At 40.5% G+C, this 1078533-nt stretch overlaps 6 protein-coding genes, 1 long non-coding RNA gene, 1 other non-coding gene and 1 pseudogene across 14 annotated transcripts; 4 read left to right on the top strand and 5 right to left on the bottom strand.

The window, feature by feature from the left end:
• Nucleotides 1–43884: 43884 nt before the first annotated feature.
• Nucleotides 43885–48747, bottom strand: LOC138754607 (uncharacterized protein DDB_G0290685-like). Its single transcript, XM_069919152.1, has 2 exons — nucleotides 48612–48747; nucleotides 43885–45233 (listed from the first exon to the last, which is right to left on the bottom strand). Exons 1-2 carry the CDS (start codon nucleotides 48745–48747, stop codon nucleotides 43885–43887), a joined length of 1485 nt encoding a protein of 494 aa, XP_069775253.1.
• Nucleotides 48748–54339: 5592 nt separating this feature from the next.
• LOC138754556 (sodium/potassium/calcium exchanger 1-like) lies at nucleotides 54340–55692 on the bottom strand. The gene has a single exon (XM_069919023.1). The coding sequence runs from the start codon at nucleotides 55690–55692 to the stop codon at nucleotides 54340–54342; it is 1353 nt and encodes a 450-aa protein (XP_069775124.1).
• A 13590-nt stretch (nucleotides 55693–69282) lies between these two features.
• reep5 (receptor accessory protein 5) lies at nucleotides 69283–120338 on the top strand. Its single transcript, XM_069892905.1, has 5 exons — nucleotides 69283–69492; nucleotides 69937–70030; nucleotides 99160–99298; nucleotides 118175–118343; nucleotides 119983–120338. Exons 1-5 carry the CDS (start codon nucleotides 69375–69377, stop codon nucleotides 120027–120029), a joined length of 567 nt encoding a protein of 188 aa, XP_069749006.1. The 5' UTR covers nucleotides 69283–69374; the 3' UTR covers nucleotides 120030–120338.
• A 1358-nt stretch (nucleotides 120339–121696) lies between these two features.
• On the bottom strand, nucleotides 121697–130090 carry srp19 (signal recognition particle 19). The gene is made up of 5 exons (XM_069892919.1): nucleotides 129988–130090; nucleotides 123829–123904; nucleotides 123286–123357; nucleotides 123084–123192; nucleotides 121697–122182 (listed from the first exon to the last, which is right to left on the bottom strand). Exons 1-5 carry the CDS (start codon nucleotides 130023–130025, stop codon nucleotides 122049–122051), a joined length of 429 nt encoding a protein of 142 aa, XP_069749020.1. The 5' UTR covers nucleotides 130026–130090; the 3' UTR covers nucleotides 121697–122048.
• A 53593-nt stretch (nucleotides 130091–183683) lies between these two features.
• Nucleotides 183684–375236, bottom strand: apc (APC regulator of WNT signaling pathway). Of its 6 annotated transcripts, none has more exons than XM_069892850.1 (16): nucleotides 375072–375236; nucleotides 303619–303777; nucleotides 267755–267845; nucleotides 248184–248385; nucleotides 245032–245140; nucleotides 240680–240793; nucleotides 237293–237376; nucleotides 227031–227135; nucleotides 215484–215606; nucleotides 206761–207139; nucleotides 201164–201259; nucleotides 198700–198839; nucleotides 197247–197324; nucleotides 193438–193554; nucleotides 191868–192082; nucleotides 183684–191203 (listed from the first exon to the last, which is right to left on the bottom strand). In XM_069892850.1, exons 2-16 carry the CDS (start codon nucleotides 303757–303759, stop codon nucleotides 184594–184596), a joined length of 8604 nt encoding a protein of 2867 aa, XP_069748951.1. In that variant the 5' UTR covers nucleotides 303760–303777; nucleotides 375072–375236; the 3' UTR covers nucleotides 183684–184593. The 6 variants fall into 6 exon arrangements, with proteins under 6 accessions (XP_069748951.1, XP_069748961.1, XP_069748979.1 ...); XM_069892860.1 differs by having other exon boundaries at nucleotides 215508–215606; XM_069892878.1 differs by lacking the exon at nucleotides 303619–303777.
• A 79479-nt stretch (nucleotides 375237–454715) lies between these two features.
• Nucleotides 454716–971982, top strand: epb41l4a (erythrocyte membrane protein band 4.1 like 4A). Of its 2 annotated transcripts, XM_069892845.1 has the most exons (24): nucleotides 454716–454903; nucleotides 455214–455573; nucleotides 527076–527180; nucleotides 532708–532759; nucleotides 561161–561239; nucleotides 566502–566599; nucleotides 567467–567587; nucleotides 596306–596393; nucleotides 597916–598004; nucleotides 598090–598153; nucleotides 631594–631685; nucleotides 634749–634832; nucleotides 639696–639817; nucleotides 645846–645924; nucleotides 661529–661609; nucleotides 671169–671282; nucleotides 691943–691993; nucleotides 699197–699274; nucleotides 699942–700061; nucleotides 703349–703396; nucleotides 714821–714889; nucleotides 717927–718037; nucleotides 961376–961463; nucleotides 971361–971982. In XM_069892845.1, the coding sequence occupies exons 2-24, from the start codon at nucleotides 455475–455477 to the stop codon at nucleotides 971487–971489; spliced, it is 2061 nt and encodes a 686-aa protein (XP_069748946.1). In that variant the 5' UTR covers nucleotides 454716–454903; nucleotides 455214–455474; the 3' UTR covers nucleotides 971490–971982. The 2 variants fall into 2 exon arrangements, with proteins under 2 accessions (XP_069748946.1, XP_069748950.1); XM_069892849.1 differs by lacking the exon at nucleotides 671169–671282.
• LOC138754078 (sodium/calcium exchanger 1-like) lies at nucleotides 537754–550983 on the top strand (annotated as a pseudogene).
• On the bottom strand, nucleotides 569449–569555 carry LOC138752087 (U6 spliceosomal RNA). Its single transcript, XR_011350359.1, has one exon. It is a non-coding gene; the product is annotated as a U6 spliceosomal RNA (small nuclear RNA).
• A 58468-nt stretch (nucleotides 971983–1030450) lies between the features above and the next one.
• Nucleotides 1030451–1051104, top strand: LOC138740330 (uncharacterized). The gene is made up of 4 exons (XR_011342831.1): nucleotides 1030451–1030587; nucleotides 1030885–1030937; nucleotides 1041357–1041430; nucleotides 1049025–1051104. It is a non-coding gene; the product is annotated as an uncharacterized lncRNA (long non-coding RNA).
• The last annotated feature ends 27429 nt before the right edge of the window (nucleotides 1051105–1078533 follow it).

The following is a 1078533-nucleotide window of genomic DNA, read 5'->3' as shown; positions in this document are numbered from 1 at the left end:
GGGATCAGATTTAAATATTTGGAAAGTGAATATAGTGACACAGGTGGATAGGGTTGTAAAGAGAGCTCTTAGCATACTGGATTCCTAAATCAAAGTATTGAGTACAGGAGTTGCAATAATATGGTAAAGTTGTACAAGACATTGGTGAGGCCAAATCTGGAATAATGTGTGCACTTTTGGTCACCGAACTACAGGAAAAATATCAATAAGATTGAAAGAGTGCAGAGAAGATTTGCTAGGATGTTGGCCAGACTTCAGGAACTGAGTTACAGGGAAAGATTAAACAGGTTCGGACGGTGTTCTGTGATTAGTAAGGGATTGCTTAAGGTGGGATGTGAGTGGGAAGGGAAGGTTGAGAACCACTGCTCTAGACCTAATTGTTACTGAAAAAGTTGGCTTGAGAAAAATTGTCATTGGCCCATTTCCCTTGGAGTTCTGAAACGGTGCATATAACGAGTCAATGAGGTACGATTAAAACAATGGTTCCCAAACCTTTTTCTTTCTACTCACACACCACCTTAAGCAATCCCTTACTAATCACAGACCATTTAAGGCATATTTATTTTTAATGAAACCATGTGTGTTAATGGCAATGTTCATGAAATGGCAATACTTTATTTGAGAATCTGATACTGAGAATTGATAAGAAATTTCCAAGGATCTCTAAACAGAGTGACAACTCTAGATCATGACAGGATTATCTGTTGATGAAGGGAGCTGTTCCACATTCCCATCAGCATGGCTTTACATTAATTCACTCCAAACAAAATGTACTTCCATCTCGCAGGAACTTGACTGAATTTAGGGATTTTGATCCAATCTGCCCAAAATTCCATTTTCAGTGAATTGATTACTCTCTGCATTTAACTAATTCCTAACCTTGCTTGTGTTAACACAATGATGACACAAGGACAGGTGGCAAAAGGAGGCCTGTGGGGTTTTTTTTGCTGAAAGGTAAAAGAATACTTGCTCTTTATTTGAATGTAGAGCGGATTTTGTTTAGACATACACAGAAGCAGAACAATTACAGGAGATGGGGCGGTGGTCACTTTTGAACCTATTTTGTTGATCTTTTATCTTATCTCCAAATTCTCACCAATGTTTAAAAATGCACACAAATCCCTTGTTTGATTAAAAGACTGAGAAACCACTCTACTGTGGAATTCAGAATTCTAAAATGAATGTTCATTCTCATCTCTGCCCAAAGTGAATGATTTACAAAAAAAAAATACACATCCTGTGATCCTAGCCCCTAGTTTGGAGGTGGATATTCATCCAGATTTGTTCACATGGTTGGTTTCCAAGGATTAAAGAAGCACTTACTGTTAATTTATCAATGGTTTAATTAAAATAAACAACTTTTCAGCTTTCTTGCAGTCCTCCAATTCCTGCAGCCCAATAGGAACAAAGAATGGCAACTTTAAGCATGTGATTGGAACCCCCTGCAAAATATGTGTCTGAAGTCTGAAATTAAATCCCCAGAAGATGAGCAGAAAGTAAAATGGGAATTAAAAAAAATGGCATTTGCAAAGAAATGTGCATGGATAACTTTAGGCTTCTTACTTCTCTGTAGGCAGAGGACACCTGCTTCATCAGAGGGAACAAATAAATTAATCTCTCCTGAGGATCAGCTATTTTCTGCTGAAGTACTCACTCTGATTAACAATTATTATCTTCAGAAATTGCTGGCAATTTCTGAAACCCAGCATTATTAGTAACATTGCCAACAAATCATGATAAGTGCTCAGTGGTCATTCCAACCGTGGGAATAAGATCTTAGTACAAGCTTCATGGGCAATCAACGAGGTGCTGGTGAATTGTGTACTGTCAGCCCTGTTCCCATTTAACAGCACCGCACCGTCAAATTTCTTTCTTGATAGTGTTGTGTTATTATTACCAAGTGACAAGTGCTGTTGCTGGTTTTTGAGATTCTGTACCTGCAAATAGATTGACTATAGTTGAGGCTACACTTTGTACTTCAATGCTTCATGAATTATTTATATGCCACCTTCATCTAATGATAAAACAGTATCGGCACACATTGTACAATGTATCTCTTGCCATAACAATATTACCACAATTAGGAGAATTGCCTACATGCTTCCCATTGTTCTCTCATCAGACAGTTCAGGATAAATACATACCACTTACTCACTGGACATTCACTGGTTGCAACCATTTCAATTATAAATTTCAATGAGCATATTGACAATGGAATGTGTTCTGCAAATACGTCAATCCAATCTGTTGTTCTGCCTGCAACGATACTGTATTTCCCTTGTTTTTACATCACCTACCTCTTTTCCTGACTCTGCAGAGAAATCTTTATGTTTTTAGCAACTGATCCACAAAATGTCATACATTTATTATTTAACTTTATATCCAAGTATTATTTTAAGCACACAAAAGTAAAATTGCTTTTTTTTTCTGGAAAGGAGACATTTTAAAAAATAGAGAAGAAGGAGTGATTTACATTACAATACAGTATTGAGGAATTAGTAATAAAACAGTCACAAGATCACAAGGCATTGGACCAGAAGTAGGCCCAATGGCCCATTGAATCTCTTCCACCATTCTAATCATGACTGGATCCATCCTTCCACTCACCCCTACTCCCTGGCTTTCTGTCTGTAATCCTTAATGCCCTGATTAATCAAATACCTGTTAATCTCTGCCTTAAAAACACCCAACAACCTCACTTCCACAGCCGCCTGTGGCAACAAGTTCTGCAGACTCATAACCCTCAAACTAAATAAATTTTTCTGTGTCTCTGTTTTAAATTGATGCCTTTTTATCCTGACGTTATGCCCTCCTGTCTTTGCCACATTTACTCTGTCCAGGCCTTTCAGCAATTAAAATACCTCTATGAGGTTCCTCCTCATCCTTCTGTACTTCAATGAGCACAGTCCAAGAGCCAACAATTATTTCTCATATGCTAGCCCTTTCATTCCTGGTATCATTCTAGTAAATCTTCTCTGAACCCTCTCCAAAGCCAGCACATCCTTGCTCAAAAGTGGCACCCAAAACTGTACACAGTATTCCAAGTGAGGTCTTACCAGTGCTTTATAGAGTCTCAACATTACATCCCTGATCTTGTATCCTATTCCTCTACATATGGATGCCAACATTGCATTCGCCTTCTTCACCATCAACTCAACCTGGAGGTTAACCTTTTACAGTCGTTCTCAACCTTTTTCTTTCCACTCACATCCCACTTTAAGGAATCCCTATGCCATCAGTGCTCTGTGATTACTAGTAAGGGATTCCTTAAGGTGGGATGTGAGTGGGAAAGGAAGGTTTAGAATTACTGCTCTAGACTCAATTGTTTCTAAAATATTTTGCTTGAGAAAAATTGTCATTGACCCATTTCCTTAGGCATTATGGAACCGTGCACAAAACGAGACAATTAAGTACGATTAAAAGAGTGGTTTTCAATTTTTTTCTTTCCATCCACATTCCACCTTAAGCAATCTCTTACTAATCATAGAACACTTATGGCATAGGGAATATTTAAAATGGTATATGAGTGGAAAGAAAAAGGTTCAGAACCACTGCTTTAGGGCATTCTGCTCAAGGAATCCCAAGTCCCTTTGCACCTCACTATTTTGAATTTTCACCCTATCTAAATAATAGTCTATGCATCTATTTCTTCTACTAAGGTGTTTGACCAATTACTTTCCAACATTGGAAGGGTGAGGAGGTCCTGCAAGGAGAGTTCAGGGAGTTAGGGACTAGGTTGAAGGAGGACCTCCTGGATCGTGATCTCAGGATTGCTACCTGTGCAACGTGCTGGTGAGGTTAGGAATAGGAGGATAATGCAAGACAACACATGGCTGAAGACATGGTAGAGGAGGGAGGGCTTTAGGTTTATGGATCACTGAGCTCTCTTCCAGGAAAAGTGAAACATGTTCCCAAGGTATGGTTTGCATCTGAACTGGAAGGAGACTAAAATCCTTGCGGGCAGGTTTGCTAATGTTGCTCCGGTTGGTTTAAACTAGATTTGCAGGGGGAGGGGAACCAGAGTGCCAGAGCAGATAGAGGAGTGGAGGAGGGAAAATATTATGTTAAAATTGGATGCACCATTAGGTCAACAGGTTGAACATGGTGGAAATGTTCTCTGGTGCATTTATTTTAATGCAGAAGTATTGTGGGAAAGGCAGACAATCTTAGTGTGGGATTGGCAATGTGGAATTATAGCATTGTTGCCATCAGTGAAACTTGGTTGCAGGAGGGGCACGGCTGGCAGCTCAATATTCCTGGCTTCAATTGCCTGAGACATGATAGAATGGGGGGGATGAAAGAGGGAGGAGTGGTATTGTTCATCATGGAAGATATCATAGCTGTACTCAGGCAGGACAGACCAGAGGGCTCATCTATTGAGACTATATGGGTGGAGCTGAAGAATGGGAAAGGTATTGACAGTGAGAATTGGAGGAGCAAATCTGTAGAGAGATAGCGGACAGTTGCAGGAAACAGAGTTGTGATAGTAGGAGATTTTAATTTTCCACATATTGACTGGGATTCCCATACTGTAAAAAGGCTGGATGGATTGGAGTTTGTCAAATGACTCCAGAAAAGTTTTCTAAATCAATATATCAAGGTACCAACTAGAGAGAGTGCAATACTGGATCTTATATTAGGGAGCAAGGCAGGACAGGTGACAGAAGTATGTGTAGGTGAACATTTTGGGGCCAGTAATCATAATGCCATTAGTATCAAGTTAATTAGTCTGGCCTCAGCTTGAGACTCTAAAATGAAGAAAAGTCAATTTTGAGGAAATGACGAAGGATCTAAACTGCATGGATTGGGATAAGTTGTTTTCCGGCAAGGACGTGCAAGGTAAGTGGAGGACCTTCAAAGGAGAAATTTTGAGAGTACAAAGTTTGTATGTTCCTGTCAGGATTAAAGGCAAGATTAGCAGGCATGGGGAACCCTGATTTTTGAGGGATATTGGCAATCTGGTTCAGAAGAAGAGGGAGAAGTGTATAGGCAACATGGAGCAAATGAAATACTTGAGGGTATAAAATTGCAAGGAAAAGCAAGAAATCAGGAAGGCTAAAAGAAGATACAAGGTTGCTTTTTTAAACAATGGAATGACCCAAAGGGTTTCTACAAGTATATTAAGAGTAAACGAATAGTAAGGGATAAAATTGGTCCCCTAGAGCAGTGGTTCTCAACCTTTTTCCTTTCCACTCACATGCCACTTTAAGTAATCCCTATGCCATCAGTGCTCTGTGATTAGTAAGGAATTGATTAAGGTGGTGTGTGGGTTAATTATGTGAGGAGCCTCTAGTCATGGGGGAGATCTTAAATAGTTTTTTTTTCCATCAGTATTTACTCAGGAAACTGGCATAATGTACAACAGGGGTGGCCAAACCGCAGCTCGTGAGCCACATGCAGCTCACAGGGAGGGTAGGTGTCGGTAGCGGGGAGGGTAGATGTCGCCAGTGGGGAGGGTAGGTGTCGGTAGCGGGGAGGGTAGATGTCGCCAGTGGGGAGGGTAGATGTCGCCAGTGGGGAGGGTGGCTGTCAGCGGGGTGCCAGCTGCCTGTCAATAGCCTGCTGCTTTCAGGTGCCTAGGTGGAACATTTGGTGTGTAGACTTGATTAGAAATAAATCTTTTGCCAAATTGCACCCTTTGAAACAGTGCTTCTTCACTAATCTGCAGTGTATCAGCATTTTGCAAATGGATGATTTGTAAGACAAGGATTGGAAAATACTTTCCCCAACAAAACTGTACCAGGGATGGGCAATCTCCCACGCCGGCCACCCCAGCCCCATAGTCCCACGCTGGGGGGGAGGGGTGGGGGGGCTATCAGGCAGTGGGGAGTTGGGTCACCAGGCAGTGGGGAAGGGGGCTATCAGGCGCGGGGAGTTGGGTCGCTGGCTGATTGTCATCAGCCTGCCCCCTGTTAGGCACCTGAAAGCTGCTAGCCACTTTCAGGCTGCTGCTTTCAGGTACCTAGCAGGAGCGCTCAGAAGCAGAGAGTAAGTGCTCCTCGGGGATGGGTTTTCCGCTTTCAGGTGGCCTCTCAACAGCTACATTCGTGTATTTTAGGCGGCTTTACCTTTGGGTATTATGGCCACCTGAAAGGGGCTAACGATAGTGTTATGGGTGTGGCTTGCGATTGCAAGATTGCTACGGTTCTCAAACATCTGAAGTTTATGGTATGCGGCTCTTATGTTAAAGCAAGTTTGGCCACCCCTGGTGTATAAGGAAGGAAGGGAAACATACAGGAGAGTCATGGAACAGATGGAGATTAAGAAGGAAGAGATGCTTGATGCATTACAGCAAATAAAGTTAGATAAATCACCTGGGCCAGATATGATATTCCATCTGACATTGAGGGAGACTAGAGTAGAAATTTCAGGGGCCCTAGCTGATATATTCAAAATGTCCTTAGCCATGGGTGAGGTGCCAGAGGATTGGAAGGTAGCTCATGTTCCATGTTGTTAAAAAGGGCTCCAAAAGGAAACCTGGTAGTTATTGGCTGGTGAGCCTGACATCAGTAGTGGGTAAGTTATTGGAAGGAGTTCCAAGAACAGGATATAATTGGACAGTCAATGGCTGATTAGGGATAGTCAACATGGCTTTGTGCGTGGTAGGTTGTGGTTAACGAATCTTATAGAGTTTTTCGAGGAGGTTACCAAGAAGGGGATGAAGGAAAGGCTGTGAATGTTGTCTACCTCGACTTTAGTAAAGCCTTTGATAAGGTCCCACATGGAAGGTTAGTTCAGAAGGTTTAGACACTAGGTATTCAAGGAGAGGTTATAAACTGGATTTGAAATTGGCTGTGTGGGAGAAAACAAAGAGTAGTAGTGGATGGTTCCTTCTCACATTGGAGGCCTGTGACTAGTGGTGTGCCTCAGGGATCTGTATTGGGACCATTGTTGTTTGTTGTATATATCAATGATTTGGATGATAATGTGGAGAATTGGATCAGCAATTTTGCGGATGACACAGATAGGAGGTGTGTGCACAACAGGGAAGATTTTCAAAGTTTGCAGAGGGATCTGGTCCAACTGGGAGAATGGGCCAGTTAATGGCAGATGGAGTTTAATGCAGACAAATGTGAGGTGATGCATTTTGGAAGGACAAACCAAGGTAGGACATGCACAGTAAATGGTAGGGCACTGAGGAATGCGGAGGAGCAAAGAGATCTGGGAATACAGATACATAATTCCCTGAAAAGGCATCACATGTAGACAGGGTTGTAAAGAAAGCTTTTAGTATTTTGGCCTTCACAAATCAAAGTATTGAGTACAGGAGTTGAAATGTTATGATCAGGTTCTACAAGACATTGGTGAGGCCAAGATTGGTGTTAGTTTTGGTCACCTAACTATAGGAAGGATATCAATAAGACTGAAAGAGGGCAGAGAAGATTTATTAGGATGTTCCAAGTCTTCAGGAGTTGAGTTACAGGGAAAGATTAAACAGATTAGGACTTTATTCCTTGGAGTGTAGAAGAATAAGGGAAGATTTGATAGAGGTTTACAAAATTATGAGGGGCATGGACAGAGCAAATGTGAGTAGGCTCTTTCCACTGAGATTAAGAGTGATAAATACGAGAGGACATGGCTTTAGGGTAAACGGGGAAATGTTTAGGGGAAACTTTAGGGGGAAACCTCTTCACTCAGAGAGTGGTGGGAATGTGGAACAAGCTGCCATCTAATGTGGTAAATGCAGACTCACTCTTAAGTTCTAAGAATAAATTTGATAGATGCATGGACGGAGAGGCCTGTAAGGTTATGAAATGCGTACCGGTTGATGGGACTAGCGGAATAATGTTTCATCACAGAATAGAAGGGCCAAATGGCCTGTTTTCTGTGCTGTAGTGTTCTATGGTTCTATTGCATTTCATCTACCACCTCTTCGCCCATTCTCTTAATCTATCCAAGTCTCTCTGCAGCCTTTCAGTATTCTCAGCACCACCTTCCCTAACACCTATTTTGGTATCATCTGCAAATTTAGCCATAAAACCACCTATTATTCTATAATCGAAATCATTTATATGCAAAGTAAAAAGAAGTGACCCCAACACTGACGCCTGCAGAATACCTAGCCATTTCAAACTTACCAAAATGGAGGACATGCAGGATCAGCATCAGAAACTCTTTTGGGTGGGGGGGGGCACGCTGGCATCACACTTCCACCTCCACACGCATGAGTGCGAGCAGAAACATAGCTGTGCACGCCACATTTAATGAGCAAGTGCCTTTTCTGTCATTTAACTTGTCCATTTGGTGGTGTCGGGCGTAAACCCCCAAATGGAGGACAAATTAACATTCATCTTGACATCAAGCCAGACGGAGGATAGAGGTCTCAAAAGCCAAGCTGTCTGGCCTAAAGCTGGATGACTGGCCACCCAAGGAACACCACTGGTAACTGATAGCCAACCCGAATAGGATCCCTTTATTCCTACTCTCTGTTTCCTGCTGATCACCCAACGTATCCTTCCTGTAATTCCATGGGTCTCATCTTGTTTAGCCGCCTTATGTGTGGCACTTTGCTGAAGGCCTTTTGAAAGCCCAAATACACCGTATCCACTGCATCTCCCCTACTTGTGATCTCTTCAAAAAATTGCAATAGATTTGTCAGACATGATTTTCCTTTAAGGAAACCATGGTGACTTGGGCCGATCTTTTCATGCACTTACAGGTATTCTGTAACCTCATCCTTGATAATGGACACCAACAGCTTCCCAACCACTGATGTCCTTTCTGCTGCCTCACTCCCTTGTTAAACAGTGGAGTGATATTTGTGAACCTCCAGTCTACTGGAACTATGCCAGGATCCATTAGTTAGATCTGACTAAGCAGAATCAATGTAGCTTCAAGAAGAGGAAATCTCAGCTTTAGACAATTGAACCAAGAGGTCAGCAAGAGAGAAGTGCAGCAAGTTCAGGTGCTTCATCAATGTGTTTCCTTCCAATGTAAAATCAGAAGCTGGGATATTCACAGTTGATGCATAATATTCACTTCCATTCACTACTCCTCAATAAATGAAGCCCACGTTGAAATACCACAAGGCACAGACAAGATTCAGATGTGAGATAACAAATGGCAAATAACATCCAAGTCACTGATGTGCCTGGTGATGGCTATCTCCAATTAAAATAGACGAACCAATTACCCTTTACACTCAACGCCATTCCCATTGCCACTCCTCCTCTTTCATCAATATCCTTGGCCTCTCCATTAACCTGAAACTCAACTAAATAAATATTGCCAGTCAGAAACTGGGTACCTCATAAGGACTCCTTCTTTCTTTTTAAAATATCTTGATTTATTTACAAACAAAAAGGTACAATTCAATAAGATGATATGGACAGTTACACAAACTAAGTAAGACATTCTGTATAACACTAACATACATAAATTGTAAATCATATCCATTAATCATATTCTGAATAGTATATACCTTTTTAGGAAAAAACTAATACAAAAAAATGAAAGGAAAAAGAAAATAGTAAAGGAGAAAAACTCAAACCCCTTATCTAACCAAGTTGCCAGATGTTATATATGACTGGTGTTAAAAGAAAAACAAAGGTTAAAAAAATTAATATAAAGAACTTGTAAAAAACACAATCAGATAATTTAATTATGTTGGAGTAAAATTATAAAGTAAGAAAGTGAGTCATAAATGACTCCCATAGCATCTGGAAACTTGTATCTGAATTATTAATTGAATAACTAATCTTTTCCATGTTCAAATAGGTCATTACTGATCATGAGTAGATGGGGCAGCATCCTTCCATTTAAATAAAATCACTCACCTCGCCAAAAGGGGCAAAAGAAATAGTGCGTCTCTGAACCAGAGATAAAGAAGAACCATTCCCTCGAGAGGGCCACAAAGGATTAAATCTATATTGAAAATTTTTGATAGAGCATGGAAAACCTCTCTCCAGTATTTTTCTAGAGTAGGACAAGTCCAGAACATATGAATTAATTACACTTCTCTGCTCTTCTCAGCTGTCACACCAGGGAGTCATATCGGAATAAAAGTGAGACAATTTAGCCTTAGACAAATGTGCTCTATCTACCACTTTGAACTGTAATAGACAATGTTGAGCACATAATGAAGAGCTATTAACCAACTTAAGAATTGGATCCCAAACCACATCTGACATAGTCAAATTTAAATCCTGTTCCCAAGCATTTTTGATTTTAATTAAGGAAGTTTGATTTAAACATAGCAATTTCTCATAAATAATAGATATTAAGCCTTTACAAGAGGGTGTTGAACTAAAAAAAACTCATCTACAAAATTTAATTCAGACTCTCTTGGAAAATTAAAAATTTGTGATTCAAGAAAATGCCGAACCTTGCAAATATGTAAAGAATTGAGATTTGGGCAAATTAAATTTAAATAAAGACTCTTTCGATCTTTTTAAATGTAAGAAAATCCAGTGATGACTAAAACATTATGGGATCAGTAGCATCTTTGCCTTTCTTGTGCAAATAATTATTTAGTGAGCCATAAAAAGCTAGCTCAGGTCGATCCTACTTTGGCACATCCAACAGCAAATGCTTCACATGATATGTCTACAATCTATATTCCAATCGGAAAAAAAAGACGGCATATTCCACCCGTTTTCGAAAATGTCATGGTTTACAAATGCACCCAGAAATTGTTATGAATAATCTGATGGAAATGAACAGTAAAAGACGAGAACAAAACGCGCGAAGTTTCTGAATCTGACAGATTAAGTACTGCGGCTGATCGTCTATTGAAAACCGCCTTTCCATATTAAAGACAGAATATGCTTAATTTTAAATGAAACATACAAGACTTATTTTACCCCGCGTTCCCACTTTGTTGTGGCCAAGAGAATAAAACGGAAAAGGGATGCTCTTCATCGTTCTTTTTAAGCGTTACCTTTGATTTTGATATCAATGTGTAATCCCTCTTTGAGTAATAAATAATAATGGGTAATTTTCAAAATATTCTGCACATCCAAGTCAGGTCGATACAAAGAATAGGAAAGGAAAAGGCATTGCCTTCACTCCATTGTGTGTCGCGGTGGAAACTACCGTCGGCCTCCTTATTGGAACAAGAAGGTCAGTGAAATGAAGGAACAATTAAGATGAGAAATGTCTGCAGTTTTAAACATATCAATTGTGAGTCTATTAAAAAAAAACGATTGATTCGTTCAGGACTTCAGAGCCAGTACATCCAATGCCCACTGTGCCATGTGAAAACTAATTAAAAAATAAAGTTAACTCCGAAATTATAAATTATTGTACAGAACCTCTGAAACCAATTGGGCAGGTTAATGCGCAGAAACTCAAGCTTTTTCTTACAGTGTATGTCCAGGATACCAACATCGTACAAACCTAGTACAGATTCTAAGTAAGAACTTATCACTCACTTTGATTTTAATAATATTGCGAACGATTGCCAATGGCATCTGATCGATTTCCCCAAATCACTGGGACTGGATAAGTGAACAATCTCTTTTGAAACAACTGTCCATCCTTTATATTTTCTAATAGTTTTCAGGATTTGACTGTTTTTCCCCCACCGATGTTCTGCTGAGTGTTTCCTGCGTTAATTTTCTCTCATTTGATTTGGCGATCGTTAACTCTGTCAACTGTTAGGATTTGTATAAGTACGTTACCATTACCAACTCTTCCTATAAATTTTACTGGCAGAGAAAACAGATAGTAACAGATAGGGTCCCGGGGAATGGGACAATCAGCACTTTGTCCCCATACTTGGAGCATGGATGGAAATAGAAGTTTGGAAGTTAAACATGAAGACGCAAATATACACGGTCTGCATCTGAACCAGAGTCGAAACCACCTGGTACATTCGGCGACGCTTCGAGATCCAGTGGAAGCGCATCGCCTCCAACGATGGCACGTTTCTGCATCACACAAGTGCTCGATCCAGACGGCGAAGGATTGGATGGAAGGACATAACGACTGGATCTCCAACTCCTGTTGACGCTGTTTTGATTTGGAATGTAACTTTTCTTTCACACGAATTGCAAAGGGAAATACTTCGCGTGACTTGCAGGTTATATTTAGGCGAGATTCTCCGCTCTGTTCAAGATGTGCACAGAGCAAATAAATATTGATGCAAAAGTCTACGGGATTTCAGGCATGGTTTATTTCGCTCGAGATTTGTTTATTCGATCGGCAAATTGGAAAGCTAGTTGAAATATTAGTGCGTTTAAAGCTAGAAATTAAGTTGTACACAACTTTACTTCCAAGGCTCAGTGAAGAATGTGACAAACTGTCCAACCTGTTGCATCCGCTTTGCTTCGCCAATTGATCCTTCCGCAGACCCTATCGATTTCGCTCAAGCTACATTATTTGGATTCGATACCAACTCCATGGCCGAGGGACTTTTACTCTCAGGCTTGGTTTCACAAAGGTCAATAAAACTTAATTCTAAAAAAAACCTGGAAGGTTCCGAAAGAAATGTTCATTGTTAATTTGTAATTGCAAATCAGGAATATGAAAGTACACCCAGCTGCTCTGCGTTCAATTCAATGCAGGTGCTAACGTATTAAAATATAAAAAATTTAAAATATTCAAATAATTCCGCTCTGTACTTCGGAAGCTCAAATCTGCGATTCCCTGAGAAAAATACCAGTCATCCCTACCCCGTTAACTTATATATTGTAAACACTTCCTACATATTCAATTTATAGTAAATCTACTGTTAACTTCTATTTTGAGAACATTAACCTCAAGTAGAATGAAATCGTGTAAAAATAATCCACGCTAAGAATGAAACAAAACAAAAAAAAAATCCCTTACCACTGCAGGCAACCTTTGCATTTCTAGATCTGTTGATTTCAACTTCTGCGGCTGGCATTTGATGCTCTTTCTGCGTGTCTTAAAAGTCAGAGCATGAACACAGATCCTATATATACACGTTTATTTACTTAAAATCCAATGCACATACGATATTGCTCATGGAAGGGGATGCTGGGAGCAAACAATGAATCTCCATTGAATTGGAACCAATGCTCCTTATTCTCTATAAGAAAATACTAGTAGATAGCTATTGAGATCACCCGCAGCTATCGCACGTACCATTTATTCTTCTGACCATGTAATATGCATTGTCATTTTGACATGCCTACCGTTTCATTTCTGGTAGCACCTCCACATCACTTCAATTCACTCATTTTTACCCTGCGGTAATTACGAGACTGAAGGTCTGTAGTAAAAATCAGTATTTGACTCCACGGTGAGAGTTGTAAAGATGTAGTCTTTGATAAGGAGGCCCCACTGGCTCTCTGTCTCCCCTAAATCAATGCCATTTAGCTATATTTAGGACCTGCTATTTTTAATTGTCAACTGTCTTTCTCTCAACAGTCATGGAAAAATCGCTATTCAGTTTAGTTAGTCCCTTTGTCATGAATTACATAACTACCTTTGGCATGACAGGGATTTATTGTGGTTAATTGAGTTGGTGTACACATATAAGCGAATATTTTAAAATATATTGCATGCTAAAATATTTAAGGCAAAATACAGTTAAAGACCAATATAAAGCCTTTGGTAAAACATAAATAGAAATTGAAGAGAAGAAAAACTTCTTTCAAGTATTCCTAATAATTTTTAAATAAGTCAGTGTTTAGATAGTCACTCAAGAAAAGCATGTAAATCAAAAAAACACAGGTGCACATTAACCCATAAATTTCGGCAGACATTATTCAAAAGAAAACTGCATTATTTAATGCATCAACCCTAAAAATAACAACATAATTGCTTTGATATCCATTGTAGAATTAAGGTCAGAATCAGAATTAATTGTCGAGAACATGCCATGGAATCCATTGCTTTGTGGCAGAATTACAGATGAAAATATTGCTATAAATTACATTTCAAATAAATAAATTAGTGCAAAAGAATATAAAGTGAGGTGTGGTTCATTGTCCATTCAGAAATCTGATGGCAGAGGGGAAGAAGCTATCCTTATGGTGCTGGGTGTTCGTCTTCAGGCTCCTGTACCTCCTTCTTGATGGTAGATATGTGAAGAGGGCATGGCCTTGATAGTGAGGGTCCTTGAGGTTAGAGGCTGCTTTCTTAAGCCACCGCCTCTTGTAGATATCCTCAATGGAGTGACTGATACCCTCACTGAGTTCACAACCCTCTGTAGTTATTTTTTCCCTGTCATGTGGATTGGCGCCACCATACTAGACAGTGATGCAACCCATCAGAATGCTCTCCACAGTACACCTGTAGAAATTTGCAAGAGCCTTTGGTGACATACCAAATCTCTTTAAACTCCTCACAAAGTATAGCCACTGATAAGCCTACTTTGTTATTGCATCGACTTGGAGAATCCAGGAGAGGACTTCATAGATGTTCACACCCAGGAATTTGAAGTTTATAACCCTTTCCACTTAAAGAACAATTATGGGATCAAAGTGATCTCTTTAAACATAGCTTGTCTAAAATATTCTTTCCTGTCAGCTAATATTGATGTTCTGGAGAGTTATTAACTTTTCTTTGCATTTTTAAAACTTGGCTATGGACTTGGTCAATGTCCAGTTTGAATTTCTATTTTTTTTTCTAAGGAAAGGCAAATAATTCATTTGAATCAATGTCAACTGTTTGCTTTTTAACAGTTCTAATTTAAATTATGTGCGGCTTTATATGGTTTTACAGGGTGATACTGTAATCTGCAGTTAAAAGAGTAAGGCTGTGGGTGAAACCAATAGGTGTGACTCAAGGTTCCCAGTAAACTCAGACCAGCAGCCTAGTGCCTTCATCAGGAGTCTAACAAAGGTAGTTTTGATGGTCTAATAAAAGTCGAAAAGAGAAGTACATTCCTTGACAATTTTATGTGTACATCCACTCCAATTCCCCAAATTAACCCTCTCAATTAGATGCAGGGCTTCTTACACCAGACCATTTTGTATCTTTGACAATTTTGATGTCCCAATTTTATTTCTGCCACTTTCTTCTTACCTATTGTTAGTGGCTGGATGGAAAGTGAATCTTTGACACATGGTAGATGACAAGAAATTAATTAATGTTGGGCAATCAAGGCTGTGAATGGAGGATTGGTTATTTGCAGGAATACTTTGGTCAAAGGCTCAGGAAAATAACTTTTTCACGTGGATGTCAGACAGATGCAAATGAACCTTGCAATAATAATGACAACCTGGACATCCTCAGTAGCAATGTTCTCTGCCTCTAGTGCATTTTCCCTATAACAAACACATACATCTTCCACATTATCTGGAGAGATTCTGAGCACTGTTGTTTGTTTCTCTCACTGGTCCAAATGTTGCTGAAGAACATACCAAACCTTGACAATCCTGGATATTATGCCTGTGGTTAAATAGATGTGGGCATTTTATCATGTCCTAATTTTTAAGTTCACATATGGATGTGAATTGATCAGGAAGGGTGCACTGCAAAATAATTAAACTTATGGCTGATGTTCTAAGTCCACATATGTGTTAATAAACAATTGAAAAACACCTATACATTATGGCATTATTGTTTCACTACCAACATATAAATGCCTTTAAAATGACCTCTGATTCATTTTCAGTATGGTGAAAGATTTTGCTCATGCATAGCTTCTGGGATGATATGTGACTCATACATCCCCAGCCATTCTGCCTGCAGTTTTGTGGGCAATAAATATTAATGTGGTGTGTATGGATTTTAGTAAGACATTAACAAGGTCCCCATGCTAGGCTCATTCAAAAAGTCATGAGGCATGGGAGCTATGGAACCTTGGCTGCTTGGATTTGGAATTGGCTTGTCTTCAGAGAACAAAGGGTGGTAGTAGATGTAAAGTATTCTACTGGGGTGTGGGGGTGTGGGAAATCAGTGACTAGTAGTGTTCAACAGGAATCTGTTTTAGGGTCCTTAGGTCACAGAGTTAAAATGCATTTTAATAATTTCTATTCTCAATTCTGTATTTGTGAATTTTGTCTCAATGAGTTACTTGTATTTACTGTCATTTTAATAATGTTTCTGGTGGGAATGGGTTTGATGGTGCACACCTCTTGTGCACTTCCTAAGCCCCTCCCTTCCTGTTCCTCACACTGCTTGTTACCTTGCTAAGGGTAAGTGGGAAAGAATATTGCTACTGGGCTATTTAAATGTTTTCCTTGAAACATTAATTGTTTATGTTATTAGTCTTAATGTATATTGTTCATTGCTAATGTTATTATGTTTTACAGTTGGTTTTGTGTTGTTTTAACCATTAATGTAAGTTTTAAGGATTTTTAAAATCTAATTTGTGTTTAGGCACCATTACTATGTGTTGATCATGTGACTTGTGTAGCATTGCTAAAATTCCAGTGTTAATTCTGTTATTTTGTATGTTTAGGAGCAAAGGGACAGAAAAGGAAAAAAAAACCCAGAAGGTAATCATTGTATTATGGTGTCTTCTAAATGTACAGATATTTCTTGTTACTTTTTCTATGCAGGGCCACTGTTTTCATTTTGTATATATAGATTTTTTTTTAATGTCGTTTGAAAGGATTTTAAAATGTGAAATGTTTTCCTGGACAAATCTTAAAACCTCTCAGTGAATACCATGTACACTGAGTTGAATACATATTGAAATGTTAAAATAAAGTATCTGATTGTAGTTTAGGAAAAGAATGAATGGGAGACACTGCTTGTTACCTTGCTAAAGGACCAAAGGGGCAGTAAAGGAAGAAAACCCAGAAGGCAATGGTTGTATCATTTTGTCTTATAAAGAGAATGAATATTTGGTGGAAACAACTCCACGAGTTGTCTCTTTTTCTACATCCTATGCAAACCTGATAGAGTAGTGCTGTAACTCTTTGGATCTTCAGATCAGCTTGATGCTCATCGTCATAGAGGCTGTGCTGCCTTCCCTAACTGCATTTCAAGATTAATCTGTGGTCAGATTTAAATAAGACTGTGGATTTGGGCATAGTGCTTTAAAATTATTGTCCCCAGTGAGTTAGAAACCTCTAAGTACTGTTGTATACATCATTTTTGTTCTTTACAATAACTTGTCTTTCTAGACCATTTTCTTTCTGTTTAAATATGCACAATACAGGTACTTTTAATAGTTGAACCCATTACACGTATTCTTTGTGATTTTATAAATGACTTGGATGAAAAAGTGGAGGGGTGGGTCAATAAGTTTGCAGATGACACAAAGGTTGGGTATGTTGTGGGTAATGTAGGTTAATACAGGATATGGAGAGAATATAGTTAGGTGAAGAAGTGGCAGGTGAAGTTCAATCCTGATAAGTGTGAAGTAATGCATTTTAGAAGGCAACACCTGAAAGTAATGTGGTTAATGACTGGATTCTTAACAGTGTGGAATAACGGAAAGATAATTGGATTCAAGTTGATAGAATGGTTAAGAAGCCATATGTTGTGCTGGCCTTCATTACTTGGGGAAATGTGTTCAAAAGCTGTGAGATAATATTGCAGGTCAATAAAACTCTGGTTAGACCACACTTGGAGTATTTCATTCAGTTCTGGTCACCACATTACAGAAAGGATGTAGAAGCTTTCGAGAGATTACAGAGGAAATTCACCAGTATGTTGTTTGGATCGGAGAATATCTTGTAAAGCAAAGTTAACTGAACAAGGGCTCTTCTCTTTAGAGTAGTGAAGGATGAGAGGTGATGTAATAAAGGTATTTTAAGATTATGGGGAATTGATAGGGTGGACAGCCAGAAACATTTTCCTGCAGCGACAATAGCAAATACCAAAGGACATCTGTTTAAGGCAAGTGGAGGAAAGTTTAGTGGAGATGACAGTAAGAATTTATTTTAAAAAAAACAGTGGTGGGAACCTCGAATAAATGCCAAGCGTGGTGCTGGAGGCTGGTATAATAAGGATATTTAACAGACTCTTAGAAAGGCACACGAATCTAATAAAAATAGAGAGTTATGGGTGTGAGGTTATAAAGGATTAGATTGTTGTGGAATTGGTTCATTTAGGTCAGCACAACATGGTGGGCTGAAGGGCATGTACTGTGCTGTAATGTTCAATGTTCTAATAGCCAAAGCGTGTTACATGAAGATCTTAATAAATGACAAACAATTATTAGGAAATGGCATCCAGAGCACCCAGTGTATGGCTGGCAAAGCACAACATCAGGGAGAAGCACCAGCTTCTGATGGTGAACTAGACCTTTTGGTCAATCATCAGTGATACCTTTGAGGATTGTCTCATCATAAGGCATGACAGGTTACCCCTAAAACACCCCTTACTTACTCTACTTTCCTTGTGAAAATAATCCATCTGACAAGCATGGACATGCTCTCATTTTTACCATGTCTTTTAAGTCAAAACATAAAACATTATTATGTTGTGACAGAGTATATAGAGTATATACATTTTTGGGAGATAAATTGGGAAAGGTTTGTTAGAGTAGGTAACATACAGACACTTTAAAACAGATCTTATTTGAAATACTGGAGCTCTGCTAATGCTAGACATAATCAGCTCCAGAGCTTTTGCAAGAGCTTTGAAGAGTGCTCAAGAGACTTCACTGGTGTTGTTTACAAAAGGCAACCGATGAAAGATTTTGTTGGAGCCACAGATTATCTGGAAGATAACTTGTTGTTCGAAGAGGGTCATGTGGTTTTGCAAGTAGACTTTTTGCGAACAGGCTTTCTCCCAGAGAGAGACAGAGATCACTTGTACAGTGTTACAGCCAGCAGACAGCAGCTGGGACTGGTACAGGACAAGCTGGCAAGCCTATGGAAAGCCCATTTGGAAGATGGCCTGGTTAAAGCCCTTGTGGCTCATGCAAGAGGAGAGGATTGGCTGTCTAATGTTTCACTTGGAATAAGAAACAAAAAGGAACTCTGTGGTGACTTGAAAGAGAGAGGTTATCTGGAGAACCCTGGAGGGGCAAGTTTCATCAGCATGACACTGGAGTGGCTGATTAAAAAGGAACAACAAATGCCTCTCTGAAAACCGACAAGAACCTTGCTGAGCAGTAACCATTTACCTTTCAAGCACTAAAGCCTGGTGAACTTTATAAATGTTAAATTCTGTGCACAGTATAATAATTGCCTGCAACCAGTGAAATTGGAGGAATGAGAAGTGAGATTGGACTGTGAACAAAATAACCTTTCTGAACTTACATACACGTTACATACATGTGCGCTTAGAATTAGAAGGGGGTTAAGTTAGGTTAAATGTCAATAGTGACAAGTTAAAGTGTGATTCTATTTTAATGTTTAAAGATAATTAAAAGCAATTTTTGTTTAAGTAACCATTTGTCTTGGTAAATATCTATTGCTGCTGGGCTTTGGGGGTCCTCTGGGCTCATAACAATGCCTGACAGCTAATCTCCTGTAAAGACTCACATTTATAACCTATTAAAGATTGTTCTACCAACTCTAGTGTGGAACTCTTCTGATTATTTCCAAACTATTATCAAACACAACCCATAGTTATGTCTCCCAGGTTCTGATCACCCATTATTGAACCTTCTCTTAAGAACTTGTCACAGTCGCGTACTTACCTACGTTGGAAACGGTGCCGGTCAATGCTGATGATGTAGCATACATGCACAGGTTTAATTATATAGGGTGCACATGTGGGATGGATCTCGGACACAGGAGGAGGAGAGTGAGAGTGCCAAGATCACCCATGTGTTGTGGTGAAGCCAATGAAAAGATCAGACTGGGTTGTGTTTGGGGAGATAAAGAATGCTGTGTTGTGTCTGAAGTGAATAAAGAAAATCGACTCAATTTTGTGCTGAAAGAAATGAGTGAGTGTATTCTTGTCTGTAAACTCGGTAAATCAGTGCTGCTACAAGTGCTACAAGTCATGATCCCATGAGTTCACTGCATCTTCTAGTTTAAAATAGTTAGTGATGGCGCATTGAGGGAGGTCAAGCTGGAGATTTCCCCCTTCTTTATGAATACTGCACCAGCATGGTTCATGATCCATGAAGCACATTTCTCCACCCTCAGTGTGACAAGTCAAAGACAAAATTCATTTTTCTTGTGGCCCGTCTTCCAGAGCAGATTGCCTGTGAAGTGGAGGATGTTTTAGTTGATCCTGATGATAATCTTCCATACAACATCCTTAAGCCTGCTTTTCTGTGCATGTGTGTTTCAGTTTATTTGTCATAAAATAACTACTACATTGAGAAGGGTCATTCTGTGAAAAGATTAACATTCATCCAGCCATGAAAAGAGGACAATTTACAAAGTTTAATAGTTAGCGCAATGTTATTACAGTGCTAGGAGCCCAGGTTCAAATCGGCTGCTGTCTGGAAGAAGTTTGTATGTTCTCCCATGCTCGCGTGGGTTTCCTTGGGGTGCTCCAGCATCCTCTCACCCTCCAAAACATGGGTTAGTTAGTAAATTGAGCACTTGGGTCCATTTGGGTGAATTGATCGTGGGCTTCAGGAAGGAGAGGATAAGAAATTTCAGATTCTTGGGTGTCAACATCTCTGAAGACTTATCCTGGGACCATCATGTCAAGGCAACTATGAAGAAGGCACACCAGCAGCTATATTTCATTAGGAGTTTGAGGAGATTTGCTATGTTAGCAAAGACTCTTGCAAATTCCATCAGGTGTACTGTGGAGTGTATTCTGACTGGTTGCATCACTGTCAGGTGTGTAGGTGCCAATGCACAGGACAGAAACACAGAGGATTGTAAAACTCAGCCGGCGCCACCATGGGCATTATCTATTAATGGTATCTTTAAGAGGCAGAGTCTTTAGAAAGCAAGATCTATCGTAAAGGAGCCTCGCCCCCCTTTTCTCATTGCTGTCATCAGGGAGGAGGTATGGGAGGCTGAAGACACACAATCACCATTACAAAAACAGCTTCTTCCTCTCTGCCATCTGATTTCTGAATAGACAACAAACCTTTTCTATTTTTTACACTACAGATTCTTTTTTTTAAGCCTTGCATTATTAATTTTCTAGTAATTCTGTACCACACTGCTACTGCAAAACCACACAATTCATGACGTATGTTCAGAATGTTTATCCTGATTTTGAGAGTTTATACAATTGCAAGGTCTGAAAATTAACATTCTGTACAAATGCTAAGTTTCACGATAAGTCAATATTATGGAGCTGCTTCGTTAGAAACAGCTTTATCAATCGTCCTAGAGTCTGAACATAAAGGGCTTTGGGTAATTGCATCATACAATGCCAACCTGCATTCCTCTTCTCCTGAGAGAGTGTGACGGCACTCATTTTCTTCACCGTTTTTGAGAGGATATTGCTCTTGGTGATGTGGATGATGTTCTTCTTCACTTTGATGAGAGACATTAACACAGTTCTCACTCAGATCTTATCCTGCCCCCTCATCTCAGAGAAACATTGTTGCTTTTCATCTCCTCAAAGAGACAGTACAACTGATCCTTTCTTACAAAACACAAAAGGTTTTGTCTTGCTACGTCTCTCACATACCACGTACATTAAAGACTTGTTCGTGCTCTCACATAGGGAACCGAATGCTATTACCTTTCCCACAGTCTGTCCTCTTACAGAAGACACTGAGTTTCAAATATTGTTTATTGGAGGTCAACATTTGTACATTCATGTTTAAAGTACAAGATGTAACAAAGGGAGTAAAGAAAGTCACATTTTCATTAAAAAATAATGCAGAAAACATCTGAATTGAAGTGATCATTATTCGGTGGGCCAGATTTGGCTGGAATTAATAAACACATCTCAATGATACTATGTCAAAATGCAGATCTGTCAACAATGTGCAGCAAGAAAAAGATACCCTATGGTTTTGAAATTGCCACATTATTGTCAATTTCTCCACCTTTACAAAATCTGTCCAGTTAATTTTCATGAAGATGCTGTATTTGCATGTTGATCACCCTTTAAATGAGCTGTAGAATGCAGAGCCCACCTCACTGACAAAGACAAAGGAGGAAAAACCCAACACCCAACCCACCAATTTTCCCTTGCAACCGCTGCAACTGTGCCTGCCTGTCCTGCATTGGACTTGTCAGTCACCATTGAGCCTGCAGCAGACGTGGACATACCCCTCCATAAATCTTCATCCGCGAAGCCAAGCCAAAGAAGAATGTAGTCTAGTGTAGCGGGTGCATAATGCATTATTGTGAATCACAGACTTACCTGACACATCGTGGGTGCAATGCGTGTCGAAAGAACCAAAGACTTGTTGATCCAAACCGAGACTTTTATTAACTAAAAGACTGGAGCATATCACAAGTAGGTCGACCAGTCCAGAATGGAAGGCTAGGAGCAATCTTTTAAGACCTGCCAGTAGGTGTGGCTACACTCTCAGCCAATCACAGTCATCCTACACTACATGTGCATACACTTTGGTGATAGAATCTGTACTATCACATTCACCCCTTCTTTGAGAACCGACCACAGGGTGAATGGAGGTTAGGGGCTGTACCGGTCAGGGGCTGTACCGGTCAGGGAGGTCTGACCATCTGGTGTGACCGCCGTGGCGCCTGGATTGGGGTCGCCAGAGTCATGTCGCCAGAAGGCCTGTAGGGAGTGGCCATTGCTTCGCTCAATTCCCCAACACTGTTGTCAACAGTCTGGCCTGAGCTGATGGGGCATTGCTGGTCCCTCTGTTCAAGCACATGATCTGGGGGAGAAGGAATAGGGGGAGGTTGGGTTAAAGGCACTGCTGCGTCTGATCCGGCTTGGGTTAAGTCCCTTACCGAGACTGTATCCTCCCATCCGTCTGGGTACTCAATGTAGGCATAATGCGGGTTCGCATGAAGCAGAGTCACTCGGTCAACCAAGGGGTCGTTCTTAGAGTACCGGATGCAGCTTTGTAAAAGGACTGGACCGGGAACCGTGAGCCATGCCAGTATAGTCGTACCCGACTCAGATTTCCTCGGGAAAGAGAACATCCTTTCATGGGGGGTGGCATTGGTCATGGTACATAGGAGGGAGTGGATGGAGTGTACGGCACTAGTGAGCACATCCTGCCAGCGAGAGGTGGGGAGACCTTTGGACCAGAGGGCAAGCGTAACCGCTTTCCAGACAGTGGCATTCTCTCTTTTGACTTGCCCATTACTGCGTGAGTTATAGCTGGTGGTCCTGCTTGAAGCAATACCACACTCCAGAAGGTACTGCCGCAGCTCCGCGCTCATAAATGAGGAACCCCTGTCACTGGGATACCCGAAGATGCTGTGAAGGGCCTCTATAACTGAGGAGGCAGTCATGTCCGAGCAGGGCACAGCGAAGGGGAAGTGGGAGTACTCGTCGATGGCCGTAAGGATGTAGGTGTTACGGTTGGTCGACGGTAGGGGCACCTTGAAGTCTACGCTGAGACGCTCAAAGGGGTGGGTGGCTTTGTTGATGTGGGTGTTCTCCGGACAGAAGAAGTGGGGCTTGCACTCAGCACACACTGGGCAGGCCCAGGTCATGGAGCGAATCTCCTCAACTGTGTAGGGCAGGTTGCGAGATTTGACAAAGTGCGCGAACCTAGTGACCCCTGGATGTCAGAGCTCCTCATGGAGTTTCTGTAGCCTGTCCAGTTGCATGTTGGTGGAAGTCCCCCTGGATAATGCATCTGGTGGGTCATTGAGTTTACCTGGCCGATACAGTATGTCATACTTAAAGGTGGAGAGCTCGATTCTCCACCTGGTGATTTTGTCATTCTTGATCTTACCTCGCTGGGTATTGCTAAACATGAAGGAGACCATGCATTGGTCGGTCAGCAGTATAAAGCGCCTGCCAGTGAGGTAGTGTCTCCAACAACATACTGCCTTGACTATGGCCTGGGCCTCCTTCTCGACAGAGGAGTGTCAGCTCTCAGGACCCTGGAGGGTTCTGAAGAAGAAGGATACCGGCCGGCCGGCCTGGTTCAAAGTGGCAGCCAGTGCAAAATCAGACGCCTCGCTTTCGACTTGGAATGGAATGAACTCGTCGATGGCGTGCAGCGTTGCAGCAGCGATGTCCGATTTGATGCGATCGAAGGCTGCTTTGGCTTCGGTTGACAGGGGGAAGGAGGTAGTCTTGATGAGTGGCTGTGCCTTGTCGACATAGTGTGGAACCCATTGGGCATAGTCAGAGAAAAAACCCAGGCAGCATTTGAGTGCCTTCTGGGTGTGGGGGGCGGGGCAAGTCCATGAGGCGATGCATGCAGTGGTTTGGATCAACAAGTCTTTGGTTCTTTCGACGCACATTACAATATTAACCAAAAGACTGGAGCAAATCACAAGTCAGTCGACCAGTCCAGAATGACCTGGTCTGGCTAGGAGCAATCCTTTAAGACCTGCCAGTAGGTGTGGCTACACTCTTAGCCAATCACAGTCATCCTACACGACCATATGTACATATATACATTGGTGATAGAATCTTTACTATCACAGTGGGTTAGCAGTGCTTGGTGCCAAAGTACAGTGAGTGGATCAGATGAAGCCCCTGCCAAAAGGCGTGGGGTGCTAATGGCTCATAGTTTAACCTGCTGGTCATGTGGACCAGCAGCTGTTCACTAACAAGCTCATTAAAAGGTCTGTGTATGTCTGCAATAAACCAATCTTGAGTTGACTAGCTTTGTGTGTGTTTGCCTTTATTTAGTAGCAACAGACTCGCCAAGGCAAATAGCGCCTTTGGAAGACTACACAAAAGAGTCTGGAAAAACAACCAACTGAAAAACCTCACAAAGATAAGCGTATACAGAGCCGTTGTCATACCCACACTCCTGTTCGGCTCCGAATCATGGGTCCTTTACCGACACCACCTACGGCTCCTAGAACGCTTCCACCAGCGTTGTCTCCGCTCCATCCTCAACATCCATTGGAGCGCTCACACCCCTAACGTCGAGGTACTCGAGATGGCAGAGGTCGACAGCATCGAGTCCACGCTGCTGAAGATCCAGCTGCGCTGGATGGGTCACGTCTCCAGAATGGAGGACCATCGCCTTCCCAAGATCGTATTATATGGCGAGCTCTCCACTGGCCACCGTGACAGAGGTGCACCAAAGAAAAGGTACAAGGACTGCCTAAAGAAATCTCTTGGTGCCTGCCACATTGACCACCGCCAGTGGGCTGATAACGCCTCAAACCGTGCATCTTGGCGCCTCACAGTTTGGCGGGCAGCAGCCTCCTTTGAAGAAGACCGCAGAGCCCACCTCACTGACAAAAGGCAAAGGAGGAAAAACCCAACACCCAACCCCAACCAACCAATTTTCCCTTGCAACCGCTGCAATCGTGTCTGCCTGTCCCGCATCGGACTGGTCAGCCACAAACGAGCCTGCAGCTGACGTGGACTTTTTACCCCCTCCATAAATCTTCGTCCGCGAAGCCAAGCCAAAGAAAGAGAGTAGCATCTACTGTAGTAGCCACTACACTAGCAAACATTGTTTAACCACCTGGTTAATATTTTTCTTACCTTTCCTGTCTTAAAAAAAATCCCTGCCATAATTATTTCCTGTTTCTGCTTTCCAGCTCCCTTGCCATACAAGATTTGAGTTTGAATTTGTCTACTCCAATGCACCCACATTCTTAGCCTAAGAACATAACAGCAACATTTTCCTAAATAATAACATTAAAACACTGAGCAGTTTTGAGATTAATAGACAGAATTGTGCTTATCAGAGTCTGGGTCTTATTGTTGCTCTCTCGTGTTAACCAATGGAAATCCTAACATTTTACAGTTCCATTAATCTTGCCAGTGTTACTTTCTCAGTTGCTCTGTAAGGTGGACTGAGCCATGAACTTGAATCACAGAGTAGCCTTGGCAATAGATCAGCAGGGAAATTTTGAAACATTAAACAAACATTTAAAAATATTAATTTCCTGATATTTCTATAATGTATCTACTTCATCTGTATGATGTTTTATTCAGTCTCTAGTGTAAAAAAATTCTAGAGATTTGTCACCCTTTACAAGAAGTTCCTAAGCCCTTCCATTTTAACTGATCTTGCAACCATATTCCCCTCTTCAAAGTTCTCTCAAAATTCACTCGACCGTGCCCTTTAAGGATCTTATGTTTCAATAAAATCTCCTCCCAATTTGTTCAATTCTAAAGAACATGGATCTTTAAGCCTCTTAAGGTAGAACTCCCAAATCCAGAAATTTATCTGGTGAATTTTTTTGTACTGCCTCTATCACTGGTCTCTCCTTTATTAAAAGACCAAATCTGTGCAGATTACTCAAGATATGGAACCCTATTCAGTTGTAACAATATTTCTCCTTCTTCTGAAGTGTCTTTGCAATAAAAGCCAAAATATCATTTGTCTTCTTAGCTACTTGCTGCATCTGCCTGCTAACTTTTTTTAAATGATTTATGCACAAAATACACCTATGTTTTCCTACACACTTATTTGCAATAGTTCTCCATTTAGATGATACTCTGCCCTGACATTACACTTACTTAAGTGTGTGATCCCACTCTTTCCTGCATTAAGTGCCGTTTGGCAAGTTTTTGCCCGTGTACCCACTTTTACTTTTTAAATTATTTTTATTCATTTTAAATATTACAAATTTTAAAATACAATGAAAATCCATTATGAAGTGTTATATATGGCTATTCAACAAAAGGACAAGTGTATAAATTGAAAAAACATCCATAAATCATAATCTGGGTAGTGTATTATATTCAAGCAAAAGAAGGAAAAAAGAAAAACAAACCTTTTCCCTTACCACTGTTGTATGTTGTTATATATGTGTTGTACATTGAAATAAAAGCAAAGGGAGAGCAAAAAGGAATTGAGGAATTAAAAAGATATAGGTCAGACAGTCAAATTATGCAGAAAATTACGGTGGAAAAATTAGTCATGAATGATCCCTATAACATCTCATTCACTCACTTTAATCATATCCAGCTGCAGTGTCCTAATACTGATATTGCATCATGTCCTCCCTCCTATTTTCATGTCATTAGTAAATTTGGATACCTTGCACTTTTCCATTATGTGTGATAACTAAGTTTTAATCCATGGTCACACTCTCCCTCTTACCATGTGCATTTATCTTGTGCATCAGCCTTTTAGTTGACAAATGCCCAATGAAAATGCAGATATACTATGCCTACAGAGTCTGAGAAATAAAATGAAGTGAAAAACTTACTTAAGCCTGTTTTTTTTAATGAAGGGCATTCAGATGCATGAAGGACACAAGGTGCATCTCACCTCGAGTCTCAGCAACCAACAGAATGCTAGTCAACTCACTTGTGGATCCGTAGAGGGCAGAAGTCATATGCACGTGGCAGCACCCTATCGTCGGCAGTGCATTGCAGCACAGTGTTTCATTAGCATTGACCAATCGGGAGAAAATGTGCGGTGGAGATTGGTGATGGGGATTTTAGATACCTTGCTCCTTAAAAATAATCAGAGTCCTCGAGCCAACATTTTACTTCCCAGTCAATATCTCTTGAAATAATTAGATAGCGTCTTGAATGTAACAACAATTCCAGTTTGTAAAATAAGTTTCAGTATGTAAAATAGCCAACTCTATACTAAATCTATACAATTGATTATTTTTGTTGTATTTTGCCTGTTCTGAATGAAATGGCAAATTGCAGAATTGGTCCTCTGATTAAGGTATAAAAAAAATACGGTTTGAGAAAAGTTTAATACCCAAAAGTGCTGGAGAAACTTGGCAGTTCACGCAGTGTACATAGGAAGCAAGGATATATAAGCTAATGCTTCGGGCTAAGCCCTTTATCAAATGTTGGTTATGTATCTTTGCTTCCAATGAACACTGTGACTTGTTGAGTTTCTTCAGCACTTTTATGTATTAAAGTGTAATCACAGCATCTTCAGACTTGTTAACTGGACTGAGAAAAGTTATTTTATTTAAATTTCAGAATGATGAAAATTCTTTTGCATTCTCTGTTGTAGCACAGAGTTAATAATTAAAATACTGGTGTTCAAGTTCCATGATTATATGTTTTGAAATAGGACTTGCAATCTTACCAGATTCCATAGGCTTTAATTCATTATGATCTTGAGGGATGTTTCCTATAAAGAGAACGTCATCAACCTGATACCTTTTCAAATAATATCTATTTGAGTATTTCATGGTAGATTATTATTATTTTAATCAGAATGTGATTACCTTGTCAAAGTTGGACTTAAATGTTGTTCTTACAACAGGGCCTACAGCTTTTAATTTCTGAAGAAATTTGGAATGTAATTTTAAAATTGGATAATACCTATTCTGTATGTGTCTGCCATTCTCTCCTACAATTTAAAGTAGTCCATTGAGCTCACATGTCCAAACTCAAATGATATCCTCATTGTGGACATCAATGCAATATAATCTCTTTGATTAAAGGGTGGGGTATCTTGGCAGAAATTATATGATTTAAGTGTAATGTATCTTTTTGAATTTTAACATATGTGTACTCTGTATTTTTGGATGTCAATGTTAATAAAAATATTGAAAAAGAAAAGAAATAGTTCCAGTGTATATATATATATATATATATATATATATCAAAGGACCAAAACCATTTGTCATATCCTGCCTTCTATTGACACTCTCTGCAAAAGCTTTGCTAAAATCCATCAAACATGCACATCAATTTTATTCACTCAGTTTTTAAATCATGCCAGAAAGATCATGTCTACTAAATCATAGAAAATATATAATACAAGACATGGCCATTTTGTCCATCACCTTGGTGCCAGCTGAAGAAGAATTGCCCTGCTTAATATTCTCACACCAGGTCAGCACTTTTGCAGGTCACAGCTCTTCAGGTACTTATCAAATTAAAAGGTTTCAGACTCAATCATCTTTTTAGCCGGTGAATTTCAGATCCCTGCCATTACTTGGAGGAAAAATAATTTTTGCTCATGTCCTATTTTCTTAATCAACTATTTCCTTTCCCCTCCCTCTCTGCCAGTTTTGATCTATTCCTGAGGGAAATATGTCCTCCTAGTTATTGTATTCAGCTCCTTCATAATTTTTATATAGCTCAAATATCTCCTCTCAGCCTCAAAATAAAATGTCCCCAACTTATCAAATTTTTTTCCTCAGAGCAAATGTTTTCCAGTCCTGGCATTATCTTTGTAAATATCCTTTGCATCTTCTCCAGTGCAACCACATTTATCCTGAAATGCAGTGACCAGATCCGGAAGCAGTTTTCAAACTGACCTATTGGTGTTGAGGCAGCTATTTTGCCCTTGCACAATATAATCTGGCAAAAAAAAGGAAAGCATCCTGTGTTTTTAAATCATCTTCTTGATCTATCCTTCTACCATTAAGATTTTTGGTCGTCCACATCAAAATCTCCTTGTTGCTCCACACCACTCCACCACCTTTGATTTATTGAAGATTTCCTGATCTGTTCCATTTCCCCAATGCTTATACTTCTCCAGATTTCCATTTACCACTTTATTGCCCAACTAACCAAACAATCACCATCCTTAATGGTCTTAGGGTTTCCTCTGCACGATCAGCTATGTAGTCAACCTTTGTTTCATCTGCAAATGCCTTTATTATGGCCCCTACATTTAAATCTAAATCATTAATATAATAAAAAAAACAGGCCATGGACTGAGCAATGTGGAAACTTGTTGGTAAAATCCTTCCAGTCCTAAAATCACACATCAACCATTAGACTTTGTTTCCTGCCACTGAGTCAACCTTGGGTCTAATATGCATCTGTCCTTGCATACAATGTGTTTCCAGTTTTTTGACTAACCTTCATTACAAGTCTTACTAAAATCCACATATACTTCATCAAACACACAACTTACATTAACTTACCTTACGATTTCCTCAAAAGATGCAATTATTAGGCTGAAATGACCTTCCCTTAACAAAATCATCCTGATAATCCCTGATAAGTGGGTGGCTTTACAAATAAATAAATAAATGTTCAAATAAATGTTCATTCAATCTTTTAGCATGGATTCCAATAACTTTCCTTCTCTCAAATGGTCAATTGATGGGTTCAATTCTATATTAATGGGAGCAAAATAAACTGTAGACAATTTGTGATAAAAGCTTAATGATTCCTTTTTCAATCAAATCCCAACAAACGTTGGGTGCTATGCATTAATGTCAAAATTTTGGAAGTAAAAGAAGGGTTATGCAATTTGAAAACTGAAACACTAGAGAGTTTGAAATCAAAACTATTGGCGCTGATGTAGGAGAGGAAGATGTGGACTCAGTAGGTGTTTTCAAGCCGGGCCTCCACTTTAAGGCCGGTTGCAGAGTGTCTGAATTGAAATTTGCTGATGCTGTTCAACAATCTAACTTGCTCTAATCTAATCACACATTGTGCTTTGTTCTTGTTCCAAAATGCATATTTAAAGATCTGCATTGCAGTTGGTAGCAAGTTGTCTCTTTTCTTGATTATGATTTGAATCACAATATATTTATAACATATTGTGAATTTTCTGAATTTTTAACATTTCAAAGCTTTGTTTTTGAAATAAAATGTTTGCCCTTGCAAACATACATTACCAGTAAAGAATAGCAATGATAGCCTCTTGTACTCTCCCTTTGAAATCCATTCTTTTAACATTTACACATGGTTTTACCAAGTAGAAATCAATGTAAGTTGGTTATCTCTGGGCCATTAGCCAATAGAACTTGGCTTGAGCGAGGATACAGGCAAACGTTTTTGATTAACTCAAGAGGGTAGAGGTGGAGTTACAGAAGGCCAATCAATCAATCACTGGAATAATCAAAATTAGAAGTGAAAATGTCACAGAAAGGGACATCGCTAGTGAATGAACTGAAATGGGATGGGTTAGATAACATTATTGAGGAGAGTGGGATGTAGTTAGTGGTATTGTGGATGTTTGGTTGGAAGCATGAATTGAGATCAAGTGCCGGACTAAAATTAACAGTCAAATGCACCCAAAGTCAGACATCCTGAACTGCTGGAAGACCAACAACTTGGTGAACATTGCACTTTGGTCTCCCTGAAACCTGTTGGTGTGGGAATGCTGCTGACTGGCACTTTCCAGACTGCCAGAGTAAATACTGAGGGACACACAGGCTTGGCGCAGCCAACATGAGGGCGCTGTGGGGAAGGACCACAGTCTAGAGTCCTCCCATTACCAGGCATTAAGGGGCTGAGACCGAGGTGGTCCGAAACAATAGTGGGGGGGGGGGGGGGGGGGAGTAACAACAAGGTGCCACAGTGGTGCCAATAGTGTAAATAGAAATGAATGTAACAAATGTAACAATGTACAGCAATGGAAATGTATGGATACAAAACTATGTGTGGGAAGAGACTCTGAATGGTTTTCCCTTTGCAAATAACTTATTGTGAATAAAGTTTGGGAAAAACAATCAAATTGAGCTTCCAACAAAAGTGAGATGGATCTGAGTCTGAATGACAGAGTTGTGGATTCATAAATAATTCAGCTCACCATGTCTAGATCAATCCCATTTCCCAATGCTTTAGCCTTCATTGTCCCGATGATTCGTCTTTCAATGAAGTGAGACTCTGTGCATGCACACCTACTGTGGTGGTCCACATGTCAAATCTGAGCTTACCCAATAACAGCTACTTCCAAAACAATATTCCTCAATCACTTAAGTCGACGTGTGGTTTTAAATATTTGGGTGTTGCACACAAAAAAAACTGACCCTCGTAATTTTGAATACGTTGATCAAGTCCTTCTACAGCCTCCTCTGTTGTGAGGTAGACAGACCCAATCGATCCGGTCTTTTCTGATGACTAAAAATGCACCAAACCAGGCAACCTTCCAAACTGCAATTCAACAGGGTTTTTATAAAATTGTATTGTATAAAAGCTCACTTTTAGGGATCCTTGGATTGTACAAGGTTCTGCTGTTTGTCAGTACACCTTAAGACCCTGCCATTTATTATGTAGACCCAAGCCTCATTCAACCTTGCAAATTGCATAATTTTAACTTTTCTAGAATACATTCCAGAATCAGAATTGATGATTGTTGTGAACATGTCAAGAAATTCATTGGTTTGTGGCAGTGATACAGTGCAAATATTGCCACAAATTACATTTTAAAATAAATTAGTGCAAAAATAAGAACATATGAGGTAGTGTCTATGGTTCATTGTCCATCCATTTGATATTGCTTTATCATTTTAGCAATTCATCACATTATTCTGTAGCTTCAGGCATTTGCTCAAACAATATTGCTATTTTCAACTAATCGTCTAAATTGTTAATGTATATAATTATAAAGGTAAATGTTCTGTTATTGTCACGTATGTAACATACATGAAATTCTTTAACTTTTGTCTTCCGTAAGGCCACTTTGCCCAGTGCCCCTCACAGACCTAGACGGTCTCCTCTCCAAGTACTGTTCAGGTCTAAGCCTGCTTAGCTACTGAGATCAGACAATCTCAGGCGTATTCATACTATTAGGCTTCTGTTAAATCCCAGTTCCAGTCCCTGTGGTACACCAATAGACACAAACTACCAATCATGAAAAAACCCACCCCTATCATCCTCTGCTTCCTAATACCAGGCTGGTTTTCAATCTAATTGACCTACTTGACTTGGATCCAATGGTCTCCAGCCTTTTGGACCAGTCTCTGATGTGATTCTTAGTCAAAGGTCTTACTGAAGTCCACAAAGATTACATTTGGAGGGTGGAAATTGAGTTTGCAATGAAGGGGAAAAGCAACTGCTTTTGGTTTACCCAAAATGATATTGGAGAAAATGTCTGCTTATTTGGACATGCAATCTGACATGTCAGAGACATAGCAATAGCAAACCAACGAGAAAGCTGGTCGAGTTTATGAAGATGATTAGTCAGAGCAAAGAAGCTAATCAAGTTGAACTTTCCACCTTTAAGCACATCGGCACAAGTAGGGAAGTTTCTAAAGTTTTAAGTTTTTTTGAAAGTCTAATTATAACTAAATATCTTATTAATGTTTACCAATGAAAATAACAAGTGATTCAATGCAATTTGCTTTCTCAATTTCAATTATGCCAAGCATATCAGGAGTTCAAATTTTCAAATTAACAGTTTCTTTTGTGTAAGAAATCGATTTTCATTTGTTTTTGGAAATTTGCATCAGTTTACAAGTCTTCATTACCTAAATCAATATCTTTTCATGGAGAGTAGTAATTTATCAAGTTTTATAGTACTGATTGGTAGCAGTGGTTTCATGAAGCCTTTTCTTTAATGAAAACCTAATCTAAAATTTTTCTTCAGCATACTTCCAAGAACAATCTGCATTAAATGGAAAAAAATATATTTTGTTGCTATTACTTTGCAAATCCCACTCACCCCAAATTTTTCAAATGCACTAAAATTACAATCAAAATTGTGTTGGAGTATGACTTATTGGCAATGCTCTTCATTTCTAAACTCTTTCGCTCAGTCAGACTCATTCCAACACTTAAAAATAAATAAAAATGTTATGGTCTGAATTTTTATTCATTCAGAATGACTAGGATGAAAGTAACAATGGAATTGGCGATATAGTCAGTGGGAACAATAGAAATCTAGAAATATTAAGATTAAAGTTGCAGAAGAAGTACATTCTGTACTATTAGTCCAGTATGAAGTTGATGATTTCAATTTCCAGAAATGGCTGCAATATCTGTTCACAAGATGGGTAACAGAGAAAATAAATTGTAGCCTGTAGGCTAGCCTTTTACAGTGTCATTAAATCATTTGGAATGGAATACAACCTAATGAAATGTGAGGTGAAGAAGAGAACAATTGTACCATTCTGTTAATTTATCTAGCGCTATCCTCGGTTTTCCCCCTTTCCATAAGAATTTCCTTATTATTTTCTTTAGTTTATTGAGGAATTTCTCTGTTAAGGGAATTTGTAATGATTGAAATAGGTATTGTATCCTTGGGAAGATATTCATTTTAATGCAATTTACCCTTCCTATTAGTGTTAGTGGTAAATCTTTCCAATGTTCTAAGTCATCTTGTAATTTCTTCATTAATGGCTGATAATTTAATTTGTATAGATGGCCTAGATTATTATCTAGTTCAATACCTAGGTATCGGATTGCTTGTGATTGCCATTTAAATGGTGATTCTTTCTTAAACTTTGAAATCTGCATTATTCATTGGCATCGCTTCACTTTTATTTGTGTTGATCTTGTACCCCGATATTTCTCAATATTCCTTCAATTTCTTATGTAATTCTTTTATTGATAATTCTGGTTCTGTTGAGAATACTATGATGTCATCTGCAAATAGACTGATTTTATATTCCTTCTCTTTTATTCTTATCCCTTTTATTTTATTTTCTATTCTTATCAGTTCTGCCAAGGGTTCTATAGCTAAAGTGAACAGTGAGGGAGATAGTGGACATCCCTGCCTAGTTGACCTGCTTAATTTAAATTGGTTCGATATATATCCATTTACTGTCACCTTTGCCAATGGTCCCTTATATAATGCTTTAATCCAACTAATATATTTCTCTGGTAGGTTGAACCTCTGTAGTACTTTGAATAAATAATTCCATTCTACCCTGTCAAAAGCTTTCTCTGCATCTAAAGCAACCACCACTGTTGGCGTCTTATTTCCTTGTACTGCATGGATTGAGTTAATGAACTTACAGATATTGTCCATTATTCATCTTTTCTTAATAAATCCAGTTTGATCTAGTTTTACTATTTTTGGTACACAGTCGGCCAATCTGTTTGCTAATAGTTTTGCTATTATCTTATAATCTGTGTTAAGTAGAGATATTGGTCTATATGATGCTGGTGTTAGTGGATCTTTTCCCCGTCTTTGGTATTACTGTAATTATTGCTGTTTTGCATGAATCTGGTATGTTTTGTGTTTTTTCAATCTGGTTCATTACTTCCAGGAGATGAGGAATTAATAAGTCTTTAAATGTATTATAGAATTCTATTGGGAGTCCGTCCTCTCCAGGTGTTTTATTGTTCGGTAGCTTTTTTAATATATCCTGTATTTCCTCTATTTCAAATGGTTTTATCAATTTGCTTTGCTCCTCTTCTTGCAATTTCGGTAGTTCAATTTTAGCTAGAAACTCATCTATTTTTCCTTCTTTCTCTTCGTTCTCACTTCGGTATAATTGCTCATAGAATTCCTTGAAGTTTTCATTGATCTCTGTTGGGTTATATGTAATTTGTTTGTCCTTTTTCCTTGATCCCAATTAAGAGTTATTATAGAGCAGCACAATTATGATATCTATCAGATTTTTATCAAATAAGGGAAAAGCCAGATTGGACCAGATTAGAGCTAGATAAAATAGGAGAGAAGGTACCAGAACTTTATAAGTGGGATGAAAAGCTGGTGCAACATAGAAGTTCACCAGTACTGCACCATCTGCTCAACATTTAGAAGAAGATTCACGTAGAAAGGAAAAAAACAAATTACCAACTACCAAAATTATTATTGATGCAAAATCAACTAATCCCTTTCTCAATAGATAACCTTTCCTTTAGAGAATGGGAGAGAAAAGGGATCAAAAGAATAGAAAATTGTTTTTTGGGAAATAATTTATTTTTTTAACAAATGAAATACAAATATGGTATAACTCATGGTACAATGTTTGCATACCACCAACTGAAAACCTACTTGAAGGACAAATTGGGAAGCAGGCTGAGGTTACCAGAAGGAAGCAACTTTGAATATGTGATTACAGACACAATGATAATTAAAAGATTTGTAACAAACATGTACATCAAACTGAAAAAGAAAGAGAATGAGGAAATAACCTGTAAACCCAAACAAAAGTGGGAACAAGATCTAAACATAAAGATAAAGAATGAAACATGGGAAAAGCTATGCTCTGGAACTATGAGAAATACAATAAACACGAGGTTACACATGATACAATATAATTGGTTACACAGGCTATACACCATGCCCCAAAAGTTAAATAAATGGGACCCAACAGTATCAGATAGATGTTTTTGCTTTAAGAAGGAAACGGCAATTTGGGCATGTGAGAAAGTGGAAAAGTTTTGGGAAGATCTAAATCAGGTATTAAATAAAATCACAAAAAGCAACATACCAAAAAATCCAGAGATCTTTCTTCTAAGTAATATAAGAAATAGAGAATTAGGCCTCAATTTGGATGTTGCACAAAAAAGATTTATTATGATAGCCTTAACTGTAGCAAAAAAATGTATAATGTCAACCTGGAAATCAGAAGAGAGCCTGAGAGTACAGCAATGGTACATAGAAATTAATAAATGTATTCCATTGGAAAAAATAACATATAACTTAAGGAATAACGTCACAGTATTCAAACAAATTTGGGAACCGTACATGGAACACAAGAGAGAGGGCTTACCACGGACCTCCACCCCCTAAAATGACAGAAGGAGAAGAAGACGAAATGAACTGACCCAGTGTGTAACAGTAGATGACACAATTTTCTTGTTTATTTTCATTGTGTGATGACATTGTTTAATGGGTTTATTGCATTGTATATGTTGAACGTTTAGTGGGTAGGGAGGGGTGGGAAGGAGGGAGGGAAGGGAGGGGGAAAAGGGGGAGAAAATGACACTATGTATATTCAAGAGGGAAATGTTTATGTGTATTTTGGTTAATATGGTTCATAGTGTGAAAAATAAAAAAATTTTAAAAAGAGAACAATTATTGTTAATGCCATCTTATCATGCAATTGGCATCATCTTCCAGCTGTAGGATGAAACCAAAACTTCACTTCCTTCCACACGAAAAGCAGCATTTTGGTGTCAAAGGAAAATGACTTGCATGGAATAGTATAATGGGAAAGTTCAGTGGTTCATTTTGAGATTATTTTTAAGGAAGTTGGAGGAAGAAGCTGATTGGAGCAAGAGAGGTCAAGTGACCTGAGGAGCGGCAGCAATTTGAATTTAAAAAGGGGCAAGGCAGCAGCTAAAAGCTGATAGGAGGAAGCTGAGTATCACTATGAAACTGAGGGATTGTGCAGCGGAGTGGTAATTGTTGGATTGGGCTAAGTCAGAGTGGAAAGGATTTGGCTCAATAGGCTTCAGCAAGAGGCAAGGGACAATAGGCACTGAAGTAAGAAAGGTTCATGGCATACAAGAAAAAAAAGATTCAGTAGTAGACACAGGTAAGGGCAGGTTTTAGATATCATGTATTTTGTTCATCTAGTCATAAACAGAGGGAAAGGCAGCCAAGGTAGGGGAATGCTCCTCTTGCAAAATGTGCGTTATCAGGGAAGTCATTAGTATCCCTGATGACTTCATCTATGATAACTGCATCCATCCTAACAAGCCAAGTTATGGAATTGGAGCTGGAGTTGGATGAACTCCGGATCATTCAGGAGGCAGAGGGGGTGATATGCAGGAGTTATAGAGACACTATTACACCTAGGAGGCAGGAGGAGGGTAGATGGGTGACAGTCAGGAAAGGGAAAGTGAATAGGCAGGCAGTGCAGGGAACCCCTGTGGCTGTCCCATCAATAACAAGTATGCCATTTTGGATACTGTTGGGAGAGGATGACCTACCAGGGACAAGCCACAGTGATCAGGTCTCTGGCATGGAGTCTTATCTGTGGCTGAGAAGGAAAGGGAGGAGAAGAGGTGAGCTGTAATGATAAGGGATTCCATAGTTAGGGGGAACAGATAAGAGGTTCTGTGGAGGAGATCGAGTGTCTCGGATGGTATGTTGTCTCCCTGGTTCCAGGATCTGAGATATCTGATTGAGTTCACAGCATTCTCAGGAGGGAGAGTGAGCAGCCACATGTCATGGTCCATGTAGGGACCAATGATGTGGGTAGGAAGGGTGAGGAGGTCCTGCAAGGAGAGTTCAGGAAGTTCGGCAATAGGTTAAAGGACAGACCCTCCAAGGTTGTGATCTCAAGATTGCTACCCATAACTTGTGCTGGTGAGGTTAGAAATAGGAGGATAATGCAGTTTAACATGTGGCTAAAGACATAGTGCAGAAGGGAGGGCTTCAGGTTTCTGGGTCATTGGGCTCTCTTCCAGGGAAGGTGGAGATTTGTTCTTACATGACAGCTTGCATTTGAACTGGAGGGGAACTAATATCCTTGCGGGAAGGTTTAAACTAGATTTGCAGGGGGATGGGAACCAGAGTTCCAGAGCAGATAGAGGAGTGGAGAAGGGAAAAGATAATGTGAAAATTGCAGGCACCATTAGAAGTCAAAGGGTTGTACATGGTGGAAATGTTCTCAGGTGCATCTATTTCAATGCAAGGAGTACTGTAAGAAAGGATTGGCACGTGGAATTATGACAAGGCCATTAGTGAAATTTGGTTGCAGGAGGTGTAGGACTGACAGCTCAATGTTCTGGGCTTCTGTTAGGAGGCGTCACCTTGCTCGTCAGGGAAAATATCACAGCTGTGCTCAAAAGGACAGACCAGAGGGCTCATCAACTGAAGCTATATGGGGTAGTTGAGGAATGGGAAAGGTACGACCACACTCATGGGATTGTATTATAGACTGCCCAATAGTTAATGCAAATTGAAGGAGCAAATCTGTAGAGAGATAGTAGACAGCTGCAGGAAACACAAGGTTGTGATAGTAGGGGATTTTAATTTTTCACATATTAACGGGACTCCCATACTGTAAAAGGGCTGGATGGCTTGGAGTTTGTCAAATGTGTTCAGGAAAGTTTTCTAAATCAGTATATAGATGTACAATCTAAAGTGAATGCAATACTGTATCACCTTTTAGGCAGTGAAGATCAGACAGGTGACAGGAGTATTTGTAGGGGAACATTTTGGGTCCAGTGGTCATTATACCATTAGTTTCAAGTTAATTATGGAGAAGGATGGGTCTGGGCCTCAAGTTGAGATTCAACATTGGAAAAAGGCAAATTTTGAGGAAATAAGAAAGGATCAGGCAGGGTTGTGAGAGGTAAATGCAGGGCCTTCAAAGGTGAAATTTTGAGAGTACAGAATTTGTATGTTCCTGTCAGGATGAAAGACAAGGTTTGCAAGCATAGAAAACCTTGGTTTTTGAGGTATATTGTGGACCTGGTTTGAAAGAAGACAGAGTGTATAACAGGTACAGGCAACATGGAGCAAATTAGGTACTTGGGGAGTATATTAAAAAATGCAAGAGGAAAGGTGAGAATTGAGTTTGTTTTTGAGAAAGGGGGAGGGAACTAAAGGAAAAGAGACAGGGATATGAAGATGTGGAGGGGTTTAATGGAAACTAGTGAAATCAATGTTAATGTGATCCAGTTGGAGGGTGCCCAGACAGAAGATTAGGTGTTATTCCTCCAAGTTGTGGGTGGTCTCAGTCTGGATGTTCATGAGACCATGGACAGACATGTCAGCAAGGGAATGGGATGGAGAATTGAAATGGGTGGCCACTGGGAGATCCAAACTATTGCGGCGGACAGAGCTGAGGTGCTCAACAAAGCAATCTCCCAGTCTGCGCCCAATCTGTACGATGTAGAGGAGACTTCTCCAGTTTCCATTAAATTGTCTCTTTTTCTCCTTTCACAGAGCCAAAATCAATTCTCACCTTTCCTCTTATCCAATTAACACTTTGTTGTTTGTTGTTCTGGACTCTTCCCACTACCATTCTTCTACTGCCTGCTTTTCACTTATACCATGAAGAAGGGCCAAGACCCAAACCATCAGTAATGTATCTTTACCTCCTATTTCACAAATTTCAGATTACATGTTTAGTCAATAAATCTGATTCTGATGTATGGGTTGATTAGATGGATTGCCTGTAAAATGAATTCTCTTGTTACATCAAGTTACATGTGACATTAAGCTTGAATTTGATTCACTGCATCAGGTAAGTTATCCAGACACTAATTTTTCATCTCATTCCCATCAATTCCCCCACCCTAGATTCTATCAGTCATCAATAAACAAGATGTTTACTGTTATAATTAAGGCAGGAGGTGGAGTCTGGAGCATGATTGACAATCCAGGAGCAATCGTGGTGAGGTATGATTTCAATTAGGTAAATTTATGAGGATATAGCTGGCCGGCAATGGTATGGACATGATGTCCAAAACTCCACAAGTTTATGAGCTGTCTGGTTCCGATTCAGACAGTTAGTCAGGAGAGTGATGGAGTTGGTGAGGGGAGGCTGAAGACCATTGCTGAGGTTTAGTTGGGGCTGCATAGATAGAGCAGTGGTGAGTGCAACAGATCCAGCTACCAGGGTTCGAATCCAGTCCTGTCTGTAAGAAGTTTATACGTTCTGCCTGTGTGTGCAAAGGTTTCCTCCGGGTTTTCCAGTTTCCTCCTGCTGTTCAAAGACTTGGAGGAAATGTAGGTCAATTGGGTGGCATGGGCTTGTGGCCCAAAAGGGCCTGTTACTGTGCTGTGTGTCTACATTTAAATTTGAAACATTTGCTCAACAAACTGTCAGGCAATCTTACAATTAGTAACATAACAAGAGTAACATAATATAATCTCTCAACAGTCGAACAATTACACTGGTCAAAACTGTCAAAATAAATGCATATTATACTGAAAATTACATAAAGTTTATCCAGAAGTATGATTTGAAGGTTCATACGTTCTTATTCACAGCAATAGACTAAGACTAATTAATTCATAAGGGAAATTGATTTCCTTCCTAAACAAACATAACAGGCCTTCTTATGTGTCATCTAGTTCTATGATACTGGGATTTCATTAACTCATGGATAAATTATTTAAAGCTTTATATAATTTTGCTTTTATACAATTATTAAATATATTTGACAATGAAAACAACAAAGACATGTTAATTCATATAACCATGCACATTTGATAAGGTGTTCTACAATATGGACATTTTTAATGAAATCTTTCACATAAAGAAGGGGAATAAAACCCTAAGTCATTCCACCTGAGTTATTTCATGCAACTGAGGCATTGAGTCTAACATCATTTCTGACATTTATCAAACAATCTTTGCTGCCAACTGGTTTTGAAAAGAAGTGAAGCAATCTGATGTCGCAGGTCAAAGGAGGTGTTATGTCCTGACAGGGAAATGTGTTTTGTGATTGAATTTTAATAAATCTGACATTGCTTTGAGAGAGAAAAAAACTGAGAAATCTGTTGTCCTGATCAGACTCAGCATGCAATGTATTAATTAAAGTCTCAAAATCAAGCCCACCCACTTAAATACAAAATAATTATCAGAGAACAAATATTCTTTCTCAATGCTTTGTTAATTTCATTTGCCTCTGTTTAAATTTTTTCTGTTCAATTTTCTCTTCATCTCTTTCTGAGTCGAGATAACTCTGAATGTTGCTTTTGGTATTCTTTTGCTAGTTTATTGCTTTAATTTTGATTTCTGGTCAGAATTACTGCTCATGTTGCTGGACGCAGATGAGACAGACAGAGTGAGAGCTCTGATTTGGGAGTGAACTGTCACAGACAGTTAGACTCAAATGCTGACGATGGCAAAGATCATGCAATGATAATCAAATTCATACTCCAACACAACCTGCCTGCTGCCTTTGAACCATCATTGCTCTTTGTCTAATATCTAGATTATTTCTCTGCACAAACGTGAAAGCAGATTTATCATTTATTTATTGTTTTCTCAATTCAATGGTATTACTTATTAAGCCTTAATTTTTACTGCGAAGTGGATTGATCAGGATTAAAAAGAAAATGACAATGAAAAGAATCTTATCCTATTTGTTATCTTTCAAATGCAGATGTATGAACTATTAATTTGTTATTTCTTAAAGCAGTTTCTGAGCAGCAAGTTTTAAAAAATGTCTTTTATTTATTAATCTAACCATAGATGGAACAATTGAGGTTTTATTTCTTTTGATCCAAATTTACGTTGATTTACTTCCTAATTAAAAATAACATTTTTAAAAACATTTGCTTAATTCACTGATCATACAGAAATGTGGCTAATGCACGATTCAATGAGTAGAACATTCCCAGCTGCAGGTAGTTTAAAATCAAGGATGTAATCAAGAAAATGCTAGGAAAATAATGCACTTCTCATTTCACCCTGTTTATTGATCAAAAAAGGCCGATTCATTGCCATGAATCTATTTTGACAATGGTGCAATACTAGTTTCCATCTGACATATTGAACGAGATCAGTAACTAAACTTCCCTTTCACACTGAATTGTATTGATAATCATATCTTTCAATTGCAATGAAAAAAATCATCCTATCTTTTTTCTATTATAAAAATATGAGCAAAGGTATACTAATGGGTTTTGGAAATGGGCTTGGAAGGGATTCTGAATGGGTCAGTGATGACTGATTCACAAGGACAAGAGTATTTGAAGACTTTTATGATTTGATGTACTGCTGAGAGTTAACCTTTCAGATCAAAGTTCTTCAACAGAATCTAAAAAATGACCATACAAGGTAGCTTTAAGCTGCTGAGAGGTAAAGGATGGATAGGGCAAATATCTCTGAAACACTTCATGACTTGTGAGATCCATTTGAAAGCATTCTACTATTTCCTAAGAATGCAAAAAATGTAAAAAGTGTACAGATTAGATGAAATTCCACTGATGAATTTATTTAACTTTTATATTAAGAAATGGCGGCACTGCCAGTGCTCTAACGGCAGCACTGTTGCTAGTGTCGACCCAGGAGAGGAGACGGCACTCCCCTGCAGGGTCCTTCCGCTCAGTCCTACTATCAATGGCTTTGTGCAGGTTTAAATAGCCATTTAAATGAGCTGATGGTGTTTTATTTGAAAATCCTGCAACTGCAGGGTTTGGGCCCAAAATGGCAGTGCTTATGCTGGCAGAGGCCTTAAAGGGTTGCAAATTCCAGGAAGCAAAGGACTGGTGCAGGGCACCAGACAAATGGGGAGAAGGAGAAGCAGAGGTGAAGACCCTATAGGATGGTGATCATGGCGGTGGACCAGTGAGGGGAACTGCTCTCAATAACTTGAGGCGAGGACTCCATGCAGAGTGCAGGCTGCTGGTGACCTGCAATCAAAGGACTCGCACCAGGCTGTGGACTGCTTGTGACTGGCTGAAGTGATATTGGAACTGGGATGTAAGAGGTTGCTGAGGGTGGAGGGTCTCCCAAATGATCTTGAGTACAGATGGCTTCCTGTTCATATTGAAGGATTGGATCTAAAATTCAGTTGCTGATGGTTTGGATTGAAGTCTGTGGCCTGCAGAGGCTACAAGTGCTGGTGGCGAATCCACAGGCACTAAGTGACTATAAAGGGACTCTCTTCTGGAAGGGGTGTTGGGCAAATTCTGCTGATGGTGAATCTTTGTCTGCCTTATGGTAGACTAAATGCAGCTTTGTGTAATATTACATTGGTTTTATTACATGACAATTAAAAAAATCTTGAATCTTGAAAATAACCAGTTTGTAACTAATTGGGTTTGAACTAGAGGAATCATTCATTTGTGTTCCTTTGATATGTACCAGTACTGTCTTTTCAACCTCATCTTCCACTGTTAGTTTCTAGACATTATTTTGCCAAGGCTTAAAAAGAAGCTCTGGCCATTTAATTTTAAGCAGCATTTCAAAGTAATTTACATGGCACATATTTTAGCTCATCATATAGTGTCTGTGTCTCTGCACCACCGTCACCTCCATCCCCTCCACTCCATGTCCAACATCATGGTCTCTGTCATCTCCATCCTGCCCACGTCCATCCTGTTCTTCTCCAGCATATCTCTAACAATATCCCCACCACCGTCACCTCCATCCCCTCTACTCCCGCCTCCTCCTCATGTCCATCATCATGGTCTCTGTCATCTCCATCCTGTCCATCTCCACCGTGCCTATCTGCTTATGGTCCTTCTCTATCATCATCCTCCCCCGGCATCATGTCCGTCATCTCCTTTGTCGTCTCCATATCCATCATGATGCCTTCCATCTCCTCCATGCCCTTCATCCTCTCTGATTCTGTCATCATCTCCACCTATATGGTGTCTTTGTCCATCTCCATTGTGTCCATCTCCCTCTCCATCAAATCCATGGTCTGAGGACGTCCATCTGCATTTCAAACACGTCCATCTGCATTAACTCCATCTCCATGATCAACTCCATCATCTCCATAATCTCCATTACTATCACGTTGTGTCTGTCATCACCATAATTTCCATGGTCTCATTTGCCATTGTGTCCATCATCTCACTCATGTCCCTGTCCAGCATCTGAAACTCCACGATCTCTAGCATCTCTGTCTCCATCATTTCTTTATCTCAGTCCTCATCGTACCTGTCATCTCCATCACCTCAATGACCATCACAACTACTCTGTCACCTCCATCTCCACTTCTATATCCATAATTTCCATCAGCTCCATCATCTCCATCGCCCTGATCCCCATCGCCCTGATCCCCATCATCTCCATCGCCCTGATCCCCATCATCTCCATCGCCCTGATCCCCATCATCTCCATCGCCCTGATCCCCATCATCTCCATCGCCCTGATCCCCATCATCTCCATCGCCCTGATCCCCATCATCTCCATCGCCCTGATCCCCATCATCTCCATCGCCCTGATCCCCATCATCTCCATCGCCCTGATCCCCATCATCTCCATCGCCCTGATCCCCATCATCTCCATCGCCCTGATCCCCATCATCTCCATCGCCCTGATCCCCATCATCTCCATCGCCCTGATCCCCATCATCTCCATCGCCCTGATCCCCATCATCTCCATCGCCCTGATCCCCATCATCTCCATCGCCCTGATCCCCATCATCTCCATCGCCCTGATCCCCATCATCTCCATCGCCCTGATCCCCATCATCTCCATCGCCCTGATCCCCATCATCTCCATCGCCCTGATCCCCATCATCTCCATCGCCCTGATCCCCATCATCTCCATCGCCCTGATCCCCATCATCTCCATCGCCCTGATCCCCATCATCTCCATCGCCCTGATCCCCATCATCTCCATCGCCCTGATCCCCATCATCTCCATCGCCCTGATCCCCATCATCTCCATCGCCCTGATCCCCATCATCTCCATCGCCCTGATCCCCATCATCTCCATCGCCCTGATCCCCATCATCTCCATCGCCCTGATCCCCATCATCTCCATCGCCCTGATCCCCATCATCTCCATCGCCCTGATCCCCATCATCTCCATCGCCCTGATCCCCATCATCTCCATCGCCCTGATCCCCATCATCTCCATCGCCCTGATCCCCATCATCTCCATCGCCCTGATCCCCATCATCTCCATCGCCCTGATCCCCATCATCTCCATCGCCCTGATCCCCATCATCTCCATCGCCCTGATCCCCATCATCTCCATCGCCCTGATCCCCATCATCTCCATCGCCCTGATCCCCATCATCTCCATCGCCCTGATCCCCATCATCTCCATCGCCCTGATCCCCATCATCTCCATCGCCCTGATCTCCATCATCTCCATCGCCTTGATCTCCATCATCTCCATCGCCCTGATCTCCATCATCTCCATCGCCCTGATCTCCATCATCTCCATCGCCCTGATCTCCATCATCTCCATCGCCCTGATCTCCATCATCTCCATCGCCCTGATCTCCATGTCCATTATCTCCATTATCTTAGCCATCATCATCTCCATAGAATTATAGAACACTTTTCTTTGGCTTGGCTTCGCGGACGAAGATTTATGGAGGGGGTAAAAAGTCCACGTCAGCTGCAGGCTCGTTTGTGGCTGACAAGTCCGATGCGGATCAGGCAGACACGGTTGCAGGGGAAAATTGGTTGGTTGGGGTTGGGTGTTGGGTTTTTCCTCCTTTGCGTTTTGTCAGTGAGGTGGGCTCTGCCAGTCTTCTTCAAAGGAGGTTGCTGCCCACCAAACTGTGAGGCGCCAAGATGCACGGTTTGAGGCGTTATCAGCCCACTGGCGGTGGTCAATGTGGCAGGCACCAAGAGATTTCTTTAGGCAGTCCTTGTACCTTTTCTTTGGTGCACCTCTGTCACAGTGGCCAGTGGAGAGCTCGCCATATAACACGATCTTGGGAAGGCGATGGTCCTCCATTCTGGAGACGTGACCCATCCAGCGCAGCTGGATCTTCAGCAGCGTGGACTCGATGCTGTCGACCTCTGCCATCTCGAGTACTTCGACGTTAGGGATGAAAGCGCTCCAATGGATGTTGAGGATGGAGCGGAGACAACGCTGGTGGAAGCTTTCTAGGAGCCGTAGGTGGTGCCGGTAGAGGACCCATGATTCGGAGCCGAACAGGAGTGTGGGTATGACAACGGCTCTGTATACGCTTATCTTTGTGAGGTTTTTCAGTTGGTTGTTTTTCCAGACTTTTTTGTGTAGTCTTCCAAAGGCGCTATTTGCCTTGGCGAGTCTGTTGTCTATCTCATTGTCGATCCTTGCATCTGATGAAATGGTGCAGCCGAGATAGGTAAACTGGTTGACCGTTTTGAGTTTTGTGTGCCCGATGGAGATGTGGGGGGGCTGGTAGTCATGGTGGGGAGCTGGCTGATGGAGGACCTCAGTTTTCTTCAGGCTGACTTCCAGGCCAAACATTTTGGCAGTTTCCGTAAAGCAGGACGTCAAGCGCCGAAGAGCTGGCTCTGAATGGGCAACTAAAGCGGCATCGTCTGCAAAGAGTAGTTCACGGACAAGTTTCTCTTGTGTCTTGGTGTGAGCTTGCAGGCGCCTCAGATTGAAGAGACTGCCATCCGTGCGGTACCGGATGTAAACAGCGTCTTCATTGTTGGGGTCTTTCATGGCTTGGTTCAGCATCATGCTGAAGAAGATTGAAAAGAGGGTTGGTGCGAGAACACAGCCTTGCTTCACGCCATTGTTAATGGAGAAGGGTTCAGAGAGCTCATTGCTGTATCTGACCCGACCTTGTTGGTTTTCGTGCAGTTGGATAATCATGTTGAGGAACTTTGGGGGACATCCGATGCGCTCTAGTATTTGCCAAAGCCCTTTCCTGCTCACAGTGTCGAAGGCTTTGGTGAGGTCAACAAAGGTGATGTAGAGTCCTTTGTTTTGTTCTCTGCACTTTTCTTGGAGCTGTCTGAGGGCAAAGACCATGTCAGTAGTTCCTCTGTTTGCACGAAAGCCGCACTGTGATTCTGGGAGAATATTCTCGGCGACACTAGGTATTATTCTATTTAGTAGAATCCTAGCGAAGATTTTGCCTGCAATGGAGAGCAACGTGATTCCCCTGTAGTTTGAGCAGTCTGATTTCTCGCCTTTGTTTTTGTACAGGGTGATGATGGTGGCATCACGAAGATCCTGAGGCAGTTTTCCTTGGTCCCAACAAATCTTGAAAAACTCATGCAGTTTGGCATGCAGAGTTTTGCCGCCAGCCTTCCAGACCTCTGGGGGGATTCCATCCATACCTGCTGCTTTGCCACTTTTCAGTTGTTCGATTGCCTTATATGTCTCATCCAGGGTGAGAATCTCATCCAGCTCTAGCCTTAGGGGCTGTTGAGGGAGCTGGAGCAGGACGGAATCTTGGACTGAGCGGTTGGCACTGAAAAGAGATTGGAAGTGTTCTGACCATCGGTTGAGGATGGAGATCTTGTCGCTGAGGAGGACTTTGCCGTCTGAGCTGCGCAGCGGGTTTTGGACTTGGGGTGAGGGGCCGTACACAGCCTTTAGAGCCTCGTAGAAACCCCTGAAGTCGCCAATGTCCGCGCTGAGCTAGGTTCGTTTGGCGAGGCTAGTCCACCACTCATTTTGGATCTCCCGGAGTTTGCGCTGAAGATGGCTGCATGCGCGACGGAAGGCTTGTTTCTTCTCTGGACAGGACGGCTTTGTAAGGTGTCTACACTACAGCACAGAAAACAGCCCATTCATCCCTTCGAGTCTGTGCTGGAACATCATATCACTAGTACCACTGACCTGCACCCATTTTATAACCCTCTATACCTCACCCATCCATGTATCTATTCATTTTTTTTTAATTCAAGAGTGAGCCCACATTTATCACATCAGATGGCAGCTTGTTCCAAACTCCCACCATTCTCTGAGTAAAAAAAACTTTATCCATCGCCAATGATACTTTTTTGTACCATTAGCGATGGATATTTGATTAATGTTTTATTCATTTTTTTCCTGTAATGATGCAAACAATTAATTTTTTTTTAAATTTTCCCCTAATGTTCCCCCTAAATCTTTCCCCTTTCACCCTAAAGCCATGTGCTCTTCTGTTTACCTCTCCTAATCCAAGTGGAAAGAGCTTACTTGCATTTACTCTGTCTATACCTTTTCATAATTTTGTGAACCTCTATCAAATCTTCTCTCATTCTTCTATGCTCCCAGGAATAAAGTCCTAACCTGTTTAATCTTTTCCTGTAACTCAACTCCTGAAGACCCAGCAACATTCTACTAAATCTTCTCTACACTTTTCAAACTTACTGATATTTTTCCTGTAGTTTGATGACCAGAACTGCACACAATCCTCCAAATTTGGCCTCACCGATGTCTTATACAACCTCACCATAATGTCCCAACTCCTGTACTCAATACTTTGATTTATGAAGGCCAAGATGCCAAAAGCTTTATTTGAACCCTGTCTACCTGTGATGCCATTTTCCGGGAATTATGTATCTGAATTCCCAGATCCTTTTGTTCCTCCACATTCCTCAATGTCCTACCTTGTTTCGTCCTTCCAAAATGCAGCACCTCACATTTGTCTGCATTAAATTCCATCTGCCATTAACTGGCCCATTTTTCCAGTTGGTCTAGATCCCTCTGCAAGCTTTGAAAGCTGTCCTTGCTGTCCACAATGCCTCAAATCTTAAAGTCATCACCAAAGTTTCTGATCCAATTTATTACAATATCATCCAGATCATTGATATAGACAATAAACAACAATGGTCCCAGGATCCCTGAGACACATCACTACTCACAAGCCTCCAGTGTGAGAAGCAATCATCCACTACCACTCTCTATCATCTCCCATTTAGCAATTTGGAATCCAGTTTACATTCTCTCTATGGATACCTAGCATCTGAACATTCTGAACTAACCTCCCATGTGGGACCTTGTCAAAGGCTTTACTGAAGACCATGTAAACAACATCCACAGCCTTTTCATCTACTTTCTTGGTAACCTCCTCGAAAAACTCTACAAGATTCATTAAACGGGACCTACCAGGTACAAAGCCGTGCTGACTATCCTTAATCAGCCTCTGGATATCCAAGTACTTATATACCCGATTTCTCAGAACTCCATCCAATAATTCACAGGCTAGTAATTTACTGGTTTACTTTTGGAGCCTTTTTAAAACAACGAAACAACATGAGGTACCCGCCAAATGTCCTGCACCTCATCCGTGGCTAAGGATCTTTAAATATATCTGCTAGGGCCTCAACACTAGTCTCCCTCAATGTATGAGTAAATATCATGTCAGGCCTAGGAGATTTACCTACTTTTATTCACTGTAAGGCAGCAAGCACCTGCTCCTCTTTAATCTCTATGTTCCATGCCACTACTGCTTGTTTCCCTTCCTTCCTTATACACTATGCCAGTTTCCTGGGTAAATACTGATTTACATCGGCATCATATTCATCTCCATCTTGAACATATTTATCTTCAACATCTCCATTATGTCTTTTACATATTCATCATATTCATATCCATCTTCATATTCATCTCCAAAACATCCATCTCCAACATATTCATCTCCATTATATCCATCTTTTCCATCATATCAATTTTCTCCATCATCATCATAATATTCATCTCCATCTTCACCACCTTCATTATATTAATCTCCATCATATTCATCTTCATCTCTATAGTCTTCACCTTCATCTCCTTCACCTCCCCACTTGCTCCACCTCCACTTCCATCACATCACTTTCATCGCATCACTTCCAGCTCATCCATTTCCAACTTCATCTCTACCATCTCCTCCACCACCTCTACCTCTGCCATCACCTCCATTTCCATCACTTCCATCATCTCCAACATTTCCATCACCTGCATCTCCATTAACATGCACAATAACAACAAAATCAACTGATTGCTTTTGGTGATCAACCACTACTTTTTCCCTCCCAACACAAGAACTTTCATTCAGAGACCAGATCCAAAACTGGAGATGGCAAGCAATAGATAAAGAGTATGAAGTTGGGGTTACTGGATGTAGACAATGAGTTCAGGGCATTCAGGTAAAGGATTCCTGCTAAACTGAGTTGGCCAATGCACTATGGGTGCAAAATTCCATGAGATGTGTGTCCTGCAGATCTGGGAAGAGGAGGAGACTGTTTAGAATCTGTTTGACTATTTAATAAAATCAGGCTTGGCTGATCCTCTGCCATCTCTGACTACCTACCTCCAGCTTTGCAACATCAGCTGAGCCTACTCCTGCCTGAGATCACCCATTACTAAACCCTTTGTTGCCTGTGCTTTTGATTCTTTTCATTCCTTTAGCCTCAACCCACTCCTCCCCCAGCTCTGATTCTGACCTTCCCCTCCCCCCCCCACCCCCCCAAACTCTGCCAAAGCTTTGGGTCACTTGTCCTGAATGAACATGAGGCAGCTCAGTGACAAAATCTTGAGGTGCCTCGAAGTGTGTTAAGGAAAATCAGGTCATTAATCTACCTACTTGTGTTGCTTTATTCATCACATGACTTGGAGCAATGAGAACCTGGCAAGGCTAGAATATCTGCACCACAATGAGCAAAAAGAGCAGGTGAAGACGGGACTCTCCTGTGCATCCCTTCAATAGAAAACATGGAATAGCACAATTGTTTACTCAAGAAGTAGAGGTAGAGCTACACCTTGTGGAGACATCAAGGGACTTCAGCAGCATAAAGTACTCTCTTGTCCTCTATGGATCAGATTGCTTACGTCTGGCCTGGCAACACAGAAAACAGCTGGTAGGTCCTCCGACTCAAATTATATCTTGAGCTCAGGAACGAATGTACCTCCTATCTGGACCCTCAGCTTCATCCTAACTTGTAAAATGACCAAATTCATGTGAATTAGCTCATCAGTCTGAGTGAAAAGATCAGTGGTTTTGTTATTTTTTAAATTTCACATAAAATTTCATGCTTCAATCAATTTCTGATACTTTAAAGGTGTCTAATATTATTTATTTGTAAATACTGAATACTACTTGAATTGTTAAATGTTTCTGATCCTTAGAAACATTTAAAAGTAGTTCAAAGGCCAAGGTAAACAGCAAGAAGACATGAGGGCATTCTGGGGCAGAGCCTTCGGATCTGCCAACTGAAGCCTAGTCACTGCTCAAAGTATGCCTAATCCACCAGGACTCTCAATTAGGGAGGGCTGTCATTCCATATCTATGACAGATTAATCCTATCAAAATATCCCAGGAAGAGTGGCTACCTATATCTTCTTCTTTCTTTGGCTTGGCTTCGCGGAAGAAGATTTATGGAGGGGTAATGTCCATGTCAGCTGCAGGCTCGTTTGTGGCTGACAAGTCCAATGTGGGACAGGCAGACACAGTTGCAGCGGTTGCAAGGGAAAATTGGTTGGTTGTTGGGTTTTTCCTCCTTTGTCTCTGCTGTCTTCTTCAAAGGAGGTTGCTGCCCGCCGAACTGTGAGGCGCCAGGATGCACGATTTGAGGCGATATCAGCCCACTGGTGGTGGTCAATATGGCAGGCACCAAGAGATTTCTTTAGGCAGTCCTTGTACCTCTTCTTTGGTGCACCTCTGTCTCGGTGGCCAGTGGAGAGCTCCCCACAGAACACGATCTTGGGAAGGCGATGGTGCTCCATTCTAGAGACGTGACCTACACAGCGCAGTTGGATCTTCAGCAGCGTGGATTCGATGCTGTCGGCCTCTGCCATCACGAGTACTTCGATGTTGGTGATGAAGTCGCTCCAATGAATGTTGAGGATGGAGTGGAGACAACGCTGGTGGAAGCATTCTAGGAGCTGTAGGTGATGCCGGTAGAGGACCCATGATTCGGAGCCGAACAGGAGTGTGGGTATGACAACGGCTCTGTATACGCTAATCTTTGTGAGGTTTTTCAGTTGGTTGTTTTTCCAGACTCTTTTGTGTTGTCTTCCAAAGGTGCTATTTGCCTTGGCGAGTCTGTTGTCTATCTCGTTGTCGATCCTTGCATCCGATGAAATGATGCAGCCGAGATAGGTAAACTGGTTGACCATTTTGAGTTTTGGGTGCCCGTTGGAGATGTGGGGGGGGGGGGGGGGGCTAGTAGTCATGGTGGGGAGCTGGCTGATGGAGGACCTCAGTTTTCTTCAGGCTGACTTCCAGGCCAAACATTTTGGCAGTTTCCGCAAAACAGGACGTCAAGCGAAGCTGGCTCTGAATGGGCAACTAAAGCGGCATCGTCTGCAAAGAGTAGTTCACGGACAAGTTGCTCTTGTGTCTTGGTGTGAGCTTGCAGGCGCCTCAGATTGAAGAGACTGCCATCCATGTGGTACCGGATGTAAACAGCATCTTCATTGTTGAGGTCTTTCATGGCTTGTTTCAGCATCATGCTGAAGAAGATTGAAAAGAGGGTTGGTGCGAGAACGCAGCCTTGCTTCACACCATTGTTAATGGAGAAGGGTTCAGAGAGCTCATTGCTGTATCTGACCCGACCTTGTTGGTTTTCGTGCAGTTGGATAATCATGTTCAGGAACTTTGGGGGGCATCCAAGGCACTCTAGTATTTGCCAAAGCCCTTTCCTACTCACGGTGTCGAAGGCATTGGTGAGGTCAACAAAGGTGATGTAGAGTCCTTTGTTTTGTTCTCTGCACTTTTCTTGGAGCTGTCTGAGGGCAAAGACCATGTCAGTAGTTCCTCTGTTTGCGCGAAAGCCGCACTGTGATTCTGGGAGAACATTTTTGGCGACGCTAGGTATTATTCTATTTAGGAGAATCCTAGCGAAGATTTTGCCTGCAATGGAGAGCAGCGTGATTCCCCTGTAGTTTGAGCAGTCTGATTTCTCGCCTTTGTTTTTGTACAGGGTGATGATGATGGCATCACGAAGGTCCTGAGGCAGCTTTCCTTGGTCCCAGCAGAGCTTGAAAAACTCATGCAGTTTGGCATGCAGAGTTTTGCTGCCAGCCTTCCAGACCTCTGGGGAGGGATTCCATCATACCTGCTGCTTTTCCACTTTTCAGTTGTTCAATTGCCTTATATGTCTCTTCCCAGGTGAGGACCTCATCCAGCTCTAGCCTTAAGGGCTGTTGTCTATGGGCTGTTGAAAGGACATGCATGCAAAAATTGACCAGATATTTAATAAACCAAAATGTCTTGAGAACTAAGGCTCTGGAAATGTAAATCTGGAAAAAAGTGAGTGAGATGTAGATTTGCTAAAGCTTTCCATGGTAATGTTTCCCCTGACCCCTTGTGATTAATCACGATCTGAAATTATAAATAGACTCTGTGACAGATTGTTATATTTTATATTGTATATATATATGCTTTAAAGGAGATAAATTGTGGCAGGTTTTTTTAGTTGGGTCACACTCAGATACAAACACTTCAAAACAGAGCTCATTTAAAATGCAAGAGCTTGGCTCAAGCCAGACAGTCCAGGCACCGAGTGCCTTTGCAAAAACTTTGAAGATTGCCTATAAGGACTTCATAAGTTGGTGTTAATTGGACATGCTGTGGAGTAACGGATTATTGTTTAGGAAAGTAACAGATGAACAAATTTAGAACATTGGGTCCAGTGCTGCAGTCTGAGTGCAGTTTGCTGTTCTAAGCAGATTATGTGGTTTTCTCTGAGTGTGTGTGTGAGAGAGAGAGAGATGCTTCCTCTGCATCATTTCCATCTTCTCCAATCTCATCTCCACCTTCTCCAATCTCATCTCCACCTTCTCCAATCTCATCTCCACCTTCTCCAATCTCATCTCCATCTTCTCCAATCTCATCTCCACCTTCTCCAATCTCATCTCCACCTTCTCCAATCTCATCTCCATCTTCTCCAATCTCATCTCCATCTTCTCCAATCTCATCTTCATCTTCTCCAATCTCATCTCCATCTTCTCCAATCTCATATCCATCTTCTCCAATCTCATCTCCATCTTCTCCAATCTCATCTCCATGTCTCCATTATCTCTTTCATCTCCAGCTCCTCCAAATCCATCTCTATTATCTCCATTATCTCCAGCACCTCAATCTCCAATTCTATTGTTTTCATCATCTCCATGTCAATTTCCTTATATCCATCACCATAATCTCCACATTCATCATGTCCATCATCATCTCAACCTTCATTTTCATACTCTCCATATTCTTAATCTGCATCTGCTTCCTCTGCATCATCTACATCTCCATCTCTGTCATCTCCATCAATGCCATAATCTCCATCATCTAAATCATCTCCAGTCTCATGTCCAACTCCATCATGTCCAGCTCAAACTCCATGTCCAATTTCATCTAAATCATCACCATCATCCCATCTCCATCATCATAACCATGTCCATCTCCATTGTACCCATTATCTCCATCTCCTCCATCCCCATCATCTCCATCTGCATCTCAATGTCACCATCAACACCATCTCCATCATCCCTATCTATCCCCAACTCCATCATCCCTATCTATCCCCAGCTCCATCATCCCTATCTATCCCCAGCTCCATCATCCCTATCTATCCCCAGCTCCATCATCCCTATCTATCCCCAGCTCCATCATCCCTATCTATCCCCAGCTCCATCATCCCTATCTATCCCCAGCTCCATCATCCCTATCTATCCCCAGCTCCATCATCCCTATCTATCCCCAGCTCCATCATCCCTATCTATCCCCAGCTCCGTCGTCCCCGTCTCCGTCGTCCCCGTCTCCGTCGTCCCCGTCTCCGTCGTCCCCGTCTCCGTCGTCCCCGTCTCCGTCGTCCCCGTCTCCGTCGTCCCCGTCTCCGTCGTCCCCGTCTCCGTCGTCCCCGTCTCCGTCGTCCCCGTCTCCGTCGTCCCCGTCTCCGTCGTCCCCGTCTCCGTCGTCCCCGTCTCCGTCGTCCCCGTCTCCGTCGTCCCCGTCTCCGTCGTCCCCGTCTCCGTCGTCCCCGTCTCCGTCGTCCCCGTCTCCGTCGTCCCCGTCGTCCCCGTCTCCGTCGTCCCCGTCGTCCCCGTCGTCCCCGTCTCCGTCGTCCCCGTCTCCGTCGTCCCCGTCTCCGTCGTCCCCGTCTCCGTCGTCCCCGTCTCCGTCGTCCCCGTCTCCGTCGTCCCCGTCTCCGTCGTCCCCGTCTCCGTCGTCCCCGTCTCCGTCGTCCCCGTCTCCGTCGTCCCCGTCTCCGTCGTCCCCGTCTCCGTCGTCCCCGTCTCCGTCGTCCCCGTCTCCGTCGTCCCCGTCTCCGTCGTCCCCGTCTCCGTCGTCCCCGTCTCCGTCGTCCCCGTCTCCGTCGTCCCCGTCTCCGTCGTCCCCGTCTCCGTCGTCCCCGTCTCCGTCGTCCCCGTCTCCGTCGTCCCCGTCTCCGTCGTCCCCGTCTCCGTCGTCCCCGTCTCCGTCGTCCCCGTCTCCGTCGTCCCCGTCTCCGTCGTCCCCGTCTCCGTCGTCCCCGTCTCCGTCGTCCCCGTCTCCGTCGTCCCCGTCTCCGTCGTCCCCGTCTCCGTCGTCTCCGTCGTCCCCGTCTCCGTCGTCCCCGTCTCCGTCGTCCCCGTCTCCGTCGTCCCCGTCTCCGTCGTCCCCGTCTCCGTCGTCCCCGTCTCCGTCGTCCCCGTCTCCGTCGTCCCCGTCTCCGTCGTCCCCGTCTCCGTCGTCCCCGTCTCCGTCGTCCCCGTCTCCGTCGTCCCCGTCTCCGTCGTCCCCGTCTCCGTCGTCCCCGTCTCCGTCGTCCCCGTCTCCGTCGTCCCCGTCTCCGTCGTCCCCGTCTCCGTCGTCCCCGTCTCCGTCGTCCCCGTCTCCGTCGTCCCCGTCTCCGTCGTCCCCGTCTCCGTCGTCCCCATCTCCAACTCCATCATCCCCATCTCCAACTCCATCATCCCCATCTCCAACTCCATCATCCCCATCTCCAACTCCATCATCCCCATCTCCAACTCCATCATCTCTGTCATGTCCATCTACATCTCCATCAAATCTATAATCTCCGTCCATCATCACTGTCATCTCCAACTCCACTTCCATCACCTCCATCACCTCCAACTCTATCTCCATCTATCATCTCCATCTCAGTCTCCTTCATCTCCATTATCTTTATCATCTCCACCATCTTTTTCTCTTATTAAATATTTTTTACTGATTTTCACATATAACCATGTACACACAAGACATTTATGGAATGCATATTATTAATGAAAAATGACAAATTACATAATTCAGAAAACTATAAAGCACATATAACACAATCATAATTCAAAATTACATCAAGAAGAAAAAAAATTTTCCACATACAGCATGATTCTAATCCCTATCCCCCTAACCCAAGGTGAGTGACTAAAGAAAATATGTACTTTGCTCATGAAATGAAGTGGCAAATATTAAAATTTGAAAATAATATATCTAGAGGTTATGAAAGAAATTCAACAATGGTCCCCACAACATTTGAAATCTTTACTTGAATTATTAATTGAATAATATATCTTTAAATTTAAACAGGACATAATGTCCCTCAGTCATTGAGCATGAGTGAGCAGGGCACCATCCTTTCATCTAAACAATATTGCACATCTGGCCAGGAGAGATGCAAAAGAGATGCAAATGTATGACATTTAATTGGAGTTAAAAGAATATCATCCTCTCCAATTGTATCAAAAAGAGCAACCAGAGGATGAGGCTCAAAATTAATGTTTAAAATTAAAGATAGTGTATTTTAAATTTAATAGATAATTGTTCAAAAGAAGCAATAAAAAAATAAGCAATACCCAAACATCATTTTTTTCATTATTTACAGATTGAGATCTTTTTAACTTCTTTAAAGTTGAAGATCCCCCAGGACTAAGATGTGAATCTTATTTGGGAATTATATAATTTTAAACCTAATAATAAAGGAATGCTTTCTGCTCTTCATTACTTCTTAGATGTAGGGATAGTTCCCTGGGCAATATTAATAAAGTATGGGAACAAGAATTTCAACAACCATTTGCCAAAACTACATAAAATTCTATTTTGAAATGTGTTCACTCATCTTCATTTGTGCTAGGCATTCATTAATACAATTTAAAATAGTCCATTGGGCACTCATTTCCAAGGTTCAGTTAGCTAAATTTTATCCCAATATTTCTTCTAAATGTGATTAATGCATAACTGAGGAAGGTACCTTGATTCATATATTTTGGTTATGCCCTTCTCTCTTTTAATTTTTGGCAAGGGGTATTTTGAAATTTATCGTTAGTTCGTAATATTAATTTGATTCCTAGTCCTTTCAGTGCTATTTTTGATGTAAGTTAGGCAATGGATTTAATCTTGACTGTTTTGCAATCCTTGTAGTGGATTTTGCTTCTCTCAATGCTAGAAGGACCATTTTGCTGAGATGGAAAGATGCTTCCACTCATACTCAACGGTTGTCAGATGTGATGGCATGTCTTTCTCTAGAAAAAAAATTAGGTGTTCTACTACTGCAATGGTCCTTAACTTTCTTTCTATTTGGGGTCCTTTCTTAATTATTTTCAAAACTTGTAGATCAATTATTTTTGGTCTCTTTTTTTTTCTTATTACTGTCACTTAATCTGGAGCATGTATTATCCATATCATCGACAGGTTCAGTTAAGTTGCTCAATTCCTGTTCAACAGTTGTCAAACGTTCATCATGTTAACCATATATAACCACTTACAGCACAGAACAGGCCAGTTCGGCCATACTAGTCCATGCCGTAACAAATCCCCACCCTCCTAGTCCCACTGACCAGCACCCGGTCCATACCCCTCCAGTCTTCTCCTCTCCATGTAACTATCCAGTCTTTCCTTAAATGTAACCAATGATCCCGCCTCAACCACGTCTGCCGGAAGCTCATTCCACATCCCTAACACCCTTTGCGTAAAGAAATTTCCCCTCATGTTCCCCTTATAATTTTCCCCCTTCAATCTTAAACCATGCCCTCTAGTTTGAATCTCCCCCACTCTTAATTGAAAAAGCCTATCCACATTTACTCTGTCTGTCCCTTTTAAAATCTTAAACACCTCTATCAAGTCCCCCCTCAATCTTCTACACTCCAGAGAAAAAAGTCCCAGTCTGCACAACCTTTCCCTGTAACTCAAACCTTGAAATCCTGTCAACATTCTTGTGAACCTTCTCTGCACTCTCTCTATTTTGTTTATATCTTTCCTATAATTTGGTGACCAAAACTGTATACAGTACTCCAAATTTGGCCTCACCAATGCCTTGTACAATTTCATCATAACCTCCCTACTCTTGAATTCAATACTCCGATTTAAGAAGGCCAACATTTCAAATGCCTTCTTCACCACACCATCTACCTGAGTATCAGCCTTGAGGGTACTATTTACCATAACTCCTAAATCCCTTTGTTGCTCTGCACATCTCAATAGCCTACCATTTAATGCATATGACCTATTTAGATTTGCCTTTCCAAAATGTAACACCTCACACTTATCTGTATTAAATTCCATCAGCCATTTCTCAGCCCACACCTCCAGCCTTCCTAAATCACCTTTTAATCTACGGTAATCTTCCTCACAATCCACAACACCACCAATCTTTGTATCATTCGCAAACTTGCTTATCCAATTCTCCACCCCTACTTCCAGATCGTTAATATATATAACAAACAATAGTGGACCCAGAACCGATCCCTGAGGAACTCCACTAGTCACCGGCCTCCAATTGGACAAACAATTTTCTACCACTACTCTCTGACACCTCCCATCCAACCATTGCTGAATCCATTTCACTACCTCCTTATTTATACCTAATGTCTCCACCTATTTTCCTAACCTCCTGTGGGGAACTTTGTCAAAAGCTTTACTAAAGTCTAAATAGACAACATCCACAGCTTTCCCTTCATCAACCATTTTTGTAACCCCCTCGAAAAACTCAATCAAGTTTGTAAAGCATGATCTACCCCTGACAAAACCATGCTGATTACTCCCTATCAATCCCTGTACCTCCAAATATTTGTAAATACCATCCCTCAGAACACTTTCCATCAACTTGCCCACCACAGATGTCAGACTCACGGGCCTATAATTCCCAGGTTTACATTTGGACCCTTTCTTAAACATCGGAACCACATGCACCACCCTCCAATCCTTTGGCACTACTCCCATGGCCAGTGACATCCTAAATATCTCTGTTAATGGCCCCACTATCTGTCCACAAGCCTCCCTGAGTGTCCTTGGGAATATTTTGTCTGGTCCCGGAGATTAATCCACCTTTATCTTTTTCAACACAGCCATCACTACCTCCTCAGTTATCCTTGTATGCTTCATGACCTCCCCATTATTTTTCTTTACTTCAACTGGTTCAATATTTTTTTCCCTAGTGAATACCGAGGCAAAGAAATCATTCAAAAGTTCCCCCATTTCCTCTGACTTCTCACTCAGCCTACCCTCGCTATCTAAAAGGGGTCCAATTTTATCCCTCACTTATCTTTTACTTTTAATGTACCTATAGAAACCCTTTGGATTTATTTTTACTCTGTCTGCCAAAGCCTCTTTGTGCCTTTTTTTTGGCCTTTCTAATTTATTTCTTAAAATTCCTTCTACACTCCTTGTAGTCCTCCTTCAAATTCTCAGCTCCCTGCTCTTTATACCTCCCTTTTTCTCCTAACCAAATTTCCAATATTCCTCAAAAACAAAGCCTCCCTATGACTTCCAGCCTTTCCTTTGATCCTCACTGGGACATATCTACTCTGTACCCTCAAAATTTCTTTTTTGAATATCCTCCATTTTTCATTTACATCCTTACTTGAAAATATCCCACTCAATACTCCCCAAATCCCTTCTTAATTCCTTCGAAATTTGCTCTTCTCCAATCCAGAACCTCAACTTTAGGCCCCTCCTTGCTCTTCCCTAAAACTACCTTAAAACTAACAGAATTATGATCACTGGACCCAATTGGATCTCCAACATTAATGTCTGATACTTGACCTAGCTCATTCCCTAACAGGAGATCCAGTATTACACCGTCCCGAGTCGGTTCTTCTACTAATTTATTTAGAATCGGTTAGTTTTTGGACTTGGTCATGTTTAGTGTTAATATGACCCAAAACTTCTTTAAGATCATCGGTTATCATCTGTCTGTGTTGATTCAGTATCTCAATGATAGTTTCCATAGTCAGATTCGTTGGTACTTTTTTCCCAAATTTACTTCGCAGCCATTTCAGTGTGAGTCTAGGTAGAAGGAAGAAAGGCAAATAATAAAGAACTAGGTAGATGGAAGAGCTGTAACGTAAGCAGGAGAATTATATTGCTGTTGTTACCCCACGAGCAGCCAACTGAAAGATATCTCCATCTCGGTCATCATCACGATCTTCTCCATGCCCATCATCTCCATCAGTTCTATCTTCATTTCCATTGTCTTCATCTCCATCTCCAGCAACTCCATCATTTTCATAATATCCATCATTTCCTTCTCCATCTGCATCACCTGCATCTCCATCTGCACCATCTCAATCATTGTCGTCCCCTTCATCGAGCATCTCCAGCTCCATCGCCACTTCCACCATCTCTATCATCTCCATCAACTCCATCATCTACAGCATCTCCCTTAACTCCATCAGCTCCATCGCTTTATTTTAAAAGTTATACATTTGGCAAATTTTCCACTCTTAAATTGAAAAGTGTGCCAAACATATAGCAATACACAACTCAATCCTGGAGCAGTCAGGCGTCTGGAGTTAGATTGCGGAGGGGGGTGATGGATGGGGCTAGGTAGGGATCAGTGACAGCAAGGCTGAGGCAGTCGGGCATTGCGAGCTAGATGATGGGCATGGGGCAGTTGCTTTGCAGTTTAACTCCAGGCATGGATTTTTTGATAGTCTGCAATCTGTTCTAATAGCCTTTTAAGAACAGACACATATTCAACCGTGGCTCTTTTCAAACTAAATTAATATTTTATTTTATATAATAGACAATATTGATGACAATTATATTTACAAATATGTACAAATAAATGTGCTTCACAAGCAAGTGAGGAGCTGCACAATCACTGAGGAGCCCTGCCACACAAGTCTTTGTTTTATCTAGTGCTTGTTGATCTGTTCATGGCTAGAATTAGCTTTACAATGAGATTACAAGCTTCCAGGGTCTTTTAAATGTCCATTTACAAATTGTGGTGATACACCACCAGCTTACTGCAGGAGGCGATCTCTGTACCTGCAGGAAGATCACCGGAGGACAGACCTCACCTGGCTAGCTGTCAAATAGCCGACCTGAATAGACCTAACTCCACCCACCCGGGACATAATCCTGAGCCGGCCCCTCCCGAGGCAGTCACTCGGGAGCCACCAGTACAGCTACCACTGTAGCAGAGAATTTTAACTGAATAAAGCCTGTTGTGCAGTCTTTCTCAAGTTTTGTGTCTCTTTACTGCTGCAGCAGTGCATCACAATTTATTCAGCTAAAAATTTAGACCTGCTGTGGAAAAGCTCCAAACCATCGGGAGCCTAGAGATCGACCCTTGCCACCCGGAAATACAAGCACACTTCGAAATCTGGAGACACGCAGTCGAGGCAGTTATCCAGGCACACTCCGACATGGTAAACATGGATCAGAAGCTTGTGGTGCTCCGCAAGAAGTTGGGTCCCCGTGCCTTTCAGGCCCTCAAAGACTGTACACAGTACCTGGAAGTGATGGCTACCCTGGAGTCCATGTACAAGCCCCCAACGAACATGGTCTACGCCAGATACCTCCTGAGTATTTGCGCCCAGCAGCCAGGGAGCCCTGCGTGAGCTAGCTCATCCATGTCTGGCAGAGCCCGGGGAGAACGAAAAGGAAGTCGAGAGATTGGTCAGGGACACCTGTGTTTGAGGTCTGCGCTCGAGAGCCACCCGCCAGAAGTTACTAGAAGACAATATCTACTCCAGAGATAGTCCGCTCCTTGGAGGCTGCAGTCCTCCATGCCGAAGCCTTCAACTCACGACTTCCCCAAGCCTCCACGTGGACAGCCCAGACAGCAGCCATGACTCAGGGACCACTGGTAGACGAACGCATCACTGCTGCAGGCGCCCCACGCCCGTGTAAGTACTGTGGATCCCGGTGTGGGTCAGATCGACGATTGCACTAAAACTGTCCAGCGAGAAACCAGTTCTGTTCGCATGTGGCAAGAAAGGCCACTATGAAAAAATATGCCTTTCGAAGCCCAACGGCAGCTCAGCGGCCCTCTACAATCATCTCGCTACCCCACCGGACGTTGCCTCGTGAGGGCTGGGTGCTGCCATTACTCACCCAGCAACTTCCATCCTCCTTGCCAGCCCCACTTCTGGGCCCAACGCGTACTACTGCCGCATGCTCACCATGAGCGCCACCCTACCCAAAGCCTCGCCAGCCAAGGCCTGCGAAGACGTCACTTCTGCCGCCACAGACAATGTCACTTTCTCCAACACCGAGCGCAATGACATCACCGCCCCCAAGCAGGCAGCATGACTGACGGGCCAGAGCCAGCCATGCTGCCACCACGCGCGCCCACAGGGTGCCGCCATCTTGTGTCAGCCAAGCACCACCACCATCTTGGACCTATCAGGCCAATCCAGCGCACAACTCTACCTCCCACCCAGAACAGGGCGGCGACGACGTGGTCAACATGGGTGCCAACCAGACCACCCTCCTGACGCACCCCAAGCCTGCAGACACCACCGACAACCACTCACCTCCATCAATGCACCCCACACCTGCGAATGATGCCACCACACGCCACTTGCCTCAACTGTTGGGGAGCAGCAACTCGGACACGGAGATGGTCCTAGTGGCTACTACACTAAAAAGAGACATCCCACATGGCCTTGGGTGTTCCATGATAGACATTACTATTAACAGTCAGGTAACAAAATGCCTATTGGACAAAAGCAGCACCAAGAACTTCATACACCCGAACGTGGCTCGAACTTTGAGACTTAAAATCTACCCGACGAGCTTTGCTATCACTTTCACCGCCCAGGACTGGTCCATAAAAACCCTCGGGCGCTGCTTTGTTGATCTGACTGTATGGGAGACATACAACAGGTTCAGGCTCCTGGTCATGCCCAAACTCTCTGCCCCGGTCCTCCTAGGCTTAGATTTCCAGTGCCACCTACAGAGCATCACCCTCACTTTCGGTGGGCCCCTACTCCTGCTCCAATGCGTGCAGTCCAACCAGCCCAGCCCACCTGTGGCCTCTCCACACTGCACATCACCCCTCCCGTCCTCTTCTCCTACCTCACACCAGACTGCAAATCGAAAGCAGCCAGAAGCAGGCACTATTGCGCAGCCAATAGAGAATTAATTAAAGCGGCTCCTGGTGGAGGGCGTCATAGAATCATAGAATCCAGCACCAGCCTATGGAGAGCCCAAATCCTTGTGATCAAATGGGACAGCAAACAGAAAATGGTCATAAACTACAGTCAGACCATTAACCGGTACACCCAGCTGGATGCCTACACCCCTTACCCAGGATAGCCAACATGGTCAATGAGATAGCCCGCTACAGGGTCTTCTCCACAAATGACCTGAAGTCAGCCTATCATCAGCTCCTGATCCATGTGCGGGACAAGCCCTACAATGCCTTCGAGGCAGCCAGGCGTCTCTACCAGTTCCGCCGAGTTCCATTCTGGGTCACTAATGGGGGTCTTTATCTTCCAGCACAAAATGGACCACATGGTAGACTGGCACAAGCTGAGAGCAACCTTCCCATATCTGGACAATGTCACCATCTGCGGCCACGGCCAGCAGGACCATGATGCCAACCTGGAGAGATTTCTTCGGATGGCCGAGGAGCTGAACCTCACTTACAACAAAGAGAAGTGTGTATTCAACACCACCCACCTCGCCATCCTGGGGTATATCGTAGCACATGGTGTATCAACCCTGATCCAGAGTGCATGCGCCCATTAATGGAGTTACCCCTCCCACACACCTCAAGGCGCTCTGCAGGTGCCTCAGCCTCTTTTCTTACTACTCCCAGTGCGTTCCCCACTTCTCAGACAAGGTCCGCCCACTGGCCCAGGCCACCACCTTTCCCCTCCTATCCAAGACTCAGGCAGCCTTTACCTGCATCAGGCAGGACATCGCAGTGGATGAGGACTCCCCATTCCAAGTGGAGTGTGATGCCTCCGATGTAGCCATCGCTGCCACCCTCAACCAGGAGGGGAGACCGTCACCTTCTCAAGAACCCTCCATGGTTCCGAGCTCGGGCACTCCGCCATTGAAAAGGAGGCCCAAGTGATCATGGAAGAGGTCCGCCATTGGCATCACTACCTGGCAGGCAGGAGGTTCAACCTCCTCACCGACCAGCATGCAGTGGCGTTCATGTTCAGCACCACCCACAAAGGCAAGATCAAAAACAACAAGATCTTGCGCTGGAGAGTCAAGCTAGCAACATTCAGCTATGACATCCAATACCAACTGGGGAAATTCAACGACTCCCCCGACGCCCTTTACCGGACCTGTGTGTCAGCCTAGGCCAACCAGCTGCAGGCACTCCACGAATGTCTCTGCCATCTGGGCGTTACAAGCCTCTATCATTTCATTAATTCTTGGAACCTCCCAAACACCATCCAGGAAGTCCGGACGATGACTGAAGCATGCCAAGTCTGCATGGAATGCAAGCCTCGTTTCTTCTGCCTACCCCAGGCCCACATTGTGAAGGCCACCTGGCCCTTCAAACGCCTCAGTATTGACCTCAAGGGCCCCCTGACTTCCACGAACCGGAACGTCTATTTCCTCACAGTGATAGATAAGTACTCCTGTTTTCCCTTTGCCATACCATGCACCATCATCAGGGCATTGACACAGATCTTCACTCTGTTCGGCTACCCCATTTTCATCCACAGGGGGTCCAGCTTCATGAGTGTGGAGCTGCGCCAGTACCTGACAGCAAGGGGCATCGCACGACTAGCTACAACCCGAGGGGCAATGGGCAAGTGGAGCGCAAAAACAGGGTGATCTGGAAGGCAATCCTCCTGGCCCTTAAGTCAAAAGGCTGGTCTGTGGACTACTGGCAGGACATCCTCCCTGAAGGTGCTCCACGCCATCAGGTCACCCCTGTGCATGGCTACCAACGAGACCCCCCCCCCCCAACAAAAGCCTGTTTTCATTCCCCAGGAGATCAGCAACTGGAATCTCCCTCACAGCATAGCTCGCGTCTCCAGGACCGGTGCTCTTGTGTAAACACACACGAGCCCACAAGGCCAACCCCCTGGTTGAGCAGGTGTTCCTCCTTACACGCCAACCACGCCTATGTCAGGTACCCCAATGGCCGGGAGGACACCATCTCAACCAGGGATCTGGCCTCAGCAGGACCACCCACCTTGACACAGCAGCCTCCTCTGCCCCAGGATCATGTTGGCCTGATGCTTCTTCCCCATCTCGAACACTCTTTGCACACTCACACCGCGGGGGACGACCTTCCTCCCTCGCCCTTCCAACACCTCACACACGCCGATCCAGGCTGCCCCGGCCACCCCACCACGCTGCGCCATGCCAACCACTACGCGCCCACCCTAGCTGCCCCATCTAGCCCTCAGACACCCAGCACGCCCTCTCTGACCTTTGACCAGGAGCCAACCCTGCAATGCTCACAGACACTCCGCCAGCCGTCGGACCATTTAAACCTGTAAATACACATACACTACCTAAGAATGTCGCTAAACAGCCACCCCCCCCCCCTCCCCCGGGACAATTTTAAAGAAGGGGGTGAATGTGGTGAAACACCACTAGCCTACTGCAGGGGGCGATCTCTGTACCTGCAGGAAGATCACCAGAGGACAGATCACACCTGGTCGGCTGTCAATTAGCCGACCTGAATAGACCTAACTCCACCCAGCTACCTGTCAATCAACCTTTCGGGATATAATCCTGAGCCGCTCCCTCCCGAGGCAGTCACTCGGGAGCCACCAGTACAGCTACCACTATAGCAGAGTTGCTTTGCCTTGCTGCTTTCGGTGCCTATGGGGAGCACTCTGAGCCAGAGAATACACCTCCCCGAGGAGGGTTAGGTAAGTGCTCCTCGGGGCCGGGTTCTCCACTTTCAGGTGGCTTTCTGAAAGACTTTGAACTGAATAAAGCCTGTTGTACAGTCTTTCTCGAGTTTTGTGTCTGCTTCCTGCTGCAGCAGTGTATCACACAAATCAATTCAACTTGTCTGACACAGACACTGGCTTGTTTCCATCAAAAAGCAAAATGTGACAGTGACATTAAAGAACTCCAGACTGTCACCCATTTGTCAAAGTTCTTTTGTCATATAATTCTTTCTGGGCTGAGGACTTGGGAGTTTGATATTGGGTAGGCAAGGTGGACAGTAGCACCAAAAGCATGTGCCTTGGATACCATACCCTAGATATGCCTATGGGAAAGAGAGAGGGAGAGTGAGAGACAAAAAAGAAAGAGAGGATATAGAAAGGGAGAGAGTGATAGAGAGAAAGATAGATAAAGAAAGAGGGAAAACAAAGCACTCAGAGAAATAGTGAAATAAAGAAAAAGAAAGAACAAGAGAGGAGAAAGAAAAAAGAGAAAAATAGAGGAAGAGAATAGAGAGGGAAATAAAGAGAGAAAGAAAAAAGGGAGGGACAGCGAAAGAGAAAAAGAGACAGAAAGGTAAGAAAGAGGAAGAAAGAAAGGGAGAAAGAGCAAAAGAAAGAACAAGAGAGAAAGATATAAAGAGAGTGAGAAGAGAGAGTGAGGGTGAAAGAGCGAGAGAAAAAGATAGAGAATGAGAGAAAAATAGAGAGAAGCGAGAAGAAAACCAAGAGAGAAGGGGAAAGAGGAAAAAAAAGGAGAAAGAGCAAGAGAAAAAAGAGAGTGAGAGATAGGGAGAGGTAGAGGAAGAGAGAGAGAGAGACGGAGAGGAAGATTAAGTGAGAGAGATAGAAAGAGGGAGGTAAAGTGAGAAAGAAAAGCAAAAGAGAGTGAAAGAGTGAAATAAAGAGAAGGAAAGCAAAAGAAGTTAAGAGATTGAGAAGGAAAGTGAGATAAAGAGCGAGAGAAAAAAGAAAGAGAGAGAGGTAGAAAGGAAGAGAGAGAGGAACAGAAAGAGACAAAAGCCGCTTTCAGGTGCTCGGATGCAGATAATGCACCGGCAGACGCGGCTGGGGGAGTGAAGCTGGGATGTTCAGGTGGCTGCGGAGAAGTCATCTTTCTATCACCTGAACGTGCCGGCTGAAGGAGAACCGCATCCAAACGAATGCCGGATCCTGTGGCTGTATTCACGGCTTGTTTATGGAGCATCTTGTAGCAGCACTACATGAAAATAATGGAAAAGAAATAAACTTTGTTGTCCAGAAAACAACTGTTGTTTTGTTTTCACAAGGACAGTATCTCTGTGCATTGCTCCCTATTGATGTATCCTTTCCTCTTGATCAATGATAATTTATGACAGAATTTCTGCGGATTTTGGTTTATCAGGTTTAAGGACGCAAAGGTTGAGAGATGCTTGTGTAGAACTCTCTCCAGAATGCAAAAATCAATATGAAAGTTAACTGCAACTAACAAACCTCCCTCATTCTCTATAAACTGACACCAAATTGTGGCCAGCGCGGGACTACAGGGCTGGAGCGGCCGGCGTGGGACATCAGGGGCCCGAAGTCCTGTGCCAGCTGCTCCAGCCCTGTAGTCCCGCGCCAGTGGACTGTCAGGAAGCAGGGATGGTAGGTGTCACCAGCTGGGGGGGGGGGGGGGGGGGTAGGTTTCAGCACCGGGGACTCTTGTTCCACACTGTCCCCATTCCACAGCAGGGAGGGTAGGTGTCGCCAGCGGAGAGGGTGACTAACAGCGGCTCACCAGCTGACTGTCAACAGTCCGCCCACTGCTAGGTACCTGAAAGCTGCTAACCACTTTGCCTTGCTGTTTTCGGTACCTATGGGGAGCGCTCTGAGCTGGAGAATATACCTCCCCGAGGAGGGTTAGGTAAGTGCTCCTCAGGGCCAGTTTCTCCACTTTCAGGTGGCCTCCTGACAGCCACATTCGGGTATTTTAGGCAGCTTTACATTCGAGTATTCTGGCCACCTCAAAGCACATAAATAGAAAATGATAGGTGGAGGGGGGGGGGAGGGGAAGTTAGGGGAAAGGTGGAGAATGGGAAGGCAATGTGAAAGAAGGGAGAGAAATAATTGAGAAAGAGATAGAAGGGAGAGTGAGAGAATGAAGAGAGTGATAAAGAGAGAAAGGGAGAAAGTGTGAAAGAATGAGAAAAACAAAGAATGAGGGAGAAAGAGACAGAAATAAGAGAGATAGTAAAAAGAGAAAGAATGAGAGAAAGAAAGAGGGAGGAGGCAAGAAGGTGAAGGGGCGATAGGGGAAGGCAGAGGGAGTGAGTGTTATGTACATGACAACAGTGATAAAGTTTAGCTTAGATGGTGTTATATTTAAAATAACATTTTAAATTATATTTAAAATAACATTAATCAACAATTGTATAACATATTTAACTAACTTATCTTAACTAAATGTATATACAATTACCTAACTTAAACTCTAACAATACGCGAATATATTGGTGTGTGTGGAATACCCCAAACCACCACAGCTCAAGACTCAATTCTTGAAAGGCAGCTCCAAGCTCAAGGTTCAGAAATTCGGTGATGACATGTGGGTTTGAGAATGATGCAACACGCAGGCTTTCGATGGTTGAGGCATGCAGACCTTAAATGGTTGAGACGCGCACTGAGATGGAAGGAGCAGTTCATGAAGTGGGTGAATGAGGCCGGGATGACAGAAGGTTGATTAACTCACGAAAACCCTTGTTCCAGGTGCTTCAAAGAAATGTCCTGTTTAGATGAGGGCCTTCTTCTGCAATTCAAACCCTTTTCATGGGTCAGTAGAATTGAGTGCAGTATTTCTTCTGCAACTTTTAAAAAAAAACCCTTTTGTAGGTCAGCAGAAGTGGTCTCTTATTCCTCTGTAAGCAAAAATTGGAAATCTGACATTCTGTCTATTACTACCACACAATGAGGCTTCTCATTCCCACAAAAGAGTTTGAAGAGATGTTTGCCTTGTGCTGCCTTCTCAAAATGGGCCCTAGAGCAAAACTGTGCATTCGGTCTTAATCGGTTGGTTGCGCCTGGGAGAGAATACTACCCTTGTCCTTGGGAAGCCGATGGCCAGAGGGTGACATCTACCTTTTCGCATCAGTTGTTGAATGCATAACTACATCACTACTTCCATCAACGTGGTACCCGAGGGAATGAGATGTTGGAACGTCCTCCCACAAATCTATCCGTAGGGCGGAGAAGGATTTTAGGGTTGTTCAAATGGAAATCATGCATTTTTTAAATTTTGTTTGACTTTAACACCTTCAGTAGCATCCAGTTGACATGGTAGCAGAGTTTGAAACCTACCTAACAAAACATAGCAATGACAAACTTCTTCTTGCTCTTCTACGACCCTCGCTCAAATGGTTGCCACAACATACTTTCAAGGCGGACCCTTAAACTGGCCCGGCAAAGGAAGCAAGTTGTTCCAAGCCATTCCCCCACCCCAGATAGTCAATAAGCAGAAATAAAGCTCCAGAAGTGACCAAATGGCGGAGGATGCGTCTCCGAATCATCGGGGGGGGGGGGGGGCACCACACCTCGACGAAGGTGGACGCCGAACTCATGGAGCATGCGCTCACTGAGAGTGCGTCGCGCGCTCCCTCATCCCGCCCTCCCATTGTGACGTCCACGGCCGCCGCGCCCCGCCTTGGTTGCTGCGGATCTTCCGGCCCGCTCGCTCTTCTTGGAACCCTGAGCGAGTGTCCCCGGTGGGAAGTCATGGCAGCGTCCATTCTGCAGCGGCTGGACAGTTTCCTCAAGGAGAAGAACCTACTGTCCGACGTGCTGGGCAAAATCGAGAGCAAGACGGGGGTGAAGAGAACTTACCTCGCGTTGGGTGGGTGAGCGAGCGCAGGGCCGGGCCGGGCAGGGCCGGGCAGGGCAGGGCAGGGCAGGGCAATCCGGGCACGGTGTCTAATAATGCCCCTCCCCCCACCTAACCTAGCGGGAGCCAGCGTTTAAAGTAAAACCTTGTGGAAATGTGGATGTATGTGGGCCGCCGGCGTGGGGAGAGCACTGAGTTCTTACAGAGGTGTCCTGTATATTTTGGGTGCAAGTCCGAGCCGGTGAGGGTCCTTGCTTTATACCCCGTAGGTGCCAGCGTTACCTTTTACTTGCTAGGTCAGAGTGGAAAGATACGTTGTGTAAAAATTACTCTCGGAGCTGCTAACATCAGCTGGGAAAACAGGCTCTTTATTCCAGATTCTGCCTCCGCCCTTTGGCTGTTGGGAAAGGGCCGTCCTTGTGCCTTTGTGTTATAATGGACCTGTTTGTCTTGCAGCCTCCATCGCATTAATTTCCATTTACCTCGTGCTCGGCCATGGAGCATCCTTACTTTGCAACTTGATCGGATTCGTTTACCCTGCTTATATCTCGTGAGTGACATCCGCTTTATTCTCATCTTTGAAGTTTTTTTTTAAACATCTCTTTTAAAACCACAAGTTGATCTTTTCGCGTCTAATCGAGGAGATGCTTTGTTCCTGTATGAATTCAAGATCTGAGGTGGAAATGGCCCACACATCATCAAGGAAATGTGTCTCTTACTGGAATAATTTGGCAGGATGTTGAACTCGGGTGTATTGAGTCGTTATCATTCTGGGAGTAAATGCGGATTGAAACGGATCCTGTACTCTTTAATAATGAAATAGTTTTGCAGAGAGTGTCTTCTGTAATGATTTCACCTTTTAAGAGTAAATACGGATTGAAACGGATCCTGTACTCTTTAATAATGAAATAGTTTTGCAGAGTGTCTTCTGTAATGATTTCACCTTTTAAGAGTAAATACGGATTGAAACGGATCCTGTACTCTTTAATAATGAAATAGTTTTGCAGAGAGTGTCTTCTGTAATGATTTCACCTTTTAAGAGTAAATACGGATTGAAACGGATCCTGTACTCTTTAATAATGAAATAGTTTTGCAGAGAGTGTCTTCTGTAATGATTTCACCTTTTAAGAGTAAATACGGATTGAAACGGATCCTGTACTCTTTAATAATGAAATAGTTTTGCAGAGTGTCTTCTGTAATGATTTCACCTTTTAAGAGTAAATACGGATTGAAACGGATCCTGTACTCTTTAATAATGAAATAGTTTTGCAGAGAGTGTCTTCTGTAATGATTTCACCTTTTAAGAGTAAATACGGATTGAAACGGATTCTGTACTCTTTAATAATGAAATAGTTTTGCAGAGAGTGTCTTCTATAATGATTTCACCTTTTAAGAGTAAATGCGGATTGAAACAGGTCCTGTACTCTTTAATAATGAAATAGTTTTGCAGAGAGTGTCTTCTATAATGATTTCACCTTTTAAGAGGTGGTGGTGTGCCAGTTGCTCTCCATCTTTTTCCTGTATCATATATAGGCGGCCATCTTTTGACTGTGCAGGTTATGGAAACTCACTCTTGGAATTTAACAGATAACCCCCTCAAAAAAATGCAATACATAATGAAATCGTGAATTTGGATTGTGCAGGGTGGAAAAAAGCCCATTGGTCCTGCGTTACCATGCTGGTCAAAAAGACCCACTCACACTTGTCCCACCTGCCTGTTTTTGGCCTTTATCTCTCGAAACCCATTCCATCCATGAATCTGTCCCATTTTAAAAAAAAAAAAATTGCCATAGTACTTGCTTGAACCATTTCCTCCAACAGTCTATTCTAGACACCATCCTCTGTATATATTTTCTTTTAAAGTTGTGCGGAGAAAAAAGTAGGTAAATCAACTTTTTTCAAATTGGTTTTTTTTTTTGACATGTGCAAGATATTACATTTTGTGTTATGAAAAACCTTGAGTGCCCCCTCCCTATAGTGCAGATTTGCCTAATGCAAACCTCACTCATGATGCAGTAGTTGTGGTCATTGTAACCTAAACCTGTTCTCTTGATTGATCGTAACAGCCTGCAGAAGTGACCTGTCTTTCCCACTTGGAATTACTGAGCTTAATCATGGCTCCACTGTCCACTATATCCAATTCACCAGAGACTAGTAGGAATTGAATTTTCTCATTTTATTGTTTCTGATTTAATGTAATGTGAGGAATTGCATTTAGTACTGAACTATTTAGAGAGTTTGATGCATTTTTTTTTAAAAAAGCATCCAAAATTCTAGATTATGGTTCCAAATGAAAGTGACCTGTAGATGTTGAAAGTCTTTTTTCCCTTCTAGTGTTTTTTTGGAGTAGATGGGGGGGATATTATGTATTTTGTCTAAACAAATGCTGAAAACTCTCAACCAGACAGGTAGAAAGGAGGAAAGGAAATAGTATTGAGGTTTCACATCAAAAACCTTTTTCTCAGAACTGGGAAAGAGGTTTTGTAATTTCTGCATCAGTCTGGTAGGACATGCACTGTAGTTGATGGTTGTTATGGAGTAGATGAGGTGCAGAACTGGGAGGAATGTGCTATGTTTGTGGCTGCTTTGGAATGAAATGATTTTAGCAATGTGAAAGGATTTGTGGCCTCCAAACTGATGTGGAAATTACAAAGTTGAGAGGTGAGAAGGCCAATGCCATTTTTGAGATGCAGATGATGCTGTAATGCATTTTCAAAATGTATCAGGCAATGTCATCTCATCCATTTGATTCTAAAAGATGGAATATTCAATTGGAATGAATGGGCTGAAATGGTAACTAATGGTAGTCAGGTCTCTGATTAATGTCACATTATTTTTAAATTTTTTGCAACTTGGGTCTTCGGCAAACGTTTGCCATGCAGATTTATGAAATCTTTTAACCTCTGAACTTTATTTTAGAAATTAGAGAAAACAAACTGTAATTTGTGGCCATGTGGACAGGAGTCTAAATAATCATAACCTAATGGACATTGGTGCATTTTTATAGTATGTACGAAGTGTCTGTTGGAAGCATAATTTATACATCTACAAGTGTAGGTGAAATTAATGTAATTTAGTGAAATAATTTGGAAAGGTAAATTGTATTTACCAGAAAGTGCAAGCTTGCAAATATATTTTTAGGTATATAAATGGTCTATCTCATTGTTAAAATAACTGAAGCTGAATGGTATTTTTGATCTTTCATCGATTCAGTAGCTGAAATTTTGAGATGATTTAATCTGGTCATTTTTTAAAAATCAAAAATAACATTGTTTGATCAAAGAAAGTAATGTTTTTTGCTACCCATATTTTTGCCCTTTGCTATAGAATTTTTTTTTTTGTTTGCTCCTTCATTAACCATACACCTACTTGTGGCCTTCACAGTGGATTGTGATGGCTTGGCTCCCACATGATTTTGATCAAGGTCACTTCCTGGTTCTGCAGGAAGTAAAGAGGTTTGCTTATCTACATCTTTTTAGCTGCTTGCCTACTAAAATGATCTGACGAAAACGATATCTACCATGGACAAATCCGAGACTAATTAGGAGCTCTGAATTTGCTGTTTTATCTGTAGATTCTAGTCATCCATGTTAAGGTCTAGGCTTTGTGTTAGGGCAGTGGTTCTCAACCTCCAGCCTATTCAACATGTTTATTTTAGCAGAAAATATTATTTTGTGTCATATATCTAACAGTTTGTATGTAGAAATTGTGTATTATTGCAGTTATTGCATTACTGTCAGATAAACAATATTTTAAAAATTGATGGGAAGTAACTTGCTTGGGTGTGTCCCAAATAGTACAATGAGATCTGCAACCACAGTTTAGTAATCCAGTTAGGGAATTGGTATAATTGCAGTATTTTTCTGTGATGCCATTTTTTAGTTTTCTTGTTTTTTGGCAAACAATTACTCATAGAGTATGTGCAAACCAATTTGCTGTGTACCTGATATCTACCTTTTTTCATGAGAGGTTGCTCTAGAACTCTGTCCATTTTATTCCCTCTATAACCAGGATGCTTGGTTTGATCTTAGCACAAACTGTTGTCTTGGCTAACTCAGCACAATCCAAGATAAAATGGCTTCTTGCTGGTCTAATTGTGACCCTGTCATTTAACTGAGTATATTCTATTCACTAAGCTATATAGTATATGTCAACATATACTTGCATTATTTTATTCCAAATTTAATATTCAGCAGTGAACGTATAATCTTTTTGCCTCTGGATATTTGGTGAAAATGGGGGATGTGTTTTTACAGCTTGTCATACATTTGGTGAAATTTTCACTCCAGAAGTTTGATATTTTACTTAAAATATTGTGCTCTGTCATGACAACAAACAGTATAATCTTACAGGTATGAATGAAAGGCTTATTTGAAATAATATCCTTAGTTCTAAACAATAGCTTTAGAAATAAAGCAAATTTATTTGTTCATCTGATAAAACATTATAAATAAAGCTAGTGACAAAGTTGTACTGTGTGTAGAATCATAAATATTGTTCTCATACAAAAGATGTTGCATGATGTATTGAATCTATTATGTCTTATGGGAAGGGAATCAGAACCAAATCAAATTCTCCATTGTACTACTACTTACTTTTCCTTGAGTGCCTATCCAGTTCCCTTTGAGAAGCCCTAATTCAGTGGTTCTCAACCTTTTTCTTTCCACTCACATACTACTTTAAGTATTCCCTATGCCATCGGTGCTCCATGATAAGTAAGGGATTGCTTAAAGTGTTATGTGAGTGGGAAGGGAAGGTGGAGAATCACTGCTCTAGACCCAATTGTTACTGAAATATTTTGCTTGAGGAAAAATTGTGATTGGCCCATTTCCTTTGGAGTTATGAAACCGTGCATATAACAAGTCAATTAGATACAATTAAAACAGGGGTTTTCAATCTTTTTCTTTCCACCCACATCCCACCTTAAACAATCCCTTACCAATCACAGAGCACCCATGGGATAGGGAATATTTAAAGTGGAATGTGAGTGGAAAGAAAAAGGTTGAGAACCACTGCCCTATTTGATTCTGTTTCCATCAACCTTGCAGGACCAACATTTAGATCATGACTATTGTCTTAAAATAAAAAGAAATAAAATGTGTTATTTGCTTCCCCTTTGCACCTTTTAGCAAAAACTTTAAATCTGTGCCAATTGGGCCTTGAACCATGGATTCATAAGAACTGTTTCCTGCCATCTCCCCTGTCTAAAACAGCCCTGACTTTCTGCAGCTCTGTCAACCTTGTTTTGCATGGAGAACAGGCATCTGCACCTTGACCTTGTATCGGGAATTCCTCATGGCTGGTAAATCTTTTCTGTGTGGAAAAACGATAGGCTGCAGAAGCTGTGATTGTAGTAAAAACACCGAAACGCTGGAGGAACTCAGCTGCACCTTTCAGCATCTGTAGGAGACAAAGATGTATTGCTGACGTTTCGGGCCTGAGCCCTTCAAGGAAAAATCAGAAAAGGCAGACAGGATAAATCCAGACCAACAAAAGGTATTAGTTAATTGTATGTGATAAAGGACTAAATCTTTTCTGTGCCCACTCCTACTGTTCACATCTTTCTAAAAGTTAAATGACCAGGATTGGATACAGTATGCTAAGAGTGAAAGTGTAATTTTTAAAAAAAAATTTAGACATACAGGCTATTTCGGCCCACAAGTCCATGCAGCCCAATTTACACTCCATTAACCTATATCTCTCTATGTTTTTGAATGGTGGGAGGAATCTGGAGCCCCCAGAGAAAACCTACACATTTACAACAAAAACAGACAGCGTAGAATTTGAACCCCGACTGCTCCCAATCACTGGCACTGTAAAGGGATTGTGCTAACCGCTATGCCAACTGTGCTGCCCTATTGAACGTGAATTAGTTGTAGCAATTCTTACTTTATTCTTGCAGTTTGTGGTATTATCCAAAATCCCTGAGGTGTAGGATATATATTTGCATTTCTGCTATTACCTCATTTGGCTGCAGAAGCGAATCTAAGGAAACTCAGTGTCTCGGGCGGGTGAGGAGGGGGTGGGGAGAGGAGAGAATCTCTCTGACTGTAAGTGTGACTGTGGTGCTTAGGCAATTCCTTCTGGTGGTGAATTTGTCTGCCTCGCAGCAGGCCAAAGGAAATGTCATTTAATATGACACTTTTATTTCCATGACAATAATTTAAATCTTGAAAATAGAGTTGTAATATAAACACAGTTGCCAAGGCAACTTAATGCAAATATTGGTAAAGAGCAACTTTTAAGATTTTTAAAGCCTCTGCTTTTTTCTATGAATAAGGAAATCTATGGTTCAACCCTTGAGCACCATGATACAATAATGTACAGTATGTTGAAATATCTGGCAAGGAAAAGGGAGCTTTATTTACTGTCTTTACATCTGCTCTAAAACTAGTTTCCTTGTTGAATTTCACATTTTTTAAGTTTGATTAATCTTTGGTATTTCTCAAAGTTTAATATTTGTGCAACCAAATATGGGACTCTGGGATTAATTAAGTGGCATTGTTTCCATGTATTCCATTGCTGAGTATCAAGTTCAAGTTTATCATCCGATTATCCAAGGACAACACAATGAAATGGTGTTCTCCCAGCCTCAGTGCAAAAAGATGCAAACACATAACCAGACATAACAGATACATAAATTTTAATTTGTGAAAAATTTTATAAATATTTTAATAAAAATGTAGAAAAACCTTGTAGCTGTGCACAGAAAACAAAACTCCACCACCATTTGGTGAGGGCATTGTGGGGAAAGTGTCTTGGCAATATGCACCCGAGACCAACTTGCTCCTGAGGCCTCTTCATCTGATCATTAGATGTGTAGTTTCTGCGAGGTAGGATCCCCACATCCAGAGCAGACAGGTGGGAACTGTGGCCAATAGAGTTGGGGTGTGCAAAACAAAATGAAACTGAAGATCATGAAAGAAGGACTTTTGAACTGAGTGTTTCATAAATATGCTCTGGCAATCTGGGCTGAATCTGTGAAGATGATTTAAATTTGGGGTAGGGCAAGTTTAAACATCACCAGGGGATCACATTGTTATCAGTTTGAAGAACATGAACAGAGAAAGCGTGGCTGGACATTAGAGTGGTTGGTATAAGAATGAGGAAATTGTAGCGGGAAGATTGTTGAAACGGTGGGATGAAACTTGATCATGAAAATGGCAGTTGGAAGTCTGGATATTGAGTGACTTGGGTTTAACTACTGTAACCAGGTGTTCTCAAGATCTATTGACCCTACAGCATTCCATATTTTTTATACACCTCCATTAATTAGGGGAAAAAACATTTGAGCCCAGATCTGTCTAATTGGCAGCCTTCATATAATGAAATAGATTTCATGGTTTTACTGGAGAAGGAGCAACGAACAAGTTCAAGTTTATTATCATGTGATTGTACAAGTAAAACCCAATGAAACACCTTTCTCTGGTCCTCTGCACAAAAATCTGCAAATGTAGACATAACAGGCATACAGATAAATGATATCAGAATCAGGTTCATTGCCATAGACATGAAATTTATTGTTTTGTATAATACAGGTGCAAAAATTGCCATAAAATATTTTTGCATACTTTATTTAAAAATAAATAAATTGGTGCCAAAGAAGAAGAAGAAGCATAGTGAGGTCGTGTCTGTGGTTCATTGTCCATTCAGAAATCTGATGGTGGAGGGGAAGAAGCTGTTTTTGTCACACTGGGTATTTGTCTTCAGGCTCCTGTACCTACTTCTTGATGGTAGTATTGAAAAGAGGGTGGTGAGGGTCCTTGATGATAGAGGCTGCTTTCTTTAGACACTGCCTCTTATAGATATCCTAATCGAGTTAAGACTGAGTTCACAACTCTGTAGTCTTTTGTTGTCCTGTGCAATGGTATCTTCAAACAAGACAGTGATGCAACCAGTCAGAATGCTCTCCACAGTGCACCTGTAAACATTTTCAAGACTTTGGTAATGTATTGATATCTCTTCAAGCTCCTAACAAGATATAGCCGGTGGTGACCCCCTTCTTCATGATTACATTGACATGATGACCCCAGGATAGATCTTCAGAGATGTTGACACCCTCCACTGCTGACCTCTTGATGAGAATGTTTATATTCTCCTGGATTCCCCTTCCTGAAGTCCACAATCATTTCCTTAGTTTTGCTAATGTTGAGTGCAAGGTTGTTGTTGTGACACCACTCAACCAGCTGAGCTACCACACTCCTGTCCGCTTCCTCATTGCTGTCTGTGATTCTGCCGACAACCGTGGCATCATCAACAAATTTGTAGATGGCTTTTGAATTGTGCCTAGCCACACAATTATGGGTGTAGAGGGAGTAGACCTTGAAGTGATTGATTGTCAGTGAGGAGGAGATGTTACTGATCTGCACTGAATGTGGAAGTCTAGGATCCTGTTGCAGAGAAGGTGCAGTCCATGTACACGTATATAAAAATAGGTATGCAGTAAATGTATGCATATATAAAAATAAATATTGTTAAATAAATAGCAGTTTCTGAGGGTTTGTATTAGCAGTTCGTTTGTTGTTCAGCAGACTCACTGCCTGTGGGAATAAGCCATTTCTCAGCCTGGGGGTGATTATATGGTGGTTAACAAAACAAGGTGTGGCTGTTTTGGTACTTGTTGAAGGAGTGTTTATGGCAGATTTAGGAAGCTATTGGATAGTAAATTGGTATAGACAAGAGTCAGTAGAACTCAGCCAACACCATCATGGGCATTAGTCTTCAAGGACAACTATAAGAGACAGTATCTCAAGAAAGCAGCCTCTATCATCAAGGACCCTCATCACCTAGACCATGCCCCCTTCTCACTGCTACCATCAGAAAGGAGGGACAAGAGCCTGAAGACAAATGCCCAGTGGTACAAAAACGGCTTCTTCCCCTCTGCCATCGGATTTCTGAATTGATAATAAACCACAGACTTTTCTCTTATTTTTGCACTAATCTTTTTATATTTTATCTCCACAGATGCCTCCTGATCTGCTGAGTAATTCCATCATTCATTTATTGCATATTTCCCCTGTGAAGTGCTTTTCACACTTCAACATATTCTCCCTGTCTTTTGCTCATCATCCTTGTTCATTTCTTAGATACAGTTGCCAAAGGCAGTTCTGGTCTCTACCCGACTTTGGATATTCCCCTTGTTCTCTCCATCCCTCTTTATCCTGTGAGATTGCAGCATTTTCAAACAGTTGTTTTCTATATTTTCTAGTTCAAATGAAGGGGCATTAGCCTGTTGACTGTTTTGCTCCACAGTTTATGCCTGACCTGTTAAGTGCACACATCATCTTTTATTCTTTGTACTTATTATAGATGGTCAAGCATTAAATGGCCCCCCCGATGCCTGTTCTGGCCCCAGTGCCTCACCCCTCCCCTATGCCAACTCTGCCACCAGTACCTCGTCCCCCAATGCTTGCTCTGCCCCCAGTACCTCGCCCTCTGACACCCCAGTCCCATTAGCATCTGGACTCTTCTCGATCCGTGTCACAAGCCCCGCGATCTGTGTCATAAGCCTAGCTGTCGCTCCATATTTCTTTATCTTGTGTCTAGAAGTCCATTCATCTTCCTCAATGTATTCAAAACCTGGTCTCAACACAGGACATCTGAATCCTGATTCTACCCCACCTCCCCAGTACAGTTCTATTTATCGTATCTCAGGAAGGATGTGACAGCATTGGAAAGTATGTGAGAGATTTACAAGGATGTTTCTACGGCTGGAGAAATGAAGCTTGACTAAACATTGACAAGATTGATGCGGGATATTATGGATGAAAGATTCAGAGGATATTTGAAGAGTAAAAAATTCATGAGATGGATAAAGTGGATAGTAAGGTAATTTTTCTATTAGTAGGTAGGCAAATAATTTGGGGATCATGTTTTTTAGTATTTATTAGAAAGTTATATTAAGAAGAGAGGGAGATAAATTGCACCCTGCAGTATTTGGAAATCAGAAATTCACATCTAAGAGTGTGGTAGAGTATGTAAACCTCACCACATTTAAAAATTACCAGTTGAAGGTTTGCTGTTCTACAACCTACAGTGATACAGGGCAACAATTGGGAAGTGGTATTCGGCTGGTTAGTGCTTCCTTTGGCTAGCATTGCCTTGTGTGCTATTAACTGCTGTATCCATTACCTTTCCTGGCAAGAAAAATTACATATCTGGATGATGAAAATTTCAATTATCTCAGTAGATACTGTTGTGTTGTTTTATTTTTATCCTTGTTCTTTTGGACCATTAATTTTACCTTAAATCTTTTTCCTTTTGTCTCTTTCAATAAGAATATAGGTTGTTGTCCAATTTAGCTGAAGGATTTGAATGGGCTTGATTTTGATCACCAGTATTACCTGGGTGGAGTTTACATGTTCTTCCTAATTATATGTGTTTCCTCTAAGTGCTCTAGTTTCCTTTCATATGCCAAGTATGTGGCAATTGGTGTGACTAAATTGAAAGCTCTTGGTGCCTGCCACATTGACCACTGCCAGTGGGCTGATATCGCCTCAAACTGTGCATCTTGGCGCCTCACAGTTCGGCGGGCAGCAACCGCCTTTGAAGAAGACCGCAGAGCCCACTTCACTGTCAAAAGACAAAGGAGGAAAAACCCAACACCCAACCCCAACCCACCAATTTTCCCTTGCAACCGCTGCAACCGTGTCTGCCTCTCCCGCATCGGACTTGTCAGCCACAAACGAGCCTGCAGCTGATGTGGACATTACCCCTCCATAAATCTTCGTCCGCGAAGCCAAGCCAAAGAAGAAGAAAGAAATTGATCCTATTGTAGTTATAGATTGTTGGAAGGAGAATCAGAGTGATGTTAAAGGCAAGACTGAAAGAATATCTCACGGGGAATGGATAGCTCTGAGAGTTACCATAGGCCATTAGGTATTGAGTCAATGTTATAATGATGAGTTTATTGTCATTTATGTTGTACAGTGTATATATATATAGCAAAATTCTTACTGTAGCCAAATAGGTATTAAAAAAATCATTAGTATATATAATTGAATTAAAATGAATCAGTAAATACAAAAGAAATTTATGATAAATAGTCACAGTTATCCTAGTATTTAAAATAAAAAGAATGACTTTGCAATAGTGCAGTCAATTTGTGGTATTGGAATAGTCTATGAATAGTGTAACAAGGGGAGATTGAAGAGGCTTATAGCTGGGGAAAAAATACTGTTCTTTAACATAGAAGTGTAAGGAAACAGGAAAAAGTAACATTTTGCTTTGAGCCATAAGAGTCCTCAATGCTTCTGTAAAACAATGTAAAAGCTCCATTTTCAACAAAATATTTTTAACATCCAGTGTCATAAGGATTAGGAATAATTTTAAAAATCACTTTGAATTGACATTTTGAGTTGAGGATGGCGTGATTCCAGTTCTGTGGATTCTGAGGTGGCTAAAGGTGAAATTACTCTTGTGCAGGTGGTGCTTGATGGGGTGAGTGGGCAAGTAGTTTGAGAGATTGTTGTTTATATGTAGTCTCCACATGATTCTACTATCACAGTTTCATCACATTGGTTTCTCAGGTGCACACTTTTCAGCGTTCAAGGATTCATGCTAGTCTATAGGATGTTACTCCCCACCCCCCCCCCCCCCCCAACCAGAGACTTTATGAATGTCCTTGGAGTATTTTTCATTATCCTGGGAATTCCTTCATCTGATAGAGCTTAAAGTGTACGTTTCAGAGGTATGGATGATGTGGTTCACCCACCAAAGTTGAGTGAATTTGATTGAAACTTTGATGCTGGCCAAAGAAATTCATGATTTACCTACTTGTATTTGAAATAAAAAACATTCTAGATAACTTCTGAGAAGTTGGGATTATGACTATTTTCAAGAAAGAGCACAAAGCGCATTGCAGGAAGTGATGCTGAGGCCACATTTGGAAAACTGTGTGTAGTTCTGGTCACTGAATTATAGGAAGGATATCAACAAAAGTGGAGAGAGTGCAGAGAAGATTTATGAAAATGTTTCCTAGGTTTCAGAATCCAGATTACAAAGAAAGATTGAGCAGATTAGGTCTTTATTCTCGGAGTGTAGAAGGTTGAGGGGGGGTGGATTTTATTGAGGTATTTAAGATTATGAAGGGGATAGATGGGGTTGTTGTGGATAGGCTTTTTCCCTTGATGGTTGGAGAGATTGAAACAAGAGGCTATGAATTAAGAGTTAAGGGGCAAATGTTTAGAAGTAACATGAGGGGGGAACTTCTTCACAGAGAGTGGTGGCTGTATGGAATGAGCTTCTGGGAGAACTAGTGGCAACGGTTCATTTTGTCATTTACGGAAAAATTGGATAGGTATATGGATGGGTGGGGAATGGAGGGTTATGGGCAAGGTGCAGGTAGGTGGGACTAGAGGAGACTACTTGGTTCGGTGTGGTCTAGAAGGGTTGAGATGGCCTGTTTCTGTGCTGTAATTGTTATATGGTTATATTTAAATATGTAATTTATAGCTATTTTTGCACCTGTAATGCTGCAAAACAATGAATTTCGTGACATATGTTCATGACAAATTCTGATTCTGGTGACAAATCAAATTATTTACCAGATAGTCAGTCGACAGGAAGATTTTCATGTGCATTTGATTGGAAATCAACAATTTTTATTTGCTTACAGTATGACCTGGTTTTATCACCCATGTTTACCATGTAATTGTACTATTTCAAGAGTCAATTCTCAAGTTCTTCTTTCTTCTGAGTCAGATCTGTATCTTGTATAATCTTGCTTCTACCTTGTGTTTCTAGACTGCTTTTGCCAAGATTTTCATCTCAGTTACTCTCAACATCCTTGTCTCAGGATTGTTACAGGCAGTTCTCCTGATCTCTGCCACATCTCTTTGGCTGCTCACTGCGTATTTTTAGGAAGGTATTGCATGAAGATCGTGCCTTCTGTGTCCATTGTTCTTTTCCAGGTCCATGGATCTCTCTTATCTGCTTCCCATCATTGCAGTATCCATTCATTCAGTGCTAATACTTCTCCAAGCTGGAAAATTGTCACTTGAATTGTGGTATGCCCCACTACCAAGCTGACTACAAAGATCGCTGAGATCTTGAGAATTTGCAACATATCATTGGGAAATATCTTGCTGAATCTGTTGCAATGTTGTTGCACGATGAAATTCAGCAACACTGAACCTGGCAAGTGAAGTTCTCACATTTATGTACCTGATAATTTCATAAACAACTTTGTTTGATGCCCCAAAAATGGGGTGGAGCATGGCAATATCTGCATTTATTTCATGAGTAACAGGCTCGTCCTTCAATTACTTTGCCAATTGATGTAGTCCATGCATTTCTGCAAACAACCCATAATCATCTAATTAAATGCTTGAGTCTCATTGTTTCTGCATTGTATCATTTACATTGCCTCGAGGAACAAAGGTAATTAAAAAAAATATGGAATTTTCAAACTTCACATGATCTGAGATTTTTTTTGAACAATGTTTGAGTAAAATTCTAAAGAAAACACACCTGCTACTAACTTTGATACCCAATGATGGATCTGACTGACTTAATTGCTGTCGATTTTAAAGGCTGCAGATAGTGACAACTGAGCCAGTGAAGATGATTGACTGAATTCCCCTATCAACCAAGCTTGGCGTTTCACCGCAAAGAGACAAAGATTGATTTAATGCACATAGATTACATACAACTTTCTTCCACTTAATACTTGTTTTTGAGAAATTACCATGCTTTAAGAGTAATTACTGTCCATTCTGTTCCTATTAAAGAGGCTCTATTTTCATCATAAATTGACTTTGTTGAATCATAATTAGTTAATTTTCACTACCCCACCTTCAACTCGTTTGTTGGCACTGAGAAATGAGAGTTGTTTAAAATAATGATATGCAATGGGCGTGAAAGGCTTTTGGAAAGCAAAAGTAGAAGTTTGAGAATGCACTTTTCACCACAATAAGCTGTATTTTTTATATCTTTTGTATCCTTTCTCAATATTTGTTAAACCTGGGACATTTCAGGTTTTGACTGCATAATATAACCATATAACCATTTACGGAGCGGAAACAGGCCATGTTGGCCTTTCGAGTCCGCACCGGTTCATTGATTTTGTGCGCCCTCTTCAGGCATTGGTCCCGGTAGATCTTCGCATCCAAAATCTGAATAAACAAAGTAAGTCGACTTTGACTCACTTCTCCACTCTTAAAGCCTTCATTTTGTTTTTCTGCCAGTTGTTCTACATTGCCACATTTCTTCATATTTGTATATGTACAGAATAGAAATGGGTCCTTCGGCCCAGCTCGTTCATGCTGATCAAGTTGCATACTTAAGATGATTCCATTTCCCACTAAGCCATTCTAATCTATGTACCTGTCCCACTGTCTTTTTTAAAGTTGTAATTATACTTGCCTCAACCACTTCTCTTGGCCAGATGTTCTACTTACTCACCAGCTTGCTTGTGAAATAGTTACCTCTTGGACCCCCTTTAGGTGTTTGCACTTTATGTCCTCTAGTTTTAGCTTCCCCCTACACTTGGTGGATTGCCTAAAGAAATCTCTTGGTGCCTGCCACATTGACCACCGCCAGTGGGCTGATCTCACCTCAAACCGTGCATCTTGGCGCCTCACAGTTCGGCGGGCAGCAACCTCCTTTGAAGAAGACCGCAGAGCCCACCTCACTGACAAAAGGCAAAGGAGGAAAAACCCAACACCCAACCCACCAATTTTCCGCTGCAACCATGTCTGCCTGTCCTGCATCGGACTTGTCAGCCACAAACGAGCCTGCAGCTGACGTGGACATTTACCCCCTCCATAAATCTTCGTCCGCGAAGCCAAGCCAAAGAAGAAGACTGTTATAGCGCTAGCAACCTCTAGTAACAAGTTTTTACATTCTCCCTGTGACCACTCGGGTATCCTCTCAATGCTCCAATTAAATCTCATGTTCCAAAGTAGCACGAGGTTAGTCAGTAAATTGGTCACATTGGGATAATTGGACAGTGCAGGCTCTTGGGGCAGAAGAGCCTGTTACTGTGCTGTATCTCTGAATTAAAATATTTAAATTGTCTTTTCCCCTTATGATTTTGGTGCATCTCAACCCTCTGATGGTCGCAGGGATGGGAAGCTCAAGCCTGTCCTGAGACGAATTTTCAAAAATCAGAACCTTTATGTGAGCGTTCCTGAAAGATCTTTTCATAATTTTAATTTATTCACATTGTTACAACATAGAGAGTTGTAAAGAAGGTTTGAAGAGAAATATACATTGTTGCCCTTGCTGCAAATGAAGTTGAGAAGAAGTGGTTGTTACTGTCTGGAATTCACTACCTAATAGTTAAATTCATATGAAATATAGAATTTTGGATTGGAATGGGAAAACACATGGAAGTTATACAGATGATGACTTTGCATATATTTTTGGTACTGTAATTACAAGTAACATTTTTTGCACACACATTTATGTTAGACCCAACACTACTGAAGGTACAACACTGGTGAAGGTGTGCACAAATAATACCATTTTCAACTTTTGGACTTGATAGCAAACTCAACTATTTCAGTCATCACTTTTTAAAATTTGCATCTGAACTGACAATGCATTTTATTTTCTAAATATCACATCAAATTTTGTGCACCGTGGAGTTGGCGGAGCAGGGTTTACTATTTTTCCTGGAAGCTCAGTAATTTTGGAGAATCTTCATTCAGAAATATTAAGTGTCCAAATAAAACCTGATATCAAATCTGCGGCCTGTCATTTTTGGTATCCTGTGCCAGGTGTACATTTTGCTGTCGTGCCTGCTTTTCAGTGGCCAGCTCTATTTGTTGCTTTGAAATGTTTAATAAATGACAGGTGCAGGAAGTCTGCAGTTAGTTGGCAGGATAAATTCTGATTCTGCTCAAAATTTCAAGTCAAAGACCCTATATCTTCACTGTTTCAATTCATTATGTTTGGTGTTTTCAATTAGGATACCACAAGTTACTCCTATTTGATGTCAAGTATGACCCAATAGTGAGGGAAATATGTTAGGATGTACATAGCATTGGAATAACAATATATTGTTCTTGGGGGGGGGGGGGGGGTGGGGGGAAATAGATTTTATTCCACTTTTACATGGCTGTTACTTAGTCTCACTATCTTGAATCAATGGGAAAGCTTAAGATCTACTTTCCAAGCCAGCTTAGTTGACTGTGGTGATCCTTGAGAAGAATTCTACTTGTATTCTTCAGATTAGAACACAATAGTACTGAAACTGGCCCTTCGACCTGTCAACTCCATGCCAAACTTTTCTGCCATCCCATCGACCCACACCTCCAAGACCATATCACTCGAAACTCCTCCTGTCTGTATAACTGTCTAAATTTCTCTTAAATGTTGAAATGGAACATGCATCCACCACTTCTGCTGCCAGCACTCTCACTAACCCAATTTCCCCTTAAACATTTCACTTTCACCCTTTACTGATGTCCTCTAGTTCTTGCCTCACCCAGCCTTGGTGGGAAAGGCCTGTTTGCATTTACCCTATCAATACCACTCATTTTGTATACCTTTATCAAATCTCCTCTCATTCTCAGGCTCTCCAGGGTTTAAAGACTTGACCTTTTCAACCTTTCCCCAGAATATGGCACCCCAAGTCCCAGCAACATCCTTGTAAATTTTCTCTGCACACTTTCAATCTTTTAGCTATTCTTCCTGTGAGTAGGTGAACAAAACTGCACACAATATTCCAAATTTGGCTTCACTAACATCTTGTACAACTTAAACATAATACCCCAACTCCTGTACTTAATACTTCGATTTATGAAGGCCAATGTTTCAAAAGCTCTCTTTACATCCTTATCTACTTGTGATCCCATTGAATCATGATGGTACATTGCAGGTGGCAGTTATTTGGCCATAGTATTTGGTACATTTCTATGAGATCCCCCTCAATGCGAGTTAGTACATTTCAAAGCCATCAAACAATCCTGATACTCACATCCCTGGGGTCATTGAAAACCTCATCTGGATCCTTTCCAATGCCAGCGCATCCATTCTTGGATATGGAACCTAAAACTGCCTACAATATTCCAAACATGGCCCTCTCTCCCTTCTCCACCTATTACCTCCTGCCTTTGGGACCATTGCCCATCTTTTTGGATGTCTGCTGATACTTTTCCATACCTTGATGAAGCTCAAGTTTGAAATGTTGGTTCTTTATCTTTGCTATATAAAATACACTGATTGACCTGCTGAGTTTTTACATTATGTTTTTACTTCAACTATGCTGTCTGCAGACTTGCTTCTCCTTTTTTAAGATACCGTCTCTTGTAAATGTCTTTAATTAGTGAAGACTGATGCCCTTGATTGCACTGACTGAGATCACAATTCTGTCATTTTTTTTCCTGTGCATTGGCACCTCCATACCAGACAGTGATGCATCCAGTCAATGCTCTCCACATTAGACCTTTAGAAGTTTTCAACACCTTGGTGGCATGCCTAATCTTCTTATACACTGACGAAGTATAGCTATTGGCGAACCTTATTCATGATTATTCTTATGGTCTTTTGGACAGATCTTCAGAGATGTTGACACCCAAACATTTGAAACACTGCTGATCCCTCAATGAGGATTGGTATGTATTCTTCCTTCCTGATGTCCACAATCAATTCCTTAGTTTTGCCACTGTTGTGTATACGGTGGTTGTTGCGACATCACTTACCAACTGATCTCATTTCTGTACACTTGCTCATTGCCGTCTGTGATTCTGCTAATGACCGTGACGTCGTCATCAAACATGTTGGTAGCTTTTGGATTGTGCCTAGCTGCAGTCATGGGTACAGAGTAGAGTAGTGGGCTAAGCACGCATCCTTGAGGAGCGCCTGTGCTGATTTAGTGTGGAGGAGACGTTGTTACTGATCCATACTGCCTGTGGTCTTCCGATGAGGAAGTCTGTGGTCTTCCGATGAGGAAATCAAGGATCCAGGTGCAGAGGCCCAGGTTTTGAGCTTGCAGGCCAGTACTGAGGGGTTGATGGTGTTGACAGCTGAGCTGTATTCAATGAAAAGCAGCCTGATGTACCAGTTGGTGTTGTCTTGGTGATTCATGACTGATTGAAGGGTCAGTGAGATGGCATCTACTGTGAAGTGATTGTGAAGGTAGGTGAATTTACAATGGGTCCAGGTCCATACATGTGTACAAATTCATTCTGGCCATGACCAATCTCTCAAAGTATTTTTATCACAGTCGATGTGAGAGCTACTGGGTGATAGTCATTGAGGCAGCTCACCCTGTGCTCTTCTTCGGCACAGGGATGATTGATACCCCTTTTGAAGCACTTCCTCTGACTGTAGCAGCAGTGAGAGATTGAAAATGTTGTGAACACTCCAGTTAGTAGATTGGCACAGACTTTGAGTTCCCTGCCAGGTACTCCATCAGAGCCTGATGACTTGCAAGGGTTCACCCTTTTGAAAGATGGCCGCAGAGACGGATATCACAGGGTTTCCAGCTTGTGCAGGGATTCTCATTACTACAGTTGAATCCTCCTTTGCAAAGTGAGTACAAAAGATGTTCAGCTCATTGGGATCCTGGTCAAAGCTGATGAGTATATGATTCTGTTTCTAGCTTCACTTGGAATTACCTCTTTGCTGTTAAGATAGCCTTCCATTGATCGTACTTGAGCTTTCTGTGGAGGTCAGAATCACTGGTCTTAAACACCATTGTCCTAGCCTCAACAAGTTGTGAATCCTTTGAATAATTGGTAAATACTTTACATTTTTCTTCCTTATTACTTACAAGTTAACAGAGGTTTCCCAAGTACTTTGAATCTCCACTTTCTGAATTCTCTGCCCATTTAGAAAATGGTCTTCTGCCAAAGTGCATGATTTTATACTTTCCTATGGTTCATACCATCAGCCACTTCTTTGCCAATCCTCCAGACCTGTCCAAATCCCTCTACAGACACCCTGCCTTTCCTGTCCTGTGAATTGGCACCTGCTCTTCCACCTATCTTGGTATCATTTGCAAACTACCACAAAGGCATCAATTCAGTCATCTAAATCAGCCATTCTTTTTTTTTTGGCTATGCCCCCCTTAGGACTTGGCTCAAAGTTTATGGACTCCCTTTCCTGTGAAGCTGTCTAGTTTAGTTGGTTTCTTCCATGCTTTTCTACTACCAACTATATATATATATTTATATATATATTTATATTATATATATATATACATACATACATATATATATTATATACATACATACATACATACACACATATATATATGTAAATAAATAAAAAAAAATATATATATAAATAAAATATATTTATTTATATATATAAATTACCATATCAGTCTGTGGCTCACCCTTAAATGTGCTGTGGGTTGACAATGGCTAATCAAAATCATTTGTAGGTAATATGAAAATTAGTGGACCTAATACCAAACCCATTAGAACCACACTAATCAATGGCAGCTAGCCTGAAAAGGCCCACACTTTGCTTTCTGCCAGTTAGCCAATCTTCTAACTATACTGGTACATGTCTGTAATATTATGGGCTCTTATCTTGTTTTGCAGCCTTCTGTTCAGCACCTTGTCAAATGCTTTCTGAAAATGCAAATAAGCGACATCCTCTGAGGACCTACCCTGCTTGTTACTTCCTCAAAGAATTCCAACAGATTTATCAGACAGGATTTCCCCTGAAGGAAACCATGATTACTAGCCTATTTTATCATGTACTTTCATGTACTATGAAAACTCAACCACCGAGGTCAGGCTAACTGGCCTAGAATTTCCTGCCTTTTTGCCTCTCTCCCTTGAAGAGTTGAGTGATATTTGCAATTTTCCAGTCCTTTTGGAACCATTGGTGACATAAGTTGCATAGAACTTTAGTACTAAACAGTTGCATAAAGAATTTACATTTCTACTTCCTCAAAATGTAGCATTTTGGTTTCCTTTCAGAATGTAGTTATATAAATAGTCTGGAGAGGCTGGTGCTCTTGTAAGAACAGAGTTCCTGATTGGCAAAAAATGAGGGAAAAAACTCTGGTGTCTTTTGTGAGAAGGATCTGCAGGAGAAGAAAGTGGGGTAGTGGTAGTGGGAGAGGAAAATTCAGTTGTGGTATTTAAATGGGCTATGGGGATAGGGTCTCGTTTCATTCATTTACCTCCCGGGGAAAATCGTGTGGCACGTCTGATCCATGGCAGAATACAGCAGCGCAATCCCACCATCTTGTTTTCTTAATAAATACACAAAATTGCTGGAGAAACTCTGCATGTCCTGCAGTGTCCATAGGAGGCAAAGATGTTTTGTGCCCAAGCCCTTAATCTAGGTATGAGCAACAAGCAGACAGGCACCTGAATGGGAAGATAGTGGGAGAAGGGAAGAAGGGGCAGGTGGAAGGGTACTAGGTCAATGGTGGATATGGATTGGAGGACAGGAGAGAAAAGCTGAGAATCAGGGGTGGGGGGTGGCTCTTTGAATACAGAGCTGGAGGAAATACAAAGCTCACCAGAGTACATACATGAAATTGCATACAACCCTGAGATTCTTTTTCCTGTGGGACAGGCAGGATGTGTATTCGTTGCAAATGCAAAAAAAATGTACTCAAGAAAATATATACAAAAGGGAAAAATGTAAACAAAGTGCAAACAAACCTGCAATACAGAAAATAAATATTCAATAATAATTAATGTGTAGCATAAGAGTCTCTGACATCAAAGTCAATGAGTTTGTTGTTGAGGAATCTGATGGTGGAGGGGTAGCAGCTGTTCCTGAACCTCGTGGTGCGAGTCCTGTGGCACTTGTACCTCTTTCTGATGGCAGCAGCAAGAACAGAGCATGTGCTGGGAGGTATGGATCCTTGATGATTGTTGTTCTCGGAAAGCAGTGTTCCCTGTAGATTTTTCTCGATGGTGAGGAGTCTTTTGCCTGTGATGTACTGGGCTGTATCCATTATCTTTTACAGAGTTTTCTTTACAGAGGAATTGGTGCCCCTATACCAGGCCGTGATGCAGTCGGTCATCACACTTTCCACAATACATTTGTAGAGGTTTGCCAAAGTTTTCGATGCCATACTAAACTTCCGGAAACTCCTGAGAAAGTAGAGGCGCTGACGTGCTTTATTCACTATTTCATTCATGCGTTAGGTCTATCAAAGGTCTTCCAAGATGATGACTCCCAGGAATTTAAATTTCCTCTGCCTTTCCACCTCTGATCCCCTAATTATCGTACACCTCTAGTTTTCCTTTCCTAAAGTCCACATTTTGCTCCTTAGTTTTGGTGACATTGAGTGCAAGGATGTGGTTAATACACCATTCAGCCAAGTTTTCACTGTCCCTCCTGTAAGCTGACTCATTGCCCCCTTTTAGATCATCCACTATCATTATATAAACCTGTGGATGGTGTTACTGTCCTACTGAGCTGCCACACAGTCAGAGGAGTAAAGTGAATAGAGCATGTGCTAAGAACATAGCCAGCTATGGAGATTGTGGAGGAGACGTTCTTACCAATCCTTACTGATTGTGGTCTGGAGGTGAGGAAATCCATGATCTAATTACATAATGAGGTATTGAGGCTCAGAGTTTGCTGAGCAGTTTTGATGTGATGATGGTGTTGAATGCCAAACTGTAATTAATAAAGAGCATCCTGATGTATGTGTTTTTGATGTCCAGGGATTTGTGTAGAGCCAGTGAGATGGCATCTGCTGTAGACCTGTCGCTGCAGTAGGCAATTTGGAACAGATCCATGTTGCCACTCAAACAGGAGCTTATATGCTTCAACACCAACCTCTCAAAACACGATGATGTGAGTGTCACTAGTCGGTAGTTATTTAGGCAGGTTACTATACTCTTGGGCACAGGTACGATTGAGACCTGTTTGAAACAGGTGAGTACCATGCTCTGCCAGAGAGAGATGTTGAAGATATCTGTGGATATGTTGGCAAGTTGATCTGCATAGATTTTCAGTAGTTGGCTGGGTATTCCTTGGATTCCCTCTCCTGAAGGCAGCCTGCGTGTCATCCTCTGATACTGACAGAAGAGGATCATCAAGGGACGTGGGGGTGCATAGTGGTTCTTTATTGTTTTCTGATGGTCAATGTAACTTGGGTAGGACTCATAATACAAAATATTGCATTGGGGTGGTGAGGTTGGAAAGATTAGCTTAAAGAGCTCCAAATTCCATGAAGCTGAATTATCTGACTTTCTTGTTATCAATTTGAGCTCATTTTCATTGCCCTTGCTGACCTAGGTAAATTGTTGGTGGAGCTCCTTGGTCAACTTGAGCAGTGGTCACGATGCAGTCTTTATTATCATGCGCTGAAGGCCACATGACTAGCTTTTGTGCTGGTTGAAGTGTGTGTATTGGTGCGCGCACAGGGAATTGTTTGGTGACATCACTTTGCCGTGAATATGTACTAGGCATGATTGGCCGTGTTTGAAATGGCAGCCACTGCTGCCATTCCTATTTTCAGATCATTTAATGTTTTGGTTCTCCAGAATCATTTTTAAGTATTATTTCTCATTTGGCAGCTTCATTCGTTAATGCCCACATCTGTGCATGGAAATATTTCTAAGGAATAAATCTAATTTTCTTGCCCAATAATTTTTTGCCTGCACATTTTCATGATGTGCAAATAAAATATTATTTGACCAACTGGATGTTTCCTTTTTTCTCTTATCATTTCCTCCAAGTTGATTATTGATCATTCTGCCTATGCACTGTTTGGTAATTGGAGAAGATAATAAGGTTTTTTTTCAAGTACCAGATTAAACAAATCTGAATCAATGCAGTCAACTCTGTCTACAGCTGACAGGAGGTGGAGAAGGTCCTCTGAGTATTTCTCCTTTTGATTGAGGAGAAGGGCACAGGAACTTGGGGCAATCACTGGTAGAGTCTTAAGAATAGTATTATGGTTGAGGTACCTAACATGCTGATGTGTATGAAGGTAGACCGATCTCCTGAGCCTGATCTGATATATCTGAGGACACTGTGGGAAGCTAGTGGAAGTTGCAAGTACTTGGCTGAGAACCTCGCATGGGTAGGCCTTGCGCAGTGAATGGAAGGGATCTGGGGAGTGTTATAGAGCAGAGGGATCAGGAGTACAGATATCTAGTTCTTTGAAAGTGATGTCACAGGTAGATGGGGTGATCAAAAAGGCTTTCTTCCTATTGGCCTTTAGTCAGACTACGGAGTATCGATGTTGCGATGTCATGTTGCAGTTGTGCAAGCTGTTGGTGAGGCCCCTTTTGGAGTTTTATGTTCAGGTTTAGTCACCATGCTGCAGGGATGATGATGTCAAGCTGGAAAGGGCACTGAGAAGATTTACGAGGATGTTACCAGGGTGCAGGGGCTTGTGCTATAGGGAGAGATTGAGCAGGCGCGGACTTTATTTCTTGGAGGAGGGCGAGGGGTGATATCCTAGAGGTGTACAGAATTGTAAGAAGAATGAAGTGGGTGAACACTGAGAGTCTTTAGTCCAAAGTAGGAGAATCAGCAACCAGAGGACAGAGGTTTGATAGGAACCCAAGGGGTATTTTTTTTTTGCAGAGGGTGGTGATGGAATGTGCTGCTAGAGATGGTAGTTGAGGCAGATACTGATGCAATGTTTAAAAATTGGATGGATATATAGATGGTAGAGGTTTAGAGGGATAGGGGCTAAACATAGGTGGTGGGGAGGTGTGGGTGGGATTCACACTGCCCTTGGAAGCTGGTATTTAATCACTTTTTTAACGTTTCACTTAACTGTGTGAACAAAACCAACACAGTATGGGGGGGGGGGCATTTTCATCACAGTACTTACCCGCCAAGGCAGGTAATATCAGAGCAGAAGCATTTCGCATCAGTTCCAGTGTAAATGTTGCATTGAACCAGCTTTTCTTGGTTCAGTGTGAACACTCCAATCTGACCTAATCTGGCTTTAAACACTGGTTGATGATGTGCCAATTTACTGGGATCTCCGTGTGAAAGCAGTGTTATGAGCTGGCTTGAGCAAGTTAGACTGAAGAGTCTGTTTCTGCACAAAAGGACTGTCTAATGATTGCAGAGGATTCACAGATAAAGAATGCAGCTCTGGGGGGTGGAGGGAAGGTGATGTTTAAAGAACCTCAGGATACAGTAGCAATCTACTCTTATTCCATTTGGCACCAAACTGGAGCATACAAATGATTTGGGACCTGGACCAAGCCACTATGCATTGTGCTTCATAGTTTTTTAAATCTGCAAATGTCTCTGGCCAGTTAAATGTGAGTAAAGAAGCTGTGGCAATGAAATTGTTGTAGTTAAACTTTAGAAGCCTGGAGGTGAGCACTTCTATTCTGTTTCAAGAGAAAAGAATTGTAAACCTGAGGCTTTGTTTGCGCTAATTAACTCTGTCACTTGATAAGATTTGGTTGACCTGATTGTAACTTCCAAGTCCTCATTTCTGAATGCATGTGGTAACTTTCAGCTACTTGTCTATCTGCTGTAAAAATAAATAAATGAATAATTGAAAGCTCTTCTTGTGATACAAGGAATAATTCCAAAGACTTAGAAGAGAAATGAAATTCTCATCCATCTTTCTAAAATATTTTTATTGATTTTAATTAAAAACTTGTACAAACAAAAATGATGCAATTCAATAAAATGGACAGTTACACAAACTTAATGACATTCTGTTTAACACTAACATAAATTGTAAATCATTTTCATATTCTAAATGATATTTTTAGAAAAAATCTAATAATACAAAAAAGAAAAGAAAATAAGAGGAAAACTGAAACCCCTTACCGAACCGCATTGCCAGGTGCTATATCTTCTTTCTTTGGCTTGGCTTCGCGGATGAAGATTTATGGAGTTTTTTTTTTGCTGTGTAGAAATTAAGCATAAGAAATAGGAATAGGAATAAACCCAGTCGCCCATCAATGTCCACATCAGCTACAGGCTCATTTGTGGCTGACAAGTCCGATGCGGGACAGGCAGACAGGTGCTATATATGATTGGTATTAAAAGAAAATCAAAAGGTTTTTTTAAACAAAAATGTAAGAAACATGGAAAAGATACAAGTCAGACAATTTAATTACACTGGAGTAAAATTATAAAGTAAGAAAGTGATTCATAAATGACCCCAATAATATCTGGAAACTTGTAGCTGAATTATTCATTGAATAACGAATCTTTTCCATCTTCAAACAGGACATGATGTCACACCGCCACTGATCATCCTTCCATTTAAGTAAAATGGCTCGCCTCGCCAAAAGAGGCAAAATAAATAGCGTGACTCTGAACCAAAGATACGGAAGAACCATTCCCTCCCATTGTACCAAAGAGGGCCACCAAATGGTTCGGTGTTAAATCTATGTTGAAAATTTTTGATAGAGTATGGAAAACCTCTCTCCAGTACTTTTCTAGACTAAGACAAGCCCAGAACATATGAATTAATAACACTTCTCCACTCTTACACCTGTCACACCAGGAATTCATATTGGAATAAAAGTGAGACAATTTAGCCTTAAACAAATGTGCACTATGTATAAATTTGAATTGTAATAGACAATGTCGACCACCTAATGAAAAGCTATTAACCAACTTGAGAACTGTGTCCCCCCCCCCCCCCCCAATCCACATCCGATTATAGTCAAATTTAAATCCTCATCCATCTTAATTGAGTCATTTTTTTTAAACAATGACTCCTGGATTAGAATTTCTCAAAAGACTGGACATCTTCTCGACATCCACTTTATCGAGCTCCCTTCAACCTGTTTAACCTTTCCTCCAAAAACAATCTGTTCATTCCAGATATTAATCTAATAAACCTTCCCTGAATTGTTTCCAGTGCATTAAAATCCACCCTTGCATAAAGAAAGTAATACTGTGCTAAGTGTAGTTTAGCTGAATCATGATGTTTAAATCCCATCACAATAATCCAGAATACATCGTCTTTTCCAATGACTTAGTTCACCTGGACACTCGCCTTTAGTGAATCAGCCAAGCCCCTCTGCATTTTTGAGCGTTAAATTTCTCACCTTTGAGATAGTATACTACTGTTTATTTTTCTTGCTAGAATGCACATATCTAACATTATTCCTTTTTTTTAAAAAAATCCATGAAATGGCAATGATGTGCTTCTTCTCCCTCTGCTAGATCTTTGTCGCTTCTTTGTTTTTCCTTCAGAAATTACCTTGTAATCTACCTTCCATCTGAAAATTTAGCAACCAGGAGAGGCGAACACATGGCAAATTTCACAGAATAGTTGAGGGAATGACAGTTTCGTCTGGCTGTGGTATCTCAAATCAGTTGTCACTGTCTCAAAATGGAGGCCAAGCCATTCAGCGCAGAGATAAAAATTCCTTCATATGAATCTCTACCTGAAGAGACTGTGAGTACATTCAATACAGATATTTAAAGAAACAGGAAGATGTAGGGCTGTTGTGGAAAATCAGTACTCTGCCAAAAGGTCAGCTGTGGTCCGATTGATTGGCAAAGCAGATGTGAGGAGCTAAATAGCCTTCTGCATGTGTGTTCCATATGCTCAACAAATGGGATCTTCCACAGTCTGAAAGTTAGCCTCTTTCACCAAAAAATTGGTAGTAAAATTACAAACAAAACTAATGCAATTTTATAAACTGGTAGTTAAGTAAAATTCGACTGAACACATCTGCCCTTAGTTTTTTTGCTGTGTAGAAATTAAGCATAAGAAATAGGAATAGGAATAAACCCAGTCGCCCATCAATCCTTCTCCACCATTCAATAAGATTATGGCTGGCCTGGTTGTGGTCTCCGTACCATCTACCTGCCTTACACCCCCCCCCCAATAACTCTTGATTCCCCTACTATGCAAAAACCTAAATGTGTTTAACTATACCAAATGAAGCAGCCTCTTTTATTGCCTTGGGGAAATAATTCCACGCATTTACTACTGTCGGAGAAAAGCAAATCTTCATCTCTGTCCGAAATCTACACCCCTGAGCCAATGTCCTCTAGTTCTGGTCTCATCTACCTGAGGAAACAAATTTCCTGCCTCTTTCTTGTCTATCCCTCTAAACCAGTTTAAAATGTTGCTGATGGTTTTATTTGCAGCACCAGTAGAACCCAATTCTGGCCATTTCATGTGTGCTGTCCAGTTACGCCCAAATTAACATACAGCCACGTACATTTTGGAGGGTGGGAGGAAACCAGAGCACCCAGGGAAAACCCACGGGGAGAATGTACAAACTCCTTACAGACAGTGCCATCTGGTTCGCTGGCATTAACATCATGGTTAGCACGATATCCCTTTATTTTCACTGTGGACTGTTCTCTATACTGTATTACAAATCTGTAGTTAACATAAGCATGTTTGCTATCTGTGAACCATCTTGGGTTTCTGTCCATTGTGTTGGCTAGAACAAAAATAAATCAAATGGTACACCTTGTTCTCCTGATAAAGCACAGCCAAATCCTGATGGTGCCACTTAATCCAGTGAATTGGACTAGATTATGACCATGATAAGATTATGAAGACCAACCATTCTTTTTCTCCCACTTATGTTGCTTGAAATGCTGAGTTCCTCCAGCAAAATGGTTTTTTTTTGGGATAAATTGTGTTCATTGCTTGGCGTTTGCAAATTTTGAGTGCACCATGACGTAGTTTCCCAAAGCTAAGGAACAGAGGAATAAAATGCACCCCTTACTTGGGGCAGTGCAGTAGTAATACAGAGCATGTACTGTTGCTGCAGCATACTTGAGGTGCTAGCTGTGAGGAATTTCACATTTTCCATGTGACTGAGGGTTTCCTGAAGGTGACCGAGTTTCATTTGTTATCCCTACGCATTCCAGAGTGTCAATTTGCAATTGTAAAATGGTGGATAGTTTAAGAATAAGGGTGGAATTTCTGGGCATGTGTGAGAGGATGGGTTATGGAGAAATGTGTGGAAATATGAATTGCTCTGAATGTTGACATGGGGAACAGCTTCTTCCCATGAGCAGTGAGAATGCTGAATAACCAAAGGAACTGCTCTCACTAAACATCCGAGACTCAAAGCAACATTTATTTATTTTTATAGTGTAACAAATTTATGTTTAGTATTTCTTTTATAAAAATGTCTTAGAAAAGCAAATTATAGAGTTAACCTATTGTATCTGTATTCTCAGTAAGTTGGCTGTGGGTTGGTACAAGGTCACATGCAGATCATAGCACATTTACAGAGAACCATCGTTTTCTGAAAAGTGTTCATTCTCAGAGTCAACTGTCTTGGACACAGAGCTAATGGATTTCAAGTGGGTCTTAATTATTCAAGAACTGCTGAGGAAGCCATCTGTCTTTTAACTTAAGTCTTTTGAATAGAGATGAGCTCAGAGATGGATATGGATATGGAATGGCTTTGAAAAAGGAAAATAATTTTGGTTTGGTAGAAATAAAACTGATGGTCATGTGGTTTCCAAGAATTGAGGATGACCTCATCCATCATGTAACTACACATGACTTGGAGAAATATATTATCAAATTCAGACATTTTAAGTTCAGTTTTAGAACAGTTCAACTTGGAGTTTACAAAAGTCAAACCTCTGACTTTCAAGGGTTGAAACCTTATGAAAGATAGGATTGAGTTACAGTAACCAGAATTGATGCAGTTTGTTGTGTTACACCTCGAAGAAGGGGAACACAGAGTCGTGGCTTTTGAATTAATGAAGACCACTCTGCTGTGGAAAAGAGGGCAGAATTCTACTGCCTATTTTTGTGCTTAAGCCACTTCGTTTAACTCTCATCTGGTTTGTGACTTCAAATGTGGAAGAGGATTAACCACATTTGTTTAACCCTTGTCTGGGTTTGTGAATTCATTGTGGAAGAAAATAACCACATTGTGAGTAAAAAAAAAAAGGCCTGAAGATATAATGTTTGAAAGCACTTTATAATTATTTCTGAACTGAGAATTTAAGACTTTCAAGCAAGACTAAAATGATGCTGAAGTTTTAAAATCGACTTTTCAGAGTGGGACTTTAATTATACACAAACACATATTTACATTTGGGCATAGTGAAGTTAAGTAAATAGTGATAAGTTAGAGATTGATATTATATCTGAAGAAAATTAAAAGCAACTTTTATTTAATTAACCATTGTCTTTGTGACTTTCTGTTGCTGTTGGTTTTTGGAGTCCTGTGGGCTTGTAACAATAGATATAATACTTGTCCTGCATATGTATTGTTTGTCTGGTTGTGTGCATGTTTTTGCACCAAGGACTGGAGTACACTGTTTCAATCAGATGACAATAAACTTGACATAGACTCCATGAGCCCAATGGAACCTTCTTTTGTCATAAGCGAGCATGCGAATACAATAAGGGTTATTCATCATCAACTCGGATTCATTCTATATTGAAAGTGCACTGTGGAGACATAAAGCACTGCCTTTGTAGTAGTAAGGTAATAGAAGATTACCTGCAGATCCAGCAAGATGATCTGGAACCTTTGGCTAATTACACTTCTTATTCACCTTAAAATTCTTTTCGTCTTCCTTATTGTATTTTTTTAAGGATTTTATTTTAGCAGCATTTTAGGTTAAGTAACCTTGTTCAAAATTTTTTTTAAATTTTGTTTTGTTTTACCTTCCTTGGGCAATCCTGGCATATATTAAAAAACCCAATTTATACACTGAAAAGTACTGTCCATATCTACACCTGGTCTCCATGTTGGTTCACCTATTCACAATGCATTAATTTAAAAACTGATTCTCTTTGTTCTTGAAATATTTGGAAGCAGTAATTAAACTTCATTTATTTGTGTGTTTTTTTAACTGCAGAATCAAAGCCATTGAAAGTCCTGATAAAGATGATGACACAATATGGCTGATGTATTGGGTGGTTTATGGTCTCTTCAGTGTAGCTGAATTCTTTTCTGACACTCTTTTTTCCTGGTTTCCCTTCTATTATATATTGAAGGTGAGTAAAAACGGTTTCAAAAATATTGCAAAATGTATTAAAGATTGAGAGAGCATCCATAATTTAAGAAAAACTTATGGTATAGCTACAAACATAGTTCTTGGCAAAAAATGAAACTAGGTGCAGTTATTCAGATGAATACATGTAAACAATTTGGGAGTAAAATAACAAATATTGGAGTTGTATTGCCAGGATGTTGTTTAAAATATATGGTAGATTATTGGAAGAAAATTTGCAATTTGTAATTGCATATGTACTTTCCAAGGAAGAAATCTTTCATTTCCAGCTGTGACATTACATAAACTTCAAACCTCATCTTATCTTCATCATATTTCTGCAGACTGTAAACAAATAAATATCCTGTATTATTTTGGAAAACTGGGCCATCTATCATAAATTATTGATCAACCTTACTGTCCAATGGTCACTTGAGCAAGGTTGGTCAGCTGATGGATCTCATCATCAACACAACATAATTGATGCTTAATGTCCTCTGATGTGACTTAGCCACTCTTGGTTTGCAGGCTCAAAAAAAAATTAAGAGGCCAACAACTACCTTTGAAAATCAATGTGGACTACATTTATGTTCTCGTCTACTGAGGCTATATGGGTGGAGCTGAGGAGCAGGAAAGGTATGACCACATTAATGGGGTTGTATTATAGACGACTGAATAGTCAGCGAAAATTGGAGGATCAAAACTGTAGCTATAGCAGACAGCTCCAGGAAACCAAGTTGTGATCAAAGGTAATTTTAACTTTCCACATATAGACTAGGACTCCTGTACTGTAAAAGGGCTGGATGGAAAGCAAAGTGATTTTGTGTTCAGGTCAGGATTAAAGGCAAAGTTAACAAGTGTAAGGAATCTTGGTTTTCGAGGGATATTGGGGATCTAGTTAAGAAAATGTGGTGTATAGCAGGTCTAGGCAATAAAGAGCAAATTAGGTATTTGAGGAGTATAAAAATGCAGGTAAAAAAAATAGGGACAATCAGGAAGGCTAAAAGAAGACATGAGGTTACTTGGGCTGATAACGTGAATGGGAAGGGACAAAATTGGTCATCTTGAATATCAGAGTGGTTGGCTATGTATGAAGCCAGAAGAGATGGGGGAAATCTTAAGTAGGATTTTTTTGTATCTATTTATCAGGAAAGTGGCATAGAGTTTTGGGAAATGGGGCAAACACAGTAAGGTCATGGAGCCTATACAGATTAAAAAGGAGGAGGTACTTGCTGTCTTAAAGTGTATAAAGAACAAAGTTGAGATCAAACGTAATTTTAACTTTCCACATATAGACTAGGTCTCCCATACTGTAAAAGGGCTGGATGACTTGGAGTTTGTCAAATGTGTGAAGGAAAGTTTTCTAAATCAATATATTGAGATACCCATTGGAGAGGGTGCAATACTAGTTCTCTGATTAGAGAAGAAGACAGGATAGATATGTATAAGGGAGGACTTTGGCTCCAATGATCGGTATACCAATTCTCTAGGGCCCAATAAGATAGGGTCCCCTTTTTTAAAATTTTCTTTAATAATTTTTTATTTTTCACACTGTGAACCTTATCAACCAAAATATGTACAAACGTTTCTCATTAAATTTACACAGTGGCATTTTCTCCCTTTTTTTCCCCCTTTCCCTTCCTCCCCTCTTCCCACCCCCTCCAAAACCCATAAATATTCAACATATACAATACAATAAAACCATAGAACAATATCTTCACACAAAGGAAAATAAACAAGGAAAATGCGTCATCTATTTGTTATACACTGAATCTAGTCGTTTTGTCTTCTTATCATTTTCATTTTAGATGATGGAGGTCCTAGGCAAGCTCTCTCTGTTTTGTTCCAATATGGTTCCCAAATTTGTTCAAACAATGTGACTTTATTTTTTAAATTGTATGTTATTTTTTCCAATGGAATACATTTATTCATTTCCATGTACCATTGCTGTATTCTTATGTTCTCTTCCATTTTCCAAGTTGACATTATACATTTTTTTGCTACTGTTGAGGCTATCATAATGAATTTTTTTTGCGCTTTATCCAATTTGAGGCCTAATTCTTTATTTCTTGTGTTACTTAAAAGAAAGATCTCTGGATTTTTTGGTATGTTATTTTTTGTAATTTTATTTAATATCTGATTTAGTTCTTCCCAAAACGTATTCACTTTTGTACATGCCCAAATTGCATATACTGTTGTTCCCATTTCCTTCTTACAGCGAAAACATCTATCCAATAATGTTGAATCCCATTCTTTTAATTTTTGAGGAGTGATCAATTATACTGTATCATGCATAACCTTGTGTTTATTGTATTTTTTTTAAATTTTATTTTTCACACTATGCACCATACTGACCAAAATACACACAAACATTTCCCTCTTAAATATACAGTGTCATTTTATCCCCTTTTTCCCCCCTCCCTTCCCTCTCTCCTTCAACCCCCCCCCCCCCACTCACTCAACGTTCAACATATATGATACATTAAACCCATTAAACAATGTCGTCATACAATTAAAATAAACAAGACATTTGTGTCTTCTACTTTTACATACTGGGTCAGTTCATTTCGTCGTTTTCTCCTTCTGTCATTTTAGGCGGTGGAGGTCCGCGGTAGGACTTCTCTATTGTGTTCCATGTACGGTTCCCAAATTTGTTCGAATACTGTGATGTTATTTCTTAAATTATATGTTATTTTTTCCAATGGAATACATTTATTCATTTCTATGTACCATTGCTGTATTCTCAGGCTATCTTCTAATTTCCAGGTTGACATAATACATTTTTTTGCTACAGCTAAGGCTATCATAATAAATCTTTTTTTGTGCTCCATCCAAATCAAGTCCAAGTTCTTCTTATATTACTTAGAAGAAAGATCTCCTGGAATTTTTTTATATGTTGCTTTTTGTGATTTTATTTAATACCTGGTTTAGATCTTTGCAAAACTTTTCCACTTTCTCACATGCCCAAATTGCATGTACTGTTGTTCCTGTTTCCTTCTTACAGCGAAAATATTCTTCATAGTTCCAGAACATAACTTTTCCCATACTTCATTTTTTATCTTTGTTTAAATCCTTTTCCCATTTCTGTTTAGGTTTATAGTTTATATGATAATTTTCCTTATCTTGCAGCTTAATATACATGTTCGTTACAATTTTTAAAATTATCATTGTATCTGTAATCACATATTCAAAGCTGCTTCCTTCAGGTAATCTCAATCTGTTTCCCAATTTATCCTTTAAATAAGCTTTCAATTGATGATATGCAAACATTGTACCATGAGTTATTCCATATTTGTACTTCAACTGTTCAAATTATTTTCCAAAAAACAATTTTCTATTCTTTTCATTCCTTTTCTCTCCCATTCTCTAAAGGAAAGGTTATCTATTGTAAAAGGGATTAGTGGATTTTGCGTCATTAATAATTTTGATATTTGGTAATAGGGTTTTTTCCTTTCTGAGTGGATCTTCCATGTATTAAGTAAATGGTGAGCTTTTGTATTGCACCAACTTTTCATCCCACTTATAAAGTATATGTTCCAGTACCTTCTCCCCTATTTTATCTAGTTCTATCTTAGTCCAGTCTGGTTTTTCCCTTGTCTGGTAAAAATCTGATAAATACCTTAATTGTGCGGCTCTATAATAATTTCTAAAGTTTGGTAACTTCAAACCACCTTGGTTATACCTCTCTGTTAATTTATCTAACGCTACCCTTGGTTTCCTCCCTTTCCACAAGAATTTCCTTATTATTCCCTTTAGTTCATTAAAAAAAAATTCTGTTAAGGGAATTTGTGACTTTTGAAATAAGTATTGTGTCCTTGGGAACATGTTCATTTTAATGCAGTTTACCTTCCCTATCAACGTCAGCGGTAATTCTTTCCAATGTTCTAAGTCTCCCTGCAATTTCTTTATTAGTGGCTGATAATTTAGTTTGTACAGGTGGTTTAAGTTATTATCTATCCTGATACCTAGGTATCGGATTGCTTGTGCTTGCCATTTAAATGGTGATTCTTTTTAAAATTCTTTATAATCTGCATTACACATTGGCATCACTTCACTTTTATTTGTGTGGATCTTGTACCCCGATATTTCTCCATATTCCTTCAATTTCTTATATAATTCTTTTATTGATATCTCTGGTTCTGTTAGGTATACTATGATGTCATCTGCAAATAAGCTGATTTTATACTCCTTCTCCTTTATTTTTATCCCTTTTATTTTATTTTCTATTCTTATCAGTTCTGCCAATGGTTCTATTGCTAAGGCGACTAATGGACATCCCTGTCTAGTTGACCTACTTAATTTAAATTGATTTGATACATATCCATTTATTATAACGGTCCATTATGCAATGCTTTAATCCAATTTATATATTTTTCTGGTAGATTGAACTTCTGTAATACTTTAAATAAGTAGTTCCACTCTACTCTGTCAAAGGCTTTTTCTGCGACTAAAGCAACAGCCACTGTTGGTTTCTTATTTCCTTGAACTGCATGAATTAGATTAATAAGTTTACAGACATTATCCGCTGTTTGTCTTTTTTTATAAATCCAGTTTGATCTTGTTTTACTATTTTTGATACACAATCGGCCAATCTGTTTGCTAATAATTTTGCTATTATTTTATAATCTGAGTTAAGTAGAGATATTGGTCTATATGATGCAGGTATTAATGGATCCTTCCCCATCTTTGGTATTACTGTAATTATTGCTGTTTTACATGAATCTGGCATGTTTTGTGTTTCTTCTATCTGGTTCATTTACTTCCAGGAGAGGAGAAATTAATATCTCTTTAAATGTTTTATAAAATTCTATTGGAAATCCATCCTCTCCTGGTGTTTTATTGTTCGGCAGCTTTTTTAATATATCATGTACTTCCTCTGTTTCAAATGGTTTTATTCGTTTGTTTTGTTCCTCCTTGCAATTTCGGCAGTTCAATTTTAGCTAAAAATTCCTCTATTTTATCATCTTTCCCCTCGTTTTCAGTTTGGTATAATTGTTCATAAAATTCCTTAAAGTTTTCATTAATCTCTGTTGGGTTATATGTAATTTGTTTGTCCTTTTTTCCTTGATGCCAATGCAGTTCTTTTAGCTTGTTCTGTTTTAAGTTGCCAAGCTAATATTTTATGTTTTTTTTCTCCCAGTTCGTAATATTTTTGCTTTGTTTTCATTATGTTCTTCTCCACCTTATACGTTTGTAATGTTTCGTATTTTATTTTTTTGACTGCCAATTCTCTCCTTTTCATGATATCATCCCATTTTACTAATTCCTTTTCTGAACTTACTATCTCCCTTTCCAACTGCTCTATTTCCCGATTGTAATCTTTTTTCATCTTAGTTACATAACTTATTATCTGTCCTCTAATGAAGGCTTTCATTGCATCCCATAATATAAATTTGTCTTTCACTGTTTCTTTGTTTATTTCAAAATGTGTTTTAATTTGGCCTTCAATAAACTCTCTAAATTCCTGCCTTTTAAGTAGAGTTTAATCTCCATCTATATGTTCTTGGTGGGATGTCTTCCAGTTCTATTGCTAATAACAGAGGTGAATGATCTGATAGTAGTCTAGCTTTAAAGGTAGGGTCCCTTTGAGGAAGGCTAGTGCAAAAATTACAGGGACCCTGGCAGATGTATTTAAAATGCTCTTAGCCATGGGTAAGGTATCTGAAGATTGAAGGGTTGTTCATGTTATTGTATTGTATAAAAAGGCTCCAAAAATAACCCAGGAAATGATCAGCTGGTGAGTCTGATGTCAACAAGTTATTAGAAAGTGTTCTAAGAGATCGGATGTACAAGTATTTGAATAGTCAAGGTCTGATTCAGTATGGTCAATGTGGCATTGTGCGTGGTAGGTTGTGTTTAACCAATCTTGCAGAATTTTTCTGAGGAGGTTATCAGGAAAGTTGATGAAAGAAAGGCTGTGGGTATTGTCTATATGGATTTAGTAAGGCCTTTGACAAGGTCCTATGTGGGAGGTAATCGGGAATGTTCATGGTAAGCTCAGTATTCATGGTAAGCTAGTAAACTAGATTCGTCATTGATTTTACGGGAGAAGCTAGATCATGGGAGTAGATGTTTGTCTCTCAGACTGGAGGCCTGTGACCAGTGGTGTGCCTTGGAGATCAGTTAAGGCCATTGTGGGTAGTCATGTATATCAATGATCTTGATGATAATAATGTAAATTGAATCAGCAAGTTTGCAAATGACACAAAGATTGGAGGTGTGCTGGTCAGTGAGGAAGGCTTTCAAAGTTTGCAGAGGGATCTGGACCAGTTGGAAAACAGGGCTGCAAAATGGAACATGGAATTTAATGGAAACAAATGTTGTATTTTGGATGGAAACACCAAAGTAGGACAGTACTGTAAATGGTAGGGCCCTGAGGAGTGCACAGAAAGATCTGTTCAAGCAGATACATAATTCCCTGAAAGTGGCATCACTCTTTTAGTCGATAAGATTTTCGGATACTGAATAATGAATCTGTTCAGACAAGAGACCTCTTTGTAGGAGAGGATTTTAGTGTTGATGACCACCACCTGGTGACCTTTATGTATGAACAAGGATAGGAGTAGACAAAATGGGAAAGTGTTTAATTGGGGAAGGACTAATTGCAATGGGAGCAGGTAGAAACTTTTGAGAATAAACTGGGAACAGATGTTCTCAGGAAAACGTGAAGAATGTTTAGGGACCACTTGTGCAGTGTCCTGGATCAGTTTGTCCTACTAGGCCTTTTCACACTGCAGTGTAAAATGAAGATTCTTGGGGAAATTTTCCCAGGAACCCTCTCGTGAACCTGTGGTGTGAAATGGTTGGCCTGAGAATTTTAAAAGGGTCCACAGCCCTGGGAAATTTTCCTGGACCACCCTCTCCATGCAATGTGAAGAGCCAAATGGCCAAGCAGGGGAAGCCTTGTGACATCAGTGCTTGCATGCTGGATCACATAGGCAATTAAAATTAAAAGATACTTACCTCCTGAAACAGCGGGCCGCTTCAGCATGTTGGAATGGCCGTCCTCATTAACCATAATCCCTTGCACAGCTGGATTTCCCAGAGCAAGTCCAGCTGCATGAGGGATTATGGGCCATTCATCCAAAGTGGTGCTGCCGTCGTGGCGTGCCAAAATGTTGGGGAGTAGTTGGCAAGCAACCGTCGGACAGGAGTGAACTTAAACTTACTCCTGTGAGTGAGTAAGGCGTTATTGGTTGGGGACAGGACCCTCACTAAATTGCCATGGAGGCCAAATTCCTGGGAATTTGGACGATGGTGTGAAAGGCCTGGGAGGTCCTGAATTCCCAAGAATTTCACCGGGACAAAGTAGGGTAACTGCTCACCTGTGGCTACTGACATGAGTAAAAAGAAGTAGGGTGAAGGAGCCATGTTTAACAAAAAAAGTGGCACAGCTGGTCATGAGAAAGAAGGAAGCACACATCAGGTTTGGAAGCAGAAGTAAGGAAGGGTTCCTGAGAATTACACAGTAGCCAGGAAGGAATTTAAAGGACAAGAAAGCTAGAGATCTTGGCAAGTAGGATTAAGGAAATCCCTAAAGTGTTACACATCTGAAGAACAGAAGGTTGGCTAGAGTGAGGGTAGGGCCGATTTGGGATAAAATGGGGAACATATTAAGGCAGAGGAAGTCCTAAATGAATGCTTTACTTCACCATTCACCAGGGAGGTGTACTTTGGTGAATGTGAGGTCAGTGTAGAACAGGTTAATGTGCTGGAATGTGTCAAGGTTAAGAAAAATGAGTGTGGGATCTTCTTAAAATATTCAGATAGATAAGTCTTCAGAACCAGATATGATTATAGCCCAGGTGACTACAGGAATTGAAGGAAGAGATTGTTGGGGGCATTGGCAATGATCTTTGCATCCTCCCGAGTTGCAGGAGAGATACTACAGGATTGGAAAATGTCAAATGTAAGCCCTTTGTTTAAGAAAGGCAAGAGAGAGAATCCTGGGAATTGTACATCATTGAGTCTTGTCAGTGGTAGGCAAACTATTGGATAGGATTTACGAGCATTTGCGCTCAAGGATAGTCAGTGTGGATTTTCTTTGAGAGGCAGATGGTGTCTCACAAACCTAAATGAGTTTTTTTGAGAGGGTGATGAAATAAACTGTTGGTTAATTTTAAGATGGTGGATATGATATGGATTTTAGTAAGATGTTTGACAAGATCCTCCATGGTCTGCTCATTCAGAATGTTGTAAGCGTAGGATCCAAGGAACCCTGGCTGCTTGGATTCAGAGTTGGCTTGCCCTGCAGAAGGTATTAGTAGATGTAATATATTCAGACTGGAGGTCAGGGATCTGTTCTGGGACCCCTGTTCTTTTTGATTTTTAGAAATATCTTGGACAAACAAGTGGAGAGGTATGTCAGTAAGCTTGCAGATAATACAAAGGTTAGAGGTGTTGTGGTTATAGTATAGAAGGTTGTCAAAGGATAATGACAAGATGCAGAGTTAGGTGGAGAAGTGACAGATGGAGCTTAATCTGGATAAGTGTGAAATGATGCGCTTTGGAAGGTTCAACAAAGGCTGTGTGGATAATGGCAGGATTCTTCAGTGTGGAGGAACAGAAGAATCTTGGAATCAAGGTGCATCAATCCCTGAAGTTTGTTAAGTAGATTGATAGGCCAGTTAAGGTGTATGGTGTTGCCGGCCTTCATTAGTCGGGGGATTGAACTCGAGCTATGAGGTAATGTTGCAGCACTATAAAACTCTGGTTAGACCCCACTTAGGAATATTGCTTTTGGGTCTGGTTGCCTCATTGAAAGAAGGATTGAGAAGCTTTCAAATGGCTATAGAGGGGATTTACCAGGATGTTACCTCAATTGGAGAACCTGCCTTGTGAAGCAAGGTTGACAGAGCTAGGGCTTCTCTCATCATTAATTCCTCCAAAGAGAAGTGACTTAGTTGAGGTATATAAGATTGAGAGGAATAACCAGCACCATTTTCCTGGGGTAATAATAGTCAATACCAGAGGACAACTGTTTAAGGTGCATGGAGGAAAGTTTAGGGAAGATGTCTGAAGTGTTCCTTTTACACAGAAAGGAAGATGCCTGGAATGCATTGCTAGGAGTGAAGGTGGAGGCTTGTACAAAGGGACACTCAAAAGACTGAAATAGCTACATGAATCTAAGAAAAATAGAGGATTATGGGTATGGGGTAGGGAAGGATTAGGTGAAATAAGTTTATATGGGCCAGGACAACATCATGAGCCAAAGAGGCTGTACTGTGTTGCACAGTATTATTTTGTTACTTGTACTCTGGCTTCATTCCAACTGTTGTTATCATTTGAATTTGGTACAGATCCAGAATATTTTGAAGTGGATTAATGTAAGGTGGATAGATTTCTGGATAATTTAATTACTGTATAATTCGTTTTATTCAGTTAAAAGCCACCCATGCTTTTGCCAAAAAGGGAAATGACTTCTGAGAATCTATCATAAATATTCAATCAATTTCTGCAGGTTCTTTCTTTATTTCAAAAACAAACTATGGAGTTAAATGTTATCAAGAATAAAGTGGTATGGGGAGATATTGAGTATAGAGGAGGGAGGGGAAGAGCCAAGAGTTGAAGTGAAAGTGGGATAGGTGGAGAGCCCATTGATTGGGTGGGGGTTGGGAAGGAGAGGAGGTTAGAGAGAAAACTGAGAATGGGAGTAGGTAAGAAGGGATAGAAAAGATGGAACTGGATACAGGATGGGATTATCTAAAATTGGAAAATTGTGTTCGTTCCATTTGGTTTAAGGTTGTCCAGGAAGAGGATGATGTGTTGTTCCTCAAGTTTATGTTTAGTTTTACCCTGGCAATTGATGAGGCAGAGGACCAGGCATGTCTGCATGGGAGTGGTGAGGGGAATTAAAATGGCTGGCAACCAGGAGTTTTAGCTTTGACCTATGAACAGAGTGCAGATGTTCAGAAAAGTGGTTGCCTGTTGTGTTTTGCCTCATTGATGTAGAGGTCTCACTGAGTGCAACTAATGCAAGGTGCACATTAAAGCTCTACTTCACCTGAAGGTCTGTTTGTGGCCCTTGATGGAGGTAAGCAGGGAGGATGTTGAGACAGGTTTTGCACCTTCTGCAGTTACAGTAGGAAGTGCCTTAGGGGATGGAAAGAGCAGACCAGGGAGTGAGAAAGAGAATGATCCCTGTGGAAAAAGTGCATAGGGGTGAGAAGGGGAAAAGATGTGTCCAGATGTTAAAATTGGCAGAGGTGTCAGAGAATGATGTGTCATATGCAGACTGGTGGGGTGGAAAGTGAGAACCATGGGAATTCCATTCATGTGGGGAGGTGATGTTGGAATGGAAGTGCGTAAAATGAGGAGACCGGTCATGGCAAAGGGAGAAGGCCATCTTTCTTGCAATTCTGATCATCCCATTAAGGAAGGCTGTGGAAGCTTTGGAAAGCACTCAGAAGAGGTTTACCAGGATGTTGCTTGCTTTTAGGGTAGAGATTGGACAAAATTGGATGTTTTCTCTTGAGCAGAGAAGATTGATGGGAGACCTGATAAAGGTAAATAAAATTATGATAAGCATTAATAGGGTGGACAATCAGAACCTTTTCCCCAGGGTAACAGCATCACACACCAGAGGATACTTTTAAGGTTGGGGAGGGGCAAATATTTTACACAGAGAACATTGGGTGTTTGGAGCAGGCTGCCATAGGGCTGAGAGCAGATATAACGGTAGTATTGAATCAAACCCAATGATGTTGTTACGGGGCCAGAGGACCCCAAAACCCAGCAGCAATAGAAATTCACCAAGATAAGTGGTTACTTAAAGAAAAGTTACTTTTAATTATCTTTAAACATGAAAACAGGATCACACTTTAACTTATCTCTATTAACTTATTTAACCCCCTTCTAATTCTAAGTGCACATGTATGTAATGTGTGTGTAAGTTCAGAAAAGTTCTTTGATTCACAGTCCAATCTCACTTCTCACTCCTCCAAGTTCACTGGTATCAGACAATTCTTATACTGTGCACAGAATTTAACGCTGATGAATCTTCACCAGGCTTTGGTGCTTTAAAGGTAAATGGTTACCGCTCAGGAAGGTTCTTGTCGGTTTTCGGAGAGAGATTTGTTGGTCGCTGGACAGAAACTGACTCCTAATCAGCCACGACAGTGTCTTACCAAAGAAACTTGCTCCATCGGGCAAAGATGATAACTTCTTTCTTTCAGGTCACCACAGAGTTCCTTTTTGTTTCTCTTATTTCAAGTAAAACATTACACAGCCAGTCCTCTCCTCTTGCATAAACCACAAGGGCTTTGACCAGGTTGAACTAAGAACTCACAACCCGTCTCCAAATGGGGTTTTTTCACCAGCTTGTCAGCTGCTGCTGAACTGAATTCTCTCCCAGAGAAAAAAGCCTGTTAGACTCTGGTTGCAAAACCACATGAACCTTTTAGAACAGCAAGCTGCACTCAGACAGCCTGGGACTCCGGATCTAATCCTCCGAGTTGTTCCATCTGTTGCTTTTCAAAACAACATTCCATTAGTGAAGTCCTTTGGGCACTCTTCAAAGCTTTTGCAAAGGTACTCTGAGCCAGTCTGCCTAGCTTGAACAGAGCTCCAATATTTTAAATGTGATCTGTTCTGAAATGTTTGTACGTGACCTACACTAAAACCCTGCCCCAACTTATCCTATATATAATATAAAACACAATATAATCTGTCATAATGTGCTAATATACTTGTCTATATGTGTGGGATATCCAAAACATTACAGCTTGGGCACAATTCTGGAAAGTCAGTCCAAAGTTCTGTCTTAGAAATCCTTTGTCGAAACGCAGACTCTTAAACTGATGCCCAGAAGTAATCACGAAGGAGGTGGGAGAGACTGATTGACCAGAGTGCTGAAATCTCACTCATCCTTGTCGAGTTTCTTGCTGAGAAATACCTTTTCGGTCAAATGGTTGTCACAACTCCCCTTTGCCTTGCATAGGGGAAACAAAACGTGTGATTTCCACGATACAAACTAGGTATGGGTCAGTTGAGTGACCTTTCCTTTGGTCTCAGTATGGTTCAATAATTCCCCTTACAGGAAGAATCCTCTTAATTCTCCATTTCACAGTGTTCCACAAGATGGCTGGTGGTCAATACTGAATGCTGTTTCCTCTAGTGTCCCACTCACATGACTCTCTTGCCACCTCCCTCTCTGGATAAAGCAACAACTGAGCTCTGATAACTAGACAAAGTTAAAGACTTTCTTGTTTGTTACATTCTAAATGTAGTGTTATGTGATGTAGCCTTTAACTTAAATGTTCTTGCTCTTCCACACCTATGAATGGTTGCAACCTGTGTGTGTGTGTGTGTGTGTGTGTGTGTGTGTATTCTCTATAGATCACACTAGATCAAATAAGATAAAGGAGCAAAAGTAGGCAATTTGGCCTATCAAGTCTACTCTCCAAATCCACTCAGAGCTAAAGTGTTCTCACATCTAGTTCCAAATTCCTACCTTTTCCACAGACTCCCTTAATACTTTGACTAGTTAGATATCTGTCACTCTCCTCCTTAAACTCCCCCGATAATCTGGCCTCCACAGCTGTATGCGGCAATGAGTTCCACAAATCCACAACCCTCTGGCTAAAGAAATTTCTCCTTATCTCAGTTTTAAATGGGTACCTTCTATTCTAACACCATGCCCTCTTGTCCTGGATTCACCTACCAAGGAAAGCATCTTAATCACTTCTACTCTATCCAATCCTTTCAGCATTCGATAGATTTCTATGAGGTCTCCTCTCATTCTTCTATATTCCAATGAATACAGTCCAAGAGCCTCTAAACGTTCCTCGTATGTTAGCCCTATATAATCATCCTGGCAAATCTTCTCTGTACTCTCTCCAACATTATTACACCCTTTCTAAGGGGCCCAAAACTGCACACAGTTCTCCAAATGAAGTCTCACCAGTGCCCCATAGAGCCTCATTAACACCTCTTCATCCTTGTACACTATTCCTCTTGAAATTAATACTAACATAGCATCACTTTTTTTTAATGCCAATCCAACCTGGTGGTTAACCTTTAATTATCCTGCACAAGGAATCCCAAGTCCCTTTGCACTTTCGAATTTTAGATTTTCTCCCCATCCAAATAATGATCTGCCTTTTTATTTCCTCTTCCAAAATGTACAACCATATATTTCTCAACATTGTATCTCATCTGCCATTTCTTTGCTCACTCTTCTAAACTGTCCAAGTCTCTCTGCAACCTTTCGGTTTCTTCAACACTTCCTGCTCCACCACCTATCTTGGTGTCATCTGCAAACTTAGCCACAAAACCATTCGGTCCATAATCTAGATCGTTAATATACATTGTAAAAAGGAGCGGTCCTAACACTGACCCCTACAGAATTACACTAGTAACCGGCAATCAACCAGAACACTTATCCTTTTATTCCTACCCTTTTCTTCCTGCCTTTCAGCCAATGTTCCACCCAATCTAATAGCTTTCTTGTAATTCCATGGGGTCTCATCTTATTAAGCAGCCTCTTATGCAGCACCTTATCAAAGGCCTTTTGAAAATCCAAATAAACAACATTCACAGCATCTCCCTTATCTATGCTGGCTTGGACCTATCATGCCATGCACCACCTCTAGGTATTTCATAACCACATCTTTGAGGATCAACTCCAATAACATTCCAACAACCAACATTAGACTAATAGGCCTACAATTTCCTTTTTTTCTCTCTGCCTCCATCTTTTCTTAAGCAGTGGAACTACATTTGCAACTCTCCAATCCTCTCAAACCATGCCAGAGTCTATTGATTTCTGGAAAATCAATTCTAATGCCTCCACAATCTCCAAAGCCACCTCCTTCAGAACCTGTGAGTGCACCTCATCTGGTCTGGGAGACTTAACTATTTTTGTCCATTGATCTTACTAAGCACCATCTGTGGTGATACAACTACCAGCTAGGCGATATCTCTACCTGCAGGAAGACCACCTAAGGGTCTGACTCCACCTGGCCACTGTCAATCAGCTGACCTTAATATAAACCTGAGCCGGCCCCTCCAGAGCCAATCACATGGGGAGCAACCAAGTCATGAACTGGTGTTCAGACTTTTACTGGGATAAAGCCTGTTGTCCAGTCTTTTGAGTTTCTGCTTGCTTGCTGCTACCTCAGCACACCACATTTTATTCCAGTAAAAATTTTAAAGAGACCATGGCTCACCATCTCTCTCGTAATCCTGACTGTGTTTTCTTCTATTCCCTGAAACCTCTTTTGGGTATATTGCTTTTGTCTTCCTCAATGATGACTGATGCAAAATACTCATTTAGTTCCTCTTCCATTTCTTTGTTACCCATTATAATTTCTCCAGCATCATTTTCAATCAGTCCCATATCTGTGTTTCTCTTTTACACTTTATATATTTACAAAAACTATTAATATCATTTTGTATGTTATTTGCCAACTTCCTTTCATTTCCTAATAATTTTTTAAGTTTCCTACTCCACTGATTTTTGCTTCCTTGTATGCTCTTTTTGCTTTTATTTTAATCTTAACCTCTTATTAGCCTCATTGTGCCATTTTACCATTTGTAATTTTCTTTTTTTCTTGGAATATATCTAATCTGCACTGTATTTCTTGTAGAAATATCGTCCAATTCTGCTCTGCTGTCCCTCCAACTTGCTTACTCAATCAACTTGGGCCAGTTCCTCTCTCATGCCACTATAATTTCCTTTTGTTCCACTGAAATATTGACACGCCTGATATCAGCTTCTCCTTTTCAAATTTGAAACTGAACTCGATCATGTTTTGATCACTACTTCCCAATGGTTCCATGACCTCCCTTAAAGTGATATTCACACTAAATGAAAGATGAGCTTGTAATATTTCACTCTTGAGAATGAGATTTAAAGGGAGAGAGGTGTCAAACAGTCCCAAGTAAATTTACAAGGGTGGGGTGGAAGTTGGCAATGAAATGATTGAAATTGTCAAATTCTGCACTGGTTCAAGAGACAACACCAATGCAGTCACTAATGTAGTGAAGAAAGAGTTGGCCAGTTGCACTTGGATAGGATTGGTATATTTCATATACCTGATGCTATTAATATTATATTTTCATGCTTCATGGAAAAGCCTCCATTTCCCTTTGGTTGAATTTATGGTCAGAGTTTGACAGCACAGAAAAAGGCCCTTCAGTCAAATTTATCCATGACCAGCATTTAGAACGTGCTTTGAAAGAAGACCAGGTAAAACAAAGAACTGAAAGACAAATGAGGACATGGTGGAATGCACAAATGTGCCAGAGAAACTTGGCAGGTCATGAGGTATCTATAGGAAATCAAGGATAGCGAAGGTTTCAGTTCTGAACCATTCATTCAAGTATGAGGACATGGTTTAGCTTTATAGCAATCTAAAAGGAATTAAGAAAAAGGGTAGTCTAGATTACCTTTTATTGTCCTAAAATCAAGGAAAAATGTTCAAGGTTGCCTTGACTTTTTTTAAAATTGATCTTGTAGAATAAGCCAGCATTTGCTCTTTTTAAAATCATAATTGGTAACATTATGCAGAACTTGGATAGAAGAAGCATGATTAAGATTTATTGTCAGAGAGCATGCAGCAGATACAACCCTGAGATTCTTTTTCCTGCTGGTGAGGCAGAATTACCACTAATTAGTAAGGAAACAGATGGCGAATGTAAACAAACTGTGCAATACAGTGTTCCCCTTAGATGTTCATGATGGCAGGTAGGGTTTTCCTTGTGATGTCCTGGGCTGTGGCCACTACCTTTTGGAGGGCTTTAAGCTTAAGGGTCTGGTCCCCATACCAGACTGTGATGCAGCCAGTCAGCAGACTTTCCATCACATTGTAGAAATTTGCCAGGGTTTCTGGTGTCATACCAAACCTCCACAAACTCCTGAGGAAGTAGAGACACTGATGTGCCTTCTTCGCTATGCTATTAGTGTGTTGGGTACAGGAAAGATCCTCCAAGATGGTGAATCCCAAGAACATTCTCTCCACCTCTGATTCTCCCAGTAATCATTGAATTGTATACTTCTGGCTTTCCTTTCCTGAAGTCAACAATTAGCTCCTTAGTTTTGGTGACATTGAGTGCAATATTGTTGTTGGTAACCATTCAGCCATCCTGGAGGTTCCAAGTTGAGGTAGTCACAAATTTATAACTGCGAGCTTAGAATAGTCAGTCAGTCTTTCCACCATTCCTCATTCCAGTGAGAATCTTAATAATTGCTAAATGTTGGAACTTTCTATTTTCAAAATGTATTGAATATTCAGTTATTGAATAAATACAAGTATTGTTTCCAATGCCAGTTACATTTACAGAGAAGTATTAGCGACCCTGTATTAAGGAAGGGCTGTATTCCTATAAAATTGTCTGTATTGATTTTTTTTCCCCATTGTGCAAAATCCTGTTTTTCATTTGTCGTTTTCTTGGTGTCAGTGGTGATAATAGTATATCCACAGCTGCTGGTTCACAGCAGAGGGCCACTTAAGAGATTCCTTTGTCAATTGACAAATCTCTTAAGTGGCCAGCAACTGTTTCCAAACACAAATGTCTATACTTGTTGTAGCAAGCCATGGGTTTAGCTATCGCGTAATGTTTTCCTCCTGCTTTGTAAAACGCATTTACTGGTGAAATTCCTTTGCATGGTCATTTAGGATTCTTTGGCTTGGCTTCGCGGAAGAAGATTTATGGAGGGGGTAATGTCCACGTCAGCTGCAGGCTCGTTTGTAGCTGACAAGTCCGATGCGGGACAGGCAGACACAGTTGCAGCAGTTGCAGGGGAAAATTGGTTGGTTGGGGTTGGGTGTTGGGTTTTTCCTCTTTTGTCAGTGAGATGGGCTCTGCGGTCTTCTTCAAAGGAGGTTGCTGCCCACCGAACTGTGAGGCGCCAAGATGCACGGTTGGAGGCGATATCAGCCCACTGGCGGTGGTCAATGTGGCAGGCACCAAGAGATTTCTTTAGGCAGTCCTTGTGCCTCTTCTTTGGTGCACCTCTATCACGGTGGCCAGTGGAGAGCTCGCCATATAACACGATCTTGGGAAGGCGAGGGACCTCCATTTTGGAGACGTGACCTGCCCAGCGCAGTTGGATCTTCAGCGGTGTGGATTCAATGCTGTCGGCCTCTGCCATCTCGAGTACTTCGATGTTGGGGATGAAGTCGCTCCAATGAATGTTGAGGATGGAGCGGAGACAACGCTGGTGAAAGCGCTCTAGGAGCCATAGGTGATGCCGGTAGAGGACCCATGATTCGGAGCCGAACAGGAATGTGGTTATGACAACAGCTCTGTATACACTAATCTTTGTGAGGTTTTTCTGTTGGTTGTTTTTCCAGACTCTTGTGTAGTCTTCCAAAGGCGCTATTTGCCTTGGCGAGTCTGTTGTCTATCTCGTTGTCGATCCTTGCATCCAATGAAATGGTGCAGCCAAGATAGGTAAACTGGTTGACCGTTTTGAGTTTTGTGTGCCCGATGGTGATGTGGGGGGGCTGGTAGTCATGGTGGGGAGCTGGCTGATGGAGGACCTCAGTTTTCTTCAGGCTGACTTCCAGGCCAAACATTTTGGCAGTTTCCGCAAAACAGGACGTCAAGCGGTGAAGAGCTGGCTCTGAGTGGGCAACTAAAGCGGCATCGTCTGCAAAGAGTAGCACACGGACAAGTTGCTCTTGTGTCTTGGTGTTACAACTTGCACGTAAACTTGCTGGCTCTGTTTCAGATATCTTCATGGTAAATAAAAAAGAAAATGCTTACGAAAAATAACTGCTGAGCAGTATAAAAGCACACAGTATCTGCGTTTACTTTTTAAAAAAAAATAAATTAAAGACATTTTAACTTTGCACCTTTTTATCATTTCTCAAACTTCATAAATGTTATTCAATATTTTATTTTTTCGGTTGTAAGGATAAATTTCTGCAATGTCAATGACTGTATCGTAGGGAACGATATAAGGTTGTCTTAAGGCATGTCTTAAGATGCTCTGGATCACCACACAGCCTTTGCAGCGCTACCTCCCTTATAAATTTCAGCACTGAGTTGGTGAATGTCTGTGCCTATCAGTCATTAGGTATTATTCCAAAAAGCAGTAAATTCTGAGGACACTTCATGTAGGCTCAGAAATCATCTGTTGATGCAAGTGCCCATTGACAGAACCAGAATTATATCTTAATCATAAAAGGTAAAATATTAGCTTCCTAATAATGCTGAGCTTCCTCAGCAGCGACTTTCCCATTGTTAGGCATGGGCTTTAGAGTGGTGCATTGTTCTGAGTTCATCTTTGTGCCCAACAGGCTGGATATTCAAAAAATATTTTGATTCACAAATGAAAACTAGTGTACTTTAGAGGCAAATACATCCCGAAGTAGCTGTTCGATACTCTTGCGATGCTGCCATTGCACAGCATCGTGAGAATGGAGCATACCGCAAGCGTGGGAACAGATCAGAGCAATTCGAAATTGGAAGTATGGATTCCAACCATTGTAAGTACGGGGAGCACCTGTATAGTAATTTCTCTCCAAGGACACAAAACTATCTTTCCTGATCTTGCACGTCCAAGAATGAACAAGGTGAAGCTTTGCCAGAAGTTTCAGCTACCACACTTACTCCTAGTTCTGTCCTCTCCTTTTCCTCTCTCAACCCCCTCTTTGCTTACTTGTTGCCCCAGCCATGCACTTTAATTTACAATGAAATAATAGGTATCTTCCTGCTTTGTTGTATACTGTTTATGTTAGAGGTAGAGTCTGATTATTTTTCTAATTTTTAAACCAAATATTACATCTGAAGTGATTGCTAATTGTAGGTTTTGTAACAAATAATCCAAACAGAACTGACAGCAATCAAATGTACTGTAAAATATCTTAAAGAATGGTTGATAAAGGTTTATGCAATACCAATAAAGTATCTCCTCTCTTCTGATATTTAGTGCGCTTTCCTGGTTTGGTGCATGTCTCCCACCTCCAGCAATGGCTCTCAGTTAATCTACAAGCGTTTCATCCGCACTTTCTTTTTGAAGCATGAGGCTCAACTGGACAAAGTTGTGAAAAATCTGGGTGATCGGGCCTCAGAAGCTGCAGATAGCATAAGAGAAAATGGTAAGATGCAAAAGATTATTTTACTCTGGTAGATTTGTGAGCATATCTTCTAACCTTTTTAAAAACTAAATGTTTTTCCAGACCCTGAAATGCCTTTCTCAAAGCAAATCTATTCCAAAGGAGGAGGCTTGATGGGACATGCCTTCTGTAATGCTTTGGCATTTCAATGGGGTGGATTCAGAGTAGTATTAGATGTGATCTGGGTCAAGCATTTAGGATGATTCATGGAAGATTATTGATTTGGGTGCTGATCTGAGATTGCTATGCTGCTCAGCTTCTGATAATTGGGGACTCCGTGGTGGAGGCAAGTTACATTTAATAACTATCCAGACCAGCTCTTGAAAGCTACAGACTAAATGCTGGTAAATAGATAATCTATATTATTAGAAGGTCAGCATAGTCTGAAAGGCTTGTTTATGTGCTGTCAAACTATGAAACTGCATCAAAATTTAGGATTGTACAAAACGGCTGACGTGATCTTGATTGAATATTGGGGCAGCCTTAATGGGCTGAAAATCCCATTTCTGCTCCTACATCTTGTGATCTATCCATACAGAATGGAACCATCAACAGTCCTATTTCAACTCCTCATATTGTACCATTTGTGTATACACTAATTAGCCTCTGCATTTCCTGCTCATCTGCCCTAGCCCCCTCTGCTCCCAGACACAACAAACATAGAATTCCCCCTTATCCTTAACTACTACCCCACCAGCCTCTGCATCCAACACATTATCGGCCAGAATTTATGGCACTTACAACAGGATCCCACCACTAGACACATTTTTCCTTCGCCTCCCCTCTCGGCCTTCTGCAGACCACTCCCTCCGCGATTCCCTCTTGCACTCATCCTTTTATGCACCTTCCCGTGCTCTCAGGAGGTGCAACACTTGTGCCCACACCTCCTCCCTCACCACGATCAGGGGTCACAAACAGGCCTTTCAAGTGAAACCACACTACACTTGTACATCCAGATAAATTGTTCACTGCATCAGGTGCACCCTTTGTGGCATTCTGTACACCGGAAAGACCGGTGGCAGATTGGGAGATCACTTCGCTCAGCACCTTCTCTCAGTTGGTAAACACAGAAACCTCCCAGTGGCCAACCATTTTAACTCTGAATCATACTCCTGTGCTCACATCTGTCTCACCCAGTTCAGCTGCACACTGGAGGAAGAACACCATTTTTCCATCTAGGCACTCTCAAGTCAGACAGCATTAACATTGACTTTACTGGTTTCCATTAAACCTGCTTGCCTTTTCTTTCCCCTCCCCTTTTCCTATCTTTCCATTTCTTCCATCCATCCAGCCATCCTTCCTCCCCCTCAAAACTGCTGTCCCTTTCTCCACCTATCATCTCTTGCCTTAGCCAGCATTTTTTTCATACTTTGAAGGGCTTAAGCCCAAAACATTGGTTGTGCATCTTTACCTTTGTTAAATAAAAGACACTGTTTGGCCTGAGTTCCTCCAGCATTTTGTGTTTTTATGTCTACTAATATTTATTCTTTAGACTTGATTAGAAAATAATTGATGGCTTGAACATGTGAGTGGAGAACTCTTTCAAAACAATGCAGGTAGTTGGTGTTGCTGATCATGGACACAATATTTTCAAGTAACTTTTGTATATTTGTCTCTTCAGCCAAGAAAGCAGCAACAAACCTAATCTTAAAAGAGAAGAACACTTAAGCGAACTCCTTTAGAAACCTTGCCTTTATTCTTTGCTCCCTGGGATTCAGAGTGTTCAGATTTTGCCTTTGGAAAGTTTTTTTTTAAACACTCTTTAAATGTATATCTTATCTATATATGCAATTTTACCAAAAGCAAGTGGGGAAAAATATATAATCAAGTTTAATGTAATACTACATTGTGTTTAATTGCTTGCCGCAAGAAATTCATAAGCTATTGGCAATGATATAGGTTCAATTCTGGATGAGTTTTCTGGTATGCCTTGTCCTTTTATTGTATGATGAATGTCCAATAAACTTCTGAAGTTGATTTTTTTGAACAATTTATTCAATCTAATTAGTAAATTTATAAAGTTGAAAGTATGGTTTCTGCAAAATTTTTCCAAGGACATTTGTGTTATGAGTTGATACTGTGACATGAATAAGAATGTCCCTGATGCTGATTGGGCTTGGCACGGGATATTTGTTCATGCATCGTGAAGTTATAAATTTCTAGAAACACCCTATTATCAAATGACCTTTTTTAAAAAAAAATCAGAATAAGTTATGTTTATACAATTTATTCAACATTGTGTTATTTCGACCTGCAGTGTGTCATCTTTATTTTTCACAGCAGATGATTTGAGAATTTCCATTCAATTGTATAGCTTTAACAAAGAAAGTAAATTTCCTTTAAAGGTAAATCTGTCAAGCCTTGTGCATAATATACATCTGTATGCCTAATCTCTGAACAGGTATGCAAAAAAAACCAAAAATTTAAGAGAGCGAGGAATTGAGGTTTATAAGTCTAGGATCAATTGAAACTTGCTGTCACAGCTGATAAGGCTGATGGGAAGAAAATATAGTGGATGCAACATAGAATGGACAAATTAAATCCACAGTCTTCTGGAGCAATGAATGCCATAGATTCACCAAAGAAATTCCACATCTGTGCTAAAGGGACAATTTTGCATTCTGAAGTTTTGGTTCCAGACTCCCTCACCATAATAAAAAAAATCCACTCTTTCAGTTTCAATGAGATCACCCCATCAGTTTACTGAACTCCAGTGCCTTCAGTTCCAGAGCCATCAATGCTCATGTGATCATCTTTTCATTCCAGGGATCATTCTTGTGGACCCTCTAATGTTAACATGACCTTCCTTAGACCAGGAGCCCAAAACTGCTCACAATGTTCCATGACAAAAATTTTGATAAGTCCATCTGATTAAAATAGCTCACAGACATCTCTCTCTCTTCCACCCCCCCCCCCCCCCCCCCCCCCGATTGGTGTGGAAGCAATGCATTTAATCCAAAAGGACAGGCAGAGGAGAACCCAGAACATGATCAAATAAAAATGGTAAAGAGAAATATCAATCAAAACCATATATTCTTGTACACCATCAGCATAGAAAAGCTTGCTCAGGGGCAAAAGTAAAGTTTACAATTTCAAAATGTTGAAAGCAGATATTAAGATTGTTGAGAGAAAAATAGTTTTTGAGAGCTATGAAATTTAAATTCCAAATATCCAGCTTTCACTTCAATTAATGGTCTGTTCTGTTGGACATTGTGAAAATAATTTCAATGTTCAATAAAACCCTGGTGCCTGGCACCTATGGGGATTGGTGAATACACTGATCACTTGAGATTGTGTGTTGTGTGATTGGCGAACTGATCACTCAGGAGCACCAGTTTTAAACTTCGGTATTTATTTTCTGCAGTTGCTTGAATTCCAGATAATGGGGATTTTACTGTTTTCTGAAAAATTGGTTAGAATTTCAAAACCTACAGAATGTGCTGTTTATATTGCCAATCACCATCAACGCCAGACCATACCTACAATGCAGTAAAATGGGCAGTACACAAATACAGTATCAAGAAAGTGTTCCTAATAATATCAAGTAATGGTGTTTTGAATTGCATATCACTATGCAAATGTAAAGAAATTGTTCTGCCAGACTTTGTTACAGAACTAAACCATATACTCAGTGAACTTATAAAGGAACTGTTAGAAAATAAATTACGAGAGCCAGTATCAACAATTTCACTTCTTCTTCTTCTTCTTGCTTTTCTTGCCTCCTTCACCTGGTTGTGCATTCTGATCACCTCCTCCTGCCTTCTGTGTCCTGGTTTTCAGTTTTGGAATCATTTCTGCTACATAAAACATTATTGATTTACCTAGTGAGAGAAAGGGAGGAAAAAAAAGTTAGAAAATATTTTTTTAAATGCCAATCAAATTGGGCAGCTCTGCCTTTCCAGTTTAGAATGTCAGTAAAATTAGATATTAAATAAAAATAAAATGGCACCCTAATCCTCCACCAGCATTTGATGCATTTTTTAAAAAATGTATCCAATCTTGTCTAGTCCTGCATCCTCCCCATTACAATCTAATCTTGTGGTGATCAGAACTTACCACAATACTCAAGCCTAGGGCTAATTAACAATTTCCCTGCTGACAATTTTTTAAAAAGCAGCTTAAGTATCCTATTAAACATCTTATTGACCTGTCCTGCTACCTTTAAGGATCTGTGAAAATACATTCAAATATCTTTGTTTCTCTATTGAATATCTGCTTGAACCATTGCATTCTATCCTCACACTTCAAAGGATTAAATCCCTTTTGCAGTCTAAAGTTCTCTTCACTGTTAACCATGTTACAGGCAACCTTATTTCATCATGCCCCCCCATTTTAGATCAAAATTATTAACATATAACAAAAAGGACTGAGAACTGAGGCCTAGAATCCCAAAGAGATCATCATTTTGGTTACATGACAGATCAACTATTAACCTTTACTTGCTGCAACCACCCAAATTTTCCTTCTCCCTCCGATCCCTTGGCCTTGTACTTTTTCGACCAAGCTGTCCTGTGGGATCTTGTCAAAAGCATTGCTAACATCCATCTACATCAAATATGCAAACCTTTTCAACTCTGAATAGCCTCAAAAAATTCAGTCTAGTCAGGTATTTCATATGGAATTAGCAGTGCACAAGATAAAGACATTGAAGAAAGCAAAATATAGCTAGTACCTGTGATTATACACATATTTATACATTCTTAAGTGAATTAAAATACTTGCGTGTGGGAAACTGCTCTAAACACAAGGACCCATCTTCATTTTTCAACTGAACACGTATTCTACCTCGGAACTGTACGTCTCTGTTCCATTCACGTGGATAAAGTTTATTCTGAAAACAGTGCAAAGAACATATCAATGAGTACACAGAGCAAATTTAGGAACTTAAAATGTTTAGTATTCAGTAAAATGAATAACATTATACCTCCACAACCACGCTTAATCCTGCTGCTACGCAAACATCTCGAATTTCTCCATAGGTTGGGCTTTCAACAGCCTTTGAAAACATAAATATTTAATACTGATCCAGTAATGACCATTAATCCAGCAACTTTTCAGAAAAGCAGTTCTCTAGGTACATCACAGAGTAAATCCATTGAAAGTGAACGCAGAGTCAGGATGATTGAGGAGACTTAACTAGTGGGACTGAGGAAGACAAAAGTAAACCAAAAGAAAATCATGATTTATAATACAGAACACAGATTCTGATATTTCCACTGACGATGGCTCTTCCTGCCAAAATGTGCAATTTTGTTAAAATAAATTAACCAGGATAATCTATTATTTGGCCAAGAGAGAAACTCAAATGAGAGACATTGTAGATAAAAAGCAAATCGAGGTTTGAGACTGCTAATCTAAATTCTGATCACAAGGCAAGAGAAATGGAAAAAACCATGATGGACAAAGAAAGAAATAGTGCAAGGAGTAATAAAGGGCTCCACAATCCATCTCTGAAATTAGATCTTACCTTTTCTATTGGTATTCTTCTGCCTTCTGCTATAGTCTTTTTGCTGTTTATATATGCAGGATAAATGCAAATAAACCTTCAAAACAAAGAATTTTAATTCTGAATCCTTATCATTAATAGCTTTTCAACTTTTATCACAAAAATGTAATTGAATGAGGAATTTTCTATGATTTTATGAATTTAGATTCCTCATCTACATACATCAACGGACCCCCAAATTTAACTAGCGAACCAATATGAAAACTGGCTGTCAATTTCCACCATGAATTATGGTGAGAGGAGGCATGGAGAAAAGGCCTGCTTCCACATGGCAGAAGATGACTGCAGCCCCGTAGCAGCCAGAAAATCTATCTCCATCCATCCAGTCTCCCAAAAACTAGAGGAAATACCTCCAGTTACCCCACAGAAGCTAAGAAATTCATCTCCACATAGACCTGCTAAAACCTGGTCAGATTCACTCGTGAAGCTCAGCTGTGATGTTTAGCAGGATTTTTTTTTTTTAAATACCCCACTGGCTCCCGTAACAGGCCATTGAAAGCCTATAAGGAGCTGTTGGCATTGCGGCTGGGCAGACAGACCCTGTGGAGCAGAGATGTGTCTCTGATCCCTGCTCTCCTGGACTGCTGTTGCAGCAGTACAAAAATTTTCAGTTTTAATATTTTAATTTTATTAAAGGTATTGAAAGGCTTGCAAAGATCAGTTACAAGGTTGACACTTTTCACTTTAAGAATAATGTTCCCAGGATCATTTATTTTCACAGACAGAGTCATACAGCATGGAAACAGCCCCTTTAACCCAACTTGACCATGGCCAAAAACATCCCACCCAACTAGTCCACCTGTCTTTAGTACCATTCTGAGGGAAACCAGATTCTACTGCACAATACCAGAAATGCAAGCATCCATGTTTTCCAAGAGGAGGTCCAGTGTTGTACCCTTTCTAGTTAGGCTATCTACAATATTGTTTGAGATTACTCTCTTGGAAACATTTAATAAATCCATCCCATTGATTAAATTGGGAAATGCAAGTTAGAAAGTCTCAAGGTCCATTTTAAAGTATTTTAAAATATAAAGGATCTTGATGGAAATAGCTGTTGCATAGCCCCAAAAACAAGCTCAATCAACAACGACGCTTCAGAAGGATATTAAACAGTAAGATGAGGGTTATTTCATTATTCAACAAGATCACAGTGTTTTGTGATGGTCTAAGTGTGGTCTGTGGTGGAGGGCAAGTAATGTTGGTAATGGATTGGTATTTTCTTTATTTGTAGAAGGGAGTGGGCATTAAGGATTTGGAAGTTAAAGGAATTTGTCTTCTTGTGTATATGTGGGAGATCAAACGCCAGTATCCCTGGTGGCCATTTCTACAGGATGTGCATCGAGCTGCCGCTCCTGTATGACCGCATGGAGCACAGTTTCAATCTCTCTCCCCCCCCCCCGCCCACCCAAGTCACGCTGCCGTCTCTTGCGCAGAAGGGTGGGAATAAAAGTGGCAGAGCTATAGCTATAGAGTAGAAATATGAGAATAGTACAGATCAACACGTGCTGAGTGCTGGTGCTGAGAGAAGGGCTTTGGGTACCTGAATCATTGGGATTGCTTCTGGAAAAAGTGGGACATGTACAAGGTCTGGTTGCACTTAATTTGGATGGGGACCTCAATATCCTTGTCAGAAAGTACACTGCCACTATTTGGCAATGGGTGGAAAGTACTGTAGCAGACAGTAGTCAGACTCAAAATGCAAATTCAGTGGGTAGAACAGACAGAGGCAGGTTAAGGAGCATTGAAGAGGGTAGGTATTTTAATGCAAGGAACCTCACAGGCAAGTCAGATGAGCTTAGTGCATGGATCATCACTTTGAATTATGATATTTCTGCAATTATGAAATACCCATTAGTCACAATAGTTGAGGATTTCAACTTCCCTCGTGTTGATAGGGACACTCACAGTCCAAAGGCCTTGAATGGGATGGATTTATTAAATGTTTCTAAGAAAGTAGTCTCAAACAAAATGTAGATAGCCCAACTGGAAAAGGTGCAACACTGGACCTCCTGTTGGGAAGTGGCAGGAAAATGACTAAAGTGTCAGTAGGAGAACGCTTTGGGACCAATGTCCACAACTCTATTTGTTTCAAAATAAAATAGTTATGAAAAAAAGATAGGACAGACCCACAAATTAAAGTTCTGAATTGGAGCAAGGTCAATTTTGATAACATAAGCCAGGAACTTGCAAATATTGATTGGGAGAGGCAGTTGGTAGGTAAAGTCGGGGGGGGGGGGGGGTCTGACAATTGAAAGAGAGATAGGGAAAGGTCTGCAACAGCATGTTCCTGCTAAAATAAAGGGCAAGGCTGGCAAAAATTACAGAATCCTGGGATGACCAGAAGTATGTTGGTTGTGGACAGCTGAAATCAAGTGAATCCTTTGATCAGTGCAAGAGTTTACTTACAAAGAAGTTTGAATTTAACTCAAAACAAGTGTAATGCATTTTGGTAGGTGAAATCAGGGCACAAATTACACAGTAAATAAGAAATAGAACATGAGAAATAGGAGCAGGAGTAGCACCTGGCCAATGGCCCAGGAGAATGTTGAAGAACAGAGAGGGTTGGGGGTACAGTTGCATAGTTCCATGAAAGTGGAAATGCTGCTAGACAGGGTGGTGAAGACGACACTTTACACACTCGTTTTCATCAGTCAGGGCCATGAGTACAAGAGCAGGGATATAACACAGGTCATGGTGAGACAGCACTTGGGAGTGAAAATGAAAATGGTGGCGCTGCCCCATGTGGAGATACAGCACTCCCACATCCGCCCAGTCCAACTGATGTCAGTTCTGCACAGGCTTTAAACAGCCTTTCAGTGGCTTTATTTAAAATTCTGCAACTACGGAGTCTGCGCCCAAAATGGTGGCACCTACGATCAGCAGCAGGCTACGTAGGATTGCAGACTTTGAGGAGGGCATCGGAAACTGGAGAAAACACCCCGCGTTTGAGAAGGAGAGGCAGAGGAAATGACCCACGGAATGGTGACCATGGCAGCGGCCAGTGAGGGGTTCTGCGGCTGAAGAACACAGGTGGTGGGATGTTGACGACCCATACAGGCTGCAGGCGAACACAATTGAAGGATTCACACTAGGTGGCAGACAGCAGGAGACTGGCTCAAAAGCATACCAGGCAAGAGAGTGCTGAAGGTATCCTGATCGTGTCAGAGGTTCTAAACTGGAGCTCAGACTACTGATGGTTTGGACTGGACTCTAGATGCCTGTGGGAGCACTGGAGGCGAATCCAGGAACACCTGGGGACTCTGGGGGGAGCTCCATTTTTACTTCTCTTTCTCTGACTGCAAGAGGTACTCAGGCAATTTCTGCTGATGGCGAATCTGTCTGTCTTACAGCAGACGAAAGCAAATTACATGTAATTTTGCAGTGTCTTTAGTACATGACAATAAAGCAACCTTTAATCTTGCATATTGTGAAGAGTTCTGACTGCCACACAATAGGCAGGATATGATTATGCTAAAGTGAATGCAAAGGAGATTCACCAAAATGTTACCTGAATTGGAGGAATTTATGGAGAGGGACTGGATAGGATAGCCCAGTTTATCCTAGCACAAAGGAGGCTAAAGGGTTACCTTTTTAGAGGTATACAAAATTATAAGGAGCATAAAGACTCAGAATCTACGTCCCATGGTAGGAGTATCGAAAACAAGAGGGCACAGGTGAGAGGAAAAGGTTTCACCGGGGGTTTGAGCCATTTTTTTCTGCAATAAGTGCTTGATATTGGAATTCATGACCAGAGGAGATGGTGAAAGTTAGATACAATCACTACATTTAAGAGCTATTTAGGCAAGGCATAAAGGAAAGTGATATATAGGTAAAATGCATTGGTGTAGATGAGCAAAAAGATTAGCAAGGACATGCTGGTCACGAATAAATATACAGTAATCTCTCGGCTTTTCCAATATCCAGAAATCTATTGTTTCTGTTCTAGATGCAGCCAATGAGCACCTATGAGGTAAAGAAATCCAAAGATTCATCACCCTCTGAGCACAGACATTTCTCCTCATTTTAGTCCCAAGTGACCTGCCAATTATTTTTAGACTGTGGCCATTAACTCTCTAAATGAAGTATCTTCTAAGAATTCTGGACATTTTAACAACATTGAAGAGACTTAGACTCATCACTGACTCCTCATACGATATAACCATCTGGTTAATCTTTGTTGAATCCATCTAAAGAAAGTCAACCCTTTCTTTCGTCAAGGAGACCAAAATTGTACACAATACCCCAGTTAGGATCCAAAGCTATAATACTATAGTAAGATATTGTCACTTGACATTCAAATGCACTTGTAATAAACACATTATTTGCATTCACAATTGCCCACTGCACATCCACCTTAGCTTCAGCAACTTGTAGATAAGAACCTCAATTACAGTGAGAGACTCAAACTGCTGGAGGAACTCAGCAAGGACAGAGTCTCAACTCCAAATGTCAACAATTCCTTTTTCCTCCCCAGATACTGCTTAATTCATCAAGTTTCACTATTTTAGGTGCACTACATGGCTTGCACGCCCAACATCAGAGTCCTGCAAGAGGCATTATATTCCAAGCTTTGCCACAGGAAGAGTAAAAGACTCCAAGAAGATACTCAAATTCTTCCTGAATAAATGCAACATGCCCAATGACTTCTGGGAAGTGAAAGAGCATTCAGAACAACGCAAGATTAAGGATATACATCTGGAATACAGACACCCTGTGCAACACCAGAAGTCTACAGTTGCCATATTCGACTCATCAATTAAGAAATAATAATGCCACATAAAAGATTATGAAAGGGATAGACAGAGTGGATGTGAATAGACTATTTCCGTTAAGAGGAGGAAAGATTAAAACAAGAGGACATGAGTTAAGAATTAAGGGGCAGAGGTTTAGAGGTAACGTGAGGGGGAACTTCTTTACTCAGAGAGTGGTAGCCGTGTGGAATGAGCTTCCAGGAGAAATAGTGGCGGCGGAGTCAATTGTATTATTTAAGAAAAGGTTGGACAGGTATATGGATGAGAAGAAGATGGAGGGTTATGGGCATTGTGCAGGGAGGTGGGACTAGAGAGGGGTGTTTGGTTCGGTGCAGACTAGAAGGGCCTAATGGCCTGTTTCCGTGCTGTAATTGTTATATATTATTTATTAACATTGCTAACCCTAATACCAGGGGATTTTCAAAGGATTCAAATTTTAATTGCTCACCATTTAAACAATATTCAGTATTTTTTTTCCCCCAAAATAACTTTTTTTTCCATTTTGTATCATGTCTGTGATGTTGCTGATCACCTACTTGGTTTGTCTATATTGAAATCTCTTTGCATCTTTATTATAAACAACCCAACTCAGCTTTAGGTGTCTTCATTTTTGATTCCAGAATTTTCCTAACAAGTGGTGACAGGTTAACAGTCCTGATAGCTTCCTTTTCCTCTTTTTTAAGTAGTGGGATTACATTTTTTGAACAGCAATTTACGGGAACCATTCCAAATGGGATAGAATTATGGGTGATGATTGCCCGCACCTCCATTATTTCTGCAGCCATCTGTTCCAAGATTTTGAAAGTACATCATAAGGTCCCCAAGGCTGATCAGATTCATGATCATTAAATTCTCCGGTCACGTTTCTCAATAAATACTAATTTTGATTACATCTCACCATTAATCTTTCACTATCTCCAAAGAGGTTTTTGGTGACCAAAGGGTTTAGCCACAGGACCAGGATGATTTCTAGCAGCTGGCCACAGCTTCTCTCCATCAATCCCCCCATTTGGGAGAATGCCTGAGCTGGCCAGCAGGATGGACGAGAGAAACGCATGGACTGTGGATGCTGGAACCTTGAGCAGCCCAATAAGTGGGGGACAGGAGGGAACATATGTAGAATTTCGTTAACAATTTAGCTTTTGTGGGTCAGCTCCCCGAGAAAGTAGAACGCTGAGCCGCAACACCTTTGCGCATCTCGTACCGCATTGCAGGGCCGTTTGAGACCGAGAAGAGTGCGCATGCGCCGATTCCGACAGTGACGTTGCGGAGAGCGCGCACACAAAAAAAAACGACCGAAAACGGCGCAAGTGGGAAACCGATCCCCGCCCTGTCGTTCGTCCGGAGCGGCCAGAACGCTGTCGGTTACCTCTCTTTATCCGCATAACTTTTGTCCATGTACACCATGCTCTGTCACTCTGTGCCTCCCGCTTGCCGCAGTGCATTGATGGCCACACCGGAAGTCCGACTCGCCCTCCTGCGGTTATTGGACCACCCCGACTGTCAATCAACAAAGAGCTGCCACTTCCGCTCGTGAGCCAGCTGCGACCTGGCTGCTGTGGAGGATGGAGAGCGACCCCCCCACCCCCTTCAATGGACGGGAAAAGGCCGCTAATTAAAACGCTTGTTAAAATAAAAGTACCTGAAAGCAGAAAATGTCCGCGGAAAAATAAAGACTTTATGAAGAACCTTTAGTGAGGGAGGCGACCTGCAGAAATGGATATGATTTATGTAGTGAAAGACAAGACCATATAAATAAATGGTCCATATAAAGGCTGAAGACCGTGCATTCGGGGCTGAGCATTGTAAAAATCTATTTAACTGTAAATATACAACGCCCTCCATCATGTTTAGAGCAAAGGCACCTTTTTCCTTTTATTTGCCCCAGTGCTCCAGAGTTTTCAATTTGTATTCAAGCCATTCACATATAATTAAAGTTCGTATTCCAGATTTTATTCAAGGTTATCTGTATACATTATGTAGAAATTACAGTGCTTTTGATACCTTGATCCCCATTTCAGGGCTTCATAATGTTTGGGACATTTGACCTCACAGGTGTTTGTGAGTACTCTGGCATGTTTAATTGCTTCATTTGGTGCAGGTGTAAGAGAGCCAGGCTGCCTTCTAAGCTTTTGATCACCTTTGGAGTCTTTAGACATCATTGGTCAACATCAAGGCCTGAGTTGTTGTGGTGCACTGTTACCCAGAATCAGACACACACAAAGATAAAGAGGCTTTTTCCTTTTATATCCCCAAAGATACAACAGGCTTTAATCCACAAAGGCTTCCACAGAGCCAGGCTGGCTGTGGCTGCAGCAACTCTGAGTGAGGCCTCGGGAGGCTGGTGCAGGCTTATATCCCGGAGGGTGATTGACACCTGACCGGGTGGGGCTTGATCCATTCAGGCCGACTGATTGACAGCCGGCCAGGTGTCGTCCTGTCCCCTTACACTCCTGCAGGTACAGAGGTTGCCCCCCTGCAGTAACCCGGTGGTATACCACCACAGTTATGCCATTGAAAGTCAAAGAAAAATAAGAATAAAATAGAAGAAGCATCACCCAAACCTTGGAATTACCAAAATCAACTATTTGAAACATCGTTGAGAACTTGGATCTCCAAAGTGGTCACTATTGACCCCTAGGGGTTGATGGGACTATCGAAGGGGTTGAGAAATGCCAGTGGCTCAAAAGGGGAGTCGATAGCATGGGGGGAGGGGGGGAAATCGATTGAACTTTTACAATAGAAAGCAGGGGCAGATCAACAGAAAACAGTGCTATGGCAGTGGTGGCCAACCTCTCATGAAAGTGGGCCTTGGTGGCTGCCACGTTGTATTTGGCTTCGGCCTTTGAATAAGTTGAGAATGAACAGGAGGATGGACTGAGCATAGAAGAAAGATGTAGTGCTCTTTGAACCTTCAGTAGTGTGTTAGCACCTCCCCCCTATCCAGAGCCACCACCCCCCTCCCCTTCAGCGTCAGGATTGTTGGGAGTCAATGGGGGATCAAGTATTCCATGAAGGGATCATTGGTCTAAAAGGTTTGGAGACCCCTGATTAAGAAGAAAGAATGTAAGCTCAGTAAGCACAAAGGAACTGGTAGGCCAATGACGTCCTCCACTACAAATGACTTAAGAATTCTCATTATAATGAAGAAAAATCCCCAAACTCCTGTCCAAAAGATCAGAATCACTCTTCAGGAGGCAGGTATGAATGTATCAATGACTACTGTCTGCAGAAGAATTCATGAGCAGAAATAGAGAGGCTAGACTGGAAGATGCAAACCACAGAATTGGAATGGCCAGATTACAATTTGGCAATAAATATTTACAAGTGCCTGCATAATTCTGGAAAAAAAGGTCTTTTGGACAGATGAGACCAAGATTAACCTGTATTAGAATGATGGTAAAGCAAAGTGTGGAGGTGTAAAGAAACTGCCCAAGATCCAAAATATATCACCTTATCTGTGAAACATTTGTTGGGGGTATTATGACCTGGACATGCATGGCTGCCACAGGTACTGATGCACTTATCATCATTGATGATGCAACTGCTGATGGCAGTAACAAAATTAATTCTGAGGTGTATAGAAACATCTGCTCAAGTTCAAGCAAATACCTCCAAACTCATTGGACGGCACTTCATCCTACAGCAAGGCAGTGATCCCAAACATACTGCTAAAGTAACAAAGAGGTTTTTCAAAGCTAAAAACTGGAAAATAATAGAATGGCCAAGTCAGTCACTTGATCTAAATTCAATTGAGTATGCCTTCCATGTGCTGAAGATAAAACATAAGGGGACAAGCCCCCAAAGCAAGCAGGAGCTAAAAATGGCTGCAGTAGAGGCCTGGCAGAGCACCATCAGAGAAGATGCTCAGCACCAGGTGATACCTGTGAAACACAGACTTCAAGCAAGGGATATACAGCTAAATGACTAATATACATATCATTGGTATGACCCAAATATTACGGTGCCCTGAAATGGGGTAACTGTGTATAAAAAGTGCTGAAAATTCTACATGGTCAAACCAAAATGTATACAAATAACCTTGGATGTGCAAATAATCTTTAATCGCATGTGAATTGTTTGATTACAAATTTAAAACTGTGGAGCCCAGGGGCAAATAAAGGAAAAAAAGTGTCTTTGTCCCAAACATGTATTTAATGAGGGAGCCACTACTGCTTCTTTGGGCAGAGAATTCCACAGATACACTTGCCTCCTCATTTCTCTCCTAAATCTGCTTCCCTGAAACTTGAGGCTATGTCCCTTGATTCTAGTCTCACTTACCAGTTGAAACAATTGTCTCTATATTATGTATCCCTTTCATAATTTTATATGTTTCTATAAGATTCTCTCTCATTCTTCTGAATTCCAGTGTGTATATTCCCAGGCGAAGTAATCTCTCCTCATAGGCTAACCCTCCCCATCTGGAATCAATATGACAAACCTCTTCTGCACCAACTCCATCACTGGCATATCAAAAGGCCAATGTGCTATAAATATTCTACATTCTATTGTTTGTTAAGGGGACTAAAACTATTTGCAGTACACCAGGTGTGGCCTCACAAGTACTCTGCATAGTTGCTCCAGATATCCCTGCTCTTAAGTTCATTCCCTCTGGCAATGAAGACTGTTTGCCTTCTATTTACCTGTTGCACTTGCATGCCAACTTTTGAAATTCATGCACAAGAATTCTGAGGTCCCTCTGCACAACATCATGCTGTAATCTTTCAGCATTTAAATTATAATCTGATCTGTTTTCCTTCCAAAGTGGATGACCTCATATTTACCAACGTTGTGCTCCAGATTCTTGCCCACGATGTACTGACCCATATATACCTAACAAAAAGAAAACTAAACTCTCCCTATCTCATAACCCTTTATTTTCCCTTCATCCATATTCTAAGAGATTCTTAAATGCCCTTATTATCCCAGCCTCTTGTCTTCCTTTACCCCAAAGAGAAAATCCCTAACACTGCTTACCTTGCCTCATAAGACATATTTTCTAATGCAGGCAGCATTCTGGTGAATCTCCTCAACATTCTTTCCATGGCTTCCACATCTTTCCTTTAATGAGGTGACTAGAACTCAACACAATATTCTAAGAGTGGTCTCACCAGAGATTTATAGAACTGCAACATGACCTTTGACTCCTGAATTCAATCCCCTAATTAAGCCCAGCATACCATAGACTTTCTTAACTACCCCATCAACCTGCTCAGCAACCTTAAAAGATCTATGGATGTGAACCCCAAGGTCCCTCTGTTCTTTCACACTGTAAAGTATTGTTCTATTAACTCTGCCTTTAAGTATGACCTACCAAAATCCATCACCTAACACATACCCAATTTGAGCTTCATCTGACACTTTTCCACCCAAATCTGTATCCTGTCCATTTCCTGTTGTAAACATTATCCACAACACCTCCAACCGTAGTATCATCTGCAAATTTACAGATCATTTATAAAAATCACAGAGAAGGGGTTCCAGAACATATTCCAATAGAACTCCATTAGTCACTGACCTCTAGGCAGAATACTCTCCATCCACTACTACTCTCTGCTTTCCACAGGCAACCCCATTCTGAATTCACACAGCCAATGTTCCATGGATCCCTTGCCTCAAGACTTTCTGAATGAGTCTCTCGAGGGAGACCTTATCAAATACCTTACTAAAATCCATATAGACCACATCTACTGCCCTACCTTCAACAATTTTGTTACTTCTTCAAAAAACTCAATTTGGCTCATGAAGCATGACCTTCCCTTCACAAAACCATGCTGACTATCCCTGTGAAGACTTATTTTCTAAATTACTGTAAATATAATGGAAGCTGTGGAAAGAGATTTGAGGGGGGATTCACCAGGATGTTGCCTGAATTGGAAAATATGTGTTATCAGGCAAGGTAAGCAGATAGAACTTTTCACTTTGGGTTAAAGAAGGGTGAGATTACCACCCTTGAGATCCTGCTTCTCTGCTTCCTTCCTTACTCCCTATATTCCCTCATCAAGACCTCATCCCTACTCCTACCTGTCATTGACAGGGCATGTCACGTGATATGGTAGAGCCAGGATGTGGAATTCTGACTCTCCCAGGAATTAGTAAAAAAGAGTGCAAATTAAGTATAATTAACCAAAACTATTAAAAACTACTTTACAACCTCTATACAATATTCTAACTATGTCACCTAAAAGAGGAAAATCCGTCGCTGGCCTGTCACGAACATAGATGGAACAACGACGAGTTAAAGAAAAAAGGCCTACCATCTCCAAGGACCTAGGAACTGAGGTGAGGGCTCATCCCAAGGCCCTCTGGGGGCCGTTCGACACTCCACAGCGCCACCACAACTATCTCTATAGAGTGATAGTGTTGAGGAAGAAGACGTTAAACTGCACATGCGCAGACAGACGCGCAAGCACAGACCGGAAGAACCCTGCAATGTCGTTAGCTCTGATACATGCCAAACACTGTATTTTGAACAGGAGGAGATCTCTCTGTCAGATTAGCAAACCAGCAACAAAGAAGAAGAAGCAGAGGAAGATCAAGAAGGAGAAGAGTTTACAAGGCAGATTAAAGTTCTTAAAGACAAAGGTAAGAAAATGAAAGTATTACAAGAGGAAGAATGCACTAATTCTCAGCTACTGAAAGAATTAAGAGAAATGGAAGCAAATATGAAAAACTCAGATAAATATTTTGCCATTCTTCAGATATTGCAAAATAAACTGGATACTGTTGATGAAAGAGTTAAGACTCTGGAAGTTGGTATGTAAGATATAAAGGATAGAATGGTGAGAGTGGAGAATGATGCTATTGAAATGAAGCAACTTTTGGAAAAAGTTGATCTGGAGAATTTTAGTAGAAAGAATATTAAAATTGTTGGCCTTAAAGAAGGTGAAGATGAGATGTTTTTTTCAGTGCTGGGACCTGATAAGTTTGAAAATGTAATTGAAATTGAAAGGCACCTAGAGCCCTGAGACCGTGGCTTCCTCTAGATCAGAAGCCAAGATCTGTACTTATAAAATGCCTTCGGCATCAAGACAGAGAGAAAATATTGTCTCTGGCAGCGCAAGGAGCTAAAACCAAAAACGACTAGGTCTGTTGGAATTTCATGGAGTGAATATATTCTTCTATTCTGATAGAAGTTTGGATTTGTTGAAGTGTGGGAAAGCATTTAGCACTGTGAAACATGCCGTACGGCAAAAGGGATATCGGATCATCCTGTGCCATCCAGCTACTCTGAAGATTTTCATACAAGGAGGACAGAACAGATTTTTATAGATCACATTTGTGCAGAAGAATTTGTTGAAACTCTACCAGTTAAGGTTCAACAGGATATTTGAAAATGTTCTGATTAATACAAAGCTTTTTTTAAAAGTTTTTCTTTTTGGATAGATGAGATTGATAATGGTAAACATCCATGGGGTTTGGAAGTTTTATGGGCTGACTGCTATCGACTTGTGTATCTGTGGCAGTAGCTGCAATCTGTAAAATGGAGGGGGAGGGGGGGTAATGTTGTATATTATTTAAACAACATTTTTAAAAAAATGTTTTTTTCTTATTTTTTGAATATTTTATTGGTTGTAATATTAATCTGTTTATGTATAAATTTCTTTCTCCTTTTCTGCTTGGATTGCCAAAGAGAAAGACTCCTAACACAGAAAACATGAAAATTGGGATAATCAGGGAGGTACGCAGAGAGAGAAGAAGGGGCAAGGTCATTGGCCTTGGATTAAAATTAGTAATTTAATTAATTTTCTTAGTTTTAATGTTAACAGGCTGAATGGACCTGTGAAGAAGAAGAGAATATTGACACATATTTTAAAAAAAATAGAGATAGCCTTCTTTCAAGAGACTCATTTATCTTAAGCAGAACATCAGAAATTAAAAAGAGACTGGGTGGGACATGTCACAGTCTTTTCATTTAATTCAAAAGCAAGGGGAATAGCAATTTTGATAAAGAAGACACTTCCAGCCACGATACAAAATGACTATGCAGGTAGGTACATTATCAAATTTTTCAGAATTTTGGACTTTTTTGAAATAACTGTAGATGATGAAAAATTTATACCAGAAACATTTCTTAATTTAGCAGGAGCACATCAGAATATTTTAATAGCTGGGGATTTCAGTTTTTGTCTAAATCCAGAATAAGATTGATAATCTCGAACGGAAGTAAGAGCAAAGGCAGTGAGGACTACTTTAGCATTAATTTTAAAAAAATGTTATTTATCATTTATATCAATACAAAAAGGAATAGTTCAATAATATAGTAATTGTCATAAGTCATACAAAATGATGCAAAAATTTTTAATTTTTCTCCCCATCCCGCCTCCCTCCCAAAAGAAGAAAAGAAAAAAAACACCTACTACTAAATATATATTTATTAGCTTATTTATTATTCATTGATTATTTTTATAGCTTCTAATTGAGAGGGGTGGGTGAAGTAGAGAAGGTGGATGGAATTTTATTCATAAAATCCATATATGGTTTCCAAATTTTATTAAAAATTTCAACTTGGTTTCTTAAACTATATGTAATTTTTTGTAAGGTCTATAGTTTTGCATTTCACTATGCCATCTGTCTAATAATACCACATTTTCACTTTTCCATGTTATTGCTATCTATACATTTCTTTGCAGTCGCTATTGCAATACTTAAAAATTTCTCTTGATATTTAACCAATTTCAATTTTATATCTTTTTCATATATATTCCCAAGTAAAAATATTCTTGGATCTTTTTGTATCTTTATCTTCATAATTGGTCCTAGTAATACTCTCAAATCATTCCAAAACTTTTTCACAGGACCAGACCGAATGTAAAAAAGCCCCCGTTTCCTTAGTACATCGCAAACACTTATTCGAATAATTTGAATTAAGTCCATTTAATTTATTTGGAGTATAGTATAATTGATGAAGAAAATTATATTGAACCATTTTATATCTAGCATTAACTGTATTTGTAAAACTCTCAACACAATTTTGACCATATTTCCTTTTGAATTTGTATTTTTAAATCTCTCTCCCATTGTAATTTTGATTTGTATAAATCTTTTTTCCTTGTAGTTTCTTGTAATTTTATATACATATTAGAAATAAATTTCTTAATCACAAGTACATCTGTTTTTATACTTTAAAATTAACATTGTTCTGGGAGTCTCAAATCTGTTCCTAATTTCTTAAGTGCAATTTTAATTGGTGATATGCAAAAATTGTATTATTTTGTAGATTATATTTATCTTTTAATTGCTCAAAAGTCCAAAAGAAAGATCTTAAAAAAAACATTCCTTTATCCCCTGTAAACCTTTACCTCTGTCAAATAAAGAATTAATGAAAGTTAAAGGAATAAGTTTATTTTGTTTTAATAACATTTTTGGTAATTAATAATTTTTAATTCCTCTCTCCATATGAATCCATTCCATATTTTCAATATATGTTTTAAAATTGGTACCTCCATATTTCCTTTAAGCAGTTCACTATTCCATTTCTACAAAATTTGTTCTGGGATAGTTTCTCCAATTTTATTGCAATCTGAACCCAAGCTGTTTTTTCACCCACTTGATAACAGCAGGACAAAAATCTCAATTGAGCTGCTTTATAATAATTTTTAAAATTCGGTAATCTTAGTCCATGTTAATTTTTCAAAACCAACTCTTGACATCTTACCTTTCCAAATTAATTCTCGTATAATTGTATTCAAACCCCGAAAAAATCATTCTGGTATATGATTGGGTAACAATTGAAATAAATATTGTATTCTCAGAAAAATATTCAACTTAATATAGTTCACCTTTCCTATTAATGTTATTGGTAAATCTTTTCATCTTCTCAAATCGTCTATCCTTTTCAATAGTGGTAAATAATTTAACTTAAACAAATTATTTATATTTCTATTAATTTTTATTCCTAAATATTTAATTGTATCATTTTTCCACTTAAATTTGTCAATCTTTTACATTGTGAATAATCCATATCCATCATAGACATCACCTCACTTTTAACAACATTAACTTTATGACCTGATACTAATCCATTTTCTTTTAATCTCATATTCAACATTTAACAATATTTCTGGTCTCGTTAAATATACTATAACATCGTCTGCAAACAAACTAATTTTATGTTCTTTATTACCTATCTCAAATACTTTGATTTCTTTATCAATTCTAATTATTTCTGCTAATGGCTCTATTGCTAATGCAAATAAAAAAAGGTGACAATGGGAAATGGGAAACCTTGTCTAAAAGACCTTTCTAACAAAAAAGGTTTTGATATTTGTCTATCTGTAATCACTTTTGCTTTTGGCTGATCATACAATGCTTTTATCCAATTTATAAAAGTATTTGGAATCTGTGAAAAATGGCTGAAAATGATTAAACTAGCACCATTCTGTGAAAGGTGATGGAATGCGAAATATGGAGATTAGAGCACTAGCTAGTAGGCCCCTTTCTTATCAGAAACCTCAAGGATGCAGGAATCTGGTTCGGACTGGCATGGTCACTACTCTGCTTGCTTAAAAAAGACATGAATATTAACTTAGACGCCCCTAAGGAGGGGATGGACTAATTAACATAACATGCAATGTATGATGAGGGAAGGACTGTGTGGTATCTGCAGTGATGGAAGGGAAAAGGGGAAGGTTGTAAGGTATTGAAATTCTGATGGGAAGAGACTAAATGAAGGTGTGGTGATGTTGAGTGCAGGACTGTACAAGAGTGATGATTGTGGACCTCCGGTGTGTCTCAGGACTGAGAGACACCCAGCTCTGCAGACCCAAAATAAAGTTGAACCTGTTTTCCAAGACTTTGTCTCCAGAGTAGTGATTGTGAACACTTTATATTTCATAGAATCCCAAAAACATTAAGTGTTTTAAACAAAAAAATCCCATTCCAATCTATCAAATGCATTATCTGCATCTAACACAACCACTACTTTCTATTTTGCATTATATTTATCAAACTTAAAAATTTTCTGCTACTCTTCTATTTTTAATAAACCAGTTTGATCTATAAGCTAATAAATATGATGCAATTTTTAATCTGTATTCAATAATGATATAGATTTACATTACTTTAGCACTAATGAAGGATTTGAACTTAATAGACATATGGAGAAGAATTCATCCATGGGGTAGAGATTATTTCTTTTTATTCAAATCGACACAATTCCCATTCAAGGGTAGACATTTTTAATGTCAGCACATCTTCAAGGTAGAATTAATCAAGTTGATTATAAAGCAAGGCTTCTATCTGATCACTCACCATTATTGATGACTTTTACAATGGTGGATAAAGAACAATCTATTTATAGATGGAGACTTAATTCAATGTTATTAAAATGATCAGATTTCTGTGCTTTTGTTAGAAGGCACGTACAGATTTTCTTTCAGATTAATTCTAATTCAATTAATGATATGTTTATTTTATGGGAGGTGATGAAGGGGACAAATTTTAAATTACACTTCTAAAATTAAGAAGGAATATATGAAAGAATTGGACCAATTGGAGAAAGAGATAACATGTCAAGAAAAGGATTTACAAATCGTGTTTCAGAGGAAAAATGACAGACATATAGAATGGAGAAAACCATAATGATAACTAAGCAGAGATATTATGTTAGGTGAAAGGACTCATAATGCCCTTGCTTGGCAATTGAAGACGGAACAAGTTTCAAGAACTATTAGATGCAGTTAAAACAAAGTTGAATGTGAATACTTTTTAAGTCTCATGAAATTAATGAGGCTTTCAAAAATTTTTATTCTCAGTTGTAGAAATCTGAATCTCAGAGAGATGACAATAAAATAGAGGATTTTTTAAAATCACAGACAAGCTACAGTGTCAACTTTACAAGAGCAAAGGGAGTTGAATGCCCCTTCAAAGGAATTGGGGGAAGCCTTGAGCTCATTACAACGTAATAAATCTTTGGGAGAGGATGGTTTTCCACCTGAATTTTATAAACCCTCTGGGATCAGCTGAAGACTGCCATACTGCAATCCACTGAAGAGGTACTGGGCTTCTCCTCCATGAAAAACAAGGACTGGTTCGACAAAAACAACCAGGAAATCCAGGAGCTGCTGGCAAAGAAGCAAGTTGCCCACCAGGCTCGCCTTCTTGGCCAGAGAAGAAACGAGCCTTTCGTCGCACATGCAGCCATCTTCAGCGCAAAGTCCGGGAGATCCAAAATGAGTGGTGGACTAGCCTCGCCAAACGAACCCAGCTCAGCGCGGACATTGGCGACTTCAGGGGTTTTTACGAGTCTCTCAAGGCTGTGTACGGCCCCTCACCCCAAGTCCAAAGCCCACTGCGCAGTTCAGACGGCAAAGTCCTCCTCAGCAACAAGATCTCCATCCTCAACCGATGGTCAGAACACTTCCAATCTCTTTTCAGTGCCAACCGCTCAGTCCAAGAATCCGCTCTGCTCCAGCTCCCTCAACAGCCCTCAAGGCTAGAGCTGGATGAGGTCCTCACCCGGGAAGAGACATATAAGGCAATTGAACAACTGAAAAGTGGCAAAGCAGCAGGTATGGATGGAATCCCTCCAAAGGTCTGGAAGGCTGGCGGCAAAACTCTGCATGCCAAACTTCAATAGTTCCAAAATATGTAAAGAAGTCTAAATCATCATTTCAACAGAAACCAAAGGGAAGTACCTTTGTTACTGCTGTGTCAGATACAAGCACAAGAAAGAACAAGGAAGCAATGGAAAAAGAAGATCAGACTGTTCAGGAAATATAAATATGCTTTCGAAAAATGTTCATGATTGGATTAAAAAAACCATATGACGAAAAATTAACCTTTTTAAAGAACAATAGAATATGTTTTGGTTGTTTGTGTAAAGGATACATCAGCAAAACTTTTAACAAGCCACTCAGTTGGGGGGCGTGGCAAGATGGCGTAGGGAACAGACGTGCCTTCCAGACCTCTCCTGACTCTGATTTATTGTTTTTTGTCTTTAAGTGCCCGTTAAAGTTCTTTTAAAAGTTTATAAATAATAAGAGGTGTTGGATTAGTGCCTAATGGTTTATATGCAAAAAAAAAGGTAAAAGAAAACATCAACAGACTGTTAAAAAACTACATTTTCCGAAATTGTCTGAGCCTACTTGTTTACAAGAAGCCAGGACTCAGCGTAGAATGGATCCTGAGGAAGATGTACAGAGTTCGGCATTGAAATTCCGTTTTAAGCCGGTGAGGCTCTTTGAAGGTCGCATTCAACAGCTTTCAGACCAAAGAGCTGGACAGGTGCTAGTATTTCACACAATGGCCACTGTGAGTGCTGTTACTCAGACTTTGACAGTTGAATCAGCTGGGGCACCACCAGCTGGAGAGTTAAAGAGCTGTCATTCGACTGCTATAGTGGTGGCGCTGCAAAATGCATCTTCAATTACAACGGTTTTTCCAGACATCGATTCAGTGAAGATGACTAAAGAGATTTGGCTTAAAGATAACTCTGATCTTCAGTCTCCTGGCATTGCTGGCGGGACTTTGAGAGGGATTTTTATACAAAGTCAAACTGCTAGAAAAGATACTAAATTAAGGGAAGGGGCAGAAGATCCCGTGGTCTCTAAGGAACAGCAAGACCCCATTATGCCTGAATCTACTTCTGTTAAAATGTCTGTTAAGGATCTTGAAGATAAGATATATTCTGTATCAAGTCAGTTAGCTAATTTTGTGAACCTGTTTATTTCTAAGATTAATGCGATGGCGGAAGTCATTAATGGAGCTTTTAAGCTTGAAACCATTGAAAGATTTGAAATGTGTGATCAAGGTTTAGTCGATGCACAGGATCAATTGCAAGATGAAAATAGAATAATTGAAACATTGCAGATCCAAAATAAAAACTTAGCAAAAAAGGTTGATTATTTGGAGAATCAATCTAGACGGAACAACATGAAAATTGTTGGTTTGCCAGAAGGCATAGAAGGACCAGATCCAAGAAAATTTTTTACTGAATGGATTCCACGAGTGTTAGGACAGGATAAATTCCCTGAAGGTTTAATACTGGAACCTGCTTATAGAGTTTTAAGAAGAAAATCTTTTTCAGGACAGAATCCAAGATCTGTTTTGATCCGTTGTTTAAACTATTGTGACAGAGAGACAATTTTACGTACGGCTATTAGAAATGCCCAGCAAAATAGATCTCCTTTGATGGTTCAGAATAATCCTGTTTTCTTCTATCAAGATTTGAGTCAAGAAATTATGTTTCAACGACACAAATTTAATTCTGTGAAAGAACGGTTGTGGAAAAAAAGACATAAGGCAACATTGAGGTATTCTGCGGTACTGAAGATTTTTTAGGATGGAAATTAGCCAAAGTTCTTTGACAATCCTAAAGAGGTTATGGACTTTCCTCAGTCTCTACCAATCATGCAGTTTCAGGAACGATGTAGTCCTTCAAGGTCTCCAAAGAGAGTAGAGATGTAAGGTGGGATCCAGATTTTTAAAAGAAATGGAAGCAATGGTTACCGAAGTGGTAACGTTGATTTAAAAAAATAAATCTTTTATTTTTTTTTGAGAAGAGTTTAAGTGGTTTAAATAATGATGATAGTTTAATGAAATGGGAGTTGGGAGAGGGAACTGGGTGGGTACTAGTTTCCAGAAGTCATCAGCTACCTGTGAGTTATCTCACACCCAATATTTTGGGGGAGTTACCGCTTTGGGCGGTTTAAACAGGAGGAGGTAGTTGTGACCTCCGACCTGTTTCTTTTTTCTTTTTAATTTTTGGGTTAAGAAGTGAAGGTTTTTTTTAATTATTTTTTTAAAAATAAATATTTTTTTTAACTCTTTTTGTTTTCTGATTGTAATTGAGAGGGAATTAGGAGGTTTTTTTCTCTCTTTTTTTTCTCTTTTTTTGGGGGGGGTTTCTCTTTTTTCTTTCTTTTTTAAGAGGATGATGTCACAGAAGATAATAAGTCAAAAATTGAGGATGTTGAATTAGATGAAGAGGAAGATGAGGGAAAAGGTGATAAGAAAAAGAAGAAAATTAAGTACAAATACATTGAGGGAGAAGAGTTTAATAAAATTAAGTTAATTTCGATAGAGAATTTTGAAGATGTTATAAATGAAGAATATGGAGAATTTTATAAGAGTTTGAACTTTTTTTTCTTTTTTTATATAAGTGGAGGGAAAGGGAATAAAAAGTTTATCTGATTGTTTTTCTAAGGGATGTTTTTGTTCTCTCGATGAATTATAAAAGAAACTTGGTATTAATGGAAATTCTGTATTAATTATGATTTAATTATGAATATGAATTATGATTTTTTGTATAACAGATATGTGGTTGATATATGATTTTAATATTTGAACTTAGTTTTAAAATGGATTTCATTTGTTAAATACATGTATTATGTTTGATTTAAATATATGTTTAAGGGTATTATTTTAGTATTGATATTTTTTTGTTGTTAGTAATTTTTTTTGTTGTTAAGTTTTATTCTCTTTTTTGTAAGTGGGATTTTTTCTATTTTATTTACAACATTGCTAATTAATTCTTCACTCTTTATTTTGGGGGGGGAGGGTTGAACTAATTTTAAATTAGATGATTAATGTTGTGTTATAATTATTGGGGAGGTTAATCTGTGTAGTTTAATGATGTAGTATTCTAATTTTTATTATCTTATTTTTTATTATTTCTTTAAATGTAATTTTTATTTTATTCATGTCATAAAATTTTTAATAAAGTTTAAAAAAAAAACAAGCCAGTCAGTTGTGATATATGCAGTTCAAAACATCCCAAGTTACAGCATACTCAATGAAGTAAAGTTGAGAAGGATGACAAACAATCTGAATCCAAGACTAAAGACACAGTCAAGGAGAATGCTTCAGCTCGGCCTGATGACAAAGCTGTCTCAATAGTTCCTGTGCAGGTTAAAGCTAAAACAGGAAGCTTTATATTGAAGACTTTGTAGCAGTAGCTATGATGAAAAAGACTCACAACCACCACGTTGGAGGCTCTGAACAACCGTTTATTTCAAAACACGCGGTCTCCCTTTTAAGGGTAGTGTGGGCAGTGATGTCATCACGTCTCCCTGAGGTGCGTGCTGGGTTCAAGCCACGAGGCAAGGAAGTCCCCCGACAGTGCCATCTTCTTGCTGCTGCCCCACCACGTGCAGTACAAACGGGGCCAGTTCACCACGAGTATGTGTGCCGCCACACAACCCTCACCAGAACCAGCTTACGCATCCTGCCGCATGGGCGGCCAGCCTCAGCATTTGGGCTGGGCCATCTGAATGCATTGACTGAGGTCCAGGTGCACCACCTTGAGGCGGTCAACCATGAACAGTTCACTTTTACCCCCAATGTCCAACATGGAAGTCTTGCCGGATCGCTGCAGGACTCTGTAGGAGTCTTCATAAGGGCGCTGTAGGGTGTGTGATCCACGCTGAATGAAAACGTAGTTGGCCGCATCCAGCTCCTTGGGCAGATGGGATGGTCGGCTACTGTGGTGGGTAGGGGGAGGGGGAGCTGGCGAGGCAAGCTTGCTGCAGATGTCTGCCAACAAGGTTGGGTTGTCGGTTTCTGAGTATGTCTAGACAGAAAAACTCCCCAGGTAGTGACAGTGGCACGCCGTAAACCAACTCCGCGGATGATACCCGCAGATCCTCTTTCGGGGCTGTCCTAATGCTGATCAGGGCCCAGGGCAACTTGTCTGCTCAGCCAGGACTGGTGAGGCGGGCCATGAGGGCCAACTTAAGGTGCCAGTGGAATTGCCAGGCCGTTTGCTTGAGGATGGTATGCCATGGTGTGGTGGAGCTTGACCCCCAGAAGGCTCGCCACTTGTGCCCAGAGGGCGGATGTGAATTGGGCACCTCTGTCGCTGGTAATGTGCACCTGGACTCCAAACCTGGCGATCCAGTGAGCGAGCAAGTTCTTGGCGCACGTTTTAGTGGAAGTGTCCTTGAGTAGGATGGCTTCTGGCCACCTCGTAGCTCAGTCGACCACTATCAGCAAGTAGCACACCTCCCTGGACACTGGCAGGGGGCCCACAATGTCTACATGTATATGCTGGAACCTCTTGGCCACAGAGTCAAACTGTTGTATCGGGGCCATTGTGTGACGGTGGACTTTGGAGGCCTGGCACTGCATGCGGCTCCTCGCCATCTGGCCTACCTGCTTCTTGAGCCCGTGCCACACAAACCGGTCTGCCACCATCCACACCAATGTCTTGAGCAAAGGGTGGGCTAGGTCATGGACCATGCTGATGGTCCATGATTCCACTGAGGCAGGACTACTGGGCATGGCGAGCCAGTGGAAACATAGCAGAGCAGCGTGTCTGGGCTGCCCAGCAAATGGATGCTCTGGAGTTGGAGCCCTGTAATGTCGGTGTGGAGTGCCTGTGTTTCCGCGTCCTCCCTCTGGGCCTGCGCCAGCTGGACATAGTTTCATGTGGGTCATGAAAGCGCGTCAGCCACAACATTGTCTTTACCTGCCCGGTGCTGGATGTCGGTGGTGAACTCCAACACGTAGGATAGGTGCTGCTGCTGTCGAGCCGACCAGGGATCTTTAGCCATTGTGAGGGCTTGCGTGAAGGGTTTGTGATCAGTGAACGTGGTGAACAGCCTGCCCTCCAGGAAGTACTGGAAATGTTTGATAGCCAGGTACAGGGCCAGGAGCTCCCTGTTGAAGTTCTGGGGGCCAGAGATGCTGCTGAAGAAGGCTAGTGGGTGCCACTGGCCATCAACCTATTGCTCCAGCACGCCCCCAACAGATGTGGCTAAGTCATCCACCAAGAGCGTGGTGTGGGCCTCTGGGCATGGGTTGGCCAATAGTGTGGCGCTCACCAGCATTTCTTTTGTTACAGTGAAAGCGTCCTCCGCCTCATCCGACCATACCAGAACCTTGTCTTTCACGGTGAACAGCGAGAATACGGCCGCATGATGCAGGTCGCCCCAGGGATGAACCGGTGGTAGAAGCATGCCGACGAACTCCTGCAGGCCTTTGAGGGTGGTGGGTTTGGGGAAATGGCGCATGGCTGTGACCTTCTCCCGTGCCAGGATGGCTCCAGCTGCCGAGATGGTGTGTCCCACGAATTGCAGGGTCTGCCTGCCGAACTGGCACTTGGCCATGTTGACCATGAGGCCAAACTCTGCCAAGCGGGTGAACAGGGTACAGAGATGGACCTTGTGCTCATCAAGGACTCAGCTGGCAATGAGGATGTCATTGAGGTAGATGAACACAAAGTTCAGGTCCCTGCCCACTGCGTCCATCAGGCACTGGGAAGTTTGGGCTGCGTTCTTTAATCCGAAGGGCATCCGCAAGAATTCGAACAGTCCAAACGGGGTGACGATTACGTTTTTGCCGATGTCTTCAGGGTAGACCGGGATTTGATGGTAGCCCCGTACCAGGTCGACTTTTGAGAAGACCTGGGCCCTGTGCAAGTTCACCGAGAAGTCCTGGATATGTGGATATCAGTCCGGCGCAGTCGCATCGTTAAGGCGACGATAATTCCCACAGGACCACCAGCCCCTGGAAGACTTGGGGACCATGTGAAGGGGGAGGCCCAGGGACTATCAGACAATTCCCAGCTCCTTCAGGTGGGAGAATTCTTCCTTGGCCAGTTGTAGCTTTTCCGAGGGCAATCGCCTGGCCATGGCATGCAGCAGGGGCCCTGAGTGGAGATGTGATGGTAGACTCCATGTTGGGGCATGGCAGTGGTGAAGTGTGGCTGCAGGATGGAGGGGAATTCATTGAGTATGCTGGAATACGTATCCCTGGAAAAGCTGATGTCAGCTATCTCCAGTTTGCAGGCTTCTGTTGCATCAAGGCGGATGCACTGAAAGGTGCAGGCATTGACTAACTGTTTGCCCTTGACGCCCAACAGCACCATGCCCACTGAGGCCAGCATGAACCTCCACTAGAACTTGTCCTTCCCGATCTGGATCTGCGCCCTGCGCATGCCGAAGCTTTTGATAGCAGATCTGTTGGCTGTCCATAGGGTGGGGCCCCATGATTGGGTGCGGGTCTCAAGGGCAATTGGGGGTAAAATGCTCAGCTCCGCTCTGGTGTCCACTAGGAAATGTCGGCCGGTGGACTTGTCGGTCATGTGCAGGAGGCTGTTCGCAAGGCCAGCCGCTGCAACCATCAACGGCGGCTGGCCGAGTCATTTCCCTGAAAGCCACAGGGCTGCCTGCACTTACGGGCTTGAGCCCTCCAGCGTTGGTGATAGAAGCACCAGGTGGGGTGGTGTTCCTCCGGCTAGTGCTTGGGGAGCACATGCGGCCGACTAGGCCCTGGGTAGGTGATCTGGCTGAGGGTGGCCTCGTTCTCCCACTTGGTCCACCAGAGGGTGTCTGCGCGGGCCGCAACTCTCTGTGGGTCAGAGAAGTCCTTGTCTGCCAGCAGGAGCTGTATGTCTTCGGGCATTTGCTTGAGGAAGATCTGTCTGAGCAAGAACCACAGCTTGTGATCCTCCGCCAGCGCCAGCATCTCATCCATCAGGACCAATGGGTTTCTGTCTCCTAACCCGTCCAGGTGCAGGAGTCTGGAGACGCATTGTTGCAGGGAGAGACCGAAGGTGCTGAGGAGGTTCTCAAGGGTGGGGTATTTACTGACCTCCTGTGGGTTGTGGATGAGGTCATCCACCCTGGCCGCAGTCTCCTCATTGAGTAGGCTCACAACGTGGTGTCTGAAGAAATGTTTCGGAGGTGATGTGTCCAGAAGGGGGGCAGTTTCACTGCAACTACATTGATCTCTGCAGGATCCATACTGAGAGGCCAGAAAAACATCTGGACTCATCGGGGTCACCAATATAGCGGTAGCTATGATGAAAAAACTCACAACCACCACGTTGGAGGCTCTCAATGACAGTTTATTTCAAAACTCGCGTGCACCCCTTTAAGGGCAGTGTGAGCACCACCCCTGCATGGGCGGTGATGTCATGGTGCCTTCCTGAGGTGTGCGCTGGGTTCAAGCCACGAGGTAAGGAGCTCCCCTGATGGCGCCACCTTCTCACGGTTGCCCCACCACATGGCGGTACACGTGTGGCCGGTTTGCCATGAGTATGTGCGCTGCCACAACTTGATTCAGAAAGTACCACATCATTTTGTACTGTTGAACTGATGAATAAGCTTAATCTTCATGATAAAAGATCATAGATCTTGTTGAGGACAATGAATGATGAAAGAAACATTGATTGAAAGTAATATATTTTCAGGTTTACTGATTGCTGAATTGAATAGGAATGAATTTTGTGATCTTTCAAGTATATATACTCAGAAGACTATGCCTGTGAATAAAGAGAATATTCGTTATCAGGATGATATCAAGCAGTAGGATCATCTAAAAGATGTATGTTTACCCAAGATTGATGTTAATTGGATAAAATGTACAAAAAGCTCTCGAACCTCTAGAAGTAATAAGGTGTCAAAATGACGGACTTTATACCGAGAGAATGTTGCTTGGATGGACAACTAACAGATCATTAGGAGAAAAAATGAATAATGATCAAAAGTTGTCAAATGTAAATGTCAACAGAATTTCAGTTGTCAAACTTGATGATCTGTGGGAACAACAGTTTAAAATTAATTTTCATGAATTTCTCAAAGATAGTCAAGAACCTTCAAAGAAGAACAGGCAGTTTCTGGATTTAGTTTCAAATTCTGTGAAACATGTTGATGGTCATTACTGTTTAGCATTACCATTGAAGAAAAGAGAAACTTGTATGCCAGGTAATAAAATAATTGCAGACAGCGTAGGCTGAATTTGAAAAGAAAATTCAAGAGAAATTCTTCCTTTCAATTGGAATATACCAATGTCATGTCAGATGTGATAACCAAGGGTTACGTAGAAAAGGTTTCAGAAGATATCTTGGAATGTAAAGATGGTAGAAAATGGAGCAGAAGGATAAACTCAGTGTAGTATTTGATTGTGGAGCATCATTTTAAGGAGTTTCATTGAATTCTCAACTTTTACAAGGTCTAACTAATACTTTAATAGGCATTCTGATAAGATTTTGTGAAGAACCTATTGTAATTGCTACAAATATTGAAGCGATGTTTCATCAAGTCAAAGTACCAACAGAAGATTGTGATTTTCTATGATTGTTATGGTGGTCTAATGGTGATTACAGTAAAGATATGATTGAATACAGAATGACAGTTCATTTATTTGGAGCAACTTTGTCACCAAGTTGTGCAAAATTTGCTCTCAAGAAATGTGCTGAAGATAATGAAGAGCATTTCATTCTCCAGCTATAAACATCATTAGAAATCATTTCTATGTTGACAATCATCTTACTTCTGTGATTTTGGAAAAAGAAGCAATAAGTCTTTATTAAGATTTAAGAGATCAGTAATAAAAGAGGTTTCTTCCTTACGAAATAGATTAGCAACAGTTGAGATGTGTTGTCTGATATTCCTGAGGCAGAAAGAGCAAAAGAGATAAATCATCTTGACTTGGATTATGATGTTCCACCTGTCGAAAGAACTCTGGGAGTGCAATGGTGTGTTCAATCTGATGTTTTTAAATTCAAAATTGTTTTGAAAGAATGACATTTAACAAGAAGAGATATTCTTCCAACTGTCAGATCAATATATGATCCTTTGGGAATATTGGCTCCAGTAGTATTAATAGCCAAGAAAATTCTGCAATAATTGTGCAGAAGAACATTCAGATGGGATGAAATAATACCAGATTCCATCACACAAGACTAGATTAATTGGATCAAGAGTCTTAAAACATTAGAAAGTTTTGAAGTCAACAGTTGTTTTAAACTAACAGACTTTAAAATTGTCACATTTGCTCAGTTGCACCATTTTGCTGACACAAGTGAAGGTGGTTATGGTACTGTCAGTTATTTTGTACTGCAAAATAATCAAGAGCGAGTACATTGTGGATTTGTCATGGGAAAAGCCAGAGTGCCTCCATTAAAGCCAGTCACCAGACCTCGAATGGAATTGACTGCCACTACTATGGTGAGCAAAATGGATGCTGTGTTAAGAAGAGAATTACAGATGGAGTTAGCAGATTTTATGTTTTGGTCTGATAGTACATCAGTGGTTAAGTACATTAATAACAAAACCATGAGGTTTTATACCTTTGTGACTAACAGAATTAATGAAATTGATAAGGTTTTGCATGCTAATCAATGGAGATATGTTAAAATAGTGGATAATCCATCTGATGTGGCTTCACGAGGATCAAAAGTTCAATTGTTTCTGAAAAGAGCCAACACCTGGATGTTCGGTCCTCAACTTCTTTCACAATCTCAAGAAGAATGGCTTCAAGATCCAGAAGATTTAAAGGACATTTCAATGGAGGATCCAAACATCCAAAACACTAATTTAAATACAATTCAAATATTTGACAAGGAAGATCTGATTGTTAAATTAATTTGCTATAATTCCTCAAGGTTTTGTTTGAAAAGGGCAGTAGCATGGTTTTTTAGATTAAAAATGATGATTTTACATCATATCAAAAAAGAAAACCAGAATTTGCCCATCGTTATTGAATGAAGATCTACCGGGACCAATGCCTGAAGAGGGCACACAAAATCAGTGAACCGGTGCGGACTCGAAAGGCCAACATGGCCTGTTTCTGCTCCGTAAATGGTTATATGGTTATATGGTTAAGTCTCGAAAGAGCTGTTACCTAACAGTTGATGAATTGGCGAATGCTGAATTGGAGATAATTCATTTTTGTCAGAGCAAGGTGTTTGATAATGAAATATCAAAATTGAAGAAAAATCTGAATGTTACAAAGGCAAGTCATGTTTACAAGTTGAATCCTATTCTTGTAAACGATGTATTAAGAGTAGGCGGAAAATTGGAAAAAGCAATAATTCCAGAAGTGAAACATCCAATTATATTAGCTGAAGAATATCTCTCATTATTACAAGAGAGACAAAAATGATCTAAAGCTAAATGCAATTTTGTATGTGGAGACATTGATTATCATGGACAATTCTGTACCAAGAAATTCTTGGTTGTTGGGGAAAATTCTGGAAACAGTTCCGGACAAGAAAGGTTTTGATTGGCAAATGCGGATTCAATCCGCATTGGTTACTTAAATTGACCTATTGTTAAAATTTGTATTTTACAAGAAGCAATAAGTTTTGATTTCTAATTTTATACTTACCATATTTACTTTTGTATCTGTAATAGTAATTATTATGTATTAGTCATTAATGTCTATAATAATAATTAGGGATCGGAATGTAAAGGTTAAAACCTTGTGTTTTGCTTTTTGTTAATTTTGTGACTATCTCTTTAAGAATAACTTGTTTTTGTCGTGTTACCATAGTTACTATTACGTCATATGTTGTAATATCCAGGCGAATGGGGAGCTTGCATTCAGTCTTCGAAGAATCATGAAGGAGGTGTTAGCATCAAAATACTTTTATTTAAATTCATCTTAATTCATTCTAATCATCTTAATAATTATTTTAATTTATTAGAATTTATTAGAATTTATTAGAAATAGAATATTTTTATTATTTTTCAGTATGCAAATATTATACATTTTAATCAACTAATTAAATCTACATAAAGCTGCAATGAAGAAGTTTGGTTTATTGGAGTGATAAGATTGTAATTCTGAATATTCAAGTTTACTTTTCTTAGAAGATGACATATTTTGAAATTGGGAAATAGGAAAGATATGGAAAGCATTATCTATAATATGTAATGAATTCAATGCCTCCTCTATTTTCAATTGAGTAGAGGGTGCATTCAAGTCCATCTGTTTAGTCAAATCCAAATTAGGAAAAGCCAATTGTGACAAATAGACATTTTTAAAAAAACTTTTCCTTCCAATTCCAATTTAGATAATTCAGACTAAAATTATTTAAAGGCCTCATCGATTTCCTGTGGTTTATAAGAGATCCTATTGGTTTCTGTTTCAATTGCATTAATTGTACAAGAAGCCTGTTCTGTTTTCAGTTGCCAAGATGGTAATGCTCTATCCCCCAGCTTGTAATATCTTTGCCTTGTTCTCATTATTGCTTTTTCTATCTTGTAAGTTTGTAATGTATTATATTTGAGCTTTTTGGTAATAAGTACCCTTTTCTTTTGTTTTGAGTTTCTTGACTGTAGGTCCTTCTCCAAATAATATATTTTTTTTCTAATTTGTCCACCTCCCTTGTATATATATATATTTTTTTAACTTTTGAAGTGTAACTAATTATTTAACCCATTAAATATGCTTTGAAGGTATCCCATATAATAAATTTGTTGGCAATAGAATGACAGTTAGTTTCACAGAAGATTCTAATATGTCTCCAAATAAAATCACAAAATTCATATCTTCTCCACAACATTGGATTGAATCGCCACCTATATACTATATCCTGCTTACCAGGCATAGCAATTGATAGCATTAGAGGTGAATAGTCTGACAGGATCCTCACCTTATAGTCAATTTCTATGATTCTGTCCAATAAATGTGCAGACATTATAAATAAGTCTATCCTGGAGCATGAATCATGTCTATTCGAGTAAAAGGAGTAGTCTCTTTGTCTTGGTTCTAATTTCCTCCAGGCATCACTACATTCAGTTCTCTCATTGAAATTAGAGTGGCTTTAGCCATCTTTGTCCTGACCACAGCTCTTGTTGGCTTATCCAAAACTGGATCCAAACAAGAATTAAAGTCCCCTAATGTGTGACTATAATGTTTTGATATGCATCTGCCAATTGAAAAAGTTTCTGTTATAAACCTTTCATCATCTACATTTGGAACATACAAATTTAACAGAATCAATATATATAATAGTGTACCTTTACATATATACCTGCTGCATCAATTGTGACATTCAGAATTATAACCGGAAGATTCTTCTTTATTAAGATCTCCACTCACCTTGTTTTAGAATTGAAGGATGATACTATGACCTGGCCCACCCAGTCTATTTTCAATTTTCAATGCTAATTATCAGTTAAATGTGTTTCCTGAAGGAAGACCAGGTCTAGCCCCATTAAAAAAAATAAGCAAGTACTGTCTTCCTTTTAACAGGGTTGTTTAAACTATTTTTGTTAATACGAACAGACTTAACCACATTTACCATTACTATATAACCATATAACCACTTACAGCACAGAACAGGCCAGTTCGGCCCTACTCGTCCATGCTGTAGCAAATCCCCACCCTCCTAGTCCCACTGACCAGCACCCGGTCCATACCCCTCTAGTCCCCTCCTATCCATGTAATGATCCAGTCTTTCCTTAAATGTAACCAATGATCCCGCCTCGACCACATCTGCCGGAAGCTCATTCCACATCCCCACCACCCTCTGTGTAAAGAAATTTCCCCTCATGTTCCCCTTATAATTTTCCCCCTTCAATCTTAAACCATGTCCTCTAGTTTGAATCTCCCCCTTTCTTAATTGAAAAAGCCTATCCACATTTACTCTGTCTGTCCCTTTTAAAATCTTAAACACCTCTATCAAGTCCCCTCTCAATCTTCTACGCTCCAGTGAAAAAAACCCCAGTCTGCACAACCTTTCCCTGTAACTCAGACCCTGAAATCCTGTCAACATTCTCGCGAACCTTCTCTGCACTCTCTCTATTTTGTTTATATCTTTCCTATAATTTGGTGACCAAAACTGTACACAGTACTCCAAATTTGGCCTCACCAATGCCTTGTAACCTCCCTACTCTTGAATTCAATACTCCGATTTATGAAGGCCAACATTTCAAATGCCTTCTTCACCACACCATCTACCTGAGGATCAGCCTTGAGGATACTACTTACCATAACTCCTAAATCCCTTTGTTGCTCTGCACTCCTCAATTGTCTACCATTCAATGTATATGACCTATTTAAATTTGCCTTTCCAAAATGCAGCACCTCACATTTATCTGTATTAAATTCCATCAGCCATTTCTCTGCCCACACCTCCAGCCTTCCTAAATCACCTTTTAATCTACGGTAATCTTCCTCACTGTCCACAACACCACCAATCTTTGTGTCATCCGCAAACTTGCTTATCCAATTCTCTACCCCTACTTCCAGATCATTAATATATATAACAAATAATAGTGGACCCAGGATCGTACCCTGAGGAACTCCACTAGTCACCGGCCTCCAATTGGACAAACAATTTTCTACCACTACTCTCTGACACCTTCCATCCAACCACTGCTGAATCCATTTCACTACCTCCTTATTTATACCTAATGCCTCCACCTTTTTTCCTAACCTCCTGTGGGGAACTTTATCAAAAGCTTTACTAAAGTCCAAATAGACAACATCCACAGCTTTCCCTTCATCAACCTTTTTTGTAACCCCCTCGAAGAACTCAATCAGGTTTGTCAAGCATGATCTACCCTGACAAAACCATGCTGATTACTCCCTATCAATCCTTGTACCTCCAAAAATTTGTAAATAGCATCCCTCAGAACACTTTCCATCCACTTGCCCACCACAGACGTCAGACTTACAGGCCTATAATTCCCAGGTTTGCATTTGGACCCTTTCTTAAACAGAGGAACCACATGCGCCACCCTCCAATCCTTTGGTACCACCCCCGTGGCCAGTGACATCCTAAATATCTCTGTTAATGGCCCCACTAACTATCCACTAGCCTCCCTTAGTGTCCTAGGGAATATTTTGTCCTGTCCCTGAGATTTATCCACCTTTATCTTTTTTAACACAGTCATCACTACTTCCTCGGTTATCCTTATATGCTTCATGACCTCCCCACTATTTTTCTTTACTTCAACTGGTTCAACATTTTTTTTCCCTAGTGAATACCGAGGCAAAGAAATCATTCAAAAGTTCCCCCATTTCCTCTGACTTCTCACTCAGCCTACCCTTGCTATCTACAAGGGGTCCAATTTTATCTCTCACTAATCTTTTACTTTTAATATACTTATAGAAACCCTTTGGATTTATTTCTACTCTGTCATCCAAAGCCTCTTCATGCCTTTTTTTGCCCTTTCTAATTTCTTTCTTAAGATTCCTTCTACACTCCTTGAGGTCCTCCTTCAACTTCTCAGCTCCCTGCTCTTTATACCTCTTGTACACCTCCCTTTTTCTCCTAACCAAATTTCCAATATTCCTTGAAAACCAAGCCTCCCTATGACTTTCAGCCTTTCCTTTGATCCAGACTGGGACATAACTACTCTGTACCCTCAAAATTTCTTTTTTGAATATCCTCCATTTTTCAATAACATCCTTACCTTACAAGAGGAATAAATCTGATACAGTACAGCAGTTACATATTTATACAATTATATTACCATCTACTAAATTCTATCAACCTTTAAGTCAGGCAATGATTTACAAAGTCAATAACACATTTAGTGTCTGTGAAAAATGTGTTTTCACCATTTGGAACCATAATCTTCAAAGTCGCAGGATAGTGTAAAACAAAGTCATAGCCCCTTTTTTCCCCCACAGAGGGTTATTTATGGGATAAAATTCCTCTCTATGCTTCAAAAGTGATGCACTGATGTCAAGGTAAAATAAAATCTTTTCCCCTTTATATTGAAGTACTGCTCCCCTTTCCTTCACTCCTTTAGCTGCTGCTCTAAGAATCTTCTCACAATCTTTAAATCTTAGGTATTCAATCAATATTGGACTGCAGGGGAAGGGGGAATAGATGATCTATGCGCTCTCTCTATTTAACTGTTATTTCCCACTTTATCCTGTCCCAATACTCTCGGGGTCTGGTCTTGAAAATAAGTTACAGCATCAACAACCTTCAATTCCTTCCTTAACTCTCCAATCTTGACATTGTTTCTCCTACTATGGTTCTCTAAGGCATTAATTTTGACCCAAAGGCTATTTTTTTCTTGATCCAGGCATTGAAATCTTTATCAAGATTAGTAACTGTCCATAATTTTATCATATTTTTCTTCAACAAATTTGACTGCTTCATTTAAAGATTTCATCTTTGTTATATGTACTTTTTTCTTTCTTGTCCAAAGCTCTTAATACATCATCAATATTATGTTTTGACTTAGTTTTCCTTGCTTTCTTCTACTTTTCCATTGCACCGGCAGCTTCTTCTCCTTTTTCTGTTGAAGTTGAATCTGATGAACTTGCATCTGAGTCACCATATTGTGAAGCCTCCTCTTCCTGATTGAGTCCAGGCTGTGGTAATCGATCCACAGAATTGTGCATGTCCACAATTTTGCGCTTGCACAGTGGATTGGAAGGGCCTCCAGCAGCTTGCTCCATCGATAGGGCCTCAGATGTTGCAGCACTGGGGCCAGGAGGAGATGATTCCAAATAGGAGGGGAGTAGAACTTAATCTCTAGGCTTTTTAGATTGTAGAGGCCCTTATTCACAAGTACCTTTTCCTCTGTCAGTGCATTTCAGAAGCTGCCTGCCAGTTGCATCTTGTTCTTCTTAGAACCCATCACTAGGTAGGTTCAGATATCGACTTATTCCATTTTAAATGGATATTCAGTTTTTAAATACTTGGTTTCAGAAAGGAATTAAGTATATAGAAGTTTGTTATATAGATAGAAGTTTAATGACATTTGATCAATTAAAAATAAATAATACATTTTTTTTGTTATTATCAATTATGGGCTTATTTGAGAGATAAACTGGGTCCAATAATGTCTTGACCAAAATGTGGTGATGTAGTAGATACATTAATAAATTTATTTTGGCTATGTATACATTATTGCTTTAAACAAATCCACACAATGTTGGGAGACAAATTCAAATGTTAATATTGTTGAAGTAAATTGGTCAGAGTTGTGTTGGGAAGTATGACAAATACTATAAATGTTAGATAGAGGCTAGTTCAATACAAAATTTTACATCAGTTATATCTCACTCTGCAAAAGCTAAATAAACTGAAATCATTTATCTGATCAGTGTTTTAGATGTGGTCAGGAGGTAGGTACTTTTTTTTTACATTCCACTTGGTCTTGCTACAAAGTGAGACCCTTTTGGAATGGATTATGGGAATTAAATTTCTACAAACTCCAATGTTATTTTTATTTAGGGGAATAGTCAGAAACTGAAACTATTTAGATATCAAAAGCAATTTTTTAAAGATTGCTTTAGTAGTAGAAAGAAAATGTACAGCAGTGACATGGAAACCAGATACCCATTTGTGTATGGAGCATTGGAATGCAGAAATGCATGGTTGTATTCATTTGGAAAAAATCACTTATAATTTGAGAAATGAACATGATGTATTTTTGAAAATTTGGGGCCCGTGCTTAAGAATTGAGGGAATTAATATATAGACCTTTTCCTTGAGTCTTTGTCCTGGGTAAACTTGCACCTCTCACTTTGTTCATTTTAGATTGATCACAGTGTTTGAGCTACCGAAAGAAAATAGACACACACACCGAGAGCAGTTTAGTTTATACAAATGTTTATTACAAATTCAAATGCAGATTTCAAACTACAATATGCAAGCCCTTCCCAATTATACTTATCAACGCCTGGACTGGTCCCAACTGCTGAAGCGAGGCAACGACCTCACACTTGTAGTAGGTTGTCGGGGCGTCGGTAGCAGCTTCTCCACTTCCCCCGACCGGGACGTTGGCTGGACTCCAGAAGTTCTTCTTCTTGCTGAGAGATGTTGCCACCTCTCGGAGAGTCTCAAACTTCAGCAGCGGGACCATGGCAAATATTACCCAAAAACTGCTTACCCAAGCACCTATTCCCAGCACAGCAAGAAAGATAAGCAAGTAAGCTAGCATGCTAGGCTATTAACGAATAACATAATTTTCAGCTTATCACTTTGAATACAATGGTTTATTTTGCATCAAGGCTAGGCCTCTGACAGTCTGTGACCAAAACAAGCAGGAAGATTAAATGTTCTTGGTACACAGATGCCCTTTTGTCAGATAACTGCATCTCTGGCCCCTCGGTGGAATTTAGCTTATGTCTGCTGATTCTAAAAAACAAGCAGGTTCTCAGCCTTGTAGAAGCAAAGGCTGCAAAAGTAAAAAATGGTTTAAATCTTCCATTACAGTCTTGAACTTTGTAAATTCCTTGAAATATTAAAAGTTATAAATGATTACTTCCGTATGGTAAGGGGGAACTTGCGGCAACCAGGGAGGCAATATACCTTCCAGGAGTCTTGATCTTGATCACAGATCTTCCTATCTATTCGCCTATCTAATCCCCAGTCAACATAGCTCTCCTCTTCTCCCCCCTTCCCTTCTTAGCTGAAGGACCAGACTCTGTGCCAGACTCTTGACCACTATGACTTAACCCTGGTAGATTGTCTTCCCCACAACAGTATCTAAAATGGTATACCTATTGCTGAGGGGAAAGGCCACAGGGTTCTCTGCACTGATTGCCTATTCCCCTTCCCTCTCCTAACAGTCACCTAATTTCTTGCTTCCTGCCTTTTGAGTGTGACTGTTTCCCTATAGCTCCTGTCTTTCACCCTCTATACCTCCCAAATGATCATCCAGCTCCAGTTTTCTAAATTGGTCACCCAGGAGCTGCAGCTGGATGCACCTCTTGTTGTTGTGTTCCCCTGGATTTACCACATCCTGCAATTGCAGCATTCCACTACCTACTCTATTATTCAAAATCTTACTTGTTGTACATTCTCAGCCTCTGCTTGCTGAATCTTTCAAGCCAAAGCCTCACACCACCACTTCTACACTGAGCCACTCACACACTAGCCACTCTACACTGGCTGCTCCGCTTGAGCTTGCCTTTTTATTGGCTGCATCTAATTGGCCAACGAAGGGATTGAAAAGAGCACCTCACTCTCGTGCTGCTTTTAAAGCCTTCTCCCTCCTGTACAGCCCACACTCGCAGTCCATGAGAGAATGAAAAGAGCACCTTCTTCTCCTGCTGCATTCTTGTGCACCCACTCTCACAGTCCCTGCAGATATCTCCCTTCAGGCTCTCCACAATGATCCAGTTCTGACAATTACCAACTTATTTTTGCAATTTCTTTTCATACTCTACACTCAGAGTTGTGGAGAATTTCACCTTACATGATTAGTGGGAGCAAGTCCTAGTGGTTTTCTCTCAGCAGCTACAAAGCCACAGGCCAAGTACACTTACTTTTATCATCAGCTGTGGATTTCCATAAGTAATGTTATGTTTACTGGTTCTGGATTTTGAGAATCTCACTGGATGCATCTCCTTTCCCCTTAGGTTCCATTGGGTCTCTCTTTACACCACCATGGTGACTTGTCTTGTTTAATTCCAATATTGGCAACCTTCATCTTCTAATCACCTGCTCCACCCTGTATGCTCCTTTTCAATTTAGTGATAGAGCATTGTAACAGGCCCTTCCAACCCATGAGCCCTGTAACAGATTATAGATATATTTTTGGGAGATAATTGGGGCAGGTTTTTTTTTTACTGTACATACAAACATTTCAAAACAGATCTCATTTAAAGTGCCAATGCTCTGCTCAAGCCAGAAAATTCAGCCCCAAGAGCCTTTGCAAAAGCTTTGGGGAGTGCCCAAGAGACTTGTTGTTTTGAAAAGCAGCAGATGAAAAAAACATGTTCGAAGACACAAGCTGTCTGGGAGTGCTGTTTAGTGTTCTAAGAGGGTCATGTGGTTTTGCAAGCAGAGAGAGTCAAACAGGCTTTTCTGTGTGTGTGTGTGTGTGTGTGTGTGTGTGTGTGTGTGTGTGTGTGTGTGTGTGTGTGTGTGAGAGAGAGAGAGAGAGAGGATTCAGTTTAGCACCAGCTGCTGGGACTGGAACAGGACAAGCTGGAAAGCTTGTAGAAAAAACCCATTTTGAAAACAGATTGTGAGGGCTTAATTCAGCCTGGTCAGCAAGCTTGTGGAAAAACCCCATTTTGAAAACAGGTTGTGAGGACTTAGTTCAGCCTGGTCAAAGCTCTTGTGGTTCATGTAAGAGGAGAGGACTGGTTGTCTAATGTTTCACTTGAAATAAGGAAAACAAAAAGGAACTCTGTGGTGACTTGAAAGAAAGAGGTTATCATCTGGAAAACCTTGATGGGGCAAGTTTCTTCGGCAAGACACTGAAGTGGCTGATTAGAAGGGATGTTTGTGTCCAGGAACAACATCTCTCTCTGAAAACTGACAAGAACCTTACTGACCGGTAACCATTTACCTTTCAAGCACCATCATCATGATGGCCCATCCCTTCACAAACAAAGATGAACACACTGCCTTGTACCTCTTCTGTCCTCACAGAACTTTTGTTCTGTTTTCCACGGAGCTTTAGGGCACTATGTGTCGAGGCAAGGACTTGGAGACAAGTGCTTGCCCAGGACAAATACCTCCCTCTGGGTCCCACTCCACAGGGCCTGGCGGAGTGCCCAAAGCCTGGTGAAATTCATAAATGTTAAATTCTGTGCACAGTATAATAATTGCCTGCAACCAGAAAATTTGGAGGAGTGAGAAGTGAGATTGGACTGTGAATTAAAGAACTTTTCTGAACTTACATACACGTGTGCTTAGAATTAGAAGGGTTAAATTAGGTTGGGTTAATAGTAATGTTAGAGTTTGATCCTGTTTTCATGTTTAAAGATAATTAAAAGCAACTTTTGTTTAACTAACCATTTGTCTTGGTGAATTTCTATTGCTGATGGGTTTTGGAGTCCATAACATAAATACACCCATGTCTCTGCCTCTTGATGACCTCGATGGAGTGAAGATTGATGCCTGTGATGGTGCTGTATGAGTTCACAACTCTGTAAATTCTTCCTGTCCTGTGCATTGGCACTTCCATACCAGAGAGTGATGCAATCAGTACACCTGCAGAAATTTGCAAGTCTTTGATGACATACCAAATCTCCTCAAACTCCTCATGAAGTATAGCCACTAGCTAGCCTTCTTCATGATTGCATGGACATTGAGACCCCAGAATAGGCGTTCAGAGATTTTGATACCCATGAATTTCAAGTTCTTAACCCTTAACAATGTTGACCCCTCGATGAGGACTGGTTCGTATTCTCCTGATTTCCCCATCTTGAAGTCCACAATCATTTCCTTAATTTTGCTAACATTGAGTGCACATTTGTTGTTGTGACACCACTGAACGAGCTGATCCAACTTCCTCCTGTGAGTTTCTTCATTGCTGTCTGTGATTCTGACCATGGAGTCATCGACAAATTTGTAAACAGCATTTGAATTGTGCTTAGCCACTCAGTTATGGATGTAAAGTGAGTAGAGCAGTGGGTTAAGCACACATATGTCAACGAGGAGAATTGCTGGCCGATTAGGCTGATTCCTACTGACTGTGGTCTTCCAATGAGGAAGTTAAGGATCCAGTTGCAGAGGGAAGGTGCAAAGGCCTAGGTTTTGGAGCTTGTTGACCAGCTCTGAGAATATTGAAAGCTCTGAGGGTATTGAAAGCTGGGCTATTGTCAATGAATAGTAGCCAGATGTAGGTGTTGCTATTGTCCAGATGATCCACAGCAGAGCAGAGACAGATATTGCATTTGCTGTGGAGAGATTGTGACAGGAGGCAAAAATACTGGACAGAGTATTACAAAAATTAGGTTTTAAGAACAATACCAAACATAGATGATTTTAGATATTGCATGAATTGGTCAAATCAAATTGGCAACAGTGGCCTTAAAGGTAAGTTCATGGAATGTACTTGGGATCATTTTTGCAGTATTTTATGTTGATATCAAATAATGATTTCACAGTACAGCTGTAGTTCTCAACCTTTTTCTTTCCACTCACATACCTCTTTAAGTAGTCCCTATGCCACCGGGGCTCTGTGATTAGTAGGGGATTGCTTAAGGTGGGATGTGAGTGGGAAGGGAAGGTGGAGAATCACTGCTCCAGACCCAATTGTTACTGAAATACTTTGCTTGAGAAATAGTGTCATTGGCCCATTTTTTTTTGGAGATCATCTTTGCACATAACGAGTCAATTACGTTCAATGAAAAGAATGGATTTCAAACATTTTCTTTCCACCCACATAACACCTTAAGCAATCCCTTACTAAGCACAGAGCACCGATGGCACAGGGAATACTTAAAATAGTATGTGAGCAGGAAGAAAAAGGTTTAGGACCACTGCACAGGGTCCCCAAGAACAGTGCGATCACTGTAAGTTAAATGAACATTTAATTTCAGCTTTGGTGTGAAACTAATATCTAAACAGGGAAATAAATTAAAAGTTATGGTGATAAATCAGCAGTACAGCTTTGCAAAACTCAGTAATCCACTATCAGATGGTTGAGCATATGATTCAGCAGGTTGAGCATTCCCTCTCTTTTTTAATACACTAGGATCCTGGTTCCTCAGTGCCCTTTAACACAACCGGATCCTAGTACCCACATTTCTATCCACACCAGGGGCCTATGCCATACTCCCATAAAGGTTAAAGGTTCCATTATTGTCATGCAATACCACATTTAAAATGTAACATACGGTACATGAAATTCTTTAACTTTTGTCCACTGTAAGGCAGACAGAGAGTCGTCACTTTGTCCAGCACCCCTCACAGTACCCTACAGCACTTGGTGTTCCTAGGTCTCCCCTCCAAGTACTGACCAGGCTTGAGCCTGCTTAGCTTCCGAGATCAGACAATCTCAGGCGTATTCAGGCTCTTAGACACCAGGCTCCCATTAACATCAAATAATGAGATGCTGAGAAAGGAGTAGGTAAAGAGATGGCAATATTGGTAATTAAACCAATTAGAAAAATACGATGTGTTGCTCCTCAAGTTTGTTTAGCCTCATCCTGGTGATGGATGAGACCAAGGACAGACATGTTTGTGTGGGAATGGTGAAGAAATTGAAATATTGGCAATTCAAGCTTAGACCCACAGCCAAGAGCATTGATATTCAGTGGTTATCCAGTCTGCATTTGATCTTGTCGATGTAGATGTCACACCATGCACACCAAATGCAAAAGATTAGGTTGAATGATGTGCTTACCTGGAAGTTTTGTTTGTGGCCCTGCATGGAGGTTGGGGGAGTGGGGGCGGTGTAGAGACAAGTTTTATGCTTTCTGAGGTAAAATTGTGAAGTGCTTAAATGGAAGGGTGGTCAAGGAGGGAAGAGCAGAGCAAGGAGACTCAGAGACTGACCCATGCATCAAGTGGTTTGAGTTGGAGAGGGAAGGATGTGGCTGATGATGTAATCATGCTGAAGTTGGCAGAACACAGTACAGGCCCGTTGGCCCATGATGTTGTACTGACCCATATAAACCAACACAAATTAAACCTTCCCTACCTCACACCCATAACTCCCTAGTTTACTTGCATCCATGTTCCTGAGTCTTTCCAATGTCCCAATTGTACCAGCCACCACCACCATCCCTGGCAATGCATTCTAGGCCTCCACTACGCTATGTAAAAAAAAATTACCCCTGATGTCTCTCTTAAACTCTCCTCCCCTCATCTTGTACAAATATCCACAGTGTTTGTTACTCTTGCCTTGGCTGTCCATCCTATCTCTGCCTCATAATTTTTAGACCTCTATTAAGTCATCTCTCAGCCTTCTTCGCTCAAAAGAGAAAAGCTCTAGCTTTGTTAACTTGCTTTATAAGACACGTTCTCCAATTTAGGGAACATCCTGGTATAAAAATATACAGAGATGCTGAAGGAACTCGACCATAGGAGGCAAAATATATTACCAATATTTCAAGCCTGAGCCCTTCTTCAAGATCTAAGCAAAAATCAGGCAGGTGTAGCGGGCTCCACAGGACCAGCAGCTGTTCACTAACGTGCTCATTAACAGGCAGGGAATAAAAGGTCGGTGTATGTCTGCAATAAACCAGTCTTGAGTTGATTACCTTTGCGTGTGTTTGCCTTTATTTAATAGCATCTACCTTTGCAGCCGCTATAAACTGGTGACCCCGAAGTTAAGATTTAACGAATTTAAATCATTATGGAAAAGGAGGATTTTCAACAGCAGTAACAACTGCCGCCGCCACGGCCGTTAATGCAGTTGGGTTTCATTTGCCTCCTTTCGTCTTCAGGGTATAATGGCGGAAGACACAAAATTTTGGCATGTCGTGAGTACACTGGACGCGGCCACTGCAACGCGAGTAAGCGAATATATTGCTCATCCTCCAGCAGAAGACCAGTACTCCAAATTCCACCAGTTTCCTCTTGACACATTGGAACTTAATAGGCATGAGTGTGGCATGTGTCTTTTGAACATAGAAGGCCTAGCTGACAAGAATCCATCAGACGTGATGAATGAGAGTCTGGCATTGTCAGATGGTCATTCCCATTGTCTGCTTTTTGAAATCTTATTCCTGTCAAAACTTTCAGCTCACGTTGCCATACCCATTTGTAACATGGATTTCTGCCGTCCCCATGATGTGGCTCGAGAGGCTGACAGGCTTTATCATACTCCTACACAAGAGTCTGCCCCAATACATCCTGTTTTTGCAGAAGCATTTCCCGCATCCTACCAGCCTCCTGTATCTGCAGTCCAATCAAAGAGGAACGTGCTGATGTACATCGAGAGTGGTGTTTTTACCACCGCCGCTGGGAAAAAAATGCCCATAAGTGCATCCAGCCATGTACCTACTACAAAAAGAAGCTGGGAAACGAGAGAGTGGCTGCCAGTAGTGGCCTCAGCAGCTGGCGTACTTACAGGCTTATTGCATCTTCAGGACGATGCGGGTAAGCGCAAAATCCTTGTGGACACAGGTGCTGAACTTAGTTTGCTCCCGCCGATCTATTTTGAAAGGACGCATAAAACACGCCAGTTGACCCTGCGAGCGGCGAATGGAACTGCCATTCCAAGTTTCAGCACTAGACGAGTCGCAATCGGAATAGGTGGAACCATGATCCATTGGAATTCTATTGCTCAACCCATTTTGGGTGCGGAATTTTTACATTCCCATGACTTATTGGTAGACGTAAAACAGAAAATTAGTTCATGCCATCACCTTTCAGACATATCCACTGGCATGCATCAAGGGGAGAGTTTCACAAGGACACCTATACTGCTCTACTCAACGAATTTCCCCATATTCTCACCCCTAACTTCATTACATAGACACATCAAGCCCACCGGTCCATGCCAGGGCTCGTCATCTGGCGCCTGATAAATTGCGGCAAGCAAAGGCAGAATTTAAAGTAATGGAAGAATTGGGTATCATCCGACGCTCAAACAGCCCTTGGCCCTCACCATTGCATATGGTACCCAAGAAGACAGACAGATGGAGACCCTGTGGTGACTACCACAGGTGTAGTGATGTCACTACACCTGACAGATACCCAATTACACACATATAGGATTTCACCACCCATGTGCATCATTGCCGTATATTTTCAAAGATTGATTTGGTTAAGGGATAACATCAGATATTCATGAGAATGATATTCCCAAGATGGCAATTATTACGCCATTTGGTGTTTTTGAATTCCTCAGAATGCCATTTGGCTTAAAGAATGCTGCGCCAACTTTTCAGCGGTTATGGACGCTCCAGGCAGAGATTTAGACTTTGTGTATATTTACTTGGACAACATCCTTGTAAGCAAGTCAAAATGAGCAAGATCACCACCTGCATTTGCGCCGCCTTTTCCAACGGCTCCAAGACTTTTGACTGACAATTAACCTGGACAAGTGCTAATTTGGCAAGTCAACCATAGGTTTCTTAGGGCATAAAATTACAGCAGACGGCATATCTCCATTATCAGGCAAGGTAGACGACATCCATACATTCTCCAGACCTGTCACTGTCAAAGGGTTACAGAAGTTTTTGGGAATTTATCGCAGATTCCCGAGATTGCTGACATCCTGCGACCCGTTTGACATAATCTCTGCTCCAAACAAAAACATTACCTGGACGGCAGAGGTCGCATTCATGTCCACCAAAGAGGCATTAGCCAAAGTAGCAACGCTTGCGCATCCAAATCTTGAAGCTGCTTTGACACTTAGCACAGATGCCTCGGGAACAGCTGTAGGTGTAGTTCTGGAACAATACATCAATGGCCATTATCAGCCCCTTGCCTTGTTTAGTCGTCATCTAAGACCAGCGGAAATGAAGTACAGCGCCTTTGCAAGAACTATTAGCACTTTATCTGGCTCTAAGGCACTTTTGTTATATCTTGGAAGGTCGACATTTCACCATATTCACAGACCATAAACCACTCATTTTTGCCTTTAGCAAAGTCACAGATCCTTGGTCGGCAAGACAACAATGACATTTGTCCTACATTTCAGAGTTTACCAAGGACATATGTCATATTTCGGGAAAGGACAATCTAGTCACAGATGTGCTCTCTAGATCAAGTGTGTGGCATATTCAAGGTGGAGTCAACATTGCTAAACTGGATGTGGCACAATCAGCGGATCCAAATATACAGGCATACAGTACAGCTATTATTGGACTCAACATTCAACGGATGGCACCACAACAAGGTCGTCCAGAGCTCCTTTGTGATGTATCATTGGGCTATCGTCGACCATTGGTCCCCTTATCCTGGAGACGGGGTCTTTTTGATGACATTCACAATCTATCACACCCATACATCAGGACTTTCAGTCAAAATAATGTCAAACAAGTACTTGTGGGAGTCACGTGATGGAGTAGTGGCCGGACGGTGAACTCCAGCCCTCTCCAGAAAAGTCGGAAAAAACAAAGGAAAACACAAAGGCACAGAAATAAAAGTTAAAGAAAAGTGAGTATAAAGGTGGAAAGAAGATGGCGACAAAAAAAGAAAAATCGAAATCAACGGTAAGAAGAGAGGAAGAGAAGACAACGGAGGAAGAAGGAGAAGGCCTTACCTGTTCGAAGAGGCCCGCGGTGGAGAGAGAAACCCGCTCCCTCAGGTCGGTAGAAATAGGACTACAAAAATGGCTCGCTGAGCCGAGTAAAATTGCGCAACCGCGCATGAAAAAAAACACACCGACGGGAGGGGTGACCAGCTGGGGAGTCGATCTCCACAGCCGGCAACGACAGCTGCAGAACACCTGCAGCAAGAAGAGAACACAGAAGACAATGGAAACAAGAAAGAAGAGAAAAGGGCAACAAAGAAACAACAGATAGCCAACCCAGAGGAAGAAGAAGAGGAAGAGGAAGAATACAGTGAAATAGAAGAAGGGAAAGGCAAGATAAAGGATATACTTTCTCTTATTAAAGAATACATGGAGTCATTTAAAGAATGGCAAACACAGGAATTTAATGATTTAAGAAGAATAAACAACACAGAAGAGAAAATGAATAAAATAGATATGACCTTAACAGAAATGGGAAAGAAAATGGACAAGATGGAAGAGCGGGCAGTAGCAGTAGAAATGGAGGTAGAGGACTTAAAAAAAGAAATTGGAGGAATCTAATAAAAAAGTTATAGAAACACAAGAACTGTTAGCTCAGAAAATAGATATAATGGAAAACTATAACAGAAGAAATAACATAAAGATAGTGGGCCTTAAGGAAGATGAAGAAGGCAAGAATATGAGAGTTTATAAAAGATTGGATCCCTAGGATCCTAGGATGTCCAGAACTATAGCAAGAAATGGAAATAGAAAGGGCACATAGAGCATTGGCCTTTAAACCACAACCACAACAAAAACCAAGATCTAGTTTAGTAAAATTCCTAAGATATACTACAAGAGAAAAGGTACTGGAGAAGACAATGGAAAAAGTAAGAGAGGGCAACAAGCCACTGGAGTACAAAGGGCAAAAAATCTTCATTTATCCAGATATAAGTTTTGAACTCCTAAAGAAGAGAAAGGAGTTCAATACAGCAAAGGCGATTTTATGGAAGAAAGGGTATAAATTTATACTAAAGCATCCAGCGGTATTGAAAATATTTATTCCAGGACAACAAAACAGACTATTCTCGGATCCAGAAGAAGCACGAAAATTTGCAGAACAATTACAAAATAGACTGAGGGATGAAGACGTGTAATGAGAGTAAAAATGATCACGATTGATATGTATGTGGGTAAAGAGGTATAAGAGTGTATATGTATAATGTGCATACGTGAATGTATCTGTATTTAGAGGAAAATATAGATAGTATAGACAAGAATTAATAAGGGAAGGAAATGGAATAGAGGGAATAAGGAGGGAATTAAAAGAGTGACCTTTGTTACATATGAAAAGTGAAATCTTTTCTGGGGGGGGCTGGGTGGGGAGGAGTTGCGGTCACTGCAAAATCAGTTGACGCTTGCGAGTGAATTCGCAAACCCAAATGGAGAGGGGAGATGTGGTTGTCCGACAAGGGATAAAGGACAACTCAGGAGGGGAAGGGGAGATTGGGGCTAAAGAAGTTATAAATAGGAGAATAAGGAAAATGTTTGATGTTTTAGGAGTGTGATCTTATAAAGGGTTTAAAATAAGAAAACAGAAATGGAAAAGGAGGAAAGGTAATGAGGGAAAAACGGAAAGGGAAGATAAACAAAGTATAAAATGGCTACGTTGAACTATATGACATTAAATATTAATGGAATACATAACCAAATTAAAAGGAAGAAACTGCTAAATTTACTGAAAAAAGAAAAAATTGATATAGCATTTGTCCAAGAAACACACTTAACTGAATTGGAGCACAAGAAATTAAAGAGAGATTGGGTAGGACATGTAACAGCAGCATCGTATAATTCAAAAGCAAGAGGAGTGGCTATATTAATTAATAAAAATGTGCCATTTAAAATAGAAGAGGAAATAATAGATCCAGCAGGGAGATATGTAATGATAAAATGTCAGATATATTCGGAGTTTTGGAATCTACTCAATGTATATTCACCTAACGAAGAAGATCAAAAGTTTATGCAAGATATCTTTTTGAAGGTAGCTAATACGCAAGGGAGGGGATTTCAACCTGAATTTGGATTCAAATATGGATAAAACTGGGAAAAAAATTAACAGAAAGAACAAAGTAACCAAATTTATAATTAAATCAATGGAAGAAATGCAACTTTTGGATATATGGAGGAAACAACACCCAAAAGAAAAGGAATATTCATATTACTCGGCTAGACATAAAACATACTCAAGAATAGACCTATTTTTGTTATCAGCTAGTATGCAAGATAGAGTAAGAAAAACAGAATATAAAGCTAGAATACTATCGGACCATTCACCCTTAATATTGACAGTAAAGCTAGAGGACATCCCTCCAAGAATGTATAGATGGAGATTAAAAAACCATGTTACTTAAAAGGCAGGATTTTAGAGAATTTATTGAAAAACAAATAAAAATGTATTTTGAAATAAATACGGAATCAGTGGAAGATAAGTTTATACTATGGGATGCAATGAAAGCATTCATTAGAGGGCAAATAATAAGTTATGTAACCAAGATGAAGAAGGACTATAATCAGGAAACAGAGCAGTTGGAAAGGGAAATAGTAAATATAGAAAAAAAATTAGCAATGAAGGAAGATACAACTAAAAGAAGAGAATTGGCGGATAAAAAAATAAAATATGAAACACTACAAACATATAAGGTAGAGAAGAATATAATGAAGACAAAACAGAAATATTATGAACTGGGTGAAAAAACGCACAAAATCCTAGCATGGCAGCTTAAGACAGAACAAGCTAAGAAAATGGTATTGGCATCAAGGAAAAAAGACAAACAAATTACATATAATCCAAAAGAAATTAAGGAAAACTTTAGAGAATTCTATGAACAATTATACCGAACTGAAAACGAAGGGAAAGAAGGGAAAATAGATGAATTTCTGACTAAAATTGAACTACCAAAACTACAAATAGAGGAACAAAATAAATTAACAGAACCATTTGGAATAGTAGAAATACAAGAGATAATAAAAAAATTACCAAATAATAAGACACCAGGAGAGGATGGATTCCCAATAGAATTGTACAAAACATTTAAAGACTTATTAATTCCGCCCCTCCTGGATGTAATCAACCAGATTGATGAAACACAAAGCTTACCAGATTCATGTAAAACAGCAATAATTACAGTAATACTAAAACAAGGAAAAGATCCACTCTCACCAGCGTCATATAGACCAATATCTTTACTAAACACAGATTATAAGATAATAGCTAAACTATTAGCAAACAGATTAGCAGAGCATGTACCGAAAATGGTAAATTTAGACCAAACTGGATTTATCAAAAAAAGACGCACAACAGACAATATTTGTAAATTTATTAACTTAATTCATGCAGTAGAAGGAAATAAAGCACCTGCAGTAGCAGTTGCTTTAGATGCAGAGAAGGCCTTTGACAGAGTAGAATGGAATTATTTGTTCAAAGTATTGCAAAAATTCAGTTTACCGGAGAAGTATGTTAATTGGATTAAAGCATTATATAAGGGACCGTTAGCGAAAGTGACAGTAAATGGACATGTATCAAAGCAATTTAACTTAAGCAGGTCAACGCGGCAGGGATGCCCACTATCACCTTTATTGTTTGCGTTAGCTATAGAACCACTAGCAGAATTGATAAGAATAGATAATAATATAAAAGGAATAAAAATAAAAGACAAGGAATATAAAATCAGTCTATTTGCGGATGATGTTATAGTGTACTTAACAGAACCAGAACTATCAATAAAAGAATTATGTAAGAAATTGAAGGAATATGGAGAAGCGTCGGGTTACAAGATAAATGTAAATAAAAGTGAAGCAATGCCTATGAATAATGCAGATTTCTCAAAATTTAAGAAGGAATCTCCATTTAGATGGCAAATGCAGGCAATAAGATACCTAGGTGTACAAATAAACAAAAATCTCGGCCAACTATATAAACTCAATTATTATCCACTAATGAAAAAATTACAGGACGATTTAGAGCATTGGAAAGATTTACCACTAACACTAATAGGAAGGATAAACTGTATTAAAATGAACATTTTTCCAAGGATATTATACTTATTTCAGGCATTTCCAATACAACTGACAGAAAAATTCTTCAAAGAGTTAAAGAAAATAATAAGGAAATTTTTATGGAGAGGGGGGAAACCGAGGATAGCACTAGATAAATTAACAGAATGGTATAAACAAGGAGGCTTACAATTGCCAAACTTTAAAAATTATTATAGAGCCGCACAATTAAGATACCTATCAGATTTTTATCAAACAAGGGAAAAAACAGACTGGACGAGATTAGAATTAGATAAAATAGGGGAAAAGATACCTGAACACATATTATATAAATGGGATGAAAAATTGGTACAACATAGAACTTCTCCAGTATTACATCATCTCCTCAATATTTGGAAGAAGATTCATGTAGAAAGAAATAAAACAAATTACCAATTACCAAAACTAATATTGACGCAAAATAAGTTACTCCCTTTTACAATAGATAACCTTTCCTTTAGAGAATGGGAAAAAAAAGGGATTAAAAGAATAGAAAATTGTTTTTCAGGAAGTAGATTCTTATCCTTTGAACAAATGAGAGATAAGTACAATATAACTGGAGATACATTGCTGGCATATTACCAATTGAGATCCTACTTGAAGGATAAATTAGGAAGCAGTTTGAGTTTGCCAGAGGGAAGTAACCTTGAATATGTGATTACAGATACAATGTTAATCAAAAGATTTATAACAAATATGTATATTAAACTGCAAGAAAAGGAGAATGAGGAAACAAATGGTAAAACTAAACAAAAATGGGAACAAGATTTAAATATAAAGATAAAAAAGGAAACATGGGAGAAATTATGTTCTGGAACGATGAGAAATACAATAAATACGAGGCTACGTATGATACAATATAACTGGTTACACAGACTATACATTACACCTCAAAAGTTAAATAAATGGGACCCAACAGTATCTGATAGATGTTTTCGATGTAAAAAAGAAATGGTAACAACAATTCATGCAATCTGGACATGTGAGAAAGTAGAAAAATTTTGGGAAGATCTCAATCAGATATTAAATAAAATAACAGAAAACAATATACCAAAGAATCCAGAAATCTTTCTCCTAAGTAGCATAAAAAACAAAGAATTTGGAATTGATTTGGAGGATGCACAAAAAAGATTTGTTAAGATAGCTCTAGCCGTAGCAAAAAAATGTATTATGTCAACCTGGAAATTGGAAGATAATCTGAAAATACAACAATGGTATATAGAAATGAATAAATGTATTCCATTAGAAAAAATTACATATAGTTTAAGAAATAATATTGAAATATTCGAACAAATATGGGAGCCTTTCATTAAATACAATAGCGAAAACCTACCGGGTCAATCATTACCTAAGTTGATGGAAGGAGAAGGAAAGAAAAGAATGGACTCAGTAGAATTTCTGGTGTATTTTTGTTGAATGACAACATTGTCTGACTGGTTTAATGTAACCTAGATTGTATACCTTAAATGGATGGGGGGGGGGGTGGGTTGGGAGGAGGGAGGGGGGGGGAGAAAATGTCACTGTATATGTGTGAAAAGGAAAAAGTGTGTATCATGGCTAATGTGATTTATGGTGTGAAAAATAAAAAATTTAAAAAAAACAAAAAACAAGTACTTGTGGCATGGGCTGAAAAATGACGTTGCACAATGGGCACGAATGTGTATATCCTGCCAATCTGCGAAAATTCAACACCACACCAAGGCACCCCTGCAGCCTTTCCTGACAATACACAGAAGATTTGAGCATGTGCACATGGATCTGGTTGGACCATTACCAGTATCACAGGACATGAGTGTGGTGAATGTCTGCCAAGTTGCCTGTCTCCCCTCTGGCGAGCCTTGCTGTACTAACATTGGCTGTGCATTATCTCTACTGTTAAGGACACTCCCCTTTGATATAACTGTATATGCATCTATTGTCTTTCATTATTGTACCATGAGTTTCTGCTAATAAAAGCCATGATTATTGTTTGACCACATTGTCTTTGTCTACTTCATCAACTGGCACTTCAATTTTATTAGCAGAAATGGATGCAGCCCTCAAGCCAGAGCGGATGACAATTGACCAGTCTGCCCTGAGGGCCAGAGAAATTTTCAACCACAGGATTGCTTGTTTCGATTACTACATGGCTCGAAACAACGTGGTCAATGAGGCGATACAGTGGGGCCACCTGAACTCTCTGCTGGGTGAGGTCCCTTTCGCTGTAACACAAGGAGCTACCACTCTGGTTATAGCCCGGGAACGTCTAACTGCTTACTATGCAGTGCCACGGAATGTGGTGCTTGCTCGACATCAGTTGCTGACTAGATGCCAGAAACCTGGGGAAAGTGATGCTACTTATGTACTGGCCCTCAACTCGCTGGCAAATGAATGTGATGTCAGGGCAGTCAATGTGCAACAACACCGCAATGCCTTGAAGCTGGATGCTTTAGTCAATGGGATCGACTCCAGTTACATCCGACAAAGGCTGATGGAGACGGAGCCCTTAACCTACGACCGGGCAGTCACTCTAGCCAAAACTATGAGAACTGTTTTTCATCAGGGTTCATGACAACAGACACCAATCCCATCATGTCGTACAATGCTGCTTTTCCGCATGTGGCGACTGCGTTTAATCTGATGGACTCTGCATTCAAGGCCTTATCATTATTGTCGCCGTACCTGCTGTTGAACCTTCGCCTTCACTCAGTAAACCACCAGATCGTCCAAAGTTAAGGACCTTCCTTCCCGCAGTGATCGGGGCTCATGTAACAAGAGGAAGAAACTGCCGCCTCCTGTGTCCTCCCCATTTCCATCAACATTAGAGCTCACCTTCAACGTCATTCTTTTCAGGATCACACAAAAGGAACTGCATACTGAACCCTGTCACTGCATTGAACTCATTTCCAGCCACATCTTCCTACAGCACAACATGAACAATGGAACCAATGCACTCAGTGCCAAAATACACCCCTCAGGACGGACTACTTTGCCTGCCAGCTCGACGGACTCTATCATGAGTCTACTGGTGGTAAGCAGTATTGACCCCACTCTCTGTTACCTCCTTGGTGCACCACCCAGGGGACCATGCACTTGTAACGCATAATGCTATGTCTTCGCTGCCCCTTCCTTTCGACGTCAGAAGGCAAAAAGCGTAAAAACTCTAGTTCCAGTAGTAAATCCAGTAAAATAACCAAAATGCCTGGAATGAACAGTATTCACAAGCGAAGTGCTGCCTATGTCACATCTTCAGTTTCAGAAGCTTTAAACAATTCTGTCTCCCGCCAGATTGGGAGAAACAGCAGTATACCTTTATCACAATTCAGTGCTTCAATCACAACCAACCCCGCACATGGTAACAGATGGGCAGGTTGAAAGGGCTAATGCTACAGTCTGGAAGACTGTTAATCTTGCTTTAAAAACACATGGTTACCCTGTAACCTGGTGGCAGGAAGTGCTATTCTATTCAGTCTTTATTGTGTACTGCAACAAATCAAACATCTCATGAATGTATATTTGCCTTTCCTAGGAAATCAGGAACTGTGATGGACTGGCCAGTCTGTTTATCTGAGCCTGAAACCGTGCTGCTGAAGCGCCACGCTCGGGCACGTAAAACAGACCCCCTAGTTCAACCAGTTCATCTACTACATACTAACCCCAACTACACTCATGTTAAATTCCCAGAGGGGAGTACTGACACTGTACCCCTAAGAGATCTGGCCTTGCCTGGTTCCCCCCTTCCTCGCATCCCTACTCAGAGTGAGCCTGAGAGGTTGGATTCACTCCCCCAACTGTGACCCCTAGTAAGCTTTCAGATGGCCATGCTAAGGCTCCACTGCCTCACACTGGCGATTCTGGAACGGGTCCAGAAGCCAGTCCTTCCCACACTACAGACCCAGGACCTGTACCAGTTCCCAAGGTTGCAAAGGAGCCACCTGTTTTGAGACAAAGCACCAGAATTCGTAAACAACCTGACAGGCTGACATATTCATAAAACATCTAATTATATTTCGATTGGTTGCTAGATACTGGCGTATTTTGGCTGTTAGAGTATCTCAAGGCTAAACATAGTATCCATGTATCGCTTGCTTCAGTCTTTCCTAGCAGCTGTCCTTTTGATTTTAACCCTTCTTCTGCCGAGGGGAGACTGTGGTGAATGTCTGCCAAGCTGCCTGTCTCCTCTCTGGCGAGCCTTGCTGTACTAACATTGGCTGTGCATTATCTCTACTGTTAAGGACACTCCCCTTGGATATAAATATATATGCATCTATTGTCTTTCATTATTGTACCAAGAGTTTCTGCTAATAAAAGCCATGATTATTGTTTGACCACATTGTCTTTGTCTACTTCATCAACTGGCACTTAAATGAGATATATTATCACAGTAGTAGACCGCTTAACATGCTGGCCAGTATCACCAGTCAGTGATACTGAGGCATGTGTGAGAGCGTTCATCTTAAATTGGATTGCTAGATTTGGAGTGCCAACACACATAACTTCAGACTGTGGACCACAGTTCACTTCGGCGTTATGGGCTTCCTTGGCTCATTTTTGTGGTACACAGTTGCACCACACTACTGCGTACCATCCGCAGTCCAACGGCCTGGTGGAACGTTTCCATTGACAACTTAAATCTTCACTGAAGGCCTGACTCACTGGCTCCAACTGGGTCAATGAACTACCTTGGGTTCTGCTAGGAGAACGAACAGCTCCATAAGAAGATCTGTCTGCATCGTCTGCAGAATTGATGTATGGTAACTAACAGCAAACCATCTTCTACCAACTGTCATAGCAAACCTAGGCAACAAGTTCCCCAATCACTATTAAACACTGAATTTGTATTCGTACGAAGACAGGTTCCAGAGACACCGTTACTAAAACCATATGAAGGACCATTTCGTGTGATTAAGAGAGATGGAGTGGTATATACATTAGACATCGGAGGGCATCCACAGCTATTCAGCGTGGACAGACTTAAACCCGCCCATACAAACCCTACTTCACCAGTTCAGTGCCCTTAACCCAGGCGACATGGACATCCGCCTAAGCCAAGTGTATCTGGCATCTTAAGTTATGGTGACGATTCTGGGGGGGGGGGGGGGGGGGGGTGTGATGTAGTGGGTATTGCAAACTGCAGCCGTCAGTTTACAGATTTACCTGACACATCGCGGGTTAGCAGTGCTTGGCGCCAAAGTACAGCAAGTGGATCAGATGAAGCCCCTGCCGAAAGGCGCGGGGTGCTAATGGCTCATAGCTTAATCCTGCTGGTCCTTTGGACCAGCAGCTGTTCACTAATGAGCTCATTAACAGGCAGGGAATAAAAGTTCTGTGTATGCCTGCAATAAACCAGTCTTGAGTTGACTACCTTTGTCTGTGTTTGCCTTTATTTAGTAGCATCTACCGTAGTGGCCGCTACACAGACATCTTAATTAAAGATGAGAGATTAAGGGAGAAGAATGGGAGGGGGAGGAGTCCAGATCAATAGCCAAAAGGTGTAATTTGGATATTATGAGGAATGGTGAGAATTGATTTTGGCCCTGTTTTTTTTAAAAAAAAGAGCGGAAAGAGGAGACAGAGCAAGAGGAAAAGGATGAAGATTGGTGGGGATGGGGGTTTAACATAAACTGGAAAAGTCAATGTTAATGCCATCTGGTTGGAGGGTGCCTAGATGGAAAATGTGGTGGTGTTCCTCCAATTTCTGGTTGGCATCAGTCTGGCAGTGCATGAGACAGCCATGCCGGCAAAGGAATGGGATGGGGAATTGAAATGGGTGGTCACTGGAAGATCCATGCTATTGCAGAGGACAGAACTGAGGTGCTCAGCAAAGCAATCTCAGAGTCTACGTCCTCTAATGTAAAGGAGGCAACAATGGGAGAACCGGATGTAGTAGGTGACCCCTGCAGATTCACAGTGAAATGTTGCTTCACTTGGAAGGACTGTTTGGGGCCCTGAATGGTGGTGAGGGAGATGCGGGCGCAAGTTTAGCATCTGCTGCAGTCACAGGGGTAGGTGCCAACGGGATGAATAGCGGGGAGGGAAGAGTGGTCAAGGAAGTCACAGAGGGAGTGATCATTGTGGAAAGCTGAGAAGGGATTCTGATGGATATCTTCTGCATCTGGTGCTCCTGTTGTGGTCTCCTGGGCATCATAGAGATTGGGTGCAGGTTAGGAGATCTCTTCATTGAGAGCCTCGGCTCTGTCTGCCGCAATATTGTGGATTTTCCAGTGACCACCCATTCAATTCTCCGTCCCATTCCCTTGCTGACATTTTAGTCCATTGTATCATGGTTTGCCAGACCAAGATCAACAACAAATCGGAGGAACTGCACGTATCTTCCATTTGGAAACCCTCCAAGTGGATGGCATTAATATCGACTTCTCTGGTTTCCGTTACCCCCGCTCCACACATCTTCGCCTTGTCTCCTTTCCTTTATCTCAAAGCCCCTTTCACACTGCCATCCGTCCTAGGAAGTGGGTAAACTTACTGGGGATGCAGTACCTGGTAAGCCATTCACACTGGACTATAATTTATCTGATTCATCTGGATCTCTTGGATCTAAAGGGGACCCAACCTCCAGCAGTGATGTTACGATTGACGTGTTACGTACTTGCAAGGTAGAGAAATTGTAGAAAAGCGCATACGTGCTCAATGTATAAAAGACTGTGTTAAAAAATGCACACAATTTAATAAGACATATGTGCTCAATGTAATAAAAGACCATGGGAAAATCTACCACAGTGGGCTTCAGACTGTTCAAACTTAGGACAAACCCACAGTCAAACTTGTCATTATTCCCTTAACAATAGAGTATAACAACTATTCACAAAGCATTTACATTGTATTAGGTATTATAAGTGATGCTGAAATTATTTAAAGCACAGGTACGTGCTGACAGCCCTGTGAAATATTACTGTGCAGTTATATTTCACAAGGCGGCTGGTGGAGAAGTCAGTATGTAACCTGTGCTTTAAATTATCTCAAGATTACATAAATGTTACCAGACTGACACACACGCAGGCATTAACATCTAATGGTACCTGGTAGAGCTGGTTGCGCATTCACACCACCAGAGTGATTAACGAATTAATGCGGCCGGCCTCTGATACTCCCCCCCCCCACCAAGAGCCTGAGCCCGATTGATTTTTACTTGCCCTGCCCGGTTGGGACTTTTCACACTGCCAGATTATCTGTAACAGACCCACTAAATTGGCTGGTGCAACCCACTTTATTTGAAGGTGTGAAAGGGGCTTCTGTCTGTCTGTCTGTTTCTCTTCCCTTTCCTTGTCTCCTTTCAGAGCCAAAATCAGTTCTCACCTTTCCTCTCATCATATCCAATTAACACCTTTTGGCTGTAGGTCTGGACTCCTCCCCTTCCCATTCTTCTCCCTTAATCTCTAGTCTTTAATTGAGATCCCTGCCTGATTTCGTTTACACCTTGAAGAAGGGCTCAGGTCTGAAACGTTGATAATATATCTTGACCTCATATGGATATGGCACATCTGGCTGAGTTCCTTCAGCATTTCTGTTTTTGCTACAATCTCAGCATCTGCAGATTTTTGTGTTTCACAACATTCTGGTAAACCTCCTCTGCACCCTCTCCATAGCTTCCAGGTTTTTCCTGTAATGAGACAAACAGAACTGAAGACAATAAACAACTCTCAAGTCTCAGCACCTAATAGCCTGAATAAACCTGGGATTGTCTGATCTCAGAAGCTAAGCAGGAACAGGCTAGTCAATACTTGGAGGGGAGATTGCTGGGAACACCAGGTGCTGTAGGTTTCTGTAAGGGGCACTGGACAAAGTGGCAATATATAATTATATTCATTATGTACTTTAATAATTTAGATGTTATTTTTTAGTGTGGGTAGTAGGGGTTGGGGGGAGGGTTTAAATATTTTTTGTAGTTTTTTTCTTTCTATAAATCAACATGTATTTAATTGAGTTTTATAATAATGTGATTTATGGTCTTTGTTATATATGTGTTGATTTTAAATAAAATATTCAAAAAAAAAGACAAAGTGCCTTACAATAGACAAAAGTTAAAGAATTTCATGTATGTTACATTCTTAATGTAGCATTACATGACAATAATGGAACCTTTACCTTTACTCATTCTTCCCACATTACCTCACAAAATTTGACAATCACTGACTCATGCGAGTCCACTGCAGAAAATTGATCCAAGGAGTTATCATAGAACAATGGAAAGATGGCTAGGAAGCAACAAGTACCTGAGAAATAGACAAGTTTAAAGTAGTTTCAATATTCTAAGTGACACAAAAGCTGTAGGTAATATAAAATTACAACATTAAAATTTTTTGAAATTTAAACAAAAATATCAATGTATTAATAAGAAAAAATTGGTCACAAACTGTAAATAAAATTAATAATTCTAGACATATCAGATGTGAATAACCCCAAATATTCATATTTAGTAATATAAGTTGGGCCATCATAAAAGTCACAAAAAGAAAAAGATTTTTTAAATGTGAGTTAGAAAACAAAACAGCATGAAAGATTAGCATTTATAAAACACCTTTTAAGATCAAATGTTGAAATCTGCAAAAGTACTCGACAAATAAAAGGATGACAAAATGGTGTATACCAGAAAGCACGAATCTCAAGTAACAGAAATATCTCAGTCCAAATTTCACACAAAGCTCATTTAATAGATTTAGAAATTGCTGATGCCTCAGATGCACGGCTGGTGTGGTGGAAAGTGAGGACCAAAAAGGGACTCAGTCCTCATTCTGCCTGGGGTGAGGGCAGAAGGACAAGAGATGGAAGAAATTCTGCTATGTTATTCAATGACAGTAGGGGTGAATCCATGTTTATTAAAGAAAGAGGACATCTCAGGTGTCCTAGACTGCGAGACCTCAACAAATGGTGGAAGAATTCGGAGAAAGGGATGTGTGTCCATACACCGACATGGCGGTACCATAAACATCCTGGGATCCTGGTACCTACGTTCTCTTTAATGTACCAGTCTCAGATTCAATGCCGTCTTTAATATAGCAGAGAGGCTACCCTGTGATGGTATTGGATGTTATGAGGAAACTGTTTGATTGGATGCATCATTAATTTTTTTGAATATTTTATTTTCCAAGACTGGCACAAATCCAAAACAACAATATAATCTTTCTCAACAATGATATATTATATTCAGAGTCCATTTTGTCCTGCCCACCCCTCTCCCTTTCCTCCAATACCCTAATACACACAAGGAAAAAAAATTATGTAAATTAAACAAACATAAAGAACTAAAAATCTATAGTCACAGACCCTTAAAGGAACAAATATAAACCCAGAGCAATATAAAGTAAAATGAAAAAAGATACGAAACAAGAGCCCATCATCTGCGCCCCGACCCACTTCATTTATCTCAATCATTCCACTATTAGCACCGATTTTTACATTTCTTCTATGTAGAAGGGATGTACACAAACGAGCCTGCAGCTGACGTGGACATTACCCCTCCATAAATCTTCGTCCGCAAAGCCAAGCCAAAGAAAGAAAAAAAAACTATATTGGTACATCATTAATTGAGCTGAATGGAATTTATGTGTGGTTTGCTTGGCCTATTTAAAGTTAAAATTTATTGAAAGAGTACATATATGACATCACATATAACCTTGAGATTCTTTTTCCTGCTGGCCAGGTAGAATTACTACTTACTGGTGGGGCAAACAACTGTACTTCAGAAAAGATCTATTTCCAAAAGAGAAAAATGTAAACAAACTGACTGTGATACAGAAAAAATATTCAGTCATAATTCATGTGCAAAGTATTATTATTGCATGAAGTAGCATCATTGATACCATGCAAAACAGCAGTGATGTCTGACATCAAAAATCCAGACAAGAGTTCAACAGGTTTCCTCATTTCCTACTGAAACTGGTAGAACTAAGGAGTTGTTGCCATCTACTGGTGAGGTTCTAGCCAAGGTGAGCAGTGCCATTTGCAACAATGAAGGACACCACCATATAAATTTGGAAATGGTAGATATATAATGTTGTTGTAATATTGACAATATTTTATATTTGCAAGTTTATGTCCAGAGTAAGGGAAACATATGTGATATCCTGAAAGACATTTGAAGGGATTGTTATTTTAATGTTCACCCTCCTCTAGTGGTTGGATGCCAACAATAAACTGCCCACAGAAATCTCATGTTAAACTGATAAACTGCAAATTATTCTCTCTCTCCACATTTACACAAAACAAAGTGGTAATGTTATAAAGTGGACAAAATCTTGAACCAAATTTAGAAAAAGATATTTTAAGTGTTCGTGATGCTTAAGTAGGAACTAATACAAGTACGAGAGTGACAAAGACATGGATGTGGTTGTCTTACAGTGGTACCACATGGAACCAAGCCATTCAGCCTATCCCATCCAGTGGACATCCATTTGCAATAGGGGACATGATTGAATATATAAAATTATAAGGGGTATAGATAAGGGAGACTGCAAGAAACTTTTCTCTGTATTGGGGTGAATAACCTGGAGGACAAAGATTTAGAGAAGGGGCAAGAGATTTAAAGGGATTTGCAAAGGACTTTTTTTCACCTAGAGTGGCGAGTACCTGCAATGCACTGCTGGAGAGAGTAGAGGAGCAGAGTCTCCAACAGAATTTAAGAAGTGTCGAGACAAGCAGTTAAAACACCTGGCCACAGGCGGCTATAGGCCAACTGTTGGAAGATGGGCTTAATGTAAGATGGGTGCTTAGTTAACACAATTAAGGAGAGTGAAGCTCGTCTGAACTAAGGAAGTGAGCAGGTCTTGTTCAGTTTCACACATTTGCCAAGGAGAAGGATGGAGATTTTTTTAAAAATCAGAAAACTCCACTTGATGGAAAATAAGAAAAAAAAAAGTGCTGGAAATATTCATCAAATCAGACAACTTCTATAAAAATAAAAGTTACTGGTTTAGGATGAAGACACTTCAGTAGAACCAGGAAATTGAGAACACAAGTTAGTATTAGTGAAAGGATGGGGAAGGGAATGGATTGGACAAAGAGAATATCTATGAAAAGGAAAGTCCTTGCTTATTTAAATTATGATCCCAATGTTCATGGAGCAGTCTCGTTAATAGACTGAGGGGGGAGTGGAAGAGAAAGCCAAAAGAAGTGAAAAAAGCCAAAAGGGCGAAGCCAAAAGAAGAATGCTGGGTATCTCCAACAGATCAGTGTTTGGACAGAGAAAAATTAAGTTAATTTTACAAATAGATAATCTTATTCTAATACAGTGAACCACCTAAATGTGCTGAGTTTGATCAAAACCTGCATTTGCCTAAATGGGGGATGAGATACGTTCATCCACCGTAAAAAAAAAAATTGCTGTAATAGCACTGCCTCTATCTAGTGTGGTCCTAGGAGAGTGGGAAGCAAAGACACAGTACTGCTCTTCAGCATCCCCCTGTTTGGTCCTGATGCCACCAGCTTTACATGGCCTGCTAAAGATAAATCCTACAATCGCAGAGGTCTGTGCCCAAGATGGCGGCACCTGTTCTGGGCAGTGTACCATAAGGGCTTGCAGACTTTGGGGGAGCAGTAGACCACCGCAGCACATCAGAAACAGGGAGAACAACCCCCAGCATCCCACCACTGAGAAGGAGAAGCATAGATGATCCAAGACGGTGACCAGGGCATCAGACCAGTCAAGAAGTGGGTGAAATAAACCCGACTGATATGAATGTACATATGGAAATTGAAATAAGAGTTTTCCTGGAAGATGTCAAAGGGGAATTGGCAACTCCTAGAGGCCATCGAGCTCGATGGGAACAGTAACTCCTAGAGGCCATCTAGCTCAATGGGAACAGTAACTCCTAGAGGCCATCGAGCTCAATGGGAACAGTAACTCCTAGAGGCCATCGAGCTCGATGGGAACAGTAACTCCTAGAGGCCATCGAGCTCGATGGGAACAGTAACTCCTAGAGGCCATCGAGCTCGATGGGAACAGTAACTCCTAGAGGCCATCTAGCTCAATGGGAACAGTAACTCCTAGAGGCCATCGAGCTCGATGGGAACAGTAACTCCTAGAGGCCATCGAGCTCGATGGGAACAGTAACTCCTAGAGGCCATCGAGCTCGATGGGAACAGTAACTCCTAGAGGCCATCGAGCTCGATGGGAACAGTAACTCCTAGAGGCCATCTAGCTCAATGGGAACAGTAACTCTTAGAGGCCATCGAGCTCGATGGGAACAGTGTGGGAAGAAGACTTTCTCTTTCTCCGGCTGTAACTAAATAAATATGAATGAACCCAATCAGTGAAAGATAGCAGTCTTTGGTTTTATCATTTTTGCTGCTTGTTGATGTGACTTACTGGTACATATTGAAAAATCACTTGCTCAGGCACATCTATACCTCTCCAGCCCTTCCATTTATTGATAAAGTGAAAATTGCAGGTGAGAAACTTCTTTGTACAATGGTTTGTTGGTGCACAGTTTATCCTCAAGAATAAATAACACAAAAATTCATACATACAGTAATAATTTATTTTGAAATGTTCATTTAGTTCTTCTGAAACAATTTGTCTCGTTCATAAAAGAGTAGCCATCTGACCTCAAATAACAATATACAACAAGTTACAGCATAGCAATGGCTCTATCTACTTATCTGGTAAAATCTAGGTCAGGAAAAAAATACTCCAGTCCAAAGCTGCATGGTTACAATCTCTTTTTGCAGCACACACACACAGAGAGCAGTGTACATTAATACACCGTAGCTAGCTATGCACATCATGTGATCACAAAATCGAGTCATTGCTTCAGACAACATACCATCTGATCTGATCATGCACAAGAGCAGTTTGGGAAAGGTAGTTGAACCAGAAATCAGACGACTGTGAATTTCACAGCTTCTTGATTACCAAGAGGATTAGGATACTTCACAATTACTCACATGAAATATTAATACTCATTTCATTCACTTTTTTTGCATGTATTTAATACCTAATCTTTAAATCTCCCTGACTTTTTTTGTTGTTAAAATGCTGAACATGATTGATATATTTTAATGGATTTATCTAGACTATCTCCAAGTAGTTTTAAGTTACATAAGCCAAGCAATACATAAAGGGATCATGGCAGGAACTCTTAATACATAATACAAGTAAAACTGACTGTACAATGTTGTCTTTACCAGCTGCAGAAATAATGCCAGACTTCCCAACCCAATGCACCTGTCAAATTTCCACCAGCAATAATATAATTTCCTAACAAATATGGCTTCCTTAACAAAGTCCCTCTGCAAAGAAAAAAAGTAGATATTTACAAGAGTATCTTAGTTGATTAATAATTCTTGTAAAACAGTCAACTTCAAATATCAGATAGTTGTGCCGAAAATCATACATAATAAACCAATTTTATACAACCACAGTTATATCAAACAGAAGTTACTAAATAGGATCCAGAATGACGTTTAGGACTTTGATTTCCACTTGAGTCAGTAGCTTCAGGTTTCGAGCTTTCCTTTCTCTTATTGTTTACCGGCGTTGGGATTTGTGATGGCCGTGTAGAGGTGTTATCAGTGCTACTTTTTCGAGGGCTGGGAATATAGTTGAAAGGAGTTACTCTTGCAGCCACAGTACCACTTGGTGAGTTGTGCTTGCTTGAGCTGTTTGAACTAAAGGGTGTACGTTCAGTGACTATTGTAGTCTCAGTTTCTGGTGAGGTGGCAGAACTGTTCATAGCAGATTTTGTTTCTGCTGTTTTTTTCTCTGCACAATCTAATTGAGTAAATGAATTTAAATACTTTTCCATTCTTAAACCATGAGGAGGAGTTCTGTGTCCTGAAGCTGGTTTGTTTTGGGCATCACCTGAACCTTCATTTGGAAATATCTTTTCAGGCAAGTCATCAATAATTGGTGGTATATTCCCTGTTGGAGATCTTCCAGGGCGAGGGTTGTTTATTGGGCAGTCCTCAATCCTCACCCACACATCCTCAGTTTTTGATACAGGAGGTGCCATCTGGTAAACTAAATTTTTGCTTTCAATGCAATGTGCAGTTGAAGGATTTTGAACATGGCTATTTATTTGTGGAATTTCATTATCTTTAATTTTCCTCCAAGTTCCCCTCAAAGGAACTGGGTTTTCCTTGCCTTGCTTGTGACCAGGTGTAAAACTCCCCTGATGTGGTTTTTCATCTTCACTTTTGGCCTTTTCACTCGATTCTGAAGAAGCTGACAGAATTGATGAAGAACTCCCTGTTCTACGCCATGTGCTAACTCGAGGAAGAGATGAGGAATGTTTACTATGTTCTCGTTTCCAGGTACCTGATCTATTCACTGGAAGCCTTGAAGGACTTTCAGAATGAGATCGAGCTATGTCATGTTTCCGCAAAGGCCGCCCTTCTAGTTGTTCTGCAGAGAGATTCTGGTTTGGAGGCACTTTTCTCCAACTACTGGTTTGATTTGGCAAATGACTAGGCATCACATCCAAATGTTGGGATGGACTTAAAACCAGAGTCTGGGTTTGTGATCTGGTTGGTGATGTAGGCCTAGAAGGTGGAGACAAAGATTCAAAAGAAGTAGATTCTTCTAATTTTCTTCTCAATGTTGGGCTAGGGGCTTCCTTTATAAATGTCGATTGACGCATTAACGTCGGCCTTTCAGACCTGTCAGATTCACTGCCGCTTGATTTTGTTGAAGACATTCTTGACAATTCTACTCTTTTACCTGGTACAGTGCCACTGGCACTCTGGCTTAGACCCTTAGAATTAGATTCACTTCTTGTTATAGAAGGTGTGCCCTTTCCTAGGCCTGCGTGCCTTGATGTGGCCTGCTGATTTAATGGCCTGCCTGGAGACGTGTAAGACATTTTACCTGATCCCGAAGCTTTAGCTGAAGCAGTACTCGGAGAGGATGTTCTCGGAAGTTGTGATATCTTGTTAGAAGAGTTCATCCCATTTCTCCCTGGAGATATAGAATTTCTACCTGGAGACTGCATAGGTCTAGATAAGGACTGCTGGGTAGGTCTAGAAGGAGTGGAATCTCTGGATCCTGACCTAGAAGACCCTTTGCTGCTTGATGGTCCCTGAGCACCTGTTTGCTTGCCTATTGGACTTGAATCTAATTTTATGGGAGTTTTAATACCTCTTGTTGAATGATTCGAATTCTCTGCAGCGTTTGGACTCTTAGAAGTTATATTTTTAGGTGGCATTTTTGGAATAGGGCTTGTGCTAGGTGAACTGTTCCTTACGCCAGGAATGTGAATCATGGTCCTTCCACGTGAGATCAGTGGCACATTTGCCTGTTGGGAATGTTTTGGCTGATTGGTAGGAGTCTCAACACTAGGACGGGCTTTCCCAGTTATTAAGCTTTTATAGACTCTTTTTCCTCCTCGAATTGCCTTAGGATTTTCCCCCTCATTCTTTTTCTTGTCACTGGCAGGTTTCACCATTTTGGGGCCCTTGGTAGAAGTGAGTGGCTTTTCCTCCTGGTCAGGGGTAAGGTGAAAGGGCGATCCTAGGGAAATTCCAGATTGAAGTGAGAGAATAGAGTCAGAGTCTGAAGACCCCTGCCTTGACAGGCAGCCAGCAGCCTGCTGCAAGCTGCTGACAATAGAATTAGCACCCTCTTGAATAGCTTTCCAGTCAAAGCTTTCAGAATCCGGAGAGAAAGCTGGTTCTAAAACAGGCCTTTGCACTCGGTCTCTTAAATTCACAGACTCATTCACCTCCTCTACTGATGCTGCAGAAGTGTCACTTCCTGTATTTTCCCAGCCACTCTTGCCTTTTGCAAGGAGCTTCTTTCTTGGCATAGCTGAACTGATGCATTCTTGAAGAAGATCATCTTCAGAATCAATGCTAAGAGAGCTAAGGGAGCTATTTCTAGAGAAGCACACTGGTGTGTCTTCAACGTGAAATGACTTAGGAGCATAGCCAGATGCTGGAGGTCTATTCACTGCAACTTGGCTATTTGTGTCTTCTCCCTGTTCACTATGCTGTGCTGCGCTCTTCTTCCTATTATTGTTCTCTTGGTCAATATCACTGAGAGAACTTAATGAGGAATTATGAGAAAAGCAGACAGGAGTATCTTCAATGGCAAAATTTTGCATTTTCTCATCAGTAACCATTTCGCGACCATTGTTGTCTTGAGGTGTTTGGGAGAAAACGGCCTGCTTCTGTGAAGCTGATTTTGACTGCCCTCTCCCTGGCACAGACTTCTGACCTGGTTGAACCTTATCAGGAAGTTGCTGACTAATGGGAATTTGTTTGCTGTGACAATGTTTTCCATCGTAGTCCTTCTGGCCCTTTTCTTTTTTTAATTCTGCTTTTTCTTTTGTGAGGTCAGTGTCATCATCATCAAAGTCAAGTGAACTGAGAGAATCGTTACGAGAAAAACAATATGGAGTTCCTTCAATTGGAGTGTAATGATGCGGAGAGTCAAATGCAAAACCTCCGCGAACACGGTTATCGTTACTTGATGGCTTTTCTTGAAAATCCCCAGAACTGTTTTTAGTGGCTTGCTTTTTGCCTCCTTTCTCCATGTCATTCCTGTGCTCTGCACATTTACCTTCAGCACTGAAGCTACTCTGAGGATCAGACATGGCTGAACGTTGCGATAAATGCACCTTGTCGTCACTGCTTTGAGATGATGGCTTCATTGGAGATGCTGGATTTTGTTTTTCGACTTCTTGTTGATTTGCATTGTTCAAAGTTGCTACATGTTGGATTTGGTTCCTCATTTTTTTAATTCTGTAGGGTTTATGGTTCTTTCCTTTTGGCATAGCAGAGTTTATACATTCAGCTAAAATATCACCTTCCTCCATTTTGTCATCTTGCCCTGGCTGAGCAGTAGTGAGACCTTTTGATGTCTCTGCATCATCCATACTCCTGCCTTCAGTAGGTATGGTGTCCCTCTTTTCCATCCCTGCAGATTCTGGAGTAGGCTGAATAGCTTCTGGATTTACCAATTCATTTGGAGGTGACTCAATGGTGAGGTCACTGAGAGAAGTCGCTGTTGAAAAGTTGATTGGAGTTCCTTCAACGCAGTAGACTCGTGGCATATCTTCTCTAAATATATCATGGTTAAAACTGACATGTTTTTGAGAATGAACTCTATCTTGATTAGAAAGCAATTTGTACACAGGTAATTGACTTGGTTTCCTTGCTACAGGAGGAGGTATCCGTGATGTAGTACCAGAAGCAGCTTTCTTTGCTTTACTTGAAGATTTAGTCGGCATGGCTGAATTTATGCATTCTTCTAAGATATCGATGTCGTCTTCGTCATCGTCATCGAGCACACCTTTCTCAGGTTCTGCACCTCGCTCTGTCTTACATTCACTTCTCTTCGCTCCATCTTCTTCTGTAACAGGATCTTCATCTTCATAAACAGGAGGCATTACTGTGAGCTCAAGATCCTTCTGAATAAATGGCTCATCAAGACTAAGGGCGCTTAAGCTTGATGCACATGAAAATCCATCGGGTGTGTTTTCTGTGGCAAAATGCATCAGACAATCACCACTCTGAGGAATTTGAACTCTTTGAACAGCTTCATTCATAGCCTCTTGCCGTTGGCCAATCTCTCTGCTTTTGACATGAGTTTGATCCTTGATTTTATGGGTTTCTCTCTTGAGTTGAGCTGGTTGAGGTGGAGGAGTCTTACTTCTGCTAGGAGGCATTGTCTGTCCGGGACTGTCTGGAAGATCACTTGGGCTTATAACTCCACTAACCATTTCACTGCAAGGTTCACTCTGAATGGAACTGGCAATTGACTGACTTTCAAAGCTTCCCAATGAACTGACGGAACTGCATCTACTAAATACCAAAGGAGTTTCCTGTACATCATGCTCTGGTGGACTTTTTGGAGTCTGAGCTCCACTTTTGGATGGTGATTTAACACCTGAAGAGAATTCAACAGCTTTTTGACGACCAGAATCAGGCTGAGAGACGTTACTGTTCTGCAACCTATTTTGTTTCATTCGGGTTTGATGTGAACTGGAGGAAGCCTCACCTATTGTTGTTTCAACAGATAATTGTCCACGATTTTCCTTGAGGTCAATTATTTGTAAAGTGGTGCCATCATCTGCTACATGCTTGGCTTGGCCTCGACCTTCCATTTCATCTTCAGATGACAAAGACGAAAGTGAACTACACCTTGAAAAACAAATGGGAGTGTCTTCCACACAGTAAGTCTGCATGGTTTCCTGGTTAATTGAAGGTGTCTTACAAGAGGTTGGTTTTTGGACGGCAGGAGCAGCAGTTGATCTTGTTTGTGCAGGGCTGGGGTGAAGTCGCCTTTGTTGACCAGTGGTGTTGATTTTAGAGCTTGATGTCTTTACACAACTTGAGGAAGCATGGTCTTTTGAAGTAGTTTGAACGGAAGGTCCTTTTGAATATATAAAAGGTTGACTCTGTGAGGAGGGAGGTACTTCTGTAGCGTATTTCAAACTATAATCAATTGGCTGTTCAACATGGTGTTCCTCCTCTGTAAACTTCATGCTATAATTTGTGGGCCTGTCCTCTTCTTCCTCAGGCTGTTCTTCTTCAGAGTAACGCTCACTGTAGTTGGTTAGTTTGTCATCTTCATAATCATCTACCTGGCAAAGAGATGGGTTCATTTTCTGGTTCATGCTGTGTTCAGAATCTACTCTAATTTGATCGGAATTGTTATGTGGTCTGGTATTATAAGAGCAATCTGACTGACCAAATCGAGGTTGAAATTGAATATGAGATTCCTCTCCACTGCAGGTATTTTCACAAAAGATTGAATATCCAGATGGTTGAGTTCTAGACTGTTTATGTTCATTTCTTTTAATCTCTTCTTCCAAAATATGCTTATGGCGTGCCCACTGTTCATTTTGTGATGGGCTTTGTCGACCAGAATTTAACTGCTCATCTGAGTATTTGAGGCTGTAGTTAATTGGCGTGTCCAATTCTGCATCATTATCTTCTAAATGATTGGCATTGTGAATTTTATTGGCAAGATCAGCTGGATACTTTTCATAGTTGCAGAATTTGCTTTCCTCATCTTCTGAGTAGGATTCTATCGATTGTTTCATCTGCCCCCTTTTACCATACCCATCACTACTGCTAACACTATTCAGGCTATCATTCGATGACCTCCTGTACTCTGTCTTCCCATAAGGCACGGAGGTGGTTCTGTTGGTGTTTTCAGGTTTACTATAGTTAAAAATATTAGAATGGGGATGAGATGATGATCCCCGTCTCATTCCAGTCCTGTCCTCTGGCACACAGTGCAAGTCAGAAGCAGATGGTGAGTTCCTGCTCTCCGGTGATAAATGCATACTTGCCACCTCTTCCATGACCTTAGCTATTTGAGCTGTGGTGGCAGGAACCTGCCTCCCTATTCTCTTGGGAGGATCTGGTGCATTTTCAGACGGAGGAAAGGTAGCAGTATCTAGTCCTCTTCGTTCTCTTTCTGTGTTTCTGTCCTTTTCTGGTCTGGAGCTATCAATCGTACCCCTGTTGTCTCGTGAGGAATTAGGTAGCATTGAAGAAGTCACATATGGTGACAGCACAGTCATGTTTCCAGTGGTGAAACTCTCTGACCTGCAAACCCCATCATCATTATGTCTTCCTGAGTCCAAAACATATTCACTGTATCTGCTCTGTTTGTGCCTTTGTCTGTTGCGATGAGATGTTTTGGGACTCAAGTTATCAATGTTATCAAAGGTTTCTGATAATTGTTGTGCATCTAGCTCTGCTTCCAAAGCCTTTTGTTTTCGAACATGCAGAGATGGTAGACTTGATCCTGGTGACATAATGTTGGCGTCTTTATATTTGGCAGGTCTGTTGGCCATCAGGTTCCTCAAGGCTGCAGCACTTCCCATTGCGATCATTTTGTGTTTAGAATGAATTAGATTTTTGAGCATGCTAACTGCTCCCATGTCCCACAAAGTTTCCTGATCTTTGACATTTCGCGCAGATAGATTCCAAAGAGTTCCACATGCATTGCTAACTATTGTCAGACTGTGTGATTTTAAATGTTGCAGCAATGTCTGTAAGCAATTGTTTTCTCTGAGAATTTGCCTGGGAAGAAAATAATATTATTTAGGAAAACATCTCCAAACCAAAAGAAACCAGACCAAAATTAATTTTAAGAAACAATAAAATAGATAACGATCCAGCCATCACACACTGTTAATTTGATAGAGGGTACAGTGGTAGGGAGATGTAACTACAGATATAGTTAGGGATAAGCACGGGAGAAAATGAAAGGAGCAACAAGGCCAGCAGGAAGTGAAATGAGGAAAGTTGATGTCAGTGATTTGAGGAGAGATTCAGAAACTGTTATTCAATACAAAGGCCAGGATGAGAAGATGAGTGGGGAATTAAGAGGTACACACGAAAATCTGCAGATGCTAGGGTCGAGTGCAGTACACAAAAGTGTTGGAGAAAACTCAGTAGACCAAGCATCAACCATAGGAAGTGGAAAGCAGGTGACATTTCAGGTCTGAGCCTTTCTTCAGGAGGAAGAGCTCTGGGCCGAAACAACGACCACCCTTTACTTCCTATGGTTGCTGCATGACTTGCTGAGCTTCTCCAGAACTTTTGTGTTCTGCTTGGGGAATTAAGAACTGGGACTCAATCAATTCACAGAGGACTTGAAGGGAAGGAAGCTAGTGAAACATGAGAATTGTAATTGGCATTGGTGGACTGAATTCCATTTTCACAAATCAAGGACTACATGCACCTGTGATCTTCATTTGTAGCAATCAAACTGGAAACATTCCGTAGGATGCCACCTCCACTTTCAATAATGGCAAGTGTATTGGTTTGGCTTCTGTAAGTCAAAGTACTGACTAAAAAGGCAAGTGCTCCACCCACAGAACAGATGTCAGCTTTATTCTCAGTGCAGTGTGCAGATAAATTCCAAAGGGCACTAAGAACACTCTTCAGAGTTGATTCCTTTAAAACAAGATAAAAATGATCATGCAACTTCAATTTTGTTTGAATTCATACTTAAAGGACATTTTTAAACTTTTGCTGAGTATGTAAATAAGATTTTTACAAACTGCATCTTTCTGCGACATAGTAAATTTGAATGCTACAATATTTCAATTTATAAAACATTGGTAGGAACAGTTTAAAGGGATATGGGCTGAATGCAGACAAATGGGATTCACTGGATCCTTACTGTTTCTGCCAGAATATAACAAGAAAGATTATCAAGTACTTGTTGGGTACATTTGGAGACTCTCATAAGTGTTTATCAGACTATTATTTAGAGACAGCAAGCAAGAAAGGCAATATTAGTGTTCATGGAGGGCCTCAATATTAAAGTAGACTGGTAAAATCAGGTTGCCATTGGATCTAAGAGAAATAATTTGGAGAATACCTGCAAGATGACATTTTAGAACAGCTCATGGCCAAGCCCAGTAAGGAAAGGCAATTCCGGACTGGGTACTGTGCAATGAATAAGATTTGATTAGGGAGCTAAAGGTAAATGAACCCTGAGGAAGCAGTGATCCTAACAAGATAGAATTCACCCTGCAGTTTGAGAGGAAAAAGCTGAAATCGGATATATTGGCAGTACAGTTGACTATTTTCTCACTGGGAAGAGTAAAGAAAAATTGTACAGAGGTTCAAAGGGACTTGGGAGCCTTCATGCAGGATTCCCTTAACATTTAAGATGCAAAATCAAGGATAAATATAATGTTAGAATTCCTATAGAGAGGTCTGAAATATAAAAGAGAGAGGATCCAGGAGGTTTCTGAGAATAATTCTGGAATTGAGGGGGTTAATGTCTGATGAGCGCTTGACGGCTCTGGGCCTGTATCCGCTGGAATTCAGAAGGATTGGGGGTGGGTGAGGAATCTCCATGAAACCTATGAAATATTGAAAGGGCTAGATAGAGTGGATATAGAGAAGTTGTTTCCAGTGGTGGGAAACCTCTGCTTTAAATATACCCAATGACTTATCCACCACAGCCACCTGTAGCAACAAATTCTGCAGATTCATCACCCTCTGGCAAAGGATATTGCTCCTTATCTCTGTTTTAAAGAGACAACCATTTTTTCTGACACTATACCCCCGCCCTCCAAAAAAGAAATAGCAGATTGATACCATAAACAATTATTCTTTATGAAGGGCAAGCAGTTGTGGCATCATGGCCAAACCAAGTTTGACATTTAATCAGTAAAGGTAAAACACTCCCAAGCATTTGAGAGTCACTTTTCTAGGAATGTTCTGAAAAGAAATGTATCTCAAATTTTAACTTTGTTTAAATTTAAATTAACTTTAAATTTTAATTTGTTTCCTACCTTTTTCACGTCTAGTGCACATTCCATTAAAGCACTCACACTACCAACTTCACGCAAGATCTTTTTACTGTTTACATCTGCTCGCCATGATAAATTTCGCAAAACACTTGCAATGACCTGAAATGGAAATACATTTGATGATTAGAGTAATGATAATAGATTTACGCTGATTTAGCCTATGTTTTATGCCTTGTTTTATTCCCCATTCATTCTCAATTTAAGACAGAAATGATCCATATGATTAGACTCTGCCCGAAGTCTTGATCACTCATAGAAATAGTTCTTTAAAAAGATAACATACACAAATTTGATTAAAATGTGAAAAATTGCATATTCAATTGAAATAGTGTCAAGAGTTTTACAGCACAGAAACAGGCTCTTCTGCCCAACATTCAGGTTGATCAAGCTGTCTACTCCAGTGAATCCCATTTGTCTGCATTCAGCCCATATCCCTTTAAACTGTTCCTACCAATGTACCTTTCAAAATGTCTGTTAAGCATTGCACTTGTATCTGCCTCTACCACTTCCTCTGGTAGCCCCCAGGACTAAACAGAAATCCGGTTGAATTTTATAAATATTTTTCTAAATCACTTCTACCTTATGTAAGCTCTGTGTTGGATGATTCATTTAGGGATGGAAAACTTCTTTTAATGAAGCAAGTGTATCTCTTATTTTGAAGGAAGGGAAGGAACCCACTGAATGTGCTTCTTATAGACCCATATCATTACTTCATGTCGATATGAAGATTTTATCTAAAATTCTTGCCCATAGATTTGAGAAGATTTTATAATTAATCATTAACACTGACCAGATAAGTTTTATTAAAAATCAGTATTCATATTACAATATACATTGGTTTCTGAATACTTTATATTTGCCTTCCATTCCAATGACTGAGTGTGTGTTTATCACTGGATGCTGTAAAAGCACTTGTTTGCAATTTAAAAGAAATTTAATTTTGGTCCAATTATTATAAAGTGGATTAAATGAATATATTTATCCCCAAATGCTTCAATATATTCAAATGCACAACAATCAACATTTTTTAAGCTTTATAGGGGAACTTGGCAAGGTTGCCCTCTGCTTTTCAATCTTTGGAACCTTTAGCGGTTTCTTAGTAGGACAGTAGACAATTTAGTGGTAAAAAGGGAAATAAAGATAAAGTTTCCTTATATGCAGATATTCGTTTATTGTTCATTTACAGCCCTGAGATTTCTTTACCAACCATATTATCATTGCTTGCTCAACTTCATCAGCTTTCGGCATATGAAATAAATTTTCAATAGAGTGAATTACTATCTATTAAAGGATCTTTAACAGTTTATGCTGCAAAATAGTTAAAGACCAATTCAAATATTTGGGAATTACAATCACAAAGAGCTGTAGGAATTTAATTAAAATAACATTTTTTGGGTGTTAATCGAGCAGACTAAAGCATTATCACCAGGATGGACATCCTTATGTATGACAATGAGTGGACATATTAATGCAATTAGAATGAATATTTTACCTACATTTTTGTATATGTTCCAATCTTTACCAATTTTTAATCCTAAAACTTATTTTGACTCATTAGATTTGATTATTTCCTTCTATTATATGGAAAGGCAAACAGTCTTGTATAAATAAAGCTTATCCTCAAAGAACCAAAATGATTTGGGGTTTGTCTCTCCCAAATTTTAGATATTATTACTGGGCAGTTAATATACAAAATCTGTTACTGTTATTACACTTTGATACTTTAGGTCAGTGGTTCGTAACCTTTTTCTTTCCACTCACATACCACTTTAAATGATTCCAATGCCATAGGGGCTCTGTGATTAGTAAGGGATTGCTTAAGGTGGAATGTGGGTGGGAAGAAAAAGTCTGAAAACCACTGTTTTAATTGTACCTTAATTGACTTGTTAGGTGCACAGTTTCCTAACTCCAAAGGAAATGGGCCAATGGCAATGTTTCAGTAACAATTCTGTCTGGAGCAGTGATTCTCAACCTTCCCTTCCCACTCACATCGCACCTTAAGCAATCCCTTATTAATCACAGAGCACCTATAGCATATACTTTACTTTGGCTTGGCTTCGCGGACGAAGATTTATAGAGGGGTAATGTCCACGTCTGCTGCAGGCTCGTTTGTGGCTGACAAGTCCGACGTGGGACAGACAGACACGGTTGCAGGGGTAAATTGGTTGGTTGGGGTTGGGTGTTGGGTTTTTCCTCCTTTGTCTTTTGTCAGTGAGGTGGGCTCTGCGGTCTTCTTCAAAGGAGGTTGCTGCCCGCCGAACTGTGAGGCGCCAAGATGCACGGTTTGAGGCGATATCAGCCCACTGGCGGTGGTCAATGTGGCAGGCACCAAGAGATTTCTTTAAGCAGTCGTTGTACCTCTTCTTTGGTGCACCTGTCTCGGTGGCCAGTGGAGTGCTCGCCATAGAACACGATCTTGGGAAGGTGATGGTCCTCCATTCTGGAGACGTGACCCACCCAGCGCAGTTGGGTCTTCAGCAGCGTGGATTCGATGCTTGCGGATTCTGCCAGCTCGAGTACTTCAATGTTGGTGATGAAGTCATTCCAATGAATGTTGAGGATGGAGCGGAGACAGCGCTGATGGAAGCGTTCTAGGAGCCATAGGTGATGCCGGTAGAGGACCCATGATTTAGAGCCAAACAGGAGCGTGGGTATGACAACGGCTCTGTACACGCTGATCTTTGTGTGTTTCTTCAGGTGATTGTTTTTCCAGACTCTTTTGTGTAGTCTTCCAAAGGCACTATTTGCCTTGGTGAGTCTGTTGTCTATCTCTTAGTCGATCCTTGCATCTGATGCAATGGTGCAGCCGAGGTAGGTAAACTGGTTGACTGTTTTGAGTTCTGTGTGCCCGATGGAGATGTGGGGGGGTCTGGTAGTCATGGTGGGGAGCTGGCTGATGGAGGACCTCAGTTTTCTTCAGGCTGACTTCCGGGCCAAACATTTTGGCAATTTCCGCAAAACAGGACCTATAGCATAGGGATTACTTAAAATGGTATGTGGGTGGAAAGATAAAGGTTGAAAACCACTACTTTAGATGATCATCCTGCTTGGGTAGAAATGGAATTGAGTTTTTCCAAAAACCTACCTATGTTGGGAGTTTTAGGTTCTTCTTTATCTTTTCATTTTCAAAACTGACAGACAATCCAATAATGAGGCATAGATTAAGGATATTTTACTGTTTACGTCCTGCCTTGGTTTAACCTACTAAAACACAACACCTTGTTCTTCTATTTAAATTCCAACTACCATTTCTTGGCTCACTTTCCCATTCATCCTTATGTAAACTCATATCCTTTTCCACTATCCACTTTCACACCAATATTGGTGTTATCCACAAACATACAAACCATGAAAACTACATTGTCATCTAAATCATTAATATAGATAACAGTTGTGCACTCAGCACTAATCCCTGCAGCACACCACTGGTCACAGGCCACAGGCCTTCAATCTGAATAACAACCCTCTCACTACTCTCTCTCCTACCGTCAAGCCAATTCTGTAAAGTAAAAACTTTAAGGAATGTTAGTAGGATATGAAAGTTTGTATATCAACTCTTTGTAAATTAAAGATAACATTTCAATGAAATCTACTCAACCTTTAATCATATAATTTTTTTTGCTATGTTCTCATTGTGGCAAGACAGTCAGCTCAATTTTTTAAGTGCTCAATATATTAAGAAAAATTTTATACTTAAGAAACTTGCTGACACAGTGATCCTCAGATATTATACATTGCATGTATATATAACTGATTTTTCATTGAAACTCAGATTTAAAACCCATTCCTACCTGTTGTAGATCTTCACTTTCTGATTTTAGTTGAGCCACCATTGCTCTCATACAACCTTTCATAGAACAGAGTGTGGCCTGTGAAAAGAATGAAGTTATTGCAAAAACAATGATCTAATGTGAAAAAATAAAGGTGATTATTCCTTCCCCTCCCCCACCTTTATTCAGGCATCTGCTGGTTTGTTCCTTATTCCTGCTGAAGGGCCCAGGCCCGAAACATTGGTTACCCTTTACCCTTTATGGATGATGCATGACCCGCTGAGTTTCTCCAACACATCTGTGTACTTATTGCACTTGATCTCAGCATCTGCAGATTTTCTTGTTTAACTCCATAGTTAATTGTTAAGACTACTTAAAATAAACAAATTTGCATAAAGTTAAGACTGAGTGCATGGGCATTATTTTGTAGTGCAAGACTAATATACAAATGTGATATAAACCAATTTTACCTCAATCTCAAAGTAACTACTCATTTAAGTAGATTAGTTCAGATTGAGACATTCAATTATTTCATACATACATTTAAAATTAGAAAATATTTGGGAGGTGCTGAAATTCTGAACCAGCCACTCACAAAAAAAACATTGGAATCCAAAATAGTGGTGCTGCCAGAACTGCTCTATCAGCAGCGCTGCCGCTGGTGCAGACCTGGGAGAGCGGAGACTCAGCATTGGTCCGAAGGGTTTGATCTCCTAGTCCTAATACCAGTGGGTCAGTACAAGCTTTAAACAGCCTGTTAAAGGAGTCAATGGTGTTTGTAAGTAAAATTCTGTAACCATGGAGGTCTGTGCTCAAGATAGTGGAACTTGTGCTTGGCAGCAGCCATGAGAGGTTGCAGCAGAGCTGGGCACTAGAAACGGGGCAAACACCCCCCCCCCCCCTGTTGAGGAGCAGAAGCAGAGGAGATGACCCTACAGTGGTGGACCAGCAAGGGGCTTAGTGGCTAAAGGACCCCACAGGGAAGGTGACCACGGCAGTGGACCAGCGAGGGGCTCAGTGGTTGAGGGACCCACAAAGGCTGTGGGCTGCTGGAGATTGGCTCATGGGAACCAGGTATCGGAGCCAGGATTCGAGAGGATGCTGAGGGCAAGGAGGGCTCCCAAAGTGCCTTGGGTGTTGAAGGCTTCTGATCTGTGTCAGTTTGGATCTGGAGCTCAGTTTGCTGATGAGTTAAACAGGGGTCTGTGTAGTTGCAGAGGCTGTGGGAGTGGTAGAGGCAAATCCACAGACACTTGGTGATTTTGAAGGGACTCTCTTTTGTTTCTCTTTCTCTTTTAAGCATTGCCGGCATCAATAATACTGACTCTTTATCGGCCTTACGGCAGGCAGAAGTTAATTTCATGCAATATTCCTCATTCTGTGCTATTACATCTTGTATCACATCTGTCTCTCATCACAAGTCTTGGTCATGCAAAGTAGAGCAAAAAATACATTTTATCTGCAAATTGCCCACCTTATTTGCAACATCCCCAAAAGTTAAATTTGTAAGTGCCATCCCAGCATATCGTCGCAATGTAACACTGTAATGGTCATCAGTGAGCCCATACATTTCACAATCCACTTGCAACAGTTCAGCTATTGCCTGTAAACCACCTGCATGAGATAACAAAGATCAACTTTAAATGTTTTTGGAAGCTCAAGCAAAAATCATTGAAAAATTAATTGAAATAATATCTTAAATATTAATTTCCAAATTTAAATTCTCAATTCTGCACTGACGGTTATTATTTTATAATATATAATTAAACAATGAGTACAATGCAATGGTTTCAAGATGAAAGGAGCTGATTTGGGCTGTGAAGACTGTACTGACTCTGGTAGCACAATGATGGTCCCCCTCCACCTTACCCTGAAAATTCTTTCCTTTTGGATACTGATTCACCAGCATTTTGAAATTGCCATTTCAATTACTTTCATTACAACCTGTGACAATTCATTGCAAACCCTAAATGCGTGTAAAAAAAAAAGTTTTCATTATTTTCTACAAACCCACCAACGCCCACAGTTACGTCGACTACACTTCTTCAAGCCCAGTCTATGTGACCTTCATCTTTGGCACCCTTTCCAAAACTCTCTCCTTGGTCCCATATCCATAACAGGACATAATTCTCCAGTTGCAAAACAGACCAATGTTTTCTAAAGATTCATCATAATTTCCATGTTATCTTAAGGAATACCTCGATTTATAATGCCCTGGATTCCATGTGTTCAATCATTTCTTCAACTGACTCTGCCAGTTGCAACAAACTATTTCCATGTAGTCAGATCTCTCTGTACTTGCATTCCTTCTAGAATTGTGCTCCCCTGTTTACATTCTTTTTCTTCATTCTTCTTATGAAATGTATCACTTCAGATTTCTTGCCATTAAATGTTACCTTTCTGCTGACTCCTCTACTTATTTTTAGTTTTCAATGCCAAGATATCATTTACAAATCTGGGAAGTGTGTTCTGTAATTGCAAGTCTCAAATTGCCTGCTGAAGAGGCTCCAATTTTTACCATGCTTGAGGCGCATGGTCCAAGGGAGGATAACAACATGGAGAGAGCTGCCAGATTGTAATGTTGGTAGAACATTCAACATTGGAATGTTGGTAGAAATCGGGGATGGAGTGGAGGTGTGAAGAAGGGTGATCTGGTGGGCTTGGACAAGCGATTGGGGGGAAGGTACTGGACATGAATGAGTGGTCGGAGGCATCAGCAGTAAGTTATTGAAAGTGTGGATTGGGCAAAGGTTCATTAATGGGTAACTTTGCATAATCAATGGAATTTTGCATTAAGCGAATTTTGAATGAAGGCTGATTTCAGTACATGTATCCAGTGGCTTCTGCCAGCAACTATTTTGACCTAGGTCTCCTGCTCCAAACTAAAAATAGCACTCCTTCCCCCACCCCTGCGAGCAAAAATGCATATGCATCTCTGGTACAAAAATATTAGATGTGACTAGATAACCTGTTTAAAATAAATGCACTCATGTACAGACTTTTGTTGAATATTTCTGCATTCAACTACTTTATTTGGATTGAATACCTTATGAGAATTCTTGTATCAAATAAGAAACTCATGGATATCCGATATCCTCAAGAATTATAGAGCTATTTATTTTTGTTGTACAAATATCCATAGAAAATAAGTGGGTCCACTGGCCTTATCTAACCATTTTTATGGATATGTATTGGAATATGAATTTCACTTTCCTACTGGATAGTTTTATTGTGTGTATGAATATCATTATGAACAGGAGTCATACTTGGATGCAGAATGTGCAGAGGGACTAGGAATCAAAATACCAACATCGTCAGTTATCATATTTGAACAGTCACTGGGTCTGTGTGCACCAAGGTCAAACTGTTCTCATATTACACGTTAAAAGCTTATCAATTATTACTTCTCTGAACTTTTGGCAAAGAAAATCAGTAATTTAAAAGGTTTCTGCAGTCTTTAGTAAAAAGGCCAATTCCCCAAGCAAGTACAATAACAACATCATAGATTTTGAAAGGAAATCAGATCATTGACATAAAAATGTACATCAGTTTTGAAAAGATACAATATCCAACAAAATAAGATGAAATTCTCCAAGATTAACAGCCAATATCAATAGCATATTTGAGTTTTGCATCCCAATATTTTTCCCAATGAAAATTTCTTCTTGAACTTAGCTTGGATTTGCAGAGATCACCATCATTCCTGTTTTTTCCCCCACAATAGGACTCAAAATTGTTAGTTTTGTTCTCCTGACGTCTCATGCAAAAATACTCCAAAAGAAAATTAGAAATCAAATCTTTGGTTCACTAATTCTGGAGTCCAAAAGTAGGGCACATTTAAGAATAGAGTTTTGATCAAAGAACCATGTTGGAATACATCAGCACTGTATGGTAAATATGCATTCATATATCTAGAAAACAAGGCTGATAGAATTTACCAAGTTCATTCATTGCATGCCTGTGTTCCTCATCAAAGGAAAGCTTCATCAGTACACACACTGCAGGACAGATCTGGTGTTCCACTGGAGATGGCACTATGAAAACATAAATCCTTTGAATTGAGGTATATGTTTGCAGTCCAAATTTCTTAATGTTTTATTTCATTATTTCAGTATTATAGTACATTATAATCAGTTAACATTGGAAACAAATTCTAGAAACCACTGTTCAATTAAAATCAACTTAAACATTAATATAATGCACCTTGTAGAACAAAAGACATTTTGAGATGAGCAGGTCAGGCAGCACCCATGGATAGAAGAGGTCCGTCAACATTTCAGGTCTGAACCCTGAAATCGAGTCACAATAATGGGTCCCAACCTGAAACGTTGAGGTTCTACGCATGGATGCCACTTGAATCACTGTGTTTCCTTCAGCAGCTCAACAAGAATCTGTGCTTTGTGCTTCTCTTATATTTCCTATTATTGAACAAGAATAACACAGTTTAAAGCAAGCCCTTTGATTGACATTTGAGGTAATACTTTCCGATTCTGCATTGAACTATCCAACTTCTTTCATCAGTTGGTAAGGCTTGCTTTTCTAACCTTTTTACTGCCAACGAAAGTAAATGTTTAACCAGGAAGTTAATAATTTAACTATTTATGAAAATGGAATGGTAATAAAACACAATACACTAATATAGTCACTTTAAATACATAACAGTATACCATTCTACAAGGATTAAATAAACATTTGGAAAACACTTATCTAAAAGATAACAAGGCAGTGCAGAAACAATAGCTTTAATGAAGCAACACAAACATTTAGCAGTTCAGTACTCGAGATGGCAGAGGTCGACAGCATCGAGTCCACGCTGCTGAAGATCCAGCTGCGCTGGGTGGGTCACGTCTCCAGAATGGAGGACCATCGCCTTCCCAAGATTACTCTGGATTACTCCCTGTGCCACGTGACAGTGTGAATAGAAATAGAATGAGGTGGAGGATTAACACGTGGCTGAAGGGGTGGAGTAAGGGGCAGGGTTTTAAGTTTCTGGATAATTGGGACCTTTTTTGGGGGAGATGTGACCTGTACAGTAAGGACGGGTTACACTTAAATCCCAGGGGGACCAGAATCCTGGCAGAGGTATTTGCTAGGGCTACTCAGGATCCTTTAAACTAGAATGGTTGGGGGGAGGGAACAAAATAGTACAGAGCAGTAAGGAGAAGGTTAGAATGCAAATAATGAAAGTTTGTTGTAAGTATTTGAATAGGGATGGGCAGGTGATAGAGAAGGGAAATGCTCTGGAAGAAGATGAAGGGCAATTGGCAGGAAAAGTAAATAATGCTGTTCTTAAAGATGAGGGAAAACAGGGATTAAAAAATGGGAAATCCCTGAAATTCATATATTTTAATGCCAGGAGTATTGTAAAAAAGGTGGATGAGCTGAAGGTGTGGATTGATACTTGGAAGTATGATGTGGTAGCGATTAGTGAGACATGGTTGCAGGAGGGATGTGATTGGCAACTGAATATCCCTGGGTTTCGTTGTTTTAGGTGTGATAGAGTCGGAGGGGCAAGAGGAGGTGGGGTTGCATTGCTTGTCAGGGAAAATATTACAGCGGTGCCTAGGAAGGATAGATTAGAGGGCACATCCACGGAGGCTATTTGGGTGGAACTGAGGAGTAGGAAAGGAGAGGTTACACTTGTAGGGGTGTATTATAGACCACCCGGTGGGGACCGAGACCTAGAGGAGCAAATCTGTAGGGAGATAGTAGATATTTGTGATAAGCACAGGGTTGTAATTATGGGAGATTTTAATTTTCCACATATAGATTGGGAAACACATTCTGTGAAAGGAATGGATGGGTTAGAGTTTGTGAAATGTGTGCAAGATAGTTTTTTACAACAATATGTAGAGGTGCCGACCAGAGAAGGAGCAGTGTTAGATCTACTGTTGGCAAATGGGATGGGTCAAGTGACGGAGGTTAGTGTTGGCGAGCACTTCGGGTCCAGTGATCATAATGCCATCAGCTTCAATGTCATTATGGAAAGAGAGAAATCAGGGCCAAGGATTGAGGTTTTTGATTGGGGAAAAGCTAGATTTGAGGAGATGCGAAAGGACTTGCAGGGTGTGCATTGGAACAATTTGTTTTATGGGCAGGATGTAGTAGAGAGATGGAAGTCTTTTAAAGATCAGATTTTGAGAGTGCAAAAGCTTTATGTTCCTGTTAGGTTAAAAGGAGGGGCAAAAGGTTTGAGAGAGCCGTGGTTTTCAAGGAATATTGGAAACTTGGTTCGAAGAAAAAGGGAGGCGTACATTAGATATAAGAAGCATGGAGTTAAGGAGATGTTTGAAAGATACATTGAATGTAAGAGGAATCTTAAGAGAGGAATTAGGAAAGCTAAAAGAAGGTACGAGAAAACTATGGCAAGCAGGGTGAAAACTAATCCAAAAGAGTTCTACAAATATGTTAATGGTAAGAGGAAAGCTAGAGACAAAATTGGTCCCTTAGAAAATCAGAGTGGAAAACTGTGTGTGGAACCTAGAGAAATGGGGGAGATATTGAACAGTTTCTTTTCTTCGGTATTCACTAAGGAGAAGGATATTGGGAGATGTGGGATAAAAAAAGCAAATTGGATAAATATGGGGAATATAGAGATTACAAAAGGTGTAGTTTTAAGGCTTTTGAAGAATATAAAGGTGGATAAGTCTCCGGGACCAGACGGGATCTTCCCCAGGACATTGAGAGAAGTGAAGGAGGAAATAGCAGAGGCTCTGGCGGTAATTTTTCAAATGTCATTAGATATGGGGATAGTGCCGGAGGATTGGCGCATTGCGCATGTGGTTCCGTTATTTAAAAAGGGTTCAAGGAGGAAGCCTGGCAACTATCGGCCTGTAAGTTTGACGTCTGTGGTAGGTAAATTAATGGAGAAAATTCTTAGAGATAGTACTTATAAACATCTGGATAGACAGGGTCTGATCAGGAGCACTCAACATGGATTTGTGGGAGGAAGGTCATGTTTGACCAATCTGATTGAATTTTTTGAAGAGGTGACTAGGAATGTGGATGAGGGTAGCGCAGTGGATGTTGTCTATATGGACTTCAGTAAGGCCTTCGATAAGGTACAACATGGAAGGTTAGTTAGGAAGGTGCAGTCTTTAGGTATAAATTTTGAGATAGTCAAATGGATTGAACATTGGCTGAAAGGGAGAGGCCAGAGAGTGGTAGTGGATAATTGTCTGTCAGGTTGGAGGCCGGTGACCAGTGGTGTGCCTCAAGGATCTGTATTGGGCCCATTGTTGTTCGTTATATACATTAATGATCTAGACGATGGGGTGGTGAATTGGATTAGTAAATATGCAGACGATACTAAGATAGGTGGAATAGTGGATAATGAAGAAGGTTTTCAAGGATTGCAGAGGGATTTGGGCTGCTTAGAAAAGTGGGCTGAAAAATGGCAGATGGAATTTAATGCTGATAAGTGTGAGGTGCTTCATTTTGGTAAGAAGAATCAGAATAGGACATATGTGGTAAATGGGAGAGCATTGAGGAATACAGAAGAGCAGAAAGATTTAGGAGTGACGGTACATCGTTCCCTGAAGGTAGAAACTCACGTGAATAGGGTGGTGAAGAAGGCTTTTAGTATGCTGGCCTTTATCAATCATTGCATGGAATATAGGAGTTGGGAGGTGATGTTGAGATTGTATAAGACGTTGGTGCGGCCTAATTTGGAGTTCTGTGTGCAGTTCTAGTCGCCTAATTATAGGAAGGATATAAACAGAGTGGAGAGAGTGCAGAGAAGGTTTACCAGAATGTTGCCTGGGTTTAAGCATCTGGAGTATGGGGAGAGATTGGACAGATTGGGTCTTTATTCTTTGGAGCGTAGAAGGTTGAGAGGGGATTTGATAGAAGTATTTAAGATTATGAAAGGGATAGACAGAATGGATGTGGATAGACTATTTCCGTTAAGAGGAGGAAAGTTTAAAACAAGAGGACATGAGTTAAGAATTAAGGGGCAGTGGTTTAGAGGTAACATGAGGGTGAACTTCTTTACTCAGAGAGTGGTAGCTGTGTGGAATGATCTTCCGGGAGAAATAGTGGCGGCGGAGTCAATTGTATTATTTAAGAAAAGGTTGGACAGGTATATGGATGAGAAGAAGATGGAGGGTTATGGGCATTGTGCAGGGAGGTGGGATTAGAAAGGGGTGTTTGGTTCGGTGCGGACTAGAAGGGCCTAATGGCCTGTTTCCGTGCTGTAATTGTTATGTTATGTTATGTTAAGATCGTGTTATATGGCGAGCTCTCCACTGCCCACCGTGACAGAGGTGCACCAAAGAAAAGGTACAAGGACTGCCTAAAGAAATCTCTTGGTGCCTGCCACATTGACCACCACCAGTGGGCTGATATCGCCTCAAACTGTGCATCTTGGCGCCTCACAGTTTGGCGGGCAGCAACCTCCTTTGAAGATTTGAAGAAGACCGCAGAGCCCACCTCACTGACAAAAGGCAAAGGAGGAAAAACCCAACACCCAACCCCAACCAACCAATTTTCCCCTGCAGCCACTGCAACCGTGTCTGCCTGTCCCGCATCGGACTTGTCAGCCACAAACGAGCCTGCAGCTGACGTGGACTTTTACCCCCTCCATAAATCTTCGTCCGCGAAGCCAAGCCAAAGAAAAAGACAATTAAACTCATCCATTAATAAAACAGTCAGGATGCAATGGACATTCAAGAGAAAGGAGGATGGATTACAAAAAAAATCTAGAAAAGACTACAATCTGTGATGCTGGATAAACCCGACCCTAAACCCAACCTAAACAAAATCACATCTCATTTTGAAAACAAGTTTCTCATATACTTCTCCCCATCCCCCCCCCCCCCGCCATATAAAAGTGCCCTTTGTTAAGATTGTTCCTTTTTAAATTAATTTAATTTTTTTTTAAGATAGAATACAACAGGAGTTGATTCAAGCCACTGAAACCCGTGTAGCTCAATTAAACCTAATTAACTTACCAACCTCAAACATTTTTGGAGGGTGGAATGAAATAGAACCCTCCCGACTGGGACCCTCCAACCGGATGACATTAATATCGACTTCTCTGGCTTTTGTGCAACCCACTTCCCCCGTCATCTCTCCAGTCCCTGTCTCCTTTTGCACAGACATGATAAATTCTACCAAATCTCTTATCACATCCAATTAGCACCTTAAGTTATTCTGGCTTCCTCCCCCATTGTTTGAATTTTGAGACTTTCTAATATATCCTGCATCTGCCTTTTGTGGCTTTTCCTTGAAGGGCTCAGGCCTGAAACATCGGCAATATATTTTTGTCTCCTTCAGATGCTGAAAAAAACGGCTCAGTTCCTTCAGCATTTTGGCATGTTTACTATGAAACCAGAGCACCCGGGCACCCGGAGAACCCCTCCCCGCAACTCTACCCCCCCCCACCTCCACTCACATTGGTCATGGAGAGAATATACAGATTCCTACAGACAGTGCCGATTTTGAACCTTGGTTGCTCCACTAATGTGTTGCTCTTTTTAGTAAAATATAAAAAGTAAGCTTATTCACAAATACTACTACACAAAAGATGCCATACTTGGATTTTTATCCTGATCAACGCCTTGCTCATGTGCCTCCTGCCATTCCCAACATATTTCACAGTATGCACGGATCTGTTCCAGCAGGTGAAGAACACGGGTCTCCCGTCTTCCTCTCTTGTCATCAGGCTGAGAATGGATGATATTGTGTAGCGCAGCACTAGCCCGTGCACGGGCCTCCTTACTGCCGCGTGAATTGCCAAGCAGCACTGAGTCTTTATCATTGCCGTGCAAAAGCTGTATGAGCAGTGGAAGACAACCAGACTGACGCATAGCTATACAGCTGTCCTGAGAACTGGACATTGCTAGCAAAGTTCGAGACATGTCATCCTTGTCGTGTGTGCCAAGCATGGATAGCAGCGAGTATACCATTTCCACCTACAGCCCAAGTGAATCAGAAAAGTTAATTCTATTCACATCACAGGATCAATTATGAATATAAAAGCAAACTACAAAATTAACAATAAGGAAACAATATGCAATAATACAATATTTCCATTTTGAGATCTCTAATCATTTCTCTCATTACCACCAGGTAGGTAAATAGACAAGAGGTGATACACAAATTCAACTGTTTCAATATCTACCTTTTATATTTGCACCTTATCCTTCAATCTTTTTTTTCAAATACTAATATCAAAAATGTCCAAATCTGCAAACTGGAATCAAATAAATGAATTTTTGCCTCATGCTACACTTGATTCCGTGAAGATTATAGATATGATTTTGGGAGATAAATTGGAGGAGGTTTTTTTTGTGTAGGTCACATACAAACACCAAAACTGATCTCATTTAAAATACTGGAGCTCTGCTCAAGCCAAACAGGGCGGCTCCTGGGGGCCTTTGCAAAAGCTTTGGGGAGTGCCGAAAAGACTTCAGTAATGGATTGTTGTTTTGAAAAGGAACAGATGAACGAGATCGGAGGAGTTGTTCGGAACTGCAGGCTGTCTGGGAGTGCAGCTTGCTGTTCTAAGAGGCTCATGTGGTTTTGCAAGCAGAGAGAGTCAAAGAGGCTTTTTCTCTGGGGGGGGCAAGAGAGAGAGAGAGAGAGACAGATCAGTTCTACAGTGCTAAAGTCGGCAGCAGCAGCTGGGACTGGAACAGGACAAACTGGAAAGCTTGTGGAAAACCTCATTTGGAAGACAGATTGTGAGTGCTTAGTTCAGCCTGGTCAAAGCCCTTGTGATCCAAACAAGAGGAGGACTGGCTGCCTAATGTTTCACTTGAAATAGGAGAAACAAGAAGGAACTCTGTGATGTCCTGAAAGAAAGAGGTTATCATCTGGAAAACCCTGATGGGGCAAGTTTCTTTGGCAAGATACTGACGCGGCTGATTAAAAGGGATAATTTTGTGTCCAGGAACAACAAATCTCTCTCTGAAAACCAACAAGAACCCTCCTGAGCAGTAACCATTTACATTTCAAGCACCAAAGCCTGGTGAACTTCATAAATATTAAATTCTGTGCGAAGTATAAGAATTGCCTACAACCAGTAAACTTGGAGGAATGAGAAGTGAGATTGGATTGTGAATCAAAGAACTTCTCTGAACTTACACATACATGTGCTTAGAATTAGAAGAGGGTCGTTTGATTAGTTAATAATGATAAATTAAAGTGTGATTCTGTTCACGTTTACAGATAATAAAAAGCAACTTTTGTTTAAGTTGCTTTTGGGTTTTGGGTCCTTTGGGCTCGTAACTATTCATTTAATAAATGACATAAATTACAAAAGCTTTGTTAACTTGGTTTTGATTCCAGGTAGTTAAAATCACAGATATTATGTTCAGATATCAATGATCATACGATCCAATGAGGTTGGAATTTTATTTACTTGTAAAGAAGAAATGGGCTCTTTGATCCAACTGATCCACATTCACATAGATATAAAAGACAAATTTCCTTCTAATCTATTTAACCAATATAGCATATCCTTTTTTCCTTCTCTCATATGCTTCACTAATTTGCTCGTATGCAGCTGAGCCTCAGGGTCTTATAGAACAGAAACAGATCTTTTGTCCCACCATGTCCATGGCTAGAGGGCACCCATTCATAGTAATTCCATTTTATGATCCTGGACTTCAGGAGGACCAGGAACGACTACCCTCCAATACACATTGATAAATCGGTAGTGTAGAGATAACCAAATTTCTCAGAGTCCAGTTAACAAGTGACCTATTGTGAATACACATCTCCTCACTTTCAGGAAGGTGCAACAATGACTGCACTTCCCGAGAAGATGGAAGTGGGCACAAGACTACCAGCCACCATCATGTCAACCTTCTACAGGACCTCGATTGAGAGCCTGGCTGCTGCAGCACCATGTGGTGTGGTTGCTGCAGAGAAATGGATTGGAAGTCCATTATGGGACCATAAGAGTGGCAGAAAGGATCAACTGGGCTCTTCCTCCCCTCCCCCTTCATCGATGTGATCTGTGATGATCATTGTCTGAAGAGGGCGTGCAAAATTGTTGTGGACACTTACCATCCCGCGTACAGCATTTTTCAGCTACTCCCGTCAGGAAAGAGATACAGGAGTATTGGAGCCAGGACTACTAAGCTGAGGAACAGCTTCTTCCCTTGGGCAGCGAGAATGCTGAACGACCAAAGGAGCTACTCACACTAAACGTCCAAGACTCTTGTATTCATTAAACAATATATTTTATATATATATGTGCATATGTATTGCTTTTCTATATGTGTGTTATATCTGGTTACGTGTTTGCATGTTTTTCACTGAGGACTGGAGAATGCTATTTTATTGGATTGAACTTGTGCAATCAGATGATAAATAAACTTGAACTCAAATAAAATCCATGCTGACTATGTCCAATCAGTCATTGACTATGTAAATGCTGATAGATCCTGTCTCTCAGAATCCTCGCCAGCAATATCTAACCACTGAAGTGAAGCTCACTGGCCTGTAGTCATCTGCCTCTTCTTTGCTTCTTTAAAAAAAAATAATAACACAATAGCCACCCTCCGGTCTCCTCACACTTCATCCCAGTCCAAAGATGATACAAGGGCCTCTGTGATTTTTTTTTTCCTAGCTTCCCACAAAGATACTCTTAATCAGGCCCTGAGGATTTGACTATTTCAATATGTTTCATGGTGTCAGGAACTTCTGGTAGTTCGAGTATGGTTCTGCACCTTTCCACTCATTTCCTTGACCTCCATAATCTCCTCCAAAGTAAAGACTGATGTGAAATATTCATTTAAATCCTCAACAAGGATGATCTTGAATAGACCAATTCCATCCAAGCCACCCTTTTACTCTTATTATATCTGTAAAATCTCTTGAGATTCACCTTTATCCTACCTGCCAATTCCATTTCATGTCCTGATTTCCCTCTTAGGCGTACCCTTACACTTCCTGTACTCATTAAGGGATTCATTTAAATCAGATTTCTTAAATTTGATGCAAATGCATCCTTTTTCTTAACCACAGCCTCATTGTCTGTCATCAACCAGGCTTATTGAAACTTACCAGCCTTGCCCTTCACCCTAAAAGGAACATTCAGTGCCTGAGTTCTTGCTAGTTCACCTTTAAAAAGATTCCACCTTTCAGCCACCCCTTTTCTTGCAAACATCCTGCCGAATTGCTCCAAAATCAGTCTTGTTCTAATTTAGTTTAATTTTAAGGACCAATCCCATCTTTCTCCATAAACATTTTGAAACTAATGAAGTTATGGTCAAAGCACTCCCCTGCTGTCATTTCAATCACTTGCCTTATCTTTCTCCCTAAGAGGTCCTTTGTTTCTCCTTCTCTAATGGGTCCAATATATTAACTGAGGAAGCTCTCAATTACCAGATTTTTGCAGCTGCCCTTCTTGAAAATGGAGATCTAATTTTCCACCCTTTAGTCATCTGGTTTCTCACCTGAGGATTTTTAAAAATCTTAATCAATCTCTTCCCTTGCCTCCCTCAAATACATCGGGTGCTGGGCGGAGACTTGCACTAGATTTTAACCCTCCCCTTTGCTGACTCATCCATCTACAAAGTGTGTTTCCTTTGTAAATATCAATAAAAGTATTATTTCAGGCCATCTCATGCATCTTCTGGATCCATCTCTCCACAAACCAATTGACCCTGTTCACTCCAATAGGCCCCACCCTTTCTCTGGTTACTCTTTTGACCTTAAGACACCTATTAAAATGCTTTTAACTTTATCCTATCTGCCAGTGACATTTCTTGGCCCCTCTGCTTTCTTAATTTCAATTTTAACCCTTTTCACACTTTTGGTTTTTCTGGACTCCTAACAGGCCCCTCCTGACTTCAGTCCTGCTAAGTGCTTCCCCTCCCCCATTTATGTATCCCTTGATATCCAGGGCTCCCTGTACTTGTTCCTGCAAGGATGAAAGCCAAGGGTAACATGTTGAGCCTGTATTCTTGTTATTTCTCCTTTGAACGATTCCCACTGTGCAGATGAAGACTTAACTGCAAGCACATGCTCCCAATCTACCTTTGTCAGATCCTATCGTAATGAAATACATCTTCCCCAATTTAAGACCTTTATTCCTGCCCCACCTGCATCTTTTTACCAAATCCCATGAAATATATGCAGTTGTGGTCACTCACTCAGTGGCACTCCCTCCACTTGACTGGCTATAATCTTCCCTTGTTGGCCCATGTCAAAATGCTCTCCGAGGTTCTGCCATCTCTGAGCCTTTAACGCTGCAGCAAACCAATTTATTTGCAGCAAATTTAAATCTCCAAGTATTGCAAGAAAAATAGGGTTGTCACTCTTTACTATTTGCATACTTATCTGTTTCTCCATCTCCTGATACATATGTATTAACACACCCAAAAGTTAAATGATAACATCGCTTTTGTTCCTAATCTCTATCTCAGTCATCTTGCTTGAGGAGCTTTCTAGGACACCTCCATTAACACTGACATTATGCATTTTTTGATTAACAATGCATCTCCTCCTTTGCATTCCCATTCCTGTCCCACTGGAAAATTCTGTTCTCCGGGACATCATGTTGCCAGAGCTGCACTTGTTTCAACTATGCCTCAGTGAAGGCAACAATAATGTAGTCCCTTGTTTTAATTTAAGCTTTGAGCTCATCTACCTTATGAGTGAGATTCTTTGCATTAAATAGATGCAATTTAGTTTTGTATTCCTCTCTTGTGCATAGGGGCACTAGAGGGTGCCACACTCGTGCCCCTATCTTTAACAATGAAGCTGCAGTGGAATGTGTATCAAGCTTCAAATTCTTTGGTGTCCACATTTCCGATGATCTCACCTGGCCCCTGAACTCTTCCATCCTGATGAAAAAAGTGCAACTGTGCCTTTATTTCCTATGAAGCATCAAGAAATCTCAACTCTGTCCCAGGATACTGATGGATTTTTACCGCTGTGCCACTGAGAGCGTTCTCACCTACGGCATCTCAGTGTGGTATGGCAACTGTCCCATAATGGACCACAAAGCATTCCAGCAGGTGGTGAAAACTACCCAGTGAATTATTGGCACCCCAATTGCCCACCATTGAGAACATTTATCAGAAACGCTGCCTTGGCAGGGAGAAAAGCATTATCAAAGATACATCTCACTCTAACTATGGACTTTTTATTCTCCTTCCATCTGGTAGGCGCTATAGGAGCCTCCGCTCCCAAACCAGCAGGCACAATGAGAATGAAGTTGAATCTAATCTAATTTACCAGCCTGCTCTGCTATTAGACTTGGTAACCTTTTTCTTATATGAATGTACCTCTCCATTTTAAGATATAATCTAAGTCCCATACACCTGCATATCAGTTTAAACCTTCCCCAAAAGCACAAACAAACCCCCACCGCCCACAATTTCTCTGCCATCTCTTTGTCTCGCATTATTATTTCTCCGGTGTCATTTTCTAGTGGTCCTCTAACTACTTTCACCTCTCTTTTACTCTTTAAACCCTTTAAGAAGCATTTTGTATCTAACCTCGTTGATATTATTTGCTAGCCTACCTTCATACTTCATCTTTTTCCCCCTTATGAGTTTTTTAGTTACCTTTTATAAGTTTTTAAAAAAAAACTTTCCAGTCCTTTATCTTACCACCAATTTTTGCTCTTGCTTTCACTTTGGCTTTGACTTCCCTTGTTGTGAGATTTTTCATTTGACTATTTTCTCTTTTTTGGTATGTATTTATCTTGTATCTTCCATATTCCTTGCAGAAAGTCCATCCGTTACTGTATCTGCCCTACCAGTGCCTCCTTCCAATCTACTTTGGCCAGTTCCTCTCTCATGCCACCGTAATTCCCTTTACTCCACTGAAAAACTGCACATCTGATTTTATTTTCTCCTTGTTAAATCTCAAATTGAACTCAATCATATTGTGACCACTACCCCCAATGGTTCCTTACTCTACGCCAAAGGTGGCCAAACGCGCCCCCCCCACCCCCCAGGCTAACTGTGGCCTGTTATCCTTTAGCCCCTTATTTGTTACATTTGACTCTGTGTCTCAGTTGCATTGCAACACATCCCTATGGCTGCCATTTTGCCCGACCTGCCTGACCTTTCACACAAACTCGCTACCAGCTGTCCCTACTTGTACACCAACCACCTCTTCCCCAGCTTCTTCATTTTGGAGCCCACCTGCCTGCGAAACAATTTTAAACCCCTTCCAAACAGCATTAGCAAACCTCCCTGGCATGATATTGGTTCCCCTCGAGTATACGAGCAACCTTGTACAGGTCACCTCTTCCCCAGGGAAGGTTCCAATGATCCAAAAACTTGAAAACCCTGCACCATTTCCTCAGCCACATGTTTGGCTGCACTAGGTATCTTTATCTTTGCTATATAAAGTACACTGTTTAACCTGCTGAGTTTCTCCAGCATTATGTTTTTACTTCAACCATGGTATCTGAAGACTTTCGTGTTTTACTTTTGTCTGCCCTATCTTCCTGTCCAGACCTTCCCTAGCTCATGGCACCAGGAGTAATCCAGAGAGGAGCCCCTTGGAAAACCTGCTCTTCAACCTCTTTCCTAACTCATTAAATTTACTTTTCAGTATTGCTACCCCACTCCTGCCTTTGTCATTCCTCACCCTCCCCCTTAAGAATATTCTGTACTTGTTCAGAGACATCCTGGAAGCAAGCACCCAGGAGGCAACACTCTATCCTGGAGTCTTTTTTGTGGCTGCAGAAGCTCCAATCTGTTCCCCTGACTATCAAATCCCCTGTGACTGACGCTCTACCTAATTTCACCCCTTGCTTTTGAGGCTCAGAGGTGACTATGGTGCTAATGGTGTGATTGCTGCTGCCTGGCCCAAGTATACCCTCTCAGTTGCATTAACCAATACTTGCTGTTGATGGAAATGGCCACAGGGATACCCTGCACAGCCTGGCTGTCCCCTTTCCTTCTCCTGACTGTTACCCAGCCCCCTTTCTCCTGCCTCCAAGGTGTGACTGCATCCTTGTAACTCCTGTCCATCACCCCCTCTGCCTTCTGAATGATCTGGAGTTCATCCAACTCCAATTCCCTAACAAGGTTTGTCAAGAGCTGTAGCTGGGTGCACTTCTCGCAGATGAAATCATAGGGCAAGTTGTTGAATTCCCTGTCTATCCACATTCTGCAAGAGATCATATCCCTGTCCTGGCTGCCATTCTCAAGGTATATTTAAAAAGGAAAAAGTTAGAAAAATCTGTCCTTACCTTGTCTCAACTCCTCCACCTTCTCCCCTGCTCACCGAAGCCTCGTGAGCTGAAGCCTCAAAGTCCCACACCTACACAGGTCACTCACACACTGGCTGTTCCACTTGAGCTTCCCTCTTTTTAATGACTACTGATAATTTAAACAAATACCTACTTATCTTGCTGCTTTTCAACCGCTTACCCACCTCTCACACTAAGTCCTACTCACATAGTCCCTGACGAGATTTAAATGTGCACCTACCTCTCCCACTGCTTTTCAATCAAATCTTCCTTAAACTAGCTTTGAGAGCTTGATATACAGATTTCATCCAGAATAGGTGACAGTTCTATTTGAGAAGAATTTATTAGGCCTACTTCTACCTTGAGTTCCATCAAATACAGAGATACCAAGCAATCAAGAACCTGAAAACTTTATACAGTACTGGAACACTCTGCCAAATAGAAATCATATATAACAGAAATATTTTCAAAATATCCTTCCTGTGAAATCACTTTAAGGTCTTATTTCAGTGACTGTTATCACTGTACATTTGGCCAAAGCTATCACTGAATAGTTTGTAAATGTTTCTTAGTACTTAGAAAATTCAAAATTTTAAGGAAAAAAACATCAATTGCAAGCAAACTAATGACAGCAAAGCAAGCAATGCTACTTCTGGAATAGGTGCAACATGACTTAAAAACTTTGATTAATATCAGTCAGATTAATGTCAGAATATTAGCTTTTAGAAATCATGATTCTGTTGCTCCCTTTGTATTGTGTTTGTACAAGTAATTTCAATATCAAAATATATTGAATTCATGATTTGATTCCTGGATACAATAATTTTAATTGTTTATTTGTGCTAGAATTCTGACACTAATTGATTCAAATACAATCCTATGAACTTTTACTTTTCACTCCATATGTGGACTATTGCTACAATATTAGATGTCAATGATTATTCATTAAAAATATATAAATATATTTAAAAATTCACAGCAAGGAGAATCACATGCATTTGTTAATGAAAATAGCAAAAACATAACACAGTCAAGCAGCCAAAGCGTTGTTAAAATTGACAGATTAGAAAAAAATGCAATGCAGCAACCTGTAGCCTGGAATCTTCGGTTACCTTGGTACCCAGGTGATTTGTCAGTCTTCGTGGAACTGAGTAGGAGTTACTGCAACTCATTACACTATTAGTATCTTGTTCAACCCGTGATCCTGAACCCTAAGAGAGATACAAGAATTAAGTTTGTTAAATAAATGAATCTTTCCGAAACGCTCTGAAAGTTTCTACATTTGGGAGTAATTTTACAACTATAATATGCATGAACTGAAAAGTGCCTCTGTGCACAAATAACTAAATTGTCCCACTGGCATTAGTTACTTCAAAATAGGGATACATTTATGAATCTTGTTAAAGACAGAACTCAGAATCAGGTTAATAGGTGACCTGGAGCTTAAAAAAAAGAACAGAAGAAACCATTGAGTGGAACCACGGTCATGTGTTAAATAGCTAAATAGAAGCATACGTTGATAGTTTCAGTGTCAACAGGGGCCAAAATACACGGGGGTGGGGGGGGGGGGGGTGTGGAGGGCACAGACTCAAATCCTTATTGAGGATGGAATGGAAAATGAATGAATTAAATATTTTGAGGGGTGTAATGGATGAATAATTTGGGAGAATTTGATAAGATTTAGATTAGGTTACATACATACACACATTTTAAAACAGATCTTATTTCAAAGACTGAAGAATTCATATTCACTAACATTACAGAAAGAATGGAGAATGTTAGCACATTTCACAGATAGGTGTTAATTGAACTGACATAAAATGAATGGACTGGAGACATGCTGGCTGTTGGAAGCTCTCTTCAAGGGTTTTGACAGAGTGCACAGAAAGGTCAGTCCTAGGTTTTATTTATCTAAGACAACATCTTGACCAAGGAGAAGAATTCCTGTTGTTTGCAGAGAAAGGTGGGGATTTTGCAACTGAGGGAGTCACATGAGCTTGCTGGAAGTTTCAGTTGGAGAGAGAGAGTCCTGTGTGTGTCTGTGTGGCACTGAAAAGCAGTTGAACAGTACAAGCCAGGAAGAGCTGGTTGAAACTCACGAAAAGTTCCAAAAGCAATGGATGGCTGGAAGTGCTATCTGTCTGATGTTTCTCTTGGAATAAGAGGAACAGAAGAAGCTCTGTCGTAACCTGAAAGAGGTTACCATCTGGAAAACCCTGATGGGGCAAGTTTCATCAGCGTGACAGTGAGGTGACTTATGGTGGTACCTCAATTGTGGAAATCCTGGAACAACAAATCTCTCTCTGCAAAGCCTAAAGAACCTTCCTGAGTGGAAAACATTTACCTTTCGAGCACCAAAGCCTGGTGAACTTTATACATGTTGAATTCTGTGCACAGTATAAGAATTGTCTGCATCCAGAGAACTTGGAAGAAGGAGAATTGAGATTGAACTGTGAACCAAAGAAATTTTCTTAAATTTACATACGCATTACATTCACATGCACTTAGAATTAGAAGGGGGTTAATTTGGGTTAGTTAAGTATAGAGTTAAGTTAAAGTTTGATTCTATTTTCATGTTTAAAGTTGATTAAAAGTAACTTTTGTTTTAAAAACCACTTGTCTTGGTGAATGTCTATTGCTGCTGGGTTTTGGGGTCCTTTGGACTCGAAACAGGGGAAAGAAAGAACTTTGCTGTATAGTTGCCAAACATTGCAAGAATTTTTTCAAGGTTAGAGACATTTAGAGGCAGCCTATAATGACCCAGATAAATGCAGAAAATCAACAATGTTTTCAGAGCATTCCTTGCTTCACAAGGTTGTGTCTGACGAACAAGGAACCAGCTTTGGCTATGAATTGCATTCCATGTAGTTTTCCTCTTTGTTCTATTGCCTTCAATTCTAGGAAATTAGTATGCGGGCCAAAAAGTTTTGCTCCATATTTCTCACGCCCGCAACTGCATTCATTTTACTTCAAATTTTCATGACAAGTAGTGAACGTATGTCTCCTTCTGCTAGATTTTATTGAAGGTACATATTGTTCATTATTTTCCATAAAAGTTAAACCCTTGTAAGAAGTGCTTTTGTTTTGTAATTAATAATTTTTGTATAACTTTCAGAAATATTTTACCCATGAGTTCTTTGGGGAAAAAAGGAAGTGTCTTCAATATATGAAGAAGTTAATTACATAAACGAGAACAGTATTCTGTTTGAGAATACTGTTGCCTATGATACAGTGTGTTCATCACATGCCTGAAAAATGTTATACCTTCAATCATTACCTTCAGTAAAATCTCCATTATCTGGAACTCAATCAACTAGAAACTCTAAACAACTGGCAAAAAAAAAGAGGAAATATGGAGTATCAGAGCTAGCATCACTTGGCTGAGAAACAGCTTTTTACCACAGGTCGTGAGAATGCCGAACGACCAAAGCAACTGCTCGTACTAACCATCCGAGATTCTCATATTCATGAAACAATATTTATTTATTTATATATTTGAAATACTCATCCTGCATATTTTATCTGTATGTGAGTTATGTCTAGTTGCATGTCTTGCACCAATTCTTCATCAGGCTTTACTTGTACAATTAGATGACAATAAACTTGACTGTTCATTGCCTCATTCATACAAAGCACTTAGTGGCTAAAATCTTATGAGTATGTTTAAAAGCTTCACTTTAATTGTCATAAAGATTGTAAACTTTATAAAACCATATCCCCGTCAAGACCATATACTCTGGCAGTTATGTGAAGAAAATGGTGAACATTTCCAGATGCTGCTGCTGTATACCAAGGAAAGGTGGCTGTCCAAAGGAAATGGTCTTCGTCGTTTTGTTGCACTCTGGGACAAGATTGTTTTCTTTTTCCTATCCAGCATGGAGAAAAACTCGCTGATGCAATGATGAATATATTTAATCTGGCAGATATTATTGATCAACTCAGTTTATTGAAAAAGGCCTTATAAGATTATAAAACCCAATAACCTTATTGATAGTAAGGAAGCCCTTGTTTCTTTTCCTAAAAAGTTCCAAGTCTATTGGAGCAATATCAGACATTAGAAATTTTTACCATTTCCAAATCTGAACAAGAATGCAGAGGCAATGAAAGACAATCTTACTGTATGAGTGAAACACCTAAAGCAAAAACAGACAGATCCCCAGGAAATATTTAATGACCATTAAACCTCAATATCTTGTAGTAGACGTTACATCTATTTGAGGAACAACCCACCGATGTTGACACAGAAATTCAAGAGAGGTTGATCTTCAGAGTGATATAGTGTAGAATTCCCATGATCCAGAATTCAATCAACTGGAAACTCAAACCACCAGCAAAAAAAGAGAAAATGAATAACTTTCAAATAAATAAGACTGAGTGGATGGACCCTCAATGCTCGTGCATTCTTTTCACTGTCTCCCCTTGCATGGTGAGCCTGGTTGCCGCACGGAGGTGCGGCAAGGACCTGACTGGAACACTTGCATGGACGTTAGCCAGGTTGGCAGCGCAAGGAATGTGCACCGAGGGACTGACTTGGACACTTGCTTGGAGGTGAGTTGGGTTGTCAGCGTGAGGGAGGAGCTCACATAAAGGTAAATGTTCTCCAAAGCAACACGCAACGCCTTGAGAGCAAACATTCAGCCCACAGCAGCTGTTTGATTAAAGTTTCAATTAATTTGCATTTGAATACAATGGCAGTGCCACGATGAAGAGCCAGGCGATGCCACTCGCTGCTGGGGTCACTTTCCCAAAGTCTCTCCCTATCCCTGCCTGATGAGAATTTACCTTAATTAGTACATTATTGTATATTAATAAGGTTTTATCTGTGAACTTGAGGGAGAGGGGATTAATTATGACAGTGGCATGGTTAGCATAGCTGCTAGTGCAACACTCTTACAGTGCCAGTGACTGGGGTTAGAATTTAAAGGGACGTGAGCCGAGTGCTGCATCGACAGTCTGACCAGGACATTGGTGTGGAGGTGAGTTGGGTTGAGCCGAGAGCCTGTCCAGACCACTGGCATGGAAATTAGTTGGGTTTCACCGACTATGACCAGGAAACTGGCATGGAGGTGAGTTGGGTTTCATTGAGAGTCTGACAAGGACACTGGCATAGAGGTGAAATGGGTTGTGCCAAAGGCCTGACCAGGACACTGGAGTGGAGGTAAGTCAGGTTGCGCTGAAGGTATGACCAGGACACTGGCGTGGAAATTAGATAGGTTTCACCAAGAGTCTGACCAGGGCACTGATGTGGAAATGAGCAGGGTTTCACCGAGAGTCTGACGAGGACACTGGCATGGAGGTGAGTTGGTTTGTGCCGGGGGCTTGACCAGGACACTAGCGTAGAAATGAGTTGGATTGCACCAAGGGCCTGACCAGGACATTGGCATGGAGGTGAGACAGGCTGCGCTGATGGTCCTATCAGGACACTGGCGTGGAAGTCAGTTGGGACCCACCAAAAACTAGACCAGGACACTGGTGTGGAGGTGAGTCTGGTGGCGCCGAGTCTGACCAGGACACCAAGATGAAGAGCCAGTTGATGCCACTGGGTTAACTTTACAAAAGTATCTCCTTATCCTTGTCTAATAAGAGTCTATATCTTTATTACTATTAGGTATATTAGTATGGCTTTATCTGTAAACTAGGGGGAGGGGGTTAATTATGACAGGGGCATGGTTAGCATAGCAGCTACTGCAACATTGTTATAGTGCCAGCAACTGGGGTTTGAATTTAAATTTTGTTAGTTACATGAATTACTTGATTAAAGTGAACTTAATTGTATAAAGTGAACTTAATTGTATAAAGATGAATATATTTTTAAGAATTCAGTACATTTTTCAAACCTTACTTATATTAATGCCACAAAAGTTTTTCAAGAATTAAAAATGTAAGGAAGTTTCTTTGGAAATTTAAAATGTCAAGAGTTTCTATAGAAAGATTATGTGGAAATATGAATTGACACTGTTACTGAGTCCAGAGGACCCCCAAAACCAGCAGTAATAGATATGCACCACAACACAGGGTCACTTAAACAAAAGGAGTTTTTAATTATATTTGAACAAGAAAACAGAATTAAACAAACTTATTACTTAATCTACGTAACCTACTTAATCCCCCCTCTAATACTAAGCGCAGGTGTGTGTAATGTATATTTAAGATTAGAAAAGTTGTTTGGATCACAGTCCAATCTCACTGGTCACAGGCCATTCTTGTACTGTGCACAGAAGTTAGCATTAACAAAGTTCACCAGGCTTTGGTGCTTAACAGGCAAATGATTACCACTCAGGAGGGTTCTTGCTGATTTTCAGAGAGAGATTCCTCTTCCAAGGCATCCGGAACTGATTCCTTCTCAATCTTACTGACGAAATTTGCCCCCTTCAAGGTTCTCCAGATGATCCTCCTTCTTTCAGCTCATCTTTCAGACAGCCAGCCTTCTCCTTTGACCAGACTTCCAAAAGTTTGCCAGCATTGTCCTTCTCGAACAGATTTCTATTTTCTCTCTCTGTTTTCACACCCTCCCTCCCTGAGATCCAAATTCTTCTCCCTGCCTGCAAAAATCACCTGCTCTCCCAGGCAAGCTGGATGTTGACACTTTGTTGCTCCTCTGCATTCTGCAAAAGTCCTGCAAAAATTCTGTGTTTTAAAATGTGTGTGTGCAAGCTGCTCTAATAATCCTTCCCAAAACACCTCTAAATACTCTGTCACAGAAGGCTTACAATTTCCTAACTTTAAGAATGATTACTAAGCGGCTCAAATGAGATTCCTTACCTCTCTCTTTGAAGGAGTAGAAAAGCTGGCATGGGTCAAAATATAGTTAGATAAAATAGGAGAGAGATTAGCCGAGGAATTCATATAGAAATGGGATTCAAAATTATTCATTGGGGTTAAAGAGACATCATTGTTGAAACATGATTACGGTTTGGAATAAAAGACAAATTGGAATAAAAGGAAATATATCGCCTTGATTCAAAATCAACTTGTATGTTTTTCAAAGGATAACTGACTTTTTAATTATCTGGTTTAGTAAGGTTATTAAAAATATTGAAGATTGTTATGAACAAAGTCAATTGATGCCATTTGAACAACTGAGGAATAAATATGGAATACCAAGGAAGACTGTTCTGTATTTTCAATTGAGAACATATTTAAAGGAACATATTTAAGGGAAAAGTTAGGTTTAAAAATGAAATTACCAATTTGTAGTGAGGTGGAAACTCTTATTAGGAGAGGAATACTAAAAAATTTACTTCTGCAATATATCTTCTTTTGCAAAAAGGAACGACTAAACAAATCTAGACAGATATGGGAGTTGGATCTGAACACTGATGAGCAAAGATGGTTAGATCTCTGTCAAGATTGCATGACAAATACTATTAATGTAAGATATAGATTAGGTCAGTATAACTTTTTTACATCAGTTATATTTATCACCACAAAAATTGAATAGAATGAAATCAGATTTATCAGATCAATGTTTTAGGTGTGGTGAAGAGCATTTAACTTGGTCATGTTCTAATGTAAAAACATTTTGGGGTGGATCTTGTTACAGTTACATTCTTTCCATTAAACCCAGATTTATTCCTATTGGGAAATACAAAAGGAACAAGACTCAAAGTGAAATTGTCAATATAACAAACAAATTTTTTTTTTTTGAAAATAGCATTGGCAGTACCAAGGAAATGTATTGCAGTGATTTGGAAATTGGACTCGTATTTAGATATGGAAAGATGGAATGCAGAAATTCAAAGTTGCATTCCTTGAGAGAAAATTGCATATAATTTGAGAAATAAATATCCTTTAATTTTGCAAATTTGGAGCTTGTATATACAAATCTTAGGTATAAATATGTAGAAATGTTCTTCCAGCCTCTTAAGACCTGTGTTACCTGTTGAATTCCAGTGCGTTGGGGGGGGGGGTTCTATACTCTGGACAATACATTATACTATTTCTTTTTAATTCTATATATAATTGTTTTCACACACATATGTTCTTTAAGAGGGGAGGGGGTGAGGGTTTGGGAGGGAGGGGAGGGGTTATAATCATCATGTAACAAATGAAAATTTCTTCAATTTAAATACTTATTTTATTGTATAATTATTTATTAATTGAATGTATGGAAAAAACATTAAAATAAAATATTTAAAAAATATTAGGGGTGTGGTGGACAGTAACGAAGGCTCTCAAAGCTTTTAGCAGATTTTGACCAGCTGGAAAAAATAGTTATAAAATGGCAGATGGAATTTAACCCTTTGGACTCCATGCCCTGGTTTTCTGGGATGACCAACAAGCGCATATACTTCGTGTCCCGATTTTACGGGACTGGTATTATACCTAACCACCAGATGGTTTGTACTGGTGTCCGTACCATAAAATGCATTTTTGCAAAGATTGGGGTTAAAAAAAAGATGTTTTGCCAAATTCTACAACAAAAAAAAAGTTCTGTAAGTAAAGTTAAGAACATTCAAAATTATTGCTTGACTATCTAGGACAATGTAGGGACAGTGAATAGCCAGATACAATATGGTTCCATTGACTGGCCAGATATAATGTGGTATCGGTGACTGAACAGATGAACCATCTCTGGTATACTCATGGACCCAGTCCAGAAATTATATTATGAAAGGTTAAAAATGGTCAAAGGGTTAACGTGGACAAATGTGAGGTTTTGCACTTTGGGAGGATGAATCAGTGTAGAAATTGTTGGGACACTACGGAGTGGAGTAGAACAGAAGGATCTGGAAATAAAGATACATAATTCCTTGGAACAACACAATGCTGGAGAAGCACAGCAGATGAAACAGTGTACTGTATATAACAAAGATAAAGATAGGTAACCAACATTCCAGGCTTGAACCATTCATCAAGGTATGAGCAAAATGTAGGCATGCCCCCAAACAAAATGGTGGAGGGGGGATGGGGCAAGGGGAGAAGCACAGTCCAACAAGCAGAAGGTAATAGGGGTGGATAAGGGAGGCAGGACACACCAGCAAACAGAGGGAAGGGGATGGCTCTGTGAATGGAGAAGGAAGGGGATGGAAAGCTGGAGGAAAGAAGACAGAGGGATGGGGAAGAGAGGGGAAATGGAGTTGGCTAGAAGAAATCAGAGAAATCAATGTTAACGCCATCCAGTTGAAATATTAAGTGTTGTTCCTCGAATTTACGGGTAGCCTTAGTTTGACAGTACATGAGGTCATGACAGACATGTCAGTGCCAAATGGTCAAATGTCATTGTCAAATGTCAGTGTCAAATGGTTCTCCTCCCAGAGACAGAACATTCTTTCCTTGGGAGAGGCCTCACCTTCGTCCCCCTTCACCCATGAGTTACATGCATGCCATGATGCCAAACTCTCCATCATCTCTGTCTCCATGCCCACTTCTACAACCAAGATCCTCTACCACCTCAATGAAGATTTATTCTCCCGCTTTAGGCCTCTTCCTCCTCTTGGACACCTCATCTTGGCCAATTGCCCGCTCTGGATTTTTTAAAAATTTCCAATTGCTGCTGAGATATCAACCATCTCACTTCACCACTTCCCTCTCTTATTTACCCCCTCGGAATGCTTTGCCCTCCACTCTCTTTGGAATAACCCATACTCACCATCCAACCGGTAGATAAGGGTGGCGTTGATGCGGTCCGATGTAATGACCTCTACCTTGCCGAGGCCAGTCAGCAGTTCTGAGGCACCTCCTCTTATTTATCCCTTCTACAGGACCCCACCAAAGAACATCAAGCCATTGTCTCAAGTACTGTCTCTAACCTCCTCACCTCTGGTTATCCCCCCCCCCCCCCCCCCACGGACTCCTTCCCCACTAAGCTAGTATAATCTTAGCCCAACTATTTTTTCTCTGCTGATCCAGACCCTCCCACCTACATCTGCGATACTTTGCATGCCCTCCATCTCTTCAATAACTTAACCTTTTTAATTCTGTACTCCACTCTCATGCTGACATGCCTGTTCATGGCCTCATATACCGTCAAACCAAGGCCACACGTAAATTGGAGCAATAAAACCTAATATTCAACTGGATGGCATTAACATGGACTTCTCTGGTATCCCCTTCTGTTCCCCATCCCTCTGTCTTCTTTCCTCTAGCTCTCCACCCCTTTCCTTTTACAGAGCCATCACCTGTGTTCCTCCCCTGTCCTTGCCCCATCCATTTATTTTGTTTGGGTGCTAGCCGACATTTTGCTCAAACCTTGATGAAGGACTCAACCCCAAAACATTGGTTATGCATCTTTATCTTTGCTAATGTAAAATACCCTAACAGAGAACCAGTAGCAGTGCTTATTTGGATTTTCAAATGACATTTGATGAAATGTCACATAAAAGTTTATTACATATTAAGTGATCATATCTTTGGACTCCACATGATGAGTATTGTAGCCTGAATCATTTACTAATAACTTATATTAATAGATCAAGTATAATGTTGTCAAACATCTAATGGGGAAAAAAAGTTCTCAGAAGCATTCAAATAATATGGAATGGGATGTGGAATCATTAAGTGGAAAAATGAGCAAATTGATATCAAGTGGGAAAATAAGAAGCTACCTGATGTTCAGGAAAAAGAGAAAATGGAATGTTGTTTAAATGGAGATTGACAACAGAATATGCTCCACACAGGGACTTGGCTGATCTATGGGAAAAATAAGTTTTGCATGCAAGTAAAGCAAACTATCAAGAATGCAAACTGAATGTTAGACTTTTATGCAAACACAAGCACAAATGTAACTCACGCCATGCTACATTTGTACACTGCTCTGCTGAGACTGCATTTGGAGATCTGTTTTAGTGTCCTTCATTTAGAAAGGATATATTTGACAGGGAGGCAGATCAAGGGGCCCATCAGGTCAATTGTGGAATGAAGGGATTAATTTATGAGAAACAATTGAGTAGATTGGCCTTATAATTGGACTTGAGAAGAATAGTTGATGAATTGATTCAAAGGATGTATGACAGGAGAGCTGACAAGGTTTTTTTCTTTCATGGTAGAATTCGCAAATAGATCTTTCTGCCATCCAAACTCATTCCCTAAAGCAGCCATGTCCCTGCACCCACATTACCCTGATATGCACTACCAACTGAGCTGACTGTGCTTACCAAGAAAATTCCCTTGCAGAGCTAGTAAGGTCACAGCTAGCATACCTTAAGGTCCCACCCCAAAATAAAGAGATAGGATTTTAGCACCTTGTTGCTACAGGAGACCTTTTAACTGATTTTACATTTGTCTGGTAACCAACAAATTCAAAGAATAGTTCAGATAAAGTATCTGTTCATTCAGGATCAGGCTGCATTTGGCAGCAAAGAACAGTGAAAAGTTGAGGAGCCCAAATTTCATGTGATCAGATGGCATCTTAAGTCAGTTCCATAACTTTGTGAAATCATGATCCCTCTGGCTTTTGCAAAATAACATGCAGGCATGAAGTCAGCAATGAACTAAACATGCAATCCTGTGGAAACCACGGGAAGTGATGAGTACAATCTGGCCTGAACAACTTCTCGCCAGTCTGTGCCATCTTGGTGGTAAGGAAAATGGTAGAAATGATAATCAGGGACAAAATTAGATTTAAAAAAAGAAAAACCAAAACTTTGTTAAAAGGAAATTGTGCCCATGGACTTCCAATAGGCCCTGGATCAAGTACGACTTCACAAGTTTATCACCCAAATTAAAAGCTATGGAATAAAAGAGACAGTGGCAACAAGGAAACAAAATTGGCTTAAGGCCAAAAAATGGCTACAGTGATAAGTTGTCTTGAAACCAAGATATACAGCAGAGTTTCCCACGGGTATAATGTTCTCAAACATGGAGGCCGAGGTGACACGCTGCACAGAAAATCATGTTTCAAACCAACAATGGAAACGTCTTTTAAAGTTACTTTGATGGTACTTATGTAACATTATTATGTAAAGATAATGAAAGACCATAATTTCAGTGAGATGCTGCAGAATGAAATGTCGACATTGTTCATGGAGGAAATAAATAGTCTTCTCAATCACAGATCATTTGAGATCAGGAAGCATTTCACTTAGAACTTGAAGCATGAATTTTGTCAGCTGATGACAAAGTTACACGGCATCCAGTTAACAAAGCACAAGTTTTGATATTCATCTATCAGAATACAAAGCTGAATGTGAAACAAGGTTTATTATGTTATACAATGTTTTATTCGATTCAGAAACCAAATTGGGTTTTTATGTTGAATTTTACTTTTATAAAATGTTAAGAATTTAAAAAATGATAAACTTCTGTAATTCACAATTAGAAAATATTAACGAAAGATTTTAAAAGTGGTTGTGCAGTTAAAAGAAACAGAAGAAAAAAAACCCAGCATTCACTTCAATTTTATGCTGCATATCACCTTCATGCATAGCAGTATTTTTGTGGAGTAATCAATCATATTTGTTGGAACTGTATCAACATTAAGAGTTCAAATAGTGAATATTCTAAATTTTATACAAAAATAAAATTTTCCCTAAAACTCCATTTAGTGATATTGCGCAAAATGTATTTGATCAACTAATTCAATGAAGAGGATTATACCAAATCATCTATACCAGTTAAATGGAATACATGGACATTTTCTGATTTGCTGGAAAAACAATTTCTCTTATTTGGTGCAAGATTTAAAATGTCCTCACCTGCCCACTCCCTGTCGTGCTCACGCTGGCTTCTGTTGTTTCCAGACAATCACTCGGTCCATCCGCATCATGTGACACTGCTTGTTCTTTAATTTGTGATGATTTCTGTTGAAAGTACATTGGAATTTAGGACATCAAGAGGGATGAATTTTTGTCTGCTCTGCTTCCATGCTGCATCTCTGAAATGGGACTATTGTTGTACTCCTTATCCTTTAGTTTTAATGAACAACAGCATGCACCATCCCCCTCAATAGCATGGCATGATCATAGAACACCACGTCCACTGGGACCTTGCAATGTATCACAATACAGACACAAAGGATGTACTCAGAAATCCAGACCATTTTTGACTGTGCTGTTATAATGACAAGGGAAAACATCCTGTGGGAGTGGATGAACCAGCTCTGTGGGAGCATTTGAACACATAAGACATTTGAAAATCTTATGACCAATAAGATTTCACTCATTAAATAGCTGACATAAAAATGTTTTTAAAAGTATTTGGCAGATATTAGTATTTTTACTATCTAATATCCCCATTTCAGACAAGACTTACATTGAAATAGCTTTTTTTGGGGGGAAAGAGTATCAGAACCATTAATGTCTCAGTTTTTTTAAATGCTACAAGCCAAAATGAAATGAATCCATCTCAGAATTAAACACTAATTATTCAGAATGCCAGAGCCCAAATCATAGAGTGATGGCTTCAAATCCTACTGCATAGATAACAGCACCTAATCCAGGGCGGATATTCAGTGCTAAGAACTCCAGTGTCAGTGAGGTCATTTATTGGATTTGACATTATGCCAAGGCCGCAAGAGTCGCTTAATTTCAATAATCAATACGTTACTGAAAATAAGAACTTTAGCAGCTCTTAGTAAATCCTGCATTTCTGAAACACGCAATTTAAATAAAATTGTACAATAGATAGTAGCCAAGTCCATAAAAATGCTGTCATAATTGATAAAGATCCAAGATGTTTCTCATTATTTTACAGCTGGCACAAAAGTCATCAGAAATGATACAAACCTTTTCTGCTACATTTCTATCAACAAATCATACATGAACGAAAACTGGAAAATAGACAAAAGGGAATAACTACAACAGGATGGAGGAGAGAATGAATAATTTTTTTGGAGGACCTAGTTAATACAAGGTGGTTAAAAAAAAATTAGACAAAGCGCTGTGTGAATAGTCTGAAGTTAAACTCAGAAGAGAAGCATATAGCTACAATGAAGCTGGTGAAATATCAATAAATAATAAAACTTTTTCAGAAATCTTCAACATAATGCTGCCATGGTCTGAAGTCCCCACCTACTTCAAAAGGCGTCCAAGAAGAGCAAGGTGACCTGCTTAATGATGAACAGTGGCACTTGCATCTACTGTGATGAACCACTTTAATTTGAGCCACAATTAGCGTTGTACATAACAACGTTATTGCAGCATCACTGACCCAGGTTTGAATCCAGCACTGTCTGCATGGAGTTTATACATTCTCCCTGTGTCCACTTGGGTTTCCACTGGGTGCTCCCATTTCCTTCCAATTCCAAAGACGTATGGGGTTAGTAGTTTAATGGGTCATGTTCGCGTATTTGGGCGGCAAGGGAGGGAAGGGCCTGTTACGATGCTGAATCTCGAAATTAAAATTAAATCAAAAAACTAAATTACATTTAAAAATTACATTAAAAAATTCACCTACCCTCACAAGAGGTCAACAGTGGATGCCATATTACTGGACCTCCGTCCGGTCTGTGTTAGATGACTGGACCACAAGAAGACTTACATTAGGCTGTTCAGACTCCAGCTTGGCATTTAACACCATCTTACCAGCAAAACTAAAAATCAAACTCAGGGATCTTGGACTCTGATTTGTTCCTCTGCAACTGGATCCTCAAATTTCTCATCAGCAGACCCCAATCAGTTCAGACTGGCAACATTACCACCCCCTCACTGACCATCAATACAGGCATTACAAGGCCATGTTCTCAGTCCTCTGCTCTATTCCCTGCACAATCAGAAACACATAGGAAAGTTCAGATTCTAAGGCAGTCTATGAGTTCACTGATGACACCACTGCGGCTGACTGAATGACGGATAATGATATCAGAATTTAATTTTTAAGTTAATTTTAATTTAGTCATAGAGCACAGTAACAGGCCATTTTGGCACACAAGTCAGTGCTACCCAATTTACACCCAATTAACCTGCACTTCCAGTACGTTTCAAACAGCAGGAGGAAACCAGAGCCCCTGGGGAAAATGCACAAAGAGACAGGGAGAACGTAAAAACTTCCTACAGACAGTGCGGGATTCGAATCCCGTTCATGATCGCTGGTGCTGCGCCAACCATGAAGTCAACCGTGTCATGTAGAATGGAGAAGAAGAATCTGGTTTCATGATGCCAAACAACAAATAATCTTGCTCTCAACATCAGCATGAGCTTATTGTCAACTTCAGGAAGGATAGGCCGAGGGACCACACACTGGCCTTCATTGACAGGAGGGTGGTGGAGAGGATTAGCACCTTCAAGTCCTTAAGAGTCCAGTCTCAGAGGAGCTCTCCTGGAGTCAGCACATCAAGGTATCTGTGAAGAAGGTATACCAGCACCTCTACTGAGAAGTCTGAGGAGATATGGCATATCTATCAAAATTTTACAGGTGCACTACAGAAAGTATTTTGATTGTTTGCATCAGGACCTGGTTTAGAAACTCGAGTTCACAGGAAGATAGAAGGCTGCAAACCTTCCAAAGTCCATTCTGGGCACTGACCACTCGTCCATTTAAAAAAAAATCTATCGAGATTTTGCATCAAGAAGACAGCCAACATCATAAAGGATTCCCATCATCATGGTCACAATTCCCTCTTGCTGATACCTACCTTCAGGCAGAAAGTAGAGACCTGAAATCCAGTACTGCTAGGCTCAAGACTCTTATTCTACCCTAATCATAAACTACCCCAGGTCAACCAAAATTCTGTATGTACTATTGAAACATCACTTTTTTCTTGTTATGAATATTTATCTATTCTCTTATATTTATTATCACTTTTTCTGTCTTGGCATAATGTGGTCATCTAATTTATACTATTGTGGTCAGTGCATATTGCGTACCTGTGTGGCTGCAGCAGGGAAGAATTTCAGTAATCTGGACAAACACCTCAGCTAGGAACATTTAAATTCTTCAGCTATTATTGTAGCATGGACACAGAAAAAAAACTGGCCATTCCAAATTGAACATTTGTCAGCTACTGAAAACTCTCATTCAGTTAATAATCCATTTTTGGAAGAAAATTAGTCTATTTTGTGACGACCAGAAAACTGTAGGACTTGTAAATATCCACATAGTTCATTAACATTCTTTGAAATAGAAATCTGGCACCCTCTCCTGGTCTGGCCTATATCAGCTCCATTCGAAAAGCAGCTGACTACTTAAATATTTTTTGAAATATCCTTACAAGCCACTGGGTTGCACTATTACCATTGTCTTGTAAAAGAAGAATGGAATCCAATAAAACACTTAGTATCAATATACAGTAAAACCCCAGGTAAGTGGCACCTACAGGAATTGTGGGTGCCAGTTATGCAAATTTTTTAGTTGCCTGAGACTTACCCTTACAATGCCTAATACACCTATTTTAAGCATAAACAATTTAAATGATAAAAGACTGCAAAATGTAAGATAATTTTTTATTGAATTTTATGTGCATGAGTGTATAATACACACATACATAACAAAAAGTTTAAAAACAAGAAAAATATGCTGCGTATGTACAGAGTAATTACAATGTATCCTAGAATAAAAATTAACAAACATACGGAATTCAATATTAGATCTCTTGTTCCTGCAGAAAAAAATAAAATTAAAAAACCCGTAACTGACTAATCCTAAATCTATACCCACTAATTTAAAAAAAAGAGAAAAAGCCCCTGGGACACCTTAAACCATCAAAAGGGCAATGGTAATAATACATAGGTGAATTACCTCCAGGAAAAACAAGGACTGGTTCGACGAAAACAACCAGGAAATACAGGAGCTGCTGGCAAAGAAGCAAGCTGCCCAGCAGGCTCACCTTGCAAAGCCGTCCTGGCCAGAGAAGAAACAAGCCTTCCGTCGCGCATGCAGCCATCTTCAGCGCAAACTCCGGGAGATCCAAAATGAGTGGTGGACTAGCCTCGCCAAACAAACCCAGCTCAGCGCGGACATTGGCGACTTCAGGGGTTTTTACGAGGCTCTAAAGGCTGTGTACGGCCCCTCACCCCAAGTCCAAAGCCTGCTGCGCAGCTCAGACGGCAAAGTCCTCCTCAGCAACAAGATGGTCAGAACACTTCCAATCTCTTTTCAGTGCCAACCGCTCAGTCCAAGAATCCGCCCTGCTCCAGCTCCCTCAACAGCCCTTAAGGCTAGAGCTCGATGAGGTCCTCACCCAGGAAGAGACATATAAGGCAATTGAACAACTGATAAGTGGCAAAGCAGCAGGTATGGATGGAATCCCCCCCAGAGGTCTGGAAGACTGGCGGCAAAACTCTGCATGCCAAACTGCATGAGTTTTTCAAGCTCTGCTGGGACCAAGGAAAGCTGCCTCAGGACCTTCGTGATGCCATCATCATCACCCTGTATGTACAAAAACAAAGGCGAGAAATCAGACTGCTCAAACTACAGGGGAATCACGCTGCTCTCCATTGCAGGCAAAATCTTCGCTAGGATTCTCCTATACCTAGTGTCGCCGAAAATGTTCTCCCAGAATCACAGTGCGGCTTTCGCGCAGACAGAGGAACTACTGACATGGTCTTTGCCCTCAGACAGCTCCAAGAAAAGTGCAGAGAACAAAACAAAGGACTCTACATCACCTTTGTTGACCTCACCAAAGCCTTCGACACTATGAGTAGGAAAGGGCTTTGGCAAATACTAGAGCACCTCAGATGCCCCCCAAAGTTCCTCAACATGGTTATCCAACTGCACGAAAACCAACAAGGTCGGGTCAGATACAGCAATGAGCTCTCTGAACCCTTCTCCATTAATAATGGCGTGAAGCAAGGCTGCATTCTCGCACCAACCCTCTTTTCAATCTTCTTCAGCATGATGCTGAAACAAGCCATGAAAGACCTCAACAATGAAGACGCTGTTTACATCCGGTACCGCACGGATGGCAGTCTCTTCAATCTGAGGCGCCTGCAAGAGAAACTTGTCCGTGAACTACTCTTTGCAGACGATGCCACTTTAGTTGCCCATTCAGAGCCAGCTCTTCAGCGCCTGACGTCCTGTTTTGCGGGAACTGCCAAAATGTTTGGCCTGGAAGTCAGCCTGAAGAAAACTGAGGTCCTCCATCAGCCCCCCCACATCTCCATCGGGCACACAAAACTCAAAACGGTCAACCAGTTTACCTATCTCAGCTGCACCATTTCATCGGATGCAAGGATCGACAACGAGATAGACAACAGACTCGCCAAGGCAAATAGAGCCTTTGGAAGACTACACAAAAGAGTCTGGAAAAACAACCAACTGAAAAACCTCACAAAGATTAGCGTATACAGAGACGTTGTCATACCCACACTCCTGTTCGGCTCCGAATCATGGGTCCTCCACCTGCATCACCTACGGCTCCTAGAACGCTTCCACCAGCGTTGTCTCCACTCCATCCTCAACATTCATTGGAGCGACTTCATCTCCAACATCGAAGTACTCGAGATGGCAGAGGCCGACAGCATCGAATCCACGCTGCTGAAGATCAAACTGCGCTGGGTAGGTCACGTCTCCAGAATGGAGGACCATCGCCTTCCCAAGATCGTGTTATATGACGAGCTCTCCACTGGGCACAGAGACAGAGGTGCACCAAAGAAGAGGTACAAGGACTGCCTAAAGAAATCTCTTGGTGCCTGCCACATCGACCACCGCCAGTGGGCTGATCTCGCCTCAAACCGTGCATCTTGGCGCCTCACAGTTCGGCGGGCAGCAACCTCCTTTGAAGAAGACCGCAGAGCCCACCTCACTGACAAAAGACAAAGGAGGAAAAACCCAACACCCAACCCCAACCAACCAATTTTCCCTTGCAACCTGCAACCGTGTCTGCCTGTCCCACATCGGACTTGTCAGCCACAAACGAGCCTGCAGACGACATGGACATTACCCCTCCATAAATCTTCGTCTGCGAAGCCAAGCCAAAGAAAAAATAAGTATGTTCAGGAAGAGACTACAAATGCTTCAGATGTTACATACAAAATATTAAACCACTATTATTCATTGAACTTTAAAATATTACATAAAAGTGTGCCACATTTTATTAAACTTAGTTTTTAAAACATTACATCTGATCTTCGAGGTTCATGCACGATAAGGTTTGGGTCATCCATTGAGCAGAACTGGGAGGATTACAGTCCTTCCATCTTAGCAAAAAACAACTTCTACCCATTGAAGAGGAAAAAGCTATCACATGGCAATCCAACACTGATAATAGACCGTTCTCCATCACCACAGCAAATAAAGCTCGAATGGGATGAGGTTGAATAGTAACTGAGAAAATACGGGAAAATGAATGAAATATTTCCTTCCAATAGTGATCAAACAGGGCCAAAACAAAACCAATAGTGATCAAACAGGGCCAAAACATATTAAATAAGGAAGCAACCCATTACGACATCTGTCACATATAGGGTTGATAGTAGGAAAAATCGTAGCTAATTTACCTTAGGATAAATGTGCTCTATGTACCACCTCGCACTGAGTAAGTGAGTGATGTGCACAAATGGAAGAGGAATGGACCAATTTTAAACACGATTCATAAAACTTTCCATCTATTCTCCCTATTGCGACTCATCGTCATTGCTAATGAGGCCAATTACTGACATGTCATCTGCAAACTTGATAACACTGTTGGGGCTGGATCTGGCATTGCAGCCTTGGGTTAGTAGCATGAACAAGAGAAGACTGAGCACATGGCCTTAAGGTGCACCAGTGCTCAGTGTGACAGTGCTTGATATTCTGCTGCCGACATAGACAAATTGTGTATTTTTAAACAGTAGAGTGATCTTTGCAATTTTCCAGTCCTCCGGAACCATGCCAGAATTTATTGATTCTTGGAAGATCATTTCTAACACCTCCACGATCTATATAGCTACTTCTTTTAGAATTCAAAGGTGCACTCTAACTGGTGCAGGAAGTTACATCCTGCACAAAGAAAGATAACTGTGACTGTTGGAGGTCAATTATCCCAATCTTAGTAGATCACTGCAGAAGTTCCTAGGCCCAACCATCTTCAGCTGTTTCATCAATAAGCATCATTTGGACAGAAGAGAATAGCAAGGATGATTACACGATATTTAATTCCATTCACAAATTTTCAGCAATTGAAACAATCTACGTGTGGCAAACACAGTCAACACTCAGATTAAGGTTGTTATGTAGTAAGTAATATTAATACATCGGATGTCCCCCAAAGTTCCTCAACATGATTATCCAACTGCACGAAAACCAACAAGGTCGGGTCAGATACAGCAATGAGCTCTCTGAACCCTTCTCCATTAACAATGGCGTGAAGCAAGGCTGTGTTCTCGCACCAACCCTCTTTTCAATCTTCTTCAGCATGATGCTGAACCAAGCCATGAAAGACCCCAACAATGAAGACGCTGTTTACATCCGGTACCGCACGGATGGCAGTCTCTTCAATCTGAGGCGCCTGCAAGCTCACACCAAGACACAAGAGAAACTTGTCCGTGAACTACTCTTTGCAGATGATGCCGCTTTAGTTGCCCATTCAGAGCCAGCTCTTCAGCGCTTGACGTCCTGCTTTGCGGAAACTGCCAAAATGTTTGGCCTGGAAGTCAGCCTGAAGAAAACTGAGGTCCTCCATCAGCCAGCTCCCCACCATGACTACCAGCCCCCCCACATCTCCATCGGGCACACAAAACTCAAAACGGTCAACCAGTTTACCTATCTCGGCTGCACCATTTCATCAGATGCAAGGATCGACAATGAGATAGACAACAGACTCGCCAAGGCAAATAGCGCCTTTGGAAGACTACACAAAAGAGTCTGGAAAAACAACCAACTGAAAAACCTCACAAAGATAAGCGTATACAGAGCCGTTGTCATACCCACACTCCTGTTCGGCTCCGAATCATGGGTCCTCTACCGGCACCACCTACGGCTCCTAGAACGCTTCCACCAGCGTTGTCTCCGCTCCATCCTCAACATCCATTGGAGCGCTCACACCCCTAACGTCGAGGTACTCGAGATGGCAGAGGTCGACAGCATCGAGTCCACGCTGCTGAAGATCCAGCTGCGCTGGATGGGTCACGTCTCCAGAATGGAGGACCATCGCCTTCCCAAGATCGTATTATATGGCGAGCTCTCCACTGGCCACCGTGACAGAGGTGCACCAAAGAAAAGGTACAAGGACTGCCTAAAGAAATCTCTTGGTGCCTGCCACATTGACCACCGCCAGTGGGCTGATAACGCCTCAAACCGTGCATCTTGGCGCCTCACAGTTTGGCGGGCAGCAGCCTCCTTTGAAGAAGACCGCAGAGCCCACCTCACTGACAAAAGGCAAAGGAGGAAAAACCCAACACCCAACCCCAACCAACCAATTTTCCCTTGCAACCGCTGCAATCGTGTCTGCCTGTCCCGCATCGGACTGGTCAGCCACAAACGAGCCTGCAGCTGACGTGGACTTTTTACCCCCTCCATAAATCTTCGTCCGCGAAGCCAAGCCAAAGAAATATTAATACAGGTACACAATCCTTATGCGGACATCTAAAATCCGGAAAGCTCCAAAAACCAGCATGTGGGGAGAAAGACGGCGGCGCGAGTTGGGCGGACGAGAGACCAGCAGCACGAGTCGGGCAGGCGAAGGAAGGGAAGAGACCAGCAGTGCGAATCGGCCAGGTGGGGGGGGGGGGGGTGGGGGAGATGGGCAGCATGATTGGAAGGGGGTGGGGGGTGGATACAGCAGCACAATTCATGTGGGTTTAAATATGGCTTTTCGAAATCCGGAAAAATCCGAAATTTGGGTTCCGGATAAAGGATTGTGTACCTGTATCACAAGAGTGCCAAGGAATGGCCAGCTTCAACAAGAGTATAACTATAATATTTTAGGTTAACCATTGATTAGAAACTCAACTACACTAGCTATAATTACTCAGGTTAATCCAGGTGAGAGCTGTGTATCCACCACATAAAGGCCAGTCAGAATTCTAACGAGATAACTTTTTACACATCTAAACAAGTGTAGTTCCAACAACTCAAGAATCACGATGTCATCCAAAAACACTACATGCTTACCTGATTCTTTATCGACTAAAAATTTATTCCCTCCACATCCAGCTACAGTGGCTGCAGGGTGCACTACCTACATAAATGCTTATCTAAGTTCCTCCAATAGCTCAACTCAAACTTCACCTTCAAGCACAGGGAACACCTCCACTTACAAGTCACACATTTCCCTGGCTTGGCATTGTCCCACTCAAAAGGTGCAAGGGAAGCTTCACCAGAGGACAAAACTGGCTTTAAATAGAGGTTCATCCACCACCTTCACAAAAGGAATTAGGGGTGGGCAAAAAAATGCAGGCCTTGCCCATGGTGCTCAGTTCCCTAAAATAAGGCAAATCTAAGGAAACTGTTACGAGTGCAACTGCCACACTGTACTTTCCATATTTCTCCCAACAATAAGTGATTTGGTTACCTCTGAAGAAAACAACTCATGTTAGGGGGCCAGATTTATGAGCGCCAGAGATAGGGTGGCTGGAGAAATCTTTCTCCTTAGCTGAGTCATCTATAAGCAGAGGATCCAAGTTTAAGATGAGGAAAAAGGTTGGGAGGATAGGAGGATTTTTTGTCCTGCCCAGAGAGTGGTTATAATCTTTAACGCACTACTGGAGAAGGTTATTGTGGTAGATATCACAATAATTCAGACATATCTCGAATAGCACTTTGATTACCAAAACATCGAAGTGTACAGACCAAATTCTTGTAAATAGGATCAGTATCAATGGGTACTGAATGATCAGCATGGATACTTTGGGACAAAAATTCAATTCTGCACTGTATGACTCCAGATTCGATAACTTTATTTCTCTTAATCATTGATAGTTCGGGGAAAATAAATGGGGTACTACAAGACAATTTATGGTTCCATATGACATCTTGGATGAAAATTAGTGACTATACAAGTTCCCTGATTAGGTTATTCATTGAAAGAAATGTGCAGAAAATTAAAAGCAATCAGCAACTAGATAAATTCACAATTTTGAAATCAAACAGAGACATAACCCACCTCAGTTTCTGCTCCATGGGGGTGCAAATGCTGACGTAAACGAAGCATTTCCTTCTCTATTTGCTGAATCCTTACAACTCTCATCTGCATTAGGATGAACAAAAGTTAGAAAAGGGAACTCTCTTTTGTGGTTATGACAACATTTCTGGATATTTATCTTGGATGGGAAATGCTACCATTTTAATAGATTTGATCTTTCACGATTTACAAAAAGATACAACAAAATCCATCTTTGAAATCTTAGATTGTAAAATCACAGTTCAGATTACACATGACATTAAATACAACCCTGGGACTCTTTCCTGTGGGCCAGGCAGAATTTCTACTTATCGGCAGTGCAATACAAAAAAAAAATGAATGATAAATAAAGTGCAAAGTAAGAGTCCTTAAATGAGTTTGTTGTTGAGGAGTCTGATGGTGGAGGGGGAGCAACTGTTCCTGAAGCTGGTGGTGCAGGTCTTGAGGCACTGATATCTCCTTCCTAATGGCAGCAACTAGAACAGAGCATGTCCTGGGTGGTGTGGGTCTTTGATGACTGCTGCTGCTCACCAACCACAGTGTTCAGATTTTCGAGGGTGGGGAGAGTTTTGCCTGTGGTGCACTGGGCTCTGTCCACTAACTATTGCAGGGCTTCCCGCTCAAAGATATTGGTGCCCCAATACCAGACCACAATGCAGTTGGTCAGGATACTTTCCACAACATTTTTCTAAAAGTCTGCAAGCTTTTCGATGTCATTCAAAACCTCTGCAAACTCCTGTAAACATGGAGACGCTGACATGCTTTCTTCACGATGTTAGGTCCAGGAAAGGTCCTCCGAGATATTAACTCTCAGTAATTTAAATCTGCTCACCCTCTCCACTTCTGATTCCCCAATGATCACTGGATCATGCATCTCTAGTTTCCCCCTGCTGAAGTCCACAATCAGCTCCTTGGTTTTGGTGACATTGCAAGGTTGTTGTTACTACACCATTCAGCCAAGTTTTCAATCTTCCTCCTGTATGCTGACACATCACTCCCTTTTATACAACCCATTACTTTCGTACCTTCAGCAAATTTGCAGATGGTCTTATTGTTGTACCGAGCCACACACTCATAATTGTAAAGTGAGCAGGTCAGGGATTAAGAATGTAACCCTATGGTGCTCCAGTACCAATGGAGATTGTGGAGGAAATGTTCTTACCAATCCTCACTGATTGTGATCTGTAGTTGAGGAAATCAAGGATCAAATGTCACAGTGGGGGGTTGAGTCCCAGGTCTTGAAGATTGCTAATCAATTTTGAGGGGACGATGGTGTTGAATGCCAAACTGTAGTTGATAAAGAGCTTTCTGATACATGCATCTTTGCTGTCCAAGTGTTCCAAGGCTTTGTGTAGAGCCAGTGAGATGGCATCTGCCTTACACTTGTTGCTGTTGTAGGTAAATTGGAACAGAATCCATTTTGCAACTCAGATAGGAGCTGATCTGCTTCAGCCTCTCAAAACACTTCAGCATTGTGGATATGAGTACCATTAGTCACTGCCAGAGTGAGATGTTGAAGATCTCCATGAATACAATTGCAAGTTGGTAACACAGGTTTTCAGTACTCAGTCGGGTGCTCTGTCCAGACCAAAGGCTTTCCTTTGATTCACTCTTCTGAAGGCAGCCTGCACATCATCCTCAGATACTGACAGTAGAGGATCATCTGGGGATATGGGGGGGGTGTGCAGTGGCTCTTCCTTGTTCTGAATGACTGGAGAATTAACAAGGTCCTGCCTCATTGGCTAGTGCAGAAAGTTGAATTATAAGGGATGAGAAATATATTGGCAAACTGGATCCAAAACAAAACATTTTGGTGGATGGATGTTTTTTCACTGACATCTGTAACAAACTGCACTTTGTAAAGATCAGTGCTGAGATCCTTGTTGTTTGCAATATGTATGAATAATTTGAAAGAGAATGTAGGTGATCTGATTGGAAAGTTTGCAGACAATATGAAAAATGGTGGAGTTATCGACAGTTAAGGTTATCTAAGTGCAATATGGATCAAGTGGAAAGTTTGGCAGAGCAGCAGCTGATAGAATTTAATCCAGACAAGTATGAAATAAGATACCTTAACAAATCAAGTTCTGGAAGGACAAATAGAATATAAGGCAAAGATATGAGGAGTGTTGATCTACAGAGAGACCCAGGGTGAATGTCCATAGCTCAATAAAATGGCACAGAGTAAAGTTGGGATGTCGTGTCGTAGCTGCACACTACAGGAACATTATTGTAGCATCGTAGCTGCACACTACAGGAACATTATTGTAGCATCGTAGCTGCACACTACAGGAACATTATTGTAGCATCGTAGCTGCACACTACAGGAAGGTTATTGTAGTAACAGACTGAAAAAGAAAGCATAAAAGACTCATCAGAATATTGCCTGGTATGGAGAGCTGTAGTTATGAGGAGAGATTGGGTAGGCTGGGTTTATTCTCATTGGAATGCAGGAGACTAAGGGGTGACCTTTTCAAGGTTTATAAAATTAGAAGTGGGGTAGATGGATTAGTCAGAATCTTTTTCCCAGAGCAGTGGAGTCTAGAAGTACAGGACACAGGTTTAAGGTGAGAGCGAAGAAAGCAAAAGATCTGAGAAGTACATTTTTCCCCCCACACAGAAGCAGATGGTTGTCTGGAACAGCCTGCCACAATCCATTGTTTAAAAAGGCCACAGTTGTCAGGTATTTGGATGAAAAAGACAAAGGGCACAGACCTAATTCCCAAAAATAGGATTAGCACTGACAGGCATCACAGTTGGTATGGATGAGGTGAGTTGAAAGGGCTGTCAGTGTGCTATGAATCTAACTGGCAAGAAACTGGAGACGTTGCTGAGGACAGATCAGTCTTGATCTTAATGAATGACAGAGGAAGCTGATTCCTGCTCCTTTTTTCTTAATCTAAAGAACTTCAGATTCTAGTGCAATAAAAATTTCCAATGGCTAAATGATACAGAAAATAAGTTAAAAAAGATATTCAACTTCCTCTGAATGAAAATTGTACAGATTTTTAAGCATAATTCTTCTTAACATTTTATTTAGGTTATGGTAGAACTGAATATAAACACATAATTTGCTGGAAAAAAGGAAGAGCATTAGGAAATCACAGGTTAAGCAGTGCGTAAGGAAGAACATTTTTAGAGTTCATATGCTAATGAATTGGAGTTGTGTTTATGAGTGGTGGAAGCAGATTATCAATTATTTCAAAAGATGAGTGAATAGGCACTTTTGCAAACTAAACATGATGGATCATGGAGATGTTGTAGGGAAATGAAACTAACCAGATTATTTTGCTCATTAGGTCCAATAACTCATTAAATCCACAGATATAAACATCCAAATAAATTTTAATTCCACAATTTTGATACTACCTGAGCTCGCTTCTCCATATCCTGACACGTCCCCAGTTGTTCTTCCATTGCTGATCGAATTTGTCGTGCTTCATACTCTAACTGCCTTCTTGTCATGTCTGTCTGCAGAGAAAACTGCCCAAAGTTGTCCATTTCAGTAGAGTTTCCATTATACATGGAGCTAATGACACCAAAACACTTAACTTAAAAAACTATAATGCATTCACAGCAAGAAAGTTTGATTGTAGTTTTGGGAAGACAAAAGGATATATCAATTATTTATATTTTTTGTTTACAGTTGGTTGACTTAAAAGGAACATTATTCAAACAGTAGTGAATTTCACATTTAAAGAATGAGAATCAAATACAATTTAATAATTTGAAAATCAGAAAATTAGATCAACCCGATTAATGTTCCTGAAAAGGTTTCAGGTGTCAGAAAGTGTCACTATCAATAGAATACCTAACCTTGGAATCACGATATTTATGTGCTGGCTCAGGTGGTAAACCCCATGATGACTACCTAATCAGCGGTAAACCCCATGATGATGACCTAATCAGCGGTAAACCCCACGATGACGACCAAATCAGTGGTAAATCCCACGATGACGACCGAATCAGCGGTAAACCCCTCGATGACGACCGAATCAGCGGTAAACCCTACAATGACGACCCAATCAGCGGTAAACCCCACGATGACGACCAAATCAGCTGTAAACCCCACAATGACGACCTAATCAGCGGTAAACCCCACAATGACTACCTAATCAGCGGTAAACCCCACAATGACTATTGCTGGGATGCAGTCTAGTTTCTTTCTTTTTGCTGCACCCCATGCTCTCACCTGTTTATTAACATCCCACAGAGTGCAACAAGTTGGTTGGAGGCAAGCTTTTGCAATAGTAGGGATTTCAGAAAGTGCACTTATTTTGCACTTCCAGCTGATTTGGGCTATGAATGAACATCTTGGATCAACCAAGTTGAGGTGAGAATGCTCTTGGAACTTCATCATTCCGTTAGCTACATAAGGATCATTCATAAACAGATGTAAAAGTGCACATCTCTGAACTTATGATTAGTTGCATGATCATATAACTCTGGGCATTGTATCTCGGAGCAAAAAAATTGGACATCCTGCAAATCTGAAATAAAAACAGAAAATGCGGGAAATACTTAGATCAGTTAGCATCTGTGGAGAGAGAAACAGTAAATATTTCAGACAAATGATCTTTGTCACAACATATCTGGAGCAGGTTTAAGTGGAAGGAGACCTGCAGAGAGAGAAAAACAAAAAAAAACATTTCGGATACTGTAAATAGATCACAGATATTGGTGTAAATCTGAAATAAAGAAAATTGCTGGGAAAGTCCAGCAGGATCAAACAGCATCTGTTGAGAAAATCATGGATTACAACAGAATGGTTAATATTTGAAAAGCAAAAAATACAACAGATACTAGAAATTTGAAACAAAATCAAAAAAATGCCAGATAAACTCAGAAACTAGGCAGAATTCATGAAGACAAACTCAGAGCCATTACCCAGTCAACAATTCACCCTTCCCTGCCCTCCTCAAAATATGTTCCAAACTATAAAAGCTGCCCTTACCCCAGGGATGCCACCAAACCTACAGAACCCTTCCAATAGTGGTCATTTCTGGCATGAAGGGCACAAATACTGAGGGTACTCAAGTGAGTCAGGCAGCATATGTGGGATTGGGTCAGAGTTTGTGTATCAGATTCAAGACATAGTGTGGTGGTGGGGGGGGGGGGGGGAAGGCCCTCAGGCAAAAGAGAACTAGATGTTAACGAGCCATAGGTTTTTTTTTCAAGATTTATCCCTCGCATTGCACCTACAAAAGGGTCAGAATTTTAAGGTCTCGTTAAAAAATGAATGTAGACAACACAGCACTTCCACTAAATGGCTAATCTGGCAGCGCCAACACTTCCTAAGGAGGTTGAGGAGGGCAAAGCTACAGACCCTCATCCTGACAACATTTTACACAAGAACAATAGCTTTGGAGAGTGCTCAATATTCTTATCTGGCTGCATCATTGCATAGTATGATAGCTGCAAAAGATCAGACCAGAAGGATAATCAAAATGACTGAGAATACCACTGGGGTTCTCCTGTTCTTTCTGTGGATGACATTTACTGGGAGTGTTGCTTAAATGGGGTTCAAAAAATTAAGGACTCTTGATCAGCCCACAGTACCTTTGACTCACTACTCTGACAGAGTATATAGATATGTTTTTGGGAGATAAATTGGGAAAGGTTTGTTAGAGTAGGTTACATACAAACACTTTAAAACAGATCTTATTTGAAATACTGGAGCTCTGCTAATGCTAGACATATCGGCTCCACAGCTTCTGCAAGAGCTTTGGAGAGTGCTCAAGATACTTCACTAATGGATTGCTGTTTACAAAAGGCATCAGATGAAAGATCTTGTGGGAGCTGCAGATTGTCTGGAGATGTTCTAAGAGGGTCATGTGATTTTGCAAGCAGAGTGAGTCAAACAGGCTTTCTCTGAGTGAGAGAGAGAGAGCGCGAGAGAGAGAGAGCGCAAGAGAGAGAGAGCGAGAAAGAGCGAGAGAGAGAGCGAGAGAGAGAGTGCGAGAGAGAGAGCAAGAGAGAGAATGAGAGAGAGAGCGCGAGAGAGAATGAGAGAGAGAGAGCGCACGAGAGAGAATGAGAGAGAGACACACATACACAGAGATCATTTCTACAGTGTTACAGTCAGCAACAGCAGCTGGGACTGGAACAGGACAAGCTGGCAAGCTTGTGGAAAACCCCATTTGGAAGACAGGTTCTTATTTCAGCCTGGTCAAAGCCCTTGTGGTTCATGAAAGAGGAGAGGGCTGGCTGTCTAATGTTTCACTTGGAATAAGAGAAAAAAAAGGCACTCTGTAGTGACCTGAAAGAAAAAAGAACATTTGGAAAACCCTGAAGGGGGAAAGTTTTGTCAGCAAGATACGGAAGTGGCTGGGTGTCCATCGTACAACAAATCTCTCTCTGAAAACTGACAGAACCTTCCTGAGCAGTAACCATTTACCTTTCAAACACCAAATCCTGGTAAACTTTATATATGTTAAATTCTGTGCACAGTATAAGAATTACCTGCAACCAGTGAACTTGGAGGAATGAGAAGTGAGATTGGACTGTGAATCAAAGAACTTCTCTGAACTTACACACACATTACATACATGTGCGCTTAGAATTAGAAGGGGGTTAAGTTAGGTTAAGTAAATCAATAGTGATAAGTTAAAGTTTGATTTTAATTTCATGTTTAAAGATAATTAAAAGCAACATTTGCTTAAGTAACCATCTGTCTTGGTGATTATCTATTGCTGCTGGGTTTTGGGGTCCTCTGGCTTGTAACAGAACCATCAAGAAGAGTTACAGGAGCATCAAAATCAGTATTGCCAGGCTGGGAAATAGCATCGACCTGCAGGCTGTGACACTGTTAAACAGTATCATGTAACCGAGAAAGTCATCCCAAAATATTTATATAATTTATTGAAAAAAAAATAGGCACACACATACATACACCCACACACCATAGTAGCTGTGCACTACACGAAAGAATGACACTCACAAGTGTGGTCAGGCTAAGCTCTCATTTATTTGTCCCGATTACTGACGTCACATTCTGCATGACAAAGGCGGTTTTTCCTGTGTGTGGCTACACCCTTGCATGACAATACCTCCTTCACTGCGTGCTACCCCAGTCTGTTTGATGTACAGTGGGACCAGCGCTTTTTTAGGGTTGCTGGCCCTTTAGGCTGCTTCAGCCATTTGTCCACCAGTTCGCTTTCTTGGGGCCAGTGCCGCTGTACGGTCTGCTGGCTTTACGTTGCATTCGCCGCCTGGAGAGCCGGCTTGCTTGCTGTGGGCCGCCATTTATAAACATTATTATGTGCTGTGTATACGTGTGTACTGTGGTCTGGAGAAACACTGTTTCATTTGGTTATTCATGTATGTAGTAAAACAAAAGTTTTACAGATGTTGTGATTGTAGTAAAAACACAGAGATACTGGAGGAACTCTGCCTGATGTTTCGAGCCTGAGCCCTTCATCAAGGTGTGAGGAGGGATGTGTATAGTACTTGATTTGAGATTAAAAATACCCTTTCTAAAGCTCTCTCTGTCTTAATTCATCATCCCATCAAACTCAAAATCTAATCTTAATGACACAGTGTTATTTTTAATCACTCATCATTGCTAGTAACTGATATTTATTTAATCCTGAAAATTCTCAAAGGTGTGAAGGATGTACATTTTTCTGACTGTCATGGTCTTATTTTCAATTTAAAACAACTTGCACAAAATTACGTTCTTATCTATTTCATAGAATATTTGGAATTGGATTTGAACTTACATTTTCTGTAAGGGGGAGATTATCAATCCTCTTTGTAAGATTTTGAAGTTGTGCATAATACCAATCCTTTTCCTTCTCCTCCTTTTCAATCTCAGCAAGTAACAAAGATCTATAAAATAAAGAGAAAATCTCCTGTTACAACACATGGATGTTTAAAACAAACATCAAGAATATCAACACAAGGAAGAGGATATTGCCTTTATTTTCTCCAGCAAATTGCCATGGAGTAATTCTAACATGAATATAATTGTCAAGCTGCTCTCTTTTGCAGTAGCTTTATGTCAGATACTATCCAATGTGGATGTGTTAACATATTCAGTTCTGATCAAAGTGAACCTACATACACCCTTCAAGGATGCAGTCTAACTAATTAATTAAACAACTTCAGGTCAAAATTTAACAGATGAAACTCCACAGTTAATCTATTTACCTCCACTGCCACCAATTTTGTCCTACCAAGTTCCTGAAATACAAACAGTAATGAGTTACTTCAGCAGCTCAAATGAATGGCAGGTCTGCCAACAAAACTGCATAGCAGGGATACAAAGCTCAGTAAACAAATTTAAATAAGTTCCTAAAGTCCAATTATGATAATGACCGATGGTGTGGACTGGTTCCTCATATATGTTAAGGATATTCCATCCCAACACTTGTTTATACACTTTAGCATAATGTCCCTAACTCTCTTAAAAAAAAGTGGAGCAGCAATTGGACTCTTTGGACTATTCTACAGGCTGCTAACTGCTGTGGAAAATATTGCAGAGCAAATTCACAGGAAATGTAGATGAGCAAAATATGGAACAATGTTAATTTGGGACTGGATACCCAAGCGTAGACTAGAATACAAATAGCAAAGGCAAAAAGTGCAGGAGTTTTGAAATGGGCTCAGAAGAATTTTTTTTGGAAAATCAGTGTAGAGCCCAACAATTTGGTTCACAACGTCATGCTATATAGTTACTGTAAGTAATTAGCAAAGACAAAAAAGTGTTTATTACTGGGCTAATTTAATACAAAAGTACACAGCTTATGCTTCTGATGTACTGTGTAAAGCACTGACAAGGTCATATTTGGTGTATCATGGATAGTATTTGTCTCCTTACGTATAGGAGAAAGGATGCAGTTAGCACTTTTAGTCGTGTTGTGACTAAACAGCATTCTCCAGTCCTTGGTGCAAAACGCAGACATGCAACCAGACATAACTCACATACAGGCAAACAATACACATGGAGGACAAGTATTTAATCTATACAATAAAAATATATTTTCATGAATAGGATAGTCTTGGATGGTTAGTGTGAGTAGTTCCTTTGGTCATTCAGCACTCTCACTGCCCGTGGAAAGAAGCTGTTCCTCAGACTCATGGTGCTGGTTCTGATCCTCCTGTATCTCTTTCCCAATGGGAGCAGCTGAAAGATGCCATGTGCAGGGCAGAAGGGATCCTCAATGATTTTTCCCACCCTCTTCAGACCACGATCCCATTAGATCACACCAAGGTGGGTGGGGGAGGGGAGCGTAGGGACGGAGACTCCAGTGATCCTTTCTGCTACTTTTATGGTCCTGTGTATAGACCTCCAATCCACTTCTCTGCAGCAACCATACCACAATGATGCAGCCGACTAGGAAAACTCTCAATAGAGGTTGACATAATATCGACCAATAGCCTTGCCCGCTTCAGTCTTCTCAGGAAGCACAGTTGCTGAATGACAAATGAGGAGATGTGTGCGCAGGACAGGTCACTAGTTAAGAGAACTTCAAGGAGCTTAGTGCTCTCCACTCTTCTCTACTACAAAATTGTTGATGTGTAATGGGGGGTGGTCATTCCCAGTTCTCCTGAAGTCCACCATCATCTCCTTCATCTTGTCAACAATGAGTCACACCATTTCACAAGATTTTCCACCTCTTCTCTGTAGTGTGATTTATCGTTGGTGCTGATGGAGCAAACTGCTGTTCTATCATCTGCAAACTTGGCGGAGCTGGATCTGGTGATGCAGTCATGGATCAGTAGCATGAATAGGAGCACACAGCCCTGAGGTGCGCCAGTGCTCAGTGTGACGGTGTTTGACATTCTGCTACTGCCCCGGACAGACTGTGATCTTTTCATCCAGGGTCCAGTTACAGAGAGGGGTGTTGAGTCCCAGCAAGGACAGCTTCTCCACCAGCCTCTGGGAATGATTGCATTAAATGCCAAGCTGAAGTCAATGAACAGCAGCCTGGCATATGAGGCGTTGTTCAGGATGGATTGAAACGTCTGTGGATGTAATGTTGTGCAGGTAAACACTGCACAAACAAGAATTTAGAGCAATTAATTATAGACAGCAATCCCCTATGGCTGTTCTACTACCACCAACTTCCTCTTTCAAACAGGTCACTGCGCAACACCTACAAAAGCTAATTAAAAATGTGCTGTGGTACCAATTAGAATAAAAGCCAATAGTTCAGAAAATCTTCTTGCCTAGCACCAAGATTCAAAGTCAACTCAGCAAAGGAGCTGCATTGCATTTGTAACAGAAATTGTTGAAACTTATGAACATTGCTCAAAAAAAAGTTCAGAAAATGAAAGTATTAATTCATAAGAAATTATCATTATTTATCAAAACTGATCATGAAAATAGCTGTAAGTAACCATGTGAAATACAGTGCTCGTACAGGAAATGAGGCATATTATTCCATTAAAATTCTTCCTTCAAAAGGTAAAACTTTCAAAGCAAAAGTCTTAATAGCCCCTCTATTACAAGGGATTTTTAAAAATGCCTTAACTCTATTGCAGTAAATCACTCTCTTAGAGACATCAATGAACACCAAAAGCATCCATGGATCAATTTCTAAATAATATTTTTCAAGATTCTGCTTATAATCATATTTCTTGGAAAGGATCTACAAATGTCTTGATAATTTCAGCCTTTAAAATAATTGAAAAAATGTTCTTCACTAGTTGTACAAAACTTTGGCAAAAAAGTCCATGCGGCTGGTGAGTCATGTCAAACATAGCAAACAATAAAAATCTCCACATTTTTGAACCCATATGTCACATTAACTGCAGAAAATGTGATGCTGAATCAAAGAATTATTTCAGGAATTGCAACGATTTGATGGACTAAAAAATAAATGAATTACACTGTGAAATACCATGAATAACATTAATCAATGAGTACCTCTCTTTTTCTAACTCTTCCAAGTAGCCAGTGCTTTCTCGGCTTCCATTGATTAATCCTCTTCTTGGAATTGAACCCAGTGGAACTGGGCTACTCTCTCCTGACCGACCAGACACTGATCCTTCTCGACTTCCATATGAATGCAGTGACATCTTTGGTCTTAGTTTTAATGCAGGTGAATTTGCACACTCCAAGTTCAGTTCTGAAAAATACAAGTGTATGGATAATGAGCTGGCCATTTAAAAAAATATATAATGAATAAAGAAAAAATTCTAAAAATTAAACAGTTACAAGACAGTCTTAAAATTATGAAATGAATCCAAAATCTCATACAAAAAAGTTACTAAGGAAATCTAGAAATGACAATGGATATGATCATCCATTGTATCATCAGACAACATTTGTTCAGCAAAAACTATTCAAATACATAAATGATGAGCCTGGGCTTCTAAAAGGACAATCAGCATTAAACCATTCTCCTTGGCCCAGATGTGGACATAAAACCACAAATTCAGTTATAGAAGAGAACATTCCAGCACAGAACAGGCCCTTCAGCCCATGATGTTGTGCCAAACTCTGTTAACCTCCTCCACAACAATATCTAACCCATCTCTACCTCACATCCATAACCTTCTAATTTTCTTAAATCCATCTAAGAGTCTTTGGAAAGTCCTAATGCACCAGCCTCCACTAACATCGCCAGCAATGCATTCCAGGTACCCAGCAATCTGTGATTAAAAAAACTTACCTCTAACATAGGGGTGGCCAAAGTTGCTTAACACAATAGCCACATATGATTAACTTCACATGTTTGAGAGCCACAAGACATGAAAAAATATTACATACACATTTTTACTCCTACCTGCACATTTTGTTACAAAAAATGTATACAATATTAACATGTTGCTCCATTTAAGTGCTTCCTTTCAGCAAACATGAGCAATATTATTTTGTGTCACAGGCAAACCTAGAATGAGCAATGATTTATTTTGTTCTTTTGCTATCGATCTTATTTCAAATCCTACTTGCATGTTAATTTGAAACAAAATGCTGTATTTTACATTTATTTTTGGATTGGTCCCACTACTGTCAAATCGGTTTATTTTGATATCGTTGCATATTACTGTAAACCGCCTTTTCCAAAAGGTAAATTGGATTAAATAAACAATATTTTAGGAAGCAATCTATTGCAATATTTGATCTGCTATCGGATCAGTTATGTTCAATTGAAAGCATTTTGCATTATTTGATTCTGCAGAAAGCGCATCTGTTTTACCCCAGAATATAATGTTGACTACATTGAGGAGATGCTACATCAATACCAAAAATCAGATTGGATCGATGAAGTACAAATTGTAGAAAGAAGCTGGGAACAGTGAAAAAAAAACAGAAGTATGCATTTTAATGGTGAGTATCACAACAATTGTGTGTAGTAAATTCTCAATATTTCATTTCAAGGCAAAGTCTCCCATCTGGACTGCGAAGTGATCCCCTCCCCTTCTCTTAGGCTCCAGTGCCCTGACATCAATTAAGCCGTGGACCAACCCTGCTTGCGCCATGGGTAAGGTTTAGAAATGAAGCCTCATAAATGTTTTGTTTTACTGGCCCTGCACTGGAAACCATTGGCGGATAATCCCTGTATCTTTTATTTAAGGTCACATTTAGACGACGAGCGATTCAACGCTTGCCACCGCCCTCATTTGATTTCTATTTGTTTTTGGGTCTGCTCGTCTGTTTCAGATGTTGTTCCCTCTGTGCTGGTTACTTAGGAAACATGGATGAAATATGAATGTTTATGCAATTAATAATGCAGTTTATAACCAAGATCATTTATTAAACTGTATGAATACATTTTGTGTTCAAGGTGCATTTCTATTGGTTATTTCACCCATGTCCCGAACATGCGCATCATTGTCAAAGCAATGTATATTTTTTTTGGAGGGATGTAATAGCATTTGCAACAACACCTTCTGTGAGCCAAAATTTGACCACCCTTGCTCTAACATTTCCTTAATCTTTACTCCATTCAGCTTAAACAAATACCCTCTGGTATTTGCTATAGTCAGGAGGTGAGAATCCATTTTCCTCAATGGCAATGGAAACTCCGATTTGGAATTCACTATCCAGAGGAGCAGTAGCAGCAAATTCAAAAAGTTCTTTACAGAAACAGAACTTAAAGGAAAACAATCTATAGATTAAACTACCACAGGCTTGATGGCCCATTTGCTTCATGAATGCTACCATCACACCAGTACCAAAGAAAAGCAGGACCAATGGCCCTAAATGATAACCAACCATCGTTTTGACATCTACCATCATGAAGTATTTTGAGAATGGTCTTGGCTCACGTCAACTCTTGCTACCACCCAAAATTGACCCGCTTCAAGTTGCCTACCATCCAAACATGGTGTACAAAAGATACACGGCAGACACCATGTCTCTTGCTCTCCACTCGGCCCTGGAACATTTGGATGCCAAAGGCACCTGTGTAAGACTATTGTTCTTAAAGGTTACAAGGAACTAGTCCAATAGACAAGAGTGGGGGAGAAACCCAGCAAGTCACCCAGCATCCATGGAAAACAAGAGGGAGCCCTTTTTAAATTCTTCAGCATTTTTGTGTATTGTCATAGGACCCCAGCCCAATTACATGCTCACCCAACAAGCAGCCAATCCTGTCTTCTTCACCACTCCCTTAAACTAATGGCAACTCTCCCTACTTACTGATCTAACACTCAAGGGCTTGTCACACTTAACAATTGAAACCCTGAGCCCTGGTTCTTACCACCCACACTACTCCGCACTATCTGATCCACTGACCTGCATTGAGGAGATGCTACATCAATACCAAAAATCAGATTGGATCGATGAAGTACAAATTGTAGAAAGAAGCTGGGAACAGTGAAAAAAACGGAAGTATGCATTTTAATGGTGGGTACACAAAGAATGATTTTATATTTTTATCAAATGATATCTTAAAGCATATCTTTATTGAAATGTGCATAATATACAAAAATGTGTTCACTTTTGTTTGCCCACTCGTCTGGCACCCCAACTAAAGGTAAGAAATAAAAGAATGTCCTTCAGAGACAGTGTCCGTGGATCCATTGCTGCTGTCTCCTGCACTCCCACTGTCAAAGTTCCACAAATGAATTCTACATGTACACTTCAAAATATCTATTAAAACATGTAAAAAATGTTCGTGAGAAATTTAATATGCTAATTATTAACAGTGACATAATGTGGTAGCTCATAACTTCCAGCCCCATACCACTTGCATTATTATATAAACCTGCCACCATCAGTCAGACCTTGTATTTTGTACAGGTATTATGAAGATACAGATGTCAATGGTGCTAAAACCTCCATCAACTGAAAACCAGCTTCAAAGAGAAATTACTTCTGCAGAAAGCTGTAAAGAGAAAGCAATAACATCTGGTCAACATTGTAATTCTTTCAAAAACATTTACAATTTCTGTGGGCCTGAAACTGAATGAGCAGGATAACTTTTCTTCTTCAGCAGTTCCTTACAATCAAGTTGTTTCAACTCCATCTCTGAATTAGGAATTGGGTAATGAAGCCAATGTGGGGTCTATAAATTCCAGAATAGGTGAGGCAAGAGTCACTTGACTGATAAACAAGTAGAATGGTAGCAATTCAGCTCATTCTGTCCTTGCAGTTGGACTTCTTAATTCTCCTAACAAAAAGGTACTCAGTATCATCCTGGATGTTCCTTCTCCAATTTGAACAATCTTGTATCAATGGAATCCATGAGTCAGTGAGAACGTTGGTTTTATTTTAAAAGAAGTTTTTTGGAAGATAGTATTTCCACTGTCCTCCAGGTAGATTTTTCTGTGATGGAAGTCACTGTGGAATGTTTATTTCAGATATCTGCTATTTAGCATGTTCATTAGAGTCAGTCAATGCACTAATTAGCCTCACTGGTTTCCGAATGCAGTGGAGGTAATATGCAGGAGAAATGAGAAACAACTTGTCACCTGCAGCCTAGAACCAAGGAACTCCAATCTCAGTCAACAAGCGACAGCATGTAGACAATGCTTGCGCATATTCAAATATTGAGCTTTAAGTTATCTTTAACACATTCAATAAAATGTATGAAGGAATGGAACACATATTAAACATCTGCTAAACAAAGTTCCAAAACTAATGTGCCCTGCTGCACAGCAAAGGTCAGCAGAGTAGAGAATCTGTCTACACAGTTCCAGCAATTTGAGTTCAAGTTTAACCTCCAATACTGACTGAGAGGAGTCATGGTATACCTCCTCCTATATCTCAAAGGTTGGGTGTTAACTGGCCACTGTAAGATGCCCTAAATTCAGTGTGGGTGGTAAAATAGTGTGTGGTGGAATATCAGCGTCTTTCTGAGTGGCGACGTGGATCCATTTCAATTTGCCTTTTGCAGAAACAGGTCCATTTCATTGGCTCTACATAAAACCATGAAACACCGAGACAACACAGACTCATACATTAGAATGCTCTTTATAGATTACAGTTTAACACTAGGAAAAGCACCCAACATACTGAAGGGCCCATTGCACACCTGACACACTTCCCTCTCTTAAAGGCTATGTTGCAGACCAGGAGCAATAGAAATTCACCAAGACAGTCTTATTTTAAAAACAATATATATTTATTATATTATTAATAATATAACATCTTAGTTAAATCTACCCCAACTATCCATGAGAGTGAGTGTGAGTGTGTGTGCGTGCATTACTATGTATGTGTGGGGAATACTCAAACTATTACAGCTTAGGCATAATTCTGGAAAGTCATTCCCAAAGTTCAGTCTTAGAAATCTCATGTTGAAACTCAAACTTTTAAACTGATGCTCAGAAGTAATTATGAAGAAGATGAGAGGATGAGTGATCAGACTGCCAAAAACTCATGAATCATTGTGAGTTGCTTCCAGAGAAATGTCCTTTCATATGAATGGTTGTCAGAACTCCCTCTTCCTTGCACAGGGGAAATGAAATGTGTTACTTCCACGATGCTTCCAAAACCCAGGTCAGTCGAAATGACTATCACAATGGTCACAATCCAATGCAGGAATTCACCTGCTTCCTTTACCCAGATATGGGTCAATCAAAATTACCATTACAATGGCTATGGTGGTTAAATAATTCCTCGGACAATGAGAATCAGCAGAAATGTCCATTTCCACACAGAATCATTCGATCTCTGCTTGATCAAAACTGTATTCTGTTTCTTTAAGTGTCCCAATTACCTGACTCATAATCACATGACCCTCTCTCATCATCTGTTTTCCTGAATAAGCAACGATTGTTCTTGGTCTTAGTTGAGACCATCAACCTTGCTTATAGTTTGGACCTGATGGTGATATGTAGTCTGAAAATTGTGAATGGCTGTAGCCTGCACAAACCTCCAAAGTGACACTCACTAAATAAAACAGGAGCTTGTAAAACCTCTCCTTAACAAAGAAAAATTTGAGCTGTAAGAGGAAAGTTTTAACTGCAACCAACAATATTTGAAATACTACATCCATTATTATTAAATGATATAATAAAAGACAAATATAACATTTTTCAGCCACAATGCAAACTTAACATCTTGAAAGACAATCAGCAATTACGTTATCCTTGCCTTTAATTTGAGTTATCATTAAATCATATTCCTTCAGAATTAGACTCCAGTTTAACAGTCGTCTATTTTTAGTTTTTCATTTTACTCAAGAACACTAAGGTCAGTATACACAAGTGATCCCTGAGCTGTGCAGATGAATGCATTAAAATGCTGCAAAGCCAGTACAAGAGACAATATTTTTTTTCTCTATAGTGGAATAATTATTTTGATGTTCATTGAATTTCTTGGATAAGTAAACCACTGGATGGTCAACTTCATCACAACCATTCTTTTATAATACACAGCTCCTGCAGCTTCATCACTGGCATCTACTGCTAAAGAAAATGGCTTCTCAAAGTCAGGAGACTTAAGCACAGGCTGGTGACATAAAATGGCTTTCAGTTCATCAAATGACTCCAGACAAAGTTCTATCCAAACAAACCTTTCACCCTTCCACAGAGGATTAGTCAAAGGAAGAGCGATAGCAGCAATTTTTTTATAATACCCTACTATTCCCAAAAACATCCTAATAGCTTTTTTATCCATGGAAATGGGAAACTCAGAAATTGTCTGAACTTTCACCTGGACAGGTGCCAACTTGCCCTGACCAACAAAATAACTAAGCCACAATAGCATGGCCACATCATTTTTAGCTAAATTATCAGAAAGGTTTGCTTTTGAAAATTTTGTCAAATAATTTCTATAACTTAAAGATATGTGCTTCCCAGGTATCAATCATATGCTCTAAACTTTGAACCATAGAATTAATCATTTTTTGGAATGTCCCTGGAGCATTTTTCATTCCAAATGGTAAAACATTATATTCATGTAACCCTGATGAAATTACAAGTGCAGAAATTTCCCTACCTCTGTCTGTTAAAGTAACACACCAGTAATCTTTTAATAAGTCCATGCTTGTAAGAAACTTAGCCTTTCCAACCTTATTCACACAATCATCCACCCTAGGGTTAGGATAAACATCTGTCTTTGTCACCACATTAACTTTTCTATAATCAGTGCATAACTGTATCATCCGATTTAGGCACCGTGAACTCCAATCTGAGGTAGAACATCTACTAATATCATTCTTTAACATATATTCGATCTCTTGATCTACCAGTTTATACCTTTCAACATTCATTCAATATGGATGTTGTTTGATAGGTTTGGCATCTCCAACATTAACATTATGACAAGTTATTGGGGTTCACTTCGGCATGTCTGGAAACATCCTTAAATTTTAAAAGTTGTTGTTTCATTTGTTCCTTTTCCTGGGGCTGAAGATGACCCAACTTATCCAACTTCTGCAAAACACTCGAATTAGACACACAAACTGGGGCAATGTTTTGTTTGAAGTGACCTCACAAGAGTCAGCTTGCACTGTCTCATGGTCCATGGACTCCATTATTCTATCAAAAACCAATACGTCTGGTGTAGGTTGTTGTTCCTTGTTAAAGGCCAAGTTCTCAAAATAAAGTTTTAACATGTGGACATGGCAACTCTGTGTTTTATGTCTCTGATCAGGTATTTGAACCAAGTAGTCGACTTCATTCACCTTTGAATCTATTTCATATGGGTCTGAAAATTTAGTCCTAAAGGGATTAAAATTTGTTGGGAACAGGATTAACACTTTATCCCCAGTTTATAAGTTCTCACCCTAGCCTTTTTATCATACCAGATCTTCATTTTGCTTTGAGCCATTTTTAAATTCTCGAGTTAATTTACAGACCTTCTGCAAACGATCTTTAAAGTTTGAAACATAATCTAACAAATTCAACTGCATATCCTCATTAATCCATTGTTCCTTCAACAACTTTAAAGGTCCTCTAACTTGATGTCCAAACGCCAGCTCAAATGGGGTAAAGCCTAATGATTCTTGAGCAGATTCTCTCACTATAAACAAAAGCAAATGGACACCATCATCCCAGTCCTTCTCATTCTCAAAACAATAGGCCCTCATCATGGTTTTGAGGGTTGAATAGAACCTCTCCAAAGCCCCTTGAGATTCTGGATGATATGCAGATACTGTGATGTGGTTAGAAAAAGCCCCAACATGAAATTGCTTCTCAAATAACAATAGCACAGTAGCACAGGCAATTAACCGAGAGATAACTGAGGCATTTAAGAACGGAATGGCAGTTGTTGTGGGGTACTTCAACTTCCACGTAGATTGGAAGTTGGTTGAGGGTGCCTGGAGGATGACTTCATAGAATGCATCTGTGATAGCTTTCTTGAGCAGCATGTTAAGGAAGAATGCTATTTTAGATCTAGTAAAATTAATGATCAAGTTAGGGACCCTCCTGGAAAAAGCGATCACAGTAGTAGACTGAATTTCTCATACAGATGGAGGGTGCAATAGTTAGATCTAAAACTAGTGTATTATGCTTGAACAGGGGAGACTACAACAGGATGAGGGAGGAATTGGTCAGCGTGGACTGGGAGCACAGGCTAGTTGGCAGAACAGTGGAGGAACAGTGGAAGACTTTCAAAGCAATTTTTCACACTGCTCACAAAAATACGATCCCGTTAAAAAAAAAGGGTAGTAAGAGAGGGAAGAGTCAGCCTTAGTTAACTAAGGAAATAAAGGGAAGTATAAAATTAAAAGCTCGTGTACAAAGTAGCCAAACTGAAAGATTGGGAAAAATTTAAAAGGCAATAAAAGACAACTAAGCAGGAAATAAGGAAAGGGAAGGAGGATTATGAAGGCAAATTAGCACAAAATATAAAAACAGATAGCAAATTTTTTTATAAATATATAAAACGGAAGAGGCAAGAGTCAACATAGGTCCCTTTGGAAGATGAGATGGGACAAGGTACTGAGGGAAACGGCGGGAGTTATAGTCGATACGTTTGTAGTCATTTACCAAAATTCTCTGGATCCTGGGCAGGTCTCGGCAGATTAGAAAACAGCAAATTCATGCCACTTTTTAAAAAGGGGTGTAAGACATAACTATTGGGCAGTTAGCTGTACATCTGTAGTTGGGAAAATGCTTGAAGCTGACATTAAGGATGAAATAGCAAGATATTTAGAATGAAGGGGGTTCTATCAGGCAGATGCAGCATGGATTCAGAAAGGGCAGGTCTTGTTTGACAAACTTGCTGGAGTTCTTTGAGGATATAATGGGTGGTGTAGATAGTGGGGAACAGGTTGATGCTGTATATTTGGATTTCCAGAAGGCGTGTGATAAGGTGCCGCACAAAAGACTTCTAAATAAGATACAGATGAATGGAGTCAGGGGAAGTATATTGGCATGGTTTGAGGATTGAATAACTGACAGAAGGCAGAGAGTCAGGATAAATGGGTGTTTTTCTGATTGGCAGACAAGTGGTAAGTGGGGTGCCACAGGGGTTGGTGCTGGGCCCACAGCTGTTCACCATTTACAGTGATGATTTGGAAGAGGGAACAGAGTGTAGTGTAGCCAAGTTTGTGGATGATACTAAATTGAGTGGAAAAGCACATTGTACAGAGGATGTGGAGATGCTGCAGAAGGATATAGTTAAGTTAGCTGAGCTGGCAAAGATCTGGCAGATGGAGTTCAACGATAGTAAATGCGAAGTCAACATTTTTTGAGAAAAAATAGAAGAGCAGATTATTATTTAAATGGTGAAAAACTGCAGCATGCTGTAGTGCAGAAGGACTTGGGAGTGCTTGGGCATAAAGTTGGGTTGCAGGAACAACAGATTATTAAGAAGGCAAATGAAATTTTGGTCTTGATTGCTAAAGGAATTGAATTCAAGAGCAGGGAGGTCATGCTGCAACTGTACAAGGTACTGGTGAGGCTGCACCTGGAGAACTGTGTGGAGTTCTGGTCTCCAAACTTGAGGAAGGATATATTGGCCTTGGAAGCAGTCCAGAGGAGGTTCACCAGGTTGATCCCGGAGATGAGGGGGGTGACATGAGGAGAGACCATATTGCCTGGGATTATCCTCACTTGAATTCAGAAGAATGAGAGGAGATCTTATAGAAACATATAAAATTATGAAAGGGATAGATAAGATAGAGGTAGGAAAATTGTTTTCACTGGTAGGTGAGACCAGAACTGAGGGATACAGCCTCAAGAATCTGGGAGTAGATTTAAGATGGAGATGAGGAAAAATAGTTTTTCCCAGAGAGTAGTGAATCTGTAGAATTCTCTGCCAGGGAAGCAGTGGAGGCTACTTCATTAAACATATTTAAGGTTCATTTAGATAGAATTTTGCATTAAAAAAGGGATATGGGGAAAGGGCAGGTAGGTGGATTTGAGTCAATGATCAGATCAGCCATGATCTTATTGAATAGAGGAGCAGGCTCAATGGGCCGGAAGGACTGCTCCTGCTCTTATTCTCTTTATGTAAATTGACTAAAGTGAAAAATTTTATAAAAAGGTTAATCAAACACAGGAATGGGTTGTAAAGGAACCAATGAGGGACCCTGATTGGGTTTACCCACAACCTGACAAAAGTGACATGTCCGGCAAAATGTCACAATAGAATTGTTTTATAATTTTATACATAGTTTTCCTGACACCAAGGTGACCACCCGAGGGCATGCTATGAACCAAGGTTAAAATTTCATCCCAATAGGCTTTAGGAACTATAACCTGGTGAACAACTGCCCATTCTTCACTGGCAGGGATATCAGATGGTCTCCACTTCCTCATCAACATGTCTTCATTGAAATAATATCCAACTGGCACTTGCTTAAATTTCATCATCTCATTTCAGTAAGATCAGGATCTCTGTCCTGCTTCGCTATAAACTCTTTTTGGGATAACAACAAATCCTTACTCTCAGGCTCAACACCAGAATTCTTATCCAATAAGAAGGATGTAAAGTCCTTGGCAGGTCATTTCAACCAGATTGCTGTTTTGCACTATCACAGATTCCGGTCCCTTTTAAATCTGTCTGCAGAGCACCATCTGCATGGCAAGCTATTTTGAAGTCAATACAAATTCTTCCAGGGCAATAGAAAGGACAAGTACACTGTTCATTCTCTACATAAAATTTGAGGGCATATGTCCATCACCTTCAAGCAAACTGCTCTATTCCTGTTCACTTCAAGGAAATTGAATTATTTTTAAATTATATCCATTTACCATCTCCTGGAAAGAGCAAGTTTCATCCATTCTGTGCTCACCTTTTTTTTAATTCACGTTAATAACTTGCTAAACAAAGCTAATCATTATCACATGCTCTGCCTGCCAATTGTAATACACTAGGGAATACTTGACAGCCAACTAAAGCATGCCTCTTGAATGAACTGGCTGACAAAACTACCAAATAGCTTAGACATTGGTAAATATCTTCAATACTCAAAACATTATTTAAAAATTAAACATATTTTTTTTAAAGTATCAAATCAAAAATAACAAATAAAATCACTGGGGAACACTGCAAATTATTAAATAATAGTTGCCAGTTAATGAGTTGATTTCAAAAAAATGTGAAATATCTGAACAATATACCCTCTCATTTATATTTTTCTTCCATCATTATAATTACAGTGTATGAACCTATACCATCCAACTTGGCTGGGAAACTACAGAAATTTGGCTCTCCACCTTGATAAGAGCACCAAAGTTCCACAACAGCTGGAATGATAGCAACAAGTCCAGTAAAATCCCTGTTACCTGGAATTCAAGTATTCGGCAAAATAAAGCAGAGGAAATAAATTATATATATATGTGTGTAAGTTAAAGTTTGAATAAAGTTGTGTTTGAATAAAACAGCATCACCCAGGGTGAAGATCTGGTTGATGTCCCTCACTGTTGTAAGAGGCTCAGTCCCTGCTTAATAAGAGTCCTTATATTTATTAGTAAATTATTAAGTTTATTAGTAAGGCATTATCTGTAAACTTGGAGGAGGGGAGGTTAATTATCTATAATGTTACTGTTCGTTTTTTGGGCAGCTCCATGGAGATGTACCAACGGCTAAATGTTTTCAAGGAATGTGACTGAAAATAAAGTAAAATTCTTTAAATTTTATATTTTCATGCAAGTGAAGTTTGTTCAATGTAAGTACAGTCTCGTATTTTTGTCTTTTAAACTGTTTATTCATAATGCAGGTGTATGTGGCATCTACCATCCCGGTAGATGCTGGATACCAGGGGTTTTACTTAACTATGATGATGAGTTTATTGCCATACACATTTGTGTAATGCATGAAAGTGCCAAAATTGTTACTTGGTGAAGCCAAAAAATACTAGATGCATAAACTCATTGAATTAAGTGAGACCATGAATGCACAAGATAGACAAATATTCACAATGACCTGAGTGCAAAAAAGTGACTTGCGAAAATACAAAAAGTCCTTTTGTGTTGTCAGTGCGGTCAATAATTAATGTACCAAAGGAAGTTCAAGAGTCTGATTATTATTGGAAGAAACTGTTCCTGAAGCCCGTTTTCAGGCTTCTGCCCGAAGGTAGCAGTGAGAAGAGGTGGTGACCAGGGTGGTGGGCGTCCTTTATGAAGTTGACTAACTTCTTGAGAAGAACCTCATATAGATGTCTGCAATGGATGGGAGGTCAGATGGACCTGGCAATGTTTACTTTCTTCTGCAGCCTTCTGTATTTCTGGGGACTTGAATTGGCAAAACAGGCTGTGATGCAAGAGGCAAATATACTTTCCACAATGCATCTGAAGAAATTTTATACATCATTGGATGACATGTCAAATCTTCACAGACTCCTTGGAAAGAAGGGGCATTGATGTGTCTTCTTTACGCTTGCCTCCATGTGCAGGCTCTAGGAAATGTATTCTAAAATATGGACTTCCAGGAACTTGAAGGTTTACTCTCTCCAATTTCTTCTCATCAATGCAGACTGGTATAAAGACCCTCAGCCTCTCCTTCTTTAAAACAACCATCAGCTTCTTGATCTTGGTGATAATGACAGCAAGATTGTTGTTCTGGCACCATCCAACCAGGTTCTCAATCTCCATCCTGTATTCTGATTCATCAATTCCAGTTATTCAGCTGACACTGGTGGCATCTTCAATGAATTCAATAGATTGGGCTATGTGGTCACGGGTGTACAAGGAATAGATTAGAGGATCAAGCATGCAGCCTTGGCCTGCACGCGTTTCTGGTCAGTGAGGACAAGGTGATGCTTTCAATCCTCACTGATTGCCAGTGGGGAGGTCAAGTTCCCAGTTGCAGAGGGGTATTGAGTCCAAGGTTCTTCAGATCGGTATTGAGTTTTGCTGGTATAATGGTGTTGAACCCCGAGCTTCAATCAATGAACAGCAGCCTGATATAGATCATCTACTACAAGAATGGAGGGCATCAGCCCTATAATAGGTGAAATGAAGTGGATCCAGGACCTTCCTAAGATAGGAGCTGATTTGCTCCATAATCATCCTTTATGGTTGACGTCACTGGAGCGGTTGATAGCCATTGAGGCACATCACCTTGCTCTTCTTGGACACCAGAATAATCGATGCCCTTTTGAAGCGGGTGGGGAGTCTCTGACCACTGTAGCAAGAGGTTGAAATTATTGCAAAAACTCCACCCAATTGATTCGCACAAGTTTTAAAGACCTTTACTATCACTGAAATACTCTGCAACACTGCAGAAGAATTTTCACAACAGAATATGTAATGGTTTTTAAATGTTAATGCTATTAAGTGAGTTTTTCTGCATCATTGCCGTTCATTTTCTGTGCTCTTTCGTTTGCTAACCATCTACATTTATAGATTTACAGTGATCATAATGTAATTAAGGATTGCTTTGCACAATTTCATGAATAAATAATAAAAATTAACTAAGAAATAAATCCTGATTGTCAAACAAATGAGATATTCATAAAAAGCAAGATATTTTGCGGTGAAGATTCAATTTGACAAATCAGCACATACTCTTCCTTAATGTATTAATTATTCTTATTTTTTCCGATATACACATATTTAGTGAATGCTTTGTGTTTTTGATCATTTTGGATCAGCAGGCATTCAATTTATGATGCCAGAAGACAGGCTGAATAGGACATAGTTAGCCCAATCGTCCACTAACAACTTAGCAGAGAAACATTTAAATTTTAGTTGTATAAATTTACTTTTAAATGTTAAATTTTGAAATAGAGCACGATAACAAGCCATTTCAGCTTACGAGCCCATGCCGCCCAATTTACACCCAATGAACCTACAACTCCCAGAATGTTTTGGAAGGGTGGGAGGAAACTGGAGCCCCTGGGGAAAACCCACACAGGCATGGGGAGAACGTACAAACTCCTTACAGACAGCAAGGGATTTGAACCCCAGTCCCGATCGCTGGTGCTACAACAGGTTTGCGCTACCAACTACACCCTTTGAAAAGTCGTAGATGTATAACTGTAATTGACAACATGTATCAACTTTGTCCTTCAAGACAATGTAGCACCAGAACTCACACTTGAATCAAACATAACTTTATATTTCTTCTGCTCAAAAGCACACCAGTAGCAATAAATGGAAATGAATCTAAGAATTAATTACATTTGAACTACCTTTTTTAGTGTATACGCATACTGTACATATACACATACAAGTATACATATACAGACACACACATATATCACACACACACACAAACATATACAGTACAATTTAGATGATCTGAAATCGGATTCTCTGAAATCTCCATTTATCCGAATTTTTAAAAAAATTTGGATAAATGAGGATATCCAAAACAAATCAGAAATCCTTATTTATCCAAAATTTTTTAGGAGCCGAACTGACCTCACAGGTTGAAAAAAAACATTCACCTAACTTGAAATTAGAATGTTAACTGTCCTCATTTCAGGTAACTCCCTCCCCTCTCTATTTCCTTTTCTTCTTTACCTTCCCCATTGAATTTTCTCCCCAACTCTCCCTCTCAAACTGGGTGCCACTGTCTCCCAGCTGCAAGCAGTCGCAAGAATCCCTCGTCCCAGCGATATCAAGGAGAGTGGCCTCCTGGGCAGGAACGGAACCTTGGGCTCAGTGGAGATCCCTCCCCTCCCATCTCCTTCCTTCCCTCCCTCCCTCCCTCCCTCCTCAGCACATTGGACACCAATGCCAACTCTGAATCATCCCCTTGGTTGACTACCACACACCCACACTGAACTCCCCTAGGCTTAGGGGAGAATTCAAAGTCGGAACTCGAGCATCAGGAGCTCCAGTGACCAGGGAGACAGGAGCCCGCCAACTCGCCAAAAGCCCGGGAAGCCTTCTGGGGATCAGCGGCAGCAGAGGGTTCGTGTCGATGATTTGCAGTGGCCACTTTTATTTTGGTAAAAATTAAACATTATTTTAATGCTTAAAAAGCTTTCCCTTGTTGTTTGTTGTTATTTAAACATCGATACAAGTGATTTGCTGTTGCTACTGGGCTAGGTTTTTTTTAAATGACCAGTTCTCTGAAAAAACCATTTCTCTGATATAGGCCCAGTCCTGATCATCTTGGACAATTGGAGAAACTCAGCTGGTCAAACAGTCTCCTTTATGTAGCAAATGTACAAATACATAACCGACGTTTCAGGCTTGAGTCCTTCAGCAAAGAATGGAAAAAGTTTTGGTCAGTAGTTGGGTTTAAGTTCCACATTGGAAAGTTAACATAAAAATCAAGGTGAAATGTTTCAGCAGAACTACAGAGAAAGTATCCACTGCCAAAAATGTTCTTTTTCAGATGAATGTTGAACTGAGGTTTGGTTCCCCTTTCAGGTGGATGAACAATAAATAGACCTCAATATGTTTCTGAACAACCTGCCTCAATGAGTGATCTGCCTCTGTGAGCAGCAAGCCAAATATCTGCCATTTTCTGCTTGCATTTAACTGCAAGATCCTGAAACTGACTGCTAATAAGTGGGTAAGCAACATAGGGCTTTCCAAAATGGAAGAGTATGCCCTGCCCTGAGAAACATTCTGTAGACTGATTAAAATGCCCATAAACATACCAATTGCCAAAATCATCGCATAACTGGGATATTAATGAAAGTCTGACATTTACAAATGTTCCAAAATATTTGTTTAAAATAAGATTAAATTTAATTCAATTTTATGATTTTAAATCCAAACATTTAAATCCACTTATATCAATTTTATTAAGGTCATAATTAATTCAAAGGAATGTAAATGATCTTAATTTATTCTCTCACATGCATGTTTTCACCTATTGTAGGTTCAGCATTTAGTTTACTGGTTGACAGGTAGAAAAGATGCAACAAGTTGGTATTCTGCCACTGTCAGACTGACAGTGTGGAAGGTCTGTCAGCAAGTCAGATGTTTCGATGTTTGGTTTGGAGTCTCTCAAATGACTCGATTACTACAGATTGTATTTCTTTAATCCAGCGACTTTGGGATCTGCCCTTTGCCAGACCACAGAAAATGCTGGAAAACAAAAATTAACCCCAAAGGTAATCCCTTATGTAAGCATATCAAAGGAAGAACAAAGCTTAAAACAGGAAATAATACTGTGGGGCCGTACGGTTAGCGCAATGCCTTTACAGTGTCAACGATCGGGACTGGGAGTTCTACGCTGTCTGTAAGTAGTTTGTACTAATGGCAGCAGATTCAAACACGCCGGACCACAGAGCGCCAGATAAGAGAGGTACAACCTGTACCAGGTGTTCCACACAAAAAGACATGTACAACTTGTGCAAAACTCCCATGACAATATTTCAAATAGTAACAGAGTTCTTTCTTTGGCTTGGCTTCGCGGACGAAGATTTATGGAGGGGATAAAAGTCCACGTCAGCTGCAGGCTCGTTTGTGGCTGACAAGTCCGATGCGGGACAGGCAGACACGGTTGCAGCGGCTACAGGGGAAAATTGGTTGGTTGGGGTTGGGTGTTGGGTTTTTCCTCCTTTGCCTTTTGTCAGTGAGGTGGGCTCTGCGGTCTTCTTCAAAGGAGGTTGCTGCCCGCCAAACTGTGAGGCGCCAAGATGCACGGTTTGAGGCGATATCAGCTCACTGGCGGTGGTCAATGTGGCAGGCACCAAGAGATTTCTTTAGGCAGTCCTTGTACCTTTTCTTTGGTGCACCTCTGTCACGGTGGCCAGTGGAGAGCTCGCCATATAACACGATCTTGGGAAGGCGATGGTCCTCCATTCTGGAGACGTGACCCACCCAGCGCAGCTGGATCTTCAGCAGCGTGGACTCGATGCTGTCGACCTCTGCCATCTCGAGTACTTCGACGTTAGGGATGAAAGCGCTCCAATGGATGTTGAGGATGGAGCGGAGACAACGCTGGTGGAAGCGTTCTAGGAGCCGTAGGTGATGCCGGTAGAGGACCCATGATTCGGAGCCGAACAGGAGTGTGGGTATGACAACGGCTCTGTATACGCTTATCTTTGTGATTAACAGAGTTAACCAATGCTTAACCCACAATTAACATCAATAATAAAATTAGATGATCTAGTTATTATCACTGACAATTGTGGGAACCTATCAATGCAGATTAACCACCTCATTGCTAATATTATAATAGAAATAATATTTTCTTCCTTTCCTACCTCTAAAACAACAATTTCTGCTTCCCCCCTTCAATGGCATCGACATGGATTTGTTCAAATATCCATTTCATTTTTACTCTTACCCTGTTACAATGCTTGGCCTCTTGTTGAGGAAATGAAAGGTTAACTTTTCTATTACAACCAAGCATGGTTTGCTGGAGTGACCGGACTCTGACCCTTAACTTTTAGAACTGTTTTTTTGTTTGGGTTCTGGTCAAAATTGACAATTTATTTTTAAAGGCTTCTCCAGCAAAAGATTAATTAGTTTTGTCTTGATGTAATCCAATTGAGTATTTTAAATGCCTCCTTCACCCCCCCACCCCACATTTTTTCCACAAATTTCCTAATTAAGCAAATATTTATCTAGTGTTTTTACTGAATAGAAATATATCTTAATATAATTGAATGTGTGCTGCATGCTTCCATTTCAAGAAATTCCCTCTTATTTCTGTCACATCTCAAGCACACAGGCTTTTCTCCATTCCACTCTACCATCTGTTCATACCATTTTAAAGCACTTTGCAGAGGAATGAAGAGAAAAGAGATAGTAAAATTGAAATCTTCCATTAGATGGATCATAAATAATAAAAAGGTAAATGGCTATGGTCATCACAAATTTGTCAGTACACACTTTGTATAGTTGTGTAGTATATTTGATATTGTCAATTAAGTATTCCTCATTCAAGCAATCATTTTCAGGTGTTTCATTAACGTCCATCTCTGCTGTAAAGAATAAACACGCTTGGCAAAAATTCACTATTCTCCAACAATGAGGCTGCAACATCCAAGCTGTGTGTTGACATGTAAAACAACATTGGAGTTCCACGAATCTCAGGCAATGACAATCTCTGATATGATTAAAGCTCTTCACAATTATCCCTCTTTTCAATGTCGACAGCATCCCACTTTCAAAATCACATTAGGACTGAATGAGATCAGTTACACAGTATTAACAATCTGGCTAATTGTACAACGGAGCAGCAAAATGCTTTGTGATCGATGGCTTAACCTCTCAAAGGATTTCTACTGTCATTAAGATACAAAGATGAGGCTGCAGAAATACACAAATAAGCATAAAGAAAATCAGAACTTTACACAGCAGTGGGGTTAGGGCAAAAGATGGCAGCAAATGGGGACATGGGAAGAGAGAGGATGCTAGGCTATAATTTGATAAATACTGTTCTCACTTGAACTACTAAAATTTTCACTCTGTTTCAGAGTATTTAGAGGTATTTTGGGAAGGATTATTAGAGCAAGTTGCACACAAACATTTTAAAACACAGAATATTTGCAGGACTTTTACAGAGTGCTTTTTGCAAAAAAGCATACAGCTTGCCTGGTAGAGCATGTGATTTTTGCAGGGAAAGAGTTTTGCTCTCAGAGAGGGAGGGTGTGAAACAGAGAGGAGAGACACAGAAATCAGTTTTAGAATGACAAAGCTGGCAAACTGTTAGAAGACTGCCTGGTCAAAGGAGAAGACTGGCGGTGTGGAAGGTGACCTGAAAGAAAGAGGATCATCTGGAGAACCCTGAAGGGGGCAAGTTTCGTCAGTAAGACTGATTGGAAAGGTATCAGGTGCAAATGTCCTGGAACAAAAGGAATCTCTCTCAGAAAACCAAACAGAACCCTCCTGAGTGGTAACCATTTGCCTGTTAAGCACCAAAGACTGGTGAACTTTGTTAATGCTAACTTCTGTGCACAGTACAAGATTTGTTTGCAACCAGTGAGATTGGACTGTGATCTAAAGAACTTTTCTAATTTTAAATACACATTACACACAACTGCGCTTAGTATTGGAGGGGGGATTAAGTAGGTTAAGTAATAAGTTAAAGTTTAATTCTGTTTTTTTGTTTAAGTATAATTAAAAACTACTTTTGTTGAAGTGACCCTGTGTTGTGGTGCATATTTATTGCTGCTGGTTTTTGGGGTCCTCTGGACTCCGTAACAACTTTCCAAGATGAAAAAAATAAATTAATGCACCAAAAAACAGGTCTACTTGATTAATAGACACATTTTACAGAGGTACAATTCAGCAGCCGTTGAAAGTCTGTTTTATTTCAAGATTGGTGCTGAAAACTTCCTCATTTGGTGAATTGTGGTATTGCAAGGTATGGTGCATAGTCAAGCAACAAAAATCAATTTGTTCATATCGCTGAAAAATGCAAAATCTTAAGTGTATTCCTGCTATTTAAAATTCAAATTCTTCCTTTTCCCCACTAATACAAAATAAACAAATGAATCAAAATCACGCTTAAATTATTTCTATACACGTATTAAAACTGCAACGTGATAATTTGACACGAGGCTCTAAAAAATTGTGGATATCCAAGCATAATTGGAGATTCCAGACAAAAACAAGATGATAAACCGATAAATTATTTTTGATGAATTGCTCAGATTATTTCAAAAATAATCTGGGAAAAAAAACTTCCATGGCTTCCTTTATAATACTGAAACCATAACTTTCAATGACTATAAACAAATACTGCATCAAAAACATTGGTGCATGTGTATGTGCTATGAGACTTACCTTTCAGTCGTTCTAGTAGATCAATCTGTCCAGCAGAAGCCAGAGCCAGAGCATCTTCTTCAATGCTACCCTGCAGTTGTTTCAGGACCTCCTGTAGCACGAAGTGAAGCACAATCAGAATGGCTATAAACATAGCAAAACCAAATGCACAAGACAGGCTACATACTGCTCAGTAGCCATATAATGGAGCCTCCAGGTGCACAGAACCATCACCACCATCAGCTGCAATAAAACACACTTCTGGTCTGGTCTTGTCTCTAATTCCAGAAGAAACTGAAGTTAAATCTTGAACTAACAGTTCATATATCTACTATAACTCAGCACTTGAAGCCAACCTTCTCTGCTTTGGCAACTGTTACTTTGTCTATAAAATGAAATGGCTTTACTAATCTTGTACCAACATTTCCAATTTCTTAGTAAGAAGCGGTATTATGTTCTGGAAAAAAATATTTCCTAAAGATGTTTGTGATGTATAGGAAAAATATTCACTACAGATTTTTCACAAAGCACTCAATACAGAAATACAAAATTGATTTGCAGTTGAAATAATCGAGGAGGGTGTTGGATTACTGAGTTTCGTATCTTGAATATGAGAATACAAATCGGTGCAAATCCTTATGCAGACCACATCAGGATATTGCAAACAGATTGGGAATATCTGAAAAAAAACCTACTGGTCTGGAATGAGCAGAGAATGATCCTACTGGATTTGCAGCTCAAGTCCAAAGTGAAATGAGATTTATATAAATGAGTGTTATTTTCCTGTCATCTAGAAGTTCAGTGTGATGAGATGAAGGTTTTCAGGTTTTTAAAGAAAAATGATAATAGGGAGAAATTATTTCCAGTGTTAAGTAAGTTCATAACCTGCTATAGTAAAAAAAAATTAGAGCCAGACAAAGGCTCTACTTGCAAGAGTGGTCGGTTTTTTTTTCATACAAGGATAATGCAGTGGTGCAAGATCATCCATGATCATATTTGGTGATACAGTAGATGCAAGTGTCTGCATGGACTACATTTGTTTCTATTTCTTATATTCTTATGCCAAATAAAAAAATCTCTTCATAACACCAGATAACTCCATTAAATTAATATTTTAATTACTTGTATTACTCAAGACATTACAGTTTTTTTCCTCTCCTTCTAAACCAAAGCAGATGCTCTTTTCCAACAGCAATTTTTAGCTACACTTTGATGGCGTTGTTGAGTGCCTTCTTGAACCACTACAGTCCTTGAAGTACTGGTTTACCCACAATGCCATTTGAGATTTTGACCCAGTGATGAAGGAATACCTTTCCACATGTATTAATGTATTCAGGCAAATAGTCACATTGCCTCATAGCTCCATCTATCTTGGGACAATCCTGACCTCCGCTGGTGTTTGCACCTTCTTTTGATTGCATGGGTGTCCCCTGGGAGCTCCAATTTCTTCCCATATCCCAAAGACACAGTTTGATAGATTAATTGATGGCCATTATAAATTGCCCCCCTCCCCCCAGTATGCGGGTGAGTAGTAGAATCATGGAAGGGGTTGTTGATAGGACTTTGGAAAGAACAGAAAACTAGGAATAGTGATAACAGATGCCTGACAGTTGGCATGGTTGGCGGAAAAAAATATCACTTTCTGTGCTGAATGACTCATGATAAATAGCAACGATACAGTCCTTCAAAATCAGATGGAATGCAGATTTATCTCCTCAACACTCCTGTTGAATCCAATATTTGCCAGATATTTAAAGGATGAACTCTGACAATAATTCTGAATTTGAACTAAGCATGGGTCATCCTTTTGAAGGAGAAAATATAGAAATGCAACTCAATCATCAACATTCATACAACTCTGAGTATGGCCTACGTATACCAATAATTCAGTTTTGTTAGGACTCGAGAAAGATAATGAGGGACAAAAAGAAAAATTAAAGGAGGCATAAAAATATTTTAAAATCTATTTCATTCCAAAAATATTTTATGTACACTGCATTATCTTACCTGCTTTGTTTTGAAATTGTATGTTTGATGTAAATTTATTATATAGCCGATGGATATTTGCAGTGGTTTTTCCAACTTCAATAGAAAAGTAAAGCAATTGCTGAAACCATAGAGACACAATACTCTGACATCACTTATAAAACTAAACAAATGAAACTATAGTCATAGAATGTATTGATATTATCCCCCTAAAATTAAATGCTCTTTTTTTAAATTGAAGAAACTAGAGGTTAAGTGCCAAGAGCCTAAATTAGCTGATAAAAAGGATGAGCTTAAAAGGTGATATTAAGGTGAGATGCATGCAAAATTTTAGTTGTTATCTTGCCAATAATTATTTGATAGCGTACCTCAAGTTTTTATTTAAATATGAGCAATGATAAATTAATCACACTGTTAAAAGAGCAAAGAACTCATCTGCAAATTGCATCACATTTTAAATCTAGGAAATAGCATAGTAGAATTTTATGGCTCAGTGTGGGAAAAAAAACTTCTGTTACATTTGAATATAAACTAAACCATCTTGTGGAAATTCAATTCTATTCACAAATAGAGAAAGTACTGGATCTTCTTAAAAATATCAAGATTGATAAGTCCCTGGGGCCAGACTCGATATACTCCAGGTTGCTGTGGGAGTAGCTATGATCTTTGAATCCTCTTTGGCTACAGGGGAGGTGGTGGAGGATTGGAGAATGGCAAATGTACTGTGACAGAGTATATAGAGGTGTTTGGGAGATAAATTGGGAAAGGTTTGTTAGAACAGGTCACACACAAACATTTTAAAACACAGAATTTTTGCAGGAGCTTTTGCAAGAGTGTTCAGACTCATGATGGACTGTTATTTGCAAAAGGCAACAATTGTAACAACAGGCAGTAGCAGCTTTGTCTGGTAAAGAGAATTTACTGTCTGGAAGGTCATGAGATCTTTACAGGCAGAAAGTAGGAAAAATAGGCTTTGCTCTGAGTTGGAGGGCATGAGAGAGAGAGAGAGAAAGAGAGAGAGAGAGAGACAGACAGACAGACATCGGTTCCAGAGGGCCAAGCTGGCAAGCTTTGGAAGACGGCCTGGTCAAAGGAGAGGACTGGCTGTCTGGTGTTTCCCTTGGAATAGGTGAAACAGAAAGGAACTCTGTGGTGACCTGAAAGAAAGAGGTTATCATCTGGAGAACCCTGAAGGGGACAGGTTTCGTCAGCAAGACACTGGAGTGTCTGAATAAAAAGGAATCAGTTGTGGATGTCCTGGAACAACAAAAACTCTCTCTCTGAAAAACAACAAGAACCCTTCTGAGTGGTAACCATTTACCCATTAAGCACCAAAGCCTGGTTAACTTTATTAATGTTAACTTCTGTGCACAGTACAAGAATTGCCTGCAACCAGTGAGATTGGACTGTGAACCAAAGAACTTTGCTGAACTTACACACACATTACACACATGTGTGCTTAGAGTTAGAAGGGGGTTAAGTGACTCAATAGAGATAAGTTAAAGTTTGATTCTATTTTCATGTTCAAAAATAATTAAAAGCAACTTTTGTTTAAGTAACCCTTTGTCATTGTGCATATCTATTGCTGCTGGGTTTTGGGTCCTGTGGACTCGTAACAATACCAGTAATCCCCTTGTTTAAAAAAAAAAGGTAATAGAGAGAATCCTGGGAATTATAGACCAGTGAGCTTTACATCAGTGGTGTGCGAACTATTAGAGAGTATTCTTAAGGATAGGATCTATGAGCATTTGTAGAAATAGTCTACTCAAGGATATTCAACATGGCCTTGTGAAGAAAATGTTGTGCCTCATGATCCTAATTAAGTTTTTTTCAGGAGGTAACAAAAGAAATTGATGAGGATAGTGCAGTAAATGTGGTCTACGTGGATTTGAGCAAAGCATTTGACAAGGTCCCCCACGAGACTCATCCAGAGAGTCATGAGGCATGGGATCAGTGAAACCATGGCTATGTGGATAAAAATTGGCTTGCAGGAAGAAACCAGAGAATAGTAATAGAAGGAAAGTATCCTGCCTGGAGGTCAATGATTCGTGGAGTGGCACAAGGATCTGTTCTGGGTCACTTGCTCTTTGTGATTTTTATAAATGACCTAGGTGATGAAGTGGAAGAATGGGCAAGTTTTCAGAGGTTGGAGGAGCTGTAGGTTACAAGAGGATATAGACAGGATGCAGAGTTGGACAGAAAAGTGGCAGATGGAGTTCAATCTGGAAAAGTGTGAGTTGATGTATTTTGAAAGGACAAACCAGAAGGGCGAGTACAAGGTTAATGGTTGGTTACTTAAGAATGTGGATGAACAGAGAGACCTTGGGGTTCAAATCCATATATCCCTCAAGATCACTGCATAGGTTGATAGGATAGTTAAAAAGGCCTATGGGATGCTGGGTTTCATTAATGGGGGATTGTGTTCAGGAGTAGAGAGGTCATGTTGAAACTCTACAAATCTCTGGTGAGATCAGACTTAGAGCATTGTGTTCAGTGTTTACCTTATTATAGGAAGAATGTGGAAGCTATGGAGAGGGTGCAGAGGAGATTTACCAGGATGTTACCTGGATGGAAACAAGTTTTATGAGGCAAGGTTAGTAGAGCTGGGACTTATCTCTTTGGAGCATAGAAGGAAGAGAGGAAACTTGATAGAGATCTACAAGATTATGAGAGCCAGCACCTGTTTCCCATGCCAGGAAGAGCAAACACCAGAGGACAAATGTACAAAGTTAAGGCAGGGAAGTTTAGGGGAGACATCAGGGGTGGTTTTTTTTTAAATACACAGAGAGTTGCAGATGCCTGGAATGCCTTTTCAGGAATGGTGATCCTATGGTGGTTGCATTAGACGTTTATAGGTTTGAGTAGGATTTTTTATTTAAGGTGTTAGAAAAGTTTAAATTCGGCCTTTTTTTTATTGGTTGGGTGAAAGCTTTATATACAAACCCGATTGCTAGGGTGGTGACAAATGGTCAGATTTCTTTACATTTAGGTTGACTCGTTCAACTCAGCAGGGCTGCCCATTGTCACCTGCCTTATTTGCGTTGGCTATTGAACCATGAGCTCACACTATTAGGCAAAATGATGAAATTAGAGGGATGAAGGCTATGAATGAAGAATATAAGATTAACTTATTTGCAGATGATGTATTGATATATTTGACAGAACCAGAACGGTCATTGAAGCAGTTACAAGAGTGTTTGTCGAAATTTGGAGAATTGTCAGGATATAAAGTTAATTGGGATAAAAGTGACATTTTACAAGTTGGAATAGGAGATTATTCAGAATTTAAAATTATTACAAAATTAAGGTGGACAAATAAAATTAAATATTTAGGTGTACTTGTAGACATTAATTATCAGTCATTGTATCAGTTAAATTATGTGCCTATATTAAAACGGATTAAAGCAGATTTGATTAAGTGGAAAGATCTTCCATTAACTTTGATTGGTAGGGTCAATTGTATTAAAATGAATATTTTCCCCCGAATTCAATATTTATTTCAGTTGTTTACTTTCAAAAGTTTTTTTCAGGATTTAAATAAGGTAGTGCAGGAGTTTTCATGGAAAGGTAAATTAGCTTGAGTGGCATTGTATAAACTTACATGGAAATATGCATTAGGTAGACTTCAGTTACCACATTTTCAAAATTATTATGAAGCATCCCAGTTGAAGTTTATTAGCAGGCTGATGGATCTAGATTATCCTCCTAGCTGGGCTAAGGTGGAAATGGCATGTATTTCAGAGGTACATGAATTTATATTTCGTTGTAATTTGAATTTGCTACAGGAATATAAATGAAACATTTGTTAAAGATCTGGATTTTAAAAAATAGGGTTTTGGGATCAAAAAATAAATTATCAATTTTAACTTCATTGTATAACAATCAGCTTATTATTCCTTTTTCAATGTTTAATAATTATTTAAGGAGTTGGGATTTTAAGGGTATAAAGACAATACAGGATTGTTTTGAAGAGGGACAATTTCTTTCTTTTAATCAATTGAGAGAAAGATTTGATATATCTGTAAATTCTTTGTTTGTGTATTACCAACTTAGAGCCTTGGTAAAGGATAATTATGGTAGAGAGATGAATTTACCCACTTTGTTGAGATTTGAGTCTTTGATTTCCTCTGTACCAAAGAAGGGTTATATTTCGGTTATGTACAATTTGTTACAAGATGATATGGATAAACCGGATTGGGAAAAATTGAAACTTAAATGGGAGAGTGATTTAGTGTTTATTTTTCCTGAATAAGATTGGGTGGATAGGTGTCAGGACAATGTAATCAAATTGACAAATGTAAGATATGGAATGGCTAATTATAATTTTTTACATCAATTATATTGGACTCCGGAGAAACTGAAAAAATATGGGTTTAGTAATTCAGATTTATGTTTTGGATGTGATTCATGTATTGGAACTTTTTTACATGCTGTTTGGACTTGTGTTAAAGTTCAACCATTTTGGCAAGGAATTAAAGTAGTTTTGGAAAAATTGTATAACTTTACATTACCATTACTGAGGCGCCTGCAAGCTCACACCAAAACACAAGAGAAACTTGTCCGTGAACTACTCTTTGCAGACGATGCCGCTTTAATTGCCCATTCAGAGCCAGCTCTTCAGCGCTTGACGTCCTGCTTTGCGGAAACTGCCAAAATGTTTGGCCTGGAAGTCAGCCTGAAGAAATCTGAGGTCCTCCATCAGCCAGGTCCCCACCATGACTACCAGCCCCCCCACATCTCCATTGGGCACACAAAACTCAAAACGGTCAACCAGTTTACCTATCTCGGCTGCACCATTTCATCAGATGCAAGGATCGACAATGAGATAGACAACAGACTCGCCAAGGCAAATAGCGCCTTTGGAAGACTACACAAAAGAGTCGGAAAAACAACCAACTGAAAAACTGCACAAAGATAAGCGTATACAGAGCCGTTGTCATACCCACACTCCTGTTCGGCACCGAATCTTCTACCGGCATCAACTACGGCTCCTAGAACGCTTCCACCAGCGTTGTCTCCGCTCCATCCTCAACGTCCATTGGAGCGCTTTCATCCCTAACGTCGAAGTACTCGAGATGGCAGAGGTCGACAGCATCGAGTCCACGCTGCTGAAGATCCAGCTGCGCTGGGTGGGTCACGTCTCCAGAATGGAGGACCATCGCCTTCCCAAGATCGTGTTATATGGCGAGCTCTCCACTGGCCACCGTGACAGAGGTGCACCAAAGAAAAGGTACAAGGACTGCCTAAAGAAATCTCTTGGTGCCTGCCACATTGACCACTGCCAGTGGGCTGATATCGCCTCAAACCGTGCATCTTGGCGCCTCACAGTTTGGCGGGCAGCAACCTCCTTTGAAGAAGACCGCAGAGCCCACCTCACTGACAAAAGGCAAAGGAGGAAAAACCCAACACCCAACCCCAACCAACCAATTTTCCCCTGCAGCCGCTGCAACCTTGTCTGCCTGTCCCGCATCGGACTCGTCAGCCACAAACGAGCCTGCAGCTGACGTGGACTTTTTACCCCCTCCATAAATCTTTGTCCGCGAAGCCAAGCCAAAGAAGAAGAAGATCCAATGATTTTTTGTTGGGTAATTTGATTTCGTTGAGGGGATTAGGTTTGGATAAAATTCAAATTGCTTTTGTACATTTGGTGTTATCAGTAGCGCGTAAATGTGTTGCGAGTACTTGGAAAGACAATAGAGAGATTAATATACTACGTTGGCATAATGAATTGAAAGCTTGTATTGTTATGGAAAAATTGCTTATAATTTACATGATAATTATTCCCTTTTTGTTACAAATGGTCTCTGTATTTGAAATATATGCATTTAGATATACTTTGAATTGTTTTCAACATTTATAAAAAAAAATTATATATAATTTATATTTTGGCTCCCCTTAAGGGAGTGAGAGGGTGGGTTTGGGGTTTATCTTTGTAAAATCAATTTTTGATGATTATTGGACTGTATGTTATTTTTTTTTAAATCTTTAAATCAAGTTTGGAAAAAAAAGGGGATGGAGGTGGAGGCTGAAACATTGGAGGCATTTAAGAGACTCTTAGACAGGCACATAGATGAAAGAAATATTTTCTCCCCAAATAAAAATGAATGTCTACATCCATTTTTTTTTAAAATGGGATTTTGCCCCATCCCCTAGTTTTGAAGGACGTGAAAACACAGGGACAATGTTCATTTGAGATCGAGGAGCAGTGAACAGTTTTCTCTCAGAAGGCCATGGTTGCAGCCATGTTCTTCAGCAGCCCAGATATTAAGTTAGGGGCTCCAAGGAAGCAGGGGATCAGCACAGGACACCAGTGCAAGAGGAATATACTACCACACCCCTGGGAGATGACCCTATCAGATAGGAAATCATAGCAGTAGACCAGGCTCCAGCACGGAGCCTGGCAGCCAAAGGCCTCACACTAGTCTGTAGGCTGCTGAAGACAGGTATCAGGACTGCTTCCTAATTGCCTCAGAGGTTCAGAACCAGAGATCAAGGAGGGTGATGTGGACGCTTTGTGTTCAGGCTCAGCACAGGAGTCCGTGCAGCTCTGGAGGCACAAGAGGTAACAGACTGGAGGATGCAGTGGGATTCATGGATGGTCAATGCCTCTGAAGGGACTTCCTTTTGGTTCTCTTTCTTGGCTTAATAGTGGCATTGGTCTGGTAGCACATCTTTCTGAGTAATTTTTTGTGCATTTTGTTAAATGGAATCTTGATTTTTTGGACCATTACTTTACCACCCAATAGAAAGACTTGAGAAAGATCACTGCAGGTACTGAAATGTTAGTTTATTATCATCTGACTATACATAAACAACCACAAAACAGCATTTCTCTGGACGACAGTGCACACATAATAATCAAATATACATACAGATAAAATTTAAAATCAATATAAATATTTTGGAATGCTGAGTAGAAGTTACAATCAGATCAGCCATGATTGTATCATGAAGGCATGAAGAGCAGAGACCTTCTCTTGCTCATAAGTTGCATGTTTGTCTACCTTTCTTCTTTTGAACTTAAAAGGATAGAATTTCATCTGTGCTCTTTAATTACATGTGAATTGTTTGATTACAAATTTAAAACTGCGGAGCACAGGGAAAAAAGTATCTTTGTCCCAAACATTATGGAGGGCACTCTATGTTAGCATCAACAAAGGTTTTGCTTCCTTCAAGATTTTTCAGAGATCTCTCAAAAATAGAGTTTTTGCATAACACTGCCAGAGACTAAATTGGCATCTGGAACTTGACAACAGTGTGGGGGAAGCCAGCAGAGTTGGCTCTGCGTATGTGAAGTGTTAAGATGGTGGGAATGCAAGCACTCCATGAAAGCACAATCCAGCCCATTACATTAATCTATAAAGTCTAAATTTTTAGTGCTAGCATAAAGTAGATTTGATTTCAACAGAGAAAACATTCAATTTGCTTCCAGCTACAATCTAGTTATAACATCTTCAGAGCAATTCACAGCCATTGAAGTACAAATATCCTTCCAATTTGTTTATGACACAAATAACACTGACATAAATACAGATATGCTTGATTTTCCACAATGGAGACAAGAATTCACCAGGATACAAAGAACTTTGCAGCTTATTTTTGGAAAGGTGCCATGTGCATCGACCCGAGGGAATTAAGGCTTTAAATCCGGATTACGTTCATACTCCTGCAGTTGTATTCAACTCTGATTTGGGACTCGGGAGGCAAGGGTCAATGAAGTATTAAGAATCACAGCACAAATATAGGTAAAATAATGTTAAATGAGCATTACAATTTATACATAAATACACCAGCATAGAACCTTTAACAAATGAAAATGTCCTAAGCAGGCTCTCAGAAGTGGATTGTAGCACAAATATATATTTGAAGTACGTACGCAGCAAAATTAAGGAGAACCGTTAACCTGAAGAAAATTCACTGATTAAATGAAATGAAGCTTTCGCTTCTCTACAAGATTAAAAAAATAAATTCTCGTCAACATAATTGTTAATTATATTTTAAATAATGCTTATTGCACAATGTCCTGCAATGGATAATGCATAACAATATTTTGCATGCCACACCTTACATAGAAAGTGTCTGGGAATAGATTTGAAAATGGCTATCCAATTACAAATGATACATTACAGTAAATTCTCTTTCATACTGTTAACTTTAAGCAACTTTTTGTGAAAGTTTCAGAAATATTCAGTACACAAATTCAATTGTGGTTACCTGATTAAATACAGACCCTTATTTTTTGAAAGGTGCCATGCACATCGACCCGTGAGGGAACACAGGCCTCAGTTAAGTCAGGATTTACGTGTTCAAGCTCTTGATATTCAACTCATTGATTTGGGACACAGGAGGCCCTCAGAGTTCTCACCTAAATTTATATCCCTCCCGATGCCGATTACAAGCAGGAACTTGTGGAGCTGCATGAGAAGGCCTACCCCAAACACACAAAAATCTCAGTTGGTGACTTTAAGCAGGCCTATCTCAAGAAAACTTCCCAACTACCACCAGCATGTAGCCTGCTGTATCAAAGGTCCCAGTACACTCAAACACTGCTACACCAAGATAAGGACAAACTACCGTTCTTTCCCGAGACCGCATTTTGGCAAGTCAGATCATCTAGCTGTGCTCCTTTTGCCTTTACACAGACAGAGCCTAAAAAGAGAGGCTCTGGAGACCAGGACAAGAGGACACCCAGGCATAGATGCAACAAAACACCAGGTGAAGGACAGCTTTCGGGCCAGGAATGTCCGACCAGATAGATGGGAAAGTGCAGTCGTGTGTGGGTTGCAACCATACTAGGCCACACCAGCAAAAGGAGCCACTGCAACTGCACCCAGTGCACAGTGGCAACGAATATTTTCGAGTGGCATGGACAGCACTACCTGGTATTGACCGACTCATACTCTGGCTGGTTTGAAATAGACTTATTGCAAACTACCACTTCAGAAGCAGTGATCAAGAACTGAGTCACCATTTCTCAGTACATGGAGCCTGTCCACGTACTCCTGTCCAGAAATGGTGGCCAGTTCACTAGTCAGACATTTCGTGATTTTGCCTCCTTATGAGATTTCAAGCACATTACTAGCAGCCCAGAATATCCTCAGTCCAATGGGCTTGCTGTAAGAAGTGTCAAGCAACTCATGGATCGCTGTTACAGAGACAAATCAGATTCCTTCCTCAGTTTGCTGAACCTGAAAAATGTCCCTTGGGATAACCCGGCACAGCGTTTGATATCCTGCCAGACCAGGACAACTCTTCCGGTAGCTAAGAAGCTTTTGGAGCCTCACATCAAGGACCTTCAGGACATTAATGCTCAGCTACTATGCAAACACCTTACAGAGAAAAAATATTATGACAGGTCAACCAGGGCACTGACACCCCTTGCTGAAGGGCAGTTGGTTCGGCTCCAGACTCCAGAAGGGTACGACCGCCAAGGCATTGCAACAAGCCGAGGTCATACCTCATCAAGTCAGGGAGAAAAACATACCAGAGGAATAGAAGCACATGCTCCCAGTCAAAGAACCAATATTTTTGAATGAATATTGAGACCCAGAAATAGTGGGGAGCCCCATCTCTGTTCCAGAGGAAGTCATGAGCGACACAGACAGCATCCCAACAACCGCAAACGAGGGTGATTTTCCAGTGGAGCTGCGGCAAGTCTCAACTTCCAAAGAAGATTCTATAAGGTGTGGGTGGGGCATGTTTGCAGGTCTAACCCACAATATCAGGAGGACTGGGCCAGACATGTATATATTTTGCTTAGTTGCTGTTGGTTTGATATATGTAGATGTGGAATACAATATGTGTGGGGGCCAGCTCAAGAAAGGGGATGTAGGCAGCTGTTGTTATGGCTATTCTACTCCTGCTCCAATGCACTGCAGCCTCCGTATTTAGTGGTGTAATGCGCATGTGCAAGGTACCCGGTTGGTTAGTGGGGAGTATATGTAAGGCTGTGGATGCAAGCTCTCTCCCCTTCCCAGTGATGTAAATACGTTGATCTTGTCCAGTAAAACATTTGTTGCATCTACCGACTCTACTCATTATGTGAAGCACAATAATGAACAGCAAGAGGCTGAAGAACGGTTGCAGGACTTTTTAGAGTCAGCAGGTTGGGCGGTGTTCAAAGACTAAGCTGAGGATCTGAATAATTACACCAGGGCTGTCACAGACTATCAAATCAGCTGTTGGCGAGTCTGTCCCCACCAAATCCTTCAGGATTTTCCCCAACCAGAAACCCTGGATGAACAATGAAATCCAGAACCTGCTGAGAGCCAGATCACAGGGATTTAAGTCCAGAGTCCCAGATGAATACAGAAGGAGCAGGTATGACCTATAGAAAGCCATCTCCTGGGTGGAGTTTCCAAACGTAAGTGGAAACAATGAAGGATACCTGACAGGATTGTCGCGGCCTAAATGACATAACCTGCTACAAAACCAAATCCGGTGCAATAGGAAACGGCAAAGCTTCATTGCCAGATAAACTCGATGTCACCTGATTCGGCCACAAGAACAAGAAAGAACCACCACTACGTAACCCATGTCCCCTGACAATCCTCTCCTCTGTATCAGAGGATGATATGCAGACTGCCTTAAGGAGAGTGAATTCAAGGAAAGCATCCGGTCCAGACAGGGTACTGAAAATTTCTGCTGACCAACTTGCCAATGTACGCATGGACATCTTCAACATTTCATTCTGGCAGTGCATGGCAACTACCTGTTTCAAACAGGCATCAATTGTACCTGTCCCCAAGGAAAGTGAGGTAATCTGCCTAAATGACTATTGACCAGTGGCACTCACATCAACAGTGATGAAATGTTTTGAAAGGCTGGTGTTGAAGCATATCAGCTTCTGTCTGAGCAACAACATGGACCTGTTCTAATTTGCCTATCATAGCAACTGGTCTACAGCAGATGCTATCTCACTGGTTCTACATAAAGCCCTGGAGCATCTGGACAGCAAAGATGCAGACACCAGAATGCTCTTTATCGACTACAGTCAAGCATTTAACACCATCATGCCCTCAAAATTAATCAGCAAACTCCAAGACCTGGGACTCAACACCCCACTGTGTAATTGGATCCTTGATTTCCTCACCTAAAGACCACAATCAGTGAGGATTGGTAGAAGCATTTCTTCCACAACTCCATCAGCATCAAAGCACCACAGGACTATGTTCTTAGCCCCCTGCTCTACACCATCGACAAATTTGCTGTTAATACCACATTATTAGCTCACACCAAGACACAAGAGAAACTTGTCCATGAACTACTCTTTGCAGACAATGCCGCTTTAGTTGCCCATTCAGAGCCAGCTCTTCAGCGCTTGACGTCCTGCTTTGCGGAAACTGCCAAAATGTTTGGCCTGGAAGTCAGCCTGAAGAAAACTGAGGTCCTCCATCAGCCAGCTCCCCACCATGACTACCAGCCCCCCCACATCTCCATTGGGCACACAAAACTCAAAACGGTCAACCAGTTTACCTATCTCGGCTGCACCATTTCATCAGATGCAAGGATCGACAATGAGATAGACAACAGACTCGCCAAGGCAAATAACGCCTTTGGAAGACTACACAAAAGAGTCTGGAAAAACAACCAACTGAAAAACCTCACAAAGATAAGCGTATACAGAGCCGTTGTCATACCCACACTCCTGTTCGGCTCCGAATCATGGGTCCTCTACCGGCATCACCTACGGCTCCTAGAACGCTTCCACCAGCGTTGTCTCCGCTCCATCCTCAACATCCATTGGAGCGCTTTCATCCCTAACGTCGAAGTACTCGAGATGGCAGAGGTCGACAGCATCGAGTCCACGCTGCTGAAGATCCAGCTGCGCTGGGTGGGTCACGTCTCCAGAATGGAGGACCATCGCCTTCCCAAGATTGTGTTATATGGCGAGCTCTCCACTGGCCACCGTGACAGAGGTGCACCAAAGAAAAGATACAAGGACTGCCTAAAGAAATCTCTTGGTGCCTGCCACATTGACCACCGCCAGTGGGCTGATATCGCCTCAAACCGTGCATCTTGGCGCCTCACAGTTTGGCGGGCAGCAACCTCCTTTGAAGAAGACCGCAGAGCCCACCTCACTGACAAAAGGCAAAGGAGGAAAAACCCAACACCCAACCCCAACCAACTTTCCCCTGCAGCCGCTGCAACCGTGTCTGCCTGTCCCGCATCGGACTTGTCAGCCACAAACGAGCCTGCAGCTGACGTGGACTTTTTACCCCCTCCATAAATCTTCGTCCACGAAGCCAAGCCAAAGGAAGGAAAGTATTGTATAAAAAATGGGGAAAGAGTTAGCAAACATGAGGGTGATTAATTAACTTGGCTGACTGATGCACCAAGAACAATCAAACTTTAACTTATTACTATTAACTTAACCCCCTTCTAATTCTAAAAACTGCATTCATTTTTTAAAAAACTTTATCTTTAACTGCAGTTTGATCATATTTTATCCAAAAGAAACATTGATCTTTATTCCTGAGCAGTGAACATTTATCTTTCGGGCACCAAAGCCTGGTGAACTTTTTACAAATCAGTGAACCGGTGCGGACTCGAAAGGCCAACATGGCCTGTTTCCGCTCCATAAATGGTTATATGTATGTAATGTGCATATGTTCAGGAAAGTCCTTTGATTCACAGCCCAATCTCAACTCTCACTCATCCAAGTTACCCTGTATCAGTCAATTCTTATACTGTACACAGAATTTAACATATATGAATTTTCGCTAGGCTCTGGTGCTTAAAGGTAAATGGTTACCACTCAGGAAGGTTCTCATTAGTTTCAGAGAAAGACTGGTTGCTCGTTGGACACACACACAAACTGATTTCCTCTGATCTGCCACTTCAGTGTCTTACCAAAGAAACTTGACCCATCAAGGGTTTTCCAAATGATAAAATGAGGAAACAAATGGTAAAACTAAACAAAAATGGGAACAAGATTTAAATATAAAGATAAAAAAGGAAACATGGGAGAAGTTATGCTCTGGAACGATGAGAAATACAATAAATACGAGGCTGCGTATGATACAATATAATTGGTTACACAGACTATACATTACACCGCAAAAGTTAAATAAATGGGACCCAACAGTATCTGATAGATGTTTTCGATGTAAAAAAGAAAGGGGAACAACAATTCATGCAATCTGGACATGTGAGAGAGTAGAAAAATTTTGGGATGATCTCAATCAGATATTAAATAAAATAACAGAAAACAATATACCAAAGAATCCAGAGATCTTTCTCCTAAGTAACATAAAAAATAAAGAATTTGGAATTGACTTGGAGGATGCACAAAAAAGATTTGTTAAGATAGCCCTAGCCGTAGCAAAAAAATGTATTATGTCAACCTGGAAATTGGAAGATAATTTGAAAATACAACAATGGTATATAGAAATGAATAAATGTATTCCATTAGAAAAAATAACATATAGTTTAAGAAATAATATTGAAATATTCGAACAAGTATGGGAGCCTTACATTAAATACAATAGCGAAAACCTACCGGGAACAAACATTACCTAAGTTGATGGAAGGAGAAGAAAAGAAAAGAATGGACTCAGTAGAATTTCTGGTGTATTTTTGTTGAATGACAACATTGTCTAACTGAATTAATGCAACCTAGATTGTATAACTAAAATGGATGAGAGGGGGGGGGATGGGGGGGTGGCTTGGGAGGAGGGAGGGGGGAGGGAGAAAAAGTCACTGTAAATGTGTGGAAAAGAAAAAGTGTATATCATGGCTATTGTGATTTATGGTGTGAAAAATAAAAAATTAAAAATAAAAAAAAAAAATAAAAAAAGGGTTTTCCAAATGATAAGCTCTTCTTCCAGGTCACCACAGAATTCCTCTTCTTTCCCTTATTTCAAGAGAAACACTCTAACCAGCCATTTCCTCTTGTAAGGACTACAAGAGTTTTGAACAGGCTGAACTCAGAATTCACAACTCATCTTCAAAATGGGGTTTTCAACAAGGTTGCCAGCTTGTCATGTTGCAGCCTCAAAAGACACTGTAGAGGTGCCTCTCTTTCTAAAAGAGAAATCCCATTTGTTTTTTTTTCTCTCTCTGCTTGCAAAACCACATGACACTTCTTAAAACAGCAAACTGCAACAAGATAGATTGCTGGCACCACAATCTGTTTCCTGAGCCTGGCCATCTGTTGCTTTAAAGACAATAGTCCATTTATTCCCCATCAGTCCAATTAACATCTACTTGTGAAGTCTCCATAGGTATTCTTCAAAGTTTCTGTAAAGTCACTGTGGACATAAAGTCTCTCTTTCAGCAAGGCTCTTGCATTTTAAATGAGATATCTTTTGTGAAATGATAATGTCTGTTTATAAAGACCTACATTAAACTCCCATAATCTCTTTTAAAGACATATTAAGATTAATATAATAAACCTCATAACAGTACGATCCAATTATCATAGGCAGATCATAGGTAGAGAGGGTGAGTAAATTTAAGTTCTTGGGAGTCTATCTTGGGAGAATCTTTCCTGTACCTAACACATTAATGTCATCATGAAGAAATTCTGTGAGCATCGCTACTTCCTCAGGAGTTTATGAAGGTTTGGTATGGCATTGGAAACCCTGGCATATTTCTACTTATGTGTGGTGGCAAGTGTGCTGACCACCTGCATCGCGGTCTGGTACGGCCACACCAATATCCCTGAGTATAAAGCCCTACATAAGGTAGTGGACACAGACCAGGACATCACAGGGAAAACTCTTCCCACCATTGAGAATATCTACAGGGAATGCTATCATCGAGGATCCACACCACCTAGCACACGCTCTGTTCTTGCTGCTACCATTAGGAAAGAGGTATAGGTGCCACAAGACTCACACCACCAGGTTCAAAAATAGCTGCTACCCCTCCACTATCAGATTCAACACAAACTCAATTAGGGACTCATTTAACAAGTCTTAGTTTTGCACTTTTTTTTCTCTCTTTTTTATTACATAGTTTGCTTACATTTCTTTATTTGTTTACATGTGCACGTTGAGCAGATTTTTTTTCCGCACTACCAGTAAGTGGTAATTCTGCCTCGACTGCAGGACAAAGAATCTCAGGGTTGTATGTGATGGCATGTATGTACTCTGACAATAAATCTGAAGTGAGATTTTCGCAAATCTCGCATCATACGGCAAACACAAGAATTGTTAAGACGTGAATTGAAAGATGACAATAATACTAGTTTATTACTCCTGCTTGGTAAATTATAGGTAGCAAATTAGCATGTATACACAGAATCTAGATTAAAAGATAAAATCTATTAAAGTTAGTTATCCACGAAAAGCTGACTAAAAATTGCAAAATGAAACAATTTCCAGAATAAGACATACACGAATCTAGAAAGAGAGAATAAGAAAGAAATCCATTTGTATACATCATGTTCTTCTTATGTTGTGTTACTGCTGCAGAATTATCAAAGATTCCTTCTGCTTCACTGCTTTAACTGAGAACAGTTACCATCATGTAACATGGGATCACAGAATATAACTAGTCAACCTACGATGCATTGTCTTTGTATAATATTCAGTAACTCAACTTAATCTAAGATTTTTCTTTTTTTCTTTCTTTGGCTTGGCTTCGCGGACGAAGATTTATGGAGGGGGTAAAAGTCCACGTCAGCTGCAGGCTCGTTTGTGGCTGACAAGTCCGATGCGGGACAGGCAGACACGGTTGCAGTGGTTGCAGGGGAAAATTGGTGGGTTGGGGTTGGGTGTTGGGTTTTTCCTCCTTTGCCTTTTGTCAGTGAGGTGGGCTCTGCGGTCTTCTTCAAAGGAGGTTGCTGCCCGCCAAACTGTGAGGCGCCAAGATGCACGGTTTGAGGCGTTATCAGCCCACTGGCGGTGGTCAATGTGGCAGGCACCAAGAGATTTCTTTAGGCAGTCCTAGTACCTTTTCTTTGGTGCACCTCTGTCACAGTGGCCAGTGGAGAGCTCGCCATATAACACGATCTTGGGAAGGCGATGGTCCTCCATTCTGAATCTAAGATACAGCTTAACCAAATCCATAACATCTCAACCAAGTCATATTGTTTAAGCAACTTTACATTTTTTGCCAATATACTTAAGTAAAGTCAAAGCAAAAAATGTTATGTGCTTTTCCCAGTTTTTATTGTTTTTGTTCTTGACTGAATGAAATATCTAAAAAGTATTGACTATTGAAATAAAAACGAAGTGCCTTTGAGTCATGAAAGCTATAACTTTCCAGTCAGAAAAAGTCTTCTCTACCTTGATGACACTTGAAAATATGTTCACCTATTTGCATGTGTCATAATGTCTTTTAATGCATTGCTTTCCACATTGCAGTTAATGATAATGCTATTCATGATACCAAAACTGTTCTGATTCTAGTCAATAGCAAACCAATTTTCACTTTGCCTACATTGCCCACCCCACAAAGATACTTACTGTGGAAAGCTCAGCAACAGGGGTGCTTTAGAAAACAAACATTGATGACAGGGCTTTTATTTTATTTTGGATTATTGATTACCTTTTTCCATTTCAAAGTTTTGAAGCAATCCAGTTTCTGTTGTCGGCTGACATGGTCTATTTCATTATCAAAGTAATTACAAGTATTACAAGAAATAAGATGCATCTTTCTGACCAGGCAAGTCAGTCCTCACAGCTTGAGATAATTCTTTTACAGATTGCATCAGAATTAGCTAGTTCCAAAGGTTATAACCATATAACCATATAACCACTTACAGCACAGAACAGGCCAGTTCGGCCCTACTAGTCCATGCCGTAACAAATCCCCACCCTCCTAGTCCCACTGACCAGCACCTGGTCCATACCCCTCTAGTCCCCTCCTATCCATGTAACGATCCAGTCTTTCCTTAAATGTAACCAATGATCCCGCCTCGACCACGTCTGCTGGAAGCTCATTCCACATCCCCACCAGCCTCTGCGTAAAGAAATTTCCCCTCATGTTCCACTGATAATTTTCCCCCTTCAATCTTAAACCATGTCCTCTAGTTTGAATCTCCCCCTTTCTTAATTGAAAAAGCCTATCCACATTTACTCTGTCTGTCCCTTTTAAAATCTTAAACACCTCTATCAAGTCCCCTCTCAATCTTCTACGCTCCAGAGAAAAAAGCCCCAGTCTGCACAACCTTTCCCTGTAACTCAGACCCTGAAATCCTGTCAACATTCTCGTGAACCTTCTCTGCACTCTCTCTATTTTGTTTACATCTTTCCTATAATTTGGTGACCAAAACTGTACACAGTACTCCAAATTTGGCCTCACCAATGCCTTGTACAATTTCATCATAACCTCCCTACTCTTAAATTCAATACTCCGATTTATGAAGGCCAACATTCCAAATGCCTTCTTCACCACACCATCTACCTGAGTATCAGCCTTGAGGGTACTATTTACCATAACTCCTAAATCCCTTTGTTGCTCTGAACTCCTCAATTGTCTACCATTCAATATATATGACCTATTTAAATTTGCCTTTCCAAAATGCAGCACCTCACATTTATCTGTATTAAATTCTATCAGCCATTTCTCAGCCCACACCTCCAGCCTTCCTAAATCACCTTTTAATCTACGGTAATCTACCTCACTGTCCACAACACCACCAATCTTTGTGTCATCCGCAAACTTGCTTATCCAATTTTATACCCCTACATCCAGATCGTTAATATATATAACAAACAATAGTGGACCCAGGACCGATCCCTGAGGAACTCCACTAGTCACCGGCCTCCAATTGGACAAACAATTTTCTACCACTACTCTCTGACATCTTCCATCCAAACACTGCTGAATCCAGCCTGTAATGTTATCTAATTTTCTCTCCATAATGTAGCCTTACCTGTTGAGTATTTCTAACATTTTATTTCAGATTTCAATGTTTGAGGTTTTGTTCATCATGGTTCCAGCATTGTTTACATTTTTCAGTTTTAGTTTTCAGTAAACTGTCCATTTATGCTCCTTCCAAACAATTAATTGCATTTGGCAAACCTTCATCAATGAGATTTTCCATTTCAAAACACCACTGCTCCTTGAGCACAACTTAAGTACTTCTCAGTACTGCTGAGGTCAATTCTATTTCTCTTATCCATTTCCAACATTATTTCCTCAGACTTAAATAACTCACCCACAAATTTGTTCGGTGTAGAAAAATTTTCAGTCAAAATAGATATTTCCAATTCTTATTTGTGACTTTGAGAATGGCGGTTTCAAAGCTGTGGTGTACTATCATCCTTTGCATTAGGTAGAGCTCTAACCTTCGACTCCTTCACATTCTGATTTACTTGAATTTTATGACAACTCTTCTTATTGAGTTGAATATTATTCTAGCTATCAAAGACAGCCATTTGATGTGACATTTGGTCTTCTGGTGTACAGCAAAAGTTTGGAATTAATCACGAGAAGGCCTGAAGTCCAGTAGAGTGGCATCAAAGTCAGGAGATTCAGCCCTCTGCAAGAAATCCAAATACAATCTCTGCAAGGCCATGAGAAGCCAAGAGACAATAATGCACCAAGCACAAGTCCCAAGGGAACATCAGGGACATGCAGCAACCATGGCAGGGCATGCTATCATGGAGTACAAAGTGACACGAAACAGCACATGTAATAGTCTAACACTCCCTAGTGAGTTCAATATGTTCTATGCTTGCTTTATATTGGTAGCCAGCAGGGAAGTGACATCAACATCAACTACTACAAGAGATGTCGAATCCATGGTCACTGGGTGCTGAAATCAAGGTGACCCTTCTTGCAAGTGAGCGTGGAGAAAGCAAGTATACATGCAGATCAAACTGAAGAATGTAGTTAGTCACAAAGATCTTTAATCTCTCCCAACAATAAATCAGTTCCCATTTGCTTTAAGGAGACCATCATTTCCAGTATTAAATAAAAGCATAACAGGCTGTTGTGTTCAACAATAGGTTTAACAGGTTCAAAGAAAATCAAGGCTGGACACGTTATGAACAGTGGTCTTTAATTACACACAGGTAATTCACAAAAAGGGCACACATGACAGACTAACGTACACAGAACACAGGCACAGTAGACATAAAAATGAGGGTTTAACTTATTCAGCACCCACAACCCACAGGCACAGTATTCTACGTAACTACACAAGTACATGCACAGGAACTTGATCTCCAGTGTTGCTGCTGCTCAGGATCCGGGACCTGCCCATTTCAGTTGGCCCTCCAGAGCTCCCCGTAGCTCGCAACCTGGAGTTCAGCAATGGTCACAACAAACGAACATATACCAGCAATGATACACATCGGGTGTGAATACATCGCTACTAAACATTCTCAACTCCCGAATGGGAATGCAAGGGTTAAACACAGTACTCAATAACCCTTTTTAACAAGAATATCAAATGAACCTGGTCTCCAGCATTGCCCATGGCTTGGGATCTGGGACAGACCCATTGCATTCAGCCCTCCAGAGCTGCCCGTAACCTGCAGCCTGTTTAGTGATGTTCTCCATGTACAGCAAGAACAAAGAGCGAAAGAGCCAGAGACTGCATGTGCTCAGCTTTTTCGATGCAAGACCCATCCACGTGACCTGCGATGACCAATCGTGCATCAGTCTTAAGTGTGGATAGATCTAACCATTGATTTTCACCTGGAGAACCATGTCAGCTGCCAGGGACAATCCACGCATCAGTCTCACAAGTAGGCAGATCTAACCCTTGTTTGGCAGATGAGACTTCATACTAAGCTCCAGCCAGAGAGGTCACATGAGCCTCTGCAATCCACATTTCCACCAGAGTTCAGAGAGGCCATATGTTCCTGCAAAATCCACACGACATAGGATTAAATGACAACTGACCAGTGGCTTTGACATCCTCCATCATGAAGTAATTTGAGAGGCTGGTCATGGCTCACATCTAGTTCAGCCTTGACCCACTTCAAGTTTCCTATTGGCTAAACGGATACACAGCAGCCACCATCTCCCGAGTTCCCCACTCTGTCCTGGAACACCTGAATGCCAAGCTCACCCATGTCAGACTACTGTTCATACACCACAGCTCTGCCTTTGATACCATACACTCCAGCAAACTCATACCAAATTTTGGGATCTACACCTTAGCACACATCTCCTCAATGATCACACTCAACACAAATCACTCAAGGACATGACTGTATAACTAAATACCATTTCACACCATTTTCAAATTTCCCAATGATAGTACAATAGTAGGTCAGGTATCAAAATGACAAGATTCAGCACAGGACAGAGATTTATCACAGCCCAGATAACCCAGTTTCTTTTCTCACCTTCCATTCAGGATACGGCTTAAAAGTGTGAAACTACGCACTAACAAATTGAAGGGCAGTTTCCACTCCACCACCATCAGGCTCCTGAATGAACCCATAAGTGCTATCATACAGCACTTACTTGGTGCCAATTGATCATTCTTTTCAATTCAATCCAAAACTATGCTCTTTACACAGTTGTATGAATGCTAGAAACAACGTGTTGGTCTACTCCAGTGGCTTCAAACTTTTTTCTTTCCACTCACATACCATCTTAAGCAATCCCTATGTCTTAGGTGCTCAGTCATTAGTAAGGGATTACTTAAGGTGGTATGTGAGTGGAAAGAATAAGTTTGAAAACCACTATTTAATTATACCTTATTGACTCGTTATGTGCATGGTTTCATGATTCCAAAGGAAATGGGCCAATGACAATTTTCCTAAAGCAAAATATTTCAGTCACAATTGGGTCTAGAGCAGTGATGTCATGCTTTTATGTCATGCAAATTCAGAGCACACAGATAAATCCTAAATATTTTTAGTATATATGCCTCCACCACTCCCTCAGCCAGTGCACTGCAGATTACAACCATCTTCTGAACAAACAGTTCTTCCTGATACCCCTTTTTAACGGGCATCTATGAAAGCAAGATCCTTGGGTATACTTAAGCAGAGATCAACAGCTATTTAATTAGTCAAGGCATCAAGGGTTACAGGGAGAAAGCTGTGGATTGGGCCTGAATGGGTGGATGGATCAACGTGATTAAAATGGCAGAGCAGACTCGTAGTGCCTACTTCTGTTTCTACATTTTAGCCCTTGAAACAAAATTATACCTGAGACTTTCTGTATATTTGCTGTGGGGAACAGTTATTTGACCATCATTCGAGCCAATCTGATTCCACCTATCATCCATTAGCCTCCGTGCCAACCCCTCCCTAACCTGGTTCCATCCACACATTTCTCCACCCCATCTGGTTCCACTTATCAAGTCCAATCCTCTGTCCCACTCCCTTCACACAGATATTTGCTAGTAATCTTTCATGTTCCATTAGACTCAAAATGTCGACTTAAGATTTCTACCTCCAGAGTGTTTCCAGCAGTGTGTTGTATCAAGTCACTTCTCTGCTTTGCAATCTTATCCTAAGTCATTTTTTTCTGTCACCACAAAGCTTTAAATAATATTAATTTTTGAAAAGCAATGAACAAAACATGAGAAAATATAATGTTAACTTGTACAGATACACAATCCTTTATCCGGAACCCTTGGGGGACAGTGTGTTCCGAATTTTGGATTTTTCCGGATTTCAGAACAAAAGCCAGCTGCCCCAGATTTAAGCCCACCTGAATTGTGCTGCCATATTCACCCTTCTTCCAGTCGCACTGGCGTCTCTCTCCCTTTCGCCCATCCAAATCGTGTTGCAGTCTCTCTCCAACCCTCGCCCGAGTCACGCTGTCGTCTCTCTCCACCCCGCCCACCCGAGTTGTGCTGCCGTCTCTCTCTTCTCCCCCGTCCACCTGGTTTGCACTGCCGTCTCTCTGCCCCCCCGCCTGAGTCGCGCTACTGTGTCTCCCCCCCGCCCAAGTCGCGCTGCTGTCTCTCTCCCCCTCGCCCAAATCGTACTGCCATCTCTCTCTCTCTCTCTCTCTCCCCCCACCTCCCTCTGCTGTACCAGCACCAGGAAAAAATGCCAGGTTTTGGAGCTTTCCAGATTTTAGACGTCCGGATAAAGGATTGTGTACCTGTAGAGTCACTTCAGAATTTGATTAAATAACAATGTATATGAAATATACATTAAACTTTTAATAAGAATTAAAACAGAAAGTGCCTCAGATATACAGCAAGTCAAACAGCATCCTTGGAAAAGAAACAAAGTTAATATTAAAATTTTGGAAAATCAATTTTGTTTCCCACTCAATTGATGCTTCTGGTGGGAAAATATTTCTAGTATTTTCTGTTTTCATTTCAGATTTATAACATCTGCACATTTTTTTGCCTTTTGTTTTCCGAATGAATTTTATTTTTCAAATTCAATCAAGTTAAAAAAAATTCACAATTTCAATTGATGCTTCTTGAAAAATAGGCATCTTATACAATTTACAATTACTCAATTTTATATATAACAGTCTTAACCACAGAATTCACAATGCCGACTGCATTAAGCAAATCATCTTAACCCATACATAGGACTAAACCAAAGTGGTACAGTATAGCCAGAACTGAATGTTACTCTCAACATGAAACAACAAAGTTGGGTGCCTTGGGATTTTAGCCAGGCAGCAAAGTCCCAAGGCAGCCTTAATAACCATAGAGTAACAATAACACTTAAAAGTTATTGAACTATTGTCTATCATAATTCAGTAAAACCTCATTAGGTAGTTGGGGTCCAAGATCTCCTACCGCATTACAGCCAAATCACGGAACAGATGCATACATGTCATGATTCAGAAAGCAGGAAAACAGAATACTGTGACTCAAACCCTGTAATAAGACCTTTAAACTCCACATATCAACAGACACGTCTTGTAAATGAGTCATAAGAGTCCATTCTTGAGTTTGTGGCTGTTAGCCTGGCATCTTAAAGTCAACGTTTGGGATCCACCGACATTCACACTATAAGCATTTCCGCGGATTAACAAATTGCTTTCTAATGAGGTTTCACTGTACCATGACATCTAGTTTCATGAGACTTGAAGCAAGAGTAGGAACTCTTAGAAGCAAGGGTAAAGCTAAGTGCTTGTATAAGTGTCTAATTAACTGTAGCCAATAAAAGCAAGGGAAGCTCAAGTGGAGCAATCACTGAAGAGCAGCCAGTGTTCAAGTCAGACTTATAGGTTTTGGCTAGAGAGGGTTCTGCAAGGAGAATCTGGAAAAACTGGTGCAGGGGACAACAGTAAGAAGATACAGGTAAAAGTAAGCAAGATATTTTAGTATTGTACAGACTGAGCAGTTAGAATGGCAGTGATAGACTCCTCTTGTAAGATGTGGTAAATCTAGGACACAAGTGTCCTTGATCACTAAACCTGCAGGAAGCATCCGGCACCTGACGGACCATTTTAAGGAAATGGAGCTGGATGAACTCCAGATCATTTGGACACTGAAAGACAAGAGTAGGGAGGAGGTCATACTTATAAGGGATGAGGAAGGTGGCTGTCAGGAGAGGAAAAGAGAATAGGGTAGTCATGACTTTCCCCTCAAAAACAAGTATACAGTTTTGAATACTGAGGGGAAAGCTGTAACAGCCAGGTCTCTGGCACAGAGTTGAGCTCTGTGGCTCAAGAGGGAATGGTAAAGAGGCAAAGTTTGAAAATTACAAAATGCAAAAGGATCTGGGAGTCCTCATGCAGGAGAACCAGAGATAAACTTGCTGGTTTAGTTCGTGGTGAAGAAGGAAAATGCAATACTGACATTCATTTCAAAAGGAATAGCATACAAAAAGCAGGGATGTGATGTTGAGGCTTTATGAGGTACTAGTGAGACTCCACTTGGAGAACTGTGAGCAATTTTGGATTCCTCATTTAAGAAAGGGCCTGTTGACGTTAGAGAGGGTTCAGAGGAAGTTCACAAGGCTGATTCTGGGAATTAAAAGATTATCATCCAAGTTTGATGGCTCTGTCTGTATTTGATAGAATTTAGGAGAATGAGAGGGCTGTCTTTGAATGTTGAAAGGCATGGACACAGTCGATGTAGAAAGGTGGTTTCCCATAGTGGGAGAGTCTCGGATGACAGGGAACAACTTAATGGTTGAAGGGCGTTCACTTCAAAGATACCTGTATCGCAGCTGCAGAAAGGGAGGATGTTGTGGAGGGATCATCTACTGAGTCAGTGTGGATAAAAGTCAGAAACAAAGGGAGTCATCACTCTATTGGGAGTATTCCAATAGACCCAAGACCCCCCCAAATAGTCACTGGGACATTGAGCAGCAGAGAGGTAGGCAGAATTTGGAAAGGTGCAAAAATAACAAAGTTGTTGTTATGGGACACTTTAACTTCCCTAAAGTTGACTGGCATCTCTTTAGTGCAGTAGATTCAGATGGGGCTAAATTTGTCAGGTGTGTCCAAAAAGGATTCCTGTATGGGGTTAAGCCAACTAGAGGAGAGACTATACTGGATCTTTTCTCCCACTCACATACCACCTTTAAGTAATCACTTACTAACCACAGAACACCTATAGCATAGGATGATGTCACTAGGACCAGACACTATAAAGCCCAGAAAGTGAGGGAAAAGATTTCTAGAGCGTTGGTAGTGATCTTTGCATCCACCCTGGCTGCAGGAGAGGTACCAAAGGACTGGAGAATAGAAAAAGTAGTCCCTTTGTTTAATGTTTCATGTCTTTCTGAGGGGGGATGGTCATCTTGTCTTTTTGAGGGGGGTGGTCATCATGTCTTTTTGAGGGGGGATGGTCTTCATATCTTTTTGAGGGGGGATGGTCTTCATGTCTTTTTGAGGGGGATGGTCTTCATGTCTTTTTGAGGGGGGATGGTCTTCATGTCTTTTTGAGGGGGGATGGTCTTCATGTCTTTTTGAGGAGGGATGGTCATCATGTCTTTTTGAGGGGGGTGGTCATCATGTCTTTTTGAGGGGGGATGGGCATCATGTCTTTTTGAGGGGGGATGGTCATCATGTCTTTTTTTTTTAATTTTTTTATTTTTCACACAATAAACCATACTGACCAAAATAGACATTTTTCTCTTGAATATATACAGTGTCATTTTCTCCCCTTTTCCCTCCTCCCTTCCCTCCCTCCCTCTCCCCCCTTCCCATTTTTTCAAAGTTCAATCTATAAGATACATTAAATTCGTAAAACAATGTCGTCACTTAATAAAATAAACAAGAAATTTTTATCTTTTACTTTTATATACTGAGTCAGTTCATTTCGTTGTCTTCTCCTTCTGTCACTTTAGGTGGTGGAGGTTCATGGTAGGATTTCTCTATTGTATTTCATGTTTGGTTCCCATATTTGTTCGAATATTGTGATGTTATTTCTTAAATTATATGTTATTTTTTCTCATGGAATACATTTATTTATTTCTATGTACCATTGTTGTATTCTCAAGTTGTCTTCTAATGTCCAGGTTGACATAATACATTTTTTTGCTACAGCTAGGGCTATCATAATAAATCTTTTTTGTGCTCCATCCAAATCAAGTCCAAATTCTTTATTTCTTATATCGCTTAGGAGGAAGATCTCTGGGTTTTTTGGTATATTGCTTTTTGTGATTTTATTTAATATCTGGTTTAGATCTTCCCAAAATTTTTTCCACTTTCTCACATGTCCAAATTGCATGTATTGTTGTTCCCGTTTCCTTTCTACAGCGAAAACATCTGTCTGATACTGTTGGGTCCCATTTATTTAACTTTTGGGGTGTGATGTATAGCCTATGTAACCAATTATATTGTATCATGCGTAACCTCGTGTTTATTGTATTTCTCATAGTTCCAGAGCATAGCTTTTCCCATGTTTCATTCTTTATCTTTAGATCTTGTTCCCATTTTTGTTTTGGTTTACAGTTTGTTTCCTCATTCTCCTTTTCTTGCAGTTATATTATATTTGACCTTCATTTGTTCAAAAGATAATAATTTATTTCCCGAAAAACAATTTTCTATTCTTTTGATCCCTTTTCTCTCCCATTCTCCGAAGGAAAGGTTATTTATTGTGAAAAGGATTAGTTGATTTTGTGTCAATATTAATTTTGGTAGTTGATAATTTATCTTATTCCTTTCTACGTGAATCTTCTTCCAAATGTTGAGCAGATGGTGCAAAACTGGTGAATTCCTACGTTGCACCAATTTTTCATCCCACTTATCATCATATCTTTTTGAGGGCGGGTGGTCATCACGTCTTTTTGAGGGGGGAATGGTGATCATGTCTTTTTGAGGAGGGATGGTCATCTTGTCCTTTTGAGGGGGGATGGTCATCTTGTCTTTGAGGGGGGATGGTCATCTTGTCTTTGAGGGGGGATGGTCATCTTGTCTTTGAGGGGGGATGGTCATCTTGTCTTTGAGGGGGGATGGTCATCTTGTCTTTTTGAGGGGGGATGGTCATCTTTTTGAGGGGCTGGTCATTTTGTCTTTCTGAGGGGGGATGGTCATGTTGTCTTTCTGAGGGGGGATGGTCATCTTGTCTTTTTGAGGGGTATGGTCATCTTGTCTTTTTGAGGGGGGTATGGTCATCTTGTCTTTTTGAGGGGGGTAGTCATGTCTTTTTGAGGGGGTGGTCATCATGTCTTTTTGAGGGGGGTGGTCATCATGTCTTTTTGAGGGTGGTGGTCATCATGTCTTTTTGAGGGGGGTGGTCATCATGTCTTTTTGAGGGGGGTGGTCATCATGTCTTTTTGAGGGGGGTGGTCATCATGTCTTTTTGAGGGGATGATTATGCCTTATGAGTTTAATGAAGTTTTTTTTAAGGAGATAACAAAATAAATCTATGATGGCAAAACTGTGGGGATGTGGTGTACACTGATTTTAGTAAAGCATTTGACAAGGTGCCCCATGGTAGGCTCATTCAAAAAATCATGAGGCATGGGATCCAGGGAACTTTGGCTGCATGAATTTGTAATTGACTTGCGTGTAGAAGGTTGTAGTAGATGAACATATTCTATCTGGAGGTCTGTGACTAGTGGCTTCTGCAGGGATCTTTTCTAGGACTTCTGCTCGGATTTTTATAATTGGGTTGGACAAAGAAGTGGAGGGGTGGGTCAGTAAGTTTACAAGATACAAAAGTTGAAGTCTTGTGGATAGCAAAGAAGATTGTTGTAGGTTGCAATGGGATATAGACACCAGGCAGAGTTGGCAGATGGTGATCAATCCTGTTAAGTGTGAAGTGATGCACAATGACAAGAATTTGAACACTATGGAGGAACATGGGAATCTTGGGGTTTAGGCCCACATTAGTCGAGGGATTGAACTCAAGAGCTGTGAGGTAATGTTACAGCTCTACAAACTTTTGGTAAGGCCACACTTGGGACTATTGCATTCAATTCAGGTCACCTCATTATAGGAAGGATGTAGAATCTTTGAAGAGGGCGCAGAGGAGATTTACCAGAATGTTGCCTAGATTGTAAAACATGTCGTCTTTTTTTTACATGTCTTCTGAAGCAAGGTTGACTAAGCTCAGAATTTTCTGTTTTGAGCGACAAAGAATAAGAGACAACTTAATCGAAGTATACAAGATTATAAGGGGCATTGATAGAGTACACAGCCTAAGCAACAGTAGGAAATACCCACATGAAATGCATTGGTGGGGATGATGTTGGCTGGTACTATAGGGAAATTCAAAAGACTCTTAGATAGGCTCATGGATGAAAAAAAAACTAGACTTTTATGGATGAGAGGAAGGGAAGGATTGTATTGTTGTAGAGTAGGTTTCCATAGGTCAGCACAACATGATGGGCTGAAGGGCTTACTGTGCTGTAATGTTCTATGCTCTCATGAGGTTTCAATAAAACAAACTCAGAATATAATACACAATAGTTAAAGACATTTTCGTAATCTCATAGCTAAGAAATTTGAGTTTTGCCCCAACACAATGCTGGCTTACTATTTGGATCTCACAATGAGCAATAAGCATCACTATCTAAGCAGTCCATAAAACTGTTCAAAAATGCATCTTTCATTGAAAAAAAATGATGCAAATATTAACGTACTTGTATCAGAGTAACTGAATTACAAAGTAATAAAACAGCCCCTTCACCCTGTCACATCAGCGTCACATGTACCTACCTGCACTATTCCCATTTGCCAAGGCTTGGTCCATAGCCTTCCATTTCAGAGCAAATTGTCATCGAAATAATTCTTAAATGTTGTGAGAAGACCTGTCTCCACCATCTTCTCAAAGCATGTTCTAGATTTCATCAACCCTTGGCAGTGGGAGTGAAGGCATAGAATGATGTTTGCATTATTGATGGATTCCAATCTTCATCAACATTGAGAGAAAGCACAGAGAATCAATTTTCCAACATTGGGCACAAGTTTTCTACATTGGTGTGGCACTTGTTTCTGAACTTCTAGTCGAGGTCCTAATAAACAATTTAGTTGGGGTTTTCACCCATTTCATGGTGATGGACTTCCAGTTCACCCTCATTTCTCCATTGTTAAAGCACCACAGTTGGTGCAGCGCTTAGCGCAAGGCCTTTACAGCACCAGCGAATGGAACTGGGATCAAATCCTGTGCTGTCTGTAAGGAGTTTGTATGTTCTCCGTGTCTGCGTGGGTTTTCCATGAGGCCCCTGGTTTCCTCTCATCATGGGAAACGTCTCAGGGGTATAGTTAATGGGGTGGAAAATGGGCAGCACAGGCTCATGGACCGAAATGGGCTGTTACTGGGCTGTATGTCTAAACCTTTTTAAAATTATATTTAAAAAGCCAAGGTCATGGAAGACAGAAAATCTGCAGTTTTAACTTCTGTTTAATATAAGAATACCATTACTTGCTTGACTGTTATTTGCATTAAAATGCTTTTAATTTTAAACATTGAATATGTTCTGCAATAACACATCACGAGGATCTTTGAGAAGCACAATTTTACATTGTCTGCTGTTATATGTGGATAGTAGAAAAACATGTTGCCTCCCTGCCTGTCTGGAATATTATGTATTGTGGGTGATCATATGACATCCCTGTCTGAAATTTATTTGGAAGTCGCATCACCTGTCAATCAAGGTTGGATTCCAGCCATCCATTAGTGTACACCTTGCCATTGGCTCATTTAAATTATCTAGGGTCATTATTGGCTATGTGCCCAGATCAGAACTGTATAAAAGATCGATGCATCGCACATTATTTATCTCTGCTACTGTGGGCATCGCTGGTAGTGTCTTGGGTAAGATGTGCACTACACTGAAGGGAGCTATAGTAACGCGATAAATCAGTACTTGCAGAGAGCTGCACCCGTTGGTACAGGGAACCGGGTGTATGTGTGAAGGTCCGTGTCTGCAAAGAGCGTACTCAAGTGTGTGAGCTTGTAGAGTATAAGTGGTCACTGGTATCAGAGTCCAACCTAGGTCCAATGTGAATGTCTATATCGTCGTTAAAGTAATATAGAAATCCAGTACCATTTGATGCTCTCCCGTTTGTCTCCTGTGTTAATTAAAAGTTACATGTGATTGTTACCAGACTCAGCTCTCTGTGAACCCAATGAACCTGATACTATTCCCAAAACGACAAATTGGCGGTGTGAGCAGGGTTCAAAGAGTTTCAGCTGGACACAAATGGAGTACTAATTACATGTGAGATTGTACTAACAGTGGCACGCTGATGGTGTAGGGACACAGATTGTTAGGGAGTGGGAGATTGTGGGTATTGCAAACACCACTTCCCAGGGAGCATGAAGGTGACTAGTTACCATCACATGCCCTGACTTTAGGGGGTGATCTTGCCCCTCCTGGAGCTAGCAACTGGGAAAAACATCCGTGAAGCCATCACCGTCCTGGAGGGATCAGAGTACACAGCACCCACTCATGTTTATACATCCAAAGCACGGGTGGAGCTTCCTGTGCACTGCCCACTGCAGCCTGGATCAGCCTCCCCACTGGTCTTTCCCCACCGTAGGTGGTCCCTAACTAATCTATCTTGTGTGCTATCTTCTCACCCACCCCCCCCCCCCCCCCCACTACCACACCGTAGAAGACTATCTTCTAGATATTTCTCTTAATGCTCAATGTGAGGGTCTACAAAATGCTCATCAACAGACAACTGCAATTTCCCCACACTGGTCTTCACAGCTTTATTGACCACACCATTTTGTTTAATCAGCAAGGAGTTGATGTCACTTATTACGCACAGAACTTCAAATAGACATACATCAGCTGTTGCCATGAAAAACAAGGCATGAGAGTCAGTGACCAGACATTTTTCTTTCTCTTCCCTCCCCTCTGACACTGGGCAGCAGCTCCCACAGCACCCTCCTCCACTGGGAACACAACGACCCTGTTTGGTTGGGAGGGAGCTGGTGAGGTGTGGTCGTTGAGTTTGATTATGTGCCTTGTATGTAGAGTTTACTATCTAGAATCCAGTTATTGTTGCCTGTCACGATTATTGTACAGCGATGCAACTTCCAAGGGTTGGATTGTGGAGAAACATGTGGCCTCCTTACCTGTCTGAAATATTTTGGTAGCGGGTCCTCCCTTTCTGAAACTTATTTGGAAGTCGTATCACTTTTCAATCAAGGTTGGACTCCAGCCACCTATTAGTGTACACCTTGTCATTGGCTCATTTAAATTACCTAGGTTCATTGTTGGCTAGGCACTTAGATCAGAACTATATAAAATATCAATGCATCGCACATTATTTCTCTCTGCCTCGTTGTCCAAGCCCCCAACATCGCTCCATGCCAGGTCGCTATTGTGGGCATCACTGGAAGTGTCATAGGTAAGGTGTGCACTACACTGAACCTGAGCTGTAGTAGTGTAATTTATCAGTACTTACAGAGAGCCACACCCCATTGGTACAGGGAACTGGACATGTGTGTGAAAAATCCCTCTCTGTAGAGTGTGTACTCAAATGTGTGAGCATATAGAGTATTGGCAACCATTAGTATTGGAGTTCAACCAAAGTCCGATGTGAATATTTATATTGTTTTTTAAGTAATATAGTAATTTGGTACTGTTTGATATTCTCCATTTGTCTCCTGTGTTAAAGTTACGTGTGATTGTAACACTCGTGTTCAGACTCGTCTTTCTGTGAACTCACTGAACCCGATACTCTTCCGAACACAACATCTACAGCAGTCAATATATTTTAATTCAAATGCATGTTTGCTTATCCTCACCAAAAAGGAAAGACTATATTAATATTGAAAATGATTAATAAAAGAACCATTAAACAGCTGATTCGGATAAAACAGATGAAATGTGTAACAAAGAAAGTATCAACCGTTTTGTTTCTTGAGGGAGAATTTATAATTGTGAAAGGAGATTCTCCAATCATGTTAATATTGACCAGAGGTCAATTTCATGAACTTGCGGCCTCATGAGAAATTTATACTTTGTCATCTCCTGTTATTTCACAAACTCAATGGAATCAACTTTATATTACCAGAGTCAATATCAAAAATTGTAATTGTGTGAAATCAAATACTGTAGTGAGATCATTTATTTTAAACCACTGCCATTGAACAAATTTCATCATGTTCACTTTTCCAAAATTATTTTTAAATTAATGTTAGCAAAAGCACATTCAGTTGGTAAACACTTGGCCACTAACGTTTCAATTAGGAATAAAAGCTAATGTGCAGAGCTACACCCTCAAAGCAAATGTCAGGAGCAAACCATAGGAGGGACTATAGCAAAAGTTTGAAGTGGGCTGAATTACTATAAATTTAAAGTGCAAAATGTAAAACAAAATGATTTTGATTTATGGCAATAATTAACCAAGAAATACAAGCCAACAAAAAAATCTGATTATCGGAGGAAGGATCCAAGATAAAATTTAAGATCCTTCCCTCTCCAACCATCTCTAATTTAAAAACTAACTTTTTTCCTTTTATCCAGTTCTGAAAAAAGGCCTTCAACCCGAAACATTCACTTTTTTTGATGATGCTGTCTGAGGACAATATCAATATCTTCCCTAACCATTAGAATACAATGCACAAAAATTAAAAATGCAATATAAAATCCATCAATTTGCAGATTCGTTCCATCCACCTTCGGGCCCATTTTGTCAATTTTTTAAACGTTGTTTGTTCACAATTTGGATGACAAGGTGGTTAACTTGGTTAGTAAGTTTGTGGATGACATGATAATTGGAGGTATAGAAGATTACGAAGGTATTATTACAATAGGAGTTAGATGAATTGGGTCAAGGAATGAAAAATGGAATTAAACTTGAACAAGTGTGAAGTGTTCCACTTTGGTACGTTAAACCAGAACGGGTGTTTCCCAGTAAATGGGAGGGCTCTGGAGAGTGTTGTTGCACAGGGAGACTAATGATACATGATACAGGTACATAGTTTCATAACAGCATCTCCACAAGTACACTGGGTGGAGAAAATAAAAGTTTGGCACATTTGCCATCACCACTTGAGGGAGCATTGACGTGATCCATTGGCTGTGAGATTGCTCAGCTCTGCTTTTTAAAGGATGTGGTCCTGAGGGATAGGATCATATTGGCAACTCACTTTCAGGTATGCCCAGGCTTGCATCAGAATTGACACTGTTACGGAGTCCAGAGGACCCCAAAAACCAGCAGTAATAGATATGCACCACTACTCAGGGTCACTTAAACAAAAGGAGTTTTTAATTATAATTGAACAAGAAAACAGAATTAAACTTTAACTTATTACTTAACTACTTAATTCACCCCCCCCCCCCCAATACTAAGCGCAGGTGTGTGTAATGTATATTTAAGATTAGAGAAGTTCTTTGGATCACAGTCCGAACTCACCGGTTGCAGGCAATTCTTGTACTGTGCAGAGGTTAGCATTAATAAAGTTCACCAGGCTTTGGTGCTTAACAGACAAATGGTTACCACTCAGGAGGGTTCTTGCTGGTCTTCAGAGAGAGATTCCTTTTCCAGTACATCTGCAACCGATTTCTTCTCAACCAGTCTTGCTGACGAAACTTGGCCCCCCTCAACATTCTCCAGATGATCCTCTTTCTTTCAGGTCACCTTTCACACTGCCAGTCTTCTCCTTTGACCAGGCAGCCTTCCAAAGTTTGCCAGCTTTGTCCTTTTGGAAATAATTTCTGTGACTCCTCTCTCTGTTTCACACCCTCCCTCTCTGAGAGCAAAACTGTTCTCCCTGCCTGCAAAGATCCCGGGCATACCTGAAAGTGGGTTGAAAAGCTGCTGTCGATAATTTGTTCCCTCCTGCAAAAATCATTTTGCAAAAGTCCTGCAAATATTCTGAGTTTTAAAATGTGTGTGCAACCTGCTCTAACAATTCCTCCCAAACCATCTCTAAATACTCTGTCACAACATATTATTCTAAACTCCCCACTGAGATTTAGTCCTTTGTGTTGGCCATCTCAACCTCCACCACAAAAGTAATATTGACAGCTATTTCCTCCTCGTCTGTTTGACATTTTGCCACTATCCATTCTAATGGATATTGTAGATCTGAAGCCACAATAAATATTCTGCCCTCATTACTCTCAGTGACTACAGCATAGTGCTCAACATGAAAGAATACTGATGCATCAGATGAAGGAGAGTGGTAGGTGGTATCAGTCTGTAGGACAAGAATTCTTTAAAGAAGAGTTTGCTGGTTTAACTGGGTTGGATGCACATTTGATTTTTTCAAATCCTATTATAAGAAAAATGCTTCATGTTCCAACTGGTTTTATTCTTACCATTTGTTGTCTTATAGTCTGTATTTTTATTCATTGTGGTTTTATAAAATTTGGTGGCTCAATAGGCCACTGCAAAAAGAAAGTCTGGAGTTGCAAATAATGTAGCAAAATCAATTTTTAAAAAAAAAATTCACGGTAACCCTGCACTATGCTAGCATTACAAATTTTGGCTGTTAGGAAATAAACCGAATTTATCAGGTTTAAATTTGCTGAAATTAAGGCATCTTTCAACACCCTGCATACAAGAGAAACTGAGCACATTAAATGGCACAATGTTTTGGCCAACAATTTTTAAATTCCATAAGCCAAATACTAAGAATGCATCTAACCAAGTTGTAAAATTATATTCAATCTTGTATAAAACTTGAAATGTACCTTCATGTTGGATGCCTCTGTCTCTAGTTGTGTCAAATGGTTTGAGTTGTCTTCTAATTCCTGTCGCAGATTTGAATTCTCCATTTTAAGTGCCTCTACTTGCTTCAGGAGCTGATCATATGAAGCTGATGATGCAGCCATCCTGCATGAGGTGGTGTCCTATTTAAAAATAAAATAGTAAATTCTAGCTATGGAAATGGCCTTTTAAAATGGCAATTAATCAGCATGGTGCCTCTTTAAAAACTACAAACTTCAACTTTAAATTGCAGTTTACACTTCTGAATTTTGACAAAGACACAGTGAACCTGCAAACGGAATGGTCAATATTTTGTCTGGAACCTTTCATCAAGGTCCCATAATGGCACTTTGACAAGATTAACGTGGAAGTTTATTTACTATAACAGTACTGCATAATACTTTTAATATTAATTCAGTCTCTTCATGTGTATCCTCTATGCTGCAGAAAACCAAAGAATAAGTAAGGATAATTTTGCAAATTCAACATTGAAAAATGATCAAGTGGAGGAGAAAGTTTAAAAAGCAAGGCTTCAAAGATAGGAATATCTGGAGCATTTTTAATGCTACAGTGCAGATGAGTATGAAAAATTGGTTGGAGAAATGCTGTTGGAAATTATGTTTCCGATTCTTGGGGGATTTGGATCAGTTCTTGCTTATGCAAGATGAATGAGTTACATCTTAACAGAATTGGAACCAATATCCTGAAGGGAAGTAAATTAGTGTTCTGCAAAATATTTTGCCTAATTTAGCAAGAGGATAGATACAAAGATGAAATATTTGCCACAAATAAGTCAGGATGTACCAATGATGGTCTGAAACCTAGAGCATTATTGTTCAGAAATCCAGAAATCCAAAAGAAGGTGAAAACGAGTTTTGATTGTGTACATAATGTGATAACTAATTGCTGCAGGAATAAATCCCCACATGGGAATCTGATATTACAAAAACCAAGTTCAAAGAAGGGAGTGTTGGAATAAATATTGTTCATAGTTGAAAAGTGTTAACGCAGTTCAAATAAAAAATATTGTGATATGCAAAGAGCAAGATGCTGAATTAATATCATAGATGAATGATACACAGCAGGCACAATCAGTTCTTTTTTTTTAAATTTTTTATTTTTCACACTATAAACCACATTGATCAAGTTACATACATTTTCCTTTTCAAATATATAGTGTCATTTTCTCCCCCCCCTCCTCCCTCCTCCCCTCCCACCCTCCCTACCTCCCCTCCAATTCATTTAAAGTTCAGAATCTAAGATACATTAAACCCGTCAAACAATGTTGTCACTCAATAAAAATAAACAAGAAATTCCACTGAGTCAATTCTTTTCATTCTCTTCTTCTTCTGTCATTTTAGGTGGTAGATGTCCCCGGTAGGTTTTCTCTATTATGTTTCATGTATGGCTCCCATATTTGTTCAAATATTGTAATATTATTTCTTAAATTATGTGTTATTTTTTCTAATGGAATACATTTATTCATTTCTATATACCATTGTTGTATTCTCAAGTTATCTTCTAATTTCCAAGCTGACATAATACATTTTTTTGCTACAGCTAGGGCTATCCTAACAAATCTTTTTTGTGCACCATCCAAATCAAGTCCAAATTCTTTGTTTTTTATGTTACTTAGGAGGAAGATCTCTGGGTTTTTTGGTATATTGCTTTTTGTGATTTTATTTAATATCTGGTTTAGATCTTCCCAGAATTTTTTCACTTTCTCACATGTCCAAATTGCATGAATTGTTGTTCCCATTTCCTTTTTACAGCGAAAACATCTGCAGATACTGTTGGGTCCCATTTATTTAACTTTTGAGGTGTAATATATAGCCTGTGTATCGAGTTATATTGTATCATGCGTAACCTCGTATTTATTGTATTTCTCATAGTTCCTGAGCATAACTTCTCCCATGTTTCCTTCTTTATCTTTGTTAAGATCTTGTTCCCATTTTTGTTTAGTTTTACCATTTGTTTCCTCATTCTCCTTTTCTTGTACTTTAATATACATGTTTGTTATAAATTTTTTGATTATCATTGTGTCTGTAATCACATATTCAAAATTACTTCCCTCTGGTAACCTCAGACTGCTTCCCAATTTGTCCTTCAAGTAGGATTTCAGTTGATAGTATGCCAACATTGTATCAAGAGTTATATTATATTTATCCTTCATTTGTTCAAAGGATAATAATTTATTTCCCAAAAAGCAACTTTCTAATCTTTTGATCCCTTTTTTCTCCCATTCTCTAAAGGAAAGGTTATCTATTGTAAAAGGGATTAGCTGATTTTGCATCAGTATTAGTTTTGGTAGTTGGTAATTTGTTTTATTCCTTTCTACATGAATCTTCTTCCAAATATTGAGCAGATGATGTAATACTGGAGAATTCCTACGTTGTACCAATTTTTCATCCCATTTATATAATATATGTTTGGGTATCTTCTCCCCTATTTTATCTAGTTCTAATCTAGTCCAATCTGGCTTTTCCCTTGTTTGATAAAAATCTGATAGGTATCTTAATTGTGCAGCTCTATAATAATTTTTAAAGTTTGGCAGTTGTAAGCCTCCTTGTTTATACCATTCTGTTAATTTATCTAGTGCTATCCTCGGTTTCCCCCCTTTCCATAAGAATTTCCTTATTATTTTCTTTAGCTCCTTGAAGAATTTCTCTGTCAAGTGTATTGGCAATGCCTGAAATAGGTATTGTATCCTACCAATGCTCTAAGTCGTCCTGTAATTTTTTCATTAGTGGATAATAATTGAGTTTATATAGATGGCCGAGGTTTTTATTTATTTGTATACCTAGGTATCGTATTGCTTGCATTTGCCATCTGAATGGTGATTCTTTCTTAAATTTTGAGAAATCCGCATTATTCATTGGCATTGCTTCACTTTTATTTGCGTTAATCTTGTATCCCGACACTTCTCCATATTCCTTCAATTTCTTATGTAATTCTTTTATTGATATTTCTGGTTCTGTTAAGTATACTATAACATCATCTGCAAATAAACTGATTGTATATTCCTTGTATTTTATTTTAATCCCTTTTATTTTATTTTCTGTTCTTATCAGTTCTGCTAGTGGTTCTATGGCTAACGCGAACAATAAGGGCGATAGTGGGCATCCCTGCCTTGTTGATCTGCTTAAGTTAAATTGTTTTGATATATATCCATTTACTGTCACTTTCACCAATGGCCCCTTATACAATGCTTTAATCCAATTAATATATTTCTCTGGTAAGCTGAATTTTTGTAGTACTTTGAATAAATAATTCCATTCTACTCTGTCAAAGGCCTTCTCTGCGTCTAAAGCAACCGCTACTGTTGGAGCTTTATTTCCTTCTACTGCATGAATTAAGTTAATAAATATACAAATATTGTCTGTTGTTCATCTTTTTTTAACAAACCCAGTTTGGTCTAGATTTACTATTTTTGGTACATAGTCGGCTAATCTGTTTGCTAATAGTTTAGCTATTATTATAATCTGTGTTAAGTAAAGATATTGGTCTATATGACGCTGGTGCGAGTGGATCTTTCCCTGTCTTTGGTATTACTGTAATTATTGCTGTTTTGCATGAATTTGGTAAGCTTTGTGTTTTATCAATCTGGTTGATTACTTCCAGGAGGGGAGGAATTAATAAATCTTTAAATGTTTTATAGAATTTTATTGGGAATCCATCCTCTTCTGGTGTTTTATTATTCGGTAGTTTTTTTATTATCTCTTGTATTTCTACTATTTCAAATGGTTCTGTTAATTTATTTTGTTCCTCTATTTGTAATTTTGGTAGTTCAATTTTAGTTAAAAATTCATCTATTTTGTCTTCTTTCCCTTCGTTTTCAGTTTGGTATAATTGTTCGTAGAATTCTCTGAAGTTTTCATTAATCTCCGTTGGATTATATGTGATTTGTTTGTCTTTTTTCCTTGATGCCAATACCATTCTCTTAGTTTGTTCTGTCTTAAGCTGCCATGCTAGAATTTTGTGCGTTTTTTCTCCTAGTTCATAATATTTCTGTTTTGTCTTCATTATGTTCTTCTCCACCTTATATGTTTGTAGTGTTTCATATTTTATTTTTTTATCTGCCAATTCTCTTCTTTTAGTTGTGTCTTCCTTCATTGCTAATTCTTTTTCTATATTTGCTATTTCCCTTTCCAACTGCTCTGTTTCCTGATTGTAGTCCTTCTTCATCTTGGTTACATAACTTATTATTTGCCCTCTGATGAACGCTTTCATTGCGTCCCATAGTATAAACTTATCTTTCACTGATTCCGTATTTATTTCAAAGTACATTTTAATTTGTCTTTCAATGAATTCTCTAAAATCCTGCCTTTTAAGTAGCATGGAGTTTAATCTCCATCTATATATTCTTGGAGGGATGTCCTCTCACTCTATTGTCAATATCAGGGGTGGGTGGTCCAATAATATTCTAGCTTTATATTCTGTTTTTCTAACTGTCTTGCATGCGAGCTGATAACAGGAATAGGTCTATTCTTGAGTATGTTTTATGTCTACCCGAATAATATGAATATTCCTTTTCTTTTGGGTGTTGTTTCCTCCATATATCCAAAAGTTGCATTTCTTGCATCGATTTAATTATAAATTTGGTTACTTTGTTCTTTCTGTTAATTTTTTTCCCCAGTTTTATCCATGTTTGAATCCAAATTAAGGTTGAAATCCCCTCCTATTAGAATGTTCCCTTGCGTGCCTGCTATCTTCAAAAAAATATCTTGCATAAATGTTTGATCTTCTTCGTTAGGTGAATATACATTGAGTAAATTACAAAACTCCGAATATATCTGACATTTTATCATTACATATCTCCCTACTGGATCTATTTCCTCTTCTATTTTAATTGGTACATTTTTACTGATTAATATAGCTACTCTTCTAGCTTTTGAATTATATGACGCTGCTGTTACATGTCCTATCCAATCTCTCTTTAATTTCTTGTGCTCCACTTCAGTTAAGTGTGTTTCTTGCACGAATGCTATCAATTTTTTTCTTTTTTCAGTAAATTTAGAAGTTTCTTCCTTTTGATTTGGTTATGTATTCCGTTAATATTTAAAGTCATATAGTTCAACATAGCCATTTCATACTTTGTTTATCTTTCCTTTCCATTTCCTCATCATCACCTTTCCTTCTTATTCATTTCTGCTTTCTTGTTTTGAACACTTTATAAGACAACATTTCTAAAACATCAAACATTTCCCTTATTCTCCTTCTTTAACCCCACTAAAATTTCTTTAACCCCACTATCCCCTCCCCTTCCTGAGTTGCCCTTTATCCCTTGTCGGGCAACCACATCTCCCCTCTCCATTTGGATTTGCGAATTCACTCGCAAGCGTCAACTGATTTCGCAGTGACCGTAACTCCTCCCCACCCAGCCCCCCCCCCCAGAAAATATTTTAATTTTCATATACAATTCCCTCCTTACTTCCTCTCTTCCCTTATTAATTCTTATCTATCCTCTATATATTTTCTTTTAAATACGCATACACTCACGTACACACATATATACATACACAGACACACAATATACCCATATACACACATACATATAGTTCGTGGTCATTTTTGCTCTCGTTACATGTCTTCATCTCTCTGTCTGTTTTGCAGTTATCCTCCGGATCCGAGAATAGTCTGTTTTGATGCCCTGGAATAACTATTTTAAGTACCGCTCGGTACTTTAGCATAAATTTATATCCTTTTTTCCATAGGATCGCTTTTGCTGTATTAAACTCCTTCCTCTTCTTCAGGAGTTCAAAACTTATATCTGGATAGAAAAAAATTTTTTGACCTTTGTATTCCAGTGGCTTTTTGTCTTCTCTTATTTTCTTCATTGCTTTCTCCAATATATTTTCTCTTGTTGTATATCTTAGGAATGTTACTAAAATGGATCTTGGTTTTTGTTGTGGTTGTGGTTTAGGGGCTAATGTTCTATGTGCCCTTTCTATTTCCATTTCTTCCTGTAATTCTGGTCTTCCTAGGACCCTGGGGATCCAATCTTTTATAAATTCTCTCATATTCTTGCCTTCTTCATCTTCCTTAAGGCCCACTATCTTTATATTATTTCTTCTATTATAATTTTCCATTATATCTATCTTCTGAGCTAACAGCTTTTGTGTCTCTAACTTTTTTATTAGATTCTTCTAATTTCTTTTTTAAGTCCTCTACTTCCATTTCTACGGCTGTTTCTCATTCTTCCACCTTGTCCACTCTTTTTCCTATATCTGACATGACCATCTCTAATCTATTCATTTTTTCTTCTATACTTTTTATTCTTCTTTTTATTTCACTAAATTCTTGTGATTGCCATTTTTTTTACTGATTCCATATATTCTTTTAAAAAATATATATCCATTGTCTTGCCCTTCCCTTCTTCTTCCTTTTCTCTGTGTTCTTCCTCTTATTCTTCCTCTGGGTTGGTCATCTGTTGTTTCTTTGATTTCTTTTTACTCTCTTCTTTCTTGGTCTCGTTGTTTTCTATGTTCTCCTCTTGTTGTTGTGTTGTGGCTGTCATCCTCAGCTGTGGAGATAGACTCCTCAGCTGGTCCCCCATCCCGTCAGTGTTTTTTTTTGTCTTGCGCATCGCGCATGCGCGATTGCGGACTTTTGCTTGGCTCCGCGAGCCATTTTTGTAGTCCCGAGCTCGGGACTTCGACTGACCTGAGGGAGCGGGCTTCTCTCTCCACAGCGGGCCTCCTTGGACAGGTAAGGCCTTCACCTTCTTCCGATGTCATTTCTTCTTCTCCTCTTCCCGTTGCTTTCGACTTTTCTTTCTTTGTTGCCATTTTCTTCCCACCTTTACTTTCACTTTATTTTAATTTTCATGTTTGTGCCTTTGTGTTTTCTCTGTTTTTTTAAACTTTTCCGGAGAGGGCTGGAGTTCCCCGACCGGCCACTACTCCATCATGTGACTCCTCGGCACAGTCAGTTCTGATAGAGAAGTCTGCAATGACTTCAATTGAATGAGATACTATCTCTCAAACATGCAGGGGCCACAGATAGGTTGGAGTAGAAGTGGTATAGAGAATTAAAATGCTGACAATGGCAACCTTGAGATTCCTACTGTTTGCAACAGCTGCCTTCACTGTTACCACAAGGCACAACTCAAGGTTGAAAAAAAGCATTTTAAATTTAAATTGTGCACCAATGTGATCTGAAACTACATCATTAGTGGTGCATTGGAACTCACTTCCCAACAACACAACAGGAGCACCTACAGCAGGAGTGCAGCAACTCTACATCTTCAAAGGAAGAAAAAAAAAATCAGGAAATGGGCATGAAATGCTCTGGCCTTGCTCACCACACCCAAATCCCAAAAATGTGCATGCAAGATTAAGGTAGATTTTTCTGCTCATTTCACCAGTACTTTTGGCACAATTCAATTCCACCAAATAAGCAAAACACCTGCAAAATACATTGAACACTCTGAATTTCTGCACCTTGTTAAAGTGAGGTAAAAATGTTTGAAAAGTTGACTCACCAATAAATAACCACCACTATGAAATATTCACCATTAATATTTTCCTTTAATTACAAGTATTTGCTGGCCTGAGGGATCATTGCATGGGCTTGAAGCCTGAACATGGCACATTCAGGCAAGATGGATTGTCATCAGACCTGCGCCACCACTCATCATCTCTGCTTCCTGCCAAGTCAATCCAGTGGATCACATCAAGAGAACTATGGGGGAAGTTGAAAGAGACTTTCCAAGGGACCATCGTGGTTGAAGTGAGAATGCAAGGAGTGACTTTGGGATTAAATTCTAATGATGGAGAGAGGGAACCTGACCGGAGCCAAGATAGTTACAGAACTATGACTGGAGCAACTGTGATGCCAGATTCTCATCAGGAAGCTGCTGTTATTTTACATTTCAATCTTAAATTAACATTTTCCTGTTATATTAATGTTGATATTAAATTTGTTAGGATTAATCTTGCTATTGTTTTTGTTGATGCAAAAGTGAAGGCATCCTGAGTAAGGGCATCAATGAATCAAAGGATTTTAAGTAAAACTGGAAACAGAATACAAGATATCAGAAATAATAAACAATTCTTTGAGCATGAAGGAAGTAAGAAAACAGCATAATTTACTGAGAAAGGGCTTGATGAGAAGAAGATAGAAAAGTTTAGGCTGCTGCTTAAAGGTTTCAACAACAGTGGACATCGGAGAAGGCCAAAAACATCGAGGAGGATAGTTATGGCAACCTCCATGAGAAAAATATCTTGAAGGTGAAGACATTAACACAATGGTTAGGAGTTCAGACCAAATAAGTATCTTTTTAGAGAAAAAAAAAAGCTCAACCCCTTAGGACTAGAATTAGTAAGGAAACTTTGTCTTCATAAGATGATGCATGTGAAAATACTGACAAGTTAATTGAGGAAACCCATGATATTTTAGAATGTGAAAGAAAAAGATAATAAAACAATAAGGCCCATAAAGCCAATTATAATGTGAAATGGGAGAAGGTATATGTACAGCTTGAACTGAGAAAGCAACAGATCAAACTATTAATGCTATCAAAAAGAATTTTTAAAAATTACTTATAAACTACAGGATATAAACAATTATTTTAAAGAGTATTATGCTAAGTTATATTCATCTCAATCATTGAATAATGAAGGAGAAATTAATGATTTTTACAGAGCTTCAACTTCCATCTTTGAATTACCAAGCTCAAAAGGATTTAGATTCTCCATTGATGTGAAATAAGTTATTAAGGCTTTAAATTCTTTAAATGGTAAATGGTAAACCTCCTGGTGAAGATGGGTTTATATCTGAATTTTTTTTAATTTAGACTTATTGATGCCTTTATTAATGGAAGTATTAAAACAAGCGACTGCAACTTGTTCATTACCAGAATCTTTTTCAAATGTTGTAATAACAGTAATAACCAAGATAAAGATTTATTAAAATCAGAGTCTTATAGGTCTATATCATTATTAAATATTGATTATAAGATTGTTGCTAAAGTTTTGGCTAATAGATTGAATGAATATTTACCTCAGTTGGTTCATTTAGATCAATCAGGATTTATTAAAAAAAGATATTCTGCTGATAATACAGCTAAATTAATTAATCTAATTCATAGCTCTCAGAAGAAATTGGATTTACCATTAGTTTTATCGTTAGATGCTCAAAAGGCTTTTGATACATTGGAATGGAATTATTTATTTAAGGTTTTGCAAAAAAATTCAATTTGGGCCAATAATTATAAATTGGATTAAAGCTTTATAGAGAAACCCTTTGGCTAAAGTAGTTACTAATGGACAAGTCTCTTCTTTTTCATTAACTAAATCGGCTAGACAAGGATGTCTTTTATTTCCTGCATTATTTGTTTTAGCAATTGAACCATTGACATAATCATTAAAGCAAGATTTTAGTATTAAAGTTAATCAGAAGGAGTATAAGATTAGTTTGTTTGCAGATGATGTATTGATTTATGTAACAGATCCTGAAAATTCTTTAATTTCTTTATATAAAAAGTTACAAGATTATGGGAGAAAATCTGGTTATAAAATTAACTGGGATAAAAGTGAAGTTATGCCATTAGTAGAAGGAGATTATGATCTATGTAAATGAGTAGCTTAATTTAAGTGGACACAAAATCCGATTAAATATTTAAATATTAGAAATGATAGAAATTCAGATAATCTGTTATAATTTGTTAATTTAATAAGTTAAATTATGTTCCGCTATTTAATAAAATTAAAGATGATTTAAATAGATGAAATAACTTACCTATTACCTTAATAGACAGAGTGAGCTGTATTAAAATGAATATTTTTCCAAGGATTCATTATCTTTTTCAATCTATTCCCTGTTTAATACCTCAAAAGCATTTTTAAAGATCTTAATTCAATTGTAAGGAACTTTTTATGGAAAGGTGAAATGAATAGGGTACCTTTGGAGAAATTAACTTGGAAATTTGATTTAGGTGGTTTACAGCTTCCACATTTTCAGAATTACTATAAAGTTGCACAATTGAAATGTATTAATGCAATGTTTGATTTAAATAAACCTTCAATTTGGGCAAGTATAGAGTTAGATAAAATTGATGAGAAATCTATGTCAGAATTTATTTATAAATGGAATTCAAAATTGTTAATTGGTAGGGATCCATCAATATTGAAACATTTAATTGAAATATGAAATAAAATTGATTATGAGATAGGTAGAAAAGGAAAGATTTCAGCAAAAATGCCTTTACAATCAAAATAAACTTTTTCCTTTTACTGTCAATAATAAGTTTTTAAAGATATGGAATCAATTTGGGATTTTAAAAGTTGAAGATTGTTTTGAAGCAGGGAAGTTTGTATCTTTTAATCAGATGAAATAAAAATTTCAAGTTCCTGGTAATACTTTTTTTGCCATTATCAGGTAAAAATCTTTTTATTGGAAAAATTAGATCATAGTTTAAATTACCTAGACAATCTGCTTTGGAATTATTACTTGCTAAGGAAGAAGCAAGTAAGTTTATTTCTGAAATGTCTAAGTTATTACAAAATAAAATGTCCAGGTTAAATGTTCATATATCAAGATTAAAATGGGAATCTGACAAATAGGAAGATAGAGATGAAAATATTTCGAGAAATTTATCTAATCAAATTGTGATAGTATGACTAAGGTTACAAATGTAAGATATAGATTAGTACAATATAATTTTCTACATCAATTATATTCAACCCCTCAAAGATGAACAAAATTTAATTTAATTTCTTTGGATTTGTGTTTTAGATGTGGAGAAGAAATAGGTACTTTTTTTTTACATTTGACATACAACCGTTCTAAGGTTAAGACTTTTTAGATACAAGTTAAATTATTTTGGAGAAAGTATTAAAAGTGAGTCATCCGTTTGATCCAATGTTGTTTTTATTAAGTCGATTGATTTAGGATTAAGACTGATTATATATAAAATTAAATTTCTACGTTTAGCTTTGGTTGTTTCTTAAAAAAATGTTTGGCCCTCACCTGGAAATCTGATTTAGTTTTAGGGATGCAAAGATGGCATATTGAAATGAAATCCTGTATTCCTTTATAAAAGATAATGTATAATTTGAGGGATATATATCATTTTTTTGTAAAACTATGGAGCCCATATCTAAGAATGTTTGGTTTGAAGATTTAATTTCTCAATCTCCTCTGGTGGATGTCTCAGTTTCCACAGCTAAATAGTAGAATATTGTTCTTATTAAGTGATGATATCCTTTCTTCTTTCTTAGTAAGTGGAAGGGGGAGGTGGGTGGGTGTTAGTGGGGTGGATGAGGGAGGTTGGGGGGGGGGGTTTATTCAATTATATACTTTCTGTATGAATATGTTATAATTGATGTTATACGATTTAAAAATTATACAGAAAACATTAAAAAGCAACAGATCATCCTCAAAAGTGGAAAAATGAAAGAAAACAAAATGGAATAATTGATATGGGTTCCATGAAGTTCTGCAGGATTTTTGTGATAGAGGATTTGAGCTTAAATACATGCAAATGAAGAAATCATTTGTGATAATACAGAAGAAAATTGTAGGTGCAGTACACAAAAGTGCTGGAGAAACTCAGTAAGTCATGCAACATACATAAAAAGCATAACGGCAGCTGACATTGCAGGTATGAACCCTTTTTCAGGAGTGGCAAAAATCAGGCAGACACCTGAATAGAAAGAAACAGTTTTCCTGATGTCTGAAATTGCACATCATTCCGACAAAGTATTAGCTTATCTGCACTAGCGGCTACACCGCTGTTACAATAGCTCCAACTGTGCTGCCATTCTTTTTTAAATGTTCACCCCCCAGGATGCCCAATGATTTAAGAACATGATGCACCACCATCTTCTCCAGGAACGCAAGACTCAGTTCATCTCTCTGTAATTGAATCCTCAGATGGGGTATTACTTCATCTGCAGACTCCAATCAGTGCAGATTGTCAATATCACCACCTCTTCATTGACGATCAACACAGGGACTCCTCAAGACTGATGCTCAGTTCCCTGCTTTATTTGCTCTATACTCACAACTGCTTGGCCATGATCAGCTTCAACAAAATTTACAAATTTGTTGATTACACCACCATTTTCAGCCAAAGCAATGAATCGGAATACAAGTTGGAGATTGAAAATACAAGTTGGTTGTATGGAGCCAGGAAAACAACCTTGCTCTCAATGTCTAGCAATATTAGCCTTTTGAATTTGAGTCAAGCAAGATGGAGAGGAAAGAATCACAAACAGCCCAGCTGATTTAGCACAATCAGGCCCTACAATCAGGGCCCTATTTACTAATATGGAATAATAAATTACAGAAGCACTTCACCGAAATCCCTTGTAATTGGCCTTTCCTAAAGATATCTGATGGAAATGCAACATTAAGTTTATGGAATGTAAATAACAGGAATCAGAGTTCTGACATTTGCAATCCACATATTTTAATGTGGCACATGCAGCCCTCTGAGTAGGAGGTTATCTGGAATTGCTCTGGGATTGCCAAGTGCACTATATGAGAAGTGACCATCCCATGCAATAGTGAACCACCTCTGTAATGAAACTTGGGTGTAACCCATAATGAAATTAACAGTCTTTCATTACTGATTACTTGTTTCTGCAAAAATCTGAATAGATTGTACTGGATCTTTGTCATTAAAGGGGTGAAATTTTCAACATCTATCCTAGAATTTAATCCCCATGAAATTCTTTTTACTACCTCACATCCATAAAGTTCAAGTCCACTTTCTCTATTCAGAGAGTGCATTTACAGTAAAAGTCCTAAAATCTGGACTGCTCGGGGATTGGATCAGTCTGGGTTTTCGGATATTACGGATTCTCGGGCAGTACTTTTAAAATTCAAATTTAAGGAGAATGAACGGATACATTTTGATTGTGTTTTATATGAAAAATGTTTTGTTAATAAACTAAATACAGAAAAACAAAAATATTTTTTCTCACATTTCCACACTTTCGACGTGGTCACTTGTTTGCCACTGTGCATCTATGGCACTTATGCATGCACTCACACAGAAGCCAAGAGTTTTAGAGAAGTCTGGATTTCTGGCATTTAAACTTTTGTACTTTTACCCATCGGAACTCCCAATGCCTTGAATGTGCACTTAACACCAGTTGCCCCCTCACCACCCCCAATCAGAACACCCAACGCTTCAATCAACACAGGTACTTACCATGGTCAAAAGTAGTATCTATGTAATAGTCAACCTCATAAATTTGACGTTAAAAATGGTCTTTAAAGTCGACTTTTATACAAGTATACACGGTACTTGTTTTGCAAGGACAATGTTGGGAGTAGTTTTCCCTCCAAATTTTTTGATTTAATAAAGTAGAATAATGATAACTCTGACATGCTGCAAAGGTAATTTGTATTAAAAAAAAACAATTCTGGCCAGTAAAACCTGTACCACCCATTTACATCCAAATTAACATAACAACCCCATACGTTTTTGGAGGATAGGAGGAAACCGGAGAACCCAGAGAAAACCCAGGCAGACACAGGGAGGATGTACAAACTCCTGACAGACAGCGCCGGATACTAAACCTGGTCACTGGAGCAATAATAGCATCACACTAAATGCTACACTAACCGTGTCACCCTTTTGATGTTCCTGTATCATCTTCTTGATGGAAGTGGGTTAAAGACACTGTGTACTAGTTGGAAAGGATCTTTTATAATATTTTGAGCCTTATTTAAGCAACACCCCCAGTAAACGTCAATAATAGAAGACAAGAATCTGAATCTTTTCATTTGACTAGATCCAGTAGGCAAGAACATCCATTGTCTCCAGCTTTATTTATTTTAGCAATAGAACCATTAGCAGAACTGATTAGGTCTGATTCTGATATTAAAGTTTTAAAAATTGGTAGAAAGGGATACAAGATGAATTTATTTGAAAACGATGTAAACATTTATTTGATGGAATTGTAAAGTTCATTACGTAAATTATACTCAATATTGAAAGAATATGAAATAGTATCTGGTTATAGAGTAAATTGGGATAAAAGTGAGATTATGCCTTTTACTAGGGGTGATTATACACAGTGTAAAAGAGATACCCAACTTAAATATATGGAATGTTTAGGATATGAGTAGATAATAACTTAAACAATGTATTTAAATTGAACTATACACCTTTACTTAAGAAAATTGATGAAGACCTAAAAAATATGGATGGACTTACCAATAACTTTATTGGGAAGAGTTAATTGTATAAAAATATTTTTCCAAGAGTACAATATCTTTTTTCAAACATTGTCTATATCTATTCCGCAGAAAGGTTCCTTTGGAAGGGCAAGATGTCGAGGGTTTCGTTAGAAAAATTAACGTGGAAATATGAACTGGGAGGTCTACAACTTGCAAATTTTAAAAATTATTATAAAGCAGCGCAAATAAAATTTCTCTTTTTTTAATGAAGCAGAAAAACCAGTATGGATTAAGCTAGATATGGACAAGATAGGAAAAAAAAATCTGAAGATTTTATATACAAATAGGATAGGAGATTAATAATCAAAAATGGGAATACTCTATTCTTGAAACATTTGATTAATATATGGAACATGATAAATGTTGAAATGGGGAAAAAGGAACTCTGTGTTTTCTAAAATGCCATTAACCCAAAATAGACTTATCCCATTTACAATGAATAATTGACTTTTTAAATATTTAATTTTCTAAAGACATTAGAAAAATAGTAGATTGCTATGAAAGGGGAAACTTAATGTCATTTGATCAATTAAAAAACATATGGAATACAAAACTTTGTTATTTTCAAATAAAAGCATATTTATGAGATAAATTGGTCCAACAGCATTATTGCCTGAAAGGAGTGAAATAGAAACTTTGATTTGTAATAATCTATTAAGTTTATTTCAGCTATGTATACATTATTGCAAAAGGGAACACAAAATTAGGAAATTCATAGATCTTAACAGAGATGGTAAACAGATATAAATGTTAGTAGTGGGGAGAAAAATTGTTTGGAATTATGTCATGATAGTTTGACAAATACAATAAATGTTAGATATAGATTGGTTCAATATAACTTTTTACATCAATTAAATCTTACCCTACAAAAATTAAATAGACAAATCAGATTTATCAGATAAATGTTTTAGGTGTAATCAGGAGATAGGTACCTTTTTATATTCCACATTGTCATGTCCAAAATTGAGTCCATTTTGGACAGAATTAGGAGCATTTTTAGAACGGGTTACAGGGGTCAATTTTTCTCAAGATCCAATGCTCTTTTTATTAGGCAAAATATCAGGGATAAGACCAAAATTGAAATTGAATTTGTATCTAAAAGAATTTGTGAAAATTGCATTGGCAGTCGCAAGAAAAAAGCATAGCAGTGACATGGAAATCAGATTCACATTTGGGAATGGATAGATGACATGCTGAAATTCAGTTATATTAGTCTTGAGAAGATTACATACAATTTAAGGAATATGATACTTTTTAAAAAATTTGGTGCCCATATTTACATATTGTAGGTATTAATTTATAAAAGGTACCCTCCTGAACCTCATGGAACCTTATCAACTCCTTAGGATATGTATATGATTAATATTGTAAAGGCAAAAGTTGATTGAATGGACTGATATTTTAGTAACCAAGTATGTTTTCTTTCTTTCTTTTATTTTCTTTTCTTTCTGATCTTGGGGCTATTATTTGGTGGGGGGGAGGGAAGGTGTAGGTGGGATTTAGGGGGTCAATAATAGTTTGCATCATTGATTTGAGATGGATGATTAATATTTTCTGTATTCGTACATTAAAACATGCTTGGAAATTTAAATAAAATATTCAAAATAAAAAAGTGATCTCTCCCGGAAGAGATGTATTGCAGATAATGATTCTGCCTCGCTTTGCCCTTGGAGGGTGTAATGGCCTACAAGCCCTGCCACAGCTGCTGAGCATGTGTTCTCAGACTCCAGCTTGGTCTAGAATTGTCTCTGCGTTGGAGTTGGCCTTCCAGAGTTTATATTTGGTCTTTCTCTATATTTCTGGTCTTCAACAGAAAGGTCAGACTCGGGGTCGGAGGAGACAGTGAGTCAGTGCCAAGAGACAGCATCAGAGGGTGAGTATAATAAATAGCTGGACTTACCGGGGCTTGGGCTCAGAAAGGTCAGACTTGGGGTCGGAGGAGACAGTGAGTCACTGCCTGGTGTCGGGTGAGAGGAGGAGGAGCCAAGTGACAGCATCAGAGGGTGAGTATAATAAATAGCTGGACTTACCAGGGCTTGGGCTCAGAAAGGTCAGACTTGGGGTCGGAGGAGACAGTGAGTCAGTGCCTGGTGTCGGGTGAGAGGAGGAGGAGCTGGGAGTTAATTGGGGTAAATTGGTAAGGGCTAATAAAAGGAGTAGAAAGGGAGGGAGCGGCCAGCGAGGAGTGGCGCAGTGACTTCGGCGAGAAGGAGCTACTTGTGTGGGAAGGGTATTTATATTAAGAAAGGAGGAAATGGAGTCAGTTGGGGTAGTTAAGTGCTCCAATTGTGGGATGTGGGAAATCAGAGACAGCACAGCTGTTCCTGATGACTACACCTGCAAAAGGTGCATCCAATTGCATATAATGAGTGACCGTGTTAAGAAGCTTGAGCTGCAGTTGGATAAACTGAGGATCATAAGGGAAACAGAGGCAGTGATAGAGAGGAGTTACAGGGAGACAGTCACCCCTAGCAGGCAGGAAGGAGTCAGGGAATTGGGTGACTGTGAGGAAAGGAGGGAGAGCACCAGTGCAGAGTACCCCTGTGGAAGTGCCACTCAGCAATATGTATTCTGCATTGGATACTGCTGGGGGGGAACAGCCTATCAGGGATGAGTCGTTGGGGTCAGGTCTCTGGCACGGGGGCTGCCCCTGAGGTTCAGAAGGAAGGAAGGAAAAGAGCAGGATACTTGTAGTTGGGGACTCGTTAGTCAGAGGTACAGATAGAAGGTTTGTGGGACGAGATCGGGGATCCAGGTTGGTATGTTGCCTCCCTGGTGCCAGGGTCAGGGATATCTCTGATCGAGTACATAGCATTTTGCAAGGGGAAGGAGAACAGCCGGAAGTCGTGGTCCATGTGGGGACCAATGACTTAGCTAGAAGTGGGGATGAGGTCCTGAAACAGGACTATGTGGAATTAGGTAGGAAGTTAAAAAACAGGACCTCCAAGGTAGTAATCTCTGGATTGCTGCCGGTGCCACGCGCTAGTGAGGGTAAAAATAGGAGGATGTGGAGGATGAATGCGTGGCTAAAGAGATGGTGCAGGGGCCAAGGGATAAGATTTCTGGATCATTGGGATCTCTTCTTGGGAAGGTCGGACCTGTACAAAAGGGACGGACTCCACTTGAACTGGAGGGGGGCCAATGTGCTGGCAAGCAGATTTGCTAGAGCTGTGGGGGAAGGTTTAAACTAGTTTGGCAGGGGGGTGGGGAACAGAGTGTGAGAGCAGTGTCAAGGGAGCATAGCCACCTAGATAAGAATAAAAACGATAACAAAGGTCAGATGGAGATTAGGGTAGAAGGTAGAAAAGAGAATGTATGTGAGGGTCATTCTCTGAAATGCATATATTTTAATGCAAGAAGCATAGTGAACAAGGTAGATGAGCTTAGAGCATGGACAGATACTTGTGGTCATGATATTGTGGCAATTAGTGAGACCTGGGTACAAGAGGGGCAGGACTGGCAACTTAACGTTCCAGGATACATTTGTTTTAGATGTGATAGATCAGGGGGTAAAAAAAGGGGGGAGGAGTTGCTCTGCTTGTTAAGGAGGACATTACTGCCGTGAGGTGGCAAGATGGTCTGGAGGGATCGTCCAGTGAGGCTGTTTGGGTGAAATTGAAGGGTGAAGGAGACATGAGGGTGCTAATATGGGTGTATTACAGACCACCAAATGGGTCAAGAAAACTAGAGGAACAAATGTATAGAGAGATAACGTATATGTGTGAAAATCATAAGGTAGTGATCATGGGAGATTTTAACTTCCCTCACATTGATTGGGATACCCATACAGTTAGAGGGTTGGATGGGCTAGAGTTCGTTAAATGTGTTCAAGATTGTTTTCTGAATCAATTAGTAGAAGAACCGACTCAGGACAGTGTAATACTGGATCTCCTGTTAGGGAACGAGCTAGGTCAGGTATCAGACATTAATGTTGGAGATCCAATTGGGTCTAGTGATCATAATTCTGTTAGTTTTAAGGTAGTTTTAGGGAAGAGCAAGGAGGGGCCTAAAGTTGAAGTTCTGGATTGGAGAAGAGCAAATTTCGAAGGAATAAGAAGGGATTTGGGGAGTATTAAGTGGGACAGGATATTTTCAGGTGAGGGTGTAAATGAAAAATGGAGGATATTCAAAAAATAAATTTTGAGGGTACAGAGTAGTTATGTCCCAGTGACGATCAAAGGAAAGGCTGGAAGTCATAGGGAGGCTTGGTTTTCGAGGAATATTGGAAATTTGGTTAGGAGAAAAAGGGAGGTGTACAAGAGGTATAAAGAACAGGGAGCTGAGAATTTGAAGGAGGACTACAAGGAGTGTAGAAGGAATCTTAAGAAAGAAATTAGAAAGGCCAAAAAAAGGCACGAAGAGGCTTTGGCAGACAGAGTAAAAATAAATCCAAAGGGTTTCTATAAGTACATTAAAAGTAAAAGATTAGTGAGGGATAAAATTGGACTCCTTGTAGATAGTGAGGGTAGGCTGAGTGAGAAGTCAGAGGAAATGGGGGAAATTTTGAATTATTTCTTTGCCTCGGTATTCACTATGGAAAAAAATATTGAACCAGTTGAAGTAAAGAAAAATAGTGGGGAGGTCATGAAGCATATAAGGATAACCGAGGAGGTAGTGATGGCTGTGTTGAAAAAGATAAAGGTGGATTAATCTCCGGGACCGGACAAAATATTCCCAAGGACACTCAGGGAGGCTTGTGGACAGATAGTGGGGCCATTAACAGAGATATTTAGGATGTCACTGGCCACGGGGGTAGTGCCAAAGGATTGGAGGGTGGCGCATGTGGTTCCGCTGTTTAAGAAAGGGCCTAAATGTAAACCTGGGAATTATATGCCCGTGAGTCTGACGTCTGTGGTGGGCAAGTTGATGGAAAGTGTTCTGAGGGATGGTATTTACAAATATTTGGAGGTACAGGGATTGATAGGGAGTAATCAGCATGGTTTTGTCAGGGGTAGATCATGCTTGACAAACCTGATTGAGTTTTTCGAGGGGGTTACAAAAAAGGTTGATGACGAGAAAGCTGTGGATGTTGTCTATTTAGACTTTAGTAAAGCTTTTGACAAAATTTCCCACATGAGGTTAGGAAAAAAGGTGGAGACATTAGGTATAAATGAGGAGGTAGTGAAATGGATTCAGCAATGGTTGGATGGGAGGTGTCAGAGAGTAGTGGTAGAAAATTGTTTGTCCAATTGGAGGCCGGTGACTAGTGGAGTTCCTCAAGGATCGGTCCTGGGTCCACTATTGTTTGTTATATATATTAACGATCTGGAAGTAGGGGTGGAGAATTGCATAAGCAAGTTTGCGGATAATACAAAGATTGGTGGTGGTGTGGACAGTGAGGAAGATTACCGTAGATTAAAAGGTGATTTAGGAAGGCTGGAGGTGTGGGCTGAGAAATGGCTGATGGAATTTAATACAGATAAGTGTGAGGTGTTACATTTTGGAAAGGCAAATCTAAATAGGTCATATGCATTAAATGGTAGGCTATTGAGATGTGCAGAGCAACAAAGGGATTTAGGAGTTGTGGTAAATAGTACCCTCAAGGCTGATACTCAGGTAGATGGTGTGGTGAAGAAGGCATTTGAAATGCCTTCATAAATCGGAGTATTGAATTCAAGAGTAGGGAGGTTATGATGAAATTGTACAAGGCATTGGTGAGGCCAAATTCGGAGTACTGTATACAGTTTTGGTCACCAAATTATAGGAAAGATATAAACAAGAGAGAGTGCAGAGAAGGTTCACGAGAATGTTCACAGGATTTCAAGGTTTGAGTTACAGGGAAAGGTTGTGCAGACTGGGGCTTTTTTTTCTGGAGCGTAGAAGATTGAGAGGGGACTTGATAGAGGTGTTTAAGATTTTAAAAGGGACAGACAGAGTAAACGTGGATAGGCTTTTTCAATTAAGAGTGGGGGAGATTCAAACTAGAGGGCATGGTTTAAGATTGAAGGGGAACATTATAAGGGGAACATTATAAGGGGAACATTATAAGGGGAACATTATAAGGGGAACATGAGGGGAAATTTTTTTGCGCAAAGGGTGGTAGGGATGTGGAATGAGCTTCCAACAGACTTGGTCGAGGCGGGATCATTGGTTACATTTAAGGAAAGACTGGATAGTTACATGGATAGGAGAGGACTGGAGGGGTATGGACCGGGGTGCTGGCCAGTGGGACTAGGAGGGTGGGGATTTGTTACGGCATGGACTAGTATGGCCAAACTGGCCTGTTCTGAGCTGTAAGTGGTTATATGGTTATAACAGTTCATTTTGAATGAGTGTCAATGAGCATTTATATTGATGGTCAATGTGAACTCAGTGAGCTCAAGGACCAGTTTCCAGGCAGTATCGTTCTATGACCCAGATTCTCCTACAGGTAGGTCAGGTCTTAAGATCCCAGCATTACTGCCTCACCATGTTTCCCATGTCTACTGACTTCTCTACAAAACAAAAATCCATCTTGGCCTTTATTTAATGTCTGATTCTAATCTTCTGAGACAGAATTCCAAAGATTCACAAACTGCATGAGATCCCTGTTCTGAAGCTATTCCCCCAGTTCTAGATTTGTCCCTTGCAGCATCTATCTTTCAAATTCCCTGAATTTACACCATTCACATTCTTGTAAACTCCTAGTTCTCAGGAATTAACCTTGAACTTTTTCTGAATTGCCTGCAATGAGACAAAAATAGTTGCAGTACCCTACATATGGTCTCAGTTATAGCAATACCTCCCTATTTCTCTTCCATTACTTTTGCAAAAAAGGCTAATAACACATTTATATTCCTTATTAGTTGTAGCATCAACATGTTAACTTTATCCCTTTATTCCTCAATCCTAATGCAAACAACAGTTTGCACTTTTGCTCTTCTTCCGAAAGTGGACAATTTCATATTTCTCCTGTCAATTGGCCTAATTCTTGCCAACGAGCTTAATATTTCTGTATTCCTTTGCAAATATTTTGTTTTCTTCACAATTTGCTTTCCCATCTAGCAGCACGTTGGGCTTCAAAAAAATTCAGTTTGTTTCATTTGTCATCTTCTTCTTTGGCTTGGCTTCGCGGACGAAGATTTATGGAGGGGGTAAAAAGTCCACGTCAGCTGCAGGCTCGTTTGTGGCTGACAAGTCCGATGCGGGACAGGCAGACACGATTGCAGCGGTTGCAAGGGAAAATTGGTTGGTTGGGGTTGGGTGTTGGGTTTTTCCTCCTTTGCCTTTTGTCAGTGAGGTGGGCTCTGCGGTCTTCTTCAAAGGAGGTTGCTGCCCGCCAAACTGTGAGGCGCCAAGATGCACGGTTTGAGGCGTTATCAGCCCACTGGCGGTGATCAATGTGGCAGGCACCAAGAGATTTCTTTAGGCAGTCCTTGTACCTTTTCTTTGGTGCACCTCTGTCACGGTGGCCAGTGGAGAGCTCGCCATATAACACGATCTTGGGAAGGCGATGGTCCTCCATTCTGGAGACGTGACCCATCCAGCGCAGCTGGATCTTCAGCAGCGTGGACTCGATGCTGTCGACCTCTGCCATCTGTCATACATACTGATTATAAACAGTTCAGGGACTAATACTGTAGCAAACCATTACAACTTGCCAACCTGAAAAAGTTTACTGTTTTCTATTTGTATTAGTTACCAAATTCATGATGCTTGTAATAATATTCGCAAAGCTGTGATTTTTTTTAAAATTAGTGGCATGAAATATTTGAGTTGCATGGAGTAAATTATATTAAATCGGGTTGGTAGCAGATCATCATTATGCTGACCATTGGCACACCTCAAGGCTGTGTGGTCAGCCAGCTCTGTTCATACTACTAACCCACAAATGCATCTCTAGATCCAGCTCCAAGGGTCAAGTTTGCAGGTGACAAGAAAGTAGTTGACTTCATCAGCAACAATGATGAGTCAAAATAGGGAGAAGGTGGAAAGTCTTGTAAAATGGTGCAAGAATACAAATCAGAGTCTCAACGTTGTGGACAAGACAAAGTTGGTGATGTGGACTTCAGGAAGATGAAGGTCAACCACCCTCCACTACACATCAGTAGAGGAGAGAGTAAGGAGCCTCAAGTTCCTTGGAGTCCACTTAAGAAGCAATCTATCTTGGACACACATCTCCTCACTTGTCAGGAAAATGCAACAGCAATTGCACTTCCTGAGAAGACTGACGAGGGCAAGGCTATCCTGTTAATTTTCTACAGGACCTTGATCGAGACCAACTGCATCACAGTGTGGTACGGTTGATGTACAGCAGCCATTTTCAACTTTTTTTCAGCTCTGTCCCCCCTTGGACTCCGCTCAAAGTTAATGGGTCCCTTTCACTGTGAAGCAGTCACATTTTGGTTTCTTCTGTACTTCGGTCATACTGACTACATAAAACAAAAATGTTACATGAGGTGAAAAGAAATCAAGGCTTTTATTTGAAGGTGCTGTGGCCCTCAGGAGTACCATGGGTCGCCTGTTGAGAAAGGCTGCTGCAGAGCATCAAATTGGAATTAAAATGCTGGAGGAACTCACCCAGTCTCTGGTCAATCCACAGGACCATAAGAGCAGCAGAAATAATCTCCCTCCCTCCCATTCAACATGATTTACCAGGATCAGTATCAAAAGAGGGCTCACAAGAGGGACCCCTACCAACCAGCATCTTCCAGCTACTCCCATTGGGAAAGAGATACAGATGTATTAGAGTCAAAAACTCCAGGCTGAGCAGTTGCTTCTTACCATGGGGAGTAATTCTGCTAAACTGATCATACAATCATATTTATTATAATATGTCTATATGTACTGTGCAAATGTATCATTTGTCTGCATATGTTATATCTGTACGTATGTTTGCAGTGTTTTATACTGAGGACCAAAAAATGCTGTTTCATCCAGTTTACTTGTGCAATCAGAGGATATACAAATATAAACTTGAATAAACATATGTTGCACCCAGTTTGTGATGATGTTTATATTCCACTAATATTTCCTTCCTGAGCTAACATTTTTCATTACTCTCTTAATTCCTTTCACTCAGCTTTCCTGACTTCCCCTTAAAAGGTATCATATTATTCAATCATTTCCCGTGACAGCAAACTCTACATTCATATCACTATCTGATAAATTTTGTTCGATTATCCATCCAACTCGTAATTGCTAAAAGGAAGAAGTCATGAGATATATTAACTAAACAAGGATCTTGAACTAAGTTCAACTGTTCCATATATTCTGCAGAACATGTTGAAACCTGAATGCTTATACAATTCAAATTTAAATTTATAAATGGCAAATTAAGCTGAACAACTTGGTCAATATGACATGTTAACATTGAAGAAACAATGTCAATGGCCAGTCAGCAAGGAGAGTAGCCTAGTTAGCCAAGCAGGGACTGATCATGCATCAAAGTAAAATGGAAATGAATTGAAAGTAATTTTGACAAATGGTGTGGGAAGAGTCAACCCAGTCAGTCAGAAGGAAGCAATGCTCATGGACGAACATCAAAATTGGGCATGCTGGGATATGCAAGTCAAGTTGAGATATATAATAGTTTTAAATGAACATCTAATTTACAAAAATAAATTTGTTCACAGGATTCTAGCTGTCCACCTTAGAAATTGCAAATATGTATAAAAAACATAAGTATAAAACTATGCCCAATATTATTCCTCTTCCCCACATTGCTGGCTTTTGATTTTCTCCACATGGGAAAACTCACTCATAATTTTAAGTCTTCAACTGGATCACCCTTCAACCTTCTCATTTCAAAAGTAAAGACTCCCAAGCATATTCATCCTTTCCAGAAAGATCAAAGAGCTTTAATATTGGCAAAAGTCATAAGCCCAAAGATGATTAAATTTTCAGAATTAAGCAAAGGAGAGACAAGATGTTAATATGAAAAGGGAAAATAGAAAACAAGCAAGAAACAAAAACAGATTGTAGGAGCTTCTACAGATGTGAAAGGAAAGTGAATATGATCTCTTACAGATGCATGACAAATTAAACTGGGGATTAAGGAATGTTAAAGAAATTCAACTGCTATTTTTTTGGTCTTCTTAGAAGACTGAGAAGATATCCCAGAAGTAGTGGAGCACTGCTAGTCTTGAGTTGATGAGGAGCTCAAAGAAAGCAGCATTAATTTAAAAAGGGAAATGAAAACCAACACTCAAGACCTGATGACCTGCGCCCGAGGATTTTGAGGAACACAGCTTTTGAGATAAATGGGATGGACTGTTAACTTCCAAAATTCCAGAATCTAGAAGTGTTGCAAACAATGGAAGGTAGCAAATGTAAACCTCACCAACTAGAAATAGATGGGATGGGGAGGAGACAACAGAAATAGATCACAACGAACTATACACTAGATAGCCTTGCATTTGAATTAAGTGATAATATACACTTAAATAATATCACTACTTTGTAGAATTGGAATGGACTTATGCAAGGGAAAACAATGTTTTAGGCACCTCGGAAGGTTGTAACAAGCAAAACAAACAATGAAGAATTAGTTAGTGTGATATATTTGAGCTTTCATAAGATCATCAAAAGAGATGCTACAAGAGATACTACAAGAGATAATTAAATAAACTAGTGTGGATGTGGATTGTTTAATAAGATAGCAAATTAAGAATGGAAATTAATATTAGATCTGTAAGATACCACAAAAAAATGGTGCTGGAACCTTGTTGACAATGATTTTGATCAGTGAATCAAATACAATATACGCAAGTTTGCAGACGATACAAATCTAGGCGGCAGCATGGACTATGAGAAGATTAAGGGAATAGAGATCAATGGGCAAGGATATGGTAGGTAGAATGACAACTATTCCCATAGAAAACTACAGTGCCCATCTAGTCTTTCTCAAACCATTATTCTGCCTAGTCCAAATGACCTGCATCCAGACCATACTACTCTCATCCATCTACTTACCCAAATTTTTCTGAATTGTAAAGGTAAAAGTCAAAATGGAGTTTGCATTTACCACTTCAGATGGCAGCTCGTTCAACACTCTCACCACTCTCTGCGTGAAGCTCCCCTAATGTTCCCTTTAAATATTTTCCCTTTCACTCTTAACCCAGTTAAGAAAGAGTTCTACAAATATGTTAATGGCAAAAGGAAAGCTAGAGACAAAATTGGTCCCTTAGAGAATCAGAGCGGAAAACTGTGTGTGGAGCCTAGAGAAATGGGGGAGATATTGAACAGTTTCATTTCTTCGGTATTCACTAAGGAGAAGGATATTGAGAGATGTGAGATAAAAAAAAGCAAATTGGGTAAATATGGGGAATATAGAGATTACAAAAGATGTAGTTTTAGGGCTTTTGAAGAATATAAAGGTGGATAAGTCTCCGGGACCAGACGGGATCTTCCCCAGGACATTGAGAGAAGTGAAAGAGGAAATAGCAGAGGCTCTGGCGGTAATTTTCCAAATGTCATTAGATATGGGGATAGTGCTGGAGGATTGGCGCATTGCGCATGTGGTTCCGTTATTTAAAAAGGGTTCAAGGAGGAAGCCTGGCGACTATCAGCCTGTAAGTCTGACGTCTGTGGTAGGTAAATTAATGGAGAAAATTCTTAGAGATAGTACTTATAAACATCTGGATAGACAGGGTCTGATCAGGAGCACTCAACAGGGATTTGTGGGAGGAAGGTCATGTTTGACCAATCTGATTGAATTTTTTGAAGAGGTGACTAGGAATGTGGATGAGGGTAGCGCAGTGGATGTTGTCTATATGGACTTCAGTAAGGCCTTCGATAAGGTACCACATGGAAGGTTAGTTAAGAAGGTGCAGTCTTTAGGTATAAATTTTGAGATAGTCAAATGGATTGAACATTGGCTGAAAGGGAGAGGCCAGAGAGTGGTAGTGGATAATTGTCTGTCAGGTTGGAGGCCGGTGACCAGTGGTGTGCCTCAAGGATCTGTATTGGGCCCATTGTTGTTCGTTATATACATTAATGATCTAGATGATGGGGTGGTAAATTGGATTAGTAAATATGCAGACGATACTAAGAAAGGTGGAATAGTGGATAATGAAGAAGGTTTTCAAGGATTGCAGAGGGATTTGGGCTGCTTAGAAAAGTGGGCTGAAAAATGGCAGATGGAATTTAATGCTGATAAGTGTGAGGTGCTTCATTTTGGTAAGAAGAATCAGAACAGGACATACGTGGTAAATGGGAGAGCATTGATGAATACAGAAGAGCAGAAAGATTTAGGAGTAACGGTACATTGTTCCCTGAAGGTAGAAACTCACGTGAATAGGGTGGTGAAGAAGGCTTTTAGTATGCTGGCCTTTATCAATCATTGCATGGAATATAGGAGTTGGGAGGTGATGTTGAGACTGTATAAGACGTTGGTGCGGCCTAATTTGGAGTTCTGTGTGCAGTTCTGGTTGCCTAATTATAGGAAGGCTATAAACAGAGTGGAGAGAATGTTACCTGGGTTTAAGCATCTAGAGTATAGGGAGAGATTGGACAGATTAGGTCTTTATTCTTTGGAGCGTAGAAGGTTGAGAGGGGATTTGATAGAAGTATTTAAGATTATGAAAGGGATAGACAGAGTCGATGTGGATAGACTATTTCCGTTAAGAGGAGGAAAGATTAAAACAAGAGGACATGAGTTAAGAATTAAGGGGCAGAGGTTTAGAGGTAACATGAGGGGGAACTTCTTTACTCAGAGAGTGGTAGACGTGTGGAATGAGCTTCCGGGAGAAATAGTGGCGGCGGAGTCAATTGTATTATTTAAGAAAAGGTTGGACAGGTATATGGATGAGAAGAAGATGGAGGGTTATGGGCATTGTGCAGGGAGGTGGGACTAGAGTGGGGTGTTTGGTTCGGTACGGACTAGAAGGGCCTAATGGCCTGTTTCCATGCTGTAAATTGTTATGTTATGTCCTCGAGTTCTTGTAAAGTAATCAAACTTGGTAGAGTATTTTCTTTAAAATGGTATGAGACTGATTAGTCTTCAGAGGGACCAAGATGCATTTGTATGTGAAGAACTGAAAGTTAATATGTAGGCTTAACAGGGCATTTGACTTAACTTTGAGTACAAGAGTATAAACACTTTGATACAATCATATGTAGACCAAATGAGACCACATCAGGAAGGTATTCAGGTGACAGAGGGAGCACACCAAAGGTTCACCAACCAGGCTTGATCAATGAGGAATTAAGCAAACTAAATTTATACTTTTGAAAGTTAATAGAATAAGAGGTGATCTCACTGATACCTATCGAATTCTTATGGCCTTTGACAGCATACATACATTGTTGATGTTCCCTCCTGGCCAGTGTGTCTATATCCCTGTTGCAAGAGATTTAAATCAGGTTCGGTTGGTTCACAGAGAAGCAAGTCCAGACAAAGGATGATCTTTATTGTACACATGGAGAATCATAATGGGAAAGACACAAAACAACACTTGATACTAAAACTATATAGGCATTCACATCATATGCCAGTGGCTGTCTACACTCTCTCTCTTTTTAATACACACGTGCATTCATATTCGGTAACTAGTACACTCTTATAAGACAGAAACTTCAACACACACTCCCGATTCCCAAGACCAATGAGGTGCAGCTCAATGCTGAGTATTCCCACACAATAGAGGGTACTAAGGACCTGCTGTAAGTGTAGGGCACACTTAACCATTGACTCCTCCAGTGATATCAACATTTCGCGACCTGGCAGAGAGCAGCGTTCGTAGACTGGACCAAGGAGCAAAGAGGATGCGACTTCTGACTAGGCTGCAGACAGAGAGGTCACATTCCAACCTGGTTTCACAGAGAGGCCACATGACTCTCCACAATTCCATATTCTGGACAGAGAGGCAGACAGGAGGGAGGCATACACACAAACACACACAGGTGGAGGGAAGGAGAAAGATGGGGAGGAGGGGGCTAACGGACACCCAAGATGTCAATGTTAATGTCATTCAGTTAGAGGGTGCTCAGACAGAATATGAGGTGCTGTTCCTCTATTTTACAGGAGGTCTCAGTTTGGCAGTGCATGAGACCTTGGACAATATATCAGCATGGGGCAGAGAACTGAAATGGGTTGTCACAGGGAAATGCCCATTATGAAGCGATCTCCCATAGTCTCTCTGATGTAGAGACCACAAATGGAGATTCACGTAAAGTGTGGCTTCACTTTGGTTTGTTTAGGGCCCTAAATGGTGGTAAGTGAGAATGTGTGGTCACGTGTAGCGCTTCCTGAAGTTACACGGGTAGGTGCCAAAAGGTCAATTAGTGGGAAGGGAGGAGTGGATGAGGGAGTCTGCAGAAAGTAGAGGGGAAGACAAGTCTGGTGGTGGGGTCACAGTATGAAGGAGGACATTCAGATGATCTGGCATGGAAGATCCTGGATCTTGTCCTACAAGCAGATAGGACAGAGAAAGACAGATTATGAGAAAAAAAATGCAATCTTCACAGGGGACAGGGTGTGAAGAGGTGTGGTTGAGGTAGCTGTCGAAGTTGGTGGGTTAATAGAAAACGTCTGTCAAGAGTTTGTCTTCCAAGATGGAGACAAAGAGATTGAGTAAGGGATGAGAGTTGCGAGACCAAATGAATTTGAAATTTGGGTGCAAGTTGGCAGCAAAGTGGATAAAATTGACAGGCTCATCCTGAGTGCACGAGGCAGCACCAAAGTAGTCATCAATGAAGCAAAGGAAAAGTTGAGGAGCCTTGTCTGTGCAGGGCTCCATATAAGCCAACAAAAAGTCAGGAATAACTAGGAATCATGTGGGTACCCATGGTTTCCCTTTGATTTGGAGATTCATCTGAGATGTCCTTCTTTAAAGTACGAGGCTTCCTTCTTATCTACTATCAACTCATCCCTCACCCACATGTCCTTCATCATCCCCACAACTGTCCTGACCCCTTCCGCCCTGATGTGCAACAAGAACAGGATACCCCTTGTCCTCACCTGCTGCCTTACTAGCCTCAGCATCCATTACATCATCCTCTGCCATTTCTGCCACCTACATCATGATCCCACCACCAGACATATTCATCCCTTCCCTGCCTTCCTCAGGGACTGCTCACTCCACGATTCCCTCATGCACTCTTCCCTTCCCTCCAATTGCCCCCTTGGCACCTAGCCCTGAGACCACATGACATGCTACACTTGCTCCCACCACCATTTGGGCCCCCAAACAGTCCTTCCAAGTGAAGCAACACTTCACTTGTGAATCTCCAGGGGTCATCTACTGCATCTGGAGTTTTCGTTGTGATCTCCGCTACATTGGAGAGACTGAATGCAATCTAGGAGATTACTTCACTGAGCACCTTGGCTCGGTCTGCCGTAATAGCAGGGATTTCCCAGTGACAACCCATTTCAATTCCCCACCCCATTCCAGTGCTGACATGACTGTTCATGGTATCATGCTTTGTTAGACTGAGACCACCCACAAATTGGAGGAACCACCCCTCGTATTGTCTGGGCATCTTCCAACCGAATGGCATTAACATCAACTTCTTTGGATTCTGTTCAACACCCCCCCCCCCCATTATATCCCTATTTCTCCTTTCCTCTAGCTCCATCTCTCTTTCTTTTTCCCTCTGCCTCCTTTCCTCCAGCTATCCCCTCCCCTGATTAATTCTCAACTTTTCTCTCCCGTCCTCTTATCCCTGTCCAATTATCAATCTTTGTCTGTGCTCCACCCCCTGCTCTTTCTTACTTCTTCCCCTTCTTTTAATTCAGGTGCCAGTCTACTTTTTATACACAGCTTGAAGGGCTCAGGCCCAAAATGTTGATTATTCATCTTTACCTCCTATGGACGCTGCGACACTTGCTGAGTTCGTCCAGTATTTCTGTGTTTGTACTACAATCACAATGTCTGCAGATTTTCATGTTTCATTTCACTCATTACCACTCACAACATAAAACCTGGTTTACAACAGAAACCATCAAATGTTATTTATGGGCATGTTTTTTATGAGTATAAATTTAATTCACGTAATTTGACTTACCATATTCACTGACCCACTCTTCCAGTGCATTCCCCCAGAAACATTTCTAATTTACCACTTTTAATTAAAAGTTACAGTGCTCCTCCACAAATGTGGTTGGTTACCTTATCACTGAGGCTCATTTTTGTTTGGAATTCATTCTGTAAAGAGGCCATTTGACATTTGCTAGTTATAGGAATTTTATAGTAAGGTAAGACCCCTGGTATCTGGAATTCAAGCAACTGACAGCCTCAAACAACCAGCCAAAAAAAAGGGAAATAAATAAATAAAAATAATAAATGAGAATAAAATATGCAAGGTAAAAATTGTAAATGTTCTCTGAAGTAACACAAACCTCTGGTGAAATTGGGAGCAATTGAGTGTCTTAGTTGTGCTTTTCTCATAGCAGCTATTTGAAAAAAAGTTTGAATAAAATGGTGTCACCCAAGATGCAGCTTGCCGTTGAGGTGACTTCTTAAAGTGTCACCTTATCTCTGTTTAGTAAGAGTCGCCCTGGTCAGAGGCTTTACCTGTAAATTTGGAGGGTGGGGGTTTAATTATTGATAATTTTATTGTTTGTCTTTTCGGGCGGCTCCGTTGGAGGGGGGGGGGGGGAAGAATATTCTGATGGAGTGACGGCAAAATGTTTTCAAAGAATGTGACTGAAAATAAAGTAAAATGCTTTAAGGTTTATATATTCATGCAAGTGAAGTGTGTTCAGTATAAGTATAACTTTTTATTCTTAATGAAGGTGTATTAGTTAGGTATTGTAAGAGCAAGTCTCAAGCAACTGGAAAATACACTTCTCTGGTATCTACCAATAGCCATAGGTGCTGGATACTGGTGTTTTACCGCATACTGCAATCCCACCATTTACACCAAAATTAAGAAATTTACAAGTTTCTATAGTTTTTAAATATATAGTTGTTTCATGTGCACTACTTCAAATTAGACAAGTAATTCAAAATTCAGAAAACACATTTTCAAACAGACAATCAAGCAATTATATTTGCTAAAAATAGAAAGTTACTGATTACTAGAACTCTGATTTTATTCTATTTTTAATGTCATTAAAGTTCAATTTTGCCCACATTTGTCACATTTTAGATTTCTTTTGGAATTCTGAAATGAAGCCTCCTTTTAAGAGTCTTTTATCACTCTTAAAAAGGCTCCTGTGTTTTAGCAAATGACTCCACCATGAATCATATACATGACATGAGGCCTCAAAATGAATCATTCGAACCAGTGTATTGAAATTTCCAATCAACTTGGACAAACTTCTGTTGTTGAAAATACCTTAGTAATCAACCCAGGATCCATAAAGTTATTTCTGAAATTCTATTTAGTATGCTACCGATCCAAATCTTGCTTCAAACTACAGTATTCACACAATATTAGGAAACATTTTTCATATGTTGTATACATTCACCATATTAAAAAATGCAAAACTCAGTTGGAAACAGGTCCAATAAAATTAGAATATGTTCTCAATGTTGCACAGTACAATGAAATTGCACACTCCATCCATAATTCAAGATCATGAGGTGGGATGTGAGGAAGAGCAGGATATGATTTTAATAATGTTTAAAGTTATTTAATTGTTCAAAGTACGAAGTCTCTAAGCAAAAATAAGTCACCTACATCTCAATGCAACTTTCTTAGATCTTTTTAAGAAGTCTAAATTAAGGAGTCTAAGATTTGGCAGGTATGGTTATATGCAAAAAAAACTAAACTACAAAAAAAGCACTTTGGATACCTAATGCCATTACACTGATTACAAGACAGGACATTGTGTTCAAGTATTTAAAATTGTGCCTGATGAGACCCATAATAGATTACCACCTAGAAGAGAAATTTAATCATATAGTCTGGCATGCTTAACAGACAAAAACATACACTCAAGAAACTTATATAGTCAACATATGTAATTTATACAATTTGGACTTCCTTCATCAACACCTCAAGATAAAAAATTAATCTGAATAACATTTTTTTTTTAAAGACATACAACACAGCAGCAGGCCCTTCCGGCCCATGAGCCCATGCCTTCCAAATACACCAAATTAACCTTCAAACACCCTATATGTTTTGAAGGATGGAAGGAAACTGGAATGCGCAGACATGGGGAGAGCATACAAACCCCGGACAGACAACACCAGATTTGAACCCAGGTCATTGGCAGTACAATCGCTTTGTGCTGGCGGTGCAATCGCTTTGCACTGGCTATGCTTCTGGAGGAAATACCGAAGTAACTGGAAACTACCTTCCAATATTGTTTAAAACTTTAGGGCCTGATAGATTTTTCTATGAAGAATTACCCATGGTTGATAATAAATAAAAAAATCAGCCTATCCTAACTCATGGATCACATAACTTAGTTCTTCTAATCATCAAAATTATTCAACATCAAAACATATATAATATACACAATGGCCTAAATAACAATATTGTGGCCAATGACACTGAAATTACACTGGAAATGGAAATGAACTGGAATTAAATTGAACTGGAAAGTGTGAAACCTCACATGTTTGCAAGGAATTTACATTATGAAAAAATTCTCAATCAAAAAAGTTTGAATCATTTTTTAAAAAATTCCTAATGTATCCTTCTCCATTAGGGGGAATTTTAACCAGGTTGAAGGACAACATCTTCCAGGATAAACCTTAAATGAGGGCCATCTCTGCTCCTTTAGGTGGAACAGTTAGGTGAACATGCAGAGGAGTTCTCTCTCCTCTGTGCCCTGGAAAATTCTTTTCTCTTGCAAAATCATTAAATAATATCTAACAACTATTAATTATTTGGTTCCTTGTAGTACCTTGCTATGGGGCATGTTTCACAAAATTATATATCCAAGAATCCTTTAAGAGACCAAGAAACACTACTCCAAGATTATGAAGGAAACAGATCTCCAAATAGTTTGGGGGCTTAGTTAGTAACATTTTCATTGATTTAATACATTCATACATTAAGACATAATCTATACTGCTTTCATGTCTGATGTAGACATTTTCTAAAAAATAAAATACTGGTCATTATTTTTATTTCCATATGACAAATCCAATCAAAGTAAATTGGGACACTCATGCAGAGTAAATGTATAAAATCACTGAGGATTCATTAGGGCTGAACTCTTAAACACAAAATGAATGAATTAATACAATTTGAAATGGGTTTGAAATATGCAATATTCAACTTTGATTTAAAAAGGCATAAGCAAAGAAACTGTAGTAATTTTTAAAAAAATCATAATTACATTCCTTTGTAGGTGCACATAAACATTCTCCATTTTAAACTATAATTGCAATCCTAAAATGTCTGTGGGGACAAGGTTTATGGCATTCATGCATGTGTGCACACGGCAACCAGATTATAGTGTTCTGCATGTTGCTGCTGACATGGAGTGAGGAAAATCCCATTTGTTTTAAATGACAGTTCATAAATAATTTAACAAGATTTCTCTGAGCATGCAATTGAAATCACAGATTTCAGCTGAGCTAATTGTGCTTCCAATACAAAAGAAATGACATTTGTTCTACACATCCTTAAAATCATGATTCAATTTACTTTGACGAGCAAGCCTCGTTTCATTTTAAACAACATGGCACAATTTTTCCCCCATTATATCATACTGAATATTTTTAAGCCAGCAATGCAGTAATTGTGGTCTTACGTAGCTTTCAGGAGGCAATTTTTTTTAAAAAAAAGCACGACTCAGCAGCTATAAAGAAATATTAAAACAAAAAATATACAAAATAGATAAAAATTTATAAATGTAAAGGAAAAGACACACAATTTAATCAATCTCAATATCAAGATCCAAAGTGAAAAATCATATCCTATTCCCATAAGCTTGATCTAAAATTAAGCAATCTGTTTGTCTCTTTATTCCTAAAAAATAAACCAGGATTTCATTTATTTTCTGTATTGACAATTTTTTGGATTCTATTTGAATTTCCCCAGTCACTGTCTTCTGCTTAGGCACCATCAATACCATTAGACTACAAAGCCTCCTTCATTTCCAACCCTCCCTTTCAGAGAAGGAAAAGCTGATGCACACAAAATAAAGCTTTTTTCCTGATCTAGTGTCACAACAAATCCATTCAACAGTAAATACCAGGACACTATACCATTATAAAACAGACTGACAATGAAACACAATAATTCTATTTATTTTAATGGATTTTCACCTACCTCATTTCGGAAGCAGCATATACCTCCATTTTTCCACCCTTCCTTGTGTTAAATCACAAAACAGCCATTCTAGTCACATGTTCACTTAGTCATCCAATCATTTTGCAGATAACCTCTTTTTAGTTCTGGAGGATATTTGATGGCCTTCATCCAGAAGATTACACAGCTGCTTCCCATAGTCAATTAAATTCCTGTCTGTGAGAGTGGCAGAGGTCGCATGCTGTCGCAGATGACTGGCACAAGGCCAATAGGTCCAGTCAACTAGAAGGTCACACCAGCTGTCACCGATGCTCGGAAATGGAAGCAATTTACAAAACAAAAATCACAGCAAACTTGGTCTAAACTAGCCTCCTCTCATCACTACAAAAAAAAACCCAAATCCAATAGTATTCCATATAGTTCAGTGCTAAATACAGCAAAATAAAAGTTTGCTTTTACAGATGCATCTTAGCTTAAAAAGCAACGCATCAGGGCATCCAGAATTTCACAGCAGGAAGCAGATTAGAAATCATCCATGCTGAAAAATCAAGTTGAAAGCAATCAATACTTGTATAACATTACTTTTCATGTAATTTTTCTAACTTGCAAAGCAAATAAATTTAGAAAAGTGCAAAAGCTTAAATCTGATGGAATAAAATCCAATTTATAGAAATTGGCAAGCCCTGAAGGTGGGAACTTCAGTTCAAACACCATTTACAACAACTAGCTCTTTCAAGTGATTTCCCCAATTTTAATCTTAAAACATAGATCCGAACACTAAAGCACAGTACAGGCCCTTTACTCCTCGACCCATGTATTCCGACTAAAAAAAAGTACTAAATCCTTCCTACCTCGTAACCCTCTGTTTTTCTTTCATCATGTGCCTTTCTTCTTTTCTTTGGCTTGGCTTCACGGACAAAGATTTATGGAGGGGTAATGTCCACGTCAGCTGCAGGTTCGTTGATGGCTGACAAGTCCGATGCGGGATAGGCAGACACGGTTGCAGCGGTTGCAGGGGAAAATTGGTTGGTTGGGGTTGGGTGTTGGGTTTTTCCTCCTTTGTCTTTTGTCAGTGAGGTGGGCTCTGCAGTCTTCTTCAAGGGAGGTTGCTGCCCGCCGAACTGTAAGGTGCCAAGATGCACGGTTTGAGGCGATATCAGCCCACTGGCGGGGGTCAATGTGGCAGGCACCAAGAGATTTCTTTAGGTAGTCCTTGTACCTCTTCTTTGGTGCACCTCTGTCACGGTGGCCAGTGGAGAGCTCGCCATATAATACGATCTTGGGAAGGCAATGGTCCTCCATTCTGGAGACGTGACCTACCAAGCGCAGTTGGATCTTCAGCAGCGTGGATTCGATGCTGTCGGCCTCTGCCATCTCGAGTACTTCGACGTTGGAGATGAAGTCGCTCCAATGAATGTTGAGGATGGAGCGGAGACAACGCTGCTGGAAGCGTTCTAGGAGCCGTAGGTGTTGCCAGTAGAGGACCCATGATTCGGAGCCAAACAGGAGTGTGGGTAAGACAACGGCTCTGTGTACGCTAATCTTTTTGAGGTTTTTCAGTTGGTTGTTTTTCCAGACTCTTTTGTGTAGTCTTCCAAAGGCGTTATTTGCCTTGGCGAGTCTGTTGTCTATCTCATTGTCCATCCTTGCATCCGATGAAATGGTGCAGCCGAGATAGGTAAACTACACGTCTCTTAAACGCCCCAACACCATCCCTAGCAAGGCATTCCAGGCACCCACAACTCTATATAAAAAAAAAAGTTTACCCCTGATGTCTCCCCTAAACTTTCCTCTCTTCACTTTGTACATATGTCCACTGATGTTTGCTATTCCCACCCTGGGAAACAAGCACTGGCTAACCACCTTATCTATGTCTCTCAGAATCTTGTAGGCTTCTATTAATTTTCCTCTCATCCTTCTACGCTCCAAAAAAGTTCCAGCTCTGCTATCCTTGTCTAATAAGACATTTTCCAGTCCAGGCAATATCTTGATAAATCTCCTCTGCACCTTTTCCATAGCTACCACATCCATCCTATATGAGGTGACTAGAACTGAACACAATACTCTAGATTTGTGGAATTGCAACATCTCTTGACTCTTGAACTCAGTCCCATTATTAATAAAGCCCAACATCCCATAGGACTTAGCTATCCTATCTTGACAAAAGGTTACATACCAACCCATAAGCAACCCAAGAAATATACAACTACAATAATTTATAGAGTTAATGTTATATTAGGCTACATTGAATTGCTTTATAATTCACCCACAAATTTTACATTTATCACTAGCCTATTGCACCAGTTTTTAAATTATCAAAAAACATTGGAAAGTATTGGTGTATTTAACAAACCCAGCTCTGTCACTTTTGCACTTGAAGTGTTTAATACAATATGGATGTCTTTCTGGATATAAAGTTAATTGGGGAAAAAAGTGAAAAAATATTACCAGTAAGTGAAGGAGATTATTCAGTTTGTAAGAATATTATTAATTTGAAATGGACTGATTGAATTAAATATTTGGGTATAATTTTGAATGTTAATTTTCAATCTTTATATAAATTGTGTTCCAAGAAAAGTGCAGAGAACAAAACAAAGGACTCTACATCACCTTTGTTGACCTCACCAAAGCTTTCGACACCGTGAGCAGGAAAGGGCTTTGGCAAATACTAGAGCGCCTCAGATGCCCCCCAAAGTTCCTCAACGTGGTTATCCAACTGCACGAAAACCAACAAGGTCGGGTCAGATACAGCAATGAGCTCTCTGAACCCTTCTCCATAAACAATGGCGTGAAGCAAGGCTGCGTTCTCGCACCAACCCTCTTTTCAATCTTCTTCAGCATGATGCTGAACCAAGCCATGAAAGACCTCAACAATGAAGACGCTGTTTACATCCGGTACCGCACGGATGGCAGTCTCTTCAATCTGAGGCGCTTGAAAGCTCACACCAAGACACAAGAGCAACTTGTCCGTGAACTACTCTCTGCAGACGATGCCGCTTTAGTTGCCCATTCAGAGCCAGCTCTTCAACGCTTGACGTCCTGTTTTGCGGAAACTGCCAAAATGTTTGGCCTGGAAGTCAGCCTGAAGAAAACTGAGGTCCTCCATCAGCCAGCTCCCCACCATGACTACCAGACCCCCCACATCTCCATTGGGCACACAAAACTCAAAACGGTCAACCAGTTTACCTATCTCGGCTGCACCATTTCATCAGATGCAAGGATCGACAATGAGATAGACAACAGACTCGCCAAGGCAAATAGCACCTTTGGAAGACAACACAAAAGAGTCTGGAAAAACAACCAACTGAGAAACCTCACAAAGATAAGCGTATACAGAGCCGTTGTCATACCCACATTCCTGTTTGGCTCCGAATCATGGGTCCTCTACCGGCATCACCTACGGCTCCTAGAATGCTTCCACCAGCGTTGTCTCTGCTCCATCCTCAACATTCATTGGAGCGACTTCATCCCTAACATCGAAGTACTCGAGATGGCAGAGGCCGACAGCATCGAATCCACGCTGTTGAAGATCCAACTGCGCTGGGTAGGTCACGTCTCCAGAATGGAGGACCATCGCCTTCCCAAGATCGTGTTATATGGCAAGCTCTCCATTGGCCATCGTGTCAAAGGTGCACCAAAGAAGAGGTACAAGGACTGCCTAAAGATAGCTCTTGGTGCCTGCTACATTGACCCCCGCCAGTGGGCTGATATCGCCTCAAACCATGCATCTTGGCGCCTCACAGTTCGGTGGGCAGCAACCTCCTTTGAAGAAGACCGCAGAGCCCACCTCACTGACAAAAGACAAAGGAGGAAAAACCCAACACCCAACCCCAACCAACCAATTTTCCCCTGCAACAGCTGCAACCGTGTCTGCCTGTCCCGCATCGGACTTGTCAGCCACAAACGAGCCTGCAGCTGACGTGGACATTTACCCCTCCATAAACCTTCATCTGTGAAGCCAAGCCAAAGAAGAATACAAATTGTGTTCCATTAATGAAAAAAATTAAAACTGATTTGATCAAATGGAAAGATTTACATATTAATTTAATGGGTAGGATAAATACAATTAAGATGAATATCTTTCCATGTATAGAATATTTGTTTCAATCTATTCCGTATTTACTTGATAATATTTTTTTTCGAGACTTGAATAAAATGGTTAGGGAATTTTTATGGAGAGGTAAATTTTCGAGAGTAGCTTTGAATAAATTAACTTGGAAATATGAGTTAGGGGAATTACGTTTACCACAATTTCAAAATTATTATGAAGCAGCCCAACTTAAATTTATTAGTTCATTGATGGATTTGGAACGGCCCCCTAGTTGGGCCAAAATTGAGATGGCAAATATTTATGAATTTGAAATACATCAATTTTTGTTTAGATGGAATATAAATTTGTTACAATATAATGTGCCTATACTAAAACATTTAATAAAGTTATGGATAAAGAAAAATAAAATGACAGGCTCTAGGGCTTTGACTCCGTAGTATAATAATCAACTTATTTCTTTTTCAATACATAATCAAAGTTTATTGCATTGGAGATTTAAAGGTGTGAAAAATTTGGAAGATTTTATGTTTTAAAGAGGGTAAATTTTTATCTTTTAATCAGATGAGGGAAGGTTTTGGTATTGATAAGAATTCTTTGTTTCTTTATTATCAAATTCGATCTTTGGTAAAATGTATGTTTGGTAGAGATATGATTTTACCTGAAATGATTAAATTTGAGACTTTTCTTATGAAGGTACCAGAGAAGGGTTATATTTCATCTATGTATGAAATATTACAGGATGGTATGGATAAAAAGTGTTGGGATAGATCTAAAAGTAAATGGGAAGCGGATACTGGTTTTATTTTTTCCGAAGATGATTGGTTAGATATCTGTTATGATAGTGTAACTAGATTGATAAATGCACGTTATGCAATGATTAACTACAATTTTTTGCATCAATTATACTTAACACCTGAAAAATTAAAAAGGCATGGTTTTCATGAATCAGATTTGTGTTTTTTCATGCCGTTTGGTCATGTATACATATACAATCTTTTTGGAAGAAAATTCAATCATTTTTAGAATATCTGTATAAGATTAAAATAGTTTTAGATCCAACAGTATTTTTATTGGGCAGTTTGCAACCTCTGAAAGGCTTGGGATTAGATAAGTTTCAGCTTGCTTTTGTATATTTAGCTTTATCCGTAGCAAAAAATGTATTGCTAGTTCGTGGAAAGATACAAATATGATTGATATTAATAGATGGCATAATGAGATGAAATAGTTTAATAATGGAAAAAAATTACATCTGTTTCACGTGATAATTATGATTTTTTTATTAATAAGTGGTTATTATATTCAGAATATATATTAATTTCAATTTACATTGATTAGATCTTAATATGTATATTTAATTTTTCTTTAATATTTTTCTTTTTTCTTTCTTTATGGCTCTACTTAGGAGAGTTGGCTCAAGGGGGGGGTTCTTTTTTTTTCTATATATAAAAAACAGTAATGTTAATGGTTAATTGTTGTATGTGTCATGTATTATTTGTTTTTTGAACGAATAAATAAAGTTTAAAAAAAAACATTGGAAAGTTCAGTGGGTCGAGACCATATGTGGAGACAAAGGGATAGTTGATGCTTTGGGTGGAGGTCCTGATGCAAGTTTGATGCTCTGTAACATTTCCCATGCATTTGTTTATATTTAAATGTAGAAGGCATGCCCCTTTGGTCTGTTCTACCTTTCCATGAGATTGTGTGCCTGCAGTTATTTTCTGTGTGCTTTGATTTTTCTTAGTATCCAAAATTGTATCAATTTCAGTCAAGCTATTTGCCAATCTATTTAACTGGCCAACATATTCCTAATCCTCAAATCATGAGTACTGGTCAGAAACTGACAATAAACAATATAAAAAAAATTGTACAAAGTACTCTGACAACATCGCTAAATGGATGAACCACACGCCAAGAGATACAGGACTCATAAGAAATTGGTACGAAATACCTGACCATCACACCTATCCCATTTCACAATGCTTTGCTTACTGTTTCTCCACTGTCCAAATATCCTCCACTGTCCTTTTAGTAGTTTCCATAACAATGGTAAAAGGACTGAGATAACGTATAAGAGACTCTTAGAAATCCTTAGAATATTAGAACCCTTAGAAACTTTTTAGTGTCTATGTTCAGTGTCTAAGAAGAGGTGAAAGGTTAGAAGCAGTATGGTGTTTTGGGGCCTCACACTGACTAATTGAAACAACTTTGTGGTGCCTAAGGAGGGAGTCAAAGCTGAAAGTGCAGGAATGTGTGAAGAGATATGGGAAGATAAAGGGTCCTGATGTTTTATCTAACTCTGAACACTTTGTTCTAAATAGCATGTTTCTCAACCTTTAATTTTTTTTATTTAATGGCACAATAATTAAAAACTATATGCTTAACATATATTATATGTATGTATGTAGTGACATTTTCTATTTTCTCCCCATCCCTCCTCCCCATAAAATCAAGCCTAAATTTAAAAAAGGGCATCATCTGGTTATTATCCAATTTTTAATCGACAAAATGAATAATATTGTATATATTATATTCGGTAACATACATTACTCTTTGCAACGTACGTTGGTTCACCAACGTGAGATCCCATCCGTGCATGGGCAGCATTACATCTGTTGACTTGCGAGGAGCAGCACGCGTTTTTAGTGCGGGAGCAAAAAAAATCACTGAATCAGTGGGGAATCATTGTAGAGCGACCCCAAAAAAGTGCTAAAATAGTAAGGCCTGCAGAAGCAGAGCCTTAAGGGAGATTGCAGGAGAGCGATCAAGCAACTTGTCCGTGAACTACTCTTTGCAGACGATGCCGCTTTAGTTGCCCATTCAGAGCCAGCTCTTCAGCGCTTGACGTCCTGTTTTCCGGAAACTGCCAAAATATTTGGCCTGGAAGTCAGCCTGAAGAAAACTGAGGTCCTCCATCAGCCAGCTCTACACCATGACTACCAGGCCCCCCCAAATGTCCATCGGGCACACAAAACTCAAAACGGTCAACCAGTTTACCTATCTCGGCTGCACCATTTCATCGGATGCAAGGATCGACAACGAGATAGACAACAGACTCGCCAAGGCAAATAGCGCTTTTGGAAGACTACACAAAAGAGTCTGGATAAACAACCAACTGAAAAACCTCACAAAGATAAGCGTATATAGAGCCGTTGTCATACCCACACTCCTGTTCGGCTCCGAATCATGGGTCCTCTACCGGCATCACCTACGGCTCCTAGAACGCTTCCACCAGCGTTGTCTCCGCTCCACCCTCAACATTCATTGGAGTGACTTCATCCCTAACATCGAAGTACTCGAGATGGCAGAGGCCGACAGCATCGAATCCATACTGCTGAAGATCCAACTGCGCTGGGTAGGTCACGTCTTCAGAATGGAGGACCATCGCCTTCCCAAGATCGTGTTATATGGCGAGCTCTCCACTGGCCACCGTGACAGAGGTGCACCAAAGAAGAGGTACAAGGACTGCCTAAAGAAATCTCTTGGTGCCTGCCACATTGACCACTGCCAGTGGGCTGATATCACCTCAAACCGTGCATCTTGGCACCTCACAGTTTGGCGGGCAGCAACCTCCTTTGAAGAAGACCGCAGAGCCCACCTCACTGACAAAAGGCAAAGGAGGAAAAACCCAACACCCAACCCCAACCAACCAATTTTCCCTTGCAACCGCTGCAATCGTGTCTGGCTGTCCCGCATCGGACTTGTCACCCACAAACGAGCCTGCAGCTGACGTGGACTTTTTACCCCCTCCATAAATCTTCGTCCGCGAAGCCAAGCCAAAGATTAGTAATCTAACTTAAAATTAGTCCAGACCTCCCCCCAAAATAAAGAGTGAAGAGTTAATAAAATTAACAATATTATATATGAAAAAATACCCACTTACAAAAAAAAGAGATAAAACTTAACCTAAAAAAAATTCTAACAAAAAAATTTTTTTATCAATACTAAAATATCACGCTTAAACATATATTTAAATCAAACTTAAATGCATATAATTAGCAAACTGAGTCCACTTTAACTTATAAAAATACATCTTATCGTGAATTGAAAAAGATATCCTTTCCATGGTCAAACAAAATTTCATCTCCAAATACCACTTATCTAAAGTTAATATATTTTTATCTTTCCAAGTAAGTGCTATACATTTCTTAGCCACGACTAAAGCTAAATAGATAAAGGAAATCTGATAATCCTCTAAACCTAAATCAATTAATGATTGCATGTTCCCTAATAAAAATATATCGGGATCTAATACAAGATGGATATTATATAAACTGTTAAAAATAGATTGAATACCTTTCCAAGACTGTTGCAATCGATCACAAAGCCAAACAGTATGCAAAAAAGTATTGGCCGTCTGATCACATCGAAAACAAGAATCCAACTTACTAAGACCAAATTTTTTTAATTTCTCCAGCGTTAAATATAGCTGATGAATAAAATTATTATTAATCATCGCTAGTCTAGCGTTAATTAATTTCCGAATACTATTCTGACAAATTTCCATCCAAGGTTCTTCAGCTATTTTATGTCCTAAATCTTTTACCCATTTCAACTTATCTTTATCCCAGTCTTTTTTACTATCAATTTCTTGTAAAATACAATACAAATCTTCAAAACTAGATTCAGGCAATAAAATCATATGTCGACCACATAACTGTTTTACAAAAGATCTTAATTGATAATATACAAATATAGAATTTTCACTAATACCATATTTCCTTTGTAATTCGTCAAAGGAACAAAAACAACCCTCAGAAAAACAATCAGATAAATTTTTTATTCCCTTCTTTTCCCATTGTTTCAAAGTGGCATTGGAGACCGTAAAAGGAACAAGTTGATTATTATATAATGGCAATCTTCCAGAATATATATTTTTAAGTCCCAATTTTTTAAGTTTACTTGTCCATAAATTCAATAAATGTTTCAATATTGGCACATCGTAAGTTCGTAGTAAATTTTTATTCCATCGAAACAAAAATTCATGAGGAAATTTTTCTAAAATAACCGCCATTTCTATCTTTACCCAACTAGGTGGGTCGTCCATATTCATTAACGCACTAAGAAATTTAAATTGAGCTGCTTTGTAATAATGCTGAAAATTCGGTAATCTTAAACCTCCAAATTGAAAATCCCACATCAATTTTCTCATTGTTATTCTCGGAAATTTTCCCTTCCATAAGAATTCTCTAATCGCTTTATACAAGTCCTTAAAAAAACTTTTTTTTTTAAAAAATAAGGAATTGATTGAAACAGATATTGTATTCTAGGAAAAATATTCATTTTTATGGTATTAATCCTCCCTAGTAAACACAAAGGTAGATCCCTCCACCTAATCAAATCTAACTTGATCCTTTTTATTAAAGGAAAATAATTAATTGAGTATAATTCTTGAAATTTTGTATTAACATTAATTCCTAAATATTTAATTTGTGTAGTCCACTTCAAATTTGTAATATTTTTATACACTGAATAATCATCGTTACAAATTGGCAAAATTTCACTTTTAGCCCAATTTACTTTGTAACCAGATAATTGGCCATAAATTTCTAAACATTCTTGAATTGCAGGTAAAGAAATATCCGGATCCACCAAATATAATAAAACATCATCAGCAAATAAATTAATCTTGTATTCCTCATTCAGAACTCTCATACCTTTAACATTTTCATTTTGACATATTAATTGTGCTAAAGGTTCAATAACTATAGCAAATAAAGCAGGTGACAACGGACATCCTTGTCTAGTAGATAGATTTGCAAGATGCATACTATTCGGTCACTATCTGCCCATAGTAGAGGAAATTCTTGAAACTTACCTAGAAGGGAGAGCTATGGCAGTATAAGGCTTTGCTGAATGGGCTGAGATCAGCAGCAAAACTCAGGAAAGAGGGGCACATGGTAATGGGTTACCTAGATGATACCCTTATCGTGGGCAGATCATTCAAGTAAACAAAAAGGTCAGTAGCACCCACCTTAAGATTATTAAGCCATGTGGGGTTTCTTATACATCTTGAGAAATCAGTGCTGGTGACTACTAAGGAGGTTAAAATTCCTCGGCTTCATTCTTCATACAGAAGACATGAAAATTACCCAGCCAGAGGATAAAGTGGCAGAGATTAGGGCAGCTCATGACAGAATCTCATCCATCCATTAAAGGGTGGCCAGGTTGACTCGGAGATTAGTGGCGGCTTTCCCGGCGGTACAACATGGTCTGGTAAATTATAGGTTCCTGGAAAGAGACAAAATATCAGCTCTTAAGGCAGCTAGGGGACTTTCTGACAGACCCATGAGGCTAACAAGTGAGGCCAGATCCAACCTGGCACGGTGGATTGACTTTATCTCGCTGGCTTATGCGAGGATAGAGCCCAGAAAGGTGAATCTGGAGATCAGGTCAGACGCCAGTGGTGAAGGTTGGGGAGCCACGAATCTAAGGGTCTCTGCTGGAGGCAGATGGACAGACAAAGAGCTCAGGGAGGCCTTTAAATCAGGTATCAATTATTTGGAAATGCTAGCAGGATTTCTAGCACTAAAGTCTTTCTGTGCGAGGGAAGCTGACATTCATGTACTGCTGAGGTTGGATAATACTTCAGCAGGGCCTCCCTCAATAATATGGGAGGTCTCAAATCTCCTTTCTGTAACAAGTTAGCGATTGAGACTTGGCACTGGTGCATCCAAAGAAACATTTGGGTTACTGCTGCCTACATGCTGGATCGGATAAACACACAGGAGGACCTGATGTCCAGAAAATTCAATAGCACTGAGTTGACTCTGGGTAAGAAATATTTTAAATTACTAGCAGACACCTTTGGCATGCTGGAGAAAGATTTGTTTGCATCCAGGCTTAATGCCCAGGTTCCGAGGTTCGTGTCCTGACTGTCGGATCTCCAAGCGGAGGCCATTGACACCTTTACCCTAGGCTGATCAAAATACAACTTTTATGCATTCCCACCATTCGCCTTGGTGGTAAAGTTCCTGAATAAGATACAGGAAGACAGTGCCACAGTATTGTTGATAGTGGCAAATTGGCCTTCCCAATGTTGGTTCCCCATACTTCTTAGCCTTATGGTGGGGAGCCCGTTGATATTCACTTAAGTCTGTTAGGTTGCAGGATCAGAGAGCGAGGACTGACATAAGCAGCGCTCTGCTGCCTAGAACTCTGGACATCCTGTGGGCATCTTGGAGAAAGTCTACACAAAGACAGTGTGCTTCCTATGTGGGGAAATTGAAAAAGTACTGTGCCCAAATCAGACTGAATGAACAGTCAGCCTCTATCGGAGGTGTACTGAGCTTTCTAACCGATATGTTTTACTTGCGGGAGCCAGCTACAGCATGGTGAATACAGCAAAGAGTGCACTGGGTTTCTTGATGCTCCAAGACTCTGAGCATGAGATGATGAACCATCCCCTGATCAAAAGATTTATGAAAGGAATGCTCCACTTGTGTCCTCCAGTATGCAGATATAAGAAAATTTGGGACATAAAGATCGTTTTGGACCATTTAAGGCTACTGTCACCAACTTCTAGTTTGGACTTATGTAGCTTGTCCCATTAGCCGATAATGCTAGTGGCTTTGACATCGGCCAAGAGGGTACAAGCTTTGTCTTGCATTCATATGGACTATATCTGTTGGGAGGATGGCTATGCAAGCATTCAAGTTATAGACATTTTGAAACAATAGGCAAGGGAGAATTTGGACAAAGTTTTCATTGTATGCATATGGAGAAGATGAAAGAATATGTGTGTTGGATTGTTTAAAAAGATACGCTCTATGCAGAAAAACATATTAGACTAAATGAGAAATACCTCTTTATATGTTATAAAAAAAGCACATCAGTGGGTTACCTCCCAGATGTTGGCCAGATGGCTGCTGGAGGTCATGAGAGTGGCTGGAGTGGATATTGTCCCATTCAACTAGAGTGGCAGCAACCTCAGCAGCCAATACAGCCGAGGACCCAAATGGGATATCCACTGCCAGGTGGGATGGAGTATGAGAGAACCTTTAATAGGTTCGAAAACAAACCTTTAAATTCAGAGGGGCAGAGTTTCATAGTTTTCATCCTATACACGGCAGATTGAATAAGACTGCAGAAGGGGGACCAAATGAACTGATTATGGTCTGTCGGACCACCCGAAAGGGATAAACCACTGAGCTACAAACTCTCACGTTGGCGAAGAATAATGGAACATTAAACGAGCACTTTCGTGTGTGAATTTTGTTGATTATTATTCGAGCAATGGGAGATGGGAATGTGCCCACCTCCCCCCACTTCCCTTTTTCTTTGTTTATGGATAAAGATATTTGGTTTGTAATAAATAATGTTCAGTCACAGGTTTGTGTTATGGTTGGTTCGTCTAGTTTAGCTCATTTAAGTTCAATGGTTTCTCCCCTCAGGAATGTACAGGAATGGCTGCGCCTGCGCAAACGGGACTCACATTGACTCACCAACTCCCATTGCTCGTATAATAATCATCAAATTTTGCACAGGCAAGTAGTCATTTAATGTTCCATTATACTATCCCTTTAAGAGTGGATTTTTTTTAATTGTCCAAAATTCTCTCAAATTATAGGTGATTTTTTTCTAATGGAATACATCTATTTTATATACCAGCGCTGTATTTTCAAAGAGGTTTCCATTTTCCAAGTTGTTGCTATGCATTATTTTGCTGCTGCTAAAGCAATCATAAATTGTTTTTGAGATCTATCCAGTTTTAACTGCAAGTCCTTATCATTTATATTACTTAATAGAAAAATGTTTGGATCTTTAGGGTTTTTTTGTTATTTATTATTAGATTCAATTCATCCCAGAAAAATTTTACTTTCTCACATCCAAGTTGAATGTAGTGTTGTACCAATTTCTTGTTTACAACGGAAGCATTTATCTGATAATGTGGGATTCCATTCTTTTAATTTTTGAGATGTAATATATAATCTATGTAACAAATTATATTGTATCATACCAAGTATTTATTGTATTTATCATATTACCATTCCATTGTTCAGACCACGTTTCATTTTTTATCTGTATATTTAAATCCTCTTCCCAACGTTGTTTTGATTTGTACATTTATCATTTTTATTATTTTGTAATTTAATATACATATATGTAATTAATTTTTTAACTATCAATGTGTCTGTAATTATATATTCAAAACAGCTTGACTCAGGTAGCCTTAAACTTGTTCCCATTTTCTCCATTAAATGTTTTTAATTGATAATAAGAAAATAGTGTAATTCAACATTTCATATTTATCTTTCAATTGCTCAAATGTCATTAAAATATTACCCAAAAAACAATCTTTTATTCTTTTAATATCTTTTCTTGCCCATTCATTAAAAAAAATTGTTCATTGTAAAAGGAATTAATTGATTTTGCTTTAGCAACCTGTTTGTTAGTTGATAGTTTATCATCCCTCTTTCTAAATGTATATTACTCAATATTTTTAATATATGATGTAATATTGGTGTATTTTTATTTCCTACTAATATTGCATTTCATTTATAAATTAAATATTCAGAAACATTCTCTTCTAATTTATATAATTTATCTTGAGCCAAGCTGGCTTTTCCCCTTGTTGATAGAAATTTGACAAAAATTTTAATTGAGCTGCCTTATACAAGTACACGATCCTTTATCCGGAACCCTTGGAGGACATGTGTTCCGAATTTCAGATTTTCCGGATTTCAGAAAGCCTACTCGAATTGTGCTGGCGTATCAACCCCCACCCCCTTCCAGTCGCCTGGCCATCTCCCCCAAGCCCCGGCCGCCTCTCTCCCCACTTAGCAGATTTTGGAACTTTACAGACTTTAGATGTCTGGATAAAGGATCGTGTACCTGTAATAGTTTTTAAAATTTGGTAGCTGCAAACCCCCTTGTTTTTATGACTATGTTAACTTGTCCAAAGCCAATCTTGATTTCTTAACCTTGATCCATCCCTTTGTTGGGCAAAGACCCTACGAAACTGGTTCAAATGTGACAGCAGTAGAGTGCTCTTCCAAGTGGCTAATAAAGAGTTAACCCATAGACCTCTATGTGCTGTGCCTGCTTGCATTGACAATGACAAAAACCAGAACCACACAATACTCTAGATCTCTTATGATCTAAACTACCCTACCACGTGGGACCTTTCCAAAGGCCTCACTAAAATCCATGTAGACAACATCCACACTTTGCCCTCATCAATCCTCTTCATGAACTCTAAAAATAAACTCAAATGTGAAACATGATTTCTCATGCACAAACTCGCACTAACTATCCCCAATCAATTCATGCCTATCCAAATACTGTTAAATAAGGTCCTTCAGAATCCTCTCCAGTAACGTTCTCACCACTGATGTTATACAGTACTCACCAGCCTGGTAGTTCCCTGGTTTGTTGTTACATCCTTTCTAAAATAAAGGCATAACATTTTGCACCCTCTTTTTATCAGTTCTAAAGATAAATGCAAATATCTCTCCCAGAGCCCAGTAATTTCTTCCCACCATATCCCTTGGTCAGGCTCCAATGATTTTTCCAGCTCTAAGTGCATGAAGACTGCCAGGAACTCCTCCTCTAAAATGTAGATATGCTCCAAGATAACATTATTCATTTGCCTCAATTTATTAGATTCCATAATCTGCATCACGGTAAATTCAAATGAAAAATATTCATTTAAGACCTCACTATCTCCCACGTCTCCACACATAGATGGTAACATTGACCCTTAAGATGACTGACCTATTCTCTCCCCGGTAATCTTCCCTTAATACAATTGTAGAATATTTAAAGATTCTGCTCAATTTTAAATATGCTTTCTACTCCACAGTCACAAGTTGCTACTCATTAATACAACCCTCAAATGCATGCCTTGGACAGGATCAGGCACGGGGTCTTCACATTTCTATGTGGAAAGCTTTAGGAAACAATAATAAAGGAAAATGGGATGTGGCTACATTGAAGAATTACTTTAAAATTTTAAGTAGAAGTAAGATAGCTCCAGAATAGGTTTTATTTGGCTTAGGAAATTCCCTTCTGTAAATAAAATTTCAAGCAAGTTTAATGGCACTTTTCAAAAACGTGCAATAAAACCATAATAAACACAACTTTCTAATAAATTATTTAATAAAGATTGTAAAAACATTTAAATTGGAGAAAAATTGGTGACACCTGTAAATAATTTTTTTCAAATAATATTTCCATTCCAAGGAAGGGAGCTGCATTTCATTTAGTTGTGAAATAAGTATCAGGCAGTACAGTAGAAAATTAAAAATGACCACAATATAAAATTTGTTTAGTGCAATTATAGAAAGAGATTAAAAGTTGTGATTTGAGTTAATTGCATAACTTAAAAAGGACCTGCTACAAAAATACAATTGGTGGATAAAGTAGTGACTCAAAGATGATTTAAAAAAGGGTACTTACAACATTTGATGAGGTAGATGCATACACCACAGAAGATATTCATATGCACTCAGGAAAACAATTAATAAGAAACTTCAAATACTGTAATCTTCAGCAAACAACAAGCTGGAGGGACTCAGAAGGCCAGGCATGGAGAGGATTGGACAGTAAACATTTATGGTTGACACCCTTTCTCAAGACTAAAGTAAGGAGAAGGGGGGGGGGGGGGGAAAGAGAGGAGAATACAGGACAATGTCACAAGACTCGCACACCCAGGTTCAGGAATAGCTACTACCCCTCCACCATCAGACTCCTCAGCAACAAACTCAATCAAGGATTCATATCAGGACACTTTCTTTTGCTCTTTATTGTTTTTTTCCTTCTCTCCATATTGCACATTTTATTTACTTTATTTTACAAGTGTACATTGAGTACAGATTTTTTTGCACTAAGAGCAAGTGGTAATTCTGCCTCGCCCACATGAAAAAGAATCAGGGTTGTATGTGATGTAATTAGACAATAAATATGAAATCAAATAAAGGTGGGAAAGTTGACTCAGGCAGAAAAGTAGATGTGGAAAGTAAAACAAGCATGGGCTAGTACTTCGCTGTCAATTCTGTGCTGAAGCAGGGTCTCGACCTGAAACTTCCCTTCTTACTCTGTTCTGCTGCAGGGTCTCGACCTGAAACTTCCCTTCTTACTCTGTTCTGCTGCAGGGTCTCGATCTGAAACTTCCCTTCTTACTCTGTGTTGAAGCAGGGTCTCGACCCAAAACTTCCCTTCTTACTCTGTGCTGATGCAGGGTCTCGACCTGAAATTTCCCTTCTTACTCTGTGCTGAAGCAGGGTCTCGACCTGAAACTTCCTTTCTTACCCTGTGCTGAAGCAGGGTCTCGACCTGAAATTTCCCTTCTTACTCTGTTCTGAAGCAGGGTCTCGACCTGAAACTTCCCTTCTTACTCTGTGCTGATGCAGGGTCTCGACCTGAAACTTCCCTGACTACTCTGTCCTTATGCAGTTTTGATCTGAAACGTTGAGTTCTTTTTCTACCACACATGATGCTTCTCAACTTGACGACCCACTGTCTAAATTCTATCATCTGCAGTCTGATGCCTCGGTCCTAAATATATCCCCAGTTATAAGCCTGAGGACTGAATATATGTTGCAGAATTATTACCTTCCATCCAACACAGCAAAAATCTCGCATCACATTAGGTGCCCAGATAGCCTGACTGGTTAAAGAAGAGTCATGGTTAACCCCACTTTCTTTATGATCATAATCCCATAACTACCAAATCCCCAAGAACTGCCTCAAAACTCCAAAATTATTACTAAAGATCCCATTTGAATGAAATTACGATCAGTTCTTCATATCATAATAATATCATTATAAGCTTGTAACTCCCCTGGATTGCATCATGTTCTGTAGTGCTAGTCCCATATAATGGAAGGTCTTCAAACATAGAACACTGAAGCACAGTTCAGGCCCTTCGTTCCACGATGTCATGTTGACCAAACTTAATCTACTCCATAATAATCTAATCCTTCCCTACCTCACACCCATATGCATATTTAAGTCTTTTAAATGTTGTCACTGTACCATCCTACACCACCAGCCCTAGCAATGCAGGCATGAACCAGTCACTATGCAAAAAAACCCATCTCCCCTAAATTTTCCTCCACTCACCTTAAACAGATGTCCTCTGGTATTTGCTACTGTAGCCCTGAGAAAATGATGCTGGCTGTACACCCTATCTATGCCTCATAATCTTGTGTACCTCGATTAAGTGTCCTCTAATCCTTCATCGCTCCAAAGAGAAAAGCCCGAGTTCTTAAGGAGAAATTTTCCATTTGGCATTTTTTTGGCATGAGAATTGGAAATCTTTCTATTGATCTCAACTCTTGGTCTGTACAACTTGCAATAATCTAGGTTTAGCTTGCATGTTGTGACAAGTACTGTTAAACTTTGTTTTGTATGCTATCCAGGAAAGGACTGGCTTATGTGAACCAGGCATCGGAACCATGATATGAGAAGGCAGAAAGGGCTCCCAAAAGGTCCTACTTGCTAAAGGCTTCTTCACTCTGTTGGTAGTTTGGATCTGGAATCAGACTGCTGATGGTTTGAATTGAACTGGAGTCATGTGCAGCTGCAGAGGCTGTGGGATTGCTGAAGGCTAATCCATGGACACTCAGTGACTGAGGGGACTCTCTTTTGCTTCTCTTTCTCTGTGCAATGTACTGGCAATGCAGCCATAGCACACTAAAGTAAATGCCTCATTTTCTTTTCACCTCATGTAACAAAAATATATATTTTTTAATGCAGTCAATAGAAAAGAAGTACAGAAGAAACCAAAACTTGACTGCTTCGGAGGGAAGGGGGCCCATTAATTTTGTGCAGAATCCTGGAGGTACCTCAGCCTAAAATAGGTTGAGAATAGCTGGTCTAGCTGATAGGGCAAATGGAGTTGGAAGCTTAGTTCAGGGTTAAGTATGACTGAGGTAACAAAAGGTCATCTTCAACATTAGAAATTGGGAGGGCAGCAAAGTAAAGCAGCTAGAAATTCTCCATCCAATGCAAATAATCTAAGGTAATGATAAAATCAGATGGATAAGATGCTATTTATTGTCATGTCATAAAACAAAAATGTCATATTACACAAATTTGCCATTAGTCCGCCACAAGGCAGACAAAGGTTTACCATTAGCATTGCCCAGCGCCCCTTACAATCAGAGAGAGAAGCAAGAGTCCCCTAAGAGAGCCATGGTGCCCGAGGATTGGCCTCCAGTGCTCCCGTTGCCTCTTGGATTGTGTCAAAGGCCATACTAAAGTTCAAACAAGCAACATCCACTACTCTCTTAATCCTCTTCAAAAGACTATCAGATTCATGAGAATTTTTCATGCACAATTAGTTTTGACCTATACAAATGCCAATTGATATTGTCTCTCAAAATTCCCTCAAGCAACCTTCTTACTATAGATATCTGACTGACTCACAGCCCTTGCTTGCCTTTTTCATTAACATCAGAATATAAACCACCCTCCAGCCTTCCAGAACTTCACATGTGATTCGATGATCTAAATATATTTGCAAGACTTCACAATTTATTCCCTAATTTTCCACAAGAACTGAGAATCCATCTTATCAAACCCAGGGGGTTTATCCACCTTAATGTACTTTAGGCCTCCAACACTTCCTCTCCAGTATGTGATCCAAAATGTCACAATTCATTTGCATCAATTCCTTAGCTTCCATGATCTTTTCTATAGTAAAGACTGAAAGGAAATATTAATTTAAAATTTCATCTGTTACCTGTGGCTGCACACAAAGATAGCCATGGTAATCTTTAAGGGGACCAATTCTTTCCCATGACATTCTTTTATTCTAATATCCCTGAAGAAACACTTGGGATTTTCCCTTACCTTGCCTGGCAGACCAATCTCGTGTCCTCTTTTTGCCCTCCTGATTTTCTTCGCGCACACTACACATTTTTTTCACAACTTTATTTATTCGTTCAACAAGGTTATTACATACAGTAAAAAAAGTACATATTGTGAACAATAAAAAAAATTATATATAAAAAAGAGAGAAAACAAAAGAACACCCCCCCCCCCAGCTCTCTTTAGGAGAGCCAAAAATTTAAAAAAACTAAAATATATTTACTAAAATCTAATCAAAGTAAATTTAAATGTAAATATTCTGAATATAAAGACCACTTATTAAGATAACAAGAATAATTATCATTTAAAACATACGTGATTTTTTCCATTACCAAACAAGTTTTCATCTCATTATGCCATCTATTAGCATCAATCACATTAGCATTTTTCCATGTACTTGCTATACATTTTTTTGCTACAGATAAAGCTAAATGTATAAAAGCAATCTGAAATTTATCTAATCCCAAATCTTTCAAAGGCTTCAACTTACCCAACAAAAATATTGTCGGGTCTAGAAGTATTTTAATCTTATACAAATGTTCCAAAAACAATTGAACTACTTTCCAAAAAGATTGTATATATACACATAACCAAACAGCATGAAAAAAAGTTCCAACCGAATTACCACATCTAAAGTAAGAGTCTGATTCACTAAAACCATATTTTTAAAAATTTTCAGGGGTTAAGTACAATTGATGTCAAAAATTGTAATTAAACATTGCATAACGAACATTTATCAATCTAGTAACACTATCATGACAGATATCCAACCAGTCATCCTCGGAAAAAACAAAATTAATATCCTTTTCCCATTTAATCTTAGATCTATCCCATCCCTTTTTTTCCTATTCTCCTGTAATATTTGGTACATCAATGAAATATATCCCTTCTTTGGTACAATCACAAGAAAAGATTCAAATTTAGTCAATTTAGGTAAAATCATATCTCTACCAAATATTTGTTTTACTAAAGATCAAAGTTGATAATAAGCGAATAAAGAATTCTCATTAATACCAAAATCTTCCCTCATTTGATTAAAAGATAAAAATCTACCTTCTTTAAAACAATCCCTCAAATTTTTTATACCTTTAGATTTCCAATGTAATAAACATTGATTATACATTGAAAAAGGAATAAGTTGGTTATGATATAACAGTGTTAAAGTCAATAATTTACCCTTAGAACCTATTGTTCTATTTTTCCTCATTCATAACTTCATTAAGTGCTTTAGTATAGGCACATTATATTATTGTTGTAATAAAATTTAAATTCCACCAAAACAAAAATTAATGTATTTCAAATTCAAAAATATTCACCATTTCAATTTTAGCCCAACTAGGAGGCCGTTCCAAATCCATTAAAGAACTAATAAATTTAAATTGAGCTGTCTCATAATAATTTTGAAAATGAGGTAAATGTAATCCTCCTAATGCATATTTCCAAGTTAATTTATTCAAAGCGACTCTCGTAAATTTACCCTTACATAAAAATTCCCTAACCATTTTATTTAAATCTCGGGAAAATTTCTTATTAAGTAAACACGGAATTGACTGAAAAAAATATTGTATACGTGGAAAGATATTCATTTTAATTGTATTTATTCTTCCAATTAAATTTATACGAAAATCCTTCCACCTAATTAAATCAGCTTTGATCTTTTTCATTAACGGTATATAATGTAATTTATATAAAGATTGATAATCAACATCCACATTTATACCCAAATATTTGATTCGATCAGTCCACTTCAAATTAATAATATTCTTATAAACTGAATAATCTCCTTCAACTATTAGTAAAACTTCACTTTTTTCCCCAATTAACTTTATATCCAGATAAAGATCCATATTGTGTTAAACACTCCTTCAAGTGTAAAAGTGACTGAGCTGGTTTTGTTAAATACACCAAAACATCGTCAGAAAATAAATTAATTTTATACTCCTCATCTAAAACTCTCATACCTTGTATCTGTGTATTTTGTCATAACAGCTGTGCTAAAGGTTCAATTACTAACACAAACAAAGCTGGAGACAAAGGACAACCTTGTCGAGTTGAACGGGTTAATTTAAAAGATTCCAAAATCTGACCATTTGTCAATACCCTGGCTCTTGGTTTATTATATAAAGCTTTATCCAACCAATAAAAAGGACCAAACTTAAATTTCTCTAAAACTTTAAATAAAAAATTCCACTCAACTCTATCAAAGGCCTTTTCTGCATCAAGAGATATCATCATATGATGGTCAGGGCACTGTCGATATTTATTAATCAAACTAATCACTCGAAGAATATTATCTGAAGCATATCTATTCTTTATGAAACCTGTTTGATCAAAATGTATCAACTTAGGTAAAAATTTAGCCAATCGATTTGCTAATACTTTAGCTATTATTTTATAGTCTGCTGTGTTCTCGCACCAACCCTCTTTTCAATCTTCTTCAGCATTATGCTGAACCAAGCCATGAAAGACCCCAACAATGAAGACGCTGTTTACATCCGGTACCGCACAGATGGCAGTCTCTTCAATCTGAGGCGCCTGCAAGCTCACACCAAGACACAAGAGAAACTTGTCCGTGAACTAGTCTTTGCAGACGATGCCGCTTTAGTTGCCCATTCAGAGCCAGCTCTTCAGCGCTTGACGTCCTGCTTTGCGGAAACTGCCAAAATGTTTGGCCTGGAAGTCAGCCTGAAGAAAACTGAGGTCCTCCATCAGCCAGCTCCCCACCATGACTACCAGCCCCCCCACATCTCCATCGGGCACACAAAACTCAAAACGGTCAACCAGTTTACCTATCTCGGCTGCACCATTTCATCAGATGCAAGGATCGACAATGAGATAGACAACAGACTCGCCAAGGCAAATAGTGCCTTTGGAAGACTACACAAAAGAGTCTGGAAAAACAACCAACTGAAAAACCTCACAAAGATAAGCGTATACAGAGCCGTTGTCATACCCACACTCCGGTTCGGCTCCGAATCATGGGTCCTCTACCAGCATCACCTACGGCTCCTAGAACGCTTCCACCAGCGTTGTCTCCGCTCCATCCTCAACATCCATTGGAGCGCTTTCATCCCTAACGTCGAAGTACTCGAGATGGCAGAGGTCGACAGCATCGAGTCCACGCTGCTGAAGATCCAGCTGCGCTGGATGGGTCACGTCTCCAGAATGGAGGACCATCGCATTCCCAAGATCGTGTTATATGGCGAGCTCTCCACTGGCCACCGTGACAGAGGTGCACCAAAGAAAAGGTACAAGGACTGCCTAAAGAAATCTCTTGGTGCCTGCCACATTGACCACCGCCAGTGGGCTGATATCGCCTCAAACCGTGCATCTTGGCGCCTCACAGTTTGGCGGGCAGCAACTTCCTTTGAAGAAGACCGCAGAGCCCACCTCACTGACAAAAGGCAAAGGAGGAAAAACCCAACACCCAACCCCAACCAACCAATTCTCCCCTGCAGCCGCTGCAACCGTGTCTGCCTGTCCCACATCGGACTTGTCAGCCACAAACGAGCCTGCAGCTGACGTGGACTTTTACCCCCTCCATAAATCTTCGTCCGCGAAGCCAAGCCAAAGAAATATTTAACAAAGAAATTGGTCTATATGAAGACACCTTCAACGGATCTCTATCCTTCTTAGGAATTACAGTAATTAGCACTAGAGCATGATTCAGGTAAATCATTAATCTGTCATAACACATCTCCAAACACTGTAAATAAATCATCATAAAATACCATAAAATTCAACCGAAAGCCCATCATCACCAGGTGATTTTCCATTCGGCATTTCCAACATAGCCAATTTAATTTCTAAATCAGTAAAAGGAGCCTCCAGCTCCAATATGTCTTCTTCTAATACCGGTATTTCAACATCGATAAAAAGGAATCAATCGATCCACTCTCCTGTTTTTCCTCAGAAGTATATAGTTTCTTATAAAATGAGTAAAACTCATCATTAATCTCACAAGGTTTATAAATAACAGTCGAATTTCATCTCACTGAATTAATAACCCTTGATACCTGTTCTTTCTTTAACTGCCATGCTTTCTCACCCCATTCATAATACCGTTGTTTAGATCTATTAATCAAGCATTCAATTTGATAAGATTGCAACGTATTGTATCTCAGTTTCAATCTAGACAACTCTATTTTCTGATTTTCTGTCACATCTCTCTGAAATTCCTTTTCTAATTCATCAATCTGTTTCTCTAATTCAAGGCTCTCGGTCAAATAATTCTTTTTAACCTTAGAGGTATAACTAATTATTTGACCTCTCAAGTAAGCTTTCATAGCATTCCACAATATAAATTTACTCTGAACAGAATTAACATTCTCTTCCAAGAAAAAATTGATTTGTTTTTTTTAAAAATTCAATAAATTCTGTTTTTTTAACATCGTATTAAATTTCCAACGATAAGCTGCACAAATTTTTTCAGAACTCTCATAAGTAAAATACAACAAAGAATGATCTGAAATTACCCAATTTTTATATTCTGCTTGCAATATTTTCCCCTGTAAATGTGCCGATACTAAAAAAAATAAATTCTAGAAAAGGATTCATGTCTAAATGAATAAAAAGAGAAATCCTTATCTGTTGAGTTGAGACGTTGCCAAATATCCACTAAATTAAGATCTTTCATCAAAGCTAGAATTTGATTGCCATTTTGGATTTTTTAGCATTTTTTGGAAATTTATCTAAAATTGATATCTCCTCCAACCAAAACATTTTCATTACCTTGTCCCAGAAGCAAAAATGCATCCAAAATAAATGCTTCATCATCCACATTCGGTGCATAAATGTTAAGTCCAAGATTCATTAAAAATCTTACAATTCAAGAATACGTCCTGTATTCATTTCCATTGATTGTAATTCAAAAGATAAATTTTTATGTATTAAAATTGCTACTCCCTTAGCTTTAGAGTTAAATGAAGAAAAAAAACATGTCCAACCCAATCCCTCTTCAATTTCATACTTCCTTTTTCATTCAAATGTGTCTCTTGTAAAAAAGCAATTTCAATTTTCATCTTTTTGATATATGCCAAAACTCTCTTACGCTTGATCGGGTTATTTAATCTCTGAATGTTAAAAGTAGCAAACTTCAAACTTTACGCCATAAAACTTCTTTAACTGGATTAAATTCACGTCGATGACTGATAACATCTTGTCTCAAATCAGGGCAGAAGAAAACTCTACTATTCTGAACCATCATTGGAGCTTGCTTTTGTCTTGCATTTTGAACTGCAAGTCAAAGAATTGTCTCTCTATCCAAACAGTTCAAAGAGCAAACTATTACAGCTCTTGGAGGTTGACCAGGTAAAGGTGTTCTTCTTAAAGTTCTATGTGCTCTTTCCAATACCAATCCATCAGGAAAAGACTCTTCCCCCTAACATCAGGGGAATCTAATTTTTAAAAAATTTGACAGGATCTTGACCTTCTATACCTTCCGGTAACCCACAATTTTCACATTATTTCTTCTGCTTTGATTTTCCAAATAGTCTATTTTTGTTTTGTTAATTATCTTTCCTGGGCTCCTAAATCTTTAACTGATTTTTCCACCTTTACTATTGTTTCTGTATTGGATTGTATCTGTTGTCTACATTCAGAAAAGGAAGCTTCAAATTTTTTAGTTTTTCCAATTTTCTTTAGCTTCTGCCTTAACCACAATTAAGTCTGATCTCATATCAGTATTCATTTGAACCAGCTGATTCAATTGACCAATAATGATATCCAAATAAGAAGCAATACCTTCAAACATCATGTAAACAGGTTGAGATGCAATTTGGAATGCAGGATCTGGTTCCACAATTTGTAACTCACTTTCTTCGAGTTCTTCTTCCATTTCCTGTATAGTGGCAGAGCAAGGCAAGTCCTCCTCTGGCTGCACTTCAAAAGGCAGCATTCCAATAGTTTTGCTGTGAGTTTGGACACCCAATGACGACCCCCCGACTTCCTCAGGGGGTCGTCGCTGTCCTCCCCCCGCAGACCATTTTATAATAAAATTAGAGAATCCTCTGTAATTAGCAGCACTACTCAAACCCCCAGTCACTATAGACTATGTGTCGTAACGTCACAGCTCTCTTCCTCCGCGCTCCCATCTCTTCCAACAAGGTTATTTTTTGTGTCAAGCCTCCAGGCTCGTGCCCAACTTCTCAGGAGCGCGCTCCTTCTTCCACAAAACCGGTCGAACCAGCGCCATCTTTAGACTGGTGAGTGGCTGTTACTTTAACTTTTGTCCCCACCGGCAATAGCTGAAGCTTGGGGAATCACTGAAATCGAATCCAAGGCTGTTTCAGGTCGTTTAGGCCCCAAATCTTCTGAACTCCAAAACTGTATTTTCTTTTGTAACTGAGGCTTAGTTTTTTTACATTAGTAGCCATAATGGCTCACCAAAATATCAAACTAAAAATTAAAATTTTAAAATTAAAAATAATGGGTTAAAATACGGGTACTTAAAAGTCTGACCAGAGAGGGCAGAGATTACACGTCCAGTCTCTACACCATCTCGCCACACTTCCCCGAACACACTACACTTTTTATATTTACTGAGAGACTCATTTGATTTGGATTGCCTAAATCTAACCTATGATTCTTCCTTTATCCAAAACCTCAACATCCCTCATCGAGAGGGGTTTCCTAAACTTGCCAGCTTTTTGCTTCACCCAAACGCTATGCTGTCCTGAACTCTTGCTATCTCAGTTTTAAAAACCTCCCACTTGCCAGTTATCCCCATGTAGACTCTCCCAGTCCGCCTCAAAATGGCTTCAAAATTGGCCTTGTCATCAATTTAGAACTTTAATTTGGAGACCGGTAGCCCGTCTGTCCAAGTCTGATATTTTCTTCAAACTGTAACAATGCTATTCTCCCTCCACAAATACTATTGACTTGTGAGTATTTCAAGATAAGAGAACCTCAACTTCAAAAAACTCCTGTGTTCTATGATTCACAATTTCCAGACAGACTGCGGAGATGAACAAGAATTCATCTAGATTTCAGATTTATTGTCAGAGTGCACACATGACATTACATACAACTTTGAGCAGCAGGTTTACCACTAATTGGAGGTGCAAAAAAACTGTACACAGCTTAAACAAGTAAACAAATGAAAGAACTGTAAACGGATAACAAATGTAAACAAATTGACTGTGCAATAGAGAGAACAAAAGAAAATCAATAAAGTGCACAAGAGACCTTAAATGAGTCTCTGAGTTTGCCGTTGAGGAGTTTGATGGTGGAGGGGTAGCAGCTGTTCCTGAATCTAGTGGTGCAAGTCTTATGGCACATACACCTCTTTCCTGATGATTCAATCATATATGGTATCAAACTTTGGTGTCTGGACACTCTTGATCTCTATACTATTACAGATAATCGTTTTGTTCTCTTTACTCTTCCATTCTCTGTGATTTAAAAGTTGGTTCGTTTCCAATTTTCCAGGTTTCAGTGAAAAATCAAGTTGAAATGTTATCCGCTTCTCTTGACAGATGCTGCCCACTTGTTGAGTGGTTCCAGAAGATTTAATTTGAGACAAATAACTATTTTCATATCAAGGCAGATTATACTTTCCTCACACAATCCTCTTTTTTTTATATAAACACACTATCACCCATTTAATTATTAAATCCTTCCTGCAATTTTGTTCAACATATTTGTTCTTCCCTCTCACACTATTCTTCTCTACATCTTAAATATGGATTTTTCTTCAACTTTTCCCTATTCTGATAAAGATGAATGAAGCTAAACCTTGACGTAAAACACAAAAGTCTACAGATACCATGGTTGAAGTAAAAACACAATGCTGCAGAAACTCGGCAGGTCAAATAATGTATCTTTAGTGTATCACTGTTTGACCTGCTCCTCCAGCATTGTGAACTTAAACTTTGATTATATTTTCTTTTTGTGCCATTAACTACAGCAAATAGTAATATATGTCATCAGTAATGCTGGAGATTAGAGTACAAGTGCAAGAAAGCTTTACTCCAAAGGTTCAGGTTCAAGCAACTCCATCTGAAGGTCTGGCATCATGACCAAGGATACAGTGCAACAAAGATTGGGTTGATCACTGGAATGACAGATTATCCATTGAGAAACTGGGGAGGCTTGAGTTTGTTTTTAATGAAGCATAATTTCAAAAGGGGCTGATAGGATACCAATAGGAAATTCAAATTTGAAAATGTTTTCATATTGTGGATCCTTGTAATTCTCTATTCCTGCATATGGTGAAAGCATATTTAAATCTGAAACTTTAGATTTTTTTTAACTCAAAGGATACATAGCCCATTATAACATGATCATTGAGGACCATAAAACCTTTGTGGAAAAAAAAAAGCAGGGTTGCACTAAATTGGGGTTCCAATAAATCGTTGTGGTTACAGTTGAAATTAAAACACAATTTTGCCAGCAGGAAACAAAAAAGTGTGCAACTCTGAATGCTCACAGCTTAAACACGTTTTGAAGTAGCAAGAACTACATTCGTGGAGAGAGCACTTGCAACTATGCCCTGTAACAAGTGGCAGGTGGTCCACACTCCTTCCCGGAAGTGGGGGGGGGGGGGGGGGCACGACCCCTGCTCCTGCCAGGATCGCTTGCTTGCTTAATTTACCCCTGTATAATAATGAACTTGAGTATCTGCGGATTTTGGTATCTGCAAGGGGTCCAATGACTCATCGTGTTATATCCAAGTAGATCAGACATTATCTTTTTGTTATGGTCTGCCACTGCACTTTGTTCTTTGAAGTTGCTACCACATCTCAAAGGTCATAAGGGATAAAAAGAATTTTTGCCATCCCCTTCTTGAGGAAACGCATTAAAAAGGTCAATTTGTTTTTAAACTTTAAAAAAATCAACTTTATCTAATAGAAAATGAATAAAATATTAAATTTGTGATTACAGTCAATATTCTTCTTGCAATAACCAACAAATTGATTAAGCTTGCATGCGAAAAAAGTTGGAAATTATGGATTTTAAGAAATAATTAGAATGCTAAAATATTGAAACAAAAGAATACTCTTGAATGGACTGAACTGCTAGATTTAGTTCAAACAGAATCCAAGTTTTCAGATCATACAAGTTAACCTCAATGGCAAAAGTTATGAATCAATCAACTTGCAGAGGTTATGAGGCATGTAAAATGGAGTCAGAACAACAACCTGAGCCTCAACGTGGACAAGACAAAGGAGATGATTCCGGGCTTTAGGAGGATTAAGCTCGACAACTCTCCATTACACATCAATGGTTCTGTCGTATAGAGTTCAAAGTTCTTTGGTGTGTATACAAAAGGAGAACCTATCCTGGTCCCTAAACATCACCAGATGAATCAGGAAGGCACAGCAGCAATTACACTTCCTCAGGAGGTTGGAGGGAAAAGCTACCAGTTCCAACTTGACATTTCACAGGTGCACAATTGAGTGTCCTGTCTGGCTGCATCAGTGCATGGTAATGGTAGCTGCAAAGTTTTCAACTGGAAGCCAATACAGAAAATTATTAAAAATATAATTGAAGTATTCTTTCCTTCTACTGACATTTAACACAAGAGTGTTGCATTAATAGAGCCCAATGAATTATAAAGCACCCTTTCCATCCAGCACATTGTACTTTTAGTCACTCCCATCAAGGAACCAGTACAAGAGCATCAAAATCCAAACTCCCAGGCGATGAGATTGAAGTTTGCAGATGACACCACAGTAGCTGGCCTCATCAGCAATCATGAGTTGCACTACAGAGGAGATTAAAAAATCTCGTGATATGGTGCAAGAGTATCAACCTGAATCTCAACGTGGACAAGATGGAGCTATTGGTGGACTTCAGGAGGGCAAGGAATGACCACTATCCACTTACACATCAACAATAATGTAGTGGAGAGAGTAAAGAGCTCGGAGTTCACTTGTCTAGTGGCTCATAGTGGACACACAATTTCTCCTCACTTGTCAGGAAGGTGCAACAGCAACTGCATTTCCTAATAGTGAACCCGGCAAGACTACTGGCCACCAATACGTCAACCTTCTACAGAGCTCTACTGGCAGCACCCAAGTGTGGTATGGAGAAATCTATAGGACCAAAAGAGTGGCAGAGAGGATCACTGGAATCTCCCTCCCCCTCAATCAACGTGATCTACCAGGATCATTGTCTGAAGAGGGTGTGCAAAATCATTGAGGACCCCTTCCACCCACACACAGCATATTTCAGCTGCTCCCATTGGAATAGAAATAAAGGAGTATCAGAGCCAGCACCACCAGGCTGAGGAACAGCTTCTTCCCATGGACAGTGATAAAATGCTGAATGACCAAAGGAACTGCTTGCATTAAGCATCCGAAACTTCAATTCACAAAACAATATTTATTTATTTGTATATATGAATACTTGTCCTGCATGTGTAGTTTGTCTATATGTGTGTTATGTCTGGTTATGTGTCTGCATGTTTTGCCGTTGTGTCCCATTGCATTTGTAAAATTAGATAAAAATAAACTTGATTTGACAAACAGTATTTTGTAACTGCGCAAAACATCCCAAGATAGTTAAAAATATATTTATTTTAAAATAAATCTTTATGTGAATATGTGGTGTGAATGAGTCGTCTGGAGAAATTGTTTCATCTGGCCATATACAATAAATTTCAACTTGATAGTAGCTGAATTGCCTTGCTATTCCCTATCAACTTGTGAACACAGCATGTAAAACAAAACCATACATTCTGTTCTTTATCTTTGCATTGTGTTGTTATTTTGGACACATTTAAAAGGTTAAAATGTATTCCAAATTCAAATCTCAATAGCTGATACCAATTTCAAATTTATCTAGCAATTAAGCAAAAATGTCAAGAATAAGCCTCCCAAAGACCAGGCCCACAAGTGTAATCAAGGCAAATCAGTAGTAGATGACAAGTACAAACTACAAACGAGTTCTTGAGTTTGTCAAAACTCAAGAGTCAGTAAACACACTACTTACTTTTCACTCAAAAATATTTAATTTTAGCTTCAGACACCACAATCTAGATTCAAGCACAGCTTATTTGGCAAACAAAGGTTTCTTTTTAAAAAAATCAAACTTAAAATTGCATGAGCTTTCACTGAATTGAAACATGCAATTTCGATCTGCGACCCCAAAAATTAACTCTTGTCTTTATAAATTCACCAAACTTCTTACGCCAAACAATTTCTTGTTAGTGTTGTTTTATTAGCTATATAATCACCTGATACTCCACACCGCATTTGCACCACATAAAAACAGCTACTCCTCTATAAAAAACAATGCTGGTGAAACTCAGTAGGTCAAACAGTGTACTTTATATAGCAAAGATAAAGATACAAGATACATCACTTAAGCGGAAACACTGGTTATGTATCTTTATCTTTGCTATTTTAAATACACTGTTTGACCTGCTAAGGTTCTTCAGCATTGAGTTTTTACTTTAGTAGTATTTTACTACTCCTATAAAATCATGTTTTTTGAAATCTTTCACCTACAGGTTAATCTCAAAGTCAAACACCATCCCAACTTGGCAATACATGGTCTATATTGGGTCTTTGCCCTCAGACAGCTCCAAGAAAAGTGCAGAGAACAAAACAAAGGACTCTACATCACCTTTGTTGACCTCACCAAAGCTTTCGACACCGTGAGCAGGAAAGGGCTTTGGCAAATACTAGAGCGCATCGGATGCCCCCCAAAGTTCCTCAACATTGTTATCCAACTGCACGAAAACCAACAAGGTCGGGTCAGATACAGCAATGAGCTCTCTGAACCCTTCTCCATTAACAATGGCGTGAAGCAAGGCTGTGTTCTCGCACCAACCCTCTTTTCAATCTTCTTCAGCATGATGCTGAACCAAGCCATGAAAGACCTCAACAATGAAGATGCTGTTTACATCCGGTACCGCACGGATGGCAGTCTCTTCAATCTGAGGTGCCTGCAAGCTCACACCAAGACACAAGAGAAACTTGTCCGTGAACTACTCTTTGCAGACGATGCTGCTTTAGTTGCCCATTCAGAGCCAGCTCTTCAGCGCTTGACGTCCTGTTTTGCGGAAACTGCCAAAATGTTTGGCCTGGAAATCAGCCTGAAGAAAACGGAGGTCCTCCATCAGCCAGCTCTCCACCATGACTACCAGCCCCCCCACATCACAAAACTCAAAACGGTCAACCAGTTTACCTATCTCGGCTGCACCATTTCATCAGATGCAAGGTTCGACAACGAGATAGACAACAGACTCGCCAAGGCAAATAGCGCCTTTGGAAGACTACACAAAAGAGTCTGGAAAAACAACCAACTGAAAAACCTCAAAGATAAGCATATACAGAGACATTGTCATACCCACACTCCTGTTCGGCTCCGAATCATGGGTCCTCTACCGGCATCACCTACGGCTCCTAGAACGCTTCCACCAGCGTTGTCTCCGCTCCATCCTCAACATTCATTGGAGCGCCTTCATCCCTAACATCGAAGTACTCGAGATGGCAGAGGCCGACAGCAGCGAGTCCACGCTGCTGAAGATCCAGCTGCGTTGGGTGGGTCACGTCTCCAGAATGGAGGACCATCGCCTTCCCAAGATTGTGTTATATGGCGAGCTCTCCACTGGCCACCGTGACAGAGGTGCACCAAAGAAGAGGTACAAGGACAGCCTAAAGAAATCTCTTGGTGCCTGCCACATTGACCACCGCCAGTGGGCTGATATCACCTCAAACTGTGCATCTTGGCGCCTCACAGTTCGGCGGGCAGCAACCTCCTTTGAAGAAGACCGCAGAGCCCACCTCACTGACAAGAGGAAGAACCCAACACCCAACCCCAACCAACCAATTTTCCCCTGCAACCGCTGCAACCGTGTCTGCCTGTCCCGCATCGGACTTGTCAGCCACAAACGAGCCTGCAGCTGACGTGGACATTTACCCCCTCTATAAATCTTTGTCCGCAAAGCCAAGCCAAAGAAAAGAAAGATTGGGTTAAAATCCTGGGTCCGCCTCCCAAACAGTACTCTGAGTCAACTCACGCCTCCAGTTTAGGCAGCAGATCAGCACCACCATCTCAAGGGCAATAAGAAATAGACAATTAAATGCTAACCCACATTACTTCAAAAAAAATTAACAAAAAATTCAGAAAACGGAGACTTCATAATTATGAATAACTGTATATAGAGATGCATTTTGCAAGCTTTAAGAATTGTCTTAAATTCATTGAATTTTAGCACCACAGATAAGAGCATGTCTATGCTGTACCTTTGTCCAAAAAGACCCTGGTGATTCAGAGGAGCAATTTTAAATAAAATTTTACACCATCACAAAAGGAGATGACCAAAAGCTTATATTATAAGAAAGATTTTAAAAACAGATCCCAAAGAAAGATTCAAATTTATTGTCAGGGTACATACATGACATCACATACAACCCAGAAATTTTTTTCTGTAGGCAAGGCAGAATTACCACTTATTTGTACAGCAAAAAAAAAACTGTACACAGCACATACATTTAAACAAAGAACTGTAAACAGATAACAAATGTAAACAAAGTGACTTTGCAAAACGGAGAGAATTAAAAAAATTAATAAAGTGCATAAGTCAGATCCCTTAAACGAGTCCCTGACTGAGTTTGTCATTAAGGACTCTGATGGTAGAGAGGTAGCAGCTATTCCTGAATCTGTGTTGCTAGTCTTGTGGTTCCAATAAATCTTTCCTGATGGCAGCAGTGACAACAGAGCCTATGCTTGGTAGTGTGGATCCTTGATGATAGCAGCTGCTCTTCAATTGCAACATTTCCTGTAGATGTTCTCGATAGTGCGGAGGATTTTACCCGTGATGTCCTGGGCTATGTCCACTACCTTTTGGTGGGTTTTACACTCAACGGTATTGGTATCCCCATACCAGACCAGGATGCAGCCAGTCAGCACACTTTTCACACCTCTAGAAATTTGCTAGGGTTTCTGGTGTCATACCAAACCTCCACAAATTCCTGAGGAAGTAGAGGCACAGATGTGCCTCATGATGCAATTAGTGTGTTGGGTCCAGAAAGATCCTCCGAGATAATGACTTCCAAGAACTTAAATTTGCTCACCCTCTCCACCTCTGATCCCCCAATGATCACTGGATTGCATACCTCTGGCTTTCCCTTCCTGAAGTCAACAATCAGCTCCTTAGTTTTGGTGACATTGAATGAAGGGCTGTTGTTGGTGCATCTTTCAGTTAAGTTTTCAATCTTCCTCCTGTGTACTGACTCATCACCTTTCTCACTACTGTGGTATTGTCAGCAAATTTGTAAATGGTGTAATTGTCGTACCGAGCCACACAATCATAGGTTTAAAGTGAGTAGAGCAAGGAGCTTAAAAACCTTGCCCTGTGGTGTTCCGACACTGATGGAAATTGTGGAGGAGATGTTCTTACCAATCCTCACTGCTTGTAGTCTGGAGGGAATCTATGATCCAGGTCTTGGAGTTTGCTGATCAGTTTTGATGTGTTCAATGCTGAACTGTAGTCAATAAAGAGCATCCTGATGAATGCATCTTTACTATCCAGGGGTTTGTGTCGAGCCAGTAAGATGGCATCCACTGCAGACCTGTTGCTACGATAGGCGAACTGGAATATATTCACCTTGCCACTCAGATGCCAACACCAGCCTTTCAAAACACTTCATCATTGTGATGCAAGTGCTACAAGTCGATAATAACAGCTATTAAGGCAGGTTACTGCGTTCTTCTTGGGCACTGATTTGATTGATGCCTGTTTGAAACCGGTGGGTACCATGCCCTGCCAGAGTGAGATGTTGAAGATATCGTGAATACATTGGTAAGTTGGTCAGCACAGATGTTTTATACTTGGCCAGGTACTCTGTCCAGGTCGGATGCACTCATCTGAAGGCAGCACGCACGTCATTCTCAGATCTTCAGGAAAGAGTGGTAGAGAGTTTTTGTCAGCCACTAATAGTTAAACTTGAACTGGAAGAGTGCAGATATTTGGCAAGATTATCACAGGGAAATTTACCATGAAGGAATTCAAAAATGATCGACATTTAAAAAAGATCAAGATATTGCTTAATTGGGACCCAAGGTATGTCAGTGAGCAGATAAAGGATAAATGCACAATCGTGCATAATTACGGTCTGACTTTATGAATCACTGGTAAGTCTCCAATTTTACAGGAATGCCCCATTGTTTATTTTGGGATAAAATCTACAGAAAAGAATAAAATGGAGAATGTAATGAGAATTGGTTTGTGCAACTTCAGATTCATGGAGAACACTTTGAGGGTCTCCATTTCTATTAGAGGCATCTGACAGGTGTCCAAATAGTCAAGTCTAAATGTAATGCAGTCACACACAAGAATTTCAGTGGCAAAGGAACTGAGGCAAGGTGGAGCTGAGCAATGATCCCACAAATGTATTCAAAGAAAGTAGGGTCAAATACACTATCAGGTTTCAAACAAACACCACTGGTGATGACAAAACAGTACTTGAAATAGTGACAAAAAACATTAGGCCAGATCATACTGATCCCAACCTCTGCCTCAAGATAATCCTCCACAGTGGCCCAACAAATTCTTACAAGTTTCTTGGCCCCAACTCTGGAGCCTTCACCACTATGGCTTACCTGTCAAACAGAGTGAGCTACAAGCAGTACTAGGCTACAAAGTATATCTACGGATTTATCCTGATGGTTGTCAGCTCACATTGGCAAGCCATTCACCATTTCCTTGTTTGGGCAAGGTAGCAAAACTTTACAAGAGGCATAAACTCAGAATGATCAAAGTGAAGTGAATACCAGAAATTGGAATTATTTATGCTGGAGATGTTCATTACCCAAAACTGACAAATTTAGTGTTGAATCCAAAAGGGTGTGAAATTGCAAGCAACATTCTAGGTGAAAATGATCGACTTGCCCGACAACATTTTTTTTCATATTTTATTTACAAATTTTAAACCAAATTAAATTCAAGTTATTTCAAAAGGTTATACATGTGGTATATATAAAAAAAACCTTTCCCACCCTCCCACCTCCCCTCCTCCCAAAACCCCAAGAACGAAAAAAAGTAAAGAAAGACTGGAGAATGCCAAGGAAACAGAGCATTTAGATCATAAAGTCTAATATTGGAGGTTACCAAGAGATGAGGTCTTCAGAGAGTCTATTAAACACACAAACCCATATTTTCAAAAATATATATTTGTTTTGTAAACTGTAAATAATCTTTTCAAGTGTATACAGCTACAAAATTCTGCATGCCATCTTTCCATAACTTAAATCTGTATCTGACTTCAATGATAACGCTACACATTTCCTAGAAAGTGCTAAAGCAATTTGTGCAAATTCAATTTGATACATAGTTAATTTTATTTTTGGTCTTATAATCTTAATATTACTCAATAAAAATAACATTGGATCCTGCATCAACATCCAGCCAAAAATATTTAACTTTGGGGCCTTGGAAAGTGACTCTACAAAATTGTTATTAAATGATCAGAGATACAGGGAAACAGTTGAAAATAAATAATAAAACTAAACATTTGGTAAAATTGATTTTGATGTTCATTAAACTAGTGACCCATCATGGACACATCTCCTCACTTGTCAAGAAGGCACAACAGCATCTGCACTTCCTGAGAAGACTGAAGCAGTCAAGGCTACCAGCCACCATTATGTCAATCTTCTACAGAAGTTCTATCGAGAGGATCCCCACTGGCCTCATCACAGTGTGGTCTAGTTGCTGCAGAGAAATGGACTGTAGGTCAATCCACAAGATCATAAGAGTGGCAGGGAGGATCACTGGGGTCTCCCTCCCTCATTGATGGGATCATTATCTGAGGATGGTGCGGACCCCTTCCACCCTGCATGCAGCATCTTTCAGCTGCTTCCGTTGGGAAAGAGATATAGGAGTATCAGAGCCACCACCACTAGGCTGAGGAATAGCTTCTTCCCATAGACATTGAAAATGCTGAATGACCAAAGAAGCTTTTCAAACTATCTGAGACTCTCATATTTCCGTATTGTTTGTCTGTGTGTGTTATTTCTGGTTGTGCATCTGCGTGCTTTGCATTGAAGACCGGAGAACGCTGTTTCATCGGGTGGTACTTGTGCAATCAGATGACGATAAACTTAACTAGATTATCTAACAACCTATTAAACTGTCATAAAAATATAAACATACTGTCATTTAAAAAACCTTCATTGAACCTATTTCTACAAATGAATGGGACTGCACTAACTACACCAGATACAGGTGGTGCCAAACTTAGCAGATAAATACAAAAGCATATTCAACACTTAATGGAACATTGCTGAAACATGCAACACTTCCTAGTCCAGGAGCCTTCCCAGTGATGTTGTGAGGTAATGCAGGGTGATTAGTGTTTCAGTGAAAAGTGTTCCTTCCTGATGCTGCTGTGAAGGGGGCACAATCGTCTTGGAAGAATTCAGTACAGATACAAGAACAAATTCTCTTCATTATAGATGATTTTCTGAGGGCCTTCGGCTGGACAAGTAATTATCTAACAAAATGAGAGTTCCAATGAGTGGCCAACTAGATCAGACAAGTACAAATTATTTCTATAACAGCTCTAAAGAAAGTTTTTTGATTTTGTGATGGAAAAAGAGAACTCCTTCAAAAATAAAATTGAATCAAGGATTTCCTGAAAACTAAGAATTAGAAAGCAAAAATACATCCGTGGTGAAATTTTTTTTGAGATAGGGCAGTAGTCAGAGGAATAAAGTATATACAATTTTTTTAAAAGTTTTTCAGTGGTTTTAAAATAAAGAATTATACCTGACAGTAGGGAAATATAAACGTTTACATGGATATCAAGTTTACAAAACGTTTCACCCGACCTATCTGCAAAAGTATAGGAAAATAGTAACTTTGTAACATGTAAATCCAATGTGTTTAAATCCAATACTTGTCCCACCAAGTGACCAGTTTCTTCAACTCAAAAAAAGAAACCGCATTTCAGTCGGGTCTCCTGCCTGTATCCACTTCGATTTTAAAATTCACGGCACGCTCGTGTCGAAGCGGGTGGTGCTGGCGCAAGGTTGTTTTTCCAGAAAAAGTTTAACCAAGTCACCAATTCAATTTAAGCACTTAGTTGGAAATGCACTGCAAAATAATGCTTGGCTCGATTGAGATCGAAGCGCAGGATCACCTCCTCGTTGTTTTTTTGGCGAAATGGGGTCCGCAGTTTGTGGAAGAGCCCCCCCCACCACCACCACCACCCCAACCTCCTCCCCTTGCCCCCCAAGTCCCTCCCTCCGTGCAGTTACAATGACCACCGAGCAGCTGCACTCTGCCCTGTCCCATCAACAGCACCGTTCAAGGCCCGGACCCTCCTTCACATTCGGACATACCTTCTGCTGCTGAACCGCTTGCCTCTCAGAAGTTCCTCAAGCAATGACTGCCCGTCCTCCATGCGGCACACCATACCCCACCTCTCTCCAGTGTTCTCTTTCTTCTCTGTTGCTCTCTCATTTCCTCCCTCCCTGCGCCATGTTAGTTCAAACTGCTGCTCCGCGTCACGGACAGGGGGGCGCTCACTGCGCATGCCCGGATCGCGGGGAGGCAGGCGCGAAGCGGACGTCGCTGCAGCACCTGAGCAGTGGTCAAGATGGAAGACAGAGCTCAGTAGTGGAACCGGGCCGGCGGGGATCGTTCACACTCCTGCTCTCACATGAACGGAACGAGAACTTAATGAATCATCGCCGAGCATCCATTTTAAGGAAAAGTAAACTGGTCTCCAGCAACTGAATTTTTTATTTAAAAAAAAACTAGCTGCTGGAAGAAACTTACAAGTTCACCAGTTCGAGGGATAGAGAAACATTTCGGGTCAGAAACACTTCAGGAAAATTGAGAAAACAAGTTTTAATGCAGAGAGAATTAATATTTAAGGAGCATCAGTGATCGGTCGAAGCCAGGATTGCCACGACGATGCCGTTTTCAAAGCCATCACCTGTTATGTTTGGGATAGAGTCTTTGGGAGATAATTTGTTAAAATTACATGCATGCACACATTTTAAAACAGATCTTATTTGAAATACCGAAGAATTCATATTCAGTGACTTTACAGAAACTATGGAGAATGCTATGCACATTTCACAAGTAGGTGCTAATTGAAATGATGTCATGAAATGAATGGACTGGGGACAGGTCGTCCGCTTTGAACATTTTTACAAGACTTCTGACCTTTCTGCAAAGTGCTCACTTAAAGGTCGCTTCTGGGACCTTGTTTACCTAAAAACAACAGATGGGAGTAGAAAACTAACTCCTATTGTTTGCTGGAGAAGGAGGGGGTTTTTGCAAGTGAGAGAGACTGAACAGTCACAGCTGAAACAAGCAGGAGAAGCTGGTGGGAACTGAAACAGAAACTCGAGAGGTGGATGGCTGGAAGTGCTATCTGTCTGATGTTTCTCTTGGAATAAGGAGAACAGAAAGGAACTCTGAGGCAGCCTGAAAGAAAGAGATATTATCTGGAGAACCCTGATGGGGAAAGTTTCATCAGTTGTGGAAGGCTCTCTCTGCAAACCCTACAAGAACCTTCCTGAGATTTACCCTTCAAGCACCAAAGCCTGGTGAAACTTTATAAATGCTAAATTTTGTGCACAGTATAAGAATTGCCTGCAACCAGTGAACTTGGAAGAATGAGAAGTGAGACTGAACTGTGAACCAAAGAACTTTTCTTAAATTTACACACACATTACATACACGTGCGCTTAGAATTAGAAGGGGGTTAGTTTGAGTTAGTTAAGTTAATAGAGATAAGTTAAAGTTTGATTTTGTTTTCATGTTTAAAGAAAATTAAAAACTTTTGTTTAAGTAACGGCTTGGTGAATGTCTATTGCTGCTAGGGTCCTTTGGGCTCGAAACACATTTAATAAGGATAATTAATTAAGTGGCAGATAAAGGCTATGAAATGCATATGAGAGCTGTTGCAGAGAAACAAAAATGAAAGAGGAATGGTCAGTATGTTAGGTAGGATTGTTAAAAAAATGAAGTTAATATATATGAGTCACTAAAGTGTATGACTTTGAAAAAAAAATAATGCTGGAAGTGAATGGAAAAGCTACATCCAGAGGAGGTATTAGTAGCAGGAGATGAATTAAATTGGAAATCCCAGTACAGGATTTTTTTTAAAAAAATGCAAGACTGCTCTACTCACTTCACACCTTCGACTGTACCACAATAACACCATCTCCAAATTTGTCAATGATTCCACGGTCGTAGGTTGTATAAAGGAAGGGGATGAGTCAGTATTCAGGATGGAGATTGAAAACTTGGCTGAATGGTGCACTAACAACAATTTTGTACTCATTGTCACCAAAACTAAAGAGCAGATTGTTGACTTCAGGAAAGGAAAACCAGAGGTATACAATCCAGTGATCATTGGGGGATCAGAGGTGGACGGGTTGTGCAAATTTAAGTTCTTGGGAGTCACCATCTTGGAGGATCTTTTCTGGACCCAACACACCAATGGCATCGTGAAGAAAGCACATCAGTACTCAAGAGTTTGCAGAGGTTTGGTATGACACCAGAAACCCTGGAAAATATTTACAGAGATGTGGTGGAAACTGAGCTGACTGGCTACATCACAGGCTGGTATGGGGACACCAATACCTCTGAGTATAAAGCCTTCCAAAATGTAGTGGACACAGCCCAGAACATCAGAGGCAAACCCTCCCCACCATTGAGTTCTTGCTGCTATCATCTGGAAAGAGGTCTAGGTACCACAAGACTCACACCACCAGGTTCAGGAACAGCTGCTACCCCTCCGCCATCAGACTCAACGACAAACTCAATCAGGGACTCATTTAAGGACTCTTACTTGTGCACTTTATTGATTTCCCTTTTTTATTCTCTGTGTTTGCATTTATTATCTGTTTGCAGTTCTTTGTTTACATGTTTATGCTGTGTATTTTTTTTAATTTGCATGACCAATTAGTCATAGTTCTTGTGCACCTGAGGGGGGAAAAAATCTTAGGGTTTTATGTGATGTCACTTATGTACTCTAATAATGAATCTGAAATTGTTTTCCCTCTTCTTTACTCAGTTTTGATGAATGGTTGACCTTAAAATGTTGCATGAGAAGGGGCAATGGGAAAGGGTATAGATTGAAGTGCCAACCAGAGCATACAGGTGGAATGGTCCCATCCAAATGCTGAAAGAATGGAAGAGGTGGCCTGTCTAGTAGTGGCATCATATTGAAAACAAGTAAGTGATGTAATGAAAGGGTGATGTTTTTATGTATTATGATTAAATTGCTATCATACACTGATTAAAGTATCATGGTTTGATGCAACTTTGATTTCACCCAGCCATTGTTTTAGAGACTGCATTAATGCACATGTGACTGATAAGACATTCAGCAAATTTTTTTTTGTGACCATTGGAGTCAGTTTTAGGCATTGTATGTGTGTTTCTGCCACATGAAAAGTTGAAACTTTCAAAAGGCAATAGTCACATTGACACACATGGATCTGAATTTCATCTATGATGATCTACCCACATCCTTCAAAGATTGTGTAGGATGTATACTTTTACATTTTCTCATCAAGTTAAAATAGGATAAGAACACCAAGTAGTATTGAATAATATTAGTCACAGCATAGAAGGTGGCCACTCAGCACACCATATCCACAACAGTTTTTTTTTCCTAATTTTTGTCTTAAAACTACTCCCTGAATCTTGAGGCTGTGTCACCTAGTTCTGGTCTCACCTGCATTGAAAACAATTTTCTTGCCTCTTTCTTATCAATCCCTTTCATAAATTTGTGTTTCTATAAGATTTCCTCTCATTCTTCTGAATTCGATGGAGTACATTTCCAGGTGATTTAGTCTTGCCTCGTAGGCGTAGATGATCCCTCATCTCTGGGATCAACCTGATGAAGCTCCTCTGGACTCCCTCCAAGACTAGTATATCCTTCCTCAAATATGGAGACCAGAACTCCACACAGTATTTGTGGCAGCATGACCTCCCTGCTCTTGAATTCAATTCATCGAGCGATGAAAGCCAACATTCCATTTGCCTCCTTAATAACCTATTGCACCTGCAACCAACTTTTTGCGATTCATGCACAACACTCCCAAGTCCTCTGCACAACAGCATGCTGCAGCCTTTCTCCATTTAAATAGTAATCTGCTTATATTTTTCCTTCCAAAGTGGATGACCTCACATTTACTAACTTTGTACTCTATCTACCAGCCCACTCACCTAACTTAACTATATCCTTCTGCAGCCTCTCCACATCCTTAGTTCAATTTGCTTTTCCACTCAATTTAGTATCATCCACAAACTTGGCTACTACACTCTTGTCCCCTCTTCCAAATCATCACTGTAAATGGTGAACACCTTCAGGCCCAGCACCAACCCCTGCAGAACCCCACCTACCACTGTCTATCAATCAGAAAAACACCCATTTATCCTGACTCTCCACCTTCTGTCAGTTAACCAATCCTCAATTCTTGTCAATATACTTCTCCCTGACTCTATTCATCTGTATCTTATTGATGTCTCTTGTGCAGCACCTTATTAAATGCCTTCTGGAAATAAAAACATCAGCCTGTTCCCCTTTATTTATTATTTATTTTATTATTTATATTATATATTATGTTATATTTATATTATATAATAATTATTATTATTATTATTTATTCCCCATGCCCAATATATCCTAAAGAAGTTCAGCAAGTTCTTGAAGAAGGCCTCAGGCCCAGAACACTGATAAAATATCTTTACTTCCTATAGATGCTGTGAAACTGGCTGAGTTCCTTCAGCATTTCTGTGCTTTTACTACAATCACAGCATCTGCAGACTTTTGTGTTTCACTCACTGGGGGCCCATTATAAATCAACAACATACAAAGGTCAGTGAAGATCTTCATTTGAGAGCAATAATTAAACAGAGGGGTCCAATTTAGAAAGGGATTCAAAATTGGGCAATGTAGGTAAATAAATCTGGTGTTTTATTATATTGGCAAAGGCAAGAAATAAGTGGTGATTTCATAAGATGCAGCTATGACCATGTAAATATCTGTTAATCTCCTTAATCTTTTCTCTGTTTCCTCTTTCTATCCTCTGCTGCTAACCTTGTGCTAGATTCCTGGTTGTGGCTGGACTCCTCAAGGAACTGTAACTCGCACAGTATTCATCCCAATGCAGTTTAATGACATACAGCAGCAGTTACTGTTTTGGGGTGCTGAATGTAAATTTATTCAGAAGCGTGAATAATTTCCAAAGTCTATGGTTCATTTGTGCAAAATCTCATTAAATTTACTTGCACACAGGAAGATCTAAGATGTGTGCCATTGAAAATCTGTCTTCATCAACAGCAGACCAAATGGTCATGGGTTCAATGTTGTAGCAGACTACTGCATCACACAGGACTTGCACATGACTTCCTTTGTGAGCCTGTCATTTCTTAATTTTAGCCTTTGAAGCAGAGCTTCCTATTTAATGTAATTTAAAAAAAAAATGCTGTATATATCTAGCAATCAGGTAGCATCTTAAAAAAAACCCCAAAACGGTTAACATTTCAAGTCTGTTTTCATCAGAACTTTATTGTTGTTATTTGTCATGTTCCATGAATGTTGTATAAAGCTGACTGAGAGAATGTATGAGTGAAGAGAAAGGAATGAAAAATAAATTATAATACCTAAATATTTAGAATCATGAAAAATAAATAGAATGAAGAAAATATTGTCATTAATAATTCTTGAGTAAAATGTTGCTTGTTAATATGTATTTTATAAAGGCAAAGGTTTGTTTGAAACTGTATTTAGGATATTTAATAAACATTTTTTGCAGTATTTTGTTTTCTGAAGTAGGAGCTACAATGAAGTTTTTATATGTTAAAAAGCATGATTATGCCTTGAATGTGAATGCCACATGCAAGGATAAATAAACTCACTTGATCCTTGGTCAATGGATTTCCAAGAGTACAGAACATCTTGAAGACATTTTATTTGGTATATTTTGGCTTTATATTTTACTCGAGCAACTTGTGAGTTAGCAAAAGTTGACATACTCTGTATCTTTATGTAAGGGCAGAATTTCAGCTATTCTGTGAAGTATTATGAATATTTATTTTGCTGACGATGTTGTAGAACACTGTCAGGTTCGGTGTGCTTGTGATCAGGCCCTTGTGTAAATACCATAACTAAAAAAGCAACACTCCAATCAACAGCCCCAGTCTAAGTTCCAGTTTAAAAACTATTGAGAAAAATAGTGGTAATGATCCAAAGACTAGGATGTTCAGGATGAGTGTGATTCTGACCTTTATGGTGTGACATCGTTGATCCAGGAATCAGCGTCATCCAGGTGAATGTGTGGCTGCATAAGATTACAGATTTTATCATCGCTGCTGTAAACAAAAAAATCCTGATTCTCCAGATACATTACTGACTTGAAAGCTGCTGGAGACTTCTGGACTCCTCCCAAGTTCTCTGCACCAGTTGTCTGTTTGGGAGAGGCCAGTACACCCCAAAGAATGAATGGCTGTTGTTGAATTATTTTGTTGCTCAGTGCTATCATCTTTTCAGAAACACAGTCCCCTGGTACAAGTGACACAATCCATTCTATGCCCATAATTGCTGGAGCATGGTTATAGCTATTAATTTTCATTGGTAATTAAATCAATCTGTCTTCTTTGGCAACCCAAATGTTTCGCTGTCCATAACATGGCCTCTCTCCTTGTGTGCTCTATAAGAGTTTTCTCTGAAGATAAGAGACTGCAGTTGCTGGAATTTGGAACAGTGAGCCGAGCAACATCTGTGGAGTAAAAAAAAAAGTGCAAGTCAAAATGTTTTGGATCAAGACCCTGTATCAGGACTTGCCTGAAAATTTGAGAATCTATTTTTGAGAAAATGGTACACTTAGAAAATAATAGTATTAAGGTGAATCAACATAGATTTATGAAAGGGAAACCATGTTTCATGTGGCTATAACTACCAACGTGGATTAAGGGAACTAGCTGAAGCAGTGTACTTGGAATTCCAGAATTCAGTACATACAATTGGGGTTATGTATCAATTGAGAACTGACTAATTAATTGAAAACTTAAGGGTTGGAATAAATGGGTGTAAGAAGGTTTTTACTCTTAAAGGGTGCAACAAAGATTATTACTGGGAATCCAGCTGTTCACAATCCATATCATTGAGTTAGATGAGCAGGTCAAGTGTAATTAATCCAAGATTGGTTGACAGTGTGGGTTGTGAAGAAGATGTAGAGAAGCTTCTGTGGTTCAAAAGCCAAATGAAAGGGTGAGGTCATAGCAGAGAGAATATAATCTGGAAAAATGTGGGTTCATCCACTTTAATGGGCAATTTAAACACTGTATTCAGAAGGCATTTTTTACATGAATCACCTGAAGGTTCATGTGTAGATACAGTGAGCAATTGGAAGCAAAATGATAGGTTTAGCCATTGCTGCAAGACTGACTGAGCGTAAAGGCCCTGGTGAGACTACACTTGAAATATTTTCCACATGTCTGATTTCCTTCTAGAATATGGAGTAAAGGATTTGCCAGTCATTGTTTGTTGGGATATTACTTATTCCACATAAAGGATAATGATTGTCTGCTCATATTTTTCTGAGTTTGAAAACATTTTCACATGTCCACTGGCTGCTGCCTGCCCTGCCCCACTAAGGGTACAATGTTTCCTTTTCATGATGAGTAAACATCCTACTACTCTTTGAAATTACAATATATTACTCATGTTGCCAACAAAATATCTGAAGATTTCTATATTGTCATGTGCAAAATGTAATATTACAAAATTTGTCAACTTTAACCGCCTTAAAAGCACACAAACAGGCACCATTGGTATTGCCCAGCACCCCGAACAATGAGAAAGAGAAAAAATAGAGACATTCGACTGTCTGTGGATTTACCTCCACTGCTCCCACAACCTCTGCAGCCATACAGCCTCCTATTTAATTAATTGGCAAGCCTGAGCTCCCAGATCTTTGATTTTAACACCTGAGATTTCTTGCTCTCAGCACCCCCTCAAACCCTGATTCCCATAAATCAGTCTCCAGCAGCCTGCAGCTTGTGTGAGTACTTCACTGACTGAGAACCTCGCTGGTGCACTACCGTAGTCTCATTCCCTGCAAGATCATCTCCCAGGCTTCTTTTTCCAGTGCCCTGGAGTGCACAATCCCTCGTGGTCTACTGCCAAGCTGCCATTTTGGACATAGACCTCTGTGGTTTCCAAATGTTAAAAGAATACCATTGATCCTCCTTAACAGTCAGTATCATTTCCATGACCTGTTTTTTGCACTACTGATAAGTAGAAATTCTGCCTGGCCTGCAGGAAAAAGGATCTCAGAGTTGAACATGATGCCATGTATGTACTCTGACAATCAATCTGAACTTGAACTTTGACCAGGCAGTAGGACTCCACGGAGAGTGAGTCTTCACTCTCCCATATTCCCACAATGGAAACACTGCCACTACAGCAGCTCTGGCAGTTTTCATGGCACCTTTAGCAAAATAATAGCAAACAGTAGTAACAACAGAACTTTATTTGCTGTCTTGTACAATATATCCAAAATAAGTGGTACATTCATTTCCTAAAAGTACACTTAAAGATGATATCGGCCATCCTATTTCAAAGCCTTCTCTCCTGCCCCAAAACTGTTGTTTCAAGAGATTACCCAAATCCTTTCTGATTCATATCTAAGTGTTAATATAGAATTCCATTAAAAAGCTGTAAAAATTATCTTGTTTAAAAGGAACACAGTTTGAGTTAATTCTGAAACTGCTGCCAGGTTTAGTGTGCAATCCAGGTAAGTCAACTAATACAAATAGTACAATAACTGTGGGGTATAAGCCTGCCCTCTGCTGGACATCATGACACCCACATCTTGATGTCACCCTTTCATATCGATAACCATGTGTGTCAGTAGCATGTTAGTCTATTAGATGTAAAGGATGAGAAAGCATCATGTCTCCGAGTCTTAATTGTGTGAATACTGTTACAAGATCAAACCAGCAACCACAAAGAAGGCATATCACACGGGTAAAGATGAACAATTACTTTATTAACAAAAATTCACCTTCAAACTTTAATTCAAAATCCCCCCTTTTATAACAATGCCCACTGGCACTGCCCACTATAACAGTGTAAAACTAATAAATTCTCCAGCCTAAATATAACAATATAACATATGTAATTAAAGTCTAAGTTATATTTCCAACCAGCCCACAGAAAAACTTAAGACACAAAACACACAAGACTCAGAAAACTTAGATCTCAACCGAAGCAAAGATCATAAACAAGATTCAGTTTGTTTGGTAAACTGAAGCCAAAAGATCTTTGCGAGAGAGCACAAAATTTGACGTTGTTTTCTCATGTTGCTTGCAGAGAGAGGAACAGTAGCTTGGTCCGGATCCTCCTGGCTGCCTTTGGAATGTTCCTCATCCCTTTTAAAATGCCCAACATTCTAATCTGCCTCCCAGACAATGACTCTGCAGGGCCTCCTTTCACTTCACAGCCACACCCAGTGGTGGTTTGTCTTTCAAGTCTAGAAATTTCTAGATCATCTTCTGCACATGCCCAGTCTGCCTCCCACTCTCTCAGCAGTCCACCTTCACCTTGGCTCAATAAGGCAAACTCACTTTCCAACACAAAACCACATAACACATAGGCCAATACACAACAGTGGTGACGAGAAATGAAATGAACCCCACACATACTCCATGCACCAACCTTGAGAAAGAAAACAACAGAAAAAAGGTAGAAAATGACTACCTAACAACCCCAACAAATTTCTGCCAAAAGATCAAGGTGAAAGTGCACCAAGATGGCAGAGGGAAAGTTCAGGGAATTCAATGAAGTAGAAGAAAGTTGGGATAAATATGTAGAACTCACTGTGCAGCCTACAATATTGTGGAAGGTCCAGTAAACTGCAAATGTTCCCTCTTCCTCAGTATAATGGGCAACAAAATATTCAACCTTAAGACCTTGCTGGCCATGGAGGAACCAGGGACGAAGACATTCAACGAATTACACACATCTCTGAGGAACCACTTACACCCAAAACCACCAGTTACGGCAGAAGACAAGGACCAGGAGAAACAGTAAGTGAATACCTGTCATCATTGCACAAACTGGCAGAGCACTGTCATTTTGAACAGTTTCTAAATCAGGCGCTGCGAGACAGATTAGAGATGAGGCAGGTAAATCGCCAAACAAGGCAAAAATTATTAACAATGGATGAAGATATTACATTACAGATTGCATACAGGGCTGCCTGCAGCTCTGAAATGGGAGATAAAAACTTGGATGGGGTCAACCAGACTTACTGATTATGAGGCCTTCCCACAAACAATGCTTCCGTTGTGGGAAATACAACCACCAACCAGAAAACTCTTGCTTCAGAAATTCTAAATGCAGCCATTGCAAAACAGAAGGATATATCAAAGCTAAATGTTCACTTCTAAAGTGCAGGTGGCCTGCAAATAAACAGGCAGCTAAAGTCAAAACCATTGCACAGAGAGAGAGAGAGAGAGAACTTAGCGATGACGATGATGACAGCCCAATGGCTGACCTTCGAGCTCCTGAAATTTCAGCTCCTGAGATATTACACATCCAAGGAATAAATGGAGGAAACACAGCAATCTTTATACAGCTAAAAATAAACAGACACCCTCTGAAGATGGAGTTAGACACAGGGGCAGAGGAGTCGCTAATGCTGTTACATGTAACGCTTGCTACCATGCCTCCCGGTAAAAACAAATGAAATAACACTAAAATCAGGAGACAGAATCAAAGTGTTTGGGGAAATGTATGGTCCAAGTACAATTCAAACAACAGCAACTAAATACACTTTCTCTACATCGTAGATACCCAGGGACCAGCACTTTTCAGAAGGAACTGGCTACAACACATTCCCCTAGATTGGCTGGAAACTGGTTCAATATCAAATGTAAACCACACGGACACCTCCCAAGCAGAACACAACCAAATCCTCAACAACCACGCAGTGGATTTCCAACAAGAATTGGGGAAATCAAAGGTGTTCAAGCCAAACTGCAATTAAAAGATAGTGCAGAACCAAAATTTTTCAAAGCCAGAACAGTCCCATTTTCTATGAAAGGGAAAATTGAGGCTGAATTAAACAGACTAAAACATGAAGGCATATTAGAATCAATACAATACAGTGATTGGGCAGCACCCATCGTACCCACACAAAAAGCAAACTGTGAAATTTTCATTTGCAGCAATTACAAAGTCACTCAAAGTACCTGAATACCCCATGTCCAAGGCAGAAGAATTGTTCCAAGCACTTAACTGAGGGCAAAAATTCACAAAACTAGATTTGTCACAAGCATATCAACAGATAGAATTGGACAAAAAAAATCAAGGGAATATGTGACAATCCATACCCACCTGGGACTATTCACCCGTACACGGGCCTTACAGAATTTCAGCAACACGTGTGATTTTTCAAGCAACAATGGACAAATTACACATGGACTCTCAGTTGGGTGTTACCTGGATGATGTCATCATCACGAGCCAAAACAACAGTGAATACTTACAAAACCTTGAAAAGGTTTTAACCTGACTACAACAGGCTAATATGTCTTCATGCGCCATTCAGTAACATATCTTGGGTTTACAATCGACAATGAGGGGGTGCGAATGAAACCAGCAGGAACAGAAGCCATTCGCAAGGCCCCATACCTACCCAACAAATCGAAATTACAGTTCTTCCTAGGACTTGTTAATCATTATGGAAAACATATCCCTAATATGTCTACTCTATGCAGCCCACTGAACCAATTACTCAAGAAAGATCAACCATGGTATTGGAACACAGAAACTAAAAACAGAGTCGATCAACTAAAGGAAATACTAACATCAACAAATAAGGTGCTGATCCACTACGACCCTACTGAAGAAGTTACACTAGCCGTGGATGCTTCACCAGTGGGACTAGGAGCGGTACTATCCCAAATCACAGGAAAAGGTGAGCAACCAGTAGCGTATGCTTCACGAACATTAACCACAAGCGAACTCAATTACGCCCAACTAGAAAAAGAAGGATTGGCAATCATTTTTGGTGTAAAAAAATTCCACCGATATCTTTACGGAAAAAAATTCACCCTGATCAAGACAACAAGCCTTTTAGTTTAATCCTGGGGCCACACAAAGGTATACCAGCATTAGCTGTGGCCAGAATTCAGAGATGGGCCATGCTACTAGTGGCATATAATTATGATATAAAACAGAAACCAGGAACGCTCAACAGCCATGCAGATGCTTTATCATGCATGCCACTACCTGAGACAGAACAACGAGAAAAAAATATTAAATGGCCAGTAGAGGCAGCAGCCATCAACCCAGAACAACTTCAACAACTGCCCATTACAGCCCAGATGATCACAAAGGTAATCAGAAAAGAGGAAACATTAAGCAAGATCCTATACTTCACCCTTAGTGGGTGGCCGCCATGAACTATCAGTCAAAGAAGGATGTTTATTATGGGGTATCCGTACAATTATTCCACCCAAATGTCAAACTACTATGTTATCAGAACTGCAGCACAACCATCCGGGACTGGTACAATGAAGGGACTGGCCCGGGTGTAAATCTGGTGGCCTTCCAATTCAGAGACATTGAAACAACAGTAAGAAAATGCAAAGAATGTCAGTCAATGCAGCCAGAAATGCCACAAGCCAAAGCCAACCCTGGCAATGGATTCATGTAGACTTCGCTGGACTATTCATGGGTGAGACTTTCCTAAGAGCTGTGGACACACACTCCAAATAGCCAGTAGTTTCACAGCTGAAAAATACCAAAGCAGATCTCATGAATGACCGTCTATAAGTTATATTTGCCACTTAGATTGCCTCATGAATTAGTTTTAGACAATGGGCCTCAATTTACATCAGAACATTTTAAAAAATTTATCCACGACAAAAATATCAGACTTATTTTGTCCACACCCTTTCACCTAAGTACTAATGGGGAGGCAGAATGTTTTGTACAAACATTCAGAAAATCTAAATGAAAACCATGAAACTTCTAAAAGCATCCTGGACACAGAAAATCACAGATTTTTTATTGGGATACAGAAACACACTGCATTCTACCACAAAATGCACCCCAGCAGGACTAATGTTTGGCTGCAACTTGCTGACCAGGCTGTCCACAGTTCATCAAGATCTGGGTCTCACATTGCAAAATACAGCATCGCCACAGACCTCACCTAGAACATTAGAAATGGGTGAGACAATTCTGGTACAAGATTATAGACAATATAAAAGACCCATGGGTGGTAGGAGTAATCAAACAAAAATTGAGCCCCTGCTCATACTCTGTTCTAGTGGGGGACCAATTGTGGAAGCAACACGTGGACCAATTACGAGCATTAACTTTACACTAAGGTCCATGAACTGCCTCATGAACTGGAGGAGGTGAACCAGACCTGCTGTGGCCTGCCTCGACCATCCCACCCCTCAGACCGAGTGAGGGGGAAGAGCAGAGACGGTTGCGAAGCCGAGCAGTCCAGTGAGCAGTCCAGTAACTGAGACACGCAGCCTGGAGGGCAGCAAAAACGGGCAGTTGCCACTGACTCAACCGCCAACCCGATTATCTACGGGTTCTGAGCAAAGACCAGCACAGCAAATCACCTTCAAGGAGGTCCAAAAGGGAAAGAAGACCACCTGAACGCTTTAAGGATTAGGTGTTCTGATTATTATTAAATACTTTCCCTTTTATAATTATAATTACTCATGAGATGTATTTTAAATCTCACTTGTGGTCCTGGGCCCGATGTAATCTGATTAGTTTAAAGGGGTCCAGTCAGCATTTATTGCACCGGGGGGTGGGGGCGGAGGGGGGGGCAAGAGTGTTGAGTATTAGCCTGCCCTCTGCTGGACATCATGACACCCACATCATGATGTCACCCTTCCATATATATATAAGCCTGTGCGTCAGTAGCTATGTTAGTCTATTAGAAGTAAAGGATGAGAAAGCATCATGTCTCTAAGGCTTAATTGTATGAGTGCAAACAAAGAAAGTGCAGGGTATAGAGAAAAATACAGTCAAAAAAGTGCGAAGGCATCAGGTTTTGTCAGTGAGAGATCCACATAAGAGTCTAACAACAAAAAGGAAACTGTCCTTGAATCTGGAGGTTTGAGTTTTCAGGTTCCTGCACATTCAAGAAGCAAGGAGAAGTGAGTATAAATGGGGTGAGACGAGTGGCATAACTAGTGTGGTGGTACACCACCGGTCTACTGCAGGGGGCAACCTCTGTACTTGCAGGAGTGTAAGGGGACAGGACAACACATGGCTGGCTGTCAATCAGTCGGCCTGAATGGATCAAGCCCCACCCAGTTGGGTGTCAATCACCCTCTGGGATGTAAGCCTGCGCCGGCTTCCCAAGACCTAACTCAGAGTTGCTGCAGCCACAGCCAGCCTGGCTGTAGAAGTCTTTGTGGATTAAAGCCTGTTGTACAGTCTTTATCTTTGTGTGTGTCTGATTCTGGCTAACAGTGCACCACAATTTAATCCACTAAATTTTCCCACAGCTGCCACGGAAAAACTCCTGTGCGCAGGGAGCCTCGAGGTTGACCCACGCCACCCGGAAGCCCAGACACGCTTCGAGATCTGGTAGCACGTGGTCGAGGTAATCATCGAGGCACACGAGGGCGACATCCTGGACTCTAATCGGAAGAAGTTGGTCCTACTCCAGTCAAAGGTGGGTCCCTATGCCATCCAGGTAACCAAAGGCTGCTCCATGTACATTAGATCAATGGACACTCTCAAGAACTTGTACAATCCCCCCATGAATGCAGTCTGTGCAAGGTACCTTCCCAACACCCGAGCCCAGCAACCCGGGGAGACGGCTGAGTCTTACCTGGGACATTTGCGAGAGTTGGCCCAACCATATCTGGCTGAACCCGGGGTAGGTGCAGAGGAGGCCGAGAGGCTGATCTGGGTCACCTTCATCCAAGGGCTACACTCAAGGGCCACACTCAAGGGCCATCCAGCAGAAGCTGCTGGAAGACAACATCTATGCCCTAACCAGGACTGTGGAAGTGGTCCAAACCCTGGAAGTAGCAGCCCTGCACGTCGAAGCCTTCGATTCCAGGTTCCCCCAGGCTCCCTCATGGCCCGCTCACATTGCAGCTGCAGCACCAGGCCAAGCTGGGGAGGAGAATGTCGCTGCAGCAGGCGGCCGGTGCCCCTGTAAGTACTGTGGGTCCTGGTGTGGGTCAGATCGATTATCGCATCAAAACTGCCCAGCTAGGATCCAGTATTGTTCCTGATGCAGCAAGAAAGTCCACTTTGCAAAAGTGTGCCTCTCTAAACCTGCCGGCAGCTCAGTGGCCCTCTGTGACCTACCCATCTCCCCCGTGGACCCCCCACGTGCGTGTGCCGGGTGGCGCCAATGTCCCCATTGACGACCTCCACCTTCCCTGACTTCGACTGTGCAACATCCGGCCCCGCCAGTGACCATCGGAGCGTGGGCTCCGAGCATCTGCATTGGCCCCTGCCCTCGCCGGAGGCACTCGCTGAGAACTACAGCGATGTCACTTCTGGCTCATGGCGAGACGTCACTTCTGGCTGACGTCACTTCCCCCAGCGCAGCAGACGCGGCAGGGGAAGGAGGCCAGCCATGCAGCGGCCCCCCACGTGTCGTCGCCATCTTGGGCCAGGCAGCGCCTGACACAGAGGGCCCCCGATGACATTGAGAACGATGTGGTCAACACGGGCGATGACCAGGCTGCCCTAACAATGCTCCCCATGTGACTGGGTGCTATCAGCTGCCGCACGCCACACCCAGCGACCGACGGCAAAGTGGTCAACACGGGCGATGACCAGGCCACACTATCGACGCTCCCATCCCTCTGGATAGTGACGACTCCGACTCAGAGATGGTCCTGGCTGCCACCACGCGACATGGTCACATGGACCTTGGGCGCTCGATGATGGACGTGTGAGTCAACGGCAAGGTAACAAAGTGCCTGTTTGACAGTGGCAGCACCGAGAGCTTCATTCATCCGAGCGTGGCCCACTCCCTCAGGTTAAAGGTCCACCCCATCACCTGCTCGATTGCCCTCGCCACCAAGGATAAGACTGTTGGTACCCTCAGGTGCTGCTTGGTCGATATAACGGTGGAAGGGGAGACTTACACAGGATTCAGGCTCCTGGTCATGTCCAAACTCTGCGCACCACTCCTCCTGGGCCTGGATTCCAGTGCCACCCGCAGAGTGTCACCCTTGCCTTCGGGGGGTCCCAACCTCCACTCACATTGCACAGCACGCCAACCTACCAACCCCAGCCAACCTGCGGCCTCTCCACACTGTGCATCACCCAACCAGGGGTCTTCCCACATCTTGCGCGAGGCTGCAAGCCGATCTCTGCCAGAAGTAGGCATTATTGCGCCGCAGACAGGGACTTCATCAAGGCAGAGGTGCGGCGACTCCTGGCGGAAGGCGTCATAGAGTCCAGTAACAGCCCTTGCAGAGCCCAAGTCCTGGTGGTCAAAGGGGGAAGTAAGCTGAGGATGGTCATGGATTACAGCCAGACCATTAATCAGTACACCCAGCTGGATGCCTACCACATGCCATGGATCGCCGTCATGGTCAATGAGATAGCCCGCTACTGGGTTTTCTCCACGATTGACCTGAAGTCGGTGTATCACCAAATCCTCATCCACCCGAAGGACAAGCTCTACACCACCTTTGAGGTGGATGGGCGCCTGAACCAGTTCCGCTGGGTTCCTTTTGGGGTCACGAACAGGGTCTCCATTTTCCATATGGTAGACCGGCACAAGCTGAAGGCAACGTTTCCGTATCTGGATAACATTACTATCTGTGGCCATGACCAGCACGACCACGGTGCTAACCTGGAAAATTTTCTCCAGATGGCCAGGGAGCTGAACCTCACTTACAACAAGGAGAAGTGTGTGTTTAGCACCACCCGCCTTGCCATTCTGGGGTACATCATGGCCCATGGAGTCGTCGGCCCAGATCCGGAAAGGATGCACCCATTAATGGAGTTACCCCTCCCCCCACGCTAAAGGCCCTCCGCAGGTGCCTGGGCCTGTTCTCTTATTACTCGCAGTGGGTCCCTCGCTTCTCGGACAAGGTCCGCCCACAGGCCCAAGCCACAACTTTTCCCCTCCCACCTGAGGCACAGGCAGCTTCACCCGCATCAGGCAAGATATTGCGGACACCACAATGCAGGTGATGGATGAGGACTCCCCCTTCCAGGTGGAGAGCAATGCCTCTGAGGTGGCCCTCACTGCTACCCTCAACCAAGGGGGGGGGGGGGGGGGGCGCCCCGTCACCTTCTTCTCCAGGACCCTCCACGGCTCCAAGCTAGGGCACTCTGCCATTGAAAAGGAGGCTCAAGCGATTGTGGAAGCAGTCCGCCACTGGCGCCACTACCTGGCTGGCAGGAGATTCATGCTCCTCACAGACCAGCGGGCTGTGGCGTTCATGTTTAACACTACCCACAAGAGCAAAATCAAGAATGACAAGATCCTGCGCTGGAGAGTCAAGCTGGCAACCTACAGCTACGACATCCAGTACCGGCTCGGGAAGTTTAATGACTCCCCCGATGCCGTCTCTCGCACCTGCGCGTCTATGCATGACAATAGGTTGCAGACATTGCATGAGTCCCTCTGCCATCCGGGCATCACCCGGTTGCACCATTTCGTTAAGTGTCGAAATCTGCCATACACCATCAGGGACGTCAGGGACATGACCGAGGCCTGTCGGGTCTGTGCAGAGTGTAAACCCCGCTTCTTCCCCCCCCACCCCCCAGGCCCACGTTGTAAAGGCTACTCAGCCTTTCAAGTGTCTCGGCATGGACTTCAAAGGGCCCCTGCCTTCCACGAACCAAAAAGTCTACTTTCTCACGGTAATGGACGAGTACTCATGCTTCCCTTTCGCCATCCCTTGTCCGGACACCTCCACGGCCACCATCATCAGGGCCTTGTGGCAGATTTTCACCATGTTTGGCTACCCACCTTCATCCACAGCACCAGTACCTGATGGTGAGGGGCATTGCGACCAGTCGCACGACGAGCTATAACCCAAGAGGCAATGGGCAAGTGGAACACGAGAACGGGGTGGTCTGGAAGGCAGTCCTCCTGGCTCTCAGGTCAAAGGGTGGGCTGTTGAGTACTGGCAGGACGCTCTGCCCAAGGCGCTCCATGCCATTTGGTCACTGCTGTGCACAGCTACCAACGAGACCCCTCACGAACGTCTGTTCTCATTCCCCAGGAGGATGGCGACGGGAATGTCACTCCCAGCATGGCTCACGTCCACGGGACCAGTGCTTCTGCATAAGCATGTACGGACACATGGTGGAACAGGTTTTCCTCCTTCATGCAAACCATAACTACGCCTACGTTAGGTTCGGCAGTGGCAGGGAGGACACCGTCTCAACCAGGGACCTGGCACCAGCAGGAGCACCTACCACACCACGCCACCCTCCAACCCAAGACGACACTGACCGGGCATACATTCCCGTTCCCAGACAGCTATAGGGCATGCAGGGCCTCCTTGACCACCAGAGGCCCACTTCAGCCTTAGGAGACAAACCCACCCCCCCACCCATCCAATATGACCTGCATACATCGACCCTGGCCCCCTCAGCCACCCCTCCGTGCGGCACTACATCAGCCACACACACCCCTGCTGCCAGCCTCCCCACTTCCCCTCTGACCAGTGATCAGAAGCCAGTCCTACAACGGTCACAGAGCCCCCGGCGGTCGCCGGATCGTCTCAACCTGTAAATATTGTATGTACATAGTGGGTGCAATTTCTTGTTACTGCCCCCGCCCCTCCAGGACAATTTTAAAGAAGGGGGTGAATGTGGTGGTACATCACCGGCCTACTGCAGGAGTATCTGCAGGGGTGTAAGGGGACAGGACAACACATAGCCGGCTGTCAATCATTCGGCCTGAATGGATCAAGTGCCACCCGGTCAGGTTGTCAATCACCCTCCGGGATATAAGCCTGCGCCAGCCTCCCGAGGCCTCAATCAGAGTTGCTGCAGCCACAGCCAGACTGGCTCTGTGGAAGTCTTTGTGGATTAAAGCCTGTTATACAGTCTTTATCTTTGTGTGTGTCTGATTCTGGCTAACAGGGCACCACAGCTAAAGGGGAAACAGGGGAATGACCAGTCTCTCGAGCACAATCTTCAAAAGTGGTGCCTTTTCAACATTTTTTTTAACTCTTCAGTTCCTTTGTGCGATAAAAGTCGTATCTTATTTTTAATTTTTTTTTAACTTCATCACATATTCTTGGAACAACTTTCTAGATTCATTCATTACTTTATTCGACCAACCTCCCAGTGTTTTGAACCATGCGCTCAGTCTCCTTTGATGCGCTGATGGCTGCTGGCATCTGGCGAATCAAAACAAACCGTGACATCATTTTCTCCTCTCTGACACGAGATGATCCCATGGAACTTCATTTTTTTCATGTCACACGTCACAACCCCAAATGCATATGATTCATAAATAATGACGCTATTACTGAAACGTGAAATTAATGAATGTAGAATACAATTATGTATATTATAGTTAGATAATGTAATATTTTGCGTAATGTAAGAGAAATGAGCATGCGTTTACAAGCCAAAACATTTTGGCACCCATAGCCTTGCCAATGTACTTTCCTTGCTCTCCTACCGAGGGTGCAATCATCATCCCCCTGACTTCTGGTACTGTAGTCATAGATTTTTTTTCCTGATAAGGAATGCCTTGGAGAAAAACACGAAGAAGAAGAAACTATCTGGGTGGGACAGAAAGAAGATGAAAGAATTTGCAAATTGAGAAAAAGAATAGTTAAAATGTCAGAGATAGGATGCCTACTTTGCATTTGGCAAGCACTTGACTATCTTGGCTGGCCTCGTAACAACGGAAAGGAAAGAGAGAGAAGCAAATAGGATGATTCTAACCCCTATTTATTAAATGCGGTTCTTTATTTGGGAAAATGGGGTTTGCCATTCTGTGGTCATCGTGAGTATCAAGGTTTAGGTTCCCCAAGTACAAATGAAGGCAATGTTTTGCATCTTATTAAGGTGTTTTCCAAAATGATACATTCCTGGAACCACATTTATTACTAAGTGATTGAAATGCAACATATCTCAGCCCTGACATACAAAATGATCTTATACAATCCTTATTAGCCCAGGTTCTATCAAAGATGATGGCTGAAATCAAGGTGGCTAAGTACTTTGCAATAATTGTTGACTCTCCCATTGATATCAGCAGAACTGATCAATTTTCTATATCCTTGCAAAATGGAATAGTAAATGCTGAAGCAGTGGAACAATTGATACAATTCAGTGAATTACCTGGAGCAAGGGCTGAAGAATTTTTCAACATTCTTCTTCCAGCTATCAAAAACTCAGGGCAGTCAATAACTGTGTGTTATGGCCAGTCTTACGATGGAGCAAGGACTATGTCGGGTGAAATATCTGGTCTCCAAATATTAGGGAAGTTGCTCAGATCCACTCTTTATGCATTGCTGTGCACATAATTTAAATGTGCTTCGAACTGATGCAGAAAGCAGCAAATATTCAAACCAGGTTGTTTTTTTGGAACTAGAAAGTGCCTATACCTTTTTTCTGGCAGTTGACCTCTTCTTTCAGTACTAAAAGAAAAACAACGAAATCATATCAAATCTTTCACAATGACTCGAAAGAAACTTTGTGATACCAAGAAAGTCAGCAGTAGAGATTGTCTTGCTGAATTTACCAGCTCTAGTGGTTGTTCTGCAAAAACATTCTGGATGGTGGGATTTTTAAAAAACTGCACTCCCAAATAGTCCCTGAGGCCAAGGGTAGACTGGAAACACTCAGTACTTAAAAATACTTAGTTGTTCTTGTATTCTGGAGTAAAGTGCTAGAAAAGGCTTTCAATTTATCTATATATTTACAGAAACATAGTCTAGGTCTAGAAACGGTTTCTCATTTGATTCAGCCTTTTGAAAAAGATTTGAAAAACATGCAAAATGAGTATGAATCTCAATTCAAACAGATTGAGAATGAAGCCACCGAGTTGGCTCGAAAATGTGATATTAATACAGATTACAAGCAGCGCAGGGAACGTAAAAGGAAAAAGATTCTATGAAGAAATTGCAGAGGATGAAGGAATATTTGATGCCCAAAAGAAATTCATAGTTGATTCCTACTTAGTGTCCTTAGATTCTGTTATAAATAGCACAAGTAAAAGATTTGAGCATTTTAAAAATGTGGCTTCCAAATTCAGTGGTTTAGATCCAAAGCATTTTGAGAACACAGATAATGTGAACAAATGAGAATTTTTAGCAGACATCATCCTTAGTCAAACTGAAATCATTCAAGAGATAATGAGCATCAGCAGTAAGGCAAATTCAAGTGTCAAGAAACTGACCATCAACAATATACAATTGTCGGTCAGAAGCAAACACACGAAACCAAAAGACTGTACAACAGGCTTTATTCGACGCAAATTTCCACGGAGCCAGCTGTGAGGAGAGCTGCTGTAAACTCTGAGAGTGACTTCGAAGGGTCGGCTCAGGCTTATATCCTGGAGGGTGATTGACACCCAACCGGGTGGGGCTTGGTCTATTCAGGTCGGCTGATTGACAGATGTCGTCTTGTCCCCATGCTCTTCTGCAGGTACAGAGGTTGCTCCCTGCAGTAAGTCAGTGGTGTGCCACCACATTCACCCCCTTCTTTAAAAATGACTCCAGTGGGTGGTTGCAGTAAAGCCCCAAACATATACACAATATTTACAGGTTAAGATGGTCCGTCAGCCGTCGGAGTCTCTGCGACCATCGCAGGACTGGCTCCTGGTCACTAGTTGGTGAAGGTGTGGGGGGGGGGGGGGTTGGGGGCAGGGGCTGGAGCAGATGGCGTGGTGCAGAGTGGAGAGGGGGCTGGGATTAAGTCGTGTGTATCACATCGGATGGGCAAGGGGGGTGGGTTCGTCCCCCATGGTTGTAGCAAGTCCTTGGTGCCCAAGGAGGTCTTGAGTGCCCCATAGATGTTCGGGGTTGGGGGTGTGTGTCAGGCCAGCAGGGTCCTGGGCTGGAGGATGCTGTGTTGTGATGGGTACTCCTGCTGGTGCCAGGTCCCTGGTTGAGATGGTGTACTCCCTGGTGCTGCCAAACCTAATGTAGGCATAGTTGTGGTTCACGTGAGGAGGAATACCTGCTTGACCAGGGGTTCAGCCTTGTGTGCCCACACGTGTCTACGCAGGAGCACCGGTCCCAAGGATGCGAGCCATGCCATGAGGGACGTTCCCGTTGTCGATCTCCTGGGGAACAAAAACAGGCATTTGTGAGGAGTCACGTTGGTAGCCGTGCACAGAAGTGACCAAATGGCATGGAGTGCTTCAGGAAGAGCGACCTGCCAGTATTCTATGGACCATCCTTTTGACTTAAGGGCCAGAAGAACTGCCTTCCAGATCACCTCGTTCTTGCATTCCACTTGCCTATTATCTCTTGGGTTGTAACTAGTCATGCGACTAGTCGCGATGCCCCTTGATGTCAGGTACTGGCATACTTCCTCACTCAGGAAGCAAGACCCCCCCGGTCGCTGTGGATAAATGCGGGGTAGCCAAACATGGTGAAGATCTGTGTCAATGCCCTGATGACGGTGGCCATGGAGGTGTCTGGGCAAGGGATGGCAAAAGGGAAGCAGGAGTACTCATCTATGACCGAGAGGAAATAGTTGTTGCGGTTCGTGGAAGACAGGGGCCCCTTGAAATCCATACCGAGGCGCTTGAAAGGGCGAGTGGCCTTCACCTCATGAACCTGGGGTGGGTGGAAAAAGCGAGGTTTGCATTCCGTGCATACCCGGCATACCTCGGTCATGGTCCTGACATCCCTGACAGTGTATGAGAGGTTCCAAGACTTGATAAAATGGTATAAACAGGTGATGCCCAGTTGGCAGAGGGACTCGTGCAGTGCCTACAGCTGGTTATCGTGGAGCGACGGGCAGGTCCGGGAGAGGGCATCGGGGAAGTTGTTAAACTTCCCAGGATGATACTGGATGTCATAGTTGTATGTTGCCAGCTCGACTCTCCAGCACAAGATCTTGTCATTCTTAATCTTGCCCCTGTGTGTGGTGTTGAACATGAACGCCACTGCCTGCTGGTCAGTGAGGAGGGTGAACCTCCTGCCAGCCAGGTAATGGTGCCAGTGATGGACCACTTCAACAATCGCTTAGGCCTCCTATTCAATGGCAGAGTGCCCTAGCTCAGAGCCATGGAGGGTCCTGGAGAAGAAGGTGACTGGGCACCCCCTTCCCCCTTGGTTGAGGGTAGCTGCGAGGGCTACATCGGAGGCATCGCTCTCCACCTGGAAGGAGGAGTTCTTGTCCATGGCCTGCATCGTGGCATCTGCGATATCCTGCCTGATGCGCATGAATGCCACCTGCACCTCGCATAGGAGCGGAAATGTTGTGGCCTGGGCCAGTGCGTGAACCTTGTCTGAGAAGCGGGGAACCCACTGGGAGTAATAAGAGAATAAGCCAAGGCACCCGTGGAGGGCTATGAGCATGGGGGAGGAGGAGGGGTAGCTCCATTAACGGGTGTATCTGTTCTGGATCTGGGCCAGTGACACCATATGCCACGATGTACCCCAGGATGGCGAGGCAGGTGGTGCTGAACACACACTTCTCTTTGTTTTTGTGAAATTCAGCTCCTTGGCTGTCTGAAAAAATTTCTTCAGGTTGGCATCGTGGTCCTGCTGGTCGTGGCTGCAGAAGACATTATCCAGGTACCCGCTGGAAGAGGAAGATCCCATTCATGACCCCAAACGGAACTCGGCAGAACTGGTACAGGCGCCTATCCACCTCGTATAGGGCTTGTCCTGTGGGTGGATGAGAAGTTGGTGATAGGCTGACTTCAGGTCACTTGTGAAGAAGACCCAGTAACGAGCTATCTTGTTGACCATGTTGGCTATTCTTGATAGGGGGTAGGTGTCCAGCTGGGTGTACCGATTGATGGTCTGGCTGTAGTCCATGACCATCCTTAACTTGCTTCTCCCTTTGACCACTAGGACTTGGGCTCTCCAAGAACTGTTGCTGGGCTCTATGACACCTTCCGCCAGAAGCTGCCGCACTTCTGCCCTGATATAGTCACTGTCTGCGGCGCAATAGCGCGTACTTCTGGCGGCTATCTGCTTGCAGTCTGGCATGAGGTGTGAGAAGAGTGTGGGAGGGATGATGCACAGCGTGGAGATGCCACAGGTTGGACGGGGCTGGTTGGATGGTGTGCTGTGGAGCGTGAATGGAGGTAGTGGCCCCCTGAAGGTGAGGGTGACACTGCAGGTGGCATTGGAAGCCCAGGAGGACTGGGACGCAGAGTTTGGGCATGACCAGGAGCCTGAACCCAATGTATGTCTCCTCACCCCCCCACCACCCCCGCAGTCAGATCAACCGAACAGTGCCTGTGGGTATTGATAGTCTGGTCCTTGGCAGCGAAGGCGATAGAGAAGGTGGTGGGGTGGAATTTTAGCTTTAGGGAGTGGGCCACGCTCAGGTGAATGAAACTCTCGGTTCTGCCACTGTCGATTAGGCACTTTGTTACCTGTCCATTGATTTTAACATCTATCATGAAGCGCCCAAGGTCATGGGGAATGTCCCTAGTCAGTGTTGTGGCTGCTAGGACCATCTCGGGGTCCAAGTCGTCATTTTCCAACGATGGAGGCAAGTTGTCATTGTCGCGAGTCAACTGCAAACATCGTGAGAGCTGAGTGTTGACCGGTGGTGCTTTCCGTAGTCGTGGGGTGCAGTGTGCTGCAGTACAGAGGTATGGGGTGCATCAATAGGGTGGCCTGGTCCATGCCCGTGTTAACCATGTCATAATTGCTGGAAGCTTGGGGGGTCCTCAGTGATGGCGGCATCTGCGCCTGTCTGGCCCAAGATGGCAGTGCTCCGTGGGAGGGTGAGGCATAGCTGGCCTTCTTCCCCGGCTGTGCTTGGTGTGTCGGGGGAAGTGACGTCACACTGCTGGCTGTCGGGGAGAGTGAAGTCATCATGGCCAGCAGAAGTGACATCATTCCGTAGACCGGAAGTGATGTCATTGTAGTCTTCAGCAGGCGGCGCTAGCAAGAGTGAAGGCTGGGCCAGGCGCATGGCGCGCACGCGGTGATTGTTGCTGGTGAGGCTGGAAGTTGGGTCGCCAGGCTGGGGATGCTGGACGTGGCTGCAGGGGCAATGGCGTCCCCCGGCAATCACACGTGGCGGGGGCTGTGAGGGAGGGGAAGATCATAGAGGGCCACTAAGCTGCGGCTGGCTTTGAGGAATACCTTCACAAAGTGGCCTTTTTTGCTACATCTCGAGCAATACTAGTTTTCGGCCGGGCAGTTTTGGCACGATTGACGATCAGACCCACACCGGGATCCACAGTACTTATATGGGCGCTGGGTGCCTGCAGCAGCAATGTTTTCTTCCCCAGCTTGATCTAGGGCCACAGCAGCCGAATATGCTGACCACGCGGAGGCCTGAGGAAGCCTGGAGTGTAGGGCTGCTGCCTCCAGGGTTCGGACTAACTCCACTGTTTTGGCCAGGGAGTCTATATTTTCTTCCAGCAGCTTCTGCCTGGTGGCCCTCGGATGTAGGCGTCCCTGATCAGCCTCTCGACCTTCCTTGTACTTATCTCAGGTTCAGCCAGACAAGGTCAGGCCAGTTCACGCAGTGCTCCCAGGTAAGACTTGGCCACCTCCCCAGGTTGTTGGGCTCAGATACTCAGGAGGTACCTTGCAAAGACCACATTTGTGGGAGATTTATACCTGGCCTTGAGGGTATTCATCTCTTCCGAGTACCCGGTGCAGTCTTTGAGAGCCTGGAAAGCTTGAGGTCCCAGCTTTTATCGGAGTAAGATGAGTCTCTTTCGATCGGAGTCCAGGATGTCGTCAGCATGAGCCTCGATAATCACTTCAACCATGTGCTTCCAGATCTTGAAGCTTGTTGTGCCTCCGGGTGGCATGGGTCGATATCGAGGCTCCCTGCTCAGGAGCTTTTCCATAGCAGCTTGTAAAATTTATGTCGAATAAATTGTAGTGCGCTGTTGGTCAGAAGCAAACACACAAAACCAAAAGACTGTACAAAGGCTTTATTTGACGTAAACTTCCACAGAGCCAGCTGTGACATGCTGCTGTAAACTCTGAGAGTGACTTCGAAGGGCCGACTCAGGCTTATATCCCAGAGGGTGATTGACACCCGACCGGGTGGGGCTTAGTCCATTTAGGTCGGCTGATTGACAGCCGGCCAGGTATTGTCTTGTCCCCATGCTCTTCTGCAGGTACAGAGGGTGCCCCCTGCAGTAGGCCAGTGGTGTACCACCACAACTAAAATACATGATCTCCAATGACATGTGTTCCATTTATCCTAACTTATCCACATGGTACCACATTTTTCTGACCTTACCAATAACTGGTGCAATTCAGCTGGCTCAAACACGATGGGTGAGGATAGATTGTCTCGGTTAGCTTTAGTCTCCACTGGACAACAGTTGGCTACTAATAAAGCAATAGATAAGTCTGCTAGAATGAAGCCTGGACAAAAGAGGTTATTGAAGTTGCTTCATACATTTTTCATATTGATGTGTTTGTTTTCATTTTAAATTTAAAATGTAAAATAATTAAATAACACATTTTTATTATAAATACAAAATAACAATTATGTACTTCTTTTAAAACTGTATCTTCATTTAAAGTTATTTGGCATGTGTTGTGATATCTTTTTTATGTGCTTGCTCCCTCTAATTTTAGAACCTGGCTACACCCCTGGGTGGGATGGTTATTTTACTATATTTTAAATTTTTCACACTGTGAACCATATCAATCAAAATACATACAAACATTTCCCTCTTAAATATACACAGTGGCATTTTCTCCCCTTTCCCCCCCCCACCTTCCCTCCCCCCTTCCCACCCCCCTCCAAACCCATTAAACGTTCAACATATACAATACAATAAACCCATTAAACAATGTCATCACACAATGAAAATAAACAAGAAAATTGTATCATCTACTTTTACACACTGGATCAGTTCATTTCGTCTTCCTCTCATTCTATCATTTTAGGGGGTGGAGGTCCGCGGTAGGCCCTCTCTGTTGTGTGCCATGAACGGTTCCCAAATTTGTTCAAATAATGTGACTTTATTTTTTAAATTATGTGTTATTTTTTCGAATGGAATACATTTATTCATTTCCATGTACCATTGCTGTACTCTCAGACTCTCTTCTGATTTCCAAGTTGACATTATACATTTTTTTGCTACAGCTAAAGCTATCATAATAAATCTTTTTTGCGCTTCATCCAATTTGAGCCCTAATTCCCTACTTCTTATATTACTTAGAAGAATGATCTCTGGATTTATTTGGTATGTTGCTTTTTGTGATTTTATTTAATATCTGATTTAGATCTGCCCAAAACTTTTCACTTTCTCACATATCCAAATTGCATGTACTGTTGTTCCCATTTCCTTCTTACAGCGAAAACATCTATCTGATAATGTTGGATCCCATTTTTTTTAACTTTTGGGGCATGATATATAACCTGGGTAACCAATTATATTGTATCATGCGTAACCTCGTATTTATTATATTTCTCTTAGTTCCAGAGCATAACTTTTCCCATATTTCACTTTTTATCTTTATGTTTAGATCTTTTTCCCACTTTTGTTTGGGTTTATAGCTTTTTTAAAAATTTTTTTTATTTTTCACACTATAAACCGCATTGATCAAGATACATACATTTTTCTTTTCAAATATATACAGTGTCGTTTTCTCCCCCCCCCTTCCCATCCCACCCTCCCTACCTCCCCTCCCATTCATTTAAAGTTCAGAATCTAAGATACATTAAACCCGTCAAACAATGTTGTCACTCAATAAAAATAAACAAGAAGTTCTACTGGGTCAATTCTTTTCATTTCTTTCTCCTTCTGTCATTTTAGGTGGTAGATGTCCCCAGTAGGTTTTCTCTATTGTGTTTCATGTATGGCTCCCATATTTGTTCAAATATTGTAATATTATTTCTTAAATTATATGTTATTTTTTCTAGTGGAATACATTTATTCATTTCTATATACCATTGTTGTATCCTCAAGTTATCTTCTAATTTCCAGGCTGACATAATACATTTTTTTGCTACAGCTAGGGCTATCCTAACAAATCTTTTTTGTGCACCATCCAAATCAAGTTCAAATTCTTTGTTTTTTAATGTTACTTAGGAGGAAGATCTCTGGGTTTTTTGGTATATTGCTTTTTGTGATTTTATTTAATATCTGATTTAGATCTTCCCAAAATTTTTTCACTTTCTCACATGTCCAAATTGCATGAATTGTTGTTCCTGTCACATTTGTGGCCCGAAATGTGAAGTTAATAAAACATTAAACACAAGTTTTATCAGGTAAATTTCTCAGTGGCTTTATTTTCCCGTTTCCTTTGTTCTCCTGCTTGTGTTCTTATCTCTCTCTCATACCACATGACTTCCAGTACATCTCATACATATTCATTATCATGACATCCCTCCTTTAATCAGAAATAAACTTTACCTTCACTTATCAATATCCCTCGGAAACCTACAAACATCGTAACTAATGGTAATACTATAACTCAACTACATAAAATTTACTTCCTACAGCACTCATACATGCACTTTATGATATAAGATTAAAATACTGTCCCAAAGTTCTTATTAAACTATGGCACAAAGTCTTCGTATCGTTTGGGCGCTTTCCAGTTTCGTTTCTGCCTGCCTGCGATATTGTCGTCGCTTCTCAGTTGTTCACTCTCAGCGTCGGAAATACTGCTCGCTACGGCTTCGCATGTTTCTGGCGCTCTAGTCACTTCATCAGGAGTGCTGGTAACTGCCTCTGGAACATCATCAGGTCTCTCAGTTTCAGCATCTCGTATTGGCCTTTCAACCTCTTCGCTCGATGTATCTCTGGACTGGTACCTTTTTACACCTGATACATTTCTCTTATACAGGACTCCAGTCGAAGACTTGACTGTCACCATACTGCCACTTCTGGATGCGACAGTATAGGGTTGATGGTAATAAGGTGTGTCTAGCTTACCACCAGTTTCATGCCTCACTAGAACATTATCTCCTGGCATGATGTCTGAGTACTTGGCTCCACGTTTCGAATCTGTGTACAGCTTTGCTGCACCTTTCTTTTCAGCATTGTGGTCCCTCATCTCATGGTCGTCTCGGATTTCCTTTATTTCTGGCATTTTTGTGTGGATTTTTCTCCCAAAAAATGCTTCTGCAGGACTTTTTCCAGTGGTTGCATGAGGCGTTGCTCGATAGACAGCCACATAAGATAGCAATGCTTCTCGCCAATTTTATCCTTCTGCGTGTGCAATCCTCAATCGTTTTTCAATGGACTGATTTTGTCTCTCTACTTCTCCGTTGGCTTGCGGCCATTTCGGAGTTACTTTATGATGGTGGATACCTGTGGTCCTCATGTATTCCGCAAATGTCTCTGAAATGAATTGTGGACCATTGTCAGAGTATAATGTAACAGGTAATCCATATCTTGCGAATATCTCTGCTAACGCTTGTATTGATTTTTCAGTGGTTGTGGACTTCAACACCACGTACTCATAGTATCTGCTGTAGTAATCTATCACCACCATAATTGATTCACCCATTGGTAAAGGTCCGAGAAAATCAACAGCTACGTCGATCCATGGTCCTGTCGGGAGTTGTGTACTCCAGATCGGTTCTGGCGGATTACTCCTACTTGTGATTTGACATCCGTGACAAGTTTTAACAAATTTCTCTGCGTCTTTATCACAACCTGGCCACCATACCTTGGTCCTGAGGTTTTGCTTGGTACCAACAATGCCTAGGTGTCCTTCAAGCGCTAAGGATACGATCTTCGGTCTCAATCTTTGCGGTATCACCAATCTGCAACCTCTTAATACACACTGTCCGATGCAACAAAGTTCGTCTCTAATGTGAATGTAAGCCTTGTGAGTACACTTGTCCCATTGTCCACTCTGTATGCATTCTCTTACTTCCCTGAGTTCTGGATCACGTTCGGATTCTCTCTCGACTTCCTTGGTAGTCACAGCTTTCGGTGTCGCCTGAATAGCTACGAATCGTACAAAGCTCTCTGTTTCAGTTCCCAATTCTGACTTGGATTGTGGACCACCATCCTTCACCAATCTGGACAGCGGATCAGCAATGTTTGCTTTCCCTGCAATGTGGATTACTTTATATTTGTAGGGTTGTAGTCTGAGTACCCATCTCTCTATTCTGGCACATGGTTTGGATCTAGGTGCATAGATCACCTAGATGATCTGTGATGAGTTCAAATTCAATGCCGTATAAATATGCATGGAACCTCTCACAGGCCCATACAAGTCCGAGTGCTTCTTTCTCTGTCTGAGAGTATCTTCTTTCCACATCTGATAATGATCTGCTGGCATAGGCAATGATTCTTGGTCCTCCATCATGCATCTGGACCAACACGGCTCCTAAACCAACTGGGCTGGCATCCGCTATGACTTTGGTTGATGCCGCCGGATCGTAATATCCAAGAGTTTTTGCATCTGTCAGGCTTTGCTTCAGCGCTGTGAACGCTTTTTTCTGCTCAGATCCAAAATGAAAAGCTACACCTTTCCTGGTTAGTTTCCTTAGTGGTTCTGCCACTGTAGTGAAATTAGGAATGAACTTTGCACAAAAATTGACCAATCCCAGGAAACTCCTCACCTCTGTTGCGTTCTGAGGTGCACGTGCCTCTGCAATAGCTTTCACCTTGGCCTCTGCAGGGTTTAGTCCTTCCCGTGTAAGTCTGTGTCCCATGAAGTCCATTTCAGACACACCGAACTGGCACTTGTTTCCATTCACGGTAAGGCCTGCCTCTTGTAGTCTAGATAGTACACGCCTCAACCGTTTGTCATGCTCTTCCTTCGTTGGTGCATGGACTATGATGTCGTCAGAAATGTTGGCAACTCCAGGAATGCCTTGAATCACTCGATGGATTTCATACTGGTAGATCTCCGAAGCTGCATTAATTCCAAATAATAGTCTCTTGTAACAATACAATCCACAGTGAGTCACAAATGTTGTTACATCTCGGGAACCTGAATCCAGCTCTAATTGATGATAGCCCCATTTCAGATCAATTTTTGAGAATACCTTGCTGGTAGTTAGTTCTTGAAGTATTTCCTCCACTGTTGGTATAGGGTGTCGTTCTCTAATTATAGCTTCATTGGCCATTCTCATGTCAACACATAGTCTTATGTCACCCTTTGGTTTGGGCACAATCACTACGGGACTGACCCATTGTGTCGAATGTTCCACCGGTTCAATAATGTCTTGTTCGATCAATTCTTTAATTTTGGCTTCGACTTTCCCACGAAGTCCAAACGGAGTTCGGCGCATTGGTTGTGCCTTGGGTTTGACCGTTTCGTCTACCGCTAGCTTCAATTGTCGACCTTTCAGCTTTCCTACTCCTTGGAAGACTGCGGGGAATTCTTGCTTCATATCCTCGTATGACTGAATTGAATTGACACAAGCTCCAATATGAAGTATTGCCAGGTCTTGCGCTGTGCTTCTACTCAGCAATGGTTCTCCCCTCTCTTCTATGACCATAAACTCTGCTTCGGTGTACTTATCTCCAGCTTCAACAGTTGCAGTAAAACATCCAATGGTCTGCAATGGCTTGGTTGCTGTGTATGGATACAGTTTCTTGGAACACTTCTTTGAGGTACAGATGATCTTTTTCCTTTTCAACTTCTCCCATAAATGTCGATCAATCACATTACTGTCACTGCCTGAGTCTACAATGACCTGCACTGTCACTCCACCAATGATCACTGGGACCTTCTCATGATGTACTTCATTCAACGTAAATTGGTAACACCTCTGTTCCTCCTGGGTATCATCATCGTCACCGTCTATCTGGCGAATGGTATCTTTCTTTCCAGGATACTTTCCTTTCCCCCCAGGCTTTGCCTTTGGAAGTTGTACTCTTCCTCTTCTGGCCTGCATTGGACTTGCTTTTGCACTTCTTTGCAAAGTGGTCCTTACCTCCACACTTTCTGCAAACTTTGCCTTTGGCCGGGCAATATGGGCCTTTTCCAAAGTGACCTCGGTTTCCACATCGATAACACTCCATGTCCTGTGTCGACGTATATCTTGGCTGGTTATGGCGATGTGTGAGCCTTTTAATTTGCTGGCTTGAGTTGTCTTTCAGGGTCATGGTATGAAATTGCCCTTCAGCAGCCTCTAATGCAGCAGCAATGGCTAAAGCATCGGTGAGTTCCAACTCACTCCCTCTTTCCAGTAGACGTCTTCTGAGTTTATCTGATCTGCAGTGCTGTACGACTTGATCCAATAATTGGTTGTCCAAATCAGCTGGCATGTAATTGCATCCAACAACTAGCTGGCGTAGTCTCGTCACGTACTGAGCAATTGTCTGGCCATCTTCTTGTCTCGTTCTCCAAAACAAATGGCGTTGAAATGTAGCATTCGGTTTCACTACATAGTGTGCATTTAATGCATCTACCGCTTTCCGGTACTCATCCTTTCTTCCAGTATTCAAAAGTGTCTTAAATGTTTCCCGAACTGAGGGTCCCGCAGTGAAAAGAAGTAACGCCCTCCTCTGCGCTTTTTGTTCAACTGTACCGGTATCTAGAAATAGGCCACGACTGTCGGCGTAGGATTCAAATTCTTCCAGCCATGCCTTTCACTTCATACTTACAGTGCTTGCATCACCCATTGGGTCAAAATGAGCAATTCCACTATGTGTTAGAAAGTTACCGTCTGCCCCAGCCATGAGGAAATATTCCAGCCCCAAAAGTACTGAGACAAAGAGAAAATTCTTATCACCTTGAAGTCGTCTGTAATCCTCTGTAATCTTGTTTAGTCTTTAATTTTCTTCAAGCTTCTTTCATCCTCGTCGCCAATGTCACATTTGTGGCCCAAAATGTGAAGTTAATAAAACATTAAACACAAGTTTTATCAGGTAAACTTCTCAGTGGCTTTATTTTCCCGTTTCCTTTGTTCTCCTGCTTGTGTTCTTATCTCTCTCTCATACCACGTGACTTCCGGTACATCTCATACATATTCATTATCATGACAGTTCCCATTTCCTTTTTATAGCGAAAACATCTGTCAGATACTGTTGGGTCCCATTTATTTAACTTTTGAGGTGTAATGTATAGCCTGTGTATCCAGTTATATTGCATCATACGTAACCTCGTGTTTATTGTATTTCTCATAGTTCCAGAGCATAACTTCTCCCATGTTTCCTTCTTTATCTTTATGTTTAAATCTTGTTCCCATTTTTGTTTAGTTTTACCATTTCTTTCCTCATTCTCCTTTTCTTGCAGTTTAATATACATATTTGTTATAAATTTTTTGATTATCATTGTGTCTGTAATCACATATTCAAAATTACTTCCCTCTGGTAACCTCAGACTGCTTCCCAATTTGTCCTTCAAGTAGGATTTCAGTTGGTAGTATGCCAACACTATCTTGAGTTATATTATATTTATCCTTCATTTGTTCAAAGGATAGTAATTTATTTCCTGAAAAGCAATTTTCTATTCTTTTGATCCCTTTTTTCTCCCATTCTCTAAAGGAAAGGTTATCTATTGTAAAAGGGATTAGCTGATTTTGTGTCAGTATTAGTTTTGGTAATTGGTAATTTGTTTTATTCCTTTCTACATGAATCTTCTTCCAAATATTGAGCAGATGATGTAATACTGGAGAATTCCTACATTGTACCAATTTTTCATCCCATTTATATAATATATGTTCAGGTATCTTCTCCCCTATTTTATCTAGTTCTAATCTAGTCCAATCTAGCTTTTCCCTTGTTTGATAAAAATCTGATAGGTATCTTAATTGTGCGGCTCTATAAAAATTTTTAAAGTTTGGCAGTTGTAAGCCTCCTTGTTTATACCATTCTGTTAATTTATCTAGTGCTATCCTCGGTTTCCCCCCTTTCCATAAAAATTTCCTTATTATTTTCTTTAACTCCTTGAAGAATTTCTCCGTCAAGTGTATTGGCAATGCCTGAAATAGGTATTGTATCTTTGGGAAAATGTTCATTTTAATACAGTTTATCCCTCCTATTAGTGTTAGTGGTAAGTCTTTCCAATGCTCTAAGTCGTCCTGTAATTTTTTCAATAATTGAGTTTATATAGATGGCCGAGGTTTTTATTTATTTGTATTCCTAGGTATCGTATTGCTTGCATTTGCCATCTGAATGGTGATTCTTTCTTAAATTTTGAGAAATCCACATTATTCATTGCCATTGCTTCACTTTTATTTGTGTTAATCTTGTAACCCGACACTTCTCCATATTCCTTCAATTTCTTATGTAATTCTTTTATTGATATTTCTGGTTCTGTTAAGTATACTATAACATCATCTGCAAATAAACTGATTGTATATTCCTTGTCTTTTATTTTTATCCCTTTTATTTTATTTTCTGTTCTTATCAATTCTGCTAGTGGTTCTGTAGCTAACGCGAACAATAAGGGTGATAGTGAGCATCCCTGCCTTGTTGATCTGCTTAAGTTAAATTGTTTTGATATATATCCATTTACTGTCACTTTCGCCAATGGTCCCTTATATATTGCTTTAATCCAATTAATATACTTCTCTGGTAAACTGAATTTTTGTAATACTTTGAATAAATAATTCCATTCTACTCTGTCAACGGCCTTCTCTGTGTCTAAAGCAACTGCTACTGTTGGAGCTTTATTCCCTTCTACTGCATGAATTAAGTTAATGAATTTACAGATATTGTTGGTCATTCGTCTTTTTTTAATAAATCCTTTCAACCTTATTATCAAGTCCTTTATTTGTTGTCTTGAATTTTAAATGCTCAGAATAATTGCTCTGTTTTCATTCTAAACAACAGTGTCAGTAGGCCCAAAGTTTTTGTCGCATATATTGGAATATTATTTTTTTAAAATGTTAATTTATTCTACTTGTTTGTTGTTTCATTCTTCCATTCAAGTCCTTTCTCACGTTAAAATTAAAGGAAAACAGTAAGTGGAATCTTATGATATTTTACAAAGCCATTGTTGGGTGAATAAAAGCTCTCATGAGTGGATGGAGAACAAACGCTTTTATTTAACTTAACTATTGGTAGGGTTTCACAGTAGTCTTCAGAAGGGTTCTGGGTTTAGACGGGAAACCAGAGTTATATGTGTGCAGAAGGGGTGCGGAGCCGGGTGGCAAAGCCAGCCATCAGCCCAAAACCCTACCAGTGAATCTCAGTTTACTGCATTCACCCCTTCCTGTAGAATTTATGGTCTGTGAATGAAGTCAGAGAACATGGATTCAGAAAAAAATAGGTTGAAAAATATACAGTTGTTTACAGATTTAATCAGTCTGGGGGTCTGGAGATCCTGGTGGAGTGCCTTGGGTCTCCTGGTCCCTTTGTGAAGGAGGAGAGACAGGCTGGGTCTCTGGCTCAAAGGTGGAGGGGGATGCACTTTCCTCCTAAACTGGATCCCCCGAGGCCCTGACTGGGGATGGCGAGTATGAGCTCCGTGGCTTGCAGAGCTCCTGAGGCAACAGATCTTCTGTTCCAGTGGGTGCCAAGTCCCTGTTGGAGATGGTGTCCTCCCTGCCATCCAGGAACTCCACATAGGTTTATGTGGGATTGGTGTGGAGTAACTTCACCCTTTCCACCAGGGGGTCGGTCTTGCTTCTCCTCACGTGCTTCCTGAGAAAGATGACCAGGTGTGATGAGCCAGGTTGGGAGTGAACTTCCCGATGCTGACATTCTTTTGAAAGCGAATAGGACCTCATGAGGAGTAGAGTTGGTCGTGGTAAATAGTGGCGACTGGATGGAATGAAGCGCCATAGGGAGGACTTCCTGCCAGTGTGAATCTCTAAGGCCTTTTGACTTCAGAGCCAGTTTTATAGCCTTTCAAATCATGGTGTTCTCCTTTTCAACCTGCTCATTCCTTTGTGGGGGGGGGGTTGTAGCTAATAGTCCTGCTGAACCTGATGCTCCTCACCAGCAGGTACTGACGTAGCTCATCACTCAGAAAGGAAGAGCCCCAGTCGCTATGAATATAGCTGGGATACCCGAACAGGACGAAAATGGAGTCTCGGGCCTTCATAACTGACATAATGGACGTGTCTGGACACAGGATGGCAAACGGGAAGTGGGAGTACTCATCAATGATAGAGAGGAAGAAGATGTTCCCATTTGTGGAGGGGAGAGGTCCCTTAAAATCGACACTGAGCTATTTGAAGGGCCTGGATGACTTGATCAGGTGCATCTTTGCGGGATGGTAGAAATGCAGCTATCACTCCTCGCAAACCTGGCAAGACGTCATTTCCCTGAGGTCTTCCATGGAGTAAGGCAAAATGAGTACCTTGACAAAATGATTACTGGATGGCAAAGCTCATTATGCAGAGACCGCAGTTGACCAGAGTGTGCAGAGGCACAGCTTCCTCTGGATAAGGTATCTGGAGGGTCATTGAGAGCTCCTGGCCAATAAGCAATGTCATAATTGTAGGTGGAGAGCTTGATCCTCCACCTAGCAATCTTGTCATTTTTGATTTTGCCCCTCTTGACATTATTAAATATGAATACGACCGAGCGCTGGTCAGTGAGGAGCATAAATCTCCTACCAGCCAGATAACGTCTCCAGTGCCTTACAACTTCTGCAATGGCTTGAGCCTCCTTTTCCACAGATGGGTTCCAGAGCTCGTGGCCTTGTAATGTCTGAGGAAAAAAATGCAACCGGCCTACCCACCTGGATGAGGGTAGTAGCCAGGGCTACGTCCAAAGCATCACTTTCCACTTGGAAAAATACATTCTCGTCTACCATGTGTATAGCGGCTTTTGCAATGTGATTCTGGATGTAGTTAAAAGCCGTTTGGGCTTTAGCTGAGAGAGGGAAATTAGTGGATTTTAAGAGAGGGTGAATCTTATCGGCGTATTGAGGGAGCCACTGGATGTAATATGAGGAGTGGGCAAAATGATGGAATCCATTATTAAGGATGTAATAGCGGAGCATATGACTAGCAGAGAAGGGATCGGACAGAGTCAACATGGATTTACAAAAGGTAAATCGTGCTTGACAAATCTATTGGAATTCTTTGAGATGGTGACAGGTAAAATAGATGGGGGAGAGCCAGTGGATGTGGTGTACCTGGATTTCCAAAAGGCCTTTGATAAGGTTCCACATAAACGACTGGCATGCAAAATCAATGTTCATGGGATTGGGGGCAAGGTATTGATGTGGATTGAGAACTGGCTAGCAGATAGAAGACAGAGAGTTGGGATAAATGGCTCATTTTCTGAGTGGCAGGCGATGACCAGTGGGGTGCCACAGAGATCTGTACTGGAACCCCAGCTGTTCATAATTTACATTAATGATCTAGATGAGGGGATTGGATGTAATATCTCCAAATTTGCAGATGACACTAAGGTAGGAGGGGTTGTGTGCACTGACGAGGGGGTCAGGAAGCTCCAGTGTGATTTGGATAAATTGGGAGACTGGGACATGGCAAATGCACTACAATGTGGATAAATGTGAGGTTATCCACTTTGTTAATACAAACCGGAGGGCAGATTACTATTTGAATCGCAATAGATTGGGAGATGGGGAAGTGCAGAGAGACCTTGGGGTTCTTGTGCACCAGTCACTGAAGTCGAGCATGCAGGTACAGCAAGTGGTTAAAAAGGCCTTCATATCAAAGGGTTTGAGTATTGGAATAAGGATACCTTACTGCAGCTGTACAGAACCTTGGTGAGACCAGACCTGGAGTCTTGTGTGCAGTTTTGGTCGCCTTATCTGAGGAAGGATGTTCTTGCAATGGAGGGAGTGTAAAGGCGATTCACCAGGCTGATACCTGGAATGGCAGGAATAACTTATGAGGAAAGATTGTGCAATTTGGGATTGTACTCGCTGGAGTTTAGAAGATTGAGAGGGGATCTCATAGAGACATATAAAATTCTGGCAGGACTGGACAGAATGGATGTGAAAGGGATGTTTCCAATGGTGGGGGAGTCTAGAACCCGGGGTCATGGTTCGAGGATAATAGGCAAACCATTTAGAACTGAGATGAGGAGGAATTTCTTTACCCAGAGGGTGGTGAATCTGTGGAATTCATTGCCACAGAGAGCAGTAGAGGCAGGTTCATTGAATATATTTAAGAGGGAATTAGATATATTTCTTCAGTATAAGGGAATTAGGGGTTACGGAGAGAAGGCGGGGATGGGGTACTGAACTTTAAGATCAGCCATGATCTCATTGAATGGCGGAGCAGGCTTGAAGGGCCGAATGACCTACTCCTGCTCCTATCTTCTATGTTTCTAACCCCAGGCATCTCCTCAAATCATTTGTGGTCCTGGGAATGGGGAGCTCTAACAGGGCGGTTCATCCTATCAGGATCGGGGCTAATGAAGCCATTCTCCACCACGTAGCCAAGGATAGCCAGATATTTAGTCCTGAACACACTCTTGCTAGAGTTATAGGTGAGGTTCATGGCTTTTGCCGCATGGAGAAAACTGGAGGTTGGTATCGTGGTCTTCAAAGGCGTGGCCACAGATGGTGACATTATTGAGGTAGGGGAAGGTAGCCTTCAACCCATACTCATCCACTATTCTATCCATCTTCCTCTGGAAGATAGAAACCCCGTTTGTGATACTGAAAGGGACCCTCCGGAATTGGACTCAAAAGGCGTATATGGACAGTTCTTGGAACGGATTGGCAGCTGGTGATAAGTAGCTTTCTGGTCAAATAGACCCGATACTATCATTCATCATGTCCAAAATTTGAGGGAGGAAGTATGCATCCAGGAGTGTGTACCGATTAATAGTTTTGCTATAGCCAATTACTAGCCTGGACTTGTTTTTCCCTTTTACCACTACCACTTGTACTCTCCACGGGTTGGTGCTGCGTTCAATGATACCTTCGTCGAGCAGACATTTTGTCTCAGACTTTAAAAAATTTCAGTCTGCTGTACTGTACCTCTTGGTAGTAATAGGTTTGCAGTCCAAGGACAAATTCTGGAAGAGAAGAGGGCGTTGATATTCAATGTGGATAGGCTGCATGTGGGTTCTGATTTTAGGGTCTCTCCGTTCCAAACCGTTACAGGGAGAGGGGACAAGAATACTCCAAGGTCACGCTTTTAAGGTAACAGAGGAAATCCAGACCCAACAACTCCGGAGCACACAATTCATCAAGTATATACAAACAAAATTTACAGAATTCCCCCTTCAAACGACAGATGTACTGTACAATGTTGTTGAATATGTGTACAATACGAATGAGACACAAGGAATAGGCGGTAATTGGAAGGATACATCTTTAGGTTGTACTCTTGCACAATTTGTGAGTCTATGAAGCTTTTCGTAGAGCCCGTGTTGATTAGGCATTTAGTGGAATGTCCGTTTATCTTCACAGTCACTATGGAGTTGCTGAGCTGGTGAGGTCTGTCCTGATCTAGGACCATTGAGGCTAGGACCCCGGAGACTCCATACTCCTCACTTGAGTGGCCCCCACTGACCTGGGTTGCTCTGTGTGGGTAAAATAGCATTGGCCTCATGGCATGGCAAGATGGCCACCCTCCTTCCTCCTCCGACAATGATGGCGCCGAGTTTCAATTTGGGTTCGGCAAAATGGTCACCAAGCCTTTACATGCCGTTTCCTCACTGCCACCCTCTGGCGTGTAGCGCAGCAAGTGAGTTTGGGTGAATTCGGAGCATACAGCTTGGGGCGAGAATGGATCCACGAGAGGTGCAGGCCACAGACTTCGTGGGGGTTCCCCTCACACGGCAAACCCTTGCCCAATGCCCTTTCTTGCCACAGCTGGAACACACTGAGTTTTTAGCTGGGCAACGAGATCGGGGATGCTGGCTCTTGCCTCATAAAAAGCACTCCATTAGGTCTGGGGTAGCGGGAGAAGATGATCCTTGAAAAGGGTCAACTAGGTGGAAGAGCTGTCATTCTCGAGTTTGGCCTGTTCCAACGATTTGGCCAGTTCAACATGTCTAGCCAAGTCCTTCTTTCCTGATTCGAGCAATCACTGCCTCGTGTACCTTGAGACTAGAGGGTCCCAGATCTGCTCTTCCTCATGAATGCAGCCCGTAGCCACTTTGTACCTGCACTTCTTTGCAAACATCCACGGATCCAGCAGATAGTCATCGATGGTCTCTCCTGGCCTCTGACAACATAGAGAGAATTGGTGCCTCGCTAGGATCTCATTTTGCAACTTCAGGTACTGAGCCTTCAACGCCTTGATGGCAGCACCATATGTAGTGCAGTCCCTGATGACTGCATACCCTGTCGTTCCTACCCTCAAAATGAGTGCAGACCTCCTGAGTTCATTGGTGTGGAAGATGTCTCTGGTTGCGTTCTGATAGGCCTGGAAGCAGTCTAGTCAGTACATGAATGCCTCAGCCGTGCTGGGGGACAGAGGGTCTATAAGCAGCATCCCTGGGTTGAGTAGCGCTTCCATCGTTTAGGGAACAAGCTAATAAAATTGTAGCGTGAATGAAAGCTCTCACGACTGAAGGGAGAACAAACGCTTTTATTAGCTTATAACTATAGGCAGGGTTTCAGAGTAGTCTTCAGGAGGGTTCTGGGTTTAGGCAGGAAACCAGGGTGAGCAGATGGGGGCGGAGCTAGGAGGTGGGGCCAGCCATCAGCACAACGTGCTACCAGTGAATCCCAGTTCACTGCATTTTGTGTCAAAATGCATACGGGTAATTTAGTTTAACAAGGTTGAAAAATTGACTGCAGTGGCATCTGCTGACAAAAAATGAGATTGCAGTATTCGATCCAAAGTTCATTTTTAGAAAAAAATTGTAAATATTCATCCAGTCATTCCATCAGTCTGTGTCACAAAAATACTTTAATAATAATCCTGCTTTGTGCCCTATATAATAATAAATGATTCCTTTGATATATGGCTGTTGCAAGGATTAAATCAATTCAATTAAGTGGCATTGTTGCCTTATGATTTAGGGCAGTAGTATTCAAACACTCCAGCCCCACCTCCCCCACCAAGGTTGCATTCCACTTTAAGTAATCCCTATGCTATAGATGCTTTGTGAATGGATTGCTTAAGGTGGTATGTGAGTGGAAAAAAAGTTTGAACATCACTCTTTTAATCGTACCTCATTGACTCGTTATGTACACAGATTCATAACCCTAAGGAAATGGTCCAATGAGAATTTTTCTCAAGCAAAATATTTAAGTTTCAATTGGGTCTAGAGCAGTGGTTCTCACCCTTCCATTATCACTTAAAGTAATCCCTTACTAATCACAGAGCACTTCTGGCATAGGGTAATGTGAGTTTAGGGGGGCCAGTTTGAAAACCACTGATTTGGAGCAATCAAAGTATTACCTCAATTTTCACTAGTTATAGAGAAAAGAAATAATGCACTGAAGGAAAAAACAGTAAGAATCTCGATGAATTTAAAGAGTATGGTCGCTAAGTTACTGGTTTTTCCTCTGTGTATTTCATTGTGCACATCTCTTGTAACCCCCAACATTCTTGTCTTCCTGATCTACTTCCATTCTGATTGCACCTGGAATACTTCAAAGGACATGGAAATGAGATTATAATAGCTTTCTATTAATTCCTAATATATTAACCCACTTTCCAAGAGACCAGCATTCTTTTTGTACAGAGTCATAGGTGTAATATATAAAGGAGAATTTTCTACATTTCAGATTTTCTTTCTTTGAAATGCCATCATACCAGCAAAACAAATGACCAAGTGTTAGGTCTGCTTTGTTCATGAATGAGTGAGACAAACACCAGGCTGAGTCGAAATCAGGGTTCTTTGTTCTTTATTACCGGATTGTAACACTTGCGACCAACCAGGTTAGTCGGAGAATGCATTCTGCCGTTATCAGCAAAATGGTGATTTTTTATACCCTTGGATACATGCTTAGAACATCATCATATCATTACTTGTCCAATGACTAAAACTGTTGCTATCCTTTCCCTGCTAGCTTCCTGCCTCTCAATCCATCAATGTCTCTCTTATCTTGTAAGTACAAGGATGCATTCACATCTTGTTACTGCCCCGTACATTCCCATCTCATGATGTTTTACCTTACACAAGCTAGGGCATCTGGGACTCTGTTCGTCCCTCTTTGATCTCCTCATCGGCAAAACAATCAGAGTGAATTGGCAACATCACTTCCACCACACTGACCACCAACATGGGAAACTCCAAGGTTTGTCCTCTTCTCTATTCCCTGTACACTTATGTCTGTGTAGACAATTTGCATCCAATGCAGTCTATAAATTCACTGATACCATCACCATTGAATTACAATTCAGAATGCAGGATGAAGATCATGAATCTAGTTGGATGGTGCCAGATCTACAAACTTGTTTTCAACATCACCAAAGCCAAGGAGCTTATTGTTGATGTTAGGAAAGGGAGGTATACCTGTCTGCATTGATGGGATGGAGGTGGAGATGGTTAGTATATTGAAAATCCTGAGAGGAAATATATCAAAAGATCTCTTCTGAAACCAGACATCAAGGCAACCATGAATAACTGCATCATCACCACTACTTTTGAAGGAGACTGAGGAGATTTGGCAATGTCATTGAATACTCTATCAAATCTCCATACGTTGTTACGTCTCAAACCAGCAACAACAAAAGATGCTATTCAAAAAGGTTCAATTTTAACTATATTTATTAATATAATGTCTTAACACAATTAACCCCACTGTAAGTATCTATAGGAAATATACCGATATCTTATTTATAAACTGTGTATATTAAAAATCCAGACCATTACAGTCTGTGTCCAATATTCAAAAAATAAAAATTACCTCAAAAACCCCAGGTCAAGCAGTCCAAAATCATAGTCCACAGAATACATTCTCAAAGTTCAATGTCCAAGTTCAGTTCTTTAACTGATAACAAAGGACGGCATATTGAATGTTGAAGAGAGAAATTACTGATGTTTTGTTGCAATAAACCTATGAATCCTCACTTATGAGGCATGTGCATTTCACACCGCTCTCCAGCTGCCCTCTGCCGCTGCAACTGCTGCTCTCTGCTTCACAGTCCAAAAGGTCAGTCCATGGTCTATAATAAAGTGCACGGTGAAAAGTATGCTTTTGTTTGTGAAATTCGAGTGCGTAGAAATGCAAAAGGCTACAGAAGGTAGCAAATATAACCAAGTACATCAGTCTCCAACTTCTCAAATATTGACTAGAACCTCCTGACCTCAAGTGGGATAGATAGAGCAGAATTTGTCAGGTGTCTCCAAGAAGGATTCCTGACATAGTACATGGACCAGCTCACTAGAGGAGAGGCCATACTGGATCTAGTACTAGGTAATGAACCTGGTCAGGTAACATACCTCTTGGTGGGGGAGCATTTTGGTGATCGTGACCACAACTCCAAACTTAAGCACAGTTTTGGACAAAGATAAAAGCAGATTAAGTGGTAGTGCTTAATTGGGGAGGGGAAAATTATGATGGGACTAGGGAGAGCAAATTGGGAACAGATGTTCACGGGAGAAAGCTTAGAAGTAATGTGGAAGATATTTAGAGACCACATGCACAGGGTTCTGGATAGGTTTGTCCCATTGATGGAAATTTATAGTAGGAAAAGGAAACTGTAATTGACAAAATAGGTGAGGCATCTAGTTAAGAGGAAGAATCAGAATTTATTGTCATGAACAAGTCATGAAATTTGGTGTTTTGCGACAGCATCATAGTGAAAACATTCATATTATAACCATCTTAGTGTTCTATGTGATTAAAATGGCTGAAATGTAATTGAATTATAGTACTGTCACTACCAGCAAACTAGCAAAGAAAATATACTCTTGTAATGAACTTCTGAAAGACGTTAGTGTCCTAAGAAAGAACGCAATTATGACTCTCTAGCATGCATTTGGTTAAGGCAGTAGTTCTCAACCTTTTTCTTTCTCTTCACATACCATTTTGAGTAATCCCTATGCCATAGGTGCTCTGTGATGAGTAAGGGATTGCTTAAGATGGTATGTGGGTGAAAGAAAAAGTTTGAAAACTACTGTTTTAATCGTACCTCATTGACTCGTTATGTGCACGGTTTCATAACTCCAAAAGAAATGGGCCAATGAGAATTTTTCTCAAGCAAAATATTTCAGTAACAATTGGGTCTAGAGCAATGATTCTCAAACTTCCCTTCCCACCCACATACCACCTTAAGCAATCCCTTACTCATCACAGAGCACCGATGGCACAGGGATTAATCAAATTGGTATGTGAGTGAAAAGAAAAAGGTTGAGGACCACTGCGTTAAGGTAAAAATTGTATATCATAACTAAACAGTATTTGTATTAAATTCTATTTTGAAATATTTATCTGAGGAATTACAGTACAGGTGCATAAAATAAGTTGATTAGGATGAGAGAATTTTCATAATATATAATCGAAAACTCATTTAGTCCCTTTGAACCAAGTACATCAGTCTCCATGAGGTTTTTAGGGTATTTTACAGCAAGACGATTTTGCTTCAAGTTAATTTTCCGGATTCTGCTGGAGAAAACTGAGAACCTTGCAGTCAGGCATTAAAATGGTAGAAATCCAAACGTTGATGTCAACTTCATGGAGCAATGACAATGAAAGCCAATAGAACATTCATAATTTTCACTGCAGAATCTATCTCTATATTAATGGAGTACAGTATCAGGATATCAGAAATTTTTTTTATTTCGGAAAGATGTTTCAAATTGACTTTCCATCTCTATAACTGGTCCAAACCAAGAAAAATGCACTCCTTTAATTATTCCCGTGTGTACATCTCCAAATTACTGACCATTAAAGGCACCACCTTTAGCTGCCAAGGACTTGAGCTTCTCTGCCTTTTCTCCTTTAAGACTTTCATCAAAACCCATTGATTTAACTCAGTTTTAGATTATTTGTCTTTTGTCTCCTTATGCGGTTTAGTTTTCATTTGCAACTACACCTGTAGAGTCCTTAGGTATAGGCATAACGTATAATAAAGTTGTTATCTTTTGTTGATTTTTGGCTGGAAAAGGGGAATGATTCGGAAGCTGTAAACCCTGCCAATAATGTTAAAAGCCAGGAACTTCCACAGATCAGAAACAACCAGAAGAGGGTGCTCACAATGGGCTTCCCAAAACATCTAAGCTTGGATGTGCTCCTCTGCAGCTTTTTGGCATTTGTAGCCTAGGATTTCCTCCAGGTTTTTAAAGAACTGTACCCTAGTACCCTCTAGCACAAGGGTGGTCAACCTGCTTAAGTTAAGAGCCACAACTTCAGATGTCTTGAGAACCGCAAGACATGAAAAAAAAATTACATTCACGTTTTTACTCTTATAGGCACATTTTGATACAAAATAATTATATCTTTCTTTCTTTGGCTTGGCTTCGCGGACGAAGATTTATGGAGGGGGTAAAAAGTCCACGTCAGTTGCAGGCTCGTTTGTGGGAGAAATACATGTAGGTAATAATATTTATTCATTTATGTACTTTTTAAACTCCCCATTTGTATTGGTTTCAATAATTAAAATGTACACAGCATATTCTTGTGTAATTATTGAATTTTGTGACCAATATTTAGGATAAAAATTCGGGGTCAATTAATACACACCAGAACTTTTGACTGCGTTAAGTACCTAAGACATTCAAGGTCTCAGGAGCTCGGATTGGTGACCAGCAGGGACAAAGTGGTAAGTCCACATTCGAGACGTTGGGAGCTCTGATGGGTGGGTGGCTGGGGCCTAGGTCGAGGTGTCAGGAGCTTCGGTGGGCAGGAGGCCAGGACGTCGGAAGCTAGAGGAGGTGGGCAGCCAATTGGAAGCTTTGGAGGGCAGGCGGCTGGGACATTGGGAGCTCAGATGGGAGGGCAGCTGAGGTGTCATGAGTTTGGATGATAGGATGGCTGAGGTGTCGAGAGCTTTGGTGGCTGGGAGATCAAGATGTCATGAGCTCAGATGGGTGGGCAGCCTGGTTGATGGGAGCTCAGATAACCACATGGCTAGGGCATTGGGAGTTTGGATGGGGGCCTGGGACATTAGGAGCTCAGATGGGAGGGCATCGAGGGCATTTGGACCTTGGAGGGCATTTGGACCTTGGAAGCTCGAATGGGAGCTATGGAGGGCAGGTTGCTGGGGTGTCAGAGACTTAAATGGATAGACCACTGGAGCAACAGGAGCTTGGATGGGTGGACAGCTGGGGTGCCGGAGCTTTGGTGGGTGGGCAGTCGGGGCGTCGGGAGCTCAGGTGGGAGGGCAACCTGGGTCACACTTGCACTACGCTAATTCTACTGCCCGCAACGCAGCCATACTTGCAAAATCATGTGATCACAAGCCACGCCCATTAACACTATAAAGCGATACATTCATTTCAAAGAGTCACATGTGGCTCATGAGCCATGGTTTAGCCACTCCTGCTCTAGCATGTTTTACCTGGTTGTGCTATTATGGATATATCTAAGGAGCAATCCCAAATTTAAAATTCATTTCATTTAAAACTTCATTGGCTCCATAATTACCTCATCCTGCTTTTTTGGTGCACTATCAACAATGAAGAAGGCATTTGGAATGTTGGCCTTCATAAATCGGAGTATTGAATTCAAGAGTAGGGAGGTTATGATGAAATTGTACAAGGCATTGGTGAAGCCAAATTTGGAGTACTGTATACAGTTTTGGTCACCAAATTATAGGAAAGATATGAACAAAAGAGAGAGTGCAGAGATGGTTCACGAGAATGTTGACAGGATTTCAAGGTTTGAGTTACAGGGAAAGGTTGTGCAGACTGGGGCTTTTTTCTCTGGAGCGTAGAAGATTGAGAGGGGACTTGATAGAGGTGTTTAAGATTTTAAAAGGGACAGAGAGTAAACGTGGATAGGCTTTTTCAATTAAGAGTGGGGGAGATTCAAACTAGAGGGCATGGTTTAAGATTGAAGGGGGAAAATTATAAGGGGAACATGAGGGGAAATTTCTTTATGGAAAGGGTGGTAGGGATGTGGAATGAGCTTCCGGCAGACGTGGTCGAGGCGGGATCATTGGTTACATTTAAGGAAAGACTGGATAGTTACATGGAGAGGAGAGGACTGGAGGGGTATGGACCGGGTGCTGGTCAGTGGGACTAGGAGAGTGGGGACTTGCTACGGCATGGACTAGTAGGGCCGAACTAGCCTGTTCTGTGCTCTAAGTGGTTATATGGTTATATGGTTAATTGCATTCAGATCATGTTCTAAATTTCACTCCTAAATTTTATGGGACTAGTTGTTACTGGGTATAGGCAGCAGGAATATTTCAAACATTCTGTAGCCTCTAAAAGACAATTCAGCCTAAGCTTGAGTTACAAAATAAGCTTTCCTGGATGCCATTGGAGGATATGAATACTACTAAGTTTTCATTGCTCAATTGGGATGTTTTTATCATTAAAAAATGCTTTTTAATTGTACTTACTTTATATTTTTATTTTGGAATTACAAAGCACATCTTATATTTCCGAATTAATCATTAGCGCACAACACTGTTACAATCCCACTGACCCAGGTTCGAATTGAGGGCTGTCTGTAATAAGTTTATACATTTTCCCATGTCAATGTGGATTTCCTCCTGGTGCTCCAGTTTCCCCCCACCCTTCAAAATGTATGGGTGTTCTAGGTCAATCAGATGTAATTGGGCAACATGGGCTCATGGCCGGAAGGGCCTCTTGTTGTGCTGTATAAATAAAAAAAAAATAAAAAAAATAAAAATAAGTATTGAAGAAGCCGTTATTCTTTGATCATCTGGCTAAACAAACGTTCAAGTATTGACTACCATCTGTACTTTTCTAAATTAGACTCCATTGACCAGATCAAACTGAACAAGACCCATATTTGATACTTGGACTTGTGACCAAAGATGACTTTTTCTTCAATAAACTTGGATTTTCCCAGAGAAATTCTGTTTCCGTACTGTAGAATGTTATATGGTTATGGTTATAAAAACTTTACTTTAAAGGATACAATCTATAGAACAAATAGTGACAATTCTCCAAGTCCTCATCAACTGTACTTTGTAAACTTTGATCCTCATCACCCAGGAGGACATTGGCAATATATGCAAGAGATTGCAGCCATTTGTACATTTTTCTTTGTCACAAACATTTTGACCTGGGAAATCCATAATTTTAGATGGATTGCAGCACTCCCAATATAGAATTCTTATTCTTATATTTAAAACGGCATTGAATTTTTGTAATAATCTCCTATTGCCTTAACCTCAGAAATTGTTGCTTTACCCATTTAAACATTATGCTCTGAAAACTGTTTTACTTTATCACCACTGTCCTTTAAAATTACTCTTAAAGTTCAACTATTTGACCAATCTTTGTTAGTTCATCACCCATCTCAGTGCATGACATTGGATAACTTTGCCGCTTAATATGATGTAAATGTTTTTACAATGCTTGAATCCTGTTTAAAATACTTTGATGAATATACTGCAACGGATGCATGATACCATGGGAAAATTTTCTTGGACTATATATTATAATATATCTGTGATAGTACATATCTATCACCAATGTACATAGTGTATATAGTTACTGTATCTAGACTGTGCTTACAGTGATTGGCTGAGAGCTAAGCCACGCCTACTGTCTGGGCCTTAAAGGGTTGTGTCCCTAGCCAGGTCGGATCATTCCGGACTGGTCGGCCACCTGTGAAGAGCTCCTGTCTTTTGCTAATAAAAGCCTTGGTTTGGATCAACAAGTCTTTGGTTCTTTCGACGAGCTCTACAATATCATAGTCTGAAACAGCATGACCAATGCTTCAGAAAGAGTCATCCAGGAGGCTCTACTTTTGACAACACAGCTCCTCATGGTGGTCAGTTCAAGACATTTAGTTACATGTTAAATACAAGATCGGGTCAGATACAGCAATGAGCTCTCTGAACCCTTCTCCATTAACAATGGGGTGAAGCAACGCTGCGTTCTCGCACCAACCCTCTTTTCAATCTTCTTCAGCATGATGCTGAAACAAGCCATGAAAGACCTCAACAATGAAGACGCTGTTTACATCCGGTACCACACGGATGGCAGTCTCTTCAATCTGAGGCGCCTGCAATCTCACACCAAGACACAAGATCAACTTGTCCGTGAACTAATCTTTGCAGACAAAGCCGCTTTAGTTGCCCATTCAGAGCCAGCTCTTCCCCGCTTGACGTCCTGTTTTGCGGAATCTGCCAAAATGTTTGGCCTGGAAGTCAGCCTGAAGAAAACTGAGGTCCTCCATCAGCCAGCTCCCCACCATGACTACCAGCCCCCCCCCCCCACATCTCCATTGGGCACACAAAACTCAAAACGGTCAACCAGTTTACCTATCTCGGCTGCACCATTTCATCGGATGCAAGGATTGACAACGAGATAGACAATAGACTCGCCAAGGCAAATAGCGCCTTTGGAAGACTACACAAAAGAGTCTGGAAAAACAACCAACTGAAAAACCGCACAAAGATAAGCGTATTAAGAGCCGTTGTCATACCCACACTCCTGTTCGGCTCCGAATTATGGGTCCTCTACCGGCATCACCTATGGCTCCTAGAACGCTTCCACCAGTGTTGTCTCCGCTCCATCCTCAACATTCATTGGAGCGACTTCATCTCCAACATCGAAGTACTCGAGATAGCAGAGGCCGACAGCATCGAATCCATGCTGCTGAAGATCCAACTGCGCTGGGTAGGTCACGTCTCCAGAATGGAGGACCATCGCCTTCCCAAGATCATGTTATATGGCGAGCTCTCCACTGGCCACCGTGACAGAGGTGTACCAAAGAAGAGGTACAAGGACTGCCTAAAGAAATCTCTTGGTGCCTGCCACATTGACCCCTGCCAGTGGGCTGATATCGCCTCAAACCGTGCATCTTGGCGCCTCACAGTTCAGCGGGCAGCAACTTCCTTTGAAGAAGACCGCAGAGCCCACCTCACTGACAAAAGGCAAAGGAGGAAAAACCCAACACCCAACCCCAACCAACCAATTTTCCCTTGCAACCGCTGCAACCGTGTCTGCCTGTCCCGCATTGGACTTGTCAGCTATAAACGAGCCTGCAGCTGACGTGGACAGTACCCCTCCATAAATCTTCGTCCGCGAAGCCAAGCCAAAGAAATACAGAATATATCTATCTGCTGTCATTAAAAATAGACTAAGATTAAATACTTGTTGAACATGTTCTACTCCACAAATTTGTGCACGTTCTTTTCATTATTTCTTTCTTTGCAATTTATTATTTTCAAAGATGCTGCATCTATGAATCCCCTTTTTACTCTTGTTAACCAATTCATGTTTTCCATAAAAAAGTGCATATTAAGAATCTTGTATGTATTCTCTGCTTTCATGAATTGGTTTTTAGACACTAATAGCCTTATATTTTCATTAAAATTATCCTATTGATCTTGTGCACAAAATATCTTTCATGTTTTTTTTTCATTTTCTAGTATTTTAAAACATTCTCTTTTTGCTTCCATAATTTTGTTTTAAGTTTCACTTCTGGGGGGAGAGCAAGATGGCGGAGAAGAAAGACGTGTGCTCCACCTTTCCTCAGGTGGATTATTAAATACCTGACTTTAAAAAGTATAAAAGTGGTTAAAAATAATATTTATAGTTTTTTGAATAACAGTGATCCATCATGGCTACTAATGTGAAGAAATCTAAAACTCAACTTCAGAATAAATGACCAAATCAAAGTATACGTGATCTGAGACCTACCTGCACAGGTGAATCCATGGAGTCGTTGTTGGGAGTCTCCAAACCTCAGAGGACTCCTGCCCGTTCAAGTTTGACCTCGGCGCCGGTCCTGCAGTCGCAAGATGGCGCCGGCACTTCAGTGAGTTCGGTTGTAGCCGACCCGCGTGCATGTGAATCCCTGCGCGCGGGCGGCCTGACTGATAAAGGGGCCTTTGAGCCCACCACATTGCTGGGTGGCCCGGGGACATGTAGTGTAGCGTCGGAGGATGCCCCTGCGCATCTGGCGGTTCTGCTGCACATGAGCGGAGCATCCCGGGTCCAGGATCTTTTGGAAAAAGTGTGGGCTGTGGGGGAGCCCGAGCGCCGGCACCCCGGTGTCCAGACCCGCAGCCGCACAGTCAGAGGACCTATGGTGAATGAAGGTGAAGAGGAACTTGCCCTATTGGAATTTGCCCAGGATGAGGAGTCTGTACCTACAGAAGGTAGACCTCAAAAAGTGGCTATGGAATCTGGATTGGACTCAGTCTTCACTGTTTTGGAATGGATTGCTTTTCAAATGGATAATATGTTAATACAAAAGTTAACTCAAATAACCCAAGGATTTATGGATGTGAAAATAAAAATGAATATTTTGTGTGAAGAAATGTCAACTATGAAACAAGAAATGACCGAGGGCAGTCTTGATTCGTTGTTTGAAGTATCAAGATAAGAGAAATTATTTTATGAATGGCGGTACAGAAAGTGCAGCAGAATCAATCCCTGTTGATGATTCAAAACAATAGTGTTTTTTTATGCCGATTTGAGTTAAGAGGTTATTAGAAGATGACGGGAATTTAATTTGGCTACAGATGTCTTACGGCGAAAGGGCATCGTTATCCTGCAATTTTGAAGGTTTTTTATGGAAACTTTCAATCTCAATTTTTTGAGAACGATCATGATGCCTTGGTTTTTGCTAATTCATTGCCAGAATTGCGAAGAAATGGGCGGTCTTCACCATCATCTCCTATGAGGAAGGTAAATGGTAATGGGAATGGGTTTGGAAAGAATGATAAGAATGGAAAGAATGGAAAGAAAGAAGAGCTGACACAAAGTCTTCTTGACATTTAAGATCCGGAACAATCATTTGGCTTGGAATCATTGGGTTGAATATATTTACTATATTTGATTGTTCTTAATTACATAATGAATATGTATCTGGCTGGGGGTGGGGGGTGGATTACACTGAAAGCTTTGACTGTCATCTACCACTAGTGGGTTTACCACACCCAGATTTTTAGGGGATTACTACCTTTGGGGTGGTTTTTATTTTCTGGGGTTTTTAAAAAATTTTTGTTTATTGAGGGGTGGGTTTTGTGTTTTTTTTTGGTGGTTTTGTAGGATTATAAAGGGGAGTGTTCTTTTATAGAGTGTAAATATATTAGTAGTTAGTAAAAAATGTCTACTTTGAATTTTGCAACTTTTAATTTTCAGGGATTAAATGATCCAGTTAAGCGAAAGAGAATTAATATTGCCTTTTTACAAGAAACACATTTGACCGAAAAGGAACATTTGAAATTGAAAAGAGATTGGGTTGGACATGTGTATTTTTTCTTCCTTTAATTCTAAAGCAAGAGGGGTGGTGATTTTGATTCATAAAAAATTATCATTTGAATTGGAATCTTCAGAGGGAAATGTCGGTAGAGTTTTACAGGTGAATTGTAAAATCTTTGCTGAATCTTGGACTTTGCTTAATCTTTATGCACCTAATATAGATGATGGGTTTGGAAGCTTTTTCAGAAGCTTTTTTTTATTGTTTACTCAAGCTAATGAAAATATTTTAGTTGGGGGAGATTTTAATTGTGTTTTGGAACCTTTATTAGATAGAAACCCAAAGAGTATAAGGAAATCAAAGACAGCAATACAGATCAAAGCGTTGATGAAAGATTTAAATCTGGTAGATATTTGGAGAAAGGTTAATCCTACAGAGTAAGATTTTTTCTTTTCATTCATCATGACATGATTTGTTTTCTGGGATTGATTTGTTTTTGGTATCAGCACACCTACAGGGTAGAGTAGGTGAATATAAGCTGAATATAAAAGTAGAGTTAATCTGACCATTCATTATTATTTTTTTCTTGTGAAAGTTCAGAAGTGGTACGTTCATCGTATAGATGGAGGTATTAAAAAAAACAGAGTTTGTTACTTTTGTTAAAGAGCATATCTCTTTATTCTTGACTGAGAATATTGATTCTGTGGATAGTCATTTTGTAGTATGGGACGCATTAAAAGCTTATTGGAGGGTACAGGTTATTAGTTATTCTATGAAAATTAGGAAACAATTTACGACAGAAAGTTTAATGTTGTAAAATCAAAATGCTGAGTTAGAGAAAGAGTTTCAGAAGGAGTGACTGAAGACAAAAACACTGCATTAGTGAGGTTGAAATTATGCTATAAGACTTTACAAACTTATCAGTTTGAGTGTTTAATTATTCAAACTAAAAAATGTTATTATGAGTTGGGAGAAAGTTCATAAGGTACTTGCTTGGCAATTGAAAGCTGAACAGGCATCTTGGACTATTAATGCTGTTAAAAAGAATTCAATAATTACCTATAAGCCTCAGGAAATTAATGACCAGTTTTATTCATTTTATCAAAAATTATATACTTCTGAGGGGAAGCAGGATAATGGTTCTATTGGATCTTATTTATCTAAATTGAGGTTACCGGTATTAGATGAGAAAGATATCCAGGAATTGGAATCTCCATTTACAGATTTTGAAATTAAGGAAGCTATACAGGAAATGCCAAATGGAAAGTCCCCAGGGGATGATGGATTTCCTGTGGAATTTCATAAAATTTTAATGATGATTTATCTAGTGTATTTGGAGATGTGTTAAAACAATTTACTGAAGAACAGAAGTTGCCGGAATGTTGTTCAAGTGCTTTAATAACTGTTATTCAAAAAAAAGATAGAGATCCATTAAGTGTCTTCATATAGACTTATTTCTTTATTAAATGTTGGTTATAAAATTATAGCTAAGGTACCAGGTAATAGACTTGGTATGTACTTACCTAAGTTGATACATACTGATAAAACAGGTTTTATTAAGAATAGAAATGCATCGATAATATTCTTTGATTAATTACTTTGGTAAATGCATACTGAAAGCAGCCTAACCATCCTTTGGTGGTTGCACTAGATGCAGAAAAGGCTTTTGATAGGGTTGAGTGGGATTTTTTTATTTAAGGTGTTAGAAAAGCTTAAATTTGGCCATTTTTTTATTGGTTGGGTTAAAGCTTTATATACAAACCCGATTGCTAGGGTGGTGACAAATGGTCAGATTTCTTTACCATTTAGGTTGACTCATTCAACTCAGTAGGGCTGCCCATTGTCACCTGCCTTATTTGCGTTGGCTATTGAACCATGAGCTCACACTATTAGGCAAAATGATGAAACTAGAGGGATGAAGGCCATGTATGAAAAATTTAAGATTAATTTATTTGCAGCTGATGTACTGATATATTTGACAGAACCAGAACGATTGTTGAAGCAGTTACAAGAATGTTTGTCAAAATTTGGAGAATTGTCAGGATATAAAGTTAATTGGGATAAAAGCGAAATTTTACCAGTTGGAATAGGAGATTATTCAGAATTTAAAATTATTACAAAATTAAAGTGGACAAATAAAATTAAATATTTAGGTGTGTTTGTAGATGTTAATTATCAGTCTTACTTTCAAAAAGTTTTTTCAGGATTTAAGTAAGGTAGTGTGGCAAATTAGTTCGAGTGGCATTGTATAAACTTACATGGAAATATGCATTAGGTGAACTTTAGTTACCACATTTTCAAAAATATTATGAAGCTGCCCAGTTGAAGTTTATTAGCAGGTTGATGGATTGAGATTATCCTCCTAGCTGGGCTAAGGTGGGAATGGCGTGTATTTCTGAGGTTAAGGTACATGAATTTATATTTTGTTGGAACTTGAATTTGCTACAGGAATATAATATGCCAGTATTGAAACATTTGTTAAAGATCTGGATTTTAAAAAATAGGGTTTTGGGATCAAAAGATAAATTATCAATTTTAACTTCATTGTATAATAATCAGCTTATTCCTTTTTCAATGTTTAATAATTATTTAAAGAGTTGGGATTTTAAGGGTATAAAGACAATACAGGATTGTTTTGAAGAGGGATGATTTCTTTCTTTTATTCAATTGAGAGAAAGATTTGATATATCTGTAAATTCTTTGTTTGTGTATTACCAACTTAGAGCTTTGGTGAAGGATAATTATGGTAGAGAGATGAATTTACCTACTTTGTCAAGATTTGAGTCTTTGATTTCCTCTGTACCAAAGAAGGGTTATATTTCGATTATGTACAATTTGTTACAAGATAATATGGATAAACCAGATTGGGAAAAATCTAAACTTAAATGGGAGAATTATTTAGTGTTTATTTTTCCTGAAGATGATTGGGCAGATATATGTCAGGACAATGTAATCAAATTGACAAATGTAAAATATGGAATGGTTAATTATAATTTTTTACATCAATTATATTTGACTCTAGAGAAACTGAAAAAATATGGGTTGAGTAATTCAGATTTATGTTTTGGATGTGATTCATGTATTGGAACTTGTTTACATGCTGTTTGGACTTGTGTTAAAGTTCACCCATTTTGGCAAGGAATTAAAGTAGTTTTGGAAAAATTGTATAACTTTACGTTACCATTAGATCCAATGATTTTTTTTGTTGGGTAATTTGATTTCGTTGAGGGGATTAGGTTTGGATAAAATTCAAATTGCTTTTGTATGTTTGGTGTTACAGTAGCGCGTAAATGTGTTGCGAGTACTTGGAAAGACAATGGAGAGATTGATATACTACGTTGGCATAATGAATTGAAAACTTGTATTGTTATGGAAAAAATACTTATAATTTACACGATAATTATTCCCTTTTTGTTACAAATGGTCTCTGTATTTGAAATATATGCATTTAGATATACTTTGAATTGTTTTCAACATTTATAATTTTTTATATATATCATTTATATTTTTGGCTCCCCTTAAGGTAGCTGGCTGAAGGGGTTGGGAGGGTGGGTTTGGGATTTAATTTGTAAAATCAATTTTTGATGATTATTGGATTGAATGTTATGTTTTTTTAAATCTTTAAATAAAGTTTAAAAAAAAATTCACTTCTGCTCTTCTGATACTATTTGAGGCTCTCTGTTAACGTAAGATCTTGATATCTCCCATAGATCTTTTTTTTTTTTGCTCTACATGACTCTGTATTGGCCAGGGCATCAAAGTTTATGGGAAGAAGATCATGCAGTGGGTCTCAGTGGGAAAATGGATCAGCTCATGATTAAATGATAGGGCAGACTCAATGGGATGAACAGCCTGGTTTTGCTCCTATTTCTTATGGTCTTCTGCACTAAATGTGTCAATTCTACCCTTCACCTTTGTGGTAATGAACTCTGAAATCTTTAATTTCCTTCTTGAACTTTTTCCATGACTCTGAGACTGATTGATCACAAGTAGCTGTTTCTTATCACTTGATTCTATGCTTTAAGACCAATTCTCTATTTGCATATCCATTTCTCAGTCCTACTAACTTAACCTTACTCCAGATTAGAATCTTCCTCTGTCCTTTTCCTTAACAATGTTAAAATTAATTGAAAAATGACCACTATAACAAGAGTGCCATCCCATTGATACTTGTCCATCTGAACAATTTCATTCACTAAAACAAAATCAAGATTTGCTTTGTCCTCTCGTTGCCCTGGATAAGAAATTATCCTCAATGCAATTTACACATTGGAATACAGATACAGCCTCACAGATGTCACTGAAACTTCAGTTAATATCAAGATCCTTGAAATCTGTCATTGTTACCCTAATGTTTTGGTCAGAAATTTGTTTTGAAATGTACTTTCCTCATTTACTCAGAATGATTGGAGGCCACATTGTATACCCAACAGTGTACTTGTCCCATTTTTGTTCTTTTGCTCAATCTTCAGTCCCTCAATTGATAATCTTTCTAGCTATTTTCTATCTTCTCACAGATATGATTATCTATTAATCAATATTGCCACTAACCTCCTTTCCATTTTTCCTGACAACTGGGTAAGTAGAATGTTGAAATAATTCCTGCTGGACTTGCTTTTCAGAAATAGTTGAAATATTGTATTTTCATGTATCTCTGTGCCATCTGTTCTACTCACCAACCTCCTTGCATTTAAATATATACCATATTAAGCAAAGTCAGAACAACTCCTTAAATTCCATCTTGGCAGTCTCCAACCAGACAGCATCAACACTGACTCCTCCAATTTCCTTTCCTTGTGCACTTTTTAAACATTATGTATCTATTTTCCAAGGTTATTTTTGGTTTGCAAGGCCAATCCTGCTTTTCTCCTTTACAGATGAATGCTCAGCTTCACCTTCCCACCCAAGTTTCTTTAAACTTACATAACAGTACCAGCAAAGCAGCCAGTGAGAATATTAACCCAATATAATATTGGGTTTGCTGCACAAACTATCTGGTCTGCATAGGTCTCTTCTTCTGCAGAACTGATCTCAATGCAGCAGGACTCTAAATCTCTTCCACCTGCATCATCTCACAAGGAATCCCTTTCCACTACCCTTACTACAAGGTTCCCTTACATTTGCTCTCTTGGCCTTTCTTTTCACTTTGCAGTTGTGCCATCCATGGTGCTGAGGTCATGACTTTGGCTACCTACCTCATAAGAAACCTCTCCCTAATTAATATTCAGAACCAAGTACTGACAAGAGAATAAATTGCCCTCAGGGATCCCTTGAACTACTTACTTCCCTTTATGCGTGTTTGTCACTCACCCAGTTTCTGTCTGACTGCAATGGTTCTCTTTACCTGTATAGGTAGTTAAACTTGAAACTTATGAAACATCCTCGCAGGCTCCGAAATAGAACTCCATCTCCTCCAGCTGATGATGCTTCCTCGCCTTTGGCTTTCCAGGGCACAGTGAGAATCCTAACATTCTCACTTGACACTGGATGTGTATTCCATGTATCTGAAAAGGCCTGTGATACCTATTTATTAGATTTACTTGCCAAGAAGTTAGAAGTATCAGAACAGCATCCCTTCCCCTCACTGCACCAAAATGTTCTTCTAATCAAAATCCTGAGTTTTGTTCTCTGTAGAATCAGTACTCTATGCAAAAAGTCTCTGTTTTAGTCTCCACATTATTCCTCTTTCCTCTGAAGTAGAGACCTGAAGATGCAGACTCATTAAGAACATTCAAACTGAAGTAGATAGAGTTTTAGTCTTTGGGGAAACAAGAATCATATGAATCAGACAGGAGAGTTGAGGCCACTGATATATCAGTAATATTGAATGGTAAAACAAGCTCAAGGGCCTGTGTAAGCTGCTCCTGCTCCTGTTTCTTGTGTTCAACTGTTCTTAAATTATTTCTTTATGCCTTTAGGTACAGGATCTGATCATAATCTTGAGGGTGCAGCCTAACCAATGCAGTATATGGTTTCATTATTTTATTATTTCAGGTTTTCATGATTATGTTTGATAAGTTGATTACAGTTTTTCAGTGACTGGACTTGTTAAATCTTGAGTCTCTCTTATGAGCCTCTCCCAATCCTGCCTCAGCTAGTTTCAATCTGTTATGTCAAAGTCAGTGGTGGGAGTTTCATCTGCTCATAGGCTATTGCAAACTTACAGAATAGAAAGTTTGATGAATTTGTAAGCTTGGATCTCTGCCAAGAAGAACATATTAGAGATTTCCACTGGGCAAAAAAGTACCTGTAGTACAAAAGAAAATTAAAGTGAAGCCTGCATACAAAGGATTCAGTATTCCCAGTCAGGAGATGAAGGAAATTCAGAGTTAACAATACTTGATCTCAGATAAATGCTCAAGTATCAAAGAGACTGTCAAAGGATTATCAGAGATGTTAAAGAAGAACAGCTGGTTTTATTGGTGTAGTCATCAAAGCAGATCTTGATATATACAACATGCTGCTGAGATTCAGCAAGCAGATGATGGAGAAATTGAATATAGACCCTAGGGGAACACAGACATTTAAGGTATGAGAACAGGAAGAGTGGAGAGTTTCTGGCTGTGTATAGACAGGTGGGTTTAGAACCATGCAATATCAAAATGTTAAAATATAAAAGAGTGGCATTGTATAAAGGACTGTAGGATCAAATGTAATGAGCGATGAGGATGACTTGTAAGTATTGTTGGTAATCATGATCATTGAAAGGTTTTAATGCTGTAAAGTAGTGGGCTGCTTAAAGTCAGACTGAAAAATTAAAATAAAGATAAACAGGTATTTTGAGAAAAAAAGTGAACATTGACTTGGGAACTAACAATGTACTAGAGAACCTTAAAATGTAAGAGAGTTCTGGATGGCTGATGTGAACAAAGAAACATGGGAGTTCTTTTGTGTGTTTTAATGGTTTAAATGAGCTTTGCAGGGCAAGTGGATGGTACCTGGGGAGAGGGATCCATTTATACTGGGAGGAAAGATGCAGGGTCATGAGTACAATGAAAATAGGATCAGAGTGTGTGTGACAGAAAGAGAAATCATGTTGGACTTGTGGTCTTTAAGGGATATGTTTAATTTTGAAGTGTATAAACAATTTAATTGTGTCCCGTAGAATATAAAGTTGGAAGCTTAGCCTCCAGTTAATTTGGACATTGTAGTTAAAAATAGCTATGGTCAACCTGGTTGACATTGAAGAGAGGAATTAAATTAATGGCAAGGGTAGATTTTGTCCCACAATCCAAAGATAATGTCTTATGACAGTATGACATTCAATAATAGGGTTAGTTCATTCCAGTCTTTTTATTGAGCAAACAAGATGACAGCACAGATTCAGTAGAAAATAAAGAACACAAAATTCTGGAGAAGCTCGGCAGGTCAAACAGTGTCCTTTATGTAGCGAAGATAGAAAGAAATACATACCCAGCGTTTCAGGCTTGAGACCTTTTACTTCAACAACCGTGTCTTCAGATTTTCGTGATTTAGTTCAGATTCAGTAAAAAGGTCAAGTGATGTAATGGTGAGATCGACCAGCTTATGATCAGTGTATATATTGGAAGCCATCCCGTTCTTTCCATCCCCATGGTTGATTCATCCCAGGTGTAACCTCAAACATTCTGGGAGTCCAGGGAAGAAATTGTGAAGGCCCTGGGTTTGATATTCATTTCATCATTAGTCACAGGCAAAGTTCCATAAAATGGGAAGATATCTAAGGTTTAAGAGAGGCTACAAGAACAAGCCAGGAAGCAACAGATCTATGAGTTTAACATCATTCATTGATAAGGTACTGGAGGAAATGCAGGGGACAGGATCAACATGCATTGGGGAAAGCCCAGGATTGATAAGGAATTCAAAATAATCTGCTGGAGGAACTCAGAAATTTGAGCAGCATCAGTGGGAGAAAAAGAATGGTGGACATTTGGGCTGAAATCCTTCATCAAGACTGGGGATGTAGAGAAGAGAAGCTGTGTTAAGAGGGAAGGGTGGGAGGATGCGGGGTCCATGTGGGATTGGTGAACCAGGGAGAGGTGAAGCATGACAGTCAGAGGTCATGGTTTGGCAGATGTCAGGCAAAAGGAGAGAGAAGCAAGAAAAACATAGCTGTCAGGTGAAGGAGGATGAATCATACTGGGTGGAGTGGGTAATTCAAAGATAAAGGCGTTGGTGCAGGAATCTCATGTAAAGAAGTGACAATGGTAGTATAAAGATTTTTAAAAATCCAGTGGGGCAATAGGAGTGGAAAGATATGGAACCAAAGATGTGGGGATGAGAATGAGTGAGGGAATGGATGGGGGTAGGTGGGAAAGGGCACCCAAAAGGAGAGAACAAGGAAAGGAAAAAGGAAAGAGCAGAGGTAAAGTGAAAGAAGGGAGAGGGTCATTACCTGAAATTTAAAAATTCCAAGTTAATACCATTGTGCAGTAGGCTGCCCAGCAGAATATGAAGTCTTGTTCCAATACTTTGCATTGGGCCTCATTCTGGCAGTGGTAAAGATCAAGGACATATAGATCGGTGTAGAAATGGGAAGGAGAATTGAAATGACAAGCAACTGAGAGCTCAAGTTAGCCATTGCAAACAGAGCATAGATGCTCTGCGAAATAATCCCCAAGTCTTGAGTTTGATCTCAGTGACACAGAGGAGGTTGCATCAGGAGTACTGAATGCAGTTGAGGAGGTTCGTGTGAATCTTTGCCTCACATGGAAGGAATATTTAGGTTCCTGAATTATCTTGAAGGAAGGGGTGAATGAGCAGGTGTTACACTTCCTGCAGTTGCAGAGGAAAGTACCAGGAGCCATAGAGAAGTGGGTGGGGAGGGATGAATGGACATGGGAATCGTAAAGGGAGAAATTCCTATGGAAGGTGGAAAGGAGAGGGGAGAGGTCTATGCGTTTGTTGGTGGGGTCTAGTTATACCTGATGGAAATAATGGAGAATGTTGTGTTGAATGTGGAAGGTGGAGAAGTGAAAGGTGAGGACAAGAGGAACCCTATCCCTGTTCTACTTGGAGAGTGGGGGGTGTAAGAGTGGAACTCCCAAGAAATGAAGGGAATGCAGGAGATGGTTCTATTGGTTACAGTAGATGGAAACCTGCATTGCTTGAAAAAGGAGGGCATTTCAGATGTCCTGGAATGGAAGGCATCATCTTGCTAGCAGATGCAGCAAAGGCAGAGAAACTGGGAGAAAGGAATGGCATCCTTACAGGAGACAGGGTGGGAGGAGGTGTAAAGAGAGCACTGGGAGTCAATGGGTTTGTACTAAATGTCGATATATAGCTTGTCTCTTGAGATGAAGAGAGATGTAGAAAGGTGAGAGAAGAGTCTGAGAAGATCCAAATGAATTTCAGAGCATGGTGGAGGTTGGTAGCAAATTTTATAAAATTGACAAATTCTGCATGGGTGCAGGAAGCAGTCCCAATGCAGTCATCAATGCAATAGCAAGGATGCAATCACCCATTCCAATGCAACATCCCCTAGCACAGACTAACATCACATAAAATGACCTTTCAACAAACCACTTTTGGATCCAGTTTGCCAAATTGCCATGGATTCCATGGGCCCCTATTCTTGGACAAATCTTCCACATGGATCCATGTCAAAGGCCTCACGGAAGTCCATGTAGAATACATCAACTGCTCTGCTCTCATCAGTACACTGATTCAGCTCCTCAAATATTCAAGTACATTAGTCAGAAAAAAAAACAAGTTATGCTGACTATCACTGATCTTAAAGTGTAGCTTAATCCTGTCCCTCAGAATTTTTCCAGTAATTTCACTGCCACTGAATTAGAGGAATGAAGAAATATGGAGATCAGGCAGGAAAGTAGATGAAATACAAGACTAACTATGATCTTTTTGAATGATAACAAGATTTGAGGAACATTAAGGGACACTTTTTTTTCCATTTCCTATGTATGATACTTTTTGTGTGTCTGATCTTTGCTTATTTTGCAGTACCCGTCCAGCCCGAGGAGCTCAATCTGTGAAGTTGATTTACTATTTATTCCAAACCAATTATTTCCAATAAAGAAAATGAATTCAGCATCATTTCCTGGTCTGTTCTTCTGGAACAATTTGAATTTGGCACACTGTGTTTCCTCCATTAAGGGTTAACAATATTTCTGAAATTATTACCTCAGAATTTCTAATTGCCTTGACAAGCTTAAGCTCAGTCATCATGTTACAAATGCTCCTGGCATTCAGGCAGATGCATTTGATGTAGTTAAGGCTATCCTTCTTAACATTCCATTCCCAATTGATCTTTCTGCTTTTGATGCTAAGTCTGATTTTTTTTCAGTTTGGTGTGCTTTGTTGGCCATTACCACTCCACTCCATGTCCAAAAGGGGGTGATTTAAAAGTCTCACAGAAGTACTCACTTTGCAAGCACACATTCCAACAGGAATACTCTCAATTCTTCCTGATGAGTACATTGTAATCTCTATTGGCTTTCCTTCTGCTGTCTGGCCAATGACTGAGCACGTAACTCTCACTGGATAAACTAACCAGTGTTTTAATTTGTTTAACTAACAGAGCACTCTTATTTCAAACTTCTGGTTTGATAGTTGAAGCTAAATAAGGGTTTGGCATGTTTACTTGCATTGGAATTGGTAAGTACTTTAAATGATAGGCTGAGTGCCAGTGATTAGAAGCACACCTTATGACTCTAGGGGTATCAAGATCAGGAAAATACCAGATTTGATCAATGATAAGGTGCATAAACCAATCTTTTTTGAATGATACAATAAGATGCCATATCAAGCCTTATAGCTTCTAAATTGGAAAAAGTAATACACGCAACATTCCACACCTGACTATGATACAGTGAATTAGATTATTTATTTGAGTATATCTGGTAAATCTTCTATAGCTGGTTAACCAAAAAATATAGATGAGGAATTGTCACTTGGGAAAAGGTACTGGAATAGAATCACTGCGAGTCATGTTCTGCGTGCTGAGGCAATTTTTGTTCTTGTGGAGGATGAAAATACAAGTCATTGATGTGGTAAAACTCATAAGTAATAACATTGCTGAGTAATTGGGAATCATTCAAAAGACACTGTTTTGAATAAAAAGGTGGTGCCTTGCTGTGGAGACTTGTGTGCAGCTCCCATGGGAATCATCAAATAGTCCCATGTAGAGGGAGGTGGAGGAGCACCTGCAGGACTGTTTTGAATCAGTGAACTGGACCATATTCAACGATTCATCTTCAGATTTGAATGAATATGCCATAGCTGTCACTGACTTCATCAGGAGCTGTGTGGATTAGAGTGTACCATGAGTACTCCAACCAAAAGCTGTGGATGAACCATGGATTCACAGCTTGCTGAGGGCTAGATTGATGGTGTTCAAGATGGGTGATTCATATTTCTATAGGAAGGCTATAGAAAGCTGTGGAAGGCTATCTTAACAACAAAAAAATAATTCTGAGTGAAGCTAGAAACAGAATCAGATACATACTAGCTAATGGCAGGGCTTGCAGGCCATTACATCCTTCAAGGCAAAACCTTGCATGATAAATGGCTGTGATGCTTCACTGAACACTTTTTATGCTCACTTTGAAAAGGAGAATTCAACCGTACCAATGAGAATCTCTGCAGAAGCTGATGATCCTGAGATATGTGTCTTTGAAGCCAACATTAGACTATCCTTCATGAGGGTGAACTCTCGCAAGACATCAGGCCACGATGGCATACTTGGCAGGATACTGAAAATCTGCGCTAACCAATGAGTTGGAATGTTTGCAGACATTTTCAGCTTCTCACAGTTGCAGTCGGAGGTTCCCACCTGCTTCAAAAGAGCACCAATCATACTGGTACCAAAGAAGAGCAGGGTGAGCTGCCTCGATTACTATCGCCCAGTAGCACCAACATCTACTGTCATGAAATGCTTTAAGAAGTTGGTCATAGTCAGAATTAATTTGTGTCTAAGCAAAGACCTAAACCCACAATCCCTATCATTGTTCTGCAGCAGATGCAATATCACTGGCTCTCCACTCAGCCCTGGATCACCCGAACAACAGTAATATCTATATTCGACTGCTTTTCATTGATTATAACTCAGCTTTCAACACTGGGCAGTTTGGGTAGATCAGTCGTTAGTGCAACACTATTACACCTCCAGCACCCCAGGTTGGAATCCGGCACTGTCTGTAAGGAGTTTGTATGTTCTCCCCGTGTCTGCGTGCATTTTCCTTGGGTGCTCTGGTTTCCTCCCACCTTTCAAAATGTTTTTGGGGTTGTAGGTTAATTGGGGTATTTGGGCAGCATGGGCTTATGTTGCCTTGATGAATGTCTTAAAAAAAGTAACATCCCTCAGTACTGATCAGCAAGCTTTAAACCTGGCTGCTGTACATCCCTCTGGATCCTTGACTTGTTCATCAGAATTCCACAGTCTGTGCAGATCAGTTACAATATCTCCTCCTCAGTCACAATCTCAGAAATGCATGCTTAGCCTACTACTGTACTCTCTCTACATCCATAATTGTGTAGCTAGGCACAATTTAAATGCCATCTACAAATTTGTTGATGACGCCATGGTTGTCGGCAGAATCACAGATGGCACCAAGGAGCCAGACAAGAGTGAGATAGTTCAGCTAGCTGAGTGGTGTGGCAACAACAATCTTGCACTCAACATCAGTAAAACTAAGGAAATGATTGTAGTCTTCAGGAATAGGAATCCAGGAGAATATAAACCAGTCCTCATTGAGGAATCAGCAGTGAAGAGGGTAAATTCCTGGGTGTCACCTCACTGAAAACCAATTCTGCAGCCATCATGTTGATGCAATTATGAAGAAGGTACACCAGTGGCTGTATTTTGTTAGGAGTTTGAGAAGATTTGGTATGTCGCCAAAGATTCCTGCAAATTTCTACAGGTGTACTATGGAGAGCATTCTGAGTGGTTGCATCGCTGTCTGGAATTGAGATGTAGATAAGGAACAGTCTACAGAAGGTTGTAAACTCAGCCAGAGCCATCATGGGCATTAGTATTCATTTTTAAGAGATGGTTCCTCAAAAAACAGTTTCTATCATCAAGGACCCCAACCACCCAGGCCATGCCCTTTTCTCACTGCTACCATCAGGAAGGAGGTACAGGAGACTGAAGACACACATTGGTGCATCATCAATTACTCGAAAGACTATTGTAGAGAAATCAATAGGCTTTTATTCACTTAAAAACACAAGCACATCCATACCGCTCTGTTATCCTGCACTGAGTTGCAGGGGGCTGTGGAACAGTCACCTTTATACAAGAGGCTGTGAAGAGGGGCCACAGGTACAGTCAGCCAATAGGTGTGCCTGACCAGACAATTATACATAACAATAGTTTACCACACACATTCAGTGTTCTTCTCCTCCTCCACCATCAGATTTCTGAACGGACAATGAACCTATGGACATTACCTCACTTTTTCTCTTTTTTGCGTTAGTTATTTATTTTTATAAATCTTGTTCTTACAGAATGGTAATTTCCAGTAATTTTGCACATTGTTCTGCACACTACCTGCTGCTGCAGCAAAACAACAAATTTCATGATACATGCTCATGACAATAAACTAGATTCTGATCCTGAGTGAAAGTTACTGTAATATCCAAATAATTATGAACACAATTAAATAAATCACAAACCTATTTCTGATTATTGAACATAGCAACTGCAATTATAACTAAATTCTAAATATATTTGCAACTGATAAAAATAACACACACTTATAAGCACCATTAAATTTTGAATATATGTTATTTACAGGTAAACCCCCCTTTACGAATACACACATTACAAAAATTCGCTTAAATGAAGAAACTGTGTTTTCTTTTATGAAGAAATTATAATGGGTATTTAATGGGTTTATGCTTTTACGAAAATTGCCTCCAATAGTAGTCAATGGGTCCTCGCTTTACGAATTTTCAGTTTACGAACGGTTAATCAGGAACGCTCTACCTTCATAAAGTGGGGTATACCTGTAATTGTTTCAAAGGCATATGAATATGTCTTTGTACTAATTGCTATTGAAGTCGAGACATTAAATTATTCAATGTTTGGTTACGCATTGGCAAATAATATAAGTATTGGTATACAATTGAAATTATTAACCAGTGTCTTGTGGAAGTGTTTAATTCTTTAGAAAGTTTTGCTGTTGATGGAGAGAAATACTTTTAGATCGTTGCTAGGGTTTGTGTTGTGATAAACATCTGGAAAGCATATGTGCCATAGAAGCAAAGCTCCCAGTTTGACAAGTCAATATTTTACAGAGTGATTGATAAGGCTGTAGCTTTGTCAGAATTTTGTTTTGGGATAAGAGAGATTTACAAATAAAATGCAACCTTGGGTAGGTTGTTGCAGAAAGATTAGTGAGGTCTGAAGGTTTTATTGAGTTCTATCTAAAGTATTTGCTTTAAAGTCGTCATGTTTAGTACTTTGTTCGACATCTTTTGCATGCAATGACTGCTTGAAGTCTGTAATTCATAAACATCATCTGGTGATGGTCTGCCAAGCTTCTACTGCAGCCATCTTCAGCTCCTTGTTTCGGGAACTTGTCTTCGTATGGAAGGCATGCTCAATTGGATTTAGATCAGGTGACTGCCTTGCCCATTCAATTATTTTCCAGTTTTTAGCTTTGAAAAACTCCTTTGTTGCTTTAGCAGTAGATTTGGGATTATTGTCTTGCTGTAGGAAGAAGCACTGTCCAATGAGTTTGAAGGCATTTGCTCAACATGAGCAGATAAGATGTTTCTATACATTTTGCTACTGTCTTCAGCAGTTACATCAACAATGAAAATAAGGGTGCCAGCACCCGTGGCAGCCACACATTCACAGGCCATAACAACTCCACCACCATGTTTCACAGATGAGGTGGTATGTTTTGGATCTTGGGCAGTTCCTTTTTGCCTCCACACTTTGTTCTTGCCATCACTCTGATACTGGTTAATCGTGGATTGATTTGCTCACACAACCTTATCCCAGAATTCTGCAGGCTCTTTCAAATACTGCTTGGCAAACTGTAATCTAGTCATTCTGTTTCTGTAGCTAACTAGTGGTTTGCAACTTGCAGCATAGTCTCTGTATTTCTGTTCTTGAAGTCTTCTGCGGACAGTGGTCATTGACACATCCACACCTGCCTCCTGAAGAGTGTTTCTGATCTGTCAGACTGGTGCTTGGGGATTTGTATTCATTATGATAAGAATTCTTCTGTTCTCAGCACTGGAGGTCTTCATTGACCAATCAGTCCCTTTGTGATTACTGTGCTCACCAGTACATATTAATTCTTAATGATGTTTCAAGTAGTTGATTTTGGTCACCCTAAGGCTTGGGCGATGTCTCTTACTGTTTTATTCTTGTTTTTCAGCTTCATAATGGCTTATTTGACCTTCATTGGCACAACTCTGGTTTTCGTGTTGAAAATTGGCAACTACAGCCTCCAAAGGTGATCAAAAGCTTAGAATCAAGCCTGGCTCTTATACCTGTACCAATGAAGCAATTAAACATACCTGAGTACTCACAAACACCTGTGAACCCAAATGTCTCAAACATTATGGTGTCCTGAAATTGGAGACTATGTATAAAAAGTGCTATAATAACTATGGGTTCAAACCAAAATATATCCAAATAACCTTGAATAAAATCAGGAATGTGCACTTTAATCCCATGTGAATTGTTTGATTATAAATTTAAAACTGGAGCACTGGGTCAAATAAAGGAAAAAATATCTTAATTCCAAACATTACGGAGGCACTACATGCACATACACATATATATAATTTTATAATATATCTTGTTTTAAATAATGCATGTATGTGTGTACTTGTGTGTGTGTGTGTGTGTGTGTGTGTGTGTGTGTGTGTGTGTGTGTGTGTGTGTATAAAATATTATACTGGCCCATGTGTGGAGACATGGACTGGCCCACAAAATGGCTGATGAATGCAGTGATTGCATGGAGCTGGGGGTGACACCGGTCATTGTCCCAGGTGACCTCCACACAGCAGGAAGATGGGGAATGTTGGCAGGAACACTGGCCAATCCTAGGCCAGTGTTTCAATGATGTGGGGCCCTGACGTCAATGCCAGGGGCACATATAAGCATGACAGCCAGAACAATAAACCAGTCTCATTTTCCAAGGCTTTGGTGTGTCATTTTTCTCCACTCTCGCGTAGCACACACGCTATATTGGTGTCCCCCGACAGTCCAACTGGCAGATGGACCCAAAGATGACAGATCAAGCAGAGCCAGCAACCATCCATGCTGTCTCTCTCAGGCTCCCAACGTTTTGGGAGTCACAGCCACACATGTGGTTCAATCAGGCTGAGGCTCAGTTCCAGCTTCACCGCATCACTGAGGACACCCTCTGTTTCTACATCGTGAGCGCCCTTGATCAGGACACAGCGGCAAGGGTCGTAGATTTCCGATGGCAATCACCGGAGCAAGGCAAATACATGGCCCTCAAAGAGTTACTAACCTGCACTTTCGGGCTTTCCTGGTGTGAGCTGCATATGGATGGATTGGGGTCAGGGCCCCATCAGCCCTAATGAGTGAGATGCTCACTCTAACCGAAGGCCATAAGCCTTGCCTGCTCTTTGAGCAGATCTTTCTGGAGCAGCTGCCTGAGGATATTCAACTCTTGCTCATGGACGGGTACCTCAGCAACTCTTGGAGGGTCGCAGCCCAAGTGGACATGCTCTGAAGAATGAAGAAGGACATCAGCGCTGTAACTGACCACATCAGCAAGCCCCATGAACAACCCCCAGCAAGATCAAGGCCAGCAGAGAGGCAAGTGAACACCCCAAGACAGCTATGCTACCGTAATCACCGATGGGGTGCAGACGCCCATCGATGCCACTCACCTGCGGGTTTTCAGGAAACACCCTGGTCAACCATTCTCCATGTCGGGAACTCAATGTCAGGCAGGCGTTTCCTGTTCAACACTGGCATCGAAATAAGTGTCCAGCCCCCTGCAGGCCTCGACACCCACAATGGCAGCCAAGGCTCAACACTGAGGGCAGCCAACAGTTCCTCCATTCAAATTTTTTGGACCTGCACCATCCCCCTTCATTTCGGCAACAGCCATGTTACATGTACCTTCACCCTCATGGCAGTGGCGCAACACTCCTGGGGGCTGACTTCCTTTGGTTCACTGTTTGCTTGTCAAGCTCAAGGGATGGCGCTTGGTGCATGCCAAAACCTTTCAGATCTGCCTCTGATAATAAATAAATAAACACATACACACACTGTATATATCACACACAAAAGTACATACACACATATACAGTATATACCCACATACATACCTGTATATGTGCTCCACACCAGGGTCATGCCCAGCACAGAATGCCACACTGACCACCGGCTTGTTTGCTGCAAGCTCAACCTTCACTTCAAGAACAGTGGAGCCCCCAGAAAGAGGTTCAATGTTGGAAACTTGCAGTCAGACGTACTGAGAGGAAACTTCCAGGCAAACCTCCAAGCAAAGCTCGAGGATGCAAACTGCCTCACGGACATGTCTCCTGAAACCCTCTGGGATCAGCTAAAAACGGCCATACTGCAATCCACTGAAGAGGTACTGGGCTTCTCCTCCTGGAAAAACAAGGACTGGTTTCACGAAAACAACCAGGAAATCCAGGAGCTGCTGGCAAAGAACCGATCTGCCCACCAGGCTCACCTTGCAAAGCCTTCCTGGCCAGAGAAAAAAACAAGCCTTCCATCTTGCATGCAGCCATCTTCAGCGCAAACTCTGGGAGATACAAAATGAGTGGTGGACTAGCCTCGCCAAACGAACCCAGCTTAGTGCCGACATTGGCGACTTCAGGGGTTTTTATAAGACACTAAAGGTGGTGTACGGCCCCTCACCCCAAGTCCAAAGCCCTCTGCGCAGCTCAGACGGTGAAGTCCTCCTCAGCGACAAGATCTCCATCCTCAATCGATGGTCAGAACACTTCCAATCCCTTTTCAGTGCCAACCGCTCAGTCCAAGAATCCGCCCTGCTCCAGCTCCCTCAACAATCCTTGAGTCTAGAGCTGGATGAGGTCCTTACCCGAGAAAAGACATATAAGGCAATTGAACAATTGAAAAATGGCAAAGCAGCAGCTATGGATGGAATCCCCCCCAGAGTCTGGAAGCTCTACATACGAAACTGCATGAGTTTTTCATGCTCTGCTGGGACCAAGGAAAGCTGCCTCAGGACCTTTGTGATGCCATCATCATCACCCTGTACAAAAACAAAGGCGAGAAATCAGACTGCTCAAACTACAGGGGAATCACGCTGCTCTCCATTGCAGGCAAAATCTTCGCTAGGATTCTCCTTAATAGACTAATACCTAGTGTCGCCAAAAATGTCCACCCAGAATCACAGTGTGGCTTTCACGCAAACAGAGGAACTACTGATATGGTGTTTGCCCTCAGACAGCTCCAAGAAAAGTGCAGAGAACAAAACAAAGGACTCTACATCACCTTTGTTGACCTCACCAAAGCCTTTGACTCTGTGAGCAGGAAAGGGCTTTGGCAAATACTAGAGCGCTTTGGATGCCCCCCCAAGTTCCTCAACATGGTTATCCAACAGCACGAAAACCAACAAGGTCAGGTCAGATACAGCAATGACCTCTCCGAACCCTTCTCCATTGACAAAAGCGTGAAGCAAGGCTGCGTCTTCACACTAATCCTCTTTACTATCTTCTTCAGCATGATGCTGAAACAAGCCATGAAAGACCTCAACAATGAAGACGCTGTTTACATCCGGTACCGCACGGATGGCAGTCTCTTCAATCTGAGGCGCCTGCAAGCTCACACCAAGGCACAAGAGCAACTTGTCCGTGAACTACTCTTTGCAGATGATGCCGCTTTAGTTGCCCATTCAGAGCCAGCTCTCCAGCGCATGACGTCCTGTTTTGCGGAAACTGCCAAAATGTTTGGCCTGGAAGTCAGCCTGAAGAAAACTGAGGTCCTCCATCAGCCAGCTCCCCACCATGACTACCAGGCCTCCCCACATCTCCATCGGGCACACAGAACTCAAGACAGTCAACCAGTTTATCTACCTCGGCTGCACCATTTCATCTGATGCAAGGATCGACAAAGAGATAGACAACAGACTCGCCAAAGCAAATAGCGCCTTTGGAAGACTACACAAAAGAGTCTGGAAAAACAATCACCTGAAGAAACACACAAAGATCAGCGTGTACAGAGCCGTTGTCATACCCACGCTCCTGTTCAGCTCCGAATCATGGGTCCTCTATCGGCATCACCTATGGCTCCTAGAACGCTTCCATCAGCGCTGTCTCCGCTCCATCCTCAACATTCATTGGAATGACTTCATCTCCACCATCGAAGTACTCGAGCTGGCAGAATCCGCAAGCATCGAATCCATGCTGCTGAAGGCCCAACTGCGCTGGGTGGGTCACATCTCCATTCTGGAGGACCATCGCCTTCCCAAGATCGTGTTCTATGGCGAGCTCTCCACTGGCCACCGAGACAGAGGTGCACCAAAGAAGAGGTACAAGGACTGCTTAAAGAAATCTGTTGGTGCCTGCCACATTGACCACCGCCAGTGGGCTGATATCGCCTCCAACCGTGCATCTTGGCGCCTCACAGTTCGGCGGGCTGCAACCTCCTTTGAAGAAGACCGCAGAGCCCACCTCACTGACAAAAGACAAAGGAGGAAAAACCCAACACCCAACCCCAACCCACCAATTTTCCCTTGCAACCGCTGCAACCGTGCCTGTCTGTCCTGCATGGGACTTGTCAGTCACCAACGAGCCTGCAGCAGACGTGGACATACCCCTCCATAAATCTTCATCCGCAAAGCCACCCAAAGAAAAAAAGAAAGAATATATAATTTACTCGGTCACAGGATACCTACCGTTCATCAATCTCAGAGCCTCTGGGAAGAAGCAATTTTCCAGCCTGGCAGTTTGATGTTTCTGTATCTCCTCAGATGTGTCTTTCCTGACTAAGGAAGAAGTATGGGTCCAGGAAAGGTCATCCTTCACATTCACACCAAGGAACTTTGTGCACTCCACTATGGAACCATGCATAGAGAATTGCTGACTGTAAGGGCTAAAATGTATTTCATACCTGTAATCAATCTGATTCTGGCTGTTGTTTAACATGTTTTTATTTTGTCTCTGAGCAACATCTTTGAACAAAGTTTTACAGCTGGTTTCTCAGCATGTTAGAAAGATAACATGTTTTAATTTAATTCTTTTGTTCTGTGAAATAGAGGGATTGGAAAAGTTCCAACAATTTCTATTGACCATTTAATAACTTTTTAACAGCTTATAACAATGTATAGAAACTGATAATAATGTTAACAATGTTTGATAAATTTTGGAAAACTCTCCTTAACTTTAGTATGAATTTATTTGAATGAGTAATAACATTCTGATATCCTCCAAGTGACTAGAAAGGAAAGTATTTGCTGCACTGACCTTTATCCTCCTGATGTTCACAATCATCTCCTTTGTCTTGTCCATGTTGAGACTCGGGTTGTTGTTCTGACCCCATTTGATGAGCCTCTCAACCTTCTCTTGGACAGTCAACTCATCATTGTTGCCAAAGAGGCTTAATTACTGTTCCATCATTCACAAACAACGATTCTTTTTGAACTGAATCTGGCAGAGCAGTAATGAGTCAGCAATGAGAATGGTAGCGAGCTAAGCCCACAGCCCTGAGATGTGCCTATGTTCAGCACAATGGGACTTGAGATTTTGCTGCCAATCTGGACTGTGGTCTCTCTGTCAAGAAGTCTGCATCCTGTTGCAGGGTGTTAAGACCCTGCGAGGAGTTTATCGGCCAGTCTCTAAAGTATGATCATGTTGAAGCTGAAGCCTGATTCAGCTTCAACATCATTCTCTGGGTGGGCATCATTCGCTGGGTGGGTCAGGATGGAGTGGAGGGTCATGGCTATAACATAATCTGTGGACCAGTTTGAACAGAGGGCAAATTGGAATGAGTCCAAAGTTGCTGAAAGTGGTAATTTCTTTTAATTTTTAATGAATACTTTTACCCCACATCATAAAATAACATTTCACATGCATTGTGGATTAAATCTATTCATGAAACTGGATCACAGTTTTATATGGATAAATTCCACTCCTTAATATATCTTGTTCAACCTGCTACTGCAAATTAGCATTTGGGCAGAATTTATTGTTTTACAATTAATTGTCTGTTTAGAATTGAATGTCTTTATCTTGATTGATATGGAGAGGTAGTTCTGATATGATGTCTCATGACATTAATCACCTCCTTTCTTTCTGTCTTCTTTTCTACTTTGGACAAACCACAACATTTTATCAGGATGGTATACTGAAGACCCAACTGTGCTGGGTGGGTCACGTCTCCAGAATGGAGGACCATCGCCTTCCCAAGACCGTGTTCTGTGGTGAGCTCTCCACTGGCCACCGAGACAGAGGTGCACCAAAGAAGAGGTACAAGGACTGCTTAAAGAAATCTCTTGGTGCCTGCCACATTGACCACTGCCAGTGGGCTGATATCGCCTCCAACCGTGCATCTTGGCGCCTCACAGTTCGGCGGGCAGCAACCTCCTTTGAAGAAGACCACAGAGCCCACCTCATTGACAAAAGACAAAGGAGGAAAAACCCAACACCCAACCCCAACCCACCAATTTTCCCTTGCAACTGCTGCAACCGTGCCTGCCTGTCCCGCATCGGACTCGTCAGTCACCAACGAGCCTGCAGCAGACATGGACATACCCCTCCATAAATCTTCATCTGCGAAGCCAAACCAAAGAAAAGAAGAATACTGAACTGAATTGTAAATGAAATTCACAAAGGGGCAAAAGGTTAAATAACTTTAAACTTTTCTGATGTTATCAAATTAGCATAACATCTCTGTCAGGATGCAAGATACATGTGTCTGATGAAGACCCATTCCAAAATAAGCACTTGTTCAGAAATCACTTGAGTGCACTATAGAAACCAGAACTGAAACCTGAACATGTGGCAGAGCACTTGATCAACATTTTGAATTGTGGTATTGAAATAAAGTAGGTGAAGTGCTCACCTTCTTTGGAAAAAGTAGACACTAAGTTTGGGAATTCCACAATTGACACATTGAACATTAAGCACAATTAAAGGAAAAGGATAAAAAATATACCCTGTGAAAAGTAAAACAAAATGAAGAAGATTTTTTGTGGTCCGATACATAAAATCAGAAGATATTTCCAAATGTACTTTCTGATATTTCAAACATTACTGCAATTCTGATGTAGAAACAAATGGCCAACTATGGAAGCAGTTTGTTCACACAGCATGTTGAACCACAAAGCATGCCAGCATGTCTAAATAATGAAGGCCAAAAACACAAGAAAACAAAATGAAATCAGATGACATTTCTGTCTTCTCAACATAATTATAGGCTTGAAATCCACTTTAATTTATGCACAGCATATTAAAAATCTGATTTGTTTGCAATTTTTTTCTAGAGAGATGCATTGCTTCTGCAATGAGTCAGAATGTCAAGGGTCAAGCTCCATCCCACAAACTAAATGGTCACTTCAGTGTTTTGCTGAGAGAGCAATGATTTGTTGGAGATGCTACTTATAAGCTAAGCTGTTAAACAGTAGGCCTATATATCCATTCAGACATACAGAAAAGAGTTTCAGGGCAAAAGATGAGAAAAGTAGGAATATATTTCACATTCTAGCCAACAATTTCCTTTAAAGACAGAAAAAATGTTGTGAATTAATCACATTTTCCTTTGGAACTTTGTTGCAATGAATTTGGTGACTTTGTCTAGAAAATAACAGTGACTACATTTCATATCTTTAAAGGTAACATTATTTGAGATGTTTTAAGGCTTTAAAGCACACATGTCAAACTCAGGCCCATGAGCCAAATTTGGCCCGTGATATAATTATATTTGGCCCGCAAGATCATATCAAATATGTATTAGAGCTGGCCCGCTGGCTGCCGCGCCAGTATAGCGCATGCACAGCTAATACTACAAATCCCAGAATGCTTTGCAAATGCATTGGCGCCGCCCCTTCAGCCCGCTAATCGCCCCTACCTCCTCTGTTTCCTTTCATTAGCATCTGCGACCTGTCGCCCAACTCACATGTAATAAACCCCTTACGAAAAATGGCCAAACGAAAGACAGGAAACAGGACCTTTCAAGACAGGTGGGAGGCAAACTCTGACCCCAGAGTTTGATGAACTTGCATCTAAGAAGAGATGCCAAGTATCTGGTTTAGACCCAGGAGCATCAGAGTAAATCACAGTGTCGCAAGCTAGGCTTGGATTAATATTTTCTTTGGTTAACTTTGGACTGTTGAAAGATTGGATTTTCATTGAAGCAAGTTTTTGACTTGTTGGCTTGTGAAAAAAAATACATTTAAAAGGAGCTTAAAGGCTATAGAGAAATATTATTGATTGAATATTTTATTTCTCATTTGTTAATGCTTCTTCTGGAAAGAGTTTAACCAAAACTATTATTAAACATTTATTTTAATAAAAAAAAGTTTAACATTACATATGTTGAAAGAAGAGGAAACATGCAGATGTTGTTGAAAATTTTCAATAAATATTTAGTTTGGCCCTCAACTTAGTCCAAGTTTTTAATTTTGGCCCTCCGTGAATTTGAGTTTGACACCCCTGCTTTAAAGGAATTATATAAATGGATTTTTTTTTACTGTTTTATTACCAGGAATGGATGTCACAGAGTAAATTGTCAGAGTTTTCTCATTTACAGCTACAACTGGAATAGTACTGATATTCAAATTATGCAAGTATTCAGTTACATGATTGGACTATGAGTGCTCATTCAATATCCTGAACTGTAATAACGTCACATTTATTTTCTTGTTGCATGTCATATTGTATAGAAGATTAGATTATAGCCATCTATTGAAATGGAATATTTAAATTGCTTGAATTCATTGGTTTGGAATGACAGAAAGAAACAGAAAACGCAGGAAATCAGTTGTAGTTCAGAAGAGAAAAAGCAATATAACATTTAAAGTATAACCCTTCAACAGAACTGAAACCAGAAAGGCAAGTAATTTAGACAATTTGAAAAAGTATAAATAACTATTATTTCAATTACACAGTGGAAAATAGTTTGAATGGGTATGACAGATCATTCCAGTATGGTAAGCCGACGTGCAAAAACAAAATAATATAAAACAATAAAAATACAAGGGACGTTTTGCTTCTGTCACCAAAGTTTAGTTCTGAATGCCAAGGCTGAGAAGCGTTAATTTGTCTGAAGGTTTATCAATTGTAGGGTCTGCAAATGGTATGGGAATGAAAGTACGAGTGATAAACTGCAAATATCAAATTCATAATCAAAACAGAACAGTCAATCAGTCTGATTTTGAGCTCCTGGATGTCAAAATTACTTTGCAAACAAAAATATAATGAAAGTTGTAATCTTTATTTTTGGTTCAATTTGTATTTTTTAAGTATCGTTCTTGTTTGGAAAAATTGTTCAAAAATTGAAAGGAAAATTCAGTAAAGCATAATTACCTGGCAAACAAGAAAATCTGTAGATGTTGGGGTCTGATGTATACAATAGTGCTGGAGAAACTCAGCAGGACACGCAGCTGTTTTGGGCCTGAACCCTTCCTCAGGAATGTTGACAATCAGACAGATGCCTGAAATGAGAAGGTGGAGGGAATGGGTGAGAGCAAGGGGGGAGAGCCCAGTCTAACAGGTAAGAGGTAATAGTGGGAGGGTAGAAAATAAAAAGAAACAGAGAATTGATTGGGGGAGAGAGCTAAAGAGGGTTTCACCTAGAAGGAAGTGGATGGGAAGCTGAAGGAAATGAGACAGAAGGGAGAGAGAGACTGGGGGACCGGAATACATTACATTATATTCAATCATGTTTCAGTCCTTTCATATTCAGAACATCTCCAGCAAAGGTTTCCTTTCCCATGCAAAATATCTATTCTCAGCCCCATTTTCTGGCTCAACTACATTCTGTCCTTTGATAATATGACCTTAAGACATGGTGTCAGATTCTATGCAAGTAGTAATTGATCCAACTACCACCATCTTCACTACTTTGCTCTCTGTTGGCAGATTACAATTGAATGAATTGCATCTGCTTCGCCTTTTAATTGCTTAATGTCTGATTGTTTCAACATCCAATTATAATTCCTTCTAGAGAAATTTAGGAAAGACTAAAGTCATCACCCTTCAGTCATAAATTCCATACCTCCACGATGGATTCCATTCCTACCCTCTGCATGAAACAACGATGCGCACTGTCACTCTTTTCTAAGTTAACATACAAATGCAACACCATATTATCTGTATTTCAAATATTATATATGTCTACATCTACCATTGAAACTTTCATTCATATTCTTTTCGCCTCAGATGCAAGCATCCCAGATATTTCTTGGCACCTCCCTTTTCTCCTTCCATGAACTCATCCAAAGTGTTGCTGTTAATGTCCTATTTTGGGTCAAATTCTCATTTATTGACTTAAGTCAACTCCAAGTAGCACATTAGTTCATGCACACACACAAAAAAATCATTCTCATGGTCATATCCCACAATCATCTTATCCTTACTCCAACTTTCATCAACCCTAAAATTCTCTATCCCTCTGTATATTGCCCTGTCTGGTAGGTTATGCCTTTTCCAGTCTTTTTGTCAGAGTCCTAGTTTGATGAATCAGATTTGTTCTTCTGTTGATTCAAGTCCATGAATCACCGGATCCCCCTCTGATGCTGGAGTGGAGCTAAGGAGATTCGGAATTTCCCCTCACTCACATACCATCTAAAGTAATACCTTACTCCTGGCATGCCATTGGTCCTCTGGGGTTAGTAAGGCATGTGAGTGGAAAAGAAAATGGTTGAGAACTAAGCCTCTTCATGACTCCAGTGACAAATCCATCTCAGGAGACAAGGTCTCGACAGACATCTTACATCTTCTATAAACCCATCACCTCCCACAGCTACCTCGACTACACCTCTTCCCACCCTGTCCCCTGTAAGGATTCCATTCCATTCTCTCAATTCCTCCGTCTCCGTCGCATCTGCACCCAGGATGAGGACTTCCATGGCAGATCATCAGAGATGTCCTCCTTCTCCAAACAACATGACTGTCCCTCTACCACCATCAACTCAGCCCTCACCTGCATATCCTCCATTACCCGCACATCTACTCAGGCTCCCTCCATCCCCACATGCAACAAGGACAGGGTCCCCCTTGTTCTTACCTACCACCCCACCGGCCTCCGCATCCATCATATCCTCCTCCACCGTTTCCGTCACCTACGCCATGATCCCACCACTAGATCTATTCCCCTCTCCGCCTTCCACAGGGACTGCTCCCTCCATGATTCCCTTGTCCACTCTTCCCTCACCACCAATTGTCCCCTTGGGACCTACCCCTGTGACCACAGGAGATGCTCCACTTGAGTCCACACCTCCTCTCTCACCACCATTCAGGGCTCCAAACATTCCTTCCAAGTGAAGCAACATTTCATTTGTGAACCTGCAGGGGTCATCTACTGCATCTTTGTGGTCTCAACATGGGAGAGACTGGACACAGACTGAGAGAACTCTTTGTCGAGCATCTCAGCTCTGTCTTCTGCAAGAGTTTGCATCTTCCAGGAGCCGCCCATTTCAATTCTCCATCCCATTTCATTGCTGACAGGTCTGTCCAGGGTCTCATGCACTGCCAGTCTGAGACCACTCATAAATTGGAGGAACAGTACCTCACCTTCTGATTTGGCACTCTCTGACTAGATGGCATTAATATTGACTTCTCTGGCTTTTGTTAAACCCCATTGTCTCTCCATTCCCTGTCTCCTTTCCCACAGACATGATAAATTCTCACCTCGACCCTTATCATATCCAATTTACAACTTTTGTGGGTCTGGATTCCCATTGTTTGAATTCTGAGACTTTCTGAATTATCCTGCTTCTGCCTAATTCTGATTTCTTTTTACTTGAAGAAAGGCACAGGCCGAAACGTCGACAATAGATCGTTGTCTCCAGCATTTCGGAGTGTTAACTACAATCACAGCGTCTGCAGTCTATTATGTTTCAGTCACGACTCCAGAGCACCGAAACGCTTCCTTGGACCAACTTGTTGAATAAGCCTTTATTCAATACGTTCCTTGTTTGCCGGGCTTGATTTCAACAGGAACAGGTACGATGAACAAGTAGGTGTTTTCATCAGTTAAAAAAAAACTTAGCAAGGACATCAGCAGATCCTCTCCACCTTCTCCTCAGCATTTCAGATCCAGGTCGTAATACATATCCGGGGTGTTTTCTTTTCCCAATCCATCAGTTTCGAGTCAGCTTTTTGAGGACATTGAAAATCCCACTGATTTCTATGTGAATCGGGTTAATTTTCCATCCGTTTGAGATGAGCCATTCCGACCTGCAGTCAATGCTTTCCAATTTTGGTTGATACTTCATTGCCCATTGAAGTATTTCTGTTTGATTCTCATCAAGATTAATATTGGTTGGCACGTTAATGACAAAGCCGATCAATCTCGTGTGTGTCCGACAATCAGATTTGTTTTTCCGCGGTTAACATTTTAGACGTTTTCGAGGTTGAAAGGTCCTCAGTTAAAATGCAATTAGTGTTTTGTGAGGGAACGACAAAGATAAAAAGAAACGCTGGCACGTTGCAGGTCAGAAGCACCCAGGCTTCGATTAGCATCCTTCCCTTGGCAAAGATTGTTTGGTCGTTGTCACGTCTGCAAAGTTTGCTGGTGCTATTTTGGTATGGAATAAAAACAAGCTGGAGCACACTGACTGTGGACGTCTTTGTCTAACAAAGACGGCAAGCCAAGTCGCGCTGGGTGCGTGCGCGCCGGCGCCGGGCTCACGCTCCGTGGCAGCGGGTGAAGGGTGGCGGCGTCTCCCCGGTTACCGGGGCAGCGCGACCTGGGGTCAAGCCGCAGCCGCAGAGGGTGAGTGGGTGGGGTGGGGGGGAGGAGCGACTGACCGGGCACAAGGAGGGGAAGGGAGTGCGGCTCCTGAAGCATGGGAATCGCCCGGGAGCCGGAGATCGACCGAGTTGGGCTCGGCGTCGGTTCCTGCCTTGCGAAGGAGCAGCAGCGGAAGGTGAGGGCGAGAAGTTGGTGCGAAAGAGGCTCGACATTCCCTGCAGTTAGTTCACCATCTGCTGTCTCACCGGGCAGGTCGGATGCCTTTAAAATGACCAGCAATCAATAGCGCACGGGCTTGATGAATTGACTGATGTGTTTGCTTCAATAAACATCGCATTTGCGACTGTGCGTCCGCGGATTGTGGCTCCAACGTCGAATAGAGCTCACGATTCTTGCCCTGGTGATGTTTGGGCACATTCCTCCCCTTGCGGTGTCCGAAGTGTGGAATAGTTAATTCACGGCTGCTTTTGTTCTCCTTTCTCCAGATCCACTTCCAAGAGCCAAGTCGACGAACTTCGCCAACATTCCCTTCAAAGTAGACAAGTTGGTGGTGTATTAGTGGCGGCTTCTTCTCTTGACCCGCCCGAAGAGAGGAAAGATATTCCTGCACCCGACCAAATTGATAGATTTTTCTCTTGTTTGGCGATGAGGATTTTCACCAGTGTTATTTTAACTGGACTCTCAACCACTTTTTTTTAAAAACCGCGGACGTTCAGGGGACTTCAGACGAGGTTTCGCCTCCAGCAATGGGTTGCCTCTGCACGACACAGGAAGAATTTTATTGCGAAGTATTACTCTTAGATGGGACGAAGCTAACTCTAACGGCTCAACAACAAGGAATAAAAGTAAGTTCGGCCCGATCCATGCACCTGCTGATTTATTCCGATATTTTCAGGTTGATTAATTGATTTCCTTAAATTCTTTCTCAATCTATTTATAACATCATACAGTAAGTACTCTTTCTCACCAGCGATCCAGGAGTATGTGTTGAATGTATATTTTAAGACTCTAATGCCTGATTTTTACATTTTCTTAACTGGGAGATCAACCATTTCATGTTGTCGAGCCTTCTATCACCCCAGGGAATAGATTATGAATAAAACATTTCTTTGTTAATGACAATGTTCATACAAAGAACTTGAAACCAGGGTCTGCTTTGTTTACAGTTAATCCAGATTAAAGAGTCCACATTTAACATTGATTCAACCTTTTTATACACTTGCGTAAGTTTTCAACAATGTTTTGTAGACCGTGACATTTCCTGATGGTAAAGTGGGGGTTTTAAAAACAATTCAGCAAGAATGCCACTGCCATATTTGTATTGATCGAGCACAACTTACTCCATCAAAATGATACCTGATCCTCATAGAAGTGCAAGTCAGTTTGCATATTGGTTCCAGCAAAGTGTAACCAAGTACCTGTTCTTAGATATTATCCAGGGAGTGATCTCTCTCTCATAGCTCTTCCAAGCAGCAGACCATACCAGTGTGCTTGGAAGAGATGTGAAAGAGATCTCAACTACAATGATAAATCTTCGCGGACGAAGATTAATGTCCACGTCAGCTGCAGGCTCGTTGGTGGCTGACAAGTCCGAGGTGGGACAGGCAGGCACGGTAGCAAGGGAAAATTGGTGGGTTGGGGTTGGGTGTTTGGGTTTTTCCTCCTTTGTCTTTTGTCAGTGAGGTGGGCTCTGCGGTCTTCTTCAAAGGAGGTTGCTGCCCGCCAAACTGTGAGGCGCCAAGATGCACAGTTTGAGGCGAGATCAGCCCACTGGCTGGGGTCAATGTGGCAGGCACCAAGAGCTTTCTTTAGGCAGTCCTTGTACCTCTTCTTTGGTGCACCTCTGTATCGGTGGCCAGTGGAGAGCTCGCCATAGAACACGATCTTGGGAAGGCAATGGTCCTCCATTCTGGAAATGTGACCTACCCAGCGCAGTTGGATCTTCAGCAGCATGGATTCGATGCTGTCCGCCTCTGCTATCTCGAGTACTTCGATGTTGGTGATGAAGTCGCTCCAATGAATGTTGTGGATGGAGCAGAGACAACGCTGGTGGAAGCGTTCTAGGAGCCGTAGTGGATGCCGGTAGAGGAGCCATGATTCGGAGCCGAACAGGAGTGTGGGTATGACAACGGCTCTGTATGCTCTAATCTTTGTGAGGTTTTTCGGTTGGTTGTTTTTCCAGACTCTTTTGTGTAGTCTTCCAAAGGTGCTATTTGCCTTGACGAGTCTGTTGTCTATCTCGTTGTCAATCCTTGCATCCAATGAAATGGTGCAGTCGAGGTAGGTAAACTGGTTGACCGTTTTGAGTTTTGTGTGACCGATGGAGATGTGGGGGGGCTGGTAGTCATGGTGGGGAGCTGGCTGATGGAGGACCTCAGTTTTCTTCACGCTGACTTCCAGGCCAAACATTTTGGCAGTTTCCGCAAAACAGGACGTCAAGCACTGATATGTACCTAAGATATGCAATAAGGTCATGACCGTGATTCAAAGATATCAGAGTGGGAACTGTGAGTTATGGAAATGACTTTATTTCAGGTCTGTGCCATACTATAACTGTGGATTTTACAGTTTTGATTGGTTGCTGCTTGTGAATTGAAACAAGACATTAATTGGTATCGGTTATTTTTATTGTGGTTTTTAAAATTGGCTTTGTGGGAGGTGCTTGCTGATACCGAGGCTGTATGGTATCATTTCATCAGATGCAAGGATCGACAACGAGATAGACAACAGACTCGCCAAGGCAAATAGCGCCTTTGGAAGACTACAAAAAAGAGTTTGGAAAAACAACCAACTGAAAAACCTCACAAAGGTTAGCGTATACAGAGCCGTTGTCATACCCACACTCCTGTTCGGCTCCGAATCATGGGTCCTCTACCGGCATCACTGGCGCCTCAGAGTTCGGCGGGCAGCAACCTCCTTTGAAGAAGACCGCAGAGCCCACCTCACTGACAAAAGACAAAGGAGGAAAAACCCAACACCCAACCCCAACCAACCAATTTTCCCTTGCAACTGCTGCAACCGTGTCTGCCTGTCCCGCATCGGACTTGTCAGCCACAAACGAGCCTGCAGCTGACGTGGACATCTACCCCGCCATAAATCTTCATCTGCGAAGCCAAGCCAAAGAAAAGAAAGATGGTACATTCATCATTTCCCTTTAATAAATGCAGTCCATGTGGTCAAAGTACCCTCATGGTGCTGTCAGGTTTATAGTTCCAGGACTGACTCAGTAATTGTGGAGGAATGGTGAAACCTTTCTAAATCAATGTAGGGAGTTTCATGGAGGGAATTGGAAGTGATGACATTGCTCTCCATGTGCTGCCATTGTCCTTCTATGTGGTAGAAGTTGAATGGGTGGGATTGCTGTAGAAAAAGCCTCGGTGAGTTGATGCAGCGCATCTTGAAGACACTAAAGAGCGCCAATAGTGCACAGAGTACATTTTCATGAGGTGCCAATTAACCAGCTTGCCTTTTCCTGGATGATATTGGAATAGAGTGCGTCTGGAGATGGTGAAGATATGTGAAAATGATCATGGCCTTTAATCAGCCCAAGTCTCAGAATTTTATAGATCTTGCTGCATGTAGAAATCGTGCACGTTGCATTATCAGAAGATTTGTCATGAGAACTGTCCAGTTATTGTGGAACACTCCCACTTTTAACTAAGGCCATTAATGTGGCCCTGAAGATGATTGTCTAGGAGCTGAGATGGCATCCACCAATCACAAGCATTTTCTTTTGAGGAAAGTATGACTGGGAATTTTCTTCTCGATTACCATGGGCTTTTATTTCATTGACAATTATCAGGAAATAATTTTGATTAAATTCCAGGGCAATGAAAAGGAAATGTTATGAAAATGTCATGCCATTCTAATCGCTGTGAAATCCACGTTCTTTTCAGTTGCTATGATATTTTGCAAGCATGGAACATGGGCTTTTCCCATTTGTATGTTACTTATGTTGAATGAATTTAAAGTTGTTCATGCCATGCAGTATTATTATTAGTGTATGGTAATATTTCACATATTTTGTGTGTACCGCCCGGATGGCAGTCTCTTCAATCTGAGGCGCCTGCAAGCTCACACCAAGACACAAGAGAAATTTGTTTGTGAACTACTCTTTGCAGACGATGCGCTTTAGTTGCCCATTCAGAGCCAGCTCTTCAGCGCTTGACGTCCTGCTTTGCGGAAACTGCCAAAATGTTTGGCCTGGAAGTCAGCCTGAAGAAAACTGAGGTCCTCCATCAGCCAGCTCCCCACCATGACTACCAGCCCCTCCACATCTCCATTGGGCACACAAAACTCAAAACGGTCAACCAGTTTACCTATCTCGGCTGCACCATTTCATCAGATGCAAGGATCGACAATGAGATAGACAACAGACTCGCCAAGGCAAATAGCGCCTTTGGAAAACTACACAAAAGAGTCTGGAAAAACAACCAACTGAAAAACCTCACAAAGATAAGCGTATACAGAGCCGTTGTCATGCCCACACTCCTGTTCGGCTCCGAATCATGGGTCCTCTACCGGCATCACCTACGGCTCCTAGAACGCTTCCACCAGCGTTGTCTCCGCTCCATCCTCAACATCCATTGGAGCGCTTTCATCCCTAACGTCGAAGTACTCGAGATGGCAGAGGTCGACAGCATCGAGTCCACGCTGCTGAAGATCCAGCTGCGCTGGATGGGTCACGTCTCCAGAATGGAGGACCATCGCCTTCCCAAGATCGTGTTATATGGCGAGCTCTCCACTGGCCACCGTGACAGAGGTGCACCAAAGAAAAGGTACAAGGACTGCCTAAAGAAATCTCTTGGTGCCTGCCACATTGACCACCGCCAGTGGGCTGATAATGCCTCAAACCGTGCATCTTGGCGCCTCACAGTTTGGCGGGCAGCAACCTCCTTTGAAGAAGACCGCAGAGCCCACCTCACTGACAAAAGGCAAAGGAGGAAAAACCCAACACCCAACCCCAACCAACCAATTTTCCCCTGCAACCGCTGCAACCGTGTCTGCCTGTCCCGCATCGGACTTGTCAGCCACAAACGAGCCTGCAGCTGACGTGGAATTTTACCCCCTCCATAAATCTTCGTCCGCGAAGCCAAGCCAAAGATATTAAAGGATGAAAGTGCATCTTAAGATTTAGTGTAAATTAATTAAGTCAATTAAAAATAAACCAATTTGGTTTGGGTATTCTTGTTAATGATAAGGAAACAGAATGTACAAGGTTTGGTGTGAAATGAAGGTCTGCAGACTGTAGTAAAAATACACAAAAATTTTGGAAGAACTCAGCCAGTCTTGCAGCATTCATAGAAGGTAAAGATAGATTTACAACATTTCAGGCCTGACCTTCAAGGAATGAGCAAGGAACAGGAGGGCATCATAATAATCCAGATGAAAGTGTCCACACTTTACATTAATTATACCTTTTTATGCACATTATTCACATATAAGTTTTCAACAATGTTTTGTAGACAGTGACATTTCCTGATGATAAAGTCGTTTTTTTAAATGACATTGGAAGGAGTCCAGAACAACAAAAGGTGTTAATTGGATTTGGTAAGAGGAAAGGGGAGAATTATGGCTCTCTGAAAAGGGAGGAGAGCAAGAGACACAGAAAAGGAGGAGAGTGAGAGAGACAGAGCTGGGGGAAAAGTGATGGGGAAGAAGGGAGGATGGGTTTAAATGGAATTTGGAGGTCAATGTTAATGTTATCAGGCTGGACGGGGCCCTGATGGAAGATGGGGTGTTCCCCCAATTTTCAGGTGGTCTCAGTCTGACAGTGCATGAGACCATGGACAGACAGGTCAGAAAGGGAATTGGATGGAGAATTAAAAGGGTGGTCACTGAGAAATACATGCTATTGTGGCAGATAGAGCCAAAGTGCTCAACTAAGTGATCTCTCAGTCTGCATCCAGAGGAGTCCATGGTGGGAGCGCCAGATGCAGTAGATGACCCCTGCAGATTCAAGTGAAATGTTGCTTCACTTGGAAGGACTATTTGGGGGCCTGAATGGTGGTGAGGGAGAACATGAGGGGGCAAGTGGAGCATCTCCTACAGTCACAGGTGTAGGTGGCAAGGGGGACAATAGGTGGGGAGGGATGAGTGGACAATGGAATTACAGAGGGAGCAGTCCCTGCAGAACGTGTCAAGGGTAGGACAGGGTAATATGTGTCTGGTGGTGGGATCACATAGTCATTTCCAGAAATGGCAGAGAGGATATGTTGGACACAGAGGGTCGTGGGATGGTAGGTGAGGACAAGGGGAATTGTGTTGCATATGGGTGCAGGAGGGGCCAGGACAGATGTGCAGAAAATGGAGGATATGCAGGTGAGGTCCACGTTGATGGTGGTAGAGGGAAAGCCACATTGTTTGAAGAAGTACAAGGATTGGCGTGTAGCATCAGGTTCACATCAGAAATCATGCAATAACACAAGAAAAGGTCGATGTTAGGAGAAAGTACATTATTGGATTAAACAATTAACAAGTTTTGAGAAACTACGGTGAAATTGCTATTGTCACTGTTGAAACATGGATCAGATGATCAGGCATGCAGGTCTGTGCATAACTCGTAGACTCTGTAGCTTCCAATAATTAAGATTGATGATCCTGTGGGCCCAGATTGGATTTTCTAATTATTGTACTCAGTCCTCTCTCTGATCAATGTTTTTGTCGAATGAGATTTAATGCCAGAGTGTAAACTTCTTGAATTTTGCCTTAAAATCCTCTACAATTCTATTTTAGGTAGAATTTGGTGTGAGTGTTTATGCACAATTATATTTGCCAAATTAAATCCTGATTTGTTTTGAATACAATATTGGAATGGGTCTTCTACAAACAAAGTATTTTCATGGGGGGTGGTGGGGGGGCAACTTGGTACATACAAGTTAGATTTTACCATTACCCATTGCCTATTACGCCTTTAGTTTTTGGTTATCCAATGGTGCTGTTTTGTTGTCACTGAAATATTGTCACCATTCTGTTTTCAGGCCTTGTAATGAGTGAGTCGAAGCTTTTATGAAAACCGATTGAATAAATTACTCATCGTACCTTTCTTGGTGTGATCAGAACTTTATGAACAATAACTTTATGAACAATAACGGAGTAAATGCAGAAGTACATGCATCAATTTTGTTTTATTTTACCCTGTTAAATGTCAAATAATTCATTAGCTATTGTAACAGTCCAACAGTGTTTGAAAGAAAATTCTTGTTATGTTAATACTCCAATTTTGTTTAATCTCATTCAATAATTACAAATGTTTCTTAAATGAGCAGGATCCATTGATATTCCAAAATAGAAATCGTGATCTGAATTTGATAAATCCTTATTAACCATATAACCGTTTACAGCACGGAAACAGGCCGAGTCGGCCCTTCAAGTCCGTACCGGTTCACTTGAACAACTCCACTAGCTCCATCCTCAAATTGCTTAGGATAAGGCAGAGAAATAATGTCACATCAAAACAGTTGTGTATGGTGTAAGATTGTTCAGTGTATAACCGCAATTCCTTTTATTGACAGACTGTTCTGTTGGAGAATCGGGACTATAGGGGTAAGGTGCTTTTAAACTTGGCGGATAAGCAGTTAACATTAGGAATGTGAGAGCTGAAATTACCTCTACAAAATTTTCATTTAAATTCTTTGTGACTTACACACTGGTTTTGAAGAGAAAAATGATAGATCCTGGTGGTATTTCATGAGGTGAATAATTGCGTAAATATAGGGATTTATACAGCTGTAATGTGAGAATCGAACAAACATAATGAAAATGTATACAGCTCTAGCCAAGTATTAAAAGGGCAGTGAAATATATATTGATGACTGACAGGAAACCCAACAAAAAGGGCATTATATAACTCACAGTTGCTGATGTTAAGATCTGAAAGAACAGCAGATATTAGGTGAAGCTTGTGGAAAGAGAGTAGTTAGGCATTTAAGAGACAATCACTCCATTGTTTGAAAGGGATGTACAATTTCAAGCATTGGCATTCAAGAAGGTGCAGTATTGTGGTAATCTGGTGCTGTTCATAACTAAATTTATCATTTTTGTTTCTTCATACATTTCTGTTTCATTGAGACATCTTGGTGAAACACTTTTGCAAGAGATCTTTTCTCCCTGAATTTGTGCTATCTCACAAAAGCAAGCTGATAACTTGGTTATACTGAGAAAATTTATGGCATCAAAAGCTAGTGGAAAATCAAACCTCTGAGGATTGTTCATCAGTGTCAGGTTCACCCATCATTACAAAGGCTTTGTCATTGCTCACTGTGGTGGTGAAATGCAGGTGCGTACAGTCGAGGTCAATCAATTTTTCTTTAGAAGTGACTATGATATTCGTAGAAAGTATTTCAAATATATGTTCACTTTAAAACACAAAAGGTTTTGTACAATTCTTTTATAAAAAAATTTTTTTAAACCTGTCCTTTGATTACCCAATATGCAGTTAATGTGATTGGTGAGTTTGTAGAGATAAACAGTAGAAACAATGAAGTGTGCGCATAATAGTCAATGGTTGCTACTATTCAAAAGAAAATTGTAGGCAAGATATTTATCCTCAGGAGATAAAGGGGGGGGGGGGGGTGGGGGGGGGGGGGAAGAAATTAAGCACAATGGAAAACTCAAGCTTCTGATAACATGTCATTTTTAATTCTCCTTCCCACTTCCACACTAACCTGTTTATCCTTGGTCCTTCTCCATTGCTATGGTGATGCCAAATACAAACTGGAAGAATTCTATTTACAACCCAGTGCTGTGAATATTGAATTTTCCTATTCAGGTAACCACAACCCAGTGCTTTACACACACTCACCTGTTCACCTATTTTTATTTCCTCCTCTTGTCAATCCCTGCAGGAGGAGGAGATTAACACAAGGACGTTGGTTATTTCCTCATAAACAATATAAACCTGGTTGAAATATATTATGGATTACCTATTGAAATTATCAATTTTCTTTATTTTCATTTCAGTTAAAAATGACCTTCCATTGATTTTTATAGATTCTTCTTTCTTTTCTTCCTTTGGCTTAGCTTCGCGGACGAAGATTTATGGAGGGGTATGTCCATGTCTGCTGCAGGCTCGTTGGTGACTGAGAAGTCCGATGCGGGACAGGCAGGCACAGTTGCAGCGGTTGCAAGGGAAAATTGGTGGGTTGGGGTTGGGTGTTGGGTTTTTCCTCCTTTATCTTTTGTCAGTGAGGTGGGCTCTGTGGTCTTCTTCAAAGGAGGTTGCTGCCCACTGAAGTGTGAGGTGCCAAGATGCACGGTTGGAGGCGAGATCAGCCCACTGGTGGGGGTCAATGTGGCAGGCACCAAGAGATTTTTTTAAGTAGTCCTTGTACCTCTTCTTTGGTGCACCTCTGTCTCAGTGGCCAGTGGAGAGCTCGCCATATAACACGATCTTGAGAAGGCGATGGTCCTTCATTCTGGAGACGTGACCCACCCAGCGCAGTTGGGTCTTCAGCAGCGTGGATTCGATGCTTGCAGACTCTGCCAGCTCGAGTACTTCGATGTTGGTGATGAAAGTCATTCCAATGAATGTTGAGGATGGAGCGGAGACAGCGCTGATGGAAGCGTTCTAGGAGCTGTAGGTTATAGATACCATTACATAAATAGCAATGTTGACCAGCCATTTTGATTGCGTATTTTTACTCGTTTGTGTAATATTTTGTTCCATTTCTTTCCAAAACTTGAATGTTTACAATTTACCATGATACCCTGCTAAATAGGTTGGCTATTTGATTAGGGGGATACATTAATTCCACAAGCATATGTTGACTTGTTGTTACCTATGTAATTTAAAAAAAAAAAACAAGCTTAATGAAAAAGCATTATTACCACTAAATGATTTGATTAATTGGTATGAATTTAGCATGATTCAAATTCAAGACTCAACCTCTTCTATGTATGGTTTGCTGGATGACGCTAAAGAAATCTACATATCCCCAGATGAGCAGACCCTCTGCATAGCCACAGCTGAGATCAGGAGAACCCTATCCAAGGTGAATCCACACAAGGTGGAGGGACCTGACAACATACCTGGTCAGATACAGAAGGAATGTATAGACCAATTGACCAAGGTCTTCATGGACATCTTCATCACCTCACTGCAGCCGTCCATCATTGCCACAGGGTTCAAGACAGCCACCATCATCCCGGTACCAAAAAGGGTGACAGAAGGCTTCAATGACTACTGCTTTGTGGCACTGATCTCCACCATTATGAAATGCTTCGAGCTTCTGGTGATGGAACACATTAAAGCACACCTCCCAGAAATGCTGAACCCATTTCAATTCATCTATGGAAGAAACCATTCCACAGGCTACAGCCTGTAGCTACAGGCAATGCTACACTCCGTCCTGACCCACCTGGAGAACAAATCCCATGCCTATTCATGCTACTGACCCATGACTGCCTTGCCAGATCCAACTCCAACAGTGTCATCAAGTTGGCAGATGGCAAAACAACAGTTTGCCTCACCACCAACAATGATGAGTTGTACTACAGAGAAGAGGTGAAAAATCTCATGAAGTGGTGCAAGAGTAACAACCTGTGTCTCAATGTGGACAAGATGCAGTAGATGATCATGGACTTCAGGAAGACCAGACATGATCACCCTCCACTACTCATTAACAATTCTGTAGTAGAGCGAGTGGAGAGCACCAAGTTCCTTGGAGTTCACTTAGCTAGTAACCTATCGTGGACACTCAACATCTCCTCACACCTCACTTGTCAGGAAGGTGCAACAACGACTACACTTCCTAAGAAGACTGAAGCAGGCAAGGCTACTGGCCTCCATTATGTCAACTTTCTCTAGGAGCTCTGGTGAGACTGTCCTAGCTGGCTGGATAACACTGTGGTACAATTGCTGGAGAGAAATGGATTGGAGGTCAATCCACAGGACAATAAGAGTGGCAGAAAGGATCACTGGATTACTCTTCCCACCATCGATGTGAATAGGATTATTGTCTGAAGAGGGCATGCAAAATCATCAAGGACCCTTTCCACCCTGCACACAGCATATTTCAGCTGCTCCCTTCAGGGAAGAGATACAAGAGTATCAGAGCCAGCACCACCAGGCTGAGGAGCAGTTTCTTCCCATGGGCAGTGAGAATGCTGAATGACCAAAGGAACTGTTCACACTAACTATCAAGACTCGTATTCATGAAACAGTATTTATTCATTGGTATAGATGAAATACTTCCCCTGCTTTGGTATTGTTTGTCTGTATGTGTATAATGTCTAGTTGTGTTTTTGTACTGATGACGGGATAACATTGGGTGTACTTATACAATTAGATGACAATAAACTTGACTTGAAAATTTGAAATGTGCCTTGGTTTATGTGTGATTAAATATTGACAGTAGAATGGGATTGATGTCTTTATTTTTCTTTCTTTAAAATACTTCTTAAATTGTTTTGTATTCAGGGAATCCGTGATTAGCAGGTCCATAGAATTGAATGTAAAAACACACTGAAATTCTGGAGGAACTCAACCAATCTTTCAGATAAAGATATTGCTGACGTTCAGCCTGAGCCCTTCTTCAAGGAATAAGCAGAATCTTATTCTTCCTGCTCAATTCTTGAAGAAGGGCTAAGGCCCGAAACATCAGCAATATTATCTTTGCCTTCTACGGATGCTGAAAGACCAGCTGTGTTCCTCTAGCATTTTAGTGTGTTTTTCCTACAATCACAGCATCTGCACACTTTCAGTTTCATTCCATAAAATTGAATGAGCTGCTGAATTTGCTTGTATCCTCACCTGATTTATTTCATATCCATACTGGGCTAGCAACTGTTTATGATATACATAAACAATCTGGAAGAGGGGAGAGAGTACCTAATTTTGGTGATGACACAGTTGGCCTCAAATTGGCCTCAAAAGCAAATTGTGCACAAGGTGCAGAGAGATAGATAGGTTAAGTGAGTGAGCAAGGATCTGGCAGATGGAGTACAATGTTGGTAAATGTGAGATTATCCACTGTGGAAGGAAAAATAGAAGATCAGATTATTACTTAAATGGCAAGCGATTGCAGCATTCTGCTGTGCAGAAGAACTTGGGAGTGCTTGTGCATATATCACAAAAGATTGGTTTGCAGATGCAGCAGGCTATCAAGAAGGCAATGGAATGTTGGCCTTCATTGTTTAAGGGATTGAATTTAGGAGGAGGGAGGTTATGTTGCAATGTACAACGTACTGGCAAGGCCACATCTGGAGTACTGCATGGAGTTCTGGTCTCTATACTTGAGGAAGTATGTACTGGCTGTGGAGGCAGTCTAGAGGAGGTTCACCAGATTGATTCCACAGATGAGGGGCTTTGCCTAAGAAGAGAGATTGAGTCATTTGGGACTGTACTTGCTGAAAGTTAGAAGAATGAAAAGGAATCTTCTAGAAACATAAAATTATGAAAGGCATAGATAAGATAGATAACATAGGTATGCTGTTCTCATTGGAGAATAGAACTAGGTGACATAGCCTCAAGATTCAGGGTAGTAGATTTAGGATGGAGATGAGGAGGAGCTGCTTTTCCCAGAGGGTGGTGAATCTGGAATTCACTGCCCATTGAAGCAGTGGAGACAAGGTTGGATAGAAGTTTACAAAGTAGGCAAATTAAGGGGAAAAGGCTGGTTGGTGGAGATGAGCCTATCATCAGATCATCCATTATCTCAGTGAATGGCAGAACAAGTTTGATGGGCTGGATGGCCTATTCCTGCACGTAGTTCTAATGTTCTTATAAACACCATGGTTGGGATTCAGAACAGGAATCATAGGATCATGTGAAACTGTTTAATAGGAAAAGGCATTTCCTCACATTCGAGAGCTACTCCACCGACGATGCTGTCCTTGTTGCCTATGCAGAGACACCCTTGTAGCGTATCACATCCTGCTTTGCTAAGGCTGCTGAACTCTTTGGACTGGAAGTCAGCTTGAAGAGGAGAGAAGTTCTCCATCAGCCTGCACCTCAGGAAGAGTACTACCCTCCCTGCATTACCATCGGCGAGACTGAACTAAAGACAGTCCACGAGTTCAACTACCTGGGGTGCACCATCTACTTTGAGAATGAATGCAGGGCTGGCCTTGAGGACAAAAGGAGATAGAGAAAGAATCGTGACACAGCAGCACCAAACCCAGGACAGAATTTCCCTTGCAGTCACTGTGGCCGGGCACATCTGTCCCGCATTGGCCTTGTCAGCCACCAGCAAGCCTGCAGAAGAGGTGGATAGCCCCCCCACCTTCTTAAATCTTCATTCACGAAGCCAAGTCATGATTGATTCCTCACAGACATCATTGTGATCCCTTTTATCAGCAGCCCTGTCGGGGTATAGTGGAGGTTTATTTCAGGGGGAAAAGAATTTAGTAAAATGCTAAACTCTGAAGTTATGAGGCAGTTTTCAACATCCCAGAAAGATTTGTATGTAGTGATTCCAGCCTAAGTTGAGTCCAATATTCAGCTTTCCTTTTTGCACAGCATATGTTGGATCACCAACTTGTAAGAGTGCAGGCCAAGAGTTATCTTCAATTGAATATTTAATATCAATGGAGCCTATCCTGGGCTCAGCTTTAATCTTGTGACAGGTCATGAATGAGGGCTCAGGAATCATTTGGCTAAGATGATTTTATTTGGAAAGAACTTTGAAGTATTAAATAAGAAAATACTGTTGAATCTAACCAAGCCCCAGGAAATCCTTGCAATATTATAAAATTTGGAGCCTGGTCAAAAAACAATTTAGGAAATGTTTTAACTTCTCCCCAGGACAAGTAAGCACTTGACTACATTCGACTCTAAGTTTTCCAACTTGAATATTTTGATTGTTTAGTGGTTGCTTAGCTTTGTTAAACTTATAGTTGGGACTTTGGAAAGTATTCTATAAACAACTGATAAAGAGGTCTGTGTAACAAACACAGACAATTCGGCCAGAGAAATCCTCTTAAAGGGACCATGCAAGATACAAATTTGTTTAAAGTTCTGAGGAACTGAGAAAACTGGTTGCAGTGTGAAGAATCCAAGATGGAGAAAAAGAAGTCTAATCAGGCTAAAGACCTCGAACAAACAGCTCCTCTCAAAGAGCTGTTTGGTTGTGAGTTGGGCCAGCATGGCGGACTGACAACACTTGGCAGGAGATTGGAGCCAGCCACCATTGAGGAAGCGGCTTCAGCTACCAAGCAAGAAGAAGACTGCGATAAGGCACTCCAGGCCTCATTAGCTGACTTAAAGGTTAGTGGAAATGAAACAGATGAATGTACATTGCAAAGCCCCATTGGTGCTGTATCCAGTGAAATGCTGAAGATAGAGACTCAATCAGCAGTATTTGAAAGTTCAGATGTGAATTCTGCTGATCATATTTCCAGGATTATGAGCATAGGAGGATCTTCAAAGTCTTCAAAGGCATCTAGAGCAAGTACAAGCATATCAGCTATGCCTGCTAAGACGCAAGTAGACTTGGCTACTATTGAGATGCAATGTGAGTGGTTGGAGAAAAGACATGGTCTGGAAGATAAAGAGGCTGAAATGAAGATTCAGCAACTAAGGCAAGAAGCTGAAATGAGGATTCAGCAAGAAGATCAAAAAAGATTATTGAAGAAAGAAAAGAAACTAAATCTAGAGGAACAATATGCTATGAAGATGGCCAAACTAAAAGCATTATCACAAAGTGAAATTCCCAAAGGGCTCGCATCTAACATTCCAGCAGGTCAATGGGTACTACAGCCGCCAGAATCGAGTCGACTTGAGCAATGAGTTACAGGTAGCGCTGCTAGTGCTCGAATGTCAATGACCAACCCTGTGGAAAAGGCTAGCGACATTCAATCTCTTCTGAGCGCACAATTTATGAATCTTCCCAAAAGCAGAGCATTTCAACCATGTTCAACCATGCGAGTTGATCGTACTCAACAACTGATGTCTCTTCATGTTGCTGAAGAACCAGTGACAAGTCAAGGATCTCTATCAATGCCATCAGTTACAGCTTGAAGTCCTACACCTATGGCACCAGTTCAAGTTCCATGTACTCCATTCACAACAAGACAACCAGTCACAAGCCATGGTGGACAAGACAATATATTATCACTCATAGCAGAAATTTCATTTTGTTTTGCTATGTTAGCACAGTGACAAGGTTCCTATGGTTTACCTTAGAAGGAAATTTCAGTTTTTAAATGGAGATCCATTACAATATCTGACGTTCATGAATTCCTTTGAACATCACATTGAAAGTAATTACTAAAAACCCCAAATATCATTTGTATTACCTGGAACAGTATACTGGAGGACAGGTGAAGGAGTTAGTCAAAAGTTGCCAAAATATGGATCCAGACCAAGACTTCAAAAGGGCAAAAGAATTATTGCATCGTCATTATGGCAAAGAACATAAAATCACAAGGGCCCACACAGACAAGATTCTTTCTTGGCCAGCAATAAAATCAAAGGATGCAAAGGCTTTACAAGCAAATGCACTCTTTCTGAGAGGAGGTTTGAACGCAATGGGAAGAAGTGTACATTTGCAAGAGCTGAATTTGTTTACTAATTTGTCAATTATTGTCAATAAATTACCTTTTAAGCTGAGGGACTTGTGGAGAACCAAAGTTGTGGAGCTTAAGGTTCTTTCTGAAATGGACGCCACTTTTGTGGATGTTGTACTATTTTTTGGAATGGCATGTGCATGTTTACACCATACCAGCATTTGGAAATATTAAGGATACTTCAATAGTTCCTAAAAAAGTCTAAATCATTGTCTCAACAGAAACCAAAGGGAAGTACCTTTGTTACTGCTGTGTCAGATACAAGCACAAGAAAGAACAAAGAAACAAGGGAAACGGAAGATCAGACCGTTCAGGAAAGCTGTTGGTATTGCAAAGATAAACATGCTTTAGAAAAATATTTACAATTGGAGAAAAAAAATCGTATGACGAGAAATTAACCTTTTTAAAGAATGGAATATGTTTTGGTTGCTTGTGTAAAGGACACATCAGCAAAACTTGTAGCAAGCAACTCAGTTGTGATGTGTGCAGTTTAAAACCTCCCAAGTTACTGCATACTCAACAAAGTAAAGTTGAGAAAGAAGTCAAACAATCTGAATCCAAGACTAAAGACGCAGTCAAAGAGAATGTTTCAGCTTCATTTCAGTCAAACAGTCTTACTGGGGCTCTCAATAGTTCCTGTGCAGTTTAAAGCTTAAAAAAGGAACCTTAATACTAAAGACTTGCGCCTTTCTTGATCCAGGCAGTACCGCATCATTTTGTACTGTTGAAGTGATAAATTAAAAGATCACAAATCATGTTGAAGAAAATGAATGTTGAAAGGAACATTGAAACTCATATAGTTTCAGGTTTAGAGATTGCTGGATTGAATAGCAATGAATTTGGCAATCTTCCAACCATATACTCAGAAGATTATGCCTGTGAATAAGGAGAATATTCCCTATCAGGATGATATCAAGCAGTGAAATCATCTAAAAGACATTTTCTTACCCAAGATTGATGCTAAGATCAAGATGTTAACTGGATTAGATGAACTAAAGGCTCTAGAAGTAATAAGGAGTCAAAATGATGGACCTAATGCCATGAGAACATTGCTTGGATGGACAATTAATGGACCATTAGGAGGAAAAATGAATAATGATCAGGATGTAAATCATTATTTACATTATTTACATTTGCTGAATGTAAATGTCAACAGAATTTCAGTTTTCAAACTTAATGATCTGTGGAAACAACAGTTTAAAATTGATTTTCTTGAATGTCACAAAGATATTTAAGAACCTTTTGAAGGAGGACAAGCAGTTTCTGGATTTAGTTTCAAATTCTGTGACACATGTTGATGGTCATTATTGCATAGCATTTCCTTTGAAGCAAAGAGAAATTTGTAGGCCAGGTAATAAAATAATCGCAGAACAGCGTATGGTGAATTTGAAGAGAAAATTCGAGAAATTAGTTCTTTCATTTGGAATATACCAATATGTCAGATGTGATAACCAAGGGTTATGTAGAAAAGGTATCAGAAGATACCTTGGAATGTCAAGATGGTAGAAAATGGTATTTACCTCATCATGGAGTTATACATCCACAAAAGGAGACAGTATGTTGATTGTGGGGCAGCATTTCAAGGAGTTTCATTAAATTCTCAATTTTTACAAGGTCTGGACATAACCAGTACTTTAATAGGCATTTTGATAAGATTTTGTAAAGAACCTATTGTAATTGCTGCAGATATTGAAGCGATGTTTCATCAAGTGAAAGTACCATCAGAAGATCATGATTTTCTATGATTGTTATGGTGGCCTAATGGCGATTACAGTTAAAAAATACGATTGAATATAGAAAGACAGTTCATTTATTTGGAACATCTTCACTGAGTTGCGTAAAGTTTGCTCTCAAGAAATGCGCTGAAGGTAATGAAGAGCATTTAGTTCTCAAGCTATAAACATCATCAGAAATAATTTCTATGTTGATGATTGTCTTACTTCAGTGGTTTCAGAAAAAGAAGCAATAAATCTTTATCATGAGTTCAGAAATCTGTAATAAAGGAGGCTTTTTTCCTTATGAAATGGATTAGTAGCAGTCAAGATGTATTGGCTGTTATTCTTGAGGCAGAAAGAGCAAAGGAGATAAAAGATCTTGACTTGGATTATGACATTCTACTGATGAAAGAATTCTGGGAGTGAAATGGTGTGTTCAATCTTATGTTTCCAAATTCAAAATTGTTTCAAAAGAATGACTTTTGATACGAAGAGGTATTCTTTTGATTGTAAGCTCAATATTGGCACCAGTAATATTAATAGCCAAGAAAACTTTGGAAAAAATTATGCAGAAGAAAATTTGGATGGGATGAAATAATACCAGATTCCATTGCACAAGGTTGGATGAATTGGTTTGAGAGTCTTGAAATGTTAGAAAGTTTTGAAGTCAACAGATGTTTTAAACCAACAGACTTTGGAATTGTCACATTTGCTCAGTTACACCATTTGCTCAGTTACACCAAGCAAAGGTGGTTATGGTACTGTCAGTTATTTTGTACTGCAAAATAAACAAGAGCGAGTACATTGTGGATTTGTCATGGGAAAAGCCAGAGTGGCTCCATTAAAGCCAGTCACCAGACCTCGAATGGAATTGACTGCTGCTACTATGGTGAGCAAAATGGACGCTGTGTTAAGAAGAGAATTACAGATGGAGTTAGCAGATTCTTTGTTTTGATCTGATAGTACATCAGTGCTTAAATACATTAATAACAAAACCATGAGGTTTTGTACCTTTGTGACTAACAGAATTAATGAGATTGAGAAGGTTTTGCATGCTAATCAATGGAGATATGTTAAAACAGTGGATAATCCATCTGATATGGCTTCACGAGGATCAAATGTTCAATTGTTTCTGAAAAAAAGCCAACACTTGGGTGTTCAGTCCTCAATTTCATTTGCAATCTTAAGAATGGCTTCAAGATCCAGAAGAGTTCAAAGAAGTTTCAATGGAGGATTCAGAAATCCAAAGCACTAATGTGAATACTATCTAATGAGAGTGATCCGGTTATTCAATTAATTTGTATTATTCTTCATGGATTCTTAGATTAAAAACTGTTTTCTACTTCATATCAAGAAAGAGAATCTGAAGTTTCGAAAGAGCTGTTACCTAACAGTTGATGAGTTGGTGAATACTGAATTGGAGATCATTCATTTTTTTTGTTAGAAAAAGGCATTTGATAATGAGATCAAAAGTGAAGAATTTGAATGTTACAAAAGCAAGTCATTTTTACGAGCTAAATCCTATTCTGGTAAATGATTTATTGAGAGTAAGAGGAGGATTGGAAAAAGCAATAATGCCAGAAGAAGTGAAACATCCAATTATCTTCGCTAAGGAATTTCATATTTCTGATACGATTTTTTGACATGTACATGAAAATACAGGTCATGGTGGTTGTAATCATGTATCAGAATTACACCAGAAATATTGGATACTTGGTGCTTCAACATAGATCAAAAGAATTGTATCAAAATGTGTTAATTGTCAACATGCAAATGCTAAACCTGGACAACAACAAATGGTGGATTTGCCACAGAATAGAGTTTCGCCTGATGAACCCCCATTTGCATACATGGGAGTTGGTTATTTTGGTCCTTTACAAGTAAAATGAGAAAGCAGTGTTGAAAAATTATACAGAACTATTTTTACTTGTTTGACTATAAGAGCAATTCATATTGAAGTAGTGTCATCACTTGATATAGACTCTTTTATCAATGTTTTATTGCCACACGTGGTCAGGTAAAAGAATTACATTCTGATAATGGATTTAATTTTACAGGAGCTCAATTAGAGTTACGAAAAGTAATTCAAAATTGAAATCAACATCAAATTCATGATATGTTACTTTAAAAGGAAATTAATTGGATATTTAACCAACCCACAGGATCACATCATGGAGGTGTGTGGGAAAGAATGATTAGATCAATCAAGAAAATTCTTAGTTCCATTTTGAATAATCAAATACTGAATGATGACAATCTTCAGACAGTATTGTGTGAAATTGAAGCTATTTTAAATAGTCGTCCAATAATTAAAATTTCTGTCGTATCATCCCTTACTACTTTAATCTAAACCTTTAATGCTTCTGGGTCAATTTCAGAAAGAAGATATTTATGCCAGGTGCAGATGGAAACAAGTGCAGTTTATTGCGGATTTATTTTGGAAAAGATGGGTTAAAGAATATCTTTCATTAGTACAAGAAAGACAAAAATGGTCTAAAGCTAAATGCAGTTTTGTATGAGGAGACATTGTAATTATCATGGACAATTCTGCACCAAGGAATTCTTGGTTGCTGAGGAAAAAAAGTGGATACTCTTCCGGACAAAAAAGGTTTTGTTCAGCAAGTGCAGATTAAAACCAAGACTGGTTACTTAAATCAATCTATTACCAAAATCTGTCTTTTACAGGAAGCAGAAAGTTTTGATTTCTAATCTTATATTTACCATATTTACTTTTGTATCTGTAATAGCAATTATAATATATATTAATCATTAATGTCTATTACAATTAGGGGGCAGAATGTAAAGGTTAAAATCTTGTTTTTTTTTTTATTTTTGTTAATTTTGTGCCTATCCCTTTTAAGGAATTGTTTGTAGTGTTACCATAGTGTATGATGTCATATGTCATAATATCCAAGCGGACGTGAAGTTTGTATCTTATTCTTCGAAGAACCATGAAAGATACATGAGCTCGAGATGCTCTTCTTTGAATTTATCTTATTTCATCTTAATCACCTTATTTTGGTTTATATCTATTTAAAGTTGAATATCATTATCATTATACAGTATGCTTTGTTTACTCATCGTATAAAAATCTCAAAGCAAATTTATGCAAAATATTTATTTGTTTTATCAACAAATTAAAGCTACTTTACAGCTGCAACTACAAAGTTTGATTTAATTGGATTTATAGGATAGTAATTCAGAATATTGTTGCGAACGTTTCTGTGAAGATTACATGCTTTGAAATTGGGAAATATGAGAGCTTGGATAGTGTCATCTATACCAAGAGGAGTTACCTGAGTTGCAGCATCATGAATCTCTGAAAAACTCTGTTCAAAGTGAAAGGAACTATGATGTGGCTGTCTTAACGAGATCAAAAAGAAATAATCAAACTCGACCACTTTAGCAAGGGAACTATTGGTGCATTTTCCATTATCTTATTTAGTAGATGTGGCTTCAGTGCTGTTGGTGATTTGTTACAAGTTAAGTGAAACTGACTGGAAATTACAAAATGTGGAGATTTAAGGTTGATACTAACAAAATTAGTCCCTCGAATCAAAAAAAAATCTGCAGCCAGCATCAGGGGCAAGGTTCCCACTGAAGAGATGACATTTGTTGAATGTGTGTTTGAGATGGTTAACATATTGAAGTAGTTGTTGAATATGAAATGTGTATTCCCAATCCTAACTGCATTGAAATTCTTCTTCTTTCTTTGGCTTTGCTTTGCGGACCAAGATTTATGGAGGGGTATGTCCACATCTGCTGCAGGCTCGTTGGTGACTGACAAGTCCGATGCGGGACAGGCAGGCATGGTTGCAGCGGTTGCAAGGGAAAATTGGTTGGTTGGGGTTGAGTGTTGGGTTTTTCCTCCTTTGTCTTTTGTCAGTGAGGTGGGCTCTGCGGTCTTCTTCAAAGGAGGTTGTAGCCCGCCGATCTGTGAGGCGCCAAGATGCATGGTTGGAGGTGAGATCAGCCCACTGGTGGGGGTCAATGTGGTAGGCACCAAGAGATTTCTTTAAGCAGTCCTTGTACCTCTTCTTTGGTGCACCTCTGTCTCGGTGGCCAGTGGAGAGCTCGCCATATAACACGATCTTGGGAAGGCGATGGTCCTCCATTCTGGAAATGTGACCCACCCAGCACAGTTAGGTCTTCAGCAGCATGGATTCGATGTTTGCGGACTCTGCCAGCTCAATTACTTCGATGTTGGTGATGAACCCATTCCAATGAATGTTGAGGATGGAGCGGAGACAGCGCTGATGGAAGCGTTCTAGGAACCATAGGTGATGCCGGTAGAGGACCCATGATTCGGAGCCGAACAGGAGCGTGGGTATGACAACGACTCTGTACACGCTGATCTTTGTTTGTTTCTTCAGGTGATTGTTTTTCCAGACTCTTTTTTGTGTCTTCCAAAGGCCCTATTTGCCATGGCAAGTCTGTTGTCTATCTCTTTGATGATCCTTGGATCAAATGAAATGGTGCAGCCGAGGTAGGTAAACTGGTTGACCGTTTTGAGTTCTGTGTGCCCTACGGAGATGTGGGGGGTGCTGGTAGTCATGGTGGGGAGCTGGCTGATGGAGGACCTCAGTTTTCTTCAGGCTGACTTCCAGGCCAAACATTTTGGCAGTTGAAATACACTTGCAGTAAGTGATTTAATTAAAACATAACTTTTTTCTGGTAATGGTGGGGCGTATGTTTTTTTGAAAAATTAAAGTGGACCCAGTAGTGTTTTGAAATTGAACATCAAGGTTCAAGATTCATTTTTTTTGTCATGTAATAATATGTTAAAAAAGTAACATACATGATATACTTTTAATTTTTGTCTGCTGTAAGGCAAACAAAGAGTCGCCATGAGCCCAGGGCCCTTAACAATAGGAGAAAGAGAAACAAAAGAGAGTCCCTTCAGAGTCACTGAGCATCTGTGGATTCAACAACAGCGCCCTTGTAGCCTCTTCAACTGCACAGACTCCTGTTTGATTCATTGGCAACCTGAGCTCCAGATCTAATCCTTCAACAATGATCAGGAAGCCTTCAGAACCCGAAGTCCTTTGGGAGCCCTTCTTGCCCTCCGCACCCTCTTGAATCCCAGTTCCTATGATTGATTCTCATGAACCAGTCTCAAGCTGCCCACAGCTTGTGCAGGTCCCCCAACTATAAGTCACCTAAAGCCTCTGTTGGTCCCTCAGCTTCTGAGCCCCTTGCTGGACTGCTGCCATGGTCACCATCCTGTAAGGCCTTTCAGCTGCTAAGCTCTTTGCTGGTCCATTGTCAAGACCACCATCCTGTAGAGTTGTTTCCTCTCTTTCTCCTATTGACCATTAGTTGCTTCTCATTTCTTCCTTGCTTCAGTAATTGCTAGCAAAATTGTGATTACTTTTCATTCAAAAAAGTTAATATATTATTTTGAATTGAAAAGATGGTACAAGTATTAGAAAACATGAAATGTTGGATTGTTAGGACTAGATTTTTCAAAATGATTGGCTGACTCTTCATTCTCTGAGCCTTAAAAAGCAATCAGTTGAATGAAATTTCTACATTAAAACATGAGTTATGTAGCATGTGCTACTATGCATTGACCTGGACACAAAACTTGGATTTGGCAGTTATTTTCAAGTTGTGGTTAAGAACATTTGGTATTTAAGTTGAAAGAGATATCCAACAAACCGATCAAACAATTTCTTGACATAATTGCACTCACAGAATTACATCTTTAAAACAAACATCTAAACCAAACAATTTGAGAATACATTTTGTCCAACTGGTGGGAAAATCCATCAAAAGATGGGAGCCATTCAGTCTCTTATGCCTGCTCTGCCATTCAAAAAGGTCATGGTTGATTTCTAGCTCAACATCATATTCCTGTACTACCCTCAATTCCCTTGATTCCTTAAATGTCCATAGACCTGTGTTTTAAATTCAATCAATTTCAGAGCCGCCACAGCTCTTTGGGCAGAGAATTTCAAAGATTTACCACTTTCTGTGAGAATAATTTCTCTTGACATTGTTAAATGGCATACATCTATTTTGAGACTGTTTCCTGAGTCCTGAGCCAGTGGAATCGTCCCCCACCTACCTTGCAGTGCCCTCAAAGAATTTTGTCTTAAGGTCCCTTCTCATTCTTCTGAACTCCAGAGAATATAAATCTAGCCAACTTAATCTCTCCTCGTGATAGATTTCTGGGTCCACTCTGGTGCAAGTTTGCTGCATTCCTTCAATGTTAATTTGCCCCAGATATTTCTGTCTCAGTTTCACAAAGTTATCAATTCCCTAATCTTTTTTAAAAAAAATTGCCACCTTTGACTACTTCCATTAATATGGCTGACAAACCTTCTCGGGCGGAGAATTCCATTGATTCACCAAACTCTGAGAAAAATATCCCTTGCACTTCCATTTCAAGTGACTGTCTTTCTTTGCACAACCTTTGAGCCTCTACTGCTGGTTGAAAAGATAACATCTAACCTATCATGTCCCCGGGACCATTTATGTTTCAATAAGATCACCCTGTCGTTCTTCTAAACTCCAAATGCCATAATAAAGATCAAAGTTTTTGAGCTGGTTATGAAATTAAAATCCTTTCACTCAAAAAAATCCCAGTGAATCTTTCTGGATTATCTATAGTGCTATTAAAGGAGAAGATATGTTGGTATACCAAAAGCATCATCCCAGAGCATTGCAACTTTTTGTATGTTGCTCCCTAACAGATTTTCTCTTTATATTCTTTATGATCATTATTCTTGCACTACTTGCTGTAGTACAAAGTTGATACATGTGACAACAGTTCAATAATATTTCTCTCTTCCCTTTCCAATGATCCATGTGGACTGTACCGTCTGTGATACATGATCACACTCCCTAAACATTGCGAGCTTCTCTTTGATTATTCATTAAACTTTGAATATAATTGTAGGAGATGCAACAGCTCTCCCTTTCCCTTCCTAATATCCAGAGTATTTGACCACTCATGATGCAATAATACAATAATATTCTGTATTTCCTCAATACAATTCGCTGCATTCAAATGAACATTAAAAACTCAAAAAATAGGAGCAGGATAATGGTTCATCTGTCTTTGACTTCCACTCCTTTTTTGAACTAAATCGCTGGAGCCTGCAATTTCCCAATTTTTTTCAAAAATGTACTTATTTTCTCTTTAAATGCCTCTAGAACACTTTGGGGTAGATAATTCCAGAGATTCACCCCCCTTTGTGACAAGAAATTTCTTATCAGCTCAGTTTTAAATACTGATCTCTTTACCTTCCTACCTGATTTGATGCTCTTCAGTGGAAACATCTCAAAGTGGACCTTGTCATTCCCTCTTCGGATTTCATGTGTTTCAATAAGATCAGCCCTTGTTCTAACTGTTTTATCTCTTTATAATGGGACAGTCTAAGGCTGGTAAATCTCTTCTTGGTGATCTCCATTGTCAATTTAATCATTTTTTAAAAACCCAGAAATCTAGACACAGCCTTGCCCCATAACATTGTAACAATAATTTAAAAATAAAACTCCTTTGCAATAAATGCCAATATGCCTCTTTTCTTCCTATACTTGCAGCACCTGTGTGCTAACATTTTGTGTTTCATGAAGAACACCCAAATCCCTCTGTAATCCATTCATTTGTTCTCTTTCTATTTAGAACAGTGTCTGCTCTAGGTTACCCCACCATGTTCTTTAAGTAAATCTGCTTACCAAGTTTTTGCCAATCAACTTAACTTATATCCTGTGCTGAGTTTAAATATCCTCCCATCTATTTTTGTTAAATGCAAATCTTTATACTTTGCCCCTACCCCAAGTCATTGGTATAGATTACAAATGAGGGCCAGTAACTGATCCTCGCAGCACTCTATCAGTTGAATTCTCTCTTAAAAAAAATCCTTTAATTCCACTTCATCGATGTGAAAATCAGTAGCTGACTTTCCCCACCTCCATAATCTCTTATCTTGTACACCAGTTTTTTTTAATTTGATACATTAAATGCCTGCTGGAATTGCATATAAACTTTTCATATTTTCTTCTGTTGATTTTTATTTGTTACATCTTCAGAGAACCTTTGTAAATCTGTCCTAATATGATGATCTTAGCAGAGTAATATGTTGGATGCGAGTTTGGCAGAGTGGTAAGTGAGGATAGTAAGTGAGGATAAGGGGAATCCTGTCCTTATGGCATCTCAGAATATTGTCCAATATGAATTTCCTTTCATAGCATCACCTTATCTTGGATTAGCTAATTCTTTCTTATTTATCGACTCCAGCTTCTTGCCAATAACAGTTGTTGACTTAGCTGGCCTGTAATTTCCCATTTTTTTTGTTTCATTCCCTTCTTGAACAAGCAAGTACATGGGATTTCTCCTGAAAATGGCTCTTTATGTGGATCTTAGCTGCCTGTAGAGCTCGTCGAAAGAACCAAAGACTTGTTGATCCAAACCAAGGCTTTTATTAGCAAAAGACAGGAGCTCTTCACAGGTGGCCGACCCGTCCGGAATGATCCGACCTGGCTAGGGACACAACCCTTTAAGGCCCAGACAGTAGGCGTGGCTTAGCTCTCAGCCAATCGCTGTAAGCACAGTCTAGATACAGTAACTATATACACTATGTACATTGGTGATAGATCTGTGCTATCACACTGTCTCAACTCAACTTGCCACATTGTTCCTTCTTAGACACAGAGGCCTCTCTTTGGTTAAAAATCAAGAAGGTTATGGTTTTCAAATAAATTGAAGTGCTGATCAAACTATGGCATATGGATGTGTGCTTGGAACACGTAAAGATGAAATACATTTTGAAAGTATTTTTTCATTGGCAAATTCACGAAGTAACCTTAAATATGATTGCACTCATTTGATATTCTGCAAGCCGCAGAATCAAAGTTTTATCAGGGAGCCTGCGTGTGTCGGTGGACTTGGGAGGTTTGGCACCTGGTGCTGTTCCTGGTGAGCTTCACCACCTCTCTCTTGGTGAGCAGTGAGAGAGACACATCCACCACGTTGAGGGTCGTTAACGACTCTTTTATTTGAATTTGGCACGGGCCCCTTAAGGGCAGCGCTGGCTCAGTCACCCTGTGCGTGATGACGTCATAGAAGCTGCCTGGGGCGTGCGCCACGTGGGAGATTCGACTGGGGAAGAAAACCCCGATGGCGCCATCTTCCCAGGGCTGCTCCGGCACGATGCATTACAAGTGGGGCCGGTTCGCCCTGAGTGAGTGTGGCGCCACACAACCCACCCCCCCCAGAACCGGCTATGCATCCCGCCGCATGGGCGGGCAGCCCTGTCGCATAGACTTGGCTGTCTGCACCGGCTGAAATAAGTCTAGACGGGCCGCCTTCAGGCAGTCCACCGTAAAAAGTTCCTCCCTCCCCCCAATGTCTAGGGTGAAGGTTCCTCCGGTTTGGTGCAAGACTTTGTACAGCCCCTTGTACGGTCGCTGCAGCGGTGCACCCTGCGGCCCCTTCGCACGAAAATGAACTGAGCTGAATTGAGTTCTTTGGGGTGGTGGATTGGCCAGGTGCCGTGGCATGTTGGGGGTGGGGGAGCCAGGGAGCCCAGTTTCCTGCGGAGGTCCGCCAGCAGGTTTGCGTCAGTGGCTGCGGTGTTGGGGTCTGAGCCGAAAAACTCACCCGGTAGGGAAAGTGGTGCGCCGTACACCATCTCCGCTGCCGAGGCTTGTAAGTTCTCCTTGGGTGCCATCCTAATCCCGAGGAGGACCCAGGGTAGCTCATCTGCCCAATCTGGTCCGGAGATCCTGGCCATGAGTGATGCCTTCAGGTGCCTGTAGAAACTCTCCACCAACCTGTTGGACTGTGGGTGGTATGCTGTGGTGTGGTTGAACTTCACCCCCAGGAGTTTTGCCATCTGGGTCCACAGAGCGGATGTGAACTGAGCGTCCCCATCGCTGGTGATGTGTGCCAGGACTCCGAATCGGGCGATCCATGTTTGACCAGAGTCCTGGCGCACATCTCCACAGAGGCTTCCTTGATCACGATAGCTTCCGGCCACCTTGTAGCGTGGTTGACCACTGTGAGGAGGTAACGAGCCTCCCTTGATACTGGCAGGGGTCCAACGATATCAACGTGGATGTGTTGGAACCTGCAAGCCGCAGAATCAAAGTTTTATAAGGGAGCCTGCGTGTGTCAGTGGACTTGGGAGGTCTGGCACCTGGTGCTGTTCCTGGTGAGCTTCACCACCTCTCTCTTGAGCCTATGCTACACGAACCGCTCTGCGACCATATGCACTATCCCGTCGTCTTCACTGCTGAGTGAGCGAGGTCGCGGACTAGACTGAAGACCCTCGCTTTCCAGTGCAGTAGGATTACCGGACACAGCCTACCTGTTGACACATCACAGAGCTGTGTGTCTGGGCTGCTGGGCAACTGGGCGTCTTCAAGTTTGAGGCCCGAGATGGTGGACCGCTAGGCCTGTGTCTCCGCATCATTCCTCTGGGCCTGGGCCAGTTGACTGTAATCTAGGCTGGGGGCGAGAGTGTTGATGGCGGGTCATGAGAGTGCATGTCCCACGTTATCCTTACCAGCCCTGTGTCAGATGTTGGTCGTGAACTCCGAAACGTACGAGAGGTGGCGCTGTTGTCTGGCGGACCTTGGATCCTTGGCCATCGCCAGTGCCTGGGTGAGGGGATTGTGGTCTGCGAAGACTGTGAACGGTCTGCCTTCGAGGAAGTAGCAAAAGTGGCGGATGGCCAAGTATAGCGTCAGGAACTCCCAGTCGAAGGCACTATATTTGAGTTCTGGTGGGCACAGCTGCTTGCTGAAAAAGGCCAGCGGGTGCCAGTGTCCATTGAGCCACTGTTCCCAGACTCCCCCCCCCCCCCCCCCCCCACCCCCACTGCCGTAGTTGAGGCATCCACGGAGAGCGCTGTGTGTGCCTCTGGCCGTGGGTGCACTAGTAGTGTTGTGTTGGCTAGAGCCTCCTCGTCGCGAAAAAAGCCTTATTCGCCTCTTCCGGCCAGGATAGAGTCTTTTCTTTGGTGGCCATCAGCACAAACAATGGGCGCATGGTGCGAGCAGCTCCGGGGATGAAACAATGGTAAAAGTTCACCATCCCCACAAACTCCTGAAGGCCTATTAGGGTGGGGGGTTTGGGGGAAACGTTGGATGGCCGCCACCTTCTCCAGTGCTGGTGTGGCCCCAGCCGCCGATTATGGTGTACCCCAAGAACTGGAGGGTCTCCTTGCTGAACTGGCATTTGGTTGCGTTCACCGAGGGGCCGAAATCTGCCAGGCGAGCAAAGATGGTGCGGAAGTGGGCCTTGTGTTCGTCGAGGCTGCGACTGGCAATGAGTATATCGTCCAGGTAAATGAACACAGTCCAAATCCCTCCCTACTGCGTCCATGAGGTGCTGGAACATTTGGGCTACATTCTTTAGGCTGAAGGGCATATGCAGGAACTCGAAGAGGCTGAAAGGGGTGATAATGGCAGTCTTACCCACGTCGTCTGGATGCACCAGGATTTGATGGTATTCCCGCATGAGGTCCACCTTGGAGAAGATCCGTGCGCCGTGAAGGTTGGCGGAGAAATCCTATATGTGGTGGTTGCATCATTCAACCACGGGTAGTCCCCGCATGGTCTCCAGCCCCTAGACGATTTTAGGACCATGTGGAGCGGTGATGCCCAGGCACTGTCCGAGCGCCGAACGATTCCGAGTTCTTGGAGTCTGGAGAACTTGACTTTTGCTTGCTGGAGCTTCTCAGGTGGCAGCTGTCTGGGCTTTGAGTGGTGATGTGGTAGAAAACCCCATGGTGGAGCACAGCAGCATTGAAACGAGGCTCTAGGATGGCAGGGAACTCGCAGAGGATGTCAGCAAACTTATCTCTGGCGGTGGCTACGGCGGCGATTTCAGGCCTGCAGGCATCTGCTGTGTCCAGTTGTGTGAAGTGAAATGTTTGGACAGGTATATGGATGAGAAGAAGATGGAGGGTTATGGGCATTGTGCAGGGAGGTGGGACTAGAAAGAGGTGTTTGGTTCGGTGCGGACTAGAAGGGCCTAATGGCCTGTTTCCGTGCTGTAATTGTTATGTTAAACTCCCATCCAGACAAAATATTTAACAAGATTGGTCAGTATTTATCATGGTCAAAGTTACTGAAAACAATAACTTGAAGTAAAAACATTTTTACAGGAAAGCATGAGTAAAGTGTAAGTTCTTTAAATTTTCAGCTTTTCAGTGAGCTATTTGAACATGTCCTTTTATTTTGATGAAGTATATGGGCTTTAGCAGAACTCCTGCAGGTTCTCTATCATCAGTCTTTAGTTTCAGTAACTTCATCTTGAATAGGCATGTCCTTTTGAGGAGGCAGGGTGCTTCAATACAGGTAGAAAGAAAATATAATGTATTTTTATGCAATTTATTTTTGGAACTCTTAAACATGGTGATATGTTTCTTTCTCCCCCTCTCTCAGCTGTATATTTTGTTCTCAAGCTTCAGTTCATAAGTTGACCAATAAATTATTATTAATCTGCAGTAACGTAAGTGGCAGGAATGAAATTTCCTTATCCCTTTACCCTACTGTTAATATAGAACCACTGAATGTTGACAGTTATTAATTAGACTCACTGGATTTAGTTTCAAAGACTAATATTTTTCACACTTAAGTTTTTGACATAGCCAGAAAATTTCAATAATGAGCCATTTGTTTGTTCATTGTGTAGTGACCTTGGGATTTGAGAATGTGCAGAATATACAGAGATCCCTTCCCCCAGCTCCCCACAACATGGTTGAATGAGCAGCATACTTCACATGCCTTAGCTAACTCCTTGTTAATAGTTTACTATGATGAGGTATCTTTGCAAACAATGGAAATTCATTTTCTTCCTGATAAAATCCAAAATGAAACCTAATTTTTCCTTCCAACTGGATGAGGAAATCTGGAATCTGAGTTCATGCTATATGCTTTGCTGTATTTTTGTAACATTTATTTTTATTAAAATATAAGGTAATATCTTTGGAGGTGTTGCTCATGGGGGGCATGGATGGTGTAGCGGTTTGCGCAATACCTTTACAAGCCCAGTGATCGGGACTGGGTTTGAATCCCACGCTGTCTGTAAGGAGTTTGTATGTTCTCTCTGTGTCTGTGTGGGTTTTTCCCGGACTTGCCGGTTTCCTCCCATCATTCGAAATGTACTGGAGGCGTAGGTTAGTTGGGTGTAAATTGGGCAGCATGGACTCGTGGACCAAAAATGGCCTGTTACCGTGCTGTATGTCTAAATTTAATTAATTAAAAAAACAAATGATAGGTAGAGGTACCAACAAAACATCCTTTGTTGAAGACAATTACAGCAGTGTGAAGTAATACCATACGGTGCACACAGTTCTTAAGCCTCAAAAAAGTAATAAACTATTTATGGATGATGATCAGCTACCTATTTATAGGTATGCAATTATGTACTGATACTGTTTTAAATTTGACCAAACCTACATTTGCTCAGTCTCATAGCCTCCTCAATAGCAGTATTCTCCAGTTATGAGCTATACTTAAACTTTCTAAAATATCCTCCTCAAGTATAACAGTTCCATTGCATCATTTCCCAAAGATACCTCAAAGCTGTAAGTGCTGCACTCACACAATCCTATTAGGTGGGAAGTTTCAAGATTTCGACCCAGTGATGATTAAAGAACAATAATATATTTTCAGGCTGGTGGACGTCTTGGAGGGGAACCTCCAAATAATGATGTTTCCATTTTCCTTTGTCCTTGGCGGTAGAGGTAACAATTTGGGCGGATACTGAAGTGAATAACTGTCCCAATATCTCATTACACAACTGTGCAATGTTTTGTATTGCTTGTTGACCTGAAAATAAATAGGTATGTATCTAACCTTTGTTGACAGAAACACAGAAGTCCATGGATTTCAAAGAATGCCCTTAATAGTCTCTTTCTATCATGGAAGCATTTTCTTGCTGATGCTACCAACTACTGTTACTGACCCACTTCTTGGGATATCATGTTCCAAATTTTTGCCAAGTTGTTCACTACAATCCTTGGCTCTGTTCTTGATCTCCATACTGTAATTGATCCAAATCTGAATAAGATTGCCTTTTATCTTAAAATGCACATTCTCCTTCAGATGGATTATTATCAAATTCTCTGTGGTTGGGTACAGGTGCATTCTAATCACACTTTGATTGCCACATGCCATCTGGAGTACCCTATCTTTGCAGCAATTTTATCATGTTTTGTGTCTTATTTTGCTGTGGTGATAGCAATCAATTGTTCATATATTGGGGATAGTACACAATGCATTCACTGCATTGATGGAGAAAATGAATGGCTTGAATGGTTCATGGGGTGCCAATTGAATGGGCTATTTATTCTGAGAGAGAGAGAGAGAGAGATCTCTATATATAGGTAGGTAGGTAGGTAGGTGGCCCAGTTTAGAGAATGGCCCAATGGTGATTCTCCCAGGATGTTGATGGTAGACACCTCAGCAACAGTAATGTCTTTAAATTTCCAAGGTCGGTGATTAGATCCTTTCTTGTTGGAGATGGTCATTGAACTTGTGTGGTGTGAATGTTCCTTACCACTTTGCAGCCAATGCCTGACTGTTGTCTCTATCTCCCTTTTTTGCAACATGGATAACTTCATTTGCCAAATAGTCAGCGAACAAGAGATTTCAGATTTATTGTCAGAGTACATACATGACATCGTACACAACTCTGAGATTACTTTTTCCTGCGGACCTGGCAGAATTAACACTAACTGGTAGTGCAAAAAATAAACTGTACACAGTGTAAAACGTGTAAACAAACTGCAATAAAGAGAGAACAAAAAGAAAATCAATAAAGTGCACAAGAAAGAATCCTTAAATGAGTCTCTGACTTCATTGTTGATGAGTTTGATGGTGGAGGGGTAGCAGCTGTTCCAGTACCTGTGGTGCGAGTCTTGTAGCACCTATACCTCTTTCCTGATGTCAACAGCGAGAATGGAGCATGTACTGGGCGTGAGGGTCTTTGATCATTGCTGCTGCCCTCCAACAGCAGTGTTCCCTGTAGATGTGCTCTGTAGTGGGGAAGGTTTTGCCTGTGATGTTCTTGTGATGTTCTGGTCTGTGTTCACTACCTTTTTGGAGGGCTTTACACTCAGGGGTATTGGTGTTCCCATACCAGACCGTGATGCAGCCAGTCAGCACACTTTCCCACACATCTGTAGATATTTGCAGGGTTCCTTATGTCATACCAAAACTTCGCAAACTCTTGCGAAGTAAAGGTTCTGACATGCTTTCTTCACGATTTCATTGGTGTGTTGGGTCCAGGAAAGATCCTCCAAGATAGTGACTCCCAAGAACTTAAATTTTCTCACCCTCCCCACCTCTGATCCTCGAATGATCACTGGATTGTATCCCTCTGGCTTCCTCTGGCTTTCCTGTCCTGAAATCAACAAACAGCTTCTTAGTTTTGGTGGCATTAAATGCCAGGTTGTTGTTGGTGCACCATTCAGCCAAGTTTTCAATCTCCATCCTGTATGTTGACTCATCCTCTTCCCTTATATAACCCACTACCGTGATATCGGTGGCAACTTTGTACATGATGGTGTTGTCATACTGAGCTATTCAGTTGTAGGTGTAAAGTGAGTAGAGCAGGGGGCTAAGAACACAGCCCTGTGGTGCTCAAGTACTGAAGATAGTGGAGGAGAAGTTCTTCCAATCTTCACTGATTGTGGTCTGGAGGGGAAGAAATCCATGATCTAATTGCACAGTGGGGTGTTAACCCCCAAGTCTTGGAGTTTCCTGATCAGTTTTGAGGGGGTACTGGTGTTAAATGCTGAACTGTAGTCGATAAAGAACAAGCATCCAAGATAGATCATTGATACAGCATCTTAAGATAGTTGGCCAGAACATTGCTTTGCGGAACTTGTGCTGTGATGTTCTGGGCTGGGAAGATTAATCCCTGACAACCATACAAAGGTTTTATTCCAAATATTGGTGTTTGTTGCCCCTGATACCCAATAGGTTATGTTTTACCAGGGCTCCTTGATGCCAGGAGCAGTCATGCTGACCACCTCTCAAACTCCATATATCTGATACAAAATGGATTGTCATCTTTGCTGGCATTATCATTTTTTGGGAACATGCACACCCATTCATTGTATCCTACTCTATGACATTTGCAAATTTGGGCCGCACTAAGCAAGCATTCCAAAGTCTCATGGCAAAATTTAACATATTTTGCACCCACAAGATTTGTTATCTTCCTGCTATTTACCATCATATGACTTGCTAATTTTATTCCAACGAACTTTATGGTAATACTTGTTCATGATTAAGATGACCAAGCTCTCATTTCCATTTTGTGGACCTGCACCCAGAAACTGTGCCCTGAGTTAAAGAACTTCTTAATTTTTGTGGCTATCTTGTGCATTTTCTTAAATCTTAAACCCAGCATGTTGAGTAGTTCTACCTGAATTCTCTCATTTGTCATTTTTCACTTTAAGTTGATTTAAAAAGGTCTGAAAATTGTAATGTCTTTTTGTTTAGGGTTAAGGTTAGTCATATAATTGCCATCTATATCATCCAGATGCTTTTAGCAAGTGCTGAACATACAATTCTAAATCTCTGAAGGTTTTCACAATGTCCTGCCAAGAAATATTGTCCATACCTTGTTCACCTTCAGCCCTTTAGCATCAGTGGCATGCCCCAATACTTTCTATACATGGTGTCACTAGTAGATTCCATATACTTCCTGGGACCTGAACCATTAAGAATATTTCCACTTGCTCATGACAGGCCAAATAGCTTGAATTTATGTACATGTCTGTCATCCACTGCATGCCATCATCACTGCTAAAATGTTCCCTCTGAAGTTCATAGTTGGTCTCCTGGTATCCCCAAACCAACCATACGATGAGCTCATCACCAATGCAACATTTGAAAGTGCTCTGGTATAGAGTCATGGAATCAAAGAACGTGGAAATAGGCCCTTTGGGATATTTGTACATGCTACCTGCAAAGTACTTTTCTTCACTAATTGTATTTCTCAGCACTTGGCCTGGTGACTTCTATACAATGGTGCTGGCCTAAACATGTCTTTAATGTTGTGCGACTACTTGATTCCTCCACTCTGTCAGCCAATCCACTCCAGATTTCAATCAACCCTTGGGTATCAGAAATTCTTCCCGAAATCCTCAACCCCCTCCTACCCCTTACCTTAAACTTGAGTCCTCTTGTCATTGAAATCTCCATGCAGGAAAAATAAATCTCACAAACTACCTTATTTTTAAAGATTCAGGATAGTAACAGGCACTTCTAGCCCACAATCCTGTATCACCCAAATACACCCATTTGGCCAATGAACCTACTATCCCGCGACGTCTTTGGAATGTGGGAGGGAACCCATTCAAGCTCAGGGAGAACGTACAAACACCTTACAAACATTGGTAGAGACAAACCCAGATTGCTGGTGCTGTGATAGCCTTGCAATAACCACTGCACAAGCTGTGCCATGATCTTTGATATTTTGAATACCTCAGTTAAGTCCCCCTTCAGCATTCCAAAAATCACAAACATATTCTATCATGTTTTCTCTGATAGCTCAAATCCTCTATATCCACTGCACCTCACCTATTTAATTAGATCCTTCCAATGGTGCAGAACCAGAACTGCTCATGGCATTCCAGTTATGATCTAACAAATGTTTCAGATGTTTGTGCTGTAACCTGGACCAAAAATATAGGTCCACTTCATAAGGCAGGTATTCCTTTTGCCTTATTGATCACTACTGTGTCCTTCAGATATCTTTTGGCTGGTACAGTAAATCTTCGATCATCCCCAAGGTTATGTGTATCCTAGCTTTATTGATCCTCCCAAATGCATCATCTTATGTTTTTCAAGATTAAATTCTGCTTGCCATTTTTCTGTACACTCCATGGCCGAAGACCCCCTTCCTCACTGACAAAAATGCTAACCGTTTTTTTGTTTTCTTGGATCATACCTCTTACATTCACGCCCAAATTGTTAATGCAAGTCACAAGTATCCAGTTACAAAAATTATTCTTGTTGGTCACTTTCTGTCCTAATCATCAAACAAACTTCAATTGAATTAGAAATCTTATTCTGGATCCCAAGGGCTTTTATCTTTTGGATGAATCTCCATGTCAACCTCTCAAAGGCCCAAGGTGGATCACACCATTAAGAGGGAGTCATAAGCTAGTTTGTTGCAGCTTTAATCCAGTTCAAGATGGATGCCTCCACACGGTCTTGTGTCCTTTAGCTAATAAAGATAGTTGTTTTAAAAGAACCCAAGTTTCTTTATTGCAATAAAAGAAACATCACATGGTACCAGGGAGTGGAAGAAATACCAGGAGTGTGCAGAGCATGTATCAGTCATGATCTTATCTGTAGAAACTTGATGCTGTAAATTGGACTGAAAATGTTGACCACGAGTGGAGGTTGTTTAAATAAAGATTCCTGCAAGTCATTGGACTTGATAGCAGATTTGATTCATGGAAATTTGCACTGCTACATACTGAGGCACGACTCGAGTACTAAAGGTTTTCAATACATTTATTTTTGCTGAGGCAGAAGACTTGGGCAAGTTCGACATGATTACCGAGATTTTTGATGAACTCTGTCCACGAAAGAAAAATGAAACCTTCAAGAGGTACATGTTTCACTAATGGAGGCAGCGGCAGGGAGAGAGCTTTGATACTTTTTTTAAACAGATTTGAAATTAAAAGCAAGAACATGCAATTTTGGGTTGCTGCAAGATTCAATGATCCATGATCAAATTATGTTCTGGATTATTGATAAGAAAGTGAGAGAGAGGTTGTTGCAAGAGACAGAGTTAATCTTAGCTGGAGCAGTGAAGATATGCCACACCAGTGATTAGCTCTGCAGCATGTGAAAAAGTTCAGTGAAAGTGCAAAATCCAGTGAAAATGAAGGCATCGCCACAGTGTGTGCCCATACACATTAATAAAAAATGAGATCTAGAAAAAAAAAAGATGGAGAGACATATGCAAACCAATGTTTTTCCAAAGGGAAACAAAACAGAGGTGAAAGTATGCACAATGTTGAAGAAACTGCCCTCAGTGATAGACTTTTCATTGGCATGGTACTGCAGGAAGTTTATAAGCCAGACTGATCAGCAAGTGTGAACAGCAGGATAAGTGGACTGTGTCATTGCATACAAATGGAACAAATATTCCTTTCAAGCTGGACATAGAGGCAAAGGTCAATTTGATCTGTGACATCAGGGCAATGAAGATAAAGCCATACATCCATGCAAATCCTGTACAGCTCAAAGCCTACAATGGACAGAGCATCGACATGAAAGGTGCATGTAAACTCAAGATGAAAATTAAAGATAAAGAGCACCACCTCAGGTTCACAGTATGGACATGAATCACTGCTTGATGACAAAGCATGTGAAAACTTGAGCCTAGTCAAGAGGTTGTACAACATTAACACACCAATGCACGGAACTGAATGGAGGAAATACTGGATCAATTGCCAGACATCTTCAAGGGGTTTGGAGTTCTACCATTCACCTATAAGATACAGTTTAGTGGCACTGGAACCTGGGGCGGGTTCCAGCGCCACTAAAGAAAAGCTCAAGCAGGAACTCAACCAAATGAGAGCACTAGGGGTCATAAGGAAAGTGATGTGTGTCAAAAAGAAGAACAGTGACCATGTGTGTGCATAAACCCAAAGACTTGAATGCCATTATAAAGAGGGAACATTATTAGATTCCAATCAGGGATGAAATTACAAATGAGGTGGCTGGTGCAGTTTTTCACTAAATTGGATGCATCCCAGGGTTTCTGGCAAATAAAGCTGCATGATTATTGCACAAAATACTATACATTTAATACACCATTTGGTGAATACCAAATTTAATACCCCATTTGGTCTGAGGATGTCTTTTGGAATTTCCTCAGCTCCAGAAGTGTTCCATAGAACAATGGAGAACATCTTAGAAGGCATAAATGGGGTACATGTGTGTGTGTACATGGATGATGTGTTGCTATGGGGATACACACAAGAACAACACAACAAAAGGCTCATCAAAGTGCTACAACTCATCCAGAAGTATGGATTAAAGTTAAACAGAGAAAAATGTCATTTTGGGAGATAAATTGTAAGAAGCAGGTACAGAGCCAGACAAGAGCAAGGTGAGATCAATTTTAGAGATGCCCAGACACACTGACAAAAAAAGGCATATTGAGAGTGTTGGAATGATCAATTTCATTGGTAAATTCATACCAAACCAATCTTCCAAAACAATGTATCTAAGGAAGTTGTTACAGGACCAATGTGAATTCAATTGGACACCCAAACTTGAGGAAGAATGTGGACGACTGAAGACTATTCTAACTACAGAATCAGTGCTTTTGAAGTTCAACGCATCCAGAAGGACGAAAATATCTACAGATGCTTCAAAAGATGGAATAGGTGCCATACTACTTCAGCTGTGGGAGAAGATTGGAGGGCAGTAGCATACGCATCAAGGACGATGACAACATCTGAATGTCTGTATGCATAGATCAAGAAAGAGTGCCTAGGTTTGGTTTATGGACTCGAGAAATTCCACGGTTATGTGTATGGCCTACCAACATACATGGCAGAGACAGACCACAAGCCATTAATATCCATAATCATGAAAAATATCAGTGAAATGTTGCTGAGAATCTAAAAACTGGTGATGAAGCTACAATGTTATGACTGAATTGTTGTACACACCAGGGAAACTTATTGTGTTAGCTGATGGCAGTTATCCAGGGCAATGATGCAGAGTGAAGCACACAATGAGAGTTCCACAGAGACAGAGGTGAATCTCCACATGAATCTGATCACTGAATCTCTTCCCATATTTGAAAAGAAATCCAAGCAAATCGCAGTTAAAACAGAAAAGGACACAAAATATTGTAGAAGCTCAGCAGGTCAAACATTGTCCTTTATGTAGCAAAGGCAAAAATATATAACTGATGTTTTGGCAAGTGTCTGAAGGGGGGGAGGGATGGTGGCAAGGCAGGAGATGATAGGTGGGGAAAGGAGGGAGGAGCAGCACCAATGAGGAGGAGGGGGGATAGTAGTGCTGTGTGGGTGAAAGAACTGGAAGGACAGGAAAAGGTTGGGGGGGAGGGCAAATAAAAGGCAAGCAATTTAATAGAAAGCAGTAAAGTCAATGTTCATGTCATGTGGCTGGAGGGTGCCCAGATGGAAAATAAGGTGTTCCTCCAATCTGTGGGTGATCAGGGTGGGACAGTACATAAGGCTCCCCTCTCGGCCTTCCACGGGGTCTGATCCATCCGCAATTCACTCATCCTTCCCCTCCCATTGCACCCCTGGCAACTCTTGCTTTCATACCCCCCTCCCTCACCTCAATCCAGGGCCACAAAAACGAATACTTCACTTGTACATCTAAAGGACTTATTTACTCCATCCGGTGAACCCTTTGTAGTATTCTCTATTGGGAGATAACTTTGCTCAGAACCTCCGCCCTGTTCGCCACCACAGCGACCTCCCAGTGGCCAACCACTTCAATTCTGAATCACACTCCCGTGTGGAGTAAGCTCTCACCAGTAGCTTTTTATAGCATCAAGCTGTAATTAAACAGCCTCATAGAACTTTTCTGATAACATATAAATAAAATCCAGTGTTAATGTGCTATAAATTATGTGATTTGATTTCTTAAGCTTGTTATCTGTTTTACTTTTGGTCACAGCTTCCACCTTCAGAAAATCTATTCAGAACAGAGCAAAATACACAATGAGCTGCACCTATTAAAGTTTGAATTTATTGTCAGACAACATATATGATATGTATATGTTAAATGGTATTTTTCCTGCAGGCCAGGCTTCTACTTATCAGTAATGCAAAAAAAAGTGTATTCAAGAAAAGATGTGTATAAAAGAGAGAAATGTAAACAAAAAAAGTGTAAATAAACAAAGTGCAAATACAGAGAAAATAAATAGTCAATGACAAAGTAAGAATTATTCAATATCTCTAAAATGGCGGTGCTGGCCCGACGGGCCAAATGGCCTACTCCAGCTCCTATTGTCTATTGTCTATTGTCTATTGATTGAGTTTGTTATTTAGAAATCTGATGGTAGAGCAGAATCGTATTAAACAGCAAGGCAGAACATGTTGTGATATACGACTTTTCTCCTTATGTTTAACTTTTACCGTTCAGTAACGTCATGTATGTTGTTGTAATATAAATGTTCTTGTATTTCCTTATATTAACTAAAATAAGCACCCACATAATTTATGGCCTGATCATGTATAATAAAGAAAAAACTGATTAATTTACTCCGGTGGTGTGGCTATTTATTTTTTAACAATTGCAGTAAATTCTGCATTTAATAATATATTTAAGATCTCCTGGCCAAAATAACCAAATAATAGCACCCTTTGAGAAAGAAAAAAAAGAAGTGATTGGAATGCTAGACTTTGCTACTTGAGGTTTAGAAATGAAAAAGCTCAGTAAGGCGAAGTAAATATGCAGATGAAATTCTGAATGTAGTATTTATATTTTAGAACACAGATGAAAGAAATGTACTGTCCTTGAAGCGGGTCCAAGCTGTTTTCCAAATTACTGTCTGCCTTGGAATGATAAGAGATGTAAACCTTGGTCAATTATATTTATATTTTGCAACATGAATACCAGCTTGAACTGTTTCCATCTTCCACACAAGTTGTTTCTACATTTCCATATCTTTGTCTTCACCTATCTTAAAGCACTTTGCAAGTTTTACCTAAACATGGCTTCATTATTCACTAGGCTCTCCATTCAGCCTCATGGGAGACTGGGAGTGAGGTAAAGAATTAGAGAGGGGGTCTCTGAAAATCCTAACATCCTGTTGTCTTACAGTTTAAAATGATTTTGTGAGCTTTCAAGCCTGACCAGCCAATCTGATCAACATATTGATTTTTCTTGTGTAATGAGACCTTTAGCAATGCAAGAATAATAGGGCCAGTAATCAATTTATCATAGGGTTGAATTAGTTTGGAGGGGGGTGGGGGGGGGTGGTGGGGCTTAAGAGTTCAGATCAATATTATGCACAGAAAAAAAAATCAATATTGCATTCTTTAAAATGTGAACAGATTAGCTCAGAACGTAAGATGCAAGGTTATTTATTTTAGCACAAAGTCGATCCTCATAACAAAGTTATGTGTAGTTTAAGAATTTTATGCTGTGAGATTGCTGATTCAAGTTTTCACGTCAGTGCTTTAAATATATTGTAATTGTTTTATAAATCATTACTCATTAAAATATTTACAACAGAACTGTTTACAGTTTGAAAAGAAAATCAATTAAATGGTGGTGGCTGGTGCCTTGCTTTGCTGAATTTTATTTTGTGAAATCAGAGTAAACCTCGCTGATTTTAGAACAGGTCAGATCAAAATCTCCATATTTCCTGACAACACAGGTCATTCAGTTCATTAAATCTATGCTGGCTCACAATCCTACTTACCCCCCACTCATTTTCCCTATTACCTATTCTCCTACTATGCAAGGGACAGCTTTTACAATAGATAATTATCATACTAATTTGTGTATGTCTGATTTTTTTTTAAGGGGACTTGTTACTTTTCCTTCCATCTTACCTCAGTGCCTGCCCTGTTAACTGGTCTTGATATTCATGGACTCAGTTCATCACTTGGAATCACTTTATCTTATTTTATCATTAAGCTTTCTAAACCAACAGTCCCCTATCCCAACTGGACAAGATGGGGAGCGACAAAGTCATTGAATCTCTGCAATATGAAGTCATGTTGTGAGTAGGTCTCACGTAGCATAAGGCTGAGGCCCCAGCATCAGGCACACTTGGACAGGATTTAATGGAAGGTGAAGCTGGAGCTAGAGGTGGACCATTGCTTTATCAATGTTGTGACGTTTAATAGCTTTCAAAATAAACTGACAATTAGAGAAAATTAAGCCCTTTGAAACTGTAGTAAAAGTAAAATACAGTAAAAAAAAATAACTTTCCCTATTCTCCAAGCTGAGTCTAAACAATTAAAGCTCTGATCAAAAACCAGGTCGGAGCATGGATCCTCCACTGTAATTATGGGGGATTTCAGTGAAGATGACCAAGCAAATCTCTCATACTTAATGGGGCCTGTACAATTTTCGGTCTTACTTCTGTGGAAATACTTAATGCTGATGGTTTCGTTGTAATTTGTCTCATGACAAAGCAACTAGTATTTCTAGTGTTGGATCAGGTCAGATCTAATGCTTTTACATCTTGTGGTGTGGGTTAATTGCCACCCAAATGGTCATTATTAAAAAAATATGAACATATTTCTCACCAAAAAGAATGTTTTAATTCAGTGTCCACAAAAAAGCATCATATAGTCCAATTATAATGTTAATGTTTTTTTCTTAATATTAACTAAAACCTCAGGGCTGTGTTCTCAGCCCACTTCTGTTCATGCCACTGACCCATGACTACATTGCCAAGTCCAGCTCCAATGATATCATCAAATTTGTAGATGATGCAACAGTAGTTGAGCCACATCAGCAACAACAATGAGTCGCACTATAGAAAAGAGGTGGGAAATCTTGTGAAATGGGGCAAAGGAGATGATCGTGGACTTCAGGAGGACCAGGAACGACCATCCTCTACTACACATGAACAAGTAAGCAGAGTGGAGAGCACCAAGTTCCTTGGAGTTCACTTGACTAGTGACGTATTGTGGACACTCAACATCTCACTTGCCGGGAAGGCGTAACAGTGACTGCACTTTCTGAGAAGACTGAAGCGGGCAAGGCTACTGGCCACCATTATGTCAACCTTCTATAGGAGCTCTACTGAGAGCAAAATGGCCAGGTGCATCACAGTGTGGTACAGCTGCTGCAGAGAAATGGATCAGAGGTCAATCCACAGGAGCGTAAGAGTGGCAGAGAGGATCACTAGTATTTCTCTCCCCTCCTTTGACATGATCTACTAGGATCGTTGTTTGAAAAGGGCACGCAAAATCATTGAGGATCCCTTCTTTCAGCTGTTCCTGTCGGGGAATAGTCAACACCACCAGGGTGAGGAATAGCTTTTTCCCACAGGCATTGAGAATGCTGAATGATCAAAGGAACTCTCACACTAACCATCTGAGAATTTTGTGTTTATGAAACAATATTTATTTGTATAGATGAAATACTTGCCCTGCATAGGTATTGTTTGTCTGTATGTATAAGCAGACACAAGATTCAAAGACTGAAACAACAGTCTTTATTCAGCTTAAAGTCTCTGCTAGCTGTGCCCTGCTCCCGAGTGTCTGACCTCGAGAGGGGCCGGATGTGGCTTATATCCCGGGCGGCTCTGTCCTCCAGTGATCTTTCTGCAGGTACAATGGTCGCTCCCTGCAGGAGGCTAGTGGTGTATCACCACATTCACCCCCTTCTTTAAAATTGTCCCTGGGCAGGGAAAGGTTACATGACAATCTTCCAAAGGACCCAACATATTTACAAGTTCAGACGGTCCAGCGGCCGTCAGAGCCTCTGTGACCGTCGCAGGGTTGGCTCCTGGTCAAAGGTCGGTGAAGGTGCACAGGAGCTAGATGGGGTGTTGGGGCGGGAGCTGGTGCAGCATAGTGGGGAGGCCGGGACAGCCAGAGTCGGAATGTGTATGAGGCATTAGAGGGGCAGGGGAGAGAAAAACTGCTGGAAAAACTTGATAGACTGAGAGTGTAGAGTGGAAATCGCCTTTTATGAAGAGGTGAGAGGGTGGAATGAGACACATGTTGGCAGGTGATAGGTAGAACCAGGTGAGGAGAAGGATAAGGAGATGAAGTCGTGTAGGGGGAAGAGATACAAGAGGCTGTATTTTCTGTAATCTAATGTCAAAAAGTTGATTAAGTGGAAACAGTTAAAGGAGCGATGATCAGTTAAAGGAGGCAAATCAACCAGTTTGGGGAGGTTATAGGAGACTATGTAAGATGAGAGTGTGGGTGATGGGCAGAAAAATCCAGATGGGTAAGAGAAATGAAACTGGATAACAGGGTGCAGCTGTGGGAGTTTATGAAAAAAGAGGGAGCGAATCTGCATTGATCAGATGGAGAGAGAAAGGAACATGGTTGTAGTCTATCTGAAATTAGAACATTCAGTGCTCATACTGTATATTAGGTTGTAGTCTGCTATGGTGGACGACGAGGTGTGGTTTTTGATGTTTGCATTTGACCTCACCCTGCTAGTGGAGTAGGTTGAGGATAGACAGGTTTGTGTGGGAATGGGAATGGAGGGTTCAAGTAGCATGTGGCGTGAGTCAAGGGTGACTTTTGTGGGAAGTCAGCTTGTCTATGTTTTGTCTTGCTGATGTAGAGGACCACATTGAGAGAATTATTTACAGTAGAGGAGGTTGGAGGAGATGTATGTGAATCTAGCCGATCTGGAAAGGCTGCTTTGGCTCCTGTATGGTGTTGAGGGAGGAGTGAAAGCACAAGTGTTGCACCTCTTACTATTGCACAGGTCCCAGGGGTCGGGAAGGAGTAAGTGGGAGGGATGAGCAAACCAGAATCACAGAATAACTGGTCTCTGCGGAAAGCAGAAATGGATGGGGAGGAATGGCCCTAGTCCGTTTTGAGCAGCTCTTGCAATCTGTCTGCAATGGTTACGTTGAGCTCTTGATTGCGTTTCATTTCAATACCTTTTCCCATTCCCACATTGACCTGTCAGTTCTTGGCCTTCTCCACTGCCTCATCAGATGCAGCTTGACCCACTAATTTCCTCCAGCAATTTTTTTTTGCTCCAGATTGCAGTATCTGCATTTTCTTGTGTCACCATCTAGCCTCTGCGTTATCCCTTCCTACAGTGACACATTTGAGGCTGAGAAATGTGAGTCCTCATACACATAAGCATAAGCTAATATCTTGCTATTTTTGACTGATTAAAATGAAGGACACATCTGGTGAGAAAGGTTAATTTTGGGCACCCACTGTTAGGCTCTATACTGGACTGTTTAATTGAGAGTAGTGTCCTCTCTGATCTACCCCAGGATTATACTGGTCAGTGTCATTTTGTTTTCCACTTTAGAGTGATGTTCTAAAGGAATTTGCCAAATTAGTGCTGGGAATTTTTGTATCATGCCCCCAGGACATTAAAAAAATTACCTGTTATTATTCTCAATTTAAATTTTACATACTTTGATGTAATTATGCTGGATCTTGTTAATACTATAGGAATAAACATACAATTTATCAAATAGATAGAATAAAATCTAAATGAGCAACAGATTCTGACAATCTAGTTTCTTTTCAAAAATTGATTCTTCATAGTTTAACAGTATGTAAAGTTAAAAATAAGAATTTTTGCTTCCAGAACTGCTGTATTCCTGATTATCTGGTTCGGCCCCGTTCTGTGACTGTGCCTGTGGCACCTCCCTCTTTGACCTTGTATAAAACTTTTAACACCTTGACCCTTCCCCAGAAAGCCCAGGTCACGGCACAGGGTGAGGTCTCTTCGTCTCTGCCTCTTGAGTTATTTCCTGCGCTTCAGTAAGATTTTTCATGGATTCATATTGGGGAATGAAACGCTCCAGAAAATGACTACATTTACTATTTCAAGAATTTATTCTTTGCTTCCTCCACTTATTATACATAATGTCCTAGCCTCATACCTTCACTTTAAAACACAAGTGGGTCTCTTATTTTGTTAATTACATTCATGCCCTGGTTCAATTAAATTGCTGGTCATTGGGCAACCTTCAGAATTTGCTAGTTTTGCTATTGAATGTCAAGAAGTTTTGCTCACTGTCTGATAGGAACAAATGTTGGTTATGACTTAATTAACTCAAACCTGAATATTGTGTGTTTTATGATGCATATGGGTATGAATCACTTAATTGTAGATTAAGTTGAATATAATGCATTCGTCTACGAATACTGCTGTTTTGGACGTGCCGAAATTCCATTGCAGTTAATGGAACTGCATGTTAGGAATTGAGTGTTGTTGATGTCTAATAGTCTCAACCACTTTAGCAACCATCGAGTATGCCTTGTTTGTCATTATCAATTGTCTCAATGCACGCCTTGGAACCTTATGGTCTCTTTAAGGTTTAACTTAAAAATTGTAAATAATCTATACAAATCTTAAACTGTATTTTTTTTAGTATTGCCTGAGTCTACTAATTATAATTTATTTACAAACAAGGTCGCGCATCCAGTAAGCGAGCAGGCCCAAATTATTAAACAAGACAAAAGAGCGATATAAAATAGAAGAGTAAATGAAATGCAATTGGTTTTACTTACTTCCTGCAATAGCAACGCAAGTGTGAACTGCTTTCACAATTAGATTATTTTGTATCCTTGTCCCAATGGCATTTACTGTATTGACTTGAAATAAGGAATTCTTTCAGAATATCTAAAAATGGATATACTATTAAGATGTAATTGAATATAGTGTATTTACACTCAGGATCATTAAATGATCATTAATGCATAAACTATTTGGTGAAGACTGAGATTTCAGGGTGGAAGAGGAAATCTGAGAGTCTGATATGTCGGTAACCTTGGTAATTGTTGGACAAATTGCGTTCCTTCAAAGGGAAGAAAATTTATGGAAAATTAAAAGAAGCGAGTTGCTTTTCCAGGAAATCAATATTGAAAAATATAGGCTGCAGTTCAGTTCTGTAGCAATTCAGTATGTTAGAACCATGACATAATATCTGTGTTCCTGTTCCAAGATCTTGCTTTTTCCGCTCAAATATTTACTAATACTTTAGTGTTTTATTGCAGCAACTGTACCTTTTATGATTGTTGGTGTTTTCATGTGCCCATTAGTCAGTCAGATGAATATCTTATCTTGTCTTTTTCACCAAAATTATCTGACGACTTAATCTTCTGTGGGGCTACTTGGCACTGTCAAGACAACACCTTTCCCAGTTTTCAAAAGCACTTTGCAAGAATTGTTCATTCCCAGATGGGTTCTGAACTTTTTTTGGACTTTGCTGATTAGTCCTAGACACATGTAAAAGAACATATAAGTAAATGATTTGGCTGTCGTATATAAATAACAGATTAGGGAAATTTAAAACTAAAGGGCATTTAAGGGGAGAAGGAAAAGATTTAAAAGGCTGGTGGATAAATGGAATGAGTTGCTAAAGGAAATGGTACAGGATAATAGGTAACATTTAAAAGATACTGAGATTGGGAAGGTTTAGAGCAGTGGTTTTCAAACTTTTTCTTTCCTCTCACATACCACCTTAAGTAATCCCAGAGCATATATATTTTCAACAATGTTTTGTAGACAGTGACATTTCCTGATGGTAAAGCAGGTTTTTTTTTAAACAAATCAGCAAGAATGCCACTGCCATATTTGTACTGAATTGATCTAGGACGACTTATTCCAGCATTTACCGAAAGATACCTGATCCTCATAGAAATGCATTTCATGCAAGTCAGTCTGCATATCAGTTCCAGCAAAGTGTAACCAAGTACCTGCTCTTGGATATTATCCAGGTAGTTGATCTCTCTCTCATAGCTCTTCAAGCAGCAGAACATAACAGTGTGCTTGGAAGAGATGTGAAAGAGATCTCAACTACAATGTTAAGATATGCAATAAGCTCATGACCGTGATTCAAAGATACCAGAGTGGGAAGTGTGAGTTATGGAAATTTCAGGTTTGTGCCATACTATAAGTGTGGATTTTACAGTTTTGATTGGTCGCTGCTTGTGAATTGAAACAAGACATTAATTGGTATCGGTTATTTTTATTGTGGTTTTTAAAATTGGCTTTGTGGGAGGTGCTTGCTGATACCAAGGCTGTATGGTACATTTATCATTTCCCTTTAATAAATGCAGTCCATGTGGTCAAAGTACCCTCATGGTGCTGTCAAGTTTATAGTTCCAGGACTGACTCAGTAATTGTGGAGGAATGGTGAAACCTTTCTAAATCAATGTAGGGAGTTTCATGGAGGGAATTGGAAGTGATGACATTGCTCTGCATGTGCTGCCATTGTCCTTCTATGTGGTAGAAGTTGAATGGGTGGGATTGCTGTAGAAAAAGCCTCGGTGAGTTGATGCAGCGCATCTTGAAGACACTAAAGGGCGCCAATAGTGCACAGGGTACATTTTCATGAGTCAATTAACCAGCTTGCCTTTTCCTGGATGATATTGGATTAGAGTGTGTCTGGAGGTGGCAAATATATGTGAAAATGATCATGGCCTTTAATCAGCCCAAACCTCAAAATTTTATAGATCTTGCTGCATGTAGAAATAGTGCATGTTGCATTATCAGAAGATTTGTCATGGGAACTGTCCAGTTATTGTGGAACACTCCCACTTTTAACTAAGACCATTAATGTGGCCCTGAAGATGATTGTCTAGGCAGGGGTGTCAAACTCAAATTCACGGAGGGCCAAAATTAAAAACTTGGACTAAGTCCAGGGCCGAACTAAATATTTATTGAAAATTTTCAACAACATCTGCATGTTTTCTCTTCTTTCAACATATGTAATGTTAAACTTGTTCTTATTAAAATAAATGTTTACTAATAGTTTTGGATCAACTCTTTCATTGTCATTGGCCCATTTCCTTTAGCGTCTGAAACCGTGCACATGACGAGTCAATGAGGGATGATTAAAGCAATCTTCAAACTTTTTCTTTCCACCCACAGACCACCTTAAGTAATCCCTTACTAATCACAGATCACCAATGGCACAGGGACGCGAGTGGAAAGAAAAAGGTTGAGAACTGTTGTATTGTGGTAACTCCACATCTGATTAGGTTAATTGTTAGGCAAGTGGTCAGAGAAGGACCCCCCCCCCCACCCCAAGAAAGGCTTAAATCACAGGAACAAAATAAGCTTCCGTCTCACTGCTCCCAATCTTACACACAGTCCTGATGTGGAATGTGGGGTCGCAGCTCCACGTTCACCCGAGTTCAGGTGCTGTCTGTGTGGAGTTTGTACGCTCACCCCTTGTCTTGGACCAACAGGTCGGTTGCCTGACGAAGGCACCCGAACCCCCCGTTGAAACGCCGGCGTCCGGGGCGGTGGAGGAATTGGCTGAGAAGAGCGCGTTGCTCCCACCCCCCCTCCCATGGTTGGAGAGGGATTAAACTGCGATCTCACGGCGCCGGGCTCGTCTCCAACAAAAGGAGCGGGAGGCAGGGTCCGCCGCGCACGGAGCGAGGGGGAAGGCATCGCCAACGAGACATTCGGTCTGGCGTCGCCGCTGAAGCGCAGACCCAGCAAGGATGGTCCCCAACTCCAGCTGCGTCTGTGTGTCCGGGAGCCGGGCGGGCTGAGTGCGGCGCTCCGATCCCCGGGATTTGGGACTCTGAGATCCTTCCACACCTCCAGCGTCTTCATTTTCACCTTCGGTGTGCATGCGCTATACTGGTGCGGCGGCCAGCGGGCCAACTCTAATATATATTTAATATGATCTTGCGGGCCAAATATAATTTGGCCCGCGGGCCAGAATTTGACATGTGTGGTCCAGGGGCTGAGATGGCATCCACCAATCACAAGCATTTTCTTTTGAGGAAAGTATGACTGGGAATTTTCTTCTCGATTATCATGGGGTTTTATTTCATTGACAATTATCAGGAAATAATTTTGATTAAATTTCAGGACGGTAAAAAAGAAATGATATAAAAATGTCATGCCATTCTAATCGCTGTGAATTCCAGGTTCTTTTCAGCTGCTATGATAAATTTGCAGGCATGGAACATGGCCTTTTCCCAATTTTATGTTACTTATGTTCAATGAATTTAATATTGTTCATGCCATGCAGTATTATTATTAGTGTATGGCAGTGGTTTTCAAACATTTTCTTTCCACTCACATACCACTTTAAGTAATCCCTATGCCATCGGTGCTCTGCGATTAGTAAGGGATTGCTTAAGGTGGTATGTGAGTGGGAAAAAAAGATTGAGAATCACTGCTCTAGACCCAATTGTTACTGAAATATTTTGCTTGAGAAAAATTGTCATTCCCCATTTCCTTTGGAGTTATGAAACTGTGCACAAGTCAATTAGGTACAATTAAAACAGTGGTTTTCAAATGTTTTCTTTCCACTCACATACCACCTTAAGCAATCTTTTACTATTCGAAGAGCACCTATGGCATAGTGAATATGTGATTGATTTACAGGGATGTGGATTAAATTAAGGCAAATGGGACTAGCTTGATTAGCAGAGACAAGTTCACCCAGTGAGGCCTGTCTCCATGTTCTAAAACTCTGACTTGGATAAAAGTGTAGTTGGCTGATTGTAAGTTTGTCGATAAAATAGATGTTGGTGGGATTGTAGATAATTGAGAAGATGGTCAAATGATACATCAGGATGTAGATTAGTTGGAGTTATGTACAATAAATGGCAGATGGATTTTAATCTGGGCAATGGTAAAATTGTTGCACTTTGGAAGGTCAAATGTAAGGGGGAAGAAAACAATAATTATCATTGATGAGCAGAGGGATCTTGTTGTCCCTTTATTGGTTGGGACATTAAGTATAAAAGTTGGAAAGTCATGCTACACTTGTTTAAAACTCTTGTTTGGCTGTATTCGGAGTATTGTTTGCAGTTCTGTTCACCTCATAGATGAAGGATGTAGAAGCTGCAGAAGAGGTTTGCTAGGATGTTGCCTGGAATAAAGAGTATTAGCTATAAGGAAATGATGAACAAACTTGTACTGTTTTCTTTGTAGCATCGAAAGCTGAGGGGCAACCTGAGCGAAGTGTAGAAAATGATGAGTGGCAGACAGTTTTTTTTAACCAGGATAGAAATATCAAATACTGCAGGGCATAGCTTTATGGTGAGATTAAGAAAGCTGAAAGGAGATGTGCAAGATGAGGTTTTTTTTTGCCCTGAGTAGCAGGGGCCTTGAACACAGTACCAGGGATGGTGGTTGAAGAAGATGCAATGGTGAAATTTAAGAGACATGTAGACAGGCACAATAAAATGCAGGGAATGGAGGGATGTATGTTCATGCAGATGAGATTAGTTTAATTTGTCATTAGGCACCTTCAGGTGGCCAAAATACCCCGATGTAAAGCCACATATTCTACCCCTATTCAGCTGTCAGGAGGCCACCTGAAAAAGCGGGAGGCACCTCCGAGGCGCACTTTCCAACCCTCCTCCGAGAGAGGTAATCGCCAGAGCATTGAAGTCCCCCTAGGCACCTGAATGCAGCCGCCTGAAAGGCGAGCGCCTGACAGTCCCCCTCCCCGCTGCCCCTGCCCCCGGCACGGGATGTCAGGACTGGGGCATCCCACGCCGGCTGTTCCAGCCCTGAAATCCGCACTGGCCGCCCCAGCCCTGACATCCTGAAGGGACAGGAACCGGAGTGCGCTCCAATGTGCCTCCCGTGCAGCTGTCCCTTGCAGGTGGCCAGTGCTACACTTCTAGTGCTGCCACCTGAACGACCATTTCACAGGTCTGAATCAGCTTCTGCAGGCACATTCTTGGAGAATGCACCTGAAAGTGGCTATTATGTCACCAGAGATATTGTTGGTTTAAGAGCCTGTTCTGTTCTGTTCTGCATAGCAAGAACATGCACTCCCATTGCAAGAGGTTGTCAAATGCAAATTAAGTTGAAACATTTAATTCAAAGTACAGACTGTTGGGAATACTAAGCAGGACACAGAGAATGTCCGAAGAAGAAAAAAGTCCTTCAGGTTGATAATTTTATGTTAAAATTAGTTTCAAGATGCAAATATGGGGAAAAGAAGAATGATGATGTAAGATAAAAGGGAGTGGCAAGTGGACATACAAATAAATATTGATTTGAGGAAACGTTAAATATGAATTGTAGCTCTGTTATTTGAAATTGTTTGACTCAGATTTGTATGTGACCTGTAATATGACTAATTAAAAAAAATTGTTGTTATATGAGCTTCAATTGAACAGCTTGAAAGGCTAAGAATGGAGAGGCTAGAAGGTGGTTAGGGTATTGGTTCTCAACCTTTTTCTTTCCTCTCACATACCAGTTTAAGCATTCCCTATGCCATTGGTGTTGTGATTAGTAAGGGATTGCTTAAGGTGGTATGTGGATGGAAAGAAAAAGTTTGAAAACCACTGTTTGAATCGGGCCTAATTGACTCGTTATGTGCACAATTTCATAACTAAAGGAAATAGGTCAATGACAATTTTTCTCAAGCAAAATATTTCAGTAACAACTGGGTCCAGATCAGTGGTTCTCAAACTTTTTTTCCCCACTCACTTAACACCTTAAGCAATCCCTTACTAATCACAGAGTGTCGATGGCATTGGGATACTTAAAGTGATATATGAGTGGAAAGAAAAAGGTTAAGAACCACTGGGTTAGGGTATAAAATTAAATGGAGGTGTTTACATGTTTGAAGTAATGCTTAGGAGCTGAAGAGGGTATTTCGCAAAGTGGTCAAAAGAATCTGCTTTTGACCCACCCCTACCCCATTGTGTAGACAATAATGACGTTGATCAAAATAGAAGGGAGTTTTGTTGGGGGATTATGAACAGCTGGGACAAAATTGAAAAGCCAGAACCACATATGTGATAACTTCCACATGTGAATTGGCAAAGTAGCTCAAAGATTGAGTTAAACAGGAAAGTCTGCAAATACTGTGCAATACACTAAAGTGCTGGAGAACCTTAACAGAACATGTAGCATATATTGGAAGCAAAGTGATAACCAAAGTTTTGGGCTTGAGCCATTCATCAAGGTATGAGCAGAAAGTAGGCAAGCTTCTGAATAAAAAGGTGTTGGGGGGGTGGGGGTGGGAGTGGGAGGGAGGAGGGAAGGGGCAGGGGGAGGAGCACAGGCCAACAAAGCTTGAGATAGGAGAAATGGGTAGATCGCCTGAAGGAGTGCGATGATCAGCTGGAATGTGGAACAGGAGATGTGGCAGATGGAATTTATTTTGCACGTGTGCAGAGTAAACAGTAGGGTGAGGTGCACTGCTACATCAGGAAGCACATACAAAACTCGAGAAAGACTGTACAATAGGCTTTATTCAGTTAAAAGTCTCTGCTACAGTTGTAGCTGTATTGGTGACTCCCGAGTGACTGGCTCAGGAAGGGCTGGTTCAGGATGATATCCTGGACAGTTAATTGACAGCCAGCCAGGTGGAATTAGGTCTATTCATGTCAGCTGATTGACAGCTGGCCAGGTGAGATCTGCCCTCTGGTGATCTTCCTGCAGGTACAGAGATCGCCCCCTGGTGTATCATCACATTCACCCCCTTCTCTAAAATTGTCCAGGGGTGGGGGGTGAGGTGGTGGTTTAGCAACATTCTTAGCTCCGGTGGCCGTTGGAGTCTCTGTGACTGTCGCAGGGTTGGCTCCTGGTCAAAGGTCGGCGAGGGTATGCTGGGTGTCTGAGGGCTAGACGGGGCGGCTAGGGCAGGTGCCGGGGCGGCCTGGATCGGCAAGTGTGTGAGGCGTTGGAGGGGCGGGGGAAAGAATTTTATACTGCTAAGAAGATGTTACACGAAAAAGGTTACAAGTTTGTACTTTGATACCCAGCTACTTTGAAGATCTTTGTTCAGGGACCACAGAATATATTTTTTGCAAATATTGCTCAAGTGGAAGAATACGTTCGGAGCCTTCCTTAAGCTCAGCCCTTAATTACTATGGACCTGATGCAATTAGTTATGTTTTCTTTCTTTTATCTTGATTTCCTAAATAGGATGGTAGAATTTGATGATTTATTTATTTCTTTGTATTAATCAATTGAATTAAGTTATTAAAGCTTATATATTGAATAAATCAAGGGAATGGGAGGAGTGCGAGTTGTTGGTTTCTGTGGGATTATGTGTGTGTTTGTGACCTTGGTCACAGCCTGTAAAATGGAGGGAATTGGTATAGTTTTAGATAACACTTGTTGGGAGGGTTTTTCTTTGTATTTTTATCTACAGTTATGCATATATATCCTGTCTCCCCCTCTCTCTGTCTCCCCCTCTCTCTGTCTCCCCCTCTCTCTGTCTCCCTCTCTCTCTGTCTCCCTCTCTCTCTGTCCCCCTCTCTCTCCCCCCCCCTCTCAATTTGTTTTTTTGATATCTGTATATTATAATAATTGTAGTTACTGTATGTATGGAGTATTAAATAAAATATTCAAGAAAAAAAGAAAGACATTTGGACAGAAATTTGAATTAGAAAGGAATATAGAATGCATTAGAGTAGATGGGCATCATGGTTAGCGTGGATGAAGTGGGATAAATGGTCCATTTCCTGCTTTCCAGCTCTGTGACTCTTATTATGAATCCTTACATTGTCTACATGGAAGGCATTGTCAAGGTGAGGACCAAAAAGTGACAAATGAGATTAGTGTAGTTGGGTAATTTATGTGGACATGGTGAATTGAAATGCTTGTGTCTGTGCTCATCATCTCTTTGACCTTCACAGGAACAGAGTATTTTAGGTTTGATCATGTAGGATTAAGAAGTCTTACAGTTATAGTTTAGGTAAAATATCAGGCACCTTGGGTACAAAACCAGTGCCCTCAAATAAGGGCAAATGCAAGGGAATGAGGGAGGGATTGTCTCTAGCAGACTGGAAAAAAGGCTAAAGGTGTAGCGGCAACTACTAACTCTGAAACACACCACAGGACACTGAGGAGTTTCAGATGAACTGATTTATTCATACTTCGCGCACGCCCTTTAAGGGCGGCATGAGCTCTGCCCCGTGCTGGTGGTGATGTCATCACATTCGCCCTAGGCGCGCGCTTTGGCCTAAGCCACGAGATACTGAGGTCCATTGACGGTGCCATCTTCCCGCGGCTGCCCCACCGGTGCAGCGATTCAAGCGGGGTCCTGTATAGCACGAGAGATGTGCACCGCCACAAAGGAACGTTTAATAGATAAGCAGTGACAGACATTCACGTTCCTCAGCAGGCATTCAACCCAGTTAGAAAGAGAGACTCCATGAGAAAGAAGTATCTTCAGTGGTAAACAAGATAGATCAAGGAATGTATTAAAAAAACTAGAGCATGCCAAGTAGCAAAAGTGAGTGATATACCAGATATTTGGGAAATGTTTCAGCAACCAACAGGGACAAGAAAATTGATTATAAGAGCAAACTGGCAATTTTAAAAAAAGCAAACACCAAAGAGCTTTTGTGGTTATACAAAAAGGAAAGAGGTAGCTAAAGTAAGTGTGTGACCCCTGTAAAGTGAGAACAGGGAATTAATAATGGAAAATAAAGAATTGGCAGATACAGTCCCCCTCATAATGTTTGGGACAAAGACACACATTTTTCCCTTATTTGGCTGTGCTCCACAGTTTTAAATTTGTAATCGATCAATTCACATGTAATTAATGTACAAATTCCAGATTTTATTAAAGGGTATTTGTGTACATTCTGGTTAGACCATGTTTGCCTTGGCAAATAGCGCCTTTGGAAGACTACACAAAAGAGTCTGGAAAAACAACCAACTGAAAAACCTCACAAAGATAAGCGTATACAGTGCCGTTGTCATACCCACACTCCTGTTCGGCTCCGAATCATGGGTCCTCTACCGGCACCACCTACGGCTCCTAGAACGCTTCCACCAGCGTTGTCTCAGCTCCATCCTCAACATCCATTGGAGCGCTTTCATCCCTAACGTCGAAGTACTCGAGATGGCAGAGGTCGACAGCATCGAGTCCACGCTGCTGAAGATCCAGCTGCGCTGGGTGGGTCACGTCTCCAGAATGGAGGACCATCGCCTTCCCAAGATCGTGTTATATGGCGAGCTCTCCACTGGCCACCGTGACAGAGGTGCACCAAAGAAAAGGTACAAGGACTGCCTAAAGAAATCTCTTGGTGCCTGCCACATTGACCACTGCCAGTGGGCTGATATCGCCTCAAACCGTGCATCTTGGCGCCTCACAGTTTGGCGGGCAGCAACCTCCTTTGAAGAAGACCACAGAGCCCACCTCACTGACAAAAGGCAAAGGAGGAAAAACCCAACACCCAACCCCAACCAACCAATTTTCCCTTGCAACCGCTGCAACCATGCCTGCCTGTCCCGCATCGGACTTGTCAGCCACAAACGAGCCTGCAGCTGACGTGGACTTTTTACCCCCTCCATAAATCTTCGTCCGCGAAGCCAAGCCAAAGAAGAAAAAGAAGAGACCATGTAGAAATGACACCACATTTTATAAATAGTCCCCTCATTTCAGTGTACCATAATATTTGGGTCACAACAATAGTATGTATATTAAAGTAGTCATATTTAGTTTTTTGTTGCATATCATTTGCTTGCAATGACTGCTTGATGTTTTTAATCATGTACATCACCAAGTGCTGAGTATCTTCTCTGGTGATGCTCTGCCAGGCCTCTACTGCATCCATCTTCAGCTCCTGCTTGTTTCGGGGGCTTGTCCCTTACATTTTCTCTTCAGCATATGGAAGACATGCTCAATTGGATTTAGATCAGGTGATTGACTTGGCCATTCAATTATTTTCCGGTTTTAAGCTTTGAAAATCTCCTTTGTTGCTTTAGAAGTATATTTGAGATCATCTTTCTGTAGGATGAGTTTGGTGGCCTTTGCTCAAACATGAGCAGATGTTTCTACACACCTCAGAATTCATTTTGCTACAGCCATCAGCAGTTACATCATGAATGAAGATAAGTGCACGAGTACCTGTGGCAGCCATACATGCCCAGGTTATAACAATCGCAACATCATATTTTACAGGTGGTCTGCTTTGGATCTTGGGCAGTTCCTTTCCACCTCCACACTTTGCTCTTGCCATCACTCTGATACCAATTAATCTTGATCTCATCTGACAACAACAAACTTTTCCAAAATTCTGTAGGCTTTATTAAATACTTCTTGTTATATAGTGAGGATAGTGTGAACTATTTTGCAACCATGTAAGAACACACCCTTCTCACTGTAGTAACCATAGTTGTTACAAGTCCAGAGGACCCCAAAACCCAGCAGCAATAGATATGCACCACGACAAAGGGTTACTTAAACAAAAGTTGCTTTTAATGATCTTTGAACATGAAATTAGAATCAAACTTTAACTTATCTCTATTGACTCACCCCCTTCTAATTCTAAGCACACACATGTGTAATGTGTGTGTAAGTTCAGCAAAGTTCTTTGGTTCATAGTCCAATCTCACTGGTTGCAGGCAATTCTTGTACTGTGCACAGAAGTTAGCATTAATAAAGTTCACCAGGCTTTGGTGCTTAGCAGGTAAATAATTACCACTCATAGGTTCTTGTTGATTTTCAGAGAGAGAGTTTTTCTTGTTTCAGGACATCCACAACTGATTCCTTTTTAATTAGCTACTCCAGTGTCTTGATGATGAAACTTGCCCCCTTCAGGGTTCTCCAGATGATAACCTCTTTCTTTCAGGTCACCACAGAGTTCCTTTCTGTTTCACCTATTCCAAGGGAAATACTGAACAGCCAGTCCTTCTTTGACTAGGCTGTCTTCCAAAGCTTGCCAGCTTGTCTCTCTGGATCCGATGTCTGTGTCTCTCCTCTCTATTTCTCTCTCATTCCCTCCAACTCTCAGAGAAAAGCCTGTTTTTTTTTCTCCTATCTGCCTGCAAAGATCACATGATGTTCCAGACAGTAAATTCTGTTTTCTAGACAAAGCTGCTACTGCCTGTTGTTACATTTGTTGCCTTTTACAAATGACAGTCCATCATGAGTCTGAGCACTCTTGCAAAAGCTCCTGCAAAAATTCTGTGTTTTAAAGTGTTTGTGTGCGATCTGCTCTAACAAACCTTTCCCAATTTATCTCATAAACACCTATGTATACTCTGTCACATCATTGTGGGGCATATGTGTGTTTGCGTGTGTACACAGTTTCCTGAGATAGTGGAAGGCATCAGTTAGTAAACTCTACTTTTTAATTTGAATCTTGCGTCTCTAAGTTATTTAAGAAGCCTCCAAAATTACACAGAGACATAACATGGTGGCAGTGGTATAAGAGAACAGGAATAAAGCCATACAATTGATTGTAAGTCACTGAAATATGAAGGGGAAGAAGAGAAAAAACATTATTGGAAAAAAAATGGCTGGAGCAACAGCAGTTCATCCAGTGATGAAATGGGAGGCTGAAGACATTGTTGAATAATTTAAAAAGTTTCAGCAGATGTACAATTTAACATTCAAAAGCTATTTTAAAAATGCAACAGCAGAGAAGAAGGGCAGTTATATACTTCTCTGGACAGGGGAGCGAGGCCTTGACTTATTTAAGAGCTTACAGAGGTGGAGAAAATTGATCCAAAGCAGATATTTGCAAAGTTTGCTTCTCACCTTGAACCCAAGTCTAATCATAGAATTAAACACTATGAATTTTAAGCCTTAATGCAAGAGACTGATGAAACTTTATAAATTTGTCACTTGACAAAATATTGTTGTAGCAAATTGCAGATTTAAAGATATAGAGTAAAGATTAGTTGATCAACTAATATGGGGGAGTGCCCATCCCAAAGTGCAAAAGTCTCTTGTAGGGAAGGACAGCTTAAAGCTGGCCGAAGCTATAGACACAGCCAGAGCCTTTGAAGCCATGAGGATACAAATGAAATCCCTATCTATCCAGACCTACCCACAGCAAAGAGAAGAAAGAGCTAATGCTATAAAGAACACAGTCAGAAAAGTGCAAACCCCCCAAGACCTGCAGGAAGTGTGGCAGACAACACCCCTTCGATGACCAAAACAAATGCCCCGCATACGGTTTTGAAAGTAGAGCCTGTGGTAAAGTGAACCACTGGGCAAATATGTGCAAGTCTGGTATGAAGAAAAACAGTGATACTAGTGAAGAAAAAAGGCAAGGAGAAGATCCACCACATAAAAGGAAACAACAATGAAGACTCCGACACCCAGATACTGGACATGGAATCCATACATCTTCACGAGATGTCGGGTGAGTTGCACACAAGGATCCAAATACAGAGGACAATACAGAACAAGCCTACGGTATTTAACTTAAAGGTGAAGATGGATACTGGATCACAAAGCAACATCCTTCCACTCAGACTCTACCTCCAGATGTTCCCAGAGAACATAATAAAAGGGGGATCCAAAAGACGGTGCATTAGAAACAGTAAATGTCACATTAATGACCTATGGTGGACCCATGATCAGGCAGCTGAGGAGAGGTAAGGTCAATGGCTGTCATAATTCTATGTGATAGATGCACACAGACCAACAATTCTAGGTCTGGATACCTGTTGGGAGTTGCAATTGATCTTTGTCAGTTATGAGATCTAGATGAATTAGATATCCAAAAGGATCAATAGAAACACACAACAAAAAGAGAAAATGATTTCCACAGAAGTACCTGCCAGGCCATGGCACACAGTGGGACCAGACTTGTTCACCAAGAATCACGAGTGGTATTTAATAGTAGCCTGTTACTACTCTAAGTTTCCATTTGTCAAAAGGGTGAAAGACCTGAGAGTATCAACAGAAATTAGAATGCTCCTTGCTGAACAAGGAATACCCAAGCAACTAATATGTAACAATGGAACCCGGTTCACATCACAAGAATTCAGAAAGCTAGCTACAGAGTATGGGTTTGTTATCACTACATCATCCTCACACTACCCCAAAAGTCATGGGTTCTTTGAAAAACAAGTGCAAACTGTGAAACATGCACTAGTTAAGGTTCACAAAACAAAAGAAGACCCATCCCTAGCTCTTCTAAGGGCTTCTAAATGGCAGGAGATCTAAAACAACTCTGCCAAGCAAAATACACCTTCCAGGAAACTAGAATAAGACTGGCTGACACACAAGAAGAAGGACGGCAGCATTATAACAAATATTGCCAGAATGTTTCAGAGGGCAGCATGTGCATATTCAGGAGCCACTGTTGAAAACATGGACCCCAGCAAAGGTCATCAGAGAAGCTGAGACACCAGGATCGTACATTGTTGAAACACTCTGGCAATCAGCTGAGGAGGAACAGAATTTAGAAAGCTTTAATACCAACAAAGCCTGCAACACCAACAGCAAGTGAGGTATCAAGTGAAGAGACCACAACTACAAATACCGAAACATCAACACAGCAGTTGTCAGGTGAAGCATAACAATTACATCACCAACACATGAACCAACAACACAGAGTCCAACGCTCCACAAGATGGCGAAGGAACATACTGCTGCCAATGTGATATCAATAATTATTTTAAAATAGTTGAGTAAATAAACTAGTGTACAAGTTCAGATACTTAAATTGCACTGGAAATAAAGTGATAAAGAGCACTAAATTTTTCTTCATCTTGAGAAGGAGGGATGTTATATAGTCAGGATAATGTGAACTATTTTGTAACCATGTAATACATTCTTCTCACTGTAGTAACTGTAGTGCACCACTGTGGGGCACATGTAAATGTGAGTGTGTGAACAGTTTCCTGAGATGGTGGAAGGCATCAGTAAGTAAATTCGCATCAGTAAGTAAATTCTCTTTTGTTATTTGAATCTTGCATCTCTAAATTATTTAAGAAGCATCCCAAATAACACAGAAACATAATACTTCTTGGCAAACTGTAATCTGGCCATCTTGCTTCTGTGACAAACTAGTGGTTTGCATCTTGCAGTGTAGCCTCTGTAGTTCTGTTCATGAAGTTTTCTATGGAAAGCATCCTACTTGCCTCCTGAAGAGTGTTTCTGATCTTTTGTAGTGGCGTTTGGGGATTTTTCTTCATTATGATGAGAATTCTTCTGTCATCAACAGTGGCGGTCTTCCTCGGCCTACCAGTCTCTTGTGATTATTGAGCTCATCAGAGTACTCTTTCTTCTAAATGATGTTCCAAACAGTTGATTTTGGTAATGCTAAGGTTTGGGTGATATCTCTTACTGTTTTATTCTTGTTTTTCAACCTCATAATGGCTCCTTTGACTTTCATTGGCACAACTCTGGTCCTCATGCTGAAAATTGGCAATGACAGACTCCAAAGGTGATCAAAGGCTTATCCAGCCTAGCTCTCTTATATCTGTAACAATGAAGCAATTAAATATACCTGAGTACTCACAAGCCAAATGTCCCAAACATTATGGTGCCTTGAATTGGGGGAACTTTGTACAAAAAGCGCTGTATTTCTACATGGTCAAACCAAAATGTCTACAAACGGCCTGAATAAAATCTGGAATTTGCACCTAAATCACATATGAATTGTTTGATTACAAATTTAAAACTGGAGCACAGGGACAAATTTTAAAGAAAAGTGTCTTTGTCCCAAACGTTATGGAGAGCACTGTAGCTGAAACCAATTCTTTACATCACTCTTTATGATGTATGGTACTGAAATATCTGAAAGATACCAGATGGCCCATTATCAAAAAGGAGAGAAAACTCTGTTTATGCCTATTGAAGGACAAGGTATTGGAAAATCTTGTGGGACTAAAGGCGACAAGTTGCCTAGATCTGATAATCTGCATGTAAAAGGACTAAAGAAAGTGGCGGAGAGATTAGCAAAGCCATTGGTTGAATTTTATCAAAAGGCTTGATACCTGCATCTAATTTAATTTAAAAAAGTTTCAACCTTCCAGGCCTGCATGACTCAATATGTATTTATCAATTAAGTTGCTTCAAAAGCATCATTCTTTTCTCACCCTTTTTAAGCCCTTCTTATATTAAAACTTGATTTTGTGGAGGGTTTTTTTGAAGGTTAAAATGCTGTTACATGTCAGAGTTCTATGCCATTAGTTTTATGCCAAAACTGAAAATAACTATATAAAAGGCAGCTCTCAAGGATCAAAGGCTAAATAAACTAAGATTCAACAAAACGGAATATACATCTCTTAACACAATAGAATAAGAATTAGTGGTCTACGTGTATCAAATCTTGATGTTCCTTCTTTGAAAGTGAAATCATGATATATGAAGCTTGGTGGTTAGCTACATGGCTGAAAGCTAATGTCTTCAAGTCATGTGTTTCACAAATTTAACATTCTGAGACTATACTGTGGTTAAAAGTACAAAATGATTGGTAACTTCTTGAAAGGGTATACCCAACACATAGTTGTTGCCTTCAACACCTGAATTTTTCAACATCTAAAGAATTATATCAGATTGAGATTATGTCAGAATAACTTAATTGTTGCATTCATGTATATTTTAAAATCTTTCTACCATTTATCATTAATGTTAGTGATATCTTTGTTTACACTTTTTTCACACATTCACTTCTGGATTCATTTTTTTATGATTTAATTGGATGAATATGCAATTAATTGGATGTACATCCAGTTAAAAAAAAGAAAATACATCAAATGAATTAAGGATTCCAAGAAAGAAATTAGCTGGGAAATGCTGGTTAACAGTATATCAATTAAAAAAACCAAGTCGAATATCCTTGGCACGCATGCATACATGAGTGCACCACATACGCACATGCACTCGCAAACTATGAAATAAATAAATGAGTAGATAAGGTAAGGAAACTATATTGAAATTTATGAAGACAAAACAGAAAAACACTGGAGGGTGGGTGTCTAGGAGCTTGAAGAACAGGTTAAAATTGATATAGGAGTTGGATAGAGGACATATAAATAATTAAAACTGTCAGGACGGTTGGCGTAGTGGTTAACACAACACTGTTATGGCACAAGTGATTGGGACAGGGGTTTGAATCCCTCACTGTCTGTAAAGAGTTTGTATGTTCTCCCCATGTCTGCAAAGGTTTCCTACCACCTTTCAAAACGTAGCGGGGATTGTAAGTTAAATTGGGTGACACGGGCTGGCAGAGCCTGTTACTGTGGTACATGTGAGGCAAAAAAAAGCAGATTACTAAAAATATTCTATTATCACTATTGCAGAAGATGAGCGGGAAGTGAAATTGAAATCTATAAATTCTAAGTGGCATTAAAATATAGAACATAAGATGGCTCAATTTTTAATTGAGTACATTTTTAAATTTTTTGTGAAGGGGTTTTCTAATTTGTGTAATGTATACAATTTCATAAATTTTATAGGCTTTTGATGCATTCCATTGTAATATAAGTCAATGAAATTATAAAAGAATATTGGATTTTCCTCATGTCCAGGAATGAGGTGAGAATGGTATGCAGGTGCATGTAAATATTCTTTACAGACAGGAATTTAAATCAAATGGAAAATGAGATTATATGTACTGTACAATGGATTAAGCAACTTTATAATAATATTTATACAGTAATTACTCCAAAATTGGATCAAAAATTTGTTTAAATTTAAAACACAATGATCATTTTTACACTAGGGACAATAACTTCAGAAGCTTGAGATTTAACAAGTTTTCTAATCAATTGTCAAGAACATTCAATATAATTGAGTGCTAAGCTAATATAATTTACTGTTGGCACTCAAACATAAGTTCTAGCTAATTAAATTAGTCACTGTAGAGTGGAAAGTATCTCTAGAACCTATGATACAGCAGGATAATTTCATGTCTTTATGAGAGAGAGAAATATTAGCCACTTTCACACTGGCACTTTATCCTAGTAATTAATGGCAAATATACCGGTTAAAGGGCCAGTGTGAACGCTCAAGAATCGACACGCAGGCGTCAAATCACCCTGGAGATGGACCGCCGAAGTAGGGTGTATCATCCCCAGGGAGAAAGGGACATGGATTATCCAGGGAGAAAGTAGTGACGCGTTGATAACATTTTTGCATGAACCCTGGATCGTGAAGAAAAAAAAAGTTAAAAAGGTAAAAACATTGTATTCAATTTACTAAATCCTGATCAATGTATTATGATCTTGTATTTAAATAAAATTAATCATGCCTAATTATAACATAACATAATTAGGCATTATGTACAGCACAGTATGAGCCCTTCAGCCCCTGTTGTAGTGCTATATAAACCTATCTAAATCTTTATAAATTTATAAAGGACCATAGGAAAGTGGTAGTGGCAATAAAATACATAGGCACACAATTTATAAAGACCGTGAGAAAGTCACAGTGAGAGAGAGAGAGATAGCGGACATGCCCTCCCAGAATTCCATGCGGCAGAGAAAGGGCTGCATGCATGTAGCATTCATGAAGGGGTTTCCTTGCCGCATGGAATTCTGGGAGGGCAGAACTGCCATTGCTCGATGCATCACCCAGATGTCACCGGTGGAGGATGGATGCCCCTCTCCACGGGGATGCCTGGCGGTGAGTGTGAAAGGACACAGAACAGGTTAACAGTGGTCCACTGTGAATGGCAAAAACATTTATTTTTAACTGGTTTATTGAATGACCAATTTACAAGTTAGCCAGTGTGGAAAGGGCTATCAATATTAAGTGAAACAAACATGCTGAGTGGAAATATTAAGATGTTTGGAAACTTTTCTAATGAGTAGTCCTGAGACAAAAGACAAAGGAGGAAAAACCCAACACCCAACCCCAACCAACCAATTTTCCCTTGCAACCGCTGCAACCGTGCCTGCCTGTCCCGCATCGGACTTGTCAGTCACCAACGAGCCTGCAGCAGACATACCCCTCCATAAATCTTCGTCCGTGAAGCCAAGCCAAAGAAAGTCCTGAGAAATGTGTTCCATACTGCCAAAGGGAAGAAATTGCACCAATTCCTGCTGTAATTTTCCAATCCTGTTTGGCTACACATTAGTGCAAGAAGAGTGGGTGACCACTTGTGTCATACCATACAAAGGGAAAATGGGTAGACTAAGATATTCGATGCACAAAAGTGCTGGAGAAATTCAGCAGATTGCTTTGCATTATTTTTGTAGCAAAGTATATAACTAACCCTGAACCCTTCGACAAAGTATGAACAAAAGTTACTTCACTTTGGCTGTTTGAACATGGCCACTGCAAGAGCCAAAGTGAAGTAACTTTTGCGAGATGGTTAGGACGAAGGAACTGGCAGCAGCTAGTTGTATGCTCACAAGAATGGTTGAGACAGTAGAAATAGTATCTTCTTTCCCCACTTTACCTAATTCCTCCATTTATCAAAATCCTGAGTTTCATACTTTGAAGGGACAGTACTGAATAGCACTGGATTCCTGCATCACCTTCTGTGTTTATTCGATCTAAAATTCCAAAGCTCTGAGTCATTCTTTGCTGACAGTAATTATCAGCTCAGTTTGCTTTGTACTGAAATATGTTAAACTTACAGAACACTAAATGTGATAAATGGCTGCAGCCTGTAAATTATAGTCTTCCAGAAATGACTTTTATAGAAGCTTTTTTTCTGAATGTTTTCAAGATATTTTCAAAGCAAGTTTTTTTTCCAAAATCTACGGTCATTTTGGTGTTTCTGGTAGGACTTAGCCTTGAATGGTTCAGGGCAGGTCAAAACTAGTCTCCTATAGAATGAACTAACTGCTGTACAAGTTTATTTGTGGCTGTTCATTCCAGATACAGACTTGTCCTCTAGATGAAAAAAATTATCTGTCAGATCCCTCATCTCCCCTTACACCTATGTTTCTAGTTGTGGAATGATCCATCTTGGGTGAATTATTCATCTTGGGTCAAAGATTATGAGCATTTACTTTATCCATTCCCATTATGATTTTATACACCGCTATTTGTTCACCCTAAGCCTCCTCTGCTCCAGGGAATTCTTGCTTGTCTAAATGCCTCTTAATTGTAGTAATTGTATCAGATTCCACCATTTCCTCTGGATGCATGTTCCACATATCTACCATTCAAAGTAGAGAGAGTATTTGTAAGATAAAATCTGACAGTCGAGAAAATCTGCAAGTTTAGCACTACCAAAGTCCAAGAGTATGCTGAATTAATCGAGTTTTACAGTATTTAAACAACTAAAGCAGTTATTTCAGAATGTAGTGTTTGCTAACAGCAGCGCTACCGAAATGAGACACACAGTACTAGGGTAAACCAGTAACTGAACTTTATTTCTGAATTACTCCTGCTGCTCGATGGGACCATCCACTTCCTGTGAGAGGCGCGTTGGCCTTGGGGAGTGACGCCAACATGTCACAGTGCCATCCCCCAGGCAATGCGTGCCACCAACTGTGGGCTTCTTGGAAGGGAAGGGGGCCTGCGCCATCTCGTCAGATGACTGGGGCAGCGATTTGGCCCATCTAGCTGTGCAATCGCTCGCCCCGTTACACTTCCTCCCACCCCCACCCCCAAGTATCATTGCCGCCCTTTGAGCAAGTTACCATACTGTCTTTGGGTGGGCTGCCTCTGTGTCTGACCTGGGGATCTGGGGCAGGCTGGCCTGAGTCCAGATGCACTGCCTTGAGGTGGTCAATGGTAAACCTGTCCTGCCACCCGCCAATGTCCAAAGTGAAAATGACTCCATTGCCCTGCAGCACCTTGAATGGGCCTTCATAGGAGCATTGTAGAATTGTCCCTTGCTGTCCTCTTCGAACAAAAATGAATTTGATGGACTGCAGGTTCATTGGGACATGGCAGGGTGGAGAACCGTGTCTGGAAGGTGGCAGAAATTTCTGTCTACCTGTTTGTTCCCTCAGTTGCTGGAGGATGTCTAGAGCATTTGGTTGTGGGCTAGGAGGGTTGAAGTGAATATCCCTGGGATGGTAAGTGGGGACCCATACACCATCTCAGCAGATGACGTTGGTCGGTCTTCTTTTGGTGCTGTGCGAATTCCTAACTGCACCCATGGGAGTTTGTCCATCCAATTCAGGCCTTGTAGTCCAGCTTTCAGGGTTGCTTTCAGGTGGTGGTGGAAATGTTTGATGAGGCCGTTTGCCTGAGGATGGTAGGCCGTGGTGTGGTGGCACTGGTTGCCACATAACTTGGCTAAGTTGGCCCAGAGCGAGGACGTGAACTGGGTCCCTCGATCCATGATGATGTGTGTTGGGACTCCAAAGCTTGCGACCCAAGTGGACCAGAAAGGTCTGGCACATTCCGAAGGAATGTGTCACACGTGGACAGAGATATCGCTTCCAGCCAACGGGTAAAACAGTCGATTACTGTAAATAATAACACATACCTTGGCTCACGGGAAGGTCAAAACAACGCTGCACCAGGTCAAAACTCTGGAGCGGGGCCTTGGTGTGTCTGTGCACTTTGGTGCGCTGGCGGTCCCAACAAGTCTTAGCCCACAGGATTACATTGTGGCGGAGGCTGCGCCACACGAACTTAGACAACAGGTGGAGCATGGACCTTAAGGAAGGATGTGACAGGCCATGGATTTGGTCAAACACCCGCTGTCGCCAGGTCGTGGGTGGAATGGGGAAGCCTGTGGATGTGTCGCACAGTAAAGTCGGGCACCCCAGTGAAGGACAGAAATTGCTAACCTTCAGGCTGGCGATAGCAGTCCAGAAGGCCTGGATGTCCACATCCTCTGCTTGGTCTTTGGCCAGCTGAGCAACATTTAGTCCTCCTGAGGTAGCGGCGATGGCTGGTCCGGACAGCGTGTTGACCACCATGTTGGATTTGCCTGTGACGTGGCGAATGTCCATTGTATACTCCGAAATGTAGGAGAGGTGTTGTTGTTGCCTTGCCAACTACGGGTCCGAGACCTTGCTGAGTGTGTGGGTGAGTGATTTGTGGTCTGTGTAGATGACAAAAACCCTTCCAATATGTACCGGTAATGTCGTATTGTCAGGTACAGGGCCAAGTGTTCGCAGTTGAATGCGCTGTACTTGAGTTCTGGTGTCTGGAGGTATTTGCTGAAGAAAGCTAGGGGGCACCACTGTTCATCGACCCACTGCTCCAGCACCATGCTGACCGCTCTGTCCGATGTGTCTGTTGTAAGAGCCAGGGTAAGGAAGAGTCTGGATGGGCCAAAGATGTGGCCTCTGCAGTGCTGCTTTCGTTGCCTGGAATGCTTCAATGGTATTGTGTGTCCACTGGAGCACCTTGTCATTGAGTTTGATGAGGTCGAATAGGGGTTGCATGAGGGTGGCTGCTCCTGGGAGGAAACTATGATAAATGTTCACCTTCCCTAGGAATTCCTGTAGGCCTTTGAATGTGCTGGACTTGGGAAAACATTGGATGGCTTCCCCTTATCCGGCAATGGTGTGGCCCCCTCTCAGGTGATACAGTGTCCTAGGAAATTGATTGTTTCCAGGCTGAATTTTGGCTGAATTTTCACTTACCTTGGTTCACCATGAGTCAAAACTCCTGCAGCCTGTTGAAAAGGTGAGTCAGGTGCGTCCTGTGTGTGCTGGCATCGGGGCTGGCAATGAGACTGTCATCCAGGTAGACAAAAATGAAATCGAGATCCCTGCCAACCACAACCACAAGATGCTGAAATGTCATCCGAAGGAACTTGAAAAGGCCGAAAGGTGTAATAATGGCCCTTTTCAGGATGTCGTTGGGATGCATCAGAATCTGATGGCACCCTTTGACGAGATCCATCTTGGAAAAAATTCGTCAGTCATGGAGCCTCATGGCAAAATCCTTAATGTGTGCGATGGGTTATCTATCTGGGACAATGGCGTCATTGAGTCATCTGTAGTTGCCACATGGGCGCCAACCGCCAGAGTTCTTCTGGTCCATGTGAAGCGGGGATGCCCAGGGGCTGTTTGAACGGTGGACGATACCCAGCTCCTCCATGGCAGAGAGCTCAGTCTTGGCTTGGAGGAGATTGTCCTGCGGGAGGCACTGTGCCCATGCGTGCTCTGGAGGCACAGTGGTGCTCCATGCCATGTGTTGGTTTAGTGTCGTGGAAGTTGGGGGCCAAAAGAGATTAATACTTGGCCGGTAGGTGGGCATATTCATTACGGTCCAGAGCATGGATTCCTAATGGTAGAAAGGATCATTGCCATAGAGTAAGGGAATATGACTGGAACGTGGTAGTGTTGACCAAACGGCATCTGTTCATATCTACCAGGAGCTCATATGCCCAGAGGTAATCTGCTTCGAGTAAGACTTGCCACACGGATGCAATCAATCTTACTTTTCCAGTGGAAAACCATATGCGCAGCGTGGATTGTGACCAGATAGGAGCTGAAACTCGGAATAGAGGAGCTGTTAGCTGCCTATAGGGGAAGGCCTTTAGAATTGTGCTTGAGTTCAAAATAAGTCAGCGGAATGAGGGTTATCTCTGCGCTTGTGTCAACTAGGAATTCCCTCTTTGTTCGCTGGTCCCTGAGGGAGAGTAGGCCTTTATGTGTGCCAACCTCTGAGGCTACAATTGGCGGCCGGCCTTTCCATTTCCCATTGCTGTGTTTGACTTGGCATTGGGGTTTGAGCATTGAAGGATGCACCACCAAGCATTATGGTCCCACCTGTGGTGGTAGAAATAGTAATTGCTCTGTTTGTCTGAGCGCTCATTACATTGCAGTTGGGCTGCAGCTACTGCTGGGTGGCCCAGCAGTGGGGACTGAACAGGTGGCAGCGATGGTGTAGATTGATTGCATGTGTATGGAGCTCTGTTGCAGGGTGTTGAAAAGTCTGTCTGCTTCCTTGGCTACCAGGTGTGGGCCACTGAAATCCATGTTGGATATTGCTGAGGAAATGTGCACTGGTAGCTTGGAGAGGAACAGGGCCTCGAACAAGAAACAGTTCATGTGTCCATCCGCTAAGGCCACGATTTCATGCATGAGCTTGGGAGGGGTTCCTATTTCCCAGGTCTTGCATATTCAGGATGCGGACCACACGCTTGTGCAGGGTGAATTCCAGGGAATTGAGGAAGAAATTCCAGAATTGTTCATACTTACATTCCATAGGAGGATTTTTCACGAAGGAGCTTACTTTTGCTGCGGTAGCAGTGTTCAGGGCTCTGACGACGTGCCAGAACTTGGTGTCCTCCAAGACAATGCCTCTGATCTGGAACGGTGACTCGGCCAGTTGTAACGAATTCCTGGGCTGGTTTGCCTAGAAAGGCGGCAAATGCACACCCACAGCATTGGTCTCAGCCATTGCAACCTTAGTGGGAGTAGCATCCTGCATTTTGTCATGTTCGAGGTGGGTTCCAAAGACGTTGGAACCATTGGGGTCACCACTGTATCATCTGCTAATGGCAGCGTCACTGAGATGAGAGACGTCCGCACAGCATGAGGGTGAACCAGCAACTGACTTTATTTAGAATTCCTCACACTGCTCAAGGGGACTGCCCACTTCCTGTGAGGGGCATGCTGGCATTAGGGAATGATGTCAGCGCATTGTGGTGTCACTACCTGTCCAGCGGCATGCAACCAGGAAGTGGTGCCGTCTCTCGGGCCACGCGTGCCACCAACCACAGGCTTCTCTTTGGAAGGGAAGGGGGGCCCCACACCATCTTGTATTGGACAACTGGGGCGGCGATTCGGCCCATCTAATTGCGTAGTCACTCGGCACACTACAAAAAGACTGAAAATTACAAAATATTTTGTTCAAATATTCTTTAATTCACACATAATGTCATCAGGAGAAGCTACATATTTAGATACAACTTACTAATATTTGAACTTTATGTATTTCAACACCAAAATAGATTTTGATATGAGACTTGTAATCATATGGTAGCTTTACAACCAAACAAATATTTTCAGTGTGTGGTAAATTATATTTAAGTTTATTTCTCGCCAAGTACCTTGTACAGGAGATGGGTTCTTCTGCAAGCAGTGTAACAACTTATCTCTAACAATCATGCAGCTATCAACAATCAAAAAGATCAATTTATATTACAATGAAAGGAAGATCAATTTGAATGAAGCAAGGACAACATGGTAGCACTGTTATGGGATTCATAAGATGGATGCAGGGAACAGATTCTCCTTAATCCTGTCGGTGCATGCTTTCACACTCTCAAGCCTTCTCTCCTTTTTTTTTGAAGACTTCATTTAAAATTTTATAACATGAATACAATAAAGAATTACATTTAAAGAAAAATAGAAAAAAATTAAAAAAGGTATGATTACAATATTACATCAGAAAATTACACAAACTAACCCCCCCGTTAATTGTAACACAATATTAATAGTCTAACTTAAAATTAGTCCAACCCTCCCCCCCCCCAAAATAAAGAGTGAAGAGTTAATAAAATTGACAATATTATATATGGAAAAAAAAATACCCACTTACAAAAAAAAGAGATAAAACTTAATCTAAAAAAAATTCTAACAACAACAACAAAAATAAATGTCAATACTAAAATATCACGCTTAAACATATATTTAAATCAAACTTAAATGCATATAATTAGCAAACGGAGTTCACTTTAACTTATAAAAAGACATCTTATCCTGAATTGAAAAAGATATCCTTTCCATAGTCAAACAAAATTTCATTTCCAAATATCACTTATCTAAAGTTAGTATATTTCTATCTTTCCAAGTAAGTGCTATACATTTCTTAGCCACGACTAAAGCTAAATAGATAAATGAAATCTGATAATCCTCTAAACCTAAATCAATTAATGATTGCATATTCCCTAATAAAAATATATCGGGATCTAATACAAGATGAATATTATATAAACTGTTAAAAACAGATTGAATACCTTTCCAAAACTGTTGCAATCGATCACAAATCCAGACAGTATGCAAAAAAGTATTGGCCGTCTGATCACATCGAAAACAAGAATCCAACTTACTAAGACCAAATTTTTTAAATTTCTCCGGCGTTAAATATAGCTGATGAATAAAATTATAATTAATCATCGCTAGTCTAGCATTAATTAATTTCCGAATACTATTCTGACAAATTTCCATCCAAGGTTCTTCAGCTATTTAATGTCCTAAATCTTTTTCCCATTTCAACTTATCTTTATCCCAGTCTTTTTTACTATCAATTTCTTGTAAAATACAATACAAATCAGATATATATCCCTTTTTTGGTAATGAAAGTACATATTCTTCAAAACTAGATTCAGGCAATAAAATCATACGTCGACCACATAACTGTTTTACAAAAGATCTTAATTGATAATATACAAATATAGAATTTGCACTAATACCATATTTCCTTTGTAATTCGTCAAAGGAACAAAAACAACCCTCAGAAAAACAATCAGATAAATTTTTTATTCCCTTCTTTTCCCATTGTTTCAAAGTGGCATTGGTGACCGTAAAAGGAACAAGTTGATTATTATATAATGGCAATCTTCCAGAATATATATTTTTAAGTCCCAATTTTTTAAGTTTACTTGTCCATAAATTCAATAAATGTTTCAATATTGGCACATCATAAGTTTTCAATATTGGCACATCATAAGTAAGCCTTTTCTCCAATGGCAAGATGGAGAAGAGACTGTGCATGGGGTGTGTTGGGTCCTTCAGTATTTTGGTTCCCTTTCCTAGGCAGCAGAAGATATATTGGAGATGGAATCTGTGGAGTGGAGGGAAGTTTGCATTATGTTCTGAGTTGCATTCACTACCTTCTCTTGTTTCTTCCAATCTTCAGTGGAGTAGCTTCCATACCATGGTGTGATGCATTTCAGCACTACATCTCTGTTTAAAAAAAAATTGTTTTCAATACATCATATATTTTATCTGTCAAATATATAATCTAATAATGTTGCATTGATTTGAAATCATGTTATGGTAATTTTGAAAGAACAGAAATACAGCTGGTTTGTTTTTATGTCTGCATATTAAGGAGATGGGAGACACAAAGCAGAGGCATTGCATCACCACAGAAATTTATTCACGGAATAAAAGAGGGGCACTGGACAAAGTGGTGACAAAAGATAAAGAATTTCATGTGCGTCACATTCTAAATATAGTATTATGTGACAATAATGGATCCTTTACCTTTAAAGTAAAGCTTTTTGGTCTAAATATACTCTAGGTAAAGAATATATTTTAAATTAAAGAACAGATTGTGATGACATGTAATTACACCACTAGGTCACCAGGGGTCATTCGGTGCCCTTGTATATAAAACAGTCCAGAGCTACAGTCCAGCCTTCCAGGTTCGTCTTGCAGAGAGATAAAACCTCTTAGCATACATATTAGTTTATTAAATTGTTCTGTCTTATACTCACACTGCTGGTGTGGTTATTGTCAGTACACAGATAAATCCCAAAGTCACATTTTTGTTATCATCATAAAGGCATGATTTTTCATGCTTATCATAAATCTGAATTTTGCTATATTTATACTTCTTTTCTCATCATTGCATTTTGCCTATGGTCACTATTTTCTCGTAATTTCAACCTCTATAATAAAATTGTAATGGTTGTTCGTGAAGACAGTGAAACATGAAAGTTTGCAGATTGTAGTAAAACACAGAAATGCTGGAGGATGTCAGCAGGTTCCACAGCGTCCAGAGGAGACAAGATATAGAACCGATACTGTGGGTCTGAATCCTTCTTCAAGAGCTTCTTCAACCTTGAAAAAGGGCTCAGGCCCAAAAAGTCATTTCTATATCTTAGCTGCTATGGGTGCTGTGAAACTGCTGAGTTCCTCCAGCATTTGTGTTCATGAAGACAGTGTTTTTTTTTAAATGAAATTGTGTCTTTGAATTTTTTCCTACAGAAGTCCACTAAGGGATCTGTTATCTTGGATTATATCTTTCGACACGTAAACCTAATGGAGACCGAATACTTTGGTTTGCGCTATTGTGACAGGAGTCACCAAACTGTAAGTAGTAGAAAAAAAGATGAAATGGGATGAACGGTTTAACAAATAAGTCTGATGTAATTTACCTTAAAAACGTGATTGAATCGAAACTAAATACCAAATGTACTCAACTTTAAAATACTAAGTTGGCATGCTGAATATATATGTGGAAGATTCCATAAATCAGAAATTATTACAGATAAGTCAAATCTACAATTTGTTTAATAAGATTTTAGCAACTGGGAAGTTAAAAGAGCCTATCATTGTAGATTTCTAAAAAAACCAAGAATTTAGATGTTGTATACATTTTATTATAGAAAATTGTCATTCATAGGATTTGTGAAATTAGCATGGACTAAGAATTGGTTAACAAATAGAAAATGAAGTCAGAATAAGTGCTATTTTCAAGTTGATAAGCTATAAGATATTGAAAGGATAAGTGCATGGACTTAGATATTTACAGTCTTTACCAATAATTTAGATGTAGGGATCAAATGCATCCAAATTTATCGCTGATTCAAGGCTTGAACGGAAAATAAAGCATGAGTGAACTGGAAAGGAGCTGTAATGGGATATTAGAGAGGATAAGAAACTAGGTAAATATATCAGTGGAGACACAAAATTAAAAACAATTGAATTTTAGCAGCTGGTCAATCCCTAACCTCAAATTTGCATGTTTTCTCAGTTTGTCACATTTCAGAATATGACCTTTCTGAATCATTTTCATCTCCTTTCTCATTGCTCTTCCAACTAAACTGCTGATCACCCAGCTTCTCTTCAAAGGTCTGTGCTCATGACATTGTTATCAATTTTATATTAAGGCATTGTCCCCTTTTAAATTTGCTGTCATCACCCATCTCCTCTGTCCCTGAGACCTTGCTCTCCATCTCCTTTTCTTTTCCACAATCCTTCAATATGATTAGGCCTTCCAAGTTCATGATGATATTCAACAAAGCACCTTGTGTAAATCCTTCAATTTAGTTTTCAGCTTGAAACAGCTCTGATTAAAATTATTAACAACATTCTATATAACTGTTGCAGAAAATCATTACTCATTTTCCTCAAACCTTTGAATTAAAGAATGGTTGGTTGTGAGAAAGACCACATGAGTTTTGGCATCTCTGTACATGATGTGCATAGATTCTTCTGCTTTGACAAGGTCACCTGCTACTTAAAAACCTAAAGGCCCACCCTGTTGAGATCTCTCTGTAGCTACCATTAATAGAATTGTCTCGCTTCTTGATCGAGATAATGATAATGAGTTTCTTGTCATATACATTGTATAATGAGCATGTCCTCCAAAATGGGACAAGTACTTCATTTAAAAAAATTACAATAGTATACATTAAATTAAGAGATAATAAATACAAAAGAAAGATGGATATTAATATTTGCAATTAATACTGTGCAAGAAAAATGGCATTGCAATAGTGCAAGGGATTCTTTATTGGTATTGGAGCAGCCCATGATTAATGTAGTAAGAGCAGGTAACAACTGTGGAATTTGTGAGAAACCTTGACATGCCATTCTCTTTTCAGATATGGGAGATGACATGTTGTATTTTGTGACAGAATTTTCTTTGTGAAGTTTTAGATCTTTATCAAGTATCAAACCTGACAGAAATGCCATGGTCTACTTGGCGGCAGTGATTGCTACCCTATGTACCTTGAATATCTACAGCAGGCACCGCCAAGCATTGGAGAAATATTACCAATGCTCTTTTGCAAAATTCTCTGTCCATGGGCAGAAAAAAAATAAACTATCATCAATGTCCCCTCCCAGGCCAACATCCCACCACAAAGGTCCTAATAGCACAGTCTCTGATGGACAGGCCATTTTGTTCATATGCTCAACAACTGGCACCAGATCAGGCATTCTGTTCTGAGCTCTGTCATAACGGAGCAGCATGGTGACAGGGTCAGCAATCTGGGTTTGCCTCTGGTAATGACTGTAAAGAGTTTGTACGTTTGCCTCATGTCTGCGTGGGTTTCCTCTGGATGCTCTGATTTCCTCCAACCCTTCAAAAAATGTATGGGGTTTGTAAATTAATTGGGATAGTTGAATGGCATGAGCTTGTTGGCCAGAAGGACCTGTTAATGTGCTGTATTTCTAAAAAGAATAACAAGAGATTATCAGGTGCACGGAGGAATCAATTCAAGAAAGCCCCTTGATAAAGTTTAACATCCCTAATGAAACATGAGAATTCTTACATGGTTGACTGGTCCAGAAGGACACATGTGTCTGAACACATGGGATCTAAATTTTTTTCTGGAGCAAAAGAAGCTGAGGGCCAACCTAATAGATATACAATATGCATGATTATGGGAGTCACAGACAGGGTAGACAGTCAAACTCTATTTCCCACAGCGAAGCTATGAAAATCAAGAGCACATATGGTGAAGGTAAGAGGAAGGAATATTCAAGGGGATCTGTGGTGTATGTTTTTTATATTTCTTGAAGTTATAAAGCAAAAAATATATTCTTGAGATCAAATCTATTTGTTATTTCATGAGAGTATGAGATATGAAAAATAGCTGATTTACTTGCAGTTTACCAAATTACTGAAAAAGATTTCCAAGGCTTAAGACTCAAAGTCATTGTTCAACATTCAGGCACAAAGATGGTATCCTGTTCTTGAGGTCCTTGCATCCCTCGCTTCCTCTCTTCCACCATACTCTGAACCATTCTCTTCTGACTAGACATCAAATGCAATTTATTGAAGGAAGAAGGCTATCAAGAATGGAAGGAAAGTAGATTATAAAATTGTAGCTAAAATTATGGCTAAAAGATTAGCTCAATATCTGCCTAAAATTCTACATGGTCATCAAACGGGATTTATAAAAAATAGGTATGCGTCAGATAATATTTTACGGTTAATAACTTTGATAAATAAATCTAAATTTTAGTCGAATTATCCAATAGTGGTTTTATTAGATGAAGAAAAGGCTTTTGACAGAGTGGAATGGAAGTTTCTGTTCAAAGTACTTGAGAAATTTTGTTTTGGTTCTTCATTTATTGGGTTGATAAAGGCTTTATATAATAGCCCGAAGGCTAGAATTGCTGTTAATGGCCAAATTTCAGAATCTTTTAGTTTGACAAGATCTACAAGACAAGAATGTCCATTGTCACCTGCTTTATTTGCTATAGTTATTGAACCTTTAGCACAATTAATACATCAAAATGAAAATGTTAAAGGTATGAGAGTTCTGAATGAGGAATACAACATTAATTTATTTGCTGATGATGTTTTATTATACTTGGTGGATCCGGATATTTCTTTACCTGCAATTCAAGAATGTTTAGAAATTTATGGCCAATTATCTGGTTACAAAGTAAATTGGGCTAAAAGTGAAATTTTGCCAATTTGTAACGATGATTATTCAGTATTTAAAAATATTACAAATTTGAAATGGACTACACAAATTAAATATTTAGGAATTAATGTTAATACGGAATTTCAAGAATTATATTCAATTAATTATTTTCCTTTAATTAAAAAGGATTAAATTAGATTCGATTAGGTGGAGGGATCTACCTTTGTGTTTACTAGGGAGGATTAATACCATAAAAATGAATATTTTTCCTAGAATACAATATCTGTTTCAATCAATTCCTTATTTTTTAAAAAAAAGTTTTTTTAAGGACTTATATAAAGCGATTAGAGAATTCTTATGGAAGGGAAAATTTCCGAGAGTAGCAATGAGAAAATTGATGTGGGATTTTCAATTTGGAGGTTTAAGATTATCGAATTTTCAGCATTATTATGAAGCAGCTCAATTCAAATTTCTTAGTGCATTAATGAATATGGATGACCCACCTAGTTGGGTAAAGATAGAAATGGTGGTTATTTTAGAAAAATTTCCTCATGAGTTTTTGTTTCGATGGAATAAAAATTTATTACGAACTTATGATGTACCAATATTGAAACATTTATTGAATTTATGGACAAGTAAACTTAAAAAATTGGGACTTAAAAATATATATTCTGGAAGATTGCCATTATATAATAATCAACTTGTTCCTTTTATGGTCTCCAATGCCACTTTGAAACAATGGGAAAAGAAGGGAATAAAAAATTTATCTGATTGTTTTTCTGAGGGTTGTTTTTGTTCCTTTGACGAATTACAAAGGAAATATGGTATTCTTTGACGAATTACAAAGGAAATATGGTATTAATGCAAAATCTATATTTGTATATTATCAATTAAGATCTTTTGTAAAACAGTTATGTGGTCAACATATGATTTTATTGCCTGAATCTAGTTTTGAAGAATATGTACTTTCAATACCAAAAAAGGGATATATATCTGATTTGTATTGTATTTTACAAGAAATTGATAGTAAAAAAGACTGGGATAAAGATAAGTTGAAATGGGAAAAAGATTTAGGACATTAAATAGCTGAAGAACCTTGGATGGAAATTTGTCAGAATAGTATTCGGAAATTAATTAATGCTAGACTAGCGATGATTAATTATAATTTTATTCATCAGCTATATTTAACGCCGGAGAAATTTAAAAAATTTGGTCTTAGTAAGTTGGATTCTTGTTTTCGATGTGATCAGACGGCCAATACTTTTTTGCATACTGTCTGGATTTGTGATCGATTGCAACAGTTTTGGAAAGGTATTCAATCTGTTTTTAACAGTTTATATAATATTCATCTTGTATTAGATCCCGATATATTTTTATTAGGGAATATGCAATCATTAATTGATTTAGGTTTAGAGGATTATCAGATTTCATTTATCTATTTAGCTTTAGTCGTGGCTAAGAAATGTATAGCACTTACTTGGAAAGATAGAAATATACTAACTTTAGATAAGTGATATTTGGAAATGAAATTTTGTTTGACTATGGAAAGGATATCTTTTTCAATTCAGGATAAGATGTCTTTTTATAAGTTAAAGTGAACTCCGTTTGCTAATTATATGCATTTAAGTTTGATTTAAATATATGTTTAAGCGTGATATTTTAGTATTGACAATTTTTTTTTGTTGTTAGAATTATTTTTAGGTTAAGTTTTATCTCTTTTTTTGTAAGTGGGTATTTTTTTTTCATACATAATATTTTTAATGTTATTAACTCTTCACTCTTTATTTTGGGGGGAGGGTTGGACTAATTTTAAGTTAGACTATTAATATTGTGTTACAATTAACGGGGGGGGGGGTTTGTGTAATTTTCTGATGTAATATTGTAAGCATACTATTTTAATTTTTTTTAAATTTTTCTTTAAATGTAATTCTTTATTGTATTCATGTTATAAAATTTTAAATAAAGTCTTCAAAAAAAAAAGAATGGAAGGAAATACATATGTTAATTATTAACTCTCCCAATAAAGACATTAATTTTATTCACATGTACATACTTCAAATATAAAAAAATTATAATTCTGAAGATGGGAGCATTTGGCTAAAAGCTTTCTGGTGGTCTTGCTATAATTTTATTTTCAAAACCTTTCATTTATTTCTGAATGTATGATTGAAGTTCTGTGAGAATCCACAAAAAAGAAGTAATTTGTTCTCATATTAACCATTTATTTTAAACAGTATTGGCTGGATCCCATGAAAACGCTGGCTGAACACAAGGATCTCATAAACAGTGAGTAATGCATTCAATTACCTCTCAAAACCTGCATGTTCTGGTTTATAGGCCTCAGTTAGCGCAACACTAACTGTTACAGTGTCAACAATCAGGAATGGGTGCGAATCCTGCAGCTTTGTAAGGAGTCTATATGTTCTCTCCGTGTGTGGGTTTCCTGTGGCTGTTCTGGCTTCCTCCCACTGTTCAAAACATGCCAGGGGGTCGTAGGTCAATTGGGTAACATGAGCTCATTGGCCAAAAGGCCTGTTACCAAGCTGATTATCCAAAATAAATTAAAAACTGGATGGAAAATTTTGGCATTTTTAAGTCTCCTTCAGTGCATGGGCCAAAGCAAATGCAAATCACATTTCTTTCACATGCTGGAGTTCAATGAATTATGAAAGATGATATTTTGGTATTCTGGGAAAATATTGTCAATTTTGTTCTATAAATCCAAACTATGCATATTATTTTAGTTATATATTTCAGACAATAAGCATAGTGTACTCAGGATCAGCTACATCAGTTTTTCCCCACAGTATCTTGGCTGTTTTTTGTCGGGTTCACAAAGTCTGCTCTATCTTTACTTGTCCTTTCAGTTTGGCATTAGTATGCCATATATCTTTATGTAAAAGTCAAATTTTTGACTTTTACACAAGTATATTAAGGTATATATACATTTATGGGGTCGACTATTACATGGATACAATTTTTTAGGGGTTGAAATTCACAATAGAACCCAAAACACCCTATTAGTAGCAGAAGTCTAAATGATCTCTAAATGAATAAAGAACAAAAACGCAATGAATTAAAGTAATAATAGTCTGTGCATCAAAACGCGTGTCCTACCAAGTAACAAAAACCAAAAATAAGGCGATTATGCTCTTATAAATATTTTCCTACACTTACTCTTTTATCTGTGTCCATCACACCTAAAAGACTAGCTTAGTGATATCTGATATACCCGTGACTGTTTATATCTGTCAATGGCAGGCAGACCAGGCAATGTGTTAAAGCTTTTGTAATTTTACGGTAATAAGTAGCCATTCAAGGATACAATAATTATATATTGAAGTAAATTCATATAATCTAGCATCTTTTCTAAGAAATGGTAATGTGATATACTTTGCGATCATCACATGAATTACCCTATCGGTAATTATAGCTTGGTCGATAATGAACTTAAGGAATCTGTAACCTAATGTTTGTATGAATTGTACATCAAAACACATAATAACACAGATTTTAAAAAATAATTTCCTCATTGTAACATTTAAGTACAGGTACTTGTAACTGTTTATCTGTTATCTTTGTGGAACTAGGGTTGACATTTACATGAGATGTATGGAAAATTCCAAATCTTTTGGCCAAAAATAGGGGACCAACTTTTACATGAGATCAACTTTTACATGAGTATATGCAGTAAATAATTTAAGTATTTCCAAAAGTGGAACAAGTACTACTTAAGTGAGAGAAACACAGATATGACATTTTAAAGATGTTTCTTTCACAGTAAAGGGAGCATGCAATTAAAGTATCATGATCAAGTATTCAATGTATATTATTTATAATATAAATAAATAATATAAATGAGAAAGCCACTAAACATCAGTGGGACAGGCCGATTGATGGAAACCAGGCATTTAATGATTCCTTAGTGTTTCTGGGAATTTCCTGTTCGGAAAAAGGTTTACTTTCAAAAACCCCAACCAATTGCCTCTTGATCCCTAATCACTCATTGACTAACTTAAATCTTTTTTTTTCAAGAACCAGACAAAATGCATTGTTATTTGTATTCCAAGTGCCAACAGAATCAACACTAGTTAATGGATCTTCCCCTCTATTTTGGTCACATCTTTGCTTTTGGGAATTTTTATTCTAAGTTGTGCAATTTTATTTTGGACAAGAAGGGTAATATTTGCTCCTGTTCCATATAATTAAGCTAAATGTACTCAAAATATGTCATAATTTGCACCTGGCATTTTGATGTGAAATGCATGTGACATTCAGTACATGGGATATGCAACAATTAGGAGCTCAATTAGGCCGCTCAGCCCCTCGACTGCATTTAACAATATCAAAACAATCTCAGCTCTGCATTCTGGGCCACCGTAGAGGCCTTTCATGCATATTTATCAAGTATTATCTTGACTTAAATTTATTCAAAGATTGCCTCCACCACCATTTATGGAAAAGTTTTGAAGTCTGAAAACCTCTGAGGGAAAAAAAATCATCTGTTTTTTTCTTATTTTAAAACAATGACCACAGTTCTAGATTCTCCCACAAGAGGAAACATACTTGCCACAGCACCCTGTCAAGACCCCTCAGGATCTTGTTTCATTGCCTTCTCATTTTCCTGAAGTCAGCAGTTAAAAGCCAAATTGTTAAACCAATTTAACAATCAGATGGTCAACTGATAATACTACTTGCCTATTGGTCTAAAAGTCTCTGCAGTTTTGCGCAAGGTGCATTGTAGTTCCTCCAGGTATTAATCCTTTGCAAATCATGAAGTATTATTAAACTATGAAGCACCACCTACGGCTCCTAGAACGCTTCCACCAGCGTTGTCTCCGCTCCATCCTCAACATCCATTGGAGCGCTCACACCCCTAACGTCGAGGTACTCGAGATAGCAGAGGTCGACAGCATCGAGTCCACGCTGCTGAAGATCCAGCTGCGCTGGATGGGTCACGTCTCCAGAATGGAGGACCATCGCCTTCCCAAGATCGTATTATATGGCGAGCTCTCCACTGGCCACCGTGACAGAGGTGCACCAAAGAAAAGGTACAAGGACTGCCTAAAGAAATCTCTTGGTGCCTGCCACATTGACCACCGCCAGTGGGCGGAAAATGCCTCAAACCGTGCATCTTGGCGCCTCACAGTTTGGCGGGCAGCAGCCTCCTTTGAAGAAGACCGCAGAGCCCACCTCACTGACAAAAGGCAAAGGAGGAAAAACCCAACACCCAACCCCAACCAACCAATTTTCCCTTGCAACCGCTGCAATCGTGTCTGCCTGTCCCGCATCGGACTGGTCAGCCACAAACGAGCCTGCAGCTGATGTGGACTTTTTTTACCCCCTCCATAAATCTTCGTCCGCGAAGCCAAGCCAAAGAAAGATTATTGACCTGAAATGTTAATTCTGTTTCTTATTACACAGATATTATATGGCTTGCTGAGATTTCCTGATTTTATTTTGGTTTCAGCTTTTCAAAAACCAATTATTTTTGCTTCAAACTCTGGATTCATAGTCTGATTATGTTCTGTTGCACCACCATTGTACCTACAGGAATGAGGGAAAAGCAGACATCTGCAGTACCTGCTCCAATAAATATACCAAATGTCGTGTTCCTTCCTGCAACTCATAACATTTTGTTTTAGTAATAGAAACCATGAAACTTTAAGATTGTCATTAAAAACTTATTTTTGTCCTTCCCATTCTTGCCCATGTGTGAGTCCCTGATGAGGTTGATCTTTACTGCCTCCTCAGTTCAGATCAACTGAATTAGACTTCATTGCCAGCAAAGAAGTGAAATACAATGGAGATGGCATTGATTTCTCACTTTGGCAAACATTTTAAACTTGAATGAGCCACTCAGTTTACTGATTATTCTTGAACTGTGAAAATTATTTTAGAGTTTTCATAAGCACCTGGCCTTTTGAATACCACATCCCATACCCAAAAGTATCAATGCGTTGAATCACCCCTGGACTCATGAAGGCTTTTCAACATCCGAGATAATGAACTGCTGCACACACTTCAGGCAATCTGAATTTATCACATAAAGATCCCACAGAAAAAATGGTCCAGCCACAATGATCAAGAAAAGGTAATACTGTCAAAAAACCAGCAAGCCTGAAGAGTCAGAAGATATCAGTATTCATCAAAGGAGAGGCAAACTACTGAGAGGAAAAGGAAAAGGAGGATTCTGGAGTAGGCTGTAATGATAGAGTGCTAGTGATCCTCCTGACTATTAGAGGGAGTCAGAGACTAGTTGATTGTAGCTTGGGTAGATTCAAAATGGATGCCTCCACAAGGTCTTGTCTGTGTGTGTTCTAGCTAATATAGTTATATTAATCAAACCCAGGTTTCTTTATTGCAATAAAAGAAACATTACATGGTACCATTTGTGTACAGAGTGTGTATCAGTCATTATCAGCAGAGTTATGGAGCGCGTAAAGGTTCCTGGTGTTGTAAATTGGATTGGGAATGTCGACCACAAGTGGAGGTCATTCAAACAAAGATTTATGCTTAACCTGAAATCCATTGGACTCTATAGCAAACCTGATGCATGGAAGATTGCTACTTACTGTGGCAGGACCTCAAGCACTAGAGGTTTTCAATACATTTGATTTTGCTGAGACGGAAGACCAAAGCAAGTTTGACAGGGTTATCGAGATGTTTGATGAACATTTTTCACTAAAGGAAAATGAAATGTTTGAGAGATATGTGCTTTGCTCACACAGACAGCTGCAGGGAAAGAGCATTGATACTTTTTTAATGGACTTGAAATTAAAAGGAAGAACATGCAATTCTGGATCGCTGCAAGATTCAGTGATCCGTGATCAAATTGAGTTTGGGATTATTGATAAGAAAGTGAGAGAGAGGTTGCTATGAGAGACAGAGCTTACCTTAGCTAGAGCTGTGAAGATATGTCATGCCAGTGAATTTGCTCCGCAGCATGTGAAAATGTTTGGTGAGAGTACAAAAGCCAGTGAAAATGAAGGCATAGTTGTAGCCCCAGTGTGTGTCCACACACATAAACAAAAAACAAGATATAGGAAACAACATGTAGATGCAGAGACATTTAAGTGAAAACGCTGTGGCACTCAGAATGCAGCAAAACAATGCCCAGCCTCCGGATTAGTCAGTAATAAGTGCAAAGGGCAGAATCATTAAGCAAAGCAATGTTTTTCCAAAGGAAATTTCCTCAGCTCCAGAAGTGTTCCACAGAATAATGGAGACATCATAGAAGGCATAAATGGGGTACGTGTGTACATGGATGACACGATCCTATGGGGATCCAGACAGGAACAACACAACGAGAGGCTCATCAAAGTGCTACAACGCATCCAGAAGTATGGATGAAAGATAAACAGAAAAAAATGTCAGTTTGATGTGAAGAAAATCACCTTGAAGATGAACTGTCAGAGGCAGTTGTGAAGCCAGACAAGAGCAAGGTGAAAACAATTTTAGAGATGCCCAGACCCACTGATAAAAAAAAAAGTCATATTGAGAGTGCTGGGAATAATCAATTTTATTGGTAAATTCATATCAAATATGCTTTCCAAAGCAATGCACCTAAGGAGTTTGTTACAGGACAAAAATGAATTCAAGTGGACACCCAACCATGAGGAAGAATGTGGATGACTGAAGACTATTCTATCTACAGAACCAGTGCTTTTGATGTTCTATGAAGAATCCAGCAGGACGAAAATATCTACGAATGCTTCAAAAGATGGAATAGGTGCCGTACTACTTCAGCTGTGGGAGAAAATTGGAGGCATCAAGTAAGATGACAATCTGACTGTCGATATGCACACATCAAGAAAAAGTGTCTGGGTCTGGTCTGTGGACACGAGAAATTCTACAGTTATGTGTATGATCTACCAATATTCATGGCAGAGACAGACCACAAGCTATTAATAGTGTAAATCAAGAAAAATCTCAGTGAAATGTTGCAGAGAATCCAAAGACTGATGGGGAAGCTACCACATTATGACTTTGAATTGTTGTACACACCAGGGAAACGTATTGTGTTAGTTGATGCATTATCCAGGCAATGATGCAGAGTGAAACACACAATAGAGTTCGACAGAGACAAGTGTGAATCTCCATGCGAACCTGATCACTGAATCTCTTCCTGTATCTAACATGAAATCCAAGCAGATCACCTCTGAAACAGAAAAGATTATCAAGAATCTGAATGAAGGATGATTTAGAGGTGAATGTCAGCCATAATACAACATCAGAGTTGAGCTGCAGGTTTTCAATTATTATTCCTCAATCACTTCGACAAGGGATGCAGAAAAAAGGTGCATGAGGGACACCTGGGAATGGAAAAATGGAAAAATGCAAAAATGCCAGAACTCCTATTTATTGCCCAGGGATACATTCTGACATTGACAGGATGGTTTCAAGCCGTGAGGCCCATTTGAAACATCATTGAAAGCAGGCGCATGGTAATAACTGACACCAGCGGAATCATGGCAGAAAGTTGGGACTGATATGTTCCACAAGGATGGAAATAATTACTTGCTGATTATTGATTATCTATTGAACTATTTGGAGATTGCACAGCTTCCTAATATGTCTGCTGCTTGTGTGATCAAATATATGAAATGGATCTTTGTATGACATGGAATTCCTCAAATTGTTAACAGTGACAAAGGACCACTCTACAACTGTAGAGAATTGTAGAATTTTGCAGGAGTATGATTTTCAACATGTGACTTTAAATCCTCTGCATCCAGACCACAAAAAGGGGTTTACATAGTTACACGGTTGCTCAAGAAAGCCCTAGACAGTGGCCAGATCCTTTACTAACTCTATTGAATTACAGAGCTTCATCACTTGAACATGGCACGTTACTCACTGAACTTCTGATGGGACATCGACTATGCACCACACTTCCCTTCTCTGCAGACCCAAACAAGAACAGAGATGTCAAAGATATCGAACAGAAACAAAAGGATTTGCAATGGAGAAAAAAAGCAAATTATGACGTCAGCAAGAAGCTTAGGGCCACTTACACAACATGGTGATAGTGAAAGGTGTTGTTCAAAGGGATCCAAATATCCATGTACATAAATCACCAAATATTATTGAAAGCTGGCAATTCTACATCTAAAATAATTTGCACGTTTGATCTCAATATGATTGAATGTACAATGTCATATACGTAACTATAGTTTACAAATGCAAAGAAAGAATTACTTTGTTATAGCTTCCAAGGTGCATGCATCACACATGTCAGAAGAGGAAAAAAAGATAATAGTAATATAAATAGAGGGGGGGGGGATAATAATAATAAATATATAAATAAGAAATTCAGCAGACTTGGTCAGCTTTCTTTTTAGAAAGATGGGGGTGATTTCATTGAAATGTAAAAATTTCTTATAGGACTTTGCAAGATTGATGCAGAGTTGATTGCTTTCCCTTGCTGGAACCAGAGATCATAGTCTCAAATTAAATGCTCAGCAATTCAGGACAGATGAAAAGAAATGTTGTTGTCCAGAGGTTGATTTTTCAAGCATTTAATGAAGGCATGCAACATGGTAACAGGCACTTCTGGCCTACGAAGCTGTGCTGAACTAAATGCCCCAATTAACCTACTACCCCTATACATTTTGAAGAGTGGAAAGAAACCATAGCACCTGAACGAAGCCCACACAGATAGAATGTACAAACAGCGATAATACACTAACCGCTTCACCGACTGTGCCACCTATACGCTAACAGTGCAAAATCTTTGAATTTCACTCTTGAATATGGTTGTAAACGGTCAGTAGCAGGTACACAAAGACAATGAGATCAGGCAGCATCCCAGCTGCAGTACCAAAGATCTGCACATCAAAACAATTTGATTCCAACATCCATCTGCATGGCAGCATGATGCAACCACTTTCCTTTTAAAGAATATGTGATCTTCCATTTTCCCTTCCAAAGTGGATAACCTCACATTTGATATCATTGTGTTCCATCTGCCAGAACCTTGCCCATTCACTTAACCTATCTATTTCTTTCTGCAGACTCTCCATATCCTCTGAATAATTTGCTTTTCCACTCAATTTAGTGTCAACAGCAAACTTAGATACACTACACTCCTTCCCCTCTTTCAGATCATTTATGTATATCATGAACAGATGCGGACCCAGCACTGACCCCTGAAGCACCCTGCTCACCACCGATTGCCAATCAGAAAAACACCCCTGTACCCCAACTCGCTGCTTTCCATTGGATAACCAATCCTCTATCCATTCTAATACATCATCCCCCATCTCCATGCATCCTTATCTTCTGTGGCACCTTATTGAACACATTCTGGAAATCGGGGTAAACAACATCCACCTACTCCCCTCTCTCTACTGCGCTAGTTATATCCTCAAAGAACTCCAGTAAATTTGTCAAACAGGACCTGGCTTTGCTGAATCTGTGATACCACTGCCAGTTGGATCCATTTCATTCCAGTCGTCTCACTATTTCTCCTTTAATGATGCAGTGAAACCTCTTTAGAACACGATTCGTTAATCCGTGGAATCGCTTATAGCGCGAGGTGTCTGTGGACCCCAAACTTTGCAAATAAGTTGATTAAAATTCAGAATACCAATATTAAAAGAATGCGCTTGCTTCCTTTCATTGAAATTGTTAGTTCTAGATAGCAGATCCTTTGAAAACTGGTAATATTTGGGTTTGATTATCCATGGGCACTCTGATATATATGCATCTGTTCCACGACTCAGGTGTAATGCGGTATGAAATCTTGGAGCCCAACTGCCACATTCTAATGAGGCTTTACTGTAGCTTCAAGCATTTTCCCTACTACAGATGTTAAACTAACTGGCCTATAGTTCCCTTACCTTTGCCTACATTCTCTTTTGAATAGTAGCCTGACATTTGCCATTTGGATTGGGACCTGCCTGTTGGTAAATTATTATCAAAGCCTCTTCTTCTCTCCCTCCACTTAAATGACTTCCTGAACCACAGTGTCATGATCAGGTTGCTCATCCTTCCTACAGTCTCCACTCTTATCCACATGAGGAGCTCAGCTCAAGGTTTACGGAACTCCTTCCATGTGAAGTAGTTAAGTTTTGGTTTCTTCTGGATTCCTCTCCTACCAACTACATAAAAAACATTAAAATGTATATGTTATGTGAGGAGAAAATAAAACAAGGCTTTTACTTAAATGTGCTGTGGACCCAGGGGCCGTAAGAACGGCTGATCAAAGTAATGGCAGCTATCATCAACAGTGCTGTTAAATTAGTCACTAAAAGCCTGTTTGTGCTTTAAGTTTCACCGCAACACTTTGACCAAAGTGGACCAAAGAGCAGATTTCCAGAAATGAGAAAATTATCATCCACTACAAGCAACATTTGACTGAATGTGCCGTGAAGAAGTTCGAGCAAAACCAAAGATGGTGGAATCAAAGGGAAAATATCCTGGTTTTTGGAGCTATAATTTTCATAAAGGAAAGTCGTGATAGTTGTTGGGGAAGATGGTGGAGAGTCAGCATGGTTGAGGGGGAAAATTCCAGGGCTTGGGGTCTTGGCTAATGTAAACACAACAATGGTTGAAGAATGTGCAAGAAAGCAGAAATAAAGGAACCCAACAGTCTGAGGATTGTAGATTTGAAGGAGATTACAGAAAGAGGGAGAAGTAAAGTTGTGGAGAGATTTGAAAGTAAAGATAAATATTTTAAAAATAAGACTTGCTTACCTTGGAGCCACAGTAAGTCAGTGAACACATGATCCTGAGTGGGACACAAATCGGGGTGCAGGCATCTAGAGTTTTTAAGTGACTTTATCTATATAACCAAAGAAAACCAGCCAAAACTGGCTGTAAAATATCACCTTATGGTAACAGGCGTATGGATTACAAAAAAAATTATGTCTCCTGAATTTTAAGTCACAGTTATAACTGTTAATTAACACTGATGCAAATCCAGATGTTGAGAACATCCATTAAAATAGGTCTGATCTTAAAAACACATGCAGAATTAGAAGTGTACCATGTTTGAAACTGTAATGACTGAAAAGAATTATTATGTTTGGAACAGGGCAAATACTGTGAAACTTTAGGATTACAACTACTTTACAAAAATAGCTTTTGTAAATGGTAATTTAAATTTTTTTCAGTTTCTAAGCTTAGAAATGAAGTACATGATATCAAGATTGCTAAACTAAGGAGTTCAATATAGAAACTAAATTAAAAAGAATCACCTAATAAATTAATGATAAATATTTTCCTTGTGTTCCATTATTGTAGTCTCTGGATTACTTGTGTGTTATGGAAGCATATATAGGAATTGGATGATAGATCAGAGGAGAATTTCACTAAAAATAACGTGGTGTAGGAAGGAATGCTTTAGATTTCTGGAACGTTGGAACCATTTCATGCGGAAGATGGGAATTAGATAAACTGAAGTAGTTGCTTCTGAACTGGAACATCTTTCGAGGGAAATTTGCTAGTGTTGTTGGGCAGGATTGAAATTAATTAGGAAGGATGAATAGGGCTCAGAGGTTGGAGAAAAGGTACCGATAAATTGAGAAGGTAAACGGAGTCCGCTAAGCAGAGCATGCATACTGTACATGCTCATGTAATAATCAATACCTTGTAAAAGTCTACCCCCCTATTTTTGGCCCTGACTGCCCACCCACTGGAGCTCCCGATGCCCTGACCGTGGACACATGCCTAAGCCCCAGCCACCTGCCCACCAGAGCTCCCAACTCCCCGACCGTGGACTCTCACCTAGGCTCTAGCCACTTACTCATTCAAACTCATGACGCCTGAGCACAGATTTATGACTCGTCCTGGCCAGCTGCATAGCCAGGTTCTAATGTAAGGGGGAACAAGCACAAAAAAAGTGCCATGACCGCTGTGCCCTGTGTGTGGGTACAAAAGGAAATTAATATGCACACGAAAGTTAATTACCTAAAATAATGTGGTTCAAAGTATAGAATAAAATCTTAGCTAAATATGTTAGTTTGTGCCAAAGTGTTTTGGCTTGTAAACAACATATAATTTGCGGGTAGACTTTAATTTGATGTTCTGTCCACTTTTCCAACATTATATTTTTATCACACTTACACCTTTTATCACTAATTTATGATAATTTTGAAAGCCAAAGAGAATTAAATACCTTCAGAGCTATTCCTCCCCAGATGCCAGAGGGCAGACTGTTCCCCCGAGCACATTCCCCAAAAGTGCCCCCCCCGAACTGTGTGCTCACTGTCCAGACCCCGCGATGCGTCGGTGGGCCACCAGCGCAAGCGCACCACAGCAGTCCTGCAAGGACACAGCTCCAAAAGGCATCACCTCCAAAGAATGCGGTTGCTCCCTTACCACAAGACTCAAACCACTAGGTTCAGGAATGGCTGCTCCTCTTCCACCATCAGACTCTTCAATGACAAACTCAATCAGCGACTAATTTCAGGACTGCTACTTTGCATATTATTTATTATTGAATATTTACTTTGCCCAATCAGTTTGTTTGTACTTCCTTCTTAATTTACATTTCTCTCTTTAGTAGTCATATCTTTTCTTGAGTACAGTTTTTTTTGCACTACTCCTAAGGTGAAATTTTGCATGGTCTGCAGAAAAAAAATCTCAGGGTTGTATGTGATGTCATTTATGGACTCTGACAATAAATCTGAACTTTGAACTTTGGATATAAAATACACATATTCTATACCCATTTCCTTTTGCTCTATGCTCTTTGGAAATATTTTTCGTATCCTCATTGATCCTCAATGGGTGTCTGAACCACTTGCTCTCTCACAATTTAAAGTAAAATTGCTCAGATTCATGGAATGAAATCTACAGATGCTGATGTCTAGTGGAGTACACAAAGGTGCTGGAAAAGCTCAGCAGGCCACACAGCATCCATAGAAAGCAAAAGGCAGTTGATATTTTGGGCCTGAGACTTTTTTTTAAAACTTTATTTAAAATTTTATGACATGAATAAAATAAAAATTACATTTAAAGAAATAATAAAAAATAAGATAATAAAAATTAGAATTCTTTGGCTTGGCTTCGCGGACGAAGATTTATGGAGGGGGTAAAAAGTCCACGTCAGCTGCAGGCTCGTTTGTGGCTGACAAGTCCGATGCGGGACAGGCAGTCACGATTGCAGCGGTTGCAGGGGAAAATTGGTTGGTTGGGGTTGGGTGTTGGGTTTTTCCTCCTTTGCCTTTTGTCAGTGAGGTGGGCTCTGCGGTCTTCTTCAAAGGAGGTTGCTGCCCGCCAAACTGTGAGGCGCCAAGATGCACGGTTTGAGGCGTTATCAGCCCACTGGCGGTGGTCAATGTGGCAGGCACCAAGAGATTTCTTTAGGCAATCCTTGTACCTTTTCTTTGGTGCACCTCTGTCACGGTGGCCAGTGGAGAGCTCGCCATATAACACGATCTTGGGAAGGCGATGGTCCTCCATTCTGGAGACGTGACCCATCCAGCGCAGCTGGATCTTCAGCAGTGTGGACTCGATGCTGTCGACCTCTGCCATCTCGAGTACTTCGACGTTAGGGATGTAAGCGCTCCAATGGATGTTGAGGATGGAGTGGAGACAACGCTGGTGGAAGCATTCTAGGAGCCGTAGGTGGTGCCGGTAGAGGACCCATGATTCGGAGCCGAACAGGAGTGTGGGTATGACAACGGCTCTGTATACGCTTATCTTTGTGAGGTTTTTCAGTTGGTTGTTTTTCCAGACTCTTTTGTGTAGTCTTCCAAAGGCGCTATTTGCCTTGGCGAGTCTGTTGTCTATCTCATTGTCGATCCTTGCATCTGATGAAATGGTGCAGCCGAGATAGGTAAACTGGTTGACCGTTTTGAGTTTTGTGTGCCCGATGGAGATGTGGGGGGGCTGGTAGTCATGGTGGGGAGCTGGCTGATGGAGGACCTCAGTTTTCTTCAGGCTGACTTCCAGGCCAAACATTTTGGCAGTTTCCGCAAAGCAGGACGTCAAGCGCTCTTTTCAATCTTCTTCAGCATGATGCTGAACCAAGCCATGAAAGACCCCAACAATGAAGATGCTGTTTACATCCGGTACCGCACGGATGGCAGTCTCTTCAATCTGAGGCGCCTGCAAGCTCACACCAAGACACAAGAGAAACTTGTCCGTGAACTACTCTTTGCAGACGATGCCGCTTTAGTTGCCCATTCAGAGCCAGCTCTTCAGCGCTTGAAAAATTAGAATACTACATCATTAAACTACACAAATTAACCCCCCAATAATTATAACACAACCTTAATCATCTAATTTAAAATTAGTCCAACCCTCCCCCCAAAATAAAGAGTGAAGAATTAATTAACAATATTGTAAATAAAATAGAAAAAACCCCACTTACAAAAAAAGGATAAAACTTAACAACAAAAAAAAATTACTAACAACAAAAAAAATATCAATACTAAAATAATACCCTTAAACATATATTTAAATCAAACATAATACATGTATTTAACAAATGAAATCCACTTTAAAACTAAGTTCAAATATTAAAATCATATATCAACCACATATCTGTTATTCAAAAAAATCATAATTAATAATACATAAATACAGAATTTCCATTAATACCAAGTTTCCTTTATAATTCATCGAGAGAACAAAAACATCCCTTAGAAAAACAATCAGATAAACTTTTTATTCCCTTCCCCTCCCCTTATATAAAAAAAAGAAAAAAAAAAGAAAAAAGTTCAAACTCTTATAAAATTCTCCATATTCTTCATTTTTAACATCTTCAAAATTCTCTATCGAAATTAACTTAATTTTATTAAACTCTTCTCTCTCAATGTATTTGTACTTAATTTTCTTCTTTTTCTTCTTATCACCTTTCCCCTCATCTTCCTCTTCATCTAATTCAACATCCTCAATTTTTGACTTATTATCTTCTGTGACATCATCCTCTTAAAAAAGAAAGAAAAAAGAGAACCCCCCCCAAAAAAAAAGAGAACCCCCCCCAAAAAAAAAGAGAAAAAAAAGGAGAGAAAAAAACCCTCCTAATTCCCTCTCAATTACAATCAGGAAACAAAAAGAGTTAAAAAAAAATTATTTATTAAAAAAAAATTAAAAAACCTTCACTTCTTAACCCAAAAATTAAAAAGAAAAAAAAAAAGGTTGGAGGTCACAACTACCTCCTCCTGTTTAAACCGCCCAAAACGGTAACTCCCCCAAAATATTGGGTGTGAGATAACTCACAGGTAGCTGATGACTTCTGGAAACTAGTGCCCACCCAGTTCCCTCTCCCAACTCCCATTTCATTAAACTATCATCATTATTTAAACTATTTAAACTCTTCTCAAAAAAAAAAGATAAAAGATTTATTTTTTTAAATCAACGTTACCACTTCGGTCACCATTGCTTCCATTTCTTTTAAAAATCTGGATCCCACCTTACATCTCTACTCTCTTTGGAGACCTTGAAGGACTACATCGTTCCTGAAACTGCATGATTGGTAGAGACTGAGCAAAGTCCATAACCTCTTTAGGATTCTCAAAGAACTTTGGCTAATTTCCATCCTAAAAAATCTTCAGTACTGCAGAATACCTGAATGTTCCCTTATGTCTTTTTTTCCACAACCGTTCTTTCACAGAATTAAATTCGCGTCGTTGAAACATAATTTCTTGACTCAAATCTTGATAGAAGAAAACAGGATTATTCTGAACCATCAAAGGAGATCTATTTTGGGGGGAGTCACGTGATGGAGTAGTGGCCGGACGGTGAACTCCAGCCCTCTCCAGAAAAGTCGGGAAAAACAAGAGAAAACACAAAGGCACAGAAATAAAAGTTACAGAAAAGTGAGTATAAAGGTGGAAAGAAGATGGCGACAAAAAAAGAAAAGTCGAAAGCAACGGTAAGAAGAGAGGAAGAGAAGACAAAGGAGGAAAAAGGTGAAGGCCTTACCTGTCCGAAGAGGCCCGCTGCGGAGAGAGAAACCCGCTCCCTCAGGTCGGTAAATAATGGACTACAAAAATGGCTCGCAGAGCCGAGCAAAAGTGCGCAACCGCGCATGCGCGAAGTTTCGCGCATGCGCGATGCGAATAAAAAAAACACACCGACGGGAGGGGGGACCAGCTGGGGAGTCGATCTCCACAGCCGGCAACGACAGCTGCAGAACACCTGCAGCAAGAAGAGACCACAGAAGACAATAGAAACAAGAAAGAAGAGGAGGAAAGGGCAACAAAGAAACAACAGATGGTCAACCCAGAGGAAGAAGAAGAGGAAGAGTATGGTGAAATAGAAGAAGAAAAGATAGGCAAGGTAAAGGATATACTTGCTCTTATTAAAGGATACATGGAGTCATTTAAAGAATGGCAAACACAGGAATTTAAGGATTTAAGAAAAAGAATAAACAACACAGAAGAGAAAATAATTAAAATGGAGATGACCTTAACAGAAATGGGAAAAAAAATGGACAAGATGGAAGAGCGGGCAGTAGCAGCAGAAATGGAGGTAGAAGACTTAAAAAAGAAATTGGAGAAATCTAATAAAAAAACTAAAGAGACACAAGAACTACTAGCTCAAAAAATAGATACAATGGAAAACCATAACAGAAGAAATAACATAAAGATAGTGGGCCTTAAGGAAGATGAAGAAGGCAAGAATATGAGGGAGTTTATAAAAGAGTGGATCCCTAAGACCCTAGGATGTCCAGAACTACAGCATGAAATGGAAATAGAAAGGGCACATAGAGTATTGGCCTCTAAACCACAACCACAACAAAAACCAAGATCTATTGTAGTAAAATTCCTAAGATATACTACAAGAGAAAAGGTACTGGAGAAGACAATGGAAAAAGTAAGAGAGGGCAACAAACCACTGGAGTATAAAGGGCAAAAAATCTTCATTTATCCAGATATAAGTTTTGAACTCCTAAAGAAGAGAAAAGAGTTCAATACAGCAAAGGCGATTTTATGGAAGAAAGGGTATAAATTTATACTAAAGCATCCAGCGGTATTGAAAATATTTATTCCAGGACAACAAAACAGACTATTCTCGGATCCAGAAGAAGCACGAAAATTTGCAGAACAATTACAAAAATAGACTGAGGGAGGAAGACGGGTAATGAGAGTTAAAATGATCACGACTGATATGTATGTGGGTAAAGACAAAAATAGACTGAGGGATGAAGACGGGTAATGAGAGTAAAAATGATCACGATTGATATGTATGCAGGTAAAGAGGTATAAGAGTGAATAGAGACAATGAGCATACATGAATGTATCTGTACTTAGAGGAAAATATAGATAGTATAGACAAGAATTAATAAGGGAAGGTAATGGAATAGAGAGAATAAGGAGGGAATTAAAAGAGGGACCTTTGTGACATATGAAAAGTGAAATCTTTTCTGGGGGAGGCGGGGTGGGGGGAAATAGCGGTCACTGCAAAATCAGTTGACGCTTGCGAGTGGATTCGCAAATCCAAATGGAGAGGGGAGATGTGGTTGTCCGACAAGGGATAAAGGACAACTCAGGAGGTGAAGGGGAGATTGGGGATAAATAAGATAGAAATAGGAGAATAAGGAAAATGTTAGATGTTGTAGGAATGTTGTCTTATAAAGAGTTGAAAATAAGAAAACAGAAATGGAAAAGGAGGAAAGGTAATGATGGAAAAACGGAAAGAGAAGATAAACAAAATATAAAAGGGCTACGCTGAACTATATGTCTTTAAATATTAATGGAATACATAACCAAATTAAAAGGAAGAAACTACCAAATTTAAATGAATAAATGTATTCCATTAGAAAAAATAACATATTGGTTAAGAAATAATATTGAAATATTCGAACAAGTATAGGAGCCTTACATTAAATACAATAGCGAAAACCTACCGGGGACAAACATTACCTAAGTTGATGGAAGGAGAAGGAAAGAAAAGAATGGACTCAGTAGAATTTCTGGTGTAATTTTGTTGAATGACAACATTGTCTGACTGGCTTAATGCAACCTAGATTGTATACCTAAAATGGATGAGAGGGGGGGGTGGGGGGGTGGTTTGGGAGGAAAGGGGGGGGGGGGAGAAAAAGTCACTGTATATGTGTGAAAAAGGAATAGTGTATATCATGGCTAATGTGATTTATGGTGTGAAAAATAAAAAAATTTAAAAAAAAAAAAAGGAGATCTATTTTGCTGAGCATTTCTAATAGCCATACGTAAAATTGTCTCTCTGTCACAATAGTTTAAACAACGGATCAAAACAGATCTTGGATTCTGTCCTGAAAAAGATTTTCTTCTTAAAACTCTATGAGCAGGTTCCAGTATTAAACCTTCAGGGAATTTATCCTGTCCTAACACTCGTGGAATCCATTCAGTAAAAAATTTTCTTGGATCTGGTCCTTCTATGCGTTCTCGCAAACCAACAATTTTCACGTTGTTCCGTCTAGATTGATTCTCCAAATAATCGACCTTTTTTGCTAAATTTTTATTTTGGATCTGCAATGTTTCAATTATTCTATTTTCATCTTGCAGTTGATCCTGTGCATCGACTAAACCTTGATCACACATTTCAAGCTTAAAAGCTCCATTAATGACTTCCGCCATCGCATTAATCTTGGAAATAAACAGGTTCACAAATTCTTCTATTTTTTTTTGTTATTATGTTCTTTGTAAATAGGTTTGCACTGCAGATGTTGTTTTATCTGGCAATAAAGTTCAAGTTTAGTATCATCAAATTGCTTAAGTACAACCCAATGAAACAACGTTCGTTCTCTGGTCCTCGGTGCAAAACGTCAGACACACATCCAGACATAACCAGGGGTGCAGTGCTGCCAGAACTCACCTGAATGCTGCTCTGGCGCCTCTGTAAAAATCCCAATGGTGAGACCAGCACCACACAGTGTGCCTGTGAAATGAGACCATGCCCAACCTTACACTGATGGCACTCGGCTCATCGGCGCTCGAGATCCTGCTGTTGGTCATCATAGTGTGTGGCTATGGCTTCCACACTGGCCAGCTTGGGCCCAGCACCATTGTGGGCAGCACCGCCTGCAACACCTCCGTGATCATCGCATCTTTGTGTATGTGGTGGCTGATGGCAGGTGCAGCGTATCAAGCACTTTTGCATTTTCTTCGTCATGCCCACCTAGAGCATCTTCGTTTATGCTTGGCTCTACCTCATCCTGGCTGTCCTCTCACCCACTGTGGTCAAGGCTGCTCACCTTCATCTTCTTCCCAATCTGTGTGCTCTTCGCCTGGGTGGCCAACCACTGCTTGCTCATCTACAAGAAGTATTGGGCAGGCTGACAGGGCAGCGTCATCGTGGAGAGTAAGGCTGACCAGCCTGCCAAGGCCAACATCAAGATGGATGCCCAGATGCTCAACTCACATGAAGTGGCAGCTGCCAGTGGCGAGGCCGATGCCCCCAAGGCAGTAGTGTCAGTGGCACTGGTGGTAGGCTCCAAGGACCAAGAGGAAGAGTTGAGGTGTGACATGGCATGCATCCTGAAGGAGCTGAAGCAGAAGCACCCAGACAAGGAGATGGAGCAGCTAATCGAGATAGTGTCGGACTCTGGCTTTACCTTACCCTCAATTTAGTTTATGTGTCATCTGAGTCCAGCGTGCTCGTTGAATGAAGTGATAGGAGAAAGTATTCTGTTCAACAATCAGTTTATTATACAGCACAAGAATAAAACTTAACAGAGCTCTGGGTCAATCGTTAGTTCATAGGTCACTTGCACAGTGAGCTATTCCCCAAGACTGACCCCTATTGTCCAGTCTGCTCAGTTTATATAGCTACAATTTACCATTCAGAACAAAAGTTGGCTTCCTTTGCTAGATTTTTACATAAAGTATATCACCCGCAATTTCCTTATTCTACAGTTTATCTCGGGTGTAGACCTCTTATCTTAAATCTTCCAGATCAGACCATCCTATTGTTATGACCAGAAATCAATTCCTGCCCCAGATATTTCCAATCATCGTTCTGTTCCTGTCTGGCCAATGTCTTCTGTTCTCCTTAACACCTCCTCGTGCCTTAATCTTCTTCCTAGACTGGCTTTCCATTCCCTTTGTTTCTTACAGGATATTCTTTTTTCTGGTCTGCCCTGTGTCTCCTGTGCTACTCAACACCTCCTTCAGTTTGAGCATTCCTCCTAAATCGTTTCATCCATTTCCTCTCCCTTGTATTTTGGGAGCAGAAAATTCTGTCCCTACTGGACTCAGCCAACTTTGCTCCATGCTGTGATTGCCACTTAATTACCTTATACTTTTCCCTTAACCATGAAGTAAATATAAAAATTGTTACATAGTCCTCTATTCCGTGATATTTTAACCCTTAGATTCCAACAATAGCCAACTACCAGGTGCTGAGCCAGCAGACTAAAATCGGTGCCTTCTACCGCATCCAGGCAACCCATCTCATGATCGATGCCGGCAACATCCTCAAGACCATACTCCGATCACTTTGGCTGTCTGGAACTTCAAAGTAAAAATGGTATTGACATTGGAATTGGACTGCTTTCCTGTACTAGTGCTACAGAGATAATTAATCATCTACCCATTAATATGAAAAAGAAAATATGCCAGCTTATCAAACAGATAAATGGCAAAATTTCTGATCTCATTGATGAATCAAGAAACCTTAGCATTAAGACAGGACAAATAGTTTATTTGAAATGTGGAAGTGATAAAGAAGGTGATCCCCATTTTATGTTTTTACTTCTAATTGAATTACTTGATCAGAAAGTAGCAACTATTGCAAAGCATCTATTGAGCTGTTTCAATAACTGTGGGTTTGATGACTCTTTTTAAAAAATATTTTATTTTTGATTTTCAAATACTCGTACAAATCCAAATAACACAATCTCTTTCAACAATAGTATATAGCATACAGAGTCAATTTTTCCCCTACCCCTCTCCCCTCCCTCCCATACACTAATACAACAAAGAAAAGATTATATAAATTAAACAAATACAAATAACCAAATATCGGTAAAGTCATAAACCCTTAAGGGAACTTAAGAAGAACCCAAAGAAATACAAAATAAAAAAGATAAGGAACAGAATACAAGTGCACATCATCTGTGCCACGATCTACTTCATTCTATTACTGGCACAGATTATTGCATTTCCTTTATTTAGAAGGGTTGTCACACTATTACAAATGTGTCATATTTCCTCCTCAAATTGTGCATGATTTTCTCCAGGGGAATACAACTCTGCATTTCTATATTCCATCATGTAATATTTAGTTGAGAGTCAAACTTCCACGTGACCGCTATACACTTCCTGGCTACTGACAAGGCGACCCTCACAAACTGAATTTAGTATCTGGAAAGTTTAAAACTCACGTCCATAATGTTTTCCAGAAGGTACAATCCCGAATCCTGTGGAAAAATCCACCTTGGTAAATTTTTTCAGAATGTCCCCCAGGTCTTCCCAGAAGGATCTCACCTTTGTACATAGCCAGGTTGATTCCAATCTCCAGACCACACCTAAAGCACATTTCTGAAATTTCTGGTTTGGATTTATGTAATTCTTGTCATGTGAGGTACAGTTGATGCAGGAAATTGTATTGCACCAAACTGTACCTGGCATTAATGACTGCTGTCACACTGTACAAGCACAGGTCTGACCAGCACAGTTCATGAATTGTTGTGCCCAAGTCCATCTCCCACTTTTCCCTCGACTTGTGTAAGCCAGTCTTTGGGCTCTCACTTTGAAATAGGAGATACATCATAAGAGATGAGCTTGCACATCTTCCCCCTTCGCATTAGAATCTCCATTTCACTGCACATGGGCAAGGCCATAGACAATCCCAAATTATCCCTTAAGAAAGATCTTAGCTGAAGAAAGTTTTATTAGACATATATTTATTCTTTAGCTGTTCGAATGACATAAGATGTCTTGCTCATAATAATTCTCAATGCACCTGATCCCCTTATGGCACCAGATGTCCAGGATCTTATTATCCAGAGTCATGGGTATTAATTTGATCTGGGTCAAGGATGCTTTAGGAGATATCCCCACCTTTATTCTGATGCATTGATTTATTTTTTGCCAAGTCTGAATTACATGTTTTAATATAGGGTTATCTGTTTTCTTTGATATCAATTTAGTGTCCCATTTATATATAAACTCCTATCTTTTCTCCTCACGCATATAGTCCAATTTGTGCCCGGGAGGGAATGCCCCCTCCCTCAAAGAGTAAGGCGATAAACTTTGACTGGGCCGCCAAATAATATTTTTTAAAATCCGGAAATTTTAGACATCCCAATTTATAATCGCAAATCAACTTTTCTATGGAGATTCTAGCCATTTTACCATTCCACAAGAACTTTCTGATACATCTGTTGAGCATCTTAAAGAAGCCATAGGGCAACGGAATGGACAAGGACTGAAATAGATATTGTTTTCTTGGCATCACATTCATTTTAATGAATTAACTGCCCACCAAAGTTATGGGTAGGGTTCTCCATCTACCAAGGCCCTCCTCAGTCTTCTGGAGCAAAAGGATTTATTTGAATTTATATAAATTATGTAAATCCTGATCGACTTTTATCCTCAAATATTTAATGCACTCTTGCCACCATTTAAATTGACTCCCTTGTTAGTATTGCCAGTAATCCCCCTTTATCAGGGACATGATTTCACTTTTATCCAGATTTATCTTGTACTCAGAGATCTTGGCATAATCCTCCAGTGTGGTCCTCAGCCTGATCAATAACCTCCGCCCCCCCGCATGTCAGTCAAATACGCTAACACATCATTTCCAAATAAATTGATTTTATGCTCCTCCTGGCCCACTTTGAACCCCTTTATGTCTGGATCCTGTTGGATGGCTTCTGCTAGCGGATCAATAGCTAGAATAAACAATGCTGGGGACAGTGGGAAACCGTGCCCACTGGACCTACCCAATGGGAACAATGGAGACATTTGCTCATTTGTAATGATTTTATCTTGGGGTTTATGATAGAGTGTCCAAATCCAAATCTCCCCAGTACTTTAAATAAGAAGTCCCACTCCAGTTTGTCAAAGGTCTTCTCCATGTCCAGAGCTATGGCCATGCCGGAATCCACCCCTGAATGTGCCAGATGCACTATATTGAGTAATCTACATATATTTTCTGCTGATGGTCTCTTTTGTACAAATCCAGCTTGATCTGGATTTGTTAACTTCGATAAATATTGAGCCAATCTATTGGTCAATGCTTTTGCTATAATTTTATAATCTACATTCAGTTATGAAATGGGCCTAAAGGAGGCAGGGTTCAATGGGTTCCTGTCTTTTTTGGGGATCACTGTAATAATTGCTCTTGTGAAAGATTTCAGAAGGGGTATGTGTCTCTGCCATCTGTACTCCACCTTCACAATAAGGGACATTAAAAGATCCTTAAAGTCTTTATAAAATTCAACAGGAAACCCATCCTCCCCCGGTGATCTTTTAGCCTACAATGAGCCCAGGGCTTTCTCAATCTCCTCTCTAGAGAAGGGGCACTCAGACCCTCTCATTCATCTTGATCTAAACTTGGTAGTTCCAATGTAAGCAAAAAATAATCTATTTTAGTCGTCTCTTCCACTGATTCTGATTTATACAGCTCTGTATAGAACTTCCTAAAGGTTTTATTTATCTCCTTTGGTTTATATGAAATCTGGTCTCCCCCCCCCATTTAAACCACACTGATTGTTCTTGAGACCTCTTCCACCTTCACCTGCCAAGACAAGACTTTATGGGCCCCTTCCTCCAGCTCATCATACTGTTGTTTAGATCTTAGGATCATCTTTTCTATCTTGTATGTTTGCATTGTGTTGTATTTGAGCTTTTTGTTCATTAAATTTCTATAGTTTTCCTCAGAGCCCGATCTTTGATAATCTTTTTCCAATTTGGTTATTTCCTGCTCCAAGTTGTTTATCTCTTTCATATGCCCCTTGTTAATACCTTTGGTATATCCATTTATCTGGCTCCTTCAATAAACCTTCAGTGTATCCCATAGTAAGAAACTACTGGCAGAAGAGGGACAGTTCGTCTCACAGAACAAATCTATCTGAGCTCTAATGGAGCTACTACAAAATTCCGGTTTTCCCAACAGCAATGAATTAAGGTTCCACCTATACACCATGGCCTGTTTATCTGGCATTATGATGGATAAAGTCAAGGGTGAATGGTCAGACAATAACCGAGCCACATACTTGATCTCCATTATCCTACCCTCCAATTGTGCCGATGCCAAAAATAAATCAATTCTAGTGTAGGAATCACATTGTCTCAAGCAAAAGGGATAATCCCTTTCTCTCAGATGTTGCCTTCTCCAGATATCTATTAAATTCAACTTTTTTCATGAAGGCCAGCGTAGATTTGGCTACCTTAGTCTTTGACACTTTCCTCATTGACTTGTTAATGACTCTTACTTGAAACAGAACTTTGTAGCATTTGCTAATGGTGGGACAAGTCTAATGCTTGATGCCAAATCTGGTGTTGCTACAATTCTCAAGCAACATTACCCTCATGTGATAATTTAACAGTGTCTTAATCACAGATTAGAACTTGCAGAAGGTGATTCGGTGAGATAAGTTCATAGAATTAAATCATTTTCAATCATTTATGGACAAATTGTACTCTGTTTACAGTAATCACCTTGTAAGGCGGGTCGAAAGAACCAAAGATTTGTTGGTCCAAACCAAGGCTTTTATTAACTAAAAGACTGGAGCGTATCACAAGTAGGTCGACCAGTCCAGAATGACCTGGTCTGGCTAGGAGCCATCCTTTAAGGCCTGCCAGTAGGTGTGGCTACACTCTCAGCCAATCACAGTCATCCTACACTACCATCTGTACATAGACACATTGGTGATAGAATCTGTACTATCACACACCTCTAATTCAAAAGGAACTGTCTGATTGTGCCTCTCAACTAGGACAACATATTTTCAAAACAGGCCATGTTCTGGACACCAGCCACATACCCCTTCTGAAATCTTTCACAAGAGCAATTATTACAGTGATCCCCAAAAAAGACTGGAACCTGCCTCCTTTAGGCCCATTTCATAACTGAATGTAGCTAGCTCGTTTTGAACAGTTCCAGCAGCGTTGCAAAATTATGACGCACTATCTGGACATTTTGAAAAAGCACTGAAGGGTGAAACAAGATCTGGGATTGACCGAAAAATTTATGAAGGTCTATTGAACAGTCTCTTCAGAACAGTTTCTATTGAACTTAGTTCTAATGCGTTGCATGAACTTGGTTTACTGTCAGTTTTTACAGAAACGCTCTGCTCTAATTGTTTATGGAGACAGAGTGATCCAACTGAGCATCAGATCACTGCATGGACCTGGTACAAAAACTCTAGAAGCTCAAGGCACAGTTGAAAAGGGGAAGTTTGGAGAAATTACCTTAACAAGCAACAACAAAATTGTCCCTGTTAATTATCTACAATTTCTTACTCGTCTTATAAACAACATCCTTGAAAGGTTCTCAAATTTCTGAACCTCAAAAGTTTGTATAAATCCCTACTAAATGAAATGTGAGTCCTGTGGCCTGCTGAAATACTGCCTAATTATGGAGTAGCTGTACTATCCTCTCTCCTTAAGACGTTTAAGAGTTCTCCTTTCTCTGTAATAAATGCCTTCAGAGATTATCTGGAAGATTGTGGATGGCGCATCTCCCAAGATTTACGGCCTTTACTGAGCTGTTCACGTTATTTCTATTAGTACTGCTGAGTGTGAGAGGGGATTCAGTCACATGAACTTGATAATTACAACAACGTGCTCAAGAATTCACATCAATCATGTATCATCACTTATATTTGTTGAACTACATGGACCTCCTTTAGTTCAGTGGAATCCTGAGCCGTCTGCCACATCATGGCTGTGGTCCCACAGATCAGCAGATGACACCAGGACAAGAGTTGCTTCAGACCCCCAAAAACATATTGTGCCTGGCCCTTTGTGGAAATTATTATGAAACTTCTCACTGGTGGCATTTGGGAAGTAGGTAATTAGTTTTAAATTGGTAAAATACATGATTGTCGTCTTTTTCTTTACATGTTGATAATTATGTTATATTAATGAGTTCAGCCATGTAATTCTTGTCATATTATTAAATTAGGTATTGTACCAGATGTAAGCTGAAATGTATAATCAGGTATAATCTTGTTAATATCTTGACTTACTATATTTCTGTGGACCTCTGGAATACATATATTTCTGTCATATCTGGAGAGAAGACATAGGAAATGGCAGGCATTTTGTCAGCTCCATCACCTAAAAAAGTTAGCACTACACCCCTGGACATAAAACACACATAGAGGCAAACAATACATTTGCAGGATAAGTATTTCATATATACAAATAAATATGTTCTGTATTTATAAGAGTCCCAGATGATTTGAACAGTTCCTTTGGGTGTTCCTCATTCTCACTGCCTGTACGAAGGAGCTGTTCCTCAGCCTGGTGGTGCTGGCTCTGATCCTCCTGTATCTCTTCCCTGATGGGGGCAGCTGAAAGATACTGTGTGCAGGGTGGAAGAGGTCCTCAATGATTTTGCACGCCCTCTTCAGACAACAATCCCGGTCGATCACTTCGAGGTGGGAAGGAGAGTCTAGTGATCCTATGTTTCTATGTAAATAGGTTTTCACTGCAGATATTATTTTATCTGGCGTAAAGTTCAAGTTTATTATCATCCGATCACATAAGTACAACCTGACGAAACAGTGTTCTCTGGTCCTTGGTGCAAAACATCAGACACACATTCAGACATAACACACATGGAGACAAACAGATCTAGTTACATGTTTTTTTGCACTACCAGTAAGTGGTAATTCTGCCTCGCCCGCAGGAAAAAGGGATCTCAGGGTTGTATGTGATGTCATGTATGTACTCTGACAATAAATCTGAAATCTGATGCTCTCTGCTACTCTTTTTGGTCCCGTGCATTGAGCTCCAATCCAATTCTCTACAGCAACCATACTACAGTTTGATGCAGCCAGCTAGAATGCTCTCAATAGAGCTCCTATAGAAGGTTGACATAATGGTGACTGGTAGCCTTGCCCGCTTCAGTCTTCTCAGAAAGTACAGTCACTGTTGCTCATTCCTGGCAAGTGAGGAGATGTTGGATGTCCACAATAGGTTCCTAGTTAAGGTGACTCGAAGGAATTTGGTGGTCTCTACTCTCTCCACTACCAAGTTGTTGATATGTAGTGGAGGGTAGTCATTCCTAGTTCTCCTGAAGTCCATGATCAACTCTTTCTTGTCCATGCTGAGACTCAGGTTGTTATTTTTGCATCATATCACAAGATTTTCTACCTCTCATCATTGTTGCTGATGAAGCCAACTACTGTTGTGTCATCTGCAAACTTGATGACTCTGTTGTAGCTAGATCTGGCGATGCAGTCATGGGTCAGTAGTGTGAACAGGAGCAGGCTACAGCCCTGAGATTCTCTAGAGCTCAACATGGCAATGCTTGACTCTCTGCTACCAACCTGGGCAGACTATGGTCTTTTTGTTAGGAAGCCCAGTATCCAGTTACAGAGATGGGCGTTTGAGTCCCAGCAAGAACAACTTCCCCACCAGCCTCTGGGGAATGATCACGTTAATTGCCGAGCTGAAGTTGATGAACAGCAACATGGTATATCAGGTATCGTTCTCCAGGTGGGTCAGGATGGAGTGGAGGAACAAGGATATAGCATTATATGTGGAACAATTCTGTCTGTCAGCGAATTGAAATGGGTCCAGTGTCTCTGTGAGGTGCATTTTGATGATTTCCATCACCAGATGCTTGAAGCATTTCAGTGGAGGACAATGCCACAGGGTGGTTGTCATTGAGGCCTGTTACTGTCACCCTCTTTGGCACCGGGATGATGGTGACTGTCTTGAAATCTGCTGGGTCAATAAACTGCTGCAATGAGGTGTTGAAGATTTCTGTAAAGATCTCCGTCGATTGGTCTGCACAGTCCTTCAGTAGACCAGGTATGTTGTCTGGCCCTGCTGCCCGTTCTTCTCATTGCGTCGTGCACAGAAGATGTTCAGTCTGTCCAGAAGGAAAGTGTCTTTGTCTTTATCTTGCAAGGTTGACTTGTGATCTGTTATGGTCTTGATTCCTTGCTACATGTGCCTTGTGTCGTTGGTGATGCACAGCTTTTTCTTCAATTTACTAATATTCTTGACTCAACTTACAATTAAGTTCCTCTTCCAGTAGAATTTCTGGCTTGCTGCCCTTTCTTTATTCCCTAGGATATTTTCTAAAATAAATCTAGGTTTGCTTTGTTTGGTTTATTTATCATGTGTTTTGTTTTATGTCTTTCTAATCACTACATATACACTTAATCAGCTTTGGCCAAAACCATTTGATGCTGTTGTTTTTTTTTGTTTGTTTTGTATTATTTCATTTTGCTGTCGTGTGCTTTTAAATGTTACAGTATTTTCCTTTCATCACAAACTTTTGCTGCCATTTGCTCCCATTATTCTCACAGAATTTTTTGCATTTATTATTCACAGACTCTTTCTAATGCCTGACTGATTTGAAAATTCTCTGGTTCTTTACAAAGTGAACTATCTAAATATTTGATTCTTCTTTACATGTATCCCTTCACTTACGACGGGATTGTGTTCTGTCAAATCCGTCGTAAGTCGAAAAAGTTGTAAGTTGAAAAAAAATACTGTAGGTACTGTTTAGTACCTTGTTTTGGTGGTGCTGCTGTCGATTGATAACACTCCTTGACCTAAATTTATTTGTAGTTAGGGGCACCATCTTGTGGTCAATGTTGTTAACCAAATCCGCTATTCCGATTGCAGGTTTGTGAGGATATACAAGAATGATCTGGCTTTTTTGTATCTACGCTGTTTGACATGTACCAAGAGAATACCTGTGTGTCAATGTAATGAAATAATGTGTGGGTTTATGGAGGTGGTGTTAATACTCCATCTGTCAACAATTTTCTTGACATCCTATGATCAGATCTATTCCTTAAGCTGTATTTAACGTGTCATAGTTCTTTTATTAAAGTATTCCATCACAAGGAATAGCTTACCTGAAGAAGCAACTTTGAGTTCATCAAAATATATTTTCTTGTCTCTGAAAATGCATCATCACGTGGGGCTTGGGCACAGGTTTCTACTTCATCTCTTTTTTCCACTCTTAGTGGTGTAGTTCTTTCACAGGTGATACTCATTTCTGGAATGAGTACCTACAATGAAACCAAATTGTAGAACATAGCATATTACAGCACAGTACAAGCCTTTCGGCCCACGATATTGTGCTGACTTATACACATCTACCCGCAAAAAAAACTATCCTCCCTACCTTCCAACCCTCTATTTTTCTTTCATCCATGTGCCTGTCTAAGAGTCTCTTAAATGCCCCTATTGTATTCACCCCTGGCAATGCATTCTAGGCCCCCTAAAATGCTTTAACTCTGTGTAAAGAAAAAAACATACTCCTGATATCTTCCCTCAACGTTTCTCCCTAAAGATGTCTTCTGGTGTTTATTTGTTCCATCCTGGGAAAATGATACTGGCTGTCTATCTTATATAATCTTGTAGACCTTTAAGTCACCACTCATCCTTCTTCACTCCAAAGAGAAAAGCACCAGCTCTGCTAACCTTGCCTAATAAGACCAATTTTCCAATCCAGGCAACATCCTTTTCACATTGAAAATAGTATTTCACAGGTAATGCGAATATCAAGATTAGTTAATTAAATTGTGCCTATCAATTGCAAAATATTTATGTTAAACATTCAATATATAGATGGCACCCCATGTTAATGTTTCTTCTTTTGTAGCTGGCCCACCCTATACGTTGTATTTTGGTGTGAAATTCTATGCAGAAGATCCTTGTAAACTTAAAGAAGAAATAACAAGGTAAGGGTGTAAATACTTTGCTATCTAGTTATGCATAAATGAACACTGCCATTTCTTCTCAGTTGGCTTTAAGGAATTCTATGAGGCCAGCTTGATGATATTTGTATTATGTTTGCTTTTGCAAATATTTTCAAATGAATAGAATATTTAATACAAATATGGGGAAGGTAGTTAAAAGTAAATGAGGTTTGCCTGATGGCTGAATGTTGAATTATCAATCTAATAACCCAGTGGCCTACACTGAACATTCTGGACATGTAATTCAAATCTCATTATTGAAGCTGTGGAATTTAAATTCATGTTAAATTTTTTTTGAATCTTAAGGAAAAAAGGCAGTCTGTCACGGTCATCATGAAATGACTGAAAAATTATAAAAACCCAATTGGTTCACCAATGTCTTTCAGGAAAAGAAATCTACTACTGTTTGTTCAGAATCCATGGAAGTATTGTTGTCCTTTAAGCATCCTCTGAAATGGCCCAGCAAACCACTCAAGTAGTGCGATAACCATTACATGGTGGCAAGGTTGGCATAGTGGTTAGCGCAATACCTTTACAGTGCCAGCAATCGGGACTGGGTCCATATCTGGTGCAGTCTATAAGGAGTTTGCACGTTCTCCCCGTGCCTGCATTGATTTTCCCTAGGTGCTCTTGTTTCCTCCACCATTCGAAACATACCAGGGGTTGTACGTTAATTGGGTATAATTGGATAGCATGGATTCATGGGCTGAAATGGCCTGTTACTGTGCTGTATGTCTAAATTTAAAGTTTAATCTTAATTTTAAACATTTATATTAAAACAAGAAAATGGATGAATCACCTGGCATTGACAGAGATTTTAAAAAATGGCAAAGTTGACGTAAGTTAACCTTACAAATTTGAAATTTTGATCATCTAAGAGAGCTCAATGATCCAGAAATGATTCAGAATAACAGAGTATTTTTCTATGTGGATTTAAGTAATGAAATAGTTAAAAAAAGAAAAGAATTTAACCCAGCAAAGTCAGTTTTGTGGAAGAGGGGTATAAATTTGTTTTGTGATACCCAGCAGTTCTTAAAAGTTTTTATGGACAATTTCAAACACAAATTTTTGGTAATGAATCTGAAGCTTTGGAATGTGCTAATTCACTGCCTAATATCTAGTGAACCGGTGCGGACTTGAAAGGCCGACATGGCCTGTTTAATGGTTATATGGTTAAAAGGCCTCCTCATCTAGGGAATATGTGAGATTTTCAAGAGCTGTCTCCCAAATAATGTTGGAATCACCTGACATAAATTCATACCTCCCCATCTCAATCTCTGGATCCCTGGAATAGTATGCAAGCAGAAGTGAATAGTGAAGGAGTCATAAAGGACACAGCTGCCAGACTAAGTCTGTGGCAGACAGTGAGCAAACCAACAAGAGGGATAAATCTACTTGAGTACATTTTTTCTAATCTCGCCTTTTAGTATCTGGCTGTGATTAATAGTGCTACCAACATGCTCAGGAATGCCCACTTTCTCTTTCGCCAAGACTGCTCAGCTTTAAACTTCACAAAGTCTTTGTGCAAACAGAAATTAAAGAGCTGAATTCCAGAATTGTTATTTGGTTCAAATCTGACTGAATGAGACCTCAAGAAATTTTGATAAAACTTAAGAGTGGGATATTTTTTATTCTTGAGCATATATTGACTTTGACCCTGAATGTCAATCTACAGTGTTTCCTGAGCTCAGTCTTGTGAAAAGTGCAATGGACGTGCCAGACAATGACTGTTTACAACAAGTCGGAGCTGAACTATGGCATTAATATTGCCAAGTCTGTCATCCTAGGGCTATCGTTGACCAGAGATAAATCTGATCAACTATCTAAAGATTGTGGCCATAAATGCAGGTCAGAGGCTTGATGTCCTTCAGTGAATGATTCCCTTAAAACATCTCAAATCTTTTGATCATCTACAAGCCAAAAGTCAGGGTCACATGCCACTTGCTTAGGTGGATGGTGCTTCAACAATATATAGGAAACTGAACACCATGCAGGCCAAGGCAGTGTAGTTGATTGATACCTACTCCTCCTCTTCAGCATCCATTTCTTGCGTCTCTGGAGTACTGCCATCATTTTTTAATACATCACCAAAATCTAAACCTCTATCATCAGGAAAAATGAGCTTCAAGTGCATGACAATATCACCATCTGAAGATTCTCTTTCAAGATAGATCTAACTTAAAAATAGATTGAGATTCATTTGTGGATGCTGTGCCTAAATTCTGGAACTGCCTCCATCCAATAACTATATTCATCAGAAGAACTGAAGCTGTGCAAAAAACGGCTCACTGTCACGTTCTAAATGACAGCAAAGGATGGGCAAAAAACTATGGATTTTCTGTGATGTTTGCAACCTGAAAAGTGATTAATAAAAAGGAATGGCTGAAATTGATATGAGTGGATGCCATTTATCCATTTTTGTCCTTTTTAATTTCCTTTTCTGGCATTAAGCCATTCAAAAAAATTTAAATATCTACCCACGATATGTGAAATGAGAAATATTAACTTAGTGCTGAGTGGTTCATATTGTAACACTTTTTAATCCTATTCATAAATTAGCCTGTTAAATTTCACGCGGTGGTCTGCTTTTCTTGGGAATAAATGTGAGGAAGTAAAGCAGAAATAATTTTTATTTAAATATTCATTTATGCTGAATGAAGAAAATAAAAAAGGACAAGTGATATAATTTCAATATTCCTGCTTCAAAAAATATTGAATGAGAAATTGGGATCATTAATGTTTGTTCTGGGTTGTTTTGAGTGCTCTCAAAACTCAATAATGTTATTAATATCATGTGCCCACACTTGTGAGTTAATTGCACAGACATTACTGGTGGGTGTTCTGTGAGTCGTAAATGTGGCAAATGAATGGAGGACAGCCAGTTCAAGATGTCTTTCAGTATGCTAATATAGATTTGACAATAGCAGTGGCATTTGAGAACTCAGAGTCCTAACTAAACATGTGTGGCACATGGTACATGCATGCAGCTGAAAGAAAGACCTGTCCATCTTGCTATTTCAAGGAATTATCCATTTCAGTTTGCTGGTTGACTCTTCGAGCTTCGGCTCTAATTGCTTTCGTTTTTTTTTAAAGAAGGAAGACTTGTGGCAGACGTAAAATAATCTTTTTGCTTTTATTTCTCCTAATTTTCCATTAAAATCTCCTATCACATAAAACTTTTGCTTGTTCATTGTTGAAATCTATAACATAATTATTTCTTTTTGGCATTAAATGAAGCATTGGTTTGCATCTAGGTTTATGTATCATCCCTTTTTTGTGCAATTCTTTTAGAGATTTTTCTAGCTTCCAAAATATTGATGACTATTTCCTTGCTTAGAGTGAATGCAAGTTTGATTTTTTTTTCCCCCCTATGGCTTTATTGTTGAGTGAATCAACATGTTAACTTCTTATACTTGCATTGTTTGCCCTCCTTTCAGAATAGGATCAGTGGTCCTGTTTGTGTCTATTCATCTTCTTCATTGTATCAATTAGATTTTCCATTTTTATTTTCTATAATAAAATTCTGTGGACTCAGTCTGTAAATTGATTCAGCTGGCACATGATCCATGCAGCCTATAAATGGTGTGTTTAGTATCGGGTGAACTCCAAAATTATTCAGATGAGCAAATAGGCATGCCCTACATGCATTAATCTAGAATGAATTACTGTATATTGCTTTTTTACTTTACATTTTTGGGAAGAGAGGAAGCTATCCAATTTAGTCCCTGTTGCACTGAATTTCCACTTCTTTCCTTGGCAGTTCCAGTTGTGGAGTTTGTGAAAATAGTCTTTTTGCCTCTGGATGGCCACAGTGAGATTTAATATTTTTGATCTGAGATAAACTGAATGTTCAGCATTTCTTTCCTAGTTTTTTTGTAATTTACTGGTTGGGGCAGCCCTTGATTTGTGACCAGTGCTGGATCCTGGTTTGGTGGAGATCAAACACTGCAGTAAATTGCTGCTTAGTGAAATGCTGTCATAAAACTATTTCAGAGTAGTTCATTGCATCAGATCCATGCCAACAATTTGAAGAGCTATCAGTTCAATCTCATTCCCTCTATCCATCCCATATTCTGCCTCAATTGCCTATCAAGCACAGTTCCACATCATGACCACTATGTATAAAGAAAATATTTCCTTGCACTTATGTTTGTATCTTTTACCCATTAACTTGAATCTGTAACCACAGATGTCAACCCATCTGCTAATGGGAATAGCTTCTCTCTACTTACCCTTTCTAAACCCATCATGATTTTGAACATCTCTATCTAACCCTTCCTCAATTTTCTATGCTATCAATTTGTCCAATATAACCTACAGCTAAAATCCCTGTTCTAGAACAAATGTTGTAATTGTCTTCTGAATCCTGAGTAGGATCCATCATGTCGCAATTCAAGCTAGATATAATATTCAAGAAAATGGAGGTTCAACAGAACTTCACTCAATATGCATATATATAGCCAAATTCTGTTACTGTATTTACTATGGTATTTAACTTGTATTGCCTGCCTTGTGTATAGCTTCACATTTCAATAAGTATTTGTTTACCTAATCAAAAAGCCTTTACTTTGTCCTTTATCATCATTCACTCTGCTGTTTTACTACTCATCGAAGCTTGGTGTCACCTGTGGAATTTGAAATTATATCCACTGCATCCATGACAGTGTTATTTATATGAAATGGCCACTGTTCACGATCCTCCATTCGGAAAAGCATTGGGAACTCATATTTAGTCTCTAATGTTTTGTTAAAAAATTAATATTATTATTGGCCAATCTATTTCATGGGTCACAGTTTATATTATAGACTTTTTATGTTGGATTATGTCAGATGCCTTTAGCAAATTCATGTAGATTATTAGCTGTAATTGTTCTATGGTTCTAGTGTTGGGTCTCCAGTAAAATGCCATTTGGAAATAAAAGGTGCTTCAACATTCTTGTCTTCACAAAGATCATGTTGGATATCTGATCAAATGAAACATAAAAAAATGCATGTTTCTGTGAATTTCATTTATAAGAAGCCTAACATAGTTGTACTTAAATTTTAACCTAATCTTAGAAACGTTTTGGATGGGTCCATCGTTATTGAATGAAGATCTACCGGGACCAATGCCTGAAGAGGGCGCACAAAATCAGTGAACTGGTGCGGACTCGAAAGGCCAACATGGCCTGTTTCTGCTCCGTAAATGGTTATATGGGTCCGTGAATACATTTTTCTAAATGTTGCAACCTTTTCTTATTTTAGATACCAGTTTTTTCTTCAGGTCAAACAGGATGTCCTTCAAGGAAGATTGCCCTGCCCCTTAAATATTGCTGCACAATTAGGTGCATATGCTATTCAGTGTAAGTGAATTTGTTCCATTCTAACTGCTTAATGATTTGATGAAATATAATACATTAATTGTATGTGCTACTGTTGTGACCGTTCTGTTGGCGTCATGACAGTTTAAAAGACATTTAATTGGAAGCAAACCTGGTACATCTATTGAATAGAAATGGTTAGAAATTTTGGCTTCAGTTTTTCAGTCTCAGTATTTTAACATATTGGGAGCATATTCTGTGCAATTCCTCATTCCCTCTCTTTCAAAAATGTATCTACCTCCACTGTAACTTCTGTCTATCTTCCACAACTCTGATTGAACTTGGGGACAAAGGAAGTAAAAGCAGGACTTTGCCAAACTCAATCATACGCTTAAGTTCTGTCATTATTCCTGACTCTGAGCCTCATTTATTTCACCAACAATCTGTTTTGGTTCACCAATGATCTGTCTTGGTCCAACCATGTTGATGCTTCAGCCAGGAAAATACTCCAACACCTCTACTTCCTGAGAAGCCTACAGAAATTCTGCATGTCCCCAATGTCTCTTTCCAATTTTTATAGATGTACCACAGAAAGCATCCGCTCTGGATGCATTACAGCATGGTGTGGGAACTGCTCTACTCAAAACCACAAGAAATTGCAGAGTGTTGTGAATACAGCTCAAACATTTCATTTCAAATAGACAAATTCTGTTTATTTTCATTTTTGATAAATATGATTAGTATTTATCAAATGAGGTGGCAAATAATTTCTTTTAAAATTGTAAACCCTAGATGAAGACTTTATAGTCCATAATTTATGTATCAGTGCTTTTAAAAAATGAGCCAGGCCTGATGATAAAACAAATTCTAAGTAATAATGCTGAAATGATGTCCCATTTTACTTTTCAGCTGAACTTGGAGACTATGACCCTTTTAAGCACATGGCCAACTATGTATCTGAATACCGCTTTGTTCCTGATCAGAAGGAGGATCTCGAAGAAGCAATAGAACAATTTCATAAATCTTTAATGTAAGGACTTTGTTTTTTTTAGTAAACAGCAGAAGCTACCAAAAATATTAGATAATTTCATAATCTAAATATGATATCCTTGAAAAGAGCAGGATCAAAAATGTAATGGTATACTTTGTCATATGTAATGGTATATTTTTTCTTGGATGAGATTGCTTATATTATTGGGAAATTGCTTAATTTATTGAAATTCCTGCTCTAATCTCCCAATTAAGTTCATAAAATTCCCACACACAGGAGTATATTTAGTTCTTGTGTGCACAAACAAGCTACACCCCCTGGATAGCTGAATCCTTTGCAGTGATATATAATATCTGATTTTACTTTTAATGGTATTTCATTGTTTTTTGGCAATACAATTGAGTTTTTTTTCCTTCGAGAATGCCTTGTATCTAAATTCTTTTCTTGGTTTGTTCAGATGTATATTATCCCATATGATATATTTTCAATATCTCAGTAGCTGAAGAAAAATTTCCAGGGGCTAAAATATTTATTCTGGATATACCTGTGCTCTTAACCTTAATGAAAGCTTATTATGATGACAGCTACTACCTCTGAAATACCCAATTACTGCCGATAAAGCAATGCATGTCACTGTAACAGAATTGGGGAAAAGCTTGAGGTTTTTATAACTTTTGCCTGAGTTGAATGTTTTACTGACAGATGGCATTTTGATGCTAGACTCTAGCATTCTGCTTTTGTGCTATGAACACAAAATCAGAAATAAGAATCCACTAATTGGACCAAGTTTAAAACTCAATTAAATAAATAGTGGAACATACGATTGAAAAAGATTATTTCAGGTTATTTTGCTTTGACATTTTATAGGAAAAGTATTTTTCATCAAAGCATGCCAGTTATTTTTAATATGCAAGCCTGAGCGAGACAATGGGTTTATTCAAGGTGACAGTTCCTCATTTAAAACCTAACTGCCTTGTAAATTGCACTTCTGTACCTCATTGGTTTCCATGCTGCTTTAAACTGAGGTGATGATGAACATTTTGGTGTATGAGATAGATTCAAACAATCCAAACTCAACATTCAATATACGAGCAGATCCCAGAATCTGATCAATAGGTCACTGGTCAGGAGTTGAAATAATCACTGCAACCTGGCCAAGGGGAACTTGCAGAATACATTTGATTATAACCAGTCTAGTTTCTTGCCGATGTATATATTATAAGCCATATTCTGTCTGGTAGGAAGAGCAGTGTACTATTTCAGTCAATTAACTTGTGACAATGAAAGATTTCATTCCTAATTAAGCATCTAGTTCCCTTTGTTCTCTTCAGAGGGATTAGTTCCATCTGGTGATGTTCTTTATTTCAGTTCGGATGTTATGACAAGCATCAAGGAAAGAAAGGCAGAAGAAAATATTTCTTTGTACCCTATGATTTATAAATTATTTCTAATTATGTTGTCATGTCTTTCTATAATATTACAAGCTCAAAATAGATTACCACCAAAAAGAGCTGTGGTTCACGTATGACTTAACTCAACTGTGAGCGAAGCACATGAAGGGGAGGGTGTACTTAACTTAAAAATGTCACAAATTGCCTGCATTGCATAAGTAGCACAAACCGCATGTAATATTTCTATTTGGAGGAGCAGCCTCACTGGAAAAATATTAAAGGCAATGTTCCCTCTAATTTTTAGTTGTGTGCACAAAAATCTTATGTTGTGCAATTTTTTTTTCCCTGTGACAAAAGTATGTGCACACTGAATGCTCGTGCAAATGTAAACTTGAAATTGTTTCAAGATAATTTTGGCTCAACCTATCTCTCATGGCTAATAAAAATATTGGCATATTTTAATATAATACAGGTTTAATATAATAAATATGATTGCGTTCTATTTTTTAAAAAATATGGAACGCTTCACGAATTTGCGTGTCATCCTTGCGCAGGGGCCATGCTAATCTTCTCTGTATCGTTCCAATCTTAGTATATGTGCTGCCGAAGCGAGCACATGATTGCATTCTATGAAGTAACGTATTTAATTAAGATTTTATTTTAGGTAACTCACCTTTTGTTTGCACATTAATTTCCTTTGTGCATTGGTTGCAAAATGTGTGTGCGTATGCACATATGCGCAGCTTAGAGGGAAGAGTGATTAAAGAATTTCATTCTGGTCACATCCTTTGATAGATGAATCCAATTGTTGATTGTGTACTCCTCCTCAAGATGCTCCCTTGAGCACTGAAGGTTGGATACTTAGTAATAATTAATTTGTAATTTGTGCCCTACAATTTTCAAAGTTGAACTTGGATGATGCTTCATTCTCATTCTGGGTGGTTGATTGTCTTTTGTAAGTCAACAAATATTTCAGAGGGGATATATATGTTCATGCTTTGTTTCTTACAACTAACAGTGTTATGAACATGTCAGTTGTATTACATCCTGCTTTCATTCTGCACATGCTCTTGGGATTGTCTATTTCAGCAAGGCCTTTTCTGCAGGACATTTGTAAAGATCTTGTTGACTTCACTGAACAAAAGTATTTCTCACATGATGAATTCTATTCCTTGTTGCAATGGTTTGAGATTCCCACCTGACTTAAAATGACACCCACCACACAGATTCCCAAGAAGTCGAAGGTGCCCTACATCAATAACTAGTGACATTTGGATGGATGTTTATGATGCAACTCAACTCCTGCCTCAGTAAAATTCTGCAACCACTTCAATTAGTTTACCGCCACAATAGATCTACAGTGGGAGCCAGCTTTCTGGCCCTTTGTTCCATGATGGTCAACCTTGAACACATGAACACACCTATGCCAAGTTGTGTTCATTGACAATAACTCTGCATTTAATACCATCAAACCATATAAACTCATAATCAGACTCCAGGATCTGGGACCCTGTTCCTCACTTGCAACTGACTCCTTGATTTCATTATTGACAGACCCCATTTAGTGTGGATTGGCAACATCATTTCCTCCTTGCTAACCATTAACACAGGGACACTTCAAGGCTGCATGCTTAGCCCTCTACTATATTTCTTCCGTAGCCAAATGCAGCTCCAACAAACTACAATTGAATTATGAGGACAGGATGGGACTTTACTCCCTGAGTTTAGGAGGCTAAGGGAGGAACTTATAGACTTTAACAAAATCATGAGGGGCATAGATAAGTCAATCTTTTTCTAAAACTAGAGGGCACAGATTTATGGTGAACGGGGAAAGATTTAAAAGAGATCTGAGAGGCACTTTCTTCATATATCGAATGATCTGCCAGAGAATTATAATGTTCAAAAATCATTTAGATACATGGATAGAAAATTAGAGGACTATGGGCTAGATGCAGGTAAATGGAAATAGTTTAGTCAACATGGACAAATTGAGCAGAAGGGCATCCAGGTGAGAGAACTCTATGACAAATTGATTTCAGATTTCAGATTTATTGTCAGAGTATATGCATGACAATCACATACAACTCTGAGATTCCTTATTCCTGTGGGTGTGGCAGAGTAACCCCCAATTGGTAGTGCAAAAACTAACTGCACGCAGCATGAACATGAAAGAAAGAACTAGAAACAGATAACAAATGCAAGCAAAGTGCAATACAGGGAGAGCAGAGAAAATAAATAAAGTGCACAATTAAAAGTCCTAATTGACTCGTTATGTGCACGGTTTCATAACTCCAAAGGAAATGGGACAATGACAATTTTTCTCAAGCAAAACATTTCAGTAACAATTGGGTCCAGAGCAGTGATCCTCAACCTTCCCTTTCCACCTACATCCCACCTTAAGCAATCCCTCACTAATCACAGAGCACCGATGGCATAGGGATTATTTAAAGTGGGATGTGAGTGGAAAGAAAAAGGTTGAGAACCACTGCTTTAAATGTAAGCATTCTGAAATTAGTAGGTTGGTGAAATAGAATTGGGCAAGTTTGTTTCTGTGTTTTTATTGGAGAGATTCAGATACTGGGAATTAGTCCAACTGTTATTTTATTTGTTCCAAAGGCGAAATAGGCAGCAGCTGAAAATGTTTTAAAATTATTCCAGAATCAGATGATTCAGATTGATCAAATTCATTGCAAAATTCAACCACTCCTTAACATTTTGCATGCACCAAAATCCTTTATTTATTGATGTTGCAATGAAATTCATCCTTTGGTCTTTTAGAGTGTACCATAAATATTCATGTATAATGTGACCCCCCCCCCATTTTTGAGGGGAAATAATGGGAAAAATTTTACCCCTATGTATAATGTGACCCCCTTCTTCCTTTTTATTGGCCCAAAATCATCATGGAAAGGCCACTTTGACAGGTTGTGGAAGAAAAGTGGTGATGTGCTGAATGAAATTACAAAAGCATCATAATAAATGTAATCAATTTATTGTTCAAAATATAAATGTAAATAAAAAGAAAAACATTATTTAAAAATCCTTCAAAATCAGACTCATTGTCATCAGATGCTCCAAAAAGAGCTTCCCATTCTTCTCTGTTGATCTTCTCATCTGTGTCCCAGCCTGTTGTGTCTGTTATTTCATCTTCATAGTCTGAAGTAGTAGTGGAACTTGCATTGTCCCATAAAACTCATCTTCAGTCCCATCCATTTTGTTGCTGATTCCTGTCTTTACAAAACTCAGAGAGACCATATTACTTGGAAGTGAATCCCAAGCCTGCTTCACCCATGAAACAACAATGGATAGGCCTGGCTTCTTGAGATTTCCCCCTGCTGTTTTCTCCATTTGGTCTGAGGCCATCCAGGAAATCCAATTTTTTCTAACATGGTCCTTAAATGGCTTATTAAGCACGACATCAAGGGGTTGCAGCACACTTGTCAAGCCACCAGGAATAACAGCTTGGTGTATCTTGAATCGCTTGAGCTGCTTCTTTACCCGTTCTGTCAGATGGGCTTGAAACTGGTCCCACACTAACATTGACGGTTTCTTTAAAAGAGATCCAGGTCTTCTATTCCACACCTTCTCCCCCCACAGTTTGACGCCCTCTTCATCCATCCACCCTTTGGGATGGTAGTGTACAAGAACGCCTGGTGGGAACCTTTCTCCTTTTGCAATGGTCTTATGCTTAAAGATCGCCATTGGCTGTAACTTTGACCCATCAGCCAAGCAGCACAAAACTACAGTGAAATGGGTCCTTTCATGACCTGTCATCCTTACATAAACCATCTTACTACCTTCTTTGTCAATAGTTCTGTTACCAGGCATATCAAAACACAAGGGAATTTCATTCATATTGCCAATATTATTCATATCAAAGTCATGCTCCATCCTTAACTTAATCACAAAATTATGAAAACTAATTATCTTGTCATCCAAGTCACTGGGAAGCTTCTTTGATATCTTGGTTCTCTGATGTGTGGCCAGGGAGTGCCTCTTCATAAACCTCTGACACTAACCATTTGATACCTTGAATGTGCCATTCACTCCATATTTGCTATCTTTCTGCAGTTTCCTAGCTTTAGGCTGGATATGGAAACAGATGACAATGTAGCCATCCTTTCTCCACCTTTCTACCCAGTCAACCAGTGCCTTCTCCAGATCTGGATACAGAACCTGCTTTCCCCTTTGAACATGTTTGGTCATGGGCAACTGGGCTATCTCTGATTTCTGTTTCCTCCAAAGCCTGACGTTACTCTCAGCAACGGTGAATTCTCTGGAGGCTGCACAGTTGTTAATGCTGTCTGCATACTTGATCACTTCCAGCTTAAATGATGCAACATAAACACTGTGTTTTCTCTTCATTCCAGGAGAAAACACCATGGATAGAAATTAGAGCAACAGCAAAATACGTGTTTCATGTGACCCCCCCCCCCCCCCACCCTCACCCGCCCGCCCTGCCGCCTGAGTCGCGCTGCCGACTACCGCTCGCCCGGCCAGCTGGCTGTCTGAGTCGTCCTGGCGACTACCACTCGCCTGCCCGAACCGCCTGCCCAGCCGCACGAGTTGCGCCGTCAACAACCGCTCACCTGCCCGAGCCTCCCTGCGAGTTGCAGAAAAAAAAAATTAAATTCTATTCCCATGTATAATGCGACCCCCCTTTATCTGAGGGGAAAAAGGGGGTAATTTTTTTTGCATTATACATGAAAATTTATGGTAATTAGTGCTTGGCTGCCAGTCTGTGTTGGGTCATCTCCATTCCAAGGCAATCATTTTGACATATCGTTTGAAAAATAAATGGAGAGAAATTTGTCCCATGTTACTGTTCAGCATCTGCTCTCTACTTCAATTTATAGATTGCAGATCATGTTGAACATGTTCCTTGTACGGTTTATTTTTGCACTACCAATTAGGAGTAATTCTGTCGTGCCTGCAGGAGAAAGGAATCTCAGGGTTGTATGTGATGTCATGTATGTACAATAAATCTGAAATCTTGTCAAATGCAATAAATTTGGCTTTGTAACTAATATGAAGAAAACATTTGTTATGAGACCATTTAGTGACAGCCCACTCTAAACCTATCAGTAATAAAGTTCTGATTAACATGGATCATTAATGCATTCACAGCTCAACACTTACCAGATCAATTAGCCTTATCAGACATTTAAATTTTGATAAAATGCCATCTCCTTTGGCAATCTCCCTCTTATATCTGGATTATCAATCTGCTAACACTGATTTTAAAGTTGTCGTTCCATCATGTTTGTGTCTTTGGTACTGTTATTTATGGCTGTGGAAGATGTATTCTGTACTCAAGCAGAGATTGAAGATTGAACAGGTTAGTGATAATCATTATCACCTTTCCCCTCATCCCCATTTTGCTTCATTTTCTTTCTCTCTTGTTTCTTTTCCCTTCTTTAGGTTGGTTTACATTTTTATTTCCCTTCTGACTTGTTTACGACTAGTTGTATTCCCTGATATATAAATACACATTCACAATAACATGGAATAATATGAAAACCCAGGGTAATATGATTTAGTTATAATTTTAAATAAGTGAATTAATTATAAGGGATTTTTGTAGAACACTTGGACATGAACCCACACTGCACCTCTGAAGGTTTGTAATGTTTTGTATGTTTGAGCATGCTGGTATAATATTATGTTGTGGTACTGCTTTTCCATAGTACTGGCACATACATTTAAAATGATTTAGTGAAAATAAGTGGAAAATTTTGACAACATATAAAGGAATTGTTGGGAAAATGACCAGTGACTACCATTACGAGCCCAGAGGACCCCAAAACCCAGCAGCAATAGATATTCACTAAAACAAATGGTTACTTAAACAAAAGTTGTTTTTAATTATCTTTAAACATGAAAACAGTATCGCACTTTAACTTAACTAATCTAACTTAACCCCATTCTAATTCTAAGTGCCCGTGTATGTAATGTCTGTGTAAGTTCAGAAAAGTTATTTGGTTCACAGTCCAATCTCACTTCTCATTCCTCCAAGTTCACTGGTTGCAGGCAATTCTTATACTGTGCACAGAATTTAACATTTATTAATTTCACCAGGCTTTGGTGCTTGAAAGGTAATTGGTTACTGCTCAGGAAGGTTCTTGCCAGTTTTCAAAGAGAGATTTGTTGTTTCAGGACATCGACAACTGGTGTACTTCCATCAGTCACCTCAGTGTCTTGCTGACAAAACTTGCCCCCTTCAGGGTTCTCCAGATGATAACCTCTTGCTTTCAGGTCATCACAGAGTGCCTTTTTGTTTCTCTTATTCCAAGTGAAACATTAGACAGCCTCTCCTCTTGCATGAACCACAAGTGCTTTGACCAAGCCGTCTTCCAAATGGGACTTTCCACAAGCTTGACAACTTGGCCTGTTCCAGTCCCAGCTGCTGTCTACTGACTGTAACACTGTAGAAGTGATCTCTGTGTCTCATTTTCTCTGTGAGAGAAAACCTGTTTGACTCTCTCTGCCTGCAAAACCACATGACCCTCAGAACAACACCAGACAATCTGCGGCTCCAGCAAGATCTTTCATCTGTTGCCTTTTGAAAACAACAATCCATTAGTGAAGTCTCTTGGACACTCTCCAAAGCTCTTGCAAAAGCTGTGGAGCCGATATGTCTAGCATTAGCAGAGCTCCAGTATTTCAAATAAGATCTGTTTTAAAGTGTTTGTATGTAATCTACTCTAATAAACCTTTCCCAATTTATCTCCCAAAAACATATCTATATACTCTGTCACACTACCAATGACAATAATTTCTCTGGCTGTTCTCCCAAACATCATCATTAAGATGTTGGAAGATGAAAAATATTCATTACATGAATGATCATTTCAACTTGAAGAGCAAAATATGTTCAATGATGTGTTAGCATTTACACACGTGTAATATAATTGTGTTTATATCATTTACTTGTAAATGACAAAACGTCCAGCAACTTGGCAAGCAGTAAAGTTAGTTGGCATATGGATGCTAACACTTGTGAGGAATCTGGGATATTTAATTATGAATGATGCAGTGTCATAATTCAAAGAAGAGTATCATTATATCAACAAATTAACTAAGGCATTTTCTTTTAAAAATAGGGAGAAATAATTCACAGTGGGAAGGGTTGATAATAATATATAAAATACATCCAGTCCAAACATGTACAGTACTTGATTAAAAAGGAGACAAATTCAGTTTGATGTGCTATCTTGAAACAATACATAGTCGTAATCTTTACATAACCATTTGGAGTTGATTAAATTATGCCATATAAAAAGTTGCATTTCTTCAAAACCAATCTATTAACTACAAATTTATTTGGACTTGGTAGGCATCAACATGCCTTTCCTTTCTTTCTGGTATATTTCTGAAAATGGAGATAGATAAGTGACATTTTTGCTTGTTTTTATCTGAATACTTCAGCCACTGCAGCCAAACAATGGTGGCTGTCAGTTTAAATTTATTTTTCTTGCTCTTAGGAATGTAAGCTCACTTATTCTGTGCAATTGGTGCTATATACCTCCCCTTCTCATTGTTGCCCATCTCTTTGACAGCAACCTGGGGCTGCTGTCATTGGTAAATCTACAAAGTAAATGGAACATAGGATCTATTTCTTAATCTATAATCTGGAAATTACCCTGCGGTGTTCTGAATGAGTAGAAAGTTTGTTCACTATAATTACTAGTAACATAGTAATATAGGTAAACATTACCACAATATTAATTATGATAGGTCAAACATCCAGGTTTTGCTTCAGGAACTGCAGTACAATACTACCTTCCAAACTTCTATATTAAAAAGTCTCACTTATATTTCATCTTTTACCCAAATTATAGGTTTTCCATCTGTTGCATTAAGCAAAGTCACTTGTTCTTTAATCATGGGTGAGGTAATGGAAGACTGGAAGATGGCAAATGTTTTTTTTAAAGAACGGGTGCAATGACAAGCCAGGGAACTACAGGTCTGTAAGCCTAATATCAGTCATTGTAAAGTTACTGGAAAGGATTCTGAGGGATAGAATCGACCAGTATTTGCATATACAAGGACTGGATAGGAATAGTCATTGCATTGGAAATCATATTTCACAAATTAGTCTGAATTTTTAATAGTTGACATAAAGGGGGATAGGGTCGTGGATGTTGTCTACATAGACTTAGCAAGATCTTTGACAAGACTAGTACAGAAGGATAAATTATAGATCCAGGGTGAGCTAGCCAATTGAATTCAAAATAGCTTGGTGGAGGGGGACAGAGGTTGGAAGTGGAGGGTAGTTTTATAGATAGGGAGCCTGTGATTCATGGTGTGCCATAGGGATTGGTGTTGGATACCTGTTGTTCATCATCTACATGTCTGATTTGACTAACAATATTGTTCACATGGTGAATAAGTTTGAGGGTAACACCAAAATTGTTGCAAGTGGTCGAGTAGCTTCAAAGGGTCAGATTACCATCATTTGGCTTCCTACCAAAAGGAAATCTAAATATTGATTGAGATTTCCTGCAATGTCACAAAAGGAATATGGCTAAGTTCCAAATTTATTTTCCCTAGTTAAAGCTGGAATCTGCTGATTGCAGTTCAAAAATTTCAAAGATGAATATACATTTAAATAAGCTCATCAGGCATTTAAATATATTTTGTTCGATGGATTGGTCGCCCTTGCTGATACGGTTGTCCAAAGCAGAAAACAATTTCTAACTGTTACGCCTCACCAGCAGGCAATTGAGAGACAAATAAATAGATGGGTTAAATTTAACACAAAATTTATTGACAAATTAACAATAGAATTACCTCAATAAACTTAACACCCCAACATAAGCCTTTATGGCAACTTTAATTAACAACATGTTTATAAAGTGTATGTGGGGATAAAAACCCAGACCATTACGATCCAAACTCAAAATGCCCCAAAAGAAAACTCCCAAAACCAAACCTCAAGTCAGTCCCATCAAGTCCATCAGTCAAAAAGGAACAGCTCACAGAGTCTGGTCTCCAGGCTGGAGATTCTTAGTTTGGTTGCACACTGGTCTTTAGTTGGATGTGGAGACAGATGGCCGTGATCACTGTAGACTTACGACTTTCCTGAGTTTTGAATGCGGCAACAACCACCTTTGAATTTTTCTCATGGGAATTTTCATCCAATGACTTCCTAGTCACTACACAAGGTTCATGCCTCTGAAGCCCACTTTAGGGTTAGCAAGTGACCTTCTGTCACACAAGTCTTCCCCTCGAATCATCCTGCCTTGGATCATCAAGTGACTCCTGTCACATGAAATCCTCCTCTTGAAGAGGACTGGGGAAGCCCAGGTTGGACACATACACACTCTGGGTATCAGAGTGACACAGCGCTGACACCTGCAGACAAAGTAGCTCAGTCTTCTTTCTTCCACTAAAACAACTGGGTGAGCACCCTGACTGACAGTTATGGATGGCAATGCTAGCATCCGTGAACGAAGCAACTCAGCTTTTTGTTTGCTGAAGCTGCCAGATGAGGACACATACACAGACCAACTGTCTGATTGACTGCCCTCCAACCAACCAACCAGCCAATTCAAAACTCTGCACGCTGGGCTCTTCAACTGCCCCAGTGCATGCCTTCAGCTTTCTCTAGTGATGGAGAGAGGTTGACAGCAGCACGCATGCTCTCTGTGAGCCTACCAGCTTCCAGTGCATGGCTCTTGCGCTTCTGACATCTGTCAGCTTTCCCAGCACTGTTTCAGCACTTTCCACACAGCTACAAGTTTTCCCAGTGTCTTTCACAGCAGTGGACCTGAGCCTGGTCCTGAAATAAAATTGCCCAAGATCCATAACATGACTTTTTAAGTAAATTTACTTCTCCTTGGTATCTAATTATCCATTACTCTTGAAAGAACAAAGATTAATGAGATTATTTTTCAATCAGCATTGAAAACATTTTAACCTAGTATATAACCACAAATTGAACTCAGAACTGAGCTTGACTTAGAAATAGGAAAGTAGCCTCTGGACATAAATGAATAAATATAAAATGTATGTGATCCGTTTTGGCAAAATATTGTATACCATGAGTGAGCTTGTATTTTGGGTTACAAACATTATCTCCAATTGGACATAACTACATAGTGTGTAAAAAGTTCTGCTGAACTATTAAAGCTTCTGAGGTTTAAGTTATTGTGTTATAGAGTTAGTCTGTAACATGACATGGTTTTTGAAATGCATCACTACCCCTGAATAGAGTACACTCCACCCTTGATGTAATTGGAAACCATAAAAACAAAATTCCTGTGCTTTTTGCTATGAACGATCAGAACATTGATAGCTGTGGTATGTTTTATGTCACTAGAATGGAGACAGTAAGTATGGCACTTTAATATGAAATTTAGAGGTCTGAATCAGAGGGACTGAGAAGTAGAGTTAAGTTAAAAAGTAGAAAATATTGGAAACAGGCAGCACTGATGGTGAGAGAAGCAATCTTTCAGGTTGAAGACACTTCGCCATGATTAGACATTGACCTTGTGAGAGAAGGCAGAGAGTGGCAATGGATGTTTGCTTCTCCAACTGGAGCCTGTGCCTCCAGGATCAGTGCCAGGTTCATTGTTATTTGTCTTTTATTTCAACAATCTGGATGACAATGTGGTAAATTTGACACAAATATTGGGGGTGCATGGACAGTGTGGGAGGCTCTCAAAGCTTGCTTTAGGATCTGGACCAACTAGAAAAATGGGCTGTAAAATGAAGGTGGAATTTAATGTGGAGAACTGTGAGGTGTTGGACTTTGGGGATATGATTCCTACCTTTGGGGTAGGGCTAACGCAGTAAACAGTAGGGCACTGAGTTACCCATTTGAAGAACTGAGTTAAAGGGAAATGTTAAATGTTAAGACTTGATTGCTTGGAGAAAAATGAGGGTAGAGGTATACAAAATTATGAGGGGTATAGATACAATAAGTGCAAGCAGGGTTTTTCCACTAAGATTAGGTGAAACAAGAACTAGAGGGCATGGGTTAAGAATAAAAGGGGAAATGTTTAAAGGGAACATTAAAGGGAACTTCTTCACACAGAGAGTGATGAGAGTGTGGAGTGAGCTGCTAGATGAAGTGGAGAATGCAGACTCCATTTTGACAAGTAAGAAACATTTAGATACGTACATGAATAGTAGGGAACTGTAGGACTTGATCCGTGTGCAGATTATTGGGATTCGGCAGAATAATGGGTCGGCTAGACTATACGGGCTAAAGGGCCTCTGCTATAGTGTTCTATTGTTCTAACATTTAAGAGAAGAATGGATAGGTAGGGTTGGAAGGGTATAGAGGGCAATAGTCTGGGTGAAAATCATGTAGATAAATAGTTTGGTACGGATTAGATCTGCCTGTTTCTGTGCTGTAGTTTCTATGGTTCTAACTGGAAGATAGAAAACAGATTAGTTTTTAATTGCAGAGATTGTCAGGGATGGATGGATGGATGGATGGATAAGTGTCTGATAGGATGTCAGAGTTGCCATAATTAAATGTTGTTTAAGAAACCATCTAATTGTTAGATTATTTAAAGCAGATTTAAGTGAAGGAAAGCAAACAGAGAGACATATAAAAGTTTAAAATGCACATCAGAGCTGTATCAAAGATCTGAAAGCGGTTATGTATTCTAGGTTTAGAAATTCATTGCAGATGGAGACGTGATGCTTTATTCATTGTTCAATACAAATCCAATATCGTTCCCTGCAGCACACAGTATATATGAGTGACAACGTCATACGTACACTTTTCCCCCACAAAATAAATGCTTTGCGAAAATAACATTGGATGGCACTTATAATAAACTATGAATACTACATGGTGCCCCTATACTAATGGTAAGAATTACAATTAAACTATAATGTAAGTATGAAATGATAAACTGCCAAGTCACTGTACATAGTCCTTCAGTCGTTCTGGAGGACATTTTTCCCTTTTTGATCTTCTCAAAGATGCAGAATCCATCTGGATACTTTGCGTCTTCTCTGGACTCTTTGCCTTTTGGGATAGTACCTTGGTTGGTGGTAAGGACTGTGAACTTTGTCTTTGGTGAACCCCATTCAGACGTTGCATCAGACTGTGTTGTTGAACGGGACGTAGTGTAGGAATGCTCTATTAAGCTGTAGGGCTGCTCGGTTGAGAAGAGACATCACTTCTCAAAGATATTTCTGGATCTCATCAGGATCATGAGCACTGGGCGAAGCCATAGGATCATCCATTGCACTCAATTGGTCAATGTGCCATTTCCATATTTAGTTCCTACCAGTGTAGAATAAGAACAGGAGCTTAGTTTTTTAAGAATAACCCCTCATACCTATGGCACCCTGTTGACCTGGTAGTCCCATACCAGGACTGGCTCTCTCAGTTGAAGAGGTCTGGAAGGTTTACTTGAAGATGTGAATTGTTCTATTGGAAGGCTGATGTTCAGTTGTACTGTGGAAAGTCTTTTTCTTAAGTTACATCCAAACATCAATTCATCTGATATTTAAAGAAATCTGTGATTTTGTGACTCCATGACATGTTTAGGAGTTTCTTAGTTGTCATGGATTTTTTGAAAGTCTTTACAAAACATTCTGCTTCCCTAATGGTGCTTGGGTGGTAGGGTCCTGACAAGACATGTTGGATACTGTTATCGCATAGGAATACCTTAAAGGCCTCCAATACAAACTGTGGATCATTGCGGAAACCAGTTCAATAGGTCATCCATATAATGCAAATATACTTTGTAGTCTTTCAATTGCCTGGTCTGTTGCTTTTCTCATGTGTGATACCACAGGGCATTTAGAGTGAGCATTGACAACAATTAAGAGGTTTTCTCCCATAATAGGACCAGTGAGATCAATGTGAATCCTGTGTCATGGTCATGATGGCCATTTCCATGGGTAGCACATCTTGACAAATGCTACATCTGCTTAACATCTGTTCAATATCGATGCCTATTGAGCGCCACCAGACATGTATACGTGCCAACACCTTCATCCAAACCATCCCTGGGTGGTTGCTGTGCAGCTATGATAGCATGACTGTCTGCAATTTTGTAGGAATGATTGTTCTAGTCCCCCACTATACAAATAGAAACAGTGACCGTTTTCAGTTAAAAGGTGCAATCTCAGTAATATTATGGACATAGTTGTACCAGTTTTCTTCAGAGTCCACGAACTTTCCAAACTGTGCTTTCTGCCATTTTTAGTATTCTTTTCTTTGTTCACTTTGACTGAACTTGTGGAGTCCACTGTGGGGATAATCAGGCGTTTCCTTTTTAAATCTTCACTCCAATGTTTGGAGCCTAGAGGAGGCCCATTTCGATCCTCACCGGCAATTGGTTATGTATTCTAGGTTTAGAAATACATTGCTCACGAAGATGTGCAAGACGTGGAATTCCTCTACAGTGACAATGGACTATGCTACAGCTGTCGTGAATTCCAGAACTTTGCAGGAGAGTATGATATTCAACAGTCAAATGGTAAAGCAGAGATAGGAGTTCACATAGTTAAACAGTTGCTCAAGGAAGCACTAGACAGTAGCTCAGATTCATTTCTAGCTCTGTTGAGTTACAAAGCTTTGCCACTTGAACATGGCTTGTCACCCACTGAACTTCTGATGGGACGTAGACTATGCACCACACTTCCCTACTTTGCAAACCCAAACAAGAACAGAGATGTCGAAGATGTCAAACAGAAACAAAAGTGTCTGCAATGAAGACAAAAAGGAAATTATGACAAGTCAGCAAGTATTAAGCTGTAGGGCTGCATGATGTTTCAAATAGGTCTCACCCTTTTCTACATGTTGCAATGATTAAGGATTGACAATTCTGCTTTGAGTAGAATCCCATTGACAGCTCATCTCTGATGTAATATTACTGATGTTAAGATAAAATGGTTAGGGTTTCTTGACAAAATTTAACTTGGAAATATGAATTGGGAGGACTGCAATTCCCAAATTTTCAATATTATTATAATGCAGCACATTTGAGGTTTATTAATAGAATGTTTGATTTGGATAGCTCATTAGTATGGGTCAATATTGAATTATCCACTATTGGTGAGAAGATTATCATACAATTTATTTATAAATGGAATAATAAGTTGTTAATTGTTAATAATAATCCATCTATCTTGAGGCACTTAATTGAATTATGGAATAAGATAAATAATGAGATAGGTATGCGGGGGAAAATTTCAGTTAAATCGCCTTTATATCAGAATAAACTTTTTCCCTTTACTCTTAATAACCAGTTTTTGAAAATATGGAATCAGAAAGGAATTAAAACTGTTGGAGATTGTTATGAAGCCGGATATTTTATTTCTTTTCAAAGAATGAAAGAAGAAAAATATGAAATTCCAAATTATTTTATTATTATCAAGTTGAGGCTTTATTATTGGACAATTTTGGACCTTCTTTAAGATTACCAAGACAAACTAAATTTGAAATTTGCTTATGGAAGGTGGTACAAAAAAGTTTATTTCAGAAATGTATAAATTATTACAAAGCAAGATGCTTCAATTAGATATTCATAAATCAAGTTTAAAATGGGAAAATGATTTTGGAATATTAATTGACCAAGATGATTGGAGATCTATATGTAAGGATAGTATGACTAACGTTATTAATGTTCGATAGAGATTAGTGAATTATAATTTTATACATCCTGTATTTAACCCCTCAGAAATTAAAGAGATATAATTTAATTTCTTCAGATTGATGTTTTAGATGTACCAAAGAAGTAGGTTCCTTTTTTCATTCGACTTAGTTATGTGATAAGGTTAAACCTTTTTGGATATGACTTAAGGAATTTTTAGAGAACATTTTAAAGATTCAGTTATCAATGGACCCAGCATTATTTCTATTAGGTAATGTTAAAATGTTGAGTTTGACCTTGAGATTGACCTAGTATCAGATTACATTTTTAAGGTTATCAATGGCTGTGGCAAGAAAATGTGTAACTTGGAAAAATGAGATTGATTTGGAGTTGCAGAGATGGCAGTCAGAATTGAGATCCTGTATTCCTTTGGAAAAAATAACATACAATTTATGTGATAATTATCTTTTTTTTTAAAGTGTGGAGCACCTTATTTGGATTATATGGGTTTAAAATGTTGAATTCCATAGAGTTCGGTGTGGTGGTTTGCTTTGATTCATGGCGGTCCTTTTTTGTGTTTTTGATGTTTTTAATCTCTTCCTTCTTCTTTCTTTTGGGTTTATTTGGGATGGGAGGAAGGTGGGTTATGAAGAGAGGAGGTGGGGGGGGTTGTTCTTTTTTTGTATTGTTTACTCAAAACTTTTAAATAAAGTATTCAAAAAATGGCTGATATTCACCTCTCAATCATCCTTCATTCAGATTCATGATGACCTTCTGTAGAACTGTGTCCTTTTCTGTTTCAGCTGTGATCTGCTGAAATAATCTGGTATAATCAATAATCTGGCCATCAGCATTTATAGAAACTATGAAGTTGCCCTTAAATGAGGAAGCTGTAAAGAAAGCACCAGAAGATTTGCCATTCATGGAGCCTCCACCTTCCTGCATAGCAATGTAATTTACAGTACCCTGACATGAACATTTGCATGTTCAGTACCTACAGAAAATGTCAGCATGTAGTATTGTACTAGATAAGATCCTGAACCTTAAAAGCAATATTCCACATACAATTGAATGTGATTTTTTTGAGAATTTTGTATTGTGCAAATTGAAATAGTAATCCCAAAAGTGTGGACATTTTTGGGTAAATACAGTTTAAATATCCAGTTCTGAAATAGCTATCAGAAATCATACTTGTGTGATTAAATGGCAAATTTCAATGCTAAGAGTTAAAGCTACCTAGTTATATGAAGAACTGGGTCACCATTCTTGACAGATGCAGGTGCTTTCTATATAATTTAACACAGTACCCATCAAACTGAGGTGCAGCCTACAAATCCTGAAACAAAATTAATGTAAAGTTATACTCAGCTGACTATAGTTACTACTGATAATAAACTCCATTCCAAAAAAAACACCATAAAAAAAACCTGTGATCTGCTTGGATTTTATGTTGGTTACAGGAAGAGATTCAGTGATCAGGATCTTGTAGAGATTCACATCTGTCTCTGTGGAACTCTCATTATGTGCTTCACTCTGTGTCATTGCCCTGGATAACACATCAGCTAACATAATAAGTTTCCCTGGTGTATACACCAATTCAAAATCATAACATCGTAGCTTCATCAACAGTTTTTGGATTCGCGGCAACATTTCACTGCTATTTTTCTTGATTATGGATATTAATGGCTTGTAGTCTGTCTCTGCCATGAATGTTGGTAGGCCATACACATAACCGTGGAATTTCTCGAGTCTGTAAACCAGACCTAGACACTCTTTCTTGATCTGTGCATCTCGACATTCAGATGTCATTGTCCTTGATGCATATGCTGCTGGCCTCAAATCTTCTCCCACAGCTGAAGTAGTATGGCACCTATTCCATCTTTCGAAGCATCCGTAGATATTTTTGTCCTACTGGATGCATCAAAGAACATCAAAAGCACTGGTTCTGTAGTTAGAATGGTCTTCAGTTGTCCACATTCTTCCTCATAGTTGGCTGTGCACTGGAATTCACATTCGTCCTGTAACAACTTCCTGAGGTACATTGATTTGGAAGACAGGTTTGATATGAATTTACCAATGAAATTGATCATTCCCACACTCTCAATATGCCTTTTTTGTCAGTGGGTCTGGGCATCTCTAAAATTGCTTTCACCCTGCTCTTGTCTGGCTCCACACCTGCGTCTGACAGTTTATCTCCCAGAAAGGTGATTTCCTTCACAACAAACTGATGCTCACCTGTACCCCGTATATGCCTTCCATAATGTTCTCCATTGTCCTCTGGAGCAATTCCAGAGCTGAGGAAATTCCAAAAGGCATCTCAGACAGGAGTATTGGCTAAACAGTGTATTAATTGTTCAGTATTTTGTTCTATCTTCATGCAGTTTTACTTGCCAGAAGCCCTGGGATGCATCCAATTTACTGAAAAACTTTACACTGGCAACCTCACTTGTAATTTCATCCCTGGTTGGAATCTGATCATGTTCCCTCTTTATATTGGCATTCAAGTCTTTTGGGTCCATGCACACACGTGAGTCAGCTTTCCTTTTTTTGACTCTCCCCATTGAATTCACCCATTCTGTTGGCTCCTCCACTTTCTTTTGACCCCAGTAATGTCATTCAGTCAAGTTCCTGCTTGAGCTATTCTTTTAGTGGCGCTGAAACCCTCCTTGTGGCATGTACTAATGACTGTGTGTCCTCCTTTAACTGTATCTTATAGGTGAATGGTAGATCTCTAAACCCCTTGAAGATGTCTGGAAATTGATCCAGTATTTCCTTTATGCTGTTCCGTGCATTGGCATGTTAATGTGGTATACCCTCTTGACCAGGCTTAAGTTTTTACATGCTTTATCACCCAGCAGTGATTCATGTCCATCTGGGATGACTATGATCCGGAGATGGTGCTCTTTATCTTTAACTTTCACCTTGAATTTACATGTACCATTCGTGTCGATGCTTTGTCCATCGTAGGCTTTGAGCTGCACAGGGTTTGCTTGGATGTATGGCTTTATCTTCATTACCCTGGTGTCACAGATCAAATTAACCTTTGCTTGTGTCCAGCATGAAATGAATATCTGCTCCATTTGTATGCAATGACACAGTCCACTTAACCTGCTTAACTTGTTCACACTTGGCTGTTCAGTATCTGTTGGTTTATAGTCTTTCTGCACTACCATACCCATAAAAATTGTGTAACGGAGACCAGTTTCTTCTATAGTATGTACAGTTTCACCTCTGTTTTGTTTCCCTTTAGAAAAACATTGCTTTGCATAATGATTCTGCTCTTTGCACTTTTAGGCTGAGCATCGTTTTGCTGCATGTTGAGTGCCAGATCTAATGCAGTCTCTCCATCTTTTAGTTGTTTCCTACATCTCATTTTTTTGTTTATGTGTGTGGCCTGATACTGTGGCTATGACTATGCCTTCATTTTCACTGGCTTTGATACTATCACAGAATTTTTTCACCTGCTGCAGAGCTATTTCACTGCCATGGCTTATCGTCACAGCTCCAGCTAAGGTAAGGTCTGTCTCTCGTAGCAATCTTGCTCTCACTTATCAATAATTCCAAACACAATTTAATCATGGATTATTGAATCTTGCAACGATCCAAAATTGTATGTTTTTGCTTTTAATTTCAAGTTTGTTAAAAAAAATCACAGCTCTCTCCCTGCTGCTGCATATGCAAGTGAAACACGTACCTGTTGAATGTTTCAATTTTCTTTGGTGAACAATCTTCATCAAACAAATCTCAATAATATTGTCAAACTTGCCCTGGATTTCTGCCTCTGTAAAAACAGATATATTGAAAACCTCTAGTGCTTGAGGTCCCATCACAGTAAGCATCAGTGCAATCTTTTATGCATCATGTTTGCTATTGAGTCCAATAGCTTGCAGGTACAGCATGAAAATTTGTTTGAACAACCTCCACTCATAGTCGACATTTCCAATCCAATGTACAGCGTCAGGAGTCTTTACACTCTCCATATCTCTCCTGATAATGACTGATACACACTCCTGGTGTTTCTTCCATTTCTGGTACCTTGTGATGTTTCTTTTATTGTATTAAATAAACTTGGATTCTTTTAAAACAACTATACTTTTTTAGATAAAGTACACACAAAAAAGTGTGGAGCCATCCATCTTGAATCCAACCCAAGCTCTAGTCTCCAATTCCCTCTAGTAGTCAAAAGGATCGCTAGCACTCTATCATTATAGTGAGTTCTCTGAAATAGTTGAATTTAGTGCTGAAGTCTGGAATGTATCTAGATAAAAGATCCTGAGTTATGGGATTCATTGTAAGACTATATATAGAATAACACTGACAAGTAAATTGGAGGGACAGGATGGGGAATTTATGTAACTGGCAACTGGAAGGTCAGGATCAGCCCAATTGAATGAAAGAATATGCTCTGTCAAAAAAAATTCAAACTGCTTTTGGTTTCCCTGATATCTAACACAATGCACTAAATTGGAGGATGTGCAACTGTGACCATATATAACCTGAGAGGACTGCTTAGGACCTTGGAAGGGGTAAAGGATGAGTTAAAACAACAGATGTATCTCCTGTTCTTACATTGAAAGAGCTATGAGATGGCAACTAATTTGTTGAGATAGAAGAAGAGATGAAGAAGTTGCCAAATAAATAGTTTCTTCTGAATGCTGAAAGGAGAGGTAAAATGTATCTGGTTGAAGAAACATATTGAAGGTGATGAAGATGGTGAAAGATGGTCCATTGAATATGAAGGCTGGTGGGATGAAGACTATCCTTCTCTGTCTGAGAGGAGACAGCAGTGAAAGAGAAGAAGAAATAGACAAGATGTGGTCAACTGTAGTAGAAAGGAGACCATTGTTAACCAAATGAAAATTTAGAGGTATCTGTGTAGAAAGCCTAATCGTCAGAGGAACTGGAGGAATGGAATGTGATTTTTACAGCGGTCAAGTTGGACAACAGTGTACAGTGTAGTTGAGGTTACTGTGGGAATCTAGTCAGCATGTAATGGATGTTTGTCACTAATCTACCCAAGCTGTGGAAAATAAAATCAAGAAAAGGAAAGGTGAGTCAAAGAAGGGCCATATAAAGGTGAACAGGGTTGAAATTGGCAGCAAAAGTAGTGAAAATTTCAAGTTCTGTATTAGTGAAGGTGGCAATTTATGTGAAAGGTTTTGAGGGAGAGCCCCCAAGTAGGACAAGAATAATACTATTCCAATGCAGACTCCGTGTTAGTTATTTAGGTACTGGAGCTGAGAAAAATGGAGGGTTATGAAGGAAGGAAATTCAAGGCAATTATCAGAGTAAATTATTAGATAAGCACAACACTGTGGGCCAAAGGGCCTTATACTGTGCCATAAATTTCTATATTCTATTTGAGGTATGAATGTGCAGGCACAGCACACATTTGAGGCTGACAAAAATTGGACTTTAGGCCTTTAAATATAAACTGAAATTCTGCTGATTCCAGGATTGTGGCAGCACATCCACTGAAAAAAAATTAATATCATATCACATGCTTTGCCAGTAGCAGCCATAAAATGAATCTTGTGGTTTGAGGATTGGCAATGGAAAGATTGTGGGGTGGGTGATTGGACGACTTCTTGACAACCTAACAAGCTATTGAAATATTCTATTCAAAAAGTATCTTGCCAATTGATGCCAGATGTTGTTTAGAGGCTGCATTAACAGCCTTGGATAAATCTGAGTAGAGCAAAGCTACATTTATTGGAAAATGAAGTGAATGGGGCAAAGATCTGGCTAATAAGACATCATGTAGTAAAAATGTAAAATCATCTGCTTTGGCAGGAAAAATAAGAAGAAATGCATGATCTAGATAGCCCTGGGATAGTGAGGAGTGGATGAGTAGGCAGATTTTGGAATGGTGCAGAAGTAACAGGGTTTTTAAGGGAGATTTCAACTTCCCAAATATTGACTGGCACTTCTTTACTGCAACAGGGATAGATGGGACAGAATTTGTCAGGTGTATCCAAGGAGGATTTTTTTTCTTTTAATCGGGTTATTAAGCCCATTAGCATTAAAAGTTGCAAAATTCAAATTAGTCATAACTATTTGTATCTCTCGCAGAGTGGCACCTCACAGAGCTTCCAAAACTACAAAAGGAAACTCTTTAAAACTTAAAAAAATTCCACAAAAAAAGAAAAAAATACCTCGCCCCCCCCAAAAAAAACTACAATATAAGTGTAGTTACCCCCTCAATTACACGGGTGCGGTCAACGCCGCAAGTGGCAAACAACTTCAGAAGTGTCAGCAATCAAACTACTCCCCCCCCCAAACTAAACTCAACTAAATAAAACACCCATTTCATGTATGATATGCTGCTTCCATTATGCGGTTGAATCAACGGTAGTGTCTCCATTTCTTGCCCATTCTTCACCCCCACAAGCACCACTGGTGGCTGAGAAAACAGATCTTGACTTCGCCTGTTACCTGGCAAAGAATTAGCAAAAATGAAAGCGTCATGATTATTATCAAAAAACTGAGATTGATCATTCCCGTAAAACACCTTCAATACCATGGGGTATTCAAAAGCAAATTTATACTCCTTCTTCCATAATACCACTTTAGCTGAGTTAAATTCCTTACAATATTTTGTTATGTCTTGACTTAAATCCGCATAAAAAAACTCTACTATTCTTAACCATCAAAGGGCCTTGATTTTTCTGGGTATTTTGCACAGCAAGGTGCAAAATCATCTCATGATCCTGACAACACAAACTTTGAACCAGAACAGACCACAGAAGTTGGCCTGGAAACGGTTTCCTTATCGCCCAATGTGCTCTTTCCAACTCCAATCCATTTGGAAAGCATTCACCCCCAATGACTCAGGGATCCACTTCTCAAAAAACTTTTCTGGAAGCCCCACAATCTTAATATTATTACGTCGGCTTTGATTTTCCAAAGAATCAATTTTCTTCATCAACTCCCTCTTCTAAATTTCCTAACCAGTAAAAGAGTCCTCAATCTGATTCATTATTCCGATCCACTTCATCTTTACAATCCAACAAAGCGTCTTCAATCTTCTTAAACTTATCTTGAACACTATCAACTGCCTTCAAACATTTATTAACATCCCTTTCAACAGTTGAAATTTCACCTCTTATATCAGTCAAAGCACCTTTCATTTCAGCAAATTCTTCTTTAACAGCAGCAAAACCTTGATTCACTTGCATAGCCAAATATTCCATTTGTTTAGCTATATCAGTTAAAACAGGTTTCAGCTCCATAACGTAAAGACTTTTGAATTTGTGGCCTATCCTCCATCAAACTTGCAGCCTTCATCAACAAATGTTCCTCTTCTTCCCTCAATGCAGGTACAGCTCCTTCCTCCTCTTCCTCCATCACATAGGCACTTTGGGCTACTTGCCTGTGGGTTCGGACCCCCCCCCCCGCCCCGCCAGGCCGATATCATCAGCCAATGGACACCGGGTCCCCCTGCAGGCCGAGCCCATTCCAACAACGTGCGCATGCGTGGATCCTCGCACATGTCCGGGTCCTCGGCCACGCGCACACATGTATGCTTGCACACGCGTGAACTTCCACCCATACGTGGATCTTGCTCGGGAGATGGTCGGTGCCATCTTGCAGATCGGACTGCAAGGTAGGTACCGGCATTGTACTCAACCTGCCGACCGATGTCCTCTGAAGCCAAGGTGGCGCTGTAAGCAACTCCTGAGGCTCCTTCTGTGAGGCAGGCCGAGTTTCTTCCATATTTCCAGCTTGTTTAAATGCCGATTTTTTTTTTTTTTCTTCTTCTTTTTGCAATATGTCCTTTAATGTTCTTCATTGCTGCTGTAAGAAATATTTCATCAATTTTCTAGCACTTTAAAAAACTTTTTAAAAAACATAATTGGGGCTTTGAACAGTTGAGTCAGGGAGAGGTGTTATCCCACATCTTCAACCTATGCCATCTTGCCATGCCTCCCATCCAAGAAGGATTCTTGACAGAGAGTGTGGACCAGTTGACTGAAGAAGAGGTCATACTGGATGTAGTCCTGGGTAATGAACCTGGTCAGGTGTCAGACATCTCGATGGGTGAGCATTATGGTGAAAGTGACCACAACTCTCTCACCTTTTGCATAGCTATGCTCAAGGATAGGAGTAGATAAATGGTACAGTGTTTAATTGGGGAAGTGCTAAAACGATGGGATTAGGGAGAGTAAACTGGGAAACAATGTTGTCTGGAAAATGTTTAAGGACAACTTGCACAAAGTTCTAGATAAAGATGGTAAGATAAGGGAACGGTTGACAAAATAGGTGAAAGAACATGAAGGAAGCAAAGGGATAGGAAGGGCTCATGAAAATTATATTGCACCCAGGAAATAACTTAAAAAAGGACTTTAGAGAGCTAGAATGGGACACCAGAGAGCTCTGGCAAGTAGGATTAAGGAAAACCCTAAGGCATTTTATGCATACGTGAAGAACAGAAGGATAATGAGAATGAAGGTAGGGTCACTTAAGGATAAAGGAGGCAACTTCTTTTTTGCTCTATAACACTCTAGACCACACTTGGAATGTGTTCAGTTCTGGTCACCTCATTACACAGGAGAGGATGCAGAGGAGATTTACCAGGATTTTGCCTGAGAAAGCAACAGGTTAACAGATCTTCGGCTTTTCTCTTTGGAGTGAAGAAGGATGAGAGGAGACACAATAAAATTCTATATGATTATGAGAGAGGCATAGATGGACACCCAGCACCTTTATCACATGGTGAGAGTAGCAAACACCAGAGGATATCTGTTTAAGGTGAGGAGGGGAAAGTTTAAGGGCAATGTGAAGATTAAGTTTTTTTTACATGGATATTAGTGGAATGCATTGCCGGTGTGGTGGTGGAGGCTGGTACAATAGGGAAATATGAAAGATTTTTAGGCACATGGATGCAAGAAAAATAGATTGTGGGTGTGAGGTCAGGAAGGTTTAGTTTGTTGAGTAGGTATATATAGGTCAGCACAACATCGTATTTATGTATTCTGCCATAATGTTCTCTATTCTACGTTCCAGATGGTGAGAGGATATCTGATTGCATAATATATGAGAAGTCAATACATAGACACAGTAGATAAATCTGTTTAGAGCCTTGGTGAGACTATAATTGGTCTCATATTAGATATTTTGTTGGTGTTCTAGTTTAATAATAGATGTAAATACATTGGAAGCAAGTAGTTCAGCGTAGATTTCCTACACCATAGCCTGGATTTGGTGGTTGTCTTATGAGGAGAAGTGGGACAGGCTAAGCTTGTATCTGCTGGAGTTTAGACATGTGAGATGGATCTTGATTGAGCAAATTAGATCTTGAGAGTATCTGGAAGATACCAGGATGGATCTGGAAAGGATGTTTTGAATGTTGGAAAAACTAGAACTGGAATCACTATTTAAAAATGTGATTGCACAGCACTCATTCTTCCACAGTAATGAAAAATACCAACAATGCTGTCACCACAAACTCCTTTTTTTTATAATTTTTTTTATTTTTCACAACTATAAACCATACTGACCAAAATACATAGACATTTTTCTCTTGAATATATAATGTCATTTTCTCCTCTTTTCCCCCTCCCTTCCCTCCCTCCCTCACCCCCCTTCGCATTTATTCAAAGTTCAATCTATAAGATACATTAAACCCGTTAAACAATGTCGTCACTTAATAAAAATAAAAAGACATTTTTATCTTTTACTTTTATATACTGAGTCAGTTCATTTCGTTGTCTTCTCCTTCTGTCATTTTAGGTGGTGGAGGTTCATGGTAGGATTTCTCTATTGAATTTCATGTATGGTTCCCATATTTGTTAGAATATTGTGATGTTATTTCTTAAATTATATGTTATTTTTTTCTAATGGAATACATTTATTTATTTCTATGTACCATTGTTGTATTCTCAAGTTGTCTTCTAATTTCCAGGTTGACATAATACATTTTTTTGCTACACTAGGGCTATCATAATAAATCTTTTTTGTGCTCCATCCAAATCGAGTCCAAATTCTTTATTTCTTATATTACTTAGAAGGAAGATCTCTAGGTTTTTTGGTATATTGCTTTTTGTGATTTTATTTAATATCTGGTTTAAATCTTCCCAAATTTTTTTCACTTTCTCACATGTCCAACCAAATTGCATGTATTGTTGTTCCCATTTCCTTTTTACAGTGAAAACATCTGTCTGATACTGTTGGGTCCCATTTATTTAACGTTTGGGGTGTGATGTATAGCCTGTGTAACCAATTATATTGTATCATGCGTAACCTCGTGTTTATTGTATTTCTCACAGTTCCGAAGCATAGCTTTTCCCATGTTTCATTCTTTATCTTTATGTTTAGATCTTGTTTCCATTTTTGTTTAAGTTTACAGTTTGTTTCGTCATTCTCCTTTTCTTGCAGTTTGATGTCCATGTTTGTTATAAATCTTTTAATTATCATTGTGTCTGTAATCACATATTCAAAATTGCTTCCTTCTGGTAACCTCAGACTGTTTCCCAATTTGTCCTTCAAGTAGGTTTTCAGTTGGTGGTATGCAAACATTGTATCGTGAGTTATATTATATTTGTCCTTCATTTGTTCAAAAGATAATAATTTATTTCCCAAAAAACAATTTTATATTTTTTTGATCCCTTTTCTCTCCAATTCTCTGAAGGAAAGGTTATTTATTGTGAAAGGGATTGGTTGATTTTGTGTCAATATTAATTTTGGTAGTTGATAATTTATTTTATTCCTTTCTACGTGAATTTTCTTCCAAATGTTGAGCAGATGGTGCAATACTGGTGAATTCCTACGTTGCACCAGCTTTTCATTCCACTTATATAGTATATGTTCAGGTATCTTCTCCCCTATTTTATCTAGCTCTAATCTGGTCCAATCTGGTTTTTCCCTTGTTTGATAAAAATCTGATAGGTATCTTAATTGTGCTGCTGTATAATAATTCTTAAAGTTTGGTAGTTGTAAGCTTCCTTGTTTGTACCATTTTGTTAATTTATCTAGTGCTATCCTCGGTTTCCCCCCTTTCCATAAGAATTTCCTTATTATTTTCTTTAGCTCCTTGAAGAATTTCTCTGTTAGGTGAATTGGTAATGATTGAAATAGGTATTGTATCCTTGGGAAGATGTTCATTTTAATACAATTTATCCTTCCTATCAGTGTTAGTGGTAAGTCTTTCCAGTGCTCTAAATTGTCTTGTAATTTTTTTCATTAATGGCTGATAATTTAGTTTATATGGATGGCCGAGATTATTATTTAGTTGTATACCTAGGTATCGAATTGCTTGTGTTTGCCATCTAAATGGTGATTCTTTCTTAAACTTTGTGAAATCCGCATTATTCATTGGCATTGCTTCACTTTTATTTGCGTTGATCTTGTACCCCAATACTTCTCCATATTCCTTCAATTTCTTATGTAATTCTTTTATTGATATTTCTGGTTCTGTTAAGTATATTATAACATCATCTGCAAGTAGACTGATTTTATATTCCTTCTATTTTATTTTTATCCCTTTTATTTTATTTTCTGTTCCTATCAGTTCTGCTAGTGGTTCTATAGCTAACACGAACAGTGAGGGAGATAGTGGACATCCCTGCCTTGTTGATCTGCTTAATTTAAATTGGTTTGATATATAAGCATTTACTGTCACTTTTGCCAATGGTCCCTTATATAATGCTTTAATCCAATTCATATATTTCTCTGGTAGGTTGAATTTTTGTAGTGCTTCAAACTCCTTGATGATCACTGAAAGGATAAATAAACCAAATTCATTTTCCTCACCCAGGTTAATGTTTCCAGCATTGAGGCCCAAATCACTCCTAGTTGACTCCACTGGGCAGACACATTGTTCACATGCCCAACAATGAGGGGCATGGTTAGAGTAGCGGTTAGCGCAATGCTATTGCAGTGCCAGTGACCCAGGTTCAAATTGGTGTAGACTGTAAGGAGTTTATACGTTCTTCACATGTCTGCGTAGGTTTCCCTCGGTGGCTCTGGTTTCCTCCCACCCTCCAAAACGTACATTAGCCTCACTATCTATCTTAGAACCCACTAATCTAGAATAGAAGCATGACCTCCTTGATCTTGACAAACTGCCTTAAAAGAGGAATATCAAAGGTGCCATCCTTCTGATGAAATATGAAATCTTGTAAGTACACTTTGAAGATTAATGGCAAACTGACTAAGGGAAGGGTTTAGGTGAATGAAGATTGAGAGAAGAGGAAATAAGGACGGGGGAGATTAGGATAGGTAGTGAGAGAGTGAGCAGGCCAAGGAAGCATGCGAGGGCAAGAACATGTTTGTGTTTCTGTCTATATGACTGTGTTGATCAAGGTGTTGCAGCACATGTATTGTGTATCGTGTGTACATATGCTAAATCTGACCAGCAGACCTAGTTGCGAGTTATCCTGGATCTCCTTACTATTGACTAAGTGTTTACTCTGTCGAGTTTGTTTCATAGCTGTGGTGCAATTGCCAGTTCTCATTAAAATAAATCATGAACAGGAATATTCAACTACTCAGTGAACTGGAGAGGAGATCTGCCTTCAGAAGATCTCTCTAAAAATTATTAAAATAAATGATTTGGTAATTATCATATTATTGTTTGTGGACCTTGTTTGGCCTTAATGAGCCTGCTTGGCCTTTCTTAATATTTGAGCAATTACACTTCAAATACTTTATCAACTGTTAAGAGCTTTGTATATTGAGAAATTGTGAAAAGTACTCTATAATAACCAATCTCTTCCTTAACTAGTTGTGATGTAAATGTTTCTAAGGACAGAATACATTTCATCTTGTAATTTCATTTTTTTTTATTTCTCCTTAGGGGTCAAGTTCCTGCTGAGGCAGAACTTAATTACTTGCAAGTTGCCAAACTGTTAGAGATGTACGGAGTAGATCTCCATCCTGTTTTTGTAAGCAAATAATGATTTTCAATATTTTAGCTTTCCATTTGTTTTTCATGGCTGAATTGGATTAAAAATAACTGGTTACATCAATTTATGCCGAATACTCGTATTTGGAATCAAACTATATCCTGTTCTTGCCCAGTGTCAGTTCATGTATTTTAAAAAAGGGAACTCTGATGAGATGGACAATTGCAAGACTACTTTGGTATAAATAAAATAATACCTCAGTCATATCATAAGGATTTCAAGATAAGATGTTATATCCAGAGATTGGTCAAAGTATTTATTTTTTGGTTGCCACAGGCCAGAGCAGCAATTCTCATCTTTGGGAAGGTGTTTGTGAGTTATTACCTTAAACATCTGTCATCTTCTGGTGAAGATATATATTCCCACATTGCTGTTAGGGAAAAGTTTCCATAAATTAGACCCAGAGACAGTGGAGAAACTGTGATATATGTCCAAATCAGAACTGTCTTCACCTTGGTAGAGATGATGTTTTTGTGAATCTGCTGTCCTTGTCCTTCTTAATTGGCAGCATGGTTAGTGTAGCAGTTAGCACAAAGCTATTACAGCACCAGTGACCCGTGTTCAAACTGTACAGTTTGTATGCTCTCCATGTGCCCATGTGGGTTTACTCTAAGTGTTCTGGATTCCGCCCACTCCAAAGATGTACAAGGTTAGAAGGTTAATTGGTCACATTGTGTATTTGGGCAGCATGGGTTTGTGGGGTAGAAAACCTGAATTTGTAAACTAAATGTTTTTTAAAAATGGTAGATGTTGAGGGTGTAGGAAATGATGGCAGAGTATTCTATGGATGTAGATGTAGTGCACTTTATAGATGGTGCATTTTTAGCTATGATTCCCTGATGTTGAAGGAAATAAATGTTTAGGTTGGTGGATGGGCTACCAATCAAATAGGCTTATTTGTTCTAGATAATACTGAGCTACTTGAGTGTAAAAGTACTTATATCCAGACGCTTGTAGACTATTCCATCGAACTCCTGACTGTACCTCGAGATGATGGAAGGATTTTGGGTAGTCAGGAGGTAAGTCACGGCTGATCCTCTCTCAACATTGTATGTCTTTTTTATTCTCCTTCTCAGATCCCTTTTGTGTTCAGAAAACAGTCTATCTCCTTTCAATATATTCAGTGATCGGGCCTTCAGTTTTTGGTATACAATTCCACAAGTTCACCACACTCTTAAATGAAAACATATACCCTATCTTCGTTCTAAATGTCTTATCTTGCATCCTTGATTCCTGGATCTAGACCCCGAGGCCACAGGAAACATGCTCTTTGTATTCAACCTGTCAAGCCCAGTAAGGATGTTGTGTACTTCACTAAGATTCCTTTCATTCTTTTAAACTCTAAACTGATACTGATGTGGTAAAGGTTGCATGTAAATGTCGATAACTGAAAAAGTATATATCTAAAATAGTATAAAAAATATGAATATGAAAATGAAATCATAGATAATAAGAATATTTTAAATAATGCCTCCAAATGAAATCTCTGATTGAATTTCAGGGAGAAAACCAAACTGAATATTTTTTAGGTTTAACACCAGTTGGAGTTGTTGTCTACAAGAATAAAATACAAGTTGGAAAGTATTTCTGGTAGGTGACCTACAATGCCAAATTATTTTTGTTTTCTTACATCACTGATTTACATTTTAAATGAAAATGTTCTCTTTAATAACAGGCCAAGAATAACCAAGGTGAATTTTAGAGAAACCCAGTTTGAGCTGAGGGTGCTGGGCAAAGATGTAAGTTTCATACCACCATCATTTTTTTCACTTCCATTTTACTTCTTCACCACTCTCTAAAATCATTATTTCTAACTTCAATTACAAGTTATGCCATTGTGTAAGAACTGAATTAATATTGACCAAATATGCCACAAAAAGAAACCATTCAATCCAACAAGTCAGCGTAAATGTCCATTTAATCTCCTGCTGTCATTGGTTATCTAAATCTTGTACTCATTTCTCCCTGCATTTTGACTCATTTCTGAATGACTATCCTTCAGGTCTGGAATGTATTCAAAGTAAAAACAAAATTCATAGACTTACTGTGTGTCCCTTCTCCCAGTGGGCATTCAATTTGAATAGCACAGTTAGTCACTTTACCATGTTAAAAGTTGATTTTCAAAACAGTTTTTTAATAGGACTGAATTTCATAGGACCTAATTTCCGTCCACTTCAACTAATAGATGTGCATCGAGCCTTTATGTGAGAATCAGTGTTACCTGCATATATCACCCTTTGTTAGCAGCACCTGTTTGAAGAAACAAATTATAGCTCTTGCAGGTCCTCATCTGTGCTCGGAGCATTTCATGGGGGAGATAGAGGCAAATCTAGTGATTCATTTGTGTAGATAATGTGGTTTAAGATAGCTGCCTGTGAGACAGCTCTCTCAACTGAATAGTTGTTTGTTGTGCCTCAGATGGTGGAGGGCATCAATGTACGGTGATAGAATCATAGCATCTGTGTTGGCAGACTTTCTTGAAAAAATATAGTGAATTGGAAGCTTTTGTGGCTAATAATCTAGTGCAAAGTATCTTTCTCTTCTTTCTCTTTTTTACTTCCCTTTCCCCTTCCTCCCTCCCCTCTCCTTTTAACCTGTCTTCTCTTGTTTTCTCTCATGCCTTCTTTTCTCCTTCCTTTATTTTTAATTTTTCCCCATTCTTACAATCTACAGATATAATGGTTGACTTATTTTCCACCTTGCAACCATACACATTTCTGAATATCAGATACTGTAAATGATTTTTTATTTCATTTTACTTGCCATTCCTAGCATCTTTCCTCTGCCACTTTAAATTTAAAGAAGTAAGTCTTCTGGCCATCGACCTGCTCCACCATTCAGTAAAATCATGGCTGCTCTGGCTGTTGATTCAGCTCCACTTACTTGTTAGTTCCTCATAACACCCACGGCATAGTTAGTGTTGCGATTAACACAAGGCTGTTACAGCGCCAGCGACCTGGCCTGGAAAACTGCGCTGTCTGTAAGGAATTTGTACATCCTCCCTGTGTCTATGTAGGTTTTCTCAGAGCTCTGGTTTCCTCCTACCATTTAAAACATAACAGGGGTGTAAGTCAATTAGGTGTAATTGGGCGGCATATGCTTGTGGGCCAAAAAGATCTGTTACCGTGCTGTACGTCTAAATTAAAAAATGTAAATTTAACTTTAATTCCACTATTATTGAAAAAAATCTCTCAGTGTCCTAAATACATTTAATGAGGCATCCTTTTCTGTTTTATTGGATGGAAAATTCTACAGATTGCTACTCTCTGGGAGAGGCATACTTCCTCATATAGTTCCCTAAATCTTGAGGGTATGTCCCTTGGTTCTCATCCCACCTGCAAGTAGAAACAATCTCCCTGCTTCGTCTTAACTATTCCTTTCATAATTTTTACATTTCCATACTTCTAAACTCCAGTTAGTCGCAAGCTACACAATTTCTCCTCACAAGCTAACCACCTTCATTTCCAAAATCATCCTGATTAACCTCCTCTGCACCACCTCCAAAGCGATTATATCCTTTGTCAAGTAAGGAGACCAGAATTGCCTGCACTACTCCAGGTGGGGCCTCACCAGGACCCTGTAGAGTTGCAGCAGAACCTCCCTGCTCTTAAATTTGACCCCTCTAATAATGAAGGCCTACGTCCCATTTGCCTTTTTGATTACCTGCAACTAACTTTTTATGGTTCTCGTATTCTCTGTGCTTACTCTTTTCTAACCAAACCAAATTTGGCCCGTGAAAATCTTCAAATGGAGTCTTCACTTAACTTGGATAATCGTCACTTTTACTAGTGATTCAAACAAACAAATTATGTAACTGCAAAGTGAGATTAGTTCTGTGGACAATGAACATTCTATTTGAACAGAATTATATCAAGTATGTATGTTTATGTTAATTAAAATTCCAACTATCCATCTCCCATGTTAACAACTTTAGAATACATAATCAATTTGAGTCAGTCATTTGGATTTTAATGTATTTAAAATGTATTTAATATAATTTTGGAATTTTGAGATAAATGGGGGAAGGAAAATATTGAGTCCCTTTGAAATATTATACAGACGGTGCATTATTAAATAGCAATATAACACTCTTTTTCATGGCATATATTATAATTAAACTAGAAACTCACAAATGATAGTATCCTTTTAGTAAACTGGTTGTTGTTTTATTCTTTTTAAAATACATGGACTTAAAGCCTGAAACATGAAAGAAAGCTCCAGGTTTCCTAGCCAAAAAAAGTCTCATTTTCCTGTCAATACAATTTTGTGCAATGAATGAATAATGCAACAGGCAGATAAAAGTGCCCCTTTATCAGTGAACTCAGCCATAGCTATCAATTAATTGAGGAATCTCTTGAAAATGAGTTGTAGGGTTTCCTCCTCAAAAAACGCCAACAGATAACCCAACTCCTTCAGTTATAATTTACCAAACAAATTATCATCCATTTGACTAGAAGCTCTGTAATTTTCAGCTAAATGATTTGAAAATATGAATGAACTATTCAGATGATTTTGTTTTAATTTCTTTCAATATGTTCTTAGAATGTGAAAGTTAAGGTTGAAAGAAAAGCAAAAATCCGCTTTGTCATTCTACTATTCTTAGATTGCATCTAATCATTTTGTTTAAACAAAATGTATTATTTAGGGTGTAAAACAGACTACTGCTCATTTTCTACCTTGCAATAAAGTTTGAACTAGTAGTTTATTCATACAACCCCCAAAATACATTTACTGTTTAAAATTGAGTGTTCATTTCTGGATGCCTTGAAGCTCATTGGAAAAATCAATTTCAATTTTTTTTTCTTGCTTGTACTTTTTCTGTGTAAGCCTCTCTTAAACAATATTAACAATCGTGCAAAAAGCAAAATTAATCTTCAGTTAATTTTTTTACTTCACATGACAGTTCTTACTTACGTTTAAAACAGCCCTGTTTTTTTTTGAAAAAACAGGCTATTTTGGCCCACGAGTCCCTGGCACCCAATTTACACCCAATTAACCTACACCCCCAGTACGTTTCAAATGTTTGGATGAAACTGGAGGGCCTGGGGAAAACCCATCAGACACGGGGAGAACGTACAAACTCCTTACAGAGAGCATAGGATTCGAACCCCGGTCCCGATCACTGGCACTGTACAGCGTTGTGCTAACCACTATCCCAATTGTGCTGCCCCTTTGTGAGTCTGAACCAGTGCTATTTAATGGGCCAACATTTAAACTGCAAACTTTATCTTCTGTCCTCCCACAACTGATGACCTACCACAAATGCAAACCTGCTACCTCAAATATATATCATTGAGCTATAGAATTGAATAGCACAGATTTGGACCCTTTGACACACTGTATTCTTTTTGCCCATCTACTAATCCCATTTGACTGTGCTATGTCCATATCCTTCTACACCGTTCCTATTAATGTGCCTATCTGAATGTCTTATAAAAGTAGAAGCTGTATTGAAAATGGCGGCACTGCCTGAGTTGCTGCAATGGCAGCGTGGCCACTGGTGCAGACCCGCGTAGAGCAGTGCTCACCACAGCGTCCAACCGCCATTGGTCTTTAAACGGCCTGTTAAAGGAGCCGATGGTGGTTTTATTGAAAATCCTGAATCCCCTTAAGTCGGTCTAGCAGACAGGTTTGTCCACTGTCTCCAGGGCTGTTTATATTAGCTATTGAATTATTAGCAGAATATATTAGGAAGGACCCATACATAAAGGGATTGAAGGTGGGCCAGGCTGAACATAAAATAAACCTTTTCGCAGATAATGTGCTATTATACTTGACAGAACCAGCTGAGTCATTGCCAAAATGACAGGCCACCCTAGAAGATTACAGCATAATCTCTGGATATAAGGTAAATTTGGAAAAAAAGTAGGATTATGCTCCTAACTGATTCAGACTATGAAAGATATAAACAGGAGAGCCATTTCAAGTGGCAATCAGGTAATTTTAAATATCTAGGGATAACAATGGATAGGGATTTGGGAAACCTACAAACTCAAGAATACCACTATCCTTGAAAAAAATTGAGGATGATTTAAACAGATTGAGAAGACTGCCCATCATTTCAATGGGCAAGGTAAACTGTATTAAAATGAAGGTGTTGCTGAGATTACAATATTTATTTCAATCCATTCCTATTTGTCTACCTCAATTAAAAAAAAATTAAACGGCAGAATATGACTTTCCTATGGAATGGGAAATCACCATGGAAAAATTGACGTGGAATTATAAATTGTGGGGGGCTACGATTACCTGATTTTATGAACTATTACTTGGTAGCCCAGTTGAGATTCCTTGCATCTTTATTTGAAGAAGGTGAACCACCAAAATGGGTAAACATAGGATTACATAGCATGGAGGAAGGAGTGGTGAAAGATTTCATTTACAAAACAAATACCAAATGAATAAATAAATGAACAGATAACCCCATCCTAAAACAACTGGTAAAAATCTGGAAGGAACTTAATGATTGTATCAGTAAAGAGATTGTAATATCGCTAAAAGCATCCTTAATATTTAATGAACTGATGCCTATGAATTTAGGCAACAAAATTCTGGATATTTGGCACTGAAAGGGGATCTGAACTATTGAAGACTGCTATGAGAATAGACAACTCATGTCCTATGATCAACTGAAGAATAAACATGATTTGCCTAATGGAACTTTTCACTACTTTATACAGTTCCTGAGGGAAAAATGGGGCTCTACCATGACCCCACCCGAAAGGAATGAGGTGCAAGGGCGACTTTGACAGGGAGGTGCTCCCAAATTTATATCCAGAATGTACTTTGTACTTCAAAGTGAGAACCCAAAACCAGGCCTGCAAAGATCGAGGGAGAGGTGAGAGTCAGACTTGGGAATAATGATCAATGAAGGGTGTTGATCAGATTTATGTAGGGAAAGTATAACATCAGTGATCAACACCAGACTAAGATTGGTATAATATAATTTCTTACACCAATTATATCTTACAGCACAAAAATTACATTAATGAAAACCAGAGATATCGTAAACGTGCTTTAGGTGTGGGTTAGAAATTGGTACCTTTATACACTCCACATGGGCCTATGGCTTGAATTATCTCATACATTAACTAGGATTACGGAGACAGACATCCCGCTGGATCCGAAGCTGTATTTATTGGGAAACCTAAAGAAACCTAAATTCGAAATTAAGTTTGTAGATATTGCCCTGTCAGTAGGAAAAAAAATGCATTGAGATCACCTGGAAGACTGACTCTCCCCTGCCACCTCCGCTCATCACTCGAAGGACCATGGAGATGCACAACTGCATCCCCAAGGAGAAAATAACATATAATTTAAGAAATAAGTATGATACTTTTGCCAAAATACGGCAACCGTATCTAGAGCACTTTGGTGCGCAACTATAGTAACACCCCACAGTTCTAAAGACCTAACGAAATACCTAAAGATAACAGCAATGAAGCACCTCAAGGAGTGGAAGTAGATTAGAGAGACTGACTTATGCTGAATTTTCCTTTTCTTTTTCTTTTAACCAGTTTTCTGTTTGTCACTTTAATTGCTTTGGTTTAATTTTCAAAGTTTTGGGGGGGAGGGAAGGAAATTGTAAGTAGGCTGGCATAGTGTTTGTATCTGAGAAGTGAAGTATACTAAAAGAAAGTGTAAATAAGTTAAAAATAATTGCTTTTTTAGATGTGATAATATGTTTTTGGAAAAAAATTGAAAAACAAAATTTTCAAAACAAAATAGAAAATCCTGGCGTCCTCGGGGTCTGGGCCCAAGGTGGCGGCGCCTATGATCGGCAGCAGCCACGAGGGGTTGCAGACTCCAGGGAAGTGGAGGACTGCTGCAGGGCACCAGAAAAAAAAACAGCCCCTGTTTGAGAAGGAGAAGCAGAGGAGACAACCCTACAGGACAGTGATAACGGCAACAAACTTGAGGGGTTCTGCGGCTGAGGAACACACAGCTGGCAGCTTGAACCACGAAACCTACGCTAGCTGCAGGCTGCTGGAGCCTGCGATCAAGGGACACATACCAATCTGCAGACTGCTAGACTGGCTTGAGACTGGCTGAAGAAGTACCAGGCATTGGAAGCAGGTTGCAAGAGGGTGCCAAGGGTGCTGAAGGGTTCCTAATCGTGTTGGAGGCTTGGATCTGGAGCTTGAGTTGCTGCTGGTTTGATCTGGAGTCTGAGTGGCTGCAGAAGCTCTGGAGGTGATTCCATAGGCCCTCAGCGACTCTGGGGGGGATTCTCTTTCTCTTGACTGTAAGAGGCTCTTCAGGCAATTTTTGCCAATGGCAAATCTGCCTGCCTTACAGCAGTCTAAAGGCAATTTCGTGCAATGTGACTGTTTTTGTTACACGACAACAAATTGAATCTTGGTTGTATCTAACTCCACCATCTCCTCTAGAAGTGAGTTTCAGATATTAACCACTCTTTGTGTAGGAAAAAAAAAATCCCCCCAGGTCCTCTTTACAGCTGCTTCTCCTTACTTAAACCCCATGCCCTCTTGATTTTCATATAACTATCAATGGAAAACAGATTCTGTGTGTGCCTTGACTGCATTTGCCATGGGATTGGGGTCACAATCTTTCACAGCTTCCTGGTCTCAGGTCACTCTAGGTTGCTGCTCATCTCACAATTTGCTCTTTAATGCTGCATTATTCAAACTGTCTGTGTAACTCCAGAGTGAAGGATTTAAAAAAACTACGTCTTTTTCTTCAGTCTGGCAGTGTAGGTTTGAGCTTTTGCCTGTACTTCAATATTCACTAATTGCAGTCATACATAGACTGCACTTGTGCTTACGAAGAGCTTCCTGGCAACGTCTTGCCAAGAGTTTAAATAGCACGGTTTCAGATTTATCATGGGGCAGCACGGTTGACATAGCGGTTAGCGCAACCCCGTTACAGTGCCAGCAATCGGTACTGAGGTTCGAATCCCGTGCTGTCTGTAAGGAGTTTGTACGTTCTCTCCGTGTCTGCATGGGTTTGCCCCAGGGGCTCTGGTTTCCTCCCACTGTTCTAAATGTATTGGGGTGTAGATTAATTGGGTCTAAATTGGGTGGCACGGACATGTGGGCTGAAATGGTCTGTTACCGTCCTGTTATGTCTGAACTTAATTTTTTTTTAAATATAATTTTTTTTTAAAAAGTACCTGACTTTATTCCTAGAAATTTTTATGGGGAATCACACAGTTAGTTTCTGAGGGCATTTTTCTTCCCCAGCCTATGCAAAGCCACTCTGATCCTTTGATAATATTCTTGTGTTCCTCTCTGATCTTTCAGGACTAATTCTTTCTGTAGAAACACTGTAACTAGGAAAATGTTGCTTGCATTATGGCATGCAAGTTTAAAAGCTTGTGCAATGATTCAGACTAAGATCAACAAGAACTTATAATACATCAATGGGAAACACTGTGTTGAAGCCAAGAATGCACATTTCACTCTAACATTACACAAGAAAATCAAACAATGCCGAACCTCGCATTTGAAAATTCTGTTCTTCATCCAGTTTTCACAATATTAGTGTGACCCAAGTAACAAAGAAACAAACTTGTCCAGAAATTCATTGCTACATTGATAAATTGTTAGAAGTATGCAATTGAAAATTGATTTTTCTCCAGTGAAAATGTTTAACATCTATTTCCAGATCATTTCACAGCACCAAGTATCTAAATAGCACCATGCCCAAGTGTCTGACTGAAGTGAGAGTAAGAATGAGGGACTGAGAGGGACTGAAATCTCTGTTGGGGATGTTGGAGTGAGAAAGGATTCTGACATCGGTTTGCCCATGAGTCTAATGATATTCTGAGATTGTATTCTGTGGAGATGGTAATGCTACATCTTCTTCTATGTTGACACATTTGTCCTTCACCTCCACACACATTGACATTGTTATCATAGTTTCTTGTGGCCCTTAATTCATATCTTTGATCGAGTGTTACAGGCCCAGCTTATGCAAGCCAAACAATGTGCCCTCCTGCTTTAGTCCCACTTGCCCCATACCCCTTCAATCCCCTCTCATCCATGTAATTATCCAAGTGTTTCTTGTTTAATGTGCTTTCCTCTGCCACTTTGCCTGTGTCGGACTCTGGCTTTACCTTACTCTTAATTTAGTCTATGTGTAGTCTGAGTCCAGCGTGTTCTTTGAATGAAGTGATAGGAGAAGGTATTCGGTTCAACAGTCAATTTATTACACAGCACAAGAATAAAACTTAACAGAGCTCTGGGTCACTCATTAGTTCATAGGTCACCTGCACAGTGAGCTACTCCCCAAGACTGACCCCTATTGTCCAGTTGGTTCAGTTTATATAGGTCAACCTTATCATACAGAACAAAAGTTGGCTTCCTTTGCTAGATTTCATTATACAGAACAAAAGTTGTCTTCCTTTGCTAGATCTTTTTGCATAAGGGTTATCACAAGTCATCTCCTGTTTTGCAGATATCTGGGGTGTAGCACTCCCATCTTAATCCTCCAGGCCAGACTATCCTGTTGTGTTGATCAGAAATTAATTCATCCCCAGATATTTCTAATCACCATTCTGTTCTTGTCTGGCCAATTTCTGCTGTTCTCTTTAACACCTCCTCATGCCTTAATCTTCCTCCTAGACTGGTTTTCCATTCCCTTTGTTTCTTGTAGGCCATTCTTTGTTCTGATCTGGCCTGTGTCTCCTGTGCTACTCACCACCTCCTTTAGTTTGAGCATTCCTCCTAAATCGTTTTATGCATTTCCTCTCCCTGTATTTTGGAGAGACAATTTTGTTCAGCCAACTTTGCTCCATGCTGTGATTGCCACTTAATCACATTCCTTTTTCCCTGAACCATGCAGTAAATATACACTTATTAATTAATCATTTATTTCATACTGTTTTAACCCCTTTTGGTCTCATGAAAATGAGACCAACCACCTGTTCCCTTATTAGACCGAGACCTCAGGAGTTATTGCAAGGGCCGGCATCTCTGACCTCTTGTAGTCACTATACTCTTGGGAGGGCAGTAGTGACAAATACATGCCTTGGGGTCTGGGGATGTCTCTCTGTGACAACGCTCGTTGAATCAGGCACTGGAGGCAGGGAAGGATGCACGGGATCAGGACCAACGCCAACACCACAACTCCAGCAGCTAGCACTGCAGTCTGTATCCATCCCCAGGCTCCAGAGAACAAGTTTCCCAGCCATGAGCTGCCCCAGGGTCGCCAGTTCTGAACCGGGACATGAGCTAATTTGCGAATGCTAGATGAAATCTCTTTTACTGCTTGCCCATTGTCATCGATTTTTAAACAACAATTAGTGAGATTCAATTTCCCACACACACCCCCTTCAGTGGCTAACAAGTAGTCTAAAGCTAAGCGGTTCTGAAACACCGTGGCCCTAATCTGTTGCTGCTCTTCTGCCAACAGATCAAGGGCTGCGGCGGTGTCATTGGTGATAATTTCCAAAATAGCTTGTAAACGAATCAGACGGTTTAACATGTAAATTGGGGTTCGATATCCCCAGGACCCATCCTGTGCCCAAGTAGCAGGTCCATAATAAGAAATAATGTGCTCTGGAGGCCAGTCCTCTCCCCACTCACCGATCTTTAAATCCCTCTTCTGGCGGAGCCCCTGATATACACGCGCTGCTAACTGATGGGAGTCGTTCTGTGGTAACAGCACAAATTGTGGTTGAATGATACCTATACAGCACATTCCCCTCCAGTCTGGCTCCAAAAAAGTGTAAGCCGTATTCCCACAAATCCAATATAAACCCTCTGGGGCAAATCCGTGTGGATAGGGATGAGCCCAAAATTGTCTGAGTGAGGGAACCCCTTCATATGGATTAACGCCCGTGCAATTCCATACCCCTTTCCCACGGGAGTTATCTGTTATAGGTCTACAATGTGTTACCTTCTGTGGGGACAGGAACCACCGGGGTCGCTGAGGATGCCATCGAGGGAACTTCCCCAAGATCTTAACCCTTGTGCACCTCGAATCTCCTTTATAATGCTTGCCTTGCTCCTTCCTGATACATTCCTCTCCTAATGGGTGATTAGCTAGATGCCATGTCTGGCGGGGGCGCGTTTCATCTGCCGATCCGTGAAAACTCATCAACTCCCATACTTCCAGGGGCTCCCCGCTCCATGGCCATGATCCATCTCTTGTGGGTCCCCCACATACCCAACAGTTTTTAACCCCCAAGAGTTCTGCCGTAGTTTGGCAAAGGTCTACCCATCTGTTGTCCCCTACTCTGTGAGTGGCAGCCTGGCGTTTAGCGTTGTCATAGATATCCCCCTTTTCTCTGTCCCATACGTATGGTTGTTTTTTCTTTTGCCACATGGGGTCCCACTGTATCCTCTGAATGGGAATTGAGCCCCCTTTCTCCTTATCTTGGTCTCCCTCCGGGGCACAAAACCATGTTACTCTTTGGTGACAGCGGTCTCGATTTGACGTGAACTGTAAAGAGCCCTTATTGAATTTAACATCATACACTTGTCCATTATGCACACACTTACGTCCCGTGTGAGTCCCCACACAGTGTTCAGGAAAGTTAGTCCAATCAGCAAAGTACTGTTCTTTTTCGTTGTGCGACCCCCAGGCCGAGTGCACACACTTTGTACAGTGGTTTTCTACTCTAGCCCCTTCAAGGGCTCGGAATACCAGTACCCATAGTCCCCACATAGTATTCATCCCAGCTCCTTTCATTGTTTTGATGCCAATAAATTGATTATGCCGTCAACCACTGATACACAGTCACTGTAGTCCAATAGTCTCTTTAAAAAGGGACGTTAAGTGTTCTTAGTCCGTGGTTGCTTCACAGGTTCTCAGTCACCTCCGTTCGAATCTGTTCCAGTGTCCGTGTCGGTGGGTCCGTTGCTGCACACTGACTCCAATGATACCACGTCTCGCCTTTTCCTTGTAGTCGAACCGCGTGGGACGTCCTCTCCACCACTCTGTAGGGTCCTGTCCACCTGGGCTCCGACCACTTTCTTTTGATGACCTTTAGCAGAACCCACTCCGCGACTGAAGGTATCGGTGTTTCCCCTTCTCTGTTGGGACTTGTGACCTGTTGTGAAAAATCTGACACCAGAGCCGTTAGTTTTTCATAATAAAGCTTGCATCCCATTGAGCTTACCTCATTCTTCGTTGTCTGAATTCCGGCTCCCGGTCCTGGAAACTGGTGCCCTGTTTGTAGTTCATATGGAGTAAATCCTGTCACAGAACTTACCGAACTCCTTATTGACATTAATGCCAGGGGTAACGCATCCACCCAATTTAGTTTGGTCCGTGCCTGTACTTTCCCGATCTTACTTTTTATTGTTTGGTTCATCCTCTCCACTTTCCCTTGGGATTGCGGATGGTACACCGTTCCAAAGGCATGTTTCAATCCCAACATTGCTTCTACCTCCTGTAGATTATTATTCTTAAAATGACTTCCATTATCAGACCTGATTTTTCTAGGAAATCCGTGTCTCGGAATATACTGGTTGATCAGGAATTTACATACCGTCCTTGCATCTTCTCTTTTGGCAGGGATTGCCTCCGGCCACCCTGTGAACACATCTACTGCTACTAAGAGGTATCGATAGCCACTTACCCTCTCAATCATGTCCGTATAATCAAGTACGATTTCCTGCCCTGGTAACTTAGGTAGAGGGAATTGACCTTCATGTGGCTTTACAGTCGCCTTTACATTGAAAGCTATACATACATCACACTCTCTAATATGGTTCTCCACCATCGCCGGCAGGAAGGGGTGCCACCAATGTATCAAGTACCTTATCATCTGCTTCTTTCCACAGTGTGTTAGCCCATGCGCCTCCTCGAGGAGGGGTTTCATGAGTCCAGATGGTAAAACTGGCCTCCCGTCTATCGATCTCCATGATCCTTGATCCTTGGTTGCCCCCCTTTCCTCCCATACCATCCTTTCCTGAGGTGATGCCTTTGCTTGTTCCTGTATTATTACTTCTACCCTACACGGTGGTAATAAGTCATGTGCTGTTCTGTCTGCCTGTATCATAATAAACTGAGGGCCGTATCCTGCTGCCCTTTTAGCGGCCATGTCCGCTTCCTGATTTCCCCGAGCCACCATCGTATCTGTTCTATCATGTCCTTTACATTTAAGAACTGCTAATGCCCTTGGTTTCAGGAGGGCCTCAGCCAGTTTCCTAACGTCCTTCTCGTGTTTAATTGGGGTCATTGCTGCTGTTAAAAACCCACTTCTAATCCATTGACTAAGTTCAACCTGTATTGTCCCTACCACATATGCCGAGTCTGTATATATATTGACCTCCTTCCCTTCTGCCCATTCTAATGCTGCTATCATTCCCTGTAGTTCTGCGAGTTGTGCTGACTCCTTTCCTCTCACTGTCCCTGTAAGGATTTCTTCAAATCCTCCTGTAGTTTTTCGTACCACCGCATAGGCAGCTTTCAATCCATCTGTGGGGTGTCTGTAACAACACCCATCTGTAAACAAGGTTTCATCTGGTTCTCTTAAGGGTGTAGCCTGTAAGTCAGGTCTTATTTTAATATCCTTCACTACCCTCTTCTCACAACAGTGTGGTTCTCCCTCTCCCATATTGTCTGCCATGTTAATGCCTTCATGGGTAAATGTAACATTTGGAGCATTCAGGATCTTTTCTAGTCTCGTCTGCCTTAGTGAAGTCATTGTAAATGCTGTCGAGCTCACAAATGCTACAATGCTATGTGTTGTTAATACCGTCAGGCCATGTCCCATTACTATGTGTGCCACCTTTTGTAAAATCTTTGCTACTCCCGCTGCATGTCTCGTACATGGTGGGTGTCTGTCTTCCGTTGGGTCTAGTGTGATACTCACATACATGAGCACACATCTTCCACCCCCTTTTTTTCTGAAAAAGAACACCATCAATTGTGTGTGCTTTTTCAGAAACATCCAAAAAGAAAGGTAGTTTATAATTTGGAATCGCCAAATCTGTAGCTGTTGTAAGAGCTTGCTTCAATAGAATAAAACTCATCTCATCCTGTGCAGTCCAATCAAGTGTAGCTCCCAGATTCCTCATCCCCTGCTCATTCACCAAAGTTCGCAGTGGATGTGTCAACTCACCATACGATGGGATAAACTGCCTACTATAACCTGACAAACCCAAAAACGAAAGCATCTCTTTAACTGTCTTTGGTTTTGTATGATGTAGTATCGCTGTTCGATGTGCAGGGGAAATCCCTGTGCCTTTCGCTGAGACTATTCTCCCTAAAAAGGTGACCACCTGCCTGCAGCATTGCAGCTTTGAGCGAGAGACTTTAAAGCCTGCCTTGAACAGCTGCACTAGCAGGAGACAGGTGGCCTCCAAACAGGAAGTATGATCAGGTGCTGCTAATAGGATGTCATCTACATACTGGATCAGAACTACCCCACCTGGCAGTGCTAGCCCCCCCAGCTGTTCTTTCAACACCTGATTGAAAATCCCTGGAGATAAAATAAAGCCCTGTGGAAGCCTAGTATACCGCAACTTTCTACCTCTATACGTGAACGAAAACACATCTCTTAATGGTTCTGCCAGCGGCAAGCAAAAGAAAGCATTCGCTAAATCTATGCAAGAGAACCACTTGTGGTTGGGGGTTAAAGCAGTCATGGCAGTATATGGGTTTGGTGCTGGAACTGTGGGTGTTCTCACAATACCATTGATGCGCCTTAAGTCATGGGCCATCCGATATTTGCCCGTGTCTTGTTTAGGAACAGGTAAAATGGGTGTATTCCAACTAGAACGCGAATGTTCCAACACCCCTGAATACATAAGGCCATCCATGGTCTCTGCCAAACCTTCCTCAGCTTCAGGTTTGTGGGGATACTGCATCTGCCAAATAGGGGTGTAATCTGACAGTTCGAAGGTTATGGGATCAACCTGCTGACAAAAACCCACATCTGCTGGTCCCACTGACCACAGGTTCTCAGGGAGAGAATCTAGCATAGGGGCCAAGTCGGGGTGATCCATCTTCTCTCTACAATGAAAGCGTTCAATCTGTCTATGCTCAAGGAGGACTTGATCATATGTCGGAGACAAAATTCTGTATGCCTGACCAGATGAGGAGAACTGCACTGTCGGTATTTGGGTGTTAGACCAGTCACTAAGGGACATCAAGTTCCGACACATCGGTCCCAAATCTTTTGCCTGGTGAGTAGTGCCAATTGCAAGGGTGACATGAGGAATGGCCTCACCTGCCATCTCATACCATTCCAGCTGTTCAGATGTCAGTCCTACCGTAGCGGCCACTCCCTCCTTTCCTACCACTATGTAGTCCGAATTAATTTCCCATAGCATGCCCTCTACCTCTTCATAAAAGGCATGCTGATACATTTCATCCCCATCCCTATTGAAAAAGAGGGTCATATGGGGAGGGTCCGAGGGAGGGGTATACGGGTGTAACGTCTGGATCCACGGCTTCCATTGATTATAAAGCTTTAGCAGCCCTCCCTTCTGTGGGTCCTCTGGTTGCAGCAGCCCCCAGTAAATGTCAGCCCATTGTCCATCAGACGCGGATCCTCCAGCTGCCGCCAACAACATCTGAGAACTGGAATGCAGTGTAGTTACTGAACAGTTCATAGAATATCCATTTGGAAAGGTGACCTCTATTCCGCTGGGTCCACAAAGGATCGATGCTCCGCACTTGACCAACAGGTCTCTGCCCAAGAGATTTGTAGGGCACCTGGCTGACAAAATGTATTGATGTGTAAAAGTCTGTCCCGCCACAGAAGTGACTAGTGGTGTAGAAAACAGCAGATTTTCTGGTGTACCCGAGAACCCTATCAGCTGGATGCTAGAGGATGATGTTTTATCTTGAAATTCAGTGCCAGTGAGTGTTGAAAATCTGGCTCCCGTATCCACTAAAAAGGATACTTCCATGTCCATAACTTTAATCTGCAGGAAAGGGTCTGCCAACCTAGCCTGCTCGTGGGTGCTCGGGCTCCGTCACTGTGGGCAATATTGCTCCTCCTCTGTCAGCAAAGGGAATTGTCTCTTTGGAGCTAAAGCCGCATGGGGTGCCTGATGTACCGGGGGTGGCACTGACGATCTCTGGGACTGGACCCAATGCTCATTTTGTGGTGGTCCATATCCCCTTCCCCCAGTGTCCCGAGGATCCCAAGCCAGGGGGCAGTCTCTCTTCCAGTGTCCTGGCTGACCGCATACAAAACACACGGCTGGTTGCATTCGTGGAGCACCCCGACCTCTCCCTCTTACTCAGAATCCCCCCATTGGACCTCCCATTCTGGCCACATAGGTGGGACCCGGTGCCCAATATGGGGCCGGGTGCCAACTCATATTATTCCCTTGTGGTGGTTGCGTTGGCTGCTGAATCATCTGGTTCGCACCCTTTGAGGAAATCTTTTTTGCCTCGTTTGCCTTTTTTCTAGCCTCTTCCAATTGAAGCTTAAGGAGTTGCACTTGTGCCGACTCCATAGTGTGTTTGTCCTCCTTTTGCTTAGCCCTGTAACGTTTCATGTGATGGGTCAAATGTTTTTCCCATTGCTCACTCGAGCAGCCAGGAATATCAGGGTTATTATCTAATGCCTCCCTAACTACAGCTGGCAGTCCACTCATTACTGCAGCCCTAAAGAGTGTAGTCTGCAAGGGATCTGTGGCTGGGTGTACTCCTGCTTTATCAGTCCAACTCTCCCTACACTGACTCAAAAAAGTCGAGATCTCCTCATCCTCCTTTATGGAAAAGGTCAGGGACTGCATGACACCGGGGGGAATGGGGAACTTATCTCTCATTGCCCCTCCTACTGCCGTAGCATGGTTGGCAAATGGCTCGGCATCGAGGCACCTAGTGATTCCTGCGATCATTTCTATCTGCTGAATCTCCCACAGCCCAAGCTGTTTACCCAATAATGCTCTCCAATCCCCTATGGCTATCTTATGTCCCATCGTATATTGGCAGAACTTTCCCATCCACGCTCCACCTCCCTCAGTCGGAGGTGGCATTTTATCCAAAATACAATTCATGTCAGTGAATGAGAAGGGTTGATACCTCTCCCCAATTTGCAGACCCTTATAAATTAGCGGCATCTGTCTATACCTTTCTGGAAGCCGTACTTCCTCCCTGTCCCGCAACGCATATCCCAAAGGGGAACGAGGGTAATCCTGACTCTGTCTTCTATGTGTGATCATGCTTCCCCTGATCGTGACTGGCTGTTCCTCCTCTTCATTCTCAACACTCACACTAGCTAGATCAGTATCCTCGTTCTGCTCTCTCTCCCGTTCCCATCTGACACTCGCTGGGTCATTTCCCTTCCTATTCTCCTCTTGTCCCAGCTCTCTCTCATCTGTACTTCCCAAGCCCCTACTATTTTTCCTTACTGCACATCTATCGTTCTGTACTTCGTGCACCCACTCTTTTGTTTCCTCCACTCTCTCCTGTGCAACTCTCTTCAGTCTCTCCTTCGCCTCATGTAGTTCTGGACCTGTTAACTCAGTGACATTCACTATTCCCTCACTTATCTGCATCGCTGGCATTTGGGGAATAGGATAAGGTGGTGGCAATGTCTCCGGTAACTCTGGATATAACGGGACAGACGACTTCACCTCCCCCATATTCTCTTTAGTGTTATGGGATCCCTGTTTAATATCATGTTGAAGGTTCGCTTCCACAGCCATGCAAGCCAATGTCATAATGTGTAAATCTGCCCTTCTCTGTTCCTTCACTTCTCTCTGTTGTTTAAACCTTCTTCTATTCCATATAGATCCTTGTCCTTTTGCCTCATGTTCCTGTACCTCCTTGGCTGCTTCCCTCTCTGCTTCTCCTAAGTACAGTACCAGCCGGATCTTTTCAAACCCTAGCGGTACCTTCCCCTGACTCTGCAGCTCTTTCCATATCTGTTCATACCGTGCTATAGCCTGTACCTCCTCTCCCTTCGGTAATCCTCCCAGTAATTGATTCCTTGTTTTTTCCCACTGTCGGTTTACAGATGGGGGAACCCCTCTGTCTCCCCCGAGCTCTTGCCCTACATCCCTATTTACTCCTTCCATCTCCGTTCTGATCTTTAACCCTTTAGACTTCGTACTTCACTGGGTCTCTTCCCGGTAGGATTTTGACACCCTGCAATCTACTTCGTCCCTTCCCACGTTATTATAAACACCAGCGGCACACTGTACACAATCCTTAAACAAATACTTATTATAAACTATTATGATACACTAGACGATTCTTAAACAGATACTTATCCACTATAGAAACAAATAACTATAACACAATACACCTTATACAGATACTGATTATACACTACTATGGTATACGATCCTTAATCAAATACTTATTACACACTATAAAAACAAATAACTATCACAATGCACCTTATACAGATACTTATACACTACTATGGTTCACGATCCTTAATCAAATACTTATTACACACTACAGAAACAAATAACCATCACCATACACCTTATTCTAATTGGCCAAGTGTCTAAACCTATCTCTCGAGATCGCTACGAGGGGACTCCAACCCCGTTGTACTAGGAGGACTCCAACCCCCTTTCTACTAGGAGGACTCCAACCCCCTTTTTACTACAGGGGACTCCAACCCCATTCTACTAGGAGGACTCCAACCCCCTTTTACTACAGGGGACTCCAACCCTGTTCTACTAGGAGGACTCCAACCCCCTTCTACTACAGGGGACTCCAACCCCGTTCTACTAGGAGGACTCCAACCCCCTTCTACTACAGGGGACTCCAACCCCGTTCTACTAGGGGGACTCCAACCCCCTTTTGTTTTATTCTTTGGCTTTAACAAGGGCTTTTGCAGAGTAGTGACAACACACAATTTATCTTTGCCAATAGCAGAACTTCGTTAAAACAGGCGTCTGCTTACCTCCCTTTGTAGGATGGTCACTTGTTGTTATCACCACACCACAATCGACCGGTGTTTCGTAACTTTTTCTTCCGTCACTTCTCCATCTTCATCACGTCGGGGTCACCAAATTGTCGGACTCTGGCTTTACCTTACTCTTAATTTAGTCTATGTGTAGTCTGAGTCCAGCGTGTTCTTTGAATGAAGTGATAGGAGAAGGTATTCGGTTCAACAGTCAATTTATTACACAGCACAAGAATAAAACTTAACAGAGCTCTGGGTCACTCATTAGTTCATAGGTCACCTGCACAGTGAGCTACTCCCCAAGACTGACCCCTATTGTCCAGTTGGTTCAGTTTATATAGGTCAACCTTATCATACAGAACAAAAGTTGGCTTCCTTTGCTAGATTTCATTATCATACAGAACAAAAGTTGTCTTCCTTTGCTAGATCTTTTTGCATAAGGGTTATCACAAGTCATCTCCTGTTTTGCAGATATCTGGGGTGTAGCACTCCCATCTTAATCCTCCAGGCCAGACTATCCTGTTGTGTTGATCAGAAATTAATTCATCCCCAGATATTTCTAATCACCATTCTGTTCTTGTCTGGCCAATTTCTGCTGTTCTCTTTAACACCTCCTCATGCCTTAATCTTCCTCCTAGACTGGTTTTCCATTCCCTTTGTTTCTTGCAGGCCATTCTTTGTTCTGATCTGGCCTGTGTCTCCTGTGCTACTCACCACCTCCTTTAGTTTGAGCATTCCTCCTAAATCGTTTTATGCATTTCCTCTCCCTGTATTTTGGAGAGACAATTTTGTTCAGCCAACTTTGCTCCATGCTGTGATTGCCACTTAATCACATTCCTTTTTCCCTGAACCATGCAGTAAATATACACTTATTAATTAATCATTTATTTCATACTGTTTTAACCCCTAGATTCCAACACCTGACAGGGTTATGGTTACAGTTATTCCAGATGCCCACCAACCTCTGAGTGATGACATTCCCTCCATCATACCCCCATCACCTTATGGTTATGTCCTCTCATTTTAAATTCTCCTATTCTAGGATCAAGATTGTCACTGTTCACCTAATCTATGCCCCTCAAGATTTTATTTGCTTTTATTAAATTGTTATTAAATTTGGTGATGCAGCATGGTAACAGGCCCTTTGGCCCATCTGCCCAAATACACGAATAAACCTACAACAGCACATGTTTTTGGAGGGTGGGAGGAAACCAGAGTACCCAGAGGAAACCCATATAGGACATGGGGAGAATATACAAACACCTTACCGATAGCACCAGATTTGAACCCATTTGCTGGTACTGTAATAGTGTTGTATAAACCATTACACAAGTACACCTCAAAAAGATCCCTTCTCAACCTCCTATGCTCTAAGGAAAAGTGTCCTAGTTTTCCAGTCTCTCACGATAACTCAGCTACCCTATTCCTGGGAATAACTTTGTGATTTTTTTTCCAACTTTATAGTACCCCTACTCTAACTAAATGACCAAAACTGCACACAATATTCCAAATGAGGCCTCACCAACATCCTGTTTCACTTCAATATGAGATCACTTGTATTCAATGCCCCAACTGATGAAAGCAAGCATCCCAAACACTTTCTACTCTGTTTACCATTTAAAAAAAGTTATGTACCTGCACCTCAAGGTCCCTCTGCCCCATTACATTCTTTTGGGCCTTGCTGTAACAGACCAATTCCTACCCTGGTTCAATTTACCCGGATGCAGTACATCCCACTTCTCCGATTTGAATCACATCTGCTATTCCTTCGTCATTTCCCCATCTGATCTAGTAACTCAGGTAACCTTTTTTTACTGTCCACTGTGGCACGTATTTTCATATCATTAGTAAATTTACCTTGCTACAACCATTCTTGTTCAAATCATACACATTTTACAAAAAGCACCTTCCACCTTATCTATATCCTTTCTATAATTTGGAGACCAGAACTGAGCACAGTACTCCAAACCTGGCCTCACCAATGCCTTAAACAGCTGCAGCATCATCTCCCAGCTCCTATACTCTATACTATGATTTATGAAGGCCAACATATCATATGCCTTCTTAACCACCCTGTCTACATGGGAATCCACCTTCAATGAACTCTGTACCGTAAACCCCCAGGTCCCTCTGTTCCTCTGCATACCTCAATGCCCTCCCCTTAACTGCAGATGTTCTATTTTGGTTATTTTTTTTGAAATGCAGCACCTCGCACTTGTCTACATTAAATTCCATCAGCCATCTTTCAGCCCACTTTTCCAAACAAACCAAATCCTTTTGTAATCCAAGAAAACCTTCCTCACTATCCACCACTCCCCCTATTTTCACATCATCTGCATATTTGCTTACCTAGTTAACCACACCCTCCTCCAAATCAATAATATAAATGATAAACAACAGGGGACCCAGCACCGATCCCTGAGGCACCCCACTTGTCACAGGCTTCCATCCTGACCGACAGTTGTCCACCATGGTTGGATAGTTGCCCTCCTATCCCATTTGTTTAGCCTTCCATTCCAACCTACCATGTATGATCTTATCAAAAGCTTTACTAATAGCTATAGAAATACTCTCTTGTCCTCATCTGCCCTCATTGCCACATCTTCAAAAAATTCTGTCAAGGTTGTAGGATATGATTTCCCATGGTGGCTTCCCTTAATTTTCCCCTGGGCTATCCAAATATTGATAGATTTAATCTCTCAGAAACCTCATCAGCAGTTTCCACTGGCCACCGTGACAGAGGTGCACCAAAGAAAAGGTACAAGGACTGCCTAAAGAAATCTCTTGGTGCCTGCCACATTGACCACCGCCAGTGGGCTGATAACGCCTCAAACCGTGCATCTTGGCGCCTCACAGTTTGGCGGGCAGCAACCTCCTTTGAAGAAGACCGCAGAGCCCACCTCACTGACAAAAGGCAAAGGAGGAAAAACCCAACACCCAACCCCAACCAACCAATTTTCCCTTGCAACCACTGCAATCGTGTCTGCCTGTCCCGCATCGGACTTGTCAGCCACAAACGAGCCTGCAGCTGACGTGGACTTTTTACCCCCTCCATAAATCTTCGTCCGCGAAGCCAAGCCAAAGAGAGATGTCAAACTTTGTAACTAACAAACACCCAGTCCTCCAAAATTTCTCATGTACTCAATGATAAGTTAAAAATGTTTGTCAAGGACACAGCAATTTTCTTCCTGCCAATGTTCTGGGATGCACTTGGTTTGGACCTGAAGATTTATGCAGCCTGATAATGAAGATTAATCCCACTCTTTTATTACATTATTTGAAATGAAATGCACATTTTAACTTATCACATTATTGTACAGCTGGCCAAAAATAGTGACGATTACTGCCAAGCTTGCCGAAATTGAAACACTTTTCCTCAACACACCCCCCCCACCCTTGATTTCCTTAATCTCTCTGACCCAACTCCTTTTCTTTCTCTTACCTCCCCATCCTTTCTACCTGCCCATCACCTTCCTCCCCATCCTTTCTACCTGCCCATCACCTACACCCTTTCAGCAGCTCCTCAACCCTTTTTCTTTCATCCTCCTATCTGTCCTCTGCCTCTTCCACCCATCACTTCCTAGCTTCTTACCCATTTCTTCCCTCTACCACATGTATTCAACCATCACCTGCCAGTCGGTGCTCTTCCCCTCCCCATCCACCTTTTTATTTGAGCTTCTGCCCATTTTTGCTATTCTTGATGAAGGGTTATGGCCCAGTATGCTGGCTATGATTTCCACTGCCTGGCCCACTGAGTTCCTCCAGCATTTTGTACGTTGCTGTGGTTTTCAAGCATCTACGGTCTTTCTTGTTTTCAAGACAATTTTTTCTCTTGCCTGATTTGCTTCAGAAACTTCCATCTTATTCACTGTTATGCAGGCTTAAAAACGTTTATTTAAGGAGATAAAAGATTGAGGGCACCACATCAAAAGGCTAGGAAGCCAATTCAGAAAATGTAGTTTAGCCTTCGGGAATGATGTATGGTAATATTAAAGGGTTAAGAGGGAGAATAACAGGTTGGGTGAGGATTATAAAAAAAACCATTGCAAGTGAGAAAAAGGTAGAGAGAATTAAATTATAATTTGGAGATTCCAAGGGCATTTAGCATGAGATATAAATAATTTTTTTTAAATTCAGAGATACAGCACTGTGACAGGTCTTCCACCCCACAATCCCACACTGCCCAAATACACCCATGTGACCAATTAACCTATTAACCCTGTACATCTTTGAAGGATGGAAGGAAACCAGAGTACCTGGAATGAAAAAATTCCTTACATACAGCGCAGATCTTGAAGCTGGGTCACTGGCACTGTAAGAGCCTTGTGCTAACTGCAAAGCTGACCGACCTACTAGCTTTTGTCATGTTGAAGAATCTCCCTATTTTTATTTTACTTCTTGCATTTCAAAGCCTTTATTGTTATTATGACATACCAGAACTGTGTTACAAAGATTTCCCTCAAATCCTCGAATTTATTAATTGGGAAAATTATCAGTGCACTGTTAACTTAGAAAATAGCCTGCTGGTAAAGGGTTAAGCTAACCAGTACATAAATAGATGAGAAAAAAATATTGTTCCTCATGTTTCTCCTGTCAGCTAAAAATGTTAATTCTGGTACAGATCTCACACATATCCTGGGGCCAACAACTCCTTTCTATTGTTTTTTGACTTTGAATAATAAATGCAGCTACTTGACTGAAAAAAGATAAAAAGAGCTTTAATTAATTTTCTCATGAAGTTCTTAAAACAAGGCAGATAAAGTCTGAGTCATGAAACCACTGTGCATGAGTGAGTCATCAATCAATCTGCTGACAGTATTCAATTTGGAAAACCTGCAGCTGCTTTGGGTTATCATTTTTGAGATAGGCTTTCAGTGAACTCAGCTACTAATGGATTCAGTGAACCTGAAAAACCTGGAGATAAAAATACATCAAATGCATTGTTGTGGGAATGTGCCTATTATATTTTATAAATCAGAAGACATACTCCAGAGCAATAACTTCACTGAAGAAATTTTTAAAAACTGCAAATAGAAATTATGAAGGTTCAAAGCAAAATCTTCAACAACGAAAAGGTTTAATTTCATCTATTGAAATGATTATGATACATGTTATTTTTTAAATAAAAGTTTAGATATATCATGAATAATTATCAATCAAAATTAAGTGTTTTTTCACGTGTAAAGTCAAAAGCAGCCTTTAGTTCTTTAGCAACTCTTCTTTTCTTTCTTTGGCTTGGCTTCGCGGATGAAGATTTATGGAGGGGGTAAAAAGTCCACGACAGCTGCAGGCTCGTTTGTGGCTGACAAGTCCGATGCGGGACAGGCAGACACGATTGCAGCGGTTGCAGGGGAAAATTGGTTGGTTGGGGTTGGGTGTTGGGTTTTTCCTCCTTTGCCTTTTGTCAGTGAGGTGGGCTCTGTGGTCTTCTTCAAAGGAGGTTGCTGCCCGCCAAACTGTGAGGCGCCAAGATGCACGGTTTGAGGCGTTATCAGCCCACTGGCAGTGGTCAATGTGACAGGCACCAAGAGATTTCTTTAGGCAATCCTTGTACCTTTTCTTTGGTGCACCTCTGTCACGGTGGCCAGTGGAGAGCTCGCCATATAACACGATCTTGGGAAGGCGATGGTCCTCCATTCTGGAAACGTGACCCATCCAGCGCAGCTGGATCTTCAGCAGCATGGACTCGATGCTGTCGACCTCTGCCATCTCGAGTACTTCGATGTTAGGGATGTAAGCGCTCCAATGGATGTTGAGGATGGAGCGGAGACAACGCTGGTGGAAGCGTTCTAGGAGCCGTAGGTGGTGCCGGTAGAGGACCCATGATTCGGAGCCGAACAGGAGTGTGGGTATGACAACGGCTCTGTATACACTTATCTTTGTGAGGTTTTTCAGTTGGTTGTTTTTCCAGACTCTTTTGTGTAGTCTTCCAAAGGCGCTATTTGCCTTGGCGAGTCTGTTGTCTATCTCATTGTCGATCCTTGCATCTGATGAAATGGTGCAGCCAAGATAGGTAAACTGGTTGACCGTTTTGAGTTTTGTGTGCCCGATGGAGATGTGGGGGGGCTGGTAATCATGGTGGGGAGCTGGCTGATGGAGGACCTCAGTTTTCTTCAGGCTGGCTTCCAGGCCAAACATTTTGGCAGTTTCCGCAAAGCAGGACGTCAAGCGCTGAAGAGCTGGCTCTGAATGGGCAACTAAAGCGGCATCGTCTGCAAAGAGTAGTTCACGGACAAGTTTCTCTTGTGTCTTGGTGTGAGCTTGCAGGCGCCTCAGATTGAAGAGACTGCCATCCGTGCGGTACCGGATGTAAACAGCGTCTTCATTGTTGGGGTCTTTCATGGCTTGGTTCAGCATCATGCTGAAGAAGATTGAAAAGAGGGTTGGTGCGAGAACACAGCCTTGCTTCACGCCATTGTTAATGGAGAAGGGTTCAGAGAGCTCATTGCTGTATCTGACCCGACCTTGTTGGTTTTCGTGCAGTTGGATAATCATGTTGAGGAACTTTGGGGGACATCCAATGCGCTCTAGTATTTGCCAAAGCCCTTTCCTGCTCACGGTGTCGAAGGCTTTGGTGAGGTCAACAAAGGTGATGTAGAGTCCTTTGTTTTGTTCTCTGCACTTTTCTTGGAGCTGTCTGAGGGCAAAGACCATGTCAGTAGTTCCTCTGTTTGCGCGAAAGCCGCACTGTGATTCTGGGAGAATATTCTCGGCGACACTAGGTATTATTCTATTTAGTAGAATCCTAGCGAAGATTTTGCCTGCAATTAGTTCTTTAGCAACTCTTACTATCCAGCAATATGTATGATTACCGAGACACAGAATTCATTATAGCACAGCACCATAGCTAAACCTTAAGTATACCAAATTCTTCATGAAAATGATCAAAATACAACTATTCATTGAATATTAGGTATTGTTATATCATAGTTCTCTGGCCAATATGAAAATTTAACTTTTAGGCTCATTGCTGAAGTGCCAAAATGTTGAATATTCTAAACATAGATGGTTTTTAGTGAAATGTATATTACATATTTTTTGTACTCCATACCTGATCATGGATTATTGTCATCAAATATTATAATCTAAGCGGGGGGGGGGGGGGGCAGAGCGTAATGATGTAGGGGAAGAAGCTGGACTTACACCTCTCCCAGGGGATTAAAATATAAAGCCTGAAATTAAAAATTAGATTTTAAATTTAAAAAATATTAAAATCCTCCGGAACCTACTTGGAAGCTGTCGGATATGGCAGCTAGAGGAAGGAACGCAGCAAGAGAGAAGAAAATTGTAAGTAAAGATACTAAAAAATAAATTGAGGAAGAATGGCCAGCCTTTACAGTTGGAGCCTGGGCCTCAAGTTCTGAAGTCCCCGTGACCAACTCGGGCGATGATGACTTACTTTCATTTAAAGCCAGCGCCACCTCATGTGGACTGCGGGGAAGATGGCGCCGGATCAATCTAGATCTTGCCTGAAGAATATACTAACCTTATGCACATGCGCAAAGGTTTACTGCCATGCATGACTGAAGAGGAAGATTATGCTTTGGAATGGTTGCTCCATAGCACCATTCCCATTAGGGCTGGTGGAGTGAAGGAACTGCAGACATGCCAAACCTGCAGTTTTGACTGATCAAGAGAAGAAGGGAAATCAAGAAGAATCAGATTAAGATGAAGATGATCAAGAAGATGGAGAGGAAATACAGGTCTTGGAAATATATGAAAGATCTTTACTTACTAATAATGTGTCAATATCAAGTTATAAGGGCTGATATTAAAGGTTTTAGATCTGACGTGAAGGAGGTTAAAAGTGAAATGTTGAAGCATGCTTCAGGAGTGAATGAAGTTAAAGCAACAGTCCAAAGAGTTGATTTGGATCTGCAGAGAGTTAAAATTAATATGGACATCTACTTGGATAGAATTGAAAGGGCTGAAAATTCAGAAAAACTTTGAGAAAAACAGAGGAAAGACATGATGGATATGTTGGAAAATCAAAATAGACAGAACAATGTTAAATTTGTTGTCCTTAAAGAATATTTTGAAGGAAGTGGTGACCCTGTGGAATTTTTTCATAAATGGATTTCTGGAATCTTGGGAGAAGAAAATTTTCCAAATGGAATTGAATTGGAAAGGGCTCATAGCCCTTTACCGAGGAAGCCGCAGCCAAATCAGCCACCTAGACCTATATTAATTATATGTCTGCATTATCAAGATAAAGAGAAAATTTTAAGATTAGCAGTCCAGAGAGCAAGGCAGAACATGGGTTATTGATGGAAATAAAATTTTCTTTTATGCAGCTTTAAGTAAAGCAGTGATGGATAGAAGAAAACAATTTAATCCAGTGAAGGCGATTCTTTGGAAGAAAGGCTCTCAGTTTACTTTTAGATATCCAGCTACATTGAAAATTATTTTGGTGAATGAACGACCAAAGTTCTTTAGGGATGAAGGAGACAGACAAAGATTTACAGAGTCACTTCCTTGCTTGCCTGGACCATGATGTGCCATGTCGTGGCAGGAGCCACAACATGGCGGAGGGAATTAGTGCTGATATATTTTTATTTAGCACTTTCTTTTGGGGGGGGGGGGGGGGAGGTGGTTTATAGTTTTTAAAGTAATAATTCTTTTCTTTGATTATGAATGAAATGTTCTTTTTTAAATTCTTTTTCTATATTTATGTTTCTTAAGAGACAGAGATATACACAGGAGTCAGTTAGAGTTGATAAAGAGACCTGGGAGAATAGAATTGGAAGAGATTTTGAACTGGGATAATGGATGATAAAAATAAATTATGTTTTTTAGTTTTAATGTTAATGGGCTAAACAGTAAAATTAAAAGGAGAAGAATATTAAGTTCTATGAAAAAGATGGTTGATATTGCATTTTTACAAGAAACTCATTTGACAGAAAAAGAACATTCTAAATTAAGATTCTAAATTGGGTGGGCCAATAGAAGCAAGGGAAGTAGCTATTTTAATTAAAAAATCTTTTACCAGTAAATATAATTGATCCTGTGGAGAGATATGTTTTGATTAAATGCCAGATTTATTCTGAAATGTGGACACTTATGAATATTTATGCACCAAATGTAGATCATGAAGATTTTATAAAGAATACTTTAAAAAAAATTTTTGGTGTAAGTGCAGGAAAAGGTTTTAATAGGAGGTGATTTCAATTGATGTCTTGATCCATTATTGGATAAATCATTTTAAAACAGTAATAAGAGCTAAAGTGGCAAAGGCTAAAATAAGTTTTATGAAGCAATTAAATTTGGTTGATATTTGGTGGAAGTTGAATCCTAGAGAGAGATTATTCTTTTTATTTTCACACACATGACTTATTCGAGAATAGATTATTTTTATTATTGGCACAGTTACAAGTAAGGATTAGTAAAGTTGAGTATAAAGCAAGAATTCTTTCTGATCATTCACCATTTTATTGACTTGTTCAACCTTAGAGGAAAAAATATACCTTATAGATAGAGGTTTAATACTGCATTATTAAAAAGAGTAGATTTTTGTGATTTTTATAATAAATTATTTTTAGAAGTGACTTTTAATTCAATAGATAATATATGTGTTATTTGGGATGCATTGAAAGCATATAGAAGAGGTCAAATAATAAGTTACTTGGCTAAAATTACAAAGGAATATATAAAAGAGACAAATCAATTAGAACAGAACATAGGCAAATTAGAAAAAAAGATTTACAAAATAATCCTTTTGAAGAAAAGAAAAAGCAATTAATTAATTTAAAAAACTTCAATAGAACACTATTCAGACATATAGAACAGAAAAATTAATTCAAAGAGCTAAACGGAGATATTATGAATTAGGAGAAAGATCACATAAAGTTTTAGCATGGCAATTGAAAGCAGAACAGACTAATGTAGTTAAAAAATCTTAAGGAACTATTACATATAAATCACAAGAAATGATGTATATAAGGAATTTTATTCTGAATTATATCATTCGGAATCGGTACATGACGAAAATAAGATTGACAAATTTTTTATCCCAAATTACTTTACATAATCTGAATAATAGGGAGCAGAAAGATTTGAATGTAGTATTTATGGCAAGGGAAATTAGTGAGGTAATGAGTTCATTGTAAAATAACAAATTGCTTGGAGAAGATGGATTTCCTGTACAATTTTATAAGAAATTTAAAGATCTTTTAAAACCTCCATTTATGGAGATTTTAAATTATGCTATGAAGGTACATTCTCTGCCAGAATCCTTCTTAATTGCAATTATTACAGTAATTCCAAAAAAGGATAGAAATCCAATGACACCAGTATTTTATAGACAAATTTCATTATTAAATGTTGATTATAAAATATTAGCAAATGCATTGGCAAAGTATTTACCAAAATTAATGCATATGGATCAAACTGGATTTGTTAAGGGTCGGAAATCTGAAGATAATGGAGCAAGGCTTCTTAATTTGATAAATTTGGTTCAAAAAAGGGAAGTGTGTCAGTGACTTTGGATGCTGAAAAGTATTTGATAGTTTAGAATGAGATTTCCTCTTTAATGTTTTAGAGAAATGTAGATTGGGTTCAATGTGCTGTAAACGGTTATATGGTTATGGTTATATGGTAATGTTTATAGATAGAGTTAAAATGTCGTATAAAAAATGTATTGCAAAAGTAGTGACAAATGAATAGATTTCGACATTTTTCGATTTAATGAGCTCATTAAGACAAGGTTACCCATTGTCACCAGCCTTATTTGTTTTAGCAATAGAACCATTTGCTGAATTAATAAGACAAGATTCAAAGATTGTAGATATTGAGGTGAAGCAAGAAGAATAAAAAATAAATGTATTTGCAGATGATATTTTAATTTTTTTAACAGATCCTTTAAATTCTTTTCAACAATTTAAAATTAGAATAAAAGAATATATATCAGGTTATAAAATTAAATGGAAGAAAAGTGAAATAATGTCTTCAATTAATGGAGATTATCAGAAATGTAATGAAGTAATTGAATCTATATGGCCAGATCTTGAAATAAAATATTTAGGTATTTGCATGCAATCAGTTTGGACAAAAATATTTAAATTAAATTATTTATCTTTATTAAAGAAAATTAAAGAGGATTTGGAAAAATGGAATATGTAACTGTGGTGAATGTCTGCCAAGGTGCCTGTCTCCCCTCTGGCGAGCCTTGCTGTACTAACATTGGCTGTGCATTATCTCTACTGTTAAGGACACTCCCTTTGGATATAACTGTATATGCACCTATTGTCTTTCATTATTGTACCATGAGTTTCTGCTAATAAAAGCCATGATTATTGTTTGACCACATCATCTTTTTCTACTTCATCAACTGCCACTTCAATTTTATTAACAGAAACTCATGGTACTCATGGTACTCATGCATATACAGTTATACCCAAGGGGAATGAGAGGTAGATTTAAATAAGCAAATAGACAAAAGTAGATAGATTCAGATAAGTAGAGAGAGTATAAAAAAGTACAATAAATGTGAGATATTGGTTAGTTCGATATAATTTTATTCATCAGTTAATATTTGACACCACAAAAATTACATAATATAAACTATACTTATCGGATTTATGTTTTAGGTGTGGAAAGGAAGTTGGTACTTTTTTGCATTCAACTTGGCAATGTTCCACAATTAAACCTTTTTGGCTTGAAATGGATAATTTATTAGAACAAATAACTGGAGTAAAATTCCCACAGAATCCAATGCCATTTTTACAGGGATTAAACCTAAATTAAAACTGAATATGTATCAAGTAAAATTTGTTCAAATTGCCTTAGCAATAGCTAGAACATGTATTGCTATATCTTGGAAGTCAGATATTGATTTGGGAATGGAGAGATGGCATGCAGAAGTTTGGAGTTGTATTCCACTTGAGAAAATTACTTATAATTTAAGAGATAAATATCATACATTTTGAAAAATATGGAGCTCATATTTATAAACTGCTAGTTCTAAAATTTAAATGAATCTCAAACATTCCCTTTCTCTTACAGATCTCTATAAATATTTATATATCAGAAAGTGAAGTACTCCTGTTGTGTTTTCCTTGTCCCTTTTTTTCCCCCTTTTTTTTAGTTTGTAGGGTGTTGGGGGGAGGGGCTGGGTGGATTAATCAGAGGTTTTTCTTTAGTCTCTTTTTTGCTTTTTATAAAATAGCACATGTATTTGGATTAAGTTTAAAATATAATATGTTTGCTTGTTGGTTTTATTTTATGTATATATATTAAAAAAATCTATTAAAGAATCAAAAGATTGCATATTTAACAGAACAACCAGCTCATTTTCATAACAAACATACCTGTTTTAACTAATCTTTTGCTTTAATTTCAACCTTTAAAATTTGCTGGACATAACTTAAATTGCTCTCCACAGGAAATGTTTTTCCCATACAGTTAGTTTAACAGGTCAAAACCTAAAGGCCAAATGTGGGACTGATAGAATGGTGCAGTTTACCAATTCACTATCATCCACGCTGCTGAAGATCCAGCTGCGCTGGGTGGGTCACGTCTCCAGAATGGAGGACCATCGCCTTCCCAAGATCGTGTTATATGGCGAGCTCTCCACTGGCCACCGTGACAGAGGTGCACCAAAGAAAAGGTACAAGGACTGCCTAAAGAAATCTCTTGGTGCCTGCCACATTGACCACCGCCAGTGGTCTAATATCGCCTCAAACCGTGCATCTTGGCGCCTCACAGTTCGGCGGGCAGCAACCTCCTTTGAAGAAGACCGCAGAGCCCACCTCACTGACAAAAGGCAAAGGAGGAAAAACACAACACCCAACCCCAACCAACCAATTTTCCCCTGCAACCGCTGCAACCGTGTCTGCCTGTCCCGCATCGGACTTGTCAGCCACAAACGAGCCTGCAGCTGACGTGGACATTTACCCCCTCCATAAATCTTCGTCCGCGAAGCCAAGCCAAAGAGACAAGACCAACTTAATGCAACTAATTAAGGGCAGTAGAACCTCTAGGCTATTTTAAAGTAAAATCAAGCATATGCTGGAAACATTGAGTAGAACTGTTAACATCAGTAATTAACATTTTAGCTATTGGGCTACAAATTTGTTGGCACCATGAAGCATGACTAAATTTGGAAACTCAAGGTCAAAATTGTTTTTGATCTTAAGCATTATTAATATTAATTGGGTGCCCCTTGAATGCTGTTTCCTCTCCTTAAGCAATCTTCTCAGTAAGGATAGTAAGGGACAAAGTTATTCCCTTGAAGATCAGAGTGGTTCAGCCAAGTATGGAGCCAGAAGGGATGGGAGAGATCTTAAACGTTATTTTTTGCATCAGTATTTACTCAGGAAACTGGCACAGAATCTAGGAAAGTGAGGAAAACAAGCAGTGAGGTCATATAACTTGTATAGATTACAGAGGAGGAAGTGCTTTCTGTCTTAAAGAAATAAAGGTGGATAAATCCCCAGGACCTGACAAGATCTTCCCTTGGACCATGAGGGAAGTTAGTGCAGAAATTGCAGCGGCCCTGGCAGAAATATGTAAAATGTTCTTAGCCACGGGTAAGGTGCTGGAAGATTGGAGGGTAGCTCATGGTTTTCCGTTGTTTATAAAATCTCCAAAATTAACTCAGGAAATTATAGGCTGGTGAGTCTGATGTCAGTAGTAGGTAATTGGAAGGTCCTAAACAATCAGATATACAAGTATTTGGATAGCCAGGAACTGTTTGGGATAGTCAACGTGGTTTTGTGCATGGTAGGTCATGTTTAACCAATCTTAAGGAGTTTTTCAAGGAGGTAACCAAGAAAGGTAATGAAGGAAAGGCAGTAGATGTTGTCTACATGGACTTTAGAAAGGCATTTGACAAGCTCCACATGGGAAGTTAGTCATGAAGGTTCAAATGCTTGGTATTCATGGTGAGGTAGTAAACTGGATTTGACATTGCCTTACAGGAGAAGCCAGAGAGTGGTAGTGGATGATTGCTTCTCAGATTGGAGGCCTGTGACTAGGTGTGGCTCAAGGATCTTTGCTGGGACCATTGTTTCTATGTACATCAATGATCTGGATGATAATATGGTAAACTAGATCAGCAAGTTTGCAGATGATATAAAGATCGGAGGTGTTGTGAACAGCGAAGAAGGATTTCAAAACTTGAAGAGGGATCTGGATCAGCTGGAAAAATTGGTTAAAAATAGCAGATGGACTTTAATGTAGTCAAATATGAGATATTACATTTTGGAAGGACAAACACGGTAAATGGCAGGGCACTGAGGAGTGCATTCGAACAGAGGGATCTAGGAATACAGATACATGATTCCCTGAAAGTGGCATCAGCCCCTCCCCTGTGGCCCCCTTGTTTATAAAAGGTAATAGGGAGAATCCTGGGAATTATATACCAGTGAGTCTTACGTCAGTGGTATGCAATCTGTTGGAGAGGATTCTTAAGGACAGGATCTATGAGTCATTGGAGAAGTACATGCCACTCAAGGATAGTCAGCAAGGATTTATGAAGGGAAGATCATGCCTCATGAGCCTAATTGAGTTTTTTTGAGGAGGTATCAAAAGAATTGATGGATGTAGGGTAGTGCATTGGTCTATATGGATTTTAGTAAAGCATTTGACAAGATGCCCCATGAGAGACTTATTCTCTCTTCCCTAACTTCCCATAGCAACCTGGGTTAAGGTTAGGATTAGGAGTAGGGATAGGGTTATATCACATCTGACCCCAGGGATTATCAAGATCCAACATGTACTCATCCATATCCTCAATATTATCTTGTTCTATTCTGACTTCACCCTGATGCAGGTCCTTTTCTCTTGTGAATACTGAAGTAAAGTATTCATTTAGGACCTCCACAACCTCCTTCACCTCCAGGCACATGTTGCCTCCTTTAGCAGCCCAACCTTCATTCTCGTCATCCTTCTATTCTTCACATATGCATAGAACACCGTGGGGTTCTCTTTAATCCTTCATGCCAAGGCCTTCTGATGCCCCTTTCAAGCTCTCTTTAAGTCCTTTCTTAAACTCCTTCCTGACTACCATATACTTCTCATGAGCCCTTTCTGTTTCCTGCTTCCTATATCTAATATATGCTTCCTTCTTCCTCTTAACTAGCTGCCTCACCTGATTCGTCAACCACGGTTCCCCTTTTTCTACCATTTTATCCCCGTCCCAGTGGGACAAACCTATCCTGAACCCAGCACAAATGCTTCTTAAACTTCCTCCACATTAATTCTGTAATTCAGTTGCTCCAGATTCCAGCATATGTGTCTCTCTCTAATTTAGAGCCATTGTCATCCATTTGAACAGCAGGGATCTGATTATCTCTCATCTCCAGGCTTGTATGGTTTATGTGAAGCATCACAATGAAAATCTAAATTTCTTTTTATATTTTGCTTCTTTTTCACTTGTAGTGCTCTGAAACATCATACTTTTTTGAGGTACCCAATAAAGCAGCCTGTAAACATCTATGGAAGTGCTGTGTTGAATATCATACATTTTTTAGGTATGTATCATAATGCTTCATTACTCCTGATCTGAACTGCTCACATCTTAATTTCTGAAAATCCTGTAGATAACCAATGCCTGAAGAGGGCGCACAAAATCAGTGAACCGGTGCGGACTCGAAAGGCCATCATGGCCTGTTTCCGCTCCGTAAATGGTTATATGGTTATGGTTAAGTCCTACTTCCTTGGCATCTGCTAATGTGTGTTTATATTAAAATTGATGAAAGGCAATAAAAAGAAAGTACGATATATACTGTAAATTCATTCAAATATATGCAAGAACTGATCTTTTGCAAAATGTTAAAATAGACCATACAACACCATTCTTTTCTCATTCTCCAGTGATTGAGCACTGTGCAATAACTTTGCTTGGATAATTTTTCAGAAATGAAGATAGAGTTAAAGATTCATGCAGCATCCACTCCGGTGTTCTGAGGACTGGAAGATGCCTTTATATAATATCTTTTTTACAGTGTCGGTGTGTACCAAATTGTTTAAAGAGAGTGAAAGATTGATCCACTGGCCCTGCCCAGATTCATTTCTTTGATCCCATTTACGCACATTCCTTAGTCCAATCCCCTCTTTCTTTCAGTGTCCCTTTCACTCTCCCTCAGTCATTTTTCTCCCCTCCCTGCACAATACACCAAAGTTCTGGAAAAACTCAGCAGGTCATGCATTGTCCATGGGAAATAAAATGACTGAGATGTCTTCCTGCAGAAAACATTGCTTCCCCTCTACTAACATTAACTCAACTGCATCTCCTCTATTTCTCACACTTCTGCCCTGGCCCCTTCCTCCTCTGAGATGTAACAAGGACAGGGTTCCCCTGGTGCTCACCAACCACCCTCTGCATCCAAAATATTATTCACTGCAATTTCCCCCACCTACCACGGGATCCCACCACCTGACACATCTTCCCCTTTACTTTCCTCTCCACTTTCCATAAGAATCACTCTCTCCGTGACTCTCTTGTCCACTTATCCCTTCCCTCCAATCACCCCTGGCACCTAGCCCCTGTGTCTGCAAGAAATACTACACTTGCACCCACACCTCCTTGCTCACCACTAATCAGGGGCCCAAACAGTCCTACCCAGCAAAGTAAAACTTCATTTGTCAATCTGCAGGGATCATTTACTGCATATGCTGCTCCCGATATGGTCTCCTCTACATCATTAAGACTGGACATAGATTGGGAGATGTTTTGATGAGCACCTTCGCTCTATCTGCTGCAACAGAAGGGACCTCCCAGAGTTCAACCATTTTAATTCCATACACAAATCCTGCATTGACACATCTGTCCATGGCCTCATCAACTGCCAAATCAAGCCCCCCACCACCCGCAAATTGGAGGAATCACACCTTATATTCCATCTTGGCTGTCTCCAACAAGACAGCTTTGGTATGGAGAACTTCTCCAATTTCTCCAATTTCCAGTAATCCCCTTTCCCTGGCCCTCTATCTCCTTCCAGCTCCCCACCCTGTCCCTTCCTCTGATCAGAGAGATATCATTATTAGCCCTCTGCCCTCTCCCCATCACTTCTCAGATTCTTTCTCTTCTACCTTCCTACCTGTATCTGTTTGCTATGCTCCTTCCCCTTCCCCCCCCCACCCTTTTCTCTCCTCTTCCAACCTTCCCCAACATTTTTATTCAGGTGTCTACCTGTTTTTCCAGATTTTTAATGAAGGGCCCAAACTCAGAATATTGGTTACCCTTTACTTCCTATGGATGCAGGATGACCTGCTGAGTTTCTCCAGAACTTTTGTGTATTGCACTTGACCCCAGCATCTGCAGATTTCCTTATTTAACTATCTTTTTCTTCCCTCATGTCCCCTTCTGAGACTCCTCACTCATTATTTTCCTTCTCGATCTAACCCTCTTCAACACAACACCCCATAGCTCCTCTTCTTTGCCACTTTGCTGTTTGACGCTTCTGACTGTTCACTTCCCAACCACCTAGCTGCCCTCCTTTCAATCTCATGAGATCTTCCTTTTATTCCCCCTTCCACTGCTCTTCTCCTCCCCAGTCTCTCTCCTCCACATTCCTACCTTCCATCTCTCTACTGTTGCTCTCCTTCTCTCCTTGCTTCCTCCTCACCACATCTTCCTCCTCATCTTCTCCATCTGCTCCTTGCTCCTTCTTTTCCTATATTCCCTCCCTTTATTCCTCCTTGCTTCCTATTTCCCCTTCTTCCCTTTTTTCTGCCTATCCTTGTAAAGCTGTGTGATGTGTCCTACTTTTGTACCCAATACACCATCCAGTGAAGATTGGTTTCCCAAATGCCTTGTTCTCCACCTTGACTATGTGAGAGACAATTTTCATGGAACTATGCACTTGTATCCTTGGGTCTCCTGTTCTGCAGCACTCTCTATGACCCTACCATTTACTGAGCAAGTCCTACCCTGGTTTTATTTATCAAAGTTCAGAAATTTGCACATTGTCACTGCTCCATCTGCCCCACTGTGTCCTCTGACCCACTGTGAACTTAAATATCCTTCCTTACTCTCCTCTAAAACACCAACTTTGGAGTCATCTGCAAATTTATTAATCATGTTAATGACATTGCATTCTATATCATTAATATGGATAAACAATAGTGTACCTCACACCTACCCCTGTGGCACACCACCAGTCACAGACTTCCAATTTGAGTACCATCCTCTGTTTCCGATCATCAAGCCAGTTTTTAATCCAATTGGCTGATGCACCTTGAATTCTATGTGATCCCACCCTCCACATCAAACTGCCATGCTGGACCTTGTCACAGGCCTTGCTAAATTCCTCACATCTTATCTTTTACAGCTTTTGTTCTCTTTTCTGCCTAGAGAATGATTTATCCAAGAATATAATTGCATCCTAAGTGATTGAGGCAATGACTATCAAAGATTATTGTTTTGCAGGGCTCTTCGTAGGCAAATCTGATCTTGATCTTGGTTTATGATTTTAGTGGATATACAACACATGCAAATAATTTTTTTAAAACCTCATCTCATAAAGTAGTACTTACAGGAATTTTCATCTGAGAATATTTTAACTATATTTTCTTTTATTTTATTCAATCAGATTGCCTGAGACTCATGACTATTCAAATTTTATGTCCCGAAAACTTAGCAAGTTGGGATCTCTGGGGTACAGACATAGATACAGGTAATTAAATTTTGTTAAATAATATTTTTGCTTAAGGATTGAAACATTCTGCTGAGAAGTTACTCCACTGAATTAATCTTTTAAGATTTTTGTAATTATGCTTTGGTTTATATGAAGAATTGTGGTAGTTTTGCTTGAAGGTTATATGAGTATTATTGTTAAAATTGGGAAAACATTAAATATAGAACACTATTGTAACTGAACTATTTCTCATTTATAATTGATCAATTTGGTTATTTTTAATGAATACTGCTTCTGGTAATGGCATAGCCATTTTGCTATCAATCTACTGTCTAACAAATATCCAATTCTTCTGCTTCCACTTTAAAGAAATTGCACTTTCACAGTTCTTTAACTAAAATTTAATAATATTCAAGAAGCTGCATTTATATTGAGCCAATCAACCCAACTAGGGCCAGCCGAAGTCAAAACTTAAATCAATACTTTAAATGTTACAATAAGATATTTCCCTCCAAGATCAGGTTGAATGGAATTGTGTGATACCATATGAAGGCAGCAGCTAATTTTTGTAACTGAAGTATTGATTGCATGTCAGCATTTTATCAGTCCCAAAACAGAGATCTAAAAACATTATTTTTTGTTACTTATATTTGATATTATGCTTTAGTAATTGTAATTCTCTCAGACCAAGGTATTCAGTTTAAATGATCAAGTCAACTGTGTTTTTTGAGTCATCTTCCTTTCCATATATTTTACTTCTTTACATAATATTTTAAACAATGGAGAATTAACCAGGAATATTTAAATATCTTTAACATTTGCATTACTTTTTTGTTTGAAATAAGACAAAAAAGGTTGAGCGGCAACATCTCTCTTTTTTGAGACTGGTCACAGAACACAGAGATTCTTCAGACCAAATTTTGCTACATTGGTAATTGTTGTGCACAATCACTCAGTGCCTGTTCTTACCTCGTATGGAGGGCTTATTTTGCTAAGGGCAGCAATGTTCGCAATGTTGTTACAGTGCCAGCATTCGATACTAAGGTTCAAATCCCATGCTATCTGTAAGCTCTCCCTGTGACTGCGTGGGTTTATCCCATGGGCTCTGGTTTCCTACCACCCTTAAAAATGTACCGGGGGTTGGAGATCAATTGGGTATAATTGGGTGGTACAGGCTCATGGACCAAAAGGGCCTGTTACCTTGCTGTATGTCTAAATTTAGAAGAAAATTAAAACACAAAATGATGGACGAACTCCAAGTGAAATGTAGAAGTGCATTCCTGAAATTCCTTGACAGGTGCTGGCTAATTAAATATGGCAGTTAACACAATATTGCTCACGGCTCCCTTTTTGTACTTCACCAACCAATCTATTATCATGTCATTATATTTTATCAATTCCATCAGGCAGCAGCAGACCACTCTCAATATGAATCAGTTGAACATTTTTTATGTCAAAATGCTTTTTTTTTTGCTGTCAATATGGAGCTCTCTCAGTGCCATCCTGGTGTGATGCTGAAGTGTTTACAAGAGCATCCCGATTAATGAGGTGCTGCCATACCTTTGCTTTTATTGTAGTTGAAAATGTTAGAGAAGATACAAGAGAGGATACAAATAACCTCCCAAGAATGTTGGGAAACATAGAGACTAATGCAAGGGAGGAGCTGAAAGAAATCAGTATCTCTAAGGACATGGTCTTGGGGAAATTGAAGGGATTGAAATCCCAAGGGCCTGATAATCTACATCCTAGGGTACTTAAGGAAGTGGCCATTCAGATAGCAGATGCTTTAAGAATTATTTTCCAGAACTCGATAGACTCAGGATCAATACCCATGGATTGGAGGGTAGCTAATGTTACCCCACTATTTAAAAAGGGGGGTAGAGAAAAAGTGGGGAATTATAGGCCAGTGAGCCTTACATCAGTAGTGGGCAAAATGATGGAATCCATTATTAAGGATGTAATAGCAGAGCATATGACTAGCAGAGAAGGGATCGGACGGAGTCAACATGGATTTACAAAAGGTAAATCGTGCTTGACAAATCTATTGGAATTCTTTGAGATGGTGACAGGTAAAATAGATGGGGGAGAGCCAGTGGATGTGGTGTACCTGGATTTCCAAAAGGCCTTCGATAAAGTCCCACATAAATGACTGGCATGCAAAATCAAGGCTCATGGGATTGGGGGCAAGGTATTGATGTGGATTGAGAACTGGCTGGCAGATAGAAGACAGAGAGTTGGGATAAATGGCTCATTTTCTGAGTGGCAGGCGGTGACCAGTGGGGTGCCACAGGGATCTGTACTGGGACCCCAGCTGTTCACAATTTACATTAATGATCTAGATGAGGGGATTGGATGTAATATCTCCAAATTTGCAGACGGCACTAAGCTAGGAGGGGTTGTGTGCACTGAAGAGGGGGTCAGGAAGCTCCAGTGTGATTTGGATAAATTGGGGAACTGGGCAGATACATGGCAAATGCACTACAATGTGGATAAATGTGAGGTTATCCACTTTGGTAATACAAACCGGAGGGCAGACTACTATTTGAACGGCAAAAGATTGGGAGATGGGGAAGTGCAGAGAGACCTAGGGGTTCTTGTGCACCAGTCACTGAAGGCGAGCAGGCAGGTACAGCAGGCGGTTAAAAAGGCAAATGGTATGTTGGCCTTCATATCAAGAAGGTTTGAGTATTGGAATAAGGATACCTTATTGAAGCTGTACAGAGCCTTGGTGAGACATCTGGAGTATTGTGTGCAGTTTTGGTCGCCTTGTCTGAGGAAGGATGTTCTTGCAATGGAGGGAGTGCAAAGGCAATTCACCAGGCTGATACCTGGAATGGCAGGAATAACTTATGAGGAAAGATTGTGCAATTTGGGATTGTACTCGCTGGAGTTTAGAAGATAGAGAGGGGATCTCATAGAGACATATAAAATTCTGGCAGGACTGGACAGAATGGATGTGGAAGGGATGTTTCCAATGGTTAGGCAGTCCAGAACCCAGGACCATGGTTCGAGGATAATAGGCAAACTATTTAGAATGGGCAGGGTGAGATGAGGAGGAATTTCTTTTCCCAGAGGGAGGTGAATCTGTGGAATTAATTGCCACAGAGAGCAGTAGAGGCAGGTTCATTGAATATATTTAAGAGGGAATTAGATATATTTCTTCAGTATAAGGGAATTAGGGGTTAAGAAGAGAAGGCGGGGACGGGGTACTGAACTTTAAGATCAGCCATGATCTCATTGAATGGCAGAGCAGGCTCGAAGGGCCAAATGACCTACTCCTGCTCCTATCTTCTATGTTTCTTTGTTAACTACTACAAAAAGCTAAAACCACATCAATAAGTTAAAAAGTTAAACAATACTATTTTCCTCTCTTCTCTCTGGCATTCCAGTCCCCATTGAAACCAATTGGGTGTTAATCCTGGCTTAGACTTGAGAGTCATTTCCCCTGGACAAATCCATCAGTAACTGCCTGACCTGAACATCAGGCTACACATACAAGTTCCAGACTTACATTTAAAAAGAACCAGTTTTACATCAGAATCTAGACCTTCCTGTTCCTTGCATCTACAGCAAAGGTAATACTTAGGTTTACTATTGTGTAATTTTATTGCTGTTCCAGTTGAAACCAGATAACAATATAACAATTACAGCATGAAAACAGGCTATTTTAGCCCTTCTAGTCTGCACTGAACTAAGTACTCTTGTGATGGAATATTTGGAAATATTTTTGGGAGATAAATTGGTAAAATTAGAGTAGGTTACATACATACACATACTTTAAAACAGATCTTATTTGAACAATACTGAACAATTCATATTCAGTGACTTTACAGAAACTAAGGAGAATGCTATGCATATTTCACAAGTAGGTGCTAATTGAAATTATGTCATGAAATGAATAGACCATTGTCTTGGAAGAACAACCGGAGTCCGTTTGGCTGTGTTGGACATTTTTGCAAGACTTTTGACCTCTCTGGAAAGTGCTCACTCAAAAGATCATTGAGAGGTTTGTTTACCTAAAACAAGAGATGGGAACAGAAGACTAGCTCCTACTAACTGCTGGCTAAGGAGGGGAGATTTTGCAAGTGAGAGAGAGAAGGGCATGTGGCTGGCAGTTGGAATCTCTGATGGAGAGAGAGAGAGAGACACACAGACTGAACAGTGTCAGCCAGGAGAAGCTTGTTGGAACTGAAACAGAAGCTCCAGAGTTGTGGATGGCTGGAAGTGCTATCTGTTTGATGTTTCTCTTGGAATAAGAGGAACAGAAAGGAACTCTATGGGAACCTGAAAGAAAGAGGTTATCATCTGGAGAACCCTGATGGGGCAAGTTTCATCACCAAGACATTTAGGTGACTAATGGTGGTACCTCAGTTGTGGAAATCCTGGAACATCAAAAAATCTCTCTGCAAACCCTATGAGAACCTTCCTGAGTGGTAAACATTTACCTTTTGAGCACCAAAGTCTGGTGAACTTTATACATGTTAAATTCTGTGCACAGTATAAGAATTGCCTGCAAGCAGTGAACTTAGAAGAATGAGAAGTGAGATTGAACTGTGAACCAAAGAACTTTTCTTAAATTTACACACACATTACATACACTTGTGTGTAGAATTAGAAGGGAGTTAAGTTGGGTAGTTAAGTTAATCGTGATAAGAGTAAAGAAGATCCCCCTCCTGTAATTTCTAAACTTTTGCTCCTTAGCTCTTAACTCATGACCTCTTGTTTCTGTCATGCTGAATTAGGCCTGTTAATTAATTTCAGTTTTATACACAAATGTTGAGACTTTAGGGAACTGATCTTCCATTTTTATTGGTTCACAGTTTAAATATATTTAGACTATTTTTTGTCTTTGTTGAACAAATGCATGAAGTAATAAAAATCTAATATTTTGTTTTTGTGCAGTGGAAAGACTGCATTTCAACTAAATAGAGACCAGTCCATTGAACTTCCACGGCCTGATCAGAATGTGCAGAGATCTCGCAGTAAAACCTACCCAAAGAGGATTATTCACTCTCAGCAGTCAGGTAAGCATTTTAAGAATCGTGCTACCTTGCATAATGAAAATTCCTTAAAATATAATGAAAACTATGATTATGGGAATATTGCTCTCTCATCTATTATTTTAATGTTCATACTTAACATTCACACAATTAAGTCTTGGAGATGTGATGCTTTCTCATTAGACTATTGTTATTTTTGTTCATCCTTCATAGTCGAAAATGACCATGACTTCAAAATCAAATGGGAGATTGGTGGCTGTGGGTCCGGAGGTGACTTGTGAGGCCAATCCAGGCCCTGAAGGTTCGCCCACATGAGGGACACATATGGGTGGGTGCTGTCATGGCAGTGGATGCTGCTCTGGCCTTGTGCATAGCATGCTTTTGTTGTGCCTCGGTTATGTGCCTGACTTCAGTTGCACGGGCTCCTGTGGTAATCTTGCTGCGCCAAGCTGGACGGTCAAAGGCAAATGTCTCCCACGTGTTGATGTCGACACCAGGCCTTTGAGGGACATTTTTGAAGCAGTCTTTGTAATGTTTCTTCTGCCCACCCCCGACTGAGCACTTGCCCAGACATATTTCTCCGAAAAGCAGCTGCTTAGAAAATCGGCTGTCTGGCATTCTGACCACATGTCCAGCCCACGTGACTTGGGCTTTCAGCAGGAGGGTGTAGACGCTACAGAGCCCAGCCTGTTCCAAAATTTCCGTGTCGGGACTTTGTCCTGCCACCTGATGTGGAGGAGTCTGTGGAGACAGCTCAGGTGAAAATGGTTGAGATGTTTGGCATGTCTGCTGTAGACAGTCAAGTATGGTATTCTCTGCCATGCTGAAAGATATCTTCCATAACTAAGAAGGAGGAATCCACGTCAGGTACAGGACTGACAGCTGGTTGTTTAACCTCAGGAGCCTGCAGGCAGTTACAAAGGTCATCAGAGACTTCTTGTTTGGTGATGACTGCGCACTCAATGCCAGCACAGAGCAGAAGATGCAGCGTGAAATGGATTGCTTCTCACAAGCCGGCGACAACTTCGGTCTCACTATCATCACCAAAAAGACCAAAGTTATGTATCAGCGTGCCCCAGGAAAGTCATACCAGGAGCCACACATCACGGTGAAGGGCCACAACCTCCAGGCAGTCGACAACTTCACCTACCTGGGCAGCGTACTCTCTCGCGCAATGAACATAGACACTGAGGTCAACAACAGGAGTGCCAAAGCCAGCGCTGCCTTTCAGAGACTCCGTGAGAACATTTGGGAGCAGAGAAGATTCAGCCTTACAACCAAGCTGAAGGTCTACTGCGCAGTGGTCCTTAACACTCTCCTTTACACCAGTGAGACCTGGACTGTCTATTAGACAAACGTGGCTACTGATACACAGGGTTATATATGGAAGGATGACATCATGATGTGGGTGTCATGATGTCCAGCAGAGGGCGGGCTAATATCCAACACTCTTTCCTTCCCCCCACCATGTGTTTCTGTACCCCAATAGGAAATCAGCGATTTTTGGTGTCCAGGAGACATTTAGAAGTTTCATGGTTTTCATTGCTTTTTTGAATGTTTGTATTAAACATTCTGCCTCCCCATTGATACTCGGGTGATAGGGTGCGGACAAAATATGTCTGATATTGTTGTCGCGCATCAATTTAAAAAAATGTTGTGATGTAAATTGAGGCCCATTGTCCGTAACTTAATTCATGAGGCAATCTGTAAGTGGCAAATATAGCTCATAGACAGTCAATCATGGGATCTGCTTTGGTATTTTTCAGCTGTGAAACTACTGGCCATTTGGAGTGTACATCCATGGCTATTAGAAAAGACTCACCCATGAATGGTCCAGCAAACAATACATGAATTTGATGCCAGGGTTTGGATGGCCATTTCTATGGGTTAGTTTTGGTTTACGGCATTTTTGGCTGCATTGACTGATATACTTTACATTCTCTTACTGTTGTTTAAATGTCTGTCTATGGAGGGGCACAAGACATGCATCTGGGCCAGTGCCTTCATTCGTACCATTCCCTGATGATTGTGGTACAGTTCTGATAACATGGCAGTTTACCATTTGGCTGGAATAATTGTACGGGTACCCCACAGTAAACATCCTTCTTCAACTGATAGTTCATGGTGGCGTGTTTGGTAAGGTATGGCTTCAGATTCGGGCCACCCATTAAGGGTGAAGTATAGGATCTTGCTTAATGTTGCCTCTTTTCTGGTTTCCTTTGTGATCATCTGTGCTGTAATGGGCAGTTGCTGAAGTTGTTCTGGGTTGACGGCTGCTGCCTCTGCTGGCCATCTAATAATTTCTTCTCGTTATTCTGTCTCGGGCAGTGACATGTGAGATAAGGCATCTGCATGGCTGTTGAGTGTTCTTGGTTTATGTTTTATATCATAGTTATACGCTGCTAGTAGCATGGCCCATCTTTGAATTCTGGCCGCAGCTAATATTGATATACCCTTGTATGGCCCCAGGATTAAACTAAGAGGGTTGTTGTCTGTGATCAGAGTGAATTCTCTTCCATAAAGATATTGGTAGAATTTTTTTATACCAAAAAATATGGCCAAACCTTCTTTTTCTATTTGGGCGTAACTGCATTTGCTTGAAGTTAATGTTCGTGAAGCATACGCTCACCTTTTTCTGTGATTTGCGATAGTACCACTCCTAGTCCCACTGGTGAAGCATCCACGACTTTACTAGGGTTGTAGTGGATGAGCACCTTATTTGTTGACGTTAGTATTTCTTTTATTTGCTTGACTGTGTTCCAATACCATGTTTGATCTTCCTTGAGTAATTGGTTCAGCAGGCTGTGTAGTGTAGACATATTAGGGATATGTTTTCGGTAGTGATTAACAAGTCCTAGGAAGAACTGTAATTCTGATTTGTTGGGTGGGTATAGGGCCTTGGGAACGGCTTCTGTTTCTGCTGGATTCATTCGCTCCCCCTCATTGTCGATTGTAAACCCAAGGTATGTAACTGAGGGGTGCATGAAGACATATTAGCTTGTTGTAGTCAGGGTGTTGTAAGTGTTCACTGTCGTTTTGGCTCGTGATGATGACATCATCCAGGTAACACCCAACTGAGAGACATAATTTGTCCATTGTTGCTTGAAAAATCGCACGTGTTGCTAAAATTCCGTAAGGCCCGTGTACAGGTGAATAGTCCCAGGTGGGTATGGATTGTCGCATACTCCCTTGATTTTTTTTTATCCAATTATATCTGTTGATGTGCTTGTGACAAATCTAGTTTTGTGAATTTTTGCCCTTTTAGTCCTTGGAACAATTTTTCTGCCTTGGGCATGGGGTGTTCAGGTATTTTGAGTGATGGATTGATGATAACTTTGTAATCGCCTTAAATATTAATCTCATCATTTGCTTTTCGTACGTGTACGATGGGTGCTGCCCAATCGCTGTATTGTATTGGTTCTAATATGCCTTCATGTTTTAGTCTGTTTAATCCAGTTTCAATTTAATTTTTCCTTTCATAGCAAATGGGACTGTTCAGGCTTTGAAGAATTTTGGTTCCGTGTTATCTTTTAATTGCAGTTTGGCTTGAACACCTTTGATTTTCCCCAATTCTTGTTGGAAAACCATTGTGTGGTTGTTAAGGATTTGTTCAAGTTCTGGCTGGGAGGTGTCCGTGTGGTTTACATTTAGTATTGAACCTATTTCCAGCCAATCTAGGGGAATGTGTTGTAGCCAGTTCCTTCCGAAAAGTGCTGGTCCCTGGGCATCTATGATGTAGAGAGAAAGTGTATTTAGTTGCTGTTGTTTGAATTGTACTTGGACTGTACATTTCCCCAAACACTTTGATTCTGTCTCCTGATTTTAGTGTTATTTCATTTGTTTTTACCGGGAGGCATGGTAGGAAGCTGTTTTTTTAGCTGTTTTAAAGATTGCTGTGTTTCCTCCATTTATTACTCAGATGTGTAATATCTCAGGAGCTGAAATTTCAGGAGCTCGAAGGTCAGCCGTTGGGCTGTCATGATCGTCATTGCTCGGTTGCCTCTCTCTCTCTCTCTCTCTCTCTCTCTCTGCAATTGTTTTGACTTTAGCTGCCTGTTTATTTTCAGGCCACCTGCACTTTAAAAGTGAACATTTAGCTTTGATTTGTCCTTCTGTTTTGCAATGGTTGCATTTAGAATTTTTGAAGAAACAGTTTTCTGGTTGGTGGTTTATTTCCCACAACAGAAGCATTGTTGGTGGGAAGACCTCCTGACCAGTAGGTCTGGTTGACCCCATCCAAGTTTTTATCTGCCATTTTAGAGCTGCAGGCTGCCCTGTAAACAATCTGTAACATAACGTCTTCATCCATTTCTAATAATTTTTGCCTTGCCTGGCGATTTGCCAGCCCCATCACTAATCTGTCTCTCAGTGCCTGATTTAGAAACTGCTCAAAATGACAGTGCTCCACCAGTTTGCACAAGGATGCCAGGTATTCACTTACTGTTTCTCCTGATCCTTGTCTCCTTTCATAGAAATGTTGCCTTTCTGCCATAACTGGTGGTTTGGGGCTTAAATGGTTCCTTAGAGCTGTGATTAATTTGTTGAATGTCTTCGTCCCTGGATCCACAGGGGCCAGCAAGGACTTAAGGAGGTTGAATGTTTTGTTGTCCATTATCCTGAGGAAGAGGGCACGCTTGCAGTTTACTGGACCTTCCACAATATTGTGGGCTACCCAGTAGTGGTTAAACCATTCTACGTAGTTATCCCAACTTTCTTCTACTTTGCTGAATACCCCAAACTTTCCATCTGCCATCTTGGTGTGCTTTCACCTTGATCTTTTGGTGGGAATTTGTTGGAGTTGTTAGGAAGTCATTTTCTACCTTTCTTCCTTTGTTTTCCTTCTCATGGTTGGTGAATGGAGTGTGTTAAGGGTTCGTTTCATTCCTTGTCACCACTGTTATGTATGCACTCGCACAATTAAGACTCAGAGACGTGAATCTTTCTCATCCTTTACTTCTATTAGACTAACATGGCTACTGACACACAGGGTTTAAATAATATGTAAATATATATGGAAGGGTGACATCATGACGTGGGCATCATGATATCCAGCAGAGGGCGGGCTTATACCAACATATTTAATAGCTCATACTTTCTAAAGGGTCTGACGACATTTGGCATGTCATCAAATACTATCAAACTTCTGCAAATACACTGTGGAAAGCATACTGACAGGTTTTATCACAGCCTTGTTTGGGAATTCAACTGCCCAGGAACACAGAAGTTAGCAAACATACGCAGGTCCATCACACTCTTTGACCTCCCGTCCATTGAATACAGCTATTTGAGGTGCTGCTTCAAGAAGGCAGCCAACACCATAAATGACCCGTATCACCATGATCACAACTTATTCTCATTGCTAACCGGATAGAGCAAAAGCCTGAAGACCAGCACCTCGTCACCCTTCAACCTCTGATGTTCCAGTCTAATCAATCTTCCCATATAACTATAGCCTTTCATTTCAGGCAACATTTCTGACGAATCTCTTCTAAACTCTCTCTCTTGCTACAACATTCTTCCTCTATTGTGAAGACCAGCACCTCATCACCCTTCAACCCCTGATGTTCCAGTCCAATCAATCTTCCTATATAACTATAGCCTTTCCTTTCTGGCAACATTTCTGATGAATCTCTCTCTCTTGCTACAACATTCTTCCTCTATTGTGATAACCAGGACTGTATACAATACTGCCCTGGATTGAGTCAATGTTGGCAAATTTTAGAGGTGCTACGCCTTGGTTTCCATTTGGGGTGAACTGTTGACATTTATAAGTGTGGGCCATAATAGACTGGAAGATGTCATCCAGACACAAATCGGACATGTTTCATATGGATAAAACTTGAACCCTTGGTGGAAAATAGTATACATCAAGACAATAATTTGATGTTTTTTTTTGTTTGCTCATCCCTTTTAATTTCCTGTGAGAAATTTGCTAATCAAACCAGATATATTTACAAAGAATGATATGCTCATCCAGTAATTTCATGATGAATTGTTTTATAACTAAGTATTAATTAACATTTAATCTTTATCTGTGACTTTCTTATCATAGGAGCGAATAATGTTATAAAAACAGACCACGTGGAATATAATGGCCCTACCAAAATTATTGCACCTTCACCAGTGAAAAGGTAAAGTTATTCCATGTTTAAGCATATCAGAACCATCTGATAGGAAGCATTTATCTCAGGACATTAGTATTATAAAAACTGAATTTCAATTTCAGATTTGAATTAGAATACTTGTTGAAATTCTCTGGATTAAATTTTCATTTTGGTCTTGAAACTTCCTTTCTCAAATGCTTAGATCCTGAATTTGGAAACAAGTTTATTCATTAATTTTCTACAGTTAAATAATATGAAGAAGTATTTCTATTCAGGGATCACATATTCTACTGGGTTTGAATGGATAAACTCACAAATGCCAAGCTTTATTTTAAATATTGATTATACTATTAATGATTTTACACCCACATGAATATACTTGTTGCTATTTTCTACTATCAATTATCAATGTATTTCTGATGGAACTGCCTATCTCAACCTGTTACGTAAAATAGTTACAGACTCTTGCAAGTGGATGTATGACAGTACTTCAATTTTGTCTCTCAAAATTACTTGGCTTATACTTAAATTATTTTGTCCCATCTAGTTTTCTCCTCTCTTTGGTATATGATTTGTTACCTACTAGTAAATAGTATTACATGAAAATGTAAATATTAAGAATAGAGGCAAAATTTCTCACTTCATGAAACCAGATCTGTACACATTGGTTAAATTATTTCCTTCCATCTAACCTGCTTCAGTAAATATATTTTAGATCTCCTATATGCAATGCTTCATGAGATTGAGAAATGTACAAGCAAATATTTAATTCTTTAAAGAAATTTGGAAAAATATTTTCTAAAATGAATATGTTCTTTTTTTTGTATTATCCTATAACCACCACCCTCAATGTATTTTGATCCATCAGTAAAGAAGATTCGCCAAACAAACTATGTTTTAAGGTGCACATCAGAATTTACACTTCCACAAGTGAAATAGCAAATTACATTAGGAAAAAATGCCTTTTGTTTTTCATAGTTGTAAATAATATCTTGCTGGCAAACTGCATTGCAGTAAATAAATAATTTTAGCACCTTTAACCAAATTGGGCATCAGCATGCAGATAACTGATGAACAAATAGCACTTGTCAGCAAAACGTTCCATTTCTTTGCAGATGATTGACAATCGACCATCTGGGAGGGAACTAGATAAATTGGGTTTTCCTGTATTCTGTGTACAGGATGTATCTGGGCAGTTTTCTACATCAAACTAGTGTTGTAACTGTACCGGAATAACTTGATTGGAGCTGTGGCTAGTTCTGGAGCAATAGTCTTCAGTACTACAATTGAGATGTGCTTACGCTGCATGTAAAACTTTCGTCCTTTTCTTGATATTTCATGGAATGAACTGGAATTTTGATTGATTAACAAGATTTTTAAAAAGTGATAATTGAAAAAAAAAGATGAAGCAGTGTAGATGATGTTGTTAGTACAATAAAATTATGTTCTATTTAAATAATCATGACTTCATCTATCTTTTTTAAATTTTTTTATTTTTCACACTATGAACCATATTGACCAAAATACACATAAACATTTCCCTCTTGAATATACACAGTGTAATTTTCTCCCCTTTATTCCCCCCTCCCTTCCCTCCCTCCTTCCTACCCCCTTCCCCACCCACTAAACGTTCAACATATACGATACATTAAACCCATTAAACAATGTCATCACACAATGAAAATAAACAAGAAAATTGTGTCATCCACTTTTACATACCGGGTCGGTTCATTTCGCCTTCTTCTCATTCTGTCATTTTAGGTGGTAGAGGTCCGCGGTAGGACTTCTCTGTTGTGTTCCATGTGCGGTTCCCAAATTTGTTCGAATACTGTGATGTTATTTCTTAAATTATATGTTATTTTTTCCATTGGAATACATTTATTCATTTCTATGTACCATTGCTGTATTCTCAGGCTATCTTCTAATTTCCAAGTTGACATGATACATTTTTTTGCTACAGTTAAGGCTATCATAATAAATCTTTTTTGTGCTCCATCCAAATCGAGGCCTAGTTCTTTTTGTATTACTTAGAAGAAAGATCTCTGGATTTTTTGGTATGTTGCTTTTTGTGATTTTATTTAATACCTGATTTAGATCTTCCCAAAACTTTTCCACTTTCTCACATGCCCAAATTGCATGTACTGTTGTTCCCGTTTCCTTCTTACAGCGAAAACATCTGTCTGATTCTATTGGGTCCCATTTATTTAACTTTTGGGGCGTGGTGTATAGCCTGTGTAACCAATTATATTGTATCATGCGTAACCTCGTGTTTATTGTATTTCTCTTAGTTCCAGAGCATAGCTTTTCCCATGTTTCATTCTTTATCTTTATGTTTAGATCTTGTTCCCACTTTTGTTTGGGTTTACAGCTTATTTCATCGTTCTCTTTTTCTTGCAGTTTGATGTCCATGTTTGTTATAAATCTTTTAATTATCATTGTGTCTGTAACCACATATTCAAAATTGCTTCCTTCTGGTAACCTCAGTCTGCTTCCCAATTTGTCCTTCAAGTAGGTTTTCAGTTGGTGGTATGCAAACATTGTACCATATTTGTACTTCATTTGTTCAAAAGATAATAATTTATTTCCCAAAAAACATTTTTATATTCTTTTGATCCCTTTTCTCTCCCATTCTCTAAAGGAAAGGTTATCTATTGTGAAAGGGATTAGTTGATTTTGCATCAATATTAATTTTGATAGTTGATAATTTGTTTTTTTTCCTTTCTACGTGAATCTTCTTCCAAATGTTGAGCGGATGGTGCAGTAATGGTGAATTCCTATGTTGCACCAGCTTTTCATCCCACTTATATAGTATATGTTCAGGTACCTTCTTCCCTATTTTATCTAGCTCTAATCTGGTCCAATCTAGTTTTTCCCTTGTTTGATAAAAATCTGAAAGATATCTTAATTGTGCTGCTCTATAATAATTCTTAAAGTTTGGTAGCTGTAAGCCCCCTAGTTTGTACCATTCTGTTAATTTATCTAGCACTATCCTCGGTTTCCCCCCTTTCCATAAGAATTTCCTTATTATTTTCTTTACCTCCTTGAAGAATTTCTCTGTTAGGTGAATTGGTAATGATTGAAATAGGTATTGTATCCTTGGGAAGATATTTTCATTTTATGAATATTCATTTTATCTGTTCTTATCTGTTCTGCCAAGGGTTCTATAGCTAACGCGAACAGTGAGGCCTAGTTGACCTGCATAATTTAAATTGGTTTGATATATATCCATTTACTGTCACCTTCGCCAATGGTCCCTTATATAATGCTTTAATCCAATTAATATATTTCTCTGGTAGGTTGAACCTCTGTAGTACTTTGAATAGATAATTCCATTCTACTCTGTCAAAGGCTTTCTCTGCGTCTAAAGCAACCGCCACTGTTGGTGTCTTGTTTCCTTGTACTGCATGGATTAAGTTAATGAACTTACAGATATTGTCCATTGTTCGTCTTTTCTTAATAAATCCATTTTGGTCTAGTTTTACTATTTTTGGCACACAGTCAGCCAATGTGTTTGCTAATAGTTTAGCTATTATCTTCTAATCTGTGTTGAGTAGAAATATTGGTCGATACGATGCTGGTGTTATTGGATCTTTTCCCATCTTTGGTTTTACTATAATTGTTGCTGTTTTGTATGAATCTGGCATGTTTTGTGTTTCTTCAGTCTGGTTCATTACTTCCAGGAGAGGAGGAATTAATAAGTCTTTAAATGTTTTATAGAGTCCGTCCTCTCCCGGTGTTTTATTGTTCGGTATTTTTTTTTAATACATCCTGTATTTCCTCTATTTCAAATGATTTTATTAATTTGTTTTGCTCCTCTTCTTGAAATTTCGGTAATTCAATTTTAGCTAGAAACTCATCTATTTTGTCTTTTTTCCCTTTATTCTCAGTTCCATATAATTGCTCGTAGAATTCCTTGAAGTTTTCATTGATCTCTGTTGGGTTATATGTAATTTGTCTGTCCTTTTTCCTTGATGCCAATACAGTTCTTTTAGTTTGTTCTATTTTAAGCTGCCAAACTAGTATTTTGTGCGTTTTTTCTCCTAGCTCATAATACTTCTGCTTTGTCTTCATTATGTTCTTCTCCACCTTGTACGTTTGTAGTGTTTCATATTTTATTTTTTTGTCCGCCAATTCTCTTCTTTTTGTTGTATCTTCCCTTGTTGCTAATTCTTTTTCTGTACTTGCTATTTCCCTTTCCAGCTGTTCTATTTCCCGATTGTCATCCTTCTTCATCTTAGTTATATAACTTATTATCTGCCCTCTGATAAAAGCTTTCATTGCATCCCATAGTATAAATTTATCTTTCATTGATTCCATATTCATTTCAATGTACATTTTAATTTGGCGCTCAATTAATTCTCTAAAATCCTGTCTTTTAAGTAGCATGGAATTTAATCTCCATCTATATGTTCTCGGTGGGATGTCCTCCAGCTCTATTGCTAATAACGGGTGAGTGATCCGATAACAATCTAGCTTTATATTCCGTTTTTCTAACTCTCCCTTGGATGTGGGCTGACAACAGGAATAGGTCTATCCTTGAGTATGTTTTGTGTCTACCTGAATAATATGTATATTCCTTCTCCTTTTGGTGTTGTCTCCTCCATATATCCAAAAGTTGCATTTCCTGCATCGATGTAACCATAAATTTGGTTACTTTGTTTTTTCTGCTAGTCTTTTTTTCCAGTTTTATCCATCTTTGAGTCCAAATTAAAGTTAAAGTCCCCTCCTATCAGTATATTCCCCTACGTATCTGCAATCTTCAAAAAGATATCTTGCATAAATTTTTGATCCTCTTCATTAGGTGCATATACATTGAGCAAATTCCAAAATTCTGAATATATCTAACACTTTATCATTACATATCTCCCTGCTGAATCTATTATTTCCTCCTCTATTTTGATTGGTACATTTTAATTGATTAATATAGCTTCTCATCTGGCTTTTGAATTATATGATGCTGCCGTTACGTGTCCTACCCAGTCTCTCCTTAATTTCTTGTGTTCCACTTCAGTTAGATGTGTTTCCTGCACAAATGTTACATCAATTTTTTCTTTCTTCAGTAAATTTAAACAGCTTCTTCCTTTTGATTTGATTATGTATTCCGTTAATATTTAAAGTCATATAGTTCAATATGGTCATTTCATACTTTGTTTATCTTTCCTTTCCGTTTCCTCATCACCACCTTCCCTTCTTATCCATTTCTGTTTTCTTTTTTTGAACGCACTGTAAGACAACACTTCTAAAACATAAAATATTTCCACTATTCCCACATCTAAAATTCCCTTAACCCCAAATGTCCCCCCCTCTCTGAGTTGCCCCTTGTCCCTTGCCGGGCAACCACAACTCCCCTCTCCATTTGGATTGCAAACCCGCTCGCAAGTGTCAACTGATTTCACAGTGACTGTTTTTCTCTCCCACACAACTCCCTCCAGAAAAGACTTTTATCTTCACATAAAACAAAGCTCATCCTCTTTATTCCCCCCTTACTTCCTTTCTTCCCTTTTCTTCCCCTCCTTAGTTCTTACTTATACATTATTTTTCTTCTTTATATGAAATTTGTCATCATTCTTTGTTCTTGTTACATCTCTTCATCTCTCTTTCTGTTTTGCAGGCATTCTACAAATTCTCATGCTTTCTCCGGATCCGAGAACAGTCTGCTTTGCTGCCCTGGGATAACTATTTTAAGCACTGCTGGATATCTTAACATAAATTTATAGCCTTTCTTCCATAGGATTGATTTTGCTGCGTTAAACTCTTTTCCCTTCTTCAGGAGCTCAAAACTTATATCTGGGTAGAATTTTTTTTTTTGACCTTTGTATTCCAGAGGTTTTTTGTCTTCTCTCATTTTTTTCATTGCCTTCTCCAATATATTTTCTCTTGTCGTATTTCTCAGGAATTTTACTAAAATAGATCTTGGTTTTTGTTGTGGCTGTGGTTTCGGGGCTAATGTTCTGTGTGCCCTTTCTATTTCCATTCCTTCCTGCGTTTCTGGCATTCTCAGGACCTTGGGGATCCATTCTTTTATAAATTCTTTCATACCTTTCCCTTCTTCATCTTCCTTAAGGCCCATTATCTTTATGTTGTTTCTCCTATTATAGTTTTCCATTATATCCATCTTCTGAGCTAACAACTGCTGTGTTTCTTTAACTTTTTTATCAATTTCTTCCAATTTTCTTTTTAAGTCGTTCACTTCCATTTCTACGGCTGTTTCCTCATTCTTCCACCTTGTCTAATCTTTTCCCTATTTCTGTAATGACCAGGTCTAATCTACTCATTTTTTTCTTCTGTACTTTTCATTCTTCTTTTTATTTCATTAAATTCTCATGTCAGCAATTCTTTTAATGCTTCCATATATTCTTCAAATTTTTTTTATCTATGTACTGTCCATTCCCTTTATCTTCTATTTCTCTGTGCAGAGCTTGATGTTCTCCTTCTTCTTCTTCTGTGTCTGCTCTAGGGTTTATGTCTTCTACTTCTCTTCCCTGTATCTGTGTCTCTTCTGACTTTCTTGTTTGTCTCAGTTTGCTGGTTATTTTTTTTTTAATGGTGTCTTGATGTTGGTCCTCTTCTTCTGGGCTGGTCATCTGTTGTGCCTCTGGTTTCCTTTTTTCATTCTCACCCCTCCCATTCCCGTTATTTCCTTTATCTTCCAGCTGGGAGCCCTGCTGTCGGGTCTCTCTCAGCTATTCGTGCAGTAGAGTTCCACTCCACAGCTGGTCCCCCCTCTCGTCGGTGTTGTCTTTGTCATGCGCATCGCGCATGCGCGTTTCCTTGTGCATGCGCGGTTGCGCCTCTGTTTGGCTCCGTGAGCCATCTTTGAAGTCCTGCGTTCGGTGGGTCACGCCCCTGCGGGGTTTCCACTGACCTCGGGGAGTGGGCTCCTCTTTCCAAGGTGGGTCCCTGCTTTTACATACAGGTAAGGCTTTCACCTTTCTCTTCCGGCATCTTTCTTTCTTCTTTTCTTCCCATTGTTTTTGGCTTTTCTTTCTTTGGTGCCATTTCCTCCACACCTTTATTTTTTCTTTGTTGTGATTTGTGTGTCTGGGGCTTTGTTTTTTTCTCACTTTTTTCCTTCTTTTCTGGAGAGGGCTGGTATTCTACTATCGGCCACTACTCCATCACGTGACTCCTCATGACTTCATCTATCTGATGCAATAAATTATGAGCACTGTGAAAAACCTTCATGCATGACTTTTCTATTGTTCTCAAGATATTTATGATAATGATGTTTGATTATATAATCTCGAGGACTCAGTTAATAAAACCTCTTCAACGATAAAATACAGATCTTCAAATAGAACATCAAGACAAGTCAAGCAAAGTCAAGTTTATTGTCTTCCAATTGCACAAGTACAACCTGTTGAAATAGCGATCTCCGGTCCTCGGTGCAAAACTCGCAGACACACAACCAGATATAACACACATACAGACAAACAATACACATACAGGACAATTATTTATTTATAGAAATAAATAAATAAAAATTGTTTCATAAATATGAAAGCTTCCGATGGTTAGTGAGAACAATTTCTTTTGTCATTCAACATTTTTACTGCCTGTGGGAAGAAGCTGTTCCTCAGCCTGGTGGTGCTGGCTCTGATCCTCCTGTATCTCTGTCCCAACGGAAGCAGCTGAAAATGCTGTGTGCAGGATGGAAGGGGTCCTCAATGATTTTGCATGCCCTCTTCAGACAACGATCCTGTCGATGGGGGCAGGGAGATTCTAGTGATCCTCTCTGCCACTCTTTTGGTCTTTTAGATTGACCTCTGATCCATTTCTCTGCAGCAATCGTATACAGCTGGCTAGGATGTTCTTGATAGACCTCCTGTAGAAGGTTGACATAATGGTGGCTGGTAGCTTTGTCCACTTCAGTCTTCTCAGGAAGTGCAGTCACTGTTGCAACTTCCTGACAAGTGAGGAGATGATGTGTGGCCAGGATAGCTCACTAGTTAAGTGAACTCCAAGAAACTTGGTGCCCTCCATTCTCTCCATAACAGAGTCATTGATGTGTAGTGGAGGCTGGTCATTCCTGGTCCTCCTGAAGTGCAGGATCATCTCTTTTATCTTTTCCACATTGAGACTCAGGTTGTTACTCTTGCATCATTTCACACGATTTTCCACCTCTTCTCTATAATGAGACTAATCATTGTTGCTGATGAGGCCAACGACTGTTGTGTTATCTGCAAATTTGATGACTTTATTGGAGCTGGATCTGACAATGCAGTCGTGGGTCAGTAGCATGAACAGGAGCGAGCTGAGCACATAGCCTTCAGGTGCACCAGTGCTCAGCGTGAAAGTGCTCGACATCCTGCTATGGACCTGAACATACAGTGGTTTTTCTGTTAGGAAGGCTAGAATCCAGTTACAGAGAGGGGTGTTGAGTCACAGCAAGGACAGCTTCTCCACCAGCCTCTGGGGATGTATTGCTTAAACAGCATGCTGAAGTCAATGCACAGCAGCCAGGTGTATGAGGCATCGTTCTCCAGGTGGCTCAGGATGGAGTAAAGGGACAAGGCTGTAACATCGTCTGTGGAATGGTTTCTTCTGTAGGAGAATCAAAATGGATACAGAGTATCTGAGGTGCGTTTTGATGCGTTCCATCACCAGACGCCCGAAGCTCAGTGCCACATTGAGAGCCCTCTATATCCATAGTTCCCCTGAACCCTGGAGGAACTATGGACATAGAGCATTACAGGCTCTTTAGCCCACAATGTTGTGCTGACCTATTTATACCAAGAAAATGTCTATGTTTTGCTTTGATAATGCGACTTACTATCACATTAATATTGCATTCCTTAATTTAATAAGCAAACAAATCATGTGACAGATTTGCAACATGCTTAACGTAAGATGGACTCAATTAATTTAAGTCCCATTGTTAGAAAATGAAATGAAGTGTTAAGTTGATAGACTTATTTGAAATAATGAATACCATAGTTTAAGATCCACAAAAAACCTTTTGCCTTTATTAAGATGAATCAAGTTATGTATGGTATAATCTGAAAATAATGGTTTAAAATTGATACAAGAATAACCTCTTCAGTGTCTTTTCACATTGCTAAAACTCTGCATACTAAGGTCATTGATGATTTAGATTTATTAGTTGAGACAGCACCTAGTCAGAAAGAAGAGGAATAGGAGAAATTTTTAAAAATCAACACTAACATATTCTACTTGCTGCCGCAAATCTCAGACAACATCTGATACATGAGAGTTTAAGCTGAGCCATCCATCCCCGATGCGCTGTCATAATACCCACATAACCACAATCCTTAAACCACCAACTAACTGCCTTTTAACATACCTGTTTAAACTCTGCAAATTCCTTTTAACACTGACCACTTTTTCCCCCAAAATTGCTTGTGTAGATTTATTTCCCTTACTCCTCCATGCTGTGTGTCAATATATTTAAGTCCACTCAAGGCCATCCAGATTAATCATCATTAACCTGACCCCTCTGAGGTTTGTTTTGAATATTTTATTTGTTTCCATGCATGTATTGAAATCAAGATACAATAATTAATAGTCACATAACCAAATCAAATCCATTGTACATGATGTTTTATACCCCCAAAAAACCCCACAAACCCCATCCCAAAATAACCCTTAAAAACCGAAAAGAAAAAGATGTTTGTGCTCATACGTCATCATTTTTTTAAACTTTATTTAAGATTTTATAACATGAATAACATATAGAATTACATTTAAAAAAAATTAAGAATAAAATAATAAAATTACAATACAATATCAGTAATCTAAATAAACTATACCCTCCCCAATAATTATTACACATTAATAACCCAACTCAAATTAGTCCAACCCCCCCTTTCCCCCCAAAATAAAGAGTGAAGAATTAATAAAGTTAATAATATATGTGAGGAAAAAAAACTCACTTACAAAAAAAAACAAAAACATAACCGATTAAAATACTAACAAAAAGAAAAGTAATTTCAGACTTAAAAAACATATTTAAATTAATCTTAAATGCATATATTTAACAAACGGAGTTAAGATGAAACATATATTTAACTCAAACTTAATATAAAAAATTAGTAAAGTTAGTAACATTATCTATCAAAAATTCTTAAACAATAATAAATTCTTAAAAAAAATTGTAGCATGAAAAAAAAATGAAAAAAAAACTTTCTCTATAGAGATAAACCTTCACCAAATATCAACTAACTTCACATCTATCATCATATTAGTCACATAAACCACCATCTTAAAACAAAATTCAAACCTCATTAAGCATTGTACAATTCAATTTTAGTACTCTTCCATCATTTTTCCCTTTTACTATTGAATAGTTATCCAATAAAGCTCCAATACCACATTTAAATATCCCCAATCATTACGTTAAAATTCAGATATCCAAATAATAAAAACACATCTACAATGAAATCTATATCTTCAACAAATGGAGCATAAACCACAAACAAAATTCAAGCCTCATTAAAAATTGTACAATTCAATTTATAACTTTCACCATTATTCCCTTCGTTCTATAACTAAAATAGCAAAATAATATACACCAGAATTACCACTCCTTTCACCTTAAAGTTAAAGAAAAAATATTAAAAAAAACTTATCCATCCCATTCACATTTAAATTTCAGATATTCCTTATCTACTGAATAAACTTTACAAAAAAAACCTCATCAATTTTTAGTTTTTTAAACAATCAAATACATTCTTATGCTTTTTTTTAATGTTTAAACAAAAAAAACCCCTTCACTCTTTAATCTAATAATACAAAAAAAAGGAAAAAAAAACGGGTAGGAGGTTAAAAATACCCCCTCCCGTCTAAACCGCGTAATGCGATAACTCCCAAAAAAAAATGGGTGTGAGATAACTCACACGTAGCAGATGACTTTCAGAAAATAGTGCCTATCCAGTTCTCTCCCCCAACAATAATATCCCTTTTTTTTAAAAAAAAACATCAGAAAATAAAAGGACAACTCTTCTTTTAATCAGCTCCAACTGCCGAGTCACCATTACAACCATTCCTTCTTGAAGCACGGCTCTTTTCTTCCATCTCTTGTCTCCTTAGAGATCGCGGCGGACTACGTCTCTGTTGAAACTGAGTAATTGGCAGCTCTTGAGCAAATGCTATAGCTTCCTTTGGAGAATCAAAGAACTTTGGTTGGTAACCATCTTGAAAAACCTTCAAAACAGCTGGATATCTAAAGGTTGCCTTATAACCTTTCTTCCACAACAACTCTTTAGCAGAGTTGAATTCCCGTCGTTGGAACATAACTTCTTGACTCAAATCCGCATAGAAGAAAACTCGATTATTTTGAATCATCAAGGGTGATTTTCTCTGTTGTGCATTTCTAATAGCCACTCGTAAAATTATTTCTCTGTCGTAATAATTCAAGCAACAAACCAAACAGGTCTTGGACTTTGACCTGAAATAGGTATTCTACGCAAGGCTCTGTGAGCACGTTCCAGTATTATACCTTCCGGGAAATGTTCTTGATCCAACACCTGCGGAATCCATTCAGTAAAAAATTTTCTTGCGTCTGGTCCCTCCATAACTTCCGGCAAACCAATAATCTTTATATTGTTCTGTCTGGATTGGTTTTCCAAATAATCAATCTTTTTCACCAAATTTTTATTTTGAGTTTGTAAGTCTTCGACCATTTTGGTCACATCAAAAACTTGATCCCGTATTTCGTCTATATCTTCTTCACACGAATTAAATTTATCTCTCACTTCAAGCTTAAAAGCTCCAAACTCAGCCATCTGTTGAGAATGTATTTTCACCAAAGTATTAAACCTAGTACCAAGTTCAGTCATAATCTTGGATAATCCCTGCATTGTATAAGATAATTTAGATTCAAGATTCACAAAAATCTTTTCAATTGGAAGAGATTTTGGCTCAACAGATTCCTGCTTCTTCTCCAAAAGATCTTCTATTCCTTCCTTCATTCTGGTTGCCTTCCTTGTAGTATGACTGCGTGTGGAAACCCCAGCCACAGCCTCTCCAGCAATGACTGGAGGACGCTGGCCAGGGTTTTCCTCAGTCCATAATGTATTAAATTCTCCCAGTACATCAAGTTGTATAGGTTCTTGTATCTCAAAAGATGCAGTTTGCAGCGCCACCTCTACAGCTGACAAATGCCTTTGAGTAACTCTTTGTTCTAAAGGCTATTTGGCGCCCTCTTTAGGGGGCTCTACCGATGTAACATAGAGCTCTACATCTGAACACTGTACCTCTCTCCTGGGATCCATTTCACGCTGAGTCCCGGTGTCTTTCCTGTAGGTAGGCTCCAAAACTTGAACTTTTGGAAAATGTAGTTTTTTGATGATCTGTTGTCGTTTTTTTTTGCTCTTTTCCACCAATTGTACCATCATAAGTTAAATTAACAGCACTGAAATTATCTAAACTTTTAAAGAATTTTAATGGGCATTTCTAGACAAAACAATAAGATAGAGTCAGGAGAGGACTGGAAGGCACGTCTGATCCTTGCGCCATCTTGCCACGCCCCACCTCATACGCCATCATGTTGAAGTAACGAGACCACACCTGAAGTTGTCAGCCAGCGAAGAGAGAAGCGTTTATTACAGTGTTATCAGGCTTGCTATAGACACACAATATGTGACCTGGCATTATGACATCTAAAGTGCTAATGACCTCATGATGTAGCTACGTTGAGTAGGCCAGGGCTTCTCAGTAGACCTACGGGTGCTGCTGAATCACTATGACTCGTGGCTGTAGTGGCTAGTTGCCCATAGATAGGACGCTGTTGTGTCTAGGTGTCACAAGACGGGAGCTGTCAGTGCTGGATCTGCCCACTATCTCCAAGTGTACCGCTACACCTGGTTACTAAAGTGTCAGCACCATTCAGTCAAATTTAGCCTTTTCAGTATTATTTAATTATTCCAAGGAGTTATTGAGGTCTCATGAGGAAAACCAATCATAAATTTATAAAAATTGGATCCAAATTTTCAAAAGAAGTATCATATTTATTCCTTAAATTATATGTAATTTTTTTCAAGAGATATACAACTCTTTATTTCCGCATGCTATCTTTCCATACCTAAATGCAAATCTGATTTCCATTTCATTTCTATATTTTTTCATGCAACTGGTAATGCAATTTTCATAAACTCCTACTGATAAAAAAATCAATTTCAATTTTAGTCTTATCCCTGAAATATTACCCAGTTAAAAAAAACATTGGATCTTGTGGAAATTTAACTCACGTGACTTGTTCCAAAAATTCTATCCAAAATGCTCTCAATTTTGAATATAATCATGCAGAATCCACAAAAGTACCAATCTCTTGATCATATCTAAAACATTTATCTGATAAATTTGACTTTAATCTATTTAATTTTTGTGAGGTAAGATATAATTAATGTAAAAAGTTATACTGAACCAATCTATATCTAACATTTATTGTATTTGTCAAACTATCATGAGATAATTCCATCCAATTATTCTCCCTAATAATGATATTTAGATCTGTTTCCCATCTCTGTTTAGAAAAATGAATTCCCTGTTTTTGAGTTCCATTTTGCATTAATATACACACGGTTAAAATAAATTTCTTAATAGATCTATTACAAATCAAAATTTCTATTTCACTCCTTTTAGGTAATAACATTTTTGGACTAATTTTATTTCTTAAATATGCTTTTATTTTATAATAACATACTTATGTTTTAGTTGATCGGATGACATTAAATTTTCTTAACAATCTTCAATGTTTCTAATTCCCTTAGAAAATCAAATATTAAATAGTCGGTTATTCATTGTAAATGGGATAAATCTATTTTGGTTCAAAGGAATTTTAGATAACATAGGATTCCTTATTTCCATTCCAAAGTTTACCTTATTCAATAAATTCATCAAATTCTTCAACAATGGGGTTTCCCTGTCTCCAGATATTAATCTCCACTCCCATTTAAATGTAAAATCTTCTGGTGTCTTCTCTCCTATCTTTTCCATCTCTGTCTTAATCAATGCTTGTTTCTCTCCCTCTTCCAAAAAAGAGTGAAATCTCATTTGTGTTGCTTTGTAATAATTCTTAAAATTTAGATGTAGACCTCTTAATTCAAATTTCCATGTTAATTTTTCTAACAAAACCATAAACATCTTGCCTTTCCAAAGAAATTTTCTTACATATGTTTATTTAATTCCTGAAAGAGATTTTGTGGCAAAGATATAGGCAATGTTTGAAAAAGATATTGTATTTTTGGAAATATATTAGTTTTATTACAATTAACCTTTCCCAATAATGTTATTTGCTGTTCCATCTATTTATTTAAATCTTCATCAATTTTCTTAAGTAAGGGGGTATAGTTCAATTTAAATATATTATTTAAATTGATATCTACTCATATCCCTAAATATTTTATTCCATTTAAATTGGGTATCTCTTTTACACTGAGTATAGTCACCTCTAATAAGGGGCCTAACTTCATTTTAATTCCTATTTACTTTATTATCAGATAATTTTCCATACTCTTTTAATCTTAAAAATAATTTTCTTAATTACCCTTCTGGTTCTGTCAAATAAATTATTCTGCGAATAAATTAATCTTACACCCCTCTCTATCTACTTTAAAACCTTTAATATCAGTATCTGATCAAATCAGTTCTGCTAATGGATCTATTACTAAAATAAATAAAGCTGGAGACAATGGACACCCTCGCCTACTCGATCTCATTCAATGAAAAGGCGCAGATATTTTCCCATTTGTAACAACTTTAACTTTTGATCCATTATATAAAGCTTTAATCCAATTTGCAAACTCTTATCATATCCCAAATTCTTACCCAATGGTTTCAAACAGGTGTCAATCATCCTGGTGCCCAAGAAGAGTGCAGGAGCCGGTCTTACTGACTATCAACCAGTAGCACTTACATCACAATGATGAAGTGTTTTGAAAGGCTGTTTGATTATATTGTAGAGAATCCATTTCCCATTGACGATTATCAAAAACAATATTATTTTAATAAATGTCTTTTTTTTATTCCTGTTTGGAAAAATTGCATTTTTTAATGCTCAATATTCTTTCATTGATGGTAATTAATGCATAACAAATTAAGAAATAACCCCAGTTCCATTTATCTCTATTTAGTTATGTCTTACTTCCTTGAGTTTAAATATATTTGAACTTTTTAGTATAATATCTGTAAAAATTATACAAAATTGTGCTTTGAGCCCCATCTATCCTTTTAATAATGATACTGGTTGAATTGAAGGCCATTGGTTCAAGCTGTGGCTCAGAAAGGAAGAAAACAAATCCAATTTAGTTGACATTTCATTTTCAATTATATTAATTTTGTGTAAGTGAATTAACCAGTTAGAATCAGATGTGTTCTTTGTCACAACGTAAATGGGGAACAACATGAAGTGAGAGAGACGCCATGACTGAGAAGATATATGTGCAGTTGTCATTGAAGAACATGGAATAAAAGCAACAAAAAAAAAACAGGAGTTCACAGGCTATCACTCAAAATATCCATGTTTGTGGTATTTTGACTTTTAATTATGCAGATCATGTAATGTTGTAGCTAGGGCAAAATCATGGGAGGGGCACTGCAGTAGTTGTGTAGCTATCACTTGTAGATATTCAATTATCTTGACATTTGCACTTTTTTTTAACCTTCTTCTTAGCTCCAGGGTAACAAAACTGGATGGTTGTTCAGCCACGCAGAACAGAACCAGTGCCCCATGGGAGGAAAATGGTCCTCAGAGGTCAGGAGCATTAATTACGGTATCTTTTCAACTTAGCCTTCATCCTAAACCGCCAGTCATTGAAATTGCTAGATGTTCTCTTCGTCACCAATTCACCAGAATAATGTTGCAAGCTGTACTTCTGAAAAAAATTATAGCTTTTCCTGCTATTTTCAGAGCATGACTTTACTTACTCTTAGCATAGCAGCAGTTTCTGATTTAGTGTGGCATTCAAATAAATGACTTTCCCCAGAGAAAATAAATTCCAATTCCTCTGTACACAGTTTGTATATAAAATAGTTATGATTTATTGTGAAATCTCTAACTTCTGAAACTAGTTCAGATCCTTGTCAAATCGTGATATTCTGTGGAAGAAACATATTTATTGATCTAGAAATTCAGTCATGGTAACCATTTTCATTGAAGTGCCCATGGATTGAATTGTGTTGAATCGATCTGCAGATATGTTTGATGATCTTCAGTGCAGCACACAATGAAATTTTCAAGTGATATCTCCATGTGTATGAAATTTGTAACATGGCCACCACTTTGGCTTGAATCCATGCAACAATGAATGGACAATGCACAGAAATGTAGGTCATAGTTTCGACTTTACCCTCTTTTCCCAATCAGGAGACTACGACTGTTTTAGAGGATATACTATATTCAAAATTCCCTCCAAAAGGTGTGATATCTAAATTATATAATATAATTACAAAAATAAATTCTGGGACTTTTGAAAAGTTTAAAAATGATTGGGAAAGAGAACTCAACCTTCATATTTCTAATGAAAATTGGAATAAAATTCTGCGACTGGTAAACTCTTCTTCTCTATGTGCAAAACATTCACTAATACAGTTTAAAGTTGTTCATAGAGCTCATATGTCTAAAGATAAACTCCATCGCATTTATTCTCATATCGATCCTATATGTGATAAATGTCAATTGGAAATAGCTTCCCTTACACATATGTTTTGGTCCTGTCCCTCTTTACAGAATTATTGGAAGGAAATTTTTTCCATTATATATACTGTTTTGAATATTGATTTACAACCACATCCCATTACTGCAATTTTTGGATTACCTATGATAGATTTGACTTATTTATCTCTTCCTGCGGATCGTATGATTGCTTTTCTTACACTAATGGCTAGAAGATCTATACTATTAAATTGGAAAGAGGTAAATCCTCCCACTGTTTTCCAATGGTTTACCCAAACTATACTATGTTTAAATTTAGAGAAAATTAGAATCTCTGTCTATGAATCCCCTTCTAAGTTTGAGTTAACCTGGCGACCATTTATTCAATATTTTCATTTGTGGTGAGTTGATCTGGCTCTATTTTCTTTCTATGATTATGTATGATAATTGGGCTGTAGGATGAGATCGGAGTGATCGGCGTGGTTTAGCTATATCTGTAGGTTTTTTAAAAAGTTTTTTTTTAAGTTTTTTTTAATTCAGATTTGTTTTTTCTTCTTTTTTGGGTTTTTTTTTTCTCTTTTTTCATATATTGTTATTAATTATATCTTTTTTTTTAGAGATAGTTCACACCCTAAACTGATCAAAATTTTTTTTTTATGATATATTTTTATTCTGTAATATTATTGTTTAATATCTCTGTATTAATTCATTACTTACTATGTATTTTTTTTATATCTCTTTGAACTGTATGTGTTTATAAATTATAATAATAATAAAAAGATTGAAAAAGAAAGAAATGTAGGTCATAAGAAATGTAAGGAGACGCTGCTGGTGCAATATCTAAAAGAACATACCAATACAAATCTTTTGTTTGGCATTCTGTAGGAGAAGATATCAATGGTGTTTGCTAAACTGCAATAGAGGACATTTCGTTAGTTATTGAGGTGCCACCATCTCTATTTTTGGAGGGAATGCTGGTCCTCTATCTAGATATACAATATGATGCTATGGAGACTATTGCCAGAAAAGTGGTTGCCTGTACCTACAACTGCCTTCAACCAAAGTTATCCCATTATTTTAATTCAATTTTTAAAAAAATTTAGAGATACAGCATGGTAATAGGCCCTTCTGGCCCATGAGGCCATGCTGTTGCCCTACTTGTAGTAGCTGTTATGGTGTTTCTTTTATTACAATAAAGAAACTTGGATCTTTTTAAAACAACTAGATTTATTAACTAAGCAAACAGCACAAAGGACAGAACATACATATGCCCGATCTCAGGTGGAGGCATCCATCTTGAATCCACTCAAAGTGCAACAGCATTCCCCAGATGCTACACACACCATCTCTGACTCCTCTTGGTGGTAGCATTCTATCATTACATCCCCTTCCCCTGAAATGTTTAATCAAACATAACACATTAATACAGTATTCTTTCAATTTAAAGTTCAACACAAAGGTAACATGAACATCAGCAACACAAACTTTTAAGGCGTAGTTCTTTTTATTTTATAGATTCAGTCTGTCAGGTGCTTTGATAACTTGTGTGGATCTTCTTAACACAGAGTGCTTCTGTTAGCTCTGCAGGTGCTTGTATTGGCTCTGCTGATCCACTACTGTCTAGCATGAGTGGTGTTTCCCCTATTTCTGTGCTGGCTGAATCCTCTGCATTTATCTGTTTCTGCTGTATCTCTGGCATTTTCAGCAGGCTCCTTCGATTCTTCCTCAGTATTTGACCCTACTCTGTTCTGACAGTGAAAGATCTTGGATTTACTTCTCCCAGAACAGTGGCCCTTTTGTCCCAAGTGTTGGAATCTCTGAGTCTCACTGAGTCATGTTGTGCCAGTGGCCCTAAGCTTCTCACTGACTTGCCTCCCTCGTAGACGATTTTGTTTCTGTTTGACATCTTGGTTCTTTTAAATAGGGAAGTTGGTAACATGCCATGTTCAAATGGCAAAGCTCTGTAACTCAATGGAGCTAAATACGAATCTTGAGCAACTGTTTAACTATATGAACTCCTTTCTCTGCTTTGCCATTTGACTGTGGATGCAGAGGACTTGAAGTCACAAGTCAGAAATCATACTCTTCTGCAAATTTCTGGAATTGTCTACAACTGTAGCATGGTCCATTATTACTGCAGACAATTTGAGGAATTCCATGTCTTGCAAAGATCAATTTCATTTATTGGTTCACACAAGCAGCAGATATGCTTGGAAGCAGCGCAATCAATTAATAATAAATAACCAGCAATAATTCTTTCCATTCATGTGGAACAGATCAGTCCCAACTTTCTGCCATGGTTCTGTTTATTATTCACTTATTATCAAGGGTTCTTTTGACTGCTTTGCATGATGTTTCAAACAAGTCTCACAGCTTGAAACCATCCTGTCATTGTCAGAATTTATCCCTGGCCAATAAACAGCAGTTCTGGCCCTCCTCTTGCAATTTTCCATTCCAAGGTGCCCCTTGTGCACCCTTTTCAGCATGTCACAGTGATTGACGAATGACAATTCTGCTCTGTCTGAGCAGAAGCCCATTGCTATAACATCAGCTCAGCTCTGATGTTATAGCATGGCTGACATTCACCTTTAGGCCATTCTTCATTCAGATTCTAGGTGACCTGTAAAACTGTGTTCTTTTCTGTTTCAGCTGTGATCTCCTTGAATTTCATGTCAGACACAGGAAGAGATTCAGTGATCAGATTCACATGGAGATTTACATTTGTCTCTGTGGAGCTCTCATTGTGTGCTTCACTCTGCATTGTTTCCATGGATAACGCATCAGCTAACACGATAAGTTTCCCTGATGTGTACACCAATTCAAAGTCATAATGTTGTAGGCTCATCTTCAGTCTTCAGATTCTCAGTGACATTTCACTGAGATTTTTCTTGATTATTGCTATTAATGGCTTGTGGTCTGTCTCTGCCATGAATATAGGTAGATCATACACATAACTGTGGAATTTCTCTCATCCATAGACCAGACCTGACACTCTTTCTTGATCTGAGCATATTGACATTTAGATGTTGCCATCATCCTTGATGCGTATCCTACTGGTCCAAAATCTTCTCCTATAGCCTCCCAAGCACCTACTCCATCTTTTGAAGCATCCATGGATATTTTCATCTTTCTGGACACGTCAAAGAGCGTCAAAAGTACTGGTTCTATAGTTAGAATGGTCTTCAGTCATCCACACTTTTCCTCATGGTTGTCTGTCCACTTGAATTTCCATTTGTCCTGTAACAACTTCCTTAGGTACATTGTTTTGTAAGTCAAGTTTGGTATGAATTTACCAATGAAATTAATCATTCCCACACTCTCAATAGGCCTTTTTTGTCAGTGGGTCTAGGCATCTCTAAAATTGCTTTCACCTTGCTCTTGTCTGGCTCTGTACCTGCTTCTGACAGTTTATCTCCTAAAAATGTGATTTCCTTCACACCAAACTGACATTTTTCTCTGTTTAACCTTAATCCATACTTCTAGATGTGTTGTAGCACTTTGATGAGCCTCTCGTTATGTTGTCTTTGTGTGATCCCCATGGGATCATGTCATCCATGTACACATGTACCCCATTTATGCCTTCTATCCTGTGGAACACTTCTGGAGCTGAGGAAATTCCAAAAGGCATCCTCAGACAGGAGTATCAGCCAAATGGTGTATAAGTATACAGTATTTTGTGCTATAATCATGTCGTTTTATTTGCCAGCAACCCTGGGATGCATCCAATTTAGTGAAAAACTTTGCATCGGCCACCTCACTTGCAATTTCATCTCTGGTTGGAATCTGATAAAGTTCCTTCTATATTGGCGTTCAAATATTTTGGATCCATTTACAAGTGTAGGTCAGCGTTCTTTTTGACACACGCCATTGAATTCACCCATTCTATGGGCTCCTCTGCTTTCTTTTTTTTGAAAATTTTATTTTAGCTTTCACAAACTTACAAAACCATCCATGTGCATATTCATACATATTCAACGAATACATTCCAAAAACTTATCTCGATCCAAATCATCGTGGGGCATATGACTCCTATCAAAACTGTAATGAAAAGAAATAACGGTGGGAACGGCATTCAAAAGAAAACACTAAAAAGAAAAGAAGGGAACGCAAAAGAAAAAAAAAACTAAGGACCTGAAAAGGGCAGGTGCATCATCTGTGCCAAGTAGCTCCTCCACTTTCTTTATGACCCCTGATGTCGCCATTGGGTCAAGTACCTGCTTGAGCTTATCTTTTAGTGGCACTGGAACCTGCCTCAGGATGTGCATTACTGGCTGTGCAGCCTCTTTTAACTCTATCTTATAGATGAATTTAGAACTCCAAATCCCTTGAAGATGTCGGGAAATTGATCCAGTATTTCCTCTACGCTGTTCTGTGCATTGGCACTGTTAATGTGGTACACCCTCTTGACTAGGTTTAAGTTTTCATATGCTTTGTCACCAAGCAGTTATTCATGTCCATCTGAGAACCTGAGGTGGTGATCTTTATCTTTAACTTTCACCTTGATTTTTTAAAAAACTTTATTTATTCGTTCAAAAATAATATATGACATATACAGCAATTAAACATGAACATGAACTTTTTTTTATATATATATGACAAAAAAGAGAAAAAAATAAAACAAAAGAACCCCCCCCCCCTTCAGCCAACTCTCCTAAGGAGAGCCATAAGAAAAAAGAAAGAATATTAAAAAAAAAGTTAAATATACATATGAAAATCTAATCAATATAAATTGAAATGTAAATATTCTGAGTATAACAGCCACTTATTAATAAAAAAATTATAATTATCATGTGAAACATATGTAATTTTTTCCATTATTAAACAATATTTCATCTCATTATGCCATCTATTAATATCAATCATATTTGTATCTTTCCACGTACTAGCAAAACATTTTTTCGCTACGGATAAAGCTAAATATACAAAAGCAAGTTGAAACTTATCTCATCCCAAACCTTTCAGAGGTTGCAAACTACCCAATAAAAATACTGTTGGATCTAAAACTATTTTAATCTTATACAGGTATTCTAGAAACAATTGAATTTTCTTCCAAAAAGATTGTATATGTATACATAACCAAACAGCATGAAAAAAATGTTCCAACCATATCACCGCATCTAAAACACAAATCTGATTCATTAAAACCATATTTTTTATTTTTTTTCAGGTGTCAAATATAATTGATGTAAAAAATTGTAATTAATCATTGCATAACGTGCATTTATCAATCTAGTTACACTATCATAACAAATATCTAACCAATCATCTTCAGAAAAAATAAAACCAATATCCGCTTCCCATTTAATTTTAGATCTATCCCAACACTTTTTATCCATACCATCCTGTAATATTTGATATATAAATGAAATATAACCCTTCTCTGGTACCCTCATAAGAAAAGTCTCAAATGTAGTTATTTTAGGTAAAATCATATCTCTACCAAACATACATTTCACCAAAGATTGAATTTGATAATAAAGAAATAAAGAATTCTTATCAATACCAAAATCTTCCCTCATCTGATTAAAAGATAAAAACTTACCCTCTTTGAAACAATCTCCCAAATTTTTCACACCTTTAAACCTCCAATATCCTTCCCATTAAATTAATAGGTAAATCTTTCCATTTAATCAAATCAGTTTTAATTTTTTTCATGAATGGAGCATAATTTAATTTATATAAAGATTGATAATTAACATTCAAAATTATACCCAAATATTTAATTCGATCAGTCCATTTCAAATTAATAATATTCTTATAAACTGAATAATCTCCTTCGCTTACCGGTAATATTTCACTTTTTTCCCAATTAACTTTATATCCAGAAAGACGTCCATATTGTATTAAACATTCCTTCAAATGCAAAAGTGACTGAGCTGGGTTTGTTAAATACACCAATACATCATCAGCAAATAAATTAATTTTATACTCCTCATCTAAAACTTTCATACCTTATATCTGTGTATTTTGTCTCATCAGCTGTGCTAAAGGGTCAATCACTAACGCAAATAAAGCTGATGATAAAGGACAACCTTGATGAGTTGATTGAGTTAACTTAAAAGATTCCAAAATCAAACCATTCGTCAATACTCTAACTACCGATTTACTATATAGAGCCCTAATCCAACCAATAAAGGAAGGACCAAACTTAAATTTCTCCAAAACTTTAAACAAAAAATTCCATTCAACTCTATCAAATGATTTTTCTGCATCTAAGGCTATCACCATCGGATGATTGAAAGTTTGTTGAAATCTATTAATCAAACTAATCACGCACAAAATGTTATCTGAAGCATATTTATTCTTTATAAAACCTGTTTGATCAATATGAATCAACTTTGGTAAAAATTTAGCCAATCAATTCGCTAATATTTTAGCTATTATTTTATAATCTACATTTAACAACGAAATTGGTCTATATGAAGATACTTTCAAATGATCTCTATCTTTTTTAGGAATTACTGTAATTAAAGCACTAGAACAAGACTCAGGTAATTCATAATGTTCTCCAACTTGACGTAATACACCCCCAAACACTGTAGATAAATCATCATAAAAAATTTTATAAAATTCAACCGAAAATCCATCATCACCAGGCGATTTACCGTTCGGCATTTCCAGCATAGCCATTTTAATTTGCGAATCAGTAAATGGTTCTTCTAACCCTTGAGTTTTCATGCCATTCGTGTTGATGCTCTGTCCATTGTATGCTTTGAGCAGTACAGGATATGCATGAATGTATGGCTTTATCTTCATTGCCCTGATGTCGCAATCAGAGCCAAATTGACCTTAGTCCCTGTGTCTAACATGAAAGGAATATTTGTTCAATTTATATGCAATGACACAGTCCATTTATCCTGCTCAACACTATTCATTTCCTGCACCACCATGCTCATGAAAAGTGTATCACAGAGAGCAGTTTCTTCTACAGTGTCTTATAAAGTGTGTACACTTTTACCTCTGTTTAGTTTCACTATTGCTTTGCATAGTGTTTCTGCCCTTTGCACTTATTACAGACTTTCCCATAAGCTGGGCATTGCTTTGGTGCATGTCTAGTGCCACATCATTTATAATTGAATGTCTCTCCATCTTTTTGTTGTTTCCTGTGTCTCATATTTTGTTTGTGTCTATATCCAGACATTGTGGCTATGTCTGTGCTTTCATTCTCACTGGCTTTTACACTATCACTGAACTTTTTCACCTGCTGCAGAGCTAGTTCACTGGCGTGGCATATCTTCACAGCTCTAGCTAAGGTAAGCTCTGTCTCTCACAGCAACCTCTCTCTCACTTTCTTATCATTAATTCCGAACACAATTTTATCACGGACCATTGAATCTTGCTGCGATCCAAACTTGCATGTTCTTGCTTTTAATTTCAAGTCGGTTAAAAAAAAAAATCAAAGCTCATACCTCTCGAAGGTTTCATTTTTCTTTGGTGAACAGTGTTCATCAAACATCTTGATAACCTTGTCAAATTTGCTCTGGTTTTCTGCCTCAACAAAAACAAATGCGTTGAAAGCCTCTCATGCTTGAGGGCCTGTCACAGTAAGTAGCAATGCAATCTTCCATGTATTCGGTTGGCCATTGATTCCAATCACTTGCAGGTAAAGCATAAACCTTTGCTTAAGCAGCCTCCACTCGTGGTCGATGTTTCCAGTCCAATTTAGAGAGTTAGGTGCTTTTAAACCCTTCATATTATCTGCTGATATCTACTGTCATTCCCAATGCACACTTTTTTTTTCTTTTTCTCCTGTGCACAACAGAACTTGGCTGTTTCTTCCACTGCTGGCTGTTTTTTCTACTCCTGGTACCTTTGAGTTCTTCTTAAAATGACTAGATTTATTAACTAAACAAACAGCACTAAGGACAGAATATACACATGCCAGACCTCATGTGGAGGCATCCATCTTGAATCTGCCCAAGATGCAACAGCATTTCCAAAATGCTACACACTCCATCTGTCACCCCCTGGTGGTACCACTCTATCATGACAGCTGTTATTTTAAGAAGTTTAAGCATGGAGTTAAATTTAGGTTGGTGCTACAGCTCCTGAAACCACTCAAGGTTAATTGTGCAATTACAAGGAAAATCATTCATTGTAGTGTTTATGCACAAAAAGCCTTGAGCCAATGAAAGATTTTTTTCCAATGTTGGTAGGGAGAATTGCTTCAGATCCTCTTTGCAGTCCCAATTTTAGTGTAGCTTTTCATGTACAATGAGATTCTACCCTCAGGTCTACTTTTTTTCTTTCCTTTGCACAACATCTTGCACAACAAGAATATTAGCTTCCAATCTTCTGTTGATCTATGGCAAGTCTTTATATCTGAAAAAACATATTGTGCATGAAGTGATGCACCATCAATTACTCAAAAGACTATTGTAGAGAAACCAATAGGCTTTTATTCACTTAAGAACACAAGCATATCCATACTGTTTGGTTGTCCTGCACTAAGCTGCAGGGGCCAGTATAAAATAACAGTCACCTTTATACAGGAGCATGTAGGGAGGGGGCCACAGGTAAAACCGGCCAATAGGTGTGCCTGACCAGAAAATTATGTATAACAAGGGATTACCCACGAAGTACCTTAGTTACAAAACCATTGAATATAGTTTGTAATTTTGTCCTTAATCTATTTATCTACTGGATTGCTTCTTTTCAGTGGATTATACATTTCTCCAAATGAACGCAACAAATCACCAAAGTTCCCTCATCATAAACGGCGAACTGCTTCTGGTGGAAGTGACTGTGAGTCAGCTCAGCCAGGGAGACGATGGTAGGAAGTGTTGTTTTAAGTCATTGATTTTATTGCAGTTCCAACGATGCCTGCCATTCCCAAAGCACACTTGAGTGTGCCATATGATATGATTGTAATATATTGGTCTCTTTAGTGGACATTTACTGCCTTCAATAAAGGATTTTTTTTGATTACTCTACCTGTTAGTTGCCTTCACAAGCAGCAGCGTGATTAAGGTTATATACACTACACTCCACTTGCAATAATAGCAGGACAGTGGCCGAGCGTGCAGGAAACAGACAACACTGTTTGCAAAGGAAATGGACTGGGGTACACTGGTGAGCTTGAGATTTACAAGTTGTCTCAGCTATATGTAGAATAAGTGGAAATGTTCCTGAGGCTGAACACAGAAATATGAAATATGGCCACAACTGAGAAGGTGATTTTATTCCTGGAAAGTCTATCACACCATAGATTGCTGAACATGTATCATATGAGAATATATTGAAAACCTTAAAGAGACATTTTAATTCAGTCTTGGTAATTTTTGAGCATGAAAGCATGAAAGTGGTATCACAGGTAGATACAGTCATAAAGAGACCTTTGGCACATTGATCTATGAAGATCAAAGTATTATACAGGAGTTGGAATGTTATATTGAGGTGGTAAAAGTCATTAGTGTGCAGTTTTGGCAATGTACCTACAGGAAAAATATTAATAGACTGAAAGAGTGCAGAAGGTTGGCATTTACAACCAAAAGGAAATAGTTGGTGAACTCCTAGCCAGACAAAGTTAGCTGGTAAAGTGTTGCAATTTTTGGATATTTTAAAAATAGGATTGGAACCATAGTCCACTATGACACAGAAACAGGATCTTCAACCCAGGTACTCCATCTGGAACTATTTTTCTGCTTAATCCTATTGTCCTGCACACAGACCCTAGCCCTCCATACCTATCCAAATTTCTCTTTAATGTTGAAATTGAATCTCATCCACCACCTCAGCTGGCTTCCACACTCTCACCACCCTCTGAGTGAAGGTTTTCCCTAATCTCCCCTTCAACATTTCACCTTTCAGCCTTAACCCATGTCCTCTAGTTCTTATCTCACCCAACCTCAGTGGAAAAAGCCTGCTTGCAGGCTTGCAGGCTTTTTACCCATCTATACCTTCATAAATTTTGTATAACTATCGAATCTTCCCTCATTCTCAGACACTCCAGTGAATAAAATCTTAACCCATTTAACCCGTTCCCAATAACTCATCTCTTCAAGTCCTGACCACATCTTTGTAAATCTCTCTGCATTCTTTCAATCTTATTGATATCTTTTCTACAGGTAGGTGGCCAAAACTGAGTGAAACACGAAAGATGCTGTGATTGTAGTAAAAACACACCAAAATACTGGACAATCTCAGTCGGTCTTTCAGTGTCCTTAGGAGACAAATTTATATTGCTGACGTTATGGACCAAAGAATGAAGAATGAGCAAAACACAGGAAATCCCAGAATACTGATAGTGCTGGCTGGGGAAGGAGTCCAGACCAACAAAGGTGTTAATTGGATATGATGGAGGAGAAATGAGAATTGATTATATCTGTGCAAAAGGAGACAGGGTAAGAGACAGAGCTGGGGGAAGGTGATGGGGAGGAAGTGAATGAGTGGGGGTGGGGAGGTGGTGTTGTTTAACAAAAGCCAGAGAAATCAATATTAATGCCATCTGGTTGGAGGGTGCAGAGTCAGATGTTGTTACTCCAGTTTGTGGGATGTCTCAGTCTGGCAGTGCATGACACCATGGACAGACATGTCAGCAAGGGAATGGGATGGAGAATTGAAATGGGTGGCCACTATTGTGGTGGACAGAGCCAAGGAGCTCAACAAAGTGATCTCCCAGATTGCTCCTAGTCTCTCCAATGTAAAGGAGACCACAATGGGAGCACCGGATACAGTAGGTGACCCCTGCAGATTCACAAGTGAAATGTTGCTACACTTGGAAGGACTGTTTGGAGCCCTGAATGGTGGTGAGTCAGAAGGTATGGGCACAAGTGAAGCATCTCCTGCAGTCACAAATGTAGATACCAAGGGGACAATTGGTGGGGAGCGAGGGGTGGACAAGGGAGTCACAAAGGGAGCAATCCCTGCAGAAGGTGGAAGGGGAATGTGTCTGGTGGTGGGATGATGTAGTTGTCAGCAGAAATAGCAGAGGCTGGTGGGGTGGTAGGTGAGGACAGGAGAAATCCTTTCCTTGTTACTTGTGGGGCAGAAGGGAACAGGGGAGATGAAGGCTCTGTGGGTGAGGCCAAGATGATGGTGGTGGAGAGAAAACCCCATTGATTGAAGAAGGAGGACATCTGTGATGATTTGACATGGAAGTCCTCGTCCTGGGTGCAGACAAAATGGAGTCAGAGGAATTGAGAGAATGGAATGGAATCCTTCTAGGGGGATAGTGTCAGAAGAGGTGTAGACAAGGTAGCTGTGTAGAAGATGTCTGTCAAGAGTTTGTCTCCTAAGAAGGAGACAGATCAAGGAAAGGAAGAGTGTTGCTAGGATGGGTCAAGTGAATTTGAGGTCGGGGTGGAAGTTGGCAGCAAAATGGATGGTCAACGAGCTCATCATAGGTGGATGAGGCAGCACCAAAGTAGTCATGTAGTGGAGGAAGAGTTGAGGGGCCTTGTCTGTGTAGGCTTGTGGCATGGATTGCTCCACATAGCCAACAAAAAGGCAGGCAGGCATAACTGGGGCCCACGCAGGTACTCATGGCTATGACTTAGACCTGAAAAAAGTGGGATGAGTCAAAGGAGAAATTATTGAGGTTGAGAACAAGTTCTGTCAGCTGGAAGAGGGTGGTGGTGGAAGAGGACTGGTTGGTTCTGTTGTCCAGAGAGAAAGGAAGGGCTTTGATGCCTTTAGTATGCTGGATGGAGATGTATAGATATTGGATATCCTTGGTAAACATGAGGTGATTGAGTTCAGGAAACTGGAAGTGGTTGAAGTGATGTTGGACATGTGAAGTGTCCTGGAAGAAGGTTGGGAGGGACCGGACTGGGGGGACGAAACAGAGCTAAGGTAAACGGAGGCCAATTTGGTGGGGCAGGTGCTCGCGGACATGATGGGTCTGCTGGAACATTTGGGTTTGTGGATCTTGGGGGAAATACTGCACACAATACGGCAATGACTTTTACAATTTCAATGTAACATCCCAACACCGATACAATACATTGATATACTAAGACCAATGTGCCAAAGATCTCTTTATGACCTTATCTACCTGCGATACTACTTTCATAGAATTATGCATTTGTATTCCCAGATCCCTCTGTTCTATTGCAGTCCTCAGTGCCCAACTGTTTACAGTACAAGTTTATCCTCCCAAACCTCACACTTACCACATTAAATTCTAGCTCCCACTTCACAGCTCATTTTTCCAGCTGGTTTAGATTCCTCTACAAGCTTTGAAAGCCTTCCTCGCTGTCCACTGTACGCCCAATCTCACTGTTATCAGCAAACTTGCTTATCCAGTTCACCACATTATCATCCAGATCATTGATATAGACGACAAACAGCAATGACCAGCACCGATCCCCGAGGTCCACCACAGGTCGGAGGCCTCCAGTCATTGACCACCACTCTCTGGCTTCTCCCGCAAAGACAAGGTCTAATCCAATTTCCTAGCTCAAGTTGGATACCGAGTGATGAAACATCTTGACCAACCTCCCATGCAGGACCTTGTCAAAGGGCCCATATTGATGACATCCACTTTCCTAGTAAGCGCCACAAAAAATTCAAAGATCAGTGAGACATGACCTACCTCACAGCCATGTTGACTATCCCTGTCTCTCCAAATACTTGTATTTCTGGTCTCTTAAGATACCTTTCAATAACTCACCCACAACTACTGCCAGGCTTACTATCCTATATTCACCTCGATTATTCCCAGACCTTTCTTAAACAATAGGACAACATCAACTTTCCTCCAATTCTTCAGTACCTCACCCATGGTTAAGGTCATTTTAAAGAGCCACTGCAATTTTTACACCAGCCTCCCTCAAATTCAGAGGGAATATCTTGTCAGACCCTGGGGATTTGTCCATATTTTTGTTTTGCCTCAGGCTAGTAAGCACCCTCCTCTATAACTTGTCCCAGATCATTACCATACTGCTGTTTCATCTCACTTCTATAGACTCTGTATCTTCTCCAAGTATATATGGATGCCAAATATGCATTTTAAGATTTTCCCCTTCTCTTTTTGCACCATGCATAGATGATCAATCTGATCTTCAAACGGACCAATTTTGCCTCGGTATCCTTTTCTTCATAATATATCCATTGAATCCCTCAGGATTTTCCTTCACCTTGTCTGCCAAAGCCACCTCATGCCTCAATACTCCTCCTGATTTCCTTCTTAAGTGTTTTCTTGTATTTCTTATTTCTCCTCAAAAACCTCATTTGTTCCTTGTTGCTTGTACCTTTTATGCACTTTGTTTATTCTTAACCAAGGCCTCAATATCTCTTCAAAATCAAGGTTCCCTATACCTTTTAGTCTTCGCTTTAATTCTGACAGGAACATGCAAACTCTGTACTTTCCAAATTTCACCTTTGAAAGCCTCCCATTTACCAAGCATAGAACTTGCCAGAAAACAAACTGATCCACTCTGATACATTGAAAATTGGCCTTTCTCCAATTTAGAATCTCAACCGGAGGACCAGATCTACCCTTTTCTATAATTATCACAAGATCCAAAATGTTCCCTTGCACACACTTTTGTCATCCACCTGGTCTCATTTCCTAATTGGAGATCCAGTATTTTTTTTTAACTTAACTTTTAATTCCTTATGCGGTCATATCATCTGAGCATGCAAACAAAATATATAAATTACCTGACAGATGTATACAACACATCAATCTATCTATATGTGAGTTCTGTTCATGGAAGCATTCCAGATTTAGGCACCCAGTTAACCTCATTCTAACCAATAGGCAGTCACTTATATATTTAACCATATACTTCTTCATATGCCCAATGTGACACTTTAAGCTTAAAGAGGAGGGGGTCAGAGTAAATCTTATTGAATTTATCACTGTGTCATCACTATACTGTATATGCACTTACGTACAATTTCCATCTCATCTGTATACATTACTCCAATTACACATAGAGTGCACCAGTCAAACTCCTTCCCACTGCTGAGATTACAGAGAGGTTATATCCTTAATCTAGTATTACCGATGACCACTTGATGTTGAACACATCATTCCTTAGTTGGAGTTTAGCTGTTATGCTTTCGATCGAATATGCACTTTTTAATCTTCACTCCATAGTTGGAGATTTGGTGGTTTTACATTTCTCCATAATACTGTCATCATCTTCTTTGCGATCAACAGCAACACCCCAAGTAGTCATGTCTGGGTTTTGGTATCTATATCCTCTAGAGTCACTCCCAAAATAAAATATGCTGGCTCCAAAGGTAGATATACTCCCATGATTTTCTTAATTTCCACCTGAATATCTCTCCAATATTGATATAGTTTTGGACAGTCCCAAAATATATGGGTATGATCGCCAATCTTCCCGCATTCTCACCAACATATTTCTGAAATACTCTCATTTTAATTTTCCATTGAAACTCCCTCCAGCTAGGACTACTTGTTAATTTGTGACCATCAAGGCATGACATTTCCCTTATTCCATCTGTAACACAAATATTCATTCTAATTCCCATTTCTGTTTTATTTCCTGTTACGTTATCTTGAAGCCATTTGTATAATTGAGCTATCAGGTTCTTCTTTATCACTCCCTCCATAGTCAGCATGAAAATCTTTTCTAGTGGAGTTTACATACCTGCTCCTAATCTGCATGTGTCTATAAGTCGTGCTGCACTTGAAGAAATCTAAAAAAAATCCATCCCTGACAAACTAATTTTTTTCTGAAGATATTCATATGATTTCAAAGTTTCCACACATAATACTTGATCCACAATAGTTAGCCCTTTATCTGTCCATTTTCTAAAGCCGTTATCTACTTTTCCAGCTGGAATTCTGGAATATCTACTATTTTTAAATTATATTCAAGAGTTAAAAAGATTGAGATGTTTTTTACTAGCCAACCAAGTTTTCATTGTGAATGTAATCCATTCATTGTCTATTCTTAATTTCTTCCAATTTGCTTGGTTTAGGAATGATAGCCCTTCCAGAGAAATACTGGGGCATGAATTTTGTTCTATACTCATCCAACCTATTTCCATATCATTTGTTATCCATGTTATCAGAGTCCTCAGCTGTGCTGCTCAGTACTAATATTATATGTTGGGCAAATTAAGGCCCCCTTTTTGTAAATATGCAGACGATACTAAGATAGGTGGAATAGTGGATAATGAAGAAGGTTTTCAAGGATTGCAGAGGGATTTGGGCTGCTTAGAAAAGTGGGCTGAAAAATGGCAGATGGAATTTAATGCTGATAAGTGTGAGGTGCTTCATTTTGGTAAGAAGAATCAGAATAGGACATACGTGGTAAATGGGAGAGCATTGAGGAATACAGAAGAGCAGAAAGATTTAGGAGTGACGGTACATCGTTCCCTGAAGGTAGAAACTCACGTGAATAGGGTGGTGAAGAAGGCTTTTAGTATGCTGGCCTTTATCAATCATTGCATGGAATATAGGAGTTGGGAGGTGATGTTGAGATTGTATAAGACGTTGGTGCGGCCTAATTTGGAGTTCTGTGTGCAGTTCTGGTCGCCTAATTATAGGAAGGATATAAACAGAGTGGAGAGAGTGCAGAGAAGGTTTACCAGAATGTTACCTGGGTTTAAGCATCTAGAGTATAGGGAGAGATTGGACAGATTAGGTCTTTATTCTTTGGAGCGTAGAAGGTTGAGAGGGGATTTGATAGAAGTATTTAAGATTATGAAAGGGATAGACAGAGTGGATGTGGATAGACTATTTCCGTTAAGAGGAGGAAAGATTAAAACAAGAGGACATGAGTTAAGAGTTAAGGGACAGAGGTTTAGAGGTAACATGAGGGGGAACTTCTTTACTCAGAGAGTGGTAGCCGTGTGGAATGATCTTCCGGGAGAAATAGTGGCGGCGGAGTCAATTGTATTATTTAAGAAAAGGTTGGACAGGTATATGGATGAGAAGAAGATGGAGGGTTATGGGCATTGTGCAGGGAGGTGGGAATAGAAAGGGGTGTTTGGTTCGGTGCGGACTAGAAGGGCCTAATGGCCTGTTTCCGTGCTGTAATTGTTATGTTATGTTATGTTAAGTCTTAAGTCTAACTCTAGGTTTTTTATTTTGCTATACAAGCCTTGATATCAATTTGTCAAGACCTTTAAATGCTATCATGCTTACTCCTACCATCAAAGATTGGAATTAAAAAAATCAGTCTGAGCAAAACATTCATTTGGACAGTTTCAATTCTATCAATTCTACCAATAAGGGGAGAATCTCCCATCTGAACATATTTCCCTTTATCTCCTTCAGTAACTTTCTATAATTGGCTTCATACAGTTTTAAAATGGAGGGAGTGATAATAACGCCTAGGTATCTGAAGCCCTCTCAAGACCAATGAAACCTGACCTGGTTATCTAATTGTGATGGCTACAGACCCAATAGCATCATTGCTTCCAATTTTGAGTCATTAATTTTATAACCAGATATTACTTAATATTCTTTTAAAATTTACATCATGCAAGGCACTGAAGAAATAGGGTCGGTCACATACAGCACGATATCATTTGCAAATAGGGGTATCTTGCATTCCACCCCTCTATCATCTTTTATACCCTTCTTGTTTAATAATTTCAGCAAGTGGCTCTAATCATATATTGAAGAGCAGGGGTCTCAAACTGTCTTCCTGCCCAACTCCACATTTGACCTTGAGTTTAAATATATTACTTTCACCCATTTTATAAATTTCGGGTGAAACCCCATCTTGTCTAATGTATGCTTGAGATAGACCCGACCTACTCTATTGAGAACATTTTGCGCATCTAAACTAAGTATCATAGATGTCTGATGTTTCTTTTTTGTATATGGCATAATGTTAAGAACACACCTGATGTTATTTTCTCCCTGTCTACCAGGTATAAATCTTATTTGAATAGGGTGTATCAACGGTGTTAAAACCCATTGAATTCTCTGAAGTATCTTTTGATCATTACATGAAAGACTTATTGGCCTATAACCTTCACACTTAGTGGGGTCTTTCCCATCCTTATGAATAACAGAGATTATAGCCTCTGCCCTCGATTTAGGAGGATTTCTTCCAATATGACAAAATTATAGACCTTAGCCAAAATCGGGGAGAGGTCTTCCTTTTAACACTTGTAGGATTCTCTTAGAATCCCATCAGTCCATGGGAACTTTTTATTATTAAGTTTATTAATAACTCCCTTTATTTCCTGTTCTTCAATACAATACTTCCCAGAACTGCACTCACTCTATATATTGATTAAGGAAACTTTCATTAACATAATTGACAAACCTATTGAGATCTTTTACAGGAATCCCTGTCAATGTAGAAAATCAAAATCACCCACTATTACAAATTTATGTTTCTTGCACCTGTCTGCTATCTCGCTCCACATTTGCTCCTCAAATTCCTGCTGATTAATGGGATGCCAAAAATATATATTTATGTTATCCTTTTTTCATTACCCAGTTCCACTCATGTAGTCTCAGCAGAGAACCCTTCTAATCTGTCCTGTCTGAGCACTGCCAAGACGTTTTCCCTAATGAGCAAATCACCTATCCCCCTTCATCCCTTCCTGTCTATCACATCTGAGAAACAGAACCCTGGACAGTTAAGTTGCCATTGCTGTTCCTCCTGCAACTAAGACTCAGTAACGGCCACAATAGTCATCATTGTTGAAAAGACCAGACTTTGTGACCTCATTGGGAGACAAATTCAGATATTTTGTGAGACTAACTGTAATTCAGCTACCAATAAATTTATTATATGGGATGACTTGAAAGCATATTTAAGAGGGCAAATTGTGTTATATTTCTAAGATTAAAAAGGAATATATAAGAGAGGTGGAAAATTGGAAAAACAAAAACTAACTTAAAACAAAAACCTGCAAATGAGGGGTCTGAAGAAAAACATAGACAATTTATTTAAAAAAAAACTTGAATACATTACAAACATAGAGAATGGAAAAAGTGATAACAAGAACTAAACAGAAATATTATGAATTGGGTGAAAGAGCCCATAAAGTATTTTCTTGGCAGTTGAAAGCATGTCTCAAGAACAATAAATGTGATTAAAAACAGATACAAATGTGACAAGTAATAAACTTAAAGAAATTAATAAGGCTTTTAAACAATTTTACTCTAAATTTTATCAATCAGAATCCCAAAGAGATGTTAGTACAATAGAAGAATTTTAATAAGAAACAAGACTTCAACGGTTAGATTTGGAAATTCAGGTGGAAAAAATACTTCTTTTACTCAGAAGAAGGTCAGGGATGCACTGAATTCATTGCAAAGCTATAAATCTCCAGGGAAAGATGGTTTCCCACATGAATTTTATAAATAATCTAAAGATTTGTTGATTCCTCTATTTATGGAGGTGTTAAATCAGGCATCTGAAACACATACTCTCCTGGAATCATTTCCAATTGTAATTTTGATTCCAAAAAAGATAGAGATCTGTTGAAACCATCATCTTCTAGACCACACATGTCAAACTCTGGCCCGCGATATAATTATATTTGGCCCGCAAGATCATTTCAAAAATGTATTAGAGGTGGCCCGCCCTGCAGCGAGACCCGATGCTGATTTTTGGTAATGTCACCCCCACCATCCTCCCCCTTCATTGCACATCCTTCCCCATTGTAACACGAGAAGTCTGTCGATGTCATCAGCCGGCAAGCCAGTTGGAAGGCTCCCCGCACAACCAGTCACTTCTCCCACCTGTCGAGCGGTGCGGCAGATTGGCGAGCGCCTGTGATTTCCTGTCGGTGCGACGGGCATGGCAGGCTGTGCAGGGCCCCCGGGCAGCGCGAGCCCCACGCGACTGGCACCGGACGGCCTTTCCACAGCGCGAGCACTTCTCCCGGTCGCCACGGCCTTCAGCGCTTGCACCCGCGCGGACCCCAGGGACAGCTGGTTCGGCCCTGCACGTGAAGAGAGATGGTGGCTGTCCGCAAAGGCTGATCAGCAGCGCGCTGGGCCTGAGTGGGTGGGTAAGCAGGGGTGGGCAGAGGGTATAGGTGAGGAGTAATGGGCAGGGGAAGTTATGGTGGTGCGAGGGGCAGTTAGAGGGAGGAATGAGTAGAAGGAGGGGTGGATAGGGAAGAGGTAAAAGGGGAGGGGCAGGGCAAGTAGGGGAGGGGTGATTAGAGGGTGAAAGATGGGTAGAGGGAGGAACAGGTTGAGGGGAGAGGCAGTAGAGGGGCGTGTATAGGATGGGGTGGGTAGAGGCAGAGCGAGTGGAGTGATGGGTGAGTAGAGGTTGGGTAAAGGACTGGTCAGGTAGAGGGATGGTGGGTCGAGGGTGAATAGAGGCCTAGAGCCTGAGGAGTGAGCAGGAAATGCTGAGTCCTGATGCAGGCCAAAATGGACACAGCCTGTGAATGCTGACTACATCTCCACAGGGACCAAATAGGTTTCCCTCAGATCAAGCAAAGGGTGAACTTGAGCTACCTACTCCTGACCTGTAACATTATCCTCCTAAAGTTATATCCTAAAGTTTAACATTACATATGTTGAAAGAAGAGAAAACATGCAGATGTCGTTGAAAATTTTCAATAAATATTTAGTTCGGCCCTCGACTTAGTCCAAGTTTTTAATTTTGGCCCTCCGTGAATTTGAGTTTGACACCCCTGTTCTAGACTTATTTCATTGTTAAATTCCAATTGTAAGATTATTGCCAAAGCTTTGGCAAATAGATTGGCAAAACTTTTCTGAAATTGATTAATATGGACCCAACAGGCTTTGTGAATAATGTCAGCAGGTTGATTATTATAATTCATTTAGAACAAAAGAGAGCTAGGTGATCTGAGTGGTGCTGTACATTAGATGTAGTAAAAGCATTTGATAGATTGGAATGGGATTAGGTCTTTTTTTTGTGTGAATTGGATTAAGCCACCATAAAATAAATCAAAAGATAAAATAGCGACTAATGGACAAATTTCCACATCATTCCAGTTGTCAAGATCTAGTAGACAAGGATGTCCACTATCTCCAGCTTTATTTGTTTTAGCTATAGAACCTCTTGCAGAAGCAACCCATTTCAGACATTGAGGGATTTAAGGTTAACTAGGAGAAATGCAAAATTGGTTTATTTGTTGACAATGTATTGATATATTTGACAGTACCAGCAAACTCTTTACAGAATTGTACTTGAAATTGTAAGAATATGGAAAAGTTTCAGGTTATAAAATAAATTTGGATAAGAGTGAAATGATGCCTCTTATAGGAGGAAACTATACTCAGTGTCAAAGAGATACCCTATTTTAATGGCCAACAAATGAGATAAAATGTTTAGGACTACGTACATATAATAATTTTTAAAATTCATACAAATTGAATTATTTACTATCAAAAAGATTGAAGAAGATCTCAGCAAATGGACAGTCTTACCTATAACACTAGTGGGAAGAGTTAATTGTATTAAAATGAATACTTTTCCAAGAGTACAATATCTCTTTCAAATACTGCCCATACCATTATCTGAGAGATATTTTCATGAGTTAAACAAATATGTTAGAAAATTTATTTGGAATGGTAAGATGTCGAATTACTCTATAGAAAAGCTAAGCTGGAAATATGAGCTGGGAGATTTACGACTCCCTAATTTAAAAAAATTATTATCGAGCAACTCAGATGAGATTTCTTACCTTCTGTTTTTAGGAAGGAGATAAACCTGCATGGGTGAAAATAGAATTGGATAAAATAGAGAATGCAGAGGATTTTTTTAATATAAATGGGATGACTGGGGGAAGTTGGGCTTTCAGGTGATTGCAATACAATTTTTTTGCTACTGATAAGACAATATCTACAAATTTAATTTGAAATTTTGTTAATTTTCTGCCATGTCCTCCAGGTTTCCCAATAAATAAAACTCAGGGTCCAGTGGGAAGATTTCCCCCATAATCCTAGTTAATATATTAGTTAATTCAAGCCAAAAGGTCTCACCTTCGCGCACGTCCATGTGGAGTGCATAAAAGTATTAATTTCTAACCCACATCTAAAGCACATTTCCAATATCCTTGTTTTTCCTTTATGTAATTTTAGTAGTGTGAGATATAATTGGTGTAGGAAATTGTATTCTATCAATCTAAGTCTGGCATTGATCACTGATGTCATGCTCTCCCTACATAAAGCTGACCAACACTCTTCATTGATTGTTATTCCCAAGTTCAACTCCCACCTCTCTCATTTTGAAGCACAGAGTATATCCTAGATATAAATTTGGGAGCACCTTCAAGTTGAAGTAACCCTTCCACCTCATTCTCTTCAGGTGGGGTTATTGTAGGGCCCCATTTTTTTCCCTCAGGAAGGATCTTAACTGGAGAAAATAGTGAAAGGTTCCATTAGGCAAATCATATTTATCCTTCCGTTGTTCGAAGGAAATAAGCTGTCTATTTTCATAACAGTCCTCGATATTTTGGATTCCCTTCTGATGCCAAATATCCAAAATTTTGTTGCCTAAGTTCATAGGCATCAACTCCTTGCATATCAAGGGTGCTTTTGGCGATATTACAATATCTTTACCAATACAATCATTAACTTCCTTCCAGATTCTTATAAAATTTTTTAGAATGGGGTTATCCATTCTTTTACCTTTTAATTTGGTATTTGTCTTCTTCTCCCCCATACTTTGTTAACCCATTGTTGTGGGTCACCTTCAAATAAAGATGTGAGGAACCTCAACTGGGCTGCTAAGTAGTATTTCCTAAGATATGGTAATCATAGTCCTGTGACCCCCCCCCCCCCCATCCATAATCCCACGTCAATTTGCTGTACATTAGATTCTGGACCCTGTGCCTGGACTGGGGCCACCGCCTCCCACTCCCTGCCCGGACCGGGGCCTCCGTCTGCCTCACTCGACCGAGGCCGGGGCCGCCGTCTCCCCCTTGCTCCTGCCCGTATCGGGGCCGCCGCCGTCTACCCTTCGCCCGGACCGGGGCCGGGGCCGCTGCTGCTCTCCCTGTGCCTGGACTGGGGCCGCCGCCTCCCACTCCCTGTCCGGACCGGGGCCTCCGCCTGCCTCACTCGACCAAGGCCGGGGCCGCCATCTCCCCCTTGCTCCTGCCCGTATCGTGGCCGCCGCCGTCTACCCTTCGCCCGGACCGGGGCCGGGGCCGCTGCTGCTCTCCCTGTGCCCGGACTGGGGCCGCCGTCTCCCCCTTGCTCCTGCCCGGATCGGGGCCGCCGCCGTCTACCCTTCGCCCGGACCGGGGCCGGGGCCGCTGCTGCTCTCCCTGTGCCCGGACTGGGGCCGCCGTCTCCCCCTTGCTCCTGCCCGGATCGGGGCCGCCGCCGTCTACCCTTCGCCCGGACCGGGGCCGGGGCCGCTGCTGCTCTCCCTGTGCCCGGACTGGGGCCGCCGTCTCCCCCTTGCTCCTGTCCAGGCACAGGGTGAACTGCGGCGGCCTCGGCCCCGGTCCGGGCAGTATGGACCGACCTAGGAGGGGAGGCAGACCCCTCCAGCCCGGGTAAGAAACCTGCATAGGAGAAGGCCACTCCGATATAAAACCTACGACCCAAGGACCTCGCTGCCACGTCCCAGCTTGCTTGGCCACGGCACACGAACCATGGGTGTAAAGGGTGGGGCCAGTATTGCGCGCACTGCACTCCACCTAAAAGCTCCTTTGCGCAGGCCCGAGGACAGGTCCACGTCCTCCCCCTCCACGTCCTCCCCCTCCACGTCCTCCCCCTCCACGTCCTCCCCCTCCACGTCCTCCCCCTCCACGTCCTCCCCCTCCACGTCCTCCCCCTCAAAAGATGCTCACAAACTCAAGCTAGCATGCTGGAACATCAGAACCATGCTAGACAAGACTGACAGCCACCGACCTGAACGTCGGTCTGCCCTCATTGCACATGAACTCCTCAGACCTGACATCGACATAGTCGCTCTCAGTGAAGTCCGCCTGGCAGATGTAGGCAGCCTCCAAGAACGCGGCGCGGGCTACACACTCTACTGGTCTGGCAAGCCTTCGGATGAACGACGCCTATCTGGTGTAGGCTTCATGGTCAAGAGCTTCATTGCCTCCAAACTCGAAAACCTTCCGACAGGCCTCTCGGACCGAATCATGTCCATGCGACTCCCACTTCAAAACAAGCGTCACATCACCCTCATCAGTGTCTATGCTCCAACCCTCCAGGCGGAACCAGCAGAAAAGAACAAGTTCTACACCGACCTGCGCAACCTCATCCAACGTACCCCTACAGCCGACAAGGTTGTCATCCTGGGCGACTTCAACGCTCGTGTCGGCAAAGACTCAGAAACCTGGCCAGGAATCCTGGGCAAGCATGGCGTCGGCAAGTGCAACGACAATGGGCGCCTCCTGTTGGAGCTCTGCGCAGAACAGTGGCTTGTCATTACAAACACCCTTTTTCAGCAGAGGGACAGCCTTAAGACCACCTGGATGCATCCCCGATCCAAACACTGGCACCTCCTGGACTACATCCTGGTGCGAGAAAGTGACAAACAAGATGTGCTCCACACCAGGGTCATGCCTAGCGCGGAATGCCACACTGACCACCGGCTGGTTCGCTGCAAGCTCAACCTTCACTTCAAGCCAAAGCCCAGGAACAATAAAGCCCCCAGAAAGAGGTTCAATGTTGGAAAACTGCAGTCAGACGAAGCGAGAGGAAACTTCCAGGCAAACCTCAAAGCAAAGCTCGACGTTGCAACCCGCCTCACGGACCCGTCCCCTGAAACCCTCTGGGATCAGTTGAAGACTACCATACTGCAATCCACTGAAGAGGTACTGGGCTTCTCCTCCAGGAAAAACAAGGACTGGTTTGACGAAAACAGCCAGGAAATCCAGGAGCTGCTGGCAAAGAAGCGAGCTGCCCACCAGGCTCACCTTACAAAGCCGTCCTGTCCAGAGAAGAAACAAGCCTTCCGTCGCGCATGCAGCCATCTTCAGCGCAAACTCCGGGAGATCCAAAATGAGTGGTGGACTAGCCTCGCCAAACGAACACAGCTCAGCGCGGACATTGGCGACTTCAGGGGTTTCTACGAGGCTCTAAAGGCTGTGTACGGCCCCTCACCCCAAGTCCAAAGCCCGCTGCGCAGCTCAGACGGCAAAGTCCTCCTCAGCGACAAGATCTCCATCCTCAACCGATGGTCAGAACACTTCCAATCTCTTTTCAGTACCAACCGCTCAGTCCAAGATTCCGCCCTGCTCCAGCTCCCTCAACAGCCCCTAAGGCTAGAGCTGGATGAGGTTCCCACCCTGGATGAGACATATAAGGCAATCGAACAACTGAAAAGTGGCAAAGCAGCAGGTATGGATGGAATCCCCCCAGAAGTCTGGAAGGCTGGCGGCAAAACTCTGCATGCCAAACTGCATGAGTTTTTCAAGCTTTGTTGGGACCAAGGTAAACTGCCTCAGGATCTTCGTGATGCCACCATCATCACCCTGTACAAAAACAAAGGTGAGAAATCAGACTGCTCAAACTACAGGGGAATCACGTTGCTCTCCATTGCAGGCAAAATCTTCGCTAGGATTCTACTAAATAGAATAATACCTAGTGTCGCTGAGAATATTCTCCCAGAATCACAGTGCGGCTTTCGCGCAAACAGAGGAACCACTGACATGGTCTTTGCCCTCAGACAGCTCCAAGAAAAGTGCAGAGAACAAAACAAAGGACTCTACATCACCTTTGTTGACCTCACCAAAGCCTTCGACACTGTGAGCAGGAAAGGGCTTTGGCAAATACTAGAGCGCATCGGATGTCCCCCAAAGTTCCTCAACATGATTATCCAACTGCACGAAAACCAACAAGGTCGGGTCAGATACAGCAATGAGCTCTCTGAACCCTTCTCCATTAACAATGGCGTGAAGCAAGGCTGTGTTCTCGCACCAACCCTCTTTTCAATCTTCTTCAGCATGATGCTGAACCAAGCCATGAAAGACCCCAACAATGAAGACGCTGTTTACATCCGGTACCGCACGGATGGCAGTCTCTTCAATCTGAGGCGCCTGCAAGCTCACACCAAGACACAAGAGAAACTTGTCCGTGAACTACTCTTTGCAGATGATGCCGCTTTAGTTGCCCATTCAGAGCCAGCTCTTCAGCGCTTGACGTCCTGCTTTGCGGAAACTGCCAAAATGTTTGGCCTGGAAGTCAGCCTGAAGAAAACTGAGGTCCTCCATCAGCCAGCTCCCCACCATGACTACCAGCCCCCCCACATCTCCATCGGGCACACAAAACTCAAAACGGTCAACCAGTTTACCTATCTCGGCTGCACCATTTCGTCAGATGCAAGGATCGACAATGAGATGGACAACAGACTCGCCAAGGCAAATAGCGCCTTTGGAAGACTACACAAAAGAGTCTGGAAAAACAACCAACTGAAAAACCTCACAAAGATAAGCGTATACAGAGCCGTTGTCATACCCACACTCCTGTTCGGCTCCGAATCATGGGTCCTCTACCGGCACCACCTACGGCTCCTAGAACGCTTCCACCAGTGTTGTCTCCGCTCCATCCTCAACATCCATTGGAGCGCTCACACCCCTAACGTCGAGGTACTCGAGATGGCAGAGGTCGACAGCATCGAGTCCACGCTGCTGAAGATCCAGCTGCGCTGGATGGGTCACGTCTCCAGAATGGAGGACCATCGCCTTCCCAAGATCGTATTATATGGCGAGCTCTCCACTGGCCACCGTGACAGAGGTGCACCAAAGAAAAGGTACAAGGACTGCCTAAAGAAATCTCTTGGTGCCTGCCACATTGACCACCGCCAGTGGGCTGATAACGCCTCAAACCGTGCATCTTGGCGCCTCACAGTTTGGCGGGCAGCAGCCTCCTTTGAAGAAGACCGCAGAGCCCACCTCACTGACAAAAGGCAAAGGAGGAAAAACCCAACACCCAACCCCAACCAACCAATTTTCCCTTGAAACCGCTGCAATCGTGTCTGCCTGTCCCGCATCGGACTGGTCAGCCACAAACGAGCCTGCAGCTGACGTGGACTTTTTACCCCCTCCATAAATCTTCGTCCGCGAAGCCAAGCCAAAGAAGAAAGAAGAAAAAGAAAAGAAAGATTCTGGAGACTTTGCCATTCCAAAGAAAAGTTCTTATATTACCATTAGTATCTTAAAAAACCTCCATGGCAGGTAAATGGGAATGGACTGAAAAAGATACTACAACCTTTGCAACACCTTCATTTTGATACAGTTCATCCTGCCCATCAGTGATGGACAGGCTTCTGCATCTATTTAATTCATCTTTGATTTTTGCAAGGATGGGGGTCAATTTAGTTCATATTAGTTTCCCAGGTCTCTATCTATTGTTATCAATTGGTATTTTATACCACCAGCCTGCCATTTAAATCGACTCCCTTGTTTATATCTCCTATAATACGAATTAGTTAAAGGTATAATTTCATTTTTTCCCCAATTTACTTTATATCCGGAGATTATACTGTATTCTTCTGTAGTGGCCTGTAGTTTAGGCAAAGATTCAGCTGGTTCTGTCACATATAATTGCATATCATCTGCAAAGTTAATTTTGTGCTCAACTTGGTTCACCCTAAATCCCCTTAGGTTCAGGTCTTTTTCTAATGCATTCTGCTAATAATTCAGTAGCCAATACAAACAATCATGGAGACAGCAGACAGACAACCATGTCTGCTAGACCTAATTAAAGGGAATGTTGATGGGATTTAGCTATTTGTAATAATCCTTGCTTGTGGTTTACAATATAATATTTTCACTCAATTGATATATATTTATCCCAGTTTAAATTTTTCCATTACTTTTTTCCATTCTAGTGTATCAAAGGCTTTCTCTGCATCCAGACATACTTCCACATTGGAATCCTTTCTGGACTGTGCCAAATGTATTATATTCAGTAACCTTCCCAAGTTGTCAGCAGAATGTATTCTCTTTATAAAACCTGCTTGGTCCAGATTTATTAATTTTGGTAAATATTGGCCCAATCTCTCAACCAATGCCTGGCTATTATCTTGTAATCTGTATTTAGTAATGAGTTGGGTCTATAAGAAGAAGGTTCTAATGGATCTTTATTATTCTTAGGTTAACATCACAATTTTCACTGTTGAAAAGGTGTCCGGGAGCATCTTTGTCTCCTCCGCTTTGTTAACCAAATCCATCACGAGTGGCATCAACAAATCTTTAAATTTTTTATAAAAAACAAGTGGAAAACATCCACACCCAGAGACTTATTGGTTGCAACAGTCCCAAAGTTTCAATTTCTTCCCTAGTAAATGGAGGGATCTAACTCCATCTGGTTCTCTTGGCTCAATCTCGGGAGTTCGATTCCATTCAAAAAGTCATCTATTTTTGTTTTGTCCTGTGGTAATTCTGATTTATATACTTTTGCATAGAACAGTTTGAAAGTATCATTAATTACTTTTGGATCATGAGATATCGTGTCTGGTTCCAGCCAAGCTGTGTTAATTGTCCTTGAGCTTTCCTCTCTAAGACAAAACTTTATGTGCTCTCTCTAATTTGTCGTATTTTTTCTTCAATCTCATTATATCTTTTAACATTTTATATGTTTCTATTGTATTGTATTTAAGTTTTTTTTATTTATTAAAGTTTGATATTTGTCCTTTGAACTGGATTTTTGATATTCTTTCCCTAATACTTTTTCCAAATTGTTAATTTCCTCATTAATGCTTCTTATACATTTACATTATCAACATCATTATCCTTGTTTTCACTAGCTACATTACATCATTTAAATTTTATATCCTGTTCCATTTACTGCTCTTTGCTTTGTACAAAAGATACTAAGAAAAAGGATATCTCATAATTGTCCATATCCCTTATACCCTTTGTCCCTTAGTCTAATTTTCTTGCTCTTCCATCATCTTTTTGTGTGCTCCTTTTATTTTCCATGCGAACTCCATCGCCTCTTGAGGATTTTTAAAATATTTTCTCCGACCCACTCCCCCCACAACGTCTCCACTCGTAACGTCGCCGGATATAATAAGGCATACACAATCTTTTTTGTACCTAAAATTCTTGTTGCATTGAATTCTTTTTTTCTTTTTAACTGATGCCGTGCTTAGATCAGAGAAAAAACTGATCCTATTTCTTTCATCTCTCAATGGTTCAACATGTTCCCTGTCCATGCGTAATATCATTTTTAAGTAATCTTATTAGGACTGGATGTGGGTGTTGATTCGGCCATGATTGGGATCGGACGTTCAGTGGGCCCTCTCAATTATGATGGGCTCATCCTTCAGCCCTAGGATCTTTGGGATCCACTTCCCAAAAAAAAATATTTTTGACCCTCCGCCCCTTCTGTTAACCCCATAATTCTTACATTCTGCTGTCTGCTATGTTTTTCTAGTGAGTCCAGCCTTTCCAAGAATTTCCATCAGAGATATTCCTGACATGACACCCAGGAGACAACATAATACTGAGGAGTCTCGATCACTGCAATAAAACTTCCTATCGGTTCCCTTAACTATTGAATCTCCTATCACTATAGCTTACCTCTTCCCTTCCCTTCTGAGCCAAAGGGCCAGATGCCAGAAATCTGATCACTGTGACACCCCTTGTAGGTCATCCCCCTCAATGTGATATTGAAGGGAATGGCCACAGTGTTACCCTGTACTGACTGACCATTCCTTTTCCCTCTCCTGACAGTCATCCAGTTACTTGCCTCCTGACCCTTGGGCATGAAACTCCTGTCTATCACCTCATCTGCATCCCAAATGAATTCATCCACGTCCAGTTCCCTAATGCAGTCAAGGAGTTCCATTTGGATGTATTTCTTGCAGGTGAAGTCATCAGGGGCATGAGTGGCTTCCCTGATTTTAAACATCAGAGACTGGAGTGTGTGAGGAGGTCAGAATGCAGTATAAACTGTCATTGTGAGTCACAGTTGCAGGAGCAGAGGAACATGCATTCACTGTACTCTGAATCAAGACTCTACCATGTATTCAACACACGTGTGTGTGTGTGTGTGTGTATCACTTGTCTGTATGTGCATTATGTCTGGATGTGTGCCTGCACCAAGGACCAGAGAATGCTGCTTTGTCAGATTGTACTTCTACAAAATCAGATGACAATAAACTTGAAGGATGTCCAGCATGGAGAAGGAGGTGATCCAAGCAGAATGGAAGGTGGATGGAGTGCGGATGATAAATATGTTGCAGTTGAGAAATTACCAAGGTTTAAAAAGACCAGTAGATCCCTTAAATTTGATAACTTTGTGAACATATGTAAAGAGTTAATTTAATATGTAAATTGTGATGGGATTACTTTATTTTTAAGAGAGTAGCAGTGTATATTTAAAAACTAAGGGTAATGGTATGGCCTTGATGCATTGCCATTTCAGGCACTGTTTGGTTGTAAGTGTGTTATCTTCAGTAAACTGTGGTCTTCTGCTAGTTCCATCTCAGTTATTTGCCCACGCAAGCAGAATCTTTACAGTGTAAGAGTATAGAGACACATACTGTACCTCTATGTGGAAACATTTATTCTTAGGTGAATGTGACAGAGAAAAGGAAGGCAAGTGTAATTTGATTTTAACTTGTTCAATCCAAACAGGAAGATTCAAAACAATGGTGAAGATATAGATCTAAAGCAGCATCGAAGAAGGTACGTTCTTTTAAAATAAAATAAAATATACATAATTGCAAGAAAATAATTCAAAATGGTGATTTAGTGACTAACTTCTAACATAGACCACTACAGCACAGTACAGATCCTTCTGCCCTCGATGTTGTGCTGACCCATATATTCTTTTATAAAAAGTACTCATTCCTCCCTCTCCCATGACCCTCTATTTCTCTTCCATCCATGTGTCTATCTAGGAGTCTCTTCCGTGCCCCTAATGTTTCAACCTCCACCACTATCCCTGATAAGACATTCCAGGCACCCACAACTCTCTGCATTTAAAAAAAAAAGTACCCCTGATGTCTCCCCTAAACTTCCCTCCCTTCACTTTGTACATGTCCTCAGGTGTTTGCTATTCCTGCCCTGGGGAACAGGTGCTGGTTGTCCACCCTCTCATAATTTTGTAGACCTCTATTAAGCCTCCTCTCATCCTTCTGCGCTCCAGAGAAAAGTCCCTGCTTTCCTAACCTTGCCTCCTAAGACATTTTCCAATCCAAGTAACATCCTGGTAAATCTCCTCTGTACCCTCTCCATAGCTTCCATATCCTTCCTATAATGAGGTGACCAGAACTTAACACATACTCTAAACATGGTCTTACCAGAGATTTGTAAAGTTGTACATGATCTCTCTTCTCTTGAATTCAATCCCTCTCTTAATGAAACCTAGCATAACCATATCATATCAACCTGTGTGGCAACCTTGAGGGATTTTTGGATCTGGACCCCAAGGTCTGTCTGTTCATCCACACTCTTCAGTAACCAACCAACCATTAACCATGTACTCAACCTTCTGGTCTGTCCTTCCAAAATGCATCACTTTCTATATCACTTTCTGGATTGAGTTCCATTAGCCACTTCTCCACCCAACTCTGGATCCTGTCTCTATCCTCTTGTAACCTTTGACAATCTTCAGCTCCATGCACAACTCCTCAAACTTTTGTATCATCCACAAACTTACTGACCCATTTTTCTGCCTCTTCATCCAGGTCATTTATAAAAATCACAAAGACCAGGGGTCCCAGAATTGATCCCTGCGACACTCCACCAGTCACTGACCTCCAGGCAGAACACTTTCCTTCCACTAGTACTCTCTGCTTTCTACATGGAAACCAATTTTTTATCCACACAGCCAAGGTTCCATGGATCCCATGCCTCATGACTTTCTAAATGAGTCTCCCATGGGGGACCTTGTCAAATCCCCTACTAAAATTCATATAGACCACATCTACCGCCCTACGCTCATCAATTTCTTTTGGTATCTCCTCATAAAAATCAATCAGGCTCATGAGGCACAGCCTTACCATTCACAAAGTCATGCTGACTGCCCTTTACAATTACTAATTTTTTTTCCAAGCTATACATCATTAAAAATAACATACATTTGGGGGGCTGAGCCATTCATGTAGATGTTCTCAGGATTCTAATAATATTTTTTCTTCATAAACTGCGATTGTTAAGAGATTATTTAATAAAAATTTTCAATATATATGGGGGATTAAGACTACACAAAAGAGTCTGGAAAAACAACCAACTGAAAAACCTCACAAAGATAAGCGTATACAGAGCCGTTGTCATACCCACACTCCTGTTCGGCTCCGAATCATGGGTCCTCTACCGGCACCACCTACGGCTCCTAGAACGCTTCCACCAGCGTTGTCTCCGCTCCATCCTCAACATCCATTGGAGCGCTCACACCCCTAACGTCGAGGTACTCGAGATGGCAGAGGTCGACAGCATCGAGTCCACGCTGCTGAAGATCCAGCTGCGCTGGATGGGTCACGTCTCCAGAATGGAGGACCATCGCCTTCCCAAGATCGTATTATATGGCGAGCTCTCCACTGGCCACCGTGACAGAGGTGCACCAAAGAAAAGGTACAAGGACTGCCTAAAGAAATCTCTTGGTGCCTGCCACATTGACCACCGCCAGTGGGCTGATATCGCCTCCAACCATGCATCTTGGCGCCTCACAGTCTTCTTTGAAGAAGACCGCAGAGCCCACCTCACTGACAAAAGGCAAAGGAGGAAAAACCCAACACCCAACCCCAACCAACCAATTTTCCCTTGCAACCGCTGCAATCGTGTCTGCCTGTCCCGCATCGGACTGGTCAGCCACAAACGAGCCTGCAGCTGACGTGGACTTTTTACCCCCTCCATAAATCTTCGTCCGCGAAGCCAAGCCAAAGAGGTAGAGAAAATAATGCACTGGCTATCAAATCTGGATTAGGGCTATTGTCTAAAAAATTTAAAAAAAAACTGTCTTTAAGGAGTGAAATGCTCTGAGGGTCACATAAATCTGGAGCTTTCCTCTGCTAATAGCTGTGGGTATGAAATGAGAGCAGAATTCCAGGAAGCACAGGAGTTGTGTGAGGAAATGATTCCTTATATTGACAATAATCCTTAAATGTACATAGAGTCAAGGGAAGTAATAAATAATTAATGGTTATATGTTTGCATAATTTCAGCTGTTGTGAATTACTTTAGGTGCCAAGTGAAATCAAAGCTTTTAAAAATTGAACACCTGTTTATACTGTTGCTTGTGTAATTTTAAGAGCATCAAGTTTTATTTCCTGATCAGGAATTTGTCAGTGAGAAACATCTGTCATTTGACCATTGTAAGGTAAAACATCATGAGATGGGAATGTGTAGGGAGTTACCCTGTACAGGGCAGTAACAAGAAGGGGAGGTGTCCTTGTACTCCTGTTAGGTAAAACATCATGAGATGGGAATGTACAGGGCTGTAACAAGATGTGAATGCATCCTTGTACTTACAAGATAAGAGAGACATTGATGGATTGAGAGGCAGGAAGCTAGCAGGGAAAGGATAGCAACAGTTTTAGTCATTGGACAAGTAATGATATGATGATGTTCTAAGCACATATCCAAGGGTATAAAAAATCACCATTTTGCTGATAACGGCAGAATGCATTCTCCGACTAACATGTTTAGTCGCAAGTGTTACAATCCGGTAATAAAGAACAAAGAACCCTGATTTCGACTCAGTCTGGTGTTTGTCTCACTCATTCATGAACAAAGCAGACCTAACACCATGCTAAAATGATTATAACTCACCATTCTCCCCTACCCACAGCAACTTTTAACCCATTCAACTATTTCCAAGCCCATCCAGCTCTGACTTTAAAAAGTTCAAAAACTTTGTCTCCAGCACCCAGTTCCAAAATTTGTGACTTACTGAGAAGTGATTTCACCTCACCTCTGCCGTAAATTGATGGGCCCTTAATTTTAAACTGTGACCCCTAGTTCTAGATTCCTTTGCAGAACAAAGTATCATTCTCTCTACATTCAACCTTTCAAGGCTCCTCAGGATTTTGTTTCAATCAATCTATTTCTTATTCTTCTGCAGTCCTGTAGATACAGTCTAGTCTTCCTGTGATCTTCTTAGGACATTTTGCCCATTCTAAATATTAGGCCAGTAAACCTTCTGTGAACTACTTCCATTGTCCAGTTCAACAGATATGTACACCATTTCTTGAAATTCCACTCCATTTCTCAAACCACCTTCATTAAGTCAACAATTGGAAAGCTAAATACAGGATTACAGAAAAGCTTTAAGCTCCAATAACATCCCTTTGTATTTCAGAAGTGATGATTCTGATGGCAATGCTCTTCTAGTCCAGATCTAATTTAAATCAACCCATGCAACAAGAACAAGTAATTGATGAAAATAACATGATGGCGTATGAATGTAGAAACATTAAAAAATAACTTTAGTAGGTATTATAGGGAAATAAAAGATATTAGTGTTAGCCTTTATAGAAAGAGACAGGAGAATTTATAATGAGGGAAAAGCAAATGGCACGGAAATTAAACAATTACTTTGCTTCTGTCTGCATAGAAGAAGACACATTAAAAACATCCAGATATATAAGAGAGTTACTGATCCAGTGAGAATGAGGAACCAAAAGAACTTAATGGTCAAAAAAAAACTGCTGCAAAAATTGATGAGCTAGTGACTGGTAAAGATATTGTAAGGATTGGTGCTTGAATGCTCAACTATTCACAACCAATGTCCATCATTTTGTGGCAGCAGCCAAATGTAATAGTTCCATCTTTTCCATACTTGCTGACAAAACTAAACTAGGTAAGATTATGAGTATGAGCGAGGATGTAAAGAGGCTTCAAGACAAGTTGACTGAATGAGCAGGAACATGGCGTTTGTTACACAATGTGGAAAAATGTGAGACTATCCCCTCTGGTGCACATAAAAGAAAAGCAGAGAATTTGTTAATGGTGAATGAGTGGATGTGTTGATGTTCAAAGCCAACATAAAAATCGCAACAAATATGTATGAGGGCTAATGGTATTGTAATGAGTGGATTTGAATACATGTAAATGGGCATCAAAAATATCAAACCTTGGCCATTTTGGCAAGAAATGGCAGAGAAATTAACTAGGATAACAGAGAATGGTCTTCATGGGCAACCCAGAGCTATACCTATTAGTTAATTTCGTAGAAATAAGTGACAAACTGACCAAACATCAAATCTCATTTATAAAAATAGCACTAGTGGTAGCGAAAAAATGTATCATGATCACTTGGAAGTCCAACTCCCCTCTACTTATAGCACGATGGACTGTGGAAATAAACAGCTGTATACCTACGGGGAAAAATAAAATCACATATAGCTTAAGGAACAAATATGACACTTTTGTGAAGGTCTGGACCACATAGGGCCCAGATACAGTAATAAAAAGGAACAAAAAAAGGTAAAAAAGTAACTTTATATTCAAAAATGAAGTTTTCCCAATTGTACTTTATATATTTAAAATATAGGTAAGCTCTGACAGTGAACTGATCTGTATGTATGAAAGGGAGGAGGGAGGGACTGTTTTGTTTTTGTTGCGTTTGTGAGAAAAAGTTTAATACAATGTATATTTAAAATGTTACTATGTATAATTTTTGGAAAAAAAAATTCAAAAAAAACCCAATATTGAACCGAAGGTAATGCATTACAGTTTTGGTCTCCTTACCAAACAAAAGAGGTACCTGCAATTAAAATTGACTCGCCTGACTCCAGGGAAAGTAAGTTTACTGTTTGAAAAGAGATCGAGTTGAAAGGGACTGTACTTTCCAGAGTTCAGAACAATGAGAGATGTCATCAAGACTTACAAAATTCTTAAAAGGCTTGGCAGGTTTGATGCAGAAGACTGTGGAGTCCATAAACAAGAGGCTCAAATTAATATATGCTTCCCCATAAACAACACGATTACTTGTGCTTAGTTTGTGTTCTTTCAAGGCTTTGGCCCAAATATGATCAAAGGAACTCAGTTTTAGAGATGAGGTGAAAGTGACTGCCTTCAATAATGCACTCATTTCTTTGAGCGTGACATCAAAATGAAATAGTCTGGGTGGAGGGGTGAATGAAAGGTTTTGCACAAAGAAGACAATTAGATGATAGAAGCCAACTATAAGAGCACCAAGATTTTCACAGGGTGGTGTTCTAGACCAGCCATTCTTAAAATTAAGAGTCCTTAAATGAGTCTCTGATTGAGCTTGGTATCAGTTCTGATGGCAGCAGTAAAAACAAAGCATATCCTAGGTGGTGTGAATCCTTGATGATTGCTGCTGCTCTGACAGCAGCATTACATGTAAACTTTCTTGTTGGTGAGGACAGTTTTGCCTGTGACATACTAGGCTGTGTCCACTACCTTTTACAGGGCTTTCCGCTTAGAGGTATTAGAGCCCCCCATACCAGGCCATGATGCAGCTGGTCACCACACTTTCCAGTACACACCCATAGAAGAACTTCCACAAACCCCCAAGAAAGTAGAGGTGCTACCGTACTTTCTTCACAAGTGTCAAGGAAAGATCCTCTGAGATAGTGATTTCCAGGAATTTAAGCTTTCTCAACCTCTCTACCTCTGATTCCCCTCCCAATGATCACTGGATCACAGACATCTGATTTTCCCTTCCTGAAATCAACAACCAGTTCCTTGATTTTGGTGACATTGAGTGTGAGGTTGTTGTTGGTGCGCCATTCAGCCATTTTCAATCTCCCTCCTCTATGCTGACTCATCGCCCTCTTTTTATACAACCCACCACCGTGGTATCTCCAGCAAATTTGTAAACGGTGTTATTGTAGTGCCCAGGTACACAGTCATAGGTGCAAAGTGAGTGGAGCAGGGGGCTAAGAACACAGCCCTGTGGTGCTCCTGTACTGATGGAGATTGTGGAGGAGAAATTCTTACCAACGCTCACTAATTGTGATCCAGATCCCATTACACACAGTGGAGTATTGACTGCTTCAAAGTCAAGTCCTAAGGGGGCCGTAGACAAAATAAAAGGGTGAGAATGACTGCTCTGGACGGTATCATCTCTGTCTACTTAACGAATTACCTTCTCTTAATCGTAAGGTCAAAATCATAGAAGATCACTTAAGGCATTTGCAAATAATAAAACAATAGGCACAAACAATAAAAAATGTAACCGGCCTTATTATCTGGCACTTAAACTGTGAAATGGTAGCAATTCCATAACTAGAAAATAATCAAAAGGAAAGTCATTATAATTGTTATCTCTGATGAAAAAACACTAATTGTTTAGAATACATCATTTTCACAGGCTTTTGAACAGTAATTTACAATTCCTATCAGTTTCAATCCTCATACTGGTCATTTGTGATGTCTTTGTCTTTGGCTTGGCTTCGCGGACGAAGATTTATGGAGGGGGTAAATGTCCACGTCAGCTGCAGGCTCGTTTGTGGCTGACAAGTCCGATGCGGGACAGGCAGACACGGTTGCAGCGGTTGCAGGGGAAAATTGGTTGTTTGGGGTTGGGTGTTGGGTTTTTCCTCCTTTGCCTTTTGTCAGTGATGTATGCAAGCAAAAAAAAAGCAGAGGGGTGGTTGTTCAACCAGTTATTTTGATGAAATCCTCATTGAGACAAATAAAAATGAAACCAGAAAACATGAATCAGAATATTAAATTCATTGTAAAATCAAGTAGTGTGCCAGAGACTAAAAGAGGGTAATATAGGAGAGTAATTTCCAGATTTCCATGATTAATTACATTGCAAAAGTTTGGATTCCAGAAGTTGCTGAATTATTTGGTAAATACTCACAGCCTTGCCAATATTTTAAGTTCAAAAGCTGAGCCATTATTCTTGCAACATAGATTTTCATTTATTTTCTAATTAATAACAGCAAAGTAACATTTTCTCTACTGCAGGTCCCGATCCCGTGGAAATACCAGTGGCAGTGGGAGTGAATCTGAAAATTCAAGTAGGGAACGTAAAAAACGAAACAGGTTTGTCAGCTTCTCACACAAACTGTATTGGAAGTTTATCAATGCATAAAAGAGCTAAATGGAAAGAGGATTAAGGATGGGAAAAAGTCTGTCATTAGGTCTGCAATTAGAACGCAGACCTAATGATGATCTCTGGTCTATAGCACCAAAAGCACTAGAGAGCCAATTGGACTCTTTGGGAAGAAAGTTGCACCCTTGGATATAGGATAGTATCCAAATTCTGCTCTTGAAGACCTGATTCTTATTTTAGACTTTTCTCCCTCGCCGTATATTTTAGTAGAAATTTTTTTTTCTACCTTTGTTACTGATATTATCATATTGAAACTGTCAATAAAATAATCCCCTTATCCTTCTAAATATTAGGTAAAAACATAGTTTTGTAATCTGTTGTTGCAGTTTGATCTTTGAAGCCCTAGAAATTATGCCAATATACACGGGACTCTCTCCAGGTACTACATCCTACACAAGATCTGGTGCATGTAACTATTCAGATGGCTTCAGATGTCATCTCCCTCTGCCTTTCCCTTGTTACTTTTTTCATTGCAAAATATCCAGCAGGTGGCCACATTGCTTTGCTCAAACACAAAAAGACATTTTTTTTGCTGAAGAGAATGATTGTATTTTTTTATCATCTGTCGCATTTCATTTCTTAAAATTTACTGTTCAGGTCACGTCAGGAGAATGAGATGGTGAACTCAGCTCCTCAGTGGGAACAAGTGTTGAGACGGCAAAAAGAGCGATCGCTAGCTGATCCCAACAACAGACGTTCAAAACATAGATCACGATCGTATGTGTTCAACCACCTGTAAATTTTAAAATATGAAGTAATTCCAGTAATAAATTATTTATGGTTTATTAAGTATTAATGCATGAAACGTGCAACAAACTTTTCCAGCTGAAATGTGTAATTGATACATAATGTTTGGAGGACAGACATTTTTTTTCCTTTATTTGTCCTTGCGCTCCACTGCTTTAAATTTGTAATTAAACAATTCATACATGATTAAAGTGCACATTCCAGATTTTATTCAGGTTATTTGTATACATTTTGGTTTATCCATTGTAAGGTAAAACATCATGAGATGGGAATGTGTAAGGAGTTACCCTGTACAGGGCTGTAACAAGATGTGAATGCATCCTTGTACTTACAAGATAAGAGAAACATTGATGGATTGAGAGGCAGGAAGCTAGCAGGGAAAGGATAGCAACAGTTTTAGTCATTGGACAAGTAATGATATGATGATGTTCTAAGCACGTATCCAAGGGTATAAAAAATCACCATTTTGCTGATAACGGCAGAATGCATTCACCGACTAACATGGTTAGTTGCAAGTGTTACAATCCGGTAATAAAGAACAAAGAACCCTGATTTCGACTCAGTCTGGTGTTTGTCTCACTCATTCATGAACAAAGCAGACCTAACACCATGTAGAAATTACAGCACTTTTTATTGGGCACCATAATGTTTGGGACATTTGTCTTCACAGGTATTTGTGAGTTCTCAGGTATGTTTAATTGCTTCATTGGTGCAGATATAAGAGAGCTAGGCTTGCTTCTGAGCTTTGAATCACCTTTGGAGTCTGTAGTTGCCATTTTTCAATATGAGGACCAGAGTCGTGCCAATGAAAGACAAATAAGCCATTATGAGGCTGATAAACAAGAATAAAACAGTAAGAGACATTGCCCAAACCTTAGTTACCAAAATCAACTGTTTGGAACATCATTAAGAAGAAAGAGTGTACTGGTGATCTCAGTAATCGCAGAGGAACTGGTATTCCAAGGAAGATCTCCATTACTAATGATAAGAAGAATTTTTATCATAATGAAGAAAACGCCCCAAACGTATTTCCCACAGATTAGAAACATGCTTCAGGAGGCAGGTGTGGATACGTCAATGACCACTGCCCACAGAAGACTTCATGAACAGAAATACAGAGGCTACACTACAAGATGCAAACCACTAGTTAGCCACAGAAATGGGATGGCCAGATTACAGTTTTCCAAAAAGTATTTAAAAGTGCTTGCAGAATTCTGGAAAAAGATCTTGTGGATAGATGAGACCAAGATTAACCTGTAGCAGAGTGATGACAAGAGAAAAGAGTAGAGATGTAAAAGAACTGCCCAAGATCCAAAGCATATTACCTTTGCGATCGCTTGCACCTTGCAGTATAGCATCTGTATTTCTTTTCATGAAGTCTTCTGCGGACAGTAGTCATTAACGTATCCACACCTGCTTCCTGAAGAGTGTTTCTGATTTGTTGAATATATGTTTGGGGATTTTTCTTCATTATGATGAGAATTCTTCTGCCATCAGCAGTGGAAGTTTTCCTTGACTACCAATCCCTTTGCAGTTACTGAGGTCACTATTTTGCCCTTTCTTCTTAATGTTGTTCCAAACTGTTGATTTTGGTAATCTCAAGGCTTGGTCGATATCTCTTCCTATTTTATTTTTGTTTTCCAGGCTCATAATGGATTCTTTACCTTTCATTGGCACAACTTTGGTGGTCCTCATGTTGAAAAATTGCAATTACAGACTCCAGAGGTGATCCAAAACTCAGAAGCGCTCACAAACACCTGTGAAGCCAAATGTCCCAAATATTATGGTGCCCTGAAATAGGGGAACTATGTATAAGAAGTGCTGTGATTTCTACATTGTCAACCCAAAATGTATACAAATAACCTTGAATAAAATCTGGACTGTGCACTTTAATTACATGCGAATTGTATGGTTACATATTTAAAACTGTGGAGCACTGGGGCAAATTAAGGAAAAAAGTGCCTTTGTCCCAAACATTATGTGGAAGCAAAATATTTGCAAAACAAAGCAAAGTCTATATCAGAATGCTCTTTATCGACTCCAGTTCAGCATTGAACACCATCATCCCCTCAAAATTGATCAGCAAACTTCAAGACCTGGGAGTTAACACCCCACTGTGAAATTGAATCCTGGATTTCCTCACCTCCAGTCCACAGTCAGTATGGGTTGGTAAAAACATCTCCTCCACATCTCCATCAGTACCAGAACACCAGAGGGCTATGTTCTTAGCCCCTGTTCTCTTTTCTATAACCTATGATTGTGTGGCTCAGTAGGACATCACCATCTACAAATTCACTGACGATACCACGGTGGTGGGTTGTATGAAAAAGGGCAATGAGTCAGCGTATAGGAGGGAGATTGAAAACTTGGCTGAATGGTGCCCCAACCACAACTCAATGTCACCAAAATCAAGGAGCTGATTATTAACTTCAGAAAGGGAAAATCAGGGGGATCAGGGGTGGAGTGGCTGAGGAAATTTAAATTCTTGGAAGTCACTATCTTGAAGAATCTTTCCTGGACCCAACACACAAATAGATTGTAAAGCAAGCACATCAGCACCTCTACATCCTCAAAGAGTTTGAGGAGGTTTGGTGTGACATTCGAAACCCTGGCAAGTTTCTACAGATGTGTGGTGGAAAGTGTGCTGACTGGCTGCATCATGGCCTGATAAAGCCTTGCAAAAGGTAGTGAGCACAGCCAAGATATCACAAGTAAATCCTTCCCCAGCATCAAGAACATCTAGGGAGAACATTACCATTGGAGAGCAGCAGCAATCATCAAGGATCCACACCACACAGCACACGCTCTGTTCTCGCTGCTACCATTAAGAAAGAGGTCTAGGCGTCACAAGACTCACACTAACAGGTTCAGGAACAGTTACGACCACTCCACCATCAGACTCCTCAACAACTAACCCAATCAGGGACTCATTTAAGGACTCTTACTTGTGCACTGATTTTTTTCTCTCGATCTCTGTAATGCACAATCAGTTTGTTTACATTTCTTTATTTGTTTACTTGTGAACGGTGAATCTTTTTTTTGCACTACCAATTAGTGGTAATTTTACCTCACCTGCAAGAAAAATAATCTTAGGGTTTTCTGTGATGTCATGTATGTCTCTGACAATAAATCTGAAATCTAGAAACATTAAAACTGATATTTATTAAATGGAATTTAATCCCCTTAAGAATGCTTTTATAGTTCTTCCCTCGGGACTTGTTTTATAAATTTTAGCCACATCTTATTAATTTTTGCAGGAGGAGCCCAGATGTGCAAGCAAAGGAAGAATTGTGGAAACACATTCAGTGAGTCTGAAGTTGTTTTGTATTAACTTAAATGATAATACTTTCTCCTTAACCCATTCAGGTGAACCATTATGTGTCAATACATTGTTCATGAGAAAATACTGTTAAATATCGTAAGACATCCTTTTTTGTGCTGCAACAAATAAGTCAACAATAATTCAGAACTCAACATATTGTAGCTCAACCACTGTTGTTTGGGTGTCTGGTTCTGGAGTTTAGTCAGAAGAAGTTGAACTGTTTTTCGTTAACTCTAAAAATTAACTCCAATTTTGTTGGATGTTTGTGGGCAGTGAGGTATAACATTGCAGCAAGACAGATTGAGAAAATTGTTGGGGCAATAATATAGCCTTGTTTGGTACTGGTCATCACTGAGATTGCTGCTTTTATAGACCCATTGATTAGGGTCAGGCTTTTGTGCTATCCTGAAGCAAAAATAAAGTGGTGAAGAATTTTCGAGGACAGCTAAACTTGAAGAAATTGTAGCAAACTCATCCCGCTAGATTGAATCAAAGGCATTAGTGAATATGAAAAATGTAATATATAATAGTTGGTGCACCTCCCTGTATTTTTCTTGGAGTTGTCACATGATCATGTCCAATATACCTTTAGATGAAAGGAATCTACACTATGCTTGTCTGAGAAGCTCTGGTGACTGGGAGGTTGAGGTTGAGGAGGATCTTGACAATGACTGACTTTGTGAAAAACAGTGGGGAAAGACCTCAATAGAAATCATGGTGGTAATCAGGGTTGGATGTCTCCCTCGTTGAATATGACCATGAATACATATTTCTGAAGTTTCCTGGTATATCCCTCCCAGATGTGGAGATAAGATTTGATGTTCAAGTCAATAGTGTGTAATGGCTGAATGATGAGTTTACATAACAGTTCCTACTGGAATTCTGGATGAAGGATTAATCAGAATAATATTCAAATCAAAACATCTGTGCACGTCACCACAATATTTATTAATCGTGGTTCAACTGAAAACTACCCATAGTCATTTATCTCTGTATATTTACCAGTAATTGAAAGGAAAAATGTAATGGACAATCCACCTCCATTTTAGTTCAGAAGAGAACTTAACAATCGGTGGTCTAAATATGAAAACAGTCATGAATGGGGGGGCGGGGGGCGGGGTTTAGTTTTTTGAAGAAAGCTGGATCATGCCATTGCATACAAACGAGGAGATTATATTGTTAAACCAATCAAGCTTAATATTTCCAAAAAATTAATTTTAAAATTAAGTCCAGTCAACTATTATTTATATTAGGCAACTTTCGGTTCAGTTTGAAGCCCAGAGGCATTTTGTCTGGTAATGGTTATTCCTCAGCATAATACAGAGTCTGTTTTTTTAATTTTTCCATGATATACAGCTAGCAGTAGAGAATTCCATAATCAAAGTGGTGGTGAGAAGGCATTAGTCTGGATGAGAATTGAATCAAATAATTTTTGCTGTATTCTTTGTAAACACACAAGAAGCAGAAGCAGTAGGACACAGTAGCCCCTTTTCCATTGGCACCCTATCCCAGGAATTAACTAGGAATTTACTGGGACGGGGTCCAGTAGAAAAGAAACACTGTCTGAACCCCGACATCAAATGAAATCATTTCGAGCCAGTGATTAATTGCCTCTATCCCTACTCAAATCCCCAGCATTTGCTGATGCCGGCGTGCTGACAAAACCAATGGAAAAGGGACAGCAGAAAGTCATCTGTTTCCAGTTGAAGGGAGAACACTGCGGTCCCCAGAGATGAGTTGTGCTCATCGATAAAGCAATTAGGGTGCAATTTAAGGGTGGCCCAGTGGAAATGGCACAAAGGGCTTCCTATCCCGGGACATTGCACAGCCAATTAACTGGGATGCCAGTGGAAAGGGGGCTTCAGCCTCCCCTACCTGCTCCATCATTTAATAACGTTGTGCACCGACCCTGTCTACCTTTGATCACTTAGTATCTAATTGAGTTCATGTCTTGAGTATGGTCATTAACTGAATCTCCATAGTTTAGAGGGAGTCCAAAGATACACCACCCTCTTGTCATTTTTGCTCTAATTTTCAGACAATGGTACTGTGACAGATTATGTTGTATTTTATATTGTATATAAATATGTTTTAAAAGATATGTTAGTGTAGGTCACAAACAAACACTTCACAACACAGATCTCATTTAAAATACCAGAGCTCTACTCAAGCCAGACAGTCCAGGCTCCGAGTGCCTTTGCAAAAATTTTAAGAATGCCTATAGAGGTGTTAATTGGACATGTTTTGAAAAGCAACAGATGAATGGACTCGGATGACTGGGTCTGGTTCTGAAGTCTGTCTGAATGCAATTTACTGTTCTAAGAGGGTCGTGTGGTTTTGTTCTGTGTGTGTGTGTGTGTGTGTGTGTGTGTGTGTGTGTGTGTGTGTGTGTGTGTGTGTGTGTGTGTGTGTGTGTGCGCGTGCGTGTGCGCGTGCGTGCGCGTGCATGCGTGTGCGTGTACGTGTGTGTGTGTGAGAGAGAGAGAGAGAGAATTCAGTTCTACAGTTCAGTAGCAGCAGCTGAGACTGGAACATGACAAGTTGGCAAGCTTGTGGAAAAAAACATTTTGAAGATAGGTTGTGAGTTCTTAGTTCAGCCTGTTCAAAGCCCTTGTGGTCTATACAAGAGGAGATGGCTGGCTGTATAATGTTTCTCTTGAAATAAAGGAAATAAGAGGAACTCTGTGGTGACCTGGAGAAAAGAGGTTATCGTCGGGAAAATCCCGATGGGGCAAGTTTCTTTGGCAAGACACTGAAGTGGTGGATCGGAAGAAATCAGTTTCTATGTGTGTCTAACAAGCAATAATCAATCGGAAAACTGACAAGAACCTTCCTGAGCAGTAACCATTTATCTTTCAAGCACCAAAGCCTGGTGAAGATACACAAATGTTCAATTCTGTGCACAGTATAAGAATTGCCTGATACCAGTGAACTTGGAGGAGTGAGAAGAGTGAATCAAAGAACTTTCCTGAACTCATGCACACATTACATACACATGTGCTTAGAATTAGAACCGGGTTAAATTAGATTAAGTTAAGTTAATAGTAATAAGTTAGAGTTTGATCCTGTTTTCATGTTTAAAGATAATTAAAAGTAACTTTTGTTTAAGTAACCATTTGTCTTGGTGAATTTCTATTGCTGCTGGGTTTTGGGGTCCTCTGGGCCTGTAACATTACCTGGATCCAGATACCCTAACCAAAGCAAGCATCAACACTTTATTTATCTATCAAGCCCTTGTCTTGGGTAAACTTGTACCTCTCACTTTGTCCGTTTTAGATTTGTCACAGTGTTTGAACTACCGAAAGAAAATAGACACACACACCAAGAGCAGTTCAGTTTATACAAATGTTTATACAAATTCAAAAGCTGATTTCGCACTACAATATGCAAGCCCTTCCAAACTATACTTATCAACACTTGGACTGGTCCCAACTGCCGAAGCGAAGCAACGACTGCACACTTGTAGTAGGTTGTCAGGGCGCCGGTAGCAGCTTCTCCACCTCCCCTGACCGGGACGTTGGCTGGACTCCAGAAGTTCTTCTTCTTGCTGAGAGATGTTGCCACCTCTCGGAGAGTCTCAAACTTCAGCAGCGGGACCATGACTTATATTACCCAAAAACTGCTTACCCAAGCACCTATTCCCAGCACAACAAAAAGATAAGCAAGCAAGCTAGCATGCTAGGCTATTAACGAATAACATAATTTTCAGCTTATCACTTTGAATACAATGGTTTATTTTGCATCAAGGCTAGGCCTCTGACAGTCTGTGACCAAAACAAGCAGGAAGATTAAATGTTCTCGGTACACAGATGTCCTTTCTTCAGATAACAGCATCTCTGGCCCCTCGGTGGAATTTTGCTTATGTCTGCTGATTCTAAAACCAATTAGGTTCTCAGCCTTGCAGAACCCAAAGCTGCAAGTTTAAAAAAAAGGTTCTCAGCTCTGCAGAACCAAGAGCTGCAAATTAAGAAAAAACTGGTTAAAAAATAGGTTAGAATCTTCCATTACAGCCCTTTATAAATTTTGAATGGTTCATTGAGATCACTCTTTTTTCTAGAGAGAATTTTATCTCGATCTGCTTAACAATCTCATGACATAAACATGGTATCCATTAAACACAGAATATAGAAATCTACAACACAGTACTGGCCCTTCGGCTCACATTGATGTGCTGACTTACTAACCTACCCTAACAACTGCCTAGAATTTCCCTACTGCATAACTCTCTATTTTTCTCTGTTCCATGTACCTATCTAAAAGACTCTTAAAAGATCCCATTGTATCTCTTGAGTAAAAACCTTAACTTACACCTTAAGGACTTAAAATAAGCTCCCTCATGTTAGCTATGGAAAAAGCCTGTGGCCATCCACCAATCATGACCACACCTTTATCAGGCCACCCTTCATCCTCTGTCACTGCAAGGAGAAAACACCAAGTTCACTTAACCTATCCTCATAAGGCATGCTCTCCAATCCAGGCAGCACCCTTGTAAATCTCCTCTGCACTCTTTCTATAGCATCCACATCCTTCCTACAATGAGGTGACCAGAATATTCATAATTGGGTTTAACTAAGGTCTTATGCAGCATCATCTTACAGCTCTTGAACTCAATTCCATGGTTAATGAAGGCCAGCACACCATACACCTACTTTACAACACTGCCGATCTGTGCAGCAGTCATTAGTGTCCTATGGACATGGACCCCAACATCGGTCAGTTTGTCCACACTACATAGAGTCCTCCCATTAACATTGTATATCTCCTTCAAATTTGGCCGACTGAAATGAACCACTTCACACTTTTCTGGGAGACACTGCATCTACCACTTCTCAGCTCAACTCTGCATCTTATCGATCTGCCCTGACTGTGGTCTTCGGATGAGGAAGTGAAGGATTCAGTTGCAGGAGTAGATGCAGAGGCCCTCTGTAACCTCCGGCAACCCTCCACACTACCTACAACACTACCAACCTTCGTTGGTAGTCATCAGTTAACTTGCTAACCCATCCTTCTTCTACTTCATCCAGTTCATTTATAAAAAAATCACAAAGAGACATCCCCGAACATGCGAACACCATTGGTCACTGATCTCCATTGCAGATATGAACCATCTACAACCACCTTCTGCCTTTTTTGGCAAGCCAATTCTGTATTCACAAAGCAAGGCCATGTTGGATTTCATGCCTCCTTACTTTCTGAATGATCCTTGCATGGAAACCTTATCAAATGCCTACGGAAATCTATAGCCACTGTATCCACCGCTCGATCTTCATCAGAATCAGGTTAATTGTCATGAATGTGTCACAAAATGTTGTTTTGCAGCAGATGCATTGTTCATTGCTGGTGCAACTGCTATAAAATGTATTTCAGTAAATACACTACTGAAAAATAAATCATTAGCGCAAAAGAAGACAAAAAAAAGCGAGGTAGAGTCTGTGATTCCTTGTCCATTCAGAAATCTGATGGCAGTGGAGAAGAGGCTGTTTCAGGCTCCTGTACCTCCTTCCTAATGGTAGCAGTGAGAAAAGGGCATGGCCTGAGTGGTGAGGGTCCTTGATGATAGAGGCTGCTTTCTTGAGATACCACCTTTTCAAGATATCATTAATGGAGTGAATAATAGTGTCTGTCATTGTGCTGGCCGAGTTTACAACCCTCTGCAGCCTTTTCCTGTCCCGTTCATTGGCACCTTCATACCAGACACTGATGCAACCAGTCAGAATGCTCTCCATGCTCTACATTTCCTGTAGAAATTTGCTAAAGTCTTTGGTGATGTACCAAATCTCCTCAAACTCCTAACAAAATACAGCCACTGGCAAACCCTTGTCTTCAGAGATGTTGATATCCAGGAACTTAAAGTTCTTTACCCTCTTCACTGCTGACCTCTCGATGAGGACTGGTTTGTATTCTCCTGGATTCCCCTTCCTGAAGTCCACAATCAATTCCATAGTTTTGCTAATGTTGAGTGCAAGGTGGTTGTTGTGACACCACTCAATCAGCTGATCCATCTCACTCCTGGATGCTTCCTCATTGCCATCTATGATTCAGCTGACAACCGTGGTGTCGTTGGCAAGTTTGTGGATAGCATTTGAATTGTGCCTACCAACACAGTCTTGGTGAGTAGAGTGAGTAGAGCAGTGGGCTAAGCACGTATCCTTGAAGTGCACCTGTGTTGATGGTCAGTGAAGAGTATATGCTGTTATCGATCTGCCCTGACTGTGGTCTTCAGATGAGGAAGTGAAGGATTCAGTTGCAGGAGTAGATGCAGAGGCCGAAGTTTTGAAGCTTGCTAACCACTACTGAGTGAATGATGATATTGAAAACTGAGTTGTAAGCAATAAAAAATCAGCCTGATGTACATGTTGCTGTGGTCTAGGTGATCCAGGCTGAGTGGAGAGACAATGTGGAATGATTGTGGTGGTAGGTGAATTGCAACGGGTTCCTGTCTTTACTTAGGTACTAGTTAATTCTGCCATGACCAACCTCCCAAACATTTCATTACAGCAGATGTAAGGGCTACTGGGCAATTGTCATTGAGGCAGCTCTTCTTGTGTACCGGTATGATTGATGCCCTTTTGCAGCACCCAAGAACCTTTGACTGCAGCAGTGAGAGATGGAAAATGTCCGTGAACACTCCAGTTAGTTGGTTGGCACTGATTTTCAATACCCTACCAGGAACGCCATCAGAGCCTGCTGCCTTGCAAGGGTTCACCCTCTTGAAAGATGTGCTTTCATCTATGTGCTCTGTTACATCCTCAAAGAATTCAAGCAGGCTCTTGAGACACGACCTTCCTCGGATGAAGCCATGCTGATTATCCCAATGACATTATGCCTCCAAATGCTTGTAAATCCAGAATTTTCTTGCCCACAGTTTGCCCAACACTGAAGTAAGACTCACTGGTCTATAATTTCTTAGGTTACCTCTACTCTCTTTCTTGAATGGGGAACAACATTTGCAACTCTCCAATCCTCCAGTACTTCTCCTGTCCCTGGGATCAATCTGATAAGCCTTCACTGTATTCCCTGAATATCCTTCCTTAGGTATATGGTTTCTTTGGAAGGAAGTCCAGACATCTACGCAGTATTCTTGATGTTGTCTCATGAGGATTTTATACAATTGGAGCAAGACGTCTTCACATTTTTCTTTTCAAGAAAATCAAGTCAAGTTTATTGTCATCTGATTACACAGGTGCAACCCAGCAAAACAGCCATCTCCAATTCTTGGTGCAAAGCACTCAGGCACGCAACCAGACATAACACACATGCAGACAAACAATATACATGCAGGGCAAATATTAAATAAATATTGTTTTGTGAATATGAGAGTTTTGGATGGTTAATGTGCATAGTTTTTTTGTTCGTTCAGCACTCTCACTGCCCGTGGGATGAAACTGTTCCTCAGCTTGGTGGAGCTGCCTCTAATACTCCTGTATCTCTGTTCCAATGGGAGCAGCTGAAAGATGTGTTCAGGGTAGTAAGGATCCTCAATGATTTTGCGCTCTCTCTTCAGACAAAGATCCTGCTAGATCACATCTGGTGCAGGAGAGGGGTGGGGGGGAAGGAGTCTCCACTGATCCTCTCTGCTGCTGTTATGGTCCTGTGGATTGACCTCCGAACCATTTCTGTGCAGCAACCATACCACCCTGTGAAGCAGCTGGCGAGGACACTCTCGATAGAGCTCCTGTAGAAGGTTGATATGATGGTCGCTGGAAGCCTTGCCCACTTCATTCTTCCAAGGAAGTGCAGTCACTATAGCTCCTTCCTGACCAGTGAGGAGATGTGTGTCCATGATAGGTCACAGGTTAAGTGAATTCCAAGGTTCTTGGTGCTCTCCACTCCCGAGTTGTTGATGTGTAGTGGAGGGTGTTCATTCCTAATCCTGAAGTCCACAATTATCACCTTTGGCTTGGCAATGTTGAGACTCATGTTGTTCCTCTTCCACCATATCACAAGATTTTCCACCTTTTCCTTTTTAGTGTGACGCATTGTTGGTGATGAGGCCAACTCCTGTTGTGTCATCTGAAAACTTGATGAGACAGAGCTCAATCTTGCAATGCAGACGTGGTTCAGGAGTAGTCTGAGCACCCAGCCCTGAGGTGCACCAGTGCTCACCATAATCATGCTTAACATTCTGCTACCGACCAGGACAGACTGTGATCTTTCCATTTGGAAGTCCAGAATCCAGTTGCAGAGAGGGATGTTGAGTCCCAGTGAGGACTGCTTCTCCACCAGCCTCGGGGGAATGATCGTATTAAATGCCAAGTGTGCTTCAGATGGGTCAGGACAGAGTGAAGGGCAAGACTATAGCATAATCTCTGGAATAATTTCTTTTACAGACAATTTATGGGTCCCGTTTCTCTGGGAGGTGTACTTTGATGCGATCCATCACCAGATGCTCAAAGCATCTCATAATGATAGAGGTTAATGCCACAGGGAGGTAGTCATTGAGGCCTTGTGTGGGTTCACCTAGGATAGAGTTCTCCTCACCTCAACCGTGGCTATGCAGGATGCCCATTCATCAGGGGATGCCCATTCATCAGGGGACATGGAGCTTTCTTCACCATCATCCTGCTCTTTTTTTTTTCGAAACTTTATTTATTAATTTTAACATATGAAGAAAGTAAGTAATTCACGTACTGAAAAAATACAAAATAAAGTAATACAAGTACAAAATAACATAGTTAATACAATACCAATCCTGCTCTTTTCATCAAACTGTGCATTGACAATGTTCAGTCTGTCCAGAAGGGAGGTGTAGTTGCACGATTGACTTGTGATCAGTTGTAGGTTTGATTCCTTGCCACATGCACTTCGTGTTGCAGTGTTGCACAGCTGTCTGTGGATCTTCTGTGCATACCCCACTTTGCCTTCAGGATTGCACAGGAGAGTTCATCCCTGGCTGATGTTAGAGCCATCCTATCCCATGTCTTGAAGACAGCATCAGGAGCTCTGAGAAGTGCCCGGACCTCTGCATCCAAGCATGGTTTCTGGTTAGCCCTGGTTGCAAAGCATTTGATCTTGATGACATCCTCAAAATAAGAAGCATTGCAGATGACACAAACATAGGAGAAGTAGTGGACACCAGAGAAGGCTTTCAAAGCTTGCAGAGAAAACTGGACCAGCTGGACAAATGGGCTGCAAAGTGGCAGATGGAATCTAATGCAGGCAAATGTGAGATGTTGCACTTGGAAGGACAAAACGTGATAGGACATACATGGTAAATGGTAGGGTATTGAGGAATATGGTAGAAGAGAGGTATCTGGAAATACAGATACATAATTCGTTGAAAGTGGTGTCACAGTTAGATAGGGTTGTAAAGAGAGATCTTGGTGCTGAGACAGAGTATTTAGAGGTGGTTTGGGAGGAATTGTTAGAGCAGCTTGCACACACACATTTTAAAACACAGAATATTTGCAGGACTTTTGCAGAATGCTTTTTGCAGGAGGCAACAAATTATCGACAACAGCTTGCCTGGGAGAGCATATGATGTTTGCAGGCAGAGGGAGAACAGTTTTGCTCTCAGTGAAGGAGGGTGTGAGACACAGAAATCAGTTCCAGAAGGACAAAGCTGGCAAACTTTGGAAGGCTGCCTGGTCAAAGGAGAGGTTAGCGGTCTGAAAGATGACCTGAAAGAAAGAGGATCATCTGGAGAACACTGAAGGGGGAAAGTTCCATTAGCAATACTGATTAAACAGGAATCAAGTGCGGATGTCCTAGAACAAAAAAGGAATTTCTCTCTGAAGACTAGCAAGAACCCTCCTGAGTGGTAACCATTTGCCTGTTAAACACCAAAGACTGTAATGCTAACTTCTGTGCACAGTACAAAAATTGCCTGCAGCCAGTGAGATTGGACTGTGAACCAAAGAACTTTTCTAATCTTAAATATACATGACACATACCCACGCTTAGTATTAGAGGGGGGATTAAATAGTTAGGTAGGTTAAGTTAGTAGGTTAAGTATTAAGTTAGGGTTTAATTCTGTTTGCTTGTTCAATTATAATTAAAAACTACTTTTATTTAAGTGACCCTTTGTAGTGGTGCATATCTATTGCTGCTAGTTTTTGGGGTCCTCTGGACTCTGTAACAGTGCAATGTTCTTCATAAATCAAAGTATTGAGTATTGGACTTGGGATGCTGTGGTGATATTATATAAGACATGGATGAGGCCATATTTGGAGTATTGTATGCAGTTTTGGTCACCTAACTACAGGATTGATATCAATAAGATTGAAAAAGTGCAGAGATTTATAAGGATAAGATGAGAAGAGAAGAATTGAGTTACAGGGAAAGGTTGGTAAGGTTAGGACTTTATTCACTGAAGTGCAGAAGAATAAGAGGAGATTTGGTAGAGGTATACAAAATTATGGGTGTAGACAGAATAAATGCAAGCAGGCTTTTTTCACTGAGGTTAGGTGAAATAAAAAAAATTAGATGATATGGATTAAGGGTGAAAGTGGAAAAGTTTAAAGGAAACTGAGATGGAACTTCTTCACAGAGAGAGAGGAATGAGGTGCCAATTGAATTGATGAATGCAGTCTCAATTTTTACATTTAAGAAAAATTTGAACAGATACATGGACAGGAGGGGTGTGGAGGGATATAGTCTTGGTTCAAGTCAGTGGGACCAGGTTGAATAATAGTTCAGCACAGACTAGAAGGGCTGAAGGGCCAATTTCTGTGCTGTTATATTCTTTAGAATAGAGAAATTGAATAGACAAAGAACTAGGAAGATAAAAATAACCACAAGGTTTTGAGGAATTTCACTGCAAGCAACTACAAAGGCAAATAGTTTGCTGACAAATATGTCTTTGTGTATTTATATAGAGCCTTGGTCAGATCAAGGTGGACAACTCAACCATTAAAGTAGAAGCTAATAATTAGAATAGATGTTCTTGGGGTTCTGGCTCAACCTTAGCTGTGGGAAAGAAACCAACTTCTACCTACTAATTTTCTGCTCTCTGTTAGTTTTAGGGACACTTGTGTGGGGTTTCTATGTTTCTTACACAAGGATTGGTATTTATCAAAATCATAACTGCTTGTGTAAGCTGTGCATGCTGTCAAGAAGCAGGTATTTTTACTCTAAAAACAGAAATGCTGTAAAAACCAGGCAGGTCATAAAACATCTGTAGAAAGAGAAACTGAGTTAACATTTCAGACTGAAGATCCCTGCTGATTTCCAACATACGTTGTTTTTTTTTAACTTGGTTGCTCTACTGAGCAGTTTTTGATCATCTTGCACCTTATTCAAATGGCTTCAAAGAGACTAAGGAAAACAAGCATCATCTAAAGCTGTTTTGGGATGTGATGAAAAGAATAGATGGAAAAATTCAGTTCCTGAATGTTGAAGTGAAATTTAATTTGGAGAGCTATTATAATGTCTTACACAGAATTTGTTTCTGAATTCCATTCTCTAGGCGGGAGCTGGTGGATCCAATTGGTTTAACGGAAGAAGAGCTGAAAGAGATACCATACACCAAAGTAGAGTGAGTTTGCTCAGTTAAAACAACCTCATTTCCTGTCATCGATCAATACTAAAGATCAAAATTGTATTGGCCAAATAATTGTCTTGAAGATGATTTTCCAATGAGTTTAAAAGAGATTTCTAACATTTTGAAAGGATTGTTTTTATTAGACCTTAATGTATTTTCTCATTAATAATTAACATTTGATCTTTCTGATATCATTTTTAAATGTACTTGCAATTTGGTATTGGGTAAATTGCAAAATTGAAGTTTGCTGGCTGCTGTAAGAGTAAGTGGACAAAACTTTACAAATCGTTCAATTATTGATAGAAAACTTATTCTATGTACTAGAATAAGTATATATTAAAATTAATCTTGTTCTGAAGATGTCCTCATTGTGGAAATTCAGACTTCATATGATGGTTATATTTCTCTACATGAAGTTACTTAAAACTCTATTCTCAGCCCACAATGTTTTAAATTAACTGAACTGGTCTTATAACTGGTCTATATTGTATGTGTCTGTGGTTCATCAGATGGGAAAGCTGAGATACTGGAAATTTAGTCTTCAGTTAGTTGAAAAAACTTGACTTTGGTAGTTAAATTGGTGTTTTGTTCAATGCATGAGAATTTTTTTCCAGATCTTGAATTATTCAGTCAGTTTTACCTTCAGCAATGCCTGTACCCAGGATAAGATAGTGATGTACTTTTAACCAAAATGTTCTAGTGAACATGAGTGTTATTATTTTTATAGATAAAGGATTGCAATGAGGCCATAAAAACTATTAGTTATATTTGATGTCATTATTAAAGTTGTTTTCATCAAGCATCATCATTCAATTGCATAGAAGTTCTCTTTTCTTTCAGATGATCTTTTAATAAGCAAATTGGTCAACAGGGAATTGGAGGTGATCTATTGACATGGATTAAGAATTGGCTATTACACCATAGAGAGCAACTAAATAGATTGTGATCAGATTGACACACAATGATCATATGCTTGGGCTATTCACAATCTTCATCAACAATTTGACTGAGTAGTCTAAATGTGACATTTCCAAGTTTGTGGATGATGGTGAAATAGGTGAAATAGTGAATATGGAGGAGGACATAAAGAGACTTCAATGGATATAGACAAGCTGATTGAGTAGGCAGGAACAAAGAGGATGAAATATCATGAGGAAAAATGTGAGGCCTTCCACTTTGCACACATCAGAAAAACAAACTATTTTAACCACTGATAAATTGGATAGTTTTAATTTTTGAAGGGACCTAGGATGATTGTACATGCAACTGAAAGCCAATATTGCGGGTGAAACAAGCAATTAAGAAGACAAATGATAGCCTTTGTTCTGGAGAATTTGTATGAAAAAGTAGAGAAATTTTATTACAATTGGGTAGGGCCTTGAGATCACACATAGAATATCATTTACATGTTTGGTCTCCTTACCCAAGAGCAAATGTACTTTCTAAAGAGAGGATGCAGTGATGATTCACTGATTTCATGACTCTGATAAAAGTGGCAGATTTGTCACATAAGGAAAGAGTGAGAAAACCAGACCTATATTCGTTAAAATTTACAAGAATTGTAAATTACTTCATCAAAATGTACAATATTTTGAAGGGGTTTTAGTGGCAAGATTCAGGGGGGATCCTTTCAGGATCTACAGTCAGGATTAGAGCATCAGAATAAGGAAGAAAATATTCTTCATTCAGAGGAAGGTGAATCTTTGGAATTCTCCATTGCAGAGAGCTGCGGAGGTTCAGTCATTGAATGCATTCAAAATGATAGGGAATCAAGGGAAATGAGGGGTAGTCCATGAAGATGATACTGGGGTTGAATATCATCCATGATCCTGATCAATGGAGGAATAGGCTGGTAAGGCCTATTTCTTATTTCACAATGAACTTAGCTGATGTCCATAAGGATAACAGTGCAGAACATGGAATGGGAGAGCCAAAGCAAAGTCACTTGAATGGTATACCCAAGGTGGCAATGGAGTTTCATTTGCTAAATATGTTCAAGAATGTGATCCATTTTAGATATTATGGAAATCAATGGATAGTGGGGAAATTAATGTTAAGGGCAAAAATCATCCATGATCTTCATGAATGTTGGAATAGTCTTGAGGCACAAATGGCCACTCCTGCTTCTATTCTGATGTTCTTGACCTCAAAATAATTTGAACTCTTGACAACCAATGAATACTTTTGAAGAGTGTCTATTATAACATCATGAAAAGGAGAGCAAAAAACTTTCACACAACAAAGTTCCACCGTTACCAATGTTACAATATTAAAATGATTAGATAATCTGTTTTTGACAGATGTTGCCAGGACAATGGAAATAATTATTTTTCCACTTATTCCTTTATAACTAATTGTGGTGACCAATGAGGTTTTAGTTTTAAGATCTTACTTCCAACAGTAACACAATGCCTCCATGTCTCATTGAAGTTTCAATCTGAATCTTATACTCAATTATTTTAACGTAGAATCAAAGCCAGTGATTTTTTTGATTGAGAAGCAAAAGTTTGATGTACTAAACCAAAACTAATATTTGTTTGATTACTAATTTTGAGTAAAATCAACTTTGACTTGGAACTTTTGCAATTGAGTAATTTCTTTAGTTAAGAAAAGGCTTACACTGACAGATTTGTGTCTAGGGAGTGGTTCTAGAGAGTAGTTATTTCCTCTGCAACTATTCCTGTCAAAAGACAAAGGAGGAAAAACCCAACACCCAACCCCAACCCACCAATTTTCCCATGCAACTGCTGCAACCGTGTCTGCCTGTCCCGCATCGGACTTGTCAGCCACAAACGAGCCTGCAACTGATGTGGACATTACCCCTCCATAAATCTTCGTCCGCGAAGCCAAGCCAAAGAAGAATTCCTGTATGAACCACCATCTTCAGGAAACTAATGAAAATGTATGGTGACAAGTGTATCACATTTACTAGCAAATATTTATAATTAATAATTTAGTTAAAAGAAATCATAAATTGCTAGAAGAAAATAGTAACAATATATTTTCATTTGTGCTGATTTTCTGACTCCAGGACTCAAGGTAACCCGATACGAATCAGGCATTCGCATTCACCTAGGAGCTTTCGACAATACCGCCGCTCTCAGTGTTCTGATGGTGAACGATCTGTACTATCAGAAGTAAAGTATGTATTTTTGAATCCATAATTGTATCTTTTGGCTCAAACAAGTTAATGAAGTGTGGGGAGAGATCAGATATTGGAAACAAATCATTTTTATTTGGGCATTTGCAGTAGATATCAGAAATGCTTTCCACTCAAGTATAGGTTTGGTCCTCAGGTTGAGTTTCTAAACTGGAGAAAGGCCAATTTTGAGGAAATGAGAAAGGATCAAGAAAGTGTGGATTGGGATAAGTTGTTTTCTGGCAAGGATGTGTTCAGGATGTTGAAAGCCTTCAAAGGCAAAATTTTGAGAGTTCAGAGTTTGTATGTTTCTATCAATATTTACTCAGGAAACTGGCACAGAATTTGGGGAAGTTAGGAAAGCAGGGACTGAGTTTATGGAACCTATACATATTAAAGAGGAGGAGCTGCTTACTGGTAAAGATGTACAAGACATTGATGAGGCCAAATTTGAGTATTGGGTGCAGTTTTGGTCTGCTAACTACAGGAAAGATATCAATAGATAGAAAGAGTGCAGAGAATATTTACTAGGGTGTTGCCAGGACTTCAAGAACTGAATTACAGGGAAAGGTTAAACAGGTTCGGATTTTATTCTCTGGGGCGTAGAAGAATGAGGGAAGATTTCTTTCTTTCTTTTTCAATCTTTTTATTAAACATATTATAGTACAAGTCCATAACCTTTTATCTGGAATTGTCGGGACTGGCCACCTGGCATTGTTCAGAATCTTCTGGATTTCTGAATCATTTTGATTTCAGTCCCTTTAAGCAAATACCTTTCCCCCCACCCTTGGCCGATGATAGTCTATTTTACACCCTAGACCAGTCTGAGAATGGTAAGGGGGGTGGCAGTGCTGGCTGTGCCAAGCACAGGTGGGTGGGGTGGTGCTGGCCAAGCTGAGTGGGGTGCAGTGCTGTCTGGGCTGAGCAGTGGTTCAACAGGAGGCTCTTGACCAGCACGTCAGTCAGGTGGAGGTTGCAGGCGATGGGATGGCCCAGGAGCTCAGCCAAAACGACGGTCAGCATTGCCTGCTCGGAACCTGTGGCCAAGTGGCACACAAGGCCAGACATGAGGTGCAGAGCTGCAGGAGCAGTGGGCCGTTGGGGTGGTGGAGCCGATTAGTTTTCAGGCATTCCACCAACTCGTTGGCCCAGCCTTCGGGCACACCCTGGCAGCGCAGTACCGTCCGTTGCTCCCCCCCAATCTAACTCCCAACACGGCAGCAGGGATGCAGTGCTGCAGAGCCCGAAGTTTGCCAGCACCAGGTGGAAGAGAAGCAGGCAGCGGCTGGCTCAATGGAGGAGCAATGGCCATCTTCATTACCCATAATTCCCCATGCAGCTGGAACCGCTCTGCCAGTGCCAGAGCGGTTCCAGCTGCATGGGGGATTATGGTCAGAAAAACAGCCATTGCTCCCACATTCAGCTAGCTGCTGCCTGCTTCTCTCCCACCTGGTGCTGGGGGCCGAGTCACCTTTCCCCCGAAGGTAAGAGAGGAACGGGGACTGGGGAGGGGGGGTTCTCCCTCTGAAAACAGAGAATTTATTATGGGAAATTAACACTACTTATGTGTAATGTCATCGACCAAAAGAGTGCCGGTTTTTGGAGGTTGCCATTTTTCAGAATTCCAGATAAAAGGGAGAATAGAATCCAGAATCGAATAGAGAAACCAGAAACATAAATATATTGCAATACATTACACAATGTAAACATTATAACATATTGTCCCTTTCTCCTCAATTTGGAATATTCAAAAAAGAGAAAAACAAATTGTTAAAACCCCACCTAACCTACCAAAATAACCAAAAAAACCACCAACAACAAAAAAGGGAAGATTTGACAGAGGTATACAAAATTATGATAGAGTAAATGCAAGTAGGCTTTTTCCACTGAGGGTGGGTGAGATACAAACCAGTGGGTTAAAGGTGAAAGGGGAAGAATTTAGGGTGAGCTTCTTCACACAAAGAGGATATGTGGAACGAGATGCCAGCTGAAGTGGTGAATGTGGGCTCAATTTTATCATGTAAGAAAAATTTGGACAGGTACATAGATGGGAGGGGTATGGACATCTATGGACTGGGTGCACATCAGTGGGACAAGGCAGAGTAATAGTTCAGCACAGAAGAGATGGGCTGAAGAGCCTGTTTTCTGTGCCGTAATGTTCTATGGTTCTATAGTTCTGTACAATACTCTATGTCATGGAGAAGCAACCTGACCATTCTATCTGGAATTCAATGGAAGGAGTCTAATGTTGTTAAATAAAGGATATTAGGAATGTCCTAAATTGTAGGTTGTTGTAAGTATGTTCTGCTGTAGACTGGTAAATTCCAAAACATAGAAGTCCATTACCACATTTATCTTGAGGACACTGGCAATATATCTCTTCAACCAACTGTCCTGAAATTATATTTGTGGCTTCAGCAAGGAGACATTTTCAGTGATGTGGCTTCCTGCTGAAAGTCTTTCCTCATTTCCACTTTTTTTCTATAAGCACCTCTTTGAGTTATCTCTGTTCTTCCATTAAGGCCACATTGCAAATGGAATACATCCTTGTGCAGTCATCCTGTGTGCAAGAGAGAAGACAATACGCACGGGCAAAGTCCTTCAGCAGATGCCATACCGTACAGAGTGATCCCCCAGCTCTTAATTAATACATTCTGCCGTAGAGCTTGCCTACCTGACCCAAGCATTGCTGAACGAAAATACACACAAAAGCAAAAGACAGGTGACGCTGAAAATTGGAAATAAAAACATTGGCAGGTCAGGTAGCATTTAGGGAGACAAAAACAGAATCCAAACACATCGTCAGAATTCTATATGCTGACTTCAAGTTGGGTCAGTGTTGTCATAACTTTCATTATGTTCCATAATTTTTATTCTGCAAATTGCCTTGTGAACCCGACCAAGGTACAGCTCAGGCAGACTCGACAAACTTATTCAACACAAATGGCCTCGTGAACCCGACGAAGCTATAACTCAGATATACTCCACAAAAGCATGCAATTCAAATGGCCTTGTCAACCTGACCAAGATCCACCTCAGGCAAACTCCACAAAGTCATTCAATTCAAATGCAATTGTGAAATTGATCAATATACAACTCAGACACACTCCACAAAGACGTTCAATTCAAATGGCCTTGTGAAGTCGAACAGATACAAATCTGGCGGACTCCACAGAGTAATTCAATTCAAATAGTCTTGTGAAGTCGACCAGGTACAATTCAGGCAGACTCCACAAAGTGATTCAAATCAAATGGACTTGTAATACCTACCAAAATACAACTCAGGCAGACTCCACAAAGTCATTCAATTCAAATGTCCTTGTGAACCCTAACAAGGACAACTCAGGGAGATTCCACAAAGTCATTCAATCCAAAAAGCCTTGTGAACCCGACCAAGTTACAACTCAGGCAGACTCCACAAAGTCATTCAATTCAAATGGCTTTGTGAAGATGAACAAGTACCACACAGGTGGACTCCAGAAAGTCATTCCATTCAAATGGCCTTCAGAGCCCGACCAAGGTTCAAATCAGGCAAACTCCACAAAGTCATTCTATTCAAATGGCCGTCTTAATCTGACCAAGATATAACTCATGCGGACTCCACAAAGTCATTCAATTCAACTGGCCTTGTGAAGTCGAAAAGATACAAATCTGGCGGACTCCACAAAGTAATTCAATTCAAATGGCCTTGTGAAGCCGAACAGAAACAAATCTGGTGGACTCCACAAAGTAATTCAGTTCAAATAGTCTTGTGATGTCGACCAGGTACAATTCAACCAGACTCCACAAGTCTTTCATTTCAAATGGTCTTGTATTCCCTACGAAGGTACAACCCAGGCAGAGTCCACATAATCATTCAATCAAAGTCCTTGTAAACCCTACCAAGGGCAACTCAGGGAGAGTCCACAAAGTCATTCAATCCAAAAGCCTTGTGAACCCGACCAAGTTGCAATTGATGCAGATTCCACAAAGTCATTCAATTCAAATGGCCTGGTGAAGACAAACAGGTACCACACAGGCAGAATGCAGAAAGTCATTCCATTCAAATGGCCTTCAGAGTGCGACCAAGTTTCAACTCAGGCAAACTCCACAAAGGCATTCAATTCAAATGGCCTTCTTAACCTGACCAAGATATAAATCAGGCGGACAACATAAAGTCATTCAATTCAAATGGCCTTGTGAAGTTGAACAGAAACAAATCTGGCGTACTCCACAAAGTCGTTCAATTCGAATGTTCTTGTGAACCCTATCAAGGACAACTCAGGCAGACTACACAAAATCATTCAATTCAAATGGCCTTGTAATCCCTACCAAGGTACAACTCACGCAAAATGCACAAAGTCATTCACTTAAAATTGCCTTTTGTACCCAACCAAGAAAAAAATCCCTGTAAACCCTACCAAGAGCAACTCAGGAAGATTCCACAAAGCCATTCAATCCAAAAGCCTTGTGAACCCGACCAAGTTGCAATTGATGCAGACTCCACAAGTCATTCATTTCAAAGGTCCTTGTGAACCCAACCAAGGACAACTCAGGGAGATTCCACAAAGTCATTCAATCCAAAAGGCCTTGTGACCTCAATGAAGTTGCAACTCAGGCAGACTCCACAAAGTCATTCAATTCAAATGGCCTTGAAATCCCTACCAAGGTACAACTCACGCAAACTCCACAAAGACATTCACTTCAAATGGCCTTGTGAAGTCGAACAGATACAAATCTGGCAGACTCCACAAAATAATTCAATTCAAATAGCGTTGTGAAGTCGACCAGGTACAATTCAGGTAGACTCCACAAAGTTATTCAATTCAAATGGACTTGTAATCCCTACCAATGTACAACTCAGGCAGATTCCACAAAGTCATTCAATTCAAATGTCCTTGTGAAGATGAACAGGTACCACACATGCGGACTCCAGAAAGTAATTCCATTCAAATGGCCTTCAGAGCCCGACCAAGGTTCAACTCAGGCAAACTCCACAAAGGCATTCAATTCAAATGGCCTTATTAACCTGATCAAGATGTAACTCAGGCAGACTCCACAAAGTCATTCAATTCAAATGACCTTGTAAATTCGAACAGATACAAATCTGGCGGACTCCACAAAGTCGTTCAATACAAATGGCCTTATGATGACGAACAGGGACCACACAGGCGGACTCCAGAAAGTCATTCCATTCAAATGGCCTTCAAAACACGATAAAGTTTCAGATCAGGCAAACTCCACAAAGTGATTCAATTCTAATGGCCTTGTGAAGTCGAAGAGGTACAAATCTGCCGAACTCCACAAACTAATTCAATTCAAATGGCCTTGTGAAGTTGAACAGATACAAATCTGGAGGACTCACCAAATTAATTCAATTCAAATAGTCTTGTGAATGCGACTATGATACAACTCAGGCAGACTGCACAACGTCATTCAATACAAATGAACTTGAGAAATCGACCAATGTTCAACTCAGGCAGACTCCACAAAATCATTCAATTCAAATGTCTTGTGAGCACGACCACTCCGCAAAGTCATTTAATTCAAATGAAATTGTCAAACTGACCAATGTACAACTCAGACAGACTCCATAAATTTATTCAATTCAAAGGGCCTTGTCAACATGATCAAGGTACAACCCAGGAAGACTCCACAAAGTTATTTAATTCAAATGAAACTTTTGAAATAGACCAATATACAACTCAGACAGACTCCACAATTTCATTCAATTCAAAGGTCCTTGTGAACAAGACCAATCTACAACTCTGGAAGACTCCACAAAGTTATTCAAATCAAATGGCGTGGTGAACCCTACCAGTGTACAATTAAGGCAGACTCCACAATGTCATTCAATTCAAATGGCCTTGTAATACCTACCAAGGTACAACTCACGCAAACTCCACAAAGTCATTCACTTCAAATTGCCTTTTGTACCCAACCAAGATGTAAATCAGGCACACTCCTCAAAGTCATTCAATTCAAATCACCTAGTGAAAACGAATAGGTACCACACAAGCGGACTCCAGAAAGTCATTCCATTCAAATGGCCTTCAGAATACGACGAAGTTTCAGATCAGGCAAACTCCACAAATTCATTCATTTCAAATGGGCTTGTGAAGTTGAAAAGATACAAATCTGGCAGATTCCACAAAGTAATTCAATTCAAATGGCCTTGTGAAGTCGAACAGATACAAATCTGGTGGAATCCACAAAGTAATTCAGTTCAAATAGTCTTGTAAAGTCGACCAGGTACAATTCAAGAAGACTCCACAAAGTCATTCAATTCAAATGTCCTCGTGATCCCTACCAAGGACAACACAGGGAGACTCCACAAAGTTATTCAAATCAAATGGCCTTGTGAACCCGACCAAGTTACAATCAGGCAGACTCCACAAAATCATTGAATTCAAATGTCCTTGTGAACCCTATCAAGGACAACTCATGCAGACAACACAAAATCATTCAATTCAAATGACCTTGTAATCCCTACCAAGATACAACTCACGCAACTCCACAAAGTCATTCACTTCAAATTGCCTTTTGTACCCAACCAAGATATAAATCAGGCACACTCCACAAAGTCATTAAATACAAATCACCTTGTGAAAATGAACAGGCAGCACACAAGCGGACTCCAGAAAGTCATTCCATTCAAATGCCCTTCAGAACCCGATGAAGTTTCAGATCAGGCAAACTCCACAAAATCATTCATTTCAAATGGGCTTGTGATGTCGAACAGATACAAATCTGGTGGACTGCACAAAGTAATTCAATTCAAATGGCCTTGTGAAGTCGAACAGATACAATTCATTGGACTCCACAAAGTAATTCAGTTCAAATAGTCTTTTGAAGTCGACCAGGTACATTTCAAGCAGACTCCACAAAGTCATTCAATTCAAATGGCCTCGTGATCCCTACCAAGGACAACTCAGGTAGACTACACAAAATCATTCAATTCAAATGGCTTGTAATCCCTACCAAGATACCACTCAGGCAGACTCCAGAAAGTCATTCAATTCAAATGTCCTTGTGAACCCAACCAAGGACAACTCAGGGAGATTCCACAAAGTCATTCAATCCAAAAGGCCTTGTGAACCCGACCAAGTTATTAGTCAGGCAGACAACACAAAGTAATTCAATTCAAATAGCCTTGTAATCCGTACCAAGGTACAACTCACGCAAACTCCACAAAGGCATTCAATTCAAATGGCCTAGTGAAGTCGAACAGATACAAATCTGGCGGACTCACCAAAGTAATTCAATTCAAATAGTCTTGTGAATGCGACTATGATGCAACTCAGGGAGACTGCACAACGTCATTCAATACAAATGAACTTGAGAAACCGACCAATGTTCAACTCAGGCAGACTCCACAAAATCATTCAATTCAAATGTCTTGTGAGCACGACCACTGCGCAAAGTCATTTAATTCAAATGAAATTGTCAAACTGACCAATGTACAACTCAGACAGACTCCATAAATTTATTCAATTCAAAGGGCCTTGACAACATGATCAAGGTACAACTCAGGAAGACTCCACAAAGTTATTTAATTCAAATGAAACTTTTGAAATAGACCAATATACAACTCAGACAGACTCCACAATTTCATTCAATTCAAAGGTCCTTGTGAACATGACCAAGGTACAACTCTGGAAGACTCCACAAAGTTATTCAAATCAAATGGCGTGGTGAACCCTACCAGTGTACAACTAAGGCAGACTCCACAATGTCATTCAATTCAAATGGCCTTGTAATCCCTACCAAGGTACAACTCACGCAAAGTCCACAAAGTCATTCACTTCAAATTGCCTTTTGTACCCAACCAAGATGTAAATCAGGCACACTCCACAAAGTCATTCAATTCAAATCGCCTAGTGAAAACGAATAGGTACCACACAAGCGTACTCCAGAAAGTCATTCCATTCAAATGGCCTTCAGAACACGACGAAGTTTCAGATCAGGCAAACTCCACAAATTCATTCATTTCAAATGGGCTTGTGATGTCGAACAGATACAAATCTGGTGGACTGCACAAAGTAATTCAATTCAAATGGCCTTGTGAAGTCGAACAGATACAATTCATTGGACTCCACAAAGTAATTCAGTTCAAATAGTCTTGTGAAGTCGACCAGGTACAATTCAAGCAGACTCCACAAAGTCATTCAATTCAAATGGCCTCGTGATCCCTACCAAGGACAACTCAGGCAGACTACACAAAATCATTCAATTCTAATGGCCTTGTAATCCCTACCAAGGTACCACTCAGGCAGACTCCAGAAAGTCATTCAATTCAAATGTCCTTGTGAACCCAACCAAGGACAACTCAGGGAGATTCCACAAAGTCATTCAATCCAAAAGGCCTTGTGAACCCGACCAAGTTACTAGTCAGGCAGACAACACAAAGTAATTCAATTCAAATAGCCTTGTAATCCCTACCAAGGTACAACTCACGCAAACTCCACAAAGACATTCACTTCAAATGGCCTTGTGAAGTCGAACAGATACAAATCTGGCGTACTCCACAAAGTAATTCAGTTCAAGTATCCTGTGAAGTCGACCAGGTCCAATTCAGGTAGTCTCCACAAAGTTATTGAATTCAAATGGACTTGTAACCCCTACCAATGTACAACTCAGGCAGACTCCACAAAGTCATTCAATTCAAATGTCCTTGTGAAGACGAACAGGTACCACACATGCAGACTCCAGAAAGTAATTCCATTCAATTGGCCATCAGAGCCCGACCAAGGTTCAACTCAGGCAAACTCCACAAAGACATTCAATTCAAATGGCCTTCTTAACCTGATCAAGATATAACTCAGGTGGACTCCACAAAGTCATTCAATTCAAATGACCTTATGAATTCAAACAGATACAAATCTGGCGGACTCCACAAAGTCATTCAATTCAAATGGCCTTGTGATGACGAACAGGGACCACACAGACGGACTCCAGAAAGTCATTCCATTCAAATGGCCTTCAGAACATGACAAAGTTTCAGATCAGGCAAACTCCACAAAGTCATTCAATTCTCATGGCCTTGTGAAGTCGAAGAGGTACAAATCTGGCGAGCTGCACAAACTAATTCAATTCAAATGTCCTTGTGAAGTCGAACAGATACAAATCTGGCGGAATCCACAAAGTATTCAATTCAAATAGTCTTGTGAACGTGACTATGATGCAACTCAGGCAGACTGCACAACGTCATTCAATACAAATGAACTTGCGAAACCGACCACTCCGCAAAGTCATTAAATTCAAATGAAATTGTCAAACTGACCAATGTACTACTCAGACAGACTCTACAAATTTATTCAATTCAAAGGGCCTTGTCAACATGTTCAAGGTACAACTCAGGAAGACTCCACAAAGTTATTTTTTTAAACTTTATTTAAAATTTTATGACATGAATAAAATAAAAATTACATTTAAAGAAATAATAAAAAATAAGATAATAAAAATTAGAATACTACATCATTATACTTCACAAATTAACCCCCCCAATAATTATAACACCACATTAAAATTAGTCCAACCCTCCCCCCTCAAATAAAGAGTGAAGAATTAATTAACAATGTTGTAAATAAAATAGAAAAAACCCCACTTACAAGAAAAAGTATAAAACTTAACAACAAAAAAAATTACTAACAAAAAAAATCAATACTAAAATAATACCCTTAAACATATATTTAAATCAAACATAATAAATATATTTAACAAATGAAATCAACTTTAAAACTAAGTTCAAATATTAAAATCATATATCAACCACATATCTCTTATACAAAAAATCATAATTAATAATACATAAATACAGAATTTCCATTAATACCAAGTTTCCTTTATAATTCATCGAGAGAACAAAAACATCCCTTAGAAAAACAATCAGATAAACTTTTTATTCCCTTCCCCTCCCCTTATATAAAAAAATAAAAAAAAATAAAAAAAATGTTCCAACTCTTATAAAATTCTCCATATTCTTCATTTATAACATCTTCAAAATTCTCTATCGAAATTAACTTAATTTTATTAAACTCTTCTCCCTCAATGTATTTGTACTTGATTTTCTTCTTTTTCTTCTTATCACCTTTCCCCTCATCTTCCTCTTCATCTAATTCAACATCCTCAATTTTTGACTTATTATCTTCCGTGACATTATCCTCTTAAAAAAGAGAAAAAAAAAAACCCAAAAAAAAGAGAAAAAAAGGAGAGAAAAAAACCTCCTAATTCCCTCTCAATTACAATCAGAAAACAAAAAGAGTTTTAAAAAAAAATTTATTTATTTAAAAAAAATAATTAAAAAAACCTTCACTTCTTAACCCAAAAATTAAAAAGAAAAAAAAACAGGTTGGAGGTCACAACTACCTCCTCCTGTTTAAACCGCCCAAAGTGGTAACTCCCCCAAAATATTGGGTGTGAGATAGCTCACAGGTAGCTGATGACTTCTGGAAACTAGTGCTCACCCAGTTCCCTCTCCCAACTCCCATTTCATTAAACTATCATCATTATTTAAACTATTTAAACTCTTCTCAAAAAAAAGATAAAAGATTTATTTTTTTAAATCAACGTTACCACTTCGGTCACCATTACCTCCATTTCTTTTAAAAAACTGGATCCCACCTTACATCTCTACTCTCTTTGGAGACCTTGAAGGACTACATCGTTCCTGAAACTGCATGATTGGTAGAGACTGAGCAAAGTTCATAACCTCTTTAGGATTCTCAAAGAACTTTGGCTGATTTCCATCCTGAAAAATCTTCAGTACCGCAGAATACCTCAATGTTGCCTTATGTCTTTTTTTCCACAACCGTTCTTTCACCAAATTAAATTCGCGTCGTTGAAACATAATTTCTTGACTCAAATCTTGATAGAAGAAAACAGGATTATTCTGAACCATCAAAGGAGATCTATTTTGCTGGGCATTTCTAATAGCCGTACGTAAAATTGTCTCTCTGTCACAATAGTTTAAACAACGGATCAGAACAGGTCTTGGATTCTGTCCTGAAAAAGATTTTCTTCTTAAAACTCTATGAGCACGTTCCAGTATTAAACCTTCAGGGAATTTATCCTGTCCTAACACTCGTGGAATCCACTCAGTAAAAAATTTTCTTGGATCTGGTCCTTCTATGCCTTCTGGCAAACCAACAATTTTCACGTGTTCCATCTAGATTGATTCTCCAAATAATCAACCTTTTTTGCCAAATTTTTATTTTGGATCTGCAATGTTTCAATTATTCTATTTTCATCTTGCAGTTGATCCTGTACATCGACTAAACCTTGATCACACATTTCAAATCTTTCAATGGTTTCAAGCTTAAAAGCTCCATTAATGGCTTCCGCCATCGCTTTAATCTTGGAAATAAACGGGTTCACAAAATTAGCTAAGTGACTCAATACAGAATATATCTTATCTTCAAGATCCTTAACAGACATTTCAACAGAAGTAGATTCAGGCATAATGGGGTCTTGCTGTTCCTTAGAGAGACCACGGGATCTTCTGTCTCTTCCCTTAATTTAGTATCTTTTCTAGCAGTTTGACTTTGTATAAAAATCCTTCTCAAAGTCCCCCCAGCAATGCCAGGAGACTGAAGATCAGAGTTATCTTGAAGCCAAATCTCTTTAATCATCTTCACTGAATCGATGTCTGGAAAAACCGTTGTAATCGAAGATGCATTTTGCAGCGCCACCACTGTAGCAGTCGAATGACAGCTCTTTAACTCTCCAGCTGGTGGCGCCCCAGCTGATTCAACTGTTAAAGTCTCAGTAACAGCACTCACAGTGCCCGTTGTGTGAAATACTGGCACCCGGCCAGCCCTTTGTTCTGAAAGCTGCTGAATGCGACCGTCAGAGAGCCTTACCGGTTTAAAACGGAGTTTCAATGCCGAATTCTGTACGTCTTATTCTGGATCCATTCTACGCTGAGTCCTAGCTTCTTGTAAACAAGTTGGCTCAGACAATTTCGTTAAATGTAGGTTTTTAACAGTCTGTTGATGTTTTCTTTTACCCTTTTTTTTGATATAAACCATTAGGCACTAATCAAGCACCTCTAATCATTTGTAAACTTTTAAAAGAACTTTAACAGGCACTTAAAGACAAAAGAATAAATCAGAGTCAGGAGAGATCTGGAAGACACGTCTGTTCGCTACGCCATCTTGCCACGCCCCCCCTCCACAAAGTTAATTAATTCAAATGAAATTTTTGAAACTGACCAATATACAACTCAGACAGACTAAACAAATTCATTCAATTCAAGGGCCTTGAGAACATGACCAAGGTACAACTCTGGAAGACTCCACAAAGTTATTCAAATCAAATGGCCTTGTGAAACCTACCAATGTACAACTCAGGCAGACTCCACAAAGTTATTCAAATCAAATGGCCTTGTGAACCCGACCAAGTTACAAATCAGGCAGACTCCACACAATCATTGAATTAAAATGTCCTTGTGAACCCTATCAAGGAAACTCAGGCAGACTACACAAAATCATTCAATTCAAATGGCCTTGTAATCCCTACCAAGGTACAACTCACGCAAACTCCACAAAGACATTCACTGCAAATGGCCTTGTGAAGTCGAACAGATACAAATCTGGCAGACTCCACAAAATAATTCAATTCAAATAGCGTTGTGAAGTCGACCAGGTACAATTCAGGTAGACTCCACAAAGTTATTCAATTCAAATGGACTTGTAACCCCTACCAATGTACAACTCAGGCAGATTCCACAAAGTCATTCAATTCAAATGTCCTTGTGAAGATGAACAGGTACCACACAGGCAGACGCCAGAAAGTCATTCCATTCAAATGGCCTTCAAAACCCGATGAAGATTCAGATCAGGCAAACTCCACAAATTGATTCATTTCAAATGGGCTTGTGATGTCGAACAGATACAAATCTGGCGGACTCCACAAAGTAATTCAATTCAAATGGCCTTGTGAAGTTGAACAGCTACAAATCTGGTGGACTCCACAAAGTAATTCAGTTCAAATAGCCTTGTGAAGTAGACCAGGTACAACTCAGGCTGAATCCACAAAGTCATTCAATTCAAATATCCTTGTGAAGATGAACAGGTACCACACATGCGGAATCCAGAAAGTAATTCCATTCAAATGGCCTTCAGAGCCCGACCAGCGTTCAACTCAGGCAAACTCCACAAAGGCATTCAATTCAAATGGCCTTCTTAACCTAGATCAAGATATAACTCAGGCGGACTCCACAAATTCATTCAATTCAAATGACCTTGTGAATTCAAACAGATACATATCTGGCAGACCCCACAAAGTGATTCAATTCAAATGGCCTTGTAAAGTCGAAGAGGTACAAATCTGGCGAGCTCCACAAACTAATTCAATTCAAATGTTCTTGTGAAGTCGAACAGATACAAATCTGGCGGAATCCACAAAGTAATTCAATTGAAATAGTCTTGTAACACGACTATGATGCAACTCAGGCAGACTGCACAACGTCATTCAATTCCAATGTCTTGTGAACACGACCACTCCGCAAAGTCATTTGATTCAAATGAAATTGTCAAACTGACCAATATACAACTCAGACAGACTCCATAAATTTATTCAATTCAAAGCGACTTGTCAACATGATCAAGGTACAACTCAGGAAGACTCCACAAAGTTATTTAATTCAAATGAAACTTTTGAAATAGACCAATATACAACTCAGACAGACACCACAAATTAATTCAATTCAAAGGGCCTTGTTAACATGACCAAGGTACAACTCTGCAGGACTCCACAAAGTTATTCAAATCAAATGGCCTTGTGAAACGTACCAATATACAACTCAGACAGACTCCACAAATTAATTCAATTAAAAGATCCTTGTGAACATGACAAAAATACAACTCAGGAAGACTCCACAAAGTTATTCAAATCAAATGACGTGGTGAACCCTACCAGTGTACAATTAAGGCAGACTCCACAATGTCATTCAATTCAAATGGCCTTGTAATCCCTACCAAGGTACAACTCACGCAAACTCCACAAAGTCATTCACTTCAAATTGCCTTTTATACCCAACCAAGATGTAAATCAGGCACACTCCACAAAGTCATTCAATTCAAATCGCCTAGTGAAAACGAATAGGTACCACACAAGCGGACTCCAGAAAGTCATTCCATTCAAATGGCCTTCAGAACACGACGAAGTTTCAGATCAGGCAAACTCCAAAAATTCATTCATTTCAAATGGGCTTGTGAAGTCGAAAAGATACAAATCTGGCAGACTCCACAAAGTAATTCAATTCAAATGGCCTTGTGAAGTTGAACAGATACAAATCTGGTGGACTCCACAAAGTAATTCAGTTCAAATAGTCTTGTGAAGTCGACCAGGTACAATTCAAGCAGACTCCACAAAGTCATTCAATTCAAATGGCCTCGTGATCCCTACCAAGGAGAACACAGGGAGACTCCACAAAGTTATTCAAATCAAATGGCCTTGTGAACCCAACCAAGTTACAATCAGGCAGACTCCACAAAATCATTAAATTCAAATGTCCTTGTGAACCCTATCAAGGACAGCTCAGGCAGACTACACAAAATCATTCAATTCAAATGACCTTGTAATCCCTACCAAGGTACAACTCACGCAAACTACACAAAGTCATTCACTTCAACTTGCCTTTTGTACACAACCAAGATATAAATCAGGCACACTCCACAAAGTCATTAAATACAAATCACCTTGTGAAAATGAACAGGTAGCACACAAGTGGACTCCAGAAAGTCATTCCATTCAAATGGACTTCAGAACCCGATGAAGTTTCAGATCAGGCAAACTCCACAAATTCATTCATTTCAAATGGGCTTATGAAGTCGAACAAATACAAATCTGGCGGACTCCACAAAGTAATTCAATTCAAATGGCCTTGTGAAGTTGAACAGATACAAATCTGGTGGACTCCACAAAGTCATTCAATTCAAATAGCCTTGTGAAAATGAACAGGTACCACACAAGCAGACTCCAGAAAGTCATTCCAGTCAAATGGCCTTCTTAACCTGACCAAGGTATAACTCAGGCGGTCTCCAAAGTCATTGAATTCAAATCGCCTTGTGAAGACGAAAAGGTACCACACACGGAAACTCCACAAAGTCATTCAATAGAAATGGATGTCTTATCCTGACCAAGATATAACTCAGGCGGACTCCACAAAGTCATTAAATTCAAATGGCCTTGTGAAGTCGAACAGATACAAATATGGCTGACTCCACAAAGTAATTCAATTCAAATAGTCTTGTGAAGTCGACCAGGTACAATTCAGGCAGACTCCACAAACTTATTGAATTCAAATAGACTTGCAATCCCTACCAAGGTACCACTCAGGCAGACTACACAAAGTCATTCAATTCAAATGTCCTTGTGAACCCAACCAAGGACAATGCAGGGAGATTCCACAAAGCAATTCAATTCAATGGCCTTGTGAAGTCGAACAGATACAAATCTGGTGGACTCCACAAATTAATTCAGTTCAAATAGTCTAGTGAAGTTGACCAGGTTCAATTCAAGCAGACTCACAAAGTCATTCAATTCAAATGTCCTTGTGAACCCAACCAAGGACAACTCGGGGAGATTCCACAAAGTCATTCAATCAAAAAGGCCTTGTGAACCCGACCAAGTTACAAGTCAGGCAGACAACACAAAGTCATTCAATTCAAATGGCCTTGTAATCCCTACCAAGGTACAACTCACGCAAACTACACAAAGTCATTCACTTCAACTTGCCTTTTGTACACAACCAAGATATAAATCAGGCACACTCCACAAAGTCATTAAATACAAATCACCTTGTGAAAATGAACAGGTAGCACACAAGTGGACTCCAGAAAGTCATTCCATTCAAATGGACTTCAGAACCCGATGAAGTTTCAGATCAGGCAAACTCCACAAATTCATTCATTTCAAATGGGCTTATGAAGTCGAACAAATACAAATCTGGCGGACTCCACAAAGTAATTCAATTCAAATGGCCTTGTGAAGTTGAACAGATACAAATCTGGTGGACTCCACAAAGTCATTCAATTCAAATAGCCTTGTGAAAATGAACAGGTACCACACAAGCAGACTCCAGAAAGTCATTCCAGTCAAATGGCCTTCTTAACCTGACCAAGGTATAACTCAGGCGGTCTCCAAAGTCATTGAATTCAAATCGCCTTGTGAAGACGAAAAGGTACCACACACGGAAACTCCACAAAGTCATTCAATAGAAATGGATGTCTTATCCTGACCAAGATATAACTCAGGCGGACTCCACAAAGTCATTAAATTCAAATGGCCTTGTGAAGTCGAACAGATACAAATATGGCTGACTCCACAAAGTAATTCAATTCAAATAGTCTTGTGAAGTCGACCAGGTACAATTCAGGCAGACTCCACAAACTTATTGAATTCAAATAGACTTGCAATCCCTACCAAGGTACCACTCAGGCAGACTACACAAAGTCATTCAATTCAAATGTCCTTGTGAACCCAACCAAGGACAATGCAGGGAGATTCCACAAAGCAATTCAATTCAATGGCCTTGTGAAGTCGAACAGATACAAATCTGGTGGACTCCACAAATTAATTCAGTTCAAATAGTCTAGTGAAGTTGACCAGGTTCAATTCAAGCAGACTCACAAAGTCATTCAATTCAAATGTCCTTGTGAACCCAACCAAGGACAACTCGGGGAGATTCCACAAAGTCATTCAATCAAAAAGGCCTTGTGAACCCGACCAAGTTACAAGTCAGGCAGACAACACAAAGTCATTCAATTCAAATGGCCTTGTAATCCCTACCAAGCTACAACTCACGCAAACTCCACAAAGACACTCACTTCAAATGTCCTTGTGAAGACGAACGGGTACCACACTGGCGGACTCCACAAACTAATTCCATTAAAATTGTCTTCAGAGCTCGAACAAGTTTCAACTAAGGCAAATTCTACATAGGCAATCAATTCACATGGCCTTTCTAACCTGATCAAGATATAACTCAGGCGGACACCACAAATTCATTCAATTCAAATGACCTTTTCAATTCGAACAGATACAAATCTGGTGGAGTCCACAAAGTCATTCAATTCAAATGGCCTTGTAATCCCTACCAAGGTACAACTCACACAAACTCCACAGAGATATTCACTTAAAATGGCCTTGTGACGACGAACAGGGACCACACAGGCGGACTCCAGAAAGTCATTCCATTCAAATAGCCTTCAGAACAGGACAAAGTTTCACATAAGGAAAACTCCACAAAGTCATTCAATTCTAATGGTCTTGTGAAGTCGAAGAGGTACAAAGCTGCTGAACTGCACAAACTAATTTAATTCAAATGGCCTTGTGAAGTTGAACAGATACAAATCTGGCGGACTCCGCAAAGTAATTCAATTCAAATAGTCTTGTGAACAAGACTATGATGCGACTTAGGCAGACTGCACAACGTCATTCAATTCAAATAAACTTGAGAAACCGACAAATGTTCAACTCAGGCAGACTCCACAAAATCATTCAATGCAAATGTCTTGTGACACGACCACTCCGCAAAGTCATTTAATTCAAATGAAATTGTCAAACTGACCAATATACAACTCAGACAGACTACAAAACTTTATTCAATTCAAAGGGCCCAGTCAACATGATCAAGGTACAACTCAGGAAAAATCCACAAAGATATTTAATTCAAAAGAAATTTTTGAAACTGACCAATATACAACTTAGACAGACACCACAAATTAATTCAAATTAAAGGGCCTTGTGAACATGACCAAGGTACAACTCTTGAAGACTCCACAAAATTATTCAAATCAAATGGCCTTGTGAAATATACCAATGTACAACTCAGGCAGACTCCATAAAATTATTCAATTCAAATGGCGTTGTCAACCCTACCAGTGTACAACTAAGGCAGACCCCACAATGTCATTCAATTCAAATGGCCTTGTAATCCCTACCAAGGTAAAACTCACGCAAACTCCACAAAGTCATTCACTTCAAATTGCCTTTTGTAGCCAACCAAGATATAAATCAGGCACACTCCACAAAGTCATTCAATTCAAATCGCCAAGTGAAAACGAACAGGTACCACACAAGCGGACTCCAGAAAGTCATTCCATTCAAATGGCCTTCAGAACCCGACGAAGTTTCAGATCAGGCAAACTCCACAAATTCATTCATTTCAAATGGGCTTGTGAAGTCGAACAGATACAAATCTGGCAGACTCCAATAAGTAATTCAGTTCAAATAGTCTAGTGAAGTCGACTAGGTACAATTCAAGCAGACACCACAAAGTCATTCAATTCAAATGTCCTCGTGATCCCTACCAAAAACAACTCAGGCAGACTCCTCAAAATCATTCAATTCAAATGGCCTTGTAATCCCTACCAAGGTACAACTCACGCAAACTCCACAAAGTCATTCACTTCAAATTGCCTTTTGTACCCAACCGAGATATAAATCAGGCACACTCCACAAAGTCATTCAATTCAAATCACCTAGTGAAAACGAACAGGTACCACACAAGCGGACTCCAGAAAGTCATTCCATTCAAATGGCCTTCAGAGCCCGACGAAGTTTCAGATCAGGCCAACTCCACAAATTCATTCGTTTCAAATGGGCTTGTGGTGTCGAACATATACAAATCTGGCGGACTCCAAAAAGTAATTCAATTCAAATGGCCTTGTGAAGTCGAACTGATACAAATCTGGCGGACTCCACAAAGTAATTGAATTCAAAAAGTCTCGCGAAGTCGACCAGGTACAAATCAGAGAGACTGCACAAACTCATTGAATTTAAATGGACTTGTAATCCCTACCAACGTACCACTCAGGAAGACTCCACAAAGTTATTTAATTCAAATGAAATTTTTGAAACAGACCAATATACAACTTAGACAGACTCCACAAATTCAATCAATTCAAAGGGCCTTGTGAACATGACCAACGTACAACTGTGGAAGACTCCACAATGTTATTCAAATCAAATGGCCTTGTGAAACGTATCAATGTAGAACTCAGGCAGACTCCACAAAATCATTCAATGCAAATGTCCATGTGAACCCTTTCAAGGTCAACTCAGGCAGGCTACACAAAATAATTCAAATCAAATGGAGTTGTGAACCCTACGACTGTATAACTAAGTCAGACTCCACAATGTCATTCAATTCAAATGGCCTTGTCATCCCTACCAAGGTACAACTCACGCAAACTCCACAAAGTCATTCACTTCAAATTGCCTTTTGTACCCAACCAAGATATAAATCAGCACACTCCACAAAGTCATTCAATTCATATCGCCTAGTGAAAACAAACAGGTACCACACAAGCAGACTCCAGAAAGTCAATCAATTCAAATGGCCTTCAGAACCCGACGAAGTTTCACATCAGGCAAACTCTACAAAGGCATTCAATTTACATGGACTTACTAACCTGATCAAAATATAACTCAGGCGGACTCCTCAAAGTCACTCAATTCAAATGACCTTGTCAATTCGAACAGATACAAATTTGGCAGACTCCACAAAGTCGTTCAATTCAAATGGCCTTGTGATGTCGAACAGGGACAACACAGAAGGACTCCAGAAAGTCATTCCATTCAAATAGCCTTCAGAACAGGACAAAGTTTCAGATAAAGAAAACTCCACAAAGTCATTCATTTCTAATGGCCTTGAGAAGTCGAAGAGGAACAAATCTGGCGAGCTGCACAAACTAATTCAATTCACATGGCCTTGTGAAGTCGAACAGATACAAATCTGGTGGACTCCACAAAGAAATTCTGTTCAAATAGTCTTGTGAACGCGACTATGAGGCAACTCAGGCAGACTGCACAACGTCATTCAATACAAATGAACTTGAGAAAGTGACCAATGTTCAACTCAGGCAGACTCCACAAAATCATTCAATTCAAATGTCTTGTGAACACGACCATTCCGCAAAGTCATTTAATTCAAATGAAATTGTCAAACTGACCAATATACAACTCAGACAGACTCCACAAATTAATTCAATTCAAAGGGCCTTGTGAAAATGACCAAGGTACAACACTGGAAGACTCCACAAAGTTATTCAAATCAAATGGCCTTGTGAAACGTACCAATGTACAACCCAGGCACACTCCACAAAATCATTCAATTCAAATTGCATTGTGAACCCTACCAGTATACAACTAAGTCAGACTCCACAATGTCATTCAATTCAAATGGCCTTGTAATCCCTACCAAGGTACAACTCACGCAAACTCCACAAAGTCATACACTTCAAATTGGCTTTTGTACCCAACCAAGATATAAATCAGGCACACTCCACAAAGTCATTCAATTCATATCGCGTAGTGAAAACGAACAGGTACCACTCAAGAAGACTCCAGAAAGTCATTCCATTCAAATGGCCTTCAGAACCAGACGAAGTTTGAGATCAGGCAAACTCCACAAATTCATTCATTTCAAATGGGCTTGTGAAGTCGAACAGATACAAATCTGGCAGACTCCACAAAGTAATTCAATTCAAATAGTCTTGTGAACGCGACAATGATGCAACTCAGGCAGACTGCACAACGTCATTCAATAGAAATGAACTTGAGAAACCGACCAATGTTCAACTCAGGCAGACTCCACAAAATCATTCAATTCAAATGTATTGTGAGCACGACCACACCGCAAAATCATTTAATTCAAATGAAATTTTTGAAACTGACCAATATACAACTTAGACAGACTCCACAAATTAATTCAATTCAAAGGTCCTTGTGAACATGACCAAGTTACAACTCTGGAAGACTCCACAAAGTTATTCATATCAAATGGCCTTGTGAAACGTACCAGTGTACAACTAAGGCAGACTCCACAATGTCCTTCAATTCAAATGGCCTTGTAATCCCTACCAAGGTACAACACACGCAAACTCCACAAAGTCATTCACTTCAAATTGCCTTTTGTACCCAACCAAGATATAAATCAGGCGCACTCCACAAAGTCAATCAATTCAAATCGCGTAGTTAAAATGAACAGGTACCACACAAGCGGACTCTAGAAAGTCATTCCATTCAAATAGCCTTCAGAACCCGACGAAGTTTCAGATCAGGCAAACTCCACAAATTCATTCATTTCCAATGGGCTTGTGAAGTCGAACAAATACAAATCTGGCGCACTCCACAAAGTTATTCAATTCAAATGGCATTGTGAAGTCGATCAGATACAGATTTGGTGGACTCCACAAAGTAATTCAGTTCAAATAGTCAAGTGAAGTCGACCAGGTACAATTCAAGCAGACTCCACAAAGTCATTCAATTCAAATGTCCTCGTGATCCCTACGAAGGACAACTCAGGGAGACTCTACGAAGTTACTCAAATAAAATGACTTTGTGAACGCGATCACGTTACAAATCAGGCAGACTCCACAAAATCATTGAATTCAAATGTCCTTGTGAACCCTATCAAGGACAACTCAGGCAGACGACACAAAATCATTCAGTTCAAATGGCCTTGTAATCCCTACCAAGGTGCAACTCACGCAAACTCCACAAAGTCATTCACTTCAAATTGCCTTTTGTACCCAACCAAGATATAAATCAGGCACACTCCACAAAGTCATTCAATTCAAATTGCGTAGTGAATACGAACAGGTACCATACTAGCGGACTCCAGAAAGTCATTCCATTCAAATGGCATTCAGAACACGACGAAGTTTCAGATCAGGCAAAATCCACAAATTCATTCATTTCATATGGGCTTGTAAAGTCGAACAGATACTAATCTGGCAGACTCCACAAAATAATTCAAATCAATTGGCTTTGTGAAGTCGAAGAGGTACAAATCTGGCGAGCTGCACAAACTAATTCAATTCAAATGGCCTTGTGAAGTCGAACAGATACAAATCTGGAAGACTCTACAAAGTAATTCACTTCATAGTCTTGTGAACGCGACTATGATGCAACTCAGGCAGATTGCACAACGTCATTCAATACAAATAAACTTGAGAAACAGACCAATGTTCAACTCAGGCAGACTCCACCAAATCATTCAATTCAAATGTATTATGAACACGACAACACCAGAAAATCATTTAATTCAAATGAAATTTTTGAAACTGACCAATATACAACTTAGACAGACTCCACAAATTAATTCAATTCAAAGGGCCTTGTGAACATGACCAAGGTACAACTCTGGAAGACTCCACAAAGTTATTCATATCAAATGGCCTTGTGAAACGTACCAATGTACAACTCAGGCAGACTCCACAAAATCATTCAATTCAAATGGCCTTGTAATCCCTACCAAGGTACAACTGACGCAAAATCCACAAAGTTATACACTTCAAATTGGCTTTTGTACCCAACCAAGATATAAATCAGGCACACTCCACAAAGTCATTCAATTCAAATCGCCTAGTGAAAACGAACAGGTATCCCACTAGTGGACTCCAGAAACTCATTCCATTCAAATGGCCTTCAGAACTCGACGAAGTGTCAGATCCGGCAAACTCCACAAATTCATTCATTTTAATTGGGCTTGTGATGTCGAACAGATACAAATCTGGCGGACTCCACAAAGTCATTCAATTCAAATGGCCTTGTGAAGTCCAACTGATACAAATCTGGCGGACTCCACAATGTAATTGAATTCAAATATTGTCGTGAAGTCGCCCAGATACAATTCAGGCAGACTCCACAAACTCATTGAATTCAAATGGACTTATAATCCCTAGCAAGGTACCACTCAGGCAGACTCCACAAAGTCATTCAATTCAAATGTCATTGTCAACCCAACCAAGGACAACTCAGGGAGATTCCACAAAGTCATTCAATCCAAAATGCCTTGTGAACCCGACCAAGTTAGTAGTCAGGCAGACAACACAAAGTCATTCAATTCAAATGGCCTTGTAATCCCTACCAAGGTGCAACTCATGCAAACCCCACAAAGGCATTCACTTCAAATGGCCTTGTGAAGATGAACAGGTACCACACTGGCGGACTCCACAAAGTAATTCCATTCAAATGGGCTTCAGAGCTCGACCAAGGTTCAACTCAGGCAAACTCCACAAAGGCATTCAATTCACATTGCCTTACTAACCTGATCAAAATATAACTCAGGCGGACTTCACAAAGTCACTCAATTCAAAATACCTTGTCAATTCGAACAGATACAAATCTGGCAGACTCCACAAATTTGTTCAATTCAAATGGTCTTGAGATGTCAAACAGGGACAAGACAGGCGGACTCCAGAAAGTCATTCCATTCAAATAGCCTTCAGAACAGGACAAAGTTTCAGATAAGGAAAACTCCACAAAGTCATTCATTTCTAATGGCCTTGTGAAGTCGAAGAGGTACAAATCTGGCGAGCTGCACAAACTAATTCAATTCACATGGCCTTGTGAAGTCGAACAGATAAAAATCTGGCGGACTCCGCAAAGTAATTCAATTCAAATAGTCTTGTGAACGCGACTCTGATGCGACTCAGGCAGACTGCACAACGTCATTCAATTTAAATAAACTTGAGAATCCGACAAATGTTCAACTCAGGCAGACTCCACAAAATCATTCAATGCAAATGTCTTGTGAACACGACCACTCCGCAAAGTCATTTAATTCAAATGAAATTGTCAAACTGACCAATATAAAACACAGACAGACTACACAAATTTATTCAATTCAAAGGGCCTTGCCAACATGATCAAGGTACAACTCAGGAAAACTCCACAAAGTTATATAATTCAAAAGAAATTTTTGTAACTGACCAATATACAGCTTAGACATACTCCACAAATTAATTCAAATCAAAGGGCCTAGTGAACATGACCAAGGTACAACTCATGCAGACTCCACAAAATCATTCAATACAAATGGCGTTGTGATCCCAACCAGTGTACAACTAAGGCAGACTCCACAATGTCATTCAATTCAAATGGCCTTGTAATCCCTACCAAGGTACAACTCACGCAAACTCCACAAAGTCATACACTTCAAATTGGCTTTTGTACCCAACCAAGATATAAATCAGGCACACTCCACAAAGTTATTCAATTCATATCGCGTAGTGAAAACGAACGGGTACCACTCAAGCGGACTCCAGAAAGTCATTCCATTCAAATGGCCTTCAGAATCCGACGAAGTTTCAGATCAGGCAAACTCCACAATTTCATTCAATTCAAATGGGCTTGTGAAGTCGAACAGATACAAACCTGGCAGACTCCACAAAGTCATTCAATTCAAATGGCCTTGTGAAGTCGAACAGATACAAATCTGGCAGACTCCACAAAGTAATTCAATTCAAATAGTCTTGAGAACGCGACAATGATGCAACTCAGGCAGACTGCACAACGTCATTCAATACAAATGAACTTGAGAAACCGACCAATGTTCAACTCAGGCAGACTCCACAAAATCATTCAATTCAAATCTATTGTGGACACGACCACACTGCAAAATCATTTAATTCAAATGAAATTTTTGAAACTGGCCAATATACAACTTAGACAGACTCCACAAATTAATTCAATTCAAAGGGCCTTGTGAACATGACCAAGGTACAACTCTGGAAGACACCACAAAGTTATTCATATCAAATGGCCTTGTGAAACGTACCAGTGTACAACTAAGGCAGACTCCACAATGTCATTCAATTCAAATGGCCTTGTAATCCCTACCAAGGTACAACTCACGCAAGCTCCACAAAGTTTTTCACTTCAAATTGCCTTTTATACCCAACCAAGATATAAATTAGGCACACTCTACAAAGTCATACAATTCAAATCGCGTAGTGAAAACGAACAGGTACCACACAAGCGGACTCACGAAAGTCATTCCATTTAAATGGACTTCAGAAGCCGACGAAGTTTCAGATCAGGCAAAATCCACAAATTCATTCATTTCATATGGGCTTGTGAAGTCGAACAAATACAAATCTGGCAAACTCCACAAAGTAATTCAAATCAAATGGCTTTGTGAAGTCGAAGAGATACAAGTCTGGTGAGCTGCACAAACTAATTCAATTCAAATGGCCTTGTGAAGTCGAACAGATACAAATCTGGCGGACTCCGCAAAGTAATTCAATTCAAATAGTCTTGTGAACGCGACTATGATGCAACTCAGGCAGACTGCACAACGTCATTCAATTTAAATAAACTTGAGAAACCGACAAATGTTCAACTCAGGCAGACTCCACAAAATCATTCAATGCAAATGTCTTGTGAACACGACCACTCCGCAAAGTCATTTAATTCAAATGAAATTGTCAAACTGACCAATATACAACTCAGACAGACTACACAAATTTATTCAATTCAAAGGGACTTGTCAACATGATCAAGGTACAACTCAGGAAAACTCCACAAAGTTATATAATTCAAAAGAAATTTTTGAAACTGACCAATATACAACTTAGACAGACTCCACAAATTAATTCAAATCAAAGGGCCTTGTGAACATGACCAAGGTACAACTCTTGAAGACTCCACAAAATTATTCAAATCAAATGGCCTTGTGAAACATACCAATGTACAACTCAGGCAGACTCCACAAAATTATTCATATCAAATGGCCTTGTGAAACGTAGCAGTGTACAACCAAGGCAGACTCCACAATGTCATTCAATTCAAATGGCCTTGTAATCCCTACCAAGGTACAACTCACGCAAACTCCACAAAGTTTTTCACTTCAAATTGCCTTTTATACCCAACCAAGATATAAATCAGGCACACTCTACAAAGTCATACAATTCAAATCACGTAGTGAAAACGAACAGGTACCACATAAGCGGACTCACGAAAGACATTCCATTCAAATGGACTTCAGAAGCCGACGAAGATTCAGATCAGGCAAAATCCACAAATTCATTCATTTCATATGGGCTTGTGAAGTCGAACAGTACAAATCTGGCAAACTCCACAAAGTAATTCAAATCAAATGGCTTTGTGAAGTCGAAGAGATACAAATCTGGCGAGCTGCACAAACTAATTCAATTCAAATGGCCTTGTGAAGTCGAACAGATACAAATCTGGCGGACTCCGCAAAGTAATTCAATTCAAATAGTCTTGTGAACGCGACTATGATGCAACTCAGGAAGACTGCACAACGTCATTCAATTTAAATAAACTTGAGAAACCGACAAATGTTCAACTCAGGCAGACTCCACAAAATCATTCAATGCAAATGTCTTGTGAACACGACCACTCCGCAAAGCCATTTAATTCAAATGAAATTATCAAATTGACCAATATACAACTCAGACAGACTACACAAATTTATTCAATTCAAAGGGACTTGTCAACATGATCAAGGTACAACTCAGGAAAACTCCACAAAGTTATATAATTCAAAAGAAATTTTTGAAACTGACCAATATACAACATAGACAGACTCCACAAATTAATTCAAATCAAAGGGCCTTGTGAACATGACCAAGGTACAACTCTTGAAAACTCCACAAAATTATTCAAATCAAATGGCCTTGTGAAACGTACCAATGTACAACTCAGGCAGACTCCACAAAATTATTCAATTCAAATGGCGTTGTGAACCCTACCAGTGTACAACTAAGGCAGACTCCACAATATCATTCAATTCAAATGGCCTGGTAATCCCTACCAAGGTATAACTCACGCAAACTCCACAAAGTCATACACTTCAAATTGCCTTTTTTACCCAACCAAGATATAAATCAGGCACACTCCACAAAGTCATTCAATTCATATCGCGTAGTGAAAACGAACAGGTACCACACAAGCGGACTCTAGAAAGTCATTCCATTCAAATGGCCTTCAGAACAGGACAAAGTTTCAGATAAGGAAAACTCCACAAAGTCATTCATTTCTAATGGCCTTGTGAAGTCGAAGAGTTACAAATCTGGCGAGCTGCACAAACTAATTCAATTCAAATGGCCTTGTGAAGTCGAACAGATACAAATCTGGCGGACTCCGCAAAGTAATTCAATTCAAATAGTCTTGTGAACGCGACTATGATGCAACTCAGGCAGACTGCACAACGTCATTCAATTTAAATAAACTTGAGAAACCGACAAATGTTCAACTCAGGCACTCCACAAAATCATTCAATGCAAATGTCTTGTGAACACGACCACTCCGCAAAGTCATTTAATTCAAATGAAATTGTCAAACTGACCAATATACACTCAGACAGACTACACAAATTTATTCAATTCAAAAGGCCTTGTCAACATGATCAAGGTACAACTCAGGAAAACTCCACAAAGTTATATAATTCAAAAGAAATTTTTGAAACTGACCAATATACAACTTAGACAGACTCCACAAATTAATTCAAATCAAAGGGCCTTGTGAACATGACCAAGGTACAACTCTTGAAGACTCCACAAAATTATTCAAATCAAATGGCCTTGTGAAACGTACCAATGTACAACTCAGGCAGACTCCACAAAATCATTCAATTCAAATGGCCTTGTAATCCCTACCAAGGTGCAACTCACGCAAACTCCACAAAGTCATTCACTTCAAATTGCCTTTTATACCCAACCAAGATATAAATCAGGCACAATCCACAAAGTCATTCAATTCAAATCGCGTAGTGAATACGAACAGGTACCACACTAGCGGACTCCAGAAAGTCATTCCATTCAAATGGCCTTCAGAACACGACGAAGTTTCAGATCAGGCAAAATCCACAAATTCATTCATTTCATATGGGCTTGTAAAGTTGAACAGATACTAATCTGGCAGACTCCACAAAATAATTCAAATCAAATGGCTTTGTGAAGTCGAAGAGGTACAAATCTGGCGAGCTGCACAAACTAATTCAATTCAAATGGCCTTGTGAAGTCGAACAGATACAAATCTGGCAGACTCTACAAAGTAATTCAATTCAAAGAGTCTTGTGAACGCGACTATGATGCAACTCAGGCAGATTGCACAACGTCATTCAATACAAATGAACTTGAGAAACCGACCAATGTTCAACTCAGGCAGACTCCACCAAATCATTCAATTCAAATGTATTGTGAAGACGACCACACCGTAAAATCATTTAATTCAAATGAAATTTTTGAAACTGACCAATATACAACTTAGACAGACTCCACAAATTAATTCAATTCAAAGGGCCTTGTGAACATGACCAAGGTACAACTCTTGAAGACTCCACAAAATTATTCAAATCAAATGGCCTTGTGAAACGTACCAATGTACAACTCAGGCAGACTCCACAAAATTATTCAATGCAAATGTCTTGTGAACACGACCACTCCGCAAAGTCATTCAATTCAAATGAAATTGTCAAACTGACCAATATACAAATCAGACAGACTACACAAATTTATTCAATTCAAAGAGCCTTGTCAACATGATCAAGGTACAACTCAGGAAGACTCCACAAAGTTATTTAATTCAAATGAAACTTTTGAAATAGATCAATATACAACTCAGACAGACTCCACAAATTAATTCAATTCAAAGGGCCTTGTGAACATGACCAAGGTACAACACTGGAAGACTCCACAAAGTTATTCATATCAAATGGCCTTGTGAAACGTACCAATGTACACCTCAGGCAGACTCCACAAAATTATTCAATTCAAATGGCCTTGTAATCCCTACCAAGGTGCAACTCACGTAAACTCCACAAAGTCATTCACTTCAAATTGCCTTTTGTACCCAACCAAGATATAAATCAGGCACACTCCACAACGTTATTCAATTCAAATCGCCTAGTGAAAACGAACAGGTACCACACTAGTGGACTCCAGAAACTCATTCCATTCAAATGGCCTTCAGAACTCGACGAAGTGTCAGATCCGGCAAACTCCACAATTTCATTCATTTTAATTGGGCTTGTGATGTCGAACAGATACAAATCTGGCGGACTCCACAAAGTCATTCAATTCAAATGGCCTTGTGAAGTCCAACTGATACAAATCTGGCGGACTCCACAATGTAATTGTATTCAAATATTGTCGTGAAGTCGCCCAGATACAATTCAGGCAGACCCCACAAACTCATTGAATTCATATGGACTTATAATCCCTAGCAAGGTACCACTCAGGCAGACTCCACAAAGTCATTCAATTCAAATGTCATTGTCAACCCAACCAAGGACATCTCAGGAGATTCCACAAAGTCATTCAATCCAAAATGCCTTCTGAACACGACCAAGTTACTAGTCAGGCAGACAACACAAAGTCATTCAATTCAAATTGCCTTGTAATCCCTACCAAGGTGCAACTCATGCAAACCCCACAAAGGCATTCACTTCAAATGGCCTTGTTAAGATGAACAGGTACCACACTGGCGGACTCCACAAAGTAATTCCATTCAAATGCACTTCAGAGCTCGACCAAGGTTCAACTCAGGCAAACTCCACAAAGGCATTCAATTCACATGGCCTTACTAACCTGATCAAAATATAACTCAGGCGGACTCCACAAAGTCATTCAATTCAAATGTCATTGTCAACCCAACCAAGGACATCTCAGGAGATTCCACAAAGTCATTCAATCCAAAATGCCTTCTGAACACGACCAAGTTACTAGTCAGGCAGACAACACAAAGTCATTCAATTCAAATTGCCTTGTAATCCCTACCAAGGTGCAACTCATGCAAACCCCACAAAGGCATTCACTTCAAATGGCCTTGTTAAGATGAACAGGTACCACACTGGCGGACTCCACAAAGTAATTCCATTCAAATGCACTTCAGAGCTCGACCAAGGTTCAACTCAGGCAAACTCCACAAAGGCATTCAATTCACATGGCCTTACTAACCTGATCAAAATATAACTCAGGCGGACTCCACAAAGTCACTCAATTCAAAAGACCTTGTCAATTCGAACAGATACAAATCTGGCAGACTCCACAAAGTTGTTCAATTCAAATGGTCTTGTGATGTCAAACAGGGATAACACAGGTGGACTCCAGAAAGTAATTCCATTCAAATAGCCTTCAGAACAGGACAAAGTTTCAGATAAGGAAAACTCCACAAAGTCATTCATTTCTAATGGCCTTGTGAAGTCGAAGAGGTGCAAATATGGAGAGCTGCACAAACTAATTCAATTCACATGGCCTTGTGAAGTCGAACAGATAAAAATTTGGCGGACTCCGCAAAGTCATTTAATTCAAATGAAATTGTCAAACTGACCAATATACAAATCAGACAGACTACACAAATTTATTCAATTCAAAGGGCCTTGTCAACATGATCAAGGTACAACTCAGGAAGACTCCACAAAGTTATTTAATTCAAATGAAACTTTTGAAATAGATCAATATACAACTCAGACAGACTCCACAAATTAATTCAATTCAAAGGGCCTTGTGAACATGACCAAGGTACAACTCTGGAAGACTCCACAAAGTTATTCATATCAAATGGCCTTGTGAAACGTACCAATGTACAACTCAGGCAGACTTCACAAAATCATTCAATTCAAATGGCCTTGTAATCCCTACCAAGGTACAACTCACGCAAACTCCACAAAGTCATACACTTCAAATTGGCTTTTGTACCCAACCAAGATATAAATCAGGCACACTCCACAAAGTCATTCAATTCAAATCGCCTAGTGAAAACGAACAGGTACCCCACTAGTGGACTCCAGAAACTCATTCCATTCAAATGGCCTTCAGAACTCGACGAAGTGTCAGATCCGGCAAACTCCACAAATTCATTCATTTTAATTGGGCTTGTGATGTCGAACAGATACAAATCTGGCGGACTCCACAAAGTCATTCAATTCAAATGGCCTTGTGAAGTCCAACTGATACAAATCTGGCGGACTCCACAATGTAATTGTATTCAAATATTGTCGTGAAGTCGCCCAGATACAATTCAGGCAGACCCCACAAACTCATTGAATTCAAATGGACTTATAATCCCTAGCAAGGTACCACTCAGGCAGACTCCACAAAGTCATTCAATTCAAATGTCATTGTCAACCCAACCAAGGACATCTCAGGAGATTCCACAAAGTCATTCAATACAAAATGCCTTGTGAACACGACCAAGTTACTAGTCAGGCAGACAACACAAAGTCATTCAATTCAAATTGCCTTGTAATCCCTACCAAGGTGCAACTCATGCAAACCCCACAAAGGCATTCACTTCAAATGGCCTTGTTAAGATAAACAGGTACCACACTGGCGGACTCCACAAAGTAATTCCATTCAAATGCACTTCAGAGCTCGACCAAGGTTCAACTCAGGCAAACTCCACAAAGGCATTCAATTCACATGGCCTTACTAACCTGATCAAAATATAACTCAGGCGGACTCCACAACGTAACTCAATTCAAAAGACCTTGTCAATTCGAACAGATACAAATCTGGCAGACTCCACAAAGTTGTTCAATTCAAATGGTCTTGTGATGTCAAACAGGGATAACACAGGTGGACTCCAGAAAGTAATTCCATTCAAATAGCCTTCAGAACAGGACAAAGTTTCAGATAAGGAAAACTCCACAAAGTCATTCATTTCTAATGGCCTTGTGAAGTCGAAGAGGTACAAATCTGGCGAGCTGCACAAACTAATTCAATTCACATGGCCTTGTGAAGTCGAACAGATAAAAATCTGGCGGACTCCGCAAAGTAATTCAATTCAAATAGTCTTGTGAACGCGACTCTGATGCGACTCAGGCAGACTGCACAACGTCATTCAATTTAAATAAACTTGAGAATCCGACAAATGTTCAACTCAGGCAGACTCCACAAAATCATTCAATGCAAATGTCTTGTGAACACGACCACTCCGCAAAGTCATTTAATTCAAATGAAATTGTCAAACTGACCAATATAAAACACAGACAGACTACACAAATTTATTCAATTCAAAGGGCCTTGCCAACATGATCAAGGTACAACTCAGGAAAACTCCACAAAGTTATATAATTCAAAAGAAATTTTTGTAACTGACCAATATACAGCTTAGACATACTCCACAAATTAATTCAAATCAAAGGGCCTAGTGAACATGACCAAGGTACAACTCATGCAGACTCCACAAAATCATTCAATACAAATGGCGTTGTGATCCCAACCAGTGTACAACTAAGGCAGACTCCACAATGTCATTCAATTCAAATGGCCTTGTAATCCCTACCAAGGTACAACTCACGCAAACTCCACAAAGTCATACACTTCAAATTGGCTTTTGTACCCAACCAAGATATAAATCAGGCACACTCCACAAAGTTATTCAATTCATATCGCGTAGTGAAAACGAACGGGTACCACTCAAGCGGACTCCAGAAAGTCATTCCATTCAAATGGCCTTCAGAATCCGACGAAGTTTCAGATCAGGCAAACTCCACAATTTCATTCAATTCAAATGGGCTTGTGAAGTCGAACAGATACAAACCTGGCAGACTCCACAAAGTCATTCAATTCAAATGGCCTTGTGAAGTCGAACAGATACAAATCTGGCAGACTCCACAAAGTAATTCAATTCAAATAGTCTTGAGAACGCGACAATGATGCAACTCAGGCAGACTGCACAACGTCATTCAATACAAATGAACTTGAGAAACCGACCAATGTTCAACTCAGGCAGACTCCACAAAATCATTCAATTCAAATCTATTGTGGACACGACCACACTGCAAAATCATTTAATTCAAATGAAATTTTTGAAACTGGCCAATATACAACTTAGACAGACTCCACAAATTAATTCAATTCAAAGGGCCTTGTGAACATGACCAAGGTACAACTCTGGAAGACACCACAAAGTTATTCATATCAAATGGCCTTGTGAAACGTACCAGTGTACAACTAAGGCAGACTCCACAATGTCATTCAATTCAAATGGCCTTGTAATCCCTACCAAGGTACAACTCACGCAAGCTCCACAAAGTTTTTCACTTCAAATTGCCTTTTATACCCAACCAAGATATAAATTAGGCACACTCTACAAAGTCATACAATTCAAATCGCGTAGTGAAAACGAACAGGTACCACACAAGCGGACTCACGAAAGTCATTCCATTTAAATGGACTTCAGAAGCCGACGAAGTTTCAGATCAGGCAAAATCCACAAATTCATTCATTTCATATGGGCTTGTGAAGTCGAACAAATACAAATCTGGCAAACTCCACAAAGTAATTCAAATCAAATGGCTTTGTGAAGTCGAAGAGATACAAGTCTGGTGAGCTGCACAAACTAATTCAATTCAAATGGCCTTGTGAAGTCGAACAGATACAAATCTGGCGGACTCCGCAAAGTAATTCAATTCAAATAGTCTTGTGAACGCGACTATGATGCAACTCAGGCAGACTGCACAACGTCATTCAATTTAAATAAACTTGAGAAACCGACAAATGTTCAACTCAGGCAGACTCCACAAAATCATTCAATGCAAATGTCTTGTGAACACGACCACTCCGCAAAGTCATTTAATTCAAATGAAATTGTCAAACTGACCAATATACAACTCAGACAGACTACACAAATTTATTCAATTCAAAGGGACTTGTCAACATGATCAAGGTACAACTCAGGAAAACTCCACAAAGTTATATAATTCAAAAGAAATTTTTGAAACTGACCAATATACAACTTAGACAGACTCCACAAATTAATTCAAATCAAAGGGCCTTGTGAACATGACCAAGGTACAACTCTTGAAGACTCCACAAAATTATTCAAATCAAATGGCCTTGTGAAACATACCAATGTACAACTCAGGCAGACTCCACAAAATTATTCATATCAAATGGCCTTGTGAAACGTAGCAGTGTACAACCAAGGCAGACTCCACAATGTCATTCAATTCAAATGGCCTTGTAATCCCTACCAAGGTACAACTCACGCAAACTCCACAAAGTTTTTCACTTCAAATTGCCTTTTATACCCAACCAAGATATAAATCAGGCACACTCTACAAAGTCATACAATTCAAATCACGTAGTGAAAACGAACAGGTACCACATAAGCGGACTCACGAAAGACATTCCATTCAAATGGACTTCAGAAGCCGACGAAGATTCAGATCAGGCAAAATCCACAAATTCATTCATTTCATATGGGCTTGTGAAGTCGAACAGTACAAATCTGGCAAACTCCACAAAGTAATTCAAATCAAATGGCTTTGTGAAGTCGAAGAGATACAAATCTGGCGAGCTGCACAAACTAATTCAATTCAAATGGCCTTGTGAAGTCGAACAGATACAAATCTGGCGGACTCCGCAAAGTAATTCAATTCAAATAGTCTTGTGAACGCGACTATGATGCAACTCAGGAAGACTGCACAACGTCATTCAATTTAAATAAACTTGAGAAACCGACAAATGTTCAACTCAGGCAGACTCCACAAAATCATTCAATGCAAATGTCTTGTGAACACGACCACTCCGCAAAGCCATTTAATTCAAATGAAATTATCAAATTGACCAATATACAACTCAGACAGACTACACAAATTTATTCAATTCAAAGGGACTTGTCAACATGATCAAGGTACAACTCAGGAAAACTCCACAAAGTTATATAATTCAAAAGAAATTTTTGAAACTGACCAATATACAACATAGACAGACTCCACAAATTAATTCAAATCAAAGGGCCTTGTGAACATGACCAAGGTACAACTCTTGAAAACTCCACAAAATTATTCAAATCAAATGGCCTTGTGAAACGTACCAATGTACAACTCAGGCAGACTCCACAAAATTATTCAATTCAAATGGCGTTGTGAACCCTACCAGTGTACAACTAAGGCAGACTCCACAATATCATTCAATTCAAATGGCCTGGTAATCCCTACCAAGGTATAACTCACGCAAACTCCACAAAGTCATACACTTCAAATTGCCTTTTTTACCCAACCAAGATATAAATCAGGCACACTCCACAAAGTCATTCAATTCATATCGCGTAGTGAAAACGAACAGGTACCACACAAGCGGACTCTAGAAAGTCATTCCATTCAAATGGCCTTCAGAACAGGACAAAGTTTCAGATAAGGAAAACTCCACAAAGTCATTCATTTCTAATGGCCTTGTGAAGTCGAAGAGTTACAAATCTGGCGAGCTGCACAAACTAATTCAATTCAAATGGCCTTGTGAAGTCGAACAGATACAAATCTGGCGGACTCCGCAAAGTAATTCAATTCAAATAGTCTTGTGAACGCGACTATGATGCAACTCAGGCAGACTGCACAACGTCATTCAATTTAAATAAACTTGAGAAACCGACAAATGTTCAACTCAGGCACTCCACAAAATCATTCAATGCAAATGTCTTGTGAACACGACCACTCCGCAAAGTCATTTAATTCAAATGAAATTGTCAAACTGACCAATATACACTCAGACAGACTACACAAATTTATTCAATTCAAAAGGCCTTGTCAACATGATCAAGGTACAACTCAGGAAAACTCCACAAAGTTATATAATTCAAAAGAAATTTTTGAAACTGACCAATATACAACTTAGACAGACTCCACAAATTAATTCAAATCAAAGGGCCTTGTGAACATGACCAAGGTACAACTCTTGAAGACTCCACAAAATTATTCAAATCAAATGGCCTTGTGAAACGTACCAATGTACAACTCAGGCAGACTCCACAAAATCATTCAATTCAAATGGCCTTGTAATCCCTACCAAGGTGCAACTCACGCAAACTCCACAAAGTCATTCACTTCAAATTGCCTTTTATACCCAACCAAGATATAAATCAGGCACAATCCACAAAGTCATTCAATTCAAATCGCGTAGTGAATACGAACAGGTACCACACTAGCGGACTCCAGAAAGTCATTCCATTCAAATGGCCTTCAGAACACGACGAAGTTTCAGATCAGGCAAAATCCACAAATTCATTCATTTCATATGGGCTTGTAAAGTTGAACAGATACTAATCTGGCAGACTCCACAAAATAATTCAAATCAAATGGCTTTGTGAAGTCGAAGAGGTACAAATCTGGCGAGCTGCACAAACTAATTCAATTCAAATGGCCTTGTGAAGTCGAACAGATACAAATCTGGCAGACTCTACAAAGTAATTCAATTCAAAGAGTCTTGTGAACGCGACTATGATGCAACTCAGGCAGATTGCACAACGTCATTCAATACAAATGAACTTGAGAAACCGACCAATGTTCAACTCAGGCAGACTCCACCAAATCATTCAATTCAAATGTATTGTGAAGACGACCACACCGTAAAATCATTTAATTCAAATGAAATTTTTGAAACTGACCAATATACAACTTAGACAGACTCCACAAATTAATTCAATTCAAAGGGCCTTGTGAACATGACCAAGGTACAACTCTTGAAGACTCCACAAAATTATTCAAATCAAATGGCCTTGTGAAACGTACCAATGTACAACTCAGGCAGACTCCACAAAATTATTCAATGCAAATGTCTTGTGAACACGACCACTCCGCAAAGTCATTCAATTCAAATGAAATTGTCAAACTGACCAATATACAAATCAGACAGACTACACAAATTTATTCAATTCAAAGAGCCTTGTCAACATGATCAAGGTACAACTCAGGAAGACTCCACAAAGTTATTTAATTCAAATGAAACTTTTGAAATAGATCAATATACAACTCAGACAGACTCCACAAATTAATTCAATTCAAAGGGCCTTGTGAACATGACCAAGGTACAACACTGGAAGACTCCACAAAGTTATTCATATCAAATGGCCTTGTGAAACGTACCAATGTACACCTCAGGCAGACTCCACAAAATTATTCAATTCAAATGGCCTTGTAATCCCTACCAAGGTGCAACTCACGTAAACTCCACAAAGTCATTCACTTCAAATTGCCTTTTGTACCCAACCAAGATATAAATCAGGCACACTCCACAACGTTATTCAATTCAAATCGCCTAGTGAAAACGAACAGGTACCACACTAGTGGACTCCAGAAACTCATTCCATTCAAATGGCCTTCAGAACTCGACGAAGTGTCAGATCCGGCAAACTCCACAATTTCATTCATTTTAATTGGGCTTGTGATGTCGAACAGATACAAATCTGGCGGACTCCACAAAGTCATTCAATTCAAATGGCCTTGTGAAGTCCAACTGATACAAATCTGGCGGACTCCACAATGTAATTGTATTCAAATATTGTCGTGAAGTCGCCCAGATACAATTCAGGCAGACCCCACAAACTCATTGAATTCATATGGACTTATAATCCCTAGCAAGGTACCACTCAGGCAGACTCCACAAAGTCATTCAATTCAAATGTCATTGTCAACCCAACCAAGGACATCTCAGGAGATTCCACAAAGTCATTCAATCCAAAATGCCTTCTGAACACGACCAAGTTACTAGTCAGGCAGACAACACAAAGTCATTCAATTCAAATTGCCTTGTAATCCCTACCAAGGTGCAACTCATGCAAACCCCACAAAGGCATTCACTTCAAATGGCCTTGTTAAGATGAACAGGTACCACACTGGCGGACTCCACAAAGTAATTCCATTCAAATGCACTTCAGAGCTCGACCAAGGTTCAACTCAGGCAAACTCCACAAAGGCATTCAATTCACATGGCCTTACTAACCTGATCAAAATATAACTCAGGCGGACTCCACAAAGTCATTCAATTCAAATGTCATTGTCAACCCAACCAAGGACATCTCAGGAGATTCCACAAAGTCATTCAATCCAAAATGCCTTCTGAACACGACCAAGTTACTAGTCAGGCAGACAACACAAAGTCATTCAATTCAAATTGCCTTGTAATCCCTACCAAGGTGCAACTCATGCAAACCCCACAAAGGCATTCACTTCAAATGGCCTTGTTAAGATGAACAGGTACCACACTGGCGGACTCCACAAAGTAATTCCATTCAAATGCACTTCAGAGCTCGACCAAGGTTCAACTCAGGCAAACTCCACAAAGGCATTCAATTCACATGGCCTTACTAACCTGATCAAAATATAACTCAGGCGGACTCCACAAAGTCACTCAATTCAAAAGACCTTGTCAATTCGAACAGATACAAATCTGGCAGACTCCACAAAGTTGTTCAATTCAAATGGTCTTGTGATGTCAAACAGGGATAACACAGGTGGACTCCAGAAAGTAATTCCATTCAAATAGCCTTCAGAACAGGACAAAGTTTCAGATAAGGAAAACTCCACAAAGTCATTCATTTCTAATGGCCTTGTGAAGTCGAAGAGGTGCAAATATGGAGAGCTGCACAAACTAATTCAATTCACATGGCCTTGTGAAGTCGAACAGATAAAAATTTGGCGGACTCCGCAAAGTCATTTAATTCAAATGAAATTGTCAAACTGACCAATATACAAATCAGACAGACTACACAAATTTATTCAATTCAAAGGGCCTTGTCAACATGATCAAGGTACAACTCAGGAAGACTCCACAAAGTTATTTAATTCAAATGAAACTTTTGAAATAGATCAATATACAACTCAGACAGACTCCACAAATTAATTCAATTCAAAGGGCCTTGTGAACATGACCAAGGTACAACTCTGGAAGACTCCACAAAGTTATTCATATCAAATGGCCTTGTGAAACGTACCAATGTACAACTCAGGCAGACTTCACAAAATCATTCAATTCAAATGGCCTTGTAATCCCTACCAAGGTACAACTCACGCAAACTCCACAAAGTCATACACTTCAAATTGGCTTTTGTACCCAACCAAGATATAAATCAGGCACACTCCACAAAGTCATTCAATTCAAATCGCCTAGTGAAAACGAACAGGTACCCCACTAGTGGACTCCAGAAACTCATTCCATTCAAATGGCCTTCAGAACTCGACGAAGTGTCAGATCCGGCAAACTCCACAAATTCATTCATTTTAATTGGGCTTGTGATGTCGAACAGATACAAATCTGGCGGACTCCACAAAGTCATTCAATTCAAATGGCCTTGTGAAGTCCAACTGATACAAATCTGGCGGACTCCACAATGTAATTGTATTCAAATATTGTCGTGAAGTCGCCCAGATACAATTCAGGCAGACCCCACAAACTCATTGAATTCAAATGGACTTATAATCCCTAGCAAGGTACCACTCAGGCAGACTCCACAAAGTCATTCAATTCAAATGTCATTGTCAACCCAACCAAGGACATCTCAGGAGATTCCACAAAGTCATTCAATACAAAATGCCTTGTGAACACGACCAAGTTACTAGTCAGGCAGACAACACAAAGTCATTCAATTCAAATTGCCTTGTAATCCCTACCAAGGTGCAACTCATGCAAACCCCACAAAGGCATTCACTTCAAATGGCCTTGTTAAGATAAACAGGTACCACACTGGCGGACTCCACAAAGTAATTCCATTCAAATGCACTTCAGAGCTCGACCAAGGTTCAACTCAGGCAAACTCCACAAAGGCATTCAATTCACATGGCCTTACTAACCTGATCAAAATATAACTCAGGCGGACTCCACAACGTAACTCAATTCAAAAGACCTTGTCAATTCGAACAGATACAAATCTGGCAGACTCCACAAAGTTGTTCAATTCAAATGGTCTTGTGATGTCAAACAGGGATAACACAGGTGGACTCCAGAAAGTAATTCCATTCAAATAGCCTTCAGAACAGGACAAAGTTTCAGATAAGGAAAACTCCACAAAGTCATTCATTTCTAATGGCCTTGTGAAGTCGAAGAGGTGCAAATATGGAGAGCTGCACAAACTAATTCAATTCACATGGCCTTGTGAAGTCGAACAGATAAAAATTTGGCGGACTCCGCAAAGTAATTCAATTCAAATAGTCTTGTGAACGCAACTCTGATGCGACTCAGGCAGACTGCACAACGTCATTCAATTCAAATAGACTTGAGAAAACGACAAGTGTTCAACTCAGGCAGACTCCACAAAATCATTCAATGCAAATGTCTTGTGAACACGACCACTCCGCAAAGTCATTTAATTCAAATGAAATTGTCAAACTGACCAATATAAAACACAGACAGACTACACAAATTTATTCAATTCAAAGGGCCTTGCCAACATGATCAAGGTACAACTCAGGAAAACTCTACAAAGTTATATAATTCAAAAGAAATTTTTGAAACTGACCAATATACAACTTAGACAGACTCCACAAATTAATTCAAATCAAAGGGCCTTGTGAACATGACCAAGGTACAACTCTTGAAGACTCCACAAAATTATTGAAATCAAATGGCCTTGTGAAACGTACCAATGTACAACTCAGGCAGACTCCACAAAATCATTCAATTCAAATGTATTGTGAACACGACCACACCGCAAAATCATTTAATTCAAATGAAATTTTTGAAACTGACCAATATACAACTTAGACAGACTCCACAAAATCATTCAATTCAAATGGCCTTATAATCCCTACCAAGGTACAACTCACGAAAACTCCAGAAAGTTTTTCACTTCAAATTGCATTTTGTATCCAACCAAGATATAAATCAGCCACACTCCACAAAGTCATTCAATTCAAATCGCGTAGTGAAAACGAACAGGTACCACACAAGCGGACACCAGAGAGTCATTCCATTCAATTGGCCTTCAGAACCCGACGAAGTTTCAAATCAGGCAAACTCCACAAAGTAATTCAAATCAAATGGCCTTGTGAAGTCGAACAGATACAAATCTGGTGGACTCCACAAATTAATTCAGTTCAAATAGTTTAGTGAAGTCGACCAGGTACAATTCAAGCAGACTCACAAAGTCATTCAATTCAAAGTCCTTGTGAACCCAACCAAGGACAACTCAGGGAGATTCCACAAAGTCATTCAATCCAAAAGGCCTTGTAATCCCTACCAAGGTGCAACTCATGCAAACTCCACAAAGACATTCACTTCAAATGGCCTTGTGAAGACGAACAGGTACCACACTGACGGTCTCCACAAAGTAATTCCATTCAAATGGTCTTAAGAGCCCGACCAAGGTTCAACTCAGGCACACTCCACAAAGGCATTCAATTCACATGGCCTTACTGACCTGATCATGATATGACTCAGACGGACTCCACAAAGTCATTCAATTCAAATGACCTTGTCAATTCGAACAGATTCAAATCTGGCGGACTCCACAAAGTCGTTCAATTCAAATGGCCTTGTGATGACGAACAGGGACCACACAGGCAGACTCCAGAAAGTCATTCCATTCAAATGGCCTTCAGAACACGACAAAGTTTCAGATCAGGCAAACTCCACAAAGTCATTCAATTCAATTGGCCCTGTGAAGTAGAAGAAGTACAAATCTGGCGAGGTGCACAAACTAATTAAATTCAAATGGCCTTGTGAAGTCGAACAGATACAAATCTGGTGGACTCCACAAAGTAATTCAGTTCAAATAGTCTTGTGAACGCGACTATGAGTCAACACAGGCAGACTGCACAACGTGATTCAATACAAATGAACTTGAGAAACTGACTAATGTTCAACTCAGGCAGACTCCACAAAATCATTCAATTCAAATGTCTTGTGAACACGACCATTCCGCAAAGTCATTTAATTCAAATGCAATTGTCAAACTGACCAATATACAACTCAGACAGACTCCACAAATTAATTCAATTCAAAGGGCCTTGTGAAAATGACCAAGGTACAATTCTGGAAGACTCCACAAAGTTATTGAAATCAAATGACCTTGTGAAATGTACCAATGTACAATCCAGGCACACTCCACAAAATCATTCAATTCAAATGGCATTGTGAACCCTACCAGTGTACAACTAAGGCAGACTCCACAATGTCATTCAATTCAAATGGCCTTGTAATCCCTACCAAGGTACAACTCACGCAAACACCACAAAGTCATACACTTCAAATTGGCTTTTGTACCCAACCAAGATATGAATCAGGCACACTCCACAAAGTCATTCAATTCATATCGCGTAGTGAAAACGAACAGGTACCACTCAAGCAGACTCCAGAAAGTCATTCCATTCAAATGGCCTTCAGAACCAGATGAAGTTTCAGATCAGGCAAACTCCACAAATTCATTCATTTCAAATGGGCTTGTGAAGTTGAACAGATACAAATCTGGCAGACTCCACAAAGTCATTCAATTCAAGTGGCCTTGTGAAGTCGAACAGATACAAATCTGGCAGACTCCACAAAGTAATTCAATTCAAATAATCTTGTGAACGCGACAATGATGCAACTCAGGCAGACTGCACAATGTCATTCAATATAAATGAACTTGAGAAACCGACCAATGTTCAACTCAGGCAGACTCCACAAAATCATTCAATTCAAATGTATTGTGAGCACGACCACACCGCAAAATCATTTAATTCAAATGAAATTTTTGAAACTGGCCAATATACAACTTAGACAGACTCCACAAATTAATTCAATTCAAAGGGCCTTGTGAACATGACCAAGGTACAACTCTGGAAGACTCCACAAAGTTATTCATATCAAATGGCCTTGTGAAACGTACCAGTGTAGAACTAAGGCAGACTCTACAATGCCATTCAATTCAAATGGCCTTGTAATCCCTACCAAGGTACAACTCACGCAAAATCCACAAAGTCATTCACTTCAAATTGCCTTTTGTACCCAACCGAGATATAAATCAGGAACACTCCACAAAGTCATTCAATTCAAATAGCGTAGTGAAAATTAACAGGTACCACACAAGCGGACTCCAGAAAGTCATTCCATTCAAATGGCCTTCAGAACCCGACTAAGTTTCAGATCAGGCAAACTCCACAAATTCATTCATTTCCAATGGGCTTGTGAAGTCGAACAAATACAAATCTGGCGCATTCCACAAAGTTATTCAATTCAAATGGCCTTGTGAAGTCGATCAGATACAAATTTGGTGGACTCCACAAAGTAATTCAGTTCAAATAGTCAAGTGAAGTCGACCAGGTACAATTCAAGCAGACTCCACAAAGTCATTCAATTCAAATGTCCTTGTGATCCCTACCAAGGACAACTCAGGGAGTCTCCACGAAGTTACTCAAATCAAATGACTTTGTGAACGCGACCACGTTACAAATCAGGCAGACTCCACAAAATCATTGAATTCAAATGTCCTTGTGAACCCTATCAAGGACAACTCAGGCAGACGACACAAAATCATTCAATTCAAATGGCCTTGTAATCCCTACCAAGGTGCAACTCACGCAAACTCCACAAAGTCATTCACTTCAAATTGCCTTTCATACCCAACCAAGATATAAATCAGGCACACTCCACAAAGTCATTCAATTCAAATTGCGTAGTGAATACGAACAGGAACCACACTAGCGGACTCCAGAAAGTCATTCCATTCAAATGGCCTTCAGAACACGACGAAGTTTCAGATCAGGCAAAATCCACAAATTCATTCATTTCATATGGGCTTGTAAAGTTGAACAGATACTAATCTGGCAGACTCCACAAAATAATTCAAATCAAATGGCCTTGTGAAGTCGAACAGATACAAATCTGGCAGACTCTACAAAGTAATTCAATTCAAATAGTCTTGTGAACGCGACTATGATGCAACTCAGGCAGACTGCACAACGTCATTCAATACAAATAAACTTGAGAAACCGACCAATGTTCAACTCAGGCAGACTCCACAAAATCATTCAATTCCAATGTATTGTGAACACGACCACACCGCAAAATCATTTAATTCAAATGAAATTTTTGAAACTGACCAATGTACAACTTAGACAGACTTCACAAATTAATTCAATTCAAAGGGCCTTGTGAACATGACCAAGGTACAACTCTGGAAGACTCCACAAAGTTATTCATATCAAATGGCCTTGTGAAACGTACCAGTGTACAACTCAGGCAGACTCCACAAAATCATTCAATTCAAATGGCCTTATAATCCCTACCAAGGTACAACTCACGAAAACTCCAGAAAGTTTTTCACTTCAAATTGCATTTTGTACCCAACCAAGATATAAATCAGCCACACTCCACAAAGTCATTCAATTCAAATCGCGTAGTGAAACGAACAGGTACCACACAAGCGGACACCAGAGAGTCATTCCATTCAATTGGCCTTCAGAACCCGACAAAGTTTCAAATCAGGCAAACTCCACAAAGTAATTCAAATCAAATGGCCTTGTGAAGTCGAACAGATACAAATCTGGTGGACTCCACAAATTAATTCAGTTCAAATAGTTTAGTGAAGTCGACCAGGTACAATTCAAGCAGACTCACAAAGTCATTCAATTCAAAGTCCTTGTGAACCCAACCAAGGACAACTCAGGGAGATTCCACAAAGTCATTCAATCCAAAAGGCCTTGTAATCCCTACCAAGGTGCAACTCATGCAAACTCCACAAAGACATTCACTTCAAATGGCCTTGTGAAGACGAACAGGTACCACACTGACGGTCTCCACAAAGTAATTCCATTCAAATGGTCTTAAGAGCCCGACCAAGGTTCAACTCAGGCACACTCCACAAAGGCATTCAATTCACATGGCCTTACTGACCTGATCAAGATATGACTCAGACGGACTCCACAAAGTCATTCAATTCAAATGACCTTGTCAATTCGAACAGATTCAAATCTGGCGGACTCCACAAAGTCGTTCAATTCAAATGGCCTTGTGATGACGAACAGGGACCACACAGGCAGACTCCAGAAAGTCATTCCATTCAAATGGCCTTCAGAACACGACAAAGTTTCAGATCAGGCAAACTCCACAAAGTCATTCAATTCAATTGGCCCTGTGAAGTAGAAGGAGTACAAATCTGGCGAGGTGCACAAACTAATTAAATTCAAATGGCCTTGTGAAGTCGTACAGATACAAATCTGGTGGACTCCACAAAGTAATTCAGTTCAAATAGTCTTGTGAACGCGACTATGAGTCAACTCAGGCAGACTGCACAACGTGATTCAATACAAATGAACTTGAGAAACTGACTAATGTTCAACTCAGGCAGACTCCACAAAATCATTCAATTCAAATGTCTTGTGAACACGACCATTCCGCAAAGTCATTTAATTCAAATGAAATTGTCAAACTGACCAATATACAACTCAGACAGACTCCACAAATTAATTCAATTCAAAGGGCCTTGTGAAAATGACCAAGGTACAATTCTGGAAGACTCCACAAAGTTATTGAAATCAAATGACCTTGTGAAATGTACCAATGTACAATCCAGGCACACTCCACAAAATCATTCAATTCAAATGGCATTGTGAACCCTACCAGTGTACAACTAAGGCAGACTCCACAATGTCATTCAATTCAAATGGCCTTGTAATCCCTACCAAGGTACAACTCACGCAAACTCCACAAAGTCATACACTTCAAATTGGCTTTTGTACCCAACCAAGATATGAATCAGGCACACTCCACAAAGTCATTCAATTCATATCGCGTAGTGAAAACGAACAGGTACCACTCAAGCAGACTCCAGAAAGTCATTCCATTCAAATGGCCTTCAGAACCAGATGAATTTTCAGATCAGGCACACTCCACAAATTCATTCATTTCAAATGGGCTTGTGAAGTCGAACAGATACAAATCTGGCAGACTCCACAAAGTCATTCAATTCAAGTGGCCTTGTGAAGTCGAACAGATACAAATCTGGCAGACTCCACAAAGTAATTCAATTCAAATAGTCTTGTGAACGCGACAATGATGCAACTCAGGCAGACTGCACAATGTCATTCAATACAAATGAACTTGAGAAACCGACCAATGTTCAACTCAGGCAGACTCCACAAAATCATTCAATTCAAATGTATTGTGAGCACGACCACACCGCAAAATCATTTAATTCAAATGAAATTTTTGAAACTGGCCAATATACAACTTAGACAGACTCCACAAATTAATTCAATTCAAAGGGCCTTGTGAACATGACCAAGGTACAACTCTAGAAGACTCCACAAAGTTATTCATATCAAATGGCCTTGTGAAACGTACCAGTGTACAACTAAGGCAGACTCTACAATGCCATTCAATTCAAATGGCCTTGTAATCCCTACCAAGGTACAACTCACGCAAACTCCACAAAGTCATTCACTTCAAATTGCCTTTTGTACCCAACCGAGATATAAATCAGGAACACTCCATAAAGTCATTCAATTCAAATCGCGTAGTGAAAATTAACAGGTACCACACAAGCGGACTCCAGAAAGTCATTCCATTCAAATGGCCTTCAGAACCCGACTAAGTTTCAGATCAGGCAAACTCCACAAATTCATTCATTTCCAATGGGCTTGTGAAGTCGAACAAATACAAATCTGGCGCATTCCACAAAGTTATTCAATTCAAATGGCCTTGTGAAGTCGATCAGATACAAATTTGGTGGACTCCACAAAGTAATTCAGTTCCAATAGTCAAGTGAAGTCGACCAGGTACAATTCAAGCAGACTCCACAAAGTCATTCAATTCAAATGTCCTTGTGATCCCTACCAAGAACAACTCAGGGAGTCTCCACGAAGTTACTCAAATCAAATGACTTTGTGAACGCGACCACGTTACAAATCAGGCAGACTCCACAAAATCATTGAATTCAAATGTCCTTGTGAACCCTATCAAGGACAACTCAGGCAGACGACACAAAATCATTCAATTCAAATGGCCTTGTAATCCCTACCAAGGTGCAACTCACGCACACTCCACAAAGTCATTCAATTCAAATCGCGTAGTGAATACGAACAGGTACCACACTAGCGGACTCCAGAAAGTCATTCCATTCAAATGGCCTTCAGAACACGACGAAGTTTCAGATCAGGCAAAATCCACAAATTCATTCATTTCATATGGGCTTGTAAAGTCGAACAGATACTAATCTGGCAGACTCCACAAAATAATTCAAATCAAATGGCCTTGTGAAGTCGAACAGATACAAATCTGGCAGACTCTACAAAGTAATTCAATTCAAATAGTCTTGTGAACGCGACTATGATGCAACTCAGGCAGACTGCACAACGTCATTCAATACAAATAAACTTGAGAAACCGACCAATGTTCAACTCAGGCAGACTCCACAAAATCATTCAATTCCAATGTATTGTGAACACGACCACACCGCAAAATCATTTAATTCAAATGAAATTTTTGAAACTGACCAATGTACAACTTAGACAGACTCCACAAATTAATTCAATTCAAAGGGCCTTGTGAACATGACCAAGGTACAACTCTGGAAGACTCCACAAAGTTATTCATATCAAATGGCCTTGTGAAACGTACCAATGTACAACTCAGGCAGACTCCACAAAATCATTCAATTCAAATGGCCTTATAATCCCTACCAAGGTACAACTCACGAAAACTCCAGAAAGTTTTTCACTTCAAATTGCAATTTGTACTCAACCAAGATATAAATCAGCCACACTCCACAAAGTCATTCAATTCAAATAGCGTAGTGAAAACGAACAGGTACCACATAAGCGGACACCAGAGAGTCATTCCATTCAATTGGCCTTCAGAACCCGACGAAGTTTCAAATCAGGCAAACTCCACAAAGCAATTCAAATCAAATGGCCTTGTGATGTCGAACAGATACAAATCTGGTGGACTCCACAAATTAATTCAGTTCAAATAGTTTAGTGAAGTCGACCAGGTACAATTCAAGCAGACTCACAAAGTCATTCAATTCAAAGTCTTTGTGAACCCAACCAAGGACAACTCAGGGAGATTCCACAAAGTCATTCAATCCAAAAGGCCTTGTAATCCCTACCAAGGTGCAACTCATGCAAACTCCACAAAGACATTCACTTCAAATGGCCTTGTGAAGACGAACAGGTACCACACTGACGGTCTCCACAAAGTAATTCCATTCAAATGGTCTTAAGAGCCCGACCAAGGTTCAACTCAGGCACACTCCACAAAGGCATTCAATTCACATGGCCTTACTGACCTGATCAAGATATGACTCAGACAGACTCCACAAAGTCATTCAATTCAAATGACCTTGTCAATTCGAACAGATTCAAATCTGGCGGACTCCACAAAGTCGTTCAATTCAAATGGCCTTGTGATGACGAACAGGGACCACACAGGCAGACTCCAGAAAGTCATTCCATTCAAATGGCCTTCAGAACACGACAAAGTTTCAGATCAGGCAAACTCCACAAAGTCATTCAATTCAATTGGCCCTGTGAAGTAGAAGAAGTACAAATCTGGCGAGGTGCACAAACTAATTAAATTCAAATGGCCTTGTGAAGTCGAACAGATACAAATCTGGTGGACTCCACAAAGTAATTCAGTTCAAATAGTCTTGTGAACGCGACTATGATGCAACTCAGGCAGACTGCACAACGTCATTCAATACAAATGAACTTGAGAAACTGACTAATGTTCAACTCAGGCAGACTCCACAAAATCATTCAATTCAAATGTCTTGTGAACACGACCATTCCGCAAAGTCATTTAATTCAACTGAAATTGTCAAACTGACCAATATACAACTCAGAGAGACTCCACAAATTAATTCAATTCAAAGGGCCTTGTGAAAATGACCAAGGTACAATTCTGGAAGACTCCACAAAGTTATTCAAATCAAATGACCTTGTGAAACGTACCAATGTACAACCCAGGCACACTCCACAAAATCATTCAATTCAAATGGCATTGTGAACCCTACCAGTGTACAACTAAGGCAGACTCCACAATGTCATTCAATTCAAATGGCCTTGTAATCCCTACCAAGGTACAACTCACGCAAACTCCACAAAGTCATACACTTCAAATTGGCTTTTGTACCCAACCAAGATATGAATCAGGCACACTCCACAAAGTCATTCAATTCAAATCGCCTAGTGAAAACGAACAGGTACCCCACTAGTGGACTCCAGAAACTCATTCCATTCAAATGGCCTTCAGAACTCGACGAAGTGTCAGATCCGGCAAACTCCACAAATTCATTCATTTTAATTGGGCTTGTGATGTCGAACAGATACAAATCTGGCGGACTCCACAAAGTCATTCAATTCAAATGGCCTTGTGAAGTCCAACTGATACAAATCTGGCGGACTCCACAATGTAATTGTATTCAAATATTGTCGTGAAGTCGCCCAGATACAATTCAGGCAGACCCCACAAACTCATTGAATTCAAATGGACTTATAATCCCTAGCAAGGTACCACTCAGGCAGACTCCACAAAGTCATTCAATTCAAATGTCATTGTCAACCCAACCAAGGACATCTCAGGAGATACCACAAAGTCATTCAATCCAAAATGCCTTGTGAACACGACCAAGTTACTAGTCAGGCAGACAACACAAAGTCATTCAATTCAAATTGCCTTGTAATCCCTACCAAGGTGCAACTCATGCAAACCCCACAAAGGCATTCACTTCAAATGGCCTTGTTAAGATGAACAGGTACCACACTGGCGGACTCCACAAAGTAATTCCATTCAAATGCACTTCAGAGCTCGACCAAGGTTCAACTCAGGCAAACTCCACAAAGGCATTCAATTCACATGGCCTTACTAACCTGATCAAAATATAACTCAGGCGGACTCCACAAAGTCACTCAATTCAAAAGACCTTGTCAATTCGAACAGATACAAATCTGGCAGACTCCACAAAGTTGTTCAATTCAAATGGTCTTGTGATGTCAAACAGGGATAACACAGGTGGACTCCAGAAAGTAATTCCATTCAAATAGCCTTCAGAACAGGACAAAGTTTCAGATAAGGAAAACTCCACAAAGTCATTCATTTCTAATGGCCTTGTGAAGTCGAAGAGGTGCAAATATGGAGAGCTGCACAAACTAATTCAATTCACATGGCCTTGTGAAGTCGAACAGATAAAAATTTGGCGGACTCCGCAAAGTAATTCAATTCAAATAATCTTGTGAACGCAACTCTGATGCGACTCAGGCAGACTGCACAACGTCATTCAATTCAAATAAACTTGAGAAACCGACAAGTGTTCAACTCAGGCAGACTCCACAAAATCATTCAATGCAAATGTCTTGTGAACACGACCACTCCGCAAAGTCATTTAATTCAAATGAAATTGTCAAACTGACCAATATAAAACACAGACAGACTACACAAATTTATTCAATTCAAAGGGCCTTGCCAACATGATCAAGGTACAACTCAGGAAAACTCTACAAAGTTATAGAATTCAAAAGAAATTTTTGAAACTGACCAATATACAACTTAGACAGACTCCACAAATTAATTCAAATCAAAGGGCCTTGTGAACATGACCAAGGTACAACTCTTGAAGACTCCACAAAATTATTGAAATCAAATGGCCTTGTGAAACGTACCAATGTACAACTCAGGCAGACTCCACAAAATCATTCAATTCAAATGTATTGTGAACACGACCACACCGCAAAATCATTTAATTCAAATGAAATTTTTGAAACTGACCAATATACAACTTAGACAGACTCCACAAATTAATTCAATTCAAAGGGCCTTGTGAACATGACCAAGGTACAACTCTGGAAGACTCCACAAAGTTATTCATATCAAATGGCCTTGTGAAACGTACCAATGTACAACTCAGGCAGACTCCACAAAATCATTCAATTCAAATGGCCTTATAATCCCTACCAAGGTACAACTCACGAAAACTCCAGAAAGTTTTTCACTTCAAATTGCATTTTGTACCCAACCAAGATATAAATCAGCCACACTCCACAAAGTCATTCAATTCAAATCGCGTAGTGAAAACGAACAGGTACCACACAAGCGGACACCAGAGAGTCATTCCATTCAATTGGCCTTCAGAACCCGACGAACTTTCAAATCAGGCAAACTCCACAAAGTAATTCAAATCAAATGGCCTTGTGAAGTCGAACAGATACAAATCTGGTGGACTCCACAAATTAATTCAGTTCAAATAGTTTAGTGAAGTCGACCAGGTACAATTCAAGAAGACTCACAAAGTCATTCAATTCAAAGTCCTTGTGAACCCAACCAAGGACAACTCAGGGAGATTCCACAAAGTCATTCAATCCAAAAGGCCTTGTAATCCCTACCAAGGTGCAACTCATGCAAACTCCACAAAGACATTCACTTCAAATGGCCTTGTGAAGACGAACAGGTACCACACTGACGGTCTCCACAAAGTAATTCCATTCAAATGGTCTTAAGAGCCCGACCAAGGTTCAACTCAGGCACACTCCACAAAGGCATTCAATTCACATGGCCTTACTGACCTGATCATGATATGACTCAGACGGACTCCACAAAGTCATTCAATTCAAATGACCTTGTCAATTCGAACAGATTCAAATCTGGCGGACTCCACAAAGTCGTTCAATTCAAATGGCCTTGTGATGACGAACACGGACCACACAGGCAGACTCCAGAAAGTCATTCCATTCAAATGGCCTTCAGAACACGACAAAGTTTCAGATCAGGCAAACTCCACAAAGTCATTCAATTCAATTGGCCCTGTGAAGTAGAAGAAGTACAAATCTGGCGAGGTGCACAAACTAATTAAATTCAAATGGCCTTGTGAAGTCGAACAGATACAAATCTGGTGGACTCCACAAAGTAATTCAGTTCAAATAGTCTTGTGAACGCGACTATGAGGCAACTCAGGCAGACTGCACAACGTGATTCAATACAAATGAACTTGAGAAACTGACTAATGTTCAACTCAGGCAGACTCCACAAAATCATTCAATTCAAATGTCTTGTGAACACGACCATTCCGCAAAGTCATTTAATTCAAATGAAATTGTCAAACTGACCAATATACAACTCAGACAGACTCCACAAATTAATTCAATTCAAAGGGCCCTGTGAAAATGACCAAGGTACAATTCTGGAAGACTCCACAAAGTTATTCAAATCAAATGACCTTGTGAAATGTACCAATGTACAATCCAGGCACACTCCACAAAATCATTCAATTCAAATGGCATTGTGAACCCTACCAGTGTACAACTAAGGCAGACTCCACAATGTCATTCAATTCAAATGGCCTTGTAATCCCTACCAAGGTACAACTCACGCAAACTGCACAAAGTCATACACTTCAAATTGGCTTTTGTACCCAACCAAGATATGAATCAGGCACACTCCACAAAGTCATTCAATTCAAATCGCGTAGTGAAAACGAACAGGTACCACTCAAGCAGACTCCAGAAAGTCATTCCATTCAAATGGCCTTCAGAACCAGATGAAGTTTCAGATCAGGCAAACTCCACAAATTCATTCATTTCAAATGGCCTTGTGAAGTCGAACAGATACAAATCTGGCAGACTCCACAAAGTCATTCAATTCAAGTGGCCTTGTGAAGTCGAACAGATACAAATCTGGCAGACTCTACAAAGTAATTCAATTCAAATAGTCTTGTGAACGCGACAATGATGCAACTCAGGCAGACTGCACAATGTCATTCAATACAAATGAACTTGAGAAACCGACCAATGTTCAACTCAGGCAGACTCCACAAAATCATTCAATTCCAATCTATTGTGAACAAGACCACACCGCAAAATCATTTAATTCAAATGAAATTTTTGAAACTGACCAATGTACAACTTAGACAGACTCCACAAATTAATTCAATTCAAAGGGCCTTGTGAACATGACCAAGGTACAACTCTGGAAGACTCCACAAAGTTATTCATATCAAATGGCCTTGTGAAACGTACCAGTGTACAACTAAGGCAGACTCTACAATGCCATTCAATTCAAATGGCCTTGTAATCCCTACCAAGGTACAACTCACGCAAACTCCACAAAGTCATTCACTTCAAATTGCCTTTTGTACCCAACCGAGATATAAATCAGGAACACTCCACAAAGTCATTCAATTCAAATCGCGTAGTGAAAATTAACAGGTACCACACAAGCGGACTCCAGAAAGTCATTCCATTCAAATGGCCTTCAGAACCCGACTAAGTTTCAGATCAGGCAAACTCCACAAATTCATTCATTTCCAATGGGCTTGTGAAGTCGAACAAAAACAAATCTGGCGCATTCCACAAAGTTATTCAATTCAAATGGCCTTGTGAAGTCGATCAGATACAAATTTGGTGGACTCCACAAAGTAATTCAGTTCAAATAGTCAAGTGAAGTCGACCAGGTACAATTCAAGCAGACTCCACAAAGTCATTCAATACAAATGTCCTTGTGATCCCTACCAAGGACAACTCAGGGAGTCTCCACGAAGTTACTCAAATCAAATGACTTTGTGAACGCGACCACGTTACAAATCAGGCAAACTCCACAAAATCATTGAATTCAAATGTCCTTGTGAACCCTATCAAGGACAACTCAGGCAGACGACACAAAATCATTCAATTCAAATGGCCTTGTAATCCCTACCAAGGTGCAACTCACGCAAACTCCACAAAGTCATTCACTTCAAATTGCCTTTTGTACCCAACCAAGATATAAATCAGGCACACTCCACAAAGTCATTCAATTCAAATCGCGTAGTGAATACGAACAGGTACCACACTAGCGGACTCCAGAAAGTCATTCCGTTCAAATGGCCTTCAGAACACGACGAAGTTTCAGATCAGGCAAAATCCACAAATTCATTCATTTCATATGGGCTTGTAAAGTCGAACAGATACTAATCTGGCAGACTCCACAAAATAATTCAAATCAAATGGCCTTGTGAAGTCGAACAGATACAAATCTGGCAGACTCTACAAAGTAATTCAATTCAAATAGTCTTGTGAACGCGACTATGATGCAACTCAGGCAGACTGCACAACGTCATTCAATACAAATAAACTTGAGAAACCGACCAATGTTCAACTCAGGCAGACTCCACAAAATCATTCAATTCCAATCTATTGTGAACAAGACCACACCGCAAAATCATTTAATTCAAATGAAATTTTTGAAACTGACCAATGTACAACTTAGACAGACTCCACAAATTAATTCAATTCAAAGGGCCTTGTGAACATGACCAAGGTACAACTCTGGAAGACTCCACAAAGTTATTCATATCAAATGGCCTTGTGAAACGTACCAATGTACAACTCAGGCAGACTCCACAAAATCATTCAATTCAAATGGCCTTATAATCCCTACCAAGGTACAACTCACGAAAACTCCAGAAAGTTTTTCACTTCAAATTGCAATTTGTACCCAACCAAGATATAAATCAGCCACACTCCACAAAGTCATTCAATTCAAATCGCGTAGTGAAAACGAACAGGTACCACATAAGCGGACACCAGAGAGTCATTCCATTCAATTGGCCTTCAGAACCCGACGAAGTTTCAAATCAGGAAAACTCCACAAAGTAATTCAAATCAAATGGCCTTGTGATGTCGAACAGATACAAATCTGGTGGACTCCACAAATTAATTCAGTTCAAATAGTTTAGTGAAGTCGACCAGGTACAATTCAAGCAGACTCACAAAGTCATTCAATTCAAAGTCCTTGTGAACCCAACCAAGGACAACTCAGGGAGATTCCACAAAGTCATTCAATCCAAAAGGCCTTGTAATCCCTACCAAGGTGCAACTCATGCAAACTCCACAAAGACATTCACTTCAAATGGCCTTGTGAAGACGAACAGGTACCACACTGACGGTCTCCACAAAGTAATTCCATTCAAATGGTCTTAAGAGCCCGACCAAGGTTCAACTCAGGCACACTCCACAAAGGCATTCAATTCACATGGCCTTACTGACCTGATCAAGATATGACTCAGACGGACTCCACAAAGTCATTCAATTCAAATGACCTTGTCAATTCGAACAGATTCAAATCTGGCGGACTCCACAAAGTCGTTCAATTCAAATGGCCTTGTGATGACGAACAGGGACCACACAGGCAGACTCCAGAAAGTCATTCCATTCAAATGGCCTTCAGAACACGACAAAGTTTCAGATCAGGCAAACTCCACAAAGTCATTCAATTCAATTGGCCCTGTGAAGTAGAAGAAGTACAAATCTGGCGAGGTGCACAAACTAATTAAATTCAAATGGCCTTGTGAAGTCGAACAGATACAAATCTGGTGGACTCCACAAAGTAATTCAGTTCAAATAGTCTTGTGAACGCGACTATGATGCAACTCAGGCAGACTGCACAACGTCATTCAATACAAATGAACTTGAGAAACTGACTAATGTTCAACTCAGGCAGACTCCACAAAATCATTCAATTCAAATGTCTTGTGAACACGACCATTCCGCAAAGTCATTTAATTCAACTGAAATTGTCAAACTGACCAATATACAACTCAGAGAGACTCCACAAATTAATTCAATTCAAAGGGCCTTGTGAAAATGACCAAGGTACAATTCTGGAAGACTCCACAAAGTTATTCAAATCAAATGACCTTGTGAAACGTACCAATGTACAACCCAGGCACACTCCACGAAATCATTCAATTCAAATGGCATTGTGAACCCTACCAGTGTACAACTAAGGCAGACTCCACAATGTCATTCAATTCAAATGGCCTTGTAATCCCTACCAAGGTACAACTCACGCAAACTCCACAAAGTCATACACTTCAAATTGGCATTTGTACCCAACCAAGATATGAATCAGGCACACTCCACAAAGTCATTCAATTCATATCGTGTAGTGAAAACGAACAGGTACCACTCAAGCAGACTCCAGAAAGTCATTCCATTCAAATGGCCTTCAGAACCAGATGAAGTTTCAGATCAGGCAAACTCCACAAATTCATTCATTTCAAATGGGCTTGTGAAGTCGAACAGATACAAATCTGGCAGACTCCACAAAGTCATTCTATTCAAATGGCCTTGTGAAGTCGAGCAGATACAAATCTGGCAGACTCCACAAAGTAATTCAGTTCAAATAGTCAAGTGAAGTCGACCAGGTACAATTCAAGCAGACTCCACAAAGTCATTCAATTCAAATGTCCTCGTGATCCCTACCAAGGACAACTCAGGGAGACTCCACGAAGTTACTCAAATCAAATGACTTTGTGAACGCGACCACGTTACAAATCAGGCAGACTCCACAAAATCATTGAATTCAAATGTCCTTGTGAACCCTATCAAGGACAACTCAGGCAGACGACACAAAATCATTCATTTCAAATGGCCTTGTAATCCCTACCAAGGTGCAACTCACGCAAACTCCACAAAGTCATTCACTTCAAATTGCCTTTTGTACCCAACCAAGATATAAATCAGGCACACTCCACAAAGTCATTCAATTCAAATCGCGTAGTGAATACGAACAGGTACCACACTAGCGGACTCCAGAAAGTCATTCCATTCAAATGGCCTTCAGAACACGACGAAGTTTCAGATCAGGCAAAATCCACAAATTCATTCATTTCATATGGGCTTGTAAAGTCGAACAGATACTAATCTGGCAGACTCCACAAAATAATTCAAATCAAATAGCTTTGTGTAGTCGAAGAGGTACAAATCTGGCGAGCTGCACAAACTAATTCAATTCAAATGGCCTTGTGAAGTCGAACAGATACAAATCTGGCAGACTCTACAAAGTAATTCATTTCAAATAGTCTTGTGAACGCAACTATGATGCAACTCAGGCAGATTGCACAACGTCATTCAATACATATAAACTTGAGAAACCGACCAATGTTCAACTCAGGCAGACTCCACCAAATCATTCAATTCAAATGTATTGTGAACACGACCACACCGCAAAATCATTTAATTCAAATGAAATTTTTGAAACTGACCAATATACAACTTAGACACACTCCACAAATTAATTCAATTCAAAGGGCCTTGTGAACATGACCATGGTACAACTCTGGAAGACTCCACAAAGTTATTCATATCAAATGGCCTTGTGAAACGTACCAATGTACAACTCAGGCAGACTCCACAAAATCATTCAATTCAAATTGCCTTGTAATCCCTACCAAGGTGCAACTCATGCAAACCCCACAAAGGCATTCACTTCAAATGGCCTTGTTAAGATGAACAGGTACCACACTGGCGGACTCCACAAAGTAATTCCATACAAATGCACTTCAGAGCTCGACCAAGGTTCAACTCAGGCAAACTCCACAAAGGCATTCAATTCACATGGCCTTACTAACCTGATCAAAATATAACTCAGGCGGACTCCACAAAGTCACTCAATTCAAAAGACCTTGTCAATTCGAACAGATACATATCTGGCAGACTCCACAAAGTTGTTCAATTCAAATGGTCTTGTGATGTCAAACAGGGACAACACAGGCGGACTCCAGAAAGTCATTCCATTCAAATAGCCTTCAGAACAGGACAAAGTTTCAGATAAGGAAAACTCCACAAAGTCATTCATTTCTAATGGCCTTGTGAAGTCGAAGAGGTGCAAATCTGGCGAGCTGCACAAACTAATTCAATTCACATGGCCTTGTGAAGTCGAACAGATAAAAATTTGGCGGACTCCGCAAAGTAATTCAATTCAAATAATCTTGTGAACGCAACTCTGATGCGACTCAGGCAGACTGCACAATGTCATTCAATTCAAATAAACTTGAGAAACCGACAAGTGTTCAACTCAGGCAGACTCCACAAAATCATTCAATGCAAATGTCTTGTGAACACGACCACTCCGCAAAGTCATTTAATTCAAATGAAATTGTCAAACTGACCAATATAAAACACAGACAGACGACACAAATTTATTCAATTCAAAGGGCCTTGCCAACATGATCAAGGTACAACTCAGGAAAACTCCACAAAGTTATATAATTCAAAAGAAATTTTTGAAACTGACCAATATACAACTTAGACAGACTCCACAAATTAATTCAAATCAAAGGGCCTTGTGAACATGACCAAGGTACAAATCTTGAAGACTCCACAAAATTATTGAAATCAAATGGCCTTGTGAAACGTACAAATGTACAAATCATGCAGACTCCACAAAATTATTCAATTCAAATGGCGTTGTGATCCCAACCAGTGTACAACTAAGGCAGACTCCACAATGTCATTCAATTCAAATGGCCTTGTAATTCCTACCAACTACAACTCACGCAAACTCCACAAAGTCATACACTTCAAATTGGCTTTGGTACCCAACCAAGAGATAAATCAGGCATACTCCACAAAGTCATTCAATTCATATCGCGTAGTGAAAACGAACAGGTACCACTCAAGCGGACTCCAGAAAGTCATTCCATTCAAATGGCCTTGTGAAGACGGACAGATACAAATCTGGCAGACTCCACAAAGTAATTCAATTCAAATAGTCTTGTGAACGCGACTATGATGCAACTCAGGCAGACTGCACAACGTCATTCAATACAAATGAACTTGAGAAACCGACCAATGTTCAACTCAGGCAGACTCCACAAAATCATTCAATTCAAATGTATTGTGAACACGACCACACCGCAAAATCATTTAATTCAAATGAAATTTTTGAAACTGACCAATATACAACTTAGACACACTCCACAAATTAATTCAATACAAAGGGCCTTGTGAACATGACCAAGGTACAACTCTGGAAGACTCCACAAAGTTATTCATATCAAATGGCCTTGTGAAACGTACCAGTGTACAACTAAGGCAGACTCCACAATGTCATTCAATTCAAATGGCCTTGTAATCCCTACCAAGGTACAACTCACGCAAACTCCACAAAGTTTTTCTCTTCAAATTGCCTTTTGTACCCAACCAAGATATAAATCAGGCACACTCCACAAAGTCATTCAATTCAAATCGCGTAGTGAATACGAACAGGTACCACACTAGCGGACTCCAGAAAGTCATTCCGTTCAAATGGCCTTCAGAACACGACGAAGTTTCAGATCAGGCAAAATCCACAAATTCATTCATTTCATATGGGCTTGTAAAGTCGAACAGATACTAATCTGGCAGACTCCACAAAATAATTCAAATCAAATGGCCTTGTGAAGTCGAACAGATACAAATCTGGCAGACTCTACAAAGTAATTCAATTCAAATAGTCTTGTGAACGCGACTATGATGCAACTCAGGCAGACTGCACAACGTCATTCAATACAAATAAACTTGAGAAACCGACCAATGTTCAACTCAGGCAGACTCCACAAAATCATTCAATTCCAATGTATTGTGAACACGACCACACCGCAAAATCATTTAATTCAAATGAAATTTTTGAAACTGACCAATATACAACTTAGACAGACTCCACAAATTAATTCAATACAAAGGGCCTTGTGAACATGACCAAGGTACAACTCTGGAAGACTCCACAAAGTTATTCATATCAAATGGCCTTGTGAAACGTACCAGTGTACAACTAAGGCAGACTCCACAATGTCATTCAATTCAAATGGCCTTGTAATCCCTACCAAGGTACAACTCACGCAAACTCCACAAAGTTTTTCTCTTCAAATTGCCTTTTGTACCCAACCAAGATATAAATCAGCCACACTCCACAAAGTCATTCAATTCAAATCGCGTAGTGAAAACGAACAGGTACCACACAAGCGGACTCACGAAAGTCATTCCATTCAAATGGACTTCAGAACCCGACGAAGTTTCAAATCAGGAAAACTCCACAAAGTAATTCAAATCAAATGGCCTTGTGATGTCGAACAGATACAAATCTGGTGGACTCCACAAATTAATTCAGTTCAAATAGTTTAGTGAAGTCGACCAGGTACAATTCAAGCAGACTCACAAAGTCATTCAATTCAAAGTCCTTGTGAACCCAACCACGGACAACTCAGGGAGATTCCACAAAGTCATTCAATCCAAAAGGCCTTGTAATCCCTACCAAGGTGCAACTCATGCAAACTCCACAAAGACATTCACTTCAAATGGCCTTGTGAAGATGAACAGGTACCACACTGACGGTCTCCACAAAGTAATTCCATTCAAATGGTCTTAAGAGCCCGACCAAGGTTCAACTCAGGCACACTCCACAAAGGCATTCAATTCACATGGCCTTACTGACCTGATCAAGATATGACTCAGACGGACTCCACAAAGTCATTCAATTCAAATGACCTTGTCAATTCGAACAGATTCAAATCTGGCGGACTCCACAAAGTCGTTCAATTCAAATGGCCTTGTGATGACGAACAGGGACCACACAGGCAGACTCCAGAAAGTCATTCCATTCAAATGGCCTTCAGAACACGACAAAGTTTCAGATCAGGCAAACTCCACAAAGTCATTCAATTCAATTGGCCCTGTGAAGTAGAAGAAGTACAAATCTGGCGAGGTGCACAAACTAATTAAATTCAAATGGCCTTGTGAAGTCGAACAGATACAAATCTGGTGGACTCCACAAAGTAATTCAGTTCAAATAGTCTTGTGAACGCGACTATGATGCAACTCAGGCAGACTGCACAACGTCATTCAATACAAATGAACTTGAGAAACTGACTAATGTTCAACTCAGGCAGACTCCACAAAATCATTCAATTCAAATGTCTTGTGAACACGACCATTCCGCAAAGTCATTTAATTCAACTGAAATTGTCAAACTGACCAATATACAACTCAGAGAGACTCCACAAATTAATTCAATTCAAAGGGCCTTGTGAAAATGACCAAGGTAGAATTCTGGAAGACTCCACAAAGTTATTCAAATCAAATGACCTTGTGAAACGTACCAATGTACAACCCAGGCACACTCCACGAAATCATTCAATTCAAATGGCATTGTGAACCCTACCAGTGTACAACTAAGGCAGACTCCACAATGTCATTCAATTCAAATGGCCTTGTAATCCCTACCAAGGTACAACTCACGCAAACTCCACAAAGTCATACACTTCAAATTGGCATTTGTACCCAACCAAGATATGAATCAGGCACACTCCACAAAGTCATTCAATTCATATCGTGTAGTGAAAACGAACAGGTACCACTCAAGCAGACTCCAGAAAGTCATTCCATTCAAATGGCCTTCAGAACCAGATGAAGTTTCAGATCAGGCATACTCCACAAATTCATTCATTTCAAATGGGCTTGTGAAGTCGAACAGATACAAATCTGGCAGACTCCACAAAGTCATTCTATTCAAATGGCCTTGTGAAGTCGAGCAGATACAAATCTGGCAGACTCCACAAAGTAATTCAGTTCAAATAGTCAAGTGAAGTCGACCAGGTACAATTCAAGCAGACTCCACAAAGTCATTCAATTCAAATGTCCTCGTGATCCCTACCAAGGACAACTCAGGGAGACTCCACGAAGTTACTCAAATCAAATGACTTTGTGAACGTGACCACGTTACAAATCAGGCAGACTCCACAAAATCATTGAATTCAAATGTCCTTGTGAACCCTATCAAGGACAACTCAGGCAGACGACACAAAATCATTCATTTCAAATGGCCTTGTAATCCCTACCAAGGTGCAACTCACGCAAACTCCACAAAGTCATTCACTTCAAATTGCCTTTTGTACCCAACCAAGATATAAATCAGGCACACTCCACAAAGTCATTCAATTCAAATCGCGTAGTGAATACGAACAGGTACCACACTAGCGGACTCCAGAAAGTCATTCCATTCAAATGGCCTTCAGAACACGACGAAGTTTCAGATCAGGCAAAATCCACAAATTCATTCATTTCATATGGGCTTGTAAAGTCGATCAGATACTAATCTGGCAGACTCCACAAAATAATTCAAATCAAATAGCTTTGTGAAGTCGAAGAGGTACAAATCTGGCGAGCTGCACAAACTAATTCAATTCAAATGGCCTTGTGAAGTCGAACAGATACAAATCTGGCAGACTCTACAAAGTAATTCATTTCAAATAGTCTTGTGAACGCAACTATGATGCAACTCAGGCAGATTGCACAACGTCATTCAATACATATAAACTTGAGAAACCGACCAATGTTCAACTCAGGCAGACTCCACCAAATCATTCAATTCAAATGTATTGTGAACACGACCACACTGCAAAATCATTTAATTCAAATGAAATTTTTGAAACTGACCAATATACAACTTAGACACACTCCACAAATTAATTCAATTCAAAGTGCCTTGTGAACATGACCATGGTACAACTCTGGAAGACTCCACAAAGTTATTCATATCAAATGGCCTTGTGAAACGTACCAATGTACAACTCAGGCAGACTCCACAAAATCATTCAATTCAAATGGCCTTGTAATCCCTACCAAGGTACAACTCACGCAAACTCCACAAAGTCATACACTTCAAATTGGCTTTTGTATCCAACCAAGATATAAATCAGGCACACTCCACAAAGTCATTCAATTCAAATCGCCTAGTGAAAACGAACAGGTACCCCACTAGTGGACTCCAGAAACTCATTCCATTCAAATGGCCTTCAGAACTCGACGAAGTGTCAGATCCGGCAAACTCCACAAATTCATTCATTTTAATTGGGCTTGTGATGTCGAACAGATACAAATCTGGCGGACTCCACAAAGTCATTCAATTCAAATGGCCTTGTGAAGTCCAACTGATACAAATCTGGCAGACTCCACAATGTAATTGAATTCAAATATTGTCGTGAAGTCGCCCAGATACAATTCAGGCAGACTCCACAAACTCATTGAATTCAAATGGACTTATAATCCCTAGCAAGGTACCACTCAGGCAGACTCCACAAAGTCATTCAATTCAAATGTCATTGTCAACCCAACCAAGGACATCTCAGGGAGATTCCACAAAGTCATTCAATCCAAAATGCCTTGTGAACCCGACCAAGTTATTAGTCAGGCAGACAACACAAAGTCATTCAATTCAAATTGCCTTGTAATCCCTACCAAGGTGCAACTCATGCAAACCCCACAAAGGCATTCACTTCAAATGGCCTTGTTAAGATGAACAGGTACCACACTGGCGGACTCCACAAAGTAATTCCATACAAATGCACTTCAGAGCTCGACCAAGGTTCAACTCAGGCAAACTCCACAAAGGCATTCAATTCACATGGCCTTACTAACCTGATCAAAATATAACTCAGGCGGACTCCACAAAGTCACTCAATTCAAAAGACCTTGTCAATTCGAACAGATACATATCTGGCAGACTCCACAAAGTTGTTCAATTCAAATGGTCTTGTGATGTCAAACAGGGACAACACAGGCGGACTCCAGAAAGTCATTCCATTCAAATAGCCTTCAGAACAGGACAAAGTTTCAGATAAGGAAAACTCCACAAAGTCATTCATTTCTAATGGCCTTGTGAAGTCGAAGAGGTGCAAATCTGGCGAGCTGCACAAACTAATTCAATTCACATGGCCTTGTGAAGTCGAACAGATAAAAATTTGGCGGACTCCGCAAAGTAATTCAATTCAAATAATCTTGTGAACGCAACTCTGATGCGACTCAGGCAGACTGCACAATGTCATTCAATTCAAATAAACTTGAGAAACCGACAAGTGTTCAACTCAGGCAGACTCCACAAAATCATTCAATGCAAATGTCTTGTGAACACGACCACTCCGCAAAGTCATTTAATTCAAATGAAATTGTCAAACTGACCAATATAAAACACAGACAGACGACACAAATTTATTCAATTCAAAGGGCCTTGCCAACATGATCAAGGTACAACTCAGGAAAACTCCACAAAGTTATATAATTCAAAAGAAATTTTTGAAACTGACCAATATACAACTTAGACAGACTCCACAAATTAATTCAAATCAAAGGGCCTTGTGAACATGACCAAGGTACAAATCTTGAAGACTCCACAAAATTATTGAAATCAAATGGCCTTGTGAAACGTACAAATGTACAAATCATGCAGACTCCACAAAATTATTCAATTCAAATGGCGTTGTGATCCCAACCAGTGTACAACTAAGGCAGACTCCACAATGTCATTCAATTCAAATGGCCTTGTAATTCCTACCAACTACAACTCACGCAAACTCCACAAAGTCATACACTTCAAATTGGCTTTGGTACCCAACCAAGAGATAAATCAGGCACACTCCACAAAGTCATTCAATTCATATCGCGTAGTGAAAACGAACAGGTACCACTCAAGCGGACTCCAGAAAGTCATTCCATTCAAATGGCCTTGTGAAGTCGGACAGATACAAATCTGGCAGACTCCACAAAGTAATTCAATTCAAATAGTCTTGTGAACGCGACTATGATGCAACTCAGGCAGACTGCACAACGTCATTCAATACAAATGAACTTGAGAAACCGACCAATGTTCAACTCAGGCAGACTCCACAAAATCATTCAATTCAAATGTATTGTGAACACGACCACACCGCAAAATCATTTAATTCAAATGAAATTTTTGAAACTGACCAATATACAACTTAGACAGACTCCACAAATTAATTCAATACAAAGGGCCTTGTGAACATGACCAAGGTACAACTCTGGAAGACTCCACAAAGTTATTCATATCAAATGGCCTTGTGAAACGTACCAGTGTACAACTAAGGCAGACTCCACAATGTCATTCAATTCAAATGGCCTTGTAATCCCTACCAAGGTACAACTCACGCAAACTCCACAAAGTTTTTCTCTTCAAATTGCCTTTTGTACCCAACCAAGATATAAATCAGTCACACTCCACAAAGTCATTCAATTCAAATCGCGTAGTGAATACGAACAGGTACCACACTAGCGGACTCCAGAAAGTCATTCCGTTCAAATGGCCTTCAGAACACGACGAAGTTTCAGATCAGGCAAAATCCACAAATTCATTCATTTCATATGGGCTTGTAAAGTCGAACAGATACTAATCTGGCAGACTCCACAAAATAATTCAAATCAAATGGCCTTGTGAAGTCGAACAGATACAAATCTGGCAGACTCTACAAAGTAATTCAATTCAAATAGTCTTGTGAACGCGACTATGATGCAACTCAGGCAGACTGCACAACGTCATTCAATACAAATAAACTTGAGAAACCGACCAATGTTCAACTCAGGCAGACTCCACAAAATCATTCAATTCCAATGTATTGTGAACACGACCACACCGCAAAATCATTTAATTCAAATGAAATTTTTGAAACTGACCAATATACAACTTAGACAGACTCCACAAATTAATTCAATACAAAGGGCCTTGTGAACATGACCAAGGTACAACTCTGGAAGACTCCACAAAGTTATTCATATCAAATGGCCTTGTGAAACGTACCAGTGTACAACTAAGGCAGACTCCACAATGTCATTCAATTCAAATGGCCTTGTAATCCCTACCAAGGTACAACTCACGCAAACTCCACAAAGTTTTTCTCTTCAAATTGCCTTTTGTACCCAACCAAGATATAAATCAGGCACACTCCACAAAGTCATTCAATTCAAATCGCGTAGTGAAAACGAACAGGTACCACACAAGCGGACTCACGAAAGTCATTCCATTCAAATGGACTTCAGAACCCGACGAAGTTTCAAATCAGGAAAACTCCACAAAGTAATTCAAATCAAATGGCCTTGTGATGTCGAACAGATACAAATCTGGTGGACTCCACAAATTAATTCAGTTCAAATAGTTTAGTGAAGTCGACCAGGTACAATTCAAGCAGACTCACAAAGTCATTCAATTCAAAGTCCTTGTGAACCCAACCACGGACAACTCAGGGAGATTCCACAAAGTCATTCAATCCAAAAGGCCTTGTAATCCCTACCAAGGTGCAACTCATGCAAACTCCACAAAGACATTCACTTCAAATGGCCTTGTGAAGACGAACAGGTACCACACTGACGGTCTCCACAAAGTAATTCCATTCAAATGGTCTTAAGAGCCCGACCAAGGTTCAACTCAGGCACACTCCACAAAGGCATTCAATTCACATGGCCTTACTGACCTGATCAAGATATGACTCAGACGGACTCCACAAAGTCATTCAATTCAAATGACCTTGTCAATTCGAACAGATTCAAATCTGGCGGACTCCACAAAGTCGTTCAATTCAAATGGCCTTGTGATGACGAACAGGGACCACACAGGCAGACTCCAGAAAGTCATTCCATTCAAATGGCCTTCAGAACACGACAAAGTTTCAGATCAGGCAAACTCCACAAAGTCATTCAATTCAATTGGCCCTGTGAAGTAGAAGAAGTACAAATCTGGCGAGGTGCACAAACTAATTAAATTCAAATGGCCTTGTGAAGTCGAACAGATACAAATCTGGTGGACTCCACAAAGTAATTCAGTTCAAATAGTCTTGTGAACGCGACTATGATGCAACTCAGGCAGACTGCACAACGTCATTCAATACAAATGAACTTGAGAAACTGACTAATGTTCAACTCAGGCAGACTCCACAAAATCATTCAATTCAAATGTCTTGTGAACACGACCATTCCGCAAAGTCATTTAATTCAACTGAAATTGTCAAACTGACCAATATACAACTCAGAGAGACTCCACAAATTAATTCAATTCAAAGGGCCTTGTGAAAATGACCAAGGTAGAATTCTGGAAGACTCCACAAAGTTATTCAAATCAAATGACCTTGTGAAACGTACCAATGTACAACCCAGGCACACTCCACGAAATCATTCAATTCAAATGGCATTGTGAACCCTACCAGTGTACAACTAAGGCAGACTCCACAATGTCATTCAATTCAAATGGCCTTGTAATCCCTACCAAGGTACAACTCACGCAAACTCCACAAAGTCATACACTTCAAATTGGCATTTGTACCCAACCAAGATATGAATCAGGCACACTCCACAAAGTCATTCAATTCATATCGTGTAGTGAAAACGAACAGGTACCACTCAAGCAGACTCCAGAAAGTCATTCCATTCAAATGGCCTTCAGAACCAGATGAAGTTTCAGATCAGGCAAACTCCACAAATTCATTCATTTCAAATGGGCTTGTGAAGTCGAACAGATACAAATCTGGCAGACTCCACAAAGTCATTCTATTCAAATGGCCTTGTGAAGTCGAGCAGATACAAATCTGGCAGACTCAACAAAGTAATTCAGTTCAAATAGTCAAGTGAAGTCGACCAGGTACAATTCAAGCAGACTCCACAAAGTCATTCAATTCAAATGTCCTCGTGATCCCTACCAAGGACAACTCAGGGAGACTCCACGAAGTTACTCAAATCAAATGACTTTGTGAACGTGACCACGTTACAAATCAGGCAGACTCCACAAAATCATTGAATTCAAATGTCCTTGTGAACCCTATCAAGGACAACTCAGGCAGACGACACAAAATCATTCATTTCAAATGGCCTTGTAATCCCTACCAAGGTGCAACTCACGCAAACTCCACAAAGTCATTCACTTCAAATTGCCTTTTGTACCCAACCAAGATATAAATCAGGCACACTCCACAAAGTCATTCAATTCAAATCGCGTAGTGAATACGAACAGGTACCACACTAGCGGACTCCAGAAAGTCATTCCATTCAAATGGCCTTCAGAACACGACGAAGTTTCAGATCAGGCAAAATCCACAAATTCATTCATTTCATATGGGCTTGTAAAGTCGATCAGATACTAATCTGGCAGACTCCACAAAATAATTCAAATCAAATAGCTTTGTGAAGTCGAAGAGGTACAAATCTGGCGAGCTGCACAAACTAATTCAATTCAAATGGCCTTGTGAAGTCGAACAGATACAAATCTGGCAGACTCTACAAAGTAATTCATTTCAAATAGTCTTGTGAACGCAACTATGATGCAACTCAGGCAGATTGCACAACGTCATTCAATACATATAAACTTGAGAAACCGACCAATGTTCAACTCAGGCAGACTCCACCAAATCATTCAATTCAAATGTATTGTGAACACGACCACACCGCAAAATCATTTAATTCAAATGAAATTTTTGAAACTGACCAATATACAACTTAGACACACTCCACAAATTAATTCAATTCAAAGGGCCTTGTGAACATGACCATGGTACAACTCTGGAAGACTCCACAAAGTTATTCATATCAAATGGCCTTGTGAAACGTACCAATGTACAACTCAGGCAGACTCCACAAAATCATTCAATTCAAATGGCCTTGTAATCCCTACCAAGGTACAACTCACGCAAACTCCACAAAGTCATACACTTCAAATTGGCTTTTGTATCCAACCAAGATATAAATCAGGCACACTCCACAAAGTCATTCAATTCAAATCGCCTAGTGAAAACGAACAGGTACCCCACTAGTGGACTCCAGAAACTCATTCCATTCAAATGGCCTTCAGAACTCGACGAAGTGTCAGATCCGGCAAACTCCACAAATTCATTCATTTTAATTGGGCTTGTGATGTCGAACAGATACAAATCTGGCGGACTCCACAAAGTCATTCAATTCAAATGGCCTTGTGAAGTCCAACTGATACAAATCTGGCAGACTCCACAATGTAATTGAATTCAAATATTGTCGTGAAGTCGCCCAGATACAATTCAGGCAGACTCCACAAACTCATTGAATTCAAATGGACTTATAATCCCTAGCAAGGTACCACTCAGGCAGACTCCACAAAGTCATTCAATTCAAATGTCATTGTCAACCCAACCAAGGACATCTCAGGGAGATTCCACAAAGTCATTCAATCCAAAATGCCTTGTGAACCCGACCAAGTTATTAGTCAGGCAGACAACACAAAGTCATTCAATTCAAATTGCCTTGTAATCCCTACCAAGGTGCAACTCATGCAAACCCCACAAAGGCATTCACTTCAAATGGCCTTGTTAAGATGAACAGGTACCACACTGGCGGACTCCACAAAGTAATTCCATACAAATGCACTTCAGAGCTCGACCAAGGTTCAACTCAGGCAAACTCCACAAAGGCATTCAATTCACATGGCCTTACTAACCTGATCAAAATATAACTCAGGCGGACTCCACAAAGTCACTCAATTCAAAAGACCTTGTCAATTCGAACAGATACATATCTGGCAGACTCCACAAAGTTGTTCAATTCAAATGGTCTTGTGATGTCAAACAGGGACAACACAGGCGGACTCCAGAAAGTCATTCCATTCAAATAGCCTTCAGAACAGGACAAAGTTTCAGATAAGGAAAACTCCACAAAGTCATTCATTTCTAATGGCCTTGTGAAGTCGAAGAGGTGCAAATCTGGCGAGCTGCACAAACTAATTCAATTCACATGGCCTTGTGAAGTCGAACAGATAAAAATTTGGCGGACTCCGCAAAGTAATTCAATTCAAATAATCTTGTGAACGCAACTCTGATGCGACTCAGGCAGACTGCACAATGTCATTCAATTCAAATAAACTTGAGAAACCGACAAGTGTTCAACTCAGGCAGACTCCACAAAATCATTCAATGCAAATGTCTTGTGAACACGACCACTCCGCAAAGTCATTTAATTCAAATGAAATTGTCAAACTGACCAATATAAAACACAGACAGACGACACAAATTTATTCAATTCAAAGGGCCTTGCCAACATGATCAAGGTACAACTCAGGAAAACTCCACAAAGTTATATAATTCAAAAGAAATTTTTGAAACTGACCAATATACAACTTAGACAGACTCCACAAATTAATTCAAATCAAAGGGCCTTGTGAACATGACCAAGGTACAAATCTTGAAGACTCCACAAAATTATTGAAATCAAATGGCCTTGTGAAACGTACAAATGTACAAATCATGCAGACTCCACAAAATTATTCAATTCAAATGGCGTTGTGATCCCAACCAGTGTACAACTAAGGCAGACTCCACAATGTCATTCAATTCAAATGGCCTTGTAATTCCTACCAACTACAACTCACGCAAACTCCACAAAGTCATACACTTCAAATTGGCTTTGGTACCCAACCAAGAGATAAATCAGGCATACTCCACAAAGTCATTCAATTCATATCGCGTAGTGAAAACGAACAGGTACCACTCAAGCGGACTCCAGAAAGTCATTCCATTCAAATGGCCTTGTGAAGACGGACAGATACAAATCTGGCAGACTCCACAAAGTAATTCAATTCAAATAGTCTTGTGAACGCGACTATGATGCAACTCAGGCAGACTGCACAACGTCATTCAATACAAATGAACTTGAGAAACCGACCAATGTTCAACTCAGGCAGACTCCACAAAATCATTCAATTCAAATGTATTGTGAACACGACCACACCGCAAAATCATTTAATTCAAATGAAATTTTTGAAACTGACCAATATACAACTTAGACACACTCCACAAATTAATTCAATACAAAGGGCCTTGTGAACATGACCAAGGTACAACTCTGGAAGACTCCACAAAGTTATTCATATCAAATGGCCTTGTGAAACGTACCAGTGTACAACTAAGGCAGACTCCACAATGTCATTCAATTCAAATGGCCTTGTAATCCCTACCAAGGTACAACTCACGCAAACTCCACAAAGTTTTTCTCTTCAAATTGCCTTTTGTACCCAACCAAGATATAAATCAGGCACACTCCACAAAGTCATTCAATTCAAATCGCGTAGTGAATACGAACAGGTACCACACTAGCGGACTCCAGAAAGTCATTCCGTTCAAATGGCCTTCAGAACACGACGAAGTTTCAGATCAGGCAAAATCCACAAATTCATTCATTTCATATGGGCTTGTAAAGTCGAACAGATACTAATCTGGCAGACTCCACAAAATAATTCAAATCAAATGGCCTTGTGAAGTCGAACAGATACAAATCTGGCAGACTCTACAAAGTAATTCAATTCAAATAGTCTTGTGAACGCGACTATGATGCAACTCAGGCAGACTGCACAACGTCATTCAATACAAATAAACTTGAGAAACCGACCAATGTTCAACTCAGGCAGACTCCACAAAATCATTCAATTCCAATGTATTGTGAACACGACCACACCGCAAAATCATTTAATTCAAATGAAATTTTTGAAACTGACCAATATACAACTTAGACAGACTCCACAAATTAATTCAATACAAAGGGCCTTGTGAACATGACCAAGGTACAACTCTGGAAGACTCCACAAAGTTATTCATATCAAATGGCCTTGTGAAACGTACCAGTGTACAACTAAGGCAGACTCCACAATGTCATTCAATTCAAATGGCCTTGTAATCCCTACCAAGGTACAACTCACGCAAACTCCACAAAGTTTTTCTCTTCAAATTGCCTTTTGTACCCAACCAAGATATAAATCAGCCACACTCCACAAAGTCATTCAATTCAAATCGCGTAGTGAAAACGAACAGGTACCACACAAGCGGACTCACGAAAGTCATTCCATTCAAATGGACTTCAGAACCCGACGAAGTTTCAAATCAGGAAAACTCCACAAAGTAATTCAAATCAAATGGCCTTGTGATGTCGAACAGATACAAATCTGGTGGACTCCACAAATTAATTCAGTTCAAATAGTTTAGTGAAGTCGACCAGGTACAATTCAAGCAGACTCACAAAGTCATTCAATTCAAAGTCCTTGTGAACCCAACCACGGACAACTCAGGGAGATTCCACAAAGTCATTCAATCCAAAAGGCCTTGTAATCCCTACCAAGGTGCAACTCATGCAAACTCCACAAAGACATTCACTTCAAATGGCCTTGTGAAGACGAACAGGTACCACACTGACGGTCTCCACAAAGTAATTCCATTCAAATGGTCTTAAGAGCCCGACCAAGGTTCAACTCAGGCACACTCCACAAAGGCATTCAATTCACATGGCCTTACTGACCTGATCAAGATATGACTCAGACGGACTCCACAAAGTCATTCAATTCAAATGACCTTGTCAATTCGAACAGATTCAAATCTGGCGGACTCCACAAAGTCGTTCAATTCAAATGGCCTTGTGATGACGAACAGGGACCACACAGGCAGACTCCAGAAAGTCATTCCATTCAAATGGCCTTCAGAACACGACAAAGTTTCAGATCAGGCAAACTCCACAAAGTCATTCAATTCAATTGGCCCTGTGAAGTAGAAGAAGTACAAATCTGGCGAGGTGCACAAACTAATTAAATTCAAATGGCCTTGTGAAGTCGAACAGATACAAATCTGGTGGACTCCACAAAGTAATTCAGTTCAAATAGTCTTGTGAACGCGACTATGATGCAACTCAGGCAGACTGCACAACGTCATTCAATACAAATGAACTTGAGAAACTGACTAATGTTCAACTCAGGCAGACTCCACAAAATCATTCAATTCAAATGTCTTGTGAACACGACCATTCCGCAAAGTCATTTAATTCAACTGAAATTGTCAAACTGACCAATATACAACTCAGAGAGACTCCACAAATTAATTCAATTCAAAGGGCCTTGTGAAAATGACCAAGGTACAATTCTGGAAGACTCCACAAAGTTATTCAAATCAAATGACCTTGTGAAACGTACCAATGTACAACCCAGGCACACTCCACGAAATCATTCAATTCAAATGGCATTGTGAACCCTACCAGTGTACAACTAAGGCAGACTCCACAATGTCATTCAATTCAAATGGCCTTGTAATCCCTACCAAGGTACAACTCACGCAAACTCCACAAAGTCATACACTTCAAATTGGCATTTGTACCCAACCAAGATATGAATCAGGCACACTCCACAAAGTCATTCAATTCATATCGTGTAGTGAAAACGAACAGGTACCACTCAAGCAGACTCCAGAAAGTCATTCCATTCAAATGGCCTTCAGAACCAGATGAAGTTTCAGATCAGGCAAACTCCACAAATTCATTCATTTCAAATGGGCTTGTGAAGTCGAACAGATACAAATCTGGCAGACTCCACAAAGTCATTCTATTCAAATGGCCTTGTGAAGTCGAGCAGATACAAATCTGGCAGACTCCACAAAGTAATTCAGTTCAAATAGTCAAGTGAAGTCGACCAGGTACAATTCAAGCAGACTCCACAAAGTCATTCAATTCAAATGTCCTCGTGATCCCTACCAAGGACAACTCAGGGAGACTCCACGAAGTTACTCAAATCAAATGACTTTGTGAACGTGACCACGTTACAAATCAGGCAGACTCCACAAAATCATTGAATTCAAATGTCCTTGTGAACCCTATCAAGGACAACTCAGGCAGACGACACAAAATCATTCATTTCAAATGGCCTTGTAATCCCTACCAAGGTGCAACTCACGCAAACTCCACAAAGTCATTCACTTCAAATTGCCTTTTGTACCCAACCAAGATATAAATCAGGCACACTCCACAAAGTCATTCAATTCAAATCGCGTAGTGAATACGAACAGGTACCACACTAGCGGACTCCAGAAAGTCATTCCATTCAAATGGCCTTCAGAACACGACGAAGTTTCAGATCAGGCAAAATCCACAAATTCATTCATTTCATATGGGCTTGTAAAGTCGATCAGATACTAATCTGGCAGACTCCACAAAATAATTCAAATCAAATAGCTTTGTGAAGTCGAAGAGGTACAAATCTGGCGAGCTGCACAAACTAATTCAATTCAAATGGCCTTGTGAAGTCGAACAGATACAAATCTGGCAGACTCTACAAAGTAATTCATTTCAAATAGTCTTGTGAACGCAACTATGATGCAACTCAGGCAGATTGCACAACGTCATTCAATACATATAAACTTGAGAAACCGACCAATGTTCAACTCAGGCAGACTCCACCAAATCATTCAATTCAAATGTATTGTGAACACGACCACACTGCAAAATCATTTAATTCAAATGAAATTTTTGAAACTGACCAATATACAACTTAGACACACTCCACAAATTAATTCAATTCAAAGTGCCTTGTGAACATGACCATGGTACAACTCTGGAAGACTCCACAAAGTTATTCATATCAAATGGCCTTGTGAAACGTACCAATGTACAACTCAGGCAGACTCCACAAAATCATTCAATTCAAATGGCCTTGTAATCCCTACCAAGGTACAACTCATGCAAACTCCACAAAGTCATACACTTCAAATTGGCTTTTGTATCCAACCAAGATATAAATCAGGCACACTCCACAAAGTCATTCAATTCAAATCGCCTAGTGAAAACGAACAGGTACCCCACTAGTGGACTCCAGAAACTCATTCCATTCAAATGGCCTTCAGAACTCGACGAAGTGTCAGATCCAGCAAACTCCACAAATTCATTCATTTTAATTGGGCTTGTGATGTCGAACAGATACAAATCTGGCGGACTCCACAAAGTCATTCAATTCAAATGGCCTTGTGAAGTCCAACTGATACAAATCTGGCAGACTCCACAATGTAATTGAATTCAAATATTGTCGTGAAGTCGCCCAGATACAATTCAGGCAGACTCCACAAACTCATTGAATTCAAATGGACTTATAATCCCTAGCAAGGTACCACTCAGGCAGACTCCACAAAGTCATTCAATTCAAATGTCATTGTCAACCCAACCAAGGACATCTCAGGGAGATTCCACAAAGTCATTCAATCCAAAATGCCTTGTGAACCCGACCAAGTTATTAGTCAGGCAGACAACACAAAGTCATTCAATTCAAATTGCCTTGTAATCCCTACCAAGGTGCAACTCATGCAAACCCCACAAAGGCATTCACTTCAAATGGCCTTGTTAAGATGAACAGGTACCACACTGGCGGACTCCACAAAGTAATTCCATACAAATGCACTTCAGAGCTCGACCAAGGTTCAACTCAGGCAAACTCCACAAAGGCATTCAATTCACATGGCCTTACTAACCTGATCAAAATATAACTCAGGCGGACTCCACAAAGTCACTCAATTCAAAAGACCTTGTCAATTCGAACAGATACATATCTGGCAGACTCCACAAAGTTGTTCAATTCAAATGGTCTTGTGATGTCAAACAGGGACAACACAGGCGGACTCCAGAAAGTCATTCCATTCAAATAGCCTTCAGAACAGGACAAAGTTTCAGATAAGGAAAACTCCACAAAGTCATTCATTTCTAATGGCCTTGTGAAGTCGAAGAGGTGCAAATCTGGCGAGCTGCACAAACTAATTCAATTCACATGGCCTTGTGAAGTCGAACAGATAAAAATTTGGCGGACTCCGCAAAGTAATTCAATTCAAATAATCTTGTGAACGCAACTCTGATGCGACTCAGGCAGACTGCACAATGTCATTCAATTCAAATAAACTTGAGAAACCGACAAGTGTTCAACTCAGGCAGACTCCACAAAATCATTCAATGCAAATGTCTTGTGAACACGACCACTCCGCAAAGTCATTTAATTCAAATGAAATTGTCAAACTGACCAATATAAAACACAGACAGACGACACAAATTTATTCAATTCAAAGGGCCTTGCCAACATGATCAAGGTACAACTCAGGAAAACTCCACAAAGTTATATAATTCAAAAGAAATTTTTGAAACTGACCAATATACAACTTAGACAGACTCCACAAATTAATTCAAATCAAAGGGCCTTGTGAACATGACCAAGGTACAAATCTTGAAGACTCCACAAAATTATTGAAATCAAATGGCCTTGTGAAACGTACAAATGTACAAATCATGCAGACTCCACAAAATTATTCAATTCAAATGGCGTTGTGATCCCAACCAGTGTACAACTAAGGCAGACTCCACAATGTCATTCAATTCAAATGGCCTTGTAATTCCTACCAACTACAACTCACGCAAACTCCACAAAGTCATACACTTCAAATAGGCTTTGGTACCCAACCAAGAGATAAATCAGGCACACTCCACAAAGTCATTCAATTCATATCGCGTAGTGAAAACGAACAGGTACCACTCAAGCGGACTCCAGAAAGTCATTCCATTCAAATGGCCTTGTGAAGTCGGACAGATACAAATCTGGCAGACTCCACAAAGTAATTCAATTCAAATAGTCTTGTGAACGCGACTATGATGCAACTCAGGCAGACTGCACAACGTCATTCAATACAAATGAACTTGAGAAACCGACCAATGTTCAACTCAGGCAGACTCCACAAAATCATTCAATTCAAATGTATTGTGAACACGACCACACCGCAAAATCATTTAATTCAAATGAAATTTTTGAAACTGACCAATATACAACTTAGACACACTCCACAAATTAATTCAATACAAAGGGCCTTGTGAACATGACCAAGGTACAACTCTGGAAGACTCCACAAAGTTATTCATATCAAATGGCCTTGTGAAACGTACCAGTGTACAACTAAGGCAGACTCCACAATGTCATTCAATTCAAATGGCCTTGTAATCCCTACCAAGGTACAACTCACGCAAACTCCACAAAGTTTTTCTCTTCAAATTGCCTTTTGTACCCAACCAAGATATAAATCAGGCACACTCCACAAAGTCATTCAATTCAAATCGCGTAGTGAGTACGAACAGGTACCACACTAGCGGACTCCAGAAAGTCATTCCGTTCAAATGGCCTTCAGAACACGACGAAGTTTCAGATCAGGCAAAATCCACAAATTCATTCATTTCAAATGGGCTTGTGAAGTCGAACAGATACAAATCTGGCAGACTCCACAAAGTAATTCAAATCAAATGGCTTTGTGAAGTCGAAGAGGTACAAATCTGGCGAGCTGCACCAACTAATTCAATTCAAATGGCCTTGTGAAGTCGAACAGATGCAAATCTAGCGGACTCCGCAAAGTAATTCAATTCAAATAATCTTGTGAACGTGACTATGATGCAACTCAGGCAGACTGCACAACGTCATTCAATTCAAATAAACTTGAGAAACCGACAAATGTTCAACTCAGGCAGACTCCACAAAATCATTCAATGCAAATGTCTTGTCAACACGACCACTCCGCAAAGTCATTTAATTCAAATGAAATTGTCAAACTGACCAATATATAACTCAGACAGACTACACAAATTTATTCAATTCAAAGGGCCTTGTCAACATGATCAAGGTACAACTCAGGAAAACTCCACAAAGTTCTCTAATTCAAAAGAAATTTTTGAAACCGACCAATATACAATTTAGACAGACTCCACAAATTAATTCAAATCAAAGGGCCTTGTGATAATGACCAAGATACAACTCTTGAAGACTCCACAAAATTATTCAAATCAAATGGCCTTGTGAAACGTACCAATGTACAACTCAGGCAGACACCACAAAATTATTCAATTCAAATGGCGTTGTGAACCCTACCAGTGTACAACTAAGGCAGACTCCGCAATATCATTCAATTCAAATTGCCTGGTAATCCCTACCAAGTTACAACTCACGCAAACTCCACAAAGTCATACACTTCAAATTGCCTTTTGTACCCAACCAAGATATAAATCAGGCACACTCCACAAAGTCATTCAATTCAATTCGCGTTGTGAAAACGAACAGGTACCACACAAGCGGACTCACGAAAGTCATTCCATTCAAATGGCCTTCAGAACCCGACGAAGTTTCAGATCAGGCAAACTCCACAAATTCATTCATTTCAAATGGGCTTGTGAAGTCGAACAGATACAAATCAGGCGCACTCCACAAAGTTATTCAATTCAAATGGCCTTGTGAATTCGAACAGATACAAATCTGGTGCACTCCACAATGTAATTCAGTTCAAATAGTCCAGTGAAGTCGACCAGGTACAATTCAAGCAGACTCCACAAAGTCATTCAATTCAAATGGTCTTTTAATCCCTACCAAGGTGCAACTCATGCAAACCCCACAAAGACATTCACTTCAAATGGCCTTGTGAAGATGAACAGGTACCTCACTGACGGACTCCACAAAGTAATTCCATTCAAATAGACTTCAGAGCTCGACCAAGGTTCAACTCAGGCAAACTCCACAAAGGCATTCAATTCACATGGCCTTACTAACCTGATCAAAATATAACTGAGGCGGACTCCACAAAGTCACTCAATTCAAATGACCTTGTCAATTCGAACAGATACAAATCTGGCAGACTCCACAAAGTCATTCAATTCAAATGGCCTTTTGATGTCAAACAGGGACAACACATACGGACTCCAGAAAGTCATTCCATTCAAATAGCCTTCAGAACAGGACAAAGTTTCAGATAAGGAAAACTCCACAAAGTCATTCATTTCTAATGAACTTGTGAAGTCGAAGAGGTACAAATCTGGCGTGCTGCACATACTAATTCAATTCAAATGGCCTTGTGAAGTCGAACAGATACAAATCTGGCAGACTCCGCAAAGTAATTCAATTCAAATAGTCTTGTGAACGCGACTATGATGCAACTCAGGCAGACTGCACAACGTCATTCAATTCAAATGAACTTGAGAAACCGACAAATGTTCAACTCAGGCAGACTCCACAAAATCATTCAATGCAAATGTCTTGTGAACAAGACCACTCCGCAAAGTCATTTAATTCAAATGAAATTGTCAAACTGACCAATATACAACTCAGACAGACTACACAAATTTATTCAATTCAAAGGGCCTTGTCAACATGATCAAGGCACAACTCAGGAAAACTCCACAAAGTTATATAATTCAAAAGAAATTTTTGAAACTGACCAATATACAACTTAGACAGACTCCACAAATTAATTCAAATCAAAGGGCCTTGTGAACATGACCAAGATACAACACCTGAAGACTCCACAAAATTATTCAAATCAAATGGCCTTGTGATACGTACCAATGTACAACTCAGGCAGACTCCACAAAATTATTCAATTCAAATGGCGTTGTGAACCCTACCAGTGTACAACTAAGGCAGACTCCACAATATCATTCAATTCAAATGGCCTGGTAATCCCTACCAAGGTACAACTCACGCAAACTCCACAAAGTCATACACTTCAAATTGCCTTTTGTACCCAACCAAGATATAAATCAGGCACACTCCACAAAGTCATTCAATTCATATCGCGTAGTGAAAACGAACAGGTACCACACAAGCGGACTCCAGAAAGTCATTCCTTTCAAATGGCCTTCAGAACCTGACGAAGTTTCAGATCAGGATAACTCCACAAATTCATTCATTTCAAATGGACTTGTGAAGTCGAACAGATACAAATCTGGCGGACTCCTTAAAGTAATTCAGTTCAAATAGTCTAGTGAAGTCGAACAGGTACAATTCAAGAAGACTCCACAAAGTCATTCAATTCAAATGTCCTCGTGATCCCTACCAAGGAGAACTCAGGGAGACTCCACAAAATCATTCAATTCAAATGTCCTTGTGAACACTATCAAGGACAACTCAGGCAGACGACACAAAATCATTCAATCCAAATGGACTTGTAATCCCGACCAAGGTGCAACTCACGTAAACTCCACAAAGTCATTCACTTCAAATTGCCTTTTGTACCTAACCAAGATATAAATCAGGCACACTCCACAACGTTATTCAATTAAAATCGCCTAGTGAAAACGAACAGGTACCACACTAGTGGACTCCAGAAACTCATTCCATTCAAATGGCCTTCAGAACTCGACGAAGTGTCAGATCCGGCAAACTCCACAAATTCATTCATTTTAATTGGGCTTGTGATGTCGAACAGATACAAATCTGGCGGACTCCACAAAGTCATTCAATTCAAATGGCCTTGTGAAGTCCAACTGATACAAATCTGGCAGACTCCACAATGTAATTGAATTCAAATATTCTCATGAAGTCGACCAGGTACAATTCAGGCAGACTCCACAAACTCATTGAATTCAAATGGACTTATAATCCCTAGCAAGGTACCACTCAGTCAAACTCCACAAAGTCATTCAATTCAAATGTCCTTTTCAATCCAACCAAGGACAACTCAGGGAGATTCCACAAAATGATTCAATCCAAAATGCCTTGTGAACCCGACCAAGTTACTAGTCAGGCAGACAACACAAAGTCATTCAATTCAAATGGCCTTGTAATCCCTACCAAGGTGCCACTCACGCAAACTCCACAAAGTTTTTCACTTCAAATTGCCTTTTGTACCCAACCAAGATATAAATCAGGCACACTCTACAAAGTCATACAATTCAAATGGCCTTGTAATCCCTACCAAGGTGCAACTCATGCAAACCCCACAAAGACATTCACTTCAAATGGCCTTGTGAAGACAAACAGGTACCACACTGGCGGACTCCACAAAGTAATTTCATTCAAATGGTCTTCAGAGCTCGACCAAGGTTCAACTCAGGCAAACTCCACAAAGGCATTCAATTCACATGGCCTTACTAACCTGATCAAAATATAACTCAGGCGGACTCCACAAAGTCACTCAATTCAAATGACCTTGTCAATTCGAACAGATAGAAATCTGGCAGACTCCACAAAGTCGTTCAATTCAAATGGCCTTGTGATGTCGAACAGGGACAACACAGGCGGACTCCAGAATGTCATTCCATTCAAATTGCCTGCAGAACAGGACAAAGTTTCAGATAAGGAAAACTCCACAAAGTCATTCATTTCTAATGGCCTTGTGAAGTCGAAGAGTTACAAATCTGGCGAGCTGCACAAACTAATTCAATTCACATGGCCTTGTGAAGTCGAACAGATAAAAATCTGGCAGACTCCGCAAAGTAATTCAATTCAAATAGTCTTGTGAACGCGACTATGATGCGACTCAGGCAGACTGCACAACGTCATTCAATTCAAATAAACTTGAGAAACCGACAAATGTTCAACTCAGGCAGACTCCACAAAATCATTCAATGCAAATGTCTTGTCAAAACGACCACTCCGCAATGTCATTTAATTCAAATGAAATTGTCAAACTGACCAATATACAACTCAGACAGGCTACACAAATTTATTCAATTCAAAGGGCCTTGTCAACATGATCAAGGCACAACTCAGGAAAACTCCACAAAGTTCTCTAATTCAAAAGAAATTTTTGAAACTGACCAATATACAACTTAGACAGACTCCACAAATTAATTCAAATCAAAGGGCCTTGTGAACATGACCAAGATACAACTCTTGAAGACTCCACCAAATTATTCAAATGAAATGGCCATATAATACGTACCAATGTACAACTCAGGCAGACTCCACAAAATTATTCAATTCAAATGGCGTTGTGAACCCTACCAGTGTACAACTAAGGCAGACTCCACAATATCATTCAATTCAAATGGCCTGGTAATACCTACCAAGGTACAACTCACGCAAACTCCACAAAGTCATACACTTCAAATTGCCTTTTGTACCCAACCAAGATATAAATCAGGCACACTCCAGAAAGTGTTTCAATTCATATCGCGTAGTGAAAACGAACAGGTACCACACAAGCGGACTCCAGAAAGTCATTCCATTCAAATGGCCTTCAGAACCCGACGAAGTTTCAGATCAGGATAACTCCACAAATTCATTCATTTCAAATGGGCTTGTGAATTCGAACAGATACAAATCTGGCGGACTCCACAAAGTCATTTAATTCAAATGGCATTGTGAAGTCGAACAGATACAAATCGGGTGGACTCCTTAAAGTAATTCAGTTCAAATAGTCTAGTGAAGTCGAACAGGTACAATTCAAGAAGACTCCACAAAGTCATTCAATTCAAATGTCATCGTGATCCCTACCAAGGACAACTCAGGGAGACTCCACAAAATCATTCAATTCAAATGTCCTTGTGAGCCCTATCAAGGACAACTCTGGCAGACGACACAAAATCATTCAATTCAAATGGCCTTGTAATCCCTACCAAGGTGCAACTCACGTAAACTCCACAAAGTCATTCACTTCAAATTGCCTTTTGTACCCAACCAAGATATAAATCAGGCACACTCCACAAAGTCATTCAATTCAAATCGCCTAGTAAAAACGAACAGGTACCACACTAGTGGACTCCAGAAACTCATTCCATTCAAATGGCCTTCAGAACTCGACGAAGTGTCAGATCCGGCAAACTCCACAAATTCATTCATTTTAATTGGGCTTGTGATGTCGTATAGATACAAATCTGGTGGACTCCACAAAGTCATTCAATTCAAATGGCCTTGTGAAGTCCAACTGATACAAATCTGGCAGACTCCACAATGTAATTGAATTCAAATATTCTCGTGAAGTCAACCAGGTACAATTCAGGCAGACTCCACAAACTCATTGAATTCAAATGGACTTATAATCCCAAGCAAGGTACCACTCAGGCAGACTCCACTAAGTCATTCAATTCAAATGTCCTTGTCAACCCAACCAAGGACAACTCAGGGAGATTCCACAAAGTCATTCAATCCAAAATGCCTTGTGAACCCGACCAAGTTACTAGTCAGGCAGACAACACAAAGGCATTCAATTCAAATGGCCTTGTAATCCCTACCAAGGTGCAACTCACACAAACTCCACAAAGTTTTTCACTTCAAATTGCCTTTTGTACCCAACCAATATATAAATCAGGCACACTCTACAAAGTCATACAATTCAAATGGCCTTGTAATCCCAACCAAGGTGCAACTCATGCAAACCCCACAAAGACATTCACTTCAAATGGCCTTGTGAAGACGAACAGGTACCACACTGGCGGACTCCACAAAGTAATTCCATTCAAATGGTCTTCAGAGCTCGACCAAGGTTCAACTCAGGCGTACTCCACAAAGTCACTCAATTCAAATGACCTTGTCAATTCGAACAGATAGAAATCTGGCAGACTCCACAAAGTCGTTCAATTCAAATGGCCTTGTGATGTCGAACAGGTACAACACAGGCGGACTCCAGAAAGTCATTCCATTCAAATACCCTTCAGAACAGGACAAAGTTTCAGATAAGGAAAACTCCACAAAGTCATTCATTTCTAATGGCCTTGTGAAGTCGAAGAGTTACAAATCTGGCGAGCTGCACAAACTAATTCAATTCACATGGCCTTGTGAAGTCGAACAGATAAAAATCTGGCAGACTCCGCAAAGTAATTCAATTCAAATAGTCTTGTGAACGCGACTATGATGCGACTCAGGCAGACTGCACAACATCATTCAATTCAAATAAACTTGAGAAACCGACAAGTGTTCAACTCAGGCAGACTCCACAAAATCATTCAATGCAAATGTCTTGTGAACACGACCACTCCGCAAAGTCATTTAATTCAAATGAAATTGTCAAACTGACCAATATAAAACTCTGACAGACTACACAAATTTATTCAATTCAAAGGGCCTTGTCAACATGATCAAGGTACAACTCAGGAAAACTCCACAAAGTTATATAATTCAAAAGAAATTTTTGAAACTGACCAATATACAACTTAGACAGACTCCACAAATTAATTCAAATCAAAGGGCCTTGTGAACATGACCAAGATACAACTCTTGAAGACTCCACAAAATTATTCAAATCAAATGGCCTTGTGAAACGTACCAATTTACAACTCATGCAGACTCCACAAAATTATTCAATTCAAATGGCGTTGTGATCCCTACCAAGGTACAACTCACGCAAACTCCACAAAGTCATACACTTCAAATTGGCTTTTGTAACCAACCAAGATATAAATCAGGCACACTCCACAAAGTCATTCAATTCATATCGCGTAGTGAAAACGAACAGGTACCACTCAAGCGGTCTCCAGAAAGTCATTCCATTCAAATGGCCTTCAGAACCCGACGAAGTTTCAGATCAGGAAAACTCCACAAATTCATTCATTTCAAATGGACTTGTGAAGTCGAACAGATACAAACCTGGCAGACTCCACAAAGTCATTCAATTCAAATGGCCTTGTGAAATCAAACAGATACAAATCTGGCAGACTCCACAAAGTAATTCAATTCAAATAGTCTTGTGAACGCGACAATGATGCAACTCAGGCAGACTGCACAACGTCATTCAATACAAATGAACTTGAGAAACCGACCAATGTTCAACTCAGGCAGACTCCACAAAATCATTCAATTCAAATGTATTGTGAACACGACCACACCGCAAAATCATTTAATTCAAATGAAATTTTTGAAACTGACCAATATACAACTTAGACACACTCCACAAATTAATTGAATAAAAAGGGCCTTGTGAACATGACCAAGGTACAACTCTGGAAGACTCCACAAAGTTATTCATATCAATTGGCCTTGTGAAACGTACCAGTGAACAACTAAGGTAGACTCCACAATGTCATTCAATTCAAATGGCCTTGTGAAGTCAAACAGATACAAATCTGGCAGACTCCACAATGTCATTCAATTCAAATGGTCTTGTAATCCCTACCAAGTTACAACTCACGCAAACTCCATAAAGTTTTTCACTTCAAATTGCCTTTTGTACCCAACCAAGATATAAATCAGGCACACTCTACAAAGTCATATAATTCAAATCGCATAGTGAAAACGAACAGGTACCACACAAGCGGACTCACGAAAGTCATTCCATTCAAATGGACTTCAGAAGCTGACGAAGTTTCAGATCAGGCAAAATCCACAAATTCATTTATTTCAAATTGGCTTGTGAAGTCGAACAGATACAAATCTGGCTGACTCCGCAAAGTAATTCAATTCAAATAGTCTTGTGAACGCGACAATGATGCGACTCAGGCAGACTGCGCAACGTCATTCAATTCAAATAAACTTCCGAAACCGATAAGTGTTCAACTCAGTCAGACTCCACAAAATCATTCAATGCAAATGTCTTGTGAACACGACCACTCCGCAAAGTCATTTAATTCAAATGAAATTGTCAAACTAACCAATATAAAACTCTGACAGACTACACAAATTTATTCAATTCAAAGGGCCTTGTCAATATGATCAAGGTACAACTCAGGAAAACTCCACAAAGTTATATAATTCAAAAGAAATTTTTGAAACTGACCAATATACAACTGAGACGGACTCCACAAATTAATTCAAATCAAAGGGCCTTGTGAACATGACCAAGGTACAACTCTTGAAAACTCCACAAAATTATTCAAATCAAATGGCCTTGTGAAACGTACCAATGTACAACTCATGCAGACTCCACAAAATTATTCAATTCAAATGGCGTTGTGATCCCTACCAGTGAACAACAATGGCAGACTCCACAAAGTCATTCAATTCAAATGGCCTTGTAATCCCTACCAAGGTACAACTCACGCAAACTCCACAAAGTCATACACTTCAAATTGGCTTTTGTACCCAATCAAGATATAAATCAGGCACACTCCACAAAGTCATTCAATTCATGTCGCGTAGTGAAAACGAACAGGTACCACTCAAGCGGACTCCAGAAAGTCATTCCATTCAAATGGCCTTCAGAACCCGACGAAGTTTCAGATCAGGAAAACTCCACAAATTCATTCATTTCAAATGGGCTAGTGAAGTCGAACAGATACAAACCTGGCAGACTCCACAAAGTCATTCAATTCAAATGGCCTTGTGAACTCGAACAGATACAAATCTGGCAGACTCCACAAAGTAATTCAAATCAAATGGCTTTGTGAAGTCGAAGAGGTACAAATCTGGCGAGCTGCACCAACTAATTCAATTCAAATGGCCTTGTGAAGTCGAACAGATGCAAATCTAGCGGACTCCGCAAAGTAATTCAATTCAAATAATCTTGTGAACGTGACTATGATGCAACTCAGGCAGACTGCACAACGTCATTCAATTCAAATAAACTTGAGAAACCGACAAATATTCAACTCAGGCAGACTCCACAAAATCATTCAATGAAAATGTCTTGTGAACACGACCACTCCGCAAAGTCATTTAATTCAAATGAAATTATCAAACTGACCAATATACAACTCAGACAGACTACACAAATTTATTCAATTCAAAGGGCCTTGTCAACATGATCAAGGTACAACTCAGGAAAACTCCACAAAGTTATATAATTCAAAAGAAATTTTTGATACTGACCAATATACAACTTAGACAGACTCCACAAATTAATACAAATCAAAGGGCCTTGTGAACATGACCAAGGTACAACTCTTGAAGACTCCACAAAATTATTCAAATCAAATGGCCTTGTGAAACGTACCAATGTACAACTCAGGCAGACTCCACAAAATTATTCAATTCAAATGGCGTTGTGAACCCTACCAGTGTACAACTAAGGCAGACTCCACAATATCATTCAATTCAAAAGGCATTGTGAAGTCCAACTGATACAAATCTGGCAGACTCCACAATGTAATTGAATTCAAATATTCTCGTGAAGTCGACCAGGTACAATTCAGGCAGACTCCACAATCTCATTGAATTCAAATGGACTTATAATCCCTAGCAAGGTACCACTCAGGCAGACTCCACAAAGTCATTCAATTCAAATGTCCTTGTCAACCCAACCAAGGACAACTCAGGGAGATTCCACAAAGTCATTCAATCCAAAATGCCTTGTGAACCTGACCAAGTTACTAGTCAGGCAGACTCCACAATATCATTCGATTCAAATGGCCTTGTAATCCCTATCAAGGTACAACTCACGCAAACTCCTCAAAGTCATACACTTCAAATTGGCTTTTGTACCCAACCAAGATATAAATCAGGCACACTCCACAAAGTCATTCAATTCATATCGCGTAGTGAAAACGAACAGGTACCACACTGGCGGACTCCACAAAGTAATTCCATTCAAATGGCCTTCAGAACCCGACGAAGTTTCAGATCAGGAAAACTCCACAAATTCATTCATTTCAAATGGGCTTGTGAAGTCGAACAGATACAAACCTGGCAGACTCCACAATATCATTCAATTCAAATGGCCTTGTGAAGTCGAACAGATACAAATCTGGCAGACTCCACAAACTAATTCAATTCAAATAGTCTTGTGAACGCGACAATGATGCAACTCAGGCAGATTGCGCAACGTCATTCAATAAAAATGAACTTGAGAAACCGACCAATGTTCAACTCAGGCAGACTCCACAAAATCATTCAATTCAAATGTATTGTGAACACGACCACACCGCAAAATCATTTAATTCAAATGAAATTTTTGAAACTGACCAATATACAACTTAGACAGACTCCACAAATTAATTCAATACAAAGGGCCTTGTGAACATGACCAAGGTACAACTCTGGAAGACTCCACAAAGTTATTCATATCAAATGACCTTGTGAAACGTACCAGTGTACAACTAAGGTAGACTCCACAATGTCATTCAATTCAAATGGCCTTGTAATCCCTACCAAGGTACAACTCACGCAAACTCCACAAAGTTTTTCACTTCAAATTGCCTTTTGTACCCAACCAAGATATAAATTAGGCACACTCTACAAAGTCATGCAATTCAAATGGCCTTGTAATCCCTACCAAGGTGCAACTCATGCAAACCCCACAAAGACATTCACTTCAAATGGCCTTGTGAAAATGAACAGGTACCACACTGGCGGACTCCACAAAGTAATTCCATTCAAATGGTCTTCAGAGCTCGACCAAGGTTCAACTCAGGCAAACTCCACAAAGGCATTCAATTCACATGGCCTTACTAACCTGATCAAAATATAACTCAGGCGGACTCCACAAAGTCACTCACTTCAAATGACCTTGTCAATTCGAACAGATACAAATCTGGCAGACTCCACAAAGTCGTTCAATTCAAATGGCCTTGTGATGTTGAACAGGGACAACACAGGCGGACTCCAGAAAGTCATTCCATTCAAATAGCATTCAGAACTGGACAAAGTTTCAGATAAGGAAAACTCCACAAAGTCATTCATTTCTAATGTCCTTGTGAAGTCGAAGAGTTACAAATCTGGCGAGCTGCACAAACTAATTCAATTCACATGGCCTTGTGAAGTCGAACAGATAAAAATCTGGCAGACTCCGCAAAGTAATTCAATTCAAATAGTCTTGTGAACGCGACAATGATGCGACTCAGGCAGACTGCGCAACGTCATTCAATTCAAATAAACTTCCGAAACCGATAAGTGTTCAACTCAGGCAGACTCCAGAAAATCATTCAATGCAAATGTCTTGTGAACACGACCACTCCGCAAAGTCATTTAATTCAAATGAAATTGTCAAACTAACCAATATAAAACTCTGACAGACTACACAAATTTATTCAATTCAAAAGGCCTTGTCAACATGATCAAGGTACAACTCAGGAAAACTCCACAAAGTTATATAATTCAAAAGAAATTTTTGAAACTGACCAATATACAACTGAGACAGACTCCACAAATTAATTCAAATCAAAGGGCCTTGTGAACATGACCAAGGTACATCTCTTGAAAACTCCACAAAATTATTCAAATCAAATGGCCTTGTGAAACGTACCAATGTACAACTCATGCAGACTCCAAAAAATTATTCAATTCAAATGGCGTTGTGATCCCTACCAGTGAACAACAATGGCAGACTCCACAAAGTCATTCAATTCAAATGGCCTTGTAATCCCTACCAAGGTACAACTCACGCAAACTCCACAAAGTCATACACTTCAAATTGGCTTTTGTACCCAATCAAGATATAAATCAGGCACACTCCACAAAGTCATTCAATTCATATCGCGTAGTGAAAACGAACAGGTACCACTCAAGCGGACTCCAGAAAGTCATTCCATTCAAATGGCCTTCAGAACCCGACGAAGTTTCAGATCAGGAAAACTCCACAAATTCATTCATTTCAAATGGGCTAGTGAAGTCGAACAGATACAAACCTGGCAGACTCCACAAAGCCATTCAATTCAAATGGCCTTGTGAAGTCGAACAGATACAAATCTGGCAGACTCCACAAAGTAATTCAAATCAATGGCTTTGTGAAGTCGAAGAGGTACAAATCTGGCGAGCTGCACCAACTAATTCAATTCAAATGGCCTTGTGAAGTCGAACAGATGCAAATCTAGCGGACTGCGCAAAGTAATTCAATTCAAATAATCTTGTGAACGTGACTATGATGCAACTCAGGCAGACTGCACAACGTCATTCAATTCAAATAAACTTGAGAAACCGACAAATATTCAACTCAGGCAGACTCCACAAAATCATTCAATGAAAATGTCTTGTGAACACGACCACTCCGCAAAGTCATTTAATTCAAATGAAATTGTCAAACTGACCAATATACAACTCAGACAGACTACACAAATTTATTCAATTCAAAGGGCCTTGTCAACATGATCAAGGTACAACTCAGGAAAACTCCACAAAGTTATATAATTCAAAAGAAATTTTTGAAACTGACAAATATACTACTTAGACAGACTCCACAAATTAATTCAAATCAAAGGGCCTTGTGAACATGACCAAGGTACAACTCTTGAAGACTCCACAAAATTAATTAAATCAAATGGCCTTGTGAAACGTACCAATGTACAACTCAGGCAGACTCCACAAAATTATTCAATTCAAATGACGTTGTGAACCCTACCGGTGTACAACTAAGGCAGACTCCACAATATCATTCAATTGAAATGGCCTGGTAATCCCTACCAAGGTACAACTCACGCAAACTCCACAAAGTCATACACTTCAAATTGGCTTTTGTACCCAACCAAGATATAAATCAGGCACACTCCACAAAGTCATTCAATTCCTATCGCGTAGTGAAAACGAACAGGTACCACTCAAGCGGACTCCAGAAAGTCATTCCACTCAAATGGCCTTCAGAACCCGACGAAGTTTCAGATCAGGCAAACTCCACAAATTCATTCATTTCAAATGGGCTTGTGAAGTCGAACAGATTCAAACCTGGCAGACTCCATAAAGTCATTCAATTCAAATGGCCTTGTGAAGTCTAACAGATACAAATCTGGCGGACTCCACAAAGTAATTCAATTCAAATAGTTTTGTGAACGCGACAATGATTCAACTCAGGCAGACTGCACAACGTCATTCAATACAAATGAACTTGAGAAACCGATCAATGTTCATCTCAGGCAGACTCCACAAAATCATTCAATTCAAATGTATTGTGAACACGACCACACCGCAAAATCATTTAATTCAAATGAAATTTTTGAAACTGACCAATATACAACTTAGACAGACTCCACAAATTAATTCAATACAAAGGGCCTTGTGAACATGACCAAGGTACAACTCTGGAAGACTCCACAAAGTTATTCATATCAAATGGCCTTGTGAAACGTACCAGTGTACAACTAAGGCAGACTCCACAATGTCATTCAATTCAAATGGCCTTGTAATCCCTACCAAGATACAACTCACGAAAACTCCACAAATTTTTTCTCTTCAAATTGCCTTTTGTACCCAACCAAGATATAAATTAGGCACACTCTACAAAGTCATACAATTCAAATCGCGTAGAGAAAACGAATAGGTACCACACAAGCGGACTCACGAAAGTCATTCCATTCAAATGGACTTCAGAAGCCGACGAAGTTTCAGAACATGCAAAATCCACAAATTCATTCATTTCATATGGGCTTGTGAAGTCGAACAGATACAAATCTGGCGAGCTGCACAAACTAATTCAATTCAAATGGCCTTGTGAAGTCGAACAGATACAAATCTGGCAGACTCCGCAAAGTAATTCAATTCAAATAGTCTTGTGAACGGAACTATGATGCAACTCAGGCAGACTGCACAACGTCATTCAATTCAAATAAACTTGAGAAACCGACAAATGTTCAACGCAGGCAGACTCCACAAAATCATTCAATGCAAATGTCTTGTGAACACGACCACTCCTCAAAGTCATTTAATTCAAATGAAATTGTCAAACTGACCAATATAAAACTCAGACAGACTACACAAATTTATTCAATTCAAAGGGCCTTGTCAACATGATCAAGGTACAACTCAGGAAAACTCCACAAAGTTATATAATTCAAAAGAAATTTTTGAAACTGACCAATATACAACTTAGACAGACTCCACAAATTAATTCAAATCAAAGGGCCTTGTGAACATGACCAAGGTACAACTCTTGAAGACTCCACAAAATTATTCAAATCAAATGGCCTTGTGAAACGTACCAATGTACAACTCAAGCAGACTCCACAAAATTATTCAATTCAAATGGCGTTGTGAACCCTACCAGTGTACAACTAAGGCAGACTCCACAATATCATTCAATCAAATCGCCTGGTAATCCCTACCAAGGTACAACTCACGCAAACTCCACAAAGTCATACACTTCAAATTGCGTTTTGTACCCAACCAAGATATAAATCAGGCACACTCCACAAAGTCATTCAATTCATATCGCGTAGTGAAAACGAACAGGTACCACACAAGCGGACTCCAGAAAGTCATTCAATTCAAATGGCCTTCAGAACCCGACGAAATTTCAGATCAGGAAAACTCCACAAATTCATTCATTTCAAATGGGGTTGTGAAGTCGAACAGATACAAATCTGGCGGACTCCACAAAGTCATTTAATTCAAATGGCATTGTGAAGTCGAACAGATACAAATCGGGTGGACTCCTCAAAGTAATTCAGTTCAAATAGTCTAGTGAATCGAACAGGTACAATTCAAGCAGACTCCACAAAGTCATTCAATTCAAATGTCCTCGTGATCCCTACCAAGGACAACTCAGGGAGACTCCACAAAATCATTCAATTCAAATGTCCTTGTGAACCCTATCAAGGACAACTCAGGCAGACGACACAAAATCATTCAATTCAAATGGCCTTGTAATCCCTACCAAGGTGCAACTCACGTAAACTCCACAAAGTCATTCACTTCAAATTGCCTTCTGTACCCAACCAAGATATAAATCAGGCACACTCCACAAAGTCATTCAATTCAAATCGCCTAGTGAAAACGAACAGGTACCACACTAGTGGACTCCAGAAACTCATTCCATTCAAATGGCCTCCAGAACTCGACGAAGTGTCAGATCCGGCAAACTCCACAAATTCATTCATTTTAATTGGGCTTGTGATGTCGAACAGATACAAATCTGGCGAACTCCACAAAGTCAATCAATTCAAATGGCCTTGTGAATTCCAACTGATACAAATCTGGCAGACTCCACAATGTAATTGAATTCAAATATTCTCGTGAAGTCGACCAGGTACAATTCAGGCAGACTCCACAATCTCATTGAATTCAAATGGACTTATAATCCCTAGCAAGGTACCACTCAGGCAGACTCCACTAAGTCATTCAATTCAAATGTCCTTGTCAACCCAACCAAGGACAACTCAGGGAGATTCCACAAAGTCATTCAATCCAAAATGCCTTGTGAACCCGACCAAGTTACTAGTCAGGCAGACAACACAAAGTCATTCAATTCAAATGGCCTTGTAATCCCTACCAAGGTGCAACTCACGCAAACTCCACAAAGTTTTTCACTTCAAATTGCCTTTTGTACCCAACCAAGATATAAATCAGGCACACTCTACAAAGTCATACAATTCAAATGGCCTTGTAATCCCTACCAAGGTGCAACTCATGCAAACCCCACAAAGACATTCACTTCAAATGGCCTTGTGAAAACGAACAGGTACCACTCAAGCGGACTCCTGAAAGTCATTCCATTCAAATGGCCTTCAGAACCCGACGAAGTTTCAGATCAGGCAAACTCCACAAATTCATTCATTTCAAATGGGCTTGTGAAGTCGAACAGATTCAAACCTGGCAGACTCCACAAAGTCATTCAATTCAAATGGCCTTGTGAAGTCAAACAGATACAAATCTAGCGGACTCCACAAAGTAATTCAATTCAAATAGTCTTGTGAATGCGACAAGGATGCAACTCAGGCAGACTGCACAACGTCATTCAATACAAATGAACTTGAGAAACCGATCAATGTTCAACTCAGGCAGACTCCACAAAATCATTCAATTCAAATGTATTGTGAACACGACCACACCGCAAAATCATTTAATTCAAATGAAATTTTTGAAACTGACCAATATACAACTTAGACAGACTCCACAAATTAATTCAATACAAAGGGCCTTGTGAACATGACCAAGGTACAACTCTGGAAGACTCCACAAAGTTATTCATATCAAATGGCCTTGTGAAACGTACCAGTGTACAACTAAGGCAGACTCCACAATGTCATTCAATTCAAATGGCCTTGTAATCCCTACCAAGATACAACTCACGAAAACTCCACAAAGTTTTTCTCTTCAAATTGCCTTTTGTACCCAACCAAGATATAAATTAGGCACACTCTACAAAGTCATACAATTCAAATCGCGTAGAGAAAACGAATAGGTACCACACAAGCGGACTCACGAAAGTCATTCCATTCAAATGGACTTCAGAAGCCGACGAAGTTTCAGAACATGCAAAATCCACAAATTCATTCATTTCATATGGGCTTGTGAAGTCGAACAGATACAAATCTGGCAGACTCCACAAAGTAATTCAAATCAAATGGCTTTGTGAAGTCGAAGAGATACAAATCTGGCGAGCTGCACAAACTAATTCAATTCAAATGGCCTTGTGAAGTCGAACAGATACAAATCTGGCAGACTCCGCAAAGTAATTCAATTCAAATAGTCTTGTGAACGCGACTATGATGCAACTCAGGCAGACTGCACAACGTCATTCAATTCAAATAAACTTGAAAAACCGACAAATGTTCAACGCAGGCAGACTCCACAAAATCATTCAATGCAAATGTCTTGTGAACACGACCACTCCGCAAAGTCATTTAATTCAAATGAAATTGTCTAACTGACCAATATAAAACTCAGACAGACTACACAAATTTATTCAATTCAAAGGGCCTTGTCAACATGATCAAGGTACAACTCAGGAAAACTCCACAAAGTTATATAATTCAAAAGAAATTTTTGAAACTGACCAATATACAACTTAGACAGACTCCACAAATTAATTCAAATCAAAGGGCCTTGTGAACATGACCAAGGTACAACTCTTGAAGACTCCACAAAATTATTCAAATCAAATGGCCTTGTGAAACGTACCAATGTACAACTCAAGCAGACTCCACAAAATTATTCAATTCAAATGGCGTTGTGAACCCTACCAGTGTACAACTAAGGCAGACTCCACAATATCATTCAATCAAATCGCCTGGTAATCCCTACCAAGGTACAACTCACGCAAACTCCACAAAGTCATACACTTCAAATTGCGTTTTGTACCCAACCAAGATATAAATCAGGCACACTCCACAAAGTCATTCAATTCATATCGCGTAGTGAAAACGAACAGGTACCACACAAGCGGACTCCAGAAAGTCATTCAATTCAAATGGCCTTCAGAACCCGACGAAATTTCAGATCAGGAAAACTCCACAAATTCATTCATTTCAAATGGGGTTGTGAAGTCGAACAGATACAAATCTGGCGGACTCCACAAAGTCATTTAATTCAAATGGCATTGTGAAGTCGAACAGATACAAATCGGGTGGACTCCTCAAAGTAATTCAGTTCAAATAGTCTAGTGAATCGAACAGGTACAATACAAGCAGACTCCACAAAGTCATTCAATTCAAATGTCCTCGTGATCCCTACCAAGGACAACTCAGGGAGACTCCACAAAATCATTCAATTCAAATGTCCTTGTGAACCCTATCAAGGACAACTCAGGCAGACGACACAAAATCATTCAATTCAAATGGCCTTGTAATCCCTACCAAGGTGCAACTCACGTAAACTCCACAAAGTCATTCACTTCAAATTGCCTTCTGTACCCAACCAAGATATAAATCAGGCACACTCCACAAAGTCATTCAATTCAAATCGCCTAGTGAAAACGAACAGGTACCACACTAGTGGACTCCAGAAACTCATTCCATTCAAATGGCCTCCAGAACTCGACGAAGTGTCAGATCCGGCAAACTCCACAAATTCATTCATTTTAATTGGGCTTGTGATGTCGAACAGATACAAATCTGGCGAACTCCACAAAGTCAATCAATTCAAATGGCCTTGTGAATTCCAACTGATACAAATCTGGCAGACTCCACAATGTAATTGAATTCAAATATTCTCGTGAAGTCGACCAGGTACAATTCAGGCAGACTCCACAATCTCATTGAATTCAAATGGACTTATAATCCCTAGCAAGGTACCACTCAGGCAGACTCCACTAAGTCATTCAATTCAAATGTCCTTGTAAACCCAACCAAGGACAACTCAGGGAGATTCCACAAAGTCATTCAATCCAAAATGCCTTGTGAACCCGACCAAGTTACTAGTCAGGCAGACAACACAAAGTCATTCAATTCAAATGGCCTTGTAATCCCTACCAAGGTGCAACTCACGCAAACTCCACAAAGTTTTTCACTTCAAATTGCCTTTTGTACTCAACCAAGATATAAATCAGGCACACTCTAAAAAGTCATTCAATTCAAATGGCCTTGTAATCCCTACCAAGGTGCAACTCATGCAAACCCCACAAAGACATTCACTTCAAATGGCCTTGTGAAAACGAACAGGTACCACTCAAGCGGACGCCACAAAGCAATTCCATTCAAATGGCCTTCAGAACCCGACGAAGTTTCAGATCAGGAAAACTCCACAAATTCATTCATTTCAAATGGGCTTGTGAAGTCGAACAGATACAAACCTGGCAGACTCCACAAAGTCATTCAATTCAAATGGCCTTGTGAAGTCGAACAGATACAAATCTGGCAGACTCCACAAAGTAATTCAATTCAAATAGTCTTGTAAACGCGACAATGATGCAACTCAGGCAGACTGCACAACGTAATTTAATACAAATGAACTTGAGAAACCGACCAATGTTCAACTCAGGCAGACTCCACAAAATCATTCAATTCAAATGTATTGTGAACACGACCACACCGCAAAATCATTTAATTCAAATGAAATTTTTGAAACTGACCAATATACAACTTAGACAGACTCCACAAATTAATTCAATACAAAGGGCCTTGTGAACATGACCAAGGTACAACTCTGGAAGACTCCACAAAGTTATTCATATCAAATGGCCTTGTGAAACGTACCAGTGTACAACTAAGGCAGACTCCACAATGTCATTCAATTCAAATGTATTGTGAACACGACCACATCGCAAAATCATTTAATTCAAATGAAATTTTTGAAACTGTCCAATATACAACTTAGACAGACTCCACAAATTAATTCAATGCAAAGGGCCTTGTGAACATGACCAAGGTACAACTCTGGAAGACTCCACAAAGTTATTCATATCAAATGGCCTTGTGAAACGTACCAGTGTACAACTAAGGCAGACTCCACAATGTCATTCAATTCAAATGGCCTTGTAATCCCTACCAAGGTACAACTCACGCAAACTCCACAAAGTTTTTCACTTCAAATTGCCTTTTGTACCCAACCAAGATATAAATCAGGCACACTCTACAAAGTCATTCAATTCAAATCGCGTAGTGAAAACGAACAGTTACCACACAAGCGGACTCACGAAAGTCATTCCATTCAAATGGACTTCAGAAGCCGACGAAGTTTCAGATCATGCAAAATCAACAAATTCATTCATTTCATATGGGCTTGTGAAGTCGAACAGATACAAATCTGGCAGACTCCACAAAGTAATTCAAATCAAATGGCTTTGTGAAGTCGAAGAGATACAAATCTGGCGAGCTGCACAAACTAATTCAATTCAAATGGCCTTGTGAAGTCGAACAGATACAAATCTGGCGGACTCCGCAAAGTAATTCAATTCAAATAGTCTTGTGAACGCGACTATGTTGCAACTCAGGCAGACTGCACAATGTCATTCAATTCAAATAAACTTGAGAAACCGACAAATGTTCAACTCAGGCAGACTCCACAAAATCATTCAATGCAAATGTCTTGTGAACACGACCACTCCGCAAAGTCATTTAATTCAAATGAAATTGTCAAACTGACCAATATAAAACTCAGACAGACTACACAAATTTATTCAATTCAAAGGGCCTTGTCAACATGATCAAGGTACAACTCAGGAAAACTCCACAAAGTTATATAATTCAAAAGAAATTTTTGAAACTGACCAATATACAACTTAGACAGACTCCACAAATTAATTCAAATCAAAGGGCCTTGTGAACATGACCAAGGTACAACTCTTGAAGACTCCACAAAATTATTCAAATCAAATGGCCTTGTGAAACGTACCAATGTACAACTCAAGCAGCCTCCACAAAATTATTCAATTCAAATGGCGTTGTGAACCCTACCAGTGTACAACTAAGGCAGACTCCACAATATCATTCAATCAAATCGCCTGGTAATCCCTACCAAGGTACAACTCACACGAACTCCACAAAGTCATACACTTCAAATTGCGTTTTGTACCCAACCAAGATATAAATCAGGCATACTCCACAAAGTCATTCAATTCATATCGCGTAGTGAAAACGAACAGGTACCACACAAGCGGACTCCAGAAAGTCATTCAATTCAAATGGCCTTCAGAACCCGACGAAGTTTCAGATCAGGAAAACTCCACAAATTCATTCATTTCAAATGGGGTTGTGAAGTCGAACAGATACAAATCTGGCGGACTCCACAAAGTCATTTAATTCAAATGGCATTGTAAAGTCGAACAGATACAAATCGGGTGGACTCCTCAAAGTAATTCAGTTCAAATAGTCTAGTGAATCGAACAGGTACAATTCAAGCAGACTCCACAAAGTCATTCAATTCAAATGTCCTCGTGATCCCAACCAAGGACAACTCAGAGAGACTCCACAAAATCATTCAATTCAAATGTCCTTGTGAACCCTATCAAGGACAACTCAGGCAGACGACACAAAATCATTCAATTCAAATGGCCTTGTAATCCCTAACAAGGTGCACTCACGTAAACTCCACAAAATCATTCACTTCAAATTGCCTTCTGTACCCAACCAAGATATAAATCAGGCACACTCCACAAAGTCATTCAATTCAAATCGCCTAGTGAAAGCGAACAGGTACCACACTAGTGGACTCCAGAAACTCATTCCATTCAAATGGCCTTCAGAACTCGACGAAGTGTCAGATCCGGCAAACTCCACAAATTCATTCATTTTAATTGGGCTTGTGATGTCGAACAGATACAAATCTGGCGAACTCCACAAAGTCAATCAATTCAAATGGCCTTGTGAATTCCAACTGATACAAATCTGGCAGACTCCACAATGTAATTGAATTCAAATATTCTCGTGAAGTCGACCAGGTACAATTCAGGCAGACTCCACAATCTCATTGAATTCAAATGGACTTATAATCCCTAGCAAGGTACCACTCAGGCAGACTCCACTAAGTCATTCAATTCAAATGTCCTTGTCAACCCAACCAAGGACAACTCAGGGAGATTCCACAAAGTCATTCAATCCAAAATGCCTTGTGAACCCGACCAAGTTACTAGTCAGGCAGACAACACAAAGGCATTCAATTCAAATGGCCTTGTAATCCCTACCAAGGTGCAACTCACACAAACTCCACAAAGTTTTTCACTTCAAATTGCCTTTTGTACCCAACCAATATATAAATCAGGCACACTCTACAAAGTCATACAATTCAAATGGCCTTGTAATCCCAACCAAGGTGCAACTCATGCAAACCCCACAAAGACATTCACTTCAAATGGCCTTGTGAAGACGAACAGGTACCACACTGGCGGACTCCACAAAGTAATTCCATTCAAATGGTCTTCAGAGCTCGACCAAGGTTCAACTCAGGCGTACTCCACAAAGTCACTCAATTCAAATGACCTTGTCAATTCGAACAGATAGAAATCTGGCAGACTCCACAAAGTCGTTCAATTCAAATGGCCTTGTGATGTCGAACAGGTACAACACAGGCGGACTCCAGAAAGTCATTCCATTCAAATACCCTTCAGAACAGGACAAAGTTTCAGATAAGGAAAACTCCACAAAGTCATTCATTTCTAATGGCCTTGTGAAGTCGAAGAGTTACAAATCTGGCGAGCTGCACAAACTAATTCAATTCACATGGCCTTGTGAAGTCGAACAGATAAAAATCTGGCAGACTCCGCAAAGTAATTCAATTCAAATAGTCTTGTGAACGCGACTATGATGCGACTCAGGCAGACTGCACAACATCATTCAATTCAAATAAACTTGAGAAACCGACAAGTGTTCAACTCAGGCAGACTCCACAAAATCATTCAATGCAAATGTCTTGTGAACACGACCACTCCGCAAAGTCATTTAATTCAAATGAAATTGTCAAACTGACCAATATAAAACTCTGACAGACTACACAAATTTATTCAATTCAAAGGGCCTTGTCAACATGATCAAGGTACAACTCAGGAAAACTCCACAAAGTTATATAATTCAAAAGAAATTTTTGAAACTGACCAATATACAACTTAGACAGACTCCACAAATTAATTCAAATCAAAGGGCCTTGTGAACATGACCAAGATACAACTCTTGAAGACTCCACAAAATTATTCAAATCAAATGGCCTTGTGAAACGTACCAATTTACAACTCATGCAGACTCCACAAAATTATTCAATTCAAATGGCGTTGTGATCCCTACCAAGGTACAACTCACGCAAACTCCACAAAGTCATACACTTCAAATTGGCTTTTGTAACCAACCAAGATATAAATCAGGCACACTCCACAAAGTCATTCAATTCATATCGCGTAGTGAAAACGAACAGGTACCACTCAAGCGGTCTCCAGAAAGTCATTCCATTCAAATGGCCTTCAGAACCCGACGAAGTTTCAGATCAGGAAAACTCCACAAATTCATTCATTTCAAATGGACTTGTGAAGTCGAACAGATACAAACCTGGCAGACTCCACAAAGTCATTCAATTCAAATGGCCTTGTGAAATCAAACAGATACAAATCTGGCAGACTCCACAAAGTAATTCAATTCAAATAGTCTTGTGAACGCGACAATGATGCAACTCAGGCAGACTGCACAACGTCATTCAATACAAATGAACTTGAGAAACCGACCAATGTTCAACTCAGGCAGACTCCACAAAATCATTCAATTCAAATGTATTGTGAACACGACCACACCGCAAAATCATTTAATTCAAATGAAATTTTTGAAACTGACCAATATACAACTTAGACACACTCCACAAATTAATTGAATAAAAAGGGCCTTGTGAACATGACCAAGGTACAACTCTGGAAGACTCCACAAAGTTATTCATATCAATTGGCCTTGTGAAACGTACCAGTGAACAACTAAGGTAGACTCCACAATGTCATTCAATTCAAATGGCCTTGTGAAGTCAAACAGATACAAATCTGGCAGACTCCACAATGTCATTCAATTCAAATGGTCTTGTAATCCCTACCAAGTTACAACTCACGCAAACTCCATAAAGTTTTTCACTTCAAATTGCCTTTTGTACCCAACCAAGATATAAATCAGGCACACTCTACAAAGTCATATAATTCAAATCGCATAGTGAAAACGAACAGGTACCACACAAGCGGACTCACGAAAGTCATTCCATTCAAATGGACTTCAGAAGCTGACGAAGTTTCAGATCAGGCAAAATCCACAAATTCATTTATTTCAAATTGGCTTGTGAAGTCGAACAGATACAAATCTGGCTGACTCCGCAAAGTAATTCAATTCAAATAGTCTTGTGAACGCGACAATGATGCGACTCAGGCAGACTGCGCAACGTCATTCAATTCAAATAAACTTCCGAAACCGATAAGTGTTCAACTCAGTCAGACTCCACAAAATCATTCAATGCAAATGTCTTGTGAACACGACCACTCCGCAAAGTCATTTAATTCAAATGAAATTGTCAAACTAACCAATATAAAACTCTGACAGACTACACAAATTTATTCAATTCAAAGGGCCTTGTCAATATGATCAAGGTACAACTCAGGAAAACTCCACAAAGTTATATAATTCAAAAGAAATTTTTGAAACTGACCAATATACAACTGAGACGGACTCCACAAATTAATTCAAATCAAAGGGCCTTGTGAACATGACCAAGGTACAACTCTTGAAAACTCCACAAAATTATTCAAATCAAATGGCCTTGTGAAACGTACCAATGTACAACTCATGCAGACTCCACAAAATTATTCAATTCAAATGGCGTTGTGATCCCTACCAGTGAACAACAATGGCAGACTCCACAAAGTCATTCAATTCAAATGGCCTTGTAATCCCTACCAAGGTACAACTCACGCAAACTCCACAAAGTCATACACTTCAAATTGGCTTTTGTACCCAATCAAGATATAAATCAGGCACACTCCACAAAGTCATTCAATTCATGTCGCGTAGTGAAAACGAACAGGTACCACTCAAGCGGACTCCAGAAAGTCATTCCATTCAAATGGCCTTCAGAACCCGACGAAGTTTCAGATCAGGAAAACTCCACAAATTCATTCATTTCAAATGGGCTAGTGAAGTCGAACAGATACAAACCTGGCAGACTCCACAAAGTCATTCAATTCAAATGGCCTTGTGAACTCGAACAGATACAAATCTGGCAGACTCCACAAAGTAATTCAAATCAAATGGCTTTGTGAAGTCGAAGAGGTACAAATCTGGCGAGCTGCACCAACTAATTCAATTCAAATGGCCTTGTGAAGTCGAACAGATGCAAATCTAGCGGACTCCGCAAAGTAATTCAATTCAAATAATCTTGTGAACGTGACTATGATGCAACTCAGGCAGACTGCACAACGTCATTCAATTCAAATAAACTTGAGAAACCGACAAATATTCAACTCAGGCAGACTCCACAAAATCATTCAATGAAAATGTCTTGTGAACACGACCACTCCGCAAAGTCATTTAATTCAAATGAAATTATCAAACTGACCAATATACAACTCAGACAGACTACACAAATTTATTCAATTCAAAGGGCCTTGTCAACATGATCAAGGTACAACTCAGGAAAACTCCACAAAGTTATATAATTCAAAAGAAATTTTTGATACTGACCAATATACAACTTAGACAGACTCCACAAATTAATACAAATCAAAGGGCCTTGTGAACATGACCAAGGTACAACTCTTGAAGACTCCACAAAATTATTCAAATCAAATGGCCTTGTGAAACGTACCAATGTACAACTCAGGCAGACTCCACAAAATTATTCAATTCAAATGGCGTTGTGAACCCTACCAGTGTACAACTAAGGCAGACTCCACAATATCATTCAATTCAAAAGGCATTGTGAAGTCCAACTGATACAAATCTGGCAGACTCCACAATGTAATTGAATTCAAATATTCTCGTGAAGTCGACCAGGTACAATTCAGGCAGACTCCACAATCTCATTGAATTCAAATGGACTTATAATCCCTAGCAAGGTACCACTCAGGCAGACTCCACAAAGTCATTCAATTCAAATGTCCTTGTCAACCCAACCAAGGACAACTCAGGGAGATTCCACAAAGTCATTCAATCCAAAATGCCTTGTGAACCTGACCAAGTTACTAGTCAGGCAGACTCCACAATATCATTCGATTCAAATGGCCTTGTAATCCCTATCAAGGTACAACTCACGCAAACTCCTCAAAGTCATACACTTCAAATTGGCTTTTGTACCCAACCAAGATATAAATCAGGCACACTCCACAAAGTCATTCAATTCATATCGCGTAGTGAAAACGAACAGGTACCACACTGGCGGACTCCACAAAGTAATTCCATTCAAATGGCCTTCAGAACCCGACGAAGTTTCAGATCAGGAAAACTCCACAAATTCATTCATTTCAAATGGGCTTGTGAAGTCGAACAGATACAAACCTGGCAGACTCCACAATATCATTCAATTCAAATGGCCTTGTGAAGTCGAACAGATACAAATCTGGCAGACTCCACAAACTAATTCAATTCAAATAGTCTTGTGAACGCGACAATGATGCAACTCAGGCAGATTGCGCAACGTCATTCAATAAAAATGAACTTGAGAAACCGACCAATGTTCAACTCAGGCAGACTCCACAAAATCATTCAATTCAAATGTATTGTGAACACGACCACACCGCAAAATCATTTAATTCAAATGAAATTTTTGAAACTGACCAATATACAACTTAGACAGACTCCACAAATTAATTCAATACAAAGGGCCTTGTGAACATGACCAAGGTACAACTCTGGAAGACTCCACAAAGTTATTCATATCAAATGACCTTGTGAAACGTACCAGTGTACAACTAAGGTAGACTCCACAATGTCATTCAATTCAAATGGCCTTGTAATCCCTACCAAGGTACAACTCACGCAAACTCCACAAAGTTTTTCACTTCAAATTGCCTTTTGTACCCAACCAAGATATAAATTAGGCACACTCTACAAAGTCATGCAATTCAAATGGCCTTGTAATCCCTACCAAGGTGCAACTCATGCAAACCCCACAAAGACATTCACTTCAAATGGCCTTGTGAAAATGAACAGGTACCACACTGGCGGACTCCACAAAGTAATTCCATTCAAATGGTCTTCAGAGCTCGACCAAGGTTCAACTCAGGCAAACTCCACAAAGGCATTCAATTCACATGGCCTTACTAACCTGATCAAAATATAACTCAGGCGGACTCCACAAAGTCACTCACTTCAAATGACCTTGTCAATTCGAACAGATACAAATCTGGCAGACTCCACAAAGTCGTTCAATTCAAATGGCCTTGTGATGTTGAACAGGGACAACACAGGCGGACTCCAGAAAGTCATTCCATTCAAATAGCATTCAGAACTGGACAAAGTTTCAGATAAGGAAAACTCCACAAAGTCATTCATTTCTAATGTCCTTGTGAAGTCGAAGAGTTACAAATCTGGCGAGCTGCACAAACTAATTCAATTCACATGGCCTTGTGAAGTCGAACAGATAAAAATCTGGCAGACTCCGCAAAGTAATTCAATTCAAATAGTCTTGTGAACGCGACAATGATGCGACTCAGGCAGACTGCGCAACGTCATTCAATTCAAATAAACTTCCGAAACCGATAAGTGTTCAACTCAGGCAGACTCCAGAAAATCATTCAATGCAAATGTCTTGTGAACACGACCACTCCGCAAAGTCATTTAATTCAAATGAAATTGTCAAACTAACCAATATAAAACTCTGACAGACTACACAAATTTATTCAATTCAAAAGGCCTTGTCAACATGATCAAGGTACAACTCAGGAAAACTCCACAAAGTTATATAATTCAAAAGAAATTTTTGAAACTGACCAATATACAACTGAGACAGACTCCACAAATTAATTCAAATCAAAGGGCCTTGTGAACATGACCAAGGTACATCTCTTGAAAACTCCACAAAATTATTCAAATCAAATGGCCTTGTGAAACGTACCAATGTACAACTCATGCAGACTCCAAAAAATTATTCAATTCAAATGGCGTTGTGATCCCTACCAGTGAACAACAATGGCAGACTCCACAAAGTCATTCAATTCAAATGGCCTTGTAATCCCTACCAAGGTACAACTCACGCAAACTCCACAAAGTCATACACTTCAAATTGGCTTTTGTACCCAATCAAGATATAAATCAGGCACACTCCACAAAGTCATTCAATTCATATCGCGTAGTGAAAACGAACAGGTACCACTCAAGCGGACTCCAGAAAGTCATTCCATTCAAATGGCCTTCAGAACCCGACGAAGTTTCAGATCAGGAAAACTCCACAAATTCATTCATTTCAAATGGGCTAGTGAAGTCGAACAGATACAAACCTGGCAGACTCCACAAAGCCATTCAATTCAAATGGCCTTGTGAAGTCGAACAGATACAAATCTGGCAGACTCCACAAAGTAATTCAAATCAATGGCTTTGTGAAGTCGAAGAGGTACAAATCTGGCGAGCTGCACCAACTAATTCAATTCAAATGGCCTTGTGAAGTCGAACAGATGCAAATCTAGCGGACTGCGCAAAGTAATTCAATTCAAATAATCTTGTGAACGTGACTATGATGCAACTCAGGCAGACTGCACAACGTCATTCAATTCAAATAAACTTGAGAAACCGACAAATATTCAACTCAGGCAGACTCCACAAAATCATTCAATGAAAATGTCTTGTGAACACGACCACTCCGCAAAGTCATTTAATTCAAATGAAATTGTCAAACTGACCAATATACAACTCAGACAGACTACACAAATTTATTCAATTCAAAGGGCCTTGTCAACATGATCAAGGTACAACTCAGGAAAACTCCACAAAGTTATATAATTCAAAAGAAATTTTTGAAACTGACAAATATACTACTTAGACAGACTCCACAAATTAATTCAAATCAAAGGGCCTTGTGAACATGACCAAGGTACAACTCTTGAAGACTCCACAAAATTAATTAAATCAAATGGCCTTGTGAAACGTACCAATGTACAACTCAGGCAGACTCCACAAAATTATTCAATTCAAATGACGTTGTGAACCCTACCGGTGTACAACTAAGGCAGACTCCACAATATCATTCAATTGAAATGGCCTGGTAATCCCTACCAAGGTACAACTCACGCAAACTCCACAAAGTCATACACTTCAAATTGGCTTTTGTACCCAACCAAGATATAAATCAGGCACACTCCACAAAGTCATTCAATTCCTATCGCGTAGTGAAAACGAACAGGTACCACTCAAGCGGACTCCAGAAAGTCATTCCACTCAAATGGCCTTCAGAACCCGACGAAGTTTCAGATCAGGCAAACTCCACAAATTCATTCATTTCAAATGGGCTTGTGAAGTCGAACAGATTCAAACCTGGCAGACTCCATAAAGTCATTCAATTCAAATGGCCTTGTGAAGTCTAACAGATACAAATCTGGCGGACTCCACAAAGTAATTCAATTCAAATAGTTTTGTGAACGCGACAATGATGCAACTCAGGCAGACTGCACAACGTCATTCAATACAAATGAACTTGAGAAACCGATCAATGTTCATCTCAGGCAGACTCCACAAAATCATTCAATTCAAATGTATTGTGAACACGACCACACCGCAAAATCATTTAATTCAAATGAAATTTTTGAAACTGACCAATATACAACTTAGACAGACTCCACAAATTAATTCAATACAAAGGGCCTTGTGAACATGACCAAGGTACAACTCTGGAAGACTCCACAAAGTTATTCATATCAAATGGCCTTGTGAAACGTACCAGTGTACAACTAAGGCAGACTCCACAATGTCATTCAATTCAAATGGCCTTGTAATCCCTACCAAGATACAACTCACGAAAACTCCACAAATTTTTTCTCTTCAAATTGCCTTTTGTACCCAACCAAGATATAAATTAGGCACACTCTACAAAGTCATACAATTCAAATCGCGTAGAGAAAACGAATAGGTACCACACAAGCGGACTCACGAAAGTCATTCCATTCAAATGGACTTCAGAAGCCGACGAAGTTTCAGAACATGCAAAATCCACAAATTCATTCATTTCATATGGGCTTGTGAAGTCGAACAGATACAAATCTGGCGAGCTGCACAAACTAATTCAATTCAAATGGCCTTGTGAAGTCGAACAGATACAAATCTGGCAGACTCCGCAAAGTAATTCAATTCAAATAGTCTTGTGAACGGAACTATGATGCAACTCAGGCAGACTGCACAACGTCATTCAATTCAAATAAACTTGAGAAACCGACAAATGTTCAACGCAGGCAGACTCCACAAAATCATTCAATGCAAATGTCTTGTGAACACGACCACTCCTCAAAGTCATTTAATTCAAATGAAATTGTCAAACTGACCAATATAAAACTCAGACAGACTACACAAATTTATTCAATTCAAAGGGCCTTGTCAACATGATCAAGGTACAACTCAGGAAAACTCCACAAAGTTATATAATTCAAAAGAAATTTTTGAAACTGACCAATATACAACTTAGACAGACTCCACAAATTAATTCAAATCAAAGGGCCTTGTGAACATGACCAAGGTACAACTCTTGAAGACTCCACAAAATTATTCAAATCAAATGGCCTTGTGAAACGTACCAATGTACAACTCAAGCAGACTCCACAAAATTATTCAATTCAAATGGCGTTGTGAACCCTACCAGTGTACAACTAAGGCAGACTCCACAATATCATTCAATCAAATCGCCTGGTAATCCCTACCAAGGTACAACTCACGCAAACTCCACAAAGTCATACACTTCAAATTGCGTTTTGTACCCAACCAAGATATAAATCAGGCACACTCCACAAAGTCATTCAATTCATATCGCGTAGTGAAAACGAACAGGTACCACACAAGCGGACTCCAGAAAGTCATTCAATTCAAATGGCCTTCAGAACCCGACGAAATTTCAGATCAGGAAAACTCCACAAATTCATTCATTTCAAATGGGGTTGTGAAGTCGAACAGATACAAATCTGGCGGACTCCACAAAGTCATTTAATTCAAATGGCATTGTGAAGTCGAACAGATACAAATCGGGTGGACTCCTCAAAGTAATTCAGTTCAAATAGTCTAGTGAATCGAACAGGTACAATTCAAGCAGACTCCACAAAGTCATTCAATTCAAATGTCCTCGTGATCCCTACCAAGGACAACTCAGGGAGACTCCACAAAATCATTCAATTCAAATGTCCTTGTGAACCCTATCAAGGACAACTCAGGCAGACGACACAAAATCATTCAATTCAAATGGCCTTGTAATCCCTACCAAGGTGCAACTCACGTAAACTCCACAAAGTCATTCACTTCAAATTGCCTTCTGTACCCAACCAAGATATAAATCAGGCACACTCCACAAAGTCATTCAATTCAAATCGCCTAGTGAAAACGAACAGGTACCACACTAGTGGACTCCAGAAACTCATTCCATTCAAATGGCCTCCAGAACTCGACGAAGTGTCAGATCCGGCAAACTCCACAAATTCATTCATTTTAATTGGGCTTGTGATGTCGAACAGATACAAATCTGGCGAACTCCACAAAGTCAATCAATTCAAATGGCCTTGTGAATTCCAACTGATACAAATCTGGCAGACTCCACAATGTAATTGAATTCAAATATTCTCGTGAAGTCGACCAGGTACAATTCAGGCAGACTCCACAATCTCATTGAATTCAAATGGACTTATAATCCCTAGCAAGGTACCACTCAGGCAGACTCCACTAAGTCATTCAATTCAAATGTCCTTGTCAACCCAACCAAGGACAACTCAGGGAGATTCCACAAAGTCATTCAATCCAAAATGCCTTGTGAACCCGACCAAGTTACTAGTCAGGCAGACAACACAAAGTCATTCAATTCAAATGGCCTTGTAATCCCTACCAAGGTGCAACTCACGCAAACTCCACAAAGTTTTTCACTTCAAATTGCCTTTTGTACCCAACCAAGATATAAATCAGGCACACTCTACAAAGTCATACAATTCAAATGGCCTTGTAATCCCTACCAAGGTGCAACTCATGCAAACCCCACAAAGACATTCACTTCAAATGGCCTTGTGAAAACGAACAGGTACCACTCAAGCGGACTCCTGAAAGTCATTCCATTCAAATGGCCTTCAGAACCCGACGAAGTTTCAGATCAGGCAAACTCCACAAATTCATTCATTTCAAATGGGCTTGTGAAGTCGAACAGATTCAAACCTGGCAGACTCCACAAAGTCATTCAATTCAAATGGCCTTGTGAAGTCAAACAGATACAAATCTAGCGGACTCCACAAAGTAATTCAATTCAAATAGTCTTGTGAATGCGACAAGGATGCAACTCAGGCAGACTGCACAACGTCATTCAATACAAATGAACTTGAGAAACCGATCAATGTTCAACTCAGGCAGACTCCACAAAATCATTCAATTCAAATGTATTGTGAACACGACCACACCGCAAAATCATTTAATTCAAATGAAATTTTTGAAACTGACCAATATACAACTTAGACAGACTCCACAAATTAATTCAATACAAAGGGCCTTGTGAACATGACCAAGGTACAACTCTGGAAGACTCCACAAAGTTATTCATATCAAATGGCCTTGTGAAACGTACCAGTGTACAACTAAGGCAGACTCCACAATGTCATTCAATTCAAATGGCCTTGTAATCCCTACCAAGATACAACTCACGAAAACTCCACAAAGTTTTTCTCTTCAAATTGCCTTTTGTACCCAACCAAGATATAAATTAGGCACACTCTACAAAGTCATACAATTCAAATCGCGTAGAGAAAACGAATAGGTACCACACAAGCGGACTCACGAAAGTCATTCCATTCAAATGGACTTCAGAAGCCGACGAAGTTTCAGAACATGCAAAATCCACAAATTCATTCATTTCATATGGGCTTGTGAAGTCGAACAGATACAAATCTGGCAGACTCCACAAAGTAATTCAAATCAAATGGCTTTGTGAAGTCGAAGAGATACAAATCTGGCGAGCTGCACAAACTAATTCAATTCAAATGGCCTTGTGAAGTCGAACAGATACAAATCTGGCAGACTCCGCAAAGTAATTCAATTCAAATAGTCTTGTGAACGCGACTATGATGCAACTCAGGCAGACTGCACAACGTCATTCAATTCAAATAAACTTGAAAAACCGACAAATGTTCAACGCAGGCAGACTCCACAAAATCATTCAATGCAAATGTCTTGTGAACACGACCACTCCGCAAAGTCATTTAATTCAAATGAAATTGTCTAACTGACCAATATAAAACTCAGACAGACTACACAAATTTATTCAATTCAAAGGGCCTTGTCAACATGATCAAGGTACAACTCAGGAAAACTCCACAAAGTTATATAATTCAAAAGAAATTTTTGAAACTGACCAATATACAACTTAGACAGACTCCACAAATTAATTCAAATCAAAGGGCCTTGTGAACATGACCAAGGTACAACTCTTGAAGACTCCACAAAATTATTCAAATCAAATGGCCTTGTGAAACGTACCAATGTACAACTCAAGCAGACTCCACAAAATTATTCAATTCAAATGGCGTTGTGAACCCTACCAGTGTACAACTAAGGCAGACTCCACAATATCATTCAATCAAATCGCCTGGTAATCCCTACCAAGGTACAACTCACGCAAACTCCACAAAGTCATACACTTCAAATTGCGTTTTGTACCCAACCAAGATATAAATCAGGCACACTCCACAAAGTCATTCAATTCATATCGCGTAGTGAAAACGAACAGGTACCACACAAGCGGACTCCAGAAAGTCATTCAATTCAAATGGCCTTCAGAACCCGACGAAATTTCAGATCAGGAAAACTCCACAAATTCATTCATTTCAAATGGGGTTGTGAAGTCGAACAGATACAAATCTGGCGGACTCCACAAAGTCATTTAATTCAAATGGCATTGTGAAGTCGAACAGATACAAATCGGGTGGACTCCTCAAAGTAATTCAGTTCAAATAGTCTAGTGAATCGAACAGGTACAATACAAGCAGACTCCACAAAGTCATTCAATTCAAATGTCCTCGTGATCCCTACCAAGGACAACTCAGGGAGACTCCACAAAATCATTCAATTCAAATGTCCTTGTGAACCCTATCAAGGACAACTCAGGCAGACGACACAAAATCATTCAATTCAAATGGCCTTGTAATCCCTACCAAGGTGCAACTCACGTAAACTCCACAAAGTCATTCACTTCAAATTGCCTTCTGTACCCAACCAAGATATAAATCAGGCACACTCCACAAAGTCATTCAATTCAAATCGCCTAGTGAAAACGAACAGGTACCACACTAGTGGACTCCAGAAACTCATTCCATTCAAATGGCCTCCAGAACTCGACGAAGTGTCAGATCCGGCAAACTCCACAAATTCATTCATTTTAATTGGGCTTGTGATGTCGAACAGATACAAATCTGGCGAACTCCACAAAGTCAATCAATTCAAATGGCCTTGTGAATTCCAACTGATACAAATCTGGCAGACTCCACAATGTAATTGAATTCAAATATTCTCGTGAAGTCGACCAGGTACAATTCAGGCAGACTCCACAATCTCATTGAATTCAAATGGACTTATAATCCCTAGCAAGGTACCACTCAGGCAGACTCCACTAAGTCATTCAATTCAAATGTCCTTGTAAACCCAACCAAGGACAACTCAGGGAGATTCCACAAAGTCATTCAATCCAAAATGCCTTGTGAACCCGACCAAGTTACTAGTCAGGCAGACAACACAAAGTCATTCAATTCAAATGGCCTTGTAATCCCTACCAAGGTGCAACTCACGCAAACTCCACAAAGTTTTTCACTTCAAATTGCCTTTTGTACTCAACCAAGATATAAATCAGGCACACTCTAAAAAGTCATTCAATTCAAATGGCCTTGTAATCCCTACCAAGGTGCAACTCATGCAAACCCCACAAAGACATTCACTTCAAATGGCCTTGTGAAAACGAACAGGTACCACTCAAGCGGACGCCACAAAGCAATTCCATTCAAATGGCCTTCAGAACCCGACGAAGTTTCAGATCAGGAAAACTCCACAAATTCATTCATTTCAAATGGGCTTGTGAAGTCGAACAGATACAAACCTGGCAGACTCCACAAAGTCATTCAATTCAAATGGCCTTGTGAAGTCGAACAGATACAAATCTGGCAGACTCCACAAAGTAATTCAATTCAAATAGTCTTGTAAACGCGACAATGATGCAACTCAGGCAGACTGCACAACGTAATTTAATACAAATGAACTTGAGAAACCGACCAATGTTCAACTCAGGCAGACTCCACAAAATCATTCAATTCAAATGTATTGTGAACACGACCACACCGCAAAATCATTTAATTCAAATGAAATTTTTGAAACTGACCAATATACAACTTAGACAGACTCCACAAATTAATTCAATACAAAGGGCCTTGTGAACATGACCAAGGTACAACTCTGGAAGACTCCACAAAGTTATTCATATCAAATGGCCTTGTGAAACGTACCAGTGTACAACTAAGGCAGACTCCACAATGTCATTCAATTCAAATGTATTGTGAACACGACCACATCGCAAAATCATTTAATTCAAATGAAATTTTTGAAACTGTCCAATATACAACTTAGACAGACTCCACAAATTAATTCAATGCAAAGGGCCTTGTGAACATGACCAAGGTACAACTCTGGAAGACTCCACAAAGTTATTCATATCAAATGGCCTTGTGAAACGTACCAGTGTACAACTAAGGCAGACTCCACAATGTCATTCAATTCAAATGGCCTTGTAATCCCTACCAAGGTACAACTCACGCAAACTCCACAAAGTTTTTCACTTCAAATTGCCTTTTGTACCCAACCAAGATATAAATCAGGCACACTCTACAAAGTCATTCAATTCAAATCGCGTAGTGAAAACGAACAGTTACCACACAAGCGGACTCACGAAAGTCATTCCATTCAAATGGACTTCAGAAGCCGACGAAGTTTCAGATCATGCAAAATCAACAAATTCATTCATTTCATATGGGCTTGTGAAGTCGAACAGATACAAATCTGGCAGACTCCACAAAGTAATTCAAATCAAATGGCTTTGTGAAGTCGAAGAGATACAAATCTGGCGAGCTGCACAAACTAATTCAATTCAAATGGCCTTGTGAAGTCGAACAGATACAAATCTGGCGGACTCCGCAAAGTAATTCAATTCAAATAGTCTTGTGAACGCGACTATGTTGCAACTCAGGCAGACTGCACAATGTCATTCAATTCAAATAAACTTGAGAAACCGACAAATGTTCAACTCAGGCAGACTCCACAAAATCATTCAATGCAAATGTCTTGTGAACACGACCACTCCGCAAAGTCATTTAATTCAAATGAAATTGTCAAACTGACCAATATAAAACTCAGACAGACTACACAAATTTATTCAATTCAAAGGGCCTTGTCAACATGATCAAGGTACAACTCAGGAAAACTCCACAAAGTTATATAATTCAAAAGAAATTTTTGAAACTGACCAATATACAACTTAGACAGACTCCACAAATTAATTCAAATCAAAGGGCCTTGTGAACATGACCAAGGTACAACTCTTGAAGACTCCACAAAATTATTCAAATCAAATGGCCTTGTGAAACGTACCAATGTACAACTCAAGCAGCCTCCACAAAATTATTCAATTCAAATGGCGTTGTGAACCCTACCAGTGTACAACTAAGGCAGACTCCACAATATCATTCAATCAAATCGCCTGGTAATCCCTACCAAGGTACAACTCACACGAACTCCACAAAGTCATACACTTCAAATTGCGTTTTGTACCCAACCAAGATATAAATCAGGCATACTCCACAAAGTCATTCAATTCATATCGCGTAGTGAAAACGAACAGGTACCACACAAGCGGACTCCAGAAAGTCATTCAATTCAAATGGCCTTCAGAACCCGACGAAGTTTCAGATCAGGAAAACTCCACAAATTCATTCATTTCAAATGGGGTTGTGAAGTCGAACAGATACAAATCTGGCGGACTCCACAAAGTCATTTAATTCAAATGGCATTGTAAAGTCGAACAGATACAAATCGGGTGGACTCCTCAAAGTAATTCAGTTCAAATAGTCTAGTGAATCGAACAGGTACAATTCAAGCAGACTCCACAAAGTCATTCAATTCAAATGTCCTCGTGATCCCAACCAAGGACAACTCAGAGAGACTCCACAAAATCATTCAATTCAAATGTCCTTGTGAACCCTATCAAGGACAACTCAGGCAGACGACACAAAATCATTCAATTCAAATGGCCTTGTAATCCCTAACAAGGTGCACTCACGTAAACTCCACAAAATCATTCACTTCAAATTGCCTTCTGTACCCAACCAAGATATAAATCAGGCACACTCCACAAAGTCATTCAATTCAAATCGCCTAGTGAAAGCGAACAGGTACCACACTAGTGGACTCCAGAAACTCATTCCATTCAAATGGCCTTCAGAACTCGACGAAGTGTCAGATCCGGCAAACTCCACAAATTCATTCATTTTAATTGGGCTTGTGATGTCGAACAGATACAAATCTGGCGAACTCCACAAAGTCAATCAATTCAAATGGCCTTGTGAATTCCAACTGATACAAATCTGGCAGACTCCACAATGTAATTGAATTCAAATATTCTCGTGAAGTCGACCAGGTACAATTCAGGCAGACTCCACAATCTCATTGAATTCAAATGGACTTATAATCCCTAGCAAGGTACCACTCAGGCAGACTCCACTAAGTCATTCAATTCAAATGTCCTTGTCAACCCAACCAAGGACAACTCAGGGAGATTCCACAAAGTCATTCAATCCAAAATGCCTTGTGAACCCGACCAAGTTACTAGTCAGGCAGACAACACAAAGTCATTCAATTCAAATGGCCTTGTAATCCCTACCAAGGTGCAACTCACGCAAACTCCACAAAGATTTTCACTTCAAATTGCCTTTTGTACCCAACCAAGATATAAATCAGGCACACTCTACAAAGTCATACAATTCAAATGGCCTTGTAATCCCTACCAAGGTGCAACTCATGCAAACCCCACAAAGACATTCACTTCAAATGGCCTTGTGAAAACGAACAGGTACCACTCAAGCGGACGCCACAAAGCAATTCCATTCAAATGGCCTTCAGAACCCGACGAAGTTTCAGATCAGGAAAACTCCACAAATTCATTCATTTCAAATGGGCTTGTGAAGTCGAACAGATACAAACCTGGCAGACTCCACAAAGTCATTCAATTCAAATGGCCTTGTGAAGTCGAACAGATACAAATCTGGCAGACTCCACAAAGTAATTCAATTCAAATAGTCTTGTAAACGCGACAATGATGCAACTCAGGCAGACTGCACAACGTAATTTAATACAAATGAACTTGAGAAACCGACCAATGTTCAACTCAGGCAGACTCCACAAAATCATTCAATTCAAATGTATTGTGAACACGACCACACCGCAAAATCATTTAATTCAAATGAAATTTTTGAAACTGACCAATATACAACTTAGACAGACTCCACAAATTAATTCAATACAAAGGGCCTTGTGAACATGACCAAGGTACAACTCTGGAAGACTCCACAAAGTTATTCATATCAAATGGCCTTGTGAAACGTACCAGTGTACAACTAAGGCAGACTCCACAATGTCATTCAATTCAAATGGCCTTGTAATCCCTACCAAGGTACAACTCACGCAAACTCCACAAAGTTTTTCACTTCAAATTGCCTTTTGTACCCAACCAAGATATAAATCAGGCACACTCTACAAAGTCATATAATTCAAATCGCGTAGTGAAAACGAACAGGTACCACACAAGCGGACTCACGAAAGTCATTCCATTCAAATGGACTTCAGAAGCCGACGAAGTTTCAGATCATGCAAAATCCACAAATTCATTCATTTCATATGGGCTTGTGAAGTCGAACAGATACAAATCTGGCAGACTCCACAAAGTAATTCAAATCAAATGGCTTTGTAAAGTCGAAGAGATACAAATCTGGCGAGCTGCACAAACTAATTCAATTCAAATGGCCTTGTGAAGTCGAACAGATACAAATCTGGCAGACTCCGCAAAGTAATTCAATTCAAATAGTCTTGTGAACGCGACTATGATGCAACTCAGGCAGACTGCACAATGTCATTCAATTCAAATAAACTTGAGAAACCGACAAATGTTCAACTCAGGCAGACTCCACAAAATCATTCAATGCAAATGTCTTGTGAACACGACCACTCCGCAAAGTCATTTAATTCAAATGAAATTGTCAAACTGACCAATATACAACTCAGACAGACTACACAAATTTATTCAATTCAAAGGGCCTTGTCAACATGATCAAGGTACAACTCAGGAAAACTCCACAAAGTTATATAATTCAAAAGAAATTTTTGAAACTGACCAATATACAACTTAGACAGACTCCACAAATTAATTCAAATCAAAGGGCCTTGTGAACATGACCAAGGTACAACTCTTGAAGACTCCACAAAATTATTCAAATCAAATGGCCTTGTGAAAGGTACCAATGTACAACTCAGGCAGACTCCACAAAATTATTCAATTCAAATGGCGTTGTGAACCCTACCAGTGTACAACTAAGGGAGACTCCACAATATCATTCAATTCAAATGGCCTTGTGAAGTCCAACTGATACAAATCTGGCAGACTCCACAATGTAATTGAATTCAAATATTCTCGTGAAGTCGACCAGGTACAATTCAGGCAGACTCCACAATCTCATTGAATTCAAATGGACTTATAATCCCTAGCAAGGTACCACTCAGGCAGACTCCACAAAGTCATTCAATTCAAATGTCCTTGTCAACCCAACCAAGGACAACTCAGGGAGATTCCACAAAGTCATTCAATCCAAAATGCCTTGTGAACCCGACCAAGTTACTAGTCAGGCAGACTCCACAATGTCATTCAATTCAAATGGCCTTGTAATCCCTACCAAGGTACAACTCACGCAAACTCCACAAAGTCATACACTTCAAATTGGCTTTTGTACCCAACCAAGATATAAATCAGGCACACTCCACAAAGTCATTCAATTCATATCGCGTAGTGAAAACGAACAGGTACCACACTGGCGGACTCCACAAAGTAATTCCATTCAAATGGCCTTCAGAACCCGACGAAGTTTCAGATCAGGAAAACTCCACAAATTCATTCATTTCAAATGGGCTTGTGGAGTCAAACAGATACAAACCTGGCAGACTCCACAATGTCATCCAATTCAAATGGCCTTGTGAAGTCGAACAGATACAAATCTGACAGACCCCACAAAGTAATTCAATTGAAATAGTCTTGGGAACACGACAATGATGCTACTCAGGCAGACTGCACAACGTCATTCAATACAAATAAACTTGAGAAACCGACCAATGTTCAACTCAGGCAGACTCCACAAAATCATTCAATTCAAATGTATTGTGAACACGACCACACCGCAAAATCATTTAATTCAAATGAAATTTTTGACACTGACCAATCTACAACTTAGACACACTCCACAAATTAATTTAATACAAAGGGCCTTGTGAACATGACCAAGGTACAACTCTGGAAGACTCCACAAAGTTATTCATATCAAATGGCCTTGTGAAACGTACCAGTGTACAACTAAGGCAGACTCCACAATGTCATTCAATTCAAATGGCCTTGTAATCCCAACCAAGGTACAACTCACGCAAACTCCACAAAGTTTTTCACTTCAAATTGCCTTTTGTACCCAACCAAGATATAAATAAGGCACACTCTACAAAGTCATGCAATTCAAATGGCCTTGTAATCCCTTCCAAGGTGCAACTCATGCAAACCCCACAAAGACATTCACTTCAAATGGCCTTGTGAAGACAAACAGGTACCACACTGGCGGACTCCACAAAGTAATTCCATTCAAATGGTCTTCAGAGCTCTACCAAGGTTCAACTCAGGCAAACTCCACAAAGGCATTCAATTCACATGGCCTTACTAACCTGATCAAAATATAACTCAGGCGGACTCCACAAAGTCACTCAATTCAAATGACCTTGTCAATTCGAACAGATACAAATCTGGCAGACTCCACAAAGTCGTTCAATTCAAATGGCCTTGTGATGTCGAACAGGGACAACACAGGCGGACTCCAGAAAGTCATTCCATTCAAATTGCCTTCAGAACAGGACAAAGTTTCAGATAAGGAAAACTCCACAAAGTCATTCATTTCTAATGGCCTTGTGAAGTCGAAGAGTTACAAATCTGGCGAGCTGCACAAACTAATTCAATTCACATGGCCTTGTGAAGTCGAACAGATAAAAATCTGGCAGACTCCGCAAAGTAATTCAATTCAAATAGTCTTGTGAACGCGACTATGATGCGACTCAGGCAGACTGCACAACGTCATTCAATTCAAATAAACTTGAGAAACTGATAAGTGTTCAACTCAGGCAGACTCCACAAAATCATTCAATGCAAATGTCTTGTGAACACGACCACTCCGCAAAGTCATTTAATTCAAATGAAATTGTCAAACTGACCAATATAAAACTCTGACAGACTACACAAATTTATTCAATTCAAAGGGCCTTGTCAACATGATCAAGGTACAACTCAGGAAAACTCCACAAAGTTATATAATTCAAAAGAAATTTTTGAAACTGACCAATATACAACTGAGATAGACTCCACAAATTAATTCAAATCAAAGGGCCTTGTGAACATGACCAAGTAACAACTCTTGAAGACTCCACAAAATTATTCAAATCAAATGGCCTTGTGAAATGTACCAATGTACAACTCATGCAGACTCCACAAAATTATTCAATTCAAATGGCGTTGTGATCCCTACCAGTGAACAACAAAGGCAGACTCCACAATGTCATTCAATTCAAATGGCCTTGTAATCCCTACCAAGTTACAACTCACGCAAACTCCACAAAGTCATACACTTCAAATTGGCTTTTGTACCCAACCAAGATATAAATCAGGCACACTCCACAATGTCATTCAATTCATATCGCGTAGTGAAAACGAACAGGTACCACTCAAGCGGACTCCAGAAAGTCATTCCATTCAAATGGCCTTCAGAACCCGACGAAGTTTCAGATCAGGAAAACTCCACAAATTCATTCATTTCAAATGGGCTAGTGAAGTCCAACAGATACAAACCTGGCAGACTCCACAAAGTCATTCAATTCAAATGGCCTTGTGAAGTCGAACAGATACAAATCTGGCAAACTCCACATAGTAATACAATTCAAATAGTCTTGTGAACGCGACAATGATGCAACTCAGGCAGACTGCACAACGTCATTCAATACAAATGAACTTGAGAAACCGACCAATGTTCAACTCAGGCAGACTCCACAAAATCATTCAATTCAAATGTATTGTGAACACGACCACACCGCAAAATCATTTAATTCAAATGAAATTTTTGAAACTGACCATATACGACTTAGACAGACTCCACAAATTAATTCAATACAAAGGGCCTTGTGAACATGACCAAGGTACAACTCTGGAAGACTCCACAAAGTTATTCATATCAAATGGCCTTGTGAAACGTACCAGTGTACAACTAAGGCAGACTCCACAATGTCATTCAATTCAAATGGCCTTGTAATCCCTACCAAGGTACAACTCATGCAAACTCCACAAAGTCATTCACTTCAAATTGCCTTTTGTACCCAACCAAGATATAAATCAGGCACACTCCACAAAGTCATTCAATTCAAATCGCATAGTTTAAATGAACAGGTACCACACAAGCGGACTCCAGAAAGTCATTCCATTCAAATGGCCTTCAGAACCCGACGAAGTTTCAGATCTGGCAAACTCCACAAATTCATTCATTTCAAATGGGCTAGTGAAATCGAACAGATACAAATCTGGCGCACTCCACAAAGTTATTCAATTCAAATGGCCTTGTGAAGTCAAACAGATACAAATTTGCTGGACTCCACAAAGTAATTCAGTTGAAATAGTCTAGTGAATTCAACCAGGTACAATTCAAGCAGACTCCATAAAGTCATTCCATTCAAATGGCCTTCAGAACCCCACGAAGTTTCAGATCAGGCAAAATCCACAAATTCATTCATTTCATATGGGCTTGTGAAGTCGAACAGATACTAATCTCGCAGACTCCACAAAATCATTCAATTCAAATGTATTGTGAACACGACCACACCGCAAAATCATTTAATTCAAATGAAATTTTTGAAACTGACCAATATACAACTTAGACAGACTCCACAAATTAATTCAATTCAAAGGGCCTTGTGAACATGACCAAGTTACAACTCTGGAACACTCCACAAAGTTATTCATATCAAATGGCCTTGTGAAACGTACCAGTGTACAAGTAAGGCAGACTCCAGAAAGTCATTCAATTCAGATGGCCTTGTGAAGTCAAAGAGGTACAAATCTGGGGAGCTGCACAAACTAATTAAATTCAAATGGCCTTGTGAAGTCGAACAGATAAAAATCTGGCGGACTCCGCAAAGTAATTTAATTCAAATAGTCTTGTGAACGCGACTATGTTGCGACTCAGGCAGATTGCACAACATCATTCAATTCAAATAAACTTGAGAAACCGATAAGTGTTCAACTCAGGCAGACTCCACAAAATCATTCAATGCAAATGTCTTGTGAACACGAGCACTCCGCAAAGTCATTTAATTCAAATGAAATTGTCAAACTGACCAATATAAAACTCAGACAGACTACACAAATTTATTCAATTCAAAGGGCCTTGTCAACATGATCAAGGTACAACTCAGGAAAACTCCACAAAGTTATATAATTCAAAAGAAATTTTTGAAACTGACCAATATACAACTTAGACAGACTCCACAAATTAATTCAAATCAAAGGGCCTTGTGAACATGACCAAGGTACAACTCTTGAAGACTCCACAAAATTAATCAAATCAAATGGCCTTGTGAAACGTACCAATGTACAACTCAAGCAGACTCCAGAAAATTATTCAATTCAAATGGCGTTGTGAACCCTACCAGTGTACAACTAAGGCAGACTCCACAATATCATTCAATCAAATCACCTGGTAATCCCTACCAAGGTACAACTCACGCAAACTCCACAAAGTCATACACTTCAAATTGCGTTTTGTACCCAACCAAGATATAAATCAGGCACACTCCACAAAGTCATTCAATTCATATCGCGTAGTGAAAACGAACAGGTACCACACAAGCGGACTCCAGAAAGTCATTCAATTCAAATGGCCTTCAGAACCCGACGAAATTTCAGATCAGGAAAACTCCACAAATTCATTCATTTCAAATGGGGTTGTGAAGTCGAACAGATACAAATCTGGCGGACTCCACAAAGTCATTTAATTCAAATGGCATTGTGAAGTCGAACAGATACAAATCGGGTGGACTCCTCAAAGTAATTCAGTTCAAATAGTCTAGTGAATCGAACAGGTACAATACAAGCAGACTCCACAAAGTCATTCAATTCAAATGTCCTCGTGATCCCTACCAAGGACAACTCAGGGAGACTCCACAAAATCATTCAATTCAAATGTCCTTGTGAACCCTATCAAGGACAACTCAGGCAGACGACACAAAATCATTCAATTCAAATGGCCTTGTAATCCATACCAAGGTGCAACTCACGTAAACTCCACAAAGTCATTCACTTCAAATTGCCTTCTGTACCCAACCAAGATATAAATCAGGCACACTCCACAAAGTCATTCAATTCAAATCGCCTAGTGAAAACGAACATGTACCACACTAGTGGACTCCAGAAACTCATTCCATTCAAATGGCCTCCAGAACTCGACGAAGTGTCAGATCCGGCAAACTCCACAAATTCATTCATTTTAATTGGGCTTGTGATGTCGAACAGATACAAATCTGGCGAACTCCACAAAGTCAATCAATTCAAATGGCCTTGTGAATTCCAACTGATACAAATCTGGCAGACTCCACAATGTAATTGAATTCAAATAATCTCGTGAAGTTGACCAGGTACAATTCAGGCAGACTCCACAATCTCATTGAATTCAAATGGACTTATAATCCCTAGCAAGGTACCACTCAGGCAGACTCCACTAAGTCATTCAATTCAAATGTCCTTGTCAACCCAACCAAGGACAACTCAGGGAGATTCCACAAAGTCATTCAATCCAAAATGCCTTGTGAACCCGACCAAGTTACTAGTCAGGCAGACAACACAAAGTCATTCAATTCAAATGGCCTTGTAATCCCTACCAAGGTGCAACTCACGCAAACTCCACAAAGATTTTCACTTCAAATTGCCTTTTGTACTCAACCAAGATATAAATCAGGCACACTCTACAAAGTCATACAATTCAAATGGCCTTGTAATCCCTACCAAGGTGCAACTCATGCAAGCCCCACAAAGACATTCACTTCAAATGGCCTTGTGAAAGCGAACAGGTACCACTCAAGCGGACTCCACAAAGCAATTCCATTCAAATGGCCTTCAGAACCCGACGAAGTTTCAGATCAGGAAAACTCCACAAATTCATTCATTTCAAATGGGCTTGTGAAGTCGAACAGATACAAACCTGGCAGACTCCACAAAGTCATTCAATTCAAATGGCCTTGTGAAGTCGAACAGATACAAATCTGGCAGACTCCACAAAGTAATTCAATTCAAATAGTCTTGTAAACGCGACAATGATGCAACTCAGGCAGACTGCACAACGTCATTCAATACAAATGAACTTGAGAAACCGACGAATGTTCAACTCAGGCAGAATCCACAAAATCATTCAATTCAAATGTATTGTGAACACGACCACACCGCAAAATCATTTAATTCAAATGAAATTTTTGAAACTGACCAATATACAACTTAGACAGACTCCACAAATTAATTCAATACAAAGGGCCTTGTGAACATGACCAAGGTACAACTCTGGAAGACTCCACAAAGTTATTCATATCAAATGGCCTTGTGAAACGTACCAGTGTACAACTAAGGCAGACTCCACAATGTCATTCAATTCAAATGGCCTTGTAATCCCTACCAAGGTACAACTCACGCAAACTCCACAAAGTTTTTCACTTCAAATTGCCTTTTGTACCCAACCAAGATATAAATCAGGCACACTCTACAAAGTCATTCAATTCAAATCGCGTAGTGAAAACGAACAGGTACCACACAAGCGGACTCACGAAAGTCATTCCATTCAAATGGACTTCAGAAGCCGACGAAGTTACAGATCATGCAAAATCAACAAATTCATTCATTTCATATGGGCTTGTGAAGTCGAACAGATACAAATCTGGCAGACTCCACAAAGTAATTCAAATCAAATGGCTTTGTGAAGTCGAAGAGATACAAATCTGGCGAGCTGCACAAACTAATTCAATTCAAATGGCCTTGTGAAGTCGAACAGATACAAATCTGGCGGACTCCGCAAAGTAATTCAATTCAAATAGTCTTGTGAACGCGACTATGATGCAACTCAGGCAGACTGCACAATGTCATTCAATTCAAATAAACTTGAGAAACCGACAAATGTTCAACTCAGGCAGACTCCACAAAATCATTCAATGCAAATGTCTTGTGAACACGACCACTCCGCAAAGTCATTTAATTCAAATGAAATTGTCAAACTGACCAATATAAAACTCAGACAGACTACACAAATTTATTCAATTCAAAGGGCCTTGTCAACATGATCAAGGTACAACTCAGGAAAACTCCACAAAGTTATATAATTCAAAAGAAATTTTTGAAACTGACCAATATACAACTTAGACAGACTCCACAAATTAATTCAAATCAAAGGGCCTTGTGAACATGACCAAGGTACAACTCTTGAAGACTCCACAAAATTATTCAAATCAAATGGCCTTGTGAAACGTATCAATGTACAACTCAAGCAGCCTCCACAAAATTATTCAATTCAAATGGCGTTGTGAACCCTACCAGTGTACAACTAAGGCAGACTCCACAATATCATTCAATCAAATCGCCTGGTAATCCCTACCAAGGTACAACTCACGCAAACTCCACAAAGTCATACACTTCAAATTGCGTTTTGTACCCAACCAAGATATAAATCAGGCACACTCAACAAAGTCATTCAATTCATATCGCGTAGTGAAAAGGAACAGGTACCACACAAGCGGACTCCAGAAAGTCATTCAATTCAAATGGCCTTCAGAACCCGACGAAGTTTCAGATCAGGAAAACTCCACAAATTCATTCATTTCAAATGGGGTTGTGAAGTCGAACAGATACAAATCTGGCGGACTCCACAAAGTCATTTAATTCAAATGGCATTGTAAAGTCGAACAGATACAAATCGGGTGGACTCCTCAAAGTAATTCAGTTCAAATAGTCTAGTGAATCGAACAGGTACAATTCAAGCAGACTCCACAAAGTCATTCAATTCAAATGTCCTCGTGATCCCAACCAAGGACAACTCAGGGAGACTCCACAAAATCATTCAATTCAAATGTCCTTGTGAACCCTATCAAGGACAACTCAGGCAGACGACACAAAATCATTCAATTCAAATGGCCTTGTAATCCCTAACAAGGTGCACTCACGTAAACTCCACAAAATCATTCACTTCAAATTGCCTTCTGTACCCAACCAAGATATAAATCAGGCACACTCCACAAAGTCATTCAATTCAAATCGCCTAGTGAAAGCGAACAGGTACCACACTAGTGGACTCCAGAAACTCATTCCATTCAAATGGCCTTCAGAACTCGACGAAGTGTCAGATCCGGCAAACTCCACAAATTCATTCATTTTAATTGGGCTTGTGATGTCGAACAGATACAAATCTGGCGAACTCCACAAAGTCAATCAATTCAAATGGCCTTGTGAATTCCAACTGATACAAATCTGGCAGACTCCACAATGTAATTGAATTCAAATATTCTCGTGAAGTCGACCAGGTACAATTCAGGCAGACTCCACAATCTCATTGAATTCAAATGGACTTATAATCCCTAGCAAGGTACCACTCAGGCAGACTCCACTAAGTCATTCAATTCAAATGTCCTTGTCAACCCAACCAAGGACAACTCAGGGAGATTCCACAAAGTCATTCAATCCAAAATGCCTTGTGAACCCGACCAAGTTACTAGTCAGGCAGACAACACAAAGTCATTCAATTCAAATGGCCTTGTAATCCCTACCAAGGTGCAACTCATGCAAACTCCACAAAGTTTTTCACTTCAAATTGCCTTTTGTACCCAACCAAGATATAAATCAGGCACACTCTACAAAGTCATACAATTCAAATGGCCTTGTAATCCCTACCAAGGTGCAACTCATGCAAACCCCACAAAGACATTCACTTCAAATGGCCTTGTGAAAACGAACAGGTACCACTCAAGCGGACGCCACAAAGCAATTCCATTCAAATGGCCTTCAGAACCCGACGAAGTTTCAGATCAGGAAAACTCCACAAATTCATTCATTTCAAATGGGCTTGTGAAGTCGAACAGATACAAACCTGGCAGACTCCACAAAGTCATTCAATTCAAATGGCCTTGTGAAGTCGAACAGATACAAATCTGGCAGACTCCACAAAGTAATTCAATTCAAATAGTCTTGTAAACGCGACAATGATGCAACTCAGGCAGACTGCACAACGTAATTTAATACAAATGAACTTGAGAAACCGACCAATGTTCAACTCAGGCAGACTCCACAAAATCATTCAATTCAAATGTATTGTGAACACGACCACACCGCAAAATCATTTAATTCAAATGAAATTTTTGAAACTGACCAATATACAACTTAGACAGACTCCACAAATTAATTCAACACAAAGGGCCTTGTGAACATGACCAAGGTACAACTCTGGAAGACTCCACAAAGTTATTCATATCAAATGGCCTTGTGAAACGTACCAGTGTACAACTAAGGCAGACTCCACAATGTCATTCAATTCAAATGGCCTTGTAATCCCTACCAAGGTACAACTCACGCAAACTCCACAAAGTTTTTCACTTCAAATTGCCTTTTGTACCCAACCAAGATATAAATCAGGCACACTCTACAAAGTCATATAATTCAAATCGCGTAGTGAAAACGAACAGGTACCACACAAGCGGACTCACGAAAGTCATTCCATTCAAATGGACTTCAGAAGCCGACGAAGTTTCAGATCATGCAAAATCCACAAATGCATTCATTTCATATGGGCTTGTGAAGTCGAACAGATACAAATCTGGCAGACTCCACAAAGTAATTCAAATCAAATGGCTTTGTAAAGTCGAAGAGATACAAATCTGGCGAGCTGCACAAACTAATTCAATTCAAATGGCCTTGTGAAGTCGAACAGATACAAATCTGGCAGACTCCGCAAAGTAATTCAATTCAAATAGTCTTGTGAACGCGACTATGATGCAACTCAGGCAGACTGCACAATGTCATTCAATTCAAATAAACTTGAGAAACCGACAAATGTTCAACTCAGGCAGACTCCACAAAATCATTCAATGCAAATGTCTTGTGAACACGACCACTCCGCAAAGTCATTTAATTCAAATGAAATTGTCAAACTGACCAATATACAACTCAGACAGACTACACAAATTTATTCAATTCAAAGGGTCTTGTCAACATGATCAAGGTACAACTCAGGAAAACTCCACAAAGTTATATAATTCAAAAGAAATTTTTGAAACTGACCAATATACAACTTAGACAGACTCCACAAATTAATTCAAATCAAAGGGCCTTGTGAACATGACCAAGGTACAACTCTTGAAGACTCCACAAAATTATTCAAATCAAATGGCCTTGTGAAAGGTACCAATGTACAACTCAGGCAGACTCCACAAAATTATTCAATTCAAATGGCGTTGTGAACCCTACCAGTGTACAACTAAGGCAGACTCCACAATATCATTCAATTCAAATGGCCTTGTGAAGTCCAACTGATACAAATCTGGCAGACTCCACAATGTAATTGAATTCAAATATTCTCGTGAAGTCGACCAGGTACAATTCAGGCAGACTCCACAATCTCATTGAATTCAAATGGACTTATAATCCCTAGCAAGGTACCACTCAGGCAGACTCCACAAAGTCATTCAATTCAAATGTCCTTGTCAACCCAACCAAGGACAACTCAGGGAGATTCCACAAAGTCATTCAATCCAAAATGCCTTGTGAACCCGACCAAGTTACTAGTCAGGCAGACTCCACAATGTCATTCAATTCAAATGGCCTTGTAATCCCTACCAAGGTACAACTCACGCAAACTCCACAAAGTCATACACTTCAAATTGGCTTTTGTACCCAACCAAGATATAAATCAGGCACACTCCACAAAGTCATTCAATTCATATCGCGTAGTGAAAACGAACAGGTACCACACTGGCGGACTCCACAAAGTAATTCCATTCAAATGGCCATCAGAACCCGACGAAGTTTCAGATCAGGAAAACTCCACAAATTCATTCATTTCAAATGGGCTTGTGGAGTCAAACAGATACAAACCTGGCAGACTCCACAATGTCATCCAATTCAAATGGCCTTGTGAAGTCGAACAGATACAAATCTGGCAGACCCCACAAAGTAATTCAATTGAAATAGTCTTGGGAACACGACAATGATGCAACTCAGGCAGACTGCACAACGTCATTCAATACAAATGAACTTGAGAAACCGACCAATGTTCAACTCAGGCAGACTCCACAAAATCATTCAATTCAAATGTATTGTGAACACGACCACACCGCAAAATCATTTAATTCAAATGAAATTTTTGAAACTGACCAATATAGAACTTAGACACACTCCACAAATTAATTTAATACAAAGGGCCTTGTGAACATGACCAAGGTACAACTCTGGAAGACTCCACAAAGTTATTCATATCAAATGGCCTTGTGAAACGTACCAGTGTACAACTAAGGCAGACTCCACAATGTCATTCAATTCAAATGGCCTTGTAATCCCAACCAAGGTACAACTCACGCAAACTCCACAAAGTTTTTCACTTCAAATTGCCTTTTGTACCCAACCAAGATATAAATAAGGCACACTCTACAAAGTCATGCAATTCAAATGGCCTTGTAATCCCTTCCAAGGTGCAACTCATGCAAACCCCACAAAGACATTCACTTCAAATGGCCTTGTGAAGACAAACAGGTACCACACTGGCGGACTCCACAAAGTAATTCCATTCAAATGGTCTTCAGAGCTCTACCAAGGTTCAACTCAGGCAAACTCCACAAAGGCATTCAATTCACATGGCCTTACTAACCTGATCAAAATATAACTCAGGCGGACTCCACAAAGTCACTCAATTCAAATGACCTTGTCAATTCGAACAGATACAAATCTGGCAGACTCCACAAAGTCGTTCAATTCAAATGGCCTTGTGATGTCGAACAGGGACAACACAGGCGGACTCCAGAAAGTCATTCCATTCAAATTGCCTTCAGAACAGGACAAAGTTTCAGATAAGGAAAACTCCACAAAGTCATTCATTTCTAATGGCCTTGTGAAGTCGAAGAGTTACAAATCTGGCGAGCTGCACAAACTAATTCAATTCACATGGCCTTGTGAAGTCGAACAGATAAAAATCTGGCAGACTCCGCAAAGTAATTCAATTCAAATAGTCTTGTGAACGCGACTATGATGCGACTCAGGCAGACTGCACAACGTCATTCAATTCAAATAAACTTGAGAAACTGATAAGTGTTCAACTCAGGCAGACTCCACAAAATCATTCAATGCAAATGTCTTGTGAACACGACCACTCCGCAAAGTCATTTAATTCAAATGAAATTGTCAAACTGACCAATATAAAACTCTGACAGACTACACAAATTTATTCAATTCAAAGGGCCTTGTCAACATGATCAAGGTACAACTCAGGAAAACTCCACAAAGTTATATAATTCAAAAGAAATTTTTGAAACTGACCAATATACAACTGAGATAGACTCCACAAATTAATTCAAATCAAAGGGCCTTGTGAACATGACCAAGGTACAACTCTTGAAGACTCCACAAAATTATTCAAATCAAATGGCCTTGTGAAACGTACCAATGTACAACTCATGCAGACTCCACAAAATTATTCAATTCAAATGGCGTTGTTATCCCTACCAGTGAACAACAAAGGCAGACTCCACAATGTCATTCAATTCAAATGGCCTTGTAATCCCTACCAAGTTACAACTCACGCAAACTCCACAAAGTCATACACTTCAAATTGGCTTTTGTACCCAACCAAGATATAAATCAGGCACACTCCACAATGTCATTCAATTCATATCGCGTAGTGAAAACGAACAGGTACCACTCAAGCGGACTCCAGAAAGTCATTCCATTCAAATGGCCTTCAGAACCCGACGAAGTTTCAGATCAGGAAAACTCCACAAATTCATTCATTTCAAATGGGCTAGTGAAGTCGAACAGATACAAACCTGGCAGACTCCACAAAGTCATTCAATTCAAATGGCCTTGTGAAGTCGAACAGATACAAATCTGGCAGACTCCACAAAGTAATACAATTCAAATAGTCTTGTGAACGCGACAATGATGCAACTCAGGCAGACTGCACAACGTCATTCAATACAAATGAACTTGAGAAACCGACCAATGTTCAACTCAGGCAGACTCCACAAAATCATTCAATTCAAATGTATTGTGAACACGACCACACCCCAAAATCATTTAATTCAAATGAAATTTTTGAAACTGACCATATACGACTTAGACAGACTCCACAAATTAATTCAATACAAAGGGCCTTGTGAACATGACCAAGGTACAACTCTGGAAGACTCCACAAAGTTATTCATATCAAATGGCCTTGTGAAACGTACCAGTGTACAACTAAGGCAGACTCCACAATGTCATTCAATTCAAATGGCCTTGTAATCCCTACCAAGGTACAACTCATGCAAACTCCACAAAGTCATTCACTTCAAATTGCCTTTTGTACCCAACCAAGATATAAATCAGGCACACTCCACAAAGTCATTCAATTCAAATCGCATAGTTTAAATGAACAGGTACCACACAAGCGGACTCCAGAAAGTCATTCCATTCAAATGGCCTTCAGAACCCGACGAAGTTTCAGATCTGGCAAACTCCACAAATTCATTCATTTCAAATGGGCTAGTGAAATCGAACAGATACAAATCTGGCGCACTCCACAAAGTTATTCAATTCAAATGGCCTTGTGAAGTCAAACAGATACAAATTTGCTGGACTCCACAAAGTAATTCAGTTGAAATAGTCTAGTGAATTCAACCAGGTACAATTCAAGCAGACTCCATAAAGTCATTCCATTCAAATGGCCTTCAGAACCCCACGAAGTTTCAGATCAGGCAAAATCCACAAATTCATTCATTTCATATGGGCTTGTGAAGTCGAACAGATACTAATCTCGCAGACTCCACAAAATCATTCAATTCAAATGTATTGTGAACACGACCACACCGCAAAATCATTTAATTCAAATGAAATTTTTGAAACTGGTCAATATACAACTTAGACAGACTCCACAAATTAATTCAATTCAAAGGGCCTTGTGAACATGACCAAGTTACAACTCTGGAACACTCCACAAAGTTATTCATATCAAATGGCCTTGTGAAACGTACCAGTGTACAAGTAAGGCAGACTCCAGAAAGTCATTCAATTCAGATGGCCTTGTGAAGTCAAAGAGGTACAAATCTGGGGAGCTGCACAAACTAATTAAATTCAAATGGCCTTGTGAAGTCGAACAGATAAAAATCTGGCGGACTCCGCAAAGTAATTCAATTCAAATAGTCTTGTGAACGCGACTATGTTGCGACTCAGGCAGATTGCACAACATCATTCAATTCAAATAAACTTGAGAAACCGATAAGTGTTCAACTCAGGCAGACTCCACAAAATCATTCAATGCAAATGTCTTGTGAACACGAGCACTCCGCAAAGTCATTTAATTCAAATGAAATTGTCAAACTGACCAATATAAAACTCAGACAGACTACACAAATTTATTCAATTCAAAGGGCCTTGTCAACATGATCAAGGTACAACTCAGGAAAACTCCACAAAGTTATATAATTCAAAAGAAATTTTTGAAACTGACCAATAGACAACTGAGACAGACTCCACAAATTAATTCAAATCAAAGGGCCTTGTGAACATGACCAAGTTATGACTCTTGAAGACTCCACAAAATTATTCAAATCAAATGGCCTTGTGAAATGTACCAATGTACAACTCATGCAGACTCCACAAAATTACTAAATTCAAATGGCGTTGTGATCCAACAAAGTTATTCAATCCAAAAGGCCTTGCGAACTCAACCAAGTTGCAACAGAGACAGACTCCACAAAGTCATTCAATTCAAATGATCTTGTGAAGGCAAACAGGTACCACACAGGCGGACTCTTGAATGTCATCCTATTCAAATGGCCTTCATAACCCGAGCAAGTTTCAGCTCAGGCAAACTCCACAAATGCATTAAATTCAAATGGCCTTGTGAAGTCGAACAGATACAAATCTGGCGGACTCCACGAAGTAATTCAATTCAAATAGTCTCGTGAAGTTGACCAGGTACAATTCAGGCAGACTCCACAAACTCATTGAATTCAAATGGACTTGTAATCCCTACCAAGGTACCACTCAGGCAGACTCTACAAAGTCATTCAATTCAAATGTCCTTGTCAACCCAACCAAGGACAACTCAGGGAGATTCCACAAAGTCATTCAATCCAAAAGGCCTTGTGAACACGACCAAGTTACAAGTCAGGCAGACAACACAAAGTCATTCAATTCAAATGGCCTTGTAATCCCTAGCAAGGTACAACTCACGCAAACTCCACAAAGTAATTCACTTCAAATTGCCTTTTGTACCCAACCAAGATATAAATCAGGCACACTCCACAAAGTAATTCACTTCAAATTGCCTTTTGTACCCAACCAAGATAAAAATCAGGCACACTCCACAAAGACATTCACTTCAAATGTCCTTGTGAAGACGAACGGGTACCACACTGGCGGACTCCACAAAGTAATTCCATTCAAATGGCCTTCAGAGCCCGACCAAGGTTCAACTCAGGCAAACTCCACAAAGGCATTCAATTCACATGGCCTTACTAACCTGATCAAGATATAACTCAGGCGGACTCCACAAAGTCATTCAATTCAAATAACCTTGTGAATTGGAACAGATACAAATCTAGCGGCCTCCACAAAGTCATTCAATTCAAATGGCCTTGTGAAATCGAAGAGGTACAAATCTGGCGAGATGCACAAAGTAATTAAATTCAAATGGCCTTGTGAAGTCGAACAGATACAAATATGGTGGACTCCACAAAGTAATTCAGTTCAAATAGTCTTGTGAACGCGACTATGATGCAAGTCAGGGAGACTGCACGACGTCATTCAATACAAATGAACTTGAGAAACTGATCAATGTTCATCTCAGGCAGACTCCACAAAATCATTCAATTCAAGTGTCTTGTGAACACGACCACTCCGCAAAATCATTTAATTCAAATGAAATTGTCAAACTGACCAAAAAACAATTCAGACAGACTCCACAAAATCATTCAACTCAAATGTCTTGTGAACACGACCACTCCGCAAAGTCATTTAATTCAAATGAAATTGTCAAACTGACCAATATACAACTCAGAAAGACTCGACAAATTTATTCAATTCAAAGGGCCTTGTCAACATGATCAAGGTACAACTCAGGAAGACTCCACAAAGTTATTCAAATCAAATGGCCTTGTGAAACATACCAATGTACAACTCAGGCAGACTCTACAAAATCATTCAATTCAAATGTCCATGTGAACCCTATCAAGGACAACTCAGGCAGACTACACAAAATAATTCAAATCAAATGGCATTGTGAACCCTACCAGTGTACAACTAAGGCAGACTCCACAGTGTCATTCAATTCAAATGGCCTTGTAATCCCTACCAAGGTACAACTCACGCAAACTCCACAAAGTAATTCACTTCAAATTGCCTTTTGTACCCAACCAAGATATAAATCAGGCACACTCCACAAAGTCATTCAATTCAAATCGACTAGTGAAAACGAACAGGTACTACACTAGCGGACTTCAGAAAGTCATTCCATTCAAATGGCCTTCAGAACCCGACGAAGTGTCAGATCTGGCAAACTCCACAAATTCATTCATTTTAAATGGGCTTGTGAGGTCGAACAGATACAAATATGGTGGACTCCACAAAGTAATTCAATTCAAATGGCCTTGTGAAGTCGAACAGATACAAATCTGGTGGACTCCAGAAAGTAATTCAGTTCAAATAGTCTAGTGAAGTCGACCAGGTACAATTAAAGCAGACTCCACAAAGTAATTCAATTCAAATGTCCTCGTGATCCCTAACAAGGACTACTCATGGTGACTCCACAAAGTTACTCAAATCAAATGGCTTTGTGAACATGTCCAAGTTACAAAACAGGCAGGTTCCACAAAATCAGTGAATTCAAATGTCCTTGTGAACCCTATCAAGGACAATTCAGGCAGACTACACAAAATCATTCAATTCAAATGGCCTTGTAATCCCTACCAAGGTACAACTCACTCAAACTCCACAAAGTCATTCAATTCAAATCGCCTAGTGAAAACGAACAGGTACCACACTAGCGGAATCCAGAAAGTCATTCCATTCAAAATGGCCTTCAGAACCCGACGAGGTTTCAGATCAGACAAACTCCACAAATTCATTCATTTCAAATGGGCTTGTGAAGACGAAGAGATACAAATCTGGCGGACTCCACAAAGTAATTCAATACAAATGGCCTTGTGAAGTCGAACTGATACAAATCTGGCGGACTCCACAAAGTAATTCAATTCAATTAGTCTTGTGAATTCGACCAGGTACAATTCAGGCAGACTCCACAAACTCATTGAATTCAAAATGACTTGTAATCCCTACCAAGGTACAACTCAGGCAGAAGTCACACAGTCATTCAACTCAAATGTGCTTGTGAACCCTACCAAGGACAACTCAGCGAGATTCCAAAAAGTATTTCCATCCAAAAGGCCTTATGAACCCGAGCAAGTTACAAATCAGGCAGACTCCACAAAGTCAGTCAATTCAAATGGCCTTGTGAAGACGAACAATTACCACACAGGCATACTCCAGAAAGTAATTCCATTCAAATGGCCTTCAGAGCCCGACCAAGGTTCAACTCAGGCAAAATCCACAAAGGCATTCAATTCAAATAGCCTTCTTAACCTGACCAAGATATTACTCAGGAGGACTCCACAAAGTAATGCAATTCAAATGACCTTGTCAATTCTAACAGATACAAATCTGGCGGACTCCACAAAGTCATTAATTTCAAATGGCCTTATTATGATGAACAGGTACCACACAGGAGGACTCCAGAAAGTCATTCCATTCAAATGGCCTTCAGAACCCGACAAAGTTTCAGATCAGGTAAACTCCACAGAGTCATTCAATTCAAATGGCCTTGTGAAGTCGAAGAGGTACAAATCTGGCGGACTCCACAAAGTAATTCAATTCAAATGGCCTTGTGAAGTCGAACAGATACAAGTCTGGCAGACTCCACAAAGAAATTCAATTCAAATGGACTTGTAATCGCAACAATGGTACAACTCAGGCAGACTCCATAAAGTCATTCAATTCAAATGTCCTTTTGAACCCTACCAAGTACAACTCAGGGAGGTTCCACAAAGTCATTCAATCCAAAAGGCCTTGTGAAATCAACCAAGTTGCAACTCGTGCAGACTCCACAAAGTCATTAATTTTAAATGGCCTTGTGTAGACGAACTAGTACCACACAGGCGGACACTAGAAAGTCATTCCATTCAAATGGCCTTCAGAACCCGAGCAGGTTTCAGCTCAGGCAAACTACACAAAGTCATTCAATTCAAATGGCCTTGTGAAGTTGAACAGATACAAATCTGGCGGACTCCACAAAGTCATTAATTTCAAATGGCCTTATTATGATGAACAGGTACCACACAGGAGGACTCCAGAAAGTCATTCCATTCAAATGGCCTTCAGAAACCGACAAAGTTTCAGATCAGGCAAACTCCACAAAGTCATTCAATTCAAATGGCGTTGTGAACACTACCAAGTACAACTCAGGGAGATTCCACAAAGTCATTCAATCCAAAAGGCCTTGTGACCCGACGAAGTTACAAATCAGGCAGACACCACAAAGCTATTCAATTCAAATGGACTTGTAATCCCTACCAAGGTACAACTCTGGCAGACTCCACAAAGACATTCAATTCAAATGTCCTTGTCAACTGTACCAAGGATAACTGAGGGAGATTCCACAAAGTCATTCAATCCAAAAGGCCTTGTGAACTCAACCAAGTTGCAACTCGGGCAGACTCCACAAAGTCATTCATTTTAAATGGCCTTGTGAATATGAACAGCCACCACACAGGCAGACTCTAGAAAGTCATTCCATTCAAATGGCCTTCAGTACCCGAGCAAGTTTCAGCTCAGACAAACTACACAAAGTCATTCAATTCAAATGGCCTTGTGAAGTCGAACAGATACAAATCTGGCGTACTCCACAAAGTAATTCAATTCAAATAGTCTTGTGAAGTCGACCAGGTACAATTCAGGCAAACTCCAGAAAGTCACTCAATTCAAATGGACGTGTAACCCCTACCAAGGTACAACTCAGGCAGACTCCATAAAGTCATTGAATTCAAATGTCCTTGTGAACCCTACCAATGACAATTGAGGGAGACTCCACAAACTCATTCAATCCAAAAGGTCTTGTGATCCGAACAAGTTACAAATCAGGCAGACTCCACAAAGTCATTATATTCAAATGGCCTTGAGAAGACGAACAGTTACCACACAGGCAGAATCCAGAAAGTAATTCCATTCAAATGGCCGTCAGAGCCCGACCAAGGTTCAACTCAGGCAAACTCCACAAAAGCATTCAATTCAAATGGCCTTCTTAACCTGACCAAGATATAACTCAGGCGGACTCCACAAAGTCATGCAATTCAAATGACCTTGTGAATTCGAAAAGATACAAATCTGGTGGACTCCACAATGTCATTAATTTCAAATGGCCTTGTGATGACGAACAGGTACCACACAGGCGGACTCCAGAAAGTCATTCCATTCAAATGGCCTTGTGAAGTCGAACAGATACAAATCTGGCGGACTCCAAAAAGTCATTCAATTCAAATGGGCTTGTGAAGTCGAACAGAAGCAAATTTGGCTGACCCCACAAATAAATTCAATTCAAATGGCCTTGTGAAGTCGAACAGATATAAATCTGGCGGACTCCTCGAAGTAATTCAATTCAAATAGTCTTGTGAAGTCGACCAGGTACAATTCAGGCAAACTCCAGAAAGTCACTCAATTCAAATGGACTTGTAATCCATACCAAGGTACAACTCAGGCAGAAGTCACACAGTCATTCAATTGAAATATCCTTGTGAACCCTACCAAGGAGAACTCAGCAAGACTCCACATTCCAAAAGGCCTTGTGACCCGACCAAGTTACAAATCAAATAGACACCAGAATGTCATTCCATTCAAATGGCCTTCAGAACCCGACAAAATTTCAGCTCAGGCAAACTCCACAAAATCATTCATTTCAAATGTCCTTGTGAAGTCGAAGAGGTACAAATCTGGCGGATTCCACAAAGTAATTCAATTCAAATAGTCTTGTGAAGTCGACCAGGTACACTTCAGGCAGCCTCCAAAAAGTCACTCAATTCAAATGGCCTTCTTCACCTGACCAAGATATAACTCAGGCGGAATCCACAAATTCATTCAATTCAAATATTCTTGTGAACCCTACCAAGGACAACTCAGGGAGACACCACAAAGTCATTCAATCCAAAATGCCTTGTGAACCCGACCAAGTTACAAATCAGGCAGTCTACACAAACTCATTCAATTCAAATGGCCTTGTGAAGACGAACAGGTAAAACACAGGCGGACTCCATAAAGTAATTCCATTCAAATGGCTTTCACAGCCCGACCAAGGTTTAACTCAGGCAAACTCCACAAAGGCATTCAATTCAAATGGCCTTCTTAACCTGACCAAGATATAACACAGGCGGACTCCACAAATTCATTCAATTCAAAGGGCCTTGTGAACATGACCAAGTTACAAGTCAGGAAGACTCCACAAAGTTACTCAATTAAAATGGCCTTATGAAACCTACCAATATACAACTCAGGCAGACTCCACAAAATCATTCAATTCAAATGTCCTTTTGAACCCTATCAAGGACAACGCAGGAACACTACACAAAATTATTCAAATCAAATGGAGTTGTGAACACTTGCAGTTCACAACTAAGGCAGACACCACAAAGTTATTCACTTCAAATTGCCTTTTGTACCCAACCAACATATAACTCAGGCAGACTCCACAAGCTCATCCAATACAAATCGCCTTGTGAAGACTAACAGGTACCACACAGGAGGACTCCAGAAAGTCATTCCACTCAAATGGCCTTCAGAACACGAAAAAGTTCCAGATCAGGCAAACTCCACAAACTAATCCAATTCAAATAGCCTTGTGAAGTCGAAAAATTACCACGCAGGCCGAATCCAGAAAGTAATTCCATTCAAATGGCCTTCAGAGCCCCGCCTAGGTTCAACTCAGGCAAACTCCACAAAACATTCAATTCAAATTGCCTTCTTAACCTAACCAAGATATAACTCAGGCGGACTCCACAAAGTCATTCAATTTAAATGATCTTGTGAATTCGAACAGATACAAATCTGGCAGACTCCACAAAGTCATTCAATTCAAATGGCCTTGTGATGACGAACGGGTACCACACAGGCGGACTCCAGAAAGTCATTCCATTCAAATGGCCTTCAGAACCCGACAAAGTTTCAGATCAGGCAAACTCCACAAAGTCATTCAATTAAAATGGCCTTGTGAACCCTACCAACGACAACTCAGGGACACACCACAATCCAAAATGAGTTGAACCTTGGTCGGGCTCTGAAGGCCATTTGAATCGAATGACATTCTGGAGTCCGCCTGTGTGGTGCCTGTTCGTCTTCACAAGGCCATTTGAATTGAATGACTTTGTAGAGTCTGCCTGATTTGTAACTTGGTCGGGTTCATAAGGCCTTTTGGATTGAAATACTTTGCGGAATCTCGCTGAGTTGTCCTTGGTAGGGTTCACAAGCACATTTGAGTTGAATTACTGTGTGACTTCTGCCTGAGTTGTACCTTAGTAGTGATTACAAGTCCATTTGAGTTGAATAACTTTGATGAGTCTGCCTGACTTGTACCTGGTCGACTTCACAAGACTATTTGAATTGAATTACTTTGTGGAGTCTGCCAGATTTGTATCTGTTCGACTTCACAAGTCCATTTGAATTGAATTAGTTTGTAGAGTCCGCCAGATTTGTACCTCTTCGACTTCACAAGGCCATTTGAATTGAATGACTTTGAGGAGTTTACCTGATCTGAAACTTTGTCGGGTTGTGAATGCCATTTGAATGGAATGACTTTCTGGAGCCTATTTGATTTGTAACTTCGTCGGATCACACGGCCTTTTGGATTGTTGAGTCTCCCTGAGTTGTCCTTGGTAGGGTTGACAAGGACATTTGAATTTAATGTTCCAGATCAGGCAAATCCACAAACTAATTCAATTCAAATGGCCTTGTGAAGTCGAACAGATAGAAATGTGGCAGACTCCACAAAGTAATTCAATTCAAATAGTCTTGTGAAGTCGACCAGGTACAATTCAGGCAGACTCATCAAAGTTATTCAACTCAAATGGACTTGTAATCCCTACCAAGGAACAACTCAGGCAGACTCCATAAAGTCATTCAATTCAAATGTCCTTGTTAACCCTACCAAGTATAACTCAGGAAGATTCCACAAAGTCATTGAACCCAAAAGGCCTTGTAAACTCAACCAAGTTGGAACTCAGGAAGACTCCACAAAGTCATTCAATTCAAATGTCCTTGTGAACCATACCAAGGATAACTGAGGGAGATTCCACAAAGTATTTCAATCCAAAGGGCCTTGTGAACCCGATCAATTTACAAATCAGCAGACTCCACAAAACCATTCAATTCAAATGGCCTTGTGAAGACGAACAGGCACCACGCAGGCGGACTCCAGAAAGTAATTCCAGTCCAATGGCCTTCAGTGTCCGACCAAGGTTCAACGCAGGCAAACTCCACAAAGGCATTCATTTCAAATGGCCTTGTGAAGTCGAACAGCTACAAATCTGGTGAAATCCACAAAGTAATACAGTTCAAATAGTCTTATAAATTCGACAAGGTACAATGAAGGCAGACTCCACAAAGCTATTCAATTCAAATGGAGTTGTAATCCCAACCAAGGTACAACTCAGGCAGACTTCACAAAGTCATTCAATTCAAATGTCCTCATGAACCGAACCAATGACAACGCAGGATGACTACACAAAATCATTCAAATCAAATGGCGTTGTGAACCCTTGCAGTACACAACTAAGGCAGACTCCACAAAGTTATTCACTTCAAATTGCCTTTTGTACCCAACCAAGATATAACTCAGGCAGACTCCACAAGCTCATCCAATACAAATCGCCTTGTGAAGACTAACAGGTACCACACAGGAGGACTCCAGAAAGTCATTCCACTCAAATGGCCTTCAGAACACGACAAAGTTCCAGATCAGGCAAACTCCACAAACTAATTCAATTCAAATAGCCTTGTGAAGTCGAAAAATTACCACGCAGGCGGACTCCAGAAAGTAAATCCATTCAAATGGCCTTCAGAGACCGGCCTAGGTTCAACTCAGGCAAACTCCACAAAGCATTTAATTCAAATTGCCTTCTTATGCTAACCAAGATATAACTCAGGCGGACTCCACAAAGTCATTCAATTTAAATGACCTTGAGAATTCGAACAGATACAAATCTGGCGGACTCCACAAAGTCATTCAATTCAAATGACCTTGTGATGACAAACAGGTACCACACAGGCGGACTCCAGAAAGTCATTCCATTCAAATGGCCTTCAGAACCCGACAAAGTTTCAGATCAGGCAAACTCCACAAAGTCATTCAATTCAAATGGTCTTGTGAACCCTACCAACGACAACTCAGGGACACACCACAATCCAAAATGAGTTGAACCTTGGTCGGGCTCTGAAGGCCATTTGAATGGAATGACTTTCTGGAGTCCGCCTGTGTGGTGCCTGTTCGTCTTCACAAGGCCATTTGAATTGAATGACTTTGTGGAGTCTGCCTGATTTGTAACTTGGTCGGGTTCATAAGGCCTTTTGGATGGAAATACTTTGTGGAATCTCGCTGAGTTGTCCTTGGTAGGGTTCACATGCACATTTGAGTTGAATGACTGTGTGACTTCTGCCTGAGTTGTACCTTAGTAGGGATTACAAGTCAATTTGAGTTGAATTACTTTGTGGAGTCCGCCAGATTTGTACCTCTTCGACTTAACAAGGCCATTTGAATTGAATGACTTTGTGGAGTTTACCTGATCTAAAACTTTGTCGGGTTCTGAAGGCCATTTGAATGGAATGACTTTCTGGAGCCTATTTGATTTGTAACTTCGTCGGCTCACAAGGCCTTTTGGATTGTGGAGTCTCCCTGAGTTGTCCTTAGTAGGGTTGACAAGGACATTTGAATTGAATGACTGTGTGACTTCTGTCTGAGTTGTACTTTGATATGGATTACAAGTTCATTTGAATTGAGTGACTTTGTGGAGTTTGCCTGAATTGTACCTGGTCGACTTCACAAGACTATTTGAATTGAATTACTTTGTGGAGTCTGCCAGATTTGTATCTGTTCGACTTCACAAGGCCATTTGAATTGAATTAGTTTGTGGAGTCCGCCAGATTTGTACCTCTTCGACTTCACAAGGCCATTTGAATTGATTCACTTTGTGGAGTTTACCTGATCTGAAACTTTGTCGGGTTGTGAATGCCATTTGAATGGAATGACTTTCTGGAGACTATTTGATTTGTAACTTCGTTGGATCACAAGGCCTTTTGGATTGTGGAGTCTCCCTGAGTTGTCCTTGGTAGGGTTCACAGGGACATTTGAATTTAATGTTCCAGATCAGGCAAATCCACAAACTAATTCAATTCAAATGGCCTTTTGAAGTCGAACAGATACAAATCTGGCAGACTCCACTAAGTAATTCAATTCAAATAGTCCTGTGAAGTCGACCAGGTACAATTCAGGCAGACTCATCAAAGTTATTCAACTAAAATGGACTTGTAATCCCTACCAAGGAACAACTCAGGCAGACTCCATAAAGTCATTCAATTCAATTGTCCTTGTTAACCCTACCAAGTATAACTCAGGAAGATTCCACAAAGTCATTAAACCCAAAAGGCCTTGTAAACTCAACCAAGTTGGAACTCAGGAAGACTCCACAAAGTCATTCAATTCAAATGTCCTTGTAAACCCTACCAAGGATAACTGAGGGAGATTCCACAAAGTATTTCAATCCAAAGGGCCTTGTGAACCCGATCAATTTACAAATCAGGCAGACTCCACAAAGCCATTCAATTCAAATGGCCTTGTGAAGACGAACAGGCACCACGCAGGCGGACTCCAGAAAGTAATTCCAGTCCAATGGCCTTCAGTGTCCGACCAAGGTTCAACGCAGGCAAACTCCACAAAGGCATTCATTTCAAATGGCCTTGTGAAGTCGAACAGCTACAAAACTGGTGAAATCCACAAAGTAATACAGTTCAAATAGTCTTATAAATTCGACAAGGTACAATTAAGGCAGACTCCACAAAGCTATTCAATTCAAATGGAGTTGTAATCCCAACCAAGGTACAACTCAGGCAGACTTCACAAAGTCATTCAATTCAAATGTCCTCATGAACCGAACCAATGACAACGCAGGATGACTACACAAAATCATTCAAATCAAATGGCGTTGTGAACCCTTGCAGTACACAACTAAGGCAGACTCCACAAAGTTATTCACTTCAAATTGACTTTTGTACCCAACCAAGATATAACTCAGGCAGACTCCACAAGCTCATCCAATACAAATCGCCTTGTGAAGACTAACAGGTACCACACAGGAGGACTCCACAAAGTCATTCAATTTAAATGACCTTGAGAATTCGAACAGATACAAATCTGGCGGACTCCACAAAGTCATTCAATTCAAATGACCTTGTAATGATGAACAGGTACCACACAGGCGGACTCCAGAAAGTCATTCCATTCAAATGGCCTTCAGAACCCGACAAAGTTTCAGATCAGGCAAACTCCACAAAGTCATTCAATTCAAATGGCCTTGTGAACCCTACCAACGACAACTCAGGGACACACCACAATCCAAAATGAGTTGATCTTGGTCGGGCTCTGAAGGCCATTTGAATGGAATGACTTTCTGGAGTCCGCCTGTGTGGTGCCTGTTCATCTTCACAAGGCCATTTGAATTGAATGACTTTGTGGAGTCTGCCTGATTTGTAACTTGGTCGGGTTCATAAGGCCTTTTGGATGGAAATACTTTGTGGAATCTCGCTGAGTTGTCCTTGGTAGGGTTCACAAGCACATTTGAGTTGAATGACTGTGTGACTTCTGCCTGAGTTGTACCTTAGTAGGGATTACAAGTCAATTTGAGTTGAATTACTTTGTGGAGTCCGCCAGATTTGTACCTCTTCGACTTAACAAGGCCATTTGAATTGAATGACTTTGTGGAGTTTACCTGATCTAAAACTTTGTCGGGTTCTGAAGGCCATTTGAATGGAATGACTTTCTGGAGCCTATTTGATTTGTAACTTCGTCGGCTCACAAGGCCTTTTGGATTGTGGAGTCTCCCTGAGTTGTCCTGAGTAGGGTTGACAAGGACATTTGAATTGAATGACTGTGTGACTTCTGTCTGAGTTGTACTTTGATATGGATTACAAGTTCATTTGAATTGAGTGACTTTGTGGAGTTTGCCTGAATTGTACCTGGTCGACTTCACAAGACTATTTGAATTGAATTACTTTGTGGAGTCTGCCAGATTTGTATCTGTTCGACTTCACAAGGCCATTTGAATTAAATTAGTTTGTGGAGTCCGCCAGATTTGTACCTCTTCGACTTCACAAGGCCATTTGAATTGATTCACTTTGTGGAGTTTACCTGATCTGAAACTTTGTCGGGTTGTGAATGCCATTTGAATGGAATGACTTTCTGGACACTATTTGATTTGTAACTTCGTCGGATCACAAGGCCCTTTGGATTGTGGAGTCTCCCTGAGTTGTCCTTGGTAGGGTTCACAGGGACATTTGAATTTAATGTTCCAGATCAGGCAAATCCACAAACTAATTCAATTCAAATGGCCTTTTGAAGTCGAACAGATACAAATCTGGCAGACTCCACTAAGTAATTCAATTCAAATAGTCCTGTGAAGTCGACCAGGTACAATTCAGGCAGACTCATCAAAGTTATTCAACTCAAATGGACTTGTAATCCCTACCAAGGAACAACTCAGGCAGACTCCATAAAGTCATTCAATTCAATTGTCCTTGTTAACCCTACCAAGTATAACTCAGGAAGATTCCACAAAGTCATTAAACCCAAAAGGCCTTGTAAACTCAACCAAGTTGGAACTCAGGAAGACTCCACAAAGTCATTCAATTCAAATGTCCTTGTAAACCCTACCAAGGATAACTGAGGGAGATTCCACAAAGTATTTCAATCCAAAGGGCCTTGTGAACCCGATCAATTTACAAATCAGGCAGACTCCACAAAGCCATTCAATTCAAATGGCCTTGTGAAGACGAACAGGCACCACGCAGGCGGACTCCAGAAAGTAATTCCAGTCCAATGGCCTTCAGTGTCCGACCAAGGTTCAACGCAGGCAAACTCCACAAAGGCATTCATTTCAAATGGCCTTGTGAAGTCGAACAGCTACAAATCTGGTGAAATCCACAAAGTAATACAGTTCAAATAGTCTTATAAATTCGACAAGGTACAATTAAGGCAGACTCCACAAAGCTATTCAATTCAAATGGAGTTGTAATCCCAACCAAGGTACAACTCAGGCAGACTTCACAAAGTCATTCAATTCAAATGTCCTCATGAACCGAACCAATGACAACGCAGGATGACTACACAAAATCATTCAAATCAAATGGCGTTGTGAACCCTTGCAGTACACAACTAAGGCAGACTCCACAAAGTTATTCACTTCAAATTGCCTTTTGTACCCAACCAAGATATAACTCAGGCAGACTCCACAAGCTCATCCAATACAAATCGCCTTGTGAAGACTAACAGGTACCACACAGGAGGACTCCAGAAAGTCATTCCACTCAAATGGCCTTCAGAACACGACAAAGTTCCAGATCAGGCAAACTCCACAAACTAATTCAATTCAAATAGCCTTGTGAAGTCGAAAAATTACCACGCAGGCGGACTCCAGAAAGTAAATCCATTCAAATGGCCTTCAGAGACCGGCCTAGGTTCAACTCAGGCAAACTCCACAAAGCATTTAATTCAAATTGCCTTCTTATGCTAACCAAGATATAACTCAGGCGGACTCCACAAAGTCATTCAATTTAAATGACCTTGAGAATTCGAACAGATACAAATCTGGCGGACTCCACAAAGTCATTCAATTCAAATGACCTTGTGATAACGAACAGGTACCACACAGGCGGACTCCAGAAAGTCATTCCATTCAAATGGCCTTCAGAACCCGACAAAGTTTCAGATCAGGCAAACTCCACAAAGTCATTCAATTCAAATGGTCTTGTGAACCCTACCAACGACAACTCAGGGACACACCACAATCCAAAATGAGTTGAACCTTGGTCGGGCTCTGAAGGCCATTTCAATGGAATGACTTTCTGGAGTCCGCCTGTGTGGTGCCTGTTCGTCTTCACAAGGCCATTTGAATTGAATGACTTTGTGGAGTCTGCCTGATTTGTAACTTGGTCGGGTTCATAAGGCCTTTTGGATGGAAATACTTTGTGGAATCTCGCTGAGTTGTCCTTGGTAGTGTTCACATGCACATTTGAGTTGAATGACTGTGTGACTTCTGCCTGAGTTGTACCTTAGTAGGGATTACAAGTCAATTTGAGTTGAATTACTTTGTGGAGTCCGCCAGATTTGTACCTCTTCGACTTAACAAGGCCATTTGAATTGAATGACTTTGTGGAGTTTACCTGATCTCAAACTTTGTCGGGTTCTGAAGGCCATTTGAATGGAATGACTTTCTGGAGCCTATTTGATTTGTAACTTCGTCGGCTCACAAGGCCTTTTGGATTGTGGAGTCTCCCTGAGTTGTCCTTAGTAGGGTTGACAAGGACATTTGAATTGAATGACTGTGTGACTTCTGTCTGATTTGTACTTTGATATGGATTACAAGTTCATTTGAATTGAGTGACTTTGTGGAGTTTGCCTGAATTGTACCTGGTCGACTTCACAAGACTATTTGAATTGAATTACTTTGTGGAGTCTGCCAGATTTGTATCTGTTCGACTTCACAAGGCCATTTGAATTGAATTAGTTTGTGGAGTCCGCCAGATTTGTACCTCTTCGACTTCACAAGGCCATTTGAATTGATTCACTTTGTGGAGTTTACCTGATCTGAAACTTTGTCGGGTTGTGAATGCCATTTGAATGGAATGACTTTCTGGAGACTATTTGATTTGTAACTTCGTCGGATCACTAGGCCTTTTGGATTGTGGAGTCTCCCTGAGTTGTCCTTGGTAGGGTTCACAGGGACATTTGAATTTAATGTTCCAGATCAGGCAAATCCACAAACTAATTCAATTCAAATGGCCTTTTGAAGTCGAACAGATACAAATCTGGCAGACTCCACTAAGTAATTCAATTCAAATAGTCCTGTGAAGTCGACCAGGTACAATTCAGGCAGACTCATCAAAGTTATTCAACTCAAATGGACTTGTAATCCCTACCAAGGAACAACTCAGGCAGACTCCATAAAGTCATTCAATTCAATTGTCCTTGTTAACCCTACCAAGTATAACTCAGGAAGATTCCACAAAGTCATTAAACCCAAAAGGCCTTGTAAACTCAACCAAGTTGGAACTCAGGAAGACTCCACAAAGTCATTCAATTCAAATGTCCTTGTAAACCCTACCAAGGATAACTGAGGGAGATTCCACAAAGTATTTCAATCCAAAGGGCCTTATGAACCCGATCAATTTACAAATCAGGCAGACTCCACAAAGCTATTCAATTCAAATGGACTTGTAATCCCTACAAAGGTACAACTATGGCAGACTCCACAAAGACATTCAATTCAAATGTCCTTGTGAACCATACCAAGGATAACTGAGGGAGATTCCACAAAGTATTTCAATCCAAAGGGCCTTATGAACCCGATCAATTTACAAATCAGGCAGACTCCACAAAGCCATTCAATTCAAATGGCCTTGTGAAGACGAACTGGCACCACGCAGGCGGACTCCAGAAAGTAATTCCAGTCCAATGGCCTTCAGAGTCCGACCAAGGATCAACTCAGGCAAACTCCACAAAGGCATTCATTTCAAATGGCCTTGTGAAGTCGAACAGCTACAAATCTGGTGAACTCCACAAAGTAATACAGTTCAAATAGTCTTATAAATTCGACAAGGTACAATTAAGGCAGACTCCACAAAGCTATTCAATTCAAATGGAGTTGTAATCCCAACCAAAGTACAACTCAGGCAGACTTCACAAAGTCATTCAATTCAAATGTCCTCATGAACCGAACCAAGGACAACGCAGGATGACTACACAAGATCATTCAAATCAAATGGCGTTGTGAACCCTTGCAGTACACAACTAAGGCAGACTCCACAAAGTTATTCACTTCAAATTGCCTTTTGTACCCAACCAAGATATAACTCAGGCAGACTCCACAAGCTCATCCAATACAAATCGCCTTGTGAAGACTAACAGGTACCACACAGGAGGACTCCAGAAAGTCATTCCACTCAAATGTCCTTCAGAACACGACAAAGTTCCAGATCAGGCAAACTCCACAAACTAATTCAATTCAAATAGCCTTGTGAAGTCGAAAAATTACCATGCAGGCGGACTCCAGAAAGTAAATCCATTCAAATGGCCTTCAGAGACCGGCCTAGGTTCAACTCAGGCAAACTCCACAAAGCATTCAATTCAAATTGCCTTCTTATGCTAACCAAGATATAACTCAGGCGGACTCCACAAAGTCATTCAATTTAAATGACCTTGAGAATTCGAACAGATACAAATCTGGCGGACTCCACAAAGTCATTCAATTCAAATGACCTTGTAATGATGAACAGGTACCACACAGGCGGACTCCAGAAAGTCATTCCATTCAAATGGCCTTCAGAACCCGACAAAGTTTCAGATCAGGCAAACTCCACAAAGTCATTCAATTCAAATGGCCTTGTGAACCCTACCAACGACAACTCAGGGACACACCACAATCCAAAATGAGTTGATCTTGGTCGGGCTCTGAAGGCCATTTGAATGGAATGACTTTCTGGAGTCCGCCTGTGTGGTGCCTGTTCATCTTCACAAGGCCATTTGAATTGAATGACTTTGTGGAGTCTGCCTGATTTGTAACTTGGTCGGGTTCATAAGGCCTTTTGGATGGAAATACTTTGTGGAATCTCGCTGAGTTGTCCTTGGTAGGGTTCACAAGCACATTTGAGTTGAATGACTGTGTGACTTCTGCCTGAGTTGTACCTTAGTAGGGATTACAAGTCAATTTGAGTTGAATTACTTTGTGGAGTCCGCCAGATTTGTACCTCTTCGACTTAACAAGGCCATTTGAATTGAATGACTTTGTGGAGTTTACCTGATCTAAAACTTTGTCGGGTTCTGAAGGCCATTTGAATGGAATGACTTTCTGGAGCCTATTTGATTTGTAACTTCGTCGGCTCACAAGGCCTTTTGGATTGTGGAGTCTCCCTGAGTTGTCCTTAGTAGGGTTGACAAGGACATTTGAATTGAATGACTGTGTGACTTCTGTCTGAGTTGTACTTTGATATGGATTACAAGTTCATTTGAATTGAGTGACTTTGTGGAGTTTGCATGAATTGTACCTGGTCGACTTCACAAGACTATTTGAATTGAATTACTTTGTGGAGTCTGCCAGATTTGTATCTGTTCGACTTCACAAGGCCATTTGAATTGAATTAGTTTGTGGAGTCCGCCAGATTTGTACCTCTTCGACTTCACAAGGCCATTTGAATTGATTGACTTTGTGGAGTTTACCTGATTTGAAACTTTGTCGGGTTGTGAATGCCATTTGAATGGAATGACTTTCTGGAGACTATTTGATTTGTAACTTCGTCGGATCACAAGGCCTTTTGGATTGTGGAGTCTCCCTGAGTTGTCCTTGGTAGGGTTCACAAGGACATTTGAATTTAATGTTCCAGATAAGGCAAATCCACAAACTAATTCAATTCAAATGGCCTTTTGAAGTCGAACAGATACAAATCCGGCAGACTCCACTAAGTAATTCAATTCAAATAGTCCTGTGAAGTCGACCAGGTACAATTCAGGCAGACTCATCAAAGTTATTCAACTCAAATGGACTTGTAATCCCTACCAAGGTACAACTCAGGCAGACTCCATAAAGTCATTCAATTCAAATATACTTGTGAACCCTACCAAGTATAACTCAGGGAGATTCCACAAAGTCATTAAACCCAAAAGGCCTTGTAAACTCAACCAAGTTGGAACTCAGGCAGACTGCACAAAGTCGACTGCACAACACGAACAGGCACCACGCAGGCAGACTCCAGAAAGTAATTCCAGTCCAATGGCCTTCAGAGTCCGACCAAGGTTCAACTCAGGCAAACTCCACAAAGGCATTCATTTCAAATGGCCTTGTGAAGTCGAACAGCTACAAATCTGGTGAACTCCACAAAGTAATTCAGTTCAAATAGTCTTATGAATTCGACCAGGTACAACTCAGGCAGACTTCACAAAGTCATTCAATTCAAATGTCCTTGTGAACCGAACAAAGTACAATTAAGGGAGACTCCACAAAGTCATTCAATCCAAAAGGCCTTGTGACACGATCAAGTTTCAAATCGGGCAGACTCCACAAAGTCATTCAATTCAAATAGCCTTGTGAAGACGAACAATTACCACACAGGTGGACTCCAGAAAGTCATTCCATTGAAATGGCCTTTATAGCCCGACCAAGGTTCAACTCAGGCAAACTCCACAAATGCATTCAATTCAAATTGCCTTCTTAACCTGACAAAGATATAACTCAGGCGGAATCCACAAAGTCATTCAATTCTAATGACCTTGTGAACCCGATCAATTTACAAATCTGGCAGACTCCACAAAGTCATTCAATTCAAATGGCCTTGTGATGACGAACAGGTACCACACAGGCGGAATCCAGAAAGTCATTCCATTCAAATGGCCTTCAGAACCCGACAAAGTTTCAGATCAGGCAAACTCCACAGAGTCATTCAATTCAAATGGCCATGTGAAGTCATACAGATACAAATCTGGCGGACTCCAAAAAGTAATTCTATTCAAATAGTCTTGTGTAGTCGACCAGGTACAATTCAGGCAAACTCCACAAAGTCATTCAATTCAAATGGCCTAGTGAAGTCGAAGAGTTACAAATCTGGCGGACTCCACAAACTAATTAAAATCTAATGGCCTTGTGAAGTCGAACAGATACAAATTTGGCAGACTCCACAAAGTAATTCAATTCAAATAGTCTTGTGAAGTCGACCAGGTACAATTCAGGCAGACTCATCAAAGTTATTCAACTCAAATGGACTTGTAATCCCTACTAAGGTACAACTCAGGCAGAAGTCACACAGTCATTCAACTCAAATGTGCTTGTGAACCCTACCAAGGACAACTCAGCGAGATTCCACAAAGTATTTCCATCCAAAAGGCCTTATGAACCCGACCAAGTTACAAATCAGGCAGACTCCAAAAAGTCATTCAATTCAAATGGCCTTGTGAAGATGAACAGGCACCACACAGGCGGACTCCAGAAAGTAATTCCATTCAAATGGCCTTCAGACCCCGACCAAGGTTCAACTCAGGCAAAATCCACAAAGGCATTCAATTCAAATGACCTTCTTAACCTGACCAAGATATAACTCAGGCCGACTCCACAAAGTAATGCAATTCAAATTAACTTATCAATTCTAACAGATACAAATCTGGCGCACTCCACAAAGTCATTAATTTCAAATGGCCTTATTATGATGAACAGGTACCACACAGGAGGACTCCAGAAAGTCATTCCATTCAAATGGCCTTCAGAAACCGACAAAGTTTCAGATTAGGCAAACTCCACAAAGTCATTCAAATCAAATGGCCTTGTGAACTCTACCAAGTACAACTCAGGGAGATTCCACAAAGTCATTGAATCCAAAAGGCCTTGTGACCCGACGAAGTTACAAATCAAGCAGACTCCACAAAGCTATTCAATTCAAATGGACATGTAATCCCTACCAAGGTACAACTCTGGCAGACTCCATAAAGACATTCAATTCAAATGTCCTTGTGAACCGTACCAAGGATAACTGAGGGAGATTCCACAAAGTATTTCAATCCAAAGGGCCTTGTGAACCCGATAAATTTACAAATCACGCAGACTCCACAAAGTTATTCAATTCAAATGGCCTTGTGAAGATGAACAGGCACCACACAGGCGGACTCCAGAAAGTAATTCCAGTCCAATGGCCTTCAGAGCCCGACAAAGGTTCAACTCAGGCAAAATCCACAAAGGCATTCATTTCAAATGTCCTTGTGAAGTCAAACAGCTACAAATCTGGTGAACTCCACAAAGTTATTCAGTTCAAATAGTCTTGTGAATTCGACCAGGTACAATTCAGGCAGACTCCACAAAGCTATTCAATTCAAATGGAGTTGTATTCCCAACCAAGGTATAACTCAGGCAACTCCACAAAGTCATTCAATTCAAATGAACTTGTGAACCTTACCAAGGACAACTCAGGGAAACTGCACAAAGTCATTTAATCCAAAAGGCCTTGTGACACGATCAAGTTTCAAATCAGGCAGACTCCACAAAGTCATTCAATTGAAATGTCCTTGTGAAGACCAACAATTACCACAAAGACGGACTCCAGAAAGTAGTTCCATTCAAATGGCCTTCAGAGCCCGGCCAAGGTTCAACACAGGCAAACTCCACAAAGGCATTCAATTCAAATTGCCTTCTTAACCTAACCAAGATATAATTCAGGCAGACTCTACAAAGTCATTCAATTCAAATGACCTTGTGAATTCGAACAGATACAAATCTGGCGGACTCCACAAAGTCATTTAATTCAAATGGACTTGTGATGACGAACAGGTACCACACAGGCAGACTCGAGAAAGTCATTCCATTCAAATGGAATTAGGAACCTGACAAAGTTTCAGATCAGGCAAACTCCACAAAGTCATTCAATTCAAATGGCCTTGTGAAGTCAAAGAGGTACAAACCTGGCGGACTCCAGAAAGTAATTCCAGTCCAATGGCCTTCAGATCCCGACAAAGGTTCAACTCAGGCAAAATCCACAAAGGCATTCATTTCAAATGGCCTTGTGAAGTCAAACAGCTACAAATCTGGTGAACTCCACAAAGTAATTCAGTTCAAATAGTCTTGTGAATTCGACCAGGTACAATTCAGGCAGACTCCACAAAGCTATTCAATTCAAATGGAGTTTTAATCCCAACCAAGGTATAACTCAGGCAGACTCCACAAAGTCATTCAATTCAAATGAACTTGTGAACCTTACCAAGGACAACTCAGGGAAACTCCACAAAGTCATTCAATCCAAAAGGCCTTGTGACACGATCAAGTTTCAAATCAGGCAGACTCCACAAAGTCATTCAATTGAAATGGCCTTGTGAAGACCAACAATTACCACAAAGGCGGACTCCAGAAAGTAATTCCATTCAAATGGCCTTCAGAGCCCGGCCAAGGTTCAACTCAGGCAAACTCCACAAAGGCATTCAATTCAAATTGCCTTCTTAACCTAACCAAGATATAATTCAGGCAGACTCTACAAAGTCATTCAATTCAAATGACCTTGTGAATTCGAACAGATACAAATCTGGCGGACTCCACAAAGTCATTCAATTCAAATGGCCTTGTGATGACGAACAGGTACCACACAGGCAGACTCCAGAAAGTCATTCCATTCAAATGGAATTAGGAACCTGACCAAGTTTCAGATCAGGCAAACTCCACAAAGTCATTCAATTCAAATGGCATTGTGAAGTCGAAGAGGTACAAATCTGGCAGACTCCACAAACTAATTGAATTCAAATGGCAATGTGAAGTCGAACAGATACAAATATGGCAGACTCCAAAAAGTAATTCAATTCAAATAGTCTTGTGAAGTCGACTAGGTACAATTCAGGCAAACTCCACCAAGTCACTCAATTAAAATGAACTTGTAATCCATATCAAAGTACAACTCAGACAGAAGTCACACAGTCATTCAATTCAAATGTCCTTGTCAACCCTACCAAGGAAAACTCAGGGAGACTCCACAATCCAAAAGGCCTTGAGAGCCGACGAAGTTACAAATCAAATAGGCACCAGAAAGTCATTCCATTCAAATGGCCTTCAGAACCCGACAAAGTTTCAGATCACGTAAACTCCACAAAGTCATTCAATTCAAATGGCCTTGTGAAGTCGACCAGGTACAATTCAGGCAAACTCCACAAAGTCACTCAATTTAAATGAACTTGTAATCCATATCAAAGTACAACTCAGACAGAAGTCACACAGTCATTCAATTCAAATGTCCTTGTCAACCCTACCAAGGACAACTCAGGGAGACACCACAATCCAAAAGGCCTTGTGAGCCGACGAAGTTACAAATCAAATAGGCTCCAGAAAGTCATTCCATTCAAATGGCCTTCAGAACGCGACAAAGTTTCAGATCAGCTAAACTCCACAAAGTCATTCAATTCAAATGGCCTTGTGAAGTCGAAGAGGTACAAATCTGACGGACTCCACAAAGTAATTCAATTCTAATGGCCTTGTGAAGTCGAACAGACACAAATCTGGCAGACTCCACAAAATAATTCAATTGAAATAGTCTTGTGAAGTTGACCAGGTACAATTCAGGCAGACTCATCAAAGTTATTCAACTCAAATGGACTTGTAATCGCAACCAAGGTACAACTCACGCAGACTCCATAAAGTCATTCAATTCAAATGTCCTTGTGAACCCTACCAAGTACAACTCAGGGAGATTCCACAAAGTCATTCAATCCAAAAGGCCTTTGGAACTCAACCAAGTTGCAACTCATGCAGACTCCACAAAGTCATTCAATTGAAATGGCCTTGTGAAGACGAACAGGCACCACACAGGCAGACTCCAGAAAGTAATTCCAAACAAATGGCTTTCAGAGCCCAACCAAGATTCAACTCAGGCAAAATCCACAAAGGCATTCAATTCAAATGGCCTTGTGATGACGAACAGGTACCACACAGGCAGACTCCAGAAAGTCATTCCATTCAAATGGAATTAGGAACCTGACCAAGTTTCAGATCAGGCAAACTCGACAAAGTCATTCAATTCAAATGGCATTGTGAAGTCGAAGAGGTACAAATCTGGCAGACTCCACAAACTAATTGAATTCAAATGGCAATGTGAAGTCGAACAGATACAAATATGGCAGACTCCAGAAAGTAATTCAATTCAAATAGTCTTGTGAAGTCGACTAGGTACAATTCAGGCAAACTCCACCAAGTCACTCAATTCAAATGAACTTGTAATCCATATCAAAGTACAACTCAGACAGAAGTCACACAGTCATTCAATTCAAATGTCCTTGTCAACCCTACCAAGGACAACTCAGGGAGACACCACAATCCAAAAGGCCTTGTGAGCCGACGAAGTTACAAATCAAATAGGCTCCAGAAAGTCATTCCATTCAAATGGCCTTCAGAACCCGACAAAGTTTCAGATCAGGTAAACTCCACAAAGTCATTCAATTCAAATGGCCTTGTGAAGTCGAAGAGGTACAAATCTGACGGACTCCACAAAGTAATTCAATTCTAATGGCCTTGTGAAGTCGAACAGACGCAAATCTGGCAGACTCCACAAAATAATTCAATTGAAATAGTCTTGTGAAGTTGACCAGGTACAATTCAGGCAGACTCATCAAAGTTATTCAACTCAAATGGACTTGTAATCGCAACCAAGGTACAACTCACGCAGACTCCATAAAGTCATTCAATTCAAATGTCCTTGTGAACCCTACCAAGTACAACTCAGGGAGATTCCACAAAGTCATTCAATCCAAAAGGCCTTTGGAACTCAACCAAGTTGCAACTCATGCAGACTCCACAAAGTCATTCAATTGAAATGGCCTTGTGAAGACGAACAGGCACCACACAGGCAGACTCCAGAAAGTAATTCCAAACAAATGGCCTTCAGAGCCCAACCAAGATTCAACTCAGGCAAAATCCACAAAGGCATTCAATTCAAATGACCTTCTTAACCTGACCAAGATATAACTCAGGCGGACTCCACAAAGTAATGCAATTCAAATGACCTTGTCAATTCTAACAGATACAAATCTGGCGGACTCCACAAAGTCATTAATTTCAAATGGCTTTATTATGATGAACAGGTACCACACAGGAGGACTCCAGAAAGTCATTCCATTCAAATGGCCTTCAGAAACCGACAAAGTTTCAGATCAGGTAAACTCCACAAAGTCATTCAATTCAAATGGCCTTGTGAAGTCGACCAGGTACAATTCAGGCAAACTCCACAAAGTCACTCAATTCAAATGAACTTGTAATCCATATCAAAGTACAACTCAGACAGAAGTCACACAGTCATTCAATTCAAATGTCCTTGTCAACCCAACCAAGGACAACTCAGGGAGACACCACAATCCAAAAGGCCTTGTGAGCCGACGAAGTTACAAATCAAATAGGCTCCAGAAAGTCATTCCATTCAAATGGCCTTCAGAACGCGACAAAGTTTCAGATCAGGTAAACTCCACAAAGTCATTCAATTCAAATGGCCTTGTGAAGTCGAAGAGGTACAAATCTGACGGACTCCACAAAGTAATTCAATTCTAATGGCCTTGTGAAGTCGAACAGACACAAATCTGGCAGACTCCACAAAATAATTCAATTGAAATAGTCTTGTGAAGTTGACCAGGTACAATTCAGGCAGACTCATCAAAGTTATTCAACTCAAATGGACTTGTAATCGCAACCAAGGTACAACTCACGCAGACTCCATAAAGTCATTCAATTCAAATGTCCTTGTGAACCCTACCAAGTACAACTCAGGGAGATTCCACAAAGTCATTCAATCCAAAAGGCCTTTGGAACTCAACCAAGTTGCAACTCATGCAGACTCCACAAAGTCATTCAATTGAAATGGCCTTGTGAAGACGAACAGGCACCACACAGGCAGACTCCAGAAAGTAATTCCAAACAAATGGCTTTCAGAGCCCAACCAAGATTCAACTCAGGCAAAATCCACAAAGGCATTCAATTCAAATGACCTTCTTAACCTGACCAAGATATAACTCAGGCGGACTCCACAAAGTAATGCAATTCAAATGACCTTGTCAATTCTAACAGATACAAATCTGGCGGACTCCACAAAGTCATTAATTTCAAATGGCTTTATTATGATGAACAGGTACCACACAGGAGGACTCCAGAAAGTCATTCCATTCAAATGGCCTTCAGAAACCGACAAAGTTTCAGATCAGGTAAACTCCACAAAGTCATTCAATTCAAATGGCCTTGTGAAGTCGACCAGGTACAATTCAGGCAAACTCCACAAAGTCACTCAATTCAAATGAACTTGTAATCCATATCAAAGTACAACTCAGACAGAAGTCACACAGTCATTCAATTCAAATGTCCTTGTCAACCCAACCAAGGACAACTCAGGGAGACACCACAATCCAAAAGGCCTTGTGAGCCGACGAAGTTACAAATCAAATAGGCTCCAGAAAGTCATTCCATTCAAATGGCCTTCAGAACGCGACAAAGTTTCAGATCAGGTAAACTCCACAAAGTCATTCAATTCAAATGGCCTTGTGAAGTCGAAGAGGTACAAATCTGACGGACTCCACAAAGTAATTCAATTCTAATGGCCTTGTGAAGTCGAACAGATACAAATATGGCAGACTCCACAAAGTAATTCAATTCAAATAGTCTTGTGAAGTCGACGAGGTACAATTCAGGCAAACTCCACCAAGTCACTCAATTCAAATGAACTTGTAATCCATATCAAAGTACAACTCAGACAGAAGTCACACAGTCATTCAATTCAAATGTCCTTGTCAACCCTACCAAGGACAACTCAGGGAGACACCACAATCCAAAAGGCCTTGTGAGCCGACGAAGTTACAAATCAAATAGGCTCCAGAAAGTCATTCCATTCAAATGGCCTTCAGAACCCGACAAAGTTTCAGATCAGGTAAACTCCACAAAGTCATTCAATTCAAATGGCCTTGTGAAGTCGAAGAGGTACAAATCTGACGGACTCCACAAAGTAATTCAATTCTAATGGCCTTGTGAAGTCGAACAGACGCAAATCTGGCAGACTCCACAAAATAATTCAATTGAAATAGTCTTGTGAAGTTGACCAGGTACAATTCAGGCAGACTCATCAAAGTTATTCAACTCAAATGGACTTGTAATCGCAACCAAGGTACAACTCACGCAGACTCCATAAAGTCATTCAATTCAAATGTCCTTGTGAACCCTACCAAGTACAACTCAGGGAGATTCCACAAAGTCATTCAATCCAAAAGGCCTTTGGAACTCAACCAAGTTGCAACTCATGCAGACTCCACAAAGTCATTCAATTGAAATGGCCTTGTGAAGACGAACAGGCACCACACAGGCAGACTCCAGAAAGTAATTCCAAACAAATGGCCTTCAGAGCCCAACCAAGATTCAACTCAGGCAAAATCCACAAAGGCATTCAATTCAAATGACCTTCTTAACCTGACCAAGATATAACTCAGGCGGACTCCACAAAGTAATGCAATTCAAATGACCTTGTCAATTCTAACAGATACAAATCTGGCGGACTCCACAAAGTCATTAATTTCAAATGGCTTTATTATGATGAACAGGTACCACACAGGAGGACTCCAGAAAGTCATTCCATTCAAATGGCCTTCAGAAACCGACAAAGTTTCAGATCAGGCAAACTCCACAAAGGCATTCATTTCAAATGGCCTTGTGAAGTCAAACAGCTACAAATCTGGTGAACTCCACAAAGTAATTCAGTTCAAATAGTCTTGTGAATTCGACCAGGTACAATTCAGGCAGACTCCACAAAGCTATTCAATTCAAATGGAGTTGTAATCCCAACCAAGGTATAACTCAGGCAGACTCCACAAAGTCATTCAATTCAAATGAACTTGTGAACCTTACGAAGGACAACTCAGGGAAACTGCACAAAGTCATTCAATCCAAAAGGCCTTGTGACACGATCAAGTTTCAAATCAGGCAGACTCCACAAAGTCATTCAATTGAAATGTCCTTGTGAAGACCAACAATTACCACAAAGACGGACTCCAGAAAGAAGTTCCATTCAAATGGCCTTCAGAGCCCGGCTAAGGTTCAACTCAGGCAAACTCCACAAAGGCATTCAATTCAAATTGCCTTCTTAACCTAACCAAGATATAATTCAGGCAGACTCTACAAAGTCATTCAATTCAAATGGCCTTGTGTTGACGAACAGGTACCACACAGGCAGAGCCCAGAAATTCATTCCATTCAAATGGAATTAGGAACCTGACAAAGTTTCAGATCAGGCAAACTCCACAAAGTCATTCAATTCAAATGGCCTTGTGAAGTAGAAGAGGTACAAATCTGGCAGACTCCACAAACTAATTTAATTCAAATGGCCTTGTGAAGTCGAACAGATACAAATCTGGCAGACTCCACAAAGTAATTCATTTCAAATAGTTTTGTGAAGTCGACCAGGTACAATTCAGGCAAACTCCACAAAGTCACTCAATTCAAATGAGCTTGTAATCCTTATCAAAGTACAACTCAGACAGAAGTCACACAGTCATTCAATTCAAATGTCCTTGTGAACCCTACCAAGGAAAACTCAGGGAGACTCCACAATCCAAAAGGCCTTGTGAGCCGACGAAGTTACAAATCAAATAGGCTCCAGAAAGTCATTCCATTCAAATGGCCTTCAGAACCCGACAAAGTTTCAGAATAGGTAAACTCCACAAAGTCATTCAATTCAAATGGCCTTGTGAAGTCGAAGAGGTACAAATCTGGCGGACTCCACAAAGTAATTCAATTCAACTGTCCTTGTGAAGTCGAACAGACACAAATCTGGCAGACTCCACAAAGTAATTCAATTGAAATAGTCTTGTGAAGTTGACCAGGTACAATTCAGGCAGACTCATCAAAGTTATTCAACTCAAATGGACTTGTAATCGCAACCAAGGTAGAACTCAGGCAGACTCCGTTAAGTCATTCAATTCAAATGGCCTTGTGAAGTCGAACAGATACAAATCTGGCGGACTCCAAAAAGTAATTCAATTCAAATAGTCTTGTGAAGTCGACCAGGTACAATTCAGGCAAACTCCACAATGTCACTTAATTCAAATGAACTTGTAATCCCTACCAAGGTATAACTCGGGCAGAAGTCACATAGTCATTCAGTTCAAATATCCTTGTGAACCCTACCAAGGACAACTCAGGGAGACACCACAATCCAAAATGAGTTGAACCTTGGTCGGGCTCTGAAGGCCATTTGAATGGAATTACTTTCTGGAGTCCGCCTGTGTGGTGCCTGTTCGTCTTCACAAGGCCATTGAATTGAATGACTTTGTGGAGTCTGCCTGATTTGTAATATGGTCGGGTTCATAAGGTCTTTTGGATGGAAACACTTTGTGGAATCTCGCTGAGTTGTCCTTGGTAGGGTTCACAAGCACATTTGAGTTGAATGACTGTGTGACTTCTGCCTGAGTTGTACCTTAGTAGGGATTACAAGTCAATTTGAGTTGAATAGCTTTGTTGAGTGTGACTGAATTGTACCTGGTCGACTTCACAAGACTATTTGAATTGAATTACTTTGTGGAGTCTGCCAGATATGAATCTGTTTGACTTCACAAGGCCATTTGAATTGAATTACTTTATGGAGTCCGCCAGATTTGTACCTCTTCGACTTCACAAGGCCATTTGAATTGAATGAATTTGTGGAGTTTACCTGATCTGAAACTTTGTCGGGTTCTAAAGGCCATTTGAATGGAATGACTTTCTGGAGCCTATTTGATTTGTAACTTCGTCGGATCACAATGCCTTTTGGATTGTGGAGTCTCCCTGAGTTGTCCTTGGTAGTGTTCACAAGGACATTTGAATAGAATGTTCCAGATCAGGCAAACTCCACAAACTAATTCAATTCAAATGGCCTTGTGAAGTCGAACAGATACAAATCTGGCAGACACCACAAAGTAATTCAATTCAAATAGTCTTGTGAAGTCGACCAGGTACAATTCAGGCAAACTCATCAAAGTTATTCAACTCAAATGGACTTGTAATCCCTACCAAGGTAGAACTCAGGCAGACTCCATAAAGTCATTCAATTCAAATGTCCTTGTGAACCCTACCAAGTACAACTCAGGGAGATTCCACAAAGTCATTCAATCCAAAATGACTTGTGACACAAACAAGTTTCAAATCAGGCAGACTCCACAAAGTTATTCAATTCAAATAGCCTTGTGAAGACGAGCAATTACCACACAGGTGGACTCCAGAAAGTCATTCCATGGAAATGGCCTTTAGAGCCCGACCAAGGTTCAACTCAGGCAAACTCCACAAATGCATTCAATTCAAATTGCCTTCTGAACCTGACCACGATATAACTCAGGCGGACTCAACAAAGTCATTCAATTCAAATGACCTTGTGAATTCGAACAGATACAAATCTGGCGGACTCCACAAAGTCATTCAATTCAAATGGCCTTGTGAAGTCGAAGAGGTACAAATCTGGTGGACTCCGCAAACTAATTCAATTCAAATAGTCTTGTGAAGTCGACCAGGTACAATTCAGGCAGACACCAAAATGTCACTCAATTCAAATGGCATTGTGAACCCTACCAAGGACAACTCAGGGAGACACCACAAAGTTATTCAATCCAAAATGCCTTGTGAACACGACCAAGTTACATATCAGGCAGTCTACACAAAGTCATTCAATTCAAATGGCCTTGTGAAGACGAACAGGTATCACAAACACGGACTCCAGAAAGTAATTCCATTCAAATGGCCTTCACAGCCCGACCAAGGTTCAACTCCGGCAAACTGCACAAAGTCATTCATTTCAAATGGCCTTGTGAAGTCTAAGAGGTACAAATCTGGCGGACTCCACAAACTAATTCAATTCAAATAGTCTTGTGAAGTCGACCAGGTACAATTCAGCCAGACAGCAAAAAGTCACTCAATTCAAATGGCCTTCTTAACCTAACCAAGATATAACTCAGGCGGACTCCACAAAGTCATTCAATTCAAATGACATTGTGAATTCGAACAGATACATATCTGGCGGACTCCACAACGTCATACAATTCAAATGGCCTTGTGAAGACGAACAGATACAACACAGGCGGACTCCAGAAAGTAATTCCATTAAAATTGCCTTCAGTGCCCGACCAAGGTTCAACTCAGGCGAACTCCACAAAGGCATTCAATTCAAATGGCCTTCTTAACCTGACCAAGATATAACTCAGGCGGACTCCACAAATTTATTCAATTCAAATGTCCTTGTGAACCCTACCAAGGACAAGTCAGGGAGACACCACAAAGTCATTCAATCCAAATGGCCTTGTGAAGACGAACAGGTACCACAAACACGGACTCCAGAAAGTAATTCCATTCAAATGGCCTTCAGAGCCCGGCCAAGGTTCAACTCAGGCAAACTCCACAAAGGCATCCAATTCAAATGGCCTTCTTAACCTGACCAAGATATAACTCAGGCGGACTCCACAAAGTATTGCAATTCAAATGGCCTTGTGAAGTCGAAGAGGTACAAATCTGGTGGACTCCGCAAACTAATTCAATTCAAATAGTCTTGTGAAGTCGACCAGGTACAATTCAGGCAGACACCAAAATGTCACTCAATTCAAATGGCATTGTGAACCCTACCAAGGACAACTCAGGGAGACACCACAAAGTTATTCAATCCAAAATGCCTTGTGAACACGACCAAGTTACATATCAGGCAGTCTACACAAAGTCATTCAATTCAAATGGCCTTGTGAAGACGAACAGGTATCACAAACACGGACTCCAGAAAGTAATTCCATTCAAATGGCCTTCACAGCCCGACCAAGGTTCAACTCCGGCAAACTGCACAAAGTCATTCATTTCAAATGGCCTTGTGAAGTCTAAGAGGTACAAATCTGGCGGACTCCACAAACTAATTCAATTCAAATAGTCTTGTGAAGTCGACCAGGTACAATTCAGCCAGACAGCAAAAAGTCACTCAATTCAAATGGCCTTCTTAACCTAACCAAGATATAACTCAGGCGGACTCCACAAAGTCATTCAATTCAAATGACATTGTGAATTCGAACAGATACATATCTGGCGGACTCCACAACGTCATACAATTCAAATGGCCTTGTGAAGACGAACAGATACCACACAGGCGGACTCCAGAAAGTAATTCCATTAAAATTGCCTTCAGTGCCCGACCAAGGTTCAACTCAGGCGAACTCCACAAAGGCATTCAATTCAAATGGCCTTCTTAATCTGACCAAGATATAACTCAGGCGGACTCCACAAATTTATTCAATTCAAATGTCCTTGTGAACCCTACCAAGGACAAGTCAGGGAGACACCACAAAGTCATTCAATCCAAATGGCCTTGTGAAGACGAACAGGTACCACAAACACGGACTCCAGAAAGTAATTCCATTCAAATGGCCTTCAGAGCCCGGCCAAGGTTCAACTCAGGCAAACTCCACAAAGGCATCCAATTCAAATGGCCTTCTTAACCTGACCAAGATATAACTAAGGCGGACTCCACAAAGTATTGCAATTCAAATGACCTTGTCAATTCTAACAGATACAAATCTGGCGGACTCCACAAAGTCATTAATTTCAAATGGCTTTATTATGATGAACAGGTACCACACAGGAGGACTCCAGAAAGTCATTCCATTCAAATTGCCTTCAGAAACCGACAAAGTTTCAGATCAGGCAAACTCCACAAAGTCATTCAATTCAAATGGCCTTGTGAACCCTACCAAGTACAATTCAGGGAGATTCCACAAAGTCATTCAATCCAAAAGGCCTTGTGACCCGACGAAGTTACAAATCAGGCAGACTCCACAAAGCTTTTCAATTCAAATGGACTTGTAATCCCTACAAAGGTACAACTATGGCAGACTCCACAAAGACATTCAATTCAAATGTCCTTGTGAACCATACCAAGGATAACTGAGGGAGATTCCACAAAGTATTTCAATCCAAAGGGCCTTATGAACCCGATCAAGTTTCAAATCAGGCAGACTCCACAAAGTCATTCAATTGAAATGGCCTTGTGAAGACGAACAATTACCACACAGGCGGACTCCAGAAAGTAATTCCATTCAAATGGCCTTCAGAGCCCGGCCAAGGTTCAACTCAGGCAAACTCCACAAAGGCATTCAATTCAAATTGCCTTCTTAACCTAACCAAGATATAACTCAGGCGGACTCCACAAAGTCATTCATTTCAAATGACCTTGTGAATACGAACAGATACAAATCTGGCGGACTCCACAAAGTCATTCAATTCAAATGGCCTTGTGATGACGAACAGGTACCACACAGGCAGACTCCAGAAAGTCATTCCATTCAAATGGCCTTCAAAACTCGGCAAAGTTTCAGATCAGGCAAACTCCACAAAGTCATTCAATTCAAATGGCCTTGTGAAGTCGAACAGATACAAATCTTGCGGACTCCAAAAAGTAATTCAATTCAGATAGTCTTGTGAAGTCGACCAGGTACAATTCAGGCAAACTCCACAAAGTCACTCAATTCAAATAAACTTGTAATCCCTACCAAGGTATAACTCGGGCAGAAGTCACATAGTCATTCAGTTCAAATATCATTGTGAACCCTACCAAGGACAACTCAGGGAGACACCACAATCCAAAATGAGTTGAACCTTGGTCGGGCTCTGAAGGCCATTTGAATGGAATTACTTTCTGGAGTTTGCCTGATTTGTAATTTGGTCGTGTTCATAAGGTCTTTTGAATGGAAATACTTTGTGGAATCTCGCTGAGTTGTCCTTGGTAGGGTTCACGAGCACATTTGAGTTGAATGACTGTGTGACTTCTGCCTGAGTTGTTCCTTAGTAGGGATTAAAAGTCAATTTGAGTTGAATAACTTTGTTGAGTTTGCCTGAATTGTACCTGGTCGACTTCACAAGACTATTTGAATTGAATTACTTTGTGGAGTCTGCCAGATATGAATCTGTTAGACTTCACAAGGACATTTGAATTGAATTACTTTGTGGAGTCCGCCAGATTTGTACCTCTTCGACTTCACTAGGCCATTTGAATTGAATGACTTTGTGGAGTTTACGTGATCTGAAACTTTGTCGGGTTCTGAAGGCCATTTGAATGGAATGACTTTCTGGAGCCTATTTGATTTGTAACTTCGTCGGATCACAAGGCCTTTTGGATTGTGGAGTCTCCCTGAGTTGTCCTTGGTAGGGTTCACAAGGACATTTGAATAGAATGTTCCAGATCAGGCAAACTCCACAAACTAATTCAATTCAAATGGCCTTGTGAAGTCGAACAGATACAAATCTGGCAGACTCCACAAAGTAAATCAATTCAAATAGTCTTGTGAAGTCGACCAGGTACAATTCAGGCAGACTCATCAAAGTTATTCAACTCAAATGGACTTTTAATCCCTACTAAGGAACAACTCAGGCAGAAGTCACACAGTCATTCAACTCAAATGTGCTCGTGAACCCTACCAAGGACAACTCAGCGAGATTCCACAAAGTCATTCATTTTACATGGCCTTGTCAAGACGAACTTGTACCACACAGGCGGACTCTAGAAAGTCATTCCATTCAAATGGCCTTCAGAACCCGAGCAAGTTTCAGCTCAGGCAAACTACACTAAGTCATTCAATTCAAATGGCCTTGTGAAGTCGAACAGATACAAATCTGGTGTACTCCACAAAGTAATTCAATTCAAATAGTCTTGTGAAGTCGACCAGGTACAATTCAGGCAAACTCCAGAAAGTCACTCAATTGAAATGGACTTGTAACCCCTACCAAGGTACAACTCAGGCAGACTCCATAAAGTCATTCAATCCAAAAGGCCTTGTGAACTCAACCAAGTTGCAACACGTGCAGACTCCACAAAGTCATTCATTTTACATGGCCTTGTCAAGACGAACTTGTACCACACAGGCGGACTCTAGAAAGTCATTCCATTCAAATGGCCTTCAGAACCCGAGCAAGTTTCAGCTCAGGCAAACTACACAAAGTCATTCAATTCAAATGGCCTTGTGAAGTCGAACAGATACAAATCTGGCGTACTCCACAAAGTAATTCAATTCAAATAGTCTTGTGAAGTCGACCAGGAACAATTCAGGCAAACTCCAGAAAGTCACTCAATTGAAATGGACTTGTAACCCCTACCAAGGTACAACTCAGGCAAAATCCACAAAGGCGTTCAATTCAAATGGTCTTCATAACCTGACCAAGATATAACTCAGGCGGACTCCACAAAGTAATGCAATTCAAATGACCTTGTCAATTCTAACAGATGCAAATCTGGCGGACTCCACAAAGTCATTAATTTCAAATGGCCTTATTATGATGAACAGGTACCACACAGGAGGACTCCAGAAAGTCATTCCATTCAAATGGCCTTCAGAAACCAACAAAGTTCATGATCAGCCAAACTCCACAAAGTCATTCAATTCAAATGTCCTTGTGAAGACGAACAGGTACCACACAGGCGGACTCCAGAAAGTAATTCCATTCAAATGGCCTTCAGAACCCGACAAAATTTCAGCTCAGGCAAACTCCACAAAGTCATTCATTTCAAATGGCCTTGTGAAGTCGAAGAGGTACAAATCTGGCGGACTCCGCAAACTAATTCAATTCAAATAGTCTTGTGAAGTCGACTAGGTACAATTCAGCCAGACACCAAAAAGTCACTCAATTCAAATGGCCTTCTTAACCTAACCAAGATATAACTCAGGTGGACTCCACAAAGTCATTCAATTCAAATGACCTTGTGAATTCGAACAGATACAAATCTGGCGGACTCCACAAAGTCATTCAATTTAAATGGCCTTGTGAAGACGAACAGTTATCACACAGGCGGACTCCAGAAAGTAATTCCATTAAAATGGCCTTCAGTGCCCGACCAAGGTTCAACTCAGGTGAACTCCACAAAGGCATTCAATTCTAATGGCCTTCTTAACCTGACCAAGATGTAACTCAGGCGGAATCCACAAATTTATTCAATTCAAATGTCCTTGTGAACCCTATCAAGGACAAGTCAGGGAGACACCACAAAGTCATTCTTTCCAAAATGCCTTGAGAACCCGACAAAGTTACAAATCAGGCAGTCTACACAAAGTCATTCAATTCAAATGGCCTTGTGAAGACGAACAGGTACCACAAACACGGACTCCAGAAAGTAATTCAATTCAAATGGCCTTCTTAACCTGACCAAGATATAACTCATGCGGACTCCACAAAGTCATGCAATTCAAATGACCTTGTGAATTCGAAGAGATACAAATCTGGCGGACTCCACAATGTTATTAATTTCAAATGGCCTTATTATGATGAACAGGTACCACAAAGGCAGACTTCAGAAAGTCATTCCATTCAAATGGCCTTCAGAAACCGACAAAGTTTCCGATCAGCTAAATTCCACAAAGTCATTCAATTCAATGGCCTTGTGAAGTCGAACAGCTACAAATCTGGTGAACTCCACAAAGTAATTCATTTCAAATAGTCTTGTGAATTCGACCAGGTAAAATTCAGGCAGACTCCACAAAGCTATTCAATTCAAATGGAGTTGTAATCCCAACCAAGGTACAACTCAGGCAGACTACACAAAGTCATTCAATTCAAATGTCCTTGTGAACCGAACCAAGTACAACTAAGGGAGACTCCACAAAGTCATTCAATCCAAAATGACTTGTGACACAAACAAGTTTCAAATCAGGCAGACTCCACAAAGTCATTCAATTCAAATAGTCTTGTGAAGACGAGCAATTACCACACAGGTGGACTCCAGAAAGTCATTCCATGGAAATGGCCTTTAGAGCCCGACCAAGGTTCAACTCAGGCAAACTCCACAAATGCATTCAATTCAAATTGCCTTCTTAACCTGACCAAGATATAACTCAGGCGGACTCCACAAAGTCATTCAATTCAAATGATCTTGTGAATTCGAACAGATACAAATCTGGCGGACTCCACAAAGTCATTCAATTCAAATGGCCTTGTGAAGTCGAAGAGTTACAAATCTGGTGGACTCCGCAAACTAATTCAATTCAAATAGTCTTGTGAAGTCGACCAGGTACAATTCAGGCAGACACCAAAATGTCACTCAATTCAAATGGCCTTCTTAACCTGACCAAGACATAACTCAGGCGGATTCCACAAATTCATTCAATTCAAATTTCATTGTGAACCCTACCAAGGACAACTCAGGGAGACACCACAAAGTTATTCAATCCAAAATGCCTTGTGAACCCGACCAAGTTACATATCAGGCAGTCAACACAAAGTCATTCAATTCAAATGGCCTTGTGAAGACGAAGAGGTACAAATCTGGTGGACTCCGCAAACTAATTCAATTCAAATAGTCTTGTGAAGTCGACCAGGTACAATTCAGGCAGACACAAAAATGTCACTCAATTCAAATTGCCTTCTTAACCTGACCAAGATATAACTCAGGCGGACTCCACAAAGTCATTCATTTCAAATGACCTTGTGAATTCGAACAGATACAAATCTGGCGCACTCCACAAAGTCATTCAATTCAAATGGCCTTGTGAAGTCGAAGAGGTACAAATCTGGTGGACTCCGCAAACTAATTCAATTCAAATAGTCTTGTGAAGTCGACCTGGTACAATTCAGGCAGACACCAAAATGTCACTCAATTCAAATGGCCATCTTAACCTGACAAAGATATAACTCAGGCGGACTCCACAAATTCATTCAATTCAAATGTCATTGTGAACCCTACCAAGGACAACTCAGGGAGACACCACAAAGTCATTCAATCCAAAATGCCTTGTGAACCTGACCAAGTTACATATCAGGCAGTCTACACAAAGTCATTCAATTCAAATGGCCTTGTGAAGACGAACAGGTATCACAAACACGGACTCCAGAAAGTAATTCCATTCAAATGGCCTTCACAGCCCAACCAAGGTTCAACTCCGGCAAACTGCACAAAGTCATTCATTTCAAATGGCCTTGTGATGTCTAAGAGGTACAAATCTGGCGGACTCCACAAACTAATTCAATTCAAATAGTCTTGTGAAGTCGACCAGGTACAATTCAGCCAGACAGCAAAAAGTCACTCAATTCAAATGGCCTTCTTAACCTAACCAAGATATAACTCAGGCGGAATCCACAAAGTCATTCAATTCAAATGACCTTGTCAATTCTAACAGGTACCACAAACACGGACTCCAGAAAGTAATTCCATTCAAATGGCCTTCAAAACTCGACAAAGTTTCAGATCAGATCAGGCAAACTCCACAAAGTCATTCAATTCAAATGGCCTTGTGAAGTCGAACAGATACAAATCTGGCGGACTCCAAAAAGTAATTCAATTCAGTCTTGTGAAGTCGACCAGGTACAATTCAGGCAAACTCCACAAAGTCACTCAATTCAAATGAACTTGTAATCCCTACCAAGGTATAACTCGGGCAGAAGTCACATAGTCATTCAGTTCAAATATCCTTGTGAACCCTACCAAGGACAACTCAGGGAGATACCACAATCCAAAATGAGTTGAACCTTGGTCGGGCTCTGAAGGCCATTTGAATGGAATGACTTTCTGGAGCCTATTTGATTTGTAACTTCGTCGGATCACGAGGCCTTTTGGATTGTGGAGTCTCCCTGAGTTGTCCTTGGTAGGGTTCACAAGGACATTTGAATAGAATGTTCCAGATCAGGCAAACTCCACAAACTAATTCAATTCAAATGGCCTTGTGAAGTCGAACAGATACAAATCTGGCAGACACCACAAAGTAATTCAATTCAAATAGTCTTGTGAAGTCGACCAGGTACAATTCAGGCAGACTCATCAAAGTTATTCAACTCAAATGGACTTGTAATCCCTACCAAGGTACAACTCATGCAAAATCCACAAAGGCATTCAATTCAAATGGTCTTCATAACCTGACCAAGATATAACTCAGGCGGACTCCACAAAGTAATGCAATTCAAATGACCTTGTCAATTCTAACAGATGCAAATCTGGCAGACTCCACAAAGTCATTAATTTCAAATGGCCTTATTATGATGAACAGGTACCACACAGGAGGACTCCAGAAAGTAATTCCATTCAAATGGCCTTCAGAACCCGACAAAATTTCAGCTCAGGCAAACTCCACAAAGTCATTCATTTCAAATGGCCTTGTGAAGTCGAAGAGGTACAAATCTGGCGGACTCCGCAAACTAATTCAATTCAAATAGTCTTGTGAAGTCGACCAGGTACAATTCAGCCAGACACCAAAAAGTCACTCAATTCAAATGGCCTTCTTAACCTGACCAAGATATAACTCAGGCGGTCTCCACAAATTTATTCTATTCAAATGTCCTTGTGAATCCTATCAAGGACAACGCAGGAAGACTACACAAAATCATTCAAATCAAATGGCATTGTGAACCCTTACAGTGCACAACAAAGGCAGACTCCACAAAGGCATTCACTTCAAATTGCCTTTTGTACCCAACCAAGATATAACTCAGGCAGACTCCACAAGCTCATCCAATAAAATAAAGCCTTGTGAAGACTAACAGGTACCACACAGGAGGACTCCAGAAAGTCATTCCACTCAAATGGCCTTCAGAACACGACAAAGTTCCAGATCAGTCAAACTCCACAGAGTCATTCAATTCAAATGGCCTTGTGAAGTCGAACAGATACAAATCTGGCGGACTCCAAAAAGTAATTCTATTCAAATAGTCTTGTGAAGTCGACCAGGTACAATTCAGGCAAACTCCACAAAGTCATTCAATTCAAATGGCCTTGTGAAGTCAAAGAGTTACAAATCTGGCGGACTCCACAAACTAATTCAAATCAAATGACCTTGTGAAGTCGAACAGATACAAATCTGGCAGACTCCACAAAGTAATTCAATTCAAATAGTCTTGTGAAGTCAACCAGGTACAATTCAGGCAGACTCATCAAAGTTATTCAACTCAAATGGACCTGTAATCCCTACCAAGGTACAACTCAGGCAGACTCCATAAAGTCATTCAATTCAAATGTCCTTGTGAACCCTACCAAGTATAACTCAGGGAGATTCCACAAAGTCATTAAATCCAAAAGGCCTTGTAAACTCAACCAAATTGAAACTCAGGCAAACTCCACAAAGTCACTCAATTCAAATGTCCTTGTTAACCCTACGAAGGATAACTGAGGGAGATTCCACAAAGTATTTCAATCCAAAGGGCCTTGTGAACCCGATCAATTTACAAATCAGGCAGACTCCACAAAGTCATTCAATTCAAATGGCCTTGTGAAGACGAACAGGCACCATGCAGGCGGACTCCAGAAAGTAATTCCATTCAAATGGCCTTCAGAACCCGACAAAATTTCAGCTCAGGCAAACTCCACAAAGTCATTCATTACAAATGGCCTTGTGAAGTCGAAGAGGTACAAATCTGGCTACTCCGCAAACTAATTCAATTCAAATAGTCTTGTGAAGTCGACTAGGTACAATTCAGCCAGACACCAAAAAGTCACTCAATTCAAATGGCCTTCTTAACCTAACCAAGATTTAACTCAGGTGGACTCCACAAAGTCATTCAATTCAAATGACCTTGTGAATTCGAACAGATACAAATCTGGCGGACTCCACAAAGTCATTCAATTTAAATGGCCTTGTGAAGACGAACAGTTATCACACAGGCGGACTCCAGAAAGTAATTCCATTAAAATGGCCTTCAGTGCCCGACCAAGGTTCAACTCAGGTGAACTCCACAAAGGCATTCAATTCTAATGGCCTTCTTAACCTGACCAAGATGTAACTCAGGCGGAATCCACAAATTTATTCAATTCAAATGTCCTTGTGAACCCTATCAAGGACAAGTCAGGGAGACACCACAAAGTCATTCTTTCCAAAATGCCTTGAGAACCCGACAAAGTTACAAATCAGGCAGTCTACACAAAGTCATTCAATTCAAATGGCCTTGTGAAGACGAACAGGTACCACAAACACGGACTCCAGAAAGTAATTCAATTCAAATGGCCTTCTTAACCTGACCAAGATATAACTCATGCGGACTCCACAAAGTCATGCAATTCAAATGACCTTGTGAATTCGAAGAGATACAAATCTGGCGGACTCCACAATGTTATTAATTTCAAATGGCCTTATTATGATGAACAGGTACCACAAAGGCAGACTTCAGAAAGTCATTCCATTCAAATGGCCTTCAGAAACCGACAAAGTTTCCGATCAGCTAAATTCCACAAAGTCATTCAATTCAATGGCCTTGTGAAGTCGAACAGCTACAAATCTGGTGAACTCCACAAAGTAATTCATTTCAAATAGTCTTGTGAATTCGACCAGGTACAATTCAGGCAGACTCCACAAAGCTATTCAATTCAAATGGACTTGTAATCCCAACCAAGGTACAACTCAGGCAGACTTCACAAAGTCATTCAATTCAAATGTCCTTGTGAACCGAACCAAGTACAACTAAGGGAGACTCCACAAAGTCATTCAATCCAAAATGACTTGTGACACAAACAAGTTTCAAATCAGGCAGACTCCACAAAGTCATTCAATTCAAATAGTCTTGTGAAGACGAGCAATTACCACACAGGTGGACTCCAGAAAGTCATTCCATGGAAATGGCCTTAAGAGCCCTACCAAGGTTCAACTCAGGCAAACTCCACAAATGCATTCAATTCAAATTGCCTTCTTAACCTGACCAAGATATAACTCAGGCGGACTCCACAAAGTCATTCAATTCAAATGACCTTGTGAATTCGAACAGATACAAATCTGGCGGACTCCACAAAGTCATTCAATTCAAATGGCCTTGTGAAGTCGAAGAGGTACAAATCTGGTGGATTCCGCAAACTAATTCAATTCAAATAGTCTTGTGAAGTCGACCTGGTACAATTCAGGCAGACACCAAAATGTCACTCAATTCAAATGGCCATCTTAACCTGACCAAGATATAACTCAGGCGGACTCCACAAATTCATTCAATTCAAATGTCATTGTGAACCCTACCAAGGACAACTCAGGGAGACACCACAAAGTCATTCAATCCAAAATGCCTTGTGAACCTGACCAAGTTACATATCAGGCAGTCTACAGAAAGTCATTCATTTCAAATGGCCTTGTGAAGTCTAAGAGGTACAAATCTGGCGGACTCCACAAATTAATTCAATTCAAATAGTCTTGTGAAGTCGACCAGGTACAATTCAGCCAGACAGCAAAAAGTCACTCAATTCAAATGGCCTTCTTAACCTAACCAAGATATAACTCAGGCGGAATCCACAAAGTCATTCAATTCAAATGACCTTGTGAATTCGAACAGATACATATCTGGCGGACTCCACAAAGTCATTCAATTCAAATGGCCTTGTGAAGACGAACAGATACCACACAGGCGGACTCCAGAAAGTAATTCCATTAAAATTGCCTTCAGTGCCCGACCAAGGTTCAACTCAGGTGAACTCCACAAAGGCATTCAATTCAAATGGCCTTCTTAACCTGACCAAGATATAACTCAGGCGGACTCCACAAATTTATTCAATTCAAATGTCCTTGTGAACCCTACCAAGGACAAGTCAGGGAGACACCACAAAGTCATTCAATCCAAATGGCCTTGTGAAGACGAACAGGTACCACAAACACGGACTCCGGAAAGTAATTCCATTCAAATGGCCTTCAGAGCCCAGCCAAGGTTCAACTCAGGCAAACTCCACAAAGGCATTCAATTCAAATTGCCTTCTTAACCTAACCAAGATATAACTCAGGCGGACTCCACAAAGTCATTCATTTCAAATGACCTTGTGAATTCGAACAGATACAAATCTGGCGGACTCCACAAAGTCATTCAATTCAAATGGCCTTGTGATGACGAACAGGTACCACACAGGCAGACTCCAGAAAGTCATTCCATTCAAATGGCCTTCAAAACTCGACAAAGTTTCAGATCAGGCAAACTCCACAAAGTCATTCAATTCAAATGGCCTTGTGAAGTCGAACAGATACAAATCTGGCGGACTCCAAAAAGTAATTCAATTCAGATAGTCTTGTGAAGTCGACCAGGTACAATTCAGGCAAACTCCACAAAGTCACTCAATTCAAATGAACTTGTAATCCCTACCAAGGTATAACTCGGGCAGAAGTCACATAGTCATTCAGTTCAAATATCCTTGTGAACCCTACCAAGGACAACTCAGGGAGATACCACAATCCAAAATGAGTTGAACCTTGGTCGGGCTCTGAAGGCCATTTGAATGGAATGACTTTCTGGAGCCTATTTGATTTGTAACTTCGTCGGATCACAAGGCCTTTTGGATTGTGGAGTCTCCCTGAGTTGTCCTTGGTAGGGTTCACAAGGACATTTGAATAGAATGTTCCAGATCAGGCAAACTCCACAAACTAATTCAATTCAAATGGCCTTGTGAAGTCGAACAGATACAAATCTGGCAGACACCACAAAGTAATTCAATTCAAATAGTCTTGTGAAGTCGACCAGGTACAATTCAGGCAGACTCATCAAAGTTATTCAACTCAAATGGACTTGTAATCCCTACCAAGGTACAACTCATGCAAAATCCACAAAGGCATTCAATTCAAATGGTCTTCATAACCTGACCAAGATATAACTCAGGCGGACTCCACAAAGTAATGCAATTCAAATGACCTGGTCAATTCTAAAAGATGCAAATCTGGCAGACTCCACAAAGTCATTAATTTCAAATGGCCTTATTATGATGAACAGGTACCACACAGGAGGACTCCAGAAAGTAATTCCATTCAAATGGCCTTCAGAACCCGACAAAATTTCAGCTCAGGCAAACTCCACAAAGTCATTCATTTCAAATGGCCTTGTGAAGTCGAAGAGGTACAAATCTGGTGGACTCCGCAAACTAATTCAATTCAAATAGTCTTGTGAAGTCGACCAGGTACAATTCAGGCAGACACCAAAATGTCACTCAATTCAAATGGCCATCTTAACCTGACCAAGATATAACTCAGGCGGACTCCACAAATTCATTCAATTCAAATGTCATTGTGAACCCTACCAAGGACAACTCAGGGAGACACCACAAAGTCATTCAATCCAAAATGCCTTGTGAACCTGACCAAGTTACATATCAGGCAGTCTACACAAAGTCATTCAATTCAAATGGCCTTGTGAAGACGAACAGGTATCACAAACACGGACTCCAGAAAGTAATTCCATTCAAATGGCCTTCACAGCCCGACCAAGGTTCAACTCCGGCAAACTGCACAAAGTCATTCATTTCAAATGGCCTTGTGAAGTCTAAGAGGTACAAATCTGGCGGACTCCACAAACTAATTCAATTCAAATAGTCTTGTGAAGTCGACCTGGTACAATTCAGGCAGACACCAAAATGTCACTCAATTCAAATGGCCATCTTAACCTGACCAAGATATAACTCAGGCGGACTCCACAAATTCATTCAATTCAAATGTCATTGTGAACCCTACCAAGGACAACTCAGGGAGACACCACAAAGTCATTCAATCCAAAATGCCTTGTGAACCTGACCAAGTTACATATCAGGCAGTCTACACAAAGTCATTCATTTCAAATGGCCTTGTGAAGTCTAAGAGGTACAAATCTGGCGGACTCCACAAATTAATTCAATTCAAATAGTCTTGTGAAGTCGACCAGGTACAATTCAGCCAGACAGCAAAAAGTCACTCAATTCAAATGGCCTTCTTAACCTAACCAAGATATAACTCAGGCGGAATCCACAAAGTCATTCAATTCAAATGACCTTGTGAATTCGAACAGATACATATCTGGCGGACTCCACAAAGTCATTCAATTCAAATGGCCTTGTGAAGACGAACAGATACCACACAGGCGGACTCCAGAAAGTAATTCCATTAAAATTGCCTTCAGTGCCCGACCAAGGTTCAACTCAGGTGAACTCCACAAAGGCATTCAATTCAAATGGCCTTCTTAACCTGACCAAGATATAACTCAGGCGGACTCCACAAATTTATTCAATTCAAATGTCCTTGTGAACCCTACCAAGGACAAGTCAGGGAGACACCACAAAGTCATTCAATCCAAATGGCCTTGTGAAGACGAACAGGTACCACAAACACGGACTCCAGAAAGTAATTCCATTCAAATGGCCTTCAGAGCCCAGCCAAGGTTCAACTCAGGCAAACTCCACAAAGGCATTCAATTCAAATTGCCTTCTTAACCTAACCAAGATATAACTCAGGCGGACTCCACAAAGTCATTCATTTCAAATGACCTTGTGAATTCGAACAGATACAAATCTGGCGGACTCCACAAAGTCATTCAATTCAAATGGCCTTGTGATGACGAACAGGTACCACACAGGCAGACTCCAGAAAGTCATTCCATTCAAATGGCCTTCAAAACTCGACAAAGTTTCAGATCAGGCAAACTCCACAAAGTCATTCAATTCAAATGGCCTTGTGAAGTCGAACAGATACAAATCTGGCGGACTCCAAAAAGTAATTCAATTCAGATAGTCTTGTGAAGTCGACCAGGTACAATTCAGGCAAACTCCACAAAGTCACTCAATTCAAATGAACTTGTAATCCCTACCAAGGTATAACTCGGGCAGAAGTCACATAGTCATTCAGTTCAAATATCCTTGTGAACCCTACCAAGGACAACTCAGGGAGATACCACAATCCAAAATGAGTTGAACCTTGGTCGGGCTCTGAAGGCCATTTGAATGGAATGACTTTCTGGAGCCTATTTGATTTGTAACTTCGTCGGATCACAAGGCCTTTTGGATTGTGGAGTCTCCCTGAGTTGTCCTTGGTAGGGTTCACAAGGACATTTGAATAGAATGTTCCAGATCAGGCAAACTCCACAAACTAATTCAATTCAAATGGCCTTGTGAAGTCGAACAGATACAAATCTGGCAGACACCACAAAGTAATTCAATTCAAATAGTCTTGTGAAGTCGACCAGGTACAATTCAGGCAGACTCATCAAAGTTATTCAACTCAAATGGACTTGTAATCCCTACCAAGGTACAACTCATGCAAAATCCACAAAGGCATTCAATTCAAATGGTCTTCATAACCTGACCAAGATATAACTCAGGCGGACTCCACAAAGTAATGCAATTCAAATGACCTGGTCAATTCTAAAAGATGCAAATCTGGCAGACTCCACAAAGTCATTAATTTCAAATGGCCTTATTATGATGAACAGGTACCACACAGGAGGACTCCAGAAAGTAATTCCATTCAAATGGCCTTCAGAACCCGACAAAATTTCAGCTCAGGCAAACTCCACAAAGTCATTCATTTCAAATGGCCTTGTGAAGTCGAAGAGGTACAAATCTGGTGGACTCCGCAAACTAATTCAATTCAAATAGTCTTGTGAAGTCGACCAGGTACAATTCAGGCAGACACCAAAATGTCACTCAATTCAAATGGCCATCTTAACCTGACCAAGATATAACTCAGGCGGACTCCACAAATTCATTCAATTCAAATGTCATTGTGAACCCTACCAAGGACAACTCAGGGAGACACCACAAAGTCATTCAATCCAAAATGCCTTGTGAACCTGACCAAGTTACATTTCAGGCAGTCTACACAAAGTCATTCAATTCAAATGGCCTTGTGAAGACGAACAGGTATCACAAACACGGACTCCAGAAAGTAATTCCATTCAAATGGCCTTCACAGCCCGACCAAGGTTCAACTCCGGCAAACTGCACAAAGTCATTCATTTCAAATGGCCTTGTGAAGTCTAAGAGGTACAAATCTGGCGGACTCCACAAACTAATTCAATTCAAATAGTCTTGTGAAGTCGACCAGGTACAATTCAGCCAGACAGCAAAAAGTCACTCAATTCAAATGGCCTTCTTAACCTAACCAAGATATAACTCAGGCGGAATCCACAAAGTCATTCAATTCAAATGACCTTGTGAATTCGAACAGATACATATCTGGCGGACTCCACAAAGTCATTCAATTCAAATGGCCTTGTGAAGACGAACAGATACCACACAGGCGGACTCCAGAAAGTAATTCCATTAAAATTGCCTTCAGTGCCCGACCAAGGTTAAACTCAGGCGAACTCCACAAAGGCATTCAATTCAAATGGCCTTCTTAACCTGACCAAGATATAACTCAGGCGGACTCCACAAATTTATTCAATTCAAATGTCCTTGTGAACCCTACCAAGGACAAGTCAGGGAGACACCACAAAGTCATTCAATCCAAATGGCCTTGTGAAGACGAACAGGTACCACAAACACGGACTCCAGAAAGTAATTCCATTCAAATGGCCTTCAGAGCCCGGCCAAGGTTCAACTCAGGCAAACTCCACAAAGGCATTCAATTCAAATTGCCTTCTTAACCTAACCAAGATATAACTCAGGCGGACTCCACAAAGTCATTCATTTCAAATGACCTTCTGAATTCGAACAGATACAAATCTGGCGGACTCCACAAAGTCATTCAATTCAAATGGCCTTGTGATGACGAACAGGTACCACACAGGCAGACTCCAGAAAGTCATTCCATTCAAATGGCCTTCAAAACTCGACAAAGTTTCAGATCAGGCAAACTCCACAAAGTCATTCAATTCAAATGGCCTTGTGAAGTCGAACAGCTACAAATCTGGAGGACTCCAAAAAGTAATTCAATTCAGATAGTCTTGTGAAGTTGACCAGGTACAATTCAGGCAAACTCCACAAAGTCACTCAATTCAAATGAACTTGTAATCCCTACCAAGGTATAACTCGGGCAGAAGTCACATAGTCATTCAGTTCAAATATCCTTGTGAACCCTACCAAGGACAACTCAGGGAGATACCACAATCCAAAATGAGTTGAATCTTGGTCGGGCTCTGAAGGCCATTTGAATGGAATGACTTTCTGGAGCCTATTTGATTTGTAACTTCGTCGGATCACAAGGCCTTTTGGATTGTGGAGTCTCCCTGAGTTGTCCTTGGTAGGGTTCACAAGGACATTTGAATAGAATGTTCCAGATCAGGCAAACTCCACAAACTAATTCAATTCAAATGGCCTTGTGAAGTCGAACAGATACAAATCTGGCAGACACCACAAAGTAATTCAATTCAAATAGTCTTGTGAAGTCGACCAGGTACAATTCAGGCAGACTCATCAAAGTTATTCAACTCAAATGGACTTGTAATCCCTACCAAGGTACAACTCATGCAAAATCCACAAAGGCATTCAATTCAAATGGTCTTCATAACCTGACCAAGATATAACTCAGGCGGACTCCACAAAGTAATGCAATTCAAATGACCTTGTCAATTCTAACAGATGCAAATCTGGCTGACTCCACAAAGTCATTAATTTCAAATGGCCTTATTATGATGAACAGGTACCACACAGGAGGACTCTAGAAAGTAATTCCATTCAAATGGCCTTCAGAACCCGACAAAATTTCAGCTCAGACAAACTCCACAAAGTCATTCATTTCAAATGGCCTTGTGAAGTCGAAGAGGTACAAATCTGGCGGACTCCGCAAACTAATTCAATTCAAATAGTCTTGTGAAGTCGACCAGGTACAATTCAGCCAGATACCAAAAAGTCACTCAATTCAAATGGCCTTCTTAACCTGACCAAGATATAACTCAGGCGGTCTCCACAAATTTATTCAATTCAAATGTCCTTGTGAATCCCATCAAGGACAACGCAGGAAGACTACACAAAATCATTCAAATCAAATGGCATTGTGAACCCTTACAGTGCACAACAAAGGCAGACTCCACAAAGGCATTCACTTCAAATTGCCTTTTGTACCCAACCAAGATATAACTCAGGCAGACTCCACAAGCTCATCCAATAATATAAAGCCTTGTGAAGACTAACAGGTACCACACAGGAGGACTCCAGAAAGTCATTCCACTCAAATGGCCTTCAGAACACGACAAAGTTCCAGATCAGTCAAACTCCACAGAGTCATTCAATTCAAATGGCCTTGTGAAGTCGAACAGATACAAATCTGGCGGACTCCAAAAAGTAATTCTATTCAAATAGTCTTGTGAAGTCGACCAGGTACAATTCAGGCAAACTCCACAAAGTCATTCAATTCAAATGGCATTGTGAAGTCAAAGAGTTACAAATCTGGCGGACTCCACAAACTAATTCAAATCAAATGACCTTGTGAAGTCGAACAGATACAAATCTGGCAGACTCCACAAAGTAATTCAATTCAAATAGTCTTGTGAAGTCAACCAGGTACAATTCAGGCAGACTCATCAAAGTTATTCAACTCAAATGGACCTGTAATCCCTACCAAGGTACAACTCAGGCAGACTCCATAAAGTCATTCAATTCAAATGTCCTTGTGAACCCTACCAAGTATAACTCAGGGAGATTCCACAAAGTCATTAAATCCAAAAGGCCTTGTAAACTAAACCAAGTTGAAACTCAGGCAAACTCCACAAAGTCATTCAATTCAAATGTCCTTGTTAACCCTACAAAGGATAACTGAGGGAGATTCCACAAAGTATTTCAATCCAAAGGGCCTTGTGAACCCGATCAATTTACAAATCAGGCAGACTCCACAAAGTCATTCAATTCAAATGGCCTTGTGAAGACGAACAGGCACCATGCAGGCGGACTCCAGAAAGTAATTCCATTCAAATGGCCTTCAGAACCCGACAAAATTTCAGCTCAGGCAAACTCCACAAAGTCATTCATTTCAAATGGCCTTGTGAAGTCGAAGAGGTACAAATCTGGCGGACTCCGCAAACTAATTCAATTCAAATAGTCTTGTGAAGTCGACTAGGTACAATTCAGCCAGACACCAAAAAGTCACTCAATTCAAATGGCCTTCTTAACCTAACCAAGATATAACTCAGGTGGACTCCACAAAGTCATTCAATTCAAATGACCTTGTGAATTCGAACAGATACAAATCTGGCGGACTCCACAAAGTCATTCAATTTAAATGGCCTTGTGAAGACGAACAGTTATCACACAGGCGGACTCCAGAAAGTAATTCCATTAAAATGGCCTTCAGTGCCCGACCAAGGTTCAACTCAGGTGAACTCCACAAAGGCATTCAATTCTAATGGCCTTCTTAACCTGACCAAGATGTAACTCAGGCGGAATCCACAAATTTATTCAATTCAAATGTCCTTGTGAACCCTATCAAGGACAAGTCAGGGAGACACCACAAAGTCATTCTTTCCAAAATGCCTTGAGAACCCGACAAAGTTACAAATCAGGCAGTCTACACAAAGTCATTCAATTCAAATGGCCTTGTGAAGACGAACAGGTACCACAAACACGGACTCCAGAAAGTAATTCAATTCAAATGGCCTTCTTAACCTGACCAAGATATAACTCATGCGGACTCCACAAAGTCATGCAATTCAAATGACCTTGTGAATTCGAAGAGATACAAATCTGGCGGACTCCACAATGTTATTAATTTCAAATGGCCTTATTATGATGAACAGGTACCACAAAGGCAGACTTCAGAAAGTCATTCCATTCAAATGGCCTTCAGAAACCGACAAAGTTTCCGATCAGCTAAATTCCACAAAGTCATTCAATTCAATGGCCTTGTGAAGTCGAACAGCTACAAATCTGGTGAACTCCACAAAGTAATTCATTTCAAATAGTCTTGTGAATTCGACCAGGTACAATTCAGGCAGACTCCACAAAGCTATTCAATTCAAATGGAGTTGTAATCCCAACCAAGGTACAACTCAGGCAGACTTCACAAAGTCATTCAATTCAAATGTCCTTGTGAACCGAACCAAGTACAACTAAGGGAGACTCCACAAAGTCATTCAATCCAAAATGACTTGTGACACAAACAAGTTTCAAATCAGGCAGACTCCACAAAGTCATTCAATTCAAATAGTCTTGTGAAGACGAGCAATTACCACACAGGTGGACTCCAGAAAGTCATTCCATGGAAATGGCCTTAAGAGCCCGACCAAGGTTCAACTCAGGCAAACTCCACAAATGCATTCAATTCAAATTGCCTTCTTAACCTGACCAAGATATAACTCAGGCGGACTCCACAAAGTCATTCAATTCAAATGACCTTGTGAATTCGAACAGATACAAATCTGGCGGACTCCACAAAGTCATTCAATTCAAATGGCCTTGTGAAGTCGAAGAGGTACAAATCTGGTGGACTCCGCAAACTAATTCAATTCAAATAGTCTTGTGAAGTCGACCTGGTACAATTCAGGCAGACACCAAAATGTCACTCAATTCAAATGGCCATCTTAACCTGACCAAGATATAACTCAGGCGGACTCCACAAATTCATTCAATTCAAATGTCATTGTGAACCCTACCAAGGACAACTCAGGGAGACACCACAAAGTCATTCAATCCAAAATGCCTTGTGAACCTGACCAAGTTACATATCAGGCAGTCTACACAAAGTCATTCAATTCAAATGGCCTTGTGAAGACGAACAGGTATCACAAACACGGACTCCAGAAAGTAATTCCATTCAAATGGCCTTCACAGCCCGACCAAGGTTCAACTCCGGCAAACTGCACAAAGTCATTCATTTCAAATGGCCTTGTGAAGTCTAAGAGGTACAAATCTGGCGGACTCCACAAACTAATTCAATTCAAATAGTCTTGTGAAGTCGACCAGGTACAATTCAGCCAGACAGCAAAAAGTCACTCAATTCAAATGGCCTTCTTAACCTAACCAAGATATAACTCAGGCGGAATCCACAAAGTCATTCAATTCAAATGACCTTGTGAATTCGAACAGATACATATCTGGCGGACTCCACAAAGTCATTCAATTCAAATGGCCTTGTGAAGACGAACAGATACCACACAGGCGGACTCCAGAAAGTAATTCCATTAAAATTGCCTTCAGTGCCCGACCAAGGTTCAACTCAGGCGAACTCCACAAACGCATTCAATTCAAATGGCCTTCTTAACCTGACCAAGATATAACTCAGGCGGACTCCACAAATTTATTCAATTCAAATGTCCTTGTGAACCCTACCAAGGACAAGTCAGGGAGACACCACAAAGTCATTCAATCCAAATGGCCTTGTGAAGACGAACAGGTACCACAAACACGGACTCCAGAAAGTAATTCCATTCAAATGGCCTTCAGAGCCCGGCCAAGTTTCAACTCAGGCAAACTCCACAAAGGCATTCAATTCAAATTGCCTTCTTAACCTAACCAAGATATAACTCAGGCGGACTCCACAAAGTCATTCATTTCAAATGACCTTGTGAATTCGAACAGATACAAATCTGGCGGACTCCACAAAGTCCTTCAATTCAAATGGCCTTGTGATGACGAACAGGTACCACACAGGCAGACTCCAGAAAGTCATTCCATTCAAATGGCCTTCAAAACTAGACAAAGTTTCAGATCAGGCAAACTCCACAAAGTCATTCAATTCAAATGGCCTTTTGAAGTCGAACAGATACAAATCTGGCGGACTCCAAAAAGTAATTCAATTCAGATAGTCTTGTGAAGTCGACCAGGTACAATTCAGGCAAACTCCACAAAGTCACTCAATTCAAATGAACTTGTAATCCCTACCAAGGTATAACTCGGGCAGAAGTCACATAGTCATTCAGTTCAAATATCCTTGTGAACCCTACCAAGGACAACTCAGGGAGATACCACAATCCAAAATGAGTTGAACCTTGGTCGGGCTCTGAAGGCCATTTGAATGGAATGACTTTCTGGAGCCTATTTGATTTGTAACTTCGTCGGATCACAAGGCCTTTTGGATTGTGGAGTCTCCCTGAGTTGTCCTTGGTAGGGTTCACAAGGACATTTGAATAGAATGTTCCAGATCAGGCAAACTCCACAAACTCATTCAATTCAAATGGCCTTGTGAAGTCGAACAGATACAAATCTGGCAGACACCACAAAGTAATTCAATTCAAATAGTCTTGTGAAGTCGACCAGGTACAATTCAGGCAGACTCATCAAAGTTATTCAACTCAAATGGACTTGTAATCCCTACCAAGGTACAACTCATGCAAAATCCACAAAGGCATTCAATTCAAATGGTCTTCATAACCTGACCAAGATATAACTCAGGCGGACTCCACAAAGTAATGCAATTCAAATGACCTTGTCAATTCTAACAGATGCAAATCTGGCAGACTCCACAAAGTCATTAATTTCAAATGGCCTTATTATGATGAACAGGTACCACACAGGAGGACTCCAGAAAGTAATTCCATTCAAATGGCCTTCAGAACCCGACAAAATTTCAGCTCAGGCAAACTCCACAAAGTCATTCATTTCAAATGGCCTTGTGAAGTCGAAGAGGTACAAATCTGGCGGACTCCGCAAACTAATTCAATTCAAATAGTCTTGTGAAGTCGACCAGGTACAATTCAGCCAGACACCAAAAAGTCACTCAATTCAAATGGCCTTCTTAACCTGACCAAGATATAACTCAGGCGGTCTCCACAAATTTATTCTATTCAAATGTCCTTGTGAATCCTATCAAGGACAATGCAGGAAGACTACACAAAATCATTCAAATCAAATGGCATTGTGAACCCTTACAGTGCACAACAAAGGCAGACTCCACAAAGGCATTCACTTCAAATTGCCTTTTGTACCCAACCAAGATATAACTCAGGCAGACTCCACAAGCTCATCCAATAAAATAAAGCCTTGTGAAGACTAACAGGTACCACACAGGAGGACTCCAGAAAGTCATTCCACTCAAATGGCCTTCAGAACACGACAAAGTTCCAGATCAGTCAAACTCCACAGAGTCATTCAATTCAAATGGCCTTGTGAAGTCGAACAGATACAAATCTGGCGGACTCCAAAAAGTAATTCTATTCAAATAGTCTTGTGAAGTCGACCAGGTACAATTCAGGCAAACTCCACAAAGTCATTCAATTCAAATGGCCTTGTGAAGTCAAAGAGTTACAAATCTGGCGGACTCCACAAACTAATTCAAATCAAATGACCTTGTGAAGTCGAACAGATACAAATCTGGCAGACTCCACAAAGTAATTCAATTCAAATAGTCTTGTGAAGTCAACCAGGTACAATTCAGGCAGACTCATCAAAGTTATTCAACTCAAATGGACCTGTAATCCCTACCAAGGTACAACTCAGGCAGACTCCATAAAGTCATTCAATTCAAATGTCCTTGTGAACCCTACCAAGTATAACTCAGGGAGATTCCACAAAGTCATTAAATCCAAAAGGCCTTGTAAACTCAACCAAGTTGAAACTCAGGCAAACTCCACAAAGTCACTCAATTCAAATGTCCTTGTTAACCCTACGAAGGATAACTGAGGGAGATTCCACAAAGTATTTCAATCCAAAGGGCCTTGTGAACCCGATCAATTTACAAATCAGGCAGACTCCACAAAGTCATTCAATTCAAATGGCCTTGTGATGACGAACAGGTATCACACAGGCAGACTCCAGAAAGTCATTCCATTCAAATGGCCTTCAAAACTCGACAAAGTTTCAGATCAGGCAAACTCCACAAAGTCATTCAATTCAAATGGCCTTGTGAAGTCGAACAGATACAAATCTGGCGGACTCCAAAAAGTAATTCAATTCAGATAGTCTTGTGAAGTCGACCAGGTACAATTCAGGCAAACTCCACAAAGTCACTCAATTCAAATGAACTTGTAATCCCTACCAAGGTATAACTCGGGCAGAAGTCACATAGTCATTCAGTTCAAATATCCTTGTGAACCCTACCAAGGACAACTCAGGGAGATACCACAATCCAAAATGAGTTGAACCTTGGTTGGGCTCTGAAGGCCATTTGAATGGAATGACTTTCTGGAGCCTATTTGATTTGTAACTTCGTCGGATCACAAGGCCTTTTGGATTGTGGAGTCTCCCTGAGTTGTCCTTGGTAGGGTTCACAAGGACATTTGAATAGAATGTTCCAGATCAGGCAAACTCCACAAACTAATTCAATTCAAATGGCCTTGTGAAGTCGAACAGATACAAATCTGGCAGACTCCACAAAGTAATTCAGTTCAAATAGTCTTGTGAATTCGACCAGGTACAATTCAGGCAGACTTCACAAAGCTATTCAATTCAAATGGAGTTGTAATCCCAACCAAGGTACAACTCAGGCAGACTTCACAGTCATTCAATTCAAATGTCCTTGTGAACCGAACCAAGTACAACTAAGGGAGACTCCACAATGTCATTCAATCCAAAATGACTTGTGACACAAACAAGTTTCAAATCAGGCAGACTCCACAAAGTCATTCAATTCAAATAGCCTTGTGAAGACGAGCAATTACCACACAGGTGGACTCCAGAAAGTCATTCCATGGAAATGGCCTTTAGAGCCCGATCAAGGTTCAACTCAGGCAAACTCCACAAATGCATTCAATTCAAATTGCCTTCTTAACCTGACCAAGATATAACTCAGGCGGACTCCACAAAGTCATTCAATTCAAATGACCTTGTGAATTCGAAAAGATACAAATCTGGCGGACTCCACAAAGTCATTCAATTCAAATGGCCTTGTGAGGTCGAAGAGGTACAAATCTGGTGGACTCCGCAAACTAATTCAATTCAAATAGTCTTGTGAAGTCGACCAGGTACAATTCAGGCAGACACCAAAATGTCACTCAATTCAAATGGCATTCTTAACCTGACCAAGATATTACTCAGGCGGACTCCACAAATTCATTCAATTCAAATGTCATTGTGAACCCTACCAAGGACAACTCAGGGAGACACCACAAAGTTATTCAATCCAAAATGCCTTGTGAACCCGACCAAAGTTACATATCAGGCAGTCTACACAAAGTCATTCAATTCAAATGGCCTTGTGAAGACGAACAGGTATCACAAACACGGACTCCAGAAAGTAATTCCATTCAAATAGCCTTCACAGCCCGACCAAGGTTCAACTCCGGCAAACTGCACAGTCATTCATTTCAAATGGCCTTGTGAAGTCTAAGAGGTACAAATCTGGCGGACTCCACAAACTAATTCAATTCAAATAGTCTTGTGAAGTCGACCAGGTACAATTTAGCCAGACAGCAAAAAGACACTCAATTCAAATGGCCTTCTTAACCTAACCAAGATATAACTCAGGCGGAATCCACAAAGTCATTCAATTCAAATGACCTTGTGAATTAGAACAGATACATATCTGGCGGACTCCACAAAGACATTCAATTCAAATGGCCTTGTGAAGACGAACAGATACCACACAGGCGGACTCCAGAAAGTAATTCCATTAAAATTGCCTTCAATGCCCGACCAAGGTTCAACTCAGGCGAACTCCACAAAGGCATTCAATTCAAATGGCCTTCTTAACCTGACCAAGATATAACTCAGGCGGACTCCACAAATTTATTCAATTCAAATGTCCTTGTGAACCCTACCAAGGACAAGTCAGGGAGACACCACAAAGTCATTCAATCCAAATGGCCTTGTGAAGACGAACAGGTACCACAAACACGGACTCCAGAAAGTAATTCCATTCAAATGGCCTTCAGAGCCCGGCCAAGGTTCAACTCAGGCAAACTCCACAAAGGCATTCAATTCAAATTGCCTTCTTAACCTAACCAAGATATAACTCAGGCGGACTCCACAAAGTCATTCATTTCAAATGACCTTGTGAATTCGAACAGATACAAATCTGGCGGACTCCACAAAGTCATTCAATTCAAATGGCCTTGTGATGACGAACAGGTACCACACAGGCAGACTCCAGAAAGTCATTCCATTCAAATGGCCTTCAAAACTCGACAAAGTTTCAGATCAGGCAAACTCCACAAAGTCATTCAATTCAAATGGCCTTGTGAAGTCGAACAGATACAAATCTGGCGGACTCCAAAAAGTAATTCAATTCAGATAGTCTTGTGAAGTCGACCAGGTACAATTCAGGCAAACTCCACAAAGTCACTCAATTCAAATGAACTTGTAATCCCTACCAAGGTATAACTCGGGCAGAAGTCACATAGTCATTCAGTTCAAATATCCTTGTGAACCCTACCAAGGACAACTCAGGGAGATACCACAATCCAAAATGAGTTGAACCTTGGTCGGGCTCTGAAGGCCATTTGAATGGAATGACTTTCTGGAGCCTATTTGATTTGTAACTTCGTCGGATCACAAGGCCTTTTGGATTGTGGAGTCTCCCTGAGTTGTCCTTGGTAGGGTTCACAAGGCCATTTGAATAGAATGTTCCAGATCAGGCAAACTCCACAAACTAATTCAATTCAAATGGCCTTGTGAAGTCGAACAGATACAAATCTGGCAGACACCACAAAGTAATTCAATTCAAATAGTCTTGTGAAGTCGACCAGGTACAATTCAGGCAGACTCATCAAAGTTATTCAACTCAAATGGACTTGTAATCCCTACCAAGGTACAACTCATGCAAAATCCACAAAGGCATTCAATTCAAATGGTCTTCATAACCTGACCAAGATATAACTCAGGCGGACTCCACAAAGTAATGCAATTCAAATGACCTTGTCAATTCTAACAGATGCAAATCTGGCAGACTCCACAGTCATTAATTTCAAATGGCCTTATTATGATGAACAGGTACCACACAGGAGGACTCCAGAAAGTAATTCCATTCAAATGGCCTTCAGAACCCGACAAAATTTCAGCTCAGGCAAACTCCACAAAGTCATTCATTTCAAATGGCCTTGTGAAGTCGAAGAGGTACAAATCTGGCGGACTCCGCAAACTAATTCAATTCAAATAGTCTTGTGAAGTCGACCAGGTACAATTCAGCCAGACACCAAAAAGTCACTCAATTCAAATGGCCTTCTTAACCTGACCAAGATATAACTCAGGTGGTCTCCACAAATTTATTCAATTCAAATGTCCTTGTGAATCCTATCAAGGACAACGCAGGAAGACTACAGAAAATCATTCAAATCAAATGGCATTGTGAACCCTTACAGTGCACAACAAAGGCAGACTCCACAAAGGCATTCACTTCAAATTGCCTTTTGTACCCAACCAAGATATAACTCAGGCAGACTCCACAAGCTCATCCAATAAAATAAAGCCTTGTGAAGACTAACAGGTACCACACAGGAGGACTCCAGAAAGTCATTCCACTCAAATGGCCTTCAGAACACGACAAAGTTCCAGATCAGTCAAACTCCACAGAGTCATTCAATTCAAATGGCCTTGTGAAGTCGAACAGATACAAATCTGGCGGACTCCAAAAAGTAATTCTATTCAAATAGTCTTGTGAAGTCGACCAGGTACAATTCAGGCAAACTCCACAAAGTCATTCAATTCAAATGGCCTTGTGAAGTCAAAGAGTTACAAATCTGGCGGACTCCACAAACTAATTCAAATCAAATGACCTTGTGAAGTCGAACAGATACAAATCTGGCAGACTCCACAAAGTAATTCAATTCAAATAGTCTTGTGAAGTCAACCAGGTACAATTCAGGCAGACTCATCAAAGTTATTCAACTCAAATGGACCTGTAATCCCTACCAAGGTACAACTCAGGCAGACTCCATAAAGTCATTCAATTCAAATGTCCTTGTGAACCCTACCAAGTATAACTCAGGGAGATTCCACAAAGTCATTAAATCCAAAAGGCCTTGTAAACTCAACCAAGTTGAAACTCAGGCAAACTCCACAAAGTCACTCAATTCAAATGTCCTTGTTAACCCTACGAAGGATAACTGAGGGAGATTCCACAAAGTATTTCAATCCAAAGGGCCTTGTGAACCCGATCAATTTACAAATCAGGCAGACTCCACAAAGTCATTCAATTCAAATGGCCTTGTGATGACGAACAGGTATCACACAGGCAGACTCCAGAAAGTCATTCCATTCAAATGGCCTTCAAAACTCGACAAAGTTTCAGATCAGGCAAACTCCACAAAGTCATTCAATTCAAATGGCCTTGTGAAGTCGAACAGATACAAATCTGGCGGACTCCAAAAAGTAATTCAATTCAGATAGTCTTGTGAAGTCGACCAGGTACAATTCAGGCAAACTCCACCAAGTCACTCAATTCAAATGAACTTGTAATCCCTACCAAGGTATAACTCGGGCAGAAGTCACATAGTCATTCAGTTCAAATATCCTTGTGAACCCTACCAAGGACAACTCAGGGAGATACCACAATCCAAAATGAGTTGAACCTTGGTTGGGCTCTGAAGGCCATTTGAATGGAATGACTTTCTGGAGCCTATTTGATTTGTAACTTCGTCGGATCACAAGGCCTTTTGGATTGTGGAGTCTCCCTGAGTTGTCCTTGGTAGGGTTCACAAGGACATTTGAATAGAATGTTCCAGATCAGGCAAACTCCACAAACTAATTCAATTCAAATGGCCTTGTGAAGTCGAACAGATACAAATCTGGCAGACTCCACAAAGTAATTCAGTTCAAATAGTCTTGTGAATTCGACCAGGTACAATTCAGGCAGACTTCACAAAGCTATTCAATTCAAATGGAGTTGTAATCCCAACCAAGGTACAACTCAGGCAGACTTCACAAAGTCATTCAATTCAAATGTCCTTGTGAACCGAACCAAGTACAACTAAGGGAGACTCCACAATGTCATTCAATCCAAAATGACTTGTGACACAAACAAGTTTCAAATCAGGCAGACTCCACAAAGTCATTCAATTCAAATAGCCTTGTGAAGACGAGCAATTACCACACAGGTGGACTCCAGAAAGTCATTCCATGGAAATGGCCTTTAGAGCCCGATCAAGGTTCAACTCAGGCAAACTCCACAAATGCATTCAATTCAAATTGCCTTCTTAACCTGACCAAGATATAACTCAGGCGGACTCCACAAAGTCATTCAATTCAAATGACCTTGTGAATTCGAAAAGATACAAATCTGGCGGACTCCACAAAGTCATTCAATTCAAATGGCCTTGTGAAGTCGAAGAGGTACAAATCTGGTGGACTCCGCAAACTAATTCAATTCAAATAGTCTTGTGAAGTCGACCAGGTACAATTCAGGCAGACACCAAAATGTCACTCAATTCAAATGGCATTCTTAACCTGACCAAGATATTACTCAGGCGGACTCCACAAATTCATTCAATTCAAATGTCATTGTGAACCCTACCAAGGACAACTCAGGGAGACACCACAAAGTTATTCAATCCAAAATGCCTTGTGAACCCGACCAAGTTACATATCAGGCAGTCTACACAAAGTCATTCAATTCAAATGGCCTTGTGAAGACGAACAGGTATCACAAACACGGACTCCAGAAAGTAATTCCATTCAAATGGCCTTCACAGCCCGACCAAGGTTCAACTCCGGCAAACTGCACAAAGTCATTCATTTCAAATGGCCTTGTGAAGTCTAAGAGGTACAAATCTGGCGGACTCCACAAACTAATTCAATTCAAATAGTCTTGTGAAGTCGACCAGGTACAATTCAGCCAGACAGCAAAAAGACACTCAATTCAAATGGCCTTCTTAACCTAACCAAGATATAACTCAGGCGGAATCCACAAAGTCATTCAATTCAAATGACCTTGTGAATTAGAACAGATACATATCTGGCGGACTCCACAAAGACATTCAATTCAAATGGCCTTGTGAAGACGAACAGATACCACACAGGCAGACTCCAGAAAGTAATTCCATTAAAATTGCCTTCAATGCCCGACCAAGGTTCAACTCAGGCGAACTCCACAAAGGCATTCAATTCAAATGGCCTTCTTAACCTGACCAAGATATAACTCAGGCGGACTCCACAAATTTATTCAATTCAAATGTCCTTGTGAACCCTACCAAGGACAAGTCAGGGAGACACCACAAAGTCATTCAATCCAAATGGCCTTGTGAAGACGAACAGGTACCACAAACACGGACTCCAGAAAGTAATTCCATTCAAATGGCCTTCAGAGCCCGGCCAAGGTTCAACTCAGGCAAACTCCACAAAGGCATTCAATTCAAATTGCCTTCTTAACCTAACCAAGATATAACTCAGGCGGACTCCACAAAGTCATTCATTTCAAATGACCTTGTGAATTCGAACAGATACAAATCTGGCGGACTCCACAAAGTCATTCAATTCAAATGGCCTTGTGATGACGAACAGGTACCACACAGGCAGACTCCAGAAAGTCATTCCATTCAAATGGCCTTCAAAACTCGACAAAGTTTCAGATCAGGCAAACTCCACAAAGTCATTCAATTCAAATGGCCTTGTGAAGTCGAACAGATACAAATCTGGCGGACTCCAAAAAGTAATTCAATTCAGATAGTCTTGTGAAGTCGACCAGGTACAATTCAGGCAAACTCCACAAAGTCACTCAATTCAAATGAACTTGTAATCCCTACCAAGGTATAACTCGGGCAGAAATCACATAGTCATTCAGTTCAAATATCCTTGTGAACCCTACCAAGGACAACTCAGGGAGATACCACAATCCAAAATGAGTTGAACCTTGGTCGGGCTCTGAAGGCCATTTGAATGGAATGACTTTCTGGAGCCTATTTGATTTGTAACTTCGTCGGATCACAAGGCCTTTTGGATTGTGGAGTCTCCCTGAGTTGTCCTTGGTAGGGTTCACAAGGCCATTTGAATAGAATGTTCCAGATCAGGCAAACTCCACAAACTAATTCAATTCAAATGGCCTTGTGAAGTCGAACAGATACAAATCTGGCAGACACCACAAAGTAATTCAATTCAAATAGTCTTGTGAAGTCGACCAGGTACAATTCAGGCAGACTCATCAAAGTTATTCAACTCAAATGGACTTGTAATCCCTACCAAGGTACAACTCATGCAAAATCCACAAAGGCATTCAATTCAAATGGTCTTCATAACCTGACCAAGATATAACTCAGGCGGACTCCACAAAGTAATGCAATTCAAATGACCTTGTCAATTCTAACAGATGCAAATCTGGCAGACTCCACAGTCATTAATTTCAAATGGCCTTATTATGATGAACAGGTACCACACAGGAGGACTCCAGAAAGTAATTCCATTCAAATGGCCTTCAGAACCCGACAAAATTTCAGCTCAGGCAAACTCCACAAAGTCATTCATTTCAAATGGCCTTGTGAAGTCGAAGAGGTACAAATCTGGCGGACTCCGCAAACTAATTCAATTCAAATAGTCTTGTGAAGTCGACCAGGTACAATTCAGCCAGACACCAAAAAGTCACTCAATTCAAATGGACTTTTTAACCTGACCAAGATATAACACAGGCGGTCTCCACAAATTTATTCAATTCAAATGTCCTTGTGAATCCTATCAAGGACAACGCAGGAAGACTACACAAAATCATTCAAATCAAATGGCATTGTGAACCCTTACAGTGCACAACAAAGGCAGACTCCACAAAGGCATTCACTTCAAATTGCCTTTTGTACCCAACCAAGATATAACTCAGGCAGACTCGACAAGCTCATCCAATAAAATAAAGCCTTGTGAAGACTAACAGGTACCACACAGGAGGACTCCAGAAAGTCATTCCACTCAAATGGCCTTCAGAACACGACAAAGTTCCAGATCAGTCAAACTCCACAGAGTCATTCAATTCAAATGGCCTTGTGAAGTCGAACAGATACAAATCTGGCGGACTCCAAAAAGTAATTCTATTCAAATAGTCTTGTGAAGTCGACCAGGTACAATTCAGGCAAACTCCACAAAGTCATTCAATTCAAATGGCCTTGTGAAGTCAAAGAGTTACAAATCTGGCAGACTCCACAAACTAATTCAAATCAAATGACCTTGTGAAGTCGAACAGATACAAATCTGGCAGACTCCACAAAGTAATTCAATTCAAATAGTCTTGTGAAGTCAACCAGGTACAATTCAGGCAGACTCATCAAAGTTATTCAACTCAAATGGACCTGTAATCCCTACCAAGGTACAACTCAGGCAGACTCCATAAAGTCATTCAATTCAAATGTCCTTGTGAACCCTACCAAGTATAACTCAGGGAGATTCCACAAAGTCATTAAATCCAAAAGGCCTTGTAAACTCAACCAAGTTGAAACTCAGGCAAACTCCACAAAGTCATTCAATTCAAATGTCCTTGTTAACCCTACGAAGGATAACTGAGGGAGATTCCACAAAGTATTTCAATCCAAAGGGCCTTGTGAACCCGATCAATTTACAAATCAGGCAGACTCCACAAAGTCATTCAATTCAAATGGCCTTGTGAAGACGAACAGGCACCATGCAGGCGCACTCCAGAATGTAATTCCAGTCCAATGGCCTTCAGAGCCCGACCAAGGTTCAACTCAGGCAAACTCCACAAATGCATTCAATTCAAATTGCCTTCTTAACCTGTCCAAGATATAACTCAGGCGGACTCCACAAAGTCATTCAATTCAAATGACCTTGTGAATTCGAACAGATACAAATCTGGCGGACTCCACAAAGTCATTCAATTCAAATGGCCTTGTGAAGTCGAAGAGGTACAAATCTGGTGGACTCCGCAAACTAATTCAATTCAAATAGTCTTGTGAAGTCGACCAGGTACAATTCAGGCAGACACCAAAATGTCACTCAATTCAAATGGCATTCTTAACCTGACCAAGATATAACTCAGGCGGACTCCACAAATTCATTCAATTCAAATGTCATTGTGAACCCTACCAAGGACAACTCAGGGAGACACCACAAAGTTATTCAATCCAAAATGCCTTGTGAACCCGACCAAGTTACATATCAGGCAGTCTACACAAAGTCATTCAATTCAAATGGCCTTGTGAAGACGAACAGGTATCACAAACACGGACTCCAGAAAGTAGTTCCATTCAAATGGCCTTCACAGCCCGACCAAGGTTCAACTCCGGCAAACTGCACAAAGTCATTCATTTCAAATGGCCTTGTGAAGTCTAAGAGGTACAAATCTTGCGGACTCCACAAACTAATTCAATTCAAATAGTCTTGTGAAGTCGACCAGGTACAATTCAGCCAGACAGCAAAAAGTCACTCAATTCAAATGGCCTTCTTAACCTAACCAAGATATAACTCAGGCGGAGTCCACAAAGTCATTCAATTCAAATGACCTTGTGAATTCGAACAGATACATATCTGGCGGACTCCACAACGTCATTCAATTCAAATGGCCTTGTGAAGACGAACAGTTATCACACAGGCGGACTCCAGAAAGTAATTCCATTAAAATTGCCTTCAGTGCCCGACCAAGGTTCAACTCAGGTGAACTCCACAAAGGCATTCAATTCTAATGGCCTTCTTAACCTGACCAAGATGTAACTCAGGCGGAATCCACAAATTTATTCAATTCAAATGTCCTTGTGAACCCTATCAAGGACAAGTCAGGGAGACACCACAAAGTCATTCTTTCCAAAATGCCTTGAGAACCCGACAAAGTTACAAATCAGGCAGTCTACACAAAGTCATTCAATTCAAATGGCCTTGTGAAGACGAACAGGTACCACAAACACGGACTCCAGAAAGTAATTCAATTCAAATGGCCTTCTTAACCTGACCAAGATATAACTCATGCGGACTCCACAAAGTCATGCAATTCAAATGACCTTGTGAATTCGAAGAGATACAATTCTGGCGGACTCCACAATGTTACTAATTTCAAATGGCCTTATTATGACGAACAGGTACCACAAAGGCAGAGTTCAGAAAGTCATTCCATTCAAATGGCCTTCAGAAACCGACAAAGTTTCCGATCAGCTAAATTCCACAAAGTCATTCAATTCAAATGGCCTTGTGAAGTCGAACAGCTACAAATCTGGTGAACTCCACAAAGTAATTCATTTCAAATAGTCTTGTGAATTCGACCAGGTACAATTCAGGCAGACTCCACAAAGCTATTCAATTCAAATGGAGTTGTAATCCCAACCAAGGTACAACTCAGGCAGACTTCACAAAGTCATTCAATTCAAATGTCCTTGTGAACCGAACCAAGTACAACTAAGGGAGACTCCACAAAGTCATTCAATCCAAAATGACTTCTGACACAAACAAGTTTCAAATCAGGCAGTCTACACAAAGTCATTCAATTCAAATGGCCTTGTGAAGACGAAGAGGTACAAATCTGGTGGACTCCGCAAACTAATTCAATTCAGATAGTCTTGTGAAGTCGACCAGGTACAATTCAGGCAGACACAAAAATGTCACTCAATTCAAATTGCCTTCTTAACCTGACCAAGATATAACTCAGGCGGACTCCACAAAGTCATTCATTTCAAATGACCTTGTGAATTCGAACAGATACAAATCTGGCGCACTCCACAAAGTCATTCAATTCAAATGGCCTTGTGAAGTCGAAGAGGTACAAATCTGGTGGACTCCGCAAACTAATTCAATTCAAATAGTCTTGTGAAGTCGACCTGGTACAATTCAGGCAGACACCAAAATGTCACTCAATTCAAATGGCCTTCTTAACCTGACCAAGATATAACTCAGGCGGACTCCACAAATTCATTCAATTCAAATGTCATTGTGAACCCTACCAAGGACAACTCAGGGAGACACCACAAAGTCATTCAATCCAAAATGCCTTGTGAACCTGACCAAGTTACATATCAGGCAGTCTACACAAAGTCATTCAATTCAAATGGCCTTGTGAAGACGAACAGATATCACAAACACAGACTCCAGAAAGTAATTCCATTCAAATGGCCTTCACAGCCCGACCAAGGTTCAACTCCGGCAAACTGCACAAAGTCATTCATTTCAAATGGCCTTGTGAAGTCTAAGAGGTACAAATCTGGCGGACTCCACAAACTAATTCAATTCAAATAGTCTTGTGAAGTCGACCAGGTACAATTCAGCCAGACAGCAAAAAGTCACTCAATTCAAATGGCCTTCTTAACCTAACCAAGATATAAATCAGGCGGAATCCACAAAGTCATTCAATTCAAATGACGTTGTGAATTCGAACAGATACATATCTGGCGGACTCCACAAAGTCATTCAATTCAAATGGCCTTGTGAAGACGAACAGATACCACATAGGCGGACTCCAGAAAGTAATTCCATTAAAATTGCCTTCAGTGCCAGACCAAGGTTCAACTCAGGCGAACTCCACAAAGGCATTCAATTCAAATGGCCTTCTTAACCTGACCAAGATATAACTCAGGCGGACTCCACAAATTTATTCAATTCAAATGTCCTTGTGAACCCTACCAAGGACAAGTCAGGGAGACACCACAAAGTCATTCAATCCAAATGGCCTTGTGAAGACGAACAGGTACCACAAACACGGACTCCAGAAAGTAATTCCATTCAAATGGCCTTCAGAGCCCGGCCAAGGTTCAACTCAGGCAAACTCCACAAAGGAATTCAATTCAAATTGCCTTCTTAACCTAACCAAGATATAACTCAGGCGGACTCCACAAAGTCATTCATTTCAAATGACCTTGTGAATTCGAACAGATACAAATCTGGCGGACTCCACAAAGTCATTCAATTCAAATGGCCTTGTGATGACGAACAGGTACCACACAGGCAGACTCCAGAAAGTCATTCCATTCAAATGGCCTTCAAAACTCGACAAAGTTTCAGATCAGGCAAACTCCACAAAGTCATTCATTTCAAATGGCCTTGTGAAGTCGAACAGGTACAAATCTGGCGGACTCCAAAAAGTAATTCAATTGAGATAGTCTTGTGAAGTCGACCAGGTACAATTCAGGCAAACTCCACAAAGTCACTCAATTCAAATGAACTTGTAATCCCTACCAAGGTATAACTCGGGCAGAAGTCACATTGTCATTCAGTTCAAATATCCTTGTGAACCCTACCAAGGACAACTTAGGGAGACACCACAATCCAAAATGAGTTGAACCTTGGTCGGGCTCTGAAGGCCATTTGAATGGAATTACTTTCTGGAGTCTGCCTGATTTGTAATTTGGTCGGGTTCATAACGTCTTTTGAATGGAAATACTTTGTGGAACCTCGCTGAGTTGTCCTTGGTAGGGTTCACGAGCACATTTGAGTTGAATGACTGTGTGACTTCTGCCTGAGTTGTACCTTAGTAGGGATTAAAAGTCAATTTGAGTTGAATAACTTTGTTGAGTCTGCCTGAATTGTACCTGGTCGACTTCACAAGACTATTTGAATTGAATTACTTTGTGGAGTCTGCCAGATATGAATCTGTTTGACTTCACAAGGCCATTTGAATTGAATGGCTTTGTGGAGTTTACCTGATCTGAAATTTTGTCGGGTTCTGAAGGCCATTTGAATGGAATGACTTTCTGGAGCCTATTTGATTTGTAACTTCGTCGGATCACAAGGCCTTTTGGATTGTGGAGTCTCCCTGAGTTGTCCTTGGTAGTGTTCACAAGGACATTTGAATAGAATGTTCCAGATCAGGCAAACTCCACAAACTAGTTCAATTCAAATGGCCTTGAGAAGTCGAACAGATACAAATCTGGCAGACTCCACAAAGTAATTTAGTTCAAATAGTCTTGTGAATTCGACCAGGTACAATTCAGGCAGACTCCACAAAGCTATTCAATTCAAATGGAGTTGTAATCCCAACCAAGGTACAACTCAGGCAGACTTCACAAAGTCATTCAATTCAAATGTCCTTGTGAACCGAATCAAGTACAACTAAGGGAGACTCCACAAAGTCATTCAATCCAAAAGGACTTGTGACACGAACAAGTTTCAAATTAGGCAGACTCCACAAAGTCATTCAATTAAAATAGCCTTGTGAAGACGAACAGTTACCACACAGGAGGACTCCAGAAAGTAATTCATTCAAATTGCCTTCAGAGCCTGACGAAGGTGCAACTCAGTCAAACTCCACAAAGGCATTCAATTCAAATGGTCTTTTGAATACGAACAGCTACAAATATGGCAGACTCCACAAAGTAATTCAGTTCAAATAGTCTTGTGAATTCGACCAGGTACAATTCAGGCAGACTCCACAAAGCTATTCAATTCAAATGTTGTTGTAATCCCTACCAAGGTACAACTCAGGCAGACTCGACAAAGTCATTCAATTCAAATGTTCTTGTGAACCTTACCAAGGACAACTCAGGGAGATTCCACAAAGTATTTAAATCCAAAAGGCCTTGTGAACCTGACCAAGTTACAAATCAGGCAGTCTCCACAAAGTCATTCAATTCAAATGGCCTTGTGAAGACGAACAGGCACCACACAGGCGGACTCCAGAAAGTAATTCCATTCAAATGGCCTTCAGAGCCCGACCAAGTTTCAAATCAGGCGAACGCCACAAAGGCATTCAATTCAAATGGCCTTCTTAACCTGACCAAGATATAACTCAGGCAGACTCCACAAAGTCATGCAATTCAAATGACCTTGTGAATTCGAAGAGATACAAATCTGGCGGACTCCACAATGTTATTAATTTCAAATGGCCTTATTATGACGAACAGGTACCACAAAGGCGGACTTCAGAAAGTCATTCCATTCAAATGGCCTTCAGAAACCGACAAAGTTTCCAATCAGCTAAATTCCACAAAGTCATTCAATTCAAATGGCGTTGTGAAGTCGAACAGATACAAATCTGGCGGACTCCAAAAAGTAATTCAATTCAAAAGGGCTTGTGAAGTCGAACAGATACAAATCTGGCGGACTCCAAAATGTAATTCAATTCAAATGGGCTTGTGAAGATGAAGAGAAACAAACTTGGCGGACTCCACAAAGTAATTCAATTCAAATGGCCTTGGGAAGTCGAACAGATACAAATCTGGCGGACTCCACAAAGTAATTCAATTCAAATAGTCTTGTGAATCGACCAGGTACAATTCAGGCAAACTCCAGAAAGTCACTCAAATCAAATGGACTTGTAATCCCTACCAATGTACAACTCAGGCAGAAGTCACACAGTTATTCAATTCAAATGTCCTTGTGAACCCTACCAAGGACAACTCAGCGAGACTCCACAATCCAAAAGGCCTTGTGACCCGAACAAGTTACAAATCAAATAGACTCCAGAAAGTCATTCCATTCAAATGGCCTTCAGAACCCGACAACGTTTCAGATCAGGCAAACTCCACAAAGTCATTCAATTTATATGGCCTTGTGAAGTCGAAGAGGTACAAATTTGGCGGACTCCACAAACTAATTCAATTGAAATGGCTTTGTGAATTCGAACAGATACAAATCTGGCAGACTCCACAAAGTAATTAAATTCAAATGGCATGAGAATTCGAACAGATACAAATCTGGCAGACGCCACAAAGTCATTCAATTCAAATGGCCTTGTGGAGTCGAAGATTTACAAATCTGGCGGAATCCACAAACTAATTCAATTCAAATAATCTTGTGAAGTCGACCAGGTACAATTCAGGCAGACTCCACAAAGTTTTTCAATTGAAATGGACTTGTAATCCCTACCAAGGTACAACTCAGGCAGACTCCACAAAGTCATTCAATTCAAATGTCCTTGTGAACCCTACCATGGACAACTCAGGGAGACACCACAAGGTAATTCAATCCAAAGGTCTTGTAAACATGACCAAGTTACAAGTCAGGAAGACTCCACAAAGTTACTCAAATAAAATGGCCTTGTGTAAACTACCAATGTACAACTCAGGCAGACTCCAGAAAATCATTCAATTCAAATGTCCTTGTGAACCCTATCAAGGACAACTCAGGAAGTCTACACAAAATCATTAAAATCAAATGGTGTTGTGAACCCTACCAGTGCACAACTAAGGCAGACTCCACAAAGTCATTCACTTCAAATTGCCTTTTGTACTCAACCAAGATAGAACTCAGGCAGACTCCACAAGGTCATTCAATACAAATCGCCTTGTGAAGACTAACAGGTACCACACAGGCGGACTCCCGAAAGTCATTCCATTCAAATGGCCTTCAGAGCCCAACCAAGGTTCAACTCAGACAAACTCCACAAAGGCATTCAATTCAAATGGCCTTGTGAAATCGAACAGATACAAATGTACAGACTCCACAAAGTAATTCAATTCAAATGGCCTTGTAGTCCCTAGCAAGGTACAACTCAGGCAGACTCCACAAAGGCATTCAATTCAAATGGCCTTCAGAACACGACAAAGTTCCAGATCAGGCAAACTCCACAAACAAATTCAATTCAAATGGTCTTGTGAAGTCGAACAGATACAAATCTGGCAGACTCCACAAAGTAATTCAATTCAAATTGGCTTGTGAAGTCGAACAGATACAAATTTGGTGCACTCCACAAAGTCATTCAATTCAAATGGCCTTGTGAAGTCGAACAGATACAAAGCTGGCGGACTCCAAAAAGTAATTCAATTCAAATAGGCTTGTGAAGTCGAACTGATACAAACCTGGCGGACTCCACAAAGTAATTCAATTCAAATAGTCTTGTGAATCGACCAGGTACAATTCAGGCAAACTCCACAATGTCACTCAATTCAAATGGACTTGTAATCCCTACCAAGGTACAACACAGGCAGGAGTCACACAATCATTCAATTCAAATGTCCTTGTGAACACTACCAAGGACAACTCAGGAAGACTACACAAAATCATTCAAATCAAATTGCGTTGTGAACCCTATCAGTGCACAACTAAGGCAGACTCCACAAAGTCATTAACTTCATATTGCCTTTTGTACCCAACCAAGATATAACTCAGGCAGACTCCACAGGGTCATTCAATACAAATTGCCTTGTGAAGACTAACAGGTACCACACAGGTGGACTCCAGAAAGTCATTCCATTCATATGGCCTTCAGAACATGACAAAGTTCCAGATCAGGCAAACTCCACAAACTAATTCAATTCAAATGTCCTTGTGAACCGAACCAAGTACAACTCTGGGAGATTCCACAAAGTTATTCAATCCAAAAGGCCTTGTGAACTCAACCAAGTTGCAACTCATGCAGAGTCCACAAAGTCATTCATGTCAAATGGCCTTGTGAAGACGAACTGGTACCAAACAGGCGGACTCTAGAAAGCCATTCCATTCAAATGGCCTTCAGAACCCGAGCAAGTTTCAGATCAGGCAAACTCCACAAAGTCATTCAATTCAAATGGCCTTGTGAAGTCAAACAGATACAAATCTGGCGGACTCCAAAAAGTAATTCAATTCAAATGGGCTTGTGAAGTCGAACAGATACAAATCAGGCGGACTCCAAATAGTAATTCAATTGAAATGGGCTTGTGAAGTCGAACAGAAACAAATCTGGCAGACCCCACAAAGTAATTCAATTCAAATAGTCTTGTGAAGTCGACCAGGTTCAATTCAGGCAAACTCCAGATAGTCACTCAAATCAAATGGACTTATAATCCCTACCAAGGTACAACTCAGGCAGAAGTCGCACAGTCATTCAATTCAAATGTCCTTGTGAACCCTACCAAGGACAACTCAGGGAAACTCCACAATCCAAAAGGCCTTGTGACCCGACCAAGTTACAAATCAAATAGACTCCAGAAAGTCATTCCATTCAAATGGCCTTCAGAACCTGACAAAGTTTCAGATCAGGCATACTCCACAAAGGCATTCAATTCAAATGGCCTTCTTAACCTGACCAAGATATAACTCAGGCGGTCTCCACAAATTAATTCAATTCAAAGGGCCTTGTGAATTCAAACAGGTACCACACAGGCAGACTCCAGAAAGTCATTCCATTTAAATGGCCTTCAGAACACGACAAAGTTCCAAATCAGGCAAACTCCACAAACTAATTCAATTCAAATGGCCTTGTGAAGTCGAACAGATACAAATCTGGCGGACTCCACAAAGTAATTCAATTCAAATTGCCTTGTGAATTCGAACAGATACAAATTTGGCGGACTGCACAAAGTCATTCAATTCAAATGTCCTTGTGATCCCTATCAAGGATAACTCAGGAAGACTATGCAAAATCATTCAAATCAAATGGTGTTGTGAACCCTACCAGTGCATAACTGAGGCAGACTCCACAAAGTCATTCACTTCAAATTGCCTTTTGTACCCAACCAAGATATAACTCAGGCAGACTCCACAAGGTCATTCAATACAAATCGCCTTGTGAAGACTAACAGGTACCACACGGGCGGATTCCAGAAAGTCATTCCATTCAAATGGCCTTCAGATCATGACAAAGTTCCAGATCAGGCAAACTCCACAAACTAATTCAATTCAAAAGGCCTTGTGAAGTCAAACAGATACAAATCTGGGGGACTCCAAAAAGTAATTCAATTCAAATGGGCTTCTGAAGTTGAACAGATACAAATTTGGCGGACTCCACAAAGTCATTCAATTCAAATGTCCTTGTGAATCCTACCAAGTTCAACTCAGGGAGATTCCACAAACTCATTCAATCCAAAAGGCCTTGTAAACTCAACCAAGTTGCAACTCAGTCAGACTCCACAAAGTCATTCAATTCAAATGGCCTTGTGAAGACGAACAGGTACCACACAGGCAGACTCCAGAAAGTCATTCCATTCAAATGGCCTTCAGAACCCGAGCAAGTTTCAGCTCAGGCAAACTCCACAAAGTCATTCATATCAAATGGCCTTGTGAAGTCGAACTGATACAAACCTGGTGGACTCCACAAAGTAATTCAATTCAAATAGTCTTGTGAATCGACCAGGTACAATTCAGGCAAACTCCACAAAGTCACTCATTTCAAATCGACTTGTAATCCCTACCAAGGTACAACTCAGGCAGGAGTCACACAGTCTTTCAATTCAAATGTCCTTGTGAACCCTACGAAGGACAACTCAGGGTGACTCCAAAATCCAAAAGGCCTTGTGACCCGACCAAGTTACAAATCAAATAGACTCCAGAAAGTCATTCCATTCAAAAGGCCTTCAGAACCAGACAAAGTTTCAGATCAGGCAAACTCCACAAAGTCATTCAATTCAAATGGCCTTGTGAAGACAAACAGTTACCACACAGGAGGACTTCAGAAAGTAATTTCATTCAAATTGCCTTCAGAGCCCGACCAAGGTTCAACTCAGTCAAACTACACAAAGGCATTCAATTCAAATGGCCTTATGAAGTCGAAGAGGTACAAACCTGGCGGACTCCACAAACTAATTCAATTCAAATGGCCTTGTGAAGTCGAACAGATACAAATCTGGCAGACGCCACAAATTAATTCATTCCAAATAGTCTTGTGAACGTGACTATGCTGCAACTCAGGCAGACTCCACAATGTCATTCAATACAAATGAACTTGAGAAACAGACCAATGTTCAACTCAGGCAGACTCCACAAAATCATTCAATTCAAATGGCCTTGTGAAACCTACCAATGTACAACTAGGGCATACTCCACAAATTCATTAAATTCAAATGTCCTTGTGAACCCTATCAAGGACAAGTCAGGCAGACTACACAAAATCATTCAATACAAATGGCCTTGTAATCCCTACCAAGGTACAACTCACTCAAACTCCACAAAGTAATTCACTTCAAATTGCCTTTTTACCCAACCAAGATATATATCAGGCACACTCCACAAAGTCAATCAATTCAAATCGACTTGTGAAAACGAACAGGTACCACACAAGCGTACTCCAGAAAGTAATTCCATTCAAAAGGCCTTCGGAACTCGACTAAGTTTCAGATCAGGCAAACTCCACAAATTCATTCATTTCAAATGGGCTTGTGATGTCGAACAGATACAAATTTGGTGGACTCCACAAAGTTATTCAATTCAAATGGCCTTGTGAAGTCGAACAGATACAAATTTGGAGGACTCCACAAAGTAATTCAGTTCAAATAGTCTTGTGAAGTAGACCAGCTACAATTCAAGCAGACTCCACAAGTCATTCAATTCAGAAGGTCTTGTATTCCCTGCCAAGGTACAACTCAGGCAGAGTCCACAAAGTCATTCAATTCAAATGTCCTTGTGAACCCTATGAAGGACAACTCAGGGAGATTCCACAAAGTCATTCAATCCAAAAGCCCTGTCAACCCGACCAAGTTGCAACTCAGGCAGACTCCACAAAGTCATTCAATTCAAATGGCCTTGTGAAGACGAAAAGGTACCACACAGGCGGACTCCAGAAATTCATTCCATTCAAGTGGCCTTCAGAACCCGACCAAGTTTCAAATCAGGGAAACTCCATAAAGTCATTCAATTCAAATGGCCTTGTGAAGTCGAACTAATATAAATCTGGCTGACTCCACAAGCTAATTCAATTGAAAAGGCCTTGTGAAGTCGAAGAGATACAAATCTGGCGGACTCCAAAAAGTAATTCCATTCAAATGGGCTTGTGAAGTTGAACAGATACAATTCAGGCAGACTCCACAAAGTCATTCCATTCAAATGGCCTTCAGAACCTGGCAAAGGTTCAGATCAGGCAAACTCCACAAAGTCATTCAATTCAAATGGCCTTGTGAAGTCGAACAGATACAAATATGGCGCACTCCACAAAGTAATTCAAGTTAAATAGTCTTGTGAACGCGAATATGCTGCAACTGAGGCAGACTCCACAACGTCATTCAATACAAATGTACTTGAGAAACCGGCCAATGTTCAACTGAGAGAGACTCGACAAAATCATTCAATTCAAATGTCTTGTGAAGACGACCACTCCACAAAGTCATATAATACAAATGAAATTGTGAAACTGACCAATATACAACTGAGACAGACTCCACAAATTCATTCAATACAAAGGGCCTTGTGAACATAACCAAGTTTCAACTCAGGAAGACACCACAAAGTTACTCAAATAAAATGGCCTTGTGAAACCTACCAATGTACAACTCAGGCAGACTCCACAAAATCATTAAATTCAAATGTCCTTGTGAACCCTATCAAGGACAACTCAGGCAGACTGCACAAAATAATTCAAATCAAATGGCCTTGTGAAACTGACCAAGATAAAACTGAGGCAGACTCCACAAAGTCAATCAATTCAAATATATTAGTGAACACAACCAAGGTATAAATCAGGCTGACTCCACAAAGTCATTCCATTTTATGGTCTTGTGAACTCGACTAAATTTCAACTCAGGCAGACTCCACAAAGTCATTCAATTCAAATGGCCTTGTGAACCTGACCAAGGTACAATTCTGGCAGACTCCACAATGTCAATCAATTCTAAAGGCCATGTAACCACGCCCAAGGTAAACTGAGGCACACTCCACAAATTGAATCAATTCAAATGGACTTGAGAACAGTGCAAAGTAGAACTCAGGGAGACTCCACAAAGTTATTCAATTCAATTGGCCTAGTGAACACGACCAATGTACAACTCAGGCGGACTACAGAAAGTTAATCAATTCAAATGACCTTGTGAACACGTCCAAGTTACAACTCATGCAGACACTTCATAGTCATTCAATTCAAATGGCCTTGTGAACACGACAAAGGTACAACGAAGGCAGACACCAAAAAGTCATTCAATTCAAATAGCCTTGTGAACCTGACCAAGATTCAACTCACGTGGACTCCACAATGTCATTCAATTCTATAGCCTTGTGAACCCTCACAAGGTACAACTCACACAGACTCCACAAAGTCATTCAGTTTAAATGGCCTTGTGAACCTGACCAAGGTAACTCAGGCAGACTCCACAATGTCATTCAATTCAAATGGCCTTGTGAACACTTTCCAAGGTACAACTCAGGCAGATTCTACAAAGTCACTCAATACAAATGGCCATGTCACCCCAACCAAGGGATAACTCAGGCAGACTCCACAAAGTTATTCAATTCAAATGACCTTGTGAAAACGTCCAAGATACAACTCAGGCAGACTCTACAATGTCCTTCAATTCAAATGGCCTTGTGAACCCGACAAATGTACAACTCAGGCAGACTCCACAAAGTCATTCAATTCAAATGGCCTTGTGTATCCGACCAAGGTTCATCTCAGGTGGACTCCACAAAGTCATTTAATCCAAATGGCCTTGTGAACATGACCAAGGTACAACTCAGCAAGACTCCACAAAGTTATTCAATTCAAATGACCTTGTGAACACGTCCAAGATACAACTCAGGCAGACTCTACAAAGTCCTTCAATTCAAATGGCCTTGTGAACCCGACAAATGTACAACTCAGGCAGACTCCACAAAGTCATTCAATTCAAATGGCCTTGTGAAACCGACAAAGGTACAACTCGCGGAGACTACACAAAGAATTTCAATACAAATGACCTTGTAATCCATACTAAGTTATAACCCAGGCAGTCTCCACCAGGTTATTTAATTCAAATGGCATTGTGAACCCGACCAAGGTTCAACTCACATGGACTCCACAAAGTCATTTAATCCAAATGGCCTTGTGAAAACGACTAAGGTACAACTCAGGCAGACTCCACAAAGTTATTCAATTCAAATGACTTTGTGAACACGTCCAAGTTACAACTCAGACAGACTCTACAAAGTCATTAAATTCAAATGGCCTTGTGAACAAAACTAAAGTTCAACTCAGGCAGACTCCACTAAGGCATTTAATTCAAATAACCTTGTGAATCCGACCAATGTACAACTCAGGCAGACTCCGCAAATTCATTCAATTCAAATATATTAGTGAACACAACCAAGATATAAATCAGGCTGACTCCACAAAAGTCGTCCAAGTTACAATTCATGCAGACACTTCAGAGTCATTCAATTCAAATGGCCTTGTGAACCCGACCAAGGTACAACTCACGCAGACTCCACATTGTCATTAATTTGAAATGGCCTTGTGAACCCGACCAAAGTCAATTCACGCAGACTCCACAATGTTATTCAATTCTATAGCCTTGTGAACCCTCACAAGGAACAACTCACACAGACTCCACAAAGTCATTCAGTTTAAATGGCCTTGTGAACCTGACCAAGGTAACTCAGGCAGACTCCACAATGTCATTCAATTCAAATGGCCTTGTGAACACTTTCCAAGGTACAACTCAGGCAGATTCTACAAAGTCACTCAATACAAATGGCCATGTCACCCCAACCAAGGGATAACTCAGGCAGACTCCACAAAGTTATTCAATTCAAATGACCTTGTGAAAACGTCCAAGATACAACTCAGGCAGACTCTACAATGTCCTTCAATTCAAATGGCCTTGTGAACCCGACAAATGTACAACTCAGGCAGACTCCACAAAGTCATTCAATTCAAATGGCCTTGTGTATCCGACCAAGGTTCATCTCAGGTGGACTCCACAAAGTCATTTAATCCAAATGGCCTTGTGAACATGACCAAGGTACAACTCAGCAAGACTCCACAAAGTTATTCAATTCAAATGACCTTGTGAACACGTCCAAGATACAACTCAGGCAGACTCTACAAAGTCCTTCAATTCAAATGGCCTTGTGAACCCGACAAATGTACAACTCAGGCAGACTCCACAAAGTCATTCAATTCAAATGGCCTTGTGAAACCGACAAAGGTACAACTCGCGGAGACTACACAAAGAATTTCAATACAAATGACCTTGTAATCCATACTAAGTTATAACCCAGGCAGTCTCCACCAGGTTATTTAATTCAAATGGCATTGTGAACCCGACCAAGGTTCAACTCACATGGACTCCACAAAGTCATTTAATCCAAATGGCCTTGTGAAAACGACTAAGGTACAACTCAGGCAGACTCCACAAAGTTATTCAATTCAAATGACTTTGTGAACACGTCCAAGTTACAACTCAGACAGACTCTACAAAGTCATTAAATTCAAATGGCCTTGTGAACAAAACTAAAGTTCAACTCAGGCAGACTCCACTAAGGCATTTAATTCAAATAACCTTGTGAATCCGACCAATGTACAACTCAGGCAGACTCCGCAAATTCATTCAATTCAAATATATTAGTGAACACAACCAAGATATAAATCAGGCTGACTCCACAAAAGTCGTCCAAGTTACAATTCATGCAGACACTTCAGAGTCATTCAATTCAAATGGCCTTGTGAACCCGACCAAGGTACAACTCACGCAGACTCCACATTGTCATTAATTTGAAATGGCCTTGTGAACCCGACCAAAGTCAATTCACGCAGACTCCACAATGTTATTCAATTCAAATGGCCTTGTAACCACGACCAAGGTAAACTGAGGCAGTCTCCACAAATTGAATCAATTGAAATGGACTTGAGAACAGACCAAAGTGGAACTCAGGCAGACTGCACAAAGTCATTCAATTCAAATGGCCTTGTGAAAACTTTCCAAGGTACAACTCAGGCAGATTCTACAAAGTCACTCAATTTAAATGGCCATGTCACCCCAACCAAGGGATAACTCAGGCAGATTCCACAAAGTTATTCAATTCAAATGACCTTGTGAAAACCTCCAAGTTACAACTCAGGCAGACTCTACAATGTCCTTCAATTCAAATGGCCTTGTGAACCCGACAAAGGTACAACTCAGGCATACTCCACAAAGTCATTCCATTCTAATGGCCTTATGAACCTGGCCAAGGTACAACTCAGGCAGACTCTACAAAGTCGGTCAATTCAAATGGACTTCTAATCCCTACCAAGGTACAACTCAGGCAGATTCGACAAAGTCATTCAATTCAAATGGCCTTCTGAACCCCACCAAGGTACAACTCACGCAGACTCCACAAAGTCATTAATTTCAAATGGCCTTGTGAACCCGACCAAGGTCAATTCAGACAGACTCCACAAAGTCATTCAATTCAAATGGCCTTGTGAACCCGACAAAGGTACAACTCAGACAGAATCCACAAAGTCATTCCATTCTAATGGCCTTATGAACCTGGCCAAGGTACAACTCAGGCAGACTCTACAAAGTCGGTCAATTCAAATGGACTTCTAATCCCTACCAAGGTACAACTCAGGCAGACTCGACAAAGTAATTCAATTCAAATGGCCTTCTGAACCCCACCAAGGTACAACTCACGCAGACTCCACAAAGTCATTAATTTCAAATGGCCTTGTCAACTCGACCAAGGTCAATTCAGACAGAATCCACAAAGTCAATCAATTCAAAAGGCCTTGTAACCACGACCAAGGTAAACTGAGGCAGTCTCCACAAATTGAATCAATTCAAATGGACTTGAGAACAGACCAAAGTGGAACTCAGGCAGACTGCACAAAGTCATTCAATTCAAATGGCCTTGTGATAACTTTCCAAGGTACAACTCAGGCAGATTCTACAAAGTCACTCAATTCAAATGGCCATGTCACCCCAACCAAGGGATAACTCAGGCAGACTCCACAAAGTTATTCAATTCAAATGACCTTGTGAAAACCTCCAAGTTACAACTCAGGCAGACTCTACAATGTCCTTCAATTCAAATGGCCTTGTGAACCTGACAAATGTACAACTCAGGCAGACTCCACAAAGTCATTCAATTCAAATGGCCTTGTGAACCCGACAAAGGTACAACTCAGGCAGACTCCACAAAGTCATTCAATTCAAATGGCCTTGTGAACCCGACAAATGTACAACTCAGGCAGACCCCACAAAGTCATTCAATTCAAATAGCCTTGTGAATCCGACCAAGGTTCATCTCAGGTGGACTCCACAAAGTCATTTAATCCAAATGGCCTTGTGAACATGACCAAGGTACAACTCAGGCAGACTCCACAAAGTTATTCAATTCAAATGACCTTGTGAACACGTCCAAGTTACAACTCAGACAGACTCTACAAAGTCCTTCAATTCAAATGGCCTTGTGAACTCGACAAAGGTACAACTCAGGCAGACTCCACAAAGTCATTCAATTCAAATGGCCTTGTGAAACCGACAAAGGTACAACTCGCGGAGACTACACAAAGAATTTCAATACAAATGACCTTGTAATCCATAATAAGGTATAACCCAGGCAGTCTCCACAAGGTTATTTAATTCAAAAGGCATTGTGAACCCAACCAATGTTCAGCTCACGTGGACTCCACAAAGTCATTTAATCCCAATGGCCTTGTGAAAATGACTCAGATACAACTCAGGCAGACTCCACAAAGTTATTCAATTCAAATGACTTTGTGAACACGTCCAAGTTACAACTCAGACAGACTCTACAAAGTCATTAAATTCAAATGGCCTTGTGAACACAACTAAAGGTCAACTCAGGCAGACTCCACAAAGTCATTAACTTCAAATTGCCTTGTGTACACGACCAAGATATAACTCAGGCAGACTCCACAAAATCATTCAATTCAAATGGCCTTGTGAAGTCGAACAGGCACCACTCTGGCGGACTCCACAAAGTCATTCAATTCAAATGGCCTTGTAAACAGACCAATGTACACATCAGGCAGACTCCACAAAATCATTTAATTCAAATGTTCTTGTGAAATCAACCAAGGACAAATCAGACAGACTCCACAACGTCATTCAATTCAAATGGCCTTGCGAAACTGACCAAGGTAAAACTGAGGCAGACTCCACAAAGTCAATCAATTCATATGGACATTTGAAACCGACCATTGTACAACTCAAGCAGTCTCCACACAGTCATTCAGTTCAAATGGCCTTGTATACACGACCTAGGTACAACTCAGGCAGACTCCACAAATTCATTCAATTCAAATATATTAGTGAACACAACCAAGGTATAAATCAGGCTGACTCGGCTAAGTCAATCAATTCTTAAGGCCTTGTAACCACAACCAAGGTAAACTGAGGTAGACTCCACCAATTGAATCACTGAAAATGGACTTGTGATCAGTGCAAAGTAGGACTCAGGCAGACTCCACAAAGTCATTCAATTCAATTGGTCTGGTGAACACGACCAATGTACAACTCAGGCAGACTCCAAAAAGTGAATCATTTCAAATGGCCTTGTGAACATGACCAAGGTACAACTCAGGCAGACTCCACAAAGTTATTCAATTCAAATGACCTTGTGAACACGTCCAAGTTACAACTCATGCAGACACTTCAGAGTCATTCAATTCAAATGGCCTTGTGAACACGACGAAGGTACAACGAAGGCAGACTACAAAAAGTCATTCAATTCAAATAGCCTTGTGAACCTGACCAAGATTCAACTCAGGTGGACTCCACAATGTCATTCAATTCAAATGGCCTTGTGAACCCTCCCAAGGTACAACTCACACAGACTCCACAAAGTCATTCAGTTTAAATGGCCTTGTGAACCCGACCAAGGTAAACTCAGGGAGACACCACAATGTCATTCAATTCAAATGGCCTTGTGAACACTTTCCAAGGTACAACTCAGGCAGATTCTACAAAGTCACTCAATTCAAATGGCCTTGTCACCCCAACCAAGGGATAACTCAGGCAGACTCCACAAAGTCATTCAATTCAAATGGCCTTATGAATCCGACCAAGGTTCATCCCAGGTGGACTCCACAAAGTCATTTATTCCAAATGGCCTTGTGAACATGACCAAGGTACAACTCAGGCAGACTCCACAAAGTTATTCAATTCAAATGACCTTGTGAACATGACCAAGGTACAACTCAGGCAGACTCCACAAAGTTATTCAATTCAAATGACCTTGTGAACACGTCCAAGTTACAACTCATGCAGACACTTCAGAGTCATTCAATTCAAATGGCCTTGTGAACACGACGAAGGTACAACGAAGGCAGACTACAAAAAGTCATTCAATTCAAGTAGCCTTGTGAACCTGACCAAGATTCAACTCAGGTGGACTCCACAATGTCATTCAATTCAAATGGGCTTGTGATCCCTCCCAAGGTACAACTCACACAGACTCCACAAAGTCATTCAATTCAAATGGCCTTGTGAAGTCGAACAGGCACCACTCTGGCGGACTCCACAAAGTCATTCAATTCAAATGGCCTTGTAAACAGACCAATGTACACATCAGGCAGACTCCACAAAATCATTTAATTCAAATGTTCTTGTGAAATCAACCAAGGACAAATCAGACAGACTCCACAACGTCATTCAATTCAAATGGCCTTGCGAAACTGACCAAGGTAAAACTGAGGCAGACTCCACAAAGTCAATCAATTCATATGGACATTTGAAACCGACCATTGTACAACTCAAGCAGTCTCCACACAGTCATTCAGTTCAAATGGCCTTGTATACACGACCTAGGTACAACTCAGGCAGACTCCACAAATTCATTCAATTCAAATATATTAGTGAACACAACCAAGGTATAAATCAGGCTGACTCGGCTAAGTCAATCAATTCTAAAGGCCTTGTAACCACAACCAAGGTAAACTGAGGTAGACTCCACCAATTGAATCACTGAAAATGGACTTGTGATCAGTGCAAAGTAGGACTCAGGCAGACTCCACAAAGTCATTCAATTCAATTGGTCTGGTGAACACGACCAATGTACAACTCAGGCAGACTCCAAAAAGTGAATCATTTCAAATGGCCTTGTGAACATGACCAAGGTACAACTCAGGCAGACTCCACAAAGTTATTCAATTCAAATGACCTTGTGAACACGTCCAAGTTACAACTCATGCAGACACTTCAGAGTCATTCAATTCAAATGGCCTTGTGAACACGACGAAGGTACAACGAAGGCAGACTACAAAAAGTCATTCAATTCAAATAGCCTTGTGAACCTGACCAAGATTCAACTCAGGTGGACTCCACAATGTCATTCAATTCAAATGGCCTTGTGAACCCTCCCAAGGTACAACTCACACAGACTCCACAAAGTCATTCAGTTTAAATGGCCTTGTGAACCCGACCAAGGTAAACTCAGGGAGACACCACAATGTCATTCAATTCAAATGGCCTTGTGAACACTTTCCAAGGTACAACTCAGGCAGATTCTACAAAGTCACTCAATTCAAATGGCCTTGTCACCCCAACCAAGGGATAACTCAGGCAGACTCCACAAAGTCATTCAATTCAAATGGCCTTATGAATCCGACCAAGGTTCATCCCAGGTGGACTCCACAAAGTCATTTATTCCAAATGGCCTTGTGAACATGACCAAGGTACAACTCAGGCAGACTCCACAAAGTTATTCAATTCAAATGACCTTGTGAACATGACCAAGGTACAACTCAGGCAGACTCCACAAAGTTATTCAATTCAAATGACCTTGTGAACACGTCCAAGTTACAACTCATGCAGACACTTCAGAGTCATTCAATTCAAATGGCCTTGTGAACACGACGAAGGTACAACGAAGGCAGACTACAAAAAGTCATTCAATTCAAGTAGCCTTGTGAACCTGACCAAGATTCAACTCAGGTGGACTCCACAATGTCATTCAATTCAAATGGGCTTGTGATCCCTCCCAAGGTACAACTCACACAGACTCCACAAAGTCATTCAGTTTAAATGGCCTTGTGAACCCGACCAAGGTAAACTCAGGGAGACACCACAATGTCATTCAATTCAAATGGCCTTGTGAACACTTTCCAAGGTACAACTCAGGCAGATTCTACAAAGTCACTCAATTCAAATGGCCTTGTCACCCCAACCAAGGGATAACTCAAGCAGACTCCACAAAGTCATTCAATTCAAATGGCCTTATGAATCCGACCAAGGTTCATCTCAGGTGGACTCCACAAAGTCATTTATTCCAAATGGCCTTGTGAACATGACCAAGGTACAACTCAGGCAGACTCCACAAAGTTATTCAATTCAAATGTCCTTGTTAACCCTACGAAGGATAACTGAGGGAGATTCCACAAAGTATTTCAATCCAAAGGGCCTTGTGAACCCGATCAATTTACAAATCAGGCAGACTCCACAAAGTCATTCAATTCAAATGGCCTTGTGAAGACGAACAGGCACCATGCAGGCGCACTCCAGAATGTAATTCCAGTCCAATGGCCTTCAGAGCCCGACCAAGGTTCAACTCAGGCAAACTCCACAAATGCATTCAATTCAAATTGCCTTCTTAACCTGTCCAAGATATAACTCAGGCGGACTCCACAAAGTCATTCAATTCAAATGACCTTGTGAATTCGAACAGATACAAATCTGGCGGACTCCACAAAGTCATTCAATTCAAATGGCCTTGTGAAGTCGAAGAGGTACAAATCTGGTGGACTCCGCAAACTAATTCAATTCAAATAGTCTTGTGAAGTCGACCAGGTACAATTCAGGCAGACACCAAAATGTCACTCAATTCAAATGGCATTCTTAACCTGACCAAGATATAACTCAGGCGGACTCCACAAATTCATTCAATTCAAATGTCATTGTGAACCCTACCAAGGACAACTCAGGGAGACACCACAAAGTTATTCAATCCAAAATGCCTTGTGAACCCGACCAAGTTACATATCAGGCAGTCTACACAAAGTCATTCAATTCAAATGGCCTTGTGAAGACGAACAGGTATCACAAACACGGACTCCAGAAAGTAGTTCCATTCAAATGGCCTTCACAGCCCGACCAAGGTTCAACTCCGGCAAACTGCACAAAGTCATTCATTTCAAATGGCCTTGTGAAGTCTAAGAGGTACAAATCTTGCGGACTCCACAAACTAATTCAATTCAAATAGTCTTGTGAAGTCGACCAGGTACAATTCAGCCAGACAGCAAAAAGTCACTCAATTCAAATGGCCTTCTTAACCTAACCAAGATATAACTCAGGCGGAGTCCACAAAGTCATTCAATTCAAATGACCTTGTGAATTCGAACAGATACATATCTGGCGGACTCCACAACGTCATTCAATTCAAATGGCCTTGTGAAGACGAACAGTTATCACACAGGCGGACTCCAGAAAGTAATTCCATTAAAATTGCCTTCAGTGCCCGACCAAGGTTCAACTCAGGTGAACTCCACAAAGGCATTCAATTCTAATGGCCTTCTTAACCTGACCAAGATGTAACTCAGGCGGAATCCACAAATTTATTCAATTCAAATGTCCTTGTGAACCCTATCAAGGACAAGTCAGGGAGACACCACAAAGTCATTCTTTCCAAAATGCCTTGAGAACCCGACAAAGTTACAAATCAGGCAGTCTACACAAAGTCATTCAATTCAAATGGCCTTGTGAAGACGAACAGGTACCACAAACACGGACTCCAGAAAGTAATTCAATTCAAATGGCCTTCTTAACCTGACCAAGATATAACTCATGCGGACTCCACAAAGTCATGCAATTCAAATGACCTTGTGAATTCGAAGAGATACAATTCTGGCGGACTCCACAATGTTACTAATTTCAAATGGCCTTATTATGACGAACAGGTACCACAAAGGCAGAGTTCAGAAAGTCATTCCATTCAAATGGCCTTCAGAAACCGACAAAGTTTCCGATCAGCTAAATTCCACAAAGTCATTCAATTCAAATGGCCTTGTGAAGTCGAACAGCTACAAATCTGGTGAACTCCACAAAGTAATTCATTTCAAATAGTCTTGTGAATTCGACCAGGTACAATTCAGGCAGACTCCACAAAGCTATTCAATTCAAATGGAGTTGTAATCCCAACCAAGGTACAACTCAGGCAGACTTCACAAAGTCATTCAATTCAAATGTCCTTGTGAACCGAACCAAGTACAACTAAGGGAGACTCCACAAAGTCATTCAATCCAAAATGACTTCTGACACAAACAAGTTTCAAATCAGGCAGTCTACACAAAGTCATTCAATTCAAATGGCCTTGTGAAGACGAAGAGGTACAAATCTGGTGGACTCCGCAAACTAATTCAATTCAGATAGTCTTGTGAAGTCGACCAGGTACAATTCAGGCAGACACAAAAATGTCACTCAATTCAAATTGCCTTCTTAACCTGACCAAGATATAACTCAGGCGGACTCCACAAAGTCATTCATTTCAAATGACCTTGTGAATTCGAACAGATACAAATCTGGCGCACTCCACAAAGTCATTCAATTCAAATGGCCTTGTGAAGTCGAAGAGGTACAAATCTGGTGGACTCCGCAAACTAATTCAATTCAAATAGTCTTGTGAAGTCGACCTGGTACAATTCAGGCAGACACCAAAATGTCACTCAATTCAAATGGCCTTCTTAACCTGACCAAGATATAACTCAGGCGGACTCCACAAATTCATTCAATTCAAATGTCATTGTGAACCCTACCAAGGACAACTCAGGGAGACACCACAAAGTCATTCAATCCAAAATGCCTTGTGAACCTGACCAAGTTACATATCAGGCAGTCTACACAAAGTCATTCAATTCAAATGGCCTTGTGAAGACGAACAGATATCACAAACACAGACTCCAGAAAGTAATTCCATTCAAATGGCCTTCACAGCCCGACCAAGGTTCAACTCCGGCAAACTGCACAAAGTCATTCATTTCAAATGGCCTTGTGAAGTCTAAGAGGTACAAATCTGGCGGACTCCACAAACTAATTCAATTCAAATAGTCTTGTGAAGTCGACCAGGTACAATTCAGCCAGACAGCAAAAAGTCACTCAATTCAAATGGCCTTCTTAACCTAACCAAGATATAAATCAGGCGGAATCCACAAAGTCATTCAATTCAAATGACGTTGTGAATTCGAACAGATACATATCTGGCGGACTCCACAAAGTCATTCAATTCAAATGGCCTTGTGAAGACGAACAGATACCACATAGGCGGACTCCAGAAAGTAATTCCATTAAAATTGCCTTCAGTGCCAGACCAAGGTTCAACTCAGGCGAACTCCACAAAGGCATTCAATTCAAATGGCCTTCTTAACCTGACCAAGATATAACTCAGGCGGACTCCACAAATTTATTCAATTCAAATGTCCTTGTGAACCCTACCAAGGACAAGTCAGGGAGACACCACAAAGTCATTCAATCCAAATGGCCTTGTGAAGACGAACAGGTACCACAAACACGGACTCCAGAAAGTAATTCCATTCAAATGGCCTTCAGAGCCCGGCCAAGGTTCAACTCAGGCAAACTCCACAAAGGAATTCAATTCAAATTGCCTTCTTAACCTAACCAAGATATAACTCAGGCGGACTCCACAAAGTCATTCATTTCAAATGACCTTGTGAATTCGAACAGATACAAATCTGGCGGACTCCACAAAGTCATTCAATTCAAATGGCCTTGTGATGACGAACAGGTACCACACAGGCAGACTCCAGAAAGTCATTCCATTCAAATGGCCTTCAAAACTCGACAAAGTTTCAGATCAGGCAAACTCCACAAAGTCATTCATTTCAAATGGCCTTGTGAAGTCGAACAGGTACAAATCTGGCGGACTCCAAAAAGTAATTCAATTGAGATAGTCTTGTGAAGTCGACCAGGTACAATTCAGGCAAACTCCACAAAGTCACTCAATTCAAATGAACTTGTAATCCCTACCAAGGTATAACTCGGGCAGAAGTCACATTGTCATTCAGTTCAAATATCCTTGTGAACCCTACCAAGGACAACTTAGGGAGACACCACAATCCAAAATGAGTTGAACCTTGGTCGGGCTCTGAAGGCCATTTGAATGGAATTACTTTCTGGAGTCTGCCTGATTTGTAATTTGGTCGGGTTCATAACGTCTTTTGAATGGAAATACTTTGTGGAACCTCGCTGAGTTGTCCTTGGTAGGGTTCACGAGCACATTTGAGTTGAATGACTGTGTGACTTCTGCCTGAGTTGTACCTTAGTAGGGATTAAAAGTCAATTTGAGTTGAATAACTTTGTTGAGTCTGCCTGAATTGTACCTGGTCGACTTCACAAGACTATTTGAATTGAATTACTTTGTGGAGTCTGCCAGATATGAATCTGTTTGACTTCACAAGGCCATTTGAATTGAATGGCTTTGTGGAGTTTACCTGATCTGAAATTTTGTCGGGTTCTGAAGGCCATTTGAATGGAATGACTTTCTGGAGCCTATTTGATTTGTAACTTCGTCGGATCACAAGGCCTTTTGGATTGTGGAGTCTCCCTGAGTTGTCCTTGGTAGTGTTCACAAGGACATTTGAATAGAATGTTCCAGATCAGGCAAACTCCACAAACTAGTTCAATTCAAATGGCCTTGAGAAGTCGAACAGATACAAATCTGGCAGACTCCACAAAGTAATTTAGTTCAAATAGTCTTGTGAATTCGACCAGGTACAATTCAGGCAGACTCCACAAAGCTATTCAATTCAAATGGAGTTGTAATCCCAACCAAGGTACAACTCAGGCAGACTTCACAAAGTCATTCAATTCAAATGTCCTTGTGAACCGAATCAAGTACAACTAAGGGAGACTCCACAAAGTCATTCAATCCAAAAGGACTTGTGACACGAACAAGTTTCAAATTAGGCAGACTCCACAAAGTCATTCAATTAAAATAGCCTTGTGAAGACGAACAGTTACCACACAGGAGGACTCCAGAAAGTAATTCATTCAAATTGCCTTCAGAGCCTGACGAAGGTGCAACTCAGTCAAACTCCACAAAGGCATTCAATTCAAATGGTCTTTTGAATACGAACAGCTACAAATATGGCAGACTCCACAAAGTAATTCAGTTCAAATAGTCTTGTGAATTCGACCAGGTACAATTCAGGCAGACTCCACAAAGCTATTCAATTCAAATGTTGTTGTAATCCCTACCAAGGTACAACTCAGGCAGACTCGACAAAGTCATTCAATTCAAATGTTCTTGTGAACCTTACCAAGGACAACTCAGGGAGATTCCACAAAGTATTTAAATCCAAAAGGCCTTGTGAACCTGACCAAGTTACAAATCAGGCAGTCTCCACAAAGTCATTCAATTCAAATGGCCTTGTGAAGACGAACAGGCACCACACAGGCGGACTCCAGAAAGTAATTCCATTCAAATGGCCTTCAGAGCCCGACCAAGTTTCAAATCAGGCGAACGCCACAAAGGCATTCAATTCAAATGGCCTTCTTAACCTGACCAAGATATAACTCAGGCAGACTCCACAAAGTCATGCAATTCAAATGACCTTGTGAATTCGAAGAGATACAAATCTGGCGGACTCCACAATGTTATTAATTTCAAATGGCCTTATTATGACGAACAGGTACCACAAAGGCGGACTTCAGAAAGTCATTCCATTCAAATGGCCTTCAGAAACCGACAAAGTTTCCAATCAGCTAAATTCCACAAAGTCATTCAATTCAAATGGCGTTGTGAAGTCGAACAGATACAAATCTGGCGGACTCCAAAAAGTAATTCAATTCAAAAGGGCTTGTGAAGTCGAACAGATACAAATCTGGCGGACTCCAAAATGTAATTCAATTCAAATGGGCTTGTGAAGATGAAGAGAAACAAACTTGGCGGACTCCACAAAGTAATTCAATTCAAATGGCCTTGGGAAGTCGAACAGATACAAATCTGGCGGACTCCACAAAGTAATTCAATTCAAATAGTCTTGTGAATCGACCAGGTACAATTCAGGCAAACTCCAGAAAGTCACTCAAATCAAATGGACTTGTAATCCCTACCAATGTACAACTCAGGCAGAAGTCACACAGTTATTCAATTCAAATGTCCTTGTGAACCCTACCAAGGACAACTCAGCGAGACTCCACAATCCAAAAGGCCTTGTGACCCGAACAAGTTACAAATCAAATAGACTCCAGAAAGTCATTCCATTCAAATGGCCTTCAGAACCCGACAACGTTTCAGATCAGGCAAACTCCACAAAGTCATTCAATTTATATGGCCTTGTGAAGTCGAAGAGGTACAAATTTGGCGGACTCCACAAACTAATTCAATTGAAATGGCTTTGTGAATTCGAACAGATACAAATCTGGCAGACTCCACAAAGTAATTAAATTCAAATGGCATGAGAATTCGAACAGATACAAATCTGGCAGACGCCACAAAGTCATTCAATTCAAATGGCCTTGTGGAGTCGAAGATTTACAAATCTGGCGGAATCCACAAACTAACTCAATTCAAATAATCTTGTGAAGTCGACCAGGTACAATTCAGGCAGACTCCACAAAGTTTTTCAATTGAAATGGACTTGTAATCCCTACCAAGGTACAACTCAGGCAGACTCCACAAAGTCATTCAATTCAAATGTCCTTGTGAACCCTACCATGGACAACTCAGGGAGACACCACAAGGTAATTCAATCCAAAGGTCTTGTAAACATGACCAAGTTACAAGTCAGGAAGACTCCACAAAGTTACTCAAATAAAATGGCCTTGTGTAAACTACCAATGTACAACTCAGGCAGACTCCAGAAAATCATTCAATTCAAATGTCCTTGTGAACCCTATCAAGGACAACTCAGGAAGTCTACACAAAATCATTCAAATCAAATGGTGTTGTGAACCCTACCAGTGCACAACTAAGGCAGACTCCACAAAGTCATTCACTTCAAATTGCCTTTTGTACTCAACCAAGATAGAACTCAGGCAGACTCCACAAGGTCATTCAATACAAATCGCCTTGTGAAGACTAACAGGTACCACACAGGCGGACTCCCGAAAGTCATTCCATTCAAATGGCCTTCAGAGCCCAACCAAGGTTCAACTCAGACAAACTCCACAAAGGCATTCAATTCAAATGGCCTTGTGAAATCGAACAGATACAAATGTACAGACTCCACAAAGTAATTCAATTCAAATGGCCTTGTAGTCCCTAGCAAGGTACAACTCAGGCAGACTCCACAAAGGCATTCAATTCAAATGGCCTTCAGAACACGACAAAGTTCCAGATCAGGCAAACTCCACAAACAAATTCAATTCAAATGGTCTTGTGAAGTCGAACAGATACAAATCTGGCAGACTCCACAAAGTAATTCAATTCAAATTGGCTTGTGAAGTCGAACAGATACAAATTTGGTGCACTCCACAAAGTCATTCAATTCAAATGGCCTTGTGAAGTCGAACAGATACAAAGCTGGCGGACTCCAAAAAGTAATTCAATTCAAATAGGCTTGTGAAGTCGAACTGATACAAACCTGGCGGACTCCACAAAGTAATTCAATTCAAATAGTCTTGTGAATCGACCAGGTACAATTCAGGCAAACTCCACAATGTCACTCAATTCAAATGGACTTGTAATCCCTACCAAGGTACAACACAGGCAGGAGTCACACAATCATTCAATTCAAATGTCCTTGTGAACACTACCAAGGACAACTCAGGAAGACTACACAAAATCATTCAAATCAAATTGCGTTGTGAACCCTATCAGTGCACAACTAAGGCAGACTCCACAAAGTCATTAACTTCATATTGCCTTTTGTACCCAACCAAGATATAACTCAGGCAGACTCCACAGGGTCATTCAATACAAATTGCCTTGTGAAGACTAACAGGTACCACACAGGTGGACTCCAGAAAGTCATTCCATTCATATGGCCTTCAGAACATGACAAAGTTCCAGATCAGGCAAACTCCACAAACTAATTCAATTCAAATGTCCTTGTGAACCGAACCAAGTACAACTCTGGGAGATTCCACAAAGTTATTCAATCCAAAAGGCCTTGTGAACTCAACCAAGTTGCAACTCATGCAGAGTCCACAAAGTCATTCATGTCAAATGGCCTTGTGAAGACGAACTGGTACCAAACAGGCGGACTCTAGAAAGCCATTCCATTCAAATGGCCTTCAGAACCCGAGCAAGTTTCAGATCAGGCAAACTCCACAAAGTCATTCAATTCAAATGGCCTTGTGAAGTCAAACAGATACAAATCTGGCGGACTCCAAAAAGTAATTCAATTCAAATGGGCTTGTGAAGTCGAACAGATACAAATCAGGCGGACTCCAAATAGTAATTCAATTGAAATGGGCTTGTGAAGTCGAACAGAAACAAATCTGGCAGACCCCACAAAGTAATTCAATTCAAATAGTCTTGTGAAGTCGACCAGGTTCAATTCAGGCAAACTCCAGATAGTCACTCAAATCAAATGGACTTATAATCCCTACCAAGGTACAACTCAGGCAGAAGTCGCACAGTCATTCAATTCAAATGTCCTTGTGAACCCTACCAAGGACAACTCAGGGAAACTCCACAATCCAAAAGGCCTTGTGACCCGACCAAGTTACAAATCAAATAGACTCCAGAAAGTCATTCCATTCAAATGGCCTTCAGAACCTGACAAAGTTTCAGATCAGGCATACTCCACAAAGGCATTCAATTCAAATGGCCTTCTTAACCTGACCAAGATATAACTCAGGCGGTCTCCACAAATTAATTCAATTCAAAGGGCCTTGTGAATTCAAACAGGTACCACACAGGCAGACTCCAGAAAGTCATTCCATTTAAATGGCCTTCAGAACACGACAAAGTTCCAAATCAGGCAAACTCCACAAACTAATTCAATTCAAATGGCCTTGTGAAGTCGAACAGATACAAATCTGGCGGACTCCACAAAGTAATTCAATTCAAATTGCCTTGTGAATTCGAACAGATACAAATTTGGCGGACTGCACAAAGTCATTCAATTCAAATGTCCTTGTGATCCCTATCAAGGATAACTCAGGAAGACTATGCAAAATCATTCAAATCAAATGGTGTTGTGAACCCTACCAGTGCATAACTGAGGCAGACTCCACAAAGTCATTCACTTCAAATTGCCTTTTGTACCCAACCAAGATATAACTCAGGCAGACTCCACAAGGTCATTCAATACAAATCGCCTTGTGAAGACTAACAGGTACCACACGGGCGGATTCCAGAAAGTCATTCCATTCAAATGGCCTTCAGATCATGACAAAGTTCCAGATCAGGCAAACTCCACAAACTAATTCAATTCAAAAGGCCTTGTGAAGTCAAACAGATACAAATCTGGGGGACTCCAAAAAGTAATTCAATTCAAATGGGCTTCTGAAGTTGAACAGATACAAATTTGGCGGACTCCACAAAGTCATTCAATTCAAATGTCCTTGTGAATCCTACCAAGTTCAACTCAGGGAGATTCCACAAACTCATTCAATCCAAAAGGCCTTGTAAACTCAACCAAGTTGCAACTCAGTCAGACTCCACAAAGTCATTCAATTCAAATGGCCTTGTGAAGACGAACAGGTACCACACAGGCAGACTCCAGAAAGTCATTCCATTCAAATGGCCTTCAGAACCCGAGCAAGTTTCAGCTCAGGCAAACTCCACAAAGTCATTCATATCAAATGGCCTTGTGAAGTCGAACTGATACAAACCTGGTGGACTCCACAAAGTAATTCAATTCAAATAGTCTTGTGAATCGACCAGGTACAATTCAGGCAAACTCCACAAAGTCACTCATTTCAAATCGACTTGTAATCCCTACCAAGGTACAACTCAGGCAGGAGTCACACAGTCTTTCAATTCAAATGTCCTTGTGAACCCTACGAAGGACAACTCAGGGTGACTCCAAAATCCAAAAGGCCTTGTGACCCGACCAAGTTACAAATCAAATAGACTCCAGAAAGTCATTCCATTCAAAAGGCCTTCAGAACCAGACAAAGTTTCAGATCAGGCAAACTCCACAAAGTCATTCAATTCAAATGGCCTTGTGAAGACAAACAGTTACCACACAGGAGGACTTCAGAAAGTAATTTCATTCAAATTGCCTTCAGAGCCCGACCAAGGTTCAACTCAGTCAAACTACACAAAGGCATTCAATTCAAATGGCCTTATGAAGTCGAAGAGGTACAAACCTGGCGGACTCCACAAACTAATTCAATTCAAATGGCCTTGTGAAGTCGAACAGATACAAATCTGGCAGACGCCACAAATTAATTCATTCCAAATAGTCTTGTGAACGTGACTATGCTGCAACTCAGGCAGACTCCACAATGTCATTCAATACAAATGAACTTGAGAAACAGACCAATGTTCAACTCAGGCAGACTCCACAAAATCATTCAATTCAAATGGCCTTGTGAAACCTACCAATGTACAACTAGGGCATACTCCACAAATTCATTAAATTCAAATGTCCTTGTGAACCCTATCAAGGACAAGTCAGGCAGACTACACAAAATCATTCAATACAAATGGCCTTGTAATCCCTACCAAGGTACAACTCACTCAAACTCCACAAAGTAATTCACTTCAAATTGCCTTTTTACCCAACCAAGATATATATCAGGCACACTCCACAAAGTCAATCAATTCAAATCGACTTGTGAAAACGAACAGGTACCACACAAGCGTACTCCAGAAAGTAATTCCATTCAAAAGGCCTTCGGAACTCGACTAAGTTTCAGATCAGGCAAACTCCACAAATTCATTCATTTCAAATGGGCTTGTGATGTCGAACAGATACAAATTTGGTGGACTCCACAAAGTTATTCAATTCAAATGGCCTTGTGAAGTCGAACAGATACAAATTTGGAGGACTCCACAAAGTAATTCAGTTCAAATAGTCTTGTGAAGTAGACCAGCTACAATTCAAGCAGACTCCACAAGTCATTCAATTCAGAAGGTCTTGTATTCCCTGCCAAGGTACAACTCAGGCAGAGTCCACAAAGTCATTCAATTCAAATGTCCTTGTGAACCCTATGAAGGACAACTCAGGGAGATTCCACAAAGTCATTCAATCCAAAAGCCCTGTCAACCCGACCAAGTTGCAACTCAGGCAGACTCCACAAAGTCATTCAATTCAAATGGCCTTGTGAAGACGAAAAGGTACCACACAGGCGGACTCCAGAAATTCATTCCATTCAAGTGGCCTTCAGAACCCGACCAAGTTTCAAATCAGGGAAACTCCATAAAGTCATTCAATTCAAATGGCCTTGTGAAGTCGAACTAATATAAATCTGGCTGACTCCACAAGCTAATTCAATTGAAAAGGCCTTGTGAAGTCGAAGAGATACAAATCTGGCGGACTCCAAAAAGTAATTCAATTCAAATGGGCTTGTGAAGTTGAACAGATACAATTCAGGCAGACTCCACAAAGTCATTCCATTCAAATGGCCTTCAGAACCTGGCAAAGGTTCAGATCAGGCAAACTCCACAAAGTCATTCAATTCAAATGGCCTTGTGAAGTCGAACAGATACAAATATGGCGCACTCCACAAAGTAATTCAAGTTAAATAGTCTTGTGAACGCGAATATGCTGCAACTGAGGCAGACTCCACAACGTCATTCAATACAAATGTACTTGAGAAACCGGCCAATGTTCAACTGAGAGAGACTCGACAAAATCATTCAATTCAAATGTCTTGTGAAGACGACCACTCCACAAAGTCATATAATACAAATGAAATTGTGAAACTGACCAATATACAACTGAGACAGACTCCACAAATTCATTCAATACAAAGGGCCTTGTGAACATAACCAAGTTTCAACTCAGGAAGACACCACAAAGTTACTCAAATAAAATGGCCTTGTGAAACCTACCAATGTACAACTCAGGCAGACTCCACAAAATCATTAAATTCAAATGTCCTTGTGAACCCTATCAAGGACAACTCAGGCAGACTGCACAAAATAATTCAAATCAAATGGCCTTGTGAAACTGACCAAGATAAAACTGAGGCAGACTCCACAAAGTCAATCAATTCAAATATATTAGTGAACACAACCAAGGTATAAATCAGGCTGACTCCACAAAGTCATTCCATTTTATGGTCTTGTGAACTCGACTAAATTTCAACTCAGGCAGACTCCACAAAGTCATTCAATTCAAATGGCCTTGTGAACCTGACCAAGGTACAATTCTGGCAGACTCCACAATGTCAATCAATTCTAAAGGCCATGTAACCACGCCCAAGGTAAACTGAGGCACACTCCACAAATTGAATCAATTCAAATGGACTTGAGAACAGTGCAAAGTAGAACTCAGGGAGACTCCACAAAGTTATTCAATTCAATTGGCCTAGTGAACACGACCAATGTACAACTCAGGCGGACTACAGAAAGTTAATCAATTCAAATGACCTTGTGAACACGTCCAAGTTACAACTCATGCAGACACTTCATAGTCATTCAATTCAAATGGCCTTGTGAACACGACAACGGTACAACGAAGGCAGACACCAAAAAGTCATTCAATTCAAATAGCCTTGTGAACCTGACCAAGATTCAACTCACGTGGACTCCACAATGTCATTCAATTCTATAGCCTTGTGAACCCTCACAAGGTACAACTCACACAGACTCCACAAAGTCATTCAGTTTAAATGGCCTTGTGAACCTGACCAAGGTAACTCAGGCAGACTCCACAATGTCATTCAATTCAAATGGCCTTGTGAACACTTTCCAAGGTACAACTCAGGCAGATTCTACAAAGTCACTCAATACAAATGGCCATGTCACCCCAACCAAGGGATAACTCAGGCAGACTCCACAAAGTTATTCAATTCAAATGACCTTGTGAAAACGTCCAAGATACAACTCAGGCAGACTCTACAATGTCCTTCAATTCAAATGGCCTTGTGAACCCGACAAATGTACAACTCAGGCAGACTCCACAAAGTCATTCAATTCAAATGGCCTTGTGTATCCGACCAAGGTTCATCTCAGGTGGACTCCACAAAGTCATTTAATCCAAATGGCCTTGTGAACATGACCAAGGTACAACTCAGCAAGACTCCACAAAGTTATTCAATTCAAATGACCTTGTGAACACGTCCAAGATACAACTCAGGCAGACTCTACAAAGTCCTTCAATTCAAATGGCCTTGTGAACCCGACAAATGTACAACTCAGGCAGACTCCACAAAGTCATTCAATTCAAATGGCCTTGTGAAACCGACAAAGGTACAACTCGCGGAGACTACACAAAGAATTTCAATACAAATGACCTTGTAATCCATACTAAGTTATAACCCAGGCAGTCTCCACCAGGTTATTTAATTCAAATGGCATTGTGAACCCGACCAAGGTTCAACTCACATGGACTCCACAAAGTCATTTAATCCAAATGGCCTTGTGAAAACGACTAAGGTACAACTCAGGCAGACTCCACAAAGTTATTCAATTCAAATGACTTTGTGAACACGTCCAAGTTACAACTCAGACAGACTCTACAAAGTCATTAAATTCAAATGGCCTTGTGAACAAAACTAAAGTTCAACTCAGGCAGACTCCACTAAGGCATTTAATTCAAATAACCTTGTGAATCCGACCAATGTACAACTCAGGCAGACTCCGCAAATTCATTCAATTCAAATATATTAGTGAACACAACCAAGATATAAATCAGGCTGACTCCACAAAAGTCGTCCAAGTTACAATTCATGCAGACACTTCAGAGTCATTCAATTCAAATGGCCTTGTGAACCCGACCAAGGTACAACTCACGCAGACTCCACATTGTCATTAATTTGAAATGGCCTTGTGAACCCGACCAAAGTCAATTCACGCAGACTCCACAATGTTATTCAATTCTATAGCCTTGTGAACCCTCACAAGGAACAACTCACACAGACTCCACAAAGTCATTCAGTTTAAATGGCCTTGTGAACCTGACCAAGGTAACTCAGGCAGACTCCACAATGTCATTCAATTCAAATGGCCTTGTGAACACTTTCCAAGGTACAACTCAGGCAGATTCTACAAAGTCACTCAATACAAATGGCCATGTCACCCCAACCAAGGGATAACTCAGGCAGACTCCACAAAGTTATTCAATTCAAATGACCTTGTGAAAACGTCCAAGATACAACTCAGGCAGACTCTACAATGTCCTTCAATTCAAATGGCCTTGTGAACCCGACAAATGTACAACTCAGGCAGACTCCACAAAGTCATTCAATTCAAATGGCCTTGTGTATCCGACCAAGGTTCATCTCAGGTGGACTCCACAAAGTCATTTAATCCAAATGGCCTTGTGAACATGACCAAGGTACAACTCAGCAAGACTCCACAAAGTTATTCAATTCAAATGACCTTGTGAACACGTCCAAGATACAACTCAGGCAGACTCTACAAAGTCCTTCAATTCAAATGGCCTTGTGAACCCGACAAATGTACAACTCAGGCAGACTCCACAAAGTCATTCAATTCAAATGGCCTTGTGAAACCGACAAAGGTACAACTCGCGGAGACTACACAAAGAATTTCAATACAAATGACCTTGTAATCCATACTAAGTTATAACCCAGGCAGTCTCCACCAGGTTATTTAATTCAAATGGCATTGTGAACCCGACCAAGGTTCAACTCACATGGACTCCACAAAGTCATTTAATCCAAATGGCCTTGTGAAAACGACTAAGGTACAACTCAGGCAGACTCCACAAAGTTATTCAATTCAAATGACTTTGTGAACACGTCCAAGTTACAACTCAGACAGACTCTACAAAGTCATTAAATTCAAATGGCCTTGTGAACAAAACTAAAGTTCAACTCAGGCAGACTCCACTAAGGCATTTAATTCAAATAACCTTGTGAATCCGACCAATGTACAACTCAGGCAGACTCCGCAAATTCATTCAATTCAAATATATTAGTGAACACAACCAAGATATAAATCAGGCTGACTCCACAAAAGTCGTCCAAGTTACAATTCATGCAGACACTTCAGAGTCATTCAATTCAAATGGCCTTGTGAACCCGACCAAGGTACAACTCACGCAGACTCCACATTGTCATTAATTTGAAATGGCCTTGTGAACCCGACCAAAGTCAATTCACGCAGACTCCACAATGTTATTCAATTCAAATGGCCTTGTAACCACGACCAAGGTAAACTGAGGCAGTCTCCACAAATTGAATCAATTGAAATGGACTTGAGAACAGACCAAAGTGGAACTCAGGCAGACTGCACAAAGTCATTCAATTCAAATGGCCTTGTGAAAACTTTCCAAGGTACAACTCAGGCAGATTCTACAAAGTCACTCAATTTAAATGGCCATGTCACCCCAACCAAGGGATAACTCAGGCAGATTCCACAAAGTTATTCAATTCAAATGACCTTGTGAAAACCTCCAAGTTACAACTCAGGCAGACTCTACAATGTCCTTCAATTCAAATGGCCTTGTGAACCCGACAAAGGTACAACTCAGGCATACTCCACAAAGTCATTCCATTCTAATGGCCTTATGAACCTGGCCAAGGTACAACTCAGGCAGACTCTACAAAGTCGGTCAATTCAAATGGACTTCTAATCCCTACCAAGGTACAACTCAGGCAGACTCGACAAAGTCATTCAATTCAAATGGCCTTCTGAACCCCACCAAGGTACAACTCACGCAGACTCCACAAAGTCATTAATTTCAAATGGCCTTGTGAACCCGACCAAGGTCAATTCAGACAGACTCCACAAAGTCATTCAATTCAAATGGCCTTGTGAACCCGACAAAGGTACAACTCAGACAGAATCCACAAAGTCATTCCATTCTAATGGCCTTATGAACCTGGCCAAGGTACAACTCAGGCAGACTCTACAAAGTCGGTCAATTCAAATGGACTTCTAATCCCTACCAAGGTACAACTCAGGCAGACTCGACAAAGTAATTCAATTCAAATGGCCTTCTGAACCCCACCAAGGTACAACTCACGCAGACTCCACAAAGTCATTAATTTCAAATGGCCTTGTCAACTCGACCAAGGTCAATTCAGACAGAATCCACAAAGTCAATCAATTCAAAAGGCCTTGTAACCACGACCAAGGTAAACTGAGGCAGTCTCCACAAATTGAATCAATTCAAATGGACTTGAGAACAGACCAAAGTGGAACTCAGGCAGACTGCACAAAGTCATTCAATTCAAATGGCCTTGTGATAACTTTCCAAGGTACAACTCAGGCAGATTCTACAAAGTCACTCAATTCAAATGGCCATGTCACCCCAACCAAGGGATAACTCAGGCAGACTCCACAAAGTTATTCAATTCAAATGACCTTGTGAAAACCTCCAAGTTACAACTCAGGCAGACTCTACAATGTCCTTCAATTCAAATGGCCTTGTGAACCTGACAAATGTACAACTCAGGCAGACTCCACAAAGTCATTCAATTCAAATGGCCTTGTGAACCCGACAAAGGTACAACTCAGGCAGACTCCACAAAGTCATTCAATTCAAATGGCCTTGTGAACCCGACAAATGTACAACTCAGGCAGACCCCACAAAGTCATTCAATTCAAATAGCCTTGTGAATCCGACCAAGGTTCATCTCAGGTGGACTCCACAAAGTCATTTAATCCAAATGGCCTTGTGAACATGACCAAGGTACAACTCAGGCAGACTCCACAAAGTTATTCAATTCAAATGACCTTGTGAACACGTCCAAGTTACAACTCAGACAGACTCTACAAAGTCCTTCAATTCAAATGGCCTTGTGAACTCGACAAAGGTACAACTCAGGCAGACTCCACAAAGTCATTCAATTCAAATGGCCTTGTGAAACCGACAAAGGTACAACTCGCGGAGACTACACAAAGAATTTCAATACAAATGACCTTGTAATCCATAATAAGGTATAACCCAGGCAGTCTCCACAAGGTTATTTAATTCAAAAGGCATTGTGAACCCAACCAATGTTCAGCTCACGTGGACTCCACAAAGTCATTTAATCCCAATGGCCTTGTGAAAATGACTCAGATACAACTCAGGCAGACTCCACAAAGTTATTCAATTCAAATGACTTTGTGAACACGTCCAAGTTACAACTCAGACAGACTCTACAAAGTCATTAAATTCAAATGGCCTTGTGAACACAACTAAAGGTCAACTCAGGCAGACTCCACAAAGTCATTAACTTCAAATTGCCTTGTGTACACGACCAAGATATAACTCAGGCAGACTCCACAAAATCATTCAATTCAAATGGCCTTGTGAAGTCGAACAGGCACCACTCTGGCGGACTCCACAAAGTCATTCAATTCAAATGGCCTTGTAAACAGACCAATGTACACATCAGGCAGACTCCACAAAATCATTTAATTCAAATGTTCTTGTGAAATCAACCAAGGACAAATCAGACAGACTCCACAACGTCATTCAATTCAAATGGCCTTGCGAAACTGACCAAGGTAAAACTGAGGCAGACTCCACAAAGTCAATCAATTCATATGGACATTTGAAACCGACCATTGTACAACTCAAGCAGTCTCCACACAGTCATTCAGTTCAAATGGCCTTGTATACACGACCTAGGTACAACTCAGGCAGACTCCACAAATTCATTCAATTCAAATATATTAGTGAACACAACCAAGGTATAAATCAGGCTGACTCGGCTAAGTCAATCAATTCTAAAGGCCTTGTAACCACAACCAAGGTAAACTGAGGTAGACTCCACCAATTGAATCACTGAAAATGGACTTGTGATCAGTGCAAAGTAGGACTCAGGCAGACTCCACAAAGTCATTCAATTCAATTGGTCTGGTGAACACGACCAATGTACAACTCAGGCAGACTCCAAAAAGTGAATCATTTCAAATGGCCTTGTGAACATGACCAAGGTACAACTCAGGCAGACTCCACAAAGTTATTCAATTCAAATGACCTTGTGAACACGTCCAAGTTACAACTCATGCAGACACTTCAGAGTCATTCAATTCAAATGGCCTTGTGAACACGACGAAGGTACAACGAAGGCAGACTACAAAAAGTCATTCAATTCAAATAGCCTTGTGAACCTGACCAAGATTCAACTCAGGTGGACTCCACAATGTCATTCAATTCAAATGGCCTTGTGAACCCTCCCAAGGTACAACTCACACAGACTCCACAAAGTCATTCAGTTTAAATGGCCTTGTGAACCCGACCAAGGTAAACTCAGGGAGACACCACAATGTCATTCAATTCAAATGGCCTTGTGAACACTTTCCAAGGTACAACTCAGGCAGATTCTACAAAGTCACTCAATTCAAATGGCCTTGTCACCCCAACCAAGGGATAACTCAGGCAGACTCCACAAAGTCATTCAATTCAAATGGCCTTATGAATCCGACCAAGGTTCATCCCAGGTGGACTCCACAAAGTCATTTATTCCAAATGGCCTTGTGAACATGACCAAGGTACAACTCAGGCAGACTCCACAAAGTTATTCAATTCAAATGACCTTGTGAACATGACCAAGGTACAACTCAGGCAGACTCCACAAAGTTATTCAATTCAAATGACCTTGTGAACACGTCCAAGTTACAACTCATGCAGACACTTCAGAGTCATTCAATTCAAATGGCCTTGTGAACACGACGAAGGTACAACGAAGGCAGACTACAAAAAGTCATTCAATTCAAGTAGCCTTGTGAACCTGACCAAGATTCAACTCAGGTGGACTCCACAATGTCATTCAATTCAAATGGGCTTGTGATCCCTCCCAAGGTACAACTCACACAGACTCCACAAAGTCATTCAATTCAAATGGCCTTGTGAAGTCGAACAGGCACCACTCTGGCGGACTCCACAAAGTCATTCAATTCAAATGGCCTTGTAAACAGACCAATGTACACATCAGGCAGACTCCACAAAATCATTTAATTCAAATGTTCTTGTGAAATCAACCAAGGACAAATCAGACAGACTCCACAACGTCATTCAATTCAAATGGCCTTGTGAAAACGACCAAGTTACAACTCAGGCAGACTCTAAGTCATTAAATTCAAATGGCTTTGTGAACACGTCCAAGGTTCATCTCAGTTTGACTCCACAAAGTCATTCAATTCAAATGGCCTTGTGAACACAACTAAAGTTCAACTCAGGCAGACTCCACAAATTCATTCAATTCAAATATATTAGTGAACACAATCAAGGTATAAATCAGGCTGACTCCACAAAGTCATTCCATTCTAATGGCCTTGTGAACCCGACCAAGGTACAACTCAGGCAGACTCTACAAAGTCGGTCAATTCATATGGACTTGTTATCCCTACCAAGGTACAACTCAGGCAGACTCGACAAAGTCATTCAATTCAAATGGCCTTGTGAACCCGACCAAGGTATAACTCACGCAGACTCCACATTGTCATTAATTTCAAATGGCCTTGTGAACCCGATCAAAGTCAATTCACGCAGACTCCACAAGGTTATTCAATTCAAATGTCCTTGTGAACCCGATCAAGGTTCAACTCAGACAGAATCCACAAAGTCATTCTATTCTAATGGCCTTATGAACCCAGCCAAGGTACAACTCAGGCAGACTCTACAAAGTCGGTAAATTCAAATGGACTTGTAATCCCTACCAAGGAACAACTCAGGCAGACTCAATAAAGTCATTCGGGGTCGTGGCAAGATGGCGTAAGGATCAGACGTGCCTTCCAGTCCTCTCTTGACTCTATCTTATTGTTTTGTCTAGAAATGCCCGTTAAAATTCTTTAAAAGTTTAGTTAATTTCAGTGCTGTTAATTTAACTTATGATGGTACAATTGGTGGAAAAGTGCAAAAAAAACCGACAACAGATCATCAAAAAACTACATTTTCCAAAAGTTCAAGTTTTGGAGCCTACCTACAGGAAAGACACCAGGACTCAGCGTGAAATGGATCCCAGGAGAGAGGTACAGTGTTCGGATGTAGAGCTCTATGTTACATCGGTAGAGCCCCCTAAAGAGGGCGCCAAACAGCCTTTAGAACAAAGAGTTACTCAAAGGCATTTGTCAACTGTAGAGGTGGTGCTGCAAACTGCATCTCTTGAGATAAAAGAACCTATACAACTGATGTACTGGGAGAACTTAATACATTATGGACTGGGGAAAACCCCGGCCAGCGTCCTCCAGTTATTGCTGGAGAGGCTGTGGCTGGGGTTTCCACATGCAGTCATACTACAAAGAAGGCAACCAGAATGAAGGAAGGAACAGAAGATCCTTTGGTTATGCAGAAGAAGCAGGAATCTGTTGAGCCAAAATCTCTTCCAATTGAAGAGATTTTTATGAATCTTGAATCTAAATTATCTTATAAAATGCAGGGATTATCCAAGATTATGACTGAACTTGGTACTAGGTTTAATACTCTGGTGAAAATACATTCTCAACAGTTGGCTGAGTTTGGAGCTTTTAAGCTTGAAGTGAGAGATACATTTAATTCGTGTGAAGAAGATATAGATGAAATATGGGATCAAGTTTTTGATGTGACCAAAATGGTCGAAGACTTACAAACTCAAAATAAAAATTTGGTGAAAAAGATTGATTATTTGGAAAACCAATCCAGACAGAACAATATAAAGATTATTCGTTTGCCGGAAGGTATGGAGGGACCAGACCCAAGAAAATTTTTTACTGAATGGATTCCGCAGGTGCTTGGTCAAGAACATTTCCCGGAAGATATAATACTGGAACATGCTCACAGAGCCTTGCGTAGAAGACCTATTTTAGGTCAAAGTCCAAGACCTGTTTTGGTTCGTTGCTTGAATTATTACGACAGAGAAATAATTTTACGAGTGGCTATTAGAAATGCACAACAGAGAAAATCACCCTTGATGATTCAAAATAATCGAGTTTTCTTCTATGCGGATTTGAGTCGAGAAGTTATGTTCCAACGACGGGAATTCAATCCTGCTAAAGAGTTGTGGAAGAAAGGTTACAAGGCAACCTTTAGATATCCAGCTGTTTTGAAGGTTTTTCAAGATAGTTACCAACCAAAGTTCTTTGATTCTCCAAAGGAAGCTATAGCATTTGCTCAAGAGCAGCCAATTACTCAGTTTCAACAGAGACATAGTCTGCCGCGATCTCTAAGGAGATCTCTAAGAGATGGAAGAAAAGAGCCGTGCTCCATGAAGGAATGGTTGTAATGGTGACTCGGCAGTTGGAGCTGATTAAAAGAAGAGTTGTCCTTTTTTTTCTAATTTTTTTTTAAAAAAAGGGATATTAAATAATGATGATGTTAGTTTAAGATGAAGTGAGAGTTGGGGGAGAGAACTGGATAGGCACTATTTCCTGAAAGTCATCTGCTACGTGTGAGTTATCTCACACCCATTTTTTTTTGGGAGTTACCGCATTGCGCGGTTTAGACGGGAGGGGGTATTTTTAACCTCCTACCTGTTTTTTTTTTCCTTTTTTTTGTATTATTAGATTAAAGAGTGAAGGGGTTTTTTTTGTTTAAATATAGAAAAAAAGCATAAGAAAGTATTTGATTGTTTAAAAAACTAAAAATTGATGTGGTTTGTTTTGTAAAGTTTATTCAGTAGATAAGGAATATCTGAAATTTAAATGTGAATGGGATGGATAAGTTTTTTTAAATATTTTTTCTTTAACTTTAAGGTGAAAGGAGTGGTAATTCTGGTGTATATTATTTTGCTATTTTAGTTATAGAACGAAGGGAATAATGGTGAAAGTTATAAATTGAATTGTACAATTCTTAATGAGGCTTGAATTTTGTTTGTGGTTTATGCTCCATTTGTTGAAGATATAGATTTCATTGTAGATGTGTTTTTATTATTTGGATATCTGAATTTTAACGTAATGATTGGGGATATTTAAATGTGGTATTGGAGCTTTTATTGGATAAATATTCAAGAGTAAAAGGGAAAAATGGTGGAAGAGTACTAAAATTGAATTGTACAATGCTTAATGAGGTTTGAATGTTGTTTTAAGATGGTGGTTTATGTGACTAATATGATGATAGATGTGAAGTTAGTTGATATTTGGTGAAGTTTTATCTCTATAAAGTTTTTTTTTTCATTTTTTTTCATGCTACAATTTTCTTTTTAAGAATTGATTATTGTTTCAGAATTTTTGATAGATAATGTTACTAACTTTACTAATTTTTTATATTAAGTTTGAGTTAAATATATGTTTCATCTTAACTCCGTTTGTTAAATATATGCATTTAAGTTTGATTTAAATATGTTTTTTAAGTCTGATATCTTAGTATTAATTACTTTTCTTTTTGTTAGTATTTTAATCGGTTATGTTTTTGTTTCTTTTTTTGTAAGTTGGTTTTTTTTCTCACATATATTATTAACTTTATTAATTCTTCACTCTTTATTTTGCGGGGGAAAGGGGGGATTGGACTAATTTGAGTTGGGTTATTAATGTGTAATAATTATTGGGGAGGGTATAGTTTATTTAGATTACTGATACTGTATTGTAATTTTATTATTTTATACTTATTTTTTTTAAATTTAATCCTATATGTTATTCATGTTATAAAATCTTAAATAAAGTTTAAAAAAAAACAGTCATTCAATTCAAATGGCCTTGTGAACCAGACCAAGGTCAACTCAGACAGAATCCACAAAGTCAATCAATTCAAAAGGCCTTGTGACCACGACCAAGGTACAACTGAGGCACACTCCACAAAGTCATTCAATTCAAATGGCCTTGTGAACACGACCAATGTACAACTCAGCAGACTCCAAAAAGTGAAACAATTCAAATGGCCTTGTGAACAGAACAAGTTACAACTCAGGCGGACTCCACAAAGTCATTGAATTCAAATTGCCTTGTAAACACAACCAAGTTACAAGCTCGGCAGACTCCATAAAGTCATTCACTTCAAATGGCCTTGTGAACCCGACAAAGTTACAACCTGGGCAGATTGCACAAAGTCATTCAATTCAAATGGCCTTGTGAACAGACTAAGGTACAACTCAGCTAAACTCCACAAAGTCATTCAATTCAAATGGCCTTGTGAACCCAACCAAGATACAATCAAGCAGACTCCACAATGTCATTCAATTCAAATGACCTTGTGAATACGTCCAAGGTGCAACTCAGGCAGACTCCACAAAGTCCTTCAATTCAAATGGCCTTGTGAACCCGACAAAGGTACAACTCAGACAGACTCCACAAATTCATTCAATTCAAATATATTAGTGAACACAATCAAGGTATAAATCAGGCTGACTCCACGAAGTCATTGCATTCTAATGGCACTGTGAACCCGACTAAATTTCAATTCAGGAAAACTCAACAAAGTATTCAATTCAAATGGACATGTGAAGTCGAACAGGCACAACTCTGGCGGGCTCCACAAAGTCATTCCATTCTAATGGCCTTGTGAACCCGACTAAGGTACAGCTCAGGCAGACTCCACAAATTCATTCAATTCAAATGGCCTTGTGAACCTGACCAAGGTATGACTCAAGCAGACTCCACAAAATCATTTAATTCAAATGTTCTTGTGAAATCAACCAAGGACAACTCAGGCAGACTCCTCAACGTCATTCAATTCAAATGGCCTTGCGAATACGACCAAGGTACAACTCAGGAAGACTCCACAAAGTCACTCAATTCAAATGGCCTAGTCACCCCAACCAAGGGATAACTGATGCAGACTCCACAAAATGATTCAATTCCAATGGCCTTGTGAAACCGACCAAGGTAAAACTGAGGTAGACTCCACACAGTCATTCAATTCAAATGGCCTTGTGAACGCGACTAAGGTACAACTCGGACAGATTACCCAAATTCATTCAATTCAAATATATTAGTGAACACAACCAAGGTATAAATCAGGCTGACTCAACAAAGTCATTGCATTCTAATTGCGTTGTGTACCTGACCAAGATATACCTCAGGCAGACTCCACAAAATCATTCAATTCAAATGGCCTTGTGAACCCGACAAAGGTACAACTCAGGCAGACTGCACAAAGTCATTCAATTCAAATGGCCTTGTAAACAGACCAAGGTACAACTCAGGCAGACTCCAATAAGTCATTCAATTCAAGTGGTCTTTTGAACCCAACCAAGATACAACTCAAGCAGACTCCACAATGTCATTTAATTCAAATGAAATTGTGAAACCAAACAAGGTACAACTCAGGCAGACTCCACAAAGTTATTCAATTTAAATGGCCATGTGAACCTGACCAAGGTAAAACCCAGGCCAACTCCACATTGTCACTCAATTCAAATGGCCTTGTCACACCAACCAAGGGATAACTCATGCAAACTCCACAAAATCATTCAATTCAAATGGCCTTGTGAAGCAAACCAAGGTTTTTCTCAGGTGGACTCCACAAAGTCATTAAATCCAAAAAGCCTTGTGAAAATGACCAAGGTACAACTCAGGCAGATTCCACAAAGTTATTCAATTCAAATGACCTTGTGAACACGACCAAGGTACAACTCAGGCAGACTCCACAAATTGAATCAATTCAAATGGACTTATGAACAGACCAAAGTGGAACTCAGGCAGACTCCACAAAGTCATTCAATTCAAATGGCCTTTTGAACACGACCAATGTTCAACTCAGCAGACTCCAAAAAGTTAATCAATTCAAATGGCCTTGTGAGCAGAACAAGGTACAACTCAGGCGGACACCACAAAGTCATTGAATTCAAAGTGCCTTGTAAACACAACCAAGTTACAAGCTCGGGAGACTCCGCAAAGTTATTCAATTCAAATGGCCTTGTGAACCCGACAAAGGTACAACTCGGGCAGACTGCACAAAGTAATTCAATTCAAATGGCCTTGTGAACCCGACCAAGGTACAACTCAGGCAGACTCCGCAATGTGATTCATTTCAAATGGCCTTGTGCACACGACCTAGGTACAACTCAGGCAGACTCCACAAAGTCATTCAATTCAAATGGCCTTGTGAAACCGACCAAGGTACAAACTCAGGCAGTTTCCACAAAATCATTCAATTCAAATGGCCTTTTGAACATGACCAAGGTACAACTCAGGCAGACTCCTCAAAGTCATTTAATTCAAATGAAATTGTGAAACCGAACAAGGTACAACTCAGGCAGACTCCACAAAGTCATTCAATTCAAATGGCCTTGTGAACCCGACCAAGTTACAACTCAGGCAGATTGTATAAAGTCCTTCAATTCTGATGGCCCTGTGAATCCAACCAAGGTACAACTCAGGCAGACTCCACAAATTCATTCAATTCAAATGGGCTTGTGAACACAACCAAGGTACAACTCAGGCAGACTCCACAAAGTCATTCAATTCAAATGAACTTGTACTGAGCCTGCTGGATAAAATTGAGCCATGAAATCACTGTCTGGCATAAGCCAGGCCAGAAATTTGGTGTTAGAAATGTTGCAATTCCATATGGAACTGCCAGCAATTTTAAATAAAATTTGGCCCAGTATATTATCTTTTGGAACTCACCAGCTATAAATATCGAACTGAGAGATTATACATTTGGCTGTGGAATAAATTTCTTGTTATTTTTTCTAAGTAATTTTTGAAGTGTACTTCAGAATCAGAATTTATTTATTGTCATGAACAAGTCATGAAATTCAGTGTTTTGTGGCAGCGTCATAGAGCAAACATTCATATTATAACCATCTTACAACATTACTATAATTTTTTTTTAAAGTATCAGTAATAATGCAGAAAAAGTAAGGCAGTATCTTTGGTTCATTGATTATTCAGGAATCTGGTGGTAGCAGGGAAGAAGCTGTCCTTGTGCTGTTGAGTGCTCGTCTTTAGGCTCCTGTACTTTTTTCCCCATGGTAGCAGAGTGAAGAGTATAGAGGCTGCTATTTTTAAGACACCGCCTCATGTCAATGTCCTAGATGGAATGAAGTCTGGTGCCTGTGATGTCACAGGGTCAACAATCCTCTGGAGTTAATTCTTGTCCTAAGAATTGACACCTCCGTACAAGGCAGTGATGCAACCAGTCAGAATGCTCTTCACCTGTCGAAGTTTTCGGTGACATATCAAATCTCCTCAGATACCTCACAAAGTTTAGCCACTGGCTAGCCTTCTTTGTGATTGCACAAAGTCTTAAAGTATTGGTTGAGAGACATCCATTTCTAAAACTAATCTTATTGCTAACTTGTTGCTAATTTTGTACTTCACACTGGACTCAAATTAATTTTATTTAACCCTGTTGGCTCACAGGGAGGAGTATTTTCCCATTCATTCAGTGTTGATTTTGAATGCAGACAGCACACAGTCTTCTAAAAGTATTGCCCCGAGAAAAATAAAAGTGTATTCCAAGATCACTCCTTTATTCATTGGTTTGAATATACATCCCGAACCAACCAATTTGTTTTTGGTGTTGTAGTATGATAAAGGACAGAACAGGCACTTTGGTCCAACTTATCATGACTAGTCCCTTTTGCCTGTATTTGGTCCATATCCTTCTTCACCTTTCTATTCATGTCTTTTGTACTTCATGGTTGTACCCACTTCTATAGCTTCCTCTGTCAGCTGGTTCCAATGCAGACTACCCTCTGAGATAAAGTTCTGATCTCTCCCCTCTCATCTTAAACCTAATTCTAGAGCGATCGACCCCAGGAAAATAACTGTGAGCATTCATTTTATTTATGCCCCTCGCAATATTCCTAATCTCAAGTCATCCCTCATCCTCTGACATTAGAGGGAATAAAGACCTACCCTTTCCACCCTCTCTATATAGCTCAAGCTCTCTAGTCCCAGCAACATCCTCATGAATATCCTCTGTGTTCATTTCATCTTATTCATATCTTTCCTGTAGCCGGGCAACAAAAACTACACACAGTACTCAAAGTTGGTCTCGCAAATGTTTTGCATAGCTGTATCATGAAGGCTCAACCTTTGTTCTTAATACCCCGTCCAATGAAGGAAAGAGTGCCAAACACCTTCTTTATCATCCTGTCCACTTGAGTTGCCACTTTCATGGAAATATTAAACTGTTGTTGTGGCCGCCCCTGCAGCGATCGAACTGGAGCTCTGGGTGGCAAGCACAACTAAAAGCCAGCAGCACTGGCCCCAACAGGCGAACTGGCAGGAGGACAGCAAGGACAGCTTAAAGGCTGGCAACCCCAAATTGGCGCTGAGCTTGCTGCACAGCCAACAGTCAGGGACAGCACGTGGGGAAGAAGGGATTATTATGCAAGGGAAACCTACCTTTGTTATGTGGGTCATGATGTCATTAAAGGGGGGGGAACAGATGGAACACGGCGAATATAAAAGTCGGGTGTGAGCCCCCAATAAAACACAGAGCTTAATCTGACTACTCTGTGTTCCATGTGTCTTCGTTCAAGTTGCATGTGGCTACATTGTAGTCCTAGGTCGATTTGAACTACAAAACCCTCCAGCACCCTCCAGCATCCTACTTGGTTTAACTTACTAACGTGTTGTCCCTCAAACTTGTCAAGAGTTCGATTCTATTATCCACTCCTTAAGCCATCTTCCTAATAGATCTAGGTCATTTGTTAAAACAAAAAGAAAAATGCTGGAGAAACTCAGCTGGTCAAATAGTGTCCTTTATGTAGCAAAGGTAAAAATACATCACTGACATTTCAGGCTTGAGCCCTTCCTCAAGGTATGGAAGAATGTCGGCAGGCGTCCGAACAAAAGGGTGGGGGAGGGAGGTGGGGGCAAAAGCAGGAGGTGATAGGTGGAGAAGGGTGGGAGGGGACAGCAGCGATCAGGGGGAGGAGGGATGGCTGGGTGAGTGGAGGGGGAAGGAAGGGAGGAGATCTGGAAAAATTGGAAAGGGGAGGAGGAAAAATGGTGAGAAGGTTAGCAGAAACCAAAGAACTTGATGTTAATGCCATCGGGTGGACAGGGCCCAGACGATGTTGTTCCTCCATCCTGCAGATGGTCTGGGTGGGATAGTACATAAGGCCACGGACAGGCATGTGAGTGTGGGAGTATGACTCAGAAATGAAATGGTTGCCTACTGGGAGGTCTCTGTTTTAGCAGAGGGAGATGAAGGGCTCAAGCCCGAAATATCGGTAATGTATTTTTACCTTTGCTACATAAAGGACACTTTTTAACCAACTGAGTTTCTCCAGCGTTTTGTGTTTTTACTTCAATCACGGTGTCTACAGATTTTCGTGATTTATTAGGTCATATGTAAACTTAGATATCCTTCTTTAATGTTTACTGTATTTTTATATCATAATTGAGATGGAAGAAAGAGGAAAATGTTTGATGTCAATATAATATTCCAAGAATAATTTTCAATCCTATGTTATAAAACGGTACTGTCAGGTTTTTGGGTCATTTTTATTGTGCTTTGGATTCTCATATTTAGGTACTGTCAAGGATTACAGAAGACACTATGTGAAATACAAAAGTGGGAAAATAAACTTCAACTCACCCTCTAAAACTTTCTACCAATTATTTTAAAATGCTAATATATTTTTTAATTTAGAAGTGCAACAAGGTAACAGCCCTTCTAGCCCACAAGTCCCTACTGTTCCAATATACCAACTAACCTACAAACCCTGTATGGGTGGGAGGAAACCAGGGCATCCAGAATTGGTCACAGGGAGAACGTCCAAAGTCCTTACACACAGAGCTGGGTTCAAACCCGTGTCACTGACACTATCAAATCATTGTGTTAAGTAATAAAAACCGGGGTGATTATTTTTTTATTTATATTTTTTATTTTTCACACTATAAACCATACTGACCAAAATACATACAGACATTTTTTCTCTTGAATATATACAGTGTCATTTTTCCCCCCTCCCTTCCCTCCCTTCCCTCCCTCCCTCACCCCCTCTTCCAATTTATTCAAAGTTCAAACTATAAGATACATTAACCCATTAAACAATGTCGTCACTTAATAAAAATAAACAGAAATTTTTATCTTTTACTTTTACATACTGAGTCAGTTCATTTTGTTGTCATCTTCTTCTGTCATTTTAGGTGGTGGAGGTTCATGGTAGGATTTCTCTATTGTATTTCATGTATGGTTCCCATATTTGTTCGAATATTGTGATATTATTTTTTAAACTATATGTTATTTTTTCTAATGGAATACATTTATTTATTTCTATGTACCATTGTTGTATTCTCAAGTTGTCTTCTAATTTCCAGGTTGACATAATACATTTTTTTGCTACAGCTAGGGCTATCATAATAAATCTTTTTTGTGCTCCATCCAAATCGAGTCCAAATTCTTTATTTCTTATATTACTTAAAAGGAAGATCTCTGGGTTTTTTGGTTTATTGCTTTTTGTGATTTTATTTAATATCTGTTTAAATCTTCCCAAAATGTTTTCACTTTCTCACATGTCCAAATTGCATGTATTGTTGTTCCCGTTTCCTTTTTACAGCAAAAACATCTGTCTGATACTGTTGGGTCCCATTTATTTAACTTTTGGGGTGTGATGTATAGCCTGTGTAACCAATTATATTGTATCACGCGTAACCTCGTGTTTATTGTATTTCTCATAGTTCCGGAGCATAGCTTTTCCCATGTTTCATTCTTTATCTTTATGTTTAGATCTTGTTCCCATTTTTGTTTAAGTTTACAGTTAGTTTCCTCATTCTCCTTTTCTTGCAGTTTGATGAACATGTTTGTTATAAATCTTTTAATTATCATTGTGTCTGTAATCACATATTCAAAATTGCTTCCTTCTGATAACCTCAGACTGTTTCCCAATTTGTCCTTCAAGTAGGTTTTCAGTTGGTGGTATGCAAACATTGTATCGTGAGTTATATTATATTTGTCCTTCATTTGTTCAAAAGATAATAATTTATTTCCCGAAAAACAATTTTCTATTCTTTTGATCCCTTTTCTCTCCCATTCTCTGAAGGAAAGGTTATTTATTGTGAAAGGGATTAGTTGATTTTTGTGTCAATATTAATTTTGGTAGTTGATAATTTATTTTATTCCTTTCTACATGAATCTTCTTCCAAATGTTGAGCAGATGGTGCAATACTGGTGAATTCCAACGTTGCACCAATTTATCATCCCACTTGTATAGTATATGTTCAGGTATCTTCTCCCCTATTTTATCTAGTTCTAATCTGGTCCAATCTGATTTTTCCCTTGTTTGATAAAAATCTGATAGGTATCTTAATTGTGCTGCTCTATAATAATTCTTAAAGTTTGGTAGTTGTAAACCTCCTTGTTTGTACCACTCTGTTAATTTTTCTAGTGCTATCTTCGGTTTCCCCCCTTTCCATAAGAATTTCCTTATTATTTTCTTTAGCTCCTTGAAGAATTTCTCTGTTAGGTGAATTGGTAATGATTGAAATAGGTATTGTATCCTTAGGAAGATGTTCATTTTAATACAATTTATCCTTCCTATCAGTGTTAGTGGTAAGTCTTTCTAGTGCTCTAAGTCGTAATTTTTTCATTAATGGCTGATTATTATTTAGTTGTATACCTAGGTATCGAATTGCTTGTGTTTGCCATCTAAATGGTGATTCTTTCTTAAACGTTGTGAAATCCGCATTATTCATTGGCATTGCTTCACTTTTATTTGCGTTGATCTTGTACCCCGATACTTCTCCATATTCCTTCAATTTCTTATGTAATTCTTTTATTGATATTTCTGGTTCTGTTAAGTATATTATAATGTCATCTGCAAATAGACTGATTTTATATTCCTTCTCTTTTATTTTTATCCCTCTTATTTTATTTTCTGTTCTTGTCGTTCTGCTAGTTGTTCTATAGCTAACGCGAATAGTAAGGGAGATAGTGGATATCCCTGCCTTGTTGATCTGTATAAGTTAAATTGTTTTGATAAATATCCATTTACTGTCACTTTTGCCATTGGTCCCTTATATAATGCTTTAATCGAATTCATATATTTCTCTGGTAGGTTGATTTTTTGTAGTACTTTGAATAAATAATTCCATTCTACTCTGTCAAAGGCTTTCTCTGCGTCTAAAGCAACTGCTACTGTTGGAGTTTTTTTCCTTGTACTGCATGGATTAAGTTAATGAATTTACAGATATTGTCCGTTGTTCGTCTTTTTTTAATAAATCCAGTTTGGTCTAGTTTTACCATTTTTGGTACACAGTCAGCCAATCTGTTTGCTAATAGTTTAGTTATTATCTTATAATCTGTGTTAAGTAGAGATATTGGAGATCTTTCCCCGTCTTTGGTATTACAGTAATTATTGCTGTTTTGCTTGAATCTGGTATGTTTTGTGTTTTTTCAATCTGGTTCATTATTTCCAGGAGAGGAGGAATTAATAAGTCTTTAAATGTTTTATCGAATTCTATTGGGAGTCCATCCTCTCCCGGTGTTTTATTGTTCGGTAGTTTTTTTAATATCTCCTGTATTTCTTCTATTTCAAATGGTTTTATTAATTTATTTTGCTCCTCTGTTTGTAATTTTGGTAGTTCAATTTTAGTTAGAAATTCATCTATTTTGTCTTCTTTCCCTTCGTTTTCAGTTTGACATAGTTGTTCGTAGAATTCCCTGAAGTTTTCATTGATCTCCGCTGGGTTATATGTAATTTGTTTGTACTTTTTCCTTGATGCCAATACCGTTCTTTTAGTTTGTTCTGTCTTAAGCTGTCACGCTAGTATTTTGTGCATTTTTTCTCCTAGCTCATAATATTTCTGTTTTGTCTTCATTATGTTCTTCTCCACCTTATATGTTTGTAGTGTTTCATATTTTATTTTCTTGTCTGTCAATCCTCTTCTTTTAGTTGTATCTTCCTTTATTGCTAATTCTTTTTCTGTATTTGTTATTTCCCTTTCCAACTGTTCTATTTTTCGATTGTAGTCCTTCTTCATTTTAGTTACATAACTTATTATCTGTCCCCTAATGAACGCTTTCATTGCGTCCCATAGTATAAATTTATTTTTCACTGATTCCGTATTTATTTCAAAGTACATTTTAATTTGTTGCTCAATGAATTCTCTAAAATCCTGTCTTTTAAGTAGCATGGAGTTTAATCTCCATCTATACATTCTTGGTGGGATGTCCTCCAGCTCTATTGCCAATAACAGGGGTGAGTGATCCAATAACAATCTAGCTTTATATTCTGTTTTCTTAACTCTTTCTTGAATGTGGGCTGATAACAGGAATAGGTCTATCCTTGAGTATGTTTTATGTCTACTTGAATAATATGAATATTCCTTTTCCTTTGGATGTTGTTTCCTCCATATATCCTAAAGTTGCATTTCCTGGATCGATTTAATTATAAATTTGGTTACTTTGTTCTTTCTGTTATTCTTTTTTCCAGTTTTATCCATTTTTTAGTCCAAATTAACGTTAAAATGGGTGATTGTTGATTAATGGAAAATAGAGAATCTCAAATTTTTAAATGACATCAGCACAGTATATCCATTTGTTTTTAGCTTGAGAACTAACCTTGTGCCACCACTACCTGTGACCCGGGCCTCAGATCCTCAGGGCCCTCATGGATCATCTGCACCATTGAATCAAGTAAGTTTTATGCAAGCTATTAATAAAATATTTATAAAGCCACAGGAAGTCCTGAAGCAATGTGTCATTGGAAAGAACCTATTGTCAGCGCTAGAGAATGTACCAGAAGCTGAGTGTATGGGATCTTTTGGCATCTACTCTACAATGCTCTAGAGAATCAAATGATAGAAAATGTGTGGCACAAAGGAAAAAGTGTCGTCACTTCTCTCTACTAGCATTAGATCTGTTGTTGCACATGTCAAAGTGCTTCAACTAAATTTCTAAATAACTGTTGAAATGTGATGGTTTACTGTCTCAACCATCCTTTTAAGCAACAGGTTTTATATATCTGTACCCCCCCCACCCCCCCCATGGGTGGAAAACAAACCTCAACTCACCTCTAAAACTTTCTACCATTTACTTTAAATCTATGCCCTTTGATTCATTTTAAAGAAAAATGTATTTCTGTTTATCCAGGCCCCTCAGATCTTTTAACGTTATCAACTAAGCCTTCCTTCACCCTCCTCTTTTCCAATCTTTCCTCCCAGCTACAATTTTACAGCTGTGCCAACATTCTTATGAATCTTCACTGCAGCTTCTCTCGTGCAATTCTTAATGTGTTGATCATTATATTATGAAGTCCTCAAGCAATGATCCAACTCGTGTCCTGTCCTAGCACAGCTTTTCTGCTCTTGGATCCTTTCTGTAATTCATAAAGGAAAGCATCCTCCATGCCTTTTGAACATCTTATTGGCTGACCTAGTGCTTAATTATCTGTGGACATCCATTCACTCCAAAGTCCCTATGTTCCTCCATGCAGCTCAATATACTTCCGATTATTTTGTGTTGACCTTGCCTTACAACATGGAACAGTACAGCATAAGAACAGGCCCTTCTGTACTGACCATGATGCCTCTATGTGGTCGATATCTCACTATCCCTTGCCCATTCATGTTCTTCTTAAATATCATGATTATATTTGCTTCCACCATTTCCCCTGGCAGCACATTTCAGTCACTTGCCAATCAGTGCTCCAAAGGCTCTGACATTTGTTGTGTTCTTTCCTCTTTTGTTTAACCTCCCAACACCTCATACATGTACAAATTAATTGCAATCTGCTGTTTCTAGTCCTGTATATCCAACTAGTTTATGTCCTGCTGGAATATTTGACAGCCTCTTTCATTTTTCCACAACTGTGCTCATTTTCATATCACCTGCAAACTTTGTATTCAAGCCACTTTCATTTTTGTCCAAAACATTTACATATGTATTACAAACAACAATGACCGCAATATTGATCCCAGTGGAAAATCACTGGTTTCAGACATCTAGTCAGAATAATACTGCTCCACCACTAACTTCAGTCTTCCATGCCCAAACCAATTCTGAAACTAGCCCACCACATCACAGTGAATGCTGTATACCTTCATCTTTTGGATTAACCTACAATGAAGGACCTCATTGAATGCCACGTGGACAACATCCACTCCCTCCCCCCTCAGCAAATCAACATCGTCTCTTAAAAAAAAACAATTAACATAAGCATGTTGCATTTTTCCAAATACAGTATCTCATATCTTTTCTTTGGCTTGGCTTCGCGGACGAAGATTTATGGAGGGGGTAAAAAGTCCACGTCAGCTGCAGACTCGTTTGTGGCTGACAAGTCCGATGCGGGACAGGCAGACACGATTGCAGCGGTTGCAGGGGAAAATTGGTTGGTTGGGGATGGGTGTTGGGTTTTTCCTCCTTTGCCTTTTGTCAGTGAGGTAGGCTCTGCGGTCTTCTTCAAAGGAGGTTGCTGCCCGCCAAACTGTGAGGCGCCAAGATGCACGGTTTGAGGCGATAACAGCCCACTGGCGGTGGTCAATGTGGCAGGCACCAAGAGATTTCTTTAGGCAGTCCTTGTACCTTTTCTTTGGTGCACCTCTGTCACGGTGGCCAGTGAAGAGCTCGCCATATAACACGATCTTGGGAAGGCGATGGTCCTCCATTCTGGAGACGTGACCCATCCAGCGCAGCTGGATCTTCAGCAGCGTGGACTCGATGCTGTCGACCTCTGCCATCTCGAGTACTTCGACGTTAGGGATGTAAGCGCTCCAATGGATGTTGAGGATGGAGCGGAGACAACGCTGGTGGAAGCGTTCTAGGAGCCGTAGGTGGTGCCGGTAGAGGACCCATGATTCGGAGCCGAACAGGAGTGTGGGTATGACAACGGCTCTGTATACGCTTATCTTTGTGAGGTTTTTCAGTTGGTTGTTTTTCCAGACTCTTTTGTGTAGTCTTCCAAAGGCGCAATTTGCCTTCGTGAGTCTGTTGTCTATCTCATTGTCGATCCTTGCATCTGATGAAATGGTGCAGCCGAGATAGGTAAACTGGTTGACCGTTTTGAGTTTTGTGTGCCCGATGGAGATGTGGGGGGGCTGGTAATCATGGTGGGGAGCTGGCTGATGGAGGACCTCAGTTTTCTTCAGGCTGACTTCCAGGCCAAACATTTTGGCAGTTTCCGCAAAGCAGGACGTCAAGCGCTGAAGAGCTGGCTCTGAATGGGCAACTAAAGCGGCATCGTCTGCAAAGAGTAGTTCACGGACAAGTTTCTCTTGTGTCTTGGTGTGAGCTTGCAGGCGCCTCAGATTGAAGAGACTGCCATCCGTGTGGTACCGGATGTAAACAGCGTCTTCATTGTTGGGGTCTTTCATGGCTTGGTTCAGCATCATGCTGAAGAAGATTGAAAAGAGGGTTGGTGCCAGAACACAGCCTTGCTTCACGCCATTGTTAATGGAGAAGGGTTCAGAGAGCTCATTGCTGTATCTGACCCGACCTTGTTGGTTTTTCTACGAGGCTCTAAAGGCTGTGTACGGCCCCTCACCCCAAGTCCAAAGCCCGCTGCGCAGCTCAGACGGCAAAGTCCTCCTCAGCGACAAGATCTCCATCCTCAACCGATGGTCAGAACACTTCCAATCTCTTTTCAGTGCCAACCGCTCAGTCCAAGATTCCGCCCTGCTCCAGCTCCCTCAACAGCCCCTAAGGCTAGAGCTGGATGAGGTTCCCACCCTGGATGAGACATATAAGGCAATCGAACAACTGAAAAGTGGCAAAGCAGCAGGTATGGATGGAATCCCCCCAGAAGTCTGGAAGGCTGGCGGCAAAACTCTGCATGCCAAACTGCATGAGTTTTTCAAGCTTTGTTGGGACCAAGGTAAACTGCCTCAGGATCTTCGTGATGCCACCATCATCACCCTGTACAAAAACAAAGGCGAGAAATCAGACTGCTCAAACTACAGGGGAATCACGTTGCTCTCCATTGCAGGCAAAATCTTCGCTAGGATTCTACTAAATAGAATAATACCTAGTGTCGCCGAGAATATTCTCCCAGAATCACAGTGCGGCTTTCGCGCAAACAGAGGAACTACTGACATGGTCTTTGCCCTCAGACAGCTCCAAGAAAAATGCAGAGAACAAAACAAAGGACTCTACATCACCTTTGTTGACCTCACCAAAGCCTTCGACACCGTGAGCAGGAAAGGGCTTTGGCAAATACTAGAGCGCATCGGATGTCCCCCAAAGTTCCTCAACATGATTATCCAGTATCTCATATATCTCTGGATTAAATACCTTTTGCTATTTTTCTACCCATGTTCCACCAATAAAATTATTGGTAAAATTACCCTTTAGATGTTTGGAAAATGATTTATAGGAGTTTGCACGACAGTATTTTATTTAAGATTTATTTTTGTCTGGCCGTGTGTGTAGTAAAGGATCAGATAAATTAGAAAGGTTTGTGACAAACTGCATATTTTAAGTCAGGAATGTTGCTATCTCTTTTAAACTTCAAGTCAAGTCAATTTTATTGTCATCTGATTGCGCAAATACAACTCCGGTCCTCAGTGCAAAACACTCAGACACACAACCAGACATTACACACATACAGGCAAACCATAGATATGCAGGACAATTTTTCATATATACAAATAAATTAATATTGTTTCATGAATATTTTAGTGTGAGCAGTTCCTTTGGTCGTTCAGCGTTCTCACTGCCTAGAGCACACATGTCAAACTCTGGCCCGCGGGCCAAATTTGGCCCGCGATATAATTATATTTGGCCTGCAAGATCATATCAAAAATGTATTAGAGGTGGCCCACTGGCCGCCGCGCCAGTATAGTGCATGCACAGTAACCGCTGTGTCCCAGGGTGAGAGAGAGAGAGAAAAATCCTGGTCCTTGAAAAGTAGTGGTGGGTGGTTTTATAAACACGCTGTTGTGTCCCCCCGCCCAACCCCTCCCCACCGCAGCGCGGCCTGGCCGGTGTCAGGGGAAGCCAAGGCCACTTCCCAGTGCCCGGAAACCCAGTGGCACAGCGTTTCTTGGAGCTGCAGATGGAGTCAGGACGCCGGAGGGAAGATTGGGGCTCCCCGCCGGGCGATGGGGGCGCCGGCTGCCGGCCGCCCTGCGCCCTCCCACCGGACCAGCGGCGGGTGCCCGGAGTACACGTGGAGAGCGAGGCTGGTCGGGCAGGTAGGGTGGAACCCCCCGTCAATCTCGGGAGTGGCGTGGGCTGGATCGGGATTAGCCACGCTCACCTGCTCCTCCACCGCTGACCGGGATCCCAGTGCAGTCCTGAGCGCGGACACTGCCCTGGAAAGGTCCTGGGACACCAGCACGGAAAGAAGAGCAGGGTCCGTAGAACATTACAGATCAGAAACAGGCCCTTCGGCCCTTTGACTCTACCTCGTGAAAACCCAACACTGGAGAAACTCAGCGGGTTAAACCGTATCCTTTATACAGCAGAGAGGTACCTGACAATGTTTGGTCCTTGATCCCCCTCATCAATGTATGAGCGAAAAGTCTGTGGTTCTCGTAAAAACACCAGAAGGGAGAAACTCAGCAGGTCAAAGGGGGTCCGGGAGAAACTCAGCAGGTCAAAGGGGGATCTGGGAGAAACTCAGCAGGTCAAAGGGGGGTCCGAGAGAAACTCAGCAGGTCAAGGGGGAGGGGTCCGGGAGAAACTCAGCAGGTCAAGGGGGGTCTGGGAGAAACTCAGCAGGTCAAGGGAGGTCCGGGAGAAACTCAGCAGGTCAAGGGGGGTCCGGGAGAAACTCAGTAGGTCAAAGGGGGATCCGGGAGAAACTCAGCAGGTCAAAGGGGGGTCCGAGAGAAACTCAGCAGGTCAAGGGGGAGGGGTCCGGGAGAAACTCAGCAGGTCAAGGGGGGTCCGGGAGAAACTCAGCAGGTCAAGGGAGGTCCGGGAGAAACTCAGCAGGTCAAGGGGGGTCCGGGAGAAACTCAGCAGGTCAAGGGGGGTCCGGCAGAAACTCAGGGGGGGCCTGACCTCGCCAGGACCGTTGCCCACTCCCCCTCCCTGCCGCAGGCCGACCCGTGACTCACGGTGACGGGGCCGCTGATCCGCCGAGATGCCGTCCTGCAGCAAGAGCCGATGCCCTCGCACTGTCGTTGTCCAACCCGATCGCCCGCAAACCCCGCCCTCCCGCACACAGGCCTGAGTAAGGATTATGAACTTTAATCTCAGGATAAAACGATCTTCCAATAGTTTCATGTCACAGTGATAAATATATTCCTGGTTAAAAATGGTCCTGCACCTGGATACAAGCTCATTAGGCATAAAACTTGAAAAGTGTGTAAATCAAAGGATACCTGTACCAATGGAAAAAGGGCATGGCAAATAACCCTGCTAGAGTTCATGCCCACAATCAGTCACCCATTTGATTGTTTCAGGAATCATGTTATTCTCCCACATTCTCAATAGCCCTCAGATTTTACTATTCGACAGCACACTAGCAACATTTGACAAATCCTCTATAGAGAAATATTATTGATTGAATATTTTATTTCTCATTTGTTAATGCTTCTGGAAAGAGTTTATCCAAAACTATTATTAAACATTTATTTTAATAAGAAAAAGTTTAACATTACATATGTTGAAAGAAGAGAAAACATGCAGATGTTGTTGAAAATTTTCAATAAATATTTAGTTTGGCCCTCGACTTAGTCCAAGTTTTTAATTTTGGCCCTCTGTGAATTTGAGTTTGACACCCCTGGCCTAGAGGAAGAAGCTGTTCCTCAGCCTGGTGGTGCTGGCTCTGATCCTCCTATATCTCTTCCCAGATAGGAGCAGCTGAAAGATGCTGTGTGCAGGGTGGAAAGGGTCCTCAATGATTTTGTACATACTCTTCAGACAACAATCCTAGTAGATCACGCCAATAGTAGGGGGAGGGAGGGAGACTTCAATGATCCTCTCTGCACTCTTATGGTGTGGTGGATTGACTTCCGTTTGTCTGCAGCAATTATACTTACAGTCTTTGTACTGTTACGGAGTCCAGAGGAGCCCAAAAACCAGCAGCAATAGATATGCACCACAACACAGGGTCACTTCAACATAAGGAGTTTTTAATTATATTTGAACAAGAAAACAGAATTAAACTTTAACTTATTATTTAACCTATTTACTTAATCCCCCCCCTAATACTAAGCGCAGGTGTGTGTAATGTATATTTAAGATTAGAAAAGTTCTTTGGATGACAGTCCAATCTCACTGGTTGCAGGCAATTCTTGTACTGTGCGCAGAAGTTAGCATTCACAAAGTGCATGAGGCTTTGGTTTTTAACAGGCAGATGGTTACCACTCAGGAGGGTTCTTGCTGGTTTTCAGAGAGAGATTCTTTTTCCAGGACATCTGCAACTGATTCCTTCTCAATCAGTCTTGCCCCCCTTCAGGGTTCTTTCTTTCAGGTCACCTTTCAGCCCGCCAATCTTCTTTCACCAGGCAGCCTTCCAAAGTTTGCCAGCTTGTCCCTTTGGAACTGATTTCTGTGACTCCTTCTCTCTCACTCCCTCCCTCTCTGAGAGCAAAGCTGTTCCTCCAGCTTGCAAAGATGACATGTTCCCAGGTAAGCTGTATGTCAATACTTTGTTGCTTCTTGCAAAAAGCACTCTGCAAAAGTCCTGCAAAGATTCTGTGTTTTAGCAATTCCTCCCAAACCACCTCAAAATACCGTCACGATACGTAGTATTTCCATATGGATAAACTTTGCCACATTGCAACAATCTTGAAAAGTTATAGTGTAACTGACTTTCTTCATTTTTGAGAATGAAATAAATTTACCAATTTAACTGATTGAGCATCAGGAATATCTGAATAGCAAAAGAAGTGGGTGCCTTATTTAATATTTCTTCCACTACTTGCACAGTCTTGATGTTGCATAGTGAATACCACTGTGGCCTTGCTCATTCTCCCCTTGGAGTTGAAAGATTGTGGGCTCTAACCCCTCTCCAAGATCTAGACTGATGATTTACTGCAATGTAAAAGAATGTTTCATATTTAGGGTTGTAGCATTCCAAATGACACGAGGAATTCCATGGCATCAATTCAGAGAAGAGCAAGGATACTTTCCCCTATATCCTGAGCAATATTTCTTTCTTAACCAACTTCACATGGGACAGACTTGTCTAATTTTTATTGCCTTGTACTTTGTCATATCTAATTCATATTAAAATGCCATCTACAGGCGGTGTAGCTGAGTTTAGTTGAATGCCAACAAATTTCATATAAACTCACTTACCAACCTGGAGTACAATTTCCTGTGGTAGTGGATGCCAGTGAAAGAGGAGAAGTGATGGACACTGAAGTCTTTATTCGGGCATTCTGTGCTATTGATACTCTCAGTTTTCTTTCCAAGTGTGGTTCAACATGGACCACTGGTTCATCAGGTAAGCAGCTTTCTTCTGTGTAGTTGTGATGGGCGTCATGGGGTCTAGAGTTCAGGACTCTGAGGAACTGCTCTTGTATTTGTGGCCTCGCTGAAGCCTCTCTGTATGTTGATAATGGGTCAAAATATTACAAGCATTGTGCTAGGAAATTAAACATATTGTCTGGAATGTGAGTATAACGGTGCAGGCCAGTACTTAACAAGTCTGTAGATTAACTTTTTCAGTTAACTTTTCTTCAGTCCTAGCATTTGTGCCTGGGTTTCTGAAAAAAACTTCATAATGCTCAGAAATTCTAAATAATTCTCATTTCTCTAACTTTGGTTAAGGACTTCATTATTTCTCCAAATAGTCCAATGGCTCCAATTTCCCATTGTTGTAGCTAGGGAGTGGGGAGGTGCAAATGGATCTGGGTGTACTTGTTCACCGGTCACTGAAGGCTAGCATGCAGGTTCAGAAAGCTGTGAAGAAGGTAAATGGCATGTTGGCTTTCATAAAGAGGAGATTGGAGTATAGGAACAGAGACGCCTTTCTGCAGTTGTACAGGGCCCTGGTGAGACCCCACCTGGAGTATTGCGTCCAGTTCTGGTCTCCAATTTTGAGGAAGGACATACTAGCTATAGAGGGTGTGCAGCGCAGATTTACAAGGTTAGTTCCAGGGATGGCGGGGTTGACATATGCTGAAAGGCTAGAAAAACTGGACTTGTATCCAATGGAGTTTAGAAGGATGAGGGGGGACATGATTGAGGTATACAAAATTATCAGGGGGATAGACAGGGTGAAGTCGGATTACTTGTTCCCAATGATGGGGGAGACGAAGACTAGAGGGCATAGTTTAAGAATACAGGGTAGGCCCTTTAGGACGGAGATGAGAAAACATTTTTTTACCCAGAGAAGTGTGAATCTGTGGAATGCTCTGCAACAGAGGGTGGTAGAGGCAGATTCGCTGATTATGTTCAAAAGAAAGTTAGATAAGACTCTAGTGGGCAAAGGAGTTCAGGGTTATGGGGATAAGGCTGGAAAGGGGTACTGATGGTAGTGATCAGCCATGATCTGTAAAATGGCGGTGCTGGCTCAATGGGCTGAAGGGCCTACTCCAGCTCCTATTGTCTATTGTCTATTGCTGAGATATCATTCAGTTTGAGTTAGGTAAACAATGATTGATTCACACTTCAGTTAATAATTCCATTTATAAAAAGCACACATTTTGTCAATAAGAAGTTGTAAGTTTAAATATAAGGAACATGTTTATGATTTAATTCAATGCAGTGATTGAAAACTTACTAACATATCTTTGTTGCTATTGCCTTTTCCCCTTCCTTTTGCAAAAAGTAATAGAGATTAATGAAGAGTGGGTACTGTGAATTGAGAATTCATAAATAAGATTATGAAATACAATAGTAAAATGCCAACTATACTTATTTTACTCATCTTCAAATGTTTTACCTGTAATTTTGGAAATAGAATTTATTTTAAGATGTAGTATGCATCTTTTCATATCAAAAAGACTGACTATAATTATTATCTCACTTATAAACAATGTGGCTACTTTTCAAAGGTTCCTTTTATTATTGTGTAATAATACATTAAAAATGGAATAAACATAATATATTTCAACATTTTTCTGCTGTAAGCAAAACAAAAGGTTGTCATGAGCATTGCCCAGCGCCCCTAACAATCTGAGAAAGAGAATCCCTTCAGAGATACTGCGTGTCCCGTGGATTTACCCACAGCACTCCCACAGCCTCTGCAGCCACACAAACTCCAGTTCAAGCCATCAGCAACCCGAACTCCAGATCCAAACCTCCAATACAATCAGGAAGCTTTCAGGAGCCCTTCCTGCCATCAGCACCCTCTCAAATCCCAGTTCTGATACCTGGTTCCCATGATCCAATCTCCAGCAGCCCACAGCCTCTGAAAGTCCTTCAACCATAAGTCGCCAACCACGTGCAGCCCGTGTAGGTCCTTCAGTCGCTGAATGCCTCGCTGGTCCACTGTCATGGTCACCGTCCTGTTGGGTTGTCTCCTATGCTTCTCCTTCTCAACACTTAGTATTCTTCCTATTTCTGCTGCCCTGTGCCAGTCTGCTGTTCATTTTAATTTCCTTTTTTTTCTTTATATTCTTTTTAGTATTAAAAATTGCATTTTAGTAAGTAAATGAGTATAACATATATTGTTTTTAATTCTGCTGTTATCAGAAGCGAAATAAATTGGAAGGAAATACAACAGAGAGAAAGGCACCAACTTCAAGTGATAACTGGGATTCAAAATACAATGTTAAAACTTCTAGAACTATACAGACATCAAGGATAAAGAATGAAAGCTGATTATCTTTAAACTGTCAATTGAAGAATCTGTTGCCCATGCAGTGATGTACAGAGGACTCCACAATATCATTGCCTTGAGAGAACATTTGTTTTGAAACCAGTTTATTATAATGCATCCTACTTCTGGATTTTATACTAATCTCAAATATATTTACAATGGACCAAGTTCCTCTTTTATTAAAATATATTTTCTAAAAACATCTAAAGAAGATTTTTCTATACTTTATACTGAAATATTCATTACTGACCATCCATACACGAGCAAATGTAAAGCATACAGATTTATTTAACACTGGAATGTTTAACTATGGCATTTATTGGTCTCATGACATTACTCTCATTACTCTCATTTGGATGCATCAGGTAAAACTTGTATTTTCCCTTCTAAATGAATAGCTTGTGCAGTATTTGTATGTCTGAATACATCTTATGAGTATTATTTGTTTAGCGCTTCAGTTCACAAGACATTTTTCTTAGATGTTTTGCATTCCATTCCCTAGTGTACTGTTAATAAATAAATAATAGCTTTTGTGTGACATCCTTCTTATATTGACTGAAAATAAACTGAACACACTTTCTGCTTTACCAAAATAAAAATTTGGTAAGTTGAATATTCGTTACAAATCAACTCCTGATGAGAGAAAAACATAATAAATGAGTACGAGATGATGATAATCTTTGAAAGCCTATGGCGAATTATTCAGAAAATTCATGTGCATTGAATGGAAATTGAATATTGAATGCAAATTTAATGAAATTAAAATATACTTGTTAAAATATAACATCCACAGAATTAGATTAGGGAACCATTGTGCCTGTTTTTATGTGTCAATTGCACATGAGACATTTTCGACACATTTTATTTTGATACCTATTCCCAGTGCAAGTCCAAGCCATTGGAAATGGGGCCAGAGCATTCTTTCTCGATTTGTGAGTCATGTACTTTATGTAGTGGTGACATCATCAATATGGCATTTCTGAGTTATTAACTGGATTTGGATCAAAAGGTGTCTAATTTAGTGTTTGCTTGCAGTTACACAAGGATTATATCATTCAGAAAATCTAGAACAATATGAAAATTAAAGTATCCCATCCCCTCTGTTGTATTGATTTTAATTTCACCAATTCCCAGACAAGTCTGTTGCCATAATAATCAAAGTGACAGCAGTAGCTATTCTCGATTTGCACCTCTTCCAATGACCGACCCCCCCCCCCCACCCCCCATCCCCTCCATGCATACACTTCCCTTCCTCCTGCTCTGTTTATCCACTTCCTCTCTGGTTTCCATCTTCAACCACACCCACTTGATTTCTATCAGACAGAATTTCTGAGCTGCATGTGAACATGTCATTGATCTCAAATAGAAATCTGGTCTTCATGCTTTTAATGATAACAATACTTTTAAACTGTAAGTTTCCCAATTTAGGAACATTTTTGATGATACCTAATTTGATATTTGTACCAAGTGTGAAGCCATTTAGTGGACCCAAAAATGGGAGAAAGCTCAGACAATGTGGATGTAAATCAGAAGATTTTCTTTCAGTGTGAGTATACAACATTTCAGTCAGCAGATCACTTTCTACATGTTCATTATTTTGGTTGTCAGAATATCTATCTAAATACACTAGTTCGGTCCCAATTGAAATTAAGGGGTTTATTTAATTAAAGTTTGTTGACAGTGAAAGGAAGAAAATGCATTTGCTTAAGAATTCCTATATTGGTTCAGAATAAAACAGAACCCGTGAATATAAAAGATGGCTGCTATCCTATTTCTAACATGTTTCCCCTTGCGAGGGAAACAAAAACTAGAGAACTTAAATATCAGATGGTCACTGTAAAATCATAAAAAGTACTCTGGAAAAATTTATTAATCAAAAATAATTAAGATGAATAAATGTGAATTAATAACAGTTGGAATAGTAATTTGTGCGATGCTCTTTCAGTGCCAGACACCCAGGTTAGAATCCGATGCTGTCTGTACAGAGTTTGTGCATTCTCCCCATGTCTGCAATTAGGCAACATAAATTTAAATGGCTGGAGTCAGCTGTTGTAAATAAAAAAACATATTAAAGTTGCTATTTAAATCACTTGATGGGAAGCAGGATATGCACATGAGGGAGAAAGCAATAGAAGGTTTTAGTGACGTATATACAGGTAATTGGACAGAACAGGAGGAGCATATCTACTCACGTGGATCACTTCAACTGAATAATCTTTTTGTACGGTACATTTTACATCAATAAAATGAAAGTTTGGGAAATGAGTATTAAAACTATTATTTTAATGAAATCCACATTGCAATAATAATCCTTTTTGCTTTATATGAAGAATTGGTGGCCCTTTGGGACATGCCTCTAGCAGGATTCAAAACCATGGAAAGAAGTATCCATGGAAAATTGAAGCCCTTTGAGAGTGTAAATCTTCTTCATTCCTGCAGTGCAACAGAGAGAAATATTTTTCTCTATGTCTTTAATACTTTGTGTATACTATAATTTCATTTGTGATTAATTGATGTATACAAAAAAAATCCCATTTTTTGAATTCTTATGAGGTGTGTGTGTGTGTGTGTGTTAAAAATACACACACACACACACACACACACACACACACACACACACACACACACACACACACACACACACACACACACACACACACACACACACACACACACACACACACACACACACATATAGAGGTACAGCATTTGAAATTTCTTCCATGCTAAATGAAAAACATGATATAGTTACAGATGCTAAAAAAAAATCATGTATTTTATGTCTTTGAAACAAAATCAAATCCATGCATTAGAACTAAACCATGCTGGAAAATATTTCCTGGCACCAATCCATGACTTCATTTACCTCAGCTGAACTGGAAGACCGTGCCAGGAACATGAACAATGTAACTGTAACCAAGGAAAGGACATGTACAATTATAGTAAATACAAAAGGGTCATCAGGCTCAACCACTTCCTTCCTTTGGTTAAGGGCTCCTCCCAAAATTACGATACTGGAGACATTCTTTTCAAAATTGTGTGACTTGTGATTCTCAATTGTGATTAGTTTCTCTTGGCAATTCCAATTTTGATTTTCACAACATTTATAATCATGATTAACTATATTTTGAGCACTGACCATTTTTATAGTCTTTATCTAATGAAAACCTTTTGTCTCCATCAACTGAAGGGTTGTCATTTTTGGCTATTCTCAGATATTATTAGGTACACAATCCTTTATCTGCAACCCTTGGGGGATAGTATGTTCCGAATTTCAGATTTTTCCGGATTTTAGAACAAAAGCCAGCTGCCCCAGATTTAAGCCCACCCGAATTGTGCTGCCGTATCCACCCCCTTCCAGTCACGGTGGCATCTCTCTCCCCTCTTACCCACCTGAGTTGTGCTGCCATCTCTCTCTCTCTCTCTCTCTCTCTCTCCCCCCCTCCACTGTACCAACACCAGGAAAAAATGCCAGATTTTGGAGCTTTCCAGACTTTAGATGTCCGGATAAAGGATTGTGTACCTGTATTAATAATAACATGATTTGGTAAATATAAAATGTCACTTGTTTCTCCTAAGACGTGGACAGATCTGCCAAGGGTTTTAGTTTTTTATTTAATATTTCTAACATCTGTAATCTTATGCCCTCTTACTGACTTCTCTCAGAAATTCATCATCCCTATGCACCTACAGTATGATGAGGTGCCATCAGGATTATAACTTAGTGCACCTCACATAGGAATTGGACCACACAATGAATGTGAAATAATTGAACATTCTTCATCTCCGTTCCTGTACCATCACCCCAATTTCAATAATTGAACAATAGCACTTACATATGTGCATATTTGAAGCCGAGCTCCCAGTCAATATTGACTTCTTTACAAAATCTATGGGAAAAGGAGCCATGCATTAAATATCAGGAGGGCAAAAGACCTTCACAACTTGCTCCTGCTACATTATACAACTCCACCACATTAAAGAAAACAAGAAGATTGTGGAAAATTTTCCATATCTCAGAAGCCAGCTCTAACCTAATAGAGACATAATAGATGAAATTCACCACTGCCTCCTGTATCCTATGCAGCCTTTGATAAAGTGGAAAGGATCTTCAAAATCCAAACCTCCAATGCAGTGTCAAGCTCAGTCTAAGCAGCAGTGCTCCCTACTCCTCTATATTTCTCAGACATTCTAAAATATGCAACTATGAGCTATGGGAAGACACCATCTGCACTGTTTCTGCAAAGTCCTTGGTGATGTCCATCAGTTCTGCTGGCCACATCACCCACTTGTCTGACATAAGACTGTTGAAATAATTAGTCTATTACCTATTCTCCTCATTAATGCAACCTTAAGAAGTGTTTGAAAGGCTGGTGATGAAGTATATCAGCTCCTGTCTGAGCGGTGACATGGATCCATTCCAGCTCGCCTATTGTAGTAATAGGTCCACAGTGGATGCCATCTCACTGGCTCGACACAAAGCCCTGGAGCACCTGGACAGCAAAGATCCATACATCAGGATGCTCTTTATTGACTATAGTTTGGCATTTAACACCATCATCCCCTCAAAACTGATCAGCAAATTCCAAGTTTAATTACACCCCACTGTGTAATTGGATCATGGATTTCCTCACCTCTAGACCACAATCAGTGAAGATTGTTAAGAACTTCTCCACAATCTCTATCAGTTCTGGAGCACCACAGGGCTGTGTTCTTAGCCCCCTGCACTACTCACTTTACACCTGCGACTGTGCAGCTTAGTATGACAGCATTTTCTACAAATTTGTCGACAATACTGTGGCAGTGGGTTGTATAAAGGAAGGGGATGAGTCAACATACAGAATGGAGATTGAAAACTTGGCTGAATGATGCAACAACAACCTTGCACTCAAATGTCACCAAAACTAAGGAGCTGATTGTTAATTTCAGGAAAGGAAACCCAGAGGTAAACAATCCAGTGATCACTGGAGCATCAGAGATGGAGAGGTGAGCAAATTTAAGTTCTTGGAAGTCACTATCTCAGATGATCTTTCCTGGATCCAACACACCAATGAAATCATGAAGAAAACATGTCAGCACCTCTACTTCCTCAGGAGTTTGTGGAGGTTTGGTATGACATCAGAAACCCTGGCAAATTTCTACAGAGGTGTGGTGGAAAGTGTGCTGACTGGCTGCATGGGGACACCAATACCCCGAGTGTAAACCCCTCCAAAATGTAGTGGGCACAGCCCAGAACATTACAGGCAAAACCCTCCCCACTATTGAGAACACTGCCATTGGAGGGCAGCAGCAATCATCAAAGACCCCCACACCCAGCACATGCTCTGTTCTCACTGCTACCATCAGGTAAGAGGTATAGATGCCACAAGATTCGCACCACCAGGTTCAGGACCAGCTGCTCCCCCTCCACCATCAGACTCCTCAACAACAAACTCAATCAGAGATTCATTTAAGGACTCTTGTGCACTTTATTTACTTTCTTTTGTTCTTCTGTATTTGTTATCTGTTTACAATTCTTTTATCTGGTGGGTAAGTTGATGAGAAGTGTTCTGAAGGATGGTATTTACAAATATTTGGAGGTACAGGGATTGATAGGGAGTAATCAGCATGGTTTTGCCAGGGGTAGATCATGCTTGACAAACCTGATTGAGTTTTTCGAGGGGGTTACAAAAAAGGTTGATGAAGGGAAAGCTGTGGATGTTGTCTATTTAGACTTTACTAAAGCTTTTGACAAAGTTGCCCACAGGAGGTTAGGAAAAAAGGTGGAGGCATTAGGTATAAATAAGGAGGTAGTGAAATGGATTCAGCAATGGTTGGATGGGAGGTGTCAGAGAGTAGTGGTAGAAAATTGTTTGTCCAATTGGAGGCTGGTGACTAGTGGAGTTCCTCAGGGATCGGTTCTGGGTCCACTATTGTTTGTTATATATATTAATGATCTGGAAGTAGGGGTGGAGAATTGGATAAGCAAGTTTGCGGATGATACAAAGATTGGTGGTGTTGTGGACAGTGAGGAAGATTACCGTAGATTAAAAAGTGATTTAGGAAGGATGGAGGTCTGGGCTGAGAAATAGCTGATGGAATTTAATACAGATAAGTGCGAGGTGTTACATTTTGGAAAGGCAAATCTAAATAGGTCATATGCATTAAATGGTAGGCTATTGAGATGTGCAGAGCAACAAAGGGATTTAGGAGTTGTGGTAAATAGTACCCTCAAGGCTGATACTCAGGTAGATGGTGTGGTGAAGAAGGCATTTGGAATGTTGGCCTTCATAAATCGGAGTATTGAATTCAAGAGTAGGGAGGTTATGATGAAATTGTACAAGGCATTGGTGAGGCCAAATTTGGAGTACTGTGTACAGTTTTGGTCACCAAATTATAGGAAAGATATAAACAAAATAGAGAGAGTGCAGAGAAGGTTCACGAGAATGTTGACAGGATTTCAAGGTTTGAGTTACAGGGAAAGGTTGTGCAGACTAGGGCTTTTTTCTCTGGAGCGTAGAAGATTGAGGGGGGACTTGATAGAGGTGTTTAAGATTTTAAAAGGGACAGACAGAGTAAATGTGGATAGGCTTTTTCAATTAAGAGTGGGGAGATTCAAACTAGAGGGCATGGTTTAAGATTGAAGGGGGAAAATTATAAGGGGAACATGAGGGGAAATTTCTTTACACAGAGGGTGGTGGGGATGTGGAATGAGCTTCCGCCAGACGTGGTTGAGGTGGGATCATTGGTTACATTTAAGGATAGACTGGATAGTTACATGGAGAGGAGAGGACTGGAGGGGTATGGACCGGGTGCTGGTCATTGGGACTAGGAGGGTGGGGATTTGTTACGGCATGGACTAGTATGGCCGAACTGGCCTGTTCTGTGCTGTAAGTGGTTATATGGTTTTATGGTTATTTGTTTACATGTTTACGCTGTGTGCAGTTTATTTTGTGCACTACCAATTAGTGGTAATTCTGCAGCGCCCACAGGAAAAAAAGAATCTCAGGGTTGTATGTGATGTCATGTATGTACTCTGACAATAAATCTGAATGTGAAATCTACTCTCCTTCTCCCATCCCCACCTCCCCCCCCCCCACCATCCCCATGTCCATCTGTGGATCCCAATTGGAACCCTTAAGCCACTTCAGAACACATTGAAGTGGAGTGGAAGTCGGTGATCCTTCTACTCCTGAGGGACTGTAAAAAAAATATGGAGGTAAATGCATACTGCTTCAAATTAATAAGCTCTCATTGAAAGCATTTGGTAGTAAATTCCATTAATATTTAAGGTCTTTAATTTATAGTGCAAACTACCTATCATCTCTTTTCCGAACTGGATGCCTTGTCTTTAAGCCACACTTTCTAATTGTTTTCCCATCTGTAGATGAGAATTTATTTCTCTGCCTGTCTCCTTCCTTGATCCATGCCGAAGCTGAAATGATCTTAGAATTTTACAGTAAGAGATTCAATTATTTTGCCAGTACAATGCTATTGTACCGCCAGGGACTCTGGTTGGAATCTAGTGTTGTTTGGAAGAATGTGGTTCTCCCTCTGACCTGTGTGGGCTTTCTAAGATCCACCCAAAGGAATATCTAGTTCTTTATTCTTTCCATAATTGTATAAAAATTAATATGTTTTATTTTTACTTTTTATCTCAGTAGAATAAGAAAGAACCTTGTATTGCATGCGAATTTGAGATTTTTATTCATCAAAAATTGGTCTTGGTTAGTATGTTGAGCAAGATTTCAGAATCACATAAAACGTGAATTATACAAATTTAATCTGTTTAGAACTAAAAGATATTTACTCATTTGGCTATTTTCAAATGGATGTTCCTGAATATATTATAGTATTGGACAAGGGGAGGAGAGAGTAGCACATTTGAACCACATAGATATGACAAAAAGGGGCTGTGGACATGAGGGAAGAAATGAGAGGAAAGGTTGGATATGAATGTACCATAAATGATCACCACCACCCTTCATCCTCTTTCCTCTAGTTTACTGAATCCTTCAGTACAGTAGAGCACGTCTCTAGCCTGCTGTTGCAATGGGTGATTGTCGTGCACAATGTTCTGTGAGAAAGAAGAAAATTAGTGAGTATAATATTACCTGCCAGTGTTGAAGTTAAAAATAATTCCAAGATATGAGAAGCAATGTGGGTTTGTTGAAATAGTATTGTGTGTTTCAGTTGTTCAATTGCCTTTCAGTTGTTCAAGAGATATATAAGGCAATTGAACAACTGAAAAGTGGCAAAGCAGCAGGTATGGATGGAATCCCCCCCCAGAGGTCTGGAAGGCTGGCGGCAAAGCTCTGCATACCAAACTGCATGAGTTTTTCATGCTCTGCTGGGTCCAAAGAAAGCTGCCTCAGGACCTTCGTGATGCCATCATCATCACCCTGTACAAAAACAAAGGCGAGAAATCAGGCTGCTCAAACTACAGGGGAATCACGCTGCTCTCCATTGCGGGCAAAATCTTGCTAGGATTATCCTTAATAGACTAATACCTAGTGTCGCCGAAAATGTCCTCCCAGAATCACAGTGTGGCTTTTGCGCAAACGGAGGAACTACTGACATGGTCTTTGCCCTCAGACAGCTCCAAGAAAAGTGCAGAGAACAAAACAAAGGACTCTACATAACCTTTGTTGACCTCACGAAAGCCTTTGACACATGAGCAGGAAAGGCCTTTGGCAAATACTAGAGCGCCTCGGATGCCCCCCCAAGTTCCTCAACATGGTTATCCAACTGCATGAAAACCAACAAGGTCAGGTCAGATACAGCAATGAGCTATCCGAATCCTTCTCCATTGACAACGGCGTGAAGCAAGGCTGCGTCCTCGCACCAACCCTCTTCTTCAGCATGATGCTGAAACAAGCCATGAAAGACCTCAACAATGAAGACGCTGTTTACATCCAGTACCGCACGTATGGTAGTCTCTTCAATCTGAGGTGCCTGCAAGCTCACACCAAGACACAAGAGCAACTTGTCCGTGAACTACTCTTTGCAGACGATGCCGCTTTAGTTGCCCATTCAGAGCCAGCTCTCCAGCGCATGATGACCTGTTTTGCAGAAACTGCCAAAATGTTTGGCCTGGAAGTCAGCCTGAAGAAAACTGAGGTCCTCCATCAGCCAGCTCCCCACCATGACCACCAGCCCCCCCACATCTCCATCGGGCACACAGAACTCAAAACGGTCAACCAGTTTACCTACCTCAGCTGCACCATTTCATCTGATGCAAGGATCGACAACGAAATAGACAACAGACTCGCAAAGGCAAATAGCGCCTTTGGAAGACTACACAAAAGAGTCTGGAAAAATAACCACCTGAAGAAACACACAAAGATCAGCGTGTACAGAGCCATTGTCATACCCACGCTCCTGTTCGGCTCCGAATCATGGGTCCTCTACCGGCATCACCTACGGCTCCTAGAACGCTTCCATCAGCGCTGTCTCTGCTCCATCCTCAACATTCATTGGAATGACTTCATCACCAACATCGAAGTACTTGAGCTGGCAGAGTCCGCAAGCATTGAATCCATGCTGCTGAAGACCCAACTGCGCTGGGTGTGTCACGTCTCCAGAATGGAGGACCATCGCCTTCCCAAGATCGTGTTATATGGCGAGCTCTCCACCGGCCACCGAGACAGAGGTGCACCAAAGAAGAGGTACAAGGACTGCTTAAAGAAATCTCTTGGTGCCTGCCACATTGACTCCCACCAGTGGGCTGATATCGCCTCCAACCGTGCATCTTGGCGGCTCACAGTTCGGCGGGCAACAACCTCCTTTGAAGAAGACCGCAGAGCCCACCTCACTGACAAAAGACAAAGGAGGAAAAACCCAACACCCAACCCCAACCAACCAATTTTCCCTTGCAACCGCTGCTACCGTGTCTGCCTGTCCCGCATCGGACTTGTCAGCCACAAACGAGCCTGCAGCAGACGTGGACATAACCCTCCATAAATCTTCGTCCACGAAGCCAAGCCAAAGATTGTGTGTTTAAGAAGGGATGTAGGCAGAAGACTGGAAATTATCGGCGAATTAGCTTGACGTCTGTAGTTGGAAAAATGCTTGAATCCGTCATTAAAGATGAAATAGTGAAACTTTGGAACGTAAGGGTTCAATCAGGCAGACGCAGCATGGTTTTAGAAAGGGAAGATCTTGTTTGACATACTTGTTAGGATTCTTTGAGGATATAATGGGTGCGGTGGATAGAGGGGAACAGGTTGATGTTGCATATTTGGATTTCCAGAAAGCATTTGATAAGGTGCCGCACAAGAGACTTATCAGTAAGTTACAGGAAAGTGGAGTCCGGGGAAGTATATTGACCTGGATTGAAAATTGGTTGTCTGACAGGAGGCAGAGAGTAGGGATAAGTGGGAGTTTTTCAGGTTGGCAGAGAGTGGTAAGTGGGGTGCCGCAGGAGTCGGTGCTAGGCCCACAACTGTTCATCATTTACATTGATGACTTGGAGGAGGGGACAAAATGTGGTGTAGCCAAGTTTGCGGATGACACCAAATTGAGTGGAAGAGCAAATTGTAATGAGGATGTGGAGAGTCTGCAGAGGGATATAGCTAAGCTGGATGAGTGGGCAAAGGTCTGGCAGATGGAGTACAATGTTAGTAAGTGTAAGTGTTTGGCAAGACAAATAAAAGAGCTGAATATTATTTAAAGGGTGAAAAACTACAGCATGCTGTTGTGCAGAGGTACTTGGGAGTGCTTGTGCATGAATCGCAAAAAGTTAGGTTGCAGGTGCAGCAGGTTATTAAGAAGGCAAATGGAATGTTGGCCTTCATTGCTAGAGGAATTGAATTCAGGAGTAGAGAGGTAATGTTGCAACTGTATAAGGTACTGGTGAGACCGCACCTGGAGTACTGTGTCCAGTTCTGGTCTCCATATTTGAGGAAGGATATACTGGCTTTGGAGACGGACCAGAGGACGTTTACTAGGTTGATTCCTGCAATGAAGGGGTTGACTTATGATGAAAGATTAAATCGTCTAGGATTGTATTCGCTCGAGTTCAGAAGAATGAGAGGAGATCTTATAGAAACATATAGGATTATGAAGGCTATGGATAGGATAGATGTAGGAAGGTTTTTTGAGCTGGCCGCAGAAACTAAAATGAGAGGACACAGTCTCAAGATTCGGGGGAGTAGATTTAGGACAGAGATGAGGAAAAATAGTTTTTCCCAGAGAATAGTGAATGTTTGGAATTCTCTATCCAGGGAAGTGGTTGAGGCTGCTTCATTAAACATATTTAAAATACGGTTAGATAAATTTTTACATGATAGAAGAATTAGGGGATATGGGGAGAAGGCAGGTAGGTGGTGTTAGGCCATAAATTAGATCAGCCATGATCGTATTGAATGGCGGAGCAGGCTCGATAGGCCATTTTTGGCCTACTCCTGTTCCTACTTCCTATGTTCCTATGTTCCTATGTTCCTATGTGTTAGTGCTAGGATCAGAATTTATTGTCATGAACAGGTGTCAAAAATTCATTGGTTTGTGGGCAGTGTTATTGTGCATTACAGACACAAAAATTATTTTTTAACAATAAATGTATTAGTGCGAAAGAAGAGAAAAAGGAGGTAATATCTATGGTTCATTGTCCATTCAGACATCTTATGGTGGAGGAGATGAAGCTGTTTTTGGACCATTAGGTGTCCATCTTCAGGCTCCTGGACCTCTTTCCTGCTGGTAGCAGTGAGAAGAGGGCATGGTCTGGTTGGTGAGCCTGCTTGATGATAAGCCTGCTTTCTTGAGGCACCGCCTCTTGTATATGTCCTTAATGCAGTGAAGACTAATGCCCATGATGGTGCTGGCTGAGTTCACAATCTTTCTTTTTCAATATTTTTATTAACATTCAAATTTCTATTAACATTCAAATTTCACACCCAGAGTACATATGTTAAAATTCATAAAGATACATTACACTTAAATCATATCATTTCATCCAAGGTAGTTGTGGTGCACTGAGCTAGCAGCGAGCAAGCACAAAACTCTAAAGACTGTCCAACAGGCTTTATTCAAGTAAAAGTCTGAACACCATTTCATGCTTCAGTGGCTCCCTGTGTGACTGGCTCAGAAGGGGCCAGCTCAGGTCTATATTCGGGTTGGCTGATTGACAGCTGGGCAGGTGGAGTCAGCCCCTGAGGTGGTCTATTCAGATTGGCTGATTGACAGCTGGCTGGGTGGAGTCAGCCCTTAGGTGGTCTTCCTACAGTTAAAGAGGTTGCCCCCTGCAGTACGCTGGTGGTTGTTTCACCACATTTACCCCCTTAAAATTGTCCTGGGGTGGGGTAAGTAACCAGTACTGGGTGATATATACAAATTATTTACAAATTTAGACGGTTCGGCAGCCGTTGGAGTCTCTGTGACCGTCGTAGTGTTGGCACCTGGTCAAAGGTCAGCGAGGGTGTGTTGCTGCCTGAGGGCTGGCTGGGTCCGGCATGGTCGGAGCGGGCACTGGTGTGGGCAGCATGGTGTACGCTTGCCTGCGGGTATGTGGCCAGGTCGGTGTGGATCAGCAGGTGTGGGGTTCGTTGGAGGGGCAGAGGGAGTGGTTTGGCCCCCAGATCCTGGGTGGGCCACGGGTACCCATTGTTGGGGAGCAGGGTCATGGCAGTGGAGCAGCCACATCAAGATGGTGCCGCCAGGAGCATTTTCTTTACCGATCGAACGGGCCGTGCACGCACATCTGGCTGCGCCATGATGTTACCGCTTGCACATGGGCAGGACTTACGGGCAGCCTTATAAGGCAGTTTGAATAAACCGTTAAGAATGCAAGTGAACTTACTGGGTGTCAGTCTTTTGACTCCCCTGGTAGCTATTGCTACAATTGGTTAACCCAACAGGCCCAGATGATTCTGAATTCAACACCATGGATGCTAAAGCAGTTAACAATTGCAAGACCACTAATTGCCAACCTTCTGGACACTTTTCCCACACTTGGTTCAGGCAAGCAGAAACGCAGTTTCACCTCAGACAAATTACCTCCAACTCGACAAACTTTTACCGTGTCATCAGCTCCATGGACCAAGAGATCACGACCAGGTACACAACCCTCCGGAGGAAGGTAAAAATCCAGCCCTCAAGACACTCCTCCTTTTTTTTAAAACTTTATTTAAAGATTTTATCACAGGAATAAAAAGAAAAATTACATTTAAAGAAAAAATATAAAATAAAATAATATAATTACAATACAAACATCAATAACCTAACTTAATTCAACCTAACGCCCCACATATACAAGAACTAAAAAAAATCTATATTAAAAAAAACCACCCTTCCCCTCCCCCAAAATAAAGAGTGAAGAATTAGTAAAATTAATAATATTATATATTTAAAAAACACACACAAAGAAAAAAAAAACAAATAAAAATAATTTTAAAAAGATTTATCAAATCTAAAATATCACATCTAGGAACATACTTAAATCAAACTTAATTGCATATACTTAACAAATGGAGTCCACTTCAACTTATAAAAAGACATCTTATCTTGAATTGAAAAAGATATCCTTTCCATAATTAAACAAGACTTCATCTCTAAATACCACCTATCCAAAGTTAGTATATTTCTATCTTTCCAAGTAGATGCTATACATTTCTTGGCCACTGCTAAAGCTAAATAGATAAAAGAAATCTGATAATCATTTAATCCTAGATCAATTAATAATTGCATATTCCCTAACAAAAGTATATTAGGATCTAATACAACACAAATATTATATAATCTATTAAATATAGATTGAATACCTTTCCAAAACTGTTGCAATCGGTCACAAGACCAGACAGTATGTAAAAAAGTACTAGCTATCTGATCACAACGAAAACAACAATCTGACTTACTAAGACCACATTTTTTTAATTTTTCTGGTGTTAGATATAATTGATGTATAAAATTATAATTAATCATCGTTAATCTAGCATTAATCAATTTCCAAATACTATTTTGACAAATTTCCATCCAGGCTTCATCAGCTATTGTAGAATCTAAATCTTTTTCCCATTTCAACTTATCATTATCCCAATCTTTCTTACTTTCAGTTTCTTGTAAAATACAATATAAATCAGATATATACCCCTTTTCTGGTATTGAAAGTACATATTTCTCAAAACTAGTTTCGGGCAATAAAGTCATTTGACGACCACATATTTGTTTTACAAATGATCTTAACTGATAATACACAAATACAGAATTTCCACTAATACCAAATTTCATTGTAATTCCTCAAAAGAACAAAAATGTCCTTCAAAAAAACAATCAGATAAATTTTTTATTCCTTTCCTTTCCCATTGTTTCAAAGTGATATTGGAGACCGTAAAAGGAACAAGTTGATTATTATATAATGGCAATCGCCCAGACCATTTATTTTTAAGCCCCATTTTATCAAGTTTACTCGTCCATAAATTCAATAAATGTTTCAATATTGGTACATCATAAGTTCGTAACAAATTTTTATTCCATCGAAACAAAAATTCATGTGGAGATTTTTCTAAAATAACTGCCAGTTCTATCTTTGCCTAACTGGGCGGATCCTCCATATTCATTAATGCACTAAGAAATTAAATTGAGCTGCCTCATAATAATATTGAAAATTATGTAATCTCAAACCTCCAAATTGAAAGTCCCACATCAATTTTTTCATTGCTACCCTCGGAAATTTTCCCTTCCATAAAAATTCTCTAACTGCTTTATATAAATCCTTAAAAACCTTTTTTTTTTAAATAAGGAATTGATTGAAACAAATATTGCATCCGAGGAAAAATATTCATTTTTATAGTATTAATCCTCCCCAGTAAACCTAAAGGCAAGTCCTTCCACCTAATCAAATCTAGTTTAATCTTTTTTATTAAAGGAAGGTAATTAATTGAATATAAATCTTGATATTCTGTATTAACATTAATTCCCAAATATTTAATTTGTTTTGTCCACTTCAATTTCGTAATATTTTTATAAATCAAATAATCATCTTTACAAATTGACAAAATTTCAATTTTAGCCCAATTTACCTTATAGCCAGATAATAGACCATAAATTTCTAAAGATTCTTGAATGGCTGGTAAGGAAATATCAGGATCTACCAGATATAATAAAACATCATCTGCAAATAAATTAATCTTATATTCCTCATTCAAAACTCTCATACCCTTAACATTTTCATTTTGACATATTAACTGTGTGAAAGGTTCAATAACTATAGCAAATAAAGCAGGTGACAATGGACATCCTTGTCTAGTAGACCTTGTTAAATCAAAAGATTCTGAAATCTGTCCATTAGTAGCAACTCTAGCCTTCGGACTATTATATAAAACCTTTATCAATCCAATAAACGAAGAACCAAAACAAAATTTCTCAAGTACTTTAAATAAAAACTTCCTTTCCACTCTATCAAAAGCCTTTTCTGCATCTAATGAGACCACTATTGGATAATTCATTTGAGATTTAAATTTATTTATCAAAGTAATTAATTGCAAAATATTATCAGACGCATATCTATTTTTTATAAATCCTGTTTGATCTTTATATATTATTTTAGGTAAATATTGAGCCAATCTATTAGCCATAACTTTAGCCACAATTTTATAATCTACATTTAACAACGATATTGGTCGGTAAGAAGAAACCTGTAAAGGGTCTTTATCTTTTTTTGGTATAACCGTAATTATTGCATTAGAACAAGATTCAGGTAATTGAAAAGTTTTATAAATATGCTGTATTACATTCTTATAAATAGAAGATATATCAACATAAAAGGTTTTATAAAATTCTATAGAGAACCCATCTTCACCAGGTGCCTTTCCATTTGGCATATCTCTTATAGCCATTTCCAGTTCATTCTCTGTAAAAGATTTATCCAACTCTTGTCTATCTTCTTGATTCAACTGTGGCAAGTTAATATTTTTCAAAAAAGAATCTATTGCATCTTCATTTACATCTTTACACTCAGATGCATATAGTTTTTTATAAAAATTACAAAATTCCTCATTAATTTCTTTTTGTCTAAAAGTAATACCTGATTTTTTTCTAATTGCTGGTATAATCCTAGATAGTTGTTCTTTTTTTAACTGCCATGATAAAACTTTATGAGCTTTCTCACCCCATTCATAAAACTTATGTTTAGTTCGATTCATTAAACATTCAAATCGATATGTTTGTAATTCATTATACTTTAATTTTAAATTGGTGGGGAGCTCCCCACCATGACTACCAGCCCCCCCACATCTCCATCGGGCACACAAAACTCAAAACGGTCAACCAGTTTACCTATCTCGGCTGCACCATTTCATCAGATGCAAGGATCGACAATGAGATAGACAACAGACTCGCCAAGGCAAATAGCGCCTTTGGAAGACTACACAAAAGAGTCTGGAAAAACAACCAACTGAAAAACCTCACAAAGATAAGCGTATACAGAGCCGTTGTCATACCCACACTCCTGTTCGGCTCCGAATCATGGGTCCTCTACCGGCACCACCTACGGCTCCTAGAACGCTTCCACCAGCGTTGTCTCCGCTCCATCCTCAACATCCATTGGAGCGCTCACACCCCTAACGTCGAGGTACTCGAGATGGCAGAGGTCGACAGCATCGAGTCCACGCTGCTGAAGATCCAGCTGCGCTGGATGGGTCACGTCTCCAGAATGGAGGACCATCGCCTTCCCAAGATCGTATTATATGGCGAGCTCTCCACTGGCCACCGTGACAGAGGTGCACCAAAGAAAAGGTACAAGGACTGCCTAAAGAAATCTCTTGGTGCCTGCCACATTGACCACCGCCAGTGGGCTGATAACGCCTCAAACCGTGCATCTTGGCGCCTCACAGTTTGGCGGGCAGCAGCCTCCTTTGAAGAAGACCGCAGAGCCCACCTCACTGACAAAAGGCAAAGGAGGAAAAACCCAACACCCAACCCCAACCAACCAATTTTCCCTTGCAACCGCTGCAATCGTGTCTGCCTGTCCCGCATCGGACTGGTCAGCCACAAACGAGCCTGCAGCTGACGTGGACTTTTTACCCCCTCCATAAATCTTCGTCCGCGAAGCCAAGCCAAAGAAGAAAAAAAGAAAGAATTTTAAATTAGTTAACTGATTCTTTTGCATTTCAGTAGCATTTTTTTGAAATTCTTTTTCACTAACAGTTATCTTTTTCTCTAAATCTTCAATCTCTCTAATTCTCTCTTTCTTTACTTTAGATGCATAGCTAATAATTTGACCTTGTAAAAAAGCTTTCATTGCGTCCCATAAAACAAAATGACTAGAAACAGAATTAGCATTATTACTAATAAAATCCTCAATTTGTTTTTTTAAATAACTAATAAATTCTGGTTTTTGTAATAACATAGTGTTAAATCTCCATCTTGGGGTTCTCTGAACATCTTGTGAACTCTGATATTCTAATAATAATAATGAATGATCTGAAACCAACCTTGCCTTATAATCCACAGATATAACCTTATCCTGCAAATGTGTTGAAATTAAAAAATAATCAATTCTTGAAAAGGAATTATGACGTGAAGAATAAAAAGAAAAATCTTTCTCTGTAGGATTAAGTCTTCGCCAAATATCAACTAAATTCAAATCTTTCATCATATTAGTCACTTGTACTGTTAGATTTCTTAATTACTCTTAGATACTTGTCCAATAAAGGCTCCAATACCACATTTAAATCTCCCCCAATCATCACATTGGAATTTGTTTGTCCAAGTAATAAAGACAAATCTACAATAAAAGCTGTATCTTCAACATTTGGAGCATAAATATCAAGCAAAGTCCAAGCCTCATTAAGAATTGTACAATTCAGTTTTAATAATCTTTTCTTTTTCAATCTTTTTATTATTATTATAATTTATAAACACATACAATTCAAAGAGATATAAAAAAAGTACATAGTAAGTAATGAATTAATACAGAGATATTAAACAATAATATTACAGAATAAAAATATATCATAAAAAAAATTTTGATCAGTTTAGGGTGTGAACTATCTCTAAAAAAAAGATATAATTAATAACAATATATGAAAAAAGAGAAAAAAAACCCAAAAAAGAAGAAAAAACAAATCTGAATTTAAAAAAAACTTTTAAAAAAACTTTAAAAAAAACGTACAGATATAGCTAAACCACGCCGATCACTCCGATCTCATCTTACAGCCCAATTATCATACATAATCATAGAAAGAAAACAGAGCCAGATCAACTCACCACAAATGAAAATATTGAATAAATGGTCGCCAGGTTAACTCAAACTTAGAAGGGGATTCATAGACAGAGTTTCTAATTTTCTCTAAATTTAAACATAGTATGGTTTGGGTAAACCATTGGAAAACAGTGGGAGGATTTACCTCTTTCCAATTTAATAGTATAGATCTTCTAGCCATTAGTGTAAGAAAAGCAATCATACGATCCGCAGGAAGAGATAAATAAGTCAAATCTATCATAGGTAATCCAAAAATTGCAGTAATGGGATGTGGTTGTAAATCAATATTCAAAACAGTAGATAATAATCTTCCTCCATTTTTCTCTTCATTCTGTAACTGAAATGGTAGATTCTTATACACCAGAATTGCCACTCCTTTCGCCTTTGAATTCAATGAAGAATAAAAAACTTGTCCAACCCATTCACGTTTAAGTTTCAAATGTTCCTTATCTGTTAAATGAGTTTCCTGCAAAAAAGCCACATCAACTTTTAATTTTTTTTAAGTAAGCAAGTACTTTCTTACACTTAATAGGATTATTTAAACCCTGAACATTAAGAGAGGCAAACTTAAGTTTAGACATTACTTAAAATAACACAAAGAAAAAGAGGAGAGAAAAAAAAGAAAAGAGAAAAGAAAAAAAAGAAAAACACCCCCTTCCCTTATCCCTTCCTAAAACTACAAAAAAATGTAAAAATAATTAAAAAAAACTTCACTCCTTAATCCAAAAATTGATTAAAAAAAAGAGCAGGTAGGAGGTTACAACCACCTCCTCCTGTCTCAACCGCTCAATGCGGTAACTCCCAGAAAATATTGGGTGTCAGATAACTCACACGTAGCTGATGACTTCTGGAAAATGATGCCCACCCAGCTCCCTCTCCCAACTCCCGTTTCACATTAAACTATCATCATTATCTGAAATCAACTTTGTCTTTCCGACCACCATTGCTTCCATTTCTTCTTGGAATTCGGTTCCCATCTTGCGTCTCCACTCTCCTTGGAGATCGTGGTGGACTACGTCATTCCTGAAATTGCGTAATTGGCAGTACTTGAGCAAAGTCCATAGCTTCCTTAGGATTATCAAAAAATTTTGGTTGATAACCATCTTGAAAATCTTCAATACTGCAGGATATCTAAATGTTGCTTTATATCCTTTTTTCCACAACACTTCTTTCACAGGATTAAAATCACGTCGTTAAGACATAACTTCTTGACTCAAATCCGGATAGAAAAAAACACGATTGTTCTGAACCATCAGTGGAGATCCTCTTTGTTGTGCATTTCTTATAGCCACACGCAAAATTGTCTCTCTATCATAATAATTTAAACAACGAACCAAAACAGGTCTTGGATTTTGTCCTGGAAAAGGCTTTCTTCTCAAAGCTCTATGAGCACGTTCCAATATTATGCCTTCCGGAAACTTATCTTGTCCTAACACTTGTGGAATCCATTCAGTGAAGAATTTTCTTGGATCTGATCCTTCCATATCTTCTGGCAAACCAACAATTTTTATATTATTCCATCTAGATTGATTCTCCAAATAATCAACCTTTTTCACCAAATTTTTATTCTGAATTTGTAAAATTTCAATTGTTTTATTTATATCTTGTATTTGGTCTCGTACCTCGACTATGCCTTGATCACAACCATCAAGTTTTTCACTCGTTTCAAGCTTAAAAGCTCCATAATCAACCATCTGTTGAGTATTAATGTCCACCAAAGTATTAAGCTTTGTATTAACCTGAACTAAAGCCTTACCTATTTCTTTTATTGTAGAGGATAACTTAGATTCAAGATTCTTAATAAGCATATCTACTGGAATAGATTCAGGCACAGTAGGATCCTGCTGTTTCTGTGTAGCCAAAGGGTCTTCTATTTCCTTTGGTTTAACTGCTTTTCTTATAGTATAACTACGTGTGGAAACTCCTGCCACAACCTCCTCAGCAGTATCTGGAGGCTGATGGCTAGGGTTATCCTTAACCCATATTATATCAAATACCTTCATTACATCGATGTCTGTTGAAGTCTTCATTAGTGGAGGTGCATTTCGCAGCGCCAACGCTACATCAATCGGTAAGCATCTTTTCGAGGTCGGGTCTTCAGCTAGCAGTGTCCCAGCTGTTCTGGCTGTCAAAGACTCACTGACAGCACTCACAGCGGGCGTTGATTCACGTGCACGCGCCTGGCCAGCCCTTTGTTCCAAGGGCTGCCGGGCGCCATCTTTAAAGAGCCCTGCCGACAAAGAGCGGAGCTCCGTTGCCAAATCTTGGACCTCTCTTCCTGGATCCATTCCACGCTGAGTCCTGGCTTCCTGTAAACAGGTAGGCTCAGATAACTTCAGAAAATGCAATTTCTTAACGATCTGTTGCTGTTTTCTTTTTGCTTCTTTTCAGCAGTTGTATCATTAGAAACTAATTCAACATCTCTAACTATTTCTAAACTTTTAACGGGCACTTATAGACAAAACAATAACAAAGAGTCAGGAGAGGACTGGAAGGCACGTCTGTTCCTTATGCCATCTTGCCACGCCCCCAAGACACTCCTCCTGAGTACTTTCGGCTTGTCCAGACGACAACATGCCGCCAGGCTCATACACCTGGACAGCCTAGGAGACCAGAGCACCATCCGCCCCTCATGGTTGAGATGCTCGCCCTAGCAGAGAGACACAAGCCGTGTCTCATGTTTGAGCAGGTTTTCCTGGAGCAGATGCCAGATGACATACAACTGCTGTTGGTGGACACAGATTTCTCAGACTCTCATCAGGTCGCAGCCAGAGCAACATTCTGTGGAGAACAAAATGTGAAAATGAGTCCGCTGTGCACAAGCTGGCATGTTCCCATCCGGGTCAACAGACCGATCTGAGTCGAGCAGAACCACACCCAGCAGAGGCACCAAGCGCTAGCTGGTGTTTTTACCACCAATGCTGGGTGACACAAACACGAAAATGTAGAAAGCCCTGCTCATTTTTGGAAAACACCCAGGCCAGCCGCTGCTAATGGCTGTGGCTGCTGACCACACCAATAGCCTGTTACATGTCACCGACACGATGAGTGGCTAGTGGTTCCTGGTCAACATGGGCACAGATCTCAGTGTCATCCCCGCCAACTGTCCTGGAGACATGAGCACACCCATGAGGTCCCATCCTCCAGGCAGCAAACAACACCGACATCAAGACCTCTGGCACAAGCAATATCCAAATACAACTCAGTGGAGAGAATTTCCAGTGGGACTTTACGCTCACCATGGTGGACACACCACTCCTCAGCACAGATTTTCTATGAGCGCACAGCCAGTTGGTGGACCTGAAAGCGAAACACCTGGTCCATGCACAGACATTCCAGACTGTCCAGCTTAAAGCAGCCAATGCTCATAATGGCCAAGGTGAATGCCCCAAAAGACGAATACAGTCACATCCAGGATGAGTTCCCATCCATCATCAGGGCACAGTTTACCTCCACGATGCTACATCATGGGGTGCAACACCACATTCTGACTCAGGGCCTCCTGCTCTATGCCAAAGCCAGAAGACTTCGCCTGGGATAAACTACAAATGGCCAAAGAGGAATTCGCGCAGATGGAAGAGTTGGGCATGGTCCACAGGTCTGACAGTTTTTGGGCCTCCCCACTTCAAATGGATCTCAAGTTCTCAGAAGGATGGCGGCCCTGCGGAGACTACTGCCGCCTTAATGACTTCACCATGCCCAACCGCTATCCAGTCCCACATATACAAGAATTCACGGCCAACCTACACAGTGCACAGATTTTCTCAAAGGTCGATCTGGTGTGTGGCTATCACCAGATCCTCATCCACCCAGACAACATTGGGAAGACACATTCAGACTCTTTGAATTCCTTCGCATGCCGTTCGGCCTCAAGAACACAGCGCAAACTTTCCAGTGCTTAATGGACATGGTGAGCAGAGACTTGGACTTTGTGTTCATCTACTTGAATGACATCCTCATTGCCAGCAAGGACCATAAAGAACATAAGGACCACCTCCACAGGCTCTACACACGTGGTCAACTTGGCAAAGTGTCAGTTTGGGAAGGAATCCATACAATTCCTGGGCCACACCATCACTGCAGATGGAGCGACACCAATAACAGAGAAAATCACAGCCATACACCAGTTTGCCCAGCCTAACACCCTCAAATGCCTCCAGGAATTCACCGGGATGGTTAATTTCCACAACTACTTCACACATTATGCGTCCCATGTTCACCATGATGTCAGCCAAGCAGAAGGACTTAACTTTGGCAGAACAGGCCGACACAGTCTTCACCACAACTAAAAACGCCCTGGCCTCCACCACCTTGCTGGTACAGCCCAGATCAGTTGTGCCCATGGCCCTCACTGTTGACGCATCCACAACAGCCATCGGGGGCATCCTCAAACAGTCTAGCGTTGGTCAGTGGAGGCCATTAGCCTTTTTTAGCCGCCACCTATGCCCCTCAGTGCTTAACTATAGCGGGTTCGACAGGGAGCTCCTGGCACTCTACCTTGCTATTATACATTTCTGCTATTTCCTGGAGAGCAGGCCTTTTACAGTTTTTACTGACCTCAAGCCCCTCACATATCCCTTCTCTATGGTCAAGGATCCCTGGTCTGTGCACCAGCAGCGCCACCTATCGTACATATAGGAATTCACCACCACCATCTGGCACCTCTCCGGTAAGGACAATGTTGTGGCCGATACCCTCTCTTGGCCCACCTTCCGAATCTTATCCCCCAGGTTGGATTACTCTCAGCTAGCATGAGCCCAAAAAGAGGATAAGGAAACCCAGGCATTCCAGACAGTCATCACTGGCCTCTGCTTTGTGGACATCAGCCTGCTGGGCAGCTCCGACACACTGCTGTGCAACGTTTCCACTGGCTCACCGTGCCCGGTTGTACCCCAGAAACGGAGATGCAAGGTTTTCCATGCCATCTATGACCTCGCCCACCATTCCATAAAGACCACAACCAACATGGTGGCAGAGAGGGTTATCTGGCACACCTTGAGGAAGTAGGTTGCCCAAATGTCCCGCAATTGCACCTTGTGTCAGACCTCCAAAGTCCACCGACATGTGAAGGCCCCCGTCCATCAATTCGACCCTCTGGGAAGGCGGTTTGACCATATACATTTTGACATTGTTGGCCCACTACCTGTCTCCTGGGATGCCTGGAATCATCGAACAATGGTAGATCGCACCACAAGATGGCCAGAAGCCATCCCGCTGAAAGGAACTTCCACTGATTCCTGCAGCAGGGCACTGCTCACACATCGGATTGCAAGGTTCGAGACACCAGCTCACATCACCATGGACAGACGCGCATAATTTATATCAGCCTTTTAGACACAGATGGTGACTCTCCTGGGCACCCTGCTGCATCACACCACTGCCTACCACCCGTAATCCAATGACCTCTTTGAATGCTTCTGCCGCCACCCGAACTCAGCTCTCAGGCCCGTTTAACTGGCCCCAGCTGGGTGGATGAACTCTCCTGGGTTCTCCTGGGCATCCACACTATATCCAAAGAGGACCTCTGCAGAATTGGTGTACAACATCCCATTAACTCTGCCAGGAGAATTCCTCCCACCATCCAAAGATTCGGATGCCAAGGGGAGAGCGGCATTACAGAAATTACAAGACAAGTTAGCCTCCCTAGCACCACCACCCCCACCCTTGCACCATGGGCACCAGCCCGCATCCATGCCTCAGGACCTATTAAGCATAGACTTTGTTTTTGTCCATCACGGGCCATATTCTGCCCCCCTTCAGTGACCCTATGAGGGCCCATATAAGGTCCTCCACAGCACAGGCTAAACTTTCACTCTGAACATCGGGGACAGGGAGGAACTGTTCACAGCCGACTGCCTGAAGCCCGCACACTTCAACTTCAGCCAGCCGGTCATGCTAGCACAGCCCAAGCACCAGGGACGACCTCCCAAGCGTCCAGACCCACTTCACGTGGGTAACAGCATGTTAATGCCAGTTCTGGGGGTGGGGGGAGTGTGTGGTGGCACACATCTAAAATGCAGGTGAACTGGCTCCGCATTGTTACGGCGATGTCAAGATGGCGTCTTCTTTACTGATCGGCCGGGCCGCACATGCGCATCCGGCTGTGCCATGATGTCACCACCTGCACATGGGCAGGATTTATGGGCAGCCTTATAAGGCCCCTAACTGCACGGGCAGTTTGAATAAACCGTTAGGAGTGCATGTGAACTTATTGTGTGTCAGTCTCGTTATTTCGTCGATCCCCCTCGTCGCTATTGCTACAAAAGACAGAATTCTTTCCAGAATGATAAATTACCTCAATAGTCAACATTCCTACCTTCATAACCAATCAAAGATTATAAAAGTAATTCAAAAAAGGTCCCCACAATGTTTGAAAATTTAAATTCAAATCAGAAATTGACCATCTAATCTTCTCTAAATTTAAACATGACATCAAGGAGCCATTGAGTGTGATTAGGCAGCGTAACATCCCTTCACCTGAGCAACACCACCCACCTAGCCATAAGAGTAATAAAAGCTAATACATAAAGCTCAGATGTTGTTAAAATTAGAGTTTACAATTCCCTGTAACTTTTTCCTGTCCCGTGCATTGGCACCTCCATACCAGATAGTGAAGCAATCAGTTAGAATGTTCTCCATGGCTGTCTCTGACTCCTATCTGCTGGAGAAACTCGATGAATTGTAGTTGCTCGACCTATTCTAGTTAGTATGTCAGCCAAATCTTGCCAAAATGGGGTGACCTTTGCACAGGACCAGGTTATCTTTGCCTTGTTATCAATTTTCTTTCACTGGAATCTCATCTCTTTCCTTGGAAGGCCTACAGTACTCATGATCTCCCTAAGTGTCTCCACCCTTTCCATTGGGATTTTGTAGTGAGCACCAATAATTTGATGCCTCTCTTGTGCCCCCAAAACTGTAAAAAGACTTCTATAAGAGTTTGGATTTCGAGGACACCCATCATGTATCCTTCATAGATGTGAAGTCAGTGCAGATTAGTTTTTGCGTGAGCACTGTGTTGTGAAATGACTCCGATGTAATACAATTGAGATTGGCACCTCCGAAACGCACAAGGGATTGGACTGGATGCATGCACAAAAATTGTGAACTAATGTCATTGAAATAAACTGGCATGTGTTCCCTCGATTGTCATGTTTAACATGGTTTTACAAGTTTATGAACTTATAGCTATTTGGGCATGTCACAAACTCTGTATCCTTAACACCTCCCTGGTTACAATCTCTTGTGAAAGCTGGTGGCTCACAAACTTGGCATTCTACTGCAATGTTCCTCCAGATGAGAGCACACATAGCATTCTTCTGACTGGACACCAGTCATAGGCCCCTTTTCCACTGGCATCCCAGTTCATTGGCTGTGCAGTGTCGCGGGACAAGAAGCTCTTTGTGCCATTTTGACTGGGCCTCCCTTAACTGGGACACTAATTGTTTTTCCACTGAACTCAACTCATCCCCGGGGATAGGAGTCCTCTACTTTCAACTTGAAACAGGTGACCTTCTGCTGTCCCTTTTCCACCCATTTTATCAGCTGATGCCTGGGATATGAGTAGGGGTCGAGGTGGTTAATCTCCGACATGAAATGACATCATTTGCCACCGGCATGCTCAGAGTTTTCTTTTTCCACTGGTCCCTGTTTCAATTAATTCCTGGGACAAGGTGCCCAGTGGAAAAGGGGCTATACATTCTTGTTGCAGCCTTCCTCTCTCCCATAAGTACTTAAGCATTCTTCTGTAGTTTTTTTGTTCTGCACCAGCATAGATAGTGAGAAAATATTGCTGAACATCTTAAAGAACATTCAAAATCACACAGTATCCTTTCCTATTAAAGAGGACAAGGCTACCTGAACAACCCCAAGCAGGCTGATGACTTTCTCCTCCCAAGTGATCGTCTGGAAAAATCTTGGTGATTTTTTTTATTATTGGGATGGAAAATGGCATAAAACCCATACCGTCTAGCCCAAATAAAGACACAGCTGACAAATGTCACCAAGATTTGTTATGTCAATCAGTTGGATTGAATTATATATTAAAAACATAATTAAAAATAATAACCTTCCAATGCATTTTACACTTCTCTAAAATGTATAAATATCCTCTATCATGAGACTCTCTAACCATCATAATGGTGACTTAATAGAGGTGTATGAGATTACCAGCACCTTTCTATTAGAATGTCAGTAGCAAATACCAGAGGACATCTATTTAAGGTGAGAGGAGAAAAGTTTATGGGAGACATCAAGGGTAAGTTGCGAGTAGTGGGTGCTTGGAATGCATTGCCAGGGATGGTGGTGGAAGCTGCTATAGTAGGAATATTTTTTTTAAACTCTTAAACAGGCACATGGAAGGAAACAAAAATAAAGCGTTTTGGGTGTGAAAGGTTTAGATTGTTGTGTTGGCTTATGTAGATCAGCACAACATCATGGGCCAAAGGGCCTGTACTATATGGTAATATTCTATGTTCTGTCTTAAACCTTGTCCCATCCCAGAATCCCACCTATCCACACTCCACACCCCCTTCCAAGACTCATTGAGTCAAACCCTCTCGCCAATCAATGACCCAGCAGGGATGAAAGACTTTACAGGGTCTGGATCACTCAGAGAGGAGGCTAGAGTTTCTTCAATGCAAGTCTTCACTGCTTTTCGATTGGATGCTGTCTGGATGAAATAGATTATCATTCAACTGAAGATTGCCAATGCTCCTGCTTGTTATTATTTTTGCATTGAAATAATTGGGAATGGGAATGGGAAGGGGGGCTCCTTCTACTTTCATCTGTGTTTAACTGTTAAACAATGTACATTTTTGAATGTGACTGAGCTTTGTTCATGGGACTTCTTACCTTTCGATACTGTTTTTTGCTTGTGCCATTCAGTGTGCCTGCAGGCTTGCATTGTTACATTACCAGTTTGGCACCTAATTTTTAGATCTACAGGTATCCCCCACTTTGTGAAATCTCGCTTTACGCCACATTGTTTTCACGAAAGACCTACATGAGACCCTGTTTTCACTAACCGAAAGAGATCCGTAGAAAATTTTTGCTTTTACAAAAAGTGAAAATAGCGTTCAGCATTTGTTTTGGAGTGAACCGTTATAGAGGCACTGAATTTAAAATTCTTAGAGCCTTTTATTTCTTCATTTCTGGAATCTGCGTGACATGAGGAACAGCAGCTCTTATTTTGCAATACATACCCTAATCCATTTCAATCATTGGCCAAAATATTGCCCCCAACCACCAAGACAAATCTCAAAGAGAATAGCTGCACCTGCAACATTAAAGCAGGCCTATTATCACACAGCAGGCCTATTATCACACAGCAGGTCTATTGTCACACAGCAGGCCTATTGTCACACAGCAGGCCTATTGTCACACAGCAGGCCTATTGTCACACAGCAGGCCTATTGTCACACAGCAGGCCTATTGTCACACAGCAGGCCTATTGTCACACAGCAAGCCTATTGTCACACAGCAGGCCTATTGTCACACAACAGGCCTATTGTCACACAGCAGGCCTATTGTCACAAAGCAGGCCTATTATCACACAGCAGGCCTATTATCACACAGCAGGCCTATTATCACACAGTGTTCTTCTGGGGAGCTTGCATTTCCATCCACTGCAGCTCTACTTTCAATCGTTCATTTAAAATTACATTTGCACATGGTTTTCAAGTGCTATTTTCTGTTTTATGTGTTATTTGGTGGGCTATTTTTTGGGTCTGGAAACACTTAAGAATTGTTCCCATATAAATTAATGGTAATTGTTTCTTTGCTTTACGCCATTTTGGCTTACGAAAGGTTTCAAGGAACACTCTACTTTCGGATAGCAGGGGTACACCTGTACCTGATACTGCCCATTAACAGCAATGACTTGATGTGAAAAACCCCCATAACATGGAAGTTATGAAGCCATTCTCATTTTTAAGATCTCCACTTGCAGAGCTACATGACATTTGATTATTTTATTTGTAACTGAATATTAGATTCCAGGATATAAATACAGTCATCATAAATAACAGTACATTTTACTAACACGTCATTTCCGTAGGTGTATCTTTTCCCATGAAGCTTACAATTAGCTGTATCGTGTTGCTTCAGAATTCAGATCCATTTCATAAATTTAAATTTCTGCTGAATGCTAAAAATGTGGAAGCCTCAACATCTGTACTTGCACATTCAGTCACTACTCCTAAAAATATCACCTAGGAATGCAAGCATTGAGGAATTCCACTCTCCTTGGCAAAGTCGACTTCTGATCGGACCAGCAGAGGGAGTGCATCATTGTCTCAGAAGATGTATTGTGACAGAGTATTTAGAGGTGTTTTGGAAAGGATCGTTAGAGCAAGTTGTACACAAACATTTTAAAACATAGAATATTTGCAGGACTTTTGGAGAGTGCTTTTTTTTGCAAAAAGAGCACCAAAGTTGCAGCATCCAGCCTGCCTGGGAGAGCTTGTGATTTTTGCAGGTAGAGACAGAACAGTCTTGCTCTCAGAGAGGGTGGGTGTGAAACAGAAAGAAAGGAGACAGAAATCAGTTCCAGAAGGATAAAGCTGGCAAACTTTTGGAACACTGCCTGGACAAAGGAGAAGACTGGCTGTCTGAAAGGTAACCTGAAAGAAGGAGGATCATCTGGAGAGCCCTGAAGGGGGCAAGGTTCATCAGCAAGACTTGATTCAACAGGAATCAGGTGCAGATGTCCTGGAACAAAAAGGAATCTCGCTCTCAAGACCAACAAGAACCCTCCTGAGGGCTAACCATTTGCCTGTTAAGCACCAAAAGACTGGTGAACTTTGTTAATGCTAACTTCTGTGCACAGTACAAGAATTGCCTGCAACCAGTGAGATTGGACTGTGATCCAAAGAACTTTTCTAAGCCTATATACATATTCTGTTTTCTTGTTCAAATATAATTAAAAACTACTTTTGTTTAAGTGACCCTGTGTTGTGGTGCATATCTAATGCTGCTGGTTTTTGGGGTCCTTTGGACTCCATAACAGTATATTTTAAATAGCTGTGGTAAAGTCGACAATACACAGATGTGCTGGAGAGACTCAGAAAATCCTGCAGCATCCACAGGAAGTAAAAGAGAGTGAATTGTTTCAGGCCTGAGACTTTCATCAGGAATGTGAAACCCTTGTTGGGGCCAAACCGGGAGGCATGGAGATGGCGCTGGAAGTTAGAATGTGTCTCGAGATCTTTGGAACTTATTTTGTTTATGATGTGCTCTTTGCTTAGAAACAAAAACATTTAAGTCAATCATTACAGACACAGAAAATTCTGGAAATGCAAAAAAGTTATTAATTGTGAATGATAACATTTCATGGATGTCCAATAATTCTCCAACACCAGAGTGTAACTGAAAGGCTTTTTTCTCTTATTCTAAATTTGGTGATTGCCCCCCTCTGATCTGTGGAAACTCTTTTCCAATGATGGAGAACTGCTCAAAATGCATGAAGTTAGTTATGGCCATGACCATCCTAACAGGAGGCAAACTACGTGTGCTGAGCACAACTGCTTATGTAAATACATTTTTTCAATTGCCTTGCTTAGATTCAAAATAATTACATATGCAGAAATTAGTGTAAAATACATTTTTGTTCTGTCAGGCAAGGTGAAAGCAAATGAACGATTGATCAGAGCTGCAATCTGTGTTTTCTTAATCTTGAAGAAAAACTGAAAACCCAAGAAATTTAAGTAGGATTATCAAAGTACTTTTGATGGGAAAGCCCTGAAAAGGATGTCATACTGTTTATTCTTTCAGAAAACATTGGAGAAACTAAATGACAGGGCATAACTTTTTGCCCAAAATGAACAACTGCTGGCTGCAGCAAGATTTGCAGAAGTAAAACAAAGCATTTATTGATAGGAGACCAACTCTCACAAAATCAGATATTTGCAACATATCTAATGCAGCAATCACATTTTGTTGCAACATATGAATTCAATTATATCTACTACCTGTCCCAGGTGTTCTAAAGGATGGTTCTGGCCCTGTTGCAGTGCTATTTCTCCGTCAGCTAGACCTTATCACCCAACCTGTGCCTCATGGAAATTTTTTTCCAGACATACACACTTGACCACAAAGCCATCAGTCAATGGTCAACCTGGAAAGTCCTGCAGTCACTGACAGACAAGGAGTAGATGGGCATGGTGGCATGGTTCCTGGAGCAGACCGTCCAGATCATCTTGTGGAATACCTCATCCCCAGTCCTCACAAACGATCACCAGGACTTGGCCGGGATGGTGGTGAGAGGCGCCTTCTCAGCCAGATCTTACTTGCCTAAGTGAGCATTACCCACAAAGCACATTGTCAACGAGATGACTGCGGTGGGGTGGAGACAGTCACCCACTGGTTTGGTGAATGCAAGTTCGCTAAGAGTGTGCGGAGAAGGATGCCAGGGTACTTGTCACAGTTCATCCCCAGCAGCAGGGTGACAGAGGACTCTCTGATCAATGGGCTGTTCCCAGGGATGCACACAAAGTGCTGGAAGACCATCAACTCGTTGAAAGGCACACTTTGGTTTGCCCGGAAACCTTTCATTCTTTTAACACTTGGAGCTATCAGTGTGGGAATGCTACTGTCTGCCACATTGCAGGCTGCTTAAGTATGTACTGAGGGACAAACTGAGGGTTGGCACAGCCAACGTGAGGGCGTTGTGCGGAAGTATCGCAATTTAGTCTCTAAAATCCAGGCATTGGGGGGCTGAGACTGAGGGGAAGCCTTTAAATCAATAGAGAGGGGAGTAATGACAAGGAGCCACAGTGGAGGCAGCGTGTGAATATAAATCAATCTCACAATGTACAGTGATGGAACTGCATGGATGAGAAACAAGGGTGGGAAGAGACTGGGAACGGTTTTCCTTGTGAATAATGTATTGTGAATAAAGTCTATTTTTGGTTTTAAAAAAGATCAGTTGGAAAGAATTTCACTTCCAAGGCATCATTGCAGAGTAGCACCACATATTCTGGCTGTTCATGTCAGGTCAGGTCAAGTCAAGTTTATTGTCACTTGGACTCAACACCCCTCTCTGTAATTGGATCCTGGACTTCCTAACAGAAAGACCATTGTGTATCTGGGTTGGATCGGAGGTCAATCCACAGGACCATAAGAGTGGCAGAGAGGATCACCAGGATCTCCCACCCCTCCATCGACGTGATTTACCGGGATCGTTGTCTGAAGAGGGTGCACAAAATCATTGAGGATCCCTTCCACCTTGCACACAGCATCTTTCAGCTCCCGTCAGGGAAGAGATACAGGAGGATCAAAGCCATCACCACCAGGCTATGAAACATCTTCTTCCTAAAAGACAGTGAGAATGCTGAATGACCAAAGAAACTGTTCACATTCACCATCCAAGTCTCTCATATATACAAAGCAACATTTATTTATTTATTTATTTATTTGTATAGATAAAATATTTGTCCTGCATATGTATTGTTTGTCTGTATGTGTGTCATATCTGATTATGTGTCTTTATGTTTTTCACCAAGCACTGGAGAACACTGTTTCGACAGGTTGTACTTGTGTAATCAGATGACAATAAACTTGACTTGACTTGAACTTTAAGCAAAGTTGTGCCAGATTTAACTGTATGGGTTAATCACTGATCACAATCTTTATGACTATTTTCTGGTGCTATCTAACTTAGGCCCATAAAGTTTTAGAACACCATCTAAGTTTCGTACCCCAAGCTTAGGACTTTGTTTCAGAAACATCAAGTCTTAGTCAAACAATATCATATGCTGTTTGATATAGTGGTGATATATTAGGTCTAAGATTAATCTTTACAACAGGCTTTAATAAAAACCTTGTATTTCCTGTACCATAATAGCATCTCTTTGTCCAATGACTTGCAGTATCAAATGTCTCCTTCTAACGTTGCCTGAATTTACAGACCCATACAACTTGGTTTTTTTTTCCCTCCGTCCTCATTTTGATCAAGGATCTTCGACCTGAAACGTTAACTCTTGTTTTTTCTCTGCAATTTGCTCCCTGACATGCTGACCATGTTCAGCTTGTATTCAATCTAATATTATAGGAGTTTATTTGTTGTACACAATAGATATAATTCCTTCGCCAATTCTTTCAAGTTCAGGTTTCCAGAGACTGCAGTATTTTGCTTTTGTATGGACGACGATAGATTTTTAAAAAAGTGCCAGCAGCTTTTTATTGGAGTTATCTCTGTTTGGACCAAAGTCAGAAGGCCTATAGCCAGTTGCTATCACTATTCCAGTCAGTTTCTGAAGCCTGAACATTTCGGAGTGTTGATGCAACAGGAAATTGTGCCAGTGATTAAATGAGATAAACTCATATTAGGTCAAATCAGGTAAAGTTACACAACATGAACTCAATTGGACAAGCTCCAAAAGTGGAAGAAAGAGGTGAAACAAGTTAAAAGCTGCTTATGTGCTGCACTCAACAAAACATTGGTTACAGAATTTGACTGAAAATTGATTGAGCAATTTCCCTGTGTAAGTATAATTGATTTTTGACCCTAGTTGATGCTTTTCAATAATGTTTGACGTGATGTAACACGGGTCATTAAAATAAAATCTTGGTGACTTGTCCTTTTCTCTGCTAGTACTTTAACACAAAGAAATCCTTTTACACTGGTGTTTGCCTTTCTAGCCAAAATGACTGACAAAGATCTTTTTTAAGATTTATTATCAAAGAGTTTGCTGTCTAGTCACATTGAAGCAAAGAGTCTGAAAATCCTAAACTTGTTATTCCACTGAAAAGCAGGCTGTTCCACCCTGTTACATCTCCTCACTTTACAGAGCTCTTTCTGAATAACCCAGCAGTTTCATTTCCTTCAAGCACCCTCATGTTCCCTTGGTGAATGTTTACACATTCTTAGAGGATCATTGACACATTACACTTAAAAACAACTTCTTAAAAACAAAAAAAAAGCCGCATTTTAATAATTTAAACTTATCCCTTCTCTTTGCCGAACGCTGTAGACTAATCTTAGACCATTACTTTAATTCTGCAGTCAATATGTCTATTTTACTTATTCAACCTTATTTAATGGGTAGAGGTTTAGATAAGATTATCTAGATCTCCTTCTCTTTTTTCTTTTTTCCTCTCTTTTGAATTTTTAAAAAATTTCAACATGGTTTACAGTGTTATTTACTTACATTTGTTGAACCCTTTCCGAGAAATTAACATCTATCTTTAGACAATTCTACATTACATTTTACATTTTATTTCTTAATTATAACGAATGATATATTATCAAAGTGTAATGCTTCCTATTTGTATAATAACTATGTTGAATCCAATAAAGAGATTTTGAAAAAAAAAACGTCTTTCCTCAGATTCATCCTGTGTCACTTGAATCACTTGAATCTGTCTTTCCCAGTCCTTTGAAACATTTGCTAATGCAAACAGCTTAATTATTATCTTCTACTTAAATGAAGCAGGTCCTAATCTTATCAAATCATTTCTCAACCTTCTTTAATTACCTTACACCTTTCAAAGCATTAAGGTGAGACCACCCACAAATTAACTAAGCAGAAAAAATAGCAAATACCTTAATGGCAAAAGATTTTTGGGAATTTCAAATATGGGGTCGACTGAAGACAATGTAAATGGATTAAGATAAGGGAAAAAGTGTTTCATTAAAGAATATTTCAATGGATGAAAAAAACCAAACTGAATTTCTATTTCCTTCTTTCTGGTTTTCAAAGAACAGCGTTAGCCAAGTTAAATAATCCATGGCTGACTGCAGAGGTGCGTATGCTGCTCAGGAACTGAGATGCTGCCTTCAGAGTGGGCGACAAGGTAGCCCAAGCTATTGCAAGAGCCAGGCTGTCTAAGGCCATCAGAAAGACAAAGCGTGCTCGTGCCCAGCACATTCAAAGTCACTTCCTGGACAGTAAGAATGCACGACGCATGTGAAAGGGCATCCAAGATATCGCCTAGCACAGAACTAAATCATTTATCTGCCAGTGCTGCTGATGCCTCCCTTGCAAATGCACTGAACTTCCACACGCAGTTTGAGGCAAAAAAAGTGTTGTGGCGGTTAAGAAGACCACCTCTCCTCCAAATGATCAGGTGCCGTGTGTTGCAGTGGCCGATGTGAGGCCAGTGATAGGCAGGGTTAACCTCTGGAAAGCTGCTTGTGCGGATAACATTTCCTGCAGAATGCTCAGGGGATGTGCAGCTCAGCTAACAGATGTCCTCACCAACATCTTTAACATCTCCCTGAGCAGTGCCATGGTCCCAACGTGCTTCAAAGCCACCACCATTGTCCCCGTGCCGAAGAAGTCATCTGTGTCCTGCCTCAATGATTACTGCCCAGTCCCACTCACGTCCATCGTCATGAAGTGCTTCAGGAGTCTCATCATGGGGCACATCAAGCTCCTGCTGCCCCTGACACTGGACCCCCTGCAGTTCACATACAGACCCAACCGCTCTATGCTGATGCCATTCGCACCGCCCTTCATCAGCCCTCACTCACCTGGAAGATAAGGACTCGTATATTCGAATGCTGTTTATTGACTTCAGTTCAGCATTCAACGTGATCACACCTCAGTACCTAATAAGGAAGTTGAGCATGCTGGGTCTAAACACCAACCTCTGCACCTGGACTCTCGACTTCCTGTCAGGGAGTCCTCAGGCACTCTGGATCGGTAACAGCACCTCCAAGACCATCACACTGAGCACGGGGAACCCCCAGGGCTGTGTGCTTAGTCCACTGCTGTTCACTCTGCTGACCCATGACTGTGCAGCTAAACACAGCTCGAGCCACATCATCAAGTTCGCTGATGGCACGACCCAGGGTCAACGTCAGGACATATGTTAGAGGGGAGCATTAGCGATTTAAAGGGGGCCTTGTTCAGCAGGGGTTGGGGGGATGCTAGCAGGGACCTGTCAATGGGGGAGGGGTGATAGCAGAGATCTGTCATTAACGCCATCTGCCCCTCCGACGTGGGGAACAAGGATGCTCACCAGAAGCTACCGATGCCTGATACATGCTAGTGACGTGGCCAGGGGCAGGTGGAGAGTCACTTGTGTGCGTAAACATAGACACTACTGACGCAGGAGGGAGTGGTGTGGGTCTAACAGCCAGGGATGGCTGCGAATGTATGGAGGGGCACAGCAATTCCCGCACATGTTCCCACCCCCTTGGTGCCAACATTGACACAACCAGTAAGAATGAGGAGGCAGCATCCTGAGATGAGATGCAGTTGCTAACAGACTGATGCAGAGCCAACAACCTGTATCTGAACATTAAAAAAAACAAGAGATGGCTGTCGACTTCAGGAGGGCCCAGGGGGACCTTGCTCCACTGACCATTAACAGCTCCACTGTTGAGGTCGTCAAGAGTATTAAGTTCCTTGGAGTACACTTGGCAGAGAATCTCACCTGGTCCCTTAACACCAGCTCCATAGCCAAGAAAGCCAAGCAGCGCCTCTACTTCCGGCAAAGGCTGAGGAAAGTCCATCTCCCACCCTCCATCCTCACTACATTCTACAGAGGATGTATCGAGAACATCCTGTGCAACTGCAGCTCCACCTGGTTTGGAAGCTGTACCTCTTCCAACCACAAGACCCTGCAGAGGATAGTGAAGTCAGTAGAACAGATCATTGGGGAATTTCTTCCTACTATGAAGGACATCGACAACACTCGATCAACATTGGGAAGGATGCCACACACCCCTCACATAAATGTAAACTGTTCTCCCTTCTGCCATCTGGTAGGAGCTAATGCAGCACTCAGGCCCTTACATCCAGATTGGGCAGCAGTGTTTCCCCCAAGCCATCAGGCTCCTGAATTCCCCGAACATATATGGATAGTGTCCCATGGACCTTTAGTGTATATGTCTTAATATTTTCGTATTTCAGTTGTTTAACTTCTAGTCTAACTTATAATTATGTAAATATGCTCCGTGGTTTTGGAGAAACACTATCTCATATTTACCATGCGAGCATAGTATGAACGATAAATATGAGATCAAGCTCCCTACTTGCACCATAGGACTACAAATATCTCATTGTATAGGACAAGCAATACACGAAGAAGTCAAGAAGCTTAACTAAAGATGGCAATCTAAGATTTTTTTTGAACCCCACTCCTGCTTTCTGATAATTTTATATAAATATGGATTATTTTTAAACCTCCCCATACTCTACATACTCTCTTCTTGTTTATTAAGGTGAATTAAGCACGTACAAATGCTAAGGAGGTCGAGAAGGCCAACCCTACTGGCCCCCATCTTGACAACCTTTTACAGAAGCACAATTGTGACTGTCCCGTCTGGATGCACCATTGTGTGAAGTGGCAGCTCAATACAGAGGATCATCAAAAGGGCCGACAAGATCTCAGGAGTCTCCATTTCCTCTACTGATGATACTTACCAGGAATGCCATGTAAATAGGACTCGGAATTATAAAAGACTCTTTCCAACCAGCACAGAGTATTTTTGACCAATGACTATCAAGAAGGAGATACAGGAGCATCAAAATCGGAACTGCCAGGCTGGGAAGTAGCTTCTTCCTGCAGGCTCTGAGATTGATGAATGGTCTCCTGTAACTGAGTAATCATTCCAAAATGTGTGTGTGTGTGTGTGTGTGTGTGTGTGTGTGTGTGTGTGTGTGTGTGTGTGTGTGTGTGTGTGTGTGTGTGTGTGTGTGTGTGGGTGTGTGTGTGTGTGTGTGTGATATAGTTATCATTTATTTCTTTATTAAATATAGATTTATTTATGCATTTACTTTTTCTTCAAGTCTCCATGTGATTATTATGTGTTGTTTACTGAATGTGTGTGTGTGTCCACTGTGGTCTGGAGAAACACTGTTTTGTCTTGTTCTATATGTACAGTCAGGTGATGATAAACTTGAACTTGTCCTTGACAAGTGCTAATCTCCTAGCAATGTGTCGAATGATTAATTTATTTCTATACACGCATGCACATACTGATGGGAGTATCTGCTAAACAGAATGCAAAAGCAACTTCATGAGATGGTAATTTGGTGCCGAGGAACGGACAAGTGGAGGCATAAATACACAATCCAAGTAATTAATTACATTGAAAATCAGCTAGAAATAAACAAAGAAAAAGTGTTGAAGGGCCCAAGCCCAAAATGTAGGTGACCCTTTACTTCCCGTGGACGCTGCATGACCAGCTGAGTTTCTCCAGCATGTTTATGTTTTGCACTCGACCCCAGCATCTGAAGACTTTTTTGTTTAACTCCATTAAAGTGACCTGAGTTACTTAAAATGCAAATTTGGTCATTATCGCACTTTCAGTGTTTTCACTGATATGAATTTCTTTGAGTTCGCCATTCATTCCACACTTATGCCCTCCAATATTTCTTCAGCTGCTCCCCCCTTTCGTGGATCCTGAGGTAACTTATGTCGCCAGTGTGGGAACTACAGACTCCCCTTCAGATGGAACAGGAGCTGTCTGATGGTTTACCAATGGTGCTCTCCTTCCACTATTTGCACACAGCTTCTATATGCTCCAGTTTGTGCTGTTGTGAACCAGAGATTTCAACAAAACAGAGCAGATGTCATGTTATTTTTCGAGCATATCCCAGAATATTTTTAAAAGCTGTGTTGGTGCATTGAAGAGAATGAATTTAACCTACAAGGTCTACCTTTGTGGAGATTTGGCTCCCAAGATGTGGGAAATGGTTTTCCAGGGTATCCCCTTGAACAAAGACCAGTGTCATTTAGGATGCTGGGAAGATTTTTTGCTTGCTGATGTTTGATGAATGCAGCCCATCGTCTCATTTACTTAAGTGAATGAGTCAGTGATGGCTTGAAATTCAGCCCCTGACTGTGTGTACAACATAAGATCATCTTGAAACAAAGAAAGACTTCTGCACTGTCATTGGAAAAGTTCTGTCTCACCTGATCATCAATTAAGCAAAATTTTGGGAGAGAGAATTCAGACAGGTTATATTAACTAAAGAGGATAATTTTAAAGTGGGTACAAGAGCAGATCTTTGAGGATGTTTTGGACAAAATGAAAAGGCCATTACAAAGAATATAATGGACATCGAAAGCCTTGGGTTTATTCCTAAAAATGTAGAATACACTAAAAGTGTAGATATGCTGAACTTTTAATAAACTGTGGTTAATTCTAGGCACTGCATTTATTTTGATAAGGGAATTTAGTTGAATGGAACCAGGGATAAAAGAGCAGAATATTATGGGAAGATTTAAAAGGGATATACAAATGGTTTTATAATAAAAGGAAACTTTTTAGTGGTAGAAGGGTCAGTGGTTGGAGGAGCAATCCATATCTTTGTCTCAGCCAAAATTCTCATCCATTTCATTGTTACTTTTCAATTTGATTTATTTAAATGATCTCCTGGCCAGCCTTAAATTGATCATCATAAACTGGACAAAACTCTATTGCCTGCATCTGAACTGTTGCCAAATCCGATTAATTAGTCGGTGCTCTCTAATGTACATTGGGTCCCAGTCCAACAAAGCTGCAATTTGTACATTCACATTCTCGTTTTCAATTCCCCATCTTGAAAGCTATCAGCCTTTGAGGGAATGACAGCATGTTTTACTTGCAATGGTGAGGTTGTGTAGCATGTAGCATGATACTACACAATTCGGGGACTCACTCAGCTGAACTCTGCAGGTCTCCTTCAGATCAGTCATAAGACTCATAAAATGGAAGAGCAGAAATAGGCCATTTGGACCATCAATTCCATTTCGCCATCCCATCCTGACCTGATCCAATCTCCCACTCAGCCCCACTCCCCTGCCTTCTCCCCATAACCTTTAATATCCTGACTATTCAGATACCTATCAATCTCTGCTTTCAATACACCTATTTGCTGTGGCAGCAAATTCTAGAGATTCACCATTCTCTGGCTAAAGAAATTCCTCCACATCTCTATTTTAAATGGGTGCCCTTCAATCTTGTTCCCTCTTGTCCTTGAATCCTCTATGATCAGAAGCAACTTTGCCACTCTACCCTGTATCCTTTCAACAGTCTAAATGCTTCTACGAGGTCCTCCCTCATTCTTCTGAACTCTAAAGGGTACGGTCCAAGAGCCGTCAAATGTTCCTCATGTGCTAATCCCTTCATTCCAGGAATCAATCGTAAATCTTCTCTGAATCCTCTCCAATGCCAGCACATCCTTTCTTAAACAAGGAGCCCAAATCCACTTACTCCAAGTGCAGCCTCACCAGTGCCTTCTAAAGCCTCAACATCACATCCCTGTTCTTCTATCGTATTCATCTGGATACGATTGCCAACATTGCATTCTCCTTCTTAACCACTGACTCAACTGGAGGTTAACCTTTAGGGCAGTAGTTCTCAACTGTTTTCTTTCCACTCACATACTGCGTTAAGTAATCCCTATTCCATCGGCACTCTGTGATTAGTAAGGGATTGCTTAAGGTGGGATGTGGGTGGGAAGGGAAGTATGAGATTCACTGCTCTAGACCCAATTGTTACTGAAATATTTTGCTTGAGAAACATTGTCATTGGCCCATTTCCTTTGGAGTTATGAAACCATGCACATAACGAGTCAATTAGGTACAATCAAAACAGTGGTTTTCAAACCTTTTTCTTTCCACCCACATATCACCTTAAGCAATCCCTTACTAATCACAGAGCACCTATGGCATGGGGAATAGTTAAGGTGGTATGTGAGTGGAAAGAAAAAGGTTGCGAACCACTGCTTTAGAGTATCCTACTCAAGGATTCCCAAGTTCCTTTGCACCTCAGAATTTTGAATGATCTCCCCATCCAAATAATAGTCTGCCCTTTTATTCCTTCTACCAATGTGCATGACCTTTCAAACATTATATTTCACTTGCCATGACTTTGCCCATTCTCCAAACCTGTCTAAGTCTCTCTGCAGCCTCTCCATTTCCTCCTCACTGCCTGCACCTCCACCCATCTTTGTATCATCTGCAAACTTAGCCACAAAGCCATTAATTCCACTGAGGTGCAGGTGCAGTTGAAGCGGGGTAAGGACAGGTTTCTGTGACTTAAATAGACAATGGGAATGGCAGCCAGGAGGTGGACATGCTCCTTTTGCAGAATATTGATAGTCGGGGAGGCCAACAGTGTCCCTGACTTCTTCATGTGAGAGAAGTACATCCAACTGCAAGTCCTTACTGATGAACTCCAGATTATTCAGGAGGAAGAGAGGGTGGAGTTACAAGGATGTAATCACAACAAGGAGGCAGGAGGAAGGGGGCTGGGTTACAGTTAGGAGAGGAAAAGGGGATGGCCAGGCTGTGTAGGGGACCCCTGTGGCCATTTCCCTCAGCAACAAGTTATACCCCTTTGGATACTGCTGGGGAGATGACTTATCTAGCCCAGGCAGCAGCAGCCACACCATTAGCACCGTTGTCAGCTCTGAGCCCCAGAAGGGAAGGAGGAAGTCAGATAGAGTGACAGTCATAGGGGATTCAATAGTCAGGGGAACAGATGGGAAAATCTGCAGCTGCAGACAGTAGGTTGCCTCCCAGGTGCTTGGGTCTAGGATGTTTCTGAGTGGGTGCAGAATATTCCCAAGGGGAGGGGGAGCGGCCAGAGGTCATGGTACATATTGGTTACAATGACATAGGCAGGAGTGGGGCAGAGGTCCTGCAAGGTAAGTTTAAGGAGTTAGGAAAGAAGCTGAAGAGCAGGACTTTCAAGGGGGCAATCTCTGGATTACTTCCAGTACCACAAGCTGGGGAAGGTCAGAACAGGAAGATAGTGCAGGCAAATTTATGGCTGATGAGATGATGCAGGGGGCAAAGTTTCTTGGATGATTGAAACCTCTTCTGGGGAAGGAGTGGCCTGTACAAATGGGATGGGTTTCACTTGAACTCAAGGGGAACTAATATCCTGGCATGGAGGTTTGCTAATGCTGCTGTGGGGAGATTTAAACTAAATTTTTTGGGTGGAGGGGGTGGGGCTAAGAATCAAAGTGAAGAGGCAGAGGAATCCCCCTTATCTGCCATAACATTTCCCTTCTGACATACCTTTTCTATTTTCCCTTGTAATTTGTGGTCCACATCCATTGTTAGAAAGTCTGTATATAATTGCCAACAGAGTCTTTTTACCCTTGCCATTTCTTAACTCAACCCACAATGATTCTATATTTTCTGATCCTGTCAGCTCTTTCTAATGGTTTAGTGTTATTCCTTACCAACAGAGCTATACCAACCCCCTCTGCTTACCTGCCTATCCTTTCAATACATTGTCTGTACTTGAAGAGCTCCCACTGACATCCATCCTTTAGCCACGACTCTATGATGGCCTCAATATCATACCTGGCAATCTGTAGCTATATTTAAAAGCAGTTAAATGCAAAAACTTTAGTCCTGTAATTGTTACTTTTTTTGACTCTGTGTTCCTGTTCCATGCAACACATCCCTATGGCTGCAAATTTGCCCAATCTGCCTGCCCTCCACACAAACTCCCGAGCAGATGTCCCTACTTGTGCGCCAACTGCCTCTTCCTCTTCCACTTCATTTTGGTTCCAACCCCCACCCACCTTCCAATCTTATTTTAATGCCACTTCCCCCCACCAACAGCATTAGCAAATCTCCCTGCCTAGATATTGGCTCCCCTTCCAGTTCAGGTGCCACCTGTCCTGCTGGTACAGGTCCAGTGATCAATGAACCCTTCCCCTGCACCACATCATTAGCCACTCATTTGTCTGCGCTGTCGCCCTGTTCTGACCTTCCCTAGCTCATGGCACAGGGAGTAACCCAGAGATTATCACCTTGGAGGTCCTGCTCTTCAGCCTCTTTCCTATCTTCCTGAACTTACTTTGTAGGATCTCTACCTTACTCTTGCCTGCATCATTGGTACCAAATTGTACTGCAACCTCTGTCTGCTACCCTCCCCCTTATGAATATTCTACAATCACTCAGAGACATCTTGGACCTGAGCACCCAGGAGGCAACACGGTATCCTGGAGTCACATTTGCGGCCATAGAATTTTTATCTGTTTCCTTAATGAGTTTCCTCTGAGTATTGCCCTGCCTGGCTTCACCCTTCCCTTCTGAGGCTAAAAGCTGACCAAAGTGCTATTGGTCTTGCTGCCGCCCTGCCCAGATAGGTCATACCTCCCAGAAATATCCAAAGGGATATACTTGTGGCTGAGGGGATCAGTCACAGGGGTGTTCTATGCTGACCCTTCACTCTCCTAACAATGATCCAGTTACCTGCCTCTTGCCTCTTAGTTGTGACTGTCTCTTTATAACTTCTATTACCTCCCTCTGTTTCATGAATGATCTGGAGTTCATCCATCTGCAGCTCCAGTTCCCTAACACGGTCTGTAAAGAGCTGCAGATGGATGCACCTCTTGCAGGTGTAGTCATCAGGAACACTTGCGTTGTCCTAGATATCCCACATCCTGCAATTGGAGCACACCACTGCCCGAGCTTCTTTCTCTACTCTGGGTTAATATAAAAAGATCTTATCTGATTTTACCTGTAGCACATCCTCAGCCTCACAAGAAAAAGCCTCTAATTCTGCACTGGGCCATTCACACACTGGGCCACTCACACACTGGCCACTCCACTTGAGCTTCCCTTCTTTTTATTTATTACTGGATCTATCTGTAGCACAAACTCCCACCAATCACCGCTCTGTTTCACTTTTGAACTCCCCTGAAGCAAAGCACAGTTCCCGACACTCACCATTTGCTGAGTCCTATCACAGGTTACCGAGTCAAGACAATGTGTAGCAATTGTTCAAGTATCATTAGTGGAGTGGACTGAGTCAGAGTGGAAAAGCTTTGGTACAAGGGGCTTTGGCAAATAGGGACTGAGGTGGTGGTGCAGGAGTTGAAGTGGGAAAGACTACCCTATTTTGAGGAACAAAAAGGATTTAGCAGGTAGGCACAGTAAGGATAGGTTTTATATACCAGCATCTCATATTTTTTCCTCTAGTCATAGACAGTAGGAATGGCAGCCAGGACAGGGGAATTCTCCACCTGCAGAGTGTGGGATGTCAGGGAACCCAGAAGTATTCCTGATGATTTCATCTGTGAGAAGTGCATCCAGTTGCAGCTCCTAATAAACGAAATTAAGGAAATGGAGCTGGGGCTGGATAAACTTTGGATAATTCGGGAGGCAGAGGGGGTGATAGACAAGAGTTACAGGGATCACATCAAAGGCAGGAGAAGGGTAGGTAGGTGACAGTGAAGAGAGGGGAATAGAACAGGCAGGCAGTGCAGGGCACCCCTGTGGCCATTCCCCTCAATAACATTTTTTATACTGTTGGATGGGACGATCTACCAAGGATAAGCCACGGCGATCAGGTCTCTGGCGCAGAGCCTGGTCCTGCGGCTAAAGGAAGGGAGGAGAAGGGGTGAGCAGTAGTGATAGTGAATTCCATAGTTAGGGGGACGGATAAGAGGTCTGTGGAAGGTTCTGTGGAAGGGATCTAAAATCCTGGATGGTATGTTGCCTCGCTGGTGCCAGGGTCCAAGATATCTCAGTGTGGAAGGTTTTCAAAGCTTCATATTCAATTCCCAAGTTCTAACAATCTCCCGAGAGTGGCATTTCTTCCTGTGTCAGTTGTAAACATTATTCATGCTTTCTCTCACTGAACTAATTTTGAATCCACATTCTCCCGAATCCTTGAAGCCCTTGCTTTCCTGACCAGCTTCTCCCATGAGACTTGCTTATCAAAGAGGAGCCATTCAATCCTTGGCAGCTCCCAGCAGGGAAATCCTGTCAGTTCCATTCACCTTCCCTTCTGTAGCCCAACAGCTTAATTCTCTCTCACGTGCCCATCAATTCCTCTTGTTAATTTTACCTCTTACAACAAAGGGAATATTAATGAGTTCTATTGAACCTATCATGGCATTATTAGGATGAAGGAGGAAACCAAAACATCTGGCACAATCTCACACAGTCCTGGAGGGAAACATATTCTGCACAGAGGCAGGATGTGAGGATTGATCACAGATCCCTGGAGAAACATGGCAGCAGCACTGTGCCTTGTGAAAATCTGCACAAACTCTATCAAATTTGGTGTCCTAAATAATACTGAAGATGAACAATTTCTGGTCTTGCATGTTAAATGTCTGGAGAGTGTGTGCAGGAGTCTCCTCAAGCCTTTTGATTACCAGTGTCCCACCTTAAAAAATACAGTTCTTGCAGCTCATGTCTGCTTGGGTATGTTTCTGCACGTATAGTACTATTTCCTCTTCCTCTTTCCTATTATATCACTCCTTTCATTGTATTAAGAGCTCCCGTTTTAGTAAACTGGGATTATCACTGTAAGGGATAGTATAGACAGGATGGACTGAATGGCCACAGTTACTGTTTAACATATCACACACACACATTCATACACAAGTACACCTGTGCATAGTTGGGGATAGATTTAAGATTATAGTTTAAGAGTTAGAAATAAAATTAGTGTTTTAAAATTAAACACTGTCTGGTTCATTGCCTATTGCTGCCTGTTGCATGCTGTTCGTAACAAAATTGGGGGTTTGTCCTGGATTTTTACCATATTTGGATCTAATTGAAGCTTATCCAAATTGGGAAGCTTATATTGTATGTGCTACAGAAGGCAGCACAGAATTTTGTGCTTTGTAATCAATAACATTTCGATTAGGTAATTAAATTCCTTTTTGCAGGCTAATTCAGAGGCTTGGGTGTGCGTGTAAAAGCAGCGATGGATTTTGAACAATTTTTGGAGTCCCCATCTCCTGCAGAATTGCAGAGGCAAAAAAAAAAGGATGATTTAGTGATTACTGCTCAACATTTGGGACTTACTGAAGGAAAATTATCCCCGAGAAAGGAGGAGATAAAGAAAATTATAGTAAGGAAATATGTAGAAGAAGAAAAGTTTGAAGAGGTGGAGTTAAAGGAATTTCCTGAGAGTAAATCCATTAAGCAGCAGCTGGTGTTGGAAAGAATTGATCAATGAATCAATCTTATATGGATTTTGCCCTCTGAAAAAGCTGGGTGCTTTGACCGATAGTTCACATCAAAAGAAATAAAGATGATTACAACAGGTTAAGAGAACTGATGTTAGTTGAAGGAATCAAAAGATGTGTTCCTAATGAATCATACTTAGATGAAAGAGAAGTAGGAACTTGGCAAGAATCTGCTAAGTTAGCCGATGAATATGTTCTGACCCACGAGGTTAAGTTTATACCCAATAAAAGCTTTCAAAAGGTTAATAGGGTTCATTCCAGTAAAATTGAAAATAAATCAGGAAATAATGTGAGAATTAAAGATGAAGGGAAACAGGAAAGGGAAAAACCTTCAGCCCCTTTGTCATTATTATAGAAAACCTGGTCATGTGATGGCAAATTGTTATAAACTGCAAAAAGAGAAAGAGGAATTGCCAGACGGCTGTATCCAAAAAGATGTGAGACCTGGAAACATTAAAAAATTTCCGATCTGCTGACAACATTAGGGATGAGTTTAAATATTTTGTGTCAAAGGGTTTGGTTTCAGTAAGTGCCAGTGAATGTACTTCGAGATACTGGGCAGCCCAGTCGCTTGTGTTGAACAGTGTTTTGGGGTTTGGTGATGAGACTGCCATGGGTAAAATAAATTTGGGAGGTGAAATGGAGTCAGTATCTTTGCATAGGATATTGTTGAAGTCAGAAATAATTAATGGGATTGTTACATTCGAGATTTGAGAGACTTTACCAAGAGATGGAGTTTGATTGATATTGGGGAATGACTTGGCAGAAGGTCAAGAGTATCCTGTGGTGAAATTGACAGAGAAGCCAGTTATTGATGAGGTAAAGTCAGATTTTGAAATCAATCTGGCCTGTGCAGTGAGTCGGGCAATGGCAAAGAAACTTGATAAGGAAGATAAAATTATTCATAAGGTAGAACAGTTTTTAGATTGTGTGGATTTGTCAGAAATTGTTTTTGTAGACCAGGATATTGATGTTGAATCTGAAAGTAAAGATTTTTCTTTATCACAAAACGAACTGATTGGAAATCAGAAAACAGATATTGATCTTGCCGAGGTGAGAATAAGGTTTTATCTGAGGAGGAAATTGAGAAAGTGCCAGTTGGATATTATCCTAAAGATGGTGTGCTTATGAGAAAGTGGAGACCAAGGGATATACCTGCTAATGAAGAATGGGCAGTTATTCATCGGGTGGTAGCTCCTAAAGCATATAGGAATGAAATTTTAAACTTGGCCCATAGCACACCCATGGGTGGCTATTTTGGAGCAAAGAAGATTGTAGATAAAATAACAAAAAACTTTATTTGTCTAGTTTAAGGAGGGACAATGTGACTTTTTGCAGGATGTGTCACATTTGTCAGGTTGTGGGTAAACCTAATCAGGGGCTACCAACGGCACCATTACAACCTGTACCTGTTTGTGGAGAACTCTTGTCTAGAGTTATTGTGGATTGTGTTGGCCCATTGCTTAAGACAAAAGCTGGTAATTAGAACTTGTTAACTATTATGTGTGCAGCTTCCAGGTTTCCAGAAGCTATTCCCCATGTGAACATAAAAGCTAAATCCATAACCCAAGCTTTGGTTAAATTCTTTATAATAATGGGATTGCCTAAGGAAATTCAATGCAGGGGAGGAGTCACGTGATGGAGTAGTGGCCGGACGGTGAACTCCAGCCCTCTCCAGAAAAGTCAGAAAAAAACAAAGGAAAACACAAAGGCACAAAAATAAAAATTAAAGAAAAGTGAATATAAAGGTGGAAAGAAGATGGCGATGAAAAAAGAAAAATCGAAACCAACGGTAAGAAGAGAGGAAGAGAAGACAACGGAAGAAGAAGGAGAAGGCCTTACCTGTTCGAAGAGGCCCGCGGTGGAGAGAGAAACCCGCTCCCTCAGGTCGGTAGAAAGTGGACTACAAAAATGGCTCGCTGAGCCGAGTAAAAGTGCGCAACCGCGCATGCAAAAAAACACACCGACGGGAGGGGTGACCAGCTGGGGAGTCAATCTCCACAGCCGGCAACGACAGCTGCAGAACAGCTGCAGCAAGAGGAGAATATAGAAGACAACGAAAACAAGAAAGAAGAGAAGAAAAGGACAACAAAGAAACAACAGATGGCCAACCCAGAGGAAGAAGAGGAAGAGGAAGAGCACAGTGAAATAGAAGAAGAAGGGAAAGGCAAGACAAAGGATATACTTTCTCTTATTAAAGAATACATGGAGTCATTTAAAGAATGGCAAGCACAAGAATTTAATGATTTAAGAAGAAGAATAAACAATACAGAAGAGAAAATGAATAAAATAGATTTGACCTTATCAGAAATGGGAAAAAGAATGGACAAGGTGGAAGAACGAGAAGCAGCAGTAGAAATGGAGGTAGAGGACTTAAAAAAGAAATTAGAGGAATCTAATAAAAAAGTTAAAGAGACACAAGAGCTGTTAGCTCAGAAAATAGATATAATGGAAAATTATAACAGAAGAAATAACATAAAGATAGTGGGCCTTAAGGAAGATGAAGAAGGCAAGAATATGAGAGAGTTTATAAAAGATTGGATCCCTAGGATCCTAGGATGTCCAGAACTACAGCAAGAAATGGAAATAGAAAGGGCACATAGAGCATTGGCCTTTAAACCACAACCACAACAAAAGCCAAGATCTATTTTAGTAAAATTCCTAAGATATACTACAAGAGAAAAGGTACTGGAGAAGACAATGGCCAACCCAGAGGAAGAAGAGGAAGAGGAAGAGCACAGTGAAATAGAAGAAGAAGGGAAAGGCAAGACAAAGGATATACTTTCTCTTATTAAAGAATACATGGAGTCATTTAAAGAATGGCAAGCGCAAGAATTTAATGATTTAAGAAGAAGAATAAACAATACAGAAGAGAAAATGAATAAAATAGATTTGACCTTATCAGAAATGGGAAAAAGAATGGACAAGGTGGAAGAGAGGACAACAAGCCACTGGAGTACAAAGGGTGAAAAATCTTCATTTATCCAGATATAAGTTTTGAACTCCTGAAGAAGAGAAAGGAGTTCAATACAGCAAAGGCGATTTTATGGAAGAAAGGGTATAAATTTATACTAAAGCATCCAGCGGTATTGAAAATATTTATTCCAGGACAGCAAAACAGACTATTTTAATTATTTTAATTATCTTTAAACATGAAAACAGGATCAAACTTTAACTTATTACTATTAACTTAACCCCCTTCTAATTCTAAGAGCATGTGTATGTAATGTATATATAAGTTCAAAAAGAGTTCTTTGATTCACAGTCCAATCTCACTTCTCACTCCTCCAAGTTCATGGTATCAGGTAATTCTTATACTGTGCACAGAATTTAACATTTATGAATTTCACCAGGCTTTACTGCTTCAAAGGTAAATGGTTACTGCTCAGGAAGGTTCTTGTCAGTTTTCAGGGAGAGATTTGTTGTTCCTGGACATTAACTGATTCCTTCCGATCAGCCACTTCAGTGTTTGCTGAAGAAACTTGCCCCATCAGAGTTTTCCAGATGATAACATCTTTCAAACTGCACTCAGACTACAAAATTCCTTTTCTCTTTCCCTTATTTCAAGTGAAACATTATACAGCCAGCCATCTCCTCTTGCATGGACCACAAAGGCTTTGACCAGGTTGAACTAAGAACTCACAACCCGTCTTCAAAATTGGGTTTTTCCACAAGTTTACCAGTTTGTCCTGTTCCAGTCCCAGCTGCTGCTGCTGAACAGTAGAACTGTAGAACTGAATTCTCTTACTCCCTCTCTCATAGAGAAAAAGCCTGTTTGACTCTCTCTGCTTGCAAAAAAACATAACCCTCTTAGAACAGCAAACTGCACTCAGGCTGTAGCACTGGACCCAGTCTTCTGAGTTGGTTTATCGGTTGCTTTCCAAAACAATAATCTGTGGTGGCACACATACTCGTGGCAAACCAGCCCCACTTGTATCGCTGCGTGGCAGGGCAGCCACGAGAAGATGGTGCCGTCGGGGGACCTCCTTGCTTCATGGCTTAAACCCAGCATGCACCTAGGGCAGTTGTTATGACATCACTGCCCAAGGGGGGCAGAGTTCATGCTGCCGTTAAAGGGGTGCACTCAGGATTTGAAATAAACAGTTGTTGAGAAGCCCCCAATGAGGTGGCTGTGAGTATCTTGCTTAGTAGCTGCTGCTACATTGGTGACCCCGATGAACCAGACTTTTTTATGGTCTCCCAGCATGGATCCTGCGGAGATTAATGCTGTCACCGTAAAACTTCCCCCCTTCTGGACCCATCACCCACGTATGTGGTTTGGGCAGGCAGAGGCACGGTTTCACCTCAGGAACATTTCATCAGATGCCACTATGTTTTACCATGTCGTGAGCATGCTCAATGAGGAGACTGCGGCCAGGGTGGATGATCTCATCCACAACCCACCAGCTGAGGGTAAATACCCTGTCCTCAAAAACCTCCTTCTGGGTACATTTGGCTTCTCCCCACAACAGCACTCCTCCAGACCCCTGCACCTAGACGGGCTAGGAGACAGAACACCATCAGCCCTGATGAACGAGATGCTGGTGATGGTGGAGGACCACAAGCCCTGCTTCTTGTTCCACAGGATCTTCTTGGAGCAGATGCCCAAAGACATTCATCTCCTGTTGGCGGACGAGGATTTCACGGACCCATGGCAAGTCGCAGCCCGAGCATACACCCTCTGGCGAACCAAAAGGTGAAAATGAGGCCACCCTCAGCCAGGTCACCCGCCCAGGAACCAGCCGGTCACAGTCCTCCCCCAAGCACAAGCCAGAGGATCACCATCCCACCTGGGGAGCCCAGGCTCGTAAGTGCAGACAACCCTGTACCTTTCAGGGAAATTACCTGGCCAACTGCCTTTGATGGCTGCAGTGGCTGGCCACATTAACAGCCTCCTCCACATGACTGGTAAGTCCACCAGCCAGCAGTTCCTAGTGGACACCGGAGCAGAACTGAGCGTCTTACCCCCGACCACCCTTGAGATCCGCACCTGAGCACAGGGTCTCACCCCGCAGGCAGCCAACAGGTCCACCATCAAAACCTTCGGCACCCAAAGGGTGCAGATCCAGATTGGGAAAGACAAGTTCCGCTGGAGGTTCGAGCTGGCCTCAGTGGGTACTGCGCTATTGGGAGCCGATTTCCTCAGGGCTCATGGGCTACTGGTGAATGTAAAGGGCAAACAGCTGGTCAACGTTCACACATTCCATTTGGTCCACCTCGATGCCATGAAAGCCTGCAGGCCGGATATAGCCGCCATCACCGCTCCCAGGGACGAGCATTCCAGCATACTCAATGAGTTCCCCATCATCCTGCAACCACAGTTCACCGCCGCCATGCCCCGGCAAGGGGAAAGCTCCACGCAAGGCCCCCTATTGCACGCCAAGGCCAGGAGACTCCACCCAAACAGCAATAGATGGCCAAGGAGGAGTTCTCCCACCAGCAGGAGTTGGGGATCATCTACCAGTCCGATAGTCCCTGGGCCTCACCTCTCCACATGGTCCCCATCTTCCGGAGGCTGACAACCCTCCGGGGATTATCAGCACCTGAACGACATGACTACAGCAGACAGGTATCCAGTTCCGCACATCCAGGACTTCACAGCAAACCAACATAGCGCCCAGGTCTTCTCAAAAGTTGACCTGGTACAGGGCTACCATCAGATCCCGGTCCACCCTGATGACATCAGTAAGACCACAATCGTCACCCCATTCAGGCTGTTTGAGTTCTTACGGATGCCTTTCGGACTTAAAAATGCAGCCCAGACTTTCCAGTGGCTCATGGATGCAGTGGGCAGAGACCTGGAATTTGTGTTCATATACCTCGATGATATCCTTATCGCCAGCCATGACCACGAGGAGCACGAGGTCCATCTCCGCACCCTGTTTGCCCATTTGGCAGAGTTTGGTCTCACGGTCAATGTGGCCAAGTGCCAGTTCGGCAAGCAGACGCAAGCAAGCAGTTCCTGAGGCACACCATCTCGGTGGCCGGAGCTGCCCAGGCACCAGAGAAAGTTATGGCCGTGCATCAGTTTCCCAAACCCAGCATACTCAAGGGCCTGCAAGAGTTTATTGGAACAGTGAACTTTTATCATCGCTTCATCCCTGGTGCAGCCCACATCATGCGGCCGTTATTCTCCATGCTCTCTGCGAAAGACAAGGTCTTGGTTTGGTCGGAAGAGGTGGAGGATGCCTTCACAGCAACAAAAGACGCACTGGCGAGCGCCACACTTTTGGCTCACGCATGCCCAGAGGGCCACACCATGCTCTTGGTAGACACCTCAGCAATGGCCATTGGGGGCCGACGGCCAGTATCACCCGCTGTCTTTCTTTAGCAGGCACCTTCGATCCCCGTAACTCAAGTACAGCGTTTTCGACTGAGAGCTCCTGGCCCTGTACTTGGCCATCTGACACTTCCGGTACTTCCTGGAGGGCAGGCCGTTCACTGCGTTCACTGACCACAAGCCACTCGCGCAAGCCCTCACTATGACTAAAGATTATATTGGCCCGCCATTATCACCACCTCTTCTATGTGTCGGAATTCACCAGTGACATCTGGCACAGGGCAGGTAAAGACAACGTCGTGGTGGACGTGGTCTCTTGACCTGCAATGCACAACCTCATCCCTACCCTAAACTACATTCAGCTGGCGCAGGCACAGAGAAACGACGCGGAAACGCAGGCCCTCCATACTGCCTTTACTGGGCTCCACCTCCAGGACATTCATTTACCGGACACGCTGCTCTGCGACATTTCCACCGGTTCACCGAGCCCAGTAGTCCCACCACAGTGGAGGTCATGGGCTTTCAGTGTGGTCCATGATCTATCACACCCCTCGGTCAAAACATCGGTGCGGATGGTGGTGGAGTGGTTCATGTTGCACGGGCTCGAGAAGGAGGTCGCCCAAATGACCAGGAACTGCACACAGTGCCAAGCCTCCAAAGTCCACCAGTATACGAGGGCCCCAATTCAACAGTTCAACCCAGCGATCAAAATGTTCCAGCACATCCATGTTGATATCATAGGCCCCCTACCGGTGTCCAGGGAGGCGCGCTATTTGCTGATGGTGGTCGATCAGACCATGAGATGGCCGGAAGCCATCCCAATCAAAGACACTTCCACTGAGACATGCGTCAGGACCTTGATCACCCACTGGATTGCCAGGTTCGGAGTTCCGGCACACATCACCAGTGACAGAGGTGTTCAGTTCACCTCTGCCCTCTGGACTCAGTTGGCAAGCTTTCTGGGGGTTAAGCTCCATCACACCAAGGGGTATCACACGCAAGCCAATGGCCTGATGGAGCGGTTTCACTGCCACCTGAAGTCAGCCCTCATGGCTCGCCTCACCAGTCCTGGATGGGCTGATGAGTTGCCCTGGGACCTCCTTGGCATCAGGATGGCTCCAAAAGAGGATCTGCAGGTATCGTCCGCAGAGTTGGTTTACGGCGCACCACTGTCACTTTCTGGTGAGTTTTTCGGCCTGGAAAAAGCCTCTGCGACTGACCACCCGACCCTGTTGGCAGACCTCCGTAACAAACTCGGCAGGCTGGCTCCCCCGCCTCCTATCCACCACGGCACCTGATCAACCCAACTGCCCAAAGAGCTGGATGCGGCTGAATTCTTCTTCGTTCGACATGGCCTGCACGCAATGCCCTTGCAGTGCCCTTATGAAGTCCCGTACAGAGTCCTCCAGCGGTCTGGCAAAACCTTTACATTGGACAGCGGGAGTAAAAGTGAACTGTTTATGATAGACCGCCTGAAGGCAGCACACCTGGACTTCTCGCAACTGACCCAAATGGCTCAGCCCAAGCGCCGAGGCCATCCGTCCAAGTGGTGGGATGCATAAGCTGGTTCTGGGGGTGTGTGTGGTGGCGCACATACTCGTGGCAAACCGGCCATGCTTGTACCGCAGCGTGGCGGGGCAGCCACGAGAAGATGGTGCCATTGGGGGGGCCTCCTTGCCTCGTGGCTTTAACCCAGTGCATGCCTAGGGCAGCCATTATGACATCACCACCCACGCAGGGGCAGAGCTCACGCTGCCCTTAAAGGGGTGCGCGTGGGATTTGAAATAAACAGTCATTGAGAAGCCCTCCAGTGAGATGGCTGTGAGTCTCTTGCTTAGAAGCTGCTGCTACAAATCCACAGCATGACCAATTAACACCTACTTGTGAAGTCTCTATAGGCACTCTTCAAAGTTTGTGCAAAGGCACCCGGAGCCTGGACTGTTTGACTTGAGCAGAGCTCTGGAATTTTAAATGAGCTCTGTTTTGAAGTGTTTGTATCTGTGTGTGACCCAACTAAAAAAACCTGCCACAATTTATCTCCTTTAAAACATATCTATTTACAATATAAAATATAACATAATCTGTCACAGTATTCTTCCTGGAGATCAGTGACTAGTTGAGTTCCACAAAGATCTGTTCTGGAACACCTGCTCTTTGTCATTTTTATAAATGAACTAGATGATGAGGTGATAGGATGGGTCAGTAAGTTTTCAGATGATACGAAAATCGGAGGAGTAGTGGATGGAGCTGAAGGTTGTCGTAAGTTACAAAAGGACATAGAGAGGATGCAGAGTTGGGTGGAAAAGTGGCAAATGGAGCTCAATCCAGATAAGTGTGAGGTGATGCATTTTGGAAGGGCAACTTAGAAGGGTGAGTACAGGGTTAATGGTTGGTTACTTAAGAGTGTGGATGAACAGAGGACCTTGGGGTCCAAATCCATACATCCCTCAAGGTTACCATGCAGGTTGATAGGATAGCTAAGAAGGGCAATTGGATGCTGGGCTTCATTAACAGGGGGATTGAATTCAGGAGTAGTGATGTCATGTTGCAACTCTACAAATCTCTGGTGAGATCAGACTTAGAGCATTGTGTTCACCTTATTATAGGAATGATGTGGAAGCTATGGAGAATGTGCAGAGGAGATTTACCAGGATCGCCAAGTTTATTGTCATCTGATAGTACAACCTGACGAAACGGCGATCTCTGGTCCTCAGTGCAAAAAACATGCAGACATAACGCACAGACAGACAAAATTATGAGAGGTGGACAGCCAGTGCCCTTTTCCCAGGGGAAGCATAGCAAACACCAGAGGACATATGTACAAAGGGAGGGACATTTAGGGGAGGTATCATGGGCATGGTTTTTACGCAGAGAGTTGTGGATGCCTGGAATGCCTTGCCAGGGATGGTGGTGGAGGCTGAAACATTAAAGGCCTTTAAGAGACTCTTAGACAGGCACATGGTTGGAAGAAAAGAGCCTTATGAGATGGGGAGGGTTTAGTACTTTTTTTAAGGTATAATTCGACACAACATCGAGGGCTAAAGGGCCTGCTCTATACTATAGTGTTCATGTCAGGAAATTCGTTGTTTTGTGACATTACAAGTGCAATTACTGCTTTAAATTACATTAAAAAACATAAATAAATTAGTGTACAAGAAGAAAAAGTGTGGTAGTACTCCATTCAGAAATCTGATTGCAGAGGGGAAAAAGCTGTTTTTGTAACGTTGGGTGTTCATCTTCAGGTTTCTATACCTCCTTCCTGATGGTAACAGTGTGAAGTGGGCATGACCTGGGTGGTGAGGTAGAAGCTGCTTTATTAAGACACCGCCTCTTGTAGATGTCCTTGATGGAGTGAAGACTGATTCGCATGATGACGCGGGCTGTAATCTATTCCTGTCCTGTGTATCGGCACCTCCACACTGGACAGTGATGCAACCAGTCAGAATGCTCTTGAGCTTTATTAAGTTCATCCCTTGCCCTGTGTGACTAACATCAACCACACGAGACAAAGTGCAAGTTAAATGCTCATTTTAATAGACTAATATATACAGCTAGGTCTTGCCTCTGTGCAAACCTAGGTCAGAATAATGGAGCCTAGCTCTGGGCGGCTTTATATACAAGGTCGTCAGATGGTGGCCCCTGGTGACCCAGTGGTGTAATAGCATATCACCACATTCACCCCCACCAAAGGATTTTGACCTCCCCCCCCACCCCATAAGTTTATGTCCAGTATCTGATGGGCTTTCCTTTTTCTCCTGGACCTTTGGGGTACTAGGGCAGGGGGAGTGGAGGGTATTGAGGACAGAGGGTCCTGACAATGGGTGGGAGTACACTTTGAGGGTGTAGGTTTTCCAGTCAGTTGTAGGGTAGGGGTATGCTGAGAGGGTGTAGGGCTTTCCTACGAGTACTGGTTGTTGGGGATGTATTGTTTGGCGGGGCCCTTTGGGGTGACATGATGATTAGCTGTCCTGGTGTCTGTCATCCTTCGTGCTGATCCATAGGGGTCTGTGACTCTCTCGCATCGTCCACGATCCCTTCGTGCTGATCTGTAGGGGTCTGCGACTCTCCCGCATCGTCCACGATTCCAGCCAGTGCGAGGTCCCTGGTGGCCATCGAGTCTTCCCGTCTGTCCCTGAATGCGACAAATACGTAGTGGGGGTTCACGTGCCTCAACTCCACTGGCTCCACTAGAGGGTCCATTTTGTGGGGCCTGCAGTACTTCCGGAGGAGCCCCGGTCCCGGTGTCATCAACCATCTTGGCAGCACCGTGCCCGTCGCGCCTTTCCTCATAAAGCAGGGGTTCCCAACCAGGGGTACATGTACCCCCAGTGGTACATTTGCACTTTTCAGGGGGTACATTGGGTCTGAGAGAATAACCACCACTGTACAATACATGGTGTTGTAATCTGCAGTCAGATTGCACAATGTCGTGTTTTTTTTATCCTTAATTTTTAGGGGTACACAGGAACCTATAAACATGCCCAAGGGGTACAGAGGAACAAAAAGGTTGGGAACCCCTGTCGTAAAGGAAAACATATGGTCATGTGATGTTGTGTTAGTGGCAGTACCTCCGGGAACACATCTTGCCACAGATAGGTCTTTTTCCTTTAAGGTCAACAGGATGGTTTTCCAGATAGTGGCATTTTCCCTTTCTACTTGTCCATTACACCTGGGATTGTAGCTTGGTGGTGCAGCTGGTGGCAATGCCTCTATCCTATAGGTACTGCTGGACTTCGGCACTCATAAAGGCGGCACCCCTGTCTGTGTGTATATAGCTGGGGTACCCACACATCCTGAAAATGGATTGCAGGGACTTTATTACCGTGGCTGCCGATACATCAGGGCATGGGATTGCAAAAGGGAAGTGGGAGTATTCGTCTAAGGCATTAAGGAAATAGACGTTCCAGTCGTAGGAAGGGACCGGGCCTTTAAAGTCAAGGATGAGATGCTCAAAAGGTCTAGTAGATTTTATCAATGTGGCCTTATCTGCCTGGTAAAACTGCGGTTTGCATTCCACACAGATGGGACAGCCCTTGTTTACTGGCCTTACTTCCTCTACTGAGAACGGAAAATTTTGGGTCCTTATGAAGTGGAACAGTCTAGCGACTCCCAGCTGGCCCAGCTCATTGTACAAGCTCTGCAGATAGGACAAGTGGTTGAGGGCTGCACAGGTGCCCCTGAACTGCGCATCTGGGGGCTCGTTGAGCCTCCCTGGACAGTATAGAATGTCATAATTATACGTAGACAATTCTATCCTCCAGCGCAAGATTTTATCATTTTTTTTATCTTCCCCCTGTTCTGGTTGTCGAACATAAAAGCCATGGATCATTGGTCCATGACAAGGGTGAAGCATTTACATGCTTACAGTAGTGCCTTACTGCTTCCACAATGGCTTGAGCCTCCTTCTCCACTGCTGAGTATCTTATCTCAGACTCCTGTAGGGTCCGTAAGAAAAAGGCTACTGGTTGCCCTTCCTGGTTCAGTGTGGCAGCTAGCGCTACATCTGAGGCTTCGGTCTCCACTTGGAACGGGATCATCTCATCTATAGACCGCAGGGTTGCTTTTGCAATCAGATCCCTAATATCTGTGAAGGCTTTGATAGCTACTGGGCAGAGGGGAAAAGCTGAGGCTTTTATGAGTGGGTGAGCCCTGTTGATATAGTTGGGGACCCACTGTGCATAATATGTGAAAAGTCTTAAACATCTCTTTAAGGTTTTCAATGTGTGTGGGACTGGGAGGTCTAGGAGTGGGTGCATGCGGGCAGGGTCCAGGCTGATTTCCCCGTTTTGCACCACATATCCCAGGATGGCCAGTTTATTAGTGCTAAAGATGGATTAGTCCCTTTTATACGTTAGGTTGTGTTCCTCTGCTGTCTGAAAAAAATGTTTAAGGTTAATGTCATGGTCAGCTGGTGAGTGGCCACAAATCGTAACATTGTCAAGGTATGGGAACACAGCTTGGAGTTGGTACTCATCTGCTATGCGGTCCATTTCCCGCTGGAACAGGGACACCCTGTTGGTGATGCCAAAGGGGAGACGGAGAAACTGATACAGCCTGCCATCTGCCTCGAACGCTGTGTATGGGCGGTCGCTCTCTCTAATGGGCATCTGATGATACACTGCCTTGAGGTCTATAGTGGAGAACACTTTATACTGAGTAATGCTGTTTACCATGTCCGCAATGCGTGGTATTAGGTAGGCATCCAGCTGTGTAAACTTGTTGATAGTCTGACTGTAATCAACCACCATTCGCTGCTTCTCCCCTGACCTCACCACAGCTACTTGTGCTCTCTTCTCTTTCACGTCCTCTGGGCTGTACCTCCTACTCTTGGTGGCTACTGGAGTGCAGTTTGGAGTGAGGTGCATGAATAGTGGGGGAAATTCAACACCCTGTTACAGCAATTACACCTGAACGATGTAAAAATATTTGTGTGTGTCCACCTTTTCGTTTGTCTCCATACAATTCAGTCTTCATTGTGCAATAGCCTGATTGCAGGTTTTGTTCTGGTGAAAAATGATTGGTTTGCAACGTTAAAATGTATATTTTACTGCTCTCTCCACAGATGCTGCCCTAATCCACTGGGTTTCAAGCAATTCTGTCCCTCTTATTTCAGACATTGACCAACCACTCAGTTTTACCTTTACTTTTCCAATGAAACAAATAAGTATACCTGACTCATGGCTGGATTTGCTGCATAATTTTTAAAAGACAGATTTTTTTTTTAAAAGTTTGACTAATGAATGAATCGAATGAATTTTAGAAATCCAGCAAAATTGCACCATGCGGGTATGAGACGGAGATGACGTCATTAGCCCGAGTGGCCACGTAACGAAGACTGTATCCATTTGGTTCGATTCAACAGTGGATTTCGGGTTTGGATACGAAACAAGGTTTGGATGCAATTTTAAAGTGCACCAACTTCACTGTGAACGTATGCTGACTTCCGGACTTTTTATTTTGACCAGAAGTAGCTCAATTGTTCTTCCCAATGCAAAACAGTCTTGGAGGCACACGAAGTCCTGCATTGTGGCTTCCAGTCATTTATTTTTATAGCATTCCTTGCAATAACCCGTCCAGTCAAAAAAAAATATATAGATAATATTGGAAACTTCCTGCTGGTTTTGGAGTTCGTGTCTCGAATGTTGCCCCGCCACTTTATACAACGTGACACGCACGCAACTCCCACTTGGTCTGCCCCTGCCAATGAGCCAACGCACCCGCGGGCGGCTCGCTCCCTCCTTCGCCTGTTGCCTGATTGACAGCCAGCGCCTCGCCCTTCTAGGTTAGCAACGTTCCAAAATAGAATCCAAGTGACGTCAGCGGACCCAATGGAAGGCGGGGATAGGCTGGGCTCGAGTGTCAGGTTCGGTTGAACGGTGGCATTTGGGTTCTCTGCGCCCTGATTGGCTGTTACCCCCCCCCTCCTCTCCCCAGACTGTGGAGGGTGGGGGGGGAAGGGGAGTTGATTATTAATGCAGAGTAAGCAGTCTGGCTTTGCAGTAGTTACCACTCTCGGGGTTGGAGCGAAGCCAGCACCATAGAGCATTAGCTCATTGTTCAATTTGCACACCAACTACGGGCACTGGGGGAAGCAGCAAAGCAGATTTGGGGGAAGGGGGAGGAGTTTGCACAAGCAGATTGGGGGGGGAGAGGAGGAAAAGAGTTGAGAGATCGGTGCATGTTTGAAGCAAAATGCTCCCAATTTGGGAGCCACATACATATGTGTCGAAGGTGGAGCCCGGCAGAGGGCTTTGTCTGTAAGTATTGTACCGTAAAGCAATCCGTTCTTCTTTTGGGGGGGAGGAATCCGGTTTTAAAAGACTGTTGGACCAGGACTGAAGGACTAACGTGGTGATCAGCGCGCTGCATGCAAGGGTTCTTTTGTTCTCGGTGGTGCAGACCGCCCTTGAACCCAATGTATCGATTTGTTTGACGTTCGCCTGTGCAGATGGAGACATTGTGCACGTCTGAAACTGCAACTGATTTTCTCGATGTGGCCGATGCTGAAGTCGTACATTTGAACCAAATCTGTGTGTGTGTGTTTTTTTTAATAGTTCGCCCCACCTCTCTGCAGTCCCGCCTCTGCCAGAAAAGCATGCAAATAAGGGTAAGATTTTCACCGTTTCAGACCAAAAAACTGTGCAGAAATGATTCAGTGTGTCTGGTTAACAAATCGCCAGAACGAGCACATTGCCAGAGCACAGAGATGCAAACCAACCCTTCACTTGTGGACAAATGTATGTTTCATTTTGTATGTGTGATGCATTCAATTCTATGCACAATTTTGATTATTATTATTGTCTAAGCTCCTTAATTGAGACCTTAGCTTCGTTCAAGAGTTCCCAGTAGTGTCTTTGGTTACTTTGGGGGGAGGAATATGTATCATTTTTTTCAATGTATAATTGCTATTTTCCAAACCAGTGGACTTACTAGTTCTCTTTCAATTTAATCCTGTGTTTCCATGGACAGCATGTGCGAATGTGATTTCCTTACACAGTATCTGCCTTCAGTCGTTAAACCTGCCTGGCGTTGCGAGCAGTGCACAAAAGTGCTGGAGAACCTCAGCAGGTCATAGGAGGTAACGCTTGCTTCAGACCCCGGTTGAGGCTTCAGTGGGCTAACCATCTGCATAATGTATTCTGTTCGCTTTGAACGTGACGAAACGTTTGTACTGATCAGGAGAAATCGCAAGTAACAACAGGAGATATTGAGGCAAATGGCCAAAATCATGGTTTTTTGGAAGACCCGTGTAGGAGGTCAATAAATTTAAGTTAAAACGAGGGACACTCAAGATGCTTGAATTAAATTACATAGAATATGCACCAAGAAAAAAGGCTTATTTGGCTCAAATAATTAGAGCTGGTGCATATTCTACCTCATGGATTTCTTTGCAGTGTCTATAGTATCTCAGCTGGGTAGCACAAGTTTTCTGAAGTTCCCTTGAATTGACTGCCTTAACCTGCTGCCAGAATTATTTGTCTGCTTTTCACAGTTCACTATTACAGTATGAGCTTTGATCATCTAATCAGTAAATTCAACAGTATTTTTCAACTTGTGACTCATTTATTTGAAAAGGGTACAGTCTTGTGACTTATCATTTCACTATAGCTCAGTAATTTTTCAATGTCCTTTCCTAATTTCAGAAGTGCTTTTTTAAAAAAAATTGGTCACTTACATTGCTAATGTCAAAAACCTAAAGTGTCCCAAGTTTTGAAAAGTTGTATGTATTTGCGACAATGCATATACCAATCGCAAATTGGCTTGCTGTTGAGAAGGAATCATGAGTTCTTCAGCACCACCAACTTGTTTTCTTAGCAAATGAAATGTCGAGGGTGGCTGACTGGAGCAAAATTAAACTGAAATGGACCAATACAAGAAGAGATTGGAACATATTTTTACAGGATATTTTAAAAAAGGGAGAAGTGAGAGTAAAAAAGTGAGATGTGTAGAAATAATACTAGAGTTGAGCCTTGGTAGCTGAAATGGCCACTATAATTTTGCTTGCTAAGAAAGATATGGAGTGGTTTTTTTTTGTTACTTTTGAGTATGTGGATTTGGGAGCATAATGTTTTGTGTTAAAAGTACTGGCGTGTTGGAAATTAAATGGGTCTGCTTTCCTGTGGGGGAAACCTCTTTGGGATAGGTGGGTTGACTGCTCATTAAGAGTCATGTCATCAGTAGTGTGGGACTTGAAATCTGCAAGTGTTCTTAAAACTTGGCAAGGAGGTTAAAATGGTAATACAACTCTTGAGCAGGAGATGAAGAATTGCCAGGCAATTCTGGCAATCAATTTTGCAGCCTTCATTGCTTTCTTGACTTACGCTGAAAGGCTTTTATGGATGTTGTTTTGGGGAGAATGTAGGAGCAAAACACCTTCACATAAATTTATAGAACCTGCAGCAATTTTGAGTTTACGGGTTGCTTTCCAACCATTGGAGATGCCCACATATCTGCACAGTGTAATTCTCCACATTTGCAGTACAGTGATGGGATAAATACAAGGAACAAGAGCTGGAGCCTCCGGAATGGCAGTAGTCTTTCTGCTCCTTGTGCATCCGCAAAGACCAGACATGCCACGTAGGCTTTGCATCTGGAAAAACTCTTACAAAGAATGTTTCTGTCCTCCTTATGTCAGGCTGTATATATATTTGACACTACACTTGCTGTTTGGAACACTTCATTTTCACAATTGTCCAATGATCGTCATGGCAATTGCAACCCTCCAACTCTCTGAGTTGAAGCCCTTCTAAGACTTTGCAAGAGAAAATGTAAAGTGCCTTGCAGATGACTACACAAAGACATGAAAATATGCTTTGTTTTCCAAGATGCACAACCTTGCCTCGAAAGAGGTCAATCGGAATGAATAGGAGCTTGGTTTTGTTACTCCAGCTGGCCTGCAGATGTCATTAATTTCCTGCATGTGTCATTCGAGGTACCCCTACATTGTTCATGAATATTTGACATGAAACTAACAAAAAAAGGGACTTTTTTTCTACCTGTCTGCAACCATGAGAATATTTTTCTATAATTGTATGGATGACTTCCAGAGAATGATAATTAAATGCACTCCATTCTTCCTGATCTATTCTTGCAGCAAACTAGACTTGCCAGCTGACAGGACAGAAGTGGTCTTTTATGTTTTTTTTTTAAAAGTGGCCATTCTCTAATCCTGACATAATATTGCAGAGAGCAGAACAAATGGGTGCCTGGGGTGCCCAGATTGGTGCTACATCACCTAATCAAACGATATAATTCTGCAAAAATTCCTATGCATTCTATAAATCTCAATTTGCAGATGATCTTTACAAATATAGTCAAACCCCTGGTATCTAGAATTCAAGCAACCATCAAAAAAAATCAAGAGAATAAATGTCAAAAATTAAAATGAATTTAAAAGTTTGATTGCAAAATGTACTCTGAAGTTTAAAAAAAACCTTTGAAAACCGAAGCAAATATTCAGCCACCCGAGCACCTTGGTTGTGCTTTGCTCTTGGCACCTGTTTGATTAAAGTTGTGTGATAACAGTAATGACGTCGCCCAGGATGTGTCGCCTGTTGATGTTGCTCGTCATTGGGACAACTCTTAAAGTGGCCCCTTATCCTTACTTAGTAAGTCTCCCTGGTCTGAGGCTTTGTCTGTGAACTGGGAGGGAGGGGGGGGTAGGGGGAGATTGTAAGGTTGGGAGGCTCTATGGAGGGGGAGGAAACCGTAGAAGCAGCAACGGTTAAAAATTTTTTTAAAAAACAAAATAAAGTAAAATGCTTTAAAGTTTATATATTCATGCAAGTGACTCTTGTTCAGTGTAAGTACAGTATTTTTGTCTTTTAAGCTGTTTATGCTTAATCCAGATGCATTAGTTAGGCATTGTAAAAGCAAGTCTCAAGCAAATGGAAAATACACTTATCCGACATCTACCATACCCATAGGTGCCAGATGCTAGGGGATTTACTATAATATTGATCGTGTTTTATGGCGAGCTCTCCACTGGCCACCGTGACAGAGGTGCACCAAAGAAAAGGTACAAGGACTGCCTAAAGAAATCTCTTGGTGCCTGCCACATTGACCACCGCCAGTGGGCTGATATCGCCTCAAACCGTGCATCTTGGCGCCTCACAGTTTGGCGGGCAGCAACCTCCTTTGAAGAAGACCGCAGAGCCCACCTCACTGACAAAAGGCAAAGGAGGAAAAACCCAACACCCAACCCCAACCAACCAATTTACCGCTGCAACCGTATCTGCCTGTCCCGCATCGGACTTGTCAGCCACAAACGAGCCTGCAGCTGACGTGGACTTTTTACCCCCTCCATAAATCTTCGTCCGCGAAGCCAAGCCAAAGAAAGAAGAGTATGGTTGCACATTTTTATGATCCTCCATTCATCTTTGCCAGTGATTAATACCATAGAGATTGCTTTCTCCTATGTCCGACTGCTCTGGGGACCACTATAGTACATTTTAATTACATTAAAACAGTTCAGTATAGCATCCTAATATTACTTGGAAAAGGTATTGAGGTTGCGGTCTTCATTTTCATGCATTGTGCAGCAGCATTGAGGTTTCATATGGGTAGTATGTCAGCAGTGCTCCACTGTTGTCTATTACTATAGTTACAAGCACTTGGGGCTGGTAGCTATTGGGGACTGTTGTTATCCAAAGAATAGATGTTGCACATTAGAGTGACCTAACTTGCCTAGGAAGGAACAGTGCCCTGAGCAGTGTAAGTGACCTATGGAGAGCGTTGAAGGCTAAAACCATGGAGGTTTGAAACGGGGCCCTCACAGAACATGGATACCACTGCACATATTTTCTGGGATCTAAGTCTTTTGTAACACTGAATGGAGACACAGAGCATGGATTCTTGCTCTTTATTTTCCTGACAACTTCCAGCCATAACTGGGAAATGAGAATTTCTTTTACCACCAAGCCATATGATGATTTTTGGAGGACCTCAAAACCTTGAGTGATGCCTGAAAGGTATTCTTGATGAAGCTGATGTTCAGTTTCTGATTCCCAGGAGTTGCACTGTCTTAACTCTAATATCCTTTCCAAGCATTTTTTTTTAGAAAGTAAAAGCAACACTAGATTGGGCATAAGATGTGTGGATTCATCTTGTGATGAGATACAATTCTAGAAATTGTCAGCTGTTGCCTGAAAAAGTAAATAATTTATTGACAACATTGAATGTAATAGCTAACAGAAACTTATTTGAATTGGAAGGCCACAAACCATTGTTGGTCAGAAAAGATGTGGTGATGGAATCTTTTAGTGAGATGAGATTTTTCGGTAAAGCAAGACCATACAGAGTAGAAAGTCTGGACAGAAGAGCATTTGGAGTTGAGTCAGCAGGTTGTTGGGGTGGGGAAGGGGAGGCACAAATGAGGCTTTAAGTAACAGGTGGCTTGTGAATGAGCAGTGTTACAGAGGGAGAAAGTTGAGCTCACCTTTGAGTAGGACACTTCATATTGTAAATAGTTGAGTTCAACCTGGTACTGATATTAACCGGGTCAGCAAGGATTTAGAAATTGTGACTTTGATAAGAATAGTTGCTTTGGTCTTAACTAGTCAAGACAGTTCTGATGTGTTGGAAATGAGCTTGTAATTTTTTTGGGGGTAGGAGAGCAGAGAGGTCCAGTTGTTATTGTGGAGGAAGTTTCAAAAGGGTGTTATCTAATATTGGGTGTAGGATAAATTCAAGGGAGCAGCACCTGGTTTCTTGGCTAAATTTAGAAACTTGTAAGGAGATCGGGTAAAAAAAAAAATTAGTTCTGGTGTGTGATTTGACAAGAGTAGGAGTGGCAATGATTAACCAACTGACATGAATATATGCTCTGAATATTGAGGAAAACCTGTTCAGGAGCTTCTTAAACTTGGTTGTATTGGAATAGGAAGGAAGAGGGAAATGGATATTTTTTTTAAAAACACACAATAGTTGGCCTTTCATCTCCAAGCTGTTTCGAGAATAGTGAGTAACATTGGCAGAAAATGGGGCTTGTTGATTAGTGATTCTGTCCATTCATGATAATTAGGCTAAATTAGCTGTGCAACTGATATGCAAAGTCTACAATCTTTGTACCAACCCAAACTGAAAAACTGCATTCAAATCTTCCATTCCACCTGCAGCCTGAAGCCATTATCCAGAATGACGAGTTTTATTGGAAGAAATCGCGTCTGTTCTTGTACTTGTTTGACCTCTGAGACAGACGCTGAAAGCAGTGTTCTCCAAAAAAACTTCCTTTGAAAGGAATGAGGCCAAATGTAATAAGAGTGCAGTTTCGTCCACAATATTCTTTTATGATAAAAATGTGCAGTGAAAAAAATGTCCATTTATAGGCTTGACTTGTCTGAAGAAATGAGAGGATAGATTTCTGATCTTTGAGAAGCCTGTTTTTTTATTACACCAAGATTTTTGTTTTTTCATATATATATTATCTTTCTAAATACCAAGCTGCTAAATGTCAAATTCTGAATTAAGTAAAATTATGTCACAACTTGGCTGCGCCTGAAAAGTTGCACTTTGGGGGTTGAGTGTGGCTGGCCATAAAGTTTTATTTGAGGGTCAATAACTGCACAATTCACTGTCTTAAAAGCACAACATGCCTTTCAAAAACCATTAAAATTTTAGTGTTCAAATGCATCATGTAACCTCCAGATCTACAACCATCTAATCCTTGGTCCAGATGCAGTTGCAATGCTCTTTGTATCTAGAGCAGTGGTTTTCAACTTTTTTCTTTCCACTCACGTACCACTTTAAGTATTCGCTAGGCCATCAGTGCTCTGTGATTGGTAAGGGATTGCTTAATGGATTGTGGTATGTGGGTGGAAAGAAAAAGTTTGAAGACCACTGTTTTATTTGTACCTCATTGACTTGTTATGTGCACGGTTTCCGAACTCCAATGACAAATTTTCTCAAGCAAAATATTTCAGTAACTGTTTGGTCTAGAGGAGTGATTCTCAACCTTCCCTTCCCACTCATATACCACCTTAAGTAATTACAGAGCCCCAATGGCATAGGGATTACTTAACGTGATATGGGAGTGCAAAGCAAAAGGTTGAGGACCTCTACTTTTAAATTGCTTTATCCAGCACAATTTCTTGCATTTTGATGAAGGGCCCGGGCCTTGACCTGCTTGACCTGTGTTTCTCCAGTAATTTTGTGCATTGCACTCAATCAGTACCTGCAGACTTTCCTGTTTAACTCTATTTCAAATGCAGTAGAATTCCCATTATCTGGTACCTACAGGGAGAACGGATGCTGGATATGCAAATTTTTTGGTTGACTGAGACTCTCTTCCAATGGCTAAATCACCTGGATTAAGAATACACAATATAAAAGACAGTGCAAAATGTAATGTGAGAAACATTAGAATTGTAGACTTTAATTATGTAAAGCTCACTTTAATCGGATAATTTCTGTAACTTATAAAATTTAAATTGGAACCTCAATCGCTGGTGCTGTAACAGTGTGGCACTACCCGTTATGCTACCCATGCTGCCATCATAAGTAACCCCTGCTGATTTTTTTTTAAACTTGGGGGTTTTTTGCTTCCCATATATGCTAGCATAAGAGGACAATCCTCAAAGCTTAAAAAAAAATGTTGCCTCAAAATCCGGCATTGTCTTGTACACTGGGTCAAAAATGCAAACCTTGAGGGTGAAGTCTCAGCACCACTGTCATCTGCCCTCTTTTGTCCCGAGCCCCCCCCTCCTCCATATCCTTTTCCTATCCTGCCAGTTCTGACTCAAGTGTCCCTGTCAGGCCCTAGGCACACTCCGCCACCTTCCTCGCGCTGACAACCCGCAAGTGGTGACGGTGAAAAGAATGTGTGTGCATTGAGGGGTGTCGCTGGTTCAGCGGGGCAAACCTGCGCGTGTCCAACAAAATCTCAGCGCTCCCGGGGAGATGTGGAGAGAGACTTAATTCATTTACTGTTTTTTTTTTTGCTGGTGGTTTGAGTTTCTGGTTGATTGGAGATTGGGGATTCCACTCTTTGTTTTTATACCTGCTGTACCACCACCTCCATTCCTGTCCAAATATTTAATTGCCTTCACTGTTGTCCTCAGCAACTTCCAAGCTGGTTCTATGTTGCAAAGATCTATTTGTACCCCTCCAGTAGATCTTTAAACTCTCTGATGTAAGGTAGAAAGTAGAATTTACTTGGTTAATGTAAAATCAAAGCTATTCTTTGTTTAATTCCCAGGTACTCTTCCCTCCACTTCTCCATCAACTTGGTCTGAACTGTACTGTGTGGAGAGCTGGCATGGCATTTGAACCCAAGTTGGGTTTTTGACTTGGCGAATTGTTAGCACCAAGGTTACAAAGAACAATGTTTTGGGGAGGATGATTAGAAATGGGAGGGGGGGGGGAAACAACAGAAACCCAGCCCACATTTTTTTTTTACACACACACTATTACACTCTGGAGAGAAATATCACCTTTGACTTCCACTTGTGGGTCTACATTTCAATTTCAAATTAAATGGCTGTAATAGGCAGTGATGTTATTTCAACCAAAGTTCTACTGCTCTAATGTTCGTTTGCAGTCATGGTCTTTACTGTGATTTTCCCCCTATACTTATCTAGCCAAATGGAATCGAGACTGCAGGATAACTGGTATGTTGTCTCTGTCAACAGTTTTCATGGAAGACGGGGTGAAGGTTTTTGGCACGGTTCGTTGGTCAGGGCACTGAGTACAGGGGCGCAGATGCCACGTTGAGTCAGCATCACCCGTGTTATGCCAAGTCTTGGTCATCCACTTTCAGGAAAAGTGTCATTAAGCTGGAAAGGGTGCAAAAAAAAAACATGGGCAACTGGTGGGGAGAGGCTAAAGAGAACCTTTACAGAGGCTTGTATTTTTTTGTGAAAATCATGGTGGGTATGGATAAGGAAAAAATTAAATAGAGCTTTATTTCCCAGGGTTGGGGAATTGCAACTGGAGGACATGGATTTAAGAAGGGGAGGGAAGATTGGAAAAAGAACTTGAAGGGGTGAATATATGGAACAAGACAGAAGAAGTGATAGAACAGGGGACAATTTTGTAATTCAAAAGATATTTAGGCAGGTGTGTGGATAGGACCTTCCACTGCATCAGGTCTGTGGCAGATGCCATGCCACTGACTTTACACAAAACTCTGGAACACCTGGACAGCTAAGACCTGCTCAGGATGGTCTTTATCAACTACAGTTCGGCATTTAATGCCATCATCCGCTCAAAACTGATAGGCAAACTCTGAGAGCTGGGCCTCAATACCCCACTGGGTAATTGGATCCTGGATTTGTTCACCTCTGGATCTGCAATCAGTGGGGATTGGTGAGACGAACTCCATCAGTACCAGAGCACCACAGGGGTATGTACTTAGCCCCCTGCTCTACTCACCACAATTACTGTCTGGTTCGGAATGACAATAACGCCATCTACAGACGTGCTGATGATACCTTGCAGACACTTTGTTCTCACCTAGAAGGAAAGGGGTATTAAGTACCACGAGACTCATACCAACAAGTTCAGGAGTAATTGTTTCGCCTCCACCATCAGACACGCAAACAACAAGCTGAATCAGAGCCTCGTTATTTATTATTGAATAGTTATTTTCTGTATTGCACACTTTACATTTCTCTTGTGTACATGTCTTTTGAGGTTTTTTTTTGCCCTACTGCTAAATAGAATTTGTGCCAGCCCTGCAGGAAAAAAAAAGAAATTTGAGGTTGTATGTGATGTTGTGTATGTACTCTTGACAATAAAATCAAACTTCGGAAAGGTTTGGAGAGATGGGGCTGGCAGGGACAGAATGGGCTGAAAGCCTCCTTTCTCCTATGGCGAACTCTGAATTTCGTCTCATCTACTGAGATGCAGTAGGGGAAAAACTGTCGGTGCTCTCCGTGCAAGGTAACTCATACTTAAACACTGCAGATAGAGCAATAACAAAACAAACATGTAGAATACAGTTTAGAGAAAAAAAACAAAAGCAGCCTTTTGACCAATGAGAGGTCAATTTGGGAGTCTGATAACAGCAGGAAAGAAACTGTCCTTGAATATTTGTTTTGCCTTTGAGGTGTATGGCTGGACTGATGTGACAATATTCAGAAATTAACCTCAATTATTCTTCTCAACCATAACCTATTTTGAGATAAATGTTGCATGTTTGTTTCCATGCAAATTCTGATAGAACTGCATGTAGGCTAATTTAAACAGGAAGTGTTTTTTGCATCATTCATAGGATATGGATGTTTCTGGCTGGGCTAACATTTATTGTTTATCCTTCATTGACCCTGAATTAGGAAGCTTGATAGGTAAGCCGTTTCAAAGGCCAGCTGAGAGAAAGCCACATGGATATTTTCAGTGGGCCCAAGGGGAGGACAGCGGAGTTCCTTTCATAATGGACATTAGTGAACAGATGGTTTTAAAACATTGTGGGAGTTTACTAGTCACTATTGTACAGGCCTTTTATTAGACATGTATTTAAAATGTCTATCTCCCGTGGTAAGATTCAAACACTCATCCAGGTAAAACTCCCCTGCATGCTAGAGTTTGAGTTCAAGTTTATTGTCATCTGACTGTACATGTACAACCTGATGGAGTATTTTCTAATAGAATTTTGTGTCCTGAAACACAAAAATATATTTGCCACTGTTAGGTGAGCACGAGCTACTTTTAAGATGTTGGCACCAGTGGTCATATTTTCATTATTAATCTCTTTATTGTAAAATACTTTGAAAAAACAGCTACTGATAATTTTGTATGATGTGATGATATCTGGGATAATAAAGTGTACAATATTTCATGGAAGTTTTAATTTGCTTGTAATTTTTTTCGATGTTAAGATTTTGGTTTGCAATTTTATTACTTTTATGCAATCATATCCTTACAACTGAATGCTTGAGCAAGATCAAATCTCAACATGCTGTTGATGCCATTTAACATGAAAATTTTAGTAGCTTTATGTACGTTAATCTGTTCTTTCCTGTGGTGTAAATGTGTTGGTTGATGCATTTGCTTATTTTGATACTGGATATTTGCTTTTTATTTTTGGAAGGTCTGGCAAAATTTTGACTTGATGTCTCCCGTCATATCTGGAGACCTGCTGAAGAGGATGGAAGTGTTCTTTTGGTAAGAAATTTACCACCTTTTCAATGCATCACTTATGCTTTTTACACACAAATCCCACGACATTGCCATGAGGAAGGTCTATCATTAAGCCGGCTTTGGTCATTTACCCTGAACGTAATGCCAGGTCAATGTGTCTTTCTAAGCAGCAAGCCAGCCTTTCTGGAGCTGAAAGGTGGGATGTGTAACACAACAACATCTGCATCTAGTTTTGGGTATAACATGCCGTATTTGATAGCATGTTAGATCCACTTTCTTCCCCAAAAAGGCTGAAAAATACTCCCCCCCCCCCCCCCCCCCCCGTCTTGTATGCTAAGTTGAAATTGGGGTGATAATGGTGAGTAACGTCGACAGTGATCATCGTCGCTGCCTGGCTCACTAGCATTACTGCCATCTATCATTGGTGGAGGGCCGACAGGAGACTCTCCTGGTGACCTGCACAACATTGTTGTGTTGAGGAAGTGTCAGGTTCGAGAGACGTGAGGATTTACAATCAAATGTTCCTTTTATTAACACAAAAATTAATAGAAGAGCGTGGGGGAAAATTGTAGCAGGAATACACAATTTATAAAAGAGCATGGGAAAATCTACTGCAGGTATTAATCTATAGAAATGGTTTTCAAACTTTCTTTCCACTCACATTCCACTTTAAGTAATTCCTATGCCTTTGGTGCTCTGTGATTAGTAAAGGATTGTTTAAGGTGGTATGTGAGTGGGAAGGATGAGAATCACTGCTCTAGACCCAATTGTTACTGAAATATTTTGCTTGAGAAATATTGTCATTGGCCCATTTCCTTTGGAGTTATGAAACCATGCACATAACGAGTCAATTAGGGATAATTAAAACAGTGGTTTTCAAACATTTTCTTTCCACTCGCATACCACCTTAAGCAATCCCTTACTAATCGCCATTATCTATTGTTGGGGACTGGTGGCAGGCTGTCGGTGAGGGGTGGGGAAGGGGGGGAAAGCAGGGTGCTGGGCTTCAGACTGTTCAAACGGAGGCCAAGCCCACAGAGCAGCTTGCTCATAGCACGTGACTAGAGACACCTGGGGGTGGTGGGATCAGTGTGGTGGCTGTTCTTTTATCACAATACCATTCCCTATCACTAATCTCTTCTCGCTTAATATCTGAAGGTCTCTGACTGTATTGAATACGTTCAGTTTCTGAGCATTCACACCCTCCGGTAGAGTTCCCGATTCAGTATCCTTTCATATATTTTATCTTATTCATGAATGGTCAAGTCCATTTTTAAAGACCAACAGCCACCCCACATCAGTCATGACAAAAAAACCATGAATTATGTACTTATTAAATCATCTCGCATTCTCCTCCTATCAACAGTGAGTTTAGTAGAGGATGTGTCACTATTTCATCTCCAGTTCCAGCCATTTCATCTACAGCTCATTTCAGACTTCTGTGTTTATAGGAGCATGCATAGATGGGCTAACCCCCAAGTGCCTGCTGGTCAGGTATTCACTAGTGAACTAATCGCTGTTAGCCAGATCAACCCAGCCTTTTACCTTTGGTATATAGTTGCGGGCCGCTGGAGGAGAACGGGACAGTGGTATTATTGTTAAAAAGATTTTTCCTGTTGTCCTACTTGCATGTTTTGTTCTTAAGTACACTTAAAAAATAAAAATCTGATGCACATACCTCTCCTTACCGAGAATGTCAGATTGCCCTTTTACAGATGGCATTCTGAAACTGTTAGTACTTAAAAAGAGCTGGGACTGGAATGACCACCCACCCCCAATTGTGTCTGTGCTTTTTACACAGCAGGTATAGCGTTGGCTTTTAAAAAGCTGCAAATATCCCAGATTGAAGCGACTGTAAAAAGCACTCCGGTTGGGCCCAGTATTATACAACATTGAACACTACAGCCCTTCAGCCCTCAATGTTGTGCCGACCCATATATTCCTTTAAAAAAAATGTATACAACGCTCTCTACCCTGTAACTTTTTTCTTCTTCCATCCATGTACCTGTCTACGAGTTTCTTAAATACTCCTAATGTTTCACTCTCCACCACTATCCTTGGCAAGGCATTCCAGATACACAACTCTTTTTTTTAATCCTTACCCCTGATCTCTCCCCTAAACTTCCCTCCCTTTGCTTTGTACAAATAGGTGTTTGCTGTTCCTGACCTGGGAAACAGGTGCTGGCTGTCCACCTTATCTATGCCTCCCATAATCTTGTGGACCTCTATCAAAGTCTCCTCTCATCCTTCTATGCTCAAAAGTCCCAGCTCTGCTAACCTTGTCTTGTAAGGCTTATTTTCCAATCAGGCAACATCCTGGTAAATCTCCTCTGCAACCTCCCCATAGCTTCCACATCCTTCCTATAATGAAGTGACTAAACTGAACATAATACCCTAAGTCTGGTCTCACCAGAGATTGTAGAGTTGCAACATGACCTCTCAATCTTTGAACTCAGTCCCCCTACTAATGAAGCCCATCATCCCATAGGTTGTCTTAATTATCCTGTTAGCCTGTGTGGTGACCTAAGGATATATGTATTGGGACCCCCAAGGTCCCTCTGTTCATCCACATTCATAAGTAACCAACCAGTAACCCTGTATTCAGCCTTCTGTTTGTCCTTCCAAAATGCATAACCTCACACTTATCTGGATTGAACTCCATCTGCACCACTTTTCTATCCAACTCTGCATCCTGTCTATATCCTCTTGTAATCTATGACAACTGTCAGCACCTGCCACAACTCCTCTAACCTCTGTATCATCTGCAAACTTACTGACCCATCCTTCTGCCTCTTCATCCAGGTCATTTATAAAAATCACAAAGAGCAGGGGTCCCAGAACAGATCCTTGCAGCACTCCACTAGTCACCGACCTGTAGGTAGAATACTTTCCTTCCACTACTGCCTCTGCTTTCTACATGAAAGCTGGATTTTTTTCAACCCCCCCCCCCCCCCTAAAACTAAGGTTCCATGGATCCCATCCCTCATGACTTTCTGAACAAATCTCTCGTGGGGGACCTTGTAGAAAGCTTTGCTAAAATCCATGTAGACCACATCTACTGCACTACCCTCATCCATTTAATTTGTTACCTCCTCAAAAAACTCATTTGGGCTCATGAGGCACAACCTTCCCTTCACAAAGCCATGCTGACTATCCTTGAGTAGATGGTATTTCTCCAAAAGCACATAAACCCTATCCTTAAGAATCCTCTTTTGTTCAGGTATTTTAGAAGCCCCTTTTCCACTGGCACCTTGTCCCAGGAATTAATGTGGAATTAACCGGTTAAGGGCCCAGTGGAAAAGGAAAACGGTCAGCATGACGGCGTCAAATCACACCAGGGATTGACTGCCTCCACCCCTACTTGTATCTCCAGTGTCAGCTGATGCCAGCATGCTGATTAAGCCAATGGAAAAGGGACAACTTCCATCCATTCCATTCGATGGTTGACTCACGGATCGCTGGGGATGAGTGTTTTCAGTGGAAAAGCAGTCCGTGTCCTGGTTAAAGGTAGCCCAGTGGAAGTAGCACTAACGGCTTCCTATCCTGGGATACTGCACGGCCAATTAACTGGGATGTCAGTGGAAATAGGGCTAGATATTACCTGGCAAGGCAGTCTGTGTGCCATAGAGCATTGGCTCAGGCATTACAATCTTAATTGGTATAATTTTTTACTTTTAAAATGTATGATAGAATGATGGAAACTATTTCTTGAGGTGGGAGAGAATTTTATTTTGGTGTTTACTGACCTTTAATTGGCATGAAGTTCACGAAAATTAAGATTACTTGAGCTTTTTTGCAAAAGGTCAAAATTTGCATACTATTACACATTTATTCACATTGTAATGAAGTTCAGTTTATTTATTAAAGCTCTGACTGTTCCATGTGTCAATTGTATGTTGTTGTGGACAAAGCTTCATCAGAAACAACTCTGAACAAACTCTAATATTTACTGGTAAACATTGTTCAATACCTGTGCAACAAGTTATTTCATTTCCATTTGAGGAGTTCATTAACCAATAGGACCAAGTGGAATTTAAACCTCTTTAAAATGGGAAGTGCTCAACAAAAATTGTTGGCAAGGAACTACATTCATTTTCCTGATTGTTAGCCTGGATCTTGACATCATTTGATTATTCTGTTGTAAATCAACTACAGATTCAAAACATTTCTTTCTTAGACTTGAAATGTTCCCTAAATTGAATCTGGATTCTCAATGTATGTTTAACCACAAAATTAACAGTTAGTATGGAGTCCAGTAAACAAGTATCAAAAGAAGAGTATATTTTTGGTAGATTTAATTTCTAAATTGATCGTTCTTGAAGCATCTAAATTTTCCTTGTGATGTATCCAAGAAATAATGTATCTAATATTAGCTGCCCAATAATGAAACTTGAAGTTGGGTAATGCCAAGTCTCTGTTCTTTTGAGAAAAACTTTATTGATGTGGAGGTGCTTGTTTTTTTTCTATATAAAAGAAGATAGGATGATCTCTCTTCTAAATGTATAACTGAAGAAGGTACACTGATTCTTATGTTCTGGTTATGTCCCCCTCTTTCCAATTTTCGAGAAGGGTATTTTGTACCTTGTCTTCAGTTTGACTCCAAATCCTTTTCACGCTCTCTTTGGGATAAGTGGGCCAACAGGTTTGATATTACATGCACCACAATGCACCACAATCCCATGTAGTTGCCCTCGCCTTGTCATGAGAAGGGCCATATGGATGAGGTGGAAAGATGCTGTCACTCATAATCAATGATTGTCTGATATGATGGCATGTCTGACTTTGGAAAAAATGAATGTTCCACGACTGAAATAAATCCTTGTGGGGGTTCTTTTCTCAATTATTTTTCAAAAATTGTAAAATGAACAAGATTAACTATTCTCTGGTTTATGGCCCTCTTCCCCCCCCCAAAAACCACCAGCCTCTGTAGGGGGGCAGGGGATTAGAGTAGTTTAATGAGGTTTTTCCTACTTTTTAATGTAACACAGGTTACAATACCATCTGTATTCTATAAGATTTGTTAATCTATTTTATTCTCATGTATCGATGTAACATTTATTTGATGAAACAAATAAAAATATTGAAAGAGGAAATCATTCCACTAAGCTCTTTCCCATTTTGCCTATAACTTTTTCTACTCCCTGTAACATACAGTAAAAGTCCAGAAATCCGGTCCACCCGATAATCGGGACTTCTCAAACTTTTTCAATATAGTGGGCTTTTAAGTGCCACAGTTGCATAGAAGTCATGGAAATGAATTAATAAATATTCATTTGCTTTTGTGTATTTTGTATGGGGGGGGAAGAATGCTTTTTTAATGAACAATCAAAATTTACCTGTTCATCTTTTTATTCTCCTTAAATTTTAATTTTGAAAGTATTGCCCAAAAATCTGGGCCAATCCAATCCTCGAGCAGTCTGGATTTTAGAACTGTATTTCCCTGCATTTATTCAGCAGGGCCAATCACTGAAGCCTGCAGTTTCCATTTCTAGCCTGGTTTAGACTTGCCTCGGAAAATTCTTTTAAGCAATTTCTGCCGTTCCCTGAAATTCAAAAATTGCGAGTTAAAATTTTCCTCCAAGTCCCAATTACTACCCTTCTCTGCCATTTCACCCACCCCCACCGTATCTGAGGAGGGGGATGCAACTGCTAACTACTAGAAGCCAGGCAGCATGCATTTCATATTGAAATCTTATGGGGCATGGATAAAGTGAACGTTCAGACCAGGGGAGATGAGAGAGGAAAGATTTAAGAGGGATCTGAGGGAAACCTTTTTCTACTCAACTTGTGATTTGTTTCTGGAACAAGTTGCAAGAGGAAACTAAAAGTGGGTACAATTTTGATTTTTAAAGTCATTTGGACAAATTTATTGATAGGAAACTCTTGGTATATGAGCCAAATGCAGGCAAAGAGGACTAGGCCAGATTGCCAATTTGGTCAGCATGGAGCATTGGGTTGAAGGGCCTGTTCTGTGCAATATGGCTCTAAAAGGAAATGTAACATTCTCAGGTAATAGTCATTACTCAATGTTCTGAAGCTTAACTGGACCAGTCTCATAATATTGTTCTGATCTAGGTCAGTACCACCCAAAATACAACAGATCTACGTCAAACCAGGCTTATCATTGGCACCCCTTCCTTTACTGAACAATAATTCACAACCTGTGCCAGGCCACATTTTATACCAGATTCAAGATCCACTCCAACAATCTACTGGGGTTCTAAAGTAGGGGTGGCCAACCTTTTAATTTAAACATGCAGCACAGTAACCAGCCATTTCGGCCCATGAGTCCATGCTGCCCAATTAACCTATACCCCCGGAGCATACCCATGGGCCGGAATGACCGGTTACTGTGCTGTATGTCTAAATTAAAAGGTTGGCCATCCCTGCTCTAAAACAAAACTTTCTAAACTTGTGACTTGTCAGCTAGGGAGTCAAGCAGTATTCAAATGGGAATACAGATTTGCAACTTTCCTCTCCATCATACAGCTTACAGATATTGAAGCTGTATCCTTGTTCCTGTACTTAACGTGCAGTGAGGACTTCACGGCACTTACTGCCAGAATTGAAGATGCTGCTCGCTGCCTTGCCAAAGATGATTGATAGACGCTTGGTTTGGCATAACTATCTCTCCAATTCTTTCCACCATTGAATGATAGGATAAACAAAAGAGAATACGGGTTTCTTAAAATAGTTCAGAGATCATTTACAAAATGGTGATAAATTGGATAAGCCAAAGAGAAATGAACTAACAGATTTATTTGATACCATTCCTGTGTATGGTATTATTAAGTGCACAATTTTGGAGGAATAGTAAAACTTGTGAAAGGAAACAATGTTTCTTGGGGTAAAGCAAAAATGATAAATACAGATCTTTGATTTACAGAGATTTGAGATGGTTTGGAAACATTTAAATTGTGTATGGACTGGATGTTGGTCCAGTTGAAGTAGATGCATTATATATCATTGATTTGGATGATGGAGTGAATGGCTTTGTGGCCAAGTTTGCAGATGATACGAAGGAAGGTGGAGGAGCAGGTGGCGTTGAGGAAACCGGGAGAATGCAAAAGGACTTGGACTGATTAGGAAAATGGGCAGAGAAGAAACAAATTAAATACGATATCATGCACTTCGGTCGAAGAAATAAGTGGGCAGTCTATTTTCTAAATGGAAACAAAATGGAAGATTTACAAATGCAAAGGTATTCCCTGGAGTGCCAGAGAATCAAATTTGACAACGGTTCATTAAAATTGAGGGTTATTGATGGGGTAAATGTAAGCAGGCTTTATCCTCTGAGTAATGACCTTATTGAACGGTGGAATGGTCTTGTGGGCTTGAACACCTTGCACCTTATTCTACTTTTGTGATTTATGGATGCAATAAGCAGATTTTTAATTAGCTGGGGGATCCAAATTACAGCCATTTGGAGCGAAGGTTAATTATAAGTTCTATTAATTATGAGATGGGTTGTGTATTTTCTGTTGTGACGAAGAAAGTGAAACTTCAACTTTAAGTGTGCAGTAATTTCCTTTCATTCCTGGTGTGTATTTTTTAGTGATTTATTTAATATTGCAATATAAAAATTATGCTGGGCACTAATGTTATATTTTCTTTGAAGGGAATACTTCCTACAATCCACCAGGAGAAAAAGATGGGGAACAATAAAACAGAAGTCTTGCTTGTGACTCCTTCAATGGATGCAGATTTGTGTTTTGCAGATAGAAGATGGAGTCTGTCTTTATCAACCATTTTTTCTTCCATGTGTTTTAACTTGGTATTTGGGTTTGATGAAGTGACACAGCTTACCAGTTTTTGTTTATTATTAAACTTTAAGATAAAGCAAATTGAGGGGACTCTGCACCTGTCTGATTTGTATCATGGGTAATATTACAACAAACAGCAGTGTTAACATTAAAGTATACAATCTGGATCACAACCAATACAGGTGGGCCTTCAGGTCTAATCGTACCATGCAACATTCTGTCTTCCATTATTACATTGGAAGTGTATAACCCAAGAGTTTCAATTTTTACAAGTCTCTTTTTCATCATTAATGATTAGCAGACAAAAGCTGAGTCCCTTACATTTTATTTCAATGTATTAAGCTTGTTGGTTCTTAACATTGTCTGAAATCTTCAATTGCCTATGTAACCTCATATTTTAGCTCTGTAAATTTTATGTATAGAAATACTGTAATAGTATGTAATGCATTGTTTCCTTGTGGTAACTGATAGAGGTGCTGCCACGGGATTTGAGACACTGATGAATGGTGCTATTTTGGATTTTAAACATGCTCCTTGGCAAGGAAGCTCTGATGGATTTTTATTTTTTTCTGTTCAGAGAGCATATTGATGCTTTTCTGATTGCTTTCAATTTTTGGACTCGAGTGACTTGCTTCTGAATGTTTGGTGGCTTTCATTTTGAAATTATTAGGCTAGGAGCAGTACCAGTTGACTGGAGAGTTGAATTGCAGCAAACGGGATGCATGACAGTGCCCGAGAGAAAAAGGGGACAATTACAGCATTGCAATCTTGCCTTTTTTAAATTGCTTTCTCCCTTTGAGCACTTCTTTAATAGTTTTTAAAATTTTTTAAAAAGGCATTTAAAAAAAAAAAGGTACCCCACTTTGGGTTGAGATGGGCATTGTGTTGTTTTGAATGCTGTTCTTAATAGTTTGTTAAACATGATTATAAAACAAACTGTAGTATTCTGCACATCTCAGTAATATAAAATCATGCCTTTGAAAAGAGTGAGGTGATTGGGGTTAAAAACTAGGGCAATATGTATCTCTCCATAGATGATTGTTAAAAGAAAGAGACTCAAACCCAAGTCTCTCTCAGGAGGCAGTTTCCCTCTTGGCACAATTCAATATGTTGGAGACGGTATTTTACAATATTATCAAGAAGCACCCGTCAAGCTCGTCCAAATGCCAACATGACTACGCTAATCTCCTGACACTCTTTACATTTTCACAGGTAAGCAATTATAGTTGTAAATGACATGTTTAAAAAGACCTTGTGGAAACCTTTAGACTTGGTATTAGTTATGACCTAATGTTTGCAACTGTAGGGATATGCAGAAAATTGGATTTTACAATCGGCTTGGTTCCTGAATCAATTGACTGTACATTTTATTATGGAATTAATGAAGCAGTGTCCTTTTGCAGATTTTACTTCCCAAAGAAGCTTGCCTTCATTTTTAATAAAGAACAGGGGGGGGGAGGGGGAATTATTCAATGTGATTGGGGGGAAAAAGTAGAATGAAAAGGATGTTTGCTGTTTTGTGTTTGTCTCTTTTAAACTAAACCATAGAGTACCACCAAATATGAGATGCTGCTGTGTTAGATATGGTCTGAAAGCCCACCTTAAGAAATATTTTGAAGTCTTTTTTAAGCTGTTCCTTCCACTCAAGCTGCCTTGCTTATTCTGAACTATTCCAGTTCCTGACTGTTAAAAGCTGATGCATGTAATTATTAGTTACTGTATTTAAATATTATGTTATTAGAAGTTGTATAACTAGCCCAGTAGGTCTTTAGTAGTATTTTGCATATACCAGGTATATAAAGGTTATGCTTTATGATAAAAGTATATGTTTTATTGGAAATGTGATCTTAAGTCTTACTGTTATACCACATATACCAATGTATCACTATTTTGTGCTTAGTTTATTAGAATTCAATAAATATTCTTCAAAATTAAGTTCAGTAAAAGTGCAATGATTCATTTTGTATTTGCAATTGTACATTGTGGATCAGATAAAATCAATGGATATGCCCCAGTTAAATTCCCCAAAATTCCAGATGCAAGTCTAAACACTAGAAAGTCTTGAGATTTTGATTTGATGCTGCCAACTAAATAGGGATGAAACACCATTGGTTTACAATAAAGAATTTTACAGCATTGAGGTAGGCCTTCGGCCCAGCTCCTCTGTGCTTACTGGACTAGTTGAATGTGCCTACATTTGGCCCATATCCCTCTAAAGCAGTGGTTTCAACTTTCCCACTCACACACCACTTTAAGTATTCCCCATGCCATAAGTGTTGTATGATTAGTAAGGGATTGCTTAAGGTGGTATGTGGGTGGAGAGAAAAAGTTTGAGAACCACTGCTCTAAAGCATTCATACACATGAAGCATCCAAATGTGGTCATTGTAATTGAACCCACCACAACCATAACCTTTGACAGCTCATGTCAGTCTTGTTCCTTAGCTCCACCCGTATAGCCTCACTAGCTGACCAGTATGCAGTGTCACCTCTGACCATTAATGCAATCCTCCCTTTTTTCCACTGTCTTTCCTGAAGTATCTGTCGACTAGAATGTTGGGATGCCAAACTTGCTGCTCTCTTACCAGTCATGTGTTTATCAATACCCTAAACTCATCCACCTTTCCCGACAAACCTATAGTAGAAAAATGTGTGCAATTTGGACCAACAGCCTGTTCTCATTCCCTGCCTTTCTCATGCCCATTAATTTTTTTTTTTCATTCCTCTCCATACCAAATTGTAACCTCTTTACCCCTTGTCCTGCATAGGATTCCACCCCCACCCCCTCCCCAATCCCAGGCTAGTTTATACCCACCCATTTGGCACTAGAAACCTACCTGCTAGAATGTTGATACATCTCTGGTTCAAGTGCAACCTGTCACTCTTGAACCTGTCACTTCTCATGTTCCCCCCCCCCCCTTCTCCCTCCCCCACCAGAAGAGATCTCAGTGGGACCAAGGAAAGCTGCCTCAGGACCTTCGTGATGCCATCATCATCATCCTGTACAAAAACAATGGTGAGAAATCAGACTGCTCAAACTACAGGGGAATCACGCTGCTCTCCATTGCAGGCAAAATCTTCACTAGGATTCTCCTTAATAGACTAATACCTAGTGTCGCCGAAAATGTTCTCCCAGAATCACAGTGCGGCTTTTGCGCAAACAGAGGAACTACTGACATGGTCTTTGCCCTCAGACAGCTCCAAGAAAAGTGCAGAGAATAAAACAAAGGACTCTACATCACCTTTGTTGACCTCACCAAAGCCTTTGACACCGTGAGCAGGAAAGGGCCTTGGCAAATTAACTAGAGCGCCTCGGATGCCCCCCCAAGTTCCTCAACATGGTTATCCAACTGCATGAAAACCAACAAGGTCGGGTCAGATACAGCAATGAGCTCTCCGAACCCTTTTCCATTGACAACGGCGTGAAGCAAGGCTACGTCCTCGCACCAACTCTCTTTACTATCTTCTTCAGCATGATGCTGAAACAAGCCATGAAGGACCTCAACAATGAAGACGCTGTTTACATCCAGCACCGCACGGATGGCAGTCTCTTCAATCTGAGGCGCCTGCAAGCTCACACCAAGACACAAGAGCAACTTGTCCGTGAACTATTCTTTGCAGACGATGCCGCTTTAGTTGCCCATTCAGAGCCAGCTCTCCAGCACATGACGTTCTGTTTTGTGGAAACTGCCAAAATGTTTGGCCTGGAAGTCAACCTGAAGAAAACTGAGGTTCTCCATCAGCCAGCTCACAACCATGACTACCAGCCCCCCCACATCTCCATCGGGCACACAGAACTCAAAACAGTCAACCAGTTTACCTACCTCGATTGCACCATTTCATCTGATGCAAGGATTGACAACGAGATAGACAACAGACTCGCCAAGCCAAATAGCGCCTTTGGAAGACTACACAAAAGAGTCTGGAAAAACAACCACCTGAAGAAACACACAAAGATCAGCGTGTACAGAGCCGTTGTCATAGCTCCTGTTCGGCTCTGAATCATGGGTCCTCTACCGGCATCACCTACGGCTCCTAGAACGCTTCCATCAGCGCTGTCTCTGTTCCATCCTCAACATTTATTGGAGTGACTTCATCACCAACATTGAAGTATTCGAACTGGCAGAGTCTGCAAGCATCGAATCCACGCTGCTGAAGATTCAACTGCGCTGGATGGGTCACATCTCCAGAATGGAGGACCATCACCTTCCCAAGATCGTGTTGTATGGCGAGCTCTCCCCTGGCCACCGAGACAGAGGTGCACCAAAGAAGAGGTACAAGGAATGCTTAAAGAAATCTCTTGGTGCCTGCCACATTGACTCCCGCCAGTGGGCTGATATCGCCTCCAACCGTGCATCTTGGCGCCTTACAGTTCGGCAGGCAGCAACCTCCTTTGAAGAAGACCGCAGAGCCCACCTCACTGACAAGACAAAGGAGGAAACACCCAACCCCAACCCACCAATTTTCCCTTGCAACCGTGCCAGCCTGTCCCGCATCGGACTTGTCAGTCACCAACGACCCTGCAGCAGACGTGGACATACCCCTCCATAAATCTTCATCCGCGAAGTCAAGCCAAAGAAAGAAAGAAAGACATCCTTGACCTGGGAGTCAACACATCTCTTCCACGATGACACAACCTTCTGCCCCTTCTTTCAGCTCCAGAATCTTCTATCCCTCTCTGTATTGAGTCTTGTATCACTATCACCTGCCTGTCCCCTGCCTTCTGAATTCACTGCTGCTGCTTGTCCCCAACAGTATACAAAGTAGTATACATGGTCAGGAAATAACCACAGGAGATCCCTGTACAATTGGCTTGCCTCTTCTGGTGGTCACCTATCTCTCTGCTGGCTGTCCCTTAGGTGTGACCACCTTAAAGACTCATCTGTGATGCATTCAGCATTCCAGATGATCCTAAGTGTATCCAACCGTTGCTTCAGCTCGGTGTACTTATTCATGAAGTGAGACACCGAGTGTCAGGAGAGAAACAGGATCCACATTTCAGGTTATGAACCATCACAGCAACAGCAAAAATTACATAATGTGTTTTGCAGAAGGACAACTAGAGGAAAGAAGGAATCCAGTTATTGGGAGTAGACTTGAGTTGTCACGGCTCCAGTACTGTGACAGATTATAGATGTGTTTTTGGGAGATAAATTAGGGCAGGGTTTTTGATGTAGGTCGCATACAAACATTTTAAAACAGATCTTATTTAAAATACTGGAGCTCTGGTCATGCTAGATAGGCTGACAATAAGAGCCTTTTCAAAAGCTTTGGAGAGTGCCCAAGAGACTTCACTGGATTGTTGTTTACAAAAAGGCAACAGATGAAAGAACAGAGCCACAGGCTGTCTGGAGTGGAACTTGCAGTTCTAAGAGTCATGTGGTTTTGCAAGCAGAAAGAGTAAAACAAGCTTTCTCTGAGAGAGGGAATTTAGTTCTGCAGTTTTACAGTCCAGCAGCAGCAGATGGCAAGCTTGTGGGAAAAAAAAACATTTGGAAGATGGGTTGTGAGTCCTTAGTTCAGCCTGGTCAAAGCCCTAGTGGTTCATGCAAGAGGAGAGGACTGACTGCCTAATGTTTCACTTGAAATGAGGGAAATAAAAGGAGCTCTGTGGTGACCTGAAAGAAAGAGGTGATCATCTGGAAAACCCTGATAGGGCAAGTTTCTTTGGCAAGATACTGATGTGGCTGGTTACAAGGAATCAATTGTGGGTGTCCAGTGAACAACAAATCTCTCTCTCTGAAAACTGACAAGAACCTTCCTGAGTGGTAACCATTTACCTTTCAAGCACCAAAGCCTGGTAAGCTTCATAAATGTTAAATTCTGCAGACAGTATAAGAATTGCCTGCAACCAGTAAACTTGGAGGAATGAGAAGCGAGATTGGACTGAATCAAATAATTTTTCTAAAATTACACACACATTACATACACATGCACTTAGAATTAGAAGGGGGTTAAGTTAGGTGTGACAGTACAGATCTATCACCAATGTATATAGTGTATATAGTTACAGTATTTAGACTGTGCTTACAGCGATTGGCTGAGAGCTAAGCCACGCCTACTGTCTGGGCCTTAAAGGGTTGTGTCCCTAGCCAGGTCAGATCATTCCGGACTGGTTGGCCACCTGTGAAGAGCTCCTGTCTTTTGCTAATAAAAGCCTTGGTTTGGATCAACAAGTCTTTGATTCTTTCGACAAGCTCTACATTAGATTAGTTAATAGTCTACCAGCGTTGTCTCCGCTCCATCCTCAACATTCATTGGAGCGCTTTCATCCCTAACGTCGAAGTACTCGAGATGGCAGAGGTCAACAGCATCGAGTCCACGCTGCTGAAGATCCAGCTGCGCTGGGTGGGTCACGTCTCCAGAATGGAGGACCATCGCCTTCCCAAGATCGTGTTATATGGTGAGCTCTCCACTGGCCACCGTGACAGAGGTGCACCAAAGAAGAGGTACAAGGACTGCCTAAAGAAATCTCTTGGTGCCTGCCACATTGACCACCGCCAGTGGGCTGATATCGCCTCAAACCGTGCATCTTGGCGCCTCACAGTTTGGCGGGCAGCAACCTCCTTTGAAGAAGACCGCAGAGCCCACCTCACTGACAAAAGGCAAAGGAGGAAAAACCCAACACCCAACCCCAACCAACCAATTTTCCCCTGCAACCGCTGCAACCGTGTCTGCCTGTCCCGCATCGGACCTGTCAGCCACAAACGAGCCTGCAGCTGACGTGGACTTTTACCCCCTCCATAAATCTTCGTCCGCAAAGCCAAGCCAAAGAGTGGTAAGAAAATTTGATCCAGTTTTCATGTTTAAAGATCATTAAAAGCGACTTTTGTTTAAGTAACCATTTGCCTTGGTGAATATCTATTGCTGTTGGGTTTTGGGGTCCTCTGGGCTACAGTAAAAACTAGCATTTAAATGCAGAAGTTGGAGGGAGGAAGATAAATCATTGCTGAAAGGTTCTTTGGAAAGAACCTAAATGTGGTTGCTTTCCTGAAAATGTTAGATTAATCGTCGAGTCTTGAGGACTGCAATGGCCAACACTGACACTGAGGTACAGTCCTGAAAGTTTAGATTGGGCATTAAAAACACCAAAATTCTTTTGTTTTTTTTTTTTGGAAACCTTGATCTTGTTGTTCCTTTAAAATCATGCTTTAATTTTTGTCAGATCATCCAGTTGTTTCACTCATATTTATTGAATCCCGATGCAAATGGCACATGCATAATATACCTTTACACTGCAAGTCATGTATTAAGGGATATGGCCAACATAGATTCAACCCATCTATGCTTGCCTGGATTTGGTAACCAAACACAACACATTTCCGAACTCAACAATTAAAACATTGGATGGCCAATGGTTCAGGCTCACTTCTACAAAAGCAGCCGAGGCCGCTCAGAGTTGATGTTCTGAAGCAGAAAGTCGGACGACTGTCATGCGCAGTCTGTATTTTCCCATTCAAGGTCAGCTTGCTACTATCCTCTCCTTCCAGCTCCTTCGACAGAGAAAGACTTCATTCCAGTCCATCAAGTATATGCCAGGCCATGAAGTAATCTCATTTCCCCACTAGATATTTTCCCCTTCACCTACTTCCCACTGTCTCCTCCATTACCTGCCTCTCCGAAACCTGCGTGTATGCCCTGATGGTGGCAAGATTGTGTTGCATTTTCACTCCTGCAGCCAAGTTCTGTGGGGTTCTTCCAGAGCAGTGAAGGAGGTGGGATGGGAGAGGGGAGCATTGATCCAACAAGCCAATAATCTGATCTTTTAGATTTCATGTGGTGGGATTGCTTTCATTATTAGGCAAGTGCCTGTGCACAAGAGCTGAAAGTTATTTTAGCAACAGACCAATCTCAGCATTGTGCAAACGTCTCTTGGTTTGATATGGTAGTTAACATGCAACTGATGCAATAGATTGTTGTAACATGGAAGGATCTGCCAGGTATAAATGTCATGGAACATTGCATATGATCACAAATCAAATGGAAGTTGAAAGACAGACAGATTGCCTTTCTAGCTCAGATAAAGGGAAGAGTTCATGTATGATCAGCTAATTTCCCCTTGTAGGAAACAGGTTTTCTAATATTTCACTTCTCCTTGACCTGAGACAGAAGGCAAAATTACCACCAGAAACCAGAACTCTTATCCTTGGGGTAATGAAGCACAAGAAGAGATATGATGGACATTTAATTAAGTAACTGGGGGAAAAAAATAACAGGCCTCTGGGCCTGACAGACATGTCTTATATGAGCCTGTTGAATCTAGCAAAAACAGATAAACAAAAACATTCAGAATAAGATATTGTTTCAATTTGACAATGTAAAATTTAAAAATCATATAAATCACCATTATTTAAATACCCTTATATTTTATCTAATAATAATCGTGATCACACAGTTGGCATTTGATTTCTCCAATAAGATCAGAAGGAATCAGCGATTCACCACGTCACCTGGAAGGATTGTTTGGGTTCCTTGATGGTGAAAATGAAGAAATAAAAGGGCAGGGCCGGCTTCACCTGCAGTTGCAAGGGAAGATGCTGTGAGGGTTGATGTGTTCGGAGATGAGAGTGAAACAGGGAGTCATGGAAGGAATGGTCCCTCGGGAGTGCTGAAGGAGGAGGGACGATGTATGCAATGTTTCCATTATGTTGACATGCATTACAGAAGATGATTGGTTGAAGGTAGAGCCTGGTTGGGTGGAATCATATTTTTAATGCCTTACCTCTGTCGGTTCGATTCAGACAATTCTCAATTATTTATTAGGTCTTCCATCTTCCATCAGATTGCTCACAATTAGCAGGAAAATTATCTCAGCTGTAAAAGATGGTAGGGATTCCTCTGGAAAGCATCTCCTTGGATTGTATACTAGTGAAAGATATTCAGTGAATTAAAACACACTGAAACTGTCAACTGCTTTAGTTGACATTATAATCAATGAATAACTGCTTCTCTTGCCTGCCATATCATTCTCAAAACAATCAGCACTTGTGGAATAAATGCAGAAAGTGCTGGGAAAATTTAGCAGATAAGGAGTGTCTGTGAAGATGGAAACAAGTCAACATTTCTGGTTAAAACTTTCACTGTAATATTAGAATTGGATATATCTGTAACGAACCAGGAAGTCTGATTATCTGAAATGATTGAATTCTCTGTTGAATCCTGTGGCTGAGGTGCCCTTTCTTGGAACAGTACAAGATGCTAAAAGCAGAGAGAACGCAATGGGAGTGAGACAGAATTAAAGTGAAAAGCTCTTTTCTAAACGAGTCTTGGCAAAATTAAAATATATTTTTTGAAAACACTTGAAAGTTCTCAGTCACTCTTGTGGATTGAATAGAGAGATGTGTGGCAAAGGAATTGGAAAATACACTTCTTTGGCATCTACCAGTCCCTGACAGGTGCTCAATAGCAGGGGTTTTACTACAGGAAATTTCCATACAGGAGAGGGAACTAAGCAAAGGGCAAGTCCACAGACTCCCGAGCCTATCTTACTTGAAGTTTCACTGCAGGTGAAGCCGGACCTGCCCTTTTACTTCTTCATTTTCACCATCCAGGAACCCATACAATCTTTCCAGGTGACATGGTGAATCACTCAGATTTCTTCTGATCTCCTGTATTGCATTCACATTGTGGTCATTGGAGAAATCAAATGGCAACCATGTGACCACTTTGTGGAACACCTCCATCCAGTTGCAGGATGAGTCCACCATTTCAATGATCCATCCCGTACCATTCTGACAATGGCTGATGCACTCTTCCAACAAGGACTGACGCAAGGAATGACACCTCATCTTGTGTGTGAGCACTTTACAACCTTTTGCACTCATTATTGAATTCAACAATGTTATAACATACAGGCTTTGCTGCAAGGATATTCATGCGTAATATTAACTCAATTTTCCTCTCTTCATAGATACCATCTGATTAGGTGGGCATTTCCTACATTCTTTTATTGATACCAAGTTTAGCATAGCTTGAACCTTCATTTCACAACCATACTTGATTAGAGAACTCAGGCTAAAGGAACCCCGGCGGGTGGGGGGAAGTGATCACAATATGATTAAGTTCAATTTTAAACTAAAGTCGGTATCTCAGTGGAGTAAAAGCAATTACAGTGGCATGGGAGAGGAAATGGTCACAGTAGATTGGAAGGGGGCACTGGTAGGAAAGATGGCAGAGTGGCAACGGATAGATTTTCTGCAAGAAATGAGGAAGGTGTGGAATAGATAGATAATGATGGGAAAATTTCTCAACTGTGGTTGACAAGGGACAGCCCTCAGAAAAGCAAATATGAGGCCATACAAGGAAGCAAAATTTATTGGGGAGATAGAGGACTGGGAAGTTTTTAATAACTTTCAGAAGGCAATTAAACATTTTATAAGGAGGGGAAATATGAAGTATGAGAGTAGGCTAGCAAATAATATCAAAGAGGATACAAAAATCTTCAAGTATATAAAGAGTAAAAGAGAGGTAACAGAAGATATTCATCCACTAGAAAATGATGCTGGAGAAATAATAATGGGAGATAAGGAAATGGCAGAATAGTTGTTGCCTGGAGGATTATCCAACAGGACGGACAGGAAATTACTCCAAACAAGGAACTCCATGTGCTTGCCCCTTGTTACGGCGAAAAGTGTTTTATAACAAAATAACTCGGCTGAGGCACCAAGGAGTCGCTTCAGAAGGAGTTTTTATTTACAAAATATCTTGGAGAACAGTCCCACCAAAATACTGGGGCTCCTCTGCCTGAGCACGGACCAGCCGGTTTAATTTATACAAAGGTACAATCAATAGACACATGACACACTGAAGCTCTGATAGCTTCCACCACATAAGGGAGAAAGCAATTGTCATTGGTTGATTCAAAAAGAAACAATTCAAAGTTTGTGGCGGAATGCAGAGGGTCTACTGTCTTATTCAGCAGCGCACAGCTTAACGTACTGAGGGTCCTTGCAATGATTAATAGGCTTAAAAGTGGCAGCGCACAGCTTACTTTCAACTATTTGTCACCCACTAAAACCTTCTTTACTTATTTCTTTTCTCCCCCCCCCCCCCCCCCCCCGAGGGTCATCTGACCAGGCAGGTGGGGAAAGTCACTTTCCCATGTCAATCAAGGTTAGCCCATCTACATGTAAGGGCACATCTTAATATTGGCTCTCTTTGAACACCTTGCTTCGTTTAGGCATGCCTGAGCTGGCCCCTCCAGCTGCAGTATAAAGCCCACCACGTGGAGCAGCTCTCTCTTTTTGTTCCCTTGAGACATTTGTGAGCACCACTCCAGGTTGTGAGCCATGGGGAACTCTGCAGAACCAGTTGTGAGGTGAATACTGGTACAGGGTGGGAACTATTTGTGGCATGCACCCAGGGGAGACTATAGATTGTAACCAGATTTGTACCTTTTAGTTACCAGGTATACCTGCCTGCTAGTTAGTGAGGAGTGTTGGGTACTCTTTGTTTTGTCCTTGTGCTTAGCCATGGGAACCCTGATTAGTGGTGATCTCTGCTGGGAGTAGCAAGCATTTGTGTGCAGTTGTTTTGTATATGTGAGAGAGTGATTGTGAATTCCCCTGCATGTAAATAAGGACAACTGATGGTTAATAAATCGTATCAAGTACTTGTTTCTTCTTGAACACTCCAAATTTGTTCTCTTTTTTCAATCTTTTTATTAAACATAGTAAATAATCCATGAGGTGAATAGAATTCACAATCGAATAGTAAAAGCAGAAACATCAATATATTGCAATACATAACTCAACGTATAACATTATAACCTATTGTACCTTTCTCCTCAAAAAATTATCAAAATCCCATTTAACCTACCAAAATAAACAAAAAAGAAACAACATCAACAAAAAAGGAAAAAGGCTGAGCAGCCTAAACTGAGAGTTCACCTCAACAGATCAGCACAAACTATTTATCTGATCCTTGCCTTAAAAAACAACAGAAATCCTAAACTGTCTGGAAGGTGGAGTCAAATTACAGATTAGTTCATACGAAAATAGTTTATAAATGGACTCCAAGTCTCTTCAAACTTAACGGAGGTATCAAAAGTGCAACTACTAATTTTTTTCTGAACTTAAACATGACATAACTTGAGCGAACCATTGCATCAAAGTAGGTGAAATTAGGATCTTTCCATTTTAAAAAAAATGGCTCTTCTGGCCAACAGTGTAGTAAAGACAACAACCTGATGTTCAGAAATGGGAACTCGACCCACCTCTGGAATTATAATTCCAAAAATAACAGTCAATGGATTAGATTGCAATCTAATACCCAGTAAAATTGACAAAGTCTTGAAAATATCTGTCCAATACTTCTCCAATACAGAACAGGAGCAAAACATATGCATTAGTGTGGCAAATTGTGATTTACATCTATCACACATATTAGGAAAGATTCAGGCCAATTTATTTTTTGACATATGAATCTGATGTACCAATTTAAACTGAATCAATGCATGTCGAGCACATAATGAAGAGGCATTAATCAATCCAAAAAAAATTTCCCCCCGAAGTTCCTCTTGGAGAAGTGATTGAAGTTCCAATTCCTAAGCTCCTCATTAGAGATCGATTACAATTTTAATAAATTATTTTAAATATTACTTATTAAACCCTTATGGGAAGAATTCAAATGAAAAAGAGAATCAACCAAATCAGGTTGATATGATACAGGAAAGTTAGATAATATTTTATTCAGAAAACTTTTAACTTGGAAATACCTAAAAAATATGACGGGTATATTTGTTAGATATATCAAAAGACTTTAAACAAATCCAAAGAATTGACAATTCCTTTGATTTTCCACAAAGAAAAGGCGAGATCCATAATAGACCATGAGAAAAAACATAGTTGAGATAAATAGTACTAGATAAACAAAAAAATTTAAATCAAAAAATTTGCAAAATTGAAACTAAATCCATAATATATGTTTAAGTATTGGGTTAAAGGTGTCAACTCATCTTAGAAATTGTAAAAGGATGAGCAGCTCCCAATAAGGAAGCTAATGAATACGTCTGTACAGATTTCAGTTCCAAATCTGTCCAACGTGGGCACTCAGGTTTGTCAGAATAATATACCCAGAAAATAATATGTCGAATATTAACCGGCCAATTATAAAATCTAAGATTAGGTTCCAAATTTGTTCTCATCATCACAAGAACTAAGTGAGTATTTTGTATCTGTCTGATGTTGAAGGGTATCAGAGAAAGGAAGTGAACACCATTACTATTTCAAAGGAGAAGGGGCTCAGGAAGCAGAGTGGTCGATGGGTGGATAAGCCTCCTGGACCAGATGGATTGTACCCTCGAGTTTTGTAAGAAATAGTGGTTGAGATAATGGAGGGATTGTTAATCAGCTTGCAGAAATCAATAGATTCTAGTATGGTCCCAGAGGGATGGAAAATCGCAAATGCCACCATGCTATTCAAGAAGGGAGAGGGGCAACAGAAAGGAAATGATATACTGACCTCAATGGTTAGAGTCGATTTTCAAGGATGAGGTTATGGAGTATTCGGAGGCACATGAAAAGATAGGCCAAAGCCAGGATGGTTTCCTTAAGGGGAATTTTGCTTGACAAACCTATTGGAATTCTTTGAAGAAGTGACAGACAGGCAAGAGAGGCAATGGATGTTGTGCATTTGGGTTTTCAGAAGGCCTTTGACAAGGTACTGCACATGAAGTTATTTAACAGTAAGTGATTTTACTTATGAGCCAATGGTATAACAGGAGACCCACAAGCAGGGGCAGAGCACTGGCTGATTGGTAGGAAACAGAGAATTGGAACACAGGGATCATATTTTGGTTCGTTGCTAGTGCCATTCCACAGGGTTGCATGAGGGCTGCTTCTCTATATATCATTTATCAATGCTTTTTGGCAAGTTTACAAAGGAGGAGCAGGTAGTGTGGAGGAAATATGGAGGCTGCAGAAGGGCTTAGACTGATTCGGAGAATGAGCAGAGAAGTGGCAAATGAAACACAATGTTGGAAAGTGCACTTTGGTAGAAGAAATACACAGATCAACTAGTTCCTAAATGGTGAGAAAAATAAAAATTCCCAGATGCCAAGAGACTCAGAAATACTGAAGTTAAACTCGGAGGTTGGGTTGGCAGTGAAGAAAGCAACTGAAATACTTGATTTAATTTCAAGGGGAAAAGAATATAAGAGCAGGGATGTGACGTCGAGACTTTATAAGACACTGGTAAGACCTCACTTGGAGTATTGTGAGCAGTTTTGGGATGTGCTGACATTAGAGATGGTTCAGAGGAGGTTCACAAGAATGATTCCAGGAATGGAAGGGTCATCATAGGAGAAACATTTGACAGTTCTTGGCCTGTACTCATTGGAATTTAGGAGAATGGGGTGGGGGGGGGGGTGGTGGGGGGATTCTCGTTGAAACATTTTGTATGTTGAAAGACATGGTCAGAGTAGATTTAGGAAGGTTGTTTCCTATGGTGAGAAAGTTTAGTACAAAATGGCACGGCTTCATGATTTTGAAAGGTGTACACTTAGAACAGAGATGCGGAGATATTTTTTGAGCCAGAGGATTCTGAAGCTATGGAATTAATTGCCAAGTCATTGGGTGTATTTAAGGCAGTGATTGCATGGCGGGGCAAACTCGATGGGCTGAAGTCTATTTCTGATCCTATGTCTTAAGGTCTTTAATGTCCTTGTGTTTGTTTATTTGCTTCTGCTCTCTCTCTCTCTCTCTCTCTCACTCACTCACTCACTTTCTCATTCCCCTCATTAATCAATTAATTGGACTGTTGTTAAAACATTGGAACTCTCTGGGAACCCCTCGTCTCAGCCAATCAGAGATATTACCTTTGCCTGAGCAAAGTACCTCCGCCACACTTTCTGTTCTGAGAAAGGCTCTTCAATCTGAGATGTTAACTTCGATTCTCTTTCTGCATATGCTACCTGACCTCTCAAATATTTCCAGATTTTTTTTTGCAACCCTCTTACAAATCACTCCTATTTTCAACTTCCTGAAACAATTCTACACACAGATCTCCATTTAACTGATGATTATAATGTACTATTGTTTCTCATTCAGACTAGTTTGAAATTAGTTCCTTTGAGCCAACTGATTAGATCCATTCTTCTGATAGCAGGCAGCATCCCTGCATCTAGATGCTGCTGTAATATCGATGTTCATGTCCTTATTGTCCCCACCTATATAATCAGCTGCATTATCAGTCCCTGATTTTCCGCTGAGATCATTTTTTTGATATACCAATTGTTGGAAATAGGATCTGTGCTCTATACTTTCAGGTGAAGTGGTGATTCATTTGCACTTCTTCAACTGATTGGATGATCACTGTGTTGAACATCATTCAATCTGAGAGTGTCTTTTCTGTTTGATTGCTAGTTTAATTCCCCATACAACTTTCACTCTAACTGCTTTGCCTTTAGTCTCTTAGATTGCTCCAAAATAGCCTGATGAAGAGCTGCCTATCTTCTAATGAAGCACAAAACCCTCTCAGAATTCAACTTGGAGTAAGTGCATACCAGAAAACAGGAGCACGAGTCAGCTACCTGAGCCGTCCTGCTTGCCCCATCATTCAACATGTTCATGGCTGATCTGTCTCAGGCACCAACTCCTCTTGTGCTGCAGTTCCATGAAAGCCCTGGTCTTACAAAAACTGCATCCGTTTCTCCTTTAAATACCTACAGACCTCCACACCCTTCTGGGATAGGCATTTTCAGGGATTCATCAGTCTCCATAAGAAGAAACTTCGAGACACCTCAGTGTCAAGTAGCCATATCTGCTGGGCCAAGGAATCCCAAACAGAATTTAATTATGGCAAGATACTGCACTTTGTTAATTGCAGGACATGCACGATAAATTCAAGATTCTTTTTTATTGTAATATAGATAGAATATTTTTAAAACTGTTTTTTCTTTGTGGTGTAAAACCACACAAGGAGGCACCACTTGTCCAGCACTGAGAAAGAGAAGCAAAAGGTAACCCCTTCAAGGACCTTTCCAATGCCTGTGCTCCCATAACCTTGAAGAGAATTAGAGATTCAGGTACATAGTTCCATGAAAGGGATGGCATAGGTGGTTGGGCTGATGAAGAAAGCATTTGCTATGCTTGCCTTCACTGGGTATGAAATTAAGTATAAATTTTTGGGGCCATTCATTGGAGAGAGTGCACTTGGCGCACTGTGTGCAGTTCCATTATCCAGCTATAAGAAGGATCCAGAAGAGATTCACCAGGCTATTACTACAATAGAGGGATTGAGAGAGGCAGAGTCTTTATTTCCTGAAGCCTGGAAAGCTGAAGGGTGACTTATAAGGTATATAAAATAATGAGGGGCATGGACAAAGTGAATGTTCCCAGGGTAAATCATGATAAATCTAGAGGGCATAAGTTTAAGGTGAGAAGAAAGAGACTTAAGCAGGGCCTTACTGGTCGATATCAGGAACAAGGTACCAGAGGAAGCTATAAAAGCAGTACAATTACCATGTTCAAAAGATAGTTGGATGGATATCTGGACAGGATTTGGAAGGATATGGTTCAAATGCAAGCAAATAGAACCAGATCAAAATGTCAACTTGGTCAGCATGGAAGAGTTGGGACAATGGGCCTGTTTCATGCTGTATGACGGTAATATCCTTTACTCATAATTATACCCTCTTGGGATAGTGCATTTTGAATTCTAATTGATATGCCATAGGTTTATCAGCACAACATCAAGGGCTGAAGGGCCTGTAGTGGGCTCTTCTATATTCCAAAGAATACAGGTGTTCCTCTCATCAAAGGAATTAGCCTTATGAATCACTTATAGATCATCTCCAGACGGTTTCACATTCAGATATTTTTAAAAATCAAAATAGTTGCTCTATTTAAGTTATCTCACGTAAAATATTTCCTTTTTTAATTACAAAACTATTTTGCTCTTAGCTTCAGTATTTCAAATTGTGAATTTTTTTTTCCATCCCAGAATGGTGACTCATTTACTCTAATATCTCTCAATGCCAAACCAGTTGTCCTATCCATCTGGTCTCAGGAAGATTCACTTCTATTTCTGACTCTCTTGTATCACCCACTGATTCCCCCATGCCATTATGTTTCCTCCTTAAGCAGGAGCACAAGTTCTCCAAACTGTGCTGCAGCTGTCATCATTGCAATCCACAAATGGACTACAAATTTCAAGAAGCAAGTTTCTACAGAGTTAATGACCCTAACAGGTCTCTCTTGAATTTTAAATAAAGGACCTAGGCTACATAAAATTGCTTCTTTCATTTGTTATTTTACAATGAGTACTTGTCTGCTGTGTGTTTACAACAAGGTGCTCTATCAGGGGATAAGTGCCACAAAGATCAGTTATAGAAAAGGGCGCCAGTGATTCGGACAGGGATTCGAATCCCATGCTATCTGTAAGGAGTTCATACATTCTCCCCATGTCTGTGTGGGTTTTCCCCGGGGGCTCCGGTTTCCTCCCACCGTTCGAAATGAACTGGGGGGCGAAGGTTAATTGGAGTAAATTGGGTGGGACGGACTCATGAGCCTGTTACTTCGCTGTATGTCTAAATTTAAAATAAGTTGTCACACTTCTAAAAGTAGATGATATAGAAAATTCAGATTGAATTAAAACTCAAAATAGCTTATATTAGAGAATACGTGATCAATACGTTGTCCACCAAATATTGAAAGCAAGGTGGAAGAACAAATTTGCATGCAAATTTCAGAAAATATATTATGTGGCAAAGAAGGCATATGGGAATCCTGCCCAGGTTTAGAATACAAGAATAGGGAAATTAAAATACAACTTCACAAAAATATGAAGTTAGGCCACACCGAGAATATTGTGTACAATCCTGGTGGCCGCTTTGTATTAAAAGCACTGGAGAAGGTGGAAAGAAGATCCTCCATGATGTTGCCAGGGGTGCAACATTTCAGTTATAAGGAAATACTGGAGAGGTTGGGTTCACATTCCTTGGAGTGAAGTGATAGAGATGTACAAAATTATGAGAGGCAAAGAGAAGATAGATAGTAAGGAACTTTCCCCTGTAGCAGAGGTAATTAAAACGGGATCACTAAGATTTTGGTAAGGGGCAACAGATTTAGACTCACCCAGAGGGTAATTAGAGTCTGCAGTGCACTTTCTGAGAAAGATCCTTTCAAGATTTATGAAAAATCTGGATATTACACAGAGAAGGCTGTGAACCAAATACAGGTAAATGGGATTGGTAGAGGCAAGTACCTGATGATTGACATGTTCACGGCCCGTTTTTATGTGGCTCTACGACTCTATCACTGAGACAATCATAATAGATAATTCAATTAATCTCATGCAGACTGAGAAAATAACAATGAAAAGGATAGAAGGGGAGGAATTATTTAAATATGAACCGGTGACTTCCTTGCTAAAGTCCATATAAACAATATCTGCTACCCCACCCATTTCAAACCCCTTGAACAGCACTTCAAAAAATTCAATAAAATTTGTGAAACTTGGTTTCCAATTTACAAGGCTGTATCCTTAATCAATCCTTGTCTTTTAAATTCAGATAATCTTTGTTCTTTCATCATTTCCAGTCACTTTCCCATCCCTGATACTAGGCTCACCTGCCTGTAATTCTCTGGCTTATCCTTGGGGCATTTCTTAAATAAAGACTAAACCAGCATCCAGTCTTTACCCATGGCCCCTGTTATTTCTTCCCTTGCTTCGCATGATATTCTCAGATACATTCGGTCAGACCCCCCCCCCCCCCCCAGGTTATATCCATCTTTATGTGCCTCAAATCTGCCAGCCCCCTTCTCTTTAGAAATGATGTCATGCCACCTATACAGATCAAAGAGGAAGTGCTTATTGTCTTGAGGCAAAAAAAAGGATGGATAATTCCCTAGGGCCTGACAAGATATTTCCTCAGACCTTGATGGGTGTTACTGTAGCAATTACTGGGTACCGTGGCAGAGAAATTTAAAATGTCTTTAGCCATGGGTGAGATGCCAGAGGATAGGCAGATAACTAATGTTGTTCTGTGGTTTAAGAAAGGGTCTAAGAATAATCCAGAAATTTATAGGCCACTGAGCCTGACATCAGTATTGGAAGGTACACTAAGAGATCAGAAATACAAGTATTTGAATAGACAGGGACTAATTTGGGATATCAATCGTGTGTGTTCCGTGTATTTAACCAATCTTAGAGTTTTACAAGTAGGTTACCAGGAAAGCTGATAAAGAAAAGACTGTGGATGTTATCCACATGGATTTTAGTAAGGTCCCACCTTGGTCAAGAAGATTCAGTCACATTGTATTCAGGATGAGGTAATAATTTGGATTCATTGGCTTTGTAGGAGAAACTGGGTGGTAGCAGATGATTGCCTCAGATTGGAGGTCTGTGACGAGTGGTGTGCCTCAAGGATCGGTGCTGGAACCATTGTTGTTTGTCATCTATATCAGTGATTTGGATGGTAATGTGGTGAATTGGATCAGCAAGTTTGTAGATGACACAAAGATTTGAGGTGGTGGGGGGTGGGGACAGTGAGGAAGGCTTTCAAGGCTTTCAGAGGGATTTCGACCAGCTGGAAAAATGGGCTACAAAATAACGGATGGAACTGAATATGGACAAGGGTGATGTATTTAATTTTGCAAGAACTAATCAAGGTAGGACATAGTGGTAAATGGTAGGGCCCAGGTCACCACATTTGTGTGCTGTCCTGTGCAGGTGGCCTGATGTGCAAATTTACTAATGACACAAAAATTGGGGAATTGTTGACAGTGAGAAAGGTTGTTAAAGGGTACAGCAGGATATAGATAAATTGGAAAATTGGCTGCAGAAATAGCAGATAGAGTTTAATCCAGACAAGTGTGAAGTGCCTTGCGGGAGCTCAAATGTACGAGGAAAACATACAGTAAATAGCTGGACTCAATCATGGGCCATAGGGTGGTGTAGTACAGTGATACTTCGTGGTGGGTCATGATGGCCATCCACTGAATGTACATATGTTGGACCCTGTGCAGGGTAAAACATAAATATATTTAGTGATATTACCACAGACAAAGACAGAAAAAAGAAGGTTGAGTTCAATGGGAATAATGGTTTCAGTTGCACCCATTTCAGTACCCTGCACTCTCAAAATTTGACCTTGATTTTCAAGAGAGGTTGAGTCCCTGGTTAAGAAGAAAAAGGAGGTGTATAACAGGTATAGACAGCAAGGAACAAACAAGGGACTTGAGGAGAAATAAGAAAAGCAAGAAAACACGCAATAAGGAAATCAGGAGGGGGAAAAGGTTGTTCTGGTGGACAAGGGGATGGAAATCCAAAGGGCTTCTATGGACATATTAGGAGCAAAAGGATAACAAGGGACTGTTTAATTCAAGTATAGGGCCAAAGGGTTGAAAGAGAATTAAGGCTGGAGATGTGTTACGAACAAACAGTGGACTTTATTTCTTTGGCTTGGCTTCGCGGACTAAGATTTATGGAGGGGGTAAAAAGTCCACGTCAGCTGCAGGCTCATTTGTGGCTGACAAGTCCGATGCGGGACAGGCAGACACGATTGCAGCGGTTGCAAGGGAAAATTGGTTGGTTGGGGTTGGGTGTTGGGTTTTTCCTCCTTTGCCTTTTGTCAGTGAGGTGGGCTCTGCGGTCTTCTTCAAAGGAGGTTGCTGCCCGCCAAACTGTGAGGCGCCAAGATGCACGGTTTGAGGCGTTATCAGCCCACTGGCGGTGGTCAATGTGGCAGGCACCAAGAGATTTCTTTAGGCAGTCCTTGTACCTTTTCTTTGGTGCACCTCTGTCACGGTGGCCAGTGGAGAGCTCGCCATATAACACGATCTTGGGAAGGCGATGGTCCTCCATTCTGGAGACGTGACCCATCCAGCGCAGCTGGATCTTCAGCAGCGTGGACTCGATGCTGTCGACCTCTGCCATCTCGAGTACTTCGACGTTAGGGGTGTAAGCGCTCCAATGGATGTTGAGGATGGAGCGGAGACAACGCTGGTGGAAGCGTTCTAGGAGCCGTAGGTGGTGCCGGTAGAGGACCCATGATTCGGAGCCGAACAGGAGTGTGGGTATGACAACGGCTCTGTATACGCTTATCTTTGTGAGGTTTTTCAGTTGGTTGTTTTTCCAGACTCTTTTGTGTAGTCTTCCAAAGGCGCTATTTGCCTTGGCGAGTCTGTTGTCTATCTCATTGTCGATCCTTGCATCTGATGAAATGGTGCAGCCGAGATAGGTAAACTGGTTGACCGTTTTGGGTTTTGTGTGCCCGATGGAGATGTGGGGGGGCTGGTAGTCATGGTGGGGAGCTGGCTGATGGAGGACCTCAGTTTTCTTCAGGCTGACTTCCAGGCCAAACATTTTGGCAGTTTCCGCAAAGCAGGACGTCAAGCGCTGAAGAGCTGGCTCTGAATGGGCAACTAAAGCGGCATCATCTGCAAAGAGTAGTTCACGGACAAGTTTCTCTTGTGTCTTGGTGTGAGCTTGCAGGCGCCTCAGATTGAAGAGACTGCCATCCGTGCGGTACCGGATGTAAACAGCGTCTTCATTGTTGGGGTCTTTCATGGCTTGGTTCAGCATTATGCTGAAGAAGATTGAAAAGAGGGTTGGTGCGAGAACACAGCCTTGCTTCACGCCATTGTTAATGGAGAAGGGTTCAGAGAGCTCATTGCTGTATCTGACCCGACCTTGTTGGTTTTCGTGCAGTTGGATAATCATGTTGAGGAACTTTGGGGGACATCCGATGCGCTCTAGTATTTGCCAAAGCCCTTTCCTGCTCACGGTGTCGAAGGCTTTGGTGAGGTCAACAAAGGTGATGTAGAGTCCTTTGTTTTGTTCTCTGCACTTTTCTTGGAGCTGTCTGAGGGCAAAGACCATGTCAGTGGTTCCTCTGTTTGCGCGAAAGCCGCACTGTGATTCTGGGAGAATATTCTCGGCGACACTAGGTATTATTCTATTTGGTAGAATCCTAGCGAAGATTTTGCCTGCAATGGAGAGCAACGTGATTCCCCTGTAGTTTGAGCAGTCTGATTTCTCGCCTTTGTTTTTGTACAGGGTGATGATGGTGGCATCACGAAGATCCTGAGGCAGTTTACCTTGGTCCCAACAAAGCTTGAAAAACTCATGCAGTTTGGCATGCAGAGTTTTGCCGCCAGCCTTCCAGACTTCTGGGGGGATTCCATCCATACCTGCTGCTTTGCCACTTTTCAGTTGTTCGATTGCCTTATATGTCTCATCCAGGGTGGGAACCTCATCCAGCTCTAGCCTTAGGGGCTGTTGAGGGAGCTGGAGCAGGGCGGAATCTTGGACTGAGCGGTTGGCACTGAAAAGAGATTGGAAGTGTTCTGACCATTGGTTGAGGATGGAGATCTTGTCGCTGAGGAGGACTTTGCCGTCTGAGCTGCGCAGCGGGCTTTGGACTTGGGGTGAGGGGCCGTACACAGCCTTTAGAGAATTCACATAAAGGGCACACTCATAGACTTACATAACACAGCAACAATACACAAATAACTACACATCGGCTGCAAATAAACCACTGTTTGGGAATGCAAAGGTTAAACACACAATACCCATCCACCCACAGACACAGCACATTAATCAAGAGTAAATTAATTTTCCCATCTCGGCTGAAGCCCAGATGGCTTTTAACTACCTCCGGAACCACATTGAGAAAGCTGCCATGCACGCGGTGGACGAGAATGTACCTTTCCAAGAGGAAAGCAATGCTTCGGACGTAGCCCTGGCTGCTACCCTTAACCAGGCGGGCAGGCCAGTTGCATTTTATTCTTGGATGTTACAAGGCCACGATCTCCAGAACCCATCTGTGGAAAAGGAGGTTCAAGCCATTGTAGAAGCCGTGAGGCACTAGAGACACTACCTGGCCGGTAGGGATTTACGCTCCTCACTGACTAGCACTCGGTCGCATTCATGTTTAATAAGTCAAGAGGGTGTAGCGCGTCGAATGACTCAAAGACTTGTTGACTCAAACCAAGGCTTTATTAACAAAAGACTGGAGCGCAGTACATAGAGGTCGACCAGTCCAGACTGACCTGGGTCTGGTTAAGAACAGCCCTTTATGACCTGCCAGTAGGCATGGTTATGGCTCTCAGCCAATCACTACTACTATATGTAAATATATACAAATATATACATTGGTGATAGTATCCTGTACTATCAAAAATAAAAAAATAAAAAATGACAAGATTCCTAAGTGAAAGATCGAACTCTCCACTACAATTATGACATCGCCTATCAACCAGGAGCCCTTAATGACCCTCCAGATGCCTTATCCACAGGAAGCTGTGCACTACACATACCAGCCAACTGTGGTCTCTGCATATGTCGAGGAACCAACTCGGGAGTAGGCCATTTTAGATTGGGTATTATGCAATGATAAGGGGCTAATCAGTAATCTTGTTGTACGAGGCCCTTTGGGTAGGAGCGATCACAATATGATCGAATTCTCACTCAACATGGAGAGTGATGAAATTAAAACTGAGACTAAGGTCCTGAATTTAAATAAAGGGAATTATGATGGTATGAGACGGGAGTTGAGTAAGATTGATTGGGTGGTGTTTATGGGGGAGTTGACTGTGGATAGACAATGGAAAGCATTCACAGATTTAATAGAGAAATTGCAAAAATCGTTTATACCGGTTTGGCATAAAAGTAAACCAAAAAAGGTGACTCAACCGTGGATAACAAGGGAAATTAGAGACAGCATTAGGTCCAAAGAGAGAGCATATCAATTGCCCAAAAAAAGTACCACAACCGAAGACTGGGAGCAGTTCAAGATGCACCAAAGGAGAACAAAGGGATTAATCAAGAGAGCAAAAATAAATTGCGAAAGTAAGCTTGCGGCAAATATAAAAACCGACTGCAAAAGCTTTTATAAAAATGTCAAGAGGAAAAGATTGGTGAAATCCAGAGTAGGTCCCTTGCAGTTGGAATCAGGGGAATATATAATGGGGAATAAGGGAATGGCAGACCAATTAAATTCTTACTTTAGTTCTGTTTTTACAAGAGAGGATACAAATAACCTCCCAAGGATGTTAGGAAACATAGAGACTAATGCAAGGGAGGAACTGAAAGAAATCAGTATCTCTAAGGACATGGTCTTGGGGAAATTGATGGGATTGAAGGCAGATAAATCCCAAGGGCCTGATAATCTACATCCTAGGGCACTTAAGGAAGTGGCCATTCAGATAGCAGATGCTTTAAGAATTATTTTCCAGAACTCGATAGACTCAGGATCAGTACCCATGGATTGGAGGGTAGCTAATGTTATCCCACTATTTAAAAAGGTGGGTAGAGAAAAAGCGGGGAATTATAGGCCGGTGAGCCTTACATCAGTAGTGGGCAAAATGATGGAATCCATTATTAAGGATGTAATAGCGGAGCATATGACTAGCAGAGAAGGGATCAGACAGAGTCAACATGGATTTACAAAAGGTAAATTGTGCTTGACAAATTTATTGGAATTCTTTGAGATGGTGACAGGTTAACTAGATGGGGGAGAGCCAGTGGATGTGGTGTAACTGGACTTCCAAAAGGCCTTCGATAAGGTCCCGCATAAATGACTGGCTTCCAAAATCAAGGCTCATGGGATTGGGGGCAAAGTATTGATGTGGATTGAGAAATGGCTGGCAGGTAGAAGACAGAGAGTTGGGATAAATGGCTCGTTTCCCTGTGGGGTGCCACAGGGATCTGTACTGGGACCCCAGCTGTTCACAATTTACATTAATGATCTGGATGAGGGGATTGGATGTAATATCTCCAAATTTGCAGATGACACTAAGCTAGGAGGGGTTGTGTGCACGGAAGAAGGGGTCAGGAAGCTCCAGTGTGATTTGGATAAATTGAGGGACTGGGCAGATACATGGCAAATGCACTACAATGTGGATAAATGTGAGGTTATCCACTTTGGTAATACAAACTGGAGGGCAGATTACTATTTGAATAGCAGAGAACCTAGGGGTACTTGTACACCAGTCTCTGAAGGCGAGCATGCAGGTACAGCAGGGGGTTAAAAAGGAAAATGGTATGTTGGCCTTCATAACAAGAGGGTTTGAGTATAGGAACAAGGATACCTTACTGTAGCTGTACAGGGCCTTGGTGAGACCCCACCTGGAGTATTGTGTGCAGTTTTGGTCACCTTATCTAAGGAAGGATGTTCTTGCAATGGAGGGAGTGCAGAGGCGATTCACCAGGCTGATACCTGGAATGGCAGGAATGACTTATGAGGAAAGATTGCGCAAATTGGGATTGTACTCGCTGGAGTTTAGAAGATTGAGAGGGGATCTCATAGAGACATATAAAATTCTGGCAGGACTGGACAGAGTGGATGCAGATGGGATGTTTCCAATGATGGGAAAATCCAGAACCCGGGGCCATGGTTTGAGGATAATAGGCAAACCATTTAGGACTGAGATGAGGAGGAATTTCTTTACCCAGAGGGTGGTGAATCTGTGGAATTCATTGCCACAGAGGGCAGTAGAGGCAGGTTCATTAAATCTATTTAAGAGGGAATTAGATCTATTTCTTCAGTATAAGGGTATTAAAGGTTACGGAGAGAAGGCGGGGACGGGGTACTGAACTTTAAGATCAGCCATCATCTCGTTGAATGGCGGAGCAGGCTCGAATGGTCGAATGACCTACTCCTGCTCCTATCTTCTATGTTTCTATGTTTCTATAATGAACGCTGCCATCCAAGGGTCACCCGTATGGCTCATTTTGTCAAGGTGTGCAACCTGCCTTACTCCGTGGAAGACCTCGGGGAAATGATCAGGTCTTGCTAGGTCTGCATGGATTGCAAGCTGCAGTTCTACCGCCCCGCAAACATGCACCTGATCAAGTCATCCAGGCCCGTCGAAAGGCTCAGTGTCGACTTTAAGGGACCTCTCCCCTCCATGAATGGGAACATCTTCTTCCTCTCTATTATTGATGAGTACTCCCGCTTCCCGTTTGCCATTCCATGTCCAGATACGTCCACTTTGTCAGTCATAAAGGCCCTTGACTCAATTTTTGCCCTGTTCGGGTATCCCAGCTATATTCATAGCGATTGGGGCTCATCCTTTATAAGTCAGTACCTGCTGGTGAGGGGCATCAAGCAGGACTACGAGCTACAACCCCCAAGGGGGAGGGCAGGTTTAAAAGAAGAACACCATGGTCTGGAAGGCTGTCAAACTGGCCCTGAAGGCAAAAGGCCTTCCAGACTCATGCTCGCAGGAAGTCCTCCCTATGGCGCTTCATTCCATTCAGTCGCTACTATGTACCAAGACCAACGCTACTCCTCACGAGCTCCTATTCACTTTCGAAAGAAGGTCAGCATTGGGAGCTACACCCCCAACCTGGCTCATCACTCCTGGTCCAGTCCTTCTCAGGAACCACGTGAGGAGAAGCAAGACTGACCCCTGGTGGAAAGGGTGAAACTGCTCCACGCCAATCCCACGTACACTTATGTGGAGTACCCAGATGGCAGGGAGGACTCCGTCTCCATCAGGGACCTGGAACCCGCTGGAACAGAGGGTCCATTGCCTTGTTCCCTGCCATCCACGGGGCTCATTATCGCCAACCCCAGTCAGGGCCTCGGGGGATCAGTTCAGGAGGAAAGTGCATCCCCTTCCACTGTTGAGCCGGAGACCCAGCCCGTCTCTCCTCCCTCACAAGGGGACCAGGAGACCCAATGAGTCGAAGGCCCCCCAGTGCTAAGGCGCTCCATCAGGATCTCCAGACCCTCAGGACCACTTAAATCTGTAAATTTGCAAATAACTGTATATTTTTCAACCTTTTTTTCTGAACCCATGTTCTCTGTCTTCATTCACAGACCCTAAATTCGACAGGAAGGGGTGAATGCAGTAAACTGCGATTCACTGGTGGTGTGTTAGGCCGATGGCTGGCCTCGACACCCAGCTCGGCCCCCATCTGCACACCATATAACCATATAACCACTTACAGCACAGAACAGGCCAGTTCGGCCCTACTAGTCCATGCCATAACAAATCCCCATCCTCCTAGTCCCACTGACCAGCACCCGGTCCATACCCCTTCAGTCCTCTTCTCTCCATGTAACTATTCAGTCTTTCCTTAAATGTAACCAATGATCCCGCCTCAACCACGTCTGCCGGAAGCTCATTCCACATCCTTATCACCCTTTGTGTAAAGAAATTTCCCCTCATGTTCCCCTTATAATTTTCCCCCTTCAATCTTAAACCATGCCCTCTAGTTTGAATCTCCCCACTCTTAATTGAAAAAGCCTATCCACATTTACTCTGTCTGTCCCTTTTAAAATCTTAAACACCTCTATCAAGTCCCCCCTCAATCTTCTACGCTCCAGAGAAAAAAGCCCTAGTCTGCACAACCTTTCCCTATAACTCAAACCTTGAAATCCTGTGAACATTCTCATGAACCTTCTCTGCACTCTCTCTATTTTGTTTATATCTTTCCTATAATTTGGTGACCAAAACTGTACACAGTACTCCAAATTTGGCCTCACCAATGCCTTGTACAATTTCATCATAACCTCCCTACTCTTGAATTCAATACTCTGATTTATGAAGGCCAACATTCCAAATGCCTTCTTCACCACACCATCTACCTTGAGGGTACTATTTATAACTCTGGATTCCCACCTAAACCCAGAACCCTTCTGAAGACTACTGTGAAACCCTATCCTTAGTTATAAGCTAATAAAAGCGTTTTCTCTCCCTCCAGTCGTGAGAGCTTTTATTCACGCTACAGTCAGAGAGGGGTTTTACTTCCTGTCTTCTTTTACTTCAAGTGTGCATTGTACATAGCTTCAAAATCAAAACAACAGAGGAAGAAAACGTGTGTGTGTGTGTGTGTGTGTGTGTGTGTGTGTGTGTGTGTGTGTGTGTGTGTGTGTGTGTGTGTGTGTGTGTGCATGTGTGTGTGTGTGTGTTCAGGATTATAGGTGAATTTGTGAAAGGAAATGAGGATTGGCCAGATTATGAGGAAAGGTCGTGCTAATGGAATTACTGAGGAGACCCTTTATTCTCCTGAGTATGTGTGGGGAAAAGACTTACAAGTTGATAAGGAACTTAGCCACACTGCGCAAATTGGGGGAAATTCCATTTGACAAACTGGTCAAGCTTGAGGGGAACGACCACAATCCGAAACCAATGTTTTAAGTTTCACAGCCTTATCAGGAAACCAGGTAAGTCTGTGACCAAATTTGTAGCCAAGCTTCAGCAGCTATCAGAGCATTGTGGTTTCGAGGCAGTATTGGATGATATGCTCTGTGATAGATTGATATGCAGCATTAATAATGGCACCATACTGTTATGGGCCCAGAGGACCCCAATACCCAGCAACAATAGAAATTCACCAAGACAAATGGTTACTTAAACAAAAGTGGCTTTTAATTATCTTTAAACATGAAAACAGGATCAAAACTTATTACTATTAACTTAACTTAACCCCCCCCCCTTCTAATTCTAAGTGCATGATATGTAATGTATATATAAGTTCAGAAAGGTTCTTTATCTAGATGATAACCTCTTTCTTAGGTCACCACGGAGTTCCTTTCCTTTTTCCTTTATTTCAAGTGAAACATTATACAGCTAGCCATCTCCTCTTGTATGGACCACAAGGGCTTTGACCAGGCTCAACTAAGAACTAACAACCCATCTTCCAAATGGAGTTTTCCACAAGCTTTCCAGCTTGTCCTGTTCCAGTCCCAACTTCTGATTAACTGTAAAACTGCAGAAATGAACTCTCTCTCTCACAGAGAAAAACCACTTGACCCTCTTAGAACAGCAAACTGGACTCAGATTGCGGCACCGGACCCAATCTTCTGAGTTCGTTCATCTGTTGCTTTCCAAAACAATAATCCATTACTCCACAGCATATCCAATTAACACCTACTTGTGAAGTCCTAATAGGCATTCTTCAAAGTTTTTGCAAAGACACTTGGAACCTGAACTGTCTGGCTTGAGCAGAGCTCTGGCATTTTAAATTAGATCTGTTTTGAAGTGTCTGTATGTGACCTACACAAAAAAACCTTCCACAATTTATCTCCTTTAAAATGTATAAAATATAACATAATTCGTCACAATCCAATGCTGATTGTTGGGAGAAACCCCACTGGTGGCACCGAGTGTGATCTATTTGGGACACGAGATCACAGCTGAGGGGCTCTAGCCGGTGGAGGCAAAGTGAGACCCTAAGCCCAAATAGCATCATGGAACTTGGATCATTTTTGGGCTTGGTGAATTATTATGACGTTTCTTCTTGACTTCTCAAGGGTTTTGGCCCCACGGTACAAGCTGTTCCGCAATAACACCAGTGGAGTGAAGAGGAGGAGGAACCTTTCAAGGATGTGAAAGAACTCCTCCATGTAGGGAAGCTGCTGGTTCAATGTGACCCAGATGAGGAGATCATCCTTTAATGTGATGCCTTG

The sequence above is a fragment of the Narcine bancroftii genome, chromosome 1, assembly GCF_036971445.1.
Source record: "Narcine bancroftii isolate sNarBan1 chromosome 1, sNarBan1.hap1, whole genome shotgun sequence".
In the NCBI taxonomy this organism is placed as follows: Eukaryota; Metazoa; Chordata; class Chondrichthyes; order Torpediniformes; family Narcinidae; genus Narcine; species Narcine bancroftii.
Note: the sequence above shows the minus strand (reverse complement) of the source record. Positions and strands in the feature narration are given on the sequence as shown.

What these genes read in the sequence shown, in the direction of transcription:
- LOC138754607 (XM_069919152.1), bottom strand. Translation starts at nt 48,747, where the DNA reads ATGAATCTTGTAGAGTTTTTCGAGGAGGTTACCAAGAAAGTAGATGAA. An exon ending in TCAGAATGTTCAGATGCTAG is followed by an intron (nt 45,234 to 48,611) that starts GTATCCATAGAG and finishes ATGATGGCTAAG; the next exon opens with ATAATGGAGATAATGGACAT.
- LOC138754556 (XM_069919023.1), bottom strand. Translation starts at nt 55,692, where the DNA reads ATGGAGATAGAGTTGGAGGTGATGGAGGTGATGGAAGTGGAGTTGGAG.
- reep5 (XM_069892905.1), top strand. Translation starts at nt 69,375, where the DNA reads ATGGCAGCGTCCATTCTGCAGCGGCTGGACAGTTTCCTCAAGGAGAAG. An exon ending in GAGAACTTACCTCGCGTTGG is followed by an intron (nt 69,493 to 69,936) that starts GTGGGTGAGCGA and finishes TTTGTCTTGCAG; the next exon opens with CCTCCATCGCATTAATTTCC. An exon ending in CCTTCTATTATATATTGAAG is followed by an intron (nt 99,299 to 118,174) that starts GTGAGTAAAAAC and finishes TCTGATATTTAG; the next exon opens with TGCGCTTTCCTGGTTTGGTG.
- srp19 (XM_069892919.1), bottom strand. Translation starts at nt 130,025, where the DNA reads ATGGTGTACATGGACAAAAGTTATGCGGATAAAGAGAG. An exon ending in GAAGAATACCAATAGAAAAG is followed by an intron (nt 123,358 to 123,828) that starts GTAAGATCTAAT and finishes ATGTTTTCAAAG; the next exon opens with GCTGTTGAAAGCCCAACCTA. An exon ending in GATTAAGCGTGGTTGTGGAG is followed by an intron (nt 123,193 to 123,285) that starts GTATAATGTTAT and finishes CACTGTTTTCAG; the next exon opens with AATAAACTTTATCCACGTGA.
- apc (XM_069892850.1), bottom strand. Translation starts at nt 303,759, where the DNA reads ATGGCTGCATCATCAGCTTCATATGATCAGCTCCTGAAGCAAGTAGAG. An exon ending in GAAGAGTTAGAAAAAGAGAG is followed by an intron (nt 245,141 to 248,183) that starts GTACTCATTGAT and finishes TTTATTTTATAG; the next exon opens with ATCTTTGTTACTTGCTGAGA. An exon ending in CCGAAGATTCCAGGCTACAG is followed by an intron (nt 207,140 to 215,483) that starts GTTGCTGCATTG and finishes CTTGGGCTGTAG; the next exon opens with GTGGAAATGGTATACTCGCT.
- epb41l4a (XM_069892845.1), top strand. Translation starts at nt 455,475, where the DNA reads ATGGGTTGCCTCTGCACGACACAGGAAGAATTTTATTGCGAAGTATTA. An exon ending in CTCAACAACAAGGAATAAAA is followed by an intron (nt 455,574 to 527,075) that starts GTAAGTTCGGCC and finishes TTTTTCCTACAG; the next exon opens with AAGTCCACTAAGGGATCTGT. An exon ending in TCTGTACTATCAGAAGTAAA is followed by an intron (nt 718,038 to 961,375) that starts GTATGTATTTTT and finishes ATTTGTTTTTAG; the next exon opens with CTTGAGAACTAACCTTGTGC.